This window comes from Aquarana catesbeiana, linkage group LG02 (genome assembly GCF_042186555.1).
Source record: "Aquarana catesbeiana isolate 2022-GZ linkage group LG02, ASM4218655v1, whole genome shotgun sequence".
In the NCBI taxonomy this organism is placed as follows: domain Eukaryota; kingdom Metazoa; phylum Chordata; class Amphibia; order Anura; family Ranidae; genus Aquarana; species Aquarana catesbeiana.
This window is the reverse complement of record NC_133325.1, coordinates 701,588,274-702,741,706: the sequence shown is the minus strand read 5'-3', so window position 1 is coordinate 702,741,706 and position 1,153,433 is coordinate 701,588,274. Positions and strand designations below refer to the sequence as shown.

The window sequence follows — 1,153,433 nt, the reverse complement described above, 5'->3', positions numbered from 1 at the left end:
TGTGTCACATCAAATGCAGCCTCTGTCACATCAAATGCAGCCTCTGTCCCCCCCCCAAAATGCAGCCTCTGTCCCCTTACATCAGAGTTGCCATCAGTGTCCCCCCACAGCATGTGTCCCCATCAGAGCCCCCCACAGCAGGTGTCCCCCACAGCAGGGTGTCTCCATCAGAATCCCCCCACAGCAGGTGTCCCCATCAGAGTCCCCCCACAGCATGTGTCCCCATCAGAGCCCCCCACAGCAGGTGTCCCCCACAGCAGGGTGTCCCCATCAGAGTCCCCCCACAGCAGGTGTCCCCATCAGAGTCCCCCCACAGCAGGTGTCCCCATCAGAGTCCCCCCACAGCAGGTGTCCCCATCAGAGTCCCCCCACAGCAGGTGTCTCCATCAGAGCCCCCCACCAGAGCCCCCCACAGAAGGTGTCCCCTATCAAAGCCCCCCACAGCAGGTGTCCCCCATCAAAGCCCCCACAGCAGGTGTCCCCCATCAGAGCCCCCCACAGCAGGTGTCCCCTATCAAAGCCCCCCACAGCAGGTGTCCCCCATCAGAGTCCCCCCACAGCAGGTGTCTCAATCAGAGTCCCCCCACAGCAGGTGTCCCCATCAGAGTCCCCCCACAGCAGGTGTCCCCATCAGAGCCCCCCACAGCAGGTGTCCCCCATCAGAGCCCCCCACCAGAGCCCCCCACAGCAGGTGTCCCCTATCAAAGCCCCCCACAGCAGGTGTCCCCTATCAAAGCCCCCCACAGCAGGTGTCCCCCATCAGAGTCCCCCCCACAGCAGGTGTCCCCCATCAGAGTCCCCCCCACAGCAGGTGTCTCCATCAGAGTCCCCCCCACAGCAGGTGTCTCCATCAGAGTCCCCCCACAGCAGGTGTCCCCTATCAAAGCCCCCCACAGCAGGTGTCCCCTATCAAAGCCCCCCACAGCAGGTGTCCCCTATCAAAGCCCCCCACAGCAGGTGTCCCCTATCAAAGCCCCCCACAGCAGGTGTCCCCATCAGAGCCCCCCACAGCAGGTGTCCCCCATCAAAGCCCCCCACAGCAGGTGTCCCCCATCAGAGTCCCCCCACAGCAGGTGTCCCCTATCAAAGCCCCCCACAGCAGGTGTCTCAATCAGAGTCCCCCCACAGCAGGTGTCCCCATCAGAGTCCCCCCAAAACAGGAGTCGCCCATCAGAGCCCCCCACAGCAGGTGTCCCCCATCAGAGCCCCCCACCAGAGCCCCCCACAGCAGGTGTCCCCTATCAAAGCCCCCCACAGCAGGTGTCCCCCATCAGAGTCCCCCCCACAGCAGGTGTCCCCCATCAGAGTCCCCCCCACAGCAGGTGTCTCTATCAGAGTCCCCCCCACAGCAGGTGTCTCCATCAGAGTCCCCCCACAGCAGGTGTCCCCTATCAAAGCCCCCCACAGCAGGTGTCCCCTATCAAAGCCCCCCACAGCAGGTGTCCCCTATCAAAGCCCCCCACAGCAGGTGTCCCCTATCAAAGCCCCCCACAGCAGGTGTCCCCTATCAAAGCCCCCCACAGCAGGTGTCCCCTATCAAAGCCCCCCACAGCAGGTGTCTCCATCAGAGCCCCCACAGCAGGTGTCCCCCATCAGAGCCCCCCACAGCAGGTGTCCCCTATCAAAGCCCCCACAGCAGGTGTCCCCCATCAGAGTCCCCCCACAGCAGGTGTCCCCCATCAGAGCCCCCCACAGCAGGTGTCCCCCATCAGAGCCCCCCACAGCAGGTGTCCCCCATCAGAGCCCCCCACAGCAGGTGTCCCCCATCAGAGTCCCCCCACAGCAGGTGTCCCCCATCAGAGCCCCCCACAGCAGGTGTCTCAATCAGAGTCCCCCCACAGCAGGTGTCCCCATCAGAGTCCCCCCAAAACAGGAGTCGCCCATCAGAGCCCCCCACAGCAGGTGTCCCCCATCAGAGCCCCCCACCAGAGCCCCCCACAGCAGGTGTCCCCTATCAAAGCCCCCCACAGCAGGTGTCCCCCATCAGAGTCCCCCCCACAGCAGGTGTCCCCCATCAGAGTCCCCCCCACAGCAGGTGTCCCCCATCAGAGTCCCCCCACAGCAGGTGTCCCCCATCAGAGCCCCCCACAGCAGGTGTCCCCCACAGCAGGTGTCTCAATCAGAGTCCCCCCACAGCAGGTGTCCCCATCAGAGTCCCCCCAAAACAGGAGTCGCCCATCAGAGCCCCCCACAGCAGGTGTTCCCCATCAGAGCCCCCCACCAGAGCCCCCCACAGCAGGTGTCCCCCATCAGAGCCCCCCACCAGAGCCCCCCACAGCAGGTGTCCCCTATCAAAGCCCCCCACAGCAGGTGTCCCCCATCAGAGTCCCCCCCACAGCAGGTGTCCCCCATCAGAGTCCCCCCCACAGCAGGTGTCCCCCATCAAAGTCCCCCCACAGCAGGTGTCCCCCATCAGAGTCCCCCCACAGCAGGTGTCCCCCATCAGAGTCCCCCCCACAGCAGGTGTCCCCCATCAGAGTCCCCCCCACAGCAGGTGTCCCCCATCAAAGTCCCCCCACAGCAGGTGTCCCCCATCAAAGTCCCCCCACAGCAGGTGTCCCCCATCAGAGTCCCCCCACAGCAGGTGTCCCCATCAGAGTCCCCCCACAGCAGGTGTCCCCATCAGAGTCCCCCCACAGCAGGTGTCCCCATCAGAGTCCCCCCACAGCAGGTGTCCCCGTCAGAGTCCCCCCACAGCAGGTGTCCCCGTCAGAGTCCCCCCACAGCAGGTGTCCCCGTCAGAGTCCCCCCACAGCAGGTGTCCCCGTCAGAGTCCCCCCACAGCAGGTGTCCCCGTCAGAGTCCCCCCACAGCAGGTGTCCCCGTCAGAGTCCCCCCACAGCAGGTGTCCCCATCAGAGTCCCCCCACAGCAGGTGTCCCCATCAGAGTCCCCCACAGCAGGTGTCCCCATCAGAGTCCCCCCACAGCAGGTGTCCCCATCAGAGTCCCCCCACAGCAGGTGTCCCCATCAGAGTCCCCCCACAGCAGGTGTCCCCATCAGAGTCCCCCCACAGCAGGTGTCCCCATCAGAGTCCCCCCACAGCAGGTGTCCCCATCAGAGTCCCCCCACAGCAGGTGTCCCCATCAGAGTCCCCCCACAGCAGGTGTCCCCATCAGAGTCCCCCCACAGCAGGTGTCCCCATCAGAGTCCCCCCACAGCAGGTGTCCCCATCAGAGTCCCCCCACAGCAGGTGTCCCCATTAGAGCCCCCCACAGCAGGTGTCCCCATCAGAGTCCCCCCACAGCAGGTGTCCCCATCAGAGTCCCCCCACAGCAGGTGTCCCCATCAGAGTCCCCCACAGAAGGTGTCCCCATCAGAGTCCCCCCACAGCAGGTGTCCCCATCAGAGTCCCCCCACAGCAGGTGTCCCCATCAGAGTCCCCCCACAGCAGGTGTCCCCATCAGAGTCCCCCCACAGCAGGTGTCCCCATCAGAGTCCCCCCACAGCAGGTGTCCCCATCAGAGTCCCCCCACAGCAGGTGTCCCCATCAGAGTCCCCCCACAGCAGGTGTCCCCATCAGAGTCCCCCCACAGCAGGTGTCCCCATCAGAGTCCCCCCACAGCAGGTGTCCCCATCAGAGTCCCCCACAGCAGGTGTCCCCATCAGAGTCCCCCCACAGCAGGTGTCCCCATCAGAGTCCCCCCACAGCAGGTGTCCCCATCAGAGTCCCCCCACAGCAGGTGTCCCCATCAGAGCCCCCCACAGCAGGTGTCCCCCATCAGAGTCCCCCACAGCAGGTGTCCCCCATCAGAGCCCCCCACAGCAGGTGTCCCCCATCAGAGCCCCCCACAGCAGGTGTCCCCCATCAGAGCCCCCAACAGCAGGTGTCCCCCATCAGAGCCCCCAACAGCAGGTGTCCCCCATCAGAGCCCCCAACAGCAGGTGTCCCCCATCAGAGCCCCCAACAGCAGGTGTCCCCATCAGAGTCCCCCAACAGCAGGTGTCCCCATCAGAGTCCCCCAACAGCAGGTGTCCCCATCAGAGTCCCCCAACAGCAGGTGCCCCCATCAGAACCCCCCCCACAGGAGGGTGTCACCATCAGAACCCCCCCACAGCAGTTGTCCCCATCAGAGCCCCCCACAGCAGTTGTCCCCATCAGAGCCCCCCCTCAGCAGGTGTCTCCCCGATTCTCCACACAGCGGTACTTACCTTCAGTCTCCTGCGGTGTCCTCCTCCTCACACTGGCACCAGCATTCTTCCTGCTTCCTCTCTCGGGCGCAATGAGAGAGAGAACCAGGAAGTGACATCTGCCTCAGGGCAGATGTCAATCAAATCTGAAGTGCCAAGTAGCTTCCGCCCGGCGCCTGTAGTATGTATTGCTATGGCCGAGCGGAAGCTACTCGGCGCTTCAGAAAACGCCCCAAGGCGGGCTAAACGCCCGCAAATGCAATCTCGTGATTGCATAGACGTGGCGCTTCCTATAAGTGCACTGTGTCCGGCGTCGCACTGTATCCGGCGTCTGAACACAGTGCACTTAAGGACCTTTTTTTTCCTTTTTTTTTTTTTTTAAAGGGCCAGTATTAAAAAATTTTTTTTTTTTGACTTTTTTTTTTTTTTTTTTGCTGCCTGGAGGGGGGGGCGGCGCCCAGGCGCCCCCTATGGACGGGCCGCCACTGATACAACGAGAATCTCTTGTTTGCTCAGCGGCCTCTGTAATGGGAAGTCCTGTTTCCTGGGCCGGCATTGGACCAGTGTTCTGTCTATCATAGAAGTTGGTCCAGGAGGCGGGGCTTTGCATTAAAGAGGCCGCCCAGTAAACAGGAGATTCTCGCTGTATGTAATCTGACAGCGCTTGTCCTGCCCCCCTCCCTGTCCCCCCTGAGGCAGCACTAATCTGAGGTGAGGCTGCAGATGGGCACTGATCAAGCTGCATTGATGGGCAATTGTGAGGCTGCAGATGGACTTTAAATAGGCTGCATTGAAGGACAATTGTGAGTCTGCAGATTGGCATTGATCAAGCTGCATTGATGGACAATTGTGAGGCTGCAGATGGCATTGATCAGGCTGCAGATGGGCAATGGTGAGGCTGCATTGATGGCAATGGTGAGGCTGCATTGATGGCCACTGACCCTTATTTTGCTTCAAAGTTCTTTATTTAAAATTTAATTTTTTTTCCTGAAACTTCCCTCCTAAAATTAAGGTGCGTGTTATACACCTGTGCGTGTTATATACCAATAAATACAGTACATCTTTGTTGTAGGGAAGCCTGAAATCTGACTTCACACAATCACAATTCACATACAATCACACAAGCAGGAAATTATGTTTCGGGGAGGCGCTCTGTACACATTCTGTGTACAGAACCCCTCCAGGTAGCCATATTGCATTGAATTTTACAGGAAATTACAGAGCTACAGATTAAAAAGGAAAGATCATTTTAATAACATTCAATAGCAATGTGACTTGTGTCGCAATTATAATCGCTATGTTATTATTTTTATTGGCTGTTTTTTTCCCTACAAAAGTGTAATTATCCTTTAACCCTCTTGGCGGTATTCCCAAGTGTGGCTCAGGGTTACATTTAAGTATCATTAGCGATAATCCCGAGCCACACTCACCAGGATCCTGAGATGTCCCCCTGCTGTGTCCTCCACCGGATAATCCGCCGATGCTATGTGTTCCGGGCTCCAATCCCTGCGAGCGTCGAAAAGAAAGAAAAAGAAGGATGGTGTGGGGAAACCTACCAGAGTATATAAAGTAAGATTATTTTTTAGAACATGTAGCCAGGTGCTCGGCTAAAGCAATATAGAGACGGAGATATTGGAGTTGATTTACTAAAGGTAAATAGTCCACAAATGCACTGCAAGTGCAGTTGCTCTAGCTCTGAGGGGAACATGCAAGGAAAATAAAAAACTGCATTTTTGCTTGCACATGATTGGATGATAGAAATTAACATAGCTTTCCCTCATTTCAGAGCTTTCCCACAAATCTAGAGCAACAGCACCTGCAGTGTACAGTATATTTGCCTTTAGTAACTCAAACTCTTTGTCTTTTATGCTCGTCTCCCTCTACTGAGATACTGATGTTATGCTGCACCGTTCTCCTCCCGGCCAGCAGGGGGAGTGCAATGGCTAAACAAGTGAATAGACTGCTATGCGGAGTGTTAGGCCCCTTTCACACGATCGGACCGTTCAGGTCTGCCTGTCAGTTTTGACGGCGGACCTGAACGGGGGCTCCATGTTAGCCTATGGAGCGACGGATGTCAGCGGAGACATGTTCGCTGACATCCGACCCGGTCCGATCCACTAAAAGCAGATGGATGGCCCAACGTCCAGGTCCGTCGCTGGCGGATCGGATCGGGTGAGATCTGATGAAAACAGACATGCTGTCCATTTTCATCCGATCCCTCCATAGGCAGCAGCGGCGCCTGACAAGCCCCTCCATGCTCAGTGAGCAGAGAGGGAACTGTCATCTGCCGGCTCAGCGGAGATCAACGGACTGATCTCCCTCTGAGCTGTCGGACAGAGGCGGACTCTGTGGAAGCGGAGTCCGCCTCGTGTGAAAGGGGCCTTAAGAATCCTGGGAGTTTGGAAAGGAAGCCATATAACGGAGCCAATTGCTGCTGTCCAAAGGAGTCTCTGTTGCTCCTTCATCCAGAATGTAGGCACTCTAATAAAGGAGGTGTGCTACTGGCAGATCACCATTTCAAAATAGAGGGAAAAAAACTAAAAAAGAAAAGTAATGCAGCCACCACATCTAATGATTTGTAAGCTGCAACAAAATACATTTTTGCCTTTGGGTTTAATACCGCAAAGTAGATATTATAGGGTTTATTTGTTGTTTTTTTGCAAACATTGTGACTATATGTCTTAATGGTATGAAATTATATCCAGTCTGTCTTTTCTCCATCTTAGGATACCTTGAAAACAATATATAAAATGCCTTTTCTAGTCAACTCTGGTGTTATTTCTTGTACTGGCTTATTGATGCTCCATTTACACTGTGATTCACTGTCAACCTCTGACATTACATTGATCTGGTTCCAAAGCTTCAGTTATTATAGAGTTTATGGTATTATTTCAATGCAATGACCTTCAGCTTAGCGTATGTGTTAAAGCTTTTATGATGGAGTGAATTGCTTTAAATCTTCCATTTGCAAATTGGCATCCCAGATCAATCAATGCTTATCAGCTTTTTGTCATATGCATTCAGCCCCCTGCCATTTGTGTCGTTCTGTACTTACATACTGATCTAGAAAATGTACCATAGTGGAAAATTATTGGAGAAGCAAACAGGGACATTTTACAAACTAAGCACATATATTTGCAAGATTTTTAAAGGGCTTTTCCTCATTCAAAAATATTACATGTATAAATTTTTAGGGCTGAACAGCTTTAAGTGATCCGGCTAGGTCGGGGCACCTTTCACATAAGGCAGAGAGGGCAATCGCCATTATTTGTTTTTTTGGGTTGCAAATGAATAGCGTGAGGGTAGTATTTATGTGTTGAATGTTGAAAAAACAAACAAAAACACACACATAATACAGTTATCTATTGACATGCATTTTTAATGCAACTAGAGAAAGTACCTGAATTTGTCTTGATATCAGCTTCCTATAATCCCTTTTACCTGAACATTCAGAATGAATGAGGGAGGGCCAAGCCACTAGAGGCTAGTGAGTCATTATTGTAGGTACTTGTTCTAAATGGGAACATGCTGCAAAAAGGAAAAAGCAAAGTGATGACCTCATCAGTGTACAGCTGTTTCACTGTCAATTAGCAGGCTGGGGCGTGTTCTTGACCAAACTGTGCTGCTGTTGCAATGGACGTCAAAAATCTTGCTCAGTGAAAGCTTTCTGCCCAGACCACAGGGGTACCCCCAGCCATTACACTTTTGTTCTAACAATTAAAATGATATTAGCCCACTGGTGTACCAGTAGCCTTTAAGTTATAGGCTCAAAATATTTTGTTCTAGATTCAAGGTTTTACATTCTAGGTTTTAAAAATGTTGTTGTTAGTAATTAAAGGGAATTCTGGACGTACAGTGGGGACGTAAAGTATTCAGACCCCATTAAATTTTTCACTCTTTGTTATATTGCAGCCATTTGCTAAAATCATTTAAGTTAAAGTGGAGTTCCACCCACTTTTACAACTCTTCAGCATCCCTCACTAAACTGTGCACTGTAAACAAATTGGATATTTTAATTTTTTTTTTCTCAGCACTTACTGTATATCTGTTGTATTCATTTTTCACTTCCTCCTCCCTGGCCACGGCCCATCGCATCATTTCCTGTTTGCAATGCCTTCTGGGAAGGGGCGGCAACTTCCTCTGACACTGCCGTTGCTATGGAAACCTGACCTGAAACCTATTACACTGCTTGTGCTGCACTGAGCATGTGCGAGATCTGCAAGGATGAGATCCAGGAAGAAATACAGTCTGGCTTCAGATGCCCAGACTAAAGATGGCCACAGCCTGCTGTAAGTTTATAAGATAACAAACTACTGCTATAAACTAACAAAACAGACCTTAGTTTACAGGCTAACTTTACTAGAATACATTAAGCTTGTGTATTATAGGGGTATTTTTATTTAAAAAGTATAATTTCGACCGGAACACCACTTTAATTTTTTTCCTCATTAATGTACACACAGCACACCATATTGACAGAAAAACACAAAATTGTTGACATTTTTGTAGATTTATTATTCATTTATTTATTAGACAGAATGTGGCAAGGCACAGATCTGGCCAAGATTACAAAAAATTTCTGCTACACTTAAGGTTCCTAAGAGCACAGTGGCCTCCATAATCCTTAAATCGTAGACGTTTGGGATGACCAGAACCCTTCCTAGAGCTGGCCATCTGGCCAAACTGAGCTATCGGGGGGAGAAGAGCCTTGGTGAGAGAGGTAAAGAGGAACCTAAAGATCACTGGCAGAGAAGCAGTCGGAAGATGGAAGAAAGTTGTAGAAAGTGAACCATCAATGCAGCCCTCCACCAGTCGGGGCTTTATGGCAGAGTGGCCCGATGGAAGCCTCTCCTCAGTGGAAGACACATGAAAGCCCGCATGGAGTTTGCTAAAAAAAAACACCTGAAGGACTCCAAGATGGTGAGAAATACATTTCTCTGGTCTGATGAGACCAAGATAGAATTTTTTGGCCTTGATTCTAAGCGGTATGTGTGGAGAAAACCAGGCACTGCTCATCACCTGTCCAATACAGTCCCAGCAGTGAAGCATGGTGGTGGCAGCATCATGCTGTGGAGGTGTTTTTCAGCTGCAGGGACAGGACGACTGGTTGCAATTGAGGGAAAGAGTACAGGGATATCCTGGATAAAAACCTTCTCCAGAGTGCTCAGGACCTGAGACTGGGCCGAAGGTTTACCCTCCAACAAGACAATGACCCTAAGCACACAGATAAAATAACGAAGGAGTGGCTTCACAATAACTCCGTGACTGTTCTTGAATGGCCCAACCGGAACCCTGACTTAAACCCAATTCAATGTCTCTGGAGAAACCTAAAAATGGCTGTCCACCAACGTTTACCATCCAACCTGACAGAACTGGAGAGGATCTGCAAGGAGGAATGGCAGAGGATCCCCAAATCCAGGTGTGAAAAACTTGTTGCATCTTTCCCAAAAAGACTCATGGCTGTATTAGATCGAAAGGGTACTTCTACTAAATACTGAGCAAAGGGTCTGAATACTTAGGACCATGTGATATTTAAATGTCAACAATTCTGTGTTTTTCTGTCAATATGGGGTGCTGTGTGTACATTAATGAGGAAAAAAATGAACTTAAATGATCTTAGCAAATGGCTGCAATATAACAAAGAGCGAAAAATTTAAGGGGGTCTGAATACTTTCCGTTCCCACTGTATTTTGCTACCAAAATACATCACAGATGTAAAAAAAAAAAAGTGTCACCAGACCAAAACCATAAACCCTAAAGCATTTGGCAATGTTCATTAAACCAAGCAGAACCTGCAAAGGTGGCAGATTAATTACTTTAATAAGGGAAAACAAGTTAAAAAAATGTCCATAATATTAACCAAAAAACAACCCTGCGCTTATCCCACCCAAAAATAACAACTAAATAAAAAATGAAAAACACAATCATTAAAGTGAATAAATGAGAGCTGCAACCTGCTAAGCCTGAACACAAGACTCATATAGATATTTCTGAAATAAATAGTTGCGCTTCCTCTAGTAATCAATCCTCAACAATTATAAAAAAAAACATAAATCAATAACTAGATAACAATACAATTAAATATATTTCTGTATGTGCCAATAAATACATTCATATCAAATTCATAAAAATGTATAAACTTCAGTCCCAAATCGATAATTAAATCGCAAAGTGAAAATAGCAGTGAGCATTCAGTTGTCAAATCAACAATACAGCGTGATAGTGCTCAAAGAGGTGCCATCCCCACATGAAATCAGGCCTCTTATCAGAAGTATCTGATCTCAAATTATAGAGATCTCCAATTACCAATGGCTCTCCATAGGACTCAGTGGCTAAGAAACAACTTCTCCAGACCCAATCGCAATGTTGATATTCGATATTATATGGAGCATATGGGTGCTGACTCTCAGTTAGACTCTTACATGTTTGGAAGAAGGAATAGGCTTCATAGTGTAATATGCAAAAAAAAGTATTGCATTTACACATTCGAAGCTTAAAACCAGCATTAATACACAAACAGCAAGCACGGTCACAGTCCACATACATGTATGAATCTGAGAGTCCTCTGGAGGAGTTGTTTTATAGCCGAGGAGTCCTATGGAGAGCCATTGGTGATTGGAGTTTTTGAGGGAGTGAGATTTCTATCATTTGAGATCAAATACTTCTGGTAAGAGGCATAATTTGATGTGGGCATGGCACCTTTATGAGCACTTTCAAGCTGTGTTGTTGATTTTAACACTGAAGGATCACTGGAATATTCACCTTGTGATTGAATTATTGATTTGGGATTGAAGTTTATGAATTTCATGAATTTTTTTATGAATGTATTTATTGGCACATATAGCAATTTATTTATATGTATTGTTGTTTAGATATTGATTTATGTTTTTTATAATTGTTGAGGATTGATTACTAGTGGAAGCACATCTGTTTATTTTAGAAAAAAAAATTTCTTTGACACAGTGGAAATACAGCAAGTATGAATGAATAAAAATAAAAATAGGTGCCCTGATGGCAACCTATTGCATTGTGGTATTATTGGAGGGGTCCAATTATGTGATACTGAAAAGCTATTCTTAGAATACACAACTATTTTGAACTATTACACACTGAACAAGCCTGTTTTATTCAATAGAAAAGTAATTTAATATCACATTTCTTCCACCTGGAAGGCAGCTTAAAGGTCCTTGTACAAGTAAAGCCATGTGTAGTATTTTCCCATGCTCTCTCACTGGAGGCATTCTCCTGTGATTACATATACTAAAGGCTTCATCGTCCTGTAGTCTTGCATTTATTACACCTATTGAAAATACTTAGTATTGCCATTGTAGTATGCAAGAATGTATACAGCATTTCGTTTGTGTTATCCTGATTTACAAACCATGTTATATATGTGATATACAGTGCCTTGCAAAAGTATTCACCCCCCTTGGCATTTTTCATGTTTTGCTGCCTCACAACCTGGAATTAACTTGGATTGTTTGAGGATTTGCATCATTTAATTTACAGAACATGCCCACAACTTCAAAATGTTTTTTTTTTATTATTGTGAAGCAAACAAGAAATAGGACAAAATAACAGAAAAAGTCAATGTGCATAACTATTCACCCCCCTAAAGTCAATACTTTGTAGAGCCACCTTTTGCGGCTATCACTGCTCCAAGTCGCTTTGGATAAGTCTCTATAAGCTTGCCTCATCTTACCACTGGAATTTTTGCCCATTCCTCCTTGCAAAACTTCTCCAGCTCCTTCAAGTTGGATGGTTTGCGCTTGTGAAAGCAATTTTTAAATCTGACCACAGATTTTCTATTAGATTGAGGTCTGGACTTTGACTAGGCCATTCTAACACATTTACATGTTTCCCCTTAAACCACTCAAGTGCTGCTTTAGCAGTGTGTTTAGGGTGTTTGTCCTGCTGGAAGGTGAACCTCCCTCCTTGCCTCAAATCACACACAGAGTGGTACAGGTTTTGCTCAAGAATATCCTTGTATTTAGCACCATCCATCTTTTCCTCAACTCTGACCAGTTTCCCAGTCCTAACTGCTGAAAAACATCCCCACAGCATGATGCTGCCACCACCATGTTTCACTGTGGGGATGGTGTTCTTTGGGTGATGTTATGTGTTGGGTTTGCACCAGATATAGCATTTTCTTTAATGGCCAAAAAGTTAAATTTTAGTATCATCAGACCAGAGCACCTTGCTCCATACATTTTGGGGGTCTCCCTCATGCCTTTTCACAAACTCAAAACGTGCCATTTTGTTTTTTGCTGAAAGTAATGGCTTTCTTCTGGCCACCATAAAGCCCAACTCTATGGCACGGACGGCTTATTGTCATCCTATGTACAGATACTCCAGTCTCTGCTGTGGAACTCTGCAGCTCCTCCAGGGTTACCTTAGGTCTCTGTGCTGCCTCTCTGATTAATGCCCTCCTTTCCCGGTCCGTGAGTTTTGGTGTGCGGCTGTCTCTTGGCAGGTTTGCTGTTGTCTCATGTTCTTTCCATTTGGTTATGATAGATTTGATGGTGATCCTAGGGATCATCAAAGATTTGGATATTTTTTTATAATCTAACCCTGACTTGTACTTCTCAACAACATTGTCCCTTACTTGTTTGGAGAGTTCCTTGGTCTTCATGGCAGTGTTTCGTTAGTGTTGCCTCTTGCTTATGTGTTGCAGCCTCTGGGGCCTTTTTAAAAAGGTGTGTATATGTAATGACAGATCATGTGACACTTAGATTGCACACAGGTGGACATCATTTCACTGATTATGTGACTTCTGAAGGTAATTGGTTGCACCAGAGCTTTTTATGGGCTTCATAACAAAGGGGGTGAATACATACGCACATGCCAATTATCATTTTTTTATTTCTGAAAAACAGTTTTATGTATATATTTTTCTGATTTTACTTCACCAACTTAGACTATTTGTTCTGATCTATCACATATAATTCAGATTAAAAAAACATTGAACTAAAGGTTGTAATGTAACAAAATAGGTAAAAAGGCAAGGGGGGGGGGTTAATACTTTTGCAAGGCACTGTAGAAATCTTGGAGGTAGGAATGCATGTATAAGTGGCTTCAATTACAGAATTTCACCTATAGTGCCACATAAATGAGAAATAAGTACTTGAGCTTGAACTTGAACTTGAACTGGCCATATAATACAGCCACAGAAAAACAATAAGCCCTTCTGTAAAATACATGTTAATTCTTCCAGGAACTCCAAACTTACACTGAAAATTTTTAAAAAGTAGGACCTGTCTGTGATTTGTCCTCCATAAGACATAGTCAAATAAGTTGGAATGACAAACCAAATAAACAATTTCTACGAACTGATATGCCCAAAAACTCAAACTCAGATTTCTGTGAAGGTTCCCATTTATCCAGCTCATGGCGCATCTAATAGAATTCAGGCACATTGAGCTGGACTTGTTCTGTAATGTTGAAGACATTTTCAATCTATCCAAGCCACTTAATCAGTTCTACAGAAAAGGGGGATGAGGATGGGAAGATAGAGCAGTTGCTGAAGCTGGCCATAAATCTAATCCCAGACTCAAAAATTGTGATGGACTGCCTCGGTACTCATAACACACAATGTAAGTAATGTAAAAAACTATTTATTACATATAACAATGACATACAGGGTACATTAATACGATCGGGAAGAAATTATATTTCAAAAAGCAAAGACTCAGGGTTCCCCTGAAAAGTATCTGCTGTTGAAGCAATTTTCGCAGTTGGTCTTATTTTCTACTATTTTCACAGGTGACCGCTTCTTCAGGAGAAATAGTCTATAAAATAGATATTGAAATAAAGCACACCTCGAATACATAATATTCCATAATGCAGTCAGTTAGATTTAGCGAGTTATACATTGAAATATAACATAAAAATAATCATCAAATTGCTCACCAGGCTGTAAAATGGCCGTATGTGAAACCACAGGCCCGAACTAGAGGCTCCCCCCGCGGCAGACAAGGGGGATGTATGCGGGTATGATTCTAGATAAAAAATTATATGTGGTAATGATACACTAAAAAGATTATAATATGATAGGTCACAATCCACTCACTGAGAGAACAGGATGGGAGGGTTGAGAGTTTGTGGAAACACCCTGTTCTATTATTTAAAATTGCCGGCAAGTTTGCAACAGGTATCAAACCTTCTATATACATGGCTGAAGGTGTAAATTATATCAAATTGCCAGGGTCCCAGATAGCAATTGTGCTGCAAGTTTGAAAATGACTTGCTAAGCTAGTACATTGCACAATTGCAGCAAGTCCGCATTGTATGTCTCCAGATCAACTTTCTTTGAAAACTTTCTGCAAGTCTGCTGCAAATTGTGGTTCAGTTATTTTGTGCAATAGTCATCCCACCACAGGGGTCACTGTGGCTGAATTTTCATGCAGCATCCTTGTTTCACCCTCCCCGTCAACACTGGTGTCACATTAGAGTGATGGAGGGAAACTGAGGGAGAGAAACACGGGAATACTACTCGGAACTAGTGTGCAAAAGTGTATTTACTTTGGAAGAATAAATCACTTCAGATGTTGGGTGTCTTACGTGTGTCAGTGCTGCTGGGTTATGTAAAACTATTAGAATAATTTTTTAAATTTTAGAATGGGGTGCCTTGAGACTGTCCATAAATTTAAAGAGTCCTGCTGTAGACTTGCAAAGCTCTTGCTATTGACTCACCACTGCAACTTTGCTCTTGCTAGAGTCTTTCCATGCAAATTTGCTACAAATTGTAAAAGTGTCAACTAGAACTTGTGCTTCAAGTAATCTGCAAATGTACAACTTGCCATTGAAAATGCGCAACAAGGTACCTGACTTACAATTCGCCACTGCCACAAATTTGTGCCAAGTTATCCTTGCTATCTGTATAGATCTTAAAATGGCATGATAATTCCACTCCCCCCTGTGTCCTGACGTCACCCTAATGCCCTGTACACACGGTCGGATTTTCTGACGGAAAATGTGTGATAGGACCTTGTTGTCGGAAATTTTGACCGTGTGTGGGCTCCATCACACATTTTCCATCGGAATTTCCGACACACAAAGTTTGAGAGCTTGCTATAAAATTTTCCGACAACAAAATCCGTTGTCGGAAATTCCGATCGTGTGTACACAAATCCAATGCACAAAGTGCCTCGCATGCTCAGAATAAATTAAGAGACAAAAGCTATTGGCTACTGCCCCGTTTATAGTCCCGAAGTACGTGTTTTACATCACCGCGTTTAGAACGATCGGATTTTCCGACAACTTTGTGTGACTGTGTGTATGCAAGACAAGTTTGAGCCAACATCCGTCAGAAAAAATCCAAGGATTTTGTTGTCTGAATGTCCGATCAATGTCCGACCGTGTGTACAGGGCATAAGGGTTTTCCAGCAGCTTACCACGCCCCCCGGCGTCCTGATGTCACCCTCGGAACTCTCTGACAGCTGCCCAAAAGCCGCCCAGCAGCGAGAGGCAGTTTATGTTCCACACTGCAGGCTGTCATCTTCCCAGCACCGCTCTCCAGTACCTCCTGGCCAGAGGATACGGTTCCAGTTGCTTGCCTGCTCGATCTCTGCACCACAGAAACAGCAGCTTGCTTGTGGATTCTGCATTTTGGAGCTACACTGGGGACATTATCATCACAGTGGCATGCTTTACATTTACAGAGTGCATTATTTTTATTTATTTCCTATTTTAAATAAATAGTATACATTTAGATGGGTGCACCTTCTTCTGCTTATAATTATATATAGATGACATACAGGGTCAACTACACATATCGCCCACATACAATGCCACACCAACTAAACTTTGTTTTCACCGCTGTATGTGTCCTCACTAGGGAGATTGACTCTTTCTTATTGTCCTGGTAACCACTGTGATCAGGGATGAAAACGTTCTTCTGATGACAAATGTCCCTCACTTTGGAGATGAGGAATTCTCCCAGTGGGACATAGATGGCAAAAGAAAAAAAAACTGACTGGGCTATTAACCATGTCCTACTGCAATAAAAAAAGAAAGTTTTCCCTTTAGATATTATTATTATTATTATTATTATTATACAGGATTTATAAAGCGCCAACAGTTTGCGCAGTGATTTACAACGTAGATGGTAGACAGTACAATCACAATACAGAACAGAGAGGAGGGCTCTGCTTGTGGAGCTTAGATATACAGTGGGGGTCATTTACTATAACTCCAGGAAGTACTGGGCACTATGGCAAATAATAGAGCCCATTTTAGCCAAATGGAAACAAAACGGCGAATTTGCGCATGAAAATCAGCGATATAAGCGGAGAACAAACGTTTGTAAATTCTAAATTGCCGCGAATTAGCGCTAATCCGCGGCAAATTTGTGCGAATTAGCGCCATAGCGCTATAGTAAATGACCCCCAGTATTTCAAGCCTACATAATAACCCTAAATCTAAAACTTAATTTCAAACCCTTAACCCTTCACTTTTTTACTAGCAAAATACTAAATTATCACCTGCAGCAATATATTTACCTTATTGGCTGCCTGAAGCATCAGCTACCACACCAAGATCTAACAAGGCCGCTAAAGACTATTGATCTTCACAGTGTGAACAATAGCAAAAGGAATGCATTGATAGTCATTAAAATTTGTATGATAGAAAGGTTATTGGCCTGACCTCCTACTTTACACATACACCAATCACCAGAAAATAGCTGACAGATGTTCAGTGTGCTGCATCTTCTTCATGAAAATGACAAGCAGTAGGGGCAACTAAAGTGTCAAAACTGTATATATTAAAGGCTATAGAAGAGGATAGATGAGAAAAGAAGATGCCTTTCTTAGATATCCACAAATGAAGATGGTGCATTATTAACCTTAAACACAAAAACTTCAGATAAGGCTGTGAATAACAATTGTATCTGTGGTACAGCAAATGTAGCTTTTATAGCACAATGTTAAAGCTATGAACTGATAAATAGACAGAGCAGGAAAGGCTTCAACTAAAATCAAACATGTGGAGCTCCAAATATAAGATACTCTTTTAAGAACGCAAAGCAAAGGTTTAAAGGCTAAGTCCACGTTTAAGACCATGTTACATGTTAAACCTAATGTGTGTTGGGGTTCTTCTACCCCGCAGCAGCTGTCCGATATAAAATCAATACAGCGATACGAGGCTCTGTCTGCACAACCATGTAATTCATTCACAGACATTGACATTGCACAGAACATCTTTGCATCCCTGTACAGGTAAACACATCCCTTGCATGGGTGTATGCATTGATTCCCCTGGTGTGAACGAGTCCTAACTGTACCAGAACCTTAGAACACATCTCCCCTGTATTATTTAGAATTGGAGGAGGAGAGGTGTATTGTAAACCTAAAAAGCATCCTGTCCTAGTTTGACAATACTGCTGCTACCCTATGAATTACCTTAAAGTGGTAAAAATTAAAAAACACTGACAGGCAGGGTTTTTATAACAGAAGAGACTATCACATTAATATTATTATCCCGGAGGCCCATTAAAACAATACTGGATCTTAAGTCACGAAGTGTGCTAAAAAAAAAATGGAAATAACCCTGAAAAAATAAAATAAATGCAGCCACTACCTGTAAGGACTAGTAAGCTGCAATATTTTATATTTTTGCTCTTGGTTATAGATACACATTATAATGTGATTTCATCAAAAGAAATATTTAAAACATTTCTTCTATATCTAGATGTCATAAAAATTTTTATTGATAAGCTAGCTGTATAACTGCTGTTATAATAAAGAGATGTAGGACACCCTATAATAAAGAGCACTTCTTACAGACATTGCTAATGTTGTATTTTTTTGTGTGTTATTGTATGTTTTCTATCTCTATGTTATATGTTGTTAAGATCTCTTCATCATCCTGAGGAAGCTGCATTCCAAGAAACATGTCGAGCAAGAGGAAATCCGGACTCCCCAAATGATTAATATATTTGACCTTTTGGGAGTGCTCTTCCATACAGTATATTGTAACGCTTCATTAAAATAAGGGTAGTTCTTTTCAATACACATTGAAGGCATGTTAATAGATGTTGGGATTTTATTCTTATATGTGTTATTCCATTATATTGATTTTGTTAATACACTTTTGTTATTACATTTTTAATATATTGTCATGTGCCTCCTTTGGGTATCAGTAGTCCAACAAATTTTTCAGTAATCTTTCTGTATGTATTTTGGGATGTGGTACCCCTCTGTCTTGTTACTAGGTGGGTATCTATCTTTTCCACCCTATAGAGACTAAACATTATTACTTCTAGGGCCCCTTTCACACTGGGGCGGGGGCGGCCTCGGCGGTAAAGCGCCGCTATTCGGCCGCTAGCGGGGGGGCGGTTTTACCCCCCCGCTAGCGGCCGAGAAAGGGTTAAAAGCCACCGCAAAGCGCCTCTGCAGAGGCGCTTTGCCAGCGGTATAGCCACGCTGTCCCATTGATTTCAATGGGCAGGAGCGGGGAAGGAGCGGTGAATACACCGCTCCTTCCCCGCTCCAAAGATGCTGCTGGCAGGACTTTTTTTCCCGTCCTGCCAGTGCACCGATCCAATGTGAAAGCCCTCAGGGCTTTCACACTGGATACAAAGCAGCGGCACTTTTGGGTCGATTTGCAGGCGCTATTATTAGCGCAATAGCGCCTGCAAACCGTCCCAGTGTGAAAGGGCCCTTACAGCAGAACTAAGGATATTAGAATTTATTAAGATAAATTGAGAGTGATGGGGAAAAAAAAATCAGTTATCAATGGAGATCACATGAGGCAGGTGTCGTCATAGAAAATTACAATATATAACAAAATAGAAAAAAATACTCTTAGCAGTATATCTGCAGAAAATTGGTAGCATTATTATATCACACATTTTGTAATTGACATCCATGCCCATCCTGTAAATAAAATGAGAACGTTGTCACTGGATCCTAAAGCACTAAACAACTCCATCTACACCCCATCAAGCTTGGTAGCTTATATGCCCTGTACACACGGTTTGATTTTCCGACGGAAAAAGTGCGATCGGATTGTGTTGTCGGAAATTCCGATCGTGTGTGGGCTCCATTGGACTTTTTCCATCGGAATTTCCGACACACAAAGTTTGAGAGCAGGATATAAAATTTTCCGACAACAAAATCCGATCTGTTAAATTCTGATCGTGTGTACACAAATCCGACACACAAAGTGCCATGCATGCTCAGAATAAATGAAGAGACTAAAGCTATTGGCTACTGCCCCGTTTATAGTCCCGACATACGCGTTTTACGCCACCGCATTCAGAGCGATCGGATTTTCCGACAATTTTGTGCAACCTTTTTTTTTTATACTTCATTAATGTCATTTGTTCTTTACATGTTTTTCAACTTGGTGCATTTAATTTCTGGAATATTAGCTTCAATTGTGTAGCAGCAATTGTGCCCATTACTATTGATTGGGTGTTTTACCTCTTCCCTCCCCTCTTTTTCTGGTATATATACACTTTTGGATTTTCATCAAACTAGCTATGAGTAAGCATCATTTGATGTGAAATGCGTTAGCCATTTGATTCCCATTGTGTCCACTTTTTGTTCATTGTTTGCATTTTGGGATTTTATTCATTCATTTTTCAATAAAGATGCTTTTTGACGGAGTGCAGCAGTCCAGGATTTTCCTATCTCCATTAACTTTGTGCGGCCGTGTGTATGCAAGATAAGTTTGAGCCAACATTCGTTGGAAAAAATACATGGACTTTGTTGTCGGAATGTCCGATCAATGTCCGATCGTATGTACAGGGCATTAGACTATAGCAGCTACTTGCAAAGTGTTTGTACTATCCTGAATATAGCTGCAGAAGACATGCAATTATGTTCATACATTGACATCCTTTGAACTGAATTGCAATTGATGCCAGTTAAAATGTCTGCCTATACTTTGAATTGAACATTGCTTTTTGTTCACTGGTTGAATATTATGCAGCAAACTCATTTTTAGGGTTATATTTTTTTTCACCTGTTGCTGGAATTTTAGTCCCTTTTGCAAATTTGTTTGTACATAAAATTGGAAATGGCTACCGCAGGTTTTTGTATTTATCAATATATGCATTTACATATATTATTGATTCTGCTATATTGTGTACACTGTTGAGCTTGATGGGATGTGTTTTTCTTTTTTTCTTTAGCGCTTTAGCATCCAGTGAAAATATTATGCCCCACTTGTATGTATTTTTTCTGTGTTGTATTGAATTGGCAATAGGTTATTATTGTTTTGTAGTATGCTCATATATATAGTATTTATTTTATTTATTTATTTCAGGTACTTATATAGCGCCGTCAATTTACGCAGCGCTTTACATATACATTGTACATTCACATCAGTCCCTACCCTCAAGGAGCTTACAATCTACGGTACCAGTTTTGGACTACTACAACTTGTTTACTGTTTACTTTGGTGTCTCCCTCTGTCTTCCCCTTCTTTTTCGTGCTAGTTTGTTTAGTCCTAGCTAGACCCTCTCCACTTCATGTTCCCTCAGTCAGTGCCAGGCTGGCCATACATTATACAATTTTCTTCTATAGTTTTACTTTAGATTTACCAAAACCTTACCAAATATGAGGTCAAATCTAAACACTTTCAATTTGTGTGCAATCAGGCAGGCCCTTGTACTACATAGTTGAAGGTAAATCTAGAGGAAATTTAATAAGGAAATTGTATAATGTATGGCCAGCTTTAGTTATTCACAGAGACAGGGCTCAGGAAATTCTTTGTCTTCTTACACATCATAAAATTTTGTTTTTTTACATTTTTGGGGGGGATATTTATTATAGCAAAAGTAAAAAATATTGTTTGTTTCTTTTCAAAATTGTCTGTCTTTTTTTGTTTATAGCGCAAAAAATAAAAACCGCAGAGGTGATCAAATACCACCAAAGAGCTCTATTTGCTGGAAATAAAGGACATACATTTTGTTTTGGTACATCATCGCTTGACCGCGCAATTGTCAGTTAAAGTGACAAAAATGGCCTAGTCATTAAGGGGGTAAATCCTTCCGAGGCTGAAGTGGTTAAGCTGCCTGTGGATGGTGCCAGGACAGCAGGTGACTATACATTCTAAACAGACTGGGTCTAAGGAGGTTTGTCAATGCACAAAGTGGCATTTGAAACAGAACAATCAACGCTGTCATTTTGCAGGGTGGGTGTGGATGTGACAAGATTAGTGATACAGTAAAGCTATTGCCGCGTACACACGAGCGGACATTACGGCGGACTTTGCCCGGCGGACTGGATTTCGTCGGACAATTCGATGTGTGTGGGCTCCAGCGGACTTTGTTTTCTCAAAAGTTGGACGGACTTAGATTTGAAACTTGTTTAAAATTTATCCGTTGAAATCGAGTCCGGTCGAAAAGTCCGCCGTCTGTATGCTAGTTCGACGGACAAAAAGCCATGCTAGGGCAGCTATTGGCTACTGGCTATGAACTTCCTTGTTTTAGTCCGGTCGTACGTCATCACGTACGAATTCGACGGACTTTGGTGGATTGTGTGTAGGCAAGTCCGTTCATTCAGAAAGTCCGTCGGAAAGTACATCGAAAAGTCCGCCGGGCAAAGTCCGCCGTAATGTCCGCTCGTGTGTACGCGGCATATCAGTTTTAATTTATGCTTACTGTTAGTTGTAGCCCTAGTCCTTTTATCTCTTTTTTATACATGGATATTAGAGTTCACCTTGACATTGTGTGCCTCCGACAAAAGGCCTGTGTCCTTGTGGCTTTTTATTATGCAGTAGGAATTCAAAATCAATCAGATTGTCAAAAATGATGCACATATTTGCAAAGCTGTCAGACTGACTCATTCCATAAGACAACCATACACTTCAAAAACGATTTAGCCCTCTTCAAAGAAAGCCTATTGCTAGAAATATTTATCCTGCAGACTGTTGGCCACCCTAATTAATGTTAACATAAAAGTATCTGTGCTGATCATGCTAGTTCACAATACAAACTTGTGTGCATTTACAAGTTATATTATTAATACTTTGTATTGTATATGTAGAAAACGTTTCGTAGTTAAAGGATGACTATACTATACTAACAAGGATCGTATAATCCAAAAGACTAGTGTTGCACTGGCAATTACATCTCTTTGCTACAGAGAATTTAAATCTAAAGTTTGGTCAGCTATAACAAAAAAAAAAAATCCAGGGCACTGCTATTTGGTTGGCTATTAATGTAAAAACATAGGTAAGGTAAGTATAGGTAAGTATAGGCAATTCATTCCCCCTATTATATGCCCCCCAGAATAAGCACTTGACCCTTAAAGTGTTACTAAACTCGCAACAGTAAAATCAGTCTCTATATGCCCCTGTTGAAGACCCCTAGGTCGAAACGCGTCGGTTCATATACCACTCGCCATGTTGCCCATTTGTTTTTATTCATCGTGATCACGTTTTTATTTGTTTATGGTTGTTTTCTCAATAAAAACACCCTTTTTACCTGCACCATGTGGAGGCATATCCTTTTTGTCTTTACATTCACTGCATGAGGCCCAGTACCTCCAACCGCCACCTTGGTGTCTTTTTGGAAACTCCTGATCCACGCTTCGGCCGTCCTGTGTGAGGACCCATCTGGTTGCCTTCGGAGATCTATGCAGACCACAACCCAAAGGATTGGAGATTCCAGACCTTCCATTTTATGTCATTGGTGACAAACTGTGTATGCGATTCCCTGTCGCTGACACGGGAATCCACGGGATCTGGTAAGAGTCTTTTTTGCATTTCTTCTTATTGGCTCATCCTGCTGGGAAGTCGGTTTAAGATGCAAGGTGACTTCTGACAACCATCAGATTACCACCACCCCTTGGAGTACCCACACCTCCTGTGCAGTTGGACATAAACACCCATCTATGGACATTATGTTTAACTCACCTTTGGCTAATTATTTTTAGCACTATCTCACCATTTTAATCACATTTATATATTTCTATTGCACATGCGCTGCATTTTTTCCATATACAAGTTTACTGTTTTTGTCAGACTGTATGCAGCAGCTCCCTTTTATCTTATTAGTTAGCGCGGTGTTTCACATTTATTTTGATTCTATATGCAGTAAAGCATGCTTGTTATACTCACTGTGGAACCTAAGGGGTTCATCCTGCGCATTGTGTAAAAAAGGCTGTCTTCTCCGATCCTCCTCTTCTTTTACTGTCCCCAATCCATCTGCTGCTATTACAGAGCCTTAGGGGCAAGCTGCACATGCTCAGTTTGGTGTGTATTGCTAGAGAGTTTGTTTGTTTTTTAGGAGGGGGCATATGATCAGCACAGAGCTAATCAGCACTGTCCAAACAGAGGGTCGGGGGTCAAGCAGCCTCATAGAACAGTCAGAGGAGAGATTAAACTCCTCCTACAAGCTTTTAAGTGGTAGTAAAGTCTTCTTTTTGACTTGTACCTACAGGTAAGCCTATAATAAGGCTTACCTGTAGGTACAGTGAATATCTCCTAAACATACACTATTTGGGATATAGTCACACTGCTTGCAGCCATTTGACATCACTGGTGCACGTGCTCTGTAGGGACAGCATACATGTCCCTTCAGAGGTCCATGCCACGGGTGTGATGTCACCGCGGCTCGGCCAATCAGATGGCTAGAGCACTCACACCTGGAAGGAAGACCAGGTGAAGATGGAAGCCCTGTCAGTGGTGACAGCACTCCACTGGAGGGCATCATTCTCAGGTAAGTATTTCATAATGTGCTAATATGCGATGCATACTGGCACATTATGCCGTTTTCTTGCAGTTTTTTTTTTTTAAAGTGCGGTTTACTACCGCTTTAACCAATGCTCAGCCAGGCACTGATAGAAGTCACATGACTGCTATACACTGCTGATGAGAAAAGGTATTTAGCAGTTTATATTTACTAAAATAATTGCATTTGCATGTTCTGTGTACTGTGAGAGACCAGATATAGTGAATACTGGGTCCTGGGTTTAGTAACACTTTAGTATATGGGGAGGCAAGGGCTGTCCGCATGGAATTTGTTCTTTTTAGCTGGTGGCAGTTCAGATTTAAGTACTTGTTGGAAGTAAACTCATTTGCAACCCACTAAAATCAATGTGCTGCTCATATAATAATAGGCAACAAAGAGTTAACTCTATCAGGGAAGAAATGTAATCACCAGTGTGGCCCTTACCCTCCCTATACTTTATATACTCCCAGTGTGTTCCCTGATACAAATGGGTCTACATAGTGTGGGGTGGGTCTCTGTTAGGTTGTTGTTTTGTTTCAAAGTATAGTTATCCATTCAATAATTAATATCCTATTATGCTGTAATATTTGTTGACTTCTTTGGATTTTTTGGGTATTACTGGCCACAAATGTCTGCCTGTCCTCAAAAAGTTCCCCATACTCAGTGAAAGGATTGTTTATTTTTTCAAAGAAATAGACCAGCATCAGTTGCCAGATATTTTGGAGTATGCTGAAAAATCTCTCTGACCAACTCAACAGGCCATGCCTGTCACAGCCAGTCCAATACCCTGTGTTAGGACTCAACAAATCGAAGCACCAGCTTAACCACTTCCTGACCAGGCCTTTTCTGGAACTTTTTGTTTACAAGTTTAAATTGGTATTTTTTTGCTAGATAATTAATCAGAACCCCCAAATTATTATTATTTTTTTTTTTAGCAGAGACCCTAGAGAAAAAAATGACGATCATTACAATATTTTATGTCACACTGTATTTCGTGCAGTTGTTTTTCAAACGCAATTTTTTGAGAACATTTTTTTTGTAGAATGTGAGAAAGGTGCTACTCCAAGTAAATAGATACCTAATGTGTCATGCTTCAAAATTGCACTCACCCGTGGAATGGCGACAAACTACAGTACTGAAAAATATCCATAGGCAGAGCTTTAATTTTTTTACAGGTTACTTGTTTAGAGTTACAGAGGAGGTCTAGCACTATAAGTATTGCTCTCGCTCTAACAATCGCAGCAATACCTCACATGTGTGATTTTAGCACCATTTACATATGCAGGCGTAACTTAGGTATGCATTCGCTTCTGCACATTAGCACGGAGGAATGGGGCACGTCAATTTTTTTTTTCTTATTTATTTTACTTTTTATTTTTACACTGTCTATTTATTATTTTTTTTAATCACTTTTATTCCTATTACAAGGAATGTAAACATCCCTTGTAATAAAAATAAGCATGACAGGTCCTCTTTATTGAGAGTCCTGGGGTCAAAAAGACCCCAGATCTCTCTCATTTACCTTATAAAAAAATTGCATTTTGCCCTTAACCACTTCGTGCTTGCGCTATAGCCAAAAGACAGCTATAGCGCGGTCGCCATTTGCCGGGAGGGTGTCCCTGGACGTCCTCCTGTTTACTTCCGTGATGCATGCTCCCGCGGGTGCACATCAGGGAAATTCTGTGCTGCCCGTGTCCCTTGGACACAGCCAGTCACAGATCACTGTGAATGGCCAATCACAGCGGCCGTTTACAGCACGATCGGAGCTTCCAATGGGAGATGATCTCATATGTAAACATATGAGTTCATCTCTCATCGCCAGCGTGTGAGGAGGGAGAGCTAATGGCTGCAGCGAGTGTCAGGAAAAAGAAAAAAACGGAAAAAAAGTGAACACAGTACATGTCAGTGCCATCTGTCCCCACTGTCATCTGTCCCCACTGCCATCTGTCACTGCCATCTGTCCTCACTGCCATCTGTCCCCAGTGCCATCTGTCCCCAGTGCCACGTATAAGTGCCATCTGTCATCAGTGCCACATATTAGTGCCATCTGTTATCAGTGCCACGTATCAGTGCCATCTGTCATCAGTGCCACGTATCAGTGTCATCTGTCATCAGTGCCACCTGTCAGTGTCACGTGCCATCTGTTATCAGTGTCATGTGTCCTCAGTACCACGTATCAGTGCCATTTGTCATCAGTGTCATGTGTCATCAGTGCCATGTATTAGTGTCATATGTCATCAGTGCCACATATTAGTGCCATGTGTCATCAGTGCCACGTATTAGTGCCATCTGTCATCAGTGCCACATATTAGTGCCATCTGTCATCAGTGTCACGTGTCATCAGTGCCACGTATTAGTGCCATCTGTCATCAGTGCCATGTATTAGTGCCATCCGTCATCAGTGCCACATCAGTGTCATCAGTGCCACATATCAGTGCCATCTGTCATTGTCCTGGTGCTCCAGGGCCTTCAAAAGTGTAATAGGTAGTCAACAAGTTAGACGTTTAGCTGTGAAAAAGTCCCACACATGTGGTATCTTAATACTCAGGAGGAGTAGCAGAATGTATTTTGGGGTGTCATTTGTGGTATACACATGCCATGTGAGAGAAATAACCTATTACAATCACAGCTTTGTGGGGGTATTTGTACTTTCCTGACTTTCCTGACTTGTTCGGGTCGCAAGAAATGAGATAGGCCATCAGTACAGCAGGTGTGATCAATTTTTTATGATTTGCACCACAGCTTGTAGACTCTATAACTTTCACAAAGACCAAATAATATCCACTAATTTGGGTTATGTTAACCAAAGATATGTAGCAGTATAAATTGTGGCCAATTTATGAAGAAAAATTAATAATTTGCAGTAAATAAGAAAAATGCGTTTTTAAAAAAAAATTTCAGTCTTTTTTCATTTATAGCGCAAAAAATAAAAAACCCAGAGGTGATCAAATACCACTAAAAGAAAGCTCTATTTGTATGAAAAAAAGGACAAAAAATTAATTTGGGTACAGTATTACATGACTGAGTAATTAAAAGTGTGAGAGCGCTGAAAGCTGAAAATTGGTCTGGGCAGGAGGGGGGTTTAAGTGCCCAGTTGTCAAGTGGTTAACAAAAAATAAATAAAAAACATCCCTTTATGCCAGAGAGGCAGAAGTGACATCAGACGTCGCTCCAGTCCTCCAAGAGCATAGAGCCGAGTGGGGGCTATCTTGTCCTCACTCAACTTCCTGCCCAGGCATTAGAGGGATCGGATCAGCTCCGGGCTTACAGACGAGGAAGCGGCGGGATGGGGGACACCTCTCCCACCGCCTCTTAAAGTGATCCCGTGGCGAATCAGCTGCTGGGACCACTTTTATCTGAAAGAGAATCGCCAACAGTACAAAACAAGACTGGGGATATGGCAGCTAGCTGGTATTTAACATCAAATTAATGATGTAAATGTACTGTGGGGGGTCGGCAAGAGCCCTAGGAATTATGACTATATCTCACAAAAGACATCAGTCCCATCACCTGTCAAGTTTGTCAAGTTGCACCATGCAGTTTCACAATGTTCAAATTAGTTCCAATAACATCTTATGTGTGTCCTCCCGTCATAAGAGCATATCCTCTTTTTGTGTAAAAATGGTTCTTACAAAGGTTACTACAATTTTCTGTACTGTTTGCTTTTATGATTTATTTTATTATTTTATTTAGAATATGTAGAAGGTGGATTTGATCCAAATGATTTAGCCTAGAACACTGAGGGCTCTTTCAGACCAGACCACAAAAGAAAATATAGCGGGTAATAGGTATTTTTATGGCAACAAAACAATCAACACAGTTTATTAGCAAAAAAAAGCTACAAAACTTTATTGTTACAAAGCTAAAACCCTAGATACAGGGTTACAGTATACCTCATATCTTAGATAAGATCAAAAATCCATGGACACTGTTCATTTTATGCAGTCTGCATGGATTTTTGATCTTATCAAAGATATAAGGTTTTCAAAGAAATCTTTGCCTGTATGTAGGGGTTTCGCTTTGTAACAATAATGTTTTCTATCAGTTGTTACTAGTAAATTGTGTTGGTTGTTTTGGTGCCCTAAAAATCCCTGCCATCTGTAGGCATCCAACAGCATTTGGGGATGGGGCACAGATGTAGTCTGAATCACACCTTTTCCTAATCTTGACATGTAGTTAAGAGTGCTTGATTCCTTTACACTAGATGTTTGAATTTTAGCCTGTACTAAGGAAACCTACAAAAAAATGTGGAGGCAGCCATTTTCCAGAAAATGGTAGTTGCCTTGTCATGCTGATAAGCTGGCTTCAGTGGGCTCCCTTCACAGAACCAGATCACATGCGGTATTTAGGTGTTTTCTCAAATACCGCATGTGATCCTGAAAATGTCAATTAACTATTGCTTTATTCGCTATTTACTGCATAAAGCAAAAGCGGTCGGTAAATACTGCATAAAAAAGGAGTAAAAGTCAATTCACAAAAAGAAAAAAAAAATGCGATAAATAAGTAGTGGTCCCGGCTTGCAATATTTAAGGAACCAGCAGCCGCTGGCATCCCTAACAACCAGTAAACATCATGATTGCTAAGGAACGGGCAGTCATCGCGTCCTTCATAACCGATGAGTCATCAGCTGTCAGCGGGACAATACTGCAATGAAAAATTAAAGTGGAGCTTCACCCAAAAGGGGAAGTTCTGCTTGTTTGCACCCTTCACGGCCACATTTGGCACTTTTTGGAGGGTTGGGGGATACCCACTACTACTTCCGGGTCAGATCGCCGCGCCGAAGGCGAAGGGTTCACTGCCGGTTTACCTTTCCTAAAATTGAAGAATCGGCTTGGGTGCCGACATCGCTGGATCCCTGGACAGATAAGTTTCCTTATAATAAATACTGTAGCTGCTGACTTTTTTGGGGAAGACTGGAGCTCCTCTTTAAGAAACCCCCCCCCCCCAAGCCATACCAGGCTCTTCTGGTCTGGTATGGATTTAGAGGAGAATCCCCACACCAATTAAAAAAATGGCAGGGGGGATCTCTCAAAATCCATACCAGACCCTTATTTGATCATGCAGCCCAGCAGATCAGGAAAGGGAGGGACAAGTGAGCATCCCCCCTCCTGAACCATAACAGGCCACATGCCCTCAACATGCCCTTTAGTTATTTCAGAACTGTCAGACAATGGAGTGGGCAGAGGGCGGAAGCCTTGTCGGGAGCGTAACATTTTTTTTTTACTTTTTTAGGGTCGACGGTGGCAGCGGGCATTGTGATTGACAATGGATCTACACCAGGGGACATTTGTTTTTTGTTTTTTATATAAAGGATTTGTCAAAAACTGCGTACTGTCTTTTTTAAATACACTTTTTTTTTTCGTAAACAAACACACTAGAGGGAAAGTTTTTTTTTTAAATGTCCTTTTTTTACCAAACTACTTCAAAGCAATCAAGCTTTATCAATATAACATTTGTAGGAAATCGGATAAGGGCAATTCAAGCTAATTAAATACTGACAAATTGCATTGTACTTGCATAAAGAATAATCAATCCTTCATTACTGGTGTAAAGGACACTGTGGCATTTCCTTTCTATACATAAATTAGTGCAGGTCATTTACATTTTGGTTGTTATTTTTTAATGTATTTATTGAAGGACTTCTCAGTTGTTGCATGTCTTTTTTTAAAGGTTACAATTGTGTTTTTGAAAGAGTATGTAGCGCTACTGGAGGAGCCGCTTAAGTTTGTTCAGCCTGTTACTTTGCCTCTCAACCCCAATAAGTCTCAGCCCCCTCTGGCACACCTGGCAATAGTGTAAGTGCAATAACCAATGAGAAACACACGCTATGATAAAACACAGAATTTGTCTTTACTGCAATATTTCTGTGGAAAAGTTACAAATAGTAACAATATATATGTTTAAGGAATGCAATGGGAGAGCAATAACCGAGGTTATGAGCAATATAGCTCAATACTATATTCAGGCTGCTTTCAGAGGATTCAAAACCTGAGAATAACCCAAGAGAAGGGGCAAACACTTCAATAACAATAAATCACAATATGGCAATCTGTACCAGATTGGTTACCTTTACTCAGGTCGGCTCTTTGAGTCCAGGCAGGAAGAGAGCAGGTGAATGACCCTCTTTATGTCAGGCCTCTCTCTTCTATACCCTGACACCACAGGCCCAACTTTAAACACTTTATTCAAATCAACATGTAATGGCTTAATTTCCTAGATAAACTGACCCACACACACCCACTGCATATACAGAGCCCTGAATATGTGTGTGTGGGTCCGTATGGCACTACTGTAGTAGCTTCAGTCCTTTTGAAGAAGAGATAAAACTCTGTATCTTCAGCTGGCCACTTTCATCATTGCACCTAAACTCCTGAATAGCAGGGCCAAACCACACAACTGGCTCAGATTATTATTATTATTAAGTGAAGCAGGCAGAATCTTTCTCAGCAAGGTGAATGGACAATAGTGTTTGCATGCAGTGTTCTTGGAAATGGATTACCTTATCCTTTTAGCCTTGTTGCACTACAAGTGTCAGCAAGATGATTACCAGCAATGATGTCTGTATACAGTGTCCTAGACATGTACAGAACAAAAAAAATTGTTTTGTTTCATTTCATTTTGATTCGTTATTTACAAAAATTAATTTAGTTAAACTTGTTTATTTGGTTCGTTTTTCAAATTCGAATAGTTTTCAAATTGTTTTCCAATTTCCAATGAGAATAAAATAGAATAGAAAATAAAGAAATAGAATAGAAAAAATTTTAATAGAATAGAAACGAATATTACAGAAAATAAAAGAATAGAATATAATAGAGTAAAACGGAGCAAAATAGGATAGAAAATAAAAAACAGAATAGAATGGAATAGAATAGAAAGGAATAGAATTGAATAGAAAGATTATAACCGCCTTCTGAAATTCAAATAGAATAGTAAAGAATATCATTTAAAAAACAATAGAATAGAGTAGAGTAGAATAGAATGAATATAACCATCTTCCTATTCTAATCTATTATTTTCTATTCTATTCAAATTCGAATTGATTCTATTTGAATTTTTGAAAATGGTTATATTCTATTCTATTCTAATCTACTGTTTTTTTTGTTGGGGGGGTTCATTCTTTTCTTTTCGATTCTATTATAGTCTATTCTATTCTATTCTTTTTTTTTCTATTCTATTCTTTTCTATTCTATTCCTTTCTTATGTATTCAAATTTATTCTATTTGTAATTCAGATTTCAGAAGATAGTTATTCTATGTTATTCTATTTTATTCTATTCTATTTGTTTCTATTATATTCTAGTTTATTCTGTTCTTTTATTTTCTATTCTATTCTGTTCTGTTTTACTCTATTATAGTCTATTCTTTTCTATGCTATTATTTTTTTTCTATTCCATTTCTTTTATTTTCTATTCTATTTTATTCTCTTTGGAAATTTGAAAACTATTCGAATTCAAAAACTTCGGATTTGAAAATGATTCGAATATGAAAATTTTGGATTTGAAAACTATTCGAATTTGAAAAGTATTCGAATATGATTCAAATTTTGTCCGAATTTTTTTCATTTTTTTGGATTCGTTTAAATTCCGTACTATTGTCATTCAGAAATTCGGATACATCCGAATTTCCAAAAAATGAAAATTCATCTGAATTTCGGAACTAAATTAACCGCATATGTTTACAGTGTCCATTTAACTTCTGTGGTGCAGTGTCCCTGTTTCCTGCAAATGGGCAAAAGCCCCCTCTCCCAAGCCTGCAGTCAAGGCCCAAACAAACGTCCTGGAACAAGCAGGCTCTCCTAACAACCCGACTGGTCACCTCACACTGGAACCTTCACCGTCGGTGCAGATGTGCCTGGATGTGCACCTAGAATCCCCCTCTCTCAGGCTGGATGTCACAACTAGCAGCGGAGGCCTAAACCGCGTGGTGAAATTATCTAGGAGACAGTACCTCTCCCTTAGGTCTGATCTCTTCCTCCGCCTTATGTCGTGCTGTCTAAATTCTCCTCAAAATGGAGTCTCTCCCTTCCTGCCCTCAGAGCATGCTGGTCTTTTGTAGTTCCATGCAGTTCAATCTGAATGTGAAACTTGAGTCCTGGAACTACAATTGCCTTTATGCTTTGCTGCCTGATGGTAATCACTCTGCTGACAGGATGTGATGACTAGGGATGGGCTGAACGGACCCCTGTTCGGTTCGCATTGAACTTTCGAACACCGCGAAAGTTCGGACCCGAATAACGAACCCCATTAAAGTCAATGGGACCCTAACGTCAAAAATCAAAAGTGCCCATTTTGAAGGCTTATATGCAAGTAATTGGGCATACAATAGTTATAGGGGTCCGGGTCCTGTCCTGGGGGACATGTATCAAGACATGTATAAAGTGGGCCTTGAGAGGAAAGGAAGTCCTCCTCTTCCTCCTGCTGCTCTGCCTCCAGTCCCTGTCCATAATGCCATGCAGAGTTTGCTCCAGCAGGAACACAACAGGGATTGTGTCACTGATGCATGCACTGTCATGACTTACCATCCTTGTGGCCTCCTCAAATTGTGACAATACAGTGTATGCACCCTTAATGATCAGCCATTGGCGTGGGGAAAAAAAGCCGAGGCGGCCAGAGCCTGTTGTTGTGTTGTATTTGCACAGGTAAATGTTGACTGCCCTCTGCTGCATGTATAGCCGCTGCAGCATTGACAAAGTTGAGTTCCACCTGGTGGGCATGTCACAAATCAGGTGGTTTACGGGCAGGTGAATTTCCTGCTGAATTTCAGTCAACCGAGCACTGGCTGTGTATGACTGCCTGAAATGGCTACAGACTCTTTGGTCAGCTTTAGCACATCTTGCAACCCCGGGTACGTATTTAGGAAACGTTGCACCACCAAATTGGGGACAGGAGGTTTGAGCCATTATCGCACACCACCATTCCTGGCTCCAGTTGGCGTGGTGTGAACCACCTCTGGGCCTGTCCCTGCAGAACTGCAAGAATCCCTGCTCCCGTGTGGTTCCTATCCCCTAAACACACCAGCTGAAGCACTGCATGACACCTTTTAGCCTGACTCTGGGAATAGCCCTTTGAATGCTTAGGGGGTACCTGATGGTTATAGGACAATTCTGTAGAGGAGGGCATGGAGGTGGCAGAGGAGGAGGGTTAGAGTTCATAGGTCTGGCATCATCACCACCTACTGTATTTAGACGTGGGGGCACAACAAGCTGCAGCACCGAAGCCCTGTCCTGCATCCTTTCGAGCTGCAAGCAGCGTTACCCAGTGTTCTGTGAACAAAATATATCATCCCTGCCCATGCTTGCTGGACCACGTGTCAGCAGTAAGGTGGATTTTACGGTTGACTGCCTTTCCCAACGATGCCAGAACATTTTCTTCCGTGTGATGGTAGAGAGATGGAACGCCCTTACGTGAAAAGTAGTAGCGACTGGGAACCTGCCATTGTGGTACAGCACATTGTGCAAATTTACGGAAGGGGGCTGAAAGGCAGAAGTTGGAGAGCCAACAGCTTTGACAAGCTTGCATTTAGACGCTGGGCATGTGGATGGCAGGGACTGTATTTTTTTTCCACTGCAGCAGATGGGGCAGAGAAATTTGCCAGCTACAGTCTACAACTAACAAAGGAAAATTGAATCCGGATGGCCACACTCCAACAATATCTTTATTAGTAAAAATTAGGGTTGTCCCGATACCACTTTCTTAGGACCGAGTACAAGTACTGATACTTTTTTTCCTTGTCAAAAGAAGTTTATTGAGTATACAATGTTATAAAGATACATAAAGTAAGTTTACAAGGATCTATAAAGTAAGCTCATTGTTTTACAGTAGGGTTTATATAGGTAAATATCATGAAATTTCAAATATTAAACATTGGGTTCACGTAAACCTAAATTAAATATATATATCATTTCCTTAGTTACTTTTGTAGGTATTTAAATAATTTATACCTACTATACATATTGTTTACAAGTAGAGTGTATATAGGTCAAATAAATTCTGATAATGAGCTTTAATCGTAAGGTGGAGAAAAGGAAAGAGAAAGAAGAAAAAGGGTTGAAAGGTAGAGGTATGGTCCACAAGGTTGTCCCGCTCGTCAGTTTATTATTCTTTTTAGTTCTCTTTGAAGCCTTAGAATGGGTGTCTCTGTAAGTCATTTAATCTGTTACCATGGCAACAGGACAGAGTCATTGAAGTTTGACAGGAACTGTTGTTTTATCCAAGGATGCCAAAGTTTTTCAAATTTTGGAATTTGATTTTGATCGATGGCTACCATCTTAGCATGGGACATTGTATTATTCATTCTGTGAATTGTTTCTGCTAGTACCAATGTAGGAGATTTCCATGCCTTGGCCACTGTTTGTTTTGCAGCCGTTATTAGTTGGATCATAAGTTTGAATTGAGAGAGTGTTAACCATTCCGGTTTTAGATTAAGTAAAGTTAAATATGGATCTGGTTGTATTATTTTTTTAAATATTTTAGATGCAATCACGAAGACTTCCTTCCAGAAGGTTTGGATTACTGGGCACGTCCACCATATGTGTAAATATGTGCCTATTTCTGGGCATCCTCGAAAACAAAGAGCTGAGGTATTAGGTGAATATTTTGCCACTCTAGCGGGTACAAGGTACCAGCGAGTTAGGACTTTATAATTTGTCTCCAGTGCTAAGATGTTGGGTGAAGATGACTTAGATGTGAGCCATATGTTAGACCAGTCCCTGTCTTCTAAAGTTCGTCCCAGGTCCTCCTCCCACCTCTGAACGTAAGAGGGTCTATTAAGATTTGCTACTCCATATAATTGATTATAAAGTGATGAAATTGTACCTTTAGCAAATGGATCTTTTGTACAGATTGATTCAAAAATGGATAATTGGGATAATGGTGTATCCCCCTTTAGGAATGGTGTATAGAAGTTTTTGATTTGGAGATATCTAAATATCTCAGAGTTTGGTAGATCATATTTTTCTCTAAGCGATGGGAATGAAAGGAATGATTTAGATGCTATGAAGTCATTTAGTGTCTGAATGCCTGATGTTGTCCAAGCTTTAAAAGAATTTGGGTAGATCCATGCCGGATAAAAGGCCGGATTTCTGATAAAAGAAAGGAGAGGATTGTGTGGAGATTGTAACTGATATTTGGTTTTTAGTTTATCCCAGAGAGATAAGAAGTGTTTAGTTATGGGATTATGAATTTTAAAGCGGTCTTTAGGATCAAGCCATAATACATTTGATATTAATAGAGGGTCATTTTCTGAAGCCTCTATAAATACCCATAATGGGATTTCCTGTTTTGCATGGTATTTGGACAGACTGGCCAAATGTGCTGCTCTGTAGTAGTTAGTAAAATTAGGGTATCCCAGGCCTCCTTTATTTTTGGGAAGATGTAGTGTGTGTATAGGTATACGTGGTTTAGAAGAGCCCCATATAAACGAAGTTGCTCTTTTTTGTACTATTCTCAAAAAATAGGAAGGAATTGGAATAGGGAGGACTCTGAATAGATAAAGCAATTTGGGTAGAATAGTCATTTTGATTGCATTAATCTTCCCTATCCAGGATAAAGGAAGTTGCGACCATTGTTTTATTAGATTTGTGATCTGTCTTAATACAGGAGGATAATTGGTTGAGAATAAGTAAGAATGAGATGCTGTTAAATGAATTCCAAGATATGGGATTGATTTTTCTGCCCATGTGAATGGGAGTGCAGCCCTAGCCGGGATCAATTCCATGTTTGTGAGTGAAATATTAAGCACTACGCATTTCTTAGGATTAATCATAAGGCCGGATAGGGCTGCAAATCCATCAAGAGCTGGTATTAAGTTAGGACCAGAGACCTGTGGTGATGATAGAAAAAGTAATATATCGTCTGCAAATATACATAATTTGTGTGTAATACCTCCTACTTCAATGCCAGTTATAGTTTGGTTTGTTCTGATGTATTGGGCCATGGGTTCGAGTATAAGGGCAAATAATAAGGGAGATAATGGGCAACCCTGTCGGGTACCTCTTTCGATATTAAAGGCTTCAGATTTGTATCCAGCATATTTTATATAGGCTTTGGGTTTATTATATAATGCTTTGATCCATGTTAAAAAGTGGGGTCCAAAACCCCATTTTTGTAATGAATATTGCATATATTGCCAGGATACTGTGTCAAATGCCCTCTTAATATCGAGAGATAGAAAACATAAAGGGATTTTCCGTTTTTTAGCAATATGTGCCAATAACACTGCCCTGCGTATATTATCGCCTGCCTGTCTATTTGGCATGAAGCCTACTTGATCTCTATGTATTAATTTTCCTATAATGCTATTGAGGCGTTTTGCTATTATTTTTGCTAATAATTTAATATCGAGGTTTAACAGAGAGATAGGCCGATAATTCACACAGGAAGTATCATCAGAAAGGGGTTTTGGGATCATACAAACAATTGCCATTAGTGTTTCTTGCCGAAAAGAATGTCCATCTAGAAGTTTGTTAAAAGTTTCAGTGAGAATGGGAGAGAGTATTTCTGAGAATGTTTTATAGTATAAAGCCGAGTAGCCGTCTGGGCCTGGTCTTTTGTTAAGTTTTAGGTCTTTTATGGCGTTAGCAACTTCATCTATAGTTATAGGCTCATCCAAACTGCTTTTTTGATTCTGAGATAACTCAGGTAAGGTTATTTTTGAGAAGAAGGATTCAGCCTCTGTAGGATTAAATTCATTGTTTGTCTTGTATAAAGTTGCGAGATGTGAGTGAAATTTATGGACTATTTTAACTGGATTACAAGTGTAAACATTTTTTGATAATTTCAAACGTATTGGTTTGAAAGATTTGTTAGTTGAATTTAATGCCCGAGCCAAATATGTACCTGGTTTGTTTGTATTCATGTAGAAATTGTGTTTGGAGCGTTTGAGGGATTTATCAACTGACTCAGTGAGAAATAGATCGTATTCCAATCTAGATTTTTCCAGATGAGATTTTGTACTCTGGGATGGATTATCTTGAAATGATATGTAGGCTGCATTAAAATTGAGTTCTAGTTTTTTTGCTAGATTTTTGCGTTCCCGTTTAAATAGTGCCATTTGTCTTTGTATTGTACCACACAAGACAGGCTTATGAGCTTCCCACAGTGTTATTGGGGAGATGTCTGTTGTATTATTAATTGATATGTATTCCTTTAAAGCTTGTTCAATGGCCATCTGATGTAGTGGGTGTTTGAGCATTATGTCCGGTAAGTACCACGTTGGGTCATGCGCTTTTGGTATGGCTGAGGCTATAGTAGTGTATACTGCATTATGGTCAGACCACGGAATCGGAATTATATCTGATGCAATAATTTCTGGTATCATTCCTATTGTTAGAAAAATATGATCTATTCTGGTGAAGGTTTGATGAGGGTGCGAGAAATAAGTGAATTTCTTTTTCATTGGGTTACTTTCTCTCCATGAATCTACCAGATTGTATTTTGAAAGAAGTTGAGAAAAAGGTAATCTAGAGGTTATTTTGGATGGTGTAAAAGGTGATTTATCTAGAAATGGGAGGAGGACCTGGTTCGAATCCCCACACATTATCACTGTTCCTATTTTGTGTGTATTAATCACTTGTAATATATGTGAGAGTAATGGTGTAGGTTGTTTGTTAGGAGCGTAGTAGGAAATCACCGTGATTGCTGTATCCATTATATAACCCATGAGTATCAGGTATCTACCTTCTGGGTCTTTAATTTCTGATGATAAGGTGAATGGTGTGGATCGGTGAAAGGCAATTAGAGTTCCCCTTTGCTTGGTACAGGCTGAAGCCGTGTAAATTTGTTGATAAAAAGGAGAAATATATTTTGGAGTAGAATCTTTGGTGAAGTGTGTTTCTTGGAGGCATACTATGTGAGCCTTCTTGTTATGGAAAGTACGGAAGGCTTTGGTCCTTTTTTGAGGGACATTTATTCCCTGAACATTCAGGGAAAGTATATTCAGTGGTGCCATGGCAATAGATCAAATAGTTTTGACTTACTTTTTGTTATGCAGAGCTGACTGCACAGATCAACCTGTGTGGACTGAAGAGATGAATAGATAGAAAAGAAACCAGTGAATTCTGGAGTAAAGAGTAAACAAAAAACTTATGAGATTAGATGATACATTGTATAAATTATTTTTTGCAAGTAATCACAATTTACCCGTGAAAGAGAATAAATATCTCTCTCAGGGGAATAAGTGCCTTCGTCACACTCCCACATAATATGGTTGGGAGAATGAGGAGGGCTAATGGGGGTACACGGATCTTCCGCTTACAGGAGAAAAGTGCTATGTCAAAAGACATCAAAATGATGTTTCATTAATTGGAGTGCAGAATATAGTTTTTGTTGAAATTATTTATTCCAGGGTGGTTGTATATGGTTAGTCTTGCCCTAGGCTAAATAATTCAGTTAGAAAGGTACTGTTAATAACTTTGGTATTGATGAAGATAGTTTGAATTATTTTGGGATTTTAACCCTTTTAGAGTAAACAATTACATATTTTATTCATATGTAACTGTTTAGATATGTCAACTCATAAAATTGAGGTTGTATTGCTTCAGATTAGAATAAACAAAAACATAATTCTAGGAACTAGTTAGGTAATAATATATTTGTTTTAAGAGAAGAAAGAAAAAGCTTCCTTTACTTCTGGATTATTGAACATATTTTGTCCTAAAAAGTAATAAATCTATTGTTATTACCTGATAATATATAACTGAACAAGAATTTCCTTATTTCACTTATATATTCTAAGGCTATATGAATCAGAAGTAATAAGAAATATAACTGGAATGTAACATGATCCCACACAGTGTGTGACTATCAGAATGCAGTTACATTCAGTTATAAATACAGGGTTTTTATAGAGAACCATCTCTTAGTATAATAAATGAAGAGATATCAGGAATTAGGATGTCAGTCCATTGAATCTTCTTGGTCCATGGATGATGTGGCATAACGGCCTCTTTTGTGAGAATGATGATTCCCATTTTGTTCTGAAATTTTCTGGGTGCTGCCTGAAAGTGAAGATGATGCCATTCTTCTGCATGTGGGAGTGTTGCTGCTTGTGGGTTCTGTCAGATTTAATTTTAAAAGGGTTTGTTGTAGTTCATCTGCTGATCTGCTTCTGTAAATTGTACCTTGGTAGTTAAATCTGACTGAAAAGGGGAAGCCCCATTGATACATAATGTTGTGGCGTTGCAGTTCCATTAGTTGGGGTTTCATGGATCGTCTTTTAGTAATAGTAAGTTGGGATAGGTCAGCAAAAATTTGATAATTGTGTCCTTGAAAATTAAGTTTCTTTTTTTCTCTTGCAGCAATTAGTATTTGTTCTTTCGTTCTGTAATAATGAAATTTTGTGATTATATCACGTGGGGGTCCATCTTTCTTTTTGGCTGTGAGGGCTCTGTGTACTCTGTCCAGTTCTAAACGTTCAATAGGGATATCTGGCTTTAGTTCTTGTAATAGAGCAGTAATAGTAGATTGCAGGTCTGTCACAGTTTCAGGTATTCCCCTTATGCGCAAGTTTGAACGTCTGGCTCTATTTTCGTAATCTTCGAGCTTAGTTTGAAGTATTAAATTCTCTTTTTTTAATTGTTCCAATTCTGTTATATTTTCTTGGGTTGTAATTTCAATTTCATCCATTTTTATTTCTAAGGCTGCGGTGCGGTTTCCCAGCTCTCTTATTTCTTTGGTTATGCTTTTTGTTATTTGGTCTGAGGTTTGTTTTAAAGCCTTATGAAGCATCTTTTCAAATTGTAATAATATTACTGGGGATACTGAGGAGGCTTGTGGAGAAGTTTGTGAGAGGATTTGTTCTGTATCTGACTCAAATGGAGAGTCTTGCTGTGACATTTTCTGTCTGTGAGAGCGCCCTGATGCTGTATATTGTGAGGTGACTGGAGCTGCTTCAGCTGCAGTGAGTGCCTGTGAGCTCTTTGTGAGGTGATTTTTATTTCTGCCACGGTTTCCTCCCAGTACCATATTTCCTGCCCAAACTTTCACAGTTTGTTCCCTGGGGCAAAAAGGTTCAAATGGATACCTTTTGAGCCTTCAGGCTCCGCTTTGTCCTTCTCTTCTCTCCTCAGCGGTGTGGAGCTCTAACAATGCATGTCTGCTCCGCTAGGCTCCGCCTCCTGACCCCCCCTGATACTTTTTTTCAAGTACTCGCCGATACCGATTACCGATACCTTTTTAATGTCACGTGGCAGTGGGTTTTTTTGTGTTTTTTTTTTCTTTTTTTTAGGGGGGGGAGGGGATGAATGGTGTCTGTGTGTTTTTTTTTTTAATTTACATTTATTATTTTTTACAATAATTTTTTTTTATTCTTTATTGCAATATGTGTTTTTTTTTTTAATCAGCCCTGTTGGGGGGCTTTGGTGAGATATCAGGGGTCTTAACAGACCCCTCAAATCTCCCCCTTGAGACAGAGAAAGAGACCGAGGATAAAGATTCCCCAGTCCCTTTCTCTGCAGCCTCAGATGCACTGAGAATGAATGGAGAGAAGACAGCAGCTCCTCTCCATTCATAAACTGAGACATCGTAATCACAGGAGATTACAATGTTTCAGTTACGTGAATGGACAGAGTCAGCTGACTCTGTCCATTCACACAGCGGAGAGGGACAGCACAACGGAAGGGACAGCGGAGAGGGACAGCAGAACAGAGGGGAACAGAGGAAGAGAGAGGGACAGCGGAACGAAGGGGGGCAGAGAAGGAGAGGGGGACAGCGGAACAGCGGAACGGAGGGGGACAGGATGGGGGACAGAGGAACAGAGGGGGACAGAGGAACGGAGGGGGACAGAGGAGGGGGACAGAGGAACGGAGGGGGGCAGCGGAGGGTGACAGAGGAACGGAGGGGGCATGGAGGATGAGGTGACAGTCAGCGGCGATCGCGTGTGAGGGAGTTACAAGCACCGATCACCGCTGTATTCACTAAAGCAGCTGAAAGCCGTGGGGGGAGAAGCTTGTAACTCCCCCACGCGCCGATCACCGCTGACTGTACAGGTATCGGCGGAAGCATCGGGAGTATTTGCCCGAGTACAAGTACTTGGGCAAATGCTCGGTATCGGTGCCGATACCGATGCTAGTATCGGTATCGGGACAACCCTAGTAAAAATCCATACAGCACAAGATAAAATAGATCCCTAACATGTTTCACACTGTATCTACTGGTGCTTACTCATAGCTAAATCTTTAAACAAGTGACAATGATTTATATATACATGCCAATACATACAAAGTGGGCTTGATTGAAAGATTGAACAATTGAAAGATTGACAGACTGTTACAAATCGCAACTTGACTCTGATTAACATTGCAATAGATCTACTGAGACCAAGGTCTTCATGGATGTCATAACAATTTCTTTTGTTGATACAATTTAGACAATAAAGCCCAGATCATTACTTAAACGTGTACATTTCATGATGTTTAGAATTGCCGGTAGGGGAATATATACTTAGACATCTAGAAACATAAGTGAGAAGTAAAACCATCAAAAAACTTCAAGAAAACAGAACACATGCGTTGACATATGTACATAACTTCATTAATGCTGGAGGAAAAATTACTCTTGTGGGAATCTCTGCAGGAAGTGGCATCAACATCAAAAAGTAAATGTATGTATCTTTGGTGTAATATCCCGTACATTAGAAAAAAAAAAATTCTTAAACTTGTCTCCTCTTCTAATTTCAACACCCTGAATGAATAAACTGGAGACATCTTTCTGGTGTATGTCATTCCAGTGTCTGGCCACATTGGTATTGTGGTCCTTTTGTATGTCATATAGATGGTCTTGAAGCCGATCACGCAGCCTGCGTGTCGTTCGACCTATATACTGTACATGACATAACTTACATGTGATGACATACACCAGGTATCTAGTACTGCAGTTAATAAAAGATGTAATTCTTGGCGATTTTTTAATGGCGGTAGCTTGGATGGTATCTTCCTTTAGAATGTGTTTACAACTTGAGCACCCATTGGACCCACACCGGAAGGTGCCTTTAAATTGCAGCCAATGTTGTCATGATTGTTTACTCGTGTATAGACTGGGTGACAGGGTCCTACCCAGAGTAGGGACACTGTGTGATATGGTTTTTATTCCTTTAGAAAGAATTTCAGTATAAAACTGGCAGTAACGCACAGGGAAGTAAATGGCGTTAAACTGGCAGTAACGTAATCAAATAGAATAAATTCAACCATCACTACACTGACGCTATCTGAACTGTCCCTACTTTAGCTATACACTAATGTAAAGATTACTGACACGGTCTCACTACACTACACTGAAACTATCTGAGCTGTCCCTACTCTACACTAATGTATGTATGAATGACACAGTCTCACTACACTACAGTGAAACTATCTGAGCTGTCCCTACTCTAGCTGCACGCTATGCAAAGCTGAATGATGGTCCTCCTCACTACACTCACACTATCCCTAGACCAACACTAAACTATTATTCTACACTGACAATTGAAGCAAAATAGCCCAGTATAGCACACTAACTAACAAATAGCACTGAACAGAGCCCTGTTCTATCTCTCTCCATGCCAAAATCACACTGAAAATGGCTGCCATTGAAAGAATACTTTTATACTGTGGGGCTGGAATGAGCCATGATTGGATAAAGTCATGATGACAATGTCCAGTCATTCACTACTTCAGTCAATCACAGCTTGCAATGCACTGTTCAGCGCCGCAATGCATTGTGTTCGGTTCGGGGGGCAAACAAACGGTTGAATGACCCGTTTGTTCGGATGTTTGCCGAATGACCGAACAACGAACATCCGGCCTGAACTCATGCTCAGGCCGAACCGTTTGCCTATCCCTAGTGATGACAGAGGGCCTTAGCTGGCACTACAGGGAAAGAGTCTCATTGCGACAATGTTGAAGAGTGTCTTTTGATACTGCAGGTAAGATAGCCAGCTCCCTGCTACAAGTACTTCATGTTCATTCATGTGGGGGTGGCATCTGGGGGACCCCTTTATTATTAAAGGGGACTTCCATATTTCAATAACCCCCCTAGCCCACAGACCCCTACAACCACTGGCTAGGGTTGTGGGGATGAGGCCCTCTTTATTATCAACATGGGGGCAAGGTGCTTTGCCAGGGGGGACTCCCACCATGGCATCCTGGGAAGAAGTCCATTGGATGAAACAGAAGTGACGTCATCATGCACCAAAAATGCTGTGCTGGCCATCTTAAGACCCCATAAACACTATACAACTTTTGCTGTCTGATTTCCTTTAGATTTAGGCCTCGTACACACGATACAAAAATCAGAAGGGAAAATTCGGAAGACGAGCTGTCTGTGGACTTTCGGTTAGTTAGTATGCTGCTTTCGACAGCCGATTTGACTTTTTTGTCAGACAAAAGCTGGGTGTGCAGGCTATAAAATTTTTGTCTGATGTGAACTCAATGTCTGATTTTTGGATGGTCAGTACAGAAATCCATTACACAAAAGTCGAAAGTACAAACACGAATGCTCGGAATCAAGGAACGACTGGGAAGAGTTTGGTCTTGTAAACTACTTGTGATGCGGAAATTGATGAAATGTCGAAATGCAGCGCACATTCTCATATTCTATAATGGGATAATAATGAAGCTGCTTTTCTGGTGATACTGATGTAGTTATGCCAAATGTATTTTAAAAGGCGTTTGTTTTGTACGATCTGAAAATCGCGAATCAATGCTCACCAAACTTCTACTAACACGAAATTAGCAGAAGGGGCCCAAAGGGTGGCGCTTGAGAAATGAACTTCCTCTTTATACTCTTATAGTACGTCACTACGTTTGTATTTGTCAAACGACAATTTGCGGATAGTTAGTGTCACGGAACGCCCCACACTCCGCTTGAGTGCTTCCGTCATATACCGCTTCCTAAGTTCTGGAACACGAGTCCAATGGATCTGGCTATAGGAACCCCAAGAACTAGACAACACCAGTCTTGGAGTACATCAGAACTACTCTTTATTTGAGATCTCACAGACCTTTATACAGCAGGGATGACTCAAAGCTAACCTAATTAACATGACCTAATTTACTACAAAATGTACCCAGACCAGATGACAGTCTTGTGGGCACCGAGCTTCACACATTAATACAATTAACAATACAAACAACAATCTCCCCCCTCCTCAGCCTAGACCATTCGTCTATTAGCCAGGGCTGGTGGCTAATGTGATCAGCTCTCTCAATTAACATAAACACATGTTGATAACACCAGCATCTCCTCACAGGATGTGTCCCAGCAGAATGAATCAGTCTTATCAGCAGGGGGCTGCTGGAGGAATCCCCCCTCCCTCTTCAGGGACACAAATATACAGTAAGGAGTCCCCATACAATATATACATGACTGAGTCCGATTAATACAGTTCAGACTAGATTTCTCATTCACCTCAAATGCTAGGGCCCATAATCGGTGGGCAACAGGCTTGCACACAGTCCTCTCCAACAGCCTCCGCTCTGGCCATGTCCGTGACATTTCTCCCCTTTCGGCAGGAGACTAACACAGGAGGAGACCCCAGACGGGTTGACTCCGAAGTTAGTCCACAGCTCCAGTCCTCTACTGCCTGTACCCACACAGTACCCCAAACAAATCATCCCAAACAGTGCATTACTCACCCAGCCATCCTCTGCCTCTCTCAGAGAACATATCTGCCGCTGGGGAGAGGCCCGGACTGGCCCTTCTCCCTGGAATCCTTTCTGCCGCTGGAGAGAAGACAGGGGGACTGGGCTCACTCCATCCTGCTGTTGGGGATCTGGGCCGACTGCCCAGCATTCCTGGGGTATACAGGTGGGGACTGAAGCCCCATCAACCGACACCAGATCAAGCTGCAGTTGTGAGGTGATGACTGCATTCTCTCCTTGGATCCTGATCTGCAGCTCGCGATAGACTGCCACCTCCTCACCTTGGGCCTCCACAATTGCTGCAGGTGTGGGGCAGAGGTCTTGGACCCTCTGTCCGGTTGCCAGCACTTCTGCTGGGGGTTTGCCAGGTGGTTCCTCCTCTACAGAAACGTCTATTAAATCCCCAGTCTCTGGAATTGGTAAAAGTGTGGGACAGAGGTCTTGGACCCTCTGTTCAGTTACCAGATCTTCAGCTGGAGAAGTTTGTTTTAACTCCATAGATGCTGCTGGCAGAAAATCACATGTCCCTGTCAGTGTTGTGGGAGAAAGGCTGACTACCTCTTCTCTCAGGAAGGCTGAAGCCACTGTTGGTGCTGGGCAGAACACAGTGAACTTTGGCCCTGATAGCAGCTCTTCTGCTGGAGGCTCATCAGGTTGTTCTTCCTCAGCAGAAAAGTCTATTAAATCCTCTACCTCTATAACTGGTGTCTGTGGATAGAGGTTAACCATCTCCTGTCCGTGGAACTCAGAAGATGCCATCAGTGCTGGGCAGAGGTTAGCAGAGCTCTGCCATGTTGTCAGCACTTCAGTTTTGGGGATGGCAATCTCCAGATTTTCCACTGCAGATTCTCTGGCATGCTGCTGGACAGGCACATTCCTCCATCCAAGATCATCCCATGCAGAAACAGGATCATCAAGGTCAGTCAGCACTTGCTGCATCCGCCATAAGACCTCCGCCTCCATAGCTGTGGGGGCAGGTTGGCAAAGCACACTATCGCTCTGCCACATTGCCGACTCTTCAGCCAGGATTTCAGGGTTGTCAGCTGGTATTTCCTGATAGTCCCAGGCAAAGGGAGCCCAGCCCTGGCACTGAGCAATGTCTAGCAGCCGTCTGTAGGCGATCTCTAGCTCCCATTCCTGAACGGCCAGAAACTCCAAATCTTCCTGTGCCCAGTGCACTTCCGAAATGTTCAGTAGCCCTTCTCTGAAATCCATGATTTCGTCCACCCGCCGCTCCAAATCACTCCCAAAGTTAGGGTCCCCTGTCAGCTTCACAAACAACAGTCCCAAGCCGCCGTAGCTTAAGCCTTCCGTTGGGCTGTCATCCGCTATCCAGGGACATGCTTGGGATACATGCCACCGGAGGGCTCTGTAGCTCTCATCCAGCTTCATCTCTGCCCAGACCAGCCTGCTTAATTCAGCTGTCTGCTTCTTGTGTGGTTTTTCTCCCAAAAACAGCACCCGCAGTCCGTACTGCGACCAGTACCTTTCCTCGATGGAGGGGAGAACTTTTCCCTGGTGTCGCTGCTCACGGGCTAGCGCTTCCTTCCAGAGTTTGCAGCGAATAGAATCACACCATCCCAGCAGGACCTGCTCCGATACTGGTCCTCTGTGCTGTATCTGCATCTCTCGCAACCTCCTTCTGAATTCCTCATCCATGGCGGCTGGTATCTGTACCTCTCCTCTTCTGCTATCTGGACCTTGGATCCAGATGGAAGTTTGGATGTCCCAGACTTCAGGAAGCTTTCCCGCTGCTTGCCACCAATGTCACGGAACGCCCCACACTCCGCTTGAGTGCTTCCGTCATATACCGCTTCCTAAGTTCTGGAACACGAGTCCAATGGATCTGGCTATAGGAACCCCAAGAACTAGACAACACCAGTCTTGGAGTACATCAGAACTACTCTTTATTTGAGATCTCACAGACCTTTATACAGCAGGGATGACTCAAAGCTAACCTAATTAACATGACCTAATTTACTACAAAATGTACCCAGACCAGATGACAGTCTTGTGGGCACCGAGCTTCACACATTAATACAATTAACAATACAAACAACAATCTCCCCCCTCCTCAGCCTAGACCATTCGTCTATTAGCCAGGGCTGGTGGCTAATGTGATCAGCTCTCTCAATTAACATAAACACATGTTGATAACACCAGCATCTCCTCACAGGATGTGTCCCAGCAGAATGAATCAGTCTTATCAGCAGGGGGCTGCTGGAGGAATCCCCCCTCCCTCTTCAGGGACACAAATATACAGTAAGGAGTCCCCATACAATATATACATGACTGAGTCCGATTAATACAGTTCAGACTAGATTTCTCATTCACCTCAAATGCTAGGGCCCATAATCGGTGGGCAACAGGCTTGCACACAGTCCTCTCCAACAGCCTCCGCTCTGGCCATGTCCGTGACAGTTAGTATGCTAGACAAAATCCTGTACACTCGCTTTTGACAAAAATCAGACGCTTGGTCGTACAACAATCAAACCGTGTGTACGAGGCCTTACCAAAACCATGTTGTGCAAGGGCCTGCCTGATTGCATACAAATTGAAACTCTAAAGCCCCGTACACACGATCAGAAAATCGAAAGTTAAATTTCATCTGATGAACAATCTGCTGATTTTCTGATCGTTAGTATGGTATGATGCTTTTGACTTTTGATTATGAATTTTCGTCCGACAAAAACTGGATGTGCAGGCTCCAAAATTTTTGTCTGATGTGACCACAACATCCGATTTTCGTTTCATTAGTACGGTTTTCGGCCGGAAAAAAATCTGAAGAGCAAGACTACGCATGCTCAGAAACGAAAGAACACATACAAAACAATTCAACACATTATGTCACTTCTGACGTTGAATTCTGTTGTACGAAAATTTTCTTATAGTGAGCAACCTCTTCACTTTCGATATGAGACTAGCATGCAACAAAAAATGTGTCCAATAATCTGATCGTGTGTACAAGGCTTTAAGGTTTGACCTCATATTACAGTCAGGTCCATAAATATTGGGACATCAACACAATTTTAATCTTTTTGCTCTATACACCACCACAATGGATTTGAAATGAAACAAACAAGATGTGCTTTAACTGCAGACTTTCAGCTTTAATTTGTGGGTATTTACATCCAAATCAGGTGAACGGTGTAGGAATTACAACAGTTTTTATATGTGCCTCCCACTTTTTAAGGGACCAAAAGTAATGGGACAGATTAACAATAATCCATCAAACTTTTACTTTTTAATACTTGGTTGCAAATCCTTTGCAGTCAATTACAGCCTGAAGTCTGGAACGCATAGACATCACCAGATGCTGGGTTTCATCCCTGGTGATGCTCTGCCAGGCCTCTACTGCAACTGTCTTCAGTTCCTGCTTGTTCTTGGGGCATTTTCCCTTCAGTTTTGTCTTCAGCAAGTGAAATGCATGCTCAATCGGATTCAGGTCAGGTGATTGACTTGGTCATTGCATAACATTCCGCTTCTTTCCCTTAAAAAACTCTTTGGTTGCTTTCGCAGTATGCTTCGGGTCATTGTCCATCTGCACTGTGAAGCGCCGTCCAATGAGTTCTGAAGCATTTTGCTGAATATGAGCAGATAATATCGCCCGAAACACTTCAGAATTCATCCTGCTGCTTTTGTCAGCAGTCACATCATCAATAAATACAAGAGAACCAGTTCCATTGGCAGTCATACATGCCCATGCCATGACACTACCACCACCATGCTTCACTGATGAGGTGGTATGCTTTGGATCATGAGCAGTTCCTTTCCTTCTCCATACTCTTCTCTTCCCATCACTCTGGTCTTGGTCTCATCTGTCCATAGGATGTTGTTCCAGAACTGTGAAGGCTTTTTTAGATGTTGTTTGGCAAACTCTAATCTGGCCTACCTGTTTTTGAGGCTCACCAATGGTTTATAACTTGTGGTGAACCCTCTGTATTCACTCTGGTGAAGTCTTCTCTTGATTGTTGACTTTGACACACATACACCTACCTCCTGGAGAGGGTTCTTGATCTAGCCAACTGTTGTGAAGGGTGTTTTCTTCACCAGGGAAAGAATTATTCGGTCATCCGCCACAGTAGTTTTCCGTGGTCTTCCAGGTCTTTTGGTGTTGCTGAGCTCACAGGTGCGTTCTTTCTTTTTAAGGGTGTTGCAAACAGTTGATTTCGCCACACCTAATGTTTTTGCTTTTCTCTCTGATGGGTTTGTTTTGTTTTTTCAGCCTAATGATGGCTTGCTTCACTGATAGTGACAGCTCTTTGGATCTCATATTGAGAGTTGTCAGCAACAGATTCCAAATGCAAATAGCACATTTGAAATGAACTCTGGACCTTTTATCTGCTCCTTGTAAATGGGATAATGAGGGAATAACACACACCTGGCCATGAAACAGCTGAGCAGCCAATTGTCCCATTACTTTTGGTCCCTTAAAAAGTGGGAGGCACATATACAAACTGTTGTAATTCCTACACCGTTCATCTGATTTGGATGTAAATACCCTCAAATTAAAGCTGAAAGTCTGCAATTAAAGCACATCTTGTTCGTTTCATTTCAAATCCATTGTGGTGGTGTATAGAGTCAAAAAGATTAGAATTGTGTCGATGTCCCAATATTTATGGACCTGACTGTATATGGTTTTGGTAAATCTACCGAATAGCTTTTTGGTAAGGTGCATGGTGTCACCACAAGGTGATAAGTTGGTTGGAGACATTGTTTTCACAATGGTTATGGCCCTCGATTATGTATGATAATGTGAGTGTTATGACACTATTGCACAGTTTATCATTTAAAGCAGTATTACACTATATATCTATTTTCAGATTTTTGAAGGCTTTCATGCGTAATTCTGGACACATTAGGGAGAACTCCCCAACAGAGAGGATTTATTGATGGAGCAATGATAATCTTACGTTTTGTAAGGTATATAGACTGATTGGTGCACCAAAACTTGCACAACGGAGTCAGTACTGGGTTTAGGCAAACTGCTGAATTGCTTTCTTGCTGTTTGACAGTTCTTATATAGGTAAGGGTGGGCCACCTGGCGACATCACCTGGTGGTACCGTCCGCTTGTCACGTCACCAACCGTTGCATGCTGGGTCAGTGACATCACAAGGGGCAGTGCCACCTCGTGACATAATCAGGTGGCCTCACCCTTACCTATATAACAACTGTCAAATGACATGCCAGCCATTCAGTGGTTTGCCTTCAGGGCAGGAGGATCGATTCTTTTTTTTTCTTTTTCAGGTCAGTGGTGCAGCGGGGGTCATGACTGACGATGGATTTACATCGGGGGCACTGTTTTTCACTGATCTCTGTGTTTTTATTACATTGACACTTTTTTGGTGAATGGGTAGGGGTACTATGTACACCATACTCATTTACATAGAGGGCAGAATCTTCCAGATTCCAATAAGCCCCAATGCCCACAGACACCCACAACAACAGCTCAGGGTTGTGGGAAAGAGACCCTTGTTCCCATCAACATGGGGGCAAGGTGCTTTGAGGTGGGGAAGCAGAGCTCCACCTGCTCCAAAGAACCCCCCATGTTGAGGGCATGTGGCCTGGTATAGTTCAGGAAGGGGGGGTGCTCACTTTTTCCCCTCTTTTCTGGCCTGCCAGGCTGCATGCTCGGATTAGGGTCTGGTGTGGATTTTGGGGGGACCCTACCAGATTTTTTTTTATTTTGTCGTGGGTCTCCCCTTTAAATCTTTGGGTCTGGTATGGACTGGGGGGACTCCACGTTGTTTTTTCTTTCTTTTTTTTTTTTTAAATAGCCAGGTGCCGGCAATTGTAATCATGAGTTAATTTAAATGTGATTTGACTTTTTTTCTTTAGATGTGTAAGAGGACCCCCCTTGCATTATATTTAAAGGAATTTTTAATTTTTATTGTTGCACTTTAAGCATCATTAAAATCACTGCTCCTGAAAAAACGATCATTTAAAAAAAAAAATAAATGTATTGATACAAGGGCAGTACCTGGACCCCCATACTCCTTTTTTGGCCAATTACTTGCATATAAGCCTTCAAAATGGGCACTTTTGATATGCTCTCATGGACTTCAATGGAGTTCACTGTTCAGGGCAGAACTTTTCCCCTGTTCAGGAGTTCTGCTGCAAACCAAACAGGGAGGTGTTTGGCCCATCACACTGTATGGTATTTTTTTTCCCCGAGATTATTCACCTTCTTGAGCGAAGCACTACAAGGGATTTATAACCAGAGAGGACAGTGTTGACATTTTTGGTCTACATTGGACTAGATTGAGAACATTTGAAAAGACATTTATATGGACTCGGTTATTGAGGACTTTTAATTAGCCCTAAAATTGTATATAAGAGCCTAGAAAAGCCCAGTAACACATTGGTCTGTGGAAGCAATTATGCAAAACCTTCCGCTGTATAAGTTAACTTATAAAGCTAGTGAGTGCCTTATGAAGTTTAACAAAATTTGGGGTCCTTGGTTAGCCTCGCAAGACAGAAGTGAAACAGGAGTGGGCAGGTGAAAGCCCAACATTGTGAGCTTTGGTTGGTATTTCGATATTAAAGGGCCTGGGTGTTTGGGCTCTTTGGGTCATCACATTATAACCTCTGGGAGATTCCATTTATCTACTGGTATCATTTAGTTGCTTACAGTTAAACACAGATTTGCTCTACTTATTTCAATATTTTAAATAATTACATTTTATGTGTATATTTACAGAAGGAAATACATGGTATATTGTGGGTGGTTTAAAGAGTTGTACAAAAAGTATGTTCCTGCTTGTGGACATGTCATAATTTTAGCACTGTATTGAAGAGAAATTGATGTTATCTAATGCACCAAACAGGCAGATAAGCTCAGGTACAGGAACAGAACAACATACACACGCAAGATCCTAAGGAGAGCAATATGCAAGAATTGGAAAATACAATTACTGTTGTGATAGACTTGACATTACTTTTCACAGCTGACCACATATTTTGACATATTCATTTTCAGAATCTCACTCATTTCAAGGCTGTTTTCAAACAATACTTTTTTAAAGAGGCTCCGCTTTTTTGTCTCTGTCTAAACTTCTGCTTGCTGCATTTTTTTATTATTCTATTTTTCAATTTATTACGCATATTTTACAATAGATAGGCATCCCAGTACTCAGCCACTCACAGCCTCTTGTTCAAGCAAAACAATTGCTCATTGCCCACTGCCTGATTTAAAGAGTTGTGAACATACTCACTTTTCATTAACACACAGTTCTTATACGCTTTCCTTTTAATGGAAGTCAAAATGAAAGTCTGGTATATTTATAAATGAACCTGTAATACTAGACTGAAGTGTTTGCATTAAACCAGACTGTCAATTCCATAAAATTTAATATAGGCTGTGACACTGCATTGTAAGCAAGTTTCTGCACCTGTGCCTTTAGGTGACCTTTCCAGTTCTCTAGGTTCCTTTCCGGTAGTATTAAGAGCTAGCCCTTCTCCTGCCTCCTACATGAGCCTATTGGCCCATCACTATGAGTCATGGCCTTACTGGAAAACTGGGATACGCAGTAAGCAGGAGGGGGAAGACAGTTCTTGCCAATTCCGGCAACTATCAAAATTGGCATGTAAGAGAAGCCAGTGAATTAAAGGTAAGGTGTAAGGTAGGCAGCTGAAGGATTATCTAAGCAACTGTAAAGACACTACTAGAGATACTTTCCTTGTTTGACTGAATCCTGTGCAGTACATTTGTGACACTGACAGTTTTTCTTTAACTGATGAAACTGCTATAAAGTGCTATATTTACAAAAAGTATTGAAGATAAAGAAAGATGTAAGAAATATCCCTAAAACAAAAACAGCAATTTTTGTGCAATATACAGTGGGTAAAATAAGTATTGAACACGTCACCATTTTTCTAGGTAAATATATTTCTAAAGGTGCTATTGACATGAAATTTTCACCACATGTCGGCAACAACCCATGCAATCCATACATAGAAAGAAACCAAAACAAATAAGTTCAGAAATGAAGTAATGTGTAATAAAATGGAATGACACAGGAAAAAAGTATTGAACACGCTAACTGAAATGTAATTAATACTTGGTACAAAATCCTTTGTTGGTAATGACAGCTTCAATATGCCTCCTGTATGGAGAAACTAGGCGCATGCATTGCTCAGGTGTGATTGCCCATTCTTCCACACAAACGATCTTCAAATCTTGAAGGTTCCGTGGACCTCTTCTATGAACTCTGATCTTCAGTTCTTGCCATAGATTTTCTAATGGATTGTCAGATGATTGGCTGGGCCATTCTAGAAGCTTTATTTTCTTTCTATAAAACCAATTGAGAGTTTCCTTGGCTTTGTGTTTTGGATCATTGTCTTGCTGAAATGTCCATATTCATTTCATCTTCATCATCCTGGTAGATGGCAGCAGATTTTTTATCAAGAATGTCTTGGTACATTTTTCTGTTCATCCTTCTTTCAATGACATGAAGTTTGCCAGCACCATAACAACAGCCTCACACCATGATGTTCCCACCTCCAAACTTCACTGTTGGTATGGTGTTTTAGGGGTGATGTGCAGTGCCATTTGACCTCCAAACATGGTGTGTATTATGGCATCCAAAGGGTTCAATTTTGGTCTCATCTGACCAGCCTACAGTGGGGACAGAAAGTATTCAGACCCCCTTAAATTTTTCACTCTTTGTTATATTGCAGCCATTTGCTAAAATCATTTAAGTTCATTTTTTTCCTCATTAATGTACACACAGCACCCCATATTGACAGAAAAACACAGAATTGTTGACATTTTTGTAGATTTATTAAAAAAGAAAAACTGAAATATTACATGGTCCTAAGTATTCAGACCCTTTGCTCAGTATTTAGTAGAAGCACCCTTTTGATCTAATACAGCCATGAGTCTTTTTGGAAAGATGCTACAAGTTTTTCACACCTGGATTTGGGAATCCTCTGCCATTCCTCCTTGCAGATCCTCTCCAGTTCTGTCAGGTTGGATGGTAAACGTTGGTGGACAGCCATTTTTAGGTCTCTCCAGAGATGCACAATTGGGTTTAAGTCAGGGCTCTGGCTGGGCCATTCAAGAATAGTCACAGAGTTGTTGTGAAGCCACTCCTTCGTTATTTTAGCTGTGTGCTTAGGGTCATTGTCTTGTTGGAAGGTAAACCTTCGGCCCAGTCTGAGGTCCTGAGCACTCTGGAGAAGGTTTTCGGCCAGGATATCCCTGTACTTGGCCGCATTCATCTTTCCCTCAATTGCAACCAGTCGTCCTGTCCCTGCAGCTGAAAAACACCCCCACAGCATGATGCTGCCACCACCATGCTTCACTGTTGGGACTGTATTGGACAGGTGATGAACAGTGCCTGGTTTTCTCCACACATACCGCTTAGAATTAAAGCCAAAAAGTTCTATCTTGGTCTCATCAGACCAGAAAATATTATTTCTTACCATCTTGGAGTCCTTCAGGTGTTTTTTAGCAAACTCCATGCAGGCTTTCATGTGTCTTGCACTGAGGAGAGGCTTCCGTCGGGCCAGTCTGCCATAAAGCCCCGACTGGTGGAGGCCTGCAGTGATGGTTGACTTTCTACAACTTTCTCCCATCTCCTGACTGCATCTCTGGAGCTCAGCCACAGTGATCTTTGGGTTCTTCTTTACCTCTCTCACCAAGGCTCTTCTCCCCCGATAGCTCAGTTTAGCCAGGCGGCCAGCTTTAGGAAGGGTTCTGGTCATCCCAAACATCTTCCATTTAAGGATTATGGAAGCCACTGTGCTCTTAGGAACCTTAAGTGCAGCAGAAATTTTTTTGTAACCTTGTGTCACAATTCTGTCTCTGAGCTCTTCAGGCAGTTCCTTTGACCTCATGATTCTCATTTGCTCTGACATGCACTGTGAGCTGTAAGGTCTTATATAGACAGGTGTGTGGCTTTCCTAATCAAGTCCAATCAGTTTAATCAAACACAACTGGACTCAAATGAAGGTGTAGAACCATCTCAAGGATGATCAGAAGAAATGGACAGCACCTGAGTTAAATATATGAGTGTCACAGCAAAGGGTCTGAATACTTAGGACCATGTGATATTTCAGTTTTTCTTTTTTAATAAATCTGCAAAAATGTCAACAATTCTGTGTTTTTCTGTCAATATGGGGTGCTGTGTGTACATTAATGAGGAAAAAAAAATGAACTTAAATGATTTTAGCAAATGGCTGCAATATAACAAAGAGTGAAAAATTTAAGGGGGTCTGAATACTTCCGTCCCCAATGTATATTCTTCCAGTGTTTCAGTATTGTGCAGCAAACTTTAAGCAAGTTCCAGCATGCTTTTTTTTCAGCAATGGAGTCTTGCGTGGTGAGCATGCATTCAGGCCATGCGGTTGAGAGCATTACATAATGTTTTCTTTGAAACAATTGTACCTGCTTATTCCAGGTCTTTCTGAAGCTCTCCACAAGTGGTCCTTGTCTCTTGGACAACTCTTCTGATAATTCTTTTCACTCTTCTGTCAGAAATCTTGCGAGGAGCACCTGCTCGTTGACAGTTTATGGTGAAATGATGTTATTTCTGATTCTGAAATATGGCCCATTCAGAAGTTTAGAAATCCTTCTGTAACCAATGGCATCAGTATGTTTTGCAACAATAAGGTTGCGAAGATCTTGAGAGAGCTCTTTGCTTTTACTCATCATGAGATGTTTCTTGTGTGACACCTTGGTAATGAGACACCTTTTTATAGGTCATCCGTTCAAACTGAACCAGCTGATATTAATTTTCACTGACAAGGGGCAGGATTGCTTTCTAATTACTGATAGATTTCAGCTGGTGTTTTGGCTTCCCATGCCTTTTTGCACCCCCCTTTCTTTCCAATTATAGCTTAGATCTGCTTGAAATGTGAAAAACAGAATCCTATAGCTGCATATTTGCTATAATATTATAAGCAATGGGAAATTATCACAATAGGACACTTAGAAAGAGTTACTGGAATATATGGCATTAGACATTAAAGCAATATTAAGCTCAAAAGCAAACATTTACTATATTGCAGCTTACCAATTCTTAGATGTGATGGCTGTATTAGTTTTCTTTTTTAGTCTTTCTTTCCTATATTTTTATCTGGTTATCCAGCCAATAAGTATTTTGTTTATCAACAGAATAAGATCTCCTGCAAATATTTTAATTGAGATAAACAATTTACCAATGACAGGGGTGCTTATAGTTATCAGCTTTTATTTATTTTATGTAAAACCTTTAACTGTTCGGACCAAGCATCAGTTTGGCCCTGAACAGCGCCCGTTCGTGTGTTAGCCAAACACCTACATTTTCGGGGTGCTCAGTGGCATATTCGCCCCTCACATTTTGTAAATAAGTGTAGACAAAGTACGGTTGTAGCATGATAAACTGCTCCAGGGGGGAGCAGTCCCCTGAAGTAATATAGAAACATACAAACAATTCAAGTAAGTAAGTGAAAGATTATACAACCAGAAAAAAGTATGGGTGGGCTCAGGAGCGGGCTGGGCCAGGGGGCAGGGATGCAATTGCCCTCCAGGCCGCTGTGATGTGCTGTATGATTTGGCCGCTGTGTCGCCAGCTCACAACTGGGCATGCGCAGTTTCTGAGCTGGCCGAATGCAGCAGATCCATCCAGCAGTGTGTTCTGTCACTGGGCTGAAAGTCCGTGTTACAAGAGCGCAGCCCAGTCCAGCCCCTCCCTCCTCCACACCAATGGCTGGTAGATCTGTTCTCTCTTTCCCAGCCCACACTCCGTGCATCCCCGCCCACACTCTGTGCAGCCCCGCCCACACTCCGGGCAGCCTGTGTGCTGTCTGTGAAGAAGATGTGTGGGGCTGGAAAGTTAAAACTGAGCAGTCGGCTGGAATCAGTGAGCATCCATGTAAGTGAGCTCCTCCTCCCTCCCTGCTCTCCCAAATTCCTCCCTGCAGCTAGAGAGTTTTCTTTACAGCAGCTTGTGACAGTACCTCACCCTCCTCCGTGGTATGAAGAGGTTCACACTGACACTGGTATGCTGCAGAGCTGATAATCTTCCTGCATGGTGCCCCTAGTCCCATTATAGACGTCTTTTAGGTTGCACATTTTTACTGCATGTTCTGAAAATGCACAAAAAATGTCCTGCATGCTGCATCTTTGGTGCACTTTTGGAAAATGCAGCAAAAATGTGCAACCTAAAAGAAGTCTCGGGGACAGCAGCTAAAGAAACCCGCCGGTACACCAGCACTGCAGCCAAACACAGCACACTAGTGTGAGCCCAAAGGCTCGCTTGTCGCAGGCACTGCCACTCCACTGAAAAGCGATCCATGCTCGGGTCACTTTTCTGAGGCATTTAATAGGCAGTGTGAAGCGATCTCTCTCTCTCTGCAGGCAGTGTGAAGCGATCTCTCTCTCTCTGCAGGCAGTGTGAAGTGCTCTCTCTCCCTCTGTGCAGGTAGTGTGAAGCGGTCTCTCTCTCCCTCTGTGCAGGCAGTGTGAAGCAGTCTCTCTCTCTCTGTGCAGGCAGTGTGAAGCGGTCTCTCTCTCCCTCTGTGCAGGCAGTGTGAAGCAGTCTCTCTCTCTCTCTCTGTGCAGGCAGTGTGAAGCGGTCTCTCTCTCTGAGCAGGCAGTGTGAAGCGGTCTCTCTAGCTCTGTGCAGGCAGTGTGAAGCGATCTCTCTCTCTGTGCAGGCCGTGTGAAGCGGTCTGTCTCTCCCTCTGTGCAGGCAGTGTGAAGCAGTCTCTCTCTCTCTCTGTGCAGGCAGTGTGAAGCGGTCTCTCTCTCTGTGCAGGCAGTGTGAAGCGGTCTCTCTCTCTCTCTGAGCAGGCAGTGTGAAGCAGTCTCTCTCTCTCTGCAGGCAGTGTGAAGCGGTCTCTCTAGCTCTGTGCAGGCAGTGTGAAGCGGTCTCTCTCTGTGCAGGCCATGTGAAGTGGTCTCTCTCTGTGCAGGCAGTGTGAAGCGGTCTGTCTCTCCCTCTGTGCAGGCAGTGTGAAGCAGTCTCTCTCTCTCTCTGTGCAGGCAGTGTGAAGCGGTCTCTCTCTCTGTGCAGGCAGTATGAAGCGGTCTCTCTCTCTCTCTCTCTCTCTCTGAGCAGGCAGTGTGAAGCAGTCTCTCTCTCTCTCTCTCTCTCTCTGCAGGCAGTGTGAAGCGGTCTCTCTCTCTGTGCAGGCAGTGTGAAACTGTCTCTCTCTTTGTGCAGGCAGTGTGAAGTGGTCTCTCTCTCTCTCTCTGAGCAGGCAGTGTGAAGCAGTCTCTCTCTCTCTCTGCAGGCAGTGTGAAGTGGTCTCTCTCTGTGCAGGCAGTGTGAAGCGGTCTCTCTCTCTGTGCAGGCAGTGTGAAACTGTCTCTCTCTTTGTGCAGGCAGTGTGAAGCGGTCTCTCTCTCTGTGCAGGCAGTGTGAAGCGGTCTCTTTATCTCTCTCTGTGCAGGCAGTGTGAAGCGATCTCTCTCTCTGTGCAGGCAGTGTGAAGTGGTCTCTCTCTCTGTGCAGGCAGTGTGAAGTGGTCTCTCTCTCTGTGCAGGCAGTGTGAAGCGGTCTCTCTCTCTCTGTGCAGGCAGTGTGAAGCGGTCTCTTTCTGTGCAGACAGTGTGAAGCGGTCTCTCTCCCTCTGTGCAGGCAGTGTGAAGCGGTCTCTCTCTGTGCAGGCAGTGTGAAGCGGTCTCTCTCTGTGCAGGCAGTGTGAAGCGGTCTCTCTCTCCCTCTGTGCAGGCAGTGTGAAGCAGTCTCTCTCTCTCTCTCTGTGCAGGCAGTGTGAAGCGGTCTCTCTCTCTCTGTGCAGGCAGTGTGAAGCGGTCTCTCTCTCTCTCTGTGCAGGCAGTGTGAAGTGGTCTCTCTCTCTCTCTCTGAGCAGGCAGTGTGAAGCGGTCTCTCTCTCTCTCTGTGCAGGCAGTGTGAAGCGGTCTCTCTCTGTGCAGGCAGTTTGAAGCAGTCTCTCTCTCTCTGTGCAGGTAGTGTGAAGCGGTCTCTCTCTCTCTCTGTGCAGGCAGTGTGAAGCGGTCTCTTTCTCTCTGTGCAGGCAGTGTGAAGCGGTCTCTCTCTCTGTGCAGGCAGTGTGAAGCGGTCTCTCTCTGTGCAGGCAGTGTGAAGCGGCCTCTCTCTCTGTGCAGGCAGTGTGAAGCGGTCTCTCTCTCTTTGCAGGCAGTGTGAAGCGGTCTCTCTCTGTGCAGGCAGTGTGAAGTGGTCTCTCTCTCTCTGTGCAGGTAATGTGAAGCGCTCTCTCTCTCTGTGCAGGCAGTGTGAAGCGCTCTCTCTCTCTGTGCAGGCAGTGTGAAGCGGCCTCTCTCTCTGTGCAGGCAGTGTGAAGCGGCCTCTCTCTCTGTGCAGGCAGTGTGAAGCGGTCTCTCTCTCTGTGCAGGCAGTGTGAAGCGGTCTCTCTCTCTCTCTGAGCAGGCAGTGTGAAGCAGTCTCTCTCTCTCTCTCTGCAGGCAGTGTGAAGCGGTCTCTCTAGCTCTGTGCAGGCAGTGTGAAGCGGTCTCTCTCTGTGCAGGCCATGTGAAGTGGTCTCTCTCTGTGCAGGCAGTGTGAAGCGGTCTGTCTCTCCCTCTGTGCAGGCAGTGTGAAGCAGTCTCTCTCTCTCTCTGTGCAGGCAGTGTGAAGCGGTCTCTCTCTCTGTGCAGGCAGTATGAAGCGGTCTCTCTCTCTCTCTCTCTCTCTGAGCAGGCAGTGTGAAGCAGTCTCTCTCTCTCTCTGCAGGCAGTGTGAAGCGGTCTCTCTCTCTGTGCAGGCAGTGTGAAACTGTCTCTCTCTTTGTGCAGGCAGTGTGAAGTGGTCTCTCTCTCTCTGAGCAGGCAGTGTGAAGCAGTCTCTCTCTCTCTCTCTGCAGGCAGTGTGAAGTGGTCTCTCTCTGTGCAGGCAGTGTGAAGCGGTCTGTCTCTCCCTCTGTGCAGGCAGTGTGAAGCAGTCTCTCTCTCTCTCTGTGCAGGCAGTGTGAAGCGGTCTCTCTCTCTGTGCAGGCAGTATGAAGCGGTCTCTCTCTCTCTCTCTCTCTGAGCAGGCAGTGTGAAGCAGTCTCTCTCTCTCTCTGCAGGCAGTGTGAAGCGGTCTCTCTCTCTGTGCAGGCAGTGTGAAACTGTCTCTCTCTTTGTGCAGGCAGTGTGAAGTGGTCTCTCTCTCTGTGCAGGCAGTGTGAAGCGGTCTCTCTCTCTGTGCAGGCAGTGTGAAGCGGTCTCTTTCTCTCTCTCTGTGCAGGCAGTGTGAAGCGATCTCTCTCTCTGTGCAGGCAGTGTGAAGTGGTCTCTCTCTCTGTGCAGGCAGTGTGAAGTGGTCTCTCTCTCTGTGCAGGCAGTGTGAAGCGGTCTCTCTCTCTCTGTGCAGGCAGTGTGAAGCGGTCTCTTTCTGTGCAGACAGTGTGAAGCGGTCTCTCTCCCTCTGTGCAGGCAGTGTGAAGCGGTCTCTCTCTGTGCAGGCAGTGTGAAGCGGTCTCTCTCTGTGCAGGCAGTTTGAAGCGGTCTCTCTCTCCCTCTGTGCAGGCAGAGTGAACCAGTCTCTCTCTCTCTCTCTGTGCAGGCAGTGTGAAGCGGTCTCTCTCTCTCTGTGCAGGCAGTGTGAAGCGGTCTCTCTCTCTCTCTCTGTGCAGGCAGTGTGAAGTGGTCTCTCTCTCTCTCTCTGAGCAGGCAGTGTGAAGCGGTCTCTCTCTCTCTCTGTGCAGGCAGTGTGAAGCGGTCTCTCTCTGTGCAGGCAGTTTGAAGCAGTCTCTCTCTCTCTGTGCAGGTAGTGTGAAGCGGTCTCTCTCTCTCTCTGTGCAGGCAGTGTGAAGCGGTCTCTCTCTCTCTGTGCAGGCAGTGTGAAGCGGTCTCTCTCTCTGTGCAGGCAGTGTGAAGCGGTCTCTCTCTGTGCAGGCAGTGTGAAATGGCCTCTCTCTCTGTGCAGGCAGTGTGAAGCGGTCTCTCTCTCTTTGCAGGCAGTGTGAAGCGGTCTCTCTCTGTGCAGGCAGTGTGAAGTGGTCTCTCTCTCTCTGTGCAGGTAATGTGAAGCGCTCTCTCTCTCTGTGCAGGCAGTGTGAAGCGCTCTCTCTCTCTGTGCAGGCAGTGTGAAGCGGCCTCTCTCTCTGTGCAGGCAGTGTGAAGCGGCCTCTCTCTCTGTGCAGGCAGTGTGAAGCGGTCTCTCTCTCTGTGCAGGCAGTGTGAAGTGGTCTCTCTCTGTGCAGGCAGCGTGAAGTGGTCTCTCTCTCTGTGCAGGCAGTATGAAGCGGTCTCTCTCTCTGTGCAGGCAGTGTGAAGCGGTCTCTCTCTCTGTGCAGGCAGTGTCAAGCGGTCTCTCTCTGTGCAGGCAGTGTCAAGTGGTCTCTCCCGCTCTCTGTGCAGGCAATGTGGAGTGGTCGCTCCCTCTCTGGGGCAATGTGGAGCAGTCTCTCTCACTCTCTCTGTGTGGGCAATGTGGTGTAGATGGATGGTGAGCTGATTCAGTAGTTCAATGGGCCACTTGACTGGACTTGCCCCCCAGGCCTAAGGCTGCCAGCCCTCCCCTGGGTGGGCTGTCTTTGTGTCCTGCCTGGGAACGGTGACACATCATCAGAATTGAGGCTAGGCCTCTGGAGTAGCGGGGTTCCCCCCACCCCCAGTACCCCGTCAGGATCAAGCTGTGCCGGAGGTAGAGTCCCCCCACCCCCCCAGGCGCCAAGCTTGGTTATGTCAGGCCAGCTGGGGGGTGATGACTGGGCTATAAGGGTATGCCCAGTATCAGTAAGACAGTCCCGTGCCAATTATAAATTGGATAATTGTACAATATAAACCCGTTTGTATGAAGAGGATAAAGAAAGAGAAAGAAGAAAGAGAGGGGATGAAGAGAGGGTGAGGTAGTGATGGGAAGGGGGGTTGGGGAGAAGAGTGCCAACTATAGTGCCTTGGGATGGTGTGCTACATTGTGACCACCAGGAATAAGGGAAGTTCCCACATAGTTGGCCCAAGGTTCCTATATCTTTTGAAATTTAGCAGTGGTATCTTTTAAGATGCTGGATAGCTTTTCTTGTGTCATAATCCACTATGTTTTCCTTTTGACTGCTTGTATGGATGGTTTAGGCTTTTTCCAGGCTTTAGCGATCGTGATTTTAGTCCCAAGTAGAATAAAGTGGATTAATGAATGTGTAGCCTTGGGGAGTTGTGGAATGTGTGCATTGAGGATGGCGACCTCAGGAGATCTAGGGATCTGGCAACACGTCACCTTATTGATCATGTTAAAGATCAGTCTCCAAAATGTGCGTAGCTTGGGACATTCCCACCAAATGTGAGCCATAGAGCCTAGCAACTGACAACCCCTGAAGCATAAAGGATATGCCGATGCAAAGATGGCTGCCAGCCTGGTGGGGGTAAGATACCATCTGGTTAAAATTTTTATGTTAGCTTCCATCAAGGAGACATTTTGGATCCCCCTGAAGGATTTAGTGAATGTTGTTTGCCAGGTCTCTAGATCCCACGTGCATTTAAAGTCTGCCTTCCATGCCATCATGGAACAGGTTTTTTCGCTAAGGTGAGTGAGGGCCGAATAAACCACCGATATGCCTCCCCTCTGTTCCATGGCCTGTCCACACCACATATCATAAACCGTGAATTTGGGAGGCAGAGGTTTGTCTTGCCATATTTTGTTTAGGAAGTGAGAAATTTGTCTGAATCTGAACCTTTCCGACTCTGGGAGCTCCATGTTGTTAATACAATAACTTAGGGAAATGGGGCCGCTGGTGGTGAAGTAATGACCTATCCAATATAGCCCCTTGTCTAACCACCGCCTGAAGTCTGTGATGTCTAAACCAGGCAGAAAATCAGGATTGTGGAAGAGGTGTGGGAGGGGGCATCCAGAGGAGACCAAGGAAGGGTTGTTTCTGAGACTGTCCCAAAGGGTGTAAGAGTGCGACAGGACAGGAGATAGTATGGGCAGTCGGGTCTTCTGAGGGCACCAAAGGAGGTAATCTAATGTGAAGCCTGGGGTTGCCTGCCTTTCGATCGTTACCCAATCTGGTTTTTCATATCTGGAGTAAAGTATAGAACGTTGGGCCAGACTGGCCGCAATATAATATTTGTGTAAGTTGGGAAGGCCTAACCCACCCCTACGTTTATGTATAAAGAGAGTGCTCTGAGGAATGCGATACCCTGCGTTTCCCCAGGTGTATTTCAATATTCTACTTGAAATACAGGGAACGTAATTGGTCTCTCCTGATGGGGATGGGGAGGGATTGGAAGAAGTAGAGGATTCTTGGGAGTAAGGTAATTTTAATTGAGCTGATCCTACCTAACCAGGAGAGTCCGTGTTTGGACCAGAGTTTAAGATCTGCCTCCAGTTTCCTAAAAAATGGGGGGTAGTTGTGTGTGTATAGGGTTTCTATTTTTGCCGTCAGCAAGATTCCTAAGTAACAAATTGCAGAGTCGTGCCAATCAAATTTAAATGACTGTTTCAGTTGAGATGCCGTCTGAGGAGATAGCGAGATGTTGAGGGCTTGTGATTTAGAGTAATTGACTCTGAGTCCCGAGATTCTAGCGAAGTCTTCTAGTGTGTGGCAGAGGTTGGGAAGAGAAGTTAGGGGGGAGGTTAAGAACAATAGGATGTCATCTGCAAAAAAGACCGCAATTGTGCGTCTGATCTCCACAGATGACTCCTTTAATGTTAGGGTTCTGACGTATTGCAATCGCTAGGGTTTCAAATGCTATTGCAAAAATTAGTGGGGACAGTAGACACCCTTGTCTTGTTCCTCTAGTGATGTCTATAGGTTTGGAATAGTGCTCCTGTAACCTAATGAGAGCCTTTGGTAGAGAATAGAGGGCCTGTAAGATTCCCATAAATCTGGCCCCGAAACCCCAGCGCTCTAATAGGGAAAAGATGTAGGGCCAAGAGACAGCGTCAAAGGCCTTCTGTAGGTCCAATGACAGGATGAATCCCTGTTGTTTGGTCCCCCCCTCCCAATTAGTTTTCAAGATTGATATCTATTGCCCGTCGGATTTGGTCGGGGCCCTGTCTGCCGGGTATGAAGCCTACTTGGTCTTTATTTATATATTGGCTGATGAAAGAAGTCATTCTGTTCGCTAATATTTTGGTGAGAATTTTTAGGTCATTATTAATGAGGGATATTGGGCAATAATTGCTGACGTCTGCGTGGTTTTTCTCTGGTTTGGGAGTGACTGTGATATAAGCCATATTCAGGTGGATATCTAGGGGGTCTCCTTTGGTTTTAGAGTTGAAGAATTTGGTCAGGTGTGGCGTCAGGGTGTCTGTGAAAGTTTTGTAGTAAGGTATGGATAGGCCATCCAGGCCTGGGGCTGCCCCCATTTTGAGGTTCTTGATGACCTCCATCACCTCCACCTCTGTGATGGGTGAGTCCATCACGTCTTTGTGGGCGTTTTTCAGAGAGGGGATGGGTAGACCCACTAGGTACCGTGAGATCGAGTCTACGTGGGTCTAAGTGGCAGAACTGTATAATTTCGAGTAGAATCCCTGGAAGGTTTCAAGTATCCTGACTTGATTGGTTGTGGGGGGTTGTCCCACTATCCTGATTTTGGGCATATTGTGGATTCTGAGCCTAGGGGAGAGTTTAGTTGCCAATAGTGGACCCATTTTGTCCGCTGGGGCATAGAATTTGTGTCCATTCCATCTGATCGATTTTTTGGCCTTTGCCGTGAGGGCGAGGTTTAGGTCTAATCTAGCTTTATCGATTTGGTTTATGGGCACCTTGGATGGGCCCTTTTTGTGTAGTGCTTTTAATGAAGCAAAATCCTGTTCCAGGCGTTCTATATCAGCCCTCCTTTCCCTTTTATCTCGGGTAGAGATCTGAATGAGCTTGCCCCTAATGAAGGCATTGTGTGCTGCCCAGAGCATTTCTGCTGAGGTATCCTCGGTGCTGTTAAGTGTAAAGTACTCTTTAAGGGCTTTTCTCAGTTCTATTACTCTGACAGGGTCAGAAAGCAAGGACTCGTTCAGTCTTAATTGTCTTTTTGACCCTCCTGGGACCCCTGCAAGGATAGAAATGATCACTAATGAGTGATCCGATAGTGCTGTGTCCCTTATATGGGCTGTGAGTACTGCTGGGAGAAGGGTAGAAGGTGTAAGGATATGGTCTATCCGTGTGTAAGTGTTGTGGGGGTGGGAATAGTGGGTGTAATCCCTCTTGGAGGGGTTGATTTCTCTTCATGTATTAGCAAACCGTATGTATATAAAGTCTTCGCTATTTTGAGGCTCTCTTTTTTAGGGCGAGTCAGTTGGGACTTAGGAGGCTTGGACTTGTCTAGACCCTGATCGAAAACCACATTCGAGTCTCCCCCGAAGATGATTGTTCCCTCCAGTTTCGGTGAGAGAGTAGACAAAAGGGGTGCTGAAAAATTTGGATTGTCCTCTGTTGGGTGTGTAGTACGATACTAGGGAGAAAAGTTGGTCCACTAGTGTGCCTTTCACTAGGATGAATCTCCCTTCCGGGTCAATATAGTCAGAGATTTTCACAAATTTGCAGGATTTTCATAATAAGATCTCCACCCCCTTAGTTTTGTTATCTGCACTGGCTAGATAGAATTGCGGGTAGTGTGAATGAAGGAACTTGGGGCTATATCGGGCAGGGAAATGTGTTTCTTGTAACATGACTATGTCTAGCTTGAGTGCTTTATAGTAATCTAGTACTTTTCTCCTCTTAGTCGGGGAGTAGAGGCCTTGGACGTTGTGGGAGGCTATGAGGATTTTAGCGTCTGGACCCTTAGCCATGGAGCAAAAGGGAGAAACAACGGCACGATCCACCCCCACTCACCACTCACAGTCTTGAGGCTGAGTTGGCTTCGGAGGCGACTCCAACAAGTTCGTGTGAGGCCTTAGAACTCAGGTCTTGGTAGTCGATATGGTGGTCTGGAAAAGATAATGGTATTAGGCACTTTTTCAGGGAAAAGGGGAAGGGGGGAAGAAGGGAGGGAGACAGAGAAGAATAGACAAATGAAGCTCTTCTAGATAAGAAAACTGGACTTCGAGGGGGGAGATGCCCCCCGAAGTCCTTGAGTAATACAAATGTCGTGTTCGTCCCAACTGGGTGCAGACTACCCAGCCCTTGGAGACCATCGGGTGCCCAAGGGTTGGGTGGAGACGCAGGTGTTCCATCCAGGGCGCCCTAACTTATTAAATGACTTGCTAGTTAAAGGTAGAGTTATGCACAGCTATCTGTGGATTTGGCTAGTGAGAGATTCCATTCCTTATCCATCGCCCCAAGGAACCCCCCAGTGAAAGGGGCGGGGAGGTGTCCCCCAGCGTCCATTGGCATATAATAACCCCGGGTGCTGGCTCAATGAAAATCTTCCAAATCCTCCAGTCTCCCCCTGCAGGGCGTCCTTCTGGGGAACAAGGATAAGTTCCTTCCGTAGTTTGTGGGTGTTATCCCTACATGGGGTGCGGAGTGAGCCATATTGAGAGATCCGGTTTAACCCGGTGAGTCTCAGAAGTCCCGGAATTTATCCCTGGGCTGTTCTGGAAACTTGAACAGGAAACAACAAACTGTAATTTCAACAAATTGAAGGTAAGAGTTCAACAGGAGTCTTGTGACTTGGGCTGAGGAGAGCCCAAAACAGCAAGGTCACAATGCCCCTGGACTGAATTCTAGGTCCAGAAAATGAGAGGATCAATCCCTGAGGGTACTTGCTTCAGGGGGGTCCGTTGTCCTTGTAGGTACAGGTCTTTTGTTTGAGCCAGAGCCAGTGTTAGAGGTGTCCATTGCGGCCTCTTGAGAAATGAGCTTCAGGTGTAGGAGCAGTCTTTCTCCTTCCGCCAGGGTGGAAAAAGCATAGTGTCTCCCTTTTTCAGTGAACTTGACTGCAAAGGGGAAGGCTCATCTGTATTTTATATCCTTCTGGGTTAAAGGGTGCAGCAATGGTTTTAATGCTCTCCTCCTTTGAATCGTAGAAGGTGAAAGATCTGCGAAGATCTGTACCTGGTGGCCCTGGCATAACATAAAAAGGTGCAGATCTTGCATGTTTCATCACTTCCTCTTTTACGGAGTAGTGATGGGGCTTTGCGATGATGTCCCTTGGGGTGCCATTCTTCCTGGGGGGTCCAAGGGCTCTGTGGGCTCTGTCAAGTTCGAGGCAGTGGGGAGGATATTGGGGATCAGGTTTTTAATTAAGTCCTGTACTGCCTCTGGTGCATCTGTTATGGTCTCCGGGAGTCCTCTGATTCTAATATTACACCTCCTGGATCTGTTCTCCAGGTTGTCGATACGTGACATGGCCAGATCCAGTTGCTCCTGTACTGTGTGTATGTGCTTGGAGTTTTGGTTCGTCATAGCTATTGTTTCCTCCATTTTGTTTTCGATCGTGTCGATTCTATTGCCCAGATTGTGCAAATCCACCTTTAAGTCCCAAGTGATTTTTGCGGCCGTTTGAGCAAGGCCTCTGTCTAAAAGTTCTGAGAGTCTGTGGAAGAGATCCTCCATTTGGTGAGCTGGGTCCTTGGTCTGGGTGTGGTGGTAATGATAGCCTGTTTGTATGACCGCATTAGGCCCCAGAGGTGAGAGGGAGAAGTCCGTCAGTGAACGTTCGATCAGGGACTCAGTAGATGCGGGGGATGGTGTGTTAGCCATCAGGAATTCTGTTTGCTTCCCTGGGGTGAGGTATTGAGGGATGAGGGGTGGCTCTGACCTGTAATCCGCTTGTCCCTCCATGCAGGGCTCCTGCGTCTGAGGTGATGCTGCAGTGGCCATTTGGATTTATCTGCCGTTCCTGTCATCTCTAATTGCGGCTGAAGGTTTCGTTTTACCATGGAACCGAGCATTCAGGGACGTGCCCGGGTGTGTGGGGGTCACTCCACTGTGATTTAAAGGTCTCCTGGATTGCTGTGCTGGGTGCTACGGGCGCCGCTGCTGCGGTCTGGAGCAGAGCTTTCAGCTCAGGCGGCCATCTTCCAAGCTCCGCGCATGCGCACTTTTTTGTAAATATTTTATTATATCTTTTCATGTGACAACACTGAAGAAATTACACTTTGCTACAATGTAAAGTAGTGAGTGTACAGCTTGTATAACAGTGTAAATTTGCTCAACAGTCATTAATGTCTAAACCGCTGGCAACAAAATTGAGTACACCCCTAAGTGAAAATGTCCAACATTTTGTGTGGCCACCATTATTTTCCATTATTTGCCTTAATTCTCTTGGCCATTGAGTTCACCAGAGCTTCACAGGTTGCCCCTGGAGTCCTCTTCCACTCCTCCATGATGACATCACGGAGCTGGTGGATGTTAGAGACCTTGCGCTTCTCCACCTTCCATTTGAGGATGCCCCACAGATGCTCAGTAGGGTTTAGGTCTGGAGACATGCTTGGCCAGTCAATCACCTTTACCCTCAGCTTCTTTAGCAAGGCTATTGTCATCTTGGAGGTGTGTTTGGGGTCGTTATCTTTTTGGAATACTGCCCTGCGGCCCAGTTTCCAAAGGGAGAGGATCATGCTCTGCTTCAGTATGTCACAGTACATGTTGACATTCATGGTTCCCTCAATGAACTGTAGCTCCCTAGTGCCGGCAGCACTCATGCAGCCCCAGACCATGACACTCCCACCACCATGCTTGATTGTAGGCAAGACCCACTTGTCTTTGTACTCCTAACCTTGGTTGCTGCCACACATGCTTGACACCGTCTGAACCAAATAAATTTATCTTGGTCTCATCAGACCACAGGACATGGTTCCAGTAATCCATGTCCTTAGTCTGCTTGTCTTCAGCAAACTGTTTGTGGGCTTTCTTGTGCATCATCTTTAGAAGAGGCTTCCTTCTTCAGCCATGCAGACCAATTTGATGCAGTGTACAGCGTATGGTCTGAGCACTGACAGGCTGACCCCCGCATCCCTTCAACCTCTGCAGCAATGCTGGCAGCACTCTATTTCCCAAAGACAACCTCTGAATATGACACTGAGCACGTGCACTCAACTTCTTTGGTTGACCATGGCGAGGCCTGTTCTAAATGGAGCCTGTCCTGTTAAACTGCTGTATGGTCTTGGCTACCATGCTGAAGCTCAGTTTCAGGGTCTTGGCAATCTTCTTATAGCCTAGGCCATCTTTATGTAGAGCAACAATTCTTTTTTTTAAATCCTCAGGGAGTTCTTTGCCATGAGGTGCCATGTTGACCAGTATGAGAGAGTGAGAGTGATAACACCAAATTTAGCACACCTGCTCCCCATTCACACCTGAGACCTTGTAACACAAACAAGTCAAATGACACCGGGGAGGAAAAATAGCTAATTGGGCACAATTTGGACATTTTCACTTAGGGGTGTACTCACTTTTGTTGCCAGTGGTATAGACATTAATGGCTGTGTGTTGAGGTATTTTGAGGGGACAGAACATTTACACTGTTATACTAGCTGTACACTCACTACTTTACATTGTAGCAAAGTGTAATTTCTTCAGTGTTGTCACATGATAAGATATAATGAAATATTTACAAAAATTTGAGGGGTGTACTCACTTTTGTGAGATACTGTAACTATGTTATTTGTGTATAGCCTGAAACCTTAATAAATACAGAACATAGATACATGCCTGTTGTCAGCTTTTATACATAAGCAATTATCTGTCTTTAGGGAATGAATACAAATCAAAATGAAATACATTTCCAAGAACAGAATACATGTACCACCACATTCATTTAGTCTAGTAACTAAAAAGTACTATTTTCATAATGCGGGAAGTGAGGTTGTTCTAAGTTAAAACTGAACATCACATTTGTTGTGTATCTGCACATTTAGAACAATTTAATTCAACCATCTATGTGCTCTCTAATATTATATTTATTAACCAGATTTATTGACGATTTATATCAACATAACACCGAGCAATTTAATTGCTTTCTTCTATAGTCAATTTACAGCTATATAAATACAGAAATAATTTAGTTCTCTCAAATAAATATGAGGAATTTACACATTTGAAGATATTAAGATCCCCATGTGTCCATGTTTAATGCTGATTATTTTCATCTTCAACAGCTTCAGCTAGAAATAAGTATTTTTAAATCCAAGCCAACATTCATACACCCTTTAGTTATTAAAAAGGTTTATTATGATGAATCAGTAAATTAGAAATATTAAGTTTCAAACTCAACTTGAGAAAATCTGAGAGGCATAACAATGGGACAGTTTAAGTATCACTCCTATATGCCTCTGTTGATTTTATTTCAATGTTTATTTCTCAGCTTTGAAAGCTTTAGGTGCCTTAGTGAGCTTCAGTGGAAAAATATCAAGTCATGAAGGTTAAGAAGGTCCAAGTTACTTTTTATTGGATATGTCAAAGTGCTAGCTACTCTGTAACAGACATCTAGACTTTTATTTAGCGTGATACATTGGGCTAAGCACAATGAAAAAAATCATCTTTAAATAATTGTGTCTTATCAGTTAATACAGGTACCAAGGAATCTATACTTTTCTTGTCTATTTAAGGATAGACAAGATGCCAAACGGATTTACCATTATCGTGCAAGAACATGAAATGCTGAAAGTTCAATTGATTTCTTCCTCTAAGGAACTGAACGGAAATTTGTCAAAATAAAAACTTAGGAGAAATTGCCATCTTACTGTACATATTGTAAATAACTCTGTAAATATGAGATAGGGCAAGCAATCATAGTATAGGTCAATTGTGATTTTAACCCCGTAAATTATGGGGGCTAAAATAGCAATATTTATTTTAGGTGGTTATAAACCTTTGTTTTTTTTTTTTTATTTTTATAAAAATAAGAACATGCCAATATTTAACTGCTCTGTGCATGGGCTAGCACAAAGGAGATAATACCAAAGACCAACCACCATTATATTACTTTTTTATAACAATTTTATTTATTTTGGAAAATTAAATTTAGGCCACGATGTTGTTCAAAGGGTAACCTAATAATGAAATAACACAACTTCAAATAATTATAAAGCCATCTTGGCTATAATACATCAACTCAGATTTTACACTGTGTCCATCCAGACAATGCTGGACGACTATTGCCCTACTAAACAACACCATGACTGATATGAGAATCAGTCCCGGTCTGGTTTCACAGGGTCTGCTTGTCTAACGGTCGGACTGCCCCCTTTTGCCTTCTTCAGAAACGCGGGTTATGCTAACCGCCAATTTCCTCCAATCAGCTGCTTGTTGCTGCGCAGGAGAAGCTGTTGCTGTAACCAATAGCAATCCTACAGGAAAAACATAGGGAAACATGCATTCCCCTTTGAGCTCTCCCATGTGGGTCCTGCATATTGCATGGACCTGTCATGGGCTAGCACAAAGGAGATAATACTACAATAAAGACCAACCCCCATTATATTACTTTTTTATAACAATTTTATTTATTTTGGAAAATTAAATTTAGGCCACGATGTTGTTCAAGGGGTAAACTGATAATGAAATAACACAACTTCAAATAATTATAAAGCCATCTTGGCTATAATACATCAACTCAAATTTTACACTGTGTCCATCCAGACAATGCTGGACGACTATTCCCCACCGACCGAGGCCAAGAGAGAAACTCTTGGCTGAGGTCCCCCCAACATCGCAGCACTTTCAATTAGACTTTGCAGGCCCATATTGAACATGTCCAGACCTATGTCTGACAAGTGAACTAAATCCTTCCTAAATAACCCAGGAACGAAACCTTCAAGCTCCAAGTGGCGGAAGGACACAACTCCCGAGGACACTAAAAAATTATGTATGGTCCTATTCAGCCTTCTCCAAATCCTATCCACATAAAATAAATTCCCAGAAGGGGACCAAAGGAGTCTAGGAATCATTTCAGAGAAGGCCAAATTGGTACTTGGAAACAAAATTTTAATGGAATAAATATCCCACTTCATTTCACAAAGGAGCTCCCATGTTCTTACTTTACCAACATCGTTTGCTCCAACGTGAAGAACTAGAACCTGAGGAAAAGGCCAAACTGTGGGTAAGTGAATTAAGTGATCTTTAAGATTACGCCATCTGAGGCCCCTAACTCCTGACCATAAAACCGTAAAGACATTACTATCCAAACCTAAATTGTTCGTATAAATCCTGGATGCAGCCTGTTTTTCAGCCCAGAAAATGTAGGAGTGGGCTACTATCCAGATTGTACATTTAGAAGAATCTTAAAATAGAAAATCACACAATTAACAATTCAGGGCGGACATAAATTTTATATCTACTACTAGCCCAACTACCAACCCTTTTTTGACCTTCAGGAGAGAATTCCAACAAATTGGCTGTGGTGGTGGCCCCAATCCTAAATGAATGTGATGAGAATCTGAGACCTAGGTGGTTAAGGCGCTTGAGGCATGAGGATAGCACAGCAGAAAATTGGTATCGGTTCAAAGGGGACAAGTCCTGGTGGATAAAAAAGGAACTATCAGACGGGGGACTTACTGATATATAACTGGCGGTATGTGACACCGGGCAAACCAACTTATTGGGAGATTTACCCAGAGATATCCACTGACCATTGCCCAAACCAAAAGTTTTTTGAACGGCAGATAAACAAATGTAAGCAATCTTATTCCACAAACACATGAGAAAACAGCAGGAAGGCTGAAGATGATTTGTTTTGTGCTGTAGGTTCTCCAACTCTAAGGGCACCAAAAAAAAAAAAATAACAGAAAAGGCTGCCCTGAAAAGCAGAAGTTCAAATTCAGTAAAACAAATCTCTTCTAATATCGAGAGTAGTTTGATTAATAGATTAACTGAAATGGGACATCTAGAATCCTGAGTAGGGCGTGAATTCTTGAATCCTTTGAGGACCTGACTAACCAGAAAAAAGGAGGATAGAGCTGGCATGCCTGCAAATTTTAGAAAAAATGAAACACCTGCCAACACCTTGCTAATGGAGGCAGGACTAAGGCCAGACTGGATTAGAAAAGACACAAAAGCTAAAGAGACATACGCATTCACTTCCAAGACATCTATATGCCTGCAAGAGCAAAAGGAACACCATTTTGACCAGGCCAGACTATATTCCAGCCATGTCTTACGTGCTACCGAGTTCCGAAGATGTGCAGAGATCAGTCCCAGATCAAGCCTCAGAGGAAATCTGGGCAAGGGGTTCCACACTGATCCGCCGATGGAGCCAACTCCCGGAATCTCCGGAACTGTAAACGAGATAATGCGTCAGCTATGTTATTATCAATCCCAGGAATATGTCGGGCTTTTAACCAGATATTGAATCTCATGCAGTGCAATACTAAAAAACGTAAAAGTTTGATAACTAGCTCTGATTTAGAAGAAAGCATATTGATAGCAAATAGTACACCTTTATTATCTGTATGTACAATAATCCTACGATTCACAAATTGTTCTTTCCAGATCACAATTGAAACTACAACCGGGAACAACTCGAAGAGGACTATATTGTGTAAAATGTCTTGCTGCAATCAACTAGAGTGCCACCTAGAAGCACACCAATGGCCATCCAGAAAGGCGCCAAAACCGGATGAACCAGCAGCGTCTGTAAAGAAATTTAACTGAAAATCATTTGTAAAGGATTGTTGCCAAACTGTGGACCCATTGAAGTTGCAAAGAAACGAATCCCATATTTTTAAATCTTCTTTGACACTTTTAGAGATGCAAACATGAGAACAAGGGTTCTTAAAACCTTTAATAGCCAAAGCAAAACGTCTGGAAAAAATTCTAGCTATGGGAATAACCCTAGCTGCAAAACTTTGCGCTTTGACAAGAATAACGAGATCATTATTCTCATACGATGCAATTTATCGCCGGGCAATCTGAACTCCATCAATGATGAGTCGATAGTGATCCCCAAAAATTCTAAAGTGGATGTAGGAAAGACCGTTTTTTCATGCGCAATGGGAATACCAAAGGAATCACAAATATGAAAAAATTTGTTCAACGACTCCAAACATACGGGGGAGTCTGCTGGGCCCAAAAATAAAAAATCGTCTAAATAATGTAGAATACCCCCCATAGGGGAACATTCAGACAGAACCCAATGCAAAAATTTTGAGAAAGACTCAAAATAAAAGCACGATAACGAGAAACCCATGGGCATACATTTGTCAAAATAAAATTGGTCCTGAAAATGGAAACCCAGGGAACTGAATCCTTGTGGATGCACCGGTAGCAGGCGAAAGGCAGATTTGATGTCCGCTTTTGCTAACAGTGCACCGTGCCCAAAGTGACGTAAAAGCTCCAGCACTTCATCAAAGGAAGAGTATGAAACAGGAGCTATAACCTCTGCAACCTCATCATTAAGTGAAGTGTCCTTTGGATATGACAAATGGTGAATAAGCCTGAAACTGCCCTGTTCTCGCTTAGGAACAATGCCCAAGGGGGAGAGTCGGAAGTTTTTAAAAGGTGGGCTAGAAAAAGGGCCAGCCACTCTTCCTTCTGCCACTTCCTTAGTGATTTTTTCTGTACAATTTTAGGTTGACTCAAAGCAGAGCGTAAATTTCTAACCAAAGTGCATCCAGTCCCTGCAAAGGAGGGGACCAAGAAACCGTCCTTGAAACCATCAGTTAGCAGCCGTGCCATCGTGCGGTCTGGATAATGATCTAACCACGGTTGCATGCTTAGCAGGCTCACCGGCGTCTTGGCCTTTTCCACCAGCATCGCGGGGAAAGGATGGGAGAGAAGCAGCTGATGACTTTTTGAAACATCTACTCGCGGAAGGTTCCCATTGCAGTAAGAGCACTCATGCCTATACCTACTGTTTGATAAAAATTTGCATTGACCTTCGTTAAAGGCAAAACAGAAGCCTTTACGAAAGACATTTTGTGGGCTAGGCACTGCTCTAGGTGTGAATTGCGGCTTTTGTGGTAGCATGAGATTCAACCATAAACCCACATCCTTGCATCCCCATTGCAAGGTAGGGTGCACTGCTAATTTCTGCCTGAAATTCTCATCATAGGTGAACCAGGCTGTACCACCAAAATTACGGAAGGCTTCAGAAACTATGTCCATGTGTTGAAAAAGGCCTGAACATTTCTCAGGAAATTGTTCTCCCAACACAGCTGCACAAATGCAAAAAGCCTGCAGCCAATTCTGAAATGTTTTGGGGACAGCCCTCCGCCTATCCTCCTCTGTGCGATCATCTGATTTTCTGTCAGATTTAGCTAGAAACTCTTTGGAAGCTGGTAATAATGACAACAAATCAATAAAATCACTCCTCTAATTTTTTTCTTTTACAGAGGTGGATAAGTGAAAACCTAACAGTGATATTTCACATGGCATAGGCGCCTTAAAGGAGGACTCTGCAACTATAGAATGAGCAGAGCGTGCAGAAGGCATAACAGATTTGCGAACCTGAATCGGCTTGTGGGCCATGCTGCTATTTTTAAAATTCTCAATAAGAATTCTCAATAAGGGTTCTCTATCATATTAAAGATAAAATGAAAAAACAATCAGCGCAAACCAAATGTGAAAGAACAATATGCAGGCTGAACACTAGGAGGATAACACCAACCTCAGTGACATACAATAGATAAAATAAGTGCAGCGCAAAAGAATATTATTAATCATGAAGTATTGAATAATCTAATAAATCCTAAGAAATAACAAAAGTCCTTAAATATGAAATGGTGAAAATAGCAGATAACTCTCTTCTGGGGAAACTGGTAACAAACTTAAATCCGTGCGGTAAATGTGGAAAGAGATTGCGCTTACCAGATCCAATTGACCCCTTAATTATAGGGGGTCCGAAACAGCATAAATGGGTCCGTGGCAGACTGCTGGGCTGGCTGTGATCTGCAGAAATCTCCTCAGATCAGGAGTATAAAACCATTTTCTTTTCTTTCTCAATTTGGCAATATCCTTCGGAGAGGGAGGAGGTCCGTGTGGAGATGCCGGGCGGAGAGGTAGAGATCCCCAGGAAGAGTAAATGACATAAAAGAAAAAAACTTCTAAGAGCGATCCGTATGGAAACCAGTATTCAACATTTATTCGGTTGTTTAAAACAAAAAGACGCTAGCAGAGCGCCAATAAGTATACGTGCTGTGGCAGTGAGCAACAATGGGACAGACTGCTCAAGACATAACAGCTGTCAGCAAGAGAATGCTGCGGGTGGCGGTGGTCAAACAATACCGCCCTCGTACGCGGCGTTACGTCTGAAAGACGTAACGCCGCGTATGAGGGCGGTATTGTTTGACCACCGCCACCCGCAGCATTCTCTTGCTGACAGCTGTTATGTCTTGAGCAGTCTGTCCCATTGTTGCTCACTGCCACAGCACGTATACTTATTGGCGCTCTGCTAGCGTCTTTTTGTTTTAAACAACCGAATAAATGTTGAATACTGGTTTCCATACGGATCGCTCTTAGAAGTTTTTTTCTTTTATGTCATTTACTCTTCCTGGGGATCTCTACCTCTCCGCCCGGCATCTCCACACGGACCTCCTCCCTCTCCGAAGGATATTGCCAAATTGAGAAAGAAAAGAAAATGGTTTTATACTCCTGATCTGAGGAGATTTCTGCAGATCACAGCCAGCCCAGCAGTCTGCCACGGACCCATTTATGCTGTTTCGGACCCCCTATAATTAAGGGGTCAATTGGATCTGGTAAGCGCAATCTCTTTCCACATTTACCGCACGGATTTAAGTTTGTTACCAGTTTCCCCAGAAGAGAGTTATCTGCTATTTTCACCATTTCATATTTAAGGACTTTTGTTATTTCTTAGGATTTATTAGATTATTCAATACTTCATGATTAATAATATTCTTTTGCGCTGCACTTATTTTATCTATTCTCTATCATATTATCCCAAATTGGACTTATATCATCTATTTCATTCTGTTGAAAAAGGTTCTCATCCTGCTGTAAAAAAGCACCATGTAACTGTGCCCCTTTTAAATCATTACTCGTATCAGTATCATTCAAAGCACCAGAACACTGTGCTCCTTCAGCCTCCTCAACAAAAGCACCAACTGTGTGTGCCCCTTTAAGCTTGTGTAACATACTAGATAAGGTTTTAACAAGAACATTAAATTCAGTGACATTAACATCAGAGAGTGTCTCACCCACAGGCAGACTCCTAGTTTGCTCACTTCTGGCCACAGCAGATGCAGGCTGAGTAGCAGTATTCTTTTCCATTGGAGGTGCATTCCTGTGAGGAACGCTGCCAGCTCTCTCCTTTCCTTTGGGCTGAGGAGAAGCCTCCATTCTCTGCCTCTTCTTTCTTCTCCATGGCTGCTGGCGCGGACTGCGCATGCCTGCTTCTGGCTCCTCCATCTTCTCCTGGGCTGTAACATTCCACGGTCCGGGCGGTGTCTCGGAACGTCCATCCTCCAGGCATTGTATAAGCCACTCCTCACCTCCGGAGCTTTCGGCCTTTTCAATGAGGCGACGGAGCAAGCTCTCCCTCCTCTCAGGTGAGCGGCGCTTCATACTTCCGAGTCCCGGTCTGGTTCCACAGGGTCTGCTTGTCTAACGGCCGGACTTCCCCCTTTTATCTTCTTCAGAAACGCAGACTATGCAAACCGTCAATTTCCTCCAATCAGCTGCTTGTTGCTGCGCAGGAGAAGCTGTTGCTGTAACCAATAGCAATCCTACAGAAAAAACATAGGGAAACATGCATTCCCCTTTGAGCTCTCCCATGTGGGTCCTGCATATTGCATGGACCTGTCAATCGTTTTGCACAGAGCAGCCCCAATCCTCTTCTTCTGGGGCCCCCTGCCGGTGCTACAGGCCCCTCCGCTTCATTGGATGCCCCCACAGAAAGCCGCTTTCCCTGGGGCACCCGTGTGGGCTTGCTCCCAAGTCCATTTACTGTGTCTATTGACACAGACAGCGGTACTCGGCCCCACCCCCCACTCCCGTGTCACAGAATTTGATTGACAGCAGTGGGAGCCAATGGCTCTTGCTGTTATCAATCTGTCCAATGAGGAGAGAGACAGGCAAGGAAAAGGGGTGGTCTGGGGGGAGCTGCAGCACAGACGGTTTTTCACCTTAATGCATAGAATGCATTAAAGTGAAAAACCTTGAGGCTTTAGAACCACTTTAAGAGAAAAAAGGTAGATCACAAAAAACATTCAGTCAGTTTCACAATACTTCTCGCTGTCTAAATGAAAGAACCCAAGTTCAAGCTTTTTTTATAAACTTTACAGTATGGTGATTACAGATAACAAGGCGAGATGAGACACTAAAAAGTTCCTTTCAAGATCTTTCTATTATGGAAGACTTCCCACTGGAACAGATTATCAGCATGCACAAAATGCAAAATCTGGCAAAGCATAGAATTTTTTTTTTAAAGTACAGACCACGTGTCCTATTTTGGCTAAAAATTAAAACTCTTCAGAAATTATATTGGATACATACTGGATGCAAAGCATGAATCTTGGTACCTATACATCACTGGAAGTAAATTGCAATTATTTGTCCTGAAATATAAATATGTGGCCTTGAACAGGGCTTAAAATTTCAAGTCCTGAGCTACTACCTGAGCTACTACCTGTGTCCATCAATGCAGTCTGCCCGTGTCCATCAATGCAGCCTGCTCGTGTCCATCAACGCAACCTGCCCGTGTCCACCAATGCAGCCTGCCTGTGTCCACCAATGCAGCCTGCCTGTGTCCACCAATGCAGCCTGTGTCCACCAATGCAGCCTGCCCGTGTCCACCAATGCAGCCCATGTCCACCAATGCAGCCTGCCCGTGTCCACCATTGCAGCCTGTGTCCACCAATGCAGCCTGCCCATGTCCACCAATGCAGCCCGTGTCCACCAATGCAGCCTGTGTCCACCAATGCAGCCTGTGCCTAACAATAAAGCCTGTGTCCACCAATGCAACCCGTGACCACCAGTGCAGCCTGTGCCTAACAATGCACCCTACCTGTGCAGGGGAAGAGAGGAGGGAAATTTCTGGCCAGACGATCAGAGCGCCGAGGAACATCACAGCTTTAATTTCAATTGCTGAATGTTCCCGCCGCTCGCCGTCACATACAGCCCCACCTCCTGGCCGGGGAACTTTGATATACAGGTCCCAGGATAGGACGGGTGATCTGTCTATCAAAGTCTCCGGACAAGGAGGAGGGGCTGTATGTGACAGTGAGTGCGGGGAACACACGGCAATTGAAATAAAAGCTGTGATGTTCCTCAGCTCTCTGATCATTCGGCCGCCTGCTCTACTTTCTCTTCCCCTCCGCAAACTGCTCCCATACAACTCCGCCTGACTGCGGTGCTCGCCCCCCCTGCTCCCAGGCAGCCCACCCTTGCCAGCCCTTAAATTTCACTCGCAAAATGCGAGCAGGCGAGTGGAATTTTTGAGGGTTGGCCTTGACAGTACTGTATAAAATGGTATTGAGGTAGGATTTATCACTTCTTTGATGACATCCAGTCACTGAATGTTTTCACTGTTTCTTAGAAGAAAGATTAACAGACTTTTGGAACCATTATTGTTTTCCTTGTAGGTCAATCAGTATTTGCAAACCTTTTAAATGTATTTTTGTTCAAGGGATCTTTATCATTTTTAGTGGGTCATTTAGTGACATAACAGTAATCATGTGTGCTACCATTCAGTTCTCAAGCTCAAGAAATGTTAATATCTGGAGAATGGACAACTTACTATCATTAAAGAAATGATCACAGCTCATGGCAGATAACAACTAGGTTCTTACCTAGGAAATGAAACGTACAGATAAAGAGGCATGTCATGAGATAGCTGTGTCATTAGACATTGATAAATGTCTCATGAGGAAATTAAAGGGGAGATAATATCATTGGGCAGAACTCTAGAATCATCTAACTGATCGTTAAAGGGGGACTACCATCAAACATTCTTTAGAATTTAAATCTTGAAATCTGTGCTGGTTGTTATCTGTTTTTTTGCAGACAAAATAATAACTTTTACTATTAGGTTGTGGAAATTTTGAATTAACATTATAAATGTTACCTAATTTTTTATTTCACCCTTGTTAATGAATTGCACTGATTCATTTTAAAAGGTGAGTTATTCTCAACAAACACACACACACGTCTCTATATGTTTGTCATATATAATGTTAAATGGCATCTCCATACAATAAAAAGGTTCAGGGGAGACTACGACTCCACCAGGAGAACAGTTTATTCTTGGCTTTGATCAGAATAGCAGAAACTACAGCTTTTGGATCTCAGCCTGACAACCATAACATATGAAAATTAGCTGGAATTTAGCACTCAAGATCAATATTACATGCTGTAGGACTACCCACCTCTATTCTATGTTGCCAACATAGTTGTCTTCTATAACTCAGCCCAGCATGGGCCTGACAAAAGGTCCATTGGATCTCAGTGTTCTTGCCACTCACACCCTAAGCATGTGTGGTCAGTTGCCTTTGGAGCATTTGTTAGCCCAAAACTTCATATTCCTGATTTGTGCCTGCTGTACTTGTACATGTACTTGATACATACATACTTGATGATAAAGTATCCTGTTCTCTTTGTATTGCTTCCTTTGTGTGAAATCTATGGTGTTCCTGCTAGTCCCCTTGCTTTCCTATTAAAAACTGACCACACTAAACAGGAGAGTACACTGTGGTCAGTTCTCTAGCTATGCTGGGAACTCAGCCTGCTCTCCGCCAATGACCAGACTTGTCCTGATGACACGCCTCCACTGCACAGCCATTTACTGGGAGGCTCAGTGTGCTGCTGCTTCTCCTCCCCCCAGCTCTTATGCAGCTGAGAACAGAGGGAATGTGATCACTTATAAAAAAAGGGAAAAGAGTATTTATAATTTTTTTTATATCTATACAAATTGTTTTGCCTTTCATTTCTATTTTAAACTGAATTGGTTGTTTTACAAGGTGATCGTTTACGATCACTTTAAAGCTGACAGCTCGGGAGCTACTCAGTCTACCCATCTTCATCCTAAATACTGCTGGGACATGTCACATGTTGCTATGAAACAATGCACAGAGTCAGCTCGTACTTCCCTAGTGGTACCCAAGACAATGCTAGTCTCACATCTGGAATACATCAGGTTAACAGTGGGGATTGAACCAGAAAATAAAATATATACAACATACATTGCAAACATTTAACATGATGTACGTATATCCCCCTTAGTTATCTATACCGTATGTGTGTACGACTGGATAGACTTAATGAAAATAATATTTTCAATATTTAGCATAGTTTTAAAACAATTGTTTACTGAATCCATAGATGTTCATTGTTTGTGAGATATGTGCTTATTGCATAGCAGTATTGTGCTTTTAAAGTCCCTTTTTCTCACAATGCAAGTGTAATCCCCATTGACCTTTGCAAATTGGGCTTTGCTTGGGATAGCAGCACTGTATAGCATTATGCCAGCGCTTCTTTTTTATAAATACATTCTTTATTTATGATCATTTTTTATTTTATGATCATTTTTAATTTTTCAGGAAAAAAAAAATTACAACTATCAGAAAGAATTAAAAGTTCAACAGGTGTTAAGACCACCCAATTGTAACTTACATGTAAACATGCAGGATAATACAAAGGCTAAATATTGTGCAAATGTCTCCAAATTGTGATTTTTTTTTAAGCTTAGCACTTCCTCTGACAGTATCCTGCTAATTATTCTACCTCAGAATGGAAAAATGTGAGGAAGATGTAAGGGGAGAGGTAAGTGCAACATAGGGAGGAAAATGAGAAGGAGAGGGAAAAGAAAAACGGGGGACCAACAAAATGCATGATTAAGGTAATGCCTGGGGATGGGTGAGGTGGATGAGTGTCAGAGTCACAGGAACATCCAGCTTCTCTGCCATAGGAAATAATCAATTTAGATGTCTTCAAGTAGCTCAGAATAAATAAAGATTATCCAATTGCTTATAAGATTTGTCCTGCTAAGATTTTCATCCATGCAGGAGAAATCAATCCAGTAAAACCAAGTTTTGGTAAGTCTTTTACTCATATCTTTTATGGAGCTGGTCATACATTCCATTTTGCTAAAGTCTTTAACTTTGAGAAATCATTGCCATAAAGTAAGTTGACTTGTCAACTTCCACATTGGCAGAATACACACTCAGGCAGCATTGACCAGGTGTCTCACCACCGATTTCTTGTACAGTAAGTAGACTATAGGATCACATTGTGGGGCAATAGATAAAAGTTAGGTTTGAATGGTAGTCAGGATCTTTTTATAGCCTGCAGGTGTTCAGTAGAGTTAGACTTCTCCACTTGTCTAAGTAATGAAATGCTAGTGCTTCTAAATATTCAGTAAAAGAAAGTAATAGGGATATTCTTCCTTATTAAGGTAACTAAAAGACCAAAAGTTTTTATCACTGTTAGCCAGGTTGAAAAGAAGGATAGGTGAATTGCTCATTGCCTACTGTTCTTGATGAAGCATCTGCTCTGCTTATGCCATAGGTGGACAAATACCAGTCACCAGCTTGGCATGGGCACTGTAAAAACTCCCTTGGCAACAATATTGTCCTATTCAGCCAGTAGGCTAAAAAGGCTGGCAAACCCTTCCAGCACTTTATAAAACTGAGCTGATCTCTACTCCTACAAAAGGTACTGTGTATTATCTTCATTAAAGCAGAACTTCACTCTCAATCAACATTGACTATTTTTTAATCCTGCTAGCATTCATAAATAGATAGAAATGTATATCATATTTACTTGATTTAACCTTTTTTGTCATATTTCTTCAGTTACTACCTGGTTTCTGGCCTAAGCAAATGATGTTATACATCTGAGGAGTCTTTGGTGGGGGTGTTCTCAGCTAAGCACACCCATCTGTCTGCATGCATGAGCTAAGGGCAGATGGATTCCAGGAAGTAGACGCTGCATGAATCATCTGCCCTCACTCAAGATGACCACTGCAAGTAATGCTAGGTGGTATTTTCAAAGTGATTTCTCAGCAAAATCACATTTGCATTGAGATAGATGGATGGGGTTGTTTGTATTAAATAATAAAAATTAATGAAACTGCATTTTTGTTTTGTGGTGCTCAGATGCTGCGTAGTTTTGCTTTAAACAAACTGTTGCCCCTTTGCAGCCATTAATTATCAGACAAAGTTCCTGGGTTTAAAGATTTGCTTCTGGTGTTCATTGTTAACAATCTAGATAAAACTACTTCTTACTATGTAAATTAATTCCATTTGTCACCATATTTTCATCCTTTCTTAAAATCCTTTGTGTCTTAAACAATATTATTGTCAGATCAAAGCTGCTGACTCCTAGATTTTGTCCAGGCCTGGTTTAGACAATGACAATTCATTATACACTTAACAATGTCTAGGTTGCTTATCCTGTAATTCATTTTTCTCTCAATGGCTGTTTAGTAATAATGCATTAATTTCACTTACTGTACCTGTCTTGCAGATAGCCAAAACAGAAGTACATATCAAAACATAAGTGTATGAAGTATCATTCTGAGCTCAGCAAATATGAGAAAATCAAATAAAATTGCCTTTGGGTAAATTTGAAAAAGCCACAATGGGGGTCATTTACTATAGCACTGCAGCGCTAATTAGCGCTAATTACCGCTAAAACGGTATTCACTATAGCGCTGGTAAAAAAAATACTCTTAAAATCTCCCTGAACCCAAATAGTGCCCAAACCCTAATGCCCCGTACACACGGTCGGACTTTGTTCGGACATTCCGACAACAAAATCCTAGGATTTTTTCAGACGGATGTTGGCTCAAACTTGTCTTGCATACACACGGTCACACCAAGTTGTCGGAAAATCCGATCGTTCTATACGCGGTGACGTAAAACACGTACGTCGGGACTATAAACGGGGCAGTGGCCAATAGCTTTCATCTCTTTATTTATTCTGAGCATGCGTGGCACTTTGTCCGTCGGATTTGTGTACACACGATCGGAATTTACGACAACGAATTTTGTTGTCGGAAAATTTTATCTCCTGCTCTCCAACTTTGTGTGTCGGAATATCCGATGGAAAATGTCCGATGGAGCCTACACACGGTCGGAATTTCCGACAACACGCTCCGATCGGACATTTTCCATCGGAAAATCCGACCGTGTGTACGGGGCATTACTCTGATAACACCTGGAGTAGTGCACGTGGAAATAATGTTTAGAGCATGATATAATTGCCTAAATAGTACTGGTATATTATTTAAAGATAATCTGCTTTTAAACTGCGTGAAAAAGTGATTTCTACATTGAAATTCTGAGAAGAGATAAATTCCCAGTTTTTGTACAACCAAGTGCCAACACAACTGAGAATGCTCAGACCTGCAAATAGCTCTCATTTTAGCTCCAGTGTCTTTTTTACAGGGCACTATAGTAAATATCACTCCACTCCCCCTCAGAATGATAATGCTGCTGTCTGCTGTGCCCGATGTGCTTCTTCATCCAGAGTGGAGGCACTCTAATACAGGAGGCGTGTTACTGGCCCGATCACCGCCAAAATTCAAAGATGTGTTTATTATGCAAAATACTTTGGCTCAATATTTAAGTGCCTTTTGACCAAATGCATAGGTGTGTGCAGCCTATTGCATAAGGGTGTGCACCCCAAAGCTCAAACACACAGGACGGGAAGATGGGAGGTGCAGACAGGAGAAGACATCGAGGACATGGAGGAAACTGCTCGCCGCTCATCGCCGTCACCTGCTGCCCCACAGAGACAGGGTAAGCGGCGAGGGCACAGTGGCAGCATTTGATGGGCAGAGTGGGAGCATTTGATGGCACAGTGGCAGCGTTTGATGTGCACAGTGGCTGCGTTTGATGGGCACAGTGGCGGCATTTGATGGGCAGAGTGGCAGCATTTGATGGCACAGTGGCTGTGTTTGATGGCACAGTGGCTGCGTTTGATGGGCACAGTGGTGGCAATTGATGGGCACAGTGGCTGCGTTTGATGGTACAGTGAGGTTGCAATTGATCTTTTTTTTTTTCAGTTTGTTTGCGCCCCACAAAAAATTTTGAGCACCAGCCACCACTGATCATTACTGATGTCCAGAATTTGCACACTGGAGTCTTCCATGTGTCCATTGTCCATGTTCATATGCCTGACCTGTTGATCTCCTGGTACTGACCTTTGGTTGGATCCTGACTTTTCTTTTACATAACTCCTTTGCACTGCATTTAACAACTTAACTGAACCCTTGTATTGAGCTCAAGCTTCCTAAATCTGCCCTTGGCATCATTATACTTTTTTTTCTCAGGTTCTTTTTCTGTTTAGTCCTTTATGGCATTTGGTCACTATAAAGTTAACATAATCCAGTGCATAGGAACCTAGGGACACCAAAATACTGCCAAAGCACATAAAGATCGGCCAAATACTAATTGCTAATGGTGAAGCAGCAGCAGCCATTAAACCAAAACCAGTGAATGTGGCTGTGAGAGTTCTGTATATAACATTTAATCTTCAAATAGCACACTCTGGTATTGGAGTTACAATTTATAAATATGTAACAGGTATTGAGGAAACGGTGGATCGTGTATTGAAGTGTGTGCCATTCCTGAGTTCCCAGGAAAGAATGATTGAAAATATGGCCTTGAATAGATACTGATGGACCAAATGATTTACTGGCTATTTTCTTAGGGAGTCCAGTGGTGAGATGTACCAATCCAAATTCCTATCCATGCTACTTACCCTGTTAATAACATTAAATTGAAAATTGGCCTGCATATCCAAAAAAATCCCAAAAATAACCAGTTCGATTTTTGAAATAAACCAATGTTTTATTACTCAGAACACACATATAAACATATAAGAAAATAAGAAGTAGACCATCATAGCACAACCTTAGTGCTTACCCAGCACTAAGGTATGTCAGCTCAGTCTCTCCAAGGCTGCAGCACCGCACACTGCTAGCTCTTTGTGTATGAGTGCCTGCCAGGATTACATGATGAAATTACAGTTCTGCAGTCATGTCCAACATGTTTCAACACAGATGGACTTCCCTAATGTTCTTTCATGGTAGGGAATGATTTCTTATACTTCATTTGTTAGGCTGACTATAGAAGTAAATATGTCTCCATCAGAGTGACAGGAAGGGAGTTCTAGGATCCACTGCATCTTGCCAAAGGACAGCAGTTATCACATTCTTTCCATCTTCTCACCGATACCATCACAAAGCGATTGGCCGTTAGGAACAATTGTTATCTCACATTGGGTAGCTCCTAATGGCTTGCTCCTTGACTAAGCATTATATTGGGCTAAGGGTACCATAATTTCCTGTTGTGAGGGGTTTGTCCCCAGGCATCCCTGGATTAGTCTTCAGGACCAGGGGACCGTATAGTAACCATTGCAGTACTCAGGCTCCAACTAAAGTCATACTGCCCAAGCGTTATTGTAGAATGGTGCTCTAGAGCTGCCTGAATGTGCACTAACCCGTTATAATGCCGGCAACCGCTCTACACCCCTTTCTGGATCCTGGAGCATACCGGACATCTGTAAAACACATTCCCACCGTCATAAGGCCTCATCCAAGATGGCGCAGCCTTGTAAAGGAAGAAAACTTCAGCAAGGACTCACAGTCGACCTGCGAGGAAGAGGTGAGGGATGCTGCTACTACACCTGATCACCCCCTAATCCTCGCAGCAATGGTGAAGATAGCTGCAGACATAAAATGCACTTTCTCCTCCGCCATCACTGAGCTTAAGGCTGACATCTTGTCTCTCTCTGAAAAAGTTAGAGGGGGTGGAGAAAGCAGGCTCAAGACGGGACAGAGCCATTACACGTTTAGAGAGAGTCACAGACTCATATTCATCACATCTCATTGAGATGAATCGCCAATTAGAGGATTTGGATAACAGAGGGAGAAGGCATAATATAAGCGTAAGAGGAATACTCGAAACAGTAGAGCAGAGCAGCATCACCTCTGCACTACAATCTGTCTTTATTGACCTGCTGAAACGCTCGGCTAACACACAGATTGAATTTGAGAGCACACAGGGTGCCAGGTTGGCAGATTCGGCACCTCCCAGGAGCATAATATTTTGCCTTCCTAATTTCTATCTGAAAGAAGAAATTATGGCGAAAGCACGCCAAAATTAACTTATAAAGTTCAATAGCACTGAGGTAAACATATTTCAAGATCTGGCTCCTATTACTTTGAATAATAGATGTGCGCTACGACCCCTGCTGGAGATACTTCACAAGCAGAGTACCCCATATAAATGGAAGTTCCCTTTTGCTTTGAATGTGACCGTTCAGGGCAAGCAACTGTATCTACACACGCAACAACAATCTTCAGGTGTTCTGCAATGACCTACAAATCCCTCGTGTCAACTTACCGGATTGGTACAAAGAGTTCTACAACTTGCCAAAGCCTGCAGTGTGCAAGGTTCTCCTCATTCAACGTCAACCAAACCCCCGAGCAAGAAGGGAAAATACCATAAACAGCCTAGCCCAGACCCTAGCTCCACTCCAATGCACCCCAAGGCATCGAGAGGATTGGAGGCGGATGCTAATCATGACTGACCTGAGTAAGGACCTGGTCAGGTTCATCTACACTTTCTTTTTTCTCTTCTTGCAACTCCCTGCAACATAGGAGCTGGAGGTGGTAGGAACTCTCATAGTTGCTTTGCCAGTTAATCTTGGCTGGAACTGTTACACAAGCTCTTTATTTTATTTTTTATAGACCCCAGATGGTCACTTCATGATTAAGCTCATATGCTCCTACTCTATTTTCTGCAAATCTATTGACTACCATATGAGTTGACTCTTATCATAATGAAAAATGCTATCTGTGCCCAAACTGCAGCAAGAGAGTCTCCCACATGGGCTTATACTTGGACACACTTCCTCTAGGTGCTTTTTGATACCCGAGATGCTACTGTTCTGATGAGGAATTCATAATACATATATTCTTATTTTTTATTTTTTTTACCTCTCTCTGTTCATTTATCTAAGAAAATCTAGAAATGTGTACTTATGTGTTGCGTTGTTAAGAATTCAGTTTCTACCTGTACATTTAGTCATTGGTTAAGATGATGTGGTTGAGTCTGACTGTTCTAATCTTTTGAACCCTTAGCATTATTCTACCTAACATATCTTTGATAGGAGCTGGGGGTTGGGATGAGGCTCTTTTTTATGTCAATTCAAGTTTTTTTTTTTCGTTTGTTGTTTTGGCTTTCATTAATATTCGTCGGAGCCTGTGACTATCTCGCTCGTTCCTCCCACCACCCCCAAAGTGTACACTGTGATGTCTGCTCTTCAATAATACTTCCCTTGTGAGGGGTTCTTGTCAGCATATTACTCACAGTTCCAAATTATTCCTTGCACCTCTTGGTGTCACTACCTAGAGGCTAATTACTGGATACTCTGATCATACTTCCCAACCTTTTGGAGAGTGGGATCACTGCCATACCCCCCTCTTTTTCCTTCACATATACTCAGCTTTTCCCCCCTCTACCTTCACTAATCTACCCCCCCTCTTTTTTTTATTATTGTGTGTGTGTGTTGTCTATTTGTATTAGCTTCCAAAATGATATACTCCTCATTGGGCAACCGCCCTACTGTGATATCGCATACTGTTAGGGGGCTAAATGTTCCTCAGAAAAGAATGCAACTGTTGCTCCATCTTGGGAAGGAGGAGCCACCCTTTGTATTTCTTTAGATCAAATTATATTCCTAAACTGACTGTTGGTCATTTCCCCAAAGCCTTTCACGCCACCAATCCAGAGGCTAAGACTAAGGGTGTTTCCATTTTGATAGGTAAGGACTCGGGATTCAAACTTGATCAACAACTGGTGGACCCCGAGGGCCAGTTCTTCCTTCTCTTGGTTTGCCTCTATATGTATTGTCCTGGGGGGGACTTCAGTGTCTCGTTGGATCCTCTCCAGGACACTTCCAATGGTAAATCGGACATTTTATTTTGCATACTTAAAAGAATCAGAGTACTACTGAATTCCCTGACTTTGGCGGACCCATGGCGAGTGGCTAACCCGCAGGGGAGAGACCTTACCTATTACTTCACGGTCAATAACAAGTACTCCTGCCTAGATTACATTTTTGTCTCTCAGAGAGACCTATCTATCTTGAAAGACGCTCGCATAGGGACGCAGACAATCTCAGATCATGCCCCTACTTCAGTGACTTTACGGCTACAGGATATACCTATGAAATCATGCATGTTGTGGCTTAACTCAACTTTACTGACTCACCCCCTGACCCTGAAACCCATTTCAGAAGCTATAAGTACCTATTTCAGGGAAAATACTACTGATGAAGTTTCCCTTTTCACTGTTTGGGAAGCACACAAGTGTGTGCTATGAGGAAGACTTATTAACTTAGCCTCACAGAGAAAGAAAGCCTCAGAGAAAGAACTAAAAGCACTACTAGAAAAATTGCAAAATTGAAAATCCAGCATTAAAGATTGACAGCAGTTCAGTCAGCTGGCGACCTTTTAGCAGCCCGCAAGGAATTACAAGCTAAACTAGATCTTCAAGCGAAACTGATTCTGTTTTTCAAGCAGGGTTTTTTTTTGAGCATGGAAATAAAAGCTGTAAATTCTTGGCTAGGGCACTGAGGGATGTAAGCTCTGCTACTCACATCACTCAAATTAAAATTTAGGACGATAAAATGGTACATACCACAGAACAAATAGCATCGGAATTTCACCGCTTCTATACTAAACTTTACAATTTGCCACCCTCGCACAAACCCGCGTCATTTGAGGGTGCTAGACCCCGCATTATAAGACAATACTTGGAACAAAGTGGATTGCCAAGCCTGCCCACCTCCGAGGCAGAGGAAATTGACTAACCTATTTACATAACGGAACTCTTACAGGCAATTAACACATTAAAACCTTGTAAAAGCCCTGGCCCGGATGGATTCTCAGCCATATATTATAAGACCTTCCAGCCCCTACTTGCGAAACCATTGCTTAGCGCATTGAATTCTCTGTGCTTCCCAAACCTGGCAAGGATCCCAGCATCTGTTCTAGTTACAGGACAATATCCTTGTAAAACCTGGATGTAAAACTTTTGTCTAAAATTATTGCAACAAGGCTTTGCAGACATCTTCCAGATATTATTGGCCCGGGAACAGGTGGGCTTTATGCCGGGTAGGGAGGCACGTGATCTCACTAAAGCTCTAAATCTCATTCACTTATTCAGAGGGCATACAGAAGAAGGCCTTTTCCTGTCTAGGGATGAGCTTTATGTTCGGATCGAACATGAGTTTGACTCGAACATTGGCTGTTCGATCGTTCGTCGAAATACGAACATTATGGGACGTTCGCTCCAAATTCATCGACACCGCAGTGCATTGCTGTCTGATGATTAGCCAAGCATGCACTATGACCCGCATGCTTTGGCCAATCACAGCACCCTCAGCAAAGAGAGCCATAATTGGCCAAAGGCAGGGTGCCGTTGGCCAATTATGGCTCAGGGGGTTAAGCCCATGACCCACACACTATATAAGGCCGCCTGCACGTCAGCCCTGTGTAGTGTGTTGCTGGCATTGACTGAGAGAGAGTGTCATTTCATTTAGATTGAGCAGGCAGGCGATTCAGTTAGCTGCAGTGTATTTAGTATATATACATCCAGGCGCATATATATATATATATATATATATATATATATATACACTGTATCCAGTTTAGCTAGATCTGACTGTAGTCCGTTCCTGGTGTACTGTTTCTAATACACTTCAAGCAGGCAGGTGATTCAGTTAGCTGCAGTGTATTTAATATACAGTATATATATATGCAGTCAGTCTCATATATATATCCACTGTATCCAGTTTAGCTAAATCTGACTGCAGTCCCTTCCTGGTGTACTTTTTCTAATACACTTCAGGCAGGCAGGTGATTCAGTTAGCTGCAGTGTATTTAATATACAGTATATATATGCAGTCAGTCTCATATATATATCCACTGTATCCAGTTTAGCTAGATCTGACTGCAGTCCATTCCTGGTGTACTGTTTCTAATATATTTCAGGCAGGCAGGTGATTCAGTTAGCTGCAGTGTATTTAATATATATATGCAGTCAGTCTCATATATATCCACTGCATACAGTTTAGCTATATCTCACTGCAAGCCATTCCTGGTGTACTGGTTCTAATATACTTCTGGCAGGGAGGTGATTCAGTGAGCTGCAGTGCATAAAATATATATACAGCCTCCTACATATATATATCCACTGCATTCCAGTCTAGCCAAGCCTATATCTGACTGCAGGCCATTCCTGGTGTACATTTTCAAATATACTTTCAGGCAGGCAGGTGATTCAGTGAGCTGCAGTGCATAAAATCTATATACAGTCTCCTACAAATATATATATCCACTGCATTCTAGTCTAGCCAAGCCTATATCTGACTGCAGGCCATTCCTGGTGTACGTTTTCAAATATACTTTCAGGCAGGCAGGTGATTCAGTGATGTGCAGTGCATAAAATATATTTACAGTCTCCTACACATATATCTACTGCATTCTAGTCTAGCCAAACCTATATCTGACTGCAGGCAATTTCTGGTGTACATTTTCAAATACACTTTCAGGCAGGCAGGCAGATGATTCCGGGATCTGCAGTGCATTAACTATATATACAGTCTCCTACATACAGGGCTTTTTTTCTCTGAGAATAGGTGCAGGAACTCCCCCGTCTGAGTCACCCCTTGTCTCTGCCCCCTACCCACCTCTGACCACCTTGCCTTGATTCCACCCCTACCCACATACCAGTACTGCCCCTTTTAGAGAATACAGAACCAAGTATCATTTTCACGTACCTTGTGGACGTGCCTGACTTGCAGGGGATGGCGTCTCTTGCGGCTCCGACTCGAGGGCCCTGGTAGGATATACAGGAAGCACAAGAGTCAGGAGTGGCACGAGTGCCTGGCAGGATCAACAGCAGGAAGTGGGTCTGGAACTCAGGAAGTGCTGTACAGTAGAACTTCAGACTGAGCCAGAAGGTAGACTGGAACCTGGAAGGAGCTGGATCAGCAGACTGGTGCAGCCGACTGGAACCAAACAGCAGACTGGAACTGGACAGCAGACTGAAACCGGATAGCAGACTGAAACTGGACAGCAGACTGGAACTGGGCAGCAGACTGGAGCCAGATAGGAGACTGGAGCTGGATAGCAGACTGGAACTGGACAGCAGACTGGAACCAAACAGCAGACTGGAACTGGATAGCAGACTGGAACTGGACAGCAGACTGGAAATGGACAGCAGAATGGAACTGGATAGCAGACTGGAGCCAGATAGTAGACCGGAACTGAAGTCAGGATACTAAGGCTGGAGAGTCAGACAAGCCGGATCGGTAGCCAGGCGGACTGTGGATATGCCAGAGGGTCAGGCAGAAGAGTAGTCAGACAAGCGGGGGTCGGATGCAGGCAGAAGACAGGGATGGTCAGAGACAAGCCGGGATCAGATGCAGGCAGATAACAAGGATAATCAGGAACAAGCCGTGTCTTTAGTACAGAAACAGGTTCTCAAGGATCAACACACGTAACGCTGTAGAGCAGACAACAAGATCCCAGTGTGACAGCTAGGTTTAAATAGCCCGCCTGATGCTAATGGGCTCCCGTGCGCGCGCGCACACGTGAGTGCCCGCGCATGCGCATAGGTGCGCGCGATTGCTCAACTGCCCGCACAGGATGCCTGTTACTGGCAGGATCTTCCTGACATTGCCCCCCCCAAGGGGCAGCCTGCGGATGCCCAGCCGGGCCCATTTCTCAGGATGGCTTCTCTTAAAGGATTGAACTAAGCTTTTAGCATGGATGTTCTCCTCAGGCTCCCAAGAGTTCTCTTCCGGGCCATACCCTTTCCACTTAATCAGGAATTGGGCTTGATTTTTCCTTTTCCTGCAATCAAGGATGGCTTCAATTTCAAATTCTTCCCCTCCGTCCACTATTACAGAATCATTACAGGATCCGGGGGATTCAGATTCCATTCAGGAAAAGAGTTGGAGACAAAAGGTTTCAACAGGGAAACGTGAAAAACAGGATGAATCCTGAGTGAGTCCGGGAGTTCCAGCTCATAGGCTACCTCATTCATTTTCCTTTTTAAGGAAAAGGACCCAAGAATTTAGGACCCAACTTCCTGGAGGGACAAGTCAATTTTAGGTTTACAGTGGATAACCATACAAGGTTACCTGGTTCAAGTAGCAGTTCCCCTCGTCTTTTCCTGTCGAAAGTTTCTTTGTTGCATTCCTGAGACTTCGTCATGGTTTCCTGTAATATTTGGTTGTTGGAAGAGAAAAAATGTATTGTTTCCTGGACTGCTGGTACGGAACTTTCAGGAATGGAGTTGGACAAAAAGGATGGATGAAACCTGTAATTAGCAAAAAACGGACTTTGTTTTGTGGCAGAATGGACAGCATTATTATAGGCAAATTCAGCCAAGGGAAGCAGAGAGAGCCAATCATCCTGAGAAAAGGAAAAAAAAAAAACGAAGATATTGCTAGAGAGTATGGTTGGTCCTCTCAATTTGGCCATTCGTCTGGGGATGATAGGTGGTGGAAAATGATAGTTCAATTCCTAGAGCTTTACACAGGGCTCTCCAGAATCGGGAAGTAAATTGTACTCCTCAGTCAGAAATGATATTAGCCGGAATTCCATGGAGTCTAATTGACCTCTCCTTGCTCCTCATCGCCTGGGATCTACAACCCCACTATACCTTCAGTCCTCTCAGAAACCTGCACTGAGAGGAATGAAGGTGTAGAATTAGGTGTGCCATGTACTTGCGGGCAATCTGCTATCGCTACACCAACATCCGATTGTAGCAGGCAAATTGTGGAATGTGCGGTACCTCAGTGGCAGGTTCCCAAACGCCATTTCTTTTCACGGAAGGCCATTACGGCTCTCTACTAGCATGTGGAAGGCAATGTCTTGGCCTCGTTGGACAGGGCGGTCAGCGGGAAGGTGCATATTACTGCTGACTCCAGCAGGCATGGACAGGGATGTTACCTTTCTTTCATGGCGCACTGGGTAACTCTGCTGGCAGCTGGGAAGGATGCAGGACAGGTTGCTGTATTGTTGGAGCTTGTTCCATCACCACGCCTCCAAAATGCTAGTAGTGGTAATTCTGCCACACCTCTTTCCTCCACCCCCTCCTCTTCTTCCTCTATGGCCTCTTCCTCTGCAGATTTGTCCTCAGAACCAGTGGTGCTCCGTAGGCATTCAAGGGGCTACGCAAGCACTCAGGCAAAAAGATGCCATGTGGTGCTTGAGTTGGTCTGCTTAGGGGACAGGAGACACAATGGGGCAGAGACTGTCAGTTCTGCAGGGGCAGACTCAGAGGTGGTTGATGCCATGCCAGCTTCAGCCAGGAATGGTGGTTTGCGACAATGGCACCAACCTCCTCTCCGCCCTCCGACAGGGACAATTGACCCATGTTCCCTGTTTGGCTCATGTCCTTAATTTGGTGGTGCAGTGTTTCTTGTGCAGGTACCCGGGCTTACAGGATCTCCTGAGGCAGGCCAGGAAAGTCTGTTGGCATTTCCGCTGGTCATATAATGCCAGTGCTCGGCTGGCTGACCTTCAAAAGGAATATGCAACCTGCCCAAGAACCGCCTCATTTGTGACATGCCCACCAGGTGGAACTCAATGTTGCCAATGCTGCAGCGGCTGCACATCAATGAGTACCTGTGTGAGTATGGCACCAGGACAGGATCAGTGGAGGTTGGCTTTTTTTTCGCCACTCCAGTGGCTACTGATCAAGGATGCATGCACTGTCCTGTCACCATTTGAGGCAGTCACAAGGATGGTGAGCAGTGACAGTGCATGCATCGGTGATACTGTCCCTCTTGTCTTCCTGTTGGAGCACACGCTTCGTGGAATAATGGACAGGGCACTTGAGGCAGAACAGAGGGAGGAAGAGGAGGACTTCCTTAACTCTCAAGGCCCCCTTTATCCAGACAGTATTCCTGCAGGCCTGTCGATCAAACAGAAAGAGGAGGAGGAGGAGGAGGATGAGGATTGTGTCAGCATGGAGATGGAGCCTAGCACTCAGCATTAGCAGCAGTCTTCAAGGGATCATTTTCAGTCCCCAAAAACCCATGGACTTGTACATGGCTGGGAGGAGGTGGCTGTGGATCATGTCATCCTTAGTGACCCTGAGGGCTTCGGATCAAATTCCCCAGCAAACCTTCGCTGCATGGCCTCCCTGATCCTGCAAAGCCTGCGAAAGGACCCTCGGATTCGTGGTATCAAGGAGAGGGATCATTACTGGCTGGCAACCCTTCTTGATCCACGTTACAAGGGTACGAAACTTATCCAGCCTTCGCAGAGGGAGCAGAGGTTGAAACATCTTCGGGAGGCCTTGCAGAAAGGTTTGTGCAATGCGTTTCCAGAGCCTGGGAGGTTTCAATCTCCTGATCCTCCTGGACAACGTGTTGCTGAGGCTGGAGTGGTGGAGAAGGTGGCCGTCTGACCGATGCGTTCAGACAATTCGTTAGTCCGCAGCCCCAAGGTCTGATCGGTTCGAGCAACCATCGCCAGCATCTGATTTACATGGTACAGGAATACCTAGGGGCAAGATCATTGGAGACCTTTCCAACTGAAAATCCACTGGGTTACTGTGTCTTGAGGATGGATCCCTGGCCAGAACTTGCACAATATGCAATTGAGCTATTGGCCTGTCCTGCATCCAGCGTTCTTTCTGAACGCACATTCAATGCTGCTGGAGGCTTTGTAACCGATCACAGAGTGCGCCTGTCCACAGACTCAGTTGATCGGCTCACCTTTATAAAAATGAATCAGTCTTGGATCACCAGCTACCAAGCACCTGATGCTGATGTAACCAATTAATTTTTCTATGAATGTGAGATCCCTTGAAGTCTGCCTATGCTGAGTGACTATCCTGTTATGCTGAGTGACTATCCTATTCCTCTTCAATGTTCATGTTGATAGCTTCTAAGAACATTTTTGTTTAAGGGCACCACCACCAGTGCCTAAGGCCCAATTTTTCTGCCCCTGTGTAACCTCCCTGGTGGTTTTCCCGAGTGTGGCTCGGGGTTAAATTTCAGCACCATTAGCGGTAACCCCGAGTCACACTCAGGATTGCAATGCAGTATCCTGGTACTTACCTTGTCCCCAGGATCCTGCGATGTCCCCCCGCTGTGTCCGCGGGCTCTGTCCTTCTTCCGAAGCCTCTCTGTGCCGGGCTCCGTTCCCTGTGAGCGCCGCAACGCATGGGGGGCAGAGCCTGGTGGGAAATTCAAAAAAGTGAGAAGTCATAACACATACAGTACACTGTAATCCTACAGATTACAGTATTGTATGAAATCATTTCACATCCCTTTTGTCCCAAGTGCTTTGTCCAGTGCCCTGAATGCAGTTTTATATGATATATACTGTTTTTTCTGCCTGGAAACTGGAGATTGTCCATAGCAACCAAAAAGTGTCCCTTTACGTCAAAAGTGGTTTTAGACCAGTTAGAAAACATCGATAGTAAATTAGAACACTTGCAGGATTGAGCGATAGTAAATCGTGGGGAAATTTATTTTATTATTATTATATTATTATTTTTTATAATTATTTATATTTATTTATTAAACAACAATCATAAAGTGATCCCACGCTACAGCAGAAATGTGCAAAAGGCTTATCACTAAATAAAAAGAATAAACATTGTGTAAATATAATTCAATAATTAAGAAATAGTACAAGTGCAAAAGTGATAAGTCCATAAATTGGTAAATCAATCCCGGGGCATATGATTCAGTGTGATAATAATCTCTTAATTAAATAATTTTATAATAAATGTCCAAAAGAAGGGAATCATGTAAAAGCAGTTCCAATGAATAAATCAGTGGACAGGGGAGAAGTTTAAATCCAAGAAATTAGCTCATGGAACACTCACCTTCATATCTTGATATACCAGCATGTAGTGAATGAGGATAGATTCCGTTACTCCAACCTCTACCACCAGGGGATCCTCCGTTTCACTAAATGTAGGACCTAGATAGCCTGAAGTATCAGCATAAAACCATATACAGGAATTTGTTCCGCTGTATCGATATCCACCACCAGGGGGTCCTATGCTCCACCAAGTAGATAACCTGAATACGTACTCCACATCCACGTCCTCATAAAATCTCGTATCCTCCGCAAAGGGGGGGGGGGGGACAGGGGGAGAGAGATGGGTAAGGATGGGAGAGAGAGAAAAAGCTCCAATAGTGTAGTATATTAAAGGTAAATAGGTTTTATTCAAAAGATAAAGCTGGACTCTTACAATGAAAATGTAAAAAACAGGCATAAAACAGCTGCTATGGCGTCTGGACGCCGCTCTCACATCACTTCCGGTATACTTCAACCTCCGGCCACTCCCTACGTGTTACGTCATCACGTGACTTCATCAGGGATCCGGATTGGCTGTGGCAGCCATGTTTATATCTTGAAAAACCGGAAATGGAATAGCGGCCATTTTGTTGTGGTCCGCTCTATTTAACAGCAGCGGCCATTTTCTTATAGTCAATCTCGTGTTTTCACAGCGGCCATTCTATGGAAAGGAACACCTCTGCTGACACTTCTAAAGCAGGGTTCTCATAGATTAACGGAAGCTGAGAATCAATGTAGGGTCTAATTGCTTTATAACCCGTGGCTCCTCATCAAACAAAGTTGGCACTTCCGTTTGTGAAAAAACTGGTGTGACGGGCCCTGAATGTATTTGTATAGGGTATTAAAAAATGAATCCAGATAAAATTACTGATAACACTCCAAAATGTAAAGAGATTGTATAAAAAAGTATAAAGAAAAGAAAAGAAAAACAAAGACTAAATAAAATGAAAAATAAAATAAAAATAAAGACAAAAATAAAAATAAAAATAGAATAGAATCAAAACAAATAGGATCAAAATAAAAATAGAAAAAAATATAAATAGAAAATAATAAATAATAAAAATAAATGTCAAAATAATATTAACCAATATAAAAAATCAAAAATAAAATCAAAATAAAATAAAATAAAATAAAAATAAAAATGAAAATAAAAATAAAAACAAAATTAAAATAAACAAAAAAATAAGAAATAAAAATAAAAATAAAAATAAAATAAAATAAAAGTAAAAATAGAAAATGAAAATAAAAAAAAAAATAAAAATAAATAGACAGAAAATACTCAAATAAAATCAAATAAAGATAAGTATTAATGGACTGTAGCTAAAATAAATTCCTATAATTCCAGTTATACTTTATTACGCACCATATAAATCACTATGATAATTAAAATTTCAAAATTAAAATTAAAAAATGTTTTTTTTATAAAAAATTCAAAAAAAGGGGGGTTTAGATAAAAATCAGCCATACAACTGGCTCAATAATGTAGACAAATCCAAAGACGGTGGTAAAAATGATTGTTGCATACCGGAAATGGAGCGAGCATGGCTTTCCAGATTAACAATTAAAACAATCATAAGACATGTATAACATAATACATTAAAAATTACTCAAAAAACAGTTGAGGTCAAATTCAACATTTAGGCCTCCCGGCACTAAACTTTTCATGGTGTATATCGATCTTGACTCTTTCTGGCTAATCGTCCTGATCTTGTGGCTACCTCTCCATGATGTATTATACTTTTCTATGCCCCAGAATTGTAGCTGGGATGGATCTCTATTATGTACTGTGGCAAAATGTTTTGAAACATTATGTTTGGGAAACCCATTTATAATGTTCTGCACGTGTTCTTTCACCCTGACTTTAGGTGCTCTTTTTGTTCTGCCTATGTACTGTAAATTGCAGCTACATTGAAGGCAGTACACTACCCCTTCAGTATGACAACCTATGAAGTCCCTGATCTCATAGGTGTGACCCGTGGTGGTAGCTGTGAATTCTGACCTCTTTCTTTGAATTTTTTTAGTGAGACGACAAGTGTAACAATTCCTACAAGGGTAGAAGCCCTTTCCAGAAAAAAACATAAAGTTACTCTTCGGGGGAGGTTCAACTATAGATTTAACGATCATGTCTTTCAGGGTAGGAGCTCTTTTATAAACGATATTGGGTGTATCTGACAGAATATATTTTAAATCTCTCTAATGAATCCTTATTTCCATTCCAAACGATCACAATGTCGTCTATATACCTTCCATATAGAGTCAACTGGGCTGGCATATTACTGTATATAGCTTCTTCTTCCCAATATGCCATAAAAGCATTAGCTATACTGGGTGCAAACTTCATCCCCATGGCTATGTCAGTTATTTGTCTGTAATAAAACTGGTCATGCCAAAAATAATTATGTTTTAAACAGAAATCGAGGCATTTTATTAGAAATTTCCTTTGTTTACATACTAATGTACTGTACGTTCTCAGGAGCCATTTCACCGCTGCGCATGCTTCATGGTGCTGAACAATGGTGAACAATGAGGACACATCCGCAGTAGCCAGGAACGTCCTACCTTCTAGTACTGATATCGTATCCAGTAATTGGAGAGTGTGCTTGGTATCCTTTATATATGCCTTTGTTTTCTGAACCGCTGGTTGAATGAAGTGATCGATATATTCACCCATTCTGGAAGTCAGTGAATCTATGCCGTTCACAATCGGCCTGCCTGGTGGTTCTTCTCGATTTTTGTGAATCTTTGGGATGGTATATATTATTGGTATTCTGCATGATTCTGGTATCAAAAATTTGGATTCTATATTTTTCTATATTTATTTATTATATTATAATTTATGATTTGTGTTTCAAACATCATCATACCCGGGATATCTACTAGACTCATGGTGGACAGATTTAAGTGTGTTATTGCTAAGAATTACAGGCCTACAATATAAAACGCCAATTTTCTATGCAAAATAATTGTACCACTTTGAGATGCAAAAATCTGAAATAATCATACCACCAGGGAGGTTAACAGAGGCGCATAATTATAATTTTTGCTGTAATATTTCACAGCAGGGCTCGTTCTTGCGCTCAACTAGAGTAACTGTGAGGGGTTGCAGTGTTGTGGCACCACCACCAGTGCCTAAGGCCCAATTTTTCTGCACCTGTTTAAGGGGCATGTAATTACAATATTTGCTCTAATATTTCACAGCAGGGCCCATTCCTGCACCCACCAAGAGTAACTGTGAGGGCTTACAGTGTTGTGACACCACTACTACACCACCACCAAAGGCCCAATTTTTCTCCCCCTGTTCAACAGGGGCATGTAATTACAATTCTTGATATAATATTTCACAGCAGGGCCCGTTCCAGTGCCCACCAAGAGTAACTGTGAGGGCTTACAGCGTTCTGGTACCACCAACACCTAAGTCCCAATTTTCTGCAGAGTATATAGGGCAGGCTGTATAGTATATACAGGCGGTCCCCTACTTTCAAACATCTGACTTAAAAATGACTCCTACTTACAAATCTACCCCTAGGAAGGGAAATTCTCTCTTGTAAGAGTTATTATGGGAAAAAGGTGTCTCCACTGATGCTTTATCACCAATCCTTGTTTCCCTAATAACCCCAAATTTTCAAAATCCAATTGTCATTGGGACAGAAAGTGAGGTGAAATCTTCTGAACAGGGGCACAGACAGCAAAACAAATTTTACAGGGGTGATGATAACCCTTCCCTATGTTATCCAAAAAGCTTAAAAATTGATTTTTTGGCTGGAGCTACACTTACAAAATGTACCTGTTCCAAATTACAAACAGATTCAACTTAAGAACAAACCTACAGTCCCTGTCTTGTTTGGACCCTCTGTATACTGCTGTTCAGAGTTTATAGGGCCTGGGGGCCCCACGCCTTTTCTTTTTTTAATTTGGGTGCGGGGTTCCCCTTAATATCCATACAAGACCCAAAGCGCCTGGTAATTGGCTGGGGGGGTACCCATGCCATTTTTCTCAATAATTTTCATCCATATTGTCGGGACCCGACATTACATTACAGCCGCAAGCAGTTTTAAATTACTTTTATTCCTTTAGAAATGTAATTTTGTGCAGGGACAGTTCTAAACACGGGAAACATGCGCCACTTTAAAGGCATACTATAGTCAACCCCCCAGGTACGATATTTAAAGGAATATTTCACTTTTATTTTTTCACTTAAAGCATTATTAAAATCACTGCTCACGAAAAAAACGTCCATTTTTAAACTTTTTTTTTGCATTGATACATGTCCCCTGGGGCAGGACCCGGGTCCCCAAACACTTTAGGACAATAACTTGCATATTAGCCTTTAAAATTCGCACTTTTGATTTTTCATGTTCGGGTCCCATAGACTTTAACGGTGTTCGCAAAAAAAGGGGGGATGAGAAACAGAGGGTTTCTCTAAAGAAGGTCAACAGAGAGCACTATTGTCAAATACAAAACCAGCTTTATTAATAACCAAAAAATATATAACCAATTACTATATCAAAAAGTGAAGATATAAGCAATATGGACAGACGGTTATCACAAACAAATTAAAATGGACAACGTTGTCACAGGGAATATTTAAAATCAAATGGGAGCCGCGGCTACACGCCCACACATACACATCATACACACTAGATATGGGGTATATTGAATTAAGGATAGTCCTGCACAATAGATTGGAGATTAATGGAAAGTATTCCCAGTATAGAGTATCCAGTAGGGCAGGAACAGTCCTATATCACTAGTTTGGAGGTGATGTAAGTGGGTGGATGATCTGACAAATCAAAAAGTTGGACCATAGATGGAACGATCTCTCAAACGATCATTGCACTCAGTGGTTATTTAGATCACAGCTGATGAAATAGATTACGAACGCTTTCCAGATTGCAGTAAGAATGATTGTGCAGACATCTACAGAGGCAGCAGGATAAATGTCCTTGGAGACAGCATTTAAGGAAACATAGAAAAACTGACATACGTTTTGTTGGAGTGCTGAGTAAGGTGGAAGGATCTCATTAACCGCACTGTGTCCGTCGTCAGACTATGTTAGTCCTGGATGTTGAAGTCTCTCTGTGGACAGATGCCTCTGTGTGGCTCACCAGGAGTGCAGGCCGGTAAGGAGTCGTCGCTCACTGCTCCTCACCATGGAGCCGCCGAAGCACCGTATGATGCGTAGCTGCAAGGAAAAAACCAACATCAGCTGTTGGATCAGCTGTTAGGTCCGTGTAAGGATGAGTCAGGTCAAATTGCGCTTGGCTCCCGAGGACGTGCTGACGTCACACCGCTGACGCGTTTCACCAGCCAATGGACGCTGGTTTCCTCAGAGCTAGGAGGGGTCAAGTGTGGTGAGTTTAAATAAGCAATAAAGAGTGCAGATACTACTTGTATCCACTAGATGTCGACCATAGCCCCTCAGTGTAAGTCATTCAGCAAACAAAGCATACATTCTAATTACATGATTAGGATAGTAATATTAGATATTTACGAGATAAAGGCGGAGAGGCTGTAGAAAAAAAGTAAAAGGAAAAAGAGTACTTTAACAGTTTTTTTGGGAAAATCAGCCATGGAAGGAGTGAAGAATTAGAGGTAATGTTTATGATAGGGATTTTATCTCCACAAATAAGAAGCATTGTTTATGTTACTAGGAAGGATTGTAAACTGCATTCAGTGTTTAACCCCTTCGGGGCTAAAGAATCTAAAAAGTACGTCCACATTTTCTCCTTTTGCAGGAGTATAGTGTCAAAAACGCCCCTTCTGGGGGGCAGATTAAGCACATAGATCCCTTTAACTGTAAGGCCTGCTGGGTTGCTGTCATGAAATTTAGCAAAGTGTACTGGAATAGGTCTGTCATCATCCTTATTCTTGGTTTTATTCCTAATGCCACTGATGTGTTCGCTGATCCTAATTCGGAGCTGACGTTTGGTTTTTCCTATGTAATTTTTATTGCAAGGACACGTGAGCATATATATGACACGTGTCGTTGAGCAATTAATAAATTGTTTAATTCGATAGTCATTGCCACCCCTTGGATCAGCGAACACATCAGTGTGATGTACATATTTGCATATGTTACAATGTCCACATGCATGCATGCCTGGGGGAGGTTTTCTCTCAGTAAGCCAGTTTTTATTAATCGTTCTGGTATATTCTGAATGAACCAGGGTGTCTCCCAAATTACGTGCCCTTTTGGCCGTGAGTAATGGTCTAGGGTTAATTATGTTAGCAATGAGGGGTGCCGTTTTAAGGATATGCCAGTGTTTGTTTAGGATCTCCTGGACTTGGGTCCATTGTGAGCCAAACCTGGTGATGATTCTGGGGAAATCACAATGTGATTGGTCCGTTTCCTGGGGATTCTTCTGTGTGATTAGAAGGTCCTCACGTTTAGTTTTAAATGCATTATTTTTAGCTTTTTTGAGAGAATTATGTGAGTACCCTCTTTTCCTAAATCTTTTATACATTTCATGTGCTTCAGTTAGAAATTGATCCTCCTCCGAGCAGTTTCGTCTGATCCTTAAAAATTGTCCAGTGGGTATTCCCCTAATTAGCGACTTTGGATGATGACTCTGTGCTAAGAGGAGGGTATTAGCTGCTGTTTCCTTTCTAAAGGTGCTTGTTGCTATTTTATTTCCACATCTAGTGATTTGTAAATCAAGGAATGAGAGGGCATCAGTAGAATAGGAATAGGTTAAATGAATATTCCTTTCATTGTAATTTAGTAGGGATAAAAATTCCAAAAGTTGTTCCACTGAGCCCTCCCATATCACGAGTACGTCGTCGATGTACCTTAACCACAGCGCGCAGTGGTCAAGGTACATCGAGGACTTGTACATGACCTCCTCCTCCCAAAGTCCTAAATGGAGACAGGCATAGGACGGGGCCCAAGGGGCACCCATACTAGTGCCTCTGATTTGTTGGTAGAACTTCCCAAGAAACTGAAAGAAATTATTGCCCAGCATGAATTCCAATAGTTCTATAATGAATTCATTGTGGGCTCCAAATAATGGATGATGAATGTCCAAGAAAGTTTTAGTAGCTTGAATACCCCACTGGTGGGGAATCGATGTGTACAGACTTTCCACATCTATCCCCACCAGTAGGGCATTTGGAGATAGGGTGAAATTGGACAACTTTAGAAGTATATCTCTGCTGTCACGGACAAAAGAAGGTAGTTTAGTTGTTCGAATGCTTGCGCAAACTTTCGATCCGTTCGCATGTTCTGCCGTAAACCGAACCGGGGGGTGTTCGGCTCATCTCTACTCCTGTCTACAGACGCGGAGAAGGCCTTCGACACTCTTGGAACCAGTGCAGATACATAATGGCACCAGACAAGGCTGTCCTTTGTCCCCAATATTGTTTATACTCACATTAGAACCCTGCATATGCACCGTGAATAGGAATCCCTCTATCAAGGCACTAGACCTAGGGAATACCCACTGTAAAATTGCTGCTTATGCGGCTGACCTCCTATTTGTCCCTACACAACCACATATTTCGTTCCCCAATCGCTTGAAAGAATTTGAGCGGTGTGGTTACATTTCCAATTTCAAGATTAACTATGACAAATCAGAGGCTCTCAACATCTCTTTGAACCCCCAAATCCTAGTGAAGGTTTAATCTAATTGCCCTTTTAAATGGGTGCAAGCTTCACTCAAATACGTAGAGATATGCCTTACGTCTGACTTGGCAAATCTCTATGCACAAAATTTCCACCCCATCTTACACAAACTGAAACAGGACCTACAGCACTGGAAACTAAAACCCTTTTCTTGGTTTGGGAGGGCAGTGATGGTGAAAATGACAGTGTTGCCTAGGGTGCTGTATTTGTTCTATAACCTACCCATCCTTTTGCCCAAAAGGTTCTTCTTTCAACTAAATTTGACGATATGGGAATTCATTTGGGCTGGGAAGAAATTGCGCATTAGCATGCAGACCCTGACCAAACCAAAGATAGAGGGAGGTATTAATCTGCCAAACTTTAAACTTTAAAATTATGCAACTCATTTGGTACGAATCATTGATTGGAATTGCCATGCAACTTCCAAGGATTGGGTGGGAATTGAAGGCTTACAGACCAAGACACCCCTAAGGTTTATACCTTGGGCTTCCAAAGACACATGCCCTACTAACCTCCAGTCACACCCAACAATTGGACCAACACTGAGAGTCTTTCAAACCATCATACAAAACTATAATATAGCCTCCACCCCTGGCCCATTGACGCCCTTGATACACAACGCAGAGTTTGCACACAGACACACAACCATATCCTTTCCTCACAGGGAGGATGCAACTCCCTTGGTTATATCTCACTGTGTAGACAACAGCAAACTCAAAACTTTTGATCATTTACAGACTGAATTACAAGAAAAACATTTTACATATTGCCAATACGTACAGTTTCAAAATTATGTCCACTGTTTAGCTAACTGACATCATTTCTTACGACAGACGACACACTTTAAACAGTTATGCCTTACGGAAGCCCCGCTAGGAAAAGCAACCTCCCTGATGTACCACTAGTTGCAATCTAATCTAAGTGAGCCACCTAGCAAGCATAGGAAGGAGTGGGAAACAACCCTCAAAACGGCATTTTCTGATGAACAATGGTTTAACGCCTGCATCCTAGCACACAAATGCTCTATCACTTCCAGCACTCAAGAAACATCATATAAAATCTTGACTAATTGGTATTTTACCCCAACCAAGTTGTATGCCTGGTACCCAGAAATAACAGATACATGCTGGCATTGTGGCAGTGGCAGGGGTAACATGATGCATATCTGCTGGGACTGCCCGCTTTTGCGTAATTTTTGGGATAACATTTGCACACAGATTTATTCCATAACTGAGACAAAACTAAAACTTACGCTAGAATGCTGTCTTTTGAACATTTACTCATTAAGCAAATATAAAAAATCCGTAGTGAGACATATGCTGAACACAACAAAATCAATTATCCTCAAACACTGGTTAACTACTCAAGTACCCATGCTGGCAGAATGGCTACTTGCTGTGGACTCCATCTGATTCTTTTGACAAGTTGCAGAATGGCTGATCGATTTCTGGATTTCTGATTTGTGATTTATAACAGATGTGGTTTCATTTGGTTGTTCTTTTTCCCATGAAAGTGACGATTTTGGATATACATAGATATGTTAACTTGTGAATCTTGTACCGACGGACCTTCCCTAAACTTATTAGAAAATTACTCCTATAACCATTATGTGAAATGTTTGCTATTCAAACCCCCTCCCCCTTTTTTTTCTCTTTGTCTTCTTTTTTCCCCTCCCCACTACTTTTCTCCTCTTTCCTTATGTGTCTTTGGTTTTTCCTATCCCCTCTATATTGTGTTACTGCCTTGAAAATGCTCTCGAAAGAAAAATTTTGAGCTGAAAATAATTTCTGTTCATAACATACAACAGGTTCTTTTTTTCTTGTTCTCTGTCGTTATACTGGATGTGCACTTACACAGACGCTACTTGTTGTCCAGAAGCAATTTACAACTTTGCACATGTTTGGCGTATTGTATGTGATATGCTAAAACTGTCTCTGTATGTTTTGCTATAATTTTGTGCTATTTCAATAAAAACTTTATTGGGAAAAAAAATCAAGCCTTTCTGCTTTTATTTTTACATTGAGGGGGGAATAACCAGTGATCCTGGTATTCCACCTCCTTTTGTAATTCAATCTAACAATGCCAAGCATGGAAGTATGGTCAGTTTATGTGCTCTGTGACATCCTTGGCATTGCACAACGTGCCTGTATCGTGCCTGTATCTCAGGTAGTCAGTTTGGCCACCATGCCCCCTCCCACCCTCTTCTCTCGCCTAGCCCTGCTGTGCTGATTGACAGCGGCTTTTGTTTGAGGTGACCAAACTGACAGTGGAGGTACAGGCACAGTGTCCTTTAATTCCAGGCAATAAGGGGGAGTCACTGTATGCAACATGGCCTATTAGACATACACCCCCCCCCCCCCCCCCCCGTGGGGAAGAGGATAAAATGGAGGCTGTGCAGTCATGTGAATGCCATATACAGCACGAAGAAAAAAGTATTCAGCCGTTTACATTTTTTTTTTTAATAACAAATGTACAATTATAATTGGGGATTGCTTTTATACTGTATTATAGTTTGCCAAGATAGTAGTAACAAATAAAAAAAAAAGAGAGATTTGCTTAGCAAAGAGGAGAAGGGTTAGAGAGGAGTAACATTGTTTCAGGGTGAAGATCCAGTTTTAAGCCTACAGAAAGGATATAACCAACTGTATTGAATTTTGTAAAGTTATTCATAACATAAAACCTACATTCTTAGTAGAAGAGATGAAAATGCCTACATTCTACTGCCCATTTAATGAATGTATGAATATTTGATAATAGGCATCAGGCATGCACTGTCATAGAACAGGAACAGACAGTAATAAATATTTTCATATGCATTGGATTGAATCATAGAGTAAAAACATTTTTTTGCAGAGAAATTTACATTTTGAGCATTCATAAACTGTAATGAAGTGACAACGGCAATAATTTCAACACATATTGAAATGAAATAATAAGATTGCTGCAATATACAATACCACTTTCATTATTTCTGCAGAAAGTGTAGCTTCTGTGGTACCTCAATGTTATATTTTATTAACGGATCAAAATCGAATTCTACTGTAATTATTCAGCTTTAATTGGCCAGTCGACCCAAAAGTATTTTTTTTTATAGATATAGCCTGATGGATTAAGTCAGCCCCTGTTTACTTACATGAATTGGATAATCCAGCAGAGAGATTTCCCACCACATTTCTTGACACTGTTTTGGTCACTTGGAAATTCTGGGTGTTCCCACCAAACTTTGTCTTTCATCTCTCCTATATCAATCTCCATATTATATAATGGAGTCAAAATCCAACAGAGACAGGGAATGTGGCTGTGAGAGTCCTGTATATAACATTTCGTTTTCAAATAGCACACTCTGGTGTTGGGGTTACAATTTATAAATATGTGACAGTTAGTGAGGAAACATATATTAAAGTTTGTGCCATTACTGAGTGCCCAGGAAGGTATGATTGAAAATGTGGCCTTGAATGGATACTGATGGACCAAATGATTTACTGGCTATTTTCTTAGGGAGTGCAGTGGTGAGATGTGCCAATCCAAATTCCCATCTGTGCTACTTACCCTGTTAATAACATTAAATTGAAAATTGGCCTGCCTATCCAAAAAAATCCCAAAATATCCAATCCTATTTTTGAAATAAACCAATGCTTTATTGCTCAGAACACACATATAAACATATAAGAAAATAAGAAGTAGACCATCATAGCACAACCTTAGTGCTTGCCCAGCACTAAATTATGTCAGCTCAATCCCTCCAAGGCCGCATCACCACACACTGCTAGCCCTGTGTGTGCGAGTGCCTGCCAGGATTACATGATGATGTTACAGTTCTGTAGCCACTTCAAACATGTTTAATCACAGATGGACATCCCTAATGTAGTCCTGGCAAATTTGTGTACAGATTCACCCGGTAGAATTGTTTAAAATCATAATGCACTGCATGGCCCTTGGGCTATGGTTAACGGGCTTAGAAGGGTCAATAGGAGGGCTTTTGGATATGCCAGTCCCCTTACTATAAAAGGTTAAGCACATAACACACATAAGGGTTGATTTAATAAAACTGGAGAGTGCAAAATCCAGTGCAGCTCTGCATAAAAACCAATCAGCTTTTAACTTCAGCTTGTCCAATTAACCTGGAAGCTAATTGATTTCTATGCAGAGCTGCACCAGATTTTGCACTCTCCAGTCTGAGTAAATAAACCCCATAGTGTCAGTGTATTGGAAGCTGCTGTAGAGAAAGGACAGGGCAAGAATGGAGTAAATTTATGTAAGAGCCGTCTTTAATATTGATTGGACCCTGGGCAAACATTTTCTTGCCCCCCCCCATGCAATTTTGCTCTCCACCTGCTCTGAGACATACAATAAGCTAGACTTAAAATCAGTTTACTGAATCAGATCAGGCAGTGATTGCGATTGGTTGCCAAAGGTTACAGTGTATCATTACTGCTCACCGACTGGCTGCTAGAGGTTACAGCACACATTATGGCTCACTGATTATTTGCTAGAGGTTACAGCACATGACTTCCGCTTGTTGATTGGTTGCTAGAGATTACTGTACATCAATACTGCTCAATGATTGGTTGCTAGAGGTTACTGGACATCCTTACCACTCACTAATTGGTTGCTAGAGGTTACTGCACATTATTACTGCTCACTGATTGGCTGCTAGAGGTTACTGCATATCCTTACCACTCAATGATTGATTGCAAGAGGTTAGTGCACATCATTACTGCTCATTGATTGGTTGCTAAAGATTATAGCACATTATCTCCTCGCTGCCTGCACACCACCTCCAATGACCACCAATGTTAGGGGGGATTTACACTGACCACCAATATAAAGGGGGATTTACACTGACCACCAGTGTAAGGGAAATTCTGTACTTACCACCAATGTAAAAGGAAATGTACACTGATCACCAATGTAATGAAGAATTTACACTTGCAACCAATGTAATGGGGGATTTTACATCAACAACTAATAAAGGGGGATTTATACACTGGCCACCAATGTAAGAGGGATTTACACTCACCACCAATTTAAAGGGGGCTTCTACATGGACCATCATTGTAAGGGAGGATTCGAAACTGACCACAAATGCAAGTTTAGATTTTTTTTTACCGATTACCAATATAAAGAGGAGTTTTTACACTGGCCACCAATGTAATGTGGATTTACACTGACCGCCAATTTAATAGGAGCATTCACAGTAACCACCAATGTAAGAAGGGATTCACACTGACCACCAATGTAAGGGGAACCTTTACACAGACCATTAGTGTGAATGAAAGGATTTTACACCAAGCCCTTATGTAATGAGATTTAAACTGACCATCAATGTAACTGAGACATTTAGCCTGCGTTCACATTTGTATGTGTCAGGAATGCATGCAAAATCACTTTCCTGACACCACAGAAATGTGCTGCCCTTTAGCAGATACACAGCAGTGCCATTAATTGTTAATGACACCCTCACGCATCTGCTGACATGTGCGTATTCACATCCACCAAAATTCAGGGTGCTGTGGCACCATATTATTTTGAAAAAGGGTTCCACCTCCAATTTGCTTACCTTTGCAGAACAGGATGTTGTTAGGCTTAATGACCACAGTTGTAGGCAAGACTTTCCAGCATACCCCGTTATCTCCCCAGTGGGCACCATTTAGGAGAAGTGATAGTGAATATGACCTCAGGGAGGCATGATATACATATGAATGCCGCCTCTGTTTACATATCAGTGCCGCTGGTCCACAGATATTTACTTATTAATGCAACCGCTATTTACATATTAATGCAGCCGCTATTTACATGTAAACACAGGGTCTGCAGGTGAGTCATCTGTACACGACAATAGGGCAGAGCTGGGCAGGAGATATCAGGACACAGCACAGGGCTAAAACTTCAAGGGATAATGGAATTTAAACTGGGATAGTTGGCAATTATGAGGCAGTTGCTTTGGGCCCCACAACAATGATGGGGCCCAGGGCAGATGCCCCTTTAGCCCTGCCTTAAAAACGGTCCTAATTAATGTACTTTAATGTTTTCTTTTACTAACTCTTTGGACAATCATCCTTTTGTGGCCTTTTTTTTGTTCTTATTATTGGTAACATTTTTGTCTTTAACGGTATTCTGTGGTTGATTTGAGGTAAGTGGTCAGTTTTAGCTGCTGTCCCTTCCATAGCAAATTTTTTGTTGTTGCAACTTTTATAGGGCTGCAACTAATGATTATTTTCATAATCGATTAGTTGGCCGATTATTGTTTCGATTAATCAATTAATTGGTTAATAACCTTACAAAAAAGTGTGGTGTATAATTTAGTTAATATGTCAAGTTTAAAAAAAAGGCAATTTATTCCTAAATATCTTTATACGCAGGGGTAAATATAAATAACCAACTATATGGTTAGGGAGTAAAATATTTAATCCTCTCTGAGAATAACAGACAGAAGAGATATACTCTATATACTATTAGAGGTTGAATCTGGACTCAGATCAAATTTTTTTATTTAACCACTTAAGGACCGCCTCACGCCGATGTACGTCGGCAAGGAGGCGCGGGCAGGCAGAATCACGTACATGTACGTGATCTGCCTCCCATGGGCGAGGGGTCCCATCGGACCCCCCCGGTGCCCGAGGCGGTCCGCTTTTGTCCAGCGTCGACCGGAGGTGAGGGAGAGACCATCCATTCGTGGCCCCCCCTCGTGATCACCGCCGGCCAATCAGATCATTCCTCTGCTGCTGTATGGTAAACAGCAGCAAAGGAAATGATGTCATCTCTCCTCGGCTCGGTATTTTCCGTTCCGGCGTCGAGGAGAGAAGACTGTCACAGTGAAAACACTACACACACACAGTAGAACATGCCAGGCACACAATACACCCCCCTTTACCCCCGATCACCCCCCAATCACCCCCCCTCCCCCGTCACACCGACACCAAGCAGTTTTTTTTTTGTTTTTTTGTTTTTTTTCTGATTACTGCATGGTGTCAGTTTGTGACAGTTAACGTGGTGGGACAGTTACTGTTAGCCCCCTTTAGGTCTAGGTTACCCCCTGTCGCCAGTGTTGCTAAGCGATCATTTTTCTGATCGCTGTATTAGTGTCACTGGTGGCGCTAGTTAGGTAGGTAAATATTTAGGTTTGCCGTCAGCGTTTTATAGCGTCAGGGACCCCCATATACTACCTAATAAATGTTAATAAACCCCTTGATTGCCCTCTAGTTAACCCTTTCACCACTGATCACCATATAACTGTTATGGGCGACGCTGGTTAGTTATTTTATTTTTTATAGTGTCAGGGCACCCGCCGTTTATTACCGAATAAAGGTTTAACCCCCTGATCGCCCGGCGGTGATATGCGTCACCCCAGGCAGCGTCAGATTAGCGCCAGTACCTCTAACAATCACGCACGCAGCATACGCCTCCCTTAGTGGTATAGTATCTGTACGGATCAATATCTGATCCGATCAGATCTATACTAGCGTCCCCAGCAGTTTAGGGTTCCCAAAAATGCAATGTTAGCAGGATCAGCCCAGATACCTGCTAGCACCTGCGTTTTGCCCCTCCGCCCGGCCCAGCCCACCCAAGTGCAGTATCGATCGATCACTGTCACTTACAAAACACTAAACGCATAACTGCAGCGTTCGCAGAGTCAGGCCTGATCCCTGCGATCGCTAACAGTTTTTTTGGTAGCGTTTTGGTGAACTGGCAAGCACCAGCGGCCTAGTACACCCCGGTCGTAGTCAAACCAGCACTGCAGTAACACTTGGTGACGTGGCGAGTCCCATAAGTGCAGTTCAAGCTGGTGAGGTGGCAAGCACAAGTAGTGTCCTGCTGCCACCAAGAAGAAGACAAACACAGGCCTGTCGTGCCCATAATGCCCTTCCTGCTGCATTCGCCAATCCTAATAGTTGGGAACCCACCACTTCTGCAGCGCCCGTACTTCCCCCATTCACATCCCCAACCAAATGCAGTCGGCTGCATGAGAGGCATTTTTATGTCCTCCCGAGTACCCCTACCCAACGAACCCCCCCAAAAAAGATGTCGTGTCTGCAGCAAGCGCGGATATAGGCGTGACACCCGCTATTATTGTCCCTCCTGTCCTGACAATCCTGGTCTTTGCATTGGTGAATGTTTTGAACGCTACCATTCACTAGTTGAGTATTAGCGTAGGGTACAGCATTGCACAGACTAGGCACACTTTCACAGAGTCTCCCAAGACGCCATGGCATTTTGAGAGACCCGAACCTGGAACCGGTTACAGTTATAAAAGTTAGTTACAAAAAAAGTGTAAAAAAAAAAAAAAATATATAAAAAAAAAAAAAAAATTGTTGTCGTTTTATTGTTCTCTCTCTCTCTATTCTCTCTCTATTGTTCTGCTCTTTTTTACTGTATTCTATTCTGCAATGTTTTATTGTTATTATGTTTTATCACGTATACTTTTCAGGTATGCAATTTTTTATACTTTACCGTTTACTGTGTTTTATTGTTAACCATTTTTTTGTCTTCAGGTACGCAATTCACGACTTTGAGTGGTTATACCAGAATGATGCCTGCAGGTTTAGGTATCATCTTGGTATCATTCTTTTCAGCCAGTGGTCGGCTTTCATGTAAAAGCAATCATAGCGGCTAATTAGCCTCTAGACTGCTAGTGTTTTTCTCTGGCCCTCCTGTCTCAACAGGGAACCTGAGAATGCAGCCGGTGATTCAGCCAACTGACCATAGAGCTGATCAGAGACCAGAGTGGCTCCAAACATCTCTATGGCTTAAGAAACCGGAAGCTACGAGCATTTCATGACTTAGATTTCGCCGGATGTAAACAGCACCATTGGGAAATTGGGAAAGCATTTTATCACACCAATCTTGGTGTGGTCAGATGCTTTGAGGGCAGAGGAGAGATCTAGGGTCTAATAGACCCCAGTTTTTTCAAAAAAGAGTACCTGTCACTACCTATTGCTATCATAGGGGATATTTACATATTAGATATTAGAAAGCCTTCAGGCTTTCTAAGGGCGTAAATTTTTGATTTCACTCTTCACTGCCTATCACAGTTTCGGAGGCCATGGAATGCCCAGGTGGCATAAACCCCCCCCCAAATGACCCCATTTTGGAAAGTAGACACCCCAAGCTATTTTCTGAGAGGTATAGTGAGTATTTTGCAGACCTCACTTTTTGTCACAAAGTTTTGAAAATTGAAAAAAGAAAAAAAAAAGTTTTTTTTCTTGTCTTTCTTCATTTTCAAAAACAAATGAGAGCTGCAAAATACTAACCATGCCTCTCAGCAAATAGCTTGGGGTGTCTCTTTCCAAAATGGGGTCATTTGGGGTGGTTTTACACCCTTAGAAATCCTGAAGGCGGTGATTGGTTTTCGGGGCCCCGTACGCGGCTAGGCTCCCAAAAAGTCCCACACATGTGGTATCCCTGTACTCAGGAGAAGCAGCTGAATGTATTTTGGGGTGCAATTCCACATATGCCCATGGCCTGTGTGAGCAATATATCATTTAGTGACAACTTTTTGTAATTTTTTTTTTTTTTGTCATTATTCAATCACTTGGGACAAAAAAAATTAATATTCAATGGGCTCAACATGCCTCTAAGCAATTTACTTGGGGTGTCTACTTTCCAAAATGGGGTCATTTGGGGGGTTTTGTACTGCCCTGCCATTTTAGCACCTCAAGAAATGACATAGGCAGTCATAAACTAAAAGCTGTGTAAATTCCAGAAAATGTACCCTAGCTTGTAGACGCTATAACTTTTGCGCAAACCAATAAATATACGCTTATTGACATTTTTTTTACCAAAGACATCTGGCCGAATACATTTTGGCCTAAATGTATAACTAAAATTGAGTTTATTGGATTTTTTTTATAACAAAAAGTAAAAAATATCATTTTTTTTCAAAATTTTCGGTCTTTTTCCGTGTATAGCGCAAAAAATAAAAACCGCAGAGGTGATCAAATACCATCAAAAGAAAGCTCTATTTGTGGGAAGAAAAGGACCCAAATTTCGTTTGGGTACAGCATTGCATGACCACGCAATTAGCAGTTAAAGCGACGCAGTGCCAAATTGGAAAAAGTCCTCTGGTCTTTAGGCAGCCAAATGGTCCGGGGCTGAAGTGGTTAAAGAAAAACAAATTCTAGACTGTTTTCCAGATTTTCAAACAGAACTGTAATATTACATGCTTTTCTGCAGCTTCTCCATTGAAGTATATTGAACCAAAGAAGGACCGTTTTGCAATGAAAAAGGTCCTTGACGCTTTTCAAATACACAGCAGCTGAAAAAAGCATAGATGTGAACGTTAAATGAACTGTAGTGCATTTCTGCAAAAAGCACCAAAAAAACACATGGGTGGGAACCAGGCCTAAGACATTTAGTAACATAATGGAGTTAAAAAAAAAAAAAAATTTTTTTTACTGTGCAACAGTGAAAGTAATATTTACAGTAGAGATTATTTGCTCTTTTTGTACTGTATAGGGCTAATTTTAGCTTTTTTAACCCCATTATGTTACTGGCCGATTAATCGATTATGAAAATAGTAATCGATTAATTTCATAATCGATTAGTTGTCGATTAATCGATTAGTTGTTTCGGCCCTAAACTTTTACCTTTAAAAACTGCAAGTGCACATATAAAAAAAACTACAGAGGTCACATAATAGGACAACTGTTCAGACGTTCTATTATAGGCTGACAAATGTAGAAATGGGGGAAAAGATTATTATTATCATCACTGTTTTTAATAAACCTCTGTCGAATGTTTTATTAAATACACTGTTCCGATTTCTTATTATAGGCTGATAGATGCAAAAATGTGGGAAAATGTTTTTACTGTTATTTTTTAACACCTTGTCTTCTTTGGGGAAAATGTTTATTTCTATGTGCAAATCAAGTGCACATAGAAAAAAATACTTCAGAAGCTGTCCCTGAACATGACAGTTGGTAACAAGAAAATCCATGTGATCACTAAGCAATTGCTGACCTGAAGATCACGTGATCAAAAACCACACTGGGGGGGCGTGACCGGAAGCCGAGCTAGATGGAAGCCTTTTCTCCCTGCTCTCTGAGCCCGCAGCGTGTAAGGCAATCTTGGGGACGATTAACCTCATCTTTTTGGGCAAATCAAGGATCACCCGCTCCTCTAAACACAGGGGAACATTTCAACCCCCTCCGGGTGCTTTCACAGACCTCCGCTCTTTCTTTATCCAGCCCGATGTGTCTCAGGGCAGAGAGGCCAACATGGCACCGGACACTTCCGCGCCTACACACCGGAGCTCCACTCAGGCTTCACAGCCTGCTCTGGACCAGCATCAGACCTCTGAAGCCCCCCTGCTGGACGAAGCGATCCCCCAAGAGCACGCCAGGCACACTGGAACGGTGAGTTCTCCCCACTACCCTGACTTCCAGACTGAACAACCACGTGGGTCGCCGTCAGCCATGCTGCCCATCCCCACCTTGCTCTATACACAATGTTCAGCAGCATTCTGGAGCCTGCTGAGAATGGCCTCGGATCCTTGGATCCCCAACTTCAGAGCCTGGATCCTACATCCCCGGCATCCCCGCCCTCCTCGGATCTCTCCCAGGACTATCCACCCCTGCCAAGCCCTGCAGGGCCCCCTGCCAGAGCATATCAGACCCCTGACAGGATACAGGAGGGATCCTGGGCCATGGCTATCACATCCCCCCCCCCAAAGCACAGAGACTATCGCGCTCCAGGGACCCTAGTGTCTCCAGGCACCACACAGCCTTCATACCCTCATATGCACAGAAGGCAGGTGCTCTGATCCCACTCCAAGCAGGGGCAGGTTCTGCAGGACCCCCCCAGCAACCACAAACTGGGACATGGTCCGACCCCTGGGACTCCCCAGCAACCAGAGCACAATTATACCCTGAGCCAGGAGCTTCAAGCCCCCGCACCCCACCGTCTGGCCCATCTTCACCCCGTCTCCACTACGGTACTACACGGGAACCACCTTTGCCTCCCCAATGGCACACATACTTGCAAGCCATACCCACAAAAGAGGATTTTAGACAACTAATTGAGGATGTGAAATCCACCTGTCGCACAGAAATCCAAGTACTCCAGACGGGTCTCAAACACCTGGCGGACAGGGAGGAAATGGCTGAAGAGGAATTTCAGGAAACTATTGGCGGTCCATAGAACACAACTCCAGGGGGCAGACCACAGAGTAATGCTTAGAGACATGCAAAGACATGTAGAAGATCTGGACAATAGGGGGCGCCGTAACAACATTCGCGTGAGAGGCATCCCGGAAACAGAGGGCGCTGAGGACCTACAAACAACCCTGCAATCTGTCTTTAATAATCTAATCGGGGAGCCGCCTACAAAACACATAGAGATGGACAGAGCCCACAGGGCACTTCGCCCCAAAGGAGCCACCCCCAAACCGAGGGACATCATATGCAGAGTTAGCTCCTACCCTCTCAAGGAAGAAATCATGAAGCAGGCACGACTGGCACGTAAAATGACTTTTGATGATGTCCAGATACAACTATATCCCGACCTTTCATGGATCACCCTGCAAAAACGCAGGTTCCTCCAACCTCTACTACATCTATTGCAGAAAGAAAACATCACCTATCGCTGGGGCTTCCCTTTCAGCCTCACTGCGAAATGCCAAAGCAAGTCTGCTGTAATGAGGTATCCAGAAGACCTTCGTATATTTTGCGACATCCTTGAAATACCGGCCCCACAATTACTGGACTGGGATATAGTTGCCACGCCTTCACCACCACCTACAATCTGGCAGAGAGTGCCCACCTCCAATCCGTCCCGGAACTCTGATGTACAACGCAAGCCCACCAAGCAAAAGACCTGCTAAACCGCAATTATTGCGACATCAAGCAAATGCTGGACTTGAGCACATAGGCTCAGTATATATGCCAATTCAGACCATATTTTGTTTAATATAATTCTAGCTTAGGATCCCCCAGATTGCCCCTTAGCCGAATTTTAGTTCACTACACAGGGCATGTTTCAGATGAGCCCCGAGAGTGTCGGTATAGAATCCATCACCTATCGCCCCCCCCCCTTGTTAGCTAGTTAGATATTAGTGCATGGTTTCAGACTATGTACTGTACAGTTGTTATCTCTAGCTGGTTACGGGCTCCCGGGTGTCCCTCTCCACCCATCCCAGTTGGGGTGGGGGTGGAGGGCCACGCGGGAGTCCATCCTGACCTTGGCCTGTTGGCCTTTACAGGTTTAATAGTAATGTATGTTTTTTATGTTTATTGTGTACTAACTGTACTTTTCTCTCTCTCCCAGTCCTTCCTCTTTCTTCTTCCCTTCAGCCATCACCAAGCCTGCATAGCAATAATCACACAAACTCTTGGTCTCCTCCCGGAGAGTGCCGGCCCTGAACCCAGGACCTCGAAATCTAGCCCGTCGCCATCAGATAAGCGCATACTTCTACAACCATACCCATTCCCATGGCCGAGATTCTTTCACTGAATGTACATGGCCTAAACTCCAACAGAAAAAGACATCTGGCACTGAGGGAGTTCAGACAGTCAGGAGCTGATATTATTATGGTCCAAGAGACCCACTATGATAAAGGGGAATCATTCGCATTCGCCTCCAGATACTATCCCCAGATCTATATAGCATCGGGGGCCCATAAAAAGGCAGGAGTGGCTATACTTTTTAAGCGGGGAGCTCCTTTCACTTGCGTGGCCCAGCATTGCGATCCTCATGGCCATTTTATTATTTTACAAGAATTGTGGCAACCACAAGAAATTACACTATGTGCATTATATGCTCCAAATACCAAACAACACAACTTCCTATCCAGGGTATAAGCCCGTATCTTTAGATCTACTCCTAAGGTCCTCATAGTGGGAGGCGATTTCAAACTTACTCAATCAGCTAATGCGGATCGTCAGACGGTGGGTCCCCAGGCTTCTTCACCTAGGGTCCTCAGGGACTCGAGACTATTCAGACAAATCTCTAGACGATATGCGCTTTTTGATGCGTGGAGGGCTCTCCGTCCAGGCAATCGGCAGTATACATTTTATTCGGCCCCCCACCGTACCCACTCCCGCATAGATTACTTTTTCGTCAATAATCATACTCTCAAGCTCACACGTACGGCTCAAATACTCCCAATCTCATGGTCAGATCATGCCCCGATCTTACTCACTCTAGATCTAGGCACCCCCATCCATAGACCTTATAACTGGAGGCTAAATACATTCCTCCTCCAACACCAGCCCTCTCAGGTAGAATTAAACTCCACTCTTAAATGCTATTTTATAGAGAACAACAACCAGGAAGTTTCACTTACCACGCTTTGGGAAGCCCATAAGGCGGTTCTTCGGGGTAAGTGTATAGCGCTCTCAACAGCGCTAAAAAAGAATGCTCTAGCTGCAAAAGTGAATGCGGAAAGAGAACTTCGAGCATTAGAACGCAAGCTCCAAACCCACCCTACAATACCTCTTCTTAGAAAAATAACTAATCTTCGTACAACTCTTAGAGACCTGGCCTTAGGCCGAGTAGAAAAGGCATTAACCAGATTGAAACAAATGTTTTATGACAAAAGGTAATAAGGCTCATTCCCTTTTGGCCAACAAACTACGCGAACGATCCCACATGCTATCACCAAATCAGATAAAAAACAAATTGGGACAACTGATATCTCACCCAGTTGAAATAGCCCGTACTTTTGCAGACTTTTACAAAGATCTTTACAACAACCCTAACATACCCAGTAATCCTCCCTCTCTGGAACTGAACCAAAAGATGCGACATTATCTGGAACAAAGCGGAATTCCCCATCTCCAACCATCTGACCTGCTATCGCTTAACGTGCAGATCACGGATGAGGAAATAGAACTGACTATCAAATCCCTACCATCTCATAAAGCCCCAGGCCCAGACAGTTTCCCCTATGAATATTATAAAACATTTCTCTCTCTTTTGCTTCCCCACATACGCAAGCTGTTTAATGCCTTTCTCCAAGACACTCCCATTCCCCTAGAAATGCAGCAATCCTTTCTCACCCTAATTCCCAAATCAGATAAGAACCCCTCCCTTTGCGCCAATAATAGACCCATCGCATTATTGAACTCCGACCTAAAAATTTTCACTAAGCTCCTCTCCAGCCGCCTAAATATGATCCTCCCATCACTGGTCCACAAAGACCAGGTGGGGTTTGTCCCATTACGGCAAGCAAGTGACAATACCAGAAGGGTGATTGACTTGGTGGACGTGGTGAACAGGGAGGGATCCACTGCACTGCTACTTGGTCTAGATACAGAGAAGGCTTTTGACCGCTTGGGTTGGCCCTTCCTGTTCGCTACGTTGAGCCACATGGGCTTTCATGGACCCTTTATGCGAGCGATCAAACATCTCTACTCCAACCCTTCCTCCCAGGTCAGGACCCCCTTTGCACTCTCCACACCATTCTCGGTAACAAATGGTACCAGACAGGGGTGCCCACTGTCACCCCTGTTATTTGCGCTCTGTGAACAACCGGAACAACCCAGATATACGGGGGATATCGGTTAGAGATAAGGAGTTTAAAATCTCCCTCTTTGCCGACGACGTTATTCTTACACTAACTCGACCCCATATTACCCTCCTGGGTCTACATGAGGAATTGGACCGTTTCAGCACTCTTTCAGGATATAAGATCAATGCATCAAAATCGGAAGCTTTACCCATTAATATCCCTGAAGCTGAGGTCACACTTTTAAAATCCAACTTCCATTACAACTGGAAAATGACTGCCTTGAAGTATTTGGGGACCTTTATCACCCCAAAATATAATACTCTTTACCAAGAAAACTTCCCTCCCCTCTTCGGTTTAATTAGATCCCTACTGCTTCAGTGGAAAAAGCACCATATCTCCCTTTTAGGACTTATAGCCTTTATTAAAATGACCATTCTCCCGAAGCTCCTATATCTTTTCCAAACTCTACCCATACCCATACCACTTAAACACCTGAAAAAGCTTCAGTAGGACCTGCTCCATTTTGTATGGAACTATAAGAGGCATAGGATACCGAGATCGGTGTTGCTGGCGTCACGCGGTGAGGGAGGCCTCGCTTTCCCTGATATCATCAAATATTATCAAGCTGCGCAATTGAAGGCTGTGGCCTCATGGTTCACTCAAAAATCATATAATAAATGGACAGAAATTGAAAAGCTATGGCTAGCTCTAATACACCCGAATAATCTTTTATGGAGTGCGAATGCGGAGGTGGCCCCGAACCGCCTGCTGGGCCCCATGTCCCTGCTACGGCGGACTTGGCGAACATTGGCTCAGCCCCACAAACTGACCTCGGAAAAATCACCACTGACCTCTTTTGTCTGTAACCCTAAAGTGCCAGATAGCCTAACACACCAGATGTCATACCCTTGGTCTTCTAGAAATTTCCATTTAGGGAGTATAGTGGACCCCAGAACACGTAAATTGCTATCTTTTTCTGAATTACAGACTAAACACGAACTGCCGAGACAGGCATTCTACGGGTACCTACAGATTTGACATTATGCATTAACTATAGCCTCAAACTTGCAGTTCTTTTCCCCATCCCCGTTTGAAACTATAATTTTAGCAGGTAACGCACAAAAAAGGTCTCATATCGGGAATCTATAAGATTCTAAACGCCATCTCCCTAGAAGAGCAAGGCAAACACTCTTATATGCTTAAGTGGGAAAAAATCCTTAATGAGGAACTCCCACTAGCACAATGGCAGGCGATATGGACCCAGACAGCAAAGAGTTCAATGTGTACACTTTATAAAGAAAATGCATATAAAATTCTGTTCTTCTGGTACATGACTCCAGATGTGCTCCATACAATTTTCCCTACTAGCTCAGATAGGTGTTGGCGATGTCAGGGAGCAAAAGGCACCTTTATACATATTTACTGGGATTGCCCACTGCTTATCCCTTATTGGGAAATGGTCCAAAGCCTACTATCCCACCTTCTGGAAATGCAAGTTCAAGCGACCCCAAAGTTCTTCCTACTAGGTCTGTCACCACTAAAACTCCGCACACCGTATAAGAAACTTGTACGGCATGTACTCACAGCAGCCCGAGGCCTCATAGCCCTAAACTGGAAACGCTGTACTCCACCCTCTGCAGAAGATCTTTACTCTAGAATAAAAGATGTTGAACTGATGGAGAAAATGACGGCTAGAATACAAGACAGATTGGAGGCACAAAACAGGGTTTGGGAGCTGTGGCATCTCCGGGAGGATCCATCATGACCAGGTACCAACCTTACTCAGATGGCTTCATCTTTTCTCCCCCTTCTTTTCCTTCTCCTTTACTCCCTTCTATCCCCCTATACTATAGGCTCTAGAGACATGTTTAATCACAGGCATTGATTTGCAACTGTGTAACTGAATTAACGTTTCTTATCTACAAAAGGAACTGCTAAAAGTTTTACGTTGAGATAGCATTGTAATTTAGCACAAACTCAATGCCTTTATTTCCTGAGTATATGATTGGCATTACAGATAGACATGCTAAATAATATTTGAGATTTTCGATGCTTCTTTATTCTGTATTGCTAACACGAATAATAATGAAAACTGTTATTTGAAAAAAAAAAAAAAACACACTGATTGTTTCCCAATTGCTAAACTGGGTGGTTCTTGTTCACTGCAAATCCCAAAACAGAATGCAATGCTCTCTTTACCCAAGGTGTCATTGCAAGGGGGTGTCAATCCCCTGTGGAAGTAGGGAAAAAAAGAACAGAGAAACTATTATTCTCTATGTTCTATTTCATTCTATTCCAATATGTTCTTTATGTGATTTGAAATAGCTTTTTTTAGTATGAATAATAACAATGCCAAAACACATGCCTTGGTGTTATACAATTACACTCTATTATATCTATTAACCATTATAGCGACGTGTAAGCCATTAACCATATTTAAGTTGCTGTCATCATGAATCCTAAAGTAAACAATATGAAATCCAATGCAGCTGAATGCTTTGTGTGTAGATAAATAATGTGTCAAGGTAAACACATCAAAATGACAAGCAGCAGTGACATTTTATTGTAAATTTCAGATACCCACAGAGAAGATAATCCAGTTACATTGTTATTGCTGTAATATTACATTGGCTCTCCTAGTGAAAATTTGTATCAAATTGCAGGAATAACACCCAACGTCAGTAAGAAAATGTAGTTTAGTTTAGCTATTATTAATGCTATAATTATTCTGTAGTATTATCATTATTAGTTATTTGTTATGATGAGTTAGGCTGGTCGTAGAAAAGAGTGTGTAGTACGCACTTTATACTTGCAATCTTTTTCTTTCTTTCTTTTTTTTTTTTAAACGACAAGGTCATTAGGATTTGCTATATTAAATCTCGCATGTAAATCTGACAGTCTGAATGGGTCTAATTTTCATTCTATATTTATGTGTCCTTGGAATCTCCAGCAAAATCAATATTATTTCCAGACTTCTCAAAATTTAGATTTCCTTGGTTCTAAATAGAGAAGACCTGGGTCAGGGTGCTTCATGGTTGCTGCACTCCCATCAACCCAAGCCTCTCCCAAACAAAATCATGTAACAAGAGGCTGTTTGAATGTTACTTTACTAAATTTTATAAAATTTAGTAGACTTTAATGGTAGCGGTAATGGTAATGGAACCTGGTTGATTTTTCAAAAACAGCAATATTAAACCTTATTATAACCAAAATTTGTTCTTCCAGCTGCAAAGTAAAGTAGTTCATAACTCATGAAAAGGGCTAGTTTTATTTATTTGTTTTTTTGCCTTGGTTTGATTTTTTTTTTTGCTCCCCGATGGAGCAAGTTCCCAATGCTTTCCTACCAGTTTACAAGCAAACTGTTTTTATCCCACCATGCAAATATGTACAGGTATCTTACATGTTGTTATTCATAGTACAAAACCTCTGTGTTGTAACAAAAAAATAATGATAAGAAGTTATACATATTATAGACATTGGAGGACGATCTAACTTTTCAATCAATAATACCAAGAACAAATGTTTTCATATTGCCTGAGTGTGCATATATATATATATATATATATATATACACACTTATGCCCTGTACACACGGTCGGACTTTGTTTGGACATTCCGACAACAAAATCCTAGGATTTTTTCCGTCGGATGTTGGCTCAAACTTGTTTTGCGTATGCAAGGTCGCACGAAGTTGTCGGAATTTCCGATCGCTAAGAACGCGGTGACGTCAAGCACGTACGACGAGACTAGAAAAGGCCAGTTCAGAACCAAGCGCGGCACCCTTTGGGCTCCTTTTGCTAATCTCGTGTTAGTAAAAGTTTGGTGAGAGACGATTCGCGCTTTTTCAGACTCGTGGCTTTCAGATCGTTTTCTGCCGTTCAGTTTGTGCTTGTGGGTTTGTATCTGCTCTTCAGTGCGTGCAAGCAAGTTCCGCGTGACTTTAATTAGTCATTGTATTCTGGTTCGTTCGTTACTGTTTTTCAGGTCGCTCTTCACAGGCCTTGCTGTTCTTCAGTGCATTCTGTTACTTCATTCTGAGCAGCCGACCGTTTTCTAGCCATGTTGCGTATGCGTACTCCTTGTAGAGTTCGTGCTGTGCGGGGGCTTGGTGTTGGGGTCCTGACCTTGACACAAGTCCAGTCCATGAACAGGGTGGGGAGGAGTTCATGGACCAAGAATTGGTTGCTTCAGCGTGACCAGTTCTCTCATATGCCTTTGCTCCGTGAGATCCGTGAGAATAATCCTGATGATTTCAGGAACATTCTCAGGATGACGGACCCCGTGTTTCACCGTCTGTTGGCTTCGCTGACCCCCTATATCAGCAGGCAGGATACCTGCATGAGGAAAGCCATCACTCCGGAGCAAAGGTTGGTCGCTACCCTGCGGTACTTGGCGACAGGGAGAAGTCTGCAGGACTTGGAGTTCTCGACAGGCATCTCCCCCCAGGCTCTGGGTATCATCATCCCAGAGACCTGTTCTGCCATCATACAGGTCCTGCAGAAGGAGTATATGAAGGTAAGATTTTTATCCTTTAATATCACATTTAATTGTATATAATGTTTGCTAATATATTGTATTTCTTTCCTCATTCCCTAATTACCATGATTGGAATATGCTGTGAATGTCCCCTTTGTTCTCATGCATGCTGGATTTTGATGTCATTATTTTTTTAGGTCCTTCATACAGATTGGCCTTCAATAACCTCCCCAATATGTTCTCTCCTGGCCCTATAGTATCCTCATGTAGTCACTTAACAATGTATTTTATCAGCTCCATAGTAGTGCTTTACCCCAAACACCCCCTAAAATGTTTAGAAATGCTATTTTAGCTTTAAATTCAGGCAGAGTGCCAGAGGCTTTTTTTTGTGGTGTCCCCAAATCATTTTTAGTAACCCTCCCTCCCCCAACTGGTAAGTCAGCTGATCCCAATTCTCTATCTATCCTCAATCATCTATCTGCTGACTTTGCCCAACCCATACACACTATACCCATCTGTTTTTTGCTCTGATTTATGGATGAATTACCCAAAGCATGTAGTGCAAGGGCCTGCCTGTATACTTTCAAATGGTACTGTTTCAAGTTTTTGTATCCTATTATTATCTTGACAGGTAATAACATAATGTCCAAATGTCCTCAAATGTGTACAGTGTGTATTTATATCTTTGTATTATGACACTTCTTACCTGTCCAGTGGGCTGCCAATAGTGTAACTAAGGAGGGGCTGTTCCAAGTAATATCCTGTATTTAGGCATTCATCTCTCAATGAAGTGAAGAGGGTTACCTGTCCAAGATTTGCACACACCCCATAATGTTAGAAATGGCCCATGAGAGGGGGGAGGGGGAATATAATAGGTGTACCTTATACTTTGGCGTTGTTAAATTCCCCTTAATAAATGCTATCTGGAGGTTGCCCCATAATGTTTGTGCCTAATCTGCTTGCCATGTTTCTGAGCAAAAATAGTAGTTTTTTTTTTTCCCCTCAACAATTTCCTTCCACGGTGGGACTTTCCTAACTACGGATGGGCAATTGATGGGAAACACGTCCACATCGTCCCACCACCCAACTCGGGGTCGTACTATTTCAACTATAAGGGGTTCAATAGTATTGTGATGTTGGCGGTGGTGTCGGCTAATTACGACTTCTTGTATGTGGACGTGGGGAAGAATGGCCGGATGTCTGATGGTGGAGTCATCACCCAGACGGAGTTCTACAGGCGTCTCCAGAATGGCAGCTTGGACTTGCCACCTCCAGAGGACAATGTGGAAGGACTCCCATTTGTGTTCGTGGCTGATGAAGCGTTTGCGCTGGGGGACCACCTGATGCGGCCATTCCCGATGAGGACACTCACCCCGGAACAGAGGGTTTTTAACTACCGGCTGGCCAGAGCCCGAAGAGTGGTGGAGAACAGATTTGGGATCCTGGCCAGCCGGTTCCGCCTATTTCTGACACCTATCCATATGGCGGAGTATAAACTGAATCATATTATACTGGCGTGCTGTATTCTCCAAAACTTTTTAAGGAAACATTCGGCCAACTATGCTGGCTCAGTTGGGCCTGAGGCCGGAATGATACATGAAACCACACTGACGGTGCTTGAAAGCGGCCGTCCTGGCTTGCCCTCCCTGAGTGCCCGTGATGTCCGGTTACGATACCTGGAGTTCTTTGCTGGTGGGGGGTCATCAATATGCCAGCAAATATGTGAACCCTTTTTATAATAAAAAAACAAAAAAAAAAACATTCTTTGTGGACATTTACTGCTTGTGTTTGTTTTAGCTGACCCTGACAGAAATGTGTTTATTCCAGAAAATGGCGTGATTGTGTTACCTTATACAAAGCACTGTTGGCTGTTATTTACTAAATGCAAAGACACATTTCACTACAAGTGCACTTGCAACTGCACTGAAACTGCACTTGTAGTGCCAAGAGGATTTGCCCTTAGTAAATAACCCCCTTTTCTCTGAAAACAGCAATGACATCACCCAAAAAGTGTTGTAGCGTTGAGACAATAATCCACACATTCTTGATTTACAAAATTTTTTATACCTGCACAATCACATGTGCATTGACCAAAGGTTTTTCAAACAAACCAACATGTTTGTTGTATACCAATTTTTGGGGTAGCATTATCAAAAATAGAAATGTACATTTTACGATAAAACAGGCCTGTGTAAAACCAACAAGAAAGACACAAATCTTGAACTTACAAACTGTAGAACTTGAAGGCAATATCACACATGAGTATTTAGGAACTGTGTTTGATATTGTGTTCAGATGGTGTGAAGTCACCCCAGGAAAAGCCAAATTTGGAAGATGTACAGCAATTTACGAATTTCAACATGTGCTAGCTGCCATCACGGGGGATCAAGGGACGTGTTTGGGATGAGAAATCCCTTCCTCTCAGCTACTTTATTATTGAGGAAGGGGTTGCACCCCCAAAACGCGTCCATTGATCTCCCGTGATGGCAGATAGCACATGTTGACACATTGTGTGCATCCTCCAAATTTAAACTCGCCCCAAAACATTAATGATGTTTTTAGTTTTTCCAATAACATCATTGATGTTTTTCTTGATGTTTTCCAATTGTAAATTATACCCCATGATCTCCCCGATCAGGATCTGGGCACTTTCGGATGTGAAAGGATCTGGATCCACAACATCACGATCACCTAAAAAGAGAGGAACCCCAAAAAAAAATTAGGTCTCAAAAATCTGCCGGCATCCATCTCTTACCTGAGCCTGTGGTCGCAGACACTCATCTGTTGTGGTGACTAGTTCCACCACGTCTTCTTCCTCCTGCTCAGCTTGTGTTGGGTGGATTTCCCCTTCTTCCAGAGGGGGGTGGGCTCTGGTCTCCTCGGATGAGGGGTGTCCTCCGAGTCTTTTCTCCCCTATGTAAAACAAAAAGGTATAATTAGCACACAGATATTTGATGGCAGAACTCTAAATAGGAAACATTGCTTGGAAGTGGGGTACAATGGGCAAGTTTAGCAGAGTTCCAAAATGTAGCATTTTCAGTGTCCTTTGTCAAGCTGCAATACTTTACCTGTTTGGTACAAGCTTCACAGATGGAGACCCCCATATAGTATACACTGGAGCACCTGTGTGGGCCCCCTAAAAAAAAGTGTGTTCTTGTGTCCCACAGTAGTGCTCCAGTGTCCAGATGTGAAAACAGCTGCTGAGTGTCCTCTCCTTACACAGAAACTAGTTTGCATTTCATTCTAGTAACAAAGCCATCTACACAACCAAATTCTTTTAAGACAAGTATAGGGCGTAAAAATGGTGGCCAAATGCATATGGCCTAAACAATGGTGTTTTATAGGCCGAAAGAAAAATGTTTGATACGAACGAATAATGTGCCCATGAACATGAAAGTTGCCATTTTAAACTGTACAACAGTTCCTAAAAGCACATGGAGCAGCACGAACGTACTAAACATCAAAAGAATAGGAATACAGCACAACTACTTACTTTTTTGCAGCACTCTCTGGATCTTTCTGTACTGCTCATGTTCTCTTAATTTGAGGTCCAACCACCGCTTCCTGAGCTGATCTTTCGACTTCTGACCACTTTCGCCATGATCTTGGCCTTTCTGACATTGGGGTTAGGGTAAGGTCCATACTTCCCGTCATAGTTGGCCTTCTTCAGGATGTCCACCATCTCCAACATCTCCACAAAGGACATATTTGAGGCCTTAAATCTCCTTCTGGATCGGGACGTCTCCGGATCCGGGCTTTCCTCCTCCTCCTCTTACTCGTTGCTACAATTACCACGATCCTGCTGTGTATCCGCCATGTGCTCTTCCCCCACTGCGCCGAACAAAAAGGGGTGGGGAATAGACTAGAAAGAATGTCAGGGGCGGGCGGAGTTACACGCATGCGCAGTGTGTATAAAGCGTAACATGCGTGCGTCTTACGTACGATCTGTGAGCGGAGGAAGGAGTATCGGAGGCGCCGATCGTGATAACGAAGGTAGGATCTAAACTTGGGCCTATACTGCTTCGAAATGGAAGCCTATATTGTGACAAGATTAGGGGAGTTTGGCCTGACATTAGGGTTTGTCTTGTGTTGTGTCTTGCAGAGAAAATGGATGGCTTCAACGACCACAATTTCCTCCCCCTGTTCATTGACAAATACAGGGAGCTGCCCTGTCTGTGGCAGGTGAGACACCCCCATTATAATCATAAACAAAAGAGGCAAGCAGCGCTGGAGAAACTGCTGGAGTTGGTGAAGCCGGTGGTCCCCACAGCAACCATCCCCTATTTAAAAACCAAAATTGGTGGCCTGAGGAGCACTTATCTTAGGGAGCGCAAGAAGGTCACGGATCCCCAGAGGTCCGGAGCTGCAGCTGCAGCAGATGACGTTTATGTCCCCAGGCTGTGGTACTATGAGAGACTGCAATTTCTGTCAGACCACACTGAAGTCAGGGAATCCCTCTCTACTCTTCCTTCTACTCTTCCTTCCACCCCAGCTGAGGCTTCCGATGTCCAACCTGGGCTTTCCAGCCAGGAAGAAGTGGAGGAGCCCAGCTTGAGCCAGGTATAGCATTCTTCTACTGATTTCTGGTCAATAAATAATGTTTATTAGATGTTATTATTGATCACTAATTGGTGATTGCAAAAAGTGTTTTACATATCAATAGACAGTAGTGGGCACCCAAAATTGGGACAAGAATGAAAAATGCTGGGCTCAGAATGATAGTCTGTTATATTTGGTAACAGTCAATTTGCATCAGTCATGAGATGAAAATTGTGTGTGATTGATGAATAAAAAACTAAAACTATGTCCCTTTTTCATACACAGGAAGACCTCATCAGGAGGAGGTTGTGGAATGTGGCAGCCAGGAGGAGGCAGGGATTAGTGGCAGCCAGGAGGAGGCGGGGCTAAGTGTCAGCCAAGAGAAGCCTGGGACCAGTCACAGCCTGACTGAATCACAGGTTCCTCCCCTCCACCTTCCATACAAAAGGGCGAGTAAGATGACTCCCGGGCAGGATTCTGCGCTCAGGCTGATTCAGGAGGCTTCTGCATCCCTCCGAGCCTTACCCACTTCTGAAGAGGCCTTTGCCTGCATGGCTGCCACAAAACTGCAGGGCATGCAGGAGGGTCAACGCAAGCTCTGTGAGGACCTTCTGTATAAAGTCCTAAGTAAGGGGGTGAGTGGGGAACTAACACCCAAGACCGACGTGTTTGAGTTGGACCATCCTCCTCCTCCTCCTGCTGCCACTACTCCACCACCAGAGCCACCGCGTGGAAGGAAACGTGGAGGGAAGACCAGAGAGTGATGGCCCTGGGTTCAGTCTGGTCTGACAAAAGCTGCAGTCTCTCGTATGACCACAGCCTGGGAACACAGATGTCATCTGCTGCTTTCATGATCTCTGGGACTTCTGGACCAGACTGCACTCCCTTAGATAAGGACTCCTCAGGCCACCAATTTTGCTTGAAAATAATTGATGTCTGCCCTGGGGGTCCAAGGCTTCACCCACTTCTGCTGTTTCTCCAGCGTTGCCTCCCTCTTTGTTTAGTTGTGACCCCTTTTAATAAAATTTTTTTAGGGAAATTCTACTCTCCTGTGTGTGTTTTAATCCAAAAAGGACAGTTTGTTGGTGACGATTCAGGTACATTTCTAACATATAATGTGAAATTAACAAGGGACACCAACACCAAACAATCTCCTACAGATTAAATAGAACAACATATCAATGGTGTTGTGGTAACTTGACATAAAAAAACACACACAAACATTTTCGGGAGTACAAATAAAAATCAAAAAAAAAAATAACACCCTTCAAAAAAATACAAACACAAAAAAAAAATCTACATTAAAGCCAAACAAAAAAAAAAAATACAACAAAATTATGTTGTCAGATGTGAGAAATCAAAATATATTGAGGGAATCCCGATAAATAGTAAATAAATAAGTTTGTGAGAAGTGTGTGTGAATATGAGGAGCAAAACTACTTAATTCTTGTCACATTATAAAGAAGAAGAGAGTGCGCTGTATTAAACCATTTTTAACACTGCAGCGTGACGAAAGTGCTGTGTCCATTGTGAACACTAAGTTTACCAGAACGAGCTGTTCCGTGTCGGAATTTCTTCTGAGCATGCGTGGCACTTTGTGCGTCGGAACAGGCCACACACGGTCGGAATTGACGCGATTGGATTTTGTTGTCGGAAAATTTTATCTCCTGCTCTCCAACTTTGTGTGTCGGAAAATCCGATGGAAAATGCCCGATGGATCCCACACACGGTCGGAATTTCCGACAACACGCTCCGATCGGACATTTTCCATCGGAAAATCCGACCGTGTGTACAGGGCATTAGAGAGAAAGAGGAGGGTAGAGAGAGATATATAATACTCTTGGGGTAGGTGCTTTTTTAATGAGTTGCACCAGTCCAAACTGTCTTACAGGGCATGGCAGCCCACTTTTATTGAAACAAATAGAAAGCTCACACAGGGGTTTTTCCACATCAATATGCACAAGCGAAATTATAGAGTACCTGGCACCCTTGTTGGTAGCACCGCTGGTCTTCTTACCAGTCCCTCTGTATTGTCCAGCTCTGCTGGTTTCTTGGCTCTCTTAGCCTTTTGCCAGTTGCAGTGCCCTGACTTTTACAGGCTGACTTGGCCCATTACCAACTTCAGTCTGTGAGACATTTAGTGCATCACTTTTCACCTTATGAGAAACACTCTCGCCCATCGGGGTGGCTACACATTTGTCCTGGTTAAGCTCAAGCTCAGATATCATGAGACACCATGACACCTCAGTGATCGGGACGCAGGTATAGGATATGGCAGTAATCAGGGCATTGTTATGAGGTATGTCATGATCAGGATGCTGGTATGGAATATGGTGATCAGGACGCTCCTATAGTGTAGGGCGGTGATCAGGGCACTGGTACGGTCAATGGTGGTGATCAGGATGCTAGTATGGGTTATGGCAGTGATCAGGATGGTGGTATGGGGTATGGTGGTGATCAGGATGCTGGTATGGGGTATGGTGGTGATCAGCATGCTGGTATGGCATATGGTGGTCTCAGGATTCTGGTATGAGATATGGTGGTGATTAGAATGCTGGTATGCATATGGCAGTGTTCAGAAAGCTGGTATGGCATGTGGCAGTGATCAGGACGATTGTATGGGGTATGACAGCGATCAGGACGCTTGTATGGAGTATGACAGTGATCAGGATGCTTGTATGGGGTATGACAGTGTAACAAGGGGTTAAATTCTGTGTTACATTTATACATAGATTCATTTATATATTTACCCTTTTAGATATGTGGTCAGGAAATGCAATGATTAAAACACACAAAACAAAGAATGTAATAAAAGAGATTTACTTAGCTTTGATTAAAGATGTATTACAGATGTTACAATACAGGATAAATTCAGCATTCAATCCAGGGAACCCCTCAACTTCTGAATTTTCAGATAGTTCTGGAAGCCGACAGCCTGTTCAAGATCTAGGACCACTCACGTCCCTCCACGAAGTTCCCCGGCCTGCTTTATTGTCTGACATTTTAAAGGCTAGATGGAAGGTGCGAAAAAGCTGGTTTTATCTGGTACTAACAAAGCCTATCCAAAGACAATGTGACCATCTGTGAATGACCGTCTGTGAGCTCAGAAACATACATTATACATATATAGAAATATATATATATATATATATATATATATATATATATATATATATATATGTAATCACCTTAAAACTATTACTAAGCTTCTTGTAATTCAATAACTAAAGTTATATATGAATATAGACCAATACTACATTCCACCCCTTGACTTCCAAGATTCTTAGTTTAGTTTATAATACTCAGGATTACTTATAGATATATCAAGATGTTCTACTTAAGGTAGTCCTTTCGCTTGTACTCCAATATAAACATTTCTGACTTCATTAATTTCATCCTTCACATTTCCAGTATTATAAGTATGTATACGAAACACTCCTCATTATTCAATATGGTCCCATATATCCCACCCCTTGGGTATTTTCCACATGTAAATCAATGTATAACAGTTTTACATCCTTCCACACCTCGTCTTATTTATCTAAAGTTCTATCTCTTGACCCACTTTCTCTGTCTGATTTACCTGTCCAGGAAATCTCATTCTGCTATGTTAGGGCTGAAAAATATAAAAAATGTCCAGGCTTATAAAAACAACTATATGTTGGACTAACAGAATAACACCAAACTTCCTTTTGAATGTACAGGCATGAGCATCAAACTTTCCTTTCCAAGAGTTTAAACGCATAGATACTTGTCAAAGTCCTCCATATCTGGTGATGGACAGCAGAGTCTTAGACATCCGGTTACTAGATTGCAGCTGCAGCATAGCACTTGCAACACTGTAGAACTGAAAAAACTGTAGAATACAAAGTCCATATCCTTCGGACTATTGCAGCTCACAAGTCATAGACGTGCAGGCACATAACCACATAGTAGCTGGAACTTCTACAGACAGTTCAGGCACATGACCATCAGAGCAGATAAAACAGTTCAAATACTTCACCATCAGATTCAAGTACTTAACCATGATAGCGAATGGAACAGTTCAGGTACTCAACCCTCAGAACAGGTGGAACGTGCACCAACAGTTCAGCTGCTGATCATTGGTAAAGACTTTATAGACCGTTGCTGCTGTCAAAAGTGTTTGTCTTCTTTCTCCAATATGCTTCTAGTTGACATCATGACAGGTGTGTTACCAAATATGTTAGTCCAACATTCCTTAATTAACAACAATGCCCATATAGCCCATTATAGATTTCTGAACAGGCAAATCGATAATCATTAGTGACCTGTCTTAACACTGAAAAACTCAGCTTTCTACATTAAAGGTGAAATATTATTACAGGTATATTACTCATCCCCCACCTGAACTATACACTACTCTGTCTCAAATTATAGGCCCAACTTTAAACTACTTCATGTGTGTTTCCTCTATGCACTTTGATCTCCTTCCACACTCTAAAGACATTCTGGCAGGCTAACCGGCTCTTGTCTACACTGATCCCAATATGTGCATATAATATGCCCATGCATATGTGTCACTGTATTCTACATGCCAGTCCCACCCCAAGCAATCAAGGAGAATTGAGGAAAACAAAACCTGAGAACCTATTTTATAACTCTTTTTCTTTACCAAGAAAATTTTATGAAAACTCAACCAGGTGTATAGAACAGGGTGGTCAAAGAATCAGATATAACTGACCATATATATATATAACACTAGAACACCTCATGTTGAAAGACTTAAAAATTGTGTTCAGTGCAATAATATTAACCTAAATGTACAGTTATAAGTAGATATAAGTACTTTTTTTTCCTTGAAAAACAAAATGATTACTTTAAATTTAAACTGTCAATCATGCAGAAAAATGTACTTTATATGTAAAACCCCAGGCACACTCCCACAGTGGTACCAAAATAATTATGGCAGAATATACAGAAGTAGATGCCGCCATAATTTTGCTTACATATACACAGAAAAGAACAACATGTAAATGTTTGGGTATTCTTACACCCTTCAAACCATTACAAGTATTATATAATTCCAGATATCAAAACAATCTTGCTGTCAATATTCAAACATTATTTATTCTATATCATTTTATAATTACCTCAATCAGAGGAAACCCTTATAAATCTATTATGCAGCATCGAGAGTATTAGCTGCTCTGGTTCCAATAAAAACTTTCAGTACATTTGCATATTGCATAAAAATAACAACAAAAACAACATAAATGATTCAGTTTGACTGTAATCTTCATCTTTAGTTCTTGGACATCAAACCATATCAGACAGGTGGATTGATGCTGTTTAATATTGTCTAGGAACTAAACAAAACAAAAAGGTTATTTAGTGTGACGTTATTACAGCTCCTTCCTAGAAAGTAACAAATAGTTAGCAACAGACACATTTAACCAACACTTTCCACAAACAACAAAACATATGGCCATTATTTCTGTTATTCATGAGTGCACCTTTATTACCCTTATTAATTGAGCTCATATTACTTAATTAATTATCACCACGTGGATTTTCATTAAAGGACGTCCATTCAAAGTTGTCATTAACCATGGTTGAAATAATTCACAAGAACATTATATGGTGTTCATTACATTTGTGCACAAACATTATACATCACCAAACTCATATTGATGTTTCTATTGCAACCTCTTGTTCAATACCATACAGATCTACGAAACTTCTAGGAATAGATCTGGTTCCTTCTGTATTAACAAAAAAAACATTAGTGTTGTATCCTAGAACATGACACTATTACATTCACCAATATAATTATAATAATCATGACTGCTATTCAGGATTTTAAAGGGTGTTAACATCAATCAGCCATTTACTTTCTTTGTTTCAAATAATCCTAGATTTTAACAAAACTAACAATTTCAACTAGGATGTTATTTTTTCAACATGATTAGACATTTCTCAGATGTTCAGCACTGTCCTGCTTTTCACAGGCTCTCTTAAGGGATTGTCTCATTCAAGCAGACTCTCACAAATACAGTCTACAGCTGCAGCTCTTCTTTTCACAAAATTGTCCATTGTCCGGGGGGAGGGGGGATACTGCAAACTACAGCCATTCCTGCTAACTACTGATCTTTTCAGTTAAACAAACAAAAACTCACTTAAACATCAGTAGCCAAATGCATTTTTACATATCATCCATACAACAACTTTTCCTCACCAATAGCTAGCTAAACAACCAGCAAAAGAGCTCAACATTTAAACTCAACACATAGAGGGGGCGTGGCCGAACGGAGATCTGAGTGGACGTGCCTGAGGTGAGCTCCTGCAGCCATAGAGCACACCCGGAGCGATATACGTCCATCGGACCCACACTGACTCCCCCGGGGGCCCAGGGCTTCCACCAGACCAGTAGGGAGCTGCCTGGGATCGCGGGCGCACCGATCGCGGAGCTCCAGCCGCCTGAGAGGACAGGCCGCGGCTTCGGCCTACAACGGGGAGCGGCGGCCATCTTGCTCCACCTGGACGCCGTACCGGCGCGGCCTCGGGCTGATCCACCTGCCCTGAGACCGGCTCTCCTCCTCCACGACCACTGGGGATATCCAGCCTGCCACCCGGGACCAGCATTCCTCCCTGTGCCGCCCTATTAGACCAGCCAGAGGGACCTGGTAAGTGACGGCGGCCATCTTGTTACACCCGGCGGCCTCTCGGTCTCTCTCCTGGGCCCAATCCACCCCCATCCACCCCCAGGAGCACCTTGGCCTGAAAAATCAAGCCCCCCAAGGGAGTATTGAAGGAGCATCTACCCCCATCTGGCACCAGTTGCAGCCAAAGCCCTAGCCCCAGGGATCTAGTGTGGCGGCCATCTTAAAACACCCTGACAGCCACCGTCTCCTCCTCTGGGCCTAATCCAAACTGTACCCACCCCCCAGGGCATCCAGGACTGGCAGACAGTGGCCCTTGACGTAGATACCCACAAGCATATACCCCCTTCAGTGCGTGGGCTGCAGACACGGCCCCGAAAACCCAGAGAGGCGGCCATCTTGCTCCACCCAAGCTGCTGCATACACATATGCTCCTGATCTCCTCCACCCCTATGAGCCTGGATCAATACCTACACAGCCACCAGAGTAGCCCAGCAGGGCCAGCGCCCAACTGTGGTTCCCGTCTGTACAATTCTGCAGAGAAGCGTGACTAACCATGTATGGCTAAAGAAATGAGTTGCTGAGCTCCGTGACTGCCCGTAGCAGGCAGGCTATACTTCAGATATCGCACATCCTTGAAAACATGTCTACGCACAGCTCTAGATCTACTGAGTCCACGGATCTACAACAGGGCACAATCCAGAGATACATGCTCCGCAAATCTCAACCCGATCCCCGCACTCCCAAAGACAAGATGGCGCCCAATCGAAACTCAGGGAAGGGCAAGCCTCCTCCCCCCACTGAGACGGCAACAGACAGCAGCGAGGATCCAGATGACCGCCCGGTCCAGCACTCGGACTTACCAGCAGTAGTATCCAAATCTGGGTCCGCTATTGCCCCGCTTCTGGCCACGGGCCCTAGGGATGTGGCCCCTCGAATATCAGGAGAATCACCTAGATCTGAAGCCTCGACCCTTCTGGCGGCCTTCCGAGCGGAGTTTGAGTCCTGGGCGGTCAAAATAGAGACCTCATTACACAGGGATATCCAGGCCCTCCAACAGCAGGTCTCCACTAATCGGACTGCAGTGTCCGCCCTAACTGACATTCAATCTGACCATGCAGCCCGCATCACATCCCTCGAGCGGGCCTCCAAGGAGCACTTGCACCGTATACGACAACATCAATTACGCATAGAAGATGGAGAAAATAGGAGCCGCAGGAATAATATACGGCTGCAAGGCATACCGGAGGCCACGGCGGGTGCATACTTGAAACCTTCTGTCACTGCCATCCTCAACCAAGTCCTGGGAAGAGAGGCTTCATCCCCTATTGAAATAGACCGGGTGCACAGAGTGGGGGGGCCGAGGAGGGAACATAGTGACCGCCCACGCGATGTCCTCTGCAGGGTTCACTATTTCACCCTTAAGGAAGAACTTATGCGCAAGGCATGGCGTTTGGGTCCCGTGGACTTTGATGGTTCTGCTATCCACCTATACCCAGACCTCTCTCGTAACACTCTCCACATGCGCCGCATAGTCCGCCCACTCCTAGACCTGATACACCAACCCGGAGCAACCTACACATGGGGACACCCCTTCAGTATTAAGGTGACCAGGGCTGAGCATAAATTTGTCCTCTCAGACCCGGATCAACTCCCAGCTTTTTTCAGCTTTCTGGAGCAAGATCCAACTGATGTACCGAACTGGCTGGACCCGCCAGACGACCGTGCCAGGGTGCAAACACGAGATCCTCTTCCACAACGACGCAGACACCCGAGGTACGGATCACACTCTATTGACCCTAGTCCATGTCATCCTACCTCTCTGGAAGATTAAGATAACTCTAAAGTGTTGCAAGAAGCCAATCCAACGCTCCCCATGTGACTAGCACCATCCCAGTATACTGCGTATCTCTTGTCTCCTGGACAGGTCGATGTTTGGAACCCCTCCCCCCATAGGATTTTTTTTGGGGGGGGTTTATATTTTTATATTTTTTTATTATCTTTTCTTTTTACATTTTTCCTCATCGGTTCCACCTGACTACAGCTGGATATGATACGGTGGGAGACAAGATAACATGATAATACTCTAATGCCTCAAGACAGATGGTGCACCAAATTAGCGGGCCTTCTCCCTGCCCTTTGCTGGTGTGCTGTACCTAGCTGGGGTTCGGGAGAGGCTATGGGACTGCAAATTCCTAATATATGTTTTGGATATGCAATTATTGAGCTTCTAGTATATTTTACAGCACTGCTTTATTCTCTGTGATTAGCGGAAATGTCCCACCTGGATACGGGTGGAGAGGCCGATAGATGGACTGACTGGGTCCATGGTCTCTTGCCACTATCCACATGGGCTCCTCTAGCTCTCGGTATACGGGTTCTCTTACACCGAATAGTCTCACTTTAAAATGTTATTACACATTGTTACTGTTTTCAGTGTTACTACACAGATTTATCTCCGGGGCCCCATGTTGGGGTCTGTGGATGGTATGTGTTGAAAACGTTTGCTTCCCCCCCATGATATTATCTTACGGGTTGATATCTCCTCTGTGGAGGAGGGAGGGTGGGCTTGTATGGATATTTGCCCACGCAGACCGCCACCCTCCTTCACAGATGATCTGATGTGTGTTCTGATGTTTAAATGTTTTGTTACACTGATGTGCCTCAATTAAGCTATATATGCCTGTTCTGCTACTGGGCTCACGGCTCAGATTCTCCACCTCAACCCTCCACCCCCAATAGGCCGGGCACGAATTGTGCCTTCTTACGTGATTTCTCACATGGAGTCCCGTATCAGTGGACCCCTTAGATTTGTTAGGCTCCTTATTCAGGTGTCCTCCCTACCTAGTTTTTGTCCTGATATATTTTTGCTACCTTACAAGCTTTCCCTCCCCCCCACTCTTCCTCCCCCCTCTATTCTCTATAATCTGACTTTCTTTTTCTCGTTCCACCATGGCTCATACAGTGCTATCTCGTCCTCGCCTGAAATCTTGTTCATACAATGTAAATGGCCTCAATATTGCATCCAAGAGAGGGCAAATCCTCTACCAAATGCATAAACAACAGGTCAATGTGTTACTGTTACAGGAAACTCATTTCCACACAAACTCCACCCCTTCCTGCTCCAATAGGTACTTTAATAGATGGTTCCACAGTACAAATCCCTCCCAGAAAACCAAAGGAGTATCTATTGCCTTCCACAAAACGCTTCCGATTGACCTGATAGACCAGCTCTCGGACCCCCAGGGAAGGTATGTGTTCGTAAAGTTCTCCTTATGGGGCACACAATTCACTATTGCCAACCTTTACCTACCAAACACTAATCAAATATCGTCGGCTCTGCGGTACATGAGGATTTTGTCAGAATTTGCAGAAGGTAAACTAATCATAGGCGGGGATTTTAACGCCCCCCTGGATCCACTCTTAGGCTCATCAACCTCTCGCTCATCCATCTCCTTTACTAAGCTAAGGGCATTCAAACGGGCTATCTACGACCTCCGTTTAATCGACATTTGGCGGGTTCTGTTTCCAACAAATCGCAACTATACCCACTTCTCCCAGGTCCACCACTCTTATAGTCGTATTGACTACTTCCTTCTTGACCATAGCTGCTTGGATTGGTCACCTGAATGCGAGATAGACTCAATGGTCTGGTCCGATCACTCACCTATCCATCTGACACTATCGATCCCTTCCACGCCGGTGAGAGAATGGACGTGGAGGCTGAATGATTCCCTTCTTACGGAACCTGATTGTTCCCACAAGGTTTCAGAAACTATTTCTAATTTTTTCATAGACCATGCCTCGGACACTACCTCACTACCCTTACAATGGGAGGTGCTTAAAGCAGTCCTGCGAGGTATCTTTATTCAGATGGGAACCCGCGTGAAAAAGGCTCGATCAGCTGCAATAACATCAGCAATTCAAAAGCTTCGAGACCTTGAGACACAACATAAACAAGCCCCAACTGTGGAGACCCTTATAGAGGTCTCAACGGCTCGATCCCAACTTAAGGACCTGTATGAGGCCTCAGCTCATACCTATGCGGACAGACTTGCCTTACATCAGTACCGATTTAGAGATAAATGCGGTAGACCGTTAGCTCGCACCCTCCACCCAAACACGTCTTCCACATTCATACCCCATATTCGGGCCCCTTCTGGAGAAATGCTTAGTGAGCCCTCCAAGATATCACAAACATTCCGAGATTTCTACCAAACACTTTACAATCTACCGCCCGGCGTCTCTCCTGGCCCAACCCTTGCCCCAGAACCTGATAAACTGTCTTATATTGAGGAAACAGAGCTCCCTACTTTGGATGGCGATACTGTAGAAGAGCTGGAGCAAGTAATTACAGCGGATGAGGTAATGGGAGCGATAGCGGCCACTCCGTCCGGTAAAAGCCCGGGTCCCGACGGATTCACCCCTAAATTTTACAAAACATTTGCTCCCCAACTGACCCCCTTCTTGGTTAGGGTGTTCCCTATCGGAAGGCTCAGCGTTTCCTCCACAAACACTCAAAGCCCACATTACCATTATCCCAAAACCAGATAAGGACCCTACTTTGTGTGCTAATTATAGGCCCATATCGTTAATTGGAGTGGACTTGAAATTATATGCCAAAATTTTAGCCACTAGATTGCAGCCGCTCCTCCCCCGCCTCATACACCTGGACCAGGTGGGTTTTGTTAGTGGTCGCGAGGCAAGGGACAACACCCTAAAAACCCTGCTTCTTACCGACTATGCCCGCACCCATGATGTCCCTTTATGCCTTTTGACGGTCGACGCCGAAAAAGCATTTGACCGGGTCGACTGGCAATTCCTCCAGCTGTCCCTGAAGCAGATAGGTCTGGGCCCCAAAATGATATCCCGAATTATGTTCCTTTACTCCTCTCCCTCTGCTAGAATTCGGGTGAATGGTTCATTGTCACCTACATTTTCCATTCACAACGGGACACGACAAGGCTGCCCTCTATCTCCCCTTCCCTATGTCCTGGTCATGGAACACCTGGCAATTGCCTTGCGCAATAACCCTAACATTTCAGGTGTATCAATAGGCCCCACTCATTCCAAACTGGCTCTCTTTGCGGATGACCTGCTAATGTTTGTAACCCAACCCCATATATCCTTACCACATATAATGCAGGAATTCACGAGGTTTGGGAAGCTGAGCAATTTCAAAGTGAACCATACTAAGTCAGAAATCCTCAACATCTCACTGTTCCAGGAGGCCCTCCGCCAAGTCTCCACTAAGTATCCTTTTAAAACAGGTTCCACTTCCATCCGTTACCTCGGAATCCAAATACCCACAGAAGGATCCCAATTATTCTCTCTGAACTATGCTCCCCTTCTGCTTAGAACCAAGACGGATCTCTCAAACTACACGAAGAAGCACCTTTCGTGGCTAGGCCGGGTGAATGCCCTAAAAATGGACGTTCTCCCTCGGTTTCTCTATTTGTTTCAGACAATTCCCATATCCATACCCTCCTGGTTCTTTAAGAAGCTCCGCCAACTATTCTCCTCCTTTATATGGGGAGGGGCTCGTCCTCGGATACGCTATGAGACTCTCTCGCTCCCCAAGATTCGTGGAGGAGCTGGAGCTCCAGATGCCTCTATATACTATAAGTCAGCAGTACTCACGCGTATACTTAACTGGTTCCATCATTCCTCCACCAAATTATGGGTACAAATAGAGAGCCATATCAATTCGATAGATCTCCACGCCTTACCGTGGACGCCTACCAAATTCCTGAAAGGAGGGATACCCCTGAGCGACCTTACACAACAAACCATACAAATTTGGACCCGAATGAATTCCTCCAAGACCCTATCTCCTCTGAAGAGACCCATGACTCCACTATTTGGGACCCCGGCTTTTCCTCCGGCCCTACAGGGAGCAAGTTTTGGACCTTGGTGTAAGGAGGATCACAGACGACTTGCCCAAGTCTTGCGATCAGACTCTTCCCTGACTCAAGACATCCCCTCCGGCCCATCTTCCCATACCTCGACGCATTGGCTGCAGAGGCAACAGGTGATATCCTTCATTCGCACCTTCCCATCCCTGCCTGATATACTTGCTGACTTAACAGACTTGGAGAGCCTGCTGCTCCAGACCGCCCCCCCCACACATGTGGTCTCTCAACTATATTCTCTCATACATATGGCTTATAATCCTGACCTCCCCCCATACACACAGGCCTGGAAGGAAGATCTGGGTCACCCCATTTTACCTATAGACTGGCAAAAGTGTTTCATTCTGACTCACAAAATATCCTTAGCCTCCAAAGCCCAAGAAAAAGAATTTAAGTTGTTGACCCGTTGGTACAGATGCCCCTCGACCTTGCACTGGATAAACCCAGCACTCCCGGATACCTGCTGGCGTTGCTTGTCATCCAAGGGAACCTTACTCCACATTTGGTGGGAATGCCCCCCTGTGCGGAGGTTCTGGCAGAAGATCCTCAACTTGTACTGCAGACTCATGACGACCTCAATCACATCGTCTCCTGAGGTAGTTCTGCTATCTTTGCTCCCTGGACCGATTAAATCGGTCAAAAGAGACGGTTTGCGTCACTTTCTGGCGGCTGCTAGAACAGTTCTGCCCAGACATTGGAAGTCGACGAGCATGCCTTCCCTGGGGGATTGAGCAATTGAAGTGGACCAAATTAACAGATTGGAACGAATGTTGTCGCAGGAAGCGGGTAAGGAGGAGCAATTCTCCAAGACCTGGACATCATGATCTATGTTTCGATACTCCTCAAAATTTATTTCATGGGCCTCAGAGGAATCCACCGACGCATCTGTATAGCCACAGTGGAAAATTTCTCTCTTAATTTCTACATCCCTTACTGCCTTGACCCTTCTATCCCCACTCTCTCCTTTTTTCCCCTTCTTCTTTCCCTTTAAATGTTTGCGTTACACGCTCACCTAAATCATAATCTCTAGTCTCATTAGACTGGAACGGTGTCACACACAGAGCTTCCCCCTCAGAGAAAATGTGCTCAGCGCAGAAGTAAAAGCCCTAGCCTACTTGTAATAAGTGGGCACCACTCGTTGAGTAGATAGTGGTGCTCACATAATCTTACTAAGCCAGGTTAGAAGCTGTAGGTATACAGGCTTATATACCATATCAATCAACCAAAGCTCACAAATTACCTAAACCATGAGACGGTACGACAACAGTGTTGCACGAATGGTTACGAATATACAAATGTATATCTTTGTTATGTGTTATTGAACGACTTATTTGTATACTGTACATTTTTGAAATGATACTTTGCCTATCAATAAAATAAGATTGAATTAAACTCAACACATATATTACTGCAGTAATCACAATCTAAGCATCAACACAGGTCATATTTTTCCTTTTCCTACTTGTTTTCTGCTCATCGTTTTCAAACCTTAAAGAACAATTATGTGAGCAGCAGCGAAAGGGCCACTCGTCCACCTAACGTGGTCATCAGCTCATCTGTTCTATACCTCAAAAAATCTAAAGCGTGCCGGGGGCTCGCTAAGCACACAATGAGTGGAAACATTCGACCATCTACTTTTTGTCTCAGTGCCTGCAAAAATATCCATCCTAATAAAGATGCAGCTTTCTGTTCCGATTTTGAGTATCGAAACAAGTCAAGATTCAGGAGACAGTGGCGGGGGTCTTCCACTTTAAATGCATCCTGATACTTGATCAATTCACGAGCCAGAGTAGACCAGCGTCTAGAATCTGCCCACTCTGAGATGGGGCTCTTTCGACTGTCTCCCCCTTTCGCTTCTTTTATCCAGTTAAACATCCTCCCTCTTCACTACGTGTACACCACGTGCTAAACCACTATAACGCCACCAAAGCAAAGCTAACAACAAACTTGCTATCACAGTGCACACTAATAATACAGTTTCCCAATTGTCAAAAAACATTACAATTCACAGTATTACTAGAATTAATCACTGCACTTCAAACCAGCACTGAAAGGGTTAAATATCCTGCTCGCAGCGCCATTATGTAACAAGGGGTTAAATTCTGTGTTACATTTATTCATAGATTCATTTATATATTTACCCTTTTAGATATGTGGTCAGCAAATGCAATGATTAAAACACACAAAACAAAGAATGTAATAAAAGAGATTTACTTAGCTTTGATTAAAGATGTATTACAGATGTTACAATACAGGATAAATTCAGCATTCAATCCAGGGAACCCCTCAACTTCTGAATTTTCAGATAGTTCTGGAAGCCGACAGCCTGTTCAAGATCTAGGACCACTCACGTCAATCCACGAAGTTCCCCGGCCTGCTCTATTGTCTGACCTTTTAAAGGCTAGATGGAAGGCGTGAAAAAGCTGGTTTTATCTGGTACTAACAAAGCCTATCCCAAGACAATGTGACCATCTGTGAATGACCGTCTGTGAGCTCAGAAACATACATTATACATATATAGAAATATATATATATATATAGTAATCACCTTAAAACTATTACTAAGTTTCTTGTAATTCAATAACTAAAGTTATATATGAATATAAACCCATACTACAGACAGTGATCAAGATGCTGGTGTGGCTTATGGGGTGATCAGGACACAGGTATGGCATATAGCTATGATCGGAATGCTAGTATGGCATATAGCGGTGATCAGGACGCTGGTATGGCGTATGGCGGTAATCAGGATGCTGGTATGGCGTGCTGGTGATCCGGATGCTGGTATGGTTTATGCAGGGCTTAACATTTCAAGCCCTGAGCTACTAGCTAGGCCTTAAGAGTTACTCGCCACCAGTTGACCCACCCAACACCTACCCGGTCCCGGCCCTAATTTCACCCCTAAACGCCCTCATACATTATCTCATGAAATCATGCTTAAAAATGTTTTATCCAGAATTAAGTTACAAAAATAACAACAACTTTATCAGTGCCCATCAATGCAGCCTCATCAGTGCCCATCAATGAAGCCTCACCAGTGCCCATCAATGCAGCCTGATCAGTGCCTATCAATGCAGCCTGATCAGTGCATGTTAATGCAGCCTTGTCAGTACCCATCAATGCAGCCTCATCAGTGCCTATCAATGCAGCCTCATCAGTGCAGCCTGATCAGTGCCCATCAGTGCAGCCTCACCAATGCCCATCAATGCAGCCTCTGCAGTGCCCATTAGCGCAGCCTTATCAGTGCCCATCAATGCAGCCTCATCAATGCCCATCAATGCAGTCTCATCAGTGCCTATGAATGCAGCCTCCCCAGTGCCTATCAATGCAGCCTCATCAGTGCCCATCAATGCAGCCTCATCAGTGCCCATCAATGCAGCCTCACCAGATCCCATCAATGCAGCCTCACCCCTGCCCATGAATGCAGCCTCACCACTGCCCATCAGCGCAACCTGATCAGTGCCCATGAATGCAGCCTCACCAATGCCCATCAATGCAGCCTGATCAGTGCCCATCAATGCAGCCCATCAGTGCCCATAAATGCAGCCTTGTCAGTGTCCATCAATGCAGCCTCATCAGCAGAGACCTTCAAATGCCACATTGCCAAGGCGCCATACTAAAATGCCACATTTTGCCAATTTTTCTGTGAAATGCCAAATTTCGCCAATTTTCTGGAAAATGCCACATTTTGTGCCATATTTTGCCTTATTTGGGCCAACAAAAAATAAAAATATTCTAATATTCTTCAAGTGGGACAGTAATATTTGTCAGCAATGTCTTCATATAGAAATATGAAGATTTAATACCACCTTACACAGTGTATTCCATGTGCTTGTTTGTGAGAGAGACACACAGACTGTCATTGGCAGACTTCCCTATTGTTTGTGTATTGAGAATGTGGATTGTGCCTGTCTCATTGTTAAATCTTAATGACCTCACATTGTTCTGTCCACCTTAAGGTAAACTTATTATGGGATGTATATGTGTATGTGGATTGGCTGCCAAGGGGAGGGAGGATTGTCTCACAGTGTATATCTTTGTGTAGACTGTATGTAAAAATCTATTAGCAGGGGGAGGACCGTAGGGAAATGCGTATATACAGTATATCAGCTCCCTTTCCCACGTCCTTCATACCAAGCCGAAGTGTATTACTGAAGTCATCGCTCGTGCTTTACATTTTCATGTTTTCCTAATTCAATATGCCTAAAGTTGCTAGTTCAAACGTAACCCTTTTTAAGGAGTGGATTAACGGTGACAGCAATTTCGCCGTGGAAGGTGGGAAGATATTCTGCAAGTTGTGCATGAAATCTGTAAGTTTTTATTCAGTTTTCTTTGAGAACTCTTGAAATACGTGCAATGAAATATGCGCCTGGAACATCAGCTGACGTAGGGAGGACTTTTTCAAAATTAAAGTACATCCTCAGCGACCGTCGCCTCAATTTTTCTATGAAGAGCATAGTCGCTCACGTAAAATTATATTATAATTAAAACTAAAATTGTTGTAAATACCTGTAAATAGTAATAAAGTAGTTAATATGATTCAAGTTGCATGATTTAATATCTCTTTTACAATGGGAAGGAGGGTGGAAAGTTGAAAAATAAATGCCACATTTGGATAAAATAAATGCCACATTTGGCCAAAATAAGTGCCATATTGCCACATTTTTTAGTGCCACATTTTGTAAAAATAAATGCCACATTTTGAAGGTCTCTGCTCATCAGTGCCTATCATTGCAGCCTCATCAGTGCAGCCTGATGAGTGCCCATCAGTGCAGCCTCACCAGTGCCCATCAATGCAGCCTCTGCAGTGCCCATTAGCGCAGCCTTATCAGTGCCCGTTAATGCAGCCTCATCAATGCCCATCAATGCAGTCTCATCAGTGCCTATCAATGCAGCCTCACCAGTGCCCATCAATGCAGCCTCATCAGTGCCCATCAATGCAGCCTCATCAGTGCCCATCAATGCAGCCTCACCAGATCCCATCAATGCAGCCTCACCACTGCCCATCAATGCAGCCTCACCAGTGCCCATCAGCTCAACCTGATCAGTGCCCATGAATTCAGCCTCACCAGTGCCCATCAATGCAGCCTGATCAGTGCCCATCAATGCAGCCTCACCAGTGCCAATCAGCACAGCCTGATCATTTCCGATCAATACAGTCTCAACGACACCCATCAATGCAGCCTCACCAGTGCCCATCAATGCAGCCTGATCAGTGCCCATCAAAGCAGCCTCACCAGTGCCTATAAGCACAGCCTCATCAGTGCCCATCAATGCAGCCTCACCAGTGCCCATCAGCGCAGGCTGATCAGTGCCCATCAATGCAGCCTCACCAATGCCCATCAATGCAGCCTGATCAGTGCCCATCAATGCAGCCTCACCAGTGCCCATCAGCACAGCCTGATCAGTGCCAATCAATGCAGTCTCAATGGCGCCCATCAATGCAGCCTCACCAGTGCCCATCAGCGCAACCTTATCAGTGCTCATCAGTGCAGCCTCACCAGTGCCCATCAATGCAGCCTGATCAGTACCCATCAATGCAGCCTCACTAGTGCCCATCAGCACAGCCTGATCAGTGCCGATCAATGCAGTCTCAACGGCGCCCATCAATGCAGCCCCACCAGTGCCCATCAGTGCAGCCTGATTAGTGCCCATCTATGCAGACTCACCAGTGTCCATTAGCACAGCCTGATCAGTGCTGATTAATGCAGACTCAATGGCGCCCATCAATACAGCCTCTCCAAGGCACGGGGATCAGAAAGAGGAGAGGAAGAGGAGAGCTGGCCGAGTCACAAAGTGGGAATCTCCCACTGTGACACAGCTTTGATTTAAATTGCCTGGCAGCCGCAGTCAAACGAAACCGACTCCTGGACCGGCTCCTATGATAGGCGTCACACGTCCCGGCATTGGACTAGTGTGCTGTCTATCATAGGTGCTGGTCCAGGAGACGGGAGTTCCTATGACAGCGGCTGCCGGGCAATTCAAATAAAAAATGAGTCACAGCAGGAGATCCCTGCATCTGTGTGGCCCGGCCGGCTCTCCACTCCCTCTCCCCTCTCTTCCCCAGGCTCCTGGCCAATCGCTAGGAGAATGGCTCCCATTCAACCCTGCCTGCCAGCGGTGCCCATTCCCCTATGAGGCAGCCCCACACTCGCCCTCAATTTTTTACAATCGCCAAATGCGAGCAGGCCCTCAAAAAGTGGAAATCCCTGGTTTTTGGCAGGGATCAGGAAGCTAGCATGACATATGGTGGTGAGTAAGGACACTTAAGTCTCCTTATTTTAATAGTCAGCAACTGCAGTATCTGAGAAGCCAGGATCACAGCAACCGTATTAGTGGCTGATAAATTATGCAGATACCTAAAAGACTGCAGATGTTATGCACTAATGAGCTCTTTAGAGGCTTAAAAAATGCTTTAGGAATGTTTATGTAACTGTTGATATATAAAGGCTGTAATTACCCATAAGCTGGCACTTGGCTCCTTGGCATGAGCGGGAGTTGAGTGTGTTTTGCTGGCAAAATAAATAGTTTGTTTTCCTGCAAGTCTGTTGTCCAGAGTTACTACTATTTTCCCAAAGCGGTTTTCACGCTACAATTGCTGTGATTGGACACAGCTATCACATGGTAGGAGACCATGTGATCACCTGGATCACCTGAACCACGCGGTAATGCGATCCGCTGTTTTTGGGGGGGACACTCCAATCACTGGTCTCCCGGGTACGTGCTTTTGTGAGCAGCTCAGGAGCCTCTGATGCAGGAGGACATTCGGGAATGTTCACCCGTATCTTCACACATCCTGTCCATCTATGTACATGGGCCAGATAAGAAGCGGCTAATAACTCCAGCCAAGAGCCAGCCTGCTTCTTGCATCAAGACTGAGGGCTTGAGGCAGGGTGCTGTAATGTGTTCTGGAAGCTATATAGCACCCTGCCAGCCCTTCTCACCAGTTATGATCTGCCTGCATTGCAAAGAGAAGCACAGATATCTAGTGGTAAAAATATTGGGTCTAAAATAAGGTAAATAATTAAAACAAAAGAGGTTTTTTTGAAAGTTTCTTTAGCATGTCGATGGGAAGGAAGGGAGGAACCAGAAAAGGCATAATGTAAGCAGATTAATCTTTAGCCTTGATGTAAAATATTTTTATTTATTAATAATAATAATAATAATGTTGGTGTTGCTGCAGTAATTGTAACAATCATCAATGTGGTTATAATTGTTACCTCTGGCAAAACAATAAACTATTTGGTCTTATCTAAAAATTCATTTACTCAATAGACTGTCTTGCCCTATGTGGTTCCTTCTGCCTAGGATACATCAATGCTATCATTATTAGAACAGTGGACCCAGGAGAATAAAAATTGTTTTTTGATGAGCTCCGTTCTCCTTTTCTACCAGCAATCATTTGCTTCTTTCAGGTATTCATAATACTGACATGACCTTTACAATAAGGAAGAACAGGAAATCAATTTGGCCACGAAGACTAATGCTTATCTTTTTCTGCAAAGCTAGGAAATGCCATGAAACTAAAGTCAGCCATAGACAAATCAAAATGTGGCCAGTTCAGCTGCCCTATGGGCAGGCTGGTTGTACTGATGTCGATCTATTGATCGACATTAGTACAACCAGCCTGTTGAGTTTTTCTCCTGCTTGACTATAGCCGCTGGCAGTGATCATTGTATTCTGACAGTAGGGAAACTTTCCACGGCCAGAATAAAATACCGCAGTGGGAGGGATTCCTCTATCAACACTGACTGGTGAAGAAAATTGCATAATCTATGGCTTGCTTAAGGTGGGATAGTAATAAAACAAATTAAATAGTAAACATGTTGATGGAAAATGGATGTACTGTATAAGCAGGGGTTATGCATGGTTATACTGCTTATTGTAGGTAAAATCTATGGTTGCACCAAAACTCCTACTCGTGAAAATGCATCAATACCTTTGGGGTGTAATTTGAGCCCATACAAAATGAATGGGCTCAAACTGCACTGCAAAGAATCACATGCGATTTAAACAGGAATGCGGTGTGATTCCTGTCCGAATCTCATGCGTTTTCCCGCACCGCTCCCGTGTGAACCCCGATTTGTCATAAAGATTTCAGCCTGGGTTCACACAGGAGCGATGCGGAAAGCCACATGTGATTTGGACAGGAATCACACTCCATTCCTATTAAAATAGCATGCTATTCTTTGTAGTGTGATTTGAGCCTATTCATTTTGTATGGACTAAAATTGCACCACAAAGGTATCAGGGAATACTTGACCAAAAGTATCGGTACTCATACTCGCCGGTAATAAAACGGTATTGGTGCAACCCTAGTAAAATCTATTGATAACTTTTACAGTTCAGATTGTGAATAGACATAATTTCCCAGCCAATCAGAGTAGCTACTTGGCATGCAGAGATAGTCTATAGGAGAATGAGTCAGGTGATCAGTGTTCTTTTAGCCCCAGGCTGAAGCCTGGGGGCTGTATGTGAAGCAGTTGCTTAAGGTTAGGCCTAAGCCTGAGGCCTAGTCACATGTGTAGAGGCTCAGCCTGAGGGGAGCCTGATCATTGCAGAGGTTCAGCCGGATGGTGAACCGAGTGTTACCAGAGGTGAAGGAAAAGCAGTTGCCACATGGGACGATCACTCCTGTTACCAGAGGCAAGTGAGAACCAGAGCTCAGAGATAAAGGGGACACCATCGCCAGTAAGGGAAAACTACTCCTGTTATCAGAGGCCAGGTTTGTGAAGTCTGAAGAAGTAACAGAGCAGCCTTTTTCACTAGCCGGGCACGGTGAACAAGTTGGAAAAGCTTCAGCGTTCAAGTCAGGGACCCAGCGGGTGAGTGTGGGTGACACTTGAAGAGGATTCGGTGGGTTAGCTGAGAGCCAAGCCAGAGATCCAACAGGTAGCATGGGTGACGCTTGGAGTGTACAGCAGGTTAGCTGTGGACGAGCTCTGGGGATCCAGAGGGCTGCTGGGATCTGGAGGTCTGGTGGGAGGACTGGGAACTCAGTGAGAAAAGCTACAGTGAGAGGCTGTGAGATGGAGGCCAGGTCCTACAGAATGGGGATACCAAGTCTGGTATCTATACGGATCTGTGTTGAAGTCAACCTACAAGTTCAGTTGCCATAGGAGACAGCAGTTCTACAAATACAGTGCTTCAACCAGCTTAAAGGCCCTCCACCTGTATAGCTGTCTGCCTATTTTGTCTCAGAGTCTGCCAATTGCTATTGCATCTGCCTAAAGGGTGTTCAGGCCCTAACCCTCTCTTCCCGCTTCTTTAAGAGACAATAAATCTCTTTTGTTCGCATTCAAAAAGTGACTGGTGCCCAATTGTTCTATCTTGCATGAAATCCACTATGCCTAGTAACCCACTCTAAAAAGAAGGATATCAGCTCTCCCTGACTCTGGAAGTTACCATTAGGCCTCTAGGGGTCGCGGCCATTGCTACAGTAGCCTTGAAAATCTTGGATACAGATGATTAATGCTGAAAAACCTAGGAGATCCCAACAACTCTGGTGGAATGGGCTTGAATGGGAAAAAGAAAAAACTTTTCCATAAGGGCACAGTGCCTGGAAATCAGTTGTCTGATCCACCTGGCAGTGGTGGATTGGAAAGCAGGGTGTTCTCTAAAAGGACCTCCAGGTAGAACAAGGGGACACTTTCGCACACCTTTTCTCTCCATGGGATCCAGCAGACTGTACCCTACGTGGTTCCCCACATGCTCCCCAGGCCATGGGGTGGGGGGGAATAAAACCCCACCAGCCAATCAGAATTTAACTTGCCTCACATATCTTTCCTGCTATTTATTCTCAGCACTGCTGGGCAGGATTTACAGAGCTCAACTGGCACTACACAGAGTTTGAAAACCACCCTCACATATGGGTACCTTCAGCTTTCAGTAGTTCACATCAAGAAGACACAAGAATTCAGATAATAAGATAATATATGAGTTTAGTCATCTTCAGTCCTACTAGTGTTGTTGCGTTTACATCAGATTCCATATAGCTCGGTCAGTCGGGCCTGTTCTCATTAGTACAATGCACCAGTGGTTATTATAGAATATTTCTGCACATGTGTGAAAAAACATTTGGCTACACGTGTTTTAGCACATGCAATACTGGACTCATTTTTACTGGACTTATTTTTGTATGTAACAATAATTATTCTTAAAAGTGTACCTTCATGCACATGATAAATCGCAACTACTGGACGACTGTAGCCATAATAAAACTTGTGACAGATGAGCACCCTTGTTGCAGCTGGTATGTTGTTAAAAAAGTAGACAAGAAGACCGTCTTTGCTATTATGCAGACAGCAGAAATAAAAATGATCCAATCCATTAACTTATAATTGCATATTGAACACAGCTGCTGTTTAGACATCAGGAAATTGCATTGTACCCAAATGCTAATGTATGATTTTCTTTTCCATGTGATTCAAATCCTCCATCAATACAATGACCTGCAGGCTATTTTTTCCAAAAATCAGTGGCCCATGAAATTTTGTTATGAAAATGTGATTCTTTTTAATATTATTTTCAATATTTGTTGTTTCAAACCATCCATCTGACCACATACAGATAAAGTACAAGTTATACTAAGACATCTAGTTGGAGAATTATACATATTTTTTCTTCTCATTGCCATTTGCAGAGCCCCCCACGCCAAAGCACCCACCCCCCTATGTTGAGGGCATGTGGTCTGGTATGGTTTAGGAGGGGGGTGCTCGCTCGCCCCCCCTTTTCCTGCGTGCTCAAATAAGCGTTTGGTATGGATATAAAGGGGGACCCCACGCCGTTTTTATTTATTTATATTTTTGGGGCTTTTTTTTTTTTTAAACATTTTTCTATTGCCGACATTGGTATTGTATTGTGGGCAATTTCTTTAGAAATGTCATTTTTGCTGCAGTGCGTTCTATATTCGCTACAGATGTGTGACTTTACAGGCGGACTAAGGGGACCCCCCAGGCACTATATTTAAAGGATTTTTACATTTTTATTGTTTCACTTTAAGTATCGTAAAATCACTGCTCCTGTAATAACGATCTTTTTAAAAAAACAAAAATTGCATTGATACATGTCCCCCAGAGCAGTACCTGGACCCCATATCCTTTTCATGGCCAATTACTTGCATATAAGCCTTCAAAATGGTCACTTTTGATTTTTCAAGTTTGGGTCCCATAGACTTTAAAGCTGTTGTAAACCACTGGACGTTTTCTTTTTTTTTACCCTGCAAGGTAAAGCCATAGGCCTCTTTCAAACGGACGATCCATTCAGGTCCGCCTGTCAGTTTTTTAGGCAGACCTGAACGGACGCTCCATAGACCTCTATGGAGCGTCGGATGTCAGCAGTGACATGTCCGCTGACATCCGACCCGCTCTGATCTGAAAAAGTGTGAGGGAGGAAAAACCTATTTTTCCATCTGTCTGCGGATTGGATCGGGTGGCAACGGACTCTACGGTCCGTCTTCATCCCATCCCCCATAGGGGAGAGCGGCACTCTGACAGGTCCGTCGCTGCACAGTGTGCAGCGACGGACCTGTCATCTGCCTGCTCAGCGGGGATCGATGGAGTGATCCCCCGCTGAGCAGAGCGGGCTCCTTACACGGACACGTCTGTGTGAAAGGGCCCATAATGTGCTTAAACAAAGCCCTCCCCCACTGCATCAAAACTGGAGGCTCCTTCCATCTTCACTCATCTTGTTCCCGGGTTCGCGGACTCCGGCTCCATGACTGGTCAGGGCCACGATGGCGTCACTCCCGTGCATGCGCATGGGAGCCACCGGTCATGGCACAGGGCTCTGAAGGAACGGCACGAGTGGCCGTTTCTTCAGAGCGCACGCACCAGTGATGTCACTGGCTGCATGTATAGTACATATCTTTTAAACGGTGCACATTTGGAGATATTTACACTACCTATAGGTAAGCCTTATTATAAGCTTACCTATAGGTAAAAGTCAGTGATGGAAGTTAACTTGCACTTTATTAGGGTTCGCCGTTTGGGTCAGGGGGGTGTTCGGCCCATCTCTACTCATGGAGGTATGCCTGGGCCCCTACATTATTCTAGTTAGGACTAGAGACAGGACATTGTTTATGTTGAACTGTTTACTGTCTCATGTTCTGGCATATCAAAACAACCTGGGTCTGTAAAGCACTGTGGGGTATGAAGTAACATTACTACAAGAGGTTTATTTGGCAAGATAAGAAGAGGAGTGTAGTTGCAGTAGGTAACTTAACAAGTTTAGAACACAAGCAACCAGTTGTTAGGCGTGGTACCTGGTAGGGTGACAAGTCCTCTGGTAGTGAAGGGGTCGATGGTCTTGCTCCCTCCCTCCCTGGCAACCGGATCTGAACCCACATTGCCAAGATCTATGGCCTGGTCTCCAGGTATGGAAAGGCAGAGAGTTAAGGAGCATGCATGAGGTCCGCGCTGGGTGCTCAGCAGGACCCCATTCTGTTACTGGGAGTGAGGTAGTGAGGTAACAGAGGTACGCTGGACTGGTGGAGTGGGTGCAGGCTCAGCATGTCCCTCCTAATGCAAACATACAAGTTATAGTGTGTAGTAACACGGGACAAGGCGTTTTGCAGAAGAACTCTGTACTATATTACTGCACACAGTAAATGCTCATCTCTAAGATGGGGAACCGCCTTAATGTTTGATTGTTCACATGGTCACAGTCTCCATCTAAATCTATCTCATAGTTTGTAGACGCTATAACTTTTGCGCAAACCAAATCAATATACTCTTATTGTGATTTTTTTTTACCAAAACTATGTAGAAGAATATATATTGGCCAAAACTGATGAAGAAATTTGATTTTTAAAAGCATTTTTGGGGATATTTATTAGAGCAAAAAGTAAAAAATATTGTTTTTTTTTTCAAAATTGTCGCTCTTTTTTTGTTTATAGCGCAAAAAATAAAAACTGCAGAGGTGATCAAATACCACCAAAAGAAAGCTCTATTTGTGTGCAAAAAAGAATGTCAATTATGTTTGGGTACAGCGTCGCACGGCAATTGTCAATTAAAGCGACGCAGTGCCGTATCGCAAAAAATGGCCTGGTCATTAAGCAGGAAAATCTTCCGGTCTGTAAGTGGTTAAACCTCTACGTCTCTTTTTCCAGATTCCCATTATCTCAGAGTATTTCTTTGTATTCTTAAACTCTTTCCATCCTTTCCAAGTATTTGAACATTTTTTCTATTCTACCTTCTCCGCAATGACACAATTCTTCCATATTATATATTCTACCCTTTGAACCCATTCTCTTATGCCACGTACACACGATCGCACATTCCGACAACAAATCCATGGATTTATTTCCGACGGATGTTGGCTCAAACTTGTCTTGCATACACACGGTCACACAGATGCTGTCGGAAAATCCGAACGTCAAGAACGTGGTGACATACAACACGTACAACGAGCCGAGAAAAATGAAGTTCAATAGCCTGTGGAGCTCTTCTGCTTGATTCTGAGCATGCGTGGACCTTTGTGCATCGGAATTGTCTAAACGCGCTCGGAATTTCCGAAACAAATTTTGTTGTCGGAAAATTTGAGATCCAGCTCTCAAAAATTTGTTGTTGGAAATTCCAACAGCAAATGTCTGATGGAGCCTACACAGAGTCGGAATTTCCGACAACAAGCTCACATCGAACATTTGAAGTCGGATATTCCGACCGTGTGTACGGGGCATTAGCGTTGGGCTTTCCAATGCTTGGCAATGTTTTGGGATCAGGTGTTTTGCTGCATTTATTAAATGTGGTATTATCATTCTCTTATATTATTGTATTGTAAATTTGGTATTATGTAATTTCTTGGATCTGTTGTATCACTTCTTGACAAAATATCTGTATTTTCAAACACTCCCACCATATATGTGTCATTGTTCCTCTTTTCTCATAAAGGTTGAATGTTGAGGAACATCCACCTGCCAGGAAATGAGGCAGGCTCTATCTGACTTGCTACATCTTCTAATGCACTGTGCAGTGAAAGTGGACTAAGCCCTTTCAGTACAGGAGGGAAACCTGTACAACTGTGCAAGACTGAAGGGAATGCTGGACTTTTGTTTTAAGAAATCCAGAGGTGTTTTTCGAGGTCTAATGCCCTGTACACACGACCAGTTTTGCCGTCGGAATAAACTCTGAAGGTTTTTCCAACGGAATTCCGATGGAATTCCGCTCAAGCTGTCTTGCATACACACGATCACACCAAATTCCGACCGTTAAGAACGCGGTGACGTACAACACGTACGACGGGACAACACGTATGACGTCTCGTACTTGCTTCAGAGCATGCCTCATTTTTGGTACGTCGGAACAGCATACAGACGAGCGGTTTTCCTGATAGGAATTTGTTCAATCGAAAAAATATAGAACATGTTCTCTATCTAAGTCCGTCTGAATTTTCAACGTAAAAAGTACGATAGGGCATACACCCGGTCAGAATATACGATGAAATGCTCCCATCTGACTTTTTCTGTCAGAAATTCCAACCGTGTGTACGGGACATAAGTCTTGTATCTTCTTTACCATGGCTGATTTTGTTTAAAAATGTTAATGCAATATAACTCACTCGCTAAACAAGTGCTTTATAGGTAGTACACAATTATTTGTTACACGTCATTCGGCATATTGTCCCGTCGGCATTATTTATAATCCTATAAATTAACAAAAAAAATACGGTATGAAAATTGCATATTTCCCAGTATGCGGCCCATTAGAATACATTTACTTATCTAGTGTTTTGAGGCACGAAACAATATTATCCCATAATTCAGAGATAATTATAATGGACTGAATCACCCATTTATTGTCATATACTACAGAAAATCCAATATGATGGCTTTGTAAACTAAGAATAGTTTACTCTATTTACTACAATTCTAATGCAATTTCAGGCAAGTGAGGCTCCATTGTAGTACTAGAGCTACAACAGTTTATTTAGAATGTTTTATTGCTTTGCATTTCCATATGTCTACTGTAAATAGTATCCAATTATTAAGCAGTTCATTTTCTTATAAGATTTATATAAAGTAAGACCTCTCTTTTAGTTTGCAAGCTCTCATGAGCAGGAACCTGGTTGATAAAGCAGGAACACAATTTGGAGACATTTGTCAACCCATAACAGGAATTACTTGAACAAGGTCCTTTATGGTCACTACATATTATTTAAATGCAAACTGCAGATTTTTGGAAAACTTTCAAATTGGAATTAACATTTTAAAATTTGAGATTTTAGTAATTTGGTTAGATCTAGGGCAGATTCACATCAATATTTTTGTATAATGTATAATGTGGTAATGCGTGGTAAAATGCATGTTTCCTATAGAATGCACACTTGTGAGTATATGTGCTGTGCAGTGCTATTTATTCTAAATGCCACTTATTGTACATATAGTAAGAAAATATACACCTACTCTATAGTGCATCACAACATGAATAAGGCGTGATTGTGAAGAGTGGGATATTTTTCTTTGGGAAGATAAAACTTATAAAAGTCCTGTAAACAAACAGTGTCAGATTTTTTTTTTTTTGGTGCATGTGTTTGTTCACTAAGTGTAAACACATTTTTACAATTCCCACCCCCCCCAAAATCGACATGTTTACCCCACTAAGGACCGCCCACCGCATATATACTGCGGTAGGGCAGCCCTATTGCACAAAACGATGTACCCATCGTGCAATGTCTGCCAGCCACCCGTGATCACTCCTCAGAGAGGCAGAATGGGGATCTGCCTATGTAAACAAAGCAGATCCCTGTTCTGACAGGGGAGTAGAGAGAGAGATTGTCTGTTCCTAGTGATCAGGAACAGTGATCTCTCTGTACTCCCAGTCAGTACACTTCCCCCACAGTTAGAAATGCCTCCCAGGGAACACATTTAACCCCTTGATCGCCCCCTAGTGTTAACCCCTACCCTGCCAGTGTCATTTATACAGTGATCAGTGGATATTTTTAGCTCTGATCACTATAATAATGTCACTAGCCCCAAAAAAGTGTCAAAAGTGTCCGATCTGTCTGCCACAACGTCGCAATCCCGCTTAAAATCCCTGATCACCGCCATTACTAGTAAAACAAAACTATAATAATAAAAATGTCATAAATCTATCCTCTATTTTGTAAACACCATAACTTTTGCACAAACCAATCAATATACAGTAGTACAAAATTACAATGATGTTGCGCTACTCATAAAATTGAAAGTGACATCTAAAGCAGCCAGTATTCACAATGTAGTAACAAAGCAAAAATGAATAAGTAATAAAAATGCAGCGCTAAATGTAAATAAACAGTGCACATATATGTGACTACCAAACAAAAATAAAGTGGTGAAAAATATATGAAACAACTAATTAGTCCATAATCATGTGAGTGTCCAACTCAGTAAGTGTCATATAAATATCCAACACAATGGGATGGTGGATGTATGGGTGGGCGAGAGGTTAATCTTATATAAACCACAGGGATGGTGTCTCCAATTCCATAGGTGCCATGTGAATCACAGGGGTGGTGTTCTGGTAATCGATATCCACAAGAGAGTACAGAAGAAGTAAATACTCTTACCGGAATGGATGGACACGTTTGCCGTACGGCTAGGTGTCATACAGGCTTACGGATCAGCGATCCCAAAGGAGGCTTGACATATGTGGCAGGTTCCCCTGGTTCCTCTGTGGCAATCAGAAGGGAGATGAATGATCCGGAACTCGATGAGGGGGTCTCACCCGCAAAGATGTGATGGAAAATGCAGCTTTCAATCAGCCAGCAAAGGGACATGTAAGAGGGAGTAAAAGAACCCACATGGTGCTTGAATACATATAAGTCCGAAACATGCAACCCGACATGTTTCGGACTAAGAGTCCTTCTACTGGGGCATATTCCCCAGTAGAAGGACTCTTAGTCCGAAACATGTCGGGTTGCAACTAGATATTCTTTCTGGTACCACGCTATTTTTTATTCTACATTTCTCATATGTGATCACATTTTATCCGGACTGTTACTTCTGTTTGGTTTGGAATAAACCTGTTTATATGGATTCAAGCACCATGTGGGTTCTTTTACTCCCTCTTACATGTCCCTTTGCTGGCTGATTGAAAGCTGCATTTTCCAGCACATCTTTGCGGGTGAGACCCCCTCATCGAGTTCCGGATCATTCATCTCCCTTCCGATTGCCACAGAGGAACCAGGGGAACCTGCCACATATGTCAAGCCTCCATTGGGATCGCTGATCCGTAAGCCTGTATGACACCTAGCCGTATGGCAAACGTGTCCATCCATTCCGGTAAGAGTATTTACTTCTTCTGTACTCTCTTGTGGATATTGATTATCAGAACACCACCCCTGTGATTCACATGGCACCTATGGAGTTGGAGACACCATCCCTGTGGTTTATATAAGATTAACCTCTCGCCCACCCATACATCCACCATCCCATTGTGTTGGATATTTATATGACACTTACTGAGTTGGACACTCACATGATTATGGACTAATTAGTTGTTTCATATATTTTTCACCACTTTATTTTTGTTTGGTAGTCACATATATGTGCACTGTTTATTTAAATATACAGTAATACCTCGGATTGCGAGTAATGCAGTTTACGAGCGTTTTGCAATATGGGCTATTATTTTTTAGTTTGCGTGCGTTGTCTCGCAACACAAGCAGGATTCAAGCCAATGGGATATGCAGCACCACATTTGACCAGAGGTGCGGGGGCGCCGTTGACATTCGGAGCCTCTCTGAGCCGCTCGAATGCACTCGGAGTCACTCAGAAACACCCGGAAACACTCCATTCTCGAGTGTCTCTGGCGCCCCCCCCACCTCTGTCCACATGCAGTACTGCATACAATAGCAATCACTGTGGAATTGATTATCTGAGTTTCAATTATTTCCTATGGGGAAACTCGCTTTGATATACGAGTGCTTTGGATTACAAGTATTCTTCTGGAACAAATTATGCTGGTAATCTAAGGTACCACTGTACGCTTATTGCGATTTTTTTTACCAAAAATATATAGAAGAATACATATTGGCCTAAACTGATGAATACATTTTTTTTTGGATTTATATTAAAACAAAAAGTAAAAAATATTGTTTTTTTTTTCTAAATTTTCTGTCTTTTTTGTTTATAGCGCAAAAAATACTTGAGCTCCCAGTGCTCCCCTGCCTCTATCCACTGCACCTTCCTTGTCCCGGGCCCTGGGAGGAGTTCAGCAGCTGTGCACAGTGTCCAGGAGTGAAGGTAGGAAGGGGCAGCCCACCCAGCACCCCTAGATCTGGCCATGGTCTAGCTGTATTTATCAAAAGCCATCAATCAGCCACCAAAAACACTCTTTTTCCTGTAATTGCTTTACATCCTGCATTTTCTGACATTTGAACATGTAAAAGTATCTGCCCACATTTCAGTTTGTTTGGTAAAATGCTAGCACACAAACTATATGATCAGGAGGACCGAAAAGCTTTCCTGAATCAATGTGCATCAATTCAGTGTGTGTGCAAAATCTAATGATTTTTTTTTTTCACATGATATCTATATAGTGGGACTACCTGTCAAAGATTTTTATTTGTAAATTCCCTTTAAGCAATGTATTCATTATTTATTTACAAATTTTCCAAATTCATCTTTTGTAATTATAATTAGTGTAAAAACGAATTAGCCAACTAACAAATCTATAAATTAGCAAACAATCACTTGGCCTAAATGGATGCCTAATAAAAATCTATAGATCACCTCATTAAAAAAGGTCTCAGAGGTTCACAGTGCTAAGACAAGGTTCAAAAAAAAGCAAAAATAACCCTTTCATACTTACCCTATTGGGATAATATAAATACAGCATCACAGCATGTATACTAACAAAGCATGAATATTATGAGTAAAGACATAGAGGATTTAGGATCCAGCAATAATAGCCAGAATACAGTATGTTGGCCACTGTTTTTATGAGAACCTCACCATATGCTACATTTGAACAAAAACTGAAAACAATAAAAAAAAAACTAATATTTATATTATTATATATTATTTATATATTATTTCATGTTGAAAAAAATCTTCTACTTGCCAAAAATCCTGAGGACTCCCCACAGCTCCTCTGTAGACAGCCATGTATGTATCCAATGATGTGGTTCCTAATTAAAAAATAATAAAATCAGACCCAAGTAAACAATAATTCATTGATTGTAAATTTAAGCATATGATTTTAAAATCAGAAAAAAAACAGAACCTTGATAAAAGCAACTTTAGAGCAACAAAGAAAAAGTGGTGATTAATTATTCCTTAACATGCCAATGCTCAGTCTCAGCATAGCATTTTTTAATTCATTTTGATTCATATACAGTTACATATACAGGTTGAAAAATAATAAATAAATAGAAAACATTCATATACACACAGTCAACGTGATCCAAAGGAAGGTGAAACAATTCCTATAAAGCATTGTCCAATTTGCTCCAGTGGGGGGAAATAAATTCCTTCCTGATTCCCCAGAATGCAATTGGATATTCCCTGGGCATGACACCCATCAACACTCTATAGTGTTTTTACCTATAAATGTTAACCCTTTTACCGTTGTCCAATACCTACAGTATATGTGAAGGCAAAAGGGCTTTAATGTCTACATGCAACACATATGCTACGCTGGGTGCCAATATTCATGTGCCCAGAGTGTGTTGCTCACTGTCCACTCTCGGTACAAAGACTGAGCTGTCAAAAAACAGCTCTCGGTCTGGGATAAATATCAGGTTCAAGGTTAAATTCACAAAATGGACCACCTATGTATTTATAGATGGTGATCATATATCCCCTTAATTGCCTCCTCTCAAGAGAGAATACATTCAGTTCAGCTAATGTTTCCTCAAAGCTGATCTCCTCCATGTCTCTTATCAGTTTGGTTCCCCTTCTCTACACTTTCAATAGTTCCCCATTCTTTTAAAGATAGAGAGACCAGAAAATGAAATCCGGGGACATATTTTTTGTTTTATTGGCAAATGGTAAACTATTTTATAAGCATATTTTCCTCAAATTATATATGCAGTGTATGTGGTAGGTGTTTATGGAATGATTGTATAATATATATATATACGTTATTTCTCACATTTTATTCATAAATAAAGATTTTTAAAAAATATACTTTTTTAGAATTTTTCGAGATATGACTACCTAATGTTGTGAAGATAAGAAAAAACAGTGCAGTGTTCAGGAGTGCGTTACATAAAGAATGCAGGGCTCAAGAGTGCGCTACATAAAGAATGCAGGGCTCAGGAGTGCGCTACATAATAAATGCAGGGCTCAGGAGTGCGCTACATAAAGAATGCAGGGCTCAGGAGTGCGCTACATAAAGAATGCAGGGCTCAGGAGTGTGCTACATAAAGAATGCAGGTGTCAGGGATCTGTCAGCACCAGATGGGGTCATATGCATGCGCGCATGCGCCTGCGCACCCCTGTTCAAACGGTGCAGCAATGTCCTGCTACTGCTGTGCGCCAGCGCTTCCCTCGAGTATGCGCGGGTGTGCAACGGGTGTGTGCGCGTGCGCGGCAGGTGTGCACGCGTTAATGTCGTTTGGCGCCACTGGACGCATAAAGGTCTTTCAGTGGCACTGGCACGCTGCTGTTTCATCTTCAGCTTCTGTGAACTTTACCTGCACCTGATTGATTTGTCTGCTATACTGACCCGGCTCTGTATGATCATCCCTCTCTCTCCAATCTGACCCGGCTTGCCTGACCCTGCTATTACCTCTGCCAGTAACCCGTTGCCAACCTCTGCCTATTAACCGACTCTGCTTTTGCCTGCCGTCTCCACCTGCCTTGATTGCCTGCCGACCCGGACTGTTTGACCCTGCTTGTGCCTACCGTTAGCTCCGTGTGCTGCTGCACCTTCAGCTCCAGCTCCAGTTACCACTGCACCTGCACCTCTCAGCGCTTCAGTCTGCTGTCCTCCGCTGACCGTCTCTACCTGCAGTCCAGCCATCCCTGGAGGGATCTCTACCCTGCACCAGCACCAGAGACTTCTACTTCAGCAGGCACTCCTACCCTACTGTGCTCACGAGACCACTGTCCCCACTCCAATTCTACTCCTACAAGTCAGGCTCTACTACCAGGTACCTAACAGTACGAAACAGCCATGACTGAGCCTGCAGGAGAGTCCTCCCCGATGAAGGAGATCTGCACGCATCTTGCGGCCCTCACTCAAGCAGTGCAATCCCTGCAGGATAATTATACCAGACTTGAAGGACAAGTTCAGAATCTTGCTGGCCCCAGTTCCACGGCTTCCGCTTCGGCCGCTGCTCCAGCACAGACTGTCTCCTCTCCTTCCGTTGTGATGCTCCCACCTGAGCCAAGGGTTCCTATCCCAGAAAGATTCTCCGGTGACCGAACCAAGTTTCGGGCCTTTCGTAATACCTGCCAGCTTTATTTTGCCTTACAGCCCCGAACCTTCTCTCTAGAAGCTACCAAAGTGGGATTTGTGATCTCCCTCCTACAAGGAGAACCACAGACCTGGGTCCATCGACTACTTGAGGGGGACTCAGTCCTAACCCACTCCCTACACTCTTTTTTTGAAGCTATGGCTCAGCTTTACGAGGACCCTCAGTGGACTGCTACAGCTGAGTCCGCCCTGTTCACGCTCCAGCAAGGCCGCAGACCGGCTGGGGACTATGTCACTGACTTTAGGCGCTGGAGCGCGGACACTCAATGGAATGATACGGCTCTACGTCACCAGTTCCACATGGGCCTGTCAGAAGGGCTGAAGGATGAACTTGCTCGGGTTGGCATACCAGATTCTCTCAAGGCCTTAATCTCCTTGGCAATCCAGATCGATCGTCGCCTTCAAGAACGCCGATCTGAACGTTCTGCTCAGCAAACCCGCCCGGTATGGATGACTGCAAGGGCTCCAGTTCCTGCAGCCCGCTACCTACCTCCACCCAATGTAAACCCAGTCAACTCGATGCCTGATGCTTCCGAGCCCATGCAGCTAGGTCTGATGCGTCCTGCTTTATCTCCTGAAGAACGAGCACGCCATCGTCAATTGAACCTGTGCCTCTATTGTGGTGGAACGGGACATTACATCCATAACTGTCCGATCAAGATAAGTAAGTGCTCATCTTCTGTGTCTACCAGTCTCTCTGCTTTGTCTGCCAACTCCACCCATCTTGCTCTTCCTCTCTCATTACAGCCCGGGGAAAGATAATTCCAGTCAACACTATCATTGACTCCGGAGCATGCAGCTGTTTTATCGACTCAACCTTTGCCAGCCAACATGATATTCCCTTACGGAAAAAGACTCATGGACTCTCTGTTTTCTTGGCCGGTGGCTCCCGCATCAGATCTGGACAAGTAACCCAAGAGACTCTTCCTTTGCCTCTTACTGTTTCCTCCCAGCATAAGGATCTGCTGACCCTTGATGCCATCTCTTCCCCACTATTCCAATTATCCTGGGCATTCCCTTTTTCCAGGCCCACAACCCGCACATCAACTGGGTTACTGGAAAAGTAAAGTTTTTGTCTTCTTACTGCCAAGAACACTGTCTGGTGGAGACCCCCAATTGCTCAGCTACCCTCTTATGTCTAGACATCGATCAGAACTTACTCCAGTCCATACCCAAGCATTACCATGAGTTCATCGATGTTTTCAGCAAGAAGGGGGCAGACTCCCTTCCGCCTCATCGTCCTTACGACTGCCCAATTGAATTGCTTCCTGGGGCCGAAATTCAATTTGTACGTATCTTACCCCTCTCAGAGAAAGAGCAAGAGGCACTAAAAACATATATTGATGAAAACTTGGCCAAGGGGTTCATCCGCCCATCAACCTCCCCAGCAGGTGCCGGAATATTTTTTGTCACTAAAAAAGACAAGTCTCTCCACCCGTGTATAGATTACCGGGAACTGAATAAGATCACGGTCAAGAACCGATATCCCTTACCCTTGATACCCGAACTATTCCAGAAGTTAAGATCTGCTGTCATATTCATCAAACTTGATTTAAGAGGGGCTTACAACCTGATCCGCATTCGGGCCGGGCACGAATGGAAGACAGCTTTTCAGACTCGATTCGGGCATTATGAATATCTGGTCATGCCCTTTGGGCTCTGCAACGCCCCTGCGACCTTCCAGCATCTCATCAACTATGTATTTAGAGACTTTTTAGATGTTTTTGTGATTGTCTATCTGGACGACATCTTAATATTCTCTAGATCACTTGATCAGCATCAAGAACAGGTTTGCAGGGTCTTGGGTCGTCTTCGCTTGCACGGATTATATGCAAAGGCAGAGAAATGCGAGTTCGAGCAACAGAGCATCCAATTTCTGGGGTTAGTAATCTCGCCAACTGGCATCAAGATGGATCCCCAAAAAGCGTCTGCTGTTCTGGACTGGCCAGTACCCCTAGATAAGAAGGGTATTCAGCATTTTATCGGCTTTGCAAACTTTTATAGGAAGTGCATCAAGGGATTCTCTGCCATAACTGCACCCATCACGCAATTGACCAAGCAGAATTCCCGTTTCTCCTGGAATCAGATGGCCCAAGATGCCTTCGAGAATCTCAAAAGACTGTTTACTTCTGCCACAATCCTCAGCCATCCTGAACCATCGTTATCCTTCATTCTGGAAGTTGACACTTCCGAAATAGCTGTGGGAGCAATCCTCTCACAACGTCAAGGCAGTAAGGACCTAATGCACCCAGTGGGGTTCTTCTCACACAAACTTTCTCCCGCAGAAAAGAACTATGACGTCGGTGACCGGGAGCTACTCACTATCAAAGCTGCCTTGGAGGAATGGAGGTACCTGTTAGAGGGCACAGTACATCCGGTATTAATATATACTGACCACAGAAACTTAGAGTATTTAAGCCTCGGCAAGCCCGCTGGGCCCTGTTCTTCTCACGTTTTTGTTTTCATATAACCTACAGGCCAGGGTCAAAGAATATTAAACCGGATGCATTGTCACGTATGCACGACAACCCGAAGGACTTATCCGTTCCTGATACCATCCTGCCCGCAAACAACTTCCTACTCCTGAAGACAGATCTTCTTTCTCAGATTAAGGAAGCATCCTTGGATTCATCAAAACCTCCAGAGATCACTTTGACAATCAGGGATGGTTTGTTTTGGAAGGGGAGCCAAATTTTCGTTCCTGAGGATGTTCGAGTCAAAGTTTTGACACTACTTCAAGACCATCCACTGGCAGGTCACTTTGGGGTCCGCAAGACCCTTGAACTTGTGCGACGCACGTTCTGGTGGCCTAACTTGAAAGCCTTTTGTGAGAAATACGTCAGTTCCTGCCCTGTTTGTATCCAGAACAAGACATCAAGAAATTGAGCTTGGGGACTCTTAAAACCTCTGCCTGTACCCGATAGACCCTGGAAAATGATTTCCATGGATTTTATAGTAGAACTTCCATGTTCTGAGGGGTGTTCAGTCATTTTTGTGGTTGTGGATCTAAAATGGCCCATTTCCTACCTTTAAGAGGAACCCCATCTGCTGTGGAAACCGCCCGCATATTTATCAAAGAAATTATCAAACTACATGGAATCCCTGCAAATATAGTATCAGATAGAGGGGTACAGTTCACCTCATGTTTTTGGAGGGCCCTGTGTGAGATCCTAAAAATTGAGTTGGCCCTGTCCTCGGCCTATCACCCTCAAACCAATGGACAGACAGAGAGGACCAATCAAACTCTTGAACAGTATATCAGGTGTTTTACATCTTTCACACAGGATGATTGGGTGCCTCTGCTGCCCTTAGCAGAATTCGCATACAATAATGCTAGACATTCAGCCACCAGACAATCCCCCTTTTTCGCCAATTACGGCTTTCATTTAACCTTTCTACCTGACTTTCTTCCAGAGTCTCCAGTTCCGGCAGCAGGATACAGTAGAGTTCCTCAGCTACAACAACCGGATGTTGCAGGAGGTGGTGTCCAAGGCCCAGGCAGACAGCAAAAGAGCCTTCGATCGGAGAAGAAGAGGGGAACTGAACTTACAGCTTGGCGATCAGGTATGGCTTTCCACCAGTAATATTAAATTAGCTTGTCCCTCTAAGAAGCTTGCACCTAAGTTTATGAGACCTTTTCCGGTAAAGAGAAAAATCAACAAAATGTCATACGAACTAGCTCTGCCTGATTCTCTCAGAATTCACCCGGTTTTCCATGTGTCACTACTAAAACCTGCCATACCTGACCCCTTCCCTGATAGAGGAACCAGACCTCCTGAACCTAGTGGATGGAAGTGAGGAGTTTGAGGTTAAGGCTATCCTTGACTGCAGAAGAAGACAAGGGCAGAATCAGTTTCTTTTTAAGTGGAGAGGTTACGGCCCAGAGAACAATTCCTGGGAACCTGACAGCAACGTTCACGCCAGGTGTTTAGTTTGTGCTTATTTTTCATCTCACCCTGAAAAAAGAAGATATTTGGGCATCCGGAGGATGCCCTTTGGGGGGGCAATGTCAGGGATCTGTCAGCACCAGACGGGGTCATATGCGTGCGCGCATGCGCCTGCGCACCCCTGTTCAAACGGTGCAGCAATGTTCTGCTACTGCTGTGCGCCAGCGCGTCCCTCGTGTGTGCAACGGGTGTGTGCGTGCACGCGGCAGGTGCGTACACATGCGCGTTAACGTCGTTTGTCGCCACTGGACGCATAAAGGTCTTTCAGTGGCACTGGCTCGCTGCTGTTTCGTCTTCAGCTTCTGTGAACTTTACCTGCACCTGATTGATTTGTCTGCTATACTGACCCGGCTCTGTCTGACCATCCCTCTCTCTCCAATCCGACCCGGCTTGCCTGACCCTGCTACTACCTCTGCCAGTAACCCGTTGCCGACCTCTGCCTGTTAACCGACTCTGCTTTTGCCTGCCGTCTCCACCTGCCTTGATTGCCTGTCGACCCGGACTGTTTGACCCTGCTTGTGCCTACCGTTAGCTCCGTGTGCTGCTGCACCTTCAGCTCCAGCTCCAGTTACCACTGCACCTGCACCTCTCAGCGCTTCAGTCTGCTGTCCTCCGCTGACCGTCTCTACCTGCAGTCCAGCCATCCCTGGAGAGATCTCTACCTTGCACCAGCCCCAGAGACTTCTACTTCAGCAGGCACTCCTACCCCACTGTGCTCACGAGACCACTGTCCCCACTCCAGTGGCTCCTGAACCAGCGTTGTAAGAGAGGTCTTCTCCTACAAGTCAGGCTCTACTACCAGGTACCTAACAGCAGGGCTCATGAGTGCGCTACATAAAGAATGCAGGGCTCAGGAGTGCGCTACATAAAGAATGCATGGCTTAGCTGTGCCCATCTATGCAGCCTCACCAGTGCCCAGCAATTCAGCCTCACCAGTGCCCAGCAATGCAGCCTCACTAGTGTCCAGCAATGCAGCCTCACCAGTGCTCATTAATGCAGCCTCACCAGTGCCCAGCAATGCAGCCTCACCAGTGCCCAGAAATTCAGCCTCACCTGTCCCAGCAATATAGCCTCACCTGTGCCCAGGAATGCAGCCTCACCTATGCCTCAGAATGCAGCCTCACCATTGCCCAGCAATGCAGCCTCACCAGTGCCCAGGAATGCAGCCTCACCAGTGCCCAGGAATGCAGCCTCACCTGTGCCCAGGAATGCAGCCTCACCTGTGCCCAGGAATGCAGCCCCACCTGTGCCCAGGAATGCAGCCCCACCTGTGCCCAGGAATGCAGCCCCACCTGTGCCCAGGAATGCAGTCTCACCAGTGCCCATCAGTGCAGCCTCGCATGTGCCCAGGAATGCAGCCTCACCAGTGCCCAGGAATGCAGCCTTACTTGTGCCCACATCTTAGCTTCACCAGTGCCTAGGAATGAAGCCTCACCTGTGCCCACATCTCAGCCTCACCAGTGCCCACATCTTAACCTCACCTGTGCCCAGCAATGCAGCCTTACCTGTGTCCAGGAATGCAGCCTCACCAGTGCCCTGATTCCAGCCTCACCTGTGCCGAGGATCAGAGAGGAGAGGAACAGGAGAGGAAGTGGAGAGCCGGCGAATCAGCACCTAGGCCGGCATCGCCCACTGTGTCAGCTTTAATTTGAATCACCGGGTGCCCATCGTCATCGGCTCCCACCTATGATATTCAACACATGTTCCGACATTGGACAAGTGTGCTGTCTGTCAAAGGAGCCATACCAGGAGGCGAGACTTTATGTGACGGTGGCACCGGTGATTCAAATTAAAGCTGGCACAGCGGGCGACGCTGGCCTGACACCCGCCAGTGTGTGGCTCCTGGGGCGGACCACCCCCCCTTTGCCTCAGCACCCACCCTGCAACCTGGGGTCAAATCCGGGGATGTCTGGTCACCCTGTTTTAAGAACTGGTGCACAAAACTGAATTGCAGGGGCAAAATTATGTCTTTTTCTGGAATCTTTTAACAAAGAAAGACTTTACTTGCTTTAAAAACTGCAGTATTGGTCTTAACAAATCTGGGTTTACTCTTTGGGGTTGATTTAATAAAGGTAAATAGATTGTGCACTTTTGCAAAGTGCAGTTGCACACTGCAAGAGCAGTTGCTCCAGATCTTATTAAATAAGCAGAAGCTCTGCTGACTTCCATCATACAATCACATGCAAGCAAAAATACAGTTTTTTTTATTTTCCTTCCTCGTGATTGGGTATTCTTTGCAAAGTGAAACTTTACCTCATTTACTAAGCTGTGGAGCAACTGCACTTTGCAAAGTGCACCGTCTTTTTTCCTTTAGTGCATCCACCCCATTTGTGCCCAGAAACATCTATAGCTAGGCATCCTTTTGGCTTTAGTCCAACTTCATCATAAAGTCTAGCCTACTTCTATTTGCTCTTTGTTGTTTCCAGTAATAAACTGGATACCTTTTATCCCAAAGGTATATATTTCTGTACATTTTAACGTTTCTTTGTCCATTGGTTTTTTTTAGCAGGATACTGAAGAGCTCTGCAGTTTCCAATGAATAACATTTAGTCTGATTCTTCACCATGACCTGACCTTCTTGGCTTAACCTGCACAATATGTTCAAACCTCTCAACCAAGACAAGGTAACAATTCCAAACTGTAGTTGATTCTTTACAATAGCACAACGTTTTCACTTACGCTAGATATTGCATTTCCGAGAACATTATAGTAACAAACCATCAGGCTCTGTTAGGCTGAAAGTACATTTTTTTTAACCCTGCGGTAGGCCTTTTATGGGAACCTAAGCTTTTTGTTAATTACAGGGAGGGTGACAAGAGCAAGAAAGACAGCTAGAAAGATATTCGGGCTATTTCTTCTTAGATTGTGTTCAGACCTCATGTTTAGAAAGAGAAAAAGCAATTCAGCACAGTTACATTTTTCAAGAAGTTACAGTGCTACTGTTACATTTAAATCAGTAAACTGACAGCTCAGCAGTTTGCTGTCTTTACCGGTAAATGAAAGGATTAAAGCCATTGTTTTATAGTTATATATAGAAGAATGCTTAAAGGGTAACTCCACTTTAATAGAAAAAAAATTAGCAAATAAAAAAAGTATATACAGTATACAGTATATACATATTGTATACAATTGCGACACAAGTCATATTGTAAATGAATGTTATTAAAAATTACCTTTCCTTTTCAATCTGCAGTACTGTGATTTTCTGTAAAATGCAATGCAATATGGCTACCTGAACGCCCCCTGAAAAAGCAGTGATTGGCTTACTGATTTTCCCAGAAGTCTGTACTAAGATACAAGTCAGATTTTTGGCATCCCCTGCAACAAAAATGTAATTTTTGGTGAGATGCTCCTAAAGGGAAATATTTTTTTAAAGGGATGCAGACCCTGCCACTTTCCTCATTAGGGCCCTGCAGGTGCAGCAGCAGATTGTTAATTATAAAACCACTTTTATACAGATTACACATGGACACAGACAAACAAAGAGCTATATATTTACAATAACAAAAGGTAGGATTCTGTAACAAAGTTTGTTAAAAGCCTTGCAATGTACATTGATCACACAGAGGATAATGTTTTTTTTCTCAACAAAGTGGAGTTACTCTTTAAAGTCCAGTTACCATAAAATGCTTCCAATCCCTACTCCCTAAGCACTTCTATAGGGTATATGCCCCCTACCCATCCTTATCTGATCACTGGACCCTAAAAAGCATTGTATAAATGTCTTTTTTTTACTTACATTACATGATGTTGTAGTTTGTGGTTTATCCAATTTTTACTTCCTGCTTGGGTCTTTTTTGGGTGTCCACATCAGTGTCTGCATGAAATAGACACTTCTTATTGGATGTCCATGGACCAGGTCCTCTCAGTATTGAGAAGAGGGCCGATGTCAGCAAAGGGGAGTGAAGGAGTGATGATCTCAGTTTACATTGCACCACTGGATGTCGCCAGATGTTGTCCCCCCATCCAGGAAACTGCGGCAGCAAAGGACCTGGAGGGGTGAGTATATCTTCCTTCACAAGGTGGGTAGGAGGGAGGGGTGAAAAAGAGTGATGAGTGGGGCTTTAATGTTTTTATCTTTATTCTATTAGGCATAAAAAATATGTTTTACTTACTTGTGATGTCATTTGTAGTGGCCACAATCCTTGCTAAAGCTAAGTGCAGGGAGATGGGTCCTATGTGTTGTGCCAGAAGTTACAATAAAGTTCTGTGTGCCAAACTGTGGATGGTAACAGGGGAGTTCTCTTCTTTTGCCACCGACCATCCCAAGCCGTTGTCCTCTGCAGGACTGAAATAAAAATTAAAGTGTTACTAAACCTAGGACCCCACATTTACTATATCTGGTCTCCCACAGTACAAAAAACATGGAAATGCAATTATTTTAGTAAATATAAACCCCTAATTACCTTTTCGCATCAGCAGTATATAGAAGTCTTGTGACTTCTATCAGTGTCTGGCCGTGAACTGGTTAAAGCTTGTAGGAGGAGTTTTCATTCTCCCCTGATTGTCCTATGAGGCTGCAGGACCCCTGACCCTCTGTCTGGACAGTGCTGATTGGCACTGTGCCGATCACATGCACCCTCCCAAGAAGAAATAAATTCCCTAGCAATACACAACAAAATGAGCATGTGCAGAGTGACTCAAAAGGCTCTGTTCTAGCAGCAGATAGAAAGATTGGGGAGAGAAAAAGAAGGGGAGGATCAGAGAAGACAGGATCAAACAGCGTTTTTTACACAATGTGAATGCGGAATATTAACCCCTAAGGTTTAACAGTGAGTATACCAAGCATGCTATACTGCATATACAGACTGGTTTTACTGTTGTGGTGGGTTTAGTTAATTAATATGATAAACAATCCACAAAGTGACAAAAATATTAAGACCAATCAGTGTTGAAGGCAGAAAAAAGTGACCAAAAAAGTCCAAAAAATTGTTGATCAAAATGCAGTGACTTTCACTGCTCACCAGATGTTTAGACCGCTAGTAACGGGAGGTCTAACAGCACATGTATGTATCAGGACACTCCATCAAAGATCACTCAATGCTGCAAGACATTACCTAGCTAGATTAGGAAGCAACCAATAGAGGAAGAACAAAGGAAGTTCACGGAGTAGTAATTAAAACATCTGCATTCTGCTTGTTGAAAGCAGATTATTATAAGGCAAACCATAAGATGGCTATTGCAGACAGAGGTTTAATATTTTGCCTTGAGTTCAGTTTTAACCCTTCACAAACAGAAAAATGACACGTCCAAACCAGAAGCAAGTGTTACTACACAATAATAAATATCGGTGGGGACACTTTAGTCTATGACTATAAAGCCACTTACCAATGATCTTACAAGTTCTAATCTACTGTATTTTGACAGTCTATAACTTGAAATATTGTCACCTAATAGCCTCTGAGACCCGCCTTTGTTTGTTCTGCTTTTCAGTTACTTTAGAGAGGGTGAAATGGTATAAAAATGACATAAAACGCATATCTGCATCTGTCCAATGTGATATTTTTATAGACATTTCAGGAACCAGTACAGAAACAAATTGGCATCTGAAATTCTTCTGCTCACAGATGAAAAGCTAAATGAAAGACAGTTTTCAGTCTGCACCTGCCTCACATTTCCAATAATTTTCTGTGTCAGTCAACTGCAACAACACTTGTAGGCACAGGAATGAATATTCCTTAATAACTTCCTATTATGTAGAGTAAAAATGTGCAAGTAAATTGTTGACTAGATTTTCCATACCATGAACAGAAAAAGCTCAATATTAATTGCATAGTTGTCCAGCTGTAAAAAATTGCAAAGTTTGCCTATGTTGGCAAGGTCAAAAAGGTGAACAAAAGCTGGAAAGCTTAAAGTATAACTAAATGCATTTTTTTTCTTTTAGATTTGGATAGAGGGGAGAGCGATTAGAACAACTGTCAGGTTTTTATTCCTATCTGTGTCCACGTTAGGGAATCTATATTTGACTTGTTTACTGCTATCATTGAGAATGAAAATGAAAGAAAATCCCAAATTTTGGATTGTCACCAGGAATAGAGAGGAAATCTTCCAATGGTCACACTAGTTCTAGTGACTCTGGCTACAATCAGTGAGGGATTTCCTCTAACTTATATTTTGCATAAGGGACAGGAAGTTAAGGAGGTAAATCTCCGCAATGGGACACACATGGCAAAAATACCTGACAGGGGTTTTAACTCCTTAATCTATTCAAAATGAAAAAAATGTTTTATCTTTAGTTATACTTTAAAGTAGACCAAAGGGCTAACTGTCTAAATATCCCAGTGGCACTTGTCATAGTATCATTGGCATCATTGGTATTAATTTACATAATTTACACAAAAATCCATTTAATAGTACCTTTTTTTAAGTTTAATGTGCAGTTACATTACCATAAACATTACATTTCTGTTCCTTCTCCTGTGGGCAGTACACAGGGACTATACCTGTGCTGATGTCAGGGTAGTGGTGACCCAAACTGTGCTCACTGCTCTGTGCACCTGAGAATTACAACACATGCCCATTGGGAAACGCCATTGTGACCTCCATGCATATGAAGATATGTAAGCTTTTAGATCCCGACAACGCTAAGGAATTCTCTATTGGTATAGCAGATAGATAGGGTTCTTGGCTTGACACTGAAACTGACTTGCCTAATGGGAAACTGGCAGGATAAACAGATAATTGTTCAACATTAGCATCAACTTATAACTTAAGAGTAATACCAATGTGTATTTCTTTTGGAACTTTACATGGAATGTTTTCTTTACTTTTGACTGGAATTCCTCTGTAGGAGATACTTTCACTAAACTAATAACCACTCCAAGAACAAAATAAAATAGATGGTATAAAAAGAACATGAGCTTTTCTACTTTTACTTTTTGCTAACAATTTTTTTTTATTCTAAGGAAAGAAAAAACAGCTCTGAATAAGTTTCTGGCTTATCCATATTGTTTTTTCTTTTTTCTTTTCTTTTTTTTTTCTTTTTTGGTTTTAATATGGCAGCTTGTCTCCTTAATCTGCTATTCATTTCTTCATAGATCAGGGGAAATTGGAAATTAGTTTAGTGGAATTGGCTCCTGGTGATATAATTTCCGCTCTTTGGAGAGTACACCGGGCGCTCCGGGTTTACAATCATATTGTGAATGCATCTTTTATTCCTTTTACTTTATAAACAGTATTTCACTATGGAACACTTTCCTCTCTCTTTTCTGTGCCTACTATGTTTAGTATCAAGCCTCTGCTTGATATAAGAACAATTGGAGCCATTTGTGTAACAGCACTGGAGTACATTGAGACTGTCAGAACCATCCATCTTTGGGGATTACCAGGTGCATGTTAGACTCTCCTGTTAGCGCAAGGAGTCATACATCTCCGGTGAGCACAGGAGAAGTTGGGGGGCTCACTTGGAGTGAGCATGGAAGCACAGATACATAGCATACCACAAGAGTTTAGCATTATTGTTATTATTATACAAGATTTAAATAGTGCCAACAGTTTGCGCAGCGCTTTACAGCGTTAGGGCAAACAGTACAGTTACAATTGTGTAGCACATTTTGTACATAGTTTGGGTGGATAGCACTGTACCCTTCATAGATTTATTGTTAATTCATTTAGGCTGCAACTTGTGGCTGTGGTGGTCCAGGTAACATTAGTCAGTTTGTTACAAATATATTTTTATTTCATTCTTTGTTTTGTGTAGCATGGATGTCTTTTTAGTATTTCAGTGGAAATTGAGTTAAAAGATTAACTCCGCTTTAAACCGTTCCCTCACTATTTCTTGCACAAATAATAAAAGATCATCTACAAACAGTAGAAAAATGATTAAAGAAGAATTTAAATTGAATCTATGTTTTGCCCAAGTAGAGCAAATAAAAGAGGTTTCTTAACAGAAACCCTGTGCACCTGCACATACTCACCTTCCCTTCACTCCTCTTGGTTTGACCTCCAGGAATGCATATGGGGAGCTCCCATGTGACAAAGCTGGCACTTGGTAATTGGAGGTGCCAACATCCAGCGCTGTGGGAGCAGGAAAAAAGTCCTTAACCCTGTGTAAGCTTCAAATCACGATATTGGAGCTTACACGGGATTTCCTCTTTTCTTCTCCTGGGGCTGAACAAAGTGACAGTGTATTTAAGTTAGCGTATGTGCAGCCGGGGAGGGTGGCAGTTATTTAAATGCTTCACACTGCACAGGCAATGAACACGTTCACTTCAAAGCGGAGTTCTAGTCAGTTCTCTCCCTCTCTTCTCACCGATGCTGGCATTAAAAGTGTGGGCTCCCAGCTGCGACAGCTTGCGGCTTCACAGCCGGGTGTGCACTGCACATGCGTGAGTCATGATGTGCCTCCTCAATGGTCGAGCAATCTTCTGGGACCTATGACATGTCCCAGAAGATTGCAAGAAGGAAGAGGGAGAGGAGAATTTTAGCTCGGATCGCCTAGGTGGCCCGAGCAAAATTGGGAGCAGTTACCAGTCAAAACAAGGTACCCGCCCCCCCCCCCCCCCCAAAATGACATGCCAAATGTGGCATAGGAGGGAGAAGGAGTGCTTAAAGTGGAACTTCCTATTTTGAGTGGAGCTCCGCTTTAATGAACAGTAATATAGCCTGCTATTCAGTTTTTTATTCTTGAATTTCACAGTTGAATGAAAATTGTTTTCAGTTAGTGAAGCATCTTCCAAGAGGTAAAAAAATTTAATGAAAACATGGAAATGTAGGCCGCACCTATCCCTCCTACAATACCCAATTTACCTTCAATAAATATATAAACACACTCACGACTTACTTGGAATATAATTGACCGAGGCACGTTTATTGGTGTAAACTGTAAATGACTTAAATCCATCCAATCATTTTATTAATTCATAAAATTCTCACTTGTAAATAATAAATATAAACAGCTCAGTCTTCAGGACTCAAGCAATACCATATATAAAAAAAACAAGCCCCCCTTTAACTTTGAAGGGTGACAAACCACATAACGTGCCTGCGACAAGGGGGGGGGCTTGACCTGCTGTACCTTTTTCTTAAAGTGACATGACTCTATTTACTTTTATTAATAAAAAAAATTCTATCTATCCCGGGGGCAGCCACATGTCCATGCTGTTCGGGCCATATTCTTTAGCCCTCTCAGCACATTCTTCAGGACATTCTTTATAGACTGGATATTCCAAATTCTTTAAGGAGACACTCAGAGATCACAGAGAACCATAACAAAACAAAAACAGCCACAAAATACTGACAGAAACATGCCTATATAATCAAAACAATGCTGTTTTAAAATACAGCTATGTCTAGAATGGCCTGTAACCTAGCTTGATACCAGACTTATATGGGCTAACCACGATGGCCAAATTGAGTCAAACCTCTTAGATGCATTTTTAGGAAAGAAAATATGTCTCTCATAGAAAATGCACTTATTAAGATTAAATGTCCAGTCAGATAAGGTCGAAGGGTGGGGGGAAGTCCACTTAAGGGCAATTCGTCTTCGAGCCACAATCAGTGCACATATAACAGTAATCTGCATTGATGGCTTAAGCAATAAAGAATCAACATAGCCCTGTAAACATGTTAGAGGATTCACTAAAAGATTTAGCTACAAAATCCCATTGAGTGTGCTCAATAAACTCTGCCCAGAACCTCTGGAGTTTTGGGCAACACCATAATAGGTTTATCAGAGAGATTCTCCATCCACCTTGCAGCAGCATCTTCTCTCAAGACTTGGGATCTTTAGCTTTCCCAGGATCTCATCTGAAGACCTGTGACGTCACCTTCACTTAGACACCAGGTGGAAGTTGGGATGTAAGTATACATTGTTTTTTTTTCTTTTCATATGTTTTCTTTTTAAATTATTGTGGAATATGGAATGTCTATGTTAGGGGATGGAGTACTAAAGAATTAGCAGACCATGCATTTTTAAACAAAGTCCACTTTGAATTTACTTGACAGCATGTTATTTGTAAGGTTAGGACCATCTATTATTTATGACTACCTTCAACTCGCAAAGATAAGGGCTTCAGCTATCAATCTATTTAGCTCAAGAAGACAATATAATAAATCTTTTGCAATTAGATTAAAACAACTCAAAGTCACAAGAGGGCAAGAAAAAGAAAATAACAATAAAAATATGACATAAGTAGGTAGTAATCAATCAGAACGAAAAGGATTTGGAAAAGTGATTTCTCTATATTAGCACCTGTTACAATTCATCATCGGAGCTATGTTGCACCTTTGTCCCCTTGACTGTCTTCAGAATTTTTTTAAATTATTTTTATTTATGCTTTTTAAATGTACTATCATTATTTAGATATTATTTGAGATATTGTGGAGTTTATGTGATACATAAGGCATGATATGACTATAAATATCCAGCAACCTTGTCACATAAGAAAAAGATTCAAACAAGCAAAAATCTGTGAAGATCGAAAAGAATACTTACCTTTACTGCAGCTGCACTGCTGCAGGTGACCAAGGAGATGAAACTTTCAGAAGTGACAGTTTCTCAACATATTTAATGGGATCATTTTTCAGTAACAGAGTAAAGTGTAGCAGCACCAGCAGAAGTAAAGGTACGTATGCTGGTTCTTTACAGGTACAGTATGTTCTTGCTTGAGACTTTGTCATTGTGTCATTGGTTGTCATAGTGCAGATGACCACCTGCACCATAACAACCAATGATGCTGTGTTGCCTGCCATCCTGTGCTCTAGCAACAAATCACACTGTGTGGCCCGGGAGCTAGACATACACAGGACTGGATATACACTGAAAACAAAGTGTCCAGTATGGATACACTGGCCTCAGTGCTGCCCACCTCAATTCCTCCACGGGTGCTGCCTTAGTTGGGTTCATGGACAGCTAGGCCCTGCTGCAGTCACAGTTTAAGCATAGTTGTATCTTGGAACACATATCACAGAGGTAAGCAGTGCTGGGACAAGGTCGTCCAGTACCCAGGGAGAAAATGCCAAACTGTGCCCCTACCCTCCATGGGTTGAGTAGGGGGTGCGTTGGAATTAATAGCAATGAACACAGCATGTTGTACCAAAACTTACATAAGAAATGAATTTAATAACAATATTCATTCTATCCTGCTGTAAAATATGGGGCAAACAGTGACGTAGAAATGTTCTTGTTTTGGTGGTGTCACTGGAAGGAAGAAATTACCCTGCATTGGTGGTGTCACTAAAGAAAAAAAATGTTCCTGCCTTGGTGGTTTTATTAAATGATAAGATGTCCCTGCATCGATGATGTCACTGGAAGGAAAAAATGTCCCTGCCTCACCAGTGTCACTGGATAGAACAAATGCCCCTAGTGTCACTAAAAGTAAAAAATTCACCCTACACTTGTGGTGTCACTCGAAGAAAAAATGCCCCGGTGTCGATGTTGTTACTGGAAGGAAAAATGCTCCTGCATTGGTGGTGTCACTGGAAGGAAAATGCCTCTGCATCAGTGGGTCAGCATTTTCACGGGTAAAGCATGGGGTGAGGAGGATATATTGCCTCCTCACCACCTGTAAAAAGCTCTTTGAATAGCAATCCCCAGCAGACTGCATTTTAGAGGGGTAGTAGTATAATAACAGGACAGTTTTTTTTTACAAAATCCTACAAGCTTCACATAGTTTATTATGTTATTGGTTACAGGTTAGCACTTTCTTTTTACCATGGGTGCTAACTGTAGTTAGTCAGAGGTTATCTCCTTCCACTAGATGGCTGATGTATGAAACATAAAAAATACTTTCTTCTAAACTTAACTATAATGACTCAAAATATGTGCTATCTGACAAAATATAATAATCTGCCATTAAAGGGCCATTTTTATCACATTTGACATTTTTTCTGTGACAGTGACTGTACAAAGTGCTTTTAGTCTCTTATGGCTGAAGAAGCTTTTGAAGTTTTTATTGTACTCAGTGAGATTCGTTCAACTTTGCCATGGTAAAAATGGATACAAATGTATAAGTACATTTGACAACAGACTCGGCTCAGAATTTCTAACTCGCTAGAACAGAAATAGCATTCCACATCTCTACAGATCCCCACAGCTGCAAGAAAAATCTGATCTGAAAATATTTCAACAGGCACAATGGATTCTTTAAAAAAATAACATAATACTGTATATGCAAGGCAGGAGAGCTATGCAAAGGGACAAGATGTATAATACATATTTTCCACAGATCGGTCATTTGGTGCCCTTTATTATGATGTCAAATTTGCTAAATGTGTTTTAAAGTGTTACTAAATCCATAGCAGTAAAATCAGTTTGTATATGCAGTAAAGCATGCTTGTTATACTCACTGTAGAACCTAAGGGGTTAATCCTGTGCAATGTCTTCTCTGATCGCCCCCTTCTTCCACAGTCCCCAAACCATCTCCTGATGGAACAGAGGCTAGGGGAAAAGCTGCACATGCTCAGTTTGGTGTGTATTACTAGAGAGTTTTCTTTTCTTGGTAGAGTGTAAACAAGTGCAATTCGTTTAGTTCTGAATTAATTTTTTAACAAGTTTTGACAAATTTGTTAATTCAGAAATCTTGAATTTCCGAATTTTGAATTTCCGAATTTTCAAATTTCCGAATTTTCAAATTTCTGAAATTTCAGAAATTCGGAATTCGGAAATTCGAAATTTCGGAAATTGGAAAATTTGAAATTCCAGAAATTGGAAGTTTCAGAAATTCGAAATTCAGAAATTGGAAATTTTGGAAATGTAAAAATTCGAGAATTCGAATTTGGAAATTTAAAATTTCAGAAATTCGGAAGTTCGGAAATTTGGAGATTCAAAAATTCAGAAAATTCGAAATTTCAGAAATTTGAAAATTAAACAATTTGGAAATTTGAAAATCCGAAAATAAGAATGAAAATCTGAAAATTCAAAAGAATGAAAATCCAAAAATTTGAAAACCTGAAAATCTGAAAACATATCTTAACTAAGAATAACTATTAAATTATAGGTATTAGAGTTTCCTTTCAAATTTGGCTGTTAGTGAACGTAACGAGTACAAATTTATCCGAAGTTACGAATTATCTGATCTAACAAATGCTGTATCTAAACGAGTGGACCGTAATGATCTAATAATAATAATAAATAACAATAATAATAATAATAAAACCTTTTTATTATTATTATTTATTATTAATTTGTTCCATTCCATTTGTTTAGATGCGGCAATTGTTATTTCAGATAATTAGTAACTTCAGATAAATTTGTATTCATTACGTTCACAGACAGCCAAATTAGACACAAATTTTCTGATTTTCAAATGTTTTAATTTCAAAATTCGAAAATTCTTAAATTCAGAAATTCGGAATTCCACAATTCTGAAATGCGGAAATTTGGAATTCAAAAATTTGAACTTTGAAAATTCAAAATTCGGAAATTTGAAAATTCGGAAGTTCGAAAATTTGGAAATTAAAAAGTCAGAAATTTGAAAATTCAGAAATTTGAAATTTGAAAATTCAAACATTGGAAAATCCGAAAATTCGGAAATATGAAAATTCAAAAATTCAAAAATCCGAAATTCGAAAATTCGGAATTCGGAATTGCGAAACGTCAGGAATTCAGAAATTTGAAAATCCGAATTTTCAGATTTACAAATTTCTGAATTTTCAATTTTCAATTTCCAAATTTCCGAATTTCCAAATTTCTGAATTTCCAAATTTTCGAAATTTTCAAATTTCCGAAAAAAGCAAAAAAACAAAGGAAATGAAAACAAACAAATTTTTTGGCAGTGCACATGTCTAGTAGAGTGCATGTGATTAGCACAGGGCCAATTAGCATTGTCCAGACAGAGGATTGGGGTCCTGCAGCCTTATAGGACAATCCCAGGATAATGAAAACTCCTCCTACAAGCTTTAACCAGACACTGATAGAAGTCACAAGTCTGCACTAACTTTTGATGAGAAAAGGTATTTAGCAGTTTATATTTACTAAAACTATTGTATTTCCATGTTCTGTGTACTGTTGGAGACCAGATATAATAAATGCAGGGTCCTGGGTTTAGTAACACTTTAAATTGGAAAGCCTCAAAAAAGAATGCTAATGCAGCCGCCACATCTAATGATTGAAAGCTCCACTATATTACATTCCTGCATTTGGGTTTATTACCACTTTAATAGCTGCAGTCAAACAGGCGCCTACCCCATTCTGTCCTCTCCTCCATTATTTTAACAGCATGCAAAAAAAAAAGGCCCCTCCTCAGAGAGGATCCTGTCATTCATTTGCCTTCTCCCAGTTGGCAGAATGTGATACACCCTGTGAAAATAATGCAAGGACTTCTGCCAATGAAGGAGAGGATCTTTTGTCAATATACTTTTGTGTTAGACCAGAGGCTATTAATCCCCACAACACCAGAAGTTCAGAACTGTTAGGATTCTTTCAGACAGGTAATAATGCTTACTGCCCCCTGAAAAGTAATCCTGGGTGGATATCTTTTTCAGGGGGTGTTATAGCAGTGGCTATCAGGCATTCAGGAGGCCTTATTTACAAAATTTTATAACAGAAACAAAGAGATGTTTTTTTATTCATTTAGCAGAAGAATAACCGCAGAGGTGATCAAATACCACCAAATGAAAGCTCTATTTGTTGGAACAAAATGATAAAAATTTAGTTTGGGTACAGTGTAGCATGACTGCGCAATTGTCATTTAAAAAGTGACAGCGCTGAAAGCTGAAAATTGGCTTGGGCAGGAAGGGGGTGTAAGTGCCTGGTGAAGTGAAGTGAAGTGGTTAAAGTGTCTCAGGACACTGTTTGTCTATGCCCTTTTTCACAGAATTACGATGCTCCCCAAAACACTTCTGAAGTGTGCGTATGGTGTGGCTTACATAAAGTAGGCCGCATGGGCATGTCAAACAGAATACCACATATTCGGATCCACAATTAAAAAAATCTGGTATAATGTATGTTTCCCTTTATGAGAGAATTCTTTCTGCCTATGTGTCACGTGGGAACATGTGAGACATAGGGATTTTTTGCACTGGTACATGCACCTTTTTGCACATGTACTTGCACCTTTAATATTAAAGAAGTTTAAAGGAACACTAGCACTTGGGTGTACTGATTTTATTTTACTTGGAGCTAGTTGCCCTTTTATATTTTTTGCTCATCTATATGCAACTAGTGCTCGATCTCTTATTGTGGATTCTAGGTGAGGATCTTCACTCAAAATGGACCAATAGACCAAAATTTGCCCCCATCGCTTGGTCTGCATATAGAACTCACCATTAGATTCAAAGTAATTGTGTGTGAGACAGTATTCCAAAATTTCCAACAAAAATTGTATCTTGCGTGAATTAAGTAATTGTCCCATGGAGTCTTTGTCTTCTTCTTCTCACGCTCCGACAGACCGAAAATAAACAAAAAAAAAGCAGCACGTCTCCTACGATCTGCCTCCATGGGAGACACCCGCCATAATGACCGGCAAAAAATGTGTGAACATGGTAAAAAAAACACAATACACGCCTTGAGACAAGTCCTTTATAAAAAAAATTAAAAAATAAAACTGTCCCATGGAGTCTTCTTCTTCTTCTTCTCACATTCCGATGGACCGAAAAAGAAAAAAAAGCCGCACGCCGCCTACGATCTGCCTCCATGGGAGACATCCGTCGTAATGACCAGCCGCTCTCAGGTGACAGCTCTTTTATAACTGAGGGTGGGGCCACATGATGACGTCGCCGGGTGACCCCGCCCCCCTCTGATGCATGGGGACATCCCTATGGCTTTCCTGTAACGTCAGAGGAGGCGGGGCCATCCGGTCCGCCCCCCTCTGACACACGGGGACATCCCTATGACTTTCCTGTAGCGTCAGAGGGGGGGCACCCGGTTACGTAACCGAGTGACCCCGCCCCCCTCTGACGCTACGGGGAAGCCATAGAGATGTTCCCGCGCGTCAGAGGGGGCGGGGTCACACGGCGATGTCATTGTGTGGCCCCGCCCTCAGTTATAAAAGAGCTGTCACCTGAGAGCGGCTGGTCATTACGACGGGTGCCTCCCATGAAGGCAGATTGTAGGCGGCGTGCGGCTTTTTTTTTTTCGGTCCATCGGAGCGTGAGAAGAAGAAGACTCCACGGGACAGTTTTATTTTTTTATTTTTTTAATAAAGGACTTGTCTCAAGGCGTGTATTGTGTTTTTTTACCATGTTCACACATTTTTTGTGAAATGGTAGGGGTACATTTGTACCCCGTTACCATGTCACATGGGGGGGTGGGATCTGGGGGTCCCCTTGTTAAAGGGGGCTTCCAGATTCTGATAAGGGCAAGGGTTGTGAGGATGAGGCCCTTCTCCCCATCAACATGGGGGCAAGATGCTTTGGGGGGCTAACCCAAAGCACCCTCCCAATGTTGAGGGCATGTGGCCTAGTATGGTTCAGTAGGGGGGGCACTCTCTCGTCCCCCCTCTTTTCCTGCGGCCTGCCAGGTTGCGTGCTTGGATAAGGGTCTGGCATGAATTTTTGGGGAGACCCCAAGCCATTTTTAAAAAAATTTTGGCGTGGGGTTCCCCTTAAAATCCCTAGGGTCTGGTAGGGATTTTGAGGAGTATGGATTTTGAGGGGGACCTCCACTCCATTTTTAAAAAAATTTTGCCGTGGGGTTCCCCTTAATATCCATACCAGACCCCCACGCATTTTTTTTTAAAATATGGTTCGGGGTTCCCCTGTAGGGGAATCCCATGCCGTTTTTAGCAATGAACTTTTATGTGTATTGCCGGGACCGCGAGTACTTTTAAATGACTTTTTTTCCTTTAGAAATGTAATTTTGTTCTCGGACTGTTGTAAACACGGGAAACATGCGCCACTTTACAGGCATACTATAGACACCCCCCAGGTACGAAATTTAAAGGAATATTATACTTATTGCTTTACTTAAAGCATTATTAAAATCACTGCTCCCGAAAAAACGTCTGTTTTTAAAACTTTTTTTTGCATTGATACATGTCCCCTGGGGCAGGACCCAGGTCTCCAAACACTTTTTATGACAATACCATGCATATAAGCTTTCAAAATTAGCACTTTTGATTTCTCCCATAGGCTTTTAAAGGGTGTTCTGCGGCTTTCAAATTTGCTGCGAACACCCCAAATTGTTCGCTATTCGGCGAACAGGCAAACACCTGATGTTCGAGCCGAACTTATGTTCGACTCCAACATCGGGACCATCCCTAGTCAGCAGCTACAAACACTATAGCTGCTGACTTTTAATAAGGAATCTTACCTGCCCATGGAGCAAGCGATGTCAGCCCTCAGGCTTCAGGATTCACCGCCAGTTTCCTACTGAGCATGCGCGAGTCGTGCGGTGCTTCTTGAATGGCCCCGTCATCTTCTGGGACACACACAGGTCCCAGAAGGCAGTGGGCGAGCAGCAGGAAATGACGCCCTGGGCCGCAGTGATGCTGGGGCGGAAGTACACAATGTTCTTCAATAAAGGTTGGAAGGAGCAATAAATAAAAATCAATAGCCAAAAACTAGTGGTGGAGGGGTAGGCTTTCCTTTAAGATCTAGTTTAAAAATGGGTGGAACTCCGCTTTAAGGAAATACTGTACAGCTTGTAGTCCAACATTATGTGGAATGGACGTATATAAAGAAACAACATTCAATGAGAGCCAATGATACGATGGTTCCCAGGAATAATGTTGTAGCATTTTAAAGATATGAATACTGTCTTTGATATATGATGATAAATTTTGTACTATGGGTTGCAGAAAGTGATAAATGTATATGGAAAAATAGCTTGTGACACTTTCCATAGCTGCAACTATAGGTCTACCAGGGGCATGTAGTGGGTCTTTATGTATCTTGGGGAGGTGATAAAAGTAGGGCCTTTTATAGAAATCATGTTTCAGGAATGCAGCCTCAGATGCTGTGACAATACCATCTGCTGCGGCTCTATTGACTAGTTCATGCGCTTCAATAGTGAACTTGGGCAATGGGTCTCTAGGAAGTTTGTGATATGTTGAATTATCTGATAAGAGCCTAGTTGATTCAGACTGATAGTCTGTAAGATTTTGAACCACAATCCCCCCCCCCTTTATCTGCTAACCTAATAACCAGTTGTCAATTGTCATTGAGCTGTTTTAAGGCCATGCGTTCTGCAGTGGTCAAATTCGATGATGAATGTGTATGTATGGTGGACTGTTGACATATACGGATAATATCAGTGTAGACAACCTGATAAAAGTTTTGGACATATGAGCCTTTGGCAAATGTAGGGTTGAAAATGGATTTTGGTCTGAATTTCATGTGTTGCATTGGTGGAGAAGTAGATAAATGTTGGGTTAGTAATTCTACATAGTCATCTTGGTCTTCAGTGTATAAATCCTCCAAATGATCTCGGGCTCTCAATTATGATGGCTCAAGAACAGATGAGTCCTCTACTACTGTACTGGGCCCTGAAGTGCTAGTGTCACTATATGGATTAATACAAAATTTTGTAGCGGCTTGAATGTTATAGTAGCGTTTAATAGTAATGTTTCTAATGAATCTGTTTAGATCAAGAAAAAGAGTGAATGGATTAGGAGGTGTTGTTGGGGTGAAGGAGAGACTGCGTGTCAATAGTGACTGTTCGGGCATGGACAAGACATGATCAGAAAGATTAAAGATTTTTATAGTCTGCGCACTTTCTCTCTCCTTTTTGTGTCTCCGTCTCTCCCCTCTCCTGCCTCTTCAATGAGCTTTCTTTTGGGGCAGGCTGGGGGGGGTGAACACTATAAAAAGAGAAAGTGGATGGTAAGGGTTCATCTGTTGGAGTTGGCTACCAGAGTCACATGGGGTGGCATCATTCAACCGGATTGCTTCCCCAGTGACCCAGGAAACCATAGAGGAATCTGCAGCTACAGGACCACTGCAGGCGAGCGCTACCTGTAGTGGAGAAAGTAGACTGCACCTTAGTGTAATCAACCACAGCTCAAAACAATGATTACCACAAATTCATCAATTAAAATTTCGAAATTGGTTACTTTTCTGTGCAAAAAAAAGATATACTTCTTATAAATCAAACTCCTTGGACCTCTCTTATTCTCAATCTACATCCCCTCCCTATGTCAGCCTCCCACGGCTTTCAAAACAATTTCTATGCTGAGGACATCCAAATCTATCTTTCTGTCCCTCAGTTCATCCCATCAATATCCTCACACTTCACTAATTTACTAACAGATATATCAGCGTGGATGCCACACTACTTCCTCAAACTCAATCTGTCCAAAACTGAGCTCATATTATTCCTACCACATATGCCCCTCCCCTGACTTCTCTGTTGATATTGATTGCATAACTATCAGTCAATTGCTGTATACCAGAGTGTTGGGTGTAATTCTGGACTCTGAACTTTTGGCCCCAAAGCCAATCACTGTCCAAATCTTGCTGTTTCACCTCCATAACATCTTCAAAATAGGCCTCTTCTTAATAAGCCACAGCATAAACATTCTAATTCACTCCTTGGTTATCTCTTGCCTCAAACACTGCAACTCCCTCCTCCTTGGCTTACCTTATCATAGGCTATTACCCCTTCAGTCCATAATGAATGCTGCTGCCATGCTCATCCACCTTACAATTCCATACAATACTATTCAGTGTCTCCTATCCCTCTCTTTTGAGCCCTCCACTGGCTTCTACTCACAAAAACAAATAAAATTCTAAATACTAACAACAACTTACAAAGCAATGCACAATTCTACAGCCAGCTACATTTCTAAGCTTGTCTCAAAATACCAACCGAATGGTTCTCTTCGTTCCTCCCAAGACCTCCTCCTCTCTAGCTCCCTTGTCACTTCCTCCCATGTTTGCCAGGACTTCTCAGACCCTCTCCTATCCTCTAAAAAATCTCATTCCAAGCAGTCTGACTATCTCCTACTCTATCAATCTTTAGACGATCCCTGAAAACCCATCTCTTTAGAGAAGGCTATCTTACATCTTTTTTTTTTTTTATTTGTAACTGTATTGTCTGCACTCACTCTGTAAAGTTCTGTGCAAATTGTTGGCACTATATAAATCATAATAATAATAATAATAATGCAGATGTGTATACATTGGAGTAAGACTCCAGACAAAAATAGTAATCTCAAGATTCCAATGAGATGCCACATATAGATAAATTTCAAGCTGCAAAAATCCTCTGGGTGTACAGTTGAACACCTTTCCCTTTCCATTCCTATCAGCACAGTAATGGTATCCACCTAATTAGTATCTATCAGTACAAATGTCTACTAAAGTTCTAATTTCTTAAGTCTAGTACACTGCTCGCTACTGCTCCTGGGAGATGTGTGTCATTATTTACCAGGAGTCAGTGGGCAGCGCCGAGGGCTAGAACCGCGGTATTTGGCCATCACAACGGGGCAGGCACTTCCGATGCTGCCACCTGTTGTTGTGATGGCAACCTGTGTAGTTCCCTGCACCGCTACATGCTTTTACTGCACATGCACGAGAACGGGCGGTGCATGCTGGGAATACAGCAGAGCCGTATCCCGGAAGAATATGCTTGTGGGCTTCACCTGCCCATAAGTAAGATGGTAATGCCCAAGAAAGCTCAATCAAAGGTATTTTTTTAAATAAAATAAGAAGAAATGAAGCACTAATGACAAGAGTAACAATTGTATAATATACTGTCTGCAATAGTCTGAGTTTGTTTTTTTTTAAATTATCAAATATGTGGGTGGAACTCTGCTTTAACAGACTGAAAGGGAGCAAATATTGAAAGTTAATTTTTAGGGTGTACATATACTTTAAGCTGTCCAGAGAAATGCTGTTAACCTAACATTTACTAATACCTATTTGTTTGCACATCTAGAGCTCTTACACACAGGCATACCCCACTTTTAAGTACACAATTGGGTTTATTTACTAAAGCTGAAAAGTACAAAATCAGGCTCACTTCTGCATAGAAACCAATGAGCTTCTAACCCCAGCTTGTTCAATTAAGCTTTGGTAATAAAACCTGGAAGCTCATTGGTTTCTATGCAGAAGTGAGCCTGATTTTGCACTTTTCAGCTTTAGTAAATAAACCCCATTTTTGTTCTTAAAAGTGGGGTATGCCTGTATACTGAAGTGTTTTTTCAGAATGCACAAATGCTTTATCAGTCTTCCTTTCTGTATTCAATCTACAAACTCATTTTTCTACTAAGTTATATGAACACACAGGCCCACTAATTTTCCTAACAACAAGAGACCTTGCACATTAATGTGGAGAAGATATCATTTCCATATAGAGAGTGTCACTGATGTGAAATGAGCTCAGAAGCCCATGCTATCTAGAAGTTTGTTAACCACTAAACTGCTATGTTTTACCAATAATTGTAGCGATACTGATAATAAAATCACACTTGAACTCATAAGTTCTGGATACATAATGGCTAAGAAATAAATGAACTAGATTTAACATTATAATATATGACTATGCAAGAAGGTTACCTTTTTCTGTAGGTTGCAATGTTTTATTGGTATTGGCCTCCTCACTAAGGATGGGCCAAATGGACCCCTGTTCGGTTCACACCCGAATTTTCGAACACCGTGAAAGTTTGGACCCGAATAACGAACCCCATTAAAGTCAATGGGACCCGAACGTCAAAAATCAAAAGTGCCCATTTTGAAGGCTTATATGCAAGTAATTGGGCATACAATGGTTATAGGGGCCTGGGTCCTGCCCTGGGGGACATGTATCAATAAAAATAAAGTTGTTAAAAAACGTCATTTTAAATGAGCAGTGATTTGTTTGATTTTTAAAATGAAAGCCTAAAAATGAAAAATTACTTCCAATATAGTGCCTGGGGGGTCCCCTTAGTCTACCTGTAAAGTGGCGGATCTGTACCATGTCTAGAATCTGCTGCAGCAATAATTGCATTTATAAAGCCAAAAAAAAGACATTTCCCCTGCAAGCTGCTGATATTTTGCTCAGCAATAGCTGGGAAGCCAGTGTGTATGATGAGGCCACAATGTAGTGCACTGGGAACAAGATTAGATATTTTTTGGATACATTCTGGTGTCACTTTGACTTTGTATAGAAGTAATGGGTGCATAAAAATTGGTCTTTGAGTGTCTTTGGGCGCCTTCCCACTGTAACCCTATGGAGGTAATCTTGATGAAAACAAGAATTGGCCTTGCTGTAAAAAATTGCAATGATATGCACCTGTCAAACAGGTGCAGAAAAATTGGTCTTTGGGTGTCGGTGGCGCCTTTCCACTGTAACCCTATAGAGGTACTCTTGATGAAAGCACGAATTGGCCTTGCTGTTAAAAATTGCAATGATACACACCTGTCAAACAGGTGCAGAAAAATTACTCTTTGGGTGTCGGGGGCACCTTCCCTCCGTAACCTTATAGAGGTGCTCTTGATGAAGGCAAAAAAAATTGCAATGATATGCATATGGTTGCTGCTTTTGCCACGTTTGACGTGCCAGAGACACAGTTTGCAGATAGCAAGAGTGCGATCTGCTGCAGATGTGCTGAAAAAGGCCCAGACAGCTGAGATTTGGGGAGTGGGCCGGGAGATAACAGCTGCAAAATGTGATGGAATAGGGTGGCTGCTCTCTACTCTTTCTTGATGTCGGCCTACTTGAGGTTGTGCCGCCTCCTCTGCACTATCTGGCACCCAAGTCGCATCAGTGACCTCATCATCACCATCATCATCTCCATCTCCTCCATCGTCATCATTACCACTGGAGACAACTTGGTAATATGCTGCGGCTTGGGGAACATGAATGCCAATTTGTCTACCAGTGTTCCTACCTCTCTCTAGGCTCATGTTCCCGTCATCCTCAACCTCAGAACCAACATCTGAATCCAGTAATGAAAAAGACGTGTTTTATGGACTGCGCCAACTAGTTTAAATAAATTTGTGTACCACCACTATATATTAGTTACTAGGGTTGCACCGATACCGATACTGATATCAGTATCGGTGCCAATACTAAGCATTTTCGCAAGTATCGGTACTCGCGAAAATGCTCCGATACCCTAATCCGATACCGGAAGTGATGTGAACTGGACACATCAGTCGCAGCCCGCAAACTACATCTGTGCTAGGATCAGGGCTTTGTGATAGCGTGTCTCTCTGCGTGCAGTGCAGTGACAAGGGAGATGCCGGTGTCCCAGCTAGTACGGTCAGGGGCGGGAGGGGGTGAGGTATTCTGCACTTTCTCTGACCTGAACCTGATGCCTGGATGCCGACGCCCCTGGATGATCTGGCTGCAGAGAGAAAGCGCTTGCAGTGGGGGATACCTGTGCTAGAGCCGGCCACTTCACATTAGTACAACAACGGTAAGGCATCTGCACCATGTAGCTTTTAAGGGAGGGGGGGAAGATGCAGGCAATAGAGGAGGTGTGAGCACAAGTCAGAGTTGAGGAGGGGTGGATGGGGGATCATGTGGATGAGAATACAGTGGAAAGGAGTGGTGGAGGAAAACTGAACTCTGCACTCTGCATGTAATGTGCCTGGACCCTGGACTCTGCATGTAATGTGCCTGGACCCTGGACTTTGCATGTAATGTGCCTGGACCCTGGACTCTGCATGTAACGTGCCTGAACCCTGGACTCTGCATGTAATGTGCCTGGTCCCTGGACTCTGCATGTAATGTGCCTGGACCCTGCACTCTGCATGTAATGTGCCTGGACCCTGCACTCTGCATGTAATGTGCCTGGACCCTGCACTCTGCATGTAATGTGCCTGAATCCTGCCCTCCAAACCCCCTGTACTGTTCCCACCAGCTGCCACCTCTGTTTCCATGTCTCCCAATGACCCTCCCATACCCACCATCTTCCCCTAGTAGAGGAGGTGTGAGCACAAGTCAGTGTTGAGGAGGGGTGGATGGGGGATCATGTGGATGAGAATACAGTGGAAAGGAGTGGTGGAGGAAAACTGAACTCTGCACTCTGCATGTAATGTGCCTGGACCCTGGACTTTGCATGTAATGTGCCTGGACCCTGGACTTTGCATGTAATGTGCCTGGACCCTGGACTCTGCATGTAATGTGCCTGAACCCTGGACTCTGCATGTAACGTGCCTGGACCCTGGACTCTGCATGTAATGTGCCTGGTCCCTGGACTCTGCATGTAATGTGCCTGGACCCTGCACTCTGCATGTAATGTGCCTGGACCCTGGACTCTGCATGTAATGTGCCTGGACCCTGGACTCTTCATGTAATGTGCCTGGACCCTGCACTCTGCATGTAATGTGCCTGGACCCTGCACTCTGCATGTAATGTGCCTGAACCCTGCCCTCCAAACCCCCTGTACTGTTCCCACCAGCTGCCACCTCTGTTTCCATGTCTCCCAATGACCCTCCCATACCCACCATCTTCCCCTAGTTATCACAGCCTTTTCCATCCCAACTCTCCCACCCCACAATCCCTATTTCACACCACACTTAACTACCCTGCCCTCACCCAACTCCCTAACAACCTTCCCGCTCCCAAACCACCCCCCACCTACTCTTCCTAGGCGATAAGTATCGGTAATTGGTATCGGTGAGTACTTGAAAAAAAAGTATCGGTACTTGTACTCGGTCTTAAAAAAGTGGCATCGGTGCATTCCTATTTTGAACGTGATAAGTTACGACGGTACTAGAAAAGGAAGTCAATCTCGCCGCTTTTATCGGCGAGAGTGACACCTTGCGAGCCCTGTTGCGGGAGCCAGCACAGAGCATAGGCCCTTAGGTCTGGTATGGATTTTAAGGGGAACCCCCTACGCCGAAAAAACGGCGTGGAGGTCCCCCCAAAATCCATACCAGACCCTTATCTGAGCACGCAGCCCGGCTGGTTAGGAAAGGGGGTGGGGACAAGCGAGCGCCCCCCTCCTGAACCGTACCAGGCCACATGCCCTCAACATGGGGGTGGGTGCTTTGGTAAAGGGGGTGCCCTGCGGCCCCCCCACCCCAAGCACCTCGTCCCCATGTTGATGAGGACATGGGCCTCTTCCCGACAACCCTGGTCGTTAGTTGTCGGGGTCTGCAGGCGGGGGGCTTATTGGAATCCAGGAGCCCCTTTTAATAAGAGGGCCCCAGATCCCGGCCCCCCACCCTATGTGAATGAGTATGGGGGAAAAAGTGTCAATAAAAAAACACACTAGACAGGTTTTTAAAGTAATTTATTAGGCAGCTCCGGGGGTCTTCTTCCAACTTCAGGGGTCTCTTCTGACTTCTCCGCTCTCTCTGGCCTCTTCTCCCGCTCTCCAGCCTCTTCTCCCGGTGTCTGGTTCTTCTCCCGCTCTCCGGTTCTTCTGCCGGTCTCCTCTGCTATCTTCTGCTCTTTTGCCGCTCTCTTGCTAGCGTTGGCCCAGTCTTCTCCATCGTATTGTTCCCTCTTCTCTTCTTCCGATGTTGACACGACACTCTCTCCCGCTGTAATGCTGTGTGCATGGTGCGCAGCGACTTATATAGGAATGGGGCGGGGTCACCGCTAGCAACGCTAGCAAGAGAGCGGCAAAAGAGCAGAAGATAGCGGAGGAGACCGACAGAAGAACCGGAGAGCAGGAGAAGAGGACGGAGAGCGGGAGAATAGGCCGGAGAGAGCGGAGAAGTCGGAAGAGACCCCCGAAGTCGGAAAAAGACCCCCGGAGCTGCCTAATAAATTAATTTATAAACTGTCTAGTGTGTTTTTTTATTGACACTTTTTATCCCCAGGTGAATGGGTATGGGTACGATGTTTTTTTGGTGAAGGGGGTTCCCCTTACAATCCATACCAGACCTAAGGGACATTGTCGCCTCTTTCTCATGCTCGTTGCTATAGGAAAATGTGTTTTTCCTATTGCGGCGAGCGTGAGATGTACAGTACCCTGACGCCGAGAACCAGCGCGATAGGATAGGAAACATTCTCAAAGGCAGGTGCTGTAGCTGCCCCTGCGTCGTATTTGGTCCGTCGGACCAGCATACAGACGAGCAGATTTCCCAATAGGAACTGGCTGCAGTGGAGTTCCGGCGGGAAGATTTGAAATATGTTTCAGATCTAAAGTCCGTCAGATTGTCGACTGAAATGGTCCGTCGGAAGTCCGATGAAGCCCACAGTCGGATTGCCTGACGGATTCGTTCCGGCGGACAAGTTCGGTCGAAAAGTTCGCCCATGTATACAGGGCATAAGTATCACCCTTTTGTGATTCCACTACCACTTATAGATTGGCCTCTCACCATAAACAGGTGAATATGCGCCTTTGGTTCATTAGTTGGATAACCATTCCACACAATGGATCAATCTGCACCCTCTTCAGACTTCCAGTTCTCATGGAAAATACATGACCATCATGGTGTAGTATGTCTAAACTTATTTATTAAAAAGGTATAAAAAAGACTTGCATATTTCTGTGCCCATAAGCCGGCACCAAGTTGTTCCAGCGTTAAGCGTGTGTGGAGTGGTTATCCAACTAATGAACCAAAGGCGCATATTCACCTGTTTCTGGTGAGTGGCCAATCTATAAGTGGTGGTGGAATCATAAAAGGGTGATACTTAATTGCACAATTTAGAGATGAATCCATAGGAACTCGCTTATTACTCACTGAGGTGACTTATCTGAGACTTGTCAGCTACTTGGAATCACTCACTGCACTGAGTGTATTGAACTTTTTACTAAAAATATATATTGAATGGTTGTTTATGTTACAACGGTTATTTATATATATTTACTTATTTTTGTGTTTTTTACACATGTTCACTTTGATATTGTATGCGGGTCTGAATCGAATGGTTTAGGATATGCATTTTTCATATGTTTTTCATTTGGGCACATGAGCATCTTTTGAAGGGCACAATACATAGATTTTGACATAGAATTATAGTTATTCACAGAGTGCACTGTTAGGACAATTTAATACATATAAAGTCTATGGTAACTAATATATAGTGGTGGTAATCAAATTTATTAAAACTAGTTGGCACAGTCCATAAAACACGTCTTTTTCTTATACACCTCACCCAATAGTGGGGAGGGCCTTTTTTTGACTGCAGCAGACACAAACAATTGGCATAAGAGATATATTTTTTTTTTATTCTTTGTGCCAGTACACTGTATGCATATATACTTTTTCACAATTTTTTGAATCCAATAATGGCTGGGCATTATCAAGGAGCAAGTGGCTGATGCTGTGGTCAAATAACTCAGCTGACTCCTCAGTGGCTGATGTTGGGGCTATGGCAGGAATAGATGTGGACAAGGAGGCAGGTTTATCCACTCTGGCAACTGCAGGGGACTGCACACTTGTCTCTGCTTGCGTGACAGAGGATGAGGAGGATAAGGAAGGTTTAGTAAGCCAGTCCACCACCTCCTATGCATGCTGTGGCTGGATAGCATGGGCAAACTCACTAAACAGAGGAAATTATGCCCTGCCTGAAGACTGACCACCACGTCCACCTTTGCCTGTGGACACATTTGTTGCTGGCCCCCTTACAGTGCCAAGGGAAAGTCTGCCTCTCCTTGTTGTCCTCCCAGACATTATTGGGAGGGAGGGGGCGGTGCTTATAAGCAAATGTAAAGAAGAAGTTGAAATCTGTACGTAGATGCACTTTAATCAATATAAAGAGGTGTTTGGTGCACTTTAATTTGAGTACTCACACTACACATACATACTCCACAGATACACTATAATATACTACAATATAATGAGCCAAGCGTACAGTGACGCACAGAACTATATGGCATTAAACTGGCAGTAACGCACACAAAAGTAAATGGTGCTAAACTGTCAGTAAAGCACAAAACTATATGGCGTAAAACTGGCAGTAACGCACTAAAAACTATATGGCGTCAAGCTGGCAGTAACGCACACAGAACTATATGGGGTTAAACTGGCAGTAACGCACACAAAACTATATGGCGTTAAACTGGCAGTAACGCACATAGAAGTAAATGGCGTTAAACTGGCAGTAACGCACAAAACGATATGGCGTTAAACTGGCAGTAACGCACACAGAACTATATGGTGTTAAACTGGCAGTAACGAACAAAGAACTATATGGTGTTAAACTGGCAGTAACGAACAAAGAACTATATGGCGTTAAACTGGCAGTAATGCACACAAAATGATATGGCGTTAAACTGGCAGTAATGCACACAGAACTTTATGGCGTTAAACTGGCAGTAATGCACACAAAACTATATAGCGTTAAACTGGCAGTAACACACACAGCGCTAAACTGGCAGTAACGCAATCAAATAGATGGTGTTCAACCGTCACTACACTGACACTATCTGAACTGTCCCTACTCTAGCTATACACTAATGTAAAGATTACTGACACAGGCTCACTACACTACACTGAAACTATCTGAGCTGTCCCTACTCTACACTAATGTATGTATGAGTGACACGGTCTCACTACACTACAGTGAAACTATCTGAGCTGTCCCTACTCTAGCTGCACACTATGAAAAGTTGAATGATGGTCCTCCTCACTACATTCACACTATCCCTAGACTGACACTAAAGTAATATTCTACACTGACAATTGAAGAAAAATAGCACAGTATAGCACACTAACTAATAGCACTGAACAGATCCCTGTTCTATCTCTCTCCACGCCAAAATCACACTGAAAATGGCTGCCATTGAAAGAATACTTTTATACTGTGGGGTGGGAATGAGCCATGATTGGATAAAGTCATGATGACAGTGTCCAATCATGACTCTGATAGTGCTCTGTGCCCTGATTGGCTGAAGCTTTCATCAGCCAATCAAGGCTTGCAATGCACTGTTCAGTGCCGCAATGCATTCTGGTCAGTTCGGGGGCCGAACAAATGGTCAAACGACCTGTCTGTTCGGCTGTTCACCGAACAGCCAAACAGTGAAAGTTCCGCCTGAACTTATGTTAGGGCTAAACCGTTTGCCCATCCCTACTCCTCACATTTCTCCACAAAGATTTTTGTTTTTCAGGGTTTTTTTTTTTATTTCAGCGTCCTTGCTCTTGAAAAAAATTGTAATACTTCGCACATTCTGGCAGATACAGTCCTTTAAGTAGATTTCTCATATATGTTAATTTAGTGGCTCTATACGTGAAAGATGCATATTAATGCAAAATATGTAAATCCTTCCTGGAAGCAGACAACATTTTCAATGTATATTTAGATAAATTCCAAATATTAACTCAGTGATAGGATTTAATATGACACCAAGAAGAAAGCAAAAGAATAGCTTGAGTGTAATAATAACCTAGGAAATTTACCAAAAGCGGTTTATGCTTTTAAACTCACTCCATTGCAGTTGCAATAAATTTACCAGTCAAAGAATGTAGTTCAAACTGAGATGGGGCAGTAATTTCTATCAATCAATCAATCCAGGAACTGATAGTCAATCAGTCACTTATTTACTTTATATAGGGAAGTTTTCATATTAAATTAAAAAGAAAGCTTGTCTGTCTTTGTGGGTAGGTGGTTAGGACAATTCTATCACACACTTTTGATTTATGGAAAATCTAGACCCTCTTCTTAGCATGGTGACCAGATATCTCTATTTTAAGTCCCTGACTAAACCTGTGAGGATGTTTGAATGATTAACTGAATCAGATCGCCTATCTAATCGATCGATGTGTAACAGTGCCTCCAATATAAAAAAATTATTAAAAATAATTAAGCTGTCTGATTAATTACTTCTGAGATTCACTGCCCTATGCAGATATTTTTAGTACAATAAAATTATGTAAAAGTATGGACTATAAAACTAGAAAAATAAATCAAGATTTATTTTACAACTGTGTTACTTAACAAACACAAATAATAGTATAATTGGTATGAAATGATCTTAACAATATCAACGATTTTGTCTGATAAAATAGTTTTGTCCACAAGTGAAACAGTGGAGGAAACTGCAAGTCTTGTCTTCTTCAGCATAATAAATTACCATTTGTTGACTTCTGAAGGCCTTATAAATAGTACAGTTTCAGTTTAATAAGATGTTCTTCTCTCTGGATTCAGGTGTTCTGTAAATAAGAGCACACCATTGTTCAGAGATTGGTTGTGACCTTGCCACAATTTTCTCTGGATGCAAAGTTGTTTGGATAACAGACTATACAGCTTATGTCTCTTTGGGATAGTTAAGGCTCCATTCACATTTGGCATTTTAAGATCTCGGGCAGAATCACTGCAATTCTACCCATAATCTCAAATATCACTGCAAAGCGCATGCTTGAATGCCATTTATTTTCAGTGGTACGTAAATGTGGTGGTTTTGCCACGATTATCGCACAATAATTCGCATGACAATCACAGTAAACAACATTGCGCAAGGCTCACTGCCCAAAAGAAGCTTCTGCTCCTTTTTGAGGGACACGTTTAACAAGTTGCAGTTTGCTGCAATTTATTGCATGATAACCGCATCAAAACCACATCAGGTTTTAGGTGCTATTGAAAATGAATGGCACTCAAACATGCATTTTGCAATTGTAGTGCTATTTGAGATCACAAAATTGTAGTGATTCTGCCCAGGATCCCAAAACGCCAAATGTAAATGGAACCTAAACCTTAGTGTGACACTATATCCTTGCCTATTTGAAGCCTTTTATTTTCTCGCACACCCTGTTTTATAGTTCCAAATCAGACACATTATAAAATCATAACTTCAATTCATAGAGGCTCTGACAAACCCATACCAGGAAATTAAATTGTTTCTTTGCATTCATACACAGGATGTTTCTCTGCTGATAACTGAGGCAAGATACCTACATTGATGGAAGGTATTGAGCAACCCTGCTTGGATTTTTTCAATATATTAACAGCAACGATTTTAATATGCACATTATCTATGAGTTATTTGGATGTTACTTTTGTTGTGGAAATTTTATGAAGATGTATTTTAATGTGTATTGTCATAGTGTCTCCCAGGGTTAGTTCTCCCGCAACCCGGTCTAAAGAGCTGACTGGGGTAGACTGACGCTGGTTGAGAGCCGTTAGGTAGTGGAAAACTTCCTGAGGTTGGAGAGAGGTGTTTGCGGATTGAGGATATGTCTGCAGGTGAAAGGGCCCCTGTGCGATGCACAGACGTTCATCTAGGGGGGGTGTGTTCGCTCTGCAAAGACATTATCGGTTCAGGGGATGTGCGCTCGTGTCACCCCTGTATGCCTGATCAACATATTTGAGATGCCATGACATACACCTGCAGATAAGCTCCCATCAGCAGGAATTGTAGTCATTGTTCATTGGTTGTTGTATAAACTCATATCTTTGTTTGGTCATATCCTTATTTGGTCACATGCTGTGTTGTCACATCCTGTGAAGGAAACGATTGGCTGTTGGAGCAGGGCTTCCGGTCTGTGATTTCCATTTGTTCATATGAATAAAAGTGGCTACCAGGGAGGAAGGAGGGCAGTTCGTTTGAGCGATGGAGCTAACAACATCAAAGAGGTGACTATGTCTGTTTACTGGGGAAATGAGAGAGACATGGGGGATACAAATATGCATTATACCAAAAGGCTGAAAGAACGCTTAATAGCACAAGAGTATAGTGGAATATCCACGACACTTTGGAGGACAATCTCAATAGGGGTCAACATGTACTAGGACTTATCAAAAACCATGTGATGGCAATTTCAGTCAATAGAATGGTACAAGTGGCTGAGTTTTTCTGAGCCAGATGCAATTGCTCAATTGAGGATGCTTTTTTTATGGCATGTGGCACCATCAAAATGAGAATGAGGAAAAGCCAGTGTCTGGATGGGTTCATTTCTAGGGGATTTGTTGGCTTTAAGCTGTCTCTGTGATGGTTAAATTAACCTACAGACAGTATTGGAGCTCAGAAGACATACAGGCCAAAGTGGAGGCATGAGGGTAGTGGGGATTCTTTTGTTACCACTTTTTCCCTGGAATATAATAAGATCATAGGTTTTTTAAGCAAAATATTCCTATTTTGTATTCTAACAACAGTCTCCAGGAGTTGTTGGAGGTAGGTGTCATTTCTCCAGTCAGAGAGCCCCCACATTAAATTCCCAATTGTCTCCAAGCCTATTCTTATCTTCCAAAAGATTCCAAAAGATCTTGGTTCATGTCTCAGGTCCTTTTAGATATGGAATGAATGCTTGCAAAAATTGTAGATTTCATGATGAGGAAGATTACATCTATTACAACAGGAGAAAGTTTTCCTATTAGCATATTAACTGTAATACACGGTATGTAGTTTATGTGATACAGTGCAATGAGTGTTCATTAAAATATGTTGGATGTACTATATGAGCTATGAAGATACATATTGGTGAACACTATTGTGGCACTAATAATGCAAATGCATATCAGTTGTCATTGGTATCGAAACACTTTAGAGATGTTCATAAGGAAAATATTGCACGCTTTAGCTTTCATGGAATAGAAAAGATAGTAAAGCCTATTAGGGAAGATGATTCACACAGACTTCTTTTGGAATGGGAATTCACAAACAGAATGTGAGGATACCCAATGGTATGAATCTAAAATGAGACATTAGCTTATTCCTGAAATAGTGGCATAATAATATCTTGCTTGTCCTTTTCTTTATTTTATTGTATTTTGCACCTATTTTTTTTCCTTTTTTTAGTTTTTCCTAGTTCGCTATTATTCTCTATTATTCTCTAGTATGTTTACTTTTTGTTTTATTTTTAATATTGTATGTGTTTTGTCTGGTTTGTGTAATCTTTATTAAGCATGTTTTTTTTTTTTTTGCAATATCTTTTAATGTGCTTATCATTCAGTACCCACCTGAAAATGATTGTGCTCTTTTGGTGGAGTTTTTAAATAAGGTACCAGTCTGATGTTTAATTTGCTATGACTAAGGGTTTCTTTGGCTGAAATGTGTTACCTACCACTGTTGTATTAGATTTTTACCCCGTTATCCAATAAAGTGGATTGTACACTAAAGGACAAGTGCTGGCTTTTACATACAGTGATATTAGATGGCATGCAGGAGCCTCAGCTGCAGCACCACCACTCTCCCACATTGAATCCACCTGGGTTGAGTACAGTAAGTTATTTTTAGAGTAGCTGAGGCACGATACCTACATTGATGGATTGAACTGAGCAATCCTGCTTGGATTTTGCTACTATTATTCTTTTCTCTTGTACCCAAATCAGAAAAATTGTATAGTATACCTAAAGTACGATGGTCAAATGCACAACGGTGTCTTCTCTTAAACCATTCCTTCTCTTGAATACCAGTATGGGTAATGAGATTGCCATCATTCCAGAGCTGGCCACTCAGCAGCCTATCAGAGGTCTGGCGTAGGAGCAGTGGTGCACATAGGGGTTGATTTACTAAAGGCAAATAGACTGTGCATTTTGAAAAGTGCGGTTGCTCCAGAGCTTAGTAAATGAGGTAAATATTCACTTTGCAAAGAATACCCAATCATGTGCAAGTAAAATTTAAAAAACAGCTATTTTGCTTGCACATGTATGGATGATGGAAGTCAGCAGAGCTTCTGCTCATTTACTAAGCTCTGGAGCAATTGCTCTTGCAGAAGTGTAAAAGTGTAAAATCTATTTGCCTTTAGTAAATCAACCCAATACTGTCAATCAAAATAGTGAGTGCACTATGGAGGAGAAAGAAGGGCTAGTCATCCACCATCCACCAATTCCTAGTTGGAGTAGGTAATTATATATAGTGGGATTGCAGCCTCATGGCCTTTGGAAATCTTCACTTCATCCATGAAGTTGTCACTTGGTCCTGCTTCCCCCTACCTCCATAATCCTTCCCGGGGGCAGGAAAGTTGCATATAAGTCTCCTCTCTCAATTACATTGCCATTGGACTGTTGTATGCAGAAAGGTAGTCCATAACTCATTTTTGGACTGCTTCTTTTTAAAACATAGCCTGTTGATAACAAGCAGAAGGTTTTCATTCTCACAGACCTCTTGTTTTATAGACAGCAACCCATATGCCTAGTATCTGTTGAGAGAAAGCAACATACTACAGAAAAAAAATTATTTGACCGTGAGGCTGGGTTCACACCATTGCAAACTGGATACGGGTGTCCCACATCCAATTCGCAATAGCAGAAGATTTTGACTGGCTTTCTATACAGCCGGGTGACATATCTCTGCTGTGGCTCCATGTGCAAATTTGCACAGGAACCCTGTGCGTCTTTTGGTTTGTTTCAGGTCCAAATTCAGCCAAAAATTCTGGCTGAATTCAGACCAGAAACAGTGATCCAGGACGCACCGGACCCCTGCCGGGAGCCACATGCGTCGATGGTGTGAACCCAGCCTGAAACAGGGTGAGATGACTGGAGTGAAATTTTAAAGAATGGCCTTCATTTGCCTGTAGTCTTAGTGCAGTAGTTGGTCTTCTGGGTAATAAAGTATATAGTATGGTGTTTTTAAGCATTTGAGTGGCATTGTATCTGACAAGGTAGCATAGTCATGAATGTTTGTATAAAAAAAAATACAGAGCGGCCTAGTGAAAGACACTTTTGCATGCCAGACTTCTAAACGCATATTGTGACTTTATCGCATAAAGAGTATTACGCAGGAAAGAGATCTAGACGTACGTTTTTGTAGTTCAAACCACTGAGAAGTTTTCTGATGTTGTAAGACACTGGATTGTTCAGCACAGCAAAAGAATCTGTTCTGACTAGGATAACCTTACTGCTAATGATAGATTAGCTATGAGGTCACCTAGCAAGGATGACTCTGTAATACTGAAATCAGCTGATAAGCGCTGGCATTAATGATCTATCAACTGTATCATGTTAAGATGCTTTTATTGCTACCAGATCATTGAGCATATCAATGTTTATCATCTACTACTCCAAATCCATCGATTTACGTCATGTATAGAATAAAGCAAGACTTTTTCTAATATACTCTATCACTAAACTCTAAAATGTTTACCATATTCTTATCAACTGGTTGAGCATTTCCTAGACTATATCCTCAGGGACTGACTATGGCATTTATAATTTTTTAATGAAATATGAAGAAATCCAAGACTATATTTTGCATGAGCACATATAGAGATTTAGTTATATAATGTTTATTTATGTGTGTGTGTGGTAGATATAAATAGTAACCCTGCTGTGGGTAGAACATGATAGATAGATAGATAGATAGATAGATAGATAGATAGATAGATAGATAGATAGATAGATAGATAGATAGATAGATAGATAGATAGATAGATAGATAGATAGATAGATAGATAGATAGATAGATAGATAGATAGATAGATAGATAGATAGATAGATAGATAGATAGAGAGACAGATAGATAGATAGATAGATAGATAGATAGATAGATAGATAGATAGATAGATAGATAGATAGATAGATAGATAGATAGATAGATAGATAGATAGATAGATAGATAGATAGATAGATAGATAGATAGATAGATAGATAGATAGATAGATAGATAGATAGATAGATAGATATGCACCATCTCTAATGGAATGAGTGTTGAAGGAGTGTCTGCCTCCAATAGACTTTTCTCTGGGCCAGCTCCATACCTCGATCTTTGCCCATCTGTAGGAATCATTTTTAAATGATACATAACAACCAACCCAGGTACCAACAAGCATTATATAAAATAACAAAGGCTATTCAGAGCATAATAGTAAAAACTCTTGTGCAAAGGTAAATGTGTTGCTTTACACTTGCCACCTAATTGCATCCAATCTTGATTATTGCTGATGTTAAAATCCACCACCTTGTGCAACAGTGCCACCACCAACAATTGGGTTAACTACTTCCCAGCTCCAGTTGATCCCTCATTACAAGGGATCACATAACGCCTATGGCTTAAAACCCAGGCCGGGCCTTTCTCCTGGTTTTGCAGCTCTTCTATGTCCGGGATGCCACTTGTTAGGATGGGTAATGCAGCAAAAAGACAAAAGGATCCACATGGCCTAAAAACATTTAAACATTCATTATGACAAAAAGTATTACACTTACTGTACAGCAATGTAAACAAAACACTGCCTTGAGTTTGGTGTGCCGGCCGCATTTCGTCAGAGATGACGTCGTTCAGGGGCACGGGTGGCGTGCTGCGTCACCATCTTATATACCATGTACAACAACCATGCCTCAATCTGAACCTAGGCTCGCCCAACTTCAGATTGCAACAGCATTGAACCAAGCCTCTTTTACAGACTTCCGCAATGCTGATGGTATTATGTGTAAATGTAAATTCTTAAAACACATATATATTCGCCAATTGCCGCTTTAATGCGGGAATAGTCCATCTAATAAAACCTCAAATGATTAACCCCATATTATCTCACCACCTGCACAAAACTCATTCTGTAAGTTTTAACTCACAGGAAATAGTCAAATTAATTGCAAACAAATTAATATAGCTGTTTATGTAACCCCTTGGCGCCGACTTCTCCCGGCCCTTTAAGAGGTTTCAGATGTCAGGAGGTGGGTGGGGGTTATGACCATTGTGATTGGCTGTCACAGCGGTCACATGATAGTAAAGTTCTAGATAGCTAGGATGCATCGGGAGCTTTCCGGTACCCGCTGGCTACCGTGATGGGAACGTGCAGAGAGCGAGCTCTCAACACAATAATTTGTTCTAACAGGCCCCCATATATGGTGTTAAGGTTCAGCCACCGAGCGGCCACATATATGCATTTAGCTAGTGTCAAGGGGTCAATAATATATTATTCAATGTATTTTAATATAAGCAGAGTGTGTTTTTTGTAGTCCCTGTACAGCAAAGGTGAGAGTTGGAAGGAGAGGTAGTACAAGGAGTCAGCCAAGCATGTTGCAATGCAAGGAGCATGCTGATAGTAGGACAGAGCAAAGTAATAGAAAGATGAGCTCATCAGTGTTCTGTTTCTTCTTTCAGGTTCCAGTCACAGGTGGGGGTGAAAAGGCAACCTGTAAAGGTGAAATTAAGCAGAGAAAGATCAAGTCCTATCAGGCAGGACAGTGTCATGTGGCAGAGATAGGAAAGAATGAAACTGAATGGACAAAGAGGCAAATCTTTTTGGCAGGTAAACAAGTTCTAATGTGCACATTTTACCTGTATTCAGCTGTTTTCACGGAGTCAAGCTTTAAGCAGCAAGTTTCATTAAGAGAGGATCAGCAGCAGTGTATTTTGTACTTTGTGAAATGGTTCATGTTGGAAGGGCTGCGCTCTATCTATAATGTATAAAACATTTCCATAGCAGCACCATTATATTTGCATAAAAAATAATGACCCACTGAGTTGGAATAATAGTTACAGATTTCACTGTGCAGTAATGTCACTATTGACGAAATGTAAGGACATAATCCTCAGAGGTTTATGCTTTTATTTCAGCATGATGAGCATCAATTGTGTGGGGCCATTGCAGTGGATTTATTGCCTATAATGTTAATTTGAATCCATGGCTTTTTAAACCTGAACATGTTTCAATTAAACTTACTCAGGGGACAAAATCTACATCCTAAATGGCTCTAATGTTCCCCCTGGCATTCATATTCCATAACTGACTGCCTCTCAAACCAAACAATTACAGCTGCTGGTGTCCTCATCTTGTGAAAGTCCTTGTATGGTTCATTCATTACTCTTTGGACCAATTGTAGCCTTATCCACAGTACATTAGAGTATTGGAATTATTGCACAGCACAGGATCTTATGTAAAGGTGTGTTTTGAGAGGAGCAAACTTTAGCATTTTATCTTACCTAATCAAGTGTTGGCCAAGGTCAGGTGCCACTAGAACATGGCAATGGAAGCAATCAACTAAGTAGAAAGAAAACTGAAACTATCTTCTTTGATGGTTTGCTTTTCTTAATTACATATAGGCTGACATATTTTGGTTCTGCCCCAAACTGATGGTCCAGTGCAATACTTGATACAGATGATGATTTGTCCTGTAGCCTCAGGATGGGGAACCTTATGACAGTAATGGAAGTCTTTCTAGCTCTGTCTGTCACTAGAGGTCGTTAGAGATGGAAAATATTAAAAATGGGCTTTGTATTGGGCTGAATGAGCAGCTAGGGTTCTAATAATGTATTTCAAAATTAAAGAAAAGATTTCTGTCAGTCGATGAAGATACCTGCTGAGAAGCTCTAATGCACCCATCAATCCTCCTCGGTACATGGATTAAGGCATAGCAGTATGCGGAAATTAAATTAGAGCCTCCTAACCTAGTGCTTTGGTTCCCACTGTTATAATGGGTAATATATCTCTTTTCGTCTCTCCGTGGAATATTGCTTCTTTAATCAGTTGAAGTGATTTCTGGAGATACAAATTATACATTTAAATGTTAGCTCACACATGCACATTGCTGGATTTGGAGAGGAGGGTAAAAAGGGTCATTTCCCTGGGGGGCCCCCTGCCAAAAGATGCCCCCAGTTGGTTGAATAGACGTTTTCATGAAAATTTTATGAGAAGCAAGTACTTTTTGGAGTACAGTATACTTATTTTACTTCATTAACCTCCCTGGCGGTATGATTCTTTCGGATTTTAGATGCTGAAAGCGGTACAATTATTTTGCATGGAAATTTGGCGTTTTATATTGTAGGTCTGTAAATCTTAACAATAACACACTTAAATCTGTCCAAACCAGAGTCTAGTAGATATCCCGGGTATGATAAAGTTTGAAACACAAAAACATAAATTATAATATAATAAATAAAAATAAATAATTAAAAAAAAATAAAAAAAATAGTAATAAAATAAATTTCCCCACAATTCACTATCGCTCAATTCTGCAAGTGTTCTAATTTACTATCACTGTTTTCTAGCTGGTCTAAAGCCACTTTTGACGTAAAGGGACACTTTTTGGTTGCTATGGACAATCTCCAGTTTCCAGGCAGAAAGAACAGTGTATATCATGTAAAACTGCATGCAGGGCATGGGCCAAAGCACTGGGGACAAGGGATGTGAAATCATTTCATACAGTACTGTAATCTGTAAGATTACAGTACTGTATGTGTTATGATTTTGACATTTTTTTGAATTTGCCGCCAGGCTCCGCCCCCGTGCGTCGCGCCGCTCGCAGGGAACGGAGCCTGGCACGGAGAGGCTTCGGAGGAGGACGGAGCCCTCGGACACTGCGGGGGACATCGCAGGATCCCAGGGACAAGGTAAGTAAAGCCGCCCCAGGATCCTGCAATGCGATCCCGAGTGTGGCTCGGGGTTACCGCTAATGGTACTGAATTTTAACCCCGAGCCACACTCGGGAATACCGCCAGGGAGGCTACAAATTTTTTTGGAGGATCTCACTCTATACTAATGCACTCTTTGTTCATTTACTTCATTTACAGTTTTTCTGAGGATTTCCTAGTCTGGAAAGAGCTTCAAGGAGGTGGATGCTACATTCAACACAACTGTCAAGAGAAATACATTTTGGGGGAGATTTACTAAATGTGAAGCACACAGAATCTGGTGCACATAGAATCTGGTGCAGCTCTGAATAGTAACCAATCAGCTTCTAGCTTTAGTTTGTTCATTTAAGCTTTGACAAAAAAAAACCTAGACGCTGATTGGTTACTCTGCACAGTTACACCAGATTCTGTATGCACCAGTTTTAGTAAATCTCCCCCTTTGTTTATACTAAAACTCGTGCACACAGAATCCTGTGCATAGTAACCATTCAGCTTCCAGGTTTTATTGTCAAAGCTTAATTGAACAAGCTGAAGTTAGAAACTGATTGGTTACTATGCACAGCTGCACCAGATTCTGTGTGAACCAGTTTTAGTAAATCTCCCCCAATGGCATTTGGATTCCTTCATACTTGGGTGCTGGTGGCTGTTGTTTTTGGTTGTATGTATTTACAGATATTATTTTTATTCATTTATTTCAGGTACTTATATAGCGCTGTCAATTTACGCAGTGCTTTACATATACATTGTACATTCACATCAGTCCCTACCCTCAAGGAGCTTACAATCTAAGGTCCCTAACTCACATTCATACATACTAGGGACAATTTAGACAGGAGCCAATTAAACTACCAGCATGTCTTTGGAGTGTGGGAGGAAACCAGAGTACCTGGAGGAAACCCACGCAGGCACAGGGAGAACATGCAAACTCCAAGCAGGTAGTGTTGTGGTTGGGATTTGAACCAGTGACCCTTCTTACTGCTAGGCGAGAGTGCTACCACTACACCACTGTGGCGCCCAAAAGTTTCCCGTCCCTGGGTGGAACTCATTTAACCTTTCTATGTATATATAACTTGTGGGTTCTAACAGCATGCAATAAAATGATTTTGATATGTCATTTGTTTGAAGGGCCCACCAAATCTGAACTGCCCTAGGCCCCGTAAGATCAAAATGTGGCCCTGTATGTGCCAGCTTGATCAGATAGTCAAAATAATCAATGATGATGAGCAAAAGGAAATCACCCACAGCTACCAAAAAAAAAAAAATGCTATGCCCATGCAGAGCAAAACAGTGTGTCCACTTTTATGCCCCTACCCCACAGCATATACACACCTTTCCTTCACTTCACCACTCTTCTGTTTAACAACCGAAAGTGAGCAGAAATCTCTGAAAGGGTGCAAAGGAGCATGTGATTTACTCCCCTTGCTCTCGTTTGATGGGGACAATCGTAACTGTGTAGACTCCAACTGGAACAACTCAGAGCTTACACAGGGCTTTCTTTGCTCATTCCCATGGGCAAATGAAGCAGTGTGGGAGTGAAAAGAGGGTAACTATTTTCTCCTAGGGAGGGGGTCATTAAAAAGCCCTGCACTGGGAAGTCAAAAGACAGGGTGAAACAATTAGTTATGGTCATGAGCATTTATAAAAATTGTTGGATAGGCAGATCCCTTGACAATGTGCACGAGCATGAAACGTGCTGGGAGGGGCCTACGTGCTGACGTCACTATCACCACATCCCCGTGGCAGGAGCGGTGACTGAATATTGCCTGAGTGTTTTGGGGACCACTAGCCTATCAACATACCAGGGTGAGATGACTTTCTGCTTCAGAGTAATGACCCAAAATGACCACATTATGATATAATATCTGGTGAGTGTACAGTTTGGTGGAGGTGCATGTGTGTGGTAAATTGTTCCCAAGCACATTGGTTGATATTTATCTCATACTGGAATATTATCTTATGCTGGATTTTATTCACTTTCTGGTGGGTGGTTAGACATATCATGCACATTGCCGGGATCATTCCGGATGACACTGAGGACTTGGTGAAATCCAGCCACGAATCCATATATTGGGACTTTATCTATACTATAGGACTGTTATGTTCTGATTTATTTAACACATTTGCACATTTTTTTGTTGTATTATAAAAATTGTTGAAAGAGCACAAACTGACTTTAACTCACTTCACACTATAGAGTATCACCCACTGTCTTGTGTTTAAAATATCTTGTGCTTTATCCATTTATTAAGATTGTATTATTTATTGTTCCATTCAAAATATAGGGTCTATGTATAAAAAAATAATAATTGGGCAAATGTTACAAGCATTTACCCAGCCCTAACAAATTCTAGGCATACACTATATTGTCAAAAGTATTGGGAAACCTGCCTTTACACACACATTAACTTAAATGGCATCCCAGTCTTAGTCCGTAGGGTTCAAAATTGAGTTGGCCCACCCTTTGCAGCTATAACAGTTTCAACTCTTCTGGGAAGAGTTTGGGGTGGAGGAACTTGACTGACCTCAAGCCGATAGAACACCTTTGGGATGAATTAGAGCAAGGACTGCGAGCCAGGCCTTCTCGTCCAACATCAGAGCCTGAACTCACAAATGCACTTCTGGAAGAATGGTCATACATTCCCATAGACACTCCTAAACCTTGTGGATAGCCTTCCCAGATGAGTTGAAGCTGTTAGAGCTGTAAAGGGTGGGCCAACTCAATATTGAACCCTACGGACTTAGACTGGGATGCCATTAAAGATCAGGTGTCCCAATGTTTTTGATAATTTTGGGGTCAATTTACTAAGAGTTAAATAACGACCAAAAAAATTCTGTAAAATACCACATGCGGTAAATCAGTTGTGAAAGTTCATTTCACTAAGAATTTACCATTAAATACCGAATACTTTACCGCATTGGCCGGGATTTGACAGTGCTGATTGCTAATGAGTGGACCGGTAAGCCGGCCGCTGTGTCCTTAACAACAGGTGACTCATCAGCTGTCAACGGGTTCCCCGCTGACAACTGGATGTAAAAAGGAAGCCACAAATTGAAAAAATAAAACAACATGGGGTCCCCCCAGTCCAAACCAGGCTCTTCAGGTCTGGTAGGGATTTTAAGAGGAACCCCACACCAAAATTGAAAAAAAATCGGTGTGTGGGTGCCCCCCAAAATCCATACTAGTCCCTTATCCAGGCACGATGGGTCAGGAAAGGTGGGGGAAAAGCGAGTACCCCCCCTCCGCCTGAACAATACCAGGCTCTGCCCCCCACCCTAGAGCATGTTGATGGGGATAAGGGCCTCTTCCCGACAACTCAAGCAGGTGGTTGTCGAGGTCTGGGGGTGGATTCCCCCAGATCCCGCCCCCCCATGTGAATGGGTACAAAAAAATAAAAAACACAGAGACAGTTTTTGACAAGTCCTTTATTAAAAAAGTAAAAATAAAAAATAGTGTCCCCCAATGGAAATCCATCATCAATCACGCTGCTTAGTAACAAGATAGTTGTCAAAAAGCAGTGGGGGGATCCCCCGACCCCAGGTTGTTTTTTTAATAAATACTGCATATAATACAGTTAGCAAAACCCTGGTGTTATCACATGCCTTTGGTCCATTTGTGAATTGAACGTAAGAGCTTTTTATGCAATATTTATCTGCACTTTTTTTTCCGGTAAATACCGCATAGTCGTTCTTTTTTCTATCTTATTTGGACTTTATTTACCGCTTGTGATAGTTCATGCAAATGAGTAACCTGATACCCTTATCGCATGCGGTAAAGCTTTGTGAATTGACCCCATAGCGTATTTTGCTCAATGCATTGATGGCCTATGATCATGAACTCCATCTTGTGGTATTTGCCTGAACAAGGTATTGCCTGAACATACATATACAGTGGGGACGGAAAGTATTCAGACCCCCTTAAATTTTTCACTCTTTGTTATATTGCAGCCATTTGCTGAAATCACGCAAGTTCATTTTTTTCCTCATTAATGTACACACAGCACCCCATATTGACAGAAAAACACAGAATTGTTGACATTTTTGCAGATTTATTATAAAATAAAAACTGAAATATCACATGGTCCTAAGTATTCAGACCCTTTGCTATGACACTCATATATTTAACTCAGGTGCTGTCCATTTCTTCTGATCATCCTTGAGATGGTTCTACACCTTCATTTGAGTCCAGCTGTGTTTGATTATACTGATTGGACTTGATTAGGAAAGCCACACACCTTTCTATATAAGACCTTACAGCTCACAGTGCATGTCAGAGCAAATGAGAATCATGAGGTCAAAGGAACTGCCAGAAGAGCTCAGAGACAGAATTGTGGCAAGGCACAGATCTGGCCAAGGTTACAAAAAAATGTCTGCTGCACTTAAGGTTCCTAAGAGCACAGTGGCCTCCATAATCCTTAAATGGAAGACGTTTGGGACAACCAGAACCCTTCCTAGAGCTGGCCGTCCGGCCAAACTGAGCTATCGGGGGAGAAGAGCCTTGGTGAGAGAGGTAAAGAAGAACCCAAAGATCACTGTGGCTGAGCTCCAGAGATGCAGTCGGGAGATGGGAGAAAGTTGTAGAAAGTCAACCATCACTGCAGCCCTCCACCAGTCGTGGCTCTTTGGCAGAGTGGCCCGACGGAAGCCTCTCCTCAGTGCAAGACACATGAAAGCCCGCATGGAGTTTGCTAAAAAACACCTGAAGGACTCCAAGATGGTGAGAAATAAGATTCTCTGGTCTGATGAGACCAAGATAGAACTTTTAGGCCTTAATTCTAAGTGGTATGTGTGGGGAAAACCAGGCACTGCTCATCACCTGTCCAATACAGTCCCAACAGTGAAGCATGGTGGTGGCAGCATCATGCTTTGGGGGTGTTTTTCAGCTGCAGGGACAGGACGACTGGTTGCAATCGAGGGAAAGATGAATGCGGCCGAGTACAGGGATATCCTGGACGAAAACCTTCTCCAGAGTGTTCAGGACCTCATACTGGGCCTAAGGTCTACCTTTCAACAAGACAATGACCCTAAGCACACAGCTAAAATAACAAAGGAGTGGCTTCCCAACAACTCCGTGACTATTCTTGAATGGCCCAGCCAGAGCCCTGACTTAAACCCAATTGAGCATCTGTGGAGAGACCTAAAAATGGCTGTCCACCAACATTTACCATCCAACCTGACAGAACTGGAGAGGATCTGCAAGGAGCAATGGCAGAGGATCCCCAAATCTGAATACTTTACGTCCCCACTGTATTATGGCAGGAGGACAAGGTGAATGCTTGGGATGTTCTTATAGACACCTTTGCGTTGCATTTACACATGCATACATGCAATTTGCTGTCACACTTTATGGTATCCTATTTATTTTTGATCTATGAAAAATCTGACATAACCTATTTAATAATGCAGAGCACATCAACGCATAGCATGTGCCTTGTGGCCTACTACTGTAATAGTGGATCGGGGTGCAATTCAACAAGAAGAGCACTACAAATTCCTGTGCATTTTAGTGCCATGCAATAAAATGTGTTTCACTTGATTTTACCACAATGCAGCAGTGTGAAGGGAGCCCTAAAACCCATCTGAACCCATGATATTTATAACTGGAATGCAGTCAAGCTGCATAAACAGCAAAAAGTATGTTGTTTTTTTCTTTCCTTTTTGCAACATACAACAAACAAGAGTTAAAATACATTGTACTAGCAACAGTCAGACTCTCCAATGTGCTGTATTTTAATATTTGCTGCAGCAATAAAGCAGTATTAAAACCAAAAGCAAACAATTATTATATTACAACCTATCAATTCTTAAATGTGATGGCTACATTTGTTTTCTGTTTTAGGCTTTCTTTCCTTTACTTTTACCTGGTGATCCTGCCAGTAAGTTTATTGTTTTTTTCAACAGAATTTGCTGCCCTGCAGATGTAGCAGGTAGAGGGTTGAGACAAAACATTCGCAGAGGGTGCTTACAATGATCCATTTTTATTTATTTATGTAAAACCTTTATCACAAAAGGAGTCCTTGTATGGTTCAGTGATCACTCTTTTGACCAATTGTAGCCTTATCCACAGTACATAGACATGTGCAGAACAAAAAAAATAGTTTTGTTTCGTTTCAATTAGTTATTTGCATACATTCATTTAGTTAAATTCTTTAATTAGTTTTCAGAATTTGTTTTGTTTATTCGAGTTTGAATCGATTCAAATTCATTGCATTCTAAATCAAATTTATTCTATTCGCAATTAGAATTTTGGAAGATGGTTATATTTTTTCTATTTCTATATTTTTTCTATTCCATTCTATGTTACTGTTTTTTTTATTCTATTCTATTCTTTTCTATTATATTCTATTCTCTTCTATTCTATTTGAATTCAAGTTTATTCTAATCGAAATTCAAATTCCGGAAGATGGTTATATTCTTTCTATTTAGTTCTATTCAACTCAACTACTGTTTTTTTCTTTTCTATTCTATTCTATTGTTTTATTTCTATTCTATTCTATGCTAATCCATTCTTTGCTATTATATTCAATTTTTTTCATATTTTATTCTATTCTGTTCTATTGTTTTTTCTATTCTATTCCTTTTTTATTCTATTTGAAATTCAAATTTCAGAAGATGGTTATATTCTTTCTATTTTATTCTACTCTTTTTTTTTATTCTATTCTAATCCCTTATTTTCTATTTTATTTTATTCTGTTCTTTTATTATCTATTCTATTTTGTTCTGTTTTACTATTCTATTCTTTCATTTTCTATTTTATTCCTTGATTTTCTATTCTATCCCTTTATTTTCTATTCTATTTTTTTCTATTGTTTTAATTTGTATTCTGTTCTGTTTTACTCAATTATATTCTATTGTTTTATTTTATTATCTATTATTTTCCATTCTATATTTTTTTTCTCTTCTATTCATTTATTTTCTATTTTATTCTGAAATTCAAATTCAATTAAAAAAATTTGAATTCTATTTGAAAATGATTCGAATTTCAATTTTATCCAAAAATTGTGTTTCGTTATTTCAGATTTGTTTAACTTCATTACTATTGTAATGCGAAAATTTGGATACATCCGAATTTCTGAATAACGAAAAATGTGTCTAAATTTTGATTCAGAAGGAAAGGATCAACAACTGGTCAGATAACCATAGAGGGGAATAAAGCCTAAAAAAGAAAACTAATGCAGCCACCATATCTAAAGATTGCTAAGCTGCAATATATTACATGTTTGGTTATACATTTAATACCACTTTAAGTATGAAAAAAAAGAAAAACTGTATTAATGTATGGACAGCTGAACTGTGTTGCATTAAAAATTGGATTCTGTTAAGATTTAGGCAAATGCATGATGTTCGTTTTCATTACATTTACTAATATAATATATACAGTACCTTTTCTAAAAACAAACTAGAGAAACAAAAATTATTTCACTAAGATAAACTATGCTCAATTTCACTAATATGTATTTTTGGTACATAATTAGCTCCAAACCTCAGCTGTCTCATATAGGGAAGGCAATTTACTCTTCAAAAATGACAAGTGGTCAGGCTATATGTTAATATATTACACATTCTAGCACAATTTTTTTTTTTAGGTGTAACACCTTCAGTGCTATTTTTATTCATTCAGCCTAGGACAAGCCATTATATCTATATATGTCAAATATGATTCATTCAGACACAAAAGGGGGTCAATTATAAGAAAAAATAAAAAAAAAACACTGGCTGAAAATGTCACATCTGTCTTAAAACATTTCTTCTCACTGCCAACATAAATAAATAAAAATATTCGCTATTTTTTAGTTTTTATCAGCTGACAGACACATCATTTTTTTTTCTTTATAAAAAGCAGCTTGTGATTATTGTGTTTCTTTAGATATTGAAAAAAAAAAATGAAAATACACTTATAGCTTTGTCAACAGCTGCAACTGACTAAAGGACATAGCTGACTTCCTGACCAGAACTTCCATCAAAGAAGCTACTGGCAATATTATCTCCTTTTGTCAACTTTTTTCAAGTAAAGTCATAAACCGAACAGCAAAGTTGTATAAATGTCAGTTTCTACTCAGTTGAGTAGGTACTTGTACATATGGTTCCTTCAGTAGTTCTTTCACTTATGTATATCATTTTATATAATAATGTAATCCACTTTTTATTTTATATGGTACTGTCGGTTTAAGTGAACCTGAATTTAAACAAGTGAAGATTATATATTATTATTATTATTATTTCATAAGGAAATTATATACTAATAAAGGTATGCATTGGATGTGCATATTATTTATTAATATTACTTATTTTCAAATGTAATTAATTACCTATTTGCCAGGAACTTCTAGCACTCTTGCTCCATCACAGATGCTGGTCTCATTCCAGCATCCTGGTTTTGGTTGTGTTACATTCTCCCTGTCTGTCTGTCCACTTACAAGATGATTGATGTGGTCATTCTCTGGGTGGAGACCAAACCTGATTTAAATCAGCCAAGCCTGCAGTCTCATGCTTGTGATATTGCGTATGTAACACGTGCCCCAAGGTCTCTGTTTCTCTGTCCTGCTCTACTGTTTGGATTCCCTTGTTGATGACCTTGGATCGGATATCTACTACCCTCTAAACTCTGCTTGTCTTTTGACAACGGATTTGACCCTGACTATTCTGAACCTTGCCTGCTTTGTATCTGGACTGTCATTGAACCACTCTGCCTGTCTGACAACCACAAGTACCTGTTTGCTTTGCTCAGTTCACACCTGTCCCGGTGTGGTTGTCAGGTATTATAGCATTGTGTATAAGTCCTGGGGGCAACCAAGTACCAGTAGGCCTCCTTGCCTTATGGAAAAGGGGGCTTCTAAAGGTGAGGAACACAGAAGCCAGCTATAGTATATGACCACCTGTGTTAGGAGTAAGTGTTACCCCATTTTGTTGTGATTAAAGGTAACAGCCAAGTAAATTTCAGGCACTTTTAATAAATTCCAATATATCAGTTCATTAGTTAACCAATTTGTTAGTTGGTAAATTAATGAATATGAAAACACTGGTGATACATTTGGGGAATTCCTTTTCTTCCCCCTTTTTTGTTATATATGGCTACTGAAATAACACTTTCTTTTTGGCACATTCACACATGTTTGCTGCGCACATTGCATGCCTGTTGCTTGGCCCCCCTTTGATGTTATCTTGCAGTGTTTCACGCATTTGTTGAGACCCTTTGAACATAATTATGCTATATTTGAATGTTGACATTACTGTTACAATTATTTATTGCCTCTTTCTCTCCCTAGAATGCTTATCAAGCTCCCGAAGAAGCGATTTTTCGCGAAACATGTAGAGCCCATGAGCTTAGTGAATAATATCTATTTAAGTCATACATGTCCCATGATCTCTGACATTTATAGTTCATATTGGAGAGGTTTAGTTGTTATTGCAAAAAGGTTGCAGTATTTTAAATGTTTTTTATTGTGATGTATTAATTGTTAATAAAATATTATTGTTTATTTTTCTATAATTGGTGCCTGGAAAGACAATTTTTTCAACTTCTTCTATTTATATAACTAATATTCAGGACGTGGCACTGCGCTATTTTAGGCTCCCACAGTTCCATCCTGTATTGATGCCTTTTGCAACTCTTTGATTCATTATATAAAATCAGATATTAAGCAGAATCACCAGAACTTAACAAGACTAAAACAAGACTGATTAAATAATTTGGCAACAAGCAAACAGGAGAATGATCAATACAACCTACATGACAAATGCATGAAAAAACACATTGGTCTATGAACCTGCAGGAATCATTTATCCAGGCTTTCTAATAATATTGATCAGAGCTCAAGAGATCAGCATAGATAAATTGATGACCTGCTTTAGGTACAGATTGTTAAAAAATGAGAAAGCAAATTAGGTAAATGGTAGATGATGTGAGATTAATACGCTCGTGGTCTTTTTTGAAGACTAATTCATTTTGACCATTGTATGCAAAAGCAGTTGTTAAAAATGTATTTTTTTGGTTTGATTTAGATGTGCTTCATGCATTGGTGCATGTGCGTAAACAAACATTGGGAAAGATGTTCTAAAACTGGGGCACTCAGAATCTGGTGCAACTGTACATGGTAGCCAATCAGCTTCTAACTTCAGCTTGTTCAATTAAGCTTTGACAGAAAAACCCGGAAGCTGATTAAATTCTATGCAGAGCTGTACCACCAGATTTTGCACTGTCCGGTTTTAGTAAACCACACCCATTATGTCATGCTGTACATGCTCTACGTTGCTTTAAGTCACCCTATTGAAATCAGAGATGCACTAAACTGTCACAAAAATAACATTTGTCACAACATTTTTGCAGCTCTTCACAGAAACCAATCAGCTTCCAGGTTTTTTTTGTCAAAGCTTAATTGAACAACTCTCTACTTTTAATAAATCAATCCCTCCATGTCTATCTCCATGCTGCTCAGTATGGCTGTCATCCTAGAACAGAAATTGAATGGCAGGATTACCAGAATAAAATAAAGTAAAATAAAACACCACTAGTCCAGGACCAGTAATACTACAAATTATTGTTCTAAGATTTACATATGCTTTATTTACAATTTGTGAAGACAGTTTGTTATTAAATTTAATAAGGATAGTTTGTCAAGGGATTGATAGCCCCCAGACATAAACAGTAGTACTTGGTGAAAGATAACCTTTGGTGCAGAGAAACTGTTCAGGGAGGACAATGACCAGTTACCACTAGCTAATAGGACTACAACATATCTAAATGCATCTTTTTTTAACAGCCAGGTTCAAAGCTTTCTCAGTACCCTTTATGCAGTTCCATAATAGGCAACACTTCAAAATCTGCCCATTACTCCAGAAACCCATGGTATGAGTCCAGATTTAAAACAGAAAGATTTTGTAGGAAGCTGGTTTGGGTCCTATTAATGATGAGACCTGGGAAGAGGGTCTAACCAGCCAGTGATTAGTCTCCCTGAAATTCAAGCTAGCCATAGATGTCTAGTTTATTGTTCAACTAGCAGGTTGAAGGAAAAAAAACTGACCTGATTCCCCCATCCACACATTCAAGGTAGATGGGGGGAATCCTCCCACTGTGTCTTTGTATTCTCAGAGTGGGCATTACACTGATCAACGCTGCAGGCTATAGCCTACAGTGTTGATTGAGAGGAAATTTTCCAGCAGAGCGGTTGAATAGAAGTCAATCAGTGGACCAATTTCTGTTCAACCACACTGTCCAGACATAAGTGGAAATTCAGCCAGTTCAGGAGCAGAATTTCTATTCATATATGTGCAAATTTTCTGATAAACTCACCCATCTATATTTCATCATATCTATTTGTCAACAATTATCAATTAAAAACTATCTCATAAACCATGTTATAACTCATTAGGTGTCAAGGGGCCCCTGGGTCCTTTTTTCACCTATCCTGCTCCTGCCCACAGATACAGACTTACTGGAGGCAGATAAAAAATGTTTTGCATAACATAATGGTTTCCCCTGTGCTATGCCAGCTGGGCACTCCTGAGTCTTTAGAAGTAAACATTTATCTGTACACCTTTTCGTATAGGTTATTATTTACTGCCGAGAAGATAATAGCTAAGATGTTGATCCAAGCTGGAGTGCCTACCTTACAACAGGGCGTAGATTATTAAAATGCTCCCACATAAGAAGCTCATCTATGACCACAGAGGTTGCCCAAACAAACTGCAGAAAACATGGGGTATGTGGCAGACTTGCTATCCATTAGACGTAGCTCCTGATATTTGAGACGGTACGCAACACTTTTGGTTTAATAATTTCTCAATCAATTATACTCTAATTATATAGATATTATAGTATTTTGCACATATTCCTGGGAACAGTCTGTGATTAGGTCTCTCATTTAATTTGTCTTCAGCAATATGATAACTTCCCAATTGTTTATGTAACATACTGTATTCCTTCTGTGTATGCTACATTGCAGAGGCCTTGTCTTATCTATTCTTTTGACTGAATATGTACAACATAGGATCATGTCTTTGTCAAAATTGATGTTACTTTAGGTCCATTTGTATCTGTTTGAGCATGTCAATAACATTTTTAAAAATGTTTTTTTATAGGGCATAGCACCCAACCAAGACCAAAAGTAAAAGTACGTTTTGGAACTTTTGTAAAAGTTTTAATGTAGTGCTAATCAATTCTAATACTGCTATTTGATTTGGCATCACTTGAGCTTGAGGTACTTGGATTATTAACAGATGCAGTAGAATTTACAGAGCTAACGCAAATTTTATTAAGGTCAGTTAGTAGAACTATTTTTATTATAATCTTATTTTACCTGATAGTTTATGAAAAAGTTCCAGTCTAATATTATTTTATAAGGCTCACATAAACCTTACCAATAACACTGGGAGTAAATACAACATATTAAAATTTGATTTATTCATCTATTGATTTAATCCGTCTAGTAGCAGAAACCTTTAATAATGTAGATTGGACTAGTAGATGACATTATGCCTGATAGATCTGTTTTTGGCACACATCTAAATAAAAATGGTAATATATTTTTGATTGTAATGAACATCAACTGTCTAAAGACTGAAGTACCTATCATGTAATGATGAAGAAAATATAACTATGCCACACAAACCTGAATTTTATTATTATTATTATTATTATTATTATTGACATTATTGTTTTGAACAATATAGAACAAAACTTTTTAGGAATCAGCATGCTGGTTCACACCATTGACCAAGTATTATCATGACTGTATTTAGTCAATGACATCACCTGGGATCCTTTGCTCTTTTGTTTCCACCCAGCTGCCAACTAGGGCAAATGTAATTTGCATTAAGAACCCATCAGGAATAGATTGTCTTGATGCACCAGCGTGTTTTGTTTCGACAGGTTGGTGGATGTTATTCATCCCCATTGACATGGATCTACATCACTGCAGTTTGTAATTGATGATGGATTTACATCCTGGGACACTTTTATTTGTTTGTTTAACAAAGGACTGTGTTGTATGCTTGTTTATTTATTTTACTTTTGACTCTTGTTGGGGGCATGTGGATTCAGCAGGTTGCCATACTACCCATACAGGCTGGGTCTCAAGAGGCATGTTGTTTGTACAAAGCAACGTTTGAGACAGAACAAACTTCATAAGAAGCTAACTGACTTACCTATATATTTTTGTGGTGAGAAGAAGTAAAGTCACACACAAAATAAAAATATAACACAAACAACAAATAATATAAAAACTCTGAATTTTAAGAATTGAACACATACAGTATTAAACATTAACTGACATCCTTTATATGCAGTAGAATTATTTTGCTTTATTATTAATTTAAGACTAATAAAATAAGCAATTGGGACCAGTCCAGAGTGCAATAAATGTTAAAATGGATCTGCACTGTAAATATATATACCAACGGATGACAGGTATGATGTGTGTACAGTTTAATATCACTTCTTTGCCATTCATTAACCTATTTTCTCTGACACAAATGAAATACTGAATATGTTATGTTGGGTTTTTTTTGTTTCTCTGGTTGTTTGACTTATGCATCAGCATCTATAGTAGTGGTGCACTGTAGGATATTCTAAAATGATGATTTTAGTGAAAGCAAATCATAATTGGATAGCTGAGTGAGAAAAAAATTTCATCTCCTTCACATTTACACTGTGCAGTCTAGAGAGCTTAATGGCATCCTGGTTTTGGCACCAATAATGGATATCAGTTTGCACTTCGAGCTGTTAAGAGAAATGTTTAGGTGCAGTAACCGATATCAACCAATCAGACTTTATTTTACTGCAGACCTACAAAATACCAATTCCAGGTATCTTTGAATTAGTATTTGCTAAGTTTTTACAATAGTGTATTGTTTTAGTAGACAATAAGTAGTTTCTCTTAAATTTGGATCTGACACACACAGAAGTGTAAGATACTAGCAGTGGCTGGTGCAAATCTGCAGGTTTTGACACATTCCCGTAGGAAAGCTTGGTATTTATCTTCTTTTGCAGGATGAGTTTAGTTCCACTTCAGGGAGGGCCCATTTACACCTTAATTATAGTCACTAGCCGTGAGTTAACCCATGCATGTTAACACACTATAAAACTTCCTACCTGCACCTTGTGTTTTTCACCTGCATAATATGTGCATTGATGTAGTTGCATGGTGTTATTTGTTGCTTTCTACACACAGCCTACAGTAGAGTAAATCTATACAATCCTGGGTCAGAAGTTTCTGTTTGTGTTTTAAGGTGTGGCATGGCACTGCATTGGAAAATGCATGACCTCTGTCTGTAATCTAAGAGCTGACATTTCCTTCTAAGAAACTACATGTTACACAATCCCTGGGTCTCTCAGTCTAGTCCTATGTAGGCTTTAACAACACAGTAATTAGATCTGACACAGACACAACCAGGATGAGCAATTTGTGATGCAACACAGAAGAAATTGTGAGGCATGGGTTATGACCCAGAACAAAAAGGTGCCTGCCCCTTTAGTGGATAGGGACAAGCTAGGTGAATAAATACATTGGACATAGTGGGATTGATCAACCATGATAAGACAAACTGCAGCCACAACATATGAGTCCATCATTACAAGTTAAGGCAAGCAAATGACACAGGGAATACAACTACACTAATACCCAGTTAAAACAACAAAAACATTTAAAAGTGTACAATGCCTTTATGGCAGCCCTTTCTTGCACCACAATGGATCAGAAAATAGACATGCACCGTTTTTTGCAATGCAGCACACCACAATGCTCAGTAGTGCAGGACATTACCATTGTGTGTTGGCATGCCATTTAAAATGAATGACACTGAACAGCATTAATGTATGTATGGTGTGTTGCCATGTGTCGCCACAACCCAGGAGTGTGAATAGGATACACCTAGAACGAGTTGGGAAGTTCTGGGATTTTGACCTTCCCTTTGCCCTTTTAAACCAACCTGTTTATTTGTCAGCTTTTATTTCTTATTGTATCGTCATTAATCATAAAAGAAAACAACTCATATGTTTCTACTTTGTAATGCTTGTCACTTATTTATCAAAGCTTAGTCATTTATTATTTTGTAATTTGTATGATATTTTTGCTTAATTTCAATAACTATGGGAGCTTTGATAGGATTTGTATTTCATATCCCCTTTTGCTGTCATTGCCTCCTAGGCCTCATTTCACTTGAGTGGCTTATTGGTATTCTTTTATAGAATAAAAGATTCTAGCACCTTGAACAGGGATCTGAGAATGCAAATTGATGTTCCAAAGTAGCATCAATTAATCAACTGCCAGGTCATCTTTTTTTTCCGGTCCATTGCATTATTCATTGTTAATTGGTGACAATCTTTATATATAACGCTGTAAACCCTGGGCTAAGTCATTCGCCCTTGATTACAGCAGGGAGATTAAGACTTTGCAGTGACTTGTCAGGCTCTGAGCTTACAGGACTGCCATTAAAAATCTGTCTATGTGTCCAGAGTGACAGTTTAATTACATCTTTAATTAACTGTAATGGTGTTCATCTAATAACTCATATAGAAGTACACAAAAGAGCAATGATACTGAGATAATGTTGCAACACTGTTACTAGTAAAAATACTGTTATTTACATTAGTGTAACCAAATTCATTCTACTGGTACATCCATCTGATAAGCAAAAATATGTCTATATTTCTTTTTATTACAGTTAATTATAGTTATATAAATATTTCATGTTGTAATTATTATTATGGTACTGATAATGATGATGATGATGAATACATTACTTTCTAAAAAGAATGATAGATAGATAGATAGATAGATAGATAGATAGATAGATAGATAGATAGATAGATAGATAGATAGATAGATAGATAGATAGATAGATAGATAGATAGATAGATAGACAAGCAAACAGACAGGGAAGGGACGATGGAGAATTCCTTTGAACATTTAAAGCAAATTGGTATAAATTATAAATTGGTTCAATTCTAAGTACAGAATGATGCAATGCAATAAAAACCTAACATCAAAGTGATTAGTAGATCCAAAAATAAACAAAAGTTTTCCTGTAAAAGTCTAGTTTGTTCACACTTGCAAGCCATCCAACCTACTGCTTCTTTAATGGGTAGCCTCAACAACCAACAGAGATCATAAGGAGTTATGGGGGGGGGGGTAGGACCAAGTTTAATTTTTTCATGGAGTTGTTACCAAAGGTAACTTCTGCTTGGTTACTTTGGAGAATTTTTTTTGTTTTGGACAGACTTTTTTAAAGGTTACAATCAAATATGAAGGCACTATTATTGTATTAATCCCTTTTAATAAGATCCACTAAGTAACAAATTGACTAAGGCCTAAAGTAAATCTTTCATTAACCTGGACATATAAAATTAGGCCTTTGATGAAAACATGGCTAGGCAGAGCTACAATTCTGAAACTTTTCTGTGAAGGAGTAGACGATGAAAGTAAAATTTTTAGGTTTTCATGGAATATCTAAAAGCAAACAGAATAGGAGATAGCCATACAGATTGATGTAATGAGTTCCAGAGGACATTAGAGGCTCTGGAGATATCCTGGAAGCGAGCATGGGAGGATGGAATGAGGGAGCTAAAGAGCAGAGTGTCTTAGATGAAGCATAGAGGACTATTTGAATAAAAATTTTGAGATGAGGTTGGTGATGTAACTTGTGTGTAAAGTTGAGGATGGCTTTGTATGTTGTTCTTAGTATTTTAAATGTTATTGTTGGGCTATCAGAAGCCAGTGGAAGTATTAAAGAGGTTAAATGGACATTGGGTGGCTGGTAAGGTGGATGAGTCTGACAGCTACATTCATTGTGGACTGATGAGGGGATAGTCTGTGTAGAGGTAGGTCCATGAGGAAGTCATTTCAGTAGTTGAAGCGAGAGAACAAGTAAGTTAATTAGTAGCTTTGTGGTGTCATTGTTTAAAGTGTTACTTAACCCAGGATCCTGCATTCATTATATCTGGTCTCCCACAGTACACAAAACATGGAAATGCAATTATTTTAGTAAATGTAAACTGCTTATCATTATGCTGATCATGCATCCTCCCAAGAAAAAAAAAAAAACATCTCTAGCAATACACACCAAACTGAGCATGTGCAGCCTGACTCCATAGACTCTGTGTTATCAAGAAATTATTAGGTGACAGTGGAAGGAGGAAGGATTAGAGAAGACAGGATCAAACAGCCCTTTTACACACTGCAGAGGGTTAACCCCTTACGTTCCACGGTGAGCACAACAAGCATGCTTTACTACATATACAGACTGATTTTACTGTTGTGGGTTTAGTAACACTTTAAAAAGGTAGAGTTTTTTCTGAAAATATTGGAGGTAAAAGTGGTAAGACAAGGACAGCGACTGGATGTGTTGGCTGAAAGGAGAGATCAGGGTCCAGGATTACACCTACCATCCTTGTATGAGGAGAAGAATGATAACTGTGCTATTAATCATGATGAAAAGGTTGGTAGATGTGACACAGGTGTTTTTTTCCTAAAAAAAAAAAGCTTTGAGGGATGTTCATATGCATGAGCCCTTATGTTCAGTATAGATCAAATACACCAAAGAACTAATCCACATTTGAGCTTTTTCCTTATAGAACTTTTCCTCTCCTCTGATAGTGAGTACCTTTCTTCTAAAACTTATGTTTGACAGTCTTCACTTAGAAAAGCAGTTTATTTCATCCATTATATTAGAAGAGCCTCAAGTAACTCAAAATCAATAATATTGAAAACTGCTATATTTGACTAAATAACAAGATAAATAAGTTACAGCAAAACATTTTGAAAAGCTAATTATGATTTACCATGTAAAGTAAAAAGTAATTTGCCCTAATTAGTTGTTTGTCGCAACCTCAAGCGCAATGAGACTTTTACACAACAAAGACTTTGCTTTCACATGGCAGCTGACACTACACAACCAAAAGAGGAAATACAGATTTCAGACCTTCCCCTGTCCTAACAGACGCAGCAAATCTCCAATGTAATGAAACCACTTTTTTTTTCTTGTTCAATCAAAGGTTTATTTAAGAAAAAGTTATACACAGGTAAACAGACACCCACAAGAAAAAAATCTTCTACAATAAACCTTTAAATAAACAAGAGAACAAAGTTGATTTATTACACTGGCATTTTGCTGCACATTTTGTGATTTTCGTTGACATTAAGGGTATGGAGGATCAAAAAAGCTCTATTAACTGATTTTTACTGCCATACAACTATAAATAGTGGACTGGTGAATAGGTATTTACTCAATTCCATTTCTAAATGACACTGGATAAAGCACCATCAGGCTACCATTGCACTAGCTACAGTCGGAGAACCAAGCAGTCCTCTGAGGGCATCAGGATTTGTGTCTGCGACTGGTGTCCTCTGGTGTCCGTGGCGGTTATAGTGGGTGTATTGGTAAAGTATAATCCCAGCCAAAAAAAAATGTTTCTAGTTATGGACAGAGCAGGGAAAGCTTTGAATCGTAGCCAGTTTTTTTTGCTATTTGTGTCCCCTTCAAGGAGATTTCCCCCTCACTCATAGACAAGAAGTACAAGAAGATCTCCCCAAAATTGAGGAGAAATACCACCTTTAACTATTTCAAAGCAACAGATATCCCTGTTGGAAGATTTCCCCTCTGCTCCTGCTCCAGAGACAACAAACTCCCCTCTATCACTCTCTTTTGCGTAACTGAAAGGCTTGTAGCTGTTCTGTAGATATTGGTCAGTTGTTTTCTATATGCTGTTCAGCAGCCAATTATTACATAGGTAAAAGGCATGTATTTATATATTAACAAGTATTTATAATAAATGCATTTTCTCTATGTAGGAACTGGCTGCTAACAACAAAATGCATGGTGTCTTCAACTTGAACATTTTGAGTTTCATTTAGACCTCAAGCACATGAGTGTCTAAATGAAGTAGTTGGCATATGTTCCACAAAAACAAATAAAATAAATTCTTGTGCTCAGCCAAAGGGGAATAATGTGGACTGCTGCAACTATCCCGAACACTGGGCCCATAAACCATGCTAAAATAAAGAAGGTGTGCTCAAAACCATAAATTAAAAAATTCATGAATAAGTGCAAAAGATCAGGTGTAAAAAACAATATGTATGTGCTAACACTTTAAATCACACATAAATAAGAGCAAATATGCAAATATAGAAAACAATAAATATATGCTAATACTTTAAATCACACATACAAAAAATTATTGTGTATAGTAAGTCTCAATGGAATATTAAAATTCACCAAAAAGACATTTAAAAGGTAAAAGTCCATATGCAGTTGATGGTAACAAAATGTTCAGTGCTTAAAGGAATTCCACTTAACAGTGCTCCAGTGCTTAAAGGTGATCCTTAGAGAAAAAGAGGGGCCTCTAACCGAATGGAAATGATCTCAAATTACAGAGATCAAAAGTGCAAATCTCATATCCCAGAGGATGCCATTTGTGGGGAAACACGTTAGAAAGAGTCTGTGTGTGACATCATCATGTCGGTGAGTCGGGTGACACTGTGGCCAAATTGTTTTATCATTGCTACCATTTTCAACTGCCTTAATATAAGTGCAATTCCTTTTTTAATAAAGTTGACGTCAGTGTATTACGCTATGAGGCTTCTCCCTATTTGTACCTTACATATGCTTTTGCGGAAAGTGGCTTTATGATCTCAAAGGGCTCTTTCATGCAATCCATTAATGAAGGTGTACTATCAGAAGTCTTTTGCCAGTGAGAGTGCTAATCTTGGAGATGGAGTTTGTGCATTTTTGATCTCTGTAATTTGAGATCATTTCCATTCAGTAAGAGGCCCCTCTTTTTCTCTAAGGAGCACCTTGGAGCACTGGAGCACTGTTGAATGGAATTCCTTTAAGCACTTTGCACCTTATCACCATCAACTGCATATGGACTTTTACCTTATTGGATGTATTTTTGGTGGATTGTAATATTCCATTGAGAATTGCTGTACACATTATTTAAAATAGGATTATTTTCACATTTGCACAATTATTTTTTGTATGTTTGATTTAAAGTGTCTGCATACTGTATATATATTGTTTTCTATATGTGCTCATTTGCATTTATTTATGTGTGATTTAAAGTGTTAGCACATACATATTGTTTTTTAGACTTGCTCTTTCACAATTATTCATGAATTTGCTAATTTATGGTTTTGAGATTTAAAGGGACAGCACACCTTTTTTATTTTAATATGTTTTTCAGAACCAGGGCCAGGACAAGTGGTGAGCAGGAAGTGCAGTTGCCATGAGAGCAAAAAATGGATGCATGACACCAATGATCCTTTAAACAGGTGTAAGGGTGACAATCTGACCACCAATGTTAGGATCATTATTTCTACTGACCACCCATGTAAGGAGCATCTCCCCCTCTGATCACCAGTGTAAGGAGCATTCTTTGCATTGACCACCAATGTAAGGGGCATTCTTCCCACTGACCACCAGTGTAAAGGGCATTGTTCCCACTGACCACCAGTGTAAAGGGCTTTGTTCCCACTGACCACCATTGTAAGGAGCATTGTTCCCACTGACCACCAATGCAAGGGACATTCTTCCCACTGACCACCAACGTAAGGGGCATTTTTCCCACTGGCTACCAATGTAGGGGACATTCTTCCCACTGCAACCAACATAAGGGACATTCTTCCCACTGGCTACCAATGCAAGGGACTTTCTTCCCACTGACCACCAATATAAGGGGTATTTTTGCCATTGACCCCTGATGAATTATCTTTGTAAGGGTTCCCTAAGACCTGAAAATTAGTTTAGGGGTTCCTCTGAGGTAAAAAGGATGAGAAAGAATGGTATAGGTCCTGGTCAGGATTACAAACAACACTGGATGCCCAGTTTGCCCCCTTGCATTGGTTGTCAGTGCTTCTTCTTACATTGGTGGCCAGTGCTCAGTGTGCACTTTTTACATTAGTGGACAATGCTCCTTCATACATTGGTGGTCAGTGCACTCTCTTGGGGCTCGCTCACAAACAGGTGGCCGAGGGGCAGTAAAAGCATGTGGCTGAGCCATGGTTTTACTGCCCCCTGACTGCCAACCTAAGTAGGAGATGAAGAATATCAGGGCTGCACACAGTGTTTGGTTCGCAGCCACGGAAACATTTAAATGACATGTTGTATTCAGTGGGTGGTACTGCCGCTGAAGGCAACACATTTAAGTGATGGGAGCCATGCTGCAACCACCCTTCAACCACATGCATTTGTGGCTGCATGTCCCTCTTTACTGATGGGCAGTTTGCTGCACAAAGAAACATTGCAAAATGCCACTCCACTAAAAACACAGTATGTTACACCACAAATATTACAGCATGCTGCTCCATATATTACAGTTGCTGCACCACAAATATCGCTTCACCACAAATCTTACAGTATGCTGCTCCACAAATACTACAGTATGCTCCACCACAAACAATACAGTTACTCCATCACAAATGCTACACTATGCTCCACCACAAACAATACAGTTACTCCACCACAAATACTACAGTATGCTCCACCACAAACAATACAGTTACTCCACCACAAATATTGCAGTATGCTGCTCCACAAATATTTCAATGTGCCCCCAGCCCCAAACTTTACAGTTGCTCCACCACAAATATTACAGTATGCTGATCCAAAAATATGACAGCTGCTCCACCACAAATATTACAGTATGCTGATCCAAAAATATGACAGCTGCTCCACCACAAATATTACAGTATGCTGATCCAAAAATATGACAGCTGCTCCACCACAAATATTACAGTATGCTGATCCAAAAATATGACAGCTGCTCCACCACAAATATTCTAGTTGCTCCACTTACGTTACAGTTGCTCCACTAACATTACCGTTGTTCCACCACAAATATTAGAGTTGCTCCACAAATATTACAGTTGCTCCACAAAAACTACAGTATGCTACCCTCAGCATAATGCATATCATACTTACATTATAATTAGACAATGTCCAGGCAGGCTGGTGTGGAGCACAGCTAGAGGAAGTGGCTATTTACTCCACTCACATGAAGAGCTGAGTACGACAGAAGACATCATGACAAGCAATAGAACCTGGCTGCAAACTGTGAATCTCTACCCCAAGGAGGCCGGGGCGGCAGCTGAAGGGGGTGTTATGGGGGTGCCACCCTTGACAGTACTATATGAGGTGGTATACGTTCCAGTTCAGGTTGTAGCTTTAAGTACATAATATTTTATTTGATTAAAAGTATGTGATAGGACATGCAGCAGTTCAGTAAATATTTCTGTAACATGCTTGTCAGTGGAATCATTTTACAATGTGCAGTAATATAAAATTTAGTTTGGCTAACTACACATCACCCAGAGACAGAGTATAGTTCAGCTCTCTCTATGAAATCTGACAACGAATACATTTTAAAGATAAAAACCTCAGCGTTAACAGGGTCAGATTTATATGTTTTTCTCCTTAGGCCTCACCCCCCCTCACAACTGCCTTGGGGCCTGTGTAAATGGCTTGGGGCTAGTATCGATAGCATCAGTTTTACATCAGTTTGAGATGCTTCTGAGATCATTTAGAATTCATGGATCCCTACAACACAAATGTTGACAGACACTGTTTTAAAGCAAATCTGTTACTTTGCCTGATTTGGAAAAGCACAGGTTTGCTCTAAAGCCACTCCTTTCACTAGATTAAACCAGTAAAACAAAATGCCTCCTTGCAGATAAACAGTTAATATCTCACTTACCTCTCTTTGCTCTTAAAGAGCTAAGCTTTCTGAAGAATCTTCGGCGCCCAAGACACTCCAAGGTGTGTCAGAAGCCTGGCCCCTCACTGCATCCTATTGTTCATTCAGTGAGGTCCTATGTCACCACTGTTTAAGGTAGTGGTGAAGGAATCCATGAAGAGCAAAGATGGGCATGCATCTGACACAGAAAACACATCAGTGTATACAGGACATGTGTAATGCATCCTGTACTAAACCCCCCTCCGCGCATGCGTGCTGCTGGCCCCCGCACACAGCACATATTTTCTGACGCCAATTCCCAGCTGTCAAAATAACAGCAGGGAGTTGCAGTTGTAAACGTTGCTGCTGTCAAAAAAATTTTTGGAAACACTATTCAAACACGAGATACAAAGAGCGATACAAAGTAGCATTATTAGATTTGAGCTTTGATTTATCCAATGTATACAGTATATACACAGTATATATTGAATGTCAGCACATTGTATACAGTATATAACAGTTAAGGCAATCTATCAAGTAAAAAGAAATAGTTTTTTTTTAATTGTACCTATTTAACCCCTTATTAACATTTAGCTTACCCTAATCAGTCCTCATAAATTCCTTTTTCTCCTTCTCCCATTAAAGCGGTTGCAAAGGCATTTTTTTTTTTAATTAAAATAAAAAACATGTTATACTTACCTGCTCTGTGCAATGGTATTGTACAAAGCGTCCCTGTATCTCCAAATCTGGGGTCCTCTGCTGGCACTGTCTACTTCTCCTCTTCTCTGAGTGTTCGCATCGCAAGCCGCTTGCTATGGGGGCAGTCATGCAGGCATGTTCCTGAACTAGGCTGTGTGCCTCTATAGACACACAGAGGGTGGCACGGCCCTGCCCCCCCCAATGCCTCCTTACAGGATTTGATTGACGGCAGTGGGAACCAATGGCTCTAACAGCTGCTTCTGTGTCCTGTGAATACAGTAAGAGATAGCAGCGCTGCTGAAGACGGGCACAACACTTGATTGAAAGAGGAGATGGGGGAGGGGGGCTGGGGGGAGCTAATCATTGTAGGTTATTTACCTTAATGCAGAAAAAACTTTATTTAACATGTATTTATTTTATTTTTATTAGTTTTTTATTTGGTTATTGTTTTAGTTATTAACCGTGAAAGACGGCTACAACATGGGTCCCCAGTTGTGGGAGGATGTCCTCCCATGTGCACGCCTCCCGCGTGCCCCCTGGGGCATGCTCTGTCATGACAGGAAGGAGTTGACCAGCTGAGGGCAGATAATGCTGGGTGTGTGCTAATGAGATCAGGTGGTCAACTCCTTCCTGTGTCATGATCTAGAGTCTGTTCAGGAAGTAAGGCAGAAGTAATGGAGTAGTGTTTTTAAACATCCATGAAGAGCGTGTGGGTAGAATAAATGGAAAGCTGTTTTATTTTTGCTAAATAAATACATTAATGACATATTGGTACAAAACAGAGCTGGAATTTAGAAAAGGTGAACAAAGGTGAACTTAGCCTTTAATGCAGGGAATGCGTAAGCTCTAAGGAGCAGGGCCCTCTGATTCCTACTGTATCAAAGTGTATTGTATTTGTACTGTCTACCCTCAAGTTGTAAAGCGCTACGTAAACTGTTGGCGCTATATAAATCCTGTATAATAATAATAATAATAATAATAATGCATTAAAGTAAAAAATGTTTAGGCTTTAGAAACACTTAAAAAATATAACGTTGGAATTCTTTGTAGCAGAATCCTAATTTTAGTGTAATTTTTAGCAAAACACATTATAGAATAACATTGATACTTTTTTTATACATAAACAATATTTTTTTTACTAACACTGTTAGTAGATAGCAAAAAGTAAGGTTTTTTTTTTAATAGTTTTTGTGTATGGACTGCATTAAAATTAAAATACTATTTATAAGATTTTATCATCAAAAGAATGTCTTGCTTGTCCTAAGAAAAATATACTTGTATATATAACATTGGTATCTTAGGTAATGACAAAGCTATGTTTGAATAAACAGGCTCATAGCAGAAAAGTAAAAATCGCTCAGGTGAAGTGCATACAGTTGTTTGTGCTAAGGAGTCTCAGCCTGCCTGACATTTGTGGGCTGCCTCCTTCCCATAACATCAATGCATGTCATACTATATTGTGCAGCCAGCACTACAGAAATACTTTGTCACTCACACCTGCTCTCCTTCCTATCTTTCAGCAGCCAGAGTAAGCATTTCAACAATCAACCTTGTTTAATTTTTTCTGCTCTGCATAGTCTATTATTTAAAATGAATTAGAGGTAATAAACATACAGTAACACAATTTAAATATAACCTGCATTTGTTCAGAAATTATTTATGCAGTCTAAACATTTTTACATTTGTCTGGGTTTTAATACCTGTATATGTAAAAATATATTTTTAGCAAAAAGTAAAGTGCATATTAATTCTTCCAAATGGAGCTAAGCTAATTTAGAATGAAAGAAGTCATCTGTCAGCTGCTTAACAAATGAAAGGGAATTCATTTATATGCAAATAACCTAACTGAGAAATAAAAGGTAGAGATATAAAACTAAGGAAAAGTGAACTTAGCTCATGTAACTGAGGTGTGATAAGGCTTTCCCATTTCTCTTAGTTAAAGTGGACCTCACAAAAATGTAAGGTCTGCTTATTAGATTCAGGCCCCCTCCCTCCGTAGAAATTTTTATTAATTAGAGGAGAAGAAGTATGCCTGTAAGAACAGAAAAAAAAAGAATTAAATACTAACCTTAGCCCTGTCTTTTCACTGCAGCCGGGGATGATGCCTTTCATCAAGATTCTAGACATAAGACACCTTGGCACTGAACTGGAGTGTCATTAGTCCACATGAATCCTGTCTGTAGGATAGACAGTATGCCAGCTGCGCTCCATGAAGTCTATTTGAATCAATCAATTCATCTCACAGACTTTGGGGTCAATTTACTAGAACTAGAGTGTCTGGTGAAGCCCTGCATAGAAACCAATCAGCTTAATTGAACAAGCTGATTGGCTACCATGCGCCACAGTTGCACCAGATTTGGCAATCAACAGATTAATTATATAACAACCCCCTATGTAGGGTCCTTTCACACGGGTGGACCAATCTGGTCCTCCTGTCAGTTTTCCAGGCGGACACAATTGGTCCCTCCAGGGCAGTCTTGAATATTGATTGGACCCTGTGCAAACATTTTCTTGGGCCCCCCCCACAACATCCCAAAAAACAAACAAAACCTGCTAAGGGTTGGGGCTGGTAACCGTTGGCCCTCTTTAAAGCAGTCAATAACACCTGCAGGAAGTATGAGAGCTATAGGGTAGCTGGTAGGTAATTCTTAAAGGTTCAGTCTATAGTGGTGGTAACAAGTAGGGGTCACAAGGCTCTTTCTCACCAGACCCAGTGACACAGCAGCAGTGATCCCTCCAATCAGGTGTCTACTCACTCTGAGTTGCCCATGGCGACTCTGGTAAGCAACACAGCAAATCCTTATCCTCTCAGCAGCTTCGTCCCTCAGCACTCAGGTCATGATCTGTACACTCGGGTTATCCCAAACATGGCAGTGAGCTTTCATTTGCACAGGCTCTCTCAGATGGAGTCTCCAGCACGGTCCTCTCACACACTCTGCCTGGGTAGCGAACTTGAGAAGTAAGCTTTGCCTGGCAAAATCTGGTTCTCTCCTTCTTACTGCTGCAAATCTTGGTGAGGGCTGTAATTCATCCTTCATTATTTTCAATGGACAGCCTTTTCTTGTTCACTGATAGGGACGGACTGAACGGACCCCTGTTCAGTTCACACCAGAACTTTCGAACACCGTGAAAGTTTGGACCCGAATATCGAACCCCATTAAAGTCAATGGGACTCAGATGTAAAAAAATCAAAAGTGCCCATTTTGAAGGCTTATACTGTAGGCAAGTAATTGGGCATACAATGGATATAGGGGTCTGGGTCCTGCCCTGGGGGACATGTATCAATAAAAAAAAAGTTGGGGAAAAACGTCATTTTTAAATGAGCAATGATTTTTTGATTTTTAAAGTGAAAGCATAAAAATGAAAAATTCCTTCCAATATAGTGCCTGTGGGGTTCCCTGAGTCTACTTGTGCGTGGCAGATCTGTAGCTTGTCTAGAATCTGCTGCAGCAATAATTGCATTTATAAAGCCAAAAAAATGCAATTTTCCCTGCAAGCTGCCTTTATTTTGCTCAGCAACAGTGTGTATGATGAGGCCACAAAGTAGTGCACTGGGAACAAGATTAGAGATTTTCTGGATACATTCTAGTGTCATTTTGACTTTGTATAGAAGTAACGGGTGAGTAAAAATTGGTCTTTTGGGTGTCAGTGGCACCTACCCACCGTATACATTCTGGTGTCACTTTGACTTTGTATAGAAGTAATGGGCGAGTAAAAATCGGTCTTTGGGTGTCCGTGGCGCCTTCCCACAGTAACCCTATAGAGGTAATCTTGATGAAAGCAAGAATTGGCCTTGCTGTAAAAAATTGAATGATAGGCACCTGTCAAACAGGTGCAGAAAAATTACACTTTGGGTGTCGGGAGCGCCTTCCCACTGTAACCCTATAGAGGTGCTCTTGATAAAGGCAAACAAAAATTACAATGATATGCACCTGTCAAACAGGTGCTAAAAAATTGGTCTTTGGGTGTTAATTGTACCCATGAAACCTATGCCAAAAACATTCTTTCAGATGAAATGATTGAACACCCTCAAAGCTAGGCAGCCTCGAAGTCCTGCAGAGATTCCACATCCCAAAAAGACTTAATCAGTGGCATTGGCATCAGGGGCTTTATAGATGGTAATCCAGGACTGATTCATTTTTATAAAAGTCAAACAGTCCACAGAGTCTGTGGACAGACGCATTCTATGATCAGTAATGAAACCTCCTGCAGCACTGAATGCCCGAAAGCACATTGGATGCAGGGCAGCCCAACAACTCAATAGCATACCGGGCAAGTTCTGGCCAGTGGTCTATTCTCATGACCAAGTAATCAGTGGATCCTCAGCTGAAAAGCTCTCCATCTCTGTTTTGGCCTCCAGGTAATCGTCCACCATGTGATGCAGATGCTGCCGATGGGACTAAAAAAATTCTGAAATGCCTCACTTAAGCGGATGCCTTCTCCAACGCTCCTCTCTTGAGCAACAGAAGACTCAAAACTACGTTTTCCATGACACTAACCTACTGGAGTCAGGAAAAATGTTCAATAAAATCCTCTTTAACCTGTTCTCAAGAGATGTTATCTTCTGCACTCTCTGTGGGGATGGGATGAGCTATGAGATCTTCCCCTTATAACGGTGGTCAAGGAGGGTTGCCAGCCAGTAATCATCCTTCTCCTTAATGCCACGTATTCTTGGATCCTTCCTCAGGCTTTGAAGCATGAGGTTGCCCATGTGCTTCAAATTACCCGAGGCTTGAGAAGCTCCTCGGGGTCACTCAGGATGACAGCATCTGAGACTTCCACCTCCCAGCCACGTACTACTCCCAAGGGTCCTGAGGTTGTAAAGCCATCGCTTACAGATGGACGCATGTCTTCCTCTTCTTTGAAGCCTATGAAAGTGCCAGAATCCTCCTCCTCATCTTCCATGCCTCTCTCCTCCTGTGTGTTCTGTGAAATAGGAATGATGGTGTCTGCATAAAGTGGGCCTTGAGAGGAAAGGAAGTCCTCTTCTTCCTCCAGCTGCTCTGCCTCCAGTGCCCTGTCCATAATACCAAGCAGAGTCTGTTCCATCAAGAACACAACAGGGATTGTGTCACTGATGCATGCACTGTCACAGCTCACCATCCCTGTGGCCTCCTCAAATGGTGACAATACAGTTCATGCATCCTTAATGATCAACTATTGGCGTGTGAAAAAAGCCAAGGCGTCCTGAGCCCGTCGTCATTCTGTTTTCGCACAGGTACTCGTTGACGGCCCTCTGCTGCATGCATAGCCGCTGCAGCATTGACAAAGTCGAGTTCCACCTGGTGAGCATGTCACAAGTTAGGTGGTTTACGGGCAGGTGGATTTCCCGCTGAATTTCAGCCAACCGAGCACTGGCTGTGTATGACCGCCTGAAATGGCTACACACTCTTCTGGCCAGCTTTAGCACATCTTGCAACCCTGGGTACGTATTTAGGAAACGCTGCACCACCAAATTGAGGACATGTGCCAGGCATGGCACATGTGTCAACTTTCCCTGTCTAATAGCTGACAGGAGGTTTGAGCCATTATCGCACACCACCATTCCTGGCTCCAGCTGGCATGGTGTGAACCACCTCTGGGCCTGTCCCAGCAGAGCTGCAAGAATCTCTGCTCCGGTGTGGTTCCTGTCCCCTAAACACACCAGCTGAAGCACTGCATGGCACCTTTTAGCCTGACTCTGGGAATAGCCTTTTGAACGCTTCGGGGGTACCTGATTTTCATAGGACAATTCTGCAGTGGAGGGCATGAAGGTAGCAGAGGAGGAGGAGGAGGTAGAGCTCACAGGTCTGGCATCTTTACCACCAGCTGTATGGAGACGTGGGGGCACAACAAGCCACAGCACCGAGCCCTGTCCTGCATCCTTTTGTGTTGCAAGCATCGTTACCCAGTGTGCTGTGAACAAAAAAATATCGTTTGCTGGACCACGTGTCAGCAGTAAGGTGGATTTTACGGCTGACTGTCTAGCCCAATGATGCCAGAACATTCCCTTCCAAGTAATGGTAGAGAGATGGAACGGCCTTACTTGAAAAGTAGTAGCGACTGGGAACCTGCCAATGTGGTACAGCACATTGTGCAAATTCACGGAAGGGGTTAGAATCCACCAGGCTGAAAGGCAGAAGTTGGACAGCCAACAGCTTTGACAAGCTTGCATTCAGACGCTGGGCATGTGGGTGGCAGGGACTGTATTTTTTTTCCGCTGCAGCAGATGGGGCAGAGAAATTTGCTGGCTACAGTCTACAGCTGGTCGTGTGCTCCTAGCAGATGTGCTGCTAGGACCTGGGACGCCCTGTGCTATACCATCATCCCTGTCAGTAGAGGCTGCTGAGAGGTAATGACTCGGTATAGCAGGGGCAGACTGAAGTGGGTAAGGAGGAGGAGGAGGGACAGATTTGTGCCCCATTTGTGTGGCTTTTAGGTGCTCTTGCCAACTAGCTGAGTGGTTGAACATTAAATGCCTTGTTAAGCATGTGGTACCCAAATAGCTGGTGTTTTTCCCACGTTTGATGTGCCTGAGACACAGTTTGCAGATAGCAACAGTGCAATATGCTGCAGATGTGCTGAAAAAGGCAGCTGAGCTTTGGGGAGTGGGCCGGGAGATAACAGCTGCAGAATGTGATGGAATAGGGTGGCTGTTCTCTACTTTTTCTTGATGTCGGCCTCCTTGGGATTGTGCCGCCTCACCTTCAGTTTCCTCCTCTGCGCTATCTGGCACCCAAGTCATATCAGTGACCTCATCATCATCATCATCATCTCCACCTCCTCCATCTTCATCATTACCATTGGAGACAACTTGGCAATACGCTGCGGCTTGGGGAACATGAATGCCAATTTGTCTACCAGTGTTCCTCCCTCTCTCTAGGTTCATGTTCCTGTCATCTCCAACCTCAGAACCAACATCTGAATCCAGTAATGGCTGGGCATCATCAAGGAGCAAGTGGCTGACGCTGTGCTCAAATAACTTAACTGACTCCTCCATGGCTGATGTTGGGGCTATGGCAGGAATATAACAACAGATAGTGCAGCGCTAAAGAAGTAAAACACTGAAGTCCACCATGATATCAATGTCCATAAGGGTAATCAGTAAATCATCCTCAGGTGCGAGCGAACACCAATTTGTAGAGAAGTGATTTCAGGTAGCCCACCACCAAGAAATAGGTTGGCCTCTCACCTGAAGAAATGGACCCTTTGATTATAGAGGGTCATAAATCGCCTTAATCAAGCAAGGAACAGCATGTGTAGGCGTCCGTCAGGGCTCAGGTGTCAAACACTCCTCAGGGACCAAGGGGCTCCGGTGACAGACTCTCCAATATAACCTCCTTGATTGGGGCCAAAGTGGTGCAGGCATCCTAGATGAGGAACCACTGGTGGAGTGAAAATAGACCCAGTTCTTCAGAGCCTCTCCTCACACACTGGCCAGCCAAACTCACTACATACATTCAGGACTGTGGGCGGGGCTTCCACTCTCTGCTGTCACTAAAGCAGCTGGGAGCTCCACTGATGCTTTGTTGGGGGGCCCACGTCACCCGTGAATTGTCGCCCCGATGACAGCTTTGCCTGGCAGGAATAGATGTGGACAAGGAGGCAGGTTTATCCACTCTGGCAACTGCAGGGGACTGCACACTTGTCTCTGCTTGCGTGACAGAGGATGGGGAGGATGAGGAAGGTTTAGTAAGCCAGTTCAACGCCTTCTCTGCATGCTGTGGTTGGATAGCATGAGCAAACTCACTAAACAGAGGAAATTATGCCCTGCCTGAGGACTGACCACCACGTCCACCTTTGCCTGTGGACACATTTGTTGCTGGCTCCCTTACAGTGCCAAGGGAACATCTGTCTCTCTTTGTTATCCTCCCAGACATTATTGGGAGGGAGGAGGCAGTGCTTATAAGCAAATGGAAAGAAGATGCACTTTAATCAATGTAAAGAGGTGTTTGGTGCAATTTAATTTGAGTACTCACACTATACAGACACACTCCAAAGATACACTATAATATACAGCAATATAATGCGCAAAACGTGCAGTAACACACGGAACTTTATAGCGTTAAACTGGCAGTAACGCACACAAAACTTTATAGCGTTAAACTGGCAGTAACGCACACAAAACTATATGGCGTTAAACTGGCAGTAATGCACACAGAACTATATGGCGTTAAACTGTCAGTAACGCACACAAAACTATATAGCGTTAAACTGGCAGAAACGCACACAGAACTATATGGTGTTAAACTGGCAGTAATGTACACAAAACTATATGGCATTAAACTGGCAGTAACGCACACAGACCTATATGGCGTTAAACTGGCAGTAATGCACACAAAACTATATGCCGTTAAACTGGCAGTAACGCACACAAAACTATATGGCGTTAAACTGGAAGTAACGCACACAGATCTATATGGCGTTAAACTGCCAGTAATGCACACAAAACTATATGGCGTTAAACTGGCAGTAATGCACACAGAAGTAAATGGCGTTAAACTGGCAGTAACGCACAAAACTATATGGCGTTAAACTGGCAGTAACACACACAAAACTATATGGTATTAAACTGGCAGTAACGCACACACAAAATTATATGGCGTTAAACTGGCAGTAACGCACACAAAACTATATGGCATTAGATTGACAGTAACGCACACAGAACTATATGGAGTTAAACTGGCAGTAACGCACACAGAAGTATATGGAGTTAAACTGGCAGTAACGCACACAAAACTATATGGCATTAAACTGGCAGTAACGCAATAAAATAGACGGTGTTCGACCGTCACTACACTAACGCTATCTGAACTGTCCCTACTCTAGCTATACACTAATTTAAAGATTACTGACACTACACTACACCGAAACTATATGAGCTGTCCCTACTCTAGCTGCACACTATGCAAAGCTGAATGATGGTCCTTACTACACTCACATTATCCCTAGACTGATAATAAACTAATATTCTACACTGACAATTGAAGCAAAATAGCACAGTATAGCACACTAATTAACCAATAGCACTGAACAGAGCCCTGTTCTATCTCTCTCCATGCCGAAATCACACTGAAAATGGCTGCCATTGAAATAATACTTTTATACTGTGGGGCGAGAATGAGCCATGATTGGATAAAGTCATGATGACAGTGTCCAATCATGATTCTGACAGTGCTCTGTGCCCTGATTGGCTGAAGCTTTCACTGCTTCAGCCAATCAGGGCTTGCAATGCACTGTTCAGCACTGCAATGCATTGGTCAGGGTGCCGAACAAGCGGTTGAACGACCCGTTTGTTCGGATGTTCGCCGAATGACCGAACAACAAAAGTTCGGCCCGAACTTATGCTCACCCATCCCTACTCACTGGTCATGCAATGTCCTCTCTCCTGCTTAGTATCACATGCCACAGTCGATCTCAATGCTCCAAGTTACTCACTAAACTCGCATACTCCTAGTTACTCCAAATTACTCACAGTACCCCTAGTTACTTCAGATTACTCACAAAGACCCCAAGTTACTTTCATTATTCCAAGATACTCCAAAAATACCCACAGTGAAGTTACACCAAATTACTCCAGGCTACTCCAAATCACACACGGCACTCCAAGTTACTCCAGACCAGTGTTTCTCAACTCCAGTCCTCAAGGCGCACCAACAGGTCATGTTTTCAGGATTTCCCTCAGATGAAACAGCTATGGTAATTACTAAGGCAGTGAAACTGATCAAATCACCTGTGCAAAATAGTGGAAATCCTGAAAACATGACCTGTTGGTGTGCCTTGAGGACTGGAGTTGAGAAACACTGCTCCAGACCACTCATAGTGCTCTGGTTACTCACAATACCTCAAGTTACTCACAATACTCAAAAACACTCACAATACTTCAAGGTACTTCAAAATCATTCACAGTACTCCAAGTTACTCACAATGCCCCATGTTACTCCCTATTCTCACATTACTCTCACAGTACTTTGAGCTAATCCAGATTACTCCCAGTACTCCAAGTTACTCCAAATGACTCCCAACACTCCAAGTTACTCCAAATTAGTTCCAGTACTCCATGTTACTCCTGGTACTCCAAGTTACTCACGGTGTTCCAATAATACTCACTATACTCCACACTTCTCACAATGACTCAGTTTCTCCCCTGATTCAGTACTCACAGCCCTCACAGTACCCCAGCTCCCCTGCTGTCAGTCCTTTCAATGTGTCCAGTGCTCTCATCACAGCCTGCAGCTCCTCCTTCCAGTGTCCCCCACAGATCCTCCCGACAGTGTGTCCCACATAGGGATGTAGATAAGGGGAGAGGGGGTCAGGGGGGTTCAATCCCCCCCTCCCAGAGCATGCTGCCCTGTGACAGCACAGCAGTCAGTGGCGGAGTATGTGTGCAATATAAGACAGGCAGTAGACATGTGCTGCACTCACCGTCTGGCTGAGGTTGACAGATGATTTTGTAGTATCCAGGCAGCCAAGTACACTTTGCCTAGGACCTGGAGCTAAGAATGCTGTGGGTTAGCTGAAGGAGAGGAGGAGTCCTTGAAGCACGTACTGAGACACCATTTTTATAGGAGACCATTGTCCACTGAGTACTGTCCTTGGCATTGAGCAAGCTGAGCAGGAGCAGCAGAGATTTCTGGCATCCAGCCCAGCTCTTAATCTGTCAGCTGGTCACTCAGTGAGCCAGACACTGTGGCTGCTCATCCATCCTTTCTTTGTGACTGTGTTGAGTGGGCTCTTTCACGTTTTATTTGGTGAGTATATAATATGTTGTTTTTAATAAAGCTCTTTGAATATTTTACTACACCAGAGATCTGCGCTATTTTCTCTCTTCCCTTGCTTTGGTCTTCACAGGTGGAGTTCCCTCTCCCTGATTACAGCAGCACTCCACTTAGTGTGTAGTAGTTGTGTGTCTAGGTAGTGGGCTACCCGCTCAGTATTTCACATTATTTATTGATTGCTGTATTTATATTTACATTTATAAATTGAGGTCATATTTATGTCATACATGGCTTCTTGGTTTGTTATGGTAAATCCAGGAATAGTGTAGCACTGTGAGTTGAACACCCTCCTGGTGTAAGGCTTTTTGTGGTTTGTGCGCAGAATGCTGAAGACTGTGCCATGTAGCCATATGTGTCCCAACTTCCACACCATCACTTACAGCTTTTGCAGGTAAAGCAGGCTCAAGGAGCAGCTGATTTGGGTCCCACAACAAGGACTGGGCCAGGGCAGCTGCCCTTCTTGCTTCATATTAAAGAAAGCCCTGGGACCCTTTAGTCTCCTCTATGGAGTGGTGGGTGTCAATGGACATTTGTCCATTGACACCTGCTGACATCCGATCCTGTCCACTAAAAAGAGATGGATGGGGACCTGTTCCCAATCCATCTGGCAGATCGGATTGTGATCGGGTGTAAACTGATAGGCGGTCTGTTTACATCCGACTGTCCATAGTAGAGAGGGGGTTGTCTGTGTCCGCTCTGCATAAAAGGAGCGGACATGGACCAGCCATCCGTCTGCTCAGCGGGGATCAGTGGACAGATTCTCTGCTGAGCAGGTGGACTCCAATAGAGCTCACCCTGTGTATAAGGGGCTTAACACACTGCTCCTTCTGTGAGTCACCAGGAAGATTTTATTCTTCTCATCATATATTCTATTCTTGTCTGTTTGCTTTATTCTTTCTTAGAAACTCATCACACCAACTTTCCTTTCCAATTCATTTTTATACTCTAATGCTGTGGTTAATTGCAATCATCAATGCACACGTTTGGGGTTGATTTACTGAATGCAAACATGCTGTTGCAGGGGAAGTTTGCACTTTGAAAGTAAATAAAACAAAACTCCCAGTAATGCTATTACTTTGCTGCAACTAGAGGGAGCTCTAATGATCTGCAGTGTGACTTCAGGACACTGAAAACCAACAAGTTCACATTGACCCCTTTGTGCCAGCGCCTCTAGTAAGAGGTTTTGGATGCCGGGAGGCGAGGTGGGGTTTATGATCATGTGACCCCCCGTGATTGGCTGTCACTGCGATTGCATGATCGGAAAGCTCCCGAACACAAGAAGCGATCAGGGGCTTTCCATTAGCTGCTGGTAACTGCGCCGGGAGGGTGTGGGCTTTCGCAACAGCAGTGTCTGCTAATTGGTACACAGACATGTGGCCACTCGGCACCAAGGTCCACCTGCCGAGAGGCCCCATATTTGCGTACTGTCAGCGCCTAGGGGTTAGACTTGGAAAGCAAGTGAACAACAGTGTTTTTTGTGTCCTCTTTGATACAGGTTAGTCACACTTCGTTTTTCCATGTGACCTGCACTGCCACTATAAAGAAAGTCATCTGTATAATGTGATCCATTTCTATAGATATACTACGGCAGAAGGGCACGTACAGGCAGAATCAAGTATCTGTACGTTGCCCCTTAAATGGCGGCTTTCGGGCGCACGCGCGCCAGCCACGAGCTCCGTGAGCATGATCGCGGGTCCTGCGGACTCGATGTCTGCGGGGATACCCGCGATCGTCTCACGGAGACGAAGAACGGGGAGATGCTGATGACACTGACACTGATCACAGCTCCCTGTAATCGGGAGCGGTGATCAGTGTCGTGTCACACACAGCCCCTCTCCCCACAGTTAGAATCACTCCCTAGGACACACTTAACCCCTACAGCGCCACCTGCTGGTTAGCCTCTTAACTGCCAGACACATTTACACAGTAATCAATTCATTTTTAATCGCACTGATCCCTGTATAAGTGTGAATGGTCCCAAAATAGCGGCAAAAGTGTCCGATCTGTCCGCCATAATGTCGCAGTCACGATAAAAATCGCTGATCGCCGCCACTACTAGTAAAAAAAAAAAATTATTAATAAAAATGCCATAAAACTATCCCCTATTTTGCAGACGCTATAACTTTTGCGCAAACCAATCAATAAACGATTATTGCGATTTTTTTACCAAAAATATGCAGAAGAATACGTTTTGGCCTAAACTGAGGAAAAAAAATGTTTTTTTATATATTTTTTGGGGATATTTATTATAGTAAAAAGTAAAAGATAATGCGTTTTTTTCAAAATTGTCGATTTTCTTTGTTTATAGTGCAACAAATAAAAACCGCAGAGGTGATCAAATACCACCAAAAGAAAGCTGTATTTGTGGGGAAAAAAGGATGTCAATTTTGTTTGGGAGCAATGTTGCATGACCGCGCAATTGTCAGTTAAAGCGACGCAGTGCCGAATCACAAAAAGTGTTCTGGTCTTTGGGCAGCCAAATGGTCCGGGGCTTAAGTGGTTAACACATTAAACTTGGAAAGCAAGTGAACAACAGTGTTTTGTGTCTCCTCTTTGATACAGATACTGCTGCATCTTTGTTATACCTGGCACTCAGATCAGGTACACGGGAAAGACACTGCATTTTGCTTGCACATGATTGGATGATGGAAGTCAGCAGATCTTCACCACTTTACCTGAACCCTGGGGAAAATGCCCTTCCAAAATAGCACTTCCCTTGCAAAGTGAACAGCCTGTTCACTTTTAGTAAATCAACCCTTCTGCTTACTAATATTATAATGTTACCAGAACCTTCTCTTCTTTACAGTTGTTGTCCAGTATTAACTCTGATTACTGCCAGCATTCAAGGTACAGCATTTAAATATAACACTAATAAGGCAAACATGCATGTTACTGGAATGTGGCTTTTGTTACTGCTTTTTACTGTAGGTGAAATGTGTTTGACTAAGGTTTTAGGGGATGTTGCAATTATACCTTTTTTTGTTTTAATGTTTATTTTTTTGCTTTAATGGGATTGATTTACAAAAGGCAAATACACTTTACAAATGAAGTTGCTTTTTGCTACGGACGATTTCCCAGAGCTTGGTGAATGAGGTGAAGTTTTGCTGACTTTCATCATCCTTCCATGTCTTCACTTCATATTTAAGAGAAGTGTAATCCATTACAATGAAGTGGGTTCATACCAACTATAGGAGGATATATGAGGATACGAGACTGGTTTATTATGTGGTGCTTTCAGAGTTACATGTGTTTTCATTAATCTACGGGTCCATGCCATCTTATAAACATGTCACTCTTATGCCTCGTACACATGGATTGTTGGCCAAAAAAAACGTGGAATTTTGTCTGAACGGTGTTGGCTCAAACTTGTCTTGCATACACACGGTCACACAAATGTTGGCCAAAAATTACGAACATAGTGACGTACTAGATGTACTACCTGTTTTTTCAGCTCTTTAGCGCCACCCTTTGGGCTCCTTCTGCTAATTTCCTGTTAGTAGAAGTTTGGTGAGTGTTGATTTGCATTTCTCATTTAGCGCTTTTCTGTTCGTTTCTAAACGCCGTTCGTCAACCAGACATGTTGCAGAATCGGAGGAGATAACGTGTTATTTATTATTGGCCTTGGAGTTATTGCTTTGACATTATTTTTTTGGTTGAATAATGATTTGATTTGGTATATTTTCTATATTTTTGGAAGCATAGAATGCACTTTTTGGTTAAGTTCTTTTGGCAGATAGCATGTCTATTTTTTTTTAATGCACAATAAAAAAAATTGTGGATAATACTACTTGGCTATGTGTTTTACTTCAAATGACAGTTTGGGAGTAGGCAGTTACATTTTAAAAAATGCAATGTAAAATTGACAAGGGACACCAACATAGTTGTATCTTTAAACTTATAAACTAGGGGATAATGGTGTTGAGGTAACTTGCATAAATAAATAAAAAAAAGAACATAATAATATTATTCTTGATATCCCTAGAAAGAAAAGCCTTTTTGTTTGCAATAACTCCATCAGTATCACCAGCAAAGCAGCTTCATTGTTATCCTATTAAAGAAGAAGAGAATTGTGGCTGCATTTGGAGATTTCATAATTTGCCACGTCACGAATGTTAATTCTCCATTACGAACGCTAGTTTACAAGAACAACTGCTTCTGCTTCCGAGCATGCGTGTTTGTACTTTGGACTTTTGTCCGACGGACTTGTGTACACACGATCGGAAAATCCAACAACACACATTTGTTGGCGGAAAATTTGAAGACATGCTAGCCAATATTTGTTGGCGGAAAGTCCGATAACAATTGTTCCATGGAACATACACGCGGTTGGATTTTCCACCAACAGCCTGACAGCCAAAATTTCCCGTCGGAAAATCCGATCGTGTGTCCGGGGCTTTAGGGTCACTATTAGATGTATTTCATACATTGCCAAGGTTGCTTTCATATTCTAGTTTTTATTATATACATTTCATATATATATATATATATATATATATATATATATATATATATAATGCCAAAGTTCCCTAAAATGTTTTGATAGTGTTTTTTATTAAATAAACATCCTATAGTTCAACAGGAGCTAGAAAATAAGATACAGTGCCTCTGGAAAGTATTTACTTTTTCCACCTTTTTTTATGTTACAGCCTTATTCCAAAATGGATTCATTATTTTCCTCAAAATTCTACAAACAATATTTCATAATGACACTGTGAAAAAAGTTTGGTTGAGATCTTTGCAAATTTATTTAAAAAAAAAAAAAAAAAATCTCATGTACATAAGTATTCACAGCGTTTGTCATGACACTCAAAATTGAGCTCAGGTGCACCCTGTTTCCCCTGATCATCCTTGAGATGTTTCTACAACTTGATTGGAGTCCACCTGTGGTAAATTCAGTTGATTGGACATGATTTGGAAAGACACCTGTCTATATAAGGTCCCACAGTTAACAGTGCATGTCAGAGCACAAACCAAGCAATGAAGTCCAAGAAATTGTCTGTAAACCCCCGAGATTGTATCGAGGCTCAGATCTGGGGAAGGGTACAGAAAAATGTCTGCAGCATGGAAGGTCCCAATGAGCACAGTGGCCTTCATCATCCATAAATGGGAGAAATTTGGAACCACCATGACTCTTCCTAGAGCGGGCCACCCGGCCAAATTGAGCGACTAGGGGAGAAGGTCCTTAATCAGGGAGGTAACCAAGAATCCGATGATCACTCTGACAGAGCTCCAGCGTTTCTCTGTGGAGAGAGGAGAACCTTCCAGCAGAACAACCATCTCTGCAGCACTCCACTAATCAGGCATGCATGGTAGAGTGGCCAGATGGAAGTCACCCCTCAGTAAAAGGCACATGACAGCCCGCCTGGAGTTTGCCAAAAGGCACCTGAAGGACTCTCAGACCATGAGAAACAAAATTCTCTGGTCTGATGAAACAAAGATTGAACTCTTTGGCCTGAATGGCAAGTGTCACCTCTGGAGGAAACCAGTCACCGCTCATCACCTGGCCAATACCATCCCTACAGTGAAGCATGGTGGTGGCAACATCATGCTGTGGGGATTTTTTTTAGCGGCAGGAACTGGGAGACTAGTCAGGATCAAGGGAAAGATGAATGCAGCAATGTACAGAGACATCCTTGATGAAAACCTGCTCCAGAGCGCTCTGGACCTCCGACTGGGGCAAAGTTTCATCATCCAACAGGGCAACGACCCTAAGCACACAGTCAAGATAACAAAGGAGTGGCTACAGGACAACTCTGTGAATGTCCTCAAGTGGCCCAGCCAGAGCCCAGATTTGAACCCGATTGAACATCTCTGGAGAGATGTGAAAATGGCTGTGTACCATTACTCCCCATCCAAAAAAATAGGTGTTCCAAGCTTGTAGCATCATAAAAAAAGACTTGAGGCTGTAATTGGTGCCAAAGGTGCTTCAACAAAGTATTGAGCAAAGGCTGTGAATACTTATGTACATATGATTTTTTGTTGTTTGCAAAGATTTCAAACTTCTTTCACGTTGTCATTATGGGGTATTGGTTGTAGAATTTTGAGGCAAATTAATTTAATCTATTTTGGTATAAGGCTATAACGTAACAAAATGTGGAAAAAGTGAAGCGCTGTGAATGCCTTCTGGATGCACTGTATGTATTTATGCGTATATCTATCCATCTATTTACACTTTTTATATGTATACTTTTTTTTGGTTTTTACAGTACACCATACCTTCATAATTAGTCAAGTTTTTACAATTTATATTTCTACTTATTTATATTATTTTTATTTTATTATTTTCTCAACCCTGATGAAAGGTTTTAGACCCTCAAAATGCATTGGCTTTATCTTCTGACCTTTTGTCAAGGTTAATAAACTTTTACTGCACTTGCAATATACAAAACATGAGTGAAATATTAGGTTTATATATAAATACAGTTTTCTGTTTTATTGTACCAGATCTCTTTTCTTTTTATATGTTTTAAGATTCACTCAGGCACTTTCCCTGTGCTGTTGACAGAGAGGTGGAAGATAGATTAGTTCATTATGAAGTTTTTTTTTTTACTGAACTACACTCTTGAGAAATGCCTAAAATGGTCTGCTAGGCGCTTTCTTAGAAGCAATGCTTGAATCAGACACATTACTTGTTTTATTGAACCAGGGAAGGCTAGCCCCAGTGTGATTGTGAAGTATGTTGTGTACGAGGATTGCCTTTTTATCGGCATTTGCATGTGTCAAAAATTTGTGAATATTTTAAAAAATACAAATAATCCTTCTGTTTAACAAGTTTGTTTTAGTTTGAAAACATACATACATATTAAAAAGTATTAAAGTGATAATAAATCTAAAAACAAAAAATTATATATTGAAATGTACCAATCCTTAAATGTAGTGTCTGCATTCCTTTTCTTTTTGTAGGCTTTTTCCTTTATTTTCACCTGGTGATTTGGCCACTAATATGCTTTCTGTCTTAGGCTGTCTCTACTTTGGTTGGAGGAGCAATTGATACACCTTTGGACAGCAGCTTTGTCAATCAGGAAAGAAGGTAGTGTTATGCCGTGTACACACGGGCAGACTTTTCGGCATCCAAGGTCTGACGGTCTTTCTGACGGACTTTCAACTAACTTTTGGCGGACTTCCAACGGACTTTCGAACGAATGGACTTGCCTACACACGATCACACCAAAGTCCAACAGATTCGTACGTGATGACGTACGACCGAACTAAAATAAGGAAGTTCATAGCCAGTAGCCAATAGCTGCCCTAGCGTCGGTTTTCATCTGTTGGACTAGCATACAGACGAACGGATTTTTCGTCCAGACTCAAATCCGTCGGAAAGATTTGAAACATGTTTTAAATCTAAAATCCGTCTGATTTTTGACCGAAAAAGTCCGCTGCAGGTCCGATGAAGCCCACACATGGTCGGATTGTCCGACGGATTTGTTCCGTCAGACCAGTCTGGTCGAAAAATCCGCCCATGTGTACACGGCATAAGATGCACAAGCAGATTTTGATGAAAATCGAAACTTCAGCTAACACTTTTTAAGCAGTTACAGCAAAAGTTTTGTATTTTTTACTTTTGGGATACAATTTTATATAAATTAGTAAAAGCTGACCATTGTAAGCACCCCTGTCAGCGGTGAATGGTTTGTCTCAACCCTCTAAATGCCACCTTTGCTGAATAGCTTGGTCTGTTGAAGAAAGTTAAAAAATGAAACATTTACTGGCTGGATCACCAGGAGAAAATAAAGGAAAACAAAGGAAATGAATGCGACCACCATACCTGTGAAGTGGCATGCTGCAATATATTACATTTTTGTTGTATTTTTGTTTTTAATATCGCTTTAATTGGTTATATTGATATAGCTCCTTGATTCCAGCTGTATCCTGTTTTTGAAAGCCAGCACCACAAAAAAGGTGTAAATCAGGTTTGTGGCTAGAAAGTTGAGTAATATGCTTTCATTTTATATCTTTCAGGTACTCCAGTGTTGGGATGTCCCCAGCATTAATCACAGTTTTGCTATTGTCACACACCTCTAGTAAAAGTTAAAATTTCGAAGATCCAGCTGCTGGAAGTTATCCATGCTGGGGGAGGAGGCATGAGTACAAATTTTTACAGAAAAATGTTATCTTTGGAGTGTGAGAGATATAACAGGGCATGTTGGTTCAACTCAAGTATGTATTTTGGGTGGAAATGGTCTTTAAACCACTTAGGGACAAAGCCTTTTTCTGACACTTGGTGTTTACAAGTTAAAATGAGTATTGCAAATCCGTTGCGGGGATCACTTTTATCTAAAAGTCTGAGGGAAAAGAAAATACCGGGATTATGGCATCTAGCTGCAGCCACAACACCAGTATTTAACGTCAAACAAATGACAAGTGGTTAACTAGTCCTTTAGTTAACAATGACCTATGGCCTAGCCTATTAAAATAGTAAATGTACACATTATTTTGTAGGTAAAGTTTAATAAAAAAGCTGGCATCTAGGTAAGCCTGGTGTAGTCTGTTCTATTGCCAGTATGCTCGCTTCACAGCTAAAGTGGGCAAATTAATGGAACTATTTAAGAGGCTGACGCACATTTCATGCAATTTATGGTACAAACACATTGCAGACACATACAGCATTTTTAGGCATTCTAAAGATCACACTTCTGACAGAGACAAGTGGAAGGGATTATCCATAGCTATAACAATATAGATTTTATTGGATTAAAATTCAAAAAATAGATTCATAAGAAACTTCAGCATTAGGTGACATCTGCTGATGCTTCGTGTGTCGATATTCATTTCGGTCGTGAGAATGATTCGATTTTTTTCACCCTGCTGTTTATTTGGACAGATGTTCCTTTCATTTACTTTAGAAAAATTAAGAGATTTCTCCATCTGGCTTTTAAAAATGTAACAATCTGTGGAACCCTTTGGAAGGATCCTGCAGATAAATTTGGATTTTGTGATGCTTAGATTTCCCATATAAAAACTGAATCTGCAGGCTATATAGAATAGCATTTTCTTTAAAGGATAACTTAGTCAAGACAAGAGGTGGTATAACATGTTTTCAGAATCATATTTTCAGGAAATTATTTTAATGTGATCCTTAAGGCCCCTTTCACATGAGGTAGATTCTGTTCTGATCAGCAGGAGATCAGCTCACAGATCTCCTGCTGATCGAAGTAGAGTTTAGTTCTCTATGGATGACCAGGAGTAAACAGACTCCGCTGTCTGTTTACACCCAACTGCCCTTAGATCCGATCTGCCTAAACAGAAGAGGAGGGATCCCCTTCCATTTTTTTAGAAGACTGGATCAGCCCCGGAGGTAAACAAGCCCATTTACACCCACCTGTCCATAGGAATTTATGGACCTTCCACTCAGGCCCACCTGAAAAACAGGTGGACCCTGATCGGATAGGCCGTGTGAAAGGGGTCTAAAAGTATTATTACTAAAGTTTGATTTAGTTAGAGTTAGATTTATAGTCATTGTCATACAAACAGCAATCAGCCATAACATGACCACTCTTCTAATATTGAGTAGGTCCCCCTTTTACTGTCAAAACCAGCCTGACCAATTGAGGCAAGGACTATTAGACAAAACATTGCATTGCCTCCACCAGCTTGCCTTCTACCAATAGAGCATCCTAGTGCCATCTTTTCCCCAGGTAAGTGACGCACACGCACCTGGACACCCACACGATGTAAAAGAAAAAACATAATTCATGAGACTATTCCACCTTCTCCCATTACTCCTTGGGCCAGTTCTGATGTTCAGATGCCCATTGTAGGTGCTATTGGCTGTGGACACGGGTCAGAATGGGTACCCTGACCAGTCTACAGCTGTGCTACCCCATGCACAACAAACTGCAATGTGCCGTGAGTTCTGACACCTTTCAATCAAAACCAGCATTCATTTTTTTTAGTAATTTTAGCTACAATAGCTCTTCTATTGGATTGGACTACATGGGCCAGCCTTTACTACCTACGTGCATCAATGAGCATTAGTCGTTCATGACCCTGTTGCCGGTTCACAATCTTTCTTTCCTTGGACCACTTTTGGTAAGTCCTGACTGCTGCAGACTGGGAACATCCCACAAGAGCTGTAGTTTTGGAGTTGTTCTGACCCAGTCATAAAGCCATTACAATTTGTCCCTTGTTAAAGTTGCTCAAATCCTTTAAGTTGCCCCTTTTTCTGCTTTCAACACATCAACCTCAAGGAAAACATGTCAACTTTCTGCCTAATATATTCAATCCCACTTTCAGGTGCCATTGTAACAAGATAATCAATGTTATTTACGTCGCCTGTCATTGTTTATATTGTTATGGCTGATTCGTATATGTCCTCTTATTGATCTGGTAAGACACAATTAGTCTGTTAACCACTTCAGCCCCGGAAGGATTTACCCACTTTCTGACCAGAGCACTTTTTACAATTTGGCACTGCGTCGCTTTAACTGCTAATTGCGCAGTCATGCAATGCTGTACCCAAACAAAATTTGCGTCCTTTTCTTCCCACAAATAGAGCTTTCTTTTGATGGTATTTGATCACCTCTGCCATTTTTATTTTTTGCGCTATAAACGGAAAAAGACCGAAAATTTTGAAAAAAAATGATATTTTCTACTTTTTGTTATAAAAAAAATCCAATAAACTCAATTTTAGTCATATATTTAGGCCAAAATGTATTCGGCCACATGTCTTTGGTAAAAAAAAAATGTCAATAAGCGTATATTTATAGGTTTGCGCAAAAGTTATAGTGTCTACAAACTAGGGTACATTTTCTGGAATCTACACAGCTTTTAGTTTATGACTGCCTATGTCATTTCTTGAGGTGCTAAAATGGCAGGGCAGTACAAAACCCCCCCAAATGACCCCATTTTGGAAAGTAGACATCCCAAGCTATTTACCGAGAGGCATGTTGAGTCCATGGAATATTTTATATTTTGACACAAGTTGCGGGAAAGTGACAATTTTTTTTTTTTGCACAAAGTTGTCACTAAATGATATATTGCTCAAACATGCCGTGGGCATATGTGGAATTACACCCCAAAATACATTCTGCTGCTTCTCCTGAGTACAGGGATACCACATGTGTGGGACTTTTTGGGAGCCTAGCTGCATACGGGGCCCCGAAAACCAATCAGCGCCTTCAGGATTTCTAAGGGCGTAAATTTTTGATTCACTCCTCACTAACTATCACAGTTTCGAAGGCCATAATAGCACAAACCCCCCAAATGACCCTATTTTGGAAAGTAGACACCCCAAGCTATTTGCTGAGAGGCATGGTGAGTATTTTGCAGCTCTCATTTGTTTTTGAAAATGAAGAAAGACAAGAAAAAGTTTTTTTTTTTCTTTTTTCAATTTTCAAAACTTTGTGACAAAAAGCGAGGTCTGCAAAATACTCACTATACCTCTCAGCAAATAGCTTGGGGTGTCTACTTTCCAAAATAGGGTCATTTGGGGGGGTTTTGTGCCACCTGGGCATTCCATGTCCTCCGAAACTGTGATAGGCAGTGAAGAGTGAAATCAAAAATTTACGCCCTTAGAAAGCCTGAAGGTGGTGCTTGGTTTTCGGGGTCCCATACGCAGCTAGGCTCCCAAAAAGTCTCACACATGTGGTATCCCCGTACTCAGGAGAAGCAACAGAATGTATTTTGGGGTGTAATTTCACATTTTCCCATGGCATGTTTGAGCAATATATCATTTAGTGACAACTTTGTGCAAAAAAAAAAAAAAATTAAAAAATTTGTCTTTTTCCCGCAACTTGTGTCACAATATAAAATATTCCATGGACTCTACATGCCTCTCAGCAAATAGCTTGGGGTGTCTACTTTCCAAAATGGGGTCATTTGGGGGGGGGGGGTTTGAACTGTCCTGGCTTTTTATGCACAACATTTAGAAGCTTATGTCACACATCACCCACTCTTCTAACCACTTGAAGACAAAGCCCTTTCTGACACTTTTTGTTTACATAAAAAAAGAATTTTTTTTGCAAGAAAATTACTTTGAACCCCCAAACATTATATATTTTTTTAAAGCAAATGCCCTACAGATTAAAATGGTGGGTGTTTCATTTTTTTTTTCACACAGTATTTGCGCAGCGATTTTTCAAACGCATTTTTTGGGGGAAAAAACACACTTTTTAAAATTTTAATGCACTAAAACACACTATATTGCCCAAATGTTTGATGAAATAAAAAAGATGATCTTAGGCCGAGTACATGGATACCAAACATGACATGCTTTAAAATTGCGCACAAACGTGCAGTGGCGATAAACTGAATACATTTTTAAAAGCCTTTAAAAGCCTTTACAGGTTACCACTTTAGATTTACAGAGGAGGTCTACTGCTAAAATTACTGCCCTCGATCTGACCTTCGCGGTGATACCTCACATGCATGGTGCAATTGCTGCCCTCAAAGCATCTGACCACACCAAGATCGGTGTGATAAAATGCTTTCCCAATTTCCTAATGGCACTGTTTACATCCGGCGAAATCTAAGTCATGAAATGCTCCTAGCTTCCGGTTTCTTAGGCCATAGAGATGTTTGGAGCCACTCTGGTCTCTGATCACCTCTATGGTCAGCTGGCTGAATCACCGGTTGCATTCTCAGGTTCCCTGTTGGGACAGGAGAGCCAGAGAAAAACATGGAAGACGGTGGGGGGGGATGGGATTCCCTCCCACTGCTTGTAAAAGCAGTCTAGAGGCTAATTAGCTGCTAGGATTACTTTTACATGAAAGCCGACCGCTGGCTGAAAAGAATGATACCAAGATGATACCTAAACCTGCAGGCATCATTCTGGTATAACCACTCAAAGTCCAGCAACATACCAGTACATTGCTGGTCCTTGCTGGTCATATATTGTAAACTTTTTTTTCATGCAGCCTGTGGGCTGAATGAAAAAAAGATATTGATCGGTGGGTATGCCCACCATTAGAATACCTCCCTTCATCCACCCACTTCTAATGATGGGCATACATGCACTGTATATATATGCTGAAGCATGGGGGCATCCTCCCGCAAAAGTTAGGAGCAAATCGCTCCTCCGCCCTCTGCTGCCCCCACGCTTCGGCATATATGCTGAAGTATGTAACTGTGGTGGTGAAATCACCTCCGACAGCGCTGGAGTCACGGCTTTATGTATCGTGGGAGCAAACGCTGTTGCTGTCAAGATAAATAAATCCGCGCTGCAACTGAATGGCGTACCTGCTAAGCAAATGATGGTTAACAATAAAACAAAGTAACATTACAGTATAACAGTAAGACTTACCATACCTGCAAAGCAAATACAAAAAAAAATAGTAAAAAATAAAACATTTAACGCAACCTGTGCCTAAAACATATATATGCCGAAGCATGGGGGCATCCTCCCACAAAAGGCAGGAGCAAATCGTTCCTCCACCCACTGCTGCCCCCACGCTTCGGCATATATGCTGAAGTATGTAACTGTGGTGGTGAAATCACCTCCGACAGCGCTGGAGTCACGGCTTTATATATCGTGGGAGCAAACGCTGTTGCTGTCAAGATAAATAAATCTGCTCTGCAACTGAATGGCGTACCTGCTAAGCAAATGATGGTTAACAATAAAACAAAGTAACATTACAGTATAACAGTAAGACTTACCATACCTGCAAAGCAAATGCAAAAAAAATTAGTAAAAAATAAAACATTTAACGCAACCTGTGCCTAAAATATATATATATGCCGAAGCATGGGGGCATCCTCCCACAAAAGGCAGGAGCAAATCGCTCCTCAACCCACTGCTGCCCCCACGCTTCAGCATATATGCTGAAGTATGTAACTGTGGTGGTGAAATCACCTCCGACAGCGCTGGAGTCACGGCTTTATGTATCATGGGAGCAAACGCTGTTGCTGTCAAGATACATAAATCTGCTCTGCAGCTGAATGGCGTACCTGAAAACAAAAAAATGGTTACCAACAAAACACAGTAGACAGTAAAGTATAAAAAATTGCATATCTGAAAAGCAAACATGGTAAAACATAATAACAATAAAACATTGCAGAATAGAATACAGTAAAAAAGAGGAGAACAATAGAGAGAGAATAGAGAGAGAGAGAACAATAAAACGACAACTATTTTTGTTTTTTTTATTTTTTTTTTGTTTTTATTTTTTTTATTTATTTATTTATTTATTTTACACTTTTTTTTAGTAACTTTAACTTTTGTAACTGGTATCAGGTTTGGGTCTCTCAAAATGCGATGGCATCTTGGGAGACCCTGTGAAAGTGTGTCCTAGTCTATGCAATGCTGTACCCTACGCTAAAACTCAACTAGTGAATGGTAGCGTTCAAAACATTCACCAATGCATAGACCAGGATTGTCAGGACAGGAGGGACAATAATACCGGGTGTCACGCCTAAATCCGCGCTTGCTACAGACACGACATCTTCTTTGGGGGGCTCGTTGGGTAGGGGTACTCGAGAGGACATGAGGAAAATGCCTCTCATGCAGCCGGCTTACTGCATTTAGTTGGGGAAGGTGAGGTGGAGCACCGTCTGGAAACAGAAGGGCTCTGACGATCTCTTCCTGGAATTTAAGGAAGGATCCAGTCCGTCCTGAAGCTCTGTATAGCACATGAGCGTTCAGCAAAGCCAATTGAAATAAATAAACAGACACTTTTTTGTACCAGCGTCTGGCCTTACGGGCAACTAGGTAGGCTCCAACAACTGGTCGTTGAGGTCCACCCCTCCCATATTTTGGTTATATTCGTGGACACAGAGGGGTTTCTCCACAACACCAGTCGCTGTAGTAATTTGGACCGTCGTGTCTGCATGAAGGGAGGTAAGAACGAAAACATTCTTATTATCCCTCCACTTCATAGCGAGCAAGTTATTATACTTCAAGCAGGCTCTCTCCCCCAGCCTAAGATGGGAATCTACAAGCCGCTGGGGAAAGCCCCAGCGATTAGGTCGCACGGTGCCACATGCTCCAATCTGTTGATCAAAAAGATGACTAAAAAGTGGCAAGCTCATGTAATAATTGTCCACGTACAAGTGGTACCCCTTTCCGAATAAGTGTGACACCAAGTCCCACACTATCTTGCCAGCGCTTCCTATGTAGTCAGGGCAGTTTGTCGGCTCTACGTGACTATCTCTTCCCTCGTAAACCATAAAACATGTATAGCCTGTGGCCCTGTCACAGAGCTTATACATCTTGACCCACGCTTGACGCACGCTTGCTGGGAAGGTACTGTTTGAATGACAAGTGGCCAGAAAACTTAATCAGGGACTCATCAACGCAGACAACTTGATGGGGAGTAAACAAGTCTGCAAAACGCTGGTTGAAGTGGTTTATGAGGGGCCGAATTTTGTAGAGCCGATCGTATCCAGGGTCTCCACGAGGACGACAGAGTTCATTGTCATTGAAGTGCATGATCCGCAAAATCTGCTCGTATCGTGCCCTGGTCATGGAGGCAGAGAACAAGGGCATATGGTGAATTGGGTCAGTGGACCAATATGACCGCAACTCACTCTTTTTAGTTATGCCCATGTTGAGGGAAAGGCCCAGAAAGATCTTAAATTCGGAGACCGTAATTAGTCTCTAATCTCTGGCAAGGGAGGACTGGGGAATAGTGGCGATGTTTTGACCAGCGTATAAATTGCTTTGGTCCACAATAGATCTATAGATATCTTCGGTGAAAAACAGCGAATAAAAATCCAGTGGTGTAAAATCAACTGTTTCCACCTGAATTCCGGGTTGGCCAGTGAATGGGGGAAGTACGGGTGCTGTAGAAGTGGTGGGTTCCCAATTCGGATTGGCGAATGCAGCAGGAAGGGCACTATGGGCACGACGGGCCTGTGTTCGTCTTCTTGGTGGCAGCGGGACACTACTAGTGCTTGCCACCTCACCAGCTTGAACTGCACTTATGGGACTTGCCACGTCACCACGTGATACTGCAGTCCTGGATGTAAGACCAGGGTGTACTAGGCCGCTGGTGCTTGCCAGTTCACCAGAAGGAATAGTGGCGCTAGTACTGCTCTGCTCCATACGAGGGACCTGCGGTTCTTGCACTTCAAGAACAGAAGAAGAAGATTGGGGTCTGGTACGCCTGACCTTAGCAGGGACCACAACTCCATCGTCAGAGCTATCTGTCATGGAGCCGCTGTCCTCTACAGGATCATATTCTGAGCCTGAATCTGACAGATGAGTGACTTCCTCTTCACTATCTGTCATGCTCAGAAACGTTTAGGCCTCTTCACTAGTGTACCTTCAATTTGCCATTTTGGGCTCTAAATTTAGGGGTACACTAGTGAGACTCACAGGCAAAAAAGCTCCTGACTGTTAGCGACTGATTCAAAACGCTACCAAAAAACTGTTAGCGATCGCAGGGATCAGGCCTGACTCTGCGAACGCTGCAGTTATGTGTGCTTAGTGTTTTGTAAGTGTCAGTGATCGATCGATACTGCACTTGGGTGGGCTGGGCAGGGCTGGCCTGAGGGGCAAAAGGTATCTGGGCTGATCCCACTAACACTGTGTTTATGGGAACCCTAAACTGCTGGGGATGCTAGTATAGATCTGATCGGATCAGATATTGATCCGTTCAGATACTATAGCACTAAGGGAGGTGTATGCTGCGTGTGTGGGTGTTAGCGGTACTGGCGCTAACCTGACGCTGCCTGGGGCGACGCAGACCTTATCTGACCCTAAAAGCGTAACTTATATCACCGCCGGGCAATTAGGGGGTTAAACCTTTATAAGGTAATAAACGGCGTGTGCCCTAAAACTATAATAAACTATAAAAAACAAACTAACTAACCAGCATCACCCGTAACACTTAGACGGTGATCGCTGGTGAAAGGGTTAACTAGGGGGCAATCAGGGGGTTAAAACCTTTAGTAGGTAGTATATGGGGGTCCCTGTCGCTATAAAACGCTGACGGCGAACCTATATACTTACCTCCCTAACTAGCGTCACCAGTGACACTAATACAGCGATCAGAAAAATGATCGCTTAGTGACACTGGCAACGGGGGTGATCAAGGGGTTAACCTTTATTAGGGGGGGTTAGGGGGGTACCCCAGACCTAAAGGGGGCTAACCCTAACTGCCCTAACACTTATAACTGTCACAAACTGACACCAATGCAAAAAAAAAACCTGCTATTGATGTCAGTGTGACAGGGGGTACAGGGGGGTGATCGGGGGGTGAAAAGTGTGCCTGCGTGTTCTACTGGAAGTGTAGTGTTGGTGCACTTACTTGATGTCTTCTCTCCTCAGCGCCGGAACAAAAAAGACCGGCTCGAGGAGAGATTACATCACTTCCTCTGCCTCTGTTTACATTACAGAGGCAGAGGAAGATAATCATTGGCTGGGAGCAATCGCGAGGGGGGAGGCCACGAATGGATGGCCTCCCCCTCATGTCTGATCGCTGCCAGACAGAAGCCGACCGCCTCGGGCACCCGCGGGAGGCAGATCATGTACAGGTACGTGATTCTGCCTGCCCGTGCCATTCTGCCGACGTACATCGTCGAGAGGCGGTCGGCAAGTGGTTAATGAACAACACATAACAGAGCACCTTGTCTGCATATATCCAGATCCTTCTGGTTACTTCTTTTTTTTTTTAAATGTATGTTTATTAAAGATGTGGCAAAGCATATACAGTATCTCACAAAAGTAAGTATGCTCCTTACATTTTTGTAAATATTTTATTATATCTTTTCATGTGACGACACTAAAGAAATTACACTTTACTACAACGTAAAGTAGTGAGTGTACAGCTTGTATAACAGTGTCAATTTGCTGTCCCCTCAAAATAACTCAACACACAGCCAACATGTACTGTGACATACTGAAGCAGAGCATGATGTCCTCCCCTCGGAGACTGGGCCGCAGGGCAGTATTCCAACATGATAACAACCCCAAACACACCTCCAAGACAACCACTGCCTTGCTAAAGAAGCTGAGGGTAAAAGTGATGGACTGGCCAAGCATGTCTTCAGACCTAAACCCTATTGAGCATCTTTCGGGCATCCTCAAATGGATGGTGGAGGAGCGCAAGGTCTCCAACATCCACCAGCTCTGTGATGTCGTCATGGAGGAGTGGAAGAGGACTCCAGTGGTAACCTGTGAAGCTCTGATGAACTCCATGTCCTAGAGGGTTAAGGCAGTGCTGGAAAATAATGGTGGGTACACAAAATATTGAAACTTTGGGCCCAATTTGGACATTTTCACTTAGGAGTGTACTCACTTTTGTTGCCAGCAGTTTAGACATTAATGGCTGTGTGTTGAATTATTTTGAGGGGACAGCAAATTTACACTGTTATACAAGCTGTACACTCACTACTTTACATTGTCGCAAAGTGTAATTTCTTCAGTGTTGTCACATGAAAAAATATAATAAAATATTTACAAAAATGTGAGGGGTGTACTTGCTTTTGTGAGATACTGTATATAGACATATAGACATTAAATGATTTAGCGATCAATTACATATATCAATAACAATAGATAACAAATCCAAAGTAAAAGGATGACTGTATAATATCAATACGTATTAGACGAATGCTGGTGTGATTAAAGTTCACTACAGATGCAAAAGTAAGTCATATGATAGGATGATGTCTCAAGCCACAGTTTTGTATTAAAGAGAAAAATAAAAAAGAAAGAAAAGAAAAGATGAAAGGGGAAAAAAAACTCACAGAAATTAGGGAGGCGTCCAAGAGGGAGTTTAGTAAAATGCCCTAAATCGAGTTACGTCATTGGAGGGACAGCTATAACTGAGGCAAATTCAAAAATGTCTTCCAAGCATGCCACACTTCCTAAAATGTTATATATTTTTTGTTGGTGATAGCCAATGCCTCTTCCATCCCCATACTGTTATTTAATTCCTTCTGGTCACTTCTAAACTGTCAAATTGGTATGTTTCATGAAATCCAGTTGCTGGAATGAAAAAATACAAATAAGCACAAACCGATATCGATCTGACTTTAATAGCCGGTTCACACCAGAATGCGGTGTGGGAAACCCTGTGTGTAGCAGGAGTGTGTAACAGAGTGCAGAGGTCAAGAGTGCATACACACACAGTGAAGGGATGCATCATGGTGCCCCCTCAAAACACATGGAAACACTGGGTCTGGGGCAGCTACCTCACCTCCACCTGATAGTTGGACCTTTTGGCAACCCGCCCTCACTTCCTACTATTGCTGCTTTCTTCTGACCATTGCCCACAGTAGGCTGGTAGTGAAATGAGAAGAAAGTAAAATCCAGCTGGCACAGTCCCTACTCTCTCTGCATGACAGGAGTGAAGCTGCATCCACTCCTCTCAATCAGCACTGATTACATATGGGAAAACTTTTTTTCTGGGGTCAGCCTCTTGAAAATGGGGACTGTCGCCAGAAATTTGGGACACATGGTCAACCTAATAGATCAAACATTTGTGTAGCTATAATGCCCCGTACACACGGTCGGATTTTCCAATGGAAAATGTGTGATAGGACCTTGTTGTCGGAAATTCCGACCATGTGTAGGCTCCATCACACATTTTCCATCGGATTTTCCGATACACAAAGTTTGAGAGCAGGATATAAAATTTTCCGACAACAAAATCCGTTGTCGGAAATTCCGATCGTGTGTACACAAATCCACGGACAAAGTGCCACGCATGCTCAGAATAAATAAAGAGATGAAAGCTATTGGCCACTGCCCCGTTTATAGTCCAGACGTACGTGTTTTATGTCACCGCGCTCAGAACGATCGGATTTTTCGACAACTTTGTGTGACTGTGTGTATGCAAGACAAGTTTGAGCCAACATCCGTCGGAAAAAATCCTAGGATTTTGTTGTCTGAATGTTCGAACAAAGTCCGACCCTGTGTACGGGGCATAAGACTGACTTGAAGAAAAGAATCAAAGCATTAATTGACTTAAACTGACCTTAAAACCTTAAACCCCATGTTAGCCCTAAGACATTAAAATATATGCATTTGTTATTTTCATTATTTGAAAGAAAAGTACAATTCTTGATTTCTTCTTTCTGAAAATAAAAGGTGTCAATGTATAAGCCTACTTAATTCAAGATGATTACTTCATTATGGTCTTAAATTGCTGGAAAACATCTTGTCTTTTGAATAATTCAAATGTGAAAGATGCACCGAGACCAAAGAGAGTGGAGAGCCACACTGGCATAGATCATTGATCAGCCATTATTAAAAATGCAGGCAATCAGAGCTTCAGTCCATGCATGAAGACACAATTAGTTCTTTTAGTTTAATAGTTAAGGCTGAGAAATGAATATGTGAAATATTTTTTGACATATAGCATAAGCATAAAAAAATGAATTATCTGTACATTTGCGAATGTAAGTCATTTAAATGCCAAGGTGTGATAAATTATTTTGGGAATATAATAGAAAAACAAAGTACATTTGTGTTATTTACCATTTACCTATTCATTGTTAAATAGAACTAATTTTTTCAAAAAGACAAAAGTCCAATACTATATATATTTTTTTTATAATCAAGGTTTTATTAAAATTTTACAATACAAAGATGAAAAAAACAGCATAGAGGTCACATACTTGAGGAGTAGGCTGTACATAACCAGAAATAAACGGCTCCTTTGTACACAATCCGCAGATTCAATTGTACTATAACATGAATCCAGTACTGTGTAAATCAGGAGAGCGCAAGAGGAGATTTACTAAAACTGGTGCACTCAGAATCTGGTGCAGCTGTGCATGGCAGCCAATCAGCTTCTAACCTCAGCTTGTTCAATTAAGTTTTGACAATAAAACCTAGAAGCTGATTGGTTTCTATGCAGAGCTGCACCAGATTTTGCGCTCTCCAGTTTTATTAAATCTCCCCCATAGTCCTCAATACAACCCATGTAATGACAGTAGTAAAATGTATCAGATGCATTGTGACAAACCAGAAAAAGAAGAGAAAAACAACAAACAGAAAAAAAGGCTTATCCTAAGAGACTTAAACTAACATTAAGGATACGTTTGGAGGTGAGTCTACAAAAGGTCGTCAATAATAGACCGTAGGAATACTAAGCATGGGGTTGTGCCATAACATTTAGGTATTAGGTATCTCAGTGGAGTAGTACATCCAACCTGCTCAAGTATGCCTGAATATATCCTACTGGTTTTTAACTGAATGTACCCAACATTCTGCATCTATGATCTTATCTTACCTCTCTCTTTCAATCCAGTAGAGAGGGACAGATGTCTTGTTTCCAGAAACATGAAATAAGAGATTTTGCTGCATTAAGCAGGTGAGGAATAACACTGTTCTTATAGGATTTAACAGATGAGGGGGTATCATGGAATAAAAATTGCATAGGGGTACCTGCTATGGGTGTTAGGGTCAGTTTTTTTAATCCAGGGGGTGATTGCTTCCCAGAAGGCCTTAATCTTGGGGCATGACCACCAAAAATGTACGAACTAGCTCATTATGAAATAATTACCTCAGAATGAAGCCCCCGTATCGGAGCCCGGTCCACGCCGAGGGAGCTGACATCTTGCCCTCGGCGTGTCTTCCGGGATTACGTCACTCCGTCATTACGTCGCGGGAGTTTTCTTCCCGACAGGGTCTGGTGTTCTGCAGAGAAAGTTCCCCCCGGCAGGTAATGACCCCCCTGTACTGCGCAGGCACAGCACAGTACGAACAACAAGGGAGCCGCCAAAAATATCCAAAGCTGAACAGCTGTGAGTGAGCTGTACACGTCACCTGCGCAATGAGCAAGACATTGTGGCCGACGCTGCCCCACGCTCCCAATGCTCGTGCTACTCTGCAAGCGGCGGGTGTATTACTGTGATAATGTGTTTATTATCCGCCCCTTGCAGAGTAGCACGAGCATCGGGAGTGTGCAGCATTGGCTGTTAGCATCGGGAGCGTGCGGTAGAATGCTGCGCCTGCGCAGTACAGGGGGGTCCTTATCCGCCGGGGGAACTTTTTCAGCAAGACACCGGCAACGCTGCCAGACCTTCAGCCGGGCATTCAGAGCGCATGTGCCGCTGACGTCAGTGGCTGCATGCAAAGAGAATATCTCCTAAACCGTACAGGTTCAGGAGATATTAATTTTACCTACAGGTAAGCCTTATTATGGGCTTACCTGTAGGTAAAAAGTGTAGAATTTGGGTATACAACCGCTTTAATGTATAAAAGAATATGGAGAAAGTATGCGTAATATTTCAGAGCTACATGACTGATGTAAAGCTATTGTACATACATGCATCTGTGCAAATTATTAAAAAAACTTAATTCCAGTACAAGCAAATATTGTCTAAATACAAGAGGCATGTGCATTCTTACTTCAATCTTGGTGCCCTTTGTGTATGTCTTTCAGATCTGTGCATTTTGCCTCTGTGAAGGAGTTTCCTGTAATAAAGACCAGTCACTGCTGCTTTCTCCCCTTATGCAGGGTGATGGGTCTTATATCCGCTTTCTTGTATTTTTCTCCAGCCTGTAGTGGGTGGACCTGATGGGTTCCTCCCACAGCTCTTCTCTCTACACAGGCAGCACAGTGGTGATGCCATCTTAGTTTGCACAGCTATTTGGTGCACACAAAGTGAATTTGTATTCTTTGTGGGTATTGAGAAATATATTTAAATTACAGTTTTTTGTGCCTGGAGTTCAGCTTTAAAGAGAATGTGTAGCGGTCTGCATATATTTTCTTCATGACATTATTATTACCTTCTGCTTAAAGTGGTTCTAATGTCAAATACTGTAGTTTTTTATGGTTATGCATTCTATGCTCATCTGCTCATCTCTTTCAAAGGCTTAGAGAACAGTGGGAGCCATTGGCTCCTGCTACTGTCAGTCAAATCTAGTGAGAAGAGAAAGGGGGCCAAGCTGAGCCGTGCTGTGTTTGTGTCAATGGATGCACACATCCCAGTGAGCCTGCATGTGTGCCACCCATAGGCGTGCGCAGGGGGTATGCCAGGTGTGCCTGGGCACACCCTAATCACTCTTTGCGGTGCCGATTCCCCCTACTGCCTGGGCTTCCCCCCGTGTTGTGCCTCCCCACCGCAGTGCTGCTGGCTTCCCTCCTCTTCCCCCACCTGCTGTGGGGGATGTTCAAAGATGGAGAGTGGGGGAAGGGGCTAATCAATATGTCATTTACCAGCCCCTTCCTTTTCTAAATGAACGCAGTGAACACGCTCACTCCCTGTGTTCAGTCATAGCTGAAGTATAGTAAACTGTGTGTGGTGGCTGGCGCTAAACTTTTTTTGAGGGGGGGCGGCAAACAAACAATTCCCCCCCCAGAGGTGCACTCACTACCCCACGGTCACGGCACTGCGGCTTCCTCGGTTTCTCCTCCCTGCCAACCCGATCTGCCTCCTGTCCTGATTAGCGGGAGCAGAAGCCGGAAGACAATAGCGAATATTGAGTCGCTAGTGTCACAAGTGGGTGGGTTTGGGGTGCAGTGCTCTGCGCCCCCAGCCCAACCTTTTTCATGCCAATTAGAGCCTCAGGCTCTAATCATGTGGCTTGAAAAAAAAACCTCATAGAAACCTATGAGTCCAGCACCCCGCATGCATCCCTGCATGCAAACTAGGGGGGCGACGCCCCTGTGCCCCTTATGAACTGGCCTCTCCTGTAGAGGAAGCCGCTCAGCACAGGACACTTCCCATTCATTCACTGTCCCATGCAGCTGAGGTTGCAGAGAAAGTCATATGTGTTTAAGCTTAGGGGTGCACACCCTAATGCAATAGGCTGCGCACACCTATGGTGCCACCATAGGAAGCTGATTCCTATGGTGGCACATGGAGAAGAGTGCCAGCGGGGGACCCCCGAAAAGGAGATTCAGGGCCGCTCAAAGTAATACCCTTACACAGAGCAGGTAAGCATAACATCTTTTTTTATTTTAGCAAGAAAAAAATGTAACCTTACCGCCACTTTAAAATGTTAACAGTGTTAACAGATGGTTGTTGTATACAGAACCCAGGCATTTGTTGGGGCTCGTTCTTTCACCATTTTACAGGGCAGGTTTGTGGACAGCTTAGTAAGTGACTCAGTCAGAGGGGTCTGATTTCAATAATTTGAACTACTTGACCACACTCTCTGCAATCTGGCAAAATGTTACCAGTGTCAACTATATTTTACAGTGTTATCTCCAGAGTAAGGATTTGTTGCCAGGTGATCTGGTGACTTTTTTGATCAAGTCACCTATGTGAAACAAGATACAATTATGTGAACACAATGGAATTTTGTTTAAAAATTTCTGCCAAGTTTTTATTTTCCATCAAGGACACTGAATTGATTTGCATGTCCATTGCAGAGGAATGCCAGGAATGCAGGATTGAAAATAGGTACACAGAACTTTTTATACAGTTATGCCCTGTACACACAGTCTGATTTTCCAACGGAAAATGTGTGATAGGACCTTGTTGTCGGAAATTCCGACCGTGTGTGGGCTCCATCACACATTTTCCATCGGAATTTCCAACACACAAAGTTTGAGAGCAGGATATAAAATTTTCCAACAACAAAATCCGTTGTCGGAAATTCCGATTGTGTGTACACAAATCCAACGCACAAAGTGCCACGCATGCTCAGAATAAATTAAGAGACGAAAGCTATTGGCTACTGCCCCGTTTATAGTCCCAACGTACGTGTTTTACGTCACTGCGTTTAGAACGATTGGATTTTCCGACAACTTTGTGTGACCGCCTGTATGCAAGACAAGTTTGAGCCAACATCTGTCGGAAAAAATCCATGGATTTTGTTGTCGGAATGTCCGATCAATGTCCGATCGTGTGTACAAGGCATTTGACAGGTAGATCCTGTTATCTCCTTCACTTTATCTCCTTATCTCCCCTTCACTGTCTACTTTTGTATTTCTCATAGGGCATAACTCACTGACAGTTTGCTACTCCTGAATGTTTGCTAACTCCATTCCGACAACAAAACTGTGGATTTTTTTCCGACAGATGCTGGCTCAAACTTGTCTTGCCTACATATGGTCACACAAATGTTGTCAGAAATTCCGAACGTCAAGAACGTGGTGGCGTACAACGCGTACGACGAGCCGAGAAAAATCAAGTTCAATAGCCAGTGTGGCTCTTCTGCTTGATTCCGAGCATGCGTGGACTTTTGTGCGTCGGAATTGTGTACACGCTCGGAATTTCCGACAACAAGTTTTTTTGTCGGAAAATTTGAGAACCAGCTCTCAAACAGTTGTTGTCGAAATTTCCGACAGCAAATGTCCAATGGAGCATACACACGGTCAAAATTTCCAACAACAAGCTCACATTGAACATTTGTTGTCAGAAATTCCAATCGTCTGTACGTGGCATAATTCCTGATATGGAGCCAAAGTTACGAGAAACATAAGCTATGTATTTGGATATTCTTATGCAATTTTAAGAGTTGAAGAACAGCATCTGGCATCTCTCGGTTAACAGGGCAAGAACTATTAGTATTCAGGTGACGGCTAACCCCTATTACGTAAGCTTAAATGTTATGGTTCAATAAGTTTTATTGTTTTAACATATATTTAAACAGAAAAAGAAAAAGGTAGAAGCATTGCCAGTTGCCTGACATCAGGCCTCCTGGTCTACAAATTTGAGTCATATAAATAACAAATATAGTGCAATCCAGTACTTGTGCAAAGGTAACTTGAAATCGATCCGTAAGGTAGCCTCGTAACCATATGTCTGATTTACATGTAAGTGCTATTTTTCCCTGGGTCTGGATGCCCCTTTGGGAGCCTGCTGCACCCAGAAGCCCAGGGAAACTGAGTACTTAAACTAGAACAACAATGATTGTCAGAACTATCTCAGTGACAGAATTCCAAATCTCCTAAGAAGTGGAGGATGGAAAAGCTCATAGTGAGGGAAAGGAAAACTTATGAATTGCATTGCAACCCAGGGTGGTCTCCCACCAGATATGGATGTATGTACCCTTCATTGAGTTGCATCTCCAGCATGTATCGGTGTTCGACAGAAACATGATCCTGAGGGTGGTTGACACCCGATACCACCTCGATATCAGTTTGTAGTTTTTTTTCTTGCGTGTAGCTTGAGATGGATGTCTTGTGAGCGAATGGAAAGGCTCTACTCCTCTCTGCCTCAGTTATCTCTTTCCCGATCTCCGCTGACCAGTTGTTAGTATATTTAGGTAGGGATCCATGAGTGCGTTCTAGGATCAGTTTATATGTCAGTGATAAGGTGTGACGGAGAATGTCAGAGAGTGTGCATAGTTGTTCAAACCCGGTCAGGGGTCTGTGGATCTGTTTAGAATCATGGAGCTTCTTACAATAGGAAGTCAGGTGTCTACGAGCCATGTCACCTTGGAAGTAGTGTCTGTTTGAGTAGATAAAAAGGTACCTAGGGTATTGTCGACAAACTGTCTTGCCGTGGGCCAGGAGTCCCTGTTGTAGTTATCTATGGTGTGGGTTGAGTTGCCTACCGGAAGATCTGGATTATCAAACAGGGGGGTAAGGAGACTTGGTTCAAATGATAACGAGTAGCTATCCTTTCTACGGTACCAAATTGCCAAAGCATCTCTAGTGAGAGGGGACAATGTTGAAAGTAATTTGTGAGTCCGATCATAGCCCCAAAGAAGCGCTCGTAGGTCAAATGTCGACAGGTCTTGTTCCACTGAAGTGGAGGCTACGGGAGACAACTGCCGATGTATGATAAAGCTCAAAATCAGGTAGGCCTAGCCCGCCTTTAGTGATAGGAGAGCACAAAAGTTTATGTTTCAGCCTCGGGTGATTCCCCCTCCATACAAATCGAATTGCCATAGATCGAAGGGTGCAGAAAAACACTGAAGGAAGGGCGATGGGGAGGGCCTGAAATAAGTACAGTAGCTTGGGGAGTATGTAAAAAATTGGAAAAAACCACGCTAATATACCAAAATAATCAAAAAGTGTAAAAAGCTGCAATCCCCACAACAAACATCAATTGTGGATAAACATAGAAAAAAATATAAGGGGTTGCGCTAATACCTGTGTACCTTAATGCGATGTCTACAGTGAGAAAATAATTATAATGTGACTGTAAATAAGCCAAAAATAATGTGCAAACATTAAATGTAAATATAAAAAAGTCCCATCAAGTGAAAACATCAAAAATGATATCTTAGTGAGTCCACAACATCAACAGAACCCAACAAAAGTCCAAGTGATGATTGGTAATAATCTGTGACAACAAAGGAGGGTCCACCACCAAAAAATGAAAGGAGTAGCTCCTTACCAGATGGCCATGACCCCCCACTACAGAGGATCACAGCAAGCAGAAATCTTTACAGGCCCGAATTAGGAACTGCCAACGATATCCACCAGAGGTCCTCTCATCATCAGTCACACCAACGAATCCATAGCAAGGATCCCATAAAACACAGAGGGGGCTCACATGCTCCAAGCGAATTGTATTCCAGCAAGGACGGGTTTGCCCGAGCTCCGGTGGCCACGGAGCCGGACTTAAGGCTGTTCTTTACATCACGCTTTGTAAGTGTGTACTTTGTCAGTTGTTTTTATACAAATAAATCTATCAGTTTTACACTATGTGAGCCCCCTCTGTGTTTTATGGGATCCTTGCTATGGATTCGTTGGTGTGACTGATGATGAGAGGACCTCTGGTGGATATCGTTGGCAGTTCCTAATTCGAGCCTGTAAAGATTTCTGCTTGCTGTGATCCTCTGTAGTGGGGGGTCATGGCCATCTGGTAAGGAGCTACCCCTTTAATTTTTTGGTGGTGGACCCTCCTTTGTTGTCACAGATTATTACCAATCATTACTTGGACTTTTGTTGGGTTCTGTTGATGTTGTGGACTCACTAAGATATCATTTTTGATGTTTTCACTTGATGGGACTTTTTTATATTTACATTTAATGTTTGCACATTATTTTTGGCTTATTTACAGTCACATTATAATTATTTTCTCACTGTAGACATCGCATTAAGGTACACAGGTATTAGCGCAACCCCTTATATTTTTTTTCTAAGCTTGGGGAGTATGTCCATTTTTAATGCGTTCATGCGACCTACCCAGGACATTGGTAGGTCCATCCGATCCTCAGTGAGGTGTCAGAGTCTTTTGAGCAGTGGGCTGAAATTCAGGGTATATATGTCTGAGGATTGTTTTGGTATGACCGTGCCTAAGTATGAGATAGAATTCGATCGCCATTGAAATGAAAAGTTGGTCTGAAGGGAGGAGAGAGTAGACTGCGTCAGAGAAAGGTTCAGGGCTTCCGTTTTAGAAATGTTTAGTTTGTAATTACTGAAACAACCGAATCGATCTACCTCTGCAGGTATAGAGGGTATGCAAATATGGGGTTGGGTTACGTAAAGAAGCAGATCATCCGCATATGGGGAAAGTTTACAATGGGATGAGGGGGTCTGTATGCCGTGTATGTTAGGATTTGCTCTGATAGCTTGGGCCAAGTGTTCAATTACCAGGGCGAAGAGGAGTGGGGAGAGAGGACAGCCCTGCCTGGTGCCGTTGGTGATCATACATTTTTCTGATTGAATGCCGTTCACCAGGGAATCTGTGAACGGATCCCCATCTGATCAGAATGGAATCAACCCCATGTGAAAGGGGCCTTAAATACATTTTTGCTTTTTTTAGGAAACGTTTATTACTTTTTAAATACTTATGTATTTATATTTTTCTTATTTCTGCCCTGATGCGAGATTGTAAGGTTACAGACTTCTGGCTCCAGATCCTGCTTGCTGTTCCACTACATTGATCCCTGACTTCTGGCTTGGCTGACTATCCGTTCTGGTTGCTGAACTTTGGCTATGCTATGTCTACGTTTGTTCTTTTTACTTTTAATATTAAACAAGTGTGATTTAACTGTACTTCTGTCTCCACCTGATTTCATGGTTTCTGACAGTAGGTGAAGGCCATGAATTCAGAAGATGCAGTCAATCCACTTGTTGGTAATATTTTTTCCAAATTGGATGAACTGGATCACCGCATGGATCAGTTTGTCACGGCATTACAAACACTCCTGAGTCGCACGGCTTACCTGGAATCTCCCACTGTGGCCGCCCGATACAACCTATGTTGCAGGCCAACCCTGCTGCTGCTCCAGTCTCTGTGCAGGCACCCACCTCGAGTATTACCTCTATAAAAGGCATGTCTGGTTCCGCTCCGCTTACCCATCGATTTGGGGGTGATCCAGTCCAATGCAGAGGGATATACTTTGAGATGCTGCTCTAGGCGTTTCCCATGGACAGAAGCAAAGTAGGTTTTGTGATATCTTTGCTTTCTGAGAGAGCCTTGGCCTGGGCAAACCCTCTATGGGAGATGCAAAAACCTGTTCTCTTGAGCTACCCTGAGTTTGTGGCTTCGTTTAAAAGGATATTTGACATTCCTGCATGCTCTGCTTCTGCTGCCAGGTGCCTCATGTCCATCAAACAGAGTACGAGAACTGTTGCCGACTACGCCATTGAATTCCGTACTCTGGCAGCGGAGGTTGTGTGGTACAATGAGGCCCTCGTGGCTGCTTTTTCTCATGGTCTCTCGGATGCCATCAAGGGTGAGATAGGAGCCCGAGATATACCCACTGAGCTGGAGAAGTTGATAACGTTTGCCATCCTCATTGACTCCAGACTCAGAGAAAGACTTTAAGGCGCGCTTGCAGAAGCCTCCTGTATGTTTGTCTACGAGCTTTGCAGTCCCACCCATGCCTCCCTCACCTCCCATGCCTCCTGGTACCGAGTCAGTCAGTGAAGGTGAACCCTTGCACTTGGGTTTCACGTGTCTCTCTGCGAATAAGAGAGCCTTTAGGAGGACGGAGAGATTGTGCCTTTATTGTGGCCAGGCAGATCACTTTTTGAAGTCTTGTCCTACCTGTCCAGGGAATGCCCGAACCTTGAGGTCCTGTCATGGACAGACCTTAGGTGGCATTGTTTAATCCACAGTTATCCAGAAGGATATGCCCCTGGTTTTGGTTACCCTTTCTTGGGCTGAGTCATCCATTGAGATACAGGTTCTAATCGACTCTGGGACTGCAGGCCTGTTCATTGATGCTGCCTTTGTATCGAAGCACTCGATTCCGCTGCATCTGCGTGACACTCCACTTGCCATTGAGGCTCGACGGGAGACCTCTACAGCCTGCCCATGTGACTCATGAGACGGTTCTATTGTCCATGACTGTAGGGCTCTTCACCATGAGATAATCCAATTCCAAGTTATTTCCTCACCTAAGTTTCCGCTGGTTATTGGTTATCCTTCGTTACAGAGGCACAACCCCTCTTTTGATTGGCTTTGTGCTGAGGTTCTCTCCTGGTCACCACAATGCAATGAGACATGCTTCCAGAAGGTAGCCAAGGTCCCGTACACCTCTTCGTTCTCCTCACTGCCGGAGGAGTACCCAGATTTTAGCAATGTCTTTGACAAAGGTCAAGCCGGTAGTTTGCCTCCACACTGGCCGTATTATTGCACAATTGACCTTCAACCTGGTGCCATACCCCCTCGTGGCCGTGTTTACCCTTTGTCAGTCTTGGAGGATAAGGCCATGGAGGTGTATGTTGCAGACGCACTTTCTTGAGGTTTCATCTGCAAATCCCCATCTCCTGCTGGTGCTGGTTTCTTCTTTGTGAAGAAGAACAGTGGTGAACTGAGACCTTGTATTGATTATAGGGGTCTCAATCGTTTCATGATTAAGAATGCCTATCCGATTCCGTTAACTACAGAATTATTTGACCGCCTCAAGGGAGCAACAGTTTTCATGAAGCTTGATTTGAGAGGGGCATAAAATCTCGTGAGGATTAAGGAGGGTGACGAGTGGAAAACTGCGTTTAATACCAGACAGGCCATTATGAGTACCTCTAATGCCTTTTGGCCTTTGTAATGCCCCGCAGTTTTCCAGCAATTTATTAACGATGTTCTTCGAGATTTGTTGCAGTTATGTGTGGTTGTTTATCTCAATGATATCCTAATTTTTTCCAAGTCCCTGGAAAGCCACCACACAGATGTCTGTCGTGTGCTTCAGAAACTAAGAGAGAACAATTTCTATTGTAAACTGGAGAAGTGCGAGTTCCATCATGAACAGGTTAAATTTCTGGGTTATGTCTTTACCACTGCTGGTTTTTCAATGGACCCAGAGAAACTTTTGGCAGTTCTACAGTGGCCTCGACCCATGGGTTTACGTCCTCTGCAGCATTTCCTGGGCTTTGCCAACTATTATCGAAAGTTTATTCGTAACTTCTCGTCTCTGGTTAAGCCCCTGACTGATATGGCCAGAAAGGATGGTAACCCACAGAGTTGGTCTCCGGAGTCCATTAAGGCCTTTGAGAGTCTCAAGGCTGCCTTTGTTTCTGCTCCATGTTGGCACATCCTGATCTTACGTTACCTTTTATCTTTGAGGTTGATGCTTCTGAGACTGGTGTTGGTGCCCCCTTCTGTCTCAACGTCCTACCTCTGAGAGCACTAGGCATCCTTGTGGCTACTTTTCCAAGAAATAGTCACCTGTGGAGTGGAATTACGAGATTGGTGACAGAGAGCTGTTGGCGATCATTTTAGCCCTGAAAGAATGGAGACATCTCCTCGAAGGTACCACTGTACCGGTTCTCATTCTTACTGACCATAAGAATCTCACATTCTTGTCTGAGGTTAAATGCCTCTCACCCAGAAGGGCTCGATGGGCTCTTTTCTTGTCAAGTTTGAATTACATTGTCTCATTCTTAACCGGTACTAAGAATGTAAGGGCTGACGCCTTGTCACGACAATTTTCCTCCACTTCCAAGTTGGAGTCGGTTTCCGGTTCCTGTGATTCCTCCTGATCGTATTCTAGCTATGGTTCGCACCAGTCTCACTTCTCCTTTGGGTGACAAAGTTCTTGCTGCTCAGGTTCATGCTCTTCCTGAGAAACCCTGTGACCGCTGCTTTGTCACAGAGAGTCTCTGTACTGCCGTGCTCCAGACTTACCATTCTCCCAAGGCTGCTGGCCATCCTGGGAGGAATGAACTCTTTTGGACCATTTCCCAACAATTCTGGTGGCCTAGTCTACGTGCTAATGTAACTGCCTTTGTAGCTGCCTGTCCCGTGTGTGCTCAGAGTAAGACTCCACGACACCTTCCAGTGGGCCTCCTAAAACCCATACCCAATGGAGAGAGGCCCTGGACCCACCTGTCTATGGATTTCATTGTGGAGTTACCCAACTCCCAGGGCAACACAATTATCTTATGGTGGTTGACCGGTTCTCAAAGATGTGTCATTGTATTCCACTTAAGAAGTTGCCCACTTCTAAGGAACTGGCTTCCATTTTTGCTCGGGAGATCTTTCGCTTACATGGGCTACCCAAGGTGATTGTCTCGGACAGGGGTAGTCAGTTTGTGTCCTGGTTCTGGTTGGCCTTTTGTGCACAGTTGGGAATTCAGCTTGTTTTCTCCTCTGCATATCACCCGCAGTCTAATGGGGCACCAGAACAAGCCAATCAGTCCTTGGAGCAATTCCTACATTGCTATATTTCTGATCATCATAACAACTGGTCAGACCTATTACCGTGAGTAGAGTTTGCTCACAACAGTGCCTTAAATTCTGCTCCTCAATTGTCCCCGTTTATGGTTTCCAACCTTCCATGTTGCCTGACTCGTTTGTTACGCAGAATATTCCTGCATTAGAGGAGCATCTCTGTGGTCTTCGTTCCACTTGGGCACAAGTCCAGGAGGCTTTGCCACATGCTAATGATAGGTACAGACTCCATGCTGACCGCAGACGCCTGCCTGCTCTTTCCCACCAGGTTGAGGACAGGGTCTGGCTGTCACCTCGTAACCTCCGACTTCATGTTCCCTCACTGATGTTTGCACCTGGGTTTATTGGGCCTTTCTGTATTCTTCGTAGGATTAACCCAGTGGCTTAGGCATTAGACCTTCCTTCTAATATGCATATTTCAAATGTATTTCATGTCTCCTTATTAAAACCTTTGGTCTGCAACCGCTTTACCACCTCGGTGCCACGTCCTCACCCTGTATAGGTTGAGAACCAGGAGGAGTATGAAGTACAGTCAATTGTTGACTCCCGTAGGTTCTGTGGGCGCATACAGTACCTGGTGCATTGGAAAGGGTACGGTCCGGAGGAACGCTCTTGGGTCTCATCCTCAGACGTACATGCCCCTGTCCTCCTCCGTGATTTCCATAGACATTTTCCCCTCAAGCCTGGTGAGGGGGAGGGGTCTTTGAGGATGGGGTACTGTCAGGGCTAGGCTCAGTCCTTCCTTCTCTGAGCTGGCCGCTCAGCTGTCGGCTAATTTCCAGCTCCTATCTCTTTACAAGTTAAAATCCATATTTTTTGTTAGAAAATTACTTAGAACCCCCAAACATTATATATATATATTTTTTAGCAGAGAATTTAGAGAATAAAATGGAGATTGTTGCAATATTTTATATCACACGGTATTTTTGCAGCGGTGTTTTAAACGCAAATTTTTTGGAAAAGGGACACTTTCATGAATTTTAAAAAATCCAAACAGTAAAGTTACCCCAATTTTTTGTATAATGTGAAAGATGATGTTACGCCAAGTAAATAGATACCAAACATGTCACGCTTTATAATTGCACGCACTTGTGGAATGGTGACAAACTAAGGTACCTAAGAATTTCCATAGGTGACGCTTTAAATTTTTTTTACGGTTACCAGGTTAGAGTTAGAGGAGGTCTAGTGCTAGAATTATTGCTCTCGCTCTGACAATTGCGGCAATACCTCACATGTGTGATTTGAACACCGTTTACATATGCGGGCGCGGCCCCCGATCCCTCCTTTGCACTTCAAAGTATTCAGATCGCCGAAAACGGCGATTCTGAATACTGTGTATTTTTTTAAAACCGGCGCCATTGGCAGCCGAGTAAACGGGAAGTGACGTCATGACGTCACTTCCGTGTTTACGATTAGGAGGCTTAGAACGGCTTCGTTCCAGCCGCCCCCAGCCGCTGGAGGCGGCCGATTGGTCATCGGGCCTCCCGATGGAACGGGAGGCCCGGTAAGAGCGTTGGGAGGCAGCGGGAGGGGGGACGTCCCCTCCCGCTCCTCCGGTATAACAGCCGAGTGGCTTTTAGCCGAATCGGTTGTTATACCCGGATAGCCGATCACCCGCTCTAAACAACGGTAGTGGGATGATGCCTGCAGCTGCGGCCATTATCCCGGTATAACCCCGGAAAGCCGAGTACGCACATCTACGTACACTTGGCGGGAAGGGGTTAAACAAGTGTGATTTAACTTTACTTCTGTCTCGGCCTGGTTTCATGGTTTCTGACGTCCCTTTAATATAATGCAATGATGAGGTACACCTTTTAGTGTAAGAAGCACTGTGAGAAAGGTTAATTATTATTACTATTATTATTAGCAGTAGTAGTAGTAGTAGTAGCAGTAGTGGTACTTAAAATATTTATTTTGGAAAGACAAAAACATAAGATAGAAAAAAGATCAATAATTTGATCTTATTGGTATAGTAGGTAGGTGTTTTGTTTAGTCATAAGCCAGTACATAATGCTTACCTGGTGAAATATGTCATTTTATTGTAAAGGAAAATACCAGCTTCACGGGAGGCCCGGTAAGAGCGGCGGGAGGCAGTGGGAGGGGGGACGTCCCCTCCCACTCCTCCAGTATAACAGCCGAGTGGCTTTTAGCTGCATCGGTTGTTATACTCGAATAGCCGATCGCCCGCTCTAAACAACGGTACCGGGATGATGCCTGCAGCTGCGGGCATTATCCCGGTATAACCCCGGAAAGCCGAGTACGCACATCTACGTACGCTTGGCGGGAAGGGGTTAAACAAGTGTGATTTAACTTTACTTCTGTCTCGGCCTGGTTTTATGGTTTCTGATGTCCCTTTAATATAATGCAATGACGAGGCACACCTTTTAGTGTAAGAAGCACTGTGAGAAAGGTTAATTATTATTACTATTATTATTAGCAGTAGTAGTAGTAGTAGTAGTAGCAGTAGTGGTACTTAAAATATTTATTTTGGAAACACAAAAACATAAGATAGAAAAAAGATCAATAATTTGATCTTATTTGTATAGTAGGTAGGTGTTTTGTTTAGTCATAAGACAGTACATAATGCTTACCTGGTGAAATATGTCATTTTATTCTAAAGGAAAACACCAGCTTCGCTTGTTTCAGTCTATTTTGCTTCTGGTGCTTGGTGGGAAATTGTGTTGCTCAGTAATTGTCCCACCTTCCCCTCCACACTGTATGCTTCTAAATTTTAATTGAAGCGAATTGCAGAAGGCACACTTCATGTCTGCAGACTCCCAATCTCCCAGAAGACCCACTAACTGTCTCAGGGTGTCAATACATGAATAGAAACTCGGCCAGTTCACCAGGGACCGATGTATGGGCACTGTGGTTGTAAAGAAGTCCATCTACCAATCAACTTATGTACAACCAGCCTGAACAGTCAGTACCGCTAGCTATAGCCGGCAGCACTGATCAGTGTATTCTAACTGTGGAGAAGTCTCACAGTTATCATAATATAATATCACAGCCAGTGGCAGCTGGTGAAGTTTTAGGATGGGGGCGCAGGAGTATACAGCTCAGCATCACAGGACAGAGTATACAGCCCCAGTATCACAGGACAGAGTATACAGCTCAGCATCACAGGACAGAGTATATAGCTCAGCCTCACAGATCAGGGTATATAGATCAGCATTACAGATAGGGTATATAGCTCAGCATTACAGATAGGGTATATAGATCAGCATCACAGCTAGGGTATATAGATCAGCATCACAGATAGGGTATGTAGATCAACATTGGGTATATAGATCAGCAGCACAGCTAGGGTATATAGATCAGCATTGGTTATATAGATCAGCATTACAGATAGGATATATAGGTCAGCATCACAGATAGGGTATATAGATCAGCATCACAGATAGGGTATATAGGTCAGAATCACAGATAGGGTATATAGATCAGCATCACAGATAGGGTATATAGATCAGCATTACAGAAAGGGTATATAAATCAGCATTGGGTATATAGATCAGCATCACAGATAGGGTAAATAGATTAGAATTATAGATAGGGTATATAAAACAGCATCACAGATAGGGTATGTAGATCAGCATTGGGTATATAGATCAGCATCACAGATAGGGTATATAGATCAGCATCACAGATAGGGTATATAGGTCAGCATCACAGATAGAGTATGTAGAGCAGCATCACAGATATGGTATATAGGACTGACAGCACTGCCATCCCCACCTGGCTCACGGGGCTCACAATACCAACAGCACCCCCCCAGGGTCTTGTGACACTGACAGCATCCCTCCCCCGCTGCAGGGCTCGTGGCACACTGAAAGCAACTCCCCCGGGTCCAGCACTTACTGGGCTGTGATGTCCTCTCCTCCTGTGTCTCCTCCAGTGTGGGCAGAAGGCAGCGGTGGTGGCACCGGAGGAGTCCGCTCCTCGTGCTTCCTCTACTGTGTGTCTCCTCTTCCGACTTCCGCCAAAGTGCTGGGCATCCAATAGTATCGCCTGGCGCTCTGGCCAATCGGGAAATATATCTCACTGACCTGCCTCCTGATTGGCGGGGAGGCACTGTGTTGTGATAATAGTAAAAATTAATTCTCTATGGTCACACAATTGGGTGGGATTAGGACACACTCTGCGCCCTGAGCCCACCCTTTTTTAAAGCCTAATAGAGCCTCTGGCTCTAATCAGGTGCTTAAAAAAAAAACACCCCGCCCAAGGAATCCATGCACCCGGCATCCTGAAAGGGGTCAAGGGCATTGATAGGGAAGCAGTGGCAGGGATAGGGGGGGTGGCGCCCGTGTGCCCACAATGCACGGGCCGCCATTTACAGCAGTAGTCATTCCCCCTTGAATATGTGGTTGGGGGAACTGGGTCATTTTTTTCATTCAATCCACTTGTTGAATAAAAAAAAAAAAAAAAAAAAAAAAAAGATTAATATTAGACCTGTGCGCCGTCAATAAATTTGTTTCATTTGGTTCCGTTCCATTTCGTACTAGAATTAATTCGTATTTCGTAACTCGTGTCCGAAATTTCATACAAAATACAAATTTTCGTTAGGTTCGTCAACTTTTCGTAACAATTACGAATGTTCGCTATGATGAATTTATCATTATGAGGGGCTCCCACCATCCCTGTGCTGTGCTGACTTCCTGGGTTTTTAATTTTTAGGTTCGTTAACTTTTCGTAACAATTACGAATGTTCATTAGGAATTTGGATCCGAAATTCGTAAACGAAATTTCGTATTTCGTACAAAATTCGGAAGCATAGCAATTCGTATTTCGGATCCTCCCAAATTACCGTACTTAAAGTAATTAAAGTAATTTACGGAAATTCGTACGAATTTTCATTTCGTACGAAACTAATCGCAGATGTCTAATTAATATATGACCAGCTATCTCAGACATCCTTCCTGGGCTTCGGAGGGTGTGGACCACAGCTTCTGTGTCCTATGTAGTGCACACAAGTTTCATTGAGCCAGAAGCGTGGCTTCTGTATTAATAGCACTCCTCTCCCTGTGACTGCACAGAACCTCCCTGCACTACACATCTCTATATGACAGCAGAGGGGGCGGGGCATTTACACAGCCACTCTAATCTCACGGCGAAGGCTCCTAGTGAAGCTCAAACTGGCAGCCTGCACTCACGTGCTGCACGTTATAGCTGCTCCTCTGCAGTAGCCCCTCCCTCTGCTACTCTCTAGGTGGTAGGAGAGGATTTGAGGAGGGAGGAGAGCTCTCTACTGGAAAGGGGTGTGTTCAGCTCTGTGCTTGAAGCTAGGGATGTTAGTTATATGCTGGAAAGGGGTGGGAGGGGGCTGAGTTCTGTACTGGAATCTGGGGGTGAAAGGGTGGGTTATTAGGAAGAATTCTGTACTGGGGGGCAAGGGGATGGGGAGAATTTAGGGATAAACAATTTTTGGTTATAAACTGGCTTGTGAAATATGCACTCCTCAACCCTGCACTTTGTATGTAGTGCACTCCTCAACTCTGCACTCTGTATGTAGCGCACTCCTCAATCCTGCACACGGTATGTTTCGCATGCCTCAACCCTACACTCTGTGCGTAGTGCACTCCTCAACCCTGCACTCTGAACATAGCCCACTCCTTAACCCTGCACTCTGTACATAGCACACTCCTCAACCCTGCTCTCTGTACATAGCACACTCTTCAACCCGCACTCTGTATGTTGTGCACTCCCCAACCCTGCACACTGTATGTAGCGCACTCCTCAACCCTGCACTCTGTACGTAGCGCCCTCCTCAACCCTGCACTCCGTACATAGCGCACTCCTCAACCCTGCACTCTGTACATAGTGCACTCATCCCTGCACACTGTACACAGTGCACTCCTAAACCCTGCACTCTGCACACATTGCACTCCTCAACTGTGCACTCAGTACACAGCACACTCTTGAACTCAGCACTCTGTATGTAACGCATTTCTCCTTGTCAAAAGAAGTTTATTGAGTATACAATGTTATAAAGATACATAAAGTAAGTTTACAAGGATCTATAAAGTAAGCTCATTGTTTTACAGTAGGGTTTATATAGGTAAATATCATGAAATTTCAAATATTAAACATTGGGTTCACGTAAACCTAAATTAAAGATATATATCATTTCCTTAGTTACTTTTGTAGGTATTTAAATGATTTATACCTACTATACATATTGTTTACAAGTAGAGTGTATATAGGTCAAATAAATTCTGATAATGAGCTTTAATCGTAAGGTGGAGAAAAGGAAAGAGAAAGAAGAAAAAGGGTTGAAAGGTAGAGGTATGGTCCACAAGGTTGTCCCGCTCGTCAGTTTATTATTCTTTTTAGTTCTCTTTGAAGCCTTAGAATAGGTGTCTCTGTAAGTCATTTAATCTGTTACCATGGCAACAGGACAGAGTCATTGAAGTTTGACAGGAACTGTTGTTTTATCCAAGGATGCCAAAGTTTTTCAAATTTTGGAATTTGATTTTGATCGATGGCTACCATCTTAGCATGGGACATTGTATTATTCATTCTGTGAATTGTTTCTGCTAGTACCAATTGTAGTGATCGAGTATATTAATATTATATTGGGTTATTATAGATAATTAATAAGTAAGTATTATTATAATGATGATGATGTAAGTACTCTTCCGCAGCAACCCAATTCTTCCAGAGAGATGCACTTTATTGACTTCCAACACAGAACAAAGTCCAAAGTCCACAGATGACAAAGAAATCCGACAGAGGAAATATAATTCAGAGACCCATATTATTCAGTCTTCCCAGCCATGCACAGACAAGCCTCCCCTACACACAGACTAGCCCCACTCTTAAAACTTATAGACTGAATGCCGTGTTATATTCACTAAATATTGAATGGCTGAGCAATTTGATTGGCCTTTCAATTTAGCTTTAGTCTTTCAAACAGACAACAACCCCCAGCCGTGAACAGTTGCAGTTATAAACCGCCCCAATTTGCACTCCCGCATATCAACATCAACAAGTCCTCTTTAGATATATGTAATTAGATTAGATTAACATACCACCTGAATACCCTTTGAAATGTTCAAATAGACTTGCATATGATTAACACATCAAAGAGTCTTCAGCTTGTTCCCTTGCTATGTTAAAATTCAGTTGGACAAATCAACCATTCGGTCAACATTGACTGCATGTGTACATACACACAACAATGTCCCACATAAATCGGTGAACATTACAACATATTACAACATATACCCCCACTTGGGTCGGTTCTAACAACTAGAACTGACCCATAAATCAAACAACAAAAAATATCAGTATGATTTAAGGTACTGGATGCTTTACAATGGCTCATATAAAATATGAAGTTGAAACTGGTTACATCTCTCTTCGCCAGCCTCTAAAATATCCCCATGAAACAGTTATTAGATAATATAACTTTTAGACCATGACTGGAAAAGGATTTGGTAAACATCAGTGGCCCATATAGCTGTTAGGCCTTATTATCACATCAAGATCTTGAATATTGCGCAAAGACGAGCTGATGTCACAGTCCATTCTTCGGTCGGACTTCATCACATCTCTCACCATCTCACTGAAAGTAAACTTGGTATGCTCTGGGAACTCCAATCCACATAAGTCCAGGATTTTTTCCATCTCCAGGCTCAAGCTTTCCATTTTTAAAGATACTTTTACGCAAACACTCTACTTTCATCTTTATAGTAAGAAGAACTATCAATGTACCAGCACTCACTTTCAAGGTCAAAAGGTTTGGATATGGCAGTAAAAACTGTGCTTCAAACTATTTTCTTGCACTTGACATTCATGAGTCCATCTTGCAAGCATTTTACAATTCACATCTGCTTCTTTCCATTTCCACAATTTGAACAAAGATGACCGGGTTGTGTACCTGTCAAGTACCAGAATTTGTTGATTGCCAGCCACAATTTGCTTTTGTAATTTGCTGTAGGCCGACCCCTCATTGTCTTCAATAGAGCAGTTACTTGGATCATTTAGTCCATAATTACACTTGAATGGTATACCAACATATACATATACCCCCACACGATGGTTCAGATAGAATCAGCTTGACATCAGTGTTTATCAGATCTTCTATGCAGACAAAGCGGCAGTGGAAATTCTTGCCAGTATCTCCACCATGAAAGGTAGAAAGGTCTTTTATCCATATATGTCATAGCCTTTAGCATATTATAAACAACTGAATCAACAAATTTTCAAATCATGACTAGAGTGATGAATTTCACTCACCCCTCTTATAAATTTAGGAAAACCACCCAACATACTAAAATTTATGCTATGCCAAGCCATTGTGCAGCATCTCACCTTAGATGTCAAATATATTGATCAATACGCATTATGTAATATGTACAGATGTTATGAAAATTATTTTAGGTTAAAATGCTTCTCTTTGGTTTTAAGATAAAGTTCAAGAAATAAAACATAAAGAAAATTAAAAAAAAATGAAAAGCAAAATATATCAGGAAAAGGGAGAAAAATTAAAAATTAGGGCGTTGAAGAAAAAAGAAAAAAAAAAGGTCTATTGCTTGATGAATTCCGAGAGAGTCCATGAATGCTTTATAATTCCATGTAGTCTATTCAGCATTTCTTCCACAATTCTTCCACACTAGCCAGCAATTTCAGACTGTGCTTCTGCTATTCACCGTCATTTAAATGTCAATAACTGAAAGACAAAAAAACTCTCCAACAAAACTCATTAGCAAGGTCCTTAAACATTGTTTGAAGTTAAAACAAAACACTATTTACACGTTTACAGTTTGGAGCTAATTCACCCCCACTGCTAGAGAAGTGTCATCTGCATTCAAAGACAGATCTGGAGAATGTACATCTTCTGCATTTATGACACCCTGTACCCCCTTCAACTGCTGTAATAATTTATCACGCTCCTCTCTCATCTTGTCATACTCAATTTTCAGATGGTCATATTTCTGTTTTAAATGAGAAAACGGTATCCAAGTCTTGGAGCTTTTCTTATTATTATTTTGGTCAGCTCTGTTTTTCATATTAATATCACCTATGTTTGACCCGGAGTGTCCTCTCTGGGTGTTATCATAGGATATTATCTTCTGATCTTTATGCTCAGTATTTGTCCTAAACAATGTGGCTAAATCAATTTTGACAGCCTGCTCATTTGACTTTCTCCATAAATGGTCTGCTCTCAACAATATGTCTTTTAAATCATGAGGATTTGGGGTAACTAATAAAATATTTTGTTTGATATCTTCATGCAACGCATCTAGAAACATACTCATATGTATCAAGCCACCACGCTCAAATGCAAGATTATTACCGACCAATAATTCCATAATCGTTGCTATCCTGTGTGACAATTCATAGGGAGATTCATTTTGCATTTGTTGGATCTTTCCATGAATGGTAACATCAGAACGTACACCATACAAAACACATAATAATTCCAGTAATATGTCCCTTGTCCTCAGAGGCTGAATACAGATTTGTTTAATTCTCATCCAAAGACCACTTCCTACAGAATGTTGCAAAACTCTTTCTAAGTCAGATGGGTTGAGATTGTACATATCTCTGACCTGCTGCACGTCACAAAACCATTTTAAAAATCTGTTTAAATCATGGTATGGAACCATTCCTATTTCTTTAAGAATTGCGTCTAATTCTTTTGGTTTTAACGGCTTCATTACAAGCTGAACTTCACCTGTATTATTATTATTGTTATAAACTGTGGTAGTCACAGTGGGGGCAGCTGGTAATGAATTATCACATTTAATATGAGGTTCTGTTTGCTGCAGATTGCTGAATCCAAGATTTGATGCATATCTGCATTCCTGAGATCTCTTCTCTAATTCCATAATTCTTAATTTTAATCTCTCATTTTCCTCTGATAATTCATCACAACGTTTAGATTTCTCAATTAAGGCTTCACCAATGGTAACCGCATGCAACTTTAAATTTACTGTCTCGGTGTCTGATTGGTTTTGTAACCTCTCACAAACATTGTTGCTATTATCAACTGCCTTCTGTAACTGGGTAATTTCCTCAACCTTACCATTCAAAGAACTTTCCATTGTTAGACAGCAAGATAACAAGCCCTGTATAATACAACCCTTTCTTTTACTTTCTGACATTTTGCTATCAAAAACATTTTTCTCTAAAAATTCCTTCATCATCGTCCACGTCTGCTTACATTTTTCTGGAATTTCATAAGGACCGCCATGGCGCTTAATACATTTTAATACCCATCTGTTAACTTTATCAGAACTGACACTGGCTTCACACTGAGTAAGCATTTTGACTATATTACTAATAGTTAAAAAAAAGGAAATATTTTACTCACCGCATTAGTTACTCCTTCAGATTCCAGTTCAGGTCTTCTGGTACACGACACAGTCTTTTTTTTTTTTTTTTTTTTGTTGTTTCCAGTCTCCAGAGAATAATTCTGGGGTTCCCAACTTGTTTAAATTTGTAGATCAGACTCTCTTATGTCACAACCAGACAGAGTCACAGCACAGCTCTTGGTTCTTCATCAGACTTCTGTCCAACTCACAGGATTGTTGTCACCACCGACTTCTGTTACTAAGTCCGAAAATGCTCTTCTGGTCACATGAACGGCACCAGTGTAGTGATCGAGTATATTAATATTATATTGGGTTATTATAGATAATTAATAAGTAAGTATTATTATAATGATGATGATGTAAGTACTCTTCCGCAGCAACCCAATTCTTCCAGAGAGATGCACTTTATTGACTTCCAACACAGAACAAAGTCCAAAGTCCACAGATGACAAAGAAATCCGACAGAGGAAATATAATTCAGAGACCCATATTATTCAGTCTTCCCAGCCATACACAGACAAGCCTCCCCTACACACAGACTAGCCCCACTCTTAAAACTTATAGACTGAATGCCGTGTTATATTCACTAAATATTGAATGGCTGAGCAATTTGATTGGCCTTTCAATTTAGCTTTAGTCTTTCAAACAGACAACAACCCCCAGCCGTGAACAGTTGCAGTTATAAACCGCCCCAATTTGCACTCCCGCATATCAACATCAACAAGTCCTCTTTAGATATATGTAATTAGATTAGATTAACATACCACCTGAATACCCTTTGAAATGTTCAAATAGACTTGCATATGATTAACACATCAAAGAGTCTTCAGCTTGTTCCCTTGCTATGTTAAAATTCAGTTGGACAAATCAACCATTCGGTCAACATTGACTGCATGTGTACATACACACAACAATGTCCCACATAAATCGGTGAACATTACAACATATTACAACACCAATGTAGGAGATTTCCATGCCTTGGCCACTGTTTGTTTTGCAGCCGTTATTAGGTGGATCATAAGTTTGAATTGAGAGAGTGTTAACCATTCTGGTTTTAGATTAAGTAAAGTAAAATATGGATCTGGTTGTATTATTTTTTTAAATATTTTAGATGCAATCACGAAGACTTCCTTCCAGAAGGTTTGGATTACTGGGCATGTCCACCATATGTGTAAATATGTGCCTATTTCTGGGCATCCTCGAAAACAAAGAGCTGAGGTATTAGGTGAATATTTTGCCACTCTAGCGGGTATAAGGTACCAGCGAGTTAGGACTTTATAATTTGTCTCCAGTGCTAAGATGTTGGGTGAAGATGACTTAGATGTGAGCCATATGTTAGACCAGTCCGTGTCTTCTAAAGTTCGTCCCAGGTCCTCCTCCCACCGCTGAACGTAAGAGGGTCTATTAAGATTTGCTACTCCATATAATTGATTATAAAGTGATGAAATTGTACCTTTAGCAAATGGATCTTTTGTACAGATTGATTCAAAAATGGATAATTGGGATAATGGTGTATCCCCCTTTAGGAATGGTGTATAGAAATTTTTGATTTGGAGATATCTAAATATCTCAGAGTTTGGTAGATCATATTTTTCTCTAAGCGATGGGAATGAAAGGAATGATTTAGATGCTATGAAGTCATTTAGTGTCTGAATGCCTGATGTTGTCCAAGCTTTAAAAGAATTTGGGTAGATCCATGCCGGATAAAAGGCCGGATTTCTGATAAAAGAAAGGAGAAGATTGTGTAGAGATTGTAACTGGTATTTGGTTTTTAGTTTATCCCAGAGAGATAGGAAGTGTTTAGTTATGGGATTATGAATTTTAAAGCGGTCTTTAGGATCAAGCCATAATAAATTTGATATTAATAGAGGGTCATTTTCTGAAGCCTCTATAAATACCCATAATGGGATTTCCTGTTTTGCATGGTATTTGGACAGACTGGCCAAATGTGCTGCTCTGTAGTAGTTAGTAAAATTAGGGTATCCCAGGCCTCCTTTATTTTTGGGAAGATGTAGTGTGTGTATAGGTATACGTGGTTTAGAAGAGCCCCATATAAACGAATTTGCTCTTTTTTGTACTATTCTCAAAAAATAGGAAGGAATTGGAATAGGGAGGGCTCTGAAAAGATAAAGCAATTTGGGTAGAATAGTCATTTTGATTGCATTAATCTTCCCTATCCAGGATAAAGGAAGTTGCGACCATTGTTTTATTAGATTTGTGATCTGTCTTAATACAGGAGGATAATTGTTTGAGAATAAGTCAGAATGAGATGCTGTTAAATGAATTCCAAGATATGGGATTGATTTTTCTGCCCATGTGAATGGGAGTGCAGCCCTAGCCGGGATCAATTCCATGTTTGTGAGTGAAATATTAAGCACTAGGCATTTCTTAGGATTAATCATAAGGCCGGATAGGGCTGCGAATCCATCAAGAGCTGGTATTAAGTTAGGACCAGAGACCTGTGGTGATGATAGAAAAAGTAATATATCGTCTGCAAATATACATAATTTGTGTGTAATACCTCCTACTTCAATGCCAGTTATAGTTTGGTTTGTTCTGATGTATTGGGCCATGGGTTCGAGTATAAGGGCAAATAATAAGGGAGATAATGGGCAACCCTGTCGGGTACCTCTTTCGATATTAAAGGCTTCAGATTTGTATCCAGCATATTTTATATAGGCTTTGGGTTTATTATATAATGCTTTGATCCATGTTAAAAAGTGGGGTCCAAAACCCCATTTTTGTAATGAATATTGCATATATTGCCAGGATACTGTGTCAAATGCCCTCTTAATATCGAGAGATAGAAAACATGAAGGGATTTTCCGTTTTTTAGCAATATGTGCCAATAACACTGCCCTGCGTATATTATCGCCTGCCTGTCTATTTGGCATGAAGCCTACTTGATCTCTATGTATTAATTTTCCTATAATGCTATTGAGGCGTTTTGCTATTATTTTTGCTAATAATTTAATATCGAGGTTTAACAGAGAGATAGGCCGATAATTCACACAGGAAGTATCATCAGAAAAGGGTTTTGGGATCATACAAACAATTGCCATTAGTGTTTCTTGCCGAAAAGAATGTCCATCTAGAAGTTTGTTAAAAGTTTCAGTGAGAATGGGAGAGAGTATTTCTGAGAATGTTTTATAGTATAAAGCCGAGTAGCCGTCTGGGCCTGGTCTTTTGTTAAGTTTTAGGTCTTTTATGGCGTTAGCAACTTCATCTATAGTTATAGGCTCATCCAAACTGCTTTTTTGATTCTGAGATAACTCAGGTAAGGTTATTTTTGAGAAGAAGGATTCAGCCTCTGTAGGATTAAATTCATTATTTGTCTTGTATAAAGTTGCGAGATGTGAGTGAAATTTATGGACTATTTTAACTGGATTACAAGTGTAAACATTTTTTGATAATTTCAAACGTATTGGTTTGAAAGATTTGTTAGTTGAATTTAATGCCCGAGCCAAATATGTACCTGGTTTGTTTGTATTCATGTAGAAATTGTGTTTGGAGCGTTTGAGGGATTTATCAACTGACTCAGTGAGAAATAGATCGTATTCCAATCTAGATTTTTCCAGATGAGATTTTGTACTCTGAGATGGATTATCTTGAAATGATATGTAGGCTGCATTAAAATTGAGTTCTAGTTTTTTTGCTAGATTTTTGCGTTCCCGTTTAAATAGTGCCATTTGTCTTTGTATTGTACCACGCAAGACAGGCTTATGAGCTTCCCACAGTGTTATTGGGGAGATGTCTGTTGTATTATTAATTGATATGTATTCCTTTAAAGCTTGTTCAATGGCCATCTGATGTAGTGGGTGTTTGAGCATTATGTCCGGTAAGTACCACGTTGGGTCATGTGCTTTTGGTATGGCTGAGGCTATAGTAGTGTATACTGCATTATGGTCAGACCACGGAATCGGAATTATATCTGATGCAATAATTTCTGGTATCATTCCTATTGTTAGAAAAATATGATCTATTCTGGTGAAGGTTTGATGAGGGTGCGAGAAATAAGTGAATTTCTTTTTCATTGGGTTACTTTCTCTCCATGAATCTACCAGATTGTATTTGGAAAGAAGTTGAGAAAAAGGTAATCTAGAGGTTATTTTGGATGGTGTAAAAGGTGATCTATCTAGAAATGGGAGGAGGACCTGGTTCGAATCCCCACACATTATCACTGTTCCTATTTTGTGTGTATTAATCACTTGTAATATATGTGAGAGGAATGGTGTAGGTTGTTTGTTAGGAGCGTAGTAGGAAATCACCGTGATTGCTGTATCCATTATATAACCCATGAGTATCAGGTATCTACCTTCTGGGTCTTTAATTTCTGATGATAAGGTGAATGGTGTGGATCGGTGAAATGCAATTAGAGTTCCCCTTTGCTTGGTACAGGCAGAAGCCGTGTAAATTTGTTGATAAAAAGGAGAAATATATTTTGGAGTAGAATCTTTGGTGAAGTGTGTTTCTTGGAGGCATACTATGTGAGTCTTCTTGTTATGGAAAGTACGGAAGGCTTTGGTCCTTTTTTGAGGGACATTTATTCCCTGAACATTCAGGGAAAGTATATTCAGTGGTGCCATGGCAATAGATCAAATAGTTTTGACTTACTTTTTGTTATGCAGAGCTGACTGCGCAGATCAACCTGTGTGGACTGAAGAGATGAATAGATAGAAAAGAAACCAGTGAATTCTGGAGTAAAGAGTAAACAAAAAACATATGAGATTAGATGATACATTGTATAAATTATTTTTTGCAAGTAATCACAATTTACCCGTGAAAGAGAATAAATATCTCTCTCAGGGGAATAAGTGCCTTCGTCACACTCCCACATAATATGGTTGGGAGAATGAGGAGGGCTAATGGGGGTACACGGATCTTCCGCTTACAGGAGAGAAGTGCTATGTCAAAAGACATCAAAATGATGTTTCATTAATTGGAGTGCAGAATATAGTTTTTGTTGAAATTATTTATTCCAGGGTGGTTGTATATGGTTAGTCTTGCCCTAGGCTAAATAATTCAGTTAGAAAGGTACTGTTAATAACTTTGGTATTGATGAAGATAGTTTGAATTATTTTGGGATTTTAACCCTTTTAGAGTAAACAATTACATATTTTATTCATATGTAACTGTTTAGATATGTTAACTCATAAAATTGAGGTTGTATTGCTTCAGATTAGAATAAACAAAAACATAATTCTAGGAACTAGTTAGGTAATAATATATTTGTTTTAAGAAAAGAAAGAAAAAGCTTCCATTACTTCTGGATTATTGAACATATTTGTCCTAAAAAGTAATAAATCTATTGTTATTACCTGATAATATATAACTGAACAAGAATTTCCTCATTTCACTTATATATTCTAAGGCTATATGAATCAGAAGTAATAAGAAATATAACTGGAATGTAACATGATCCCACACAGTGTGTGACTATCAGAATGCAGTTACATTCAGTTATAAATATAGGTTTTTTATAGAGAACCATCTCTTAGTATAATAAATGAAGAGATATCAGGAATTAGGATGTCAGTCCATTGAATATTCTTGGTCCATGGATGATGTGGCATAATGGCCTCTTTTGTGAGAATGATGATTCCCATTTTGTTCTGAAATTTTCTGGGTGCTGCCTGAAGGTGAAGATGATGCCATTCTTCTGCGTGTGGGAGTGTTGCTGCTTGTGAGTTCTGTCAGATTTAATTTTAAAAGGGTTTGTTGTAGTTCATCTGCTGATCTGCTTCTGTAAATTGTACCTTGGTAGTTAAATCTGACTGAAAAGGGGAAGCCCCATTGATACATAATGTTGTGGCGTTGCAGTTCCATTAGTTGGGGTTTCATGGATCGTCTTTTAGTAATAGTAAGTTGGGATAGGTCAGCAAAAATTTGATAATTGTGTCCTTGAAAATTAAGTTCCTTTTTTTCTCTTGCAGCAATTAGTATTTGTTCTTTCGTTCTGTAATAATGAAATTTGGTGATTATATCACGTGGGGGTCCATCTTTCTTTTTGGCTGTGAGGGCTCTGTGTACTCTGTCCAGTTCTAAACGTTCAATAGGGATATCTGGCTTTAGCTCTTGTAATAGAGCAGTAATAGTAGATTGCAGGTCTGTCACAGTTTCAGGTATTCCCCTTATGCGCAAGTTTGAACGTCTGGCTCTATTTTCGTAATCTTCGAGCTTAGTTTGATGTATTAAATTCTCTTTTTTTAATTGTTCCAATTCTGTTATATTTTCTTGGGTTGTAATTTCAATTTCATCCATTTTTATTTCTAAGGCTGCGGTGCGGTTTCCCAGCTCTCTTATTTCTTTGGTTAGGCTTTTTGTTATTTGGTCTGAGGTTTGTTTTAAAGCCTTATGAAGCATCTTTTCAAATTGTAATAATATTACTGGGGATACTGAGGAGGCTTGTGGAGAAGTTTGTGAGAGGATTTGTTCTGTATCTGACTCAAATGGAGAGTCTTGCTGTGACATTTTCTGTCTGTGAGAGCGCCCTGATGCTGTATCTTGTGAGGTGACTGGAGCTGCTTCAGCTGCAGTGAGTGCCTGTGAGCTCTTTGTGAGGTGATTTTTATTTCTGCCACGGTTTCCTCCCAGTACCATATTTCCTGCCCAAACTTTCACAGTTTGTTCCCTGGGGCAAAAAGGTTCAAATGGATACCTTTTGAGCCTGCAGGCTCCGCTTTGTCCTTCTCTTCTCTCCTCAGCGGTGTGGAGCTCTAACAATGCATGTCTGCTCCGCTAGGCTCCGCCTCCTGCCCCCCTGTAACGCATTTCTCAACCCTGCAATCTGTACACAGTGTACTCTTTAACCCTGCACCTTGTACACAGTGCACTTCTGGACTCTGCACTCTGTACACAGCACACTCCTCAACCCTACACCACTCTGTACACAGCTCACTCCTCAACCCTGCACTCTGTACACAGCATGTATTACACTCCTAAACCCTGCACTCTGTGCACAGTGCACTCTTGAGCCCTGCATTCTGTACATAGCACACTCCTAAACTCTGCACTCTGTACATAGCTCACTCCTAAAATGTAACAATGTCTAACTGTTACTGCAAATTGTCCACCCCCACCATTTGATGTGACAGGACCCCGCACCCACCTCCCTTCCCTTGGGGGCAGAGTTCATTCACATTTTTCTAAGAAAAAAAATCCCTGTGCATAATATCTGTTAAATGTTACGGTTCAGTGGACGTTTCTGCGGTGATGTACTCTCTCCATCTGACTCCTCCCACAGGCCAGTGCTGCCCAAGATAAAAAGACCAGGGGTGGTCATATGACCGACTTTTTATCATTCTATTTTTAAGGTAGAAAATATCAGATGAATGTTAAAATAACAGAACAAAGTGACACATATCGCAGAGTATAAACATGTTGTAAAGTGCTGCGTAAACTGTTGCCGCTATGTAAATCCTGTATAATAATAATAATAATGTAGATTTCTGCAAATTGGGATTCTGCTTTATTTTAACAGCTTGGAAGGAGCTCGCTCTTTTGGATCTTGATTATATTTGCTCCAATGGGAAAGTACCTTATTTTATTTTTTTTTAGCAGAGTATTTTAGTACTTTTCAGTGTGACATTTCTACTAATATTTTTAGATCACAAACTGCTTTTAGTATATTTTAAATCAGAAGATGTACAAAGGGTTAACCAAGGACTATGGAAGTTAAAAGGAGAGCAAACAACCAGACATTAAAGGGGTTGTAAAGTTATTTTTTTTTTTTTTTTAAAATAACAAACATGTTATACTTACCTTCACTGTGCAGCTCGTTCTGCACAGAGTGGCCCCGAACCTGGTCTTCTGGGGTCCCTCGGCGGCTGTTTCAGCTCCTCCCCGCAAGCATTTACCACCTTCATGCGAGCTCCCTCGCACGGTGGTGAGTGCTTGCGGGCGCGCTCCCGTGATACAGCCGGCGGCTATAGCCGCTCGCTGTATCACTCGGCCCCGCCCCCCGGCGCGCCGCGTCATCGGATGTGATTGACAGCAGCGCGAGCCAATGGCTGCGCTGCTTTCAATCCATCCACTGCAGCCAATCAGCGACCAGGCTGAGCTGCAATGAAGCTGACGAGGACGAGGAGCGAAGATTCGAGGCGTCAGGTAAGTAAAACGGGGGGCCTGGGGGCGGCGGTACTGTCAAAAGTTTTTTCACCTTAATGCATAGAATGCATCAAGGTGAAAAAATTTTTACCTTTACAACCCCTTTAAAGTTTTTTTCATAAGATCAGGTAAAAGAAGAGAAAATAAAGGAAACAGTGGCTTTAAATGCTTAGTAAGAAATTGCCTGTGCTTTATAAGATGAAAGGTATTGGTTTTGTCATTGAAAATTATATTTTAAACTTGAAAGCTGAATTTAATAAGGTACTGGAGCACAAATGTAAAAAAATGCTTTTTAGTTGCTTTTTTTATGTACAACATCTGAATAAAATGCTTTAGGTTTCTTTTTGAAGAAAATAAAAGTTAATAAAGATACAGTATTAATTTTTAGATTCAATTCAGAATCATACCTTCATATGCTGAGGTGGCTTTTTTATTTTACCAGCAACTTTTTATTGAATAATGATAATGATGAAAATTTGCAAGAAATTACCTAATGACTTAGATTTTAAATGAGAGGTAGGGCCAAAGGTCTTTTGGACATACTTATCCTGTGGGTCACAGAGGTGCTCCAGTTTTCAGCTGAACGCAGGCTACAGTCCACTGTCGGCTGACATCACTCAGCCGGTCCAGGCTCTGGATAGATCCCGATTTTAATGTTGGGATCCACCCAGATGATTGGACCAGCAGCTGGCTCAGCCTCTTAGCAAGCCACTTAGGTCCTGAGCCAAACGTTCCTGCCCCCTCCACAGCCCGGGTACTGGACTAGAAATAGATTAAAAATTTAGACTTACATTGGGCTTTAATTATATTTTTTGCTTCTGTCTGCATCCTGTATATTTTGTAGCTTCACAGTCCTGTATAATTCATTTAGTATAAATACACGCATTATACTTGTAATCCAATGCTAATTCCTTAAAGTGTCTCCCACAGTACACAGAACATGGAAATGTAATTATTTTAGTAAATATAAACAGCAAAATGCCTTTTCTCATCAGCAGTATATAGCAGTCTTGTGACTTCTATCAGTGTCTGGTTAAAGCTTGTAGGATGAGTTTTCATTCTACTCTAATGCCCTGTACACACGGTCGGACATTGATCGGACATTCCGACAACAAAATCCATGGATTTTTTCCAACGGATGTTGGCTCAAACTTGTCTTGCATACACACAGTCACACAAAGTTGTCAGAAAATCCGATCATTCTGAACGCGGTGACGTAAAACACGTACGTCGGGACTATAAACGGGGCAGTAGCCAATAACTTTCGTCTCTTAATTTATTCTGAGCATGCGTGGCACTTTGTGTGTCAGATTTGTGTACACACGATCGGAATTCCCGACAACGGATTTTGTTGTTGGAAAATTTTATAGCAAGCTCTCAAACTTTGTGTGTCGGAAATTCCTATGGAAAATGTGTGATGGAGCCTACACACGGTCGGAATTTCTGACAACAAGGTCCTATCACACATTTTCCATCGGAAAATCCTATTGTGTGTACAGGGCATAACTGTCCTATGAGGCTGGAGGACCTCTGACCCTCTGTCTGAACAGTGCTGATTGGCCCTGGGCCGATCACATGCAACCTACCAAGAAAAAAAAACTCTTTAACAATACACACCAAACTGAGCATGTGCAAAGTTCCCCCAAGGCTCTGTACTATCAGCAGATGAATTGGTGACTGTGGAACAAGGGGAGTATCAAAGAAGAGAGGATGTGTTCACCCCAAAACTCAAACACACATGCGTGTGGGTATGTGTGTATATCTATCTATCTATATATAGAAAGATATATATCTTTATATCTAGCTATATACAGTGCCTTGCAAAAGTATTTACCCCCTTGGCTTTTTACCTATTTTGTTACATTACAGCCTTTAGTTCAATGTTTTTTTAATCTGAATTATATGTGATGGATCAGAACACAATAGTCTAAGTTGGTGAAGTAAAATTAGAAAAATATATACATAAAACAGTTTTTCAGAAATAAAAAACTGATAATTAACATGTGCATATGTATTCACCCCCTTTGTTATGAAGTCCATAAAAAGCTCTGGTGCAACCAATTACCTTCAGAAGTCACATAATTAGTGAAATGATGTCCACCTGTGTGCAATCTAAGTGTCACATAAACTGTCATTACATATACACACCTTTTTGAAAGACCCCAGAGACTGCAACACCTAAGCAAGAGGCAACACTAACCAAACACTGCCATGAAGACCAAATAACTCTCCAAACAAGTAAGGGACAATGTTGTTGAGAAGTACAAATCAGGGTTAGTTTATAAAAAAATATCCAAATCTTTGATGATCCCTAGGAGCACTATCACATCTATCATAACCAAATGGAAAGAACATGGCACAACAGCAAACCTGCAAAGGGACGGCCACACACCAAAACTCATGGACCGGGCAAGGAGGGTATTAATCAGAGAGGCAGCACAGAGACCTAAGGTAACCCTGGAGGAGCTGCAGAGTTCCACAGCAGAGAATGGAGTATCTGTACATAGGATGACAATAAGCCACACGCTCCATAGAGCTGGGCTTTATGGCAGAGTGGCCAGAAGAAAGCCATTACTTTCAGCAAAAAACAAAATGGCACGTTTTGATTTTGCAAAAAAGGCATGTGGGAGACTCCCAAAATGTATGGAGGAAGGTGCTCTGGTTTGATGATTGAAAATTGAACTCTTTGGCCATCAAAGAATACGCTATGTCTGGCACAAACCCAACACATCACATCACCCAAAGAACACCATCCCCACAGTGAAACATGGTGGTGGCAGCATCATGCTGTGGGGATGTTTTTCAGCAGTCGGGACTGGGAAACTGGTCAGGGTTGAGGGAAAAATGGATGATGATAAATACAAGGATATTCTTGAGCAAAACCTTTACCACTCTGTGTGTGATTTGAGGCTAGGATGGAGGTTCACCTTCCAGCAGAACAATGACCCCAAACACAATGCTAAAGCAACACTTGAGTGGTTTAAGGGGAAACATGTAAATGTGTTGGAATGGCCTAGTCAAAGCCCAGACCTCAATCCAATAGAAAATCTGTGGTCAGACTTAAAGATTGCTGTTCACAAGCGCAAATCATCCAACTTGAAGGAGCTAGAGCAGTTTTGCAAGGAGGAATGGGCAAAAATCCCAGTGGCAAGATGTGGCAAGCTCATAGAGACTTATCCAGAGTGACTTGGAGCTGTGATAGCCGCAAAAGGTGGCTCTACAAAGTATTGAATTTAGGGGGGTGAATAGTTATGCACATTGACTTTTCGTGTTAGTTTGTCCTATTTGTTGTTTGCTTCACAATAAAAAAAAAAACATCTTCAAAGTTGTGGGCATGTTCTGTAAATTAAATGATGCAAATCCTCAAACAATCCATGTTAATTCCAGGTTGTGAGGCAACAAAACACGAAAAATGACAAGGGGGGTGAATACTTTTGCAGGGCACTGTAACTCTATGCATTCTATGCATGGAGGCAAAAAACCTTATGTGTGCAGCTCCCCTTCCCCCCCCATGCCTGCCCCCCATATACGTACCTGAGCCCAAACTCAATACAGCAATGTGTATGAGAGCAGCTGCTCTCCCGGATCTCTCCCTCCTCATTGGCTCAGACAGAGGAGTGGGAGCCAAGGACCAGTGAGGAGGGAGTGGGGGCAGGGGCTGAGCCCCATTCTGTGTGTCAATAGACACACAGAGTGGGGCTCGAACACGTGGATTCACAAGTGCGTTTCACAAGCACTCAGCAGGTAGGAGGAGCCCAGAAGAGGAGGATTGGGGCTACTTTATGCAAAACCACTGCACAGAGCAGGTAAGCATAACATGTTGTTTTTTTTTGTTTCCTTTATTATCACTTTAATATTTTTTTTTTTTTTATCAGAATTTCTGCCTAAAGTTTTCCACAGTATATTACATCAGAATAAAAGGAAAGACAACTGAGGAGGAGGGAGTAAAAAATGGATTTGCTCCCAAAAAGAGGGGCAGTCTCTCCAAATGTGTGGCAGTCAAGAGCAATGCAAGGAACAGTCTGCTTCCCACCATAGGCACCAACCTAAGTAGCCCTTCCACATTTTTTGGCTGGATGTTGGGTGCTGCAGAGAGACAAATGTACGATTTCTTTTTCTTTGCACAAAGTCAGTGTTTCTGTTTAAGAACATGTGCCACCCAGGGCCGATCCTAGGTGGGTGCATGGGGTGCTCCGCACCCGGGCGCAGCAGAGGTGGGGGCGCCGAAGCTCCAGAGTGCTCCCCTCCCTCCCCCTCGTCTGTGTCCAGTCAGGCGGAGCGCATGTAGCGGGTGCTGCTGTTCCCCATCCCGCTTGCTCTCTCTGCCAGGACCTGAGAAGAGCGCATACCGCTCCCGCTGTCCCCGCAATCCGTGCTGCCTGGGTACCGCAGCGGAGCCTAGTACCGGCACACGTTCTGGTACTAGACTCCACTAATCTTTCTGTCTTGGTGAGCGTGGAGGCAGAGTAGTCTCATGTCTGCCCCGCACCGCCCCCTCTGCGTGTGTACTTTTCCCATAGGCGGTGTGATGAGCGGCTTCTGGGTTGGCCGGAGCTGCTGCCAATCATCCAGTGCACGCCCAGAAATGCTCTCCGAGTGCCGCCCTCCTAGTAACCAAAGATGCCACGTATGCCCCGCCCCCTGCAGCGTGCATCTGCTCCCAGCGCGCCCGAGCTACAGGGATGATGGATCATCTATTGGACAGGTACAGATCTATAGGGGCACCTGCTGTGGGGGGGCTCCTCTGATGGGGTCGGGGGACAGCTGCTGTGGGGGGCTCTGATGGGGGACAGTTGCTGTGGAGGGGGCTCTGATGGGGGGCACCTGCTGTGGGGGGGCTCCTCTGATGGGGCCGGGGTATGGCTGCTGTGGGGGGCTCTGATGGGGGACAGCTGCTGCGGGGGGCTCTGATGGGGGACACCTGCTGTGGGGGGGCTCTGATGGGGGACACCTGCTGTGGGGGGCTCTGATGGGGGGCAGCTGCTGTGGGGAACACCTGCTGTGGGGGGGCTCTGATGGGGGACAGCTGCTGTGGGGAACACCTGCTGTGGGGGGGCTCTGATGGGGGACAGCTGCTGTGGGGGACACCTGCTGTGGGGGGGCTCTGATGGGGGACAGCTGCTGTGGGGGGCTCTGATGGGGGACAGCTGCTGTGGGGGGCTTTGATGGGGGACAGCTGCTGTGAGGAACACCTGCTGTGGGGGGCTCTGATGGGGGACAGCTGCTGTGGGGAACACCTGCTGTGGGGGGATCTGATGGGGGACAGCTGCTGTGGGGGACACCTGCTGTGGGGGGGCTCTGATGGGGACAGCTGCTGTGGGGGGCTCTGATGGGGGACAGTTGCTGTGGGGGGCTCTGATGGGGGCAGCTGCTGTGGAGGGGGCTCTGATGGGGGGCAGCTGCTGTGGGGGACACCTGCTGTGGGGGGCTCTGATGGGGGACAGCTGCTGTGGGGAACACCTGCTGTGGGGGGGCTCTGATGGGGGACAGCTGCTGTGGGAGGGCTCTGATGGGGACAGCTGCTGTGAGGGGACTCTGATGGGGGACAGCTGCTGTGGGGGGACTCTGATGGGGGACAGCTGCTGTGAGGGGACTCTGATGGGGGACAGCTGCTGTGGGGGGCTCTGATGGGGACAGCTGCTGTGGAAGGGCTCTGATGGATGACAGCTGCTGTGGGGGGCTCTGATGGGGGACAGCTGCTGTGAAAGGGCTCTGATGGGGGACAGCTGCTGTGGGGAACACCTGCTGTGGGGGGACTCTGATGGGGGACAGCTGCTGTGGGGAACACCTGCTGTGGGGGGCTCTGATGGGGGACAGCTGCTGTGGGGGGCTCTGATGGGGGACACCTGCTGTGGGGGGCCCTGATGGGGGACAGCTGCTGTGGGGATCACCTGCTGTGGGGGGGCTCTGATGGGGGACAGCTGCTGTGGGGAACACCTGCTGTGGGGGGCTCTGATGGGGGACAGCTGCTGTGGGGAACACCTGCTGTGGGGGGCTCTGATGGGGGACAGCTGCTGTGGGGGACACCTGCTGTGGGGGGGCTCTGATGGAGGACAGCTGCTGTGGGGGGCTCTGATGGGGACAGCTGCTGTGGGGGGCTCTGATGGGGGCAGCTGCTGTGGAGGGGGCTCTGATGGGGGGCAGCTGCTGTGGGGGACCCCTGCTGTGGGGGGCTCTGATGGGGGACAGCTGCTGTGGGGAACACCTGCTGTGGGGGGGCTCTGATGGGGGACAGCTGCTGTGGGAGGGCTCTGATGGGGGACAGCTGCTGTGAGGGGACTCTGATGGGGGACAGCTGCTGTGGGGGGACTCTGATGGGGGACAGCTGCTGTGAGGGGACTCTGATGGGGGACAGCTGCTGTGGAAGGGCTCTGATTGATGACAGCTGCTGTGGAAGGGCTCTGATGGGGGACAGCTGCTGTGGAAGGGCTCTGATGGGGGAGAGCTGCTGCGAGGGGCTCTGATGGGGGACAGCTGCTGTGGGGGGACTCTGATGGGGGACAGCTGCTGTGGGGGGCTCTGATGGGGGACAGCTGCTGTGGGGGGCTCTGATGGAGGACAGCTGCTGTGGGGAGGCTCTGATGGGGAACACCTGCTGTGGAGGGGGCTCTGATGGATGACAGCTGCTGTGGGGGGCTCTGATGGGGGACAGCTGCTGTGGAAGGGCTCTGATGGGGGAGAGCTGCTGTGAGGGGCTCTGATGGGGGACAGCTGCTGTGGGGGGACTCTGATGGGGGACAGCTGCTGTGGGGGGCTCTGATGGGGGACAGCTGCTGTGGGGGGCTCTGATGGAGGACAGCTGCTGTGGGGAAGCTCTGATGGGGAACACCTGCTGTGGAGGGGGCTCTGATGGGGGACAACTGCTGTGGAGGGGGCTCTGATGGGGGACAGCTGCTGTGGGGGAACACCTGCTGTGGGGGGGCTCTGATGGGGACACCTGCTGTGGGAGGGCTCTGATGGGGGACACCTGCTGTGAGGGGGTTGAGGGGGACACCTGCTGTGGGGGGGCTCTGATGGGGAACACCTGCTTTGGGGAGACTCTGATGGGAACCCTGATGTAAGGAGGGACTCTGATGGGGACTTTGATATAAAGCTGTGGGTGCCACAGGTAACTCTCTCCCCAGAATGTCCTTCATTCTCAACTTTAAATGTTAGGAGGTATGCAGGAGCGGATCAGGGGAGGAGAGACTGTGCCACTTCCGTCCCTGTTATCAACGGGAAGAGGGCTCTCTGCATTTACTGCCCACCCCTCCCCTCTACCTGTCAGAGGAGGAGAGCGAAGCAGCCAGAGATCGGAGCGCCCGTGTCTGAGTGGAGAGAGAGCAGCCGCGGGCTCTTAGACCCCCCCTCCCTCTCCTCCTCGCAATGCTGTACTAGTGAGCGGCGCTTGCCAGGTCAGCTGCCAGCTATGTTTCTTCTCCCTCCTTCATATTGGCCAGGTAAGAAATACAATAAAAAGGGAGCAGAGAAGAGGATTGTGGGACATGTAGTCCTGAGGACTGGCGGCCCCATTGTAGCCCGGAAACTGCAACCCACACAGCATGCTCAGTTGAATAAGAGAGGGGGGAGAGAGAGAAAGCTCCAGGAGCCTAGGGAAAGCTTTCGGGGAAGTTTACCCAGGACTCCAGGGAGAGGACAGTGCTGAGGGGATGCCATCAGAGAGAGAACCCCGCTGCCCTGTGCCCCCAGAGGGAAAGCCTCACAGCTTGGCGCTATCCCTGGTGAAGAAAGGAATGGATGCCAGAATACAGATCTGAGCACTACCCAGCAGAGTCGCCACGGGCAACCCAGAGTGAGCTGACTCCTGATCAGAGGAACTGATGTTGCTTTATCGCCAGGTCTGTTGATACGGCTGGTAGGCCATTATCTACTGCCATCCTTAGGAACTGCAGTCTCTAAAATTAAATTAGTACCACAATGTCCTTGTTGATAAATTCTTTTGATTTGACTAGAATATATGTCTGTATTTAACTTGGTATTGGCCTCTTGCAATCCCCTGTACAGCAGTATTTAGAAAGAGGAGGGGGTCAGTACTGGGAGCGTCTTAGGTGTGCTGAGTGTACTGACAAGAAACATGATGAAAGGAAAGAGCAGCCTGAGCAGTCTGCTGCTGCTCTTTTACAGCCCAGTCAACAGGCAGGGGATAATGAGATGACACCACTGTATTCCTTTTAAAATCCAAAACGTAAGTGCAGATATCTGCCTGGCTCTTCTACACGGCAGGACTGTTAGGCTCTCAAAAATCCACTTCCCTTTTCTGATGACGGCTGCAGGTTCTGCAATTATTATAGTGCAAGTGTGATAATGATGACAAGAGGGGCAGAAACATGACCGCTTGGAGACCAGTATGTATATTGGCTTCAGAAGACCATTCATTGCAACCAGAATCAGCAGGTCAGAAGATCACTAGACCACAGATTTTGGTGAGTATTACTGTGTGTTAGAAACTATATTTAAAACAGCTATTTATTTTTTGTTACATGTGTAAGCAGGCTGGAATATATTGGTTTTAGTAAATTTGCAGCTGGCCCAGTCCAAAAGTCTTGCAAGCACTGTTTTCAGGCTTTTTGGTCCTAGACAGATGACCTGTCCCACAAAAAGAGGGAAGGCTAAGGTCCAGTGCACCTTTTTGGTTAGTTCTGTTGGAGGTACTGAGATTGTGGCTCCTTGCAGTCTGCTAAAGGCACCGGGAGGATGCCAAAATGGACTCTTGTGGAGGTATGCCTGGGCATCCACATAGCTAGCTTATGGAGAAGGATGTTGTTCATATTTAACTGTATGCTGCAACCTGTACAGTAAAGTTACATTAACTGTTTTGAGCCCAGTCTGAAGTTATTCAAAGGACTACATGTTGGTTCTGGCGTATCTAAAAGAACCAGGATCTGTATAGCACAACGGGGTATGAAGTCACACCACTACCGAGGGTTAACTCGGTAAAACAAGGAGAAGAGGAGTGTAGTTAATAAGAGTAACCAAGCACAAGTTCAAGAAACCAAGCCGTTTGTGTGGTATCTACTAAAGTGACAGGTCCTCCGTTAACGAGGGGGTTTGTCTGGCTCCTTTCTGTAGTGGTTGGTACTCAATAGTAACTGAATTAGAGCCCATGTTACGGAAATCCATGGCGTGGTCACTAATTGAAAAAAGGAAGATGTTAATAAGTGCACGCATGAAGTGCTAGGTGCACAGTTGGACCTCATTCTGTTACTGGGAGCGGGGTAACATAGGTACACTGATTGGGCTCAGCAAGTCCCTCCTAATGCAACGTTCAAGTTACAGTGTGTAGTGACATGGAATAGTACTTTGTCAGAGGAATTCTGCACTTGTACTGCTCACAGTGTAAAGGCACATTTTTAAGTCTGGGAACTATCTTAATGGTAGAGTCTTCACTTGACCGTAGTCTCCACCTGGTCAATAATAACTGGATTAGAGCCCATGTTACAGAAATCCATGGCGTGGTCACTAGGTGCAAAAAGGAAGACGTTAATAAGTACACGCATGAGGTGCTAGGTGCACAGTTGGACCTCATTCTGTTACTGGGAGTGGGGTAACAGAGGTACACTGATTGGGCTCAGCAAGTCCCTCCTAATGCAACATTCAAGTTACAGTGTGTAGTGACACGGAACAGTACTTTGTCAGAAGAATTCTGCACTTGTACTGCTCACAGTGTAAAGGCACATTTTTAAGTCTGGGAACTACCTTAATGTTATAGTCTTCACTTGACCGTAGTCTCCACCTGGTACCGGATATTGATGATGAAAGGTACCTCCACATGCAGGGCAAGTAGGCCCTCCCCACATATGACTGGAGTTCTACTTGAAGTGGACTTCAGAACCTTTAGGCAGTGCCTGATTAAATGTTTTGTTTGTCTAATACTGCTCGGGCTACGCTGCATTTTAGATCACTTTCTGTAAACAATTTGGACTGTATTCTGACTGCTTCTGCCTGCTCCGACCTTTAGCACATCTTCTGACTTTGTTTGTTTTCAGACCTGGACTACCTGCCTGCTTGAATATGATTTTGCATCATGTTTAAGTACTATACATGGTTCTGCTTGTAGTTGGTTGTAAGCCCTGGTGATATCGGGGGTCCACTGAACCCAGGGACACTAGATTATACATGCATTTAAATGCACAGCCTTATGAAAGTTTGCTCAAATCAGGGCATGACAGGGGAAAGGAAACCCAACATCATCAATCTGCCATGATGCATCTGGAAGACATCAAGCTGCCCAAGTACCTTGTGGCCAAGAAGTACAGAGGATCTGTCAGTGCTGGTTAAAAAGCATCATCCAGCTTACAAGTTCACATCACTAAATGGTAATTATTATTGCTTCCAGATGCCCAACTCTAAATCTAAATGTATCTGTTATTTACAAATAAATAACCAATTATCTTCATTGTCTAAGGCTTGCTGAAAAGGTAATGAAATGTGCCCTCCATTTACATAAAATTAAACTTCCAGCAACATCACCAAATAGTTTTGTATAATTAAATTTAATTACATACAGCAAGCATTACTATAAAATGCATTTCAGTGGAGGGTGCCTCACCATAACTACAGTGTAATTTAATCTAATTCACTTAGTTCACATTGTTCATCAAATTGCAATTGCAGCCTTATTAATCCACACTATTGTGTTATTAGAAAGAAATCTGAAGGTAAATTATTAACAAAATTCTGAAGCTGTTCAATCACGCAGAATGCTATTTTGGGAAAAAGTTGGCTGAGCACAGTTTTCCTCTAACGTGGTCAATAACCCCATTTCAGTATCAGAAAACAACAACCCTTTCAGTAAAATTAAGATTAAAGACTATAACTATCTATGCCCACACTCAACCTTTAGTTCTAAAAGCCAGACACATATTGAAGATTTAAAACAAAATTAATCTGTTTAAAGTAAAAATATAGGCAAAACCTTTGTTTTTTTTCTTTGCCAACTATTTCCCATTGTGGAGATTTCCCTTCACTTCCTGTCTAATAGCCAAACATGGAGTGAGAAGATATGTCTGCAAATTAAGGGAATTGCTTGGGGACCCCAATCTTCATTAGATTTCCCCTTTATTAATGTTCTGGAAACAACCAAAAATGTGGCATTTTCTTTTACTTTCACTTTCAATAATAATGGTAAACAGAACAAATAGAGAGGGAGAAACTCATTAACCACTTCAGCTCTCACACCTGTTTACCCCTATGAACCAGACCATATTTTCACATTTCTGCTATGTGTCTATTTATGAGTCTATGACTTTGTAATTTCTTATGAGAATTGATCCATATATTGTTTTTGGGGGGATAAACGGGGCTTTCTTGTGATCCTAAAGTCCTTTGAGAATTTTTTTAATTTGATTGCATTTTAAGGGGAAACTTACTTTTTCAAGTTTGATCAGTAATATTTTATCATTACTGCGGGCAAAACATATACTTTTTATTATGCTGCTTGTTCTATTTACTGCAACATTAAAATAACATTTTTGGTACAAAGCATGTTAAAGTTATTTAGAAAAGAAATAAAGGGTTTTTTTTGCATACATTTCATTTTTCTCATAATGCATCATTAATTCTTACTTATTTACAAAAAAGATATACCCTAAACCACATATTTTGAACCATAAATCCTTAAAGATAACAATGTATACATGTGCTTTATAAAAAAAAAAAATTCTAGCAAATAATTTAAAATAGAAACATGGAACAGGAGATGAAACTGTTAAATAGTGATTATACAGGTTGAAATGAAAGGGTTAAGTAGTAAAATAAGAGCATGTCCTGGTTATTTAAGAGTTAACTCCCTGTGCACACAATAAAAACTTTCCTCTGTCAGCTTCAGCTCTCTCACTCACAAATCTGTCTGACAGGGAACACAGGAGATAAGGTAGCTACTATGTTACTTGTTTGTTGTTGTTTTGGCTTAAAATGTTACACCGAATTCTAACTGTCATTTTTCTGTTATGCCTCGTACACACGGTCGGATTTTCTAATGGAAAATGTTCGATGTGTTCGACAGTGTGTAGGCTCCATCGGACATTTTCCATCGGAATTTCCGTCGCACAAAATTTGAGACCTGGATCTCAAATTTTCCGACAACAAAATCGGTTCTCAGAAATTTCGATCGTATGTACACAATTCCGACCCACAAAGTGCCACGCATGCTCAGAATAAATTACGAGATGGAAGCGCTCGGTCTGGTAAAACTAGCGTTCGTAATGGAGATAGCCCATTCGTCACGCTGCAATTTTTTAAATATTTTAATGTAGCGCATTCTCTTCTTCTTTATAATGCTAGAATAATGAAGCTGTTTTGCTGAACATATTCACACAGAGTTCTGACAACCTGATTTCTTTATTATTTCTCGTGATCTCATGAATCATATTTTTTTTTTTCTGTCAGATCTCCATAATAATGTTTATAATTTATTTATTTATTTATTTATTTTTAATCAAGATCTACTATTTTTTGCTACATGGCTCAAGCTGGGCTCCTCCACTTCTTCCTGGCTGGAAGGCCCAGGGTGGGCATCGGAAGCCTCAGCTGGGGTGTAAGGAAGCGTGGAAGGTAGGGTTGAGAGGGATTCCCTGACTGCAGTCTGGTCTGCCAGAAAATTAAGTCTGTCATAGTACCACAGCCTGGGGACATAAATGTCATCTGCTGCAGCTCCTGATCTCATGGAGTTCTGGACCTTAGTACGCTCACGATTATATGTGCTCCTCAGGCCACCAATTTTTTCTTTGAATAGGTGATGTCTGCGGTGGGGACCTGCGGCTTCACCAACTCCAGCAGTTTCTCCAGCGCTGCTTGCCTCTTTATTTTGTTATTATAATGCGGGTGTTTGACCTGCCACAGACAGGGCAGCTCCCTGTACTTGTCTATGAATATCGGGAGAAAGTTGTGGTCTTTGAACCCATCCATCTTCTCTGCAAGACACAACACAAGACAAACCCTAATGTCAGGCGAAACTCTCTTAATCTTGACCCAATATAGGCCTCAATCTAGAAGCAGTATAGGCCACTGATGCACCAAGTTCAAATTGTACCTTTGTTGTAACGATCGTCGGTTCCGATACTCCGTCCTCTGCTTACTGATCGTACGTACGACGCACGCATGCTATGCTTTATGTACACTGCACATGCGTGAAACTCTGCCCGCCCCTGACGTTCTTTCTAGTCTATTCCCCGCCCCTTCTCTTTTGGCTCAGTGGGTAGAGAACATGGCGGAGACACAGCAGGTACATGCAGAGGAGAGCAGCAATGATGAAAGCCCGGAGCCAGGAACATCACGATCCCGGAGGAGATTTAAGGCCTCAAATATGTCCTTTGAAGAGATGGTGGAGATGGTGGACACATTGAAGAGGGCCGACTATGATAGGAATTAGAAAAGAAATGATGGGAAGTATGGGCCTTACCTAAACCCAAATGTGAGAAAGGCCAAAATCATGACTAAAGTTGTGAAGAGTCTGCGCCCTGGAATTTTGGGGTACGGCGATCCAAGGATCAACTGAGGAAATGCTGGTCAGAGCTGAGGGAGCAGGATCAGTACAGAAGGATCAGGAGAGTTCTTCAAAAAAGTAAGTAGTTGTCGTGTGTTCCTATTATTATTATTACTTGCATGCTGCTCCATGTGCTTTTCATTACTGTTGTACATTTTAAAATGGCAACTTTCATGTTCATGGGCACAGTAATCGGTCGTAGGAAACATTGTTCGTTCGCCCACTAAAATACAACGTTTTGGGCAGATGCAGGTTAACTACATTTGTTCAGGACTATTTGTTTTAAAAGAAGTTTCTTGTCTAGATGGGTTTGTAACTAGAATGAAATGGAAAATTGATTCAGTGTAAGGAGAGGACACTCAGCAGCTGTTTACACATCTGGACGCAGGAGCACTAGTGTGGGACACCAGAAAAAACTTTTTAGGGTGTCCCACACAGGTGCTCCAGAGGATACTAGGGGTATTTCTATGTGTGAAACTTGTACAAAAAAGGGAAGTATTCCAGCTTTAGAAAGGAACTACACATTTCTTCAGCTTGGAACTCTGCCAAAACAGAGTGTACATGACACTTCCAAGCAATGTTTCATATTCCTATTTCTGCCCTCAAATACCTGTGTGCTGAGTACACTTTTTTTTATTCACATAGGGGAGAAAAGACTCAGGACATCTGAGGACACCAGGGACCCCACACCTCCTAAAGAAGGGGAAATCCCAAAACCACAAGCAGAGGATGAGGAGGGAGACCGTTATGAAGTGGGCGAAATAGTGACCACAACAGGTGAGCGTCTGAGACCACAGCTTCAGGCAATAGATGTATGCCTGCATATTTATAATACATGGTACATGGTGCACAGATATACGAGGGCACCCACACATCGGACATCCTGAGGACACATCCACTGGGGGATGGTTGGATATTCATCCGCCCGTTGTATAGCCTTCATCACACAGGCTCCAACGATCGTCCGTCCTAAGTAGATCCGCCCAATACAGATTGGGTCTGGCGTCCATGAAATACTTTATTTGACCCTGGTGCCTTGAGTGCTGCTTGAACACAGAGTCATTCCACTTAAACCTATACATTTGTAAAACATCTCCAACTCTCAAACCCCTGATGAAGGTATCAGAATACTGGAAACGCGTCGGGTATTTTGGTACATCACCCCTTGGAGAGTATTTATAACACAATCATTATTCATTTGTATATCTTCGGTTCTGTTTCTGTATGGAATGTACATTTTTACATGTTGTAGACTTTGTATGTCTTTTTTACTGTATACCATTAAAAATATATTTTTTAACTCAAGAGTTGGTGGTCTGTTAAAGTCCCAATAAGGGGAGTATCTTTCTCTGGTTTATTACACTAGGGATGGGACCACCATACTATTCATTTGGCATGATGGATGCCTCTTTTTTCCCTATTTATAATACATGGTATGTTTTTTTATTTTAGGTGATGTGGATGTTGTGGAAGAAGAAGCTCATTTCACAAGTGAAAGTGCCCAGATCCTCATCTGGGAGTTAATGGGGTGCAATTGTGATTTAGAAAAGATAAAGGAAAACATCAATGATGTTCATCAAAAAATGAAGCCAAATTTTGAAGATGCACACGGGTGTGTCAACATGTGCTATCTGCCATCACGGGATATCAATTTACGTGTTTTGTGGGTGCAACCCCTTCCTCGAAACTGAAGTGGGTGAGAGGAAGGGGTTGCACCCCCAAAACACATCCATTGATTACCCAGGATGGGAGCTAGCACATGTTGACATTAGGTATGGGATCAGGAGGGAAATCCCCATTTTAAATCCCAATTTGTGTGCATCTTCAAAATTTGGCTTTTACAGGGGTGACATCGTCAAAGTTGAACTTTGTAAGTTCCTGAGTTGTGTAGGTTCTGTTTGGAAACATGCCCGTTGATCCAAATAAGGCTATTTCTAATGTGACCAAAAAAATGTTATACAACAAAGATGTTGGTTTGTTCAAAAACCCTTTTCTAATGCACATGTGAATGTGCTTTTGAGTAAAATGTTTTCTACTCAACAATGTGTGGTTTCTTATTTCAATGCTCAAAAGCAGTTTTTGTAGTAAGTTGTTGTTTACAGTGACAATGGGGGTATTTACTAAAGGCAAATCCACTTTGCACTACAAGTGCACTTTCATTGCAGTTTCAAGTGCACTTTTGCAGTGCACTTGGAGTGCAAAGTGGATTTTCCTTTAGTAAATAACTACCACAGTGCTTTTTAATTTGCCACAATCACGTCATTTTCGTGACTACCAAACAATCACAAAAGAAAGAAGCACAAGCAGTAAATACAAGGAAATATTATTTCTGTTTATCCAAAAGAAATTATTTTTAAAATGTTTCATGATTGTGTGGCATATCAATGGCCCCCCTACCGCAAAGTACTCCAGATATTTTTGTCTCACTTCGCGGGCTCTTTGTGGGGGCAAGCCAGGACGACCAGAGTGCCATCAGGGTTGAAGGATCACAAAAGCCGGCCTCAGTCCCAACTGAGGCCACATAGTTTGTAGCATTTTTTCGGAGAAAATTGTGCATAACGCAGCAGGCAAGCACAATCTGGTTGAGTTTATATTCCGTCATTGGTGTCAGAAATAGGCGGAACCAGCTGGCCATTATCCCAAAAGCGTTCTCCACCAATCTTCTGGCTCTGGCCAGCCGGTAATTAAAAACCCTCTGGTCCGGGGTGAGGGTCCTCATAGGGAATGGCCGCATAAGATGGTCCCCCAGCGCAAATGCTTCATCCGCGACGAAGACAAACGGGAGTCCTTCCACATTGTCTTCTGGAGGTGGCAAGACCAAGCTGCCATTCTGGAGCCATCAGTAAAACTCTGTGTGGGCGATGACTCCACCATCCAACATCCAGCCATTTTTCCCCACGCCCACATACAGGAACTCGTAAGTAGCCAACACCACTGCCAACAACACAATACTATTAAACCCCTTGTAATTATAATAGTATGACCCCGAGTTGGGGGGTGGGACTATGTGGACGTGTTTCCCATCTATTGCCCCTCCACAGTTGGGAAAGTCCCACCGCTGGGCAAAGTGGGATGCCACAGTCTGCCATTCCTGTGACGTTGGGGGTGGGACTATGTGGACGTGTTTCCCATCTATTGTCCCTCCGCAGTTGGGAAAGTCCCACCGCTGGGCAAAGCGGGATGCCACAGTCTGCTATTCCTGTGGTGTTGAAGGAAACTGTGGAGTGAAACAAGAAAAAAAAATTAGTACTTTTGCACATAACATTGCAAGCAGATTAGACAAAAACATTCCTGGCCAACATCAGTATAACATTTATTTTAAGGAGTACTTAAAGACAAAAATATAAGGTCCACTTATCAGATTCCTCACATCCTCTGAAGGCCCATTGTAAAAATTTTAGGGGGGAGATGTTTTAGACAGTTAACCCTCTCCACTTCATTGAGAGCTGAATGCATAAATAATGTGTGTTTCTTTGGCCAGCCCCTCCTTACTTTACACTATTGGCAGCCCGCTGGACAGGTAAGAAGTGTCAGAATACAAAAATATGAATACACACTGTCCTAATTGAAGCACATTTTTACATTATGCAATTACCTATCAGGATAATAGGAGAACAAAACTTTAAACAGTACCATTTGAAAGTATTCAGGCAGGACCTTTCACTGCATGCTTTGGTGAATTCATCCATAAATATGACCACAAAAGAGGTAGGTATAGTGTGTATGGGTTGGGCAAAGTCAGCAGATAGAGGATTGGTATCGGTTGACTTAGCGTTCGGGGGGAGGGAGGGCTCCAAATGATTTTGGGACCCCAAAAAAAAGCCTCTGGCACTCTGCATGAATTTAAGCACACAAATAACATTTGTACACATTTTAGGGGGTGTTTAGGGTGAAGTACTACAATGGAGCTGACAAAATACATTGTTAAATGACTAGACTAGGTGTGTATGGGCCCCGGATAGCATGTTGGGGAGGTTAGTGAATAGGGATGAGCTTCGAGTTCAAGTCGAACTCATGTTCGACTCGAACATTGGCTGTTCGCAAGTTCGCCGAACAGCGAACAATTTGGGGTGTTCGCGGCAAATTTGAATGCCGCGGAACACCCTTTAAAAGTCTATGGGAGAAATCAAAAGTGCTCATTTTAAAGGCTTATATGCAAGTTATTGTCATAAAAAGTGTTTGGGGACCTGGGTCCTGCCCCAGGGGACATGGATCAATGCAAAAAAAAAGTTTTAAAAACAGACGTTTTTTCAGGAGCAGTGATTTTAATAATGCTTAAAGTCAAACAATAAAAGTGTAATATCCCTTTAAATTTCGTAGCTGGGGGGTGTCTATAGTATGCCTGTAAAGGGGCGCATGTTTCCTGTGTTTAGAACAGCCTGACAGCAAAATGACATTTCAAAGGAAAAAACCCATTTAAAAGTACTCGCGGCTATTGCATTGCCGGTCCGACAACACACATAGAAGTTCATTGATAAAAACACAGTTCATTGATCCCCACAGGGGAACCCCGTACCAAAATAAAAAAAAAAGACGTGGGGGTCCCCCTAAATTCCATACCAGGCCCTTCAGGTCTGGTATGGATATTAAGGGGAACCCCGGCCAAAATTTTAAAAAAAAAATGACGTGGGGGTCCCCCTAAATTCCATACCAGACCCTTCAGGTCTGGTATGGATTTTAAGGGGAACCCCGCGCCAAAAAAAAAAAAAAAAAACGGCGTGGGGTCCCCCCAACAATCCATACCAGACCCTTATCCAAGCACGCAACCTGGCAGGCCGCAGGAAAAGAGGGGGGGACGAGAGTGGAGTGCAGCCCCCCCCTCCTGAACCGTACCAGGCCACATGCCCTCAACATTGGGAGGGTGCTTTGGGGTAGCCCCCCAAAACACCTTTTCCCCATGTTGATGAGGACAAGGGCCTCATCCCCACAACCCTGGCCGGTGGTTGTGGGGGTCTGCGGGCGGGGGGTTATCGGAATTTGGAAGCCCCCTTTAAGAAGGGGACCCCCAGATCCCGGCCCCCTCGTGTGAAATAGTAAGGGGGTACTTACCCCTACCATTTCACTAAAAAACTGTCAAAAATGTTAAAAATGACAAGAGACAGTTTTTGACAATTCCTTTATTTAAATGCTTCTTCTTTCTTCTTTCTTCTATCTTCCTTCATCTTCTTCTTCTTCTGGTTCTTCCTCCGCATGGGACATGACGGGACTTCCCTGTGGCATTCCCCGTGACATCACAGGGAAGTCCCGTCAAGTCACCGTGCGTCAGAGGGGGGCGGGGTCACCGGGTGGCCCCCCCCGTTATTTAAGAACCGTCAGACGAGGAGACGCCGTCACACAGCGGGAGCCTCCCTCCATGCCAGCATGGATGCGGAGCGGCCCGGAGAAGAAAATGAAGAAGAGAAGAAGAGAAGAAAAGAAGAAAAGAAGAAGATGAAGAAGATGAAGAGAAGAGCGGGAGCCTCCCCCCATGCCATGGGTGCGGAGCGGCCCGAGGAGAAGAAGATAGAAGACGCCACGGAGGAGATGCTGGACGAGAACGCTGGAGGAAGAACCAGAAGAGCCAGAAGAACCAGAAGAAGAAGATGAAGGAAGATAGAAGAAAGAAGAAGCATTTAAATAAAGGAATTGTCAAAAACTGTCTCTTGTCATTTTTAACATTTTTGACAGTTTTTTCGTGAAATGGTAGGGGTAAGTACCCCCTTACCATTTCACACAGGGGGGAGGGCCGGGATCTGGGGGTCCCCTTCTTAAAGGGGGCTTCCAGATTCCGATAAGCCCCCTGCCCGCAGACCCCCACAACCACCAGCCAGGGTTGTGAGGATGAGGCCCTTGTCCTCATCAACATGGGGACAAGGTGTTTTGGGGGGCTACCCCAAAGCACCCTCCCATTGAGGGCATGTGGCCTGGTACGGTTCAGGAGGGGGGGCGCTCTCTCGTCCCCCCCTCTTTTCCTGCGGCCTGCCAGGTTGCGTGCTCAGATAAGGGTCTGGTATGGACTTTTGGGGGGACCCCACGCTGTTTTTTTTTTTTTGGCACGGGGTTCCCCTTAAAATCCGTACCAGACCTGAAGGGTCTGGTATGGAATTTAGGGGGACCCCCACGTCATTTTTTTTTAAATTTTGGCGGGGGTTCCCCTTAATATCCATACCAGACCTGAAGGGCCTGGTATGGAATTTAGGGGGACCCCCACGTCATTTTTTTTTTTTTTAATTTTGGTTCAGGGTTCCCCTGTAGGGAATTCCCATGCCGTTCTTATCAATGAACTTCTATGTGTATTGTCGGACCGGCAATGCAATAGCCACGAGTAGTTTTAAATGTTTTTTTTCCTTCGAAATGTCATTTTGCTGTCAGACTGTTCTAAACACAGGAAACATGCGCCCCTTTACAGGCATACTATAGACACCCCCCAGCTACAAAATTTAAAGGGATATTACACTTTTATTGTTTGACTTTAAGCATTATTAAAATCACTGCTCCTGAAAAAACGGCCGTTTTTAAAACTTTTTTTTGCATTGATCCATGTCCCCTGGGGCAGGACCCAGGTCCCCAAACACTTTTTATGACAATAACTTGCATATAAGCCTTTAAAATGAGCACTTTTGATTATTCATGTTCGTGTCCCATAGACTTTAACGGTGTTCGCATGTTTGAACGAACTTTTTTCCTGTTCGCATGTTCTGGTGCGAACCGAACAGGGGGGTGTTCGGCTCATCCCTATTAGTGAAGGCAGATATGCATGAAGAACAAAAAAGGAAGTTTAAAAAATTCAAGCATGCATGAGGATAAAGAGGAAAGGATAAAACTTACCTTAATATAGTCCTTCTGCAGGACCTGAATGATGGCAGAACAGGTCTCTGGAATAATGATCCCCAGAGCCTAAGGGGAGATGCCTGTCGAGAACTTGATGTCCTGCAGACTTCTCCCCATCGCCAAGTACCGCAACGTGGCGATCAGCCTCTGCTTGGAAGTGATGGCTTGCCGCATGTAGGTGTCTGCCTGCTAATATAAGGGGACAGCAAAGCCAACAAACGTTGAAAAACGGGGTCCGTCATCCGGAGATAATTCCTGAAATCATCAGAATTATTCTCACGGATCTCCCGCAACAAAGGCATATGAGAGAATTGGTCACGCTGGAGCAACCAATTCTTCGTCCATGAACTCCTCCCCACCCTGTTCATGGACTGGGCTTGGGTCAAAGCAAGAACCCCAATACCAAGCCCCCACACAGCACAAACTCTACAACGAGTACGTAACCACAACATGGCTTCAAAACAGTCAGCTGGTCAGAACGAACTAACAGAACGCACTGAAAAACAGAAAGGCCTGAGAAGAGCGAGCTGAAAATCAGAAACGAATGGACAAGAACGCACTGCAAATTCAAATACGTAGTATAAAATACGCACTGAAAAACAAATGCGAACTGACTACACGCACTGAAAACCAGATACGAACCCACAAGCACAAACTGAAGAGCAGTAACAATCGGAAAAGCACGAGTCTGAAAAGTGCGAATCGTCTTTCCCCAAACTTCTACTAACACGAGATAAACAAGTGATTAGCAGAAGGAGCCCAAAGGGTGGCGCACTGGCTATTGAACTTCCTCTTTCTAGTGCCATACGCCATCGCGTTCTTGACGTTCGCAAATTCCGACCAACTTTGTGTGACCGTGTGTATGCAAGAAAAGTTTGAGCCAACATCCGTCGGAAAAATTTTGGATTTTGTTGTCGGAATGTGCGATCGTGTGTACGCGGCATTAGAGTGATCATTCAGTGAGGAAGGCTTCTGACTAGCTCCCAGTCATAGGATCTCACAGGCTGTGCAAAGTAGCCGAGCAGGGGGAGATAAGAAAATATAAGAAACTGCAGGACCTATAAGAGACACCCTGTGTACAGAGGAGGGGGTTTTATGGACGTTTTTTAAGACACCCAAAGTAGGTAACTGGTTAATGGGTGCACAGACAGCAATTAAAACTGGCAAGCATTCTAATCCCTCTCTACTCTTTCCAAAATTAGAAAAAAAAAATGTTTTCATTTATTTATTTTTTAAGTCCACACCACCACCCCTTCATATGATAGCTGAGCAGTTCCAAATTAGTCAAGCTCATCTGTCATCCCAGCTCTAAATTAAATACTTGGACCTGAAATGGACCAAAAGACGCACAGGGCCCCTGTGCAATTCGCTCCGGAGCCGATGTGGAGATGTGTGAACCGGCTCCATTGAGAGCCGGTCACAATATCCTGTTATGCGAATTGGATGAGGGGAAACCCACATCCAATTTGCAATAGTGTGAATCCAGTCTTATTTTCAATCTGTAATATGTCAGGCAGGGACAAAAAAAGTATTACTTCCAAATAACTTAACTAGCAATGAATCAATGATGGAAAATCAGCTCCTTCCCCTGAATTATGTCCCAATAGGAAAAAAGTAAGCTTCTTTATTAGGTGCTGTTCTAATAGTGAAACATGGTACTGCCTTATGATGGTCATAATGTCAAACAGTGATGAGAGCATCTGGCTGCCACTCAGCGGATGGAAAGCTGGCCCTTTACTAGTCCACTGATTTAAATGGCCACCATCAAGATTATGCCCACTGCAAATTTATTCAAAGCAAACCAGTTCGTGAAATTTGTATCTAATGGCTTAAGTTTTTTTTCTTTTTTGTTCTTTTTTTTTAATAAAAAAAAGGGTATACTCAACTGATCTGTGCAGTAGTATTGCACAGAGCAGTCTCTTGTCTGTTTTTTTGGTTCCCCGTCAGCACTTTCAGTTTCTCCTCTCCTGCAGGTGCCCCTCAGAAAGCTTCTTTTTTTTTGCCTCTAAACGCCCCTGCATGTTAACCTATGTGTCAATGCACACATAGGCATTTAACAGAATTTAGAGGCAGGGGTATTTAGAGGCAGAAAAACCCCACAGCCAGCGCATCCAGGAGCAGCAGCGTTTTGGCAGAAACAAACGTTTGACATGTCTAAACACGCTTTAATGCTAGACACATTTAGCATGTGAGCTTTAATTAATTTTAATGCCCAGAATAAATTATTATTCTAGCCACTGAAATGCATTAATGCCCAAGCACTTGATGTGCCTAAACACGTTACAAGAATTTACAAACATCCAGCATTTATTCTACAAGGGCGCTACTGCCAGGGGGAGAGGCCTCTAGGAGAGATAGAAATACTTACAGTGTGCATGAGGCCTTAGTGATAGCAACTAATCATAATTTACTTTGCTGACCAGAGACTGGTACAAGATAGACTCTGATTAGTTACAATGGATCACTGCACTTGAAAATTAATATTTAGGAATAAGAACTTTGCATTGAAGAAGGGTACAATGCTGACATTCACTTCTAGTGGACCTCTTTCTGTAATCTTCTCATTTCTTATTTTACTAAATCACAAAAAACAGAAGTAGGAGTCAACTCAATACAGTATGCCAGCTTACTTGAAATATAAAAGTGTAGCCCCTATGGTCATTTCAACCCATAACAACAAAATATTGGGTCAGGGCATAGAAGCCAAGACCCCAACAGTAACCACTCTGATGGGGCTCCTGTGGCTTGTACCGGGTATCCAATTAAAATATAAAATAAAAACATGTAAAGTACCATTTATTATACAAAAACACCAAATTATGAAGGTTTCACAAATTAAGTTAAATTAATGCTAGGAACCACCCTAGCATACTAAATAAACAATTCAAGAAATTGGTTGCTCAAACATAGTACCAAAGAGATTAAGATATAAAGCACATGTCACGGACATTGACTACAGGGACCTTTTCTGCCCACATTCACCCTGTTATTTGTTATTGTTATTAGGGATGAGCTTCGTGTTCGAGTCGAACCCATGTTCGACTCGAACATCGGCTGTTCGATCGTTCGCCGAATTGCGAACGATATGGGCCGTTCGCGCCAAATTCGTGTGGCGCGTCACGGCCCATAATTCACTGCGGCATCACAGTGCATTGCTTGCTGATGATTGGCCAAGCATGCACTATGACCCGCATGCTTGGCCAATCACAGCGCCGCCTTAACAGAGAGCCATAATTGGCCAAAGCCAAGGAGGCTTTGGCCAATTATGGCTCAGGGGATTTAGTACACGCCCCACACTATATAAGGCCGCCTGCACGGCGGCCCTGTGCAGTGTGTTCCGGTGTGCTTAGAGAGAGAGAGAGACAGTGTCATTTCATTTGAGTTAGCTAGATTAGGCAGGACAGTCAGTCAGTTAGCTGCACTTAAAGTGTATTGTGTATATATATGCATCCCAGGTGTTGCATATATATATACACTGTATTCAGTTTAGCTAGATCCATTCCTGTTATCTTCTAGACTATTTACATTTAGTGCAGTGCGTCCTGCTCACAGTGTTCAGCTAGATCCGTTCCTGTTATATTCCTACTGACAGGCAGGCTTGTCTTGTTACAGTATTTTGAAGAAAATTACTGGTGTTCTTTTGATCCTATTAGTACCACAGTCAGGCAGCTAGACTATTTACATTTAGTGCAGTGCGTCCTGCTCACAGTGTTCAGCTATCTGTTATCTTCTTACTGACAGGCAGGCTTGTCTTGTTACAGTATTTTAAAGAAAATTACTGGTTTTCTTTTGATCCTATTAGTACCACAGTCAGGCAGCTAGACTATTTACAGTTAGTGCAGTGCGTCCTGCCCACAGTGTTCTGCTAAACCTACAAGTAAGTGGGGTGCGTCCTGCTCACAGTGTTCAGCTAAACCTACAAGTTAGTGGGGTGCGTCCACCTCACAGTGTTCAGCTAAACCTACAAGCTAGTGGGGTGCGTCCTGCTCACAGTGTTCAGCTAGATCCGTTTCTGTTATCTTCTTACTGACAGGCAGGCTTGTCTTGTTACAGTAAATACAGCTACCTGAAGAAAATTGCTGGTGTTCTTTTGATCCTATTAGTACCACAGTCAGGCAGCTAGACTATTTACAGTTAGTGCAGTGCGTCCTGCTCACAGTGTTCTGCTAAACCTACAAGTTAGTGGGGTGCGTCCTGCTCACAGTGTTCAGCTAAACCTACAAGTTAGTGGGGTGCGTCCACCTCACAGTGTTCAGCTAAACCTACAAGCTAGTGGGGTGCGTCCTGCTCACAGTGTTCAGCTAGATCCGTTTCTGTTATCTTCTTACTGACAGGCAGGCTTGTCTTGTTACAGTAAATACAGCTACCTGAAGAAAATTGCTGGTGTTCTTTTGATCCTATTAGTACCACAGTCAGGCAGCTAGACTATTTACAGTTAGTGCAGTGCGTCCTGCTCACAGTGTTCTGCTAAACCTACAAGTTAGTGGGGTGCGTCCTGCTCACAGTGTTCAGCTAAACCTACAAGTTAGTGGGGTGCGTCCACCACACAGTGTTCAGCTAAACCTACAAGCTAGTGGGGTGCGTCCTGCTCACAGTGTTCAGCTAGATCCGTTCCTGTTATCTTCTTACTGACAGGCAGGCTTGTCTTGTTACAGTATTTTAAAGAAAATTGCTGGTGTTCTTTTGATCCTATTAGTACCACAGTCAGGCAGCTAGACTATTTACAGTTAGTGCAGTGCGTCCTGCTCACAGTGTTCTGCTAAACCTACAAGTTAGTGGGGTGCGTCCTGCTCACAGTGTTCAGCTAAACCTACAAGTTAGTGGGGTGCGTCCACCTCACAGTGTTCAGCTAAACCTACAAGCTAGTGGGGTGCGTCCTGCTCACAGTGTTCAGCTAGATCCGTTCCTGTTATCTTCTTACTGACAGGCAGGCTTGTCTTGTTACAGTATTTTAAAGAAAATTACTGATGTTCTTTTGATCCTATTAGTACCACAGTCAGACAGCTAGACTATTTACAGTTAGTGCAGTGCGTCCTGCTCACAGTGTTCTGCTAAACCTACAAGTTAGTGGGGTGCGTCCTGCTCACAGTGTTCAGCTAAACCTACAAGTTAGTGGGGTGCGTCCACCACACAGTGTTCAGCTAAACCTACAAGCTAGTGGGGTGCGTCCTGCTCACAGTGTTCAGCTAGATCCGTTCCTGTTATCTTCTTACTGACAGGCAGGCTTGTCTTGTTACAGTATTTTAAAGAAAATTGCTGGTGTTCTTTTGATCCTATTAGTACCACAGTCAGGCAGCTAGACTATTTACAGTTAGTGCAGTGCGTCCTGCTCACAGTGTTCTGCTAAACCTACAAGTTAGTGGGGTGCGTCCTGTCACAGTGTTCAGCTAAACCTACAAGTTAGTGGGGTGCGTCCACCTCACAGTGTTCAGCTAAATCTACAAGCTAGTGGGGTGCGTCCTGCTCACAGTGTTCAGCTAGATCCGTTCCTGTTATCTTCTTACTGACAGGCAAGCTTGTCTTGTTACAGTATTTTAAAGAAAATTACTGATGTTCTTTTGATCCTATTAGTACCACAGTCAGACAGCTAGACTATTTACAGTTAGTGCAGTGCGTCCTGCTCACAGTGTTCTGCTAAACCTACAAGTTAGTGGGGTGCGTCCTGCTCACAGTGTTCAGCTAAACCTACAAGTTAGTGGGGTGCGTCCACCTCACAGTGTTCAGCTAAACCTACAAGCTAGTGGGGTGCGTCCTGCTCACAGTGTTCAGCTAGATCCGTTTCTGTTATCTTCTTACTGACAGGCAGGCTTGTCTTGTTACAGTAAATACAGCTACCTGAAGAAAATTGCTGGTGTTCTTTTGATCCTATTAGTACCACAGTCAGGCAGCTAGACTATTTACAGTTAGTGCAGTGCGTCCTGCTCACAGTGTTCTGCTAAACCTACAAGTTAGTGGGGTGCGTCCACCTCACAGTGTTCAGCTAAAGCTACCTGTAGAAGGTTGGTGGTGTTCTCATACTACAGGCAGGCAGTTGATTTTGCTAGCTGCAGTATCAGTACATATATATATATATATATATATATATATATATATATATATATATATATCCCAGCTTAGTGCAGCTACAGGCCATTAGTATGTCTGGAAGGCCAAGAAGGAGAGGCAGACAGTCACAAGCCAATAAGAGAGGGCAAGCAGGCTCTGTGTCTAGTGCTGGTCGTGGAGACGGTGCATCCTCATCAGCACGTGGCCATGGGACACGCTTGGCCTTTTTTTCGGCAGCTGGCCATGTTGAGCCGCAACATGCGGAAGACTTGGTCGAGTGGATGACCAAGCCGTCCTCATCCTCCTCATCCTCTCTCACCCATGCCCAGGGTACTTTGTCTGGCAAAGCAGCGGCCTCTTCCCTCGGCTCAATGTCATCAGTGACTCCTTCCCTAGCCCCACCATGTCCTCCTGAGGAGTCCCTCGAACTGTTTGACCACAGTGTTGGGTACATGCTCCAGGAGGATGCCCAGCGTTTGGAAGGCTCTGATGATGATACTGAGCTCGATGAAGGCAGTAACACGAGCACGGACAGAGGGGGTGCCCAAGAAGGACAGCAATCTGGCAGTCATGCTCCCCCTGCTGCAGCATACTGCCAGGTTTGCTCCAGTGATGAGGAGGGAGGGGATGATGAGGTCACTGACTCAACGTGGGTGCCTGATAGGAGAGAGGAGGAGGAGGAGGAGGCGGCACATCACCAACGAGGCAGGATGCCCTCCAGGGGCCAGCCTAAGGGCAGCACATTGACTGCATCACACCCCAAAGCTCCACATGTGCAGGGCGCTGCAGTCTCTGCGCGTTATTCAAAAAGTTCTTTGGTGTGGGCCTTTTTTGAGACGAGTGCATCAGATCGCACCGCTGCTATTTGCAACATATGTCTCAAGCGTATCTCGCGTGGCCAAAACATCTCCCGCTTGGGTACCACATGCTTGACCAGACATATGTTGACCTGCCATGCAGTTCGTTGGCAAGCGTATCTAAAAGACCCACACCAAAGAACAAAGAGGACCTCTGCTTGCTCCTCATCAGCTGAGATTTCCAACCCCACTAGACCTTCAGTCCTCTCTGAGACCTGCACTGAGAGGAATGAAGGTGTAGAATTAGGTGTGTCACAGCCACGCACTTGTGGGCAATCTGATTTTGGTACACCGACGTCAGATTGTACCAGGCAAATTTCCCTGCCCCAGCTGCTGCACCGCCGAAAGAAGCCAGCCATCCACATGCCCAACGGTTGAATGCTAGCTTGGCAAAATTGCTAGCACTTCAACTGCTGCCTTTTCAGTTGGTAGACTCTGCCCCCTTCCGTGAGTTTGTGGAATGTGCGGTTCCTCAGTGGCAGGTACCCAAACGCCACTTTTTCTCACGGAAGGCGATTCCGGCTCTCTACCAGCATGTGGAAGGCAATGTCCATGCCTCGCTGGACAGGGCGGTCAGCGGTAAGGTGCATATTACCGCTGACTCATGGTCCAGCAGGCATGGACGGGGACATTACCTAAGTTTCACGGCGCATTGGGTGACTCTGCTGGCAGCTGGGAAGGATGCAGGACAAGGTGCAGTAGTGTTGGAGGTTGTTCCGCCACCACGCCTCCAAAATGCTAATGATTGTGACACACCTCTCTCATCCACCCCCTCCTCTTCTTCTTCCTCCATGGCCTCTTCCTCGGAACAAGCGGTGCTCCGTAGTCGTTCAAGGGGCTACGCAAGTACGCAGGCCAAAAGATGCCATGCGGTGCTTGAGCTGGTGTGCTTGGGGGACAGGAGCCACACTGGGGCAGAGGTTCTGTCAGCTCTGCAGGGGCAGGTTCAGAGGTGGTTGAAGCCACGCCAACTTAAGGCAGGAATGGTGGTTTGCGACAATGGCACCAACCTCCTCTCTGCCCTCCGACAGGGACAAATGACCCATGTGCCCTGTTTGGCTCACGTCCTTAACTTGGTGGTGCAGCGGTTCTTGGGCAGGTACCCGGGCTTACAGGATGTCCTGAGGCCGGCCAGGAAAGTCTGTGTGCATTTCCGCCGGTCATATAATGCCAGTGCTCGGCTGACGGACCTCCAAAAGGAGTTTAACCTGCCCAAGAACCGCCTAATCTGTGACATGCCCACCAGGTGGAACTCAACGTTGGCCATGCTGCAGCGGCTGCACACGCAGCAGAGGGCCATCAATGAGTACCTGTGCGACTATGGCACTAGGACAGGGTCAGGGGAGCTTGTTTTTTTTTCCCCACGCCAGTGGGCCATGATCAGGGATGCATGCACTGTCCTGTCACCATTTGAGGAGGCCACGAGGATGGTGAGCAGTGACAGTGCATGCATCAGTGACACTGTCCCCCTTGTCCACCTGTTGGAGCACACGCTGCGTGGAATAATGGACAGGGCACTTGAGGCAGAACAGAGGCAGGAAGAGGAGGACTTCCTTAGCTCTCAAGGCCCCCTTTATCCAGACAGTGTTCCTGCGTGCCCGCCGATCACACAGGAAGAGGACGAGGAGGAAGAGGAGGAGGAGGAGGAGGAAGATTGTGTCAGTATGGAGGTGGAGCCTGGCACTCAGCATCAGCAGCAGTCTTTAAGGGATCAGTCCCAAGAAACACATGGACTTGTACGTGGCTGGGAGGAGGTGGCTGCGGACCATGTCGTCCTTAGTGACCCAGAGCACTCCGGACCGAATGCCTCAGCAAACCTACGCTGCATGGCCTCCCTGATCCTGCAAAGCCTGCGTAAGGATCCTCGTATTCGTGGTATCAAGGAGAAGGACCAATACTGGCTGGCAACCCTCCTTGATCCACGTTACAAGGGTAAGGTTGCGGACCTTATCTTGCCATCGCAGAGGGAGCAGAGGATGAAACATCTTCGGGAGGCCTTGCAGAAAGGTCTGTGCAACGCATTCCCAGAGACTGGGAGGTTACAAACTCCTGTTTCTGGACAACGTGTTGCTGAGGCTTCGGTCAGTCAAAGAAGGAGCGGTGGAGAAGGTGGCCGTCTGACCGATGCGTTCAGACAATTTTTTGGTCCGCAGCCCCAAGGTATGATCGGTTCCAGCAACCATCGCCAGCGTCTGTTTTACATGGTGCAGGAATACCTAGGGGCAAGATCAGACTTGGACACCTTTCCCACCGAAAATCCTCTGGGTTACTGGGTCTTGAGGATGGATCACTGGCCAGAGCTTGCACAGTATGCAATTGAGCTACTGGCCTGTCCTGCATCCAACGTTCTTTCGGAACGCACATTCAGTGCTGCTGGAGGCGTGGTAACCGATCACAGGGTGCGTCTGTCCACTGACTCGGTCGATCGACTGACCTTCATAAAAATGAATGAGTCTTGGATCACCACCAGCTACCAAGCACCTGATGCTGATGTAACCGAATAATTTTTTTTGAAATCTCAGATCCCTTCAAAGACTGCCTATGCTGATGCTGAGTGACTATCCCTGAGTAATTATCCTCTTCCTCCTCAATCATCACGCTGATAGCTTGTAAGAACATTTTTGGTTCTGGGTGCCACCACCAGTGCCTAAGGCACAATTTTTCAGCCCCTGTTTAACAGGGGCGTGTAATTACGATTTTTGATGTAATACTTTGCAGCAGGGCTCGTTCCTGCATTCCAACTAGAGTGTCTGTGAGGGGTTGCAGTGTTGTGGCACCAGCACCAGTGCCTAAGGCCCAATTTTTCAGCCCTTGTTTAACAGGGGCGTGTAATTACAATTTTTGATGCAATACTTTGCAGCAGGGCTCGTTCCTGCATTCCAACTAGAGTGTCTGTGAGGGGTTGCATTGTTGTGGCACCAGCACCAGTGCCTAAGGCCTAATTTTTCAGCTCCTGTTCAACAGGGGCATGTAATTACAATTCTTGATCTAATATTTCACAGCAGAGCCCTGTGAGGGCTTACAGTGTTGTGGCCACAGCAACACCTAAGGCCCAAATTTCTGCTGAGTATATAGGGCAGGACCCTACTTTCAAACAACTAACTTACAAACAACTCCTACTTGCAAACGGAAGGAGACAACAGGAAGTGAGAATAAATCTACCCCTAGGAAGGGAAATTCTCTCCTGTAAGAGTTAATATGGGAAAAACATTTCTCCTTTCCACTGATGCTTTCCAATCCATTGGGACAAAAAGTGAGGTGAAATCTTCCGAAGAGGAGGAAAGACAGCAAAACAAATGTCACAGGGGTGATAACCCTTCCCTATGTTTTCCAAAAAGCTTAAAAAAGATTTTTTGGCTGGAGCTAAACACGTTAAAAATGTACCCGTTCAAAATTACAAAGAGATTCTACTTAACAACAAACCTACAGCCTGTATACTGCTGTTCAGAGTATATAGGGCCTGGTGGCCCCACACCTTTCCTTATTTTAATTTGGGTGCGGGGTTCCCCTTAATATCCATACAAGACCCAAAGGGCCTGGTAATGGACTGGGGGGTACCCATGCCGTTTGTCTCACTGATTTTCATCCATATTGCCAGGACCCGACATTACATTAAACCCGCAAGCAGTTTTAAATGAGATTTTTTCCTTTAAAAATGACATTTGGTGCAGGGACTGTTCTAAACACGGGAAACACGCGTCACTTTACAGGCATACTATAGACACCCCTCAGGTACGATATTTAAAGGAACATTTCACTTTTTTTTTTTTACTTTAAGCATCATTAAAATCACTGCTCCCGAAAAAACGGCCATTTTTAAAAGTTTTTTTTGCATTGATACATGTTCCCTGGGGTAGGACCCGGGTCCCCAAACCCTTTTTAGAACAATACCATGCAAATTAGCCTTTAAAATGAGCACTTTTGATTTCGAACGTTCGAGTCCCATAGACGTCAATGGGGTTCTAACGTTCGTGCGAACTTTCGGTCCGTTCGCAGGTTCTGGTGCGAACCGAACTGGGAGGTGTTCGGCTCATCCCTAATTGTTATATTTCCCTTTTTGTTATATTTTTAAAGGAATATTTTCTTGTATTTGCCCTAAAACCAATTTTGGTTAGTTTTATACACGTTGATTGAAAGAGCTGGTCACATTGGTCTCTGTTCCTGTGTTCCACTCCTATGTAGGTGCTGGATTGTGTGGGTGGCTAGTTGTTGATTAGCTTATTGTTAATTGGATCGCTGTTAGCTGTTGACTGTTCCTTAGATGTGCTAATGATATTACTGTTTACAGTTTGCATTGTTTAGGATAATGTAATCAAGCTCTTACCTGATCTTGATGGTATATATTCTGTGTGAATTTAAAGTAAAGAGAGTTCCAGTTTGGACCTAAGCTAATGTCATCTAGTTTTTGGATGCAATATTCAGCTATAATACCTGGTTTCAGAGTGGAAGAAGATGTATCTTGATGGAGATACCCAGGCTGGGTGCCAGACGGTCTGTCACAACACACTTTTGAAATTCATTTATACAATACTTTGACAAGATGGTATCTAGAATCAAAATATCCCCTCAGACCATAGAACTCTCAAAGTGTCTCGCAATATTATCCCCAGATGGTTTTAATTTCTTTGTATATATATATATGTGAAGTGTGCCCTTTGGAGTCATTCCTTCTGAAATTTCAAAGAACAAAAGTGGTAAGCAAGCCAGCAAACGCAAGTAAAGCTTGCAGCGATATGCCTTAATGTTCTATAACTTTAAGCAAATTGCGCTCAACCAACTAGCAAAAAATGTATTAGTATGATTTAATTAAGGGATCTCCACTTCATGTCCATACAATAGTCGGTAGAAGAACTGTGGCTCATCATTGCAGGGAAGCAACAAGAGCGACACAGAGCCATGCAGACAGATGGCACTAAAACTTAGAATAGAGCAGCCACAAAGCATAGGAATCAGCAAGTAGCATAGCACACACAAGGATTTAAGATGGTAGGTATGCATAATCACTCCACAGTCTTGCATGGTTTTCTATTACCACCTCCAGACTTCCTCAGAATAAGCACGTATGCTCAAGCTTTAGCCCAGCTAAGTAACTCTGCCATAAATGTCGCTGTCCCATGCTACTCAAGGGTGCCACAATTAATGTTGACAGTCCACCAATTGCAGGACTGCTGCCCATTGTGAAGTCAGAGCATCAGAGCTCAATGATGTTAGCGCGTTTCATTACACAGGCACATTCATCTTCATCAGAACATGTACAACCCCTGGAAAACTCTTCTTTTAGTCCCCTTAAAGAGTACCATACAGCTCCAAAGTGACTTTATTTCAAGTATCCTCCAAGTAAAAGACTAAACCCTTTAACTTTAAAACTGCATATACTACTCTCCATGTTACAAATTACAGATTAAAAATTAAACATAGAGGACAACAAGCAATGGTTGCAATTTTCATACATAGTGACAAAAGTGACATTAGGACAATTTTTGTGACCAAGACAATGGGTTGTGGTGAAGGGCATTATTATTTAATTTAACGTAATTTGTAACTTGTTTTTTTTTTTATAATAATAAATGGTACTTTACATATTTTTATTTTTTTATTTTAATTGGATACACAGTACAAGCTAAGGAAGCCCCATCAGGGTGGCTACTATTGTGGCCTTGGCATCTATGCTTTAAACTAATGTTTGGTAGTCATTACTTATTTTACACTTAAAGTGGTTGTAACCCTAAAAAAAAAAAAAAAAAAAAAAAAATGCTTCTGTCCCTTTAAGGCAGGGGATATAGCACAGTGCTTTTGCCATGTCAATTGTCTTTTTCTATGTTGTACAATACCTGGTTGATCCTGCCTGTTCCTGTCTTCCCCTGTGTATACTGACCACTCTTATCATGGCTGCTGATCCCTGATAGCATGGTTAGATTATGTGCCTCCATCATCCTGCTGTGAATTCAGCGTCTCTGCAACTCCCCCTCCCTCGCTCCCTGTCTATTGCATAGTCTGTGTGTGAACTGTGAAGCCGATCTCCTCCTCCCCCTCCCTCCCCTCTCCTTCCCTATTCCTTGTTTGAATATTCTGCTGCAGCTGCCCATCCACTTTGGTAAAGTGTAAAGTAACATCTTTTATATACTTTTATATCTCTGTTTCAGGAACATTTTAGGTGTGTGTATTTTTTTTAATTTATAAAGCTAAATACCTGCTTTGCCCAGGGCTGCTGTGTGGTCACATGGCCTCCCTCTACTAGCTTGCATACGGTAGAGGTGAATCTCAGCCCCTCCCACTGTACTCCTTAGATCGAGAAGAAGAGCAGAGAGAGAAGATATGTGACCACACAGCAGAGCTGGGCAAAGAAGATATTTAGCTTTAGAATTTAAACTAACACACATTGTATTTAATGTGTTCCCAAAACAGAGAGGATAAAAGAATATAACAGATGTGAATTTACAACCGCTATAAGGGAAATCTGTACTGACAGAAATATAGAGGCTTGTCATTTCTTTCCTTCTAAGGAAACTCATTTTCTGTCTGTCTCTGGCTTCAATACTTGACAGTTGATTTACTAAAGGAAAATAGGCCATTCACTTTGCAAGGGTGTTTTCCCTTAGCTTATTGAATGTGGTGAAAGTTCACTTTGCAAAGAATACCCAATCACATGCAAGAAAACATTTTTGCTTATACATGACTGGATGATAAAAGGCAGCGCTGCTTCCCCACATTCACCAAGCTAAGAGACAATTCTCTTGCAAAAAATGAACCGCCTATCCATCTTTAGCATATCAACCTCTGAGTAACTGACCTGGAAGAAGCAGATTACAAGGTCAGAATAAAGTCAGGGTTCCTAATCTGAAATTAGTTCAAGGTCAATGGGTCAGCAAGAAAGCCAGGAAGTTATTATTTTAATATAGAATTTTCAACAATGTCACTCTCCATTTTACATCAGCATAATAGCCAACCATTGTAAGCACCCCTGTCAATGTTAACCCCCTTCCTGACCAGGCCATTTCTTGCTTTTTTGGCACTGCGTTACTTTAACTGACAATAGTGTGGTCATGCAACGCTGTACACAAATTACATTTATATAATTTTGTTTCCAAAAATAGAGCTTTCTTTTGGTGGTATTTGATCACCACTGGGTTTTTTATCTTTCACGCTATAAATGAAAAAGATAGAAAATTGTGAGAAAAATTAATAAATTTTCCTTTCGGCTATAAAACATATCCAATAAAATAATTTTAAAAATTTAATTTCTTCATACATTTAGGCCAATATGTTTTCTTCTACATATTTGTGGTAAAACAAATCTCAATAAGCGTATATTGATTGGTTTACGGGAAAGTTATAGCATCTACAAACTATAGTACATATACTGAAATTTTTTTTTTTTGTAATACTAATAATGGTAGAGAAAAGCGACTTAATAGTATGGCGGTCAGTCTGACACTAACTGACGCTTTGTGGGAACCAGGGACACTAATACAGTGATCAGTGCTAAAAATATGCACTGTCACTGTACTAATGACACTGCATGGGAAAGGGGTTAAACATCTAGGGCGATCAAAGGATTAAGGCTGGATTCACACCTATGCAGTTTTAGTGCTTTTTGCATTTTGCAGATTTGCATTACAGAACATGTTCCATAGGAAATCATGTTAAATGGACTGTAGTGCAAATCTGTAAAGTGCAAAAAGCACTAAAACCGAATAGGTGTGAATCCAGGCTAAATGTGTGCCTAACAGTGCTTAGTGTGTGTACTGTGAGGTGCTTTTTCTAAGGCATGTGCCAGTTTTTATTCCCTGGCCCATCCCTGCTGACAGGACAGAGCTCTGTCCTGTCTTCTTCCTCGCCGATCAGAGGGTGCCAACAGCCATCCATTGGCTGACACCTGCTGATCAGCTTGTTCTGTGACTAATCAGCGTGCCCCCTACCCAGAAGTGCTGGATCACATACTAGGTACGTGATCCACCACAGGAGAGCCGCTCTGCCACTGCACTCCTATGTGAGGCAGTCTGCAAGCTGTTAAAGCAGAACTATACTCTCTCAGTCAACACTGACTATTTTTAGTCCTTATGCTGCTAGCATTAGTAAACACTGTAGATAGGAAAGTTTATGAACTTTTATTCTTCAGTTACTTCCTGGTTTCCAGGCCTAGGCAATTTCTTCAGTTACTTCCTGGTTTCCAGGCCTAGGCAAATGATGTCATACATCCCGGGAGTCTTCAGGAGGGGAGGTGGGGTTTTTTCAACTAAGCACTCTCTCTTATTCGCATGCCTGAGTTAAGGGCAGATGGATTCTAGTAAGTAAATGCTGCATGAATCATCTGTCCTTATTCAAGAATGCTATGGCCAGAGATGCTAGGGGATGTTTTTCAAAGTGATTTCAGAGCAAAATAAAGCATAGAGACATGGATAGATGGGTGAGTTTGCTTTGATGCATTATAGTTCCGCTTTAAATTGATTGTCTCCACCCTCTAACTTAGTGTTTCTCATTCTTTTTTCAGTCAAGGCACCGTTTTAAATTCTGCGCAACCGTGAGGCACCCCATTCTAAAATGTAAAAAAATTTAACTAATAGTTTTACATAAGGAAGCAACTTCCACACACATGTAGGACACCCAACATTAGAGGTGATTTATTTTTACAATGCAAACACAGCTTTGCACACTGGTACTGACTAGTATTCCAATGTTTCTCTTCTCTCTGAATTTCTCTCCCACACTCAGTTAATGGGACCCCAGTGCTGACAGAGAGGGTGCGAAGGGGCAAATAAAAAGATGCTGTGCAGACACTCAACGTCCTCCATATCAGCTGGTGATGTCATTGGTTGTTAAGAGGTGGTTACAAGGTCATAATGGTGCACAATGGAAACCCGCGGATTCGCATAACTAAAAGGCAGGCTTGATTTACCCGCTGGATTTTATACAATTTTTGGCCAATTGTTAGCCATTCTGCCAAGGCACCTCTGAGGAACCTGAAGGCACCCCAGGATGCCTGGGCAACCTTGTTAAAAAAATTCTGCCCTAACTGCTACTTTTTATAAACTTACTGACTGGATCAACAGGTGAAAATAAAGGAAAATGCCTAAAATGCCTAAAAATCTAAGAATTAGTGAGTTGCAATTTAATACATTTTTGTTTTTGAGTTTAATACTGCTTTAAGCCATGTTACATAGTTACATAGTAGGTGAGGTTGAAAAAAGACACAAGTCCATCAAGTCCAACCTATGTGTGTGATTATGTGTCAGTATTACATTGTATATCCCTGTATGTTGCGGTCATTCAGGTGATTATCTAATAGTTTCTTGAAGCTATCAATGCTCCCCGCTGAGACCACCGCCTGTGGAAGGGAATTCCACATCCTTGCCGCTCTTACAGTAAAGAACCCTCTACGTAGTTTAAGGTTAAACCTCTTTTCTTCTAATTGTAATGAGTGGCCACGAGTCTTATTAAACTCTCTTCTGCGAAAAAGTTTTATCCCTATGGTGGGGTCACCAGTACAGTATTTGTAAATTGAAATCATATCCCCTCTCAAGCGTCTCTTCTCCAGAGAGAATAAGTTCAGCGCTCGCAACCTTTCCTCATAACTAAGATCCTCCAGACCCTTTATTAGCTGTGTTGCCCTTCTTTGTACTTGCTCCATTTCCAGTACATCCCTCCTGAGGACTGGTGCCCAGAACTGGACAGCATACTCCATGTGCGGCCGGACCAGAGTCTTGTAGAGCGGGAGAATTATCGTTTTATCTCGAGTTGATCCCCCTTTTAATGCATGCCAATATTCTGTTTGCTTTATTAGCAGCAGCTTGGCATTGCATGCCATTGCTGAGCCTATCATCTACTAGGACCCCCAGGTCCTTTTCCATCCTAGATTCCCCCAGAGGTTCTCCCCCCAGTGTATAGATTGCATTCATATTTTTGCCACCCAAATGCATTATTTTACATTTTTCTACATTGAACCTCATTTGCCATGTAGTCGCCCACCCCATTAATTTGTTCAGGTCTTTTTGCAAGGCTTCCACATCCTGCGGAGAAGTTATTGCCCTGCTTAGCTTAGTATCGTCTGCAAATACAGAGATTGAACTGTTTATCCCATCCTCCAGGTCGTTTATCATATCCCCTCTCAAGCGTCTCTTCTCCAGAGAGAATAAGTTCAGCGCTCGCAACCTTTCCTCATAACTAAGATCCTCCAGACCCTTTATTAGCTGTGTTGCCCTTCTTTGTACTTGCTCCATTTCCAGTACATCCCTCCTGAGGACTGGTGCCCAGAACTGGACAGCATACTCCATGTGCGGCCGGACCAGAGTCTTGTAGAGCGGGAGAATTATCGTTTTATCTCGAGTTGATCCCCCTTTTAATGCATGCCAATATTCTGTTTGCTTTATTAGCAGCAGCTTGGCATTGCATGCCATTGCTGAGCCTATCATCTACTAGGACCCCCAGGTCCTTTTCCATCCTAGATTCCCCCAGAGGTTCTCCCCCCAGTGTATAGATTGCATTCATATTTTTGCCACCCAAATGCATTATTTTACATTTTTCTACATTGAACCTCATTTGCCATGTAGTCGCCCACCCCATTAATTTGTTCAGGTCTTTTTGCAAGGCTTCCACATCCTGCGGAGAAGTTATTGCCCTGCTTAGCTTAGTATCGTCTGCAAATACAGAGATTGAACTGTTTATCCCATCCTCCAGGTCGTTTATAAACAAATTAAATAGGATTGGTCCCAGCACAGAACCCTGGGAACCCCACTACCCACCCCTGACCATTCTGAGTACTCCCCATTTATCACCACCCTCTGAACACGCCCTTGTAGCCAGTTTTCAATCCATGTACTCACCCTATGGTCCATGCCAACGGACCTTATTTTGTACAGTAAACGTTTATGTTCTCGCACTCACAATTATATTATCAGTTCAGCTGATCTTTCTTCAAAATAAAACTCAATGCTGTTCAAAGTACACTGTCAAATAATTGGAAACTAACCAACAAGTAACAATACTGTACATACCCATTATCTATTTGATATTTTCCTTTTGACAAAAACAATTTTGAATCATACTGATTTTACAATTGGTTGCTCTTTGATTTTTGTGGCGTACTATTTCTTTTCCTGTAGAATATTATTATAATCTGTCAAGGTTAGTTGGGTTTTCATAATCATAAAATAGTTTGATTAATTGCAGTAGTAGACAAATAAGAAGGGTATATTTACTTGTGGACATTAGATTATTATTTATTATTATTATACAGGATTTATATAGCGCCAACAGTTTGCGCAGCGCTTTACAACATGGGGCAGACAGTACACTTACAATACAAATCAATACAGGAGGGATCAGAGGGCCCTGCTCGTTAGAGCTTACAATCTAGAAGGGAGGGTCAAGTGGAGACGAAAGGTAATAACTGTGGGGGATGAGCTGATGGGAAAAAAAAAAAAAAAAAATGACCATCGACCAGTTTTAGCCAGATTGAATTTCACCCTGTATTAGTGGGTGTGGGAATACTAATATACTTTTTATTTTTTTAAATAACTTGTCATGAGAAAACCACAGAGGCTGCCATCAGAGGGAAGCACAGTGTGTAGTGGTTAGCACTCTCACCTAGCAGTAAGAATGGTTGCTGGTTCAAATCCCAACCACGACACTACCTGCCTGGAGTTTGCATGTTCTCCCTGTGCCTTTGTGGGTTTCCTCCGGGTACTCCGGTTTCCTCCCACACTCCAAAGACTTGCTGGTAGGTTAATTGGCTTCTGTTCAAAATTGGCCCTGGTATATGAATGTGAGTTGGGGACCTTGGATTGTGGGCTCCTTGAGGGTAGGGACCATTATGGGTGTGCGATGTATGTGTGGAGTGCTGTGTGAATTGGCGGCGCTATATGGGCACCTTAAATTAAAAAAAAAAAAATAGAGATGATTGTAGACACGCACCCACACTCACTCAGGTTGAACTGGATGGACTGGTGTCTTTATTCAACCTTACTAACTATGTAACTATCAATGACCTCTTTGCAGCAATAATTGTATTCTCACTTTAGTTATTTCCCTCCAACTTCAAAACTTTTATTTATTGACCTGAAATAATTATACAAATAAGGACTTCTGTTATTTTTTTCCAATTTATATTTGTTTCAGTTCAGTGCCTCAGAACAGGGGTGGACTGTGCAGTTGCATAAGAGCCCTGTGAGAGTAGGGGTCCATTCATACTAGATTTGAGCCAGGTAGGCTCTGAGATCTCAGTGGTGTTAACTGTCTAACCCAAGTTGCAAATTAGTACACCCCCATTAGTAAAACCCCTCTGAGCCCTGGAGGCATAGGGTGCTACCTGCCCCCAGAAACAGGGTAGACTGACATTTTACCGTAGGGTGTTGATCTCTTAAGCAATAGTAGGAAATGTGAACAGATAGGTGCCAGTCACTGTAAACAAAAAGAAGTTTATTGGTCACACTCAAAACTCCAGGGAGAGATGGGTAAGGAATTCAGAACACCCGTTAAAGGCTTGCAAACTCAATAGCACATCAGTAAAACCCAAAACGGAAAAGGGGCCTTTAAGCTGAATCCAACAATCTGTACCTTTTTAGTAGAAGTTGTCTCCATTAGCAACCAGATCCTTCCCAGTAGTAGCCACTATGATCCCATCTTGATGCTTTCCCAGCCTCTCCACGAGTTCCCTCCTCCATAGGACCTTAAGCGGTAGAATCTACACTTCATCTCTCCTGTCCTCTGCAAGGCTGTCTGAGTCTAGGACCTTAAACAATTGGGCCCTGGACAGGCAGGCTCCTTCTGCTCTAAGCACATGTTCAGGACTATAATGCCCCGTACACACGGTCGGATTTTCCAACGGAAAATGTGTGATAGGACCTTGTTGTCGGAAATTCCGATCGTGTGTAGGTTCCATCACACATTTTTCATCGGATTTTCCGACACTCAAAGTTTGAGAGCAGGCTATAAAATTTTCCGACAACAAAATCCGTTGTCGGAATTTCCGATCGTGTGTACAGAAATCCGACGCACAAAGTGCCACGCATGCTCAGAATAAATAAAGAGATGAAAGCTATTGGCTACTGCCACGTTTATAGCCCCGACGTACGTGTTTTACGTCACCGCGTTCAGAATGATCGGATTTTTCCGAAAACTTTGTGTGACCGTGTGTATGCAAGACAAGTTTGAGCCAACATCCGTCGGAAAAAATCCTAGGATTTTGTTGACGGAATGTCCGATCAATGTCCGACCGTGTGTACAGGGCATAAGGCTTAGGCCTAATCACTCAGCTGTTCCTCATACACCCTCCCCAGGCCACAGTCCAGGGAAAGAGAGGTCACTTGGCCCTCCCCAAATATTAGTTTTGTTGTTGAATCTCATACTATTCATAGAGACACCAGTGACATCTACCAGCAGCATAGATGAACCACAGCTCCACTGAAATTGGGGGGAAGGCAAATGGGCAAATAGACTATAATCAGCTAGGTTGTCTATCACCAAGCAGTACTAAATTTCGATAGTAGCCCCTGTTTAGGACAGGGTGGCTATATACATATAGAATTTAGGGTATGAAACAGGATACCTAATGTCTACATGTGTTTTTTTGTATCCATACATTAAACTGGAGCTTTAGTCAGAAGATTAAGTCCTGTTAGATCACTTTAGGCTGGCCCCTTTTGCAGGTATAGCTATGTAAAACATAAAAAATAAATGCCTGTTTAAAATCCAGTAATACACTCTCTCACCCTGCTCTACACATGCTCAGTTCCTCTCTATTTTTAGGCACTGCCGAATTACAAGGCTGACCTGCTGACAGCCTTAAAGTGGAATTAAACCACCCTATCCTTTACAGCCAATGAAGCTGCTTCTGTTTGATCTGCAACTGCCATCTTGCTGTACATGTGATTAGCTATGACACCAGTCATTTGACGGTTTGACAGTTCTGTTGAGGATACAAGCAAATGTGACAGTTAGCAATCCCAGCTTTCCAGGAATGTAACTGTTTTTTAAAACCATTAAATCAATGGCTTTAGGCTGCATGCACACCTGAGCGTTTTCAGCTCATAAAACGCCAGAAAAAATGCTGGAAAAATGCCCAACAAAATCCCATTAATTTCAATGGCATCTGTTCACATCTGAGCGTTTTGTCACCTGAAGCAAAACACCCGAAGCTCCGAAAAGTACATGAGCTTCTTTTTAGGCAGATTACAGGCATTTTTCTGCTTTTTACATTGGTGACCTTTTGACCTGTACAAAAACGCTGCAAAATCGCGGCAAAAACAATGTAAAAAATTGCAGTAAAACCGTGTGACTTTCTGCCTGAAAACAAAACACTCAGGTGTGAATGCGGCCTTATGATTTACTGCTGTTCAGGGACTTCAGCAAAATGGCAGCCTCCAGCAAAAAGAATAGGAGCAATGCTGGAGACAATTTACAGCACACATTAATCTTGGTAGCATAATTATTAATGTGGAATGTATGTTCCTTGCTAAATAATATTATTTTTTTTATCAAGCTGTTATGGGTAAAGTTCTGCTTTTATATATCTAGAAAGAGCGAGTAAGTGACTGTTCTTTGGCAGTACTTGCATTAGGGACACATAAAGTCTTCTTGCACAGGGGCACTTTGACAACGTCTGCCACTGACACTTAAAGTATTGATGTCACTGAGATATTTATATATATATATACACACACACACCCACACACATTTTCCCTCAGCAATTCATGTGCTCTCTTGCATTACAGTCTTCAGAGAGCCCACACAGTTCTTTTGGTGTGGATATTCTTGTTCTGTTTCCATGGAAAGAAAGAACATTTTTATCATTAAGAAAATAAAAGTTGATTTTTAGACATTATACTGTCTGAGCAGAACTGCTTGAAATTTGCTTTCTGTCTGCAAGTATACATAAATATGTATTAAATATATTCCTGCCAGAACTGAAATGGAAGGCGTCTGCCATGTTTGAGCACAAAATACTACCATTTACAGACCCAGAATATGTTTGCTGTTTTCATAGTTTGATTTTTGTTACTTGGTAGGGGCCAGATTCCTCCAAGTGCTTGGCAATTTCCCATTGCCTCAGTGCCTATTTCCTATTGACTTTAAGAACATCTAAATTAACAGTTTAAATGCAATATACTGTATATTTTCCACCCAGTCCTGAGGTGTTATTATCTCTAATAGACAATAGAGCGAGCTAACTTGGTGACATGACTTGTCTCTATTGCAGTTAAGCAAACACAGTGACAGTAAGTCATCTCCCTGCCCCCAGCCTGTAACTGGACAGTGAAGGAGCAGCAACAGACTGATAAGGTCATCTCTTTGCTCTCTTCTCCTGTGAGCATGTTCCTTTCCAGCACATGTGCATGCAGGGCACCAGATTGTCTCCTAGTGCTGCCTTTCCCTTTTTCAATCTTAGTGCTGTTTAATAAATAGGACATTACAAGACAGGGATTTCAAGTCAAAATCAAATGTGACTTGCTTTTAGTGTTTTGTTTCTATATATCTGCCTGCAATTTAGCTGTATGTATACAAAATGGTCATCCGTTTATCAATTCATTTAAATAAAAATAAATATATTGATTATATAAAGAGACACACTTTTTAAATACTTATAAAAAATGTAACACACATTTCGAACTTAGCATTATGTATGTGTTTTTCCAAAACAACTGAAGAGAAGAAAAATAAAATCTATAGAGGTCATTATACAAAGCAGGTTAAGGTTAAATCAATTCTCTAAGAAGGAAGTTAATGAAAATGCTAGTAGAGGTCATGCCTCCATGCCACTAGTCATGATTGTCATTCTTTTGTCAAAATTATTTTTAATAAGAATGCAAATTCAACATCACCAAGCTTTACACCATGGTTCCTTACTCTACCATCTGTTTGTCTTTTTATATGCATTTTTATATGCCATTTATTCACATCAGCCTACAACCAAGTTTTCAAATTAATTTCTACTATTTCTTGGAAATCAATGCTTGCAAACTCTGTTGTAATCATTTTTGCTAAGTTGTGTAATTGGTTGCTTTATAGGGTATTTTATAAAAAAATATGGAAAGTGATTCTGATTTTACCTTAATCCTAAAATTGATTTTTTTGGAATAATAAAATTAATTTAAATAACTTTGACGGATGTTTGTTTTTAGATAATTATCTTTTTATTCATTGGGCTAAATATAGACTCATATAAAGGTGACACATCCTAAATTCTTTAAAAGATCTTTCCTAGGAGTTTGCAGAGATTCCAGTTAAATTTATATTAATGCTCTTTTATTACACTTTACTCTCCCAAGATGAAAGGTGCAAGGATAACATAAAAATAAAGAGTCTACTTCAAATATCCTTCTGTATCACTGAGAACAACAGAAAAGCCATCAGTTTCTAGTTTTTTACCAGGGGCCTCATTATATTTGGATAAAAGAAAATCAATACAAGACATTACTAAGAATTAGTCAGCTTACGCTAATCACTTCCAAGTTCCCCATGACCACTAGGGATCTCCTTCTGTTTTGCACATACTTAATCTGTAAAGATAGGCATGATCATTGTGTATTTCACCTGTATTATTATTTAAAGTGCGTCTGCATCTATAACGTTTTATAGTACTAGATAGAGTGAGGAAGGGTTAGAACCTCTGCCGGCTTTTCATTGCTTTCCAGGGTTCCATTTGAGAGATTTTACTCCCTTCCTGCTCCTATGACAACATTATTAGTTGTGAGTGACCTTAGTTACTTGGCCCATGCATGTATGAAGATCACATAATAGTTTGTGGTCACTGAGACACATTAGTTAAAAGGTGGCATTATAGAAATATGCCAGCTGTATTGTTTGTCTTCTGGGCAATATTCCAAGCCTGTGCTTTAGTGTAGCTCCACTACTGTGGCCCTTGTATTGTAGCAACAACACTGACCAAATAACTCTAGATGTGGACTTTTAAGATTAAATATTTTATTTAGAGATAAGGGGAGGAAAGAGGGTGCGGACAGTTGCTTCAAACAATCAACTTCAGTAAAAATTCTAATTTATTTACAATTACTCGTAGGTTTTTCCTCTTCCTCTTCCCTCCCTTTCCTTCTTCCTTCTCTTCTTTCTTCCTTCTTCTCCCCTGTCTCTCACCCCAATGGAACCCTATACATTACTTACCCATTACCTTGTACATTTTCACTACAGATTGTCCACTAACAATCCCCCATGTCCGCCGAGGAGGGGGGATCATTTGGTGTTTTGGGACCTTTTTGGCTTTGGGTTTGTAGGTAAGCAACCTCCCACTGTCATTGTTATTGCTGTTTTGTTAATATTATATGCTTACCAATCTGTATGTATGCATGTCCTAAATAAATTACCTGTTTTTATAGATTATTCCTCCTGATGAAGCTGCATTAAGTCCGCGCAACTAGTAGAGGATCCCTAATCTATGAGGATAACTCCATTACCAGACACCCCTTTTGGTAAAAACCTATGAGTAATTGTATACTGTAAGGTTTAATTTCCCTTTTTATTGTAATATTGATTTTGTTCATTTGTATGTTTTTTTATATGTAATAAATGAGAATTTTTACTGAGGTTGATTGTTTGTCTATCAGTACCGAGATAGTCCACAACCCTTTCCTCTTGGTCTGAGTGTGTGAGAGGACAGCCTCAGCAACTGTCCGCACCCTCTTTCCTCCCCTTATCTCTATACAATATTTGGATGATGGTACTTTTTATACTGTAATTTTTGTAAATTGTCTATCTGAGGCTATAACCAAACTTTCATTAAATATTTTATTTAGGAACAAGTGGAAGATATAGGCACCCCACCCTAACTAAACATTAGTACCTCCTCGAGCACTGCTGATTCACTAACCGGGGCAAACCACTGATTAGACTGGCCATTATTCACTATAAGCAGCCTAAATTCTCTACTTTCAAAAAATATATTATGATCTGTGGGCCAGTTCACACCATAGAAACACAGTCCAGATGCATTCCAGATGCTTTTCTGCATGCATGTTTTTGACAAAATTTTTAATTTGTTCCAGTGCGTTTTTGATGCAGTCCAGTGCATTTTTCCCCCTCTTTTTTCTTAAACTTTAAAAGGACATGTGTGTTCGAGTGCATTTTTGGTACCTTTAAGGGCGTTCCAGTGCATTTTACAACATTCCAGTACAGTCCAGTGCAGAAAAAATGAAATATGTTCTACTTTTTTCTGGAACTGGAACACACTGGAACTGACTGCACTGGTGTGAACTATGTCATTGAAAATCATATAACCTTCTTGCATGCGTTTTTGATGCAGAAAAGAAACACACTGGACTGCATGTGATGTGAATTGGCCCTAAGTGTTTTAACCACTTGACCTCCAGGAGATTTACCCCCCTTCATGACCAGGCCATTTGTTGCGATACGGCACTGAGTTACTTTAACTTACAATTGCGTGGTCATGCGACACTGTAACCAAATAAATGTATGCCCTTTTTTCCCACAAATAGAGCTTTCTTTTGGTGGTATTTGATCACCTCTACAGCTTTTATTTTTTGTGCGATAGATAAAAAAAACGACAATTTAAAAAAAAAAATATATATATATATATATATATATATATATACAGTATATACTGTACATATTTTACTTTTTGCTATAAAACAAATCCAATAAAAAAATTTAAAAAATCAAATTGCTTCATCAATTTAGGCCAATATGTATCCTGCTACATATTTTTTGTAAACAAAATTCCAATAAGTGTATATTGATTGGTTTGGTTTTGTGTACTGTGGGAGGTGCTTTAACTAGGGGAAGGCATGGATCTGTGTCCTTGCTTTGCAGGAATACAGGATCTACGCCTTCCCTACTGACAGAAAGGCGATCTGCCTTGTTTACGTAGGCAGACCGCCATTCTCCGTCTGTACCAAAGGATCGCCGGGTGCGGGTGGACGTCAAGTCCGTGGTACCCGCCGATTAGCTCCCACTGTGTATAATCACAGCAGGAGCGGGCCGCCACCCCCAACCTGGAAGTGTCGGATCATGCACTAGGTATGTGATCCAGCGCAGCAGTGTCACTTTGCTGAGGTATATGTAAGTTATACGGTCGGAAAGTGGTTAAGCAATTTTATAGTCCTAAATGCAAATTTTAACAGCTTCTGTTCTGCTGTTTACTGTCATTTTCTAAGGAATGTGTGTTAGGGACCTTAGGTTGTAAGCTCCTTGAGGGTAGGGACTGATGTGACTGTACAATGTATATGTAAAGCGCTGCGTAAATTGACAGCGCTATATAAGTACCTGAAATAAATAAAATAAATAATAAGGACTGCATATTGACTCCACCTCCTGAAACTCCTCCTCTCAGCACCTCTGTAGTTCAGAAATGAAGGCTATGTGAAATGTGTGACACAGCAGTGCCTACTTACAGGACATAGTGAATTTCTGTTTCAGAATTTAAGGAAGTTAATGTGCTGAATCTTTACAATATAAGTTTCCAAACTTCAAGATTGTTCAGAATAATAGAAGTAAGCTAAGTAATTGAAAAAAATTGAATGTCCACATATGTGGAAATGACCATAATGATTTTAAATTTTGACTATAGATACACTTCACGTAAATGAAAATGTATCCTTAAACATTTCATTTTCTTGAGGTTAATTTGCCAGAAAAATGTGAATAAATTAGCAGAAACATTGTACGGATAAGATGTTGGTGATATTAGTGTTTTTTCTATTTCTACAGTACTTTGAAGTTAAGTCTTTATTTTCCAGGGAATTCAGTTTGCCCTTTGGTCTCTGGAAATGTGTCAATTTAAAATGAACAGCTTTCCACTCTGCTCTTAGCCGTCCTTCTTCACTTTTTCAGAGCAAAAGTTATTTTTCTTCTGGCCTGAAGACAGCAAAATTGAATCGTTCAAGGATTTAAGTTAAGATGAATAAGTAGGAGAGATACATCTGTTACATTACAAATAAGGACACTAATTTAGTTAGGTAAAGGGACAATACTGCTTTGAAAAATGTATTACAGGTTTCGTAGATAAGTATGTGAAGGGATGAAGTCTATGAGAAATAGTGCAGACACTGCTGAGGGTACCTCTGTTATCTGAACCAGCTGTTATCATTTAAGACAGAATATCTTTAAAATATCTGATAGGAAAAAACTTATTTTCTTCTTAATTTTAAATTATTGCTAACATCCAAAATAACTGTTTAGTTTATGTCCTTTTTTTACCTCACCTTAAATACTGCTTGTCATGGATATAAAGACAACTGTTTTAGTCTGTATAATTTTACATGTAACTAATGACCCTATTTGGAAGTTGGTATATGGCTTTTTATTTATTTACGGCATTAATATTTATCCATTTTTTTGGGACCAACTGAAATCAGGCTGCATATTGCTGGGACCTCAAATTTGACCATATATTTAAAAGAAGGGTTATATTATGTAACAATATTTTTTAATACTACTACCTTTTTTGATGTCATTTAATATATGCCCTTGTATGTGTTTTTATCCTAAGATTCATTTTTAATATTAAAGGAATCCTCTAATTATAATATGTTCCTAAAACGTACTTTTAGGGTTTGTTCCTTTCCCTATTTTTTAGCTTTATATTTATTATTTAATCTCTTAATGATGTAAATGTCATCAATGAGGGGCCTTGTTTTAATAATATCTAGTAATAACACGGGCGACAGTAAAATCATCCCGTTACGTGCCTTACTTATATTAAGGCTTGGTTGCTTATTGAGGATGTGAATCGCGACGTATGCAGTGTAATGACGCTGTGAACAGCCGCGTCACATGACCATCCTCACACTGAGGCTTGGTTCGTCCCCCGGCTGGTATGCTGTGATGCTGTGGCGTTTAGACGCAGTGACGTCATGAGGACGTTTGAAGACGAGGCTTGACTTCGTAACTTTGCGGCCTGGATTCTTTCTGTTCAGAGACACTTTTTACATAATATAATTTTGTACTTAACTCAATAATTTTATCAGGGCATCTAATCTATTGATATTATTTAATAAAGGACGTTGCAACCAGTTTCCTTTCTGGTCCAATAGACCAGAAGTGATGCAATACAGTTATCAAAAAGAATGGTGCAGCGCTGGATTACTAACAAAGTGAATAAATGTGTAGTTATGCACATAAAAATTAGTTTGGCCAAAAATATTAATTTTAGCATTAAATTAACCTGTAATAGTAAAAAAGACCCACAAGTGATAATAGCTAGTGAGAAAAACTATGCCATACAAAGCATGTAGGTGATGAAAAACACAAGTACAAATATATAAAGCAAAGTTCATAAATGAGATAATTTTGAAGAGATAAATCCGCAGATAAGTCAATGTAGAGTTCAAGGTTGTGTGATCCACAGCTAATACAGCCCGCCACCAGATGATAAAAATTGGAGGCTTACCAGAAAGCCTCCATTCAGAGGGGTCAAAACAGGCTTAGTAGTGGAGGGTAGACTCCTAGGGATTTGCCACACTAGATTCCATGGGTTGTCCTGCCTGTCTCCTCCTCAGGCAGCTAGTCAGCAGTAACCAGGGCACCAATGCAGGGGAAATGTTGCCAGGGACGCTTCCAGTCCTTCTTCCCAAGCGAGGTGAACCACAGATCCCAAAAAAAGGAAAAGGGGACTCCAGCAGTGTAGACAAACTTTGACCAATTGGTTTATTAGGTAAAAGAAGTAGTTTAAAACAATTACAGCAAGGCAACAAGAATAAAAACTCCTTCGCCGTTTAAAATAAGATCGCGCATGCACGATATGTGCTTGTGTTGTGACCCTACGGCCGTTTCGTCACAACTGATGTCATCAGGGGTACCCTAGTGTGGGATATCCCTAGGAGTCTACCCTCCACTACTAGGCCTGTTTTGACCCCCCTGAATAAGGGCGGTCGCAGGCTTTCTGGTAAGCCTCCAATTTTTATCATCTGGTGGCGGGCTGTATTAGCGGTGGATCACACAACCTTGAACTCTACATTGACTTTTCTGCGGATTTATCTCTTCAAAATTATCTCATTTATGAACTTTGCTTTATATATTTGTACTTGTGTTTTTTATCACCTACATGCTTTGTATGGCATAGTTTTTCTCACTAGCTATTATCACTTGTGGGTCTTTTTTACTATTACAGGTTAATTTAATGCTAAAATTAATATTTTTTGGCCAAACTAATTTTATATGTGCATAACTACACATTTATTCACTTTGTTAGTAATCCAGCGCTGCGCCACTTTTTTTGATAATTTTTCTATGTGCCCTCGTATTGGGGTTATAGTGTTTAGCTGCAGGGCTTTCTTCACGTTTTTTTAAATTTATTAATAATATTATTTTCTAATTTAGTACCTAGTGCAAAACTTTTTCTTCTCTATGCAATACAGTTACACTTCCGGTGCCATGGAATTTCCAATATGGGGTCATTAGCACTTTATAAGCGGTAATGTTTGTGGGGTCCGCATCCCAGATGATGGCTTTTTAGCAGAAACGCGTCGGTTGGACCTACTTTATATACCGCTTTTGCTCTTGATACGTTTTTGATGATTTTTTACCATGTGAGTTTTATTTTAATTCATTTAATAAATGTATGTTTGTACTGTATCACGCAAGTTTTTTATTTATTTTCGCATGGTATGTGAACACCGGTTTGGGGCCCCCCATTGGAGTATTACCTTTATGCTGCTGTTTGAGGTTGTTGTTGTCGAGCTGTTGTCCTGATCTAGGATCCATTGTGGTTGTCCAAGGAGATGTACCTCTCCAGTCAGCTGGTTTAAAAGCCTTTGAGACTTGGGTGGTATAAGCCTCCCCAAGTCACCAACATTTGGTAAGCCTCCTTAAGATCTTTGGTTATGGCTCCCTTACTATCCCAGCTTCCCTTGAAGTGTTGATGTCTAATGAATATTGGTCCTGGTGTTTGAGAATACCCTTTACACTTTTGGACTTTAACATACATTTTAGCTAACGTATGTCTGGACTGCTGCCTTTATTGGAATCTCTTTGTGTTTGCACATTGGCACTTTTATTCACACCAGCTGCCTCTTTTTATTAATTTTTTTTTCCATTTTTTTTTCATTTTTTTCACTTATCTATATCACTTGTGTCTGTTTAAACACATATGTACTGTATTATATTTATAATATACTTTGTATTGGGTAGGATTGTATCACATTTGTATATATCCCTTGATATTGGGACCTTTTCACTGATTTATTACTCTAAAGATTTAGAGTTCTAGGTTTTGTATCACTTTTTATATCCCTTGATATTGGGATTTTAACACTGGTTTCATACCATATTAACTTAAAGGTTCTATTTAGAGTTTATAGCGCTACACTTTTACATTCACATTTACTGCTTTGGTCTATAGCTGTGTTGGCTGCTGTTTACACCTATATTTTACACAGCGCTGTATTTTTCTTTTTTATGTATTATCTTTAAAAGCTTGTCCTAAGAAATGTACTTGTACGCCAAATAAAAAAATAAGTATCTTTTAATACCGCAGTACCTATCGTTTTTCTTAAACTCTACTTTTGTGGGAAAATATATAGCAAATAAAAAAAAAAACAATATACCATATATACAGTAGTTGCAACACAAGCCATATTGTAATTTAATGCATATTACCTTTACTTTTCAATCTGTAGTATTAAAATAGGAATCAATACAATATGGCAACCTGTGCACCAACTAGAAATGTAATTTCCTGCTTGTGTGATTGGGTCAACGATTTTCCCAGAAGTCTGCAATCAGATACAAGTCAGATTTTTGGTGGGATGCTACTAAAGAGTTAATCACTTCTAAAGAGATTCAGATCTTGTAGCTTTCCTTATTAGAACACTTCAAGTACATCAGCTGAATAATAATAAGTCACTCACATTCAGAATTAGTATCCAAAAGACATAGAATAACAAACAGCTTTTTCTTCAGAGCAGAATCATGTAGGAATCTGCAACAAGGTTTGTTAAAATTCTTGCCATGTACATTGATCACAGTTTTTTTTTCTCAAAGCGAAAAGCTGTAAGGTATATTTCAATTTTTGCAATCCAATTTAGGAAAACCCCACTATATGTTGGTTATGTGTTCGCATTCACAAGGCATACCTCATTTTTTTAATGTTTCCCAACTTTTGGATGTCCCTCTGGAGTCATGGATGGCTGCAAGAATTTTTCAAACAATTCACTGTGATCTGTTGCAATAGAAAGGCTGGTGGCTGGATACATTTAGTTCTCATTAATACACAATACAGTAGCTCAGCTTCTAAATGTTGACCCTTTGTTAGAACACATGGTGCTCAAAATTGTTCCATTTATGAGATGATATCTGCCAGCACAGTACAGATAGGGTTAAAGATTAAATTTAGTGATTTTTTTTTAATCAGCCCCAGGGACAGGGGCAGATCTCTTTCAAATCATTATCAGCAGCAGTGGTGCTGAGAGAGAGACCCTGTTGTGTGTCTTCACGCCGCGCTGAAGCCTCTAGAAGATGGAGAGAGGTGGTGGGTGGAGCCGCACCTCTGGCTTGGCCTCTACTGTTCTCTGCACTGTTCACTGTTTAAAAAAATTGTTAGGACTTTATATGAGACAAAGACTGCTACAGAGTTTGTATGTCTCCATCCCTGAAACATACAGAAAAAAGAGGGGAAAGGGGAATGGGGGAATGATGGTGTTTTGCATTTGTTACAATATGATTTTTTTTTTATTAATCAGACTTACGATACATGGGACATAGATGAAAACAAAAAAGTGTAGCGCTATAATAAAATTGGCTATAAATCCAAATAGCCTCTAAAAACTGAAAACATTCAATATCAAAATCAGTAGTGATATAGAAACTACCATATAAATAAAACATATGTGTTATGAAAAATCTTTTTAGTGACCATATAAGTGGCAACCCTAATAACAATGCGACTGGGATTTCTATGTTTGAAGTAATAAAACTCTGTGTCAAAAGTTCCAGTGAAGAGAAAATCTATGACAAAAGTTATAAAGCTCTATAGCAAAAGGTCCAGTGAAAAAAAACCCAAAAAACTCTATGACAAAAATTGCAGTGAAGGAAAACGTGTCAGTCCAAGTGTAAACGAATCTGTGACTGTGATCGAACCACCACCATGAGAAGAGGAGGCTTACTGGAATGTTTGAACACGCCAGAACGTATGCTCTGCGTGTCAAACAGGCTTTATATTATGATGAGTAGATGCAGGAGATATGGATTTCCCTGTATTGAAAACTCCCCTGCTCACATCCAAATGGGAATGCGTGGATATTGCCCCCTCATATGTAGTGGTACTCTGGAATTCACAGATGTGAAGAGGCAAAAGGAGAAGCAAAAAAGGGGACCCAATAGTGTAATTCCATATAAAAAAGTATAAATTTGTTAAAGATTAAAAACACTCACATGCTTGTAGATAGAAAAGCGCTTATAATGAATCAAAAGGCAGCAGTGGGGACCTTCCCAATGCATTTCGTCTTCTAAGGACATCGTCTGCGGTCAGTGCCCCCAGACGATGTCCTTGGAAGAGTACTTGGCAGAGTACTGAAGACTATGTTTATTCTCCAACGATTTGTCATGGACTGATTGCCCGAGATTTAAGTACCCTGAGTTTGAAAGTCGCTGTGTTCCACTACATTGATGACATCATGATCTCTGGAAAAAAAGAAGATGTAACTGAAGCACTGCACCTGCTGATAGAGCACTTGGAGAACCGAGGGTGGGCTATCAACAGAGACAATGTCCAAGGACCTGCCACAGAAGTGAAATTCCTGGGAATGATGTGGACTGGGCCACAGATGAAAATTCCAGAGACAGTTGTGCAAACTATCCAGGCTCTGTTGCTCCCTACTACCAAAGAGGAGGCACAGAAGTTCATTGCAGTTGTGGGGTTCTGGAGATCGTTCATCCCACATCTTGGACTGATTCTGAGGCCTATATATAATGTCACCAGAGAAAACACTGAGTTCTCATGAGGTTCAGAGCAGCGGACTGCATTCCTGGCTGCTAAAGAAGCTATTTTGCAGCATCAGGGATTAGGACCCGTGAGACAACGGTACCATTTCAGCTGGATGTAGTGGAGCAGAATGGTACCATATCTTGGAGTCTGTGGCAGCCAAATGAAAAGAAAGGACTGAGAGCAATACCCATTGGATTTTGGTCCAAACAACTGACAGGGGCACAGAAGAGATACATGCACCTAGAGAAGTACCTGTTTGGGGTCTACACAGCACTTCAACATGTGGAGACCATTACAGGAAAGGACACAGTCACCATCCATACTACATTGCCAATAGCAGGATGGGTGAGAGATAATTGACTGACCACTAGGGCAGCTGTAGCCCAGAACCATACACTTATGAAATGGAAGTGGTACCTTCAAGAAATAGGGGGTATTGCAGCTGGGGATGTTAGAGACATTTGAAAACAGTTGGCTGGGCTTGTCACTTTTACCAGCTCCCGGCCAGAAGAAGAAATTCCTGTGCTGCAGTCATCCCCCATTCAAGAAGCTCCACCCTTTGAGCCTCTGTCAGAAGACATGAAGGAGTCAGCGTGGCTCACTGATGGTTCAGCCATAGTCACCTCATCTAGACGTAAATGGACAGCAGCAGCCTACAACCCAAGTACAGACACGGTCCTGCAGGAGACCGGAATTGGAGGGTCCAGTCAGGTTGCAGAGTTGAAAGTTGTGGTGATGACTCTTCAGGAGGATCCGTCTTCCCATGTCACTATCTACACTGACAGCTGGGCACTTTTTAAAGGACTGACAACTTGGATGCCCACGTGGAAGTCCAATGAATGGATGATAAATGGAAAGGTGGTGTGGGGAGGCAAGGAAGTCTGGGACTACATCTGGAAGGAAGCTGACTCCCGCACCATAAAAGTGGGGCATGTTGATGCACATGTGCCCCTAGTCCCAGACTTTGAGAACTATAACAGAGTTGCAGATAAATCGCCAAAGTGAAGGCAGTTGTGCCAATTGATCCTGTCTTGATGAACTTAGCCAACTGGGCCCACAAGCAATCTGGACATTTGGGGCAGAAAGCAACATATGAATGGGCACATCAGAGAGGATTGCCTATATCCATGGACATGATAAAGACTGTAATAGGGAACTGTACAGTGTGTGGAGAAGTGCGACAATGGCCATTGCAAAAGTACTCCACCGGGTCGATTAAGAGGGGTGAGAGGTCTGCAGAGATCTGGCAGATCGATTTCATCGGTCCCCTACCCCAGGGAAATAATGGACTGAGATATTGTTGCACTGCAGTGGACACCTATTCAGGACTTATGCTTGTTCATCCCTGCAAACGTGCAGATCAAGCCGCAACGCTTCAACTGCTCCAGAAACTTGTTGTTGCTTATGGTTGTCCCAAACAAGTTCAAAGTGATAACGGCTCACACTTCACTGGAAGTGTAGAGTGTACTGGTTGTGCCACATCCCATACCATCCAAAGGCAGCTGGTTTGATTGAAAGATACAACTGGCTATTGAAGGACCAGATACGCAAACTTACACCCACACATACACTAAGGGAGTGGGATTGGGTCCTCACACAGGCAGTCATGTTGTTAAATTCTAGGCCAATAGCCAAAAGCACACCATATGAGAGGATGGTAGGGGCTGGGGCACAGATTCCACAGCTGGAGTGCAGAGTTCAGTATTTATGTAAGGTTCCTGAAAGAACAGGGCTTAACAGTTACCATGTTACAGCCTCCCATGACATAGAAACCAAGAGTGACATATCTGAAGCTGAAGCTTATCTAGGAATGAGAAGGAATCTGGCAGGAAGGTTTGAAGTTACATTTGCATTGCAGATGATCTTCAAGACAGTGGCTGGGACTCTGACTGGTTAGTGGATACTTCTCAGTAAGAGTGGAAAGTGCAGCTACATAACAGCAAACCTTCCAAAATAAACAGCAGTGATCTTCTGGGAAATATCAGTATATTTCCTCTACTCCCTATTGATGTTCTTTGGGAGGGTCAGAAGTGGGTACAGGCAGGGGGCAAAGTGTTAGTCAGATATCCAGGCAAGAGAGAGATTTTAGCTGAAGGGCCTGGATCTACTGTTTATGTATTATTAGAAGGAGCAGATAATCTGCTTTGTTTTCCACTCCACAGGCTGACTCCGATTTGATCCATAGGACATGATGGAAAGAATGACGGAAGATTGCAAGGGCTGTGGAGAGCAAGGCCTTTGATGTATTAAAAGCCTGGACTTGTTTCTAAAGAACTTTAGAATGGACCTTCTAATGAACTTTTAAAGACTGAAACACTTTCTCAATGACAGAAATATGGGAGTTGTTGCATTCAAGGAAAATTAATGTTTTAAAATAAGTTTTCATAGTAATGAAGTCATTTTCCGTATGGAGTCTGAAAGAAAAAAAAATCTAGGGCGAAATGTGTTGCGTTTGTTAAAAATATGATTTTTTTATATTCCAGGCAAGAAGCCATTTAGAGGAGAGATTTTAGCTGAAGGGCCTGGATCTACTGTTTATGTATTATTAGAAGGAACAGATAATCCGCTTTGTTTTCCACTCCACAGGCTGTCTCCGATTTGATCCATAGGAAGACCAGAGAAAAGTGGTTACATGATGGAAAGAATGACGGAAGATCGCAAGAGCTGTGGAGAGCAAGGCCTTTAATGTATTACAAGCCTGGACTTGTTTCTAAAGAACTTTAGAATGGACTTTCTAATGAACTTTTTATTTAAAGACTGAAACACCTTCTCAGTGACAGAAATGGGAGGTGTTGCATTCAAGGAAAATTAATGTTTAGAATGAGTTTAGTAATGAAGAGATTTTGTGTGTAGTCTAAAAACAAAACAAAAAATCTAGGGCGGAATGTGTTGTGATTTTTTTTGATTAATCAGACTTACGATACATGGGACATAACATTACACAATAGTGGTTGGTCATAGAGATATTGTCAGTTTTTGGCTTGAGTAGATTTCTCAAACAAATGCGGTTTTATACAATAGGGGGTAAATATCATTGTTGCTGTTCAATTAACAGGCTATTGTCTCTATAGATACAGTAAACAAGTAAGAAATGTACTTTTCTGAGGTTCTTTCAGCTCTCAAACTGAAAGAATGACTGTTAGATTACTGTCAGGTGTTGGCTTGATTAGACAAAGGGGAAGGAAGAGACAATTTTCAACAGTCCATTGTTTCTACAGCTACAGTAAACAGGCATGTTTTCTGTTGTTTGGTAACGATGGCAAACAGCCTGACACATAAACATACTCACATAAAAGGGGTGAATAGGGAGACACACACACACACATACCATCATGCTGTAACATCTGACGCCACTCATGATAGTAGAAACTTGCCTGATGCTCCAGGAGAATCGTTGCCAATGGAGATCACGAACATACAGTAACAGAAGATAAGTAACCTTTAAGTGTATTTGTACTATTAGACCATAGGCTGTTCAGTTTGCTAGGCATTTTGCTTGTTATAGATATCTGTCACTCTTGTATTGTATTCCTAATATTGTAATAGTTTTTGTATGTACAGCATCTTTGTATAGTAAAGCACATTTACACACTGCAGAAATCTCAGCTTACTTGCTTATACCACAGAGTAACCTTGCTAGATAGACACAAGCAAAACAGATGGGACTTTGTATGAAGCACAACACCAGAACCAAATGAATCAATTAGTAGATACTATTTAATGGTGCACATGGATACATGTGGGACAGTAAATAACATGTAATAAAATAACATAATAAATACATAGAAATGTATACACACACAAGCGTTCCTACATAGTAAATAATATAGATTTTTAAAATGTATTAAATGTAGCCTAAACTTACATATAAACATGATTGATTGCACACATGATAATATAAAATTGATTCAAATTTCTTCAAGGTAGACGCACAGTAGACGCATGGTAGCTGTGACAATACATCGGTATATAGCTCTACGCACATTTCGTGGATAACTTCCACTCATCAGGAGCAAATGGTATGTCTGTGATAAAATATAAATACCAAATAAAAATATAGTAACTAAAATAACAGGAAGAGGGGGAACCACAACTTAATCCCAACACTCCTAAGCTACAGTATTCAGCATGGGTAGTATTAGTAGCTGGAGGCACTTTGGGAACATAATCCCCGGAAACTGAGGTGGCGATGACTGCGGCAGCACAGCGGCGAACAGAAAACAAGAAGTAATCATCAATAGAGATGTATTCCCCAATAAATGACTGTGGTTGCAATAAAAGTGCTGAATGGGGGCCCATATGGCTTCTTTGGAAAAATTGGAAATAAAGTGTATCAGCAAAGTGATACACCATACCTAGATCGCATTTGCTCCTGATGAGTGGAAGTTATCCACGAAACGTGCGTAGAGCTATAGACCGATGTATTGTCACAGCTACCATGCGTCTACTATGCGAATACCTTGAAGAAATTTGAATCAATTTTATATTATGATGTGTGCTGTGTGCAATCAATCATGTTTATATGCAAGTTTGGGCTACATTTAATACATTTTAAAAATATAAATTATTTATCATGTAGGAACACTTATGTGTGTGTATACATTTCTATGTATTTATTATGTTATTTACTATCCCACATGCATCCATGTGCACCAGTAAATAGTCTCTACTAATTGATTCATTTGGTTCTGATGTTGTGCTTCATACAAAGTCTCCCCCCTTTCCCCTCTTTTTTCTATATGTTCTCTGCACTGGTTGCTAGTGCCTGTGCCTCCTGGCGTCTAGCAACCAGTGACGTCAGTCACATATGAGCCGCAGCTAAGGAGGAGGAGAGCCCCAGCATTCAGAGTGTTGGCTCCACCTCTTCCCTCCATCTTCTTCACACTCTAGCGCAGAGTGAACACAGGATGAAACAATGGCTGTGTGTCAGTGTCACTGTCATGTGATGCTGCCTGCAGTACAATCCCAACTCCCGCTTTTCCCCTCCCAAATAGAGCTTTCTTTTGGTGGTATTTGATCACATCTGTAGTTTTTATTTTTTGCGCTGTCAACAAAAAAAGAGCAACAATTTTGAAAAAAAAAACAATATTTTTTACTTTCTTCTATAAAACATATCCAATAGAAAAAATTAAAAAATACAATTTGTTCATAAATTTAGGCTAATATGTATTCATCTACTTATTTTTGGTTTAAAAAATCCCAATAAGAGTATATTGATTGGTTTACGCAAAAGTTATACTGTCTACAAATGATGGGATATTTTTATGAAATTTTAATTAATTAATTAATTAATTAATTAATTAATTGTTACTAGTAATGGCGGAGATCCGCGTTTTTTAGTGGGCCTGCGACATTGCGGTGGACAAATTGGACAACTTACACTTTTGACACTTTTTTGGGGGACCAGTGACACTAATACAGTGATCAGTGCTAAAAATATGCACTGTCACTGTACTAATAACATTGGCTGGGAAGGGGTTAACATCAGGGGCGTTCAGAGGGTTAACTGTGTGCCTAGGTGGTGCTTGCTAACTTTGTAGGAGATGGTCTCACTGGGTGAAGACAGAGATCAGTGTTCCTACTTAGCAGCAACACAAGATCTCCATCTTCTCTCCTGTCAGAATGACGGTCTGCCTTGTTTACATAGGCAGATCGTCGCTCTTCCTCTCCCAGGAGCGATTGTGGGTGACCGGCGGACATCGGGTCCACGGGACCCGCTGATTGGCATCCCCTGTGTCCAATTATCACGCGATCATGCCTCCGGCAGCATGCGCATGCCCCTCAGTGACTATTGCACTGAATGACATACAGGTACGTGATTTCACGCAATAGAGCTGACCTGCTGCAGTAAATATGCGGTAGGCAGTCGGCAAGTGGTTAAAAACACTCACAAGTGCATTACAATTATATGCCCAGTTCAACATTTCATAGCTGTCAGAACCACCAAGACTCAAGTGGCTGGTGAAGGCCGCGCCTCACCTCACTTACCAACCTCCACCTGGCGTTACTTCCAGTCAGGCTTCTCTTCCGATCGCCGCACAGCCCTGTTTGACGCGTTCCGTCAGTAAGTTTGTACCATCCCTGCTGCTGTTTAAAAAAAATTGTAAACATCAGATTTATTATGGCATGCATAGCTCCCCAGCCCCCTCATAAACAAAGAGAACTATGCAAGATTTCACAGTGCTTGAATTTTCAGACAATAGCATATAAAAAAGTATGCTACATTTTCAATTTTATTTTTTCAATATATGATATGTAAATGAGGACATGTAACAAATGTAAAAGTATGTGTTATCCCAATTTAGCTGCAAAAGTTGAACTACAATGTAAAGCCAGCCTATACTACAATAACATGCCCTCATCCTGACTTTCTTGCCCAGAATGCTTATAATGAAGGATGAGCTTAAAGTGTATTTCCACTTTTGCAGCCAAAATGGAATAATACTTTATTTATTATTTATTTGTTACGTGTTCTCATTCACATATCACAGCAAATATTTAATAATGTTGCTTACATTTCACTTGTTCATTTCTGAAAACTCAAAAACTGAAGTTTTCCTCTGCTTTGCAATGTTAAAAAGGGGTCTGTCCTATGTTTTCGTGCATAGGACATGGTAACAAGGCTAAGCGACTCAACTATGAACAAAAACATAGGAATTGGGGTGCAGAAAAATGTCAGCAGGTGCTCTGGACTGATGAGTCAAAATTTGAAATATTTGGCTGTAGCAAAAGGCAGTTTGTTTGTGAGGGGCTGGAGAGCGGTACAATGAAGAGTGTCTGCAGGCAACAGTGAAGCATGGTGGAGGTTCCTTGAAAGTTTGGAGCTGCATTTCTGCAAATGGAGTTGAAGATTTGGTCAGGATCAATGGTGTCCTCAATGCTGAGTAGTACAGGCAGATACTTATCCATCAAGCCATACTGTCAGGAAGGTGTTTGATTGGCTCCAAATGTATTCTGCAGCAGGTCAACGACCCCAAACATACAGCCAATATCATTAAGAAATATCTCCAGTGTAAAGAAGAACAAGAAGTCCTGGAAGTGATGGTTTGGCCCCCACAGAACCCTGATCTCAACATCATCGAGTCTGTCTGGGATTACACGAAGAGGCAGAAGGTTTAGAGGCAGCTTACATCCACAGAAATTTGTAGTCAGGTCTCCAAGAAATTTAGAACAACCTACCTGCCAAGTTCCTTCAAAAACCGTGTGCAAGTGTACCTAGAGGAATTGAAGAATTGATGCTGTTTTGAAGGCAAAGGATGGTCACACCAAATATTGATCTGAGTTGTATTTCTCTTCTGTTAATTTACTTTCCATTTTATTATTTGATAAAAATAAACTATTAACAATTCTATTTCTGAAAGCATTCTTAATTGACAGCATTTTCTCACACCTTCCCAACATCTTTTAAAGCATTGTATATGTTTTAACTTCAGATATATAACTCATGAAACCTTTCTATGTATGTATAACTTGTCATATCCGATGACATGTAATAAACTTTAGACTTTGATGTGTAAGTTTGTCGTTTTTCCATGTATTTTAATTCCTGTGCACAAGTGGCACACCAAACCTGAAGTGCCCCGAGGGCCCTAAGGTCTAAATGTGGGTTTGGGTAGCTCTGCATAAAACAAATATGTAAATCAGACAGAATTTTGCCTCCAATACCACATTACAGATCTAAGCGCCTCTACTTCTATTTAACTTCAAGCCACCCCCCCCCCCCCCCTATATTGAAGTCCTGCCTCCTTGTGATTTAAATATCTAAAGTCAAAGTCTTGGTGTCCAGTTGGGGCTCTACCATTGGACTGTTAAAATGTGGGGCAGGGTTAAGCGTTGGAAAGGGGTGATACTAAACTGCAAGATGGGCAAAATAATTCAAGCTGTATATTGTGCATCCAACGACACAGAAATAGCTTAGAGGTACTCAGCAGTATTATTAGTGGGAGATCATGGACATGCCACAACAAGATTGTCTGAATGACAACAAAAAAATAAATATATACTGTAAGTATAATAAATCCCGACTTCATCATCAGCGCAGACAGCATTTGCTGAACAAATTACAGTGCATAGATCTTTTCATGACAGCATTATTAGATTAGTGCAGGACTGCAGGTGAACGTCGGCAGATTGCTGAGACTGTCAGTTTCGGTTTACAAGTGGCAGATGAGATTTGTAAGAGATGAAGGACAACATTACTGTCTTGCAAATGCCATGTAAAGAGGGGGATAAAATGACAGATAATGAGATTACATAATCACAGCCTGATTTAGGGTTGAAAACTCTACAAGAATAACAGGATATAAAATGCTGGCTAGTTTCCTTTGTATTTTGGTATGACACTGTAAGTACAGTGCCTTGAAAAAGTATTCATACCCCTTGAAATTTTCCACAATTTGTCATGTTACAACCAAGAACGTAAATGTATTTTATTGGGATTTTATGTGATAGACCAACACAAAGTGGCACATAATTGTGAAGTGAAAGGAAAATGATAAATGTTTTTCAAAAATGTTTACAAATAAATATCTAAAAAGTGTGGCGTGCATTTGTATTTACCCTCTTTTACTCGGATACCCCTAACTAAAATCTGGTGGAACCAATTGCCTTTAGAAGTCACCTAATTAGTAAATAGAGCCCACCTGTGTGTAATTTAATCTCAGTATATATATAGTTGCTCTTTGGTGCCCTCAGATGTTTGTTAGAGAACCTTAGTGAACAAACAGCATCATGAAGGTCAAGGAACACACCAGACAGGTCAGGGATAAAGTTGTGGAGAAGTTTAAAACAGGGTTATGTTATAAAAAAGTATCCCAAGCTTTGAACATCTCATGAAGCACTGTTCAATCCATCATCCGAAAATGGAAAGAGTGTGGCGCAACTGCAAACCTACCAAGACATGCGTCCACCTAAACTGATAGGCCTGGCAAGGAGAGCATTAATCAGAGAAGCAGCCAAGAGGCCTATAGTAACTCTGAAGGAGCTGCCGATATCCACAGCTCAGGTGAAAGAATCTGTCCACAGGACAACTATTAGTCCTGCACTCCACAAATCTGGCCTTTATGGAAGAGTAGCAAGAAAAAAGCCATTGTTGAAATAAAGCCAGAAGTCCCATTTGCAGTTTGGGAGAAGCCATATGGGGGACACAGCAAATATGTGGAAGAAGGTGCTCTTGTCAGATGAGACCAAAATTGAACTTTTTGGCCTAAAAGCAAAACGTTATGTGTGGCAGAAAACTAACACATCATCCTTAACACACCATCCCCACCATGAAACATGGTGGTGGCAGCATCATGCTGTGGGAATGCTTTTCTTCAGCAGGTACAGGGAAAGCTGGTCAGAGTTGATAGAGAGATGGATAGAGCCAAATACAGGACAATCTTAGAAGAAAACCTGTAATGCCGCGTACACACGAGCGGACTTTTCAGCATCAAAGGTCCGACGGTCTTTCCGACGGACTTTCGACAGAGTTACGACGGACTTTCGAACGACCGGACTTGCACACACACGAACGGGCTAAAGTCTGTTCGAAAGTCCGTTGGTTTGAACGCGATGACATACAAACAGAAAAAGTCAGCTGAAGGTCCGATGAAGCCCACACGCGGTCAGCTTGTCCGACGGATTCATTCCGTCGGACCAGTCCGGTCGAAAAGTCCGGTTGTGTGTACACAACACTTAGAGTCTGCAAAAGACTTGAGACTGGGGCGGAGGTTCACCTTCCAGGAGGACATGAAATATATACAGCATATATACAAGTATAAATAGCAGAACTCAAATCAATAAAGTGCTAGTGCATAAATAATAAAAGTCCATAGAAAGAGAAAACGTGAAATAATAATCTGCCAAAATAACAGTGCAGCCAATGGATAGAGTATTCATTGGATGCACTGTTATTTTGGCAGCTTCTTATTTCATGCTTCCCTTTCTATGCACTTTTAACAGTCCATAGAAAGTGGTGTAGTGGATAGCACTCTCACCTAGCAGTAAAAAGGGTCACTGGTTCAAATCCCAACCACAACACCACCTGCCTGGAGTTTGCATGTTCTCCCTGTGCCTGCGTGGGTTTCCTCCAGGTACCCCGGTTTCCTCCCACACTCCAAAGACATGCTGGTAGGTTAATTGGCTCCTGTCTAAATTGGCCCTAGTATATGAATTTGAGTTAGGAACCTTAGATTGTAAGCTCCTTGAGGGTAGGGACCGACGTGAATGTAATCAATCAGCTTCTAACTTCAGCTTGTTCAGTTAAGCTTTAAAAATGAAAGCTAGAAGTTGCCATGTACCACTCTGATCTACACATAGCAATTGGTACCAGTTTAAGATTAATTTTCCATTTAATAGATGCACTTGATTTTCCTGTATGTGGTTGGCCATCCAGGGACTGGTATGCACAATTACAACCTGGAATTAACATGGATTGTTTGAGGATTTGCATCATTTAATTTACAGAACATGCCCACAACTTTGAAGATTTTTTTTTTTTTTTTTTATTGTGAAGCAAACAACAAATGGGACAAAATAACAGAAAAAGTAAATGTGCATAACTATTCACCCCCTAAAGTCAATACTTTGTAGAGCCACCTTTTGCGGCTATCACAGCTCCAAGTCGCTTTGGATAAGTCTCTATGAGCTTGCCACATTATACCACTGGGATTTTTGCCCATTCCTCCTTGCAAAACAGCTCCAGCTACTTCAAGTTGGATGGTTTGCGCTTGTGAACAGCAATCTTTAAGTCTGACCACAGATTTTCTATTGAATTGAGGTCTGGGCTTTGACTAGGCCATTCCAACACATTTACATGTTTCCCCTTAAACAACTCAAGTGTTGTTTTAGCAGTGTGTTTGGGGTCATTGTGCTGCTGGAAGGTGAACCTCCGTCCTAGCCTCAAATCACATACAGAGTGGTACAGGTTTTGCTCAAGAATATTATATAGTATATAAAATTATATAACATTTATTTAACACCATCCATCTTTCCCTCAACTCCCAGTTTCCCAGTCCCGACTGCTGAAAAACATCCCCACAGCATGATGCTGCCACCACCATGTTTCACTGTGGGGATGGTGTTCTTTGGGTGATGTGATATGTTGGGTTTGCGCCAGACATAGCATTTTCTTTGAGTGCCAGAAAGTTCAATTTTAATCTCATCAGACCAGAGCACCTTCCTCCATACATTTTGGGAGTCTCCCTTATGCCTTTTTGGAAACTCAAAACATGGAATTTTGTTTTTTGCTGAAAATAATGCCTTTCTTCTGGCCACTCTGCCATAAAGCCCAACTCTATGTAGCATACGGCTTATTGTCTCTTATGTACAGATACTCCAGTCTCTGCTGTGAAACTCTGCAGCTCCTCCAGGGTTACCTGAGGTCTCTGTGCTGCCTCTCTGATTAATGTACTTCTTGCCCGGTCCATGATTTTTGGTATGCGGCCCTCTCTTGGCAGGTTTGCTGTTGTGCCATGTTCTTTCCATATGGTTATGATAGATTTGATGGTGCTCCTAGGGATCATCAAAGATTTGGATAATTATTTTATAACCTAACCCTGACTTGTACTTCTCAACAACATTGTCCCTTACTTGTTTGGAGAGTTCCATGGTCTTCATGGCAGTGTTTAGTTAGTGGTGCCTCTTGCTTAGGTGTTGCATCCTCTGGGGCCTTTCAAAAAGGTGTGTATATGTAATGACAGTTTATGTGACACTTAGATTGCACACAGGTGGACATCATTTCACTAATTATGTGACACTGTATACCAAGATTTTTTTATGTATAATGTTAGGGCTCCATTCACACCTGGGCATTTTGGGATCACGGCAGAATCGCTGTGATCCTGACTGAGATCTCAAAACACACTACAATCGCAAAAGGAAGGTTCAGGTGCCTAAAATGCGGGGCAGTTTTGCTGCGATTGTCGTGCGTTTTATCAATTGGCAATCACGGCAAATCACATTGCGTGAGGCTTGTCGCCCAAAAGAAGCTCCTGCTCCCTTTTGGGGCCACAAGCTTCACGTGATGCGATTTTCCGTAATTGACGCACAATAAATTGTGTGACAATTACGGCAAAAATGCAGAGTGTTAAAAATAATGGCACCTGAACCTGCATTTTGCAATTGTAAGGCATTTTGAGATCGCAGGCAGAATCTCAGCGATTCTACCACGATCTGAAAACACCCAGGTGTGAATGGATCCTAATAGATCACAGAGCTATTATTAAATCCCACACTAATATTGGATGAAAATTGCACCAAGTCTGATAAGGTAAAAAAAAACAGGATTTGCTGCTGTACAGCCAAACCACTAAACACGTTTGCAAATTGATCCCTTTCTTGCATCAATGTCAAAATTTTAGCAGTTTTTCAAGACTACTTTAAAGTGGAGCTCCACCCAAAAGGGGAAGGGCCGCTTGTTTGCACCCTCCCCCCTCCACTGTCACATTTGGCACTTTTTGGGGGGGAGTGGGGAGACAGGTCTTCGCTCACACTTCCTAGTAATCTAGGTCATGTCCAGCCCCTCCTCCTTCCCCCGCTGCCTTCTGGGATCTGTGTGTGTCCCAGAAGTTGACGGGACCATTCAGAAAGGGCAGCGGAACTGGCGCATGCACGGTAGGAAACCAGCTGTGAAGCCTTCAGGCTTCACAGCCAGTTTCCCTCACTTTCAATGCCGGCGCTTGCACCCGAAGCCGATGGAAAAATCGGCTTGGGGTGCCAATATCGCGGGATCCCTGGACAGGTACGTGTCCTTATATAAAAAGTTAGCAGCTAAAGTATTTGTAGCTGCTGACTTTTAAATTTAAATTTTTATTTTTTTATGTACTATTTTTCATTATGTACTAATGAACAAGCGTGTGTGAAACGCGTCTACCTGCACCTGCTTTATTGTCCAGTGGTGTTATTCAAGTTACGGATTTTACAATAAAGAGACTTATCATCACCTCGGTGTGCAGCCATCCATTCCTTCTCATCCTAATTATACGGCCGGTGAGCCAAGGCCCATGGGAGGAGTCCATTCCCCAGCTCACTTGGTTTCGCCACTCACCTGAAGTGACACTTTGCTTTTCGATTGCCAGCAAATTCCAGTGACAGGGAAAGTTTGCGAGTTAAAAATATGGTTGTGGCGCTTGGTTTGGAAGTGCGCATGCGGAGTTCCGGTCCGGAGCTGGCCAAGACTATCCAAGTGCCTGCTATAGTGTGTTTGGGCAGCGCTGGCAGGGGGTACGTCTGGCAGTGTCTTGTGATGTCTTGTGATGTCATGGTGCAAGGGAGCTGAGCAGAGTGACTGGAGCCCTGTGTGCAGGTTTGTGTGATGGGAGCAAGGCAAGCCCGGAGTGGGACTGTCAGTGCTGTTTGGACTGGAGTGGACTCAAGGGACCACCTGGCGTGGAGAGAGACTGTCACTGTGACTCAGGATGGGATGTGTCATGTCGGTGAGGTGTCATCATCATCTGTGCTGCTGTACACTGCTGTCAGTGTCACTGTGGGAGTCAATTTCGTGTGTGTGCATACCCATTATAATATTTTGCACTTCTGGGTCCTGTCCTTGAGCCACTTACTTACTTTATCGGAAAAAAAAATAATAAATATGTTTTTGCCTAAATATCCCCCTAAATCACATTGCTAATTGCATATTGTACTTGTCTGTAGCCTAAATACTGAAATGTGCACTTAAAACTGTAATTTTGTAACTTTTAAAAATGCCATTAAAAACTAGACTGTGTCAGTAAATTTTGGGTGTTGTGTCAGTAAATGTCAATCTGGTAGGTTGGCAACACTGATTTAGGGGGACTGGGGGGAGCTGAACACAGGTCATTTACCTTAATGTAGAGACCTTCTGCCATTACAACCACTTTAAAGCAGTATTAAAGGAGTTCACCTTTAAAAAAATAAAATAAATGTACAGCTTTTTGCAGGTAAAAAAATGTGCATTTATTACATTTATTAGTTTTTTTCTTTTAGAGCCTGGAAAACTCCTGCAGACTTGTCAGTGAATCTGTCTGCTCAGAAATCGTAGGAAGATACACACTGACAGGAAAAGTCAACAGCGCCGTGGTAGTTCATTGAAACTACAAGCCAACAGCCGCAAAGGATGTTGAGACTTGTAGTTTGCCATTTACTGTGAATGAATGACGTGGCTGGCAGCGTGACAGCGGGTGCCTGGAGAAGATGCGTGCCTGCTGTAATGGGGGGAGAGCAGGAGATGCTGCAGCTGCTGGAACATGTAAATTTGCGTTGCGTACAGTGTTGCATGACCGAGCAATTGTGATTTAAAGTAGTACAGTGCTGGATAGCAAAAAATGTCCTGGTCCTTCCGGAGGTCAAGTGGTTAACCACATTTACTGTGGCAGGGCAGCACATGAAGGCTCAGTCACATATACAGTGGTGAAAATAATTATTTGATCCCCTGCTGATTTTGTAAGTTTGCCCACTTACAAAGAAATGAAAGGGGTTGTAAACCTTCGTGTTTTTTCACCTTAATGCATCCTATGCATTAAGGTAAAAAAACACCTGTCAGTGACTGGCCCCCCAGCCCCCCCATTTTACTTACCTGAACCCTTGAACTTGACCCATAGGGATGTGCTGTCTCTCTGCCCGGGCCTTTGAATAGATAGATTGATAGCAGCGCAGCTATTGGCTCCCGCTGCTGTCAATCAAATCCAATGACGCGAGTGTGGGTGGTGGGGCCGAGTCCTCTATGGACGCTGAATGCTGGACTTGGGAGCGCGCCCGCAAGGTAACCCCTCGGGGAAGAGCTTCTCTGAGGGGGTTATCAGATGTGGGGAGGAGCCGCCGGGGGACCCCAGAAGAGCAGGTTCGGGGCCACTCTGTGCAAAACAAGCTGCACAGTGGAGGTAAGTATGATATGTTTGTTTTTTGTTTTTTTTTCATTTTTACCTTTACAATCACTTGAAGGGTCTATTTTTACCATAGGTGTATTTTAAATGATAGACACAGAATATTAACCAAAAATCCAGAAAAAGAACATGATACAAATGTAGCGCCCTGCTCCTGATGGGCAGGTGCTATCTGTGTAAATTTAAGTTTGTCTGAAGCTGTAGTTTAGCTCAGACTAATTATGGTAAATTTACTGGTTTCTGTATCAGTTGAGCTGGGTTGTGTCAGTTTCCACTTGACCGTGGGTGTCGCTGTGGCCCCCGGTAAGTGTTGGAAATGCAACAGGTTGGATGCATTGGGTACCCTTCTTACTCAGAAACAGCCCGGTGGGAGTGGTTCACTTGCTGTGCATTCTGGGTGAGGGTATTTAAGGTACAGGCGCCAATTGTTCGGGGTTCTCTTTTTATCATTGTCCCTGACCTGAAGGCCCTCCTGGCCAAAGGGGGGCCAGGGCAGCTCTGCTGCCTCGGGGCTGCTGGCCCGAGGTGTTGATACTACAGAATTAGGCCCAGGAGCTCTGGGGCCTGCTGATCCAAAGGGTGGTCCTGTGCTGTCTTGCCTGCGGGGAGAAGCCGATTGGTTGGAGACCAGGGGAGGGCTTCTCTGGAGGTGACCGAGCAAAGTATGCTGGTATCTCAGGAGGAGCCTGGAAACTCAATTGAAGGATGCAACCTGGATCACCTATCTCACAGTATAGCCAGATCGGCTGAAAGAAACTGGTACTGTGCAGTTAAGCTTTAACTTTAGCAAAAGTTTGGTTACACCGTCCTGTGGCAGAGGATTGTGTAACGACCGCAACGATTATTGTTTCTCGTCAAGTCTGTGGCAGAGACTGTGTCCGGGCATTGCACTGGCTGCTAGGTCAGTGAGAGAGGCCTATCCGGTTATACAAGGTACCTGAATCCCCCCTTAACCCCTTAACCCTCCATCCCTCCAAAACAATTGCAAGAAAAGAAACTGTTTGGTGCAGACATCATTGAATCTTTTCTCTTTAATGGGATCCCTGTGATGGACACAGTGTAACGGTGAGGTAACGGTAAGCCCAATTTAAACCAGCAGCTTTTTCGGGGGTAAGTGCTACACAAATGTTATAAATTAAGTTGCAGTTCAGTGAGTAAAATAAGTATTTGATCCCCAAGCAAAACATGACTTAGTACTTGGTGGAGAAACCCTTGTTGGCAAGCACAGATGTAAGACGTTTCTTGTAATTTAGGGGTAAGTACCTCACTGTACTGTGAATAAAATTCTATCCGAGCCTGGAGACTTGGACCTGGCAAAGCTAGCTATCGCTGTCGCAATTTCGTCAGTTGTGAGAGGGGCCTCTAATATTGCAATTTGGTCGTCTGCTAGTTGCGGAAGGGTGATACCTTCAAGAAAAAGATTCATCAAATCCCCGTCGTCTGAGAATGTAGATGTGTATAACTCTTCAAAAAAATCTCTGAATTTAGCACTTATCCTATCAGGGTCCATGATCTGTTCTCCCCCATTACCATGCAGTGACAAAGGGTGGTCTTTCTTAATTATGGACTAGATATGCTAGTAATTTGCCCACCCTCTCACCGTGTTCAAACAGCTTTTGTCTAGAGAAAAAGAGTTTTCGCCTAGCCATCTCGTACTCTCTGCAACTGGTTCACCACTCTAGTTTGTAACTTCAATAGATCAGCCCGGGCTGGGGTAGGATCAGTTGCATAGAGCTGTTCTGTAGAGAATAACTCTTCTATCTCCTTATCAGAGACTTCAGCAGAATCAGCCTTCAGCCTTCAGCCTGTTAATGTGAGAGATCAGGGTGGTACGTACATGTACCTTAAAAGATTCCCACACCGCAGATGGGGGAGCAGACTGATCATTCTCTGTAAAATATGATTTCCAGTTAGTCATGAGTTCATCATTCCCCCGGCAACAGTGGAAGCCAAAATGGGTTTAAGCGACAGAAACGGGGCGGTTTATCAACAGGGGTGGTCAGGGTAATCCAGTAAGGGCTATGATCAGAGCGAAGCCTGGGGCAAAAGGTTGTTTCTTTTAACCGTGGAGCAAGTGTGTGAGATATTGAAATAAAGTCGATGCGGGACATAGTGTTATGGGTGGATGAAAAACATGAATAGGCTCGTGTGTGTGGGTACTTATGTCTCCATGTATCAATTAAGTTAAAATTAGAAATTAGTCTAGAAAATCTAGTGTCATATGTAGATGGTATCGTTGGTCGAGATCTATCTAGGCTGGGATTCAGTGTGGTATTAAAGTCTCCCATCCAAATGAACCCCTCCGCAAGAACAGTAGCGCAAAATGGTGGAGGAATGTAGTAAGCTAACAGCAAAAAGGTTCTCCATATTCTTTGACAGACAAAAAGACATAACGTCCCTGGGGGTCAGAAGAAATATTACTCAACTCAAAGTGTATTGATTTGGCTATGAGAACTGAAACTCCTCGTGCATTGGATGTGTGGGTTGAATGAAAGGCCCACCCAATCCATGGACGCCGGAGAGCTAGCTGCAGCCGACCCTCCACATGTGTCTCAATCAGCACCAAAACATCTGCATGTTGTTTCTTAAGGAAAGAGAGGGTTGCCGATCATTTACCTTTATCTCGCAAGCCCCTCACTATCCAGGTAACAAATTTTATAGATGCCATGTCTTATAAATTTTGTAATGAAATAAAATATTATTGCTCCGCAATCACACCAACATTTGCAGGGTAAGAAGATCTCTACATCGATCACTTAGTGTTACCAGCAGTAAGTCTAGAATTACTGAACATAAAGTAGTGAACATATGCCTATATAACCTCTGTAGCTTTATCACGCTGCCTGCATTGCCATCCATTGAGAGAATAATAATCCCCACCCCCCACCCCACCCTGCTCTGTCCCCAACTGGTGCGGGCATACTCCCAAAACATGGTACAAAGATCAGATAGGAAAAAAATTGATGAACCAGGGATAAAGAAATAAAAATAGAGTGGACAGTCGAAACATATGGGGTTGCTGGTTTAAGTTCCACATAGATGGAGCATCCAATTTCAGTGCCTCACACCATGTACGGAGCTTACACAGGCTGACAAATAGGATCCAGCAACCATCCTCTCCATCATAACTGTAGTTCCTAGTTGAAGGGGGAACAAAATTTCGCTGCACTTTGCATGCGATTTGTAGGACTACTTTGGATACAGAAAAATAGTATCAGTGATATGTGTGAAAGAAGAACAAAAAAAAAAAACGGGAAAAAGAGGAGTGTCACATATTGGTAATGGGACCCCTCTAAGTAAGACTCATTCCTTGAGGGTCAGTAGCAAAAGTTTTCATTCAAATAGTAGCATAACGATAGTAGAGAAGCCTCCTCAAATAATGAGAAATGGACTGGGGGGAATGTCCAGCACATAAATGTCATAGCAGGCAGTGATAATCAGGGATAGAAACCAACAGGCAGGGCATCACTCCGTGTCACAGTGTGATTATACAAAATCAGGTTGTAAGATGTGGAAGTCCAGCATTGATTGCAGTTAGGTATTTCAAAAAGCATGTGACAGCCATTTATTCTGCTGCCCTTCCAGAAACTTTGCGACGTGCCAGCCAGGCAATAACTTCCTCAGGTTCTACAAAGAAGAGGACACTCTCCATTCTGAGAGGTGCAGGAAATAACAAGGAATATTTAAGATGTTGGATTCACAGGCGTTGTTTAGCCTCCATGAAACGCAGGCGGAAACGCTGGACCTCTGCAGAAAAATCAGGAAAAATGACCACCTTAAAAAATTCCCATGCAGAATATTGCCCTTCTCTCTGGCAAGTCTCAGGGCCGCATCCTGATCCTTATAGTTGAGAAACTTGGCTATAAACATGCAGAGGGGGCCATGAGGGGGAGGCCTAGCAGGCATAAGGTGTGCTCTCTCCACTGCCAGGGTAGGGGAAAAGGCCTCTTGGCCATAAGTAGTAATAAGCAGCTGCTCAAGGAACGTGGTTGGGTCCTTACCTTCAGCACCCTCGGGGAGATCGATAAATTGGAGATTACATCTCCTGAGCCTGTTCTCCATGTCATTCTGCTTTGTCAGTAGCTGGTTAATCTGCAACTGCATACGGTCAGACCCTGTCTGTAGCGGTGGGATGACATCCTCCACAGCACTCAGTCTCAGCATTCTTAACTCATTCACAAAGTGTCTGGAAATCCTGTCGGATAAGTGAAAATCCACCTTCACTTCTTCAATTTAAGCATTTAGGGAGGTTCTGCAGAACATGATCGCCTCAAGTAGCCTGTCAGTGTCTCCTCCCGCCGAGTCCCTTACCATGTGTATAGTGCCGCCATCTTCCTCCAGGCTGGCCTTGTCCTGTCTGCGTTATTGCTCAAGTTTATCCATGGCAGCTTTCTGAACTTTTCGATGGGGACATGGCTAGGCGAGATGGGGAGACCTTCACAGGTGGTCTAAGAATGATCAGGTTGCCATAGGATCATAGGAGAGACTTAGTTCCAGGATTAATGGATGGAGCTCTGTGGAAGTGCATCCTACTGTCGGGGCTGGGCCCAGCCCTTCCCTCTCTGAGCTGGCCGCTCAGCTCTCGGCTAATTGCCAGCTCCTATCTCTCCACAGTGACTCACCTGTTGATGATCCTGCTCGTCGGTCCTGCCTACTTAAGCCGTCCAGTCCAGATGATCTCTGCCTTCATCTTGGTCACATCTCTAGAGATGCTCTCCTGTGTTCCCGTTAAAGACTTGCTTGGCTGACATTCCTTCTGGCTCCAGATCCTGCTTGCTGTTCTACTACGCTGTTCTCTGGCTCCCTGATGTTTTGGCTTGTCTGACTATCCGTTCTTGTTCCTGAACTCTGGCTATGTTTTGACTATGTTTACTCTGTTTACCTTTTTTTATTATTATTAAACAAGTGTGATTTAACTGTACTTCTGTCTCAGTCTGATTCATGATTTCTGACAATAGTTGAAGGCCATGAATTCAGAAGATGCAGTCAATCCACTTGTTGGTAATATTTTTTCCAGATTGGGTGAGCAGGATCGCTGAATGGATCAGTTTGCCATGGCGTTACAAACACTCCTGAGTTGCACGGCTCACCTGGAATCTCCCACTGTGGCTGCTCCGGTACAACCTGTGTTGCAGGCCATCCCTGCTGCTGCTCCAGTCTCTGTGCAGGCACCCGTCTCGAGTTTTACCTCTATAGGAGGTATGTCTGGTTCCGCTCTGCTTCCCCAGTGTTTTGGGGGAGATCCAGTCCAATGCAGAGGGTTTCTCAACCAGGTTGAGATATACTTTGAGATGCTGCCCCAGGCGTTTCCCACGGACAGAAACAAAGTAGGTTCTAGTGATATCTTTGCTTTCTGAGAGAGCCTTGGCCTGGGCAAACCCTCTATGGGAGACGCAAAAACCTGTTGTCTTGAGTTACCCTGTGTTTGTAGCTTCTTTAAAAGGATATTTGGCATTCCCGCACGCTCCACTTCTGCTGCCATGTGCCTCATCTCTATTAAACAGAGTACGAGAACTGTTGCAGATTACACCATTGAATTCCGTACTCTGGCATCAGAGGTTGCTTGGAACAATGAGGCCCTCGTGGCTGCTTTTTCTCATGGTCTCTTGGATACCTTCAAGGATGACATAGTAGCCCGAGATATACCCACTGAGCTGGAGAAGTTGATCACATTTGCCATCCTCATTGACTCCAGACTCAGAGAAAGACTCTCTTTTAAGGACCACTTGCGGAAGCCTCCTGTACATTTGTCTTCGAGCTTCGCAGCCCCACCCTTGCCTCCCTCACCTCCTGGTACCGAGTTGGTCAGTGAAGGTGAGATGAGAGAACCTTTAGAAGAAGGGAGAGATTGTGCCTTTAATGTGGCCAGGCAGGTCACTTTTTGAAGTCCTACCCATTCAGGGAACGCCCAAACCTTGCGGTACTGTCACAGATAGACCTTAGGTGGCGTTGTTTCATCCCCAGTTATCCAGAAGGATAAGCCCCTGGTTTTGGTTACCCTTTCTTGGGCTGAGACATCTGTTGAGATACAGGCTCTAATCGACTCTGGGATTGCAGGCCTGTTCAGTGATGCTGCCTTTGTATCGAAGCACTTGATTCCGCTGCAGCACTCCACTTGCCATTGAGGCTCTTGACAGTAGACCTCAACAGCCTGCCCATGTGACTTATGAGACTGTGTTCTGTTGTCCATGGTCGTAGGGGCTCTTCACCATGAGATAATCCAATTCCAAGTTATTTCCTCACCTAAGTTTCCGCTGGTTATTGGTTATCCTTGGTTACAGAGACACAACCCCTCTTTTGATTGGCTCTGTGCTGAAATTCTCTCCCGGTTGCCACAATGCAGTAAGACATGCTTCCAGAAGGTAGCCAAGGTCCTGTGCACCTCTTCACTCTCCTCCCTGCTGGAAGAGTACCACGATTTTAGCGATGTCTTTGACAAAGGTCAAGCCGTTAGTTTGCCTCCACACCAGTCGTATGATTGCGCAATTGACCTTCAACCTGGTCCCGACCCCCTCATGGCCGGGTTTACCCTTTGTCAGAGGATAAGGCCATGGAGGAGTATGTTGCAGACACACTTTCTCGAGGTTTCATCCGCAAATCCTCGTCTCCTGCTGGTGCTGGTTTCTTCTTTGTGAAGAAGAAGAGTGGTGAACTGAAACCTTGTATTGATTATAGGGGTCTCAATCATTTCACGATTACGAATGCCTATCCGATTCCGTTGATTACTGAGTTATTTTACCGCCTCAAGGGAGCAACAGTTTTCACGAAGCTTGATTTGAGAGGGGCTTACAATCTCGTGAGGATTAAGGAGGGGGACGAGTGGAAAGCTTTGTTTAATACCAGAACAGGCCATTATGAGTCCCTGGAGAGCCACCACACAGATGTCTATCGTGTGCTTCAGAAACTAAGAGAGAACAATCTCTATTGTAAATTGGAGAAGTGTGAATTCCATCGTGAACAGGGTAAATTCCTGGGTTATGTCATTTCCACTGCTGGTTTTTCGATGGACCCAGAGAAACTTTCAGCAGTCCCACAGTGGCCCCGACCCATGGGTTTACGTCTTCTGAAGCATTTTCTTGGCTTTGCCAACTATTATCAGAAGTTTATTCGTAACCTCTCGTCTCTGGTCAAGCCCCTGACTGATATGACCAGAAAGGATGCAAACCCACAGAGTTGGTCCCCGGAGTCCATTAAGTCCTTTGAGAGTCTCAAGGCTGCCTTTGTTTCTGCTCATGTGTTGGCACATCCTGATCCTACGTTACCTTTTATCTTTGAGGTTGATGCTTCTGAGACTGGAGTTGGTGCCCTTCTGTCTCAACGTCCTACCTCTGAGAGCACTATGCATCCTTGTGGCTACTTTTCCAAGAAATTGTCACCTGCGGAGTGCAATTACGAGATGGTGACAAAGAGCTGTTAGCGATCATTTTAGCCCTGAAAGAATGGAGACATCTCCTCGAAGGTACTACTGTGCCAGTTCTCATTCTTACTGACCATAAGAATCTCACATTCTTGTATGAGGCTAAACGCCTCTCTCCCAGAAGGGCGCAATGGGCTCTTTTCTTGTCAAGTTTCAATTACATTGTCTCATTCTTACCCAGTACTAAGAATGTAAAGGCTGACGCTTTGTCACAACAATTTTCCTCCATTTCCAAGATGGAGTCGGTTCTGGTTCCTGTGATTCCTCCTGATTTTATTCTGGCTACGGTTCGCACCAGTCTCACTTTTCCTTTGGGTGACAAAATTCTTTATCATACAGCACGGGAAATTATCGCTTTAGGGTAACTGTCCCGATCTTCCTGGTGGCCACTGACACAGATCCTTTATCCTCCTCAGTGTGATCCCAATGTTTCTCCAATGGATTCAATAGGAAAGAAGTATGGTGAAAATGAAAATAGAAATGGAAAGGAAGCCTCTCATAGTAAAAAACCTCTTGATATGTTTATTAAAAATAGTTAAAAATCACTACAACTTCCATAGGTATCAAACAAATTGACAGGATGTAAAAAAAGAAAAAATGTTTAAAAACTATTATTAATAATATATATATATAGGTTTTTTTTACATACTGTCATCATTTAATATCGCTGGTCACAGCCACACCAGCCATATGATGATGCTGTACTGCACTGACAGTATGTGATAGTATGTAAAAAAAACCAATGTGAATAAAAAACAAATTTTATTTAATTTCATCATTTAGCAAAAAAATTGTGACAAAAAATTGCAACTTCAAAAAGCTTACCATGCCTCTTACTAATTACCTCAGACTGTTTTTCTTTCCAAAGAGGGGTAATTTGCGTGGGAATTGCACTGTCCTGGTATTTTAAATTTGACTTTATTGGATATATTTTTTATAAACAGATAGTAGAAAATAGTGGGGGGGGGTTCAACATTTTTGGTCTTTTTTTTTATTGATAAAATAAAAAAATTAAAAAAAAAAAAACAGTGGAGTTCAAATACCACCAAAAGAAAATTCTATTTGTGTGAAAAAAAAAATATAAATTTAATTTGCGTACAGTGTTGCATGAATGCCCAGTTAAAGCAGTGCAGTGCCGAATAGTAAAATATGGCCTGGTCATGAAGGGGGTAAAACCCTCTGGAGCCCTAGTGGTTAAAGCATACGTAATAGAAAGGTTTGACATTTATTTATATTGTGTTGCAGAAACTGTCATTCTGATTTTAGCACTTTCAGTAGCACATCTATTTAGTTAGATTTATAGCCTGTTTTATTATAAGAAAAACACAGTTACATTCAATGCCACATCCACAATTGATGACAGATCTTGCTCTCTGCTAAAGAATATGACATTTCAGTTTAATAATTATTTTGTTTAATTTGCTAAATTTTGTTTACTTTGCTAATTACAAAATGATGAGCTTAAATGTTACAATGATTAATCTTGAGTTAAGAGTGTTCCATTCTCTTCTTATTCTCTAATCACTAAAAGGATTTTGAAAAAGTTACCAGAATATTTACTTTTTAATGTAATAATTATTAAGCCAGTAAATGTTATGAAATTGAAATAGTACACAGAAATATCAAAATTCTTTAATGGGGCATGGTTAATCGCTGAGCAGTATGGCTGTGTGAGCAGACAGCTCCAGCACCGACCGGAGAATTTTCAAAGGAACACTGCTCCACAGACAAAATCACTTACCATCCGAGGACTCCACAATCCAGGAGGACCAACAATGAAAGGGATACCGTCAGCCTCAGAAGCAGACGGCATTCTTCACACAGCCACCAAGCAGACGAAGCCAAGATGGCGCTCAAGACTCTGCACACACGACTGACGGCTCATACACAGACCTCCCGGACGCGGATGCTTCTGAAACACTCTCACCAAGAGATGCAGGGGAACCCTCTCTCTCATCCTCAACCTCCTCAGCCAGCAACAGCCCGGCTAAATCAAGGAAACCTGTGGATTCTGATCCACTCAGCGCTGAGGTGAGCCCTCCATTAGCCATTACTCTCTTACAGGCAGCACAACCATCACCTATAGCAGGGCTCAAAATTTCAAGTCCTGAGCTACTAGCCAGGCATCAAGAGGTACTCGCCACCAGTTTCCCCGCCCAACCCCTACCCTGCCCCACCCTCAATTCTGCCCCTAAACACGCCCTCATAAGTCATCTCATGAAATTTCACTTAAATGTTTTATGCAGAATCAAGTTATAAAAATAAATATTAACAACAACTTTATCCATGCCCAGCAATGCAGCCTGCCCGTGTCCACCAATGCAACCTGCCCATGTCCAACAATGCAGCCTGCCCATGTCCACCAATGCAGCCTGTGCCAGCCAATGCAGCCTGTGCCAGCCAATGCAGCCTGTGTTCACCAATGCAGCCTGTGCCCACCAGTGCAGCCTGTGTCCCCAATGCAGCCTGTGTCCCCAGTGCAGCCTGTGCCACCAATGCAGCCTGTGATCATCCAAGCGGCTGCTCTTCTCTCTCTTCCCCTCTAATCGCTGGGAGAATGGCTCCCATACAACCCGCCTGCCTGAGGTGCTTGCCCCCCACTACCATAGCTCGCCAGCCCTCAAAATCCACTCGCAAAATGTGAGCAGGCGAGTGGAATTTTTGAGGGCTGACCTATAGCATCATTTCCTACTTTGAATAAACCAGTGCTCGGTACCACAATAAAAGAGATGCTAATCTGACTCCAAAGTTACCTCCACACTGCTATCTCTTCTATGTGCACTAAATTTACCTCATAAATGCATTCACTGAGGAAAAAAGTACACCTCATAGAAAATCAAATGGGTGACATGACAGAGACATTTTTACCACACAAAGGAGCAACTCCTGACAAAAACGAGACACCTTGGTCAGCTTCCAGGGGCCCGTACACCAAACTACGCCCCGTACACCAAATTGTACGCTGACTTATCACAATACACCCGCCAGCTTAAACGTCAGCTGAATACTATTACCAAGCCTCTAAACAACCACAAGATTCCCTACCAGTGGGGGTAATTGCCACCAAAAATGGGAAGAAACATACCATCTATACAGTTAAAGAGGGTCTTCAACTACTACATTCACGGGGAATTATCCCTGAACCACCAGCTAAAGCGCAAGCCAACTACAGAGGTAACAACCCATCTCCATCTAGACGCCATTACGCTAACACCAATGGTAAAGTGAACACCATGATCTACAGTTCTACATTCGGGTTCGGTACTCTGCTCATTGCAACCAGTTCCACGACCTTTCACCCCACATATCTTAGCATCCCTTGATACAATCTCTGCTGATTTTCTTTGGTTTTTCCTTTGTTTTTTGTGTAGTTTTGGTTCTGCTTCCTGTATGCACAGGAGTTATAGCGTACTACAACTTACAGTTAACATCCAATTAATAACTTTTATTTTCTCGTTTACCGATCACTCCCCTTGGAGCACACAAAGTCTTCAAGCCTTGACAGGACCCCAGAAATACCGAAAATCTCAGCCATTATCGGTCCACTGTTCCAAGTTATACCCAATCATATCTTCGTCCAACCATAAGTAAGCAGCCTATTCACTCCAACAACCGCAACTACATTTGCTACAATTCCAAAATTCCTGTCCCTCGACACTAAGGGATTAAATCACCCAGCAAAGAGAGCCTCCTTATGGTGTACAGCCCACGAGTCTCACTGCGATGTCTAATGTATACAAGAGACACACTTTAAAATCGATGAGAAACCTTATTGCTCTAATAAAAACTTCCTACATATCTTTAGGGCCTCTGGCCCAACAAAGAGAAATGGATTACTAATAGCGATTAAAAGTACAACATCCTTCACACTACATAACAGTCTAGTAGACATTGAGGGAAGATATTTAGCCCTTGATTGCACACTGGACAACACAAGATATACTTTAGTAAATGTGTATGTGACCAATAACCGACAAATCAAGTTTCTGACAAAACTATTGAAACGACTCCACAAGTTTCGGCATGGTCATCTCATTATGTGCAGTGATTTCATCATGGTACCGGATAACTTGCTAGACACTTCATCCCATTGCAGCAGACTCCCCTCCCCAATGGGAACCCTCTTAAGGAACAATGACTTATAGGATGTTTGGAAATGACACCACACCACCGAACGTGACTACACCTTTTTTTCCCATGGTTACAACTCATATAACCAAATTGATTACTTCCTAGTAGATAAATGGCTATTGCCCAGCATCACCGAGTCCTCTATTTCTACAATTACCTGGTCAGACCACGCATCCGTCACTATTACCATTGACACTATGCCATCTGTCTCCACTACAAGAATTTGGAGAACCAATGCATCAACTCTGCAATCGCCCACATATGCTATGTAACTACAGGAACAGCTAGAAGAATACTTTACCCTCACAAAGGATCTACATCTCACAGCGCCACCCTATGGAACACCCATAAGGCATTCATTAGGGGGATTCTTATACAACCATGTGCCAGAGAGAAGAGAAAGAGAACGCAGCGTCTAGATTGCCTCACGTCATCCATTAACCACTTGCCGACCAGCCGCCAACATTATACGGCGGCAGGTCGGAGTCCCGCTAAAAATCGCAGATCGTCGTCATTACTAGTAAAAAATATATAAAAATAAAAATGCCATAGACGTTATAACTTTTGCGCGAACCAATCAATATACGCTTATTGCGATTTTGTTTACCAAAAATATGTAGAAGATTACATATTGGTCCAAACTGATGAAGAAATTTGATTTTTTTTTTTTAAATTGGGATATTTATTATAGCAAAAAGTAAAAAATATTGATTTTTTTTTTTTTTAAATTGACACTTTTTATAGTGCAAAAAATAAAACCCACAGAGGTGATCAAATGCCACCAAAAGAAATCTCTGTGGGAAAAAAAGGACGTCAATTTTATTTATTTCAGGTACTTATATAGCGCTGTCAATTTACGCAGTGCTTTACATATACATTGTACATTCACATCAGTCCCTACCCTCAAGGAGCTTACAATCTAAGGTCCCTAACTCACATTCATACATACTAGGGACAATTTAGACAGGATCCAATTAACCTACCAGCATGTCTTTGGAGTGTGGGAGGAAACCGGAGTACCCGGAGGAAACCCACGCAGGCACAGGGAGAACATGCAAACTCCAGGCAGGTAGTGTCGTGGTTGGGATTCGAACCAGTGACCCTTCTTACTGCTAGGCAAGAGTGCTACCACTACACCACTGTGCCACCCAGTCAATTTCATTTGGGTACAGCGTCGCACGACCACACAATTGTTAGTTAAAGCGACGCGGTGCCGCATTGCAAAAAAATGGCCTGGTCATTAAGGGGGAAAATCTTCCGGGGCTGAAGTGGTTAAGGACCTAGCAAAAGCAAACCAAACTAAGCCCGATCCCACACTTCAATGCAAAATCCTGCTCCTTAGACAAGAATTAAGAACATTCCTATTAGGCTCATTTGAAAAATCTCAGAAAAAATGTAAAGCCAGGCATTACACTACAGGCAATAAAACAGGGAAAGCCATGGCCCTAAGAATCAAAGGCTATTACAACAAAACTAAAATATCACGCCTGTTTCACCCAGCCACTAAAGATAATTTTATTGACCCTAAGGCTAGGATGCTTTCAGCCATTACTATAATACACTATGCAATCTCAAAGAAGTGCTCCCGTGACTTCACACAATTGCTTAGTGCTCACAGAACTCTCACCTCTGTGAAATGGTGAATCAGCCTTATGGGTATCTTTGGTGGAGGCGGGCTTCCACTTCCAGGCTCCCAGCTACCAGGTCTTAATAGGACACTCAGGGTTCCGGGTACCTCTATGAAGTGATCAATCAGCCTTATGGGTATCTATGGTGATGTTCTGGTAGCTGGGAGCCTGGAAGTGGAAGCCCACCACCACCAAAGATACCCATAAGGCTGATTCACCATTTCACAGAGGTGAGAGTTCTGTGAGCATTAAGCAATTGTGTGAAGTCACGGGAACACTGTTTGTTTGTACGTAAATTTTATTTTGAAGGACTGTCTCATAGATATTTGGAAGAATCTTTTGGACTGTAGCTTCACTATTTTGCACCTATTGTTTGTGGCATTTAGTACGTCACCATTTTATATTGTCATTTATATTCATTATTTAGAAATTGCGCTGATCACTTTACCATTTTATATAAATAGGGACATATTGTCAGTGTTATATCTGTAAAGCTCTTCTGGGGACATAGGTACACAGGTCCTGATAGGTTTGGTAATAAACCCCTATTGGGCAGACTAATAGGGAAAACTATCCACAGGCTTTTCCCCCGGTAGAGGGCTGCTAGCACAAACTGTAAGCACCACGGCACTATGGTGCCAACTCTTGCAGAGTGGTAAATTTAGGGTCGAATACCCTCCATAAAGAGCCTGCGGTGGATAAAGGGCAAGTGTAAAAAAATTAAAAAAATAAAAAACAGGCTGTCAACAGGACAGGCCCCCCGTAATCCAAAGTTGAACCAAAACAAACTTAGCAACTTGTCGTAGGGCCTGTTCATTGCGATCAAGCCATGAGGCAGCCTCCTGGGCCAATTTGAAGATGGTTAGTGGTGACCCGCAGCTTTGCAGGGTATAGCTTTGCATACAGTAATTGTAGAGTCCGCAGATGCCTCTTTACATCTGAGAACTTGGCCCGACATCTCTGCACTTCTGAAGAGAAGTCTGGATAAAAGGATACTCTAACGCCATTGAACTGAACATTGGCCCGCTCCCGGGCACATCACAGCACTGCTTCCCTGTCTCTGTAATGTAGGAGATGGGCTAAGATGGGTCTCAGGGGGGTGCCAGGTTGCGGCGGGCGACCCGGAGTACAATGAGCCCTCTCGACAGTGAAAAATGGGGAGAAGGCATCCTTTCCAAATACATCAATAAGCCATCCATCAACAAAGTAGGTTGGATCTTTCCCCTCGGTTTTCTCCTGCAACCCCACAATACGTATATTGTTGCACCTCAGATGATTTTCCATGTTATCTGCTCTATTATTGGTGTCTTTTGCTAGCTGATGGGCGACATGGACTTCCTGGGCCACAATTTATCTTCAATGCCGCTTACTCTGCTCTCCATGGCAGTCATTTGTTCCAGGATCTTTTGAAGGTCCTGCCGCAGCAGGGACACGTCCTCCCTTAGGCCCCCAAACTGTTCCTTAAGTGTATTAACTGAAGTTGCACACACATTCACTGCTTTGAGTATTTCAGCCAGAGTCGGTGGCTCAGGCCCTTCAGCATCAGGATCTGTAGGCAGAGAGGGAGCAGCTCTGCTTGGCTCTCAGGCTCTCCATGCCATGCAATGTTTCGTGCAGACTGCCGCAGTGTTTTATGTGCTGTTAAGGGTGATGTCCCTACGCCCCCCCCCGTGGTCTAATCCTGGTTTCCCCCCAGCTTTTGGGCATAGTTTAACATGTCCCTTGGGTAATTCTTACCCTGGGTCTTTAGTGTCTTTTTGCTTCCTCCCTCTTTGGCCCCTTCTCTGCACCCCTCGGCGTGCCCTGTGCCAGGGCCGTGGCGGCTCCATCTTGGATTTTGGGCCAGAGAAATCCTCCTTTTCTTTGCCATTCCACGGGTGCAGAGGGCCAGCAGGTGGACCGGGTGGTGGACTGGGACAGTAGCCAGCTGGAAAGCCGTCAGACACCTCTGGATCACTGCTGGGAGAGGATCAATAGCATGTACGCTTCCTCTCACATACCAGTCCTGGCTACACCCCCTTCCTAGACTTCTATACCTTTTCCGCACACTCCCCATACCACTATCCCACAAGTATATCAAATCCCTTCAATCAGTCATACATCAATATGTATGGCAGGGGAAAAAAGCCAGATGTAGCCACACTAGACTCATTCAGCACAGGTTAGCCGGCGGCACAGGTTATACAGATGTAAAAGGCTATTATAATACTAACACAATTGAAAGACTGTATGTCATCAACCCCTACAACGCTATGGGGCGACATTGAAGCCACCATAGTACCAGGGGAGCAATCTCAAACTTTGGCTGTTCAGCACAGTTACCAACCCTCCAGGCCTCAAACTTCTCTCTCTGACTATCCAGGCCTCTGTTACGGCCTGAAAATCATTAATTTCCGCTAAATGGATGCATATCTCCACCAAAGCCCTTCGAATACCTCTTGAAACACTGCAGTTATTAACCCCAGACTTAGTCCTACCCATCTGGTTAACAAGACAAATAGCTCACACTTCTGAACTACGTGACAGACTAGCTCATAAAACGATTACTAAAATCAAAAAAATACATAATGCCCCTAGCAAAGACTTTCTTAACTACTATAGAATTCATCATTGTCTCTCTTCCTACCCTCACCTCCAAGGAGCTATACCTACTAAACTTTGGAACTAATACATCACTAACAACTGGAGATACAAAGGCATCTCCTTAATTTACTCTGAAATAAATCTGGGGTGCCAATTGAAATAAATTCTAAACAAAATATTATCCGAGGGTGATTCCGGATTCCCTCTATTTATGCCATATATGTATTAATTTGTCTATTCCTATAGCTAGTCTATTAAAACTTTGATAATTACTGTTGATAATATAAGGTTAGCTATGAAAACAAACACACTGCTTAGTAACAACGTCTTATTTATTTCCCAAGAAAATAGGAAAACACTAAAATGAAAATACTAAAGAAAGATATTACAAAGCATATAACAACAAGAAACATTAAATATACTTATTGCAAAGCTGTCCTATAGATATGGTATCATCAGCTGGGCTGAGATGGTAACAGAGAGAGCCATGAGGCTCAGAGAGCCATCAGGCACGAGCCAAGAGCGAAAAAGGGGCGATTTCCCTTCTGTGTACACCTTTTAAACTTCATCCATACACCATCCAGACCCAACCCCATTGCCAGTCCACTTAGGGTTCTAACGAATTCTCAATATAATATATTTCTGTCCGTCCTGCTGTATTGCCCTCTAGGGGCAGCATTGTCCGAGTCCTGGGTCACTCTTCAATGCCTTTGATCCTTTGATCTTTGTAACCCACCTTCATCAATTATCCTGGCCGCCATGGCCCTCTTTGAAGTTTGCTTGCATAGCATTATCACATCAGATGGTCCGAAGCCAAGCTTTTGTTCAGCCTTGCTTCTTCAGATGAATAATCTGATATGATACAAAGCTTTGATGTGCAACTTTTTACATTGCAAAAGCCACCTGTCTGCCTCAACCAGGAAGTGAAACTCTATAAATATGATATTAAACCATGTTGCCTTCCAACATACTCCATATTGCATAAAAAAAGAATATTTTCTAAATCTATGCCCTTCAGGAGATGAGAGGAAGACTTACAACAGCAATTTACTGATCAACAATGGCAGGTGGCCTTGCGTTCGATCTACAAAGCCACAAGTAGTGCATCACTAGAAAAGACCCAGAAAATAGCCTTGCGGTGGTACCCGACACCCCAGAGACTTGCAAAGGTCCAAAACCATTCCACATCTACATGCTGGAGAAACTGCGGCCAATTAGGTACCCTATACCATATATTCTGGTATTGTCCATATCTGAATGATTTTTGGACAGGCATATCAAATTTACTAAGTGATGTTACAACAACTACAGTGCACAATAACTCCCCAGTTAGCAATCTTGAACATAGACATTGACATAATCCTACCTTTAGAATCGTAACTACTCACATACTCTTAGCAACTAGACTACTTATTACAAGACATTGGAAGACAAACACTATCCCAAAAATCCTGGATGTGATAACTCTAGTACACACCTACTACTTCTATGAATGCTTATAGACACGCGAGAAAATCGCACACTTGAAGCTCCTTTACCTTTGGCATCCCTGGGAATGCTGGTACAAGAAAATTGTCAATTGATCTTAGGTTTGAACACCATTTTTAGTACTATGCTATTCTCATATGTGGAAAGGACCCTTGGTTACTCCTTCCGCTTGTTGGAACTAATCTCTGACCTAGCTCTGTGGTACTCTTGTTCTGAATGTCAGATTAAATTTGCTTACCTAATTTATGTGCTCTCACTCCTTCCCCCTGACCCTCCCATTACCCTTTAATTTCTGTTATGATGTCTACAGTATGTTCATTCGACTGAAGTATTGTTACTACTTGATCTACTTTGCTAATAAGAAGCATAATGTACTTGCATTTGTTTCTTGAACAACTATATATTCACAAGTCTTAATATTTTGCATTGTATTTTTGAAAAACTCAATAAAAACTGATTTGAAAAAAAAAAAATTCTTTAGATAATTAATAAAATAAAGGTGAACCTGTGCATGGTGAGCTGAAGAGGAATACCAAGTACCTGAGTATGGGGGAGCATACAGCTTTCTTCTCTTCCTCACACAATATAGTACTGTGTGCTTAAGTGACCAACAGCCAATTAGACGAAAGAAAGTCCTTAGCTCAGTTTGATTTGGAGGGCTTCTTCTCTTTGCAAACAAAGCAGCAAGCTACAATCATTTATTTGTTTATTTCTTATTTTTTTATTTAGTTCCTGCCCAAGAAGAGCTTGTCTATTGTCATACACAAAGAAAGTCACACATACAGGTTAAACTGATCAAAAGCTAAGCAACCTTGCTGTAAAGTTTGTGTACAGAGAAAGAACCACAGTGTCTGCATGTACCTCTATAAAACTACACAATCTCCCCAGGGTGCCCAATGTGCCTGAGCACTCATATTTGTGCATGACAAGACTTCTCAGTGGTGTTGATAGCTGGGCTGTCCTTTCTGCAGTTTCCTATTGGCTTGGAAGACTGACTATCAGAGTAAAAAAACAATAGGATTATAAAGACATTGGGTGTGGCAAGCCACCTATTGAAATTTGCATATTAAATCACCCTGGTGGTCCCTGTGAAATACTGTGGCGGAACATGAAGACATCTGAGCATGGCTGCTCTTTCATTAACTTCTATTGATAACACCTGATATGAATGAATGGATGGAGATCGGAAAGACCCCCCCACTCCCATGCATCAATCATTTTTCATTCATAGAAGCTGTAGTATTGCTTTAATAAATGGAGGAGCTGAGTGGAAAGGGCAATCACGGTCAACATTATCAATGAGTGCATGTCAAAACTCCGTCAGCTCTTTTAACCCCCGCCAGAGACACATACTAATGAATGGTCTTTGCCCTGTTTTTTCTTTTTTCTTTTTTATGGCTAAACTTAGGTTTTAATTGTGGCAAAGCAGTACCCTAAAAATGTTCCTTTTGTCTGGATTTTCTTCTAAAAAAGGTGGTGCACTCCTGTGCTTCAAGTTTCACAGCTGAATATCTGCAATGTGAGCTCTAAGGCAGCCATTGACTGCTAGTCTCAGGAGCTCTGATATGAAATTTGGTAATATCCCTACTGTGCTTTTCACTGTTCCTGCTGGAGGCTCTAACATGGGGAAGCAAACCTCTGCCTCCACCAAAATGGCAGTCTGCACCCAGAGACAGAGTGCAGAACAAGGTATTGTAAGTCAGTAGTGAGGAAAAGATCAACTACAGGGACACCACGGGCAATACTGATGACTAGTCCTTTGCCTTTTACCTGTCTTTTTTGGCACAGATTCTAGAGTTATATGTCCCTTGTACTTCGTAATATATTTTTTGTTATCTGTGTGTTAGCAGGCTGTCATCACCTTAAGTGTCCTCTGGGGGTCACTATGGGATGTTCCTGTTGACCCATGTAGCACCTGCTTGGGCCCTTCCGGCGGTCTTTTGACTTGCTGGTGGGGCCTTATCTTTGGCATTTGGGAGGATTCAGTGGGCTGGTCTGTGTCCTCCCATTCCATTGGGTGATGGGGGGGTGTGATCGTGGCTTGCCTCCCATTGTGAGGAGTGTGGGCCGTTTATGCATGTTGGAGGGTTCCCAGCCCCTGACGTCGTCCTGCCACGGTGGGCGGGGTGGCGTCTCATGCCAGGAACATCGGGGGGGGGGTTTGATACCTAGCACGCATATCCAGAAGTAGAACTGGGCGAGAGGTGGGGGTAGATATGTGGAGGCCCCCTATTAGCTACATACTGCATGATCCCTATCAGCTGATCATCACCTGGCATGATTTTCGCCTATATTTAAGCACACCACTTAGTAGGCCTTGGTCTCTTGGCTGGCATTGGGATGGAATCATCTCCTGTACATTTTTTACACCTGAATTGCGGTATGAATGCATTACTATGTTGCGCTCTCTCTCTCACTTTTCCCATGCTTCTTCTGGTTCATTTGGGATACAACTTTTTTCCTTTCGGTCTATGGGATTACGCTCTTGTTTCACAGTTTTTTAATCGTTTTTTTTTTTTTTAAAGCACCATAAGGATTTTTCTGGCTATATATTTCTATTTCCTGTTACCCTGCTCTTTAGCAACACTTGATAAGATCTTTTGACACTATTTTAGGTCCCCCCACTAGACTAGACATTTTTTGTAAATAATATGCTTGTCTTTCCCTTCTTTATGTGCGCTAGGTGGCCTCAGTATGTGTGTGTGTGGTGATTTCTATGGGGTGCTCCACTTTTTGAACCCCCTTTTAGAATGGATTTGTGCTTGACAGCCTGGTTCATTATATGCTTTTAACTCATGGCAGATGTTATGCATTAAGTACAATGTGAGTATAATTTAGATCATTGCAACAGTATTATTATTATACAGCAGTTATATAGCGCCAACAGTTTGAGCAGCGCCTTATAGCGTTAGGGCAAACAGTACAGTTACAATACAATTCAATACAGGAGGAATTACAGGGCCCTGCTTGTTAGAGCTTACAATCTAGAAGGGAGGGTCAAGTAAAATGATATGATAAAAATTATAGACCCTTTATTTCTTTGTATGTGGGCAAACTTACAAAATCTGCAGGGGATCAAATAATTATTTTCCCCACTGTATGTCTGTTAGTCCATATCCCCTATGGGGATGATGTATCCCTTTATTCTTTATTGTACACATATATCCTAATGTAATTGTACTTATAGATGCGGTCTACCCTTTTTTAAATCTGAAGAAGGAACTTGTTTCGGAAATATGTTGGGCTTTTTATCCGTATGTCAAATGTTAGAGCTATTCAGCCATACCAAGGCAGCTTACATTATTACATCTTTGGCATAAAGGATATCTTTGACGGCATAATACTATGTACTGTACATATATTCCTATATGTATTACTTTTGTATGCAATTTTAACATTTTAAAAATGGTTCTGTAATAAAGTTTGCATATTTTTCTTTTAATTGACTCTTTTTTCTTTGGTGTAATTTGCCTCCAAAATTCCACGGGGGGGGGGGGGCTCTTTTTGTTTGTTATACCAGATTCTAGAGTTTAGTTCTTCTTTAAGTAGCACTGCGGCTATGTCATAAAGAAAAAAAATGTTTTTATTCTGAAATACTCAATTTTTCACTTCAATTTGTCTTTGTGATATAGTAGAACCTTGGATTACGAGCATAATCCGTTCTAGGAGAATGCTTGTAATCCAAAGCACTCGCATATCAAAGCGAGTTTCAATATAGAAGTCAATGGAAACGAAGATAATTAGTTCCGCATTGACTTCTATTGCATGTAATACCGCATGTAGCCAGAGGTGGAGGGGGCGCTGGAGACTCGGAAATACTCAGGGACAGCTCGGCTGAACTTGGAAAGCCTCGGAAACACTCGGGAAAGGAGTATTTCCGAGTGTTTCCGAGTATTTCCGAGTGATTCTGAGTATTTCCGAACGGCTCCGAACCATTCCGAGTGTCACCGGCGCCCCCGCACCTCTGGCCAAATGCGGTACTGCAGACCCCATTAGCTTGAATTCTGCTTGTTTTGCACTCGCAAACCGAGTCACTTAAAAAAAAAAGTTGCTCGTCTTTCTAAACGCTCATTAACCGCGTTACTCGTTAACCAAGGTTCCACTGTACTTAAAAAAATCTCAGCTGTAAATAAACTCCGTCCAGTCCATTTGTTGGAGAGTTTGACACTGTAATATGTACTATTATCTCTAGTCATATGTTTTGAATAATTTTCTTGCCAGCTCCATGTCAAAACATTGCATTACTATAATAACCAGCTCGGTCATCAGATATCGCTCCTGTCCTCAGATATCATTTACTGAGATATGCGGATCCCTGACTGAAAGATTGCTTGCAAATATTGGCTCATGAGCTATGACACATCAGTGAATAAGCTTCAAGAGATAACATTTTGAATAAATGTGTGTAATATTGAGATTCCTTATATCTGATTAGAACTTTATCTAATCAGAAGTGTTTCTCCAGATCCTGGGAATTACAAATTCTGCTTTGAGACATTCTTCATGGTCTTTGGCCTGAGAACTCTGGATTACAAGTAACTAAAGAAAAGATCTGCCACTATACAATTCTATTGCTTCTTATCAGAAACTGAAAATATAGTACATATTCAAGTATACATATACAAGTCTAAAGAAGGTTATCTAGGAAATGGGATTTTGCATGCTAACAGTGCAGATGGTCCCTGGCTGCAGGTCAAAGTGGATATGAAGCAGGATTAGGGCTAATTAATGTTAAGGAGTCTTGGGTTTGAATGGTGATAGGATTAAGGTATCAGTGTTTTATGGGTTTAAAGTGTACATAAAGACAATACGTTTTTGTCTGTCTTCATTAGGGAGATTTATTGTCTTCATCCTGGTGATTCCTGGAACTGAAAGGGAAAATCTCAATTTTTTGTGACCAGAGCAAGAAATAGAAGGGAACCCTACCACTGGGGCAGTGGTGTGTTTAGGTTGTGTCCTGCCCTAGGCCTGACTAAACTTGTGCACCCCCTAATTTAAATATGACCCACCCTTTCCTGTCAATGTCATGCCCCTTCCTGTTTCAGACCCGCCCTGTCATCTGTAAACCACACCCTTTCCTCTTTAGGCTCCACCTTTTCTTCTTAGAGCTCCACCTCTTTCTCTATATACATTAAAAGTGGGTACCAAGTGCAGCCTCATCAGTGCCCATCAATGCAGCACCACCAGTGCCCATCAGCGCAGCCTCATGAGTGCCCATCAACGTAGTATCACCAGTGCCCATCAGCGCGACCTCATTAGTGCCTCCCCCCCCGCACGCAAAGGGGGGCCTAGCCTTGTCGGCCTAGGCCAGAATACAGCACTGCACTGGGGACTTTAAACATGAAATATGAACAAAGCATATCCTTCTATAGTGTGTTCTTGTCTCAGTTCAGAGCACTAATCTCCCATTCACATTAGAGGGACTTGTCATGCATTTTGACAGTTCTAATCACATGACAAGTGGCAGCCTATTGACGGCAATCGCACTGTTCAAATTGGTGCAACGCCGACTTTGCGGTGCCGCAACGATTTAAAAAAGTAGTTCCTATGGCGTGACTTGCATAGACATATGTGCATGAAGCCACACAGATGTCTCCCAAGTCACACCTGAAGTTGCACTGACATGCGGCTTTGAAATTGTGTGATTTCCGAAGAAGTCGCACAATTTCAAAGCCGCAGTCAATGTGAATGGGAGCTTAGTGTCATTTTTCTCCACTGCCTTGTTCCTCTGCTATCTGCATGAGACAATTCTGACAAGTTTTCCTGACACCAAGAAATAAAAAAGTGACAGGGGAGGGGCCTACAGCACGCAGCCTGTGATTGACAGCCTCAGCCCTGTTCCTGTGTGCTGTGTAAAGAGTGGTGTGTCCCTTCCTGCCAATAAGCTCTCAGATCTCTCTTCACTGGGATCTGCAGAGGGTATCTTCTGCCCCCTGCTTTCTGAAAGTTCAGACAAGTTGTATAAATTCTGGACTTTGAACAGTTGTAGAGAATAGATTGCTGCAGGTAAACAAATACAACGTATGTAGGAGGATTTGTTTCATCTCTGTTTATCCCCTGAGGCCAGTCACTTCACTGAGTCTGCGCGGCAGGCCCGGCCCCCTCTGGTTGCCTGGATACCTGGACGCGACTGCCGTCTCTCTCCCCGACGCTCTGTCAGTTTTCTGATTTTCGCCGGGAATTGGGACATGCGCAGTACGCGCCAGCGGCCGGCCTGAATGACGTCACGTCGGCTACGCCGATTGGTGACTACAGGCGGGGCGGGTGTACAAGAGACGCCGTTATGGCGTCTCTCGCTGTACTCTCTTCACAAATCACTACCCTTGGTGAGATGGCGGTATGACGCTCCACCACCATCTCCTGTCATTCAGTATCTACATGCTCTACAATTAGGTAAGTTTATACCTCCAGCATCCCCCTCTGATTTTACCCAGTTCAGGCTTTATCTCATATGATCACTCTTTTACCTACCTAACAGACTCAGCAAGACTGGGGGTTGAACCGCATAGCTTCCTAAGGAACCATAACGCCCATATACCTTGATGAAATTTACAAGTCTGTCCCTGACCGACAGCTTTTCTTCTTTTCTTCCCCTGCTCTACCCAATAAAATGCTGGGAATTAATTTATCTACTAAGGAGATGGTTGTGGTTTTGCTTTCTACCTCCCCTCCTTCCTAAATTATAGTCTCTACACTGACTAGGGTAAGTGCAATTTTACCCCAATAAGATACCTTTTAATAGATATGTTATTTCCACTATGATATACTAGGAATTATATATATATATTATCTACTATATATATATATATAGATTTTATCTACTACATATATTATCTACAGTTCATCTGTTATTAAATAAACCCCCCCCCCCCTTTTTGCTTTTCTTCCTTTCCCCTCCCTTGTTTCTTCCCCCTCCTTTTCCCGTCCCCCAACCCATCCCCCTCTCCCCACTTCCCCCCCCCCCCCTTATTATGATATAAGTATTCTTATTGTGCCTATAAAGTCTTGGTGCCTGCCCACACTCTCATGTTTTCCCAAACTACTTTATATTAGACGTGGCACACATAACCTATTTCGTATCCGCAGGACCACTGTGCGATGATACGTTTATAATTCATTCAATTTAATATGGGTGGAAGCACCCGGGCATTTTTTAGTGGCTACTGTACCCCTTTTTTTCTATAATTTGCCTAATGACTACCCAATTCACGGCTAACCTACCTAAGGTCACAACTCCTGAGTTATCCTCTTCCCCTCCCTCCCTATTTAGCATCTCTCTACGTTTCTCTTTTTTCCTTTTTCTGTACGTCTAGCAATAAGTTAGCATCAATTGTATGTATATTTGTATGTATCATGGAGTTTATTGGGACTGGCTGGCTGGGCTATATGACAGAGATCCAAACGAATTGTAACACAGACACTGAACAAGAAATCGGTATAAACCAATATATGGCTAAACTCAAACGCGTTCTTAAAAAGAAAGCCAATCTGCACTGGCATATTGAATTCCTACATAAATATGTACGGGAAAATATTAACCCTTTAGGCCTCAGGATTCAACTTTACCCTTCCTTTCAAGTAACATCCCCAGATTTTAGACTCAAATGGGAAAACATACTGACTCAATGCAGTATGGAACTAATGAAACTGCTGATACTTCACTACCAGACAGAACTAAATACATTAGATCAGGAGATCCTTCTACTACAAACATCGAATGAAACTATTAGGGAACATACCCTTTTTTCCAAACGAGTCCAAGAAACGAAAGATTACATAACAAAGATCACCAAAGACATCATCTATAAAAAACAAAATAAACTATCAAAAGATCGACTAGCCTTCTCTGAAGGCTTCGCATATCACTGGCAGAATACCATGGCGGAGGTATATAGACGATATTTTCCTAGTATGGACAGGAACCCGTAAGCTGCTGGATGATTTCATCCAGACAATTAATTACAATTCGATGAATCTTAAGTTTACTATTTCAACTCACGTAAACCAAATAACCTTCCTAGACCTAACTATTTTCAAAGATCAAGATAATTGTTTAGCAACCACCCTGTTCAGAAAAGAAACGGCAGGAAATACCCTACTACATGCGGGTAGTGCTCACCCTAGATCGCTTATTAAGAGTATTCCTTATGCGCAATATCTCAGATTGCGTCGAAACTGTACACACCTAGAGGAATTTAAAGCTCAAGCCTTAGCACTCCGCCATAGACTATTATTAAGAGGCTATAAGAAAACCATACTACGTAGTGCGTACAACAAAGCCATCCGCCAGTCAAGGAATTCTTTACTTTTTAAACAGAAAAATGTTCTGACCAGTGCTCCAGTGAGATTTATCACTAAATTTTCCCAACAACACCACAAACTTAGGGACATATTGAATAAACATTGGTCGATCCTTCAGGAGGACCCTATCTTAAACAAATATATCAGCCCCTTCCCGCAAATCACATTTAAACGAACAAGGTCTCTAGGCGACCAATTAACTTCAAGTCACTTTTCTGCTACACCCAAATTTAAACATTCTAAATCAGGAATGGCTCAATGTGGCAAATGTTCTTTTTGCCCATGGATCAAAGAAGGTAATTCCTTTACACTACCAAATGGAGAAAAATTTATACCTAAGTTTCATGCAGACTGTGACACAAAAGGTGTGGTATACTTAATGATGTGCCAATGCGGCGCATTCTATGTAGGGAAGACCATTAGACATCTACGCTGTAGAATTAGGGACCATATCTATTATTCTGGGGAAGGAAAAATGGTGACGGCAGTCAGTAGGCACCTTGACCTCTATCACAAATTTAATACCTCCCTTGTTTCATTCATTGCATTAACAGTCATCCCACCGGACCCCAGGGGTGGAGAGTGGGACAAAAAAGTATGCCAACAAGAAACACTATGGATTGAGCGCCTGGGGGCTACCCTCCCCCCTGGGATCAATGAGGCTCAGTCATACAAACCATTTCTTTAAATTCAAGTATATTCAACGTCAATATATTGAAAATATATATGTACATTTAACTGTCTCCATCTATTTATTGAAACTAGACTGCCTTAGAGCCCTACTCAATGGCTCTGGCTAACCCAGAATTCCCTGTATGCCCCTGTATACATATCAGGTTAATACATACCAATTTATACACTTTCTGGAAGAACCAATTTAAACATAATGTACTTTTATATACTGTATACTTTGTTATTGCCCTCAACCTTTCGCCCCCTTTTCCTTTTCACTCAATTGTTGTTATGATCCTTTGATGCCGGTTTTCTATATTCATACCTATGCGAATAGAAACTTTTTTATATTATTTGTTTATTTGCATATCTTTATTTCTTCTACAGATACATTATGGAGGCTGTTTTATCATCATGGGCTTATCCTCCTTCTGCAGTACTCAGGTGGGGCCATTAGGGGCAATGTGCGGCCGCCAAGCGCCACATCTACTATGCCTCTTGTCTGTAGATGCTGGCGCATCTGGTACTCCTTGACTTCCATGATGATGCGGACGTGCTTGCGCTGTCCTTCTCTCCCCCGTTTCTCCCTGTGGACGGACATCCACCGGCTGTCTTGGAGGGGCGAGGACCTTGGAGGGGCGAGGTCCTGGCGTTGGACCTCCCTGCATCCCTAACTGGCTGGGGTGCTCGAGACGTCACCGCCTCCTTTTTCCTCCCCCCCTCCCTGCGCTGTTGGATGCTTTGTCCACTGGGGGACGAGGAGTCTGCGCGGCAGGCCCGGCCCCCTCTGGTTGCCTGGATACCTGGACGCGACTGCCGTCTCTCTCCCCGACGCTCTGTCAGTTTTCTGATTTTCGCCGGGAATTGGGACATGCGCAGTACGCGCCAGCGGCCGGCCTGAATGACGTCACGTCGGCTACGCCGATTGGTGACTACAGGCGGGGCGGGTGTACAAGAGACGCCGTTATGGCGTCTCTCGCTGTACTCTCTTCACAAATCACTACCCTTGGTGAGATGGCGGTATGACGCTCCACCACCATCTCCTGTCATTCAGTATCTACATGCTCTACAATTAGGTAAGTTTATACCTCCAGCATCCCCCTCTGATTTTACCCAGTTCAGGCTTTATCTCATATGATCACTCTTTTACCTACCTAACAGACTCAGCAAGACTGGGGGTTGAACCGCATAGCTTCCTAAGGAACCATAACGCCCATATACCTTGATGAAATTTACAAGTCTGTCCCTGACCGACAGCTTTCTTCTTTTCTTCCCCTGCTCTACCCAATAAAATGCTGGGAATTACCTTTATCTACTAAGGAGATGGTTGTGGTTTTGCTTTCTACCTCCCCTCCTTCCTAAATTATAGTCTCTACACTGACTAGGGTAAGTGCAATTTTACCCCAATAAGATACCTTTTAATAGATATGTTATTTCCACTATGATATACTAGGAATTATATATATATATTATCTACTATATATATATATATATAGATTTTATCTACTACATATATTATCTACAGTTCATCTATTATTAAATAAACCCCCCCCCCCCTTTTTGCTTTTCTTCCTTTCCCCTCCCTTGTTTCTTCCCCCTCCTTTTCCCATCCCCCAACCCATCCCCCTCTCCCCACTCCCCCCCCCCTTTCCTCCCCACCCCCCCCTTCTTCCTCCCCCCCCTTTTTTCCCCCCTCCCCCCCCTTTTTCCTTCTTTTCCCCCCCTTTTTCCTTCTTCCCCCCCCCCTTATTATTTCCCCCCCCCCTCTCCTGCCTTCCTTCCCTTTCCTTTCGCCGTCCCTTCCCCTTCCTTACCATCTCCCCTTCCCCTCACCCTTTCCCTTTCCTTCCCTCCTTCCCCTCTTCTCTTTCCCCCCTCCCCTCCCCCTTCCACCCTACTTATTATTTAGTCTATATCACATTTATCTACCCTCCTTATTTCATACTATAGACTTATACTATGTTACATTCGTCCCCACATTGCCTTCTCTCCGCCCGACGTTTGCAGAACTGATGTTCCCCTGGTGTTCCCTCTAAACAGCCTCCATTTATTATCTTTTTACTCATATGTAAATGTATATATTATACTCATACAAAAATGTCTTGGAAATTCTGATAATATTGTATTATCCATTACAGTTTCCTTATTTTATGCTCCTGAAGAAGCGCATAAAGGCGCGTAACATGTCGAGCTTATGAGCTTATACAGAATTTGACCACCACCATCACATAGCGTTTGACTCAACGATATGTACTGTAACTATATAGATCAATAAGTTGTATCTGTCTCTTGTTGATCCTGTAGTTCCGTTGCCTTTCTATACTAACCTACATATTGTGTATGGAGTGTATATTCTGTAAACTATGTATGTCATACCCAGTTTTTATTTATTTTCTGTCTTCCCCCGTTTTTAATACAACATTTTTGAAATAAAAATAATATTTTTAATGATATAAGTATTCTTATTGTGCCTATAAAGTCTTGGTGCCTGCCCACACTCTCATGTTTTCCCAAATCACTTGGTATACGTATAGGTTTACAACCACTTTAATTGTAAACAGTTAATTTTAAGGACCGGGGGCCCAACTTCAGTATTCCCCCACCTACCTACCCACAAACTGCAAAATGTGCAGCTGAAGTCCAGCTCTGTGCAATCACTTGCAAATGTTTGTGTTATGATACATGCCCAAAATACTATATTTTATGCCACTGGACATCAAAAGGCTGTATAAATCTAGGACTATAGTCAAATATAGGACACCCTGCTGTATATGCAGGTCTGGACTGTACATGTGTCCTCAGCTCGGATCCATTTGTTTACACCACCCCATGGCCATTGTTGTTGTTGGCTGAACAGTTATATGCCCCTCCCATAAAATAAAAGTATTCTGTATGGCAGGACATTTTCAACGTTAATTTCTATGAAGGCTAGGCCATGGTCTCAGGTATTTTCCATATAACCATCTGTGTATATGGTGACCTTTTACAAAGAAAATAAACATTCCATAAATTAGAAGAAAACTACTTGTATTATAGAAATACCGCTTAGCTAATGCACACAATCTTGTTATTTATAATGGTCTGACACATTTAAAGGAACACTGTCATAGACAAATATGACACACACACATATAATCCCAAATTTACACACACATTAACCCCTTCCCACCAACATAACACATATCTACGGCCTCACAGAAGTGGGCTTTTTTTCAGTAGGACTGCATATATACGTATCTCCTTTTGCGCTGGGAGCGTGGCGCACGGTGCGCTGCCAGCGCAGACACTGAGGTCTCACCGAGAGTCCCGGGCCCCGTACTAACGTTTGGGACCTGGAATTCCCATCGGGGTCACCTGATCGCTGTGGTAGCCTCTGATTGGCTTCTGCAATGATCAGTCACTGTGAATGTATCTTTCTCTTTCCTTGCAGAGAGGGAAAAAAAAGTGTGTGTTAAAAAAATTAAATAAAATATAAAATAAACAAAAAATACCAAAATAGATCCAGGTCAGTGCAAGGGTTAGTATTTGGGCCAAATAAGGATCAAATGACAGGGTCAGTATATTTTGGGCAGGATTATTTTTTTTTATTAGCATCAGTGTCGTCTTTTAGGTAGGACAAAAAAAAAAAAAGCAAAATGTGCACTATTGCTTCTGGGCTGTACTATGGGTACAAACAACAACTGACACCTACACATATGGTATTGCTGCAATTTTCAAACGCAGCAGATTTTATTTTGGGTTGTTTTTTTTTTGTGAGGTTATGGCAGTAAGGAGAATATACATAAATAGAAAAAAACCTTGCGAGCCACTACAGATCAATGCCTATAAAATGGAAATAATAATGATAACCAGCTGCAGACGCAGATCACGTTTCATAGCCGTGCAATAATGATATAAAGAAATATAAGTGCGTTGCGCTAGAAAAAATCTGAATGAATAAATAACTAAATATAAATATGCATCCAATGTGTATGAATCAAATACAAAAATATATGTGACAAATTCATATATCTCAAATATCGATTAAATAAATGCAAAATAAATAAAGTGATAAGCAATAAACTCATAAGTGACAATCCGTGATAAAAAATTATTTAAAGTGCAATGTGCATATACAATATCGCTAAAGCCAAAGTGCAAACATAGAATGTAGAAGTGCACAATACTTCTACATATCCATCAAAAGATGTTATTATAAGTTCCTATGTAATGAGTATAAATAATCAAATATATAAAAAAGTGTCCATCAGTGGTGTCATCGAGCATGCTCATCCAATATGTGTTCCAGTAAAACCATGCTCCGGTGCACTCCAGTGACCCCCCCAAAAGCGAATGTGCTCACCTCAGAGCGTGTGACACAGTTGCTAACTGCATCCAAACATGCTTTGGAGCATTGGTTTTTAACTGGTGATCTGGCCAGTAGCATGCCTGCTATATAAGATTACCCCACTCTGGGTGAAGGAGCATAGGGGCACCTTTGGACAGCAACATTGTTGATCTGGGGGGGGGGGGGGGGGGGGGGATTTAGAGGCCATAGCAGATTTAAATAGACTCAAAAAATTGGAGCTGAACACAGCTGATACGTTATAAGCAGGTACGGTAAACAGCTTTGTTTCTTTTGGGATAAAGGTTTTATACAAATAAAAATAAGCGTATCATTTCTAAGCAGTCAGTAGTAAATGGTTTGTCTCAGGCCATTAACTGCTACATCTACAGGACAGCTTGTTCTGTTGAAAAACAACCGACTTACTGGCCAGATCACCAGCTGAAAATAAAGAAAAGAAAGCCTAAAAAGAATGAAAACTGATGCAGCCATCGTATCTGGTAAGCAGAACTGTAATAAATGTTTGCTTTTGATTCATTTTAAGATTATTTTGGGTAGAACTAAATTAACCTACAGGTATGCTTTCAGTTCCCATCTTTCGTAGCAGCTGCATTCCAGCTCTGCAAAGTGCCAATCACTTAGCCGCTGTGACGACCATACTTGATTTTAAACAACAGTAGCTATCACGGGAAAGAACAATTTCATAAATTAAATGCGATATACCAGAGGGAATGTCTAGTGTTACTCTGATTTCTCCTAGTCATTATACTTAAGCTATTGCTGATAGGGATGTTAAAATGAATATACCATAATTGCTTTCCTGCTCCTTCATGTGGGTGTATTTTTATTTTTCTTGGAAATACGGAACCAATTAGTTATTTTGTGTTGCCTAGAAGAAACCATTTACAAAATGTGTGCTTCTCCATATTACATCTGTTGGGTGCTAATTGTGCTGCATTCCCTGTCACTACGGTCAGGCCTGTCTTTAATATTGATTGGACCCTGGGCAAAAATTTTCTTGCCCCCCATGCAGTTTTGCTCTCCACCTGCTCTGAGACATACAAAAAAATAGCAGCTAGACTCAAAATCCATTTACTGAATTAGATCAGGCAGTGATTGTGATTGTTTGCCAGAGGTTACAGAGTATCATTACCGCTCACTGACTGATTGCTAGAGGTTAAAGCACACATTACGGCTCACTGATTAGTTTTTAGACGTTACAGCACATGATTTCTGCTGGTGGACTGGTTGCTAGAGATTACTGTATATCAATACTGCTCGCTGATTGGTTGCTAGCGGTTAGCACATCACTACTGCTTACTGATTGGTTACTAGAGGTTACAGCACATCATCTTCTCACTGTCTGAACACCATGGACTGGGGAGGTGAGGGGACCAATTAATAGGCAGAAAACTCCTAGGACTCCTGGGATCAGTGGCAGTGTTGGGGGGGAGGGGGGTGTGATCAATGGCAATGCTGATTTTTTTTACCAACTACCAATATAAAGAGGAGTTTCAACACTGGCCACCAATGTCATAGGGGTTTACACTGACCACTAATGTAATAGGGGTTTACACTGATCACTAATGCAATAGAAGCATTCACAGTAACCACCAATGTAAGGAGGGATTTACACTGACCACTAATGTAAAGGGGACTTTCACACTGGCCACTAGAGTGAATGAAAGAATTCTACACCAAGCACTGATGTAATGAGAATCTTTACACTGACCACCAATGTAACTGATACATTTAGCTTGTGTTAACGTTTCTTTGTGTGTGGGGAACACATGCAAAATTGCTTTCCTGACACCACAGAAACGTGCTGCCCTTTAGCAGATACACAGCAGTACCATTATTTATTAATGACACTCTCACGCATCTAGGTTTTGAACTTTCTCCCGCATTTGTAGCTCATTAAAATGAATGGGCTGCCCTACACGCTACCTACATCTTTATCTACCCTGTCAGTACACCTTTACATCCTAAAACGCATGCTAACCTCTGCACCCGAAACCTCCCCCATCCTCTCCACTCCAATCCCCCTCCCCTCTACCTACCTCCTCTGCTCATCTTTGCACCCACCTTTCTTACCTCTATACATCCCCTCCTTGTTCACCTGTGCACCCCAAAGTGTAATTCCTTCTCTGCCTACCTCTACACACCCCACACTACCCTCCCCCCCCCGCTAATTTGCTTACCTTTGCAACCTAGTTGTAGGTAGGACTTTCAAGCATGCCTCTTTATCTTCCCATTGGGCAGCATTCAGTATAGGTGATGGTGGATATGGATGAGCCGAACACCCCCCCCGGTTCGGTTCGCACCAGAGCCTGCGAACGGACCGAAAATTCGCACGAACGTTAGAACACTATTGACGTCTATGGGACTTGAAATCAAAAGTGCTCATTTTAAAGGCTAATTTGCATGGTATTGTCCTAAAAAGGGTTTGGGGACCCGGGTCCTGCCCCAGGGGACATGTATCAATGCAAAAAAAAGTTTTAAAAACGGCCGTTTTTTTTGGGAGCAGTGATTTTAATGATGGTTAAAGTAAAAAAAAAAAGTGAAATATTCCTTTAACCACTTGCCGACCGCCTCACACAGATATTACCGTGGCAGAATGGCACGGGCAGGCAAAATCACGTACCTGGTGCCCGAGGTGGTCGAGGTGGTCGGCTTCTGTCCGGGAGCAATGAGAGGTGAGGGGGGGCATCCATTCGTGGCCCCCCCTCGCGATCGCTCCCAGCCAATGAAATCCTTCCTCTGCTGCTGTACAGTAAACAGCAGCAGAGGAAGTGATGTCATCTCTCCTTGGCTCGGTATTTTCCATTCCGGTGCCAAGGAGAGAAGACATCCGAGTGAGTGCACAACACACACACAGTAGAAAACGCCAGGCATACTCCCCCCCCCCCCCCCCCCCGTCACCAAGCAGGTTTTTTTTTTCTGATTACTGCATTGGTGTCAGTTTGTGACAGTTAGTGTGGTAGGGCAGTTAGTGTTAGCCCCCTTTAGGTCTAGGGTACCCCCTAACCCCCCCTAATAAAGTTTTAACCCCTTTATCACCCCCCGTCGCCAGTGTCACTAAGCGATCATTTTTCTGATCACTGTATTAGTGTCACTGGTAACGCTAGTTAGGGAGGTAAATATATAGGTTCGCCATCAGCGTTTTATAGCGTCAGGGACCCCCATATACTACCTAATAAAGGTTTTAACCCCTTGATTGCCCCCTAGTTAACTCTTTCACCAGTGATCACCGTATAACTGTTACGGGTGACACTGGTTAGTTAATTTATTTTTTATAGTGTCAGGGCACCCGCCGTTTATTACCGAATAAAGGTTTAGCCCCCTAATCGCCTGACGGTGATATAAGTTAGGTTTTAGGGTCAGATAGGGTCTGCGTCGCCCCAGGCAGCATCAGGTTAGCGCCAGTACCGCTAACACCCACGCACGCACCATACACCTCCCTTAGTGGTATAGTATCTGAACGGATCAATATCTGATCCGATCAGATCTATACTAGCGTCCCCAGCAGTTTAGGGTTCCCAAAAACGCAGTGTTAGCGGGATCAGCCCAGATACCTGCTAGCACCTGCGTTTTGCCCCTCCGCCCAGCCCAGCCCAGCCCACCCAAGTGCAGTATCGATCGATCACTGTCACGAACAAAACACTAAACGCATAACTGCAGCGTTCGCAGCGTCAGGCCTGATCCCTGCGATCGCTAACAGTTTTTTTGGTAGCGTTTTGGTGAACTGGCAAGCACCAGCGACCTAGTACACCCCGGTTGTAGTCAAACCAGTACTGCAGTAACACTTGGTGACGTGGCGAGTCCCATAAGTGCAGTTTAAGCTGGTGAGGTGGCAAGCACAAGTAGTGTCCCGCTGTCACCAAGAAGAAGACAAACACAGACCCATCGTACCCATAATGCCCTTTCTGCTGCATTCGCCAATCCTAATTGGGAACCCACCACTTCTGCAGCTCCCGTACTTCCCCCATTCACATCCCCAATCAAATTCAGTTGGCTGCATGAGAGGCATTTTCTTTATGTCCTCCCGAGTACCCCTACCCAACGAACCCCCCCCAAAAAAGATGTCGTGTCTGCAGCAAGCGCGGATATAGGCGTGACACCCGCTATTGTTGTCCCTCCTGTCCTGACAATCCTGGTCTTTGCATTAGTGAATGTTTTAAACGCTACCATACACTAGTGAGTATTAGCGTAGGGTACAGCATTGCACAGACTAGGCACACTTTCACAGGGTCTCCCAAGATGCCATCGCATTTTGAGAGACCCGAACTTGGAACCGGTTACAGTTACAAAAGTTACAGTAACAAAAAAAAGTGTAAAAAAAAAACCACAAAAAAAAATATAAAATAAAAAAAAAATAGTTTTCGTTTTATTGTTCTCTCTCTCTATTCTCTCTCTATTCTTCTGCTCTTTTTTACTGCATTCTATTCTGCAATGTTTTATTGTTATTATGTTTTATCATGTTTGCTTTTCAGGTATGCAATTTTTTAAACTTTACTGTTTACTGTGTTTTATTGTTAACCATTTTTTTGTCTTAAGGTACGCCATTCAGCTGCAGCGCGGATTTATTTATCTTGACAGCAACAGCGTTTGCTCCCAAGATATATAAAGCTGTGACTCCAGCGGAGGTGATATATGCCGAAGCATGGGGGCAGCAGTGGCGGAGGAGCGATTTGCTCCTACCTTTTGCGGGAAGATGCCCCCATGCTTCAGCATATATAAATGGTGCATGTATGCCCATCATTAGAAGTGAGTGGATGAAGGGAGGTATTCTAATGGTGGGCATACGCAAAAAAAAGATTACAATATATGCCCAACAAGGACCAGCAACGTACTGGTATGTTGCTGGACTTTGAGTAGTTATACCAGAATGATGCCTGCAGGTTTAGGTATTATCTTGGTATCATTCTTTTCAGCCAGCGGTCGGCTTTCATGTAAAAGCAATCCTAGTGGCTAATTAGCCTCTAGACTGCTTTTACAAGCAGTGGGAGGGAATGCCCCCCCCCAACGTCTTCCATGTTTTTCTCTGGCTCTCCCGTCCCAACAGGGAACCTGAGAATGCAGCCAGTGATTCAGCCAGCTGACCATAGAGCTGATCAGAGACCAGAGTGGCTCCAAACATCTCTATGGCCTAAGAAACCAGAAGCTACGAGCATTTCATGACTTAGATTTCGCTGGATGTAAACAGCGCCATTGGGAAATTGGGAAAGCATTTTATCACACCGATCTTGGTGTGGCCAGATGCTTTGAGGGCAGAGGAGAGATCTAGGGTATAATAGACCCCAATTTTTTCAAAAAAGAGTACCTGTCACTACCTATTGCTATCATAGGGGATATTTACATTCCCCAAGATAACAATAAAAATGATTAAAAAAAAAAAAAATGAAAGGAACAGTTTAAAAATAAGATAAAAAAAGCAAAAAAAAATAAAGAAAAAAAAAAGCACCCCTGTCCCCCCCTGCTCTCGCGCAAAGGTGAACGCAAGCGTCGGTCTGGTGTCAAATGTAAACAGCAATTGCACCATGCATCACCGCGAAGGTCAGATCAAGGGCAGTCATTTTAGCAGTAGACCTCCTCTGTAAATCTAAAGTGGTAACCTGTAAAGGCTTTTAAAGGCTTTTAAAAATGTATTTAGTTTGTCGCCACTGCACGTTTGTGCGCAATTTTAAAGCATGTCATGTTTTGTATCCATGTACTTGGCCTAAGATCTTTTTTTTTATTTCATCAAACATTTAGGCAATATAATGTGTTTTAATGCATTAAAATTTTAAAAAGTGTGTTTTTTCCCAAAAAAATGCGTTTGAAAAATCGCTGCGCAAATACTGTGTGAAAAAAAAAAAATGAAACACCCACCATTTTAATCTGTAGGGCATTTGCTTTAAAAAAAATATATAATGTTTGGGGGTTCAAAGTAATTTTCTTGCAAAAAAAAAATAATTTTTTCATGTAAACAAAAAGTGTCAGAAAGGGCTTTGTCTTCAAGTGGTTAGAAGAGTCGGTGATGTGTGACATAAGCTTCTAAATGTTGTGCATAAAATGCCAGGACAGTTCAAACCCCCCCCCCAAATGACCCCATTTGCTGAGAGGCATGTCGAGTCCATGGAATATTTTATATTGTGACACAAGTTGCAGGAAAAAGACAATTTTTTTTTTTTTTTTGCACAAAGTTGTCACTAAATGATATATTGCTCAAACATGCCATGGGAATATGTGAAATTACACCCCAAAATACATCATTCTGTTGCTTCTCCTGAGTACGGAGATACTACATGTGTGAGACTTTTTGGGAGCCTAGCCACGTACGGGAAACCAAGCGCCGCCTTCAGGCTTTCTAAGGGCGTAAATTTATTTCACTCTTCACTGCCTATCACAGTTTCAGAGGCCATGGAATGCCCAGGTGGCACAACCCCCCCCCCCCAAATGACCCTATTTTGGAAAGTAGACACTCCAAGCTATTTGCTGAGAGGTATAGTGAGTATTTTGCAGACCTCACTTTTTGTCACAAAGTTTTGAAAATTGAAAAAAGAAAAAAAAAATTTTTTTCTTGCCTTTCTTCATTTTCAAAAACAAATGAGAGCTGCAAAATACTAACCATGCCTCTGAGCAAATAGCTTGGGGTGTCTACTTTCCAAAATGGGGTCATTTGGGGGGGTTTGTGCCACCTGGGCATTCCATGACCTCCGAAACTGTGATAGGCAGTGAAGAGTGAAATCAAAAATTTACGCCCTTAGAAATCCTGAAGGCGGTGATTGGTTTTCGGGGCCCCGTACGCGGCTAGGCTCCCAAAAAGTCCCACACATGTGGTATCCCCGTACTCAGAAGAAGCAGCTAAATGTATTTTGGGGTGCAATTCTACATATGCCCATGGCCTGTGTGAGCAATATATCATTTAGTGACAACTTTTTGTAAATTTTTTTTTTTGTCATTATTCAATCACTTGGGACAAAAAAATTAATATTCAATGGGCTCAACATGCCTCTCAGCAATTTCCTTGGGGTGTCTACTTTCAAAAATGGGGTCATTTGGGGGGGGGGGGGTTTGTACTGCCCTGCCATTTTAGCACCTCAAGAAATGACATAGGCAGTCATAAACTAAAAGCTGTGTAAATTCCAAAAAATGTACCGTAGTTTGTAGACGCTATAACTTTTGCGCAAACCAATAAATATACGCTTATTGACATTTTTTTTACCAAAGACATGTGGCCAAATACATTTTGGCCTAAATGTATGACTAAAATTAAGTTTGTTGGATTTTTTTTATAACAAAAAGTAGAAAATATCTTTTTTTTTTCAAAATTTTCGGTCTTTATCTGTTTATAGCGCAAAAAATAAAAACCGCAGAGGTGATCAAATACCATCAAAAGAAAGCTCTATTTGTGGAACGAAAAGGACACAAATTTTGTTTGGGTACAGCATTGCATGACCGCGCAATTATCAGTTAAAGCAACGCAGTGCCAAATTGTAAAAAGTGCTCTGGTCAGGAAGGGGGTAAATCCTTCTGGGGCTGAAGTGGTTAAATATCGTGCCTGGGGGGTGTCTATAGTATGCCTGTAAAGTGACTCGTGTTTCCCGTGCTTAGAACAGTCCCTGCACAAAATGACAATTTTAAAGGAATAAAAGTCATTTAAAACTGCTTGCGGCTGTAATGTCGGGTCCTGGCAATATGGATGAAAATCAGTGAGACAAACGGCATGGGTACCCCCCAGTCCATTACCAGGCCCTTTGGGTCTTGTATGGATATTAAGGGGAACCCCGCACCCAAAGTAAAAAAAGAAAGGTGTGGGGCCCCCAGGCCCTATATACTCTGAACAGCAGTATACAGGCGGTGCAAACAAGACAGGGACTGTAGGTTTGTTGTTAAGTAGAATCTGTTTGTAATTTTGAACTGGTACATTTTTAACATGTTTAGCTCCAGCCAAAAAATCTATTTTAAGCTTTATGGAAAACATAGGGAAGGGTTATCACCCCTGCGACATTTGTTTTGCTGTCTGTGCTCCTCTTCAGAAGATTTCACCTCACTTTTTGTCACAATGACAAATGTTTTTTGAAAATTTGGGGTTTTTAGTGAAACAAGGATTGGTGATAAAGCATCAGTGGAAAGGAGAAAGGTTTTTCCCATATTAACTCTTACAGGAGAGAATTTCCCTTCCTAGAGTAGATTTCATCTCACTTCCTGTTGTCTCCTTCCGTTTGCAACTAGAAGTCGTTTGTAAGTTGGATGTTTGAAAGTAGGTGCCTGCCCTATATACTCAGCAGAAATTTGGGCCTTAGGTGTTGTTGTGGCCACAACACTGTAAGCCCTCACAGGGCCCTGCTGTGAAATATTAGATCAAGAATTGTAATTACATGCCCCTGTTGAACAGGGGCAGAAAAATTGGGCCTTTGGTGGTGGTGCTGGTGCCACAACACTGTAAGTCCTCATAGTTACTCTTGGTGGGCGCAGAAACGGGCCCTGCTGTGAAATATTACATCAAGAATTCTAATTACATGTCCCTGTTGAACAGGGGCTGAAAAATTGGGCCTTAGGCACTGGTGCTGGTGCCACAACACCGCAACCCCTCACAGATACTCTAGTTGGAGCGCAGGAACTAGCCCTGCTGCAAAGAATTGCATCAAAAATTGTAATTACACGCCCCTGTTAAACAGGGGCTAAAAAATTGGGCCTTAGGCACTGGTGGTGGTGCCCAGAACCAAAATGTTCTTACAAGCTATCAGCATGATCATTGAGGAGGAAGAGGATAATTACTCTGCATAACAGGATAGTCACTCAGCATCAGCATAGGCAGTCTTTGAAGGGATCTGACATTTCAGAAAATACATCAGCATCAGGTGCTTGGTAGCTGGTGATCCAAGACTGATTCATTTTTATGAAGGTCAGTCGATCGACCGAGTCGTTGGCCAGACGCACCCTGTGATCAGTTACAAAGCCTCCACCAGCACTGAATGTGCGTTCCGAAAGAACGCCGGATGCAGGACAGGCCAGTAGCTCAATTGCATACTGTGCAAGCTCTGGCCAGTGATCCATCCTCAAGACCCAGTAACCCAGAGGATTTTCGGTGGGAGAGGTGTCCAAGTCAGATCTTGCCCCTAGGTATTCCTGCACCATGTAAAACAGACGCTGGTGATGGTTGCTGGAACCGATCATACCTTGGGGCTGCGGACTAAAAAATTGTCTGAACGCATCGGTCAGATGACCACCTTCTCCACCGCTCCTTCTTTAACTGTCCGAAGCCTCAGCAACACGTTGTCCAGAAACAGGAGTTTGTAACCTCCCAGTCTCTGGGAACGCGTTGCACAGACCTTTCTGCAAGGCCTCCTGAAGATGTTTCATCCTCTCCTCCCTCTGCGACGGCAAGATAAGGTCCACAACCTTACCCTTGTATCGTGGATCAAGGAGGGTTGCCAGCCAGTATTGTTCCTTCTCCTTGATACCACGAATACGAGGATCCTTCCGCAGGCTTTGCAGGATCAGGGAGGCCATGCAGCGTAGGTTTGCTGAGGCATTCGGTCCAGAGTCCTCTGGGTCACTAAGGACGACATGATCCGCAGCCACCTCCTCCCAGCCATGTACAAGTCCATGTGTTTCTTGGGACTGTAAATGATCCCTTAAAGACTGCTGCTGATGCTGAGTGCCAGGCCCCACCTCCATACTGACACAATCCTCCTCCTTGTCCTCTTCCTGTGTGATCGGCGGGCACGCAGGAACACTGTCTGGATAAAGGGGGCCTTGAGAGCTAAGGAAGTCCTCCTCTTCCTGCCTCTGTTCTGCCTCAAGTGCCCTGTCCATTATTTCATGCAGCATGTGCTCCAGGAGGTGGACAAGGGGGACAGTGTCACTGATGCATGCACTGTCACTGCTCACCATCCTTGTGGCCTCCTCAAATGATGACAGGACAGTGCATGCATCCCTGATCATGGCCCACTGGCATTGGGAAAAAAAAACAAGCTCCCCTGACTCTGTTCTGGTGCCATAGTCGCACAGGTACTCATTGATGGCCCTCTGCTGCGTGTGCAGCCGCTGCAGCATGGCCAATGTTGAGTTCCACCTGGTGGGCATGTCACAGATTAGGCAGTTCTTGGGCAGGTTAAATTCCTTTTGGAGGTCTGCCAGCTGATCACTGGCATTATATGACCGGCGGAAATGCACACAGACTTTCCTGGCCTGCCTCAGGACATCCTGTAAGCCCGGGTACCTGCCCAAGAACCGCTGCACCACCAAGTTAAGGACGTGAGCCAAACAGGGCACATGGGTCATTTGTCCCTGTCGGAGGGCGGAGAAGAGGTTGGTGCCATTGTCGCGAACCATCATTCCTGCCTTAAGTTGGCATGGCATCAACCACCTCTGAGCCTGCCCCTGCAGAGCTGACAGAACCTCTGCCCAGTGTGGCTCCTGTCCCCCAAGCACACCAGCTCAAGCACCGCATGGCATCTTTTGGCCTGCATACTTGTGTAGCCCCTTGAATGCCTACGGAGCACCACTGGTTCCGAGGACAAAGCACAGGAAGAGGCCATGGAGGAAAAAGAAGAGGAGGGGGTGCAGGAGAGAGGTGTGTCACAATCATTAGTAGTGGCATTTTGGAGGCGTGGTGGCGGAACAACCTCCAACACTACTGCACCCTGTCCGGCATCCTTCCCAGCTGCCAGCTGAGTCACCCAATGCGCCGTGAAACTTAGGTAACGTCCCTGTCCATGCCTGCTGAACCATGAGTCAGCAGTAATATGCACCTTACCGCTGACCACCCTGTCCAGCGAGGCATTGGACATTGCCTTCCACATGCCGGTAGAGAGCCGGAATCGCCTTCCGTGAGAAAAAGTGGCGTTTGGGTACCTGCCACTGAGGAACCGCACATTCCACAAACTCACTGAAGGGGGCAGAGTCTACCAACTGAAAAGGTAGCAGTTGAAGTGCTAGCAATTTTGCCAAGCTAGCATTCAACCGCTGGGCAGGTGGATGGCTTTCGGCGGTGCAGCAGCTGGGGCAGGGAAATTTGCCTGGTACAATCTGACGTCGGTATACCGAAAGCAGATTGCCCACAAGTACTTGGCTGTGACACACCTAATTCTACACCTTCATTCCTCTCAGTGCAGGTCTCAGAGAGCACTGAAGGTATAGTGGGGTTGGAGATCTCAGCTGATGAGGAGCAAGGAGAGGTCCTCTTTGTTCTTTGGTGTGGGTCTTTTAAGTACGCTTGCCAATGAACTGCATGGTAGGTCAACACATGTCTGGTCAAGCATGTGGTGCCCAAGCGGGAGATGTTTTGGCCACGCGAGATACGCTTGAGACATATGTTGCAAGTAGCAGCGTTGCGATCTGATGCACTCGTCTCTAAAAAGGCCCACACCAAAGAACTTTTGGAATAACGCGCAGAGACAGCAGCGCCCTGCACATGCGGAGCTTTGCGATGTGATGCAGTCAGTGTGCTGCCCTTAGGCTGGCCCCTGAAGGGCATCCTGCCTCGTTGGTGATGTGCCTCCTCCTCCTCTTCTCTCCTATCAGGCACCCACATTGAGTCAGTGACCTCATCATCCCCTCCCTCCTCATCACTGGAACAAACCTGGCAGTATGCTGCAGCAGGGGGAGCATGACTGCCAGATTGCTGTGCTTCTTGGGCACCCCCTCTGTCCGTGCTCACGTTACTGCCTTCATCTAGCTCAGTATCATCATCAGAGCCTTCTAAACGCTGGGCATCCTTCTGGAGCATGTACCCAACACTGTGGTCAAACAGTTCAAGGGACTCCTCAGGAGGACATGGTGGGGCTAGGGCAGGAGTCACTGATGCCATTGAGCCGAGGAAAGAGGCCGTGTTGGCAGCTGATTTGCCAAAGTACCCTGAGCATGGGTGAGAGAGGATGAGGAGGATGAGGATGGCTTGGTCATTCACTCGACCAAGTCTTCCGCATGTTGCGGCTCAACACGGCCAGCTGCCGAAAAAAAGGCCAAGCGTGTCCCACGGCCACATACTGATGGGGATGCACCGTGTCCACGACCAGCACTGTTGCCTCTAGGCACAGGGCCTGCTTGCCCTCTTTTATTGGCTTGTGACTGTTTGCCTTTCCTTGTTGGCCTTTCAGACATACTAATGCAGTGAGATGTAGCTGCACTAAGCTGGGATATATATATAAATATATATATATATATATATAATGATACTGCAGCTAGCAAAATCAACTGCCTGCCTGTAGTATGAGAACACCACCAATCTTCTACAGGTAGCTTTAGCTGAACACTGTGCAGAGGTCGCACTACACTAACTTGTAACTTTAGCTGAACACTGTGCAGAGGACGCACTACACCAAAGTTAAAATAATGTAATAATGTAGCTGCCTGCGGTAGTGATAGGATCAGGAAAACACCACCAACCTTCTACAGGTAGCTTTAGCTGAACACTGTTTTGAGGACGCACTACACTAACGTGTAAATAATGTAGCTGCCTGCAGTAGTAATAGGATCAGGAAAACACCACCAACCTTCTACAGGTAGCTTTAGCTGAACACTGTGCAGAGGTCGCACTACACTAACGTGTAAATAATTTAGCTGCCTGCGGTAGTGATAGGATCAGGAAAACACCACCAACCTTCTACAGGTAGCTTTAGCTGAACACTGTGCAGAGGTCACACTTAACTAACGTGTAAATAATGTAGCTGCCTGCGGTAGTGATAGGATCAGGAAAACACCACCAACCTTCTACAGGTAGCTTTAGCTGAACACTGTGCAGAGGTCGCACTTAACTAACGTGTAAATAATGTAGCTGCCTGCGGTAGTGATAAGATCAGGAAAACACCACCAACCTTCTACGGGTAGCTTTAGCTGAACACTGTGCAGAGGTCGCACTACACTAACGTGTAAATAATGTATCTGCCTGCAGTAGTGATAGGATCAGGAAAACACCACCAACCTTCTACAGGTAACTTTAGCTGAACACTGTGCAGAGGTCACACTACACTAACTTGTAGCTTTAGCTGAACACTGTGCACTACACTAACTTGTAGCTTTAGCTGAACACTGTTCAGAGGACGCACTACACTAACTTGTAGCTTTAGCTGAACACTGTGCAGAGGTTGCACTACACTAACTTGTAGCTTTAGCTGAACACTGTGAGGAGGACGCACTACACTAACTTGTAGCTTTAGCTGAACACTGTGCAGAGGTCGCACTACGCTAACTTGTAGCTTTAGCTGAACACTGTGCAGAGGTCGCACTACACTAACTTGTAGCTTTAGCTGAACACTGTGCACTACACTAACTTGTAGCTTTAGCTGAACACTGTTCAGAGGATGCACTACACTAACTTGTAGCTTTAGCTGAACACTGTGCATAGGTCGCACTACACTAACTTGTAGCTTTAGCTGAACACTGTGAGGAGGACGCACTACACTAACTTGTAGCTTTAGCTGAACACTGTGCAGAGGTCGCACTACACTAACTTGTAGCTTTAGCTGAACACTGTGCACTACACTAACTTGTAGCTTTAGCTGAACACTGTGCAGAGGTCGCACTACACTAACTTGTAGCTTTAGCTGAACACTGTGCACTACACTAACTTGTAGCTTTAGCTGAACACTGTTCAGAGGACGCACTACACTAACTTGTAGCTTTAGCTGAACAATGTGCAGAGGTCGTACTACACTAACTTGTAGCTTTAGCTGAACACTGTGCATAGGTCGCACTACACTAACTTGTAGCTTTAGCTGAACACTGTGCACGACACTAACTTGTAGCTTTAGCTGAACACTGTTCAGAGGACGCACTACACTAACTTTTAGCTTTAGCTGAACACTGTGCAGAGGTCGCACTACACTAACTTGTAGCTTTAGCTGAACACTGTGAGGAGGACGCACTACACTAACTTGTAGCTTTAGCTGAACACTGTGCAGAGGTCGCACTACACTAACTTGTAGCTTTAGCTGAACACTGTGCACTACACTAACTTGTAGCTTTAGCTGAACACTGTAAGGAGGACGCACTACACTAACTGTAAATAGTGTAGCTGCCTGACTGTGGTACTAATAGGATCGGAAGAACACCAGCAATTTTCTTCAGGGAGCTGTACTGTAACCACACCTGCCTGCCTGTCAGTAGGAAGATAATAACAGGAACGGATCTAGCTAAACTGAATACAGTGTATATATATATGTGTATATACAGTGTATATAACACTGTGCAGAGGTTGCACTACACTAACTTGTAGCTTTAGCTGAACACTGTGAGGAGGACGCACTACACTAACTTGTAGCTTTAGCTGAACACTGTGCAGAGGTCGCACTACGCTAACTTGTAGCTTTAGCTGAACACTGTGCAGAGGTCGCACTACACTAACTTGTAGCTTTAGCTGAACACTGTGCACTACACTAACTTGTAGCTTTAGCTGAACACTGTTCAGAGGATGCACTACACTAACTTGTAGCTTTAGCTGAACACTGTGCATAGGTCGCACTACACTAACTTGTAGCTTTAGCTGAACACTGTGAGGAGGACGCACTACACTAACTTGTAGCTTTAGCTGAACACTGTGCAGAGATTGCACTACACTAACTTGTAGCTTTAGCTGAACACTGTGCACTACACTAACTTGTAGCTTTAGCTGAACACTGTGCAGAGGTCGCACTACACTAACTTGTAGCTTTAGCTAAACACTGTGCACTACACTAACCTGTAGCTTTAGCTGAACACTGTTCAGAGGACGCACTACACTAACTTGTAGCTTTAGCTGAACACTGTGCAGAGGTCGTACTACACTAACGTGTAGCTTTAGCTGAACACTGTGCATAGGTCGCACTACACTAACTTGTAGCTTTAGCTGAACACTGTGCATGACACTAACTTGTAGCTTTAGCTGAACACTGTTCAGAGGACGCACTACACTAACTTTTAGCTTTAGCTGAACACTGTGCAGAGGTCGCACTACACTAACTTGTAGCTTTAGCTGAACACTGTGAGGAGGACGCACTACACTAACTTGTAGCTTTAGCTGAACACTGTGCAGAGGTCGCACTACACTAACTTGTAGCTTTAGCTGAACACTGTGCACTACACTAACTTGTAGCTTTAGCTGAACACTGTAAGGAGGACGCACTACACTAACTGTAAATAGTGTAGCTGCCTGACTGTGGTACTAATAGGATCGGAAGAACACCAGCAATTTTCTTCAGGGAGCTGTACTGTAACCACACCTGCCTGCCTGTCAGTAGGAAGATAATAACAGGAACGGATCTAGCTAAACTGAATACAGTGTGTATATATATATATATATATATATATATACACACAACACCTGGGATGCATATATATACACAATACACTGTAAGTGCAGCTGACTGACTGTCCTGCCTAATCTATCTAACTTAAATCAAATGACACTGTCTCTCTGTCTCTGTCTCTCAATGCCGGAACACACTACACAGGGCCGCTGTGCAGGCAGCCTTATATAGTGTGGGGCGTGTACTAAACCCCCTGAGCCATAATTGGCCAAACCACCCTGGCTTTGGCCAATTACAGCTCTCTCTACAGATGGCGCTGTGATTGGCCAAGCATGCGGGTCATAGTACATGCTTGGGCAATCATCAGCCAGCAATACATTGCAATACCGCAGTGAATTATGGCCCGCGACGCGCCACACGAATTTGGCGCGAACGGCCCATATCGTTCGTAATTCGGTGAACAATCAAACAGACGATGTTCGAGTCGAACATGGGTTTGACTCGAACACGAAGCTCATCCCTAATGGTGGATATGACCTTAGGGGGGCATGATATACATATGAATGCTGCCTCTATTTACATATGAATGCTGCCGCTCTGCCGCTATTTACATATTAATGCATCAAATCTAACACTTCTTTAACATTTTCGCTGCCAGAACCGTTTTTGTGTTTTACGCACACCCTGTTAAAGGGGATATTCCTTACACTGGAAAAATATATCCTCTCACCTACTGTTGAGTCTACAGGACACAAAGTGAAAGCAAACCTTCCTAGATGACAAAAAAGAAACAGCGGTTTTAACCCTCCCCTACTTTTTACAAAATTGCAGAGGTCGCACTACACTAACTTGTAGCTTTAGCTGAACACTGTGCACTACACTAACTTGTAGCTTTAGCTGAACACTGTTCAGAGGAGGCACTAAACTAATGTGTAGCTTTAGCTGAACACTGTGCAGAGGTCGCACTACACTAACTTGTAGCTTTAGCTGAACACTGTGCACTACACTAACTTGTAGCTTTAGCTGAACACTGTGCACAGGTCGCACTACACTAACTTGTAGCTTTAGCTGAACACTGTGCACTACACTAACTTGTAGCTTTAGCTGAACACTGTTCAGAGGACGCACTACACTAACTTGTAGCTTTAGCTGAACAATGTGCAGAGGTCGTACTACACTAACTTGTAGCTTTAGCTGAACACTGTGCAGAGGTCGCACTACACTAACTTGCTGACCCTTTTGCCCTGCCTTAAAGATGGCCCTGACTATAGTTATTTAGATGAACATTTAACAGCTAGAGATTTAAAGTGGACAGACAGATGGAAAACACTCACTCCCTTACTAAGTAATTACTATGTTCTTTATTAATGCATCAAATCTAACACTTCTTTAACCCTTTCGCTGCCAGAACCATTTTTGTGTTTTACGCACACCCTGTTAAAGGGGATATTCCATACACTGGAAAAATATATCCTCTCACCTACTGTCTAGTTTACAGAGGGGTGATCAGTCCCATCCCCTGTACAGAGCTGCTGGCAGGTTTAATCCAGTGATGGCACTTTGAAATAAATAAGTTGGTTTTGTGTTGCAGTTTGGGCACGCGGGCTCAAAAAGGTTCGTCATCACTGATATAGGGGTTTATTTACTAAAGCTGGAGAGTGCATAGTCAGGCTCACTTCTGCATAGAAACCAATCAGCTTCCAGGTTTTATTGCCAAAGCTTAATTGAACAAGCTGAGGTTAGAAGCTGATTGGTTTCTACGTAGAAGTAAGCCTGATTTTTCACTTTCTAGTTTTAGTAAATAAACTATATGTTGGGGGTTTATGCAATCTTCAGACCTAAAATTATTTTTTAAACATGCTGTGATAACAAGTACAATTATACTATATCTGAAATTTTGTAAAGAGTAGAGGAGGGTTAACACCGCTGTTTCTTTTTTTGTCATCTAGGAAGGTTTGCTTTCACTTTCTGTCCTGTAGACCCAACAGTACATGGGAGGATATCTTTCCAGTGTAAGTGTCACGTACCAGGTGTGAGGCCGAAATGCTGAGAGGGCTCCCTTTGCGGCTAAGTGCAGTGCTTCCCTGAAAGTGGTACAGGGAGAGCAGTGCCCAGAGAAGCACGGTTTGCCAGGCACTGAGATGAGATGAACTGGTCACCTTGATGTAGCAGGAATAGGCTGGTGTACTTGTGGAGTACCAGGTAAGCTTGACAGAGTAGCAACCAGAGACTGAAATGAGAGCCAGGCCGGGGGTCATACACAGTAAGATCAGTTCAGATGATGAGATTGGATAGCCGGGGTCATACACAGGAAGATGGATCTGTAGCAGAGTTGATAAGCCAAGGTCAGACATGGTGGAGCAAGCCAGAGAGGTCAGAAGAACAAGCCAAGGGTAAATCAGGAGATCGGGATTACAGGTCAGAGCAAGCCAGGTCATTAACAGAAGTTCAATCAGGATACACAGGATCAAGGAGAAGCTGAAGATAATCCAGCAATAAGCAGCTCCAACAGCAGGTTTAAATAGACCAGGAAGTAAGTCATGTGATCTGTTCAGGTTACAAGGAGGAAGTACCGCCCACATTAGTCACACTGTGCACCATGGCGGCCATGATTGTCTTGGGCAGAATTGCCAGTCCTTCTTTGGCCATTTCCCTGACAGTAAGGAATATCCCATTTAGGACAGTTGTCAGGGGATCAAGAGTCCTTATTGAAAGATTTCTCCTCTAGTTCTGTTCTGAAGGCAACTCCAAATTTGGATTCATCATCACTTTTATTTCTAGTGACACTGATGATTGGGACAATTATAAAGAGTGAATCTCCCCAACAGGAACACAGATCACAAAAAGAACCTGAACCTGGTTCAAATGTTAGTGGGGCCTTAGACAGCACCAATAGTTCCTCTGGCAAAAAGCCTAACCACCTTAGCAATACATAGTTACATAGTTAGTCAGGTTGAAAAAAGACAAAAGTCTATATAGTTCACCCCCCCCCCCAAAAAAAAATATAATAATAATACAATCCCATATACACAATCCTTCACCCACAGTTGATCCAGAGGAAGGCAAAAAAAAAAAAAACAGCAAAGCATGCTCCGATTTGCTACAGCAGGGGAAAAAATTCCTTCCTGATCCCCCAAGAGGCAATTGCATTTTCCCTGGATCAACTTTACCTATAAATGTTAGTACCCAGTTATATTATGTACATTTAGGAAAGAATCCAGGCTTTTTTTTAAAGCAATCTACTGAGCTTGCCAGAACCACCTCCGGAGGGAGTCTATTCCACATTTTCACAACCCTAATGTCTTGTACACACGGTCGGATTTTCCGATGGAAAATGTGTGATAGGACCTTGTTGTCGGAAATTCTGACCGTGTGTAGGCTCCATCACACATTTTCCATCAGATTTTCCGACACACAAAGTTTGAGAGCAGGATATAAAATTTTCCGACAACAAAATCCGTTGTCGGAAATTCCGATCGTGTGTACACAAATCCGACGGACAAAGTGCCACGCATGCTCAGAATAAATAAAGAGATGAAAGCTATTGGCCACTGCCCCATTTATAGTCCCGACGTACGTGTTTTACGTCACCGCGTTTAGAACGATCGGATTTTCCAACAACTTTGTGTGACCATGTGTATGCAAGACAAGTTTGATCCAACATCCGTTTGAAAAAATCCTAGGATTTAGTTGTCGGAATGTCCGAACAAAGTCCGACCGTGTGTACGGGGCATTACTGTGAAGAAACCTTTCTGTATTTGGAGATTAAATCTTTTTTCCACTAGACATAAAGAGTGCCCCCTTGTCCTCTGTGATGACCTTAAAGTGAATAACTCAACACCAATTTCACTATATGGACCACTTATGTATTTGTACATGTTGATCATACAGTCTTACATATTTAGCCAAGCAGATTGGGAAATGATTAGGAAAAAGCAACTATAGAGGGGAAAGCGATTTTCTCTTTTCTTGCAAACCCTAGATGGCGCGCTGTCTATGAAAGAATTCTGACCTAACCTATAGCTGGTACAGCCCAGGGATGCTAGTTGCAATTTGCCTCCCTCTGTTCGAAAACAACAGCTCCTAACTTTCTGAGATGGGAAAGAGGGACATATTATAGCACAAAGAGTTAAACAAAGTACACACCCCTGCTACACTCCCCATTACACTGTTCATGAAGAATTAATACGCTAAATATTATGATTGAGGAAATCCACAAGTGCTTTTTTTTTCACTCTTACGTTTTCATTATACTGTCTTTTCTAAACAGCAAATGCATTAACATAGAGGGTGAGAGGTTTAGTGCAGTAAAACCTTTGTATAGTAAATAATCAATATTTTATAGCAGTATATACAGAAGACCTAAAAGAGGAACAAGTGAGGAAGAAAGGGAGACAGATGGATTTGGTTCCAAATGAGGGGCAGTTGGGACCAATGAAACAGTTTAGATGTGTTTTTCTCATTTTTTTTTTTAAATATCCTACTTCAGAGGGGTCCCTAAATCAAAAACTCCCCATATGGGATCTGCGGCAGTTCACTTACTCTGCAGTGTTGGACAGGGACCGCATTCTTTTAATTAGAATAGCCTGATGTGCTTTATAGATCTCACTCAGAAGCTTTTTAATCATCCTGCAGCCCAATATTAAATATGTGTAGTGTTCTTACACTTCATACAGCTCTATTTCTTGCTTCTGTAGTGCATTTACTTATAACAAGGTGAACTTGAAATGGTCTATATAATTACAGAATTACACCTCTCCTTATAAGTGTGGTATTGTTACTGCAGCTTGTAATTTATCTTTTCTAATCATATCTATTGTACTTTTCATAGAGAAATGTCCAGAAGTGACCTTCTTCTTTCATGAATGGTAATTATATTAGAAAGGTTTGTTATAATATGCATGCATTAGTATTGCAGCTCCAATGTTAGCATTCTCTGCCAGTAGCAGCCATTGTCTTGTCTCCCCGGGATACTTTATTACAGAAAAACTGAATTATGATGAGCACCTGGCCATATGGAAAGTAAATACTATCAGATCTAATTACATTTCTAATTACACATGTTCATTTTGACCACAAATTGGGTGCTTTGTACAATTTTATTCAACAAAACAGAACATTTCCAATATTACAACTTCACCTTCATTAAAACGTAGATATATCATCTCAGAGGAATGGCCTTCTTTAGGTGGCAGTCCTGCTACAGCAGAGCAGGATCATTCCAGATGCCTTCCCACAGACATCTTTCAAAGAATTCCCTTGGCTGGGTTTCTCACACTCCTGACTCAGCATGCTTTCCTTCCTCTCAATCAGTGATGCAGTAGATTTCTCACAGCCAGGGCTTTTTTTTTCAGAGAATAGGTGCGGAACCCACCCTCGCCAGTCAACTCCCCGCCCTCAGCCCCACCCACTCCCGCCCACAATCCCACCCCTACTGCCCCTAATCTCGCCATTCCTTGCTTGGGGAAGAGAAGTAAAATAATGCCAAATAATGGGTGTGGTCAAGGCTCAGAACTGCGTTTCACACACAATTCAAAGTTCAGAAAAGTGTAACACACAGAGTTGTGCAGTGGATGAGTGTGTATCACTAAGAGTGCATAAAAAATATTAGCATCCCCATTCATAGCTCAACTCCCAACCCCCCCAAGTCAGGGAGGTCACCCTCCACATGTCACCCTCTCTCACCTTTTCTCCCCATCTGAAGCTCACTGTCTCCCACCTGTCTATAGGTCACCCTCTCCCCCTCCCTCCCTATACACAGGTCACCCTCTCCCCCATCCACAGCTCACCCTCTCCCCCATCCACAGCTCACCCTCTCCCCCATTCACAGCTCACCCTCTCCCCCATCCACAGGTCACCCTCTCCCCCATCCACAGGTCACCCTCTCCCCCATCCACAGCTCACCCTCTCCCCCATCCACAAGTCACCTTCTCCCTCCCTATACACAGGTCATCCTCTCCCTCCCTATACACAGGTCACCCTCTTCCCCATCCACAGGTCACCCTCTCCCCCATCCACAGCACACCCTCTCCCCCATCCACAGCTCACCCTCTCCCCCATCCATAAGTCACCTTCTCCCTCCCTATACACAGGTCATCCTCTCCCTCCCTATACACAGGTCACCCTCTCCCCCATCCACAGGTCACCCTCTCCCCCATCCACAGCTCACCCTCTCCCCCATCCACAGCACACCCTCTCCCCCACCACAGCTCACCCTCTCCCCCATCCACAGTTCACCCTCTCCCCCATCCACAGCTCACCCTCTCCCCCATCCACAAGTCACCTTCTCCCTCCCTATACACAGGTCATCCTCTCCCTCCCTATACATAGGTCACCCTCTTCCCCATCCACAGGTCACCCTCTCCCCCATCCACAGCACACCCTCTCCCCCATCCACAGCACACCCTCTCCCCCATCCACAAGTCACCTTCTCCCTCCCTATACACAGGTCACCCTCTCGCTCCTTATACACAGGTCACCCTGTCGCTCCTTATACACAGGACACCCTATCCCCCATCCACAGGTCACCCTCTCCCCCATCCACAGCACACCCTCTCCCCCATCCACAAGTCACCTTCTCCCTCCTTATAAACAGGTCACCCTCTCCCTCCCTATATACACAGGTCACCCTCTCCCTCCCTATATACACAGGTCACCCTCTCCCCCATCCACAGGTCACCCTCTCCCCCATCCACAGCACACCCTCTCCCCCATCCACAGCACACCCTCTCCCCCATCCACAAGTCACCTTCTCCCTCCCTATACAAAGGTCACCCTCTCGCTCCTTATACACAGGTCACCCTCTCCCTCCTTATACACAGGACACCCTCTCCCCCATCCACAGGTCACCCTCTCCCCCATCCACAGCACACCCTCTCCCCCATCCACAAGTCACCTTCTCCCTCCCTATAAAAAGGTCACCCTCTCCCTCCCTATATACACAGGTCACCCTCTCCCCCATCCACAGGTCACCCTCTCCCTCCCTATACACAGGTCACCCTGTCCTCCCTATACACAGGTCACCCTCTCCTCCCTATACATAGGTCACCCTCTCCCTCTCTATACACAGGTCACCCTCTCCCTCTTTATACACAGGTCACCCTCTCCCTCTTTATATACAGGTCACCCTCTCCCTCCTTATACACAGGTCACCCTCTCCCTCCCTATATACACAGGTCACCCTCTCCCCCATCCACAGGTCACCCTCTCCCTCCCTATACAGGTCACCCTCTCCCTCCCTATACACAGGTCACCCTCTCCTCCCTATACACAGGTCACCCTCTCCCTCATCCACAGGTCACCCTCTCCTCCCTATACACAGGTTACCCTCTCCCTATCCACAGGTTACCCTCTCCCCATTCACAGGTCACCCTCTCCCCCATCCACAGGTCACCCTCTCCCCCATCCACAGGTCACCCTCTCCCTCCCTATACACAGGTCACCCTCTCCCCCATCCACAGGTCACCCTTTCCCTCCCTATACACAGGTCACCCTCTCCCCATCCACAGGTCACCCTCTCCCCCCATCCACAGGTCACCCTCTCCTTCCTTATACACAGGTCACCCTCTCCCTCCCTATACACAGGTTACCCCCTTCTCTCCCTATACCCAGGTCACCCTCTCCTCCCTATACACAGGTCACCCTCTCATATACACAGGTCACCCTCTCCTCCCTATATACAGGTCACCCTCTTCTATTCACAGGTCACCTTCTCCCCCCCCCCCACCCCATAGCTCAACCCCCCCAGTGGAGGAAGTAATAGAGAGTACTTCCTGCACTGGTTTCAGTTTTGACTGACAGACTGGCTGCTATAGGTGGTGGAACGCCGTTCCGCCGAGTTCCGACTGAAAAAAAGTCCTGGTTGTATTGTATTTTGTATTGTATTTGAGCAAAGGAGAAGAGATATTGTCATTGTGTGTGTTAACAGATTCAATAAACAAATGACTTTACAAACTATGAATCATTATCACGAATATATATATATATATATATATATATATATATATATATATATATATATATATATATATACATACATAAATATCGAATTTCAACTAATACGAAAGAAATTATAGCGGATGTAACAAATGAATTCAACATGATTCGAGATTCAGTATAACGAATATCGACACTCTACAGAAATAACGAATTATCCGAAAATGAATTAACATAACATAACGAATATAACAGAACGAAATTATGTATTTTACGAATGACAATGAACCGAAACTAAACAAAATTTTCCGCTGTGCACAAGTCTAGTGCTCCTAATCTCAGCTCATTACCTGTATAGAAGACACCCGGGAGCCAGAAACCTTGCTGATTGATAGGGGATCAAATACTTATTTCACTCATTAAAATGCAAATCAATTTATAACTTTTTTGAAATGCGTTTTTCTGGATATTTTTGTGTTATTCTGTCTCTCATTGTTAAAATAAACCTACCATTAAAATTATAGAGGATCAAATACTTTTTTCCCTCTCTGTAGGTGTATTTTAAATGCTAGAGACAGAATATCAACCAAAAATCCGGAAAAATTACATTATACAGATGTTATAAATTGAGTTGCAGTCTTGTGAATAGTATAAGTATTTGATCCCCTACCAACCAACAACAATAAGAAGGTTCTCATAACGAGAACTCGTTATGTGTTGTGGCAGAGCGAGGCTCTGTCCCTATAGAATTATATTGAAAGTGGACACAGAGTTTGCATGCCTGCTGACTACAGAGCTGCAGAGCATAGGTTTTGAGAGGAGGAAACTGCTCTGGCAGTTTCCTCCAGATTTTGCTATTGCCGGATGGGACTTTGTCTATTGGAGATTCCTAAAAGTCTTGGGTGGAGGGGATCTCCAACCCTGTGTCCGGATCCTGTGGACAGCCAGCAGGGTGTGTGCCCAGGTGCACACAGCCCATATAACGAGGGGCTGGTGAGAGCAGTAGAAGGTGGAAGGTAGAGTGTAAAGACATACCCCTCTCAGGAAAACTGTCTACCCTGTGTGAGACTACATCCCTGGTGAGGGGGAACTTCTTTCTGAAAGAATTGCAAAGGCCCGGGTGGCTACAAGGGCCTAGGAGACCAGATTAGGGTTTGGGAGGCTGGGAGAGCTGGGGTGACTAGTGAGTCCAAGGGGACTGAAGGAAGTCCTGAAGTCTTGGGGACAGTGAGTAAACCCAGGGGGCTGGAGAATCCTGTTGAGGCCAGGAGCAGGCCGGTTCAGCAAGGAACTGCAGGTCAAGGAAAAGTAAGCATAGAAGCCAGGTGGCTTGCCATGTTCTTATTTGATGGAGAAGAACCCCTGTGTGGAAAATCCTGTGTGTAAACTTTTATTTTGTTCCTTCTAATACAAATGTGATGCGTCACCCTCAAACCTGATAACTGACTGCCGTGGACTCACTGGAAAAATGCATCTACCACTAAGCTAAACACTCCCAATGTTAGTGTATTTAAACCTCACCATCATGGGCAAGACCAAAGAGCTGTTAAAGGATCTTGGGGACAAAATTGTAGACCTGCACAAAGCTGGAATGGGCTACAAGACCATCAGCAAGAAGCTTGGTGAGAAGGAGACAACTGTTAGAGCCATTATTCGCAAATGGAAGAAATACAAAATAACCATCAATTGCCCTTGGTCTGGAGCTCCATGCAGGAATTCGCCTCATGGGGTAAGGATGATCATGAGTAAAGTGAGGGAACAGCCCAGAACTACACGGGAGGAGCTTGTGAATTATCTAAAGGCATTTGGGACCACAGTCCCCAAACAAACGATTGGTAATACAATAAACCACCATGGATTAAAATCCTGCAGCGCCCGCAAGGTCCCCCTCTTCAAGAAGGTACATGTATAGGCCCATTTGAAGTTTGACAATGAACATTTAAATAATTCATAGAAGGATTGGGAGAAAGTGCTGAGGTCAGATGAGACCAAAATTGATCGCTTTGGCATTACCTCGACTCACCGTGTTTGAAAGAAGAAAAATGCTGACTATGACCTAGAGCTGCACAATTAATTTTTAAAGAATCGAGATTGAGATTCTATCCTCCTCCCATTCTTAATAAAGCATTTCCTCGATTCAATGCAGAGAGTTCTCTGGTCAAGCCGACAGCTTGCCGGCCGCCCACTGTCAAATAACGGAGGGACGCATGGGTGTCCGCAGAACTTTTTTCAGGGGGGGGGCATAATTTTATGGACACCCATGCTCTCAATGTTTACTATTTGTCACATATGTTGAAACAGAACCAGTGAGAGATGGAGGTAGGAGTGGAACTAAGGAGACAGTAAGGAGTTCAGTAATGGAGGCAGCTACAAGACAGTGGAGAAAACAGGAGTATAGAGAGAGAAGGTAGTACAGATAGAAGGCAGCAGAAGAGGCAGAGCAAGAAAGTGAAAGACAGAGGCAGAAGTAGTGAGAAGGGATGGGAGCAGAAGTAGAGAGAAAGAGGGAAGGCATAAAAGATTGAGAGGAAGGCAGTAGTACTGAGAGAGAGGGAGGTAGAGGAAAGCATATTACTTATCACTCCATGCCATGCCTGCAGAAGTGACACCTCCCCCACCTACACCTGCATGCTCCCCATCAATCATCCTTCCTCTCACCACCTACGGAGTCCTGGCTGCTACTAACTGCTATCTGTGGTTCCTCGCTGTTCTTGTTGCCTAGGCATAGGTAGCATTAGCATATCACTGGGCGGCTCACAGTTGAGTGGGAGGTGGCAGTGTCGGCCCGGATCTACATAGTGGCAGTCTGCCAGCATATCACTCGGCGGCTCGCACTAGAGTGGGCGGATCCATCTACACAACATGATGAGACAAACCTACACTACACAGGCAGCCAATCAATGAAGAGGAGGGCTGAAAGGCTGAGCTGTGGCGCGGAGAACACTGGACAGTGTCAGGACAGAGCAGAGAGCTCAGAGTAGTCAGTAGAGAAACAGACATAGGAAAAAAAGTCTGCGGCGGCCGCGGCAGACATTTCAACACAACACACAGTCTGCAAGCCAACACCTGATGATTCCGGGGGGGGGGGCAATTGCCCCGCCTTGCCCCTATTTGCGGACGCCCATGGAGTGACGGAGGGGCTCTTGTTCTGGGTGGATGTCATATGACGTCGCCCAGAACGGCCACTCTCATGCACCCGCGGGAGGAACGACGCACAGCGATTGCAACAGCGCTGTGTTGCTAGGACACGACCCCCAATCTCTGTAAAGAGCTGATCATGCGGCTCTTTAACCATGTAATTGGCTGTGTCCAATAACAGCCAGTCACATGTAAACACAGAAGTGACGGTGATCGGCTCTCATCACCTCACACTGAGTGTGTCTGTGTGGTTGAGGAGAGCCGATCAGCGGCATCTCCTCACAGGGAACACACAAACATAAATTGGGTAATACCAGCTTTTGATGCCAAGGGTTTTCTCTGCAGTAAATCATTACATCTATTGATATTTTTGTTGAATAAATGATTGATTGATCAACTATCCTCCACAGCAAGAGCTCCCACATTATACTGGGTAGGTACACTTTTTGCCACCAAAACAGCACATACCCATAAAGGCATGCACTCCACTAGATCTCTGAAGGTGTGCTGTGGTATCTGGCACCTAGTCATCAGCAGCAGATCCATTAAGTCCTGTAAGTTGTGAGGTGGGGCCTCCATGGATTGGACTTGTTTTTCTAGCACATCCAACAGATGCTCGAATAGAGATCTGGACTTTTTGGAGACCAATTCAACACCTCAAGGACACCTTCTTCCATTGCTGTTGGTCCAACAACTCTAATGCTGCCAGGCAGCATTAGAGTAAGCTACTGTGGTTTGCTTCACACCTCAGTAAGCCCACCAAGTCAGAACTGTCCAAATGAATAGGAATGTTCAGCAAATGCCCAGCAACTATGCGCAATGCAGCGCATTTGTGTAGCATTTCCAGGGTGAAAATAGGCAGTGATGAAGTAACATATCGCAGTTATACCTGTCAAATGCCTCAGAAAAGTTATCCGAACACAGATTGCTTTTCGGAGGCACAGCAGTTTAGTCACTGGTCTAAACTTAAGTGAGGTTATAACCCCTGCCAGGATATTTTGCCCTCTGTGTCCCAGTATAGAGATTGTCATTCATGTCCGGTCCCATAGTCAAAACAGCTGAAAGAAAATCCCTCCAAAGTGAGGAAGTCTCCTGTTGTCACCAGAACTAGTGTCCCTATTGAAAGATTTCTCCCCTATTCCTATTCTGGTGAGGAGCTTGAAAGTGGAGATTTTCTTTCACTCTCAGTAATAGTGGTCACCAAGTCACATAGAGAGGGTGAATCTTCCTAACAGGGACACAGACAGCAATACGAAACTGACAGGTGTTCTCATCCCTCACCACACCATCCAAAACTGAAAAAAGGTTTTACCTTTAGTTAGAATTTAAAGGTTAGTTCACCTTTCCCAATTTCTGACTATGTAGGTGAGGGGCACCCATAGATTAAACCATTTGTGCACTGTGATCAAAGTTAAGTAATATCCCTGCTGTAGGCGTAGGCCATTTTTATCTACCTCCCAGAGCCTGTCTGAAAATCTCTCAGAGATGGCGATCCCTTCCTGACTTGTTGATAAGACATTGCTAGGATGACCCCGGTGCATGTGTCATTTGCTGTCTCCTTACTCACAGGAGCACTGAGCTCAGAGCTACTGTGACAGGGAAGAGGGAGTGTACATGTGCAGGGATATGAATTGGAAATTCCCTGATGAAGTCAAGTGACAGTGACGTACGCGTAGGGCGTGAGTGGAGGAGTACCAGAAGTGACGCCGCACAGGAACGAGTTCGGCACTGGATTTTCACCGGTTATCGCCTTTTAAATGTGAGTTCATGCTGTTTTTGTTTTAATAAATGCTAAATAAAAGACGTTAATACACTACGAGAGTGTTCCTCTTTCTTCACCTACATTTATCTAGGAACCCATTGAAGAAGATCACCCTGTAGGAAATCCAGCACAGTTACAACCATATGCAGAGTATTGGAAACATCTATACAGAAGACCCCTTGAGGTGAGTCCATGCCAATCTCTAATGCCCTGTACACACGGTCGGGTTTTCCAATGGAAAATGTGTGATAGGACCTTGTTGTCGGAAATTCTGACCGTGTGTAGGCTCCATCACACATTTTCCATCGGATTTTCCGATACACAAAGTTTGAGAGCAGGATATAAAATTTTCCGACAACAAAATTGGTTGTTGGAAAATCCGATCGTGTGTAAATCGGACGGACAACGTGCCACGCATGCTCAGAATAAATAAAGAGATGAAAGCTATTGGCCACTGCCCCGTTTATAGTCCCGACGTACGTGTTTTACGTCACCGCGTTTAGAACAATCGGATTTTCCAACAACTTTGTGTGACCGTGTGTATGCAAGACAAGTTTGAGCCAACATCCGTCGGAAAAAATCCTAGGATTTTTGTTGTCGGAATGTCCGAACAAAGTCCGACCGTTTGTACGGGGCATAAGGGATATGATTCTATGCTGATTTAATGTACAGTATATATAAGGTGAAAGGCCAGGGAGCACAGGGTTTTGAGTGGATAACATCCTGTGCATGTCACCAGGACTAGGAATAGACAGATTTGCATCCTGCACACCTGTGGACCCCTGCAAAGGACTCTGGATTCACCACCTTGTCACTGCAATTGAGGACCAATCTAATATCGTCTAAACAGTGAGTCTCTTTTCAACTGGTATATCCAGCAAGCGATCACAGCCTGAACATTTTTTTGAGGCTCTGTGTTTTGACTCAGCTGACTATATTTTGCTATCCAACCTATATGCAGTGCTATCTTTACTGTTTCATGGAAACATGGTGCTGAATGACTAACAGGCTTGTTGTGGATCTATTGTTTTTCCTTGACTCAAGTCGCATGCTTGCATCATAGCTTGCTGCATTTTTTATTTTTTTTTACTATCTCTATGATTGACAGTGCTACATCCAGAAATCAAACTTGTCTTGTTCACTAACTAGCAGGGATACTTTCTAGCCAGAATTGCATTTATTTGTCTGTGATGACCAATGCTTTTTTCAACATTGTAAAGACTTAATGCAGCAGCCCTATAGGCATATAGGGAGTCTGGAGGTCCATGGTTAAGCACAATACGGATACCGACTTGTGCTACTAAGGTTTCCCAGAACTCACCTCGCCTAAACACATATAAGCATTATGTATTAAGTCACACTTAATAACTTGAGATGATTGACACATGTGGATGACTGGGATATGGCTGAGCTCATGGGCATGCGTTTTTAATTGACAATGTTGTCAGCTTTTACCTTGTGCAATCTCCTATTGTTTATGCTTTCCTTTCAATGATAAAAAAAATGTTCTACTAATTGTTCTAATAAAGTTATATCAGGTTAAACCGCAGTTTGTTCCTTTTCCTTCGCTGAAGGTAAGGACACTTTGGGTCCTATTCCCACTCACGTGATATTATTACAATGGTTCCTAAAATGCAAAATGTCAGTTAAAAATACACAAAAGTTAATTTCAGGGCACACAAATCCAATATTCCAATTTTTCTTTTTTGGAATAATCTAAAAGATGAGGTTGCACTGAGTAAATAAATGCCCAGCATGTCAAGACTTAAAATTGCATGTACCTGTGAAATAGCAACACACTTCAGTGCTCTATATATTCCATAGAAATAAACTGTAACTGTGAACAAATCTAAATAGCTTATACATATTATGTGTAGAACCAGATACTGTAGGGGTGCGACCACATGTTAAGACAAAAAATCCTCCGCAGACTGCTATATACTCTCCTAACTTTGCGTACTTTGCAAATAAACAGGGATTTTTAGTTCATATGCATTGCAATGCATGCTTAAGCTGGCCAACTGCGTCAAAGTAATCCCTTTCTGGCCAGGCCCTAACTACACTATACTAATCTACACTACACTACAAACTACATTAATCTAATCTAATCTAATCTACTCTGCCCTAATTCACTCCAATTTGCCCTAATCCACTCCACTCTGCCCTAACCCCCCCACCCTAACCTAAACTGCTCCACCCTGCCCTGATACGCTCCATCCTTCCTTAATCCGCTCCACCATGCCCTAATCCGCTCCTCCCTGCCCTAATCCGCTCCACCCTGTCCTAATCCACTCCACCCTGCCCTAATCCCCCTCCACTCTGCCCTAATCCCCCTCCACTCTGCCCTAATCCCCCTCCACTCTGCCCTAATCCCCCTCCACCGTGCCCTAATGCTCTCCACCCTACCCTGATACGCTTCACCCTTCCTTAATCCGCTCCACCATGCTCTAATCCGCTCCACCATGCCCTAATCCGCTCCTCCCTGCCCTAATCCGCTCCTCCCTGCCCTAATCCACTCCACCCTGCCCTAATCCGCTCCACTCTGCCCTAATCCCCCTCCACTCTGCCCTAATCTGCTCCACCCTGCCCTAATCCCCTCCACTCTGTCCTGATCCACTCCAATCTGCCCTAATCCGCTCCACTCTGCCCAAATCTGCTCTACTTTGCCCTAATCCTATCCACCCTGCCCTAATCTACAGTACTAGATTATACATGAAAATATAAATTTTATGCATATAAACAAATATACGTTTTTTTGTATCTTTAAATTTTTTCTTTTTTCCTGCTCCGCCCTGCCCTAAACTGCTCCACTCTGCCCTAATCTGCTCCGGCCTGCCTAATCTACAGTACTGTATCATATGTAAAAATATAAATTTTATACATATAAACAAAAACAAATTTTTTGTATTTTAAATTTTTTATTTCTTTTTCTGCTCCAACCTGTCCTAATCCGTTCCCCTCTGCCCTAATTTACTCCACTCTGCCCTAATCTGCTCCACCCTGCCCTAATCTACTCCACCCTGCCCTATTCTGCTCCATTCTGTCCTAATTCACTCCACCCTGCTTTAATCCTGACTATTGTAACATATACTTTTTTTTTAAATATAAATAAATATCTTTTTTTTTTTAGTTTTTTTGTTTTCTTTTATAATGTACAGTATATTACACCACATAGGAGTAAGGGCAAAGTAGTTGCTCGCTCCACTAATCTGCTCCACTCTGGTCTAATCTACGCCTCTGTGCCCTAACAGGCCTCGCTCTAGTCTGTGCCCCGCTACCCCGCCGGGCCTATCTCCATCCAGTCTGTGGCCCGCCAGGCCTATCTCCATCCAGTCTGTGGCCCGCCAGGCCTATCTCCATCCAGTCTGTGCCCCGCCGGGCCTATCTCCATCCAGTCTGTGCCTCGCCAGGCCTATCTCTATTCAGTCTGTGGCCCGCCGGGCCTATCTGCATCTAGTCCGTGGCCCACCTGGCCTATCTTCATCCAGTCCGTGCCCCGCTGGGTCTATCTCCATCCAGTCCGTGCCCCGCTGGGCCTATCTCCATTCAGTCCGTGCCGCGCCGGGCCTATCTCCATCCAGTCCGTGGCCTGCCTGGCCTATCTCCATCCAGTCCTTGCTCCGCCGGGTCTATCTCCATCCAGTCCGTGCCCCACCGGGCCTATCTCCATCCAGTCCGTGCTCCGCCGGGCCTATCTCCATCCAGTCCGTGCTGCGCCGGGCCTGTCTCCATCCAGTCTGTGCCCTGCCGGGCCTATCTCCATCCAGTCCGTGCCCCGCCGGGCCTATCTCCATCCAGTTTGTGCCCCGCCGGGCCTATCTCCATCCAGTCCATGCCCCGCCGGTCCTATCTCCATCCAGTCAGCTCTCTGCCCTAATCTGCTCCACCCTGCCCTGCAGTACTATATCATATATTAATAATATATACATTTTATACATAACAGCAATATACATTTTTTTTGTATTGTAATTTTTTTTTTTTTTTTTCAAGTTTTTGTATTTTTTTTGTTTTTTTAATTTTAACAATACTCTTCACTATCCTGCTGTACACCTGAAACAAAAAAAAAGCTGTTACACATAGATGACAATACGGTTATGACCAAATTCATCCATTTCATATTCAAACTGAAGGTTGATGAGGTCTTCTAGAGTTAGGGTGGGTATCTCCCAGGATTCGATCCTCCGGGGTACTCTTCTGTTTCCATCCTGTGGAGGAAAAAAATCAATTAAAGCTCTGCAAAGAGGACATGTATTGCTTTGCGCTCTCCATGTTCCGATGCAGGTCGAGTGAAATAGGTGGGAGCAGGGTAGAGTTGTATTGTCCTCTCCCACATCCATTTCACTCAAACAGATGGAACAGGTGGGCACCTCCTGATACTCCCTGGCCGGTGGTCTGGCTGGTGCAGGCTGGTCCACAGCAACAATGCGGTCCCTTGGAGATCGACTTCTATTGGACCTGGCATTCTCTCGCTGCTGCCGAAGAGCTGCTCGTGTTCGGTGAGCAATGGATGAATCCATGCCTATAATAACAATGGCAGCAATTTCAGCATTTCTGTCATGTAACCCTTTCTATCACAATTTTAAACTTAAATGACATGGGCAAGTGTCTTTCAAGTGTGACAAGTAGCTGTCTCATAGGTAAACCTGAAAATAGGAGATAATTCAACGACTTCAGCCTCCGCAATGTACCCATACATCACCAGATTGAAGTGGTTATACCTGAATGATGCCTGCAGCTACAGGTTTCATCCCAGTATTTTTTTTTTTTTTTTTTAGTCAGCAATGCTCTTTAATGTAAAAGTGATCCTAGGGGCTACTTTAGTGATAGCTAATTAGTCGCTGGATCTCTTTTATGGGCAGTGGAAGAGGCAAACCCCCCCTCCCTCCGCCGCAGTCTTTCCAGGTTCTCCTGTCCCTCCGGGGGAACCCGGGACTGAAGCCAGCAGTTCTGTCAGCTGACCACATAGATGACTGAGGATAGGAACATCCCCAGATCTCTTCATAAAGAAGACCTGTCACTGTTGTTCCGGCTATCCCAAGGGATATTGTTCATCCCTTGTGATAGCCATAAACATGAACAAAAAAAATGAAGCAGTGTAAAAAAACAAAAAAAAAAAAATATTATTAAAATATAATTTTTTTTAAAGCACCCCTGTCCCCCCCATGCTCATGCACTAAGGCAAATGCATACGTAGGTCACACACACATATGTAAATGGCATTGCCGCCACACATCACACATGAGAGGTATTGCCACAAATGTTACAGTGAGAGCAATAATTCTAGGACCAGACCTCCTGTGTGGCTCTAAACTATTAACCTGTAAGGCCCCTTTCACACGATCGGACCGTTCAGGTCTGCCTGTCAGTTTTGACAGCGGACCTGAACGGGTATTCCGTGTTAGCCTATGGAGCGACGGATGTCAACGGAGACGCTAAAAGCAGACGGACGGCCCTACGTCCAGGTCCATCGCTGGTGGATCGGGTGAGATCTGATGAAAACGTTTTCATCCAATCCCTCCATAGGCGGCAGCAGTGCCTGACAAGCTCCTCCCCGCTCAGTGAGCAGAGAGGGACCTGTCATCCGCCGGCTCAGCGGAGATCAACGGAGAGATCTCCCGATGAGCCGGCGGACCGAGGCGGACTCCGTGGAAACGGAGTCCGCCTCGTGTGAAAGGGGCCTAAAAGGCTTTCAAAGTGTTGTCTACGGATAATTTAGTGTAGCATCCATGAGCATCTTCTATTTTAAAGCATAACAGGTTAGGTATTTATTTACTATGTGTAACATTATCATTTATTTTTTACCAAACAATTAGATATTCTATTGTGTTTTTGTGCTTTAAAATTCATTAATGTGGATTTTTCCTCCAAAAAAATTGCATTTGAAAACCGCTACGCAAATACTGTGTGGCATAAAAAATTGTAACCCCCACAATTTTATTCTCTAGGGCCCCGTTTTTTAAAAAATTATATCATGTTTCAGGGTTCTAAGTAATTTTCTAGCAAAAAAAGCAAATTTTTACAAGTAGGAGAGGAATGTCAGAATTGGCCAGAGGATGAAGTGTATAAAGCAGAGCTCCACCCAAAAGGGGACGCTACACTTGTTTGCACCCTCCCCTGCCACATTTGGCATGTTTTGTGGGAGGCGGGTACCTGGTTTTGACAGGTACCCGCTCCCACTTCTGGGTCAGATTGCCGTGGTGCTCCACGAGGATCTTCGGCCCCTTCTTCTTCCCCCACCCCCCCTCAGCCTTCTGGCACACACAGGTCCCTGAAGACTGCGGGACCATTCACAAAGAGCAGCACGACTCGTGCATGCGCAGTAGGAAACTGGCAGTGAAGAATCGGCTCGGGTACAGACACCACTGGATCCCTGGACAGGTAAATGTCCTTATATTAAAAGTCAGCAGCTAAAATACTTGTAGCTGCTGACTTTTAATTTTTTATTTTTTTTGCCCAAATTGGAGCTCCTTTTTAGGAAAGTAGTTCTAAAGGCAGAAGGTATATACCCTCACATGGTCAGTTTGGAATCAATTTAGATATTCTCCAGTTTGCCTCTTCTGTATAATTTGTTGCTCTACTGTCTGCCAGTCTTGATTAGATGCCCCGGCTTCATTCCTCCGTCCCAACCCCCCCATTTTTTCCCCCTCTCTACCTTCCCACACACCTCTACACCCTTTCTCACTCCTATATAGGTTACTTGTATATTGTCAAAGATTATAGTGAAATCAAAAATGTTCATAAACAGGTGAGTAAAAGTCCACTACAGGTGTCCATCCATATCCATGGTATTGCAGTGTCCTCGTGTACAACAAATGTAAAGTGTTAGTGCTCCACCATCGTGTTCTAATCAAACTAAATAGCCGCTTACCAGAAGTTTAGATCCACAAGCGATCCTATGCGCATTTCAAGTGTACTTATAGAATGGATACCAGTTTACATTTTGATTTCACTATAATCTTTGTTTGATTTGTTTTTGCATTTCTCGTCACATAATCCCCTTTAATAGGGATTCTGAGTGTAATAGTCACTTCACACTGAATGTGCTTGTGTATTTATGAACTACTTTTTAAAGTACATTCGGTTATTAACTCACTAAGGTTTTAGTGTTGCATGTGTTAAATTCAATACTGATTTATATCTTTACAGGGTTGATTATTTTGGATTTTTATTTATACTTTGATGCACATATGACATAGTGATGTTGATTTACTAAAACTGGAGAGTGCAAAATCTGGTGCAGCTGTGCATGGTAGTCAATCAGCTTCTAACTTCAGCTTGTTCAATTAACCACTTCGGCTATGGAAGGATTTGCCCGCTTTCCTAACCAGGCTATTTTTTGCGGGCACTGCGTCACTTTAACTGACAATTGCGCAGTCGTGCGACGTTGTATCCAAACAAAGTTATATCCTTTTTCCCCCCACAAAGAGAGCCTTCTTTTGGTGGTATTTGATCACCTCTGCGGTTTTTATTTTTTGCGCTATAAACAAAAAAGAATGAAAATTTTGAAGAAAAACACTATTTTGCACTTTTTGCTATAAAAAATATCCCAAAAATTAAAAAAAAAACAATTTTTTTCCTCAATTTAGGCTGATATTTTAGGCTGTACATATTGAGCTTTGACAAAAAAACCTGGAAGCTGATTGGTTCCTCTGCAGAGCTGCACCAGATTTTGCACTCTCCAGTTTTAGTAAATCAACCCCACTGTTTTTTTGAAAATGGCACTGTTATACGGCGCACTATTTATGTTTCATAGCAGTATCTCTATTTGGTTTTCTTGTGTAAAATTTAAAAATGCAATAAAAACACACTAAACATAAAGGCAGAAGGTTTTATACCTTAATGCATTTTCTGCATTAGTGTTAAAAACCTTCTGCATGCAGCTCTCCCCCTTACGCTTACCTGAGCCTGATCTTGATCCAGTGCTATGCACAAGAGCCGAGGCTCTCTCTGCTCTCTCCCTCTTCATTGGCTCAGAGACAGCAGCAGGAGCCAGGAGCAAGGGGGCAGGGGCAAATGGACACACAGAGCCAACTCAGGAGTGGGCCCATGTTAATGCCCTCATAGGAAGTGTATTGCTGTGGGGGTACTCTGCAGACAGGAGTACCCAGGAGAGCCAGTGGGGGGACCCGAGAAGAGGAGGATCGGGGTTGCTCTGTGCAAAACCATTGAACAGAGCAGATAAGTATGGCGTGTTTGTTATTTCATTAAAAAAAAATAAAAATTGGGTTCAGAATCACCTTAATAGTCAGCCCAATGATGACTAGTTAAATTGAAATTAAACCTTCCTAATCTTATATTCACAGAAAACAGAGCCATCTATAATACATCATGGAGATCAGATATTCCGTGCTTAGGATCAGTCACCAAGGAACTGCAGCCCCCCAGGCAAAATGGAAACACCGAAGTGAATTCCACGTGATACAATATGTTCTAAATAGGGGAGTTGCGCTGTTCACAAACTATAAAAAACAAAAAACCAACAAACCAAAAATAACACCAAGAAAAATAAATGGATAAAAAATATTAATAAGTGTATGTGGACAAAAAATGTGTGAAATGTGCACCCAAAATCCACAACAAATGCAAGATTCTACATAGAACCCTGCAAGCTATTCCATAGCGTATATAGCATAGGGTGTAGATGTGCAAATCACTGGCATTAGTGAAAAGATGAAAAAAAGTGCATAATAAAAATATTAATGGAAAATACCATAAAAAATGTGTACATCACCATTTAACTCATGTGCCCAGTAACATGAGAAATACATGTGAATTAACCAGATGTAAATAAACATTAAAATCCCCTCTGACATGAGTCGTGAACAAGATGTGGATATGTATTAGAAAGATGATCAAGAGAATTATTTATGAAAATGAATAAATGCGGTCAAAAAAATATATATAAAAAAATGCAACATATAGTGTATGTACTGCAAACAATATCGTCCAATGTAAATTGTCCAATGAGTGACGGAAATTCCTCTCCACAAATGGTAGGTGTATTCAACAAATGTGTAATCCCCAACGAATATTCAATAATGATGTGTCCGTGTCATACAGGCCCCCGCTTGTGTCCTCACTCACCAGAGAGCCCAACCCCTGCAGGGGTGAAGGGCATGGATAGATCCTGTGGCCGGAATCCTGGACGCCCGAAATCCCCCTCTCAGGTTCAGCGAGCTCCTTCCCTCTGGGTCCACAGTGTTCTTAAGTAAGTATCCACCGGAAAAAAACAATATGTATGGAGAAACAAGGAATCCTCATAGTGTAAGTCCATAAAAGCTCAAAATTTATTAGCCAAAAACTGGATTATATAAATTAAAAATTAAAAACAGGAGCTGACAATACTCCCCTGACAAGCAAATCCAAAAACGGATGGTCTCTGGGGTAGCGAGGTGGCGGCGTGCGTTCCACCGACCTAACTACCGAAACCGGAAGTACAGAGTCAAGAACGTAGGAGCGACGTGTGTGTACCGTATGACCACACCTTACGCGTTTCGTCATCAAGGCATCATCTGAGGCGTGGCCATCTTGGTACGCCACACGTCTTAAATAGTACAAGGAGGCGCCGCATTGTCCAATCGGAGAAGGCTGGCGGGGACGTCCCATCCACCCGGCAGGAATAGGTGTGTGATGCTAAGGGGAGGGGATAAGCGTAAATGGATACAAGCGTCCCCTGGTGGAAACCCATGAGAATGCAAGATCGGGCGCCTCCGTATAGTATTGAAGTATCAAGGAAATATTAAGTCACAATATACCAGGGACATACGGGCGAACCTTGACCCGGTGCATGATGCCCAAAGGAGGGAAGTTTAAAATAGGAATACTATATAACCAATGTTACTATAAAAACTGTTGTAAACCTGGTAGGTATAAAAAGGTGAAAATACAAATAAAAAATGAAAATAAAAAATAAAGAATAATATAAAAAATAAAAAATAAAAATAGAAATGGAAAAAATGTAAAAATATTAAGTGTCCATATGGGTATAAAAAATAAAGGAAGTAGTATATATGATGTAGCAACTAAAGCTACCACCCATGGTATATGAAATATATGTCCACATAGTTGCACCATCCGGCAACAATGCAAATTAAAATGCTGTGCTAGTACCTCTAGATATTTCATATCCCTATCCCAAAAATGTGGGCTCCCTCTAGGGACCAGTGTGCAAAAAGAAGATGTGGGGGGAATGGTGTCCTCCCAAATATCTGTGTATGTAAAATTCCACAATAAATAGTTATGAGATGGAATGGGATAGATCTAAAAATGAGAAAGCTTATATGGTGTTATGATACTCGAGTGATATATAAACAGCAATATTTGGGGGATATTCCATATCGTATAAAAAAGGGGCCCATGTATCCAAAAAGGGCCAACCTGACTCAGATTGAAACACGTTCCATCCCCCACACCAGATCATGTGGGAGGGGGTAATATCTGGTATAGAAGACCAAGGTCTTCACTAAGTCCAAAGATTAGTACAGCCCAGGGACAACCCGCATCCCAATATAAAGGAGACCCCCAGTCTGTATGTGTGTCCACAAACCGGTATGTATTGTTAAAAAACAAGTCCTGATGTTCCATAAAAACAAGGTTTAAAAATTAGATAAAAAGCAGTTCAAATCTATATCCACGTTGAGACCTCTAGGGACCAGACTGTCTAATAAATATATCCATCTGGTATATTTAGCATTTTCTGTGAGAATTGAACCACAATGTATATGGGATCTCCTTTCCTGGAAAATCAGATACTAATGCGATAGAATATCTGGATCTACAGATTTTTAAAGAAGGTGATGAATTATTCACGAAAACGCACTTTAAAACCACAGACCGTAACGGGTATATACCCATCTCCAGCTGCCACCATCCGAAGTGGAAAGAAAATATCCCGAAAGGACAGTTGTTGAGAATAAGGAGGAACTGCCGCAATATCGAGGACTATACAAGTCAAGCGGATGTGTTAATCAACAAGTTTGTGGATAAAGGTTATCACGTGGACACCTTATTGAAGTTAAAAAAGGAGATACAGATTATGGATCGAGATTCTCTATTAACAATCAGGAATAATAATACCAACAAAAACTCTCCAGGTAATGTTGCTTTTATTACTGGTTTTAATAACCAATATCGGACCATAGAGCATATAGTGAGGAAATATTGGCCCATTTTAAAGTCGGATAGAACCTTGGGTAAAATCCTTACCAAAAAACCCAGTTTTATTTAGAGAAGGGCACCCACCTTGAGAAACCACCTAGTCCATAATGTAATCGATCCCCCGAAAAATATTAAATTATTCTCTGGCATGAGAGGCTTTTTTAGATGCCGTAAATGTCTGGCCTGTCGGGTCAGTAAGAAACAACCGTATAAGAGACTTTCATTCCACTCTAGAAAAGGCAAGGAATATGACATTAGAGAACTAATTACTTGTAACACCACCCATGTGACCTATGTCATCGAATGTCCTTGCTGACTACAATATGTAGGCCGGACTACGAGACCTTTATGTGTACGCATTAGGGAGCACATTAATAACATCAGGAAGGGGTTTCCTAAGCACAACCTCTCTAGACACTTTGATGAATACCACCATAGAGATCCATCAGGTTTGATTTTTTATGGTATTGATACCATTAAGGAACATTGGAGGGGGGGCAGTAGGAAAAAACTGATATCCCAAAACGAGACCAGATGGATATATTTATTAGGCAGTCTGGTCCCTAGAGGTCTCAACGTGGATATAGATTTGAACTGCTTTTTATCTAATTTTTAAACCTTGTTTTTATGGAACATCAGGACTTGTTTTTTAACAATACATACCGGTTTGTGGACACACATACAGACTGGGGGTCTCCTTTATATTGGGATGCGGGTCGTCCCTGGGCTGTACTAATCTTTGGACTTAGTAAAGATCTTGGTCTTCTATACCAGATATTACCCCCTCCCACATGATCTGGTGTGGGGGATGGAACGTGTTTCAATCTGAGTCAGGTTGGCCCTTTTTGGATACATGGGCCCCTTTTTTATACGATATGGAATATCCCCCAAATATTGCTGTTTATATATCACTCGAGTATCATAACACCATATAAGCTTTCTCATTTTTAGATCTATCCCATTCCATCTCATAACTATTTATTGTGGAATTTTACATACACAGATATTTGGGAGGACACCATTCCCCCCACATCTTTTTTTTGCACACTGGTCCCTAGAAGGAGCCCACATTTTGGGGATAGGGATATGAAATATCTAGAGGTACTAGCACAGCATTTTAATTTGCATTGTTGCCGGATGGTGCAACTATGTGGACATATATTTCATATACCATGGGTGGTAGCTTTAGTTGCTACATCATATATACTACTTCCTTTATTTTTTATACCCATATGGACACTTAATATTTTTACATTTTTTCCATTTCTATTTTTTATTTTTTATATTATTCTTTATTTTTTATTTTCATTTTTTATTTGTATTTTCACCTTTTTATACCTACCAGGTTTACAACAGTTTTTATATTAACATTGGTTATATAGTATTCCTATTTTAAACTTCCCTCCTTTGGGCATCATGCACCGGGTCAAGGTTCGCCCGTATGTCCCTGGTATATTGTGACTTAATATTTCCTTGATACTTCAATACTATACGGAGGCGCCCGATCTTGCATTCTCATGGGTTTCCACCAGGGGACGCTTGTATCCATTTACGCTTATCCCCTCCCCTTAGCATCACACACCTATTCCTGCCGGGTGGATGGGACGTCCCCGCCAGCCTTCTCCGATTGGACAAAGCGGCGCCTCCTTGTACTATTTAAGACGTGTGGCGTACCAAGATGGCCACGCCTCAGATGACGTCTTGATGACGAAACGCGTAAGGCGTGGTCATACACGTCGCTCCTACGTTCTTGACTCTGTACTTCCGGTTTCGGTAGTTAGGTCGGTGGAACGCACGCCGCCACCTCGCTACCCCAGAGACCATTCGTTTTTGGATTTGCTTGTCAGGGGAGTATTGTCAGCTCCCGTTTTTAATTTTTCATTTATATATTCCAGTTTTTGGCTAATAAATTTTGAGCTTTTACGGACTTACACTATGAGGATTCCTTGTTTCTCCATACATATTGTTTTTTTCCGGTGGATACTTACTTAAGAACACTGTGGACCCAGAGGGAAGGAGCTCGCTGAACCTGAGAGGGGGATTTCGGGCGTCCAGGATTCCGGCCACAGGATCTATCCATGCCCTTCACCTCTGCAGGGGTTGGGCTCTCTGGTGAGTGAGGACACAAGAGGGGGCCTGTATGACACGGACACATCATTATTGAATATTCGTTGGGGATTACACATTTGTTGAATACACCTACCATTTGTGGAGAGGAATTTCCGTCACTCATTGGACAATTTACATTGGACGATATTGTTTGCACTACATACACTATATGATGCATTTTTTTATATATTTTTTTTGACCGCATTTATTCATTATCATAAATAATTCTCTTGATTATCTTTCTAATACATATCCACACCTTGTTCACGACTCATGTCAGAGGGGATATTAATGTTTATTTACATCTGGTTAATTCACATGTATTTCTCATGTTACTGGGCACATGAGTTAAATGGTGATGTACACATTTTTTATGGTATTTTCCATTAATATTTTTATTATGCACTTTTTTTCATCTTTTCACTAATGCCAGTGATTTGCACATCTACACCCTATGCTATATACGCTATGGAATAGCTTGCAGGGTTCTATGTAGAATCTTGCATTTGTTGTGGATTTTGGGTGCACATTTCACACATTTTTTGTCCACATACACTTATTAATATTTTTTATCCATTTATTTTTCTTGGTGTTATTTTTGGTTTGTTGGTTTTTCGTTTTTTATAGTTTGTGAACAGCGCCACTCCCCTATTTAGAACATATTATAATACATCATACTGCACATTTTCATGAAAAATACACTTGGATTAATTTTAGTGCACAAAGTAATACCCAATATTGTTGGTAAAATATATAAGATGATGTTGCGTCTGGTAATTCGATACCAAACGCCAAGATTTAAAATTGCACACTCCCGTGAAATGGCAACAAACTAATGTACCTGAAATTGTCCATAGGCTACACTTTAAAAGCCTTTATAGGTTATCTGCTAAGAGTTAAACATGGGCACCAGATTTATTGCTCTCACTATGAGGTTTACAGCAATACCTCACATGTGTGATGCAATCATTGCTTACATATAGGTGCCAGACTTAAATGCACGACTGTATTTGGGCGTGAGCATGGGGGGAAGGGGGAGTTTTTTTTTTTACTTACGTTTTTTTTTTTACACTTTAAAAAAAAAAAATTCATTCGTCTTTATTGCTATTACAAGGGGTAGATCAGGGGCGTAACTAGAAATAGCAGGGCCCCATAGCAAAATGTTGTATGGGGCCCCCCTGCAAACAGCCCCCCCCTCCACAGCTGCCCTAGTTTTAATGCAGTGTGACCTGTGCCACATACAGCGTGACCTGTGCCCAATACAGCGTGACCTGTGCCCCATACAGCGTGACCTGTGCCCAATACAGCCTGGTCTGCCTGTGCCCCATACAGCCCCACCTATGCAGAGGAAGAGGCAAGCCACCCGGATCAGCAGAGAGCGGGATTGCGCGCTGTAATAGCTTTCATTTGAATTTCCTGTCTTCCCGGGGCTCATCGTCACATAGCCCCACCTCTTGGCCCTACGCTTTGATGACGTCACATGTCCCACATTGGATCTGCGTTCTGTCTATCAAAGGCACCGGGCCAAAAGGTGGAGCTATGTGACGTGAGCCCCGGGAACACTGGAAGTTCTAATGAAAGCTCTTACATCGGGCAATTCAGCTCTCTGCTGATACGGACAGCTCGCCTCTTCCTTTCCTCTCTCTTCCCCTGGCTTGGAGACTGTGCCGGCGGTGCTCTTATCCTCACTGGGCCCCACTCGGCTGCGGGCCCCATAGCGCCCGCATGGGTCGCTATGGTGGTAGTTACGCCCCTGGGGTAGATAAAACCCCCTGTGATAGATTTGGGCAGTGACAGGTACTTTTCATGGAGAAATCAGGGGTCTGTTGGATCCTTGATCCCTCCTCTGCCCTGCAAGACAGCTGATCAGACAGAGGTCTGATTTTTACTGCACACAAACACAATATAATAAACAATTTTTTTGCTAAAATATGAAAGATAATGATGTGTCGGGTAAATAAATGCCAAACATTTCAAAATTTAAAATTGTGCATGCTTGTGAAATAGCGATAAAGTACACTACCTAAAATTGTCCATAGGCATAGCTCTTAAAGCCTTTACAGGTTATCAGTTTAGAGTTAAAGGTGAGCTCTGGCAATAAAATGTATTATTTTCACTCTGATGTTCACAGCGGTACGTCATTGAGTGATGCAATCACTGTTTACATATGTGTGCAAGACCTACATGCACATTTGGGTATGTGCACAGAGGACGGGGTGGTTTAATTTTTTTTTTCCATATTTTAAAAATAAATAAAAGTGAATGGGCGGCTGTAAAAATTGATACCAGGATCATGGCTGCTGCTGCACCCATAATCCTAGTATAATCGCTTGCCATTCAGAATATATTTATACGTATGCTGAATGGCAAGTGGTTAAACATATAAACTCTAAATAAACAATTTGAAACTGGTAGCAATATTGAATTATTTTACAAGGGTACAAAAGGAATTCTTCTCCCCTTTATGACCAGAGTCAAACAAAACTTAACGCTCAATCCCAATTTTGCAACTTTAACACGTGTTCTTAAAACTGTGCATATCATCACAACTACTTAGTGTATCCAGGTGGATTATACCGTACCTTGTTTTTCTTCAGAACAGCTTTCATTAGGTTGGAAATGTTAATGGATATCTCCTGATTTTAAATTATTATCAAAAGGAAAACGGGACCCAAAATAGTAAACAAAAAAATAATTCTTTAACCACTTCGTACCCGGGCCAATTCTGACACTTCACCCTACATGTAAAAATAAACTTTGTTTTGCTAGAAAATTACTTTGAACCCCTAAACGTTATATACATTTTTTAGCAGAGGCCCTATAGAATAAAGTGATGGGTGTTGTAATTTTTTATGTCACACAAAGTTTGCGCAGCAGTTTTTCAAATGCAAATTTTGGGGGGAAAAATAAACTTTAAAAAATAAATAAATACACAATATTTACTCCAATTTGTTTGTATCATGTGAAAGATGATGTTACACCGAGTAAATAGATACCTGATATGTCATGCTTTAAAAATTGCATCTGCCCGTGGAATGGAGGCAAACTATGGTGCTTAAAATTCTCCATAGGCGATGCTTTCAATGCCTTTACAGGTTACCAATTTAGTGTTACACAGGAGGTCTGGTGCTAGAATTATTATTCTTACTCTAATGTTCACAACAATACCTCACATGTGCGTGCGGGAGTAACGTATGCATTCACATTTGCACGTAAACGCGGTGAGATGGGGGTGCTTCTTTTTTTTTTTTTTATTATTACTTATACAAACTTTTTTTTTTTTTTTACACTTAGGGCCCAGGAATGGCAGCAAAGGGAGGGGGGACCCCCTTCTGCCACCCACAAAAGTGATTGAGTGGCTATTTAGCCACTCAAATCACTTCTGCCACAAACAGAATCGCCGGCTGAAAAAACCCATACTGGAATGATGCCTGTAGATCATCCCGGTATAACTATTTCAACCCGAGGACTTCCATGGATGTCCTACAGGCAGGAAGTAGTTAAATTTAGCTATATATTTTATAACATTACAATGTATCACCACCAAAAAAAACCCTGCACAATCAATAATCCTGTTCCTGACGATCGCAGTGATACCACATATGTGTGTGTGATTTGTTTTTTGTGCCCATAATAGAGCCAAGAAACAATAGTATGTATTGTAAGAACACATATATGGGGCACCCAGGTTTAAAGCCCACTTCCTGGATGCCTCATATATGTGTTATGTGGTCATGAAGGGGTTAATATGGTACAATTGTCATACCTGTTGGGTCACGTGGTGGTATTTCACGGTTGTTGCGGCGTGGACGGCGCGGCATCTTGATGGTATTAGTTGGTATCGCAGGTGAATGAAGAGTTTACCTAGAAATAGTTACTACTAATACTATACAACACTACAGAAATAACAATAAGAAGAAAAATATAGAATAATAATCGCTGGAGTCTGGCTTCAGAGATGCGTATCAGTCGAGATCCTCTTCACCGTTTGCCTGTCAGGACCCCTAGAGGAGCCCCAAACATCTGCACCTGTGCAGAGATCAACTGCCAACCAACCACAGCGCTGGCCTTCTCACACTAGCTGCCCCGATCCTTTGCTTGAAATATACTGGCTCGCACAACACAGTACCCAAATGAAATTGAGCTTATTCCATTGTTATTAAACAAATAAAGCTTTATTATGGTATTTAATAAACAGTGGGTTTGATCATTTCATAATATAAAGGAACTGTGACAGTTGCTCTGGTATCAGGCAGTGAGAAGGACAGACTGGGGATCCTTTGTGGGGTCCTGAGGGCTGTAGGGGAACCAGGAAGTGGGTTATGAATGGAGTTGGGCTGAATGTTGATCCAGTCAGTACATATATCTGTGTTCTGTGTGTGTAGTACTGTGTATGGAGGGGACCCGGGTAACTTCTGTCCGCAGGCAGGCTTGGCTTTCATATTGTGTGGTGACTGAGCCCTTCCATGTCTGAGAGAGGGCTGAGTGTCACTGGTAACCATAGCAACGGTGTATATACATCATCCCTATGTGTACTACAAAATCCTGTGTGTGTGAATAGAGTCCCCTAAAACATACATACCTACCTGTATACTGTGTGTATAGAGCCCCCACATCTTCCTTTCTGTATACTGTATATATAAAACCTACTCCTGTATACCTACCTGTATACCGTGTGTATAGAGCCCCCTAAAACATACATACCTACCTGTATACTGTGTGTATAGAGCCCCCATATCTACCTTCCTGTATACTGTATATATATATATATATATATATATATATATATATATATATATATATATATATATATATCCACTCCTGTATACCTACTTGTATCTTTTGTGTATATACCTATATTTTACTGTGTGTGTATATAGAGCTTTTTCATTTAAAACCTGTATACTCTGAATACACAGCCTACTCATATATACCTACATCTATAATGTGTATATGTAGCCTACTTATGTATACCTACCTGTATACTGTGTGTGTGTGTGTGTGTGTATATACAGTATCTCACAAAAGTGAGTACACCCCTAACATTTTTGTAAATATTTTATTATATCTTTTCATGTGACAACACTGAAGAAATGACACTTTGCTACAATGTAAAGTAGTGAGTGTACAGCTTGTATAAGTGTAATTTGCTGTCCCCTCAAAATAACTCAACACACAGCCATTAATGTCTAAACCGCTGGCAACAAAAGTGAGTACACCCCTAAGTGAAAAAGCCAAAATTTACACTGTTATACAAGCTGTACGCTCACTACTTTACATTGTAGAAAAAGTGTCATTTCTTCAGTGTTGTCACATGAAAAGATAGAATAACATATTTTCAAAAATATGAGGGGTGTACTCACTTTTGTGAGATACTGTGTGTGTTTGTGTGTGTGTATATATATATATATATATATATATATATATATATATACACATACATACATACATACAGCCTACTCATATATACCTACCTGTATACTGTGTAGATATCCAGTTTTGATGCTCACATGCCCCTTGTAGACACTTTTAGCTGTGGACACAGGTGAGTATGGGCACCCTGCCAGTCTGCAGCTACACAGCTCTATATGCGATGCGCTGTGTGTTCTGACACAACATAGAAGTATACCAGTTTAATATTTTAATGACAATACAAACCTTAACAACCTCTTTAAGGTTTACAGCAATTTTAGCTACAGTAGCTCTTCTTTTGGATCAGACAACACTGGCCAGCGTTTGCACCCCACGTACATCAATGAGCCTTTGCCGTCCATCACCATACCTCCCAACATTTTGAGACGTGAATGAGGTACACCTACTTGCAAACGTATGTAGGCATAGGACACGCCCCCTGGGCACACCCCCTTAAAGAAGAATTAACCAAAAAAATGTTATTTAAATCCATAAGGACTTTTTTTTACCACTACTATTCCTTTATATTGGCTTTTAAAATTGACAAATGCAGCAATTTAGAATTTGGATGAAAGGTTTAGCACTGGGGAAACACAAGTGCATTTTATATACATCTAAATAGATCAGACCAAAATGAGGGACAAATGAGGAGGAAATAGGGACAGAGGGACATTGCTCCAAATCAGGGACAGTTGGGAGCTATTCATCACCCTGTCACCAGTTCACCGGTTTTCCTTCCTTGGATGATTTTTAGTCCGTCCTGGCAACTGCAGACTGGGAACATCCTACAAGATCTGCAGTTCTGGAGTTACTCTGACCCAGGAGCCATTAAAATTTGTCCCTTGTCAAAGTTCTTCAAATCCCTATGCTTGCCCAGACTTGCTGTCTGATATATAGGGCTTTTTTTCTCAGTCAATAGGTGCAGGAACTCCCCTTTTCTGAGGCACTCCTTTTACCCGCCCCTACCCACATCCGAGCACCGTCCCTGGGTTCAATCCCCTACCCACCTCCCAGTACCGCCCCTTTTAGACAATACAGAACCAAGTATCATTTTGTGGTGCTAAGTAATTTGTATGGAATTTGGTAATGATATCAAGAAAAGTAGTAAAATAGATCCCCTTCAGCCAGCAACAATAGATCCCCCTAACAGCAATGTACCACCCTCAACAAAATCCCCCCCCCCAGCAACATTAGACTCCTGGCAGCATCAACAGATCTCCACACAGCCAGCATTAATAGACTCTCTGGCAGCCATCAACAATAGACCCCTCTCCCAGGAGTAAATCTCCTTCAGCAAAAACTGACCCAGAAGCAACATAAGACCCAGCCCTAGCTACAATAGGTCCCCCACCAGCAACAATAGACCTCCTCAACAACAATAGACCCCCCTGCAAAAATAGATCCCCTCCAGCTAGAATAGATCCCCCAGCAATGAGCATCAATACCCTGCAGCACACCCCAGCACCCTTTGCCATTACATACAGTCAGTCCAGGAGGTGCCGGAACTGCGTTCCCCCGCGTTCCCGCTGAAAAAAAGCCCTGCTCACAGCTCTACTGTTGCCCCTCCCATGTAAACAGAAAGTCACCCAATATTTTCACCAGGTCTCCTAGTGGGAACTTATCATTTCAAATGTAAAGACCACCAAATGTGCTGGATTCTGCTCAAGATTTTAACTGTGGTTAAGCACGTATTAAACTCAAAAGCAAACATTTTTTTATATTGAAGCTTACCAATTCTTCAATGTGATGGCTGTATTAATTACCCTTCTTATGCCGCGTACACACGATCGCACATTCCGACAACAAAATCCATGTTTTTTTTCCAACGGATGTTGGCTCAAACTTGTCTTGCACACACACGGTCACACACGGAAATTCCAAACGTCAAGAATGCGGTGACGTACGACGAGCCGAGAAAATTGAAGTTCAATAGCCAGTGTGGTTCTTCTGCTTGATTCCGAGCATGCGTGGAACTTTGTGTGTCGGAATTGTCTACACACGATTGGAATTTCCGACATTTCGGATTTTGTTGTCGGAAAATTTGAGATCCAGATCTCAAATTTTGTGTGTCGGAAATTCCGATGGAAAATGTCCGATGGAGCCTACACACGGTCGGAATTTCCCGACAGCAAGCTCCCATCGAACATTTTCCGTCGGAAAATTCGACCATGTGTACGGGGCATAAGGCTTTCTTTCTTCTATTTTCATCTGGTAATACAGCCAGCAAGTCGGTTGTTTTTCACAACACAAGCTTTTCAGCGGAATGTATCAGTTTACGTGGATGAGACAAACCATTTAACACTGGAAGGGGTAATTAAAATGATCAGATTTTATTTATTCATGCAAAACCTTTATCAGGGAAGGTAAAAAATGTTCACTGTAACTGCTTAACTGCTTCAGCCCAGCAAGATTTTACCCCCTTCCTGACCAGAGCACTTTTTGCAATTCGGCACTGCGTCGCTTTAACTGACAATTGCGCAGTCGTGCAACGTTCTTTTTTCTCACAAATAGAGCTTTCTTTTGGTGGTATTTGATCACCTCTGCGGTTTTTATTTTTTGCGCTATAAACAAAAAAAGAGCGACAATTTTGAAAAAAAACAATATTTTTAGTTTTTGCTATAATAATTATCCTCCAAAAATATATTAAAAAAACCATTTTTGTCCTCAGTTTAGGCCGATATGTATTCTTCTACATATTTTTGGTAAAAAAAAATCGCAATAAGCGTATATTGATTGGTTTGCACAAAATTTATAGTGTCTACAAAATAGGGGATAGATTTATGACATTTTTATTTTTATTTCTTTTTATTAGTAATGGCGGTGTTCTGCGATTGTTATCAGGACTGCGACATTATAGTGGACAGATCGGACACTTTTGACACTATTTTGGGACCATTGTCATTTAAACAGCGATCTGTGCTATAAAAATGCATTGATTACTGTGTAAATGACAATGGTGAAGTCACGTGTTGTGACATAACGCGTAAGGTGTGGCCAGAGATAGAAGCGGACAGGAAGTGACGTGAAAAACACAGTGATTTTTATCCTAATGCACTTTTAATGCTTGTTTGATGTAAGAATCCATTTGTCTACAATAAATGATCCCTTTATTGAAATGTATTCCCATACCCTCATTATAAGGGCTGTGCTCACCTGAGCACACACTCTGCTGGTACAAAATCTGGATACGGTTGGAGATCCCATCCCACCTAAGACACTATGGAATCTCCAAACTACTGAGCCCCATGCCGGAATACCAAAACCTGGAGAAAGCTGTGAAAGCAGCTTTCTCCAGTCCACATCTATGCTCTGCAGTCTTGCACCACACAAATGTGCTCACCCTGTGTCCCCCAAACTACCAATTTTGTAGTGACAGCATCTCCTACTGTCACAGTGTATGTATCCAAAACTTTTCTATTCAATTTTATTTTGAGAGCAATTCTTTTCTTTGACAGTTGACACCTGAACAGGTGTGTCCAATGGAAGATTTACCCTCACGTTCTCTTTTTATGACAACTGTAAAATGTTGTATTTTCGATCACAATTTATGTGCAGGAGACCAACATATGGGATCTAAGCTGGGTGGGTAAGAGACAATAAAGGCAGTACGTCTGCTGATGAGCTCAGCAACTTTGAATCTATATGCAGATTTAACAACTAAAAATCACAGCACCTTGTTATGTGATTGTAATTTGGAGTGCATTTGTTTTAATAAAGCTTTTAACCACTTGCCTACAGGGGACTTTCACCCCCTTCCTGCCCAGACCAATTTTCAGCTTTCAGCACCAATTTTCAGCTTTCAGCACTCTCACACTTCAAATGACAATTACTCAGTCATGCAACACTGTACCCAAATGAAATTTGCGTCCTTTTTTTCACACGAATAGAGCTTTCTTTTGGTGGTATTTAATCACTAGTGGGTTTTTTATTTTTTGTGCTATAAATAAAAAAAGACTGAAAATTTGGTGAAAAAATGCCTTTTTCTTTGTTTCTGTCATAAAATTTTGCAAATTAGTAATATTTCTTCATAAATTTTGGCCAAAATTTATACGACTACATATCTTTGGTAAAAATAACCCTAATTAGTGTATATTATTTGGTTTTTGTGAAAGTTATAGAGTCTACAAGCTATGGTGCAAATCATTGAAAATTGATCACACCTGATGTACTGAAGACTTATCTCATTTCTTGAGACACTAACAAGCCAGGAAAGTACAAATTGCCACAAAATGACCCCATTTTGGAAAGCAGACACCCCAACGTATAATCTATGAGGCATAATGAGTCTTTTGAACTGTTCATTTTTCTCCAGAAGTTTTTGGAAAATGTGGAAAAAAAATGAAAATGCATTTTTTTTTCTCCACAAAGTTGTCCATTTTTAAGATATTTCCAACACATAGCATGTACATAGCAAAAATGACACTCCAAAATACATTCTGCTACTCCTCCTGAGTATGGCGATACCACATGTGTGAGACTTTAACACAGCCTGGCCACATACAGAGGCCCACCAGGGAAGTAGCACCTTCAGGCGTTCTACAAGCATAAATTACACATCTCATTTCTCAACCACCTATTACAGTTTTGAAGGCCCTGGAGCCCCAGGACAATGGAAACGCCCACAAAATGACCCCATTTTGGAAATCAGACACCCCAATGTGTAATCTATGAGGCATAATGAGCCTTTTGAATGGTTCATTTTTTTCCAAAGGTTTTTGGAAAATGTGGAAAAAAAATGAAAACGCATTTTTTTCCCACAAAGTTGTCCATTTTTAAGATATTTCTAACACATAGCATGTACATAGCAAAAATGACACCCCAAAATACATTCTGCTACTCCTCCTGAGTATGGCGATACCACATGTGTGAGGCTTTTACACAGCCTTGCCACATACAGAGGCCCGCCAGGGAAGTAGCACCTTCAGGCGTTCTACAAGCATAAATTACACATCTCATTTCTCAACCACCTATTACAGTTTTGTAGGCCCTGGAGCCCCAGGACAATGGAAATGCCCACAAAATGACCCTATTTTGGAAAGCAGACACCCCAATGTATAATCTATGAGGCATAATAAGTCTTTTGAATGGTTCATTTTTTTCCAGAAGTTTTTGGAAAATGTGGAAATAAAAATGAAAACGCATTTTTTTTCCACAAAGTTGTCCATTTTTAAGATATTTCCAACACATAGCATGTACATAGCAAAAATGACACCCCAAAATACATTCTGCTACTCCTCCTGAGTATGGCAATATCACATGTGTGAGACTTTTACACAGCCTGGCCACATACAGAGGCTCGCCAGGGAAGTAGCACCTTCAGGCTTTCTACAAGCATAAATTACACATCTAATTTCCTGACAACCTATTATTTTTGAAGGCCCTTATATTTCTAACACATTGCATTTACATACTAAAAATTACACTCCAAAAAAAATTCTATTGAGGAAAGGGTAAAAAAAAAGTATTACCTGTGGTTTTTGTAGTGTCCCCAAAGGAGAGAATTGGTGCAGGCAGCAGGCAGGGATGTGCTTAGCAACAATAGTAATTATCCAGGCAGCAGGCAGGAATATTGTCTATAGTCAGCACAAGGATATCGTCAGCACAGCCAAAGCATTTGTCCATAGAAATTGTCCAGGCAGAGACAGCCAACACAGCCATAATATTGGTCCTGGTACACCGTTACCTCCCTGCACTCATTATTGTACTGCTCTCCAGCCCTTCATAAACATACTGCCTCTTGCTACAGCTAATTATTTCCATAGTCCAGGTAGCAGGCAGAGGTGTGGTCAGTTTATGCTGCAGGCAGGGGAATGGCGGCAGTAAGTCAGCAGCAGGCTGAGGGCCGTAATCAGGTAAGACCTGTGCACAGGGGCACAGGGGTAGAGGCTTCGACCCACCCAAATCTCTATGAAGCCTCCGGACTCCAGACCCTAATCCAGAAATTATGAAACCCGGAGACAACAAAAAAAATAGTTTTCTCCATCCGGAAAAACATTTCTGAAGCCCCTCACATGTGAGACCCCTGTGTCCTACAGTAGCAGGGCAACAGATCAGTCCAAGCGGTAGGCAAAAGCAAAGTCCATAAAACAGGCCAGGGTCAGATGACGTGCAAGCAGTCCAGGTGGTGGGCAGAAGCGTAGTTGGTAAAACAGGCCAGGGTCAGTTCACATGTAAGCAGTCCAAACAGTAGGCAGAAGCGTAGTTGGTAAAACAGGCCAGGGTCAGTTCACATGAAAGCAGTCCAAACAATAGGCAGAAGCATAGTTAGTAAAACAGGCCAGGGTCGGTTCACATGTAAGCAGTCCAAACGGTTGGCAGAGGCATAGTCAAAAAACAGGCCAGGGTCAGTTCACGTAGAAGGCAGTAGAATGGTTATTTGAGGAAGCATGGGAAATGGTCAGCACAGATGATGAAAATGGGGAAGTGGTTAAGAATATGGGCTAATATTTAAGGGATGTGTGATATAGTCTGAAGCATTCACCAATGCAAAGGCCGGGTTCAAGGGGACACTGGGGACAATGGTAGCTTCTTCGAAATTCCTTTAATGCTGCATACGCGACATCTTTTTTGGCGTCTTCGGCCTGCTTCAGATGGGGGAATGTGGTCTGGGAAGTGGCGTTCATGAAGTCGGCTAACAGCATCAGAGCGAAGGTTTTCTGGGGGGGGTCTTTGATGGTAGATGAGGGACGTGACAACTTGTTCAATGAATTTTAGGAAGTGGGCAGGGCTTTCGGTGGATTTGGTGTAAATTATGTAGGCATTATAAATGGCCAAATGAATTAAATAGAGTGCTACTTTCTTGTACCAGAAACGGGACCTCCTCATTGCTAAATAGGGCTGAAGCATTTGGTCGTTGAAATCCACCCCCCCATGTACAGATTGTAATCTTGTACACATTTTGGCTTTACAATGGGACCTCGTCTTCTCTGAACTTCAACTGTAGTGTCGTCATGGATGGTGGACATCATGTACACATTCCTGGTATCCTTCCACCTCAAGGCCAGCACTTCGTTGCATCTCAAAGTTGCTCTTTCTCCCCTTCGCAATTTCTTGTTTACTATGACTTGTGGGAAGCCCTTTCTATTCTTTCTGGAGGTTCCACAGGCCAGGGTTTGTGCGAGGTATAGGTGTTTGAAAAGGGGCAGGCTGGTATAAAAGTTATCCAGGTATATGTGGTAACCTTTCTTCAGCAGTGGGTAGGCCAGGTCCCATACAATTTTACCAGTTGTGCCCATGTAGGCCGGGCACTCAGGGGGCTGGAGCTGGGAATCTCTTCCTTCGTATATGCGTAATGCATACAGATATCCCGTGACTCTCTCGCAAAGCTTATAAAATTTCACTCCGTATTTGGCCCTTTTGCTAGGAATGTATTGTTTTATTCCTAGCCGGCATGAAAAGGGTACCAGGGACTCATCTACACATATATGCTTATCGGGGACATAGAGTTCTGCAAATTGTTGGGAAAAGAAATTAATGAGTGGGCGAAGTTTATATAATTTATCGTAATTTGGATGATTGCAGGGAGGGCACTGGGTGTTGTCATTGAAATGAAGGAAGCGCATTATGCATTTCGTATCGGGACCTGGGCATTACAGAAGAATAAATGGGCATGTGGTGAATGGGGTGGATGGACCAATAGGCACATCCTTCATTTTTTTTGTAAGCCCCATGTTTATGATGAGGCCCATAAACATTTTGAACTCCTCCAGAGTCAAATCCTGCCACTCGAATGGACGGGTGTAAGAAGATTGGGGGTTGTTGGCAATATGCTGCTGGGCATATAAATTGGTCTGGTCCACGATGAGTTGCAGCAACGTGTTGGGCAAAAATAAATTAAAACAATCAATTTCAGAAAAATTTTGGGTATTGGCCTGCACACCTGGCTGTGCGGTGAAAGGGGGAATTCTTGCTGATCCTGAGTCGGAAGGCAGCCATGTTGGATTGGCAAGACCATCTGGGAGATATGTAGCGGCCCTGGCTCTTGGGGGACGTGGCACTCCAGTGCTGGTAGTTGGAGTTCCTGTGTTGGCATTTGGGCGTGATGCTGCGGAAGTGCTGGTACTGGGCATTTCTTGTGGCCTTTCACTGGCGGCAGCTCTAGGACTGGGCCTTTGGTTTTGGGGTCTATCACTGGCAGCAGCGCTGGTACTGGGAATTTGATCCTGGGGTATATTGCTGGTGGCTGCCTGGTTTCCAGAGCGCCGTGCTCTTTTAGGAGGGATCCATTCTTCCTCTGAATCGTTTGCCGATCCACTACTTTCGATCGGTTCAAATGCTGAATTTGATTCACAATCGGAATTGGCATTTGAATCTGATGAGAGCTCCCCGCTGCTCTCATCAGTCATGGAGAGGATCTGGAACGCCTCCTCACTTGTATAGAATCTTTTGGACATTTTTTCTGATGGGCTGTGTGACAGGTGACAAATTACGGTTAGTGATGGGCAACAGGTGATGGGTGACTGGTGACGATCACTAGTGGGCGACAGGTGATGGGTGACAGGTGGCGATCACTGATGGGCGACAGGTGATCGGTGACGTGCGATGGTCACTGGTGGGTGACAGGTAACGGGTGACAGTCACTGATGGCAGTCTCTGATGGTGACTGGTGCACTTTATGGGACTGATATGTGACAGATGAGGGTCACGGATGGGTCACTGATGATGGTCACTGATGACGGTCACTGAAGGGTGACAGGTGCACCGCTGACGGCAGTCTCTGACGGTGACAGGTGCACTTTGTGGGCACTGACGGGTGACAGGTGCACTTTGTGGGCACTGACGGGTGACAGGTGCACTTTTATAAGTACGATCGCGTGCATGCCCTGTGTAAACCAGCCACCGTCATATGACGGCGGCCCAGAACAAGAGCCGCACCGCTCCGCCGTCATATGATGGTGGGCGGGCGGCAACAGGTTAAGAATGTAAAACTATGTTCAGCTTTATTTGTTTTCACATTTTCCAAGATTACCTAGAGGTTTTGATGAAAAAGTGATGAGAGTAAAGGGAGAATTTTCAAAAAAGCACTTGTGACCAGATGTAACAGAGATGTAGGTGTAACAGACACACGCGGAGAGTAGGAGCACTCAGCAAGTTTTTATTTAACGGTAGCATGGTTAACACTCAGCCAGGTAGCAGCTATCACAGCCGGTTAAAGCAAGAGTCCGGAACACAGTATAAATGCACAGCGGGGTAGCAGAGTCCGTGTTGATAAAGAGTAATATGCGCCAGGCTGGCCAAACAAAGGAAGTAACAGAGCTCTGGCAAGTAGGGGTAGTCCATGCTCAGTCTTGGATACATAAGAATAAAGTTCACTCTACTCACAGCGTAAGTGATCACAGGGTTAATCCATGCTCAGGATGGCACACAGCCGAGGGTAATCCACTCTCATAATGGCACACAGCCAAGGGTAATCCACTCCTTGGATGGAGGCTGCTGGACTGGCAAAACACACAACTACCTTCCTTCCAGCACATGTTTGAAAAGATCAAAATCCCTCAGACACACTTCCCTCCCACCCTTGGAAACAGGGCGGGTTAAACTGTTCAATGACAATAGCCACACAGGTCAGGTGTATTCAAGGTTATCAGCAGGGGCTGCTGGAGGAGTTCCCCATCCCTCCACATGGACTTCCATCCCATAATATATATTTCTTCCAAGGCAGAAACAACAATGGAATACAACCATGCCCCAAATGATCCCAGCAGGGGACAGCTCTCTGGGGTGTAAGGGACAAGGAGGGGCAGAGACCGTGACAACTCCTCCCCCTTCTATATAACATGTATAACATGTACTTGCAGGGGCCTCAACCGGCCTTGTGCATTGTACATGTGCTAGTTTCACAGCAGAACCATCTAGGTGTTCATTTAACTGTTTGTTATTTGGCGGACGCATGTATATTAAAGCTCATTCCAGCAGGGCATCACCTTGGGGTACAGAAGTCGTTAGTCTCGGCCCACAAATGAACCGCTGGGAGGATAATTTGATCCACTACCATTGCCTCTTCACCAAAGTGAAGCTGTGGAGTTAGACTCCCCCCTACAGCCCTTGGGAAAAATAGCATGCAGGTGCCCCCTCTGTCTGCATCTATAGCAACGGGGGTGGGGTGCCCTTCCTGTAAGTCCCCACCTGTTTTGCAAACCAAGAGATGCTACCCTAAACCTTGGGGCGCTGGCGGGGTCGGCATGAACCTTTACACAGTTAACGAGATAAATCCTTGATGTATTTGTATCTTGTCTCAATTCTGTCCCAGATTTCTGCTCTACTCCCAAAGAGTAGCTCTGGGTCACACGCCCTAGAAACTGACTATTAAGTTCTCTCAGATCATTCCCTAGCAGAATGTCCACAGGTAGTCCTGCCATTACCCCAACAGAACAAAGTTTCTCCCCAAACCCGTAATTCAGGAGAACTGTAGCCTTTGGGATGTGTTTCCTGGGGCCCCCTGCTAGTTCGATAGAAAATCCGGGGCCCTTCCTAATCGCTTCTGGATTCACGACACAGGGATCAGCGATGGTCAGAAAGGGGCCTGTGTCGCGAAAACCAATGACATTTCTTCCATCCATGTAGACCTCCTGCAAATGCTGCTGTCTTTTCTCTGGGTAGCTTGGCGTAAGTGGACTAACCCCATAGACTCCTTGAGGGACATCAGTAGCTGTTGGAGGCATCCATTCACTTTGGGGGGGGTGGAAAAAACACTTCCTCCTCCAGTGGTAGTCTAACATAGTTGGCCGGACGAGTGGGGCGGTGGTTCCTGGGGCAGCTGGCCTGGAAGTGCCCAGTCTGGGTGCAACCATAGCACCGACGCTCCTAGGGTGGGCCAGATGGTCAGGCCCGGTAGAGAGGTGGTGGAGAGGGTCCTGGAGCTGGGAGGCCAGGTCGCTGGAAGAGGGGCGTAGGAGGGTTAAGGAGCGGGCGGGCAATGTTCTGGGCCTTAGGTGGTTCGGCCACCCATTTTTTCCAATGTGGCTTGATGGTGAGAACCTCATCGGCCAGGGTAGCCGCTCGCTCAAGCGTGGCAGGGTTCCTTTTCTTCACCCACTCTCGCACTTCCGCGGGACATTGGTTATAGAACTGCTCCTTCAGAAAGGTCTGAATAACATGTTCAAGGGTTAGGGCCTGTTCTACCTCCAGCCAGCGCCGGCAGGCCTGGGATATCTTGTGTGCATACATTTTAAAGGATGGTTCAGAGTGACAAGAAAGGTCCTGGAATTGGATCTGGTGGGTTTCTGGGGTTACAGCGTAGTGTTCTAGCACAGTCTGTTTGACTATAGGGTAGTCCTGATTCCATTGGTTGTCCATTGTCCGGTATGCAGCAGCTGCACCCCCTTCCAGCAGGCCGACCAGGTGCCGCACCCAGTCTGTACAGGGTACATTCAGTAGTTGACATAAGTGTTTGAAGTCCTGGAAAAATCCTTCCGCATCCCCCGTAGCTTCACAAAAGGGCTTAAAGTCCTTACGAGTCACCCTTGGTGGGTCAGGTCTAAGAGCTCTTGGGCTGAGGAGAGAATCTCGTCCTCTGGGGTCTACCCTGGTTTCCCTCTCATGAGCTCTCCAGGTTGCATTCCTCCTGTCCTCCAAGGTGGCTTCGGAGCCCAGGATGGCCATCTCCTCCTCATACCAGGCGACCCAGGGGCTCCTGGGGCTTGAAACAGCGGAGGGAGTGTGTTCTGTCTCTGACTGAAGACCATCCATGCTGTCAGCTCCTTGCAGGTTGTCTTCGATGGCGGTGACCAGCTTATCTTTGGACAGACCCCTACAGCCAAGGCCTAGTTCCTTGGCCTTTTCTTGCAAAGTCGCCACTGTCCAATTCTTATATTCACTACCCCGGGCTAGTTCCAGTGCTAGGGGGTTATTGCTTTCCATTATCCTCTTCCACAGTCTGATCCCACCGCTGCCATCCAGTTGTAACGGAGATGTATTTGTAACAAACACACGTGGAGAGTAGGAGCACTCTTTTATTTAACGGTAGCAGGGTTAACACACAGCCAGGTAGCAGCTATCACAGCCGGGTAAAGAGTCCGGAACACCGTATAAATGCACAGCGGGGTAGCAGAGTCCATGTTTTTAAAGGGTAATACACGCCAGGCTGGCCAAACAAAGGAAGTAAGAGAGTTCTGTCAAGTAGATGTAGTCCGTGCTCAGTCTTGGATACATAAGAATAAAGTTCACTCTATTCACAGCGTAAGTGATCACAGGGTTAATCCACGCTCAGGATGACACACAACCAAGGGTAATCCACTCCCTGGATGGAGGCTGCAGGACTGGCAAAACACACAACTGCCTTGCTTCCAGCACATGTTTCAACAGATCAAAATCTCTCAGACACACTTCCCTCCCACCCTTGGAAATAGGGCGGGTTAAACTGTCCAATGACAATAGCCACACAGGTCAGGTGTATTCAAGCTTATCAGCAGGGGCTGCTGGAGGAGTTCCCCCTCCCTCCACATGGACATCCATCCCATAATATATATTTCTTCCAAGACAGACACAACAATGGAATACAACCACACCCCAAATGATCCCAGCAGGGGACAGCTCTCTGGGGTGTAAGGGACAAGGAGGGGCAGAGACAGTGACACCAACATTTTCAGTAAGGTCATATTTGTCTTGTGGGTTTGAATACAGCTATACTGTATGTATTGGGCACATTGGCTTGATTACAGGATTGCACTGGAGGTGTGAGAAGACATGAGAAATACAGAAGAAACAATTATATATACTCTTCATACAGACTTTATTATGCACACAATGATTTATGAACATTTTTTATTTTTTTTGCCACAAGTGACACGTATGTTTAACCTGTTTAACCAATATATGCACGATAACGCTGGACCAAATAAAGTAAAAATTGGTTCTGATGGATACACCATAAGGTTTTCCTTCAAAAAAGCAGATCCATGATGAATATAAAGTGTGTGTGGACCTTGTTCTGGTCCTAGGCTACTACCTCTCTCTCATCATGACAAGCGGAGAACAGACAGTAAACTCTTAGATATGTACAGAGGAGCACTGGGCACAAAAGTTCAAATATAAATAGCTGCAAAAGTGTGTCATAAAAACTAGGGCTGTGGAAATTAACGATTAATTCCTCGATTAATTGTTCATTTTTTTGATCGATCAAAATTGTTTTGATCGGTACTCACCTCTCTGTCAGCTTCCGGGTCTTCAGGGAGTTTCGTCGGAGATCCGGGTGACGTCGATGTCCGTGACTCCTCCCCCATTCCCCAAGTGCCTCTGTCTGCTAATGAATGGGAGGGGGAGGAATCAGGTGACGTCGATGTCCGTGACGTCACCGGACAGCCTGGACAGTGATGGTAAATATAGATGTGGTTAACTGGGATCATTCAGTGAGCTAAGTGTAGGCAAATTTGATAACCTCCGTTTTTAACATTGTTGTCCTTAGAGGCTGATAAGCTGTGATATTTTTGCCGTGTGGATCAGCTTCTGCTGTTGCCATGACAGCGGCGCTTGCTTTTGATTGACGTGTGACGTCCTAGCCATGCCCTGCTATGTCCGGCTTCGGCTGTTGCAATATACTAGATAAGTTTTATAATTAAAGTTAAACTAACTTTCTACGTTTTTCTTAAAGTTTAATAAAAAAAAATTACTTACGTCAGTGCTACAGTTTGAATTTAAAAAGTATTTGTGTGAACTGTGAAGTTAAGTCATGGATTGTGGAAACTAACTAGTGTCGGGTGATTGTATATAGTGTATACCACATTTACCACTGACTAATGCAGTGTTACAATGCAAGGAGATCAGCTAAAAGTAGTTTGATCTGTATGTGCGTTATAATTAATCGAAATTAGTCGATTAAACAATTTTTAAAAAAATCAATTAATCAAACACGAAAATTTTAATCAGTAACAACCCTAATAAAAACCCATGTTAAAATAAGACAGTTTGTACATCACTATACAGTACAGATACACCTGTCAATTGTAAAGGTTTCTCATTGTAAAGGTTACAAGTATAAGGTTCCATAAAGACTTTAGTCTCACCTCTGCTGATGGAGTGGGTTAGCCAGTCAATTCTAATCTTCCCTCTTATCAAAAATCACATAGAATTTTTTATTATGTCACTAGGACTAAAGGAAGCCTGGAGCAGCATTTTTTAGGAATTCTAAATGGAAAGTGCCTATGTCACCAGGCACAGGAGGAGAGAAAACTTGAAGTTTTTTTTTTCTGCATTCTTTTATTTAAGAGATTTAAAGTATTACAATGCAAAGAAAACATATTAAAAGCGTTTAATACAAACACCAGTCATATATAAACAAATATTGAAATAATAGAGAAACATTTTTTTAAATATGGACAAACACATGAAAATACATTGTTATAGTATATATTACATGACATACTACACAATAAATGATGAGGTAATAGGCTGTAGAATCCAGGAAAAGAAAAGGAAAAGAAAAAATATATATTTTTAAATAGGAGAAGCTGTGGTGGAGGGGGGTACTAGAGAGATTAGTACCACTGATCCAATCAGGAAAAGTAATTGGTGATATAGAGATAATACATAGGCAAGGAATGATGCAAACAAAATCTAGCCTGAAGAGGAGAAGTCATTCCAGGATGACCATATATTGCTGACTATAATGGTTGTTCCTTTAAGAAAACTGGTAAGGTTTTCCATATGTTCTATATCATGAATTCTACTGAACCATTGCGTACAGTAGAAGGGGAAGAGGATTTCCAAAGAGCTAGAATGCAGGATCTGGCCGCATTAACCAAAACTTTGGGATTGGGGAGTCACATACCCACAGATTCAGATACATACAGTATTTATCCAAAAATTGGGTATTGGCACACTTCAAAGGTGCCTTAGAATGATAGGAAAAGCGGGAAATGGTTTCAATTCCCCCTTTTCCTCATGAGACAGCAGCAGGAATAGGCAGTTTCAAGTCCCCCCTGGGAGCTTGTGGCTCTCAGTGGGGGCTTTTAGAGGCTCCGGCGGCTTGGTAGGGGAATAGAGGTGATCTCTGCCAACTCAAGTGTACCAGTTCAAAAAACTGGAAAATTCTGGAACCCCAAAAGGGCTATAAAAAGGGGGTTCCGTCATGACAGGCTCAGTCACCTCAGAAGACAGAGTTGTGGTGTTCTAAGACAGTGATGGCGAATCTTGGCACCCAAGATGTTTTGGAACTACATTTCCCATGATGCTCATCCACTCAGCAGTGTGCTTGAGCATCATGGGAAATGTAGTTCCAAAACATCTGGGGTGCCAAGGTTCGCCATCACTGTTCTATAAGGTATCTCAATTGGACAAACAGCGTCTTCTGTGGACAGAAGATGAGCCTAATGCGACGGCTGATCGAGCAGGCGGGCGAAGATGACGGTGAAGCCTGGATTAGGAGGTGTCTGGACCTACCTCAATCATTGGGTCAAGAGGCTCCCGTGGGAGCTGCATCAGCCGCCGCTGGATCCTGGAATGCGGCGGCCGAAGCTGGACAGATGGTGGGAAGTATCCATCTGGGAGCCCATGCCACACCCGGAAGAGGAGAAAGCAGAGTCGTGGGAGGAAGTTCTGAGTCAGAGGCGAGGAGGCAACATCAACTCCGCCCCTGGGAGTGAACCAGCGAAGAGGAGGTGCATCCCGCGCCGAATACACTCCTCATCACCACCTCGGCCAGCGGCAGCTAGAAGCACTGTGTGGTCTCCAGGCAGGCGCAGAGCATCGGGAGGCGTGGCTAGAGGTGCGGCAGGAAACATGACAGGAGGAGTGGCCAGAAACTCTGCTGAGGGTGCAGCCGGAGGCGTATCTGGAGACGGAGCCTCTGTACAGAGGCCGTTCAAGGGTGATCATGAAGAGGAATCTCCATGACAACGAATGCCGCTAACACAAGCTGGAGCGGGGTCAGCGGCAAATACAGCAAATAATACAGCTCCTATTACACAAGTAAGCAGTGGGAGTGATGGTAACAGCTCAGTTATTGGTCCATCTCTTCAGCCTTTGGTCTCTGCACAACAAGGGGCTGGTGAGTTATCTTCCGTTCCTATGTTATCTAATATGGCTGAACTATTGGCTAAATTGGTTAAGGATATGCAGTTAGCTAACAGCCAAGCTCAGGCATTGCCTGCTTCTGTTACTCATCATAATGATGTTTCTGCTGTTGGGATATGGGTGCCATCTAGTTGGATTTCTGCTAATGGCATTCAGTCTTCTCAACCTAATTTAAACACACATATTTCTCCTACTTATCAGTTAGCCAAGTCATAGAATTTACCTGAGACTTGTTTAAAAGAGTCTATACCATGTGAACTCTCTCCATTAGGGGTTCACTTATGTATGTCAATAAAAGAAAAAAATTGACGTTTATAGATATTTTATTGTTGCTTCCGCCAGCCAAAGATTTTATTGTTAAATCAGAAAAAAAAGTAGATGAGGATAGACGAAGACCTGTTTCCAGGTCATTTAACAACTGGTTACAGGTCTTCTGTATTTTTTCGGGGATGGTATGTGACAAAATTTCCAGAAAAAAACATTATTTCAGCATTTAGATATTATCCTTGAGGCATTTAAGAATTTTGGTGGCAGTGCTTGGTATAACTACAACAAGGCTTTTCGTCAAAAGTTATCAGTACACCCTTCATTGAAATGGAGAGTAAAATACGTGGCCTTTTGCTCAACCTTTTTCTCCCTCAAAGAGTGGTTTATGCTAAGCAGAACCCCAATTCTCAGCCAGCAAGCAATTCCATTTATAAAAAGGGAATCTGCTTCAACTTTAACAGTGGCCAGTGCAAATGGCCAAACTACAAATGAAATGCAAATACAGTGCCTTTTGTGCAAGAGCACATCCAGTATCAAAGTGTTTCAAGAAGATGTCCTCAGCTAATTAACAAGGGAATGTTTCTAAAGGCATTAACCCCAATGAGATGCCAAGACATGCTCCCATGGCTACAGGCCTTTCCAGACAAGTTGAGAGCCCAGCTACTAATTGAAGGGTTTCGGGATGTTTTTTTGTTACCTACCTTCTCTGGCCAGGTATGCACTTTAGTTAACAATCTTAAATCTGTAGAGGATGTTGCAGATATTGTTTTTGAAAAAATTCGTAAAGAGGTTAAAGAAGGCAGAATGAAAGGTCCATTTAGTTCCCCGCCTGTTATTAATTTTTAGGATTTCTCCTTTGGGTATTGTTCCCAAGAAAGAAAACAACCCTTATAGATTAATACATCATCTTTCATTTCCAAAAGGAAAATCCCTCAATGACCAGATTGATGATAACCTTGCGTCAGTTACTTACGTTTTTTTTTAAGACGCTCTAAAAAAGCTCAGATGTTTAGGCAAGGGAGCTCTCATGGCAAAGGCTGATATAAAATCAGCCTTCCGCTTTCTGCCTATTCACCCATTATGCTTTAATTCTTTAGGTTTTTTCTTTTAAGGAAGTTTTTATTTCGATAAATGTCTACCAATGGGTTGCTCGCTGTCTTATTTCTATTTTGAATAATTTTCTTCTTTTTTAGAATGGGTCATTAGTACAGAAGCTGGTTCCCAATTTATCATTTATTACCTAGAAGATTTTTTATTTTTAGACCCAGCTAATTCTTCTGAATGTTTTTTATTATTGGAAACATTTTTTTTAAATTTGTTCCCACTTTGGTGTTCTTTTGGCCTTGGAAAAGACGGCTTGGCCCTCAACTTGCCTGGAATTCTTAGGTATCACTATTGATACTAATTTAATGGAGTTTAGGTTACCGGAAGTTGTTGGCTATAATTCGCAAGAAAAAACTGTGTTTAAAAATTGTTTTCTAGAAGATTATATTTGGCAAATTCAGGTTTACAATCCCCATTTGCTTATGTTAGTGTGACACATGATATAAGGGAAGATCTAATGGTCTGGCTGCAATTTCTTACACACTTTAACGGTAGAGATATGTGGCAAGAGGAATTCATTTTGGACAAAGAATTTCTCTTATTCACTGACTCAATTGGGTCATGTGATTTTGCTGCAGTTTGGCGGTCCCATAGGTGTGCTGACTGTTGTTATCCCAGCTGGCAGGTGAAGGGTTATTTAAAAAAACATAGTTTTACTGGAATTATTTCCAATTATTGTGGCTTTGAAGATTTGGGGTCACAGATTTTAAAAATAAGAGGATACTTGTCAGAACAGATACTAAACTCTATGTTTAGTAATTGCTTAACATACAAGTCTCCGCCAGTCATTGTTCTGCCACATCATATGATCTTCAGATGTCTCTGATTATTTAATTAAAGGCGATTCATGTAGCTGGGAAGGACAGTGACTTGGCAGATTCGTTATCTCGCATGCAGACGGATTGTTTCTTCCAGCTGTTTCCAGATGCCGACCAAATGGGAATACCGTGTCCACCCAATTTATGGGACCTTCTTTAGGGTCCATATCTGAATGTATTAGGAATTCTGTGGCCCAGTCAACCTGGGTTGGATATCAATCGGCCTGGTTACTTTGGCTTTCTTTTTTAAATTCTATCCAAGAACCCGCTGTTTCTTTTTCTGAAGATTTGGTTTTGCTATTTTTTGAAATTTTTTATTTAATAAACAATATTCGTGGTCATATGTACAGAAGACCTCGTCTGGAGTGTAACCCCGGACATTCTTATCGAACTTTGTTCGGTAACAAGTCAAGTTTGTTTTCTTCTTTTGAGTCTGTATTATTTTAGGCAGTATTTTCTGTTACATTCTTTGCAGCTCTTAGAGTTTCTGAGCTGAGTATTTTTCAAGCTTCTAATGTTATTGTTTCTGACACAATGGTAAAAATATATATTGGTCGGTCAAAAATAGACCAACTGGGAAAAGGAAATTGGATCAATCTCTATGCTTGTAGTGGCTCTCTCATTTGCCCAGTAAAATTAATTAACACACAGCACCCCATATTGACAGAAAAACACAGAATTGTTGACATTTTTGCAGATTTATTAAAAAAGAAAAACTGAAATATCACATGGTGCTAAGCATTCAGATCCTTTGCTCAGTATTTAGTAGAAGCACCCTTTTGATCTAATACAGCCATGAGTCTTTTTGGGAAACATGCAACAAGTTTTTCACACCTGGATTTGGGGATCCTCTGCCATTCCTCCTTGCAGATCCTCTCCAGTTCTGTCAGGTTGGATGGTAAACGTTGGTGGACAGCCATTTTGGCAATTGAGACGCTCAATTGGGTTTAAGTCAGGGCTCTGGCTGGGCCATTCAAAAACAGTCATGGAGTTGTTGTAAAGCCACACTTTCATTATTTTAGCTGTGTGCTTAGGGTCATTGTCTTGTTGGAAGGTAAACCTTCGGCCCAGTCTGAGTTCCTGAGCACTCTGGAGAAGGTTTTCGTCTAGGATATCCCTGTACTTGGCCGCATTCGTCTTTCCCTCGATTGCAACCAGCTGTCCTGTCCCTGCAGCTGAAAAACACCCCCACAGCATGATGCTGCCACCACCATGCTTCACTGTTGGAACTATATTGGGCAGGTGATGGGCAGTGCCTGGTTTTATCCACGCATACCGCTTAGAATTAAGGCCAAAAAGTTCTATCTTGGTCTCATCAGACCAGAGAATTTTATTTCTCACCATCTTGGAGTCCTTCAGGTGTTTTTTAGCAAACTCCATGCAGGCTTTCATGTGTCTTGCACTGAGGAGAGGCTTCCGTTGGGCCACTCTGCCATAAAGCCCCGACTGGTGGAGGGCTGCAGTGATGGTTGACTTTCTACAACTTTCTCCCATCTACCGACTGCATCTCTGGAGCTCAGCCACAATGATCTTTGGGTTCTTCTTTACCTCTCTCACCAAGGCTCTTCTCCCCTGATAGCCAGTTCTAGGAAGGGTTCTGGTCGTCCCAAACGTCTTCCATTTAAGGATTATGGAGGTCACTGTGCTCTTAGGAACCCTAAGTGCAGCAAAAACATTTTTGTAACCTTGGCAAGATCTGTGCCTTGCCACAATTCTGTCTCTGAGCTCTTCAGGCAGTTCCTTTAACCTCATGATTCTCATTTGCTCTGACATGCACTGTGAGCTGTAAGGTCTTATATAGACAGGTGTGTGGCTTTCCTAATCAAGTCCAATCAGTATAATCAAACACAGCTGGACTCAAATGAAGGTGTAGAACCATCTCAAGGATGATCTGAAGAAATGGACAGCACCTGAGTTAAATATATGAGTGTCACAGCAAAGGGTCTGAATACTTAGGACCATGTGATATTTCAGTTTCTCTTTTTTAATAAATCTGCAAAAATGTCAACAATTCTGTGCTTTTCTGTCAATATGGGGTGCTGTGTGTATATTAATGAGGAACAAAATGAACTTAAATGATTTTAGCAAATGGCTGCAATATAACAAAGAGTGAAAAATTTAAGGGAGTCTAAATACTGTCTGTCCCCACTGTACATTCGTCCTAATCTTTTTGATTTTTTTCAGGTACATCCCAGGTAATATGGATTGTGGCACACTCTTACATCTTTTGGGCACAACAGAGAGCAAAGAAAAGGGTGTATACTGAAAATTTGGGTTTGGATCCAGAGAAGTTTAGGGTTTTGTGGAGCGGTAGGAGAGGCATGATGTGGGCTGATCTATTTTCAAAATAGGTAGACTACGCCAGCATTTTCCCCCACCAGATGTATTGATTGTTCATCTGGGGGGAAATTATGTTGGGCAACAGAAGACTTTGGATCTCATTTTCAGAATTAGGGACGACTTACACAGTATTCAGCTGTCTTTGCCTCATACTGTGATCTTTTTTTCCCGAGGTGGTTCAAAGGTTAAGGTGGCTTTTCCCTCCTTCAATGCACCTCTAAAATTGGGATGAATATTTTTAACGCAGACTTGAATTCTTGTGTTGAAATGGCCACGGTGTGGGGTTCTGGGGACAGGTGGGTTTAGGCCCACCTGTCTTTTGGAAAGTTATTAATTCTTGAATATATTATATGCAGCCTGAGTCGTAGTGGCTAGGTTGTCTAAAGTTTATGTATTTGAGTTCTTTTATCATGAATTAATCTATTGTTTAAAAACCAATAATAAATGGTGCGGCCTTATTAATTCCAACACTTGTCTGCGTTTTCATTATTAAAGTTAAGTATTTTAGTTAAGGGTTTCCTGCCTGCTGTCCCATGATAGGAAAAGGGGGTTGACGGTTTCAATTCCCCCTTTTACTCATGGGACAGCGCCAGGAATAGGCAGGTTCAAGTCCCCCCTGGGAGCTTCTGGTTCTCAGTGGGAAATTCTGGAACCCCAAAAGGGCTGTAAAAAGGGGTGGTCTGTCGTAACAGGCTCAGTCACCTCAGAAGACAGAGCTGTGGTGTTCCCCTCCCCCCCTCCCCTTATGTCACAGCTGTTGTTATGTGGTGGTGTCACCTTGGTAAAAAAAAAAAAAAGACAAAGGGGGACTGATATATATTTTAAAAGAAAGTAATAAAGTTATTTGGCTATCTATGATGTTAGTGAAATATTGAATTTTTAAGTGGAAAGTTATTGATTCTTGAAAGACGGGAAAAGGGGGAGGTGGTTTCAATTCCCCCTTTTCCTCATGGGAAGGGACAGCAGGAATGGGCACTCAAGTTCCCCCTGGGAGCTCGTGGCTCTCAGGGGGATCTCCTGGTACTCACGTGGTTTGTGAGAGGAATATAGGTGACCTCTCCTAGGTCTCGTGTGCCAGCCATGAAAACCGGATAAATCTGGACAAATCCGGACCCCAAAAAGGGCTATAAAAAGGGGGTTCGGTCCCATCAGGCTCAATCGCCTCAGAAGACGGAGCTGTGGTGTTCCCCTCCCCTTTTGTCGCGGCTGTAGTTATGTGGTAGTGTCACCTTTGTAAAATAAAAAAATACAAACACACATACAAAGATCTAATATGTAGAAAGTAATAAAGTTATCAGATGGTATATTAATGATTATATTGCGTTGAAAGTTATGGAGTCTGGAATATATTATATGCAGCCTGAGTCATAGTGGCTAGGTTGCTTAAAGTTTATATATTTGGTTTTCTTATTAGGAATTAATCTGTTGTTTTTGAAACCAATAATAAACAGCCATGGCCTTATTAAATCCAACACTTGTCTGCGTTTATGTCATTTTTTAAGTTAAGTTTGTTATTTAGGGTTCCTGCCTGCTGTCCCATATATTATATGCAGCCTGAGTCATAGTGGTTAGGTTGTCTAAAGTTTATGTATTTGAGTTATTTTATGATGAATTCATCTATTGTTTTAAAACCAATAGTAAACGTCTGCGGCCTTATTAATTCCAACACTTATCTGTGTTTTCATTCTTAAAGTTAAGTATGTTAGTTAAGGGTTTCCTGCCTGCTGTCCCATGTTTTCTGCTTTCAGTGTGTGAGATGCATGAAAAGCAGAGGGATAAAACTGTAGGAACTGGGCCACACCCCCATGACTTCTTAAACCATCTAGGTCACTTTTTTTAGCAAGCAGATCAATGACAGTTCCCACTGCTAAGCTTCCCAACTCTGGCCACAATTCCAATTTGTTTCACCCTTGACAAGGCCTAATTATGGGGCTTAATGTCCTTGTAAGGACAGCAGTGACTAGGCAGAGCTAGAAACTTAGCTGCACATAGTCCCCAATTGCATAAAGAAGTCAATGGTCAGCTCAGTCCTAAAATTAGTAAATACAGCATGCAAAAAAGCTTTGCTTAAATTACAAGCACTTGTTCACCAAGTCCACCTTTAAAGCCCTGTCACACTGAGGCAGTTTTTAGGTGTTTTAGCTCTAGAAATAGAGGCTGTAAAGTGCCTGAAAACTGCCTCCAACGCTGCCTGAATGTGAAAGCCTGAGTGCTTTCATACTGGGGCGGTGCGCTTGCGAGACCTTAGAAAAAGTCCTGCAAGCAGCATGTATACAGCGCTCCCAAAATGCCCCTGCCCATTGCAATGCACAAGTGTCCCATATCACTACAATATGATCAGCATGACAACTAGTCAATTAGCATTTTCAGAGGGAGCCTACATATTCCTCTTAGCACAAGTTTCCTTGAAGTACTGGTATTCATTTTATCAGTAATAGTTGTATTTCTAATAAGGTGCGATAAAGTACTTTGAGATTGGCAATCACTTGAGTCAGTAAGGCAATGCAAACCTCTGCACTGCAGAATCTTTGACAAGTTGGCTGTAATGGAAAGGGTCTTACTAGAATTTTTTCATAGCAACCATACAAATCTTTCCTCCTAACTGCTATTTAGCGCATTATACCATGTTGTATGCCTATTTAGCCTGGACATTACGGAAATCAAATATTTTGTATATGTCACCTCTATATTATTGGGCACATATACATAAAACCTCATTGAAAAAGACTTAGTTACTGCAATACATGGTGTACACATTGTCATTACTATTTCTGCTTATTCAACAGAAATTGTTAAAACAGCACAAATTAGCATATATTAGTGTGGGTGTATTTCTTTCTCTAGACAGCAAATCAAAGGATAACGACTTTTTTCCTGTCAACGCCACTGACAAACGGGAGCTTGAAAGTGTGCACTAGAAGACAAGTTTTGCTTATTTAAAAGAGCGAGAGGTTAACTATAGTTCTCCCTTTCCTGCTTCAATGTGAAAGATAAGGAGCAGAAGCACACAGTTAATCTTGCAGTGGTAATATTATATAGGGATGTATTTTTCCAAATTTTCTTTTTGTATTTTTGTGATTTTTTTTTTTTTTTTTAGAGAGCTTCAGTTAATTTAGTTGAGTGTATGCTAGTGTTCTCCAATGCTAATGCTGCTAGCATTAGTTTATAGTTAGAAAGGTAAATTTAATTTAATAAATTAATAATAAATTTACTTGTTTTGCATTAAAACTTTTTTTACATTTCATCAATTACTTCCTGGTTTTTGTCCCAGGCCATACTAATGTCATACATCCCAGGAGTCTTCATGGGCATGTTTTTTCTTTTACAGTAACTAGAGAAGGGGCGGAGGGGCTTCCTAAGCTAAGCCCACCCGCCTGACCTAAGAGCAGATGGATTCTATGAGTAAATGCTTCATGAATTATTTGCCCTTCCTCAATATGCCCACAGCTAGAAATGCTAGGGGAGAGTTTTTGAAAGTCATTTCTCAACAAAATTAAGCATGGAGACATGGATGGATGTGTGAAATTGCTTTCAATGTTAAAAATGAATTAAACAGTGTGTAGGAGGGTGGTAGTTGGGGGTAGTAGACAAGGGGTCATGTCCTACATATTTCCCTACTCGTTGGGTGCCAAATAAATGTGAGGTCTACCAGGTGTGGGTTCTTCTGGGCTACACTAGGCACTTTAATTAGGGTCACAGCCTTACACATGGGGTACCTTTACTTGAACAGATGACTGATCTCTAATAAACTCTCTTGGTGTTACTGTACATCACCATAGTCACTGATTTGGGAGGGTCACACAGAGCCCTCGCTCTCTCCACTTGTCCAGCATATCACTGCTACCTCACTCCCAGTAACAGTCTGGCTGTGCACCTAGCGCGGACTCCATTCGTGTACTTCACTTAAAGTGATTGTAAATGATCACCTGGTAAAACAACCCATTCAGTTTAAAATAGAAATGAGAGGAAAGCACTAGATATAAAAAACATAATAAATACCTTTCTTTTCACATTTTTATAAGTCACCACATTCCCTCTGTTCCCTCTGTTCACAGCTGCATAAGAGCTGGGAGAGGAGAGGCAACAGCACACTGATCTTCCCAGTGAAGGGCTGTGCTCAGGATAAGTCTGATCATTGGTGGAGACCAGGCTGAGTTCCCAGCACGGCTAGAGAACTAACCACAGTATGTTCTGCCTAGTGTGGTCAGTTTTTAATAGGAAAGCAGAGGGACTGGCAGGAACACCAGTGATTTCACGCAAAGGAAACAATACAAAGAGAACAGGATACTTATTCAGACAAGTATATGGTACAGCAGGCAAATATCTGGAACATGAAATGTTGGTATAACAAAAACTTTAACTCTTTCTCTTCCAAACCTGTGTACAGGTTAGGGGCCTCTGAAGTGCTGATCTGCTCCCATTGCTATGAGAGAGGGATCATTCATAGAGAGAGTGGCAACAACAACTCCTCCTGCAAAAGGCTATCCCGCCTGTCACATGTACACATTTACGACAGGCTGCTTGGTAGACCTCTGTTACCCTTAGTAACCACTTGCTTTACTCCACACTGTGTTAGCTCTCACACAGATGTCTTTATACCCCAATGTGCCTCAACTAACCTGAGCTGTAGACCATGTGTGCCAGTTACTTGCATTACACCTCTTTAGTAACTTCAGACTAGGCAAGAACAATGTTTCAAAGTTTTTACTTAAATAACTTAGCATGATGACCTTCACATGTAACAGTCCAACATTAAGTAAAGTCTTTGCCTAACATCCCCAGCCCCTAACTTCAGGCTTATGGCTGCCCCAGCATACCTGCATAGGATGAGAGTCCATACTTGGCAGAGTCCATATGAGGTTTTTTTCAGGGAGGACTGGAAATTTCAGTAATCTCCGCTAATAGTGGGAACTCCGACTTCAGCATAAGACTGGCGATCCAGACTCTGGCCGCAGTAATGAGCAATACATTTCTCTAACTTTGAGCACCTTCATCCCCCATTAGGTACAGACCACTGTCGCTTTTATAATGCACAGAACCAGTGCGTCAGGCCCAGAAAAGTCCTCCAACAAAAGAACCAGGAAACACAAATACCCATAACCTTCCCATCTGGAGCAGCGTTAACCATGACATGCCTACAAGTATATTTGGTTTGTGGTGCTCAGACACAGTTTAGTTCCACTATAAAGATGTTTATCTCTTTCACTGCCAGGTTCGGACATTGTGGGGGGGTTCACACACAATCCAGTGGCTGCAGCCACCGAAATTGTGTGTGAAACTGACAGGCAGACTCCTGCCCGTCAGGTGAAAGCATTCAGCCAGCTGAGCTGCCGCCCATTGCTCACACACACCCCCAGTACCAGTGCCCCCCCTCTGCTTGCCCATCTGTGGGCCCGGGAGCAACATAGTGGTGCTGGCCACTGGATGGAGGAGAGCAGACACACGCCCGCTCTCCTCCCCTTCTTATTGTGACCCGGAAAGCAACATCTATGACTTCACTTCCGGGTCAGCCTCTCCGTGTCTCTGGCTAAATTAGCCAGGAAGCTATGTTTTTCAATGCAATCTGCATTGCAAAACATTTAGTGGAGTCCAGAGGAGACATGCAGGGTCTTTTAGATGCTGCATATTTCTGTAAAGGGAACCTGTCACCTAAAAGTAATCACATACGGGACTTTTTGTCCCTATATGATGAAAAAATAAGAAAAAAAGTTACACCCAAGCATATAAACCCCCCCCCCAAATGTTGAGACCCCCCACCCCCACATATATGCATGTACGAACATAAGCGCATGCGTCAGGGGCACCTATGCGTGAAAACATTGATTGCCATACACATGTTATTTATCGCTCCGCACGAGCACAAGACCTCCTCTATAACACTAAACTGATACCTATAGGGGGCTTTTGAAGCGTCACCTATAGAAAATATAGGGTACTGAAGTTTGTTGCCATTTAATGGGCGCACACAAATTTAAGGTTTGACAAGTTGGGTATCTATTTACAGTATCTCACAAAAGTGAATAAACCCCTCACATTTTTCTAAATATTTTACTATATCTTTTCATGTGACAACACTGAAGAAATGACACTTTGCTACAATGTAAAGTAGTGAGTGTACAGCTTGTATAACAGTGTAAATTTGCTGTCCCCTTAAATTAACTCAACACACAGCCATTAATGTCTAAACCGCTGGCAACAAAAGTGAGTACACCCCTAAGTGAAAATGTCCAAAATTGGGCCCAATTAGCCATTTTCCCTCCCCGTGTCATGTGACTTGTTAGTGTTACAAGGTCTCAGGTGTGAATGGTGGGCAGGTGTGTTAAATTTGGTTTTGACGCTCTCACTCTCTCATACTGGTCACTGGAAGTTTAACATGGCACCTCATGGCAAAGAACTCTCTGAGGATTCGAAAACGAAGAATTGTTGCTCTACATAAAGATTGCCTAGGCTATAAGAAGATTGCCAAGACCCTGAACTGAGCTGCAGCACGGTGGGCAAGACCATACAGCGGTTTAACAGGACAGGTTCCACTCAGAACAGGCCTTGCCATGGTCTACCAAAGAAGTTGAGTGCACGTGCTCAGCTTTATATCCAGAGGTTGTCTTTGGGAAATAGATGTATGAGTGCTGCCAGCATTGCTGCAGAGGTTGAAGGGGTGTAGGGGGTCAGTCTGTCAGTGCTCAGACCATACGCCGCACACTGCATCAAATTGGTCATCATGGCTGTCATCCCAGAAGGAAGCCTCTTCTAAAGATGGTGCACAAGAAAGCCCAGAAACAGTTTGCTGAAGACAAGCAGACTAAGGACATGGATTACTGGTTTGGTCTGGTTCAGATGGTGTGAAGCGTGTGGGGCGGCAACCAGGTGAGGAGTACAAAGACAAGTGAGTCTTACCTACAGTCAAGCATGGTGGTGGGAGTGTCATGGTCTGCGGCTGCATGAGTGCTGCCGGCACTCAGGAGCTACAGTTCATTGAGGGAACCATGAATGTCAACATGTACTGTGACATACTGAAGCAGAGCATTATCCCCTCCCTTCAGAGACTGGGCCGCAGGGCAGTATTCCAACATGATAATGACCCCAAACACACCTCCTAGATGACCACTGCCTTACTAAAGAAGCTGAGGGTAAAGGTGATGGACTGGCCAAGCATGTCTCCAGACCTAAACCCTATTGAGCATCTGTGGGGCATCTTCAAGCAGAAGGTGGAGGAGTGCAAGGTCTCTAACATCCACCAGCTCTGTGATGTCGTCATGGAGGAGTGGAAGAGAATTCCAGAGGCAACCTGTGAAGCTCTGGTGAACTCCATGCCCAAGAGGGTTAAGGCAGTGCTGGAAAATAATGGTGGCCACACAAAATATTGACCCTTTGGGTCCAATTGGACATTTTCACTCAGGGGTGTACTCACTTTTGTTGCCAGCGGTTTAGACATTAATGGGTGTGTGTTGAGCTATTTTGAGGGGACAGCAAATTTACACTGTAATAGGGCGTACACACGGTCGGACTTTGTTCGGACATTCCGACAACAAAATCCATGGATTTTTTCCGACGGATGTTGGCTCAATCTTGTCTTGCATACACACGGTCACACAAAGTTGTCGGAAAATCCGATCGTTCTGAACGCGGTGACGTAAAACACGTACGTTGGGACTATAAACGGGGCAGTGGCCAATAGCTTTCATCTCTTTATTTATTCTGAGCATGCGTGGCACTTTGTCCATCGGATTTGTGTACACACGATCGGAATTTCCGACAACGGATTTTGTTGTCGGAAAATTTTATCTCCTGCTCTCCAACTTTGTGTGTCGGAAAATCTGATTGAAAATGTCCGATGGAGCCCACACACGGTCGGAATTTTCGACAACACGCTCCGATCGGACATTTTCCATCGGAACATCCGACCGTGTGTACGGGGCATTATACAAGCTGTACACTCACTACTTGTAGTAATTGTAGCAAAGTGCCATTTCTTCAGCCTCTTCTACCTTCTCTGCATTCAATAGAAATAGAGTGGAGGAGTAAAACCACTGTCAGGTTTTTATTCCCATCTGTGCCTGCATTGGGGAGATTTCCTCTGACGTACTGTCCTAATGATACCTGTCACTAACAAGAAGTAATGGTAAATCTCTTACATGGGCACACAGAGGTATAAAAAACCTTATTTCACTAAATGGGAAGGGGTTAGAACTTTTATTGAGGTGCTGCTTGTGTTTTCCTGCCCAGATGGCATTTTTTCTCCTATTTTTGTTCTGGTGTCACAGGAAAATCTGGGCTTTACAATGACCTGTGAAAGACACCTAATTAATTGTTCTAATTATAACTTTTTCACCCTAATATACGTTATATTTCAGCTGCTAAGTTTGGTTATTCCAATTTAAAGGGTGCATATTTGTCCACAGTCAGTGTCTCACAGAGCACTAAAACATGAGATCATATAGGGTCCGGAAATGGCAGCGCCCCTATTATTGTCGTTCCTGGCTCTGAAATCACTAAACTCTGTAACTCTGACAGACATTGATATATTACTAGCCTAAATCTCATTCAAGACCCTAAATCACATTTAAAAGAATTAAAAGCTGCCTTCAGTTTTGGAGAATTATTGCTATACAATGATTGCTCCTTTATAATACTTTAACTTTGAAAAGCTTACATTTTCAACACCTTAGAGAATGCATACTCCATGCCCTTAGTACAGAGAGCTGAGAGAACAATAGTTGAAAAGATGTGTTTTCAGATTCTGGACACGTAATCAGAATTGTTCTACCCTAATAACTACATGAACCAAAAAAAATAAATAAATAACGCCAACACAATAATTTTATACTGTTCAGCATTCTCATTCGGGTAATAATAGTTGTTTAGGTGTGCAATTTCATACTGACATCCAATGCTCCATTTAATGTCCAATGCTCCATTTAGTGTCAAATGCTATATTTAGTTGGTACAAAATCAATAAAGTCAAACACATTTAATTATAAAACTTAACAGGACAAATCATTTTACCTTTGGAAATGCTTGTAATACTTATGATGGGTATGAAGGGCTCATTTCAGAAGTATCTAGGGAAGGGCTGGATCCAAGGAGCTGCTGGGGTGAACTGCACCCCCCAGATTTTAGTATGGTCTCCCCCTTAGGATCAGTGGCAATCAGTAGGGCCAACCCTATAATGAAGCACCAACCTGGCACAGCTGAAGCACAGCAGCCACTGTCAGTGCAGTGTTCAGCACGAAGACAGCTCTGCCACGAAGTGTGTAGGTGGGGTGTAGCGTGGTGCAGTGGAAATAATTCACACAGGCAGGTGCACTAATAAACTTGTATTGAAGCAATGCAGCAATAATTCATGGTGGGAAGATTGCCCAACCAAGTGCACTCACAGTTAGATCAACCTGAAAGGGGTTCAGCCAGACTGGCAGCATCTGTGGAGAGGGACAGAGTGCAGCCTGGCCATCTCGTGCCCAGTCAGGAAGATGTCCAGAAGAGAGGAGACCCTATACTTTCCCTCCTCGTCAGGAATCTTTCCATGGCCTTTCACACTGTGCCGCCTGGGGTGTCAGCAGTAAAGCGGTGCTATTTTTATCGCCGCTTTACTGCCGTTTTAGCGGCGCTATTAAAACCGTCCGCTAGCGGCCGAAAAGGGGTTAAATCCGCCCGCAAAACGCCGCCAGATCGGCGTTCTGCCGGCGGTATCGCAGCACTGCCCCATTGATTTCAATGGGGAGCAGCGGTGGAGGAGCGTTGAGTTCACCGCTTCTTCACCACCCCAACTTTTTCTGATGCCCTGCCAGCGCACCGCTCCAGTATGAAAGCCCTCGGCTTTCACACTGGAGTGAATGGAGCAGCTGTTCTAGGGCAGTTTGCAGGTGCTATTTTTAACGCTATAGCGCCTGCAAAATGCTCCAGTGTGAAAGGGGTCTAACAGACGAGGTACCTTTCCCTACACTACCCACTTGTATAAAGCTCTGTAACAGATTATAAAGAAAGAATTGAGCTAGGTGCGTGATAAATAAAACATGTAAATTACTAAAATAAACCGTGAAGGATATCCTGCTGCTAGGCACTATAACCCCGATATAGGGCACAGAGAGATAAAAAGTGCAGCGCCGGATAATAGACCAATAATTACCAAGTGAATAAAATGTGTAGGCTTAAACTAATATAAAGCATATAAAAATGAATCATGATCAAAAATAAGAAACATCCAGTGAAAAAAATAGTTCATACGTAAATAATGTGTTGAAGAAAATTTGTGCATAATGAAACACAAAATGCAACAACAAAAAAGTTCATAAGTGAAAGTGTCCCAGCGAAAGAATTCCGATACAGGACCCTGGATCTGTATTCTCCACCACTTGTTCTGCCCGTCACCTTTCAACAAATAATGGAGGCTTACCAGAAAGCCTGCGACCGCCCTTCTCAGAGGGGTCAAGTCAGTCTTAGTAGAAACAGTAGGGACACTGTTAAGGACTCACTTCTCTCATGGATGACCAGCTGGCGTCAATAAGGAGTAAATTCCATGGCGCACTCACAGGAGACAAGTGCTGCGCACCGATGGACAACTGAAGGGACAGGAGCAGCACGCCAATGAGCATCCACTTCCAAAGCATTCGATGGATTATCCAAGAAAGGTAAGGAAGAAAAAGACCCCAGTAGTGCAGAGATTCCTTTGATTGTTTATTCAAACAAAAGTCCCAATACAATAAAACGTTCCTTGCAAGGATACAGATAAAATGCTCTGCTAGTATCTAAAAACAAAAATGTGCATGCGCCGTGCGTGTATACGCAGCAAACACTCTCTCTCTCACCCATTACATCAGTCACCTCTATCTTGGAGACATAGGGATGGGCATCAGGTTTATCAAGGTCACAGTGATGGGCGTAACCATTGTGACAATAATGGTGGCCAGAGTCACCATTTGGTTTATACCAGGAACAGATTTGCTCCTCTGGCTAACGATACCGGGGAGCATTTTTCTAGTTCTGGAGAAGGCTGCAGCACCCCCCATCCATCCCAGAGCCAAGATATGGTGGAAAACCATTTTGGACAGGATTTTCAGTTGGTCGGCAGGGGAAGAAACAAACTAAATGGCGACGCAAGACAGGGAGCAGAGGGGGGAGGAACCTTCACTCCAAAAAGAAGGAGAATTTAGATACAAATGGAATTATAAACCTTAGTTCTAATGCCGCGTACACACGGTCGGACTTTCCGGCATACTTGGTCCGGCGGACCAGAGTGTGCCGGACAATCCGCCCGTGTGTGGGCGGCGGCGGACTTTTCCGGCGGACTTCTTCCCAAAAGCCCGCCGGACCTAGATTTCAAACATGTTTGAAATCTTTCCGTCGGACTCAGTTTCGGGCGGAAAGTCCGCTCGTGTGTGTGCTGGTCCGACGGAAAGCCCGCTCGTGTGTAGGCTGGTCCGACAGACCAAATACGACACGAGGGGATGGTATTGCATCTCGCGCTCGCTGCAATAGGAAAAACAAATCTTCCTATTGCGGCGAGCGCGGGGCATACCAGGCCCTTAGGTCTGGTATGGATTATAAAGGGGAACCCCGCTACGCCGAAAAAACGGCGTGGGGTCCCCCTAAAATCCATACCAGACCCCGATCCGAGCACGCAGCCTGGCCGGTCAGGAAAGGGGGTGGGGACGAGCGAGCGCCCCCCCCCCTCCTGAACCGTACCAGGCCGCATGCCCTCAACATGGGGGGTGGGTGCTTTGGGGGAGGGGGGCGCCCTGCGCCCCCCCCCCCAAAGCACCTTGTCCCCATGTTGATGAGGACAAGGGCCTCTTCCCGACAACCCTGGCCGTTGGTTGTCGGGGTCTGCGGGCGGGGGCTTATCGGAATCTGGGAGCCCCCTTTAATAAGGGGGCCCCCAGATCCCGGCCCCCCACCCTATGTAAATGAGTATGGGGTACATGGTACCCCTACCCATTTACCTAGGAAAAAAGTGTAAGTAATAAAACACACCACACAGGTTTTTAAAATATTTTATTAAACAGCTCCGGGGGGGTCTTCTTCCGGCTTCGGGGGTCCCTCCGCTTCATCTTCTCCCGGCGTCCGGTTGGTTCTTCTCCGCTCTCCGGCCTCTTCTCCCGGTGTCGCAGGTCTTCGGCCGGCCCCTCCGCTCTCTTCATGTAGCTCTATTGCGAGCGGAGGTCCGGACTTCTGGGCTTCTTGGCTTCTTGGCTTCTTGGCTTGGCTTGGCTTCTCTTCTCTTCCCCCAGATGTTGACACGACGCTCTCTCCGGCTGGACTGGTCTCTGAGGGCTGCGTTGTGACTTATATAGGCGGAGACCCCGCCCCCATATGATGTCACAGTCCCTGGGCATGCTGGGACTGTGACGTTTTAGGGGGCGTGGTCGGGGGGCGTGGTCGACCACGCCCCCTAAAACGTCACAGTCCCAGCATGCCCAGGGACTGTGACATCATATGGGGGCGGGGTCTCCGCCTATATAAGTCACAACGCAGCCCTCAGAGACCAGTCCAGCCGGAGAGAGCGTCGTGTCAACATCTGGGGGAAGAGAAGAGAAGCCAAGCCAAGCCAAGAAGCCAAGAAGCCAAGAAGCCCAGAAGTCCGGACCTCCGCTCGCAATAGAGCTACATGAAGAGAGCGGAGGGGCCGGCCGAAGACCTGCGACACCGGGAGAAGAGGCCGGAGAGCGGAGAAGAACCAACCGGACGCCGGGAGAAGATGAAGCGGAGGGACCCCCGAAGCCGGAAGAAGACCCCCCCGGAGCTGTTTAATAAAATATTTTAAAAACCTGTGTGGTGTGTTTTATTACTTACACTTTTTTCCTAGGTAAATGGGTAGGGGTACCATGTACCCCATACTCATTTACATAGGGTGGGGGGCCGGGATCTGGGGGCCCCCTTATTAAAGGGGGCTCCCAGATTCCGATAAGCCCCCGCCCGCAGACCCCGACAACCAACGGCCAGGGTTGTCGGGAAGAGGCCCTTGTCCTCATCAACATGGGGACAAGGTGCTTTGGGGGGGGGGGGCGCAGGGCGCCCCCCTCCCCCAAAGCACCCACCCCCCATGTTGAGGGCATGCGGCCTGGTACGGTTCAGGAGGGGGGGGGGCGCTCGCTCGTCCCCACCCCCTTTCCTGACCGGCCAGGCTGCGTGCTCGGATCGGGGTCTGGTATGGATTTTAGGGGGGACCCCACGCCGTTTTTTCGGCGTAGCGGGGTTCCCCTTTATAATCCATACCAGACCTAAGGGCCTGGTATGCCCCGCGACGGGGCTCGCAAGGTGTCAATCTAGCCGATAAAAGCGGCAAGATTGACATCCTTTTCTAGTCCCGTCGCACCTGAGTCACGTTCAAAATGAACGGACTTGTCCGTGTGTGGGCAAGTCCGTTCATTCTGAAAGTCCGCCGGAACTCCGGCGAAAGTCCGTCGGAAAGACGGGCGGACTTAGCCCGCCGGAAAATCCCGGCGTGTGTGGGCAAGTCCGTTCGTTTTAAAGTCCGGCGCACCTGGCGGACAAAGTCCGTCGGAAAGTGTGCCGGACCAAGTAGGATAGAAAGTCCGCTCGTGTGTACGCGGCATAAGGAATTATCAAGGGAGGAACTACTAACTTTAAATAAAGGTTTAAAATTTGCACCACTTCGGAACCTCAGTAAGTTCCAAACTTTTATAGATGTCCAGAAACACATGCGTAGACTCAATATAAAAAGGTATATTTTGAGCAATCCAGCTAGACAATTAACTAGGGAAGCGTCTGTTATTGTCCACTCAGGGATGTCCAGTGCTTCACTTTTTAACCCCCCCGGGGAATTTGGCACCTAATGTCAATGTGTTTCGAGATTTGGTAGGATGATAGGCATAGGATGCTCATTGGCGTGTGGCTCCTGTCCCTTTGGTTGTCCACCGGTGCACAGCACTTGTCTCCTGTGACAGCGCCATGGAAGTTATTCCTTATTGACGCCAGCTGGTCATCCATGAGAGAAGTGAGTCCTTAACAGTGTCCCTACTGTTTCTACTAAGCCTGACTTGACCCCCCCGGTCGCAGGCTTTCTGGTAAGCCTACATTATTTGTTGAAAGGTGACGGGCAGCACAAGTGCTGGAGAACACAGATCTAGGGTCCTGTATCGGAATTCTTTCGTTGGGACACTTTCGCTTTTTTGTTGTCACATTTTGTGTTTCATTATGCATGTATTTTCTTCAACACATTAATTACGTATGAACTATTTTTTTCACTGGATGTTTTTTTATTTTTGAGCATGATTAATTTTTATATGCTTTATATTAGTGTAAGCCTACACATTTTATTCACTTGGTAATTATTGGTCTATTATCCGGCCCTGCACTTTTATTTATACATTTGTATAAAGCTCTGCCTGAATCAAGATGGCTACCAGCATCCAACCGTGTTGCTTCCCCAGTGACCCAGGAAACCATAGAGGAACCAGGTTCCTCCTGGCTTCCTCTTCAGCTGCAGGTAAGCGCCACCTGAAGTGAAGGAAACAAACTCCACCTGCCTACAAGTGGGAAGCCTGAACTTCAGGAGAGTAAATCTCCTCAACAAAGAAAAATAATTGATGGCTTCATTTTCCCACCTTACTCTAGTTCCCCCAAAAGTGTATTCTGCATGTTTCTGATGTCATGCTTAAAAAAAAAAAAAATTCACAAATTTTTTTTTTTCTTCATCATATGTGAGGAGCAGCCAGATTCAGTCACATGTTGGCTACTGTTAGCCAAGAAGTCACTGTCTTTTTGGCTTCAGGCACTGAATGAAAAATAAATAAATAAATACAAATTTAAAGTAGAATGCCATTCTAAATTTATGGTAACCTAGAGTGCTTGAATCGACTTTTCCAATTTTAATTTTTATGCTTTGTTCTTGTAGCCAAATGTCAGGAAGTGAGGAAGAGTGGTCCAGCATCTGGTCCACCTCTTCATTTTTTTTTTTTGCTTTCTTATTCTTCCCTGCTCTCCCCTTTTTTTTTTTCTTTTTTTTTCATGGCATCTGGTAAGTTACAGCTGACATACACCTTGTGGTACTACTATTAGGAAGTTGTGAGTCACATCTGTCATTATACGGATGTTTTACTGCTGCTGATGATTTAAGGATGTAATTCATGTTGGAATAGATGCTAATTGAAACTGTGGCTTAATTTTTACTGATGTCAGGGTCCCTTACCTTACTGTATTGTCCAAATACTTTTTGGTTTCTCCCACCTCATATGTTCTTTTATGTTTAAAAAGTTAAATAAACTTTATTCTTAAATAAAAAAAAATAGATGGCAATGCAATGTACTGTACACCAAATAATCCCACAGCAAGAACAGCTTAATCGCTTTTAATAGCCTGAGAGATAATCCGGCAGGTGCAAGTGTCACTTCCCCTAATAGGAGATATACACATCATGGCAGATAGTGATGTAGACACTGGAAGAAACAGAAGAAGAGAGAAGAAATGTCATGTGACCACGGATTCAATTAAAGTGGTTGCTAAGCCACTTCTATAAAAAGCTCCCATCCCCTCTGTCTTATAACAAAAGGTGTCCCTGTGCCTGTGTTATTTAATAAATATGCTTATCTGTACCGATAACACTGCGTCTTTCTGCTCTCAGGTGCCTCTTCTCTCTCCTCTCCTCTTCCCGGCTGACCGTTCTGGTGGGCGGGGCCAAGCACTGCTGCTGACGTCAGCCAGGGAGGAGAGAAGAGAGACAGCCAAGGAGTCACATGATCGCAGGGAGCCGCTGTGTTATCGGTACAGATAAGCATATTTATTATATAACACAGACACAGGGGAACTTATTGTTATAATACAGAGGGGATTGGAGCTTTTAATTTTAAATATGGAAGAAGCAGGTGCAGAGGGGGCGGGCGCTGACATGAGCAGACAGGCAGGGAGGGGAGGGGCAGAGAACAGAGGAGAGGACACAGGAGACAGAGAGCAGAGCTGTGGATGATGTAGGCACGTAAACTTACCAGGGTGTCAGGGCTCAGTAGCAATGAAAAAATATGGTCAGTTTACAGAGGGGAGGGTATAGCCAGGCAAGATCAGCCAGGTTTTTTAGGTGTTACAGGGGGCCAAATTACACAGCACAAGCACTATGCTGTTTAAATGCTTTAAGGGAACAGGATCTGTTTTTTCTTTTTTCGGGTTAACAAACACTTTAAATAAAATGGGCATTTTTTTTTTCATACTAGCAGTTAGTTGAAGGGGTTGAGAGGGAAGGATAGAAGGAGGGGTTATTAATAATAGTTGGATTTTAAATGAAACAAACAAAAAAAAGGTTTGTTTACGTTTATTGACAACTAAGTAGAAGTTTAAGCCATTATCCAAAATCATAAAATATTTGAATTATTTAATATTTAATAATAAATTCTGATGCACAGCTGGCATTCCTCTGAGTGATCCAATGGAGGACAAAAGATAGGTAGATCTTAAATAACAAATTTCTCTTCAGGTACAATATATAAACATATGGCAGTCATTTACATAAGCACAAAGAGAAAGCAAACTCTCGCCGTATATTCATATTGTAAGCCATTTTGAAATAAAAACATTAATTACTTTGTTCTCCCTTTTCTGTTCACTAATAATATTCAGAAAATGTTTCGGTTGCTCTCACCTTTCATACTCACATCTGTTTGTCTGAAGTTTCCATTGTTTGGTCATGGCTGCCTTTTATTATCTTGTCTATTGGTATGAGATGCCATTAGGATTTCAAAAATATCACAAACAGTGACAATGAGGATTGAATGGTCTGTGTTATGTCAAAACGCTTTTAAGCTAGAAAATTCTAAGTAGTATAATTAGCTGTCTTAAATGCAATGCCCATTTGTATGCCCATTGCTGCACTTTGTTTTCAACCTCCCTATTTTTTTTTTTTCTCGTTATAATAGTAGTGTAATAAAAAGTAACATAAAATGTTCTGACACATTGTTTATGAAAGTTAAAGATATTGACAAGTTGTCTTCTTCTTTGAAATAATTGTTTTGCCATCACTATTGCGTTATCATCTCCAAAATGATAACTCTACAAACAAAATGTAACACATTGGAAAAACTAAAATATATAAAAAGCTTGTTTTGTAAGGATTTAAAAGAGCGGAAAAACAAGGATAAGGTGCACCGATCGGCTCAATATAAATAGGCAATTTAAATTTTAAGAACTGCAAAGCAATTCTATACCACATACTATCCAATTTTTTTGCAATTACAGGACACTCCCTAGAAATCAATAGTAACCCCCACACACTCCAGTTGCTTCATTGTTCAACAATTCCTTGTTCCCACCGGTTGTGAAAACCTCAGTTGTTTTATTAGGGAATAGATAAAGGTTTATATTGAATTAGGCATTTTCTCAACTATAGAGGCATACTAAGCCCACTCTATTTTCTTCAACAGCTCAAAATACCTCCCTCTGCACTCTTCCTCTTACATAGCATTTTGCATTTCTTAAATACTTTAAAATAGGGACATATGATAATACCACAAGAACTGATTTAAAAACAGATACATGCGGGGCACAATTTAGAGAGGTGGAACTATGCCTACTACTTGACCTTAGAGATCACTGAGGAGGACTGGAATAATTGGACCTCTAGAGTACATAGGGAAATACATAACGCTAATTATAAAGTTCTTTCTCACTGGTATCTGTTGCCCACCAGGCACACCAAAATTTACCCAAAGACATCTCCCTTATATTTTAGAGTGTGTGGTCAGATTAAGCACCATGCTCCACTTCTAGTGGACCTGCTGCAAAATAAGACGTTCTTATGAAAGGATGCAGGAAAAAAAATGTATATATATGTAAAATGTAAAAAAAAAAAAATATATATATATATATATATATTTACTATAAATTATAATCCTGAGCACAGCTTTCTTAACCAATTGCCTACTGGGCACTTTTACCCACTTCTTACCCAAGCCAATTTTCAGCTTTCAGCATTGTCACAATTTGAATGACAATTGTGCGGTCATGCAACTGTACCCAAACATAATGTTTATCATTTATTTCACACAAATAGAGCTTTATTTTGCTGAAATGTAATCACCACTGGGATTTTTTTTATTTTTTTGCTAAATAAAAAAAATAAAGACTGAAAAAGTTGAAAAAGTAAGTTTTCATAGTTTTGCAAAAAAAAAAACTTTTGTAAAATTTTGCAAACAGGTAATTTTCTCCTTCACTGATGTGCACTGATGAGGCTGCACTGATGTGCACTGATAGGCTGTACTGATGAGGCGGTACTGATGAGGCAGCACTGATGGGCATTGAGGGGCACTGATGGGGTGGCACTGGTGGGCACTAATGAGGAGGCACTGGTGGGCACTGATGAGGCTACACTGATAGGCACTGATAGGTGGCACTGATAGGCAGCACTGATGGGCACAGATATGTGGCACTGGTAGGCAGTACTGATTGACAGCACTGATGGGCACTTATTGGCAGTACTGGTGGGCACTGTTGGGACTGCACTAATAATCAGGAAACTGATAATCAGTGCCCTAATTATCAGTGTACATGTCCCTTTTTAGAGAAGCCAGTTATTGTCTCTCTTCTCCTCTCCTCATACTTTCAGCATGAGGAAAGGAGTGGCGATAACCAACTTCTGTTTAGATCTGTGATCAGCTGTGATTCGACACAACTGATCACATGGTAAACAGCCGCTGGATAATGTGGTAAAGATCCAGACACTGTGATCACAGAGCGCCCCACCCACGCCCGCAGTGGGCACGATCCCAGGAGGCCATCATATGGCAGCCTCCTAGAACTAGAGAACCATGCTGTAGCCGTTGGCTATAGCGTGGCCAGCAAGTGGTTAAAGAGAGCCTTGTACTGTGGTAGAAGTGCTCCCTGCAGCTGGTCATTTCCCCATTATTGACTTACCATTTCTAGTTCTGTACTACATGGCAAAGGATTCCCAGAGCACCATGGGTTAGCTAAAGAGAAAGCACAGCAGAAGTTAAAGTTGTGCTAAAATCTAAATGTAATTTGCTGCAGCTTAAATTAGGTGGCTGCATTCAATTTTTTTAAGGTTTATTTTCCTTTATTTTCATCTGGTGATCTAACCAGTAACACACTTCCTGTCTTTGAGTGTCTCCAATCTGCAGACGAGCACCAGAGGCATTTTTGGACAACAGCATTGTCAATCTGGGGATAGGGTAGTGTGAGATGGACTTGACTGACAAATTAAAGTCAAACACTAGCTAACACTTTTAAAGTAGTTACAGTTTTTTTTTTTTTCATTTTTGGATAAAGGTTTTACATAAATAAATTAAAGCTGACCATTGTAAGCACCCCTTTCCGTGTCAAATGATCTGTCTCCTGGCTGGATCAGCATGTGAAAACAAAATAAAAAATAAATAAAAAGGAAACATTTGCAGCCATCATATCCAAGAACTGGTAAGCTACAACATATTTAGTTTTTGTTTTGAGGTTTAAGACCGCATTAAAGTGGTAATAAATCCAATTCTTAGATGTGATGGCTGCATTAGTTTTCCCTTTAGACTTTCTTCATTTTAGATTCACCAAGTGATCCTGCCAGTAAGTCAACTGATCAAGCTGTCCTGCAGATGTAATAATCAAAGAGTTGAGGCAAGCCATTTACCACTGACAGGGGTGCTTACAATGTAAAAGAAAAGAAACTGTTCCCCTCCCTCCCTGCAGTCTACTGGGACATGTCACAGGTCCCAGAAGATTGCCAGGCCATTCAGCAAGCACAGCCTGACTCGCGTACTGCGCACCCGGCTGTGAAGCTGCACACAGTTGCAGTGTCAGTGGCAGGGAGAGGAGAGGGAGAGAAGCGATGATTCAGGTGACCAGATCGCTGCACTGTGGGACAGGTGAGTGTGTGTGTTTATTAAATGTCAGCAGCTACACTTTTTGCATCTGCTGACTTTTAATAAACACAAAAACGACTGGTGCGCCTCTTTAAGCTTCAATTTGTTAGTAACAAAAAATAGAAAGCAGAGCTAAAAAATAAATAATTGAGACTAAAAAGCCCTAAAAAGTGCTATAAGCAAGCCTAAAATAATAATAGTTCAAATATCTGTGCAAGCAAATAGGTAAAGTGCAAAAAAGTGCCTCAACTCTATATGTGTGTAGAAAGATGCTTGGCTAAATAGAGAGCAAGTTAGAACACAGTGCTGCAGCTGCTCTCTATGCCCTCACTGAACTGACATGCTGGATCTGGCAACACTGTCTGCCTCCCACCAGCAGGGGGAGCAGACAAACCAAAGGAGCTTAGTAGACGTGTATGTTAGACACATTGGACTGTGGGAGTTGGAGTCTGAAATGGGAACCATGCTGTGGAATCCTATGGACCATTGCACTACTGTACCCACAAGGAGACAGTGAAAGGAAGGAGAAAAGGCTGTATTTCCCAGGCTGCAGACCAAGGAGCTTCCTCTTTTGCTGCATGTAGAACAAAGAGAGAACACCTGCCTTTTCTGGGTGTGTGCACACCTCACACAAGCCCACGACCTGAACTAGAGATCAGGGGGTCCTGTGTGCTGGGGACCAATGAGAGGCAATTTGGAGTGTGCAGAGGCTGAGGACTAAGCTATTAGCTGAACACAGATCTTTGCAACAGAGAGACTGGAGTGCTCTATACCTGTGGGCTGAGGACTGGAGCCATTGCAGGCAGATCCATAGAACATCTGAACAGCTGCACCATTGCTGCCATTGTTTGGTTATGATTAATTGCTGAAGTTAGGGCTCAATGCATGAACCTTTTCCCCCACTGTGGTTCTGTATGGTGTTCCTATGCTGTTTTATTCAGGATTAATAAAGAGGATTTTAGTGATTCAGTGTGGCCATCCAAACTTTCTTTTGCTCATTACACATGTGTGCAAACTGGGCCTGCACACATGCTGGAAGTGTATGGGGTGTTGGGTTGAGTGGACCTACCTAGTGCGGGAACTGTATTTATGTTCACTGCCATAAAGAGTCTGGGCCCCATCATTAGCCGGCTGAAAAAACTAGAGCAAAGGACTGTTTTGTTAGATAGCTGCTGTATTTGGACTTCATTTGCTGCCACAAGTAAGGGGAGACTTCTACCATACCTGGATCTCAGTATAGTTATGGTATTTCCTCTAGCAGCATATTACCTGGCAGGAAAGGGGGGGATTCCTCCATTCACATTGTTTGCTGGCTGAATGAAAAATCTATCTTTCTACGGCTAGCTTTAGACTGTGTGTGAATGGTTTATTCTCCTGAGTAAAATAGATATATTCACTTTCAAAATTTGTTATGTAAATCCCTTTGATTTTATATGCCTAAAATACCCTACACACCAGCTATAAATGTACACATAATGGCTTCTGCTCAATAATAAATTACAATCAAGGTTACACAAATGAAGAAATCTGGACGGATGCTTACCTGGGATCTTCCAAATACAGGTATATCCTTATTCATAACAAATAGTATTCATAAAAATAGCCAAGAAAAACATAAATGGGGGAGGTAAAAAGATGGCTAATGCGTTTCACACTATATTAGTGGTTCCTCATAACTCCAAGCAGAGTCCTGTGTTTTGTGCTTCCCTGGAGCAGCGGGTCTGTGTTAATTATAATCAAGGTTAGTTTGCACTACAGTATTCAGACACCTTGGAGGATTCTGTAGATGAAAATGTTCTAATCTTTATTTTACCTTGTGTTGTACATCCTTTAACATGACTTGTGTTACTTTGGGAATTAGAGAATTGAAAATAAAATACTGAAAATTATCCAAGACACAGCAAGAAAACAATCAATTGCACACTGTGAACTCCTTCCAGGAGCAGCCTTCAGGTGCAACTGTTCAGTGTACCACAAGTACCGCAGCCTAATCATGTACTGTATTTATTCCGTGTCCTTATCTTGTCTGATTGCAGCTACAAATCAGAGGTAATGCCCTTTATTTGTGTTCTATTTATTTAAAGTCTAATTCTTTCATTAAGTTTGCTGTTTAAAGTTACATCTTGCTGAGAATCATGGAATGTACAATAGTCTGGGTATAAATCCATAGTGCAACTCATAGGACAGGCATCTAGGATGAGGGGCTAAACATTTCTAATGCATGGGAATCAAAAGTTTGCATGCTTGACTACTTTAAAATGAAGCTATTGTATGATAGTATCAATTCCCTAACTAAGAAATATTTAAATATTGGTAATCCCAATTGGTCATTTTTTTCTTTCATTTTGGATAGAGTGAGGCTTGGTTCACACTGCTGTGACATGGCATCCAACTTGTGAGACCCCAAGTTGCATGACATGTCAAATTCAATGTTTCCCTATGAGAGCTGTCTTAACTGATACTACAGTCGCTCCGATTTTAGAAAAGGTTCCTGCTACTTTGGTCTGACTTGGGTGTGATTTCAGCCCTTGTACAGGCTCCTAAATAGAATCCAAGTCAGATCAAGTCAGAAGGAAGTTGTATGACTTTGCCCTCGCAGCAGTGTGCACCGAGCCTAATGCCCCGTACACACGGTCGGATCTTCCGACGGAAAATGTGTGATAGGACCTTGTTGTCGGAAATTCCGACCGTGTGTAGGCTCCATCACACATTTTCCATCGGATTTTCTGACACACAAAGTTTGAGAGCAGGATATAAAATTTTCCGACAACAAAATCCGTTGTCGGAAATTCCGATCGTGTGTACACAAATCCGACGGACAAAGTGCCACGCATGCTCAGAATAAATAAAGAGATGAAAGCTATTGGCCACTGCCCCGTTTATAGTCCCGACGTACGTGTTTTACGTCACCGCGTTTAGAACGATCGGATTTTCTGACAACTTTGTGTGACCGTGTGTATGCAAGACAAGTTTGAGCCAACATCTGTCGGAAAAAATCCTAGGATTTTGTTGTCGGAATGTCCGAACAAAGTCCGACCGTGTGTACGGGGCATGAGAAAGGTTATAAGATTTTTTGCCATCTATGTCCCATTCCCCTTCAATTTCCCTTCACTTCCTGTCCCATAACCAAAACAGAAAGTGAAAGGAAATCCCTGCAAAGTGAGGAAACCCTGGTATGTCACCAGGATCACCAGAACTAGTGTCCCCATTAGAAGATTGGGTTGTTCTCATATTAACCCAAAATTTGGGATTTTCTTTTATTTTCACTTTTGATGATAAACAGGACAGATATAGAGGGTGCATAAATAATAATAAATAATAATAATAAAAGCTGAGATTTTTCTAATCCCTCTCCATTCTAACAAGACAAAAAAAGTTTTGCCTTTAGTCACACTTTAATATTTTAACTCTTCTATGAATTATTATTAGACTTCAGCTTTGCAAAGCATTCTTTCCCATTTTTTCTGTGTTGTATTGAATTGCATTAGATTACTATTGTTATGTAGAATGTTGATGTCTAGTGGCAGTTAAGAGCCACTGCAACTTGTTTACTTATGTGATTTGGTATTTACCTCTGTCTTCCTCTCCTGTTTAGTGCTATTTAGTTTAATCCTAGCTAGGCTCTCTCTGTTAATTCTATATTCTATGTTCCCTCGGCCAGTGCTAGTACAGAGACAGGGCTTAATCTTCTTACACTTCAAAGGACTAGAAAAACTTCTTCTGTTCCGCAATTAGCTGAAGTAAAATTGCATTAGATTCAACTTATGCATCTTATTAAAGAGTTAAGCTGCCAGTGGATGGTGGCAGGTCAGAAGGTGACCATATTGTCCAGACAGACAGGGTCTAAGGAGGTATGTCAATGCATAAGTTGGTATTTGAAAAAGAACGCGCAGAGTAGATTGAGATGTGGAACTGTTCACAACCCTGCAGGTGAATAGAGAATAAAAACAAATCCAAAGCATGAGTTGAGTACCTATTATAAAAAGCCTTAATAAATAGATAGGGATGTGTAATTGTATTTGTTTTGTAAACCTCGTATTGGGATTTTAAAGGCAATTTAAACAGAACGAATTATTGTTTACACAAATGTCCTTCGTTGTTTTTTGTACATATGTTTATATGCAATACCAATATTGATGTTCTGATGTACTGGTCCGAGTGCTCTCCTAGATTCAGATCTCCCAGATCTATGAGCTCTCATGTACATACCTGAAACAGAAAGGTCTCTACAATCCTGTTTGGGGCCTACCTTTTTCTCCAAAATGTACTGAGGGCAATGGAAGATTTTTCCGTACTCAGACACTGGAGATACTCTGTGTTGGCGACTTTTTGTCCCCAATATGGCTGCTATACCCATCTCCAGATGTTGTCATCTCGAGAACTGGATATGACATCACAACACATGACGTCACCACAACGCGCATGCGCAATAGAGAGGGACGTCGGGTATTGCATTCAGTGCCATTCCTCTCTCCACAGCCGTTGCTGTAGATGAAACAACCTAGCAGTAGCTGCATACCTGGATGGTTGGGAGATGGCTTAAAACTAAAGAGGAGTGTACTTTCTTCAACAAATTTGGATTTTGGCAGCGCAAAGATGACTCACTAGTAAGTAGCTTTGCTGGCTGCATTTGGCAGACTTTGAGGTACTATCAGTTGACATTATTGTCTAACCTGATTATGCAGCCTCCTATGTAGATGGATTATCCAACATACTTATTTCCCTTCTTTTTGCCTGTTTTTTCCTCTCTACTCTCCAGCCATGAATCTTTTTTGGTGCCATAAGCTGTGGATATTTATCCAGGAGTCCTTGTATTACATGAAGAATAAGCCATATAAGATGTGGGAGCTTCTTTTGGAAAGCACTGTAGCCAAGGTCAGAATGTAATGTAAGTGTAAAATGCATGTGGTTAAAACTTTATACATAAATACAAGAAGCATTGATGCTAAAATACAATTACTATGTATTTCAGAAATGGTATTAATACACTGAAGAAGAATCTGTTTATGCTTACACTTTGAAACGCGTTGGACATCCCCACCTGCTGGAAACCATCTCTATTGCACAATTGATGGCGGTACAGCAAGTAGCTGGGGAAAACCACTTCAACATGCTCTGATACTTTTGTAAATGTAACAATACTATACAATGTGATGAAATACTTTGCAAAGATGGTTTACTGTTTTTAACAATATCTTATTAAAATTCTTTTTAATTAACAATGAAGGACATTTGTGTAAACAATAATTAATTCTGTTTTAAATTACCTTTAAAATCCCAATACAAAGTTTAAAACACAAATATATTCAAAGGGATGATGGTAATCACACACTCAATCACACTAGGCTCTTTTTGGGATGTGGAATTGTTGTCCACAGCAAACACTGATGTTAATGTCATATTGCAGGCTACACAGCAAAAGCACAATCTCAGTGTGAATACTAAGGAACTCATTTTCTCCACATATTTTGAAGTGATTCTTCATTGTTTAATGTAATGTGTATTTTGGGCTATGCTCCCTGCTGTCAATATTCTTTGTAGTAAGAACACAGTCTAAGTAGCCTTAGAGAGACCAGATGTCAGTTATTACCAATTATCGAGAATTGCAATAAGATCAAGCCATTGCTCTAATGTAAAAATGGTCCCAGGGTCTTCCAGTTTGTTAGAACACTTTTAATGTACACAGAGACTGGAAAACGTGATTTAAGAAAGCTTCCTTTAATCAATAAACAAGACTGATACACATTATTCCCTTCACTGTTGTAATAAAGATGCCTAATGGGTCAGCACTTATACCTTGCAAGCACTGTGGTCTTTGGCACCACCAAAGCCATGGACTATATGCCTGGCCAACCTGATTAATTCTGATTACTGTATGCTGTATATGTGCTTTAAGTTATTATTACTTTTATCTTTTGGCACCACCAAGATGCTTTGGACACTTTTATGGCGATTGCACGTTCTCCTAGGGCTGGGAGATTTCCCCCCACAAAAAAAATCTGTGATTTTTTTAATAAAAAACTTGATTCACGATTCAAATCGGATTTTTTTATTATATTAATTAAAATTCATCAACAAACAAAATTGCAAAGGCAAACCCTTTCTCTAACCGAAAAGTCAGTGTGAGGTTATCAGAGACTGCGGCTATACTGCGTGACGGTTATCAGAGACTGCGGATGCCGGATATATTGCATGAGGTTATCTGAGACTGTGGATATACTTCATGAGATTATCAGAGACTGCGGATATACTGCATGAGGTTATTAGAGACTGTGGATATACTTCATGGCGGTTATCAGAGACTGCGGATATACTGCATGAGGTTATCAGAGACTGCGGATATACTGCATGAGGTTATCAGAGACTGCGGATATACTACATGAGGTTATCAGAGACTGCAGATATACTACATGACGGTTATCAGAGACTGTGGATATACTGCATGACGGTTATCAGAGACTGTGGATATACTGCATGAGAGTATCAGAGACTGTGGATATACTGCATGACAGTTATCAGAGACTGTGGATATACTGCATGACGGTTATCAGAGACTGCAGATATACTGCATGAGGTTATCAGAGACTGCGGATATACTGCATGATGGTTATCAGAGACTGCGCATATACTGCATGACGGTTATCAGAGACTGTGGATATACTGCATAACGGTTATCAGAGACTGATGGGTATACTGCGTGAGGTTATTAGAGACTGCGGATGTACTGCATGACGGTTATCAGAGGCTGTGGATATACTGCATAATGGTTATCAGAGACTGCGGATATACTGCATGAGGTTATTAGAGACTGTGGATATACTGCATGACGGTTATCAGAGACTGCGGATATACTGCATAATGGTTATCAGAGACTACGGATATACTGCATGACGGTTATCAGAGACTGCGGATATACTGCATGACGGTTATCAGAGACTGCGGATATACTGCATGAGGTTATCAGAGGTTGTGGATATACTGCATGAGATTATCAGAGACTGTGGATATACTGCATGAGATTATCAGAGACTGCGGATATACTACATGAGGTTATCTGAGACTGTGGATATACTGCATGAGATTATCAGAGACTGTGGATATACTGCATGTGATTATCAGAGACTGCATATATACTGCATGAGATTATCAGAGACTGTGGATATACTACATGAGGTTATCTGAGACTGTGGATATACTGCATGAGGTTATCAGAGACTGCGGATATACTACATGAGGTTATCTGAGACTGTGGATATACTGCATGAGGTTATCAGAGACTGCGGATATACTGCATGACGGTTATCAGAGACTGCGGATATACTGCATAACGGTTATCAGAGACTGCGGATACACTGCATGACGGTTATCAGAGACTGCGGATATACTGCATGACAGTTATCAGAGACTGTGGATATACTGCATAACGGTTATCAGAGACTGCGGATATACTGCATGACGGTTATCAGAGACTGCGGATATACTGCATAACGGTTATCAGAGACTGCGGATATACTGCATGACGGTTATCAGAGACTGCGGATATACTGCATGACAGTTATCAGAGACTGCAGATATACTGCATGAGGTTATCAGAGACTGCGGATATACTGCATGACGGTTATCAGAGACTGCTGATATACTGCATGAAGTTATCAGAGACTGCGGATATACTGCATGACAATTATCAGAGACTGCGGATATACTGCATGAGGTTATCAGAGGCTGTGGATATACTGCATGAGATTATCAGAGACTGCGGATATACTGCATGAGGTTATCAGAGACTGTGGATATACTGCATGAGGTTATCAGAGACTGCGGATATACTGCATGAGGTTATCAGAGACTGTGGATATACTGCATGAGGTTATCAGAGACTGCGGATATACTGCATGAGATTATCAGAGACTGTGGATATACTGCATGAGGTTATCAGAGACTGCGGATATACTGCATGAGGTTATCAGAGACTGCGGATATACTGCATGACGGTTATCAGAGACTGTGGATATACTGCATGACGGTTATCAGAGACTGTGGATATACTGCATGAGGTTATTAGAGACTGTGGATATACTGTTTGAAGGTTATCAGAGACTGCGGATATACTGCATGAGGTTATTAGAGACTGTGGATATACTGCTTGACGGTTATCAGAGACTGCGGATATACTGCATGATGGTTATCAGAGGCTGTGGATATACTGCATAACGGTTAAAAGAGACTGCGGATATACTGCATGACGGTTATCAGAGACTGCGGATATACTGCATAACGGTTATCAGAGACTGCGGATATACTGCATGACGGTTATCAGAGACTGCAGATATACTGCATGACAGTTATCAGAGACTGCGGATATACTGCATGAGGTTTTAGAGACTGCGTATATACTGCATGACAGTTATCAGAGACTGCAGATAAACTGCATGAGGTTATCAGAGGCTGTGGATATACTGCATGAGATTATTAGAGACTGCGGATATACTGCATGAGGTTATCAGAGACTGCGGATATACTGCATGAGGTTATCAGAGACTGTGGATATAATGCATGAGATTATCAGAGACTGCGGATATACTGCATGAGGTTATCAGAGACTGTGGATATACTGCATGAGATTATCAGAGACTGCGGATATACTGCATGAGGTTATCAGAGACTGTGGATATACTGCATGACGGTTATCAGAGACTGATGGGTATACTGCGTGAGGTTATTAGAGACTGCGGATGTACTGCAGGACGGTTATCAGAGGCTGTGGATATACTGCATAATGGTTATCAGAGACTGCGGATATACTGCATGAGGTTATTAGAGACTGTGGATATACTGCATGACGGTTATCAGAGACTGCGGATATACTGCATAATGGTTATCAGAGACTACGGATATACTGCATGACGGTTATCAGAGACTGCGGATATACTGCATGACGGTTATCAGAGACTGCGGATATACTGCATGAGGTTATCAGAGGTTGTGGATATACTGCATGAGATTATCAGAGACTGTGGATATACTGCATGAGATTATCAGAGACTGCGGATATACTACATGAGGTTATCTGAGACTGTGGATATACTGCATGAGATTATCAGAGACTGTGGATATACTGCATGTGATTATCAGAGACTGCATATATACTGCATGAGATTATCAGAGACTGTGGATATACTACATGAGGTTATCTGAGACTGTGGATATACTGCATGAGGTTATCAGAGACTGCGGATATACTACATGAGGTTATCTGAGACTGTGGATATACTGCATGAGATTATTAGAGACTGCGGATATACTGCATGAGGTTATCAGAGACTGCGGATATACTGCATGAGGTTATCAGAGACTGTGGATATACTGCATGAGATTATCAGAGACTGCGGATATACTGCATGAGGTTATCAGAGACTGTGGATATACTGCATGAGATTATCAGAGACTGCGGATATACTGCATGAGGTTATCAGAGACTGTGGATATACTGCATGACGGTTATCAGAGACTGATGGGTATACTGCGTGAGGTTATTAGAGACTGCGGATGTACTGCATGACGGTTATCAGAGGCTGTGGATATACTGCATAATGGTTATCAGAGACTGCGGATATACTGCATGAGGTTATTAGAGACTGTGGATATACTGCATGACGGTTATCAGAGACTGCGGATATACTGCATAATGGTTATCAGAGACTACGGATATACTGCATGACGGTTATCAGAGACTGCGGATATACTGCATGACGGTTATCAGAGACTGCGGATATACTGCATGAGGTTATCAGAGGTTGTGGATATACTGCATGAGATTATCAGAGACTGTGGATATACTGCATGAGATTATCAGAGACTGCGGATATACTACATGAGGTTATCTGAGACTGTGGATATACTGCATGAGATTATCAGAGACTGTGGATATACTGCATGTGATTATCAGAGACTGCATATATACTGCATGAGATTATCAGAGACTGTGGATATACTACATGAGGTTATCTGAGACTGTGGATATACTGCATGAGGTTATCAGAGACTGCGGATATACTACATGAGGTTATCTGAGACTGTGGATATACTGCATGAGGTTATCAGAGACTGCGGATATACTGCATGACGGTTATCAGAGACTGCGGATATACTGCATAACGGTTATCAGAGACTGCGGATACACTGCATGACGGTTATCAGAGACTGCGGATATACTGCATGACGGTTATCAGAGACTGTGGATATACTGCATGACAGTTATCAGAGACTGCGGATATACTGCATGACGGTTATCAGAGGCTGTGGATATACTGCATAACGGTTATCAGAGACTGCGGATATACTGCATGACGGTTATCAGAGACTGCGGATATACTGCATAACGGTTATCAGAGACTGCGGATATACTGCATGACGGTTATCAGAGACTGCGGATATACTGCATGACAGTTATCAGAGACTGCAGATATACTGCATGAGGTTATCAGAGACTGCGGATATACTGCATGATGGTTATCAGAGACTGCTGATATACTGCATGAAGTTATCAGAGACTGCGGATATACTGCATGACAATTATCAGAGACTGCGGATATACTGCATGAGGTTATCAGAGGCTGTGGATATACTGCATGAGATTATCAGAGACTGCGGATATACTGCATGAGGTTATCAGAGACTGTGAATATACTGCATGAGGTTATCAGAGACTGCGGATATACTGCATGAGGTTATCAGAGACTGTGGATATACTGCATGAGGTTATCAGAGACTGCGGATATACTGCATGAGATTATCAGAGACTGTGGATATACTGCATGAGGTTATCAGAGACTGCGGATATACTGCATGAGGTTATCAGAGACTGCGGATATACTGCATGACGGTTATCAGAGACTGTGGATATACTGCATGACGGTTATCAGAGACTGTGGATATACTGCATGAGGTTATTAGAGACTGTGGATATACTGTTTGAAGGTTATCAGAGACTGCGGATATACTGCATGAGGTTATTAGAGACTGTGGATATACTGCTTGACGGTTATCAGAGACTGCGGATATACTGCATGATGGTTATCAGAGGCTGTGGATATACTGCATAACGGTTAAAAGAGACTGCGGATATACTGCATGACGGTTATCAGAGACTGCGGATATACTGCATAACGGTTATCAGAGACTGCGGATATACTGCATGACGGTTATCAGAGACTGCAGATATACTGCATGACAGTTATCAGAGACTGCGGATATACTGCATGAGGTTTTAGAGACTGCGTATATACTGCATGACAGTTATCAGAGACTGCGGATATACTGCATGAGGTTATCAGAGGCTGTGGATATACTGCATGAGATTATTAGAGACTGCGGATATACTGCATGAGGTTATCAGAGACTGCGGATATACTGCATGAGGTTATCAGAGACTGTGGATATACTGCATGAGATTATCAGAGACTGCGGATATACTGCATGAGGTTATCAGAGACTGTGGATATACTGCATGAGATTATCAGAGACTGCGGATATACTGCATGAGGTTATCAGAGACTGTGGATATACTGCATGAGAGTATCAGAGACTGTGGATATACTGCATGACAGTTATCAGAGACTGTGGATATACTGCATGACGGTTATCAGAGACTGCAGATATACTGCATGAGGTTATCAGAGACTGCGGATATACTGCATGACGGTTATCAGAGACTGCGCATATACTGCATGACGGTTATCAGAGACTGCGGATATACTGCATAACGGTTATCAGAGACTGATGGGTATACTGCGTGAGGTTATTAGAGACTGCGGATATACTGCATGACGGTTATCAGAGGCTGTGGATATACTGCATAATGGTTATCAGAGACTGCGGATATACTGCATGAGGTTATTAGAGACTGTGGATATACTGCATGACGGTTATCAGAGACTGCGGATATACTGCATAATGGTTATCAGAGACTACGGATATACTGCATGAGGGTTATCAGAGACTTCGGATATACTGCATAACGGTTATCAGAGACTGCGGATATACTGCATGAGGTTATCAGAGGTTGTGGATATACTGCATGAGATTATCAGAGACTGTGGATATACTGCATGAGATTATCAGAGACTGCGGATATACTACATGAGGTTATCTGAGACTGTGGATATACTGCATGAGATTATCAGAGACTGTGGATATACTGCATGTGATTATCAGAGACTGCATATATACTGCATGAGATTATCAGAGACTGTGGATATACTACATGAGGTTATCTGAGACTGTGGATATACTGCATGAGGTTATCAGAGACTGCGGATATACTACATGAGGTTATCCGAGACTGTGGATATACTGCATGAGGTTATCAGAGACTGCGGATATACTGCATGACGGTTATCAGAGACTGCGGATATACTGCATAACGGTTATCAGAGACTGCGGATACACTGCATGACGGTTATCAGAGACTGCGGATATACTGCATGACGGTTATCAGAGACTGCGGATATACTGCATGACGGTTATCAGAGACTGCGGATATACTGCATGACGGTTATCAGAGACTGCGGATATACTGCATGACAGTTATCAGAGACTGCAGATATACTGCATGAGGTTATCAGAGACTGCGGATATACTGCATGACGGTTATCAGAGACTGCGGATATACTGCATGAAGTTATCAGAGACTGCGGATATACTGCATGACAATTATCAGAGACTGCGGATATACTGCATGAGGTTATCAGAGGCTGTGGATATACTGCATGAGATTATCAGAGACTGCGGATATACTGCATGAGGTTATCAGAGACTGTGGATATACTGCATGAGGTTATCAGAGACTGCAGATATACTGCATGAGGTTATCAGAGACGGTGGATATACTGCATGACGGTTATCAGAGACTGTGGATATACTGCATGAGAGTATCAGAGACTGTGGATATACTGCATGACAGTTATCAGAGACTGTGGGTATACTGCATGACGGTTATCAGAGACTGCAGATATACTGCATGAGGTTATCAGAGACTGCGGATATACTGCATGATGGTTATCAGAGACTGCGCATATACTGCATGACGGTTATCAGAGACTGTGGATATACTGCATAACGGTTATCAGAGACTGATGGGTATACTGCGTGAGGTTATTAGAGACTGCGGATGTACTGCATGACGGTTATCAGAGGCTGTGGATATACTGCATAATGGTTATCAGAGACTGCGGATATACTGCATGAGGTTATTAGAGACTGTGGATATACTGCATGACGGTTATCAGAGACTGCGGATATACTGCATAATGGTTATCAGAGACTACGGATATACTGCATGAAGGTTATCAGAGACTGCGGATATACTGCATGACGGTTATCAGAGACTGCGGATATACTGCATGAGGTTATCAGAGGTTGTGGATATACTGCATGAGATTATCAGAGACTGTGGATATACTGCATGAGATTATCAGAGACTGCGGATATACTACATGAGGTTATCTGAGACTGTGGATATACTGCATGAGATTATCAGAGACTGTGGATATACTGCATGTGATTATCAGAGACTGCATATATATACTGCATGAGATTATCAGAGAATGTGGATATACTACATGAGGTTATCTGAGACTTTGGATATACTGCATGAGGTTATCAGAGACTGCGGATATACTACATGAGGTTATCTGAGACTGTGGATATACTGCATGAGGTTATCAGAGACTGCGGATATACTGCATGACGGTTATCAGAGACTGCGGATATACTGCATAACGGTTATCAGAGACTGCAGATACACTGCATGACGGTTATCAGAGACTGCGGATATACTGCATGACAGTTATCAGAGACTGTGGATATACTGCATAACGGTTATCAGAGACTGCGAATATACTGCATGACGGTTATCAGAGACTGCGGATATACTGCATAACGGTTATCAGAGACTGCGGATATACTGCATGACGGTTATCAGAGACTGCGGATATACTGCATGACAGTTATCAGAGACTGCAGATATACTGCATGAGGTTATCAGAGACTGCGGATATACTGCATGACGGTTATCAGAGACTGCTGATATACTGCATGAAGTTATCAGAGACTGCGGATATACTGCATGACAATTATCAGAGACTGCGGATATACTGCATGAGGTTATCAGAGGCTGTGGATATACTGCATGAGATTATCAGAGACTGCGGATATACTGCATGAGGTTATCAGAGACTGTGGATATACTGCATGAGGTTATCAGAGACTGCGGATATACTGCATGAGGTTATCAGAGACTGTGGATATACTGCATGAGGTTATCAGAGACTGCGGATATACTGCATGAGATTATCAGAGACTGTGGATATACTGCATGAGGTTATCAGAGACTGCGGATATACTGCATGAGGTTATCAGAGACTGCGGATATACTGCATGACGGTTATCAGAGACTGTGGATATACTGCATGACGGTTATCAGAGACTGTGGATATACTGCATGAGGTTATTAGAGACTGTGGATATACTGTTTGAAGGTTATCAGAGACTGCTGATATACTGCATGAAGTTATCAGAGACTGCGGATATACTGCATGACAATTATCAGAGACTGCGGATATACTGCATGAGGTTATCAGAGGCTGTGGATATACTGCATGAGATTATCAGAGACTGCGGATATACTGCATGAGGTTATCAGAGACTGTGAATATACTGCATGAGGTTATCAGAGACTGCGGATATACTGCATGAGGTTATCAGAGACTGTGGATATACTGCATGAGGTTATCAGAGACTGCGGATATACTGCATGAGATTATCAGAGACTGTGGATATACTGCATGAGGTTATCAGAGACTGCGGATATACTGCATGAGGTTATCAGAGACTGCGGATATACTGCATGACGGTTATCAGAGACTGTGGATATACTGCATGACGGTTATCAGAGACTGTGGATATACTGCATGAGGTTATTAGAGACTGTGGATATACTGTTTGAAGGTTATCAGAGACTGCGGATATACTGCATGAGGTTATTAGAGACTGTGGATATACTGCTTGACGGTTATCAGAGACTGCGGATATACTGCATGATGGTTATCAGAGGCTGTGGATATACTGCATAACGGTTAAAAGAGACTGCGGATATACTGCATGACGGTTATCAGAGACTGCGGATATACTGCATAACGGTTATCAGAGACTGCGGATATACTGCATGACGGTTATCAGAGACTGCAGATATACTGCATGACAGTTATCAGAGACTGCGGATATACTGCATGAGGTTTTAGAGACTGCGTATATACTGCATGACAGTTATCAGAGACTGCGGATATACTGCATGAGGTTATCAGAGGCTGTGGATATACTGCATGAGATTATTAGAGACTGCGGATATACTGCATGAGGTTATCAGAGACTGCGGATATACTGCATGAGGTTATCAGAGACTGTGGATATACTGCATGAGATTATCAGAGACTGCGGATATACTGCATGAGGTTATCAGAGACTGTGGATATACTGCATGAGATTATCAGAGACTGCGGATATACTGCATGAGGTTATCAGAGACTGTGGATATACTGCATGAGAGTATCAGAGACTGTGGATATACTGCATGACAGTTATCAGAGACTGTGGATATACTGCATGACGGTTCTCAGAGACTGCAGATATACTGCATGAGGTTATCAGAGACTGCGGATATACTGCATGACGGTTATCAGAGACTGCGCATATACTGCATGACGGTTATCAGAGACTGCGGATATACTGCATAACGGTTATCAGAGACTGATGGGTATACTGCGTGAGGTTATTAGAGACTGCGGATATACTGCATGACGGTTATCAGAGGCTGTGGATATACTGCATAATGGTTATCAGAGACTGCGGATATACTGCATGAGGTTATTAGAGACTGTGGATATACTGCATGACGGTTATCAGAGACTGCGGATATACTGCATAATGGTTATCAGAGACTACGGATATACTGCATGAGGGTTATCAGAGACTTCGGATATACTGCATAACGGTTATCAGAGACTGCGGATATACTGCATGAGGTTATCAGAGGTTGTGGATATACTGCATGAGATTATCAGAGACTGTGGATATACTGCATGAGATTATCAGAGACTGCGGATATACTACATGAGGTTATCTGAGACTGTGGATATACTGCATGAGATTATCAGAGACTGTGGATATACTGCATGTGATTATCAGAGACTGCATATATACTGCATGAGATTATCAGAGACTGTGGATATACTACATGAGGTTATCTGAGACTGTGGATATACTGCATGAGGTTATCAGAGACTGCGGATATACTACATGAGGTTATCCGAGACTGTGGATATACTGCATGAGGTTATCAGAGACTGCGGATATACTGCATGACGGTTATCAGAGACTGCGGATATACTGCATAACGGTTATCAGAGACTGCGGATACACTGCATGACGGTTATCAGAGACTGCGGATATACTGCATGACGGTTATCAGAGACTGCGGATATACTGCATGACGGTTATCAGAGACTGCGGATATACTGCATGACAGTTATCAGAGACTGCAGATATACTGCATGAGGTTATCAGAGACTGCGGATATACTGCATGACGGTTATCAGAGACTGCGGATATACTGCATGAAGTTATCAGAGACTGCGGATATACTGCATGACAATTATCAGAGACTGCGGATATACTGCATGAGGTTATCAGAGGCTGTGGATATACTGCATGAGATTATCAGAGACTGCGGATATACTGCATGAGGTTATCAGAGACTGTGAATATACTGCATGAGGTTATCAGAGACTGCGGATATACTGCATGAGGTTATCAGAGACTGTGGATATACTGCATGAGGTTATCAGAGACTGCGGATATACTGCATGAGATTATCAGAGACTGTGGATATACTGCATGAGGTTATCAGAGACTGCGGATATACTGCATGAGGTTATCAGAGACTGCGGATATACTGCATGACGGTTATCAGAGACTGTGGATATACTGCATGACGGTTATCAGAGACTGTGGATATACTGCATGAGGTTATTAGAGACTGTGGATATACTGTTTGAAGGTTATCAGAGACTGCGGATATACTGCATGAGGTTATTAGAGACTGTGGATATACTGCTTGACGGTTATCAGACTGCGGATATACTGCATGATGGTTATCAGAGGCTGTGGATATACTGCATAACGGTTAAAAGAGACTGCGGATATACTGCATGACGGTTATCAGAGACTGCGGATATACTGCATAACGGTTATCAGAGACTGCGGATATACTGCATGACGGTTATCAGAGACTGCAGATATACTGCATGACAGTTATCAGAGACTGCGGATATACTGCATGAGGTTTTAGAGACTGCGTATATACTGCATGACAGTTATCAGAGACTGCGGATATACTGCATGAGGTTATCAGAGGCTGTGGATATACTGCATGAGATTATTAGAGACTGCGGATATACTGCATGAGGTTATCAGAGACTGCGGATATACTGCATGAGGTTATCAGAGACTGTGGATATACTGCATGAGATTATCAGAGACTGCGGATATACTGCATGAGGTTATCAGAGACTGTGGATATACTGCATGAGATTATCAGAGACTGCGGATATACTGCATGAGGTTATCAGAGACTGTGGATATACTGCATGAGAGTATCAGAGACTGTGGATATACTGCATGACAGTTATCAGAGACTGTGGATATACTGCATGACGGTTATCAGAGACTGCAGATATACTGCATGAGGTTATCAGAGACTGCGGATATACTGCATGACGGTTATCAGAGACTGCGCATATACTGCATGACGGTTATCAGAGACTGCGGATATACTGCATAACGGTTATCAGAGACTGATGGGTATACTGCGTGAGGTTATTAGAGACTGCGGATATACTGCATGACGGTTATCAGAGGCTGTGGATATACTGCATAATGGTTATCAGAGACTGCGGATATACTGCATGAGGTTATTAGAGACTGTGGATATACTGCATGACGGTTATCAGAGACTGCGGATATACTGCATAATGGTTATCAGAGACTACGGATATACTGCATGAGGGTTATCAGAGACTTCGGATATACTGCATAACGGTTATCAGAGACTGCGGATATACTGCATGAGGTTATCAGAGGTTGTGGATATACTGCATGAGATTATCAGAGACTGTGGATATACTGCATGAGATTATCAGAGACTGCGGATATACTACATGAGGTTATCTGAGACTGTGGATATACTGCATGAGATTATCAGAGACTGTGGATATACTGCATGTGATTATCAGAGACTGCATATATACTGCATGAGATTATCAGAGACTGTGGATATACTACATGAGGTTATCTGAGACTGTGGATATACTGCATGAGGTTATCAGAGACTGCGGATATACTACATGAGGTTATCCGAGACTGTGGATATACTGCATGAGGTTATCAGAGACTGCGGATATACTGCATGACGGTTATCAGAGACTGCGGATATACTGCATAACGGTTATCAGAGACTGCGGATATACTGCATGACGGTTATCAGAGACTGCGGATATACTGCATGACGGTTATCAGAGACTGCGGATATACTGCATGACAGTTATCAGAGACTGCAGATATACTGCATGAGGTTATCAGAGACTGCGGATATACTGCATGACGGTTATCAGAGACTGCGGATATACTGCATGAAGTTATCAGAGACTGCGGATATACTGCATGACAATTATCAGAGACTGCGGATATACTGCATGAGGTTATCAGAGGCTGTGGATATACTGCATGAGATTATCAGAGACTGCGGATATACTGCATGAGGTTATCAGAGACTGTGAATATACTGCATGAGGTTATCAGAGACTGCGGATATACTGCATGAGGTTATCAGAGACTGTGGATATACTGCATGAGGTTATCAGAGACTGCGGATATACTGCATGAGATTATCAGAGACTGTGGATATACTGCATGAGGTTATCAGAGACTGCGGATATACTGCATGAGGTTATCAGAGACTGCGGATATACTGCATGACGGTTATCAGAGACTGTGGATATACTGCATGACGGTTATCAGAGACTGTGGATATACTGCATGAGGTTATTAGAGACTGTGGATATACTGTTTGAAGGTTATCAGAGACTGCGGATATACTGCATGAGGTTATTAGAGACTGTGGATATACTGCTTGACGGTTATCAGAGACTGCGGATATACTGCATGATGGTTATCAGAGGCTGTGGATATACTGCATAACGGTTAAAAGAGACTGCGGATATACTGCATGACGGTTATCAGAGACTGCGGATATACTGCATAACGGTTATCAGAGACTGCGGATATACTGCATGACGGTTATCAGAGACTGCAGATATACTGCATGACAGTTATCAGAGACTGCGGATATACTGCATGAGGTTTTAGAGACTGCGTATATACTGCATGACAGTTATCAGAGACTGCGGATATACTGCATGAGGTTATCAGAGGCTGTGGATATACTGCATGAGATTATTAGAGACTGCGGATATACTGCATGAGGTTATCAGAGACTGCGGATATACTGCATGAGGTTATCAGAGACTGTGGATATACTGCATGAGATTATCAGAGACTGCGGATATACTGCATGAGGTTATCAGAGACTGTGGATATACTGCATGAGATTATCAGAGACTGCGGATATACTGCATGAGGTTATCAGAGACTGTGGATATACTGCATGAGAGTATCAGAGACTGTGGATATACTGCATGACAGTTATCAGAGACTGTGGATATACTGCATGACGGTTATCAGAGACTGCAGATATACTGCATGAGGTTATCAGAGACTGCGGATATACTGCATGACGGTTATCAGAGACTGCGCATATACTGCATGACGGTTATCAGAGACTGCGGATATACTGCATAACGGTTATCAGAGACTGATGGGTATACTGCGTGAGGTTATTAGAGACTGCGGATATACTGCATGACGGTTATCAGAGGCTGTGGATATACTGCATAATGGTTATCAGAGACTGCGGATATACTGCATGAGGTTATTAGAGACTGTGGATATACTGCATGACGGTTATCAGAGACTGCGGATATACTGCATAATGGTTATCAGAGACTACGGATATACTGCATGAGGGTTATCAGAGACTTCGGATATACTGCATAACGGTTATCAGAGACTGCGGATATACTGCATGAGGTTATCAGAGGTTGTGGATATACTGCATGAGATTATCAGAGACTGTGGATATACTGCATGAGATTATCAGAGACTGCGGATATACTACATGAGGTTATCTGAGACTGTGGATATACTGCATGAGATTATCAGAGACTGTGGATATACTGCATGTGATTATCAGAGACTGCATATATACTGCATGAGATTATCAGAGACTGTGGATATACTACATGAGGTTATCTGAGACTGTGGATATACTGCATGAGGTTATCAGAGACTGCGGATATACTACATGAGGTTATCCGAGACTGTGGATATACTGCATGAGGTTATCAGAGACTGCGGATATACTGCATGACGGTTATCAGAGACTGCGGATATACTGCATAACGGTTATCAGAGACTGCGGATACACTGCATGACGGTTATCAGAGACTGCGGATATACTGCATGACGGTTATCAGAGACTGCGGATATACTGCATGACGGTTATCAGAGACTGCGGATATACTGCATGACAGTTATCAGAGACTGCAGATATACTGCATGAGGTTATCAGAGACTGCGGATATACTGCATGACGGTTATCAGAGACTGCGGATATACTGCATGAAGTTATCAGAGACTGCGGATATACTGCATGACAATTATCAGAGACTGCGGATATACTGCATGAGGTTATCAGAGGCTGTGGATATACTGCATGAGATTATCAGAGACTGCGGATATACTGCATGAGGTTATCAGAGACTGTGGATATACTGCATGAGGTTATCAGAGACTGCAGATATACTGCATGAGGTTATCAGAGACGGTGGATATACTGCATGACGGTTATCAGAGACTGTGGATATACTGCATGAGAGTATCAGAGACTGTGGATATACTGCATGACAGTTATCAGAGACTGTGGATATACTGCATGACGGTTATCAGAGACTGCAGATATACTGCATGAGGTTATCAGAGACTGCGGATATACTGCATGATGGTTATCAGAGACTGCGCATATACTGCATGACGGTTATCAGAGACTGTGGATATACTGCATAACGGTTATCAGAGACTGATGGGTATACTGCGTGAGGTTATTAGAGACTGCGGATGTACTGCATGACGGTTATCAGAGGCTGTGGATATACTGCATAATGGTTATCAGAGACTGCGGATATACTGCATGAGGTTATTAGAGACTGTGGATATACTGCATGACGGTTATCAGAGACTGCGGATATACTGCATAATGGTTATCAGAGACTACGGATATACTGCATGACGGTTATCAGAGACTGCGGATATACTGCATGACGGTTATCAGAGACTGCGGATATACTGCATGAGGTTATCAGAGGTTGTGGATATACTGCATGAGATTATCAGAGACTGTGGATATACTGCATGAGATTATCAGAGACTGCGGATATACTACATGAGGTTATCTGAGACTGTGGATATACTGCATGAGATTATCAGAGACTGTGGATATACTGCATGTGATTATCAGAGACTGCATATATACTGCATGAGATTATCAGAGACTGTGGATATACTACATGAGGTTATCTGAGACTGTGGATATACTGCATGAGGTTATCAGAGACTGCGGATATACTACATGAGGTTATCTGAGACTGTGGATATACTGCATGAGGTTATCAGAGACTGCGGATATACTGCATGACGGTTATCAGAGACTGCGGATATACTGCATAACGGTTATCAGAGACTGCGGATACACTGCATGACGGTTATCAGAGACTGCGGATATACTGCATGATAGTTATCAGAGACTGTGGATATACTGCATAACGGTTATCAGAGACTGCGGATATACTGCATGACGGTTATCAGAGACTGCGGATATACTGCATAACGGTTATCAGAGACTGCGGATATACTGCATGACGGTTATCAGAGACTGCGGATATACTGCATGACAGTTATCAGAGACTGCAGATATACTGCATGAGGTTATCAGAGACTGCGGATATACTGCATGAAGTTATCAGAGACTGCGGATATACTGCATGACAATTATCAGAGACTGCGGATATACTGCATGAGGTTATCAGAGGCTGTGGATATACTGCATGAGATTATCAGAGACTGCGGATATACTGCATGAGGTTATCAGAGACTGTGGATATACTGCATGAGGTTATCAGAGACTGCGGATATACTGCATGAGGTTATCAGAGACTGTGGATATACTGCATGAGGTTATCAGAGACTGCGGATATACTGCATGAGATTATCAGAGACTGTGGATATACTGCATGAGGTTATCAGAGACTGCGGATATACTGCATGAGGTTATCAGAGACTGCGGATATACTGCATGACGATTATCAGAGACTGTGGATATACTGCATGACGGTTATCAGAGACTGTGGATATACTGCATGAGGTTATTAGAGACTGTGGATATACTGTTTGAAGGTTATCAGAGAATGCGGATATACTGCATGAGGTTATTAGAGACTGTGGATATACTGCTTGACGGTTATCAGAGACTGCGGATATACTGCATGATGGTTATCAGAGGCTGTGGATATACTGCATAACGGTTAAAAGAGACTGCGGATATACTGCATGACGGTTATCAGAGACTGCGGATATACTGCATAACGGTTATCAGAGACTGCGGATATACTGCATGACGGTTATCAGAGACTGCAGATATACTGCATGACAGTTATCAGAGACTGCGGATATACTGCATGAGGTTTTAGAGACTGCGTATATACTGCATGACAGTTATCAGAGACTGCAGATATACTGCATGAGGTTATCAGAGGCTGTGGATATACTGCATGAGATTATTAGAGACTGCGGATATACTGCATGAGGTTATCAGAGACTGCGGATATACTGCATGAGGTTATCAGAGACTGTGGATATACTGCATGAGATTATCAGAGACTGCGGATATACTGCATGAGGTTATCAGAGACTGTGGATATACTGCATGAGATTATCAGAGACTGCGGATATACTGCATGAGGTTATCAGAGACTGTGGATATACTGCATGACAGTTATCAGAGACTGTGGATATACTGCATGACGGTTATCAGAGACTGCAGATATACTGCATGAGGTTATCAGAGACTGCGGATATACTGCATGATGGTTATCAGAGACTGCGCATATACTGCATGACGGTTATCAGAGACTGTGGATATACTGCATAACGGTTATCAGAGACTGATGGGTATACTGCGTGAGGTTATTAGAGACTGCGGATGTACTGCATGACGGTTATCAGAGGCTGTGGATATACTGCATAATGGTTATCAGAGACTGCGGATATACTGCATGAGGTTATTAGAGACTGTGGATATACTGCATGACGGTTATCAGAGACTGCGGATATACTGCATAATGGTTATCAGAGACTACGGATATACTGCATGACGGTTATCAGAGACTGCGGATATACTGCATGACGGTTATCAGAGACTGCGGATATACTGCATGAGGTTATCAGAGGTTGTGGATATACTGCATGAGATTATCAGAGACTGTGGATATACTGCATGAGATTATCAGAGACTGCGGATATACTACATGAGGTTATCTGAGACTGTGGATATACTGCATGAGATTATCAGAGACTGTGGATATACTGCATGTGATTATCAGAGACTGCATATATACTGCATGAGATTATCAGAGACTGTGGATATACTACATGAGGTTATCTGAGACTGTGGATATACTGCATGAGGTTATCAGAGACTGCGGATATACTACATGAGGTTATCTGAGACTGTGGATATACTGCATGAGGTTATCAGAGACTGCGGATATACTGCATGACGGTTATCAGAGACTGCGGATATACTGCATAACGGTTATCAGAGACTGCGGATACACTGCATGACGGTTATCAGAGACTGCGGATATACTGCATGACAGTTATCAGAGACTGTGGATATACTGCATAACGGTTATCAGAGACTGCGGATATACTGCATGACGGTTATCAGAGACTGCGGATATACTGCATAACGGTTATCAGAGACTGCGGATATACTGCATGACGGTTATCAGAGACTGCGGATATACTGCATGACAGTTATCAGAGACTGCAGATATACTGCATGAGGTTATCAGAGACTGCGGATATACTGCATGACGGTTATCAGAGACTGCTGATATACTGCATGAAGTTATCAGAGACTGCGGATATACTGCATGACAATTATCAGAGACTGCGGATATACTGCATGAGGTTATCAGAGGCTGTGGATATACTGCATGAGATTATCAGAGACTGCGGATATACTGCATGAGGTTATCAGAGACTGTGGATATACTGCATGAGGTTATCAGAGACTGCGGATATACTGCATGAGGTTATCAGAGACTGTGGATATACTGCATGAGGTTATCAGAGACTGCGGATATACTGCATGAGATTATCAGAGACTGTGGATATACTGCATGAGGTTATCAGAGACTGCGGATATACTGCATGAGGTTATCAGAGACTGCGGATATACTGCATGACGGTTATCAGAGACTGTGGATATACTGCATGACGGTTATCAGAGACTGTGGATATACTGCATGAGGTTATTAGAGACTGTGGATATACTGTTTGAAGGTTATCAGAGACTGCGGATATACTGCATGAGGTTATTAGAGACTGTGGATATACTGCTTGACGGTTATCAGAGACTGCGGATATACTGCATGATGGTTATCAGAGGCTGTGGATATACTGCATAACGGTTAAAAGAGACTGCGGATATACTGCATGACGGTTATCAGAGACTGCGGATATACTGCATAACGGTTATCAGAGACTGCGGATATACTGCATGACGGTTATCAGAGACTGCAGATATACTGCATGACAGTTATCAGAGACTGCGGATATACTGCATGAGGTTTTAGAGACTGCGTATATACTGCATGACAGTTATCAGAGACTGCAGATATACTGCATGAGGTTATCAGAGGCTGTGGATATACTGCATGAGATTATTAGAGACTGCGGATATACTGCATGAGGTTATCAGAGACTGCGGATATACTGCATGAGGTTATCAGAGACTGTGGATATAATGCATGAGATTATCAGAGACTGCGGATATACTGCATGAGGTTATCAGAGACTGTGGATATACTGCATGAGATTATCAGAGACTGCGGATATACTGCATGAGGTTATCAGAGACTGTGGATATACTGCATGACGGTTATCAGAGACTGATGGGTATACTGCGTGAGGTTATTAGAGACTGCGGATGTACTGCAGGACGGTTATCAGAGGCTGTGGATATACTGCATAATGGTTATCAGAGACTGCGGATATACTGCATGAGGTTATTAGAGACTGTGGATATACTGCATGACGGTTATCAGAGACTGCGGATATACTGCATAATGGTTATCAGAGACTACGGATATACTGCATGACGGTTATCAGAGACTGCGGATATACTGCATGACGGTTATCAGAGACTGCGGATATACTGCATGAGGTTATCAGAGGTTGTGGATATACTGCATGAGATTATCAGAGACTGTGGATATACTGCATGAGATTATCAGAGACTGCGGATATACTACATGAGGTTATCTGAGACTGTGGATATACTGCATGAGATTATCAGAGACTGTGGATATACTGCATGTGATTATCAGAGACTGCATATATACTGCATGAGATTATCAGAGACTGTGGATATACTACATGAGGTTATCTGAGACTGTGGATATACTGCATGAGGTTATCAGAGACTGCGGATATACTACATGAGGTTATCTGAGACTGTGGATATACTGCATGAGATTATTAGAGACTGCGGATATACTGCATGAGGTTATCAGAGACTGCGGATATACTGCATGAGGTTATCAGAGACTGTGGATATACTGCATGAGATTATCAGAGACTGCGGATATACTGCATGAGGTTATCAGAGACTGTGGATATACTGCATGAGATTATCAGAGACTGCGGATATACTGCATGAGGTTATCAGAGACTGTGGATATACTGCATGACGGTTATCAGAGACTGATGGGTATACTGCGTGAGGTTATTAGAGACTGCGGATGTACTGCATGACGGTTATCAGAGGCTGTGGATATACTGCATAATGGTTATCAGAGACTGCGGATATACTGCATGAGGTTATTAGAGACTGTGGATATACTGCATGACGGTTATCAGAGACTGCGGATATACTGCATAATGGTTATCAGAGACTACGGATATACTGCATGACGGTTATCAGAGACTGCGGATATACTGCATGACGGTTATCAGAGACTGCGGATATACTGCATGAGGTTATCAGAGGTTGTGGATATACTGCATGAGATTATCAGAGACTGTGGATATACTGCATGAGATTATCAGAGACTGCGGATATACTACATGAGGTTATCTGAGACTGTGGATATACTGCATGAGATTATCAGAGACTGTGGATATACTGCATGTGATTATCAGAGACTGCATATATACTGCATGAGATTATCAGAGACTGTGGATATACTACATGAGGTTATCTGAGACTGTGGATATACTGCATGAGGTTATCAGAGACTGCGGATATACTACATGAGGTTATCTGAGACTGTGGATATACTGCATGAGGTTATCAGAGACTGCGGATATACTGCATGACGGTTATCAGAGACTGCGGATATACTGCATAACGGTTATCAGAGACTGCGGATACACTGCATGACGGTTATCAGAGACTGCGGATATACTGCATGACGGTTATCAGAGACTGTGGATATACTGCATGACAGTTATCAGAGACTGCGGATATACTGCATGACGGTTATCAGAGGCTGTGGATATACTGCATAACGGTTATCAGAGACTGCGGATATACTGCATGACGGTTATCAGAGACTGCGGATATACTGCATAACGGTTATCAGAGACTGCGGATATACTGCATGACGGTTATCAGAGACTGCGGATATACTGCATGACAGTTATCAGAGACTGCAGATATACTGCATGAGGTTATCAGAGACTGCGGATATACTGCATGATGGTTATCAGAGACTGCTGATATACTGCATGAAGTTATCAGAGACTGCGGATATACTGCATGACAATTATCAGAGACTGCGGATATACTGCATGAGGTTATCAGAGGCTGTGGATATACTGCATGAGATTATCAGAGACTGCGGATATACTGCATGAGGTTATCAGAGACTGTGAATATACTGCATGAGGTTATCAGAGACTGCGGATATACTGCATGAGGTTATCAGAGACTGTGGATATACTGCATGAGGTTATCAGAGACTGCGGATATACTGCATGAGATTATCAGAGACTGTGGATATACTGCATGAGGTTATCAGAGACTGCGGATATACTGCATGAGGTTATCAGAGACTGCGGATATACTGCATGACGGTTATCAGAGACTGTGGATATACTGCATGACGGTTATCAGAGACTGTGGATATACTGCATGAGGTTATTAGAGACTGTGGATATACTGTTTGAAGGTTATCAGAGACTGCGGATATACTGCATGAGGTTATTAGAGACTGTGGATATACTGCTTGACGGTTATCAGAGACTGCGGATATACTGCATGATGGTTATCAGAGGCTGTGGATATACTGCATAACGGTTAAAAGAGACTGCGGATATACTGCATGACGGTTATCAGAGACTGCGGATATACTGCATAACGGTTATCAGAGACTGCGGATATACTGCATGACGGTTATCAGAGACTGCAGATATACTGCATGACAGTTATCAGAGACTGCGGATATACTGCATGAGGTTTTAGAGACTGCGTATATACTGCATGACAGTTATCAGAGACTGCGGATATACTGCATGAGGTTATCAGAGGCTGTGGATATACTGCATGAGATTATTAGAGACTGCGGATATACTGCATGAGGTTATCAGAGACTGCGGATATACTGCATGAGGTTATCAGAGACTGTGGATATACTGCATGAGATTATCAGAGACTGCGGATATACTGCATGAGGTTATCAGAGACTGTGGATATACTGCATGAGATTATCAGAGACTGCGGATATACTGCATGAGGTTATCAGAGACTGTGGATATACTGCATGAGAGTATCAGAGACTGTGGATATACTGCATGACAGTTATCAGAGACTGTGGATATACTGCATGACGGTTATCAGAGACTGCAGATATACTGCATGAGGTTATCAGAGACTGCGGATATACTGCATGACGGTTATCAGAGACTGCGCATATACTGCATGACGGTTATCAGAGACTGCGGATATACTGCATAACGGTTATCAGAGACTGATGGGTATACTGCGTGAGGTTATTAGAGACTGCGGATATACTGCATGACGGTTATCAGAGGCTGTGGATATACTGCATAATGGTTATCAGAGACTGCGGATATACTGCATGAGGTTATTAGAGACTGTGGATATACTGCATGACGGTTATCAGAGACTGCGGATATACTGCATAATGGTTATCAGAGACTACGGATATACTGCATGAGGGTTATCAGAGACTTCGGATATACTGCATAACGGTTATCAGAGACTGCGGATATACTGCATGAGGTTATCAGAGGTTGTGGATATACTGCATGAGATTATCAGAGACTGTGGATATACTGCATGAGATTATCAGAGACTGCGGATATACTACATGAGGTTATCTGAGACTGTGGATATACTGCATGAGATTATCAGAGACTGTGGATATACTGCATGTGATTATCAGAGACTGCATATATACTGCATGAGATTATCAGAGACTGTGGATATACTACATGAGGTTATCTGAGACTGTGGATATACTGCATGAGGTTATCAGAGACTGCGGATATACTACATGAGGTTATCCGAGACTGTGGATATACTGCATGAGGTTATCAGAGACTGCGGATATACTGCATGACGGTTATCAGAGACTGCGGATATACTGCATAACGGTTATCAGAGACTGCGGATACACTGCATGACGGTTATCAGAGACTGCGGATATACTGCATGACGGTTATCAGAGACTGCGGATATACTGCATGACGGTTATCAGAGACTGCGGATATACTGCATGACAGTTATCAGAGACTGCAGATATACTGCATGAGGTTATCAGAGACTGCGGATATACTGCATGACGGTTATCAGAGACTGCGGATATACTGCATGAAGTTATCAGAGACTGCGGATATACTGCATGACAATTATCAGAGACTGCGGATATACTGCATGAGGTTATCAGAGGCTGTGGATATACTGCATGAGATTATCAGAGACTGCGGATATACTGCATGAGGTTATCAGAGACTGTGGATATACTGCATGAGGTTATCAGAGACTGCAGATATACTGCATGAGGTTATCAGAGACGGTGGATATACTGCATGACGGTTATCAGAGACTGTGGATATACTGCATGAGAGTATCAGAGACTGTGGATATACTGCATGACAGTTATCAGAGACTGTGGGTATACTGCATGACGGTTATCAGAGACTGCAGATATACTGCATGAGGTTATCAGAGACTGCGGATATACTGCATGATGGTTATCAGAGACTGCGCATATACTGCATGACGGTTATCAGAGACTGTGGATATACTGCATAACGGTTATCAGAGACTGATGGGTATACTGCGTGAGGTTATTAGAGACTGCGGATGTACTGCATGACGGTTATCAGAGGCTGTGGATATACTGCATAATGGTTATCAGAGACTGCGGATATACTGCATGAGGTTATTAGAGACTGTGGATATACTGCATGACGGTTATCAGAGACTGCGGATATACTGCATAATGGTTATCAGAGACTACGGATATACTGCATGAAGGTTATCAGAGACTGCGGATATACTGCATGACGGTTATCAGAGACTGCGGATATACTGCATGAGGTTATCAGAGGTTGTGGATATACTGCATGAGATTATCAGAGACTGTGGATATACTGCATGAGATTATCAGAGACTGCGGATATACTACATGAGGTTATCTGAGACTGTGGATATACTGCATGAGATTATCAGAGACTGTGGATATACTGCATGTGATTATCAGAGACTGCATATATATACTGCATGAGATTATCAGAGAATGTGGATATACTACATGAGGTTATCTGAGACTTTGGATATACTGCATGAGGTTATCAGAGACTGCGGATATACTACATGAGGTTATCTGAGACTGTGGATATACTGCATGACGGTTATCAGAGACTGCGGATATACTGCATAACGGTTATCAGAGACTGCAGATACACTGCATGACGGTTATCAGAGACTGCGGATATACTGCATGACAGTTATCAGAGACTGTGGATATACTGCATAACGGTTATCAGAGACTGCGAATATACTGCATGACGGTTATCAGAGACTGCGGATATACTGCATAACGGTTATCAGAGACTGCGGATATACTGCATGACGGTTATCAGAGACTGCGGATATACTGCATGACAGTTATCAGAGACTGCAGATATACTGCATGAGGTTATCAGAGACTGCGGATATACTGCATGACGGTTATCAGAGACTGCTGATATACTGCATGAAGTTATCAGAGACTGCGGATATACTGCATGACAATTATCAGAGACTGCGGATATACTGCATGAGGTTATCAGAGGCTGTGGATATACTGCATGAGATTATCAGAGACTGCGGATATACTGCATGAGGTTATCAGAGACTGTGGATATACTGCATGAGGTTATCAGAGACTGCGGATATACTGCATGAGGTTATCAGAGACTGTGGATATACTGCATGAGGTTATCAGAGACTGCGGATATACTGCATGAGATTATCAGAGACTGTGGATATACTGCATGAGGTTATCAGAGACTGCGGATATACTGCATGAGGTTATCAGAGACTGCGGATATACTGCATGACGGTTATCAGAGACTGTGGATATACTGCATGACGGTTATCAGAGACTGTGGATATACTGCATGAGGTTATTAGAGACTGTGGATATACTGTTTGAAGGTTATCAGAGACTGCTGATATACTGCATGAAGTTATCAGAGACTGCGGATATACTGCATGACAATTATCAGAGACTGCGGATATACTGCATGAGGTTATCAGAGGCTGTGGATATACTGCATGAGATTATCAGAGACTGCGGATATACTGCATGAGGTTATCAGAGACTGTGAATATACTGCATGAGGTTATCAGAGACTGCGGATATACTGCATGAGGTTATCAGAGACTGTGGATATACTGCATGAGGTTATCAGAGACTGCGGATATACTGCATGAGATTATCAGAGACTGTGGATATACTGCATGAGGTTATCAGAGACTGCGGATATACTGCATGAGGTTATCAGAGACTGCGGATATACTGCATGACGGTTATCAGAGACTGTGGATATACTGCATGACGGTTATCAGAGACTGTGGATATACTGCATGAGGTTATTAGAGACTGTGGATATACTGTTTGAAGGTTATCAGAGACTGTGGATATACTGCATGAGGTTATTAGAGACTGTGGATATACTGCTTGACGGTTATCAGAGACTGCGGATATACTGCATGATGGTTATCAGAGGCTGTGGATATACTGCATAACGGTTAAAAGAGACTGCGGATATACTGCATGACGGTTATCAGAGACTGCGGATATACTGCATAACGGTTATCAGAGACTGCGGATATACTGCATGACGGTTATCAGAGACTGCAGATATACTGCATGACAGTTATCAGAGACTGCGGATATACTGCATGAGGTTTTAGAGACTGCGTATATACTGCATGACAGTTATCAGAGACTGCGGATATACTGCATGAGGTTATCAGAGGCTGTGGATATACTGCATGAGATTATTAGAGACTGCGGATATACTGCATGAGGTTATCAGAGACTGCGGATATACTGCATGAGGTTATCAGAGACTGTGGATATACTGCATGAGATTATCAGAGACTGCGGATATACTGCATGAGGTTATCAGAGACTGTGGATATACTGCATGAGATTATCAGAGACTGCGGATATACTGCATGAGGTTATCAGAGACTGTGGATATACTGCATGAGAGTATCAGAGACTGTGGATATACTGCATGACAGTTATCAGAGACTGTGGATATACTGCATGACGGTTCTCAGAGACTGCAGATATACTGCATGAGGTTATCAGAGACTGCGGATATACTGCATGACGGTTATCAGAGACTGCGCATATACTGCATGACGGTTATCAGAGACTGCGGATATACTGCATAACGGTTATCAGAGACTGATGGGTATACTGCGTGAGGTTATTAGAGACTGCGGATATACTGCATGACGGTTATCAGAGGCTGTGGATATACTGCATAATGGTTATCAGAGACTGCGGATATACTGCATGAGGTTATTAGAGACTGTGGATATACTGCATGACGGTTATCAGAGACTGCGGATATACTGCATAATGGTTATCAGAGACTACGGATATACTGCATGAGGGTTATCAGAGACTTCGGATATACTGCATAACGGTTATCAGAGACTGCGGATATACTGCATGAGGTTATCAGAGGTTGTGGATATACTGCATGAGATTATCAGAGACTGTGGATATACTGCATGAGATTATCAGAGACTGCGGATATACTACATGAGGTTATCTGAGACTGTGGATATACTGCATGAGATTATCAGAGACTGCGAATATACTGCATGAGATTATCAGAGACTGTGGATATACTGCATGAGGTTATCAGAGACTGCGGATATACTGCATGAGGTTATCAAAGACTGCGGATATACTGCATGAGATTATCAGAGACTGTGGATATACTGCATGAGGTTATCAGAGACTGCGGATATACTGCATGAGGTTATCAGAGACTGCGCATATACTGCATGAGATTATCAGAGACTGCGGATATACTGCATGAGGTTATCAGAGACTGCAGATATACTGCATGACGGTTATCAGAGACTGCGGATATACTGCATGAGATTATCAGAGACTGTGGATATACTGCATGACGGTTATCAGAGACTGCGGATATACTGCATGACAGTTATCAGAGACTGCAGATATACTGCATGAGGTTATCAGAGACTGCGGATATACTGCATGACGGTTATCAGAGACTGCGGATATACTGCATGAAGTTATCAGAGACTGCGGATATACTGCATGACAATTATCAGAGACTGCGGATATACTGCATGAGGTTATCAGAGGCTGTGGATATACTGCATGAGATTATCAGAGACTGCGGATATACTGCATGAGGTTATCAGAGACTGTGAATATACTGCATGAGGTTATCAGAGACTGCGGATATACTGCATGAGGTTATCAGAGACTGTGGATATACTGCATGAGGTTATCAGAGACTGCGGATATACTGCATGAGATTATCAGAGACTGTGGATATACTGCATGAGGTTATCAGAGACTGCGGATATACTGCATGAGGTTATCAGAGACTGCGGATATACTGCATGACGGTTATCAGAGACTGTGGATATACTGCATGACGGTTATCAGAGACTGTGGATATACTGCATGAGGTTATTAGAGACTGTGGATATACTGTTTGAAGGTTATCAGAGACTGCGGATATACTGCATGAGGTTATTAGAGACTGTGGATATACTGCTTGACGGTTATCAGACTGCGGATATACTGCATGATGGTTATCAGAGGCTGTGGATATACTGCATAACGGTTAAAAGAGACTGCGGATATACTGCATGACGGTTATCAGAGACTGCGGATATACTGCATAACGGTTATCAGAGACTGCGGATATACTGCATGACGGTTATCAGAGACTGCAGATATACTGCATGACAGTTATCAGAGACTGCGGATATACTGCATGAGGTTTTAGAGACTGCGTATATACTGCATGACAGTTATCAGAGACTGCGGATATACTGCATGAGGTTATCAGAGGCTGTGGATATACTGCATGAGATTATTAGAGACTGCGGATATACTGCATGAGGTTATCAGAGACTGCGGATATACTGCATGAGGTTATCAGAGACTGTGGATATACTGCATGAGATTATCAGAGACTGCGGATATACTGCATGAGGTTATCAGAGACTGTGGATATACTGCATGAGATTATCAGAGACTGCGGATATACTGCATGAGGTTATCAGAGACTGTGGATATACTGCATGAGAGTATCAGAGACTGTGGATATACTGCATGACAGTTATCAGAGACTGTGGATATACTGCATGACGGTTATCAGAGACTGCAGATATACTGCATGAGGTTATCAGAGACTGCGGATATACTGCATGACGGTTATCAGAGACTGCGCATATACTGCATGACGGTTATCAGAGACTGCGGATATACTGCATAACGGTTATCAGAGACTGATGGGTATACTGCGTGAGGTTATTAGAGACTGCGGATATACTGCATGACGGTTATCAGAGGCTGTGGATATACTGCATAATGGTTATCAGAGACTGCGGATATACTGCATGAGGTTATTAGAGACTGTGGATATACTGCATGACGGTTATCAGAGACTGCGGATATACTGCATAATGGTTATCAGAGACTACGGATATACTGCATGAGGGTTATCAGAGACTTCGGATATACTGCATAACGGTTATCAGAGACTGCGGATATACTGCATGAGGTTATCAGAGGTTGTGGATATACTGCATGAGATTATCAGAGACTGTGGATATACTGCATGAGATTATCAGAGACTGCGGATATACTACATGAGGTTATCTGAGACTGTGGATATACTGCATGAGATTATCAGAGACTGTGGATATACTGCATGTGATTATCAGAGACTGCATATATACTGCATGAGATTATCAGAGACTGTGGATATACTACATGAGGTTATCTGAGACTGTGGATATACTGCATGAGGTTATCAGAGACTGCGGATATACTACATGAGGTTATCCGAGACTGTGGATATACTGCATGAGGTTATCAGAGACTGCGGATATACTGCATGACGGTTATCAGAGACTGCGGATATACTGCATAACGGTTATCAGAGACTGCGGATATACTGCATGACGGTTATCAGAGACTGCGGATATACTGCATGACGGTTATCAGAGACTGCGGATATACTGCATGACAGTTATCAGAGACTGCAGATATACTGCATGAGGTTATCAGAGACTGCGGATATACTGCATGACGGTTATCAGAGACTGCGGATATACTGCATGAAGTTATCAGAGACTGCGGATATACTGCATGACAATTATCAGAGACTGCGGATATACTGCATGAGGTTATCAGAGGCTGTGGATATACTGCATGAGATTATCAGAGACTGCGGATATACTGCATGAGGTTATCAGAGACTGTGAATATACTGCATAAGGTTATCAGAGACTGCGGATATACTGCATGAGGTTATCAGAGACTGTGGATATACTGCATGAGGTTATCAGAGACTGCGGATATACTGCATGAGATTATCAGAGACTGTGGATATACTGCATGAGGTTATCAGAGACTGCGGATATACTGCATGAGGTTATCAGAGACTGCGGATATACTGCATGACGGTTATCAGAGACTGTGGATATACTGCATGACGGTTATCAGAGACTGTGGATATACTGCATGAGGTTATTAGAGACTGTGGATATACTGTTTGAAGGTTATCAGAGACTGCGGATATACTGCATGAGGTTATTAGAGACTGTGGATATACTGCTTGACGGTTATCAGAGACTGCGGATATACTGCATGATGGTTATCAGAGGCTGTGGATATACTGCATAACGGTTAAAAGAGACTGCGGATATACTGCATGACGGTTATCAGAGACTGCGGATATACTGCATAACGGTTATCAGAGACTGCGGATATACTGCATGACGGTTATCAGAGACTGCAGATATACTGCATGACAGTTATCAGAGACTGCGGATATACTGCATGAGGTTTTAGAGACTGCGTATATACTGCATGACAGTTATCAGAGACTGCGGATATACTGCATGAGGTTATCAGAGGCTGTGGATATACTGCATGAGATTATTAGAGACTGCGGATATACTGCATGAGGTTATCAGAGACTGCGGATATACTGCATGAGGTTATCAGAGACTGTGGATATACTGCATGAGATTATCAGAGACTGCGGATATACTGAATGAGGTTATCAGAGACTGTGGATATACTGCATGAGATTATCAGAGACTGCGGATATACTGCATGAGGTTATCAGAGACTGTGGATATACTGCATGAGAGTATCAGAGACTGTGGATATACTGCATGACAGTTATCAGAGACTGTGGATATACTGCATGACGGTTATCAGAGACTGCAGATATACTGCATGAGGTTATCAGAGACTGCGGATATACTGCATGACGGTTATCAGAGACTGCGCATATACTGCATGACGGTTATCAGAGACTGCGGATATACTGCATAACGGTTATCAGAGACTGATGGGTATACTGCGTGAGGTTATTAGAGACTGCGGATATACTGCATGACGGTTATCAGAGGCTGTGGATATACTGCATAATGGTTATCAGAGACTGCGGATATACTGCATGAGGTTATTAGAGACTGTGGATATACTGCATGACGGTTATCAGAGACTGCGGATATACTGCATAATGGTTATCAGAGACTACGGATATACTGCATGAGGGTTATCAGAGACTTCGGATATACTGCATAACGGTTATCAGAGACTGCGGATATACTGCATGAGGTTATCAGAGGTTGTGGATATACTGCATGAGATTATCAGAGACTGTGGATATACTGCATGAGATTATCAGAGACTGCGGATATACTACATGAGGTTATCTGAGACTGTGGATATACTGCATGAGATTATCAGAGACTGTGGATATACTGCATGTGATTATCAGAGACTGCATATATACTGCATGAGATTATCAGAGACTGTGGATATACTACATGAGGTTATCTGAGACTGTGGATATACTGCATGAGGTTATCAGAGACTGCGGATATACTACATGAGGTTATCCGAGACTGTGGATATACTGCATGAGGTTATCAGAGACTGCGGATATACTGCATGACGGTTATCAGAGACTGCGGATATACTGCATAACGGTTATCAGAGACTGCGGATACACTGCATGACGGTTATCAGAGACTGCGGATATACTGCATGACGGTTATCAGAGACTGCGGATATACTGCATGACGGTTATCAGAGACTGCGGATATACTGCATGACAGTTATCAGAGACTGCAGATATACTGCATGAGGTTATCAGAGACTGCGGATATACTGCATGACGGTAATCAGAGACTGCGGATATACTGCATGAAGTTATCAGAGACTGCGGATATACTGCATGACAATTATCAGAGACTGCGGATATACTGCATGAGGTTATCAGAGGCTGTGGATATACTGCATGAGATTATCAGAGACTGCGGATATACTGCATGAGGTTATCAGAGACTGTGGATATACTGCATGAGGTTATCAGAGACTGCAGATATACTGCATGAGGTTATCAGAGACGGTGGATATACTGCATGACGGTTATCAGAGACTGTGGATATACTGCATGAGAGTATCAGAGACTGTGGATATACTGCATGACAGTTATCAGAGACTGTGGATATACTGCATGACGGTTATCAGAGACTGCAGATATACTGCATGAGGTTATCAGAGACTGCGGATATACTGCATGATGGTTATCAGAGACTGCGCATATACTGCATGACGGTTATCAGAGACTGTGGATATACTGCATAACGGTTATCAGAGACTGATGGGTATACTGCGTGAGGTTATTAGAGACTGCGGATGTACTGCATGACGGTTATCAGAGGCTGTGGATATACTGCATAATGGTTATCAGAGACTGCGGATATACTGCATGAGGTTATTAGAGACTGTGGATATACTGCATGACGGTTATCAGAGACTGCGGATATACTGCATAATGGTTATCAGAGACTACGGATATACTGCATGACGGTTATCAGAGACTGCGGATATACTGCATGACGGTTATCAGAGACTGCGGATATACTGCATGACGGTTATCAGAGACTGCGGATATACTGCATAACGGTTATCAGAGACTGCGGATACACTGCATGACGGTTATCAGAGACTGCGGATATACTGCATGACGGTTATCAGAGACTGTGGATATACTGCATGACAGTTATCAGAGACTGCGGATATACTGCATGACGGTTATCAGAGGCTGTGGATATACTGCATAACGGTTATCAGAGACTGCGGATATACTGCATGACGGTTATCAGAGACTGCGGATATACTGCATAACGGTTATCAGAGACTGCGGATATACTGCATGACGGTTATCAGAGACTGCGGATATACTGCATGACAGTTATCAGAGACTGCAGATATACTGCATGAGGTTATCAGAGACTGCGGATATACTGCATGACGGTTATCAGAGACTGCGGATATACTGCATGAAGTTATCAGAGACTGCGGATATACTGCATGACAATTATCAGAGACTGCGGATATACTGCATGAGGTTATCAGAGGCTGAGGATATACTGCATGAGATTATCAGAGACTGCGGATATACTGCATGAGGTTATCAGAGACTGTGGATATACTGCATGAGGTTATCAGAGACTGTGGATATACTGCATGAGGTTATCAGAGACTGCGGATATACTGCATGAGATTATCAGAGACTGTGGATATACTGCATGAGGTTATCAGAGACTGCGGATATACTGCATGAGGTTATCAGAGACTGCGGATATACTGCATGACGGTTATCAGAGACTGTGGATATACTGCATGACGGTTATCAGAGACTGTGGATATACTGCATGAGGTTATTAGAGACTGTGGATATACTGTTTGAAGGTTATCAGAGACTGCGGATATACTGCATGAGGTTATTAGAGACTGTGGATATACTGCTTGACGGTTATCAGAGACTGCGGATATACTGCATGATGGTTATCAGAGGCTGTGGATATACTGCATAACGGTTAAAAGAGACTGCGGATATACTGCATGACGGTTATCAGAGACTGCGGATATACTGCATAACGGTTATCAGAGACTGCGGATATACTGCATGACGGTTATCAGAGACTGCAGATATACTGCATGACAGTTATCAGAGACTGCGGATATACTGCATGAGGTTTTAGAGACTGCGTATATACTGCATGACAGTTATCAGAGACTGCGGATATACTGCATGAGGTTATCAGAGGCTGTGGATATACTGCATGAGATTATTAGAGACTGCGGATATACTGCATGAGGTTATCAGAGACTGTGGATATACTGCATGAGATTATCAGAGACTGCGGATATACTGCATGAGGTTATCAGAGACTGTGGATATACTGCATGAGATTATCAGAGACTGCGGATATACTGCATGAGGTTATCAGAGACTGTGGATATACTGCATGAGAGTATCAGAGACTGTGGATATACTGCATGACGGTTATCAGAGACTGCAGATATACTGCATGAGGTTATCAGAGACTGCGGATATACTGCATGACGGTTATCAGAGACTGCGCATATACTGCATGACGGTTATCAGAGACTGCGGATATACTGCATAACGGTTATCAGAGACTGATGGGTATACTGCGTGAGGTTATTAGAGACTGCGGATATACTGCATGACGGTTATCAGAGGCTGTGGATATACTGCATAATGGTTATCAGAGACTGCGGATATACTGCATGAGGTTATTAGAGACTGTGGATATACTGCATGACGGTTATCAGAGACTGCGGATATACTGCATAATGGTTATCAGAGACTACGGATATACTGCATGAGGGTTATCAGAGACTGCGGATATACTGCATAACGGTTATCAGAGACTGCGGATATACTGCATGAGGTTATCAGAGGTTGTGGATATACTGCATGAGATTATCAGAGACTGTGGATATACTGCATGAGATTATCAGAGACTGCGGATATACTACATGAGGTTATCTGAGACTGTGGATATACTGCATGAGATTATCAGAGACTGTGGATATACTGCATGTGATTATCAGAGACTGCATATATACTGCATGAGATTATCAGAGACTGTGGATATACTACATGAGGTTATCTGAGACTGTGGATATACTGCATGAGGTTATCAGAGACTGCGGATATACTACATGAGGTTATCTGAGACTGTGGATATACTGCATGAGGTTATCAGAGACTGCGGATATACTGCATGACGGTTATCAGAGACTGCGGATATACTGCATAACGGTTATCAGAGACTGCGGATACACTGCATGACGGTTATCAGAGACTGCGGATATACTGCATGACGGTTATCAGAGACTGCGGATATACTGCATGACAGTTATCAGAGACTGCAGATATACTGCATGAGGTTATCAGAGACTGCGGATATACTGCATGACGGTTATCAGAGACTGCGGATATACTGCATGAAGTTATCAGAGACTGCGGATATACTGCATGACAATTATCAGAGACTGCGGATATACTGCATGAGGTTATCAGAGGCTGTGGATATACTGTATGAGATTATCAGAGACTGCGGATATACTGCATGAGGTTATCAGAGACTTTGGATATACTGCATGAGGTTATCAGAGACTGCAGATATACTGCATGAGGTTATCAGAGACTGTGGATATACTGCATGAGGTTATCAGAGACTGCGGATATACTGCATGAGATTATCAGAGACCGTGGATATACTGCATGAGGTTATCAGAGACTGCGGATATACTGCATAACGGTTATCAGAGACTGCGGATATACTGCATGACGGTTATCAGAGACTGTGGATATACTGCATGACGGTTTTCAGAGACTGTGGATATACTGCATGAGGTTATTAGAGACTGTGGATATACTGCATGAGGTTATTAGAGACTGTGGATATACTGTTTGAAGGTTATCAGAGACTGCGGATATACTGCATGAGGTTATTAGAGACTGTGGATATACTGCTTGATGGTTATCAGAGACTGCGGATATACTGCATGATGGTTATCAGAGGCTGTGGATATACTGCATAACGGTTATCAGAGACTGTGGATATACTGCATGAGATTATCAGAGACTGCGGATATACTGCATGAGGTTATCAGACTGTGGATAAACTGCATGAGGTTATCAGAGACTGCAGATATACTGCATGAGGTTATCAGAGACTGTGGATATACTGCATGAGGTTATCAGAGACTGCGGATATACTGCATGAGATTATCAGAGACTGTGGATATACTGCATGAGGTTATCAGAGACTGCGGATATACTGCATGAGGTTATCAGAGACTGCGGATATACTGCATGAGGTTATCAGAGACTGCGGATATACTGCATGACGGTTATCAGAGACTGTGGATATACTGCATGACAGTTATCAGAGACTGTGGATATACTGCATGAGGTTATTAGAGACTGTGGATATACTGTTTGAAGGTTATCAGAGACTGCGGATATACTGCATGAGGTTATTAGAGACTGTGGATATACTGCTTGACGGTTATCAGAGACTGCGAATATACTGCATGATGGTTATCAGAGGCTGTGTATATACTGCATAACGGTTAACAGAGACTGCGGATATACTGCATGACGGTTATCAGAGACTGCGGATATACTGCATAATGGTTATCAGAGACTGCGGATATACTGCATGACGGTTATCAGAGACTGCAGATATACTGCATGACAGTTATCAGAGACTGCGAATATACTGCATGAGGTTTTAGAGACTGCGTATATACTGCATGACAGTTATCAGAGACTGCGGATATACTGCATGAGGTTATCAGAGGCTGTTGATATACTGCATGAGATTATCAGAGACTGCGGATATACTGCATGAGGTTATCAGAGACTGCGGATATACTGCATGAGGTTATCAGAGACTGTGGATATACTGCATGAGATTATCAGAGAGTGCGGATATACTGCATGAGGTTATCAGAGACTGTGGATATACTGCATGAGATTATCAGAGACTGCGGATATACTGCATGAGGTTATCAGAGACTGTGGATATACTGCATGAGATTATCAGAGACTGCGGATATACTGCATGAGGTTATCAGAGACTGCGAATATACTGCATGAGATTATCAGAGACTGTGGATATACTGCATGAGGTTATCAGAGACTGCGGATATACTGCATGAGGTTATCAGAGACTGCGGATATACTGCATGACGGTTATCAGAGACTGCGGATATACTGCATAACGGTTATCAGAGACTGCGGATATACTGCATGACGGTTATCAGAGACTGCGGATATACTGCATAACGGTTATCAGAGACTGCGGATATACTGCATGACGGTTATCAGAGACTGCGGATATACTGCATGACAGTTATCAGAGACTGCAGATATACTGCATGAGGTTATCAGAGACTGCGGATATACTGCATGACGGTTATCAGAGACTGCGGATATACTGCATGAAGTTATCAGAGATTGCGGATATACTGCATGACATTTATCAGAGACTGCGGATATACTGCATGAGGTTATCAGAGGCTGTGGATATACTGCATGAGATTATCAGAGACTGCGGATATACTGCATGAGGTTATCAGAGACTGTGGATATACTGCATGAGGTTATCAGAGACTGCAGATATACTGCATGAGGTTATCAGAGACTGTGGATATACTGCATGAGGTTATCAGAGACTGCGGATATACTGCATGAGATTATCAGAGACTGTGGATATACTGCATGAGGTTATCAGAGACTGCAGATATACTGCATGAGGTTATCAGAGACTGCGGATATACTGCATGACGGTTATCAGAGACTGTGGATATACTGCATGACGGTTATCAGAGACTGTGGATATACTGCATGAGGTTATTAGAGACTGTGGATATACTGTTTGAAGGTTATCAGAGACTGCGGATATACTGCATGAGGTTATTAGAGACTGTGGATATACTGCTTGACGGTTATCAGAGACTGCGGATATACTGCATGATGGTTATCAGAGGCTGTGGATATACTGCATAACGGTTATCAGAGACTGTGGATATACTGCATGAGATTATCAGAGACTGCGGATATACTGCATGAGGTTATCAGAGACTGTGGATATACTGCGTGAGGTCATCAGAGACTGCAGATATACTGCATGAGGTTATCAGAGACTGTGGATATACTGCATGAGGTTATCAGAGACTGCGGATATACTGCATGAGATTATCAGAGACTGTGGATATACTGCATGAGGTTATCAGAGACTGCGGATATACTGCATGAGGTTATCAGAGACTGCGGATATACTGCATGACGGTTATCAGAGACTGTGGATATACAGTACTGCATGACGGTTATCAGAGACTGTGGATATACTGCATGAGGTTATTAGAGACTGTGGATATACTGTTTGAAGGTTATCAGAGACTGCGGATATACTGCATGAGGTTATTAGAGACTGTGGATATACTGCTTGACGGTTATCAGAGACTGCGGATATACTGCATGATGGTTATCAGAGGCTGTGTATATACTGCATAACGGTTAACAGAGACTGCGGATATACTGCATGACGGTTATCAGAGACTGCGGATATACTGCATAACGGTTATCAGAGACTGCGGATATACTGCATGACGGTTATCAGAGACTGCAGATATACTGCATGACAGTTATCAGAGACTGCGAATATACTGCATGAGGTTTTAGAGACTGCGTATATACTGCATGACAGTTATCAGAGACTGCGGATATACTGCATGAGGTTATCAGAGGCTGTTGATATACTGCATGAGATTATCAGAGACTGCGGATATACTGCATGAGGTTATCAGAGACTGCGGATATACTGCATGAGGTTATCAGAGACTGTGGATATACTGCATGAGATTATCAGAGACTGCGGATATACTGCATGAGGTTATCAGAGACTGTGGATATACTGCATGAGATTATCAGAGACTGCGGATATACTGCATGAGGTTATCAGAGACTGTGGATATACTGCATGAGATTATCAGAGACTGCGGATATACTGCATGAGGTTATCAGAGACTGCGAATATACTGCATGAGATTATCAGAGACTGTGGATATACTGCATGAGGTTATCAGAGACTGCGGATATACTGCATGAGGTTATCAGAGACTGCGGATATACTGCATGAGGTTATTAGAGACTGTGGATATACTGCTTGAAGGTTATCAGAGACTGCGGATATACTGCATGAGGTTATTAGAGACTGTGGATATACTGCTTGACGGTTATCAGAGACTGCGGATATACTGCATGGAGGTTATCAGAGACTGCGGATATACTGCATGACAGTTATCAGAGACTGCGGATATACTGCATGAGGTTTTAGAGACTGCGTATATACTGCATGACAGTTATCAGAGACAGCGGATATACTGCATGAGGTTATCAGAGGCTGTGGATATACTGCATGAGATTATCAGAGACTGCGGATATACTGCATGAGGTTATCAGAGACTGCGGATATACTGCATGAGGTTATCAGAGACTGTGGATATACTGCATGAGGTTATTAGATGCTGTGGATATACTGCATGAGATTATCAGAGACTGCGGATATACTGCATGAGGTTATCAGAGACTGCGGATATACTGCATGAGATTATCAGAGACTGCGGATATACTGCATGAGATTATCAAAGACTGCGGATATACTGCATGAGATTATCAGAGACTGCGGATATACTGCATAACGGTTATCAGAGACTGCGGATATACTGCATAACGGTTATCAGAGACTGCGGATATACTGCATGAGAGTTATCAGAGGCTGTGGATATACTGCATGATGGTTATCAGAGACTGCGGATATACTGCATGAGATTATCAGAGACTGCGGATATACTGCATAACGGTTATCAGAGACTGCGGATATACTGCATGACAGTTATCAGAGGCTGTGGATATACTGCATAACGGTTATCAGAGACTGCGGATATACTGCATGAGGTTATCAGAGACTGCGGATATACTGCATGAGGTTATCAGAGACTGCGGATATACTGCATGAGATTATCAGAGACTGTGGATATACTGCATGAGATTATCAGAGACTGCGGATATACTGCATGAGATTATCAGAGACTGCGGATATACTGCACGAGGTTATCAGAGACTGTGGATATACTGCATGAGATTATCAGAGACTGCGGATATACTGCATGAGGTTATCAGAGACTGCGGATATACTGCATGAGATTATCAGAGACTGTGGATATACTGCATGAGGTTATCAGAGACTGCGGATATACTGCATGAGGTTATCAGAGACTGCGGATATACTGCATGACAGTTATCAGAGGCTGTGGATATACTGCATAACGGTTATCAGAGACTGCGGATATACTGCATGAGGTTATCAGAGACTGCGGATATGCTGCATGAGGTTATCAGAGACTGCGGATATACTGCATGAGATTATCAGAGACTGTGGATATACTGCATGAGATTATCAGAGACTGTGGATATACTGCATGAGATTATCAGAGACTGCGGATATACTGCATGAGATTATCAGAGACTGCGGATATACTGCATGAGATTATCAGAGACTGCGAATATACTGCATAATATTATCAGAGACTGTGGATATACTGCATGAAGTTATTAAAGACTGCGGATATACTGCATGAGATTATCAGAGACTGTGGATATACTGCATGAGGTTATCAGAGACTGCGGATATACTGCATGAGGTTATCAGAGACTGCGGATATACTGCATGAGATTATCAGAGACTGCGGATATACTGCATGACGTTTATCAGAGACTGCGGATATACTGCATGAGGTTATCAGAGACTGAGGATATACTGCATGACGGTTATCAGAGACTGCGGATATACTGCATGAGATTATCAGAGACTGTGGATATACTGCATGAGGTTATCAGAGGCTGTGGATATACTGCATGAGGTTATTAGAGACTGTGGATATACTGCATGACGGTTATCAGAGACTGTGGATATACTGCATGAGATTATCAGAGACTGTGGATATACTGCATGAGATTATCAGAGACTGTGGATATACTGCATGACGGTTATCAGAGGCTGTGGATATACTGCATGAGATTATCAAAGACTGCGGATATACTGCATATCGGTTATCAGAGACTGCGGATATACTGCATGACAGTTATCAGAGGCTGTGGATATACTGCATAACGGTTATCAGAGACTGCGGATATATTGCATGACAGTTATCAGAGGCTGTGGATATACCGCATAACGGTTATCAGAGACTGCGGATATACTGCATGAGGTTATCAGAGGCTGTGGATATACTGCATAACGGTTATCAGAGACTGCGGATATACTGCATGAGGTTATCAGAGACTGCGGATATACTGCATGAGGTTATCAAAGACTGCGGATATACTGCATAACAGTTATCAGAGGCTGTGGATATACTGCATAACGGTTATCAGAGACTGCGGATATACTGCATGAGGTTATCAGAGACTGCGGATATACTGCATGAGGTTATCAGAGACTGCGGATATACTGCATGAGATTATCAGAGATTGTGGATATACTGCATGAGATTATCAGAGACTGCGGATATACTGCATGAGATTATCAGAGACTGCGGATTTACTGCATGAGATTATCAGAGACTGCGAATATACTGCATGAGATTATCAGAGACTGTGGATATACTGAATGAGGTTATCAGAGACTGCGGATATACTGCATGAGGTTATCAGAGACTGCGGATATACTGCATGAGATTATCAGAGACTGTGGATATACTGCATGAGGTTATCAGAGACTGCGGATATACTGCATGAGGTTATCAGAGACTGCGGCTATACTGCATGAGATTATCAGAGACTGCGGATATACTGCATGACGGTTATCAGAGACTGCGGATATACTGCATGAGGTTATCAGAGGTTGTGGATATACTGCATGAGATTATCAGAGACTGTGGATATACTGCATGAGATTATCAGAGACTGCGGATATACTACATGAGGTTATCTGAGACTGTGGATATACTGCATGAGATTATCAGAGACTGTGGATATACTGCATGTGATTATCAGAGACTGCATATATACTGCATGAGATTATCAGAGACTGTGGATATACTACATGAGGTTATCAGAGACTGCGGATATACTACATAAGGTTATCTGAGACTGTGGATATACTGCATGAGGTTATCAGACACTGCGGATATACTGCATGACGGTTATCAGAGACTGCGGATATACTGCATAACGGTTATCAGAGACTGCAGATATACTGCATGACGGTTATCAGAGACTGCGGATATACTGCATGACGGTTATCAGAGACTGTGGATATACTGCATGACAGTTATCAGAGACTGCGGATATACTGCATGACGGTTATCAGAGGCTGTGGATATACTGCATAACGGTTATCAGAGACTGCGGATATACTGCATGACGGTTATCAGAGACTGCGGATATACTGCATAACGGTTATCAGAGACTGCGGATATACTGCATGACGGTTATCAGAGACTGCGGATATACTGCATGACAGTTATCAGAGACTGCAGATATACTGCATGAGGTTATCAGAGACTGCAGATATACTGCATGACGGTTATCAGGGACTGCGGATATACTGCATGAAGTTATCAGAGACTGCGGATATACTGCATGACAATTATCAGAGACTGCGGATATACTGCATGAGGTTATCAGAGGCTGTGGATATACTGCATGAGATTATCAGAGACTGCGGATATACTGCATGAGGTTATCAGAGACTGTGGATATACTGCATGAGGTTATCAGAGACTGCGGATATACTGCATGAGGTTATCAGAGACTGCGGATATACTGCATGAGGTTATCAGAGACTGCGGATATACTGCATGAGGTTATCAGAGACTGCGGATATACTGCATGAGGTTATCAGAGACTGCGGATATACTGCATGAGGTTATCAGAGACTGCGGATATACTGCATGACGGTTATCAGAGACTGTGGATATACTGCATGACGGTTATCAGAGACTGTGGATATACTGCATGAGGTTATTAGAGACTGTGGATATACTGTTTGAAGGTTATCAGAGACTGTGGATATACTGCATGAGGTTATTAGAGACTGTGGATATACTGCATGAGATTATCAGAGACTGCGGATATACTGCATGAGGTTATCAGAGACTGCGGATATACTGCATGAGGTTATCAGAGACTGCGGATATACTGCATAAGATTATCAGAGATTGTGGATATACTGCATGAGATTATTAGAGACTGCGGATATACTGCATGAGATTATCAGAGACTGCGGATATACTGTATGAGATTATCAGAGACTGCGAATATACTGCATGAGATTATCAGAGACTGTGGATATACTGAATGAGGTTATCAGAGACTGCGGATATACTGCATGAGGTTATCAGAGACTGCGGATATACTGCATGAGATTATCAGAGACTGTGGATATACTGCATGAGGTTATCAGAGACTGCGGATATACTGCATGAGGTTATCAGAGACTGCGGCTATACTGCATGAGATTATCAGAGACTGCGGATATACTGCATGACGGTTATCAGAGACTGCGGATATACTGCATGAGGTTATCAGAGGTTGTGGATATACTGCATGAGATTATCAGAGACTGTGGATATACTGCATGAGATTATCAGAGACTGCGGATATACTACATGAGGTTATCTGAGACTGTGGATATACTGCATGAGATTATCAGAGACTGTGGATATACTGCATGTGATTATCAGAGACTGCATATATACTGCATGAGATTATCAGAGACTGTGGATATACTACATGAGGTTATCTGAGACTGTGGATATACTGCATGAGGATATCAGAGACTGCGGATATACTACATGAGGTTATCTGAGACTGTGGATATACTGCATGAGGTTATCAGAGACTGCGGATATACTGCATGACGGTTATCAGAGACTGCGGATATACTGCATAACGGTTATCAGAGACTGCAGATATACTGCATGACGGTTATCAGAGACTGCGGATATACTGCATGACGGTTATCAGAGACTGTGGATATACTGCATGACAGTTATCAGAGACTGCGGATATACTGCATGACGGTTATCAGAGGCTGTGGATATACTGCATAACGGTTATCAGAGACTGCGGATATACTGCATGACGGTTATCAGAGACTGCGGATATACTGCATAACGGTTATCAGAGACTGCGGATATACTGCATGACAATTATCAGAGACTGCGGATATACTGCATGACAGTTATCAGAGACTGCAGATATACTGCATGAGGTTATCAGAGACTGCGGATATACTGCATGACGGTTATCAGAGACTGCGGATATACTGCATGAAGTTATCAGAGACTGCGGATATACTGCATGACAATTATCAGAGACTGCGGATATACTGCATGAGGTTATCAGAGGCTGTGGATATACTGCATGAGATTATCAGAGACTGCGGATATACTGCATGAGGTTATCAGAGACTGTGGATATACTGCATGAGGTTATCAGAGACTGCGGATATACTGCATGAGGTTATTAGAGACTGTGGATATACTGCATGAGGTTATCAGAGACTGCGGATATACTGCATGAGGTTATCAGAGACTGCGGATATACTGCATGAGGTTATCAGAGACTGCGGATATACTGCATGACGGTTATCAGAGACTGTGGATATACTGCATGACGGTTATCAGAGACTGTGGATATACTGCATGAGGTTATTAGAGACTGTGGATATACTGTTTGAAGGTTATCAGAGACTGTGGATATACTGCATGAGGTTATTAGAGACTGTGGATATACTGCTTGACGGTTATCAGAGACTGCGGATATACTGCATGATGGTTATCAGAGGCTGTGGATATACTGCATAATGGTTAACAGAGACTGCGGATATACTGCATGACGGTTATCAGAGACTGCGGATATACTGCATAACGGTTATCAGAGACTGCAGATATACTGCATGACGTTATCAGAGACTGCAGATATACTGCATGACAGTTATCAGAGACTGCGGATATACTGCATGAGGTTTTAGAGACTGCGTATATACTGCATGACAGTTATCAGAGACTGCGGATATACTGCATAATGGTTATCAGAAACTGTGGATATACTGCATGAGATTATCAGAGACTGCGGATATACTGCATGAGATTATCAGAGGCTGTGGATATACTGCATGAGATTATCAGAGACTGCGGATATACTGCATGAGGTTATCAGAGACTGTGGATATGCTGCATGAGATTATCAGAGACTGCGGATATACTGCATGAGGTTATCAGAGACTGCGGATATACTGCATGAGATTATCAGAGACTGTGGATATACTGCATGAGGTTATCAGAGACTGCGGATATACTGCATGAGGTTATCAGAGACTGCGGATATACTGCATGACGGTTATCAGAGACTGTGGATATACTGCATGACGGTTATCAGAGACTGTGGATATACTGCATGAGGTTATTAGAGACTGTGGATATACTGCTTGAAGGTTATCAGAGACTGCGGATATACTGCATGAGGTTTTAGAGACTGCGTATATACTGCATGACAGTTATCAGAGACTGCGGATATACTGCATAATGGTTATCAGAAACTGTGGATATACTGCATGAGATTATCAGAGACTGCGGATATACTGCATGAGGTTATCAGAAACTGTGGATATACTGCATGAGATTATCAGAGACTGCGGATATACTGCATGAGATTATCAGAGGCTGTGGATATACTGCATGAGATTATCAGAGACTGCGGATATACTGCATGAGGTTATCAGAGACTGTGGATATGCTGCATGAGATTATCAGAGACTGCGGATATACTGCATGAGGTTATCAGAGACTGCGGATATACTGCATGAGATTATCAGAGACTGTGGATATACTGCATGAGGTTATCAGAGACTGCGGATATACTGCATGAGGTTATCAGAGACTGCGGATATACTGCATGACGGTTATCAGAGACTGTGGATATACTGCATGACGGTTATCAGAGACTGTGGATATACTGCATGAGGTTATTAGAGACTGTGGATATACTGCTTGAAGGTTATCAGAGACTGCGGATATACTGCATGAGGTTATTAGAGACTATGGATATACTGCTTGACGGTTATCAGAGACTGCGGATATACTGCATGACGGTTATCAGAGGCTGTGGATATACTGCATAACGGTTATCAGGGACTGCGGATATACTGCATGACGGTTATCAGAGACTGCGGATATACTGCATAATGGTTATCAGAGACTGCAGATATACTGCATGACGGTTATCAGAGACTGCGGATATACTGCATGACAGTTATCAGAGACTGCGGATATACTGCATGAGGTTTTAGAGACTGCATATATACTGCATGACAGTTATCAGAGACTGCGGATATACTGCATGAGGTTATCAGAGGCTGTGGATATACTGCATGAGATTATCAGAGACTGCGGATATACTGCATGAGGTTATCAGAGACTGCGGATATACTGCATGAGGTTATCAGAGACTGTGGATATACTGCATGAGGTTATCAGAGGCTGTGGATATACTGCATGAGATTATCAGAGACTGCGGAGATACTGCATGAGGTTATCAGAGACTGCGGATATACTGCATGAGATTATCAGAGACTGCGGATATACTGCATGAGATTATCAGAGACTGCGGATATACTGCATGAGGTTATCAGAGGCTGTGGATATACTGCATGACGGTTATCAGAGACTGCGGATATACTGCATGAGATTATCAGAGACTGCGGATATACTGCATAACGGTTATCAGAGACTGCGGATATACTGCATGACAGTTATCAGAGGCTGTGGATATACTGCATAACGGTTATCAGAGACTGCGGATATACTGCATGAGGTTATCAGAGACTGCGGATATGCTGCATGAGGTTATCAGAGACTGCGGATATACTGCATGAGATTATCAGAGACTGTGGATATACTGCATGAGATTATCAGAGACTTTGGATATACTGCATGAGATTATTAGAGACTGCGGATATACTGCATGAGATTATCAGAGACTGCGGATATACTGCATGAGATTATCAGAGACTGCGAATATACTGCATGAGATTATCAGAGACTGTGGATATACTGCATGAGGTTATCAGAGACTGCGGATATACTGCATGAGGTTATCAAAGACTGCGGATATACTGCATGAGATTATCAGAGACTGTGGATATACTGCATGAGGTTATCAGAGACTGCGGATATACTGCATGAGGTTATCAGAGACTGCGCATATACTGCATGAGATTATCAGAGACTGCGGATATACTGCATGAGGTTATCAGAGACTGCAGATATACTGCATGACGGTTATCAGAGACTGCGGATATACTGCATGAGATTATCAGAGACTGTGGATATACTGCATGACGGTTATCAGAGACTGCGGATATACTGCATGACAGTTATCAGAGACTGCAGATATACTGCATGAGGTTATCAGAGACTGCGGATATACTGCATGACGGTTATCAGAGACTGCGGATATACTGCATGAAGTTATCAGAGACTGCGGATATACTGCATGACAATTATCAGAGACTGCGGATATACTGCATGAGGTTATCAGAGGCTGTGGATATACTGCATGAGATTATCAGAGACTGCGGATATACTGCATGAGGTTATCAGAGACTGTGAATATACTGCATGAGGTTATCAGAGACTGCGGATATACTGCATGAGGTTATCAGAGACTGTGGATATACTGCATGAGGTTATCAGAGACTGCGGATATACTGCATGAGATTATCAGAGACTGTGGATATACTGCATGAGGTTATCAGAGACTGCGGATATACTGCATGAGGTTATCAGAGACTGCGGATATACTGCATGACGGTTATCAGAGACTGTGGATATACTGCATGACGGTTATCAGAGACTGTGGATATACTGCATGAGGTTATTAGAGACTGTGGATATACTGTTTGAAGGTTATCAGAGACTGCGGATATACTGCATGAGGTTATTAGAGACTGTGGATATACTGCTTGACGGTTATCAGACTGCGGATATACTGCATGATGGTTATCAGAGGCTGTGGATATACTGCATAACGGTTAAAAGAGACTGCGGATATACTGCATGACGGTTATCAGAGACTGCGGATATACTGCATAACGGTTATCAGAGACTGCGGATATACTGCATGACGGTTATCAGAGACTGCAGATATACTGCATGACAGTTATCAGAGACTGCGGATATACTGCATGAGGTTTTAGAGACTGCGTATATACTGCATGACAGTTATCAGAGACTGCGGATATACTGCATGAGGTTATCAGAGGCTGTGGATATACTGCATGAGATTATTAGAGACTGCGGATATACTGCATGAGGTTATCAGAGACTGCGGATATACTGCATGAGGTTATCAGAGACTGTGGATATACTGCATGAGATTATCAGAGACTGCGGATATACTGCATGAGGTTATCAGAGACTGTGGATATACTGCATGAGATTATCAGAGACTGCGGATATACTGCATGAGGTTATCAGAGACTGTGGATATACTGCATGAGAGTATCAGAGACTGTGGATATACTGCATGACAGTTATCAGAGACTGTGGATATACTGCATGACGGTTATCAGAGACTGCAGATATACTGCATGAGGTTATCAGAGACTGCGGATATACTGCATGACGGTTATCAGAGACTGCGCATATACTGCATGACGGTTATCAGAGACTGCGGATATACTGCATAACGGTTATCAGAGACTGATGGGTATACTGCGTGAGGTTATTAGAGACTGCGGATATACTGCATGACGGTTATCAGAGGCTGTGGATATACTGCATAATGGTTATCAGAGACTGCGGATATACTGCATGAGGTTATTAGAGACTGTGGATATACTGCATGACGGTTATCAGAGACTGCGGATATACTGCATAATGGTTATCAGAGACTACGGATATACTGCATGAGGGTTATCAGAGACTTCGGATATACTGCATAACGGTTATCAGAGACTGCGGATATACTGCATGAGGTTATCAGAGGTTGTGGATATACTGCATGAGATTATCAGAGACTGTGGATATACTGCATGAGATTATCAGAGACTGCGGATATACTACATGAGGTTATCTGAGACTGTGGATATACTGCATGAGATTATCAGAGACTGTGGATATACTGCATGTGATTATCAGAGACTGCATATATACTGCATGAGATTATCAGAGACTGTGGATATACTACATGAGGTTATCTGAGACTGTGGATATACTGCATGAGGTTATCAGAGACTGCGGATATACTACATGAGGTTATCCGAGACTGTGGATATACTGCATGAGGTTATCAGAGACTGCGGATATACTGCATGACGGTTATCAGAGACTGCGGATATACTGCATAACGGTTATCAGAGACTGCGGATATACTGCATGACGGTTATCAGAGACTGCGGATATACTGCATGACGGTTATCAGAGACTGCGGATATACTGCATGACAGTTATCAGAGACTGCAGATATACTGCATGAGGTTATCAGAGACTGCGGATATACTGCATGACGGTTATCAGAGACTGCGGATATACTGCATGAAGTTATCAGAGACTGCGGATATACTGCATGACAATTATCAGAGACTGCGGATATACTGCATGAGGTTATCAGAGGCTGTGGATATACTGCATGAGATTATCAGAGACTGCGGATATACTGCATGAGGTTATCAGAGACTGTGAATATACTGCATGAGGTTATCAGAGACTGCGGATATACTGCATGAGGTTATCAGAGACTGTGGATATACTGCATGAGGTTATCAGAGACTGCGGATATACTGCATGAGATTATCAGAGACTGTGGATATACTGCATGAGGTTATCAGAGACTGCGGATATACTGCATGACGGTTATCAGAGACTGTGGATATACTGCATGACGGTTATCAGAGACTGTGGATATACTGCATGAGGTTATTAGAGACTGTGGATATACTGTTTGAAGGTTATCAGAGACTGCGGATATACTGCATGAGGTTATTAGAGACTGTGGATATACTGCTTGACGGTTATCAGAGACTGCGGATATACTGCATGATGGTTATCAGAGGCTGTGGATATACTGCATAACGGTTAAAAGAGACTGCGGATATACTGCATGACGGTTATCAGAGACTGCGGATATACTGCATAACGGTTATCAGAGACTGCGGATATACTGCATGACGGTTATCAGAGACTGCAGATATACTGCATGACAGTTATCAGAGACTGCGGATATACTGCATGAGGTTTTAGAGACTGCGTATATACTGCATGACAGTTATCAGAGACTGCGGATATACTGCATGAGGTTATCAGAGGCTGTGGATATACTGCATGAGATTATTAGAGACTGCGGATATACTGCATGAGGTTATCAGAGACTGCGGATATACTGCATGAGGTTATCAGAGACTGTGGATATACTGCATGAGATTATCAGAGACTGCGGATATACTGCATGAGGTTATCAGAGACTGTGGATATACTGCATGAGATTATCAGAGACTGCGGATATACTGCATGAGGTTATCAGAGACTGTGGATATACTGCATGAGAGTATCAGAGACTGTGGATATACTGCATGACAGTTATCAGAGACTGTGGATATACTGCATGACGGTTATCAGAGACTGCAGATATACTGCATGAGGTTATCAGAGACTGCGGATATACTGCATGACGGTTATCAGAGACTGCGCATATACTGCATGACGGTTATCAGAGACTGCGGATATACTGCATAACGGTTATCAGAGACTGATGGGTATACTGCGTGAGGTTATTAGAGACTGCGGATATACTGCATGACGGTTATCAGAGGCTGTGGATATACTGCATAATGGTTATCAGAGACTGCGGATATACTGCATGAGGTTATTAGAGACTGTGGATATACTGCATGACGGTTATCAGAGACTGCGGATATACTGCATAATGGTTATCAGAGACTACGGATATACTGCATGAGGGTTATCAGAGACTTCGGATATACTGCATAACGGTTATCAGAGACTGCGGATATACTGCATGAGGTTATCAGAGGTTGTGGATATACTGCATGAGATTATCAGAGACTGTGGATATACTGCATGAGATTATCAGAGACTGCGGATATACTACATGAGGTTATCTGAGACTGTGGATATACTGCATGAGATTATCAGAGACTGTGGATATACTGCATGTGATTATCAGAGACTGCATATATACTGCATGAGATTATCAGAGACTGTGGATATACTACATGAGGTTATCTGAGACTGTGGATATACTGCATGAGGTTATCAGAGACTGCGGATATACTACATGAGGTTATCCGAGACTGTGGATATACTGCATGAGGTTATCAGAGACTGCGGATATACTGCATGACGGTTATCAGAGACTGCGGATATACTGCATAACGGTTATCAGAGACTGCGGATACACTGCATGACGGTTATCAGAGACTGCGGATATACTGCATGACGGTTATCAGAGACTGCGGATATACTGCATGACGGTTATCAGAGACTGCGGATATACTGCATGACAGTTATCAGAGACTGCAGATATACTGCATGAGGTTATCAGAGACTGCGGATATACTGCATGACGGTTATCAGAGACTGCGGATATACTGCATGAAGTTATCAGAGACTGCGGATATACTGCATGACAATTATCAGAGACTGCGGATATACTGCATGAGGTTATCAGAGGCTGTGGATATACTGCATGAGATTATCAGAGACTGCGGATATACTGCATGAGGTTATCAGAGACTGTGGATATACTGCATGAGGTTATCAGAGACTGCAGATATACTGCATGAGGTTATCAGAGACGGTGGATATACTGCATGACGGTTATCAGAGACTGTGGATATACTGCATGAGAGTATCAGAGACTGTGGATATACTGCATGACAGTTATCAGAGACTGTGGATATACTGCATGACGGTTATCAGAGACTGCAGATATACTGCATGAGGTTATCAGAGACTGCGGATATACTGCATGATGGTTATCAGAGACTGCGCATATACTGCATGACGGTTATCAGAGACTGTGGATATACTGCATAACGGTTATCAGAGACTGATGGGTATACTGCGTGAGGTTATTAGAGACTGCGGATGTACTGCATGACGGTTATCAGAGGCTGTGGATATACTGCATAATGGTTATCAGAGACTGCGGATATACTGCATGAGGTTATTAGAGACTGTGGATATACTGCATGACGGTTATCAGAGACTGCGGATATACTGCATAATGGTTATCAGAGACTACGGATATACTGCATGACGGTTATCAGAGACTGCGGATATACTGCATGACGGTTATCAGAGACTGCGGATATACTGCATGAGGTTATCAGAGGTTGTGGATATACTGCATGAGATTATCAGAGACTGTGGATATACTGCATGAGATTATCAGAGACTGCGGATATACTACATGAGGTTATCTGAGACTGTGGATATACTGCATGAGATTATCAGAGACTGTGGATATACTGCATGTGATTATCAGAGACTGCATATATACTGCATGAGATTATCAGAGACTGTGGATATACTACATGAGGTTATCTGAGACTGTGGATATACTGCATGAGGTTATCAGAGACTGCGGATATACTACATGAGGTTATCTGAGACTGTGGATATACTGCATGAGGTTATCAGAGACTGCGGATATACTGCATGACGGTTATCAGAGACTGCGGATATACTGCATAACGGTTATCAGAGACTGCGGATACACTGCATGACGGTTATCAGAGACTGCGGATATACTGCATGACAGTTATCAGAGACTGTGGATATACTGCATAACGGTTATCAGAGACTGCGGATATACTGCATGACGGTTATCAGAGACTGCGGATATACTGCATAACGGTTATCAGAGACTGCGGATATACTGCATGACGGTTATCAGAGACTGCGGATATACTGCATGACAGTTATCAGAGACTGCAGATATACTGCATGAGGTTATCAGAGACTGCGGATATACTGCATGACGGTTATCAGAGACTGCTGATATACTGCATGAAGTTATCAGAGACTGCGGATATACTGCATGACAATTATCAGAGACTGCGGATATACTGCATGAGGTTATCAGAGGCTGTGGATATACTGCATGAGATTATCAGAGACTGCGGATATACTGCATGAGGTTATCAGAGACTGTGGATATACTGCATGAGGTTATCAGAGACTGCGGATATACTGCATGAGATTATCAGAGACTGTGGATATACTGCATGAGGTTATCAGAGACTGCGGATATACTGCATGAGGTTATCAGAGACTGCGGATATACTGCATGACGATTATCAGAGACTGTGGATATACTGCATGACGGTTATCAGAGACTGTGGATATACTGCATGAGGTTATTAGAGACTGTGGATATACTGTTTGAAGGTTATCAGAGACTGCGGATATACTGCATGAGGTTATTAGAGACTGTGGATATACTGCTTGACGGTTATCAGAGACTGCGGATATACTGCATGATGGTTATCAGAGGCTGTGGATATACTGCATAACGGTTAAAAGAGACTGCGGATATACTGCATGACGGTTATCAGAGACTGCGGATATACTGCATAACGGTTATCAGAGACTGCGGATATACTGCATGACGGTTATCAGAGACTGCAGATATACTGCATGACAGTTATCAGAGACTGCGGATATACTGCATGAGGTTTTAGAGACTGCGTATATACTGCATGACAGTTATCAGAGACTGCAGATATACTGCATGAGGTTATCAGAGGCTGTGGATATACTGCATGAGATTATTAGAGACTGCGGATATACTGCATGAGGTTATCAGAGACTGCGGATATACTGCATGAGGTTATCAGAGACTGTGGATATACTGCATGAGATTATCAGAGACTGCGGATATACTGCATGAGGTTATCAGAGACTGTGGATATACTGCATGAGATTATCAGAGACTGCGGATATACTGCATGAGGTTATCAGAGACTGTGGATATACTGCATGACGGTTATCAGAGACTGATGGGTATACTGCGTGAGGTTATTAGAGACTGCGGATGTACTGCAGGACGGTTATCAGAGGCTGTGGATATACTGCATAATGGTTATCAGAGACTGCGGATATACTGCATGAGGTTATTAGAGACTGTGGATATACTGCATGACGGTTATCAGAGACTGCGGATATACTGCATAATGGTTATCAGAGACTACGGATATACTGCATGACGGTTATCAGAGACTGCGGATATACTGCATGACGGTTATCAGAGACTGCGGATATACTGCATGAGGTTATCAGAGGTTGTGGATATACTGCATGAGATTATCAGAGACTGTGGATATACTGCATGAGATTATCAGAGACTGCGGATATACTACATGAGGTTATCTGAGACTGTGGATATACTGCATGAGATTATCAGAGACTGTGGATATACTGCATGTGATTATCAGAGACTGCATATATACTGCATGAGATTATCAGAGACTGTGGATATACTACATGAGGTTATCTGAGACTGTGGATATACTGCATGAGGTTATCAGAGACTGCGGATATACTACATGAGGTTATCTGAGACTGTGGATATACTGCATGAGATTATTAGAGACTGCGGATATACTGCATGAGGTTATCAGAGACTGCGAATATACTGCATGAGGTTATCAGAGACTGTGGATATACTGCATGAGATTATCAGAGACTGCGGATATACTGCATGAGGTTATCAGAGACTGTGGATATACTGCATGAGATTATCAGAGACTGCGGATATACTGCATGAGGTTATCAGAGACTGTGGATATACTGCATGACGGTTATCAGAGACTGATGGGTATACTGCGTGAGGTTATTAGAGACTGCGGATGTACTGCATGACGGTTATCAGAGGCTGTGGATATACTGCATAATGGTTATCAGAGACTGCGGATATACTGCATGAGGTTATTAGAGACTGTGGATATACTGCATGACGGTTATCAGAGACTGCGGATATACTGCATAATGGTTATCAGAGACTACGGATATACTGCATGACGGTTATCAGAGACTGCGGATATACTGCATGACGGTTATCAGAGACTGCGGATATACTGCATGAGGTTATCAGAGGTTGTGGATATACTGCATGAGATTATCAGAGACTGTGGATATACTGCATGAGATTATCAGAGACTGCGGATATACTACATGAGGTTATCTGAGACTGTGGATATACTGCATGAGATTATCAGAGACTGTGGATATACTGCATGTGATTATCAGAGACTGCATATATACTGCATGAGATTATCAGAGACTGTGGATATACTACATGAGATTATCTGAGACTGTGGATATACTGCATGAGGTTATCAGAGACTGCGGATATACTACATGAGGTTATCTGAGACTGTGGATATACTGCATGAGGTTATCAGAGACTGCGGATATACTGCATGACGGTTATCAGAGACTGCGGATATACTGCATAACGGTTATCAGAGACTGCGGATACACTGCATGACGGTTATCAGAGACTGCGGATATACTGCATGACGGTTATCAGAGACTGTGGATATACTGCATGACAGTTATCAGAGACTGCGGATATACTGCATGACGGTTATCAGAGGCTGTGGATATACTGCATAACGGTTATCAGAGACTGCGGATATACTGCATGACGGTTATCAGAGACTGCGGATATACTGCATAACGGTTATCAGAGACTGCGGATATACTGCATGACGGTTATCAGAGACTGCGGATATACTGCATGACAGTTATCAGAGACTGCAGATATACTGCATGAGGTTATCAGAGACTGCGGATATACTGCATGACGGTTATCAGAGACTGCTGATATACTGCATGAAGTTATCAGAGACTGCGGATATACTGCATGACAATTATCAGAGACTGCGGATATACTGCATGAGGTTATCAGAGGCTGTGGATATACTGCATGAGATTATCAGAGACTGCGGATATACTGCATGAGGTTATCAGAGACTGTGAATATACTGCATGAGGTTATCAGAGACTGCGGATATACTGCATGAGGTTATCAGAGACTGTGGATATACTGCATGAGGTTATCAGAGACTGCGGATATACTGCATGAGATTATCAGAGACTGTGGATATACTGCATGAGGTTATCAGAGACTGCGGATATACTGCATGAGGTTATCAGAGACTGCGGATATACTGCATGACGGTTATCAGAGACTGTGGATATACTGCATGACGGTTATCAGAGACTGTGGATATACTGCATGAGGTTATTAGAGACTGTGGATATACTGTTTGAAGGTTATCAGAGACTGCGGATATACTGCATGAGGTTATTAGAGACTGTGGATATACTGCTTGACGGTTATCAGAGACTGCGGATATACTGCATGATGGTTATCAGAGGCTGTGGATATACTGCATAACGGTTAAAAGAGACTGCGGATATACTGCATGACGGTTATCAGAGACTGCGGATATACTGCATAACGGTTATCAGAGACTGCGGATATACTGCATGACGGTTATCAGAGACTGCAGATATACTGCATGACAGTTATCAGAGACTGCGGATATACTGCATGAGGTTTTAGAGACTGCGTATATACTGCATGACAGTTATCAGAGACTGCGGATATACTGCATGAGGTTATCAGAGGCTGTGGATATACTGCATGAGATTATTAGAGACTGCGGATATACTGCATGAGGTTATCAGAGACTGCGGATATACTGCATGAGGTTATCAGAGACTGTGGATATACTGCATGAGATTATCAGAGACTGCGGATATACTGCATGAGGTTATCAGAGACTGTGGATATACTGCATGAGATTATCAGAGACTGCGGATATACTGCATGAGGTTATCAGAGACTGTGGATATACTGCATGAGAGTATCAGAGACTGTGGATATACTGCATGACAGTTATCAGAGACTGTGGATATACTGCATGACGGTTATCAGAGACTGCAGATATACTGCATGAGGTTATCAGAGACTGCGGATATACTGCATGACGGTTATCAGAGACTGCGCATATACTGCATGACGGTTATCAGAGACTGCGGATATACTGCATAACGGTTATCAGAGACTGATGGGTATACTGCGTGAGGTTATTAGAGACTGCGGATATACTGCATGACGGTTATCAGAGGCTGTGGATATACTGCATAATGGTTATCAGAGACTGCGGATATACTGCATGAGGTTATTAGAGACTGTGGATATACTGCATGACGGTTATCAGAGACTGCGGATATACTGCATAATGGTTATCAGAGACTACGGATATACTGCATGAGGGTTATCAGAGACTTCGGATATACTGCATAACGGTTATCAGAGACTGCGGATATACTGCATGAGGTTATCAGAGGTTGTGGATATACTGCATGAGATTATCAGAGACTGTGGATATACTGCATGAGATTATCAGAGACTGCGGATATACTACATGAGGTTATCTGAGACTGTGGATATACTGCATGAGATTATCAGAGACTGTGGATATACTGCATGTGATTATCAGAGACTGCATATATACTGCATGAGATTATCAGAGACTGTGGATATACTACATGAGGTTATCTGAGACTGTGGATATACTGCATGAGGTTATCAGAGACTGCGGATATACTACATGAGGTTATCCGAGACTGTGGATATACTGCATGAGGTTATCAGAGACTGCGGATATACTGCATGACGGTTATCAGAGACTGCGGATATACTGCATAACGGTTATCAGAGACTGCGGATACACTGCATGACGGTTATCAGAGACTGCGGATATACTGCATGACGGTTATCAGAGACTGCGGATATACTGCATGACGGTTATCAGAGACTGCGGATATACTGCATGACAGTTATCAGAGACTGCAGATATACTGCATGAGGTTATCAGAGACTGCGGATATACTGCATGACGGTTATCAGAGACTGCGGATATACTGCATGAAGTTATCAGAGACTGCGGATATACTGCATGACAATTATCAGAGACTGCGGATATACTGCATGAGGTTATCAGAGGCTGTGGATATACTGCATGAGATTATCAGAGACTGCGGATATACTGCATGAGGTTATCAGAGACTGTGGATATACTGCATGAGGTTATCAGAGACTGCAGATATACTGCATGAGGTTATCAGAGACGGTGGATATACTGCATGACGGTTATCAGAGACTGTGGATATACTGCATGAGAGTATCAGAGACTGTGGATATACTGCATGACAGTTATCAGAGACTGTGGATATACTGCATGACGGTTATCAGAGACTGCGGATATACTGCATGAGGTTATCAGAGACTGCGGATATACTGCATGACGGTTATCAGAGACTGCGCATATACTGCATGACGGTTATCAGAGACTGCGGATATACTGCATAACGGTTATCAGAGACTGATGGGTATACTGCGTGAGGTTATTAGAGACTGCGGATATACTGCATGACGGTTATCAGAGGCTGTGGATATACTGCATAATGGTTATCAGAGACTGCGGATATACTGCATGAGGTTATTAGAGACTGTGGATATACTGCATGACGGTTATCAGAGACTGCGGATATACTGCATAATGGTTATCAGAGACTACGGATATACTGCATGACGGTTATCAGAGACTGCGGATATACTGCATGACGGTTATCAGAGACTGCGGATATACTGCATGAGGTTATCAGAGGTTGTGGATATACTGCATGAGATTATCAGAGACTGTGGATATACTGCATGAGATTATCAGAGACTGCGGATATACTACATGAGGTTATCTGAGACTGTGGATATACTGCATGAGATTATCAGAGACTGTGGATATACTGCATGTGATTATCAGAGACTGCATATATACTGCATGAGATTATCAGAGACTGTGGATATACTACATGAGGTTATCTGAGACTGTGGATATACTGCATGAGGTTATCAGAGACTGCGGATATACTACATGAGGTTATCTGAGACTGTGGATATACTGCATGAGGTTATCAGAGACTGCGGATATACTGCATGACGGTTATCAGAGACTGCGGATATACTGCATAACGGTTATCAGAGACTGCGGATACACTGCATGACGGTTATCAGAGACTGCGGATATACTGCATGACGGTTATCAGAGACTGTGGATATACTGCATGACAGTTATCAGAGACTGCGGATATACTGCATGACGGTTATCAGAGGCTGTGGATATACTGCATAACGGTTATCAGAGACTGCGGATATACTGCATGACGGTTATCAGAGACTGCGGATATACTGCATAACGGTTATCAGAGACTGCGGATATACTGCATGACGGTTATCAGAGACTGCGGATATACTGCATGACAGTTATCAGAGACTGCAGATATACTGCATGAGGTTATCAGAGACTGCGGATATACTGCATGACGGTTATCAGAGACTGCGGATATACTGCATGAAGTTATCAGAGACTGCGGATATACTGCATGACAATTATCAGAGACTGCGGATATACTGCATGAGGTTATCAGAGGCTGAGGATATACTGCATGAGATTATCAGAGACTGCGGATATACTGCATGAGGTTATCAGAGACTGTGGATATACTGCATGAGGTTATCAGAGACTGTGGATATACTGCATGAGGTTATCAGAGACTGCGGATATACTGCATGAGATTATCAGAGACTGTGGATATACTGCATGAGGTTATCAGAGACTGCGGATATACTGCATGAGGTTATCAGAGACTGCGTATATACTGCATGACGGTTATCAGAGACTGTGGATATACTGCATGACGGTTATCAGAGACTGTGGATATACTGCATGAGGTTATTAGAGACTGTGGATATACTGTTTGAAGGTTATCAGAGACTGCGGATATACTGCATGAGGTTATTAGAGACTGTGGATATACTGCTTGACGGTTATCAGAGACTGCGGATATACTGCATGATGGTTATCAGAGGCTGTGGATATACTGCATAACGGTTAAAAGAGACTGCGGATATACTGCATGACGGTTATCAGAGACTGCGGATATACTGCATAACGGTTATCAGAGACTGCGGATATACTGCATGACGGTTATCAGAGACTGCAGATATACTGCATGACAGTTATCAGAGACTGCGGATATACTGCATGAGGTTTTAGAGACTGCGTATATACTGCATGACAGTTATCAGAGACTGCGGATATACTGCATGAGGTTATCAGAGGCTGTGGATATACTGCATGAGATTATTAGAGACTGCGGATATACTGCATGAGGTTATCAGAGACTGTGGATATACTGCATGAGATTATCAGAGACTGCGGATATACTGCATGAGGTTATCAGAGACTGTGGATATACTGCATGAGATTATCAGAGACTGCGGATATACTGCATGAGGTTATCAGAGACTGTGGATATACTGCATGAGAGTATCAGAGACTGTGGATATACTGCATGACGGTTATCAGAGACTGCAGATATACTGCATGAGGTTATCAGAGACTGCGGATATACTGCATGACGGTTATCAGAGACTGCGCATATACTGCATGACGGTTATCAGAGACTGCGGATATACTGCATAACGGTTATCAGAGACTGATGGGTATACTGCGTGAGGTTATTAGAGACTGCGGATATACTGCATGACGGTTATCAGAGGCTGTGGATATACTGCATAATGGTTATCAGAGACTGCGGATATACTGCATGAGGTTATTAGAGACTGTGGATATACTGCATGACGGTTATCAGAGACTGCGGATATACTGCATAATGGTTATCAGAGACTACGGATATACTGCATGAGGGTTATCAGAGACTGCGGATATACTGCATAACGGTTATCAGAGACTGCGGATATACTGCATGAGGTTATCAGAGGTTGTGGATATACTGCATGAGATTATCAGAGACTGTGGATATACTGCATGAGATTATCAGAGACTGCGGATATACTACATGAGGTTATCTGAGACTGTGGATATACTGCATGAGATTATCAGAGACTGTGGATATACTGCATGTGATTATCAGAGACTGCATATATACTGCATGAGATTATCAGAGACTGTGGATATACTACATGAGGTTATCTGAGACTGTGGATATACTGCATGAGGTTATCAGAGACTGCGGATATACTACATGAGGTTATCTGAGACTGTGGATATACTGCATGAGGTTATCAGAGACTGCGGATATACTGCATGACGGTTATCAGAGACTGCGGATATACTGCATAACGGTTATCAGAGACTGCGGATACACTGCATGACGGTTATCAGAGACTGCGGATATACTGCATGACGGTTATCAGAGACTGCGGATATACTGCATGACAGTTATCAGAGACTGCAGATATACTGCATGAGGTTATCAGAGACTGCGGATATACTGCATGACGGTTATCAGAGACTGCGGATATACTGCATGAAGTTATCAGAGACTGCGGATATACTGCATGACAATTATCAGAGACTGCGGATATACTGCATGAGGTTATCAGAGGCTGTGGATATACTGTATGAGATTATCAGAGACTGCGGATATACTGCATGAGGTTATCAGAGACTTTGGATATACTGCATGAGGTTATCAGAGACTGCAGATATACTGCATGAGGTTATCAGAGACTGTGGATATACTGCATGAGGTTATCAGAGACTGCGGATATACTGCATGAGATTATCAGAGACCGTGGATATACTGCATGAGGTTATCAGAGACTGCGGATATACTGCATAACGGTTATCAGAGACTGCGGATATACTGCATGACGGTTATCAGAGACTGTGGATATACTGCATGACGGTTTTCAGAGACTGTGGATATACTGCATGAGGTTATTAGAGACTGTGGATATACTGCATGAGGTTATTAGAGACTGTGGATATACTGTTTGAAGGTTATCAGAGACTGCGGATATACTGCATGAGGTTATTAGAGACTGTGGATATACTGCTTGATGGTTATCAGAGACTGCGGATATACTGCATGATGGTTATCAGAGGCTGTGGATATACTGCATAACGGTTATCAGAGACTGTGGATATACTGCATGAGATTATCAGAGACTGCGGATATACTGCATGAGGTTATCAGACTGTGGATAAACTGCATGAGGTTATCAGAGACTGCAGATATACTGCATGAGGTTATCAGAGACTGTGGATATACTGCATGAGGTTATCAGAGACTGCGGATATACTGCATGAGATTATCAGAGACTGTGGATATACTGCATGAGGTTATCAGAGACTGCGGATATACTGCATGAGGTTATCAGAGACTGCGGATATACTGCATGAGGTTATCAGAGACTGCGGATATACTGCATGACGGTTATCAGAGACTGTGGATATACTGCATGACAGTTATCAGAGACTGTGGATATACTGCATGAGGTTATTAGAGACTGTGGATATACTGTTTGAAGGTTATCAGAGACTGCGGATATACTGCATGAGGTTATTAGAGACTGTGGATATACTGCTTGACGGTTATCAGAGACTGCGAATATACTGCATGATGGTTATCAGAGGCTGTGTATATGCTGCATAACGGTTAACAGAGACTGCGGATATACTGCATGACGGTTATCAGAGACTGCGGATATACTGCATAATGGTTATCAGAGACTGCGGATATACTGCATGACGGTTATCAGAGACTGCAGATATACTGCATGACAGTTATCAGAGACTGCGAATATACTGCATGAGGTTTTAGAGACTGCGTATATACTGCATGACAGTTATCAGAGACTGCGGATATACTGCATGAGGTTATCAGAGGCTGTTGATATACTGCATGAGATTATCAGAGACTGCGGATATACTGCATGAGGTTATCAGAGACTGCGGATATACTGCATGAGGTTATCAGAGACTGTGGATATACTGCATGAGATTATCAGAGAGTGCGGATATACTGCATGAGGTTATCAGAGACTGTGGATATACTGCATGAGATTATCAGAGACTGCGGATATACTGCATGAGGTTATCAGAGACTGTGGATATACTGCATGAGATTATCAGAGACTGCGGATATACTGCATGAGGTTATCAGAGACTGCGAATATACTGCATGAGATTATCAGAGACTGTGGATATACTGCATGAGGTTATCAGAGACTGCGGATATACTGCATGAGGTTATCAGAGACTGCGGATATACTGCATGACGGTTATCAGAGACTGCGGATATACTGCATAACGGTTATCAGAGACTGCGGATATACTGCATGACGGTTATCAGAGACTGCGGATATACTGCATAACGGTTATCAGAGACTGCGGATATACTGCATGACGGTTATCAGAGACTGCGGATATACTGCATGACAGTTATCAGAGACTGCAGATATACTGCATGAGGTTATCAGAGACTGCGGATATACTGCATGACGGTTATCAGAGACTGCGGATATACTGCATGAAGTTATCAGAGATTGCGGATATACTGCATGACATTTATCAGAGACTGCGGATATACTGCATGAGGTTATCAGAGGCTGTGGATATACTGCATGAGATTATCAGAGACTGTGGATATACTGCATGAGGTTATCAGAGACTGCAGATATACTGCATGAGGTTATCAGAGACTGTGGATATACTGCATGAGGTTATCAGAGACTGCGGATATACTGCATGAGATTATCAGAGACTGTGGATATACTGCATGAGGTTATCAGAGACTGCAGATATACTGCATGAGGTTATCAGAGACTGCGGATATACTGCATGACGGTTATCAGAGACTGTGGATATACTGCATGACGGTTATCAGAGACTGTGGATATACTGCATGAGGTTATTAGAGACTGTGGATATACTGTTTGAAGGTTATCAGAGACTGCGGATATACTGCATGAGGTTATTAGAGACTGTGGATATACTGCTTGACGGTTATCAGAGACTGCGGATATACTGCATGATGGTTATCAGAGGCTGTGGATATACTGCATAACGGTTATCAGAGACTGTGGATATACTGCATGAGATTATCAGAGACTGCGGATATACTGCATGAGGTTATCAGAGACTGTGGATATACTGCGTGAGGTCATCAGAGACTGCAGATATACTGCATGAGGTTATCAGAGACTGTGGATATACTGCATGAGGTTATCAGAGACTGCGGATATACTGCATGAGATTATCAGAGACTGTGGATATACTGCATGAGGTTATCAGAGACTGCGGATATACTGCATGAGGTTATCAGAGACTGCGGATATACTGCATGACGGTTATCAGAGACTGTGGATATACAGTACTGCATGACGGTTATCAGAGACTGTGGATATACTGCATGAGGTTATTAGAGACTGTGGATATACTGTTTGAAGGTTATCAGAGACTGCGGATATACTGCATGAGGTTATTAGAGACTGTGGATATACTGCTTGACGGTTATCAGAGACTGCGGATATACTGCATGATGGTTATCAGAGGCTGTGTATATACTGCATAACGGTTAACAGAGACTGCGGATATACTGCATGACGGTTATCAGAGACTGCGGATATACTGCATAACGGTTATCAGAGACTGCGGATATACTGCATGACGGTTATCAGAGACTGCAGATATACTGCATGACAGTTATCAGAGACTGCGAATATACTGCATGAGGTTTTAGAGACTGCGTATATACTGCATGACAGTTATCAGAGACTGCGGATATACTGCATGAGGTTATCAGAGGCTGTTGATATACTGCATGAGATTATCAGAGACTGCGGATATACTGCATGAGGTTATCAGAGACTGCGGATATACTGCATGAGGTTATCAGAGACTGTGGATATACTGCATGAGATTATCAGAGACTGCGGATATACTGCATGAGGTTATCAGAGACTGTGGATATACTGCATGAGATTATCAGAGACTGCGGATATACTGCATGAGGTTATCAGAGACTGTGGATATACTGCATGAGATTATCAGAGACTGCGGATATACTGCATGAGGTTATCAGAGACTGCGAATATACTGCATGAGATTATCAGAGACTGTGGATATACTGCATGAGGTTATCAGAGACTGCGGATATACTGCATGAGGTTATCAGAGACTGCGGATATACTGCATGAGGTTATTAGAGACTGTGGATATACTGCTTGAAGGTTATCAGAGACTGCGGATATACTGCATGAGGTTATTAGAGACTGTGGATATACTGCTTGACGGTTATCAGAGACTGCGGATATACTGCATGGAGGTTATCAGAGACTGCGGATATACTGCATGACAGTTATCAGAGACTGCGGATATACTGCATGAGGTTTTAGAGACTGCGTATATACTGCATGACAGTTATCAGAGACAGCGGATATACTGCATGAGGTTATCAGAGGCTGTGGATATACTGCATGAGATTATCAGAGACTGCGGATATACTGCATGAGGTTATCAGAGACTGCGGATATACTGCATGAGGTTATCAGAGACTGTGGATATACTGCATGAGGTTATTAGATGCTGTGGATATACTGCATGAGATTATCAGAGACTGCGGATATACTGCATGAGGTTATCAGAGACTGCGGATATACTGCATGAGATTATCAGAGACTGCGGATATACTGCATGAGATTATCAAAGACTGCGGATATACTGCATGAGATTATCAGAGACTGCGGATATACTGCATAACGGTTATCAGAGACTGCGGATATACTGCATAACGGTTATCAGAGACTGCGGATATACTGCATGAGAGTTATCAGAGGCTGTGGATATACTGCATGACGGTTATCAGAGACTGCGGATATACTGCATGAGATTATCAGAGACTGCGGATATACTGCATAACGGTTATCAGAGACTGCGGATATACTGCATGACAGTTATCAGAGGCTGTGGATATACTGCATAACGGTTATCAGAGACTGCGGATATACTGCATGAGGTTATCAGAGACTGCGGATATACTGCATGAGGTTATCAGAGACTGCGGATATACTGCATGAGATTATCAGAGACTGTGGATATACTGCATGAGATTATCAGAGACTGCGGATATACTGCATGAGATTATCAGAGACTGCGGATATACTGCACGAGGTTATCAGAGACTGTGGATATACTGCATGAGATTATCAGAGACTGCGGATATACTGCATGAGGTTATCAGAGACTGCGGATATACTGCATGAGATTATCAGAGACTGTGGATATACTGCATGAGGTTATCAGAGACTGCGGATATACTGCATGAGGTTATCAGAGACTGCGGATATACTGCATGACAGTTATCAGAGGCTGTGGATATACTGCATAACGGTTATCAGAGACTGCGGATATACTGCATGAGGTTATCAGAGACTGCGGATATGCTGCATGAGGTTATCAGAGACTGCGGATATACTGCATGAGATTATCAGAGACTGTGGATATACTGCATGAGATTATCAGAGACTGTGGATATACTGCATGAGATTATCAGAGACTGCGGATATACTGCATGAGATTATCAGAGACTGCGGATATACTGCATGAGATTATCAGAGACTGCGAATATACTGCATAATATTATCAGAGACTGTGGATATACTGCATGAAGTTATTAAAGACTGCGGATATACTGCATGAGATTATCAGAGACTGTGGATATACTGCATGAGGTTATCAGAGACTGCGGATATACTGCATGAGGTTATCAGAGACTGCGGATATACTGCATGAGATTATCAGAGACTGCGGATATACTGCATGACGTTTATCAGAGACTGCGGATATACTGCATGAGGTTATCAGAGACTGCGGATATACTGCATGACGGTTATCAGAGACTGCGGATATACTGCATGAGATTATCAGAGACTGTGGATATACTGCATGAGGTTATCAGAGGCTGTGGATATACTGCATGAGGTTATTAGAGACTGTGGATATACTGCATGACGGTTATCAGAGACTGTGGATATACTGCATGAGATTATCAGAGACTGTGGATATACTGCATGAGATTATCAGAGACTGTGGATATACTGCATGACGGTTATCAGAGGCTGTGGATATACTGCATGAGATTATCAAAGACTGCGGATATACTGCATATCGGTTATCAGAGACTGCGGATATACTGCATGACAGTTATCAGAGGCTGTGGATATACTGCATAACGGTTATCAGAGACTGCGGATATATTGCATGACAGTTATCAGAGGCTGTGGATATACCGCATAACGGTTATCAGAGACTGCGGATATACTGCATGAGGTTATCAGAGGCTGTGGATATACTGCATAACGGTTATCAGAGACTGCGGATATACTGCATGAGGTTATCAGAGACTGCGGATATACTGCATGAGGTTATCAAAGACTGCGGATATACTGCATAACAGTTATCAGAGGCTGTGGATATACTGCATAACGGTTATCAGAGACTGCGGATATACTGCATGAGGTTATCAGAGACTGCGGATATACTGCATGAGGTTATCAGAGACTGCGGATATACTGCATGAGATTATCAGAGATTGTGGATATACTGCATGAGATTATCAGAGACTGCGGATATACTGCATGAGATTATCAGAGACTGCGGATTTACTGCATGAGATTATCAGAGACTGCGAATATACTGCATGAGATTATCAGAGACTGTGGATATACTGAATGAGGTTATCAGAGACTGCGGATATACTGCATGAGGTTATCAGAGACTGCGGATATACTGCATGAGATTATCAGAGACTGTGGATATACTGCATGAGGTTATCAGAGACTGCGGATATACTGCATGAGGTTATCAGAGACTGCGGCTATACTGCATGAGATTATCAGAGACTGCGGATATACTGCATGACGGTTATCAGAGACTGCGGATATACTGCATGAGGTTATCAGAGGTTGTGGATATACTGCATGAGATTATCAGAGACTGTGGATATACTGCATGAGATTATCAGAGACTGCGGATATACTACATGAGGTTATCTGAGACTGTGGATATACTGCATGAGATTATCAGAGACTGTGGATATACTGCATGTGATTATCAGAGACTGCATATATACTGCATGAGATTATCAGAGACTGTGGATATACTACATAAGGTTATCAGAGACTGCGGATATACTACATAAGGTTATCTGAGACTGTGGATATACTGCATGAGGTTATCAGACACTGCGGATATACTGCATGACGGTTATCAGAGACTGCGGATATACTGCATAACGGTTATCAGAGACTGCAGATATACTGCATGACGGTTATCAGAGACTGCGGATATACTGCATGACGGTTATCAGAGACTGTGGATATACTGCATGACAGTTATCAGAGACTGCGGATATACTGCATGACGGTTATCAGAGGCTGTGGATATACTGCATAACGGTTATCAGAGACTGCGGATATACTGCATGACGGTTATCAGAGACTGCGGATATACTGCATAACGGTTATCAGAGACTGCGGATATACTGCATGACGGTTATCAGAGACTGCGGATATACTGCATGACAGTTATCAGAGACTGCAGATATACTGCATGAGGTTATCAGAGACTGCAGATATACTGCATGACGGTTATCAGGGACTGCGGATATACTGCATGAAGTTATCAGAGACTGCGGATATACTGCATGACAATTATCAGAGACTGCGGATATACTGCATGAGGTTATCAGAGGCTGTGGATATACTGCATGAGATTATCAGAGACTGCGGATATACTGCATGAGGTTATCAGAGACTGTGGATATACTGCATGAGGTTATCAGAGACTGCGGATATACTGCATGAGGTTATCAGAGACTGCGGATATACTGCATGAGGTTATCAGAGACTGCGGATATACTGCATGAGGTTATCAGAGACTGCGGATATACTGCATGAGGTTATCAGAGACTGCGGATATACTGCATGAGGTTATCAGAGACTGCGGATATACTGCATGACGGTTATCAGAGACTGTGGATATACTGCATGACGGTTATCAGAGACTGTGGATATACTGCATGAGGTTATTAGAGACTGTGGATATACTGTTTGAAGGTTATCAGAGACTGTGGATATACTGCATGAGGTTATTAGAGACTGTGGATATACTGCATGAGATTATCAGAGACTGCGGATATACTGCATGAGGTTATCAGAGACTGCGGATATACTGCATGAGGTTATCAGAGACTGCGGATATACTGCATAAGATTATCAGAGATTGTGGATATACTGCATGAGATTATTAGAGACTGCGGATATACTGCATGAGATTATCAGAGACTGCGGATATACTGCATGAGATTATCAGAGACTGCGAATATACTGCATGAGATTATCAGAGACTGTGGATATACTGAATGAGGTTATCAGAGACTGCGGATATACTGCATGAGGTTATCAGAGACTGCGGATATACTGCATGAGATTATCAGAGACTGTGGATATACTGCATGAGGTTATCAGAGACTGCGGATATACTGCATGAGGTTATCAGAGACTGCGGCTATACTGCATGAGATTATCAGAGACTGCGGATATACTGCATGACGGTTATCAGAGACTGCGGATATACTGCATGAGGTTATCAGAGGTTGTGGATATACTGCATGAGATTATCAGAGACTGTGGATATACTGCATGAGATTATCAGAGACTGCGGATATACTACATGAGGTTATCTGAGACTGTGGATATACTGCATGAGATTATCAGAGACTGTGGATATACTGCATGTGATTATCAGAGACTGCATATATACTGCATGAGATTATCAGAGACTGTGGATATACTACATGAGGTTATCTGAGACTGTGGATATACTGCATGAGGATATCAGAGACTGCGGATATACTACATGAGGTTATCTGAGACTGTGGATATACTGCATGAGGTTATCAGAGACTGCGGATATACTGCATGACGGTTATCAGAGACTGCGGATATACTGCATAACGGTTATCAGAGACTGCAGATATACTGCATGACGGTTATCAGAGACTGCGGATATACTGCATGACGGATATCAGAGACTGTGGATATACTGCATGACAGTTATCAGAGACTGCGGATATACTGCATGACGGTTATCAGAGGCTGTGGATATACTGCATAACGGTTATCAGAGACTGCGGATATACTGCATGACGGTTATCAGAGACTGCGGATATACTGCATAACGGTTATCAGAGACTGCGGATATACTGCATGACAATTATCAGAGACTGCGGATATACTGCATGACAGTTATCAGAGACTGCAGATATACTGCATGAGGTTATCAGAGACTGCGGATATACTGCATGACGGTTATCAGAGACTGCGAATATACTGCATGAAGTTATCAGAGACTGCGGATATACTGCATGACAATTATCAGAGACTGCGGATATACTGCATGAGGTTATCAGAGGCTGTGGATATACTGCATGAGATTATCAGAGACTGCGGATATACTGCATGAGGTTATCAGAGACTGTGGATATACTGCATGAGGTTATCAGAGACTGCGGATATACTGCATGAGGTTATTAGAGACTGTGGATATACTGCATGAGGTTATCAGAGACTGCGGATATACTGCATGAGGTTATCAGAGACTGCGGATATACTGCATGAGGTTATCAGAGACTGCGGATATACTGCATGACGGTTATCAGAGACTGTGGATATACTGCATGACGGTTATCAGAGACTGTGGATATACTGCATGAGGTTATTAGAGACTGTGGATATACTGTTTGAAGGTTATCAGAGACTGTGGATATACTGCATGAGGTTATTAGAGACTGTGGATATACTGCTTGACGGTTATCAGAGACTGCGGATATACTGCATGATGGTTATCAGAGGCTGTGGATATACTGCATAATGGTTAACAGAGACTGCGGATATACTGCATGACGGTTATCAGAGACTGCGGATATACTGCATAACGGTTATCAGAGACTGCAGATATACTGCATGACGTTATCAGAGACTGCAGATATACTGCATGACAGTTATCAGAGACTGCGGATATACTGCATGAGGTTTTAGAGACTGCGTATATACTGCATGACAGTTATCAGAGACTGCGGATATACTGCATAATGGTTATCAGAAACTGTGGATATACTGCATGAGATTATCAGAGACTGCGGATATACTGCATGAGATTATCAGAGGCTGTGGATATACTGCATGAGATTATCAGAGACTGCGGATATACTGCATGAGGTTATCAGAGACTGTGGATATGCTGCATGAGATTATCAGAGACTGCGGATATACTGCATGAGGTTATCAGAGACTGCGGATATACTGCATGAGATTATCAGAGACTGTGGATATACTGCATGAGGTTATCAGAGACTGCGGATATACTGCATGAGGTTATCAGAGACTGCGGATATACTGCATGACGGTTATCAGAGACTGTGGATATACTGCATGACGGTTATCAGAGACTGTGGATATACTGCATGAGGTTATTAGAGACTGTGGATATACTGCTTGAAGGTTATCAGAGACTGCGGATATACTGCATGAGGTTTTAGAGACTGCGTATATACTGCATGACAGTTATCAGAGACTGCGGATATACTGCATAATGGTTATCAGAAACTGTGGATATACTGCATGAGATTATCAGAGACTGCGGATATACTGCATGAGGTTATCAGAAACTGTGGATATACTGCATGAGATTATCAGAGACTGCGGATATACTGCATGAGATTATCAGAGGCTGTGGATATACTGCATGAGATTATCAGAGACTGCGGATATACTGCATGAGGTTATCAGAGACTGTGGATATGCTGCATGAGATTATCAGAGACTGCGGATATACTGCATGAGGTTATCAGAGACTGCGGATATACTGCATGAGATTATCAGAGACTGTGGATATACTGCATGAGGTTATCAGAGACTGCGGATATACTGCATGAGGTTATCAGAGACTGCGGATATACTGCATGACGGTTATCAGAGACTGTGGATATACTGCATGACGGTTATCAGAGACTGTGGATATACTGCATGAGGTTATTAGAGACTGTGGATATACTGCTTGAAGGTTATCAGAGACTGCGGATATACTGCATGAGGTTATTAGAGACTATGGATATACTGCTTGACGGTTATCAGAGACTGCGGATATACTGCATGACGGTTATCAGAGGCTGTGGATATACTGCATAACGGTTATCAGGGACTGCGGATATACTGCATGACGGTTATCAGAGACTGCGGATATACTGCATAATGGTTATCAGAGACTGCAGATATACTGCATGACGGTTATCAGAGACTGCGGATATACTGCATGACAGTTATCAGAGACTGCGGATATACTGCATGAGGTTATCAGAGGCTGTGGATATACTGCATGAGATTATCAGAGACTGCGCATATACTGCATGAGGTTATCAGAGACTGCGGATATACTGCATGAGGTTATCAGAGACTGTGGATATACTGCATGAGGTTATCAGAGGCTGTGGATATACTGCATGAGATTATCAGAGACTGCGGAGATACTGCATGAGGTTATCAGAGACTGCGGATATACTGCATGAGATTATCAGAGACTGCGGATATACTGCATGAGATTATCAGAGACTGCGGATATACTGCATGAGGTTATCAGAGGCTGTGGATATACTGCATGACGGTTATCAGAGACTGCGGATATACTGCATGAGATTATCAGAGACTGCGGATATACTGCATAACGGTTATCAGAGACTGCGGATATACTGCATGACAGTTATCAGAGGCTGTGGATATACTGCATAACGGTTATCAGAGACTGCGGATATACTGCATGAGGTTATCAGAGACTGCGGATATGCTGCATGAGGTTATCAGAGACTGCGGATATACTGCATGAGATTATCAGAGACTGTGGATATACTGCATGAGATTATCAGAGACTTTGGATATACTGCATGAGATTATTAGAGACTGCGGATATACTGCATGAGATTATCAGAGACTGCGGATATACTGCATGAGATTATCAGAGACTGCGAATATACTGCATGAGATTATCAGAGACTGTGGATATACTGCATGAGGTTATCAGAGACTGCGGATATACTGCATGAGGTTATCAAAGACTGCGGATATACTGCATGAGATTATCAGAGACTGTGGATATACTGCATGAGGTTATCAGAGACTGCGGATATACTGCATGAGGTTATCAGAGACTGCGCATATACTGCATGAGATTATCAGAGACTGCGGATATACTGCATGAGGTTATCAGAGACTGCAGATATACTGCATGACGGTTATCAGAGACTGCGGATATACTGCATGAGATTATCAGAGACTGTGGATATACTGCATGAGGTTATCAGAGGCTGTGGATATACTGCATGAGGTTATTAGAGACTGTGGATATACTGCATGACGGTTATCAGAGACTGTGGATATACTGCATGAGATTATCAGAGACTGTGGATATACTGCATGAGATTATCAGAGACTGTGGATATACTGCATGACGGTTATCAGAGGCTGTGGATATACTGCATGAGATTATCAGAGACTGCGGATATACTGCATAACGGTTATCAGAGACTGCGGATATACTGCATGACAGTTATCAGAGGCTGTGGATATACTGCATAACGGTTATCAGAGACTGCGGATATACTGCATGACAGTTATCAGAGGCTGTGGATATACCGCATAACGGTTATCAGAGACTGCGGATATACTGCATGAGGTTATCAGAGGCTGTGGATATACTGCATAACGGTTATTAGAGACTGCGGATATACTGCATGAGGTTATCAGAGACTGCGGATATACTGCATGAGGTTGTCAAAGACTGCGGATATACTGCATGACAGTTATCAGAGGCTGTGGATATACTGCATAACGGTTATCAGAGACTGCGGATATACTGCATGAGGTTATCAGAGACTGCGGATATACTGCATGAGGTTATCAGAGACTGCGGATATACTGCATGAGGTTATCAGAGACTGCGGATATACTGCATGAGATTATCAGAGATTGTGGATATACTGCATGAGATTATCAGAGACTGCGGATATACTGCATGAGATTATCAGAGACTGCGGATATACTGCATGAGATTATCAGAGACTGAGGATATACTGCATGAGAATATCAGAGACTGTGGATATACTGCATGAGGTTATCAGAGACTGCGGATATACTGCATGAGGTTATCAGAGACTGCGGATATACTGCATGAGATTATCAGAGATTGTGGATATACTGCATGAGATTATCAGAGACTGCGGATATACTGCATGAGATTATCAGAGACTGAGGATATACTGCATGAGATTATCAGAGACTGCGAATATACTGCATGAGATTATCAGAGACTGTGGATATACTGCATGAGGTTATCAGAGACTGCGGATATACTGCATGAGGTTATCAGAGACTGCGGATATACTGCATGAGATTATCAGAGACTGTGGATATACTGCATGAGGTTATCAGAGACTGCGGATATACTGCATGAGGTTATCAGAGACTGCTGCTATACTGCATGAGATTATCAGAGACTGCGGATATACTGCATGACGGTTATCAGAGACTGCGGATATACTGCATGAGGTTATCAGAGACTGCGGATATACTGCATGGCAGTTATCAGAGACTGCGGATATTCTGCATGAGGTTATTAGAGACTGTGGATATACTGCATGACGGTTATCAGAGACTGTGGATATACTGCATGAGATTATCAGAGACTGTGGATATACTGCATGAGGTTATCAGAGGCTGTGGATATACTTCATGAGGTTATCAGAGACTGTGGATATACTGCATGAAAATATCAGAGACTGCGGATATACTGCATGACGGTTATCAGAGACTGCGGATATACTGCATGAGATTATCAGAGACTGTGGATATACTGCATGACGGTTATCAGAGGCTGTGGATATACTGCATGAGATTATCAGAGACTGCGGATATACTGCATAACGGTTATCAGAGACTGCGGATATACTGCATGACAGTTATCAGAGGCTGTGGATATACTGCATAACGGTTATCAGAGACTGCGGATATACTGCAAGAGGTTATCAGAGGCTGTGGATATACTGCATAACGGTTATCAGAGACTGCGGATATACTGCATGAGGTTATCAGAGACTGCGGATATACTGCATGAGGTTATCAGAGACTGCGAATATACTGCATGACAGTTATCAGAGGCTGTGGATATACTGCATAACGGTTATCAGAGACTGCGGATATACTGCATGAGATTATCAGAGACTGCGGATATACTGCATGAGATTATCAGAGACTGCGGATATACTGCATGAGATTATCAGAGACTGCGAATATACTGCATGAGATTATCAGAGACTGTGGATATACTGCATGAGGTTATCAGAGACTGCGGATATACTGCATGAGGTTATCAGAGACTGCGGATATACTGCATGAGGTTATCAGAGACTGCGGATATACTGCATGAGGTTATCAGAGACTGCGGATATACTGCATGAGAGTATCAGAGACTGTGGATATACTGCATGAGGTTATCAGAGACTGCGGATATACTGCATGAGGTTATCAGAGACTGCGGATATACTGCATGACGGTTATCAGAGACTGCGGATATACTGCATGAGGTTATCAGAGACTGCGGATATACTGCATGACGGTTATCAGAGACTGCGGATATACTGCATGAGGTTATTAGAGACTGTGGATATACTGCATGACGGTTATCAGAGACTGTGGATATACTGCATGAGATTATCAGAGACTGTGGATATACTGCATGAGGTTATCAGAGGCTGTGGATATACTGCATGAGGTTGTCAGAGACTGTGGATATACTGCATGAAAATATCAGAGACTGCGGATATACTGCATGACGGTTATCAGAGACTGCGGATATACTGCATGAGATTATCAGAGACTGTGGATATACTGCATGACGGTTATCAGAGGCTGTGGATATACTGCATGATATTATCAGAGACTGCGGATATACTGCATAACGGTTATCAGAGACTGCGGATATACTGCATGACAGTTATCAGAGGCTGTGGATATACTGCATAACGGTTATCAGAGACTGCGGATATACTGCATGAGGTTATCAGAGGCTGTGGATATACTGCATGAGGTTATCAGAGACTGCGGATATACTGCATGAGGTTATCAGAGACTGCGGATATACTGCATGAGGTTATCAGAGACTGTGGATATACTGCATGACAGTTATCAGAGACTGCGGATATACTGCATGACGGTTATCAGAGGCTGTGGATATACTGCATAACGGTTATCAGAGACTGCGGATATACTGCATGACGGTTATCAGAGACTGCGGATATACTGCATAACGGTTATCAGAGACTGCGGATATACTGCATGACGGTTATCAGAGACTGCGGATATACTGCATGACAGTTATCAGAGACTGCAGATATACTGCATGAGTTTATCAGAGACTGCGGATATACTGCATGACGGTTATCAGAGACTGCGGATATACTGCATGAAGTTATCAGAGACTGCGGATATACTGCATGACAATTATCAGAGACTGCGGATATACTGCATGAGGTTATCAGAGGCTGTGGATATACTGCATGAGATTATCAGAGACTGCGGATATACTGCATGAGGTTATCAGAGACTGTGGATATACTGCATGAGGTTATCAGAGACTGCTGATATACTGCATGAGGTTATCAGAGACTGTGGATATACTGCATGAGGTTATCAGAGACTGCGGATATACTGCATGAGGTTATCAGAGACTGCGGATATACTGCATGAGGTTATCAGAGACTGCGGATATACTGCATGACGGTTATCAGAGACTGTGGATATACTGCATGACGGTTATCAGAGACTGTGGATATACTGCATGAGGTTATTAGAGACTGTGGATATACTGTTTGAAGGTTATCAGAGACTGTGGATATACTGCATGAGGTTATTAGAGACTGTGGATATACTGCTTGACGGTTATCAGAGACTGCGGATATACTGCATGATGGTTATCAGAGGCTGTGGATATACTGCATAACGGTTAACAGAGACTGCGGATATACTGCATGACGGTTATCAGAGACTGCGGATATACTGCATAACGGTTATCAGAGACTGCGGATATACTGCATGACGTTATCAGAGACTGCAGATATACTGCATGACAGTTATCAGAGACTGCGGATATACTGCATGAGGTTTTAGAGACTGCGTATATACTGCATGACAGTTATCAGAGACTGCGGATATACTGCATGAGGTTATCAGAGGCTGTGGATATACTGCATGAGATTATCAGAGACTGCGGATATACTGCTTGAGGTTATCAGAGACTGCGGATATACTGCATGAGGTTATCAGAGACTGTGGATATACTGCATGAAATTATCAGAGACTGCGGATATACTGCATGAGGTTATCAGAAACTGTGGATATACTGCATGAGATTATCAGAGACTGCGGATATACTGCATGAGATTATCAGAGGCTGTGGATATACTGCATGAGATTATCAGAGACTGCGGATATACTGCATGAGGTTATCAGAGACTGTGGATATGCTGCATGAGATTATCAGAGACTGCGGATATACTGCATGAGGTTATCAGAGACTGCGGATATACTGCATGAGATTATCAGAGACTGTGGATATACTGCATGAGGTTATCAGAGACTGCGGATATACTGCATGAGGTTATCAGAGACTGCGGATATACTGCATGACGGTTATCAGAGACTGTGGATATACTGCATGACGGTTATCAGAGACTGTGGATATACTGCATGAGGTTATTAGAGACTGTGGATATACTGCTTGAAGGTTATCAGAGACTGCGGATATACTGCATGAGGTTATTAGAGACTATGGATATACTGCTTGACGGTTATCAGAGACTGCGGATATACTGCATGACGGTTATCAGAGGCTGTGGATATACTGCATAACGGTTATCAGGGACTGCGGATATACTGCATGACGGTTATCAGAGACTGCGGATATACTGCATAATGGTTATCAGAGACTGCGGATATACTGCATGACGGTTATCAGAGACTGCGGATATACTGCATGACAGTTATCAGAGACTGCGGATATACTGCATGAGGTTTTAGAGACTGCATATATACTGCATGACAGTTATCAGAGACTTCGGATATACTGCATGAGGTTATCAGAGGCTGTGGATATACTGCATGAGATTATCAGAGACTGCGGATATACTGCATGAGGTTATCAGAGACTGCGGATATACTGCATGAGGTTATCAGAGACTGTGGATATACTGCATGAGGTTATCAGAGGCTGTGGATATACTGCATGAGATTATCAGAGACTGCGGAGATACTGCATGAGGTTATCAGAGACTGTGGATATACTGCATGAGATTATCAGAGACTGCGGATATACTGCATGAGATTATCAGAGACTGCGGATATACTGCATGAGGTTATCAGAGGCTGTGGATATACTGCATGACGGTTATCAGAGACTGCGGATATACTGCATGAGATTATCAGAGACTGCGGATATACTGCATAACGGTTATCAGAGACTGCGGATATACTGCATGACAGTTATCAGAGGCTGTGGATATACTGCATAACGGTTATCAGAGACTGCGGATATACTGCATGAGGTTATCAGAGACTGCGGATATGCTGCATGAGGTTATCAGAGACTGCGGATATACTGCATGAGATTATCAGAGACTGTGGATATACTGCATGAGATTATCAGAGACTTTGGATATACTGCATGAGATTATTAGAGACTGCGGATATACTGCATGAGATTATCAGAGACTGCGGATATACTGCATGAGATTATCAGAGACTGCGAATATACTGCATGAGATTATCAGAGACTGTGGATATACTGCATGAGGTTATCAGAGACTGCGGATATACTGCATGAGGTTATCAAAGACTGTGGATATACTGCATGAGATTATCAGAGACTGTGGATATACTGCATGAGGTTATCAGAGACTGCGGATATACTGCATGAGGTTATCAGAGACTGCGCATATACTGCATGAGATTATCAGAGACTGCGGATATACTGCATGACGGTTATCAGAGACTGCGGATATACTGCATGAGGTTATCAGAGACTGCAGATATACTGCATGACGGTTATCAGAGACTGCGGATATACTGCATGAGATTATCAGAGACTGTGGATATACTGCATGAGGTTATCAGAGGCTGTGGATATACTGCATGAGGTTATTAGAGACTGTGGATATACTGCATGACGGTTATCAGAGACTGTGGATATACTGCATGAGATTATCAGAGACTGTGGATATACTGCATGAGATTATCAGAGACTGTGGATATACTGCATGACGGTTATCAGAGGCTGTGGATATACTGCATGAGATTATCAGAGACTGCGGATATACTGCATAACGGTTATCAGAGACTGCGGATATACTGCATGACAGTTATCAGAGGCTGTGGATATACTGCATAACGGTTATCAGAGACTGCGGATATACTGCATGACAGTTATCAGAGGCTGTAGATATACCGCATAACGGTTATCAGAGACTGCGGATATACTGCATGAGGTTATCAGAGGCTGTGGATATACTGCATAACGGTTATTAGAGACTGCGGATATACTGCATGAGGTTATCAGAGACTGCGGATATACTGCATGAGGTTGTCAAAGACTGCGGATATACTGCATGACAGTTATCAGAGGCTGTGGATATACTGCATAACGGTTATCAGAGACTGCGGATATACTGCATGAGGTTATCAGAGACTGCGGATATACTGCATGAGGTTATCAGAGACTGCGGATATACTGCATGAGGTTATCAGAGACTGCGGATATACTGCATGAGATTATCAGAGAATGTGGATATACTGCGTGAGATTATCAGAGACTGCGGATATACTGCATGAGATTATCAGAGACTGCGGATATACTGCATGAGATTATCAGAGACTGAGGATATACTGCATGAGATTATCAGAGACTGCGAATATACTGCATGAGATTATCAGAGACTGTGGATATACTGCATGAGGTTATCAGAGACTGCGGATATACTGCATGAGGTTATCAGAGACTGCGGATATACTGCATGAGATTATCAGAGATTGTGGATATACTGCATGAGATTATCAGAGACTGCGGATATACTGCATGAGATTATCAGAGACTGCGGATATACTGCATGAGATTATCAGAGACTGAGGATATACTGCATGAGATTATCAGAGACTGCGAATATACTTCATGAGATTATCAGAGACTGTGGATATACTGCATGAGGTTATCAGAGACTGCGGATATACTGCATGAGGTTATCAGAGACTGCGGATATACTGCATGAGATTATCAGAGACTGTGGATATACTGCATGAGGTTATCAGAGACTGCGGATATACTGCATGAGGTTATCAGAGACTGCTGCTATACTGCATGAGATTATCAGAGACTGCGGATATACTGCATGACGGTTATCAGAGACTGCGGATATACTGCATGAGGTTATCAGAGACTGCGGATATACTGCATGGCAGTTATCAGAGACTGCGGATATTCTGCATGAGGTTATTAGAGACTGTGGATATACTGCATGACGGTTATCAGAGACTGTGGATATACTGCATGAGATTATCAGAGACTGTGAATATACTGCATGAGGTTATCAGAGGCTGTGGATATACTTCATGAGGTTATCAGAGACTGTGGATATACTGCATGAAAATATCAGAGACTGCGGATATACTGCATGACGGTTATCAGAGACTGCGGATATACTGCATGAGATTATCAGAGACTGTGGATATACTGCATGACGGTTATCAGAGGCTGTGGATATACTGCATGAGATTATCAGAGACTGCGGATATACTGCATAACGGTTATCAGAGACTGCGGATATACTGCATGACAGTTATCAGAGGCTGTGGATATACTGCATAACGGTTATCAGAGACTGCGGATATACTGCATGAGGTTATCAGAGGCTGTGGATATACTGCATAACGGTTATCAGAGACTGCGGATATACTGCATGAGGTTATCAGAGACTGCGGATATACTGCATGAGGTTATCAGAGACTGCGAATATACTGCATGACAGTTATCAGAGGCTGTGGATATACTGCATAACGGTTATCAGAGACTGCGGATATACTGCATGAGATTATCAGAGACTGCGGATATACTGCATGAGATTATCAGAGACTGCGGATATACTGCATGAGATTATCAGAGACTGCGAATATACTGCATGAGATTATCAGAGACTGTGGATATACTGCATGAGGTTATCAGAGACTGCGGATATACTGCATGAGGTTATCAGAGACTGCGGATATACTGCATGAGGTTATCAGAGACTGCGGATATACTGCATGAGGTTATCAGAGACTGCGGATATACTGCATGAGAGTATCAGAGACTGTGGATATACTGCATGAGGTTATCAGAGACTGCGGATATACTGCATGAGGTTATCAGAGACTGCGGATATACTGCATGACGGTTATCAGAGACTGCGGATATACTGCATGAGGTTATCAGAGACTGCGGATATACTGCATGACGGTTATCAGAGACTGCGGATATACTGCATGAGGTTATTAGAGACTGTGGATATACTGCATGACGGTTATCAGAGACTGTGGATATACTGCATGAGATTATCAGAGACTGTGGATATACTGCATAAGGTTATCAGAGGCTGTGGATATACTGCATGAGGTTGTCAGAGACTGTGGATATACTGCATGAAAATATCAGAGACTGCGGATATACTGCATGACGGTTATCAGAGACTGCGGATATACTGCATGAGATTATCAGAGACTGTGGATATACTGCATGACGGTTATCAGAGGCTGTGGATATACTGCATGATATTATCAGAGACTGCAGATATACTGCATAACGGTTATCAGAGACTGCGGATATACTGCATGACAGTTATCAGAGGCTGTGGATATACTGCATAACGGTTATCAGAGACTGCGGATATACTGCATGAGGTTATCAGAGGCTGTGGATATACTGCATGAGGTTATCAGAGACTGCGGATATACTGCATGAGGTTATCAGAGACTGCGGATATACTGCATGAGGTTATCAGAGACTGCGGATATACTGCATGACGGTTATCAGAGACTGCGGATATACTGCATGAGGTTATCAGAGACTGCGGATATACTGCATGAGATTATCAGAGACTGCGGATATACTGCATGACGGTTATCAGAGACTGCGGATATACTGCATGACCTTTATCAGAGACTGTGGATATACTGCATGAGATTACCTGTGAATTGGGGCCCCGATGACAGCTTTGCAGAGTGCACTACACAGAGGACACATGAGGCTGTATTCGCGCGCTAGCTAGCAGAGAGGGGGCGGGGCTGGGAGCTCCACTCGGAACAGAGCGGCTGTACTGTAGTAAGCAGTGATCGGAGTGGGCGCATCAGTCGAGCTCCCGGCCCCACCCCCTCTATACTGGCTGGGGAATACAGAGGTCTGGGGGCGGGGCCGGGAGCTCCACTGACGCGCCCACTCCGATCACTGCTCTAACTACAGCCGTTCTTTTGTGAGCATACAGGCTACATGGGGCGGAGTCAGCGCGTCAGTGGAGTTCCCTGCTCCCACCCCCTCACTGCTGGCTACATCGGGAATACAGCCTCCCGTGTCCTCTGTGCGCTCTGCAAATCCGAAACTCTGAAGGGAAAAAAAATCTAAAAAATCGATTTTCTTCAAATCTGAATCGATTTGAGCTCACAATTCGATTCAGAATTAAAATCAATTTTTTCCCCAGCCCTACATTCTCCCTGTGCTTATGTAAATTTTATCAGGGTACTTTGGTTTCCCCCTAAACTCCAAACTCATGCTGGTGGGTTAACTGCCTGTTGTCTAATCTGACTCTAGCATGTGTGTATGTGAGATAAGGACCTTAAATGGTAAGCTCCTTCACGGCAGGTACTGATGTGAACATATAGTATGTAAAGAGCTATGTAAATTGATGGTGCTATACTGTAAAAAATACCTGTAATAGTAAAACCAAAAGGTAGCCCTCAAATAATATAACAATAAGTACATATTTAAACCATTATGACATGGCAACATATCTGTATCACTACATACTGTATACTGAATGATATGTGCTTCCTTAGTTGATGTTCACTAAACAGTGGGTATAGAAAAGAATGACCTCCCTTTGAAATATTTGTGTTATGTTGCTTTGCAGCCTAAAATAAAGACAAACACAGTTTTTCTTTTATCCATCTGTATTTACTCAGTGCAACTTATAACATCCATGTCAGAATAAAAAAAAAATCAAAAACAGAATTACTAAGTTGGAAAAAAGATCACCCCCTTGTGTCAGTATTTTGTTGAATCACCTTTTGCTTTAATTATAGCCTTTAGTCTGTTGGGATATGTCTACTAACATTGCACGTCTAGAGTTTGCAATATTTGCCCACTCTTCTTTGCAGAACTGCTCAAGTTCAGTTAAATTTGATGGTGATCATTTGTGGACTGCAAGTCATTCCACAGTTTTTCAATGGGGTTTAGGTCTAGGCTCTGACTAGGCCATGCAAGGACATTCACCTTTTCTCCTTCAACCACTGTGTGGTAATTTTTTGCTCAGTGCTCTGGGTCATTGTCATATTGGAAGGTAAACCTTGTTCCCATTGACAACTTTCTGGTGGAGAGCAGCAGATTTTCCTCAAGAATTATTTTGCCCCATCCATTTCTCCTTCTATCCTGACAAGTGATCCAGTCCCTGCTGCAGAGAAACACCCCTATAACAGGATATTACTAACTCCATGCTTTACTGTAGGAATGTTTTTATTTGGATGGTGAGCTGTATTGGATTTCTGCCAGACGGATTGTTTGGTGTTATGGCCAAATAATAAAATTTTAGTCTCATCTGACCATAACACCTTTTTCCATGTGGCCTCAGAATCTTCAAGATGCGTTTTGGCAAAGCTCAGTCATAACTGCATGTGGCCTTTCTTGAGGAATGGCTTTTTTCTTGTAACCCTGCCATTCAAGCCACATTTGTGGATAATTTGTAATATTGTTGTCACATGCACACAATGACAACTCTTTGTCATAAATTCCTCCAACTGCTTCAGAGTTGCTGTAGGCCTTTTGGTAGCCTCTCTGACCAGTTTCCTCCTGATTTTTTCATCCAGTTTGGAACGATGTCCTGATCTAGTGAGGGTCTGTGTTGTACTAAATACATTCCACTTCCTAACAATAGACTTCACCGTGCTTCTAGGCATTGATAAAGCCTTTAAAACTGTTTGTGCCTGTCCACAACTTTGTCCCACAGATCTTTTGACAGTGCCTTGCCACCCATAGTGGATTGTTTTCACTACCAGTACTCAGTTGCACTACCAGGGCCTGAAATGCTCCAGAAAAGCTATTTTCATGCTGAGCTAATCAAAATGACCACAGCTGATTACAGTTGAAAGTCAAATGGCTTTGTGTGCCATTGAGAAAGTGATTAGCTACACCTGATTGAGTTTACAAGTCTTAGGATTTTTAGGAGGGGGGGAAAGGGGTGATCCTTTTTCCAACTCAGTGATTCAGTTTTTTATTTTTTTTTAAATACAGCTGGGTAAAACAAAAACCACGTCTTTCTTCATTTCAGACTGCAAAGCAACAACATGTGATTATTTTAACCACTTGCCTACTGTGCACTGTCACACTTTGAATGACAATTGCACGGTCATGCAACACTGTACCCAAATTAAATTTTTATATTTTTTTCACAGCTTTCTTTTGGTAGTATTTAATCACTGCTGGGTTTTTTATTTTTTGCTAAAAAAACAAAAAAGCCAGAAAATATTGAAAAAAAAGTTTCATAGTTTGTTATAAAATTTTGAAAACAGGTAATTTTTCTCCTTCATTAATGTGCTCTGATGCGGCTGCACTGATAAGGTGGCACTAATGAGGTGGCACTGAGAAGTGGCACTGATGGGTGACACTGATGGGTAGCACTGAAAGGCATTGATAGGTGGCACTGATAGGTGGCACTGATGGGTGGCACTGCACAAGGGACGCGTGACGGAGCGTTGTGGACGGGGGAGTGGCCGTCATCTTGTTGGTAGGAAGCGCTGGATGCTTTCCGATTGCTTGTACCTCATTCAATACATGTGAGTTTTATATACTGTTTTATATCAATAAATTGACCCCTTTATCGGATGTCTGTGCAATGAGAGTGTTTCTTCCATTTTCTACATATGTGGCCGCCATGCTATACCTTTGGGAGCATTCTGCTTAGTCAAGTGTTAACTGAGATTGGGCTGATTACACCTGGGCGGTCAGTGTGAGAGGGACCTGTGTAACGAAGTGAACCGTATGAAGCGTGGATCTGACCAACTATACATCCTATGCAGCATGCCATAACGTGCACATCTCTTAAGAAGAGCATGAGGAATATTTAGCACTTTTTCATAAATACAAGCATGAGGAATGCCTGCTATTTGTTTGGACACTATTGTGCACTTTGATTTATATACTCTTGTGAATGGTTTGGACTGAGATATATTATTATTATTATTATTATACAGTATTTATATAGCGCCAACAGTTTACGTATTCATTTGTATGAATTGGTTTCGGACACTTTATTTATCAAGTAGCACTTATATATTTTTGTTAATTATTTAAAGGATTTTTTTCTTTTCTTTCTCACATTTTTTTTTTTTTGCATGTTGCTTGTTACCATTTATTCATATATTCAATTGTGGATTTTAGTCACTTTCTTCACAGGCGTTTGACACTGTTTGTAATTTTCAATATTGTATAGATTTATTATATTCTTTGTTCACGTATTTATAGCCTTTAGCGCATGCACATATATTTATTTTATTTTGGCATATACACGGTATGGAACGTGGTTAGTGTGTGCAGCTGAATTAGGTTCATTTATTCACATTGGAGGCATTAACCCATTTGTGGCTCACAAGATTTTAGCACTATTATTTCAACTATACATCCTCATACTGTGTATATCCAAAGTACTGGCGGTAAGAGTCAGTTATATTGGGTGTTGGTGATGTCTCTTTCTCTTCAGTTTCTGAATATTTCTGATGGACTGCTGAATTTTTTGATGGACTATTTAACTTATTTATTTATCAGAATTTGTATGTTTATGATGAACTTCTTGTTTATTATTTGAGTGCTACACCTCTTACCCCCTATTTTCATATTATTGCATCCAATAATAGTGTGTTAGCAGCTATTTATAATTTGTATTCTTTTAAGTTTAGCGCAACAAATCCCCTTCTCTAATCCATGCCCTTAGTCTGCTTATCTTCAGCAAACTGTTTGCAGGCTTTCTTGTGCATCATCTTTAGAAGAGGCTTCCTTCTGGGATGACAGCCGTTCAGACCAATTTGATGCAGTATGTGGCATATGGTCAGAGCACTGACAGGCTGACCCCTCCCCTTCAACCTCTGCAACAATGCTGGCAGCACTCATACGTCTATTTCCCAAAGACAACCTCTGGATATGACGCTGAGCACGTGCACTCATCTTCTTTGGTTGACCATGGTGAGGCCTGTTCTGAGTGGAACCTGTCCTGTTAAACCGCTGTATGGTCTTGGCCACCGTGCTGCAGCTCAGTTTCAGGGTCTTGGCAATCCTCTTATAGCCTAGGCCATCTTTATGTAGAGCAACAATTCTTTTTTTCAGATCCTCAGAGAGTTTTTTGCCAAGAGGTGACATGTTGAACTTCCTGTGACCAGTATGAGAGAGTGAGAGCGATAACACCAAATTTAACACACCTGCTCCCCATTCACACCTGAGACGTTGTAACACTAATGAGTCACATGACACCGGGAAGGGAAAATGGCTGATTGGGCCCAATTTGGACATTTTCACTTAGGGGTGTACTCACTTTTGTTGCCAGCGGTTTAGACATTAATGGCTGTGTGTTGAGTTATTTTGAGGGGACAGCAAGTTTACACTGTTATACAAGCTGTACACTTACTACTTTACATTTTCTTCAGTGTTGTCACATGAAAAGATATAATAAAATATTCACAAAAAATGTGAGGGGTTTACTCACTTTTCTGAGATACTGTACATTGTTCCAGCTTGGACCAATGTAACTATGGATATACCATACCTGATTGATGCCTCTGGAAACTATAAATTACTGAAGTAGACAGTGAAGAGTGTGATGTCTCTGTCCTGCCTTTTCACCATGTTCAATAAGAGAACGCATTGCATTTATTCTGAAAATGCATTCTCTGAATGGCGCCCATGCTGAGCGGCTGTCCTTCTGTATTTGTAATGTATCAGCGAGCCATTGGATCCTAAGGCAAGTGGAGATCATTGGAGTAGTGGTGGTGCCTACTTCCGGGGCATCGGCCAGGTATGGCACATACATAATTACATTGGTCAAGGCTAGACTAAAGTAACTATGTAAAAATATACCATGCCTGGGCATCTTGAAAGGAGATATGTCATACCTTAATAAGTAGCACAATTTATGGCACAGTGTGGTGTTTACATAAAAATAAAAAAATGATTTAAACGAATAAAATATACTGTATTAATTTGTATTTAGAAGGAATATATAGGTGACATTTCAGACCCCTTGTAGACAAGCACCTAAAACTGTACTGCATACAGAGAAAAATAATTTACAGAGAAATTTATATTTTTCATCTTGTGTTTCCATGACAATTTTTGGCACATAATATTAACCATAGCACAATATTCACTGGTAGACAGGCAGATAAACAGGATAAATGTTTTTTTTCTTAGAAATTAATAAGAATGTCCAATGTAGAAAATATGTCTCCATTCTGATCTCCTTCTGCTATCTGTTCTATACATTTCATGGCAGACATAAATCATTCCTGTAGTGACTTATAAGGAAGTTCATCAGTAATGTAAAGCAGAAGCATCACATAATACTGTAGAACACATTTTAAGCAATTTGTGTGGAAATGTAAAGTGACGTGCAGTGGAATGAGTGAAAGCAGAACCCAGTAAAAATTTCAGTAAAATTCAGTAAAAATTGCACAGTGCCTGAACAGACTAATGACAGGTCAGACTAATGACAGGTCTGAAATATGGGATGTGTGCCCATATTTATTCAAATACCCACCTTGAGAATGTTAGTATCTGCAGAGTAATTCCTGCTGCTCTGGTGGCCCAATAAATAGAGACTATAAGGCCCCATTCAAGTGTTGGAAAAGTACAACAGCAAAGTTGCTTATAAACGCACATACACACATCCCCGTTCTGGCAGGGGAGAGGAGACAGATTGTGTGTTGCTAGTATATAGGAACAACGATCGATCTCCTCCCTCAGGCAGTCCCATCCCCCTATAGTTAGAACACACTGAGGGAACACATTTAACCCCTTGATTGCCCCCTAGTGTTAACTCCTTCCCTGCCAGTGACATTTATACAGTAATCAGTGGCTATTTTTAGCTCTGATCGCTGTATAAATGTCAATGGTCCCAAAAAATAAAAATTGCCGATTGCCGCCATTACTAGTAAAAAAAGTAATAATAATAAAAATGCCATAAATCTATCCCCTATTTTGTAGACACTATAACTTTTGCGCAAACCAATCAATATACGCTTATTGCGATATTTTTCACCAAAAATATGTAGAAGAATACATATCGGCCTAAACTGACAAAGAAATTAGTTTTAAAAAATGGGATATTTATTATAGCAAAAAGTAAAAAATATTGTGTTTTTTTCAAAATTGTTGATCTTTTTTTGTTTATAGCACAAAACATAAAAACCGCAGAGGTGATCAAATACCACCAAAAAAAAGCTCTATTTGTGGGTGAAAAGGACATAAATTTTGTTTGGGTACCACGTCGCACGACTGCGCAATTGTCAGTTAAAGCGACGCAGTGCCGTATCGCAAAAAATGGCCCGGTCAGGAAGGGGGTAAATTCTTCCGGGGCTGAAGTGGATATACAGTAAAACCTTGGATTGTGAACATAATTTTTTTCCGGAAACATGCTTGTAATCCAAAGCACTTGTATATCAAAGCAAATTTCCACATAAGAAATAAAAGAAACTCAGGTGATTCGTACTACAAACATTAATTCATAAGTCCTTCAGTTTATAGACCATATAAAAAGATTATAGCAATGTGATAGGTTGTGTAACCATAATATGTCCATCCACAAATGGAAGCCTCCGCAAGGGGATTAAAAGAAAAATCCAGCAGGAGCGACAGAGTATAAAAGAGAAGAGAGGCACCTCTAAGTGTAGCAATATGATTACATTTAATGAAGGTGCAACATTTAAAAACTCACATGGTTGATGATTAAAACAGGCACATCTAAGTATGCAGGCATCTAGGGTAAAGCTGTCCACATAGACCATCCTCCGCACCGCTGGCTCTCACTGCTGTCAGTCGTGACCGAGAAGACTGCCCTGAAAGCGAGGCTTGAAGTGCTCGTGGAGCGCAGCATGGAAGGGATGACGTCGATGGCGGTGTGGAGGATGATCTATGTGGTCTAGGATGGTCTATTACCCCGGATGCCTGCATACTTAGATGTGCCTGTTTTAATCATCAACCATGTGTGCTGCTAAATGTTGTACCTTCATTAAATGTAACCATATTGCTACCCTTAGCGGGACCTCTCTTCTCTTTTATACTCATTTGTGACATGGCATTACTTGTATATCAAGAAATCGCTTGTATATCAAGTTAAAATGTATTAAAAAATGTTGCTTGTCTTGCAAAACGCTCTCAAACCAAGTTACTCTCAAACCAAGGTTTGACTGTACATCCTTATCTATGTTGATGACATTATAACCTGTTTTGACCAAGAAGGGGATTATAATCAGATGGTTCACAAGCTGAAAGAAAATTTTTAAATCAAAGAGCTTGGGAACATTAGCTACTATCTGGGAATTCAAATAGAGAGAGAAGATGGAAGTTATCTTCTTAACCAATCTCAGGAAATCTACAAAATCTTGGAACAATTCCATATGAAAGATGCAAAAGGAAGTGAAAAGTCCTATGGAACCAGGCTATTAAAAGAGCAATGAAACAGAAAACTTGCTACCCAACGATGACACGTATCGCAGAGCAATCAGTAAGCTGCTATATGTTGCCACCATGACAAGAGCAGACATAGCCGCAGCAGTGGGCATACTATGCAGGAAAGTTTCAGCTCCCTGTCAGCATGACTGGAACGCAGTAAAAAAGAGTGATACAATACCTCAGTGGAACAATTCAGCTGAAGTTACGGTTACCAGCAACATCACATCCAAAATTGGTCGGATATGTGGATGCTAATTGGGCCGGAGACTGAGAGACCGCAAATCCACAAGTGGATTCATCTTCCAGTATGGGGAAGGAACCATAAGTTGGTCTAATTGAAAGCAAGCAACTGTCGCTCTATCTTCAACTGAAGCAGAGTACATTGCAGCAGCACACGCATGTAAAGAAGCAATATGGATTTGTCAACTTTTTGTGGACATTGGGATAGACATGTCCAAACCAATTCCCATTTTTGAAGACAACCAAGGTGTATAAAGCTTACGCAATCAGAAAGGGTCAATCCTAGAACCAAACACATTGACGTCAAGTATCACCTACTGAGGGACAATCAAGAGCAAGGTGTTATTGACATTAAATTTTTCCCTACAGAGGAGATGACTGCTTATGCACTCACCAAGCCTTTGTTGAAGGAACATCATAATTATTTCCAGAAGAAGCTGAATATAATTTGACAAAGCACATGCTGTTGAGAAGGGGTGTTGGAAAACTACAACAGCAAAGTTGCTTATAAACTGATTTTATATATATATATATCTAAAGATATATAGATCTATATATATATAGATATATATATCTATATATATATAGATAGATATATAGATCTATATATCTATAGATATATATATATATATCTATATATATATATATATATATACACACATTATACCTATTTATGCCAGCAGGTGGTGCTGTAGTATTATAGCTTTTAGTTGACGTATTCTATGATATGAGAGGAAGTACCCTCTGTATCTAAGTATGCAATTGTTTGTGTTCTTTTCCTGTTGTATGATAAAAGGCATGTGATGTATTTATCCATGAAAGTAAAACTAATTGCTGAAACAAGAAGCTTCCAGCTCATAATTATTCAATAACAGGCAATTATGCAATACAGGCCTCCTCAGGCCACTGTCCAGAGCACTGTGTGCATTACAGACCTCCTCAGACCACTGTTCAGAGCACTGTGCACAGTGTGCAGCATTACAGGCCTGCTCAGACCATCCACAGTGGCTAAATTTGTTCAAACCTTAATACCATACATAATAACATAACATTAGATTTTTTTCACTCCAGGAGTATATAATGAGTTTGGAAATTGCAGAGAAATGCTTAAATATTGCATTACAATTTAACTAAACCTATTCGATTTTAGTAAACTAAAATGTACTGGAGATTTTAGTCGACTAAATATGACTAAAACGAAAACATTGCAGATGACTACAATGCAACTTAAACTAAAATGGCATTTTAGTCAAAAGACTAGGACTAAAACTAAATCGTAATTTGCTGCCAAAATGAACACTGTAAATGACTGACTTCAGGTAAATAAGTTTCCCAAGGATACCAGGTCTTTACCTAGATGCACCACCTCCCCAAATTCTGGAAACATTTTAAATAGAGAAGTAGAGAATGGGAGTTTTTCAGTGCATATTAACCACTTCAGCCCCCGGAAGGATTTGCCACCTTAATAAGCAGGCCATTTTTTGCGATACGGCACTGCGTCACTTTAACTGACAATTGCGTGGTCGTGTGGCGCTGTACCCTTTTTTTTTCCACAAATAGAGATTTCTTTTGGTGGTATCTGATCACCATTTTTTTTGCGCTATAAACAAAGAGTGACAATTTTTTTTTGTTGCTATAATACATATTCAAAAAAAATTTAAAAAAAAACACTTTTTTTTCATCAGTTTAGGCCGATATATTTTCTTCTACATATTTTTGGTAAAAAATCACAATAGGCGTATATTGATTGGTTTGTGCAAAACTTATCATGTCTACAAACTATTGGATACATTTAGGGACTTCTACGCTCCCGCAGCATGCAGAGGGCACGAGCGTGCGCTGCCTGCGGCGCATGCCTGCTATTGCGCCTGTGCGAGCCGCCGTATAGCTACGATAATTTTTTGGGCAGGAGAGCTGACCTGCCACCATATAACGATGACGGCTGGTCAGCAAGTGGTTAATCAGTTTAGAAACAAGTATATAAAGAAGACATTTTTTATTTTCATGCATTACTTGCATGTCGGATCTGCCTTGCCTTATCTGGACTATATTGGTGTATGTAAGAGTGAATCCTAGGGGGTTATTTACGAAAGGCAAATCCACTTTGCACTACAAGTGCACTTGGAAGTGCAGTCACTGTAGATCTGAGGGGAACATGCAAGGAAAATAAAAACAGCATTTTAGCTTGCACATGATTGGATGATAAAATCAGCAGAGCTTCCACTCATTTCAGATCTAACCCTCAGATTTACAGCGACTGCACTGCAAGTGCACTTGTAGTGCAAAGTGGATTTGCCTTTTGTAAATAACCCCTATGGATCTATAGTGCATGATTAGCTTATAAACCCTAAAAAACTAAATCTCGAATACAAACTTCTATTGGACTTATTTCCCTTATGTTCAATTAGAATTGGTCTCATATTCTTGCAGGTTCCATTAGGGGGCTTATCCTCTCTATGACACACTGATACCTTGCTGGTCTATCTGCTTGTGGATTTCTACTAGTTCTTTGGAGTCATGTTCACATCTGGGGTGAGATACTTTTCATCAGATGACCTAATAGTAATAATATTTTCTTATTCACCTATAGTGATACTGTACATAAAGTCTTATAAAGTCTTATGAAGAAGCCACAGTCCTGGCGAAACACGTAGTGCCGAAACTTTTGTACCACAACTGTATGAAATTGTTCATGTTGGTTTTAATAACATGTGACTTTTAATGATATTTACATAAAATAAAAATGGTCTTTTTATATATTTGTTTATAACCTGATTAATGTGCACCTAAAAACTCCCATTCTCTACTTCTCTATTTAAGACTGACTTCGGGTGTTTCCAGGGAATGCTACTGTTAATTAGAGCCCTTGCACACTGGGGCGGTTTGCAGGCGCTATTGCGCTAATAATAGCGCCTGCAAACCGCCCCGAAAGTGCCGCTGCTGTCATCCCAGTGTGCAAGCCCCGAGGGCTTGCACACTGGAGCGATGCACTGGCAGGACGGTAAAAAAAGTCCTGTCAGCAGCATCTTCGGAGCGGTGAAGGAGCGGTGTGTATACCGCTCCTTTACCGCTCCTGCCCATTGAAATCAATGGGACGGTGCGGCTATACCGCCGGCAATGCGCCTCTGCAGAGGCGCTTTGCGGTGGTATTTAACCCTTTCTCGGCCGCTAGCGGGGGGTAAAACCGCCCCGCTAGCGGCCGCATACCGACGGTAAAACGCCGCTAATAATAGCGGCGTTTTACCGCCGACGCCGCCCCCCGCCCCAGTGTGCAAGGGCTCTTAGTAATAAGGGAAATTTAGAGTTTCCGATTTCTTGAAATTTTTGCAGAATTAACATTTAAAATTATTTTCCATTTTTGCAGAATGCATTGGAATTTATTGGGAAGGTGACATTAGCTCAGCTTTCAGTTTAAATCCATTAAATCCATTATAGTGCATCAATACAAAAAGGTGAATGATGTCCTACAGTTTGTTTTCTTTGGAAAGCAGCTACATCCTGATAAGGAAAGCCTGTCCCCTGCCTGTAGGTCCAACATGCCAATCTTTGTGTCAGCACATTGGCAGTAACTGTGGCTGATTTCTAAAGATAACGAACTATACACACGATCAGACTTTCCGACAACAAAACCGTGGAACTTTTTTCGAAGGTTGTTGGCTCAAACTTGTCTTACATACACATGGTCACACAAATGTTGGCCAACAATTACGAACGTAGTGACGTACTAGACGTACAACGTAGTTTTTCAGCTCTTTAGCGCCACACTTTGGGCTCCTTCTGCTAATTTCATGTTAGTAGAAGTTTGGTGAGCGTTGATTCATGCTTATCAGTCCATTTCTGAATGGCTGTTCGTCAACCAGCCAAGTTGCGGAATCGGAGGTGATAACTTGTTATTTATTATTGGCCTGGGAGTTATTGCTTTGACATTATTTTTTTGGCTGAATAATGATTTGATTTGGTATATTTTCTATATTTTTGGATGCATAGAATGCACTTTTTGGTTAAGTTCTATTGGCAGATAGCATGTCTAATTTTATTTGTTTTGTTTTTTTAATGCACAATAAAAAAATTGTGGAGAATAATACTTGGCTATGTGTTTTACTTTAAATGACAGTTTGGGAGTAGGCAGTTACATTTTAAAAAATACAATGTAAAATTTACAAGGGACACCAACATATATGTATCTTTGTTCTTAAAAACTACCGGATAATGGTGTTGTGGTAACTTGCACAAATAAAAATTTGAAAATTTGTTAGCAATAACTCCCTCAGTATCACCAGAAAAGCAGCTTCATTATTATCCCATTAAAGAAGAAGAGAATTGTGTGCTGCATTTGGAGATTTCATAATTTGCCACGTCACGAATGTTAATTCTCCATTACGAATGCTAGTTTACAAGACCGATCGCTTCTGCTTCTGAGTACTTTGTACTTTGGTCTTTTGTCCGACTGACTTGTGTACACAGGATCGAAAGTCCAACAACACACATTTATTGACAGAAAATTTGAGAGCATGCTAGCCAACATTTGTTGGAGGAAAGTCCGACAACAAAAAGTCAATGGAGCATACACACGGTCAGACTTACCGCCAACATTTCCCGTCGGAAAATCCGATCGTGTGTACAGGGCATAAGAGTATCAACACCTTCAGTTTTGATGCATCTGAAATGTACTTGGTTGATTTAAGCTGAAAGTTAAATTAGACTTTAACCACTTGCTGACCATCCGCCGCAGTTGTACTGTGGTAGAATGGCACGGATGGGCGAAACAACGTTATGTAATTTTGCTTCGCCCTGTGGCCACTAGGGGGCACGTGCGCGATCGCTCAGGGCACACGGAGAACCAGGATCTGTGTGTGTAAACACACAGTTTCCAGTTCTCTGAGGGGAGAACAGACAGATCGTCTGTTCATACAGAGTATGAACAGCGATCTGTCATCTCCTTTGCACAGTCCCCTCCCCCCTTCAGTTATAACACACAATAGGGAACACATTAACCCCTTGATTGCCCCCTAATGGTTAACCCCTTCACTGCCAGTGACATTTTTACAGTAATCAATGCATTTTCATAGCACTGATGGCTGTAAAAATGCCAATGGTCCCAAAAATGTGTCAAAATTGTCAGACGCGTCCGCCATCATGTCGTGATAAAAATCACAGATCGCTGCCATTACTAGTAAAAAAAATAATAATAATAAAAATGCCATAAAACTATGCCCTATTTTATAGATGTGATAACTTTTGCGCAAACCAATCAATATACGCTTATTGCGATTTTTTTTTACCAAAAATATGTAGAAGAATACATATCGGCCTAAACTAAGGAAAAAAATAGTTTTTTTATATATTTTTGGGGGATATTTATTATAGCAAAAAGTAAAAAATATTGCGTTTTTTTTCAAAATCGCCGCTCTTTTTTTGTTTATAGCGCAAAAAATAAAAACCGCAGTGGTGATCAAATACCACCAAAAGAAAGCTCTATTGGTGGGGAAAAAAGGACGTCAATTTTGTTTGGGTAAAATGTCGCACAACCACGCAATTGTCAGTTAAAGCGACGCAGTGCCGAATCCCAAAAAGTGCTCTGGTCAGGAAGGGGCTAAAATCTTCTGGGGCTGAAGCGGTTAAAGTGTTTGCTCATCTTTAGCAAGATTTTCTTAAAAACTGAATCTGCCTGTTTTAAACAGTGCATGTCCTCCCATTACACATGCAGTTGTTGGCAGGGTCTCTCCACAAAACCACTGGCCCCCCAATCCCCCCTGTCCTGCTGCACTCCCTAGTGGCCATTCTGGGCTGTTCAAACTGTGACTGTAGCAGTGCGCACTCACCTGCACCAGCTGAACGCTGTGAGCCGTTCATACTACATGCATGTGCAGTGCGCTCTCTCCTTTTCTCACTGAGGGGCCAGCTGATATTGTGGAAAGACCCTCCAACAGCTGTATGTGTAATGGGAGGACATGCACCATTTAAAACAGGAGAAGCGCTTGAATGTACTATTTTTGATAGGGGGCTTTTAGATAAATCTTGCTGAAGGTGAACCTACACTTTAGGCTCGATTCACACTGCTGTGACTTGGGATCTGACTTGTGAGACTCCAAGTTGTGTGACATGTGAAATCCCATGTTAGTCAATGAGAGCTGTCTTAATTAGCACTACTGAAGTCGCTCCGACTTTAGAAAAGGTTCTTGTACTACTTCAAGGTGACTTCTATCCGACTTGTTAACCACTTCAGCCCCGGAAGGATTTGCCCCCTTCCTGACCAGGCCATTTTTTGCGATATTGCACTGCGTCGCTTTAACTGACAATTACGCGGTCGTAAAATGTATGTTCTTTTTTTCCCCACAAATAGAGCTTTCTTTTGGTGGTATTTGATCACCTCTGCGGTTTTTATTTTTTGCGCTTTAAACAAAAAAAGAGCGAAATTTAAAAAAAAAACCACAATATTTTGAACTTTTTGCTATAATAAATAATTAAAAGGGGTTAACTGTGTTCCCTATGTGTGTTTCTAACTGTAGGGGGAATGTGGCTGACTAGAGGAGGAGAGCGATTGTTGTACCTACTTAGTAGGAACAACGATCTCTCCCCTGACAGAATGCACACGCCTGCTACAGCGTCTTAAAGAGTCGACTTACAGCTACGGATCTATGGAGCATACACACAGTCGGACTTTCCGACAACAAGCTCACATCCAACATTTCTTGTTGAAAAATCCTATCGTGTGTACAGGGCATTAGGCAGGAAAAACGGGGTCATGCAACATTGGGGAATTTCCCGGAATGCCACATGACCGCTGGGGGAAGTTCCCAGAGGGTCATATGATCAGCTGGAGTGTTCTAGAAAGGGGGCTCTCTAAATAAGGCGGCCCCTGCAGGAATATTCCACTGTTGGCAGAAGTCAGCAAATGCACCCCACCCCCCCAAACCCCTTGTTGCAGGCACATTATGTGGTTGGTCACACTTTACATTTAAAGAGGGGACTTGTATTTATTGATATGCAATATTGCTCGAGTCCTGAAGACTAAACTGTTTTGTACTTATTATTTACAAGTTAAAAAATGTATGTATTAATAAAAAATGATTAGATGGATTTTAATTTTTTTAAATATGAGACCAATAAACGTGCCGCAGCCAATTATATACCAAGCTTTGGCATTGAGTGTCTTTATTTATTAGAAATTAACACTGTTGGTATTCGGGGAGGGAGAGGTGTGGCCTACATTCCCATGAGCTGCCAATGCATTGCAAGGAACAAAAAAGTCCCTGCACAATTTTATTAAAGTAGCACAACCCAACACATGGCATGTTTGTTGTGGTGCCCTGCAGGGTGGGCGCTACCTACTGGTAATGGTACATTGGATTGCCATTATAAATAAGTGGCCTCACAACACACTACATAAAGTACTGTGCGTTATAGTAATGTGCAGAAAAACATGTTTCTTCTTGCATCTCACTACAGTTGTAAAGACACCCTTAACCTGGGTTCACACTGCTGTGGGATTGAAATCGTGCGAGTTCAGCTGAACTCACATGATTTCATACCCGCATGTCAGTCCGACTTCAGGGGCAATTTCAGAGACATCTGTGCGAGTTCTTGCACAGATATCTATTGAAATCGCATCTGAAGTCACCAAAAGTAGTACAGAAACTACTTTTGGGAATCGGTGTGGCGCTGCAAAGTTGGTGTCACGCCGATTCGGGGTCAAAACGCATGCCAAATCGCATCAATGTAAAACCTGGGCTTAATGATAGGTCCACTTTTTTGACAACTATGGCTGACTGCAGTGACTTTACATCTTTATATAGGAATCCAGAAATCATGACTCCATAGTTCTCAACTGTCTCTTCTTAACATAATATATATACTGTGCATATATATATATATATATATATATATATATATATATATATATATATATACACATATATTACAATATATACAGTATACACACATGTGATTTTATAGTATGGGTTTTTTGTTTTTGTTCAAACAGTAAATAACTACAAAGTTGTCATTGATAACTTCCCCTTTGCATATGTTAGTTATCAGGATGTCTTGCTGATCTTCTTTCTTGAATGTTTTATGTGACTCATCTGGAACAAGTATGGCGATAAGTAACTGAATTTACTTCACTATACTACTTCCAGGTCAGGAACACTGAAGCACTGTAAAAGAACTGTTGTGACGCATCGGGCGCACATGTGCCTGCATGTGCACATACGGAACCTGGCTGATCGCAGGTGCACCAATGTGCATGCGCAAAGGAATGTGCGCGCTCGCGGGAGCGCGTCCACAGTTTCCTTTGGCGCCAGACGGCCTATTTAAAGGGCGCTCTGACCCTTGCTCAACGCTGACTGATCTTCAGCTGTTTCCCTGTGACCTGCCTGTATCTTGTTAAATTATCTGTTGCTGACCTGGCTTACCACTGACCTACCCTTTGGATTCCGATTATACTGCTGACTGTTGGTTCCTGATTCTGACTTATCCCTGACGTTGCTTCTGTCTGATGCCCTGGTACTTCACTGCCCGCTCGCTGCTGACTCTGGCTGATCCCCCTACCCCACCGTATAAAATTCGAAATGCTAACCACAACATACAAGGCCATCCACAACATCGCCCCCAGCTACATCACCAACCTCATCTGCAGATGTTGCCCAAATCGCCCCCCCCCCCGCTCCTCCCAGGACCTCCTGCTTTCTAGCTCCATTGTTACCTCCTCTCATGCTCGCCTTCAGGACTTCTCCAGAGCCTCTCCCATTCTCTGGAACTCCCTGCCCCGGTCTATCCGATCAGCCCCTAACCTGTCCAACTTTAGGAGATCCCTGAAAACTCACTTATTCAGAGAAGCTAATCCCACACCCACCTAACAACTGTCCCCGAGCCACCCCCATCAAATCATTCCCTGCATCTATTACCTTTTGTACCACCACCCCCTCCCTTTAGAATGTAAGCTCTACGGGCAGGGCCCTCCTGTCCCTTCTGTATTGAACTGTACTTTAATTGTGCTGTCCCCCTCTACATTGTAAAGCGCTGCATAAACTGTTGGCGCTATATAAATCAAGTATAAAGATAATAATAATCCTCTGACTTCGCTCCTGTTTCCTGTCTGGCTCCACGCCACCTCCAAGTACCTGAGCTGGCTTCCTCTCATCCAAGCTCCATTGGACATAGTGCACTCCTGTCTGCTGGAAGTCTCGGCAAGCCACATATTCTGAACCTGCAAGCCTGGTGGAGTTCCCCTTTAAATCTCAGTTGATCTCCCCAGCATCATCACAGTTGCTGACCTGATGTTCTGCTTGAATCTTCTAGCCCACAACTTCAGCCACAAGCTCTGCAACCAACATCTACAGACACTTGTGTTCCTCCTGTCCATTGGCACCCTCTGTCTCACTCTCAGTGGGGCCTGAGCTGAAGATACAAGGGAGGCCGACCTCGTCACTTCAGACTCCTACCAGGTACGTGACAAGCACTGTCAGTTTTAGCATAACAGCCTAGTGGCAAGCATTTTTCAAAGTCAGTCAGTAACGGCATCCCTCATATTTTTCTTACGAAAAGGCTTAGTTTAAAGCTGGTTAAGGTTTTTTTTTTTTTGCTTGGGATACAGCACCAAACATATTAGTTATGTGTAAAGGTGTTTGTTCCATCACCTGCATGTGACCACTTCTGGTAAAAATCTTCCCTGCTGTGCCTCCTTCACAGATGTGCAAAAAAAGACAAAGTGTATACCGCGCTGAGGTATGGACATATTATCTGTAACATACTACGTGATATTAACATAGTGTAAGAATTATATTCAAAAAATGCTGTGCTAATGTATCCATATAAACAAGTGAGAGTATCACAAATGGCATATGTGAAATTCAAAAGTATGAAAGAAAACGTGAAAAAAAAAAAAAAAAAAGAAGAAAAAAGTCTTATAAACACCACAAAATAAATGAATAAAAGTGCTGTCCAAACGGTGACCAGTAAATGTGTGGCTCAGGTCACTAAATATAGATGTGCTGTTGATTCAATCCTGCACCCAATGACACCATGCAAGGTTTGCCAGAAAAATTAACCATCCATTACAGATAGGTTAATTTAGGCATGTGGTATATAGGCATCATCTATATCTTTATATGGTAGTCATCAATATAGGTTGCAGATCGTCTCAGACAAATGGTACAGCCTCACTCCAAAGTTCACTCGAAGAACAATGTTTAGAGATAAAAGAGGAGACCCCTCATAATGTACACTGTATAAAACATTTCTTTATTATTTAAAAAAAGTAATGCACTCACATGTCATCTGGTACAAATGCGCTTATCTCAATAAAACTCAAACGGGTACACTAAAAATGGCTTCCTGGTAACATCCAGCAAAAGCGTTGTGATGTCATAGCAGGCTCCGCTCTACGCATTTCGTCATATCTGCCGTCATCTGGGGCACCACAGTATCCTTCACAGATGCAGGATGCTGCGCTGAGTGGATATCTTCCCATTTTTTAAAGGTTAAGAGCAGCTATTTTTACTGAGGAAAGTTGCACCATTTGTCAACTCCCTTCTACCTTCTCCGCCATTCAAAGTGCTCGAATTGCTATTTTCCCAAAATGCGTAGTGTTCTGTGAATGATTCAAATGGTTTTCCTCCATTCACAAAATACAATGTACTGTGGAATTTAATAGTGGGGGCTCTGTGAGTGGCAGAGAGTGTGGGTGTGTGGTGCAACTTTTCTCAGAAGCAGCAGCTTTGTTAACCTCCACATTGCTCAGGACAGTATCCAGCGGCTGTGAAGAAGACCATGCAAGGAAGCAGCTGCCTGCAGGTAATGAGACCCTGCCTAATGTGTATGGTGCTGTATCCAAAATAAAGAAATTAACTTCAGCTTTAAAGACATCAATGAAGAGCAATCAGAACTGAATACTGTTTAGATTTAATTGATTTCAGTTGCCCTTTCTATACAGTGCATATGTTCTGTTAGTGTGGCACAAGAATACAGGCATATTTTGAGAATCAGCTGTCACAAAGCCTTTATTGTCACTGGGAAAATGAAAAGCGTTTGAAAAGAAATAGACTGCCAGCATCTGCTGGGGTTTTGCCAGCTTTGCTTTGTAAAAGTGATAAATAATATATTGCTGTCACAGCAGAGAAACATTAACATCCTCACTTTACAACCAGAAGACAAAGAGAAATAAAAAACACTTTGAAAAGTGCCAGTACCAATATTGAGGTATATATTTGGACCCAGATCATTTTGTACTTCCATTTCAGACCAGCATGCAATTTAACACAATAACACTATGCCCATTAAATGTAATATAGTTTGTTTTTACGCTGAACGTGCCTCCTGACACTTACAATATCCACCTTCAGTTTTTTATACTTCAAAGATAGGTAAAAAAATTTGTGACTTTTAAGCTTATATAAATCTTCACTCCAGACAGATACCTATGCAGCTTGGTATTCATTAACAAATGTTTAATAGTATGTATAAATGCAAGTAATGACTTGGTATTAGCTGTTTACAATGCATGCACAACATAGAGTGGGGAAGGGAAAGGCAGCACAAGGAGCCAAACAATTGTACTACAATTCAAGGAGCATGCTGATAGCAGGGGAGAGCAGAGTGACAGACAGCATAAGATGAGCTCATTGGTGTGTTCTATCTCCTTTTACTGTTCAGTCACAGGGGGATGGTGAGAAGGAGACATGTAAAGCTGGCCATAGATGACATGTTTCCTTGTGGATGAAATAAAGACAAATTGGGGTTGGTTTACTAAAGGCAAAAAGACTGTGCACTTTGCAAAGTGCGGTTGCGCCAGAGCTTAGTAAATGAGCAGAAGCTCTGCTGAATTCCGTCATCCAATCATGTGCAAGCAAAAATGCTGTTTTTTTTTTTCATTTTCCTTGCATGTGATTGGGTACTCTTTGCAAAGTGAAGCCTTACCTCATTTATTAAGCTCTGGAGCAACTGCACTTTGCAAAGTGCACCATCTAAAAACATTTTCCAACAAGCCCACTCAATAGAAGTCAGTCTAATGATCGACTTCTGTTTAACAGGCATGGCCATGCATGTATTGAAAATTCAGCCGATCCCTGCTGAACCAGCTAATCTTCAATCCATCTATGGCCAGCTTTAGTCTTAAGCCTTGTACACACGATCGGATTTTCCACAAAGCATCAGACTTTTGTCCAAAGGGCGCGTGCCTGGATTTTGTCTTGCATACAAACGATACACAATTGTCGGGCAACATACATGAACGTAGTGATGTACTACGAGGTGATAAAGAGGAAATTCAATTGTCAGGCGCCACCCTTTGGGCTCCTTCTGCTAATTTCGTGTTAGTAGAAGTTTGGTGAGTGTTGATTCATGCTTATCAGTCCATTTCTGAACGGCCGTTCATCAACCAGACATGTTGGGGAATCGGAGGAGATAACGTGTTATTTATTATTGGCCTTGGGGTTATTGCTTTGACATTATTTTTTTGGTTGAATAATGATTTGATTTGGTATATTTTCTATATTTTTGGATGCATAGAATGCACTTTTTGGTTAAGTTCTATTGGCAGATAGCATGTCTAATTTTATTTGTTTTGTTTTTTTAATGCACAATAAAAAAAATTGTGGAGAATAATACTTGGCTATGTGTTTTACTTTAAATGACAGTTTGGGAGTAGGCAGTTGCATTTTAAAAAATGCAATGTAAAATTGACAAGGGACACCAACATAGTTGTATCTTTGTTCTTAAAAACTACCGGATAATGGTGTTGTGGTAACTTGCACAAATAAAAATTTGAAAATTTGTTTGCAATAACCCCATCAGCATCACCAGAAAAACAGCTTCATTATTATCCCATTAAAGAAGAAGAGAATATGCGCTGCATTTGGAGATGTCATAATTTGCCACGTCACGAATGTTAATCCTCCATTACGAATGCTAGTTTACAAGACCGACCGCTTCTGCTTCCAAGCGTGTTTGTACTTTGGACTTTTGTCTGACGGACTTGTGTATACACGATCGAAAGTCCGACAACACACATTTGTTGACAGAAAATTTGAGAGCATGCTAGCCAACATTTGTTGGAGGAAAGTCCGACAACAAAAAGTCGATGGAGCATACACAGTCGGACTTACCGCCAACAAGTTCACATTTGACCTAAGTCCAGTCCAGGAACAGGAGGAGAAGGATTTCTTGGACCAAAAATTGGTTGTTTTATTAATCGTGACCAATTATGTCATATGCCTTTGCTGCGGGAGCTCCAGGAGAATAATACGGATGATTTTTGGACCCCTGCTTTCACCAACTCTTGGCATTGTTGACCGCCTATATTAAGAAGTAGTACACATGCATGAGGCCTTTATTTTATTTTTTTGGTTGAATAATAATGATTTGATTTGGTATATTTTCTATATTTTTGGATGCATAGAATGCACTTTTTGGTTAAGCCCTATTTACAGATAGCATGTCTCATTTTATTTGTTTTCTTTTTTTAATGCACAATAAAAAAATTGTGGAGAATAATACTTGGCTATGTGTTTTATTTCAAATGACAGTTTGGGAGTAGGCAGTTACATTTAAAAAAATACAATGTAAAATTAACAAGGGACACCAACATAGTTGTATCTTTGATCTTAAAAACTACGGGATAATGGTGTTGTAGTAACTTGCCCAAAAAAACAAAACAAGCATAATAATATTATTCTTGATATCACTAGAAAATAAAAGCAGTTTGGCAGAACTCCATCAGTATCACCAGCAAAGCAGCTTCATTATTATCCCATTAAAGAAGAAGGGAATGTGCGCTGCATTTCGAGATTTCATAATCTGCCGCGTCATGAATGTTAATTCTCCATTACGAACGCTCGTTTACAAGACCGACCGCTTCTGGCTCGTCCTTGCTTCCGAGCATGTGTGTTTGTACTTTGGACTTTTGTCTGACGGACTTGTGTACACACGCTCAGAAAATCCGACAAAAGACATTTGTCCACGGAAAATTTTTAAGCCTGCCATCCAACATTTGTCCGCGGAAAATCCGACAATTGTCCAATGGAGCTTACAGTCAGATTTTCCGCCAACAGTCTGTCATCACACAATTCCCGGCAGAAAATCCGATCATGTGTATGAGGCTTATGGCCGGGTTTACACTGATGCGAATTGGATGTGGCTTTCCTCGCATCCAATTCGCATGACAGGAGAGTGTGACTGTCTCTCAATGGAGCCGGTTCACACAGCTCCGGGACAGCCACGCTCCATATTAGAAAAGGGTCCTGTGTGTCTTTGGCTATGTTTCAGGTCCGAATTCAGACAAAAATTTCTGACCTGATTTGTTCCTGAAATGGAGAACAGGGACGCGCCGGACCCCTACTACAAGCTGCGTCGCAGATAGCGTGAACACGGCCTTACTGAAGTTCTGCAGCAGAGAAAATCCAATTTCCTCCCCTACCAGAAAGAACTGTGTAAATCTCAGCACTGGACAGGCAGAAATATAAATCCACTGGCAGGTAAAACAATTTTCCTATATGTATTTCATCTGTGTATTTAGCGGTTTGCGTGCACAGAAATAAGGAAGTTGCCATTACTGCATTGTTTGTTAGAGGAGCGGGCTCTGGGGTTCTCACCCTTTACCCTGCTTTACTTTTTAACCACTCTACATCCAGCAATTTTTTAAATTTTCAAACAAGTTAAAATCTGCATTTTCCTTGAAAATTACTTAAAACCCCCAAAAAGAGCATATCTGTTCTGAAAGGAGAGACCATTTAAAAAAAAACAAAATGTCAGTTGCAATTTTTTATGTTGCACAATATTTGTGCAAATATTTTTAAAATCTATATTTCCAGGAAAAAATATACTAAATTAAATTTAAGAGCACAAAAACACAATATAATACCCAGTTTGTTGGTAAAATTTAAAAGACGTGGTTGCATCAAGTAAATTGTTATCAAACTTGTCTAGTCTTAAAATTGTGCATGCCTGTAAAATGGTCTGTGAAAGAAACTATGGTATCCCAAATTGTCCATAGGCAAAGCTTTAAAACTACAGGTTATCAATTTAGAGTTAACCCAGATTTATGGCCCTAGAATTATTGCTCATGCTCTGCCATGCACGGTACATTTGTGGTGCAATTGCTATGTATGTGTCAGGGCTGGGCTCAGCCCTTCCTTATCAAAGCTAGCCACTCAGTTGTTGGCTAATTGCCAGCTTCTATCTCTCCACAGTGACTCACCTGTTGATGATATCCTGCTCATCAGTCCTGCCTACTTAAGCTGTCCAGTCCAGATGATCTCTGACTTCGCCTTGGTCACATCTCTAGAGACGCTCTCCTGTGTTCCTGTTAAAGACTTGCTTGGCTGATATTCCTTCTGGCTCCAGATCCTGCTTGCTGTTCTACTATGCTCATCTCTGGCTCCCTGACGTTTTGGCTTGTCTGACTATCCGTTCCGGTTCCTGAACTCTGGCTATGTTTTGACTATGTTTACTCTCTTTACCTTTTTTTATTATTATTAAACCAGTGTGATTTCATTGTACTTTTGTCTCAGTCTGATTCATGGTTTCTGACAGTATATGCACGTGCTTGCACGCTTTGCATGCGTAGATGGGATTGCTTTGAAATTTTTTATTAGATTATAATTAACTTTTTTTACATTTAACTTTATTGCGATCTTATTTGGGCTAATAATTCATAGCACTGGCAAGTGACAGGTTGTCTTTATTGAGAGATCAGGCAAATCAGCCAGGGAATGACAGCTCTAAACCCAAAAGTGATTAAATGCTTCTAGGTCCATTCGTTGCAGAGGAGATCAGGAAGCAGATGTTCCTTGAGTGCCTATCCCTCTACATCAGTGGTTCTCAACTCCTGTCCTCAGGACCCACTAACAGGCCAGATTTTAAGTATTACCTTGGGGAGATGCAGACTAGAATACTGCAATCACCGAGCAGCAAATGATATCACCTGTGATGTATTTCAGTTATCTTGCAAACCTGGCCTGTTAGTGGGTCTTAAGAACAGGAGGTGAGAACCACTGCTCTACATCCTGACACCGTTTACAGGGGTCCTGGGGTTTCCCATTGCAACAATGGCACACAGTGGGGATGATTTACTAAAACTGGAAAGTGCAATATCTGGTGCAATTGTGCATGGTGGCCAATCAGCTTCTAATTTCAGCTTGTTCCATTAAGCTTTGGCAATAAAACCTGAAAGCGGATTGGTTTCTATGCAGAGCTACACCAGATTTAGCACTCTCCAGTAAATAGTAAATCAAGTCTGCATTTGGGGAACTGCACCTGCACAGCTGTCAAATTTGGACCAGTGGCTGTGTCCATGCAGCTCCTCTGTCCCTATAGACATGAATGGGACTGCCTGCACACAGATGCATGGAACACCTGTGCATGCTATACAGGCAAAGACAGCCTTTTGCACAAACGTATGGATAGGTATGCTTGTGTGAATGAGGCCTTAAAGTCCTTAAAGTCTATTTCATCAATGGCAGCATCCATCATTCTACAATGAACAAATCCCTTTAAAGTAATTTATAGACATATATATATTTGCAAAATGATTAGCGTGATCAGAGTAAAGGAAACCTATACTGAGTGAAATTAAAATGCTGCCATTGCTGACTTCTCATTCTAGTTCATTCTCATGCTAGTTTCCTGGATGTAATTCTGATCCTCTTGCTTCCTTTTGATGCAGTAGTTTGATTTAATAACCCAGAACAAGTTATATAGATGAGAATCTATGACTTTTCCCCAACATGTCTGATGATGAGACATGGCCAACATAGGGGGTCCTGTGTGGCTCCAAAATGTTGCACTTTTACAACTGCGATCACTATAATAAACATTTGGACATTATTTTTAGGCTGCTTTCACACTGGGGCAGGTGGGCGTTGATGGTAAAACGCCACTAGTTTTAGCGGTGCTTTACTGTCGTTTTAACGGCGCTATTCAGCCGCTAGCAGGGCACTTTTAACTCTAGCCAGTGGCCGAATAACGGGTTAAATGTGCCCGTGTAGCGCCGCTGCCGAATCGATTTGCAGGCGCTTCCGCAGCGGTGCCCATTCATTTCAATGGGTAGGAGCGGTGTATACACAGCTGAAGATTAAAGAGGCCAATATGGCAGCTTCCTTTGCTGAAAACGATAGGAGGGTTTATATCCGCTTTTAGGGTTTACATTTGCATTCATACAAAATCTAAAATGCATGCCATTAATACTTCAATTCCCACAATTTTCTTCTTAACCCCTATATGACCGCTCAACACATATACACTATATTGTCAAAAGTATTGGGATGCCTGCCTTGACATGAACTTTAATGGCATCCCAGTCTTAGTCCATAGGGTTCAATATTGAGTTGGCCCACCCTTTGCAGCTATAACAGCTTCAACTCTTCTGGGAAAGCTGTCCACAAGGTTTAGGAGTGTGTCTATGGGAATGTTTGACCATTCTTCCAGAAGCGCTTGAGGTCAGGACTTTGTGCAGACCAGTCAAGTTTCTCCACCCCAAACTCGCTCATCCATGTCTTTATGGACCTTGCTTTGTGCTCTGGTCCAAATCATTTGGTGGAGGGGGGATTATGGTGTGGGGTTGCTTTTCAGGGGTTGGGCTTGGCCCCTTGGTTTCAGTGAAGGGAACTCTTAAGGCATCATCATACCAAGACATTTTGGACAATTTCATGCTTCCAACTTTGTGGGAACAGTTTGGGGATGGCCCCTTCCTATTCCAACATGACTGCGCACCAGTGCACAAAGCTCACAGAGGGAGATCACTGTACTACGTTGGCTCATTAGTACAGCAGTTCTGACGGGAGCTGTCAGGTTTTTTTCTTGCGGTGGGTTGAACGAAAAAAAATGAGTATGTGCCAGGCTTTAGGGTCAGTGTGTTTAGTTAAAAAAAAAAAAAAAGAAAAAAAAAAAAATGTAGAGTCAGTGCAAGTGGTGTCAGTGTCAAGGTGTTTAGGCAGAAGATAAAAAAGTGTACTATTGCTTCTTGGAACTTCTATGAGTACAAAGAGCACCGCCGCAATCATCAGGAGTAGAATTTATTTTGTGAGTTTATTTGGTGGTGAGTCATGGTAATGGCATGAAAATATATGGCTAAATTTAAAAAATATATATTTTTTTGTTACTATTTTGGGACAGTTTTTTTCTTTTAAAATCAAGCACAAGCAGGAGCTATCCATTAACATTTACCATTTACAATGAAAGCCCAACTTGTCCTGAAAAAAACAAGCTATAATTCAAAGCAGTTGAGATAAAATGTACAGTTTTACTAACACATGGCAAAGCTGCAAAACTGGATTTGGGTGTTAAGGTTTGTTTTGAACCTGGTTGTGAAGGTGTTAATTTCTATAGTGTTTCCTTCACACTGTGCTTCTAACACTCCCCTAACTTATAATTTAAGCAATAATTAACCTTTATTCTGCTTCCTGAATCCTACACTAAAATACAGGTCCTGTGCCAAAGGCATGAGGTTCTGGTTGCAGAAAAAAAAAAAACTTGTATACAGGAACACATGTACTGTATGTTAAATATTTAAAATGTACTGTACATTATTATTTAAAACAAAACTACACTAAGGGGGTCTATTTATAAAAAATGTTGGACAGATGTGACAAGCATGTGCACAGCCCTGACGAATTCTAACTTAAAGAATATGTAAACCCAACATTTCATATTCCTGATATGTGTCTGCTGTACCATGTAGTTGTATGAAAAGGTACCCTGTTCTCTCTGTATTGCTTCCTTTGTGTGAAATCCCTGGTGTTCCTGTCGGTCACCTTGCTTTCCTATTAAAAACTAACCCCCACTAGGCATTAGAGCAGAGTGTTGCTGGGAACTCAGTCTGCTCTCAATGATCAGACTCATCCTGACACATACCCCCTGCACAGACTTTCAGTGGGAAGACCAGTGTACTGCTGTTTCTCCCCCACGAGCTCTCATGCAACTGAGAACAGAGGGCATGTGATCATATTTAAAAAGGGTAAAACATGTATTTATGTTTTTATATGCCTACACAAATGTTTTGCCTTTCATTTCTATTTTAAACCGAATTGGTTGTTTTACAAGGTGATGGTTTACAATCACTTTAATTTAGCCTAATATGGTGATTTCCTATGATCGTCAGCTCCATCTAGTTGTATAATGCTGTATATTTCTGAAACACCAAAAATTAAAAAAAATGTCACATTATGGCCACTAGATGGAGCATATGATCATAGGAAATCAATGTATTAAGAAAAAAATGGTCAGAATTCATTATGGCAGGGTGATGTGCTTGTCACATTCGTCCAACACATTTTTTATAATTTGATCCATAATTGTTTCTCACTAAGAGCTCATTTACACTTGCTTTGGCTTCATTTACACTTGCTTTGGCTTCATTAATGGCTCATTTACACTTGCTTCAAAACAAGGCTTCGGACAGGCTTTGCTAAAGCTCTCTGAACGCTAATCAAAGCTCCTGTCACTAAATAAAATGGTTAACTTACAGTCCTGTTTACACCTGCTTTTGCTTTGCTTTGGCTGTGATTCAAAAATTATACCCCATGTAGCTTTAGTGGTGCTTCAAAGCGTCTTCAAAGCCTCCATAGAAGTCTATCGCAAAGCTCGCTTTAAGCCCCAGCAAAGCCTCATCGAAGCCCCACCAAAGTCCCACCGAAGCCTCATCGAAGCCCCACCGAAGCCTCATCGAAGCCCCACTGAAGTCTCACCAAAGCCCCACCGAAGCCTCACCAAAGCCCAATCGAAGCACCAAGCAAAAGGTGTAAACAGGACTGTAAGCTAACCATTTTATTTAGCGACAGGGGCTTAGACTGGCATTCAGAGATCTTTAACAAAGCCTGTCCAAAGCCAAGTTTTGAAGCAAGTGTAAACTAGCCCTAAATCTGTGATCTTGTTTCAATGTATAATTTTCACAAGGTATTTCTCCTTTTCAGTTACATCTACTGACAATTCCCTAAAGTTTGTTTGGGACAGAATGGTCTGGGCCAATACTTGATTAAATTCAGCTCATCAGTTACCAAAACAATCAGTGGGGAATAGTGATAGAATTCATTCGGTGTAAAATGTACTTGTTGGCTAAACACTGAAGAATAACTGGCTCCACTTTGGATAATTTACACAAACAATTTTCTAGACTCTGGGTTGTGGATGGAAGTACAAATGATGTATGAAGCATATTACAAACAATTACTCCATTTGAGATGAACAGCTGCAGATACATTCAGTGCCAAGGATGATGAGAAGACAGCTCTCCATAAGATTTGCATCCATCTCTCCTGCAGTACTGTTGCCCGTGGGTTAGAAGCCCCAGACACAGCATCTGTGTATGAAGATTTCAGTTTTTAACTGTGTGTACACACAAATAAACAAAGTGCCCATTATTTCAACTTATTTCCAATTCTTAAGATGGATGTAACTAGTTCTTGCAGATGTTTGCAGAGAGATTCCACTTGTAATCCGTAATTTCTCTGGTTAGCTGTGTTTCTGTTAAGAAAGAAAAAAATCCCCAGTGAGCCTTATTATTTTATGTGACTCGTACACTCAACTGGAAAGCAAAAAGTAACAAAATACAATTAATCAAAAGAAATAGGACCGGCAAACAAACTGTGTTTTTGAACAGCAAAACCAAACATCCACCTCAAAGCCACTCTGATAAGCTTAGCTGTTTTTTAAACCTAAGGGGGCTGACCAGCATGGCTAGGGTAACACAAGTTAGCGAAGACAAATAATTTGCATGGTGTTCATACATAGTGCAATAAATCTGAACGGTCGATACCATATTTGGTAAAATGATCAAACTGGACATTGAGCGATGAGGATATAATTGGCATGGGTAAGCTACCAGTGAAAGATAGGGAGGTTGGTCAGTCGTGGTGGGAAAAATCAATTGTACAGGGTTGATGGATCACATTTTTACATGTAGATGGATCGTAAATGATTCACAAGGGTGCAAAAAAAATGCCATCGGCCCTGAATGATTGATGTCTGATTTGATCATTTTGTCAAATCAGACATTGAATGTTAAGCTTTATTGCACCATCTATGGCCACCATTACAGGAGTCAGGAAATGGATGCAGTCTCTCTAATATCTGCTGATTCTGCCAGCCGATCTGTTATGTACCAGCTTTATTTTACACTGGGGTATCCAACCCACAGCCCAAGATGGCTATGAATGCAGCCCAACACAAAATTGTAAACTGACTTAAAAAGTTGATTTTTGATGGTTTTTTTTGTAAAAATGCGTTTACACTATGCAAACTGGTGTGGCCGAACAAAAATAAACAAAAATTTGACAGTGTATCTCTAATGGACTTTCATAAGTTTTATCTTCCCACTCTTCACAATCACGCCTTATTCATGTCATCGGTTTTCAGCAGCACCAATATTTGTCGCAAACTATTTTCAAGGATGAAGCACATGACGGGCAAAATTAGAACCAAAATATCTGATGAACACCTTGAGAATTGCTACTACACCCATCAAACCAGATATTGATGTGTTAGTTTATCAAAAACAGTGTCAAACATTGCACTAGTTTTATATGGCGCCGTCTTTTACAATAAAAAAAATTAAAAAAAAAATTAAGGTGTATTACTCAGCTAGGTACATTCTTTATATCAGCAATTGTTAACTTGTGATCTGCCCGATTATTTCTGCACATAAGCTCTCCTTATTGTTAGTGTATTTTATGTGTGGCCCAACACAATTCCTCTTCTTCCATTGTGGCCCAGGAAGGTCAAAAAGTTGAACACCCCTGCTTTAACAGGATGACAATGATGTTCCATGTTTCTTTGGAAGTGAAATGGAACAGTAGCATTACCCAGACCCATAGCACCTCTCAAGACTTGCACCTCCTGCCACACATGGACAACAAGGGTGCCGGCACTCTCCATCAAAAGATAAAAAGATAACAGCCACACTCCAATCTTAGCTCTTCTTTCTGTGTTTAAGTGTCATCAACGTGGCTGCATACATTTCTCCACCAGAAAACCAACCTTCCTTGACACGTTTCACCACTCCTGACTTGCTCAGGATAAGGCAAGTCTTCCCCTATCCCTGTGAGCATGCCTGGGGGAATTTTTATTCTCCTGGGAGCTAACAGCATCCCTTTAGTTATGAATGCCCATGTTCTGTTACTGGAGAAAATGGCTGTATTCATCTCCAGAGTAAATCTGAGGTCTTTGTTCACATTCATGCATTAACTGAGATTGGGAGGGGGGGTGGGGGGACACTGAAAATTACATTTAAGGCTGAACTCCAGGAATTTTCTGTGATGCATGCTTACAATGGCCCAGCTTGGCATAATGTAGATATGCATATCTCATACCTGATGGGCCACTGGAGAGGCTTAAAATCACTCAGTACTACTACTACTATGATAGCCGCAATCTTCTGACTCCTGCTTGGATTCTGTGCAAGACCCTTTGACCATGCCGGGGTACTCACTCAGTCTTGTATTTTTTTCAATGAATTCACTGGATTGGTTAAAGATTGTGATGTCATAGTCCCTTAACTCCATCTCATTCAATCATAGAAAATATTGTGTATTCATTGAAAAAAAAAATACAGAGCGTTCTATGAATGGAGGCAGTGACGAACGAGCGACCCTCTGAGGTCAATGTGCAGAGGGTATGGCGCTTGCACAGAACCTGAGCTCACGGCTATCACTTTAGTAGCAGCAACTACTACAGTGGTTTGCAGCTTCCTCAGCAACCCATCAGGTATAAGAAATGTACTGTATAGTTACATTGTGCCAAGCTGGACTAATGTAAGTAGGCAATACAAATAATTCCTGGAACTTTAAATGTACACATACTGAATACACACCTTACCTAATTCTGTACAATATTTTCACAGGGATAAGCCTGCCACGTAAAAATATTATTTTCCTGTATCGCATGCTGCAATCCATATAATAAATACAGTGACCTCAGAAGATATACATTCTGTAAATATCTTTTCTAAAATACAAGTTTAAATATAATCAAATTTTTCATAGATTTCTGCCTGGAATTGGCTCAGTTTCTGTATATTCATGCCTATATCTCAGGTCCTTGGCTACAATTACATGTGTAATTAGATACAAAAGAACCTTAATATAGAATGACAAGAGGCTGGCTAAAATCTGAACAGGATCATAAAAATTTCCATAGACATTTCCATGAGCAGTAACAAAAGATGAGATAAAATCTTATAGCTGAGATCTGACTTATAGTGCATGTCAATAACCAAGTCTTTCTGTATAATGTTTATTTATTATACAGTATCTCTACACAACATCTTGACAAGATGAATGGCTTGCCTTGAGTCCTAATGATCTACATTATTGTACACTTCCTTAACACAGTACAGAGACAGGTCTGTCTATATCAAACTTGCCAACTAGGCGACAACTTACAGGGGTTCTAAATCATGACAATAACTGAACTGAGTTATAGATCTGTAGGCAAGCAGAACTGTTTATATATTTTTTTTTCATTTTGCCTGGAGCTCTCACTTTAAATGCATTCACAAAAATAAGACAAAATTATTATAAACAGCTCTACTTGCCTACGGATCTATAACTCAGTTCAGTCATTGTCATGATTTAGAACTCTCTGCTCCACTGCATGGACTTATTTATTGGTTTTGCTTTATAACTGAACAATAGAAACAAACTCCTGTGCGCAAATGTGGTGCTCAGAGACTGATAGGTTTCCACTCTTCCAGTTTGTAACTATGGCTCCACCATGTTTTGCTGCCCTCTTTAGACTGCAGTTATCTCTTCATATGCAGCACTAAAAAACAAAAACAAGGTGCACCAGCCTAGCGCATTACCCTGACACACTGTTTATTAATTCATAAAAGAAAATATTATACTCCTAAACAGATTGCGTTAACAAGCTTATCAGTTAGTTTAAAGCCACAACCACCAAATCCACAGCACTCTGATGATGAAGAGGGGGTTTCCCCTTGAAACGCATTAGCCATATTGGACCTGGATGGCCCCTTCCCATGCTGCTGATAAAGTGCTGTGGATTTGGTGGTTGTGGCTTTAGACTCACTGATATACTTGTTAAATCAATCTGTTTGAGAGCATAATATTTGTTTTTATCAATTAACAAACAGTGTATTAAGGTAATCTGCTTTTTAACTACCTGTGTCACCACTATTCTTGGCAGCTCTATTAACAGTAAAAAAAAAAAAAAAAAAATATCGTCTTCTGCAGTAAAGCCCGTCTGGTTAAAAAAAAAAAAATCAAGCGTAATCAAGCGTATATTCTTAGATCAAAGAAATACCTTCTATTGCTCTCTGCTAACTGTAAATTCCTTTTTTTGCTGCTGTGATCTGACTTCCTCATGGAGAGTGGCTGCTTTCATTCTCCATGTATGTAGGATCATAGCCACCCTTCACTTGCTTTGATGGACTAGGGACTATAAGATTTGTATTGTGCACAGAGCAGTTCACATGATCACAACTAATGTGCACTGCTTGTTTCAAACAAAGAAAGTGAGGGGTCAAAGGAGAGGTTTAGGAGCTCATGGAAGACATAACAAGGAGGCAGAAAAACACAGTAAGAAACAAACCCATTCAGTTTAAAATGGAAATGAAAGGCAAAACATTTGAGTATATACAGTTTATAAAAACATTATAAATACCTTTTGCTTTCTTTTTTTTATAAGTGATCACATAATCTCTCTTCTCAGCTGCATAATGGGCTTAGAGAGGTGGGGGTGAAGAAACAGCAATACATTGATGCTGATGTTCTCAGTAAATGGCTGTGTATGGGGGGTGTCAGCACAAGTCTAAGCCTGGGGGACAGGCAGTCTGTGCTTCCAGCCCAGCTAGAAAATTGACCATATTGTGATGCATGGTCAGTTTTTGATAGGAAAGCAGAGGGACTGGCAGGATCTCCAGTATTTCATACAAAGGAAGCAATAGAAAGAGAATAGAATACTTTTTAACATACATGATACAATAGGCACATATCGGGAATATGAAATGTTGGGGTAACATATTCTTTAAAGGGTAAGTTCACCTTTACAGAAAAATCTGTAAGGTGAACATACACAGGACCCCCTCCTAACCAACCCCCCCCCCCAGTCCCGCTGACCTGGATTGCGGTGATCTCCCCTTCTTAGCCCCGGTATAGCCGCGTCAGGGGTACGGTGCTTAGAAATCCCTGCAGCTGAATCTCCAAAACGTACCCCATCAGAAGGAACGTTTCGAAGCATTCTAATTGATTGGTGCCATCACATGGGCGGTGCTGACCAATCAGAACCCGCATAGCCCTTCCTCTGTCAGTGGAGAAGAAGATGTGTGAATGCCAAGGGGATTTCTAAGCCCCAGACCCCTGACGCGGCTATACTGGGGCTCAGAATGGGAGATCGCCGCGCAACCGGTCAGCGGGACTGGGGGGGTGTGTAATTAGGGGGTTCTGTGTAAGTTCACCTTACAGATATTTCTGTCAAGGTGAACTTACACTTTAAGTAGTGCATGTGTAATAATTATGTCTGGAGAATGGGAATATCATTTAGTGTAACTCTTTTGCTGCCAGGCCCTGTGCTCCATTTTGTACACTGAGGTGGCCAGACCATTTTTGCAATTTTTAATTTGCTTTTTAATTTTCACTTATAGCTTTCAGAGTTTGTGAAAGACCACCAAAACCATATATTTTCTGAAAGCATACGACCTCTAGAAAAAATAGAAGGTGCTACAGATTTTTTAGACCCCGCGGTATTTGCGCAAATGTTTATCAAACCAATATATTTGCAAAAAATACACTAAAACCATTATTAGAAGATAAAAACACAGAAAATTTTACAAAATTCCTACTAAACTTAAAAGCTTAACCTGTATTAAGTTAATAAATAACAAATATTTGTACTGTAACTTTTAAATTGTGCCTTTTTGCAAAATGGTGAAAATTGAACAGATGCAAAAGTGTAAATATACAAATTTCTCAAACAATCTGAAGGTTTTAATTTTTACTTACAGCTTTCAGAATTTGTGAAAGACCCCCAAAACCATATATTTTCTGAAAGCATATGACCTCTAGAATAAAAAGAAGGTGCTACTGATTTTTTTTTAGACCCCACGGTATTTGCGCAAATGTTTATCAAACCAATGTATAAGCAAAAAATACACTAAAACCATTATTAGCAGATTAAAACACAGTTAATTTTACAAAATTCCTGCTAAATCCTTACTAAATATAAAAGCTTAACCTGTTTGGAGTTAATAAAAAACAAAAAGTTAACATTTTTACATTGCACCTTTTTTGCAAAATGGCGAAAATCGAACGTACGCAAAAAATATAAATATCCAAACTTCTCTATAAAATCTGAAGGTTTTAATTTTTCCCTTACAGCTTTCAGAGTTTGTGAAAGACCAACAAAACCATATATTTTCTGAAAGCATATGACCTCTAGAAAAAATAGAAGGTGCTACAGATTTTTTAGACCCCGCGGTATTTGCGCAAATGTTTATCAAACCAATATATTCGCAAAAAATACACTAAAACCATTATTAGCAGATAAAAACACAGCTAATATTACAAAATTCCTGCTAAATCCCTACTAAATATAAAAGCTTAATCTGTATGGAGTTAATAAATAACAAATATTTGTAAATTTTAAATGAACACTCGCGGTTACAATATATCAGCTGTCAGTGTCAGTGGGCACATAGCAGCGATTAGTAGTACGCCCTCTCTTCTACAGGGGGGAGTTTAGTAAACACTTTTACTAAGCCCCCTAAGCCCCTACTTCACCCACACCACTCCCCTCCCCCCGCCGCAATCTCCAGCCTGACAGATCATAGGAGATCTGTGCAGGGAGAAGCTGCAGGCGGAGGGATGGGAAGGAGAGATGCCGCTCGGAGTGGCCATGGATCGGGGGTGTGGGGGCATTTGGGGGGGTGATCTGACTGGCGGGGGGACACATCTGGACCCCCCAAGCCCCATGCACCACCTGAAGCCGGCGGAAGTGGAAGAAGAGGGATGCCTAGCTAATGATGGTTGCTGCAGGGAGCGGGTTTGCAGGGGGGGTTGGATCTTGTGGAGGGGGGTAATTAGTGCTGGGGGGGGAAGGGGGGTGAAGAGGATAGGAGAGGAGAGTGGGGGAGCAGTTTTAGATGGAAGGGTGCAGCGGGGGTGGAGAGGCAGGGGGCAGGTAAGCGGTGGCATGGGTGGGGGACAGGACGGTCACATTAGGGGTTAATAACTCTGATCAGCGGGTTGTAATCCACTGATCAGAGTTATAGAATTGTTCAGCAGAATCTGCTGAACAATTCTGATATAAGCTTATGGTCATTGAAGTGACCATAAGCTTATAGGAGAGGGAGAAAGGAGGTCCGTACGCCGTATTGACCTGGCCATCTCCTCCTTAACACTTAACTCCCTCAACTGCAACAATTAAAGAGGAAGTAAACCCCGGACTCTTTTTTTATATTTTTTTTAAATATTATGATCCAATAATGTATTTGTAAGCCTTACATATTGAAAGGTGACTAAAACAAGGTTTTGAAATACCTTTTTTAGCTTTTGTAAAAATTCTCTTCTTCCGGGTATTGGCTGTGTCATCTTTACTAGTGATTGCTGGCTCTTGTGTGGACATAATTTCCACCCTTCCTTTCCTCCCCTGTCTAAATCTCGCGCATGCGCGATTGCGATCACGTCTAAACCAAGCCTCTATCTCAATGTATGTAAGTCTCTGTGCTGCTATGGTTCACTCCCTTGTGTGATGTCTTATACAGTCACAAGGGGAGAACCAGGAAGGAGAGGAGGAATAGCACATCATTGTGAGGCTTCCTCTGTGCCATTCTTACTGATAGTCAATGACCCGGCATGCAGAGGATAGTGAAACGGCAGACATAGCATGCCATTAAAGAAGCTATGGACAGCTGACGTCACTAGAGATTGCAGGATGGATTATAAGGAAACAGAAAGAGTAAGTGAAATTTCACAGGCAGCGATTAGCTGCCTGCTATATATAGATTAGAATGAGCTAAAGTGAAAGCGGAGGGTTTACAACCACTTTAAAGTTTATATAAACCCTTAGCAAGTAAACATACTATTCTCACCCCTTTTATCTTCAATTAGGAATGCTATAGTATCAAAATATGAAAAAATGCACCTAAAAAACTTTTGGATTTGTTTACCACTACACGAACAAGTGCCTATTGAAGTTACAGATGTTTATTTTAGGATGTAATACTTGTGATATTGCAATGACTTTAATTTATCCTGTATTTTTTACTATTTATTTTAAATAAACAGAGTTAAAAAAAAATTGGATTAATTTACAGGACATGTACCTGTTATCATTCTTGCTGAGCTCAAAAGACTGAGGGCGTAGACTCTTGCCTGATTAGATCACCCTTTCCTAGATGAACTAGATGACAGAACAGTGCTAATATTGTTTTGGAAAAATAAATCAAAAATAATAGGAGGTAGAAGTCTAACCCCTTTTAACCACTTCAGCCCCGGAAGGATTTACCCCCTTCCTGACCAGTGCACTTTTTGCGATTCGGCACTGCGTCACTTTAACTGACAACTGTGCGGTCGTGCGACGTTGCACTTAAACAAAATTGACGTCCTTTTTTCCCCACAAATAGAGCTTTCTTTTGGTGGTATTTGATCACCTCGGTGGTTTGTATTTTTTGCGCTATAAACAAAAAAAGAGCGACAATTTTGAAAAAAAAGCAATATTTTTACTTTTTGCTATAATAAATATACCCCAAAAATCTATAAAAAAAATAAAATTTTTCCTCAGTTTAGGCCGATATGTATTCTTCTACATATTTTTGGTAAAAAATATCGCAGTAAGCGTATATTGATTGGTTTGCACAAAAGTTATAGCGTCTACAAAATAGGGGATAGCTATAAAAATGCACTGATTACTGTGTAAATGACACTGGCAGGGAAGGGGTTAAACACTAGGGGGCAATCAAGGGGTTAAGTGTGTCCTAGGGAGTGATTCTAACTGTGGGGGGGATGGGCTACTACTCACATGACAGCAATCACTGCTCCCGATGACAGGGAGTAGTAGATCTCTGTCATGTCACTGGGCAGAACGAAGAAATGCCTTGTTTACAAAGACATCTCCCCGTTCTTCCGCTCCGTGACACGATCGCGGGCACCCGGCAGACATCGAGTCCAAGGGACCCGCGGTCACAAAGTACGTGTCGAGCGCGCGCCCACAATGCCGCTTCTTAAAGGGTAAGGCCTATTTGCCCAGCCGTGCCATTGTGCCGACGTATATCGTCGTGCGCTGGTTGGCCTTTGGTTAAAGTGATTGTAAAGGCAGAAGATTTGTTATCATAATGCATTCTATGCATTAAGATAAAAAGCCCCCCCAGCCCCTCTAATACTTACCTGAGCCCCATCTCTATCCAGCGATGTCCAGGAGTTCCTCGGCCATCCAAGACTCTCCCTCCTGATTGGCTGAGACACAGCAGCGGCGCCATTGGCTCCTGCTGTTGTCAATCAAACTCAGTTAGCCAATCAGGAGAGAGAGGGGCGGGGCCAAACCACAGTTCCATGTCTGAATGGATACACAGAGCTGCAGCTCGGCTTGGGTGCCCCCATAGCAGGCTGCTTGTTTTGGGGGCACTCAGCAGTAGGGAGGGGCCAGGAGCTCCAGCCAGGGACCCGAGAAGAGGAGGATCCGGGCTGCAAAATCACTGCACAGGGCAGGTAAGTATGACATGTTTGTTATTTTATAAGAAAAAAAAATGAGACTTAACAATCACTTTAAGTCCGGGGGTAATCAAAACCTTTGTGGCCAGATTAAATTTTGGAAGTTTCGATAAGCAGCAGGTTATTCCACAATAACTTTTTTAACCTCTTGGGATACAACAATTTTCAACTTTTTATTTTTTTTTTTTTTAGCACACATAGGGACTTCATTTGATAATCTGTTTCAATAATACACTGAATAAATTTTCATAATAATAAAAAGGGAAATTAACAACATTTAAAAAATAATGCAGTTCTAATTAGTTTAATAAGCAATGTTTTCTGTACAATGAATACTATTCAAATTGTTTTAACCAAGTTCCCTATTTACAAAAAGTACAGGGACCCAAATGTGTGTAGATTTTTATACATACAGTATGTCAATATCTATGGCCAATTAAAAAAAGTGAGTGTATTTTAAATTGAAATAAATCATGTGTGGATTTTAGAAACTGTACGTTCCTGTAAAGTCTCACAAAAGTTATATTTAAACATATAGAGGAAAAGCTGGCATTTTATTTACCAGAAAAACTAAACTTCAATTGTTCCTATTAAAATACCCAAGGAGGAGTTCAGTCTCATTTCATTTTTTAGAAGTAAATAAGGTAAATCCGCGCAATGGCTGAATGTATTTTTATTTTAATTTAATCCTAAAGTGGGGCTGCTGCCTCTACATATACAATCCCACCTAGGTGGAATGTACAATGAGTGTATGGAAAGCAGGAGTAGATATGGCGCTGCCCTTATGGGGTCAAAAGAATTTACTTCAATAGTAGACACTACTGTAACTCTGTTTATTATTGGATGAACCTAAAGTGTTGCTTGTAAATGTTAAACAATAAGGCCCCTTTCACACTGGGGCGGTAGGGGGCGTCGGCGGTAAAACAGCGCTATATTTAGCGCTGTTTTACCGCGGTATTCGGCCGCTAGCGGTGCGGTTTTACCCCCCCGCTGGCGGCCGAAAAAGGGTTAAAACCCCTCGTATAGCGCGGCTATAGCCGCGGTATTACCGCGGTATAGCTGCGCTGTCCCACTGATTTCAATGGGCAGGAGCGGTTTAGGAGCGGTGAATACACCGCTCCTTCACCGCTCCAAAGAAGCGGCTGACAGGAGATTTTTTCTTCTCCTGCCAGCGCACCGCTTCAGTGTGAAAGCCCTCGGGCTTTCACACTGAACAAACAGCAGGGGCTGTTTGGGGGCGGTTTGCAGGTGCTATTTTTAGCGCAATAACGCCTGCAAACCGCCCCAGTGTGAAAGGGGTCTAAATATTGAAAACGTGAATCAAAGAGTTCAGATGCCTGCCTGTGTTCTAAAAATAGATAATTTGGGTTTTAGCTTGTGTTTGTCACAAAGATATTCCTATCTCATTGTGGTATGATTAGAACAAAATGAATAAATAAATAAGAAATAAAGTGTCACCAATTACATTAACTAAATTCAAAATGACAAAGTGCAATCGTGCAGCAAAAAGGTGCCTATATATCATTAACTAATCTAAAATGACAATGTGCTATAGTGCGAGTGAAATTACTGATAGTTCAATAAAGTGACTAGTGCTTAATTACAAAAATCACACATAAAAGTGACTGGTGTGCTTAGAACCAGTGTTTATGGATAGGAAAAATTCCATTAAGTTTGAAAAAGTTCTTTTGGAGTGGTTCTGAGGTATTCACTCTCTTGAAAACAAATTAGTATAGGAAAGCTTCTTATCCAGGTGCTGGCTCTTTAATGGTGTCTTATCAGCATACTCTGATTCTGCTTGCACTCACCCCTGCAGGGGTGCATGCAGTCACAGTATTTGCCACTGTGTAGCAATCCTGGATGTTCCCGTTCTATGCTTTACATGTTGTTTTGATGTGTTACATATGGAAGAAAGGAGGGATGCCCATAGCGTAAAACCGTATGTGAAACTTTATTAAAGCTTACTAGGATAATTGTACTCACATTTACAAAGATAAAATCGAGCATGAAATAAGTGTCCTGAACTGCTTAGCTGGAGGTGCTGCAAGACGTCTGTGGTCCCGCCCTACGCGCGTTTCGTCATCAGACTTCAACTGGGGTGTCCATCTTGCTACACCTCTCCCGTTTATATAATGCTAGTGCGCCGTGTTCTTAGTGCATGCTGTTTATGTGGCGGCCATTTTTGTATAGATATTGCAGACCGGAGTCTGGTGCGCTTGTCTAATGCTGTGTTTGGCGGCCATTTTGGTGAGGATATTGCAGACCGTAGCCTGTGAAATAGTTTCCTCAGAAGTTTACCTCAGAACCACTCCAAAAGAACTTTTTCAAACTTAATGGAATTTTTCCTATCCATAAACACTGGTTCTAAGCACACCAGTCACTTTTATGTGTGATTTTTGTAATTAAGCACTAGTCACTTTATTGAACTATCAGTAATTTCACTAGCACTATAGCACATTGTCATTTTGGATTAGTTAATGATATATAGGCACTTTTTTGCTGCACGATTGCACTTTGTCATTTTGAATTTAGTTAATGTAATTGGTGACACTTTATTTCTTATTTATTTATTAATTTTGTTCTAATCATACCACAATGAGATAGGAATATCTTTGTGACAAACACAAGCTAAAACCCAAATTATCTATTTTTAGAACACAGGCAGGCATCTGAACTCTTTGATTCACGTTTTCAATATTTATTGTTTAATATTTACAAGCAACACTTTAGGTTCATCCAATAATAAACAGAGTTAGTGTCTACTATTGAAGTAAATTCTTTTGACCCCATAAGGGCAGCGCCATATCTACTCCTCATTTCATTTTTTCCAATAAAAAAAGACCTTTCAGTAGCCTTATAAAGTTCTGTATGTAATTAGGTTTCTCAATTATAATAAAATGCAGCTTTTTATTATTATTATTATTTTTTTTAATTCTTTATTTTTCAAAATTTCCCATACACCAAATAAATAAGGACAAAAAACAAGGAAGATAAAGAGAGACACAGACATCTTATACCCCCATCCGACATAATGAGGGTATTTATTACAATATATCTGCCATACTAACCCCCCCCATCTCCTCCTTCTCCACCCGTACAGAACACCTCCCCCCCCCTCCCTCCCCCGTACCCCCCTCTACCCCCTTCTCTACAACCTTTTCACCTCACTATACTCCTTCATTTGTTTAAACATTTTCCACTTTTCCCACCTCTTATTAAAACCTTCACTACCTCCCTCTTCACAGTGCCTAGGTCCTTCCATACTATAGGTCTTCTCTATTTTATGAAACCAATCTCTTATTTTTGGGCAGTCCACTTCCTTACATTTTTCGGGATCAGGCTTTTAGCAGCGCTAATCATATGTATCACCATTGACTTTTTGTATTCTTTTATTATTTAACCTCCCTGGCGGTATTCCCGAGTGTGGCTCGGGGTGAATTTTCAGTACCAAAAGCGGTAACACCGAGCCACACTTGGGATCGCATCGCAGGATCCAGGCAAATTTACTTACCTTGTCCCCAGGATCCTGCGATGTCTCCCTGCTGTGTGTATGAGCCGTATCTCTGCTCGATGTAACACAGCGCCGGGCTCCGTTCCCTGCAAGCGCTGCGACACGCGGGGACGGAGCACGGCGCCAAATTCAAAAAGTGAAACACACACAATATATACAGTATACCATAATCTTATAGATTATATTACTGTATCAAATAATTTCACATCCCTTTTGTCCCCAGTGGTTTCTCCAGTGCCCTGCGTGCAGTTTTATATTATAAATACTGTTCTTTCTGCCTGCAAACTGGAGATTGTCCACAGCAACCAAAACCGTCTCTTTACATTAAAAGCGTATTTTAGACCAGCTAGAAAACAGCGATAATAAATTAGAATCACTTGCAGAATTGAGCGATAGTGATTCGTAGGGAAATCCGTCATCAAACACTGAAAGTAACAACAGCGACAATTCTGCAACTGAGCAAATTTCAGTGTTTTTGATTTGATTACATTATTGAATTATTATTATTATATTATTATTTGTTATTATTTATAGTTATTTATTATATTATAATTTATGATTTCGTGTTTCAAAATTTATCATACCCAGGCTGTCTACTAGACTCTTGTTTGGACAGATTTAAGTGTGTTATTCCTAAGAATTACAGGCCTACTATATAAAACGCCAAATTTCCATGCAAAACATTATACCGCTTTGAGCATCAAAAATCTGAAATAATCATAGCGCCAGGGAGGTTAATCATGACCCAAAGAGCTCATACCTCCAGTTTGAAAGCATCCATGTCAAGTAAGGGCACCCAATGCCAGCGCCATTTACTTTCTAGAATTTGCTACCCAGCATGCACATCCAATTCTCGTGCATGTGCAGTAAACATGCAGCGTGGGAACCTAATTGTTGACAGATTACGGTTGCAAAGGTGTGTCGCCCCCTGCCTCCCGTGTTGTCATATCCAGTAGATGGAATTATGGAATGTCACAAAATGACACAAAATGAGGATGCCCTAAGTGCCGGTTCACACTAGACGCGGCACGACTTGCAGGTCGCCTCACCGAGGCGACCTGCACACGACTGCCGGGGCGACTTGCAAGACGACTTCTGTATAGAAGTCTATGCAAGTCGCCCCCAAAGTAGTACAGGAACCTTTCTTCTAAGTTGGAGCGACTTGCGTCGCTCCGATTAGAACGGTTCCATTGTACAGGACGGGAGGCGACTTGTCAGGCGGCTAGGTCGCCTGACAAGTCGCCCCCGTGTGAACCGAGCCTAAGACTCCTGGGCCTGCTAACGTTGATATCCCAGGAGTCAACCGGAATAGGAGAATTATGTCAATTACTTAGGCAATCTCAGCCAGAAGCTGAAAGACTATTTTTTTTAAAATGTACTAAAAAACAAGATTTATATACAAACGTTAAATTGCTATGCCTGACATTTTAAATGATTTTTTGTTTACAAACAGGCTGAAGATCTGCTTTAAGTTTATTACAATACATGATATAAACATGTAAGGTATTGATACTGTTCCCTTGTTTATTGCATGGTTTAGAAGCTCCTCAACCCATCATTCATATATATAATCTCATGCAATCACAAGAGTCAGTACACTGAACCACTTTACATCTTGTTCTGAAATATTTAATTGGGAATAAATGATGGGAGGAGGTTAACTCTGTGGGGTTGATTTACTAAAGGGAAAAAGACTGTGCACTTTGCAAAGTGCAGTTGCCCTCTGCAAGAGCAATTGCTCCAGAGCTTAGTAAATGAGCAGAAGCTCTGCTGACTTCCATCATCCAATCATGTGCAAGCAAAAATGCTGTTTTTTTAATTTTCCTTGCACAGGATTGGGCATTCTTTGCAAAGTCAAGCCTTACCTCATTTACTAAGCTCTGGAGCAATTGCACTTGCAGAGGGCAACTGCCCTCTGCAAAATGCACAGTCTATTTGCCTTTAGTAAATCAACCCCTGTGTGTTTCTTAGACCAATGGTCCACATCATCAGAAGACATATCTTTTTAGAATTCAAGGTATTTTCCACTACTGTGCTCTAATTTTGCTTGTTGTAATTCACAGATTATTTAAAGGGTAACTCCAATTTTATGGGAAAAAAATATAGCAAAGAATTGTAATATTGCGTCCTCACCTCTTTCTGCTTCTTCAGCTGAGGGATCAGCCATAGTGAAGGAGTCTGTGGGAGACTCAGGGATCTCCAATATCTCCCAAGGCACCTCAGCTCCACCCACCAAATCTGGCTGCCTTGGGAGACATTGGAGACCACTGAGGGACAGCTAAACCTGATTTAATGACTGGGGAGTGTTACAGGTAAGCTCCCCCACACAGCTGGGTGCCCTGCTCGCACTGCAGTTCTGCAAGCAATATAGTACAGAGTGTGGCGGTGGCCCCGGTATCAACCCTCTGGTGAGTGACACCCGGTGCACACCACCTGCACCCCCATAGTGACACCACTGTTTTCAACTCAGGCTGGGACTGCTTTCTAAAGGAGGAGAGGAGACTTGGGAAATGCTGCCTCCAGCTTGCAGCAGACTGATTAAATCATTTAGCCTAAGCAAAATCACTTGACTGCAGCTGGAGGCCTGCTTCTTAATGTTAAAAAGTAGAACTTAAAAAAAATATAAATCTTACCATTACTGTATATTGTAACATATTAAGAATTAATTCATGCAGACTTTAAAGTTGCTGAAAGGTCTACGTTAATTACAGCTCTGACAATATAAAGAAACAGATGCTGTGATTTAATTATACAACATATACAAGTAAGCAAAACAAAGCTATTCTGATTCATTTCAGAAACAGAGGACTCTGATGACAACTGATCAGCTTAATATTTCATTTGGAAAGCCAAGTGCGAACAAAAAAAAAAGAATCTCCCACTCTCCCCACTGTTTACCAAGTGGAGACCTTTAATTGCTTATGTTGGGAATGGTTAGAGGAATGGCCCCAGGCCCACTAAAGCCCAGGCGTGACTACTCCCACATTGATATAAATAATTTAAGGATTTATTAGGATTTAACAAAACTTTGTGCAGTAATTGACCAGAACTGTCAAATAACTTTCTTTTTCCTTTACTGCACGGACAACTTTGAAAGTCCTTGACTCAGCTTCTAACTCAGAATATACAAAGAGGAACATTTCATACCCTTGAGCGTCCAACCACCCACCTGATATCATTAATAATACTTGTACAAACTATAAAGGAAAGGGATTAGAGATGATTGGCTCAGGAAAATGCTGAATATTTCTGTGTAGTTGTTTTATCATGCAGTTTAAGAAAACAGACATTCATGATTGATGTATATTTGTAATAATTATAATGTTATAAATGTACGATTCTTCTCAGAGTGGACAATTTGTATGCATATATTCAGACTATAATAACATGTTGCATTTCACTGTTTTCAAGCCAATTTATTTGTCACTTAAAATTAACCTAAAATTAAGATTTGATATCTTAAAGTGAAAAATTTGAAACACACAATCCTACATAGAATGCATTTGCAGTTTTTGGACCCAGTTTTATCATTGCCCTATCAATAATCATTATCTTATTAATGTCCTGTACATTACAAGTATTTTACATAAATGAAAGTGGTATTAAACCCAAAACCAAAAATGTAATACGGTATATTGTGGTTTACTAAGCCTTGGATGTGGTGGCTGCATTTTTACCCTCTGTTTTCACTTGGTGATCTGTCCAGTAACACACCACCTGTTTTACTGCACCTCGCTGTGAATGAAGGAGCATAGGGGGCACAGCAGACAGCAGCATTGTCAGTAACACTAACAAATTGAAGCCAAACTCCAGCTAATACTTTATAAACAGTTACAGCAAACATATTTTTATTTCATTTTGTGATAAAGGGTTTACACAAATAAAAAAAATCGGATCCAATGTAAGCACCCCTGCTAGTGTTAAATGGTTTGTCTCATTTCTGTTACTGATAGATTCTGCTAGAGAGCTTGTTCTTTTAAAAAACAACAGAAATACTGGTGGGATCACCAGATGAAAATGAAAGGAAAGAAATACTAAAAAAAATTAATGCAGCCACCACATCTAAGAAATGGTAAGCTGCAATATACTAAATGTTTGCTTTTGAGTTTATTACCGCTTTCATGGAAATATATCAGGAACTGTCTCTTCAGTGATAATGTTCAGCAATTTATGTTAGCTGAATTTATGAAAAGGAAATCAAAGCTACTGTGTATAAAATATGGTGCCTTGCAAAAGTATTCACCCCCCTTGGCTTTTTACCTATTTTGTTACAGCCTTTAGTTCAATGTTTTTTTTTAATCTGAATTATATGTGATGGATCAGAACACAATAGTCTAAGTTGGTGAAGTAAAATTAGAAAAATATATACATAAAACTATTTTTCAGAAATAAAAAACTGATAATTGCCATGTGTGTATGTATTCACCCCCTTTGTTATGAAGCCCATAAAAAGCTCTGGTGTAACCAATTACCTTCAGAAGTCACATAATTAGTGAAATGATGTCCACCTGTGTGCAATCTAAGTGTCACATGATCTGTCATTACATATACACACCTTTTTGAAAGGCCCCAGAGGCTGCAACACCTAAGCAAGAGGCACCACTAACCAAACACTGCCATGAAGACCAAGGAACTCTCCAAACAGGTAAGGGACAATGTTGTTGAGAAGTACAAGCCAGGGTTAGGTTTTTAAAAAAAATACAAATCTTTGATGATCCCTAAGAGCACCTGTTGTTTGCTTCAAAATAAAAAAAAAAATAAAAAAATCTTCAATGCAGAGCGGGGAGACAGCAACCTCCATGTTTTTCTACATCTTTACGGAAAGATATATCCTTTGGACCTGGGAAGTTTTCAGCCTCACATAGACTTGGAGCCTTATTTAACCACTTAAGCCCCAAACTATTTGGCTGGCAAAAGACCAGAGCACTTTTTGCGATTTGGCACTGCGTCGCTTTAACTGACAATTGCACGGTCGTGTGACGTGACTCCCAAACAAAATTGACATCCTTTTTTCCCCACAAACAGAGCTTTCTTTTGGTGGTATTTGATCACCTCTGCGGTTTTCATTTTTTGCGCTTTAAACAAAAAAATAGCGACAATTTTGAAAAAAACACATTATTTTTTACTTTTTGCTATAATAAATATCCCCAAAAAATATATAAAAAAACATTTTTTTTCCTCAGTTAAGGCCGATACTTATTATTCTACATATTTTTGGTAAAAAAAATCGAAATAAGCGTTTATTGATTGGTTTGCGCAAAAGTTATAGCTTTTACAAAATAGGGGATAGTTTTATGGCATTTTTATTAATAATTTATTTTTTACTAGTAATGGTGGCGATCAGCGATTTTTATCATGACTGCGACATTATGGCAGACAGATCGTACACTTTTGGTGCTATTTTGGGACCATTCACAATTATACAGCGATCAGTGTGATCAAAAATGCATTGATTACTGAGTAAATTTGACTGGCAGTGAAGGGGTTAACCACTAGGGGGCAGTGAAGGGGTTAAGTGTGCCCTAGGGAGTGATTCTAACTGTGGGGGGGAGGGGCTACCTGTGACACGACACTGATCACTGCTCCCGATTACAGGGAGCTGTGATCAGTGTCCTGTCACTAGGCAGAATGGGGAAATGCTTGTTTACATTAGCATTTCCCCGTTCTTCCTTTACGTGAGATGATCGCGTGTATCCCCGTGGACATCGAGTCCACGGGACCCGCGATCACACTCACGGGGCTTGCGGCACACGCGCACGCAAACTGCTTCTTAAAGGGCAACATACACGTACGTTAATATGCCTGTATGTGCCCTCCTGCCGACGTATATCGGCAAGCGGTTAAGGCTTTGGTTAACGCTCCCAGCCTGGTGCTCATCTGCACCGCCACTGGCACTGCTTCATCTATTCCGTTAGGAATTATTTGCATGTAAAGACAAAATCATGACCATACATACTCCTACTTTATACCCCTGACGAAGGTGCTTTAACCAGAAACACGTTAGGTACCGGGGATTACTATATACCGGAGAGTAACAATCTTTTTGTCATACATATTATGTAATTTGTCGTTTTTTGTCCTGTTTTTGATGTTTTGTATATTCTTGTAATATGTTCTTATGCCTTTTTTAACACTGGCCATCATATGATAGTACATTTTTATGTACATTTAATAAAATATATTTTTTGACTATACACATGTGTTCATTGCCTTTAAAGTCCTAATGAAGGGGGATTTCTCTTTTTTTCAATCAAATTATTTCACATCCCTTTTGTCAATAGTGGTTTGTCCAGTGCCCTGCATGCATTTTTATATTATAAATACTGTTCTTTCTGCCTGGAATCTGGAGATTGTCCATAGCAACCAAAGAGCATCCCTTTACATCAAAAGCAGTTTTAGACCAGCTAGAAAACAAATTAGAATCACTTGCAATATTGAGCGATATTGATTCATGGGGAAATCCGTCATCAAACACTGAAAATAATGACAGTGACAATTCTGCAACTGAGCAAATTTCAGTGTTTTTGATTTGATTACGTTATTGAATAATTTGTATTATTATTTGTTATAATTATTTATAGTTATTTATTATATTATAATTTATGATTTCGTATTTCAAACTTTATCACACCCAGGATGTCTACTAGACTCTTGTTTGGACAGATTTAAGTGTGTTATTCCTAAGAATTAGGACAGGCTTACAATATAAAATACCAAATTTCCATGCAAAACATTGTACCGCTTTAAGCATCAAAAATCTGATATAATCATACCGCCAGGGAGGTTAAAGCAGACCTCCACCCAAAGGGGGAGCTCTGCTTGTTTGCACCCCCTCTCCAGTGCCACATTTAGCACTTTTTGGGGGAGGAGCAGGTACCTAGTTTTGACAGGTCTCCGCTCCCATGTCCAGCTCTGAGTGCAGCAGCGATCTACGAGCATGTTCGCCCCTCCTCCCTCCCCGCAGCTTTCTGGGACACACACAGGTCCCAGAAGACTGTGGGACCATTCACAAAGTGCAGCGCGACTTGTGCTTGCACAGTAGGAAACTGGCAGTGAAGCCAGCAGGCTTCACTGCCAGTTTCCCTTACTAACAATGCCGGTGCCTGCACCCGAAGCCGGTTGACGAATCGGCTTGGGTGAGGACATCACCGGCTCCCTGGACAGGTAAAGTGTCCTTATAATTAAAGTCAGCAGCTACAGTATTTGTAGCTGCTGGCTTCTAATTTTTTTTTCTTTTGGTAGACTGGAGCTTCTCTGTCTAGTAATGCACTTGCTCTCGTGAGCAACTTATCCCAGATGTGCTATATGCCTTAAAAACAATAAAGAGTGACAACACTTTCAGAGGCTGCAGCTCTGTAGACTCTATGGGGTTGATTTACTAAAACTAGAGAGTGCCAAATCTGGTACAGCTGTGCATGGTAGCCAATCAGCTTCTAACTTCAGCTTGTTTAATTCATAATAGAGAGTGTCTAGCTCCTCTAGGTTTACAAAGGGGGGGCCGTGCCACATCCAATAAAGCTTATTCAAAGAAAGAGGGTTCCCCTAAGTGGATTTTACCGGCACTTGCACAAAAGTTATACAAAGTGGGGGAGTACAAACTCGTATGAAGAATAAAAAAGTATTTTTATTTATTTAAAGATTCTCATATATTAAAAACATTGTAGACATTATAAACAATGAAAACATATTGCATAATAAACATATTTCAAAAAGATTTTTTACTAGACAATGACGTTTATATGGTGGAACTCTTTTCAAGCCCAACGCGTTTCGGGGTACATTATAATTCAGTCCTTCTTCAGGGGCATAATTGAAAAGAGGGATTCATCTAAATTAATTGGAGAGATGTAATAGATAAGTTGCCATATAGATCTATAAGCAAATATCCATTTATAGGTTAAATGATCCATTGATCACCTACCTGTTATGTTTCGTTGATTTCTTTGAGGCAAATAATAAAAACCACATGGAAAAGCAAGGGATGCTTGAAAACAGGGTGGCAGTTGAGTATTATTTGTAGGTGCAAATGCTGTTCTTTAGATACTCTATTTTTGTGCAGTAATTCCCCACAGGGGGGTATATAGTTTCACCTACCCTTGCCCTTCCCGGATGCGCGCAGGCCAAAGCGGTGTACTGGGGCAAAGAGGGAAAACCCTATAAATGAAACAAAAATCCAAACAATTTCAATGAATAGTCAACTCCTATTTGGTATTAACAATGAGAATAATTTATGGACGAGATAATGGCGATGGTTACTATATATAATATGTATTGCTGATCATACTGGTGATTCCAGGACAGAATCCGCCATGTAGTCAACTTATTATAAATTTTAAACAATATTGACATGTCATTATAAAGGAGAATACAATTCATATAAACATGTATGAAGTTTACAGGAGTTGTATGTATCTGGTAATGCAATCTCCCATAGTGTTTGTTAATATAAATTATTTTATCGTGATGACACTGATAGTGTGTTGCTATCATGTATAGACTTGAAGTGGACAGAGAAAAATATATATAATAATACATGTAGGTGGAGAGTTCTGGACATCCTGTAAGGATGACTCTGGTGCTGGACTGGTAGTACATAACTATATCCTACCTCCAAGCATAGGCAGTATTTGGGTTTCAAAAGCAGCAAAAGCGTAATGGCAAACAAAAAAACATTTACACAGATAAGGATGGATTTAGGGAATAGATGGTTAAGTCCAAAGTTTCAGTAGCTGGGGAGATAAGTCAATACCTTAGTTTAGGAGATGTTTGTGATTAGCCAGCCATGCATCCCAGCATCCGGCAGGTAAGACGCCTGAGTTGGGAATGAGTGGAGCCGGCCTATATGTAGGGCGAGTCCCAATCAGCCGGCGCAATCATCACGCTCAGCTGAGTAATGGAACTCGTCAGCTGGGAGACCTTGATACTGCCCCCTGAGACGGGGATGCGTGGCGCCGCCCCTACCGCGCGAGCGCAGTTACGTTGGAGTGGCGTCACGCACACCCGTCCCACCGGCACAGAATGCCTCACCGGCGGACTGCGCATGTCCGCCAGAGTGGCAATATGGAGGTGATGGGCGTGGATGTTGCGTCGCCCTAGCAACCTCCTGTAACGCCGCCCAGGTGTAAGCTCTGGGCGGCTTTCCGTGCCGGGCAACCGCTGAAGTCAGACGCACTCCGGGAAGGGCCGGTGATGAGCGAACAAGGAAGGAATGTTTTCACTTAAGAAAATTGTTAAAAATATTATAGAGGTGAAATTTGCAACACTTAATAAAAACGAGCTGCACAATATAGATTATATATTAAAGGGTAAACAAGGAACAGCAAGACTGTTTACAAAGCACACGATTAGATGTCATTATATACTCACAAGTGCCTTACGTGGGTGGTTAATTTTGGATGGGCGAAGACTGGCTCATCATATATATCAGGGACTATGGGGTAACATACGTGGCAAAACTGTTGTAAATACATTACAATATTCTTATCAACATCTGTGATATTTTACATTTGGCTTCTTAGTATCCATTATAGCCAGCTACAACTGTAATTATATTTGTTGGCTGCGTCAACTCATATCAACAAACATGTTCGTATATTAACATCAGTAATAACATACATAGACTGGATAGTTTAAGTAGGTGCAGAGCAAGTATTAATTCTCAATTGACATTCTATATATTAGATATCAATAAGAGACAGATAAATCAGTATCCACGTTTGTTAGCTAAAGCACACATTAATAGACATTCATGGGGAGTTTGGCAAGCAGAAATTGTTACTACAGTAGTACTGTTGAGTTGTCTGCATAAGTATGAACATGTCCCCATGCCTTTTTTCCTTTTTATGTGTTATAGAATCACTCAGACATATGCTGAGATAATAATTATCTAAAATAGGGAAAGTAAGGGACAGGAAAGATCTCTTGTCGGGTACATCCAAGCCCCAGAGGGGGCGACCGCAACCAGATCTCTTGTCGAGTGTATTGAAAATCCTACACCAAATGGTAGCCATAGGCATTGTATAGATGTTTAATCTGCCCCTAGTGAATTCAGAGCAGTTTATAATACTGGGGTCATGTGTGTACTGGACCAGACATATCAAGAGTTTACAACATATATGACAAATACATATTATTTCAGCATGATATTTTCATATGATTAAAGATGAGAGGTAAGTACAATAGAGGACGAGTAATACTCCTTTCTTTTTAATAATGGATAAAGAGGGTCTCACGGTTTAATATATCAGTAGTTTATTTCTCCATTCCACCGGAGTAAAAGCCCTCGAGGAATGGTTTAAAACAAATAGCCTCATTGAGGCCTGGGGGTGAAGTAGCCTTTAATAAATAAATCCATTTTAGTTCTCTCTGGAGTAGAGTTTTATTCCAGTCGCCCCCTCTGGGGCTTGAGTGCACCCGATCTAGAATTAGGAACTTAATCCTAGGGAACTTGCCCCCATGTACTAAAGAGACATGGCGACCTAGAGGGAGATCAGGATCGGATGTTTGCATGGACACAATATGTCTGTAAGCTCTTTTCCAAAATTCTAATTTTGTTTTTCCTATATAAAAGCAACCGCAGTTGCACTGGAGCAGATAAACTACTGCAGTTAGCAAAATGTTTCGGATATAATTTTTTCCCATTCGGGAGGGTGGGGTTCTTTTGCGTAAGCATGTATCCGCAGTAACGACAAGAGCCACATGCAAATGTTCCTTTATATTTGCAGTGTACTTTTGTCGACTCATTTTTAAACTCACTACTCACTATTTTGTCGTCAATAGATGTAGCTCTCCTAAATGTGAACTGAGGTTTATTTGGCACTAGGTGGCCTAAGGATGGGTCAAGGGTCAGCAGGTGCCAGTATTTTTCAACTATTCTTCTGATTTGACGATGTTGGTTGTATGTTGTTATAATACGAAGTGGGTTTGTATCTTTTTGTCTGGAAGTCTGGAAAAGCGTATTCCTAGGTTTGTTCATTAATTTTTGGAAAGATTTTTTCAAGGATGTACGTGTATATCCTCGTGCTAACAGTCTATCTCGTAGGTTAGCTGCCTCCTTTAAGAATGTATCATTATCTGTGCAGTTACGTTTGATTCTAAGATATTGTGAATAAGGTATGGAGTCAGTGAGGGGCTGGGGATGGAAGCTCGCAGCGTGCAGTATGGTGTTTCCTGCAGTGGTTTTTCTAAATAACTTGCTGAAAAGTTTGCCTTATTCACCTTTATAGATCTCTATGTCCAAAAAGGTTATCTGATTTTTGTCGGAGGACATTGTGAATGTCAAGTTGAAATCATTTTTATTAATTCTTGATAGGCACTGCTCGAGTACATCTAAGGGGCCATCCCAGACGACAAAAATGTCGTCTATGTAGCGATACCAGCCCATAATGTGGCTGGTATATTGCGTAAGGCGTCAGAGAGGAAAGCTTTCTCCCACTCCCCCAGGTACAGGTTGGCATACGATGGGGCACAACATGTCCCCATCGCAACTCCCTGCACCTGGAGGTAGTGGGAGCCATTAAAGGTGAAAACGTTGTGCTATATGCCTTAAAAACAATAAAGAGTGACAACACTTTCAGAGGCTGCAGCTCTGTAGACTCTATGGGTTTGATTTACTAAAACTAGAGAGTGCCAAATCTGGTGCAGCTGTGCATGGTAGCCAATCAGCTTCTAACTTCAGCTTGTTTAATTAAGCTTTGACAAAAACAAAGGGGAGGGGGGGGAAATTGCGCTCGGTGTTCAATTTAAAAACTGAAAAACGTGAAGTGAGTCCTGCAGCTAAAACACAATAACCCCAATACAAGGGCACACAAAATGAACAATAGATAAAATAGTGTAGCGCTGGACTAGAAATACGCATATAATGATATATGCAAGTGGACGGGGCCCATAAATGTGTAAATAAAGTGACTAGTGAATAAAGACCATATAACATTCAGTCTAAAATGATCAAGTGCACGTATAGTGACACTAGAGATTAATCAAGTGCACCTGCATATATTTAAAAAACAAGAAGTGATATGAGAGTAAATGTAAAAGTGGCAAACTTCAGGTGAATAAAATGAACCAATGTGACAGCAAAATGAATGAAAAATATATTATATCAACACAAGACATCTAATCACTAATAGTGCTAATAAATCCTAATGCTTAGTGATCGCACATGAAAAGGAAATTAAAATGAATATATAAACAGTCCCAAAAAAAATCCAAAGAACAGGTCCCAAAGCGTAGTGACACTCCAACACAGAATCTGGTTCAGTGTTCCACCGCAGCTGTTGCCCACCACCAAGGGATAAAAGTTGGAGGCTTACCGGACAGCCTGCGACCACCCTTATTCAGGGGGGTCAAAACAGGCTCAGTAGAAATATGTGGGTCCAGATGATATCCTCACCAATAATCTCCAGGTGTACTCCAGGTATCTTTTATGGCAAGCCAAGAGGGGCTTCCAAACGGGGTGCAGCTAGGACTTGACCACAAGATGCAGCAAAGAATTGGCCACAAATAACCCCAGAAAAAGAAAAAGATACTCCAATAGTGCAGGACGATCTGGCCAGTTTCCTGGAGTACACCTGGAGATTATTGGTGAGGATATCATCTGGACCCACATATTTCTACTGAGCCTGTTTTGACCCCCCTGAATAAGGGTGGTCGCAGGCTGTCCGGTAAGCCTCCAACTTTTATCCCTTGGTGGTGGGCAACAGCTGCGGTGGAACACTGAACCAGATTCTGTGTTAGAGTGTCACTACGCTTTGGGACCTGTTCTTTGGATTTTTTTTGGGACTGTTTATATATTCATTTTAATTTCCTTTTCATGTGCGATCACTAAGCATTAGGATTTATTAGCACTATTAGTGATTAGATGTCTTGTGTTGATATAATATATTTTTCATTCATTTTGCTGTCACATTGGTTCATTTTATTCACCTGAAGTTTGCCACTTTTACATTTACTCTCATATCACTTCTTGTTTTTTAAATATATGCAGGTGCACTTGATTAATCTCTAGTGTCACTATACATGCACTTGATCATTTTAGACTGAATGTTATATGGTCTTTATTCACTAGTCACTTTATTTACACATTTATGGGCCCCGTCCACTTGCATATATCATTATATGCGTATTTTTAGTCCAGCGCTACACTATTTGACAAAAACAAACAAGCTGGAAGCTGATTGCAAAATCTGGTGCAGCTCTGCATAGAAACCAATCAACCGCTGTGTCACTATCTCTTGGCTGACCACTGGACTACTGGTGGTGAAAATCAGTGTGGTGATATTTACTGTAAATTATCTTTTTCCTGCAGGCCACTTTATATACCTTCCCTTCTTTTCAGCTCTAAAGATGAACTATTCCAACTACAAGCCTGATTTCAGCTTTCAGTCGGTTTGTGAATAATCCTTATAAAGACATTTTAATAACACACACTAGAGGAATTAAAAAAACGTATTGAAATTTGGAACCCCACCCATTTATTTCTTGTTTGGGATAGAATCAGTGAAGGCTAGAAACTATGGCAAACTTTTATTGCTGTCTCATGGGTGGAAGGTTCATCCCTACCTGTCCAGGATCTTTGGAAAAGAAAGTTAAGGGAAAACCCCCATTTGGGACACAAACAACAATAAAAACAAAGAAAATGATTTTGTCAGGACTACATAAACAGGCTAGAAGTCAATGAACATAACATATAGGGTGGTGTTAAGGTGACATCATTATGATGGGAGGAGCCTGAGAATGCGCTTTAGGTACCAACAGGGGTTGCATCTTTGTTTGAACTTGGTTCCACCTGTATAGGGCAAGATTTGTTATGCACGAGTAAAATGTCCATTAGAATGTGAGGTTTGTTTAATGATTTTTATTATGGAATGGATTTTTATTATGGAATTTTCTTTATTTGCCCTACAATCTGGGAGACAAAAAAAAAGAGCTATTCATCTTGTGAAACTGCAAATGTGGGCAAAAATGAATATTCAACTATTTTCTCCCCAAGTTGCATGCTTTTCATGAATAGAGTGAGTCAGGAAAATACCACATTGTCACTAGGTAGTGCGGAAGGTAATAGTAAACAAGTGTGCTTTTCTTATGATCATCAACTCCACCTAGTTTTACTTTTTCAGGCCAGAATTAAGCCCGCCTCTTTTAGAGCTTTGCAATTTCTTGTGTCCCTCTCCACAAAAAACTACTGCAACTGTGTGCAGTATGCTCTCTCCATCTCTAGCTGAGCTCTGTGCACTGTGCAGGAATCTTGTCTCCAGCTCGGAGCAGCCGATTATGAGCTTGGCTGGGGAAGGAGAGAGTGCACTGCGCATGCGTGAAGTTTGAACGGCCCACAGTAGCCACTAAGAGGCAAACAACTGGAATGCCCAGTCTGTCTTGCAAACAGAGGGGGGAGGATTGGCCTGCAATTTTTGTAGAGAGACCACCCCAAACCTGCATGTGTAATAGAAGGAAGAGCAACATTTAGGGGCGCTTTATGTGAAATTTTGCTGGAGGTGAACTTACACAAGTCATTAAAATTAAATATAAAACAATTTAAAGTGTAAAAAAAATTCCCCTCTGGGTGATCTATGTAAATTTCAAGGATTTAAAAAAAAATGTTGTTGCAGATTCCTAACTTGTGTTATTCTGAAGAAATCCCTGTGTGTTTGTTTGTATCCATGTGGGAAAATGAGTCTAATTGGAGTGGTTTCATAATTGTCAACAGCTGCTGCACCTGCAGGGCTCTAATGAGGAAAGCCGTGATTTCCTACTGAAAGTATCTCATCAAAAATTACATTATTGTTGCAGGGGATGCCTGAAATCTGACTAGTATCTTAGTTCTTGGAGCAGACTTCTGGGAGAATGAGTAAGCCAATCACACAAGCAGGACATTTTTTTTTTCGGGGGGGTGGGGGGGTTCTGTAAACATTATGTACAGAACAACTCCAGGTTGCCATATTGCATTTTCAGAAAATTGCAGAGCTGCAGATTGAAAAGGAAAGGTGATTTTTAATCAAATTCATCTACAATATGACATGCATTGCGATTGTATACGCTATATTATGTTTTCTTTATTTGCTATTTTTGTTCCCGACAAAAGTGGAGTTACCCTTTACCCTGGCCTCCATTTCGAATACATTATGCAATCGCAGATGTCTAAAACACATGTGGCAGGTATATTAGGCAGGATATGTACTGTACATTGTGGGGTTGATTTACTAATACTAGAGAGTGCAAAATCTAGTGCAGCCCTGCACAGAAAACAATCAGCTTCCAGGTTTTTTTTTTTGTCAAAGCTTAATTGAGCAAACTGAGGTTAAGTGGGGTATACACTATAAGAAAATCGGGCGAGCGATCGTTTCACAGCAAGTGGGAACCGAGGAAGGAAATAATGTATGAAAATTCTCGTAGGGCAAAAGCTTTTTTTTTTTGTTGTTTATTGTTTCTGACCATGCACAACTTTTCTCGTATAAAAAACATATGAAAACGGTACATATTAAGCGAAAAACGTTCACTTGGCTCCCATACGAGAAAAAATTTGACATTTGTCCCTCAGAAATTTTTGTCTCAGAAGGTCAGAATCAACTGTCGAAAGTTGTGTACACACGATCAGAAAATTGTACGATCATTCCTCGGATGACAATGTTTGCCCGATTTTCTTATAGTGTGTACAAGCCTTTATTTAGCAGCTGATTGGCAACCATGCAGAGCTGCACCAGATTTTGCACTCTCTAGTTTTAGTAAATCAACCTCGGTGTGTCTATTACCTGTTTGGTACAATGTATAAAATGTATCTGGAACTCGCTGTCCCCATAGTCTATGATGGAGAACTGAAGCCTGCTCTTGTGAAGTGTACTGTATGTGCAGGATCATGGCCTTCGGTGCAATAAGAGACAATCACCTACTTTAAAGGAACTCTATAGCATTGTTTGCTGGAACATTTGTTTGGTTCTTTAGCTATGACATTTCATTGTAACAAAACTATTAACTAGCATAGTAATAGAAAGTCCTTAACATTGTGTTAAGGTTACAGCAAAAACAAAAAAAAACCCCAAAGATGACTGAATATTAGTTGCTATTGTGCAGAACTTTAAAGCCAAACAAGTTGAATGTAACATTTAAAAAATGAAAATTATATAAAATACACACAGAAAGCTAAAACACAAGAAAGCACCATGTCCTCACATTTTGTAAACCATGTTATCTTAAAGTGGAACTATACTCAAAAATGAAAATCTTCAGTCTTTTACATGAATGGCATCTCTTCTGATCAGCAGGGGATCCATAAACAAGTCCCCCTGCTGTGTCGGAGCAAACCGGAGATGTCATTTATGTGACATTGGTGTTTGTTCATTTTTTTTTCTGTGAAGCTGAACAGACTCATGCTCGGTTTATGAGCAGAAAGGATGTAAATGTCATGTGGCCGGTAACATCCTTTTACCTCTGATCTGTAATGTTTAGCTTTTCGTAAAAAAAAAAAAAAAAAATGACGCAAACGGGACTCAGATGTAGTTGGATGTAAAAGGGTGCACATCATAATACATCTGCCTGGTCTAGACTAACATTGAGCTTTTGTTTAGATACACCTGAAAAACTGAGAGGCAGATATGATTAGAATGCTGGTCTGAAAGACAATATTTGACACTATATACTAAAGACCAAAATTTTTTTTTTTTTACAAAAATAACAAACATGTTATACTTACCCGCTCTGTGCAGTGGTTTTGCGCACAGCAGCCCCAATCCTCCTCTTTTCAGGTCCCCTGCCGTCTCTATGGGCTTCTCCCCCCACCGAGTGCCCCCATAACAATCCGTATGCTATGGGGGCATTCATCCCCCGCTCTGTGTGTCCATAACACCTTTTTAGGTGTGATTTGGTGCATTAAGCAGCCCAATACAATTTATTGGGCTTTCTTAACGTATTTTGCGTCCACCTAACCGCACCTCCCAGAAAAATCTGTACCAAGTCTTATTCTCACCTGTCTTCAAGCCTTAGCGAGCATCACTGTGTAGTTTGTTTAGAGCCACACAATTACAACAGCAGAATATGCAGGCTGGGCTCTTATTCATTTTTATGGATTAAGCATTCCAAAGTTGAAAAACCTGTTCAGAGAAAGAAGGAGAGCCCCCATTGGAAGAATCGATATGTGGGGGAATACAAGAAGAGACAAAAAGAAAGTTATATGAAGGCTAGTTCCAGGTCTATGTTTACCATGGTACAAGCTATGAGAAACCCTGGGGAATGGTATATAGGTGGGAGGAGGGTTCCTTTTCTTTTATATATAAGTATATATATGAATAAATAAAAATATATATATACATATACATACACACACAAAGATGAAAATAGGAAGTTTGTACCTCTTGCTGTCCATCATGGCACCACTTAATAGCACATAATGTTTGGAGGTTAAATACCTCAGCAAAAAGACACAAGATTTAGAAAAAATACACCATTACTCCGTAAATGTGATATTTACACAAGGAACATACATCTCACATGACTCCGATGTTAAACTGTACTCAAAATACTACCCGACATGGCTTTATGGAGAGTCTATGACGAAACAAGCAAGAGGGGTGGCAACAGGTACAATGTATACCATAAAAGAGCAAATGGCTAATCCAGAAGGTCGTTTTTTTCTTTGTGAAACGGTTACTGTATAACCACTTGCAGATGAATCTTTTTCTGGCACTTTTTTGACAGTTCACCGCTGGGGGGCTTCGTTTTAAGGTAAGTTTCACATAATGTGCTAGTGAAATAGGCTAGGTGCTGGTAGAACATCAGCTAATGGAATGCCTAATAAAAGCATCTATTACAGTAATTTCACTATCTGACCATACCCCAGTAATGAGCATCAATTTAGTAAATGAGCAGAACAGAATAAGCTCATGGAAACTAAATGAAGCTTTGATACAGGGTCAGAAGGAAATAATCATGGAAATGGAGAAATTCTTTCTGCTGAATGAGTCCCAGGAAATATCGCAAGCCACCATATGAGAAACCCAAAAGGCTTATATAAGAGTATCTTGATATCTATAGGGGCACAGAAAAATAAAGAACGGATAAATAAAATATAAATGTTATTGAAAGAAATATACAAGTTGGAGCAATTACATAAAAGGAAAGTAGGGTCAGATACACAACAAGCATTAGTTTCAAAGCAAGATGAGATGATTGCCTTAACGGAACAAGAAACAAAACAAGCTTTATACACGGTGGCTAAAGAAAGATACCAGTGGAAAAATAAATCATAAAAGTACTTAGCAAGAGAACTAAGGGCAAAAAATCTTTAAATTATATAGCTAACTTAAAAATAAGTCTGGGGAATTGGTACATAAAACTTTGGAGATGGCAAAAGCCTTTCAAAAATATTATAGTGCATTATATTCAGTAAAACCAACAGGGCAGTATGAGATAGAATTAGAAGGAATGGAAATGATACAATCTTATTTCAAGGCTACTAGGCTACCTAAATGAAAAGGCATATTAGAAGATGTACTGCAATCCTTAGAGAGACCAGAAGAAATTGAAGCAGCGATAAAAAATAAAGCAACAGGGAAGAGCCTAGGCCTGAACTGGTATTCTTTAGGATATTATAAGAATTTCAAAGGACAGCTTCTGCCCAAATTTTACTCATATGTGAATTTGACATGAAGGGACTGGTATGAGGAAATGAGGAATGAGTTGTTGCTTATGTACATCACAATTATACCAAAGGAGGGGAAGATTCTACGTTATGTTCTAGTTATGGAACAATATTATTAAATGTAGATACAAAGTTATAGTCAAAAGTTTTAGTCACCAGGTTGAAGAGCTTAGTGGAGTCATACTGACCAGGTGAGGTTGAGATCATTGTTCCTTCTACATAAAGTCAGCAGCAAAAAGTTCCCAGTTATATGTCTGTCAATAGATGCTGAAAAAGCATTTGATAGAGTAGACTGGGGATTTATGTTAGCTACACTGGAGGTACCCTGAATAGGCCCAAGGATGTGCCAATGGATAATGGCTCTATATCAGCATCCTACAGAAGCAGTGATGGTAAATGGCAGCTTATCGCAACAATTTGAATTATTTAATGGAACAAGTCAGGGTTGTCTTCTTTCACCCCTGTTATTTGTACTGTCCTTGGAACCCCTCTTGGCCACCATTTGGGCTAATGTTGATATAGGAGTGAGGATTGGCGAGGAGAAACATAAGGTAGTAGCATATGGTTAAGCACATCTGAACTGTGTGAAACGTGTCTACCAGGCATTCTGGTCCTGTGGTGTTATTTGGGATGTCCAATAAATGATCTTTACTGTGGTGTGCAGCCATTTCTTTATATTCATTGTCTGCGGAGGCGAGCACCCACCACTTCCATTAGGATTCTACATCTCACCTGGAGCGGCGAGTCCTTCTTGTTTAGTCTAGTAGCATATGCAGATGACATCCTGTTCTATGTCTCCGATCCTAAAATATCATTACAGTAAAATAACTAAAACTATGATGCCTGAAAACCCTTCTCTTCAGAGAAGCCTACCCTACCCCCACCTAACAACTGTATTTTCATTTTCTCCATCAGCTCATCCCCCACAGTTATTAACTTTTGTCCCACCTGACCCTCCTCTCTAGATTGTAAGCTCTAAAGAGCAGGGCCCTCTGATCCCTCCTGTATTGATTTGTATTGTAAGTGTACTGTCTGCCCCCATGTTGTAAAGCGCTGCGCAAATTGTTGGTGCTATATAAATCCTGTATAATAATAATAATAATAATAAGATGGAAATATTGTCCAAAGTTCTCTAAAAATTTCAAATGCTTCCAATCCATTTACCACAAATGTATTTTAGGACATTAAAGGCGCTTGCTCTTAAGGATTTTTGACAGGGTAAGAAACCAAGAATACAATATTCAGTGTTAAGAAGGACAAAATTAAACCCAGGCGGTTTTGGCAGCACCAGATTTTAGGAGGTACTATAGTCCAATGATTTTTTACATTTTTAGATTGGATATACAGTATAGTTCACCAGAGAAGAGTTGGGTTAGGAGTGAAGGTACACAAAGTAATGCACCAGTGGGAAAAGTGATTTGGAATCAATACCATATGTTTTCTAAGGAGACAAGTGACTAAAGGCTCAATTTATTTAGCCACTTCCATACCGGGCCTATTCTGGCACTCCTTTCCTACATGTAAAAATCATCATTTTTTTGCTGGAAAATTACCCAGAACTCCCAAACATTATATATATTTTTTTTAGCAGAGACTCTAGGGAATACAATGGCGATCATTGCAACTTTTTACGTCACACGGTATTTGTGCAGGAATTTTCATCAATTTAAAAAACAAAACAGTAAAGTTAGCCCAATTTTTTTGTATAATGTGAAATATGATGTTACGTCAAGTAAAGAGATACCTAACGTGTCACGCTTTAAAATTGCGCACACTCATGGAATGGCACCAAACTTTGGTACTTAAAAATCTTCTTAGGCGATGCTTTAAATTTTTTTACAGGTTACCAGTTTAAACATCCCTTGTAATAGGTATAGTGCGTGACAGGTCCACTTTATGGAGAGATGTGGGGTTCAAAAGACCCCACATCTCTCCTCCAGGCTGGAAAGACCAAGATAAAAAAAAAAAATTAACTGTCTCGGCCTTTCCAGCTTTGTTTTACGTGACGTCATAACGTCGTGCCTGGGCCTCTGAGGGTCATAGAGATGACTGGGGACCATATGGTCACCAGAAATCTCTATGATCAACTTCCAGCAGCAACCAAATCATTCTCTGGCTCGCCGATCATACAGACGAGCCCAGAGAAGCCCAGGAGGGCAGAGGGAGGGGGGATGTTGGGTTTTTCCTTGAGTGAACAACAGAAGGAAAAAAAGTGTTAAAACTGGCATGTGGTCCATCAATAGACATAAACACGACAGACATGAATTTTAAATGTTTGGCAAGATGGCACATCACACTCACTAGAGCACATAAATATTAATGTTATGTAATGCACAGGGAACATATGGCACATATTTAGTGGGAGTGTACAAGAATACAGGAATTGTGGAAGAATATTGCACAGATAATACAGGATATAGTCAAACGATAAGGCTATAGATGGGATTAGTCTCCCTAAAGATCCATGGACATATTTATTTCATAGCACTGGGTAATCAATAACACAATATAAGAACTCACTTATCCCTCATATAGTGAACGCAGCAAAGGGGCTTATTCCAAAGTTGTGGCACTCACAGGAGATTCCATCAGTTAAAGGTTTAGGAGAGTAGAGTATATCTGTTTGATGGAAGAACTTTATCATTCATGTGAGGATAGGACAGAAAAATCTGTAGAAACATGGGACGGTTGGTTTGAGCTTAAAAGGCCAGTGGTATATGCAGAGTTGATGGGAGTATAGGAGAAAAAATAAAATATGGAAAGATAAAGTGTTTGAAATAGGGGGTTAATTATAGAAAAGGGCTAACAAATTCAGAATATATGTATAATGGAGGGGGGGGGGGGGAGGGTTTGTAACTACTGATTGGATATATAAGGCGTATATTTATTGTTTGAAGCAAGAAAATTAAAAAAGAAAACAGCCCAGACAGACAGCCCAGATCTCCAAAGAGCAGGGACAGGCGGGTACCTTGAGAAACTGCCGGGGGTCATTTAAAGCTTTATTTGTGTAAAAAACTTTATAAACATAGCAAAAAGCAGATAAAAAACATAAAACTGCAGTTTCCATTTAAAGGAGAAGTACAGCCAAAGCTCGTTTGGCTAGACTTCCCCTGTGGATCACAGGAGGGCAGTTCGTTCTGCACTCCTGTGACCGGTTTTCAGCACAGAGCGGACTGAAGTCTGTTCTCTGCTGACGACAAAGAGCCGGTCCAGGCTCGGGCGTCATCACAACCATGGAGTCATGATCCGCCCAGATCCCTGGATCGACACCCGGCTCAGCCTCTCAGCGAGCCGATGAGAGCCTGAGCCGGCTGCTCCCTACCCCCTCCACAGCCCAGCACTCCAATGAGCGAGGAGGGGGCAGAGCAGAGAGCTGTGACTGACAGCGCAGTTTGACATGCAAGGATCAGTGTAATAATGAATAACAAAGTAAGCTGATGTAACAAAATAGAGATGGCATAACCCAAAAGCTTATTTATTAACCAATGTCTACATATCTTACTTCTGCACAAATGGCAATTGCACTTAAATACATCATATACTTGGCTAAGATACAAACACAAAATTTCATACCATGAAAGGACTATTGCCAAAATGAGGATGCAACAACCACCATTTATACATGAATAAGAATCAAAATAATTATTGCATCACAAATCTATAGACAAATATACCACCCTCCCTTAAGAAAGGCATTAAAACCTTTTAACATCTCTAGTTGTGGTGCTATTAAAGGTTGTTGTATCTCTGACATAAAGTATATTAAAAGATATGTAAATGCTACACACACACACACACACACACACACACACACAGGAACTTTAATGGCATTCCAGTCATAGTCCGTAGGCTACAATACTGGGTTGGCCCACCTTTTGCAGCTATAAAACCTTCAACTCTTCTGGGAAGGCTGTCCACAAGGTTTAGGAGTGTGTCTATGGGAATGTTTGACCATTCTTCCTGAAGCACCTTTGGGAGGTCAGGCACTGATGTGGACGAGAAGGCCTGTCTCACAGTCTCCGCTCTAATTCATCCCAAAGGCGTTCTATCTGGTTGAGGTCAGGAATCTGTGCAGACCAGTCAAGTTGCTCCACCCCAAACTCGCTCATCCATGTCTTTATGGACCTTGCTTTGTGCTCAGTCACGTTGGAACAGGAAGGGGCCATCCCCAAACTGTTCCCACAAAGCTGGGAGTATGAAATTGTCCAAAATGTCTTGGTATGCTAATGCCTTAAGAGTTCCCTTCACTGGAACTAGGAGGCCAAGCCCAACCCCTGAAAAACAACCCCACACCATAATCCCTCCTCCGCCAAATGATTTGGACCAGTGCACAAAGCAAGGTTCATAAAGACATGGACGAAAGAGTTTGGTGTGGAGGAAATTGGCTGGCCTGTACAGAGTCCTGAACTCAACCTGATAGAACACCTTTGGGATGAATTAGAGCGGAGACTATGAGCCAGGCCTTCTTGTCCACATCAGTGCCTGACCTCACAAATGTGCTTTTAGAATGGTCAAACATTCCCATAGACACACTCCTAAACCTTGTGGACAGCCTTCCCAGAAGAGTTGAAACTGTTATAGCTGCAACTCAATATTGAAACCCAAGGACTAAGACTGGGATGCCATTAAAGTCCATGTGCGGGGGGGCGTGGCCGGCTGGAGACCTGATCAGACGTGCCCAGTGAGAGCTCCTGTCGTTTTGGGGAATAACCTTATCCTTTTCCCCCTAGCAGGACCACCTCACCACTGCCACTGAACCGGGGGTCCCCCCGCACACCGAGGTGTCACCTGCGACCGCCAACACGCCGATCCCGAGAGCCGGCCGAATCTACTACAGGCCGCAGCTTCGGCCTTCACAAGGGGAGCGGCCATATTGGTACACCCGGCCCGCACAGGCCGCATCCGGATCTTCCTGGCCGCACAACGCTTAGCTCTCCCCCTACACGAACACCGGGACGGCTTAGCCTGGGGCCGCTGACACGGCGATCCCGTGGTCCGGCCGTTTTAACTACAGGCCGCGGCTTCGGCCTTGGCAGGGGGAGCGGCGGCCATATTGGTGCACCCGGCCTGCACATCCAGGCCTTCCTGGCTACTCCGCACCTGGATCTACCTCCACGCAGACACCAGAGCAGCCCAGCCTACTGACCGAAGCCTGCACTCTCCCCTGTGCCACTCCTGCATGCCAGCCTGGAAGACTACCATCTCACACAGTAAGTGGCGGCCATCTTACTACACCTCAGTAGCCTCCTCATCTCTCCTGTGCTAAATCCAGGGCCAATCTAAACACCAGGGTGCCCTGATATAGCAGACTGTGACCTCAGAAAGGGACTAAACTAATATTTACCCCCACTCGTGGGGTGGATTATAACAATAACCCTGAGGCCACGTGGAGCGGCCATCTTGCTTCACCCTGCTGCAGTGTAGGCACTTGTTCCTTAAACAGCTCCTGGATCACTGTGTATCTACACTGTCACAAGAACTGCCCAGAGGACCCAGCTGCCACCTGTAACCCTTCTCCCAGAATAAATACTCCTTGGCTGACAGTTTGCTACTTCGCCATAGTTCTGCAACACATCTCCATCTCATACTGTGGTGTAAAAACCAGCAGTCCTGGCTCCAGAGTCGCAGGTGGCGACCGTCCTATCCCCCATAGTAGATATCATGTTTACTGGCTGACGATGGACGGCTGAAGAAATGGGCTACTGAGCTCTGTGCTCTCCCGACATTATCAGGCTGTGTTGCAAATTACCTACACCCGGAATCTCTATGTCATCCTCAAGCTCTCACTCCAGCGCAATCCAGCACAATCCAGCGCTACCTACTACGTACATCATCGCTCGACTCCCGCACGGGAAAAGACAAGCTGGCGGCCAGTCGCACCCCAGGCAAGCCTAAACCTCCTTCTCTGGCTCACATGGACTCCTCAAAATACAAGGACGCTACGGGTGAGCCCTCGGCCCCTTCAATGGCCGCTATGCCCCTTGACACCCCCTCCGAAGATGGCCCTGCGGAGCTATTTCCTCCGGCCTCGGGCGGATCAGCCGGCTCTGCGACTACAGCCCTTCTTTCTGCCTTTAGGGCGGACTTTGAATCCTGGGCGTCCAAGATGGAAGCCTCCCTCCATGTAGAACTACAAGCCCTTCAGCATCGGGTTTCAACGACAGAGAATGCTGTATCCGTTCTGGCTACTACCCAAGATGACCATGCGGCTCGTATTGTGGCCCTCGAATCTGCAACCACCTCACATTTATCCCGCTTGCGGCAACACCAACTCCGCATAGAGGACAGCGAAAACAGGAGCCGCAGGAACAACATTAGGATACAGGGAGTGCCGGAAGCAACCTCAGGTACTGATCTAAAACCCACTGTCGTTTCTATCCTCAACCAGGTCCTGGGCAGGGAAGTTACATCCCCTATTGAACTGGACAGAGTACATAGAGTGGGAGGCATGGGGGGAGACCGCAGCGACCGCCCCCGCGATGTCCTATGCCGGGTCCATTACTATACCCTCAAGGAAGAGATTATGCGTAAGGCCTGGCGCTTAGGTCCTGTAGAATTCGATGGATCTACAGTACACCTCTATCCGGACCTCTCCCGCAACACCTTATACATGAGACGGGCGGTCCGCCCACTTTTGGATTTGATACGTCAAGCAGGGGCTTCCTACACCTGGGGCCATCCATTCAGTATCAAGGTAACCCGAGACGACAACTGTAAGTTTGTTCTGTCAGACCCTGAACAACTTCCTGCCTTCTTCACCTTCCTCGCACAAGACCCTATCAGCATCCCGAACTGGCTAGACCCTCCAGAGGATCGTCAACGACTACAGGGCCCTCTCCCACAACGTCGCAGACGCTCAAGATCTAGATCTGCTTCTTTTGGTCCTAGAGCAAGACGTCCAACATCCCCGGAAGACTGATTTGGCTCCCCACGTGAGTCAACACTGTTACTTGTTCTACCTGTTCAATGTTTTACAATGGATCTACACCTTTCACTCCACAGTTTCATTAAGGGACTGGTCCAGGTTTGCAATGATACCGTGTTTTCTCTGTACCCTCCTATGAACTCATACTAACTATACCACTCCATTTACAGGGATAGTATAGAAGTCTACTAAGCTCAGGAGGTGGGGGGGTGCTATGTTGCCCTTAATGGGACAGTTACAGTTACATTTAAAAAAGGGTGTAGATTAGACGGTGGTAATGTTACTGCTTTTTATGGCTGCGTGGGGGCTCCACTCGACACCAGACGTCCCTAGCTTTAAATGTACACTTATCCACACATGGACCATACTACGACCAAATTGAATGCTAGGAGCATCGTTTCCTTAAGAGACCTTGCTCTGTTATACAATTCTCCAGAACCCTATGATTCTTTTATTTGGGATGCGGCCTGGCCCGAGTGGAGCCCACCACTAAGTCTCTGGGGTGATACCTGTAACCAATGTGCCTTTCTAGCCCTTTGGGCCTGGGGACCCGCTGACTGACTGGGAGTCTTCCAGAAGATACCTTATTACCTGTTATGGGCTTCTTGGTCTCCTCTCAGTCCAGGGCCTAACTTATCCTACACCATAGAACTAGTTGAATTCCTCAATGTTACATCATTTAAATGTTTATTATACATACTATTGCTTGCTGACTGATTATGGGTGTTTAAGTGTTTTTTGTTTTTTTTTTTGAACACTGATTAGATATATGACATGTTCTTCTATAACCTAAAATATCAAGTATTCAATATACTATGATTGACGGGTGTCATACATATACGTTATATATGCCTGCTATGTTGTCGGGATCACAACTCAGACCTCTCTAATCCGACCTCCCCCCCCAAATAGGTTTGGCACGATTTGTGCCTAGCACGTGATATTTCACGGAGTGTTTTGCTGTTGCGAACACATTAGATTTTGTTTTGAGACACCTTTCCCAGGTGTCCTCTAACTAGCCATTCTCCATTCCTCTTCCCCTTTTGCAACTACCTTCTCTTTTCCGTATCTTCCCCAACCGCCTCCCCCTCTTGTTCTAGACTTTCAAATTCTTTCCTATTTCTTCGCTCCACCATGGCCTATAGAGTGTTGTCTCACCCTCGACTTAAATTATGTTCATACAATGTAAATGGACTCAATGTTGCCTCTAAACGGGGACAAATACTATACCAAATGCATAAATGCCAAGTTAATGTACTCCTCTTGCAAGAGACGCACTTTCAATCAGCCTCCACCCCTTGCTCTAACAGATATTTTAACAGATGGATCCATAGTACTAATCCATCTCAGAAAACTAAGGGAGTATCTGTAGCTTTCCACAAAAGCCTCCCCGTTGAATTGCTCGATCACCTCTCCGACCCTCAGGGAAGGTATGTCTTTGTGAAATTTTTGCTGTGGGGAGTCAAATTTACGGTAGCTAATATATACTTGCCAAATGTTAACCAAGTTCCATCAGCTTTGCAGTATCTGAGGATCCTATCTGAATTCATGGAGGGCAAACTCATCCTCGGTGGAGATTTTAATACTCCCCTGGAGCCAGCCTTAGATTCCTCCACTTCAAGGTCACGTATTTCATTCCCCAAATTGAGGGCCCTGAAACGAGTAATATACGACTTACGCCTTGTAGACGTTTGGAGGGTATTATACCCCAAGACTCGTAACTACACACATTTTTCTCAGGTACACCAGACCTATAGTCGCATAGACTATCTATTGAGTGACCACAGTTGCCTAGACTGGTCTCCCGAGTGTGAAATAGATTCTATGATCTGGTCAGACCACTCCCCTATATACTTGACATTCTCGCTCCCCTCCTCACCTATCAAGGAGTGGACATGGCGCTTGAATGACTCACTGCTAGCTAACTCGGACTGTATTACACATATCTCGGAAACAATCTCTAACTTTTTTGGGGACCACGCACAAGATACCACGTCGTTCCCCATCCAATGGGAGGCACTGAAAGCAGTATTACGTGGAACCTTCATTCAATTAGGATCTCGTCTGAAAAGGGAACGCTCAGCCGCTATAGTGGATGCAATCCAGAAGCTCCGAAACCTGGAAACTGACCATAAGCGTTCCCCAACAACCGAAACGCTCACTGAGGTTTCCAAAGCCCGATTACACCTCAGAGGACTATATGAGACATCTGCACGTACATTTGCGGACAAACTTGCTTTCCATCAGTATAAATTCCAAGACAAGTGTGGCAGGTCACTGGCCCGCTCCCTACATCCAAAAAAATCCTCTACCTTCATCCCCCATATCCAAGGACCACATGGAGAATTAATCTCCTCACCTTCTAAGATTGCGCAGACATTCAGGGATTTTTATCAATCCCTATACAACATACCTGTGGCCCAATCGTCAGGCTCCCCCTCTACTACAGAGGAGCACAAGTCCTCTTATATCAGGGAAACCGCGCTCCCCACTTTGGATGAGGACACCATTACCGAACTTGAAACACCTATAACAGCAGATGAAGTTGCGAAAGCCATTGCAAGTACACCAACTGGCAAGAGCCCAGGGCCGGACGGCTTTACCCCAAAGTTTTATAAATTATTTGCTCCCCTCCTTATTCCCTTCCTCACTAAAGTATTCAATTCTATATCAGAGGGCTCAGTGTTTCCCCCACAAACACTTGAGGCTCATATTTCCCTTATTCCAAAACCAGAGAAGGACCCGACTTTATGTACAAATTATAGGCCAATATCTTTGATCGGGGTGGATTTAAAGATTTTCGCTAAAGTATTAGCCAACAGGTTACAACCATTGTTGCCCAGTTTGATCCACTTGGATCAAGTAGGATTTGTGAGTGGCCGAGAAGCAAGGGATAACACCCTGAAAACCCTTCTTTTATCCAACTATGCCCGAACCCACGATATTCCCTTATGCCTCTTAACAGTTGATGCAGAGAAGGCATTCGACCGAGTAGATTGGCAATTCCTTCGGTTATCTCTACAACAAATAGGACTGGGAGCCCACATGATCTCAAGGATAATGTCCCTATACTCCTCTCCATCCACTAGGATAAGACTGAACGGTACTTTGTCGTCGGCATTCTCTATTTCTAACGGGACACGACAGGGATGCCCCCTATCTCCCCTCCTGTATGTTCTCACCATGGAACATTTAGCCATTGCTTTGCGAAACAATCCCTCTGTGCACGGAATAACAGTCGGACCCACTCAAACTAAACTTGCTCTGTTTGCAGATGACCTTCTTCTATTTGTGACACGTCCACACTTGTCCTTAACCTCAGTGATGCAGGAGTTCCAGAGATTCGGGGAAGTCAGTAACTTTAAGGTAAACTATAACAAATCGGAAATTCTCAATATTTCTCTGCCAAAGTCGGACCTATACAGGCTTTCTACTGCCTTTTCCTTTAAAACAGGATCCACCTCCATCAGATACCTCGGTATTCAGATACCGGAGGATGTATCCCAACTCTTTTCCAAGAATTTTACCCCCTTACTCCTCAGAACTCAGGCCGATTTGTCTAACTACACACTTAAACGGCTCTCCTGGCTTGGTAGGGTGAACACCCTGAAAATGGATGTCCTTCCCCGATTTTTGTACCTATTTCAGACAATCCCCATATACATACCTAACTCCTATTTTCGGAAATTGCACCAGCTGTTCTCTAAATTTATTTGGAATTCAACTCGTCCTAGAATTAGATACAAAACGTTATCTCTTCCGAAAGCGAGAGGGGGAGCTGGGGCCCCGGACGCTTCATTGTATCATAAGGCAGCAATACTTACTCGCATATTGGACTGGTTCCATAACCATACGACTAAGCTCTGGGTTCACTTGGAAAACCATATGAACTCCATTGATCTCTCAGCTCTTCCATGGACCACACCCGCAATTCGTAGGGGTTCACTCCCCCTCTGTGACCTCACCCGCCAAACGATCCAAATTTGGGATCGCCTAAACTCTGGAGGTAACATATCCAATCCTTCGGGACCTATGACCCCCCTATTTGGGACCCCAGCCTTCCCACCGGCTATGCACGTGACAAGCTTTGGACCTTGGCGGAAAGAAGACCATAGGAGGCTTTCTCAGGTTCTCCGTACAGACCCCACTCTAATGCCAGATACTCCTCCCGAATCGCTCTCTAGATACCCTATGCAATGGCTTCAGAAACAACAATTGACTTCCTATATCCAAACCTTCCATTCAATACAAGATATTCTAGCTGAACCCACAGGATTCGAGGATATGCTCCTCCAAAACGATCCTCCAACACACATGGTATCACAGCTTTATTCCCTTTTGTTGAATGCTCTTCACCCTGATCTCCCACCCTACACAAAGGCTTGGGAAAAAGATCTCCAACACTCCATCTCCCCCATTGACTGGCAAAAATGCTTTATTCTAACACACAAGCTCTCCCTAGCCACTAAAACTCAAGAAAAGGGGTTTAAACTGGTGACGAGGTGGTATAGATGCCCTTCGACAGTACATCGCTTCAACTTGACAAATCCAGATACTTGTTGGCGATGTTTAAACTCCAGGGGCACCATGCTCCACATTTGGTGGGAATGCCCACCCATACAAAAATTCTGGCAACAGATCTTCCTACTATACTGCAGGCTGATGGCGACGGCTCTCTCTCCTTCACCCGAGATAGCTCTCTTGTCCATACTTCCGGGCACACTCAAATCCATTAAAAAAGATGTATTACGCCATTTCCTAGCTGCTGCTAGAATGGTGATCCCAAGATATTGGAAGTCAAGAACTGTACCTTCCCTGGGGGAGTGGGCTATTGAGGTGGACCGCATCAGGGACCTTGAACGCCTGTTGGCTGAGGAATCTAATAAAGACAACCAGTTCTCTCTTACATGGACTTCGTGGTCCATGTTCCGATACTCATCGGACTTTATCCCCTGGGCAGAGGGCAACCTGGACGGTACCGCCCCATGACCATGCTGGAGCGACTCCAGTTCCTAACCTTTCTGTTTCTCTACTTTCCCCCAAACCCTTCTCCTTTGCATAGCAATGTATTCCTTAAAATTTAGACGCAGAATACGGTCCGCACAAGCTAATCCTATACAACGTAACAGACTCCTGGAATAAGTTGATTGTAAACACACACGAAGTTTACCTGTAATCCCCTCCAATATATAGTGAGGGCTCTCCGATTATCCTTGTTATATTTCATTATGCTAATTAAACAATGTTTTTTCCTTGTGATCTGCACACATAACGTACTACAATATGTATCCTGCGACAACATTGGATCTATTGTTATCAACACTACTACTACTAATGATGTCTATGTGAAGTACTTTTTCTTGTATGTTCTTTCTTTTTCAATAAAATCAGATTGAATTAAAGTCCATGTGCGTGTAAAGGCAGGCGTCCCAATACTTTTGACAATATAGTATATGTTCACTTACATCCGACTACCTCTGATACATCATGTGTATGTTTGAAAAGTCAAAAAAGGTTGCAAATCTTTACCGCTTTTTTTTTTTTTTCTTTCAAATTTGGGCCTTTGAATATCTCTAGAGCTTAATAAAACAGGTGAATCTTTGCTGCCTATCACCATCCAATCATGTACATGCAAAAATGCTGCTTTTTTTATTTTCTATGATTGGGTATTCTTTGCAAAGTTATATATTTCACCGCATTCATTAAGCTCTAGGGAAATTTCCCTTACAAAGTGAACAGCCTATTTGCCTTTAGTAAATCAATGTGAATATCTCCTTTTTTTGAGCAGAGAAATATAAAATTGTATAAAGATGACCTACTTCACCCACCAGTCACATGGTTAAAAAAAGAAACAAGTTGTATTTTTATTTATTGTACAACTCAAGGATGAACACCTGGCACTGAAACAGACAAGTTTGGTAAGTGTGCCATGAACATTATCAGTCATTAGTGTGATAGCAATTTCATTTACCTGATATTCAAGCTTCACAATCTACTAAATGCAGCTAATTTTCAGAGCAGCTGTCTTCACTGACGTCACTGTAGCTGTTCCTGTAAAATAATAAACAATAAGCCATGTATGTCATTTGGAGCTGTTGATATTTTATTAGGGTTAGTTTAGCTATGGCAATCTTATATTAAAGAGACTCTGTGACCAAACTAAAAGTCAAATTAAATGCAGTGGCTGTAGAGCAGGAAATATATACTTGACTCCCTTCCGCTAATACTGAAGAGGAATTGATGGTGACAATTTCTTCTGAAACAGACATTTCCGGGGAAGGGGACAGGACAGAACGCTAGACAGAGGACCTGCCGGGAATGATTAATACACCACCCCGTTATCAGCCGCCTTATCTCGCTCATTTTGACTATTATAGAGTGGCGCCCTGAAGCGCCATGACATTGTGAGTACCCAGTGTGGGTTTTTATTGCGGTTTTAATAAATGTTTTTATATACTGCACCAAGAAGTCCTTTCTCTGTTAATATACCGAGGTAAAAGGGGCACCCCTTTGATGTACAGAGGCACAAGTGAAACCAACCCAGGATTCTGATTTACTCTGAACCCTTTTGTGGTTCCAAGCCATGTTTTGACCAAGCCTAACAGCACGGTCACACGCCCTGAGATGAGCGGCTATCACCTAGGGGGAGCACCTGTGTGTGGTTACAACACTTTACGTTTTGCATTCACTGAATCGCATGGATGATTTTTGGAGCACTTATGGACTTTTCGTTTGAATATCGCACAAAACACTGCAGCACTTAATCGCATGGATGAATTTTTGAACGTTTATTGATTGTTATTTGAATATTGCACTAGCACAGTGTAGCACTTTATTTTTGAGTATATGTCTAACCATATATACTCACTGTGATGCATGTATAATATTAATTATACACATTTGTGTATAATATATATATTTTGGATGCTATATGTAACATTTTAAGTGTATGCACATCATCACTTTATTTCAATATTGCATGGATTGCACTTTTATGTTATATATCACACACATTTACATTTTTGATAGCGCAGCGTATTTGTATATTTTCGAAACTGCTTGAATATTTGTTCTGTGAAGATGGGTAAAAAAACGAATGTTACTAAACTGATTTCTTTCCAGACTGTTGTGCATTCCTACAGAAAGAGTGAATCACTGAAATACTGCATTATGGCCAGTAGATGGAGCTGATGATCAGAACAAATAAATTCTTAACGTGTTTCCCTGAAAATAAGCCCGGGCCTTATATTAACTTTAGCAACAAAAGACACAGTAGGGCTTATTTTCGGGGTAGGTCTTATCATGCCATGTGTTGTTTTCTCCCCCCCTCTCCCTCCCTGCCTGTCAGAAATCCCCTGTGGATCCGTGTAAAAGTGCTTGTAAAATACTAGAATCCACTCTATTACAGTATTATATAATGTAAACTGTGTATGTTTCTGTAATCTAATTGTCCCACATACCTTCTTATAGTGCTGCTGGGCGCTTCTGTGACCCACCGGAGCTCTGCATAGGGAGGGGGGCCCAAGATCCCCCACTGACAGCTTGGAGAAGAAGAGAGCAGCGTGAGATCAGTGCTTCCATGGCCCATCAGAGCTCTGTTCCTTGCTCCAAGAACTGCAGGGTGGAGGAGAAATCTCCCGCTGGGAGGAGAGGAGGAGAGCAGCGGGAGATCAGCGGGAGATCAGCTGAGCGCCGAACGGCGCTGTAAGAAGGTATGTGGCACAATTAGTTTACATAAACATACACAGTTTACATTATCTACAACTGTAATAGAGTGGATTCTAGTATTTTACCAGCACTTTAAACTAGGGCTTATTTTTGGGGTAGGGCTTATATTGCAGCCCTTCCTGAAAATCACAGTAGGTCTTATTTTCAGGGTAGGACTAGGTCTTTTTTTCAGGGAAACATAATATTTACTTTGATTGTCAGCCCCATCTAGTGGCCATACTGCTGCATTTTCCTGATTCTGTTGCTTTTTAAAGAAAAAACATCCAAGTCGTATTAAAAATAGCCATAACAACATTTGTTTGTTCTTCCAATACACACAAAGATTGTACATGCAGTTTTACAGGCTGATTAGCTCTTCAATTTTTTATTACTACACCCCTAGGTTTAGGTTTTATTAATTGCATGCTTGGGTAAAAAATTCACATAAATAGATGGGCAGTCATACATTTTCTGATAACTTGCATTGTTGTAGCAGCTCCACGTTCCTGTTACGGCAGTTATACAGGGAGTCTAAATATGACAGTGCAGTCCAATGGGAGTTATGCTGCCCATACACTATATGAAAAATCAGCCAAAATTCAGTCATTTAGACAATTAGTTTGTTTTTCGGACAGTTAATGGGCACAACATCAATAATCGCTGGGATGTTTTTGAGCCGAAAAAACGAAGGACAAGTTTGGAAATTTTCTGCCGAACGAACAATAAATTGAAAGGTTAATGTGTTTCCCATCCGAACTGTCTGCACTAGGTATATGTAAAAAAACTAACAAAAAATGCATTCATTTATGTCCACTGAATGATTTATCGGTCATTACATGATGGCACTATCGTTTGTGCTCACGGCCGAATGTTCGTTTTTCGAAAATGGGTGCGGCCGATTTTTCATATAGTGTATGACCAGCATTAGTCCCAGTGCTCTCAGTAACCAGCACACACTAAGAGACCTGATCTGACATTGACACTTATGAAACCTTTATAGCGTAAATAAAGTGCAGTGCAAAAAATAGCGAATAAAAAGTGACAATGGTTAGTAGCATAAGAGAGGGGAATAATGAAATCCTCATTCATGTACAGGCATACCCCACTTTTAAGTACACAATGGTGTTTATTTACTAAAGCTGGAAAGTGCAAAATCAGGCTCACTTCTGCATAGAAACCAATGAGCTTCCATGTTTTCCTGAGGAAGTCATGTGATGTGACGTAACATGTAGGATGTAACCGGAAATACACATCGCAGACCGGAAGTGACGTATTGGGTATCGTTGTCACGCTGTTTCCTTGTCTATGTTTGGCGCATTCGATTTTACTGCAGTGTAAGCAGATATTTTTAATAAATTCATTTGCTATTATGATATTACCCTATTGGAGGCTTAATTATTATTTTACATGTGGAGTCCACCAACCATTGGGAGGGGATTTTCCCCATAAACATAACGGACCAACATCATTGTTCCTGCTACGTTGATCGCATTCCAGAGGACACATTTAGGCATATTTGTTATGCCGCTAAGGTGAGAGTTCTGGGAGCACATAGCGGTGGTGTGATTATCACGAAAGTCACAAGATCATCTATCAACCTTTGTGTGCTTCTTTTTTATTTTGAACGTGATTTATCAGCACTTCATTCACTTTATGTTATCACTATTGGACTTATTGATTATTCACTGATTTGTTATTGGATATTGGATTTTATTTATTTACAAATATTTTTATCTAAAGTATTTATATATATGCATTACATACTATTATCATTGGGGATTTCACATCACATATCTTTATTGTTTATATATACTAGAGGTGTTGCGCAGGATCACCCGCACAATTTATTTATTTAATTGTGTATCATTTTGAGTTTTTGTTAGTGAGTGGTGGTCACTATTTTGAAAATGAAAAAGAAGGTCCATAAAGCATAAATAGAACAATCAAAGAATGTTCTCCTCTGTGCTCTGTGATAGATGACAGACAGGTGTAGAAAACTGTGATGCTGATTCAGAGTGGCAGCAAAGAGAAATCATAATCCACATGCCGGACAGATTATTGAAGCTGCTTACCAGAATACATTGACCACTAAATCACAGCTGGTCAGAACAAGACCGAGGAATTAAGGTCTCCCTCCAACCATAAATAGATCATGATATTCCAACGGCACTCAAAGGTAAAAACAAGAGAAGCGCTCTCATAGTGCAGAATGATCTAAAATGCTTTATTGGTAAGGTAAAGAGAGGCACTTACAAGATTCCAGGATAAAAAAGCTCAGCAAGTGTCCAAAAATGGCATGTGAAGCATTCCTACGGGCTCCCCTCTAGGCATAGATTAAGCCAACCAATAGGGATGAACAACGCGGTGACGTCACCATCGTGGGCCCCACCCTACGCGTTTCATCACAGATGACGTTGTCTGGGGATGGGCCTTCTATGACAAAACATGTAGGGTGAGGCCTAGGACGGTGACATTTTCACGTTGTCCATCCTTGGACACTTGCTGAGCTTTTTAATCCTGGAATCTTGAAAGTGCCTCTTTTTACCTTACCAATAAAACATTTTTTATATCATACTGCCACTGTAACATCATGAACCATTTATGCTTGGAGGGAGACCTTAATTCCCTGTGCTTGTTCTGACCAGCTGTGATTTAGTGGTCAGGGTATTCTGGTAAGCAGCTTCAAGAATCTGTCTGGCTTGTGGATTATGGTTTCTCTTTGCTGCCAATCTGGATCAGCATCACAGTTTTCTTCACCTGTCTGTCATCTATCACGGAGCACAGAGGAGAACATTCTTTGATGATTTTGCTTTATGGACCTCTGTTTCATTTTTATTATTGTTTTCACCATTTGTGTTTACTTGTATACATGAATGAGGGTTTCATTAATCCCCTCTCTTATGCTACTAACCATTGTCACTTTTTATTCATTATTTTTAGCGCTGCACCTTATTTAAATTATTTTGATTAGAGTTTTTTGTATCTTTTTTCTTGGTGCTGGTAGCTTTATATTATCATTTTTTAGTGTAGTGTTTTTCTCCTTTTTTGACCTATGAAACCTTTGCTGAATCCTGGCTGCAAGGAATTAAAGCACATAAAAGAAAGAATAATGGTAATTTGGGTAGACCTTCTGACACAGCTACAGTGTTTCCTAGATAGCTTTTGTAGTCCATAGATTGATTTGACTTGTTGTCTGGCCAATACCTCGTTAATTCAAAGCTTTCTCAAACAATTAAGGTATAAAACCACAAATGTATGCTTATATTGCTTTCTTTATTGATCGCTGTAACATTCTTTCTCTATTTGCTCTTTAGTGGATTTTCTTTTTTTTGCAATCTATACATTTTTAGGTCTTGATTTCTTTTTCCTGAACACACTTCTCTTATTTAGAGAAGTCATTAAATGTGAATTTCGTGGCACATCCATTAGAAGGAATTTATCCACCTTTATCTATAACTTAGAAGCCTTTATGAACTCCATTAAGGATAATTCTCCAGAAAAAAAAATAATGCCTAATGACCATGATTAAAACAGATCTTAAAGTGGTTGTAATCCTCAGACATGAAATATGAACAAAGCATATCCCTCTATAGTGTGTACTTGTCTCAATCTAGAGCGCTAAGTGTCATTTCTGTCTGCTGCCTTGTTCCTCTGCTATCAGCATGAGTCACTACTGACAAGTTTTGCTGACACCAAGAAAGAAAAGGTGACAGGGGAGGGATTTCCAGCACACAGCCTGTAATTGAGAGCCTCAGCTCCGTTCTTGTGTGCTGTGTGAAAGGGGGGGGGGGGTGTCCCTTTCCTCCAATTAGCTCTCAGATCTCTCCTCACTGAGCTCTGCAGAGTGTAACCTCAGCTCTTTTTTTCAGAGCTCTTGTTTTTCTCAGCCCCATTTTCTAAAAGTTTAGACAAGCTTTATAAATCTTGGACTTTGCATGGCTGTAGGGGAAAGAGGGCTGCAGATAAACAGGTACAACTTATGTAGGAAGATTTGTTTCATCTCTGTGTATCACCTGAGGCAAGTCATTTCACTCTGTATATGTGACCACTTTAACCCTCCTATCCTTTCCAACCAAGAAGGCATAATTTTAACCTCTGTTTGATCTGCAGTTGCTATGGTGCTGCAAATGTGTTTAGTTGTAACACCAGCTATTTGAGGGCTTGAGAGATAACATGAGCAAATTAATAAATATTACACTTAACATCCAAGGCTTGCCTTGAACTTAACTGGTTTGAGAAACAATTAAAGCACTACTTAAAGTGACTGTAAACCTCAAACATGAAACGAGACAGGGGTGCCCTCTCTCTCCCATCCTTTTTGCACTATCTATCGAGCCCTTCTTGTGCCACGTCAGACTAAATCCCAATATCTCGGGAGTAATGATAAACCAGGCCCAATATAAGGTGTCCGCTTATGCGGACGACCTTATGTTTTCTATCACAAACCCAACAACATCACTCCCGAACCTACTAAAGGAATTTGACACATATGGTACCCTCTCCAATCTGAGGATCAATCTCACCAAATCAGAAGCCATGGGAGTGGGAATACCACACTCAAGGCTTATACATCTCCAATCTAGCTTCCACCTAAATTGGACCAACACAGCACTGAAATACCTGGGTACAAAGATCCCCCAAACACTTTCGAAGCTTTACACACTAAACTTTCCGCCACTATTAAAAGCAGTCAAATCACTTTTAAATAACTGGAGCAAGGGACTACACTCCTGGTTGGGGCGGTGTAACATACTAAAAATGTCCATACTTCCAAAGTTCCTCTACCTCATGCAAGCCCTGCCAGTAAACATACCTACATCCTATTTCAAGCAAATACAGTCGACATTCACCGAATTCGGATGGGCCAAACAAAGACCACGACTTACAAACAAAATACTTGTCCTCCCCAAACAATATGGAGGCCTGGCATTGCCGGATGCCCGTTCTTACTATCAGGCAGTTCATTTGGGAAGAATGGTGGATTGGTGTTGTCACCGAGAAACCAAACTATAGGTCCAAATGGAACAAGATCAAAGTACAGTACCTCTTCAGAGGGCCCCATGGTGTTACTCAGACTTGCCAACGGAGACCAAGAGACACCCTCTAATAGGTACGACTGCACAAATCTGTGCCAGGCATATCACACGGGCAGTACTAACTTTGCCGAATTCCCCTCTCTACCCAATACTAGGGAACCCATTATTTACACCGGGCTTGAGAGATATGGTCTTTAGGAGCCTGGCAGAGTCAGGCCTACACCAAGCATCTCACTTCAGTTCTGGAGGCCGCTGGAAAACAGCCACAGAACTCTCTGATCCCATGGGCCCGTTTCACCTAGACTTTCTGAGGGCGTCTCAGTTGAGCCATTTCCTGAAATCGCTCCAACCTCCCACGAACGCCCAAATTCTCACCACATTAGAAGAATTATGTTCCTCCTCGGGGGTAGTACCACACACGCTCTCTCTGATATACAACCTGTTAAATACACCACCGACAGACTTTGTAACGCCGGGCTTACTTAAATGGGAAAGGGCTCTAGACTGCAACTTTAACATACCCAAGAGACAACAAATCCTCCGTTTCACACACAAGTCCTCTATCTGCGCCAAAACCCAAGAGACAAACTACAAAATTCTTACTCATTGGTACAGAACCCCAGCACTGCTACACAAATTCTTTCCGACGACATCTGACCTCTGCTGGCAATGCCAGACAGAACCAGGGACATTATTGCATATCTTCTGGTCGTGTCCCAGACTGGTGAACTTTTGGCAAACAATACGGGAGACAGTACGTAAATTTACAGACTACAACATCAGGGACGACCCAGCCTTTTTCCTCCTACATGCATCAGACATTCCGATAAAGACATACAAAAACTCAGTGACCCGACACCTTTTAGACGCAGCAAAGGCCTGCATCCCACTACATTGGAAGTCCACAATACCACCAACCATAGACCTTTGGATGAACAAGGTAGAAGAAATTAAGAGAATGGAAGATCTTATCCACACTGCACAAAACAAACAGGAAAAGTTCTCCAAAACATGGCAGCTGTGGAACATGTTTATATACTCCAGTGAAGGCCAAGCTATGAGAGAAGCCTCACTGACTAATTGACCTTTTATTAGGTAAACTTAACTTCTAACTTTTACATAGAGAACAGATAATGACGCTACAGTTACATCTTTGTTACACCTTATTAACACACTCCATGATCGCGGTGAATGCTTCCCTTTACCCCTTTCTCTCCCTCTCCTCTACCCCATCCCCTCGCCCCTCAATCCCCTTCTTTCCTTACTCTTTTCTCTCCCTCTACCCGTAGGATACTCCTACAATTCTTTGGAAAATGGGAAAAAGTAAGAGAAGGAGCTCATGGAACTGTACTAACCTAACATGACACATAATAGGACGCATATAGGTTCCTTTCCAGGGTGGAGAGCTGAATATCGTTAAAGTATTAAGTCTACACCTATTTTTAGTGACTAATGCATATTGATGTGTTATGTAATTGGTTTGTTGACAATTTCCTGTACATTGTACTGTATCGGTCCATGTGGGCCTCCTTTTCTGTTGTAAATAAAAAATTAAAAAAAAACAAAAAAAAACCTCAAACATGAAATATGAACAACGTATTTATACCGTAGTGTGTACTTGTCTCAATTAAGAGCACTAATTGTAATTTAAGCTGCTGCTTGGTTCCTCTGCAATCAATATGAATCACTCTGACACCATAAGAACTGCCTCAGGCTTTGTTCCTGTGTGCTGTGTGAAGGGGGGTGTGTCACTTCCCTCCAATCAGCTCTCAGAGTTCTCCTCTCTGAGCTCTGTAGAGTGTAACCTCAGCTCTCCACCTCCTTTTTCTGATATATCAGACAGGCTTTAATAAATTCTGCACTTTGAATAGCTGTAGAGAAGTGAAGACTGCAGATACACAGATACAGCTCATGTAGAAGGATTTGTTTTACCTCTGTGTATCACCTGAGGCTTGTCACTTTAGTGGGTGTATGTAAGGGCTTACAACCACTTTAACCCTCCTATACTTTACAGCCAAGGAAGCTGCTATTTTGACCTCTGTGTAATCTGCAGTGTCTATGGTGCTGCACATGTAATCAGTTATAATAGTAGCCATTTGAGGGCTTGACAGTTCAGTTGAGAGCTAACATTAGCACACTAGTAACTGTAACAGTTATCATTCATGGCATGCCTTTAACCACTTGCCGACCACCCCATCGCACATCTACTGTTGCAGGGTGCCCGCGCTGCTCAGGATCATGTACTTCCGGGTATCGGGCGTGAGTGCGCGCCACTTGCGGCTCCCTCCTGCTGTGATTCTACATGGCCGGAGCTATTCAATGGGCCCCGTGGACCTGATGTCTGCCGGCATCCGCTGATCATTCTGTACACAGGCACACTGCTGTTCTGCCTATGTAAACAAGGCAGATTGCCGTTCTGTCAGTACAGAATGCATGGATCCTGTGTTCATGTAAAGCAGGAACACCGCTCCATGCCTTCCACTAGTAAAAGCACCTCCTCCACAGTTAGAAAACACAATTTAGGCACACAGTTAACCCTTGGATTGCCCCTGATGTTAATCCTTTCCCAGCCAGTGTCATTAGTAAAGTGACAGTGCATATTTTTAGCACTGATCTGGGAAACAGTTAATTTCAAAATACATCTGCTGCAATGGCCCATACCCACAAAGCGCTGGCATCTTTTCCCCAGGCTCCTCCTTCGGCCATCTTAATTTGGCCAGTACAGGATGGTGTTTCTATCACACATGCACAGGAGTGCAGTCATCCCGGCACTCTTTTTATTTTAGACTTTTCGTTCAACTTTAAATTAGTGGTTTAGTTCTGCTTTTTCAGCAAAATATTCACCTCCTCATCTCTCATCTTCTACCCAGATTGCTTCTGGGTTCCAGGTTTTCAGCCTCAAGCAATGATGTGATCCTATGCATGCACATGGGAGCCTGTCATTACAGCACAGGCAGAGTATGCCAGGAATGCATGCAGAGCTGCACATGCACAGCTCAGTGTACGTTCACTAAAAGACTGTGAGCAGACAGGTAAGTGCATCTTACTGCAGAAGAGACACAGCATGTCATTTCTCCAATAAAAAGATGCCTACTCCTATTTTTTTTAAATATAGGTTTAGCTCTGCTTTAAACTGGAGGGTTTCGTTCCACTTTAAATGAATGTGGCCATGTTTACCATGAAACACCTAGACTGAGTAGCAGGAGTGAGAGGACCAGCACCAAATACAATGACTACATTTTTAGACATTAGGTCCAGCAGCAAAAGTTGAAATGGGTGTTGGATCTATTTAGAGGAGTCAGCAAACTCCCCATAGATCACCTAACACTAAGTCATTTCATCTTTTTCAATTCAGAAAGACAAAAAAAGATTGACTCTTGGAGGTCTGCATATGCATCAAACTATTACATACCAAAATTAGAACATTCTGGTTTTAAAACAAATATTTCTGTCTGTGTTGCAGTTGGGTACTTTCCATACTTTTGTTCACTTCCTCTTTGGTGTAACTGTTGTCACCTTGAGAGGAAGTGATGAGAAATCTTTCTACCCAAGCCCCAAATAGCAGTAAAACAGACAGGGATTCTAGGCCATTCCTACTTAAAATAAAATTAAAAAAATTAAAAAACTGACTGGGCATGCACTTTCATTTGTTTTAAATCGAAATAACATTATGTGCTACATACAAATTTATATTAATATAGTATAGTAATTATGTCCTAAGTATAAAAGCTTCTCTATGGTAGAGGCAACTGTGGGAACAAGAGAGAATCCACTAACAATATATCAAACAGCTTTTTCAAAAAGGCAGCGTAAACAGCAGAGTGCTCAGGTCACGCCCCTACGCGTTTTGCCAAAAATATATACTAGAAAATCCAAAAGTAATCAAATGAAAAATATATAAAAATGAATTGGAAATAAAATATCACCCAACTGCTCCTAAACAAATCAAGTAAAAATGATATAAAAATAATCAAAAAGTCAATTATATAATTAATGTTTATTTATAAATACATTTATAATAATTTAAAAATAATCAAACACATAACTAGCTGTTGTTAATAAATGAATTTACCAATGCCTAATTAGCTATTAATAAATTAATTTACATCCCACTCAATATTAAATCCAGGAGGGGAAAAACACGCAAATTGAATATCCAACTGGTCTTAAGTCTAGATATGCCCCTTTTGACATAACTATCCCTCTAGTGGGAGTCATATTTATCAATTCCTAAAAAGAGGGTCCCAGATGGGTTCTTATTATGGCACAGCACATAATTTTTAGATACCCTATGCCCTCTGTAACCCCTTTAAAGATTTTCAATATGTTTCTTCAATCCTACCTGCAGTGCCCTCATGGTCCTTCTCACATACTGTAAACCACAAGGGCACTTCAGCAGGTAGGCAAAATTTTTAGTGACACAAAGGATAAATGTCCCCACATCACACTCCACAAGTATTGGACTGAAATGACAGAATATTTCAACCCTTAAATAAATTATGTTTATAGACATTACGCTTTTTACATGGATAGAATCCCCAGAGGATGTAAAAAACCATGGGTCTAATCAGTGGTTCTATAACATTTGGTGCAATTTGATTACTAATAGAAGGGGCTCCTTTAAAAATCACCCTCGGATGGTTAGGTAAAACAGACCCAAGGATCCTATTATTCATCATGGATGATAAGATCCTTGGGCCTGTTTTACCCGACCATCTGAATTGCACCAAATGGTATTCAGGTGGGCTGATGTTTGGCTTGTTTTTTTCCACCCTGCTTCTCCAGATACTATATCTGTACTTGACAAACAAAGTTTGGGTGGTGTCCTGAAGACGTCATAATTTGACAAAAAGTGGCTTGAGTGCTAAGAGATTACATACAGCAGTTCTTGCTGGAAGGCGGCCAGACTAATGAGATGCGTTCTTTCCATTCCTTTCTATGCGAGTGTTTTTAACATGTATAATAATGGTTTATAATACGGTTTACCACTATTGTGGGCACATTTTTTTTTATGCATATGCGCCTTTGGCATTATTTTGGAGCAGAACTGATCGAGTGTTTGAATATTGGAGAAGAGCCAACCCGCTACTTTGCATCTACATGCTTACCATGAACACTCAATTCCAGAGGGTCATGAAGTTCTGGTAAGCCTCCGTCCATGTGGGTGAATGGTGGCACTTTGCATAGTGGAGGAGTATGGTGTAAACGCATAGAACACTTGAGCATGGTCAATTAGAAGCTTTATTCCTAAACACTGGACTCTGTGGGGATGTGGGACTTCTTTATATACAGAGATGCACACTTGTCGGATTTAAAGGCACATGGACTTTGTGTACTATATATAAAGTATATCACATTTTTATATGGCACTTACTTTTTCAATTTGGAATGATAAAGATAATATATTTATATTTGCTTTATTGGTCTATGGGCACAGTGGGTGAGACTGGATGTAGCGCGTTTCTTTGTGTCTGACATACCAGAACATAAGGCTAGCAACATTGCCTCTTTTTGCAGTGCTTTCATAAGATAGTGTAAACACCAATGATCAAGTTCAGTGACGCAAAGCAATCAATCAGAGAAGTTAACATGTAGTCAGATTAGTAAAATAGTTCCTGATTGGTGGCTATGGGTTACATTATTTCACAATTTATCCCAGTTTATGTTTTTTTTTCTTAGTGGACAGATTGTGTACATTTTGTCTGTAAAAAAAAACATTTTTTCAAACACTGCCTGGAACACGTGTTTAGGGCTAGCATTTGTCATATCTGTCACATGCTGAATAGTAGAGCCAAGTGCTCGGATGGTGCACTCCATCATTTTATTTTTCATTTTCTGACACATGGTGTATTCATAACAAAATCTGCATAGCTGTTCAAACCTTCGAAACTGCATGCAAATTCGATCTCTGCAACAAGGCAACAATGAATGTTCTCGAGCTGTATTCTCTGCAGTTTGAATGAGGAAAATACTGCATTTATGGCCACTAGATGGAGCTAAGGAGCATACTTTTTTTTCTAATGATAGTCAGCACCAGCTAGTGGCCATAATACAATATTTTCCCCATTCACACAATTGATGTGCAAAAAATATAGCCTGGGAGCATTCGATTTTGCCCCATTAACAAAGAACAATTCACCTATGAAACCGTGGAAATCAATAGTAATTGGATGAAAAAATATCCAACAATAAATATTTTTATCTCCCCTTCCCCCCCTAAATCGGGTACCAAAGGGAGCCTTAAGTGGTTTTCTAGTACCCCCGGCACAAACACATACAACTGTCATCCTATCTTTTCAATGCTCTGCTTATCCTGTGTACTGCTAAAACGCACACAAATGAGCTCAAAAAAGAAATCAATAACAAAATCAGTGGAAAGGATAGATTTTATGTGTATGTAGAATGGAATGGCTTGGTTCTATTATATCCTTATGTCTCCAAAGACATTGAAGGCCTCTTTTGTGTACCAGAGATAACACATAACATGCCCACACAATCAAAGAATCTTTTATTTTCTATAACAGCATTCTACAACATAGTGCACTTACCAAGATGGCACATCTCACTGGAGGGTCACTATTTAAACATTGACGTGTCCTGATGACTACATCAGATTTCCTGTCCATTTTTCATTATTATTTAGATTTTTGTTACTTATGTACAATTTCAGTTAAATACCAACCACCACACATAAAATACATTTATTACCTAATAGAACTGTGCTGGTGCAGAGATCTTTGGTGTTAGGGTTGGCAGAATAAAGGTTTCTTGGGGGCATACAGTTGAAATCGCACCTTGCAATCAATAACTAAGAAATGTTAAGCATGATTTTTTTTTTTATTTAGCTTATTTAAATATTTTGCACATCAGTCCCCAGCAAAGGTGCTGTAACATGCAGTCTTTTAAAAAGTAGATATACATTACAGCTGTATTTACGCCAAAAATGTAATAAATTGCAGCTTGCCAATTCTTAGGTGTGATGGCTGCAATATTTTCCTTTTCTAGGCTTTTTTTCCCCCCTTTTCACATGGTGATCCAGCCAGTAAGTCTGTTGTTTTTCCTCTTCCTTTAACAGAACAAGATGTCCAGACAAAGTGGCAGTTAGGGGGTTGGGACAAACCATTTAACACTAATAGTGGTTCTTATAACATTCAGCTTTTATTCATTTATGTGAAACCTTTATCCAAAATGGAAAAAAACAACTGCTTTTATAACTGCTTAATTGTTAGTCAAGTCCATTGAAACCTGCTGGGGTATCTAAACACAGCAGCACAATCTGACTGTACAATAGATCTACCAAAATCTATATAGGGCAAGGAGATGTCTGATGGGATACAGTTTGATTGGCACAATTGATCACAATTATTGCCAGTCCCTCTGTTATAACAAGCTATACTACGCGGTGTGTTTTTTTTTTTTAATTCTGCAGCTAAATACCCTTTTTCACATTTCACCGCCCTCCGCTCCCCTTCCCCAATCTAAGGACTACAGTGGGAGGGGCGGAGTTTCGCCTCTGGCGTCAGCCCGAATGGTCATGTGACCACACATCCACAATGGTATTTAGATGCAGAATTAAAAAAAAAACACATACGCTGTGTAGTATTTCTTGTTATAACAGAGGGCCTGGCAGTAATTGTGATCACTAACTTTACTGCAATACGGAATAGCGGCAGAAGGGGTGGGGCAGGTTTGGAGCTCATTTCACACACTAGGAAGTTACAGGCAGAGGGGGAGAAGGAGAGACTCTAAATATAGGGGGGTGACGGGGGTACATAAACTGACCACAGTGTCATGGATCAGCAGCTATGATTACCATGTTCAGCACACCTAGGGGGGGACAAAGGAATAGACAGGATCAGCCAGGTATTTTACAGCATAGAAGGGGGCAAATGACACCGCACAAGCACTATGTGGTTTAACATGCTTTAAAGGAAAATTATCTTTTTTTTTTTTTTTTTTTTTAAGGGTCACACAACCTCTTTAAGGGCATCCACCACATTTCGAGCTGCAATATATTACATTTTTGTATTTGGGTTTAGTACTGCTTTAGGAACCATTTACTAGCATGGAAAAGTATATTTAAATGGAGAAGCAAAGAAAATGGACTTTGTAGGCACCAATTATAAAAATAGATATATGGATTTTTATTATACACATAATACAAAAAACACACATGTTAAAACATTGCAAAATAAGGTGCCAAAGGCTAGCTAAGTCTCTCTCAGACAGGTCATAGAACCCAGAGACAAACCCTTAAATCAAGGACATATCCCTACATTGTAGTATAATAAAAAAGAAAAAGAAGATATCCCCCGTGGGGCTTTAAAGCAGCAAAAAATTATGAAAATAAGTTGTTACTTGAAAGGGTTTTTTAATTAGTGGGACTTAACCGTAATGGTTAAAATAAGAGCTGTGCTACAGGAGATAACACAAATGAAGCTGGCACAAGTTTATACAATGATCAAGCGCTATAATAGGGTGATAATCCTGACGCGTTTCGACCCCGTTGGGTCATCTTCAGAGGATTGAGGCGCTGTGACAAAATTTACGTATTAGAGTTCATGGATGTGACCATAAAAATATAATATAATATATATATGTTTAACAGTATAATTACCAATCACATTGTGTTTGAGCAGTTTCTCCTGAGCTTATAATTCTCCGACGTCTTCCCCACCGGGTCCCGACAGGGGTCCCCGGCCGTCCACCACGTCAGCAGGGGAAAAGGGGGGGTTTACTCGTCCATGCGTGTCTTACAAGGAGTCACACCAAGTGGATATTTCCCAAAACTGGGGAGGAGCGTGGGGGCAAGCGAGCGAGATCTGCAGCCAAAGCATCAAATAACAGACAACTGTACCATCAGTGCGTTCTGTTTAGCACGGATAGAGATATATGTATCATGTGTCACTTTTTGAAAAAAAGGATAACTCTGTTTATAATTTATTTAAGATTTGTTTGATGTTGTCTGTACTTGTTGGGGTCAGCGATGTATGAATATTCCCATAGTGGTGATGGTAACAAAGGGGGGGGGGGGTTACCAAGGGTAGATAGGACTGCATGTAGATATCAGTATGTCAGAGTATGTAATGTAATAAGTAAATAGTGGTATCTATGTGTTGGCCGTGAAATAAGTGACAAAGTAGGGTGAGAATATAGGAATGTAAGGAAAAGGCGAGTGTGGGGAGAACATGTGAGGAAAGAAGGGGACGGGCAGACTAGTAGGGAATGGGAAAAAAAAATAAACAGGGGAAAGGAAGGGGATGGGAAAGAAAAAAAGAACGGGAAGGAGGGGGGGATGGTTAAGGGGAGTGGGAAAAAAGATTAGGGAGTGAAGGAAAAAAGCTTAAGAGGAAAAGATCCAGGGAAAAAAAAAAAAAAGGAGACAGATAGGTGAAGTGTGAGGATAGTGCAGGTGGGGTGATGCATGTGAGTGGAAGGGAAGCATGGGGGTGGGGAAATGGGAAGGTGCAGTGCAAGGGGCCAAATAAAACAATCAAAAAGCAGTGAAAGCAAAAACATCAGCAAAAAACACAATCCAACCGTGTGTGAGAGATGGGTGTGTGTGATGGTGTACTGAAAAATGCATAGGTGCTGGAAAAGGGGTGATGAGGTGTCAAGATGAGAAGAAAATGGGACAGAAGTGAGGCAGAGAAACACACAAGGTGAAGTGCAATAAAGGTGAACGTGTATTGAGGGTGGATAGAATCGGATGTAAATTGTACAAAATGGTGTAACTAGTCACAGTGGGAAGGAATGACGTGAAAGAGACCCACAATACAGGGTATGTCACGTCAGGTCCAACTCATCAATGTGTTCAGATACTGGTGATTACCTGTCTCCAGAGTATAGGTCAGTTGGTCAGTCTGATGAAACAGTAGGAACTAAATGCAGATCCCCCAATCTGCTTGGTCATTATAAATAAAGTGCTGGCCGCTGATTGGATGCCTAATTGGGCTGCAGGTGCACGCAGGCTGTCCCCCCCCCCCCCTCCTCCAGCAGGGATTAACACTTCACATGTGGCTCCCCCGGCGTTCAGGAAGATGGATATCCCGGCACAGCCGTCACATCCGCCGTAATAGCGTGATGTTGTGATGTCACGCGCACGCATGCAGCATCGCGTGCCCACAACGCCACGGCATCCGGATGTGATCCGGAACGCCGCTGGCAGGAAATGATACACCCGAGGGTGCAGAAAGGAGGCACGGACCCTTTAATTGTGCCCCCCCCTCTTTTCCTGCCAGGAAGAGACGCAACGACGAAGCCCCCATCCCCAGGACGGGTCCACGGTCCATGGAACCCACGTCGGGCTCCGGAAGGGGGAGAGGCGGGGGAACAACACAATGCAGACAATATGTAAAAGGATTATAAGAAACCTATAAATTTATAAATTGCATTCTGGTGTACAAAGATCTAGAAAGCTGTGGGTGGTTGGAATGCATTCGAGGCGAAATTTATTTTTTTTTTTTTTATATCATACTGTAGAGTATAAGATTTGCTATCATTTGAGCCCAGTCTTGCCACACAGAGTTAATTCATCTCTGAGCAATCCTCTTTTATTGTTCAGTGAGAAAAATCTTGACAAACAGAAAACTTTGTCAAATCCTCCCCCTTGCTGTGAGTGACAGGTGATTTACATCTCGTGCACTAGCATAAGACACAGGCATTTTTTTTTTATTCCCTCCCCCACTCCTTTCTTCAGCATCTCTGCAAGGATTGGCTGTTCCACACCTCACAATGATTTGGCATGCTGAAGTCATGTGGTTACTTTCCTGTCTTTTTACTGGATGTTAGAGATCATAGCAGAAGTTCAGTGTAAGAAATACACAGGAGAAAATGCATATTGACAAGGGGAGTGTAGAGGTGGGCGGGGAGTCTACTGACATCACGACTCCACCCACCGAGCTCCAGACAACAGACCCACCCACAGAATCTGCAGCTTTTCGGGTCTAATAACAGACAGAGGGGTTGACATTTGACAGGTAAAGATACATGCAGGAGGCATGTATATCCTTATAGATAACCCATATGGAAGTAGTTTAGAAAGGATGACATTGGGTTTACATCCACTTTAAGGGTTTGTCTCTGGGTTCTATGACCTGTCTGAGAGAGACTTAGCTAGCCTTTGGCACCTTATTTTGCAATGTTTTAGTGTGTGTTTTTTGAATTATGTGTATAATAAAAATCCATATATCTATTTTTATAATTGGTGCCTACAAAGTCCATTTTCTTTGCTTCTCCATTTAAATATACTGATATTTAAGACGTTGGCACTGCTCTATCTAAATAATTCCTACAGATCCATGCTGTGCTGGAATTTGGTGCTGCCTTTTTTTGATTAGCATGGAAAAGTGCAGATATGAACTGTAACATAATGCTATCCCGCTTCATTAAGATGAAAAAAAAAACACATGCCAGAACTGTAGCATGCAGCCCAACACCACTACTCCAATTTAAAAAGCCTTACATAAGCGAGGGTTGATGGACCAACACTCTTTCCTTACCATAAAATATGATTATTTCAGGAATTGTGCAAAAAAAACTATCATGTGACATACCTGTTATTTACTATTATACACTTTTTGAAACAAGGGTAATCTTACTGTAGAGTATTCAGAAAAAACTCAGACACAATCATACACTGACTGTGCCAAAATGACATTCAGGTGTTCCGTCTTCCCTCTGAGACAATATTCAATTTATTCAAGATCTCAGCACAGCTGAAGTATGTATTTTAACCACTTCTGCCCCGGACGATTTGGCTGCTCAAAGACCAGGCCATTTTTTGCGATACGGCACTGCGTCGCTTTAACTGACAATTGCGCGGTCGTGCGATGTTGTACCCAAACAAAATTGACGTCCTTTTTTTCCCACAAATAGAGCTCTCTTTTGGTGGTATTTGATCACCTCTGTGGTTTTTATTTTTTGCGCTATAAACAAAAGAAGAGCGACAATTTTGAAAAAAATACAATGGGGGTTATTTACGAAAGGCAGATCCCCTTTGCACTACTACAAGTGAAAACTACAAGTGCAAAGTGCACTTGAAATTGCACTAAAAGTGCAGTCACTGTAAATCTGAGGGGTAGATCTGAAATGAGGGGAAGCTCTGCTGATTATAATATCCAATCATGTGCAAGCTAAAATGCTGTTTTTTATTTTCCTTGCATGTCCCCCTTAGATCTACAGTGACTGCACTTCCAAGTGCACTTTCAGTGCAATTTCAAGTGCACTTTGCACTTGTAGTTTGCACTTGTGGATTTGCCTTTAGTAAATAACCCCCATTATCTTTTACTTTTTGCTATAATAAATATCCCAATTTAAAAAAAAAAAAGTTTTCCTCAGTTTAGGCTGATATGTATTCTTCTACATATTTTTGGTAAAAATAATCGTATATTGATTGGTTAGCGCAAAAGTTATAGCGTCTACAAAATAGGGGATAGATTTATGGCATTTTTATATTAATTTTTTTTTATTCTAGTAATGGCAGTGATCTGCGATTTTTATTGGGACTGCAATATTGCGGCAGACAAATTGGACACTTTTGAAACATTTTTGAGACCATTGGCAATTATACAATACGATCAGTGCTATAAAAATGCACTGATTACTGTATAAATGTCACAGGCAGGGAAAGGGTTCACACAAGGGGCGATCAAGGGGTTAACTGTGTTCCCTTGGTGTGTTCTAACTATAGGGGGGGATGGGACTGACTAGGGGAGGAGAGAGATCGGTGTTCATACTTAGTATGAACACACAATCTCGCTCCTCTCCCCTGAGAGAACTGGGATTTGTGTGTTTCCACACACAGATCCCGGTTCTCGCTCTGTCATGAGCGATCATGGGTGCCCGGCGTTCATCGTGACCGCACCTCCTACAGCGTCTTAAAGGGCCAACGTACAGTTACAGCGGCTCGCCCAGGGGAGCCATTCTGCCGCAGTATAACTGCAGTGGCCGGTCGGGAACCGGTTAATGTATTACAGCTATCTATAATACTGTAGCTCCAACAATTTATGCAGCACTTTACATATTGTACATTCACATCAGCCCCTTCCTCCTATGTGCCATATACAGTACATACACATGCTAGGGCCGATTTAGACTGAAGAAAATTAACCTCCTAGCATATTTTTTTTTTCGAATGTGTGTGTAACCAGGAGAATTGTACCTAGATGAACTTGTGTTTTTTTCAACCTGACTAACTAGGTAACTGGAGGAAATCCAAACATGCACAGGGAGAACATGCAATCTCTATGCAGGTAGTTTTCTGATTGGGATTAGAACTAAGGACCCCAGTGCTGCAAGCCACTGTGCTGCCCTATTATTTCAATAAAATAGGCACATAGTTTTAACAAAAGTGTGATTATGTTATAATAATGTGTTACTATCACAAACAACTTGGCATATACAGTATAAGTTTTGTGCACAAAACCCATGCAGTACAAAAAAAAGAAGAAGGTGGGAACCCAATGTACTTACTTTCTTCAAGGACATCCGATGGAAGCATTAAAATACAGGTAAAAACAAATTAGACAGTTCAATACTTGCAATCAAACGGCTACATTAAGCCTGCTGTATAGAGCATATCTCTAGCAGTCTTCATACGGGAATTTACAGCATTCAAAGCAAAAAACAGAATGCAACGTGAAATGGAAAACGTAAGTACCTTATAGTAAAGAAGAATGCAATCAATACCTGTGACTAGAAAGTGTATTATAAATATAAATCAGGCTAAAAGCATGAGAAAAACGAATACGTGAATTCATGAACTGATACATCTTCACAGCTTCTCTGTATTGTATTGAGTTATCCTTTTAACTCTGCTAATGGAGTCTATTGTAGTATTTTATCCTGTCCATCGCAAGTAGAACAAAATGCTGGCAATCATCTTATTCAGCAGGAACGGACAATCCTCATCCTTTTAAAAGCATTAGTGCTGCTGGCTTTTTAATTAATGCAAAACTTTACAGTATATGGGAAAAGCCTAATGGAAAAACTCACGTGCATAACTATGTTATAGGCATTTTCAATGCCAATTTTATCTGAAATAGGGAAATATTTTACTATATGCTTTTCATTAACCAACTTATCCCCAAGGCCAATTTTGACATTTCTGTTATACATGTAAAAATTTGCAGTTTTTATTTTTTTTCTAGAAAGTTACTTAGAACCCCCAAACATTATATATTTTTTGAAAGCAGTGATGCTGGAGAACAAAATGGTACTTGCTGCAATTTTTTATGTCCCATCATATTTGCACAGCCATTTTTAAAACCCATTTTTTTAGGAAAAATACACTTTAATAAACTTCAGTGCAACCAATCACAATATAATACATGTTTTTCTGGTAAAATATAAAAGCTGATGTTATGCTGAGTAAATAGAAACCCAACATGCCACACTTTATAATTGCAAACGCCCGGTATCTAAAAATCTCCATGCTTTAAAAATCTTTATAGGTTACCAGTGTAGTGTTACACAGGTGGTCTAGCACTAAAATGATTGCTCGCGCTATGATGTTTGGGATGATACCCCACTTGTGTAGTGCAATCACCATTTACATATGCCTGCAGGACTTTTTTACACTGACCCATTAATTTTTTTATCAACTTTATTGCTATCACAAGAAATGAACAACATCCCTTGTGATAGCAGTAAGCATGACAGGTTCTCTTTATGGAGAGATTTGGGGTCTATAATACCCCAGATCTCTCTTCTGCCCTAAAAAGCATTTGATCAAATCGAGATCAGTTTGGTCAGATGTTCTACAAGCTGGTGACGGCTTGTACGCATCAAAACTAAAACTGGAAGTGACTAAATCCTCATTGCTTCCGTTTTTTTACATCACAGAGGGAAGGGGTTCCCCTTCCACACCCTGAAGCTTAACTTTACAAACACCGAATCACATGCAAGGAAAGTAGAAAAACAGCATTTTTGCTTGCACATGACTGGATGATCAGCAGAGCTCCCCCCATTTACTAAACTCTGGAGCAAATGCACTTGCAGAGTGTAACTGTACTTGCAAAAGTGAGAGCGTAGCCAAGATGGAGACCTAAGTGGATGTCTGAGGCGGAGCTCCATTGCTGTATCAGGCTGAATCCCTGCAATCTGCTCAATATCCCAGCCATCCGACTACGGCTGACACTTCCATGCACCGCAGATTATCAGGGGCAGCAAAAACACGGGGTAAGAAGATTTATTTCCCCCCTATACCGGAGGAAACTGCTCCGGCCTCTGCCGGCCGTGCGGACACACAAACGTGCTCCACAGCCAATATGGCATCCCAGATGGAGCAGAGCGATCAGCCCTCCTCACCTCAGCCGGGACTAGCTGAGGTCCTGACCACAATTGCCAACTGCCAGACCTCTATAACCACCCTGACTTCAAAGGTGGATGCCGTACAACTAGATGTGGGGCTGTTCAGACGGGACATGGACAAGGTGAGGACCCGCCTTAGCCAGACGGAGGACAAGGAGGCTGAGCATACCAGCAGCCTCCGGTCCCTGGAATACAGGGCTGAGGACGCTGAGAATCGCAACAGGAGAAACAATCTCCGTACTGTGGGCCTTGCAGAGGGGGTAGAGGGTCCCCACCCCACTGAATTTGTGGAATAGTTGCTGCGTACTCTTTTGGCCGGACCCCAATTTTCACCCTTCTATGCTGTGGAAAGGGCGCATCACATCCCTCCCAAACCTGGGCCCATAGGAACGCCACCCTGCACTTTCATCCTCAAATTCATTAATTTCAGGGACAGGGACAAGGTGCTCCGTGCTGCTCGGCTGCAGAAAGACATTAGCTACCAAAACACCAAGCTTCTAATTTTTCCTGATTATTCGGTGGTACTTGCAAAAGTGAACAGTCTATTTATCTTTAGTAGGTCAACCCCTATGTGTGCATGGACACATACACTGTGTTCTTTGCAAAATGCATCTGCACTCTGCGAGAGCAGTTGCTCCAGAGCTTAGTAAATGAGCAAAAGCTCTACTGACTTCCATCATCCAATCATGTGCAAGCAAAAATGCAGTTTTTTTTTTTTCCTTGCACGTGATTGGGTACTTTTTGCAAAGTGAAGCTTTACCTCATTTACTAAGCTCTGGAGCAAATGCACTTTGCAAAGTGCACAGTCTACAGTCTAAATCAACTCCATAGGCTAACATGGAGGGGCATTTAGAGGCATAAAAACAGCACACCAGTAGGTGTATAGCTGTATAGGATAAAACCGTGCACAGAATATCAAATCAAAAGGATCTCTGAATATCTGAGATCAATGCAATAAAACATTTGATGGATAAGACTAGCCATAGCCTCACTGCTAGTTCTAGGTCATTAAATCCAAGAGAAGTAAGAGAGTCAGTATAACAGCCAGGTAAGTAGCATTTTTAAAAAATGAAGAGTAAGCAATGGCAGCCATGTTTCTCTTGTGACAGACTTACTACAAGCAACTAAAGCTGTAATGAGATCACAAAAAAATATAGGGGTAGTGGAGCTGCTGTGACATAGTATGGAATCTGTTGCATCATTAGTACGTACTGTACAATCTGACAGATTATAAATTTATAGGGAAATCCTTGTTTACATTTCAAACAGCAAACAATGCATTTAACTATTTCAATACCGGGCATTTTCACCACCTTCCTGCCCAGGCCAATTTTCAGTTTTCAGCGCTGTAACATTTTGAATGACAATTGCACAGTCATGCAACACTGTACCTATATGAAATTTTCATCATTTTCCCCCCACAAATAGAGCTTTCTTTTGGTGGTATTTGATCACCTCTGCATTTTTAATTTTTTCGCTTTAAACAAAAAAAGAACGACAATTTTGAAAAAAACTATATTTTTTACTTTTTGCTATAATAAATATCCCAATTTAAAAAAACAAAAAAGAAATTTCTTCCTCAGTTTAGGCTGGTATGTATTCTTCTACATATTTTTGGTAAAAAACAATCACAATAAGTGTATATTGATTGGTTTGCGCAAAAGTTATAGCGTCTACAAAATAGATGATTGATTTATGGCATTTTTATTATTATTTTTTTTTTTTACTAGTAATGGCGGCGATTTGCGATTCTTGTCAGGACTGTGATATTGCGGCGGACATATCGGACACTTTCGACACTATTTTGGGACCATTGATAATTATACAGCGATCAGTGGTATAAAAATGCACTAATTACTGTGTAAAAGTCACTGGGAGGGAAGGGGTTAACACTAGGGGGCAATCAAGGGGTTAAATGTGTTACCTAGGGCATGATTCTAACTGTGGGGGGAGGGGACTGACTGGGGGAGGTGATCGATCGGTGTCCCTATATACAAGTAACACACGATCAGTCTCCACTCCCCTGACAGGACACACAGATTCACGTTCCTGTTCTGTGACCAGCAATCGCGGGCGCCCGGTGGCCATCGTGCCTACCAGGCACAAGCTTCGGCTCACGAGCGACGCAGCAGAAGCGCGCCCCCTAGACCACCGGGAAGCCAAGGACATCATATGACGCCCACCCAGGATGGCAGAGCCACCTTGCGGCCGTCATATGTCTATACACGGGATGGGAAGTGGTTAAGCATCATTACAGATTTTAAGACTGTCTACAGCTCATTCATCTAATATAGGGGTCTCCAAACATTCTAAACAAAAAAGGGCCAGTTTACTGACCTTTAGACTTTAGGGGGGCCAGACTAAGGCTGGTGGGAGTAGAAAATGTCCTGGTGTCCAGTCGGAGTAAACAATGAGGTTCATTTACTAAAGGCAAATCAGTTGCCATCTGCAAGTGCAGTTGCTCCAGAGCTTAGTAAATAAGGTAAGGCTTCACTTTGCAAAGAGAATACCCAATTACGTGCAAGGAAAAAAAAAAAAAAAAACAGCATTTTTGCTTGTACATGATTGGATGATGAAAGTCAGCAGAGCTTCTGCTCATTTACTAAGCTCTGGAGCAACTGCACTTGCACTTTGCAAAGCACACAGTTTTTTTGCCGTAAATAAACCCCATCTTTAGTGTCAGTGGGAGGAATTGTGCCCTTTCTTTGGTGTCAGTGGGAGGAATTGTGCCCTTTCTTTGGTGTCAGTGGAAGGAATTGTGCCACCATTGTTGGTGTCAGTGGAAGGAATTGTGCCACCATTGTTGTTGTCAGTCTGAGGAATTGTGCCACCATTGTTGGTGTCAGTGGAAGAAATTGTGCTCTTTTGATGGTGTCAGTGAGAGAACTAGTGCCCCATTGTTGGTGTTTGAGACAGGAATTATGCCCCATTGTTGGTGTCTGTGGATGGAATGGTGCCCCAAGGGCTGGATAAAGGCAAGGAAAGGGCTGCATTCAGCCCCAAGGAGACCGCTTTTAGAAACTCCTGATCTAGTAGAATCTCCTTTGGAAATCTGTCCTATGGACAGGCCAAAAGTAGCCTAAATCAACCGAGTTCACCAAAGACCTACAATATGGAACTACAAGTCTTTCGAAAAGATAACATAATTATTGTCAAGGTGTTTTAATTGCTAAAATCTCATAAATATAGACAACACCACAATGCAGGAACACATGAGCACCAGAAGGCTCTATTAGGCCGGATTCACACCTATGCAGGTTGCAGTTTGCATATTGCAGGTGCATTTTGGGTTTTTCAATACACGCTTTTGATCCATTGAAGTCTAGGGAACCAAAAACCAGAAAAAAGTCCCTGGCCCTTTCCATAAAATGCATAGGTGTGAACCAGGCCTTAGACAGCATAAGGGAAGAAAAGAGGAATAGGTCTTTGATCCAAAGGCCACTGTTTATTTTTCTATAGTTGTCACATTTCTAAAAGGCATAAACATGGGAACTTGCAAAAGTTTTGCAGAGATTTACTGCATGTATTTTCTCCATTTTTCCCAGACATACACTTTAATCTTACATGACTCATGAAGTTCAAGCGGTGACTGTGTAACTCTGCACATAAACTGAAAATGTACCCCTTAACGTTAGTACATAACAAGATGTACTCAAAACAGGAATTACAAAGCAGCGTGACAATTAGCTGGGAGCATGGCATTGGTTCCATAAAACTAAATTTGTTCAATAAAAAGAACCCGTCATTATGCATTTGCTTTCAGCAGTTTACGAGCAGTTAATGAAGCAGGCAATATTTAGATCCTAATAATATGGCTCATCTCCCAAGTCTTCAATGCTGCACATAAATCCGTATGTGTAGGTCTGCTGGGAAGGCAGCAACTTTAATGTTGTATCTTAAAAAGGAAAAAAAAAAGCTCCTGGCAATGATGGCCTCATTTATAACAAGAAAAGAAAAAAAGTGGACGTACAGCACGTTGCAGTTTGCTGAGCTTTCAGACTAAACGTGAATGATCTGCCCCATGCTGGGGAAGAATTTCAATTCATCACAAACTGATTGTCGTTCCTTTTACAATACATACAGACAAAGAACAAACTGTTATCAATTTGAAAAAAAAGTCTAAAAAGTAATGGAATAATCTGTGACGTATTCTTATAGTGGAAATTTCAGCTTTTCCGTATCAAAAGAGCTGAAGGAAGAGTCTGACCTTAACATTTAACATTCGCTGTTTCTTTAACCAAGCACAGGGACAGAATTAACCTCCCTGGCGGTATGATTATTTCAGATTTTAGGTGCTGAAAGCGGTATCATTATTTTGCACAGAAATTTGGCGTTTTATATTGTAGGCCTGTAATTTTTAGGAATAATTCACTTAAATCTGTCCAAACCAGAGTCTAGTAAACATCCCGGGTATGATAAAGTTTGAAACACGAAATCATAAATTATAATATAATAAATAATTATAACAAATAATAATATAATAATAATAAAAATTATTCAATAATGTAATCAAATCAAAAACAATGAAATTTGCTCAGTTGCAAAATTTGTCGCTTTCGTTACTTTTAGTGTTTGATGACGGATTTTTCCACAAACCACTATCACTCAATTCTGCAAGTGATTCTAATTTATTATCGCTGTTTTATAGCTGGTCTAAAGCCACTTTTGATGTAAAGGGACAGTTTTGGTTGCTATGGACAATCTCCAGTTTCCAGGCAGAAAGAACAGTTTTTATAATATAAAACTGCATGCAGGACACTGGGCAGACCACTAGGGACAAAGGGGATGTGTAATTATTTGATACAGTACTGTAATCTGTAAGATTACAGTATACTGTATCTATACTGTGTGTTCCACTTTTTGAATTTGCCGCCGAACTCCGTCCCCGTGCGTCGCAACGCTAGCAGAGAACGGAGCTCGGCACTATGAATCGAGCGAGACATGGCGGCTCGCCGATCACAGCGGAGAGACATCGCAGGATCCAGGGGACAAAGTAAGTAAACTCTTCCTGGATCCTGCGATGCGATCCCGAGTCTGGCTCGGGGATACCGCTTTTGGTATTGAAAATCCACCCCGAGCCAGACTCGGGAATACCGCCAGGGGGGTTAAAGTAGATCTATAGTCAAAACATACACTTTAGAACCCCGGTGCCCAACACGCGGCCCACCAGCACTCTACATGTGACCCACGGGCTATTGGGCATCAGTCAGAAAGCAGAGTGGCAGCGGGGTGCCGGGCTCTGGAACGCTCTCTGGGGTTGATTTAATAAAGGCAAATAGACTGTGGACTTTGTGAAGTGCAGTTGCTCCAGAGCTTAGTAAACGAGCAAAAGCTCTGCTGACTTCCATCATCCAATCATGTGCAAGCAAAAATGCATTTTTTAAAATTTCTAGCACATAATTGAGTATTCTTTGCAAAGTGACGCTTTACCTCATTTACTAAGCTCTAGAGCAACTGCGCTTGCACAGTGCAACTACACTTTGGGAAGTGCACAGCCTAACTGACTTTAGTAAATCAACCCCTCTGTGTTCCAGGACCTGGCACTGAAACACAGAGACTGTACTGTGGACATTAGGTTATCTCAGGAGTTATCTCCACTCACAGTGCAAGTAAAGTCCCATCCTGGGAAGAGAGGGGGAGAGCGGCACAGGTGTGTGTGATGGGGCGGGGGAGTTAACACTTTCACTTCCCTGACCACCTGTGCATGAGGTGGGGCAGGGGCTAAAAGTTTCACTTCCTTATGGAAGACAATGGGTTTTGACTTTTGGTGGCCAGCTAGCTAGGGAGCCATCCCACCAGTGGAGGCTGTTGCTTATTATTTTCTTTTGGGGGGGTGTCAAACATCCCCCTCAGCAGGTCAGACGGGAAGGCGGGGATCCGTGCCTTACCTTCCAATGTGAGGTGGTGCTGGATTGGGGGGTTTTGCTCCTGGAAGCGGCTGTTGCTGCCCTTCCGCCTGATGCTCCTCGTTCCAGCTTGCCGAGGGAAGAGCCAGGGCCATTGCTTCTCCTCCCATCTCAACAGGAAGTGGGTCCTGAGAGCCGATTGGCCGGGGTGGACCGGACCTGACCCCCCACGACCGAGAGCACCAGCGGGTGACCTGGGGACCTACAGCGGCGGCAGAGCGGGACATTGTGGTGGCTGAGCAGGAGTAACTAGGGGCAGTATCAACCCACAGAGGCGGGCAGAGGAAGTGGGAGGAAATCCAGCAGAACCGGGAGGTGGAAGTCTGACAGGGAGAGGCAGCGGGTAAGTGAAGTGTAGACCAGAGAAGAGAGTGTGTGAGACTGATTGGAGAAGTGGCGGCACTGAAGGTTACTGACTGCTAGTGTCAGATTACAGGGGAGGCTGTGCAGAGTGACAGAGACACAAACTACAAAGTCTGACTGACAGTGTATTGTGAGTACCTGAGTATTGTGTGTATTGTGAGTACCCGAGTATTGGAAGTATTGTGAGTACCTGTGTATTGTGAGTACCTAAGTATTGTGAGTACCTGAGTAGTGTGTGTATTGTGGGTACCTGAGAATTTGTGTATTTTGAGTACCTGAGTATTGTGTGTATTGTGAGTACCTGAGTAGTGTGTGTATTGTGGGTACCTGTGTATTGTGAGTACCCGAGCATTGTGTGTATTGGGAGTACCTGAGTAGTGTGAGTACCTGTGTATTGTGAGTACCTGAGTATTGTGAGTACCTGAGTATTGTGAGTACCCGAGTGCTGTGATTACCTGTGTATGTGAGTACCTGTGTATTGTATTGTTAAGTATTGTACTGTATTGTATTGTTAAGTATTAGTGTCAGGAAGCTAGTTGTTAGTTAATTGGACAGAGCATATTTCCCAATCCCCATTAAATTAAATTAGGTACGATGACCGGCGAATTCTGCCGTGCAAAATGTAAGCATGTTGATTCCCTGGATGCCCAGGATCTCAATCTAGGGAAGCAATTGTCAACACTGAAAAAAACCTCCATCCCAAAGGAGAGCTGGGAACGTACCTGGCAGGTGCCAGCACAGAGGCGTGTGGAGACAAAGTCGTGCAGGCACCAGAGAAGAGTAGATGGGTGACAGTCATGAAGGGTAGAGGGGAAAGCGTCAGGGAGGCTGATCCTGAGCTGGAACATCCCAATAAGTATGATCCGTTGCGTGACATTGGTGAAACCAGTCAGGCACCAGCATTGCTGGAGCAGAGTGACGCCCCTAGCTGAAAAGGGAAGAACTCCTCCAGTGAGACTGGGGGGAAGCCAAGGGGAAGGAAAGGAAGATTTTGGTGGTAGGGGACTCAATTCTCAAACTGTATGTTGACTACCGGGAGCTCGGGTTTGGCACATCACAGATCTGGTGGACAGATTACTGGGAGGGGGGGGGGGGGGGCTGGGGAAGATGCGGCTGTCATGGTGCATATTGGCACCAATGACAAAGTCAGAGGAAGTTGGAGTGTCCTAAAAAACGATTTTAGGGATTTGGGAGCTAAATTGAGGAATAGGACCTCCAAGGTAGTATTTTCAGAAATACTACCGGTACCTCGAGCCACACCAGAAAGGCAGCGGGTGATTAGGACAGTAAAACAGTGGCTGAGGAGCTAGTGTAGAAAGGAGGGTTTTGGGTTCCTGGAGAACTGGGCCGACTTTTCAGTCGGTTACCAGCTCTATAGAAGGGACAGACTGCACCTAAATGAGGAGGGTGCAGAGCTGCTGGGAGTGAAGATGGCCGAAAAGTTAGAGGTGGGGAGGGTCCAGACATAGAGATAAACAGTGTGGAACGTACTTCAGTGGGTAGTATTGGGGGCATTAGTGGTAGGTTGACTAAAACACCTAAACCCATGGCAAGTATAGTAACAAGTCCTATGTGCAACCTCAGAACACCCAATAAGGAGATAGTATGCGTCCGGACAAAACTACGAGCCATGTTCACTAATGCCAGGAGTCTGGCGGACAAGATGGGAGAACTAGAGCTGCTACTGTATGAGGAGGAATTAGATTTTGTGGGAATTTCAGAGACCTAGTTCAAAAGCTCTCATGATTGGCTGGCAACCATTCAAGGGTATTCCCTATATCCCAGGGACTGGGAGGGTAAAAAAAGGGGGGGGGGGGTATGCCTGTACATCAAAAATTGATATACAGGTGAATGTGAGGGATGACATCACTAATGGAAAAAGGGAAGAGGTGGAATCCTTATGGATAGAGTTACAAAGGGAGGAAACCAAAGAAAAAGTAATACTTAGAGTATGCTATAGGCCCCCTAACCTGAGGGAGGAGGGGGAGACGGACCTCCTATCACAGTTTGGAATGGCGGTAAGGATGTCAAGTGTCATTATAATAGGGGATTTTAATTATGCAGACATAGACTGGGTGGAAGGAACCGTGCATTCATCTAAGGCTCGCCATTTCCTAAATGTCTTACAGGACAATTTCATGGGTCAGATGGTAAATGCACCAACAAGAAACAATGTGTTACTAGACCTACTGATTACTAACAATACAGACTTGATCTCGCATGTAGAAATACGGGGAAACTTAGGAAACAGTGATCACAGGCCAATTAGTTTCAGCATAAATTACACAACTAGGAAACATAAGGGGAATACAAAGAAACTGAATTTCAAAAGAGTCAACTTCCAGAAACTATGCTCCTTGCTAGAACATACTAAATGGGATAAAATCCTAGGAACAAAGAACACAGAGAGAAAAATGGGTGTGCTTTAGGAGCATATTAAATAACGGTATTAGCCAGTGCAACCCAAAGGGTAACAAATTTTAAAGAGCTAATAAAAGCCCTGGGTGGCTTAACGCCAACGTAAAAATTCATATAAAATCAAAGGAGAAGGCCTTCAAAAAATACAAAGCTGAGGGATCATCATCAGCATTCCAACTGTACAAAGAATGCAATAAGAAATGTAAGGGTGTAATCAGGGCGGCTAAGATAGAACAAAAAGGCACATAGCGGGGGAGAGTAATAAAAAAAACAAATAAATTCTTTAAGTACATAAATAGTAAAAGAGGGAGGACAGATCATATTGGCATCATAAAGAATGATGAAGGATCACTCCTATTTAACCTATTCATATATGACCTGGAGGATGGGATAAACAGCTCAATCTCAGTATTTGTGGATGATACTAAGCTAAGCAGGGCAATAGCTTCCCCGCAGGATGTGGAAACCTTGCAAGAAGAGCTGAACAAATTAATGGGGTGGGCAACTACATGGCAAATGAGGTTTAATGTAGAAAAATGTAAAATAATGCATTTAGGTGGCAAAAACATGAATGCAATCTACTTACTAGGGGGAGAATGGAAAAGGACCTGGGGGTCCTAGTAGATGACAGGCTCAGCAACGGCATGCAATGCCAAGCTGCTGCAAGCAAAGCCAATAGAATATTGGCATGCATTAAAAAGGGAATTAACTCCAGAGAAAAAATTATAATTCTCCCATTCTACAAGACTTTGGTCTGGCCGCACCTGGAGTATGGTGTGCAGTTCTGAGCACCAGTCCTCAGGAAGGATGTGCTGGAAATGGAGAGAGTACAGAGAAGGGCAACAAAGCTAATAAAGGGTCTGGAGAATATTAGTTATGAGGAAAGATTACTAGCACTGAACTTATTCTCTCTGGAGAAGAGACGCTTGAGAGGGGATATGATTTCAATGTGCAAATATCGTACTGGTGACCCCACAATAGGGATAAAACTTTTATCCGAAAAGGGCATTTAAAAAGACTCGCGGACATTCACTAAAATTAGAGAAAAAGCGATTTAACCAGAAACTGCATAGAGGGTTCTTTACGGTAGGAGTGGTAAGAATGTGGAATTCTCTTTCACAAGCAGCGGTTTCAGCAGGGAGCATAGATAATTTCAAAAAACTATTAGAAAGGCACTTAAAGGACCACAACATACGGGGATATACAACATAATATTGGCATAAAAGCGCACACACACACAGGTTGGACTTTATGTCTTTTTTTCAACCTTACCAACTATGGAACTATGGAACTATATTGTGAGTGTTGTCTGTCTGCTGGTCATCTCTTTCCACAACTTCCTGGATTCCCTGCATGCTTCTCCTCTGCTGTTTACTTTAAATTTATAAGGACTACAAATCCCATGGTACCTTGTTGTCTGCAAGCAGTGATTGCTGTACTGACTTCCCCTCCTGAACCTCCTCCTCTCAGCACCTCTATAGTTCAGAAGTCAGTTTCTGTGAAATGTGTGACACAGCACAGCCTACTCACAGGGCATAGTGAATACTTGTAAAAGAATTCAAGTAAGTAAATGTGTGCGGATCTTTACAGAGTACTTTTGCAAACTTCAAGAGTGTTCAGATTATTGAGAGTAGACTAGAAATGACTAAAATACAATGTGGAGATTAATATATGATTTTACATTTTGATAATAAATATGTTTTAAATATCAGCTGTTTTGGGCATAGCATACAGTGGGGACGGAAAGTATTCAGACCCCCTTAAATTTTTCACTCTTTGTTATAATGCAGCCATTTGCTAAAATCATTTAAGTTCATTTTTTCCTCATTAATGTACACACAGCACCCCATATTGACAGAAAAACACAGAATTGTTGACATTTTTGCAGATTTATTAAAAAAGAAAAACTGAAATATCACATGGTCCTAAGTATTCAGACCCTTTGCTCAGTATTTAGTAGAAGCACCCTTTTGTTCTAATACAGCCATGAGTCTTTTTGGGAAAGATGCAACAAGTTTTTCACACCTGGATTTGGGGATCCTCTGCCATTCCTCCTCGCAGGTCCTCTCCAGTTCTGTCAGGTTGGATGGTAAACGTTGGTGGACAGCCATTTTTAGGTCTCTCCAGAGATGCTCAATTGGGTTTAAGTCAGGGCTCTGGCTGGGCCATTTAAGAACAGTCACGGAGTTGTTGTGAAGCCACTTCTTCGTTATTTTAGCTGTGTGCTTAGGGTCATTTTCTTGTTGGAAGGTAAACCTTCGGCCCAGTCTGAGGTCCTGAGCATTCTGGAGAAGGTTTTTGTCCAGGATATCCCTGTACTTGGCCGCATTCATCTTTCCCTCGATTGTAAGCAGTTGTCCTGTCCCTGCAGCTGAAAAACACCCCCACAGCATGATGCTGCCACCACCATGCGTCACTGTTGGGACTGTATTGGACAGGTGATGAGCAGTGCCTGGTTTTCTCCACACATACTGCTTAGAATAAAGGCCAAAAAGTTCTATCTTGGTCTCATCAGACCAGAGAATCTTATTTCTCACCATCTTGGAGTCCTTCAGGTGTTTTTTTTTAGCAAACTCCATGCGGGATTTCATGTGTCTTGCACTGAGGAAAGGCTTCCGTCGGGCCACTCTGCCATAAAGCCCCAACTGGTGGAGGGCTGCAGTAATGGTTGACTTTCTACAACTTTCTCCATTCTCCCGACTGCATCTCTGGAGCTCTGCCATAGTGATCTTTGGGTTCTTCTTTACCTCTCTCACCAAGGCTCTTCTCCCCTGATAGCTCAGTTTGGCTGGACGGCCAGCTCTAGGAAGGGTTCTGGTTGTCCCAAACGTCTTCCATATAAGGATTATGGAGGCCACTGTGCTCTTAGGAACCTTAAGTGCAGCAGAAATGTTTTTGTAACCTTGGCCAGATCTGTGCCTTGCCACAATTCTGTCTCAGGCAGTTCCTTTGACCTCAAGATTCTCATTTGCTCGGACATGCACTGTGAGCTGTTAGGTCTTATATAGACAGGTGTGTGGCTTTCACTGCTGGACTCAAATGAAGATGTAGAACCATTGCAAGGATGATCAGAAGAAATGAACAGCACCTGAGATAAATATATGAGTGTCACAGCAAAGGGTCTGAATACTTAGTACCATGTGATATTTCAGTTTTTTTTCTTTAATAAATCTGCAAAAATGTCAACAATTCTGTGTTTTTCTGTCAATATGGGGTGCTGTGTGTACATTAATGAGGAAAAAAATGAACTTAAATAATTTTAGCAAATGGCGGCAATATAACAAAAGAGTGAAAAATTTAAGGGGGTCTGAATACTTTCCGTCCCCACTGTATATGGGAAAATTAACCTTTTTTATGTCGGCACTTAAAATGGTCTGTGATGCCTTAGACTGGTAGGAGGGGTTCACAATCAAGCCGCACTGTGACTGGATGCACAGTGCTGATGGCATCCTACCAGTTTCCAATCGTTGCCCATCTGACCGCCTCCCGAACATTGGTACTTGACCATGAGCTGCCCCAGTAAAAGGTAACAACGCATATATGCATATAGCTGTCGTAAAGGAGTTAAGTAAGAACTATGTTCAAAATCATAAATCCAGTATGCAAGTCAATCATCCCTAAGGTGTCTGATGGCACAAATTCCAAACATGGTTGCCAGCTGATTTTACTAGATATGTGTGACCTATATAAATGTAGCTTTTTTTGTAGAGTTTTTTTTTAATGACTCGATATACACAGCGATTATGGCAAAATCATTCCTATCTAGCCCTGACGTCTGTTTTTACTGGACATCAAATACCCGCTCCCTGAAAGATACGTCCTTGGCATGAACGCACACATCACATCTCAGACACATTGCCAGCAGTATAGTCACCAAGGAGGGCCAAAATGCCTTAAAATTGCCCCAAATCACCCAAAAATAATCACCAAGCCAGTTGGTAGATCAAACCTGCCACAAAGCCACACGTTTTTATTGTGCTGCACTAAAACCTTGGGCATCGACATCATTGGTTGATAAGTGGCACTTTGGGCGCCTGCACAGTGTGCTTGATTGCTCTTCCCGTGTGCACGAGGGTCACATCAGCCACAAGAGAAAATGAGGGAGACGAGCAACGCTGGAATGCAATCAGTACCAATGTGCACAGGTATATTTGCATAGTGAAAAAAAATAATCATCTTCAATGTTGAGTGTCCTACATGTGGGTGTGGATATTGCTACATTTTACATTTTAGAATGTGGCACCTTGCAATTGTGCATAGTTTTAAAGTGTGCCTTGAATTATAAATGGTTGAGAAATACTGATCTAGACAAATCTGTGAAAATAACAATTTTTAAATAAAAAAAATAAATCCCAGTAAAATAGCACAACACCTTATAAGTAAAAACAAGTACATATTGCTTCAGATTCCTCTTGTGTATTATATGGTTTCTGTGATCAGATTACAAATTATTTGAAGAGCACCTGTTCATTTTCATTTGTAATAAATTGCTATGATGCAAGTATTGTGGGTGGATGAGTAACACAAAATCACTTCAGTTTTTATGATGTACTGAACACACAGCCTCTACGGCAGTGCTATAAAAACACATTAGTTGTCCAAAAAACATTTGAGTACTTACCTGGGAGATAATTTGCAGCCATTCTGTATGAAAGTACCAAGTTTTCCAGAGGCAGCTAGCATTAGTCCCAGGTATGGAGGAGAAGGCTTCATAGGTCTGGAGGAGAACTCTGGATGGAACTGCACACCTACAAAGTACGGGTGATCTGCAGGCAAAAAACTCAGTTATCAGATCAGCTAGCATCTTGCTGGTGGTTTTGGCAGTTTTTCTGTACATGACAGGGTAAGCAAGCTAAAGTTACCCAGACAAAGACAAAATAGGATTTGATGCTTTTTCTGGTAATGATTCAGCAGCCGTATGTTTGCCCAAAAAATTAGCTGTTCACTCAGCGAGGAATCTTATGAACTGACAAAGTTCTGTACTCTCTGCCTCTGGACTCTTATCGGTGAGCAATGTTCTCTGCAATCTCCATGGACTGCAAAACACCTCTCCTTGCTTTGGAGAAGACAGGGAAGTGTTACGTAGTCCAAACACAGTGTTATGTAGTCTTAACACAATATGCAAGGGTCCCTAGCGCTCAGCGGGACTCCATGGGACAGTACAAAGAGCATAGGTTTTCCCTATTCTTTATGTAGCCAAGTTGCCATTAGTAGAGGGAGATTTTCTCCCATAGCAATGGCCCCAGATTGGTTTAACCACCTCCTGCCCACCATATAGACAAATGACGGCGGCAGGGTAGCTCTCTTGTTCTGGGACAAAGTCCTGCAGGGGGTGTCCAATCACAGCTGATCACATGTAAACAAGGAAATGCCGCTTATCGGCTTTCCTCTCCTTACACTGACAGCACGAGAGAAGAGGAGAGCCAAGCAGCGGCACCGTGCCCTGATTATCAGCGCAGCCCCATTAGTGCCAAGCAGTGATCCCAGTCGGTGCCCATCAATGATGACAATCAGTCCTCATTAGTGATGCCAGTTAGTGCTGCTTTTCAGTGCCCATCAGTGCCCACCAATCAGTGCTCATCAGTCCTGCATATTAATGCCTCCTCACCAGTGCCACCTCATCAGTGCCCTTCAGTGCCATCTCATCAGCGAACATTAGTGAAGGAGAAAAATTACTTATTTACAAAATTTTCTAACAGAAACTAAGAAAAACTTTTTTTTTTCAAAATGTTTGGTCTTTTTTTTTGTTTTTTTTTAGCAAAAGATAAAAAACCCAGTGGTGATTATATACCACCAAAAGAAAGCTCTGTCTAAAAAAAAAAAAAAAAAAAAAAAAAAAAAGAGATAAAAAACGTTGCATGACTGCGCAATTGTCATTCAAAGCGCGACAGCGCTGAAAGCTGAAAATTGGCCTGGGCAGGAAGGGGGTGAAAACGCCCAGCATTGAAGTTGTTAAATTGGCAGGCCGTTAGACTGCTCTTTTTGTGGCTATTGAAAGCCGCTGCCATCTGGATTCCTCAGTCTCCAGGATCAGACCAGAAAGCCCCCCACCCCCTTCTTATTAAAACTTTCGTCATGGTGTTTATTTAGTGGGGGTTTAGTCGTCCGGTATATCTGGATCGACATTGTGACTTTATTGTATTTGATGTTTTCATATTATGCCAGGATGGCTGGATATTCTTTTAGTATGTCTTAAGGCCCGTACACATGATCGGACTTTTTGACAACAAACATGCAAATTAGCTGTTTTGGAGCAACATCCGACTGTGTGTGCGCTCCATCGGACAAACTTTTTCTGTTTCCATCGGACTTTTGTTGGCTGTGCGAACGCACAAACTTTCTGTCAGTACAAAAGTCCGATGGAGCAAAGTCTGATCATGTGTACACAAAAGCATCGGACTTTTGTACAAACTACAGTATGCAGCCGCGAGAATGTTTCCAACGCGAACCTATCGCGCTGGTCCTCGGCGACAGGGTACTGTACATCTCACGCTGGCTGCAATAGGAAAAACACATTTTCCTATTGCGGCGAGCGCGAGAGGGAATTCCCCTCCAGGGGCATACCAGGCCCTTAGGTCTGGTATGGATATTAAGGGGAACCCCTACGCCGAAAAAACTCCATACCAGACCCTTATCCGAGCACACAGCCCGGCCAGTCAGGAAAGGACTGAGGTCATAAGGGGCGTGGTCACATGACCACGCCCCTTATGACCTCATAGTCCCAGCATGCCCCGGGACTGCGATGTCATGGGGGGCGGGGTCACCACCTATATAAGTCATAGCGGAGCGCGCAGACAGCATTACAGCGGGAAAGAGCGTCGTGTCAACATCGGAAGAAGAGAAGAGGGGAGAAGACGACGCAGAAGTCCGGGCCACCGCTAGCAAAAGAGCTGCAAAAGAGCAGAATATAGCGGAGGAGCCCGGCAGAAGAACCCGAGAGCGGGAGAAGAGGCCGAACACCAGGAGAAGAAACCAAACATCGGGAGAAGAGGCCGGAGACACCCCCGAAGTCGGAAGAAGACCCCCGGAGCTGCCTAATAAATTACTTTAAAAAGTTGTGTAGTGTGTTTTTTATTGACACTTTTTTCCCCTAGGTGAATGGGTGGAGGTACGATGTACCCCATACTCATTCACATGGGGGGCCGGGATCTGGGGGCCCCTTTATTAAAGGGGGCTCCTGGATTCCGATAAGCCCCCCGCCCAAAGACCCCAACAACCAACTTCCAGGGTTGTCGGGAAGAGGCCCTAGTCCTCATCAACATGAGGGCAAGGTGCTTTGGGGTGGGGGGCCGCAGGACGCCCCCCTCCCCCAAAGCACCCACCCCCTATGTTGAGGGAATGCGGCCTGGTACGGCTCAGGAGGCGGGGGAGCTTGCTCGTCCCCACCCCCTTTCCTGACCGGCTGGGCTGCGTGCTCGGATAAGGGTCTGGTATGGATTTGGGGGGACCCCCGCGCTGTTTTTTCAGCGTAAGGGGTTTTAAGGGGTTCCCTTAAAATCCATACCAGACCTAAGGGCCTGGTATGCTCTTGGAGGGGAACCCATGCTGTTTTTTTATTTAAAATTTGGCGTGGAGTTCCCCCTCAAGATTCATACCAAACAGTGCCTGGCATTGGCCGGTATCCAAGTCGGACACCAGTGTGAACCCGGCTCGCAAGGTGTCAATCTCGCCCTTAAAAGCAGCGAGATTGACACAATATCAGACAACAATACAGAAGATGACCAAAGGGTGGTGGTAAAGAGCTGAAAAACCACGTGATTTGGTGAAAGTTGGCTGGAAAAGTCCTGCCATCTGTATGCAATACAAACTTATGGCCAACACCCTTTGTACAAAAATCCACAGGAAAATTTGTACAAAGTCCTATCGTGTGTATGGGGCTTTAGTATGTCTTTGCTTATTAATCTAAGTTTACTCCTTAAATAACACTATGGCCAATAAAATAATCCAATAAAGATTGTTGTAATAAATATTTGTGCATTGTATTTTATTAGATAAAGCTAAGTAAGCTCCTTTGTGCTGTCCCAAGCTCAGTATAGTTGTCACCCTAGGACAGGATGTGAGGAAATGATTACCAGGTTAAAATAAAGCAAAAAAACTAAAATAAAGCCACCACATCTAAGGACCAGTAAGCTGGAGTCAGTTTTTGTCCTTGGATTTAGATAAAGATTTAAGGATACTGGGAATTCATGCCCACAGGTTTATTGTATTTTGTTAGGCCTCATACATATGGATGTTTACAGGATGAAAAGTCCTCTAGCATAAAAACCCAGGTGCTTTCCTATGCCTGTGGAGCTGCATGTAATGCACTGGTGCTGTATGCAGTCCTGCTTGTGTAAATGACGATACTCATGTGCACTGGCGTTTACCCGCACATTTGCATACAGCATACTGTATTTGTCGGCGTATAACACGCACCTTGACTTTAACAGGGAAGTTTCAGAAAAAAAACTTAAATTTTAAAATAAGGGTCAGTGCCCACCAATGCAGCCTTATCAGTGCCCACCTGCAGCCTCACCAGTGCCCATCAATGCAGCCTGATCTATGCCCATCTGCAGCCTCTAATATGCCCATTATTGCAGCCTCTAATGTGCCAATTATTGCAGCCTGTTTAGTGCCCATCTGCAGCCTCTAACATGTCCATCTGCAGCCTCTAACATGCCCATCATTGCAGCCTGTTTAGTACACATCTGCAGCCTCTAATGTGCCCATTATTGCAGCCTGTTTAGTGCCCATCTGTAGCCTCTAATGTGCCCATTATTGCAGTCTGTTTAGTGCCCATCTGCAGCCTCTAACATGCCCATCATTGCAGCCTGTTTAGTGCCCATCTGCAGCCTCTAATGTGCACATTATTGCAGCCTGTTTAGTGCCCATATGCAGCCTCTAGCATGCCCATCATTGCAGCTTGTTTAGTACACATCTGCAGCCTCTAATCTGCCCATTATTGCAGTCAGTTTAGTGCACATCTGCAGCCTCTAACATGCCCATCATTGCAGCCTGTTTAGTTTCCATCTGCAGACTCGTCTTTGCCGATGATTGCAGCTGCGCCAGTGCTGGATTACACAGATCCGCGATCTCCTGTGTATCCGGCGCTCAGTCACTCACAGTCCCGCCCGGCTCATATGATGGACAGAACAGTGGTTCAATGCCGGGCCACGGGGGAAGGACTGTGTGTGACTGAGCCGGATACACAGGAGATCGCAGCTGAGTGTAATCCAGCGGCGCTCTTCCACTCCGAGGTAGCAGGGATCGCCGTATAACACGCACACGCGACTTCCCCCAGGGGGAAAAAGTGCGTGTTATACACCAATAAATACAGTATTTCCCAACCGTGAGAGCGCCAGGATTTTTATGCTAGAGGACTTTTCAGGCTGTCCGTGCGTATGAGGCAAAATCTGTGTGTATGTGATCCATCTTAAAAACAGCAAAATACTAACATTGATTTATTGAAGGAGTTCAATTGTGTGAATATTCACTTTAATTATTCAATCAAGTGCAGATAAAATAAGTAAGCAAGAATTGGGCTTTTACATAATTGGGTGACTGAATATTCACACAATTTGGTGCGTGAAGATGCTCTGCTTCATTAGTAAATAAGTGCAAATGTTTTGGACTTCTTGTCACATTTTGTACTGGAGCACAGAGGGGGTTAGCTTTCTTTCAGGATAAGGCTGAATAAATCCCAGGTAACCAAAACATTAGAGAAACATTAAATATTAACCTTTAAGTTCAACGACTTCCATTCTCTGTCCCTCTGTGTCGTGCCCAACAAATCTTAAGCCTTTTTCTTCAAACTGCTGTGTTAGCTCTGGGTTTACCTGTGCAGAATGATAGAGATTTGTCAGTCTATCAAAGCTTCTCTCTCCTTGACTGCAAGTATGAAGCGCATAAAGTGTGATAATGCAATCCTTACACCATGAAGGTGACTTTCACAAGTCCCAAACTAGTTACATTTCAGCACTGTACATGGTGATGAAACATCTTTACAACAGACAAAATGAGCAAGACCCTAAAGAAAAAGTAAAGCTTTCTATTCCTGGGTCAGTCTGACACATTTCCATTTGTCCTATGAGGTTTCCATTATGCGCTTGTTACCAGACCTCTTCACGATACACCTCTCCTTCCAAATTATCTTGTGCTGGAGATCCCTAAAAAAATCCATTCCTATGCCATTTTGGGAGTAGGCAATATACATAGCTTACATAAGTGCAAAGTACAATGGAGTACCAGGAGCTGTAATACTTTTACATTTCAAAATTTTTCTGCGCTGTTATGACCTTGCACCTAAAATGCAAGGTCAGCTTTTTAAATGGGCCCCCTCCTCCTTCCTGAAGTACAGCATAAAAGTTTAAAAAGTACCTGTTGGGAGAAAAAGTTAAATAGCACACTTACCTTTCCCAAAGTTTCATGTCGCACCTAAGTGAGGGTATCATCCTTCTTATGGCAAGATCTGGGAAATGTAGAGTTCTCCCTGAAAATTAGCTCCCAAAACTGTGATACAGCATATTCTCACAAGATTTAGTGTGCTAACTTTTCCCACAAACTCATGGCCTGGAGGGTGACTTCATCCTCTGCAACATGGAGGAGGTAAGTATAATATCTAACTTACTGTCCCCTTCAGTTTTTTTTTCAACTTTTACTCTGCATTTTAACAAGTGTGGGTGCATTAAAAAAGTAGATAATGCACACAGTACTTTAATGAAAGCTGCTTAGCTTGGACTACTGACCTTCACCATTAAAGTTTTACTAAACCCAGTAATAGGAAAATAGTTAATCCACCCCCCACAGTGCCCACAGCTTATACATCTTATTTTTACATTAAAATACTGCCACTATATACCTTTTTAGATGATCTGTATACCACGGTTACATGATAAATTGCACAGTTTTTCAGTGCTGAGAGTTCGGGAAGGTGGAGAATTCCACTGCAGCCTGTATACACGCCCACAGGTGTGAAGTCAATATCATGTGACCTGGCTATCTCTGAGAACAAGAACTGTTCTCTCAAGCATAAAAGACACAACTGAGCATGTGCAGGTCAGCGACTCTGACTGTTGTGGGTTTAGTAACACTTTAAGCCTGTCCATACTTTTTGCACTTCATACTGAATGCAGTACTATAATAAACCCATTATATTACATAATGTACATTTTCAACACGTAAAAATGTTTAATCATTTCCATGATCTGTATTCACTGAAGAAACAAAAGTATTGCATACAGTTTTTTCTGTCTAACAATTCATGTCTTGGGTGCAAAAAAGTGAATCTGCTCAGTTAAACCTAAACAGGGGGCAAGTTCTAAAACACATGGTACTGAAGCACAGTGAACTACATTCATTGACTTATTTTACGTGTTTCCTGTAATTTAACTACAGCAAAGTGTGTATTAATCTATAGCAGGACACTCTGAACCCTCCTGCATTGGATTTTAACTGTACTTTAAATGTCCCTTAATTTTGTAAAGTGCAGGGGATGGTTTGGAGAAATTTTCCTTAACTTCCTGTCCTGTAGATGCAACATGACCTGAATGGATATCTGTTCAAATTGAACACCCCTCTTGGACAGTTGTCACCAGAACAATTATACCTACTGGAATATTTCCCACTGTTCCTGCTCTGGTGACAAATCAAAATATTCATCCCAGTGACAATGGTCACTGGGACAGATAGAGAATGTGAATCTTTCCAGCAGGAATGCAGACAGCAATAGAGCCGGTTCACACATCTCCGTGGCAGCTCCATGGCGGGTCATGTGCGTCTTTGGCTCAGTTTCAGGTGTGAATTCAGGCAAAAATTCAGGCCTGATTCGTCGCTGAAAAGGAGAACAGGGACGCACCAGACCTCTGCTGTGAGCTGCACTAAGTGTGAACACAGCCTGAACGTGTTCCCACACCAACAGGTGATCGAAAATCAAATAACAGCGAATCGCTGTTCTTTTAAAGTGTAAATCCCAGTGCTGCAAATGCAAATGTAATCCACTTGTAGTCCACCTCGGCCTTTGTGGTGTGCCTTCACCTTTATTATTTGAGCTTTATGTAAATACGGGTTGATCTGTGCCTTCCCCAACTTCAGGGGTATATATAGCCCAGAATAGACTCCAATCAATTTGACCACCTTTATTAAGACCCACGGAGCTGCCCCTTTAAATCTTCAGTGTTAGTAGAACAGGCACCGCCTGTTCTACTAAAATCATCAATCAAAATCATTGAGATGCCATCATAGTGTAGTATTAAAACGATTTAGGCATTTATCAAGAAGATAATACACTCACAGGATAAAATTCAAGTCAGGCATTAAGTATATCAATATCAGCTAGCAGCTCACTGTCTTTCCGTGTTACTTTTGGGATCTGCACTTTAGGGCGGACTAGGGTGACGTAGACACCAATACCGGAAGTAAGATGAGAAGCCAGTAAGCTGCGAACTGATAGTGATTTACGTAATGACTCACTTGAATTTTATCCTGAGTATATTATTTTCTTAACCACTTGCCGACCGGCTCACGTCAATATACGTCGGCAAAGTGTCACGGGTGCGCAAAACAACGTACCCGTACATTGCTGCATCATCCACTTCTAGCGGGGGCGCACGCACGCCGGCAGCACTGTGAGAGAGTGGCCCGCAATCGTTGCACGGAGAGGCAGAATGGGGAGATGCCTATGTAACAATTACTAAACAAATGCAAGTGCAGCACAAACAGATAAGGACAATTAAATTAAAAGTCCATATGGCAAAACATATATTCAATTCCTCTTGTCACAGGCAGGCTGGTCCCTTTTCGTACCGTGTCAGATGTCATATACTTAATCATAAGGGTGCGCTTACCGGAAAAGGTGGACCCCCTTATCGCTGACGAAGTCCTTGTGGACGTAACGCCGCGTTCGACGTCACCCGCTGCCATCTCATGTCTCACAGCTGTTCAGACGCGAACAGACTGTCTTTAGCTGACGAGTGCTTTTGTTATTTGCCGCGCCGTTGAGCGCTTTTACTACTATTTCGTTTGGATATATCGATTTTTTATATCGAATTCATATTGAATAAATTTTATACGGATTACACTTAGAGTTTTTCTCTATTCTTGGGGATTGCTGCTTTCCATCTTGCACTGAAGGTTACGGACCCATCTCAGGACAACTGATGACCGACCATCGCAGATGAGATCCAGTGCAGCTGCCCACCATACATTTACCCAGGCCTGTCTGACCCCCTGTAATTAAGGGGTCCACCTTTTCCGGTAAGCGCACCCTTATGATTAAGTATATGACATCTGACACGGTACGAAAAGGGACCAGCCTGCCTGTGACAAGAGGAATTGAATATATGTTTTGCCATATGGACTTTTAATTTAATTTTCCTTATCTGTTTGCACTGCACTTGCATTTGTTTAGTAATTGTTATTGAGGTTGGTGAATCCTTTAGTTTTCAGCTTGCATCCGAAATCATGTATAGTTTGCGCTGATTGCCCTCTGTTTATTAGATGCCTATGTAAACAAGGCATTTCCCTGTTCTGCCTAGCAACATAACAGGGATCTACTGCTCCCAGGGTCATGTTCTAGTGAGCCCACCCCCCCTACAGTTAGAACATGCTGAGGGAACACAGTTAACCACTTGATCACCCCCTAGTGTTTAACCCCTTCCCTGCCAGTGAAATTTATACAGTAATCAGTGCATTTTTATAGCACTGATCGCTGTATAAATGCCAATGGTCCCAAAATAGTGTCAAAAGTGTCCGATCTGTCCACCGCAATGTTGCAGTCATGATAAAAATTGCAGAGCAAAAAAAAAAAAAAATAATAATAAAAATCCCATAAATCTATCCCCTATTTTGTAGACACGATAACTTTTGCACAAACCAGTCAATAAACGCTTATTTTTTTTTACCAAAAATATGTAGAAGAATACATATTGGCCTAAACTGTGGAAGAAGTTTTTTTTTATAGCATTAAATGGCACATATGGGGAGTCTGATGAGGCTGCACACCCCAAGACAAATATTGTTTTTTGTTGTTTTTATCTTTTCACGCATGTTTTTTCACTACACGTTCCTAGCATGTTTTTTTCTTTTTTTGAATATGTATAACATATTTAGAGTATATCACCTTTAAGTCTAGCAGGAAAAAAGGGAAAGGGGTGACATACGTCACGAGCACCCCCTTTTTTATTACTCAGTCACTTTGCACTTTAGTCACATTGTTTACTTCCACACACCACTAATTTAAGCAATCAATCTCGCTGGGCACAAATTATTTGATTGGTGCCCAAATGGAGACTGAATATAACAGAATATTTACCACATGTAAATTTATTCGTAGATTCAACATATACAGAGAATCTCATGTCTCTGTTAGCTTACACAGAGTCTGGGATTCTCCCCCTCTCTTTAAATGATTAATAACTAATAAATGTCCGTTCTTCGTTTTTCCTACCGTATTGCAATCCTTTCTAACGTTGATAAAATTTAACATATGTACAGTACACTAATTATCATAATCATAATCATTTTCAGGTGCCTTTCCTTTTTCCTCGGTTTTCTGTGGGGGGACATACCAGTCTGTGACCACTTGCAAACCTCACGGGACGGGGTTGTCCCCCTTTTGGGGTGGAGGCAGGGACGGCTCCCTATCAGTATCCAGGATCATCAGTGGGGGAATCTTCTGTTTCTTTTGTGTTTTTACAAAAAGAAGTCTCCGGACAAACAAGCCCATTTGGTGGAAAGGGTAAATATAGTGTGATTACCAAGTCTAACATATGACTATGCATAAGGAACACTATATAATATTGAAATTTTGTTTTTTTTCTGATGTACTTATAGAAATGTAAGATCCCCCTGAAGAAAACCATAACTTTAAAGGTCGAAATGCATTGGGGCATCATCTAATATCGGACAGTATAACCATAATCAATACTGTGGGCAACATCTTCAGATGTACATACTTCTTATAATCCATTTATACAATATTGTTAACTGTTTGATTTTCCACTCAAAAATCCAAATTGTCTCGTATTGTGTATACCAAAGCTCATGTTTTAACTTTTGTACCTTTTTTGTCCTAATGTCCTTTGATAATAAAATTGATATTTTTTTATGAAAAATCTTTTTTTGATCTATATTTGCTGCTAAAAAAACCCATGGGGAATTTTCCACTTTTTTTCAGAATTTTTTTTTTTGTTATATATATTTTTGGGGGATATTTATTATAGCAAAAAAGTAAAAAATATTGATTTTTTTTCAAAATTGTCACTCTTTTTTTGTTTATAGCGAAACAAATAAAAACCGCAGAGGTGATCAAATACCACCAAAAGAAAGCTCTATTTGTTGGAAAAAAAGGACGTCAATTTTGGACGTACAACGCCGCATGACCGCGCAATTGTCAGTTAAAGCGACGCAGTGCCGTATCGCAAAAAAGGGCTTGGTCGGGAAGAGGGTAAATCCTTCCAGGGCTGAAGTGGTTAATAAATGCAGAAAATCAAAACCTGACAGATACAGTGCATCTGGAAAGTATTCACAGCGCTTCACTTTTTCCACATTTTGTTATGTAACAGCCTTATTCCAAAATAGATTAAATTTTTAAATAGATCAAAATTTTATAAATAATACTCTATAATGACATAATGAAAGAATTTTGTTTAAAATCTTTTCAAATGTATTAAAAATAAAAAACGAAAAAAGAAATCACATGTACATAAGTATTCACAGCCTTTGCTGTGTTGAAGCAGATTTGGCACCAATGACAGCCTCAAGTTTTTTTTTTGAGTATGATGCTACAAGCTTGGCACATCTTTTTTTGGGAAGTTTCTCCCATTCTTCTTTGCAGGTATCTCAAGCTTCATCAGGTTGGATGGGGAGCATTGGTGCACAGCCTTTTTTCAGATCTCTCCAGAGATGTTCAATCGGATTCAAGTCTCGGCCATTCAAGGACATTCACAGAGTTGTCCCATAGCCATTCCTTTATTATCTTGGCTGTGTGCTTAGGGTCATTGTCCTGTTGGATGATGAATCTTCGCCCCAGTCTGAGGTCCAAAGTGCTCTGGAGCAGGTTTTCATCAAGGATGTCTGTGCACATTGCTGCATTTATCCTTTCCTCAATCCTGACTAGTCTCCCAGTTCCTGCCACTTAAAAACATCCCCACAGCATGATGTTGCCACCACCATGCTGTAGGAATGGTATTGGCCAGGTGATGAGCAGTGCCTGGTTTCCTCCAGACATGACGCATGCCATTCAGGCCAAAGAGTTCTATCTTTGTTTCATCAGACCAGAGAATTTTGTTTGTCATGGTCTGAGAGTCCTTCAGGTGCCTTATGGCAAACTCCAGGTGGGCTGTCACGTGCCTTTTAGAGAGGAGTGGTTTCCGTCTGGCCACTGATACAGGCCTGATTGGTGGAGTGCTGCAGAGATGATTGCTCTTCCGGAAGGTTCACCTCTCTCCACAGAGAAACGCTGAAGCTCTGTCAGAGTGACCATTGGGTTCTTGGTCACCTCCCTGACTAAGACCCTTCTCCCCCGATCGCTCAGTTTGGCCGGACGGCCTGCTCTAGAAAGAGTCCTGGTGGTTTCGAACTGCTTCCATTTATGGATGATGGAGGCCACTGTGCTCATTGGGACCTTCAATGCTGCAGAAAATTCTTATATTATGTAATTAATTTAATTTTGTGATTTATGCCCTGTATCAGCCTGTTCCACAACACCGTGATTGAGATTTATGTATAATAGGTTCAGTGGCGGCTGGTGCTCAATATTTTTTGGCGGGGGGGGCGGCAAACAAACCTGGCCCCCTCACTCGCACTATAATCCCACCCCCCCCCATGGAAAACGGCGATCCATGGCCTTACCTTAAGAGGACGATGATGGATGACGAGTGGTGCTGGATCGGGAGTAGGGCTCCTGGAAGAGGCTGTTGCTGCCCCTCGGCCTCTCCACCTGCTGCACCTTGCCAAGGGAAGAGCTGGGGTCGTTGCTTCTCCTCCCGGCCAAACAGGAAATGGGTCTTGAGACCCGATTGGGTCCTAAGACTTCCTGGCCAATCGGGTCTCAGGACCCACTTCCTGATTGGCCGGGAGGAGAAGCAGGAAGACATTAGCGAACATTAATTCGCTAATGTCACACAAGTGGGTGGACTCGGGGCACAGTGCTCTGCGCCCCGAGCCCACCCTTTTTGAAGCCAATTAGAGACTCAGGCTCTAATCATGTGCTTAAAAAAAAAAAAAAAACACATTAAAATGCATGCATCCAGCACCCTGCATGGAGATTAGGGGCCGGGCGCATAGATTAGAGGGGACAGCGCCCCTGCGTCCCTAATGGAACAGTCGCCACTGTATAGGTCATCTTTGAACCTGAAGATTTAACAAAGGAGAATAGAGAGGTAGCTGAATGCCACAAGGTAAATGAATAGAAAGCTATTCTTGTCCTCCCCAGAAACCCCCTAACTCTTGTATGCTTTACACAAATATAGAACTAGAGCCCAAACTGGATCTGTGGAATGATCCTACCAACCAAAAGCAGCCATGTTAAAAAAATAACTCCGTAGGTAAAAGAAACTGGTCTATATCTGTGAAATAATATTGTACCTATGATCAAAATAAATGACCATGACCACTTCACAAGAAACAGATAAAAGAAAAAAGTACAAGAATGACAGAAACTGTCTTTTTCTTAGACGTGTTACCTTGAGTAATGCTCATTAGAATATTTTTACATTATATATATTCTATAACAGTTGTTGATTACAGCACAAACAGGTTACAAAGAAAATCTGTAAGCATATCATTCATCAGCTTAACTGGTGTATCGTAAACATAGGGTAGGTTCTAAAAAAAAAATCTATTTTAAAGCTTGTATATTAAAGCGACTCCTGACCCCCTACCATGCAGCATTTGGCATGTAATTTTTTATGGGGGGGGGGGGTAATCTAGTTTTTTTTTTTATTTAATTATCTTTATTACAGTTTTCCAAGGTAGAGTTAAAAAACAAAGCCTATTTGGGAATACCCAGGCTCACTTACATAACAATAACAACGTAACCAAAAGAACCTAGTTACTAAATCAAATAGTTACAAGTGGTACGTTCCAACCGCCAGTGAATGCTGAGATGTACGGACATTCCAATTAGTCTAAACAATCCTCCTCTCAGACATCCTACAAAGCATGAGTCGAAAAAGGATGATAAAAAGCACAGAGTTGGGTACCTAGTTCTGACAGGTACCCAGCTTCCACTTCCGCCCATGGTTTCCTCTCCCCCCTCCCTCCCTGCAATCTTTTGGGACACGTCACAGGTCCCAGAAGATTGCCCGGCCATTCAGAACATGCAGCTTGACTTGCGCATGCACACCCGGCTGTGAAGCCGCAAGCTGTCACAGCCGAGTGCCCACACTTGCAATGTCGGAGCCGCGGAGAGAAGAAGGAGAGAAGCGAGGCTTCGGGCTGCTGCATCGCTGGACCATGGGACAGGTGAGTGTCTGTTTATTAAAAGCCAGCAGCTACACTTTTTGCAGCTGCTGACTTTTAATAAACACAGAAATGGGTGGAACTCCACTTTAAGTTTGGTGTCCTGTCTTACTGGATCTACTAAAGGCAAATAGATTGTGCACTTTGCAAGTGCAGTTGCACTCATTTTCACAAATTTTCCCCAGAGTTTAATAAATGTGCCAAAGCTCTGCTCATTGCCATCATCCAATCATGTGCAAGAAAAATGTTTTTTTTTTTATTTTCCTTGCACCTTATTGGGTACTCTTTACAAAGTGATGCTTTGCCACATTACATTTACTATGAAAAATGAGTGCAACTGCACTTGCAAAGTGCACACTCTATTTGTTTTAGTAAATCAACCCCACTATATATATATATATATATATATATATATATATATATTTCTTAAGCAATTTTTATGTAGCTGTTCATCTGCAGTAACAGAACTTCCTGGTGCAGGCTGAGAATACTGCCTCTCAATTGGTAGCAACTTTGTCAGCCTGCCTTGATCTTAGTCGGTTGGTCATTGGACTCCCAATGAGGTCTGCAGGCCTATAGGCCTATGGCTTACTGAAGGAGCTCACACAGCAGGCTGACAATGATGCCTGATGTCAAACACACTGAAAAAATAGCTTTGGGGTTTACACATACTTTATAATCTCTCTTAATTAGGCCTTGTCAAAATCTACAGATGCATTTGACATGTATTCTCACGAGTGCCAAATAAACAGATGTATTATGACAAGGCTGGAAATTTCATTAGTATATAAGGAGAAATCTTTTTATTATTTGTTGATTAGTGTTACCTTACATGTGCATAACGTGGAAAGAAAAAAATGTCTTAATGAGTTTAGATGACAATTAACATTACTGTTCAAATTATACTGCAAAACTTTGTAAGAAATATTGTGTAGTCATGAACAAGTCTTCTAAGAGATGCACTGTGATGATGTAAAAACAATTCTAGCAAGGTAATCCTTTTGTTTTATTTTACTTACTGTTATCGATTTTTAAAACTAGAAAATGCTTAGTGTACACAGTGAGACTTTTGATAAGCCAATTAAAATGGAAATAAGGGGTTTACATTACCATAAAAGTCTCCATAATGTTGTAAAGTAATACACAAGTGAGATTTATTCGTTACTTTTTTTTTTTTTTGTATGCCCCCCTAGACCCCCAGGGAAATATCAATAGGTGCCCAGGCAGCTGCCAATCTGTGCCCAGGCAGCTGCCAATCAGTGCCCACTCCAATAACTACCGCTGCCAGTGCCGCGTATCAGTGCCCATCAGTGCCACCCAGTGCCACCCATGAGTGCCCATCAGTGCCGCCTATCAATGCCCAGTGCTGCATATCAGTGCCACCCATCAGTGCTGCCTACCAGTGCCCATCAGTGCCCATCGTCAGTGCCCTTTCATTGGTGCCACCTCATCGGTGCCGCCGTATCAGTGCCTGTCAGTGCCGCCTTATCAGTGCCCATCAGTGAAAGAGAAAACGTACTTATTTACACATTTTTTTAACAGAAACAAAAGCAAAACTTTTGTTTAGCAAAAAATAAAAACCGCAGAGGTGACCAAACACCACCAAAAGAAAGCTCTATTTGTGGGAACAAAATGATAAAAATCTAGTTTGGGTACAGCGTCGCACGACCGCGCATCCGTCATTCAAACTGCGACAGTGCTGAAAGCTGAAACATTGGTCTGGGCAGGAGGTTGTCTAAGTGCCCAGTATTGAAGTGGTTAAGCAGAGAAAACTACTCCTCTATTCAGATGTAGATATTTGTGTGTGTGTAGTATGAAGAAGGTCCATAATAGTACTAATTAAATCCTGTGTACCTTTAATATATCAGAACCTGGACATATCCCCCCGAGGTGTGGAGTGTCTGATGGTACAAAGTATTAAAACATGAATATATTATTGGCCAGGGTCATTAAACATGGCGGGGAAACATCTTGAGATAGACTAAGCTTCGAGTGTCTGTATAATGTCATTTTAATCCATTCGTGATCGGTGATGGAGGAATTCCTGACACCAATGTATTCTAACACCAAACACTAATGAGGTTTTAGCTTTCATTTTTCTATCGCCGTACAATTATTACATTATGAAGGGATAATGACTGTTACCAAAGGAGTGAAGTCACCAAGTGTATTCCACATTATTGGAGCTGCTGGACACAATATAATGAAATGGTGAGAATTAGGCGCCTTTCACACGGACGGCTATTCTGCCGCGGTTAAAAGAATGTTTTTTTTCCCGTGGAGTTCAAGACTCCAGGAACTGCGATCAGCTGCATTTGCACAGTGCGATTAGCTGCGGTCGCTTTTGGCTGCGGTTTGCCATTTTCATAGCAACCCGACAGGGTGCCGACTCGCACAGATTCTTGGGGGCGAACTCCACGCCAAATTTTAAATAAAAAAATGGCGTGGGTTCCCCTCCAGGGGCATACCAGGCCCTTCGGTCTGGTATGGGTTTTAAGAGGAACCCCTACGCCGAAAAAACGGTGTGGGGTCCCCCCCAAAATCCATACCAGACCCTTATCGGAGCACGCAGCCCGATCGGTCAGGAAAGAGGGTGGGGACGGGCGAGCGCCCCCCCCCCCCCTGAGCCGTACCAGGCCACATGCCCTAAACATTCCCATAAGCCCTCCGCCCGCAGACCCCGACAACCAACGGCCAGGGTTGTCGGGAAGAGGCCCTTGTCCTCATCAACATGGGGACAAGGTGCTTTGGGGTGGGGGGGCCGCAGGGCGTCCCCCTCCCCCAAAGCACCCACCCCCCCATGTTGAGGGCCTGGTATGCCCCTGGGGGGGAACTCACACCATTTTTTAATTTAAAATTTGGCGTGGAGTTCTCCCTCAAGATTCATACCAAACAGCGTCGGGCTTTGGCGGGGATACGAGTCGGATCCCCGTGCTTGTGGCTCATTGGGAAAGGAAAAATAATTTTTCCTTTCCCGATGAGCAGCTCGGCGCTGTTATCCGCAGCTGACACAGTGCACTGCGATTACCTGCGGTTATGTGCGGATAGCTGCACTAAATCGCTCCTGGACGCAGTCAATTCTATTCGCACAGAACCGCATGTATCTAATTCGCAGCTAAACGCAGTGTGTGAATGGGGCCATAGGAAAGCATTGTATGCTTTCAGCTGCGGTAGAAAATTAGAAAATCCGCAGCTAAAAGCACCATTCTATCCGTCTGCAGTGTGTATGGGGGTGGGGTGTGATGAGGATGATGCTTTGTATTTTACTGATGAAAAAGGCAGATGAGATCAGAAATGACTTCATTTATTTCTGGTTTCCATTTTTAAAAATTACTCAGATTGACCAGAATGCAAAATAAATTTTATATTGAAGGCACAAGAGGTAATTTCTATACCTCAATACCCAACCTCATACAAGGTGGAATTTTTAAGGCTGGACCCTCAGGCAAATTAAAGCTTTCACAGCACAAAGAGCGCTATAGACACCCCCACCACCACCACCACCGCATGGCCCATACAGCTCTATAACACTGGGTGGAGGTTCCATTCACAATTGTGTAACATTTCCTTCAGGATCTCCTTCCAAGTAATCCAACTTTTCTATCAGCAGCTCCCTGCACAGAACACTTTACTTTCTGGATCTTCTCCTATTTCTAGAAGCTCAGAAGAGACAACCAAGTCCTATTTATGAATGAATTCCCTGGACTGAGCTCTGTCTCTGATATAGACATCTCCCTGTTTGCACTCCCTGTACGGACACACAAGTTGGTTCTCTCCCTATACTGAGAAAAAATCATCTCTATCCCTCTCTATCTATGCATATCAATCAAGATTTTCCCTACAAGCAACTTCAATGTCATTGTATGTTGGTATAATCACCCTGCCCAGCACACCTCCCTCTCCCAACACACAAAATCGATTTATTCGTTACTTAAAGGTAAAACCTTTTTAAAAGTAAAGGTAAATGTTCACCTTTGTATAAAAATAACAAAAATAAAAAATGTAAAAAAAATGTACATTTATTGGTTTTTTTTTTACTATGAGCTTGCAAAGCACTACACCCGCGGGTGCAATGCAGGGTTCTTGCAGACAGTCTGGGGGAGATTTACAAAAATTGTAGAGTGCTAAATCTGATGTAGCTCTGCATAGAAACTGATCAGCTTCTATTTTTTTGTTTGTGTCAAATCCTAATTGAACAAGCTGAAGTTAGAAGCTGATTGGCTACCATCTACAGCTACACCAGATTTCACACTCTCAAATTTTTGTAAATAAATGGGGGTCAATCATTTTGGGGGTTCCAAGAGCCCCCTTTGTCAGGGCTTGATGATGCCTTACTGGACATAAGGTCTAGGCAAAAAGTTTGGGAATCCTGGAGTTATCATTCTGAAAACAGCATAAGGTCTTCTTTGCCAAGCCAGTTACCAGAGCGGACCTTGTATCTTCCTTTTAGAACCCTCAAGAGCCTTGAATGTTTGACAACTTTGACAAACAAATTGTATCTGAACTGTTAAGCCTCGTACACACAATCGGATTGGCCAACAAAATCATGGACTTTTGTCCGAAGGGCGTTGGCCCAAACTTGTCTTGCATACACACGGCCACACAACTGTTGGCCAACAAATACGAACATAGTGACGTACTACATTGTTTTTCAGCTCTTTAGTGTCACCCTTTGGGCTCCTTCTGCTAATTTCGTGTTAGTAGAAGTTTGGTGAGTGTTGATTCGCGCTTTTTATTTCGCACTTTTCATTTCTCACTTTTCATTTTGCATTTTTCATTTTGCATTTTTCAGTTTGCGCTTTTCAGTTTGCGCTTTTCAGTTTGTTTCTGAATGGCCGTTTGTCAACCAGCCATTCCATGTTGCGGAATCAGGGGAGATAACGTGTTATTTATTATTGGCTTTGGAGTTATTGCTTTGACTTTTTTTGGTTGAATAATGATTTTATTTGTTATATTTTCTATATTTTTGGATGCATAGAATGCACTTTTTGGTTAAGTTCTATTGGCAGATAGCATGTCTAATTTTATTTGTTTTCTTTTTTTAATGCCTAATAAAAAAAAATGTGTAGAATAATACTTGGCTATGTGTTTTACTTCAAATGACAGTTTGGGAGTAGGCAGTTACATTTAAAAAAAATACAATGTAAAATTGACAACATACACCAACATAGCTGTATCTTTGATCTTAAAAACTACGGGATAATGGTGTTTTGGTAACTTGCCAACTTCCCCTAATAAAAAAAAAAAAAAAAACATAATAATATTATTCTTGATATCACTAGAAAAAAAAAGCCTTTGAAAATTAGTTTGCAATAACTCCATCAGTATTACCAGCAAAGCAGCTTCATTATTATCCCATTAAAGAAGAAGAGAATGTGCGCTGCATTTGAAGATTTCATAATTTGCCATGTCACAAATGTTAATTCTCCATTATGAACACTAGTTTACAAGACCGACCACTTCTAGCTCGTCCTTGCTTCCGAACATGCGTGTTTGTACTTTGGACTTTTGTCCGACGTACTTGTTTACACACGCTCGGAAAATCCGACAACACACATTTGTTCGCGGAAAATTTGAAAACCTGCTAGCCAACATTTGTCTGCGGAAAATCCGACAACAATCGTCCGATGGAACAAACAGACGGCCGGATTTTCCGCCAACAACCTGTCATTACACATTTCCTGTCGGAAAGTCCGATCGTGTGTACGAGGCTTTAGGCTTCATGTACACTGCTGCTGGTAAACAGACGTTTAGGAACAGTTGGGCGTTTTTTTCAGCTGCCCCTGAACTTTCCTCTATGTTATCTTATCAGTACATGTACACGGAGTGCTTTATAGTCGTTTCTAGGCAGTTGAGTTTAGAATAATTTTTTTGGAAAGCCAAAAAATGCGTTCAGGACAGATGTTCAGACGCATTTGAAACGCCAAATGCCTGTAAAAGTTTGTAAATGTGTTTAAACGCGTTAACTCGCATTTAGCCACGTTTTGTTTACAGGCGTATTTAATTGAGATCCATTTTTGACTATTTGAAAAAAAAAAAAAAACGCTTGTAAACACAAACACAGCTAAACGCAGCATGTAAACGTGGCAAAACTGATGTTTTTAAATGTCGGTTACTATTTGTCAAGTTATATCGTTCAGGTAAGGTTTTAAATCGTCCCGTGTACATTAAGCCTTAAAAGTATCTTGGAACTATTTTCTTGTACATGTTGTAATATTAACCTACATCGAGGCCAGCACTCTGCCACATCACCTCTTCATCTATGAAATATTAAGTCATAGACAGTTCACAATGGAAGAACTTTCACAATCAACTTTTCAAGACAGCCATGATGTGAGAGCAACATGAATACATTAAAATGTCCCAATATTTCCTCACTTTCCACGCTCAGCAATGCTTTAGGTTTTAGCCACTATACTCTATCCAGCATTTATCTACAAAAATCCACAGAAATGCCCTTTACGGCTTCTTTACCCGTGCCCTTTTTTGGAAACAATGAACAAATAGAATCACTTGCTTTGCAGGGCATGTAACAAAGGAAAACTCATTTTCTCTTTGTCTAGTGGTAGCAAGGAAACAGATTCCTTTGATATATTCAATGGCACCTGCAGCTTATGACAGGTAAAACTTAGCTCAACATTACTTCAGCTATCCTATGGTAATTATCTCTGCCAGAATCCCCCCTTGGCTTTCAGTCTCAGCAAACAAAGTCAGGTTACTCAGTGACCAGAGAATCTTAAGAATTTCTTACCTTATTTCAAAGCTTTGAATTTTTGTACATTTATTTAAATTTATTTCAGTCAGAACAAAAAATATTTTTTAGTGGCAAATACAGCTGACTAAAACATTTTAGAAATTCAGGTAGTTCTTACTATTGCCACTTTAAGAAACTGTTACTATGGCAGTGACAAATTCTTAACCACTTCCCACCCAGCCTATTGTCAAATGTTGGCTGGGAGGAACATTTGTTGTTCTGAGTGGACGTTGAATGACGTCCTCCCAGAAACACGCCATGGGCCACACTCTAGCACGATCTGTCACCAACTGTGTCCACCGGACACAGGCAAAGACTGATTAGTGTATCAGCCCGCTGCCAGTACCATGTGATCGCTGTGACCAATGACAGCAAATCACATAGCAACTGTAAATAATGGATGGCTTCTTTTCTTGCCACTCATTGTGTACAATCATGTTGCTAGCTGTGATTGGTCACAGTGATCACATGGTACAGACAGGGCCAATCACAGCCTATCTGTAACATGAGATTAGCTGTGTCCAATCACAGCCAATCACAACAAAACACACTGAATGAATTAGTTTTATTCAGTAAAAATGGTTGCTTATACCAGTGAAATGTATTGGTATAAGCAATCATAATGTGTATAAAAAAGAAAATCCTGATCACTTCCCCAGAGTAGTACAATATTACCATGGTAACATTGTATTGCCCTGGTCACAGTGCGTTAAAAAAAAAAAATCGTAAAAAAAAAATAAAAAAAAAATGAAACACATTATAATTTCTTTATTTTCCAAAAAATTGTGACAAAAAATTACAACTTCAAAAAATTAGCCATGCCCCTTACTAAACCTTGTCTACTTTCCAAAATGGGGTCATTTGGGGGATATGTGTGCTGTCCTGGTGTTTTTGGGCCTCAAGATTTAAGATCTGGCCATCAGTATATCAGGATAAATTTTCAGATATATACCGTATATACCATAGTTTGTGGACGCTATAACTTTTCTACAGACTAAATAATAAACACGGATTTGGGTTATTTTCACCAAATAAATGTAGCAGAATACAGTTTGGCCTAAATGTATGAAGAAAGATTATTTATTTGCAAAATTGTATAACTTATGTAAATTATGAAAAACACATTTTTTGTCAAAATTTTTGGTCTTTTTTTTGTTTATTTAGCAAAAAATAAAAAACCTGGTGATGATTAAATACCACCAAAAGGAAGGTTCTATTTGAAAAAACATTCATATGGGTATAGTGTTGCATGACTGACCACTGTCCAAAAGTGCGACAGAGCTGAAAGCTGAAAATTGGTCTGGGCATAAAGGGGGTGAAAGTGCCCGGTATTGAAGTGGTTAAAGTAATTAAGACCAACTCTGATCTGGGGTGCACTGAGGTACGCCAGTACTCAGAGCAGGCCATGCCTATACTGGGAAAGTGTCATATATGTGCAACTTCCTGCACAGAGCTGCATCCATTGCCTCATTTAGCTATTGGGCAGTAAATGCCCCAGCCAAAAACTAAATAAACAAAAGTGCCAGGGGTACAGCTGAGGCCATTACGCCAATATGGGCAATGCCCATATTTGGAAAATGACTCATCTCTGAGAGGATGGAGCTTGATGGCGAACTGAGAGACTAGTCCCCCATCAGGTCCATTTCACTTTTGATGGACATCGCAAAGCAGTTGGTAAATTAGGAATCCGCTATTGGACTGAATAGCGGCTATGAATATGCCCACTCCCGTGCGCTATCAATTAAAAGTGAAGCAGACCTGATAGGGGACTATGCACATATATTCGCCAGCACACCATGGATCTTTAAATGCAGTCCAAAGCTTTTATTGCAGAGAGATTAAATCTCAAAAGAACAAGTGCAATGTTTTGGAGCATGTGATATGCCTGACAAAGGAGTCCTGCGCGGCTCCGAAACTTTACACTTGTTCTTTTGAAATGTGATCTCTTTGTAATAAAGGCTTTGGACTGCATTTGAAGATCCATGGTGCTGGCGAATACATGCATTGATCTACGATATCCAGTTTCCAGGTGGTAGCCACTACAGCGCCCGCTACAGATGAGCCTTGTGATCCAGGAATGTTTGTGATGGGAATATAAACGAGACTGAAAGGGAACTAGTCTCTCAGTTCCCCATTATATTTTGCCCACCCCGATTGAAAAACACCTGTCAGTGTGACAGGTGCAGTGGCCGGGCAGGAAAGAAGGGTGGGCAATGAGGAAGCAATGTTCAGCATGGACACTCCTGAAGACACAGACAAATTAATGTAAAATTGGGGCAAGCACTGACATGTTTGGTGTTGTGCCTGAAGAAATTATTAAAGTGATTGTATACCTTCATTTTTTTTTTTAAATAACAAACATATACTTATCTCCACTGTACAGTTCGTTTTGTACAGTGTGGCCCCGAACCTCGTCTTCTGGGGTCCCCCGGCGGCACTCGCGGCTCCTTTTTGCATCAGTAAACCCCCTGGGGTTATCTTGCGGGCGCGCTCCCGAGTACAGCATTTGTGTGCATAGATACAGAATGCTGGACCCAGCCCCTGCATCATTGGATTTGATTGACAGCAGCAGGAGCCAATGGCTGCGTTGCTATCAACTTATCCAATCAAGAGCCAAGAAAAACGGGCAGAGAAGGTGAGTGCGTCTCCACCGAGGCAACAAACAGGCTCAGGTGAGTAAAAAGGGGGGGGGGTCTGGGGGGCCAGTCAGTGTCAGAAGTTTTTGCACCTTAATGCATAGGATGCATTAAAAGGAAAAAACACGAGGGTTTACAACCCCTTTAATTCTAAATTTCCCCTCCATTCAGAAGTATCAAATTTCAATCAGACAGAAAGCTAAAAGGCTTTTGTTGTGCTTGTTTTTTACAAGAAAAAATCCCTAGTGTTCTGTGAATCTTGGGTCACGGGTGCACCATGTATTAAATGTGTATTCACAAAAAACAAAGATTTTATATGCAGTAAGTAGTAAAAAAAAAAAAAAAAAAAAAAGTAAATTTAAAATTTTATAAATGAATACAACAAAAAATGAAATACAACTGATCCAGAACAAAAAGAAAAGATTCCTTTTAATCATACTACTGTAGGTAATGAAGACTATGAATACTATCTGCACAGAGTACAACATGACTCCAGAGAGCTCAACATCAGCACAGCAGAACAGATATATTTTGTAATTTTTCTTAACAATCTGTAGTCTGTTCAAAGTTGGTAAAGACATCTGGGAATGTCTTCAGTGGAATAAAGTGCTTTGACTAAGCAGATTTTATTTGCAGCCCCAGAAAGAAAAAGAGTTTTTAGCAGTCATCACTTTAACAACTTTCTTACTGAAAAAAGAAAATGAATTGGTGAGAACATGTATTCATCCTAACGTCACATTTATGCCTAATTAATCAGCTTTTTCTACACGTAACATGGACATTCTGATGTTATATTATGTTTCTAACAGATATTTGGCCTTTTTATCTTCTACTACTGCGTGCAGACTGTGAGCTGAACATTGAATAATTAAAGCCCAACAGAGACAAGTTAGAAGGGTAGAATAGTAGGGTTGCTAATATCTCTATACCTGTAGTGACAGAATCTCCAAACTTTTCTTTTGACTACAGCTTAGCTCTGAAAAATTCAATTGCCTTGAAGCCAAATAAAAAAGACCTAACGTCAGACCCCCTGTTCTGAGAAGCGCCAGGAAAAAGGAAGGATGGAGAGGTTGGGTGGTCGCTTACAGGACTGGCTCTCAGTTGGGATCCAGGCTAACTAATGCAATAGGTATCAAGAAAAGTATAAAGTAGATGTCAAAATAAAACTGCACAGCATGTTTTCCAATCAAAGTATACAAAATTAATTAAAAAATTCTATTTTATGAATTAGGAATTATCTAAATTCCCAGATCTTTGACTGAGTAAAGTTGACTAGGAACGGTTCACATTTCAGATGATTACTGCTGAATCAGCCAAAATTCAAGCTGTGGGTGGACCTGTCAGTACCATCTGGCTTGACAAAATAGATTTAAAACTCAACCGAGCCATGTGGAAAATTATTGGCCAAACCATGAGTGAATCCTATCAAGTCCTACTTAATCCTTGTGAACAAACTTATCAGGGGTGAAATGAGTTTGCAGAGTGTGGTTTCTTAGGTGAAGATAACACGCATGCAACCACTTTATTGCTATTGGAATAAAGTACAGTAACAAGATGAGCGGATTATGGAGTGTGACTCTCATCTTCTTGCATCCTAACAGATGCAAGTGCTGTTTGGGAATTCAGGCAACTTCGAGTGCTACAGCTAGCTAATTACAATAGCCAACAATGGTGAGTCCTCCATTCTCCTGAAGAACATGGATGGTGGAATCTGTTGCAATTTTCTCATTTAGCACACAAGCTAAACAAGAGAAATCTAGTCATGTACACAGCAAATTATGGAGCTGCAACTACTTGCAATTTCAGTATCCCTGCCTGTGAAACTTGTTCAAGGATGAGGGTGGGGAAATTCAGATTTTTAAATAATTACTGTTGGAAGAGCACAACAGAGATCAGTGAAAAGAAATGAAAGTGGATAAAAAAATAGAGGGAGGGTGAGGTTCTGGGAAGAGGGGTAAAAAAAAAAAAATGTGTGGCAGTAGAAAGTTGGCAAAGCCTAAAGGAAGGAAAGAAGGAAGGAAGGGTGGGGCTGTAAATATCCTGCAAGGTAAGTTGTCTTTTGTTTACGCCAGTAAACACAAAATATATTAAAAAAAAGAGGCCAGTAGAAGGAGCTGTGAGCTCTGAGCGTGTAGCCTTTCATTCCACAGAGACAGTCCTGACCCCTTCCTCCCACCCCCCTGCTGGTGACATCATTTCCTCTTCCGGTTCAAGCTGGACAGCATGGAGCTGACTACTTCCAGGTTTTCCTGAATCTGCAGCTATTCAGCACAACATCACACCAGAACCTTTCCCAGCTACCCGGATCGTGCGAGGAGCCTGTGGGACGCAGTTGAACTGCCAGGACTACATACTTATGATGAGCATGACTTCCACTTATATCTTGTAAGTGTTTGTAATCTTGTGCAATAAATTATATTGTTCTAATACTACACTTAGAGGCTCCTCTCCCCATATTTATTTTATTAGTAAATAGATAGGAAAATATATTATATTTACCTGTTTTAAACTTTTTTTTGTACAATTCTACAGTTGCTTCCTGGCTTCTGGCCTAGGCCAAAATGATATCATACATCCCAAGAGGCCTCAAATGCATTTTTTTTCTTTTATCTCGAAGAGGAAAAAGGGGCTTTCTCAGCTAAGCACATCCTTCTGCCTGCAAGCCTGACCTTGCAAAAAAGTACCAGCAGCCTATACATACTGTACTGTGCATGCCCAAGATTTTCTAGGGCATCATCAAAGTAAGGGCAGATGGATTCCAGGAAACAAATGCTACACAAATCGTCTAAGAGGGTGGGTGTTTTTCAAAAGTGATTTATCATCAAAATAAAGCATGGAGCTATGGATGAGTGAGTTTGCTTTGAATATTAAAAATGAATGAAATCGTGCTTTTGGTTTGTGGTGCTCAGATACAGTTAAAGGGGTTGCAAAGGTTCATGTTTTTTCACCTTAATGTATCCTATGCATTAAGGTGAAAAAACACCTGTTTGTGACCGGCCTCCAACCCCCCCATTTTATTAACCGAAGCCTCAAACTTGTCCCGGGGGGACGCGCCGTCTTTCTGCTAGGGGGTTCTCGGCTGTTGATTGGATAGATTGATAGCAGCGCAGCCATTGGCTCCCGCTGCTGTCAATCAAATACAATGACGCGGCTGCTGGGTGGCGGGGCCGAGTCCTGCATTCGCTGTCTATGGACACCGAATGCTGGACTCGGGAGCGCGCCCGCAAGGTAACCCCCTGGGAGCGCGCGTCTCCCAGGGGGTTATCTGATGCAGGGAGGAGTCGACAGAGCCGCCAAGGGACCCCAGAAGACAATGTTCGAGGCCACTCTGTGCAAAACGAGCTGCACAGTGGAGGTAAGTATGATATGTTTGTTATTTACAAAAAAAAAAAAAAAAAATTACCTTTAGTGTCACTTTAAGTTCCACTTTAACAATTAGTACACAGTTTAACAGTTATAATTTTCTTTATGTTGTTATAATTTATGAAGCTAAGCTAGCCAGTTAAATCATACAAAGGCATATAGTTGAAGCCTATCCTGTCTGGTAAGCAGTAATTTTCCTATTTCTAATATGCATTTAACCTGTTTAATTCATTATTTCTCTTCTGAAGGAATACAAGAGGATCGCCAGTGTCTGGGAATCAAGCTTTGTGCAGCTATATTTCTAGGGAGATCCTTTATGAGTATGTAAAAGACAGCATTCAGATTTGTATTTACAGGCAGAGCCTACTTGGGAAATTAGAGAGTGAGCTTCCTTCCAACACCTCTGAGTATTATGATAATGGATAGCTAAAGGATAATGTTGAAAACACATATGCAGCAATGTGCCAGGTTTAGTATTCCAGTGTCAACAGAATGAAGGTCGTAAAGGATATATTTTGCTGAGAATCACCAGTGTGCCAATATCTATCTACAAAGTACATAACATACCTTAAGATTATCTTTCCATTTAGCTTTCAATTTGACAGACATTTTGTATTTTTATTTCTGCAAAGCTAAAGAAATGTGTCAATACATGCAGGACGCCAATTCCTGGAAAATCGCCAAACAAGTACTTTAGTATGACACCAGAATAGCAAAAAGCCAGAAAAGTCAACATTTCATTGTTCTGTATCATCGTGATTCCAGCATCACACAAAGGCACTGGTATGCATATTCTCCCAATCCCACACAAGTGTCAACAACTACTGTAGTGTTAACGTATATATCTTCCAATGAAGGGAAATAAAAAAAAAAAAAAATAGGGATGAATAACTTATCGTAAAGACTCCTCATTATTCCAGCATTATAAAAACACCTGGGCATTCCAACATAAAGCCAATGAATTTTAGGAATTGTTTCACCTTTCTCCCCTTAAAATGGGTCCAGATTCACTTATGCTTTTAACTCTCCTAACATCTGATGACAAAATTGATGTTTTTATGTTCTCAGAACTAGTTTTGTATAGATGTGATAATTTTCAGTCTGTAAGCTGCTGATCAGGAGTGAACCAGGTATATAGGTTTATAGATGAGAACTGAATATAAAGGTCTTCAGCATATTTAAATCACCCGGTGATTTTTATAATATAGGTAGCAATAAGGGGACGTGCTCCATCGGCAAAGCTAAAATGATGAAGGAATATATTTATTTTATCATTATTTTCGCAGTTCTAAATGGAGGGACCTAATGTCAGACAATACAAGAAAATATTTCTTAGAAAAGTAGAGCTTATCTGCTCCTACAGGCATTCAGCTCCTGAAACCCACAGTTAAATGCAAGTAGGAACAAATGTAAATGAAGCAACAGCTAACATTTTTCATGTATAGAAAAATCACATTCTATATATTCTTTTTCAGTTTTGCATTGGCTCTTAGGAGTCATGTGATGTTGTATCTCTTCAGTTCTCACGCCTCCAATGCACCAGAGAAATTTTTAAAAACTTTAGTAATAATTTTGTCATTACTTAAAGGGTAACAGCACTTTCGCGGGGAAAAAAAATAGCAACTAAAGAAAAAATAATATAGCGTATACAATTGCGGCACAAGTCATGTTGTAATTGAATGTTATTAAAAATGACATTTCCTTTTCAATGTGCAGCCACTGTAATTTTCTGAGAATGCATTGCAATATAGCTACCTGGAGTTGTTCTGTACACAGAGGGGAAAGTTTTTCTCTCAACAAAAGTGGAGTTACTCTTTAAAGCGGACCTTCAGTCATTTTTTTCATATTTCCATCTATTAAATCTTCAGCCCTTGTTGTTTTAACTTTGGATAGTAAAACATTTTTTTTCTGCCAGTAAATACCTTATACAGCCCACTTCATGTTTCTTGTCTGGTTGTTAGCCTAGGCTGATGACATCATGCACAGCTCTCTCTCTCACATAAGAGGGCTAATGAGAGCTGCATGGCTGCAGAGCTGGAAGTGTGTGTCTGTGTAAATCCAGGAAGTGAACAGGCAGCAGCTTCAGCTGACCACAGTTAAAATGGATGCAGCCAGACTTTAGCTGGCCATACACTATGAGAAAAATCGGCCAAACCCATTTTAGAAAAATGAACATTAGGCCGTGAGAGCAAACAATAGTGCCATCATGTAATGACTGATAAATCGTTCAGTGGACATAAATTAATCCATTTTTTTATTCGTTTTTTTACATATACCTAGTACAAACAGTTCAGATGGGAAACACATTAACCTTTCAATTTGTTGTTCGTTTGGCAGAAAATTTCCAAACTTGTCCTTCGTTTTTTCAGCTCAAAAACGTCCCAACGATTATCGATTTTGTGCCCATCGACTGGCTGAAAAACGAACTGTCTAAATGACCGAATTTCGGCTGATTTTTCGTATAGTGTATGACCAGCATTAGTGGAGGGAGATTTCTGCAGCATATTTGGCAAGTACAGAATCACAGTATATAGAAAATAATATGGCTTTAATTTTGCAAAGATATTTTTTTTTCCTTTACTCCATAGAAGAAAATGTACCAAAACGAAAATAATATACTTTTTTATACTGTGATTACTGTTATTTAAAAAAAAAGTTACGGTGTATAAAAAAATAAAAAAAGTATTATTCTATCATTTGTCCTTTTTAAAATAACACTAACATTTTAATTATGGTACAAAGCATTGCAGAGTTATTTAAGATAGAAATAAAAAGAATCAGCAGGAAAATAATGTCTAAGGGGAGAAGAAGGTGTTTATTAGGGCTAAATAAGGTAAACTAAGGGTTAATAAGAGGATAAATGAAAACATTTTTATAAAAAAAAAAAAAGAAGCCACCTAGACTTGTGGGGGCGGTGTTCATTCCCTTGCTAAAGGTATAAGTCGATATTAAAGTCTGGGTGGCACAGTGGTGTAGTGGGTAGCACTCTCGCCTAGCAGTAAGAAGGGTCGCTAGTCCGAATCCCAACCACGACACTACCTGCATGGAGTTTGCATGTTCTCCCTGTGCCTGCGTGGGTTTCCTCCGGGTATTCCGGTTTCCTCCCACACTCCAAAGACATGCTGGTAGGTTAATTGGATCCTGTCTAAATTGTCCCTAGTATGTATGAATGTGAGTTAGGGACCTTAGATTGTAAGCTCCTTGAGGGTAGGGACTGATGTGAATGTACAATGTATATGTAAAGCGCTGCGTAAATTGACGGCGCTATATAAGTACCTGAAATAAATAATATCAGTGGAGAAGCAAGGAGAACGGAGTGGTGAGCAGGAAGCTGGTGTCAGTGTGTAGGAAGGAACAATATAATTAAGGAGAAGACTTCTAACTGACCAGTTTAGGTGACTTGGTATCACCCTTCAAAAAATACCAGCACATACTTATAGAAGAAGAAGCTGAATTAACTGGAGTTCATCTTTACCTTGTTAGCCTCAGTATCACACTAATAAGATCCGCTCCCAAAGCCACAAAAGGTACATGGGTGTTGGGGTGAAGAAATTGAAGGAGACATTTTGCTCTGTGTCCCTATACCTAGGACCAATGACTAGAAGAGAAAGGCAAGTTGTCGGCTACTACTCTGCTAGCACTTCAATTATAAAACACAGCACACTATTCTACCAACAAAATATGACAACACTAAGTACCTAGCCTGATAGCACTGGTAGGCAGGATGGCAATCTGGAAACTTATACTATACAAGGTAATATTTTACTGAGAGTAATATACGTACGTGTATGAATGTCTGCTGCTAGGGCTTATGTTGGCTATGCAGAACTCAGTCCTGCTCACACTACATTCTCTATAGATCAAGGCTACATTCTTTACATACTTTACAACCCTTTCTTTGCTGTTTGAGCTTATACTATTCCCAGAGAAAAGTCTAACTGAGCTTTCAGCTTAAAGTGGATGTAAACCCAAATTTTTTTTTTTTAGGTGCATCACAACTAAAGCTGTGCAAAGTCCTACAGTTCATTTTTTGTTTTACTTGGAAAAGATCAACTTTATTGTGATGCCAACAAGTTAACCATAGATACATTCAACATATTAATGTTATAATACAGATTATACACATTAGATATAACAATGTATAAAGTACAGTATTTGTATCCATAGACATCCCACCCATTTGGGATCGGGTTCATTAGGTGCATGTTTCACCATCCTCCAGCCATCTATCCCATACTCTAGAATATTTCTGCGTACAGCCTCTGTGAATGTAGATCATTCTCCTGAATGGAAGGGTATCGTTTATTTCTTTTTTCCATCTCTGGATGGTAGGGGGTAATGCCTGCATCCATACTTTTGCAACAACTTTTCGCGCTATGAATAGTCTCATATATAAATATGGCGTGATATTTTTCCACCTCTGTATCAGGCATTAATCCTAATAAGCATAGTTTTGGATCAAGAACCATGGGGGAGCCCATATTGTCATGGAGGAACTGGATTACCTGCAGCCAGCAGGTCTGTATATTTGGGCAACTCCATAACAAATGGTAAAATGTACCAGGAGCCTGAGTGCACATAGGACACAGTGGACTTCTCATGGGTTGGAATTTGGCTACCCTCAGTGGCGTTAAATATGTACGGCGTATAATGAATAGTTGTGTTAATCTGTCGGAGATTTTAGGGGTTGCTGTCTTGACTCCTTCCTAACATTTCCTGCCAATCTATGGGTCCCACATCTTGTTCCCATGCTATCTTAGCTGTCTGGATAACTTTGGTCTATCCGTGTAGTCTAAGCACATAGTAGAGATTAGATATGAGCTTAGTTGATTCCGCCCCAAAAATAATATTGAGGACTGAGGAGGTCCTACAGTTCATTGTTATTAAAAACCAGCCACAGCCTAAGTAGAAAAGTCTGTCCCCTGCCAGCATTCTATAAGTAGGACCCTTACTCTCTGTATGGAAACAGTGGTCTCTCTGCAGAAGTCTGGCACACCCCTTGCTAAGTCAAGCCTATCACTCACTGATCAAACACTGGATTCATTTGGGAAAGGAAGGGGCCGTTAAATATGATATATTTACTGGCTCCTTCCCTGCTCTCCATCCTGGAACATCCCCCTGTGTGCCAAGTGTTCTGTGTACAGCTGGCGGGAGAGGAGGGAAGCTGGCAGTGCTGCAGGGGAGGGGAACAAATGGGAGGAAGCACACAGGGAAGGGCCCGGGACAGAGAGGGTGATCAGTGCACCGAGGGGGGACAAAATTACAGGAATAGATCCCCCTGCAGCAGCTGAAAGCTGGCTTCTCCTCTTCTACCTCATTCCGGCTTTCATCTGCTGCAGGGGGATCAGCTCCAGTAATCCCCCCCTACACACAGCACCGATCACCATCTCTATCCACACTTCGTTCCACCTGTCACAGCCAGCAAGATGACATCAATTATCTTTTTAGCAGTCTGTAAGGATGGCATTCTGACCGCCACTGCAAGAGTTGCATTCTTTTCACAAACCACCAATGTAGTGGGCATTTTTGTCCCTGTGTCAGGATGATGAGAAAGGCTGACAAAGGGAGTGCATTGTTATTAGGAAGACCAATTCAGACACTTGCACAGTGACAAGAAGGAGTAAAGCACTAACGGGATGAACAATATAGCTGTGCTTTGTACATATATAATTCAAATAACAAAGAAAGAAGGTTATTCAGAACATTATCAAAAACTGATAAAATGAGTACAAGTTTATCTTTTTGCAAGCCTTATCCATAAAATATATAAAGTATAGTATAATCACTTTAAACAGAAAAAAAGTATGTCACATAACTTGGGCTGAAAGGGACCCTAGTAAGTTTTTACATGGGATAAGAGGTGGCCCTCTTAAGATTTTGTACCAGGATTCCAAAACTTTGTTTCATTTATTATCCTATTTGTTATTAATTTGCACATATTAAAGCCTCAAAAATTTGCCTTTTAGGAATACTTGCCTCATACCGATGCCTATGGCGCTCTTCTATAAATTCAGCATTATTGTAGAGTTTCTCTAAAAATAGAAATTTATAGTGCTAATAAATCAGTGCAAACAACTATACACAATAAAGGCTAATGCAAATTTTACATTTCAGATGTAATTGTATTTGAGAAGATCCTTTTCACCCCTGTGGACTATTATACTAAATCACCATATGTGATTTCAGGATATATCCTGAAAAAGCGTGGGGCGACTTATAATATATTCCTAACCCAGGGATGCAACAGGAAGTGAGAAGAAATCTCTAAAAAATTAGGGGAAGTCTTCTACAGTACAGGGGACCCCATTGGAAAATTTACCCTCAACACTTCAGGTGACAATTGTAACATTTTGCATTCCCCTTTACTTTCTGTCTTGGTAAGGGTTTGTGGCGATGAGCTTTTGTTTGAAACAAAGTGACGGCAGAAAAAGATTGAGTAGTCCATCGAGTCTGCCCATTTTTTGTTTTTTTAGGGTTCTTGTTTATGTATCGTTGTGGTTTTTTTTCGTTAACTTTGTTGTCTGACAATAGATCTACAGTATGTTTATCCCAAACATGTTTGATGCCATGTACTGTTGACTGTCTCACTACCTCTGCTGGTAGCCTACTCCAAGCATCAACTACCGTTTCAGTAAAAAAATACTTTCTAAGACTAGTTTTGAACTTTCCTCCAGTTAGTTTGAGGTCATGTGCTCGTGTTCTTGATTTTGGATTCATATTGAAAAAACGGCCTTCCTGATGTATTTAAAGGTTTCAATCATGTCTCCCCTTTCCCTTCTTTCCTCCAGTTTGCTTTAAGAGGGTTTTGCATTCCTATACAAGTCTATAGCAATGCAAAACCATCTTGAAGTAGGTCAATGCAGGTCAGAAGGAGGTCAACCAAAGGTGAAATGCACTTGTTAATAAATTCTGGATGATCTTAAAAGTATCTCAAATGTAGGCCACTGCCCAAATCCTGTGGACTGGGGCCCTAACAATGATCACCAGGACATATTGAGAGAGTGGACACCCCCCCCCCCCCCCCCCCCCCCCCCCCAGCAGTTACACAGCAAAAAATAAATAAATAAATAAAACTTGACAAGGGTTTTAATCCTTTTCTACATTATACAAAACGAACAAAAAAAAGTTGGGCTATACATATACCCTTAGCCGGTAAACCTATTATTAGGAGTGTCGTTGTTCCTGGGGTAAAACCAAAAACATGGCACAGAACAGACATGAAAAATGTTTCATACGCAAAAGAAAGCAGGGAACAAACCTCAGATTTCCCATGGGTGACACTGCTTGTTGTCACAGTGAATAAGATTTTGTGCATTGCAGGATTCTTCTTCCATTTTATGTCAAGACTAAAACACATTTCAAATATGCAACGTATAACTAACATGCAGGTATGGCAATTTATGTGCAGCATTGGATGAGGACAGAACACTACAAAGAGGACAGCCACCCGAGCATTTAAAGCTAGACTCCAGGCACATTAAACACATAGATTAATGAATGTATTTATTCATTATAAATCATGAAATGGTGTTTTAAAAGTAACTAGTACCTTCATTTGATTTAACATCAGCCACTGGTAATATAAATATGGGGTTAGTTCACTAAAGGCAAATAGGATGCTCACTTTGCAAGGAAATTTTCCCTTACCTTAATGAATGCAAAGGTTTGCAAAGAATATCCAACCTCATGCATGGAAAATAACAATATAATATTTTTGCTTTCATGTGATTGGCTGATGGAAGTCAACAGAGGCTCACCTTGATCATAAGGCCCCATTCACATCTCAGCGTTTTGTAGCTTGAAGCCTAAAGCTCCAAAACGCTGGAGGAGAAAAAAATCTATTATTCTCTATGGAGATGGTTCACATCTCCACTTCATGTCGCCTGAATCCAAGGGCCTGAAGCTCAAAAAAGTTCTGGGGCTTTTTTTGTAGCTCAATTCGGGCAGATTTGGACCTTTTTTTTGCTTTTTACATTGGTAACCTTTTGACCTGTACAAAATCGTGGCAAAAAAACGCGGTAAAAATCACTGCAAAATCGTGCAACTTTCTGCCTGAAAACAAAACGCTCAGGTGTGAATGCAACCTTAAAGTTGTTGTAAACCCTCTAATATAACCAGAGAAGTGAATAGCTTCAGATGATACACAGAGATGAAACAAAAATCCTTCTACATAGGTTTTACTTGTTTATCTGCATTCTTCTCTTTTGTACACTCCTTCAAAAGTGCTGATTTTAGATAAAATCCTTCTGCATTTTTCAGTATCACAGAGGAGGGGGTGGAGAGTTGCAGTTAGAAGTCTGAGGCACTGTGTGAGAGCTGATTGGAGGAAATAAACACACATCAGAACTGTGTTCTGAATAGACAAGCTGTGTGTTGAGCTCTCCTCCCTGTCACAAATTTTATCTCATGTGTTGGAAAACATATCAGAAGTGATGCTGATAACAGAGGAACGGAGCACCAGAGAGAAATTACACTTAGAGCTTTGGAAAGACACACGAAAACACTACAGATATATGCGCTTTGTTCAGATTACATGATGGAGATTTACAATGACTTTAAGCTAAAGGAAAATTCCCTTGCAGAGTGAACATCCTCTTTGCCTGACTCTGGTGTCTGTTAATTTCGGGATTTAGAAATATAAATCCTTTAGCAAGTAAATTGCTACCATATATGAATGTATGTGACTTTTTTTTATTGCTATCTGTATCTTTCTGTCCCCAGTGATGCCTACTAAAATGAATGGGAAATGAAGGGGGTCACATACAGCACAGCAGATCTTTTAACACTTCCTTACTTTTTACAAGACTAAAAAAAAGTATGAGCTACAAATGAGCTTTAGCAAAATCATACAAAATTTTGGTAACGTGGTTACATACTTAGGACAGAATCGGTGGCTGTAAAAACAGTCTTTCTCTTCCCCAACCGCATTGTTCCACCCATGTCACCTGGGTTGTGTTCAGGCATATCAATGATCTAAAAAGAGCCATAAAAAGAAAACATGATGAACAAAAATGCATTACACTAAGACTACTATAAAATAACAGCATTTTCATATTAATTTAGCTTGAATAAATGACATATAGCATGTACTTTCATGGCAAGCCCTGATCCGCATCTAATAATCTTCAGAATAAACAGTCATACAAATCCAGTACCAGTTCTACTGGCACTAGTCATATGAGTTTGCTGTTTCATTCCTGTGCTTACTTACCTCTCTATGACCCTCGGTGTAAAAATCTCCTCTGTTGCTGTCTGGATAGTAACTCTTTATTAAATAGAATGGGAGCGTACTACCAGCATCTCTACAATAGAAGTACAGCTCAATTTAAAGTGGTTGTAAAGGCAGAAGGTTTTTTTTTTTTACTTGAATTTTATTAGAAGTAATGCACAGAAGTGAAAGGTTACAGGTATAGAAACATTATTTTCAAGAGCCTACAGAGTTAACAGATATATAATAAACACTGTAGGCAATAAATGTAGAGATTACATCATATTCTATAAATGCACAATAGGTAATGCATTCTATGCATTAAGAAGAAAAACTTTCAGTGTGCAGCATCCCCCAACCCCCCACCCCCCCACCCCCAATACATACCTGAGCCCTTTTGTGATCCAGCAATGTGCACCAGAGCAACAAGGCCATTGGCCCCCACTGTCAATCAAAGCCAGTGAGCCAATGAGAAGAGAGAGAGGGGGTGGGACCAAGCCGCGGTCCGGTGTCTGAATGGACAGACAGAGCAGTGGCTCGGGGGGCGAGCCTGCTCGGGTGCCCCCATAGCAAGCTGCTTGCTATGGGGGCACTTGGCAGGAGGGAGGGGCCAGGAGCACCGGTGGGGAACCAGAGGAAATAAGGATCAGGGCTGCTCTGTGCAAAATCCCTGCACAGAGCAGGTATGACATGTTTGGCACTCCTTTAATATCACTTTAAGTCTATGGTGAATTATTGCACAGAAGCAGCAGTCACCAAATGAGATGTCTGCACTGAGAATACAAATACCTCAGGCTATCACAGTGATTGAGAGGTTATTATCCACTGGTTTGGGAAGGGGGGGTGGCAACTTAGCTTAAGAGGTTCAGAATGGGGGCAGGGGTGAAGGGGGGTTGTTTTTGTTTAGTTTTTTTCTCAAAGTGTAGCTGTCTATTTAAAGAGAACCTACAATGACAAAATCATGGAGGCTACCATTGCTGACTACTACTTCTGATCGTGCTAGTTGCCTGTTTGTCATGCTGATGCATTGTCTTCAGTGCTACCTGAATTACCCACCTGGAATTCATATAGAGATAAATAATTCTGCCAATTCTCTGACACTTATTTATGATATGCTTATTCTGGGTCAGTGACTTAACAAGTAATGATGGCAGACACAGACAGGCAACAAGCATGTTTACAAGAAGACCCGCAATGACAGTCTCCATACTTCTCTTATGACAGGCTCATTTTAAAGTCAGCAACTCACTAAGTGGGGAATCCAGTATCAAGAAGAAGGCAGCCCTGGACCCTGCACCTTTAAATGCAAGTCAACAATTACAGTTTTCAAATTCTTGCCATTGCATAATAAATTTAAGGTACTAACATTACTTTAACAGTCATTTCACCAAAACTAATATTAGAAGTATAGGTATATGCTGGACTATTACTTATCGTGTTATATTTAGGATAGCGATGCCCACGGCAGGAGAGCAGACTTTTAACCACAAATGATTGACCCCTCCAGGATTTTTACTATAACTGACATATCACTTAAACCTACCTAGAGAGAGGATTAAGCAGCAACATGTAATTTGTATCTTCAAATAAGCCCCAGGCACATGTTTCTCATAGTTAGCTTGTCTCTTGGTGATCTGATAGCTCTGCATAGGTGAACCAATGACTACTGACATTGAGGCAACTCATTACTACATACAAACAGGCCAAGTCACTGCTAATAAAAAGATGGCTGGCCAGAATAAAATAATGTAATTTGCAAAATATATATGTTTTAGGTGCAGTTAAATTTTAATGAAGCCGAAGGTCAATATCTGAAAGAATTTTGTTCATTTCTGAAATATAGGCTGTTTTATCCAACACCACAAACCTCCCCCCCCCCCCCCCCCCCCCCCTTTGTCCACTGGACGAACAATGTCACTTCTCTTTTTTAGAGATTCCAATCCTTCACGGATTAAAAAATTATTACGATCCTTTTTCACTTTGAGTTTGTCTTATTTTTACATTATATTTTCTCATTTTAGTTAGCGCAGATATCACCACCCTCTTTTTCTCACTTTAAATATGCTTTCTGTATTGCCCTACATGGCAGTGCTTAGATAGAAAAAGAGAGGGACAGCAATGACAGCCAACCAGACTCTGTTGTATTGCACAATGCAGACATTCTAATATGTACAATTACCTTGTTTAAAATAAGGACCACCACAGTAAATTCTTCATTATCCCAGCATTTTAGGTGTATATTTAACATATTGTAGGGGTTCAGCTTTCCATTTATTGTATTCTTTTGTTGTTTTTTTTTTACCAGTATATCTGTGATCTTATTTGAACATATTTACTTTTTCTTTTTTTCTTTTTCATTCTCAAATCTCTCCAGAAACACAAATAACTACAAAGCTACCAGATGCTGTTTAGCTTCAAAGACAGGGAAAGATCTACAGGTATTTGTGAAAGCAACACATTTCACTAGAATTACTTTGGTGCTCAAGTATCCTACAATGTCCCATTTATGTCACATCTTAAGTGCTGCAAGGATTAAACACGATTCCAGCCATGTAAACTGCAAAGGTCTCAGATCAGAGTTGTATATCATTCTGCTTGAACTGTGCTGGAAGGCTGTAGCACTTTTATGGATCACTTGTCAATTAAAATACCCTGGATGCTTCTTTTCTTTGTTGAGGAAGATGTGACTTCTTATGGGATTTAGAACTTATATTTGAAAAAAAGGTATTTCTATACAAAAATACTCAACTGAGATTCTTTTGTAACTCCCTGTACACAATTGATGTCAGACAGCTAATTTATTTACTTTTTTTTTATCTCTGGGATACTGTGAAGCTGCAAGTGCCATCTGCTTATGGTAGAGTTCAATTATATTTTTGTTGAATTTTTAATAAATTATGGCTTAGTTTACTGCTTGGTATGAAGAATATTTTTTTGACTATCTGGTCAAATTAACAGATGTCCTGTGGTTCTGGATCAAACAGCATAATTTACAATGTCAAATGTTATGAATGTATTAAGAGTTTTGCAGAAGAAAATTGCTTAAAAATCCACTCTAATAAAAAATATTGTTTTACGATGCCTATATTTAGTTAATGCATATACTTATGGTATTCAGTATAGAGATTCTTTTTTTGTTTTGTTTTTATTAGTAGTTTTCTTCACATTTAAATGCAGACCAAGCTGTAAGCAAATGAAACAGCAACAAGGGCTGTGACCTTGCCAGGCAACTCCTATCCTAATACTGATCATCGGTTACAAATTGATAATGACTACTGTAGTAGAAAACAAAAAGATACACTCAACATGTTTGGCAGACCTGCATTTGTTCCAGTCTATGACTATTCATGAAGGTAAAAAACCTTCAGTGGGCAGCTTCCCCCTCAGCCCCCCCCCATACTCACCTGAGCCCGAGCCAGCGATATGCACGAGTGCAGCTCTCCCGGGTCTCTTCCTTCTCATTGGCTGGGACAATGCTGTCAACCACAGCCAGTGAGGTGGGAGTGGGAGACAGGGTCAAGCTGTGCTGCGTGTGTCTAATAGAGGCAGCTCAGGAGCAACACACAGTGCCCCCAGAGTAGCTGGGGCAAGAGCAGCTTGGCAAGGAGGAGGGGCCAGGAGCACCGGTGGAGGACCTGAGAAGAAGAGGATTGGGGCTGCTCTGTGCAAAGCCATTGCACAAAGCAGGTAAGTATGATATGTTTGTTATTTTTTTTTTATCTGAATCTTTACAAACCCTTTAACGTTAGGTCATATAAGGTAGTAAGAGATAAAAAAAAAAAAAAAAAACATTCCGAGTTCACTGGCCCAGATTAGGCTGCTTGCAAGAGACAGGGCTACCCTCCAATGGGTACCCAGCAGGTTACTGAAAAAAAAAATGTATCAATAGGAGTGCCTGACTAAATGATAGAAGAGTCCCAATTGATGAATTGGTTTGCACAAAAAAAAAAAAATCCAACACGTTTTGGGATCCAGAAAACACTGCTACTTCATCAGTTAAAGTAAGAAATTTGATTGAAATAAAAGAGGGTTTTCCTTTGTAAATTTATGCAAGGAAGTTACTTGCTAAACCTGGTGAGTTACTAGCCAGTGTCATCTGCTTCAATGGCAGTAAAGATAAGAACACTTAACTTCCTTACATAAATTAACACAGGAAAGCCCAATTTTGAGTCCAATGACTTTTCCTACTTTAACTGAAGCTCTGATGAAGGGGAAGTATTTTCTGGCTCTCGAAATATGAGGTTTATTTTTTAGTGGAACCACCATTTTCTATTGGCGTATGTTTTTTTCCAGTCTTTGTCAGTGAGACTACACTGGACCCAATGGCAGGATATATGAAAGCATTAGCAGCGCAGAGCCCCTCCACCTTCATGCTTGCTCATGAGCCAAGTACTAACTCAGAAAAAATCCTTCTTAACAATAAGAATACCAGTTGCTACATCTCTTCTAATGAAAAGGTGGGGTGAACCAGGGAACACTTTGACTTGCATTTTGCTATCTCAAAAATGAGGATGCTGGAATGCAAAAAGATTCAGCTAACATTACTACCATGTTGGGAAGATGTATGCCAGGATGAAGAGCAAAGTCAATCAGCTGGTGGCGTGTCTCTGCTGTTCCAGTGTCATTTTTTCATTTTGCACATATATACTAAATTACACATTTCTTTACATGAAAACACACTGTGTATGTTCTGTAAGTAAACACCCAGCTATAGCTGATCTGCACGTGAGCCTTGCTTCCCATTCAGTATGATCCCAGAGGAGAGGTTTACCTGAATGGGCAGCAAGGCTCACGCTGCATATCAGCTATAGTGGCGAATATGAATGATTGGTTTGTGTTAAAGGTGGCAGCACATGGATGATTTTGTCTTCACAGATTAAATTGTTTGCTGAAGAATATTGAGGAGCACAAAGAGCTGTATAAGTCTATGGACATTAAATCTACACTCAGAATTCATTTTATATATATTCACATTATATATTTTTTTGGTGATATAATTGGTAACTTGGTAATTAATATCTTTTGGAATGAGTAATTTTAAAAAATAACCACGTGATTTGCCTAGAGCAGCTACACTATATAACTAATATATATATTAGCAATTATAAGATAAAATAGCGTTTCACCAGGCCTGCAGAAACTACTACTCAGCGCCAAGCACCCAAAAGAGCCCAAGATGTAGATAGAATTAAAAAGAATAATTAAAAATGGTTACCATAAATAAACATCAGTAAACACTTACAAACTGAAAGTCAATGATTGAACTCTACTGTGTCTGTTTAAGCAGAGAGACAATCTAATAAGCAGCAGCTGTCTCATACCAAAAGAACAGGGTAAAAAATACACATAAAAACAGTGTTATAAAATAATCCACATTTAGACTAAATTAATCCACTAGACAGCGCTAATGTTGAGCAATTGAAACTTGTGGCCAACAACACATAGGGACAAACTTATAACAGAAAAAAGTCCTTTAACTGACGCCCTCTGTTGAAGTCAAAGGATATGACGAAACGCGTCAGGGCGTGGCCAATACGACGCCGGAAGTGACGTGTGCGCTCCACCTGGATCATCTGCACAACCAGGAAGTATCGCTGCCTTCCTGAGTAGCGGCGCTGACGGCTCTGGGTGAAGTTACACACTACCTGCCTGTTTGATTGCTTGTTTTATTTTATTTGATGTACGTATATTTATTGAAGGGGGGTTTGTGTCTGTATACAAGGGTTTGGAATCATTAAATAGGATTACGCTATGTGCATCTCTTTTTTGTTCTTTGATTCATTATGAGCCCTGCTAACCTGTGACCCTGTTTACTGTGATGATGACAACACACTATCGCTGAAGGCCTTATTACTCCCCTTTTCTGGTGAGTTTAACCCCCTAGGGGGTGAGTGCTTGTCACCGGGTGGATTTTACAAGTGATCGGTGGAAGGTGCATGTGGAGGATTCTCTCTTAAAGATCACCTGCAGATTTTCTGTATTACACCCTGGACTTTCATCACTTCCCTTTACAAGGGATTTCTGTTAAAGGACTTTTTTCTGTTATAAGTTTGTCCCTATGTGTTGTTGGCCACAAGTTTCAATTGCTCAACATTAGCGCTGTCTAGTGGATTAATTTAGTCTAAATGTGGATTATTTTATAACACTGTTTTTATATTAGCAATTATACATTGGGAGTTTAAGGGTTTCAGCAGCTGGGATACACATTTTCATTGTTTTTGTTTGAGGCGTGGGTTTATTGGTTCATTAATTTAATATTGATGATATATTGTCTAGCTATTGTGCTGATGTAAAGAATTTGACACTTTTAGTGTCACTGACCTAGAACAAGTATGCAAATCAGGAGTATTGACTTTTGCTCTATGCTTGTTTCTAGTCAATGATTTAAGGAGGTACTTCACTCTGTTTAAATATATATATATAAAATCAGCAGCTTTAAATATGATAGCTGCTGACTTTTAAGAAACAGACACTTAACAGGCTGTGCTGTGGAGTCCAGTACTGCCTTCTGAGCTTCGGCTCCCCGTCACCACCATCTTGGATATGGGAGCCAGCTGTGACTGAAGTCACACGGCCAGCACCCCACTGTGCATATGTAGGGCACAGCATCACTATGAGATTGGTCCAGCAGCCTCCTGGGATGTGAGGGAATGGGGGCACCTAGGTGGGAGTGGGCACCTGTTATGCAATGAAAAGAAAAAACAACGTTTGTAAATTGGCTAAAGGTGAATGGATGGAAGATGACGAGTGGTACTTTTATGTTTGAATGAAGGTCCGCTTTAAGTAGTGATGTTGGAGACAGTCAGACAACTAGCATGTTCTGCAGGAGGTTAGAAAAGGCAATAATCTCAGTACAGGTTTCATTATTGTGAGTTTCTGTATTATTGCACTTTTGAGTAGCTCTGTTATGCTTTTGTTTCTAATTTTTTTATCATTGGACTGGCATGCGGGTAATTACAAGAAATGTCTAGAAAATGTTACCTATTAGTGATATAGTCTGCTGTTTACATGTTTCACCATATATAGATAATGTCATTTTAGTGTTACTGGCCCTGCCTAATTAAATCCACTTAATTAGGTTTAATTACCTCTGTTTATTCCTTCCACGGATTTAAGTAAAAGAAACAGTAAGACATTAGCTCTGCAGTCAGCAGCATTTCAAAATTGCTACTTGCTATCTCAGCGTCTTACAGTGAAGGAGCAAATGCAAAGAATCACACTGACAAGATAACAAACGTACAATGTTCTGATATAAAAATAGGAAATGGAACACCATAACTTGGGAACAGGATGCGTCATGGATGAAAAACCAAAGGGCCAAAAGGTGTCAAGTAAATTGCTACAATAACAAGAAGAATGAATATTCTTAAAACATATAATGATATTTTTGTTTTTTTCAACTGATATTAGCAGTGGCTTTAGAAAATAGCTACAAAATAGAGTGTTGTTATAATCATGAGAGCTAATATTTCCAAAACAAACGTAAAACACAATCCTAAAAATAGTTCTCAACACTCAACGTTATATGTGCTCTAACAAGCATAAAACAACATGTAAAGTTATTTTATACAGTATGTAGTGCTTAGTGTAAACAATCAGTTAATGTACAGTATTACAGTGTATCTGGAAAGTATTCACAGCGCTTCACTTTTTCCCCATTTTGTTAGGTTGTTTCCTCAAAATTCTATAAACAATACCCCATAATGACAACGTGGAAGAAGTTTGTTTGAAATCTTTGCACATTTATTAAATATAGAAAATGAAAAAAAAAATCACATGTACATAAGTATTCACAGCCTTTGCTCAATACTTTGTTGAAGCACCTTTGGCAAGAATTACAGCCTCAAGTCTTTTTGAGTATGATGCTACAACCTATTTTTGGACAGTTTCTCCAATTCCTCTTTGCAGGACTCTCAAGCTCCATCAGGTTGGATGGGGAGCATCGGGTGCACAGCCATTTTCGGTTCTCTCCAGAGATGTCCAATCAGGTTCAAGTCTGGACTCTGGTTGGGCCATTCAAGGAGATTCACAAAGTTGTCCTGTAGCAACTCCTTTGTTATTAGGGTTGTTGCTTAGGGTCGTTGTCCTGTTGGTAGATGAACCTTCGCCCCAGTCTGAGGTCCAGAGCGCTCTGGAGTAAGTTTTCATCAAGGATGTCTCTGTACATTGCTGCATTCATCTTTCCCTCGATCCTGACTAGCCTCCCAGTTCCTACCACTGAAAAACATCCCCACAGCATGATGCTTCCACAACCATGCTTCACTGTAGGGATGGTATTGGCAAGGTGATGAGCGGTGCCTGCTTTCCTCCAGACATAACGCTTGCCATTCAGGCCAAAGAGTTCAATCTTTGTTTCATCAGACCAGAAAATTTCATCAGACCATCGGGTTCTTGGTCACCTCACTAAGGCCCTTCTCCCCCGATCACTCAGTTTGGTCGGGCGGCCCGCTCCAGGAAGAATCCCGGTGGTTCCAAACTTCTTCCATTTACGGATGATGGAGGCCACAGTGCTCATTGGGACCTTCAATGCAAGAAATTTTTCTGTGCCCTTCCCTCGATACAATCCTGTCTTTACTGTCTCCTGTCCCTGAGGTCTACAGACAATTCCTTGAACTTTATGACTTGGTTTGTGCTTGTGGTATAGGAGAGAAGGATTAACTTGGCATCTAGAGTTCCTTGACCTTTTCATAAAATAAGAGGTCACAGGTTTTCTAGTGAGTGAGCACTGCTTTCAGAGTCACACGGTGGATTGCAAATCACAAGAGGAAGTTTCAAGTGACTAGTGGGGCTCATTGGGCACACATGGAGTGTGGATATAATTTGTTTACACTAAGCATGACATATGCATTTTTTTGGATTATACATGTACTGTATACAATACTTTTTTCATGTTTTTATGCTTGTTAGAGCACATATAATGGTGAGTGTTGGAAACAATTTTTTTAGACTGTGTTTTAAACATTTGTGTTAGAAATATTAGAGCCACTCTCATAATTATAACAATGCACAAGTGTAACTAGGGAAGCACTTTAGTAGTGAAAATAAGTGACGAGTGCTTCAAAGAAAACCTGTAGAGAGAAAATACACAGGCTGCTATTGCTAAACTCTTCTTTTGAAAATGTTAGCTAACTTGCTGTAATGTTGATCTAAAGGCACTACTTTCTGAGTTTATTTAGATCAGACCATTCAGATCAGCAGTTTTGAGTTTTCATTGAGTTTATTAATTTCATGCTTAGTCCAGATCAGTGCTCCAGAAAACACAAGCCAGAGGCAGTCAAGCAACTAGCATTCTCATAAAGAGGTCCCCAATGGCAGCTCTTGCATTACTCTCTGGATAGGTTTCATTTACAGAGGCTGCAATTTCTTAGCTTTTACAAGTGCATTCTCCAAGGCTATTATCTTGATCCTAATGGCCCATTTCTGTTTTTCTATTTTCCTTACCCCTCCCATCCTACCCCAGGACTTAGTTCGCTTCTAAATCAATGTCTGAGTGACATCACCCTGGTTTCAGAATTGTGTTTTTCAGTACAGGGAGGAGATGTCTGTAGGGTAAGTTGCATCGGCAACACCTGCTAAGAACTAGTGGGGGGGGGGGGGCACATTTAAAAAAAACAGTCACCCAGTACACAGATATCTGTCTGGAGTGTCCAGTCTCCTTAACCAAAAACGCTGCACGATTAGCAGCATTTCCTGATAATTTTGGGCAAAAAAATAAAAAGGGTGCATGATAAAGACTGTGGAACTTGCTCCATCTCTTTTCTAAAAAGTGTGCCAGGAGAACAGTCTAGATAACTACCAAGCATCTACTGACCTGACATTCACATTGAGGATGAGTTCAGAGTGACTAACCCAGAAACCTAGGTCCCAGTGGATATCCTGGCCCAGGTACAACCTTCCTGCCTTTTCAGCACACCAGGGGCATAGCCAGTTGTCTGTAGAGCCATCAGGAGACTCAAGTCTTCATCAAGCCTTAACACAGGTACTTAGTGCATTCTGTGGTGATTTTTTTAAGATCGACTACTGAAACCCAAAAGAAGGGGGAGCCTTTATCCCCCAAAACTCATTGGTTGTATTTGATGTTCTTAACCATTAAATGTTTTTAAAAGGCCTTCAAGTGAAATTAATGTTTGTGCCAGGCGCTCCTCCATACACATCCAAGGCTTTGCAAATGAAAGGAATCTTATGGTGACAAAAGGTAAAGTTGTCATCTAAAGCCCAAATAAATCTTCAGTTTCAAACAGCTAAATATTGTAAATCCTAGAAAAACATGCCCACTGTCTGCAGCTGCACAGTGGAACCCTTGCTCCCTGTGGGGAAGCTCTATTCTCATTGCAGAGGTCTGACACACCCCTTACTGAATCAGACCTATAGCTCTACAAGTTCATGCCCCCCACTGATTGGGAAGTTCAAGCTTTGAATCCGCAGGGGCATTTCAGACCTCTGCAAAAGGACCTCTGTAGAAAAAAATCAGAGCTTCAACATAGATCATACTCTGAAGAATCCTACATACTCTAAAGAATCCCACATAGATCGTACTCTGAAGCTGCTTGCAGGTTACCATTTCTTGTTTAGAAAACAAACTAAAGGCCCATACACACGATCGGACTTTGACAACAACAGTCCGACGGACCTGTTTTATCGGACAATCCGACCGTCTGTATGCTCCATCGGATAATTGTTGTTGCTTTTTCAATGGACAAATGTTTGCTGTGCATGCTCTCAAACTTTTCGACAACAAATGTCCGATGGAGGATAATCTGATCGTGTGTACACAAGTCCATCAGACTAAAGTCCAAAGTACAAACATGCATGCTCAGAACCAATGCTAAACATCAGCCAACAATAGCAGAAGTTGTCCAAAGGTTGGCAGTAAAGAACTGAAAAACCATGAGATTTGGTGAAAGTTGGCTGAAAATGTTCTGCCGTGTGTATGCAGAACAAGTTCATGGCCAACGCCCATTCGGACAAAAATCCACGGAAAAGTCCGATGGAGTACGATCGTGTGTATGAGGCTTTAGACTGTACAACACCTTTTGTTTAAATGCATCTGACACATACAGTATTTAGCCAACTTAAACAATGGATTCCATTGGGCTCTAGCATTAAATGGCATCTAGAATGTATTTGCCAGGTTTAAACGAAGGGTTCCATTGGGGTTTTTAAAATTAAATGATTATTCTATACAGGTGGAACAGAGAGCCAGTATCTAATTATAACTAGGGTTGTCCCGATACCACTTTTTTAAGACCGAGTACAAGTACCGATACTTTTTTTCAAGTACTCGCCGATACCGATTACAGATACTTTTATTTTTAATGTCACGTGACAGTGTTTTGTTTTTTTTTCCAATTTTTTTGTTTTGTTTTTTTACAATGCTTTTTTTTCTTTTTTTTAGGGGGGGAGGGGGTGGACGGTGTCCGTGTGTTTTTCTATTTAAATTTTTATTATTTTTTACAATAATTTTTTTTTTATTATTTATTGCAATACTTTGTGTGTTTTTTTTTTAATCAGCCCTGTTGGGGGGCTTTGGTGAGATATCAGGGGTCTTAACAGACCCTTGATATCTCCCCCTTGAGACAGAGAAAGAGACCGAGGATAGAGATTCCCCAGTCCCTTTCTCTGCAGCCTAAGCTGCACTGAAAATGAATGGAGAGAAGACAGCGGCTCCTCCCCATTCATAAACTGAGACATCGTAATCACAGGAGGTTACAATGTTTCAGTTATGTGAATGGACAGAGTCAGCTGACTCTGTCCATACAATAAAGGAAGGAGGACACGGATAGGTACAGCAGAACGGAGAGGGACAGCAGAACGGAGAGGGACAGCAGAACGGAGAGGGACAGCAGAACGGAGAGGGACAGCAGAACGGAGGGGGACAGCAGAACGGAGAGGGACAGCAGAACGGAGAGGGACAGCAGAACGGAGAGGGACAGCAGAACGGAGGGGGATAGCAGAACGGAGGGGGACAGCAGAACGGAGAGGGACAGCAGAACGGAGAGGGACAGCAGAACGGAGGGGGACAGCAGAACGGAGAGGGACAGCAGAACGGAGAGGGACAGCAGAACGGAGGGGGACAGCAGAATGGGACAGCAGAATGGAGGGGGCATGGAGGATACGGTGACAGACAGCGGTGATCGCGTGTGGGGGAGTTGCAAGCACCGATCACCGCTGTATTGATTTCACTAAAGCAGCTGAAAGCCACGGGGGGAGAAGCTTGTAACTCCCCCACGCGCCGATCACTGCTGACTATCCATGTATTGGGGGAAGCATCAGGAGCATTTGCCCGAGTACAAGTACTTGGACAAATGCTCGGTATCGGTGCCGATACCCATACTAGTATCGGTATCGGGACAACCCTAATTATAACTGATCTAGTTGGCAACTAAATACAGAGCTAGAATAAATAGAGGGGATATGGATATCAAATTGCTATCATGGGCCCATGGTCTGCAGTAACTGCTAAACCAGCAAGACTGGAATGTGTCCAGGCAGCTGCACCTCTTATATGCACAAAAGAGAAATGGGTTGCCTCCACATCCCTGACTATGCAAGTCTGATCATTTAGCCTTGATTCCTTGTTATGACTGATAATGCATGCAAAAACACACAATGCACCTAAATGTGATTGTGCTGTGCAATGTAGACCACTAGCTAGACACCTGCTCTATGTTAACCCCTTCACGCTGAGCATACCCAAATATGCGGTATCACTGGACTGGGCTTTTTCTGTGGGGACACATATTTGCGTATCTCCCTTTGAGCTGGGAGCATGCCGCGTGAAAGCAGGACTCAGTAGTCAGCGAGGTGTTCTGTAGATCGGAACACAGACAGGTACAGGCAAGCCGGGTCATAACTAGCGGACAGATCAGGTACAAGTGCCGGTAGCTGGAGCAGAGTCAAGGTACAGGCCGAGTCAGTAACAGGCGGGAAGCAAGGAGACCAATAGAGAGACATGAGCAAAGTCAGGACAGGCCGGGATCGGAGGCAGGCAGAAGGCAAGAGTAGTCAGGAACAAGCCAAAAGTCAACTGGAACAGGTATTCAAGATCAACGGGTAGCAGGGGTCACAGGGAATGCTGTAGACCAGACAGCAATGAACCTGGGCATCAGACTCCTTTAAATAGCACATCTGGCACCAAAAACTGTCACAATGCGCGTGCGTGTCCCCGTGCAGCTCGTCTTACTGGGAACCTGTGCACAGATGTTCTTCTGACATTTTGGGGGAAGATGGTCCCCACCCGTCTCCATAACAATGCAGGGTGGAAGCGAGGTCGACATCGTTTTGACGTCGCTTCCGCCCATAGCTCTTAAAGGGCCATTTTAAAAAAAAAAAATTTAAATGACAATTTTTTTTTAATTATTATTGCATTTTAATGTAAATATGAGATCTGAGGTCTTTTTGACTCCATATCTCATATTTAATAGGTCCTGTCATGCTTTTTTTCTATTACAAGGGATGTTTTATTCCTATTCCTTGTAATAGGAATAAAAGTGACACAATTTTTTTTTTTAAAAAACAGTGTAAAAATAAAAAATAAAAGATAAAATAAATAAGTAAAAAAAACCTATTTTTTAAAAGCAAGCTTGCGTGCAGAAGCGAACGCATACGTGAGTAGCGCCTGTATATGAAAACGGTGCTCAAACCACACATGTGAGGTATTGCCGCGATCGGTAGAGCGAGAGCAATAATTCTAGCCCTAGACCTCCTCTGTAACTCAAAACATGCAACCTGTAGAATTTTTTATGGAGATTTTTAAGGGTAGAAATTTGTCGCCATTCCATTAGTTAGCGCAATTTTGAAGCGTGACATGTTGGGTATCAATTTACTCAGCGTAACATTATCTTTTACAATATAAAAAAAATTGGGCTAACTTTACTGTTGTCTTATTTTTTAATTCAAAAAAGTGTATTTTTTTTAAAAAAAGTGCGCTTGTAAGACTGCTGTGCAAATATGGTGTGACAGAAAGTATTGCAACGACCGTAATTTTTTTATCTGGGGTGTTAGAAAAAAATGTATAATGTTTGGGGGTTCTAAGTAATTTTCTAGCAAAAAAAAAACAGTTTTTAACTTGTAAACAACAAATCTCAGAAAGAGGCTCGGTTCTTAAGTGGTTAAAATGGCGCCTGTATGTGCTGTCTAGCTAACAGACTTCCGGTCTTTCATAATATGGTGCCAAACTGGAAATGACGTAGTGGACTACAATAACATGGCGCCAGGACCAAAAGTGACGTTGCGCACTCCGGCTGTCTCCCTGATTGCAATTCTTGACATCCTGTGGATACACTACATAAGTGAGTCTGCTGGTTTCTTCTATTTGTACGTTCCTGATGACGTGTGTGGGGCAAAACGGCCGTAGAGCTTTATCCCTTATACTCCTGAGGTCCTGCCACCACACTGTTATAGTTTGGCGGCACCAGATGTAAGTTTGTGGATACCAGTGACACATGTTTGTGTATTTTATGTATGCGGATTGTATTGCTTTTAAAATAATTTTATCACTTGACATCACCAATAAATAAATACGACACTAAGAGTTTAATTTACTAAAGGCAAATATACTGTGCACTGCAAGTGCAGTTGCTCTAGATCTGAGGGGAAGCTCTGCTGATTTCTATCATCCAATCATGTGCAAGCAAAAATGCAGTTTTCCTTGCAAGTTCCCCTCAGATCTAGAGCAACTGCACTTGAAGTGCACTTGCAGTGCACAGTCTATTTACCTTTTGTGCCTTCACCATCAAAAACACAAGAAGAGAAAGAGGTACTCTTACCAAGAGCGATGGACCCAGCTCACCTCACGGTGGTGGGTCAGTAAGGCATAGGAGCAGAGACCTGAAGCCAAGCTCTCAAGATGGACTGCACGATAACCTCTCCAATTGGCAGGTGAACATCAAGGACGCCAATATGGGAGATGTGTGGAAAATCACAACGCTAAGCAGGTATCAGCGTAAGTGGTAAGAGTACCCCTTTCTCTTCTTGTGTTTTTGATGGTGAAGGCACTCTTGGGTGTACATCCACCATTGAATACATCCATCTGAAAGACTGTATATATAAGTTGCCTCTTCATTGCATCTCGTCTCATTAGTATCACCTTTGGGACTTATATTTCATTGCTTGACTTATTACAGTCGCTTCAACATTGTAATTTATACAAGACCCTTACGGGTTTGTGCTTATATATGTATGTTTCTCCTTTATAAGTCACTTTCATATGTTGACACCTTGCTGCTTATGCACTTTATATTGATTTGCACTTTTGCACTTGTGTTTGTAATATATTATATCCATCTGTAATACTACACATTTTTTCATGCGACTTGGAGTCATCCGATGAAAATATACACATTCATCGGTAAAAGTTCTCATTAGTGAGAGACTAGTCTTTGTGGACAGCCTCTCTTCTCACATATATTTCTTTTTTTTAAAGATATTTTTTTAATTGATTTTAATACAAAGCAGTTGTACAAAAAAAACAAGCACAACAAACAGTCACTAAATAAATCACAGTTAAGCATTGGTATACCCTGTCAAGTACATTGCCTATATGTGGGGGGAGGAGAAAAACAAACAGATAACTAATGGTAAGTCGATCTGAGGTTGATTACATAAGTATATACATAATCAGTTATTGATGCATAGGAGTATAGAAAATAAAACTGAGATCATTGCAATACTTTATGTCACACCGTATTTGCTCAGCGGTCTTACAAACGCAATTTTTAGGGAAAAATACACTTTTTTGAAAAAAAAATTAGGAAACAGTAAAGTTAGCCCATTTTTTTTTCTATATTGTGAAAGATAATGTTATGCCGAGTAAATTGATACGCAACATGTCATGCCTCAAAATTGAGCTCACTCGTGTAATGGCGATAAACTTTGGCACGTAAAAATCTCCATAGGCGATGTTTAAAAATTTCTACAGGTTACCAGTTTTGAGTTACAGAGGAGGTCTTGGGCTAGAATTATTGCTCTCATTCTAACAATCGCAGCGATACCTCACGGGCTGACGGGCTGACGTATGCGTTCGCTTTTGCGCGCAAGCACAGAAGGATGGGGCACTTTAAATTTTATTTTTTCTTATTATTTATTTTACATTTTCTTTTTTCTTTTTACACTGTCCCTTTAAAAAAAAAAAAAAAAAAAAAAACTGGATCACTTTTATTCCTATTACAAGGAATGTAAATATCCCTTGTAATAGAAAAAAAGCATGACAGGACCTCTTTAATGTGAGATCTTCTGGGGTCAAAAAGACCTCAGATCTCACATTTACACTTAAAAGCAAAATAAAAAAAAAATTAAAATTTTTTTCTTTTAAAAAAATTGTCCCTTTAAGGCCGTTGGGCGGAAATGTCGTTTGACATAACTCCAGTCCTCCAAGGGCATAGAATCGAATGGAAGCCATCATGCCCTCACTCGACTTCCTGCCCATCAGGCTACAGGACCGGATCGTCTCCGTCGCTTCCAACGGCTCCCATAAGCGGTGGAGATGCCCGGACGCAGCAGGAGGGGCACCTTTCCTGCAGCCCATAAAAGTGATTTTGTGGCGAATCCGCCACGGAGACCACTTTAATCCTAAAGAGGACCACCCGCTATCTGCTGCCATAACAACGGTATTTAATGTCAAAGTAGCAACGTATATTCATGGTGGGCGGTGCGGAAGTGGTTCTGGCGAATAGTGAGCTGTTCTAAAATACCTGAAACCCTCCAGAAGCAGGTTGTCCAGATGAAGGCCAAAAGGGATGACCCTTTCAGCCATAGCAAGAGAAGTTTGCCTTTCCAAATTTGTGATGTCTGGAAAATTGCATCTTTACAACGTCAAAAACTCATCCAAGTCCTCCCAAGAAGGCTAATCATCCTCGAAAGACAAATGCAAGACAGGACAGGATAATGCGGAGCATCCCAATGGGCAATCGGTTTAACACTGCAGCTGCGATTGCTCGCCAGTTTAGCGCTGAACAGAGTAAGGATCTGTCTTGTCATACAGTGTCTCGCCTTTTAGGAGAATTTGGACTGAAAGCCAAACCTCTTATTAGCAGAAAGAATCAAAAGGCTAGACTAACCTTTGCTGAGGAGCATGTTGTGTGGACAGAGGAGAACTTGTCCAAAGTTCACTTCAGTGATGAAAGCAAGTTTCATTTATTTGGGTCTGATAAGAAACAATGGGGGTTATTTACGAAAGGCAAATCCACTTTGCACTGAAAGTACACTTAGAAATGCAGTCGCTCTAAATCTAAGGGGTAGATCTGAAATGAGGGGAAGCTCTGCTGATTTTATCATTCATTCATATGCAAGCTAAAATGCTGTTTTTTATTTTCCTTGCATGTCTCCCTCGGATCTACTTCCAAGTGCACTTTCAGTGCAAAGTAAATTTTCCTTTAGTAAATATCCCCCATTATGTTCGTTGTCAAACTGGGAAACCAAAGTGTGTAAAGAAGTCAGTGAAAGGTGGAGGGGGAAGCGTCATGGTTTGGGGGATGTTTTCTGCAGCAAGAGTTTGGCAAGAGTTGGGCCTCGTATACAGCTACATGACAGAGTGAATGCAAATGTTTATCAGAACCTTCCACAACATGCGGTTCTTTCTCTACATTGAAATGTGTAGTTATTCCTGCGCTACCATGTAAACGAAGGGCAATGAACGTTGAAAAGCTGCAAGCACTGAATATAGGTCAAGCTCAGCCCATACAGCAATAGAAATAAGGTACCGTATATACTCGAGTATAAGTCGATCTGAGTATAAGTCGAGGCCCCTAATTTACCACAAAAAACTGGGAAAAATTATTATTGACCCGAGTATAAGACGAAGGTGAGAAATGCAGAGGGTCAACAATGCCCATCTGCAGCTGCATGCCTCCCTGTATCCTGTGCATGTGTCCCATGTCCTGTACATGTGCATGTGTTCTGTGTCCTGTACATGTGTATGTGTCCTGTACATGTGTATGTGTCCTGTGCATGTGTCTTGTACATGAGTCCTGTACATGTATATGTGTCCCTGTGTCCTGTACATGTGTATGTGTCCTGTGCATGTGTCCTGTACATGAGTCCTGTACATGTATATGTGTCCCTGTGTCCTGTACATGTGTCCTGTACATATGTATGTGTCCCTGTGTCCTGTACATGTGTCCTGTACATGTGTATGTGTCCCTGTGTCCTGTACATGTGTCCTGTACATGTGTATGTGTCCCTGTGTCCTGTACATGTGTCCTGTACATGTGTATGTGTCCCTGTGTCCTGTACATGTGTCCTGTACATGTGTATGTGTCCCTGTGTCCTGTACATGTGTCCTGTACATGTGTATGTGTCCCTGTTTCCTGTACATGTGTCCTGTGTCCCTGTGTCCTGTGCATGTGTCTTGTGTCCCTGTGCAGCCTACCTGTGTCCTGTGCAGCCTCCCTGTGGCGATCTCCGATCAGCGTGTGATAATACACTTCGGCGGTCATTCCACTGTTTAAAAGCCGCGCCTCCTCCTCGTCTGTGATAGGCTGACCGCCGACTGCTGAGTGTTCTGCCTATCACGGACATTCTCTCATTCTCATACCATGGACGAGGATGAGAGAATGTCCGTGATAGGCTGTACACTGACAGCTGTTCAGCCTATCACAGACGAGCAGGAGGCGCGGCTTTTGAAAGCTGGAATAGCCTCGGAACGAATTATCACACGCCGGCCGCCGTCTGCCTTCATGACACACTGATCATGCAGACAGACGACGGTAACTTGAGTATAAGTCGAGGGGGGCACTTTCAGCCCAAAAAAAAGGGCTGAAAATCTCGACTTATATATTATATACTCCAGTATATATGGTATGTAAAAATTGGTGCTGCGCTGTTCTTACAAAAAAAAAAAAACTATGCTGCTAGAGTTAGTAGTACAAAGGTAAACGAACACGTAAAATGATATAAACATATAAAAAGCCAGAAACAATATAAGAATAAATACAATCAATATAGAGCAATTCTATACCCAATAGGTGCAGTGTGATATTCCACAATAATCGGTGGTAATAGCAAGGTGCAAAGTGCGAGAAAATCATTCAATAAAGACTTAAGGCCAGATGTGATAAGTGTCTTACTGGAAACACTAAAATCAATATACAATCACGAAAAACCTCAATGGACCATGCAAGTAGGCAAAAAACATTGTGCAAGAACAGCAATTATCAAATTAAATGTGCAACATGCGATCAATATGTGCAAAAATCGCAAATGCAGTGTATAATTAACATATAACCAAAAAATCAATATACAATCATTAAACACCTCAATGGATCGTGCAAGTAGGCAAAAAATATTGTGCAAAAAACAGCAATTAATAAATTAAATGTGCAACATGCGATCAATATGTGCAAAAATCGCAAAAATCGCAAATGCAGTGTATAATAAACATATAACCAAAATAAGTCCACTGTAGAACTTGTGAAAATTCAAACAAAGGCAAACATGTGCAAAATATATAATGGGACTGGGAATGTAGTCCAATGCGATTTAAATCCTCTTAATGTGACTAATCAGAAAATGTGCAAAAAAGTGCAATAAGGTGCTGATAGCATGGGGGTGATCTCCTCTTCGTGCACAGGACACACAGTGGTGTAAAGTGGCCTCTTACCTTGTGGTAAAGAGGTAACTGCATAAAGTTGCTGGTAATGGCTGCTTCTCCCTTGTACTCCTAACTGCCTCTCACTTGGATTCCTGGGCTGGATGGAGCTGTTAGTGGGTCTTTGTCTCTCAGTGGAGCAGGAGGGGGATTAAAGGAAAGAGGGGGCCAGATAGTGTGGTATTTCAATCAGAGGTTGGTTTTTATTAAAACAATGGTGAGGGTACTTACTTCACTTACAAGAAAAAATCACACAGAAAACTTATCTCCTACGAGCGGTGAGCTTGTTTGCATATATCAGTCTTGGGTGCCTATCCCGTCCCTACGCGTGACGTCACGGTACTTCATCAGGGTATAAAGGGAGGCATCATAGGTGTCCTTTAATAGTATCTCCTATTAAGTTCAATGGGTGGCCATTTTCCCCTAGCTCTATATAGTAATAGTCTTGGCGGCCATTTTCCGAGAGTTTATGGGCGCCGCCATTTTCTAGGTGGTCTATCACTACATAATCCAGCCGCCAATTGGGCAAGAGTTGGGCCTCTTATACAGCTACATGGCAGAGTGAATGCAAATGTTTATCAGAACCTTCCACAACATGCGGTTCTTTCCCTGCATTCCTCACCCAATCAGCCAGCAATTTTCATGCACAATGCCCCCTATCACGCAGAAAAACGGGTAAAGCAGTTCCTTGAAGCTGAAAACATTGAAATAATGAAATGGCCAGCCAAGAGTCCTGATCTAAACGCAAATAAAAACCTGGAAGAAGAGTGGAACAAAAACACACCAGAGCAGTGTGAGAGACGAGTGATGTCCTGTGGCTGCAGATGTGCTGAAGTCATTCAAAGCAAGGACTTGTACACTTCCTATTAATTGTTGATTGTTGTAACCTTCAGAAATATTAGTTGTAATCTACAATATAATACAGTCATTGCTGTTCTCTAAATTTGATCATTGTGTTTTCTACAAAATAAAGTTTTTTTTGTTGAAGTGCCTTGGTTATTTTGAAAAACACTGTTCTATTAGCATGGTATAGCCACAACAACAATTCCATCAAATGTTGAGCAATGAAGAATACATTATTTCTGAAAAAATCAAGTGTTCATAAATTGTTCTCTCATTTTGATCTCTAGTATACAGCCCCTGGCAAAAAGTATGGAATCCCCACTCTTGGAAAATGTTCATTCAATTGTTTGTGTAAAAAAAAAAATAATTACAGACATGTCTCAAAACTATTTTCATTGAACATTCCAACCTTCTGGGTTTAACCTCCCTGGCAGTATGATTATTTCAGATTTTAGGTGCTGAAAGCGGTACCATTATTTTGCACAGAAATTTGGCGTTTTATATTGTAGGCCTGTAATTCTTAGGAATAACACACTTAAATCTATCCAAACAAGAGTCTAGTAGACATCCCGGGTATGATAAAGTTTGAAAAACGAAATAAAAAATTATAATATAATAAATAACTATAAATAATTATAACAAATAATAATATAATAATAATAAAAATTATTCAATAATGTAATCAAATCAAAAACACTGAAATTTGTTCAGTTGCAGAATTGTCGCTTTCATTACTTTTAGTGTTTGGTGACGGATTTCCCCACAAATCACTATCGCTCAATTCTGCAAGTGATTCTAATTTATTATCGCTGTTTTCTAGCTGGTCTAAAGCCACTCTTGATGTAAAGGGACGGTTTTGGTTGCTATGGACAATCTCCAGTTTCCAGGCAGAAAGAACAGTATTTACAATATAAAACTGCATGCAGGACACTGGACAAACCACTGGGGACAAAGGGGGTGTGAAATAATTTGATACAGTACTGTAATCTGTAAGATTACAGTATACTGTATCTATACTGTGTGTTTTACTGTTTGAATTTGCCACCGAACTCCGCCCCCGTGCAATGCTCGCAGGGAACGGAGCTCGGCACTGTGAATCGAGTGAGACACAGCGGCTCGCCGATCACAGCGGGGAGACATCGCAGGATCCAGGGGACAAGGTAAGTAAACTCTTCCTAGATCCTGCGATGCGATCCCGAGTCTGGCTCGGGGATACCGCTTTTGGTATTGAAAATCCACCCCGAGCCAGACTCGGGAATACCGCTAGGGGGTTTAAGAAACACATCAAAAATATAAATAAAGAAAACTGTAGTCGGTCACAACTATTTTTACAGATCAAGCAGAGGAAAAAAATATGGAACCACTCAATTCTGAGGAAAATATGAAATCACCATGTACTATGCAATCCCCTCGTACTTTGCAGTTCCTAAAATAAACAAACATCTGCATCAGATTACATCCTGAAAAATGATGTCATCATCACCAAACATCCTTTCAATTGATAGAATAAGAAAAGTGTCTAAAATCTCAATATAAACTTGTGCATTTATTGAAGATTTAATGACTGTGATCTCCCTCATACCTTTACCTGACATGCAACCCCATATCATCAATGACTGTGGAAATTTGCATGTTTTCTTCAGTCCTCTTCATACATTTCATTGGAGCGGCACCAAACAGAAGTTCATCATCACCCTGCCCAATGCAGATTGGTGATTCATCACTGAATATGACTTTCATCCAGTCATCCACAGTCCATGATTGCTTTTCTTTAGCCCACTGTTACCTTGTTTTTTTCTGTTTAGGTGGTGATGGTTTTCGTTTGGCTTTTCTGTATGTAAATTCCATTTTCTTTTGACGATGTCTTACAGTTTGGTCACAGACATTGATTTCAGTTTTTGACCATTTGTTCCTCATTTGTTTTGTTGTACATTTTCTGTTTTCAAGGCATATTGTTTAAGTTTTCTATCTTGACGCTTTGATGTCTTCCTTGGTCTACCAGTATGCTTTTAACAACGTTCCCTTTTGATGAAAACCATCATTAACACCTAAACAGAAAAAACAAGTTTACAGTGGGCTAAAGAAAAGCAATCATGGCCTGTGGATGACTGGATGAAAGTGATATTCAGCTAATGAATTACGAATCTTCATTGGGCAGGGTGATGATGAACTTTTATTTGGTGCCGTTCCAATGAAATGTATGAAGACGACTGCCTGAAGAAAACATGCAAATTTCCACAATTATTGATGATATGGGGTTGCATATCACGTAAAGGTACGGAGGAGATGACAGACATTAAATCTTCAATAAATGCACAAGTTTATATTGAGATCTGGACACTTCTTATTCCATCAATTGAAAGGATGTTTGGTGATGATGACATCATTTTTCAGGATGTAATCTGATGCAGATGTTTGTTTTAGAACTGCAAAGTACGAGGTGATTGCATAATATTTTCCTCAGAATTGAGGGATTCCATATTTTTTGCTTGATCTGCAAAACAGTTGCAACAGACTACAGTTTTTTAACTGTTTCTTAAAGCCAGAAGTTTGGAATGTTAAATGAAAATAGTTTTGAGGCATGTGTGTGTGATTAGTTTTTTTTTCTACACAATTAAACAATTGAATGAATGTTTTACAATACTTTTTGCCAGGGGTTGTATATACAGCTAAATTCTAAAAACAATGATTTTTTTTTTTTTTTACTATTTTGGGCCAGTTTTCCTTACAACACATTTAACAAAAAAAATCAGGAGATATTCATTACCATTTACCACCAAATGAAACCCCAATTTGTCCTGAAAAAAATGCAATATAATCCCCTGGGATGCACAAAGTAGTTGTGATGATATGTATGGTTTTCCTAACACATGTCAAAGTTGCAAGTTAAGAGTTAAGATTGGTTTCACCATTAGGCACAAAGGGGGTTAAAGCAGAACTCCAGGAATAAATATAAAAACATGTTGTGCACTTTTTAAAATATCTTTAAAGATTAAAGAAAGAAAGTTTTAACAACAGCTATTATAATTATTTGAATATGTCCTTCTACTAGTTTCCTGTAACCCTCAGACTGGCATGGCAAGCCAGCAGAATAAGCCAATCGACTCCTTTGCATTAAACGGTGTTGTCAGTCTAGCACTGACAGTTTACTTAAAGGAGAAGAGAGTAGAATTATGACCTCATCATAATGTTGATGCCCTTCACTGCCCAATTAGAAAAACAAAAGCATTGTGAACTCAAAGGATGTGGATTTGGCATAACGTAAAATCCTTTTTTTTTTTAAGTACATTAAGAACTACAGTATGAGTAATTCCAGTACATAGAGTTATACTGCTGCCTTCAGGAGACTGAACATCAGCAAATTAAGCTGTAAGGACAGCCTTATATAACCCCTTATAATCACATCATGCTCCAGTTATGTAGCAAAGCAATAGTTTTAGTGGGTCAAAAGAACAAAGAGAAGGGACGTGTGCATTCCAAGAAAACTATTTTCACAGTCTTATTTTGCCAATAGTACTGTATATTAACCACTTAAATACCAGGCACTTAGACACCTTCCCGCCCAGACCAATTTTCAGCTTTCAGCTCTGTCGCAATTTGAATGACAATTGCGCGGTCATGCTACACTGTACTCAAACAAATTTTTTATCATTTTGTTCCCACAAATAGAGCTTTCTTTTAGTGGTATTTGATCACCTCTGCGGTTTTTATTTTTTGCGTAACAAATAAAAAAAGACTGAAAATTTTTTTAAAAAACAAGTTTTTCTTTGTTTCTGTTAAAATTTTTTGTAAATGAGTACGTTTTCTTCTTCAATGATGGGCACTGATATGGCTGCACTGACGGGCTTTGATGGGCACCGATGAGGTGGCACCAATGAGGTGGCACTGATGGGCACTGATGATGGGCACTGATAGGCGGCACTGATGGGCACTGATAGGTGGGACTGATGGGCACTGATAGGTGGCACTGGTATGCGGCACTGATGGGCACTCATAGGTGGAACAGATGGGCACTCATAGGCGGCACTGATGGGCACTCGTAGGTGGCACCGATGGGCACCCGTAGGTGGCATTGATTTGTACATATGGGTGGCACTGATGGGTACTTATGGGTGGCACTGATAGGTGCCACTGATGGGCACTGATAGGTGGGCACTGATGGGCACTGATGGGCACTGACAGGTGGCACTGATGGGCAATGACAGGTGGCACCCATAGGCAATGACAGGTGGCACTGATAAAATTTATTGGTGGCATTGCTGGGCATAACTAAAACATAATGGTGCCAATCAGTGCCCATTTGTGGGCACTGATTGGCACAGATTGGGCACATTGGGCACGTGTGGATGGCCATGGGGTACATACCTGGCCATCCACATGTTGCCCCTTCCCTGGTGGTCCTAGTGGCGATCCCTGGTGGTCCAGCGTGGTGATCAGAGAGGGGCTGTGCTGATAAACAATCAGCGCAGACCCCCCCTGTCAGGAGAACCGCCGATCGGCCCTCCTTTACTCGCGTCTGTCAGACGCGAGTGAGGAAAAGCCGGTCAACGGCTCTTCCTGTTGACATTGTGATCAGCCGTGATTGGACATGGCTGATCACGTGGTAAAGAGCCTCCGCTGGAGGCTCTTTACCAAGATCGGTGGAGCGGTGTGTCAGGCTGACACACTGCTCCACCAATCGCCGCGATGCGTGCCCCCGCGGGCGCACGGCGGCATGTTATCCTGCTGGACGTCATATGACGCCCAGTCAGGATAACGGAACCGCTTCCCGGACGTCAATCCGCTATAGGGCGGGCGGGAAGTGGTTAAGGAACCCAAAAGGAGTAATTCAGGTACATAAAGCAAACAAACGCTAACAGGTGCATATAAACAGGTTAACAAAAACAGGTCAATAGAGTCTCCTGAAGAACCTTACAACTGAAGCTGGCAATAGATGAGGCCTGAACATCCACCTGGTAAAACTTGATGAACGTGAGAACATAAGACCAGCTGGCAACTTTTCAAATCCAAAAACAGATGCTGATAACGAAAAGCCCATGAAGCACTAACTAATCTAGTAGAGTGTGCTTTGACAGGAAAAGGTGGAACGTTGTCCCTTAAGTAAACCTAAAGGCAAAACTTTTATTCCATTTTGGATAGAGTAAGGGAGGGTTATAATCCCTGACATTTTCTTTTTGTCTTCTGTGTCCCATTTTTAAAATTTCCCTTCACTTCTTATCCCATAACCAAAACAGAAATTAAGAAGAAATCCCTCCAAAGTGAGGGAATCCTTGGTTGTTCCCAGGGTTACCAGAACTAGTTTCCTCGTTGGAATATTTTCCCACTATTCCCATTCTGGTGACAACTCAACATTTGAGATTTTATTTTACTTTCAATTTCAGTAGCAAAAGTAGCAAGGAGAAAGAAAGAGGATGAATCATCCTAATGAGGGTACAGACAGCAATAAAAACATAACAGGTGTTCTAATCCCCCTCTTCTCTCTTGCTAAAAAAAAAAAAAAAAAAGAATCCTTTAGTTATACTTTGAGTCTTAGGCCCCTTTCACGTTGGGCGGATCTGCTCAGCGGGAGATCGCTCTGTTGATTTCCGCTGAGCCGGTGGATGACAGGTCCGTCTCTGCTCGCTGAGCAAGGAGGGACCTGTCAGAGCTCCACTGATATTTATGGGGAGATCGAACGAAAAAATGGACAACAGGTCTGTTGTCATCAGATCCCATCCAATCTGATCTGCCAGACACATGGCGAACATATCGCTATACATCTGTTTTACCTGGTAGAGTCCATATGGAATTTTCGTACCCGAAGAAAGGTGTTGAGAACATGTAGATCCAGGATAGGCTGTATCCCCCCCTCCCCAGAAAAGGCCAACAGACATCCCCAAACTCTGGCACATGGGGGCACCACTTCATTGCAAGGAGGGTGTGCATGCGGGTTTGGAGATTTTGGGAACCCAGGATTTACAGTGCTTTGCCTTGGACTTGGAGGTTATGGAGAAATCACACAAACCCTCTGAGGTAATGGATGTTCCAGACCTCAAAGGCAATGGATGTTCCAGGCTGAGGTATATCCTTTTTTGATGGGGCAAAAAGGGTGCTCTTTCGCTTAGTGATGAACTTGAATAAAGTTGTCCAGGGATTTGCCATAGAATCATTCCCTAAGAACATATGCTAAAAGTGCTTCACAGACCAACTTTCGCCGGCAACACTAGGGCTTTTGGTTTGAATCTCAACCATGGCACAAACTGTCTGGAGCTTGCATGTATTCCCTGTGCCTGCGTGAATATACTCCGGGTACTTGGGTTACCTCCCACACTCCAAAGACATGCTGGTAAGTTAATTGGCTTCTGTCCAAATGAACCCTAGTGTATGAATGTGTGAGGGACCTTAGATTGTAAGCTACTTGAGGGCAGGGACAAATATGAATGTACAATATATATATATATATATATATATATATATATATATATATATATATATATATATAAATACAGTATGTAAAAGTGCTGTGTAAATTATTGGCACTATATAAGTACCTGTCATTAATAATTATTAATAAAATATTAGGTGACCAATATTCACTAATCCATCAACATAATAGAATAGGGTCACAGGAATGAGCTCCAGTTGTTGGTAGTCAGAGGAATCTGAGCAGATAGATCCAGGTTCCTATGACTAGACCATCTGGCAGATAAAGATGGTACCAATGGCAAGTTGCAAGGCAGGGCCTGCGAGGAAGAATAAGTCCTTGGAAAGGGCTTATAGCCTTTTAGTCTCATGGTCTTTAAACAATGGAATGTCTTATACATGCACAGTCAAAAATATGACACAGCTTAATCCACTACGAGAACAGCCCACTTTTTAAAGCGGAGTTCAACTCGTTTGTAAGTTTATTAAAAGTCAGCAGCTACAAAAAGTGCAGCTGCTGACTTAATAAACAGACACTCACCTGTTTCACGGTCCAGTGATGCGGCTGCCTGAAGCCTCGATCCTCTCCCCCTCCTTTTTGCGGGGCCTTCATTGCAAGTGTGGGCACCCGGCTGTGACAGCTTGCGGCTTCACAACCGGGTGTGCACTGTGCATGCACAAGTCGCGCTGCGCTCTCTCAGTGGCCAGGCAATCTTCTGGGACCTGTGAAGATTGCAGAGCATGAGGGGGAGAGGAGGTGTCGCCTAGGCGGTGAGGCGACAGAAGTAGGAAGTGGGAGCTGGGTACCTGTCAAAACTAGGTACCCCCACACCCCCTACCCCTCCAAAAAAAAATGACATGCCAAATGTGGTGTGGCATGTAATGGGGCGAGGAGTGTTTAAAGCATAAGTTCCACTTTTGGGTGGGACTCCGCTTTAAGGAACCCCTCAACATCATATTACTAGGCAAAGCTGTTGGTGGGAATAAAGAGTTTTTCTAGATTAGACCAGTCACTATAAAAAACTGTTTTATCGGTGAGAGTAGGCTGGAGGCTTTAAAAGCTGATCTCCAGGTTTCCTGCCACATTAAATTGTAGATTTGGACCAAGTTGGTCCAACAAACTATTTCCTTTACTAATTGCTTCATTGGCTCTAAGTGCTGTATGAACTGTATGTAGCTTCAGCTACATATAGTACACAGTGCTGGGTTCCAGCTGTAAGACGGGTCCCGTCTCACACCTGGAACAAAACAAAGTCGGTCTGAGCAGCGCTCAGCCATTCAGAGGCAGTTTTGTATTTTGTGAATCTATACAAAACTTCCTCTGATTGGCAGAGTTGGAGATCGTGATGTTATTAGCCCACCTCTCTGCCTCAGCTTTTTCCTCATAATTAAGTCCAGGTATGGCCTACAAGGCTTTTACCAAGATCAGCTGATCTGGAGAGCTGCAGATGAGCCTAACTGGCTCTGCAGCAACTGAAGGAACAGGAATCTTGATTAAAAAGCAGAAACAGTAGGAAAGGGTTGGCTTTTTATAGAGGAGAGATTTCTCTTCTCAAGGACACTAGCGATAAATTGGAGCATGATGAGAATAGGAGAAGTTATATTAGGCTATATTACAGCTTTGTTTGCCTGTGTCCAAGCTCTTGAAGGCAGCAGCATAACCCTATGTAATTAGTCACTCTGTGTCCCTTCGTGCACAAGTAAAGTGTCAATAAACCCACATCATTTAAACTATGGGATTCATTTTCTGTATTCTGCCAAAAAAAAATGCTTGATCTTGCTGTTCAGTGACTCTCCCTCCTTGTCTGTGTCCCCACTGCGCCGAAGATTGTGTAGACTACCCATTGTCTCATCTGCTGAGCATGTAGTTTCAGTTACCTTCTAAGCTGTTCATTTCCTCCTTTTTCCTTATCTGTGCAGCCCACGTGACTATAAAATCATACATGTGGGACACTCTGTATAAATGGCAGCCCACTTCCTCCATGCCCACTAAACAAGTCCACACTTTTGGGGTGGGATATTACATGCTGATTGATGCAGATTTCACCTCTCTGGCTTCACCTATGGGGGTGGGGGCATGAAACAGACTGTGATTGGCAGAACCTCCCCTTGACAGTTCACGCCATGTTTTGCACCAAAATAATAAAGATGAATTAATTATGTATTTTTCTTTTGCATTTTCTTACATGTGACTGGCAGCAGAGGACTAGAAGCTCCTCTCGCTGATATTTCCCTGCAGATGGACTGGGAGAAAGCTGGATCACATGACAGCTGTAAATCGATTATGAAAAAAAGTACTTAGATTTTTTTTTTTCAAATTAAAATAAATACAGTGCCATCACCCATATACATAGAGTATTAATAATGTAAAGTAAACAGTGTGGGATTCATTTACTAAAACTGGAGAGTGCAGAATCTGGTGCAACTGTGCATAGTAGCTTCTAACTTCAGCTTGTTCAATTAAACTTTGACAATAAAACCTGGAAGCTGAGTGGTTTCTATGCAGAGCTGCACCAGATTTTGCACTCTCCAGTTTTAGTAAATCCACCTCTGTGTGTTTAGTACCACTTTAAGAAAAATATATTAAATGAGCCAAAATATCTGTTTGAATACTGCCTCTTTTTTGTAACAAGACTGTAATGAGGTAGAATCAAGTTTACTTACTGAAGGCTGCTGTTCTGTGCAGCCCAGGCCTACACCCTGACACTTTTTAATAAAGGAAATCAGCTCTGACATGATTTTCTTCAGTTGGACTTTTCAATATGCAGAAGGCAGAGGCAGAAAATTGGACACATCTGAGTAAGTCACTACCATGTATCTATACGTGACATACATTTCACACAACAAACCCCCAAGTCTGCCAGACAATCAATAAGTAATAGGCACAAAAACATTTCTATTTCACTCCATTTTTATAGAGCATGCAGGTCCTGCAAGAGAAATTATCAGTGAAAATGAAGCAATATCTTATCTCACACATCCTCTAACAGATGAAAAGCCCTTTCAGAGCTCCTGCCAATTCTCAGTGTCTGATTTACTGCAGAGGAATTTAAATATATTATTCTCCAAGGTGGAAGAGAAAATCACATTATGGTAAAGGGGGTTTGGCTTCTTGCAATTTATTTCTTGAAGATTTGTATATTTGTTTAATGATTGGATTGCGTTTCACACTACATCATGAGGCAATGAATTTTATAATAGTATGTACTAACATAGCTGATTTTTGGACCTCTCCTTTAGGAGATGGTGCATAATTTTTATAGCTGAATTCCAAAAACATATAAAAACACCTAATAATGCAGTTCTGCATTTATTAAATCATGCAATGTATTTACAGGAATTTATCTTGACAGCTGCAACCTGTAATTTACAGCATTTAGATTGGAAGAGGGAAAGGCAGAACTAGGAGCCATCTTGTTCTACCTGATGAAGTGCACACATGCTGCCAGGAGGAGAGTGATCGCATTAGTAAAATAAAAAAACACATTTTTTTTCATTTCTGTTATTAAATTTTGCAAACAAATAATCTTTCTTCATAAATGTAGGTCAAAATGTATTCTGCTACATTTCCTTGGTGAAAAGAACCCAAATCGGTGTAAATTATTTAGTCTGTAGGAAAGTTATAGAGTCCACAAACTATGATATATATCTGAAAATCAATCAATCCTGATCTACCGATGGCCTATTTCATATCTTGAGGCCCGAAAACGCCAGGACAGTACAAATATCCCTCAAATTATCTCTTTTTTGGAAAGTTGACAGGCCAAGGTATTTTGTAAGAGGCATGGCAAATTTTTTTGAAGTTGTAATTTTTTTGTCACAATTTTTTGGAAAAATTAAGAAATAAAAAAAAAATGTTTACATACTGTCACCAGTGCAGTACAGCATTATCATATAACTGGCGTGGCGATGATCAAGGACACTGACTGGTGACAGTATGTAAAGAAATTTTTTTTCTCAATTCTTTCTTTTTTTATTACATTTTTTTCCGAATTTTTTTTAAACACACTGTGACCAGAGCAATATACTACTCTGGGGAAGTAATCAGTATTTTTTTTTCTTTACACATTATGATTGCTTATGTCAGTGAATTTCATTGTTGTAAGCAATCATTTTTACTAAATGAGACTGATTCATTCAGAGTCTTTTTCTGTTATTAGCTGTAAGTGGCCAAAGCTAATCACCTGGTACAGATGGGCTGTGATTTGCCCTGTCTGTACCATGTGATCACTGTGACCAATCACAGCTAGCAACTCATTTGTACTATTTGTATTTGTATCAATTCACCACCTATCCATGATGGCATTTCTTTATATTATTTCACAATGTGGTTTTCCACGGGGTTTGATTAACCCTAGTGGTTTCACTTCCGGGACCGGCATTCAGCCCCATGGAGAGGCGTGGAACGCACACCGAGCGGCCATCTTGACTGCAAACAGGAAGTGTCAATTATGTGAGTTTTTTTGGCAGCCTCCCCTCCATGGGGACATACTGCCTATATATACTTTGCTGGCTGCAGTGGGGGGACCCCCCAGACGATGTCCAGTAGGACGAAACGCGTCGGGTAGGACCCCACTGCCGCCATTCTTTCTACAGCGCTGTTTTTTAAGTATTTCATGTGAGTGTACCCTTTTTTTAAATAAAATTTGGTATTTTTTACGGAATTATACTATGTGGCTTCTCTCCTTCTCATTCCAATTTATGGCCGATTGCTCTTCATCATCACCCTGAGCGACCCACTAGTTACTGGCCGGCTTCCGAATTTTCATTTCCATCATTCCTCAGGAACAACCATCATCATCCACCACCCAAGCCTGATTTGACCCAGTTGGGCGTACGCTCTTTTGGGTCAACGCCATCTGGTAAGCCTTCCTAATGTTGGTGGTGGTGCTTCTCCTCTGTGATTACCTTTGATGTCACACATATGATACATTCTTTGCACGAAGTAACTGGAATAGTATCTGTTTATCCATGAGCTTTATATACATGGAGGACTGTTTGAGTTTTCTGTGATACCTGGAATCATTAGTTGGACACTTTCGTTTATATTGAACTTTTAGCGCTACACATTTTGTTTTGCCAACTCATTTGTATACAATGGATGGCATGAAAGGAATGATTGGTCACAGCGATCACAAGATACCGGCAGCAGGCCGGTATAGTGATTAGTTATCAGCGGTGTCAGGTGGACACTGCCGGTGACAGATTGCACCACTGCGCAGCCCCACAAGTGGCGTCTTCTGAGAGGATGTCATATGACATCCACTGAGAAGGATGAAAAGCCCGCTCGGCCATCAATCTGATATAGGCCTGGAGGGAAGATGTTAAAGAGTAACTCTTTTGTTGAGAAAAAAAAAAAATCCCCATTTTGTTTCGGAGGATGACTAAAAACCTGACCTGTATCTTGGTGCAGAGTTCTTACCCCAAGCAGGAAATTAGATTTTTCTACCAAACGACTCCAGGATGCCATATTGCATTGAATTTTACAGAAAATTGCAGTGATGCAGTTTAAAAAGGAAACCTAATTTTTAATAAGATTAAACTATAAAATGGCTTGTGTAGCAATTATATACACTATATATTTTTTTTTATTTGCTATATTTTTTCCACAAAAGTGGAGTTACCCTTTAACACCATCTTAAAGATATTGGTGGTTAAAGTAGAGGTAAAGTATAACTGGATGACATTTATTTTAAAGCATACCCTTAACAGTTTCCATGCTAATTTTTCTTTTACAACATATTGTTTACACCTTTTTAACCTTTCAGCATCTCCACTTCTGCAGCCACTTTACTGTACATGCCCTTGCTCCAGAAGCAGCTGCATGTCATTGCTAAAGGCTGGCTTTCTGATGATGATAATGGTGGAGCATGCTTAGACATTGAGCATCAGCACAGTCAATTTCACCCTCCAATAGCGGATAAGGAGAAATTATTGCCTCCTTATAAACAGAAGAGCCAGAACAAGGATCTGATTCACGTCAGGATTACCAAGTATTGTTTTAATGAAAGCTGAGGATTTAAAAGATCTGAAGACTACGTCTGAATTCATATTAACCCTTTCATGACTAAGCCTATTTTTGAAATTTGGTGTTTACAAGTTAAAATCCGTATTTTTTGCTAGAAAATTACTTAGAACCCTCAAACATTATATACATATATTTTTTAGCAGAGAATCTAGAGAATAAAATGGAGATTTTTGCAATATTTTATATCACACGGTATTTGTGCAGCGGTGTTTTAAACGCAAATTTTTGGGAAACTTTCATGAATTACAGTAAAGTTACCCCAATTTTTTTCTATAATGTGAAAGATGATGTTACGCCGAGTAAATAGATACCAAACATGTCACGCTTTATAATTGCACGCACTTGTGGAATGGCGACAAACTACGGTACCTAAGAATTTCCATAGGCGACGCTTTAAATTTTTTTTACGGTTACCAGGTTAGAGTTACAGAGGAGGTCTAGTGCTAGAATTATTGCTCTCGCTCTGACGATCGCGGCAATACCTCATATGTGTGATTTGAACACCGTTTACATATGCGGGCGCGACTTCCGTATGCGTTTTCTTTGCTGCGCGAGCTCGCGGGGACGGGGGCGCTTTAACATTTTTTTTTTCTTATTTATTTTATTAATTTTTATATTTTTAATTGTGTTAAAAAAAATTTTTTTTGATTACTTATATTGCTGTCACAAGGAACGTAAACATCCCTTGTGACAGTAATAGGTGGTGACAGGTCCTCTTTATGGAGGGATCGGGGGTCTAAAAGATCCCCAATCCCTCCTTTGCACTTCAAAGTATTCAGATTGACGAAAACAGTGATTCTGAATACTGTATATCTTTTTAAAATCTGCGCCATAGGCAGCCGAGTAAACGGGAAGTGACGTCATGACGTCGCTTCCGCGTTTACATTTAGGAGGCTGGAACGAAGCCGCCCACAGCTTCGTTCCAGCCCGCCCCCAGCCGCTGGAGACAGCTGATTGGCCACCGGGCCTCCCGATCGAACGGGAGGCCCGGTAACAGCGGCGGGAGGGGGGGACGTCCCCTCCCGCTGCTCCGGTATAACAGCCGAGCGGCTTTTAGCCGCATCGGTTGTTATACCCAGAAAGGCGATCGCTCGCTGTAAAGAAACGGAAAAACGGTACCAGGATGATGCCTGCAGCTGCGGGCATCATCCCGGTATAACCCTGGAAAGCCGAGTACACATATCTGCGTACGGTCGGCGGGAAGGGGTTAAAGAGTATTTAAGGGGGAAAAAAATTAGCAAATAAAAAATAATATAGCGTATACAATTGCGACACAAGTCATATTGTAACTGAATGTTATTAAAAATTACCTTTCCTTTTCAATCTGCAGTGCTGTCATTTTCTGTAAAATGCAATGCAATATGGCTATCTGGAGGCATTTTCGATACATCTATGGCCACCTTTACTAATAAAGGAGTCTCCCCAAATCTTATTTTGTACTACAGAACAATTAGTCCCTATGCTGTGGATATTATGAAAATGGGTGGGACTTAACAGGTATTGGATGAAGCAAATTCTGCTGAAGACTGAAGATAGCAAAAATCAGGCTTACTGCCAGACCGATAGGTATTAAAGTGTATTCTTTGCAGGGAGTTTTTTATTTCCTTAGAAGCAGAGTCACTTCAAAGTTATATTAAAGATTCATTTTTGTTATTGTTATTTTTTTTTAAAATAACAAATAGCTCTATATAATAGTTTTTCACAGAGCAGCCCCAATCCTCCTCTTTTCCCGTCCCCCGCCTGTGCTCTTCTTTTTTTTTTTCTTTTTTTCCCTTAAAAAAAACAAAAAAAAAAACAAAAACAAAAACTCTTCCTCCCTCTTTTCTCCCCCCCCCCCCGCCTCCCCACTCTCCCTAAACCTCCAATATTAACGTACATCCATCCATTTTTTAAACTCCATCCATTTTCCCAATATATTACGACATACCTCTGGTGAATCCTCTACTGTGTATATTGTTTCCTCCATGGATCTCACCCATTCCACCCTTACTACCCACTCCTTCATCTTTGGGGCTTCTTGGGTTCTCCATAGTCTTGGGATCATGCTTTTGGCTGCGCTTAGGAGATATGGGACTATGGTGTTTATATATTGGGAGACCGCTTTTCTGGTGTTGTGAAATAAACAATCGCAGGGGTCCTTCTGAATCCGTTCTCCCGTTATTTGATAGATTGCTCCTATAATTCCCTCCCAATAGGGTGGTATTTTTATGCATTCCCACCAAAGATGCGCAAAGGTCCCCGGGGTGTCACAGCATCTCCCAACAAGTTGGAGGGCTCTATGCCCCGTACCTATGTGCTCTTTGGGGGGGTCACATACCACCTTGCCAATAATTTATAGCACATTTCCATTGTCCTGACATCCCTTGAGGAGCAGCAAGCTATTCTTAAAATTTTTTTCCCGTGTTCATCTCTAAGGAGTCCTATTTCCTCTTCCCGTTTCCCCAGATAAGGTGGGTGTTTTTGTTCTTCTTCCTTAATCAGAATTTTGTATATTTTAGATATGCTTTGATTTAAGCTTGAGGGGGAGCAGAATAATTTCTCAATGAACCTCATGTGTCCTTTTCCCCGGAGTGGTTGTGGTAGTGATTGTGTAAAATGCTGTAATTGTATATACCTCCATTTATCTAATGGTTTATTTCCCCATTCACATGTAATTTCTGCATACGTGTACAATCTCTTTCTTTTCATCACATCTTGCAATAATATTTCCTCTTTTTTTGCCCATCTGGTAAAATATATGTGTTTTTTTTCCTTGGCTAAAAGTAATCTGTACCTAATATAGACATTAATGGTGAATTATAATCCCAATGGTATAATCTACCTAATCCATCCCATATCTTAAGTGTTTCTAGTTAGTGGATTTGTGCTAGAACCTAAATCTCGGTGTTGTGATGGTATCCAAACCATCTTCCCTATATCTGATTTACTTTGTGATATCTCTATGTTTACCCACCTTTTCTCTTCTTTATTGTGAATCCAATCTGCGATCTGGGAGATAGAGATCGCTTTGTAATATTTTTTAAAGTCCGGTGCTGCTAACCCCCTCCCCCATCTTTTTTCTGTTCCTGGTGTTGCATATGCCATTCTAGGACGTTTATGTGCCCATATATGTTTTAGTGCCATTGATTTTAATTTCCTAAAATAGTCCTGAGGAAGTGTTATTGGGGTCATCTGAAAAATGTATATCAGCCTTGGTAATATATTCATCTTTAATGCATTTATTCTCCCTATCCACGAAAGGGGTTTCTGTTTCAAGACGTTCAGTTGTTCCTCAATCTTATTAAACATTGGAATATAATTAGCCTTAAACATAGTCCTCAGAGATGCAGTCAACTTTATTCCGAAGTAACCCAGTTCCTCCTTGCACCATACAAAGGGGAATTTAGGTTGGATTGCCTGCTGTTCCTCCCTCAGTGTAGTTATATTCAAAATCTCAGATTTGAACATGTTTATTTTAAAATTAGTCAGTTTTCCATATTGACTCAACTTCTCTAATATTATTGGGGTTGTTGTCCTGGGATTAGAGATATAAAAAAGCAAATTGTCCACATAAGCAGCTACGCTATACTTCCTTTCCCCTACTCTCACCCCTTTAATATCCGGGTTTTTACGGATAGTGGCTAATAGAGGTTCCAATGCTATTACAAACAGCATTGGGGAGAGGGGACACCCCTGCCTTGTCCCATTAAATAATTCAAGGGGACGAGACAGGTTCCCATTTATTCTAATTTTAGCCGTTGGGTGTTGGTAGAACCCTGACTGTGCTCTTAGCTCCCCCTCTTCTCTTAGTGCCCCCATAGCAAGCTGCTTGCTATGAGGGTACTTGTGCATGATTGCTCCCAAGCACTGCTCTGTGCGTCTTATGGACTTGCCCCCACTCCCTCCTCACAGGCTGTGATTGACAGCAGCAGGAGCCAATGGCTCCCGCTGCTGTCTCTTAGGTCAATGAGGAGGCAGAGACCCAGGAGAGCAGCTGCTCTCATGCACATCACTTGATCGCGATGGAGCTCAATAAAGTATTAGGGGGGCTGCCGATTGGGGAGCTGCATACTAAAGGTTTTTTACCTGCATGCATAGAATGCATGCAGGTAAAAAAACCCTCAACCTTTAGAACCACTTTAACTTCAAACTTATGGTACAACACTTCATGGCAAACTATTGTGACATTCGGACCTCAAAGAAAGATGACTTAGCTTCTTCAGTGCCATGTATTATAAGACTAGTAAAGCAGAAGTTTGAATTTTGAATTGGGTTAGGGTTAATTATTACATCCTAGATGGAGAATGGCTTCTACGTCGCTAATGTGTCTCTAATCAGCGACAGAAAATTGTTGTCGAAGATTGGATTCACTGCTAGCGCAACTAGTAAGCATAATAATGTTCTTTTACAGGCATTTTTTTTTTTCAATTACATGTAATTAGTTTGATGACCGTAGCTTGGCTACAGATTCACTATAAAGTAGCTTAAAAAAGTCACCTACTCTCTGTATTAATGGAAGCAGTGGTGAAACACTTGCTGCTCTGAAAGCTCAAAAATAAACAGATTTTTTCTAACTTTGTACAGACAGGAACATAATTATCAATCCTTTGGGTTTCAAGGGTGACTTCTTCTCAAGTCAATTATAACATACAAAATATAAAACACATCTCTGCATCCATCTAACTTTATTTCCAGCAATGTCCTCCTTCACAGGGTGACATAAGGTTTTATCTACTTACTGCTGCCATTATCTACATGGTTCAATGGTGGGAATCAAAACATGACCATTGAGAGCATATGTACAAAATTAGAAGCTGAGAATCACCCGTGTTGCAACCGTCTGCATTGCACGTGGTTGCAGGGTCTTGGCAGAGGGGCCCCATTTACTCAAATGCAACAGGGGTGTAATTCAACTCCTCATTCACTAGTGTGAATGAGCCCTAATGCACCGGCCACTTTACAGAGAACAACCAAAATGACCCCCTCCAGTACAAATCACCCCCCCCCCCCAAGCCCATATCCCCCACAGTACTGATCTCCCCTAACATCCCTTAATCTCCCCAGCACAACCCCCCCCCCCCCCCCTCCCAGTGCAGACTCCAAAGACCAACCCCCTCCAACAGAGACTGACTCTCTCCCTCCAGCACAAACTCCTCAGTACAGACTACTCCCTTCCTCTCCTTTCTCACAGGAGAGACCCTACAGCACAACTAGACTACCCCAGAGCTGACTGACCTCCCTAGCAAAGAACACCCACCCCCAGCACAGACCGCCTGCCCCAGCACAGACTTACCTCCCCAGTAGTGCTGCACGATTCTGGCCAAAATGAGAATCACAATTTTTTTGCTTAGAATAAAAAGATCACAATTCTCTCACGATTCTCGCGGCGTAAAATCTTTCACATTATACAAAAAAATGGGCTAACTTTACTGGTTAGTTTTTTTTTAATTCATTAAAGTGTAATTTTTTTCCAAAAAATTGCATTTGAATGACTGCTGCGCAAATACAGTGTGACATCAAGTATTGCAACAACCACTATTTTATTCTCTAGGGTCTCTACTAAAAAAAAAATTATATATATATATATATATATATATATATATATATATATATATATATATATATATATAATGTTTGGGGGTTCTAAGTAATTTTCTAGCAAAAGAAATGATTTTAACTTGAAACCAACAAATGTCAGAAAAAGGTTAAGGCTGGGTTCACACATGTGCGGTGCAAATTGAAGCTCCATTTTCACAGCTAATTGACAAAGTAGTTGTTCAGCGTTTCACGTCAGTTTTTGATCAGGATCAGGTCAGGATTGCATCAGGATCAGGTCACGTTTACATCAGGATCAGGTCAGGATTTTATCCTGTTCACAACGGAATGCATCTGCGAATCAGATGCGTTCCCATAGAAGATTATGTGCTTGCAATTTGCACCGCAATGCCCACGTGTTTTTTGGGCAATGTGGAGTGCGAATGCAACGCACATATGTGAACCAGCCTCATTCAAATGAACGTATTTTAAAATGTCATGCGAACTGGATGCGGTGTAAGCCGCATCCAATTCGCATAGGCGTGAACCAGGCCTTATGCCCTGTACACATGATCAGACATTGATCGGACATTCCGACAACAAAATCCATGGACTTTTTCCGAAGGATGTTGGCTCAAACTTGTTTTGCATACACACGGTCGCGCAAAGTTGTCGGAAAATCCGATCGTTCTTAACGCGGTGACGTAAAACACATACGTCGGGACTATAAACGGGGCAGTAGCCAATAGCTTCCATCTCTTAATTTATTCTGAACATGCATGGAACTTTGTGCGTCGGAATTGTCCACACGCGGTCGGAATTTACGCAAACGGATTTTGTTGTTGGAAAATTTTATAGTCGGCTCTCAAACTTTGTGTGTCGGAAATTCTGATGGAAAAAGTCAGTTGGAGCCCACACATGGTTGGAATTTCTGACAACAAGCTCCGATCACAAATATTCCGTCGGAAAGTCCAACCGTGTGTACAGGGCATTAGTGTTTAAGTGGTTAAACTTCCCTCATTTACACACCAGAGTGTATTCCTTTAATCTAAAGGACAAATCATTACAATCTTTAAAACTTAAGTTCCACAGCTAAAGAATGTTGTGATTCTTGGCAGACTGCCCGCTTTTTTTTTCCCTTTCTTTTGAAGGCTTTAGCAGAGTAGAGAGAATTCTCTGCATAGAAAGAATCGAGAAATACTTTGTCAAGACCGCAACGGGGAAAAAAATCGCCATAACGATTCTTAACGATTAATCGTGCAGCTCTACTCCCCAGCAAAGATCACCCACCCACCAGCACAGACCACCTGCCCCCAACACAGACTGACCTCCCACACAGAAACACCCCCCCCACCTCACAGTACAGACAACCCCCTCCCCCACCCTCATTCCCCCTCACCTTCCTAGTACAAACATCCTCGTCACCCCTTGGGAAAAGAACTGTAACAAGAGGCAACATCCCCCCAAACTCACTTACCAGATAACATATGATGGGAGCTCAGAGCAGTGGCATATTAAAGTGGGTACAGGCTCAATGGGTGTGCTGTGGCCACCTGACAGTTCATTTATTGTGTAGCACATCGCTACCCTGCAGTGCTGTATAACATCAAGAGAAACTCTGGCAGTCACGGCACCCCCAATGAGCCAGTACCTGTCACTTCAATGAAAGCAGGAGCTCAGTGAGGGGAAGTCTCTTACCCTTCTCCGCCCAGCGCTCTCCTTCTCCTCTGGACTTTTGGGTAAAAGAACTGTGATATGTGTGTGCTGAGAATATAGGGAGTAGGCTCAGGTTTTATTTAATTATGCCCCTTTAAGCCCCTCCCATGCATTTTGATCAAATCCACAATTCAGCATGTTACACCATGTGTGCTGCTATATGGGTGTAAAAAAAATGACGGGACCTGGGTGTCAGATGTGCTTGGTATGCAACTGGCTCAGAGAGTCTGGAGAAGAAGGAGAGTGCTGGGCGGAGTAGGGGAAGAGACTTCCTCTCACTGAGCTCCTGCTCTCACTGAAGCAGCAGGTGTGGGCTCACTGGGGGTGCCAAGGCTTCTGGAGTTTCATTTTTTGTTAAACAGCTTTGCAGGGCAGCAGTGTGCTTAGGGTTGCCACCTGTCTGGGATTCACCTGGACAGTCCAGGTCTTGAACCATGTGCCCGAGTTTTTTACTGCCTGTAACCAGGGCACATGATTCAGCCCAGACCAGGGACAGACTATTCGGGCAGGGGGTACCATCAGCACACCTGTCACTGTGAGCCAGCAGCAGCAGCATTGCTTGTAAAGAATACACTGTGCCTGCGGTGTGTGTTTGGAATCCAAATCTCCTTTCCGTTTCCCCCCCTCCCCTCCAGTCTTGTGCAGGGTCCCTGTTATCTATGACTCAACCCCCCCCTCCACTCACCAGTGCGGTGTGCTGAGAGAACTGGGAGGGGGAGCTCACTGTAGCTATTGTCGGGACTCGGGCTGGCCGCTGCTCACATTAGAGGGAGGGACAAGGTGAGAAGAGTTTTTCCTGGGAGAGGTCTCCTAGGGTGGAAAGTTGCAAACTTTCAAGAGGATGTGTTCTTCAGGAGATGCAGTGAAGCGTTAAGTTGACAGAAGAATCGGAGGAGATTCTTTGGGGTGTGGGGGGGGGGGGGTCTGCAGCCCGATCACATTTGACAGATAACTCACATAATGTGAAGTAATCTATAACCATTCAACCCTGTATATATGTGGAGAGTTCACACTTCTGATTGTACAGACTCAGAGCTTGGATAACACGGGTCATAAATGACCTTCTCATCATCTGTACATACAGAGTGCTAGGGGCTGGATTACATAGATCTGTACTACATCTTATAACAGATTGTTTCCATCAAGTAGTACTATTGTATGATTTATTGTTGTATATGTTTTTAGTGGATGAGCACAAGAGCTTTTTTTTATTATAGACATCACTTCTCAGTCCCCCCGCTCCCCCCAGCTTGCATCACCCCCAGACCACTTCATACAGACATCACTCCGAGCTGCTTCCGACCCTTAGCTGAGGGACATAATTACATGGTCACTTTCCTTCCCTTATCTTCCCATCATCGCTCCATGGTCACCCCATAGACACTGCAAGAAATCTTTCCCCATCCTGCCACCGTCATACCCTCCGCTCTCCTCTCCTGTACATACTGCCCCCATCATCCCCACCACACTCCTCTCCTGTACATACTGCCCTCATCATCCCCTCCACACTCCTCTCCTGTACATACTGCCCCCATCATCCCCTCCACACTCCTCGCCTGTACATACTGCGCCCATCATCCCCGTCACACTCCTCTCCTATACATACCACCCCCATCATCCCCTCCACACTCCCCTCCTGTACATACTGCCCCCATCATCCCCGCCATACTCCTCTCCTGTAGATACTGCCCCCATCATCCCCTCCACACTCCTCTCCTGTGCATACCGCCCCCATCATCCCCGTCACACTCCTCTCCTATACATACTGCCCCCATCATCCCCATCACACTCCTCTCCTATACATACCATCCCCATCATCCCCACCACACTCCTCTCCTGTATATACCGCCCCCATCATCCCTGCCACACTCCTCTCCTGTACATACTGCCCCCATCATCCCCTCCACACTCCTCTCCTGTACATACTGCTCCCATTATCCCCTCCACACTCCTCTCCTGTACATACTGCCCCCATCATCCCCTCCACACTCCTCTCCTGTACATACTGCCCCCATCATCCCCTCCACACTCCTCTCCTGTACATACTGCCCCCATCATCCCCGCCACACTCCTCTCCTGTAGATACTGCCCCCATTATCCCCTCCACACTCCTCTCCTGCAGAATCAGATGTAAAGGGGAACAACCCCTGTGCATTCAGATGTAAAGATGTATATCTAAAGACGTAATGGAAAGTATCCTCTGATCGGAGGAGGTGGAGAGTATGACATTACCATCCGCCTCCCCACCTCATCTAATCAGAGAACGCGTTGCATTCTTTCAATGCAAAGCATTCTCTGAATGGTGCCTATGCTGAGCAGCCAACCTCATGTGTTCAGAATGCAGCAGCACAGCCACTCGGCAAAGGACCGAGAAGCAAGTGGAGATCGCTGGAGTAGCTGTGTCTACTACAGTGATTTCCAGTATCTAGAGGGATTCCACAGTTCTCATACTGTATATGCATAGTTAAATGTACCTATGTAAAAATATGCATACCTGGAATTGTTCTTTTACAAAAAAAAAATTGTAAACACAAAAAACTTTGGATGCATTTGACCATGGTCATATCCTTCTAAAGACTGATATAATATAAGTCTATCCACAATAGAGAAATATTAATTATTAATATAATAGACTAGAAACTATACTTCATTTTAAAAGCATGTTATTTTTTCATCCAGCAACACATTCTTCTTTCAAATCTCATATCCCTTGTGTAGAGAACATTCTCCTTATTATTTTTGCTTGATGCTTTCTATTGTGAACCAGAATCTTGATTTAACAAAAATTATTTAAACTCTGCATCCGTGATAATCTATTCCATTTGTGATTTCAAACACTGAACAGACTTTTAAAAAGCATATAAGCCTATAATTATGCTAAGTATAGAGAGCAATAACGGCAATAAGCCATGTTATATGTTTATCCTAAAAGCTACCTAGCTTAAGAGAAGTATAAAAACCAGCCGGGAGCTATTTATCTAGCATCAGATTAACATAAATACATTTGGCCCTCACAACCTAAACATACCCCATGACAGACTAGAATATATGAGAAGGTAGAATCCAATATGTTGTATTATATTGCTATGTTGAAGTGGTTCTTTAAACTCAATATGCTGTCTCTAGTGGCTGGAGGCTGTCAGTCAGTGCAGTGCAGTCAAACAAACAAAACAAAAAAAACATTTGTATTCTTATGGTGCATACCAGGCAGTACAGGAAGCACAGGTATTCAATGAGAACTCGTTAGGATAAAAATATAGTAGCTTCTATTGCTGCATAGGCATTGCTGAACGCAGGCATCCGGGGCACATGCCCTGGTCACCTGTCTGGGCTCAAACCAAATCTAGCAAGACCTCTGAAAGAGCATGCCACCATGAAAGTGATATGGTGGCCCACAGTGCCTGCACAGTTTTACTGCGATGTCACCCAGCATTAACCTGGGAGTCAGCAACTTTTACCTGTGCAGCTTTTCTCAGGTACATAAACAGTAAAGCCCCTACTGAAAACAAATAAAAGGGGCACCCACCACTGCTTAGCAATGATATTGGTGCACTGACCACTCACCACCAATGTTAAGGGGAAACAGACCACTGAACAGCAATGTTATGGCATCACAGACCACTGAACATCAATGTTAGGAGGGCAAAAACCATTGAAAACCAATGTTATGGGGCAAAGATCATTGAACACCAATGAAAGGGGGTACAGACCAAAATGAGTGTATTAACAGACCACTGAACACAAATTTATTGGAGACGCAGACCACATAATACAAATGTTATGAATGTACAGATTACTGAACACCAATGTTATGGGTGCACAGACTACTGAACACCAATAGTATAGGGGCATAAATGGTATAGAGGCGCACCTTCCTGAACACAAACGTTATGGGTACATACAATACTAAACACCAATGGGATCACAGACCACTGAACATCAATGTTTTTGGGGCACATACCACTGAACAGCAATGTTATGGGAGCAAAACCACTAACTTAAGATGGCACTCATTACTGACCACCAATATATGAGTGAGTGGTACTTATCACTGATCACTAACATAAGGGAACACTTATTACTGGTTACTGCACTCTCCAAGCTGTGTAATGCATAGTCCTGACACTATATATGCTATATTATATGTTACATAGTCTTGACTCTTGTACTCTATACACTGTGATGTACACAATGTAGTCCTGACCCATTTATCCCATACACTATGTTGAATGTCACATAATACTAACTATTGCATTGTATGTCCTATGTTATACACTATATACTGTATACCCAAGGACCGCCCTGTGTATTAGATAATGTTACATAGTCCTAATGCCTGCACTGTATACATTGTGTTATACATTACATAATCCTGGTCCCTACACTTAAAATGCTATGTTGGACATTACATACATTGAATGCTTTCTATTTATTTATTCTGTTTATTTTTCTATTGGTTGAACTAGATAGACATGTTTTATTTTCAACCTAAATATGTGACCTGTGGTTTTAGATCGGGCATTTTGGTACATCTTCTCAAAGCGCACAAAAAGTCCTACATACTGCATCTTTGGTGTGCATTCAGAAAATGCACCAAAAGAACACCCAATCTAACAGAAGTCTATGGGAAAGTGTGGGTAACCTGCACCTAAACTGTGGGTACACTGAGCTGCAGAGAAACCACAGTGGGGCAGTTTGAAAACACCCCAAGGGCCCATTCACACCTAGAGATTTGGCATGATTCTGTCCACGATTCCAAATTACACTAAAATTGCAGCATAACGCACATTGTGCATTTGGATACCATTCATTCTAATGGCACTCCAAATGTAGTGCAATTTTGTCACAACTGTTGCACGACAATAATGTGTGGAAATGGCAGCAAAATGCTTGTAAAGAATTGTGAAGCACGTCGCCCAAAAAGATGCAGGTAAGCTGCTCTGTGCATAATACGCAGAAATGCATGATGTAAATTGGGCAAAAAAAACTGTGTGGGAATGCATGTTGCAGCTATGCGGTGTGTCATTGGAGCCTAGCCCCCCTCGTTCACAACGATCGCAAAAGTCGTACCTGATCTTGCAAAGAGTAGTGCAAGAACTACTTTCAAAATTGGCTGGATGGATTCCGATGGATTCAGAGTCGCACTGATCGGGCCGCTTCCATTACGCACTTGTCATGTGATTTGAGACTATCAAATGACAGGTCGCACCGGTGTGACCGGGGGGCTTAATGTTTTAATGAAGTTCTTTAGGGTAGTCTTATGCCGTGGAATGTCGGACAGAAAAAGTCCGACGGAAGCTCTTCATCATCTATTCCGATCGTGTGTATGCCTCATTGGACTTTTTTTTCCCCGAAAATTCTGACGGACCTAGAAATAGAACATGTTCTAAATTTTTCCAACTCGTCTGTATGCTGTTCCGACGGACCAAAAACGACGCATGCTCTGAAGCAAGCACGAGATGGAAGCTATTGGCTATTGAACTTCCTTTTTCTAGTCCCGTCGTATGTGTTGTATGTCACCTCGTTCTGGACGGTTGGACTTTGGTGTGACCGCGTGTATGCAAGACCGCTTAAGCGAAATTCCGTCGGAGAAACCTTCGGAGTTTATTGCGACGGCAAAACTGGCCGTGTGTACGCGGCATTAGGCAAAAAGTGTCTAGTTTACCAATGTTGGTCATCAAAACAGGGGAACAGAAGGGTTTTCTTCTATGGGTTCGACCCAGTTCATCTTTTTAGATGCCATTCCTGCCATGTTCTACCCAGACTACTATAACTGCAAGCGGTGTCATCTCACACTTCCACTCTACACCATCACGACCACCACTGCCCCATTGGACTGCTGGGTGACAACCCCACTGTCTATGTCATTAAACCAGAGAAGAGAGAGGAAGCCATTGCAAGGCTTCTTTTAAAAGAACTCTACATAAAAACAGTGTTTTATGGACATTATTGCTTTCACTATGTAGCCATTATATAGGACAAGGTGTGTGTGTGTGCATTGACATCTTCTTTAACCACAATTTTAACTTCACAAAGTTAAATATTGAAAATATTTAGCATAAACTAAGTTCAAGTGCTACTTTACTCACCACTGGATTCTTTGTATTTGAATCAAACTCTGTAGAATTTGCATCTAAAACAGAGAAAGCTATTAATATACATGTAATATAAATAATTATTTTTATGAAGGAGGCATTAAAGTAAACCTACTGCTCTGCATGCATGCAACAGCATGGCTTGGTCAAGAATATTGGATCAAAATACACACTCAACTTGCTGAGTATTGAAAGATGGGCCATATAATGAGCTAATCCCTCTGTCCTCTTACCATCAGGCAGCACTTGTGCAGGCAGTAAAACCGAACTGGTTTCTATGTCATCCCTCTCTCTTTCACTCTGATTAGAGGAGGTTGATATTAAGACAAATCCAGTTATTTAACCACTTCAGCCCCAGAAGAATTTACCCCCTTCCTGACCAGAGCACTTTTTGCGATTCGGCACTGTGTCGCTTTAACTGACAATTGTGCGGTCGTGCGACGTTGTACCCAAACAAAATTGACTTCCTTTTTTTCCCACAAATAGAGCTTTCTTTTGGTGGTATTTGATCGCCTTTGCGGTTTTTATTTTTTGCGCTATAAACAAAAACAGAGCATCAATTTTGAAAAAAAACGCATTATTTTTTACTTTTTTGCTATAATAAATATCCCCCAAAAATATATAAAAAACACAATTTTTTCCTCAGTTTACGCCGATACACATTCTTCTACATATTTTTGGTAAAAAAAAACGCAATAAGCTTATATTGATTGGTTTGCGCAAAAGTTATAGCGTCTACAAAATAGGGGATAGATTTATAGCATTTTTATTATTATTTTTTTTTTTTACTAGTAATGGCGGTGATCTGCAATTTTTATCGTGACTGCGACATTATGGCAGACACAGCGGACAATTCTGACACATTTTTGGAACCATTGACATTAATACAGCGATCAATGCTATAAAATTGCATTGATTACTGTAAAAATGTCACTGGCAGTGAAGGAGTTAACACTAGGGGGCGCTCGAGAGGTTAACTGTGTTCCCTGGGAGGTGATTCTAACTGAAGGTGGAGGGGGCTGACTTGAGGAAGTGACAGATCGTGGTTCCTAGCTAATAGGAACACACAATCTGTCACTCCTGTCAGAACAGAACAGGGAAGTGTGTGTTTACACATGATCGCTCGTGGCTGGTGGTCATCGCAACCTTCGGCCACCAGCACTGGCACCCTCGCTGTGCAGCGGGCGCGCGTCCGCTATCCCGACCCACGCGAGCCGACGTACAGCTATGACGGCTCGCGCAGGGGAGCCAACCTGTCGCAGTATAACTGCGGCGGTTGGTCGGGAAGAGGTTAAGCTAGTTGAGTTAAATAATACACATAATCAAAGTGATTGTAAAGCCTATTTTTTTAGTTTTAAAAAAGAGGGTATGCTTACTTGCTCTGTGCACTAGTATCGCACAGAGCGGTCTCGTACCTTTTCTTCTGGAGTTCCCACTGGGGCTCACCACTCCTCTTCTCCTCAGGGTGCTTCCTCAGCAAACTGTTTGCTGAGGGGGTGCCCATAGGGGGTGCTCCTGAGCCAAGCTGTCTGTGCCCAAAGACACACAGCATGGCTCAGCCCTTCCCACTACTCCCTCCTTACAGGATGTCATTAAATGCAGCGGGAGCCTTATGGCTACCGATGCTCTTGGAGTCTCCTGTGAAAGCAGGAAGTGGTGGGAGGTGCAGAGCCATGCTGCGTTTCTTTGGACAGAGAGAGAGAAGCTGCAGCTGGGACAGCGCTGGATCGTGAAAAGAGACAGGTTCGTTTTTTGGGGGGAAAGGGGCCCAACAAATAGTGATACTTTTTTTACCTTAATGCAGGAAATGCAACTAAACCCAGGACCCTGCATTCACTATATCTAGTATATATATCCCACTATATCCTATCTAGTATCCCACAATACACAGAACATGGGAATGCAATTATTTTAGTAAATATAAACTGCTAAATAACTTTTCTCATCAGCAGCATATAGCAGTCTTGTGACTTCTATCAGTGTCTTGTTAAAGCTTGTAGGAGAGTTTTCATTCTTCCCTGATTGTCCTATGAGGCTGCAGGACCCCTGACCCTCTGTCTGGACAGTGCTGATTGGCCCTGTGCTGATCACATTCACTCTCCCAAGAAAAGAAAACCTCTCTAGCAATACACACCAAACTGAGCATGTGCAGCTTGCCCCAAGGCTCTGCTCTATCAGGAGATGGATTCGGGACAGTGGAAGAAGGGGAGGTTCAGAGAAGACAGGATCAAACAGCCTTTTTACACAATGCAGAGGATTAACCCCTTAGGTTCCACAGTGAGTATAACAAGCATGCTTTATTTCATATACAGACTGATTTTACTGTTGTGGGTTTAGTAACACGTTAAGGTAAAAAAAACCTTCAGCCCTTAGAACCACTTTAAAGCAGGGAATGCATTAAGGTATAAAACATTTTAACTTAAAGTGTAACTAAACCCAGGACCCTGCATTCACTATATCTGGTCTCCCACAGTACACAGAACATGGAAATGCAATTATTTTTGTAAATAAAAACTGCTAAATACCTTTTCTCATCAACAGTGTATATAGTCTTGTGACTTCTATCAGTGTCTGGTTAAAGGTTGTAGGAGGAGTTTTCATTCTCCTCTGACTGTCCTATGAGGATGCAGAACCCCTGACCCTCTGTCTGGACAATGCTGATTGGTCCTGTGCTAATCACATTCACTCTCTCAAGAAAAAAAACAACTCTCTAGCAATACACACCAAACTGAGCATGTGCAGCTTGTCCCCTAGCCTTTGTTCTATCAGGAGATGGTTTGGGGACTCTGGAACTAGGGGAGGATCAGAGATGACAGGATCAAACAGGTTTTTTACACAATGTAGAGGGTTAACTCCTTAGGTTCCACAGTGAGTATAACAAGCATGCTTTACTGCATATACAGACTGATTTTACGGTTGTGGGTTTAGTAACACTTTAAGGTGTTTCATGAATCTCTTATACAGCAGGGCTCAGACTTTGAGAGAAAAGAATGTCAGCACTCATTTAGAGGTTTGCTGTCTGATGATGTGAGCATGCTTATAAGAGGAGAGAGCAAAGGTATGACCTTATCAGTGTTCTGCTGCTCTTGCAGTGTCCAATCAGCAGGCTAAGTGAGGAGAGGTGACTAAGGAAGCAGAGCTTCTGTTCTTTCTTATAGTCATTCACTATTATTCCTATGAGATTATTATTCTTGCCTATGCATTTTTGATGCCCTATGTGCCCCTTACATTAGTTGGAGCAATGCAATGGGATTTACTAAAACTGGAGAGTGCAAAATTTGGTGCAGCTATACATGGTACTCAATAAGCTTCTAACTTCAGCTTGCTCAATTAACCACTTCCCATCTGCCATACGTTTATAAATGTCCTCAGACGGTAAGGGTGAAATCTTGGTCATCGCTGCAGCATCATATTGTTGGGCCAGTGATTCCATACAAAGTAAAAGTAATCCGAGCAGCTAACGAGTCGCTGGATTATTTTTCCAGGCAGTGGAAGGGGGTCCCACCCTCTCCCGCCGCTGCCTTTATCGGACTCTCCTGTGCGATGGCAGAGCCCGGCAAAGATGCGACCAGTGGCATCTAGCTCTAGGCACACAGTGATAGTAATGGATGTTGTTTCTCCCACTGTGTGACGTCACAGGAAGCAATGGGGATTTCATTACTTCATGTTTCAGTTTTTTGTTTACCTGCCTTTACCAACCAGGGAAGCAGCCGATCAGACCGATCTGTATCTGATCAACTGCATTGGAGGCCAGACGAGAGATTTGGGATCTACTAAAGCCCAGATCTCTCCATAAAGAGGACCTATCAAGGCCCATGCTGTTACAAGGAAAGTTGTTTATCCCTTATAATAGCAATAAAGTTGATAAAAAAAAAAAAAAGTAAGTAAAAAAAATGTATACAATTTAGAAAAAAAAATGTAAAGCACCCCATTCCCCCGTGCTCACGCGCAAATGCAAACACGTACGTCAGTCCCGCGCGCATATGTAAATGGCGATCACACCACAAATGTGAGTTATTGCCACAAACATCAGAGCAAGAGCAATCATTAGTGCCAGAACTCCTGTATAAACTGATAACTTGTAAAAGCTTTTAAAGCATTGTCTATGGAGATTTGTAGGTACTTGGCATCTTTTTTTGACGGGTAGATGCAATTTTAGAGCATGACATGTTTGGTGTCTATTTAATTCAGCTTAACATCATCTTTTATATTCTACCAAACAATTGGGTATTATATTGTGTTTTTGTGCAATAAAATCCATTAAAGTGTGAAATACTGTGTGACATAAGAATATGCAATGCACACCATTTTATTCTCCAATTATTTTATAGCCTCTGCTAAAAAAAATTATATATATATATATATATATATATATATATATATATATACACACATACAGTGGATATAAAAAGTCTACACACCCCTGTTAAAATGTCAGGTTTCTGTGATATAAAAAAATGTAGCCTTTGTAACCTCCCTGGCGGTATGATTATGTCAGATTTTTGCGTCTCAAAGCGGTACGATTATTTTGCATAGAAATTTGGTGTTTTATATTGTAGGCCCATAATTCTTAGCAATAACACACTTAAATCTGTCCAAACAAGAGTCTAGTAAATATCCCGGGTATGATAAAGTTTGAAACACAAAATAATAAATTATAATATAATAAATAATTATAAAAAAATAATAATATAATAATAAAATTAATTTACCCATGATTCATTATCGCTCAATTCTGCAAGTGTTCTAATTTACTATCGTTGTTTTCTAGCTGGTCTGAAACCACTTTTGATGTAAAGGGGCGCTTTTTGGTTGCTATGGACAATCTCCAGTTTCCAGGCAGAAAGAACAGTATATATAATATAAAACTGCATGCAGGGCATTGGACAAAGCAAGCAAAAGGGATGTGAAAAAATTCCATACAGTACTGTAATCTGTAAGATTACACTGTACTGTATGTATTATGATTTTTCAATTTTTTGAATTTGCCGCCGGGCTCCGCCCCCATGCATCGCGACGCTCGCAGGGAACGGAACCCGGCACACAGAGGCTTCGGAGGAGGACAGAGCCCGCAGACACAGCGGGGGGACATCATAGGATCCTGGTGACAAGGTAAGTACACTGCACCAGGATCCTGCAATGCAATCACGAGTGTGTCTCGCGGTTACCACTAATGGTGCTGAAAATTAACCCCGAGCCACATTAGGGAAAACCACCAGGAAAGGTTAATGTAACCTATAAACTGTACAACTGAAAAACAACCTGAAATCATTTGGGGGGGGGGGGATAAAAATAAAAAAATAAAATAATGTGGTTGCATAAGTGTGCACACCCTCTTATAAATGGGGATGTAGCTGTGTTCAGAATTAAGCAATCAGAGGGATCTCATTATTAAAAGGTATCAGTCAGGAGAAGGGTACAAAAGAATTTCCAAGGCATTAGATATACCATGGAACACAGTAAAGAAAGTTATCATCAAGTGGAGGAAATATGGCACAATAGTGACATTACCAAGAACTGGACGTCCCTCCAAAATTGATGAAAAGACAAGAAGAAAACTGGTCAGGGAGGCTGCCAAGAGGCCTACAGCAACATTAACCGCTTGCCCACCAGCGCAAGTATATATACGTCGACATAATGCCTCTGGTAGGCAAAAGGGCGTACAGGTTCGTCCCATTTAAGAAGCGGTGTTGCAGGCGCACACCCGTGGGTGCCCGCGATCGTGTCACGGAGAGGAAGAATGGGGAGATGTTTTTGTAAACAAAGCATTTCCCCGTTCTGCCTGGTGACAGGACAGGGATCACAGCTCTCTCTCATCGAGAGCTGTGATCACTGTTCTGTGTGTTGAAGTCCAGCACCCTAACAGTTAGAATCATTTCCTAGGACACACTTAACCCCTTCACTGCCCCCTAGTGGTTAACCCCTTCACTGCAAGTGTCATTTACACAGCAATCAATGCATTTTTATAGCATCGATCGTTGTATAAATGACAATGGTCCCAAAATAGTGTCAAAAATGTCCGATGTGTCTGCCATAATGTCGCAGTCTCGAAAAAAATCGCAGATCACTGCCATTACTAATTAAAAAAAAAAAAAAAAAAAGCCATAAAACTATCCCCTATTTTGTAGATGCTATACATTTTGTGCAAACCAATCAACATACGCTTACTGTGATTTTTTTTACCAAAAATATGTAGAAGAATACATATCGGCCTAAACTGAGGAAAATTTTTTTTATATATATATATATATATATATATATATATATACTTCTGGGGGATATTAATTATTGCAAAAAGTGAAAAATATTGCATTTTTTTTCAAAATTGTTGTTCTTTTTTTGTTTATAGCGCAAAAACTAAAAACCGCAGAGGCTATCAAATACCACCAAAAGAAAGCTCGATTTGTGGGAAAAAAAGGACATCAATTTTGTTATGGTACAACATCACACGACCGCGCAATTGTCAGTTAAAGCAATGCAGCGCCGAATCTCAAAAAGCGCTCTGGTCAGGAAGCGGGTAAAATCCTCCAGGGCTGAAGTGGTTAAAGGAGCTGCAGGAATATATGGCATGTACTGGCTGTGTGGTACATGTGACAACAATCTCCCATATTCTTCATACTGTATGCTTATTCTGCTATAATGCCTTTTCTTATGAAAAAAACATCCAAGCCCGGCTAAATTTTGCAAAAAACTCATCGGCAGTCTCCCAAAAGCATGTGTAAAATGTGTTCCAAAAGAAATGTTTGGCGCAAAAACAACACTGCACATCACCAAAAGAACACCATACCCACCGTGAAGCATGGTGGTGGAAGCATCAAGCTTTGAGGCTGTTTTTCTTCAGCTGGAACAGGGGTCTTAGTCAAGATAGAGAGAATTATGAACAGTTCCAAATACCAGTCAATATTGGCACAAAACCATCAGGCTAGAAAGCTGAACATGAAGAGGAACTTCATCTTTCAGCATGACAATGACCCAGAGCATACATCCAAATCAACAAATGAATGGCTTCACCAAAAAAAGACTAAAGTTTTGGAATGGCCCTGCCAGAGTCCTGACCTGAATCCGATTGAAAATCTGTGGGGTGATCTGAAGAGGGCTGTGCACAGGAGATGCCCTCGCAATCTGACAGATTTGGAAAGTTTTTGCAAAGAAGAGATTGCAAATATTGCCAAGTCAAGATGTGCCATGCTGATAGACTAATACCCAAAAAGACTTAGTGCTGTAAAAAAATTGAAAGGTGCTTCAACAAAGTATGTGCATTTCGGCAGCGGTGTAACACTAATAACAAAAATGCAGAGAGTTGTGAGAGAAAAAATATACTGAATTTCACATTTTCTGGTGTGCTGTAATACTCCTTCTGACTCCTAGCCTAACTCCTGAGCCACAATTATATCATTAGAAAGCTTCATTTTTTTTTTAGCGGCTTGATTACTGAATGGATTAGCTGAATGGATAAACAAAACATTATGTTGGGGTCACAGTAAATATTGTAGACATAGTAGCTCGTGGCTTTACAGTGACCATACATAATAATAGTAATATATGTCAGGCATAGGCGTGCGCACAGAGTGTGCCAGGTGTGCCTGCGCACACCCTAATCACCCTGTGTGGCACATATTCCTCCTGTTTAAACCTCTAATATTTCAGTAAAGCCCCCTAACGAGGCTGCACAAAATGTGTAAAAAATAATAAAAAAGCGAAATTGTAAAAAAATAAAAATAAAAGCTACAGACACCATCCACTGCCTTACTGACACCAATCTCTGCCCTACTGACATCGTCCACTGCTATATACATATGCATGTGTTTGAGCTTTGAGGTGCACACCCTAATGCAATAGGCTGTGCACATCTAGGGTGTCAGGGTTCTTCTGGTATTATATTTATGAATAAAATGAAGATTAATTACATTTTCAGCCTGACTTCAGATGATGAGATGGGGGCAGGGCAGGGGGTTGGGCAGGCGCTGCCAAAGTTTACTTTTCCTATTAGCAAGCTGGTGATTGGTTGATTGGACCACCTAGCAACTAATCACCAGTTTGTTTGGCAGCTCCCGTTCCTCTGTCGAGTGCTGTGCTCCACTGTGCGTCTCTTAGAGAAAGTCTCTTACGTGTGATTGCAAAAATAAAAAAAACATTCTCTAAGTTTATAAAAGGTTTGAGCAGTTACACCTAATATTTTGTTTACCTATTGATGTAAAGCACTTATTTTTCTTTTATGTTTACATTGCTTTATGTTAATATTGTTAAAGTTGTTGTTAATATTTATTTTTGTAGCTTAATTCTGCATAAAACATTTAACAGTGTCATTTCATGAGATAATTTATGAGGGCGTGTTTAGGGGAGGAATTAGGGGCGGGCAGGGTAGAGATTGGGCGGGGCAACTGGTATCGAGTAACTCTTAAGGCCTGGCTAGTAGCTCAAAATTTGACATTTTGAGCCCCGTATAATGTATATTGTTGTAATACCTAAAATAAGAAATAAGCATATTTTCATAAAACGGATGACTCAGAAGTGGGATTGAAAATGGATACTTTTTCAGATGTCATTTGAGGATTAATAAATTCTACCTCAAAATTGATCTCTGGATAAATGTCTCATCTTTAACAAATATCTCATGATTAAAATGATATAACATTGAAAATTAAGATCACAAATAATACTATCCACACTGGGGACCGCATCTATTCCTACTGTTAGGGTAATATATCTAGATTTAACCCAGGGTTAAAATATAATACCCCAGATAAGGTTAAGTTGAATAAATCCAATGTTATTTTCAGAAGACCTAAAATAGGGTGGCATCTGGTGGACATGTACAGTCAACACCTAAACAAATATTATATCAATAAAAGTCTCATCCAATCAGATGTGGGTAAATATTCTGAACTACACCTTCTAGGCTAGGCCTTAAGGGAATTTTGGAAATACAACGGGAAGTTCAGAGAAAAAGAAGGACTCACATTTCCAACAAGAGCACCCACCCTCTCTCTATCAGAACAAACTATATTGATTGATCACTCTCTCAACCTAACAGATCAGCATTCTCATACAATCGAAGAACGCTTGCTCTCTTTCTCAAGCCAGAGATACACATGCTCTCTCAATCTAAGGCTCTGTTGATCAATCTTCTTTAAAAAGCTCTCTGAACATTCTCTACAGGTCACTACATAAGCAAGCTTTTGAATCCCCAGGTCTGGTTCTATAATACATCACAGCTATCATTATTGGGTGGGGATAAATTAATAACTACTTTGCAAAGTTTTCCTCTCACTTCTGAAGGTAACTGCATGTCCTTTTAATAGTTTCTTGTGATAGATTTTGGCATTATATCTCTTATCTCACTATACCTCTTTAACCACTTGCGTACAGGGCACTTACACCCCCTTCCTGCCCAGGCCATTTTTCAGCTTTCAGCAGTGTCGCACTTTGAATGGTCATGCTACACTGTACCCACATTTTATCATTTTCTTCACACAAATAGAGCTTTCTTTTGGTGGTATTTAATCACTGCTGTTTTTTATTTTTTACTAAAAAAGAAAGAAAGACCAAACATTTTGAAATTTTTTTTCTTTATTTAGTTTCTGTCAGTACATTTTTATACTAAGTAATTTTTCTCCTTCACTGATGTGCGCTGATGAGGCGGCATTGATGGGCACTGATAGGCTGAACTGGTGGGCATTGATGAGGTGGCACTGATGAGGAGGCACTAATATGCCACACATATGAACACTAATATGTGGCACTGATGAGCACTGATAGGCGGCACTGATGGGCACTAATAGATGGCACTGATAGGCGGCACTGATAGACGGCAGTGGTGGGCACTATTAGGCAGCACCGATAGGCGGTAATGATGGGCATTAATAGGTGGCATTGATGGACAGCAGTTATGGGCAGCACTGATAGGCGGCACTGATAGCCAGCACTGACTGGCATCACTAATGGGCACTGATTGCTGGCAATGGTGGGCACTGACTGGTGACACTGTTGGCGCTATAATGTAATCAGGGCACTAATCATCGGTGCCCTGATTACATGTTTTGTTGCCCCCTGCGAGGAGATGCCGCTGATCAACTCTCCTTGCCACACACAATCAGTGTGAGGCAGGGGGTGCTGATTACCAGCACCTCCGTGTTTACATGTGACCAGCTGTGATTGGACACAGTCGATCACATGGTTAAAGAGCCACGGATGCGGCTCTTTACAGAGATCGGGGTCGCGCCGTGTCCTAGCAACATGGTTGGTAGTGATCGGCGAGCTGCGTGCCCCCGCGGGCGTGTAAGAACAACCATTCTGGGACGCCGTCATATGACAGCATCCCAGAACGAGAGCTGCACCGCCATCATTTGATGGTGGGCAGGCGGCAACTGGTTAAAGGTACCACCTGCATCTAGGAATCAAGCAATTAAGTTATGTGTTAGCGTATCCAGTAGCATAGACGTGATGCTCACATTCTGCTGCAAAAGAATTTGAGGGGAGGGTCTGATTAAGGCGGACCTTGCAGTCTGCCTGTATAGTCCAAATTGCTTGCATTGAGTCAGTGGTGATGGTGCTACCAAGTCTGAAGGTTTTGCGCAGTGTGCCGCATGTACAATAATGGAGCAACAGCCTCGAAGCATTCAGTGGTGCCATTCTCTGTCCGCTGTGTCCACCAGACACAGCAGGTTACAGTAATTGGTACCGGGCTGATACTTTTACAGTAATCATCACTGTAATGTGCAATCATAGTGTAAAAAAAAAAATCCCGGCATACCAGTCATATTGTCACTAATCACTGCCACATCAGTTACAGTGTCCCTGATCAACACCACAGCTGTCAGTGTCACCATCAGACATGATCACAATATGCAAAGCCATCCATGTTCAGATCACTTTTAAGAGAAAATTTGATAGGCAGTGAGGAGGCATTATATATGTATGTGTACCAAAAGATGCACACACACAGTGCATCGCTACTACAGTGATAATTCAATGCTATACTTAGTGCTATGTATACATGCAATAAAATTCAGATTCATAATAAATGTCCCATAAATCAATATCAATCTTGATAGTAGTGCTCCAGTGTTATTATCATATCACCGTGCTTCACGTTAATTCTTATTGCTTGTGCAAACCACCACCAGCTATTTAATCTGCTGAGGAAGACCATTCAGAGGTCGATACATGTGCAGAGGAGAGGATCCGAGCCTGTGAAGTTGCGCAGCCATTGTGGTGATTTATAGGACATTCATTATGGATTTTTTATGAATCTGAGTTTTATTGCATGTATACATAGCACTAAGTATAGCATTGAATTATCACTGTAGGAGCGCTGCACTAATATATATATATTTTATCCACTTGCTTACTGGACACTTAAACCCCCCTCCTGCCCAGACCAATTTTCAGCTTTCAGCGCTGACGCACTTTGAATGACAATTGCGCGGTCATGCTACACTGTACCCAAATTACATTTTTATCATTTTTTTCCTACAAATAGAGCTTTCTTTTGGTGGTATTAAATCACAGTTGGAATTTTTATTGTTTGCTAAACAAACAAAAAAAGATGAAAAATTTTGAAAAAAAAAAAAAATCACGTTTCATAGTTTGTTATAAAATTTTGCAAACAGGTAATTTTTCTCCTTCATTGATATGCGCTGATGAGGCGGCACTGGTGGGCACTGATAGGCACAGTTAAGGCGGCACTGGTGGGGACAGATAAGGCGGTACTGATGGGCACAGATAAGGCAGCACTGATGGTCACTGATGGGTGGCACTGATGGGTGGCACTGATGGGCACTGATAGGTACCACTGATAGGTGGCACTGATGGGCGACACTGATGGGCGGCACTGATGGGCACTGGTAGGTGACACTGATGGGCACTGGTAGGTGGCGCTGATGCGCAGCACTGTTGTTGAGGCACTGATTGTGGGCACTGATAGGTGGCACTGTAGGCACTGATGGGTGGCGCTGGTGGGCACTGGTAGGCAGCACTGGCAGGGGGCACAGGTGGGCACTGATGATATGCAGCAGCTCGCCATGATCGGGACTGATGTCCCTTTCACAGCCGCCGGTGATCGGCTTTTTTTTCCTCCTCACGCTGTCAGCGCGAGGAGAAGAAATAGCCGATTACCGGCTCTGTGGACATCACATGATCAGCTGTCATTGACTGACAGCTGATCACGTGTTAAGGGGTCGGAATCGACCCCTTACTCCAATCTGTGATCAGGCGAGTCTCACAGACTCGCTGATCACAGAGAGTGCAATGCGCTCCCTGCAGGGGGCGCGCAGGCCGCTCGTGCACGGGACAACGTCAATGGACGTCGTCCCGGCAAAGCAGGTCCGCGCTGTAGCCGTCATTCGGCTATAGCGCGGATCTGAAGTGGTTAAAAAGTGTATAGCGGCTGCAACTTTGCACTTAATTTATGGCGGTGCTGATTGTTTCACACATTTGTATTAGTGAGGAGGCATTGCATCACCTCCTCGTCAACTGCTTTAACCCCTTGGACCCAGCACAAGCAACCCCATTCACTTGAATGGGTCACATTTAGCGCGAGTACAGAGGGTATCATTTTTACCACAACTGCGAAGAAAAGCATTGCAGGTGTACACCCCGCCCAGCAGCTCCCTCTGCAGCTAAAGGGGATAGCAGTTGAGGGGGGTGGTAAAACCAAAGCTCAACTGCAAGGTTATACTGACCGACCCCCAAATTCACATGTGAATGAGCCTTAATAATGCAGCCAGTCACAGTTCCCTGATCACCACCACACCAGCCACAGTGTCACCAGACTAATGTAGAATCAGTGTCCCCAATTTGCTTATTTATTGACCACGTTCTGCCTGTAGCCTGAACTGATCCATTGCTCATATGTTGGCCATGTCTCGGACTATGTCTGAACTGACCCATCTGCACGTTCAACTGACTATGTTCCTGTAAGACACCAATTCCAGCCATCCCCTGTGAACAACTGCACTCCTGGAACCACAAGAACTCTTTTCTTTTTCTTTCTTTCTTTAGATTCCGGTACTGGCTTGATTGGCTTATACTTATAGGAACTGTGACTGCAACAGTTGAGACCACACTAAGCTATATTCCCTGGCCACTCAGATTGAGCTGATCATTACAGTAAATTGGTTTTGATACAATTGGTTGATTTGTGTGATACAAAAGATAAAATGTCTGGTACATAATCAGTAGAGGAACGGAAAAAGTCTCACACGTGTGGTAGCACCATACTCAAAAGGAATAATAGAACGTGTTTTTGATTGTAATTCTAAAGTATGTCCATGTTGTATATGAGAAATATCTTATTAAATTGACAACTATAGGTAAAACAATAATTATCATTTTCATTCTGCATTTTCAAAAAACATAGGGCAAAAAATGAAGTTTTAAAAAGACTTGCCATGCCTCATAGAAAATACCTTGGAGTGTTTGCTTTCCAAATTCTGTTCATTTTATGGGTGTTTCCACTGTCCTGGGGGCACAGGTCCTCCACAAATGTGATAGGTAGTCAGGAAAGTTGAAGCAGAAATGGAGGATCTAAGAAAGCCTGAAAGTGCTCCTTGAATGTTGGGCCCCTGTCTGTGGCTAAGCCGTGATTAAGTCTCACACATGTGGTATCCCTATATATAGGAGAAGTAGCAAAATGGGTTTTCGGGTATAATTCTAAGTATGCCTATGACGTGTGTTAGAAATATTTTATTAATTGACAACTTTGTGTAAAAAATACATTTTCATTTTCTTTCTTGCATTTTCCAAAAACACGTGGCAAAAAATTATATTTTCAAAAGACTCATTATGCCTCCTATTAAATACCTTGGAGTCTACCGGGTCTACTGCCCAATCTGTGATTTACATACTGGCAGTCTATCTGATTCATAATCATTGTATCACTGTGAATCTCTATTTCTACCTTCCCTGCTTACATTTTCTATTGATAGGACTGTGCAGAGTTCACAACTAGGGATAATCCAGGTGATTGATATTTACATCCGAGATAGCCCAGAAGTTAATTATACTGTTCTTTTATAGGCTCTGATCATAGCTCTGATCATATATCATCTCAGTGGACTGCTCATATTGAGTTATCTGGCAATATTAATCCCTCCAGTGTTGCTACAATAAATTTCCACCTTTTTTAGCCAGCTTAATAATCTACTATATCATGAGTGCTTGTGGTAGCTATCTGTGTCGTGACAGGAATGTCAATTTTTAACTCTTTATTGTGGTGGAGGATACAATTTGTGTTTTATGTGGATCTCTCTTTAAAATAAAGTTTACAATTTTTGATCTATACCTTCTGTTCCTTATTGAAGAATCTCTTTTTGGATGCTATTCCTTTTTTGTTCATATGCCGTTATTGATTCTGAGGAACACACTTCCATTTATTACTTGGGATTGGTGTTGGTTTTTACAAAGAACCCCTCCCTAGGCTCTACTTACTCTACTTAAGAGACGGTTTTCATTGAACCCCTCCCTAGGCTCTACTTACTCTGGGTGATGCCATACACTATGCAATTTGCTTTTCTTCAACCACAGGTTGAAGGAAAGAAAATTGCTCCATTCCCCATCAACAAAGTCAGTGTTGATGGGGGAATGCCTCCCACAGAGCTATTGTGTTCTTCCAGCAGGAAGTGCAGGGAGCCTACCAGTCCAGCAGAATACAACGATCACTGCTGGTCGCCATCAGTGATCGGGTGATAAAAACCCGACAGGCTGGTTGCACTTAAGTCAATCAATGTATCCACTTCAGTACAACCAACCTGCCCATAGACAGATTGAAATTCATCCAGTTTTTGTTGAACAAGCAGAATTTCAATCCGTCTACAGTTTTCTTTAGAATATAATGGAATAGACAGATCAGACAGGGGTCCGACCCTAATGGTGGGTGGAATGCGACCCTAATGGTGGGTGGAATGGGGGAAGATGAGGGAGGCTTACCATTGGAAATTTTAGTACTACTTGTACTTCAAAAAAAAAAAAATATGCAAATCATGTGCAAAATGTAATGAATTAAAAGGTTTGTTGACCAATGCAGTCTGCCAAGCAAAATAGGTGAGTTGGAAGCTTTGGTGCATGAAGAGAACTACGCTTAATTGGTATTGCTGAATGTTTGCTTCATTCTTCACACAACTGAGCTATGCTCTCTTTCAGAGATACCGGGTAAAACATAAAGGTGGTGGTGTCAGTTTCGATGGTTCTGAAGCATTTTGGGTGGAGCTGCATATATGTGTGCATACTTCAAAGTTAATTATTGGAGTTTGTTATAGGCCACCCAGTGTTAATGAGGAGGTATAGCTCTTAGCACAGATAGAAAGGGCTGCAGGGGCTGAGACAGTAATAGTAATGGGGATTTTAACTACCCTGAAGTTTACAGGAGTAATGGCACTGCTGGAACATTAAAAGGGTGGACATTGATAAAATTATTACAAGACAATGTTCTGGTACAGGTCATAGATGCCCCAACTAGAAATGATGCTCTGCTGGACCTCTTAATCTCAAGCCATGCAAGATTATTGCTAATGTTCGTATAAAAGAACATCTGGGTAGCAGTGACCACAACATGATTCATTAAGACCCCATTCACACTGAGGCAGTTTTCAGGCATTTTAACACTAAAAATAGCGCCTGTAAAGCACCTAAAAACTGCCTATTATGCCTCCCCAGTGTGAAAGCCTGAGTGCTTTCACACTGGGGGGGTGCACTTGGGGGATGGGAAAAAAAGTCCTGCAAGCAGCCTCTTTGGGGAGGTGTAGGAGCGCTGTATACAGCGCTCCAACACTGCCCCTGCCCACTGGAATGGATGGGCAGCACTTCCGAAGTGCCTGTAAATCGTTTCAGAAGCGCCGCAACATGGGTGCTTTTTTTTTTTCTCAAATAAAGTTTTTATTGTAACAAAACAAACAGAAAAGAAAAAAAGGGAACCGTACAGTTTACATAGATAGAATCCAGCAACAATCCTTACATTCAATACAGCTATATCTCACCAAACTACATGGAGTTCCAGCATGTATGGTATAACAGTGCAATCTGTATACACCCACTCAATATCCATTGGAAATGGACAGACGTTTGCCATTAGCCCCAAGCACCTCTTTGCCTATTATCACCACCAATGAGGTCTGCCTCCCATATACGGAGTAGCTCAGCAGGCCTCCCAACTCACACCTCAAACTCCTAGTTACATTAATCAAATTATGTAAAAAGTCTGCCCAGCACCAGATCGATAGGCGAAATGCCAGAGGTATCCAGTCAGGGCGACCATAGTTTAACATGGGTGCTTTTAACCCTTTCTTCGGCCGCTAGCGGGGGTTAAAAGGTCCCCGCTAGTGGCAGAAAAAAGCGCACCTAAAATGAAGGTAAAGTGCCGCTAAAACTAGCCGCCCTTTACTGCTAATGGACATGCCGCCCCAGTGTGAAAGGGGTCTTAATGTAAACTGTAAACAACAAACACACACTGAAACGATAAAACACCTAATTTTAGGAGAGCAAATTTTCCAGGCTGAGGGCTGCTCTACAAGATTTAGACTGGGAGGGAATATTGTAATCAAAGAATGCAGAACAGAAATGGGAATGCTTCAAATCGACTGTATGAAAACACACTGCTCAATATATTCCTACGGGCAGTATGTTTAACCATTTGAGCCCCGGAAGAATTTATCCCTTAATGACCAGGCCATTTTTTGCAATATGGCACTGCAACACTTTAACTGATAATTGCGCGGTCGTACGACATTGTACCCAATCGAAATTGATGTAATTTTTTCCCCACAAATAGAGCTTTCTTTTGGTGGTATTTGATCACCTCTGCGCTTTTTATTTTTTGCACTATAAACAAAAAAAGACTGACAATTTTGAAAAAAGAAAAAAATCAATATTTTTTACTTTCTGCTTTAGTACATATACCAAAAAAATATAAAAAAACTAATTTATTCATCAGTTTAGACCAATATATATTTTTCTACATATTTTTGGTAAAAAAAAAAAAATTGCAGTAAGCGTATATTGATTGGTTTGCACAAAAAGTTATAGCGTCTACAAAATAGGGGATAGATTTATGAACTTTTGAAATTTTTTTTATGTTTTTACTGGTAATGGCGGCGATCTGTGATTTATAACAGGACTGAGACATTACGGCGGACAAATCTGACCCCAAGTGACACTTTCTGAAGACCAGTGACATTATTACAGTGATCAGTACTAAAAAATGCACTGATCAATGTATAAATGACACTGGCAGGGAAGGGGTTAACACTAGGGAGCGATCAAGGGGTTAACTGTGTTCCCTGGGTGTGTTCCAAAAAACCTTCTGTCACTCAGTATCCACCCCAGCCCCCGTTATACTTACCTGAGCCCTGTGTTTCTCACGATGGGAACGAGCACACCAGCTATGGCCGGTGTCTCATGTCCTGATTGGATAGATTGATAGCAGCACAGACATTAGCTCCCGCTGCTGTCAATCAAATCCAATGACGCAGGCACCGGGGGGGGGGGGCGGGGCTGAGTCCTTCTTTCTGTGTCAACAGACGCAGAAGCAGGACACGGGAGAGCGCCCGCAATGGTGTCCACGAAGGAGAGCACTTCTGTGATGGGGCAGTCGAGAAGAGGAGGAGCCAGGAGCGCCGCTAAGGGACCCCAGAAGAGGAGGATCAGGGCCACTCTGTGCAAAACCAACTGCACAGCAGATGTAAATATGACATGTTTGTTTTTTAAAAACCCTGAACCTTTACAACCCCTTTAATCAATAGTCAGCATGGATTCACAAAAGACTGAAGTCGTCAAACAAATCTAATTTCTTTTGAGGTAAGCAAAAATTTAGAAAAAGCAATGGCTGTGGACATAGTATACTTGGCTTTGCCACAGCATTTGACACAGTTCCCTACATGCGGCCAATGTGTAAATTAACTTAATGGCTCAAAGACTGTATTCAGAGAGTAGGGGTTAATAATTCATACTCTGAACTTTCTTAGGTTATTAGAGGCGTACCCCAAGGTTTAATGTTGGGACCCTTACTTTTTAACATATTTATAAATAATATAGGGTCTGGGACTAAAAGCCATGACTAAGGACTAATGTCCGAAATGCGTAGTCTATTTTACAGCTCTGTACATGTATTTAATAAAGGAATACTATTTTGGATGTCATCCTGAGTGCTAACCATCCCTTTCCTTATTCTGGTACGTTGGAGGTGTCAGCAGCTTCAAGTTCTGAGCACCGGGCGGAGCTTTTATTTGGGAAGTTTGCAGCACCTTTACACTTGTTTTCTAGGACTAAAAGTACCATTTCAGTGCAGATGACCCTAAGCTATGCAGTGGGATTAAGTCCTTACAGGATGTCTCCAACTTACAAGCCGGCCTCAACACACTTAGTTTGACAACTATGAGGCAAATGAGGTTTAATGTTGATAAATGTAAAATTATGTACTTGGAGGCTAAAACATGTATGCATAATACATACTAGGAGAAGAACAACTGGGGCAGTCAATAGTGAAGAAGGATCTGGATGTTCTGGTAGATCATAGACCTATTAATAGCATGCAATGTCAAGCTGCAGTTTTGTCACTGAACAATATTTACTAAGACCTCATCTGGAATATGCAGTTCAGTTTTGGGCACCAGTTCCCAAAAAGGATATCGTTGAACTGGAGAATGTGCAGAGAAGGGCAACCAAACTGATAAGAGGAATGGAGTAGCTCAGCTTTAAGGAAAGATTAGCCAAACTGGATTTATTCTCTTCTGAGAAGAGATTAAGAGAAGATTTGATCAGCATGTATAAATACATATGTTATCCATAAAGTGAACTTGGTGTAAAGTTATTCATTTTCAGGTTATTACAAAGAAAAAGGGGGCACGCTTATTATGTCTGTGGGGGGGAGAGATTTAACCTTCACATATGGAAAGATCTGTGAAAATTTGGAATAGACTCCCTCAAGAACTGGTTCTGGCCAGCTCAGTAGATTGCCTGGATGCATTCCTAAATACACAAAATATAACTGGATATTCACATTCAAAAGTAGTAACAACAGGGGTAGTTGATCCAGGAAATATACAAATGTTTCCCCACTGTAGCAAACTGGATTCTTTATTGTTTTTTTTTTTTTTTTTTGCCTTTTCCTGGATCAACTGTGGTGTGGGATAGAATATATGGAGGTTTTCTATTTGTGTTTGGTTGAACTAGATGGACTTGCGTCTTTTTTCAGCCTGACTAACTATGTGACTATGTCCTTGAATGCTTCAGTTCCAAGAAATCTCTGCATTGCAGCTCATTCTGTGTACAAGTTATACATCAACACACAAGGTTACGTGCTTTTTAACAGAACAGTTGCTGTTCCTTCAGAACAAGAACAACAACTGTATATAATAAAAGTGTGCATTTGTTCCTGATCCTATAGTAGTTGTCACAAATACATTACATTAATTAACTTTTTTTCATTATTTGCTTGAGTTAGAAAAAATGAACATCCCTAATACTTAACAACAGTGTTTAGCAATGGAATCCTTTAAAAACAGTTCACTAGATGAAGTTGTATACGAGTATGCATACACTGAGATGCACATGTGTTATATACAACTTACACATTGCCCACCCAACGGCCTTGAAAGAAATTTGTGTAAAATAGTATTTTCCTTTCTGCCAAATATAAAAATCCTTACATTATTTTAATAAATGATAACATATTCTATAGTTTCATATACTTATCACATTCATATTTCACTCTCATTTTAATTCTATACTTATTCATTTTTATTTCATTTTTATACATCCTTCTCATATTTTTTTAGACTGCCTGTTTCACATTCTAGAATAATTTCCATGCTCACACTCAAATACATCTTTCGATATTTAATTTACAAAACTGGAAACTCTGAAAGTATTAAAGTTGACTACAAATTAAAAAACGTATGTCAAATATGAAGGTATCAGTTACTGGAAAGAGAGCTTGTCACGTACATCAAGTGAATTTGTGTACTGAATTTGTCAACTGTCATTTTAATAATGGAAATGTTGGAGACTCAGAAATACATTTCCTAAAATGTTTGCACACTGTTGTATATATTAACACAAGACAAAAATAATGGAAGATAATATTATATTATAGTGGTATCCTGAGACTGGGTTCACACTGGTATGACAAACGCTTCGACATTGGGAGCTCATGTCGCATGACGTGTGAAAATCAATGATTCCCTATGGGAGCCGTCTTAACTGGTCCGACTTTGAAAATGCTCCCTGCACTACTTTGGTCCGACTACTTCCTACTTCATTGAGTATCACTGAAGTCGAATCAAAGTCATATCGCCGTCTTAACTGATCCGACTTTGGCATGCGACTTGTGCTCTCATGATCTTGAAGGGGAACTCCACGCCAAATTTAAAATAAAAACCGGCATGGGTTCCCCCTCCAAGAGCATAACAGGCCCTTTGGTCTGGTATGGATTTTAAGGTAAACCCCCACGCCAAAAAAAGGCCCTCCTCAAAATCCATACCAGACCCTTATCCGAGCACACAGCCTGGCAGGTCAGGAAAGGGGGTGGGGACAAGCGAGCCCCCCCAATGAACTGTACCAGGTCGGATCCTGTCGTGTCATACCAGTGTGAACCTGGCCTGATGGACATAAAACATTTCCAAAGAAAAAAGTAATAGAAAATATAACTGTACTGTCTTGCTGTGATTGACTTTATTTTTAGAAGCACAATTATATACATTCCTTAAAGAAATTTCAGCCTTTATGCAGATTGCCATTTCCAAGTTTTGTGGAAAGTCGCAAGGATGAGCATTTGAGATTGATTTACTATGAGAGTGGAGGCTGTTCACGTTGCAAAATGTATGTTCAATTAGCTTAGTAACTTGCTGTGCCCAAGCACATTTAACCCCCAAAGCCCAGTTAATTTGACAAGTGTGATCACTCTATACCAGACATCACTAAATGGTGGACCGTGGTCCGGCCCCATTCACTGTTACATCCGGCCCGGCCGCAGTCCCACCATTTAGGAGCCTAATCAGCTGTCCTCACTGCTGTCAAACTTATCGAGTTATTATCGGTGGCAGGACAGCTCTGCATGGATGGCAGGAGGATGACATCGGAGGCAGTACAGCTCCGGATGGATGGCGGTAGCTGCCAAGTTAACTAGCAGGTGATTGGTTGCTAGCAACCAATCACAAGCTAGTTACCAGGAAAAGTTGTGCAGCTCCCGCTCTCCTTCAGGAGCTGTCCTGCCGACAATGACCCCCACCTGCTTCCCGGGGTCCATGCATAGCTATCCTGCCACTGATGTTCCCCTCCCGCTGTCTGCCTCCTGCCGTTCAGGTGGAGCTGTCCTGCCTCCGATGTCAGCTATAGATGTGCCACCCGCTTTCCGCCCTGTGTAGGTAGGACTATCAATAGTGAAGAAGGATCTGGGTGTGATGAAGCTGGGGATGATGTGAAGGGGGGCCGAGGCAGGAATGAGCGGGGGTATTTTACAGGGGAGGGGAGCTGAGGACAGGAATGTAAAGGGGGGGCTGAGGACAGGAATTTAAAGGGGGGGTAAGGACAGGAATGTAAAGGGGGGCTGAGGACAGGAATGTAAAGGGGGGGTGAGGACAGGAATATAAAGGGGGGGCTGAGGACAGGGATGAAAAGGGGGGGGCGAGGACAGGAATGTAAAGGGGGAATGATACAATGTGGGGGCGGTGTGACGACAGCGATGTGGGGGGTGATATGAAGGGGGGCTGAGGACAGTAATGTGAAGGAGGAGGGGGCTAATATAAAGGGGGCCGAGAACAGGAATGTGATGGGGAAGTGATATTAATGGGGGAGTGATATGAGGGGGTTGAAGACAATGATGTAAAGGGGGTGATGTGAAGGGGGATGTGATGTAGAGGGGGTTGTGATGTGCAGGGGGGGCTGAGAACACTGTTCTGATGTGAAGGATCTAAGGCTAGGTTTATATCACTGCTATGTGTGTTCTGCTTGTAGGCTAATTTACATGCAGAAATGCAGAAAAAGAAGTCCCAGACCCTTTTCTTTTAAATTGCGCTGCACCAAGCAAGTTTGGCGGTCACGAAAATGTGCAGCGTTTGCCCAATGCTTCAAGGTGCCATTAAGAATCAAAATTTTAGTGACTGGACAGTTGAGTTGGACATGGGCATAATATGGATTGGTGTGATCGCTAACTGAGCCCAAACACAGAACTTGAACGCTGGAGCAAATTAGCTATATCTGTGCCCAAGCAGGTAGTATGGGTACATAGGAGGTAGGGATGAGTTTCGCGTTCGAGTCGAACCCATGTTTAACTCTGCTGTTCGATCGTTCGCCGAATTGCAAACGTTATGGGCCGTTCGCGCCAAATTCGCGTGGCGCGTCACGGCCCATAATTCACTGCGGCATCGCAGTGCATTGCTGGCTGATGATTGGCCAAGCATACACTATGACCCGCATGCTTGGCCAATCACAGCGCCGTTGGTACAGAGAGCTGTAATTGGCCAAAGCCAGGGTGGCTTTGGCCAATTATGGCTCAGGGGGTTTAGAACACGCCCCACACTATATAAGGCCGCCTGCACGGCGGCCCTGTGTAGTGTGTTCCGGCATGCTGAGAGATAGAGAGAGAGACAGTGTCATTTCATTTGAGTTAGCTAGATTAGGCAGGACAGTCAGTGAGTTAGCGGCACTTATGCCCCGTACACACGGTCGGATTTTCCGATGGACATTGTCCGATCGGAGCGTGTTGTCGGAAATTCCGACCGTGTGTGGGCTCCATCGGACATTTTCCATCGGATTTTCCGACATACAAAGTTGGACAGCAGGAGATAAAATTTTCCGACAACAAAATCCGATCGCGTCAATTCCGACCGTGTGTGGCCTGTTCCGACGCACAAAGTGCCACGCATGCTCAGAAGAAATTACAAGACGGAACAGCTCGGTCTGGTAAACTTAGCGTTCGCAATGGATACAGCACTTTCATCACGCTGCAATGTTAAAAATGGTTTAATACAGCGCACTCTCTTCTTCTTTATAATGTGACAAGAATTAAGTCGTTTTGCTGCTCATATTCACACACACTTCTCACAAACTTCTTTCGTTACTATTTATCGGGATTCCCTCAATATATTTTGATTTCTCACATCTGACAACATATTTTTTTTTTTTTTTGACTTTAATGTAGAATCTTTTTTTGTGTTTCTCTTTTTTAATTTTTTTTTTTTGGTGCTTTTGATTTGTACTCCCGAAAATGTTTGTGTGTTTTTTGTGACAAGTTCCCACAACACCATTGATATGTTGTTCTATTTAATCTGTAGGAGATTGTTTGGTGTTGTTGTCCCTTGTTAATTTCACATTTTATGTTAGAAATGTACCTGAATCCTCACCAACAAACTGTCCTTTTTGGATGAAAACACACACAGGAGAGTAGAATTTACCTAAAAATATTTTATTAAGGGGTCACAACTATAAACAAAGAGGGAGGCAACGCTGGAGAAACTGCAGAAGAGGGTGAAGCCTTGGACCCCCAGGGCAGACATCAATTATTTAAAAGCAAAATTGGTGGCCTGAGGAGTCCACATCTAAGGGAGGGCAGTCTGGTCCAGAAGTCCCAGAGATCCGGAAAGCAGCAGATGACATCTGTGTCCCCAGGCTGTGGTCATACGAGAGACTGCAGCTTCTGTCAGACCAGACTGAACCCAGGGTCATCACTCTTTGGTCTTCCTTCCACGCCTCCTTCCACGCTGTGGCTGTGGTGGTGGAGTGGTGGCAGCAGGAGGAGGAGGAGGAGGAGGATCGTCGATCTCAATGACATCCGTCTTGTGTGTCAGTTCCCCACTCTCCCCCTTACGAAGGACTTTATAAATCAGGTCCTCAGAGATCTTGCGTTGACCCTCCTGCATGCCCAGCAATTTGGTGGCAGCCATGCAGGCAAAGGCCTCTTCAGGACTGGGGAGGGCTCTGAGGGACGCCAAAGCCTCCTGGATCAGCCTGTATGCTGAATCCTGCACAGGACTGGGAGTGGCCTTCCTGGCTCGTTTATGTGGCAGGCGGAGGGGAGGAACCTGAGACTCAGTCAGGCTGCGACTTGTCCCAGGCTTCTCTTGGCTGACACTTAGCCCCACCTCCTCCTGGCTGCCACTAATCCCCGCCTCCTCCTGGCTGACACTAATAATCCCCGCCTCCTCCTGGCTGACACTAATAATCCCCGCCTCCTCCTGACTGCCACATTCCACAGCCTCCTCCTGGCTGAGGTCTTCCTGTGTATGAAAAAGGGACATAGTTTTAGTTTTTTTTACATCAATCACACACAATTTTCACCTCCTGACTGCTGCAAATTCAATGTTAACAAATATAACAGACTATCCTTCTGAGCCCAGCATTTTGCATTCTTGTCCCAATTTTGGGTGACCACTACTGTCTATTGATATGTAAAACACTTTTTTAATCAGCAATTAATGATCAATAATAACATCTAGTAAACATCATTTATTTATTGCCCAGAAATCTGTCGAAGAATGCTATACCTGACTCCAGCTGGGCTCCTCCACTTCTTCCTGGCTGGAAGGCCCAGGTTGGACATCGGAAGCCTCAGCTGGGGTGGAAGGAAGAGTGGAAGGAAGAGTGGAGAGGGATTCCCTGACTTCAGTGTGGTCTGACAGAAATCGCAGTCTCTCGTAGTACCACAGCCTGGGGACATAAATGCCATCTGCTGCAGCTCCGGATCTCTGGGAATCTGTGACCTTCTTGCGCTCCCTAAGATAAGTGCTCCTCAGGCCACCAATTTTAGCTTTTAAATAAGGGATGGTTGCTGTGGGGACCACCGGCTTCACCAACTCCAGCAGTTTCTCCAGCGCTGCCTGCCTCTTCTGTTTGTGATTATAGTGGGGGTGTCTCACTTGCCACAGACAGGGCAGCTCCCTGTACTTGTCAATAAACAGGGGCAGGAAATTGTGGTCGTTGAACCCATCCATTTTCTCTGCAAGACACAACACAAGACAAACCCTAATGTCAGGCCAAACTCCCCTAATCTTGTTACAATATAGGCTTCCATTTCGAAGCAGTATAGGCCCAAGTTTAGATCCTACCTTCGTTAGCACGATCGGCGTCTCCGATGCTCCTTCCTCCGCTCACAGATCATACGTAAGACGCGCGCGTTACGATTTATACACACTGCGCATGCGTATAACTCCGCCTGCCCCTGACGTTCTTTCTATTCTATTCCCCACCCCTTTTCGTTCGGCACAGTGGAGGAAGAGCACATGGCGGATAGACAGCAGGATAGTGCTAATTACAGCAACGAGGAGGAGGAGGAAAGGCCGGAGCCTGAAACGTCCCGATCCAGAAAGAGATTAAAGGACTCAAATATGTCTTTTGGGGAGATGTTGGAGATGGTGGACATCCTGAAGAAGGCCGACTATGATGGAAAGTATGGGCCTTACCGCACAGCACGAACTCTACGAGGAGTACGCATACGAAACATGGCTAGAAAACGGTCGGCTGCTCAGAACGAAGTAACAGAACGCACTGAAGAACAGCAAGGCCTGTGAAGAGCGACCTGAAAACCAGTAACGAACGAACAAGAATACAATGACTACTTAAAGTCACGCGGAACTTGCTTGCACGCACTGAAGAGCAGATACAAACCCACAAGCACAAACTGAAAGGCAGAAAACGATCTGAAAGCCACGAGTCTGAAAAAGCGCGAATCGTCTCTCACCAAACTTTTACTAACACGAGATTAGCAAAAGGAGCCCAAAGGGTGCCGCGCTTGGTTCTGTACTGGCCTTTTCTAGTCTCGTCGTACGTGGTGTACGTGACCGCGTGGTTGTCGATCGGAAATTCCGACAACTTTGTGCGACCGTGTGTAGGCAAAACAAGTTTGAGCCAACATCCGTCTGAAAAAATCCTAGGATTTTGTTGTCGGAATGTCCGATCAATGTCCGACCGTGTGTACGGGGCATTACAGTGTATTGTGTATATATATATGCATCCCAGGTGTTGCATATATATATATATATATATATATACACTGTATTCAGTTTAGCTAGATCCGTTCCTATTATCTTCCTACTGACAGGCAGGCTTATCTTGTTACAGTATTTACAGCTACCTAAAGAAAATTGCTGGTGTTCTTTTGATCCTATTAGTACCACAGTCAGGCAGCTAGACTATTTACAGTTAGTGTAGTGCGTCCTCCTCACAGTGTTCAGTTAAAGCTACAAGTTAGTGTAGTGCGACCTCTGCACAGTGTTCAGCTAAAGCTACAAGTTAGTGTAGTGCGTCCTCCTCACAGTGTTCAGCTAAAACTACAAGTTAGTGTAGTGAGACCTCTGCACAGTGTTCAGCTAAAGCTACAAGTTAGTGTAGTGACACCTCTGCACAGTGTTCAGCTAAAGCTACAAGTTAGTGTAGTGCGTCCTGCTCATGGTGTTCAGCTAAAGCTACAAGTTAGGGTAGTGCATCCTCCTCACAGTGTTCAGCTAAAACTACAAGTTAGTGTAGTGCGACCTCTGCACAGTGTTCAGCTAAAGCTACAAGTTAGTGTAGTGCATCCTCCTCACAGTGTTCAGCTAAAACTACAAGTTAGTGTAGTGAGAACTCTGCACAGTGTTCAGCTAAAGCTACAAGTTAGTGTAGTGCGTCCTGCTCATGGTGTTCAGCTAAAGCTACAAGTTAGTGTAGTACGACCTCTGCACAGTGTTCAGCTAAAGCTACATGTTAGTGTAGTGAGACCTCTGCACAGTGTTCAGCTAAAGCTACAAGTTAGTGTAGTGCGTCCTGCTCACAGTGTTCAGCTAAAACTACAAGTTAGTGTAGTGTGACCTCTGCACAGTGTTCAGCTAAAGCTACAAGTCAGTGTAGTGCGTCCTCCTCACAGTGTTCAGCTAAAGCTACAAGTTAGTTTAGTGTGACCTCTGCACAGTGTTCAGCTAAAACTACAAGTTAGTGTAGTGCACAGTGTTCGGCTAAAGCTACAAGTTAGGGTAGTGCGTCCTCCTCACAGTGTTCAGCTAAAGCTACAAGTTAGTTTAGTGTGACCTCTGCACAGTGGTCAGCTAAAGCTACAAGTTAGGGTAGTGCGTCCTCCTCACAGTGTTCAGCTAAAACTACAAGTTAGTGTAGTGCGACCTCTGCACAGTGTTCAGCTAAAGCTACAAGTTAGTGTAGTGCGTCCTCCTCACAGTGTTCAGCTAAAACTACAAAATAGTGTAGTGCGACCTCTGCACAGTGTTCAGCTAAAGCTACAAGTTAGTGTAGTGAGACCTCTGCACAGTGTTCAGCTAAAGCTACAAGTTAGTGTAGTGCGTCCTGCTCACAGTGTTCAGCTAAAACTACATATTAGTGTAGTGCGACCTCTGCACAGTGTTCAGCTAAAGCTACAAGTTAGTGTAGTGCGTCCTCCTCATAGTGTTCAGCTAAAACTACAAGTTAGTGTAGTGAGACCTCTGCACAGTGTTCAGCTAAAGCTACAAGTTAGTGTGGTGCGTCCTCCTCACAGTGTTCAGCTAAAGCTACAAGTTAGTTTAGTGTGACCTCTGCACAGTGTTCAGCTAAAGCTACAAGTTAGGGTAGTGCGTCCTCCTCACAGTGTTCAGTTAAAGCTACATGTTGGTGTAGTGTGTCCTCCTCACAGTGTTCAGCGAAAACTACAAGTTAGTGTAGTGCAACATCTGCAAAGTGTTCAGCTAAAGCTACAAGTTAGTGTAGTGCGTCCTCCTCTAAAGCTACAAGTTAGGGTAGTGCGTCCTCCTCACAGTGTTCAGCTAAAGCTACAAGTTGGTGTAGTGTGTCCTCCTCACAGTGTTCAGTGAAAACTACAAGTTAGTGTAGTGCGACCTCTGCACAGTGTTCAGCTAAAGCTACAAGTTAGGGTAGTGCGTCCTCCTCACAGTGTTCAGCTAAAACTACAAGTTAGTGTAGTGCGACCTCTGCACAGTGTTCAGCTAAATCTACAAGTTAGTGTAGTGCGTCCTCCTCACAGTGTTCAGCTAAAACTACAAGTTACTGTAGTGAGACCTCTGCACAGTGTTCAGCTAAAGCTACAAGTTAGTGTAGTGCGTCCTGCTCATGGTGTTCAGCTAAAGCTACAAGTTAGTGTAGTGCGACCTCTGCACAGTGTTCAGCTAAAGCTACAAGTTAGTGTAGTGCATCCTGCTCACAGTGTTCAGCTAAAACTACAAGTTAGTGTAGTGCGAACTCTGCACAGTGTTCAGCTAAAGCTACAAGTTAGTGTAGTGCGTCCTCCTCACAGTGTTCAGCTAAAGCTACAAGTTAGTTTAGTGTGACCTCTGCACAGTGTTCAGCTAAAGCTACAAATTAGGGTAGTGCGTCCTCCTCACAGTGTTCAGCTAAAGCTACAAGTTGGTGTAGTGTGTCCTCCTCACAGTGTTCAGCGAAAACTACAAGTTAGTGTAGTGCGACCTCTGCACAGTGTTCAGCTAAAGCTACAAGTTAGTGTAGTGCGTCCTCCTCACAGTGTTCAGCTAAAACTACAACTTAGTGTAGTGCGACCTCTGCACAGTGTTCAGCTAAAGCTACAAGTTAGTGTAGTGCGTCCTCCTCACAGTGTTCAGGTAAAACTACAAGTTATTTTTTTGCGAGCTCTGCACAGTGTTCAGCTAAAGCTACCTGTAGAAGGTTGGTGATATTTTCCTGATCCTATCACTACCGCAGGCAGCTAAATAAGCTACAAGTTATTTTTTGGCGAGCTCTGCACAGTGTTCACCTAACGCTACCTGTAGAAGGTTGGTGGTGTTTTCCTGATCCTATCACTACTGCAGGCAGCTAAATAAGCTACAAGTTAGTGTAGTGCGAGCTCTGCACAGTGTTGACCTAAAGCTACCTGGAGAAGGTTGGTGGTGTTTTCCTGATCCTATCACTACCGCAGGCAGCTAAATAAGCTACAAGTTAGTGTAGTGCGAGCTCTGCACAGTGTTCACCTAAAGCTACCTGTAGAAGGTTGGTGGTGTTTTCCTGATCCTATCACTACTGCAGGCAGCTAAATAAGCTACAAGTTAGTGTAGTGCGAGCTCTGCACAGTGTTCACCTAAAGCTACCTGTAGAAGGTTGGTGGTGTTTTCCTGATCCTATCACTACCGCAGGCAGGTAAATAAGCTACAAGTTAGTGTAGTGCGAGCTCTGCACAGTGTTCACCTAAAGCTACCTGTAGAAGGTTGGTGGTGTTTTCCTGATCCTATTACTACCGCAGGCAGCTAAATAAGCTACAAATTAGTGTAGTGCAAGCTCTGCACAGTGTTCACCTAAAGCTACCTGTAGAAGGTTGGTGGTGTTTTCCTGATCCTATCACTACCGCAGGCAGCTAAAAAAGTTCAAGTTATTTTTTGGTGAGCTCTGCACAGTGTTCACCTAAAGCTACCTGTAGAAGGTTGGTGGTGTGTTCCTGATCCTATTACTACCGCAGGCAGCTAAATAAGCTACAAGTTAGTGTAGTGCGAGCTCTGCACAGTGTTCACCTAAAGCTACCTGTAGAAGGTTGGTGGTGTTTTCCTGATTCTATCACTACCGCAGGCAGCTAAATGAGCTACAAGTTATTTTTTGGCGAGCTCTGCACAGTGTTCACCTAAAGCTACCTGTAGAAGGTTGGTGGTGTTTTCCTGATCCTATCACTACCGCAGGCAGCTAAATAAGCTACAAATTATTTTTTGGCGAGCTCTGCACAGTGTTCACCTAAAGCTAGCTGTAGAAGGTTGGTGGTGTTTTCCTGATCCTATCACTACCGCAGGCAGCTAAATAAGCTACAAGTTATTTTTTGGCGAGCTCTGCACAGTGTTCAGCTAAAGCTACCTGTAGAAGGTTGGTGGTGTTCTCATACTACAGGCAGGCAGTTGATTTTGCTAGCTGCAGTATCAGTACAGGGGGTCCCCGGGTTACAAACAAGATAGGGACTGTAGGTTTGTTCTTAAGTTGTATCTGTTTGTAAGTTGGAACAGGTACATTTTTTAAGTGTAGCTCCAGCCAAAAAACTATTTTTAAGCTTTTTGGATAGCATAAGGAAGGGTTAACACCCCTGTAACATTTGTTTTTCTGTGAGTGCCCCTGTTCAGAAGATTTCACCTCACTTTCTGTCCCAATGACAATTGGATTTTGAAAATTTTGGGTTGTTGTGGAAACAAGCCTTGGTGATAAAGCATCAGTGGAGGTACCTTTTCCCCATAAAAGCTCTTACAGGAGTGAATTTCCCTTCCTAGGGGTAGATTTCCTCTCACTTCCTGTTGTCTCCCTCCGTTTGTAAGTAGGAGTCGTTTGTAAGTCAGATGTTTGTAACTAGGGGACCCCCTGTACATATATATATATATATATATATATATATATATCCCAGCTTAGTGCAGCTACAGGCCATTAGTATGTCTGGAAGGCCAACAAGGACAGGCAGTCACAAGCCAATAAAAGAGGGCAAGCAGGCTCTGTGTCTAGAGGCAACAGTGCTGGTCGTGGAGACAGTGCATCCTCATCAGCATGTGGCCGTGGGACACGCTTGGCCTTTTTTTCGGCAGCTGGCCGTGTTGAGCCGCAACATGCGGAAGACTTGGTCGAGCGGATGACCAAGGCGTCCTCATCCTCCTCATCCTCTCTCACCCATGCTCAGGGTACTTTGTCTGGCAAAGCAGCGGCCTCTTCCCTCGGCTCAATGTCATCAGTGACTCCTTCCCTAGCCCCACCATGTCCTCCTGAGGAGTCCCTCGAACTGTTTGACCACAGTGTTGGGTACATGCTCCAGGAGGATGTCCAGCGTTTGGAAGGCTCTGATGATGATACTGAGCTAGATGAAGGCAGCAACGTGAGCACAGACAGAGGGGGTGCCCAAGAAGGGCAGCAATCTGGCAGTCATGCTCCCCAGCATACTGCCAGGTTTGCTCCAGTGATGAGGAGGGAGCGGATAATGAGGTCACTGACTCAACATGGGTGCCTGATAGGAGAGAGGAGGAGGAGGTGGCACATCACCAACGAGGCAGGATGCCCTCCAGGGGCCAGCCTAAAGGCAGCACACTGACTGCATTACACCCCAAAGCTCCGCATGTGCAAGGTGTTGTGGAATCTCATATTAGCCAATGTATTTCATATTATATATATTGATTTGCATATATTTTATTGATAAATATTATTATTATTATTATTATTCATATTATTATATAGTAGTGGTTTTATCAATATTATTATTCAATAAGTAAAGCAACAATTATTAATCTTTTAATAATGTATACTGTGTTTTCCATAGATTTAGAAAGTCTTCATTTATAAGTGTTGAACTTTAAATGACCTCTGCTTTATGACAAGTACTTGTAAACAGGTGTTCTCGAAAATGTATTAAGATAGTCTACTGGATGAAAGTTCATTAGAATAGATTCAAGTTATGTAGAATTTTCTCAGACAGATAAGAAAACAGGTGGTTAAAATAATTAGGTGGAATACAGGAAAGTTATGTACAGAACATTAATTAAGTTTGACAGGGTCAAACAAAGGTCTGCTTGTGCCCTCATTAAAACTGTTAAAATACATACATATAGTGAGACATATAACACATCTGGTGGGGTTATTGAAAGTTCATTTTCCCAAATGTCATAAATCTGTCATTCTTGAATCTTATCAAGATAAAGAGAGTTTGATAACACAGCTGGTTGCCAGACTGTCTCTATACAGGTGTTTTTAATTGGACAAAAACAGTTATAAATCAGTTTAATGAACATATAGGAATTTTGGGAATAATTAAGTTTGTCTGGTTGTAGAACAGGTGTCAGATTTATGGTTGGTTACTTTGATGTAGATCTTAGCGACCAATCATAGGTAAGAAGGATAGTTGAGATAAGACTTGTGAAATGGTATATAAATGCAAGCTCTGCAATTGTTAGACAGACAAGTCAGATAGGAGCTCATAAGGCTGAACTCTATGTATGCTGCCCTATTGCACGGGTCATAGAGGTCAGAACCAATGGGCAAGTATCTGTCCTAACTTGTCCCCTTGGACAAGTCAGATAGGAGCTCATAAGGCTGAACTCTGTGTATGCTGCCCTATTGCACGGGTCATAGAGGTCAGAACCAATGGGCAAGTATCTGTCCATAACTTGTCTCCTCGTACGAGTCAGAGAAGACTTCTTAACTTGTTCCAGAATGTGGTCTCAGGTGAATTTCCCTCAAGAACTTGGTCGAGCTGGAACCCAGAACTCTGTGAGGAGACCAGACCACCGGCCAATTGGCTGGTCCCTATCAGGTGAGAGGTTCCCAAGAATTGGCAGTAAAGACCCATTCTGGTTCAAGGTAAGAACAATTCACAATTGTATCAATTGGGGTAGAGGATAAGAATATTTATATCTAATATGCTTGCATTGTAAGAAACTGTATAAATTAGACCTGTATATTGTAATATTTTGAACATAAACCTGTATGTTATCAGCTGTTAATAAACCTGCATTGTTGAAGTTCTGCCTGGTTCGATACTTTACTATTCTACTTCATTTGGTGGCCCGTACGGGGACAGCATAACCTCAACTCCGATCTTGCCTAACTCCATGCTGGTGAGGCACTGAGCTCAACACAATATTGCGCAATATATCAGGTTAGCAGACACCTATTATTAGTTCTGCATTGTGTTGTGCCGTGTTTTGCTAGCGCTAGGAGGGGCAGGTGGTTGTTGTTAGGGTATCGCTGTCCACCAGGCAGATCTTTGTGATGGTAGGTTGGGTTTTCTCAACTGTGAATGCCTTAAAATGTATTGTACAGGATGAAATACCCTGGGTAAAAAAAAAAAAGGAAAAATTTTTCCAGAAGGGTACCCCTGTAGAAGGCTAGCTACTCTCTGTGTGAACCTACCTTTAACATGCATGTTGGTATCCTAGACTGAATAAATCAGTCTAGAAGAGGTATATTTTGATTGGTATCCTAGACCTACAAGAGGTCTGGACGAGGTTTTGGGGTAAATGTTTTGACCCCTGGAGAACCTACCTTTAACATGCATGTTGGTATCCTAGACTGAGTAAATCAGTCTAGAAGAGGTATATTTTGATTGGTATCCTAGACCTACAAGAGGTCTGGATGAGGTTTTGGGGTAAATGTTTTGACCCCTGGAGAACCTACCTTTAACATGCATGTTGGTATCCTAGACTGAATAAATCAGTCTAGAAGAGGTATATTTTGATTGGTATCCTAGACCTACAAGAGGTCTGGACGAGGTTTTGGGGTAAATGTTTTGACCCCTGGAGAACCTACCTTTAACATGCATGTTGGTATCCTAGACTGAGTAAATCGGTCTAGAAGAGGTATATTTTGATTGGTATCCTAGACCTACAAAAGGTCTGGACGAGGTTTTGGGGTAAATGTTTTGACCCCTGGAGAACCTATCTTTAACATGCATGTTGGTATCCTAGACCGAGTAAATCGGTCTAGAAGAGGTTTACTTTCGATTGGTATGCTAGCCCTACAAGAGTTCTGGAAGAATTGGTATCCTAGACTGGTAAGTCCAGTTTGGAAGAGGTTCTTGAGTTGCCTAAATTTACATGCATGTTGGTATCCTGGATTGGCAATCAATCTGGAGGAGGCTTTGGGGTTATCAGACCCCTGGAAAGCCTAAGTTAAAAACAAAAACAGTACTGATATGTAGCTACTAGTAGAAAAAGGTACCTTTGTTTTGTATAATATTAAACATAAAAATTGTGGTGTAAAATAATACTCATGAGTTTAGAAATGTCAGGAGAGGCAAGTCCTGACAGGTAAATAAGGTAAAGGTTTTGGAGCTCCATTTGATAACAAAGTTAAAAGGTATGTATTGTCTTTGTGCTATAAGTGTATGTGTTTATATGTATCTGTTATAACAGTCTGTGTACTAACTGAGTTAAGATCAGGTTGAGACATTCCTGATCGCCGTGGCAAGCAGGGCTTGGCGGTTTTTCGTGTCTTGAGACAAGCATTTTGGTAAGGAGACGTATGCGCGTACGGTGCCTATTGGCTTTACTCTGAGCACTGCTGTCCATAAATAATTACTAACTAACCTGTCAGTTTTAATAATTTTGTGAATGTTTGTATATTTATATATAGTCAGAAATTTGTGTTCATGTGTATGCATACTTTGCTAGGTGGAGTGACTATGTATTGCTATATAGAAAACAGAAGATAATGACATTTTGTTAATGAATGTTCACAAGTGTAAGTTAATTTCTTTGTAATCTTTGTAGACTGTTAGGGAATATTGTATGTGTGAGGGAGACTGATCATCTCCCAAATTAGGTTAGAATAAGTCTGTAGTGGTTGTAAAAACGTTGGTGTGAAAGGACCCTGTGTGTTAGTTCTATGAGTGAATTGTAAGAAGTATGTAACTGATGCTGAATTCTGCATAGTGTATGATGAATAGGGAAATGGTATGTATCCTCCATACAAATGCAATTAGAACTTTCTGTGTCATATCTTTGATTTCGTGACACTTGCTATTAGTATTTGATAGAAGGATTTATATTTATATGAGTTAAATGTGTGTGTGTATTTTTTTTTTTTTTGTATGAGGTGTAAAATGAATCCCTATGTGATTGATTGTATGTGTCTTTCGTTGAGAGGCTAGGGATTGATACATCTATGGTAACTGATTGACTTTAGCGTCAAAGTTCTAAATGTTATTGGCAGTGAGTGAGTGTGTGTGTTGAAGGCACGATTCATTATTTTTTTTTTTTTTTTTTTATATATTCTTTAAATATGTACCTCAGCTAGATAGCGCCATGAATGAGCTGAGGGAGTTAGAAGTTATTTAAACTGTAGAAAAAAGAAAGTTGTTTGTTTTAAGTAATTTACGACACAAAGTTCACCCATATTTTTTTGTATCCAGCATACTGCTTTTGGAAGGAAAATATCTGTAGATAAATTCAATGTTGCTAATGTAATTAATGTCATGCTTAAAAACATTTTACAGTTGTAGGTTTTACATGTTAAGCAAGATAATGTATTTCTTTCAGTATGAGTGTAGGAGAGCAGAAAAGTATAGTCACCATTTTAGAAATAGCTGTCTGCACGTACGTGCAACAACTACATTAAATCACTTTTTGTGACAGCTAATCTCAGTGCTCTGTACTGAGATAAAGGGGTACGTTTAGGTGTCTTTAAACAGAAACTGGATGAGCTGACCAGAAAATAAATAAAATCTCAGAATATGTTCTTATTCTCAAACATTTGTTGATTTTTATTAGAATATAAACTGTAGATTATAATAGGTATTTTGTCTTTTATATTATGGACTGTAGTAGTGAAAGGTGCATTTTATTTTTAGTGTATCACTCTTGTAAGTAGGGTGCTTATTCTCCCTTGTAGCTTTTGATGTTTATTTTGTCATGTCCCTATCTTATTGTACAGTATTATGTATACTGTCATCTTTATATATTTGCCTACTTAGTAGTAATCACAAAGATAGTAATGGGATTTATTTATTTGGTACAAGGGAACTCCAAATGTATATTTGTTTATTATTTTCTAAGAAGAATAGTGAAGAGTGCTGCATGGTAACAGTGCTACCATCTTATTATATGTGCTATATGTAGCACATACAGGGGGGTGAATTAGATAATTAGAGTCTTAATTTTTAATCTTAGCTTATAAGCTCTGGTGAGCAAGGTCCCTTATTGGTATTGGCTAGAACTTATTTTGTCCTACCTGATTACAATATTTAGTACTTATCAGGTTGATTATTAGTTTGCCTAAATAAATAATTTGTTTCTTTATTCCAGGAGCAGCCTGCACGTTTTCATATGTAAAGTTATACTTTGTAAAATATCACTCCTTTTGATTTTTTTATTATTCAAGTTCCTAGTTATGCTACTACAGGTGGCAAAGTCAGTTTTTTGATTAGGGTCACTCTGAATTAATATGATCTAATTAACAATAAAATTTGTATATAATTATTCTTAAGGAAGGGACATAGTAATGCACATTTTCTTAACCTCTTTAGATTTAATAGACTGTGCAAGTGACCATGTAATTTTATTTTGATTTCTTTTTAATTATGAACAATCACAATGTAATTTTATTTTGATTTCCTTTTAATTATAATCAATCACAATGTAGTTTCACAAAATGTAGTTCTTCAAAGTCTATTTTGTGTGCCTGTATATAGACTTTATTGCAATGAAAGAACAAAGCTGTAGATATAGATATACTTTAATAAATGTCTGCTCCTTTTTAAAGTAAATCACAGTTTTTCATATGGTCATGCAAATGTATGAGACAACAGCTAAGTGTCTGATGTGGGAAATTTTTCCCAGGACTGGAGTGTATTCAGCACTGATATCAGATAATTGTACCCAATTTTATGAAAAATCAGTTCCATTTTGCTCTATGCTTGGCATAGACGATAAAACCTTGTGTCCACACTCATATTCATTGGTGGATAGGTTGTATGGGCTGTTGTAGACAAAATTAAATACAATTTGCTGGGCCATATGAAACTTTGGATAGATTTGTCACTAAGTTTAGGAGTTCTAGAAGCAAATGATAGTTGCTTAGACTTCATGCTGTACAGTGGGAGATAAAATGTTCATGTGTTTAAAATAATTAACCAAATTGGTGTAGTTTTGTTTCTAAACAGATCCTTGTTTTAGATGTGATCTCTTGTTCCAGTCAAAGCCACTAAAGGAATGTATGTCAGTAACTCTTGATGACTGCAAGTACATTAAAGATCATAAAAGGAAGTGGAAGAATTCACAATTCAAGTGTCCATTTAGATCCACATTTGTGACAGTGACATTTTCAGTTTCTAGAGTAGTCAAAGTCTGAGTGAGATTATCATGAATGTTATTCACATAAGTGCAAGTGGAATACATACAAGAGACTGTTGCAGACAAAGACATTGGAAGTATTTCAGTAATGGACAATTCTAATTAATTATATGTGATACTTTGTATGTAGAGACTTACTGTTGTTTTGTTTGTTATATATGTTGTAAGTATTATTATTGTGAACACCTTAAAGTGGAACTTTGGTTTAGAAAATTAATTCCTGCTGGGTTACTTGAGGCTGACCCCTTTTGCAGGTGTAGCTATGAAACACAGTAAAAAAATAAGTGCCTATACTGTTTAAAATCCACTGTTCCACCCTGCTCTACACAGGCTCAGTTGTGCTCTATTTTTGCACTGATTAGAATCTAGCAGCCAGTCTGCTGACAGCCTGAAATTCTACTGCTGCTCAAAGGTTCTGGGTTTCAGTAAAATGGTAGCATAATAATAAATGTGGAATGTATTTTTCTTGCTAATGAACCTTATTCTATCACATTTTTGTGAGTAGAGTTCCACTTTGAGTAAATGTTCAATCATTATAAACAAATAGTTTTATCATTTTTTGAAAAAAAAAAAAAAAGTGGAGAGGTGTAATGTAATGAGTATGACATTATCGCTAAAGACTGTATGCTATTGATGCTTTATAGGATATGTTATCATATTTGTCTTGATATTGTTTTATAATTCATGTTTTAAGACATAGGAGAGGTAGGCTACTGACTTAGACAGTATAGCAGTGACTGACAGAAGAGACCCATGCTGACTGTTATTGTATAACATTCTGCAGTATAGTATGTGCAGAAATGGACAAAAAGTGAAATGGTTTTGGGTTTAGCAAACTTTGTGGGAAGACTACAAAATTAAAACTAATGAAAATTTCTGGACTGACTATATTGACAGTATGACATGACCAGGGTAATAGTGACTGATAGTTGGAGTCAAGGTTAAGAAATGAAAAAAATTTTACAAGTATTGTATGGGAAATAGTATAGGTTGGGAAATGTAAAAGAATAGATTATATAAAATACTTTGTAGTGAAAACATGTACTTCAAGGGATTTATAATAATAAATATTATTAATATTGTAAGAGTATTGTATTATGATAAAACTATATAGATACATGTATATTATTTTAGCGGATGTTGTAGAAGTAAAAGGAACACACTAAATTAAGTTATTAAATAAAATGAGAGTGTAGGAGCCATTGCTTTGTAGGTTGCCCTGAAGTGCTTGCCAGAGACCTATTGTATCCTGACACTGACTTTATTTTTATTTTTATTTTTTATAACTATATTTTTGAAGTGTATTTTATATCCAGACAAATATCGGGTGAAAGACATGATGCAACTTGTTACAAATGTTAATTACTACAAAGGAAGGATTTCATGCATAAAAGGAGGAACTGGAACATCTGAGACTTGTAACCTTTGCAGAACAGGTATGCACTGAACTTGTGTCTTACAGCATCCAAAGCAGCTTGTGCTATGATACTGGACCAGCAAATGATGATGAAGGAGATCTCTCCAGACACATCAAGTACTTGGCTAAGCTGAAAAGACCTATGCAGGAAAAGGCAGAGCCTTATGGGACTGAGTCTGCTGAATGCTCCTTGGGACCACATACTTGGCTTTCATTCACTAGCTGAACGGATTGTTCCTCTTCCCTGTTATCCTTGATGTGATGTTGCTGAGTAACTGTTGCCTGTTGCAAGAAGTTTGTGGCAAGAATGATCACAATGCCACTGAGACTGACAACTATGTTTTCCGTGCCACATATGGAGAAGGACTTTGCAGCTACAGAAGAAGATGCAGTGTTTTTGGACTGATTTATTTATTTATTTTTATTTTTTGGACTGATTTATTTATTTATTTTTATTTTTTGGACTGATTTAATTATTTATTTTTATTTTTTGGACTGATTTGTTTTTATTTTTTGGACAATTTGTGATAAGTGTCGGGTGTATGGGGTCTCTGAAGGGCATGGGGGGTGATCTGTATTGTAATTGCTGTGAGGCTTGTGTGAAGCCTCAACAGGGGGGAAATGTTGTGGAATCTCATATTAGCCAATGTATTTCATATTATATATATTGATTTGCATATATTTTATTGATAAATATTATTATTATTATTATTCATATTATTATATAGTAGTGGTTTTATCAATATTATTATTCAATAAGTAAAGCAACAATTATTAATCTTTTAATAATGTATACTGTGTTTTCCATAGATTTAGAAAGTCTTCATTTATAAGTGTTGAACTTTAAATGACCTCTGCTTTATGACAAGTACTTGTAAACAGGTGTTCTCGAAAATGTATTAAGATAGTCTACTGGATGAAAGTTCATTAGAATAGATTCAAGTTATGTAGAATTTTCTCAGACAGATAAGAAAACAGGTGGTTAAAATAATTAGGTGGAATACAGGAAAGTTATGTACAGAACATTAATTAAGTTTGACAGGGTCAAACAAAGGTCTGCTTGTGCCCTCATTAAAACTGTTAAAATACATACATATAGTGAGACATATAACACATCTGGTGGGGTTATTGAAAGTTCATTTTCCCAAATGTCATAAATCTGTCATTCTTGAATCTTATCAAGATAAAGAGAGTTTGATAACACAGCTGGTTGCCAGACTGTCTCTATACAGGTGTTTTTAATTGGACAAAAACAGTTATAAATCAGTTTAATGAACATATAGGAATTTTGGGAATAATTAAGTTTGTCTGGTTGTAGAACAGGTGTCAGATTTATGGTTGGTTACTTTGATGTAGATCTTAGCGACCAATCATAGGTAAGAAGGATAGTTGAGATAAGACTTGTGAAATGGTATATAAATGCAAGCTCTGCAATTGTTAGACAGACAAGTCAGATAGGAGCTCATAAGGCTGAACTCTATGTATGCTGCCCTATTGCATGGGTCATAGAGGTCAGAACCAATGGGCAAGTATCTGTCCTAACTTGTCCCCTTGGACAAGTCAGATAGGAGCTCATAAGGCTGAACTCTGTGTATGCTGCCCTATTGCACGGGTCATAGAGGTCAGAACCAATGGGCAAGTATCTGTCCATAACTTGTCTCCTCGTACGAGTCAGAGAAGACTTCTTAACTTGTTCCAGAATGTGGTCTCAGGTGAATTTCCCTCAAGAACTTGGTCGAGCTGGAACCCAGAACTCTGTGAGGAGACCAGACCACCGGCCAATTGGCTGGTCCCTATCAGGTGAGAGGTTCCCAAGAATTGGCAGTAAATACCCATTCTGGTTCAAGGTAAGAACAATTCACAATTGAGGATCAATGAGTACCTGTGCGACTATGGCACCAGGACAGTGTCAGGGGAGCTTGTTTTTTTTTCCCCACGCCAGTGGGCCATGATCAGGGATGCATGCACTGTCCTGTCACCATTTGAGGAGGCTAAGGATGGTGAGCAGTGACAGTGCATGCATCAGTGACACTGTCCCCCTTGTCCACCTGTTGGAGCACACGCTGCGTGGAATAATGGACAGGGCACTTGAGGCAGAACAGAGGCAGGAAGAGGAGATCTTCCTTAGCTCTCAAGGCCCCCTTTATCCAGACAGTGTTCCTGCGTGCCCGCCGATCACACAGGAAGAGGATGAGGACGAGGAGGAGGAGGATTGTGTCAGTATGAAGGTGGAGCCTGGCACTCAGCATCAGCAGCAGTCTTTAAGGGATCAATCACAAGAAACACATGGACTTGTACGTGGCTGGGAGGAGGTGGCTGCGGACCATGTCGTCCTTAGTGACCCAGAGGACTCCGGACCGAATGCCTCAGCAAACCTACGCTGCATGGCCTCCCTGATCCTGCAAAGCCTGCGGAAGGATCCTCGTATTCGTGGTATCAAGGAGAAGGACCAATACTGGCTGGCAACCCTCCTTGATCCACGTTACAAGGGTAAGGTTGAAGACCTTATCTTGCCATCGCAGAGGGAGCAGAGGATGAAACATCTTCGGGAGGCCTTGCAGAAAGGTCTGTGCAACGCGTTCCCAGAGACTGGGAGGTTACAAACTCCTGTTTCTGGACAACGTGTTGCTGAGGCTTCGGTCAGTCAAAGAAGGAGCGGTGGAGAAGATGGCCGTCTGTCCGATGCGTTCAGACAATTTTTTGGTCCGCAGCCCCAAGGTATGATTGGTTCCAGCAACCATCGCCAGTGTCTGTTTTACATGGTGCAGGAATACCTAGGGGCAAGATCTGACTTGGACACCTTTCCCACCGAAAATCCTCTGGGTTACTGGGTCTTGAGGATGGATCACTGGCCAGAGCTTGCACAGTATGCAATTAAGCTACTGGCCTGTCCTGCATCCAGCGTTCTTTCGGAACGCACATTCAGTGCTGCTGGAGGCTTTGTAACCGATCACAGGGTGCGTCTGTCCACCGACTCTGTCGATCGACTGACCTTCATAAAAATGAATCAGTCTTGGATCACCACCAGCTACCAAGCACCTGATGCTGATGTAACCGAATAATTTTTTTTTTAAATCTCAGATCCCTTCAAAGACAGCCTATGCTGATGCTGAGTGACTATCCTGAGTAATTATCCTCTTCCTCCTCAATGATCACGCTGATAGCTTTTTTGGTTCCATTTTCGGTTCTGGGCGCCACCACCAGTGCCTAAGGCCCAATTTTTAACAGGGGCGTGTAATTATAATTTTTGATGCAATACTTTGCAGCAGGGCTCGTTTCTGCGTTCCAACTAGAGTATCTGTGAGGGGTTGCAGTGTTGTGGCACCAGCACCAGTGCCTAAGACCCAATTTTAGCCCCTGCTTAACAGGGGCGTGTAATTACAATTTTTGATGCAATACTTTGCAGCAGGGCTCGTTCCTGTGTTCCAACTAGAGTGTCTGTGAGGGGTTGCAGTGTTGTGGCACCAGCACCAGTGGCTAAGGCCCAATTTTTCAGCCCCTGTTTAACAGGGGCGTGTAATTACAATTTTTGATGCAATACTTTGCAGCAGGGCTTGTTTCTGCGTTCCAGCTAGAGTATCTGTGAGGGGTTGCAGTGTTGTGGCATCAGCACCAATGCCTAAGACCCAATTTTTCAGCCCCTGTTTAACAGGGGCGTGTAATTACAATTTTTGATGCAATACTTTGCAGCAAGGCTCGTTTCTGCGTTCCAACTAGAGTATCTGTGAGGCGTTGCAGTGTTGTGGCACCAGCACCAGTGCCTAAGGCCCAATTTTTCAGCCCCTGTTCAACAGGGGCATGTAATTACAATTCTTGATCTAATATTTCACAGTAGGGCCCGTTTCTGTGCCCACCAAGAGCGAGTGAGGACTTACAGTGTTGTGGCACTAGCACCACCACCACCAAAGGCCCAATTTTTCTGCCCCTGTTCAACAGGGGCATGTAATTACAATTCTTGATCTAATATTTCACAGCAGGGCCCTGTGAGGGCTTACAGTGTTGTGGCCACAACAACACCTAAGGCCCAAATTTCTGCTGAATATATAGGGCAGGCCCCTACTTTCAAACATCCAACTTACAAACGACTCCTACTTGCAAACGGAAGGAGACAACAGGAAGTGAGATGAAATCTACCCCTAGGAAGGGAAATTTTCTCCTGTAAGAGTTAATATGGGAAAAACGTTTCTCCTTTCCACTGATGCTTTATCACCAATCCTTGTTTCACAAAAAAAAAAAAAAAAAATTTTCAAAAAACATTTGTCATTGGGACAAAAAATGAGGTGAAATCTTCTGAAGAGGAGACAGCAAAACAAATGTCACAGGGGTGATAACCCTTCCCTATGTTTTCCAAAAAGCTTAAAATAGATTTTTTTGGCTGGAGCTAAACACGTTAAAAATGTACCAGTTCAAAATTACCAACAGATTCTACTTAACAAACCTACAGTCCCTGTCTTGTTTGCACCGCCTGTATACTGCTGTTGAGAGTATATAGGGCCCGGTGGCCCCACGCCTTTCCTTTTTTTAATTTAGGCGCGGGGTTCCCCTTAAGATCCATACAAGACCCAAAGGGCCTGGTAATGGACTGGGGGGGGTACCCATGCTGTTTGTCTCACTGATTTTCATTCATATTGCCAGGACCCGACATTACATTAAAGCCGCAAGCAGTTTTAAATTACTTTTTTTCCTTTAAAAATGACATTTTGTGCAGGGACTGTTCTAAGCACGGGAAACACGCGCCACTTTACAGGCATACTATAGACACCCCCCAGGTATGATATTTAAAGGAATATTTCACTTTTTTTTTAACTTTAAGCATCATTAAAATCACTGCTCCCGAAAAAAACGTACGTTTTTAAAAGCTTTTTTTGCATTGATACATGTCCCCTGGGGCAGGACCCGGGTCCCCAAACCCTTTTTAAGACAATACCATGCAAATTAGCCTTTAACCAGTTGCTGACTGCTGCACGACGATGTACGTTGGCACAATGGCACGGGCAGGCAAAAGGACTTACCTGTACGTCCTTGCCTGCCCGCGGGCGGGGGGTCCGATTTGACCCCCCCCCGGTGCCCGAGGCGGTCGGCTTTGGTCTGGGAGCGTTCAGAGATGAAGGGGAGGCCATCCGTTCGTGGCCCCCCCTCGTGATCGCTCCCAGCCAATGAGATCATTCCCCTGCCTCTGTATAGTACACAGAGGCAGAGGAAATTATGTCATCTCTCCTCGGCTCGGTATTTTCCGTTCCGGCGCCGAGGAGAGAAGACATCCGAGTGAGTGCACAACACACACAGTAGAACATGCCAGGCATACTTTACACCCCCCTTTACCCCCCGATCCCCCCCCCAATCACCCCTCCTCCCCCCCCCCCCCCCGTCACACTGACACCAAGCAGTTTTTTTTTTTTTTCTGATTACTGCATTGGTGTCAGTTTGTGACAGTTAGTGTGGTAGGGCAGTTAGTGTTAGCCCCCTTTAGGTCTAGGTTACCCCCCCTAACCCCCTCTAATAAAGTTTTAACCCCGTGATCACCCCCCGTCGCCAGTGTCACTAAGCGATCATTTTTCTGATCGCTGTATTAGTGTCACTGGTGACGTTAGTTAGGGAGGTAAATATTTAGGTTCGCCGTCAGCGTTTTATAGCGTCAGGAACCCCCATAGAATACCTAATAAAGGTTTTAACCCCTTGATTGCCCCCTAGTTAACCCTTTCACCACTGATCACCGTATAAGTGTTACGGGTGACGCTGGTTAGTTCATTTATTTTTTATAGTGTCAGGGCACCCGCCGTTTATTACCGAATAAAGGTTTAGCCCCCTGATCGCCCGGCGGTGATATGCGTCGCCCCAGGCAGCGTCAGATTAGCGCCAGTACCGCTAACACCCACGCACGCACCGTACACCTCCCTTAGTGGTATAGTATCTGAACGGATCAGTATCTGATCCGATCAGATCTATACTAGCGTCCCCAGCAGTTTAGGGTTCCCAGAAACGCAGTGTTAGCGGGATCATCCCAGATACCTGCTAGCACCTGCGGTTTGCCCCTCTGCCTGGCCCAGCCCACCCAAGTGCAGTATCGATCGATCACTGTCACTTACAAAACACTAAACGCATAACTGCAGCGTTCGCAGAGTCAGGCCTGATCCCTGCAATCGCTAACAGTTTTTTTGGTATCGTTTTGGTGAAGTGGCAAGCACCAGCCCCAGGCAGCGTCAGGTTAGCGCCAGTACCGCTAACACCCACGCACGCAGCATACGCCTCCCTTAGTGGTATAGTATCTGAACGGATCAATATCTGATCAGATCTATACTAGTGTCCCCAGCAGTTTAGGGTTCCCAAAAACGCAGTGTTAGCGGGATCAGCCCAGATACCTGCTAGCACCTGCGTTTTGCCCCTCTGCCCAGCCCAGCCCACCCAAGTGCAGTATCGATCGATCACTGACACTTACAAAACACTAAACGCATAACTGCAGCGTTCGCAGAGTCAGGCCTGATCCCTGCGATCGCTAACAGTTTTTTTGGTAGCGTTTGGTGAACTGGCAAGCACCAGCAGCCTAGTACACCCCGGTCATAGTCAAACCAGCACTGCAGTAACACTTGGTGAGGTGGCGAGTCCCATAAGTGCAGTTCAAGCTGGTGAGGTGGTAAGCAAAAGTAGTGTCCCGCTGCCACCAAGAAGAAGACAAACAGGCTCGTCGTGCCCATAATGCCCTTCCTGCTGCATTCGCCAATCCTAATTGGGAACCCACCACTTCTGCAGCGCCGTACTTCCCCCATTCACATCCCCAACCAAATGCAGTCGGCTGCATGAGAGGCATTTTTTTTATGTCCTCCCGAGTACCCCTACCCAACGAACCCCCCCCAAAAAAGATGTTGTGTCTGCAGCAAGCGCGGATATAGGCGTGACACGCGCTATTATTGTCCCTCCTGTCCTGACAATCCTGGTCTTTGCATTGGTGAATGTTTTGAACGTGACCATACACCAGTTGAGTATTAGCGTAGGGTACAGCATTGCACAGACTAGGTACACTTTCACAGGGTCTCCCAAGATGCCATCGCATTTTGAGAGACCCGAACCTGGAAACAGTTACAGTTACAAAAGTTACAGTTACAAAAAAAAGTGTAAAAAAAAAAAAAAAAAACAAAAAAAATATAAAATAAAAAAAAATAGTTGTCCTTTTATTGTTCTCTCTCTCTCTATTGTTCTTCTCTTTTTTACTGTATTCTATTCTGCAATGTTTTACTGTTATTATGTTTTATCATGTTTGCTTTTCAGGTATGCAATTTTTTATACTTTACTGTTTACTGTGCTTTATTGTTAACCATTTTTTTGTCTTCAGGTACGCCATTCACGACTTTGAGTGGTTATACCAGAATGATGGCTGCAGGTTTAGGTATCATCTTGGTATCATTCTTTTCAGCCAGCGGTCGGCTTTCATGTAAAAGCAATCCTAGCGGCTAATTAGCCTCCAGACTGCTTTTACAAGCAGTGGGAGGGAATGCCCCCCCCCCCACCGTCTTCCGTGTTTTTCTCTGGCTCTCCTGTCTCAACAGGGAACCTGAGAATGCAGCCGGTGATTCAGCCAGCTGACCATAGAGCTGATCAGAGACCCGAGTGGCTCCAAACATCTCTATGCCCTAAGAAATCGGAAGCTACAAGCATTTTATGACTTAGATTTCGCCGGATGTAAACAGCGCCATTGGGAAATTGGGAAAGCATTTTATCACACCGATCTTGGTGTGATCAGATGCTTTGAAGGCAGAGGAGAGATCTAGGGTCTAATAGACCCCAATTTTTTCAAAAAAGAGTACCTGTCACTACCTATTGCTATCATAGGGGATATTTACATTCCCTGAGATAACAATAAAAATGATTTAAAAAAAAAAAATGAAAGGAACAGTTTAAAAATAAGATAAAAAAGCAAAAAAAAAAAAACCCCTGTCCCCCCCTGCTCTCGCGCTAAGGCGAACGCAAGCGTCGGTCTGGCGTCAAATGTAAACAGCAATTGCACCATGCATGTGAGGTATCACCGCGAAGGTCAGATCAAGGGCAGTAGTTTTAGCAGTAGACCTCCTCTGTAAATCTAAAGTGGTAACCTGTAAAGGCTTTTAAAAATGTATTTATTTTGTTGCCACTGCATGTCATGTTTGATATCCATGTACTCGGCCTAAGATCATCTTTTTTATTCCATCAAACATTTGGGCAATATAGTGTGTTTTAGTGCATTAAAATTTAAAAAAGTGTGTTTTTTCCCCAAAAAATGCGTTTGAAAAATCGCTGTGCAAATACTGTGTGAAAAAAAAAATGAAACACCCACCATTTTAATCTGTAGGGCATTTGCTTTAAAAAAATATATAATGTTTGGGGGTTCAAAGTAATTTTCTTGCAAAAAAAAATAATTTTTTCATGTAAACAAAAAGTGTCAGAAAGGGCTTTGTCTTCAAGTAGTTAGAAGAGTGGGTGATGTGTGACATAAGCTTCTAAATGTTGTGCATAAAATGCCAGGACAGTTCAAAACCCCCCCAAATGACCCCATTTTGGAAAGTAGACACCCCAAGCTATTTGCTGAGAGGCATGTCGAGTCCATGGAATATTTTATATTGTGACACAAGTTGCGGGAAAAAGACAATTTTTTTTTTTTTTGCAGAAAGTTGTCACTAAATGATATATTGCTCAAACATGCCATGGGAATATGTGAAATTACACCCCAAAATACATTCTGTTGCTTCTCCTGAGTACGGGGATACCACATGTGTGAGACTTTTTGGGAGCCTAGCCGCGTACGGGACCCCGAAAACCAAGCACCGCCTTCAGGCTTTCTAAGGGCGTACATTTTTTATTTCACTCTTCACTGCCTATCACAGTTTCGGAGGCCATGGAATGCCCAGGTGGCACAAAACCCCCCCAAATGACCCCATTTTGGAAAATAGACACCAACATAGGTAGTGAGGAGTAAAATCAAAAATTTACGCCCTTAGAAATCCTGATTGGTTTTCGGGGCCCCATACGCGGCTAGGCTCCCAAAAAGTCCCACACATGTGGTATCCCCGTACTCAGGAGAAGCAGCTGAATATATTTTGGGGTGCAATTCCACATATGCCCATGGCCTGTGTGAGCAATATATCATTTAGTGACAACTTTTTGTAATTATTCAATCACTTGGGACAAAAAAATTAATATTCAATGGGCTCAACATGCCTCTCAGCAATTTCCTTGGGGTGTCTACTTTCCAAAATGGGGTCATTTGGGGGGGGGGTTTGTACCACCCTGCCATTTTAGCACCTCAAGAAAATGTACCCTAGTTTGTAGACGCTATAACTTTTGCGCAAACCAATAAATATACGTTTATTGAAATTTTTTTTACCAAAGACATGTGGCCAAATACATTTTGGCCTAAATGTATGACTAAAATTGAGTTTATTGGATTTTTTGTATAACCCAAAGTAAAAAATATCATTTTTTTTCAAAATTTTCGGTCTTTTTCCGTTTATAGCGCAAAAAAAAAAAAACGCAGAGGTGATCAAATACCATCAAAAGAAAGCTCTATTTGTGGGAAGAAAAGGATGCAAATTTTGTTTGGGTATAGCATTGCATGACCGCGCAATTAGCAGTTAAAGCGACGCAGTGCCAAATTGTAAAAAGTGCTCTGGTCAGGAAGGGGGTAAATCCTTCTGGGGCTGAAGTGGTTAAAATGAGCAGTTTTGATTTTGAACGTTCGAGTCCGATAGACGTCAATGGGGTTCTAACGTTCGTGCAAATTTTCGGTCCGTTCGCAGGTTCTGGTGCGAACCGAACCGGGGGGGGGGGGGTGTTCGGCTCATCCCTAATAGGAGGTAATCGTGCTTTGGACCAGCCCAATCAGAGTGCAGGAAGCATGCTTTGGCTTGCCACAATGTGAGCTGGGGAGTGGAGATGGAGGACAATTGTGTTTGGGCATGGTACAAGGCAACCTTGCCAAGTGTGAGTATACCCTAATATGAAGCTGTGTTTACTTTGGATACCCAATCATTTGCAAGAAAAAGTGCTTGCACATTATGCGCACATTAAGTGCTCAGAGCTTTACCTCATTCACTAAGTTAAAGCAGTATTAAACGCAGCTTACCAATCATTAGATGTGGTGGCTGCACCAGTTTTCTTTTTGTTGGTTTTTCACGCTCTGTTTTCACCTTGTGATCTGGCCAGTAACACACCTCCGGTATTAGTGAGACACAATTCTTCAGGAATGAACATAGGAGGGGCACAGCAGACAGTCACATTGTCAGTGTGGACGGGAGGGTAGTGGTGAGAGCAGATTTAGAACCACTTTTTTAAATTGAAGCCAAACTCCAGCTTACACTTTATAATCAGTTACATCAAACAGGTTTTTTTTGCCTTTTGGATAAAGATTTTGCATTAATAAATAAAAGCTGATCATTTTAATCACCCCTGCCAGTGTTAAAGTGATTGTAAAGGTTATTTTTTATTTATTTTTTTTTAAATAACAAACATGTTATACTTACCTCAAGGGTTTTGCACAGAGCGGCCCCGATCCTCCTTTTCTGGGGTTCCCTGGTGAAGCTCCTGGCTCCTCAGGAGCCAATGGCTCTTGCTGCTATCAATTTATCCAATGAGGACCCGAGAAAATGGCTGGAGCTGCTGGGCTCGTTCTCGTTGCTGGAAAGATCGGTTTCAGGTCATTTAAAGTTGGGCTCTGGGGGGCAGCTCCACCACAAAAGGTTTTTCACCTTAATGCATAGAATAATGCATTAAAGTGAAAAACCTCGAGACGAACTCCTTAAAGTGGTTTGGCTCATCCAAGTAAACTGATACATTCTGTTGGGGAGTTTGAGCTGTGAAAAACACTAGACTTGATGGCTTGATTGCAAGATGAAAATAGAAGAAAGAAAGCCTAAAAAAGGAAATTATTGCAGCCATTGTATCTAAGAATTGGTAAGTTGCAATGTAATAATTGTTTGCTTTTAGGTTTTATACTGCTTTAAATTAACAAACAGTTTACAAAGTAATCGTGCTCTCTCTCTTTAGTAGATCCACCACACCTTTGTAGCTTTAGGAAGGTGAAAGAAATGGCAAAGGAGGTTATTTAAAGTATTATGCATTTCAAGGGAGTACCCCTTTACCATTTGTGTAAACTGATATCCCCAAATTTATTGGAATGTCAAGGTGTCACCCTCTCACCTATTTGCACAATGGACTGAAGTTGGCGGGCAGCAGTGTACAACAGTGCCCTTCCAAAATAAAAATGTAATCTTACCGGGTGTGCACACTAAAATAATTGAATTGGCAGCCACATGGGAAACATTTAAAAATGTTTAGCTGTGTAATGTTATGGGCTGTCCATAGTGCTGGTGTTGTGTAAACACACAAAAATCAGCACTTTTAGGGTTCATTTTACTTTTCTGTTTTTCAATCTACAAAATGTGTGTACTATGAAAATGTGAAAATTCTCCATACATCCTTCAAAACCATTAAAAAAAGTTATGTAAACAGTACTAATGCTTAAAGGGAGCCATTTTCAAAACAATATTTACCTTATTAGATTACCACAAACATATATTTATTGGGTTTTTTTTTGTTTTTTTTTGTTTAAATATTAGAAGGTAATCCCAGCACCGACTGAGTTTATGTTTAGGCAACGTAAATAAGCCTGTGCAAAGTTATTTTGTCACATGAAAATCTTTTCCAACAGTCTTTAGAATTTTCTAGAGTCCATGAAGGATCTCTTGCTTTTCTATGCAGAAAAGGAAACAAACCCACTGTTTACATTTTTTATAACCCAATATACACACTTTTCAGTAAAACAAAAGTTTTACAAAAAAGCGGTCCTACCATCAGACACCTATTTTCATGTTAAGTGCTGTCATCCTAAGTAATGTCAAAGTGTACAACTCACATAGAAAGTATCTCACAAAAATGAGTACACCCCTCACATTTATGTAAATATTTTATTATATCTTTTTATGTGACAACACTGAAGAAATGACACTTTGCCACAATGTAAAGTAGTGAGTGTACAGCTTGTATAACAGGGTAAATTTGCTGTCCCCTCAAAGTAACGCAACACACAGCCATTAATGTCTAAACCACTGGCAACAAAAGGGCCCAATTAGCCATTTTCCCTTCTTGGTGTCATGTGACTCGTTAGCGTTACAAGGCCTCAGGTGTGAATGGGGAGCAGGTGTGTTAAATTTGGTGTTATCGCTCTCACTCTCATACTAGTCACTGGAAGAACATGGCACCTCATGGCAAAGAACTATATGAGGATCCGAAAAAAAAGAATCGTTGCTCTACATAAAGGTGGCCTAGGCTATAAGAAGATTGCCAAGACCCTGAAACTGAGCTGCAGCATGGTGGCCAAGACCATGAAGCGGTTTAACAGGACAGGTTCCACTCAGAACAGGCCTCACCATGGTCAACTAAAGAAGTTGAGTACATGTGCTCAGCGTCATATCCAGAGGTTGTCCTTGGGAAATAGACATATGAGTGCTACCAGCATTGCTGCAGAGGCTGAAGGGGTGGAGGGTCAGCCTGTCAGTGCTCAGACCATACGCCGCACACTGCATCAAATTGGTCTGCATGTCTGTCATCCCACAAGGAAGTCTCTTCTAAAGATGATGCACAAGAAAGACTGCAAACAGTTTGCTGAAGACAAGCAGACTAAGGACATGGATTGCTGGAACCATGCCCTGTGGTCTGATGAGACCATGATGAACTTATTTGGTTCAGATGGTGTCAAGCGTGTGGGGCGGCAACCAGGTGAGGTATACAAAAACAAGTGTGTCTTGCTTACAGTCAAGCATGGTGGTGGGAGTGTCATGGTCTGGGGCTGCATGACTGCTACAGTTCATTGAGGGAACCATGAATGCCAACATGTACTGTGACATACTGAAGCAGAGTATGATCCCCTCCCTTCGGAGACTGGGCCGCAGGGCAGTAGTCCAACATGATAACGACCCCAAACACACCTCCTAGATGACCAGTGCCTTACTAAAGAAGCTGAGGATAAAGGTGATGGACTAACCAAGCATGTCTCCAGACCTCAACCCTATTGAGCATCTGTGGGGCATCCTCAAATGGAAGGTGGAGGAGCGCAAGGTCTCTAACATCCATCAGCTCTGTGATGTCTTCATGGAGGAGTGGAAGAGGACTCTAGTGGTAACCTGTGAAGCTCTGGTGAACTCCATGCCCAAGAGGGTTAAGACAGTGCTGGAAAATAATGGTGGCCACACAAAATATTGACACTTTTGGGCACAATTTGGACATTTTCACTTAGGTGTGTACTCATTTTTGTTGCCAGCGGTTTAGACATTAATGGCTGTGTGTTGAGTTATTTTGAGGGGACAGCAAATTTACACTGTTATACAAGCTGTACACTCACTACTTTACATTGTCATTTCTTCAGTGTTTTAACATGAAAAGACATAATAAAATATTTACAAAAATGTGAGGGGTGTACTCACTTTTGTGAGATACTGTATTTATAAACTTTCAGAGATCACAGTACTATCCCCAGGCAATCCCTTAATTTGCTTCTCTAACTATACATAAAAAGGAGCCACACTTTGAACTAGTTGCTGCTGTGTATTTTAATTCATCATCCAGTCACTGACAATCCACCTGAGCTCCTCTCTCGTTGACGCATTTCATTCACAAAGAGCTTATTCTTACAGTGAGAGCTAAAAGGTGGAGGAATGTTCTTATACACACATCAATGAAACACTTAAGTATGCAAATCACCAACTCTATCCGACACAAATTACTGCCATTCTACATCAAATATAAAGAGTTGGATTTTCTATTTCATGTTGACGCAAAGTATTTTTCAATTTACACTTAACACACATTTACCTAGAGGTTTACATTTTAAACTGGATGTATCTTTCTAGTATAGATGATCTAAGAGTCTTGATAAATCAACTTGTCTTCTAGCAAGGAAGTACAAGATCAAATAACTAGGATGAGAGCAGTAAAGATGGTGCTTTCTGTACTTGCAGTGTTCAGCAGGAGTACACCCCTTTTGAAAAATAAGGTTAATAATATAACTTAGATTACAAAATCTTTAGTTTTATCCAAATTAGTTGATGCAAAAATGAACACACCCCACCACAAAAACGAATGCATCCAGCATTTTGTATGATCTCCAAGGACAGCACCAAGTCTTCCAGGCATTGAATAAACAAGTTGGCCGACATATTGCAAAATCTACCTTTTTCCATTCTTCAAGAACAGCCTCTTTTAGGGCCTGGGTGCTGAATGGAGAGTGATGTTCAACGTGTCTCTTCAAAACTCCCTATAGGTATTCGATTGGGTTCAAATCAGAAGACATACTTGGCAACTGAATCACTTTCACCCTGTTCTTCTTCAGAAATGCAACAGTGGCCTTAGAGGTGTGTTTTGGATCATTGTCATGTTGGAAAAGTGTACGACGACCAATGGCATGGAGTGATGGTAGCATCTTCTCTTTCAATATAGAACAGTACATCTGTGAATCCATGAAATGCATCTCCTCGACACCAGCAGCACTCATGCAGCCCCACAGAAGGACACTGCCACCACCATGTACAACTCACATGTATTTATCAACTTTCAAATTTTTACAGTGGTTTCACTGGAGGCACTATCCAATCTTCTTTGTACTCCTCACCTTTGAAATGCCATACAGTTTTGAAGCCATCGGTTCCAAAAACATTTATCTTGGTCTCATCACTCCAGAGTAGAGTCCCAGTAGTCTTATTCTCTTTCAGCATAGGCCCTGGCAAATTCTAGGTGGGCTTTTTTGTGCATGGGATTTTCTTCAACCTTGCTCAGCAGAAGAGGCTCCTGTCGAGCTGTTAACTTCCGTGGAAGGCCTTGACATCTCTGTGAGATGGTTGCAGTTCCATCTTTGTTAAGTATCACTTTTGCTACAGTATTCTGACTGATGAGTAAAGCTTTGCAGATCTTCTAGTAATCTTTACCTTTTTTGTGTACAGAAATTAGTTCCTTTCTCAGGCCTTGTGACCTTTCTCTTCCATGTGGTGCTATTGCTGACAGCATGAAATGGGAAGGGGTTTTCTTTGTTAAGTAACGCCCTTTTATAATCAACAGTCTGCTGGACACCTGTTTAATGAATTACGAGTCACCTGTAGTTGAATTCTTGTTAATTAGGATCCAAAAATTTTTGTTATCCAAAATTTAGCTTTGCTCCTTAAAGCCTCGTACACACGATCGGATTGTTGGCCAACAAAGCATCAGATTTTTGTCCGAAGGGCGTGTGCCAGGAACTTGTCTTGCATACAAACGGTACACAATTGTCAGCCAACAAACACGAACATAGTGACATACTACGAAGAATTTCAGCTCTTGAGCGCCACCCTTTGGGCACCTTCTGCCAATGTCGTGTTTGGTGAGCATTGATTCTGAGCATGCGTGTTTGTACTTTCAACTTTCGTGTGACGGACTTGTGTACCGACGACAGGAAAATCTGATAACAGACCGTTGTCCGCCGAAAATTTACTAGCCTGCCATCCAACATTTGTTGGTGGAAAGTTGGACAACAATTGTCTGATGGAGCGTAGTAACGGTCGGATTTTAGGCCAACAGTCTGTCATCACACAATTCCCTGCCGAAAATCCGATCGTATGTATGAGGCTTAAGGCCCCATACACACTATTAGATTTTCTGCAGATTTTTGTCTTCAGATTTACCAAAACCATATAATATGAGTTCAAACCTTAAAAGTTTCAATTTGTATGCAATCAGGCAGGCCCTTGCACTACATGGTTTTGGTAAATCTGAAGACAAAAATCTGCAGAAAATCTAATAGTTTTGCATCATGGTCTTGAATAAATTTGTTAGGAAAAATACTTTTTTGTGTGTGCAAATTAACCAATCTTGGTTGCAATCAATGGCCCACGTTTGTGGGAGTATTTTATAATATAGTGTAGAGATGTGAAGGCCCGGAAAAAAAAAATCGGAAAAATTCGGAAAAAAAAATGTTTTTTTTCCATTTTTTTCCCGAAGGCTTTTTTGTTTTTTCCAAAAAATTGGAAAAATTGAAAAAAGAAAAAAAATTGTGGAATATTTTATTTTAACATGGTGAATAAAATATTTTAAGACAGGGTGTTCACCTTAAGTTTTTAGAAGTTCCTAATTGTGATGACGGACAAAAAAAGAGTAGCTGCAGAAGCAGAGACGGATACTGACAATTTCAGCTCAGAAAATGATTCTGATTAAATGTCCATTGAAACTTAGTCCCACTCTCTTCTTAACACTTCCCCCATCTTCAATTCTTTTTATGAGAATGGAGTTTTTATTTTTATTCAATACTGTGGAGAGGAAATATGAAAAATTGTTACTTTTGGTTTTGAAAATTGTTTTGTGGAGGCTTTTTGGCTGTTCCACATAAACTAGTAAGCAGTTCAGGAGATTGTTGCTCCCTTTGTTACAAATACATATTATAAAAAAGTAAATTCTGTTTGTGATAATTGTTTGGCTACACAATATTTTTAATATGCTAGTTGTGATAATTTTATGCCAAGCCAAATTGTCCATAGTCATATTTTATGCTCCTAAAGTAACAGAATGACTTTCAATCTTAAAAAGACAAAAAAGTGCTAATGTAGTATTTTTTTCAATTTTTCCGAAAATTTCAGTTTTTTTTACCCCAAAAAAACAGGGTTTTTTTCCGAGCTTCCGAGCTTTTCCAGAAATTTTACATCTCTAGTAGTGTCCCATAAAAAATGTTGATTATGAAAGGAAAGTAAAAGGTTAATAAGGTAAGTAAAGTAAAAGGTATATAGGCAAGTACCTGTCAGGCAGTTGAGAGCTATTATAAAATGTTTCTAGGGTTCTTAATCTTTTCCCATCTAGAGTAGAGTATTTTTATTAAATTTTTTTGCACACGTTAACCTCTCTACCATTTATGCCTTTTTATCAACGCCCGACACTGAATTTTACCTGCCCTATCTTCAAAAATGGGAATCTGATCTTGCACTTCAGTTGACCCCACAACAGCGAGAAAAGATCTTGTGGCAGCGTATCTCCTTCACATGACAGAGACGTATCCCGAAGTGTAAATTCTCCCTGACCATGCAATCTTCACTCAGTCTACTGAAGGCAGCTGAGGTCTGCATTCCAATCCTCCTTGTCTCCTAGTGTGATTCCTCTAACAACCTAGTCCCTATTCCTCTTCCCTTGCTTTCATTTTTCAATCTGACCTTTTCTCTTCCTCTTTTCAAATAACCCCATATTATACCAATTTTGTTTTTCTCATCCCGATTAGTCCCCTTACCTGCTTAAGGCAGCAAATAGACAGGATATGTCTCAGTATTCTACTGTAGTGTTGAAATGTCAGCTATGATATGCACCTTTACCCGACTGATATTTGTAAAACTTCTGTCACAATTGCATATGATTATGGTATTGAATGTGATAAGCTTGTAATGTGCCGTTTCTAAATAAATATATATTTTTTTAAATCTGCATTTTTGGCTATACCATTTCCTAAAACCCCCAGAATAATAAATGTTTTCTGAATGCAAAGGCCCTATAAAATAAAAATATGGTAGTTGCAATTTTTTAGGTTGCACAATATTTGTAAAGACAGATCTATATTTTCAGAATAAAATACAATGAATTGAATTTTATTGCACACAAACACAATATAATCCCTATTTTTTGTACATACAGTGGCTTGCGAAAGTATTCAGCCCCCTTGAACTTTTCAACCTTTTGCCACATTTCATGCTTCAAACATAAAGATATAAAATTTTTATTTTTTGTGAAGAATCACCAACAAGTGGGACACAATTGTGAAGTGGAACGAAATCTTTTGGATTTCTGAGACTTTTTTAACTAATAAAAAAATGAAAAGTGGGGCGTGCAAAATTATTCGGCCCCCTTGCGTTAATACTTTGTAGAGCCATTTTTTGCTGCGATTACAGCTGCAAGTCGCTTGGGGTATGTCTCTATCAGTTTTGCACATCGAGAGACTGAAATTCTTGCCCATTCTTCCTTGCAAAACAACTCAAGCTCAGTGAGGTTGGATGGAGAGCGTTTGTGAACAGCAGTTTTCAGCTCTTTCCACAGATTCTCGATTGGATTCAGGTCTGGACTTTGACTTGGCCATTCTAACACCTGGATACGTTTATTTGTGAACCATTCCTTTGTAGATTTTGCTGTATGTTTGGGATCATTGTCTTGTTGGAAGATAAATCTCTGTCCCAGTTTCAGGTCTTTTGCAGACTCCAACAGGTTTTCATCCAGAATGGTCCTGTATTTGGCTGCATCCATCTTCCCTGCTGAAGAAAAGCAGGCCCAAACCATGATGCTGCCACCACCATGTTTGACAGTGGGGATGGTGTGTTGAGTATGATGAGCTGTGTTGCTTTTACGCCAAACATATCGTTTTGCATTGTGGCCAAAAAGTTTGATTTTGGTTTCATTGGACCAGAGCACCTTCTTCCACATGTTTGGTGTGTCTCCCAGGAGGCTTGTGGCAAACTTTAGACAAGACTTTTTATGGATATCTTTGAGAAATGGCTTTCTTCTTGCCACTCTTCCATAAAGGCCAGATTTGTGCAGTGTACGACTGATTGTTGTCCTATGGACAGACTCTCCCACCTCAGCTGTAGTTCTCTGCAGTTCATCCAGAGTGATCATGGGCCTCTTGGCTGCATCTCTGATCAGTCTTCTCCTTGTCTGAGCTGAAAGTTTAGAGGGACAGCCAGGTCTTGGTAGATTTGCAGTGATCTGATACTCCTTCCATTTCAAAATGATCGCTTGCACAGTGCTCCTTGGGATGTTTAAAGCTTGGGAAATCTTTTTGTATCCAAATCCGGCTTTAAACTTCTCCACAACAGTATTACGGACCTGCCTGGTGTGTTCCTTGGTCTTCATGATGCTCTCTGCGCTTTCAACAGAACCCTGAGACTATCACAGAGCAGGTGCATTTATACAGAGACTTGATTACACACAGGTGGATTCTATTTATCACCATCAGTCATTTAGGACAACATTGGATCATTCAGAGATCCTCGCTGAACTTCTGGAGTGAGTTTGCTGCACTGAAAGTAAAGGGGCCGAATAATTTTGCACGCACCACTTTTCAGTTTTTTAATTGCTAAAAAAGTTTAAAATATCCAATAGATTTCATTCCACTTCACAATTGTGTCCCACTTGTTGGTGATTCTTCACAAAAAATTAAAATTTTATATCTTTATGTTTGAAGCCTGAAATGTGGCAAAAGGTTGAAAAGTTCAAGGGGGCCAAATACTTTCGCAAGCCACTGTAAATAATGAGGTAGTGTCAAGTAAATAGATATCAAATGTGTCAAGCCTCAAAACTGGGTGCATCTGCAAAATAGCAAAAGATTATGGCACCTAAAATTATCACTTGCACTCCTACCCCGGAACCTAACATTCCATTCATTATTATTGTTAAAATAAATACTTAAAGGTTGGACATGTTGTCTTCCCCTCACAGCACAGTTTGTACCCAGATGGGGTGTTTGGGGGTTCTAGACAGTACACCACAGCTTACTTTTAGCACCCAGAATGGCTTACAATGTTCACAATGTTGTTTGTTTTTATTGATTCATCTTGTGTACCATCACATACGATACTAATAATTCTCTTCTGTTGTATAGCTGATAATGTTTATCATTTATGTTCTTTTTGACAAACCATAATAAAATATTGAACAAGGAAATCCCAAAGCAAAACAAAAAAACTGATCACATTAGGCATGAAAGTGTTACCAAACCCACAACAGTAAAATCAGTATGTATATGCAGTAAAGCATGCTTGTTATACTCACTGTGGAACCTAAGGGGTTAATCCTCTGCGTTGTGTAAAAAAGGCTGTTTGATCCTGTCTTCTCTGATCCTCCCCTTCTTCAACATTTCCCAAACCATCTCCTGGCATAGCCTTGGGGGCATTCTACACATGCTCAGTTTGGTGTGTACTGCTAGAGAGTTTTTTTTTTTTCTTGGGAGAGTGCATGTGATCAGCACAGGGCCAACTAGCACTGTCCAGACAGAGGGTCAGGGGTCCTGCAGCCTTATAGGACAGTCAAGGGAGAATGAAAACTCCTCCTACAAGCTTTAACCAGACACTGATAGAAGTCACAAGGCTGCTCTAACTGCTGATGAGATAAGGTATTTAGCAGTTTATATTTACTAAAGCTATTGCATTTCCATGTTCTGTGTACTGTATGAGACCAGATATACTGAATGCAGGGTCTGGGGTTTAGCAACACTTTAATGATAAAAGGTATAGATTTTCTGAGCAAGGCAATGAAAATCTACTAATCTCTGGACAGCTTGGTAATGTCCATATACAATATATTATTGTCCATTGATTTCGCGACAGTAGGCCACAACCCCACACGAGTGACAACCAATGACACCACAATTCTATAACTGACCACGTGCAGAGGATCTTGATCAATTTTGGTTAATCATTATTGTTCTTCCCCATAATAGGCAGGCTTTACAGATCTCTCTCCAATCTTCCCCTCCCTGCTATAAAGGCGTAAACATGCAAACCCAGGCAATCCCAGCACACATATCTGGTAAAAAAGAAGACCTTTCAGCTCTAATGTTCATGATTGTCTCAAAAGATGCATTGGCTACAGCAACCTGCCAGTTATATAAAATGTAAAGTAGTTTTTTTTATGACAACTTTAAAACCAATTTAAACTTTTCCAATGAAATAATAAAAAAGAAAAATGAATCATAGCTTAACTTAAATTTTGAAATCACATCACTTTAGAAACTTCATAGTTCATAGGAAGCCACGCTCTTTGACTTCTGATTGTTTTAGTTCATTCACTGTGTGAATTATATAATATCTCACCTTTCCAATTTAAACAGTTTCTTGCAAATTCCACCACTGCTAGCTGCATGCCCAAGCATACTCCTGGAACAAAAAAATAAAAATGTCATCAAAAGAAGCAAGAGGTTTTCATTACGAGGTGATATAAACCACTTTAGTCCACACACAATTTTAGATTTTTAAACTGGAGAATCAGATCCCCAGGTTCATATGTCTGTCAGGGGCTCCAGTAGTTTTGTTCCCAACTCTGCAGAAGCAAATACAAAATACATTTTCTGGTTGTATTTTAATGTGCTTTGTTTGGGGACTGTGTTGGAAAGATCTTTGCACCGTGGAGTTCTCAAAAGGCATAAGAAGCCAACGGGTGACTCAGACCAATAGACCCCACCCATAACTGAAATGTCACTTTCAGCTAGACTGACCTTTAAATGATCAATTCATGCAATATTGATAAATATATATATATAAATATATATATATAAATAAATATATATATATATATATATATATATATATATATATATATATATATATATATATATATTTTTTTTTTTTTTTTTTTTTTTTATAGATACAGGGGTTGATTTACTAAAGGTAACTCCACTTTGCACTACAAGTGCACTTGGAAGTGCAGTCGCTGTAGATCTGAGTGGAAGCTCTGAAATGAGTGGAAGCTCTGCTGATTTTATCATCCAATCATATGCAAGCTAAAATGCTGTTTTTTATTTTCCTTGCATGTCCCCCTCAGATCTACAGGGACTGCAATTCCAAGTGCACTTGTAGTGCAGAGTGGATTTGCCTTTAGTAAATAACCCCCACAGTGTCTTGAAAAAGTAATCATACCACTTGACATTTTTTCACAGTTTCTCACGTTACAACTAAAAACTTAAATTTTATTAGGATTTTATGTGATAGGCCAACACAAAAGGGCCCATAATTGTGAAGTGGAAGGAAAATGATAAATGCTTTTCAACATTTTTTACAAATAAATATCTGAAAAGTGTGGTGTGCATTTGTATTCAGCCCCCTTTACTCTGATACCCCTAACTAAAATCTAATGGAACCAGTTGCCTTCAGAAGTAATCTAATTAGTAAGTAAATAGAATCCATCTGTGTGTAATTTAATCTCAGTATAACTACAGCTGTTCTGTGAAGCCCTCAGAGGTTTATTAGAGAACCTTAGTGAACAAACAGCATTACAAAGACCAAGGAACCAACAGGACAGGTCAGGGATAAAGTTGTGAAGATGTTTACAGCAGGGTTAGTCTATAAAAAATTATCAAAATTATCCCAAGCTTTGAACATCTTACAGATCACTGGTCATCCATCATCCAAAAGAGTATGGCACAACTCTCAGGAATACAGTTACAAGCTGAAGACCATTCAGCAACTGCTCATGGTAATAGGCCAGTTTAAAGTGCGCACGCTAATTGGTATGTGCTCGTGTATGTGTGCATGTAAATGAACATATGCGAGCACGGTGTAATGGAATAGCATATCTATTGCCTCTTTGCCTAGAAGTATGAGCATGTTAGCAATGTGCACAAATATGAGCATAAGCCTCCACTGGTTTTCTGATGCTGGGAATCTGGTTTACCTTACAGATATGCTGTGATTAGTAGGTGTGATTATGCTTTTATGATCGATTTCTACAATAGCCCCATCTCGATTCAGTGATGTCCACGAGTGCCTCGGCCATTCAGACTCTCCCTCCTGATTAGCTGAGACACAGCAGCGCCGCCATTGGCTTCCGCTGCTGTCAAAGTCTGTTAGCCAATGAGGAGGGCGAACCGCGGCTCCGTGCAAGATGTGGGGGCAATCAACAGGAAGGAGGAGCCAGGAGCACCGAAGAGGGACCCGAGAAGAGGAGGATCTGGCCTGCTCTGTGCAAAACTACTGCACAGGGCAGGTAAGTATGACATGTTTGCCATCACTTTAAGTTCACTTAAAAAAAAATAAAAAATACAAGCACATCTTTTTGCAGGTAAAAAACTAACGTGCAGTTATTATTTCTTAGGAGCCTGCCGAGCATTGTACCCACAATCAGCAGATTGCCAGTGCAATATCAGGTTTTTGCAGACACTCAGTACAGCTGTCAATTTGTACCTCCCATAAACAGACATTTACTAAAGTGCAGTAAGGCTGAATTCCCACTACAGTGTTTTGGATCGCGGGCAAATGTGCCGCGAATCTGCCCGCAATTTGACAGCGCCAATGTGTGAATGAAAAATTGCGGGACTCACATTTGAGATGCCGTTCATTTGAATGACGCCTCAAATCGCGGCGCGGGTCTGTCACGATTGTCACGCGATAATTTGCGATGCAATTGCGGGAAGCATGTCACCCCAAAGTAGCTGCTGAACTTTTTTTTGGGCGACATGTTTCCTGCGATGCAGATTACCACAATTGCAGTGTGACAACGATTTGAGGTGTCATTCAAATGAATGGCATCTCAAATGCGAGTCCCGGGATTTGTCCTTCACACAATTGAGAACTACAGGCTGTCTGTCACTGACTGTGCCCTGAATGCAGAGAGCACCATGCCAAGATGGTGACTCCTGGAAGGACTATTTCCCACTGGAGGGCTCCATTTGTAAGGCAAGTCTATCATAATGTGCTAGAATGTCATGCAGGGGATCCAGCAAAATTTTCTTTTACACAGAGTTTACTACCTTTTTAAAGCAAGCTGCATTTCTCCATCGAAAAACCTGTTGACACAGGCTGAAAATATATTTCTTTTTTCACAACTAAAGCTGAAATTTAATTAGCTTATATTTTTCTTTGACTGGTTCCTCCTTTTTTAAATAAAGCCTTTCTTTTTCAATAAAAACCTTATTTTAGACTCTGTACTTCTCTATGCAACTCATGCAGATTATGGTTGATGGGCAGGTCCGGTAGAGTGCTGTACTTCCTCAAAACGACACAGCACCCTACTTCAAAACTCCTCCCAAGAGTCCTCAGCCCTGATGCAATCTGTGAGCTAGTTCTTGGGAGGAGTTATGTAAATATCAAAATGCCTTGATGGGCGGATGTCAGTCTGGAGGAGTGGATGGCCCTGGACAGACTTTGCTTGCATGCAGACTGCTTTAGACAGCAAGACATGTAATGCTGAACCTTCATGGTTGAAAGTACTGAAATCCAATGGATGAAAGAGGTGTCCAGACACACTCAGCCTGTCAAGGAAAAGACTAGAATAGATGATGCTGAACGTCCTCCAGCCCAGGAATGAGATCTATATAACTAGGCTGGGGGGTCAGAAACCAGTAGTAATGCCCCGTACACGCGGTCGGATTTTCCAACAGAAAATGTTCTATGGGAGCTTGTTGTCGGAAATTCCGACTGTGTGTAGGCTCCATCAGACAATTTCCATCGGAATTTCCGTCACACAAAATTTGAGATCTGGATCTCAAATTTTCCGACAAAAAAATCCATTGTCGTAAATTCCGATCGTGTGTACACAATTCTGAGGCAAAAAGTTCCATGCATGCTCGGAATCAAGCAGAAGAGCCGCACTGGCTATTGAACTTCATTTTACTCAGCTCGTCGTACGTGTTGTACGTCACCGCATTCTTGACGTTTGGAATTTCCGACAAGATTTGTTTGACCGTGCGTATGCAAGACAAGTTTGAGCCAACATCCGTCTGAAAAAATCCATGGATTTTGTTGTCGGAATGTCCGATTGTATGTACGGGGCATAAGAGATCATTTACATTTGTTGTTTGTGGGGTGGTAAAACCCCATAGTTAGGACATATTTTGGCAGGCGGTAGCACCCACCCCCAAACTGTGTGAATGAGCCCTAAGGGTGTCGCTGCTGAATGCAAGGACTCATACACAAGTGCAGCAGACACCGCTGCTTCCCTGAAAAGTGATTCGAGTGTGTTTGACAGGTTGTGTGGGGTGATATGTCACCTGATTTAAACCCTTGATACCATGTAATGCACGCAATTGCGATGTGTTAGTATGGCAATTCGAGAATTAAATCAAGTGTGAGGAGGCAACACTGTGCCCGGTGATCTCTGAATTCTCCCATGTTGTTCTGGTAGATCTCCATCTCTTTAAGGTTGCCTACCCCTGACTAGGCTCTATCTGCCTTGCTGCAGCTTAGAATGCACACTGTGAGAAGCTTACAGTCTGTAGTGAAATCAGAGTAAGCAATATTAGTAGAGGAGAGGAGCCTGTCCAACTAAGACAGAGGGAAGGCCGGAGTTCAGTTTGAAAAAAAAAAAAAAAAAACCTCATAAATTAAAAATAAAACGATTTTCTTCTCCCTGTGCAGCAATGAATCTGGTACAGAGCGAAGGGTCCAATTAAAAGCATTTTATGATCAAATTCATAACAGAACCAGCAGCTACGCCACAAGTAACTCAAGAAGCATAACAGTTTAATGCTGATAAATGAGAATACGATAGAAACAATTGTTTCATGATTTCATTCCTACTGTGGGAACATAGGTGACATCACTGTTAGTCCATTTAATGCCAGTCAATGGTATTTGATGTGTACAAAAAGGTTTCTGTGCTCTGTGCTTATCTCTTTGAACAAATTCTGCTAATTATCAGAAGTAGAACTGTAATATAAAAAAATAAATTTACTCATATTGCTTCCAGCAGTTCAGTTTCTAACAAATCATGCTTTAATTGCTCTCTGCTGCGTCACTCCACTGTCTTTTCTTTTATCAACTCCTAATGAGGATTCAGCTCCACTCAAAATTGTTTATTTCATCTTTTCACTGACACTAATTGCCGTGAACGGTAGTGGAATTAGTGCTGTTACCTATCCACTCCACTTTCGCCTATGATGGCCAACACGGTCACTTTAGTTTTACAATGAAATACATGACTGTACCTAGAAAAGGCACTTTCCTCTCTCTTGCCCAGGTAATTGTTTGAAGTTTCCCTTCTGTTCCCCGTAATCCAAAACCACCAGGAACCAGGATACCCCTGAAAATAAAACAGAAACTCATGGCAAACTTTATAGCATAAATCACATTTACAGTATATCACCGTGTTATAATGTGTACGCAAGGTTTTTTTTTGGTTTGGATATAGTGGAAAAGCTCTGCCATGTGTTATTGGTGTCTGTCTGTGTGTTGGGGAGAGTTTCTGTCACTTACAGACCGGTTGACAAGGTGTCACAAGGACTAGAAATTATGGGACATTTCTTTGCTGGGGCATAGCAACAAAATCATGTTTAGTAAAGCAAGAGAGGATTGCAACATCTGTTAACTTACTAGTTCAGTGGTTCTCAACCTGGGGGTCGAATGACGATTTGCCAGGGGTCACCGAATCCTGGGCTGTTCCTGAAGCTCGCACCGCTCTCCAGCCTTTTTGCAGTTGCCCAGCAGGGCTGTTCCTGGAGCCCACGGCCACCCACACAGCCTCTTCGCAGCCGCCCATTCAGTTAATGGCATGGCTGGGGGGCAAAGACTAGAGGTCACCTGACTGGTGAGGAATGTGAAGTGGGAGGGGCTGGAGGAGAACCCATCTCCTGATTTCAGCATAGGTGTCACTATTGCGAGACACCACAAAGTCAGAGACACAGTGAGTAACACTACCTGTGATTATAGTTGCCATCAAAAGTCCCCACTACAGTTCTCAGATCAGCAGATGACCTTGATCAAGAGCATGTAAGTTGGCTGATCAGAATTCCCTCCAGCACTGCCACTGATCCCACCCCCACCAGCACTGCCACTGATCCCAACTCCCTGCCAGTACTGCCACTCATCCCATCCCCCCCCTCCACCAAGGAGTAAGAGAAGGAATAAAAATAGAGAATACATGGAAGGGAGAGGAAAAGAGGGGGAGGAATGAAAAAAAAGGGAGAGAAAAAACAAGACAGCTAGAGAGAGAGAGATGGGGAAAAAAACAAGAAATTATTATAGAGAGAGATAAAGGGGAAAGAAAGGAGAACAAAGAAAGAGTGGTACATCCTAAAATGTACCACAAAGGGTTTTAATACTTTACGAGTGGAAGGGACTCAGGGAGTGCTAAATGTCTGTGGGTTAGGGGCGCAAATTACTTGTCTTGCCTTGGGTGCTGACAACCCACACTACGAAAATAATTTTACTGTTAGGGGTCTCCACAACTTGGGAAATTTTATCAAGCGGTCACGGCACTAGGAGGGTCGAGAACCACTGTACTAGTTCTTTCTGTTCACATGACACCTTCACTTTTGTTTTCCTCTGTGATAGCAAGCCAAAACTAAGTGAAATAAAGCTTCCCAGTAAGGAAAGAGTTTATAACCATTCCAAAGTCTATCAAAAAAGAAGGTGCTCCTAACGACAACTCATTATGTGTATAAAAGACACCAGTCCACAGAATCTTTCTTCAATTCAAACTTTACCATCATCAGCAAGACCAAAGAGCTGTCAAAGGACATCAGGGACAAGATTGTAGACCTACACAAGGCTGGAATGGACTACAAGATCATCAGCAAGAAACTTGGTGAGGAGACAACTGTTGGAGCGATTATTCGCAAATGGAAGAAGTACAAAATGACCATCAATCGCCCTCGGTCTGCAGCTCCATGCAAGATTTCGCATCATGGGGTAAGGATGATCAAGAAAAAAGTGAGGGACCAACCCAGAACTACATTGGAGGAGCTTGTAAATGATCACAAGACAGTTGGGACCACAGTCACCAAACAAACTATTGGTAAAACAATACGCCGCTATGGATTGAAATCCTGCAGGGCCCGCAAGGCCCCCCTCCTCAAAAAAGCACATGTACAGGCCCGTCTGAAGTTTTCCATTGAACATCTAAATGATTCAGAGAGGGATTGAGAGAAAGTGCTGTGGTCAGATGAGACCGAAATTGAGCTCTTTAGCATTAACTAGATTCGCCGTGTTTGGATGAAGAAAAATGCTGACTATGACCCTAGGATAGAAAAATGAAAAAAACTGCGCTATAAATCAAGTGAATAATTTGATCGTTTGAAAAGCTGCAATCCCGACAATAAACATCAATTGTGAATAAACATAGGAAAAAATAAGGAATTGCGCTAATATCTGTATGACATGATATAAAAATCTACAGTGAAAGAAGATTTTAGTAATAAGTGTAAATAAAGGTAAATGTGAAAAACGTTTGATTATGATCTAAAAGAGTCCCATCGAGTGAAAACATCAATGGAATATCATAGTGACTCCAAATCACCGGCAGAAAATACAAAAAACAAGTCCAAGTGATAGTTAGTGTTAATCCGTGACAGCAAGGGAGGGTCCACCACCAAAAATGGAAGGGGTTACTCCTTACCAGATGGCCATGACCCCCCACTCCAGAGGATCACAGCAAGCAGATAACCTTGTAAGCCAGAAAATGGAAACTGCTAACAGCGTCCGCCAGAGGTCATCTCATCGTCAGCCACACCAGCGAAACCCATGGCAAAGGTACCATAAAATATATGAATATATGACATCATCACGTCTTCCAGGGGCAGTGCCCCTGGAAGACGTGATGATGTCATGAAACACGTAGGGCGGAGCCAGACGACGCGCTGATGTCACCCCCAAGCAAGTTGTATTCTAGTAGGACGGGTTTGTCCGCGCTCCTGTGGCCAAGGAACCGGACTTAAGGCTATTTTATCTACTACGCTTTGTAAGTGTGCATTTTGTGTTTTAAACTTAAATAAATCTTGTCGGTTTTACACTATGTGAGTTCCCTTCATATATTTTATGGTACCTTTGCCATGGGTTTCGCTGGTGTGGCTGACGATGAGATGACCTCTGGCGGACGCTGTTAGCAGTTTCCATTTTCTGGCTTACAAGGTTATCTGCTTGCTGTGATCCTCTGGAGTGGGGGGTCATGGCCATCTGGTAAGGAGTAACCCCTTCCATTTTCGGTGGTGAACCCTCCCTTGCTGTCACGGATTAACACTAACTATCACTTAGACTTGTTTTTTGTATTTTCTGCCGGTGATTTGGAGTCACTATGATATTCTATTGATGTTTTCACTCGATGGGACTCTTTTAGATCATAATCAAACGTTTTTCACATTTACCTTTATTTACACTTATTACTAAAATCTTCTTTCACTGTAGATTTTTATATCATGTCATACAGATATTAGCGCAATTCCTTATTTTTTCCTATGACCCTAGGATCTCTACAGTCAAGCACAGAGGTGGAAACAATATGCTTTGGGGCTGTTTCTCTGCTAAAGGTACAGGACGACTTTGCCGCATTGAGGGGCCAATAGATGGGGAAATGTATTGTAAAATCTTGGATGAGAACCTTCTTTCCTTAGCCAGAACACAAAGATAGGTCATGGAGGGGTCTTCCAGCATGACAATGACCCAAAACATACCGCCAAGGCAACAAAGGAGTGGCTCAAGAAGAAGCACTTTTAGGTCATGGAGTGGCCTAGCCAATCACACAAGCAGGAAATTATGTTTCTGGGGGGCATTCTGTACACATTCTGTGGAGTTGCCCTTAAACCTCAACCTAACCAGAAACTCAAACAGAAAACTAGTGACAAGTGCTATCAAGTTTTAAAAGCAGTAGTGTTAAAGTCAGTCCATGAAAATTGAGCAAGGGGGCAGTAAGAATGTTCTTTTTGAAGTCTGCTCTGCCTTCTCTCATTATCTGCTTCCAGCATCACCAGTTTTATTCATATGTCCAAGGTAGGATTCAATTTGATTAGAGGCTGTGAGATAATTCATAGTACTGGCTTTCTAGGTAGGGTGTTCCAAAGTTAACACAGGGCATGGTTCAGGGACCCCAAACTACAGACAAAAAAACTGAGATGGATTAGTGCAGTACAGCAAATTCCTAATGGAAAGCTAAATGTGAATTTAGCCTTATGCACCGTATACAAGATCGGACTTGATACAATGGAAACTGTATCAGTGTTCCTTCTATCACGGATGAGGAGGAGGCGGGACTTTGTTACAGTGGATGGCCGCCGAACAGACTGCATGACACAGCAGGAGACACCCACTGTTTAGGTTATTAAAGGAACAGCTGCAGATGGGCACAGTAAGGCTGCAGATGGGCACAATAAGGGTGCAGATGGGCATTGTTTACCCAGTAGCTGCTGTATTTCCCACCCTAGGCTTATATTAGAGTCAATAAGTTTTCCCAGTTTTTTGTGGTAATATTAGGTGTCTCGGCTTATACTCGAGTATATACGGTAACTGTGTTCTTCTGAAAGACAACCCACTTATGTTTTCATTGACATTATTAGGTTCAAACTGAGCAGTGTAAATCAGATCTGCTGCTCAATTTGTATCACTGCAGGAGAGCAGTTGGGGGCTAATATGTGGGTGAAGGGAGAATGTCCTATAAACTGGTCAGGCTGTTTTTAGAAACAGGAATAAAATTATGTTCAAATTGGAAACCATGATGTACAAAATGCAACCCCTTGCTATGCCCATTAGCAGCAATTTCTAGCAGTGCACAGAGCTTGCACATCAGTGTTTTCACACAGAAATTGATCCCTGGTTGAGAGGAATGCCGTATCCTCCAATACCAATACTGGGACTCATATCAGTGCTGTTTACCAATCTGAAAGAACAAAATTTTGGCTAAGCATGTCAAACCTCTTTATGTAGCTCTCTTTCTGAGTGGATTCCACTTCACAAGTGATATTGCCATATGCATATCACAAGGTAGATAGAGCTCCTTTGTATACATGAGGACAAGATTTTTTTTAGCTATGTAAAAAAGAGAATACTAAAGTTGGATCAGATAGGACATTAAGCACTGTGTAATACGATTGACTTACTAAAGGCATTTATATAATGCTGATACTTTACAAAGTGCTATACATATTGCACATTCATATCAGTCTCTGCCCTCAAGGAGCTTATAATCTAAGGTCTCAAACTCACATGCATGCATACACATACTAGAGCCAAATAACCGACCAGCATGTCTTTAGAGTGTGAGAGGAAACCCACGCAAGCACAGGGAGAACATGCAAACTCCATGTGGGTAGTATTCTGGTTGGGAGTCAAACCAAGGACCCTAGTGATGAGAGGCAGGAATGCTAACCACTATGCCCCTGTGCTGATATCTGGTTCTCTTTAAAGTGGAGCTCCACCCAAAAGGGGAAGCTCTGCTTGATCGTGCCCCCCCCCACTGCCACATTTTTCACTTTGTGGGGGGGGGGGTACCTGCTTTTGACAGGTACATGCACCCACTTCCAGGTAAGATCACCGATCTACAACATTTCTGGCCCCTATTCCTTCCCCCACTGCCTTCTGGGACACACACAGGTCCCGGAAGACAGCGGGGACCATTCGCAAAACACAGTGCAGTAGGAAACTGGCTGTGAAGCTTGAAGGCTCGGGGTGTCGACATTGCGAGCCCCTGGACAGGTAAGTGTCCTTATATTAAAAGTCAGCAGATACAGTATTTATGGCTGCCGGCTTTTCATTTTTTTTTTTCTACAAACTGGAGCTCCTCTTTAACCGCTTCAGCCCTGGAAGATTTTACCCCCTTCCTGACTAGAGCACTTTTTGCGATTCAGCACTGCGTCGCTTTAACTCACAATTGCGCAGTCGTGCAACGTTGCACCCAAAAAAGTTGACGTCCTTTTTTTCCCCACAAAGAGAGCTTTCTTTTGGTGGTATCTGATCACCTCTGCGGTTTTTATTTTTTGCTCTATAAACAAAAAAATGCGACAATTTTGAAAAAAAAATGCATTATTTTTTACTTTTTGCTATAATAAATACCCCCCCCAAAAAAAAAATAAAAACAATTTTTTTTCCTCAGTTTAGGCCGATATGTATTCTACATATTTTTGGTAAAAAAAAATTAAAAAAATCGCAATAAGCGTATATTGGTTGGTTTGTGCAAAAGTTATAGCGTCTACAAAATAGGAGATAGTTTTATGGCACTTTTATTATTAATTTTTTTTTACTAGTAATGGCGGCGATCAGCGATTTTTATTGGGACTGCGACATTATGGCGGACACGTTGGACAATTTTGACACATTTTTTTGACCACTGGCATGTATACAGCGATGCTATAAAAATGCTTTGATTACTGTAAAAAATGTCACTGGCAGGAAAGGGGTTAACACTAGGGGGGCAATCAAGGGGTTAATTGTGTTCCCTAGAGTGTGTTCTAACTGAAGGGGGGAGGGGACTGTGCAGGGGAAGAGATAGATCGCTGTTCATACGATCTGTCACTTCTCCCCTCAGAGAGCCGGAAACTGTGTGTTTACACACACAGATCCCGGTTTTCCGTGTGCCCCGAGTGATCGCGGGAGCCCGGCGGTGATCGAGACCGCCGGGCACTCGCATCGGCTCCGTGGGCGAGCGGGCTAGTGGACAAAAAGGGAACCAACATAACATGATGGAGATTCGCGCAGCCAAGGCATGTTGCTGCAGTATAACTGAGGTGACTGGTCGGCAAGCGGTTAAAGTGAACAGAAGGGTAATATCCCAGCTGTAGTTTGTGACTGCTATCAAATTTTATCTATACTATGACTACTACAACAAAGAAGAGTTTGCACAAACTGTAATGCTTCCACCCACAATGGAATACATGGTTTCAGGTCAGCTTTAATTAAAAAGGAATAAATGGCTCAATATATTTTTTCTTTAGCTTCTCAGTGATGCATCAGTACTAAAAACTGGTATTTCTCCACACAGACCAAATAGATTGCGAGAATATCCTGAGCATTAACTGTTTGGATTTCAAAGTTTTACTTTTATGGGTGATAATAACAGTTCCAGAACAATTTGGCACATCAAGAGCAATTACTGATTATAGGGGTTGATTTACTAAAGGCAAATAGGCTGTAAACTTTGCAAGGGAATTATTACCAGAGCTTAGTGAATGGGTGAAGCTCTGCTGATTACCATCATCCAATCAAAAATGCTTTTGGATGCGTTATTGAAAATAAAAAACATGACTGGATATTCTTTGCAAAGTGAAACTTCACCACATTCACTAAGCCAGTGTTTCTCAACCTTTATTCAGTCAGGGCACCCTTTAAAATTATGGACAGTCTCGGGGGGCACCCCATTCTAAAATGTAAAAAACGATTTTAATAGTTTTACACAATGCAGCAACATCCACATGTAAGACACCCAATGTTAGAGGTGATTTGTTCTTCCAAAGCAAATACACTTTTGCACACTGGTACTGACTAGTATTCCGATGTTTCTCTTCTCCCTCAATTCTCTCCATCACTCAGCTAATGTGACCCCAGTGCTGAGGGAGAAGGGCACAGGAGGGTCAAACAAGGATGCTGTGGAGGCAACAGACATCCTCCTTATCAACTGATGATGTCATTGGTTGTTAGGATACCAGTGTCTATAAAGCCAAAATGGTGCATATTGAAAACCTGTGGCTTTGTGTAACTAAAAGTTTTGATCAATTTTTAGGCATTTTGCCAAGGCACCCATGAAGAAAACTCAAGGCATCCTGGTTGAAAAAGGCTGCACTAAGCTATGAGCAGAATTCACTTGCAAAGAACAACTTCTTTATCAAAGTGAACAGAATATTTGTGTTTAGTAAATAAACCCCATAGGCTATGACTGAACTTATCTGCCAGTCATCTTCTTCAGAATTATGTAGAACGCCACCCATTTTTTTTGTTACGATAGGATAGAGTGGAAAATGATATGCTAGCACCTCGCACTGGAAGCCAGGCACTAATAGTTTTTAAATACTTAACTAACGTTCAGACTAAAGTAAGAAATTGTTAAAACCCCTGTCATTTTTTTTTTTTTTGGTGCCTGTTTCCTGTTGGGGAAAGTTTCCTTCCTTCTATTCTTGTTCCAGTAATAACTGTAAATTTGGATTTCGCCTCTGCCTATCCCGCTGACACTGGTTATTAAGACAAACAGGAAGAGTGAACATCTCAAGCAGGACACAGATAACAATAAAAACCTGATAGAGGTTTTCACCCTTCCCTCCTTTATGCAAAGCGTTAAAAAATGTTGGCTTTAAGTACATTTTAACAATCACCCTAACACTTACAGTGGGGACAGAAAGTATTCAGACCCCCTTACATTTTTCACTCTTTGTTATATTGCAGCCATTTGCTAAAATCATTTAAGTTCATTTTTTTCCTCATTAATGTATACACAGCACCCCATATTGACAGAAAAACACAGAATTGTTGACATTTTTGGAGATTTATTAAAAAAGAAAAACTGAAATATCACATGGTCCTAAGTATTCAGACCCTTTGCTCAGTATTTAGTAGAAGCACCCTTTTGATCTAATACAGCCTTGAGTCTTTTTAGGAAAGATGCAACAAGTTTTTCACACCTGGATTTGGGGATCCTCTGCCATTCCTCCTTGCAGATCCTCTCCAGTTATGTCAGGTTGGATGGTAAACATTGGTGGTCAGCCATTTTTAGGTCTCTCCAGAGATGCTCAATTGGGTTTAAGTCAGGGCTCTGGCTGGGCCATTCAAGAACAGTCACGGAGTTGTTGTGAAGCCACGCCTTCATTATTTTAGCTGTGTGCTTAGGGTCACTGTCTTGATGGAAGGTAAACTTTCGGCACAGTCTGAGATCCTGAGCACTCTGGAGAAGGTTTTCGTCCAGGATATCCCTGTACTTGGCCACATTCATCTTTCCCTCGATTGCAACCACTTGTCCTGCCCCTGCAGCTGAAAAACACCCCACAGCATGATGCTGCCACCACCATGTTTCACTGTTGGGACTGTATTGGACAGGTGATGAGCAGTGCCTGGTTTTCTTCACACATACCGCTTAGAATAAGGCCAAAAAGTTCTCTCTTGGTCTCATCAGACCAGAGAATCTTATTTCTCACCATCTTGGAGTCCTTCAGGTGTTTTTTAGCAAACTCCATGCAGGCTTTCATGTGTCTTGCACTGAGGAGAGGCTTCCGTTGGGCCACTCTGCCATAAAGCCCCGACTGGTGGAGGGCTGCAGTGATGGTTGACCTTCTACAACTTTCTTCCATCTCCCAACTGCATCTCTGGAGCTCAGCCACAGTGATCTTTGGGTTCTTCTTTAGCTCTCTCACCAAGGCTCTTCTCCCTCGATAGCTCAGTTTGGCCGGACGGCCAGCTCTAAGAAGGGTTTTGGTCGTCCCAAACGTCTTCCATTTAAGGATTATGGAGGCCACTGTGCTTTTAGGAACCTTAAGAGCAGCAGAAATTTTTTTGAAACGTTGGCCAGATCTGTGCCTTGCCACAATTCTGTCTTTGAGCTCTTCAGGCAGTTCCTTTGACCTCATGATTCTCACTTGCTCTGACATGCACTGTGAGCTGTAAAGTCTTATATAGACAGGTCTGTGGCTTTCCTAATCAAGTCCAATCAGTATAATCAAACACAGCTGGACTTAAATGAAGGTGTAGAACCATCTCAAGGATGATCAGAAAAAATGGACAGCACTTTATAGTTATAGTTAAATATATGAGTGTCACAGCAAAGGGTCTGAATACTTAGGACCATGTGATATTTCAGTTTTTCTTTTTTAATAAATCTGCAAAAATGTCAACAATTCTGTGTTTTCTGTCAATATGGGGTGCTATGTGTACATTAATGAGGAAAAAAATGAACTTAAATGATTTTAGCAAATGGCTGCAATATAACAAAGAGTGAAAAATTTAAGGGGGTCTGAATACTTTGCGTCCCCACTGTACATATAAAAATAGTGTGCTCCAGAGGAGAAGCTGGAAAACCACAGAATGCCACCAGGATAGGATAAGATAGCAATAAAATATTTGCAGAAGGCCTAAACTCTCCCCCATTCAAAAGAAACTACATTTTTGGCTAGACCACTTTTTTTTCTTGCCACCCATAAAACACATATATGTGCAGCGGCAAAGAAGTTGGGATTCCTCCTGTATTCAATTTTATTGTAACTGTACTTTCTGCCCTCGTGTTATAAAGCGCTGCACAAACTATTGGCGCTATATAAATCCTGTATAATAATAATAATAATAATAATGGGCAGGCAAGCTTTCTGAGCTAAGAGCGCACTTACTGCAAATTCCCAGCACAGTGACCAAGCTGTCATAGGCCTGATTCACACCTATGCATTTTTGGTGCTTTTTGCATTTTGCAGATTTGCACTACAGAACGTATTCCATAGGAAACCATGTTAAATGAACTGTAGTGCAAATCTGCAAAATGCAAAAAGCACTAAAAATGCATAGGTGTGAATCAGGCCATAGACAGCTCCCATTCCCTAGTAATGATCGTGAACCAATGTGACTGGCTTCTGATCATGTGACCACTCTGACAGTCAATCACAGTGGTCACATGATTGGGTAGTCCTCTCAACCCCTGGCCATAAAGACCCGGTTAAAGGGATACTGGGGTTGGGTGAGAAGGGGCTACAATTTAGCATATATTCATAATTTTGTGTTTTTCATGCAGGTAGAAAGTGCTTAATCCATATTCATTCCAAAATATAAAAAAAAACATACAGTTACAAGATTTGACTTGATTTGATTTGATTTGATATGATATGGGATTTGTACTGCGATCAAAGATCAAAGGCACATAAGAAAATTGCACATCCTGCATATACTGTCCTTTTAAACTAAAATAAAATGTAAAATTACACGTCTCATGTTTTTAACATTAGTCTTCTGACTACCATATCTTAAATTATTGTTTTTACATTGAACATTTTCTGTCGGCCACACTCGGAAAATGACAAATGGGTTCTGTGGTTAATACATTTTATTAAAACCCTATGTTTTGTGTGGTGATTTACTGTAATAACTTCCTTGACAGCACATGTAAATCTTTACCAGATTAAACTGATTGGTATTTAATGCAGGCGAACGTATTAAGCAATAATTCCAGCTAAGATATGCAAGCACATCTGCTTATAGGTCGCAGGCAGTCTGGGTAATACTCATAGGAAGCAGACAAAGAGTGGAGTGTTATAGAGGAAATGCCTCCAGCTTATGTGATTCTAAAACATTTCGGTTAGCCATCTGTACTGTATAATGGGTCTTCATCAACTGCATGCAAGTTTACAGGGAACTCAGGTTTATTATTTTTTTTAATTCTTTATTTTTGTATTTTTTAAAAGCAGCACATGTTGATTCATGTCATACGAGACACAGAGTATCCAAAATTCAACAGTGAGGCTTCATTCACAACAATTCATTTTTTCATGCTTTTTGCAGAAACACAGGACATTATTTTTAACACGGGTTCCTATGGAACAAGTTCATATCAATGCATTTTTGTGCCTTTGCGTTTTTGGAAAGGGTCAGGGACTTTTTTTAAAGCTTTTTTGGCTCAATAGAGAAACTGCAGAAAAGCATGCAGTGTGTTGTTAAAGCAATTTTGTAGCGATTTGCATTTTTAAATCTGCCCAACAACAAATTTGCCAAAAATAAATTGTAAAACGCAAATGGTTGTAAAAAGTACAGCAAAAAACACTGCAGAAACTCTCGAAAGCAAAATGCAAAGGATTATGTCATCCGGAGGCCACACCCCCTTGTGACGTCACGGACCCATCATGCTCTGGGCTGTGACGTCACAAGGGGGCGTGTCCTCCGGATGACATAATCCGATTACGGTGCCACCATCGTTATTTAAGAAATGCAGGACATCGGCGCCGACAGATCAGCAGGACGCAGCATTGGAGGAGGGTCGTCAGCAGGAGCGGCGGCAGAGGAAGAAGAACACCGAACAAAGAAGACAGAAGAAGAGCGAAGGAAGAAGCAGGAGGGGAAGGAAAAGACCGGAGGATGGCGATGCGGGAGAAGATGGAGGAAGACCGGAGGAAGAAGCGGAGAAGAAGAAGATTTTTAATAAAAGACTTGTCAAAAACGGTCTACTGTATTTTTTAACACTACACTACTTTTTTTTAGTGAATGGGTAGGGGTACAATGTACCCCATACTCATTCACATGGGGGGGTCGGGATCTGGGGGCCCCCTTGCTAAAGAGGGATTCCAGATTCCGATAAGCCCCCCACCCGCAGACCCCGACAACCGGCAAGGTTTGACAGGAAGAGGCCCTTGTCCCCATCAACATGGGGGCAAGGTGCTTTGGGGTGAGGGGCGCAGAGCCCCCTCTGCCCCAAAGCACCCATCCCACCATGTTGAGGGCATGCGGCCTGGTATGGTTAAGTCCCATTTGGATGGGAGTCCCCTCCAAATCCATACTAGACCCAAGGGCCTGGTATGGACCGGGGGGGGGGACCCCATGCTGATTTTGTTTTTGTCGATTTTGTTTTTAGCTGGCAATTCTTTTTTTTTTACATTCAGCGGGAAGCCCGTTGACAACTGATGACTCATCGGTTGTTAAGGATGCGGCGGCCGGCTTCCCGGCCCCCTTCTTTTCTTAGCAACCAGCTATATACAGTGTAAAAAAAAAAAAGAAAAAACGCAAATCGCGGCAAAATCGCGGAAAAAACACGTGTCCAAAAACGTGGCAAGCACCGCAAAAAAAACTGCAGAAACGCTCAAAAGCAACATGCATAGATGTGCATCGAGCCTAAATGGATGATCATTGATTTACATCTGCTCCCCTCAGCATCCATTTTTTGGAACGGATTAAAGCCCTATTTTTCTTCCATTAAAAAAACGGATCTGATGAAAATGGATGTAAACGGACAAACAGTCAATTTTTGCATGAAAAAATGGCTCTGGGACCCAAGTGGTTAAGGACACTAGCTGGAGGATGAAAAAAAACTGATGACAAACTGATGTAAATTTCATCCATTTTTCTTTGAAAAAACATGACTTTTATTTTTTTTTCTCAAGAATTTTTTTATTTTAGAGAGTTATTAACATAATACATGTCATTCGTGCATTGTTTGATATAACAATACACATAAAATATACATGCCCATTCTTACATTCATGCACTATTTCATGTCAATGTTATATTTTTACTACTAAATCATATCTCTCAACCTTTTCCTTTCCCTTTTCCTCCCCCCCCCCCCCCCCCCAACTCAATTTCTGCAATCGTCTCCTGTTTCTCCTCATTTCTTATTCGCCACACTCATTTATCCCTTTCTTCCCCACAACCGATATTCTTTCTTATTTAATTATTCAATCGTTATTCCTTCGGGCCATTCTTTTCTTTTCCTCTCTACTTTTCCCTCTCCCACGCCTCCCCCATGACTCTACATCTGAAGTCTTTCCACTACCAGTTGATGTGGTGCTTAATCCGCGTCCCCCAGCCATAATTGCCATATAGTGTCAAATTTGCCCTTTTCTCTCCTGCGACTATACGTCAATCGCTCTCTAGGAAGCAAAGAATTTACATACGAGATCCATTTCTTCCCTGTGGGTACCGTTGGTGCCATCCAGTATTTTGCAATGAGTTTTCTGGCTAAATACATCAATCTAGTTAACATATAGTACATTCCTCTTGGGAACATTTCTACGTCTATGGCTCCAAGCAGGTACACTACCGGGTTTAGGGGGACGGGAACTTGCGCTAGCCTAGTAATACACTGGGAGACTTCATCCCAATACCTATGTAGTTTTGGACACCTCCAGATTAGGTGTATGAAGTCCCCCTTGTGTACTATACATTTAGGGCACAAAGGGGAGTCTCTTACTTCCCATTTATATAGCTGCACTGGTGTTCTATAGGCCCTATGTAGAATAAATAGTTGTGACAACCTATGTGATGCGGATACCGATACCGCTGGAATAGATTTGACTGGTTTCCATCTATCTCCCCTTTGTCTTCTATCCATTTGTTTCGACAATTTAACGAGGCATGGTCCTGAACCGAGGTCAGTAATTCCCTATATATTTTTGATGTTAACCCTTTCCTCGTATCTGCTACTAGAACATCACTTAATAATGATGATGTTGATACTGTCAGGGTGTGTGTTGTTTGTTGTGCCTGCAGCGCGTGACGAAGTTGAAGATATTGATAAAAGCTCCTGGGGTTCAAATGAAATTCCCTACATAGTTGTTCGTATGTCTTTAGCACCTCCCCTTTGTAGAGCTGTGCAAAGAACCGAATCCCCCTTTCTTTCCAGGGTGCAAAACCTTGTAGTTCCTGCACCTCTGGGTATCTTTTATTATGTGAAGGGTTAGTGTGTGGGTGTGGCGCAGTCCTAATTCATAGAAATACTTGGTAAATCGTGTGTAGCCAAATCCCATATGTAAAGTCACATATAAAGTATAAACCAAAATTGAAAATAAAAAATTCAACGAAAATAAAACCAAACATAAAACAGCAAAGTGACCCCCTTTGGAGTGTGTAGGTGTAACGTTGTCCTAGTTTAAAAATACTTTGTAAATCGTGTGTAGCCAAATCCCACATGTAAAATCGCATGTAAATTATAAACAAAATATAAACAAAATCGCATATAGCAAATTTAACGGCTAGGTTGGCCCCCTTTGAATTGGGGGAGGGGGAAGGGGAACAGGGGATGAAATCAAAAAATGACTTTAGCCAAAGCTATTCCATCCGCATAAAAATCCCATATAGTGATTGACAAACATAACATTGCTGAATAATTACATAGGTTAAATCATGACTAGTGCTCAGTGCAATTTAAGTGAAAAACTTGACATCTTTGTAAAACAAGGCAGGTATTTGTATTAATCTTGGTGACCAGGTGCTCGTGTCTTGTGATCATGCAGACACTCACCAGCTTCTTTAACCCCTGCGGGGGTAATGCGCAGTCACAGTGTATGCCACTGTGCGGCAATTCACAGGCTGTTTCTGGGTCACGGTGACGTTTTAGGCAGCTTCTTTAACCCCTGCGGGGGTAATGCACAGTCACAATGTATGCCACTGTGCGGCAATCCACAGGCTGTTTCTGGGTCACGGTGACGTTTTAGGCATAAGAGAAGAAAGAGGAGATTCCATAGCGTAAAACCATAAAACACTCTTTATTGAAGGCAGATGACAGAATGGTACTCACATTTAAGCAGTTTATAATAGGCAACCAAATGTCATCAAAACAGGAGAGCGTCAGATTTAAGTTGGTGATCCTCTGGGAGATGATGCAAAAGCGTCAGAATAGGCCACGCCCTACGCGTTTCGTCATAGGGACGTCAACTGGAGCGTGACGAAACATGTGTAGTTCAAATTGAGAGGAGAGGTTATTGTTAATGCGCAGCCTGGCTCTAGGTTTAGAGTAAAGCACCTTTACCCACGGTATGAATTTGCTTCCCATTCCGAATTACACACAATACAATATTTCCAGGAGGTAGGGCCACTCCACACTATCAAACGCCTTTGCAGCATCCAGTGACAGGATGGCCCTACCCCCCGGGTTGTCCACCGGCACCTGTAGGTTCATATATAACCTCCTTATGTTATCGGCCGTGGAACGGGTGGGTATAAAGCCAGACTGATCACAGTGAATCAGCTTGCCGATTACTTGAGATAGCCTCTTAGCCAGGACACTGGCAAAAAGCTTGACATCAGCATTTAATAGAGATATAAGAGTCCAATAGAAGTCTATCTTTTCCTGGCCTTGGGAGTACTGTTATTATTGCCTCTTGCATGCTATCTGGCAAGCTGCCCACTTCCTCGGCCTCCATTATAGCCTGCAACATTGATGGTAAAAGGTCCTCTTTATAATTAGAGTATAACTCCACTGGTATCCCACCTGGGCCTGGGGATTTATGGTGTATTGCTCCCTCCAATACCTCTGTTAATTCAGTCAATGTAATTGGAAGGTTCAACATTTCCCTGTCCGCCTCAGTTAACCGCGGAATTGGACAGGTTTGTAGAAACCGCGCTAGATCAGATGGAATGTAACTAGTTTTAGTAGAATATAAATCCTTATAGAACCGCTGAAAGTTATTTAAAATATCTGAACTAAGGGTCTGCTTCTCCCCAGATTCTGCCCTCACAGCTAAGATATTAGTGGATTCCCGCTGCTCTCTAGCTATAAGGGCAAGAAGGCGGCCAGTGTTTTCCCCCTCTTCAAAGTAGCTCTGTTGCTGAAAAAAACATGATTTTACTGATGAAACAAAATGGTCCGCATGTGTGAAAGGGGCCTTAGGACATTTTCAGGTGGCCATCTTCTGTTTTGATCAGCAGGGGATCCTTGAACAAAGTCCTGTTGCTGAAACAAAGCCGGAAAAAAAAGGTGTCTTTTATTACATCTGTTTCCATTCATTCCCCTCCCCTAGCTTGTGAGCGGAGGCAAACCTTAGTTCCTTTACCTTTGATCCATCACATTTAGGTCCAAAAAAGCTAAAGAGGATGCAAATATTTTCTGTTTTTTTAGTTTTTAGAGCTAGACCATCACTGAGGTAATCAGATATAGATGGACACACATCCATTTACATCCACCTTCTGATCAGAGCCACCTGAAAAACTGACAGGTGAATCTGATCAGACAGTTTGTGTGAAAGAACCCAAACAGCTTATTGAAACAAAGTAGCAATGCACATAAACTCAAACATGTAAGGCCCCTTTCACACAAGCTGTCCGATCAGGTCCACCTGTCAGTTTTTCAGGCGGACCTGACTGGACCCTCCATTCAACCTTTTGGAGCAGTGGATGTCAGCGGTGACATGTCCACTGACATCCGCCACTATCCGATCCTGTCCGCAAAATCCAGACAGATGGTGGTCCTATTTTCCATCCGTCTACCGGATCAGATGGGATCAGATGAAAAGGAACAGGTGGTTCATTTTCACTGATCCCCACATAGAAGAGAGCGGGACTGGGTCCATCTCCACTCTGAACAGTGAGTGGAAACGGACCTGTCATCTGCCTGCTCAGCGGGGATCCTCGGATCGATCTCCCACTGAGCAAGCGGAGTTCGTCCAACGAAGGCACTAATACATGATATCCCAAATATAACTTCATGAATACTATCAAACAGGAGACTGCAATATTTAATAACAGGGATTGGGGATTGGGGGGTTAGGGTTGACACCAGCACCCCAACTACATTGGGATCCAAATCCTCTAAATCTTGATTCAGTAGAGAGCAAATTTGTGTGGAAAGCTTGAAAGTGGGAGGAACGTTTAGTAAGGAGGAGGATGGGTCTGTAAATATAGGCCATTTTTAGAAAATGTGCGTTGGGCTCTATCAGGGTTGGCATTTTTGGGGGTGACAGTAAAAAAAGGGTGGCTGAGGTTGACACAGGCAGGTCCTGGTGTAGGGATACAGGCTGGGCTGGATGGGGAAAGGAGAGCAAGCGGAAGGGAGTAGCAAAGAAAATGGAAGGAGAGGTCGGAAGGAGAATATGGTTAGGTAGGGAAGGGAGGAAGGAGGGAGAAAGCGGATTCAGTGAGGGTCATGGGCAGGATGTTGAGTTGTTTAAGTTCCAATGAGATTTTAATTCACGTGAGTAAACTCAAACTAGTAATACCAGGTAGACCAAAATTTTGTGCCTGTGCCCTTGAGGGAACTAGTGAGGGTTTCTATGATTTTAACATTGTTCACCCTATCCAGCCAATGTTCTGATGTAAGAGGGGAGGGTTGTTTCTATAGAGCTGTGTTTATCGTATACTGTAGATTATGAGTTTTAGGGATGGAGTTTTGGTGGAGCAAGAGAAAGGCCAGGCTTTTGGGAATTCGAGAGTCACAGGCTTTCTGAATAATAGTACGTACCTGATTCCAGAAGTGACCCAGTTTGGGGAAGGACCAGGAGATGTGCAATAAGACTTTATTCACACTGGCACTTCTGTGTTTAGATTTTCTAACTGCAGGGGAAGTGATCTGAGAGGTATAAATAATTTATGTGTCTTGATCACTTTTCCTTGCATTTTGATATTCCTGCTTTTAGCAGCATTTAGGCGCACGTAGATGCATTTAGTCGGGTAAGGACCAGCTACAATGCATATAAATGAATAAAAATGTCACTTGGATATTCCATTAAAGTTCCATTAAAGGGGAAAAGGTGCCTTGCATTGTAAAAATGCAAGGCACCACCCCCAAGCTGTGATCACTACTGGCAAAGAATAACTGAAGTTTTTTCTCGGCGGATAGTGCGAACCCGCCCTTGGAGTGTCTAATTGGATCCTGGACTCATTCCTCTCAACAGACCAATGAAGCCCAGTATTGTACTGTGGGATGTGCTGAGAGCACTCCTCAGCACTGACTTTTCAGATAGAAAAGCAATTCTAATACAAACAAAATCCTGTGCACTCTAGTACTTAGAGCACATCTCACAAATGCTTGAGGGATTGAGATCTGGAGAATTTGGAGGCCAAGTCAACACCTCAAACTTGTTGTGTTCCTCAAACCATTCTTGAACCATTTTTGCAGTGTGGAAGGGCACATTATCCTGCTGAAAGAGGCCACTGCCATCAGGGAATACAATTTCCATGAAGCGATATACTTGGTTAGCATTAATGTTTAGGTAGGTGGTACTGTATTATGTAACATCCCCATGAATGACAGGACCCAAGGTTTCCCAGCAGAATATTACCAAAAACATCACACTGCCCCTGCCCGGCTTGCCTTCTTCCCATACTGCATCCTGCTGTTATCACTTCCCCAGGTAAGCGAAGTACATGTACCCAGCCATCCACATGATGTAAAAGAAAACATGATTCATCAGACCAACGCCCATTTTTTTACTTTCAACACATCAACTTCAGTGGACAACATGTTTACTTGCGGCCCAATATATCCCTCCAGCTTTCAGCCCATACTTCAGTACGGACTGTCAGACTGTAAGCTGGAGGGAATTTGAATGGACTATGACCATTCAATCTACAAGTCCATCTGCCGTGGTGGCCAAAGGGACTTGAATTCTTTTCATTCATAGATTCTTGTCTCATGATATGTGATAGCGGGTGCACGGAGAGGACACCCCATCTGCTGTCACGTAGAAGGGGAGTATCGGGGGTGTGGGAGGATGTTGCTGAACATGTTACGCCCTAAATGCAGGTGTAACATGTACAGTAACATGTTCAGAAAGGTGAACTTATCCTTTAAGGCTGATTGGTGTAGTGGAGGAAGAGTATTGTAGTGAACTAAATATAATGAAATTCCTCCATCAAATACATTTTCTAGGATACGCTGTGAGCCAACCAACATGAGATACAACAGTGTAGCGTACAAACTTGGTTTAACCTCCAAATTGTTATGTACACTACAGTTAGCTTACTAAGAGAGGCGGTACAAAAAGCAATAATGATGTTCAAAGCGCACTCGGGATGACTACACTCCTGTACATGCATGTGCAAGTGATGACATTCCACGCCAACCAATCAAGATGACCAAAGACCGGCACCCAGGAAGAAGCTGGGGAGAAGATATCAGTGCTCACAAAGGACCTGGAGGACGATGGACCATTGGAACTAAGGTATTTTTGCCCTTAGGTCCACTTTAAGGCCAAACTCCAGCAAATGCTTTTTAAACAACAAAAACCTTTTTTTTTTCTATTTGGGATAAAGGTTTTACACAAACTAAAAAAAGCTAATCAATGTAAGCCAATTTTGCTGGACAACTTCATCTGTTAAAGTAGAAATGAAAAAAAAATAAAAACTGACAGGACAAGATTGTTATGGTCTCTTCTGCCATAATGGCTTTTTCCTGTCTGTTAGCATTAATGTTCACTGAGCCATGCATGCGCAGCTCAGCGTACATTTACACCACCACTCTGTGATGATGTGGCCCCCACTGTGCATGCATAGGAGTGACATCATTGTCGCCCGGCCAATGGAGCGGTCAAACAGTCTGAACATGGAAGGAAGCCCAGGAGAAAATGGAATTGAATGTAAACAGTAGGAGCGCTAACAGCGCAGTGCAGGAGGGGATTACTTGCCAGGAAAGTCTGCCATAATGTGCTAATACGCGGAGCATACTAGCACATTATGGCTAACAGCTCCTAAGGGCCCATAAGAAGAAAAAAAAAAAAAAAAAAAAGGTTTATTCTGCTTTAAATGAAGGTAAAAAATAAAAGGCTTACTGGCCATAGCAACAGGTGAAAATAAAGGAAAAAAGCCTAAGCATGGAAAACCAATGCAGCCACTACATGTAAAAATTGGTAGGCTGCAATATACTGTATTACATTTTTATTTTTGGCTTAGGTTGAGCTTACTAAGCAAAGCGGTACAAACAGCAATAATGACACGCTAACCCGAAGAATCATTTTGATTACTGGACTAAGATCAGTAAAAGATGAACTCTGATTGGTAGCTCTTTATTAAAGTGCTTTAAACAATACAGCAGTACAATTTTCTGTGAAAATGAATCGTTACTTTGCCTAGGCTCATTTATATACTGAACACAAGATGTCCTCTCCATGGAATTTCTTTTAACAGATGAGAAGTTTTCCTAAGTATGTATCTGAAAACTTTGTTATGCATATTTTTTTTCTTCCAAGAGCAAAAGTTGTAGAAATAATTAATGACCCACAATACTCATTCATCAGTAAAATAAGATAACACTGATTAGGGAACTCACATCAGAACATGAATACAAATAACGGTCTTGGAAAACTCATACATCTACCTTGTCTGCTTAATTAACTGAGTCGCATAATCCTTTCTCGTGCTTTCTGAGAGATATATGCAGCGGTTGTACAGCCACTGCCACTCTCGTGCAGGAAAAAAGTAAATGGAGAATATTTAAAACATCAAAGAATATAAAATGGGGTAATTGAAAAGGAAATGTCACCTACTGTGCCCGAGATTAGTTCACAGGTAGACACAATTCCCCGTTGATAGAAGCATGCCAGCAGGGTGCAGGTTTCAGTTACCAGGCTATCTGCATACATATATTTAATGTATAGTACTGAAAGTGACACTAAACAAAAAAAAATTATAAAATAAATTGAATATATTTCAATATAAGTAGAATATATCTTCTATCTCTGCCTTCCCTTGTTTCATCCTTAAGACTGGGTTCACATATACAGGGCCTTAAAAAAGTATTAATACCCCTTGAAATTTTCCACATTTTGTCATGTTACAACCAAAAACGTAAATGTATTTTATTGGGATCTTATGTGATAGACCAACACAAAGTGGCACATAATTGTGAAGTGGAAGGAAAATGATAAATGGTTGTCAAAATTTTTCACAAATAAATATCTGAAAAGTGTGTGGTACATTTATATTCAGCCCCCTTTACTCTGATACCCCTAACTAAAGTCTAGTGAAACCAATTGCCTTCAGAAGTCAATTAGTAAGTAGAGTCCACCTGTGTGTAATTTAATCTCAGTATAAATACAGCTGTTCTGTGAAACCCTCAGAGGTTTGTTAGAGAACCTTAGTGAACAAACGGTATCATAAAGGTCAAGGAACACACCAGACAGGTCAAGGATAAAGTTGTGGAGCTGTTTAAAGCAGGGTTAGGTTATAAAAAAATATCCAAAGCTTTGAACATCTCACGGAGCACTGTTCAATCCATCATCCGAAAATGGAGAGTATGGCACAACTGCAAACCTACAGAGACATCCAAGACATGGTCGTCCACCTAAACTGACAGGCCAGGCAAGTAGAGCATTAATCAGAGCAGCAGCCAAGAGGCCCATGGTAAGGACCTGCAGAGATCCACAGCTCTGGTGGAAGAATCTGTCCACAGGACAACTATTAGTTGTACACTCCACAATTCTGGCCTTGGAAGAATGGCAAGAAGAAAGACATTCTTGAAAGAAAGCCATAAGAAGTCCTGTTTGCAGTTTGCAAGAAGCCATGTGGGGACACAGCAAACATGTGGAAGAAGGTGCTCTGGTCAGATGAGACCAAAATTGAACTTTTTGGGCTAAAAGCAAAATGCTATGTGTGGCAGAAAACTAACCATGCACATCACCCTGAACACACCATCCCCACCGTGACATGGTTGGTTGTAACATGACAAAATGTGGAAAATGCGGGGTATGAATACTTTTTCAAGGCACTGTATTTGAATTGGATGCATTTTACACCGCATCCAATTTGCATAACATGTGAGTGTGACCAGCTTTCAATGGAGCCGATTCACAGATGTCCAGTGCAGCTGTGGTGCAAATTTGAAAAGGGTCCTGTGCGTTTCCTTTTCTTTGGCTCCATTTGACATTTTGGAATCTCGGGCAGAACCGCCAAAAGTATGAACATTGTGCCTGTGTCCAAATATACAGTATATGGACCTAACTGTAATAATCACGGCAAAACTGCACCACATTTTGGTGCCACTGAAAATGAATGACACCCGAACATGTGTTTTGTGATTGGAGTGCGATTTGGGATTGCGGGCATAAACGCTGTGAATTTGCCCGAGATCCCAAACTGTCAACAGTAAATGAAGCCTTTAATTGCAATCTTTTTTCTGCAATTCTCGGACTTCCTGTTCTAGGGTGGCTACGTTTGCTCTCCATAAACCCGTTGTGTATGTGAACGTAGCCACCTTTTCTGCTGTCCCCTGAGATGGACTTCACATCCACCTGAAGACACATTCGGGTCTATGGGAACTGTGGTACACATAGAGCAGAGCATGGGACCAGAAATAACAAAGTGTTGCTTGCTCTAAATCAGTATCAGTGAGGTGCATCAATAGAGGATAGAGAGCGTGCACAGGACAAAAAAGAAGCCTAAAAATTGTAAGACATTTAAAAAAAACAAAGCCACGGTACATTTGTTTTAAAACAAATAATGCAAAAAAATTAAGTTTAGCGTCACTTTAAAGTAAAGATGTTGTTAGATTAAAGCATCTGTAATGGTAATATAATTTATTATTAGGCATCATGCCTGCAGATTTCTTCCCAGGAGACCTAAAATTCAAGGTAATTCATGTTGCATCTGAAGACTTTATTTAGGAAGCTGATCCTGTGATTGCATCCCTCCATTTGGGATACTGCCTATCAGGATATCAGGATGCTAAGGAACAGGAACAACAGGAAAGCCGAAGGAAGGGATTTAAAGCAAAGATTACGTAGATGTAATCACAGTTGCATAATACAGAAATGTAGCTTTTGAAGCTCCCCAGGGGTTGTAAAAGAAATCTGCAGGCACTTAGGCCCCTTTCACACTGGGGCGGTTTGCAGGCGTTATTGCGCTAAAAATACCGCCTGCAAACCACCCCTAAACAGCCTCCGCTGTTTGTTCAGTGTGAAAGCCCAAGGGCTTTCACACTGAAGCGGTGCGCTGGCAGGACGGTAAAAAAAGTCCTGCGAGCCGCATCTTTGGAGCAGTGAAGGAGCGGTGTGTTCACCGCTCCTAAACCGTTCCTGCCCATTGAAATCAATGGGACAGCGCGGCTATACCGCGGCAATACCCGCGGCTATAGCCGCGCTGTACGAGCGGTTTTAACCCTTTTTCGGCCGCCAGCGGGGGTTAAAACCGCACCGCTAGCAGCCAAATCCCGCTGCAAAAACGACAGTAAAACAGCGCTAAAAATAGCGCTGTTTTACCGCCGACGCCCCCACCGCCCCAGTGTGAAAGGGGCCTTAGAGGCACATCTGTATGACCAGTTTAGCCTCTTTGGGGCTCATTTACATTAGTGGTTAGGGGGGTGTTAAAAATAGGTACCCCCCCAATAAGCAGCAAAGGCGGTCAGATTGGGATGTACGCATGCTGAGGCAAAAATTCATTATACCTCCTGTCACTCTCCATGAGCAGTACTGCAATGAATCAATCAATTAATGATGCTGTGCTGCATCCATCCAGCAATGTGGTGGTGTGGGCTTTACATGGTTAAAACAGGTGCCTGAGGAGGCAACAATCCACTAAGGATCACTTTTTACAGGGGCAGCAGGATCTGTGCATGTGTAAAACTTATGCCGTGTACACACGCTCGGAATTTCCGACAGCAAATGTTCGATGGGAGCTTGTTGTCGGAAATTTGGACCGTGTGTAGGCTCCATCGGATATTTGTTGTCAGAATTTCCGACAACAGAAATTTGAGAGCTGGATCTCAAATTTTCCGACAACAAAATCCGTAAATTCTGAGCGTGTGTAGACAATTCCGACGCACAAAATTCCACACATGCTTAGAATCAAGCAGAAGAGCCACACTGGCTATTGAACTTCATTTTTCTCAGCTCATCGTACGTATTGTGACCGGCTCTCTATGGAGCTGGCTCACACATCTCCGGAGCGGCTCCAGTACAGGAGTCCTGTGCGTCTTCTGCTCCATTTCAGGTCCCAATTCAGTCAAGAATTCAGGCTGAAATCGGACCTGCACTGGTGAATGGAGACACTCCAGACCCCCTGCTGTGAGCCGCTCCGTGTGAACCCAGCTTTAAAGTAGTATTAAAAGAGAAGTGTAGGATTTAAAAAAAATAAACATATATGATCACCTCAATTGCATCTATTATTATTATTATTATTATTATACAGGATTTATAAAGCGCCAACAGTTTGCGCAGCACTTTACAACACGAGGGCAGACATTACACTTACAATACAAATCAATACAGAGGGATCTATCCATCGATCCGATGCTGCATCTGTCCCCCGCCAGCTTTTCACCCCGAGAACTGAGCAATCAAAAACAGCTCAGTTCTCGGGTCCACTCTGAGCACAGATTGGTGACTGTCCGTCACTAGCTCACTGCTCTGCCCCTCCAGTGCTCACTGGAATGGCAGGCTGGGGAAGGGGTGGGAGTGGCTGCCTCAGCCCCTCAGCGGTCGGGCATCAAGATGGATCCCAACATTATTGTCGGGATCTTTGCAGAGCCTCGGTTCTGTGATGTCAGCCAATAGCAGACTTTGGCCCACAGGGGTGCAGGACTAAGTGCACTTCTGTGACCCGCAGGAGAAGTATGGCCAAAAGATCTTTGGCCATACTTCTCCTTTAAATCAATAATCAAAAATATAATATATTGCAGCTTACCAATCAATAGATGTGGTAGCTGCATTTGTACTCTTTTTTTAAGCATTTCCCCACTGTTGGTGATGTGTCCACTTACACACCTCCTGTATGAGATTGCCCTGCCCTGCCCCCCCCCCCCCGGAAGAAGGAGCACAGGGGGCACCTTTGGACAACAGCATTGTCCATCTGGGGGGAGGGGGTATTAAATATACTAGCAGATTTATATACACTAACAAATTGAAACCAAACTCCAGCTAACAATTTATAATCATTTGCAGAAAACTTTTTTTTCCTTTTTAGATAAAGGTTTTACATAAATAAAAAACATTTTCGAGTATCTATAATGCATTTAAGCCACAAGCCCCTTGAGGCGCCTTGGGAGGCTTATCTCATCCACCATTTCAGGGATGATTGCCTTGTTAGGGTTTACACACACTTTCAATTAAAGTATGCAATCTTCTGCAATTAACAATAATTTACTTTAGCCACTTCAGTACCAGAGCATTTTTTTTTCATTATAGAAATGTGTTGGTTCTGCACCTTATAAATGTGTTCCAGCTACATATTATGCATTTTGCATTGGCACACATGGGTTTCTAATTTTGTAGCAGATTTAAATAAGTATATTTTTATTTTATAGGTTTTTAAATAGGAAGAAATGGACATTACATACAGTGGCAAGAAAAAAGTATGTCAACTTCTGTAGTAATTTGACATAAAATGCGATCTGATCATCATCTAAGTCACAACAATAGACAAACACAATGTGCTTAAAGCGGAGTTCCACCAACTTTTCTGTTTATTAAAATTCAGCAGCTACAAAAAGCGTAGCTGATGACTTTTAATAAACACACACTCACCTGTTCCACAGTCCAGCGATGCGGCTGCCCAAAGCCTCGCTTCTCTGCCTCTCCTCTCTGTGGCGCCAGCATTGCAAGTGTGGGCACCTGGCTGTGATAGCTTGTGGTTTCACAACCGGGTGCGCGCTGCGTGTCCTGAATGGCCGAGCAATCTTCTGGGACCTGTGACGTGTCCCAGAAGATTGCAGGGAGGGAGAGGGAGAGGTGGTGGCCTAGGTGGCGCGAGCGGAAGTGGGAGCTGGGTACCTGTCAAAGCTAGGTATCCACCCCCCCCCACCCCCACCCAAAAAAATTACATGTCAAATGTGGAATGTCAGGGGATGGAACTCCGCTTTAAGCTAATAACACACAAACAATTCTACTTTCTTGTGTCTTTATTGAACACACCCATTAAACATTCACAATCGTGCAGGAAAAAGTAAGTGTACCCTTGTCGTTAATAGCTGGTTGAACCTTCTTTGGCAGCAATGACTTCAAGCAAGTGCTTTCCGTAGCTCTGGATCAGACCTGCACAACCTTCAGGAGAAATTTGTAACCGATGTCTGGTGTGAACAGCTCTCTTGAGGTCATTCCTCAGCATCTCTATGGGGTTAAGATCTGGCCTCTGACTGGGCCACTCCAAAAAGCACAATTTATTTTTCTGAAGCCAGTCTGTGGTGAATTACTTCAATCCTTAGGGTCATTATCCTGCTGCATCACCCAACTTCCACTAAGCTTCAGCTGGCACACAGCCACCCTGTAGGATATTTTGATAAACCTGGGAATTCATTTTCCCCTCAATGATGGCAAATCCAGGCCTTGAGGCAGTGAAGCATGCCCAGATCACATTCCTTCAACCATACTTGACTATTGGGATGATGTTTTGATGTTAGCTGTGTCCTTTTTGTGCCATACATAGTACTGAGTATTCTTCCCAAAAAATTAAACTTTTGTTTCATTGGTACACAAAACATTTTCCCATTAGGATTTCAGTTTGCCAGGGTGCTTTTTGGCAAACTTTAGGTGCACAGCAATCCTCTGTGGTGTTCTGCCATGGACACTCTGTCTGTTCAACGACAGTATGGTAGACTCATGAATAGGGGCGTTTGCCAGTGCCAGTGAGGTCTTCAAGCCTTTAGATGTTACTCATGGGTTCTTCTTTACCTCACTGAGCATTCTGCGTTGTGCCTTGGTAATCATCTTGGCTGGGTGCCCACTTCTAGGAAGAGTAGCCACTAATTTGCCCCTATTTGTAGACAATTTGTCTGTTGATGGTTGCCCAAACACTTTGAGAATGCTTTGTATCCCTTTCCAGTCTTATGCAGATCAGCTACTCGTATGTTGTCAGAAAGCTATTTTTGTGAGGCATGATTCACATCATCTGATGCTTCTTATGAACAACAATCTTTCTTTTTAGGCATGTCCTTTAAACACATTAAAAGCAATTAAACAGACATTAGTTCGTAGCCAATGGCTCCAATCTGCAGCACTTCCCCAAAAACTCCAGCCAGGGAGTGCAAACTGAGCACATAACATGATGACCCTCTTTGGAACTACATATCCCATCATCCCTATCTCCATAAATAATACGCACACAAGCATACTTGGCTCTTGACTGCTACCTCCCCATCATGATTAAATGTCTGCAGCTGGAACAAGATGTAATGTCAAGGAATGGCACAAATCAGGGCAGCCTCAAAGTGTCCAATGGGATAGTGGGGAAAAGCATAAAAAACAAAACACAAATGGGCACTCCTGAAAAACACATGAATCCTGTCTATAAAGGGTCTATACAGGGCTGATAACAAAATGAGTTCCAGAGCCCAATAACAACAAAGGCCAGGTGTCCAAATAAAAAGTCAAAAGTTTATTCCAAACAAGTTAAAAACATGAGAACCATAATTGGATGTTGGGACAGCATTACCAGCGGTGGACCAGACCTGAACTTGTGGCAACGGGACACAGAGGTCAGCTGATGCAACATCGGAATGCTAGGAGACCAGGAAGTTGAGCCCATTTGTCAAAATCGGGGCATGCCCCGAAACATATAGTCCTGGCAACCGGCTCAACTTGTGTAACGTGGACAATCCGCGCTACCCCCAAACAAATGAAGTGCAAAAAAAGTGAAACTGTAATAACATAAACGAAGGTGCTGCAACCTAAAAAAACCTGAACATACGGCTCAACTTCCTGGTCTCCTAGCATTCCGATGTTGCATTAGCTGACCTCTGTGTCCCGGTGACATCGCTTCCGGTGACTTGAGTCCCCCTGCTGTTCGCCCACGGCGGGCAGCCTCCAAACCGAGATCTCCTTCCTATCTGGCTATCCCGGCAAATTCAAGGATCTCTTTGCCATCTGGGCCCCCCGGCATATGCTGTCCAAGATACAGTTATGGTTCTCATGTTTTTAACTTGTTTGGAATAAACTTTTGGATTTTTATTTGGACACCTGGCCTTTGGTGTTATTGGACTCTGGAACTCATTTTGCTATCAGACCTGTATACACCCTTTATCCATAGACAGAATTCATGTGTTTTTTTCAGGAGTGCCTGTTTGTGTTTTGTTTTTATCCCTATGTCCATGCCTGTTCTCCCAGACCTAGCATCAGGAGCCACAGTTATTCTTTTACACTGGAGGAGGAGCAGGGGTAGGGCTTGCATAGCTTCAGGGCTGCATGTGTGGGCATACAACTGTAGTCACAGCCAGGAATGTGCACACAAGGCTCCATGGGACTCTTAAAGGCAGTGGAGCCACCCTAAGCTCTCATTCACACTGAGGGCAGGTTTGAAATCGCTTTCAAACTGGTACTTCAGTCTGACTTCGGGGGAGATTTGAAAGACATCTGTGTGGGTTCATGCAGCGATGTCTATTGTAATTACCCCGGAAGTCGCCAAAAGTAGCGCAGGAACTTCTTCTGGGAATCGGTGCGGCGGTACGGAATCGGTGCGCTGATTCGGATGGTGCCGTTGCCAGCAACAGGCTTCGATTTAGCATGCGATTGGACATGTCCAATCACAAGTGAAATCAGCCCAGTGTGAATGATTTCTTATACTGGAAACAAGGGAGGAAATATTTTGGGCTAGGCTCACACTATTCCGGTTTCCCAACAGCTGTGTTTGTGTGGGAACAGCAGCCTATTAATTTGAATGGGCTTCTGTATCTATGGAAAACGCAGAGGAAATTAAAGAAGCCCTAAAGGCAAACTTTGTTTTTCATTTTAGGAAGAGTAAGGGAAGATTATAGCCTGCATCAGAATCATCCTAAAGTGGTGTGTGACTTTGACATGTTTGCAAATGTAGCCTACCAAGACTTCTGCCTTTATCAGTGTTAACAGCAAGTTTTAATTAGGTCCTATAACTAGAGGGAGAAAGGCTGCTTCTTTATAGGTTACTAGATATAAGATATAAAATTACAAGATATAACCAGAAATGTTTGTGCTCAAGGCACAGAGAGTTTAATAGCATCCCAGGGTATTACAAGCCACAGCTTATTTAAGTTGGGAGTTACCATACCAGGCCCCTCCAAAATGGTTAAATCATTTGATGAAGTCAGGTAACACATTTAGTTACCATTTCTACCTAATAGCCATACACATCCAGCTAGGGTGGGCTATGACACTCACATACATTATTAGATATAAATAGTGCATATTGATTGTGTGATAAACATAAAGACCTAATATTTCATTTTTGCGTTAATGTACCATCATCATACACTATCACATTTCAGACACCACATGAGGGAGCTGTAGCTCAACACTATTCGTTTATCTTGCTATCAACTTCTTCAGGAGATATCCCTGCCGGGTAAACACAGTACCGGCAATTATTGCTAGCGGCTAGAGTGGCAGTAATCGCATGGTAGAAGTCCGGCATGCTGGTTGCATTATGGATCTTTTTTTTATCAGGCATAATCGAATATGGCTGTTTGTTTGGCATTGTCTGTGGTCTTCAACAAAATGGCGGCCGGAATTTTATCCAGGGCGAAGATTTTTTTTTTAAGGTAACTTTAATGTTTGCAAATAAGCAAAAAGGTTTGTACAAACACAGAAACAGCGCTCACCCAGAAACAGTGAGCAACATAAACTCGAAGTGTCCATTCAGCATATCGGTGGCTGATGAAAAAATCACATACTCAGTAAAAATAAAAAAAGGAGGGTCAAAATTATGCATATTGTACGTAGAGAATTTAAAGGCCTAAGATTTGGAAGAGTACAATCATAATAATTTCGAAAAGTTATAAAACACAGAAACTAAACTAAAATAATCAAGGTGAGAACTAGAATGTTATGACCGAGATACAGATTTTTATCATCAGATGATATAGTTTGTTCACAGTCTATGCAGAGGAACCAGACTTTGTGGAATTTCTTAGGACTACCTCTAGCTTCGTAGGTCAATTTATACATTGGGGTGGCCTGATTTACTAAGGCAATCCAATCCAAAGCAAAAGTCAGTATACCACATATAAATAGCGACATGGTCTGATTGGCTCATTATCTCCCCCCCGAGGAAGTCATGTGACTCTGTGACGATACGTGTTGGAAGGAGCCTATGACCTTGTGCTACAAACAAATAGTGAGCGGGCCGCTGTTTTGGTTGAGCCATTTCTAATGTACTTGTATGCAATCTGACGTACACCAGCAAATGTGCACTTTTTGAATTACGTTTTTTACGTTGGGCTTTATTTTTAATAAAAAACAATCTTAAATCTATGGAGGGCACAATATATATATATATATATATATATATATATATATATATATATATATATATATATATATATATATATATATATATATATATATATATATATATATATATATATATATATAATTCGTTGTTAAGCTTCCTATATATAACCACTGAAGGATTCCTGTGGATGGAGGTGGATTAAATGACATCCGTATATAGCAGAGAGGAACAACACTTCTGGTATATCAAAGCCCATGAGACCTCATTTTTATTGGGTCAAACCCAGTTGAGAGTATTGGAATGTTGGTGATGGGTTTTGCACACAAGTTGGAGTGATTCACAAAAACATTGCAGAAAGAGTACAGTATTTATGGCACAAGTGGAAGAAAGTGATAATGGACATTGATAGTTGAAGGACTTTTATTTTATAATTATTGTGGACTTGCACAGTTGATTTTGTTTTTTTTGGATGTATGATTTGTGGCATTATACAAGTTGATTTTTTATTTATTTTATCTAATACTGCACAGCACTATTTAATATATTGTTAACATCAAATCACTGTCCTGCCCCCAGCATTAAGTCAGAACCTGATCCCTAAACTCTGGATAGATATTCTTACAATGCTGCAGCTGTGAGTGACAAGTGCGGCTGCAGCACAGGCACAGGACTGTATGCTGTTTCCTTGCATTTGTTGTTGAGAGCACAGCCTCACCCCCCTTGGGACCGTGTAACCAGCACACATTGTACCAATGGAGGTTATACCACTACATGAGTTGAATGGGTTCACTAGTAAATAGCTGGCAGTTTCCAATGCTGATGGTTGGACAACGAGAGTGTGGACAGAGGTCAAACATGGTGCTATGCATTTATGAAGGTACATACATTATTACATGGCTGTTTAATGTTCATGTTTATTCTAGGGTGAACTTCCACTTTAGCATTAAAGACTTTTATTTACTTTAAATGCCAGTGAGAGATATAGGATGTGTAGATAGTGATCCATTCAATTCTGTATATACAGTGCGTACGGAAAGTATTCAGCCCCCCTTAAATTTTTCACTCTTTGTTATATTGCAGCCATTTGCTAAAATCATTAAAGTTCATTTTGTTTCCTCATTAATGTACACACAGCACCCCATATTGACAGAAAAACACAGAATTGTTGACATTTTTGCAGATTTATTAAAAAAGAAAAACTGAAATATCACATGGTCCTAAGTATTCAGACCCTTTGCTGTGACTCATATATTTAACTCAGGTGCTGTCCATTTCTTCTGATCATCCTTGAGATGGTTCTACACCTTTATTTGAGTCCAGCTGTGTTTGATTATACTGATTGGACTTGATTAGGAAAGCCACACACCTGTCTATATAAGACCTTACAGCTCACAGTGCATGTCAGAGCAAGTGAGAATCATGAGGTCAAAGGAACGGCCTGAAGAGCTCAGAGACAGAATTGTGGCAAGGCACAGATCTGGCCAAGGTTACAAAAAAAATTCTGCTGCACTTAAGGTTCCTAAGAGCACAGTGGCCTCCATAATTCTTAAATGGAAGACGTTTGGGACGACCAGAACCCTTCCTAGAGCTGGCCGTCCGGCCAAACTGAGCTATTGGGGGAGCCTTGGTGAGAGAGGTAAAGAAGAACCCAAAGATCACTGTGGCTGAGCTCCAGAGATGCAGTCGGGAGATAGGAGAAAGTTGTAGAAAGTCAACCATCACTGCAGCCCTCCACCAGTCAGGGCTTTATGGCCAAGTGGCCTGACGGAAGCCTCTCCTCAGTGCAAGACACATGAAAGCCCGCAAGGAGTTTGCTAAAAAACACCTGAAGGACTCCAAGATGGTGAGAAATAAGATTCTCTGGTCTGATGAGACCAAGATAGAACTTTTTGGCCTTAATTCTAAGCGGTATGTGTGGAGAAAACCAGGCACTGCTCATCACCTGTCTAATACAGTCCCAACAGTGAAGCATGGTGGTGGCAGCATCATGCTGTGGGGGTGTTTTTCAGCTGCAGGGACAGGACGACTGGTTGCAATCGAGGGAAAGATGAATGCGGCCAAGTACAGGAATATCCTGGACGAAAACCTTCTCCAGAGTGCTCAGGACCTCAGACTGGGCCGAAGGTTTACCTTCCAACAAGACAACGACCCTAAGCACACAGCTAAAATAACGAAGGAGTGGCTTCACAACAACTCCATGACTGTTCTTGAATGGCCCAGCCAGAGCCCCGACTTAAACCCAATTGAGCATCTCTGGAGAGACCTAAAAATGGCTGTCCACCAACGTATACCATCCAACCTGACAGAACTGGAGAGGATCTGCAAGGAGGAATGGCAGAGGATCCCCAAATCCAGGTGTGAAAAACTTGTTGCATCTTTCCCAAAAAGACTCATGGCTGTATTAGATCAAAAGGGTGCTTCTACTAAATACTGAGCAAAGGGTCTGAATACTTAGGACCATGTGATATTTCAGTTTTTCTTTTTTAATAAATATGCAAAAATGTCAACAATTCTGTGTTTTTCTGTCAATATGGGGTGCTGTGTGTACATTAATGAGGAAAAAAATGAACTTAAATGATTTTAGCAAATGGCTGCAATATAACAAAGAGTGAAAAATTTAAGGGGGTCTGAATACTTTCCGTCCCCACTGTATTACCTTAAAATTGACAATTTTCAAATCACAGTAAAATAGCAACATTTTTGTTTCAGAAACAATATGTATGTACTCCAGAAAAAATACACTCAATTCAGACGAAAATACACCCAGCCCATTAATATTTTTTTTTTTTTTTAATATGGTCCCTATTTCTTTCTCTACTAATTTCTATACTGCATTACTAGAACTTTGAAGCAAAATAAGGGTCAGTGCCCATCTGCAGCCTCACCATTGCCATCTGCAGCCTCACAAGTGCCATCAATGCAGCCTCATCACTCCACATCAATGCAGCTGCCTCACCATCGCCATCAAAGCAGCAGCCTCACCATCGCCATCAAAGCAGCAGCCTCACCATCGCCATCAAAGCAGCAGCCTCACCATTGCCATCAAAGCAGCAGCCTCACCATTGCCATCAAAGCAGCAGCCTCACCATTGCCATCAAAGCAGCAGCCTCACCATTGTCATCAAAGCAGCAGCCTCACCATTGTCATCAAAGCAGCAGCCTCACCATTGCCATCAAAGCAGCAGCCTCACCATTGCCATCAAAGCAGCAGCCTCACCATTGCCATTAATGCAGAAGCCTCACCATTGCCATTAATGCAGAAGCCTCACCATTGCCATTAATGCAGAAGCCTCACCATTGCCTTCAATGCAGCAGCCCCACCATTGCCATCAGTGCAGCCTGATCATTGCCCATCTGCAGCCTAGGGGCACAGGGAGGGGGTGGGACGAGCGCCAAAAGATTACATACAGTGAGAATCTCCTATGATAGACAGAACAGTGGTCCAATGGTGGCCCAGGAGATGGGACTTCCTATTACAGAGGCCGCCAAATGAACAGGAGATTCTCACTGTATGTAATCTGACAGCGCTCATCTCTCCCCCCTCCCTGTCCCCTCCGAGGCAGCTAAAATTGAAGTATTGGCGTATAACACGCACACGCTTTTTGCACCTGATTTTCAGAGTGAAAAGGTGCGTGTTATATGCCAATAAATACAGTAATCACTAAAAAGATATCATAGTTTAGAAATAGGACTGAACATTCCAAACAGAAAAAAGACTGAGATGAAATCATTGCCCGATCCAGCCACAAAATGAATGGATAAGCAACTGACCTCTCATGTCTACCGGCTGCTTAAGGAAGATCTCCACTAAGTCCAGTCATTAAAACCTCATATAAGCTTTAACATGTTAATTAAATTTCAAAAGTTATTTTTAATTTTCTTCTTAAATGTGCAGGTTGTAATAAAAGAAGACCTGGTGATCTAGCTGTAAAGTTCTTCAAACGTGTCCTGGTATGGGGTGACAACTCTATCCCTATTATACTTCGGCATTGTCACCCAGTCACATGCGCCCTTGGTGAAGACTACGCATTGCGCAGGCATGATCCACCACTGACACTATCAGGACAGTGTTCCAGAGCACTGATGTGTAGTCAATGCTGGAGCAAGTGCATACAGACAGGAAATAGCTGGAAGAGGCCGTGGAAGATCAGCTGAACTGATATGCTAAAAAGCATAAAATAAATATGTCATCTTGTTTGGACTGGATCCTGTGAACAATTGACCTGCTACAGTTCTGATTGAACACAACGTTTTATTATTTCATTATCAAAAAAAATTTGATAAATGAAGTTTGGTGTAGCATGAACTCTATAATTGTGAATCTTGCATTGTTTCTCATGAACATCTCCTTTTTTTCTGGTAACCACCCTTGTACATGATACTTTATGAAATGTAATACTTACTGAGCTTTGCATAATTTCTCCCAGGCCTTATGGAATTTCACAGGGTCTTCAGCTTTGGTAGAAGGTTCTAACTCAGCAGAGTCTATATACTGCAAAAGTATAAGAGATATGTTCACTATTTACAGGAATCTGGAAACTCTGATAGAAAGCGGGCAATGTATGAACACGCAACCATTTAAGTACTTCTATAGCTAGCTAGAGTAAAGCTAAAAGTTATAGAACCTTTGAGAAAAATCTCAATGTGTGACTATGTGAAGAGAAGTAGGGAATTAAGGCTTGTGTTGATGGGTTTTGGGCTTGTCAATGAGCAAATTAGGTGTTCTTTTAGGTGCCTTCTGCTTGGATTTGACATCATTAGGGGTCAGTTCACACCAGATTTGTTAAAGCACAAGCCAATCGGTGGGTCCTGGCCAATGATTGATCACCAGAATCCGCTGATCGGCCTGTCATTCATGGAAGAGAGCTCTGTGTTGTAAACAACACATAGCTCTGTACACTGACAGGCGATCTTGCTGGTTTTTTATCTCCTGCAAAACAAGGGAAAAAAAACAACCAGATCGCTTAGTAAAAAGCAGCACACAGCTAGGCATACAATTAACCCCTTGATCACCTCTAGATGTTAACCCTTCCCATCCAGTGTCATTAGTACAGTGACAGTGTATAGTATTAGCACTGATCATTGTATTGGTGTCACTATTGATGCCAGTTAGTGTACACCCCAGCCAGCAGTTTGCCCCCCCCCCCCGTACTATAACAGTAAAAACCCACTAAAAGCTGCTGATCACTGCCATTACTAGTATAAAAAAAAATCCAGTATCTATACCATAGTTTTAGATGCTATAACTTTCATGCAAACTAAATAATTTATACTAATTGGGATTTTTTTTTACCAAAGATATGTAACAGAATACATTTTGGCCTAAATTCATGAAGAAATGTGATTTTTTTTTTAATTGCATATGTTTTATAGTAAAAAGTAAAAATTCGGGGGTTTTTTTGTCAAAATTTTTGGCAGTCTTTTTAGTTTATATAATAAAAAATAAAAGAACTCAGTGGTGATAAAATACCACCAAACGAAAAATCTATTTATGTGAAAAAAATTAGATAAATTTCATTTGCGTACAGTGTTGCATAAATAACAAAAACAGTGCTACACTACTAAACAATTGAATGTGTAAAACCAATAAAATTATATATAAAATAATAAAGTACTAATAAGTCCAAATAAATATGTGAGTAAATACAAAGGTCATCAAAATATCCAGTGACTGAAGTAAATCTAACAGTATCAATTCACCAAAACGTGCAAAAATACAAATCAATGCTTGTGCTCGCCTCCACCAGTATCACAGGCTGCTCACCTCACGCATGAGTCAAAATCAGCAGTGATCCCCTCTGGGGATAATGAAGATTACTGGCATGGTAAAGACACTTTCACTTCAGACATCTGCTTCTTTGGGTTCCCAAGAACCCTGATCTTCTTAATGCCGCGTACACACGGTCAGAATTTCCGACAACAAATGTTCGATGGGAGCTTGTTGTTGGAAAATCCGACCGTGTGTAGGCTCCATCGGACACTTTCCAACAAACAAAATTGGAGATCTGGATCTCAAATTTTCCGACAAAAAATATCAGTTGTCGGAATGTACACAATTCCGACGCACAAAATTCCATGCATGCTCGGAATCAAGCAGAAGAGCAGCACAGGCTATTGAACTTCATTTTTCTCTGCTCATCGTACGTGTTGTATGTCACCGCGTTCTTGACGTTCGGAATTTCCGACAACATTTGTGTGACCGTGTGTATGCAAGACAAGTTTGAGCCAACATCCGTCGGAAAAAAAACATGGATTTTGTTGTTGGAATGTCCGATTATGTGTATGCGGCATTACTCAATGGAATAGGTATGCAAAAAAGAAGGAAAAATCTAGTGCTCTCCGTCTAAGAATATTTATTCTTGGTGAATTAATACTCTTGGATTTAGTTCAATCAATCACTGGATATTTTGATGAACTTTGTATTTACTCACATATTTATTTGGACTTATTAGTACTTTATTATTTTATATATAATTTTATTGGTTTTGCACATTTAATTATTTAGTAGTACAGCACTCTTTTTGTTATTTATACCAGTCTAAGTGGACTGAAAGCACTTTAAGTGACAGCAGCTACTTTTTATTTACAATTATTTTCACATATTGGTTTGATTGCGCTGATTGACATATGCACAATACAGTTATACATGACTGCGTAATTGTCAGTTAAAGTAGCGCATTGCTGAAAAGCAAAAAATGGTGGTCATGAAGGTGGTTAAAAAAATATATAAACCAAGAATATATCCACGCTTAAACTCTCAGCCTATAACAAGAAGCTGCTAGAACATTTGCTGGTCCCAAATATAGATAATATGTAAATATTGCAGCGCCTCTACCATTCATTCTGAAAAAAAGTACTGACTCAAACACCGCTCTATGTGAGTGGAAGAGGGGAGAGGTGTCCTCCTTGTAGCTCAGAGAGCTGGAGGTGATGGACACGAAGGTGGTAAATACTTCTGGAGGTCACGTGGGTAATACCATACATTCCAGTTGCAGTGGTTTTAAAGTAGTGCATGCAATGTATTCAAATGAGTGGGCTGAACTGGTACTGAACCTGGATCGCCTGTGAATCGCACAAGAACATACAGCACGTTCCTGTGCGATTCATGGTGTGAACCAGCTCCAAGAATTTATTGACAGGTACATTTGATCTACAGTTAACCTCGTTCTTAGATGCATCAACCTGCTTTAGGGTCTGGGCCAACACGATTCTGTTTGCTTTAAGCAGGTTTTGTATTCCAATAAAAGTCTATAGGAATGGAAAATGCTTTTGAAGCAAATCAAATGTAGGTCAGAAGGAGCTCAACTGCAGGCCAAATGGACCTGTTAATGAGTTCTGAATAATCTCAGAAGCATCTTAACTGATGTCAAAGTGATACCATTGATAGCCCATGGACACAGGACCTTAAAGAGATCTATCATTATAATTTATTATAGTTGTTTAACTAGCAGGCCAACCAGGCCCTTATAACACTAACACTATAAAGTAAACAGCTGGATAAAAAATGGTGGAGTCATGGTTGGGCCCTTGATCATAAGTTTTTCATCAATACATTTCTGTACTCCCTCATTTTATCAAGCAATTTAGAAAACTTTTTATTGGTTCTCTCTTACAAAAGCACATTGTTGGCGTAACCATGCAGGGAAACAGTAAAGCCAAATCTAGTTCTTTCAATTTTGAATTGAATAAAGGAAGGCTTAGAAGATCTGCCAGGTTGATATTGCTTTCTGTATCCTTAGTAAAAAGATGTTCGCTTATTTCCAGTGAGTCTACCAGGACAGGAAGACATAGAAATCTTACCAATTAGATCACAAGCAGCAATACAGATCTGAGAGTTTTAGAGACTCTAAGCCCTTTCCACTCCACCCAAAACTAGAAAAGTTTGTCTGAAGTTAGCTTTGAATTAGCAATGCTACAAATGTTGAGATTACTTTGTACAATGGCCATATTATGCCCAACTTAAGGAAATATTGTTTAAATAAACATTAGTGGGTGCCCAATTTGTATATAGTGCAGCAGGGCGGCCACTCTGCACCGGATCACGTAAATGTACGTTATCTGACATGTTCTGGTGGGGGGGGGGGGGGGGAGCGTGCACCACCCCATCTCTGCTGTCATGATTTATGGTCAAGACCTGCTGATCAGATTAATGATTCACAGCACAGAGCCCTGTGTTTACTAACAACACAGTACTCTGTATAGAGAGCAGCGATGTAGCTAAAGTCAGCCACGTCTATTAATAAAAGCAGCACATATTGCACACATTACACTTGTTAGACACACAGTTAACCCTTTCATTGAAGATGGTAACCCCTCTAAAGCCAGTACCATTAGTACAGTGACTGTGTATAGTATCAGCACCAATCACTGTATTAATGTCACTGGCGATGTTAGTGTCAGTTAGTCAGTTCCCACCAAGTGTTAGTGTCAACTTGTCCACCACACTATTACAGTCCCACTATAAGTTGCTGTTCATTGCCGTTACTAGTATAAAACATTAAATTAATAATTAATCTTGTATATATACAGTATCTCACAAAAGTGAGTACACCCCTCACATTTTTGTAAATATTTTATCATATCTTTTCATGTGACAACAATGAAGAAATTACACTTTGGTACAATGTAAAGTAGTGAGTGTACAGTTTGTATAACAGTGTAAATTTGCTGTCCCCTCAAAATAACTCAACACACAGCCATTAATGTCTAAACTGCTGGCAACAAACAGATGAGTACACCTGAAAATTTTCAAATTGGGTCCAAAGTGTCAATATTTTGTGTGGCCACCATTATTTTCCAGCACTGCCTTAACCCTCTTGGGCATTGAGTTCTTTACCACTCCTCCATGATGACATCACGGAGCTGGTGGATGTTAGAGACCTTGCGCTTCTCCACCATCCGTTTGAGGATGCCCCATAGATGCTCAATAATTACATAAACATACATAAGGTTTAGGTCTGGAGACATGCTTGGCCAGTCCATCACCTTTACCCTCAGCTTCTTTAGCAAGTAAGTGGTCATCCTGGAAGTGTGTTTGGGGTCGTTATCATGTTAGAATACTGCCCTGTGGCCCAGTCTCTGAAGGGAGGGGATCATGCTCTGCTTCAGTATGTCACAGTACATGTTGGCATTTATGGTTCCCTCAATGAACTTTAGCTCCCCATTGCCGGCAGCACTCAAATACGTTTATCTTGGTCTCATCAGACCACAGGACATGGTTCCAGTAATCCACATCCGCAGGGCCGGTACAAGGCAGGGGCGGAAGGGGCGGATGCCCTGGGCGGTACGATTTTCTATAGGGGGGGGGGCGCAGGTGAAGTGCCGGCAATGTGCTTCACACCTGTCATACACACTAGCCAGTGCCGCTGTACCTGAAAAATTGTCTGTAAGTGTGCCGAGTGCGCTCCTGCATCCGGCACAACAAGCCCTGCCTTCACCTCCCTTCGCTGTCAGCTTCACTGTTCACTCCCCCTACGGAGCAGCCTCGTAGTCCCGGCCGGCGGTGTGAGGTCACTCGCGGCCGGAGGCGGGGCTGGAGGACTCAGAGGAGCGCGGAGAGCTGTGGCGGCGCTGCAACCTAGAGGAGCCGAGGAGCCTGGCACTAGCTGGCAGTGTGGGTGGGAGGCGGGCATCTCTGAGCCGCGATCCCGGTCCCCTTCAGCAGTGGTATCCCACCCGCTAGCTGCCGCACAGGCAAGTTTAGAAATCGGCTCCTCCTCAGCTCTGACAGGACAACATGAGGAGGAAAGTCGGAAGATGGGCATCACAGAGCGCTGTGCTGCACTGTATCTGAGGTCTGTGTGTGAGGAAAGCTGCTGCCAAGCTGAGGGAAGGGAGAGCTGCACTGAGGACACAAGGGGAGGAATGAGAGTATTTGTAGGGAGAAAAGGATTACTTCTAGGTGGGAGTGATATGGGGGAGGGGGGTGTATTTGTGCTGTTGTGTTAGGAAGGGAATTCTGGGGGGGTTCTGCTGGGATGGGGAATCTGAGGGGTGCCAGGATAAGATTTTTTTTTTCTAGTAGGGGTATTTGGGAGGAGGGGGTTGTGCTAGAGGTGATGGGGGGGGGGGGGGGATTTGTGCTAGGATAGGAAATATTGGGGCTGTTAGAAATGGGGATTGGGGGGGAGAATTTATGCTAGGGATGATTGGGGGTATTTGTTCTAGAGGGGAAATTTGGGGGGAGGATTTGTGCTAGGAGGGGGATTTTGGGGGGTGACGGGGTAAGATTTGTGCTAGGAGGGGGATTTTGGGGGGTGACAGGGGTAAGATCTGTGCTGGGAGAGGGATTTTGGGGGGTGACAGGGGTAAGATTTGTGCTGGGAGGGGGATTTTGGGGGGTGACAGGGGTAAGATTTGTGCTGGGAGGGGGATTTTGGGGGGTGACAGGGGTAAGATCTGTGCTGGGAGAGGGATTTTGGGGAGTGACAGGGGTAAGATCTGTGCTGGGAGAGGGATTTTGGGGAGTGACAGGGGTAAGATTTGTGCTGGGAGGGGGATTTTGGGGGGTGACAGGGGTAAGATTTGTGCTGGGAGGGGGATTGTGGGGGGTGACAGGGGTAAGATTTGTGCTGGGAGGGAGGATTTGTTCTGTGGGGGAAAGAGAATTTGTGCCAGGAGAGAGGATTTGTGCCGTGGAGATGGGGGGAAGGGGGGGGATTTGTGCTAGGAGGGGGATTGGGGGGGGGGGGGGTGTGCTAGAAGAAGTGATGGGGGGGAGATTTGTGCTAGGATAGGAAATATTGGGGCTGGTAGAAATGGGGATTGGGGAGGAGAATTTATGCTAGTAAGGATGATAGGGGGTATTATTTGTGTTTGGGGCTAAGTATGCAGATTAGTGCTACATTTTTAAATTTTTTTTGGAGGGGGGGGGCGCAGTTTGGTGTCTTCGCCCTGGGCGCTAAATTACCTTGTCCCAGCACTGCACATCCGTATTCTGCTTGTCTTTAGCAAACTGTTTGCAGGCTTTCTTATGCATCATCTTTAGAAGAGGCTTCCTTCCGGGACGACAGCCATGCAGACCAATTTGATGCAGTGTGCGGCGTATGGTCTGAGCACTGACAGGCTGACCCCCCACCCCTTCAACCTCTGCAGCAATGCTGGCAGCACTCATACGTCTATTTCCCAAAGACAACCTCTGGATATGACTCTGAGCATGTGCACTCAACTTCTTTGGTCGACCATGGCGAGGCCAGTTCTGAGTGGAACCTGTCCTGTTAAACCGCTATATGGTCCTGGCCTCCATGCTGCAGCTCAGTTTCAGGGTCTTGGCAATCTTCTTATAGCCTAGGCCATCTTTATGTAGAGCAACAATTCTTTTTTCAGATCCTCAGAGAGTTCTTTGCCATGTGGTACCATGTTGAACTTCCAGTGACCAGTATAAGAGAGTGAGAATGATAACACCAAATTTAACACACCTGCTCCCCATTCACACCTGAGACCTTGTAACACTAATGAGTCACATGACACCGGGGAGGGAAAATGGCTAATTGGGCCCAATTTGGACATTTTCACTTAGGGGTGTACTCACTTTTGCTGCCAGTGGTTTAGACATTAATGGCTGTGTGTTGAGTTATTTTGAGGGGACAGCAAATTTACGGTTATACAAGCTGTACACTCACTACTTTACATTGTAGCAAATTGTATTTTCTTCAGTGTTGTCACATGAAGAGATATAATAAAATATTTACAAAAATGTGAGGGGTGTACTCACTACTTTTGTGAGATACTGTGTATAACGTAGTTTGTAGACATTACAACTTTTACACAAACCAATTAATATACTCTTTGGGATTTTTTTTTACTAAAGACATACCATACATAGTAAAGAATACCTTTTGCATACATTTATGAAGAAATTTGATATTCTTCTTTATTGGATATGTTTTAGAACACAAAAAAATATTGTTATAGAAAATATTGTCTTTTTCCCGCTGCTCTGTGTGTCCATTCAGACATGGAGCTGCGGCTCAGTATCAATAGCCAAATTTCTGTCAATGACCCCTACACTCTATTTTTTCCTTTCCTTAACTTTTTGATGATATTCTATATTTATTTGATGCACCTGTGTATATACACTATATTGTCAAAAGTATTGGGACGCCTGCCTTCACACGCACATGAACTTTAAAAAAAAAGTGTCAAAAATAAAAACAGCACACAGGTTTTTAACCTTTGTCCTTAGGGTGCAATATTAAGTTGGTCCACCCTTTGCAGCTATTACCACTTTAACTCTTCTGGGAAGGCTATCCACAAGGTTTAGGAGTGTGTCTATGGGAATGTTTGACCATTCTTCCAGAAGCACATTTGTGAGGTCAGGCACCGATGTTAGACGAGAAGGCCTGGCTCGCAGTCTCCGCTCTAATTCATCCCAAAAGTGTTCTATCAGGTTAAGGTCAGGACTCTGTGCAGGCCAGTCAAGTTCCTCCTCCCCAAACTCTTTCATCCATGTCTTTATGGACCTTGCTTTGTGCACTGGTCCAAATCATTTGGTGAAGGGGGGATTATGGTGTGGGGTTGTTTTTCAGGGGTTGGCCTCCTAGTTCCAGTGAAGAGAACTCTTAAGGCGTCAGCATACCAAGACATTTTGGACAATTTCATGCTCCCAACTTTGTGGGAACAGTTTGGGGATGGACCATTCCTGTTCCAACATCACTGCGCACCAGTGCACAAAGAAAGGTCCATAAAGATATGGATGAGCGAGTTTGGGGTGGAGGAACTTCACTGGCCTGCACAGAGTCCTGACCTCAACCTGATAGAACACCTTTGGGATGAATTAGAGCGGAGACCGCGAGCCAGGCCTTCTCATCTAACATCAGTGCCTGACCTCACAAATGCGCTTCTAAGAAGAATGTTCACAAATTCCCATAGACACACTCCTAAACCTTGTGGCTATGGATGAGCGAGTTTGGGGTGGAGGAACTTCAATGGCCTACACAAAGTCCGGACCTCAACCTGATAGAACACCTTTGGGATGAATTAGGGTGGAGACTGTGAGCCAGGCCTTCTCGTCCACATCAGTGCCTGACCTCACAAATGCGCTTCTGGAAGAATGGTCAAATATTCCCATAGACACACTCCTAAACCTTGTGGACAGCCTTCCCAGAAGAGTTGAAGCTGTTAGGGCTCATACACATAGGGCGTTAGAAAAAACGAGGTGCAAAGCCACTACCAACGCCAGCTGTAAAAATGTGCTTTTAGTAGTTTTTTGTATTGGCGTTAATGCACGTTTAGCCGCGCTAGCTTTTAGCTGTGTTTCTCTGCCTCTACTCAAAATCAATGGTTCCCTATGAGAGCCCATTTGAACAGAAGTCGATGATTCCTTCTTCCGCCGCCGGTTCTCCTCTCTCCGCTGTCTTCTCCCTCTGTTGTTCCTCCGATGTTCTCTCAACGCTCCCTCCAGGTGTAATGCTAGGGCCGCCGTGTGCCGATACCTATATAGCCATGGGGTGGACAGTGACGTCACAAGGGGCGGAGTCGACGGGTGGCCCTGCCCCATGGCTATATAAGTATCGGCACATGGCAGCCCTACCATTACACTGGAAGAGAGCGTCGAGAGAACATTGGAGGAGGAACAGAGGGAGAAGACAGCGGAGAGAGGAGACCCGGCAGGAGAAGAAGTCATAAGCAGTGAGAGGAGAAGAACCGGAGGATGAAGACATCGCCTGAGGGAGAAGAAATCGGAAGGAGAAGAGATGCCGAAGCTGCTTTAATAAGTTACTTTATCAAAAAACTGTGTGCTGTTTTTATTTTTGACACTTTTTTTGGGTGAATGGGTAGGGGTACAATGTTCCCCTTATTCATTCACATAGGGTGGGGGGCCGGGATCTGGGGGCTTTCAGATTCTAATAAGCCCCCTGCCCGCAGACCCCGACAACCAATGGCCAGGGTTGTCGGGAAGAGACTCATGTCCCCACCAATATGAGGACAAGTTGCTTTGGGGTGGGAGGCCCCCTGCCCCAAAGCACCCACCTCACCCATTTTGAGGGCATGTGGCCGGTATGGTCCAGGAGGGGGCACCCCCCTTTCCTGACCTGCCGTGCATGCTCGGATAAGGGTCTGGTATGGATTTTGGGAGGATCTCCATGCAGTTTTTTTGGATTGGGGGTTCTCCTTAAAATCATACCTAAGGGTCTGGTATGAATTTTGGGGGGGGGTACTCCAGGACGTTTTTTTTTTCCTTTTGGAGTGGGGTTCCTCTTCAAGGTCCTCAGCTCACAAGTCGCACCGCAAGTCGATCATTAATGATCCGAATCTGGTGCGACTTCTATACAAATCAATGGGCTTTCAAAGGGAACCACTGATTTTGACATTTAAACAAAAACGATTGACGCGGCTTAACAGTGTTAGCAACTTTTAGCGGCATCAGACGTTTTTACAGCTTAACAGCCTATGCTCCTGAACGCACACAGGCTGTCGTTTGTGCTTGAGCCCTTATAGTTGCCACGGGTGGGCCAATGCAATATTGAACCCTACGGCGGAAATTGGGATACCATTAAAGTTCATGTGCGTGTAAAGGCAGGTGTCCCAATACTTTTGACAATATAATATATACACACACACTGTATACATATACTGTATATACACACTGTATTTTTGGATATTTGGGGAGAACTGAAAAAGCTATTAAAGTGGTTGTTAAGCCACTATGTTATGTTTATATCATCCCCTCTAGATAACAACACGCGTCCTAGTGTCTGTGCGTTATAAAAAAAAAATGCAGATTTTTACCTGATTTCACAGCGCCTCCTGGCGCTCACGTGACTCCTTGGTTCTCTCCTCTCCCATCTGACAGCTCCAGTGGGCGGGGCCGAGAACTCCCGCTGATGTCAGCCGGGGAGGACAGCCGAGGAGTCACGTGAGTGCTGAGAGGCGCTGTGAAATCAGGTAGAAATCTGCATTTTTTTACTAAAGCACAGACACTAGGACACATGTTGTTATCTAACAGAGGGGATGGTATAAACATAACATAGTTTTATAGCAGTGGAGCAGAGTGGCTGGTATGAGCTGACAGGCAGGGAGGGAAGGGGGGGAAAGGAGGACAGAGAAGGACAGGGCTGTGGATGATGGAGGCACGTAAACTGACCACGGTGTCAGGGCTCAGCAGCCATGATAAACCGTGCTCAGTTTAAAGAGGGGAGGGAAGAACCAGGCAGGATCAGCCAGGTATTTCAGGGGGCCAAATTACACAGCACAAGCACTGTGCTGTATAACATGCTTTTAGGGAACAGGATCAATTTTTCTTTTAGGGTAATAAACACTTTAATTATACCAGACAGAGTGAATCAATATCTTGCTCTGCCCACAGTAAAATGTAATGTGACTGCTTGCTATGGCTTACCACATCTAGCACATCTTAACTATTTTGTAGCTGATCACTTTTATGGCCTCAGTAGACATCTCCAGTCATAATGTAATAACACAGTGCATAGAATCCTGCCTGACAGTCCTCAGCATAACACAGACGATCCTTACCATTAAATTCAGCTTGTGATTGATGGCCAGTGCCGAGTGTTCCAGAGCCTTGAACACGGATGTGTAGCAATCACTTAGCTTTGTGTATTTTCCAACCAGGGCAATTGAACAGGTTTGCAGCAATCTTTCATATCTGATGGGAAAAAAAGTTTATTGATTTGTGTTAAACTATAATTTGTTTTCATACAAGTCCAAATCAAAAAAGTAGAAAAGCAGCAAAAGAAGTCAGCATTGTCTTGACACTGACTCACTGCTGGGAAACTGAATCAGTGTTCCGTCATGGACGAGGAGGAGGCGGGGCTTTGTTACACTGAACGGCCGCCAACTAGACTGACTGCATGTCACAGCGCCGAAGATCAGTTACATGAGGCTGCAGATGGACACAGTGCAGGGAGATGGGCAGAGTGAGGCATGCAGATGGGGCAGAGTGAGGCATGCAGATGGGGCAGAGTGAGGCATGCAGATGGACCCAGTGAGGCATGCAGATGGACCCAGTGAGGCATGCAGATGGACACAGTGAGGCATGCAGATGGACACAGTGAGGCATGCAGATGGACACAGTGAGGCATGCAGATGGACACAGTGAGGCATGCAGATGGACACAGTGAGGCATGCAGATGGACACAGTGAGGCATGCAGATGGGCACAGTGAGGCATGCAGATGGGCACAGTGAGGCATGCAGATGGGCACAGTGAGGCATGCAGATGGGCACAGTGAGGCATGCAGATGGGCACAGTGAGGCATGCAGATGGGCACAGTGAGGCATGCAGATGGGCACAGTGAGGCATGCAGATGGGCACAGTGAGGCATGCAGATGGACACAGTGAGGCATGCAGATGGACACAGTGAGGCATGCAGATGGACACAGTGAGGCATGCAGATGGACACAGTGAGGCATGCAGATGGACACAGTGAGGCATGCAGATGGACACAGTGAGGCATGCAGATGGACACAGTGAGGCATGCAGATGGACACAGTGAGGCATGCAGATGGACACAGTGAGGCATGCAGATGGACACAGTGAGGCATGCAGATGGACACAGTGAGGCATGCAGATGGGCACAGTGAGGCATGCAGATGGGCACAGTGAGGCATGCAGATGGGCACAGTGAGGCATGCAGATGGGCACAGTGAGGCATGCAGATGGACACAGTGAGGCATGCAGATGGACACAGTGAGGCATGCAGATGGACACAGTGAGGCATGCAGATGGACACAGTGAGGCATGCAGATGGGCACAGTGAGGCATGCAGATGGACACAGTGAGGCGCATGCAGATGGACACAGTGAGGAATGCAGATGGACACAGTGAGGCATGCAGATGGGCACTGTGAGGCATGCAGATGGGCACTGTGAGGCATGCAGATGGGCACAGTGAGGCATGCAGATGGGCACAGTGAGGCATGCAGATGGGCACAGTGAGGCATGCAGATGGACACAGTGAGGCATGCAGATGGGCACAGTGAGGCATGCAGATGGGCACAGTGAGGCATGCAGATGGGCACAGTGAGGCATGCAGATGGGCACAGTGAGGCATGCAGATGGGCACAGTGAGGCATGCAGATGGGCACAGTGAGGCATGCAGATGGGCACAGTGAGGCATGCAGATGGGCACAGTGAGGCATGCAGATGGACACAGTGAGGCGCATGCAGATGGACACAGTGAGGAATGCAGATGGACACAGTGAGGCATGCAGATGGGCACTGTGAGGCATGCAGATGGGCACTGTGAGGCATGCAGATGGGCACAGTGAGGCATGCAGATGGGCACAGTGAGGCATGCAGATGGGCACAGTGAGGCATGCAGATGGACACAGTGAGGCATGCAGATGGGCACAGTGAGGCATGCAGATGGGCACAGTGAGGCATGCAGATGGGCACAGTGAGGCATGCAGATGGGCACAGTGAGGCATGCAGATGGGCACAGTGAGGCATGCAGATGGGCACAGTGAGGCATGCAGATGGGCACAGTGAGGCATGCAGATGGGCACAGTGAGGCATGCAGATGGGCACAGTGAGGCATGCAGATGGGCACAGTGAGGCATGCAGATGGACACAGTGAGGCATGCAGATGGGCACAGTGAGGCATGCAGATGGACACAGTGAGGCATGCAGATGGACACAGTGAGGCATGCAGATGGGGCAGAGCGAGGCAGGCAGATGGACACAGTGAGGCATGCAGATGGACACAGTGAGGCAGGCAGATGGACACAGTGAAGCATGCAGATGGACACAGTGAGGCATGCAGATGGGCACAGTGATGCAGGCAGAGGGGCAGAGTGAGGCATGCAGATGGGCACAGTGAGACATGCAGATGGGCATTGTTGACCCTCTTTTCCAATTACAGTAGCTGCTGCATTTCCCACCCTAGGCTTATATTCGAGTCAATACGTTTTCCAGTTTTTTGTGGTAAAATTAGGCCTCGGCTTATATTCGGGTCGGCCTATACTCGAGTATATACGGTATATGTATTGAGAAGAAAAGCAGCTGTGCATTTAGCAGTTTCCCTGGAGTTCAGCTTTAAAAACAAAGGGAAAATATAATATTATTGAAACCACTAGGAAATATAAGAAGGTATAAGTGATCATTCAATGACTTCTAGCCGTTTTTAGTGGAATGACCTTTTCCATTTTTAATAGTTTAACTGACTTGGACTAAGTAAAAAAAAATATGTTCCATAATAGGTACACCTTTGTATGCACCTTCCTTATCCTTACACTGGATGACATTTACACTTGGAGATAAGTATATTCTTTGGAATGTCTGTACCATTTCCTACAACTGTTTGTAAAGAGGATGAAAGCACAGCCAACAATTTGCTCCGCTGTCAGAGGAAGAATGTCAGTCACTCTGTCATATTCAATAATACTGTAAGTCGGGATGTGAGCTGGCACTTATGGAGACAAAAATAAAGGGCATTGTATATACTGAAGGTTTCACTTGCATTTACTTTATCCTTTATAGAATAGTCACATAGGCACCAATATGAAGAAGAGATCATGAATTCCTACCAAGACTGTCAATCCTATGCAAACTAGCACGATCACTTAGAAATACATTTTTATCCTGCAAATGATAAACACAAAGATTCTTACAATGGATTTCCCAGTGGGAGACCCAGAATCTTATCTAAGTATGCAGATTTAAGTTGTATATACTGTATGTACTGTAATGTTTGGGGGACCAGCTAGATCGCAGGACACAGGCTTTTCACTCAAACGGAGATTTATTGAACTTAAATAGCTTTACAGCAGCAAAAACAAAAGAAAAAGGTTTTAGTCTCACCGACTTGCAAAGTCCAGAACTGCTATCGCAGTTAAACAGTCCTTAATTTCTGTTGCAGGTAGCTTCCCCTGGCAGGAGACTTCCAGGCAGGACACTGCTATTCACTTTTGTTGCTCCACAACAAACACCATCCACCATCCACATTCTCCTTTACACTCCTCCACACCCTCTCCAACTTCCTGTCTTGTTTTAAACCCACTTCCTCTGACAGGTGAGTTAACCCTTTTTGTTCCCTTAAAGGGACCACAGTCCAAACAGAGGGGAAACATAGCGTCCTTCCAGGACCCAGCCACGGCGTCCTGTACATATCCCCCCCCTGTGCCCCAACGCCATGGAGGTGGAGGCAACAGTGGAGCTCAAACAATGGACTCGGGAGAGGGCATCTGCATTTTGATGCAGTCTCCCGGGCCTATGCTCCACTACAAATTTAAATTCCTGGAGTGCCAGGAACCACCGAGTAACCCTGGCATTATTCCCTTTACCCTGTCTCAACCATGTTAAAGGGGCATGGTCAGAAATCAGCCTAAACTTCCTCCCCAAAAGGTAATATCTGAGGGATTCCAGAGCCCACTTAATGGCCAGACACTCTCGTTCAATTATAGCGTAGTTTTTTTCCGCTGGTGTTAACCTCCTACTGAGGAAGACTACCGGGTGCTCCTCTCCATTAATAACCTGTGACAACACCGCTCCCAATCCTACATCAGAAGCATCAGTTTGGACAACAAACTCTTTTGAAAAATTGGGTGCTACCAGGACAGGGTGTTGGCACAGTGCCGACTTGAGCTCCAAAAAGGCCTTCTCAGCGTCTGCATTCCACTCCACCATGACCGATTTCCGACCCTTAGTCAGATCGGTCAATGGAGCCGCCAACGTGGCAAAGTTGGGTACAAACCTCCTGTAGTATCCCACCATGCCCAAGAATGCACGTACCTGCTTTTTTGTGAGGGGACGGGGCCAACTCTGTATAGCCTCTACCTTGCTGACCTGAGGTTTCACCACCCCTCTACCCACGATATAGCCCAGGTATTTCACCTCCTCCATTCCCAAAGCACATTTTTCAGGGTTTATTGTAAACCCCTCCTTCCAAAGAGAGTCCAGCACTGCCTGGACTTTGGGCAAGTGTGATTCCCAGTCTCTGCTAAAAATGACTATGTCGTCCAAGTACACTGAGGCATATTTCTGGTGAGGTCGTAAAATCCTATCCATTGCTCGCTGGAATGTGGCTGGAGCAGTTTGCAATCCAAAAGGCATCCTTTTGTACTGAAAACTCCCCTCTGGGGTAGAAAAAGCAGTTTTCTCTCTAGCAGCCTTAGTCAACGGGATTTGCCAATATCCCTTGGTAAGGTCTAATGTAGTGATATACCTGGCTGGACCTAGTCTCTCAATAAGCTCATCTACCCGGGGCATGGGGTAGGCATCAAACCGTGAAACTTCATTAAGTTTCCGAAAATCATTGCAGAATCGCAGAGTCCCGTTGGGCTTCGGTACCAACACAATCGGGCTCGACCACTCACTCTGCGATTCCTCAATAATCTCCAGGTCTAACATCTTCTTCACTTCCTCTGAAACAGCCTTCCTTTGGGCCTCTGGGATGCGGTAGGGCCGGACAAAAACTTTGACTCCTGGTTCCGTGATGATATCATGCTCTATGGTACTCGTGAGCCCTGGCAAGTCTGAAAATTTTTCTTTATTTCTCTGCAAGAACTCCTTTGCCTGCTGGCTTTGGGTTTTAGACAGGGTATTTGCTACTTGGACACTCTCCACCCCAACCCGAGGCTCCAATCTTGCACTAGCCAGGGAGGTCACTGGTTCCCTCTCTGTCCAGGGCTTTAACAAGTTTACATGATATATTTGATAGGGTTTCCTCTTACCCGGTTGGTGGATTTTATAATTCACCTCTCCCACTTTTTCTACAACTTCAAAGGGGCCTTGCCACCTGGCTAAGAATTTACTTTCCACAGTGGGAATCAACACCGCTACTCGATCCCCCACTTGGAAATTCCTTATTTTAGCAGCCCTATTATAGACTCGTCGTTGAGCCTCCTGAGCTTTTTGTAAATGTTCCTTGACTAGTGGCAACACAGTTCGGATCCTCTCCTGCATTTGGGAAACATATTCAAGAACACTCTTATGCTGACTAGGTTCACTTTCCCATTCCTCCTTAACAAAATCCAGTAGTCCGCGAGGTCTCCGCCCATATACCAACTCGAAGGGCGAAAACCCAGTGGAGACCTGGGGCACTTCCCGGATAGCAAACAGGAGAGCTGGTAACAGACAGTCCCAGTCTTTCCCATCCCTTTGTACAACTCTCTTAAGCATAGATTTAAGGGTCTTATTAAAGCGTTCCACTAACCCATCCGTTTGGGGATGGTAGACCGATGTGCGCAGCTGTTTAATCCGGAAGAGCTTACACACGTCGGCCATAACTCTCGACATAAACGGGGTGCCCTGGTCCGTTAGTATTTCCTTGGGAAAACCAGTCCGTGTAAACTAGAATAATTCCCGGGCAATAGCCTTAGAGGAGGTATTTCGCAGGGGTAGCGCCTCAGGATATCGGGTGGCATAGTCGAGAATCACCAGTATGTAGGAGTGACCTCGAGCCGACTTCACCAAGGGACCTACTATATCCATGGCTATCCTTTCAAATGGGACCTCAATTATGGGCAGAGGGACCAAAGGATTCCGGAAGTGGGTCACCGGAGCGGTCAACTGACAGGTGGGACAAGAGGTACAGTATCTCCTTACCTCTGCTTTCAGACCTGGCCAGTAAAACCGGTCGGTGATCCGTGCCTCCGTCTTTTCAACTCCCAGGTGTCCCCCTAAAACATCATCATGGGCCAGGTCCAGGACCTTGCGTCTATACTGTTGGGGTACCAATAATTGCTCTACCACATTTTCTCTCACTTTGGTAACCCGATAAAGCAATTCATTACATATTGCAAAGTGTGGCCACCGCTCATTCGCACCTGGCTCTTGGGGAACCCCATTTAATACTACCACCTGTTCCCGTGCATGGGCCAAAGTGGGGTCCTGCATCTGGGCAGTACCAAATGCCCCCTGCGGAACACCCAAATCCGGCAGGGCAGGGGTAACGGCCACTTCCTCATCCTCTTCCCCCAGCATTACCTGAAGTGGGAAAGGTTCCCCCCCCTCTTCAGTGTTCAGGTAGGTCTGTGAACCACACATTTTGACACCCTTAATAACATCAGCACTACTTTCATCACCATTAACCAAATCATTAGCATTTTCAAGAACATTCAGCATTTCAGGGTTATTTCTCTCAACCGCAGGAACAGAGGGACTAGTTTCTCCCCAGTCTCTGGACCGTTCAGGTAGTTCTCCTTGTCCCCACAGTTTTGCAAATAACGGACAGTCTCGTCCTATGATAACATCATGTACCAAGTTTTTTACCACCCCCACCTCTTGAGTACCAGTGCCACATGCTGCGGAGATGGTCACCGAGATGAGAGGGTACTCTCTAGTGTCCCCGTGAATGCACACCACCCGTAAAGTTTTTCTTACCGGACCGATCTTCCCAATCACTCTAGGATGGATCAGGGTTACCATGCTTCCGGAGTCCAGCAAAGCCCGGGCAGGGAGGTGGTACACTTGGACTTCACACTCGAATTTCTCTTCTCCAAGATCGATATGTGTTGTACATGCTTTATGGGCATAAAAAGACCCCCTCCGAAGAACCCCGCATTCCATGGGCTCCTCTTGCAGTGGGCCCGGGTATGGCCCCAGGAATGACATCGCCAACATTGTACATCCCCTCCTCTCCGAACAGGAACAGGTCGCTGAGAAGGTATCGGGAGTGACTCTTGACCTTCTGGGGTGTTGGTTCCAGGGCTCCGGGGAACGTCCTTTCGAAGGGCAGCAGTCGAACGAATAGGCCGTGGCAGACTGGGTCCTTGGCGCTTGGTAGGGCCAAGCAGATCCTCCACCACTGTGTATCGTTCTACCATCTCGACAAGGAGGTTCACTGTTTTGGGGTCTCCATGTCTGACCCACCGTTGAAGGTCGTCTGGCAGTGACCTTAGGTATCGGTCCAGCACGACCCGCTCCACGATTTGGAGGCCAGACAACATTTCGGGCTGCAGCCATTTTTTTACCAGTTGCACCAGGTCATGCATTTGAGACCGTGGTGGACGATCTGGACGATACTTCCATTGGTGCACTCGTTGGGCCCGAACAGCTGTAGTTACCCCCAAACGAGCCAATATTTCTGCCTTTAATTTTTGATAGTCTTTAGCGTGATCTGGTGGCAGGTCGAAGTAGGCTTTTTGCGGATCTCCGGTTAGGAAAGGAGCAATTAGGCCGGCCCACTGGTCCTGGGGCCACCCTTCTCTCTCTGCCGTCCTCTCAAATGTAGCAAGAAATGCCTCTACATCATCACTCAGGGACAATTTCTGCAAAAAATGGCTTGCCCTCACGGTCACCTGGTTGCCAGGGGCAACAGCCGCTTGCTCACGGCCCTGAGAAAGCTGCTGCACTACTTCTTTTAAGGCAGTCACTTGAGCCTGCATAACCTCTTGCTGGGTCGCTTGCTGGGCTGCCAACTGGGCCACCAACAGGCGAGTGTTTTCTTGCTGTACCTCATGGCGAGTCTGCGCTTGTATATTAGCCAAGGACAGCTGTTTAATTAGCTCCTCCATTGCTTCAGCTTTCAGGGTTTGTGCGGCTTTAACCCAGGACATAAATCCACTGTACTGTCCCTTTAAATGTCAGTTTTAAGTCCAATACACAAAAAAAAAAAAAAAAAAACAGCAAGAAAAATGCCTGTTACTCTGTCCTGCCCGCATTCGAGCACCACTTGTAATGTTTGGGGGACCAGCTAGATCGCAGGACACAGGCTTTTCACTCAAAAGGAGATTTATTGAACTTAAATAGCTTTACAGCAGCAAAAACAAAAGAAAAAGGTTTTAGTCTCACCGACTTGCAAAGTCCAGAACTGCTATCGCAGTTAAACAGTCCTTAATTTCTGTTGCAGGTAGCTTCCCCTGGCAGGAGACTTCCAGGCAGGACACTGCTATTCACTTTTGTTGCTCCACAACAAACACCATCCACCATCCACATTCTCCTTTACACTCCTCCACACCCCTCTCTAACTTCCTGTCTTGTTTTAAACCCACTTCCTCTGACAGGTGAGTTAACCCTTTTTGTTCCCTTAAAGGGACCACAGTCCAAACAGAGGGGAAACATAGCGTCCTTCCAGGACCCAGCCACGGCGTCCTGTACAGTACATATAGGGTTGATTGCGTAAAGGAACAACATTTGTTTACTTGGCAAAGTGAATTTTTATTTAGCTTAGTAGATGAGGTGAAGCTGTGCTGACTTCAATCATCCAATCACCTGCAGACAAAAATCCAGTGATTCTAAAGGCTGAAGTTTTTTTTTTTTTACCTTCAGGCATTTTATGCAGTCCCCCTCTGCAGCCCCCCCCCAATACTTAACTGAGTCCAATCTCATTCCAGCAATGTGCATTAGAGCAGCTGCAATCCTGGATCTATGCCTCCTCATTGGCTCAGACACAGCAGCAAGAGCCATTGGCTCCCGCTGCTGTCAATCACAGCCAATGAGGAGGAAGTGGGGGGCAGGGCCGAGCCTTGTTCTGTGTGTCTTATGGACATACAGAGCGGGGCATGGGAGCAAGCATGCAGGAGTGCCCTCAAAGCAAGCGGCTTGCTATGGGAGCGCTCAGCAAAAGGGTGTATTCAGGAGGCGACCCGAGAAGAGGAGGATCAGGGCTGCTCAGTGCAAAAACTATTGGACAGAGCAGATAAGTATAACATGTTTGTTTGTTTTTTTTTTCAATCTTTACTTTTAATGTCACTTTGATTTTTCTGGACATGATTAGGCATTATTTTTAAAGTAGCTTCACCCCGATCACTCAGCTAAGTAATTTTTCAAAGTGAACATGCTTTATTGGGCTGGGTACACACTATTGTGGAATTGGATCCGGATCTCCACATCCAATTCGCAATAGCAGGAGATTTTGATTGGCTCTGTTGCGTTTTGCACAAAAACGATGTGCGTCTTTTGGTCCGTTTCAGGTCCAAATTCAGCTCAAAATTTGCGCTGAAATTAGACCTGAAATGGTGAACGAGGGCGCACTGGACCCCTGCTGTGAGCCGGATGTGGCGATGGTGTGAACCCAGCCTTAATCTAATAAATAGCATCCACCATGTTTCTATCTGTATTAAACTACTACAGACTGTAAATTGTTCATGGTTTCAGATGACGTCATATGCATATACTGTATGGGAACTGGAACACAGGTGCCCTGGTAAATGATTTAATAATCTACTTTATTTTCTAAACTACATAAATACAGTTAGTTTAATATACATCAAAGGCAACACAAGCACCAAGGATAATGAAAAAGTTCTATTGCTGCAACCAAATCTAACCTCATTTAGACTCATCAGGGTGCTGTATGGTGGAACCTCAATGTTTTCTATGTCTAGTCTGCTTTGCACATCTTCTTAGTTCATTGCACAGTATATCATTGAATATACACTGTTCTATGGGCATGCAGCACACATAGTAACGCACATGTGTAGATGTAAATGGGCCCATACAGCTTTCCTTTTTCTTTCACACTAAACTGCAGTGCATATATGTGAATCGGCCACATAGAAAATAATGGGATTTCTACTTTATATGCCTTTTTTAATGCAGCACATATGAGTTTTGCTTCATAAAAATTTAGAAATGTGGATAGGACCTACAGGATATACATAATAGTAGGGTATCTGACCACACAAATAAAGCACCAGTTTGAAATGCAAAAAAAAAAAAAAAAAGTATCCGGCGCACTTCACTCTCTGCTCCCCTTGCCGTATTTATTAGTTGTCAACAAAATGACAGCATACAGCAATATCTACACCTGGAAACCAAACTTCCTCAATGCATTTCATTACTTATGGCCTGCTCACAAGGACTGGACTTCCCCCTATCCTTGTGAGCAAGCCAGGAGTGGTGAAATGCCTCAAGGAATGTTGGTTCCCAGGTGGAGACATTCACTTGGTTGACAACTAATAAATATGGCAAGGGGAGTATTTTTTGTATTTTTGATGAGGAGTGGAGACAGACTACAATGGCCGACAGCCAGGTTGTCCATGTACAGGAGGGGCGAGTCTTGAGCAGATCTGTGGATTTGGGTATACAGCACCGGTTTGCCTGATATTTCTAGTTTATAGTCTGGACTGTATAACTTGTACAACTCTCACTAGTTTATTTTCTAAAATGGAATACAGAATGGAATGGAATACAAAATGAAATGGAATACAATAAACTATGGTGCAGGTACATGGCAGGAAGATGATAGTCTAACAGTCTTATAGTTATTTGTAAATTCCTTTGCAAATATCATTTTTCTGATGGTCACTATTCCTATATGAATGCAACGACCCCCCCCCCCCCCCAAATATGCCTGCATGTTGCTTGGGTATTGTCACAGTTGCTAATGTATTGTCATAGGTAATTGCTATGGTTTCTTCTATGAAAGTGTGGGACCATAATGTACCATTTGTTTAGAGGACCACATTGTTATATTTGAATGTCCAGAAGGCATGTCACTACCAAACCGCACCCCCAAAAGACTATTTTGTTCACCATACTACACGCACTGCTATAACCCCCTTCCGTGACGAATCTCAGGCTTATGACAAAGACTAGAATGCTGATGCATAAGCCGCTTCACTGCCTGCACAGATTAAGTGCCTGTTGTGACGTTTCGAGTATTAGCACTTGACCACAATCCAACATTGAACTGGTCACTTGCGATCATGGAAAGTTTGCAGTATTGCATGGGGCCATGCAATACTGCAAACTTTCCATGATCACAAGTGACCAGTTCAATGTTGGATTGTGGTCAAGTGCTAATATTCGAAGCTCAGAAACGGGTGCACCAACTGGCTGATTGCAGCAGTGATATCATCGTTGCAGCTCCTGATGCTCTACCAAAAGAGGTTACTGCAGCTTCCCAACAGAGAGGGGAGACAAATAGTGCTACATGCAACAACCAACACCTGCATCCAAAGATGTATGCAGGCAATGTATGGCTAAGTTTACCTTAAGTTTTTTTTACCTTAGGAGAGGCAGCAGGTAGAAAGCAAAATGCCACCTCTGTGACAGTATGGCACATTCCTGTTAACATGGCTTTCCCTGCCAGACCTTATATCCCCCAGACATGTTCACTATATTGTCAAAAGTATTGGGGCGCTTGCCTTTATACACACACACACACACACACATGTTAATGTCATCCCAGTCTTAGTACATAGGGTTAAATATTGAATTGGTCCACCCTTTGCAGCTATAACAGCTTCAACTCTTCTGGGAAGGCTGTCCACAAGGTTTAGGAGAGTGGCTATGGGAATGTTTGACCATTCTTCCTGAAGCACCTTTGTGAGGGTCAGGGAAATGGCAGAAGAAGGACTGGCAATCCCGTCCAAGACAATCATGGCCGCCATGGCACACAGTGTGACTGATGTGGGCAGTACGTCTATTTAATCCTGATGTTGGATTATTGTCGGCTTCCCAGTGTTTTCTGTGCTCCGGTGATTTTCTGATTCTGATTCCCCATTACCAATCTGGCTTGTTCTGACTTCTGCTTCGGATCCTCTCCTGATTAACCCCTGGCTTGCCCCACCGATTACGCTCTTGTCTGCTCCCTCATCTGTACTTCGCATCTGATACTTGTGGACTGATCTCACGTGTACAACTCCTGGCTTGTCTTCACCTTCCATTCCCAGTATGCCCTACTGGAGATACCTACCCGAACCGAGCACTCAGTGGCTCTACAGATCACCCCAGTAACTATCAGTTCTCTCCAAGTGGCTGGCTCATCACCAGCAACACCTGGCAAACCCTGTACCTTTGGGCACTGCTCTCCCTGTATCACTACCAGGGAAGCACTGCACTTAGCCGCAAGGGGTGCCCTCTCTTCGATCGGCCTCCTCCCTGACTCCTGACATGAGGTCAGTCACTGACGTTCGACAAGAAGGCCTGGCTCGCAGTCTCTGCTCTAATTCATCCCAAAGGTGTTTTATCAGGTTAAGGTCAGGAATCTGTGCAGACCAGTCAAGTTCCTCCACCCCAATATCGTTCTTCCATGTCTTTATGAACCCTGCTTTGTGCACTGGCCCAAATCATTTGGTGGAGGGGGGATTATGGTGTGGGGTTGTTTTTCAGGGGGTTGGGCTTGGCCCCTTAGTTCCAGTGAAGGGAACTTTTAAGGCATCAGCATACCAAGACATTTTGGAGACATTCTCCCAACTTTGTGGGAACAGTTTGGGGATGGCCGTTTCCTGTTCCAACACGACTGCGCACCAGTGGACAAAAGCAAGGTCCATAAAGACATGGATGAGCGAGTTTTGGGTGGAGGAACTTCACTGGCCTGCACAGAGTCCTGACTTCAACCCAAAAGAACACCATTTGGGATGAATTAGAGCGGAGACTGCAAGCCAGGCCTTCTCATCCAACATCAGTGTCTCACAAATGCGCTTCTAGAAGAATGGTCAAACATTCCCATAGACACACTCCTAAACCTTGTGGACAGCCTTCCCAGAAGAGTTGACGCGGTTATAGCTGCAAAGGGTGGACCAACTCAATATTGAACCCTACCGACTAAGACTGGGATGGCATTAAATTTCATGCGCGTGTAAAGGCAGGTGTCCCAATAATTTTGACAATATAGTGTATGTTGTGTTCCTGCAAACATGGCACATTTCAGGTGATACTGTATATTAACTCTATGCCTGGAAGAAACATAAAATAGGTCTGTAAAAATGGTGCCCCTGAATCCTATAACATAGAACTTGTGTATAGACCACTGGCTGTTGCTAAAACCTCTGGCATCATTAGACTCCTGTGAAACCATGGCTGCCCCCTGGCAGCGTGGTATACTACTGGTAACATATTACTAAACCTTGCTTTTCATTTTCGTTATATTGCAAAAGCACTTATGCTATCATTATTGGGAGTGTCATAATAAAACTTTACACATGAATCCAAGCCTGCAGGCAGCATTATCTGGCAAACAATTTTTCAGTATGATGAATAATAAACTGCAGAAGAGTAATACTGATAGGGAAAACTGTAAAATACAGCATTCTGAGGATCCTGCTGGGTACAAGCTGAGACATCTTTTTCATGTCAACCGCAGAGCCATTCATTTTTCCACTGCTCAGAAATGCTGTACTTACCCCGAACTATGTACTAACTTGATGTTATTTTTAATGAAATACGTTGCCATTTTCTCTGCAGCCCACAAATGTCTTTGAAAAACAGCTGGAAATAATAAATTCCCGCTGAAAGAATTACCATCCAGTAAAGTACAAGATCAATACACTTGATGGGTAAATAACACCTTTGTTACAGCTATTACAAGCTGAGCAATGCGGCTAATACAATAGTGATCAGAATCAGAAACAGCTTGCAGCCCTAATATTAAATAGGATTTTAACTTTCCTATCCTGTGAAGGGAACCTAAGCACATTTGCATGCCTAGATTTGGCTGAAAATATTGGTACCTCAATAAAAATAAGGTAAATGTGCAGTGTGGAAGAGATTGCAAAGATTTGCTATCTCCAAACATTGTATGTAAAAAAACAGGTTGGGCTGGCAGCTGTAGTTATAATTGAATTTTTAAAGGGAAACTATATAATGTTGGGCCCATTTCATTTTTTTTGTAATTAATTTATTAGGCAGTCAAAAAACATACAGGAAATTTGGTAGTGGCTTCAAGTAAAGCCAAGTTACAATGTAGCATCATATGGTATACGTTGATAGGAAGAACAAAACATATGTTTTGTGCACGTCATCTGATTATGAAACAGGTATGCTAGTACAACGCTACCATAATGGTTAGGTAGAAAAGAGGGTAATATCAACATGAACAAGTAATATATGTCAGAGAGATAGACTTTTAAAATGAACCCAAACAAAGGGTGCATTACATAACGTAGAAGTAACTAGATCCAGGGTGACACCAGCAGGAATAAAGCAAGCTTCCAACTGGACTTAGTAGTGGACTAAAGATCACACATTGATACCAAAAGGTATGCTAAGAGGTGGGGGTGTGAGGGAGAGAGGGGGGAATGAGAGAAGGGAGAATGAGATAAGGAGGAAAGAGGGTAAAGATTAGACAGGGGTCAGGGAAAAGGGAAAAACAAAGGGTGGGGCTCTCCCGGGCAGAGGCATCCATGTGCCAAGGCATGTCACTCAATTAGAGGGAACTCATCGAGATAGGTTTCAGTATATATGAAATATTGCCAAGGCCTCCATATCTCTCGAAAGGTTTCTTCCATATTTTGCAGGGTAGCTGTAAGGTCTTCCATGTCCCTAAGTGATTTTGGAAAAGTTAAAAAGTGTCAAGATCAGGGGGTCAGGCTCAAAGACCAGTTGCTATAGCAGTAGCGAAAGTACCACCAACCAGCAGGATAGGTACACAGGCAGGAACCCTGGTAAATTATGCAGGCTCACCTGAAGTGCAGAGTCTAAGTACTAACCGGTCTTCACCAGAGTTCCTGATGGTTTTTGCTGCATGTTGGTAAGAGTTTGTGGTCCTCAGGATCGCCCCACCAGGAGGTGAGCAAGCCGAGGTCCAGTAGTGGATAAGCAGGTAGGGATCAAACAGAAGCATAGTCAATAAACAAGCCAAAGGTTGATAATGAGTAGTTGCCGGTTGGGATCAGGCAGAAGCGTAGTCAATGAACAAGCCAAGAGTCGATAACGAGTGGTAGCAAAATCTGGACGGCAGCAGGGAAGATAGGAGCAAGATACTGGCTGGAGAGTGCATAATAATCTGGCAAACAGGAAGTGCAGAGACATGGCGTAAATCAGGAAGTTCATGGCAGGAGCAAAGAGTTCAGGGTTCAAAACAAACAAGGTTTAAGGTAGGATCATTCAAGGAATTGTCCAGAGAACTGTCCAGAGGTTCTGGGTTCAAATCCAGGCCCTGACAAATAGACTTTGAGGGCAGCGTAGCAGCCCGCCAGCGCAATGGTATACAGCAACGGAGGCCTTTTTTATGAGCCTCTCCGACAGGTGCAACAGGCACGTGGCAGGGTTTCTGTACACATGAACCCCTGTGAGCTGTTTGATGGCCCATTTCTTTAAAATTTTTCTATAACTTTTTAAACTAGTTTTTAAAGTGTAACTTCTCTTTTGTGGAAGAAAATATATAGCAAATGAAAAAAAATGTAATAGCATAAACAACTGCTACACAAGCCCTATTGTAATAGAATGTTATTAAAAATTACTTTTCATTTTCAAACTGCAGTGCAACAATTTTCTTTAAAATGCAATGCAATATGGCAGCTTTGAGAGGTTCTGTACACAATTGGTGTACAGAAAGTCTCCAGAAATGTTATTTCCTGCTTGGGTGAAGAACACTGCACTAAGATATAAGTCAGGCTTTAAGCATCCTCTGCAGCAAAAAAATGTCATTTTTGGTGAGATACTCACTAAGGGTTAATCACTTCTAAAGGGACACAGACCCTGCATCTTTTCTCATCAGGACACTCAAAATGCATCAGCTTATTAAAATATATGGGTAGCTTCAATTCAAAATCAGTTTCCAAAGACACAAAGTGCAACAAATGACTATTTTTTCAAAGCACAAAGAGGTAGGAATCTGCAACAAAGTTTGGTAAAATCCTTGCAACGTACACCCAAAGGTGAATGTGTTTCTCAACAAAAGTTAAGCTACTTTTGAAAATGACTCATTGGGGGGTGTCACTGCTGGCCATCTTTTTCAATGTTGTTTTCCTGCATAGGACATGGAAATAATGCTGCGTACACACGGTCGGACTTTTCGTCTACAAAAGTCCGACAGCCTGTCCGACAGACTTTCAACGGACTTTTGGTGGACTTTTGACGGACTTGCGGCAGACTTTCTAACGAACGGACTTGCCTACGCACGATCAAAGTCCGACGGATTCATACGTGATGACGTACACCGGACTAAAATAAGGAAGTTGATAGCCAGTAGCCAATAGCTGCCCTAGCGTGGGTTTTTGTCCGTCGGACTAGCACACAGACAAGCGGATTTCTGGGTCCGGCGTAGTTATGACGTAAAGATTTGAAGCATGTTTCAAATCTAAAGTCCGTCAGATTTGCGGCTGGAAAAGTCAGCTGAAAGTCCGGGAAAGCCCACACACGATCGGATTGTCAGCCGCATTTTGTCCGTTGGCGTCCGTCAGACTTTTGTAGACAAGTCCGACCGTGTGTACGCGGCATAAAGCTAAGCAGCTCAACTATGCACAAAAATATAAGAACTGGGGTGCAGAAAAATGGCAGCATGTGCTCTGGGATGGAGAGTCAAAGTTTGAAATATTTGGCTGTAGCAGGAGGCAGTTTGTTCACAAAGGGCTGGAGAGCGATACAATAATGAGTGTCTGAATGCAACTGTGAGGCTAGGTTCACACTAGTGCGAATTGGATGCGCATTTCCCTAAATCCAATTTGCATGACAGGAGACTGTGACCGGCTCTCTATGGAGCCAGTTCACACATCTCCGTGGCGGCTGTGGAGCGGCTTGCACAGGAGTCTTGTCCGTCTTTAGCTCTGTTTCAGGGCCAAATTCAGGCAACAATTCGGGCCTGATTCGTTCCTGAAACCAGGGAAGCACCGGGCCCCTACTGCGGGCCGCATCCGGCATCAGTGTGAACCCAGCCTGAAGCAATGGTGGAGGTTCCTTGTAAGTTTGGGGCTGCATTTCTGCAAATAGAGTTGGAGATTTGGTCAGGATCAATGGTGTCCTCAATGCTGAGAAATACAGCCAGATACTTATCCAACATCTCATACCATCAGCCCCAGTTTTTTTCTGCAGCAGGACAACGACCTCAAACATACAGAGAATGTCAATAAGAACTATCTTCAGTTTAAAGAAGAACAAGGAGTACTGGAAGTGATGGTTTGGCTCCCACAGAGCCCTGATCTTAACATCATAAAGTCTGTTTGGGGTTACATGAAGAGACAGAGGGATTTGAGGCAGCCTATATCTACAGAAGATCTGTGGTTAATTCTTCAAAACGTTTGGAACAACCTACCTGCTGAGTTTCTTCAAAAACTGTGTGCAAGTGTACCTAGAACTGAAGAATTGATGCTGTTTTGAAGGCAAAGGGTGGTCACACCAAATATTGATTTGGTTTTCTCTTCAGTTCATTTAAAGCGGGATTCCGGCCAACAAAATTTTTTTTTTTTAAGTCAGCAGCTACAAACACTGTAGCTGCTAACTTTCAATAGGTAGACTTACCTGTCCTGGGTGTCCGCGATGTCGGCTGCCCGAGGCTGACCCGTCCCTCGGCTCTCGGGTCCCGGCACCGCCATCCTAAGTAAGGGAAACAGGCAGTGGAGCCTTACGTCTTCACTGCCTGTTTCCTACTGCGCACGCGCGAGCGGCGCTTTGTGGATGGGACCCGATGTGTTGTGGGACACACACAGTTCCCATAACACACCGCGCACCATTCCCCAGAAGACAACGCGGGGAGGAGAAGACTGCAGATAACCGTGGTGTAGGAAGAGGCAGATTAGGAAGACTGCCTACCAACAGCCATTTCACGTAAGTTAAACTTTTTTTTTTTTTTCCTCCATTTTTTTAGGTATTTTTTTGTGCAATTTTTTTTGCAGGGTGGACCTCCACTTTAATTTCCATTTTGTTAATTGATAAAAATAAACTAGGAGGAGTATAGAGTATAGAGTTCATTTGTAAAAACGATTTAATTTAGGACACTTTACACCGCAAACACTTTGGCCAGAAGGACTGAAAAAAAAGATTTATGCTTGCATTGAACTACATGGTGATTTTAACTGAAGTTTTTTAGTTTTATGAAACATTGATCCTAACTATATATAAAAAGAGTAATAGAGAAGAGATATTTCTTTGTTCATGATTTGTATAATCAGACAACAAAATGTCATATCACACCTGTCAGCCATTCTTTTCCACTTGAGAAGCTGTGTGCTTTGGTGACCAATAGGAAGGTTCAGTCTGTGTTTAAAATATTCGATTATCCCCTGTTCCTCTAACAAGATGGGAACTCGATATGTGGAAGAGACATCATGAATGAAAATGACCTGAAGAGTGAAAAAAAAATGAATCTGGTAAGTAATTTGTTCATATTTTATGTATTTACAGTGTCTCAAAGATAACTGTAATCAGTTTGTCTTTCCATTTTTTGTACTTTCAAAGAAAAAAAGAGAAAAGAAGCACATCAAGAGAAAAATATGAAGTCTGCCATCATTTACCTACTTCTGAAAATGTAAGATACCTACCGTATCTACAATGTCGACGTTAACCACTTCACCTTCGGGAGGTTTACCCCCCTTCATGACCAGGACCACCCAGAGGCGAATGTTCTTTTCTCAACAAAAGTGGAGTTACTCTTTAAGCTTGTTAGTCTCACCTACAGCCCTCACTGTAATACTCTACAGCCATAACTTATTTACTCACCTTAACCTAATCCTCAACTGGTACCAGAAACTGGCTGGTTCTTTTGTTTCTCTGTTAAACGTATAGTCCTGATGTTTAGTATACAGTATGTTTTGTAAAACTCCTTGTCTCAATGTTTCCATCCAGCATGTTAACCTGTTCAAAGCGCTGTACCTTCAACTAGAAGACTTGAGCATTTTTTTACTCCTTTGCTTGGTTTCTTCTGTGCATTTCTCCCTTATGTCCAACCTCTTAATCTTCAATGTAAAAATTACTTGAGTTAAAAACCATAGCGATTTTTGCTTAAATTCAGTCCATATAAGTGGGCGAGTGCTTCCTCAAAGAGGAATTCTTAGCTAAATGGCTCAAAAAACTGAAGTTTTTAGTGAACCAATTTCTTTGCTGTGTACTTATGGTAATGGTGCTCACAGTGTCAGCCATGCATTCTTTTCTAACAATGGCTCTCTTGGGAAACGATGTCCAACTAGGGGTTTAAGTGCAGTCAGCTTTAAACTGTATTTATCCTTTAAACTTCATTTTTATATCTCAGGATTATTTATCAGTAGACTAATTAATTAGCTGTTTTGCTTGATGCATCTGTCTGCCAGACCCTCTGACATTCTCATTTAATGACTTCTTTTAACTAACAACATATATCAGGTAAAAGTCTTGTGTGACCTTTTCCTGGAGCTGTCTATATAAGTCATCTAATGAAGTGAACTGCAGAAATAAAAAATGCACCTCAAAACTACTTTGCATGTTTTTCCAAAATGATTTTAAATAACCTATATCTATTGATGAATTGCATTTCTATTGGAATCTAATATGTTTGTTTCATATCCATGGCAATCACTCCTTACATTACGTAAGTTTCATCATTAAAGGGTGACTCAACTTTAGTGGGAAAAAAATAGCAAATAAACAAAAAAATAGCACATACAATTGTTACATGATTGTGGAGGTGTGTTATTGGATAGATCGCCAAATGAAAGCAGAGGGGAAAAAAGCCAAAGAAAAGAAAACTGATGCAGCCACAACATCTAATGATTGACAGTAAATTAAGTCGGACATAGGGGGTTATTTACTAAAGGAAAATCCACTTTGCACTGCAAGTGCACATGAAAGTAAAGTCGCTGTAGATCCGAGGGGGACATGCAAGGAAAATAAAAAAACAGCATTTTAACTTGCACATGATTGGATGATAAAATCAGCAGAGCTTCCACTCATTTAAGATCTACCCCTTAGATTTAGAGCGACTGCACTTCCAAGTGCACTTTCAGTGCAAAGTGGATTTGCCTTTCGTAAATAACCCCCATGGCACAGTTAATTCAAGTGTTTGCGGCCCTTAAACTTTGAGCCCCAGCTTTACTATCTTCCTTCTGAGAAAGAGGGCTTGCCCCGCGAAATGCATCATCATGTACGTTTGAGTGGTGCCTAGGTCTCAATGATACCTATCTACATCTGGACCTTCTTGTAACTTGGGTTTTGTTCTTTTCAGCCTTCTGGCTTTTTCATTAGCAGCAATCTACAAGGCTCTTTACCCTGATGAAGTCACGTGACATGTGACATAACGCATAGGGCGGAGTCTGTACACCTGCTAACTGGAAGTATCGCCATGTATTTTCTTGATATGCTGGTGTTTTTTGTATAATATGGTAATGTGTTTTTTAATGATAAAGTGCATTGGCGTTTACTTCTACACCATTAGAGGCTCTCCCCCCACTCACACATAGGAATTCATGGTGAAAATTTCAAAATAAAGAACTGTTTTTTTCATGACAGAAAACAAATGAATTGATATCACTATTAGTTGGAAATTAGTCAGACTATATTTTGACACACTTTTCTGTTCTTGTGTTTTGATTTTGTTTATATACACAATAGGATTTATTCAGTTAATATTATTAGTATATTGGCAAGTGGCTGTTTATTTATTAGGTTTGTATAATACAATTATGGTGATGTAGCTGTTGGGAGCACAGCGCTTGATATTACATATTTTGCTTTTAAGGTATTAATAATGTTTCCGATGTAAATCTGATTATTATTATTTTGATGACTTATAAACTGCATTCACCCCCCATGGAACTATGTACAGTAAAGACAATATTGCTACTTTGAAAGTATAGTAGTTTAAAGTGTTACTAAACCCAGGAGCCTGCATTCACTATATCTGGTCTCCCACAGTACACTGAACATGGAAATGCAATTATTTTAGTAAATAGAAACTGCGCAATACTGTACCTTTTCTCATCAGCAGTTAGAGGAGTCTTTTGATTTTAATTAGTGTAGGAGGCCTTTTCATTCTGCTCTGACTGTCCTATGAGGCTGCAGGATCCACGACCCTCTGTCTGGACAGTGCTGATTGGTCCTGTGCTGATCACATGCACGCTCCCAAAAAAAAAATCTCTAGCAACACACCAAACTGAGCATGTGCAGCTTGTCCCCAAGGCTCTGTATTATCAGGAGATAGATTGGGGACAGTGGAAGAAGAGAAGGCAGGATCAGACAGCCTTTTTACGCAATGCATAGGACCCCTTAGGTTCCACAGTGAGTATAACAAGCATGTTTTACTGCATATACAGACTGACTTTACTGTTGTGGGTTTAGTAACACTTTAATTCATCATAACTGTCCATATATTAGCTACATCACACCTACTATGTATGTACTGTATGAGGACATATCTAACATATTTCTTTGCCATTTCTTTCTATCTCTATCTTCAGCTCCGGAAGGTTTACCCCCCTCATGACCAGGCCATTTTTTGCAATACGGCACTGCGTTGCTTTAACTGACAATTGCACATTCATGTGATGCTGTACCCAAATAAAAATTGATGTTCTTTTTTTTTCCCACAAATAGAGCTTTCTTTTGGTGGTATTTGATCATTTCTGCATTTTTAATTTTTTGCGCTATAAACCAAAAAAGACCGACAATTTAAAAAAAAAAAAACAACAATCATTTTTACTTTCTGCTATAAAACATTCCCAATAAAAAAAATGTAAATCTAATTTCTTCGTCAATTTAGGCCAATATGTATTCTGCTACATATTTTTGGTAAGAAAATCCCAATAAGCGTATATTGATTGGTTTGCGCAAAAGTTTTAGTGTCTACAAACTATGGGATATATTTTTTGAATTTATTATTTTTTTTTACTAGTAATGGCGGTGATCAGCAATATTGCTGCAGACTAACCGGACACCTAACTGACATTTTTGCAACTTTTCGGGACCAATGACACTAATACAGTGATCAGTGGCAAAAAATATACACTGTCACTGCACTAATGACACTGGCAGGAAAGGGGTTTACATCAAGGGCAATCAAAGGGTTAAATGTGTTCCTAGGGAGTGCTTTCTAACTGTGTGGGGGGGGGGTGCTTGTACTGTGGGAAGGCAGAGATCTGTGTTCCAGCTTGACAGAAACACAAGATCACTGCCTTCCCTTGTCACAGAACGGCAATCTGCCTTGCTTATATAGGCAGATCGCTGTTCTGCCTATGCCTCAAGCGATCGGAGGGTCCCAGCAGACATCATGTCTGCTGGAAACCGCTGTGACCAATCACAGCAGGAGCGGGTCACCAGCGGCACGCGTGCGTGCCCCAGATCCGGATGTGCAGCATCAAGTACCAGTATGTGATTCTGCACAAATCGGCCGCCCTGATATTGGGAATTTAGCACTTTTAGACCATAAACCTTTACAAGCCCATTTCAGTGCAAAACTTAAGGGTTAATATTTTTTTCATCCCCTCTTTCCAGTCATGCAGATTTGTCCTCCATTAACACACTCACCTGCCCAGTATTTGTATTGTTGTTCTGCTGTGATCTGCTGCTCAGGTGTGTTGGGTCCCATGCCGCCATCTTAGTCTACCTCTGTCCTTGTGAGCCTTCTGCCTCTTCTGGGACTTTGTCCTACACCTGCAGCCTCCTGGGATATGTAATGTATCCCAGGAGGCTGCTAGAGCAGGACATGTCATTCTTGCCTAGGCTAGAATGGTGCCGTGGGGTGTGGAGTGGACAAAAAAGTAAAAAAAGAAATTAAAAAATAAAGTTGGGGGGGCTTTTTAGAATGGTGGGGGGGTGGAGCCAGGAAGGAAGATTCACTTGAAAGCTGACATTTAGGCATGAATTATGACTATAGTGATTGCCGCAGTCGCTCAGGTCCACTGCACACTGGCTTGCGCTTTTCCAAAGTAACCACAGGGGGTTGCACTCTTAGTACTGCCACCATACAGGGAAAGTCTTGGGGGAGGGGAGCTGCACTCAGGGTAGTGCAGAGAATGCATTAAGGTAAAAAAAAACTTCTGTTTTTAGAACCAATTTAAAGAGACAAAACATAGGGAGATTTACATGTACTGATAAGATGATTTTTTTAAATTTTGCCCAGACATCTAAGGAAAGTTGTTATGTAAAGGGGCACTTACCTACAGGGGCACTTACCTACAGGGCACTTTCACCCCTTCTTGCCCAGGCCAATTTTGAGCTTTCAGCGCTGTCGCATTTTGAATGACAATTGCGCGGTCATGCTACACTGTAACAATGTGAAATTCTTATAATTTTCTCCACACAAATAGAGCTCTCTTTTGGTGGTATTTAATCACTGCTGGGTTTTTTATTTTTTACAAACAAAAAAAAAAAAATAGACTGAAAATTTGGAATAAATAAAATAGATTTTCTTAGTTTCTGTCAGTAAATTTTGTAAATAAGTAATTTTTCTCCTTCACTGATGTCACTGATAAAGCGGCACTGATGGGCACTGATAGGCTGCACTAATGGGCACTGATGAGGCGGCACTTATGGGCACCGATTAGGTGGCACTGAAGGGCACTGATAGGCAGCACTGATAGCCAGCACTGAAGGCATCACTAACGGGCACTGATTGGTGGCACCTGTGGGCACTGATTGCTGGCACTGGTGGGCGGTTATTGTAATCAGGGCACTGGTGGGCGGTTATTGTAATCAGGGCACTGGTGGGCGGTTATTGTAATCAGGGCACTGATGATCAGCCGATCACATGGTTAAAGAGCCGCAGCCATGGCTCTTTACAGAGATCAGGGTAATGCCATGTTCTAGCAACATAGTGTGGCCGCGAACGCCACTCTGCGTGCCCCTGTTGGTACACTAGAGCGGCCGTTCTGGGACAATGTCATTTGACGTCGTCCCAGAACGAGAGCCGGACCGCCCCTCCGTCATTTGACAGTGGGCAGGTGGCAATCGGTTAAACTGATTTAAACTACTTACTCCAAGCAGTAAAAATAGAAATGCACATCGATGAATCAGCCAAGCTTTACCAGTTTATTGCGTTGTACAATAGATGACATTCATTTGGTACAAAATAACTTTTGAATCAGAATTAGAATTTGATATAGAAAAAGAGTAGAGAGTCCAATATTTTAAAACCCAAATCAAGCTAATTTTTTTAGGTATTTTAGGACAAAGAGGGAAGAGGGGTTTGAGCCTCTCTTGTTTTTTTTTTTTTTTTTTTTTTTGCTATTTATGTGCCTATTGGGGAGATTTTCCTCCAGGAAATTCAAAGCCGGCCACAGTTGGTTCGAATCTCAGCCAGTTTAGCAGGACAAGATGTGAACTATGTATGGGCAGGCTAAAAGAACAGTTGATTGATCGATCAATTTGGGTACAACCAGCCTGTCTGATTATCGCTAGCAGCTGTTATAGCCGCTAGCAATAATCACTGTGTTCTCCTAGTGGGGATGGCTCCCCCTTACCACCCCTTGCTGGGAGGACACAATGGCTCGGGGGGAGAGATTCCTCTGTCAACACTGTCTGTGCTGATGAGGGAATTGAGTGAATTTCTTTCCTGCAATCCGTGGTTGCAGAAAAGAAATTCACTCCATCTATGGCCGGCCTAATGCTGGTAAGGGATACAAAGCAATCTCCAAGTGTTTAGACATCTAGCAGTAGACAGACTATCTATAAATGGAGACAGTTTAGTACTGTGGCTTCTCTTCCTAGAAGGGTGCCCAGCCAGGGTGACCCCCAAGGTGCAGAATCCTCAATGAGTTAAAAAGAGAACCCTCGAGTAACAGCTAAAAGCTGGAAGACATCACTAGAATCATCAGACATCCCTATTCACGAGTCTACAATACATAAGTCTTTGAGTAAGCAGGATGTCCATGGCAAAATAGCACTGAGGAAGCCAATCTCCAAAAAAAGAATCACATTGCTGGGAATTTCACATACTTTTTCTTGCCACTGTAACTTACCTGTTCTGGTTCAACATGACAGAACATAGAGATCTTCTGTTTTACAGCCATCTCAATTGGTTTGGTACTTCTGCACACAATCTGGAAAGAAAAAATAATGAACATAGATAAATAATAATTTTGTATCTTTAACCACTTCAATACCAGGCACTTTCGCCCCTTCCTGCCCAGGACAATTTTCAGCTTTCAGTGCTGTTGCAATTTGAATGACAATTGGTACCCAAACTAAGTTTTTATCATTTTGTTCCCACAGATAGAGCTTTCATTTGGTGGTATTTGATCACCTCTGTGGTTTTTATTTTTTGCTAAACAAACTAAAAAAGACCAACATTTTAAAAAAAAAAAAAAAATGTTTTTTTTTGTTTCTGTTAAAAAATGTTGTTTTCTCCTTCACTGACGGGCACTGATGAGTTGGCACTGATAAGGTGGCACTAATGGGCACTGATATGTAGGATTGATGGGCACTGATATGCAGCACTGATGGGCACCAATAGGTAGCACTGATATGCAGCACTGATGGGCACTATATAAAGAAGAAATACAGCGCTGCGTATGGTGTAGGTAAAACAGCAGCCAACACAGCTATAGACCCAAGCAATAAATGTGAATGCGAAAGTCTAGCGCTATAAAACCTAAATAAACTGAAAATATAGAAACCAGTGTCAAAAACCTGATATAAAGGTTATAAATAGAGATGACAAATTCTAAAGTCATAAAATAAAAATTTCAGTGTAAAAATTCACAATACAAAAAATATATATAGATACGATATGATCATATCCTGTGCGAAATATACAGTACAATATACATGTGCATACTGGTGATACAATAATGATTAGAGGGGAAATCACCAAAGTGAATAAGAGTGCCAAAATACCCAACTAGAAATAAATAATTATAAAAATAAGTGTGGCGCTAAAAAAGATGTCCTTTATTGGGCAGAGCCAAACAGAATGGTATCTGGAGGGCAGTGTGCACAACAAAGAATATTGATGAAAATAGGTCCTATAGGACTGTTATTGTCTTCACCAAAAACAAAACAAATGATGAGAACCGCAAGATATACAAATAATATATATAAGTGAAGCGTATATAAACTATTGTAGCCCCTGAAGTGACAAAACAATACATGTGCATATATTCAAAAATATATATATAAACCAATATACAAGGAACCACCTAACCCAACAATAGGGAAAAGTAGTAATGTGCAAAAGAACCAAGAAAACGTGAAAGTTTAGTACATCACAAATGTGTATTCCACACAAATAAAACGTGTAAATGAGAGGTCCATCCTGGACTTCTATAAAATAGGTGACCCAAAATCAATGTGTAAAGAACCACCTAACCCAACAATAGGGAAAAGTGGTTGTGTACAAAAAAACAAAAAAAACAAAAAAATTATAAAAATTAGTTTAGTGCGTCACAAATGTGTGTTACACACAAATCAAACGTGTATATGAAAAAACATCCGGGACTTCTGTGGGTGACCCAAGATCCAAATAATGTGGTGGGAAAACAATCAACAGCCACCAAGATCAATGCTGGAGGACCAATGGATCCAAAGGTGGCATCCACGAGATCTGGTGATAAACCTCTGTGTGAAAGGTGTAGGCATATGTACCCTTACCGGAGGTGGTGGACTCCCAGTCAGCGACTTGGGAGTCAAACAGACTTGTATAGAAGCAAGGGGGGGTAGCTCCTGGATCCCAATAGCTGCAGATGGTGAAGGAATGGCAACACTCACCGACTCGATCGCTTTGATCTCACCGACTTATCCCATCAAAGTTATCAGTACTTGTTGTAGATCTAACTCCATAGGCAGGAAGTCAATCCTCAAAAGGAAAAAACGAAGGCTTCCCCATAGTGTGAATCAACTAAGAACCAGCTTTATTAAAACGAATAATAAAACACTATGGCTCTTCAAAAGAGGACAATAAAAAATAGCGCTAAAATTCAAATGGTGGCAAGACAGGCATAACAAACCCTACGCGTTTCGTCCGAAGGGACTTCAACTGGGGTATATACCTGTCAGCCACTTGTGCCTGTATATATGTATAAACAATTAATAATCAAAAAGTAACAGCTGTTCGCGCCATGTATATCGTCATTTCCGGATTACGGGAAAATGCTAAAATCGGCCTGTAACCAAGCCTCAATGTGGGTGGCCCAATCATATTAAAGCCGGATGTCACATCACCGAACACGTGTCAAAGAAAGAGTCACATGGTATCCCTCCTCCTGTAGGGCTTCGGGACGGGCAATGCAACATCCGGTCACACTCGTCAGTACCTCCAACCTATCCACAACAACTAGGATGGAATATAACATCCAATCCAGGAGAAAGGTGAGGGCGTGTGACGTCACTCCGTCGTACGACCGGATGTGACGAAGACGAGAACAGTGGTGGAACGCAAATGCGTGTCACGTCCTGTTCTAATAGGAATTAGTGAACGGAAACACTGGAACTTGGAGCGCAATGCGATCCAACTATAGCAACAGAAAAACACAAACTGTAAGTGTGATTTAAAACGCTGACATGGCACGAACATTGTTAATTTCAACAGCAAAACAACTGTACAATAAAAATGGACAGTGTACTGTATCCCTACCAACAAAATCAACAGTAAAGTTTGCAAATCACTGTCATCATATCTAAAACTTATAGGGCAAAAAAGGGCCTCTAAATGTGAGCATATAAGATAAGAATACCCAAAAAAAATTTACAAAGATAAGCCAAATAATCAAAGAAATATTTAAAATATATAAAAAGAGATAATCCATAAACTATAATCAAAATCAAATGGGTTAGACAAGAAACATCTATGGTAATTAGAAACTGGCTATTAACTGGGTAGCAGCGAAACCAAAGAAGCCATGGGGACTATGTATCAAAATATTCGAATATGTTAAACATAGAAATTCATCCTTAAGGAGTACAGGACTGGTCAAGTACCTTAAAAGGCAATAAGCCGAAGGGGAATTATGACTGATTGATAAAGGAATTTATGTCCCATTCGATGTTGAGGCCAAATGGTGAATAACACTTTAATTGGTGTATCCAAAAAGTCTCAAGTCTAGAGACACCCCTCTTCATAGACTCACCCCTCCAATGAGGGGTGAATTTATCAATGACTTGGAACTGAGTTCCATTAGGATCTTGGTTATGGCAATGCCGGAAATGTTTGGGTACACTGTGATTTGTAAGGCCTTTTTTGATATTGGCTATATGTTCATTCCCTCTAATTGCAAAAGTACGTATAGTACGCCCCACGTACTGTTTCTTACAGGGACACGTAATTAAATAAACCACGTATCTAGTCTCACATGTCAGAAAATGTTTAATCTGATACTCCTTCCCGGTGGTAGTGGAGACAAATGTCTCGGCTTTCCCATGTCCAGAACTACTGTGTGTGCAGACGTTACAACGCTTGCAGGGAAAAAAAACCTTCATATTGTGGAAGAAGGAACGAGTCGCCGGGGGATCAATGGTGTTGGGGGCAATTTGGTTCTTTATAGAGGGAGCACCTCTATAAATAACACCACCTCGCTCGGGGAGAACAGGACCCAATATTGGATCATTTTTTAGAACTCTCCAATGTCTCCCTATGATGTCTTTGATCTGTCTGTGTTGTATGGAGAAATTAGTTAGGAGGGACCACTTATGTCTACTGTCGGAATCCCTTCTAGGTTTGACAGCTAACAGAGATTCCCTGTTTATCTGAGCAACCTTATCAATTTCACTATCGATTTCACTAGGGTCATAACCTTTGTCTACAAATCTGGACTTCAAAATCTGTGTCTGGTGGAAATAGTCCGTGAGAGTACTGCAATTACGTCTGATCCGTGTAAACTGGCTACGTGGAACAGATTTTAACCAAGTAGCGTGGTGACAACTATCGACCGGAATGTAACCATTCCGGTCGGTAGGTTTGAAAAACGTCTTGGTCTCCAAACGGTTGTCAACTACTACTATCTCGAGATCGAGAAAATGAATCGCGGAAGAGCTGACCTCATATTTCAACTCTATCCCAATATCATTATCATTTAGTCTACATAAAAAATCATGCAGAGATTGGGTACTACCCCTCCATAGGAGGAGGATGTCGTCTATGTACCTCACCCAGAGGGCTAACTCCGGGGGGTCTAAAGCATAGACGACATCCTCCTCCCAACGGGCCATAAAAATATTAGCCAGGCTAGGGGCGAACTTAGCGCCCATAGCTACTCCCTTCTGTTGGATAAAAAAATCACCATTATACCAAAAGTAATTATGTTTGGTAGCGAACCGTAAAAGGTCCATGATGAATCTCTGTTGAGTTTTGGGAATAGACTCCTCTCTAGACAGGAAGAGTTCAACTGCTGCAAAACCCGCATGGTGGGGTATAGAGGTATATAGTGACGTGACGTCAGCTGTAACCAAAAGCAAATCGTTGCTATAGGTAATACTATTGAGTTTGGAAATGGTGTCCTTGGTATCCCTTAAGTAAGATGGTACGGATTGAACGATAGGTTGTAAAAAGAAATCAATATATCTTCCTATGCGGGAAGTAATAGAATCAATGCCGCTGATGATAGGTCGGCCGGGAGGTTGTGTGATGTTCTTATGCACTTTTGGTAAGTAATAAATTACCGGGATTCTCGGGGCGACTGGAATCAAAAAACTTTTTTCTTTATTATTGAGGATGCCCAACTGAAACCCCGTATCAACCAAATCTGTAAGTGATTTCGTGTAAGAAGCTGTGGGATTAGTATACACCCTTGAGTAGGTGTCAGTGTCACTTAGGATTCTAGTCATCTCTAGATGATAGTCGTTTCTATCTAGAACAACTATCCCACCCCCTTTATCCGCGGGCCGGATAATTAAATCTTTCCGTTCGCATAATTTCTTGAGTCCGATTTTTAAGGATGGATCGTTGAACGACCTCTTAATAGGTAATTTATCCAGGTCTTGTAAGACCAAATCTCGAAAAACTTTAATAGAAGGAGCAGTGGGGCCTGGAGGGTTGAAGAGGGAGGGATTCGAAAGTCCTGAATGGACTATATGCGAATTTACTTCAACTTTGGGTCTAGTGGGGTTAGCAATAATATATCTTTGTACATTTAATTTCCGTACATATTTCTGAATATCTATAAAGGTATTGAATTTATTCAGTTTGTTAGGCGGAGCAAACTTCAAACCCTTTTCCAGGACTAGGAGTTCCGCCTCCGATAAATCTGCTTTACTAAGATTAAATATCCCACTTCCTTTTAGACCCGTTTTCTTTTGTCGGGAGCGTCTCCCCCCTCTAGTCCCCCGTTTCCGTCTATGGCCCTTTTTTGTCTCACTGGGTCCCTGGGAAAATCCCCTTGGTAGGGGGGGACCGGTTGTTGGTTGTAATTAAAAGGTGATCTATTGTAATAATTCGACTCAGATTCTCTGTAGGGATAATAGGAGTTATGATTCTCCCTAGATCTATCATTCCTTAAAGGGGAATACCTGTTATATGTCCGCACTGGTGTTCTCTGCGGGTAAAAATGTTCAAAGTGTTCATTATATCTATCATAATGGTTCTCTCTTCTAGGTGTGGATCTTTGGTGGTTCCGGTTAGAGGACATATCTCTCTGTCCTCTGCCTCTACTTCTCCCTCCTCTATCTCTACCTCTGGAATTAACCGGAGGACCCTTCCGATAATTTTTCGGGGTTTTAGGGGGAGCGGGTGGATGATGGTCAACAACCCTATGGTCTGTCGTATCAGCACCTCTAAGTGGGAGCGGTTGGGATTGGGGGTACTGCTGTTCCAGAACGTCCATCTGACTTGAACCCCTTTCAGAAACAGCAGGTCCATCATCCACCGTTTGCCAAGAGAAGACACAACCACTTTTGTAGTCGTTGACATCCCTGGTGTACTTTTTTTGTTTTTTAATTTTCTGGTCCTTCTCTTCTTTTTCTAAAAGAGTTCTAAGGGCAGTTGAATGTGTGGCATATTCAGAGGAGGACCTAAAGGATACCAATTTTTCTTTGATCTCCTTTATCTCTCTGTCTATAGTCACCATTCTTGCTTTCTTTTTATCTATTAGGAATTTCAAGAGGGAGATCCCAACCTCATTGAAATATCGGAACCAGGATTCTAAATCTATGCTTTAGACCCCCCGGAGTTAGCCCTCTGGGTGAGGTACATAGACGACATCCTCCTCCTATGGAGGGGTAGTACCCAATCTCTGCATGATTTTTTATGTAGACTAAATGATAATGATATTGGGATAGAGTTGAAATATGAGGTCAGCTCTTCCGCGATTCATTTTCTCGATCTCGAGATAGTAGTAGTTGACAACCGTTTGGAGACCAAGACGTTTTTCAAACCTACCGACCGGAATGGTTACATTCCGGTCAATAGTTGTCACCACGCTACTTGGGTAAAATCTGTTCCACGTAGCCAGTTTACACGGATCAGACGTAATTGCAGTACTCTCACGGACTATTTCCACCAGACACAGATTTTGAAGTCCAGATTTGTAGACAAAGGTTATGACCCTAGTGAAATCGATAGTGAAATTGATAAGGTTGCTCAGATAAACAGGGAATCTCTGTTAGCTGTCAAACCTAGAAGGGATTCCGACAGTAGACATAAGTGGTCCCTCCTAACTAATTTCTCCATACAACACAGACAGATCAAAGACATCATAGGGAGACATTGGAGAGTTCTAAAAAATGATCCAATATTGGGTCCTGTTCTCCCCGAGCGAGGTGGTGTTATTTATAGAGGTGCTCCCTCTATAAAGAACCAAATTGCCCCCAACACCATTGATCCCCCAGCGACTCGTTCCTTCTTCCACAATATGAAGGGTTTTTTTCCCTGCAAGCGTTGTAAAGTCTGCACACACAGTAGTTCTGGACGTAGGAAGACCGAGACATTTGTCTCCACTACCACCGGGAAGGAGTATCAGATTAAACATTTTCTGACATGTGAGACTAGATACGTGGTTTATTTAATTACGTGTCCCTGTAAGAAACAGTACGTGGGGCGTACTATACGTACTTTTGCAATTAGAGGGAATGAACATATAGCCAATATCAAAAAAGGCATTACAAATCACAGTGTACCCAAACATTTCCGGCATTGCCATAACCAAGATCCTAATGGAACTCAGTTCCAAGTCATTGATAAATTCACCCCTCATTGGAGGGGTGAGTCTATGAAGAGGGGTGTCTCTAGACTTGAGACTTTTTGGATACACCAATTAAAGTGTTATTCACCATTTGGCCTCAACATCGAATGGGACATAAATTCCTTTATCAATCAGTCATAATTCCCCTTCGGCTTATTGCCTTTTAAGGTACTTGACCAGTCCTGTACTCCTTAAGGATGAATTTCTATGTTTAACATATTCGAATATTTTGATACATAGTCCCCATGGCTTCTTTGGTTTCGCTGCTACCCAGTTAATAGCCAGTTTCTAATTACCATAGATGTTTCTTGTCTAACCCATTTGATTTTGATTATAGTTTATGGATTATCTCTTTTTATATATTTTAAATATTTCTTTGATTATTTGGCTTATCTTTGTAAATTTTTTTTGGGTATTCTTATCTTATATGCTCACATTTAGAGGCCCTTTTTTGCCCTATAAGTTTTAGATATGATGACAGTGATTTGCAAACTTTACTGTTGATTTTGTTGGTAGGGATACAGTACACTGTCAATTTTTATTGTACAGTTGTTTTGCTGTTGAAATTAACAATGTTCGTGCCATGTCAGCGTTTTAAATCACACTTACAGTTTGTGTTTTTCTGTTGCTATAGTTGGATCGCATTGCGCTCCAAGTTCCAGTGTTTCCGTTCACTAATTCCTATTAGAACAGGACGTGACACGCATTTGCGTTCCACCACTGTTCTCGTCTTCGTCACATCCGGTCGTACGACGGAGTGACGTCACACGCCCTCACCTTTCTCCTGGATTGGATGTTATATTCCATCCTAGTTGTTGTGGATAGGTTGGAGGTACTGATGAGTGTGACCGGATGTTGCATTGCCCGTCCCGAAGCCCTACAGGAGGAGGGATACCATGTGACTCTTTCTTTGACACGTGTTCGGTGATGTGACATCCGGCTTTAATATGATTGGGCCACCCACATTGAGGCTTGGTTACAGGCCGATTTTAGCATCACTATGATTGGACCATGTTGGATGCGGACGCCATTTTCCCGTAATCCGGAAATGACGATATACATGGCACGAACAGCTGTTACTTTTTGATTATTAATTGTTTATACATATATACAGGCACAAGTGGCTGACAGGTATATACCCCAGTTGAAGTCCCTTCGGACGAAACGCGTAGGGTTTGTTATGCCTGTCTTGCCACCATTTGAATTTTAGCGCTATTTTTTATTGTCCTCTTTTGAAGAGCCATAGTGTTTTATTATTCGTTTTAATAAAGCTGGTTCTTAGTTGATTCACACTATGGGGAAGCCTTCGTTTTTTCCTTTTGAGGATTGACTTCCTGCCTATGGAGTTAGATCTACAACAAGTACTGATAACTTTGATGGGATAAGTCGGTGAGATCAAAGCGATCGAGTCGGTGAGTGTTGCCATTCCTTCACCATCTGCAGCTATTGGGATCCAGGAGCTACCCCCCCTGCTTCTATACAAGTCTGTTTGACTCCCAAGTCGCTGACTGGGAGTCCACCACCTCCGGTAAGGGTACATATGCCTACACCTTTCACACAGAGGTTTATCACCAGATCTCGTGGATGCCACCTTTGGATCCATTGGTCCTCCAGCATTGATCTTGGTGGCTGTTGATTGTTTTCCCACCACATTATTTGGATCTTGGGTCACCCACAGAAGTCCCGGATGTTTTTTCATATACACGTTTGATTTGTGTGTAACACACATTTGTGACGCACTAAACTAATTTTTATAATTTTTTTGTTTTTTTTGTTTTTTTGTACACAACCACTTTTCCCTATTGTTGGGTTAGGTGGTTCTTTACACATTGATTTTGGGTCACCTATTTTATAGAAGTCCCGGATGGACCTCTCATTTACACGTTTTATTTGTGTGGAATACACATTTGTGATGTACTAAACTTTCACGTTTTCTTGGTTCTTTTGCACATTACTACTTTTCCCTATTGTTGGGTTAGGTGGTTCCTTGTATATTGGTTTATATATATATTTTTGAATATATGCACATGTATTGTTTTGTCACTTCAGGGGCTACAATAGTTTATATACGCTTCACTTATATATATTATTTGTATATCTTGCGGTTCTCATCATTTGTTTTGTTTTTGGTGAAGACAATAACAGTCCTATAGGACCTATTTTCATCAATATTCTTTGTTGTGCACACTGCCCTCCAGATACCATTCTGTTTGGCTCTGCCCAATAAAGGACATCTTTTTTAGCGCCACACTTATTTTTATATATTTTTTTACAATTTTGTCTGATTGTTGTGTTCGGCTGCTTTGCCTCTTGGTTGGCGCATTATCATTTTTGATTTTAGAAATAAATAATAATTATAAGCAGCAGTCCAAGCATATGTTGGTAAAAAACAATATATATTAAAGTCCAAAGATATAAGGAAAACCTCGGAGGTCTGGACAGATGTTTGAGACCAACAGCAGTTCAGGAAAGGCTAGAATGGTGAAGAAGCCGCCACCAAGAGTCTTAGGAGGCTTACCAGATGTTGTTGACTTGGGGAGGCTTATGCCACACAAGTCACAAAGGCTTTGAGACCAGCTGGTTATAAGGGTACATCTCCTTGGACAGCCGCGATGGATCCTATGTCAGGACAGCAACTTGGCACCAACGATCACCAGCGGCGGCACAAGGATAATGTTCCAATAGGGGGCCACAAACGGGTGTTCACATACCATGCGAAAATGAATGAAAAACTCGCATAGCGTGATAACATAAAAACTAATTTATTTAAAAGAGTATAAAAACAGACTCACATGTTAAAGATCATCAAGAGCATGTAAAGGCAAGTAGCTGTAATTGTGGTGGATCCACCCGACGCGTTTCTGCTAAAAAGCCATCATCTGGGGACTAATGGGCACTGACAGGTGGCACTGACAGGCGGCATTGATTGGCACCGACAAGCGGCACTGATGGGAAACTGACTGGTGGCACTGATTTGCACTGACAGGTGGCATTGATGGACACTAATAGATGGCACTGATGGGCAGCACTGATTGGGCAGGTACTGACAGGTGTTAATGCTTGACACTGATTGGCACTGTGATGGACACCGATTGGCCCTTTTTGGGAACTGGCAAGGGGTTATGATGGGGCTCTGACTGGGCGCCGATTGGCAGCTTATTGGTACATTTGATGGAGGCTGTGCTGATAATCAGTGTGCTGATTATCAGCACAGGCCCCCCCTCTGACAGAGAGAGCCGCCGATCGGCTCTCTCTGTCAGCGCAAACCGAGGAATGCCGTTTACCGGCACTTCCTGGTTCATACGATGATCAGCTGTGATTGATCACAGCTGATCACGTGGTAAGACGCCTCTGTCAGAGGCTTCTTATCACAGATGCGGTGTGTCAAACTGACATGTCGCACTCGAGATCGCTGCGTGCCCCCACAGGCGCGCGCTGGCATTTTATCCTGCTGGACGTCATATGACGCCCAGTAAGGATAACAGAACCATTTCCTGGCCATCAATCTGTTATAGGCCGGGTGGGAAGTGGTTAAAATGGTTACAGCATTGGCTGTTTTACAATCCTTGCACTGAGGTGGTCATGAAGCTGCATAGAGCTCTATGGTCACAATGGAATAAAATATTTAAAGAGTAACAAAACCTTCCCCTCTGAGTGATCTATGTACATTACAAGGATTTTCACAAACTTTGTTGCAGATTACTACCTTTGGTTATTCCTGAAGAAATCAATATTTTTTCCTCTGTGCCCCTGTGCAAAGTGAGTCTGATGGGAGTGGTTTCAGAATTATCAATGAGCTGCTGCAGCAGAATCAGGGCTCTAATGAGGAAAATTGCAGGGTCTGTACCCTTTCCTATTGGGAGTATCTCACCAAAAATGACATTTGTGTTACAAGGGATGCCAAAAATCTGTCTTGTTTCTTAGTGCAGACTTCTGGGAAAATCAATGAGCCAATCACACAAGCAGGAAGAGATGTTTCTGGGTGCGATCTGTACGCATTCTATATACAGAAAACCTCCAGGTAGCCGTGTTGCATTGCACTTTACAAAAAATTAAAGAGCTGCAGATTGAAAAGGAAAAGTCATTTTTAATAACACTTAATTACAATATGACTTATGTCGCAATTGTATATGCTATATTATTTTTTATTTGCTTTTTTATTTTACCATTAGTGAAGTTACCCTTTAAATGAGGAGCTGTTCAGTGGAAAATGCTGGATTTTTAGGATGGATACTACAAACATATGTACATCTCCAATGTGAAATTTAGGCAACCAGTTCTAAAGATATTCATCATTTTTAAACACTTTATTAACACATACATGTCCTGGTCAATGCAGTTACATCTCAATGTAAAAATAAATATTCGTAAATCTCCTCGCAGGGGAGACCAGGGCAAGTAACCAGGGCACTGATCATCAGTGCCTCGATTACAGTAAAGCCCCAGCAGTGCCCATCAGTGACACCAATCCCTGCCCATTAGTGATGCCAATCAGTGCTGATTTTCAGTGCCCATCAGTGCTGCCCATCGGTGCCACCCATCAGTGCTTATTAGTGCCACCTATCAGTTCCCACCAGTGCCACCTACCAGTGCCCATCAGTGCCGCCTATCAGTGCCACCTATCAGTGCCCACCAGTGCCACCTATCAGTGCCACCTATCAGTGCCTACCAGGTCTACCTATCAATGCCCACCAGTGCCATCTATCAGTGCCCATCAGTGCCACCTATCAGTGCCCATCAGTGTGGCATATTAGTGCCTCCACATCAGTGCCACCTAATCAGTGCCCATAAGTGCCGCCTCATCAGTGCACATCAGTGACAGAGAAAAATTACTTATTTACAAAATTTACTGAAAAAAACTAAGAAAAACGTTTTTTTTCAAAATTTTCGGTCTTTTTTCTTTTTGCTTGTAAAAAATAAAAAACCCAGCAGTGATTAAATACCACCAAAACAAAGCTCTATTAGTGTGAAGAAAACTATTAAAAATTAATTTGGGTACAGCGTTGCATGATCGCTCAATTGTCATTCAAAGTGTGATAGCGCTGAAAGATGAAAAATGGCCTGGGCAGGAAGGGGGTGCAAGTGCCCTGTATTGAGGTGGTTAATCAGACACTGATAGAAGTCACAAGACTGTTCTAATTGCTGATGAGAAAAGGTATAAGGCTGGGTTCACACCAGTGCGAATTGGATGCAGGTTACCCCACATCCAATTTGCATAGCAGTAGATTGTGACCAGCTCTCTATGGACCCGGATCACAAATCGCCGCAGGGGCTTTGGTGCAAATTGCACAGGAGCCCCAATGCGTCTTTTGGTCTGTTGCAGGTCCAAATTCAGCCAAAAATTTGGGCTGAATTCGGACCTGAAGCGGTGAATGGAGACGCACCGGACTCCTGCTGTGAGCGGGAGCGTGCTGCTGTGTGAACCCAGCCTTAAACAGTTTATATTTACTAAAACAATTTGATTTCCATGCTCTGTGTGCTGTGGGAAACCAGATCTAGTGAATGCAGGGTCCTGGGTTTACAGTGCCTTGAAAAAGTATTCACACCCCTTGAAATTTTCCACATTTTATCATGGTACAACCAAAAACATAAATGTATTTTATTTGGATTTTTTGTGATAGACCAACACAAAGTGGCACATAATTGAGGAGTGTAAAAGAAAAATGATAAATAGTTTTCCAAATTTTTTACAAATAAATATCTAAAAAGAGTGTGGCGTGAATTTGTATCCAATACTTTGTAGAACCACCTTTCGCTGCAATTATAGCTGCAAGTCTTTTTGGGGATGTCTCTACCAGCTTTGCACATCTAGAGAGTGACATTTTTGCCCATTCTTTTTTGCAAAATAGCTCAAGCTCTGTCAGATTAGCAATTTTCACATCTTGCCACAGGTTCTCAATTGGATTTAAGTCTGGACTTTGACTGGGCCATTCTAACACATGAATATGCTTTGATCTAAACCATTCTATTGTAACTCTGGGTGTATGTTTAGGGTCGCCGTTTTCTTCTAAGAATGCCCTGTATTTTTCTCTATCCATCTTCTCAACTCTGATCAACTTCCCTGTCCCTGCGGAAGAAAAGCATCCCCACAACATGATGCTGCCACCACCATGTTTCAAGGTGGGGATGGTGTGTTGAGGGTGATGTGCAATGTTAGTTTTCCACCACACATAGCGTTTTGTCTTTAGGCTAAAAAGTTCAATTTTGGTCTCATCTGGCCAGAGCACCTTCTTCCACATATTTGCTGTGTCCCTCACATGTCTTCTCGCAAACTGCAAAGGGACTTCTTATGGTTTCCTTTAAACAATGGCTTTCTTCTTGCCATAAAGGCCAGATTTGTGGAGAGCAAGACTTATGGCCCGTACAAACGGTTGGACTTTGTTCCGACATTCCGAAAACAAAATCCTAGGATTTTTTCCGACGGATGTTGGCTCAAACTTGTTTTGCGTACACACGGTCGCACAAAGTTGTCGGAATTTCCGATCGCCAACAACGCGGTGACGTCAACCACGTACGACGAGACTAGAAAAGGCCAGTTCAGAACCAAGCGCGGCACCCTTTGGGCGCCTTTTGCTAATCTCGTGTTAGTAAAAGTTTGGTGAGAGACAATTCGCGCTTTTTCAGACTCGTGGCTTTCAGATCGTTTTCTGCGGTTCAGTTTGTGCTTATGGGTTTGTATCTGCTCTTCAGTGCGTGCAAGCAAGTTCCGCGTGACTTATAGTCATTGTGTTCTTCTTCGTTCGTTACTGTTTTTCAGGTCGCTCTTCACAGGCCTTGCTGTTCTTCAGTGCGTTCTGTTACTTCGTTCTGAGCAGCCGACCGTTTTCTAGCCAAGTTGCGTATACATACTCCTCGTAGAGTTCGTGCTGTGCGGGGGCTTGGTGTTGGGGTCCTGACCTTGACACAAGTCCAGTCCATGAACAGGGTGGGGAGGAGTTCATGGACCAAGAATTGGTTGCTTCAGCGTGACCAGTTCTCTCATATGCCTTTGCTCCGTGAGATCCGTGAGAATAATCCTGATGATTTCAGGAACTTTCTCCGGATAACGGACCCCGTATTTCACCGTTTGTTGGCTTTGCTGACCCCCTATATCAGCAGGCAGGATACCTCCATGAGGCAAGCCATCACTCCAGAGCAGAGGCTCGTCGCTACCCTGCGGTACTTGGCAACAGGGAGAAGTCTGCAGGACTTGAAGTTCTCAACAGGCATCTCCCCCCAGGCTCTGGGGATCATTATCCCAGAGACCTGTTCTGTCATCATACAGGTCCTGCAGAAGGAGTATATGAAGGTAAGATTTTTATCCTTTAATATCACATTTTATTGTATTGAATGTTTGCTAATATATTGTATTTCTTTCCTCATTCCCTAATTACCATGATTGTAATATGCTGTGAATGTCCCCTTTGTCCTCATGCATGCTGGATTTTTATGTAATTACATTTTTAGTCCTTCATACATATTTGCCTTCAATAGCCTCCCCAGCATGCTCTCCTGCCCTATATTCACCTCATGTAGTCACTTAACAATGTATTTTGTCAGCTCCATAGTAGTGCTTTACCCCAAACACCCCCTAAAATGTTTTTAAATGTGATTTGTGCTTTAAATTCAGGCAGAGTGCCAGAGGCATTTTTTTTGTGGTGTCCCCAAATCATTTTTAGTAACCTTCCCTCCCCCCAACTGCTAAGTCAGCTGATCCCAATTCTCTATCTATCCTCAATCATCTATCTGCTGACTTTGCCAAACCCATACACACTATACCCATCTCTTTTGTGGTCAGATGTATGGATGAATTCCCCAAAGCATGTAGTGCAAGGGCCTGCCTGTATACTTTCAAATGGTACTGTTTAAAGTTTTTGTATGCTATTATTATCTTGACAGGTAATAGCAGAATGTCCAAATGTCCTCAAATGTGTACAGTGTGTATTTATATCTTTGTATTATGACATTTCTTACCTGTCCAGTGGGCTGCCAATAGTGTAACTAAGGAGGGGCTGTTCCAAGTAATACCCTGTATTTAGGCATTCATCTCTCAATGAAGTGGAGAGGGTTACCTGTCCAAGATCCCCCCCCCCATAATGTTAGAAATGGCCCATGAGAGGGGGGGGGGGTATATGATAGGTGTACCTTATACTTTGGTGTTGTTAAATTTCCCTTAATAAATGCTATCTGGAGGTTGGCCAAGAATGTTTGTGTCTAATCTGCTTGCCATGTTTATGTGCAAAAATACTAATTTTTTTTTGTTTTCCTCAACAGTTTCCTTCCACGCCACAGGAATGGCAGACCGTGGCCTCCCACTTTGCCCAGCGGTGGGACTTTCCTAACTGCGGAGGGGCAATTGATGGGAAACACGTCCACATCGTCCCACCACCCAACTCGGGGGTCATACTATTTCAACTATAAGGGGTTCAATAGTATTGTGATGTTGGCGGTGGTGTCGGCTAATTACGACTTCTTGTATGTGGACGTGGGAAAGAATGGCCGGATGTCTGATGGTGGAGTCATCGTCCAGACGGAGTTCTACAGGCGTCTCCAGAATGGCAGCTTGGACTTGCCACCTCCAGAGGACAATGTGGAAGGACTCCCATTCGTCTTCGTTGCGGATGAAGCATTTGCGCTGGGGGACCATCTTATGCGGCCATTTCCGATGAGGACCCTCACCCCGGAACAGAGGGTTTTTAATTACCGGCTGGCCAGAGCCAGAAGAGTGGTGGAAAACACATTTGGAATCATGGCCAGCCAGTTCCACCTATTTCTGACACCCATCCATATGGCAGAGTATAAACTTAATCATATAATCCTGGCGTGCTGTGTTCTACATAACTATTTACGCCAACATTCTGCCAACTATGCTGGCTCAGTTGGGCCTGAGGCCGGAATTCTACATGATACAACCCTGACGGCGCTTGAAAGTGGCCATCCTGGCTTGCCCTCCCTGAGTGCCTGTGATGTCCGGTTAAGATACCTTGAGTTCTTTGCGGGTAGGGGGGTCATCAATATGCCAGACAATTTGTGAAGCATTTATCAAATAAAAAAAAAAAGCTAATCTTTAGTGACATTTACTGCTTGTGTTTGTTTTAGCTGACCCTGACAGCAATGTGGGGAGTCCTGAAAATGGCGTGATTGTGTAACCTTTTATACAAAGCACTGTTGGGTGTTATTTACTAAAGGCGTAGACACTTTGCACTACAAGTACACTTGAAACTGCACTGAAACTGCACTTGTAGTGCAAAGAGGATTTGCCCTTAGGAAATAACCCCCATTTTCACAGAAAACAGCAATTACATCACCACAAAAGTGTTGTAGCGTTGAGACAATAATCCACACATTCTTGATTAACAAACTTTTTAATACCTGCACAATCACATGTGCATTTAGAAAAGGTTTTTAAAACAAACCAACATGTTTGTTGTATAACAATTTTTGGGGTGGCATTATCAAAAATAGAAATGTCCATTTACGATAAAACAGGCCTGTGTAAAACCAACAAGAAAGACAAAAATCTTGAACTTACAAAGTTCACATATGGTAAAACTTGAAGGCAATATCAGACATAAGTATTTAGGAACTGTGTTTGATATTGCGTTCAGATGGGGTGAAGTCACCCCTTGAAAAGCCAAATTTGGAAGATGCACACCAATTTACGAATGTCAACATGTGCTAGCTGCCATCACGGGGGATCAAGGGACGTGTTTTGGGGGAGCAACCCTTCCTCACCGCTACTTTATTATTGAGGAAGGGGTTGCACCCCCAAAACGCGTCCATTGATCTCCCGTGATGGCAGATAGCACATGTTGGCACACTGTGTGCATCCTCCAAATTTGGCCTTTCGAAACATCGCTAAAACATTTTTAAGATTGTAGCACACAAAAAAACAAAGTGATTTTGTGGGGTTTTAAATTCGACCCAAAACATTAATGATGTTATTATTTTTTAGAATAACATCATTGATTTTTTGCTTGAGGTTTTCCAATTCTAAATTACACCCCATGATCTCCCCGATTAGGATCTGGGCACTTTCTGATGTGAAAGGATCTCGATCCACAACATCACGATCACCTAAAAAGAGAGAAACCAAACAAAAACAGGTATCAAAAATATGCCGGCATCCATCTCTTACCTGAGTCTGTGGTCGCAGACACTCACCTGTTGTGGTGTCAATTTCCACCACATCTTCTTCCTCCTCCTGCTCAGCTTGGGTTGGGGGTATTTCCCCTTCTTCCAGAGGTGGGGGGTCTCTGGTCTCCTCGGATGAGGGGTGTCCTCCGAGTCTTTTCTCCCCTATGTAAAACAAAAATGGTATAATTAGCACACAGATGGCCGAAATATAAAGATGAAACATTGCTTGGAAGTGGGGTACAATTGTCTATTTGGGCAGAGTTCCAAGATGTAGCATTTTTATTGTCCTTTGTCAAGCTTCAATACTTTACCTGTCTTGTACAAGCTTCACAGATGGAGACCCCCCTATAGTATACACTGGAGCACCTGTGTGGCCCCCTAATAAAAAGGGTGTTCTTGTGTCCCACACTAGTGCTCCAGGGTCCAGATGTGAAAACAGCTGCTGAGTGTCCTCTCCTTACACAGAATCTAGTTTGCATTTCATTCTAGTAACAAACCCATCTACACAACCAAATATTTTTCATACAAGTAGGCCCTAAAAAATGTTGGAAAATGCATATTGCCTAAACAATGGTGTTTTAGAGGCCGAAAGAAAAATGTTTGATAAGAACAAATAATGGGCCCATGAACATTAAAGTTGCCATTTTAAACTGTACAACAATTAAGAAAAGCATATGGAGCAGCACGAACATAATAAAGACAAAAAGAATAGGAACACAGCACAACTACTTACTTTTTTGCAGCACTCTCTGGATCTTTCGGTACTGCTCGGGCTCTCTTAATTTCAGGTCCGACCACCGCTTCCTGAGCTGATCTTTCGATCGTCTTACCCCGAAATTCCGATGCAGACTCTTGACCACTTTCGCCATGATCTTGGCCTTTCTGATATTGGGGTTGGGGTAAGGTCCATACTTTCCGTTATAGTCGGCCTTCTTCAGGATGTCCACCATCTCCAACATCTCACCAAAATACACATTTGTGGCCTTAAATTGTCTCCTTCTGGATCGGGACGTTTCCGGATCCGGGCTTTCCTCCTCCTCGTTGCTATAATTAGCACGCACCTGCTCTGACTCCGCCATGTGCTCTTCACCCACTGCGCCGAACGAAAAGGGGCAGGGAATAGACTAGAAAGAACGTCAGGAGCGGGTGGAGTTACACGCATGCGCAGTGTGTATAAAGCGTAACACGCGTGCGTATTACGTACGATCTGTGAGCGGAGGAAGGAGCATTGGAGGTGCCGATCGTAATAACGAAGGTAAGAGACAAACTTGGGCCTATACTGCTTCTAGATTGAGGCCTATATTGTAACAAGATTAGGAGAGTTTTGAATGACATTAGGGTTTGTCTTGTGTTGTGTCTTGCAGTGAAAATGGATATCTTGAATGATACAGACTTCATGGCAATATTCATTGACATGTTCAGGGAGCTGCCTTGTCTGTGGGAGATCAACTACCCACATTATAGGAACCAAACAAAGAGGAAGGCAGCGCTGGATCAATTGTTGGAAATTGTGAAGCAGGTGATCCCCACGGCAGACATTACATATTTGAAGATCCTAATTGGTGGCCTGAGGAGCACATATGTAAGGGAGCGCCAGAAAATCCAGGATTCGCAGAGATCCGGAGCAGCAGATGACATCTATGTCCCCAGGATGTGGTACTATGACAGGCTGCATTTTCTGGCAGGCCAGACTGAGACCCGGGTCATCACTCTCCAGTCTTCCTTCCACGCTTCCTTCCCCTCCAGCTGAGGCTTCTGACGCCCAACCTGGGCCTTCCAGGCAACAACATGTGGAGGAGCCCAGATTGAGCCAGGTATAGCATTCTTCTAAATAGTTCAGGTTGTCCAATCAATGATGTTAACTAGATGTTAGTTTGGAGTACTAATTTATGATTGTGATTGATGATGCAAAACATTACAACATTACAATGTCCCTTTTTCATACACAGGGAAGTCTCAGCCAGGAGGTGGCCGGGCTGAGCAGGCTGCCTGATATGCCGGTCCCTCCCCTACACCTGCAAAGAGAAAGTGGCAGGAGGAGGAGTACCCTAGAGGAGGCTGCCATAGGCCTCTTTTGGAAGGCTACAGAGGCCCTGGGAGCACCACACACTGTGGAGGAGGGCCAACAACTCATGTGTGAGTCATTAATTTTGGAAGCTCTCAATAAGGGGTTGAGGGCCCAAATAACATCTGATACCCACCTTTGTGACCTCACACATGGTCCTCCTCCTCCTCCAGGTCCTCCTCCTCTTTCTCCTCCAGGTCCTACTAGTCCTCCTCCTCCTCCAGTTCCTACTCCTCCTCCTGCCACATCTCCAACAGCAGAGCCACAGCCAGGAAGGAAGCGTGGAAGGAAGACCAGAAAGTGATGGCCATGGGTTCAGTCTGGTCGGCCAAAAGATGCAGCCTCTTGTGGTACCACAGCCTGGGGACACAGATGTCATCTGCTGCTCTCCGGATCTCTGGGACTTCTGGACCAGACTGCATTCCCTTACATATGGACTCCTCAGGCCACCAATTTTGATGTTCAAGAATTGATGTCTGCCCTGGGGGTCCAAGGCTTTGCTAATTTCTCCTGTTTATCCAGCGTTGCCTCCCTCTTTGTTTGGTTCTGAGCCCTTAATAAGGGAATTTTGGTTTGAATTATACTTGCCTATGTGTGTTTTACTTCAAAAAGGACAGTTTGTTTGTGAGGATTCAGGTACATTTCAAAAATACAATGTGAAATTAACAAGGGACACCAACACCAAACAATCTCCTTGAGATTAAATAATAAAAGATATCAATGGTGTTGTGGTAACTTGACACACAAAACACACACAAAAATATTATGGAGTAAAACTAAAACTAAAATTAAACATAGATCAGCCTTTGAAAAAATACAAACATAAAATCCTCCAAAAAAATGGCTTTAAAAAAAAAAAAAAAGAAATTTTGTCAGATGTGACAAATCAAAATATATTAAGGGAATCCCGATAAATAATAAAGAAAGAAGTTTGTGAGAAGTCTGTGTGAATAAGAGCAGCAAAACTACTTCATTCTTCTCACATCATAAAGAAGAAGAGAGTGCGCTGTATTAAACCATTTTTTACATTGCAACGTGAAGAAAGTGCTGTATCCATTGCGAACGCTAAGTTTACCAGAACGAGCTGTTCTGTGTCGGAATTTCTTCTGAGCATGCGTGGCACTTTGTGCGTCGGAACAGGCCACACACGGTCGGAATTGACGCGATCGGATTTTGTTGTCGGAAAATTTTATAGCCTGCTCTCAAACTTTGTGTGTCGGAAAATCCGATGGAAAATGTCCGATGAAGCCCACACACGGTCGGAATTTCCGACAACACGCTCCGATCGGACATTTTCCATCGGAAAATCCGACCGTGTGTACGGGGCATTATAGTTGTCCTGTGGACAGATTCTTCCACCTGAGCTGTGGATCTCTGCAGCTCCTCCAGAGTTACCATGGGCTGCTTCTCTGATTAATGCTCCCCTTGTCCAGCCTGTCAGTTTAGGTGGACGGCCATGTCTTGGTAGGTTTACAGTTGTGCCATACTCTTTCCATTTTCGGATAATGGATTGAACAGTGCTCTGTGAGATGTTCAAAGCTTGGGATATTTTTTATAAGCTAACCCTGCTTTAAACTTCTCCACAACTTTATCCCTGACCTGTCTGGTGTGTTCCTTGGCCTTCATGATGCTGTTTATTCATGAAGGTTCTCTAACAAACCTCCGAGGCCTTTACAGAACAGCTGTATTTATACTGAGATTGAATTACATACAGGTGGACTCTATTTACTAATTAGGTGACTTCTGAAGGCAATTGGTTCCACTAGATTTTAGTTAGGGGTATCAGAGTAAAGGGGGCTGAATACAAATACACGTAACACTTTTCAGATATTTATTTGTAGAAAATTTAGAAAACCATTTATCATTTACCTTCCACTTCACAATTATGTGCCGCTTTGTGTTGGTCTATCACATAAAAATCCCAATAAAACACATTTACATTTTTGGTTGTAACATGAGAAAATGTGGAACATTTCAAGGGGTATATATACTTTTTCAAGGCACTGTAGTAACACTTTAAGTCAACGGGAACGCAACGTGACTGCACACCAACTACGATAGAAAATCCCCCTTGAGATAAGAAAAAAACAGGCATTCAGGAGGTGACAATACTACCTCATGAACACCTGTATACAAGTTTAGAACCACCTCTGAAAAGTGATCGACGATGGATTGACTTTCAGAAGTGTGTTTAGAACCACCGAATGCATGAACAAAGCTATGTAGTAAGGTTAATTGTGGCTAAGCAGTACCCTAAAAACAAAACAATAAAAAAAAACAAAAAACCTTTGCATCATAAAAATGCAGCATTCAGGAGGGTGGTAGTATCACTACAAATGCGTCTTGGATTTCTTATGACAAGTTGCAGCACACTTCCTGACATCTGAGTGTGCCCAGACACCCCTATTCCTGATAACACTGTAGTGTGAGATCATCTAAGGCTAATCCTGTCCATTACTGCATCTGATTTTGGTCATCTTCACAAGAGTTGGAGTGTCTTACAGAGTGCTGTAGTGACATTTTTTAATGTTATTATTGTTTTGTCCCTTGTTCTTCTGAGGGCCTGCTGGAAAGGACGCTGTATTCTGTTGATCTGTTCCTTATTCAACACTTCTCCGGGTCTTTTGTTTTCTATGGATCTCTTGCTGCTTACTCCTTAAATCAGGCACATATTCACCAATGATCACAGGAATAGGCCTAACATGAGGAAGATACCCCTAGAATTCCTATGCCCGGCACGCAGTTGTCACTCCCAGCTCTGTAAAGACTCTTGCACACAGCAGCCCCGAGCCTGTGCATCAAAAATTCTGTCATATTTTCCCCACCAGGGAAGCCCAGATGCTGTACACAGGCACCAACAGACATGGATGGCTATACACAGCTGTACTCCGGTGTACACCGGTACTCATGTAAACACTCATACAGCATACAGGCATACTACAAGAATAGATTGTTTTCTGCTCCTGGAACATGCCCGTACACTACACAAGTATTTACACGAGTACCAGCGTATTCCTAAGTACAGCTGGAGACAGCCATTCATGTCTATGGCAAATTGTACACAGCACCTGGGCTTCCCAGATGGGGGAAATACGCAGAAATGTACATTGTAGTGTAGTACCCTCTAGTGTGTGAGTAGGTAGTGTAAGGATTTGATTTGGCTGGCATCCAAGTGAGAAATTTCTAGAAGAACAGGAGGGAAGTTAGGAGGAGCTGCCCGGAGTATTCATGAGGTCCCTGACCAATCCCCAATAGACGGGTTGGCAGGGGTCAGCCCAGCAGGGCAGGAGAGTTTGGGTGGAAGTTGAAGATGGAGTGCTAGGAGGCTGTCGATGGGCTCTTGAGGGTAATCTTTTTTAATTACCTGCCTGAACATGGGCATACCCCAATTTTAACTTTTTAGTACTTATTTTGTTACCTGTTTTTATGCTACGTAGTAATTGTATGATTTCATTTTTATATGTTTGTATTCCATATACATGATTAAACCTAACCTGTTTTGATGTGAGCGTCTGATCACGCGCCCTCCATCAACCTCCTTGAGGGTAACCCCCTACTTTAGGGGGGGTGACCTTGGTCCTGGGAGCTCAGGTGCAGGAGGGACCCTCTCATAACCCCAAGGAGGAATCCAGTGGCATGGGAGCAGGTGTGAGGACATCAGGAGCCAGTGGGCACGTCTGGGAGATCTCCAGGGAGAAGACAGTCAGGTGGCTGGTGAGTGAGACAGTTGGGGAGGACTGAGAGGCATACCTGAGAGGACTGGATGAGAGCAGTCTGAGATGGATGCAAAGTCAGTCTGGGAGGATTGTAGAAGAGGGTTAGTGAAAAGGGCAGCTGCAGCCAGGTGGGCTGGCAGTGCCTAAAGAGGCCGTGCTGTGATCAGTGGCCAAAGAACAGATGGGCACTAGGACCTTGCTACACAACCAAGGGGCCCATGGTCCCTGCCTGTAACAGGCATTTGCTAAAATCTGACTGAGCCCTATTGTCAGATCACCTAACAGTATTCAGACTGGTCCGGGGAATATTGTGCTTCAAGCAAGTGTTGTGCTGGAGGAAGCCAAGGAGTGTGTAAATAGACTGTACAGAAGAAGTTGTCCCTGAAGAGTTCTGCTAAAGCCAAGTGGGCATCCCATCATACCCCTATCCCTATCCAAGTTCAATACCCCTAATAAAATACAAAAAACAAAGCTGCAAGGACTGTTTCTTGACTCAAGAGTGCTGTTGAAAATTCTGTGTGCCTAGCTGTGCAGGGTGGGGAATCCCTAATTCACCAGTGGCTCCTGCAGGGGTAGCGCTACATATAGGGCTCACAGTGTCTGTATGCAAGGGGCCTAAGAGTTACGTGCAGTTTATGGGCAGGGAAAGGTGTGGTATGTAAAAAGACAAAGCGAGAAAAACATTTTCTTTGCAACAGTTATGGTAGGATTAGGAAGTTTATTAGGTGGGATGATAACAATAAAGCATTATTTTTGTGCATATTCGTTACCAAAAGCAATAAAAGAGGTTTATGTAATCTCTGTGCAGATTTGTTTTTAAAAGCAGCTGCATATGCATACAGCAAATCCTTACATATATTCAATGCTAAGCACAATCTCCTATATTTATCAAACATTGTAATCCTGTATATTTGTTCCCAAAATCAGTCATACTTATGTAAACAATACAACTTGTGAGTACATTTGTTCCCACTAGAATTGCATATGTTTACACAGCAGAGAACCTGAATATGAGAGCATATTAACAGGTGCCATCAAAATTGGCTATGATGCATTCATTCTGGTAAATTCAGCAGCTGCTCCAGTTGTCAGCTGGATATTAAAAGGCGACATTACAACAGGGTTCTGAGATCTGAAGGATGATCTAAACAGTGGCGTCTCCAGCTTTCATATTTAGGGGGGGCACATGGGGGGGACAGGGACAAAAGTAGGGGGGCAACTATAAAATGCAAATATATCCTGGGGCCCTTTACTACGATCCCACAACGGCCCTTTCACATGTTCTGCAGTGAGCTCCCTTCCTACTGTATTGCCCCCCCCCCCAGGGTGGCAGAAAACAAGAGATATATGTCACCAGCATACCAAGAAAATATAAGGGTCCAAAGCAGTAGGAGAACTATCAGGGTTGCAAAGGTTGTCTTGCCACCGGGCCCTGGTGTTCTGCCACTGTGGGGTTCCCCAGCCTCCTCTTGCTGTCCTGCCCCTGCTATTGACAGCGCTGGTCTGGCATCTCTTGGAATTTACAGGCTGGTTCTCCTGTCCTAAGGACGGAAGAAATCAGTCTGTTTTTTCAGTAACTGAGATTCCTGGTGGAGTCCTTCCTGCAACTCGCTCTTCTCCCTGCCAATGAGGATGCAGGGGAAGAAGCAGATCGGGCGGCCGTGGTTGTGTGAGCGCTCCCATTATGCAGTGTCATCGAGCAGAGTGAGGGGGGAGGAATCACCTACAGGAGCTGACTGGGGACGCTCTCCCTCTTAGACATTGCCTTTTTGTAAAAAAAAATGTTTTTTTTAATTGGGGGGCACATGGTGGGGGGGTCAGGGCCCCCTCTGCCCCCCCTCCCCCAGGGACACCATTGGATCTAAAGGGCAGCTCCAGTGGGTCAAAACTTTTGTCACGTTCTTATTGCTGTCTGTGTCCTGACTATGGAGATTAATTTTCTCTATTTGTCTGGGTGACTATTGTCACCCAGACAAAAGTTAGAGCAACAATCAGTTTAAGTTGTCATCAGAGCAACAAGTAAGGAAAAATCCTGAAATGGTGATACGTGGCCCTGTGAAATCTCTTTAAGATGGAAATTCTTTTGCTGGGAAAAAAAACATTCCCCTCTGGGTGATCTATGTACATTGCAAGGATTTTAACACACTTTTTGCAGATTCCTACATTTTGTTATTCTGAAGAAATCACAGTTTGTTCCTCTGTGCCCCTGCACTGGGTGAGACTAACAGGAGTGGTTTCATAATTACTGTGTTTTCCCGAAAATAAAACCTACTGTTATTTTCGGGGAGAGCTGCAATATAAGCCCTATCCCGAAAATAAGCCCTAGTTTAAAATGCTTGTAAAATCCTATAATCCACTCTATTACAGTAGTATATAATGTACAATGTGTGTGTTTCTGTAATATAATTGTATCAAATACCTTCAGTACAGCACCGCTCGGTTGTCAGCTGACCCCCGCGGCTCTCCTCCTCTTCTCCCATCAGCGGCAGATCTCATCCACTCCCTCTGCAGTGCTCGGAGCGGGGAAGAGAGCTCTGGCGGGTCACGGAAGCGCAGAGCGGCATGATCCACTCTACTGTAATAGAGTGGATTATAGGATTTTACAAGCATTTTAGCTTGGTTCACATTGGGGATTCCTGACAGGCAGAGAGGGAGAGGGGGAGAGAAGACAGCACATTACATGGTAAGTGAAACCTGGCTTCTGAGATAAAATCGCCCAATGTGGGATACATATAGTTACAGCTCAACTGTGCTGCTGTCTGGTTGCATAGGATTGACTGCTGGAAGACTGAAAACAACAAAGGCCGACAGCGCTCAGGGGCTGGGATGGTCAGTGATCAACAATGGCTGCACAGATCCGCAATGTGAACTTGGTAGTCTTCTTGGCAATTTATTCAAAAGAAAGTTAAAAACAGTACATAATCCATTGAACATGAAGTAAAAACGTTACCGCGCTGGCTGTGGGCTGGCTCGGGCACTGGTGGGTCATTGTATCCCTGACGAGGAAATCCAAGTGGAGGTGCAGATCATTAGAGCCACAAGATGGAACTGACAGGCAATGTATCCATGTCGGACCTGCTGGCATATCTGGATTGTGTCACTGAAGCCCTGGGCAGACGCACGGTGTTCCGAAGGGAGAGCCGCCATGTGCAGTGTGTGTAGATGATGTCACCGAAGCCCTGGACAGAAGCATGGTGCCCGGAAAATAATTATTTTTTATTATTTGCTATTTTTTTCGCATGAAAGTGGAGTTACCCTTTAAGCCTTCCACACACCACTATTTTTTTTTTTTCGTTCAACCCAGCGGGTTAAATGAAAATAAAAAAACCTGACAGCTCAGGTCGGAGCAGCTGGATAGACCTCTTTCGACCATGAGCCTTTGGAAGAAGCCGGCCTCCATGCCACCGTCTTTCTGGCTGGCTTCTGTCGGGTTTAGTCCGGCAGTCATACACATGGGCTGAATGTCTGAATGTCAGTAGTTTCTATTGAACCACTGATATTCGGCCCGCGTGTACTAGGATTTACTTTGGACAAATTTCCTTTAATTTTTTTGTTGCATCCCCATTACAGAAAGTGAAGAAAAATCTCCCCAGTGTGATACAGGCAACAAAAAAAATTACTTGATGGAGGTTTTCCCCACTCTTATACCAAAAAGCTTTGGTTCTAAATAAATATAACTATCAACTGATCAGGAGATTTCTTTTTTTGCTCTAAAGGACTAACAAGAACTAGAACACTAAGTTTATTTTAAAGTAGGTACAGGCAGTAAAACATATTATAGGATATGATGGATATAGAAGACCTTTTATATGGAAATCTGCTGTAATTGTGATTTTCCTCTAAAGAACGACATAGCTAAGTAGACAAATTACCATAGCTTAAAATAACTTTAATAAATCACGAACACCAATTACAATACTCAGCAGGACCACACAACGTGCACATTGTATATGCATCAACGGTTAGATTTACACATCATATAAATACCAAAATCCTAACATCTCCATTATTTATAAATTGGAATAAAGCTATAGCTATAACAGCAGCTGCCATTTTAAGTCCATTCCAGCTAAGAAAGCAAAAGCAATAATGGTTCCTTAGTGATGGTAATCCTAAGAAATACTAAATAGGATAGATAAAATATTCATATCACATTGTTAAATATCCAGTTGTAAAGTTAGATGAGTCATAACAACTTAACTTAATACCATGAAAATATACGGTACTTGCAATCCAAAAGGATATGATGCTCAAAGCAAAACTGTGCTTTAATCCTTGATGATAAGCAATGGGTTTCCTATACCCCCATCAGCATATACTTACCTTCACTTCACTTCCCCTATTGCTATATTCAGTGCCAGAAGCAGATTACTTGTATGGATCAGCATGTAACTTACACTTTATGGCTTATAGCCTGTGTAAGCTACAATTTTTTGCTCTCGGAGGAGGTCTGCAGTAGAGTAAGCCCTTTGATTTGTCCTGCATGGGCAAAGCACAAAGTCACTTTACAGTGGTTGTAAAGGCTGAATGTTTTTTTACCTTTATGCATTCTATGCATGAAGGTACAAAAAAAACCCGTGCAGCAGCCCCCCCAAATACTTACCAGAGCCCCATTATGATCCAAAAAATAAATAAAATCTGTTGCGGCCCTGCATAGAAACCAATGCACAGCTGCACTGGATTTTGCACTCTCCAATTTTAGCAAATCAAGTACATTGCTTCTTCCTTCATTGCTTGTGTCCCCTGGAGTCTAATCCCAAATATAAATGTCACAGATATAATGCCTCAAACTGTACAGTCATTTTTCCTACAATTGGAAAGTGTGCTTACCATAGACAGTTTTAAAGATATAAAAATCACTGCGAACTCAAAGTTCAAAGTCAGGGTATAACGTAGCCTTTTATAAGATTTATAGACTTGAGTCTATTTACATTGATAGAGAGTAGTTTTTTTAAATGTATATGTCTATCCTTCCAACATGACCAACCTCATATGGTACAGAACAATATTGGTGGATGGAAACACTACAGAGCGATCAGCTCTGTAGCACCCTAACGCCTGCCATCTGTGTCCTCCCATCCAAGCTCCTAAAGAGACACTGTCCTCAGGTATCACTTTTCTGGCTGCTTACATAAAGTCGTTGTAAGGCCTAAACATGTTTTACATGAATGCATTCCTTGCATTAAGGTAAAAAATGTTTAGGCATCAGCATTTCCCTTCAACCCCTGTTATTTACCTGAGCCCCCCTTCGATCCAGCGCCGTGCACATCTGCAGCTCTTCTCTCTCCTCACCAGTCTCTCTGGGCCACCGGGAGCCATTGGCTGTCAATCAAAGCCAGTGACGAGGGAGCGGGGGGCGGAGCTGAGTTCCGCTGTCTCTTTCAATGGACGCAGCAGTGGGGCTCGGGAGCGAGCACACATAAGTGCCCCAATGGGAAGCCGCTTCTCATGGGGAAACTGGACAGAGGGGAGGGACCAGGAGCACCAGCGGGGGACCCGAAAAGAGGAGGTTTGCGGCCGCTGTGTGCAATTCCATTGAGATGTTTATTTTTATTTTTTTTTAAATACCTTTGCAATCACTTTAAAAAAATAAATAAATATTTGCGTATACTGATGCTGCCTTTCTTATAGCAAATCATTATGCCTTTGGTATTGGTATAACAAGGCCATCATCAGTTTGTTTTAAACATTTTATGTGAGAAGTGATTCTTTATGGCAAGGACTCTTTAAAGCGGAACTTCAGTCATTTTTTCATCTTTCCATCTTCTAAATCCTCTGCCCTTGTTGTTTTAACTTTGTATAGTAAAATATTTTTTTTTTTCTGCCAGTAAATACCTTATACAGCCCACTTCCTGTTTCTTGTCTGGTAAAAAGCCTAGGCTAATGACATCATGTACAGCTCTCTCTCTCATTCTAGTGAGAGTTTGCAAGGAAGGGAGAGGGATGAGTGATAAGAGGGCCAATGAGAGCTGCAGAGCTGGAGGTGTGCCTCTGTGTGTCTGTGTAAATCCAGGAAGTGAACAGGCAGCAGCTTCAGCTGCCCACAGTTAAAATGGTTGCAGCCAGACTCACTGGAGGGAGATTTCTGCAGCATATTTGGCAAGTACAGAATCACAGCGTATATAAAATAATATGCAAAGCGGTTGGAGGGAAGCTTCAGAATGGCAAAGATGTTTTTAAGACAGATTATGTGAGCAGACTGCAGTTCCTCTTTAACCGCTTGCAGACCAGCCGCTGCAGCTGTACTACAGCAACATGGCTCGTCTGCACGAATCGCCGTTATGTTACGTCGCTCCCTCTGGTGGCCACTAGGGGCGCACCCGCAGCTCGCCTGCAGCTTGCCCCTGGAGCCGATTCGAGTGCCTGGTGGTCTTGATGACCGCCGGGCTCCTGCGATCGCTCATAACACGGCGAGAACCGGGATTTCTGTGTGTAAACATAGAGATACCGGTTCTCTGAGGGGAGAAGTGACAGATCGTCTGTTCATAGCGATCTGTCATCTCCCCTAGTCAGTCCCCTCCCCCCTTCAGTTAGAACACACACTAGGGAACACAATTAACCCCTTGATCGGCCCCTAGTGTTAACCCCTTCCCTGCCCGTGACATTTTTACAGTAATCAATGCATTTTTATAGCATTGATTGCTGTATTAATGCCAAGGGTCCTAAAAATGTGTCAAAATTGTCCGATGTGTCCTCCATAATGTCACAGTCACAATAAAAATTGCAGCTCGCCGCCATTACTAGTAAAAAAAAAATAATAATAAAAATGCTATAAATCTATCCCCTATTTTGTAGATGCTATAACTTTTGCGCAAACCAATCAATATACGCTTATTGAGATTTTTTTTACCAAAAATATGTAGAAGAATACATATCGGCCTAAACTAAGGAAAATCATTTTTTATATATATATTTGGGGGATATATATTATAGCAAAAATTTAAAAACATTGCATTTTTTTCAAAATTGTCACTCTTTTTTTGTTTACAGTGCAAAAAATAAAAATCGCAGAGGTGATAAAATACCACCAAAAGAAAGCTCTATTTGTGGGGAAAAAAGGACGTCAATTTTGTTTGGGTGCAACATCGCACGACCTCGCAATTGTCAGTTAAAGCGACGCAGTGCTGAATCGCAAAAAGTGTTCTGGTCAGGAGGGGGGTAAAATCTTCTGGGGCTGAAGCGGTTAATGTCTAAAGCACAAATGTATAACATTAAAAGTAATGCAATAAAGTCTGATTGGCTCTTGTTGTTGGCGCTTCACTCTATGGGCAGATCATATAAAGAAATAAAAGTATTATACCAGCAGTAAGTAATGGATGTTTAATGAAAAGGATATATATTAAAGATATTATTTATAAAGGATATTTATTCAACCTACCAAATCTGGAGATAGGCCAAGACCTCTGAGAGCACGAACACTGTTCTGTGTTGGTTTTGTTTTTTGTTCTCCTGTTGCTGTTGGCTAAAAAAGACACAAAGTAAGGTCAGAACCATCAAAACACAGAGACAAGAATCTGAACAAAAGGTCCTTCACAATTCACACAAACACTTCTGAAGTTTCAACTTGTTTGCTACAAATAAGCAATAAATTATACTTTTTATGTTTCATGGATCACTGCTAGAAGTTTAAAAAAGAAAAATGAGCTGTATGGTTGTAAACGGAATAGAAAAAAACAGGACATGAAGGAATCATATAATTATAGAGACTATAAAGTGAGCACACAGTTGGTCAATAACATGGGAAGGAGAAGTCATGGTTAAGCCCTGTAAACTCACAGGCCAAGAAATAGCTGTACAGTACATACTGCAGTCCCTTATATAACCACTAGACTAAGGTCATAAGAAAGTCCTGCTGCCTCTTTTTCTGTTATTAAAGTGGTTGTAAAGTCTCAAGGTTTTTTACCTTCATGCATTCTACGCATTAACGTAAAAAAACCCTCTGCAGCAGCCCCTTCAGCTCCCCCCTAATACTTACCTGAGCCCTATTACGATCCAACGATGTGCACGAGAACCTCGATGCTGTCAATCACAGAAAGTGAGCCAATGAGGAGAGAGAGGGGGCGCTTCACCTCTCCAGTACTTGCTGACCTCATTGGTTCTATGCTGACGCGTTTCATCAGTACACATGACTGTATCAAGGGGAAGCGCATGGGGCAAAGCCAATGACGTCATCACGTCATCAGAAGTGACGTCAACAAGTACTGAAGGGGTGAAGCCGATGTGTTATGCTCCTTAAGGGGCTAGTGTCCAACCTTTACATGTTACGTTACCTGTATATCTGTGTGCACTAGATGCAGTGCACATAAAAAAGTGAGTGTATTTTGAATGGTTTTAAAAATTTGTAGCTTTTATTTATGCAATCTGCACAATGATAATTCCATTTATGTTCCTTTGAGTATCTATATCCCATATTATGGAGGAGTGGATTTTGAAGAGGATTGGCCGCTGTGGACATCATTTTAAGGTGTCTTTTACCAGAATTTACAGCCAATACTCATGCTGGTTCCAAAATAAAGGGCAAAAGTGCTGTTGACCTATGATTATATAGGTCCACATATACAGATGAGCTGCTAAGAATAGCGGTGGAGGATTCACATTGTGTCTTTTAATTTTAGGCTATAGCACTGAGTTCCAAAGCACATTTAAAGGAGAATGGCACTTTATGGATTTGGAGTGTGTATGTGTATGGAAGTAGCAAGAGAGCTACTAAGTGCAGCACAGTGGAGATCATTACAGGACTGTTTATATAGAGATTAATATTTAGAACACGTTATAACAGTTTGTGTGAGGGGGTGACACCATTATTGTTATATTGAGTTTTGAATATGGTTTTGAGTTTATTTCAGGACTATATACTGATGTTTTTAATACATGTTATTACATTTTGTGTGAGGGGGTGACACCATTATTGTTATATGACAATTTGGCTATATTTGTTGGCAGTTTACAATAATAAGGAGGTATTTGTAAGCATACAAGTAGTAGATCACTGGGACACCTTAATTTATAGGATGTCACCACTATTTGTTACTACCCATTAACATGTAATTATGTTTGTTTCGTTTTTTTTTTATACATGGTAGTGCAGAATTTCTTTCTTTTATACTTTACATAGGTGTGGGGACACATTTCAATGTTAGCAGCTACCCACAGTTGTTAACTATTTGAGCACATTGAGGTGATTGTGCGGTTTGCCTTTAATTACTGTATTTCAACAGTGTGCAGATAGATGAGCTTTTCACTGCGCTTCCAAGCTCAGCCAGGGAAGTGAACAATCTTTATTGTTTATTCTTCAATAGAGAAAAGAAAAATTCATCAACAAGGGCTGTGCTGCCTGGTTTGACTATGTAAATTCCAAAAATAGATGAACATGTAATGCAAACCCTTTGGTAAATCGTCTCGTATATATGTATTTCAAATGCATATATAACTGCTTGCATGAAGTTCAGTTTTAAGGAAGTAGATAACTGCACTTCTATCCATGTAAGCATTTATGACTGCAGGCCAGTCAAGTTCCTCCACCCCAAACTCGTTCATCCATGTTTTTATGGACCTTGCTTTGTGCACTGGTGCACAGTCATGTTGGAACAGGAAGAGGCCATGCCCAAACTGTTCCCACAAAGTTGGGAGCATCAAATTGTCCAAAATGTCTTGGTATGCTGACTCCTTAAGAGTTCCCTTCACTGGAACTAAAGGGCCAAACCCCAAGCCCTGAAAAACAACCCCAAACCAAATGATTTGGACCATTACACAAAGCAAGGTCCATAAAGACATCGATGAGTGAGTTTGGGGTGGAGGAACTTGACTGGCCTGCAAGGAGTCCTGACCTCAACCTGATAGAACACCTTCGGGATGAATTAGTGCGGAGACTGCGAGCCAGGCCTTCTCAGTGCCTGACCTCATAAATGTGCTTCTGGAATAATAGTCAAACATTTCCATAGACACACTCCTAAACCTTGTGGATAGCCTTCCCAGAAGAGTTGAAGCTGTTATAGCTGCAAAGGGTGGGCCAACTCAATATTGAACCCTATGGACTAAGACTGGGATGCCATTAAAGTTCCTGGGCGTGTAAAGGCAGGCATCCCAATATTTTTGGTAATATAGTGTACATCTTAATGTGCATTACTCAAGTGGAGACAGGTCTAGGCACTAGTTGCTGCTCTATCCAATGCCAATGCCATCTGTTTCGTTGCTTACTCTTGGTCCCACTTTGCCTATCTGTGGCTAATGGATGGCCACAGGTGTTGTGCACAGAAGTTACATCATCCCCAGCACCTGGCTTATACCTGTCATCTTATAAATGAAATGTACAATGCGTGGTGCATGTGCTGTGCATTGTACATACAAAAAAGAAGAATCGCGAGTAGCATTGGGCAAAGGTTTTTTTGGAAAAGAGACTTTGCATATCTCTTGTGCCAAAAAACTCTAGCTCCTTGAACTTTTTCACAGTGGGTCTTTAATTTCACTTTAACATTCATGTGAACTGTGTTCCTACTGTAGTTTGCTACTATTAATGGCTAGGGACACAGCAATGGCAAAAGTCACCTGTACGGGTTGCAGGAAAGGAATTTGCACGATTGCCCCATTAACAGAGACAGTGTTGATGCGGGAATCCCTCCTGCCGTGCGATTGTCTTCTCCCGACAGAGGCGGCTTCCCCCGGACAGTGAATATTACTTGCAGCTATAGCAGCCGCTAGTGATGATCACAAGAGAAACCGATGGGCTGGTTGTACCTAAGTTACTTGATCGATCAACTTGGTACATTCAGCCAGCCCATTAACGGTTCGAATTTCGGCTGGTTCCTGTTGAACGTTCAAGGAGCCTGACCATTGGCTGGGGAAACGCATTGGGGGTGTGGCCTGGCAGGAGACCAGGCTGAGGTTGTCTCTCTCATACCACCATAGGACTCCATGGATGTCTGCGGCATCAGGGATCTTTCCTCTCTTCTTTCTTGGCTGGAGAACCTGGTCATTTCTCATTGATCACCTAACAAAGAGTGTTGTTTCAGAATTTATCTCTGCCCCGATTCATTTCAACAAGCAGAAGCAGGAACACAAATCAATCCAAGCACCTTGTGGTGTCTTAGAAAAAGAAAGAAAAAAAATGAAAAAAGCTAAAGCCTTCAAACCAGAATCACTCTACTTATGAAGACACAAAAACAGTAATAAAGGGGTTAAGCATAATGCTGTTTTATTCAAGTTGTTCACTTGAAAGATAAATGATTTGTTCCCTGATGGAAATTTCCAAAAGATATATCGTGCCTTATTTTTTGCAAGAAACCTAGAATAAAAATTCAAAGGCCAGCTTTGATGGTGTCTGAATACTTTGAAGAAAGAATTTTGAAATTGAAAACTCTGGACTTCAAGTGGAACTATAGGCAGAATCAAAAGCTACCCATAGCACAGTTTTATTAACTGCTGATCCTGCCAGCAAGTCTGTTATTTTTTATCTTCCTTTAATAGATCAAACAATCCAGCAAAAGCAGCAGGTAGATGGTTGGGACAAACCATTTAACACTTACAATGGTCAGCTTATTTATTTACTTGTTGCAGGTACTTACATAGCGCTGTCACTTTACACAGCGCTTCATATTTTTATATATATATATATATATATATATATATATATATATATATATATATATATATATATATATATATATATATATTACATACACGTCAGGCCCTGTCCTTAAGGAGCTTACAATCCAAGGTCCCTAACTCACATTCATATATACACATACTAGGGCAAATTAAGGCAGGAATGTGTCACAAACTAACCAGTAGCATCTGAGTCAGCGCTCACTGACAGCAATGGAGGTAAATCAGCAGTATAAATGTGAATATACTGGTAGGTATAAAGTATAAGTCAGAGTCCATACGGTCATGGGTGGTGTGGAGAAATTCAAAGGAAGATCTCCGGTCAGATAGATCCACTGGAAGGTTGGGGATGGCAAACCAGTCACAGGCAGCTCCTTAGGCAGGAAATGGGGATTCCCTCAAGACCGACAGAAAAAAACAGCAAAGGGAGGGCGCCAGATGACACTTTATTAGCAAACATTTACATTGAGGTATTCGGTGAACCACATGCAGGGGTAGTGTGGCAAGCCATGAAGGCAAGCAGCTGCCATAATGGAATGGAGAACCGCTGGGACAACAAGCTCGGAACCGATGTACAAGGGGTTGACTCCGGCAGCGTCTTAAACTCCCGCACGCCACTGTCTAGGTCAAAGGATACCTCAATATAAGTGTTTGCTAATAAAGTATCATTGCTGTTTTAACACATACTCACCTGGTGCCCTTCCTTTGCTGTTTTTTTCTGCCAATTAAGGCAGGAGCCAATTAACCTACCAGCATATCTTTGAAGCACCTTTAGCTTTTCTCTTTTGATAGGGAATGGCTCTTTGGCAAGTCCCTGGACAGCTTTATTAAGTTCATCACTAAGACAAAGAGCACACCTTTTTCCCCATAAAAAATGGCTAAACCTCAGCCTGAAACATCCATTACCTCAGAAAATGTGGAAGGAAACTGGAGTGTACCTGGAGGAAAACCATGCAGGCACAAGGAAAAAAATCTATCCCAGAAAACCGTAACCGCGTAAGTAAGTGTAAGCGTGAGCTAGGCTTTAATTTTTTAGTCATATATGTAAAAATCAACTAGTCTGACACTACCCTCTCCACAGGTTGACAATGTTATTGTCCAAGAATGTCTACATTGCTCCTCCATATACAGTATATAGTGGACTGAATGTAGTCACCCTACAAAAGGAGATGTGCTACTGGCCAACTGAAGATTAAAAAAAAAAAAGCTTAAAAAAGGAAAATTAATACCCATCTAAAAATTGGTAAGTTGGTAAAAATTGGTAAGTTGCAACATATTATATTTTTTGCCTTGGGTTTTGTTAAAGTATTTTTTAGAATGTGATCTTTTGGACTTGTGGTGCACATTTTTTTATAAGTTCTCTTCAATTCATAACACCATCATTAACCACTTGCCAACCGCAATACTTATATATATGTTGCGGTCTGCAAGTGGTTTACCGGGATTATGGCTGAAGATATCAGCTTTAACCCCAGTACTGTTTTTTTCAGCTTTCTCAAGAAAGTGGCTCATGAGCTGCTGGAACAGTGTTTCTCTGGCTTAACGTTTCCGTCGGTTCGCCTAAAAAAGGATCCAATGGTGCGGCCGGCTGCTCCCATAGGAGATCAGTGAGTTAATACTCTTTGATCAACTCTATGGCCTTGAAGGACCAGGGTGAAATGATGACGTCACGTCCAGACTGGAAGAAAATAATATATATATATATATATATTTTTTTTGATCTTTTGATTTGAAAGGAAAATAAGAGATCTTTTTGACCCCAGATCTCTCCATAAAGTAGACCTGTTATCCTTATTTCTATTACAAGGGATGTTTACATTCCTTGTAATAAGAATAAAAGTGATAAAAAAAAAAAAACAATTAAAAGGGACAATGTAAAAATACAAAGTAAAATAAATACCGGTAATAATAAACAAAAATGTTTTAAAGTGCCCCATCCCTCCGTGCTTGCGTGCTGAAGCGAACGCATACATAAGTAAACAGTATTCAAACCACACGACAAACGTTAGAGCGACAGTAATAATTCTAGCACTAGACCTTCTCTATAACCCTAAACTGGTAACCTGTAAGGCTCCATGCACACTGGACGTTAAAATAACGTTATAAAAACGCCAGTAGCTTTGTAGTGATCCTTTCAACGTTTTTTAATGCTTTTGCAATAGCATTTATTAGCGCTTTTTAGTGTTCACCCAACGTTTCGTCATCAACATGCGTCGTCAGGGGCGTGATGACGTGTATGTATACACTAATTTACCTGCTCCTATAAATACACGTCTGTTTGCGTCATAACCACGCCCCTGACGACGCATGTTGATGACAAAACGTTGGGCGACTAGAGACTGGTGACGCAGGACCTGGTTGAACGGTGACACGACGGCCATCTTTGTGGTTAGAAGCGCTGGACGCTTCATACTGCTCTGTACCTTCTTACGAAATGTGAGTGGCTTTTATTTTTTATACATTAAATTATCCTTTTTGATGGAATTTGCGCAATGAGCATTTTCTCTTTACTCCCTACATACCACGATTCTTGAGGCGCATATACCCACTGGACTATACCTGGTTCTGAATCCTGTCACAAGGAGGAGACCTAAAGCCTTCCATGTAGTTTAGAGGGAAAGGAATATGTTTATGCTACTCCATTGGAGGATCGTTGGTCTATCCCAGGAAGATAGCCTCTCGCTATCTGTTTTCTACATACGTGTATTACCCATACACTGATGGTAAGGGTCAGTTTGTTTGGGTGTTGGTGATGGTGTTTACATCTCCCTTCTGAGTGTCTTTTCATTATGGATCCTGCTAAACAGAGTGTCACCACTTCCTTCTGATGAAGAGGACTTTGTTCAGCTATTGTTATTTATTTTTACCTTTATGGTGACATATTTCATATTATACAAACAAATTGGGGTAACTATTGTGTTTTTTTTTTAATTTATTAAAATGTATTTTTTTTCAAAAATATTGCGTTTGTAAAACCGCTGCGCAAATACCGTGAGACAAAAAATTGCAACGATCGCCATTTTATTTCCTAGGGTCTCTGCTAGAAAAAAAAAAAAAAAAGTATAATGTTTGGGGGTTATAAGTAATTTTCTAGCAAAAAAATACTTATTTAAACAAAATGTGGCAGAAAAAGCCTGGTCCGCGAGTGCTTAAGGTAAAAAAGACTGAATCTGTCCACACCCATGATCATCATTCTTCAAAACACAACAGTTATTAAACAGAAGAATAAGAAAACTTCTAGTTATATGCAAAATTTGATTTCATGCTGTTCTGTTCCCTGTGCAGACCTTTTCTACAATGTAGTCTTCAGAATTGAAGATTTACAGATTTTTCCCAAATGAAACACCTACTCTGAAAACGCAGAATGTTTGGTAATGTGTTATTCTAATATTTACTCCGCTTTTTATCACAGCTTGACTCCATACCAATTTTCAAAAGAAGTTTATGTACCAACAGAGTGCCCCATTTTATGTTGATATTTTATCCATAAGAACAATTTTCTTTTACATGTTTTATTTATGCAGGATGTGACACAGTGGTGACAGATACTAATGATAGCTATAAGCCAAATGCAAAACATCCAATATTAGTGCAGTCTGTTTGCTAATACATATACACTACATCGGCACTTCACAGCAGTGAGCCAATGTCATCGCTTATAGTAACCCTAACTGCAATATTCCAAGTCATCATTCATATTCATACTTAAGCTGATCTGGTATAAGAAAGTCCCCGTATAAATCAGTCTTACAAAAGAACTGGATAATTAGAAAGACAGAAGAAGAGAAGAGATTCATAGAAATACTGGAGAATTCTGCTCATGGCGGACCGGGTGGGTGTGTGCTCCAACATGTCTGTGCTAAAGTTATCTTGTAGCAGGGTTGAAGAAAAGGAAAGTAAAGGAACGTAATTGGGTTTGAAAGTAACCTCATTGCAGTAGAACCATTTTTTTTTTTACATTTTGTCTTGTGTGACTCTTTCAGGGGCAATTAGGTTTTCCATTCATTCAATCTCATTCACTGTTGTTGGCCACATGGTTATGGGAGATGCCTAGGGTTGTTTCCAACATCTCGGATGGCAACTTTTGGCAGGATTAATAAAGTGTGGGAGAACCAATCTGTTATATGTGTGAGGATATTGTTAAGATGTGAGAGGAAAAAAAGCTGGTTTGTGTGGAAGAGGATAGTCAGTAAATCTGTGTAAGGTGGTGCGAACAGTGGTTCAAAAGGATTGGAGAACAAGGCAAGACCAGAAGATATGCAAGATATTGTCCAAATCTGAAATGGAGACCTCCAACAAATGTTAGGGAGTGAAGGTAATATAGCATGTAAATTATGAGGTGTCTTATAACATCAGGTGAGGATTTTAAAACTTGATCCTTGGTACTTCAATGTTTTATGGGCATAGTGTAGCATTTTGTCCCTTTGTTCTGGAGTCAACTGGAGATGAAGATCTGATTCCCATTTCGTTAGGTGTGTGTGGGTAAAATGTTTTACCTGATTGAGACTGTATGTTCTAGTGGCTCTTGATTTACACACTCTTTTTTTGAATTGTGTGAGTGGTCTAGAGCAGGAATCTCCAAACTACGGCCCTCCAGCTGTTGCAGAACTACACGTCCCAAGAGGCATTGTAAAACTCTGACATTCACAGACATGACTAGGCATTATGGGAATTTTACTTTGTGAACAACTGGAGGACCATAGTTTAGAGCTCCCTGGTCTAGAGAATGAGAAGATAGTTGGAGATAGGGGCTATAGGCATCTGATGTCATTTGTCCCAGTCAGGGCCAGTGTTGTGCTGTCTGGAAGAAATGTGCTCAGTATATCTTCCCTTAAAGGAAGAAGTAGGCATTCTGACTCCAACTGTTGCATTAGTGACTTATCCCTAGCTGAGACCTTTATGCCTGGCCTGTTTAAGCAGATACAATCACCGCAGACTGTCTTTATCAGATAGCTGAACTCACCAAGTACCTGTTGCCATCAGCGAAGATCTTGATTACAAGCAGGAGGTATAGCAGACAACAAGATGTGGCAGATGATAGAAAGACGGTATTTACAGGTCAAAACATGGTAATGTGTACCCGGTTGCAAGCAGATTGAATAGGCCTAGAGAGAAGTAGCCATCTTTATCTCCACAAGACAGAAGGGAGGAATGGGAAGTACCTCACAAGAATGGGCAGAACACAGATAAGAAAACAGGAAAAGATGGTGCTATAACCAAAATAACCACAAGATGGCAGTATAATGACCAACTATATAGAAGCCAAATAAACAATGGTGTGGAAATTAATTACCTAAATTCTGAGTTCACAGTTATGCCTCGTACACACGGTCGGACTTTCCGACGGAAAATGTTCAATGGGAGCCTTTTGTCGGAAATTCCGAATGTGTGTAGGCTCCATCGGACAGTTTCCATCTGTTGTTGGAAATTCTGATCATGTGTACACAATTCCGACGCACAAAGTTCCACCCATGCTCGGAATCCAGCAGAAGAGCCGCACTGGCTATTGAACTTATTTATTTATTTATTTTTATTTATTTAAGGTACTTATATAGCGCCGTCAATTTACGCAGGGCTTTACATATACATTGTACATTCACATCAGTCCCTACCCTCAAGGAGCTTACAACCTAAGGTCCCTAACTCACATTCATACATACTAGGGATAATTTAGACAGGATCCAATTAACCTACCAGCATGTCTTTGGAGTGTGGGAGGAAACTGGAGTACCCGGAGGAAACCCACACGGGCACAGGGAGAACATGCAAACTCCAGGCAGGCAGTGTAGTGGTTGGGATTCGAACCAGCGACCCTTCTTACTGCTAGGCGAAAGTGCTACCCACTACACCACTGTGCCGCCCTTCATTTTTCTCGGCTTGTCGTTCGTGTTGTATGTCACCGCGTTCTTGACGTTCGGAATTTCGAACCAACTTTGTGTGACCGTGTGTGTGTAAGACAAGTTTGAGCCAACATCCGTCAGAAAAAAGACATGGATTTTGTTGTCGGAATGTCCGATCGTGTGTACAGGGCATAACATGAACATTAACCATGACTATGCATTGGATAATACACGCACATGAACTTTAATGTAATCCCAGTCTTAGTCCGTAGGGTTCAATATTGAGTTGGCCCACCCTTTGCAGCTATAACAGCTCCAACTCTTCTGGGAAGGCTGTCCATCCACAAGGTTTAGGAGTGTGTCTATGGGAATGTTTGACCATTCATCCAGAAGTGCATTTGTGAGGTCAGGCACTGATGTGGACAAGAAGGCCTGGCTCACAGCCTCTGCTCTAAATCATCCCAAAGGTGTTCTATCTGGTTGAGGTCAAGACTCAGTTATAGCCATAACACAAAATTGAACCCTACGGACTAAGACTGGGATGCCATTAAAGTTCATGGGGGTGTAAAGGCAGGTGTCCCAATACTTTTGGTAATATAGTGTATTTTTACACAGCAAGTGTAACAGCACAGTAGGTGGAAAAGCAGGGTTTCTAATAACAGGGAAAAGAGAGGAGGGGGTTTGGGGAATATTCTGTGTAGTTTCCTACACAAATTTTTCTGCTATCAATCACAGGATGAGTTTATACAGAAATGGGGAATTTTATCGTGGCACATAGGGATCGTCATCAATGAAATTTTAGGGAACGTTTGTTCCAATTCTGTCCAATCCCACTGTTTCATGTCGCCATGTCGGCACCAGTCAACCACTCTCTGAGAGGACAGGCTGAATAGTATAAGGAGATATCAGGTAGTGCAATTTCTCCCTTATCTTTGCAGACTGTCAATCTCAAAGGTTTATGGGCCCACAGAAACTTCTCAAAGGCGTGATAAATTGCCTTGAAAAATGAAGAAGTTTTATAATGTTATCAATATATACCTCTCTTTGGAGAACAGAATGCAGTAAAAAGCAAGTTTAAAGGGACTCAGTTTGAAAACATACCTACAACTGTTTTCAGATCTCTTGCTCCCAAATTCTTTCCTATTCTGAAAAGACAAAGCTTTGCCTCATACTAGAATTACTGAGGTTTGTCTGCTCCCCCCCCCACACACACACATTCCTTTTGGTCCATCACTATGTTAGGCTGCCTCTCTGGCCCATAGGAGAGCACTGATGAGTGGAGTGGACAGCCAAGCTTTGACATTGCTGCAGTACTGAATTGGAATATCCAGGCATTTTTGCTGAGCCTTTAGATGCCTGTACTACACTCACTGGTCACTTTAGTAGGCACGCCTGTTCAATTGCTTGGTAATACAAACTGCTAATCAGCCAATCACATGGCAGCTACTCAGTGCATTTAGACATCTAGACTTTGTGAAGACGACTTGCTGAAGTTCAAACCGAGCATCAGAATGGGGAAGAAAGGGGATTTTCATGCACAACCATCTCTAGGGTTCACAGAGCATGGCACGAAAAAGAGAAAATATCCAGTGAGCAGAAGTTGTGTGGACGAAAATGCCTTGTTGATGTCAGAGATCAGAGGAGAATGGGGAGACTGGTTTGAGATGATAGAAAGATAACAGCAACTCAAATAACCATTTGTTACAACCAAGGTATGCAGAAAACCATCTCTGAACGCACAACACATCAAACCTTGAAGCAAATAGGCTACAGCAGCAGAAGGCCACACCGGGTGCCACTCTAAGAACAGGAAACTGAGGCTACAATTCGCACAGGCTCACCAAAATTGGACAATAGAAGACTTGAAAAACTTTGCCTGGTCTGATGAGTCTCGATTTCAGCTGCGACATACAGATGGTAGGGTCAGAATTTGGCGTAAACAACATGAAATCATGGATCCATCCTGCCTTGTATCAATGGTTCAGGCTTGTGGTGTAATGGTGTGGGGGATATTTTCTTGGCACACTTTGGGCCCCTTAGTACCAATTGAGCATCATTTAAACACCACGGCCTACCTGAGTATTGTTGCTGACCATGTTCATACCTTTATGACTACAATGTACTCATCTTCTGATGGCTACTTCCAGCAGGATAATGCACCATTTCACAAAGCTCAAATCATCTCACCACTGATTTCTTAAACATGACAATGAGGTCACTGTACTCCAATGGCCTCCACAGTCACCAGATCTCAATCCAATACAGCACCTTTGGGATAAGATGGAGACAGGAGATTTGCATTATGGCTGTGCAACCAACAAATCTGCAGCAACTGCGTGATGCTATCATGTCAATATGGACCAAAATCGGTGAGGAATGTTTCTAACACCTTGTTGAATCTATGCCATGAAGAATTAAAGAAGTTCTGAAGGTAAAAGGAGTCCAATCCGGTACTAACAAGGTGTACCTAATGAAGTCGCCGGTGAGTGTATATACAGTACCTATAGCAGTCTAAAATGTGATTTTAAAGCGCATTCTAGCCGCCAATCATACTTGTTTATTGATGGCATTCTAAAAATGTTCTTTACACGGTTAGATGAATTATCAGCATGGAGTGAGGTCCTCTGTTGAACATACACGTCCTTTTAATAATGCATGAAGTGATAATATTAACAATAACAGTGATAACAATTTGCAACAAATTGGCCACTATACAGATTTACAACTCATTGTTTTTTCACACTTACTCATCCTGCATTTGTTTTTATTAATAAATGCTCTCACAACAGTGTGCTTCACTTTAAACAAACCTATAACCTATAATTCAGAAAGCTATTAAAAATAATAGCTAGGCTGCATAGTTGGCAGCATCAGAAGCATAACGCACCTTCGGTATCTATGTAAACCTCTAGTGGCTGAGGAAGTCGTGGCTGTAGACCTCCAAACACTGTGACTTCTGGGGTACATCCAATTGCTGGTTCTTTTAAATGCACAGGTGGGGGTTATGTGCTTAAAATGATTGTAAACGATCACCTTGTAAAACAACCCATTCCGTTTAAAATTGAAATGAAAGGCAAAACATTTCTGTATAGATATATAAAAAACATTATAAATACCGTCTTTCCCTTTTTTTATAAGTAAATCACATCCCTTCTGTTTTCAGCTGCATAAGAGCTGGGGGAGGAGAAACTGCAGAACACTGAGCTTCCCAGTGAATGGCTGTGTGTGGGGGGGATGTGTCAGGACAAGTCTGATCATTGGAGAGCAGGCTGTGTTCCCAGCATAGCTGGAGAACTGACCACGGGTGTGTTCTCCTACTTAGTGTGGTCAGTTATTAATAGGAAAGCAGAGGCACTGTCTGGATTAACAGGGATTTCACTCTAAGGAAGCAATAAAAAGAGAACAGGAGACTTTCTCATACAAGTACATGGTACAGCAGGCACATATCAGGAATATGAAATTCTAGGGTAACAGACACCTTAATCCTATGCAAGTACTGACCTTCATAAAGTCAGTGTTTGCATAGATTATTTATCAGTTTACAGTGGTGTTTTGCATTAAAAGGAGTTAAGGCAGAAGGTTTTTTGTCTTAATGAATTCTATGCATTAAGATAAAAAACCTTCTGTGTGTAGCACACCCCCCCCCCCCCTCCCCTCAGACCCCTAATACTTACCTGAGCGTCATCTCTATCCAGCGATGTCCATGAGTGCCTCGGCCGACCGAGACTATCTCCTGATTGGCTGAGACACAGCAGCAGAGCCATTGGCTCCCGCAGCTGTCAATCAAAGTCAGTTAGCCACTTAGGAGAGAGGGGGCGGGGCCGAACGGAAGCTCCATACCTGAATGGACACACAGAGCTGCAGCTCGGCTCGCTTGCCCCCCCGTAGCAAGCTGCTTGCTGTGGGGGCACCCGACAGGAGGGAGGGGCCAGGAGCCCAGAAGAGGGACCCGAGAAGAGGAGGATCTGGGCGGCTCTGTGCAAATCCACTGCAACAGAGGAGGTAAGTATAACATGTTTGTTATTTTTATTTTGTTTAAACAGGACTTTACAATCACTTTAATGTTGAAGGTACACTCATACATCTTATAATGTTACCTATGCAGCATTACTATTAGTTTCAAGCAGCATTATTGACTTCAATGTTCATTTCATTTTGTACTTGCCACAAAAAATACAATACAAAGTTTTCAAAACTTGAACTACTGCATAATAAAATACCTTTTTAAGTTTAATGTTCATCTAATAAGACAGCAACAAAATAAATAACAACATGCAGGGTCCAGTAACAACACTAAAACAGAACTAAACTCTCTCAATCGACATTAACTATTTGTAATATTTATGCTGCTAGCATTAGTAAACAGTTAGGAAGTTATATTACATGTATGTGTTTTTGTTTACATTTCTTCAGTTGCTTCCTGGTTTCTGGCCTAGGTCAAAATGATGTCATACATCCCAGGAGTGGATGGGTATTTTTCTTCTTTCATCTGGAGGAGGGAAGAAGGGGGCTTTTTTTAGCTAAGCTCCCCCCCCCCCCCCCCCCCGCCTGCATGCTTGCCCTGGGGAGGGGGTTTCAAAGTAATTTCTCAACAAAAAAAAAGCATGGAGACTTGGATTGATGGGTGAGTTTGCTTTGAATAAAAAAAAAAAATGAAATAACCTCTTCCCGCCCATATTCATATGACGTTCTTGACTTTGAGCAGCTACAGGCATCATTCAGATATCATCTTTTTCAGCCAGCGATTCCCTACACCATAAGAATGATCATATCGGCTGTTCTGATGCTTGATTGCTCCCCTCTCGCCGCCCTCTGGTGCTTCTACCGACTCAACGCTTCCATCGGTGAGTCGGAGAACGGATCCACCGGTCCTGGATGTTTAATAGAGATTTCCGACGGACCAGATGGTCGCCGGAGTCTCTATGATCGTTTGGAGGCCGGCGTCACACCCGGCCTCTGCATTCTAACAAATGGCGCCGCCTCGGCTGGGAAGCCGAGATCATTTATTTATTTTTTTAATTTCAGGCTTTCCAGCCTAGAGGTGAGATGTGGGGTCTTATTGACCCCATATCTCACTGTAAAGAGGACTGATCATGCCATATTCCTATTACAAGGGATGTTTACATTCCTTGTAAAAGGAATAAAAGTGATCCAAAAAAAATGTTTTGTTTTTTTTTTTTTAAAGTGTCAAACTAAAAAAAGAAAAGTAAAATTAATAACAATAAAAAAATAAAAATAAAATGTAATGCGCCCCTGTCCCCGCGTGCTTGTACACAGAAGCGAGCGCATATGCAAGTCCTGCCCACATTTGAAAACGGTGTTCAAACCACACATGTGAGTTATCGCCGCGAACATCAGAGCAAGAGCAATAGTTCTAGCCCTAGACCTCCTCTGTAACTCAAAACATGTAACCAGTAAAAGTTTTTAAAGCGTTGCCTATGGGGATTTTTAAGTTCCGAAGTTTGGCGCCATTCCACGAGTGTGTGCAATTTTGAAGCGTGACATGTTAGGTATCTATTTACTCGGCGTAACTTCATCTTTCACATTATGCAAAAAAATTGGGCTAACTTTAATTTTTTTTTTTTTTTTTTTTAAGCATGAAACGTGTTAAAAAAATTGCTGCGCAAATACCGTGGGAGATAAAAATTTGCAACGACCGCCATTGTATTCTCTAGGGTTTGCTAAAAAAAAAAAACATATAAAACATTTGGGGGTTATATGTCATTTTCTAGCAAAAAAATGAAGAATTTTACATGTAGGAGAGAAATGTCAGAATTGGCCTGGATGGGAAGTGGTTAAATAGCGTTTTCAGTTTGTGGTGTTCAGGTACAGTTAAATTCCGCTTCAAGATTTAACTGTAGTCAAAGCAATTAAAAAGTAAATTCTAATTGGTTGCCATATGTTTGTGTAGTTTGCCCTATGAAATAAGCCTTGCAGGTTTCTCAAACAATACTGCTTAATTTTACAGTGATAGGATACTGCCTTCAGTACACGTAGTATTTCAATTCATTTAGATGTGATTGTGACACTGGTGAGAATACAGTTTAAAATGTATATATATAAAGGGAGCCAAACATCTCACTGAGAAGAAATAAAGAGTGGGAGAGCCATCTATTGGGCATTTTATGTGTCAAAATGTGCATTACAGATTAAATACTCCACATTCTACAAGGCCTTACTCACAGAACACCAATTCTTAAGATTAGTGTTAGAGGAGCTCACACTTAGGGCCTATTCACACTATGTATGTGTGTTAAGGCACACTGCGTTAAAGCGGTATTAAACCAAAAACCAAAAAAGTATCATATTGCAGCTTACCAATTATTAAATGTGGTGGCTGCATCAGTTTTTTTTTCGAATGCCCCGTACACACAATCGGAATTTCCGTCGGAAAAATCTTGGATGGTTTTTCCGACGAAATTCCGCTCAAGCTTGGCTTGCATACACACGGTCACACAAAAGTTCTCTGAACTTTCGACCATCGAGAACGCGGTGACGTACAACACTACGACGAGCCGAGAACATGAAGTTCAATGCTTCCGAGCATGTGTATGAATTTTGCACGTCGGAATTGGTACAGACGATCGGAATTTTTTCCGACCGAAAAATTGAGAATCTGCTCTCAATCTTTTGCTGGCGGGAATTCCGCCAGCAAAAGTCCGATGGCGCATACACACGGTCGGAATTTCTGACCAAAAGCTCACATCGGACTATTGCTGGCGGAATTTCCGATCGTGTGTACGGGACATTAGGCTTTTTTCCTTCTATTTTAACCTGGTGATCTGGACTATATTAGAGTGCCACCACTCTGGATGAGGGAGAACAGGAGGCACAGCAGAAAGCAGCATTGTCAGTCTGGGAGAAGGGGGTGTTAAATATACTAGCAGATTTAAATACACTAACAAATTGAAGCCAAACTTCAGCTCACACTTTACAATCAGTTACAGCAAACAGCTTTATTCCTTTTGGGATAACGGTTTTGAGTCAATAAACTAAAAGCTGATCATTTTATTCAGCGCTGGGACAAGGTCATCTAGAGCCCAGGGTGAAAATGCCAAACTATCCCCCCCCCCCCCAAGATGTATGAGCATTATGTTTCAGTAAAAATCCCCTCCCCCCCTGCAAAAAAAAAAGAAAAAATAAAGCAGTAATCTGCATGATTACTCCCTAAGCATAAATTCCATCTCCTCCCAGTACAAATCTGCCCCCTGCTGACATTCCCCCTACCAGCACAAAATACCCTCCCCCCCAATTCTCTACCCCTTAAAGTTCCCCTCCAAGTAGACATCCTCTGCTTCCACTCCCAATCCCCACTCTGAGCACAAATTCCCCCCTCATAGCACAAATATTCCACCCCTCAAATTTCTGCTTCGCAGCACAAATACCCCATCCCTATTAACACAAATTCCTCCCCCACCCAAAGAAAATTTCCCCTCCTACCTAGCACAATTCCCCTCCCCTCTCTACCATATCACCTCTTCAAGCAAAAACCCCCCAAATCCCCCCTCCTAGCACAAATCCTCTTCTCCATCCCTGCTCTCAATGCAAATCCCCCTAAAGCACTCCCCCCCCCCAAATATCCCCTCCTAGAACAATTCTTACCCATTACTGCCCCTCAAATTTCCCCTCTCAACACCCCCCCCACCTCACATGATACCACAATGCCCAGGGCAGCCACCCCTCCTGCCCACCCCTTGTCCCTGCCGTGATTTTTTTCATCACTGCCAGTTCATCTCATTCATGTAAATTGATACATTCTACTGGAGAGCTGGAGAGTTTTCTGAAAAACAAATCAAGTGCTTTGGATCAGACCTGCACAATGTTCAGGAGGAATTTTTGGCCATTCCCCTTTACAAAACTGTTTCAGCTCAGACACATTTCTAGGATGTCTGGTGTGAGAGGCAATCTTGAGGTCATTCCACAGCGTCTCTATGGGGTTGAGGTCTGGACTCTGACTGGACCACTCCAAAAGGCACATTTTATTTTTCTGCAGCCAATCTGTGGTGGATTTACTTTGATGCTTAGGATCATTGTCCTTCTGCATCACCCAACTTCTACTAAGCTTCAACTGGCAGACAGCCACCCTGACATTATCCTGGATGATATTGTTTGTAAACTTTGCAATTAATTTTACCTTCCATGATGGCAAGTTGTTCAGGCTCTGAGGCAGCAAAGCAAGCCCATAAGAGGAGATTCCAGAGCAGGTACTGTAAGTGTACCATGTACTGTATATTATTTTATTTAAAAAAAAAAGTTTCAACCACTTTAATTCCAAGGGGTTTGCATACCCTTTCTTGCCTATGTATGAAATGCATTCACTCTGTTTTCTAATAACAAGCCCAGCATTAGCACTGCATTTGATGGCTGCTGCAGATTGAAAATTCAGTTTTCTTTTTAAACAGTGAGGGAGGGGGTGTACCCCACCATTCAATCAGTTCCTGCTGTTCAGCTGTAGGCTATATGGGTCTATTAGCAACACAGTAGTAAACCAGCTTTATGAAGCCAGCCAGTAACACTCACCACCTGCTGCTTACAAGTAATAAATATGAAATATTTAGGTAAAAACGTCATATTTAGTTGAATATATTGAAGTAAATAAACAGTTTATTTGTGTGATTGTTTTAATAGATACGTCTTTCCCATATCTGTATATCCACATCTAATATTTTCCTATATTTTTATGAATGTACACAAATGAAAATCTGGAAATATCGGAAATAGCTGTTCTTTCGTTTTTATTTTTTGGATAGCAACACAGAATTTAGTGTATCTGCAATATTTGTCGCTTAGAAAAACTGTGAGATGAATCATATTTTTGACTTCTTACTTTGTCGGTTCACTGACAACATTCACTGATCATCAATCTACAGACCAGTGAACTAGAAAACTGTTACTTTTGAGAAATTCTGCAAACAAAATCAATGCAACAGAAGCAAAGCAGCAAACCACAACAAAATCCACAGATACACTTTTGTATTAGCAGTAAATACTATTATAGCAGTTGAACGTGCAACTCATTTTTTTTTGTTTTTTTTTTTTTTTTTTTGCGAAGACCAATTTTACAGATTTATCATGGTTTTAATACAAAAACAGTGGAATCTAACTACTGAATAAAAATCAGGATATGATCGTCAAAAAGCTTTTTGAACAGGCTAAATTGTAAAATGGAAAAAAATGTGAGGAAATGACCCAGTGGTGTCTGGTGGTTTTTTGTTTGGGGGGGCAGCAAACAACCAAACACCCCCCCCCCCCGGCGCTGTCTGCCAGGTAATCCACCGGTACTTACCCCATCTAGGTGGTGGGCATCCGAGGAGCGGCAGCGGGTATCGGGCATCCGGGGATTGGCGGGGACCAGGCATTTACTAGCGACTCTTCTCCTCACTTCCGCCTTGCGTCTCCTCCCCTCCTCCTAGGTGCCCAATAGGATCGCCTGTCCTTTCAGCCAATCGGGTAACGGGTATCAGACCCACTTTCCGATTGGCCAGATTGAGGATTAGTGTTTCAACAGTGAATATTCATTTGCTGTTGTAACACACCTGGGTGGGCTCCTGTCGCACTCTCTGCAACCCGAGTCCACCCTATTTTGAAGCCTATTAGAGCCTCTGGCTCTAATCAGGTGCTTCAAAGAAATAAAACCCAGCCGCTGTAATTCATGCACCCGGTGCCCTGAAAGGGGCCAGACGCATGAATAGGGGGTGACCGCGGTGGCCATGGAAAGATTCATGCTATGCATGAATCTATCCATTGCATATAGGGCGTGGCCTGGAGAGAGGGGGCGGCGCCTGGGTGCCCCTAATGGATGGGCCGCCCCTGAAATTACCACTTTTAGGCCTTATGCACACTGGTGTCAAAAATGGCAATGTTAAGGGTATTCATCTTTTTTTTCTGCCACTAAATGCCCTTCTATGTTAGCCTATGTGTCCATGCACACATAGGAGTTTAGAGGCAGAAAAACGCAGAGCCAGTGCATTCAGGGTAGAAGCATTTTGTCGCTAAAAAACACTTAACGTGTCTAAACGTGCATTAACGCTAAGTCCATCAAGCGCTTGAGAGTTTATTCATTTCAGCAGCCACAATAAATTAATATTCTGGCTCAGTGTTTCTCAATTCCAGTCCTCAAGGCGCCCCAACAGGTCATGTTTTTAGGTTTTCCATTATTTTGCACTGGTGATTTGATCAGTTTCACTGCCTTGTAATTACCACAGCCGATTCATCTGAGGGAAATCCTGAAAACATGACCTGTTGGGGCGCCTTGAGGACTGGAGTTGAAAAACACTGTTCTGGCCAATGAAATAAATGAACGCCAAAGAGCCTAAACGCTTTTGCACAAATGTGGCTTTTGGTGCGTTATAGGCGCTGCTTTTCTCCTGCCAGGAGAAATGTCTTTAGAAGAGCTGAGCAAACACCCAGTGTGCATGGGACCTTAAAGTGGTTGTAAACCCTCACATATACCCAGTGAAGTGAACACCCTCAGATTATTATTATTATTTAAGGTACTTATATAGCGCCGTCAATTTACGCAGCGCGTTACATAGACATTGTACATTCACATCGGTCAGGAGCACAGAGGAGGGGGCGGAGAGACTGCAGTTACAGTGTGTGAGAGCTGATTAGAGGAAAGGAACACACCCCACTCACACAGCAAAAGAATTGTGTCCTGAAAAGACAAGCTCCATCTGAGCTCCCCCCCCCCACCCCTCCTGACACAAATTTATCTCATGTGTCAGGAAAATGTCTCAGAAGTGACTTCACTGGGTATATGTGAGGGTTTACAACCACTTTAAGGTCCCATGCACACTGGGTGTTTGCTCAGCTCTTCTAAAGACATTTCTCCTGGCAGGAGAAAAGCAGCGCCTATAATGCACCAAAAGCCACGTTTGTGCAAAAGCGTTTAGGCTCTTTGTTGTTCATTTATTTCATTGGCCAGAACAGTGAGAGGAATAAAACAACAGAGAGAAATGATACTTATGCTGCGTACGCACGAGCGGAATGTCCGACAGAAAAAGTCAGACGGAAGCTTTTCATTGTCTATTCCGATCGTGTGTATGCCTCATCTGACTTTTTTTTCCGAAAATTCTGAGGGACCTAGAAATGGAACATGTTGTAAATATTTCCGATGAAACCAATTCCTATCAGGAAATCCGCTCATCTGTATGCTGTTCCGACCGACCAAAATGACGCATGCTCTGAAGCGTTCACCGCGTTCTGGATGGTCGGACTTTGGTGTGACTGTGTGTAGGCAAGACCGCTTGAGCGGAATTCCGTCTGAGTTCCATTGGAGAAACCTTCGGAGTTTATTCCGACGGCAAAACCGGTTGTGTGTACGCAGCATTAGAGCTTTGGAGTGAGATAAGTAAATACTACAGATATACAGTGAGGGGAAAAAGTATTTGATCCCCTGCTGATTTTGTACGTTTGTCCACTGATAAGGAAATGAGCAGTCTATAATTGTAATGGTAGGTTTATTTTAACATTGAAAGACAGAATAACAACAAAAAAATCCAGAAAAACGGATTTCAAAAAAGTTAGAAATTGATTTGCATTTTAATGAGTTAAATAAGTATTTGACCCCTTTGCAAAACATGACTTAGTACAAAACTCTTGTTGGCAATCACGGAGGTCAGATGTTTCTTGTAGTTGGTCACCAGGTTTGCACACATCTCAGGAGGGATTTTGTCCCACTCCTCCTTGCAGATCCTCTCCAGGTCATTAAGTTTTTGAGGCTGACATTTGGTACCTTCAGCTCCCTCCACATATTTTCTATGAGATTAGGGTCTAAAGACTTGAGCAGGGGGACCTTGCGGGCGCTGCAGGATTTCAGTCCTTCACGGTGTAGTATGTTACCAATTGTTTTCTTGGTGACTATGGTCCCAGCTGCCTTGAGATCATTGACAAGATTCTCCCGTGTAGTTCTGGGCTGATTCCTCACTGTTCTCATGATCCAAGAGGTGAGATCTTTCATGGAGCCCCAGACCGAGGGAGATTGACTGTTATTTTGTGTTTCTTCCATTTATGAATAATTGCTCCAACTGTTGTCACCCTCTCACCAAGCTGCTTTGTGATGGTCTTGTAGCTCATTCCAGCGTTGCGCAGGTCTACAATCTTGCCCCTGACATCCTTGGACAGCTCATTTGACTTGGCCATGGTGGAATCTGATTGATTGATTGCTTCTGTGGACAGGTGTCTTTTATACAAGTAAAAAGCTGAGATTTGGAGCACTCCCTTTAAGAGAACCTACACAAGACCCCCCTGAACTTTCACAGGTCCTTCAAAAAGCACACTAAACCCAAACCCTAAATGTTATCTTTGTAGTTAAAAAACAGGTAATAACTAGGCTATTAACTACCAGGAAATCACACAAAGAGTTACAGGTACGATGATCAAAGGAGAATTGACTGCCATCAAAGATATCTTAGATCTGTCCATATGGCTTCCATAACTCCCTTCTAGGATCAGAATGCCACCCTGGGGTTTGGGATAAAGAAATCCCTTTTGCCCCCACCATCCTCTCTCCCCTTTCTCCTCTCCTTCCCTCTGTTCCTCTCCTGTTAGACTTCCTTATTGACTAAAAAGCTGTTTCTAAAGATGCTTTCTATCAACCTCTAAATTCCATTATATTGACTCAGCGCCATTACACAACCATGGTGAGTTAAAGTGGTAATAAACCAAAAAAACAAAAATGTAATACATTGCAGATTACCAATCACTAGATGGTGGCTTCATCACTTTTCCCTTCTGTATTCACCTGGTGATATGGCCAATAGGACACCTCCTGAATTAGTGAGACATAACTCTGGATGAATGAAAAAAGGAGGCACAGCAGACAGCAGCACTGTCAGTCTGGGGGGAGGGGTGGTGGTAAATGCAGGGCAGCCATCAGAAATTTTTGGGCCCCTTAGACAGCTTTAGGCCTGGGCCCCCTGGCCTGACCACCAACACCTGAACACACTCTGCCCCCTCACAGCTGTACGCACTCAGCCCCCTCCACTCCTGTACACACTCAGCCCCCCTCACACCTGTACGCACTCAGCCCCCCTCACACCTGTACGCACTCAGCCCCCCTCATACCTTACACACTCAGCCCCCCTCATACATGTACACACTCAGCCCCCCTCACACCTTACACACTCAGCCCCCCTCGCACCTGTACGTACTCAGCCCCCCTCGCACCTGTACGCACTCAGCCCCCCTCGCACCTGTACGCACTCAGCCCCCCTCGCAACTGTATGCACTCAGCCCCCCTCACTCCTGTACGCACCTGACCACCAACACCTGAACTCACTCTGCCCCCTCAAAGCTGTACGCACTCAGCCCCCCTCACACCTGTACGCACTCAGCCCCCTCACACATGTACGCACTCAGCCCCCCCTCATACCTTACACACTCAGCCCCCCTCATACCTTACGCACTCAGCCCCCCTCATACATGTACACACTCAGCCCCCTTCACACCTTACGCACTCAGCCCCCCTCACACCTGTACGTACTCAGCCCCCCTCGCACCTGTACGCACTCAGCCCCCCTCGCACCTGTACGCACTCAGCCCCCCTCACACCTGTATGCACTCATCTCCCCTCGCAACTGTATGCACTCAGCCCCCCTCACTCCTGTACGCACTCAGCCCCCCCCACCTGGACGCACTCATCCCCCCTCATACCTTAGGCACTCAGCCCCCCTCATACATGTACACACTCAGCCCTCCTCACACCTTACGCACTCAGCCCCCCTCACACCTGTACGCACTCATCCCCCCTCATACCTTAGGCACTCAGCCCCCCTCATACATGTACACACTCAGCCCTCCTCACACCTTACGCACTCAGCCCCCCTCACACCTCTACGCACTCAGCCCCCCTCATACATGTACACACTCAGCCCACCTTACGCACTCAGCCCCCCTCACACCTGTACGTACTCAGCCCCCCTTGCACCTGTACGCACTCAGCCCCCCTCGCACCTGTACGCACTCAGCACCCCTCACACCTGTACGCACTCAGCTCCCCTCGCAACTGTATGCACTCAACCCCCCTCACTCCTGTACGCACTCAGCCCCCCCACCTGTACGCACTCATCCCCCCTCATACCTTAGGCACTCAGCCCCCCTCATACATGTACACACTCAGCCCTCCTCACACCTTACGCACTCAGCCCCCCTCACACCTGTACGCACTCATCCCCCCTCATACCTTAGGCACTCAGCCCCCCTCATACATGTACACACTCAGCCCTCCTCACACCTTACGCACTCAGCCCCCCTCACACCTCTACGCACTTAGCCCCCCTCACACCTGTACGCACTCAGCACCCCTCACACCTGTACACACTCAGCCCCCCTCACACCTGTACGCACTCAGCCCCCCTCACACCTGTACATACTCAGCCCCCCTTACACCTCTACGCACTAAGCCCCCCTCACACCTGTATGCACTCAGCCCCCTCACACCTGTATGCACTCAGCCCCCCTCACTCCTGTATGCACTCAGCCCCCCTCACACCTGTACACACTCATCCCCTCATACCTTACGCACTCAGCCCCCCTCATACATGTACACACTCAGCCCCCCTCACACCTTACGCACTCAGCCCCCCTCACACCTGTACGCACTCAGCCCCCCTCACACCTGTACGCACTCAGCCCCCCTCACACCTGTCAATCTGGGGGGAGGGGCGGTGGTAAATGCAGGGCAGCCATCAGAAATTTTTGGGCCCCTTAGAAAGCCTTAGGCCTGGGCCCCCTAACCCGGACCACAAACACCTGAACACACTCTGCCCCCTCACAGCTGTACACACTCAGCCCCCCTCCCACCTGTACACATCAGCCCCCCTCCCACCTGTACACACTAAACCCCCCTCACACCTGTACGCACTCAGCCCCCCTCGCACCTGTATGCACTCAGCCCCCCTCACACCTGTACGCACTCAGCCCCCCTCACACCTGTACGCACTCAGCCCCCCTCGCAACTGTATGCACTCAGCCCCCCTCACTCCTGTACGCACCTGACCACCAACACCTGAACTCACTCTGCCCCCTCACAGCTGTACGCACTCAGCCCCCCTCACACCTGTACGCACTCAGCCCCCCTCACACCTGTACGCACTCAGCCCCCCCTCATACCTTACGCACTCAGCCCCCCTCATACCTTACGCACTCAGCCCCCTCATACATGTACACACTCAGCCCCCCTCACACCTTACGCACTCAGCCCCCCTCACACCTGTACGTACTCAGCCCCCCTCGCACCTGTACGCACTCAGCCCCCCTCGCACCTGTACGCACTCAGCTCCCTCACACCTGTACGCATTCAGCCCCCCTCACACCTGTATGCACTCAGCCCTCCTCACTCCTGTATGCACTCAGCCCCCCTCACACCTGTACACACTCATCCCCTCATACCTTATGCACTCAGCCCCCCCTCATACATGTACACACTCAGCCCCCCTCACACCTTACGCACTCAGCCCCCCTCACACCTGTACGCACTCAGCCCCCCTCACACCTGTCAATCTGGGGGGAGGGGCGGTGGTAAATGCAGGGCAGCCATCAGAAATTTTTGGGCCCCTTAGAAAGCTTTAGGCCTGGGCCCCCTGGCCTGACCACAAACACCTGAACACACTCTGCCCCCTCACAGCTGTACACACTCAGCCCCCCTCCCACCTGTACACATCAGCCCCCCTCCCACCTGCACACACTCAACCCCCCTCACACCTGTACGCACTCAGCCCCCCTCACACCTGTACGCACTCAGCCCCCCTCATACCTTACGCACTCAGCCCCCCTCATACCTTACACACTCAGCCCCCCTCACACCTGTACGCACTCATCCCCCCTCATACATGGACACACTCAGCCCCCCTCACAGCTGTACGCACTCAGCCCCCCTCACACCTGTACGTACTCAGCCCCCCTCGCACCTGTACGCACTCAGCCCCCCTCACACCTGTACGCACTCAGCCCCCCTCACACCTGTACGCACTCAGCCCCCCTCGCAACTATACGCACTCAGCCCCCCTCACTCCTATACGCACTCAGCCCCCTCACACCTGTACGCACTCATCCCCCCTCATACCTTAGGCACTCAGCCCCCCTCATACATGTACACACTCAGCCCTCCTCACACCTTACGCACTCAGCCCCCCTCACACCTGTACGCACTCAGCCCCCCTCACACCTGTATGCACTCAGCCCCCTCATACCTGTACGCATTCAGCCCCCCGCACACCTGTACGCACTGAGCCCCCCTCACACCTGTACGCACTCAGCCCCCCTCACACCTGTACACACTCAGCCCCCCTTACACCTGTCAATCTGGGGGGAGGGGTGGTGGTAAATGCAGGGCAGCCATAAGAAATTTTTGGGCCCCTTAGACAGCTTTAGGCCTGGGCCCCCTGGCCTGACCACCAACACCTGAACACACTCTGTCCCCTCACAGCTGTACGCACTCAGCCCCCCTCACACTTGTATGCACTCAGCCCCCTCACACCTGTACGCATTCAGCCCCCCTCACACCTGTACGCACTCAGCTCCCCTCACTCCTGTATGCACTCAGCCCCCCTCACACCTGTACACACTCATCCCCCCTCATACCTTACGCACTCAGCCCCCCTCATACATGTACACACTCAGCCCCCCTCACACCTTACGCACTCAGCCCCCCTCACACCTGTACGCACTCAGCCCCCCTCACACCTGTACGCCCTCAGCCCCCCTCACACCCGTCAATCTGGGGGGAGGGGTGGTGGTAAATGCAGGGCAGCCATCAGAAATTTTTGGGCCCCTTAGACAGCTTTAGGCCTGGGCCCCCTGGCCTGACCACCAACACCTGAACACACTCTGCCCCCTCACAGCTGTACACACTTAGCCCCCCTCACACCTGTATGCACTCAGCCCCCTCACACCTGTACGCATTCAGCCCCCCTCACACCTGTACGCACTCAGCCCCCCTCACTCCTGTATGCACTCAGCCCCCTCACACCTGTACACACTCATCCCCCCTCACACCTGTACACACTCATCCCCCCTCATACCTTACGCACTCAGCCCCCCTCATACATGTACACACTCAGCCCCCCTCACACCTTACGCACTCAGCCCCCCTCACACCTGTACGCACTCAGCCCTCCTCACACCTGTACGCCCTCAGCCCCCCTCACACCTGTCAATCTGGGGGGAGGGGTGGTGGTAAATGCAGGGCAGCCATCAGAAATTTTTGGGCCCCTTAGACAGCTTTAGGCCTGGGCCCCCTGGCCTGACCACAGACACCTGAACACACTCTGCCCCCTCACAGCTGTACACACTCAGCCCCCCTCCCACCTGTACACATCAGCCCCCCTCCCACCTGTACACACTCAGCCCCTCTCACACCTGTACGCACTCAGCCCCCCTCACACCTGTACGCACTCAGCCCCCCTTACACCTGTACGCACTCAGCCCCCCTCATACCTTGCGCACTCAGCCCCCCTCATACATGTACGCACTCAGCCCCCTTCACACCTGTACGCACTCATCCCCCCTCATACATGGACACACTCAGCCCCCCTCACACCTTACGCACTCAGCCCTCCTCACACCTGTACGTACTCAGCCCCCCTTGGACCTGTACGCACTCAGCCCCCCTCACTCCTATACGCACTCAGCCCCCCTCATACCTTAGGCACTCAGCCCCCTCATACATGTACACACTCAGCCCTCCTCACACCTTACGCACTCAGCCCCCCTCACACCTGTACGCACTCAGCCCCCCTCACTCCTGTATGCACTCAGCCCCCCTCACACCTGTACGCACTCATCCCCCCTCATACCTTACGCACTCAGCCCCCCTCATACATGTACACACTCAGCCCCCTCACACCTTACGCACTCAGCCCCCCTCACACCTGTACGCACTCAGCCCCCCTCACACCTGTACGCACTCAGCCCCCTCACACCTGTCAATCTGGGGGGAGGGGTGGTGGTAAATGCAGGGCAGCCATCAGAAATTTTTGGGCCCCTTAGACAGCTTTAGGCCTGGGCCCCCTGGCCTGACCACCAACACCTGAACACACTCTGCCCCCTCACAGCTGTACGCACTCAGCCCCCCTCACACCTGTATGCACTCAGCCCCCTCACACCTGTACGCATTCAGCCCCCCTCACACCTGTACGCACTCAGCCCCCCTCACTCCTGTATGCACTCAGCCCCCCTCACACCTGTACACACTCATCCCCCCTCATACCTTACGCACTCAGCCCCCCTCACACATGTACACACTCAGCCCCCCCTCACATCTGTACGCACTTATCCCCCCACACCTTACGCACTCAGCCCCACTCATACATGTACACACTCAGCCCCCCTCACACCTTACGCACTTAGCCCCACTCACACCTGTACGCACTCAGCCCCCTCACACCTGTACATACTCAGCCCCCTCGCACCTGTACGTACTCAGCCCCCTCGCACCTGTACGTACTCAGCCCCCCTTGCACCTGTACGCACTCAGCCCCCCTCGCACCTGTACGCACTCAGCCCCCCTCGCACCTGTACACACTCAGCCCCCCTCACACCTGTACGCACTCAGCCCCCCCACCTGTACACACTCAGCCCCCCCTCACACCTGTACGCACTCATCCCCCCCTCATACATGTACACACTCATCCCCCCTCATACATGTACACACTCAGCCCCCCTCATACATGTACACACTCAGCCCCCCTCACACCTTACGCACTCAGCCCCCCTCACACCTGTATGCACTCAGCCCCTCTCACACCTGTACACACTCAGCCCCCCTCACACCTGTACGCACTCAGCCCCCCTCACACCTGTACGCACTCAGCCCCCCTCACACCTGTACGCATTCAGCCCCCCTCACACCTGTACGCATTCAGCCCCCCTCACACCTGTACGCACTCAGTCCCCCTCACACCTGTACGCACTTAGCCCCCCTCACACCTGTACTCGCTCAGCCCCCCTCGCACCTGTACTCACTCAGCCCCCCTCGCAGCCGTACTCACTCAGCCCCCCCTTAACCTGTACTCTCTCAGCCCCCCTTACTCTTGTACGCACTCAACCGCCCTCACACCTGTACTCACTCAGCCCCCCACACCTGTACATACTCAGCCCCCCCTTACACCTGTACACACTCAGCCCCCCTTACACCTGTACACACTCAGCCCCCCTTACACCTGTACTCACTCATTCCCCCTCGCTCTTGTATGCACTCAGCCCCCCTCACTCTTGTAAGAACTCAGCCCCCCTCACACCTGTAACCACTCAGCCCCCCTCACACCTGTACGCACTCAGCCCCCCCCACCTGTACACACTCAGCCCCCCCTCACACCTGTACGCACTCATCCCCCCCTCATACATGTACACACTCATCCCCCCTCATACATGTACACACTCAGCCCCCCTCACACCTTACGCACTCAGCCCCCCTCACACCTGTATGCACTCAGCCCCTCTCACACCTGTACGCACTCAGCCCCCCTCACACCTGTACGCACTCAGCCCCCCTCACACCTGTACGCATTCAGCCCCCCTCACACCTGTACGCACTTAGTCCCCCTCACACCTGTACGCACTTAGCCCCCCTCACACCTGTACTCGCTCAGCCCCCCTCGCACCTGTACTCACTCAGCCCCCCTCGCAGCCGTACTCACTCAGCCCCCCCTTAACCTGTACTCTCTCAGCCCCCCTTACTCTTGTACGCACTCAACCGCCCTCACACCTGTACTCACTCAGCCCCCCACACCTGTACATACTCAGCCCCCCCTTACACCTGTACACACTCAGCCCCCCTTACACCTGTACTCACTCATTCCCCCTCGCTCTTGTATGCACTCAGCCCCCCTCACTCTTGTAAGAACTCAGCCCCCCTCGCACCTGTACACACTCAGCCCCCCTCACACCTGTACGCACTCAGCCCCCCACCTGTACACACTCAGCCCCCCCTCACACCTGTACGCACTCATCCCCCCCTCATACATGTACACACTCATCCCCCCTCATACATGTACACACTCAGCCCCCCTCACACCTTACGCACTCAGCCCCCCTCACACCTGTATGCACTCAGCCCCTCTCACACCTGTACGCACTTAGCCCCCCTCACACCTGTACGCACTCAGCCCCCCTCACATCTGTACGCACTCAGCCCCCCTTACACCTGTACGCACTCAGCCCCCCCTCACACCTGTACGCACTCAGCCCCCCTCACACCTGTACGCACTCAGCCCCCCTCACACCTATACGCATTCAGCCCCCCTCACACCTGTACGCATTCAGCCCCCCTCACACCTGTACGCACTCAGTCCCCCTCACACCTGTACGCACTTAGCCCCCCTCACACCTGTACTCGCTCAGCCCCCCTCGCACCTGTACTCACTCAGCCCCCCTCGCAGCCGTACTCACTCAGCCCCCCCTTAACCTGTACTCTCTCAGCCCCCCTTACTCTTGTACGCACTCAACCGCCCTCACACCTGTACTCACTCAGCCCCCCACACCTGTACATACTCAGCCCCCCCTTACACCTGTACACACTCAGCCCCCCTTACACCTGTACACACTCAGCCCCCCTTATACCTGTACTCACTCATTCCCCCTCGCTCTTGTATGCACTCAGCCCCCCTCACTCTTGTAAGAACTCAGCCCCCCTCACACCTGTAACCACTCAGCCCCCACACTCTTGTACGCACTCAGCCCCCCTCACTCTTGTACGCACTCAGCCCCCCTCACTCTTGTACGCACTCAGCCCCCCTCACTCTTGTACGCACTCAGCCCCCCTCACTCTTGTACTCACTCAGCCCCCCTCACACCTGTACGCACTTGCCCCCCCCACATCTGTACGCACTAAGACCCCTCCCACACCTGTACACATCTGTAAACACACACACCTTTAGCCCCTTCCTGTACACAAACAGCCCCCTCCCTTTTTTTCACAGCCCCTACTTGTAAAGGAGGTCTTCCTACCTAGTCACAGCTCTTGTTTCCACAAAGCTGATACCATGTTGCTGAGACACAGAGGAGCTGCAGCTGATTACAATACATAATACATTACAAGCAGCACACATGAAGGGCTTATATGCAGATAGTAGCCAGAGGTGGCAAGAATGAGCTTGATGTGTGAGCTTAATGACACAGAGCAGCAGAAGCTTCCGAGTCAATTTCTGTAGTGCACAACACGGCTTCCCTTCACCCGCTTCTGCCTTCTCCGAGCTATGCAGGGCGGCCAGGCCCTTCGGGACACCAGGGCCCCCTAAATTTGTATCGGCTGCCCCCCCTGATGGTGGCCCTGAGTAAATGTATTAACAGATTTAGATATACTATATAAATAGAAGCCAAATTCCAGCTCACACTTATAATCAGTTACAACAAAAAATGTGTTTCCTTTGGGATAAAGGTTTTGCATGAATAAATATAAGCTGATCATTTTACTCAGCCCTGCTAGTGTTAAGTAGTTTGTCTCAACCATGTAAACCACATATGTCAAACACAAGGCCTCTGGGCCAAATGCGGCCCTCCAGGCCATTTCATGTGGCCCACACACCTCTCTTGCAGCTGTGTCACCCCCTCATCCCCGCCCCTACCTTGTCTCAGCAGTAGAGAAGAGGACAGAACTCCTCCTACAGATCCTGTACCTCTCTGTGCAGCCGCAGCACCCCTTCATCTCCACCTCCCCTGGTCTCAGCATTCAGCAGACTCCGGCAGTTGGCTCCAGCCCTCCTCTGGTCCTCCTCCAGACCCTGTAGTTTCTGCTTCCCAGCTCTGCCCCATCTTCTTCCCAGGAGCAGCACAAGATAAAGAGGGGTACACTGTGATGTAAGGAAGGTTAGGGGACGCTTGACTTCAGATGATGGGAGGCTCTTGACATCTGATGTAAAGGGAGGTGCTTATGTTTATTATGAGACAAATACAGTTCTATGCGGTTGCACGCTGCTGGTATCATCCACAAGAATCTTTATTGGAGACTGCTCAGACAGAACATCATGGCAGAATAATGTTCCATCTGGGCAGTCTCCAATAAAGATTCTTGTGGATGATACCAGCAGTGTATCATCCAATGTCAACCATCTTGGTTGACCTGCACCATGTGACGTTCCCCTTTTTCTTTCTCCCATGCTTGAATGCTGATGATTACCCCTGGAACATCCCCTCCTGGAAACGAGTGTTGTGAGTGACAGCCTTCGAATCTCCGTCTGGGACCACCCTCCACCTTGTGTCCACTGGAGTTCGTGACCTACAGGATACCGTCCAGTTTAACATCATCACAACACGAGAGATCTTCCCTAAGCCTTTTTGATGCACCGCCATATGGTATGTGCGTCCTACTGATCTGGTAAGGGTACCTACCTCTTCCTATTGAATGCCTTCATGCCTTTTGGTGCTCTCCCTTTGATTGGAAATTGAGAAGAAAGCTTCCCATCATTTGACACCTCACATGTGTACTTCCAGTATTTAGAAGTTTATTTTGCTGTTTCATATTTCACATATGGACTCTTGATCCTCTTCTTATATATTTATATCTATTTATATGCATTCCCTTCACCTATGCACTTGAATGTGTTTTTGATCCACATTTATATATTCACATATTGTACAACTGGTTAATATTAGCGCTACACTTATTTTTACAACACGTGAGATATCGGTAGATCGACAGCAATAATTCTAGCCCTAGAACTTCTCTGTAGCTTAAAACTTGCAACCTGTAGAATTTTTTAAATGTCGCCTATGGAGATTTTTAAGGGTAAAAGTTTGTCGCCATTCCACAAGCGGGCCCAATTTTGAAGCGTGACATGTTGGGTATCAATTTACTTGGTTTAACATTATATTTCACAATATAAAAACAATTGGGCTAATTTTACTGTTGTCTTAATTTTTTAATCAAAAAAAGTGATTTTTTTTCCAAAAAAAGTGCGCTTGTAAGACCGCTGCGCAAACACGGTGTGAAAAAAAGTATTGCAATGACTGCCATTTTATTCTCTAGGGTGTTAGAAAAAAAAAACAATATATAATGTTTGGGGGTTCTAAGTCATTTTCTAGCAAAAAAAAAAAAACTGTTTTAAGCATGTAAACACCAAAATCTCAAAACGAGGCCGGTCCTTAACCACTTCAATACCGGGCACTTATACACCTTCCTGCCCAGACCAATTTTCAGCTTTCAGCGCTGTCGCACTTTGAATGAAAATTGTGCGGTCATCCAACACTGTACCCAAACTACATTTTTATCATTTTGTTCCCACAAATAGAGCTTTCTTTTGGTGGTATTTGATCACCTCTGCGGTTTTTATTTTTTGCTAAACAAATAGAAAAAGACCGAAAATTTAGAAAAAAAATAAAAGTTTTGCTTTTGTTCCTGTTATAAAATTTTGTAAATAAGTAAGTTTTCTCTTTCACTGATGGGCACTGATAAGGCGGCACCAATGAGGTGGCACCAATGAGCGGGCACTGACGGGCACTGACGATGGGCACTAATATGAGGTACTGATGGGCACTGGTAGGCGGCACTGATATGCAGCACTGATGGGCATTGATAGGGGGCACTGATGGGCACTCATGGGTGGCACTGGTGGGCACTGAAAGGCTGCAAATATGGGTTCTTACGGGTGACACTGATAGGCGGCACTGCTGGGCACTGATAGGGGGCACTGATAGACGGCACTGCTGGGCACTGATACGTGGCACTGATGGGCACTGATACGCGGCACTGATAGGCATCCCTGGTGGTACTGGCAGTGGTAGGCATTTGAGTGGGCACTGATTGGCAGCTGCCTGGGCGCAGATTGGTATTTCCCTGGGGGTCTAGGGGGCATACCTGGTGGTCTAGTGTGGATGGCCATCCTGGTGGTCCTGGGCGGCATGATGGTGGTCCTGGGTGGGATCAGAGGGGGGGCTGTGCTGATAAACAATCAGCACAGACCCCCCCCGTCAGGAGAGCAGCCGATCTGCTTTCCTCTGCTCACGTCTGTCAGACGCGAGTGAGGAAAAGCCGATCACCGGCTCTTCCTATTTACATCGTGATCAGCCGTGATTGGACATGGCTGATCACGTGGTAAAGAGTCTCCGTCAGAGACTCTTTACCTAGATCGGAGTTGCGGGGTGTCAGACTGACACACCGCAACAACGATCGCGGCGGTGCGCGCCCCGGGGCGCGCAGCGGCTTAATATCCTGAGGACGTCATATGACGCCCAGTCAGGGTATTGAAACCACTATGCCGCCGTCATTCTGCTATATGGCAGGCGAAAGTGGTTAAAGTGGATGTAAATCCGAATTTTTTTTTTTTATGTCATATTATAGAGTATAAGATTTCCTATCATTTGAGCCCAGTCTTGCCACACAGTTAATCCAGCTCTGAGCAATCCTCTTTTATTGTTCAGTGAGAAAAATCTTGACAAACTGAGAAAAACTTTGTCAAATCTCCCCCCTTGCTGTGAGTGACAGGTGATTTACATCTCGTGCACTAGCCTAAGACATGCATTATTTTTTAATTCCCTCCCCCACTCCTTTCTTCAGCAGCTATGCAAGGATTGGCTGTTCCACACCTCAGCATGATTGGGTATGCTGAAGTCATGTGGTTACTTTCCTGTCTTTTCATTGGATGTTAGAGATCATAGCAGAAGTTCAGTGTTAGAAATACACAGGAGAAAATGCATATTGACAAGGGGAGTGTAGAGGTGGGCGGGGAGTTTACTGACATCACGACTCCACCCACCGAGCTCCAGACAACAGACCCACCCACAGAATCTGCAGTTTTTCGGGTCTCATAACAGACAGAGGGGAGACATTTGACAGGTAAAGATACATGCAGGAGACATGTATATCCTTATAGATAACCCCTGTGGTAGTAGTTTAGAAAGGATGACATTGGGTTTACATCCACTTTAAGTGGTTAAAAGTCAGCAGCTGTAGTATTTGTAGCTGCTGACTTTTAATTTTTTTTTAAGCAGAACTCCACTTTAAGTCTTAACATAGAACTATAGGCAAAACTTTTTTCTTCATTTAGGATAGAGAAAACGCTGTCAGATTTTTTTCCTTCATCTGTGTCCCATTGCAGAGATTTCCCTTCACTTCCTGTCCCATAGCCAAACAGGAAGTGAGAGGAAATCCCTGCAAATTAGGAGAATTCATTGAGGACCCCAAATCACCAGAACTAGTGTCCTCATTGGAAGATTTCCCCTCTATCACTTTTCTGGGGACAACACAAAATTTGGGATTTTCTTTTAACGTTCACTTTCAATGATAATAGTAAACAGGACAAATAGAGAGGGTGAATTTCCCGAACAAGGACACAGACAGCAATAAAAACTGACAAGAGTTCTAATCCCTCTTCACTCTAAATCTAAATCTTTGCCTTTAGTTATACTTTAAGTTATTACTAAAACCATCAATAATCGAATGCAGAGGCATCTGGATCACCAGATGAAAATAGAAGAAAGAAAGCCTAAAAAAGGAAACTAATGCAGCCATCACATCTAAGAATTGGTAAGCTACAATATAATAAATGTTTGTGTTTGGGTTTAATACGGCTTTAAGGGGCTCTACAAGAACACAACAGGTGGTGACAAACCTTATACATGTCTCCATATGCAATGGATGAAGTGCATACATGACCATTACAATCCCAAATTTCCTATGTTTCCATATGTGTGCTTTGGTCACCAGTATAATGACTAATTGTCATTATACAACAGATCAATGATGCAACTATTTTCATACCGGTCTCTCTCCTAAAATATTCCATTACATTAATATAAAAAAAGCTAGGCAGAGGGAATCAGACACCAGTACAGAGAATTTTCATTTTACAGGCTTATGTTATACTTCAGTATTTTAAATCTGAAATCTTTTCAAAGTATGTTGTTGACTAATGGTCTCCCTGGAGTAGAATAGTTCCCTCAACACCTAGCATTAAAGTAAATAGAATTTTAAAGTACATCAGAGAATGGTTGCTGAAATTCTATTCTCGTGTTTCAAATGCTGAAAAATTCACAGCACATTTCTCCTTTCATTAAATAAGCAGTGTGGCAATATTAATGTGTTAATGTAAAATACCCCAATAAATACAGCGATTTATTCATTAAATTGATAAATCTATTTTATATATACTACAATAACCATTTGTTCTTCAAGTGGATGTAAACCCGATTCATGAAATCTGACCTAGGCACATATATCTGTAGTGTTTACTTATCTCTCTCCAAAGCTTTAAGTCCCGTGTCTTTCTGCTGCTCCGTTCCTCTGTTATCAGCAAGACACAGGAGATAAAACCAGCTGGAAATTTGTTTTGTTTTGGGGAGGTAACTTAGGGATAGATAGGCAGAGAGCTTGTCAATTCACAGCACGGCTCTGCAAGTTCCTTTGTTCCTCTGTGGAGGGGGGGGGGGGGTTCCTTTCCTCTAATCAGCTCAGACACAGTGTATGCCCAGACACCCCCCCCCTCCCCTCCTATTGCTGAAACTGGAAGAAAATTTTCTAACACGATGTGCACTTTCTAAAGAATATATAAAACTGAAGACAGAAGATATACATGTAAAACTTATGTAGGGAGATTTGTTTCATCTCTGTGTATCATCTGAGGCTGTTCACTTCACTGGGTATATGTGAGGGTTTACATCCACTTTAAGTTTGTCCTGATACCTTGACACTGGTGTAACCCTCTGTAAAGCAGGACATATGCCTAGTACACACGGGCCGAATGTTGAGAGACATCACGATTCAATAAAAACCGTCTGACATTCGGCCGTGTGTATGTCTGCCGATCAGACGGAAGCCTGTTTGGCCAGCTTCTTTGGGATGAGCATGTTGGAAAACCAGCAGCTGACCGGCTTCCGATCAGCGCTCTCAGGCAATGTTCTGCCAGAACACAACGGCTCAGCGGGGGAGATCGCTGCACTAACATCGAACTGTTAGTACAGCGGCTCCACCCGGAGCAGTCAGTTTTTTTTCAGTCAACCCGAAGATGTAAATATCTCTGTACTGTGTGGTGAAAAATTCTAACAGAGGCGGCTAACACATAAGTAGTAAAGCCAAAGCCAACTTATATCATAAATAGTATAAAGAGTGTAGCGTCCAAAAACAATACTAAAGTAAATGATCGATAAAAAACAAGTGAAAATGAGATCATATAGACATAATAGTAATGTCTCCGAACTGTAGAGAAATAGTCCAAAATAATATCCGAGAGGCTAGTTCATATAGATGAAAAAACATTCTATTTCTGAAGCCACCAGTCCAATGAAAAAGATGTATAGTAGTAGTGTCCAACCAAATAGACCACCACCATCAAGTGAAATGCAAACTCACTGGACTTAATGACTGTCGTTACAGCAACATAGAAGCCTTAAACACATTTGGAAATCCCTCTGGAAATGTCACAGTGTCATCAGTCCCGCAGATAGCTCTGGCCAAGAATCCAGCTGGGAATAAATAAGCTCACCAAGAGCCCAGAAGGAATCTCATAGTGTAGTAAGTTTATTGCAAGTGTGGAAGGGACGACATCGATGGCGGTGAGGAGGATGGTCTATGTGGACAGCTTTACCCCGGATGCCTGCATACTTAGATGTGCCTATTTTTATCATCAGCCATTTGCTAAATGATGCACCGTATTTTTCGGACCATAAGATGCACTTTTTTCCCCAGGAAATATGGGGGAAAACGTCTTATGGTGCGAATATACGTCAGGCACCGCCCCCCGTCACCACTGGCACCGCCTCCGTTGCTGCCCCCTGTTGCCGCTGGCAACACCCCCGCCGCCGGAAGAGACAGGAGAGCAGGGGACAGACATCCAAACCCCCTGTGGGCGGTGCCAGCGGTGCAATCTGCATTATTGGTTACTCTGCATTATTGGCAATGGTCAGTCTGCATTATTGGTCACTCTGCATTATTGGCAATGGTCAGTCTGCATTATTGGTCACTCTGCATTATTGGCAATGGTCAGTCTGCATTATTGGTCACTCTGCATTATTGGTCACTCTGCATTATTGGCAATGGTCACTCTACATTATTGGTTACTCTGCATTATTGGCAATGGTCACTCTACATTATTGGTTACTCTGCATTATTGGCAATGGTCACTTTGCATTATTGGTCACTCTGCATTATTGGCAATGGTCACTCTGCATTATTGGTTACTCTGCATTATTGGCAACAATCACTCTGCATTATTGGCAATGGTCAGTCTGCCTTATTGGCAATGGTCACTCTGCATTATTGGTTACTCTGCATTATTGGCAACGGTCACTCTGCATTATTGGTCACTCTGCATTATTGGTCACTCTGCATTACTGGCAATGATCACTCTGCATTATTGGTCACTCTGCATTATTGGCAACGGTCACTCTGCATTATTGGCAACGGTCACTCTGCATTATTGGTCACTCTGCATTATTGGAAATAGTCGCTCTGCATTATTGGTTACTCTGCATTATTGGCAACGATCACTCTGCATTATTGGCAATGGTCAGTCTGCATTATTGGTCACTCTGCATTACTGGCAATGGTCACCCTGCATTATTGGTCACTCTGCATTATTGGCAACGGTCACTCTGCATTATTGGCAATGGTCACTCTGCATTATTGGTCACTCTGCATTATTGGCAACGGTCACTCTGCATTATTGGCAACGGTCACTCTGCATTATTGGCAATGGTCAGTCTGCATTATTGGTCACTCTGCATTATTGGCAACGGTCACTCTGCATTATTGGTCACTCTGCATTATTGGTCACTCTGCATTATTGGTTGCTTTGCATTATTGGCAATGGTCACTCTGCATTATTGGTTACTCTGCATTATTGGCAATGGTCAGTCTGCATTATTGGTCACTGCATTATTGGCAATGGTCAGTCTGCGTTTATGGCACTGGTCAGGCTGCATTTCATGGGCACTGCAAAATATTTTAGTACACCATTTGGTTCAGAATATTTTTTTTTCTTGTTTTCCTCTTCTAAAACCTAGGTGCGTCTTATGGAGCGAAAAATACGGTACCTTCATTAAATGTAACCATATTGCTACACTTAGAGGAGCCTCTCTTCTCTTTTATACCCTGTTGACATGACGCTACTATATCAAGACAAAATTTATTATTTTTATTATTATTTTTAAAATGTTTGCTTGTCTTGCAAAATGCTCTTAACCCAAGTTACTCTCAAACCAAGGTTTTACTGTACTTTAAAGTGGTAACCTCTGAAAAAAAATCCCCTATAGTGTGTACTCAATCCAAAGCACCTAGTGTGATTTCTGTCCAATCTCTTTCCCACTGATATCTGCACTTCACTTCTGACATGTTATGCCCACACCATAGAATCCTGGGAGATGGTCTCACCCCCCTCCAGCACACAGAAGGAAAAGTATGGCAACCTCTTTTGGGTAAATAAACAGAATATGGAGCCAGACAGTAAAACAGTACAGTAAGTAGATTTTCTTGAGTTTAAATAAAAACAAAGTTGATGCACTTACAAGTGTATATTTATCAGGTCATATGATAGATTGGTGTAGTCCAGAGCATGGATGGGTGGGTGGGTGGGTGGGTGGATTGGCTGAGTCTGCAAGGAGTAAGGAGCTTGTCAGTAGTGGAGAGCCGCTGGACTCGCCAGGAAGCTGGATTCCACTGGTACTAGAACCGCTGGACAAGCCAGAGTCACTAAGGTAATGCCAACTGTGAAGGGATTCCACAGACTGTGACACCGATGTGCACAAGGAATGCCGGGAGCGCGTTTTGGGAGACAGCACGCTCAACCTGATCTGATAGCTAGCCTGAGCGAATTAGAGTTAACCCTTAATGAACTTGATGGGCAGCTAAGGATGCTGCAAAATATAAATGCTAAGGGTGGTACAAAAGAGTATTTCGAATATACTGTACTTTGGGAAAATGTGCAAAAAAAAAAAATCACGTTAGACTTACAGGTAACTTGTTTTCCAGGAGTCTTTCAGGACAGCACCTTGAGAGCGTGGCTCCACCCACTTGACAGGAAACACACCTCCACCAAACTTTAAAAGGAGGCTCCTTCCCACTTATCATCAGTGGTAGTAGAGAACCTCCGGCCCAAGCTGGAACACATAATCAGAATATGGTTAGTCACAGCATAGTAATTTAATACAATAAGGGCGGGTTGCTGCTGTCCTGAAAGACTCCTGGAAAACAAGTTACCGGTAAGTCTAACTTGATTTTTCCCTTAACGTCTTTCAGGACAGCACCTTGAGAGGATAACAGAGACTTACCCACTTAGGGAGGGACCACAGCCTGCAAGACCTTTCTGCCAAAAGCTTGTTCACTTGCTGACAGAAGATCCAGCCTGTAATGACGGACAAACGTAAGGTAACTTGACCACGTAGCCGCCCTACAAATCTGATCTGGGGTGGCACCAGCCATTTCTGCCCATGTAGTGGCCTGAGCCCTGGTAGAATGTGCTTTAATTCCCAGTGGGGGAGATAGCCCCGATTGGGAGTAGGCTGCTAGAATAGCTGATTTAAGCCATCTAGCTATAGACCCCTTAGAAGCTTGCTGGCCCTTCTTCTTACCAGAAAAAAGAATAAATAGAGAGTCCGAGGACTGAAAGTTACTTGTTACCTCCAGATAATGTAATAAAGTCCTTCTTACATCCAAATTATGGAATTTTCCTTCTTTTTCCCCCGAAGGGTTAGAGCAAAAGGTTGGCAGGATGATCTCCTGCGACCTATTGTGTGCTGACGCCACCTTTGGCAAAAAACCCGGATCGGTTTTAAGTATAACCCTATCTGTGTAGATAGTTAAAAAGGGTCTCTTAACAGATAGGGCGTGCAGCTCACCAATTCTCCTTGCTGACGTTATTGCCACTAAGAACAAAGTCTTAAGAGTAAGATTCCTTAGAGAGATTTCTTGTAGTGGTTCAAAAGGTTCCTTTGTGAGGGCTTGCAGGACCACTGATAGATCCCAATTGGGAAAGTGCTTAGCCGGAGCTGGTCTAGATCTGGTAAGTGCCTTGAAAAATCTTATAACCAAGGGCTCAGAAGAGATTGGTCTTTCTAGAAATACTCCCAAAGCAGCTACTTGCACTTTAAGGGTGCTGACTGACAATCCCTTGTCTGCCCCCTCTTGAAGAAATTCTAAAATTGACACTAAATTTCTTACTTTTCTCTTAGTCGAATGACAAAAAGAGTTGAAGACCTTACAATATTTAGCATAGATTTTTCTGGTCACTGTTTTCCTACTGGAAAGTAAGGCAGTTACCAAGGGTTGTGACAGACCCTTGTTTCTTAACAACTGCTCCTCAGAAACCAGGCCGTGAGGCTTAGACTGGCCACTCCCGGATGCTGTATTGGACCCTGTAGGAGCAGGTCTTGCCGGGGAGGCAGCCGCCAAAATGGTTTGACTGCCATCTGTAGAATGGTGGAAAACCATGCCCTCTTTGGCCAAAATGGAGTAATTTGGATTACTGCCACCTTCTCCCTCTGTATCTTTCTTAACACCAACGGGATAAGTTGGAAAGGAGGAAATGCGTAACCCAGATGGAAGTTCCAGGGCTGGATTAACGCATCTGTCCCCCGGGGCCTTGTCGTTTCTGTGAATAGAGAAAAATACTGTGAGTTGTGTATTTTCCTCTGACGCAAATAGGTCTATTTGTGGTTGACCCCAGGCCCTGGTAATCAATGCAAAGATTTCCGGATTCAGGCCCCATTCTGACTCCTGAATCCGCCTTCTGCTTAGATAATCTGCCACTACATTTAAGGTGCCTTTGAGGTGGACTGCTGATAAGGACCGAACATGCTTTTCTGCCCAAACCAGGATCTTTGAAGCTAGCAACTGAAGTGTTTTGCTTCTTGTACCCCCCTGTTTGTTTAGGTAGGTTATGGTAGTGGCATTGTTTGAGAGGACCCGGACATGAGAACCTTGAAGGATAGGAGAGAAGGCATCTAAAGCTAAGGCGACTGCCTTTAACTCCCTCCAATTTGAGGACCTCTTTGCTTCTGTCTGAGACCACATTCCTTGTGTGAAGTCTTGGTCTAAGTGAGCTCCCCAACCCCATACACTGGCATCTGTCGTTACCACTTTTTCTATTGGAAATGACCAGAGCAGGCCTTCTGACAGATTCTCCTGTCTCCTCCACCACCAAAGCGATCTCTTGACATTGGTGGGTATCTTTACCTTTGCTTCCAGAGATTCTGACCTGTGATTCCATATTCTCAGGAGAAAGCTCTGGAGAGGCCTGAAATGTAACCTTGCCCTTTGAATGGCTGGTATGGTTGCGGTTAGGGTTCTTAGGGATGACATCACTTGTCGGACTGATAATTCCTGGCTTGCCTGTAAGGACGCTACCACCTTCTGGACCTTCCCCTTCTTCTCTTCTGGGAGAAAAATCTTTTGTTCCCTTGAACAGATATGATACCCCAGGAATAGTATTTTCTGGGCTGGATTGAAATTTGACTTCTGCATATTTATGATCCAAACTAGGGTTTCTAGATGACCTCGGGTTTTTCCGAGGTTGTCTAGCAGTCTTTCCCTGGAGGGGGCAAAAAGGAGTAGGTCGTCCAAGTACGGAATTACCGCAATCCCCTGCATGGGAAGAGGTGCAAGCGCCTCTGCCATTATTTTTGTAAATATTCGTGGGGCAGAAGACAGGCCAAAGGGGAGGGCCCTGAATTGCAAGTGCAGAACCTCTTTTCCCAAATTTATCGCCAATCTTAGGAATCTTTGGGACTGCAGGGCTATAGGGATATGCAGATAAGCATCTCGAAGGTCTATTGATGCCATAAAGCATTCCCTTGTCAATAGATTTTTGACCATGAAGATGGAGTCCATACGAAACCTTTTGTATTGGACTGATCTGTTCAGCGGTTTCAGGTTTAGGATTAAACGAAAATTTCCGGATGGTTTCTTTATCAGGAATATACGGGAATAAAATCCCTGATAAAGCTCCCCCTGTGGGACGTAAGTCATAACCCCCTGATCTATCAGATCCTTTAATAGGCTCTTCATTGCCAGGGATTTTGTTACATCTCTTGGAAGATTTGTCATCAAGTACCTTTCTGAGGGGAGATCTGAAAACTCTATGTAACCCTGGGCTAGCATACTCAGAATGTACTAGTTTTCTGTTATGCTTGCCCAATAGGGGAGAAAGCCTTGTAGTCTTCCCCCTACCTGTAACCGACTGTCATTGCGTCTTGCTGGTTGACACAGGAGGATGGAAAAGGACATTTCCTTTGCCTTTACCCCTCTGCCCTGACCAATTTTTCTTTTTCTCTTGAGGCTTGTTTTGTTCCTGAGCCCTTTGAGGACGAAAAAAACGTTTGACTGGTTGTTTCTTCTTTTTGACAGGAAAAGATTTCTTTTTATCTGCAGTCCTGTCCAGAACTGAATCCAAATCAGGGCCGAACAATAAGTCTCCTAGAAAAGGGACCCCGCATAATTTGTTTTTAGATGCTGTGTCCCCTTGCCAAGTCTTTAGCCATAAAGCCCGTCTAACAGAATTAGCAAGGGCTGCCGCCTTAGCTGTCATCCTGATAGACTCTGCTGAGGCATCAGAGACATAGGCTATGGCTGCTGAGAGGGTAGAAAAGGAGTCAAGGATCTCTTGCTTAGGGGAATCTGCTATTATATGAGCTTTAAGCTGATTTACCCAATACTCCAAGTTCCTGGAGATGCAAGTGGTTGCCATTGCTGGCTTAAGGTTGCCCATAATGGATTGCCAAGTCTGCTTGAGCTGTTGATCCATTTTTTTATCCATGGGGTCTTTTAAGATCCCCATGTCCTCAAATGCTAGATCAGTAGATCTTGACACTTGAGAAAAGGCTGCATCAAGTTTTGGAATTTTATTCCAAAGAGCTGCTGGGTCTTCATCAAAAGGGAACCTTCTCTTATGAGCCCTAGAGAAAAATGGTTTCCTATCAGGGTCAGCCCATTCCTTTCTGATTGTTTCAGAAATCACTGCATGGACTGGAAAGGTATGGGACTTAGACTCACTAAGCCCTGCATACATCTTGTCATGTCAAAGACATTTCCTTATGCTCTTCCTCAAGGCCTAGAGTAGCATAAATAGCCTTTAAAAGGCCATCCACCTGATCCAAAGACAATTTATACTTGGAAGACATATTTTCCAGCTCATCACCATCCTCATTTGATTTATTAGAATGGGATGGGGAAAGCCCTTCCCGGTTCAGAGGACCCATCTCTGCCTCCACTGCCGGGATTAACAGTGAGCCTTGAGAGGACTGTGAGGTAGTGGGCTGACTTGCAGATGGATAGGTGAGTGAGGATCTGAAGGATTGAATGGTAGCATCCAATTCCTTTTTAGCAGATGCGATTAGATCACTGCACGTGGAAGTGGTTTCTTCCCTCACCAAGCAGTCAATATATGCTTGACATAAAGCCTTTTTCCAGCCTTCATTTAACTTAATTTTGCATGAAGGACATTTCTTTCTAATCCCCGGGTCAGAGCTCTTGGCCTGCCATGATAAGGGAAAAAAAGAGAGAGAAAAAAGACAAACCATCTTTTAGAGTCAGCCTGATTACTCAAGGTTGCTCACCACAGGTGCACAGTGAGAAAAGCTATCAGACTCATGTGCCCTGACAGGCCCCTCCGCCACCAGTGGGAAAAAATACCCTCAAACTTCACTAACATTTAGAGAGAAGAGGGCTAGAGAGAGACCCCACAGTAAAGCTGAGCAGAAACTACAGTCTGCTCTTTACCTGGGCCTTGCTGGTGCCTGTGCCTGTTCCACTCGCTGCGGTTCCTGAATCCATGCTGAGGCAGCAGCGTGATGCCTGTGGCTAAAACGCCGGTTCCGGACTCCAATAGCGCCTGTGCGCCGGACCGGAACCGGAAATAAATAGGCACCAGACCTATTCCTCCCTCCTCCCCCTGCGCTTCCGGCGGAAATGACGCCTGGCGCCTGCTCCATGGATGCCGCCCCACTTCCGGATACCTCACATCCTGCGGATGCAGTCCTCTGACTGCCCTTCCCAAGATGGCAGCGGCATCAGGGAAAAAAACATGTGCAGGCAAGAAAAAAACAAACAAAAACGCCTGACATGCCTGACGCCCCTGCCTGGGAGCAGCAATACCCGGAGCAGTTCTGGCTCTCCCCGAGCACTGACGAGGGAGAAGGAGCCCATCCACCCGGCACCCGTAAGCCTGTGGAAAATGGGAGGAATCGGCTCTCCTGAGGTAGGTAAAAAAAAAAAAAAATAGTGGAGTAGGGAGCCTGTTCTCTCAGGACAGAACCTTGAGAGCTCCAAACTCCCACATGTGTTCCCGCCGGAGGAAACACATAAACTGATAAGTGGGAAGGAGCCTCCTTTTAAAGTTTGGTGGAGGTGTGTTTCCTGTCAAGTGGGTGGAGCCACGCTCTCAAGGTGCTGTCCTGAAAGACGTTAAGGGAAAAAACCTTAAAAGCTAATTCTTAATGAAAGACAATCACTCTACAATCTCAGAAAATTTATAAAAAATAATTACAAAAGATAATAATAAATGATGCCTGATATTAAGAAATTGATTATTATACCTATCTCATAAGTGAACATTTAATGCTTGAAAGAGCATAATTAGTAAAATGATTGGATTGATTATATATCTTAAATTCATCATTAAAATAAATACCATAAAATATCCATAGAATTTGAGAAATATAAGTTCAATATGATCGACTGGTAAAACAGTATGTAAAAGAGTATGTATGGAATAAATTAAATAATGAAGGAGGATGAAATATTATGAATAATGATCTAAGATTATCAATAATAAATTGTAAATCATAAATTAACAATAATATTAACCACTGGCTTAAGGTGCTCTCTATACAAATATGTGTGAATATAAAATCATGTCTGTACCTGGAGTAAAACGAATTATGGGCTAGAAGATCGTGTAAGAATAAAATACTGATACCATCAAACTGATGGACTATAAAATAAGGAGGATAAAATCAAGATGGGACATAAGAGAATGAACACGTGGGTGTGTGTGTGCACACATATTAGCATGCATATGCACGGATGCACATAAACGAAATGTAAAGTAAGAATAAGGTGGATGTGGAATAAGCAAAGCTCTTTTGCCCATATTTCTCTTGTGGGTCACAGGAGTGCACCTAGTTCTGCACTGTGACCCAGATTTAGCCAACAGTGGGCTAAAATCTGCTGTTGGCTGACGTTACAGAACTGGTCCAGGCTCCACCCAGGAGCCTGACAGGCAGCTGACTCAACCTATCATTGTGCCACTGAGAGCCTGACCCAGCTGCCTCGCCCCTCCACAGTCTGGCACTTCAGTGAGCACTGTAGGGGGAGAGCAGAGAGTGGTGACTGACCGGAATGCTTGTAATGCAGGTCCTCAGATACAGGGTCCTCTCCAGCAAGAAGAACAGTGAGCAACACAGTAGGAAGTGGAACGTTATCAAATACACTACTAATCTGGTGAGACAATCAGTTAGTCAGCAGTGCCATTGATCTGGCAGTGCATATTTACAGATTCAGCCAACAGCGGGCTAAAGTCTGCTATTGGCTGACATTACAGAGGCGTTCCAGGCTCTGCAGGGATCCCAACAATAATGTTGGGTTCCCCCTGGAGACTGACAGGCAGCTGACTCATCCTCTCAGTGTGCCACTGAATGCCTGAGCCAGCTGCCTCGTCCCTCCACAGTCTGGCACTCCAGTGAACGCTGTAGGGGCAAAGCAGGCAGTGGTGACTGAGAGTCACTGCTATGTGCTCAAAGCAGACCCAAGAACTGAGCAATCAACATTCTTTGATCGCTCAGTTCTCAGTGTAGACCCAGCAGGGGACAACTGCAGAATCGGATCAATGCTGCAGCCATCTAGGTGAGCATATATGTTTATTATTTTGGTCTCCCGGACTTCTTTAAGGCAGCTATCTTGGGGAGGAGGCTTTGCTACCTCATGTCAGAGCTGCCTTCCTGATGACTAGCGATTTGATGACTAATAGAGTAATATTCAAGAAGTAGCAGCCGTGGTTCAGATCAACAGAATGGTTTAGACTCGGTTCACACTGGGGCAACTTGTCAGGCAACTTAGCCACCTGACAAGTCGCGCTCCATTCTGTACAATGGAACCGTTTTAATAGAAACAACACAAGTCGCTCCAACTTAGAAAAAGATTCCTGTACTACCTTGGGGGCGACTTCAGGCGACCTGCATTGACTTCTATACAGAAGTCATTTTGCAAGTCGCCGCTGAAGTCGTGTGCAGGTCACCTGAGGCAGTAGCGCTGCAAGTCGTGCTGCCTCAGTGTGAACCGACTCTTAAGCAGAAGCACAGGGATGCTTGCACTGCAGGTCCTCAGATACAGGGTCCTCTCCAGCAAGGAGAACAGTGAGCAACACAGTAGGAACTTTACCAAATACACTCCTTATCTGGTGAGACAATCAGTTAGAGTTAGCAGTGCCTTTGATCTGGCAGTGCATATTTACAGTTATGAGGCTCAAAACAGGGGAATGGCATTGCTCTTCTCAGGAAAAATTGGGGACAAAATGTACAATTTTCAGGCTTACTGCTTAGACCCAATTAACATTAACTAGTCGTTTACTTTAAATTAGCAAATCTTTACATTTGCAGTTCCAGCCCACTTAAGCTCAGTTACTCATACCTCTAGAACTTATTTCCATGAACAGATTATTTTCCTCAGACGCAGTTGTCTTCTTTGGGCTACTGCACATTTATCAATCCTGATAATATCAGGATCACATCCAACTCTGGTTATAAACATATGAAAACTATACTTGGATACACTATCCAGCTGCCCGAAAGCTCTACGAGATTGTCACGTAAGCATGTACAAGTGCATAGCTCAAAGGTGCATCTTTATGCCTATATGCAGGCTAGAGAAGGAACACAGACAGACACATCTACTCTCAGTTATCTACAGGAGAAAAATAGAAAACAGCCAAATATCATCCAAAATGGCTGATGATCAATTCTACCAATTGGTTCACCCTAAAATACTATGCTGGTCAGGACCTTGAAACTTAATCAGACACCTTCTCTTTTACATCATCCACCCTAATACAAGACACATTCATAGGTAGTTTGGTCAGATGGAGGCCCTAAAACACTCTATTACACATATTTCATCATTTGCATCCCCGTCTGTGTGTGCTTTACAGATTCATTTTCCTTTCCTACTAGATATTTACTCACATGATTTTTTCTGCAGTTTCCTTTCTCTCACCCAAAATATCCAAAAATATTCAGACTGCAGTCCTGCATTTTTGATCGTGTATTGTGATCTTAAAGTGGAACTTTATCCACAACAATTTGATAAAAAAAGAATGTTCTTTAGCAAGGTACATACATTCCACATTAATATTAATGCTACCAAAATTAATGTGTGCTGTAAATTGCCTCCAGGATTGCTTCTGTTTCTTGCTAGAGGCTGCCATTTTGCTGAAGCACAGAGCCCCTGAACAGCAGTAAATCTTTAGGCTGTCGGCAGTTTGGCCTCTACAAATTCTGCACAGTGCAGTATAGGCAATTTTTTTCTATGTTTACATATGTAGCTATACCCGCAAAAGGGACCAGCATGAAGTGATCTAGCAAGATTTAAGTTCCATTTTAACTTATGGCTAAAAGCAATTGCTTTAAATCTCTGGGCTGGTGAAGGGGGCATTCAACATTCACAATGCAGGCAATTGCCTTTCTATTGTGATATATTTCTAATAAATGAGGATTTTTTTTTTTCGTTTTTTGTTTTTGCACACAAATGAATGAAGCTCTATAATCATTAATACAGCATTACATGTATTTTTACATAAATTTGGATTTTTTTTTTTTTCTGGTGGATTAAAAGCATCATCTTTGAATTATTTCAATACAAAAGCGATTGTTTACCTACCTGGGGTACAAGGCTGACGTGTATGTTACAGAAGTTCTCTCTTTTTGCCTTGAATTGGAATTGCCTGAAAGCTTCGATGAATGCCATTCCCTCAATGTCTCCAATTGTGCCACCCAACTAAAAAAAAAGTAATATAAAAGTAAAAAAATAAGTGAATCACACTACCATAACAACAGCCATAGTTACACTACCAATTATAATGTATACAAGGAAGAAGGGATATAGTGTGTAATCCTGATGTGAGGGTTGGACCCAAGAAGGCTGCCCTTTTGGTGTTAAGTCAGAAGACATCTGTGTGACTTGGCCGGACGTTCCTTTTTATAAAAGAATATGGAATGAAGGTTTTTTTCTTTGTCAAGAGACTTTTTTATTGAAGAAGAGAAGACTTCAATATTTGCAGTTTTGTAGTTACAGAAAAATAGAAGAACAGACAAAACAAAAACAACAAAGCCTATACTTCTGGAGACTTGAAGTGCAGACTTGAATCTACTAATTGCAGAGAAGCTTACAGAGACTTCAAACACAACCAAAGAGCTCATCATGTTAACATATCATAAGGTTACAGAGAAAAGTGCTATAATTATGAACAAAAGAAAATAATAAACAACAAGGCAATACAATAAATAAAGTATGTTTTTAATGCATATACAGGAGCTGTGGCCTGAGTTCTCATTATTTTGCCAAACATATATAACAGTAGGAGATGCAGGAGATCAGTTGAAGGTCTGAAGAACAGGAGGAGGAGGATGGGGCTGCAGCTTGAAAGATGAATTCCTTCACTAGTTGTTCTGACCATCTGATATATACAGTATGTGGAGCTGGGCTTTGTGGTTCCTCAGAGAAATATTTGGCTATACATACGGGCTGAATCAGATTGAAGATGACAATTCCTCGTTTCTAATCCAAGGGTTTTCTGAGTAATAATGCTTGACCTTTGTAATAAGGGTCAAGGGTCAGTGGAGGTAACCCCTTAGGTTCCACAGTGAGTATAACGAGCATGCTTTACTGCATATACACACTGATTTTACTGTTGCTGGGTTTAGTAACACTTTAAGAGCATGGCAGAGTTGAATATATCTAAAAAACAAAGACCTTAGGAGAGAAAACTCCATCTGTAGTTGCTGAAAGGATGTGAGCATATTAGAAAGACATAAGAGAGAGAGATTGGAGACACCAACCTTGTACCACCAGTCTGAACCTTCCAAGGCAATCAACACCATAAAGGTGTTTGTTATTCTATAGAGGGGTATACTTATAAAGCCCTGATAGTCAAGAATTCATTTCGTATGGGATCAGGTGTTTTGTTATAAGGTGAGGCTGGAGTGATCAGTGTGGTTTAGTAAAGCACACGTCTATAAGGCTGAAACGATAGTCTGTTCCCTTTTAATGTCAGCATTTGGTTAGGGTCATACGGGTTAGATATCATCCCCTTAAGCTGTGTGCATGCATTGACAAACATTACCTGCAAGCCACTCTCCTCTCAGAAATGTGACTGATGGCAGCAGGAGCCTATCACAGCACAGCCCTCAGTGTCTGCTGCGGATTCAGGAGTTAGGGGAATGGCGGCGAGCAATCCCATACCCGGCAGCAGTGATCAATCCCACACCCGGCAGCGGTGATCAATCCCACACCTGGCAGCGGTGATCAATCCCACACCCAGCAGCGGTGATCAATCCGACACCTGGCAGCGGTGATCAATTCCACACCCGGCAGCGGTGATCAATCCCACACCCGGCAGCGGTGATCAATCCCACACCCGGCAGCGGTGATCAATCCCACACCCAGCAGCGGTGATCAATCCGACACCCGGCAGCGGTGATCAATTCCACACCCGGCAGCGGTGATCAATCCCACACCCGGCAGCGGTGATCAATCCCACACCCGGCAGCGGTGATCAATCCCACACCTGGCAGCGGTGATCAATCCCACACACAGCAACGGTGATCAATCCCACACCCGGCAGCGGTGATCAATCCCATACCCGGCAGCAGTGATCAATTCCACACCTGGCAGCGGTGATCAATCCCACACCCGGCAGCGGTGATCAATCCCACACCCGGCAGCGGTGATCAATCCCACACCCGGCAGCGGTGATCAATCCCACACCCGGCAGCGGTGACCAGTCCCACACCCAGCAGCGGTGATCAGTCCCACACCCGGCAGTGGTGATCAGTCCCACACCCGGCAGCGGTGACGAGGGCAGCAGGTAAATGTTTGGGGATGAGGGAAGGGAATAAAAGTACTGGTGCATTTTTGGACCTTAAACACCTGCTTGTACATACTTAGAGGTGAAAATAATGCTGCTGCGGACACAACCCAAACTAGGGGTTACACATGGGAAAAACAAAATCACCAGCACAGCCCAAATGCAGGACCATTAAACACGGCTTCAGCCCGGCTCCATCCAAAAATTTAAATTTTAGCTTTCAACAAATACATCAGAGGGCTGGTAGGCTTTGTTTTAAGTCATTGCCAAGTCAATCCCATTATCTATTTTAATAGTTCTTTCTGTCTTTGAAAGACAGAATAATAATAATATATTACCAGCAGAAGCGGTACTGTGGGCAATGAACCAGAAACCAGATGACAGTTTGTAACATTACATGCATACAGTTAGGTTAGTCAGTAGAGATATGTTGATATGACTGCAATTAGGTGAAAGCCGAGAGGCATCCAAAGCAAAGTGCATCAGGCTGCCAAGGATTATATTTATTTAGGTAAGTGTGCCATCTAGTGGTGAATATATAGTTGTTCATCATAACCAAACTGCATTTGGCTGAGATATCGAGGTTGATTTCCTAAAGGCACATAGGGGTTGATTTACTAAAACTGAAGAGTGCAAAATCTGGTGTAGCTGTGCATGGTAGCCAATCAGTTTCTAAATTCAACTTGTTTAATTAAGCTTTGACAATAAAACCTGGAAGCTGATTGGTTTCAGAGCTATACCATGTTTTGCACGCTTCAGTTTTAGTAAATCAACCCTATAGGCTGCAAAGTTTAGAATACTTAATTATGTACAAGTAAATAAAATAAAAACAGAATGTTTGCACATGATTGGATGATTGATGCCAGCAGGGCTTCCCCTCATTTACTAAGCTTTAGCAAAAAACTACTTGCAAAGCGAATAATTTTTTTGCCTTATCCAAAAAGACATAGTAAGGAGAAATACTCTATACACAACATATAGATGTGTTACTCCAAAAAGCTTTCAAAACTTCCAGTCATTGATTACACAGGATAAAATCATGAGAAAAGAGATTAACAGCGACAACAACAGGTAAAATAAGCAACTTTAGCTTTGCAAAAAGTTTTGTTTGTTTGTTAACCACTTCCAGTCCTGGCCAATTCTGACATTTCGCTCATACATGTAAAAATCTGCATTATTTTTCTAGAAAATTAGTTAGAACACTCAAAGATTATACATATATTTTAAGTAAATGCCCTAGAGAATAAAATGATTGTGGTTGCAATTTTTTCTATGTGCTCCATATTTGCATAATGGTTTATAAAATTAAAAGTATAATACCCAATTTTTTGGTAAATTATAAAAGATGATGTTTTACCGAGTAAACAGATATCTAACACTTTAAAAATTCACACTCCTGTGGAATGGCGACAAACTACGGTACTTCCATAGGTGAAGCTTTAAAAGCCTTTACAGGTTACCAGTTTAGAGTTACACAGGAGGTCTGGCACTAGAATTATTGCTCTCACTCGAACGTTTGCCATTTACAATTGTGTGCGGGACCTTTGTGCATGTTTAAATTTGCACGTGAGCACAGGGGGATGGGGGCACTTACATTTTTTTTTTAATTATTTATTTACATTTATTTATTTTTTTTTTTACACTGTTTAAAAAAAAATGTTTTGTCAACTTTATTGCAAAGAACAACATCCCTTGTGATAGCATGGGCCATGACAGGTCCCCTTTATAGAGAGATATTAGACTCCAGATCTCTCCTCGGTCTGACCAGTTGCTCCACTGGCCGATAATGGTCAGGTAAACAAAAAATCAAAACCAGAAGTGACGAAATGCTCATCACTCCAGTTCCTGATGTCACAAAGGGGGAGGAACAACCAAAGCTCCTCTCACTCTGTCTCAGGCATTGGATAGCCACACGGATCATTTTTTACTTTGTTCAGAATGTCCTGTTCTAAAAAATGATGCTGCAGCGATGACCAAGATATCACCGCTCCCGTCCCAGGGCATATATATGTACGGCGGACAGTAAGTGGTAAAAGCTGAACTGTAGGTAGATAATAAAAGACACAAATGAATGAAGCTCTGCAATCATTAATACATTAGCATTACATGTATTATTTCACTGCAAGAAGTAACTGAAATTGACATGGTTATCAGCCTCTTGCAGTCCCTGTACAGCAGGGTTGAAGTGTGAGGGGGAGAAGCAGCACAAAAAGGGAATCAGTTCATGTGCTGGCAAGAAGTATGCTATGAATGGAGAAGGTGGACCTTTCATTTATCATCCCATCCTCCGATTCCTAAATCATTTTTCATTCATAGAAGCTATAGTACAGCTTCTATGAATGGAGGAGGTGGGCGGAAAGAGCAGACACGGTTGTCACTCTTGAGGTCTGTTGGCTGTATTGACTCTTGCCACACGTGAACATTATGGTGGCAGTGGTGGGAGGGGGACATTGGAGGAGAAAGGTTTCAATGAATGCAGGAGCCACAACAAAAGGGACACATCAGACTAATATTAAGTAATGTGCATTTGGCTGTTTTGTTTTTTTTTTCGTTTTTTTTTTTTACTAAGCTTTACTGACGTTTTCTTATAGTCTAGGGCGGTTGTTTTCAACCTAGTCCTTCAAAACCTTCTATGCCCCAACAATACAAATAAGTTTATACCCATATAATTAAAGTTGAATATATTAATTACACTACAAAGATGGAACTGACTTGCTTTAAAATGAACTTAGCCAATTGCAAGGTCTCTATACATACTGTATGCTGCTATTATTTTCTGTGCCAAAGAACAAGTGGCCACAAACTGGTATTACAGCTGGGTTCCACAAGAAAAGATGGAGTAAACTGAATTGTAGATCTACTTATATTCTATATATATTTATTTTTGCACTTAGCTCAGAATAAACAGGCTGCAAGTAACCTGACCATCATGTCAAGACAAACATTCGATGCCTATGAATAAATGACTTCTCTCCTTGGTGATTGTTGTACACTTTTTTGTCTCTAGCAGTAAGCATTATTAGATTTGAGTCTGGTGACTGCCAGGTTTGGAGAGCCTTGTGACATTGGAAACATGAGCACTAATGAATGAAATCCACATCACTGGATATAAAATTAACCCTAAGATATCTCCTCTGCATATGTTCACATTGTCCTTTTATAACAAGCTATGCCTACCTTTGGTTAACAACATATACTTACAGTGCATCCGGAAAGTATTCACAGCGCTTCACTTTTTCCACATTTTGTTATGTCACAACCTTATTCCAAATTGGATTAAATTAATTATTTTCCTCAAAATTCCACAAACAATACCCCATAATGACAACATGAAAAAAGTGAAATCTTTGCAAGATTTAAAACGGGAAAAAAATCACATGTTCATAAGCATTCACAGCTTTTGCCATGACACTCAAAATTGAGCTCAGGTACATCCTGTTTTCCCTGATCATCCTTGAGGTGTTTCTACAACTTGGTTGGAGTCCACTTGTGGTAAATTCAGTTGATTGGACATGATTTGGAAAGGCACACACCTGTCTATATAAGGTCCCACAGTTAACAATGCATGACAGAGCACAAACCAAGCCATGAAGTCCAAGGAATTGTCTGTAGACCTCTGAGACAGGATTGTATTGAAGCAGAGATCTGGGGAAGGGTACAGAAAAATGTCTGCAGCATTGAAGGTCCCAATAAGCACAGTAGCCTCCATCATCCATAAAAGGAAGACGTTTGAAATCACCGGGGGTCTTCCTAGAGTGGGCTGCCCAGCCAAACTGAGCGATTGGGGGAGAAGGGCCTTAGTCAGGGAGGTTCCAGAAGAACAACCATCTCTGCAGCACTCCACTAATCAGGCCTGTATGGTTGAGTGGCCAAACGAAAGCCATTCCTCAGTAAAAGGCACATGATAGCCTGCCTGGAGTTTGCCAAAAGGCACCTGAAGGACTCTCAGACCATGAGAAACTAAATTCTCTGGTCTGATGAAACAAAGATTGAACTCTTTAGCCTGAATGGCAAGCGTCATGTCTGGAGGAAACCAGACACAGCTCATCACCTGGCCAATACCGTCCCTACAGTGAAGCATGGTGGTGGCAGCATCATGCTGTGGGGATGTATCTCAGTGGCAGGAACTGGGAGACTAGTCAGGATCGAGGGAAAGCTGAATGCAGCAATGTACAGAGACATCCTTGATGAAAACCTGCTCCAGAGCTCTCTGGACCTCAGACTGGGACAAAGGTTTATCTTCCAACAGGACAACGACCCTAAGCACACAGCCAAGATAACAAAGGGGTGGCTACAGGGCAACTCTGTGAATGTCCTCGAGTGGTCCAGCCAGAGCCCAGACTTGAACACGATTGAACATCTCTGGAGAGATCTGAAAATGGCTGTGCACCAACGCTCCCCATCCAACCTGATGGAGCTTGAGAGTTCCTGCAAAGAAGAATGGGAGAAACTGCCCAATAATAAGTGTGCCAAGCTTGTAGCATCATACTCACAAAAGACTTGAGGCTGTAATTGGTGCCAAAGGTGCTTCAACAAAGTATTGAGCAAAGGCTGTGAATACTTATGTACATGTGATTTTTTTTTTTTTTTTAATCAATTTGCAAAGATTTCAAACAAACTTCTTTCACATTGTCATTATGGGGTATTGTTTGTAGAATTTTGAGGAAAATAATGAATCTAATCAATTTTGGAATAAGGCTGTAACATAACAAAACGTGGAGAAAGTGAAGCGCTGTGAATACATTCCGAATGCACTGTACCTGTACAGTCACAGTTTGTCCGTATGGATAAAGAAACTGTGTTTTAGGGCCTTTCGTATGATCATATTAATCAGAGTAGTAAAAATGATGTCAGTGTCTTCATAGTCAAATACAAAATGTAGTAAAAAGTGACGTTGCTGTATAGTTGCTATATTGTGTAGTAGCATGCAAGACTTGGTTACAAAATTCAGAATAAAAACACCAGCGGTTTCTAGCTAAAGGTTAACTGCACTTGCCTCAATAACGCAGATTTGTGGCTCCTGGCGGTCTTTGTCCACAGGGACCTTTGCTTGATTCATCACCCACTCCTGAATGGCATCAGTGATATGTGGGACCACTGTAATAAAGAGAACAGCTTTAATCAGACATGGAGGACTTTACTAAATAGGAAAAGAACATATAAGTGGTTACAGATTAGCACAGCTCAGCAGCCTCTGGGCTAGTTTAAGGCACATTTAACCTGCGGCCACCCAGTAACAGGCTATGCGACATAATGGGGTTTATTTACTAAAGGCAAATCCACTTTGCACTACAAGGGCACTGCTGTAGATCTGATGGGGACATCAAGGAAAATAAAAAACAGCATTTTTACTTGTACATGATTGGATGATAAAATCAGCAGAGCTTCCCCTCATTTCAGATATTCCCCTTTAGATCTACAGCAACTGCACTTCCAAGTGCACTTGTAGTGCAAAGTGGATTTGCCTTTAGTAAATAAGCCCCAACATCTTACAGCTCTGGACTCTCCCCTTGAGCAGACCAAGCACTTATTTATGACTTACCTCGCTGTCAGTGCAAGTCTCTGAGTGAGTTGCTGCACTTAATCCTCTCCCTGCACTGCCGCTGCTCATATATCCCACTGATCATGAAACCAAAATTATGGCAGAGGTATACTAACTCTTGATTGGATGGAGCGGCATGCAATTACAAGTCACGTTGTACTGTGTTCAAAGGGATATACAGTATGAGTAGCTGTGTTACAGGTAGAAAGTAAAGTGTGGCTCCCCAATATATCAGAGACTCTGTACTGCCAGCAGTCCCATCCACAGCTAGTAAGCCACAGAGGGTGTCTGGGAGCGAGTACTCTGCTAGTTCCACTGTAGCCCTCCTGATCTTCCACCAGATCTGATTTTGTACAACTATTTGTACACATTCATTTAAAGTGGTTGTAAACTCTAGAAAAAAAATGCAAAAAAACATGCAAAAAAACATGCAAGACAAAGGCATAATGAGCTAGTATGCAAAGCATACTAGCTCATTATGAATTACTTACCTGAGATCGAAGCCCCTGCAGCCGTCCTCATACCCCACTCCAGCGGCCGACATCGATCCCAGAGTTACTTCCAGGTATCGTGGGCTCCGGCGCTGTGATTGGCCGGAACCGGGATGACGTCACTCCCGCGCATGCATGCGGAGCCGCCAGTAACGGCACCGTGCAGGTTTAGATTTACAATCACTTTAAGTTTATTCAGTCGGAGATAGATCCAAATATTTGATCAGATAATGATGATTCACTACTCTTTATTTAAGCTACTTCAAAGGCTGTTTTGTCTGGCATTTTTATTAAGGCATTTCTTCTAATGACATCTGTGTCAAAGGGAGAAACTTCATACTTACAGTAGCTGAGCAACCACTTATAAAGCCAACAGGCCATCCATCATATTCAAACCACAAGGCAGCAGTCCTTAGTTAAACAGAAATAATATCAGCATTCTTCTTTGTCAAAAGACTTTTGTCAAATACTCGGTCCAAAAAAACCTACAGACACTTAGCTACAGCTTCTTATGGAAAAAAAACATTTCAAAGGCTGAAGCAATTGTGCCATCTTAGCCAAGACTAGGTGCCAAGCTGAGGTGGGAGGCCATGAGACCTGGGGGACCTTGCTCATCTTGTTGTCTATTATAGATGAGCTTATGCTTCCTTCAAACTCAACTCTAGCTGAACTCTGAACATGCTCTCTTTTTTTACTCCAATGAGCTGCTGATTTGTATATGTAAGTCGCAGGGCGGCAATTACCTGGCTGGTAGCTCACTGGAATAAAGAAAGAGCGCAAGTTCAGAATTCAACTAGAGATGAGTTTGGAGGAAGATTTCTATTGTCTATATGGGTCTTACTCTCTCTCAACCTTTTTGCCCCAGAGGAACCCTTGAAATAAATTTCAGTTTTAGGGGAAACCCTGATAAACTATTTAATTGGCAGTCAGTGGGGAAAATGCCTCTTACATTGATGGCCAGAATGCCCTACTTACAGTGGTGGTCAGACTGCCACCCTTAGAGACAGCTAAAAAGATCATTGGTGTCATGCAGCTGGCTTTGCCAATAGCATTGGTCCTGGAACTACGCAGGCACCAACAAATGGGAGGTCAATTAGCCACAGCTCAAGGAACCTCTAGCAGCCTCTGGAGAAACCTTATGCCCCGTACACAGGATCGGACTTTCCAACAACAAAACCGTGGATTTTTGTTCAAAGGATTTTGGCTCCAACTTGTCTTGCATACACATGGTCACACATGTTGGCTAACAATTACGAACGTAGTGACGTACAAGACGTATGTGATATCTCCATTAGGCCCCTTTCACACTGGGGCGGTGGGGGCGTCGGCGGTACAACAGCGCTATTTTTAGCGCTGCTGTACCGTCGTTCTTGTAGCTGTATTCGGCCACTAGCGGTGCGGTTTTAACCCCCGCTGGCGGCCGAAAAAGGGTTAAAATCCCTCGTACAGCGCGGCTATAGCCGCGGTATTGCCACGGTATAGCTGCGCTGTCCCATTGATTTCAATGGGCAGGAGCGGTTTAGGAGCGGTGAATACACCGCTCCTTCACCGCTCCAAAGAAGCGGTTTGCAGGACTTTTTTCACCGTCCTGCCAGCGCACCGCTTCAGTGTGAAAGCCCGAGGGCTTTCACACTGAACAAACAGCGGAGGCTGTTTAGGGGCGGTTTGCAGACGGTATTTTTAGCGCAATACCGCCTGCAAACCGCCTCAGTGTGAAAGGGGCCTTACAGACGCTAATTTTACAAGACCGAGCGATTCCGGCTCATACTTGATTCCGAGCATGCGTGGACTTTTGTCAGACGGACTTGTGTAGACACGATCGGAAAGTCCAACAACAAACATTTGTTGGCGGAAAATTTGAGAACCTGCTAGCCAACATTTGTTGGCGGAAAGTCTGCCAACAAATGTCCGATGGAGCATACACACGGTCAGACTTACCGCCAACAAGCTCACATCCAACATTTCCCGTCGGAAAATCCGATCGTGTGCACGCGGCATTAGAGTTCCACAAAACCCTGGATGAGAATGATATATACAGCTAGTAGCAAATACTATTTTATGTAACAAGCAGAATTTAACACAATGGTTAAAAAAGACAGATAGTTTCCAATATGTGATATACAACAACTTAAAAAGGTCACTGAAAAAAACTAATTAGTTTCATGCAGTCAACTGTATGAACTGAAAACAAACATCTACAATGCCAGGCCAGAGATCCTGGAAGAAACAGATAAGAGCACAGAGCCAGCTGTTACCAGAGCCATAAAAAAGCCCAGATAGACACACCTTACTTCAGTGAGCTGCATTTCATTTAAATCAAGCAACACCTGAAAATAAAACTATAAGGGCCCTTTCACACTGGAGCGGTTTGCAGGCGCTATTGCGCTAATAATAGCGCCTGCAAACCGACCCGAAAGTGCCGCTGCTGTCTCTCCAGTGTGAAAGCCCTCGGGGCTTTCACACTGGAGTGGTGCGCTAGCAGAACGGGAAAAAAGTCCTGCTAGCAGCATCTTCGGAGCGGTGAAGGAGCGGAGTGTATACCGCTCCTTCATTGCTCCTGCCCATTGAAATCAATGGGCAGGAGCCAGCAAAGAGGCGCTTTGTGGTGGTTTTTAACCCTTTCTCGGCCGCTAGCAGGGGGTAAAACCGCCCCACTAGTGGCCGATTAGCGATGGTAAAGCGCCTCTTACAATAGTGGCGCTTTACTGCCGACGCCGCCCCCGCCCCAGTGTGAAAGGGCCCTAAACTGAGTCAAATAAAATGAAAAACAAAAAGTTAACAAATAGGAAATTATGGTCTTAATCTACTAATGAAACCAAAAAACATGTTTAGATATTTTAGCTTTGAAAGGATACCTCATGACCCTGCAAACTGAGGACATGTAAACCACTTGAAGACCAAGCCTTTTCTGGTACTTTTTATTTACAAGTTTAAATCAGTATTTTTTGCTAGAAAACTACTCAATCCACAAACATTTATATATATATATATATTTCTTTTAGCAGAAATCCTGGGGAATAAAATGGCGACCATTGCAATTTTTCATGTGACAGTATTTGCGCAATGGTTTTTCAAACGCAATTTTGGGGGGAAAAAAAATAAATTTTAACGAATGGATGAAAAAAAAACACAATACAGTGCCTTGAAAAAGTATTCACACCCCTTGAAATTTTCCACATTTTGTCATGCTACATCCAAAAACGTAAATGTATTTTATAGGGGTTTTATGTGGCAGACCAACACAAAGTGGCACATAATTGTGACATGGAAGGAAAATGATAAACGGTTTTCAAATTTTTTTACAAATAAATATCTGAAAAGTGTGGTGTGCATTTGTATTCAGCCCCCTTTACTCTGATACCCCTAACTAAAATCTAGTGGAACCAATTGCCTTCGGAAGTTACCTAATTAGTAAATAGAGTCCATCTGTGTGTAATTTAATCTCAGTATAAATACAGCTGTTCTGTGAAGCACTCAGACATTTGTTAGAAAACCTTAGTGAATAAACAGCATCATGAAGGAACACACCAGACAGGTCAGGGATAAAGTTGTGGAGAAGTTTAAAACAGGGTTAGGATATAAAAAATACATGGCCGTCCACCTAAACTGTCAGGCTGGGCAAGGAGAGCATTCATCCAAGAAGCAGCCAAGAGGCCCATGGTAACTCTGGAGGAGCTACAGAAATCCTCAGCTCAGGTGGGAGAATCTGTCCACAGGACAACTACTATTAGTCGTGCACTCCACAAATCTGGCCTTTATGGAAGAGTGGCAAGAAGGAAGCCATAAGAAGACCTGTTTGGAGTTTGCGAGAAGCCATGTGGGGGACACAGCAAACATGTGGATAAAGGTGCTCTGGTCAGATGAGACACAAATTTTACTTTTTGGCCTAAAAGCAAAACGCTATGTGTGGCAGAAAACTAACACTGCACATCACCATGAACACACCATCTACACTGTGAAACATGGTGGTGGCAGGATCATGTTGTGGAGATGCTTTTCTTTAGCAGGGACAGAGAAGCTGGTCACAGATGATCAGATGATGTAAAGATGGATGGAGCTAAATACTGGGCAATCTCAGAAGAGTTCGCAGTTAGAAGAGTTAGAGCTGCAAAAGACTTGAGACTGGGGCGGAGGTTCACCTTCCAGCAGGACAACGCCCCTAAACATACAGCCAGAGCTACAATGGAATGGTTTAGAATTTAGATCAAAGCATATTCATGTGTTACAATGGCCCAGTCAAAGCCCAGACCTAAATCCAATTGAAAATCTGTGACAAGACTTGAAAATTACTGTTCACAGACGCTCTCCATCCAATCTGACAGAGCTTCAGCTATTTTGCTAAGCAAAATGGGCACGAATTTCACTCTCTAGATGTGCAAAGCTGGTAGAGACATACCCAAAAAGACTTGCAGCTGTAATTGCAGTGAAAGGTGGTTCTACAAAGTATTGACTCAGGGGGGCTGAATACAAATGCATGCCACACTTTTCACATATTTATTTATTAAAAATTTGGAAAACCATTTATCATTTTCCTTCCACATCACAATTATGTGCCACTTTGTGTTGGTTTATCACATAAAATCCCAATAAAATACATTCACGTTTTTGGTTGTAACATGACAAAATGTGGAAAATTTCAAGGGGTATGAATACTTTTTCAAGGCACTGTATACACCCCAATATTTTGTATAATATGAAAGATGCTGTTACACAGAATAAATGGATACCTAACATGTCACGCTTTAACAACTTGCAGACCGCCTAACTGGGAATGTACATCATGATTTTAATGTTCCAATCGGGGTTAGGGCTGCAGCTAGATGCCATAACCCCGGTATTATTTTTTCCCTTAGGCGGCCGGCTTTCTGATAAAAGTGATGGCAGTGGCGGATTCACCACGGGATCACTTTTAGAAGCGGCGGGAGAGGTGCCCCCCTACCCCTGCCTTCCGGGCTAACATTACCGATCACTGAGCCCTGGAACCATCCGGCCTTGGCAGGGTTATTGCATAGAGATTAGTGATGAGAAGGCGTCCCATCCAGTTCTCGAGCCATGTTTTTTTTTTCTTAACGCAAAAGGTAAAAAAAAAATCTTTACATAAAAAGGACCTGTCAAGCTGTATTGTTATCGCAAGGGATGATTACTTTCCTTGCGATAGCAATAAAGGTGATCAAAAACACTGTTTTAATAGGACAGTGTAAAAAGTAAAAAAAATTAAATTAAATTAAATTAAAATGTTTAAAGTGCGTGCTCGCATATGTGGGTAACGCCCACATATGTAAACTGTGTTTACACACGTGATATATCTCTGCAACTGTGTGAGTGAGAGCAATAATTCTAGCACTAGACCTCCTCTGTAACTCTAAACTGGTAACCTGTAGAAATTTTTAAAGCGTCCCCTATGGAGATTTTTAAGTACTGTAGTTTGGCGCTATTCCATGAGCGCGTGCAGTTTTAAAGCATGACATGTTAGGTACCTATTTACTCACCGTAACATTATCTTTTATACTATACATAAAAATTGGGGTAAATATTATGTTTTGTTTCTTTCCTAATTCGTTAAAGTGTAATTTTTCCAAAAAAATTGTGTTTGAAAAATCACAGCGCAAAAACTGTGACATAAAAAATGTCACGGACCGCCATTTTATTCTCTAGGGTCTCTGCTAAAAAAAAATATAATGTTTGGGGGTTCTAGGTAATTGTCTAGCAAAAAATACTGATTTAAACTTGTGAACAACAAATGTCAGAAAAAAATCAGAGTTCTTAAGTGGTTAAAATTGCACACTCTTGAGGAATGGCAACAAACCACAGTACACTTAAAAATCTCCATAGGCGACATTTTAAATGCCTTTACAGGTTACCAGTTTAGAGTTACAGAGGAGGTCCAGTGCTAGAATTATTGCTCTCACTCTAACATTCGCGGCTATACATCACATGTGAGTTGCGAACACCGTTTGAATATTCGTACACGACCTATGTATGCTGTCACTTCTGCTCGCGAGCACATTGGGATGGGGCGCTTTACATTTTTTTTCTTATTTATATTATTTCTTATTTTTACACTGTCCCTTAAAATTTTTTTTTTATCACATGTAAACATCCCTTGTAACAGTAATAAGGATGACAGGTCCTCTTTATGAAGAGATCTGGGGTCAAAAAGACCCAAAATCTCTTCTTTACCTTAAGCTTCATGTACATGGGACATTTTAAAACCTCTCTTGAATGATTTAACTTGACAGATACTAACCAACGTTTAAAAACGTCCGTTGTGCCGCGTTTACATGCCGCGTTTAGCCACGTTTGCATTTAGAAGCGTTTTTTTGCATTGCAAATAGTCAAAAATGTATCTCCATTAAAAACGTCTGAAAACGAAACGTGGATAAACGTGAGTTACAGCGTTTACAAGCTGTTACAGGCATTTGGCATTTCAAATGCCTCTGAACATCCATCCTGATCGCATCTTTTTTTTGCTTTCCAAAAAATGCTTCTAAACTCAACTGCCTAGAAACGACTATAAATGAACGGCAGCTGAAAAAAATGGCCAACTGCTCCTAAAATTCTGTTTACCAGCAGCAGTGTACTTAAGGGCCTAAAAGCAAAAGATCAAATAAAATTTTTTTAGATCTTTTGCCTTTAAAAAAACATTTTTTTTACTTCCACCCTTGACCGGAAATTACGTCATGATGTCGCTCCGGTCCTCCAAGGCCATAGAGGCGATCAAAGTCGATCTTCTCTGTGACATTCCTCGGGCGAGCCAGCGGAAACGGTAAGCCAGAGAGACAACGGCAAGTGGTGGGAGGAGGAGGACGTCACTTCCCCCTGCTTCTTAAAGTGTACCAGTGGCTCATGAGCGGCTCCGAACGCTTTCAAAAGAAAGCCAGCCACCGGCTGAAAAAAACAATACCAGGGTTATGGCTGATATCTTCTGCCATAATCCCCGTAAACCACTTGCAATCCGCAACGTATATATATAAGTATTGCAGTCAGCAAGTGGTTAAAATAAACAACACCTGAGAATAAAACTATAAACTGAGTCAAATAAAATGAAAAACAAAAAGTTAAAAAGTTACTAGGAAATGAATGTCTTCATCTACAAATGAAACCAAAAATATGTTCAGATATTTTAGCTTTGAAAGGACACCTCATGACCTGAGGACATATAAAGAAGGAAATACGCATACAGTGTAATGTAATAGAATGTAATAGAAGATATCTATGTGTATGCAAAATATATAAAAGCCACAATGCCTAAATGTGAAGTTTAGCTATGGCATTTTTACAACTTGGACTGATGTAACTACCTATGGGATCCCCGTGATAACTACCTATGTGATCCCCATGATAACTACCTATGGGATCCCCATGATAACTACCTATGGTAACTACCTATGGGATCCCTGTGGAAGCTGAAGATCACTGTTAGGAACCTCTACTCCAATAATCTACACTTGCTTCCAGGTCCATGCTGAACAGTTGCCCTGCTGCATTGCGAACACAGGAGGTCTATCACTCTGCACGGGCGCCCTTTTCAGTGAATGCAAAAGCATTTTTTGATTGGATGAGGTGGAGATAAAGGGTGCTGATGTCACAATCTTCACATCAACCAATCAGAGAACACTTTGCATTCATTGAGAAAATGCAAAGTATTCTCTTAATGGTGCCCATACCGAAAGAGTGACCTCCTCTGTTCAATAAGCAACAGTGCCGCCTCTCAGCACAGGACCCGGAATCTAGCTGCAGTCACAGTAGTGGTTCCTATTACAGTGATTTCCATCTTTCAAGGGGATCCCACAGGTATGACACATCCATACTTACTGTACATTGGTACAAATTGGATCAATGTAACTACATAAACACTGTCATACCTAAGATGCAGCTTGAGTTTACTTAGCTTTAACGATCCTTATTTGCTTTAATAAACATTATTTACAGCAAAGGCAGCCAAAAAAGCAATCGTCCTATGACATAAAACAATGATCATTACTGCTACAGGGAGGAACTATTGAGTATTGGGGAGACTAGAAGATTGACACCCCTGTAAGTGTCAATTTCTTAACGAACTTCAGTACCCTCGTCAACAGAGCAGGGTTCAAAGGAACAGCGGTCAATTTGAAAAGCGCCGCGCAAAGCGTTGGTGCTGTCCTGTATAACAAATAACTGATTTTCAGTATGGACACAGACCCCTTTCACACGGGGCGGAATCCCCTTTGCTCAGCAGGGAATCTGTCTTCTGATCCCCTGCTGAGCAGAGCTGATCGGCCGGGTGACAGGTCTGTGTCTGCTCCATTTATGCAGTGTGAACACGGACATAGCCCGCTCTACTCTATGGGCAGTCAGGTGTAGATGGACTATCTGTCTGTTTACACCTGATTGCCCCTCGATCCAATCCACCTAGACAGAAGGGAACGGATCCCTTTCCATTTTTTTTAGCGGACCAGATCGGATTTGAGGTAGGTGGGTGTATACGGACACAAGTCCGTTTACACCCGCCGGTCCATAGGAATACATTGATCGTTCAATCAGGTCCACCTGAAAAACTGACAGGTGGACCTGATCGGATCGCCCAGTGAAAGGGGCCTAAAGCAAGTTCAAACCCTACTAAGTTGGGTGGCGATGCATGACACAATTGGGAGACAGTTGTCGAGAAGCGGCAGAACAAGGATCGTCATGGCAGGGTTATTAGGTATTCTTTTAATAAAAGCTGTAAATCTGTAAATCTTTTTTGAGATTCTAAAATCTACTATAAGCTTCCGAAATAGCTTACATATGCAGCAGTCAATCATCATCAACTGGGAGTGGAATGGATCACTGTCTGCCTAACCTGGAATACAGCAATAAGATTTGGCTCAGTGACAAACCAACAAATGTTTTAAGTGTATGATATGGCCAGCATAGTCCGCTATGGTTTAGTGACTGCCTAAGCAGGATGACACGTGTCAATCAAACACTAGTGAGCTGATTCAGTATATGAGTATAAGACATAACACTTCTCAAGCTGTTTGCAGGGTCAGCACTGGTGACTCAGAATATGAGTTTAAGGCCCCTTTCACACAATCGGCGCGCTCAAATCCACCTGTCCGTTTTCAGGCGGATCTGAGCAGGCCATCTATTGACTTCTATGGGCAGTTCGCTGAGATGTGTCCGCTGAGACCCGCCTGCCATCCGATCCGACAAGATATGCTCAAAACGTTCGCCATCCGTCCAGCGGATCGGATAAAAATGGACAGGCTGTTTGCTTTCATCCGATCTCCCCATAGAGAACAGCAGGATTGACAGAGCGATCTTCTGCTGAGCTAGCGGAGTCCGTCCAATGGATCCGCTCCGTGTGAACCCAGTCTTATGCCCTGTACACACGATCGGATTTTCCGACTACAAAACCGTGGATTTTTTTCCGAAGGATGTTGGCTCAAACTTGTCTTGCATACACAGTCACACAAATGTTGTCGGAAATTCCAAACGTCAAGAACGCGGTGACGTACAAGACGTACGACGAGCCGAGAAAAAGGAAGTTCAATAGCCAGTGCGGCTCCTTCTGCTCGATTCCGAGCATGCATGAACTTTTTTGCGACGGACTTGTGTACACACGATCGGACTTTCCAACAAGTGAACTTGTCAGAAAATTTCAGAACCTGCTCTCAAACATTTGTGTGCGGAAATTCCGACAGCAAATGTTTGATGGAGCATACACACGGTCGGACTTTCCGACAACAAGCTCACGTCGAACATTTTCCATCATAAATTCCGATCGTGTGTACGCAGCATAAGACGTAAGACTTCTCAAGCAGGGTCGGCACTGGTTAATCAAAGAGAGACGGAGCTTCTAGTGTTTGTTCTGCCTGATATAGAAACTGTGGCTGAAGGTTTAGCCAAGACAAGAAGTGTAAGGGCAATTATATTCATTTACACTACAGTAGCTCAGAAGTTATCTCTTCACAGATTTGTTTCCACTGTTTAGAGGAAATGTTTAGTTGTTTTATACATATTTCTTTTTATTATGCCCAGGAGTAGCACAGTACAGCCTTCTTAAAACAGAAGGTATTCACATGTATATATTTAATTATTCCCACGCTATCATGTATGTAAGAGACAGGGCTAATGGGAAAAGCTGCCTGCACCGGATAGGGTGCGAACCGGACCCTGTGGGTGAATACGTGGTGCTGTGCTAATCCTAATTACTCTTACAAGGTATTCACATGTTTCATTTCATCACATATCCCAAAAATAAAAGAGTATTATTCTTCATTTCAGGACAGTGTGCAGGTCCATGCAAATCACTGGTTTACAGTGAATTGGACAGATGCACATCCAGAACTGCTGGTGTACAGTGCCAACATAGCGTGGTGTAGTGGGTAGCACTTTCGCCTAGCAGTAAGAAGGGTCGCTGGTTTGAATCCCAACCACGACACTACCTGCCTGGAGTTTGCATGTTCTCCCTGTGCCTGTGTGGGTTTCCTCCGGGTACTCCGGTTTCCTCCTACACTCCAAAGACATGCTGGTAGGTTAATTGGATCCTGTCTAAATTGTCCCTAGTATATGAATGTGAGTTAGGGACCTTAGATTGTAAGCTCCTTGAGGGTAGGGACTGATGTGAATGTACAATGTATATGTAAAGCGCTGCGTAAATTGACGGCGCTATAGTACCTGAAATAAATAAATAAATAAACATAGTCCTACCTAGAGAAGGCAAGCTAGAAGTCTGCTATAATGATCAAATAAGCTGTGAAAAAACATAGGCAGGACCTGGAGTACAGGTTCACATTACACTACGCTGTACTGCCCTCAATTGTATTTAGGCTACAAAACAAACCATGCCCAATCAGAAGCTTTCACTTATAAAGTATAAGGTCACATACACACAATGCATTTAGCCTGCGTGTGTCCAATCAATCCCAATGTTTTAAAGCAGTAGTAAACTGCATTAAAAAAAAAATAAATAGGGACCTGAGCAGTTTAAGTCATAATGTGCTAGTATGCATTGCATACTAGCACATTATGACAGACTTACCTGAAAACAAATCCCTCCAGTAGCACGCTGTCACAGCTGAAGGCGCTTCCATCTTCACCTGGTCTTCTTTCTGGGTTCACGCGCTTCGGCAATATAAATGTCTGAGCCGGTGATGATGTCACTCCTGAGCCTGCAGGAGTCCCTTTTTACGGCATGGCTCTGAAGGAATGGCGTGGGTATGCCGCTCCTTCAGCGCGCATATGGCGGTGACATCAGCAGCTGCATCTAAATTTAATATCTCCTAAACAGTGCATGTTTAGGAGGTATTTACTGTATCTATAGGTAAGCCTTATTATAGGACTTACCTATAGGTAAACATCATACATGGAAGTTTACTTCCAGTTTAAAGTTCCTGGAAGGCACAGGTGCAGCATCCAGCCCTGCTGCATGCAGCCTGTCAAAGTCTATGACAGGCTGAAAGCCATCGCAGCTGGATGGGGCAAAGCACTGTACCGAGTGGCACTCGTGTTTAGGGCCCTTCAGGGATAAATGCCTGGAACGCAACTATTTCAGACATTTGTCCGTCAATGAATAGGACTCTCAACGAGTGTAATGCTAAAACCGCTCAGCTCCATCCAGCTGCGGGCTGGACGCTTAACCTGTGCCACCCAGATGCACTAAAACACCAGGATTGGACACACACAGGCTAAACTCCTAGTGTGCACGTCTCCTTAATTAGAGCTCAGGTTTATTTTAAGATTTAAGATTTTAAATATTTTAAAATTTTACACATCAACCTATAATTAAAAAAGAGCATAGATTTTATTAAAACAGTGTACAATAAGCCCAATATGTCTTTAATTTTTTTTAATATATAGGCAAGCAAAATATGACACAGTTATTTTTCAGCTAACCGACACATGCTTACACTGTTAAATTTGGCCTGGGCATCTAGGAATCAGTGACATCTGGTCATGAAAAGTTTAACAATCCATTTATCTCCAAACAAGCAGTCCCTTATACTGCATTGATCGATCTTAAAGAGTTTGTACAATGAAATTGTAACATGTATGGTCAGCTTAAAAAAATCTTTTACATTTTTTCATATTAGATTTGGTTAATTCAATTATGTTTAGCTGCAGCAAGTATCTCATTATTGCACACAGGTAAAGCCTAGTACACAGGGGACAAATATTGGGCTGCATCGGCTGGTTCAATAGAAACCGGACAGCATTTGGCCCGTGAGTTGGCCCGTTTGGCCGGCTTGTGTCGAAGGGGCATGACCGAAAAAGGTCTGCCGACCGTCTCCCTATCGCAGTGGTTCTCAACTCCTGTCCTCAGGAACCACTAACAAGCCAGGTTTGCAATATAACTGAAATACATCATTTGCTGTTCAGTGATTGCAGTATTCTAGTCTGCATCTCCCCAAGGTAATACTTATGATCTGGCCTGTTAGTGGGTCCTGAGGACAGGAGTTGAGAATCACTGCCCTATCGGCACTCTCAGCCAATGGCTGAGAGCACTGACCCAAGTGTTCTGGCAGAGGGGTCGTCCCCCTGTGAGAACACAATAGAACAGCAGGGGAGATTGCTGCACTAACATCGGATAGTTAGTACATCGGCTCCTCTTGAGCTGTCAGGTGTTTTTTCGTTCAACCCTACTGTGTTAAACCAAAAAAAAAAAAAAAAAGACCTGTGTGTACTAGGCTTAAGACACTCATAGCACAGCTCACCTTGAACTGTTTTCCCCAGGTAATCTCCTCTCCGCTCTTTGTTGATTACATGCTGATAAATCTTCCCTGTGGTGATATTATTGTCCTTGTAAAGGCTGATATCTAGGAATCTCTCGTAATTCCCCAAATCCAAATCCACCTCTCCCCCGTCATCCAGCACAAAGACCTCTCCTAGAAAGCAAGAAAACAACATGGCAGAAAATATGAAGATAACATAATGTATATTTATACTATAATATTACAGGTAACCGGAGAAGCCTGACAAGAATGGGTGCTGTAGAGTCAAAGTGAGCAAAAGCGCTCCCCTGTGCACCACTACACTATGGAGCTCATTAATAGCCTCGCCAGTCTAAAATAAAAAAACACAAACTTATAAAGCACAAGAGGTTTTACAAATGTGCTCTGTACTCCACTGGCCTCTGGTCTCCCAGCCAGCAGACAACGGTCAGCAACAGAACTGACAAAAAAAAAGCCTGGAAGAAAGCCCAGTCATGTGACCTATCAAAGTCTCATGACTGACTCTCCTCCAATCACAGGGTTCTCTGCTTCATTAAAAAGAGAACTCATTGGGGCTCTGCCAGCCCAATTTTAATGAATGGGATAGGCCTTGGTTTGAAGAATATATACAGAAAGAAGCATAGGTCAGGCAAGTTCAGGTGAGATAAGCCTCTACCTAAAGTAAGATATGCCCTTACTGGTGGCCCTTTAAATGGGCTTTAACCATTTTACTGTCAGTGACATATGTCATACATCGGTGGCAGTGTGTTTATGTTTAATAAGCCAATTGACAGCTTTCTGATGAAAGCAATTAGGTGTTTGTACAGCCACATGAACGCTATCACTGATCCCCAGAAGTGTGCCCCCCTGCTCCACTTCCTCCTACCATTTTGCCTGGGATTCGTTGTACCACCTGAGGGCCTGGGACCCACATGGCAGGTATCGGCGGGCGAAGAGGAGGGAGACCAGTGAGTGTCGGTTTGCTGATCTCCCCTACCTGCAAAGAACCCAGAAGAGGTGTGTAAAATGTCACTTCCAGTTTCAGGTGTCACTTTCCCTGGACAGGGAAGAAGCTAATGACGTGTGATCTGCACTCCATTAGCTTCAGTGGAAGGCAGATTAAACTTTAGGGGTCTAATAGATCCCCGATGTTTCATTAGAGAGAACCTAGTACAAAGACATATCACACGGGGGAGTTTTGTTTCCTTATGTAATATAATTAAAGTTTTAGTGGAAAAAAAGTGTCAAATAATAAAGTTATACCCAAGCATTTAAAGGGGAACTCTATTTTTATGGTAAAAAAAAGCAAATAAAAATGATATAGCATATACAATTGCTACACAAGTCATATTTTAATTGAATGCTATTAAAAATGGTGGTGTATGGAACACCCCCCAGAAATGTAATTTACTGCTTGTGGGAATGGCTTACTGATTCTTGCAGAAGTCTGCACTAAGATATAAGTCAGATATTGGGCATCCCCTGCAACAAAAATGTCATTTTTGGTGAGATACTCCCTTTAGAAGTGATCCAGGCCATGCCACTTTCCTCCTTAGAGTCCTGCAAGTTCAGCAACTGATTGATAATTATAACATCAATCCCATTCCTATTTACTTTCCACATGGACACAGACAAACAAATAACTATAGCTTCAGAATAGCAAAAGGTAGGAAATGCAATCAAGTTTGTTAAATCCTTACAATGTATACTTTCACACAGAGGGGAATGTTTTTTTTTTTAAAGCGGAGGTCTGCCCACCCCTGCAAACATTAAAAGCCAGCAACTACACATACTGCAGCTGCTGACTTTTAATAATCTGACACTTACCTGTCCTGGAGTCCAGCGATGCCAGTACTGCAGCTGATGTTTCCATCAGCTGTCGGGTGCTGACGCCACCATTGCCAGTAAGGGAACCCTGTAGTGAAGCATTATAGTTTCACGCCGGGTCCCTACTGCGCATGCGCGAGGCACCGCTGTGCTCTTCAACTGGCCCAACTGCAGCAGAAAGAGCCGAGCTGCTGACGTAATGCGCCATCCCCGTCTCCCGGAAGTGGGGATAGGGTACTTGTCAAAGACAGGTATCTGCCCCCCCCCTCCCCAAAAGGTGCCAAATGTGGCACCGGAGAGGGGGAGGAGACAAATGAGAGGAAGTTCCACTTTTGGGTGGAACTCGCTTTAAAAAAGGTGGAGTTACTCTTTAAAACCCTCCTGAAAAATTTTGAAACCAGCACCCGCCCCCCCATATACACATATAAAAACATAAACACACCCATTGGGGGCGCAATAATTCCAGGGCCATTATTCATAATTAACACACATAGTAATAACATGTAGGAGCTTTTAAAGTGTCACCAATAAAAAATATAGGGTACTGAAAGTGGTTGTAAACTCTGTTACACCACTTGTACCTATAGGTAAACATATAACAAGGCTTACCTGTAGGTACTGTAAATATCTCCTAAACTTGCAGATATTCAGTATATACGCTGCTGCCGACGTCATCAGCGCATGCGCACTGAAGAAACGTGCCGTGACCGGAGTGGAGTGGACGTCATCATGGCTCCGGCCAATCACAGTGCCAGAGCCCACGAACCCGGAAGTAACTCCAGTGAAAGATATGGGCCATGGGAGCGGAGTGCGGCCGGCACTGCAGGGCATCGTTCTAAGGTAAGTGTTTCATAATGGGCTAGCATGCGATGCATACTAGCTCATTATCCCTTTGTCTAGCAGGGTTTTTTTTTCTCTGCGGTTTACAACCTCTTGAAGTTCGTTTTACAGACATACACAATTTTGTAGCTTGACATTTTGAGTAAATATAAGGAATCAGGATCCCATTCCTCCTACTGCTGATCCCTCTAGTGATAACTAAAGACCTATATGGAGTTATCAGGACCTGCCAGGCTGCACTCTTTGTTCATTTTGAAGAATGACATATCAGATGTCATCAGAGGACATGCTTTTATTATATTACTGATTATATAACTATTTTTGTATAAATATGTTTTGTAAATATATTGTATAAATATATATATATATATATATATATATATATATATATATATATATATATATATATATATATATATATATATATATATATTTTTTTTTTTCTATATTAATATTTATTAGTGAGTATGTACCATGCTCATAAGGTGAAAAGGTCCCAGCATCAATATTAATGTATGGGTCAATTTTAATGGCAGTAACTCTCAGCCCACAGGATTTCAGGATTGTGCCAATACTACTTGCAATGATGCCTTTTCCAATGCCAGATATGACACCACCAGTCACCAGTATGTACTTCATTGGTTCTCTATGTACCGTGTAGAAACGTTGAAAAAAAAATCTGGAATGTAAAAAACAAAATAAATATTACAGTGGAAGAGATAATATTATACAAATGTGAAAAGATAACTACACTCCTTTTTAACCACTTCAATGCAGGGCACTTATATACCTTCCTGCCCAGACCAATTTTCAGCTCTCACACTTTGAATGACAATGCGCAGTCATGTGACACTGTACCCAAACAAAAAATGTTATTCCTTTTTCCCCACAAATAGAGCTTTCTTTTGGTGGTATTTGATCACCTCTGGGGTTTTTATTTTTTGTGCTACAAATAAAAAAGGACAAAAATTGTAAAAAAAAAAAAAAAAAGTTTTTCTTCATTTCTGTTACAAAACTTTGTAAATAAGTACGTTTTCTCCTTCACTGATGGGTACTGATGAGGCTGCCCTGACAGGCACTGATGAGGTGGCACTTATATGCAGCAATGATATACAGCACTCACAGGCACTGATAGGTGGCACTGATGGGCTCTCATAGGCGGCACTGATGGGTGGCACTGATGGGCACTACTGATAGATGGTACTGATTAGAGGTGCTGGCAGGCATCACTGATGGGCACAGAGTGCCATCCCTAATGGACAATGAGTGACATCCCTGGTGGGCTCTAGTGGGCTTACCTGGTGGTCATGGATTGGCATCCCTGGTGGCCATGGGTGGGCATCCTGGTTGGCCATGGGTGGGCATCCCTGATGGTCCTGGGAGGGCTCTCCTCTACTCGTGTTACCTGGAGTCAGATTTGTCCACCGCAATGTTGCAGTACCTCTAAAAATCGCAGATTGCCGCCATTACCAGTAAACCAGTTTTTTTTTACATTTTTGGATATGTATTATAGCAGAAAGTAAAAAAATATAGTTTTTTTTTTTAATTGTCGTTTTTTGTTTATAGTGAAAAAAAAAATAAAAACAGCAGAGGTAATCAAATACCACCAAAAGAAAGCTCTATTTGTGGGGGAAAAAGGACATATTTTGTTTGGGTACAACTTCGCACGACCGCGCAATTGTCATTTAAATTGACGCAGTGCTGTATCGCAAAAAATGGCCTGGTCATTAAGGGGGTAAATCCTTCTGGAGCTGAAGTAGTTAAAATACATCTGTCATGAGAGAAGCACTGCCATCACTTAAAATGCTTGTTACCTTTCCATCTCTGCCTTCAATACTTTTTTATGTCACACACTCAGAATATGTACACTGATCAGCCATAACATTATAATCACTCACAGATAAATTAAATAACATTATTTCATTACAATGGCACCTGAAAGTGGGTGGGGTATATTAGGCAGCAAGTGAACATGTTATCTCTGAAGCTGATGTGTTGAAATCAGAAAAAATGGGCAAGTGTAAAGATTTAAGTGACTTTGCAAAGGCCAAATTGTAATGACTAGATAACTGGGTCAGAGCATCTCCAAAGGTGCAGCTCTTGTGGGATGTCTCCAGTCTGCAGTGGTCAGGACCTACCAAAAGTGGTTCAAGGAAGGAAAACATGCAAACCAGCTACAGGGTCATGGGCACTGATGCATGTGGGGAACGAAGTGTAATCCAATCCAATAGAAGAGTTACTGTAGCTCAAATTAGTGAAAAAATAATCCTGGTTCCAATAGAAAGGCGTCAGGACACACGGTGCATCACAGTTTGTTGTGTATGGGGCTGTGTAGCTGTAGATCAGTCAGGCTGACCCATGTCCACAGCTAAAAGCACCTATAATGGGCACATGAGCATCAGAACTGGACAATGGAGCAATGGAAAAAGGTGTCTTTCAGGTGTTAACTTGGCCTCCAAATTCTTCAGATCTCAATCCAATTGAGTATCTGTGGGATGTGCTGAAAAGACACGTTTGATCCATCCACAAAACCTAAAGGATCTGCTACTGACGGCTTGGTGCCAGATACCACAGCATACCTTCTAGTGGATTTGATGCCTCAACGGGTCAGAGCTGTTTAAGTAGCAAAAAGGGGACCTACTCAATTTTAGATAGGTAAGCATATTATAGTGGGTGGTCATAAAGTTATGGCTGATCGGTGTATACTATAAATAAGTGGAAGAATTCATTACCACTATACCTGTATCAGGTCAGTGACTTGGAATGAATGGAAGCTATTCCGACAGTATGAAGGAAACTAATAAAATCAGAAAGAGAGGTTAACAATGGCAACCTAGATAATTGTCTCATGACAGTTGTATTTGAACTTAAATATAAAAATCTACACTGCACAAATCCAAAGGAAAAGGTTAGCAGCACGCCAAAGAAAATTCAAAAACTGGTAACTTCATTTATGTGGACAACATGAACAGAGAGTCCCCACCAGGAACCTCCTCCTCTGACGTGTTTCAACCACAAAGCGTAATCACAGAAGTCTGGTCGTAGACCTCTACAACTAAGCCCAGCCTTGTGGGTGACATGAGTCAAAGAAGGAGGTCCTAGACAGGGACAGTCTCCTTATGTTGTCCAGATACATAAAGTAACCCGGATTTGAGTTTTCCCTGAAGTGTAGCCAGTTGTTTCCTTTAGATTTGTGCAGTCTGTGGGGCATAAGATGAACCTTGCTGCCATTTAACACCTGATCTTCCATGAAGGTGATCTTATTGAAGGCTTGGGAGCAGCATAACCTATACTTCTTCCAAGATACAGACTCCATCCTTTTACTCCCTAGCTCTCAATCTCACTTCATTACCACTGAAAACAATGAGACCATGCTGCTGTTTGGATAAGTAAAGTATATCTGTAACTGAAATATGAAAGCTTAAATCGGATGTAAACCCGATTCATGAAATTTGACCTGGGCACATATATCTGTAGTGTTTTTTTATCTCTCTCCAAAGCCCTAAGTCTGTGGCTTTCTCCTGCTCCGTTCTTCTGTTATCAGCATGATAACTTCTGATAAGTTCTCTGACACATGTGATAAAACCAGCCTGAAATTTGTGTCAGGGTGGGTGTAAATAGATTAGTAAATATAGTAAATAGATTAGCAGACAGCTGGTCAATTCACAGCACAGCTCTGCAAGTCTCTGCCTATGAGGAGAGGGGGTGTGTGCCTTTCCTCCAATCAGCTCTGACACAGTGTAAGCCCAGACTCCACACCCACTGCAGAAACAGGAAGAGAAAATTCTAACAGGAGGGGCACTTTCTAAACAGTATATAAAGCTGAAGACAGAAGATATACAGTGGAACTTCGGTTTGCGAGTAACGCGGTTAACAAGCGTTTCGCAAACCGAGCACTGTATTTCTAAAAATCCTAACTCGGTTTGCGAGTGTTGTCTCGCAAAACGAGCAGGATTCAGGCCAAAAGCAGTGTGCAGTACCGCTTTTGGCCTGAGGTGGGGGCGCCGGAGCCGAGCAGAGCCGAAAGTCACCGATCACCGTCATTCGGAAATGCACGGAAAGGCCCGAGGACAGTTCGGCTGACCTCGGAAAGGCTTGTGAACAGAGTCTTTCCGAGGTCAGCCGAAGTGTCCCTTAGGCCTTTTCAGACGTTTCCGAGGCCTTTTTCTCCGGCGCCCCCCCGCCTCTGGCCGCATGTGGTATTGCATCCCATTGAAGTCAATGTGGAACAAATTATTTTCGTTTCCATTGACTTCAATGGGAAAACTCGCTTTGATATGCGAGTACATTGGATTACGAGCATTCTCCTGGAACGGATTATGCTCATAATCCGAGGTTCCACTGTACATGTAAAACTTATGTAGGGAGATTTGTTTCATCTCTGTGTATCATCTGAGGCTGTTCACATCACTGGGTATATGTGAGGGTTTACATCCACTTTAAGTAAACAATGACTTACAGATATGTTTTCTCTTCTACAGTGAGTTCAAGTAGCTGCAGAAAGGGACCTAACTACCGTAAAATGTAAGATGGCTATCACTTTAACCTCCTGCCATGCACATAATACCACTGCAAAGTGGGTGAACTTTAAAGTGGATGTAATCCCTCTCCTATACCCAGTGAAGTGAACAGCCTCAGATGACACACAGAGATGAAACAAATCTCCCTACATAAGTTTTATTTGCATATCTGCTGTCTTCAGCTTTCTACACTGTTTAGAAAGTGCACATCATATTACAAATCTTTCTTCCTGTTCTGCAGTAGGTGTGGAGTCTTGGCTTACACTGTGTGAGAACTGATTGGAGGAAAGGCACACCCCTCCTCCACATAGGCAGAGGAACAAAGAAAAATGCAGAGCTGCACTGTGAATAGACAAGCTCCCTGCTTATCTATCTCTCCCTGACACAAATGTCCAACTGCTTTTATCTCCTGTGTTGGAGAACTTGTCAGAAGTTATCATGCTGATAACAGAGGAACGGAGCAATAGAAAGACACAGGACTCAGAGCTTTGGAGAGAGATAAGTAAACACTACAGATATATGTGCCCAGGTCAGATTTCATGAATGGGGTTTACATCCACTTAAATGCCTACACCCGCACATATGCATCCATAGATGGCCAAGGTTTCTGTGCCCCTAGCTCAGTGACCAAGCTGTCATAGACAGCTCTTGGTCTCTAATAATGATCATGTGACCACTGTGGCAGCCAATCAACAGTAGCCAAATGATTAGGAAGTCTATCCCCTGACAGTAAAGAACAAATTAAAGGGCCACCAGGACTGGATGGGAAGGAGTTAAATGACAAGAAAGGACACACAAATCTATTTTTAATCAGTTTATTTTACATATCAAGGCCCATCAAGGCCCATTTTACTTCTATGGAGCGGCAGATGTCACCCATTGACACCCGCCGACATCTGATCCAATCCTATCCGCTAAAAACAGACGGATAGGGATCCGCTCATCATTCGTCTGGCAGATTGGATCAGATGACAGCTGGATGTAAACGGACAGGCGGTCCGTTTACATCCATCCGCCCATAAAGTAAAGCGGGCTGTGTCTGTGTCTGCTCTGCATAAGTGGAGTGGACATGGACTAGCCATCTGCCTGTTCAGCAGGGATCAGTGGACAGATTCTCCACTGGACAGGTGGATTCCAATGGAGCCCGCCCCGTATGTAAGAGGCCTAATGGAAAAGCTCTATCCAAAATAGTGTTTCTAGTGCTGGGTCTGTTTAATGTTTGTAACTCTGTAGGGAAATCTCACCCTATACCTGTCACTGACCTCCAACTGGATTCTTCATAGGAAGCCGCCGCTGGGAGCCGATCATGTGACCAGACCAGAGTGTCCTGAGAATAGGTGTGTATGTGCACCTTCCTTCTACACAGGAGTTAGTATTGGTGTCAGAAGGAGGGTGGGAGCAGTTTTAAAGAGGAACTGCAGTCTGCTCACATAATTTGTAATAAAAACATCTTTGCCATTCTGAAGCTTCCCGCCAACCACTTTGCATATTATTTTATATACTGTATACTGTGGTTCTGTACTTGCCAAATATGCTGCAGAATTCTCCCTCCACGAAGTCTGGCTGCAACCATTTTAACTGTGGGCAGCTGATGTTGCTGTCTGTTCACTTCCTGGATTTACACAGACACACAGAGGCACACCTCCAGCTCTGCAGCTCTCAGTGGTCCTCTTATGACTCACCCCCCTCGCTTCTTGGCAAACTCTCACAAGAGTGAGAGAGAGAGCTGTACATGATGTCATAAGCCTAGGCTAATGACCAGACAAGAAACAAGAAGTGGGCTGTATAAGGTATTTACTGGCAGAAAAAAAATGTTTTACTATCCAAAGTTAAAACAACAAGGGCAGAAGATTTAATAGATGGAAAGATGAAAAACTGACTGAAGGTCCACTTTAAGTTTAGTTAGCAAAAGCATGGAATTCTACTTTAAGAAAGAGAGAGATAAGTAAATGTGAGAATTATCTTGACCGGACATATTACCTTTTTCCACATGTAAAAAAATGTACAGCTTTCCTTCCAATCATTGACTGATCTCTTCACTGTAAAACAACAAAAGTACGTTTTCCAAACATAAAATGAACCACATAGGACAACTCCTAATACATCATTACATTTCTGTCATTTCTCTAGCTTCTGATGAACTCACTTTTCTTTGCAAGAAATGGCAATGCTACACCTTTGCTTTCATATTTCCTAAACAGTTTTTGGTGGAGGGTTCCTGATTAATGTTTGTTTTTTCCTCTTTTTTTTTTTTGTTGAATAACTGAAGATGCCGGTGCCTGCACCCGGAGGCGAGGGACGGGTCGGCCTAGGGTGAGGACATCGCGGGCGCCCTGGACAGGTAAGTGTCCTTATTTTAAAAGTCAGCAGCTGTGGTATTTGTAGCTGCTGACTTTTATTTATTTTTTTAGGCGGAAGTCCACTTTAATATCACATTGCTATTTGCATATTGTACTTGTTTGTAGCTTAAATACTGAAATTTGCACATAAAACAAATTTTGTAACTTTTGGAAATGCCAGTAAAAACGTGGCTGTGCCAGTAAATTTTGGGTGTGGTGTCAGTAAATTTCAGTCTGGTAGGTTGGCAACACTGACCTACATCACTAACTTATGGATCTCTATGTTCTGTCATACATTGGGATCTGCTGGTAATGCAATCAGATGGGATGGTATTATAGGGGGGGGGCAGTGCTGGGACTTCCCCTGGTGTATCAGTATGATGTCCCTGGAAGGAAGCAGCCCCCCATCTTACTTGGAAGGTCCACATGGAAGTCTTAAAGGTCATTGGAAGTCCTGATCACAATGACAGCCTGCTATACACAGCAATCAGCTGCCAAAATAACTGCATAGCCCCTCCCCCTCCTGTCAACAACCCTTAACCCCTGCACTGCCAGGAACCATGCACAAGGAGACAGTCTGCTGATCCCCCCGCAGTAAAGTCATGATCATACCTGGAGACAGCTCAGTGTGACTGCTTACAGCCTGTCCATGGCAGAGGAGGGAGGAGAAGCCGGATGTCAGTGTGTCCCTTGCAGCAGCCGAGTCAGCTTGTTGTGTTGTGGCCCCCGAGCTGAGTGTACAGTGTGGGGCCCGACTCTCCTTCACTACACCATACACTGCATACACAGCATGACAAGCGCCTGACAGCTGCAGACGGCCAGCAGGTGGCGCCAGACTCCATAGCAAACGTGTAAAAATATTACAGCACATGGTGCACGCCCCCTACTCAGGAAGGTTTTTTTTGTTTTTTTTGTTTTGTTCTGTAAGAGCTTTATTGATATGAAAACAATACAATCACTCTGAAGAGTCCAAGGCAGAGAAATGGAATGAAGCTTTCCACTTCCAGGATGCATTGTTTTTTTTTTCTTCTACTGCATTGACCCTTCATGTGTACTCAGTTTATGGTCCATGTTGTTGGTAAAATCAATAATATCCCAGTTTAGAACATGACAAAGAGGGACGACGCTGTAGTAGGTGATATGTGGCCAATGCAACATGCCATAGCATGAGCTACAATGTGCCAAGGTGCCAGCCGTATGGAACGTCAAATACAGTGCCTTGAAAAAGTATTCCTACCCCTTGAAATGTTCCACATTTTGTCATGTTACAACCAAAACCATAAATGTATTTTATTGGGATTTTATGTGATAGACCAACACAAAGTGACACATAATTATGAAGTGGAAGGAAAATGATAAATGGTTTTCAACATTTTTTACAAATAAATATTTGAAAAGTGTGGTGTACATTTGTATTCGGCCCTCTTTACTCTGATACCCCTAACTAAAATCTAGTGGAACCAATTGCCTTCAGAAGTCACCTAATTAGTAAATAGAGTCCACCTGTATGTAATTTAATCTCAGTATAAATACAGCTGTTCTGTGAAGCCCTCAGAGTTTTGTTTGAGAACCTTAGTGAACAAACAGCATCATGAAGGCCAGAGAACACACCAGACAGGTCAGGGATAAAATTGTGAAGAAATTTAAAGCAGGGTTAAGTGATAAAAAAAAAAAAAAAAAAAAAATATCCCAAGCTTTGAACATCTCACAGAGCACTGTTCAATCCATCATCCGAATTTGGAAAGAGTATGGGACAACTACAAACCTACCAAGACATGGTCGTCCACCTAAACTGACAGACCAGGCAAGGGGAGCATTCATGCAAGAAGCAGCCAAGAGGCCCATGATAACCCTGGAGGAGCTGCAGAGATCCACAGCTCAGGTAGGAGAATCTGTCCACAGGACAACTATAATGCCCCGTACACACGATAGGATTTTCCGATGGAAAATGTGTAATAGGACCTTGTTGTCAGAAATTCCGACCACGTGTGGGCTCCATCACACATTTTCCATAGAAATTTCCGACACACAAAGTTTGAGAGCTTGCTATAAAATTTTCCGACAACAAAATCCGTTGTCGGAAATTCCGATCGTGTGTATACAAATCCGACGCACAAAGTGCCACGCATGCTCAGAATAAATTAAGAGGCGAAAGCTATTGGCTACTGCCCCGCTTATAGTCCCGACGTACGTGTTTTACGTCACCGCGTTCAGAACAATCGGATTTTCCGACAACTTTGTGTGACCGTGTGTATGCAAGACAAGTTTGAGCCAACATCCGTCGGAAAAAATCCATGGATTTTGTTGTCGGAATGTCCGATCAATGTCCGATCAATGTCCGACCGTGTGTACGGGGCGTTAGTCGTACACTCCACAAATCTGGCCTTAATGGAAGAGTGGCAAGAAGAAAGCCATTGTTGAAAGAAAGCCATAAGAAGTCCTGTTTGCAGTTTGTGAGAAGCCATGTGGGGGACACTGCAAACATGTGGAAAAAGGTGCTCTGGTCAGATGAGACCCAAATTTTACTTTTTGGCCTAAAACCAAAACGCTATATGTGGCGGACAACTAACACTGCACATCACCCTGAACACACCATCCCCACCATGAAACATAGTGGTGACAGCATCATGGTGTGGGGATTCTTTTCTTCAGCAGGGACAGGGAAGCTGGTCAGAGTTGATGGGAAGATGGATGGAGCCAAATACAGGGAAATCTTAGAAGAAAACCTGTTATGCCGCGTACACACGACTTTACGGAAGACTTTGTCCGGCGGACTTTTCGACGGACTTTGTCCACTAGGTGCGCCGGACTTAAAAACGGACGGACTTGGACACACACGATCACTCCAAAAGTCCAATGGTTTTGAACGCGGTGACGTACAGCACGTACGACGGGACTAGAAAAAGGAAGTTCAAGCCCCACTACGGCACCCTTTGGGCTCCTTTTGCTAATCTCGTGTTTATCTTGTGTTAGTAGAAGTTTGGTTAGAGACGATTCGCGCTTTTCACACTTCAGCTTGTTTTGATCGTTTTCTGCGGTTCAGTTTGTGCTTGTGAGGTTTGTATCTGCTTTTCAGTGCGTGTTGGTCAGTTCGTAACCTGCCTAGTAGGCCGTTCTGGTCCGCTCGTTCCTGATTTTCAGGTCGCTCTTCATAGGCCTTGCTGTTCTTCAGTGCGTTTGTTATAAGTTTGTTTGTTTGACCAGCCGACCGTTTTGAAGCCATGTTGCGTGGACGTACTCATTCTCGAGTTTGTGCTGCGTGGGGACTTGGTGTTGGGGTTAATACTTTGACCCGAGTCCAGTCCATGAACAGGGCGAGGAGGAATTCATGGACCAATTCTCGCACATGCCTTTGCTCCGTGAGATCCGTGAGAATAATCCTGAGGATTTCAGGAATTATCTCAGGATGACGGACCCCGTTTTTGAACATCTGCTGGCTATGCTCACCCCCTATATCAGCAGGCAGGATACCTGCATGAGGCAAGCCATCAGTGCGGAGCAGAGGCTAGTTGCCACTTTACGTTACTTGGCGACTGGGAGAAGTCTTCAGGACTTGAAGTTCTCGACAGGCATCCCCCCCAGGCTCTGGGGATCATAATCCCAGAGACCTGTTCTGCTATTATTCAGGTCCTGCAGAAGGACTATATGAAGGTAAGTTTTATCCTTTAACATTACATGATATGTGATAAATGTTTGCTAATGTATTGTCTAAATGTCCTCGTTACCTAATTACCATGCTTGGAATATGCTGTGAATGTCCCCTTTATCTTCATGCATGCCTGTTTTTTTACATTAATAATTTTTTGCCCTACATGCATATTTACCTTCAATAACCTCCCCACCATGCAATCCTGGGTCCATTTATATCTCTAGCCTATAGTCCCTTGAACAATGTATATTGTCAGCTCCATTGTACTGTTTGACCCTCCCCCACCCCCTCAAATGTTTTCAACTGTCAGTGTGTTTTTTAACCTAATTAGAACCCCTCCCCCACCCCCTCAAATGTTTTCAACTGTCAGTGTGTTTTTTAACCTAATTAGAACCGCTCCCCCACCCTCTCAAATGTTTTCAACTGTCAGGTGTGTTTTTTAACCTAAGGCCCCTTTCTCACGGGACGGATCCGTGTTGATCCGCCCCGTGTTTATCCGCTGCTCAGCGGGGATCGCTCCGCTTTCCCCAGCTGAGCAGGCAGATGACAGGGCGGGACCCGCACACTGTGCAGGGACCGCCCTGTCAGATCTCCGCTCTCCCCTATGGGGGATCGGAGGAACACGGACCGTCTGTCCGTGTTCATCCGATCCGCTCTGCAGATGGATAGAAAAATAGGATTTTCTTCCGTCCGCAGAATCGGACGAGAGCGGAGCCGGACAACATCGGGTGTTAGCGGATGTACATCCGCTGACACCCGCTATGCCATAGGGATGCATGTATGTCCGTATTTCATCCGAAAACGGATGGATGAAATACGGACATACGGACGGTCCGCATGTGTGAAAGGGGCCTAATGCTAAAAAACATACCTGACAGTTGCAAACATTTGAGGGGGTGGGGGAGGGGTTCTAACCCCTCCCCCACCCCCTCAAATGTTTGCAACTGTCAGGTATGTTTTTTAACCTAATTAGAACCCCTCCCCCCACATTCAAATTGATCAATGGGCCATCAGAGGGGGGTGAGTAATCTTATAAGTGGGGTTCTAACCCCTCCCCCACCCCCTCAAATGTTTGCAACTGTCAGGTATGTTTTTTAACCTAATTAGAACCCCTCCCCCCACATTCAAATTGATCAATGGGCCATCAGAGGGGGGTGAGTAATCTTATAAGTGGGCCTTATGTTTGGATTTTGGATTTTTTTGAAAAAAACACATATTAATAATGTTCGACTGCTGTTGTTCAAGAATGTTTTTGTGTAATCTGATATCAAAGTTCAGTTCATATCTTGTTTCACTCCACAGTTTCCTTCGAGTACACAGGAATGGCAGACTGTGGCCTCCCAGTTCGCTGACCGTTGGGACTTTCCCAACTGTGTCGGGGCGATTGATGGGTAGCATGTCTGCATTGTGCCACCACCCCATTCGGGGTCTTATTTCTACAACTATAAGGGGTTCCATAATGTAGTTTTGATGGCGTGGTCTCGGCCCATTTGGAATATATGTTCGTGGACATGGGGAAGAACGGCCGGATGTCTGACGGAGGAGTCTTTGCACAGACCGAGCTGTGCCAGCGTCTCCAGACTGGTGGCCTGGGATTGCCACCTGATGACCAGAATGTGGATGGACTGCCCTCAGTTTTTATCGCTGATAAAGCGTTTGCTTTCGGCGAGCACTTGATGAGGCCATTCCCCCAAAGGACACTCACCCCTGAGAGGAGGGTATTTAATTACCGGCTGGCCAGAGCAAGAAGAGTTGTGGAGAATGCCTTTTTTTGTCTGTCTCCTAGTAGTAGCAAGTGCATTTCCCTTCAGTTAATAAGGCCCTTTGTCACTGTAAGCACACAAAAATTAACAAAAAAATCTTATTGATAAATAATCAGCCACATACATTGTAGTAGTAAAAACATTTTACTGTGCGCACATTGAAAGGTGCATTTTTTGGAAACATGTTTTTATTTTTGTTTTGGTTTTATTTATTTATTTGGTATTTTAGGCATATTTTAACAAAAATAGACCTTGTTTACAAAATTTACATTAACAACAGGGTTTTTAAAAACCTACAAAAAAAATGTTAATAACGGTGCTGGTGATGTCACCCTTTTAAAGCCAAAAATTTGCAGATGCTCAAAATTGTGGATTAAAAAAAGGTTCTAGTCAACATGTGCTATCTCCCATCATGGGGGAGCAATGTACGTGTTTTGTGTGTGCAATCCCTTTGTTCCTCTCACAAACTAACATTTTGATGATGAAAGGGTTGCAAACACAAAACAAGTACATTGATATCCCCTGATGGAAGATAGCACATGATGACACACCATGTGCATCTGCAAATTATTTGAATTATTTTTTTATAATGTAAAAAATTAAAGAAAAAACAAACTTGACAATGAAATGAAGAACATGATTGATATTTTTAGGCAAAAGGTTATTTGATTCTGCCCAAAACATCAATCATGTTCTTTATTTCCTGTTGCATGGTGTCCAGCCAATTCCTCATGCTGTCAATTTGGCCATTCCACATCATTATCTGGACAATGAGTCTTTGTGCACTGTCTGTGCTAAATGGCTCCACCGCTTGGCCTTCCACAACCAGAACATCACCTAAAATGCGTGGATAAAAAAATTGTTTAAAATATGCACGCCTAAATAGATTACCTTAAGCTGGAGGGTCAGTCACTCACTTGCTGGGGTTGAAATCTCGCACACTTCCTCCACCTCTCCTTCCTCCAGCTCGTCGGGTGGGCATGGTCTTGGGCTGGGGCTTGGGGTATATTCAGCTTCAGGCTGGTGACTTGGGGGGGTCCTGGGATCCTTGGACTGTTGTCTGAGTCTTTTCTCCCCTATGATAATTAAACAAAAGGTATAGTTAAAACACAGTGATATTTATTTTTTCCAAAAATAATATGAAACGTTGGTTAGGAGTTGGGGACAATTGTCATTTTTTGGCCACAAAAATTTAGAAGACAGGATGAAAATTCCCTCTGAACAAAAATGATAAACAATACACATGTTCATGCAAGTTTCACAGATGCAGACACCTCAATGATGTCCTATGTGTATTACCCCTCAAAAATTTCTTTAGGGTCACATAGTACACTAGTGTTCGTGAGTCCAGATGTGTAAACAGCTGCTGTGTCCTGTTCTTACATTACACTGAATCATTTTTGAGGAAGCATTATATTTACAAAAACATCTACACAACATCACCCTATTTTTGGAATACGACAAATTCTCAAGACCTAAATGTATGTCCAACCCTGTACCATCGTTTTTGGCAAAAAAAAAACGTCATTTTCTTAGTATCATACGTATTTTACAAAGAACGGTCTTTACGAACGATGCTGTATAAACGAAAAACATATGGATCAGCATGCAAGTTAAGTATCTCAATAGGAACGCACAACAAGTACTTACTTTTTTTAAGCAGCTTCTTTATTTGCCAATATTGTTCAGGCTCCCTACTTTTGAGGTCAGACCACCGTTTCCTCAATTGATCTTTAGCCCGTCTAGTGCCAAATTTTTCTTCTAGAGCGGTGACAACTGAGGCCATTATTTTGTCCTTCCGCATATTGGGTCGGGTGTACAGTCCTTTTTTCCCATCGTAGTCCTCCCTTCTCAATATGGACACCATCTTCACCATCTCTTCAAAAGCCGTATTGGTGGCCTTATATCTCCTCCTGGATGTGGATGGTTGTGGCTCCGGGCTTTCCTCCGCGCTGGTTGCAGAGAATTTCTCCGCCATCTTTCTCTGTATACTCCCACTGCGCAACGAAGAGTGAAGGGGCGGGGACAAATCGTACTAAAGAACGTCAGGGGCGGGCGACGCAGGCGGAGCATGACACATGCGCAGTGTATATAAAGCTATTACGATGGCCTACGTATGTCCGTGCGGAAGTAGTGAGCGTCAGAAACGAAGGTAAGATGAAACGTGGGGGGGGGTGTGTGTGTGTGTGTGTGTTCTAGATTCTGCCAAAAATAATCCTGGGAGTTCTGACTGACATTACAATTTTTATCTGGTGTCTTGTCTTTCAGCAAAAATGAATCCCTTTAAGGAGGCTGATTTTTTTTGTCAAGATTCATTGATTTGTATCAGGAAAACAAAGACCTGTGGGAGGTCAAACACCCATTATATTCCAATAGAGATGTAAGGAAGGCAACACTGGGCACACTTTTGGAATTTGTGAAGACTCAAGTCCCCCAGGCAGACCTCAAGTTTGTGGACAAGAAAATTGGTATGTTGCGCAAAATGTACAGGCGGGAACACAATAAGATCCAGGAGTCGCTCAGATCCGGAGCAGCAGCAGACCAGGATTATGTACCCAGGCTGTGGTACTACCAAAAAAATGCGATTTCTGGATGACCATACAGAAGCAAGGCAATCACTTTCGACCCTTCCCCCCACCCTTTCCTCCAGCCTTCCCTCCACCTCCACCCCAGCTGAGGAGTCCCAGGAAGAACTGGGCCCTTTCATCCTTGATGAAGTGGTGGATGCGCCCAGCTTCAGCCAGGTATACTTTTTTTAAGATTTTGTGATTGTGTAAATATTAATGATGTAAACGTCTCAAATTTTTAAGTGCTTCACCAAAAATGACTTCATCACAAATATTAATATGTAGACATATCACTAGACAGTAGTGGCCAAAAATATACTTCAACTTCAGATATTGGTGAGCAGCTAGAATAATGGTGGGGTCAAATACCTAGCCTTTACTATTTGTTTAGAATTATATTTGCAAGTAATGAGTGGAAAATTGTGTGTGATAACCCAAAATTACAACTATGAGAGAGGAGGAGGCTGTGGCTGGGCCCAGTAGAAGCCACACGGAGTGTCAGGTGCCTCCCTTCCGCATTACCACCAAAAGGCCCAGAAAAATGACCCAAACTGAGGAGGAATCACTAGCCCTCATTCGTGAAGCCAGCCAAATCCTCAGCACACCACCCAATGCAGAAGAGGCGTATGGGACATATATAGCCACCAGATTGCTGGAACTCGAAAAGGGGCAACGCCTCCTCTGTGAGGGTCTGATTTTTCAGGCGTATCAGAAGGGCTTGAGAGGGAAGCTTACTGCTAAAACATATCTCGCAAATAGAAGCCACTCCTCCTCCTGCCCCAAGTACACCACCAGAGACACAGCCCCCAAGGAAGGCTGCAGAGAAGCGTGGAGGGAAGGCTGCAGAGAGGCGTGCAGGGAAGGCTCCAGGAAAGAGTCGAAAGTGTTTGCCTGGCTTCTGTCTGGTCTGACTGTGCTCCCAAGTCGCAAGATACCAATTTTCTTGTCCTAAAACTTGATGTGTGTCCTGGGGGACAAAAGGCTTCACAGATTCCAAAAGTGTCTCCAGTGTTGCCTTCCTCATTTTTTTTTTCCAAAATAAATGGATATTTTCTTTACCTTACATTATTGATTATGTGTTTTGATTCAAAAACGACATTTGGTTTGGGAGTAGGCAGGTACAGGTCAAAAAGACTATGTGGGTTTTTTCCAAAAGGCTAAATCATTTTGAAAATCAAGTGCAAAGTACTAGTGAAAAGTGCACTTTAGAAATTGCACTGCAAGTGCACTTGTTGGAAGTGCAGTCGCTGTAAATCTGAGGGGAAGATCTGAAATGAGGGGAAGCTCTGCTGATTTTATCATCCAATCATGTGCAAGAGAAAGGTTGTTTGTTCTTTGTTGTTCCTTGCATGTGCCCCTCGGATCCACAGCGAATGCACTTCCAAATGCTCTTTCTGTGCAACTCCAAGTACAATTTGCACTTGTAGTAAGAAATGAATTTGCCTTTGGAAAATAAACCCCCCTATGTCTAATTAACAAGGGACACCAACCTCATTAAGGTTCATTAAAACAACACAAAATATTAAGGTTATTGTGGTAACTTGAAACTCCAAAACTAAAAAAAAAAAAAAATACATACATTTTGTATAATTTAGCACACATTGTAAAATAGATAGTGTTTAGATCTAAAAAAAAAAGAAAGATGAGTCCAAAATCTAATTTAATACTTTATTTATGGAGATCTGGCTTTTAAAAAATATCATATTAGTCATGGCATGAGGATAAATCATGAAGAAAGTAGTTTGTGAGAACTCTGTGTGAATATAAAGCAGCAAAACAACTTCATTCCTCTCGCATTATAAAGAAAAAAAAAAGCACTGTATTAAAAGATCACAGAAGAGGAATGTGCTAGCTTCAATACGAAGGCTAGTTTTACCAGACCAAGCGCTTCAGTCTTGTACTTACTTCAGAGCATGCATGAGTTTTGGTCCGTCAGACTAGCACACAGACGACCGGTTTGTACGCTAGAAAGCAGAGTCCGTCGGATAGATTTTAAACATGTTTCAAATCTAAGTCCGTCAAACTTTTGGGGAAAAAAAGTCAGCTGAAGCCCACACACGATCCAATTGTCCAGCGGACTCAGGTACGCCGAACCAAGTTTGCCGTAAAGTCCGCTCGTGTGTGCGTGGCATTAGAGTCTGCAAAATACTTCAGACTTGGGCGGAGGTTTACCTTCTAGCAGGACAATGACCCCAAAGATACAGCCAGAGCTACAATGGAATGGTTTAGATCAAAAATCATATTCATGTGTTAGAATGGTCCAGACCTAAATCCAATTGAGAATCTGTGGCAAGACTTTTGCTGTTCACAGACTCTCTCCATCCAACCTGACAGAGCTTGGGATATTTTCCAAAGAAGAATGAGCAAACATTTGACTCTCTAGATGTGCAAAGCTGGTAGAGACATCCCCAAAAAGACTTGCAGCTGTAACTGCAGTGAAAGGTGGTTCTACAAAGTATTGACTCAGGGGAGCTGAATACAAATACATGCCACACTGTTCACATATTTATTAAAAAAAAAAAAAAATTGAAAACCATTTATCATTTTCACTCCACTTTACAATTATGTGCCACTTTGCGTTATGCCCTGTACACATGATCGGACATTGATCGGATATTCCGACAACAAAATCCATGGATTTTTTCCGACGGATGTTGGCTCGAACTAGTCTTGCATACACACGGTCACACAAAGTTGGAGGAAAATCCGATCGTTCTAAACGAGGCGACGTAAAACACGTACTTCGGGACTATAAACGGGGCAGTGGCCAATAGCTTTTGTCTCTTAATTTATTCTGAGCATGCGAGGCACTTTGTGCGTCAGATTTGTGTACACACGATCGGAATTTCCGACAACGAATTTTGTCGTCAGAAAATTTTATAGCAAGCTCTCAAACTTTGTGTGTCAGAAATTCCGATGGAAAATGTGTGATGGAGCCTACACACGGTCAGAATTTCTGACAACAAGGTCCTATCACACATTTTCCGTCGGAAGATCCGACCGTGTGTACAGGGCATTAGTCTATCACATAAAATCCCAATAAAATACATTTATGTTTTTGGTTGTAGCATGACAAAATCTGGAAAATTTCAAGGGGAATGAATATTTTTTCAAGGCACTGTACAAGACCACAACTATAGAAGTAAATTCACTTGTTTTTACTGGATTTCAGTAAATAAAAATACAATGTGAAAGAAAAAGTGTACGCGCAATTATTTATAATAAAACAGCAAATTGTGACCACAATAAATAATAACAATAAATAAATAACACAATAACAATAAATAAATAAAAGTCCTTTTGTTTCTCATAACAAATTATCCTCTTCTTATAACACATATCCACTTCATAATGCATGCCTCCCGATCGTCCATGGGTTTTAAATAAATCTCAGTGTCCCGGGAATCTGGGCTCAATCCCACAGTGGAGCCCGGTGCCAGAATAAGTTTCAGCACTTGACTCCACTAGTCCACATGACAGATGGGCGCCGCGCTGTGCAGCAGTTTTCAGCCAAGGCCGAGACTCACTCACTCACTCGCTCGCCAACTCCACCTCTTCCCCATGTGCCAAATCACAACCCCCCTGATGTTCAGCCAATCCTGTGCTTGTGAAGGGGTTGTGTGGGTAGGAATTTTAAAGCAGTACACATGTCACTGCCTGAGATTCTGGAGACCAGCCAGCCTCAGGTGAGTGAACTCTCCCCTCTCTCTCTTCCTTACGTGTGCCATAGTGATCCCCCCCTTCCTGCCTTCCATGTGCCATAGTGATCCCCCCTATCTGCCTTCCATGTACCACAGTGATCCCCTCCCCCCTTCCTGCCTTCCATAGTGATCCTTTGCACGCCACAGGTCACTGTCTCCCTGAGATGTCCCTCATGCTCAAGTTCAAAAGTTGGGAGGTATGCATAATGCATCTTTGCAATGCTATTCCACTATAAATTGTTCGTGTGCCACCACCTCTCAATCCAGCCGCTTACCTCAATATTTGACCCACACTAAGGTAAGGTCAATATACACCTTGCCCTGAGAGCCCGGTAGGTATATACTGCAGCAATCCACCATATATATTAACAGCTAGTCTGTAATCTTCTACATCCTCTAATTTTGACCGATTTACCCAGAAAGAAGAAACAAGCCTCTCATAGTATAGCATTTAGGACAAATACCACTTTTAATAAACTAAAAGAATGAAATGACACTCACAAATCAGGTACACTAAACACCAGTGCACATAGTATTATCACCTTTTTCATGAGAAACACATTGGCTCTTTGAACGTGTATAAAGATGGCCTTCTTCCACTTCAGGGTGTGATTACGTCACATGGCTCCACCCCTGATACGTTTTGTCATCAACGGTGCCAAGTGTCCTGGATTTGCTGAGACAGTCTCCCATCTGAGTGCTGGTTCCTGATGATGCTGTGAATCACCAAGCATGGCCAGCAATCTAAAAAGCATAGTTCACCCCCCCCCCCCAAAAAAAAAACAACTGACTATGCAGTTAAAGAGGTTGTACAGTCTCAAGGTTTTTCCCCTTAATGCATTCTAATGCAGCCCCCCTCCCCTCACACACACACACTTTTTTTTTTTTAACCTGAACCCGTCCGTTCCAGCAACAAGCACAAGCCCAACAGCTTCAGCCGCTGTTTCCATCCCTATTGGCTCCCACTGCTGTCTATCAAATCCAGTGACACGGGGTGGGGCCAAGTCTTGCTGTCTGCCTCAATGGACGCAGCAGCGGGACTTGGGAGTGCACCCACACGGGTTCCCCCAGGGATTGCGGCTCTCCATGGGGGCACCTAATGAAGATGAGGAGCCAGAAGTGCTGCCAGGGCACCCTAGAAAAAGAGGATTGGGGCTGCTCTGTGCAAAATCCATACACAGAGCAGGTAAGTATAACATGTTTGTTATTTAAAAAAAAAAAAACCTTTACAAATCACTTTAAGGGCTGTAGATAAAAACAAACTGTGCAGCTTGGAGTAAAGTTGAATAATGCCCTTGCTTCAGGTGTGGGCCATTTATGTACCTCATGAAGCCCGACTGAAAACCCCCCAGAGATTGCTTCTCCTCATTCTACCTTGTTGCTCTTACTGGTCACTTTCACCATCACACAAGTGAGCTCTCAAACACTGAGCTCAGAGATAATGCATCAGAATATAGAAAGGGCAAAAGAGGAGATCCAAATCAGAGAAAGAGCTCACTCACAATCTCAAAGTTTTCCAGGCAGGCTTCATGAGGTATGTAAATGGCCTACAACTATAGCAAGGAAATTATTTAACTTTAGTCAAAGCTGTCCAGGTTGATTTTATATACAGGTGTCCTTTTACCTGCATAGGAAGATTTTTGGTGAAGGTGAACTATGCCGTTAAAAGGCTTAGGCTGCATTTGTATGGACATCCAACCATGCTACAAATCCCAGCAGCAATAATATACAGATTCCTGTGGCTACCTCTTCTCTAGGTCTACCCTGGTGAGAGACCAACACTTCCCAATGCAAAGTCTGCCCAATCTAATTGACTCTGCCCCAGCTGCTGGCTCCTGGTCCCATCTGACTCCGCAGCCAATGTCAACCCCTACTGAACTATTCATATTACCTTCAGACCAGATGTTCTTTTATGGTGTACAAAGAGGGATCAACATCCAGCCTGCTACAGTTAAAGCAGAACTAAAGCCTTTTAGAGCGGGTATGAAGTCAAAAGGTTTTTTTTTTTAACCTTTAGGCCCCTTTCACACCAGCAGACCAATCAGGTCCGCCTGTCTGTTTTTCAGCCCATTGTTCTCTATGGAGCGACAGATGCCAGTGGACAGGTATCCGCTGACCCCCGCCAGCATCCGATACATTCCGTTCCCCATTTGTCCAGCAGATCAGATCGCTTGCCGGTCGGATGGAAACAGACAGGCAGTCCATTTCCATCTGACTGCCCCATAGAGAACAGCAGGTTGTGTCCGTTCTGCCTAGGGGAGCGGACACGGACCTGTCATCCGCCTGCTCAGCAGAGAGATCCCCCGCTGAGCAGGCAGATCTGCTTGACTGATTTTGCTCTGTCTGAAAGGGGTCTAATGCATTCCCTGCATTATATATATATATATATATATATATATATATATATATATATATATATATATATATATATATATTTTATATTTAAAAAAAAAAAACTTCCAGTTTCTGTCGCTAGCCCCCCACCCCCAAATATTTACCTGGGTCCTCTAAATAGAACTATCAAATGTACCCATTTGCAGCAGCACTCGTTTTCTCTCCCTCTCTTTTCTCACAAGCACATTCAAGTCCTCTGATGAGGGGGACATGAGGCAGGGCTGAGCCTGTGTCTTAATGGACACAAACACAGCCCGGCTCGTGAGCAAGCCCACAAGTCTGCCCCCATAGCAAACAGCTTAGTATTGTGGGAGACACTGAAGAGGAGGAGCCAAGAGCACCGCTGGGTGATCTCAGAATAGGCGGTTTGGGGCTGCTCTGTGCAATGGTATTGCAGATAAGTACTGTATAACTTGTTTATTTTTTTTACAAATAAAAAAGGGTTCACAACTGCTTTAACTAAACATTCCTAGTAGGTAGTCTTGCATTGCAGAAAAGATGCTGTAGGTTTCTTAGGCAATAAAAGCTTCTCCTTTGCCTATCAGCAATATTTATAATTGTATAATGGGCCACACTTGCACAAGTTACATAATCCTGTGCCAGCCAATCAAGATAGCTGAAGATGCCAAACTCAGGTGAACACATCAGGGGGCAGTGTCTGATGAGGGATATCACAGTTGTCACAGTGCTGGAGAGGTACGTCAGGCAGGTAAATCTGCCATAATATACAAACTTGCTGTGCACCTGGTACAGTACCCTACAGAATAAGGCTTCTTTACTAAAGGAGTTGAGCATTTTCACTCAATAAAATGAGTGAAGATTCAATTATCCAATCATGTGAAAAGCAAACTCTGAACAGTGGAAATTCTCTAAGGTTATGTTTAACCATATTCTGATATTCTCAGAATTAGAGCTTCAACAGGATCATTTTTTTTCACTTTTTAGGCCACTTACTGCAATGTCAGGCAATTCTGCTGCTAGAGACACATTTGCAATGGGACAAACACAGAGAAGAGTCTTCCACTTACTGTACACTAATGGAATCGCTCCCTTCTTGGCCGGAGACATTGCTGAATTTTAAATATTTGCAAAGGTGCAACATACTGCTGGGTCTGGCTAACAAGGAAGAAACTGTAGCAAAAGCAAATGGTCCGTTATCAACAAAATTGCTTGTTCTGAATCCAACACTAATAATAGATTCCTCTTTCTGCACTTTAGAGTGGGGAAGGAGCCCCCCAGCAGGGCTATTGTTCTGACAGCCGCCAGCAGCTTAAGTGTAGCCATTTGAATGTAGCCGGTGTTCAGCCAAGAGCTCCTTAGATTATTATTTTTTTAAATGAACCCTCTAGACAAAGCAATGTTGCGGGAATGCCTCTGCTGCCTGGGACTTCCCTCCTCATTGGCTGAGAAAGCAGCACGACACCATTGGCTCCCGTTGCTGTCAAAGTCAGTCAGCCAATGTGAAGAGAAAGGGGCGCGGGGGCCATGCCGCAAGTCCGCATCTGAAAGGACACATGGAGCTGCGGCTCAGCTCAGGTGCCCCCATAGCAAAGCTGCTTGCTGTGGGGGCACTCAACAGGGGGGAGGGGCCAGGAGCACCAAAGAGGGACCCGAGAAGGAGGAAGATCTGGGCTGCTCTGTGTAAAACCACTGCACAGGACAGGCAAGTATAACATGTTTGTTATTTTTAAACTAAAAAAAAAAATAGACTTTACAATCACTTTAAATCTGTTAACAATATAATTGAAAATGTTTTGTTATAATGTACATATAGTACATATAGTGTACAATAAGTGCAAAAAAATAAAACAATTGGTCCTTCCAGATGCTCAGTGCTGCCTGTGAACTTATATCATGCATAGATATTACTATTAGCTCTGTCTGGTTCAGCTCTGTGAAATGCAGATCACCTACCTGCCATATTAAAGACGAACTGCAGTCTGCTCACATAATTTGTAATAAAAACAGCATTCTGAAGCTTCCCTCCAACCACATTGCATATTATTTTATATATTCTGTGATTCTGTACTTGCCAAATATGCTGCAGAAATCTCCCTCCACTGAGTCTGGCTGCAACCATTTTAACTGTGGGCAGCTGAAGCTGCTGCCTGTTCACTTCCTGGATTTACACAAAAGCACACCTCCAGCTCGACAGCTCTCATTGGCCCTCTGACTCATCCCCCCTCCCTTCCTGGCAAACATTCACAAGAGTGAGCATGAGCTGTGCATGATGTCATAGGCCAAGGCTTTTTACCAGACAAGAAACAGGAAGTGGACTGTATAAGGTATTTATTGGCAGAAAAAAAATGTTTTACTATCCAAAGTTAAAACAACAAGGGCAGAAGATTTAATAGATGGAAAGATGAAAAAATGACTAAAGTTCCGCTTTAACCACTTCCCACCCGGCCTATTGCAGATTGATGGCCAGGAATTGCTTCTGTTATCCTGACTGGGCGTCATATGACGTCCAGCAGGATAACATGCCGGCGCGCATCTGACACCCCGCATCTCCGATCATGATAAGAAGACTCTGTCAGAGGCTTCTTACCACATGATCAGCTGTGACCAAACACAGCTGATCACAGCATGAACCAGGAAGTGCCGGTAAACAGCATTCCTCGGTTCGCGCTGACAGGGAGAGCCGACCGGCGGCTCTCCCTGTCAGAGGGGGGGTCTGTGCTGATAATCAGCACATTGATTATCAGCACAGCTCCCTCAGATGTGCAAAAAAAACACTACCAATCAGTGCCCAGCATTCCAATAAAAAACCCTTCAAGTGCCCACCACAGTGCCAATCAGAGCCCAGCAGTAACACCTGTAAGTAACACATCAGTGCCTCATCATCAGTGCTGCCCATCAGTGTCACCTGTCAGTGCCAATCAGTACCATTTATCAGTGCCAATCAGTGCCCATCACTCCTGCAAGTTAGTGCCCATCAGTGCCGCCTGTCAGTGCTGCATATCAGTGCCGCCTATTGGTGCTCAACAGTGCTGCATATCAGTGCCGCCTATCAGTGCCCATCAATTCTACATATCAGTGCCTCCTCATCAGTGCAACCTTATCAATGCCAACTCATCGGTGCCCATCAGTGCTGCCTCATTAGTGCCCGTCAGTGAAGGGGAAAACAAAATTTTATGACAAAAACTAAGAAAAACCTTTTTTTTTTTTTTCAAAAATTTTGGTATGTTTTAGTTTGTTTATAAAAAAATAAAAAATTGCAGAGGTGATCAAACACCACCAAAAGAAAGCTCTATTTGTGGGAAGAAAATTATAAAAAAATTGTTTGGGTACAGTGTCACATGAAAATTGTCCTGGGCAAGAAAGGGCGAAAGTGCCTGGTATTGAAGTGGTTAAGGAGATGTAGATGGGGTTGCTCTAAAATCCTGACCTAAGATGACAACACTGCTCCTCCATAGATACAGTATGGTTAGTGAATGCGGTCACCCTACAGCAATAAGTGTGTTACTGGCTGGATCATTGGCCATAATAAAAGGAAAAACTGCCACAACCACCAAATCTAGACTGGTAATCTGCATTCAATTATTAATAAAGTAGCTATAAAAAATAAACCAAAACAATAATGCAATTCTGCTTTTGGGTTTTGATACATTTTCAATTCAAGTGGCTTGACCTGAAACTGTATTAGATAATGGTCTTGGAGAGCACACATACAAAACAATGAAAAGGATAGACAACACTTTTAATATTTTTCTCTTATATATTCTCAATTTAACACATTTAAATAGATGAATGATTAAGTACAGGAATACTTGGGCATGAGAAGGTCATGGAAGAGGTACATAGTACCAAAACAGCTATTACACAGCCTCCTTGTTTTGTATATTACCGGACAATACATAAGGTAGTTTTAACAAATCGCAGCTCAAGGATGTTATCTAGATAATCAATGATGCCTCCATTTCTGGAAACATTTAATAATATTACATAAAGTGATTCATAGGGGAAAGGGGAAAAAGAAAGCATATTTAAAAAAAAAACCCAAAAAAAACATACAAACAAGAAACAAGCTCCCCGAGGTGCCTCTTCTCTGGAGAGTGTAGTCTCACTACTAAAACTACAGCATATAACGGAGTGTTGCATCAAGAGCATTGCTCATGTCCTGAATCCGTATGGAGTCTTTTGGTGTGCCGTGCACTCTACGTACTTTGAAGATGTCCTTTATAGCACTTCTATCTTTAAGATGACAAACAATGGAGTTCAAGCCACCTGGGTCAGTGTGCATCCACAAAAGTTCATACGAGCATTACAAGCTCCTCCTCTGAAAAGCAATCAGTTTTCCAAAAATGGAATTGCAATTTAAATATAAAAATACCTATAAACAAATAATTCCTTAAGCAACCTTCAATGTTTTATTACTAGAGTACTCAAACAATCTGAGTACGTGCAGACATCACATATCCGCCCTAGACAATACCTTCAAAAAGTAGTTTAAAGGAAGGTCCAACTCACCATCAGTGATTGCTATGAATGTTTTATCAAAAGAAGAGAAAAATGCTGTAAAACAGACACAATGAATTGTGCTGCCCCGGGGCCGTAGGTCCACCCTGTTGTTTATTAGGTTTTAACAAAGGAAAAGGTTCCCAGGGGTTGATAAAATAACAATGCAACTTAAAAGTTGCAGGAAGGTCTTCTAGATCCTGTTTGTAGGCAACAAAAGTAATTTCACCTACACACGGGATACTTAGGATAAGGGAATATTTTGCACATTGAGATGCATGAATGAAACATGTCATTATTAGGCCAAGTCTGCTTAAACTTGAAAGCTCCGTGCCAACTGTTGTAAAAATAACTGGTATTGGATTACTTTATAGAAGGCCTCACTAACAGCATTGTTGGGTGACCCTTTACCTTCTGCATCCTACTGCAGCCTTTATGCAGCCAACTGCACCAGCAGGAGTACAATGCAGACCTGTGGAGAAGAGTACAATGCAGATCAGCCATGGCTGCATTTTAAAACATATCTGCCCCCCTCCAAGCTTAGATTTTATGTGCACCTGTCAGCCACCTAAATATTTAAAAGTACAAGCCCTGCCAAGTGCACTTTAGTGGCCACTAAGGGCAGGCTGGCAGATTAGCCAGCCCAGTACACACTGCTAGATTTTTTTTTTTGTTCAACCTAGTGGGCTGAACGAAAAAAACCTGACAGCTCAGGTCAGAGTCGCTGTATTAACAATCCAATGTTAGTACATTGATCTGCCCTGCTGTTCTACTGTGTTCTGAAAGGGAGACAGCCCCCTGCCAGAACACTCCAGGCAGCAGACCTTTTTCGGCCATGCCCCTTCAACAGAAGACAGCCAAACAGCCAGCTTCTGTCAGCCTGGCTGCAGTACACACAGGCCGGTCGAGCTTCTACTAACAAAGTGAAACTAAGAGAGGCACGCAAAGCAAGGTTTCCTGGCTAATAAAGATAATAGACACCTTGTGGTACCAGTTGAATGAACCTTTACAGTTGAAAACGGCTGTCAAGTTCAACATCACTAACTCTGGAATCACCAAAGATCATCAATGAGTACCAGACAGTTTTGGATGCCGGGGACTCTTGAAAGGAAAGGGGTTGACCAAACTGGGTAAATCCTTTAACATGGGAACTAGAAGAAGGGGGGGGGGGAACGAGGGGCAGAGCCTACTATAAAAAACTGCTAAGTAACTGCATGTCTTGGGTGAATCTACATAAAACTGGCATGCAGAAAGAGTGCTTAGCATAATCTATGACCTGTGATGTAGCCATTAACACTATTGTAGAGTAAAGGTAGATGGCCGATAATTGCAAGCAGTTACCACCAAATTAGAAAAATGTCTAAAAATCCTTCGAAATATGTAGGTTAGTTAATTATTTTACCTTTACAGAAAAACTGTAAAGGTGACCTAACACCGGCCCCCCTCCCCATGAAATCCCTGCTTTACTTATCACTGGCGATCCTCAGCTGTCATGGCTCTTGCAGCCACATAACACTGACAGTTAGGTTCCATCTGGTCCATCCTGGCAGTGCAGGACAGAAAAAGCACCAGTGATTTCAAATCCCTGCACCAGTGGAGCAGCTGTGAGAGCCCTGACAGCTAAGGATCACCGGGGATAAATACAGCGGGGAATAGGGGGAAGGGGAGGGGGGTCTGGTGTTAGGTCACAAGTTTACAGTTTTCCTGTAAAGGTCAACTAACCCTTTAAATCTGAAAAATATGTCCCAAAAATGATTTTGTATATTTGCACAGTAAAAATAAGTTGCCTCTAATGAAGCGTGCCCCACTTCTGCTGTCTTTGATAAAGCTTTAACTTTTATTCAGCCTGTAGTCCCCTGTTGGTACCAAACGTCCAGCAATGAATCTTGTCATTCAGTGCAGGTATCACAGAAAGCCACTTGCTCATCAGCACCTCCACAATTGAGAAAAATTCTTGCATTCTTTTCACAGAATGCAAGGCGTTCTGTGAATTGAGGAGGTGCAGATGAATGTCACAATATCTCTCCTCCAATCACAGAACATTTTGCATTCAGTGAAAAGAGTACACTTTTTTATGAATGGAGGAGGTGTCAAGCGAGCAGCTTCCTGTGATATCTGTACTACAGCCAGAACTACAAGTCTCAAAAGGAGATTGCAAGCTGATTTAAAGTAAAGGTTATATAAGAAGCACTTCAGCAGCCAGAGATGGCACACACTTCTGTGGAAGTAACTCATTTTTACTGTGCAAATTTACACAATTTTTGCCCATACTTTACCTTTAAAATGTGTCAGGGTTAAAGTAAATATGTCATTAATCTTGATTTTACAGCATTAGGTCAATATAGAAAAAAATATACCCAAAACTGTCTGCACATATTTCTGTTTTGTATTACAATGCCTTCACACCATAGGAACTGTCCAAATTGAGGGACACTTTCTATCCAAATCCTGCCTGAAGAGGACACTCTGGGAACCCCATACTCATATTCCCATAAGGCCTGTATGTGCTGGCTACGCCAGAGTGTGCTTAGGGAAAGAAAAGCTGAGTTTACTAGCACCAGCGTTTTGCATTTTGTTATGCCTTTTACATGCATTCTAATTCATCCCTATAAAAAGGTACATTTTTTACTGGCTGGTAGCAACTGTTATTGTGCCTTGTCTGCCATGAGTGTGGCATAATGTTTGTACTATGCAAAGCCAAAATTAAAAAAAAAAAATTTTTTACAGGGATTATTCAAAAAGATTTAAAATGAGGCAGATTTCGAAATACAGGAGGCAAGGCTTCCTAATAGACTGAGAATTTCTGCACTATCACAAGCACCAAGAAAAGACTTTGAGGGAGAAATGTCAGTAGGAAATTAGGTGTGTGACAAGGTGTCACTGGAATATTAAACTATAGTTAATGTGCAGACACCTTTGGGTCATTTTAATACAGATTTGCTTTAAAGTTACCATGTCACACACAATGGTGGCTGTGTCTAAGAGTTCAGACATAGGGAGAGTGCAAAATCTGGTGTAGCTAGGCACTATAGCCAATATGCTTCTAACTTCAGCTTGGCTACCATGCATAGTTGCACCAGATTTTGCACACTCCAGTCTTAGTAAATCAACCCAATAGAGACAGCAGTCTATTAGCCAGTGGGGACATCAATATGGTACCAAGCTGTATATATGCAATAACACAATGGCTAACCTCAACCTCTTTTTTTCCGGCTGTGTGAAACAGGTTAAAATAAATGTCACGGACTGTTCTGCCAAACAGACTTGGTAAGGCAACCATCACTGATAAGAGTGCCTAACCACAAAACATGCTTATAACATCCTGTTAACTACTCTTCATTTACCACACATAATAGTAACACAAAAATCTTCAATTTCTCTTTGGAATCAGACATTTCTTACTTCAATGAACCGTAAAATGACAGTAAAAAGACTTGCCATGCTACTTTGGACATCAAGTTCACCCGTTCAAATCGGTACGACTTAAAGTCACAGCGACTTTGAAAAAGTGCCTGCACTACTTTTGTATGACTTTGGTCCAGAGAAGGTAAAGTCGGATCAAAGTCTCCAAAGTCACTAATGTGAACAGAGTTGATGCCCTTAACAACACAGATATTTCATTTCAGATACTTTTAGGGTCTGTCTACACCAGCAAACCACATCGAATGTACAACTGCTGGTGTGTGCTGGGAAACACAGAGCTTATGTGCCAATCCCAGAGCATTTTACGGTTTATTTTATTTTTTTTACAGAACAGTCAAAAGTGACATTTAAACACAGTTCTTTTTACTGCAGTGCTGCAATGTGGTGGATCATATTGCATGCAGTACTTTTTCTCAGCTGTGAGCTGACACCAATGGAAACAAGGTATCTTGCCTTGTATATGGGCTTGAGCTGCACTGGACAAAGCTGCCAGCATAGCCCCAACACATGTGGTGTAAACAAACCCTTATACATGAGACTGTGTGTGCGTGTGTGACTGTGTGCGCGTGTGTGTGACTGACTGTGTGCATGTGACTGTGTGCGCGTGACTGACTGTGTGCATGTAAACCTTCTGCAGAAAAACAGATGGAATCTGAACAGTTACAGTGGGGGAATACCTTCACTGCGTTTCGATGAGTACTACTGTGATTACGAAAAATGAACTAATGGAAGTAACAGATTGATATTTTATGTTGAATCCTGAATAAGACCATAAAATCTTCAATTTGCCACGTGTCTGCATCGACTAATAATCAGGGAGGTCAGTAGTCACACATGTGTGTCGCCTTCATATCGGTAAGTGCGCCGCACATAACTTTCCACTAAAGTCAGGTACAAAGACATTTCATCTTCCTTCACATTTCATATCCGTCTTGCTCCAGAAGGCTGCATCTTCTCCGATATTTGTTTCATTCCTTTGTATGATTTCCGCAAGTAGAATACAATGTCTTTAAGTGCAGGAAAAAGGTTCACTACAGAGAGGAACTCAGGAAAGGCCAGGTAATTGATCTCAGAGCTGAGGTGGGAAAAAGAAAAGAAAATTAAAAAAAAAAAAACGCACACACAAGCAGCATCACAACTGGCCTCAAGTGAGAGCAAGTCTGCACAGCGGTAACCATGTATATAATGAGAGTCAGCGCACCAAAAAGTTCTAGTTAAATTCACAATATCTCATTTTCAACATGAAAAAGTTTGTATAAAAGGATCACAGCACCATGAGGAACTAAGTTAGACAGCACAGAGGTAAACCTAACAGCTAGGCAGAGCATATTCAAACATAGCAAGGTGCAGATATATTATCGTGACATAAATTCCAAACAAGTATAGTGAAATACAAAAAGAAAAAATATAGCAAAGTTACCAATAGTTTTGGGGTGAAAACCCTTTATCAAATCCAATTTCCACCTGGACTTGGCTAAGGGGTTTTAACCCCAAAACGTTTTCTGTACCCCCCATCTCTTTCTGCTATCAGGTGTCTGCCATAAATCACTTGGTTACTCTATATTCAGCTTTTTGTATTTTACTATACTTGTTTGGCATTTATAGCACGATATGTTTTTCTGCATCTTGCCATGTTTGAATATGCTTTGCCTAACTGTTCGGTTTAACTCAATCCGTGTATAGAATTTTTTGGTATGGCTTTATACTGTTTAATGTTGAAAATGAAATGCTACATGTGAAATGAACTAGAACTTTCTGGTGTGCTGACTGTTTCATCACATACGCAGTTAATGTTTTGGGGTTTTGTGAACTAATGCCAAAATTATAGCACCCATTCCCTTTTCTATTGCGTATATTAACTGCTCAGCTGTAATAAACAGATATGGTTGAAGTGACTCCATCATGAGTGAAGTAAGGGCCTACCATCAATGGCCGCCTTCTGAAAATGCTATTTCCTGGCTGTTATACAGTGTCTATCTGACAAGTATGTTTGGGGCACAGACCTGAAACAAACATGCTGTGTCAGAATTAGTTTTATACTTGTTCCAGGTCAGTGACTTAGACCACATTAAAGTTAACTTTCAGAGATTTTCCCCAGCATTAAAAACAAATATTTTTTTACTCCGTTTGACTACAGCACCTTAGAACATACCCAAGCCTTGTATACTTCTATTTACTACAGTGATTTTGATTACCCTTTTTCCATATACAGATTTGTTAATGCGCCCTTCAATGTTTATCTGTATATTAGGGAATATACACTGATCAGCCATAACATTACAAGCACCTAATGTTGAGTAGCTCCCCCTTTTGTTGCCAAAACAGCCATGACCCATCCAGGAATAGACTCCACTAGACCTGTGAAGGAATGCTGTGGAATCTATCACCAAGATGTCAATAAGAGATCACTGACTGCAATGGCTTGCCTTCTTCCTATACTGCATCCTGGTGCCATCTCTTCCCCAGGTAAGCAACGCATATGCACTGGCCATAAACATGATGTAAGAGGGACTGTGATTCATCAGACCAGGCCACCTTCTTCCATTGCTCTGTGGTCCATTTCTGATGCTCACGTGCCCATTGCAAGTGCTTCAGGTTGTGGACACAGGTCAGCATGGGCACCCTGACTGGTGTATGGCTACACAACCCCATAAGGTAACAAACTGGAATGCATTGTGTGTTTTGACACCTTTCTATCATAACCAGCATTAAAGTGAAAGGAAGGCTTGTGTATAAATAATGCCTCACAATCAGTTAAGCAATAAAAGTCCACCTGTATGTATAACATTGCTAAAAAATGTGTGTTTGCACCTTTTTTTTCCTTAAAACTCATTGCCTTCTTCAGAAAGCTATCCAAGTCTGCAAAAAACTGAACTGTACTGACCTTGGTATATTTGTCAGGTGGCGGATTCCACTGTGCCTGCTGCATGACATCATTAACAATCATTTTTGCTATTTTCCAGGCCATTTCTTCTTGGGCCTAAAAAGAGAAATAGGCAAGTAATACTGGTACATGTATGCCCTAATTATCAAAAAAATTAAATGAAAACAAATAAAAACCTATTAGAAAACCCACCGTGACAATCCCCATCAGGGACAGATAAACTCTGCCCCTGCATTAAAGAACTTACTATATTTACCTTAGTACTGACTATTTGACATTTTGGCCAGAATGAGACATTTAGGACACCTCTGGACATGGCTGCACCATCTTGACTAGTAATTTTCTGCAAGCTCTCTCCCAACTTAAAGTATGTGTAAATTTGAACCATGAATTCTCCTATTTGTTCACTTGGTCTGTTAACGCAACCTCATCTTTTAAGTTTTACAAAATATTTGGGTATTGTCTTGTGTTTGTGTGCGCCAAAATTAACTTTAGAGTATTTTTTACAGAAAATATGGGTTTAATAATTCAATGTCCTAATGACATGCAGTGAGGGAAAAAAAGTATTTGATCCCCTGATGATTTTGTATGTTTGCCCACTGACAAAGGAATGATCAGTCTATAAGTTTAATGGTAGGTTTATTTTACAAGTGAGAGACAGAACAACAACCAAAATATTCAGAAAAGCGCATTTCAAAAAACTTAGAAATTGATTTGCATTTTAATGAGTGAAATAAATATTTGGTTTCTTATCAACAAGATTTCTGGCTCTCAGGTGTCTTCTATACAGTTAACGAGCTGAGATTAGGAGCACTCTCAAAAGGTAGTGCGCTCCTAATCTCAGCTTCTTACCTGCATAAAAGACACCTGTCCACAGAAGCAATCAGATTACAATCTCTCCACCATGGCGAAGACCAAAGAGCTGTCCAAGGATGTCAGGGACAAGATTGTAGACCTACGCAAGGCTGGAATGGGCTACAAGACCATTGCCAAGCAGCTTGGTGAGAGGGTGACAACAGTTGGTGCGATTATTCGCAAATGGAAGAAACACAAAACAACTGTCAATCTCCCTTGGTCTTGGGCTCCATGCAAGATCTCACCTCGTGGAGTTTCGCGAAGGGGTCAAATACTTATTTTACTCATTAAAATGCAAAATTTATAACTTGTTTTAAATGCGTTTTTCTGGATATTTTCTGTTGTTATTGTTTCTTACTGTTAAAATAAACCTACCAATAAAATTATAATCTGACCATTTCTTTGTCAGTGGGCAAGCGCATAAAATCAGCAAGAGATCAAATACTTTTTTACCTCACTGTATGTGGGAAACTATTACACAAATGCAGTATGTAAAAACAAGACAGCAAGAATGAATAGCGACAAAATGTGACAGGCAGGTCCCCCCACCCCCATTCCCAAAATACTCTGGCTGCTTCGAGGAGACCAAAATAACTTCCAACGTAGAAAGCTGATGGTTCAACAATTTCCACAGAAACCTGCACAGAAATACAAATCGAGTATCAAGCTTGTATTCAATGCATGAGAATATTCACCTCATCTGTACTTCCCTGTACCCATTTCTTCATAGCTTGTGAGAACATTGAACCTAGAAAAGAGAAGTAATGTTACCTTTATCATCATTTCATGCTAAAATGCTATGTTCTTGGCTGTTACATTGACCCAGTTATTTAAATTTAGCCCGTTCTGACTTGCTCGCTTGTTCAAGGTCAATAACAAACATACTGGACTCAATGGTGGCAGCAACCAGCATAACTAAAAGAATGGCAGCCTCCAGTATGGGCATCCTTTAGTTGTACACAATTTCAAGGATCAGTGAACCCAAAAACTGATATTTCAATGGTAGGGTGAGCCACCTGCCAACTTGTTGTATTTCCTAGGAATTACAAAGACAAGATTTGAGAAAGTGGCAGACATTCACCTTTGGATTTTTTCACATCAGGCTCAGGTTCAGACTCTCGGATGAACTGACCCAGGTCACTAACTGTGCCAAAAGTCATTTTTCTGCAAGTAAAAAGATACACGGAAGGTATAAATGAAAGAAAAACTGTCTATTTTGCCAATCTATTTGCAATGTATTCAGTTTACTAGTAAGTGTTAATTTTCAGGCATTCTTACCCTGCATATGCTCGTTGATAAAGTGACTCGGGATCCAGGCTTGCAGCATCAACAGTTATTGCTTCATCAAAATTTTTCAAAATCTTTACATTGCTTTTTTTGACATTAACCTGTAATGACAGTAAATAAGTTAGTATCATCCATAAAAAGTGCTGAACTGACTAAAAATACGGTTCTTGCACATTTGTTTAGATGTAGATAACAGAGGCCCATTCACACTTTTCTGCTTTCTGCACGGTTTACTCCATGAAAATGCTTTTGTAGAAATCCTATTCATTGCTAGATTACATGAAGGGGTATAGCTACCTTCTTGTGCATTTTTACATAAAATAAGCTGGTCCATTGAAAAAAAAAAAAAAAGGTTAGGTTATATCTTAGAGAGGGGAAAACGATGGGGAAAATCTCTATTCTAGAATGGTTCATGCTCAATTTGCATATTGCATTAATAAAAAAAACAAATACTTTAACCACAAGGCAACATTCACCTAAAATGCACATTACTGCATGTGTATAGATGTGAAAAGACCCTTAGTGCCCCTTGCATACCACTTTTCACTTCCACCTATTTAAAATGGCATCCACACCCACGCTGAAGCACACCACAATGTACATAGAATGCTTTGCCTAAAAAAAGTGAAGTGACTTTTTGGCCAATGCCTTATGTTATTGCATTAAAGCACTGCATGTTATGTGAAATACTGCAAAGTATTGTACATTATTGGACTGCAAAGGCCTGAAGGGGCCCTCAAACTTAAGTGCTCTTGAATGTTGCTCCTGAGCAGTTTAAAGATTTGCAAATATAGCAATACTGAAGAAGCCCCTTGACCCACCTGTATAACAGAGCAGTCAAGGCACTCTCTTTTTTTATGCATTTGTGAGACTGACAATTCTAACTCTTGCAAGGACAGAGGTGCATCCAACATTAGCCTATCTGTAGGTTTTAATTTTGGGAACTTAAGTGTTGCTAAAAAAAAATTGAGCAGATAAGTTCGATATTGCAGTCCCTTTACATCTATATAATAAGGTATAAAAATCCTCAAACATTTGCACTAAGGAAGGCTTGTTATATACAATACCACACTCAGAATTGTTAAATCGCAGAAACAGTAGGGTCCTGCTGAGCTTGAGCTATCATTGCCAAAAGGTGACCCATCTGGTCTCCTTCCTCAATATATTTCTGTTTTTAAAAAAAATCTTTTATTTTCTGCTTTTGTTAAGGACAAATATCTATATGTTTTTTGCACCTCCTGCCATGCTATCTGAGTAATCTCTGATGGATTTAATATAAATGCTTCTTCTGCTGTGCTTACCACCTGCATAATATCTTTTTCCCATTTTATTGATGCTTGCTTAATTTTAGAGATCTCCTTAATAAGGTTCCCCCTTAAATATGCTTTCATTGCATCCTACAAGTGGGAATGCCGTACCTCTGTTATATAAAAAATATTCAGAAAGAGCATTATCAATGGCATCTTTGGGTGCAATTAAGTTCAGCCAGTAGGGGTTGACCCTCCAAAGCGGTGTCCCCAGATTGGAAACCGCTCGGAAATCAACCCGCACAGGCGAGTAATCAGACAAAACTTCTGGGTGCATATGAAACGGATTCAACCCCCGAAAGAACAGCAGTTGTACCAAGGGCAAAGTCTATTCTCTTCTAGACAACATTGAATATGTAAGAGAACAGGGGTCTCCAAACTTTTTAGCCCGAGGCCCACATTGTAGATTTTAAATATTAGCAGGCCGAAAAAATGTGTTATTTATAAATAAATGAATAAAAATGTAAATAGTGCTATCCGAGCCTTTCCACACGTCTGTGTCCCCCACTCCGATTACACCCCCCCCGTATCTCTCCACTCTGATCACACCCCCCTCTGCCGCCACTCCCACAGCCTTACCTCCTCCTCTGCCGACACTCCCACAGCGCTACCTCCTCCTCTGCCGACACTCCCACAGCGCTACCTCCTCCTCTGCCGCCACGCCCCCAGCCCTACCTCCTCCTCTGCCGCCACGCCCCCAGCCCTACCTCCTCCTCTGCCGCCACGCCCCCAGCCCTACCTCCTCCTCTGCCGCCACGCCCCCAGCCCTACCTCCTCCTCTGCCGCCACGCCCCCAGCCCTACCTCCTCTTCTGTCGCCACGCCCCCAGCCCTACCTCCTCCTCTGCCGCCACGCCCCTAGCCCTACCTCCTCCTCTGCCGCCACGCCCCCAGCCCTACGTCCCTCCTCTGCCGCCACTCTCCCAGCCCTACCTCCCTCCTCTGCCGCCACTCTCCCAGCCCTACCTCCCTCCTCTGCCGCCACTCCCCCAGCCCTACCTCCCTCCTCTGCCGCCACTCCCCCAGCCCTACCTCCCTCCTCTGCCGCCACTCCCCCAGCCCTACCTCCCTCCTCTGCCGCCACTCCCCCAGCCCTACCTCCCTCCTCTGCCGCCACTCCCCCAGCCCTACCTCCCTCCTCTGCCGCCACTCCCCCAGCCCTACCTCCCTCCTCTGCCGCCACTCCCCCAGCCCTACCTCCCTCCTCTGCCGCCACTCCCCCAGCCCTACCTCCCTCCTCTGCCGCCACTCCCCCAGCCCTACCTCCATCCTCTGCCGCCACTCCCCCAGCCCTACCTCCCTCCTCTGCCGCCACTCCCCCAGCCCTACCTCCCTCCTCTGCCGCCACTCCCCCAGCCCTACCTCCCTCCTCTGCCGCCACTCCCCCAGCCCTACCTCCCTCCTCTGCCGCCACTCCCCCAGCCCTACCTCCCTCCTCTGCCGCCACTCCCCCAGCCCCACCTCCCTCCTCTGCCGCCACTCCCCCAGCCCCACCTCCCTCCTCTGCCGCCACTCCCCCAGCCCTACCTCCCTCCTCTGCCGCCACTCCCCCAAGCCCTACCTCCCTCCTCTGCCGCCCACTCCCCCAGCCCTACCTCCCTCCTCTGCCGCCACTCCCCCAGCCCTACCTCCCTCCTCTGCCGCCACTCCCCCAGCCCTACCTCCCTCCTCTGCCGCCACTCCCCCAGCCCTACCTCCCTCCTCTGCCGCCACTCCCCCAGCCCTACCTCCCTCCTCTGCCGCCACTCCCCCAGCCCTACCTCCCTCCTCTGCCGCCACTCCCCCAGCCCTACCTCCCGTCTCTCCCGACACTCCACCAGCCCTTCCTCCTCCTCTGCCACCACTCCCCCAGCCCTAACGCCTCCTCTGCCGCCACGCCCCCAGCCCAACCTCCTCCTCTTTTGCCACTTCCCCAGCCTGATTCAAGCATGCACAGCCAGCCTACATCCGTGCTGCCCGACAGCGGGGCCCCTCATCCTCCCTGCACGCATAGGAATCCGTGCACCGCTCCATCTTCCTATCCCTCATTGGATCCGCTCTGACAGCGGCACACATACATCGCCTTGCATGCCTACTGCTCTTTCCCACTGCCTAAAGCGCATGGGGGGGGGAATTGAAGCAGGCAGTCTCAGAATGAGCTGTGGGCCGGATAAAACATCCAAACGGGCCAGATGTGGCTTGCGGGCTGGGGTTTGGAGACCCCTGTACTAGAACAACAAGAATATTCCCTAAGGCACTCTCTTTAATCAGACCTAGAGATAGTATGTCACAGAATACCACCAAACAGGGTTTGCTCTTAATTTCAGACATCAGTACTGGAGAGGGGTCACCACAGAATACAGTCCTCAGACTCTGACCTATTTCCAGAAATGCTAACCCTGTACTGCACACTTAACACTTCATCACCCAAAGGCATGCCTTGGGCTTTACTACGTCAGCTAAAAATATTCATTCAGATACTATTGGCACATCCAGCATACATGACTCTCCCTTCATAATACCCATGTGAATTTGTAAGCCGTTCTGTGTCATTTTAGGGCGTGAATGTGCCATTTTCTTTACACTCTGACTCCCTGTTAACTCTGAAATTTACTAGTTACACTCATCAATAATCCTAAACTGCAAAATTTCAATAAAAACGCTGGAAAAAAAAAAGCTCTAGTCTTAGTCACATGCTCAGGTATGATATGTAAAAATTCTGGCATAGAGTTTTTATCTTAGAGCAGTGAAACATAAATTATACAGTTTTCTGTTAGGGGATAAGTAACATATTAAACTAAGTTTTAAACACAATTCCTTTTGGCCATATGTTACTTTTACTTGGTCGCTCATTTCATGTTTCAGGCCCAATTCACACTGGTACAACATACACTCCGACTTTGGGAGCCCATGTTGCATGACATATACAAATGAATGGTTCCCTATGAGAGCCGTCTTAACTGGTCCAACACAAGTCGGTCAGACTTTAGAAAAGGTTCCTGCACTACTTTGGTCCGTTTTCAGCCCATTCAATATCACTGAAGTTAGATCAAAGTCGGATCCTCGTCCTAACCATCCGACTCATGACATCTGACACAGTGATTACAAAAGCAGGAAAAGGAATTTATGTCATACTGGGATTGTTTTGATTGGTCAAAGGACAAGTCAGACTATCTCAAAGTCGGCGCAAAATCGTATCCTGTTCATTCAAGTGGGATGGAAGTAGGACCAATGTCGCACGGGAAAGTTGGATGACAGTCATACAACAGTCGTGTCGTACCAGTGTGAACCCGGCCTTACAATATTACAAGTTTGCTTCTTAAATATTGCTCTCCACTAAAAGGACTGAAACACAGACTGTGAAATAATCTGTAAATCTTTGTGTTTTATCTGGATGAAGTAGAAATGCCAGTAAGCATGTAAAAAAATTAGATAAAGATTTAAGCAAAACTAGTCACATAAGCTACGGTGCATAAGCTAGCAAAAGTGCCATTTTACCCACTTGCGTTATAGCAAAATGACGGCTACAGCGCAGTTGGCTAGTTCTGGGAGGTCGTCATATGATGTCCTCCCGTGATCCTTCCCCCCATGCACACACTGCAACACGCATCCGGCATGCTCTCTGATCGCTGTGTCCTTTGAACACAGCTGATCACAGATCGGGGCAAAGAGCCAATCACAGCGTTTTTTTTTACCATATGACCAGTTGTGTCCAATCACAGCTGATCATGATGTAAACACACGTGCCGGTTATCGGCATTGCTTTCCTTACGCTGCCACATCGTGAGGAGAGAGCGGATAACCAGCTAGTGTGAAAGGGGATATCAGCACTGATCATCAGATTCTTGATTACCAGTGCAGCCCCATCACTGCCGCTGCCCATCAGCGTACATTAGTGAAGGAGGAAAATTACCTAAGAAACACAAATTTTTGGTCTTTTTTCATTTGTTTAGCAAAAATAAAAACCCAGTGGTGATTAAATACCACCAAAAGAAAGCTCTATTTGTGTGAAAAAAAATGATACAAATTTCATATAGGTACAGTGCTGCATGACCACGCAATTGTCATTCAAAGTAAAAGCTGAAAATTGGCCTGGGCAGGAAGGGGCTAAAAGTGCCCAGTAGGCAAGTGGTTAAAGGAAACCTGTGCTAAAGGAAATACACAAGCTGCCACTGTTAACCTCTCCTTTTGAAACAGGAAGCCATTGGCTGCTATGTTGATCCAAAGGCTTTAATAATTTCTAAGTCACTGACCTAAAACAGAGTATTCTTATTTCACCTTTAATTCATGCCTGCAAAACTTCTCAGTGTTTCAGAGAGTTGAATGTCTGAAACCGTCAGGTGCGTTGTATTTTTAGGAGGTCAGCAATGGTAGTTATCCCATTTGTCTCACTACACGTTTCCTTGAAATTAGCGGGTTCCTTTTGAGGAAAGTCAATACTTGCATACTGTAATATAGACTTTAAATGCTTTCTGGCACAATCCTAAAGAAATGACTTCTCTGAAGGACATCTCTGTTCCCCCTACCTCAGGTAGATCACCATCTGCAAAGTCAGATAATGTATGCCTACATAACAGGTAGTAAATTTCATGCCAGATTCCCTTTGATAACAAAGTAAGAAAAATAGTCTGCTGCAACCCGCAGCAGCTGAAGAGCAACTCAAGCACTTAAAATCAGTATAACTAATGAAAGTTGATAGTTGGTTGACACACACAGTCTTCTGCATCACACGTTAGGTCAACCTAACATATCTTTTAACTAACAGAATATAGTAGCAAAACACAATCTTCCGGTAGTTGTCTTCCTTACTAAACAAATCTCCTTTCGTGCATTGAAGCAGCCCTGCAAAGCTTTATGGGATTACAGGGGACATGGTGGAGCTCCCACTTACAGTGGATATAAAAAGTCTACACACCCCTGTTAAAATGTCAGTTTTCTGTGATGTAAAAAATGAGACAAAGATAAATCATTTCAGAACTTTTTCCACCTTTAATGTGACCTATAAACTGTACAACAAACTGAAAACTTTTAGGCGGAGGGAAGTAAAACTAATAATAAAAAAAATAAAATAAAATAATAATAATAATAATAATAATAATAATAATAATAATAATTGTGCACACCCTTAACCACTTTCTTACAGGGCACTTACACCCCCTTCCTGCCCAGGCCATTTTTCAGCTTTCAGCGCTGTCCCACTTTGAATGACAATTGCATGGTCATGCTACACTGTACCCAGATTAAATTTTTATCATTTTCACAAAAATAGAGCTTTCTTTTGGTGGTATTTAATTACTTCTGTTTTTTTTTTTTTTTTTTTTACTAAAAAATAAATCAATAAAAAAAACCATAATTTTGAAAAAAACATTTTTTAATTAGTTTCTGTCAGTAAATTTTGTAACTAAGCAATTTTGCTCCTTCACTGATGTGCACTGATGGGGCAGCACTGATAGGCTGAACTGGTGGGCATTGATGAAGTGGCACTTATGGGCACTGATGAGGCGGCACCAATATGCCGCACTTATGGGCGCTGATAGGTGGCACTGATGAGCACTGATGGGGGGGTACTGATGGGCACTGTTAAGTGGCACTGATAGGTGGCACTGGTGGGCAGGGATAGGCGGTACTGATGAGCGACACTGATGGGCATTGATGGACAGCAGTGATGGGCAGCACTGATAGCGAGCACTGACTGGCATCACTAACAGGCACTGATTGGTGGCACCTGTGGGCAGTGGTGGGCAATGCTGGGCACTGATTGGCGACACTGTTGGCGCTATATTTTAATCAGGGCACTGAAATATGGCTACCTGGAGTTGTTCTGTAAACAGAATGTTACCCAGTTTTTGGTAATGTCACTGTTGTGCCATATTTTCTCCACTTGATGGCGACTGTCTTCACTGTGTTCCATGGTATATCTAATGCCTTGTAAATTATTTTTGTACCTTTCTCCTGACTGATACCTTTTAACAATGAGATCCCTCTGACGCTTTGAAAGCTCTCTGCAGATCATGACTTTTGCTGTTGGATGCGACTAAGAAAATGTCAGGAAAGACCTAAAGAACAGCTGAATTTTATTCAGGTTTAATTAGGAGCACTTTAAATGATGGCATGTGTGTACTGACTCCTATTCAACATGAGTTTGAATGCGATTGCTTAATTCTGAACACAGCTACATCCCCAGTTATAATAGGGTGTGCACACTTATGCAACCACATTATTTTAGTTTTCTGTTTTTAACCCCCCCCTAAAAGATTCCAGTTTGGTTTTCAACTGACTTGTACAGTTTATAGGTCACATTAAAAGGTGGAAAAAGTTCTGAATTGATTTATCGATGTGTCATTTTTTACATCACAGAAACCTGACAAATTTAACAGGGGTGTGTAGACTTTTTATATCCACTGTACATGTAAAATGATTCACCTAACAGCAAAGTACCTACAGTCACCTTTCTGTTCAGCTCCTATGAATAAAAAAAAAAAAAAAAAAAAAAAAGTTTCCTGTAAAGTGGCCCCAGCTGGCTAAGCAACCTAGCTATAAAGCAGACAGAGATGGCCATGTGGGTTTACTGCTCCTAAACTGTATTAGTTTTAAATGTATAAAGACATAGGAGAATCCCATTAAACAGAAAACTATATTACTGTTAAGCAGCACCTGAGAGCTGGAGTTCTCAGAAGAGCCAGAATACAGCTCATGGTTGGGTGTGCCTTGACTCCCTTGACCAGCATTGCCTGCTGTACTCCAACTGTAGTCTTCTCCTCGAACTGAGTGGATGAGATCATTCAAGTATTTGTAATATAGATTGCTGGAGAGAAAACCAGGCAAGAAGACCTGAAACAAAGAATAAATGTATATTAGTTCTAATAATGATACTAATATAAAATATTAATACTGTAAGTTGTATTCAGATGCAGAAAAAGAAGCACATACATTACCTGGAGAGAGCTGTTGCAATCTCTTCTAAAAATATTACATTTTCAACAGCGCTCTTGTAAAAAGACACCCAACACCCTGGCACCTATTCTCGGTGCCAAATTTAGCTCCAAAAACCTAGGAGATAGGGAGCTGCACCTGACTCTCCAGATATTTAAAAGATCCAGACAGAGGAATGGGACAATCAGCAGGGACCACTACATGTTCATCAATGGGAAATAGAGACGACGTGGCCCAGTTACTCCTAAAGCCAGAGAAGTCCCCATATTCCTGAATCAGCCCAAAGGCAGCTGAAAGAGAGGGGCCCGGATCCTGCAAATATAGTAGCATGTCATCTGCATACAATGACACGTTTTGCTCCAGCTGCCACACTCGAAGACCAGAGAAGGTATCACTAGACCTCAACTTAGTCGCTAGGGGCTCTTTGGCCAGGGCAAACAGGAGTGGAGATAATGGGCACCCCTGTCTAATCCCACAAAAAATAGGAAAAGGCTCAGAGATAATACCATTAACCCATAATCTCACCAATGGTTCAGTGTATAATAGTTTCACCCAGGAGATAAAAAAACGGGGCCAAACCCATAGGATTCCAGATGCTGAAACGGGTAAGGCCACTCAAAGTCAAAAGCCTTCTTCATGTCTAAGGAAGCCACCACCCATGTCCCAGAATTGTCATGTCTAGCCTGAAGGTTCAGAAAGAGACTCCTAACATTCATCTGAGCACATCTACCTGGGATAAATACCGTTTGATCCGCATTCACAAGCTTGAGAACAGCTTTTCTACATACTGCCCAATAAATCAATTTAAACACAACATAATCAGATTACTTGTGACTGCACATGTGGTCTATGAAAACTTAATGAAGACAGACTTCTTTTTATACTGGCAGAGAGACACGTGCTCCAATAAGCAAACAAAAGTTTGTCAGAATGTCATGATCTCACCTTCTCCATAGTGGTCCAAGCCTGACGCAAGGGGGTGGTGAAGCAGTTTGGGAGTGGGCCACCCTCCCGGCAGATGTTGGACTCAATTTCCAGACGCACAGTGTCATCAAAACCTAAAGGGTGTGTTGCTTGCAGAGAAAAATACCTAAAGAGTATAAAAAAAACAACTTATCAAATCACTTAGATTTACACACCTCCAGTTTGTAAAATATTTAATACAGGCTGATAGGATATAGCATGATATCATCCATTCTAGAATATAAGAAATTTAAACTGCATCTTAAACAACTAATACTTACTTATCATAGAGGATCATGGCATCATTTTGCGCCTCCTGCCCATCATACTGGCCATTCTTAGCTGCAAGCTGAGACTGGAAGTTGTCAGCAGCCAACCAGAACTGCAATATGTTTACGGCATCCTCCTTCTCCATGTACTGTGAAAAACAATACTTTATTACTTCACTGAACCCAATAGATTTTTTTAGAATGGATAATAAAAAATGCAAAGCAACACTTGAAGAAGGTCAAGAGTTACAGAAAGTAACCCTTTATTGATGCATGGGGACCTCTCCAAGCAATCGGCTATTCTGATATACTTTATAAAGCAATAATGACTGCTCATTTGTGTGACATAATTTCTGAACTAAAGTCATATGAACTTACACAATCAGACCATGCAAAACTGCAGAGATGTTGTGCAAAGTGCAGTAACCAGAATAAGCTTTGAGAATGCCAACAATCAGTAAAGAGATGATATCTGATTTGGTGCAATTACCCTTTGCATTTAAAGGGTAACTCCACTGTCATGAGGGGAAAAAAAAAGAAAGAAAAAAAAAAAGAAAGAAAAAAATAATATAGCGTATACAATTGCGACACGTCATATTGTAATTGAAATGTTATTAAAAATGACCTTTCCCTTTTCAATCTGTAGTCACTGTAATTTTCTGAAAAAGCATTGCAATATGGCTACCTGGAGTTGCTCTGTACACAGAATGTGTACAGACTGCCCCCCAGAAACATTTTCTGCTTGTGGGATTGGCTCACCGATTTTCCCAGAAGTCTGCCTAAGATACAAGTCAAATTTCAGGCATCCCCTGGAACAAAGATGTATTATATTTTGGTGAGATACTCCCGATAGGAACATGTCTAAAGGGGTGCAGACCCAGCAGCTTTCCTCATTAGTGCTCTGCAGCTGCACAGTTGATTGATATTTATGAAACCACTCTAATTTGACCCACTTAGCACAGGGGCACAAAGGAACAAGCAGTCATTTCTTCAGAATAACAAAAAGGTAGGAATCTGCAACAAAGGTTGTTATAATCCTTGTAATGTACATAGATCTCACAGAGGGGAATGTTTTTTTCTCAACAAAAGTGGAGTTACGCTTTAATGAAAAGTGATTTAATCCATTAAAAGATACCGAACGAGAACCCTCAGTTCAAGCTTATAGCAAATCCCAGCAACTATTCTGCAATTGATAAAGTCCCATACAATTGTTAAATGTGGGATCTGCCTTCACTTTAGGGAGATTTCCTCTCATCTCTAGTTGAGTACCTGGATAAGGAAGTTTGGAAAATTATCTCCCATGGGGACAAAGAGCATTACAATCTAGAGATTCACCGAAATGTCAGCCACCGAAACATATCGGGTGAAAATGGTGTTATTGGAATTTTGCCGATAAGAAAAAAAGGTGCCGAAAATGGCGATTTTACTGCAATTTTATTGCGCTTATGGTGTGTTTTATAAGTCATGTGACTCAAAAACCGCAGCAAAAATTTAGCAGGGGTGCATTATTGATGCTCTCTTGCTGCGTTTTCAATGCATTTTACTGGGGAGGTACGTTTTTGGTGCATTTTTCTTTGAGGCCCCTTTTACACTGCTGTGACTTGAAAATTGCAAGATTTTGCGGCCACAATTTTTCCGCGATTTCAGGGAATGCCTGTGAAAAATTGGGGTCTATGGACCTCAACTCACATCAAAGTCGGACCAAAGGAGTACTGGGACTACTCTGAAGTCCCACAGATATGAATGGTTATCATGGGGTACGACTTGTCATGCGACTCGGATGTCCAAAGTCGCAGGAAAAAAAATCACACAAGTGTGAAAGGGGCTTTACTGACCAAACATGCAGCAAGCAAGATTTTTAACACCACAATGGAAACACAACTGTGACCAGTGTGAAGACATACATAGAATTTAAAGGGATGCATTTTTCTTGCGCTAAAAAGTGCCAATAATGGCCGACAATCCACTCATGATATTAAAAGGTTGAATATAATAAAATTTTATGTAAAAATATATATATTAAAAACTGTCATTTTCGGTTTTCGGCCACGTGCATCCTGCCTTTTTGGTTTCAACACCAAAATTTCCATTCGATGCACCTCTACCAGAATTCTAACAGAGATTGTAGTAATTCTCTAAAGTTCTGGCTAGATATCCACTTTACCAAGCGATTAAAGCAGTACAAATGCATTTTGGGATTCTGCTGTCTGTATTACATTTTATACAGAGTATAATGGCACCTAAAACTAAGCAGTCACTGTTAGGCTGCATTAACATTAGCGCGTCTCCAAAGTCACACGATTTCCAGTGCGACTTTGGAACGCGACTGATGCAATTTTCGGTGCAACTTTACACTCAATGGATCTAAGTCATATCAAAAGTCGCACCAAAGTAATGCAGGAACCTTTTAAAAGTCGTGCAGTCCTGCATTTTGTAATCTGGGGAAGATGTGAGGGGTTCTGTAGCAACAGTGGGAGGGGACAGAAGCCTGAAGAAGAGGTATGAATCAGATATTTTATTATTATTTAATAATTACCTACCGCCGTACATCTTTAAATGGCAAAGTGATGGACACTTATTTCTGCAATGTTTTTTATAACCACCAATACAGAAATAACCACCATGCGACCAGTGCACCCATTAATGCTTGTGAACTGTTCAAAAACAATGTGTACAGAGCTGATCCAAGCAGCTCTGTACCTTGGGAATGTGTTTACTGGTCACAGATATAGCAATCACAGATGTAAGCTGTGTAGTCTGGAGGAAGGGAAGGAAAGGGGAACTAATGAATGAATGAGTCATTCCTTAGTTCCCAATCTCTGTACAAATCACAGCAGCAGGAGATAGTAATTAAAGTTTTTTTTTTTTTTTTAACTCCCACTCCTCCTCTCCTATACATCTGATCTCCATACTGTCTCTTAAGTGACTTGTGTATTAACCCTTTAACTGCCTTACCCCGCACATCTGCACCTTTACCCCATCATCTTCATCCTCCTACTGTATGTGACCTGTACATCAACCTGTTCACCACCTCCTCGCACTGTGTATGGCCTGTACGAGTTCTATCTAGTGCACCAATACCAAAGTTCCGTGTTTAACTCCCCTCAATACCAGTATGTTTCTTTGTTTCCAAAAATTGTGGCAAAAATGAGACTGACCTTAGGGTGTCTACTTTTCAAAAAGGGATCATTTTGTGGTGTTTGCACCATCCTTATCATTTTTAATTGTAACACAAAGGGAAACTTCCGTGTGTGTGTGTGTGTGTAAATAATAATAATTAAAAAAAAAAACAAACTCAGTGGCTTTTAAATACTGCCAAAAAACTCCATATTTGAGAAAGCAAGATAAATGAATGTGCATACAGTGGTGCATGATAGAGTAACTGTGAAATTATCAAAGCACTGGAAAATGGTCTGGTAATAAATCAGTAATAGAGGTTGGTACTCAACTGGCTAATGAGCATACAGGTTTGTTTTATGGTGTCCAAACCAAACCCATGTGCACCTGAGCCCACAGGCTGCTTGCTCTACAATTATCCAATCTGCCATACTGCCTCTTTTAACAAACTAAGAAAAGATGAAAACATACATGGCCAAATTAAAAAGGAGAAGTACAGCCAAAGCTCATTTGGCTATACTTCTGTGGATCACAGGAGTGCAATTCATTTTGCACTCCTGTGACCAGTTTTCAGCAGAGAGCAGGCTGAAGTGCGCTCTCTGCTGACGTCACAGAAGTCAGTCCATGGGCTGCATCATCACAACAATGTTAGTCAGGATCTGCCAGGTCCCTTGACCGACACCCCGCTCAGCCTCCCACCAAGTCGCTGAGAGAGTGAACCGGCTGCTCCGCCCCCTCCACAGCTCAGCGCTCCAGTGAGTGAGGAGGGAGCAGAGCAGAGAGCGGCGACTGACAGTCTGTCACAGTCTGCTCACGGAGCTGTCAAAAACTAAGTGACTGGCGGTGTTCTATCGCTCAGTTCTCAGTGTAAAGGCGCTGGGGGACCGATGCTGCATCCACCTAGGTAAATAGGATACTGAAAAAAAACCCCAACCCCATACTTCTCTTTACATAATTGACAATGAGCAACATAAAAGATGAGTGATGAAACCAGAAAAAAATTGAGTACTCTTACCTCTGAAAAGTAAAAGAGTGCCGATTCGCAGAACAATATATCTGACAGGTAAACTATTCCACTGGTCAACACTTCAATCTGATATTTACAGAAATGCTGACTGCGCAAAAATTCAGGAAAGTGCCTGTACAACAGGGAGGAAACAATTAGTAGCTCTCGGACATTGATTATAAACAAACATAGCCAAAGTAAGAGTAAGATTTTGGAAGTATATTTATGTTAACCTTCCTCTAGTTTTAGCCATTAGGCCCATAAAAACATTTCTTTAGGTAAGGAGGGTGGGGGAACAGTTTGAGGGTGGGTTGTTGGGGATTACGACCATGTTTCAGGTCACACCCTAAAATTGGGTGTAACATGAAACACGTTCAGAAAGATGGAGTATGTCTTTTTTTGTGTCAGTGTAAACATGCCCCACTGATTAGTATCCCGCCACCATACATACAGTGGTAAAAACTTACTCTTGTTCCATGGCATTAAATACTATGGCCTGTGCTGTAACAAAGCAGTTGGGGTCCACTTGCCCATCTTCGCCACAGATCTTAGCTGCAAATAATAATAATAAAAAAAAAACCATGCCATCAGATCATTCCCAAAAGGCAGAGCTGCAAACACCTATTCTCTGTGTAACTGTGTTAAAAAGTTGTTGCTGGAGATAGTAACAATCACATTTTTTTTCATTAAGGATGCATTCAGTAGAACAAAGACTGAATTTAGGCTCTGTTCACATTAGCGCGTCTCCAAAGTCACACAATTTCCAGTGCAAGTTGGGAGCGACTTGATCTGACTTTACATTCTCTGGACCAAAGTCGCATCAGAAGTCACACCAAAGTAGTGCAGGCACCTCTTCACTTTAAGTCGCACCAATTTGAACAGATGGCATTAAAAAGAATGGTCTAAAGCTGAGCTAAACCATTTCTAACATTAACCAAAATGTTTAAACCCCAAGATGCGCTAAGGATTACTTGCTCATTTACAATCTTCCTTGTATTTTACACAAGGACGGCAATTGTTTTTTAGTTTCTATATCACTGTAAACTTTTCTTCTGCATAACAAAGTTTACGAGAGCTCTGATGTTTTACACTGAAATGTAGGTAAAGAATTACAGTAGGGCTGAAAGAGCTCTGTGTTATACAGTATATTGAATTGTATGGTAACTGTAATGTTTGCCCTAATGTTGCAAAGCACTGTGCAAACTGCTGGCGCCATATAAAGCCTGTTTAATATAGCAAAAAATGGCAACCAACATTTTTTATACTGAGAAACTCCAGGCAGATGAAGAACGCAAAATAATGCAGCTGCATCTTCACTGACACACACATAGGGTCCAATCACACTACTGCATTGTGGTAATGTAATTTAAATTAAATCGCTATGATGTGGTATCATTCTTTCAGAATGGACCCCAAAACCCCTTGCAGACTAAAGATGGAAGAGTAACTTGGGTTTAGCAATTTCAAAAGGCAGCAGTACTTTCATAAGCCCAGTTGTGAATGTTTATCTTTATAAAAACAAAAAAAAAAAGTGAATGCTTGAATGCAATGTTTGGATTAAAGTTTTTCTGTATTAGCCATCCCAGAGGAGAACATGAACAAAACTCTGACTTAGTCTCTCCCTTGTCACAAGACAGAGACACGAGACCCTATTACACACAAGTCATGTGGTCTTCACGCTAATAGGGAAGATCTCTGAACTAATCCACATAAAAGAAGCTGCACTGAATCTTTTATCAGGATTTCTCCCACATATTTGGCTATATTTGAAATGTATACCTTAAAGATGATTTGGATGAACATGACCGTCAGATGGGTTTCATTCATCATTAGTGCTCATCATTACACTATTACAGCTTTTCATTAAAAGACAATCTCTGGGCTCACATGCTACTAGTCCGCAAACACTCTACATAAAACACATTTTATGAGAGTTGAAGGGAAAAGCTACAGAAAAATGTTGCATTCTACAGAGGAGCTCGTCCCCTTTCACACAGGCTTTCCGATTATGTCCCCCTGTCAGTTTTTCAGGTGGACTTGATCGGAAGCTCCATTCAGCTCTATGGAGTGGCGGATGTCAGCGGTATAAAGGAGCAGCATTGCCACCCTAGAACAGAACTACAGACCCCCCCCACCCGCACCCCCCGTCAACATAGGGGGGAGATGTTCTGCAGTCTATATAGATAGCTGGAAACACACAACATACAGTATATATTATGAAGTAATCACTTTATCGCAGAACTAGCAGTATTGAATCACATACCTACAATATCACTTCTTATCTCCTCACTGATCGGTATTGGTTTAGCAGCATCCGGAGAAATGTATTTGGTGAATGTATTTACAGCATCTCGCTCTATACCTAACAAGAAAAAAAAAAAGCTTAATATAGAACATAGAAGTTTAAAACTAGTGAGCCAGTATATTATACAATCAAAAGTGACCTACTACAAAAGACATTGATGAAGAAATGAAATTGTCCTAAGGTATATTTTCACCAGACTTTTTCAATGCTACACACATAATTACAGCCCAGATTGGCTGAAAATGTACCTAGATCAGGCAACATCTTCACTGAAAAAAACAAAAAAAAACAAAACACTTCTCCGGGAGCCCATGGTATTTGGTCACATGATCTCTGCAGCAGGAGACTAATAGAATTGAACGTTTCTGATCCTTCGCTCTTCAGTAAAGATCATATGACCAGCTGCAGTTCAGGAGCCCCATTGAAGGCAAGTGTTCCAAGACTTTTGTTATAGGTGGTGGAATGGGCAAGTTTTCATTTAAAAAAAAAAAAAAAATATTATACAAAAGAAACCTGCCATGAAAGCAAAATGGGGACTGAACTTTTTTAGACTACTGTCTGGCTGTTGGTGACCCTTTTGTTTCAATATAACTGCTGACTTGTATCAGATATGCATGTAAGGTCTTCTGACTTTCCTGATCTGCATCCTTGTTCCAGGTCAATGACTCAAAGTAATGAAGCCAGCGGGTCAAGATAACAATAACCCAACCAACCAGCCCAATGGAAGAAACCACATTTTACCAACATCCCCTGGGGCAAGACATAAGGGGAACCCGCCCTCACATAAACAAATATGACTTTTTTCCACATGCCCTAGACAGAAGAAACCTGTACCCCCCATTGTAAAAATATATTTTATATTCTTCTAAAGCAATCTGTCTGAATCTGCAAGACCAGAGCAAGAGGAAGGTTCAGCTTGCACATATAGTAGTCTCAGTCTCACAGCATAAATATGAACTATCACAGATGGTAAACAGCTACAATAAAGATTCAACAAATCCATACGAGAAACAAATTAACTTGGGGTGGATAAATGCATTTTTACTATGAATATTCATTTTTTAATAATATACAGGCCAATAGAAACTAAAAAATCTAGTATTCCTAAACATTACACTGGGAAGATCTCCACTAACAATGCACATGGCAATGGCTGCACATCAAAGACAAAACCTAAATGTTACTCTAAATAAGAGAACAAGGGAAGAAGTAATAAAAATACTAATTTAAATTAGAATATGAGAGTTTAAAAAGTTTCAGATGTCTGAATGATGATAAAGTAGAACACATACATACACACACACACATCATATATATTAACCACTTAAGCCCTGGAAGATTTACCCCCTTTAAGGACCAGGCCACTTTTTGCGATACGGCGCGGTGTCGCTTTGACAACTGCGCGATCGTGCAACGTTGTACCCAAACAAAATTGACGTCCTTTTTTTCCCCCCACAAATAGAGCTTTATTTTGATGGTATTTGATCACCTCTGCGTTTAATTTTTGCGCTATAAACAAAAATAAAAGCGACAATTTTGAAAAAAAAACAATATTTTTTTACTTTTTACTATAATAAATATCCAAAAAAAAAAAAAAGTACCAGTTACTTACCAGTAACTGTCTTTCTGGGAAATCTTCCAAGACGGCAGGCCTACTTCTCAGGTGTGCCGTCCTGGAAGATGACTAGAGAAAACAATTTCTTCCTCAGTTCAGGCTAGGGGTGCAACGGATCAAAAAACTCACGGTTCGGATCGTTCCTCGGATCAGAGTCACGGATCGGATCATTTTCGGATCAACAAAAAAAAAAAAATATCTCCACATCACCCCCACTGTAATACATCCACATGTCCCCCCCCCACTGTAATACATCCACATGTCCCCCCCACTGTAATACATCCACACGTCCCCCCCCCTGTAATACATCCACACGTCCCCCCCCACTGTAATACATCCACACGTCCCCCCCACTGTAATACATCCACACGTCCCCCCCACTGTAATACATCCACACGTCCCCCCCACTGTAATACATCCACACGTCCCCCCCACTGTAATACATCCACACGTCCCCCCCCACTGTAATACATCCACATGTCCCCCCCCACTGTAATACATCCACATGTCCCCCCCCCACTGTAATACATCCACATGTCCCCCCCCCACTGTAATACATCCACATGTCCCCCCCACTGTAATACATCCACATGTCCCCCCCCCCACTGTAATACATCCACATGTCCCCCCCCCCACTGTAATACATCCACATGTCCCCCCCCCACTGTAATACATCCACATGTCCCCCCCCCACTGTAATACATCCACATGTCCCCCCCCCACTGTAATACATCCACATGTCCCCCCCACTGTAATACATCCACATGTCCCCCCCCCCCCACTGTAATACATCCACATGTCCCCCCCACTGTAATACATCCACATGTCCCCCCCACTGTAATACATCCACATGTCCCCCCCACTGTAATACATCCACATGTCCCCCCCACTGTAATACAGCCACACGCCCCCCCCCATTGTAATACAGCCACACGCCCCCCCCCCCCCCCTCCACTGTAATACAGCCACATGTCCCCCCGCACTGTATACATTACAGTGCTGTTAGTCTGACAGTGTTAAGAGAAGCCGGCGCCGCCAAGCCAGCCGCCGGACCCACGAGTTGAGGGCGGGGTGATGACGTCAGCACGCAGCTGAGCGCTGCCGGGTGTACCAAGATGGCCGCGGCTCCGGAGCTAGGCCGAAGCCGCGGCCTTTCCTAAAACCCCAAAAACCCCCAAGCCTGGCCCGTTCGGATCACGGATCGGTGACGATCCGTTGCACCCCTAGTTCAGGCCGATATGTATTCTACATATTTTTGGTAAAAAAAAAAATCGCAATAAGTGTATATTTATTGGTTTGCACAAAAGTTATAGCGTCTACAAAATAGGGGATATATTTATGGCATTTTTATTAATATTTTACTAGCAATTGTGGCGATCTGCAATTTTTATCAGGACATTTATACAGCGATCAGAGTTAAAAATAGCCACCGATTACTGTAAAAATGTCATTGGCAGGAATAAACGTGTTACCTAGGGAGTGTTTCTAACTGTGGGGTGATGGGACTGCCTAGGGGAGACCGATCGCTGTTCCTAAGCATTAGGAACAACTGATCAGTCTCCTCACCCCTGACAGAACGGAGATCTGTTTACATTGGCAGACCTCCGCTCTGCCTCTCAGGAGCGATCGCAGGTGCCCGGCAGACCTTGCGACCGCCGGGCACGCGCATCAGCTCTGTTGACGCGGCGTTCGTGCTCCCCCTAGTGTTCTTAAAGCAGCCGACATACAGCGATGACGGCTTGCCCGGGGAGCCAACCTGCCGCAGTTAGCTGGTCCTCAAGCAGTTAAAGTAGAACTATATGAAAAACTTTTTGTCCAATAACCAAACAGGAAGTGAGAGGAAATCCCTGCAAATTAAGGGAATAGCAGTAAGAAACGAGTGTCCCATTGGAAGATTTTCCCTCTAATACCTTTCTGGGGACAACCCAAAATTGGGATTTTTTTTTTTTTTTTTTTTAAACTTTCGCTTTTAAATGGTACACAGGACAAATAGAGAGGGTGAATCTCACTAACAGGGACACAGACAGCAAAACAAATTTACAGGGTGTCTAATCCCTCTTCACTGTATCCAAACCTGAAAGTTTTGCCTTTAGTTATACTTCAAGAACTGTTTTATCTTACATGATTAGTAGCGATTCTGTTTTCATTGCAATAATTTTGTAATGAACACAGCAAGAAAAAAAATAAAAATAAATGCCTTTTATAGTCCACAGTACTCCACACCCTAGAAGACAATGAAAAGACGACCTCCTCTGTTATAACCTATGGTAAGTCAAATCATGTTGCTTAAAAAGCCTCTGGGAGTAAAGCTCTCTGGGTTTCCATTAAAAGGATATTATGGCAAATATAAAATTCATTTTCGTGCAACAGTACAGCAGATGTTAACGTGAAGTTGCAGTCATTTTTGTATTTTTTGTTTTTAATTCTGCAGCTACAAAAAGTGTAGCTGCTTATTTAAAGTTGTAAAGTCAGAAGGTTTTTTTTATCTGAACGCATTCTATGCATTAAGATAGAAGGCTTTTTATGTGCAGCAGCCTCCCTCAGCCCTCCCACCCCCTCCCCCCAATATTTACCTGTGATCCCTCTCTGTCCAGCGATGTCCACGAGTGTCTCAGCCATCCGAGATTCTCCCTCCTTATTGGCTGAGACACAGTAGCGGCTATATTGGCTGCCAATTAACGTCAGAAAGCTGATCAGGGGAGAGAGGGGGTGGTGCCGGGTTGGGGCTCTGTGTCTGAATGGACACAGGGAGCTGTGACTCGGCTCAAGTGACCACATAGCAAGCTGCACTGAACAGGAGGGAGGGGCCAGGATCGCCGAAGAAGGACCCGAGAAGCGGAGGATCCGGGCTGCTCTGTGCAAAACCACTGCAACAGAGCAGGTAAGAAGAACATGTTTTTTTTTTTTTTTTTTCCCCCTATAAAAATAACAAACGAGAATTTACAATCATTTTAATAAACAGCCACTCACCTGTCCCACGATCCAGCGGTGGACTTACCGCTGTTGTTTTCATCCTGTGTCAGCGCCAACAACTTCACTATGGGCACTCAGCTGTGACAGCACATGCACAAGCAGCGTGCCACTCTGACTTGTCCCGGAAGGAGAACTTCCGCTTCCAATTGCATAAGATGACTGGAACGGAAGTGGGAGCGGGTACCTGTCAAAATTGGGTACCCGCTCTCCCTCTCCTCTCTAAAAGCTCAGTTTCATAAACAGGAGGCAGGGAGGAGGCTTTAAAGCGGAACTTTCCCTTTTGGGTGGAGCTTTAAAGTGATATAAAGTTTAGACTTTTTTGCATTAAAAACAAACATGTTATACTTACCTGCTCTGTGCAGTGGTTTTGCACAGAGCAGCCCTAATCCTCCTCTTCTCGGGTCTCCCACCGGCGCTCCTGGCTCCACCAAATCATTGAGTGTCCCCATAGAGAGACGCTTTCTATGGGGGGCACTCTTGTAGGCACGCTACTGAGCCGCTAGGTCTACATCTATTAGTACAGACAGGGTGGCTTGGTCCCACCCCCTGCTCCCTTGTCTCAGAATCTGACTGATAGCAGCGGGAGCCAATGGCAGTGAGGAGGGAGAGCGCCGCTGCTCTCGTGCACAGTACTAGATCAAGATGGGGCTCAGGCAAGTATAAGGGGGGTTGGGGGGATCCTTTGGCACAGACGGTAGAAACCTTCAGCCTTTACAGCCACTTTAAGGAAAATTCATTGTATTACACATTTTTTCATTGTGTGCTCAAATTAAATTGCTCAGGTTTGTGACAGGTTAACATTATGGAAGTCTTATAACATGAATAATAACAAAAACAATATTCAGGAGGTAGGGCTCGTTCGCGTTAAGTGCGCAGTTTTCGTGTGGGGGTAGCTGTCAGTTTTTCCTGCAGAGAGGTGAATAATGAGCAGTTCATGTGCATAGCACTGTTTACTACTTTTTTAAAAAAAAAAAAACTTTAAATAAAGTGCATAAACAATATATTGCACAGCAGTATGGTGGTGTCATCCAATGCGATGCAGAAAAATGCAGCATACCTGCATTTTTTACACACTGCAGTGCACATCACACCGGTTTTGTGTGATGAACAGGGCACATAGAAAACTACTGTTTTCTATGTGCCTTTGGCATTTATGCATTGCATAAAAGCACCAGGAACTGCACACACAGTAGTGCGAACAAGCCCTTAATAATGTCAGACACTCTTGGGGCCTGTATTGACACACTTTGTGCTTGTCAACAGCATCAGTTTGAGACACATCTGGGATCATTCAGAATTCACTGGCAGGTGATATCAACCTGCAGTTGACCTCCTTTTGCATTTTACCTGATGCAACTGGCTATTGAAATACCAGTAGACTTGTATAGTAAAACTAAACCTGCTTGAAGCAAACAAAAGTCTCAGCAACATCATCCCTAGGTCTCAACATACATCTCACTGTAAAATTTTTGAACAATCCACTTTAGTTCTACCAAAACTATGTAATATGAGGAACTACATAATCTATCCAATCAATGTACATTGAGTCAGGCAGACCCTTGCACTACATACTTGTGGTAGATGTAAGAGATTGTATAATCAGATTGTAACATGTGGCAAACTTAACAGTAACTACTAGCTCAGTTTTAAGGACAATGCAACCATGGGCCTCAGCATCAAATATTTGAAAGGAGATGGGGACTAAAGTCTATACATAAGGGCCGAATGTCTGACAGCATTAGCTGGTTCAATAGAAAATGGCTGACATTCAGCCCGTGTGTACTGCAGCTGATCAGTCAATGGGGCATGACTGAAAAAGGTCATGGCTGAGAGCGCTGACCAGAGCATTCTGGCGGGGGCCCACCATCAGGAATACAATAGCGCAGCAGGGGAGATCGCTCTACTAACATTGCATCGTTAGTACAGCAGATCCTCCGGAGTTGTCAGAGTTTCTTTTTTCGTTCAGCCCTGCTGGGTTGAACGAAAATAAACTAATAGTGTGTACGAGGCTTAAGGCTCCATTCACATTTGGCGTTTTGGGATGTTCCGCAGAATCTGTGCAATGCTGCCCGCAATCTCAAATTACACTACAATCGCAAAACGCATGTTTGGGTGCTATTCATTTTTGATGGCACCTAAAACGCAATGCAATTTTGCCACGATCATGGCGCAAAAAGGAGCAGGAGCTTCTTTTGGGTGAAAATCTTTGCACGTTTTGGTTTGCCGTATGATTTTTTTTCGTGGCAAAACTGCACCGCATTTCAGGTGCCATCGAAAATGAATAGCACCCAAACATGCGTTTTGCAATTGCAGTGCAGTTTGAGATTGCAGGCAACATCACAGCGATTCTGCTCGACAGCCCAAAACGCCAAATCAAGTATTCGTGTTTTTTTTTTTTTCGTTCAACCCGGCAGGGCAAAACGGAAATAAAAATCTGACAGCTCCGGGTGAGCTGCTGTACTGACCATGCGATGATAGTACAGCGAACTTCCCTGCTGTGCTATTGTGGGGGAAGGCCCCCCCGCAAAAACGCTATGGTCAGCACTCTCAGTCATTGGCTATTGACTCAACTCCAAAGAGTAAAGCCCCATTCACACAAAGCACAACTTGGAACCACTTTTTTGTTCCATCATTTGAATGGGCTGTCCAACGTGTGACAAAGAAGCGCCTGCACCTTTTCAGGCGATGAGCTTTGCGCTTTTTTTATTTTAAACAGTGTGTTTTGTTGTATGACAAAACATGTGTCTGCTAACCACATGCATTGTGTGTACATCCTGGGAATGCATATAGAAACACACGTTTCTGTGCATGTCCCCTGAATATGTAGGTATGAATGGGGTCTATGGCTTAGACAAGGCTACCTATAAAGGGCATCACGATCTTCAATCATGCCAAAATCCACACTATTTCACACCAGAAATGTATAAGAGGAGATTTAATGGTTGATCTGCTAAATACTGTTGACTGAGTATTAGTAAACAACGTGAAGCTGTGTTCACTTTAATCAATCAACGATATGCAAAAAACAAATGCTGTTTTCCAACTTCCCCTGAGCATGGTTGGGTATTTAACACAAACATGGTTGCACCTTTTTACTAAGCTCAAACATTAAATCTGCAAAGTGAACATTACCTAATTCTTTGGTAAATTAGCCCCAAAGACTGCTACCAAAGTAAGGCCGGCCATACATAGATCGAAATTCAGCCTGTGCAGCAGGGACCGGCTGATATTCAATCCATCTATGGGCAAGCTAATTGTACCCAAGATGACCCATCATTTGACTTGGGTACAACCAGCCGGTCAGATTTTTTACATGCGATTATTGCTAGCAGCTATAGCCTCTAGCAGTAACCATTATGTTCTGCCAGCCAATAAGTCTCCCTGCAAGGTGGAAGGAAAGAAAATCGAATCATCTATGTGCTGTTTTAGTCTAGGCACAAACGCTTCAGAAAATTCTGTTGGTGTTTAGGTTTCCCCAGAGAAACCATTTACAAATCTGTAAATAGATAACTTACTCTTCATCAGTTTCTGTGACATGTCTTTCAGTCCTTCATCTGTTGGGCTGTCTCTGTTTGATGTATTAAGCATGGAAGACTGCTCATGCGAGGGTAACGTTTGATCTGTGAAGAGTTCTAGCTGGATTGCCGGCACTCGTCCAATCTTCTGTTTCACCTGCAAGTGATTTGAAGTGCTGTGTTGCTTTGCAGGAGAATTCAGTCCTTTTAATCTAGACGTGTGCTGTGGAACTTTAGAAGAATCTTGAGCTTGCTGTTTAGCTGATGCTAGTGAGGAAGCTGCAGACAAGTCTGGCCGTTTAGGAGCCGGAGATACTGGTTCCGCCAGGGAGCTGTGCTTGACTGTGTTTAAACTGTATGCTCTTATTCGGGACCAGGTTGTGGAATTAAAACTCTTGGACTCCAGCCAGAACTTGACTAAATGTTCCATTCTGCGGAGTTCCATAAATTGGATAAAATAAGGGAGCGCCACATTGTCTTGTAGCACCTGTGCCAGAGTCTTTGAAAGGCTAGACTTTGCATCCTGGGATTCATAATTCAGACACGATCGACCTAAAAAAAAAAAAAATGTAAGACTTATAAGAAGATTTTTTTTTTTTTTAAAGCCTGAAGCTATTAGCCTAATTAAAGCGGTTCTAGGTAGAAGGTTTTTTTTACTTTAATGCATTAAAGTGAAAAACCTTCTGGGTGCAGCTCCCCTCCAGCCTGCCCTTATACTTACCTGAGCCCCATCTCGATGCAGGAATGTGAATGAGAGCAGCAGCTCTCCGGGGTCTCTATCTCCTCACTGGCTCCTACTGCTGTCAATCACAAATAGTGAGTCAATGAGGAGCAATCGAGGGACGGGTCGAGCCGCGCTCCGTGTGTGAACGAATAATGTACATTCACAGGAGCACAACTCGGGAGCGAGCCCGCTCAAGTGCCCCCATAGCAAGAGGCTTGGTATTGGGGGCACTCTGCAGGGGGGAGTGGCCAGGACTGCCAACGGGGGACTGGGGCTACTCTGTGCAAAAACACTGCACAGAGCAAGTAAGTATAACATGTTTGTTAGTTTTGTTTTTCAAAACTACAACCTTTGGAATCACTTTAATATACATACACACACATAATATATTTGCAATTAAGCTTACAAGTATCTAAACAATATATCTATTTTGGGTGTAATGACTGGTATAAAGTTTAAGAGGGTGGACAGCACCAACAGGTAAAGACGGTGTCCCAAAAAACATCAAAATGAACAAAATAGAGCACAAAAAGACCATCATTTATTAAAGTAGTAGTAAACCGCATCCAAAAAAAATAAGTAAAATAACACAATTGGCCCTAGGCCGTTTAAGTCATATAGTGCTAGTATGCATCGCATACTAGCACATTATGACAGAGTTACCTGAAAACGAAGCTCTCCAGCGGTGCACTGTCACCGCTGAAGGTGCTTCCATCTTCACCCTTTCTTCTTTTTGGGTTTGGGGGCTTCGGCTATCTGACTGGCTGAGCCAGTGCTGACGAGACTTGTTGTTTATGGCACGGCTCTGTAGGAAGGGCACGGTATGCTGTTCCTTCAGAACGTATGCACCGCTGACGTCACCGGCCGCATCTAAAGTAAATATCTCCTAAATGGTGCACATTTAGGAGAAATTTAGAGTACCTATAGGGGTAAGCCTTATTATAGACTTGTCTATAGGTAAACATCATACATGGGGAGTTTACTCCCACTCCAAAAAAGCCTTCCATACAAAGAATACAAAAGAAAAATGTGATAAATTCAAAACAAAGGCTAGTAAAGTTATATAAAGGCTCAAATTATTCTTACCTAGGTCTCCGAAGTGTTCTGCTGCCATGTGGATTGGCTGCTTTTTAAGTGCAGCCGTTCTGCTGCTTGAGTAGGAGTCCATGTTGGCCGATATGGCATTAATAGCCACATGGCTTGGTCCAGCTGCCTCCAGTAAGGCATTGTTTTTGGGACTCCTTGATGGGGAATGTACTGGTACAGGTGCTGGAACTGGAACAAAAAAAACATATTTAGCCCGTCTGTACTATATATACAGGCCTAAACAGTAAATGCAAATGTCATCCTATGCGTCATATGTCCTGTTGAAAACTGGGGGTCATTGAGGGATTTTTAAATCTTTGACCTTGTGCAAGTGCTTTTGCTGTGCTGAGCCCGCTTGGATGTAAGCGCTGCAGGTTTAGCAAACCCCAGCACTACAGTTGCATCTCCAAAAGGGAGCCTGGGGCTGTGTGTTTTGTGAATGACCTGGGACGAGACGGGGCAGAGATGTAACCTGAAGCGCTTACATCTGAGTGGGCATAGAAGTACAGCAGGAGCCTATACCTCCCCGACATTTAAAAGAACAGATTTGAAACTTGTTAGCCAGCAGGTTTCTTTTCTGCTAATGCATTGTATAAGGGCTCTTTAATAGAGGCATTAAAAAAAAGGCTGTTGGGACACATTTTTAAACACTTCTCAAATGCCTATCAATGCCACACAAAATTGTTACAATGTGGAGCGGATGGAGGTGTTCACACTGCAGCGTTAGCGTTGCGGCGAGGCACAAATAAGGCTGCCTGAAGAGTTTACCAAGTGTTGACGCTTTGCAACTGCCTCTATTTACTTCTATTGAAACACACCTTATGCCGCGTACACACGGTCGGACTTTACGGCAGACTTTGCCCGGTGGACTTTCCAACGTACTTTACGACGGACTTTCTAAATGAACGGACTTGCCTACACACAATCCATCAAAGTCTGTCGAATTCATACGTGATGGCGTATGACCGGACTAGAATAAGGAAGTTCATAGCCAGTAGCCAATAGCTGCCCTAGCGTGGCTTTTTGTCCGTCGAACTAGCATACAGACGAGCGGACTTTTCGCCCGGACTCGAGTTCGACGGATTGATTTAAAACATGTTTCAAATCTAAGTCCGTCCAACTTTTGAGCAAACAAAGTCCGCTGGAGCCCACACACGATCAAATTGTCCGACGAAATCCCGTCCGCCGGGCAAAGTCTGCCGTAAAGTCCGCTCGTGTGTACGCGGCAATAAACTCACTGTAAACGCACCCATAGCATTTACAGTGCATTTACGGCGCAGTTTGCACAGCTTGAAAAGTGATTTCCCATTTAAGCCTTGTTAAAAAAAAATATTAAAAAAAACACACACACGGCATTTGAGAAGTGTTGCCTGACGCAATGTGAATGCCTGTACAACACATCCTAAATGCTCATTAGCGCTACACAATATATTAACAAAAGTATTGGGACGACTGCCTTTACACACATAAACTTTAATGGCATCCCAGTCTTCATCCGCAGGGTTCCATATTAAAGTGGGTGTATGCCCGCAAAAAAAAAAAAACCTATAAGGCAAAGGCATAATGAGCTAATATGCACCGTATACTAGCTCATTATGAAATACTTACCTTAGAACGAAGAGACGGCATCACCTCCCAGTCACCGCTGAGGGAGCCGACATGTTACCTTGGCATTTCTTCCGGGTTCACGGCTCCGGCGCTGTGAGTGGCCAGAGCCACAATGACGTCACTCCCACTTTCCGGCAAGAAGCTCTGATTTTCCGGCAGTATCCACCGAACCTTCAGAGTACATGCCCTGCTGTGTCAGCGGTTGCATGCAAGCTAAATATTTTCTAAACCGCACAGGTTTAGGAGATAATCATTTTACCTACAGGTAAGCCTGATTATAGGCTTACCTGTAGGTAAAAATGTGAAAGCGGGGTATACAACCACTTTAAGTTGGCCCACCCTTTGCAGCTATAACAGCCTCAACTCTTCTGGGAAGGCTGTCCACAAGGTTTAGGCGTGTGTCTACGGGAATGTTCCAGAAGCACATTTGTGAGGTCAGGCATTGATGTTAGACGAGAAGGCCTGGATCCCAGTCTCCGCTCTAATTCATCCCAAAGGTGTTGGATCGGGTTGAGGTCAGGACGCTGTACAGGCCTATCAAGTTCCTCCACCCCAAACTCGCTCATCCAGGTCTTTATGGACCTTGCTTTATGCACTGGTCCAAATCATTTTGTGGAGAAGGGATTATGAAGTGAAGGAAACTCTTAAGGCATCAGCAAACCAAGACATTTTGGACAATTTCATGCTCCTAACTTTGTGGGAACAGTTTAGGGATGGCCCCTTCCTGATCCAACATGACTGGGCACCAGTGCACAAAGCAAGGTTCATAAAGACATGGATGAGTGAGTTTGGGGGGGAGGAACTTGACTGGCCTACACAGAGTCCTGACCTCAACCCGATAGAACACCTTTAAATTACCGATGAATTAGAGTAGAGACTGTGAGCTAGGCCTTCTCGTCCAACATCAGTGTCTGACCTCACAAATGCGCTTCTGGAAGAATGGTCAAACATTCCCATAGACACACTCCTAAACCTTGTGGACAGCCTTCCCAGAAGAATTGAAGCTGTTATAGCTGCAAAGGGTGGGTCAACTTGATATTGAACCCTACGGACTAAGACTGGGAAGCCATTAAAGTTCATGGCTGTGCAAAGGCAGGCGTCCCAATACTTTAGAAAATATAGTGTAGGTGCCAGGTGCCTGCTGAAGTCCATTATGTTCCTAAGCTGCTCTGCATGTAAGTTACAAGCTGCTGTGACCATAAATGTGGGGGAGTCATCTTTCACTTTCTAACCGGTATTTCCCATTAAGGGATAAAACCTTGAGGGTTTCAGAGATCAAGGATCCCAGCCTAAATTTTTGTGCTGTCACTAAAAGGGATTTTGCTACATTAATGTTATCAATCTTAGGCCCAGTTCCCATAGGACATACTAAAGTGTACGCCCATGGAGGGCTGTGTTTACCCGCACAGGTGTTCCATGCATCTCCATGCAGGCAGCAGCTGTGTCCCGATTGACATCAATGAGACTGCTGGCCTTGGGATGCACAGAACAGCTGTGCATCCCCGTGCGGGTAAAAACAGCCCCTTCACCCTGTGTGAACGAGGCCCTAAACTGCATAGAACAAAAACTGTGAAAGTCATTCATAAAAGAAAAAAAAAAGTACAACCTCTAACGGCTTTGACATCAGGTTTCCCCTGGTCTTTTCCTTTAACTGTAAAAGAAATAAAAAAAGCATGTGTTAGTTTAAACAATAAAAAAAAACAAAAAATGATCCTACTAAGAAATTTGTATAAAAGAAAACAATACGATTAAAGGTCCAGTAGGGTGGGTTTGGCCAGAATCCTCATACAGAATACTTTACAAGACAATCCCACCCAATACTAATATTTAAAGGTGGATGCCAGTAAGACATAACGTACATTATTACTTCTCTCTGGAACATCAGTTATAAGATCGCCCAACCAAGGCTTCTTCTAACTTGGCCTACACAATTCTGTTGCATTGGTATATAAATGTTAAAGCAGATCAGAACTCACAAAGTGAAGATATGATATCTTATAGGAAACATCTGGTAATATTAGTTTGGCCTAAACAGTTCTCTGAAAGACTAGATTTCTTCCCCAACAATAGCTGTGCTCTTCCTGGTGTGTGAGGATGAATAAGAGTCTCAGAGCTGCAGTGTGAGATTTGGTGGAGTCACTACTGTGCTGCTTGCTGAAGTAAAATCTGCACTTTATCTCGTTACTCATGCTTCACTCATTCCATGAATCTATGTTTTTGGAACCTCTCCTGCTGCTTCTTGTGCATTTCTTAGGCATTTATTAGATCAGAAATCAGGGGGCAGCTTTTATTTATTTATTTTTATTTAAAATCTGTTTTTTATTTTTATCAAATTTATTTGAATAAATGCTTTTGGAGTAAAAATCTATCTAAAGATACATTAATAATTTAGTTTGTTCAGCATTAGATGGAGCTTAGTTATGTAGTATGAGGCTGTATATCCTACAATATTTACATTTTTGGTAAACTCATTCAATGAATCCAAGCTCTGCAAGCAGAGATAACATGCGCTGCATTGATGCAGTCACACAATTTCACAGTAACCATGAGATAAAACAAGGTTCAGCAATATTCCTTTATCTCATTGTTTTGCAAATCTATGTACACTATAAACTGTATAAGTGACTTGGTTCTGATATCGCTGTTTTACTAAACTGACAGCTTAATCAAAATAACCTTCATTTTGTTTGCAAATATTAAAGATTCTAACTACCAGCAAGAATAAGTCCTTACATTTAAAGAGCACCTGTCATTTCAGATCCATCATAGCAGCCCCTGTTATCCACTCACCTGTTGCCAGCATGTCCCTCATCTTGTAGTGTCACTGCCGCATCACCAGCCGTCCCATTAAAGTGAATGGGACTGTTGGTGAGTCAACAGTGGGTTAGAGGAGCCGCTGCTATACAGAGATGACAATTGCTCTTAAAAAATTATGATTTAAATCAAGCCTTTTTACTAGTGATTTAAATTGAATCCACCCTGATGCAAAGTCCTGCCCTACTACCAAGATGGCTGCCTCCACACAAGTACACTAAGCAGCGCAAGTATTGGTAAGTCAGTAATGGGGAAGAGATCAGCTGTAGGAGGCCTACACGCAATACTGGTGACTAGCCCTTTTCTCTCTGCATGCCTTTCCAGGGCTCAGCTTTTAATTAAATATGAATTCTATGTCTGCTGTCAATTTAGATCGTTTTGGCCAAGCTGGCCCAAAGGAACTGTTTCTATTACAAAGTGATTCAGTCACTGTGTGTGCTGTTATACTGTAGTGGAATCAGCTACACACAGAAATCTGTGCCGTGTTCCCCAGCAGAACAGGTGACTTCTTGTCTACTACCAGAACAAAATCAAAGTAGGTCGAAATCCTTCTCAGCCATTCAGGAGAAGCCTTGTATATTTTATCTATAAAACAAAAGGCTTACTCTAATTGGCTGAGGTAGAGATTATGACATCATCCACCCATCCCTACTGTTTACAGGAAGCCTTGTATTCATTGGTAAAAATACAAGGCTTCCGTTGTATGGCTGAAAAGCAATCAGGACGACTATTTTTTTTTCGGACAGATGGGAAGTCATCCATGCTGATGTGAAGCACAGTGCCACATGCTGTATTGTAACACCCGCTACTACAGTATGATACAGGGGCCTCTTGCACATTGCAGCTTGAAAAAGCTCAGTACAAATTATTTTTTTTACTGAGCTAAAATACAGCCCATTAATTGTAATGTGCCTATGCACACAGGCGTGTAAACAAGCGCCGTGCATTCTCCAGTTAAAAAAAAAAAAAAAGAAAAGAAAAATCAGCTATTTTTGGTCAGTAATTTACGTCTCATGCACGCAAAATGAGCTCGTGTGCATGCACACATTTGTGAGCAATCATCCACGGGTGGCACAGTGGTGTAGTGGGTAGCACTTTCGCCTAGCAGTAAGAAGGGTCGCTGGTTCGAATCCCAACCAAGACACTACCTGCCTGGAGTTTGCATGTTCTCCCTGTGCCTGCGTGGGTTTCCTCCGGGTACTCCGGTTTCCTCCCACACTCCAAAGATATGCTGGTAGGTTAATTGGCTTCTGTCTAAATTGTCCCTAGTATATGAATGTGAGTTAGGGACCTTAGATTGTAAGCTCCTTGAGGGTAGGGACCGATGTGAATGTACAATGTATATGTAAAGCGCTGCGTAAATTGACAGCGCTATATAAGTAACTGAAATAAAACATATTGTGAACGTGAGAATAAGTTTGTGCGCAAATGCATATGTGCGAAAATACGTGCAAATACATACGTAAACGAGGCTGAAAAAACAAATGCCCACACAGGAGTACCCTGTGCAAGAGGCCTAAGGAGGATACCGATCTTTTTCAGCTATTATAGACAGTCCAAAGGGAAATGTAGGCAAGAGAAAATGTGGTTTTGTTGTAGATGCAGCATTGGGAAGGACCTGGAGATTGCGGTATAGATGTGGCTGATCCTTTGAGCCCCCAAGAATTTAAATATAAGTGTATGGGTTGCTTTACTAAAAACCTTGCAGAACTGAAATATTCGCTATCAATTGCTATTTGGGGTTCCATTTTTTTGTTTTGTTTTAATTCAGGAAATATATATACAGGTCATTTAAATCTTCAACATCTAATAACATTAAAATATTATTTTGAATAGTGTGGCTACTGAGACTCCCATACTGTACGTGGCTCCTCATTCTGTTTCCTGATTTGGGAGAATGATGACATCATAGGTGCTGTGTCTGGTACACCGTCCCCCCAGGGCGTGCCTCTGTTGGTCCTGCATCTTTCCATCCATAATATTTTGCTAAACTGGAGCTACTTGCTGACTGCATTTCATATTTTCTGTGATCAGAATGATTTGTGCCTTTTATCTAGAAGTTTATAATGTAAAACATAAAAAAGGATATGTATTTGTTTTAGTAGTCCTGCTGTTTTTTATTTTTTTATTATCCTTCAGGCATTTTTAGTATTTGGCCATTAATCTTTAGCTTATGCATATAGAAGCTCACTATTGTTTCTTGTGTGCCATTGAAGAAGGATATAAGAAAGCTGAACGACTGGAAAATGTTAGTGGCATGCTGAAACACAGATCCCTTTGTTCATGTGTTCACAATGCTTCATTTCGTAAGAGTTAGTGGGTTAGCCTTACAAGAACATGTCTGGTACTAAGACTCTGAGGACTAAGGCCCCTTTCACACACCACTTGCAAGTTGTGCGATTTTGCAGCCGCAATTTTGACGCGCTGTTGCCGCAATTTTGGATAATGCCTGTGTAAACTTGAAGTTTATGGTCTTCAACTCAAAGTCAGACTAAAGTATTACAGGGACTACTTTGAAGTCGGTGCAACTTGAGGTCGCACAGATATGAATGGTACTCATTGGAAATCATGGGGTATGACTTGCGAATTTGCAGTCATAGGACAAGTCGCATAAGTGTGAAAGGGGCCTAATGACACAGAACGCTGAAAAAAAATGGGGCAGACAAGATGGATCACTTAAAGTGGATGTAAACTCAATGTCATCCTTTGTAAACTACTGTCATAGGGGTTATCTATAAGGATATACATGCCTCCTGCATGTATCTTTACCTGTCAAATGTCTCCCCTCTCTCTGTTATGAGACCCGAAAAACTGCAGATTCTGTGGGTGGGTCTGTTGTCTGGAGCTCGGTGGGTGGAGTCGTGATGTCAGTAGACTCCCCGCCCACCTCTACACTCCACTTGTCAATATGCATTTTCTCCTGTGTATTTCTAACACTGAACTTCTGCTATGATCTCTAACATCCAGTGAAAAGACAGGAAAGTAACCACATGACTTCAGCATGCCCAATCATGCTGAGGGGTGGAACAGCCAATCCTTGCAGAGCTGCTGAAGAAAGAAGTGAGGGTGGGAATTAAAAAATAATGTATGTCTTAGGTTAGTGCACGTAAATCACCTGTCACTCACAGCAAGGGGGAGGATTTGACAAAGTTTTTCTCAGTTTGTCAAGATTTATCTCACTGAACAATAAAAGGGGATTGCTCAGAGATGGATTAACTCTGTGTGGCAAGACTGGGCTCAAATGATTGCAAATCTTATACTCTACAGTATGATAATAAAAAAAATTCGGGTTTACATCCACTTTAATCTTCTTTTTTTTTTATTTTTTTTTTTCCGCCATCACTCTTTGAAACTGGATTGTTATTAAATCTGATGTGTTCAGGTTAACAAAGGCACTGCCTTCAGCTACAATAAAGCATGTAAGAAAAGTACTACAGAGGCTGCCATCAGTGACCTCCTGAGCATATTAGTTACCTGGCAGTCTGTTTTTTTTTTTTTTATGTTCTCTAACAAGTATGCAGCATGTGAAGTGTAAACCCCTGACACGCTCACTCCTTTAGGATGATTTAGAAAGTCACTACGATAACATGGCAGCCAAGCAAGAAACATTTTCAGGAGGTCAACAATGGCATCATACATACATCTCTTGTTACAAATTTTCTTTCCTTCTAAAAAAGTTCTAAAAGTTTGTTAAATCTCGCTTGCTGTAAAGTCCAGTAAAAATAAAGGAAGTCGTTTAGTGGCCCATTTCACTTTTTGAGACCCATCAAGGATGTGGGAAAAGGGATTGAAAATATTTTAGTGTAAATGGTATGTCATCCTTAACGACTGCATTATTTTATGTTGCTGTAACTTTAGATTTGCTTTAATAAACTTTGTATAAAACCTCATAGGCCTTGTTCACATGGGGGGTATAGTATGGTATGCCCTTGCAGGTGTTCATTGCATCCTCCTGCAGGCAGTCCCAATGAGGTCTATTGGACACATCATCTTCAAGGACACTGTGTCCCAATATGACATTCTTGTGGGTGCAGATCCCTGAACTTACACTGTCTGTGTTCAGGGATTGGAACCTTCACTCACACGGATGTCGTATTGGGATACAGCGCCTGTGTCCATGCAGACGATGCATCCCAATACACATGAATGGGACTGCTTGCATGGAGATGCACGGAAAAACCTGTACAGGGAAACATGGCCCTGCATGGACTTGCTGTATTGTACTATGTAGTGTGAATGAGGCCTTATAGTTCTGTAGATGGGACACATGGGCTGCCAAACATTTCTGTAAAAATCTTGTTTGGAGTTATCTTAAAAGTTTGCCATTGTTTAATTTGAAATCAACTCAAACGCATTGAAACAGAAGAGAAAAAAAAAAAAAGGGTCAGCAAATTAACTACTTGCTTACTGAGCACTTAAACCCCTTTCCTACCTAGACCAATTTTCAGCTTTTAGCGCAGTCACTCTTTGAATGACAATTGCGCGGTCTTGCTACACTGTACCCAAATGACATTTTTATCATTTTTTTTTTCAGGGCTTTCTTTGGGTGGCAATGGCAACGGCCCTTCCCACCTAATTTCACATGGAACAGCTCCTCCCAGCTATGGTAGGTGGGAAGAGCCGCTGCCCCGTGAAGTCACAGATGTTTGGTTAGCGTGGTGAGCTGATGATTATAAGCTAGTCTTTTCTGATACCCTTGTGAGTGTTTTAATTGCTTTCAGTTCTTTAATAAATGCAAAAAATAGAGCACTATGATGTTTCCGCTTTTTTGTTCTATGTTATGTTACCCTGATGACTGAGGAACAAGGATGGATTAGCAGTCGTTATACCCCGATGAGAAGAGGAGTGTTTTGCTGCACCTCCCCGGGAGGAATTGATCAGAGGCGTGTATGACAGTCGGTACTGGGATCTGAAATTTGAGGTGAGCAGGCATTTCACATAAAGGTGGGGAGGGTCACCAGAAGCACTGTGAAGACATATGAACTGTCACTATTCCACCACATAGTGGTTTCACACTTATAGCATAACAGACTGTGACTTTTATTGCATGAAGTTTCTCACTGTGTATGGGACAATAGAAGTTGAATTTTGATACGTGTTTGAGGACCACTAGTCCTGCCAAGTGGGTTTCGATTAGTAAGTTCCATTCATTTGCACTTTCTATATGGTTACAATTTTAAACTGTATTGTTTATTTTCATTTTATTTTTTTTATCCATTTGCACTACACTGATTTTACAGTTTAGTATAATTTAGAGGCCTCACCTATTCTTCTTCTTCTTCTTGTCTTGAACTGTATTGTAAATCTATTGCCTCACTTTATTTTATAAAGTGCTGCACAAACTTCTTGTTGCTATAAATACTTTATAACAGCGCTTCAACTGCTCATGAAAAATAATGCAACATATTAATATGCAATAATTTATTTTTACTGACTAAAAAAAATGAAAAATAATACATAATACTTTGAAACTGGTTAGGTTTTTTTTTTTTAAACTTGTATGAAAATCTGCCCCTCCATTTCTGACAGCAATATTACTTTCAAATTCCTCCTGAAAAACACAAATTAATTTCTGCGCTTTCAGCCTCATAGCTGTATATTTGCTGTGTGAGATCATCTAAGATACTGCTTCCTCTGACTTCTAGTCTCCAAAGATTCGGAGTGACATTTGGTGATGTCACCACTGTGCTGCTCACGGTTCTCCTTGCTGGCAAGGAAGCTGTACTGGAGGACCTGCAGTACAAGGATCTCCTTGCTTCTACTTAAGGCTAGGGCTGGGAGATTTTCTTAAAAAAAAAAAATCTTCGATTCTCTTAAAAAAAAAAAACTCGATATCACGATTCGAATTTTTTTTTTTTGGAAACCGTGCCGGTCACGAGGCGCTGCGGGCATGAGCCTTTAGGCGAGGCCGCGGCTTCGGCCTAGTCCGCGGCGTCCGGCCTGGCGGACTAGGCCGAAGCCGCGGCCTCACCTAAAAACTCCTTGCCCGCAGCTCTTCAGGCCCGGCGCGGTGTCCGCGCCAGTCCGGAGGCGCTGCGGGCATGAGTTTTTAGGCGAGGCCGCGGCTTCGGCCTAGTCCGCGGCGTCCGGCCGTAGCCGCGGACTAGGCCGAAGCCGCGGCCTCGCCTAAAAACTCATGCCCGCAGCGCCTCGGGACCGGCACGGTGAAAAAAAAAAAAAAATCTAAAAAAATCGATTTGCTTAAATTTTGAATCGATTTGACCTCTCAACTCGGTTCAAGATTTAAATCGATTTTTTCCCAGCCCTACTTAAGGCCCCTTTCACACGTGCGGACCGTATGGCCGTACTTCATCCATCCGTTTTTGGATGAAATATGGACATACATGTAGAAGTCGACCGATATGGGTTTTTCTCTGGCCGATGCCAAAGCCGATATTTAGAAATCGCGGTGGCCGATGGCCGATATATGATGCCGATTTTTTTGGGCCGATATATTAGGCCGATTTTTTTTTTTTTTTTTTTCCCTTCATCTCATAAAATCTAACAGTTAGACGCCTTTCACACTGGGGCGTTTTTCAGGCGCTTTTGGGCTAAAAATAGTGCCTGTAAAATGGCTCCCCTGCAGTCTGTGTGAAAGCCCGAGTGCTTTCACACTGAGGCGATGCGCTGGCAGGATGTTAAAAAAAAGTCCTGCAAGCGGCATCTTTAGAGCGGTGTATACCCCTCCTCCACCACTCCACGCCCATTGAAATGAATGCGCACCACTGCCGAAGCGCCTACAAAGCGTTTCGGCAGCAGCGCTTCAGGGGCGCATTTAACCCCTTCTTCGGCCGCTAGCTGGGTTATAAGTGCCCCGCTAGCAGCCGAATAGCGCCGCTAAAATGACGGTAAAGCGCCGCTAAAATTAACAGCGTTTTACCGTCAACGCCTGCCCGCTCTAGTGTGAAAGCAGCCTTAAGTAATAAGTGATACAGAAAATGTTTTATATTTAAATATTTATTAAACAAAACAAACCTCTAATCAGTTCACTTGTATGTAGAATTTAGATTAAAAAAAAATAACTATATCTTAAATATTAAATACACAAAAACAGGTAATCAAAACTTTTGGACGAAAAAAAATGGGCTAACTTTACTGCTTTTTTTTTTTTTTTTTTTATTTCATTAGTGTATTTTTTTTTTTAAAAATTGCGTTTGAAAGACCGCTGCGCAAATACCGTGTGACATAAAATATTGCAACAACCGCTATTTTATTCCCTAGGGTCTCTGCTAAAAAATATATATATATAATGTTTGGGGGTTCTAAGTGATTTTCTAGCAGAAAATACAGGATTTTTACTTGTAAGCAACAAGTGTCAGAAAAGATTTAGGCCTCTTTCACACGGGGCAGATCAGTCATGATCCGCCCCGTGAATATCCGCTTGCTCAGCGGGGATCGCTCCGCCGATCCCCGCTGAGCAGGAAGATGACAGGTGCATCGCTGCACACTGTGCAGCGACGGACCTGTCAGAGCGCCGCTCTCCCCTATGGGGGGATCGGATGATGACGGTCCGTAGTGTCCGTCGTCATCCGATCCGATCCGAAAACGGAGGAAAAAGTAGGTTTTTCCTCCGTTACACTTTTCGGATCGGAGCGGGTCGGATGTCAGCGGACATGTCACCGCTGACATCCGACGCTCCATAGGGATGACTGTATGTCCGTTTTTCATCCGAAAACGGATGGATGAAAAACGGACATACGGATCATCCGTGTGAAAGAGGCCTTAGTCTTTAAATGGTTAAACTGAAAACTTCTCCACAGAGTTCAGTCCATTGATAAAAGAACCTGAAAGAGATACAAATGTATCTTCTTATCAGACTTGGCAGGCTGCCCAGAGGAGGAGAGAAGATAACTTCACACAACTTGCAATTGACTTCTATTACAGAAGTCATTTGCAAGTCCCGCTGAATCGGCTTTTTTTATCAGCACAATCGGCCGATGCCGATTAAGTAAAAAAAGCCAAATATCGGCCGATATATCGGTCGACCTCTACATACATGCATCCCTATTAGATAGCGGGTGTCAGCGGATGAACATCCGCTGACACCCGATATCATCCGGCCCCGCTATTGTCCAATTCTGCAGACGGAGGAAAATCATATTTTTCTATCTGTCTGCAAAGCGGAGCAGATGAACACGGACAGACGGTCTGTGTTCATCCGATCCCCCATAGGGCAGAGTGGAGATCTGACAGTGTGCAGGGACCGCCCTGTCATTCGCCGGCTCAGCTGGGATCAATGGAGCGATCCCCGCTGAGCAAGCGGATGTTCACGGGTCAGATCAACACGGATCCGCACGTGTGAAAGGGGCCTAAAAGTGGAGTTCCACCCAAATGTGCAAGCTCTGCTTATCTGCTTCCACCCCCCCCCCAATGCCACATTTGGCACCTTTCGTGGGGAGGGGGTAGCGGATACCTGTCGAAAACAGATATCCACTCCCACTTCTGTGTAAGAGTGCCATGACAACCTACATCATTTGGGGGGCCTCCTCCTTCTCTCCCCCCCCAACACTGCCTTCTGGGACACACACACAGGTCCCAGAAGACAGCCAGAAAGCGCAGCGTGACTTGCGCATGTGCAGTGGGAAACAGGCTGTGAAGCCATAAGGCTTCACTTCCTGTTTCTCTTAGTAAGGATGCCGGCGCCTGTACTCGGAGCAGATGGATGGGTTAGCTTTGGGTGCCGGCATCTCGGGCTCCCTGGACAGGTAAAGTGTCCATATATTAAAAGTCAGCAACTACACTATTTGCAGCTGCTGTCTTAAATTTTTTTTCTCCCCCAGGTTGGAACTGCGCTTTAATTCATTCTATGGATCTGCAATTTCCACACTTTCCCTGCTGCTTTTTAAAGATTAATCACCAGTCATCAGATCACCAGACACTGGGACAAGGATCTAACATGACACAAAGCCCTACACCAAGATGGCGGCTTACTCACAGGGACATTTGTAGATCAAGGCATTGTAAGTCAATAATATGGAAAAGATCATCTGCAGGAGGACATTGGGGAATTCTGGTGACTACTCCTTTGCCCCCTGGTTGTCTTTTTTTTTTTTGTTTGTTTTTTAGCACAGCCTTCACAGTTCAGGTCTTCTAACACACCCAACTGTATTGCTCTTCACAAGCATATCACTTACAAATCAAGCCTTGGGCTACATACAAGGTTATATATTCGTAGTCGTATCAAACTACTAAAATCTCATAACGCCTATTTCTCTCTCTATCACTAGTTCAGGATATTCTGAGACTCATTCCATTTAAAGTATATGCCTGTGACATTATATCATGAGACTAATCTAACAATTGCCAATCTCCTGCAGTACAACTAAAGAGTGATATTTTCAGTCTCTGAGATACTGACATTAAATACGAGCTTGTGTGGCTTCTGAGGCTGGGTCACCTTTTACAAGCAGGCTATTGTTTAAACAGACACTTTGCTATATTTAGACTGATAATGCATTAGGTGTGGTATGACACACTGGTAAAATATATGCGGAAGCGATGAAAACCATCCCTCTATGTTACAGGAGATTTCCTATTGCCTCTCAACAAGGTCCATGTACATTGGCCATTTTATGCCCTACACATTCCAAATGAGAACTTGTGTACTCTAAGCACACTCCTTGTAAAGTTAATGTGATATTGAACCCTAAGTGTTTAATGCACCTTCAGCAGCTGATTTCATCACTTACTGAGTAAGCACCTTCTTTATCTTTTAATCCTTGCCTATGATCCAGTTTAATCTGGTGCCGTTACCATTACCCCAGGTTTCCTGTACAAGAGTGGCTCCTTTTTCTTGCAGCCTCTTATGTAGCCACCCTTGCATGCAGAGACTAGAGTTGTGTCTCCCAACACTGTGCGCATTAATTAAAAGGGAGTTGTAAAGGCAGAAGGTTTTTCATCTTAATGCATTCTATGCATTAAGATAAAAGAACCTTGCGTGGAACAGCCACCCCAGCACCCCCCTAATTACTTACCTGAGCCCCATCTCTGTCCAGCGATGTCCACGAATGTCTAAACCATCTGGGACACTCCTCCTGATTGGCTGAGCAACAGCAGTGGCGCCATTGGCTCCCGCATCTGTCAAAGTCTGTCAGCCAATCAGGGGACAGAGGGGCGGGGCTCCGTGTCTGAATGGTGCCCCCATAGGAAGCTGTCGATTGTGGGGGCACTCGATAAGAGGGAGGGGCCAGAAGCAGCAAAGAGGGACCTGAGAAGAGGAGGATCCGGGCTGCTCTGTGCAAAACCAACTGCACAGAGGTGGTAAGCTCAACATGTTTGTTATTTTTTTTATTTAAAAGACTTTACAATGACTTTAACCACTTAAGGACCGGAAGGATTTGCCCCCTTAATGACCAGGCCATTTTTTTGCGATAAAGCACTGCGTTACTTTAACTGACAATTGCACGGTCGTGCGATGCCATACCCAAATAAAATTGATGTCCTTTATTTTCCACAAATAGAGATTTCTTTTGGTGGTATTTGAACACCGCTGCGGTTTTTATTTTTTGCGCTACAAACAAAAAAAAAAAAGACCAAAAATTTTGAAAAAAAAAAAAAAAAAAACACTATTACTTTCTGCTATAAAGCATACCCAATAAAAAAAAAATTGTTTGCGCAAAAGTTATAGCATGTACAAAATACTAGTAATGGCAGTGATCAGTGATTTTTAGCGGGATTGAGACATTGCGGGGGACAGATTGAACACTTGACACGTTTTTGGGACTAGTGACATTACTATAGTGATCAGTGCTAAAAATATGCACTGATCACTGTATAAATGAAATGACACTGGCAGGTAAGGGGTTAACATCAGGAATGATCAAGGGATTAATTGTGTTCCCATAGTGTGTTTACTAACTGTATGGGGGATGTTCTGACTGGGACAACACAGCAGGAAGACAAGATCCTGTGTCATCCCATCAGAACAAAGATCTGCCTTGTTTACTTTGGCAGATCCCTTTGGCAGACCCCTTGGACCCCTGGGGACACCACCTCAGGGATATGGATGAGGTGCTTCGTGCTGCACGGCTACAGAAGGACCTTGCTTTCCAAAACACCAAACTCCTAATTTTTCCCCGACTACTCGGTGGAGACACAAAAGCTGGGGCGATCGTTCGATCAAGTCAAGGCGGCTATGCACACCCGAGGTATTCGTTTTAGTGTCTTCCTCCCAGCCCGGCTGAGGGTCCAAAATGGAGAAACTACAAGACTTCATCGCCGGACCCGCTGATTGGCTCCCCCCCCCCGCTGGCCAATGGGCGCACGCGCCCACACAGGCTAGTGCACGAAGCAACGTAGACCTACGGCAATTCACACATTCCGCGGCGGGTGGTTAATAGACACACAGCCCCATAACCTAGGATGGTAGGGCACTCCCCTGCTCCTCCCTCCTCCAGATGAAGTTTACATCAGCTTCTTATCAGTTTTTTTACATCCACTACCAATGCAAAAACAGATGCAAAAAATTGACCGTTTGTCCGTTTACATTAGTTTTTCGTCCAATACGTTTTGTTAACGGAACAAAATAGGGCTTTAATCCAGTTCAAAAAACAGATGTTGACGGATGCGGATGTAAATGGATGATCATCCGTTTACATTCGTTTTTCCATAGAGATGCATCGATGGCCATTTTTCATTCATCAACGGACGGATGAAAAACGGACAAAGGGTCCGCATGTGTAAAAGGGGCCTTAGTGGCTTTGTGGGAGGGATGGCCCATAAACACTGGTTGTCTTGATAGGGGAAACTCAAGCAATTTTCTTTCCTGCAACCTGTAGTTGCAGGAAAGAAAAACTGCATCATCTATGGCTAGCCTGAGTTATTGGGCATACAAATAGTTTTTCCATTTGCTAATGAGAATCAATAAACTGATTAGTGTGACCCGTTTCAAAAACAGTCAGTTCTGTGCTTTGTGAAACCCTTCCTGGTTGCCAGCGATTGTACTGGGTAATGAAATTTGATCTGGAAGGCACGCAAAATCTTCTGTCAGGAGTCTGAAGTTCACACTAATCTAACAAGTAAAGAACTGGTTTAAAACAAACAGCCTGTTTAAAGTGACATGTCATGAAAGAAACATATGGGGCTGCCATTGCTGGCCTTCCTCTGAAAATGCTAGATGCCTTTGCATCAGTGATGTCAGTATGTTTCAGTCAGGGGCCTGTAATAAGAATTCTGTAAATTAGAGTCAGAACTCATTATGGTGCGAATGCCTCAAGCATTTTTACAGCCATCATAAATAATTACCATAATGTATATAACATGATTACCTATAATCGTCAGCACCATCTAGTGGCCTTAGTTCATTATTTTCCTGATTGAGGTATTTCAGGAACATACAGAATAAATACAGTAGATGGACCTGATGATCATACATAAAAAACATAGTGGACACATTATAGTGAGTATTCATGACAGGTGTGCAAATTTTTGAGGCATTTTTTAAAAAAAGTATTCATTTATAAATAGAACCCTTGGGCACCTTTCACACATGTGGACCGTCTGTCTGTTTTTCATCCATCTGTTGACGGATGAAAAATGGATATCAATGCATCTCAATAGAAAAACGGATGTAAATGGGCGATCAATCATTTACATCCATTTTTTTGGAACAGATCAAAGCCCTATTTTTCTTCTGTTAAAAAAATGGATCGGATGAAAAATGGATGTAAAAACGGACAAACGGTCTGTTTTTGCATGAAAAAAATGGCTCCAGGACTCATGTGGTTAAGGACACTTGGGATCCTTCAACACGGGCGCCTCCGTCTTGCTGATTCCGCTTGTTCAGCGGAGGATCGCTTTGCTGATCCCCGCTGAGCAGGTGGATGACAGGTCCTGTGCGCTCCGCTGTGCAAAGCAGACACGGACACAGTCTCACTCTCCTTAATGGGAGAGATGGAAATGTCCATTTCCATCCAATCCTATCCGCCAGACAGATGGAAAATAGGACCACCATCAATCTGGATTTTGCAGGCAGGATCGGATCGGATGACGGTGAGTGTCAGCAGACATGGGTAAACTTCATCCGTTTTTTACTTTGAAAAAACATGACTGAACTGATCAAATGAACGGTCTGCATGCGTGAAAGGGGCCTTAGAGTTCAGCAATGGCAACCTTCAATAACCTCTCAGGAGTCATTTTTAAAAATCAGGATTAGTTATCTAGTTACTGTACCAGTTTTCAAATGCTCCCCCCAGCATCCGTAAGCCAAATCTTGTGTACGGAAATGCCGAAGTCTGGAACCGTGTCCATTAGCAATCAACCAATATCGTTTTTTTGGTGCTGATACGATACCGATATTTCGGCCACCTCTCCTGCCGATAGCCAATTAAAAAAAAAAATTTTGCACTGTCATTTTAAATTTTTTTTGTTTTTTATCACTGTTATTGCTGTTACAAGGAATGTAAACATCCCTTGTGTCAGTAAAAGGCATTAACAGGTACTCTTTATGGAGAGATCGGGGGTCTAGAAGACCTCAAACCCCTCTGGACTTCAAAGTATTCAAAACGTCAAGATCGGCGTTTTTGAATACTTTATTTTTTAAAACTGGCTCCTTTAAGATGCCAGTAATCTGGGTAGTGATGTCATGACATTGCTTCCGGATTACTAGATTCGAGACTCGGACGCAGCATCAACTTTGTTCGGGTCTTCGACCAGCCGGCGGACGTGCCGACTGGTTTCTTGGGCCTCCCGGTGGGATGGGAGAGCTGGGCGAGCGGCGGAAGGTGGTGGGAAGGGGGGGGTTGTCCCCTCCCGCTGCTTGTAATAACAGCCAAGCGGCTGCTGAGCCACATCGGTTGTTATTACAATAAAGTCGACCATCCGCTCTAAAGAACGGTACCCCAGTAAAACCCCTTGAAGCAATATTGGTAATATCGGTCAGTTTTTTGACCGATACTTCTAAAAAAGTAAATATCGTCTGCTAGTAATCGGTCAATCCCTAGTGTCCATAGTGCTACTTAGGCACGCCTGGTGGCCATGGCTCCTTACTAATACCTCTTCCAAGATTGCCGATGAGTAATCCTGATGAAGGAGCATGCATGCTCCGAACACACACACCATCCCGCTCCCCCTGACACCCGGATGTGACGTCAGCGGCTTCTCCAGAGTGAACCCGTGTTCCAGGAAGCGTTGGGAGCCAAAAGCTCAGCCTAGACTAGAGGCACCTCTCACCACACCGCATTACATCCTCCCCTAGAGCGGATGAACACTTTATACCTAGCCACATGCCCTGACATCTCTGTAATCCTGTGAGTTTTGTTCATCTTTTTGGAATAAATATACTTTATTGCTGCTCGTTCTTCTGGTTTCATTTCTGCAGAGTGCCTTCTAGCTCTTTCTTGAGCCTGCAGCCGTCCAAAGCCAGCAGCACACCTCAGACACTCTGTTTTATGATTGAACTTTTATTTAAAGTGGATGTAAACCCTCACATACACCCAGTGAAGTGAACAACCTCAGATGATACACAGGGATGAAACAAATCTCCCTACATAACTTTTACATGTATATATGCTGTCTTTATCTGTATATATTCTTTAGAAAGTGCTCTTCGTGTTAAAGTTTCTCTCTTCCTGGTCACCACTGGGAGTGGAGTATTGGCATACAGACAAGACAGCTGATTGGAGGAAAGGCAAACACACACCCTCTCCGCATAGGCAAAAGGAAGAAAGGAATGTGCAGAGCTCTGCTCTTAGACGGCAAGCTGAATGCTAATTTATAGCAACCTCCCCGACACAAACTTATATCTCCCATCTTGGAGGATGTGTGAGAAGTTATCAGGCTGATAACAGAAGAACGGAGCAAGAGACAGCTACGGGACATAGGGCTTTGAAGAGAGATAAGAAAACACTGCAGATATATGTGCCCAGCTCAAATTTAATGAATCAGGTTTACATCCACTTTAAAAAGTTTGATTGTCCATGCCCTTTCCCACCAGCAAACAGTGCACCAATGATTGTTTGTCTTTTAACGGTCACACTTTCAGCTAATATATAAATCGACATTTTTAACTTACAATTCCATGATTTAAGTTGATATATATTAGGGGTGCAACGGATCTTCAGCCATCCGTGATCCGAATGGTTCACCCTGTTCGGATCAGCACACATGCGCTCCGCGGAGCGCGTCTCTCCCTCGGGCATAGGAAAGGGCGCGGCTTCGGCCTAGCTCCGGCCATCTTGGTACACCCGGTGGCACGCGCTCACGTCATCACCCCTCAACACTAAACACTAGTCTAATAATCTTCCTTCCCAATTCCTATACTGTATATACAGAGGGGGAGTCTGTGGATATTACAAAAGTGGGGGAGATGTGGATATTACAGTGGGGGGGGGGGATGTGGATATTACAGTGGGGGGGGATGTGGATATTACAGTGGGGGGGGGAGATGTGGATATTACAGTGGGGGGGGGAGATGTGGATATTACAGTGGGGGGGATGTGGATATTACAGTGGGGGGGATGTGGATATTACAGGTGGGGGGGGATGTGGATATTACAGTGGGGGGGGATGTGGATATTACAGTGGGGGGGGGGGGGATGTGGATATTACAGTGGGAGGGGGGGGGGGATGTGGATATTACAGTGGGAGGGGGGGGGATGTGGATATTACAGTGGGAGGGGGGGGGGGAGATGTGGATATTACAGCGGGAGGGGGGGGGAGATGTGGATATTACAGTGGGGGGGGGGGGAGATGTGGATATTACAGTGGGAGGGGGGGGGGAGATGTGGATATTACAGTGGGGGGGGGGGAGATGTGGATATTACAGTGGGAGGGGGGGGAGATGTGGATATTACAGTGGGAGGGGGGGGAGATGTGGATATTACAGTGGGAGTGGGGGGAGATGTGGATATTACAGTGGAGGGGGGAGATGTGGATATTACATTGGGAGGGGGGATGCGGATATTACATTGGGAGGGGGGATGCGGATATTACATTGGGAGGGGGGATGCGGATATTACAGCGGGGGGGGGAGAGATGCGGATATTACAGCGGGGGGGGGAGATGCGGATATTACAGCGGGGGGGGAGATGCGGATATTACAGCGGGGGGGGGAGATGCGGATATTACAGCGGGGGGGGGAGATGCGGATATTACAGCGGGGGGGGAGATGTGGATATTACAGCGGGGGGGGATGTGGATATTACAGCGGGGGGGTGTGGATATTACAGCGGGGGGGGGGATGTGGATATTACAGCGGGGGGGGTGTGGATATTACAGCGGGGGGGGGATGTGGATAGTACAGCGGGGGGGGGGGATGTGGATATTACAGCGGGGGGGGGGGATGTGGATATTACAGTTGGCGGGGAGATGTGGGTATTTCAACAGTGGGGCAGATTGTGGAATATTACAGTGGGGGGAGATGACGTGGATATTACAGTGGGGGGAGATGACGCGGATATTACAGGGGGGGGAGATGACGCGGATATTACAGTGGGGGAGATGACGCGGATATTACAGTGGGGGGAGATGACGCGGATATTACAGTGGGGGAGATGACGTGGATATTACAGTGGGGGGAGATGACGTGGATATTACAGTGGGGGGAGATGACGTGGATATTACAGTGGGGAGATGACGGGATATTACAGTGGGGGAGATGACGTGGATATTACAGCGGGGGGGAGATACGTGGATATTACAGCGGGGGGGAGATGACGTGGATATTACAGCGGGGGGAGATGACGTGGATATTACAGCGGGGGAGATGACGTGGATATTACAGCGGGGGGAGATGACGTGGATATTACAGCGGGGGGAGATGACGTGGCTATTACAGCGGGGGGAGATGACGTGGATATTACAGCGGGGGGAGATGACGTGGATATTACAGCGGGGGGAGATTTTTTTTTTTGTTGATCCGAACCGTGAGTTTTTTATCCGTTGCACCCCTAATATATATAGATACAGGCAGTCCCCGGGTTACAAACAAGATAGGGACTGTAGGTTTGTTCTTAAGTTGAATCTGTTTGTAATTTGGAACAGGTACATTTTTTAAGTGTAGCTCCAGCCAAAAAATCTATTTTTAAGCTTTTTGGATAACATAGGGAAGGGTTATCACCCCTGTAACATTTGTTTTGCTGTTTGTGCCCATGTTCAGAAGATTTCACCTCACTTTCTGTCCCAATGACAATTGGATTTTGAAATTTTGGGCTGTTAGGGAAACATGGACGGGTGATAAAGTATCAGTGGAGGCACCTTTTTCCCATATTAACTCTTTCAGGAGAGAATTTCCCTTCCTAGGGGTAAATTTCCTTTCACTTCCTGTTTTCTCCCTCCGTTTGTAAGTCGGATGTTTGTAAGTAGGGGACTGCCTGTATGTATATTCTTCCTATAGTAGCTAGCTTCATATTAAAGAATGTAGACAGCATCCATGCTAAACAACTTTTAATATAAAATTCAAATGACTTGGTCATTAGAAAATTATGGGGGTTGCCTTTGCTGGCCCGCTTTTAAAATCAATAATTCCCTGCTTGTGTCTTGCTTTTGTAACTTCAACACAAATGTCCCAGTGGGAGGGATTCCTCTATTCGCCACACTTGTGTGGATAAAGGAATGAAAAAAAAACACCAAAAAACAAATCTATGGCCAGCCTAAGGCCTCACTCACACTGGACGTTATAAAAATGCCAGCAGCGCAAGTTATAGAATGGGTTTTTACAGCGTTTTTTTAGATTTTTGTTAAAATTATACTCCCACAAAAGCTTATGGCTCAAAAAACATTGATAAACGCAGAATAGCCGTGTTTTTCAGCATTTTTAAGCTTTTTTCAGAGTTAGAGCGCTTTTACAGCTGAAAAGCTCCTCTCAAAACCCACTAATTCTGGGGGGGGGGGTTCCAGCTAGAAAACGCCCCTGCCAAAAACTGCTGATAATAGCCTGTGTGCATGGACACATATGATTACATGATTGGGGGGTTTATTGGCTGCAGAAAAAAATGCCTGAAGCCAAAAACAGCTGCTGTAAAAAAATGTTGGGCTTAGATGAGCTTTACGTATATAGGAATTATTAGACAGAAACAAACTCTGACAATAGAAGTAACATTGTCATCTTGTAACTGCTCACACACCTATTTACAGGCAGATGTGTTAACACTTACAGAAAACTGCAGAAACCCTCACACTGACCCTATTCTATTGTCATGGTCGATGGAAAGAAAAGCATTGAAGTATCACATTTCTGAAACACGGAAAGACCTGCGCTACTAAACAACTTATTGTTCTGATTTTAAATGGGTGTTAGGATGCCATAGCTATGGCTAATTTGCGTTTAGAAGAAAAGTGTGTACTTTCCATTCACAAACAACTGCCAAAGAAGTCAGACAGGTCTGATTCGGAAACTAAAATCTCAAGTTGAGTTTTCATACATTTCACCTAATGGAGAATGCAGCAGGAGGACCTGGAGACTTCCTTAGTTGTGGGGTGGGTTCGATTGGAAGTTGAGGACAGAGCAGAACGGATTATCTGTTCTGATTAAAGTGGCACTCTAATAAAAAAACCTACCATTGAGTTATTCTTTAGATCAGGGTTTCGCAACCAGGGTTCCATGGAACTGTGGGGTTCCTCAGAGGTTGTTAGGGGTTCCTTGAGAAATGAACAATTTCTGCCTCTTGGATAAGTTCCCACTGAAACCATTGATCTTTTTAGGTATTTGATCATTCGCATAAATTGATTCTAAAAAAGGAAAGATTTTTTTTTTTTTTTAATAACAAACATGGGATATTTACCTGCTCTGTGCAATGGTTTTAGTCATAGTGCAGCCTCAACTCTTTTCTTTTTGGGTCCCCCGCCGGTGCTCCTTTGCTGTGTGAGCCAATGAAGAGGCTCCCATTGCTGTGTGAGCCAATGAAGAGGCTCCCATTGCTGTGTGAGCCAATGAAGAGGCTCCCATTGCTGTGTGAGCCAATGAAGAGGCTCCCATTGCTGTGTGAGCCAATGAAGAGGCTCCCATTGCTGTGTGAGCCAATGAAGAGGCTCCCATTGCTGTGTGAGCCAATGAAGAGGCTCCCATTGCTGTGTGAGCCAATGAAGAGAGGGAGAGAGAGACCCGGGAGAGCCGCTGCTCTCATACACATTGCTGGATCAAGATGGGGCTCAGGTAATTATAAGGGGGGCTGAAGGGGGAGTGGAACCCAGAAGGTTTTTTTTTTTTAACTTAATGCATAGAATGAATTAAGGTCAAACACCTTGAGCCTTTACAACCACTATAATCAACTTCTGTTTCATTTTATCTCAATATAATTGAGGTCTGAAAAAAAACAGGAGATTTTCCTAATAGCTATGCCTATAGGGTGGCCCCATGGTCTTGCAAGGTCTCCCTGCAGCTACTCCTTATGCGCACACTCCCAGTACTACAGCTGTATGTGAATGCTAAGGCCCCTTTCACACTTGTGTGACTTGTCCTGCGACTTGGGACTGTAAAGTCGCATGACAAGTCATTCCCCATGATTTCCAATAGTAACCATTCATATATGTACGACTTCCAAGTCGAGCTGACTTCAAAGTAGTCCCTGTACTACTTTGGTCCGACTTTCCTGCGAGCTGAGGTCCACAGACCTCAAGTTTACTCAGGGATTCCCTGAAATCGCAGCAAAATCGCGCAGCTTTTAGGTCCTGGCAGTGTAAAAGGGGCCTAACAGACACATTTAGGCTGCATTCACACCTGGGCGTAGCATTTTCAGGCAGAAAGTCACGCGGTTTTTGTACAGGTCAAAAGGTCACCAATATAAAAAGAAGAAAAACGCCCAAATTGAACTACAAAAAAAAGAACCAGTACTTTTTTGAGTTTCAAGCGATTGGCTTCTGGCGTTTTGGAGTGGAGATGTGAATCATCTCCATAGAGAATAATTGATTTTTTTTTCCCCCTCCAGCGCTTTGTAGCTTCAGGCTTCAAGCTACAAAATGCTCAGGTGTGAATGGGGCCTTAGCCTCATCTGTAAATTGCAGTGCCGTTCTGCCCACCAGTTCTTAGACTGACAGCTTGCTTTGTGTGATATGCACAGTGCTCTCTGACCAGAAGTTTGTTGAAGCAGCATGAATCTCTTTTCAAAACAGTAAGAAAAACTTGAAGGTGCAGCTATTCAAATGGATTTAGAAAGAAGTAAAAAAAATAGTTTGGGGTTCAAACATAAGCCATGTTTGTAATGCACTTGGGGTAGATATCGGAGGTGTCTACTTCACCCTACAGTCTGCTGTGGGTAAGAAGTAACAAGAACTACCTAGCACTCACACCCGCCTTCTCTAACATAAAGACGGCCACCTAACCAATGAAAATTAGGAACTCCATACCAAAAGCTGGCAACAGAATCATGACCTGGTAGATGTCATCAATATGTTTTCTATAAAATTACTTTATTGCTGATAAACAATGTTTATTATAGAAACAAAAAAAAAATAAAAAAATAAACTAAAAAACAGCTGATCATCGCGTGAACCAGGAAGTGCCATGACAGGGAGAGCCGATTGGTGGCTCTCCCTGTCGGGGGGGGGAGTCCTGTGCTGATAATCAGCACATTGATTATCAGCACAGCTCCCTCAATTGTGCAAATCACCTGTAAATCAGTGCCAAGCAGTGTCCCAACAATAAAGTGTGCCAGTGCCCACCACAATGCCAATCAGTGCTCAGCAGTAACACCTGTCAGTAATCTCTCAGTACCACATCATCAGTGCTGCCCGTCAGAGCCGCCCATCAGTGCCCTTCAAATTCTACATATCAGTGCCCGCCAGTGAAGGGGAAAACAAAATTTTATGACAAAAACTAAGAAAAACTTTTTTTTTTTTCCAAAATTTTGGTCTTTTTTAGTTTGTTTAGCAAAAAATAAAAACCATAGAGGTGATAAAATACCACCAAAAGAAAGCTCTATTTGTGGGAAGAAAATGCTAAAAATTTAGTTTGGTACAGTGTTACATGACCGCGCAATTGTCAAAGTATGACAGCGCTGAAAGCTGAAAATTGTCCTGGGCAGGAATGGCCGAAAGTGCCTGGTATTGAAGTGGTTAAAAAAGTGATTTTTTTTTTTTTTTTTAAATCATTGATTTTTATCCACCCTGGTATCCAAGAAGTAGAGATGATCTCCAGTAACCTCCAAACTCATCCTTAACCTGAACCATGTTGTCTTGGACTCCAATGAGCTGTGGGTTGGGTCACTCCTTATGTGAGCTGCAGGGAAGGTGAATAGCGCATCCTGCAGATTATTGGAGCGCAAAAAAGCAGGAACTTGGATTAGAGATGAGTTCAGAGGACCCCGGAGCTCAGGCATATTCATATTCTAGTCAGAACCCCACCAGGAAGCAGTCACTGCACACAGCCAATCTTAGGGGGCATTTCCCACTCCCACACATGTACAAGGAGCGTGGATAAGTGCACCTGCAGGGTGGGGATTGCCAAGTTCATACATGCTTTGTTCTCTGAAGAGCGATCAGTGTTTAGATTGCTCTTCAGACATTTGACAGGTGGTGAGGAGACGTTATACTTTCTCCTCTATGCCTGCATTAACCCCCCTGCCAGACTACTGTGCCACAACCGCATGCATTGTGTGCAGTTGCAGGGCAGCCCTATTCACTTGAATGGGTCGGGTTCAGTGGGCAGTAGTGCCAGTGGGTATAATTACTGTTGCGTCCATACAGCAAACTACCATGACCGCAGCATCGCCTTCCTAGCTAAATGAGGAGCAGTTGAAAGGCAAATAAAAAGGTGGCTCAACTGTGGAGTTTTACCGCTGCCCCAACCATAAGTGTAAATGAGCCCTAATGACTAGCGGTGTGCAGTGACAGCTTCCTGGAGGGACTAGGATACAAACACACCAAAGTTCATCCCTCATCCCTACCAGGGAGGCCGCCGACAACGCCGGACGTCATTCTCACCTAGGAGAGGATTCTGGAAGTGTGGGGGAGGGAGGTTGTTCCACCCAAAAGTGGAACTTATGCTGATTTGTCTCCTCCCCCCTCTCCGGAGCCACATTTGGCACCTTTCCGGGGGAGGGAAACCTGTCTGACCACTTCCGGGAGTCCGGGCCGCAGCGCATGGCGTCAGCAGCTCGACTCCCTCCTCCTTCTCTCCACCGCAGGGCCAGTAGGAGAGCGCAGCGGTGCCTTGCGCATGCACATTAGGGACTTGGCGTGAAGCTGTAAAGGTACACAGCCGGGTTCCCTTACCCACACTGGCGGCGGCGGCAGCACCCGACAGCTGATGGAAACATCAGCTGTGTTGCCGACATCGCTGGACTACAGGACAGGTAAGTGTCCTATTATTTTCACCCTGGAAAAAAAAAAAAAAAAAAAGTAAGTCAGCAGCTATAAATACTGTAACTGGTGACTTTTAATAAAAGACACTTTCCAGCCCAGGAATCCAGCGCTGTCCTCATCAGGGCCGGTTCTTCACTGGACTTTGGGTCCCCAGCATGTTTACTGTGTGAAGTTGGCTATGACTCTATGTGAGCCACAAAGTGCTCCATGAATGGTCCTCCAGCCTCCTGGGACCTGTGATGTGTCCCAGGAGGTTGCGAGCCCCAGGAGGACAGAGACTTTTGATGGGATGGCAAACCTTGGCACCCCAGATGTTTTGGAACTACATTTCCCATGATGCCATCGTTCGCAATCACTGTCCTAGGGGATTCTAGCAGATGTGGCAGCGGGTACCTGCCAGAAATGGGTATCCTAGAAAAAGGGAGGAGGATGAGTTGGACTTCTCTAAGGCTTGATTCACATATATTGTGTGCGGGACATCGCATTCATTCGTAGTGCCCAAATCGCACCGCATCCACACAAAAAAAAGGTGTGGGACCCTTCCCTGGAATCGGATTCCGTTCAATTCTCACCCAGAAGTTCAGCCCCCCTTCTCCTTCCCCAGCTGCCGGGTCATCCACAAGCTGTAAAGCCCCAAGGCTTCACTGCCAGTTTCCTTTACCCGAGATGGCAGCACCCAAGAGCGGATTAAAAAAAAAAAAACACGGCTCAGGTGAGGACACCGCGGGATCCCTGGACAGGTAAGTGCCCTAATATTAAGTCAGCAGCTACAGGATTTGTAGCTTTTGAATTTAATTTTTTTTTCAGAAGGAGCCTGGAGCTCCTCTTTAAGTTGAAGTCCTGCTTGATAGGGGAACTCTGATCAGCAAATATTCTCTCAATCCATCCGTCATGTGTAATCTTCCTGAATCTCGGGTGTGCTTCGTGTATTTCTCCCAGATATGTGCAGTCATCCCGTGTGAAAACTTTGGGGGTCATTTACTAAAACTGGAGAGTGCAAAATCTGGTGCAGCTCTGCATAGTAACCAATCAGCTTCCAGGTTTTATTGTCAAAGCTAAAATTGAACAAGCTGAAGCTAGAAGCTGATAGGCTACCATGCACAGCTGCAACAGATTCTAAATGCTCCAGAGGTAATAAATCTCCCTGTTTGCCTCCTCCAATAAGGTCCGGTCACTGCTGCACTCTGGTCTCATCTCCGCCCCCTCCTGTAGTTTTTATGTAGTGGGCGGGGTCTGCTGGGTCCCTCCCATGGCACTGCTAACTGCGCAGGCTATATACAGAACACTGATGATGTCCATGCTACTTTTACAAGGCAATATCTGGGTTTGCTAAGGCATTCTGTGCAAATCCATGGTAACTATTGAGGAATATTTGTGCAGAAAGGTACCCGGAGTTTATCATAAAAAACAAAAAACAAAGAAACAAACAATAAAAAAAAATACTACATATTAAAATGAATAATAAAATTATATATATATATATATATATATATATATATACACACATATACACACACACACACACACACACACACATACATATACACACACGTATACATAAGTGTGGTTATTTTTAAATTCCATGGTGACTATTGAGGAATATTTGTGCAGAAAGGTACCTGGAGTTTATCATTAAACAAAGACAAAAAACAAAACAAAGAAACAATCATGAAAAAATAAAAATAAAATAATAAATAGAATAATATAAAAAATAAGTGTGATTATTTATTTTTAAATTCCATGGTGACTATTGAGGTATATTTGTACATGAAGGTACCTGGAGTTTATCATAAAATAAAATAAATTAAAAAAATAAATACAAAATAATAGAACAAAAATACAATAAAATAAGACAAAACAACAAATAAAAAATAAGTGTGATTAATAATTCAAAATAAACAAAACATAAGAAAAGAAGTGTGCCATTGTGAGATGAGGGGGTAGGGGGGCTATGATGGGGGGGGTAGGGGCAATGATGACGGGGGTAGGAGGGCAATGATGGGGGGTAGGGGGGGCAATGATGGGGGGGTAGGAGGGCAATGATGGGGGGGTAGGGGGGGGCAATGATGGGGGGGTAGGGGGGGGCAATGATGAGGGGGTAGGGGGGGGCAATGATGAGGGGGTAGGGGGGGCAATGATGGGGGGGGTAGGGGGGGCAATGATTGGGGCGGTAGGGGGGCAATGATGAGGGGGGTAGGGGGGGCAATGATGGGGGGGGCAATGATGGGGGGGGCAATGATGAGGGGGTGGGGGGGCAATGATGAGGGGGTAGGGGGGGCAATGATGAGGGGGTAGGAGGGCAATGATGGGGGGGTCCTGTACTGACTCCCCCCACCCATAGAGAGCTCCTCTCTCCCTCATAGGATGTGGTGACAGGAGTGGGGCCCGCGTCACACCTCAGTACTATAGAAGTATAGTAATCACAGGTCCTCTTCCTCCACAGAGAAGGGCTGACCATGCCGGTCCCCGGGGATGGGGGTCCCGCTTACCTTTCCTGCGGAAGAAGGACATGGCGCCGGGCGGACGTGTGGCAGTCAATCAGCACATTGCTGGGCGCCCCGGCTCCCTCCTTCCAGCACACGGGATGCCGGGGACCCGCTCACCGACCCCCGCTGGCCGCACACACCCCGGCTTTCCTAACATGAATGACACTTCCTCCTTCCTGCACACTCAGCTCCAGCCTCCGCCATACTGTACACAGCCCGCGACCTTCCGGGGAACGCACGGCCTGCTGGGTAATCCCCCGGAGCCGCGGCTGAAGCCCGGCCGGCCATCTTCGTTTGGGGTAACCCGGTGCCCGTTCCTGGGGAATAACCAGAAGAAGTCCCCGTCCTCACGGCTGCCGTTATAGGAAGTCCTGAACAAAGAAGACTTGTTTCCTCTGTTATTAACCACGTACTGCCCTTGTTTCTGAAATAAAAATTGTGGCTGTTCGTATTTTTTTTTATTTGCAACCACAAAGTTTATGGACTTATATAACTATATAGAAGTTCTCTTATTGTGTTATTTATCTTTTCACATCTCTTTCTATTCAATTTTTGGATTCACTATTATCAGTGATTGTGTATTTTCATGTTTAGCACTGCACTTTTTATATTTATAGTTTTTCTCCTGTAGTGCTGTCTGCTTTTGTTATATACTTTGAACACTAAGCACGGTTGCTCTACCATTCACTAAGCAACTGTCCTTACCTGTCTCCATGGTAACAGTGGCTATGATGATGTCACAGTGCAGCCGTTATTTTTGTTTGTTTATCAGAGCAGAGCAGGCACAGTCACTGTCTTTACCTGTCTCCATGGTAACAGTGGCTAGGATGACGTCATAGTGCAGCCGTTATTTTTTTTGCTTATCAGAGCAGAGCAGGCACAGTTAGTGTACACTAGAAGCTTGAAGAGTGCAGACACAAATTTCTGAGCTCCCACCTTTTACACTTAATTATATGATACGATTGTATTATAGATTGTGAACACAACAGTTCAGAAGAGAAGAGGTTTTCCTAATAATTCTGAAGTTTATTTTTCATTGTATTATATATAATAATAAATACAATGACCTGGAGGAGAGAGGAGGTTGCAGACAAGGGAGGCAAATTTCTGCGAAAGAGGCGCAGAGAGGAGGATGAAATGAACTCTCCAGAGAGAGGAGAGGTTCTGAGGAAGAGGCGCAGAGTGGAGGATGAAATGAACTCTCCAGAGAGAGGAGAGGTTCTGAGGAAGAGGAGCAGAGAGGAGGATGAAAGTAACTCTCCAGAGAGAGGAGAGGTTCTGAGGAAGAGGCGCAGAGTGGAGGATGAAATGAACTCTCCAGAGAGAGGAGAGGTTCTGAGGAAGAGGTGCAGAGAGGAGGATGAAAGTAACTCTCCAGAGAGAGGAGAGGTTCTGAGGAAGAGGCGCAGAGTGGAGGATGAAATGAACTCTCCAGAGAGAGGAGAGGTTCTGAGGAAGAGGCGCAGAGAGGAGGATGAAAGTAACTCTCCAGAGAGAGGAGAGGTTCTGAGGAAGAGGCGCAGAGTGGTGGATGAAATGAACTCTCCAGAGAGAGGAGAGGTTCTGAGGAAGAGGCGCAGAGAGGAGGATGAAAGTAACTCTCCAGAGAGAGAAGAGGTTCTGAGGAAGAGGCGCAGAGAGGAGGTTGAAATGAACTCTCCAGAGAGAGGAGAGGTTCTGAGGAAGAGGCGCAGAGAGGAGGTTGAAATGAACTCTCCAGAGAGAGGAGAGGTTCCGAGGAAGAGGCGCAGAGAGGAGGATGAAAGTAACTCATCAGAGAGAGGAGAGGTTCTAAGGAAGAGGAGCAGAGAGGAGGATGAAAGTAACTCATCAGAGAGAGGAGAGGTTCTGAGGAAGAGGAGCAGAGAGGAGGATGAAAGTAACTCTCCAGAGAAAAAAGATGAGGTTTCAAGGCAGAGCAGACCAGGCAGCCTTAAAGGGATTCTAAATTTGATCAAGGACTCGAAGGAAGATGAGAAATCATGGAATCTTTTAGAGATTTTGGAGATGAAAGGAAGCAGAAAAAAGGAAGCAGGTAAGAAAAAGCCAAAGACGCACTAAGCAGTTAATAAAATATTACGGTGGAATTTCATATAGTACATAGGTGGGGAAAAAGGGCCTCATAGGTGTACATCTACAGTGTGAGATCTAAGGCACTGCTGCCTCTAGCTGCAGGTCTTACCAGATTTTGAGGGAAATCTAATGATGTCATTACTTTAAAGGACATATTTGTAATTTGCAAATAATAGGTTTTAGTATGGGTTCCACGAGATTTGAAGATTATTTTAGGGGTTCCTCTGAGGTAAAAAGGTTGAGAACGGCTGATCGACATGGAAATATATATGATCAGTTTGTCCCAATGTTGGAGAATCCCTCTTTGTACTGTACGTATGGTACATATATTAGAACATGGGGTTAGCCCTGTTTGCTCATTACATATGGAGGCTCTGCTTCCTACTTACTAATTCTCTGTAATGACTGAGCTTTACTATCGCTCTCCAAGGGTCACCACACGCATTACAATCCAACCCTACAATCCTTGTACAATTTAGATTTACCAAAAGTCTATATTGTGATGAACTACCTTATCTATACAATTAATTTGTATCCAATCAGGGAGGCCCTGGAACTATATTATTGTTGGTAGACCTAATCGATCAGATTGTAATGTGTGGTGAGCTTCAGAGCAAGTCTATGGGTCAGGTCTGTTGTATTTGAAATCAGTAGACTTTTTAAGGAGTTTTTCTCAGCATTTTTTGTTAGAACAGACCAAGAGACTTGCTCTAATTTGGAGTTCATCATTAAGCTGAAGTTTAACTGTATGCAAAAAAAAAAACAAATGATCAGTTCTAGGTGAAATCATCCCTGTTATGTCCACTGCACTCTAGTTTAGCAGTCCTCTCTGTTCTAAAGGTTTCAGTTTCAATAGAAATACAGTAAGTAGAGGAATATGACTTGTATGGGGATGAGGTAATAAAATTGTTTTCTTTTTCTTTCACTAGAAGTTAACTGGACAACATCAGACCACAGAGCGGAACACATATGGGCCCCAACAGAACATGTACCAGGTATCCTGGGTCCAGAGAGCTTCATCTTCCATAAAGTTCTTGGAGAAGGAGGATTTGGAATAGTAAGTGACCAAAGATTAGTGCTTAGATCTCATAAACACAAGGGGGGGGGGGGGGGTTCTGCACATAATATGACCGTTCTTAAAGCGGGGTTCCACTCAAATTTTTAACTTCATCTTACCCCCTTCAGTTAATTGCATAGATGTTCAAATGCTGCACGAAAAATTTTTTTATCGCTGTAATTACCTTTATATTGTACTTTATTGTGGCTTTTCCTGTCTCTCCTCCCATGGGAGTAGGCGTGTTTATTGCCTTTCCCCGGCGCCGCACTGTCTCCTGGGAGCTTAGTGTCAGGCTTCCCAAGATTCAGTGCGGGAACAATGATCATGCGTGTGAACAAGCTGTGAATGAACAGCATTCACCGCATCCAGGAAATCAATGCTTGTGGGCTTCACATGCCCACAAGCAAGATGGAAACAGCCAGCATCACATTTTTTAAGTTATTCTTCAGTATGAAAACAGACAGAGGTGGAAATATTACACCCAAACTGTGAGTATTATTTTGGGATTAGCAAAGTGTCTCAATGACCTAAAAAAAAAAAAAAAAAAGATTGGTCGCCGGACTCCCGCTTTAAGGAAGACTATGTGACGGGTGCAGCATAAACATGTACACTCAGCTCAGCTTTTAGGGGAAGGGGGAATGAAGCACTGAGCGAGTGGGGCTGTACGCTCTTATACAGCTCACAGTTTAAAGCTGAACTCTGGGATATAAGAAAACTTTACATTTGTAGTGGGTCCCCCTCTGCAGTAGAAGGGTTAAGTACTCATTTTTCCTAGAGGGGGATGATGAATCAGGCAATATCTTTAGCCTGTCCTAGGCAGACGGCACTCTGCTCTGCTTTCCAATGACCCTCGGCGTCCTCCCATACAATGCAGGACTGCTGATTCTGCACTATATGGTATGATGCTGGAAAGCTATGACCGGTCAGGCAGTGAAGGGAAGAGGCCTCAGGATAAGCGGACATGCAGCGTGGAGAAAGCCTACAGGTAGTGAGGAATAAGGTAAGTATATTACCATATTCATCATCCCCTAGGCACAATGAGCAGGTAACCCTTGCAGCGAGGAGGGGGACTGCATGGTTCAGCTTTAATGCAGAGGGTCAGATTGTGCCCATCAGTGCAGCAACCAATCAGAATCCACCTTGTACAAATCTAGCTTCTATAGAGTGAACTCTGATTGGTCACTCTCGGTTATAGTGCCTGCTGTGTTGAATAAGGCAGAGGGTAGCTATTTTTGATAAGTAGAGGACACTTAAGCTGGCAATACATGGATCGAAATTCAGCTCTACTGTATGTATGGGCCGGCTGATTGCTGGCAATACATGGATCGAAATTTTGATCTACTGTATGTATGGGCCGGCTGATTGTACATAAGTCAATCTATCAATTGACTTAAGTACAACCAGCCTTTTGGGTTTTTAGTGAACAATTAGTGCAGTTGGCTGTAAACGGCAAAACACTAATCATTGTGTTCTGGCAGTGGGGAAGTCTACTTGTTATAGAACACAATAACGCAGTGGGATGGATTCCCCACCAACACGGATTGTGTTGATGGGGTGAATCAAGCAATTTTTTTGCAAAGAAAATTGCATAATATATGGCCTGCCTTCAGGCAGTCGGTTATATATTGACAAATGGCAAAGCCAGCAGGATAGAAGAAAGGGAGAAAAGAAAGATAATTGAGAATATCTGGTATTGATGTTAACTCTAGGGCACATGGAAAAGATTATGTACTAATTGTTTCTCTCTTATAGGTGGTGTTGGCAACCCATCGTAATACCAACATACTGGTGGCAATTAAGGTCGTCAGAAAGGATTATATGATTTTACACCCATCCGACATCCTCATCGAACGCCAAGTCATGGAGATGGTTGGGAACAACTCTTTCTTCACCCACACCTACGCCACATTCGAAACAGAAGTAAGTGTGTTTTTGGAAATGTTAAAAATACAGAAATATCAAATGAATGACATATGTAATATATAGCAGCCCCAACATTGCTTTATGGCATCTGCATGTTCGCTTTTAAAGGTGAACTCTTGTGATTAAGGCAAACCGATGTTGCTGAGTCAGTGACCTCCCTTTTTCTCTGCTGGAGTCAAAGAATTGAGCTTGGTCACCTGCCCTATCCCTAACCACCTGATAGGACGGTGCTGCACCACATGATAACTGTCATACTGCATTAGGCAGCGCTCTACAATGCAGTGTAGACTGACTGACTGACACTGATATCTGTCCCTTTCCTAGACTGAATTCTGTTGCAAGGAAGGGGACAGTAATACAGAAACAGCCTTGGGTAATTTTACTAGCAGTATTTAAGAAATAGATTCACTGAATATATCACTGGAACCATGTAATGATTTACAGTATATATGCCTGGAGTTCACAGGCCTGAACTTATATCTGTACAAGGATGGAGATAGATAGATAGATAGATAGATAGATAGATAGATAGATAGATAGATAGATAGATTTATATAGATAGGTAGCTGTAGATATATATATATATATATATATATATATATATATATATATATATATATATATATATATGTGTGTTTGGATGGATGGAGATAGATAGAAAGGTAGATATCCGTAGATGTCATGCAGCGTTTTTTGGTAGAGAATTATAACATGTTATTTTCATTTGGACCTTCTAACCTGTCTGTCTTTTCCCTTCTCTAGGGTCATTTATTCTACGTAATGGAGTTTCTGAGAGGAGGAGATCTTTGGAATTGGTTGTCCATCAAGGGTACATGTGACCTTAACTCCCTCAGACTCCTGGCGGCGGAACTCCTGTGTGGTCTTCAGTTCCTACATTCTAGAGGTGTAGTTCATAGGTAAGTAAGCTTATTATAAACGTCAATCATATTACAATCCGCCCCTGCCCCCCTCCCGCTGCCCAACGCCTGAACTCTTACTAAACCCCATTTGTTGAGAGGATGATGGTGAGCGCACACTTACCCATTCATCCTCCTCCATCCAGTGTCTACTTTGCACAGTAAAGAAAATCATCAATTTAGTCACATTTGATTCAATTTTACATGAGGAGGATACTACCCTTTCATTACTAGGCCATTTTTAGGTGCTTTGATACTTTGATGGACAATTACTCTGAATGTACTGTACCTAAATTAATTCTATATCCCCCTGATATGGACCGCCTCTCTAGAAAGTAGACACCCCAAGGGGATATGGTTACACATTGTTTTTGGAATAAAGAAATATATTGAAATAGAAATTCAAGTGAATAAATGAATCAGCTGCTCCTGCAGATCCATCCATTTCTTTATTTATTCATTCATTCAATACAAATATTCTCCTTTGTTATAGGAGGAAGTGGGGGGGCATGTAATTGCTATGATTGGTCCTTAATGATCACCAGGCACCGAGAGGCTCAGATCAGCCCTGTACATTGTCTTTGTACTGGACCATCCAAGGACAGCTCACTACACAGTTGGCTATTTCTATAGTGTTTATAAACGGCTGTACTGTGATCCATTCGGTGGTATCCAAGGGGTTAATGATCATACCGCTCATATAGTGCAATCAGTTCATGAAAGATACTATTTTTTTCTGGCTTATATCATTCTGTGTATGGGCAGCGCTAGGGAAAGGAGCCTTGTGAATGTTGATCCCTCTATAGATCAGTAATATTGGGATATTGGGGGATAATTGTCTGAACCATAGAGCTGACGCTCTTTTTCTCTCTCTACAGGGACCTGAAGCCTGATAATATTCTACTGGAACGCAGTGGCCATGTGAAATATGCCGACTTTGGCTTGGCAGCAACTGACATGTTTGGATCGAATACCAGGACTGAAAATGTTGGTACAAAGCTGTACCAGGCCCCGGAGGTAAGTTAAACACCAATTATCTGCTGGTCCAATATGCCCATACACAGGGCAATTATCAACCAGATTGGGCCTAAATGAAAGAAAGCATGTATATACAGGGTATAAATACACCGTTAAGTCTGTCCAGAATTAAAGAAAACACGTATACATAGGGCAATAATATACCAAATTAGGTCTGGGCAGAATTAGGTTACTTGCACACAGTACAGGTGTATGAACTTCAAACTCCTGGCAGAAGATTTATGTGTAAAAATGTAAGGATGGGCTGTGTAGTAAATTAACTTATTTGCATGTTTTTGCACGTATGCATACTTGCACTTGGAAATTCTTGTCTTTTCTTGAGTTGTGTCATACGCATGTATGTGTCTGTAAGATACTCTGCAAGGTCAATTTTTTTATTTTTTTACTGATCTATATGCAGAGTATGTTTACGATCCTGTGTGTATAGGACCATTAAAAACGATAGGCTAGTGCCTAAAATTTGACTAAAATATGAGCTTTAGACAGAGAGTCAAGTAATGTCTAGACAAACAAATGGTTCAAGAGGTGGTAGATAAATAAGCAGTATGCAGTGTATACAAGTGCGATGCACCTCATGGTAGAATGTATCCTTGAATGTACTTGAAATATCGGTATGTATTTATATGTTTTCCTTAATAAAAATTTTTCTTTGGATAAAAAAAAACGATAGGCTGCATTTACATAAGTAAAAAAAAAAAAAAAGTTAGTCTGAAAATTCCTGCTAGATCACTTGGGTGGCCCCTTTTGCAGGTATAGCTATGTAAAACTGTTTAAAATCCAGTAATACGCTGTCTCACCCTGCTGTGCACATGCTCAGTTGCTCTTTATAGTTCAACACTGTACTGGAAATGTAGAGACTGATCTGCTGACAGCCTGAATATTTACTGATGCTCAGGGGATCTAGGCTTCAGCAAAACGGCAGCCTCCAGCAAGAAGAAACAGGAGCAATGCTGGAGAGAATTTATAGCACACGCTCATTTTGGTAGCATAATTATTAAGTAGCATGTATGCTCCTTGCTTCGCAAACATTATTTTTTATCAAGTTGTTATAGGTAAAGTTCTGCTTTAAGTATCCATGTGCAAGAGGCCTTAAAGAGAACCAAATTAAGCCTGAATTAAAAATAACCTATATGTAGAGAATTATCAAGCAGATTAGGCCTGGATTATAGAGAACCTGTATACACAGGGCAATTTATAACCAGATTAAAGAGAATCTTTCAGTCTGGCCTTTACCAGTCTCAGCCAAGGGTCCTATCTGGCACTGAAGGCAGCCACTAACTTGTAGAAACAGTGCTAGTTCAATGGTTGGCAGGTCCCTATGTGTGTGACCCAGAGAAGGTGTGGCTTCCCCTTGGGCTGCGGTCTGCACTGGAAGTAGCGCCATTACCAAGGTTGAACAGAAAAGAAAGTGTCAGCTGTGGCAGGTTTAAGCCACGGTGACAGGTTCTCTTTAAACTCTAACGAGCAGGGCCCTCTGAGTGACATTTGATCTTATCTGTGTCCTGATTTGACTCTGGAAATCCTACATTCCGATGTATCATGGGATTGGAAGTTCAGCTCCTGAGGGTCCTAACCAGCTATTATATGGCCCTGAGGGTCCCATACAGTCCTGGAGGTCCTGTCCAGGTACCATATGGCCCTGGGGGTCCCATCCAGCTAACATATGGCCCTGGAAGTCCCATCCAGTCCTGGGGGTCCAGTCTAGCTATCATATGGCCCTGAGGGTCCTGTGCACTACTGGGGTTCCCATCTAGCTACCATATGGTCCTAGGGGTCCCATCTAGCTACCATCCAACCTTGGGTTTGCTCATGATTGTTTGAAATTTGTGTAGTATTTATCCCTGAAAATTGGTCTTCTTAACGTGACTGTGTCACGTTAAGAAGACCAAGTCGTCAAGTCGCTTTTGCCAATTTGTTTTTCTCTTTTTTGTTATTGAGCCTGGCAGGAGTCGAGCGTTGCACTTACAGCTCTGTGCACAGTGGGTTCTGGACAGTGTAATGGTTAATTTGTATCCCTTACACAGTGGGGTTGATATACTAAAACTAGGGAGTGCAAAATCTAGTGCAGCTGTGTACGGTAGCCAATCTGCTTCTAACTTCAGTTTGTTCAATTAGGCTTTGACAAAAAAAAACCTGGAAGCTGATTTTGCACTCCCCAGTTTTAGCAAATGAACCCCTCTATTACGATAAAAGTAGGATGTTTTTGAATGAATTAAAAGTTAAAAATGTAAAATGAAAACTTTTGGGTGAAGCAATGTTGTGAATGTTAATGCTGCTTTCCAGCTGGCTTATTATCCTGATCCTTCTTTCTCTGATTTTCCCACAGGTTATTAGGTGTATGCCATATGACAAAACTGTAGACTATTTCTCGTTGGGGATCATACTATTCGAGATGGCCTTCAGTAATTACCCATTCTCTGATTCTGACGTGAGCAATTCCATATTGAATGATTTGCCGGATTATCCAAAGGATGCGGATCCTGATCTTGTGGCCCTTTTAAAAAAGGTAAGTACTGTTACTATAACTTGGAAAATAGAAACATAGGCTCAGCCAATTAAATTTATGAATGTGGTTTGCACTTTGCTTGTTTTAGGACTCTGTAGCAAGTGAAGCGCCATTCATTCTAATGATTGTAAAAAAAAATGTGCTAGAAGGTGAAGGAAACATGTCACATGACCTTGACATGTGTCATGTGACAGCACTCTCCTCCTATGAGCAAACATTATTTGCAACATTATGTAGAGAACACACTGCATACTCCACATTGCACTATGCTATTTATTAATAGGACGTAAATTGCCAATGCCATGTGGATTGTGGAGTATTTCCTGTGGTGTGCATAAGCCGTAGGTCTTTATAAACAGGCCTCTTAGCATTTTGGTACCATTATTGTCATCTTATGTTTCTCTGTTTTCTTTTCTCCACATAGCTCCTGTGCAAAGATCAGCAAAAACGCAAAGAGGCCATTGCCAACATACGAGACGACCCATTTTTCCGAGGAATACATTGGGAGGAGCTGGAGAAAGGGCATAATCACCCCCCATTTTTTGTTCAACGAAAGGTAAGTAAAATTTTGACCAGATTTATGAAAGGATCTGAACATTCCATCCTTACTTAATAAAGTCGTGCAGCATTGTTATTTGCCACCTTAGCTTTGATTTCAATCTCATCAGTTTGAGAGCCTGGGTGGGGAGGGCACTACCTGGCAGACCTCAGGTGACCTCTCAACCCAACTCTCAATCTGAAGACTCAGGAGAAGTCAGTAAAGTGAAATAAGGGGACAAATATATCAACTTTTCAGAAGTGAATTTGCACACCTCTAATGCCCCGTACACACGGTCGGATTTTCCGACAGAAAATGTGTGATAGGACCTTGTTGTCGGAAATTCCGACCGTGTGTAGGCTCCATCACACATTTTCCATCGGATTTTCCGACACACAAAGTTTGAGAGCAGGCTATAAAATTTTCCGACAACAAAATCCGTTATCGGAATTTCCGATTGTGTGTACACAAATCCGACGCACAACGTGCCACGCATGCTCAGAATAAATAAAGAGATGAAAGCTATTGGCTACTGCCCCGTTTATAGTCCTGACGTACGTGTTTTATGTCACCGCGTTTAGAATGATCGGATTTTCCGACAACTTTGTGTGACCTTGTGTATACAAGACAAGTTTGAGCCAACATCCGTCGTAAAAAATCCTAGGATTTTGTTGTCGGAATGTCTGATCAATGTCCGACCGTGTGTACAGGGCATAATAGTGGAGATCCACATTCTTGTTTATCCACAATTGTCACTGGTTTCTGACAGTCCATAGTCATATGGACTTGGATGGCCCATAGAGGGGAAGATGGTCCCAGAGGTCATACAGAGATTTCTTCTATTTATTTATGGATCTAATTGTTCTCTTTTGTTTTTACTTTTACAGAGCCTCAGAAAAATAACAAAGAATACAATAGAGCTGGTAGAGCTCAGAGAACCAGGAGCAACAATTTCAGCCGAACAACAGAAGCACTTCAACGGCTTTTCTTTTGTTAGCGACAAATGGAGAGCCATTCAGAAACTAAACTAAAGCCAGGAAGGGTTTGTACTAGGAGGGCAAATTGGGGGTGAGAATCCTGGCCTCCGCATCCTTCACATAACCATGACTCATCTGCTATCAGTGGGGTTCCCCCCTGACGCTTACATTTTTTAAAGAAACAGCTTGGGGAAGGTATGGATTTTAAGGGGAACCCCACACCAAAATAAATAAAAAAAAAAAAAACAGTGTGGAACCCTTATCTGAACATGCAGCCTGGCAGGTCAAGAAAGGGGGGGGACAAGCGAGTGGCCCCCCACCCCTCCTGAACCATGCCAGGCCACATGCCCTCAACACTGGGAGGGTGCCTTGGGGCAGAGGGGGCTACCCCAAAGCACCTTGTCCCCATGTTGAGGGCATGTGGCCCTTAACAGCGTGCCCCCCCCAAATCCATACCAGACTCTTATCCCAACATGCAGCCTGGCAGGTCAAGAAAGGGGGGGGCAAGCGAGAGATCCCCTACCCCTCCTGGACCATACCAAGCCACATGCCCTCAATATTGGGGAGGTGCCTTGGGGTAGGGGGGGCTACCCCAAAGCACCTCGTCCCCATGTTGGGCATGTGGCCTGGTATGGTTCATGAGGGGTGGGGGATCGCATGCTTGTCCCCCCCCCTTTTTATACCTGCCAGGTTGCATGGTCAGATAAGGGTCTGGTATGGATTTGGGGGGGGCACGCTGTTTTTTTTTTTTCATTTTGGTGTGGAGTTCCCCTTAAAAGCCATACCAGACCCTTATCTGAACATGCAGCCTGGCAGATCAAAAAAGGGGGGGGGGGGGCAGACAAGCGAGCGATCCCCTACCCCTCCTGAACCATGCCAGGCCACATGCCCTCAACATGTTCAGAAAAGGATCTGGTATGAATTGGGAGGGGGGGGGGGGCACAGTTTTTTTCTATTCAATTGATGTGGGATTCCCCTTAAAATCCATAACACCCCCAACTAAAAAAAATTTTTAATTGCGCCCCCCCAAGATGTATGAACATTATCTGTCAGCAAAATCCCCCCCAAATAGATTGAGGGGATCCCCATGTGTTTTTTTGAATGCCATTCCAAACATACAGAACAAATGCCGAAGATATGGAACAAATTCTGAAATTGAATTAGAATAGCTTTTAATAATAAATAAAAAAACAAATGCCAAAGATACAAAAGCTGCAGGAGAGAAAGCGCTTGGCGACGGCTGATAAAGCCTGATGAGGTGATGTCACCCATAGGTTCCCATGTCACAGTTGTTATTGGTGCTCCCTCCTCTCCCCTGCATACACTGCTGGATCACACAGGTGAGATAACATGACCAGATTGGAACAGTCTGAAAATAGGTTAGTTCGCATAGGTGTTAGGGATAAGGGGGCGGGGGGCAGTTTTTAAGGCTAGCGCAAGCTGAAATTCTACTTTCAATCTACCCTCCCTATTGGTGGCTTGTGGCAGTGTTAAAGCAGAGCTCCACCCAAAAGGGGAAGCTCCACTTGTTTGCACCCCCCCCTCCAATGCCACATTTGGCACTTTTTGGGGAGAGAGTGTATCTGGTTTTGCCGTGGCGATCTGAGTCACATGTAAAACAATGCAAAATATACTGCGAGCGACCACAGCAAGTGAAGGTATAAGGAAACATACAATTAGGCAATCAATTACAAAAAAAAAAAAAACGACACCTGCATGGTGCAGCATTGGCTTAACCAGTTCTGGACCAGCCACCGCAGTTATACTGTGGCAGGTTGGTCCGGCTGCGCGAAGCGTCGTAGCTATACGTCGCACGTGCGGCCGGCTGGTGTTGTGGAGAAACCCCTCTATGTCCACGAATACAACCTTAACATGGGAAGGGTGGACCTCAATGACCAGTTGGCGCCGTACCTAATTGCCCGTAAGGCTGGACGCTGGTACAAAAAAGTTTCTGTTTATTTTAATTGGCTTTGCTGAATGCTTTTGTGCTATACAGAGCTTCAGGACAGACTGGATCCTTCATTAAATTCCAGGAAGAGATCGTCAGTTTCCAGACGGTGCTCTTGCCCAACTTCCCAATCCAAATGCAGTGAGCCGGCTGCATGAGAGGCATTTTCCGCATGTCCTCCCTGGTACCCCTACCAAAAGAACACCCCAAAGAAGATGTCGTGTCTGCAGAAAATGCGGATTTAGGTGTGACACCCGCTTTTATTGTCCCTCCTGTCCTGACCAACCTGGTCTTTGCATTGGTGACTGTTTTGAACGTTACCACACACTTGTTGAGTATTAGCGTAGGGTAGAGCACCACACAGTCCTAGCCACACTAACACAGGGTCTCGAAAGATGTGATGGCCATCACATTTTGAGAGACCCTAATCTGCACAGTTCAGTTTACAGTTTTTTTACAGTTTTTATAAAAGTGAAAAAAGTGAAAACAAAAACACACAAAAACACAAAAAAAACATAAAATAAAAAATCCAAAAATAGTTGTTCTATATCTATCGTTCTCTCTCTGTTTTGTTTTTACTATTTTTTATTGTATTTGCTTTGCAGGTATGGTATGTTATACTGTAATGTTCGTTTTATACTTAACCATTATTTGCTTAGCAGGTACGCCATTCAGCTGCAGCGCGGGTTTATTTATCTTGACAGCAACAGCGTTTGCTCCCACGATACATAAAGCCGTGACTCCAGCGCTGTCGGAGATGACTTCACCACCACAGTTAAAAAAAACCCAGCATATATGCCGAAGCATGGGGGCAGGGGTGGAGGAGCGTTTTGCTCCTAACATTAGGGGCGGATTGCCCCCATGCTTGGCATATATTTTTTTAGGCACAGATTGAAATGTTTTATTTTTACTATATTTTATTGTATTTGCTGTGCAGGTTATGGTAAGTCTTACTGTTATACTGTAATGTTTGTTTTATTGTTAACCATCATTTGCTTAGCAGGTACGCCATTTAGCTGCAGCGCGGGTTTATTTATCTTGACAGCAACAGCGTTTGTTCCCACGATACGTAAAGCCGTGACTCCAGCGCTGTCGGAGGTGATTTCACTACCACAGTTAAAAAAAACCCAGCATATATGCCGAAGCATGGGGGCAGGGGTGGAGGAGCGTTTTGCTCCTAACATTAGGGGCGGATTGCCCCCATGCTTGGCATATATTTTTTTAGGCACAGATTGAAATGTTTTATTTTTACTATATTTTATTGTATTTGCTGTGCAGGTTATGGTAAGTCTTACTGTTATACTGTAATGTTTGTTTTATTGTTAACCATCATTTGCTTAGCAGGTACGCCATTTAGCTGCAGCGCGGGTTTATTTATCTTGACAGCAACAGCGTTTGTTCCCACGATACGTAAAGCCGTGACTCCAGCGCTGTCGGAGGTGATTTCACTACCACAGTTAAAAAAAAACAGCATATATGCCGAAGCAAGGGGGCAGGGGTGGAGGAGCGATTTGCTCCTAACATTAGAGGCGGATTGCCCCCATGCTTTGGCATATATTTTTTTAGGCACAGATTGAAATGTTTTATTTTTACTATGTTTTATTGTATTTGCCGTGCAGGTATGGTAAGTCTTACTGTTATACTGTAATGTTTGTTTTATTGTTAACCATCATTTGCTTAGCAGGTACACCATTCAGCTGCAGCGAGGGTTTATTTATCTTGACAGCAACAGCGTTTTCTCCCACGATACATAAAGCTGTGACTCCAGCGCTGTCGGAGGTGATTTCACCACCACAGTTAAAAAAAAAATGGTGCATGTATGCCCATCATTAGAAGTGGGTGGATGAAGGGCAGTATTCTAATGGTGGGCATACCCACCAATCAATCTCTTTTTTTCGTTCAGCCCACAGGCTACATAAAAAAAAGAACATTACAATGTATGCCCAACAAGGACTAGCAATGTACTGGTATGTTGCTGGACTTTGAGTGGTTATACCAGAATGATGTCTGCAGGTTTAGGTATTATCTTGGTATCATTCTCTTCAGCCAGCGGTCGGCTTTCATATAAAAGCAATCCTAGCAGCTAATTAGCCTCTAGACTGCTTTTATAAGCAGTGGAAGGGGAACGTCCCCCCCCCCCCCACCGTCTTCCATCGTTTTCTCGGGCTCTCCTGTCCCAACAACTGACCATAGAGCTGATCAGAGACCAGAATGGCTCCAATCATCTCTATGGCCTAAGAAACCGGAAGCTACGAGCATTTCATGACTGATGGATATAAACAGCACCATTGGGAAATTGGCAAAGCATTTTATCACACCGATCTTGGTGTGGTCAGATGCTTTGAGGGCAGTGGAGATACCTAGGGTCTAATAGACACCAATTTTTGCTATCATAGGAAATATTTACATTCCCGAGATAACAATAAAAAAGATTTTTAAAAAATGAAAGGAACAGTTTAAGCAATACAGGGTGCCTTGACGAGGCCTTGCAGCTTTCACATGCGTTTGCAAATGTGTGCTAACTAAACCCATGTTTTTAACAGACGGTTAGACAGGCTAATTTGGTTGGTCAGCAGACTGGTTGGTGAGTTGAGCTATGGAATTGTTTTTGTCTTACATGTATATGCCTTCCATGTGCTCCTTACTGTGAAGGCCAGTTATGGGTGTGGGCGGTGACCAGTTTTTTGTTACTCTATGGCCTAAGAAACCGGAAGCTACAAGCATTTCATGACTGAAGGAATATAAACAGCGCTATTGGCAAATTGGCAAAGCATTTTATCACACCGATCTTGGTGTGGTCAGATGCTTTGAGGGCAGTGGAGAGACCTAGGGTCTAATAGACCCCAATTTTTGCTATCATAGGGGTTATTTACATTCCCTGAGATAACAATAAAAAAGATTTTAAAAAAATGAAAGGAACAGTTTAAAAATATAATAAAAAAGCAAAATAAATAATTAAAAAAAAAAAAAAAAAAAAAAAAAGCACCCCTGTCCCCCCGTGCTCGCGCAAAGGCGAACGCAAGCGTCGGTCTGGTGTCATATGTAAACAGCACTTGCACCATGCATGTCAGGTATCACCGCGAAGGTCAGATCGAGGGCAGTAATCTTAACAGTGGACCTCCTCTGTAAATCTAAAATGGTAACCTGTAAAGGCTTTTAAAAAATGTATGTAGTTTGACGCCACTGTAATTTTCCCGAAACTTGTGACAAAATATAAAATATTCCATGGACTCAACATGCCTCTTATCAAATAGCTTGGGGTGTCTACTTTCCAAAATGGGGTCATTTGGGGGTTTGTACTGCCCTGCCATTTTAGCACCTCAAGAAATGAGATAGGCAGTCATAAACTAAAAGCTGCGTAAATTCCAGAAATTGTACCCTAGTTTGTAGACGCTGTAACTTTTGCGGAAACTAATAAATATACACTTAGACACTTTTTTTTTACCAAAGACACGTGGCTGAATACATTTTGGCCTAAATGTATGACTAAAATTTAGTTTATTAAAAAAATTTTTTAACAAAAAAAAATAATTTTTTTTCCAAATTTTCGGTCCTTTTCCGTTTATATCGCAAAAAATAAAAATCACAGAGTTTATCAAATACCATCAAAAGAAAGTTCTATTTGTGGGAAAAAAAGGACGCAAATTTTGTTTGGGTACAACATTGCATGACCGCGCAATTACCAGTTAAAGTAGCGCAGTGCCAAATTGTAAAAAGTCCTCCGGTCATTGAGTTGCCAAATCCTCCGGGGCTGAAGTGGTAAAGCCAGTGGAGATTTTAAAATCTAAATGGACACAATAGCATCTTTATGCTGTTGTGCCCATATGGCTGCTTTTGTGCCCATACAGATGCTGGTGTGCCTCTATATGGGTGCAACAGCATCTATATAGGCACAACAGCAATTATATGGGCACAATAGCATAAAGATGATATTCTGTCCATACTGTATAACTCCTGTTGTGGCCATACAAATGCTACTGTCTCCTATCGTGCCCAGTGAGACTGATCTTGCATCGCTGCCAGTGCCAGGACAAGGTTATCTGGTGACCAGGGCGAAGATGCCAAACTGCGCTAAATTTTGGGTGTCTTTAGTTAGCCTAAAATACAGATTTCTTGTAAAATATTAACAGCTACATACAGAATGGCCAAAATGATTTATACTGAGTGAAAGAGAGATTTTTAAACATTTGTAACTGATCTTAACCTCTTCCCGACAGGCGCACGCCGATGTACGTCGGCAGAATGGCATGGCTGGGCAAATGGACTTACAGGTACGCCATTTGAATTTCCCGCTGTGTTATTGCGTGCGCACCGCCGGCGGCGCGCGCACGCAGGCCGGGAGCTCCGTGAGTCGGGTCGCGGGTCCCGCGGACTCGAACGCTACGGGGATACCAGCGATCGCCTCACGGAAAGGACGAACGGGGAGATGCTGATGTAAACAGCATCTCCCCATTCTGCCTAGTGACAAGTGTCACTGATCTCTGCTCCCTGTCATCGGAAGCAGTGATCAGAGTAGTGACACAACTAGCCCATCCCCTCTACAGTTAGAAATCACTCCCTAATACTGACTTAACCCTTCCCATGCATTTTTATAGCACTGATTGCTGTATAAATGACAATGGTCCCAAAAATGTGTCAAAAGTGTCCGATGTGTCCGCCGTAACGTCGCAGTCACAATAAAAATCGCTGATCGCCGCCATTACTAGTAAAAAAAAAATTATTAATAAAAATGCCATAAAACTATCCCCTATTTTGTAAATGCTATAACTTTTGCGCAAACCAATCAATAAACACTTATTGTGAATTTTTTTACCAAAAATATGTAGAAGAATACGTATCGGCCTAAACTGAGGAAAAAAATTTTTTTTATATATTTTTGGGGGATAATTATTATAGCAAAATGTAAAAAATAATGCGTTTTTTTCAAAATTGTCGCTCTTATTTTGTTTATAGCGCAAAAAATAAAAATCGCAGAGGTGATCAAATGTCACCAAAAGAAAGCTCTGTTTGTGGGAAAAAAAGGACGTCAATTTTGTTCAGGTGCAACGTCGAACGACCGCACAATTGTCAGTTAAAGCGACGCAGTGCCGAATCGCAAAAAGTGCTCTGGTCAGGAAGGGGGTAAATTCTTCCGGGGCTGAAGTGGTTAAAGAATATGTAACTGATCACATGCTTGGTCAGAAATTCATTCATTCAGATGCCCACCTCCTTTGCAATAAAAACATGTAGCCTTAAAAATTTCCATTACAGATTTGTAATGAGCCTGGGAAGTAGCATAATTGTCCTGGTCTGGGGTCTTATCAGAGTTGCTGGATACTGATAATTAAACAATATTCTGCAAGCAATGATTACAGACAGACCAGGACACAGAACAAGCTGACACTAACTCAGCTTGTTCTACAAATATAATTTAGCACTTCACCTTAATGGCAGCTTCCATGGCTTGATTCGGGAACTTCTTAGCTGGCCTGGGGTGAGCTCTGGTGACTGTTGGGCTGGACAGTGGCTGCTGAGTGAACTTTTTTATTTCAAATTTTTTTTATTTTGAAGTATAACATACATAAACATGTTTAACATCGAGATAACAGAGGAGAAGCTTTGAGAAATAATACAGGAGTTATTTCATTGAATCTAGACAAAGCTCTACGATATATTATTAAGAGCACTATATCGGCTAAATCAGTGTCTTGCATATCCATAACGTAGTTAAAGGAGCTTATTACATTTACAATATACATACTGTAGGTTAAATTGTGCATCCGAAGAGTACACAATTATAACTTTACTGTGGTGAGATCAGGGCGGACCAGGGGAATCCCCTTTTACGCCCAGCACCCCCAAGGGGATCAAGCTGTGCCGGGCGGGGGTCTCAACCCTAGAGCCATTACCCCCATCTCACCACATGACAAAAGTTGACAAACTACAGTTAAAAAATTCCTATAAGCGACTGAAACTCACAACTGATAACTTCTGTGTATTCTTCTGTCGTCCCACTTAATCGGAGATCATTGAAAGAAGAGAATAGGATAGAGTAGAAGGTATAAAGGAGGAAAGAAGAGGAGAGAAAGAAGGAGATATGGATTGAGATTGTCTATTGTCAGGTTTTAGGGGGATTTATTAAAATCTCAGTCTGGCATACTGTTAGGAAGGAGGAAGAAACCCATATGCTGAGCCCAGGGTTCCCATGTGGCTTCAAATTTGGTGCAAGTGTCTGACAGTATACTAGAAAGTTTTTCTTGAGACATTATCCATGATATTTTCCTTTGGGCAGCTTTGATGGAAATGCTTGGTTGTTTCCAAGCTTTAGCTACTGTTAGTTTAGCGCCCACTAATATAAAATTAATTAGCCTCCGAGTATGCAAAGGGGTCTTTGGGATCTGTTCGTTAAGTAGAGCTATTGTTGGGGACCTAGGAACCTGGCTACCGGCAAGCTTGTCTATAATGTTGAAGATTTTTCTCCAAAAAGGGCGTATTCTGGAACATTCCCACTAAATGTGGGACATTGTTCCTGTTAGTTGGCATCCTCTGAAGCACAGGGGATCAGCAGAGGCATACATAGAGGCTAATCTGTAGGGTGTGTAGTACCACCTAGAGATCACTTTCACACTGGCCTCTGTGAGGGATGTATTTAAGATGCCCTTAAAGGATTTATAGCAAGCAGATTGCCAGGCTTTCAGATCCCAGCTAAATCGGAGGTCCGTTTCCCATCCCATCATGAAAGGGGATTTGGAGTCCGGGAGCACCAGTGACGAGGATATGATCGAGATCCCTCCCCTCTGCTCCAAGCCCTGTCCACACCATAGTTCATATGTCGTGTACCTAGGCGGGAGTGGTTTTTCCAACCATATAGAGTGTAAAAAGTGAGAGATTTGTTGAAATCTGAAGTGTTGTATTGCGGGCAAATCCAGCTTATTACTGAACGGTTCTCCTAAGTATAATCCCCACCCTATACTCAGTTACCCACCACTGCGCCTTGGAGAGTCAACCTTGATAATGACTATCACCAGTTGTTATAGCCTAACTCTAGCTGCCACTTAGTGTACTACAATTCAACATACATATTTAAATCTATAACGTGTCTATGGTGAAATACCCCCCACGTGAAGAAATAAACCGTGGCGCTTCCTACAAAACTATTCCCACCTCTTACAGTGAACTAACTAATCTAGTGAACACCTATTTACAGGTATATCCTAAAACCTTGAATATATAAATAAATAAATAGTAAACACCAAAATGAACATACATAAAGTGACTAAGTGCCGATACTGCTTCTATAGTTTGTATACATCAATCCTTGTGTAGTGACAACACAAAAAATGCAAACAATCAATGCTTGTAACAATCCCTGTGTGACACACAATCCCTGTGTGACAATGACATAAAAAATGTGAAATGATCCACAAAAATAAAAATAAAAAATATCTGTGATCGTGATCAAAAAGACATCAAATAATGTGCCACAACAAGTCCTTTTAATTCCAGGGGTGTAATTATCTTCTATGAGCTCCTTCCACCACACCAGCGTGTTCAGTGAGCCCTCTCCCAGTGAAAATCCACTCACCAGCTCCTCATGCCTCCACTTTCGTATGAGGCTTTAAAGCATAGAGGTCCAGATCAACTGGAAAGGGTTAAACATTTTTCCATCCGGAAATCCGTTCCATATGCAAATTAAAAGAGACTCCCAATAGTGTGATAACGTAACAAATTTATTAACACACACTGCAAATCACACTCCAAAAGTTCTACTCACATTGTGTAAAGAATTAAAAAGCACAGCAAATTCCACAGCAAACTGTTATCGCAGTAACAACACAGCAGTTTGGATAAACCTCCTAGGGGGTATGCGGTCACGACGGACCCAACCACAGCGGGCGTGTATGAAGTGTCTCTCACCCTCTCCTCGCCTGCCTGTCAGATGACTCCGCTATCTCCCCCGGTGGGCTAACCGCAACGCTCTCCTTCCTTCTGTCACTTGAACGTGGTGTTCACCTTACCTCGGCCACGCCCCCGACATGTTTTGTCACGCCTGTGACTTAATCATGGGATAGGCCGCTCTAAACGCCAGTCACTCCTTATATCTCCTCCCATCCCTAATTTACAGAGGATGTCTCAGTGCGCATGCGTCATCTGTTCGTTCCGCGCTTGCGCTGTAGAAGTATCCCCGTGAGCGCAAACCCCCGCTATTAGGGATCACAGCTCATCAGTTCCTGGTGTACCATACAGTGGTATCTGATTACCTCCCGCGCCCTATCACATTACTAATGTTAGTGGCACAGCTTCCCTGTAAGGAGGGTTTTCAGAAAATGTTATCTAACCCTGATATGTTAATCAAAAAATGCAAATAACTATCTGTGTATTTTTGCAATATTCCACAACATTATACAACAATGCGTGATACCATTATTTTTACATGAATAATCTAATCTTATAAATACAACTCATTCAAACTATTAAAACCCGGTTATTATTACTAACCGTATAACAATAATAAACTAAATATCCGTATATTATTTAGATAAAAAGCGTCTAAGAAAGGCTGGAATAAAATGAACCTACTCTAATGGTCCTTGGTAGGGTAAACTGCAGTTTTGATATTCTCAATATGCAAATTAAACATTAAAAATTTAAAAATTAAAAATTACTAATAACATAGCTGTGAATAGGTGGTCCTTTTCCATCAATATCAATTCTTGGATTGACAGCTGTCATTTTCCCCTCCCTATCACTTAATTTAAAACAATCTCGTTTAAAAAGATATTATATAATATGTTATAGCATTACACTCCCACTCAATAAAGTGACAGTGCAAGTAAAACAAGGGGAAATCCTAAAATTAACCTATATCAGTAATAACTGTACAGTGCAATCTAAAAATCATTAATAAAACAATTTAGGTCCAGTTCAATGTTAAGTCCTCTCGGGGTCAAACTCTTAAAAAGGAATATCCATTCCGTTTCTCTACGTGACAGATCCCTTATCCTATTGGAACCCCTCCAAGAAGGATATACCACATCAATGCCACAAAATTGTAGCAAAGATGGGTCCTGTCGGTGTTTGTCCTTAAAGTGCATGGATACACTGTGGTATTTATATCCATTTTTTATGTTGGTCAAATGTTCGCTTATTTGGATCTTCAGTTGTCTTTTGGTCCTGCCAACATAATATAAACCACAGGGGCACCACATAAGGTAGACCACATGCGTAGTAGTGCATGTGCTGAACTCTTTAATCTCGAAACTATCTCCTTCTCTGTTGGTGACACTCGTAATACCTCTATTACTGACCCTCACTGTTTTGCAACAGACACATTTCCTACAACAGAAAAAACCTTTAAAATTAAAGGATAAAGATCTTGGATTTGGTGGATCCAAAATCTTTTTAACTATTTGGTCTCCTATACTTGGGGCTCTCCTGTATATATATTTCGGTTGTGAAGGAGAAATTCATACAGAAGGGATACAAGAGTGAGGAATTAACGGAAATTATACAGGAAGTAGCCAAAATCCCCAGGGAACAATGTTTGAAGAAAAAAGAACTACAAGTAGGGGATACCCAACATCAATTGAGTTTTGTTTCTGGTTTTCACTGCCAGTACAGAGAAATTGAGAACATCTATAGAAAATATTGGTGTATCCTCTGTAAAGATAGGCACTTGGGAGGTATATTACCAGCACAACCGAAATTTATATAGAGGAGAGCCCCAAGTATAGGAGACCAAATAGTTAAAAAGATTTTGGATCCACCAAATCCAAGATCTTTATCCTTTAATTTTAGAGGTTTTTTCTGTTGTAGGAAATGTGTCTGTTGCAAAACAGTGAGGGTCAGTAATAGAGGTATTACGAGTGTCACCAACAGAGAAGGAGATAGTTTCGAGATTAAAGAGTTCAGCACATGCACTACTACGCATGTGGTCTACCTTATGTGGTGCCCCTGTGGTTTATATTATGTTGGCAGGACCAAAAGACAACTGAAGATCCGAATAAGCGAACATTTGACCAACATAAAAAATGGATATAAATACCACAGTGTATCCATGCACTTTAAGGACAAACACCAACAGGACCCATCTTTGCTACAATTTTGTGGCATTGATGTGGTATATCCTTCTTGGAGGGGTTCCAATAGGATAAGGGATCTGTCACGTAGAGAAACGGAATGGATATTCCTTTTTAAGAGTTTGACCCCGAGAGGACTTAACATTGAACTGGACCTAAATTGTTTTATTAATGATTTTTAGATTGCACTGTACAGTTATTACTGATATAGGTTAATTTTAGGATTTCCCCTTGTTTTACTTGCACTGTCACTTTATTGAGTGGGAGTGTAATGCTATAACATATTATATAATATCTTTTTAAACGAGATTGTTTTAAATTAAGTGATAGGGAGGGGAAAATGACAGCTGTCAATCCAAGAATTGATATTGATGGAGAAGGACCACCTATTCACAGCTATGTTATTAGTAATTTTTAATTTTTACATTTTTAATGTTTAATTTGCATATTGAGAATATCAGAACTGCAGTTTACCCTACCAAGGACCATTAGAGTAGGTTCATTTTATTCCAGCCTTTCTTAGACGCTTTTTATCTAAATAATATAAGGATATTTAGTTTATTATTGTTATACGGTTAGTAATAATAACCGGGTTTTAATAGTTTGAATGAGTTGTATTTATAAGATTAGATTATTTATGTAAAAATAATGGTATCACGCATTGTTGTATAATGTTGTGGAATATTGCAAAAATACACAGATAGTTATTTGCATTTTTTGATCAACATATCAGGGTTAGATAACGTTTTCTGAAAACCCTCCTTACAGGGAAGCTGTGCCACTAACATTCGTAATGTAATAGGGCGCGGGAGGTAATCAGATACCACTGTATGGTACACCAGGAACTGATGAGCTGTGATCCCTAATAGCGGGGGTTTGCGCTCACGGGGATACTTCTACAGCGCAAGCGCGGAACGAACAGATGACGCATGCGCACTGAGACATCCTCTGTAAATTATGGATGGGAGGAGATATAAGGAGTGACTGGCGTTTAGAGCGGCCTATCCCATGATTAAGTCACAGGCGTGACGAAACATGTCGGGGGCGTGGCCGAGCTAAGGTGAACACCACGTACAAGTGACAGAAGGAAGCGAGCGTTGCGGTTAGCCCACTGGGGGAGATAGCGGAGTCATCTGACAGGCAGGCGAGGAGAGGGTGAGAGACACTTCATACACGCCCACTGTGGTTGGGTCCGCCGTGACCGCATACCCCCTAGGAGGTTTATCCAAACTGATGTGTTGTTACTGCGATAACAGTTTGCTGTGGAATTTGCTGTGCTTTTTAATTCTTTACACAATGTGAGTGGAACTTTTGGAGTGTGATTTGCAGTGTGCGTTAATAAATTTGTTACGTTATCACACTATTGGGAGTCTCTTTTAATTTGCATATGGAACGGATTTCCGGATGGAAAAATGTTTAACCCTTTCCAGTTGATCTGGACCTCTATGCTTTAAAGCCTCATACGAAAGTGGAGGCATGAGGAGCTGGTGAGTGGATTTTCACTGGGAGAGGGTGGTGTGGTGGAAGGAGCTCATAGAAGATAATTACACCCCTGGAATTAAAAGGACTTGCTGTGGCACATTATTTGATGTCTTTTTGATCACAATCACAGACATTTTTTATTTTTATTTTTGTGGATCATTTCACATTTTTTATGTCATTGTCACACAGGGATTGTGTGTCACACAGGGATTGTTACAAGCATTGATTGTTTGCATTTTTTGTGTTGTCACTACACAAGGATTGATGTATACAAACTATAGAAGCAGTATCGGCACTTAGTCACTTTATGTATGTTCATTTTGGTGTTTACTATTTATTTATTTATATATTCAAGGTTTTAGGATATACCTGTAAATAGGTGTTCACTAGATTAGTTAGTTCACTGTAAGAGGTGGGAATAATTTTGTAGGAAGCGCCACGGTTTATTTCTTCACGTGGGTGGTATTTCACCATAGACACGTTATAGATTTAAATATATATGTTGAAATCCAGCTTATTAATGCAATGCTTGAGGGAGAGAGGGCCTGAAGAAGAGTAGAAATGTCAGATTCGGTACTGTCCTTTGTCCAACCACCATTTGAATGCTAAAATGTTCTGGCCTGGGGGTAAGTCTGGGTTATTGAACAAATGGGACAGTGTTTTCCTAGCTGAGGTTAGGGCCTTAGACTTGCGTAACTGGTCCCATAGGGCCAGGGAGTGAGATAGGGTCAGTGCCATTATTGGCGGACGGGATTTTGGGGGGCACCACATTAAAAAATCTATAGTGTGGTGGGGTACTGCCTGCCTTTCAATTTGGACCCAATCCATGTCTTTCATATATGGAATATATTATTGAGATCTGTGCTAATCTATCTGCAAAAAAGTATTGGAGTAATTTAGGAAGACCTAAGCCCCCCTTTTTCCTATGAGTATAAGGAGGTATTCTGTAACCTCCCTTGCCCCATATGAATTGTAGAATCTTACTCTGAAAGGCTTTAATGTGGCCCCTTTTAATTGGGATGGGTAGGGAGCGAAACAAGTATAGGAGTTTGGGGAGTAGAGTCATCTTTATAGAGTTTATCCTTCCTATCCATGAAAGGTAATGTTTGGCCCATGCTTTGAGCTCTGTTTCTAGTTTCCGGAACATAGGGGGATAATTGTTATTTTAGAGGGTTTCTATCTTGGGTGTTAAGTTAATTCCCAGGTATTTAATGGACGTTTTGTTCCATTCAAAGTGGAAAGATTTTTGGAGCAGGGACACGGTATTCGGTTGGAGGGATACATTCATAGCTAGGGACTTGGAATAGTTCACTTGAAGCCCTGAGATACCTGAGAATTCCTCTAGGGTCTGGCATAAATTTGGGAGGGATGTGATAGGGGAGGTGATGAATAACAAATTGTTGTCTGCATAAAGCCCGCACTTGTGAGTTTGTGTGCCATATGTAACTCCTTTTATATTTGGGTTTTGCCAAATTGTGATAGCAAGGGTTTTGATTGCTAGGGCAAAGATTAGTGGGGAGAGTGGGCAACCTTGCCTAGTGCCTTTTGCGATATGAATAGGATTCGAGTAGTATCCCTGGAGGCGTATTCTTGCCTAAGGTTGAGAGTAGAGAGCTCTGATTAGCCCCATGAATCTGTCGCCAAAACCCTATCTCTTCAGTAGTGTAAAGATGTATGGCCAGGATACAGAGTCGAAGGCTTTTTTTAAGTCTAAAGAAAGTAGCATGCCTGCTTGTTTGGGGCCCCCTTCCCAGGTAGATTGGGGAATAGAGATTATGTAAATTGCCCTCCTAATTTTAAAAATTTGGTCAGGTCCTTGTCTGCTAGGAATGAACCCCACTTGGTCCTTGTGGATGTAGTTGGTGATGAAAGATGAGAAGCAGTTGGCTAGGATTTTGGTCAGTATTTTAAGATCACAGTCTATGAGGGATATCGGCGATAATTGCTAACTTCCTCCAGGTTTTTATCCGGCTTGGGAATCACTGCAATGAATGCGGTATTAAGCTGTAAGTCTAGTGGACTGCCTCGGGTCTTGGCGTTAAAAAATTTAGTTAATTGCGGGGCTAAGATGTTAGCGAAGGTCTTATAGTACGGGTTGGATAGTCCGTCAGGACCCGGAGCAGATCCACTTTTTTAGTTCCTTGATAACCCCTAAAACCTCCTCTTCTGTGAAAGGGGCTTTCAATGAATTTTTATGGTCAGTTGTGGAATGGGTAAATTATCGAGAAATGTCTCGATAGACTCAGTTTTTTGGGGGGGAGTAGCCATATATAGTTTTGAGTAAAAGGTCTGAAAGGCATTTAGGATTTTCTCCAGGTTAGCTGTAAGGCCGTGTCCGGGGATTCTGATCTGGGGCATTATATTCAGTTGTATTCTGGGGGATAATTTGGCTGCTAACATAGAACCAATGTTATCTTTCTGTGTATATTATTTGTTTTTACTCCATCTTATGCTTCTTTCTGCTTGTGCTGTGAGAGATAGGTTAAAGTGGGGTTCCACCCCAAAAAACAAAAATACCTGAAAAATTCTAAAAACAAAAACAAAAAAATATTTGGATTTTTTTTTTTTTTTTACTTACCTCTAAATGCCTGTTGCTAGGTGGTCCCTCGTAGTCTGCCTCTTCCATTGCCTGGGCTGGTGACATCACTTCCCCCTTGGCACAGGAAGGGCTCGGCTCTGCTCCCTCCCTCCTGTCAATCATCTGGGACCCATTACAGGTCCCAGGTGATTGAGTGGCCAATCACGGCACGCGGCGCCGCTCGCGCATGCGCAGTGGGTGACAGGCTGTGAAGCCACAGCCCGGCGCCCACAGTTGAAATGCCAACGAGCGGAGGGGGGGGGGGACGAGCGGGGCTTCTATCCCCAGCATCGCTGGACCCAGGGACAGGTAAGTGTCCAATTAAAAGTCAGCAGCTGCAGTATTTGTAGCTGCTGACTTTTAATTTTTTTTTTTTAATGGACCCCCTGGGTGGAACTCCTCTTTAAGTTCCAGCTTGATTTTCTCTAGTTGGGCTATGTTATTCTTTGAAGGGGTTTTCTTTGTGTTGGGCTAGTAATGACGCATACTCCCTTTCCAGTCTCTCTATATCGGCCGTTCTTTCCCTTTTTATTTGGGCAGAATGCGGATGATTTCCTCCCTAAAGAAAGCCTTGTGGGCTGCCCACACGGTTTCCATTGAAGTGTCCTACGTAGAGTTAAATTTAAAATATTCTAGCAATGACTTCTCAAGCATGGTGACTCTGATTGGGTCCGATAGAAGGGGTTTATTTAGACTCCAGGGTTTCTGTCCTTTTTGTTTTTTTGGAGCTGTAAGGCGCAAGGTCATGCTTACTATCGTGTGATCCGACAAAATTGTGTCTCTGATCCGGGGTTGAGCTACTGAAGGGATCGCATGCGTGTGTATTAGGATGTGATCGATTCTGGCAAATGTGTTGTGAGGGGCAGAGTCATGCGTGAAGTCTCTTGTGGAGGGATTCAGTTCTCTCCAGACATTGGTTAGTCCCTGTGCATGTATCAACTTAGCTATTTTGTGGCTGACTTTGAGGGGGCGTGTTAACTGTTGTCCCGGAGGCTTTGATTTATCTATTCCTTGATCAAAGGCGACATTGGAGTCACCCCCAAAGATGACTGTTCCCTCTAACATGGGGTTAAGAGTATTAAATAGGCGGGCAAAAAACTCTGCCTGGCCTTTGTTAGGTGCGTAGTACGACACTAGGGAGTACATTTGTCCTTCCAACGTGCCTTTGACTAAAATGAACCTGCCCTCCATGTCTTTATACTCTGGGGTCCAGTTAAATGTGCAAGTTTTTGAGAAAATGATGGCCACTCCTTTGGTTTTATTTTCTGCGTTTGCGAGATAAAATTTAGGGAAGTGCCCATTTATGAACTTAGGACTGTACCGAACCAGAAAGTGTGTCTCCTGCATCATTATAACATCTAGTTTGAGGAATTTATATGAGTTAAATATTTTCCTGTGTGTCAGAGGGGAGTTTAAGCCTTGCACATTGTGGGAGGTGACCTTAATGGTGTTTAGTGTGGAGTTAGCCATAGGAGCAGCGGGGAGGGATGTAGACGCATTCACCATCACTTACCGGGGAAGTCTTCTTTTGTGTTCAGGTATACCTGGAGTGTCCCCCTTGAGCAGTATCGAGTACTTATTATTCGAAAGCCAGGAGCTGAGATTAGCTGCCAGAGATAAACTAGTTTGCTGTTGCATGGTAGACAAATCATGAAGAGAAGGATGAAAGCGGTAAGAGGAAAGCAAAGGAGGTCTTCTCCCTAAGAAGTTAATAGGTCCCAGGGGGGGAGAAGTGAACCCTGGGAGCTATTGTATTCAAAAATTAATGGAATATATCTGAGCTAAACATCTCGGACGTCCTATACCTTGAAGGCCGAACGGATTTCAAGGAATAGTTGGAAGGCACATGTGGACCACCCCAGACCAGGGCGCTCAATACAAAAAGAAGAGAGGAAAAAAAAAAAAATTGACTATATTGCTTGCATATAAGTAGGGTTAATAGGAAGGAACACAGATAAAACAGAGTAAACTGGGTACATGTGCAAATTGAAGGTAGAGAGCTAAACAAAAATCAGTTTAACGGCAACTAGCTTGACCCCTCACATTTCACAGGGGGGATTTCTTGCTTTTCAGAGTGTCGGTTATTACATAAGGAGGGAAGATACGGTGATGTGTTGAGAAAATGAAAATGTCTCGGAGGAAGGGGGGATTAGCGGGGGAGGGGATGAGAGCGGAGGAGAAGGTAAAAGGGGGAAAAGGGATGGAGAGGAGGGGAAGCTGGATATTCTGGGGCTCAGATTTTGTTTTAGCAGAGAAATGCAAACCTTACAGTCTTATGTGACTTATTCGTCCATATATAAACCTGGAAGGTCTAAAGTGAAAAAACAAACCGAGGCGGAGGGGAGAAAAAGGGGGTAAAACTGAAACGCATAGTTCACGTGGATGCAGACCACGAAGGTGGGGAAAGGGGTCAGAACCCCGTAACTGTCGGATATCCTGAGTAAAATGTCAGAAGATCCAAAAATCAGTTAGGCAACTGGGTAGATCCAGGACAATTTGTGGAAACGCTCAGATAGGGCCGTTTTCCCTCGATCTTCTCGCTTTCATCTTTGACCAAAGGGGTATTGAGGGGCTGATGGGTGGGGGTCTCTTAGTGGATCCTGTAGAGGAAGAAGACGTATTCATTTCTGCTTCCTGGGAAAGTAGAAGTTTTTCTCCCAAAGCAAAATTGGAGAAGGCATGGTTTTGGCTTTTGTATGAGAATATTATCACAAACGGGAATGCCCACTTGTATTTGATGTCCTCCTGGGCCAGGGCGGACAGTAAGGGCTTCAGGGTGTGTCTTTGTTGGATCGTTGAGGATGCAAGATCAGCAAAAATCTGAATTGCGTGGCCCTGACAGGTCACCTGGGGTAAAGCGCGTGCTAGTTTCATAACAGCTTCTTTTACTGCGTAATGGTGTGGTTTGACAATTATTTATCTAGGCGAGCCATCCTTCCTGTGGGGTCTCAGGGCTCTGTGAGCTCTGTCCAGTTCTAGACGCTGTTGGTGGATGTTAGGTAATAGGGTTTTAATCAGGTCTTGGGATGCTGCAGATACATCTGTCACGGTTTCTGGTAAACCCCTGATCGTAAAATTATACCGTCTGGATCTGTTCTCGAGGTCGTCTATGCGTGATAAAGCGGTATTTAGTTGGTAGTGGAAGGTTTGGATTAGGTCAGTGTTTTGGTTAGACACTGCATCAGTGAGCTCCAATTTGTTTTCTATTGCCTCCATCCTGGAGCCTATGTTTTGCAGGTCCGATTTTATGTCCCCTGTTATTTTGGCTGCTGTTGTGGCTAATCCTCTTTCTAGGAGGGTTGAAAGTTTATCATATAGATCTGCTGCGTTGAAGCTGTGATCTTGTGAGTGTAGGCCTGGTGTGGTGAAGTCAGGATAGGTAGGCCTGCCAGGCCCTGCAGGAGAGAAGGCCTGATCTGCCATAGTGTGGCCAATGAGCGATTCTGTGGAAGTGGGTGAGGGCGTTGTGGCCTGCTGGCAGTTCCAAGAATAAGGGGGGTGTATGTCAGCGTGGCTGGAGTGAGGGCTTGCCTGAAATCTGTGGCTCTCTCCATGTTGGAAGCATGAGGCTGATTGCCTGCAGCGGCTGCAGCGGCCATCTTGGTACACCCAGCGTGGGTGGATGCCTCGAATTGCAGGCCTAAATCTCGGCATGTAGCCGAGTTGCTCATCTGAGGGTGCTCTCTAGTGGTTCAGGCGGCAGGGCCCCTATTTTCTTTCCTTCCTGGGGCGGGCTGTGCTGAGCTGGGAGCGCCGTTGTTCTGGTGAGGTGCGGAGGTCCAGACTCAAGCAGCCATTTTGGATCTCTCACACATGCTCATCCTGCTGAGTGAACTTTATCTTCCTGCTCCGCCCACCCTCACTGCTGCTCTGACTGTGATCACCCTGACTTGGACAGCAGCCAAACCTGGGAGGATCATCCTTCTCTTGTCTGGTATGGCTGCAGCTACAGAGAAAGAGGCTAGTACAGCCTCAGTTCAGTGTGCGGGCTGTATCAGAGTTCAGAGCATGGGGTAGTGTGACAGCTGGGCAAGTTGCTGAAGAGCTTCTCCTGAGTGTTATGAGCATAGTGCAGCTCGCAATCTGGTGCCCCCTCTCCTCCCCGCCGTGCCTGCAAGGACTGCTCATGAACACCAGTGTCTGTGTGCAGACACCTTGCCTATTCCAGGGGGGGACCCCCCTTGCCCCTACCTGCGGATGCCCATGCTTATAGGTAAAATTGATCCAGAGAACAAAATCCGACTGCCTCTTGGGGGATAAGGAAGGGAATTTTTCCCCCTGGTGGAGCAAATTGGATCATGCTTTATTGTTTTTTTTTTTTGCCTTCCTCTGGATCAACTGTGGGTATGGGATTGTGTATATAGGATTGTATTTTTTTCCCTTGTATTGATTGAACTGGATGGACTTGTGTCTTTTTTCAACCAGACTAACTGTAACTATGTGTAGCACTGGCTTAGTATTGCCTCTGTAATATATGCAGAGTATTGCTCTCTGAAACATTGCATTGCATTTTCTGGCTAAACTAATAGCAGTCCAGGAGAGACTCTATTGGGTACAGCTGCAGGATTGAAGGCAGATTGGTTACTGCTGTAGCTAAGAAGGAAGCCCACCCCTAACAACAAGGAAGGACAGGATTGGATAGCAGCGCAGGAGAGTTATGATTGGGGGGGAGAGAGGAAGACACAGGAGGAGAGACACGGACTGACATTGTGGCAGCCAGACAGAATATTGGTGTTATTTGGATCCAGGCGAGAGTGAGCCTTCACTGGTGTGGGACAGAAGACCCGTATATTACAGCGGCCCTTTCGGGGGTAGCGCTACATATGTAACAAGGGGGCCTCCAGATCCCAGCCCCCACTAGGTGAATGAGTATGGGCTAGATTGTACCCCTACTCATTCACCATAAAAGTGTCAAGAATAAATAAAAACAGGGACAGTTTTGAACACGTCCTTTATTAACCGGTTCCTGACCGGCTCACGTACATATACTGCGGCACGATGGCACTGCTGCGCGAAACCCCGAATATATACAGGGTTCCTTTAAGAGCCGCCAGAGGGCACACGCATGCCTGCTGCACGGCGGGGGACCCGATGCGCGTGGCCGGCGGTCGCGACCACTGTCGTGCATGCGATCGCACATGGATTGTAAACACACAAATCCCTGTGCTGTCAGAAAAAAGGAGACATGTCGTTTGTTCCTAGTAAGTAGGAACAGCGAAATGTCTCCTCTCCTACTCAGTCCTATCCCCATACAGTTAGAACACACTTAGGGAACACACATTTAAATCCTTGATCGCCCCCTAGTGTTAACCCCTTCCCTACCACTGTCATTTACACAGTAATCAGTGCATTTTTATATAGCACTGATCACTGTATAAATGTCAATGGGCCCAAAAATGTGTCAAAAGTGTTTGATCTGTCTGCCGCAATGTTGCAATACCACTAAAAATCGCAGATCACTGCCATTACTAGTAAAAAAAAAAAAAATTAATAAAAATGCCACAAATCTTTCCCATAGTTTGTAGATGCTATAACTTTTCTGCAAACCAATCAATATACGCTTATTGCGATTTTTTTTACCAAAACTATGTAGAATATATATTGGCCTAAATTGACGAAGAAATTTGTTTTTTAAAAACATTTTTGGGGATATTATAGCAAAAAGTAAAAAATATTGTTTTTTTCTTTTTCAAAATTTACGCTCTTTTTTTGTGTATAGAGCAACAAATAAAAACTGCAGAGGTGATCAAATACCACCAAAAGAAAGCTCTATTTGTGGGAAAAGAAGGACACAAATTTAGTTTGGGCACAGCATTGCATGACCACGCAATTACCAGTTAAAGCGACGCAGTGCCAAATTGTAAAAACTGCTCTAGTCAGGAAGGGGGTAAAACCTTCCAGGGCTGAAGTGGTTAAGAAACAAAAAACAGACAATGTTCAACAAAGTAAATCCAGCGTCAATCATGATAAATACCGCCACCACTGTCGACCCGGAAAAAAAAAAAGCTCTGCGCCCGTCACTTACCTCCCCGCATTTGACATGTCTGGTTCTCACCAACATTAAATAAACAAAGGGCCGGGTTTTTTTTTTTTGGGTTCGGCGGCGTTCATCGTGATTTACCCTGGATTTTCTTCGGGCGGACATTGTCTTTTAACCAGTTGCAGACCTCCCACTGCACTTTTACTGCAGCAGGGAGGCTCCTCTGCGCCAGATCACGTACCTAAAACGTGATCAGCGCTTCCGGGTAGGTGCCGCGACTTGCTCCAGCACCGATCCGTCTACAGGTCCAGGCCAATGATTTTTGGTCTGGGCCTGCTGATCTATAGTGGCAAATCAGAGACCATCATGTGCCTGTGTTTACAAAACACAGGCACAGGATGTGATGAGCTCTTTTCTTGTGGAGCCCTTTTCGGTTCTAGAGAGAGAAGAGACAACATACGGTGAGTAAAAACAGCACACTTTACACAGTAAAACACTTAGACAGGCACATTTGACCCCCTGATTGCGCCCCAACCCCTTCACTCCCTGTCACAGTATCATTAGGTACAGCTTTTTACTGATTACTGTATTAGTGTCATTGGTGACGCTAGATAGCGTTAGCAGCAGTTAGCGTCAGTCCCAGACAGCATCAGGGTACCTGCCATATATTCCCTAATAAAGTTTTAACCCCCTGATTGCCCCCAGTTAACCACTTGTCGACCGCCTAACACAGATATACTGCGGCAGAATGGCACGGGCAGGCAAAATCACGTACCTAGTACGTGATCTGCCTCCCACGGGCGGATCGCGCCCCCCCCCGGTGCCTGAGGCATCGTTAGGGGAGCGATCCAGGCTGAGGGGGAGACCACTCATTCGTGGCTACCCCCTCGCAATCGCTCCCAACGAATGAGAATCTTCCTCTGCTGCTGTATAGTAAACAGCGGCAGAGGAAGTGAGGTCATCGCTCCTCGGGTCCGTATTTTCCGTTCTGGCGCCGAGGAGAGAAGACATCTGAGTAAGTGCACAAACACCACACTTACAGTAAAACACACTAGGCACACTTTTCACCCCCTGATCACCCCCTAATCCCCCCCCCCCCCCCCGTCACAGTGACACCAATAGCAGTTTTTTTTTTTTCTGATTACTGCATTGGTGTCAGTTTGTTACAGTTAGAAGTGGTAGGGCAGTTAGTGTTAGCCCCCTTTAGGTCTAAGGTACCCCCCTAATAAAGTTTTAACCCCTTGATCACCCCCCGTCGCCAGTGTCACTAAGCGATCGTTTTTCTGATCGCTGTATTAGTGTCACTGGTGACGCTAGTTAGGTAGGTAAATACATAGGTTCGCCATCAGCGTTTTATAGCGTCAGGGACCCCCATATACTACCTAATAAAGGTTTTAACCCCTTGATTGCCCCTAGTTAACCCTTTAACCAGTGATCACCGTATAACTGTTACGGGTGACGCTGGTTAGTTAGTTTATTTTTTATAGTGTCAGGGCACCCGCCGTTTATTACCTAATAAAGGTTTAGCCCCCTGATCGCCTGGCGGTGATATAAGTTAGGTTTTAGGGTCAGATAGGGTCTGCGTCGCCCCAGGCAGCGTCAGGTTAGCGCCAGTACCGCTAACACCCACGCACGCACCATACACCTCCCTTAGTGGTATAGTATCTGAACAGATCAATATCTGATCCGATCAGATCTATACTAGCGTCCCCAGCAGTTTAGGGTTCCCAAAAATGCAGTGTTAGCGGGATCAGCCCAGATACCTGCTAGCACCTGTGTTTTGCCCCTCCGCCCAGCCCACCCAAGTGCAGTATTGATCGATCACTGTCACTTACAAAACACTAAACACATAACTGCAGCATTCGCAGAGTAAGGCCTGATCCCTGCGATCGCTAACACTTTTTTTGGTAGCGTTTTGGTGAACTGGCAAGCACCAGCGGCCTAGTACACCCCGGTCGTAGTCAAACCAGCACTGCAGTAACACTTGGTGACGTGGCGAGTCCCATAAGTGCTGTACAAGCTGGTGAGGTGGCAAGCACAAGTAGTGTCCCGCTGCCACCAGGAAGAAGACAAACACAGGCCCGTCGTGCCCATAATGCCCTTCCTGCTGCATTCGCCAATCCTAATTGGGAACCCACCACTTTTGCAGCATCCGTACTTCCCCCATTCACATCCCCAACCAAATGCAGTCGGCTGCATGAGAGGCATTTTCTTTATGTCCTCCCGAGTACCCCTACCCAACGAACCCCCCCCAAAAAAGATGTCGTGTTTGCAGCAAGCGCGGATATAGGCGTGACACCCGCTATTATTGTCCCTCCTGTCCTGACAATCCTGGTCTTTGCATTGATTAATGTTTTGAACGGTACCATTCACTAGTTGAGTATTAGCATAGGGTACAGCATTGCACAGACTAGGCACACTTTCACAGGGTCTCCCAAGATGCCATCGCATTTTGAGAGCCCCGAACCTGGAACCGTTTACAGTTATAAAAGTTACAGTTACAAAAAAAAGTGTAAAAAAAAAAAAAACACAAAAAAAAAATATATAAAATTAAAAAAAAAAAAAATAGTTGTCGTTTTATTGTTATAATGTTTTATCATGTTTGCTTTTCAGGTATGCAATTTTTTATACTTTACTGTTTACTGTGTTTTATTGTTAACCATTTTTTTGTCTTCAGGTACGCCATTCAGCTGCAGCGCGGATTTATTTATCTTGACAACAACAGCGTTTGCTCCCACAATACATAAAGCCGTGACTCCAGCGATGTCGGAGGTGATATATGCCGAAGCATGGGGGCAGCAGGGGCAGAGGAGCGATTTGCTCCTAACTTTTGGGGCGGATGCCCCCATGCTTCGGCATATATAAATGGTGCATGTACGCCCATCATTAGAAGTGGGTGGATGAAGGGAGGTATTCTAATGGTGGGCATACCCACCAATCAATCTCTTTTTTTCATTCAGCCTACAGGCTGCATGAAAAAAAAGATTACAATATATGCCCAACAAGAACCAGCAACGTACTGGTATGTTGCTGGACTTTGAGTGGTTATACCAGAATGATGCCTGCAGGTTTAGGTATCATCCTGGTATCATTCTTTTCAGCCAGCGGTCAGCTTTCATGTAAAAGGAATCCTAGCTGCTAATTAGCCTCTAGACTGCTTTTACAAGCAGTGGGAGGGAATGTCCCCCCCCCCCACCATCTTCCATGTTTTTCTCTGGCTCTCCTGTCCCAACATGGAACCTGAGAATGCAGCCGGTGATTCGGCCAGCTGACCATAGAGCTGATCAGAGACCAGAATGGCTCCAATCATCTCTATGGCCTAAGAAACCGGAAGCTACGAGCATTTCATGACTTCAATTTCGCCGGATGTAAACAGCACCATTGGGAAATTGGGAAAGCATTTTATCACACTGATCTTCGTGTGGTCAGATGCTTTGAGGGCAGAGGAGAGATCTAGGGTCTAATAAACCCCATTTTTTTCAAAAAAGAGTACCTGTCACTACCTATTGCTATCATAGGGGATATTTACATTCCCTGACATAACAATAAAAATGATAAAAAAAAAAAAAATGAAAGGAACAGTTTACAAATAAGATAAAAAAGCAAAAAAAAAAATAAAAAAAAAAAAAAGCACCCCTGTCCCCCCCTGCTCTCGCGCAAAGGCAAACGCAAACGTTGGTCTGGCATCAAATGTAAAAAGCAATTGCACCATGCATGTGAGGTATCACCGTGAAGGTCAGATCAAGGGCAGTAATTTCAGCAGTAGACCTCCTCTGTAAATCTAAAGTGGTAACCTGTAAAGGCTTTTAAAGGCTTTTAAAAATGTATGTAGTTTGTCGCCACTGCACGTTTGTGCGCAATTTTAAAGCATGTCATGTTTGGTATCCATGTACTCGGCCTAAGATCATCTTTTTTATTTCATCAAACATTTGGGCAATATAGTGTGTTTTAGTGCATTAAAATTAAAAAAGTGTATTTTTTCCCAAAAAAATGCGTTTGAAAAATCGCTGCGCAAATACTGTGTGAAAAAAAAAAAATTAAACACCCACCATTTTAATCTGTAGGGCCTTTGCTTTAAAAAAATATATAATGTTTGGGGGTTCAAAGTAATTTTCTTGCAGAAAAAAAATTATATTTTCATGTAAACAAATAGTGTCAGAAAGGGCTTTGTCTTCAAGTGGTTAGAAGAGTGGGTGATGTGTGATATAAGCTTCTAAATGTTGTGCATAAAATGCCAGGACAGTTCCAAACACCCCCCCAAATGACCCCATTTTGGAAATTAGACACCCCAAGCTATTTGCTGAGAGGCATGTCGAGTCCATGGAATATTTTATATTGTGACACAAGTTGCGGGAAAAAGACACTTCTTTTTTTTTTTTTGCACAAAGTTGTCACTAAATGATATATTGCTCAAACATGCCATGGGAATATGTGAAATTACACCCCAAAATACATTCTGCTGAGTATGGGGATACCACATGTGTGAGACTTTTTGGGAACCTAGCCGCATACGGGACCCCAAAAACCAAGAACCGCCTTCAGGGTTTCTAAGGGTGTAAATGTTTGATTTCACTCCTCACTGCCTATCACAGTTTCGAAGGCCATGGAATGCCCAGATGGCACAACCCCCCCCCCCCCCCAAATGACCCCATTTTGGAAAGTAGACACCCCAAGCTATTTGCTGAGAGGTATGGTGAGTATTTTGCAGACCTCGCTTTTTGTCACAAAGTTTTGAAAATTGAAAAAAGAGAAAAAAATACTTTTCTTTCTTCGTTTTCAAAAACAAATGAGAGCTGCAAAATACTCACCATGCCTCTCAGCAAATAGCTTGGGGTGTCCACTTTCCAAAATTGGGTCATTTGGGGGGGTTTTGTGCCATCTTGGCATTTTATGGCCTTCGAAACTGTGATAGGTAGTGAGGAGTGAAATCAAAAATTTACGCCCTTAGAAATCCTGAAGGCAGTGATTGGTTTTTGGGGCCCCGTATGCAGCTAGGCTCCCAAAAAGTCCAACACATGTGGTATCCCTGTACTCAGGAGAAGCAGCAGAATGTATTTTGGGGTGTAATTCCACATATGCCCATGGCATGTTTGAGCAATATATCATTTAGTGACAACTTTGTGCAAAAAAAAAAAAAATGTTTGTCATTTTCCCGCAACTTGTGGCAAAATATTAAATATTACATGGACTCAACATGCCTCTCAGCAAATAGCTTAGGGTGTCTACTTTCCAAAATGGGTCATTGGGGGGGGGGGGGGTTGAACTGTCCTGGCATTTTATGTCCTTCAAAACTGTGAAAGGGAGTGAGGAGTGAAATCAAAAATTTATGCCCTTAGAAATCCTGAAGGCGGTGCTTGGTTTTCGGGGCCCTGTACGCGGCTAGGCTACCAAAAAGTCCCACACATGTGGTATCCCCATACTCAGGAGAAGCAGCTAAATGTATTTTGGGGTGCAATTCCACATATGCCCATGGCCTGTGTGAGCAATATATCATTTAGTGACAACTTTGTGCAAAAAAAAAAAAAAAGTTTGTCATTTTCCCGCAACTTGTGGCAAAATATTAAATATTACATGGACTCAACATGCCTCTCAGCAAATAGCTTAGGGTGTCTACTTTCCAAAATGGGTCATTTGGGGGGGGGGGGGGGTTGAACTGTCCTGGCATTTTATGTCCTTCAAAACTGTGAAAGGGAGTGAGGAGTGAAATCAAAAATTTACGCCCTTAGAAATTCTGAAGGCGGTGCTTGGTTTTCGGGGCCCTGTACGCGGCTAGGCTACCAAAAAGTCCCACACATGTGGTATCCCCATACTCAGGAGAAGCAGCTAAATGTATTTTGGGGTGCAATTGCACATATGCCCATGGCCTGTGTGAGCAATATATCATTTAGTGACAACTTTTTGTAAATTTTTTTTTTTTTTTGTCATTATTCAATCACTTGGGACAAAACAATTAATATTCAACGGGCTCAACATGCCTCTCAGCAATTTCCTTGGGGTGTCTACTTTCCAAAATGGGGTCATTTGGGGGGGGGGGTTGTACTGCCCTGCCATTTTAGCACCTCAAGAAATGAGATAGGCAGTCATAAAGTAAAAGCTGTGTAAATTACAGAAAATGTACCCTAGTTTGTAGACGCTATAACTTTTGTGCAAACCAATAAATATACGCTTATTGACATTTTTTTACCAAAGACATGTGGCTGAATACATTTTGGACTAAATGTATGACTAAAATTGAGTTTATTGGATTTTTTTTATCACAAAAAGTAGAAAATATCGTTTTTTTTCCAAATTTTCAGTCTTTTTCCGTTTATAGCGCAAAAAAATAAAAGCCGCAGAGGTGATCAAATACCAACAAAAGAAAGCTCTATTTGTGGGAACAAAAGGACACAAATATCGTTTGGGTACAGCATTGCATGACCGCACAATTAGCAGTTAAAGCGACGCAGTGCCAAACTGTAAAAAGTGCTCTGGTCAGGAAGGGGGTAAATCCTTATAAGTGGTTAACCCTTTCACTGCCCTGTCACAGTGTCATTAGTACAGTGTACAGATCTTTTTTCTGATCACTGTATTAGTGTCACGGGTGACGCCAGACAGCATTAGCATCAATCCCAGACAGTGTCAGATTACCCGGTACATATTCACTAATACCTTTAAACCGTTTGTTTGCCAGTACCACTAACACACACACTATATACCTCCATTACTAGTATACAGTCTGAACGGATTACTATCTTTGATATCAGATCAGAACTATACTAGCATTCTCAATAGTATAGTGTTCCCGAAAATGCAACGTCACTGTCACTTCTGATACGCTGTACACAAAACTACAGCGTGAACCTCAGGCCTGATCTCTGCTAGTACTAGCAGGTACTTTTTTTTATAGCGATTTAAGCAATCCCTGACAGCCAGGTGCTCTTTTACCAGTGTATCACATTAGGTACCTATACATTTATTGGCCAAAATATCAATCGAAAGGTACACTGGTAAAGAGGCCTACAGGATTCTGAACATGACAGATGAGAGTGATGGGGAAGCCTCATTGTCAGAATCAGGCTTAGGATACAAACCTGTAGAGAGCAGCGACACTCTGACAGAGAGCTCTGACGATGGAGTAGAGATGCCTGCTAAGGCATAGTTGCCAATAGTCCCGAATTTCCTGGGACATTCACAAATTTTGGAGCCTCGTCCCGATTTTATTGTTTCCCGCTATTTGTCCCGAATTTTGCCGCTTGTCCCGAGCATCGGAAAAAAAATTTGGGCAATAAAGCATTAATTATTATTTCCCCGCAGCCTTGTATCCTCCCCTACTCCAGAGCGTCCCCCCTTGCCTCATTTTGTCCTCCTTGTCTTCTATTGGACAAGGAGGACACATGCTCTTTCTGCCTGCCTTGATTTGCCAAGTATGTCAAGCGGGGGCGTGGCTACTTCGCAGTCGGAGCACATGGATGGATGGGGGAGGAGGTGCGCGCCGCTGTGTCACGCTAACTGCTGCTGCTGTGTCAGTGCCAGGACGCCAGGACTCTCACTCGGAGGCGGTTCGCCTCCTCCTGTTTACACAGCACCTGAGGCTCAGCCTGGGAGGGACCCCGAGGAGGAGAACGTGAAAGGTCCGGGGGTGCCCGAGGCCGGGACCACCAGGGAACAGTCGGCGCCACGTGGGGGGAGCTAGTGTGTCACTCGGTAAGTCAAAGTGCTCCCAGCTTCTGTTTGAGGGGGGAAAAAAAATTCTCCCTCCCCTCCGCTGAAATGTCTGATGTAAGGGGGGACTCCGCTGCAATGTCTGATGTAAGGGGGGACTCCGCTGCAATGCCTGAGGTAAGGGGGGACTCCGCTGCAATGCCTGATGTAAGGGGGGACTCCACTGCAATGTCTATTGTAAGGGGGACTCCGCTGCAATGTCTGATGTAAGGGGGACTCCGCTGCAATGTCTGATGTAAGGGGGGACTCCGCTGCAATGTCTGATGTAAGGGGGACTCGGCTGCAATGTCTGATGTAAGGGGGGACTCCGCTGCAATGCCTGAGGTAAGGGGGGACTCCGCTGCAATGCCTGAGGTAAGGGGGGACTCCGCTGCAATGCCTGATGTAAGGGGGGACTCCGCTACAATGCCTGATGTAAGGGGGACTCCGCTGCAATGTCTGATGTAAGGGGGGACTCCGCTGCAATGTCTGATGTAAGGGGGGCTCCGCTGCAATGTCTGATGTAAGGGGGACTCCGCTGCAATGTCTGATGTAAGGGGGACTCTGCTGGGGACACCTGATGGCATCTGGTGGCAGGCGACGTGGCTAGTGACACACTCAGGGTTCCCACTGATTCTGCATTATGGTGAGTTAAATAATTTCATTTTATATTACAATGTAATAATAGAAATAATGCACTTCAATCATCCTGACGCCATCACAACCATGGTGCCGGGATGATTGAAGCGCCAACACCAGGTGTTTGGAGTATCTTTATCTGCTGATTTGTTAAACTTTCTGGAATACATATATTTCTACTGTTGTGTAGGATCTGGGCCTGCTGTCACTCCATCCCTCTTTCTCTCTTTTTCTTTCTCTCTTTTTTTTTCTTTCTCTCCCTCTTCCTTTCTTTCTCCCTCCATCCCTCATTCATCTCATACCACACCCCTTCCGAGCCATGCCCATTTAAGCCACGCTCACTATTCCGCTCAAATCACGCCCATTTCTGCGCTGCCGCGCGCATTTTTCTATTACAGTATGCCCTGCCTACAAATGAATGCCACGCCCCCTAATTATAGCAGGCTCCACCTACATGCAAAAAAGTGTCCCAAATTTTTTTTTTGCAATGTTGGCAACTATGCTAAGGTCAGGCATACACGACCCCGTGCCCAGGTTGCTGAGGTGGTACAATCGCATGATTCCCGTATGCAGCAGAGTGCCAATACTAGTGCCGCTCTACCTTCTGGTGAACTGGCAAGTACCAGCGGCCTAGTACAACCTGGTCTTAGACACACCAGAACTGCAGTAACACTTGGTGATGTGGGGAGTCCCATAAGTACAGTTCAAGCTGGTGCAGTGGCACAAGTAGTGTCCCCCAGCCACCAAGAATTTGAACGCAGGCCCGTAAAGCCCATAGTGCCGTTCCCACTGCACTTGCAAAATCTGATTGGGAGCCCACAGATTCTGCCGCACCCATACTTCCCCCATTCACTGACCAACCCAGAATTCAGGTGGAAACAGCAAAGTTAACTCCCCTTTGTTTTTTTCTGCTGTTTTTCACGAAAGATCTGTACAGACCTATGGTGGACCAAAGCAATTTATATGCCAAACAATTTATCGCCGCAAACCCAAATTCAAACCTTGCCACACAATTTGAATGGAAACGTATCTTTTTTCCGACGTTTTTGAGCCTAACCCTCAACATGGGCATTACTAAAAAGAATGAGTTTCGGTCATATTGGTCCACAGACCCAATTCATCATATACCCGTGTTCTCTGCAGCTATGGCCAGGCATAGATATGAGATTATGCAATTTATGCACTTCAGCGACAATAAATTCTGTCTTCCTCAGGGTGACCCTGAATATGATCAGCTCCACAATATTCGGCCCCTTATAAATCATTTTATCCAAAATTTTGCAGACTTGTATACCCCCTAACAAGTTGTCTGCGTAGATGAGTCCCTCATTAATTTTTCTGGCTGCCTTGCTTTCAAACAGTTTCTCCCCAACAAGCATGCCAGATATGGGGTCAAAATGTATAAGCTTTGTGATAGGGCAACAGGCTATACATATAATTTCTTGATTTAGGAGTCCCGTGACTGCCCAGACTACATAGGGAGCAGTGGCAAGATTGTTTGGGACTTGGTGTCACCCTTATTCGAGAAGGGGTACCATTTGTATCTAGATAATTATTTTACAAGCGTGACATCTTTGGAATTGGCCCATGTGGCACCGTGCGACCTAATCACCGGGGCTTCCCCCAACAGCTTGTAAATTCCCGAATTAGACAGGGGAGAGAGCCTGCTTGAGAAATAGTGAATTGCTTGCAGTGAAGTGGAAGGACAAAAGGGATGTTTTTGTCCTGTCTTCCATTCACGCAGATACAACAGTCCATATTGCAACCTTGACTGGTGTTATTGAGAAGACCCTCTCTGTCAACGACTACAACCTTAACATGAAGGGGTGGACTTCAACGACCAGATGATGGCGCCATACTTAATTTCCCATAAACCCAGAAGCTGGTACAAAAACGTGTCTGTATATTTATTCCAATTGGCCTATACAAAGCATCAGGAGGAAGTGAATCCTTCCTAAATTTTCAGGAAGAGATCATCACAGCCCTTTTGATTCCAGAAGGTGCTGTGGCCCAATTTCCCAATCCGGATGCAGTGAGCCGGCTGCATAAGAGGCATTTTTCCGGATATCCTCCCTGGTACCCCTACCCAAAGAGCACCCCAAAAAAAGATGTCATATCTGTAGTAGATGTGGATATAAGTGCGACACCCACTATTTTTGTCCCTCCTGCTCTGACCAACCTGGTCTCTGCCTCAAGGACTGTTTTCGTCACTACCACACACTAGAGGAGTAGTATGGGGTATAGCACGGCGCAGTCTAGGGCACACATTCACACAGGGAGTCGAAAAATGTTAGTCAGGAAACTGGCTATCGCATTTTAAGAGACCCTAGCCTGAAATGTTTAAAGTATTTTATAGTTACAAAAAAAAGTAAAAAAAAACATCAAAATTAAAAAACTAGAAAAAAAAAAGGCCAAAATAGTTTTTGTTTTATTGAGTTAATGTTCTGTTCTTACTGTTGTTACTGTGTTTTATTGTTAACCATTGTTTGCTTTGCAGGTATGCCATTGAGCTGCAGCACTGATCTGTTTATTCTGACAGAAACAGGGTTTGCTTTTAGAATACATAAATTAGTGACTACAGCGCTGTAGGAGGTGATTTCACCACTGCAGTTAAAAAAAAGAGCATACAGTCAGGTCCATAAATATTGGGACATCAACACAATTCTAATCTTTTTGGCTCTATACACCACCACAATGGATTTGAAATGAAACGAACAAATGTTGTGGAATCTCATATTAGCCAATGTATTTCATAATATATATATTGATTTGCATATATTTTATTGATAAATATTATTATTATTATTATTATTATATAGTAGTGGTTTTATCAATATTATTATTCAATAAGTAAAGCAACAATTATTAATCTTTAATAATGTATACTGTGTTTTCCATAGATTTAGAAAGTCTTAATTTATAAGTGTTGAACTTTAAATGACCTCTGCTTTATGACAAGTACTTGTAAACAGGTGTTCTCGAAAATGTATTAAGATAGTCTACTGGATGAAAGTTCATTAGAATAGATTCAAGTTATGTAGAATGGTCTCAGACAGATAAGAAAACAGGTGGTTAAAATAATTAGGTGGAATACAGGAAAGTTATGTACAGAACATTAATTAAGTTTGACAGGGTCAAACAAAGGTCTGCTTGTGCCCTCATTAAAACTGTTAAAATACATGCATATAGTGAAACATATAAAACATCTGGTGGGGTTATTGAAAGTTAATTGTCTCAAAGTTGTAAATCTGCAAATCCTTAAAGCTAGTTAAATCTTATCAAGATAAGGAGAGTTTGATAACACAGCTGGGTGCCAGACTGTCTCTATACAGGTGTTTTTAATTGGACAAAAACAGTTATAAATCACTTTAATGAACATATAGGAATTTTGGGAATAATTAAGTTTGTCTGGTTGTAGAACAGGTGTCAGATTTATGGTTGGTTACTTTGATGTAGATCTTAGCGACCAATCATAGGTAAGAAAGATAGTTGAGATAAGACTTGTGAAATGGTATATAAATACAAGCTCTGCAATTGTTAGACAGACAAGTCAGATAGGAGCTCATAAGGCTGAACTCTATGTATGCTGCCCTATTGCACGGGTCATAGAGGTCAGAACCAATGGGCAAGTATCTGTCCTAACTTGTCCCCTCGGACAAGTCAGATAGGAGCTCATAAGGCTGAACTCTGTGTATGCTGCCCTATTGCACGGGTCATAGAGGTCAGAACCAATGGGCAAGTATCTGTCCACAACTTGTCTCCTCGTACGAGTCAGAGAAGACTTCTTGACTTGTTCCAGAGTGTGGTCTCAGGTGAATTTCCCTCACAAACTTGGTTGAGTTGGAACCCAGAACTCTGTAAGGAGACCAGACCACCGGCCAATTGGCTGGTCCCTATCAGGTGAGAGGTTCCCAAGAATTGGCAGTAAAGACCCATTCTGGTTCAGGGTAAGAACAATTCACAATTGTATCAATTGGGGTAGAGGATAAGAATATTTATATCTAATATGCATGCATTGTAAGAAACTGTATAAATTAGACCTGTATATTGTAATATTTTGAACATAAACCTGTATGTTATCAGCTGTTAATAAACCTGCATTGCTGAAGTTCTGCCTGGTTCGATACTTTACTATTCTACTTCATTTGGTGGCCCGTACGGGGACAGCATAACCTCAACTCCGATCTTGCCTAACTCCATGCTGGTGAGGCACTGAGCTCAACACAATATTGCGCAATATATCAGGTTAGCAGACACCTATTATTAGTTCTGCATTGTGTTGTGCCGTGTTTTGCTAGCGCTAGGAGGGGTAGGTGGTTGTTGTTGGGGTATCGCTGTCCACCAGGCAGATCTTTGTGATGGTAGGTTGGGTTTTCTCAACTGTGAATGCCTTAAAATGTATTGTACAGGATGAAATACCCTGGGTAAAAAAGGAAAAAAAAAAAGGGTACCCCTGTAGAAGGCTAGCTACTCTCTGTGTGAACCTACCTTTAACATGCATGTTGGTATCCTAGACTGAATAAATCAGTCTAGAAGAGGTATATTTTGATTGGTATCCTAGACCTACAAGAGGTCTGGACGAGGTTTTGGGGTAAATGTTTTGACCCCTGGAGAACCTACCTTTAACATGCATGTTGGTATCCTAGACTGAGTAAATCAGTCTAGAAGAGGTATATTTTGATTGGTATCCTAGACCTACAAGAGGTCTGGACGAGGTTTTGGGGTAAATGTTTTGACCCCTGGAGAACCTACCTTTAACATGCATGTTGGTATCCTAGACTGAATAAATCAGTCTAGAAGAGGTATATTTTGATTGGTATCCTAGACCTACAAGAGGTCTGGATGAGGTTTTGGGGTAAATGTTTTGACCCCTGGAGAACCTACCTTTAACATGCATGTTGGTATCCTAGACTGAGTAAATCGGTCTAGAAGAGGTATATTTTGATTGGTATCCTAGACCTACAAGAGGTCTGGATGAGGTTCTGGGGTAAATGTTTTGACCCCTGGAGAACCTACCTTTAACATGCATGTTGGTATCCTAGACCGAGTAAATCGGTCTAGAAGAGGTTTACTTTCGATTGGTATGCTAGCCCTACAAGAGTTCTGGAAGAATTGGTATCCTAGACTGGTAAGTCCAGTTTGGAAGAGGTTCTTGAGTTGCCTAAATTTACATGCATGTTGGTATCCTGGATTGGCAATCAATCTGGAGGAGGCTTTGGGGTTATCAGACCCCTGGAAAGCCTAAGTTAAAAACAAAAACAGTACTGATATGTAGCTACTAGTAGAAAAAGGTACCTTTGTGGTGTAAAATAATACTCATGAGTTTAGAAGGTTAATGTCAGGAAAGGTAAGTCCTGACAGGTAAATAAGGTGAAGGTTTTGGAGCTCCATTTGTTAACAAAGTTAAAAGGTATGTATCGTCTTTGTGCTATAAGTGTATGTGTTTATATGTATCTGTTATAACGGTCTGTGTACTAACTGAGTTAAGATCAGGTTGAGACATTCCTGATCGCTGTGGCAAGCAGGGCTTGGCGGTTTTTCGTGTCTTAAGACAAGCATTTTGGTAAGGAGACGTATGCGCGTACGGTGCCTATTGGCTTTACTCTGAGCACTGCTGTCCATAAGTAATTACTAACTAACCTGTCAGTTTTAATAATTCTGTGAATATTTGTATATTTATATATAGTCAGGAATTTGTGTTCATATGTATGCATACTTTGCTAGGTGGGGTGACTGTGTATTGCTATATAGAAAACAGAAGATAATGACATTTTGTTAATGAATGTTCACAAATGTAAGTTAATTTATTTGTAATGTTTGTAGACTGTTAGGGAATATTGTATGTGTGAGGGAGACTGATCATCTCCCAAATTAGGTTAGAATAAGTCTGTAGTGGTTGTAAAAACGTTGGTGTGAAAGGACCCTGTGTGTTAGTTCTATGAGTGAATTGTAAGAAGTATGTAACTGATGCTGAATTCTGCATAGTGTATGATGCATAGGGAAATGGTATGTATCTTCCATACAAATACAATTAGAACTTTCTGTGTCATATCTTTGATTTTGTGACACTTGTTATTAGTATTTGTTAGGAGGATTTATATTTATATGAGTTAAATGTGTGTGTGTGTGTGTGTGATTTTTTTTTGTATGAGGTGTGAAATGAATCCCTAAGTGAATGATTGTATGTGTCTTTCGTGGAGAGGCTAGGGATTGATACATCTATGGTAACTGATTGACTTTAGCATCAAAGTTCTAAATGTTATTGGCAGTGAGTGAGTGTGTGTGTTGAAGGCACGATTCATTATTTTTTTTTTTTTATATTCTTTAAATATGTACCTCAGCTAGATAGCGCCATGAATGAGCTGAGGGAGTTAGAAGTTATTTAAACTGTAGAAAAAAGAAAGTTGTTTGTTTTAAGTAATTTACGAGACAAAGTTCACCCATATTTTTTTGTATCCAGCATGCTGCTTCTAGAAAGAAAATATCTGTAGATAAATTCAATGCTGCTAATGTAATTCATGTCATGCTTAAAAAGATTTTACAGTTGTAGGTTTTTTTTCATGTTAGACAAGATAATGTATTTCTTTCAGTATGAGCGTAGAAAGTTTAGCCACCATTTTAGAAATAGCTGTCTGCACGTATGAAAAAAAAAAAAAAAAAAAAAAAATCATTAAATCATTCTGTACTAAGATGAAAGAGGCACAATTAGGGGAGTTATGTCTGGTGCCTTTAGACAGACACTGGATGAGCTGACCATAAAAATAAATAAATAAAATAAAATCTCAGAATACGTTCTTATTCTTAAACATTTGTTGATTTTTTATTAGAATATAAACTGTAGGTTATAATAGGTATTCTGTCTTATATTATGGACTGTAGTAGTGAAAGGTGCATTTTATTTTTAGTGTATCACTCTTGTAAGTAGGGTGCTTATTCTCCCTTGTAGCTTTTGTTGTTTATTTGTTATGTCCCTATCTTATTGTACAGTATTATGTATACTGTCATCTTTATATATTTGCCTACTTAGTAGAAATCACAAAGATAGTAATGGGATTTATTTATTTGGTACAAGGGAACTCCAAATTTATATTTGTTTCTTATTTTCTAAAAAGAATAGTGAAGAGTGATGCATGGTGACAGTGCTACCATCTTATTATATGTGCTATATGTAGCACATACAGGGGGGTGAATTAGATAATTAGAGTCTTAATTTTTAATCTTAGCTTGTAAGCTCTGGTGAGCAAGGTCCCTTATTGGTATTGGCTAGAACTTATTTTGTCCTACCTGATTACAATATTTAGTAATTATCAGGTTGATTATTAGTTTGCCTAAATAAATAATTTGTTTCTTTATTCCAGGAGCAGCCAGCACGTTTTCATATGTAAAGTTATACTTTGTAAAATTTCACTCCTTTTGATTTTTTATTATTCAAGTTCCTAGTTATGCTACTACAGGTGGCAAAGTCAGTTTTTTGATTAGGGTCACTCTGCATTAATATGATCTAATTAACAATAAAGTTTGTATATAATTATTCTTAAGGAAGGGACATAGTAATGCACATTTTCTTAACCTCTTTAGATTTAACAGACTGTGCAAGTGACCATGTAATTTTATTTTGATTTCTTTTTAATTATGAACAATCACAATGTAGTTTCACAAAATGTAGTTCTTCAAAGTCTATTTTGTGTGCCTGTATATAGACTTTATTGCAATGAAAGAACAAAGCTGTAGATATAGATATACTTTAATAAATGTATGCTCTTTTTTAAAGTAAATCAAAGTTTTTCATATGGTCATGCAAATGTACGGGACAACAGCTAAGTGTCTGATGTGGGAAATTTTTCCCAGGCTTGGAGTGTATACAGCACTGATATCAGATAATTGTACCCATTTATATGAAAAATCAGTTCCATTCTACTCTATGCTTGGCATAGACGATAGAACCTTGTGTCCACACTCATATTCATTGGTGGATAGGTTGTATGGGCTGTTGTAGACCAAATTAAATACAATTTACTGGGCCATATGGAACTTTGGATAGATTTGTCACTAAGTTTAGGAGTTCTAGAGGCAAATGATAGTTGCTTAGACTTCATGCTGTACAGTGGGAGATAAAATGTTCATGTGTTTAAAATAATTAACCAAATTGGTGTAGTTTTGTTTCTAAACAGATCCTTGTTTTAGATGTGATCTCTTGTTCCAGTCAAAGCCACTAAAGGAATGTCTGTTAGTAACCCTTGATGACTGCAAGTACATTAAAGATCATAAAAGGAAGTGGAAGAATTCACAATTCAAGTGTCCATTTAAATCCGCATTTGTGACAGTGACATTTTCCATTTCTATAGTAGTCAAAGTCTGACTGAGATTACCAAGAGTGTTATTCACATAAGTGCAAGTGGAATACATACAAGAGACTGTTGCAGACAAAGACATTGGAAGTATTTCAGTAATGGACAATGCTAATTAATTATATGTGATACTTTGTATGTAGAGACTTACTGTTGTTTTGTTTGTTATATATGTTATAAGTATTATTATTGTGAACACCTTAAGGTGGAACTTTGGTCAGAAAATTAATTCCTGCTGGGTTACTTGAGGCTGACCCCTTTTGCAGGTGTAGCTATGAAGCACAGTAAAAAATAAGTGCCTATACTGTTTACAATCCACTGTTCTACCCTGCTCTACACAGGCTCAGTTGTGCTCTATTTTTTTTTGCACTGCTTAAAATCTAGAGGACAGTCTGCTGACAGCCTGAAATTCTACTGCTGCTCAAAGGTTATGGGTTTCAGTAAAATGGTAGCATAATAATTAATGTGGAATGTATTTTTCTTGCTAATGAACCTTATTTTATCACATTTTTGTGAGTAGAGTTCCACTTTGAGTAAATGGTCAATCATTATAAACAAATAGTTTTATCATTTTTTGCTTAAAAAAAAAAAAAAAAAGTGGGGAGGTGTAATGTAATGAGTATGACATTATCGCTAAAGACTGTATGCTATTGATGCTTTATAGGATGTGTTATGATATTTGTCTTGATTTTGTTTTATAATTCATGTTTTAAGACATAGGAGAGGTAGGCTACTGACTTGGACAGTATAGCAGTGACTGACAGAAGAGACCCATGCTGACTGTTATTGTATAATATTCTGCAGTATAGTATGTGCAGAAATGGACAAAAAGTGAAATGGTTTTGGGTTTAGCAAACTTTGTGGGAAGACTACAAAATTAAAACTAATGAAATTTCTGGACTGACTATATTGACAGTATGACATGACCAGGGTAATAGTGACTGATAGGTGGAGTCAAGGTTAAGAAATGATAAGAATTTTACAATTATTGTATGGGAAATAGTATAGGTTGGGAAATGTAAAAGAATAGTCTATATAAAATACTTTGTAGTGAAATTATGTACTTCAAGGGATTTATACTAACAATTATTATTAATATTGTAAGAGTATTGTATTATGATAAAACTATATAGATATATGTATATTATTTTAGCGGATGTTGTAGAAGTAAAAGGAACACACTAAATTAAGTTATTAGATAAGATGAGAGTGTAGGTATGGCTTGCTTTGTAGGTTGCCCTGAAATGCTTGCCAGAGGCCTATTGTATCCTGACACTGACTTTATTTTTATTTTTATTTTTTATAACTATATTTTTGAAGTGTATTTTATATCCAGACAAATATTCGGTGATCGCAGAAGACATGATGTAACTTGTTACAAATGTTCATTGCTACAAAGGAAGGATTTCATGCACAAAAGGAGGAACTGGAAAATCTGAGACTTGTACCCTTGCAGAACAGGTATGCACTGAACTTGTGTCTTACAGCATCCAAAGCAGCTTGTGCTATGATACTGGACCAGCAACTGATGATGAAGAAGGAGATCTCTCCAAAAAACATCAAGCACTTGGCTAAGCTGAAAAGACCTATGCAGGAAAAGGCAGAGCCTTATGGGACTGAGTCTGCTGAATGCTCCTTGGAACCACATACTTGGCTTTCATTCACTAGTTGAATGGATTGTTCCTCTTCCCTGTTATCCTTGATGTGATGTTGCTGAGTAACTGTTGCCTGTTGCAAGAAGTTTGTGGCAAGAATGATCACAATGCCACTGAGACTGACAACTATGTTTTCCGTGCCACATATGGAGAAGGACTTTGCAGCTACAGAAGAAGATGCAGTGTTTTTGATTGGACTGATTTATTTATTTATTTTATTTTTTGGACTGATTTATTTATTTATTTTTATTTTTTGGACTGATTTATTTATTTATTTTTATTTTTTGGACTGATTTGTTTTTATTTTTTGGACAATTTGTGATAAGTGTCGGGTGTATGGGGTCTCTGAAGGGCATGGGGGGTGATCTGTATTGTAATTGCTGTGAGGCTTGTGTGAAGCCTCAACAGGGGGGAAATGTTGTGGAATCTCATATTAGCCAATGTATTTCATATTATATATATTGATTTGCATATATTTTATTGATAAATATTATTATTATTATTCATATTATTATATAGTAGTGGTTTTATCAATATTATTATTCAATAAGTAAAGCAACAATTATTAATCTTTAATAATGTATACTGTGTTTTCCATAGATTTAGAAAGTCTTAATTTATAAGTGTTGAACTTTAAATGACCTCTGCTTTATGACAAGTACTTGTAAACAGGTGTTCTCGAAAATGTATTAAGATAGTCTACTGGATGAAAGTTCATTAGAATAGATTCAAGTTATGTAGAATGGTCTCAAACAGATAAGAAAACAGGTGGTTAAAATAATTAGGTGGAATACAGGAAAGTTATGTACAGAACATTAATTAAGTTTGACAGGGTCAAACAAAGGTCTGCTTGTGCCCTCATTAAAACTGTTAAAATACATGCATATAGTGAAACATATAAAACATCTGGTGGGGTTATTGAAAGTTAATTGTCTCAAAGTTGTAAATCTGCAAATCCTTAAAGCTAGTTAAATCTTATCAAGATAAGGAGAGTTTGATAACACAGCTGGGTGCCAGACTGTCTCTATACAGGTGTTTTTAATTGGACAAAAACAGTTATAAATCACTTTAATGAACATATAGGAATTTTGGGAATAATTAAGTTTGTCTGGTTGTAGAACAGGTGTCAGATTTATGGTTGGTTACTTTGATGTAGATCTTAGCGACCAATCATAGGTAAGAAAGATAGTTGAGATAAGACTTGTGAAATGGTATATAAATACAAGCTCTGCAATTGTTAGACAGACAAGTCAGATAGGAGCTCATAAGGCTGAACTCTATGTATGCTGCCCTATTGCACGGGTCATAGAGGTCAGAACCAATGGGCAAGTATCTGTCCTAACTTGTCCCCTCGGACAAGTCAGATAGGAGCTCATAAGGCTGAACTCTGTGTATGCTGCCCTATTGCACGGGTCATAGAGGTCAGAACCAATGGGCAAGTATCTGTCCACAACTTGTCTCCTCGTACGAGTCAGAGAAGACTTCTTGACTTGTTCCAGAGTGTGGTCTCAGGTGAATTTCCCTCACAAACTTGGTTGAGCTGGAACCCAGAACTCTGTGAGGAGACCAGACCACCGGCCAATTGGCTGGTCCCTATCAGGTGAGAGGTTCCCAAGAATTGGCAGTAAAGACCCATTCTGGTTCAGGGTAAGAACAATTCACAATTGTATCAATTGGGGTAGAGGATAAGAATATTTATATCTAATATGCATGCATTGTAAAAAACTGTATAAATTAGACCTGTATATTGTAATATTTTGAACATAAACCTGTATGTTATCAGCTGTTAATAAACCTGCATTGCTGAAGTTCTGCCTGGTTCGATACTTTACTATTCTACTTCACAAGATGTGCTTTAACTGCTGACTTTCACTCTGGGGAAGTCTTCTCTTGATTGTTGACTTTGACACACATATACCTACCTCCTGGAGAGTGTTCTTGATCTGGCCAACTGTTGTGAAGGGTGTTTTCTTCACCAGGGAAAGAATTCTTTGGTCATCCACCACAGTTGTTTTCCGGGGTCTTCCAGGTTTTGGTGTTGCTGAGCTCACCGATCTTTCTTTTTAAGGATGTTCCAAACAGTTGATTTGGCCACACCTAATGTTTTTGCTATCTCTCTGATGGGTTTGTTTTGTTTTTTCAGCCTAATGATGGCTTGCTTCACTGATAGTGTACAGCTCTTTGGATCTCATATTGAGAGTTGACAGCAACAGATTCCAAATGCAAATAGCACATTTGAAATGAACTCTGGACCTTTTATCTGCTCCTTGTAAATGGGATAATGAGGGAATAACACACACCTGGCCATGGAACAGCTGAGCAGCCAATTGTCCCATTACTTTTGGTCCCTTAAAAAGTGGGAGGCACATATATAAAGTGTTGTAATTCCTACACCGTTCACCTGATTTGGATGTAAATACCCTCAAATTAAAGCTGTTCGTTTCATTTCAAATCCATTGTGGTGGTGTATAGAGCCAATGTCCCAATATTTATGGACCTGATTGTATATGCCAAAGCATGGGGGCAGGGGTGGTCAGAGGGCAAATCGTCCCTATGCTACGGGATATATTTTTTTTACTTTTTCTGGCAGAGATTTCTTCATTCACATCGATCGATGTGAATGGAGGAATCTGTTAGGTTCTTTTTTTTTTAGTTCAGCCCACAGGCTGCATGAAATAAAAAAACATTACAATATATGCCCAGCAAGGACTTGCGTTGTTATACCGGGGTGATGCCTTTTAGGCATCATCTTAGTATCGTTTTTTCAGCCGGCATTTGGCTTGTAAAAGCAATCCTAGCAGGTAATTAGTTGCTAGACTGCTTTTACAAGTAGTGGGAGGGGGCGCTCCCCTCCACCCCTCCCAACGCCTTCCATGGTTTTCTTGGGCTCTCCTGTCCCACTGGGGATATAAACCGTGCCATTTTTAAATTGGGAAAGCATTTTATCACACCGATCTTGGTGTGGTCAGATGCTTTAAGAGCAGAGGAGCGATCTAGAGTCTAACGGACCCCAAACTTTTTCAAAAAGAGTACCTGTCACTACCTATTACTATCATAGGGGATATTTACATTCATTGTGATAACAATAAAAAATAAATGAAAGGGACAGTGTAAAGATAAAATAAAAAAGCAAAATAAATAATGAAAAAAAAAAAAATTAAAACACTCCTGTTCCCCCGTGCTTGTGCACAAAGGCGAACGCAAGCATCGGTCTCGTGTCATATGTAAACAGCAATTGCACATTGCATGTGTGGTATCACTGCGAATGTCAGATCGATGGCAGTAATTCTAGCACTAGACCTCCTCTGTAAATCTAAAGTGGTAACCTGTAAAGGCTGCGCAAATACTGTGTGACAAAAAAATTGCAACAACCACCATTTTATTCTGTAGAGCCTCTGCTTTAAAAGAATATATAATGTAAATCCTGCATTCACCCCAGGTCTCCTCCCTTCTGATTTTGCATGGTGGACAAACAAGGGGCTTTTGCGCATCGCTGACTTTTACAACCACCCATGAGTCTTTTCACTGGAAACCCTTAAAGTAGATGTAAACCCTATTCATGAAATTTGAGCTTGGCACATATATCTGCAGTGTTTTGTTATCTCTCTTCAAAGCACGATAACCCATAGCTGTCTCTTGCTCCATTCTTCTGTTATCAGCCTGATAACTCCTGACAAGTTCTCCTTCACATATGATAAAAGCAGCCTGAATTTTGTGCTGGGGAGGATGCTATAAATAGATTAGCAGAGCCCTGAATGAGTCAAGGGACAGAGCTGAAAGTCTCTACCTATGAGGAGAGGGGGTGTGTGCCTTTCCTCCAATCAGCTGTCTTGGCTTTATGCCCGGGCTTCACTGCAGTGCTAACCAGGAAGAGAAAATCTCCTAACACGATGTGCACTTTCTAAACAATATATAAAGATGAAGAGAGCAGATGTACATGTTAAACTTATGTAGGGTGCTTTGTTTCAACTCTGTGTATCATCTGAGGCTGTTCACTTCACTGGGTATATGTGAGGGTTTACATCCACTTTAAGGAAAAATACACTTTACCACCAGCAGAATAATATCGATATAATCATATATCACACTTTATCTCTTCACTCAAAAAGGTTTCCGACTTATCTACAAATAACCCCAATGGAATACCAATGTAAACATATTGACACCTGTTTGGGGTATATATCTAAGGTTTACAGTATTTTGACTTACACAGATGACAAATTCCCTTATATGGAAAAATGGGAACAGGATATGGGGGAGGTCTTGGACCCTGCAGAGTGGCATAGACTGGCACAAGGGGCTGCAAAATCAATTATAAACACCTCCCTAATATGATGGCACATGGTCCCCGCTAGAATTGCCCAGTGGACACCAGGAGCCTTCCCCCTGTGTCTTCGAGGGGGCGGCCAAGAGCTAACAGCGTATCATGTGTGGTGGATGTGTCCAAAAGCGTGTCGATTTTGGATTCAAATCTACAATTTTATCTATTCTCTCACAGGGACCAACCTGCAACAGGCACTTCTCGGACACCCTGTTGGGGGAGTCCTGAGACCCACCCAACGCCTAATTTCTTTTATTTTTCTGCAGCCAGAAATATGATCACAAGATCCTGGAAATCCCCGGTGCTGTCTTAAAGAACAGGTTATCCTGGATAATGTTAAACGAACGTCTCTCTGCAATCCTGCAGGACAAGCTTCCCCGATTTGAAAAAACTGGGACCTCTGGATTACATACCTGATGGGGTCAACCTCATCAGATCTGAGGCTACCCTCTTAGTGCACCAGAAGAGGCTTGCTGTCTCTTTCCCCTTCCTTTATCCCTGTTCTCCTCCTTTTCCCCTTTTTCCTACTTATTAAACCCTTTGATAGTTTGAGGAGTGTTTGGTGACACGCCGGTCGTTTGCTATTGGTCCCAACCCCAGGCTGTGACTAGCTACCATGACCAATTCATGGCTGAAATGACTCAACTTAGATGGGGGTACCCATGGCCTTGCTCAATCTTCTGTTCTTCAGAACTATAGTCAAAGCCCAAAAAAGCACTATACTGGTTATGTAACCACTTCCCGCCCGCCATATAGCAAAATGACGGCCGGAAAGTGGTTTCATTATCCTGACTGGGCATCATATGATGTCCAGCAAGATAAGCCGCTAGTGACACACCGCATCTCCAATCTAGGTAAAGAGCCTATGACGTAGGCTCTTTACCATGTGATCAGCTGTCCAATCCCAGCTGATCACAGTGTAAACAGGAAGAGACGTTTATCGGCTTTTCCTCCACTCGCACTGATAGGCGTGAGTAGAGGAGAGCCGATCAGCTGCTCTCCTGACGGTGGGGGGGGGTCTGTGGTGATAATCAGCGCACTGATTATCAGTGCAGACCCATCGAGGATGCCCACTTCACACCACCAGGGATGACCACCTGGTGAGCCTACCAGGGGTGCCAATCAGTACCCATTAGGATGGCACTCTGTGCCCATCAATGATACCTGCTAGTGCCCCCTGATCAGTGCTGCCTATCAGGGCCAGCTATCAGTGCTTCCCATCAGTGACCCCTATAAGTGCCCGCCAGTGCCATCTATCAGTACCACATATGAGTGCCCATTAGTGCCACCTATCAGTGCCCATCAGTGCCACCTATCAGTGCCCATCAGTGCTGCGTATCAGTAACACCTATCAGTGTTGCTTATCAGTGCCACCTATCAGTGCTGCATATAAGTGCCTCATCATCAGTGCCAATCAGTACTGCCTCATCAGTGCCCATCAGTGCAGCCTCATGAGTGCTCATCAGTGAAGGAGAAAACTTACTTATTTACAAAGTTGTGTAACAGAAACGAAGAAAAACTTTTTTTTTCTCTAAATTTTAAGCCTTTTTTTTTATTTGTGGAGCAAAAAATAAAAACCCCATTAGTGATTAAATACCACCAAAAGAAAGCTCTAAAACATTTTTTTTTAAACTTTGTTTGGGTACAGCGTCGCATGACCGCGCAATTATCATTCAAAATGCGACAGTGATGAAAGCTGAAAATTGGCCTGGGCAGGAAGGAGGAAAGTGCCGGTATTGAAGTGGTTAATGCTGTAGGTCAATAATGTTGTCATGTTCCGGCACTTCTCTCTATACTGTATTGTACCATTTTATATCTGTATGGTTTAAAACCTTAATAAAAATAATTGGAAAAGAAAAGAATATATCATGTTTTGTTTGAGCAATTTTCTAGCAAAAAAAAAAACTATTTTTTTTTTTCATGTAAACAAAAAAGTGTCAGAAAAGGCTTGGTCATCAAGTGGTTAGAAGAGTGGGTGATGTGTGTCATAAGCTTTTAATGTTGGGCATAAAAATGCCAGGACAGTTCAAACACCCCCCAAATTACCCCTTTTTGGAAAGTAGACACCCCAAGGTATTTGCTGAGAGGCGTGTTGAGAATATTTTATTTTTGCCACAAGTTTCTTCCTTTTTTTACACAAAGTTGTCACTTAAAGAGGAAGTAAACCCTGCAGTGAAAAAAAAGTTCTCCCCTTCCCTATAAAGTAAAAGCATAATGTAACACAAACGAAGCCCGCGTCGTCCCCGCTGCAGGCCGCATCCATGTTCGCCCCTCTTCCTTCCAGCTCCGTGGACTCCGGCTATGTGACTGGCTGGAGCTGCGTTACCTCACTCCCACGCATGCGCACAGGACTTGCCAGTCACGGCACTCGCTCCTGAAAAAACAGCACGGGTGGCCGTTCCTTCGAAGCGCATGCACTGATGAAATTATCAACGCAGTATACGATAAATATCTCCTAAACGGCGCATGTTTAGGAGATATTTGCAGTACCTGTAGGTAAGCGTTATTCTAGGCTTACCTATAGGTACAAGTACTGCAGGGAGGTTTACAACCTCTTTAAATGATATATTGCTCAAACATGCCATGGGTATATGTGGAATTACACTCCAAAATACATTCTGCTGCTTCTTCTGAATATGGGGATACCACATGAGTGAGACGTTTTGGCAGTCTAGCCCTGGACAGGACCCCGAAAACCAAGTACCGCCTTCATCGCCTCAAAATGTCAAGATAGCACAACCCCCCCCCCCCCAAATGACCCCTTTTCGGAAAGTAGACACCCTAAGGTATTTGCTAAGAGGCATGGTGAGTATTTTGCAGATCTTATTTGTTCAAAAACACAATTGGAACAAATTAAATAATTCATTCCTCCCAGCACACATGTATCAATATCCCTAGCCACTATAGCAAATAAAGATACTACACCAATAAGCAGGGCTAAAGTTTGTATTTGCTTTTAGGAAGTTCAAACTTATTGGTGTAGATCTCATTTGTGGCCACAATTTTTTGGAAAATGAAGAAAGAACATTTTCAATTTTCAAAACCTTGTGACAAAAAGTGAGATCTGCAAAATTCTTAACATGTCTTTCAGCAAATAGCTTGGGGTGTCTACTTTCTGAAAAGGGGCCATTTGGGGGAGGGGGGGTTTGTGCTATCTTGGCATTTCATGGTCTCCAAAACTGTGATAGGTAGTGAGGAAGTGAAATGAGCAATTTACGACCTTTAAAATCCTAAATGCAGTGATTGGTTTTCGGCACCCATACTCAGCTAGGCGTACTCAAGCACCCGTACTCAGGAGAAGCAGTAGAATATATTTTGGGATGTAGTTCCACCTATACCCATGGCATGTGTAAGCAATATATCATTTATGTGACAACTTTATGTAATATAAAATATTCCATGGGCTCAACATGCCTGTCAGCAAATTCCTTGGGGTGTCTACTTTCCGAAAAGGGGTAATTTTAGGGGGGGATTTGTACTGCCCTGTCATTTTAGCACCTCAAGAAATGAGATAGGCAGTCAGAAAGTAAAATCTGTGTAAGTTTCAGTATATCTACCATCGCTTGTAGAAGCTATAACTTTTGCGCAAACCATATATGCTTATTGGCATTTATTTACCAAAGACATGTAACTGAATACATTTTGGCCTAAATGTATGACAAAATTTGAGTTTATTGGATATTTTTTATAACAAAAAGTAAAAAATATCTGGGTTTTTTTTTGCAAAATTTTCCTTCTTTTTTTATTTATATCGCAAAAAATAAAAATCCCAGTGGTGATCAAATACCACCAAAAGAAATCTCTATTTGTGGGGAAAAAGGGACATACATTTCGTTTGGGTACAGCGTTGCATGATCTGGCAATTACCAGTTAAAATAGCACAATGCCAAATTGCAAAAAAGGCTCTGGTCAGGAAGGTGGTAAAACCTTTTGGAGTTCAAGTGTTTAATAAAGGACTTGTAAAAAACTGTCTCTGTGTTTTTAATTTTTTTTTTAGTCTTTTTTGGTGAATGAGTTGGGGTACAATGTACCCCATACTCTTTCACTTAATGGGGGCTTGGATCAGGTGGCCCCCTTGTTTGACATACATTTATAAAGAAATTACATTTTTGTTGATATGTTTTATAACAGAAAGTAGAACATATTGGTCTTTTTTCATTCGCAAAAAATAAAAAAAATAAACCCAGTGGTGCTCAAATACCACCAAGAAAAGCCTCTATTTGCTTGAAAAAAATTATAAAAATTTAATTTGGGTACAGTGGTGCATGACCGAGCAATTGCCAGTTAAAGTAGCGCAGTACTGAATAACAGCAAAAATCCCTGGTCATGAAAGGAGTAAAACCTTCCGGAGGCCAAGTGGTTAAGACCAGGCCTTTTCTGACGCATATACAGTATGTAAATAACAGCAGTTTTTTGCTAGAAAATTATTTAGAATCCTCAAAAAATATATATTTTTTAAGCAGAGGCCCTAGAGAATAAAATGGTGGGTGTTGCAATTTTTTATGTCACGCAGTATTTGCAGAGTGGTTTTTCAAATGCAAATTGTTTTGCAAAAATTACACTTTAATGAATTTTAGTGCACATAAACACAATATAATACCCATTTTTTTGTAAAATATAAAAGATAATGTTCCACCGAGTAAATAGATACAAAACATGCCACGCTTTAAAATTGTGAAAGCCTGTGGAAATGCGACCAACTAGACTTCATTAAATTATTCATAGGCGATGCTTTAAAAACCTTTACAGGTTACCACTTTAGATTTACAGGTGGTCTGGTGCTAGAATTATTGCTCTTGGTCTGACGGCCGGTTTGATCTGATGCTTTCCCAAGCCAGTAATGGCTTGTTTACATTGAAACACTTCCAGTTTCTTAGACTATAGTGATGATTGGGGACATCCCGGTCCTCGGTCATCTCTATGATCAGCTGTTGGCTGCAGAAGACAACAGAGGGGGGGGGGGGGGGGGGGAACGACTCCCTTCTGCGAGCTGCAAAAGCGATCTCACGGCCAATTATCTGTTAGGATAGCATTTACAGAAAAGAGCATTGTTGCCAGAAAAAAAAGTTACCGGGATGATGACTTTAGCTGTAGGCATCATCCTGATATAACCACTTCAACCCCGTGATGCACCGGTTCATCGCTGGACCTAAAGTGGTTAAAAAAATGTAAAGCCTTAAAATCACTTTAATATTTTGGCATTACTGAGTCCCTGTCTCTAAATATTAGCCTATCTGATCCTTGTAAGTGGTTCTGGCAATGAGCTGTGTGCGCGCAGAGAAGAAATTACATGACCTCTGTTAGTTTGCATAGCTGCACAAGGCATTCTGGGTAGCGGTCTGTGTGCTCTCCGGGTTGCTCTGAGCTCAGCAGTCCCCTTCACATCAGTGTGTCCCCATCAGAGAGTCCCCATCAGCAGTCCCCTTCACATCAGAGTCCCCACCAGCAGCACCCTTCACATCAGAGAGTCCCCATCAGCAGTCCCCTTCACATCAGAGTGCCCATCAGCAGCCCCCTTCACATCAGAGTGCCCATCAGCAGCCCCCTTCACATCAGAGAGTCCCCATCAGCAGTCCCATTGACATCAGTCTGTCCCCATCAGAGAGTCCTCACCAGCAGCCCCTTCACATCAGAGAGTCCCCATCAGAGAGTCCCCACCAGCAGCCCCCTTCACATCAGTGTGTTCCTATCAGAGAGTCCCCATCAGAAGCCCCCTTCACATCAGAGTCCCCTTCAGCAGCCCCCTTCACATCAGAGTCCCCACCAGCAGCCCCCTTCACATCAGAGTCCCCATCAGCAGTTTCCTTCACATCAGAGTCCTCACCAGCAGCCCCCTTCACATCAGAGTTCCCATCAGCAGTACCCTTCACATCAGAGTGCCCACCAGCAGCCCCCTTCACATCTGAGTCCCCACCAGCAGCCCCCTTCACATCAGAGAGTCCCCATCAGAGAGTCCCCACCAGCAGCCCCCTTCACATCAGAGTCCCCACCAGCAGCCCCCTTCACATCAGAGTCCCCACCAGCAGTCCCCTTCACATCAGGGTTCCCATCAGAGAGTCCCCACCAGCAGCCCCCTTCACATCAGAGAGTCCCCACCAGCAGCCCTCTTCACATCAGTGTGTCCCCATCACAGAGTCCCCACCAGCAGCCCCCTTCACATCAGAATGCCCACCAGCAGCCCCCTTCACATCAGAGTCCCCACCAGCAGCCCCCTTCACATCAGAGTCCCCACCAGCAGCCCCCTTCACATCAGAGTCCCCATCAGCAGCCCCCTTCACATCAGAGTCCCCACCAGCAGCCCCCTTCACATCAGAGAGTCCCCATCAGCAGTCCCCTTCACATCAGAGTGCCCATCAGCAGCCCCCTTCACATCAGAGTCCCCACCAGCAGCCCCCTTCACATCAGAGTCCCCACCAGCAGCCCCCTTCACATCAGAGTCCCCATCAGAGAGTCCCCACCAGCAGCCCCCTTCACATCAGAGAGTCCCCACCAGCAGCCCTCTTCACATCAGTGTGTCCCCATCAGAGAGTTCCCATCAGCAGTCCCCTTCATAGAGTCCCCACCAGCAGCCCCCTTCACATCAGAGTGCTCACCAGCAGCCCCCTTCACATCAGAGTCCCCACCAGCAGCCCCCTTCACATCAGAGTCCCCACCAGCAGCCCCCTTCACATCAGAGTCCCCACCAGCAGCCCCCTTCGTATCAGAGTCCCCACCAGCAGCCCCCTTCCCATCAGAGTGCCCACCAGCAGCCCCCTTCACATCAGAGTGCCCACCAGCAGCCCTCTTCACATCAGAGTGCCCACCAGCAGCCCCCTTCACATCAGAGTGCCCACCAGCAGCCCCCTTCACATCAGAGAGTTCTCCCTCTCCTCCCCCTCCCACATGTACTCACAGTTTTCAAGGCAGCTTCTCGTTCCTCTCTCCAGTCATGTGATAACAAGTGATAGGGGAGAGAGGAAGGAAAGTCGGCCGGCTGTCTATCTCCAGCAAGTGACGGAAGCTGCTCCTCCTGACAGGAGTGAAATCGCGATTACTCACTGTCAGTGTGGAGCGGCTCCAGGACTGCACCTGACTGGCCCACTGAGCCATTTGGCCCACCGGGAAACTCCCGGTAGTCCCGATGGCCAGTCCATGCCTGCCCTCAGGTTGATGTTGGTTGTGGTGGGAAGAACACGGTGTGCACTTCCCAGATGGCTGTGTGGGAATTTTCTCCTTAAAGTGTCACCATAGTTGAGTTAAAATGTGTCATGGCTCCCACCTGATGCTACCAAATCCCAACACACCCTGACAGCTCATGGCCCCAAATGTTCTATTCCCCCTCCCACTTTTATTTATAGCACACATGTTACAATACACATTTAATGCCTGAAGATTACTTAACCCCCCAAACATAATATCTTTTCTGAAAGCAGAAATCCTGGAGAATAAAACACTGCTAGTTGTTAGTTGTCATGCTATACCCCAAATTGTCCATAGGTGATGCTTTAAAAGCCTTTACAACTCATTAATTATCAGATTTAACAATGAATGGTGGTTCTAGAAAACTTGCTCTCACTCCGGTGTGCTGCCTAATATTTGTGGCACATTTTTCATATGCAGGCACACCTGACATGTGTGTTTATGTTCTTATGCGTAAGTTTGGGGAGCTTTACAAAACAGTTTTTTAAATTGTATTTATTATTTAGTTTTCTTTTTTTTTAACATTTTATTACTTGACTTTATTGCTGCCAAATGTGGCCAGCAGTAAGGTGAATGTGGCATCTTTGTACTGGTGACCATGGTATGCTTCTGCCATCAGATGTATGGCCAGTTGGAAGGTTGAAGGTGTTTCCTAGGGAATTAGCAGCAGAGAGCAGCTTTGTTTGGGTGTTTTTTGAAGACTCTTACCTGTTCATCATATATAGTAGCAGTATTTCTTCCTGTCAGTGGTTGTTAAGTCAGCAGCAGTTTACCTGCAGTGTCCTTAGCAACCGGTGATTTCACTCTGATTATTCAATTTCCAGTGGGAATCCCCAGCCATGTAAACAATGGGGTGGGGATGGTGGCTGACATCATTGACCAACAATGGCCATGGCCATTGTTCGATCAGTGATGTCGGTCAGTGATGTCAGCCACCCTTCCTATACCTTTGCTTACATTCTACAGGACAGTTTGGGGAGCTATCATTAGTGGCAAGGAGTGTGATGGGTGTGGATGAGTTGGCAGGATCATACTTTCAGTGATCTGTGGGCTTCTGACCCCCATATAAGGAGGGCACACTGAGCACCGTATAAGGAGCCTTCTGACCACCATGTAAAGGGTCACACTGTTCGCTATCTAAGGGGGATACACTGACTGCCATGTAACGGAGGCCCACTGATTACCATGAAAGGGGGAAACACTAATCAGCATGTCAAGAGGACCCACTGACCACCATGTAACATGGACAAACTGATCATCATGGGCACACTGATCATCATGTTTAGGTGGTAAACTGATCACTAATTAAGGGGGGCAGTAACCACCATGCAAGGGGCGCCCACTGACCACCAAGTAAGGGGGATATACAGATCACTATGTCTGGAGAGGTCCATGATCACTATGTAAGGGGGCACATTAGCTACCATATAATGAGGACACACTGTTCACTATTTATGGGGGGGGACTACTGACCACTATAACAAGGGCACACTGATCAACAATGTAATGTGGGCCCACTGATCAGAATGTTAGGGGGGCACACTAATCCCTATTTAAGCGGGGCACACTGGTCACCCTGTAATGGGGACACACTGATCCATCATGCATGGGGTGCCCACTAATCACAATGTAAGGGGGGGCACACTGACCACCATGTACACAGGTCACACTGATCACTATGTCTGGGGGGGCCAACTGATCAATATGTAAGGGGGCACACTGATCTCCATGTAAAGAGGGCACAATGATCAGCATGTAGGAAGGGCAAATTGACCACCATATAAGGGGCACACTGACCACGATGTAGGGGGGCCCACTGACTATCAATGTAAGGGGGCACATGGATCACTACTGCTGTCTTTCAAAAATATCTAGAAAATAACTTGAAAACAAACCAGTTTGTGGAAGACATTTTTTTTACTAAACAAATTCAAAGTATATCACTGATTCTCTTTAAATTACTTAACCACTTCAGCCTTGGAAGGATTTGCCCCTTAATGACCAGGCCATTTTTTGCTATATGACACTGCGTCGCTTTAACTGACAATTGCGCGGTCATGCGTTGCTGTACCCAAGAAAAAATTGACGTCCTTTTTTTCCCACAAATAGAGCTTTCTTTTGGTGGTATTTGCTCATCTCTGCGGTTTTTATTTTTTGCACTATAAACAAAAAAAAGGCGACAATTTAAAAAAAAAAACAATATTTTTTACTTTTTGCTATAATAAATATAGCATATCTTTAAAATGACCATGGCAGAGGTCTGATTTTGGAGTTCTAGTAGGATGAACCCCCACTTAGACATCTAGAATAGTCAACTGGTGATTCAGACCTCCCAAAATTTGAATATTAGTTTTGGATGAATTTAGCCTTTAACATTTAGGCCCCTTTCACACGATCGGACCGTTCCATGTTAGCCTATGGAGTGGCGGATGTCAGCGGAGACATGTCCGCTGACATCCGACCCCGTCCGATCCGCTAAAAGCAGATGGATGGCCCTATGTCGCTGGCGGATCGGGTGAGATCTGACGAAAACGGACATGCTATCCGTTTTCATCCGATCCCTCCATAGGCAGCAGCGGCGCCTGACAAGCCCCTCCCCGCTCAGTGAGCAGAGAGGGACCTGTCATCCGCCGGCTCAGCGGAGATCAACGGAGAGATCTCCCGCTGAGCCGGCGGACCGAGGCGGGCTCCGTGGAAGCGGAGTCCGCCTCATGTGAATGAGGCCTAACATTTGATTAAACCCCATCTGTAGTGTTAACCATCAGATTATTCCTTTCACAAATGTAATTATTTCTAGAACAATAGGGCTTCGATTTATCAGCATAACGGTTTACTCTCAGTGCCACCTAATCTGTGGTTTTGGTTTAAGCCTTAAAGTGGTAGTAAACTGCTGGTGCTTAAAAAAAATTACATTTCACTCAAGAGGAAAAGGTGGAGCCTAAAGAGGAAGGGGTGTGGCTTACAGGTGACAGGGTGGGTCTTAAACAGGAAGGAGTATGGCCTTGACAGGAAGGGTGGGTCATATTTAAATTAGGGGGGGCACAAGTTTAATCAGGCTTAGGGCAGCACAAAACCTAATACACCACAGGTTGTAGCAAATAAAAGGGCCATTCAACCAGATTATTAAAAGACCAAGCCATATTGACCAAACAGTGTGATATGTCCAATACCCACAGCAAACTTCCCAAAAATTGTACAGTGAATATAAGTACAGCCCAAGTGGCCATTGTGCATGAACAAGTGAGAAGAAAATGACTGTGCAGAAAGTTGTGTCCCTGTTTGTGAGCGGGGTTTAAGGTTCCCTAATTAGGACACTGTCTAAACCATAGGCAGGAGCTAAAGTAATGTGAAAGTCAACACTTATGCCCCATACACACGGTCGGATGTTCCGACAACAAAATCTTTGGATTTTTTCCGACGGATGTTGGCTCAAACTTGTCTTGCATACACACGGTCACACAAATCTTGTCGCAATTTCCGAACGTCAAGAACGCTGTGACATACAACACGTATGACAAGCCGAGAAAAATGAAGTTCAATAGCCAGTGCGGCTCTTCTGCTTGATTTCGAGCATGCGTGGAACCTTGTGCGTCGGAATTGTGTACACACGATCGGAATTTACGACAACGGATTTTGTTGTCTGAAAATTTGAGATCCAGATCACAAATTTTGTGTGACGGAAATTCCGATGGAAAATGTCCGATGGAGCCTACACATGGTCAGAATTTCCGACAACAAGCTCCCATCGAACATTTTCCGTTGGAAAATCCGACCGTGTGTACGGGGCATTACTGTTCTGTAATGTACTGTTAAAAGCGAGTGGCTTGCACAGTGAACACTTTGTAATCCATGGCTATACTTTCTACACTGTTGACACTAAGCACTCCAAACATTATTTTGTTGGAGAGCACTTCTCCCTGGGTGTGCAGTGTTTCGATGGCGCGGATCGTGTACTAGACTCTACTATCAGTCCTATCACCTGACTCCCAGTGACAGATGCAAATGTTGGACAGAGGCATAACTTGAACCTTCAGCGCCCCGAGGCAGGAAACCATGATGGGCCCCCTGGCCCCCTTTCCATCTAACACTCAGGTTTCCAATTTTGGGAGGGCGTCCATGAATATCCTCCCACGTGCCATCATCCAGGGCACTCTGTGATTGCTGTGTCCTTCGGATGATCACAGATCACGGTAAAGGGTCAATCACCATGCCCTTTACCATGTGATCAGCTGATCACATGTAAGCAGACTTGCTGGCTATCGACAGCCCTTTCCTCCCACACTGTGTCTGTGTGAGGAAAGGAGAGCTGTTAACCAGCAAGACTGTCAGTACATTGTTTACACTGATCATCAGTGCCCTGATTATCAGTGCCCATCAGTGCTGCCTATCCGTACCCATCAATTCCGCCTAACAGTGCTACCTATCAATGATCATCAATGCCCCCTATCAGTGTCTATCAGTGCCACCTATCAATGCTGCCTATCAGTGCTCAATGCCCATCATGCTGCCTATCAGTGCCACCTATCAGTGCTCATCAATGCCACCTATCAGTGCTCATCAATGTCCATCAGTGCTGCCCATCAGTGCAGGCTATCAGTGTAAATCAATGCCACCTATCAGTACTCATCAATGCCACCTATCAGTGTCCATCAGTGCTACCTATCAGTGCTGCCTATCAGTGCCCAATGCCCATCAGTGCCGCCTATCAGTGCCATCTATAAGTGCTCATCAATGCCGCCTATCAGTGCTCATCAATGCCCATCAGTGCCATCTATCAGTGCTCATAAATGCCACTTATCAGTGCCTATCAGTGCACCCTATCAGTGCTCATCAATGCCACCTATCAGTGTCCATCAGTGCCACTATCAGTGTCCATCAGTGCCACCTATCAGTGTCCATCAGTTCCACCTATCAGTGCTGCCTATCAGTGCCCAATGCCTATCAGTGCTCATCAATGCACTTTAATAATAATAATAATACATTTTATTTATAGTGCACTTTTCATCAAAAGATCTCAAAGTTCATCAATGCCCATCAGTGCACATCAATCCCACCTATCAGTCCCCATTATCAGTGCCCATCAGTGCAGTCTATCGGTGCTCATCAATGCCACCTGCCTCCTCAGCAGGGCTCTGAGCTGAGCGTGTCTCTCTCATACAGCTCAGAGCTGCACTGACAGTTCTCCCTCCCCTCACACGGATTGGAGAGGAGACAGCCAATGATTTTGTACCCCAGAGTTCTTCCTTACATCAGAGTCCCCCTTTTATTAGGATCCCTAAAGACTTTGGGCCAAAGTCACCCCCCCCCTGTACATCAGGGTCCCCAGAGCCCCTTACATCAGGATCCCCAGAGCCTCCTTACATAAGGGTCCCTAAAGCCCCCTTACATCAGTGTCCCTAAAGCGCCCTTACATCAGTGTCCCCAAATCCCCCCTACATCTTGCTACCTAGAGCCCTTTCCCTTTCAATAGGGTCCCCAAAGTTAGAAGAGAAGAGCAGACTGGGGTAAGGAGAGTGGAGAGGGTTAAGAGAATAGTTGGGGTAATGGAAGGGGAGGAAGAAGCATTGTGATCCCAGCTTACATCAGGATACGTTCCTTCTCATTGCAGTAGTCGGCTACAGAACAGGTGGAGGCTGGAAGGCTTGGCACTGGGTTCGGGTAGGTTTGATGGAGGAACTCCCTCCACTGAATTCCAGGGCATGGGGGAAGGGCAAGCATGTGATTGGTTGTTAGGACATGGGCGGTCCTAGCAACCAAACCCTAGCGCTGAGAACAGCAGGCAGCAGTGGAAGCTGTCAGCTGGCGTACATTCAAGAACAGCTCTGATTGCTGCAAAACCTGCACTTTTGCTGAGCGGGGCAGCTCTGGCAGCATATACGCTGACTGTGTATTTGGACAGGATGCTCTAGGGTTTTTTGGACCCAGCAACAACTGGCTAAGGCTGCACCATAGGCTGGCTAGTTTGCCTAATGGTAGCACGGACCCTGGTCTTCACACCATATTACTCTTGTACTGATGTCTTCATACCCTAAAGTACCTTAGTGACCTGAACTATGAGATGGTGCCAGTTACTTGCATTACACCCCTCTCTGGAGGTGGCTTTTTCTTGCTTTTAGCAGAATATGGATGAGACTCAAGGATCACTTTTGTTCTTTAAGTCCCAGGTATCAAAAGCAATGCCATTAAAGTCAGAGACTGAGAGTCAGGATGGAATAGAGGGTCTTGAGTCAGCAGGTCTGGCCTGTTGGGAAGAGGCCAGGGGAGGTCTCCTAGCAGATTGAGTATGTCAGTGTACCAGGTTCTTCTGGGCCAGTTTGGTGGAATGATAACCACAGTTTTTTCTCCTATTCTATTCTGTGGAGCAGTTGAGGCAAAATTTGCACTGGATAAAAGGCATAGAGTAGCCTGAAGTGAGTCCATGGAATTATCCGAGCACCCAATGCCAGTGCTAGAGGATCCTTGGCCCTGACCAGAAACAGAGATAACTTAGTGTCAAACCTGAAGGCCAGAATGTCCATGTCCAGAGTCTCTAACATATCTGGCTGAAGATGTCAGGATGATGGGCCCCTTCTCGCTTTCCAAGTTGCTTAAGCGCTTGCCGACCAGCCGCCGTCATACAGTGGCAGGTCGGCATGATCCCGCGAGCCGTCGTAGCTATACGTGGGCTCCTTTAAGTGGGGTAGCAGGCATGCACACACGTGCCCGCTGCACTGTGGGGGTGCCAATGCTCATGGCCGACGGTCGCGATGACCGCCGGCCACAAGCGATCGCGGGCACGAGAGGCAGAACAGGAACGTGTGTGTGTAAACACACAAATCCCTGTTCTGTTCTGTAAGGAGAGACAGATCGTGAGTTCCTAATAGCTAGAAACCACGATCTGTCATCCCCTCTAGTCAGTCCCCTCCCCCTACAGTTAGAACACACAGTCAGGGAACACAGTTAACCCCTTGATCGCCCCCTAGTGTTAACCTCTTCCCTGCCAGTGACATTTATACAGTAATCAGTGCATTTTTATAGCACTGATCGTTGTATAATTGTGAATCGTTCCAAAAATGTGTCAGAAGTGTCCGATGTGACCTCCATAATGTTGCAGTCATGATAAAAATCGCAGATCGCCGCCATTACTAGTAAAAAAAAGATAATAATAAAAATGCCATAAATCTATCCGCTATTTTGTAGATGCTATAACTTTTGCTCAAACCAATCAGTATACGCTTATTGCAATTTTTATTACCAAAAATATGTAGAAGAATACATATCGGCCTAAACTGAGAAAAAAACTACCTTTAAAAAAAAAAAATTGGAAATATTTATTATAGCAAACAGTAAAAAATATTGTGTTATTTTCAGAATTGTTGCTCTTTTTTTGTTTATAGCGCAAAAAATAAAAACCTCAGAGATGATCAAATACCACCAAAAGAAAGCTCTATTTGTGAGAAAAAAAGACATCAATTTTGTTTGGGTACAGCGTCGCACGACCGCGCATTTGTCAGCTAAAGCGACGCAGTGCCGTACTGCAAAAATTGCTCTGGTCATTGAGCAGCCAAAGCTTCCGGGGCTGAAGTGGTTAAACCATGAGGAATTTGAGCACTCCTCCCCAGCCCAAAAGACGGGTATCTGTGGTTACCACTTTTTAATTCTATGACAAAAACAACTTTCCCATTATCAAGGATGGGATGGAAATCCACCAAGCTAGGGAATTCCTGGCCAAGCTCGATGTCAGGGCTGGGCTCAGCCCTTCCTTCTCAAAGCTGGACACTCAGCTGTCGGCTAATTGCCAGCTCCTTTCTCTCTACAGTAACTCACCTGTTGATGATATACTGCTTGTCAGTCCTGCCTACTTAAGCCGTCCAGCCCAGATGATCTCTGCCTTCACCTTGGTCACATCTCTAGCCACTTGCCGACCGCCGATATACATCGGCAGAATGGCACGGGCAGGCATAAGGGCTTACCCGTACGTCCCTGCCTGCCAGCGGGCGGGGGGTCCGATCGGACCCCCCCCCAGTGCCTGTGGCGGTCGGATTAGCTTCAGGAGCGATCCGTACTGAGGGGGAGGCCACTGATTCATGGCCACCCCCCTTGCGATCGTTCCTGATGAATGAAAATCTTCCTCTGCTTCTGTAATGTAAACAGAGGCAGAGGAAGTGATGTCATCTCTCCTCGTGTCCGTCTTTTCGTTCCGGCGCCGAGGAGAGAAGACATCCAAGTAAGTCTGCACAACACTACACTAACAGTAGAACACTCAGGCACACTAATCACCCCCCAATCACCCCCGATCACCCCCCCTGCACCCCCTGTCACAGTGACACCAATAGCAGTTTTTTTTTTTTTTTTTTTACTGTTTACTGTTTACTGCATTGGTGTCATTTGTGACTGTTATAAGTGGTAGGGCAGTTAGTACCCTCATATACTACCTAATAAAGGTTTTACCCCCCTGATTGCCCCCTAGTTAACCCTTTCACCAGTGATCACCGTATAACTGTTACGGGTGACGCTGGTTAGTTAGTTTGTTTTTATAGTGTCAGGGCACCCGCCGTTTATTACTTAATAAAGGTTTAACCCCCTGATCACCCGGCGGGTGATATCAGTTGGGTTTTAGGGTCAGATAGGGTCTGCGTCGCCCCAGGCAGCGTCAGGTTAGTGCCAGTACCGCTAACACCACGCACGCAGCATACACCTCCCTTAGTGGTATAGTATCTGAACAGATCAATATCTGATCTGATCAGATCTATACTAGCGTCCCCAGCATTTTAGGGTTCCAAAAAACGCAGTGTCATAGGGCGTACACACAGTCGGACTTTGTTCGGACATTCCGACAACAAAATCCTAGGATTTTTTCCGACGGATGTTGGCTCAAACTTTTTTTGTCTACACACGGTCGCACAAAGTTGTCGGAATTTCCGATCGACAACCACCCGGTCACCTACACCACGTACGACGAGACTAGAAAAGGCCGGTTCAGAACCAAGCGCGGCACCCTTTGGGCTCCTTTTGCTAATCTCGTGTTAGTAAAAGTTTGTTGAGAGACGATTCGCGCTTTTTCAGACTCGTGGCTTTCAGATCGTTATCTGCCGTTCAGTTTGTGCTTGTGGGTTTGTATCTGCTCTTCAGTGCGTGCAGTCAGTTCGTATCGGAGTTTTCTGTGCGATCTTGCCCGCTCGTTGCTGTTTTTCAGGTCGCTCTTCACAGGCCTTGCTGTTCTTCAGTGCGTTCTGTTACTTCGTTCTGAGCAGCCGACCGTTTTCTAGCCATGTTTCGTATGCGTACTCCTCGTAGAGTTCGTGCTGTGCGGGGGCTTGGTGTTGGGGTCCTGACCTTGACACAAGTCCAGTCCATGAACAGGGTGGGGAGGAGTTCATGGACCAAGAATTGGTTGCTTCAGCGTGATCAGTTCTCTCATATGCCTTTGCTCCGTGAGATCCGTGAGAATAATCCTGATGATTTCAGGAACTTTCTCAAGATGACGGAGACCCCGTGTTTCACCGTTTGTTGGCTTCGCTGACCCCCTATATCAGCAGGCAGGATACCTGCATGAGGCAAGCCATCACTCCGGAGCAGAGGTTGGTCGCTACCCTGCGGTATTTGGCGACAGGGAGAAGCCTGCAGGACTTGAAGTTCTTGACAGGCATCTCCCCCCAGGCTCTGGGGATCATCATCCCAGAGACCTGTTCTGCCATCATCCAGGTCCTGCAGAAGGAGTATATGAAGGTAAGATTTTTATCCTTTTATATCACATTTTATTGTATTGAATGTTTGCTAATATATTGTATTTCTTTCCTCATTCCCTAATTACCATGCTTGTAATATGCTGTGAATGTCCCCTTTGTCCTCATGCATGCTGGATTTTTATGTAATTATTATTTTAGGTCCTTCATACATATTTGCCATTCACTAACCTCCCCAGCATGGTGTCTCCTGGCCCTATATTCACCTCATGTAGTCACTTAACAATGTATTTTATCAGCTCCATAGTAGTGCTTTACCCCAAACACCCCCTAAGATGTTTGGAAATGTTATTTTTGATTTAAATTCAGGCAGAGTGGCAGAGGCTTTTTTTTTGTGGTGTCCCCAAATAATTTTTAGTAACCCTCCCTCCCCCAACTGCTAAGTCAGCTGATCCCAATTCTCTATCTATCCTCAATCAACTATCTGCTGACTTTGCCAAACCCATACACACTATACCCACCTCTTTAGTGCTCAGATTTATGGATGAATTCCCCAAAGCATGTAGTGCAAGGGCCTGCCTGTATACTTTCCAATGGTACTGTTTAAAGTTTTTGTATCCTATTATTATCTTGATAGGTAATAGCAGAATGTCCAAATGTCCTCAAATGTGTACAGTGTGTATTTATATCTTTGTATTCAGACACTTCTTACCTGTCCAGTGGTCTGCCAATAGTGTAACTAAGGATGGGCTGTTCAAAGTAATACCCATTATTTAGGCATTCATCTCTCAATAATGTGAAGAGGGTTACCTGTCCAAGATTTGCACACACCCCCTATAATGTTAGAAATGGGCCATGAGAGGGGGGGAGGGGGAATATGATAGGTGTACCTTATACTTTGGCATTGTTAAATTCCCCTTAGTAAATGCTATCTGGAGGTTGCCCCATAATGTTTGTGTATAATCTGCTTGCCATGTTTCAGAGTAAAAATAGTAATGTTTATTGTTTTTTCCTCAACAGTTTCCTTCCACGCCACAGGAATGGCAGACTGTGGCCTCCCACTTTGCCGAGCGGTGGGACTTTCCTAACTGCGGAGGGGCAATTGATGGGAAACACGTCCACATCGTCCCACCACCCAACTCGGGGTCGTACTATTATAATTACAAGGGGTTTAATAGTATAGTGATGTTGGCGGTGGTGTCGACTAATTACGACTTCTTGTATGTGGACGTGGGGAAGAATGGCCGGATGTCCGATGGTGGAGTCATCGCCCAGACGGAGTTCTACAGGCGTCTCCAGAATGGCAGCTTGGACTTGCCAGCTCCAGAGGACAATGTGGAAGGACTCCCATTTGTGTTCGTTGCTGATGAAGCGTTTGCGCTGGGGGACCACCAGATGCGGCCATTCCCAATGAGGACCCTCACCCCGGAACAGAGGGTTTTTAATTACCGGCTGGCCAGAGCCCGAAGAGTGGTGGAGAACACATTTGGAATCCTGGCCAGCCGGTTCCGACTATTTCTGACACCCCTCCATATGGCGGAGTATAAACTGAACCATATTATACTGGCGTGCTGTGTTCTCCATAACTTTTTAAGGAAACATTCGGCCAACTATGCTGGCTCAGTTGGGCCTGAGGCCGGAATGATACATCAAACCACACTGACGGCGCTTGAAAGTGGCCGTCCTGGCTTGCCCTCCCTGAGTGCCCGTGATGTCCGGTTACGCTACCTGGAGTTCTTTGCGGGTAGGGGGGCTATCAATATGCCAGCAAATCTGTGAGGCCTTTTTATAATAAAAAAAAAAAAAGAAATTCTTGGTGGACATTTACTGCTTGTGTTTGTTTTAGCTGACCCTGACAGAAAT

The 1,153,433-nt window shown here is 42.6% G+C and overlaps 2 protein-coding genes and 1 long non-coding RNA gene across 5 annotated transcripts in view; all 3 read right to left on the bottom strand.

Moving 5' to 3' along the window:
* The window catches only part of LOC141130075 (uncharacterized), a 4,661-nt gene extending 102 nt beyond the window's left edge, over positions 1-4,559 (bottom strand). The window contains exon 1 of the long non-coding RNA XR_012241978.1: positions 4,152-4,559. This is a non-coding gene — a long non-coding RNA (uncharacterized lncRNA). The remainder of the gene's footprint in view (positions 1-4,151) is intronic.
* A 584,287-nt stretch (positions 4,560-588,846) lies between these two features.
* On the bottom strand, positions 588,847-997,950 carry CTPS2 (CTP synthase 2). 3 transcript variants are annotated; one of them, XR_012241769.1, is made up of 21 exons: positions 997,705-997,950; positions 996,734-996,792; positions 990,707-990,912; positions 987,570-987,740; positions 973,856-973,956; positions 966,654-966,770; positions 917,797-917,880; positions 887,373-887,453; positions 880,642-880,790; positions 862,418-862,550; positions 851,347-851,435; positions 816,662-816,756; positions 811,836-811,898; positions 752,878-752,921; positions 706,369-706,465; positions 703,469-703,524; positions 676,020-676,116; positions 670,923-671,067; positions 635,531-635,610; positions 612,101-612,160; positions 588,847-591,298 (listed from the first exon to the last, which is right to left on the bottom strand). XR_012241769.1 is itself a non-coding variant. In XM_073616921.1 (20 exons), exons 2-19 carry the CDS (start codon positions 996,775-996,777, stop codon positions 635,565-635,567), a joined length of 1,818 nt encoding a protein of 605 aa, XP_073473022.1. In that variant the 5' UTR covers positions 996,778-996,792; positions 997,705-997,950; the 3' UTR covers positions 588,847-591,298; positions 635,531-635,564. The 3 variants fall into 3 exon arrangements, 2 of the variants coding, with proteins under 2 accessions (XP_073473022.1, XP_073473023.1); XM_073616921.1 differs by lacking the exon at positions 612,101-612,160; XM_073616922.1 differs by lacking the exons at positions 612,101-612,160; positions 990,707-990,912; positions 997,705-997,950 and having other exon boundaries at positions 996,734-996,773.
* A 16,895-nt stretch (positions 997,951-1,014,845) lies between these two features.
* AKAP10 (A-kinase anchoring protein 10) lies at positions 1,014,846-1,079,347 on the bottom strand. Its single transcript, XM_073616920.1, has 15 exons — positions 1,079,012-1,079,347; positions 1,053,079-1,053,123; positions 1,049,865-1,050,053; positions 1,048,055-1,048,606; positions 1,039,910-1,040,008; positions 1,038,114-1,038,198; positions 1,037,656-1,037,779; positions 1,033,536-1,033,672; positions 1,033,237-1,033,381; positions 1,032,013-1,032,189; positions 1,024,065-1,024,174; positions 1,023,868-1,023,950; positions 1,023,482-1,023,534; positions 1,021,932-1,022,027; positions 1,014,846-1,020,122 (listed from the first exon to the last, which is right to left on the bottom strand). Exons 1-15 carry the CDS (start codon positions 1,079,031-1,079,033, stop codon positions 1,020,117-1,020,119), a joined length of 1,923 nt encoding a protein of 640 aa, XP_073473021.1. The 5' UTR covers positions 1,079,034-1,079,347; the 3' UTR covers positions 1,014,846-1,020,116.
* Between the last annotated feature and the right edge of the window lie 74,086 nt (positions 1,079,348-1,153,433).

Excerpts from the sequence above, each read along its gene's own strand:
- CTPS2 (XM_073616921.1), bottom strand. The coding sequence starts at position 996,777 with ATGATTGGAAGGAAAGCTGTACATTTTTTTACATGTGGAAAAAG. Across the intron at positions 752,922-811,835 it reads AAACTGTTTAAATTGGAAAG|ATGCAAATTCTACAGAGTTT; the intron begins GTGAGATATTAT and ends TCTCTGTTTTAG. Across the intron at positions 635,611-670,922 it reads GGCTGCAAATTATCTCCCAG|GAACAGCTACAGTGACGTCA; the intron begins GTAAGTACTCAA and ends ATTATTTTACAG.
- AKAP10 (XM_073616920.1), bottom strand. The coding sequence starts at position 1,079,033 with ATGTCCTTCTTCCGCAGGAAAG. Across the intron at positions 1,053,124-1,079,011 it reads GTCCTTCTTCCGCAGGAAAG|TTAAAGGAAAAGACCAGGGG; the intron begins GTAAGCGGGACC and ends TTTCTTTTACAG. Across the intron at positions 1,050,054-1,053,078 it reads TGATGTCAAAGCCGTTAGAG|TTCCAGCACCTGTACCAGTA; the intron begins GTTGTACTTTTT and ends TTTTTGTTCCAG.